Raw genomic sequence first — 1,011,895 nt, forward strand, 5'->3', positions numbered from 1 at the left:
TGAGGCAGGAGAATCGCTTGAACCCAAGAGGCGGAGGTTGCAGTGAGCGGAGATGGCGCCACTGCACTCCAGCCTGGGCGACAGAGCAAGACTCCGTTTAAAAAAAAAGAGCAGAATTGTCCGCTAAACTGTGCAGTGCTGACTTGAGGTATGAAATTTTGGAAAATAGTGAAAGAATGGAAAAACAGCTTCTTTCTGTTTGTGTATGCTTTGTAACAGCTCTGAGAAAAGTTAAATAAGCAGAGCCGTTATTTTTAGCACCCTGACAAATCCAAAGTCACTTTTTCAGTTTTTGTTAGCGTGAAATAGAGTTGTGTCGTTCACAAAATGATGTTTGAAGCTAACGTTTAAAAGTACAGTTAATTCAGAAAATTGTTATGTGCTGGCTGCCTGCAACCATTTCATTGTTTTCTTTCCTTCTTTTTGGTTACAAGGAGAACAAAATGCGGTTGAGCTTGTGTTTCAATTTGTCAGTTCATGATAGAAACAGGTAGCTTAGGGGCTCTCGGTCTTTTAGACAAGCTCTACACATAAATGATCAGGTACATGTTAGGGTGATAAATACTTAGAGCAGCCGTGGTGCCTACAACCAAGGGGGCGGGGCCAATATGGATGTACCTGGGAGGAAAGGCGGGCCTGGGCTCCAGGGTCAGGGGGCATGAGACTGGAACTTCCAACCCAAGGCCTCGCACCTGCGTCCTGGACTGCCCTCCCCGAAGACATCCGCACCAGCACACAAACAGGCTGGAATTGCTCCCAGGAAAAGTTAAGCAGAAATCTTGCCAGGTGCAGTGGCTCACGCCTGTAATCCCAACACTTTGGGAAACTAAGGTGGGAGGATCGCTTGAGGCCAGGAATTTGAGACCAGCCTGAGGAATATAGTGAGACCCTTCTCTACAAAAAAAAAAAAAAAAAAAAAAAAAAAAAAAATTAGCTGGGCGTGATGGCGCACACTTGTAGTCCCAGCTACAGGGAAGCTGTGGTGGGAGGATCGCTTGAGCCTAGGGAAGTCAAGTCTTCGGTGAGCAGAGATCGCACCACTGCACTCCAGCCTTGGTGACAGAGTGAGACCCTGTCTAAAAACGAAACAAAAATCTTCTCTCCCCCTCAATTCCCCCACCAGAGAGTACCCTACTTTTCTGCTGCCTCTACCATTATCTCCTCCAAACAGGTCTCTAAACCAGAAGTTTCCAGCTTTCTTTTCCTCCCTTTTCTCTTGGTTCTCTCTCTCTCTCTCTCTCTCCCTCCTTCCTCCGTCCATCAACAAATACTCATTTGAGCATCTGCTGTAGCCTGGACACCGTCCTAAGAGTGAGATTCAGTGTCTAGAGAACAGAGGAACATCCCTGGAACAGCAGGTGGAAGCACGCAAGGCTCCAAGGTTGGAAGGTGCTGGACCTGGTGGAGCCCGTGGTGTGGCAGAGGAGTGAGAGGAAGGAGGGCTGAGGCAGGAGGCCAGGAGCAGGGGCTGGGAGGGGACACAGCGGAAGGCAGCCACGTTACCGGGAGGATGTGCATTTTGTTCTGAGTGAGGTGGGATCCTTTGGAGGGTTCTGAGCAGAGGGGCAGGATCGGACGCATCCTCTGGAAGGATGGGACTGTGGTGAGTGGCCCAGGTGAGGGCAGGGAGCCCAGTGAAAGGGCAGGTGCTGCAGATGCAGAGACTCCAGAGCCACAAAATGGTGAGCACAGAACCCCTTTCTGGTTCAGTGCCGTGAATGGCTGACCTGGGGCTGTAGAGTCAGATGCAGAGAGGACTGAGGTCTGAGGGGCCAAATGACTCTCCCAAGGGCACAGCAGGGAAGTGAGAGGGCAGTCCCAGAAGCCAGGCCTCCCTCACAGCCCACAACTCCCAGCTTGCTGACCCAGCCATCTCCCTGCTGCTTGGGGCCCTCAGGGTCTTGGCTCCTGAGCCAGCTTCTGTCCCATTGACCACGCTCCACCTTCTTTTCCAGTTAGGGTCCTCCCACCTCAAAACCAAGGAAACTGAGGCCTCACACTAGGAACCTAATGAAGACAGGGAGTAGACTGGAATCTGGCTCATGGCAGCACAAACCCACTTTTTCTTTCTTTTTTCTCTTTTTTTTTTTTTTTTTAGAGACAGGGTCTTGCTCTGTCACCCAACCTGGAGTGCAGTGGCTCAATCTCAGCTCACTGCAACCTCTGCCTCCCAGGCTCAAGTGATCCTCCCACCTCAGCCTCCTTCGTAGCGGGGACCACAGGTATGCCCCACCACACCTGGCAATTTTTATTTTTTATTTTTTATTTTTTTAGACAAAGTCTCGCTCTGTTGCCCAGGCTGGAGTGCAGTGGCACGATCTCAGCTCACTGCAAGCTCCACCTCCTGGGTTCATGCCATTCTGCCTCTGCCTCCCGAGTAGCTGGGACTACAGGCGCCCGCCACCACACCTGGCTATTTTTTTTTTTTTTTTTGTATTTTTTAGTAGAGACGGGGTTTCACCGTGTTAGCCAGGATGGTCTCAATCTCCTGACCTCGTGATCCACCCGTCTCGGCCTCCCAAAGTGCTAGGATTACAGGCGTGAGCCACCGCACCCGGCCACACCTGGCTATTTTTTGTATTTTTTGTAGAGATGCAGCTTCTGCAAACCGCTCCTTCTCCTTGTCCTTCTCTGTGCTCTGTGGCCAGGAGGGCTCAACCTTGCAAGACAAACTTGAACACGGGGAAGGGCCGCCACCCACAGGGGAAGGGACATATGCCCCACGCCCAGGGCAAGAGAGGAAAGAGCAAAGCTGACCCCGGGTTGGGAGCTCCCTCCACTGTTTCACTGCCTTTTTTTTTTTTTTTTTTTTTTTAAAGACAGATTTTTACTCTGTCTCCCACTGGAGTGCAGTGGCGCCATCTCGGCTCACTGCAATCTCTGCCTCCCAAGTTCAGGCAATTCTCGTGCCTCAGCCTCCCAAGCAGCAGGAATTACAGGCGCCCACCATCACACCCTGCTAATTTTTGTATTTTAAATAGAGAGAGGGTTTCACCATGTTGCCCAGGCTGGTCTGGAACTCCTGCGCTCAGGTGATCTGCCCGCCTCGGCCTCCCACGGTGCTGGGATTACAGGCATGAGCCACCACGCCCAGCCCATTGCTTCAGCCCCCTTCACTTCTCATCTTGATATTGGTGGGTGGACTACCGGGGGACCATAGGGGACATCCAGCCCAGCCACAGCCTGGGGGACCCTGGCTTGGACCAGTTTAAGAGCAGAGGCTCTCAGCCTCTCAGGACAGACAGGAGCATGAGGGAGCCCTGTGAAGTGTGGGGGTGATTTCAGGGCCCTCAGACCACACTCCAGGGGCCACCGCTTCCCACGAGGAACATCGCCTGGCTCCCCTACCCGCTTAAAGAGACCTTCCCGGCAGAGAGCACAGCAGAGCTGTCAGGCATGTGTGCACCCGTGCCCAAACACACCCGGCAAACACGTCCCAGGCTGGACATGGTGAATGCTGTCTGGGGCCGGAGGAAGTGCCAAGGCCTACTCCCTGTTGCTTCCGTCTCAGGCCACCAGGCAGGATGCCCTCCCTGCGGTACCGGGCTGGCAGGAGGACACTGCTCTTCTCGGCGGCCTCGCCCTCCCAGGCTGGATGAGAGCCATCTTCCCCTGAGCAGGTCGCGTTCTCTTTCTGGAGACAGCTTGAGTGGACCCGAAGCACCCCCACTCTTTCTAGGAGGTTCCCAGAGAGCCAGATGTTCTCATCCAGAGACAGCATGGACTTTGGCCCCACACAGCTGGGAAACTGACCCCCTGCTGACAGCTGAAACTCTGCCCTCAGGGGAGTGTCCCGGGCAGTCTCAGGGGGCAGGGAGCTGGCAGCTGTAGGGAAAGATGGGGACCATGTCTGAGTCTGGCTGTCTGGGAGCTGACACATCAGTCAGGTGACACATGGCTCTCAGCGAGGAGCAGGCAGCTCATCTGTGCCTCCCCATCCAGCCGGACCTCAGACTCTTGGTCACAATGGGCACCCAGCCCAGGTTTCCGTCCCCAACGTCCACTGGTGGGGCTGTTCGCCACAGGACATCCTGAAGATGACAAGAAGGTGAGACAAGAGTGATGGCTGGGCATGGTGGCTCACGCTTGTAATCCTAACACTTCGGGAGGCCGAGGTGGGCAGATCACTTGAGGTCAGGAGTTTGAGACCAGGCTGGCCAACATGGTGACACCCCATCTTTACTAAAAATACAAAAATTAGCCGGAATTCACTTGAACCAGGGAGGCAGAGGTTGCAGTGAGCCAAGATCATGCCACTGCACCCCAGCCTGGGCAACAGAGCAAGACTCCATCTCAAAAAAAAAAATAATAATAATAGAGTGACTGGGACCCACCGTGCTTGAGAAAAGATCCACAGGCAGCATGAGCTGCTCATCTGTTCTGTGGCGAACGTGCTGAAGGGCATTTCGACATGGATTTCATTCGTATTATTCTTCATTAGGGGCCGGGCTTCTCAGCCTTGGCACAGTTGACATTTGGGCCAGATCCCTCTTTGTGGGGGGCTGTCCTGGGCACTGTAGAGTGTTCAGCACCATCCCTGGCCTAGACCCACTAGATGCCAGCACCTCTCCAATTGTGACCATCAAAAATGTCTTAAGATATTGCAAAATGGCCCTGGTTGGAAACCACTAACTTATAAAAGTCTTCGGTCCTGAGCAAAGCAAGGTGCAGAGACATAGGAACAAAAAGGTTCTATTTCATAGAGAACAATAATGCAGATAGGAGAGTGAAGGTCCCCACAGCCTGGAGACCAAGGCACGCACCACGCTGCTGACACTGATTGTCAGGGGAGTGAGGCCAGGCACAGAATTGATTTTTTTTCTTTTTTGAGACGGAGTCTCGTTCTGTCACCCATGCTGGAGTACAGTGGCACGATCTCAGCTCACTGCAACCTCTACCTCCCAGGTTCAAGCGATTCTCCTGCCTCGCCTTCCAAGTAGCTGGGATTAGAGGCACCTGTCACCACGCCCAGCTAATTTTTGTGGTTTTAGTGGAGATGGGGTTTTACTATGCTGGTTGGGCTGGTCTCGAACTCCTACCTCAAGTGATCTGCCCACCTCAGCCTCCCTAAGTGCTGGGATTACAGGCATGAGCCACCGTACCTGGCCGAAAAAGATTTCTTTTAAGTGTCCATGGTATGGACAAAGTGTCTTGTGCCTGTAATCTCAGAACTTTGGGAGGCTGAGGCAGGAGGATCACCTGATGCCAGGAGTTTGAGACCAGCCTGAGAAACACAGTGAGACCCATCTTGACAAAGAATTAAAGAAATTAGGTGGCCGAGACCAGGTGCAGTGACTCATGCCTGTAATCTCAGCACTTTGGGAAGCCAAGGCAGGTGAATCACTTGAGGCCAGGAGTTCCAGAGCAGCCTGGCCAACATGGCGAAACCCTGTCTCTACTAAAAATACAAAAAGTTAGCTGGGCGTGGTGGCATGCCTGTAGTCCCAGCTACCTGAGAGGCTGAGGCGCGAGAATCACTTGCACCCAGGAGGCAGAGTTTGCAGTGAGCTGAGATCGTGCCTCTGCACTCCAGCCTGGGTGATAGAGCGAGACTCTGCCAAAAAAGAAAAGGAAAAGAAAAAGAAAAAGACAAAAGACAAAGAGAAGGAAGGAAGGAAAGAGAGAGAGAGAAAGAAAAAAAAGAAAGAAAGAAAAAGAAAGAAGGAAAAAAAGAAAGAAAAAAGAAGAAAGAGAAAGAAGAAAGAAAGAAAGAAGAAAGAGAGAGAAAGAAAGAAAGAGAAAGAAAGAAAGAAGCTGGGCATGGGGGCACGTGCCTGTAGTCTCAGCTTTTCGGGAGGCTGAGGTAGGAGGATCACTTGAACTCAGGAGGCAGAGTTTGCAGTGAGCTGAGATCATGCCTCTGCACTCCAGCCTGGGTGATAGAGTGAGACTCTGCCAAAAAAGAAAAGGAAAAGAAAAAAGACAAAGAAAGAAAGAAGGAAGGAAAGAGAGAGAGAAAGAAAGAAAAAAGAAAGAAGAAGAAAGAAAACAAGGAAGGAAGGAGGAAGGGAGGGAGGGAGGGAAGGAAGGAGGGAGGGAGGGAGGGACGGAAGGAAGGAAGGAAGGAAGGAAGGAAGGAAGGAAGGAAGGAAGGAAGGAAGGAAGGAAGGAATGAATTAGCTGGGCATGGGGGCCTGTGCCTGCAGTCTCAGCTTTTCGGGAGGCTGAGGTAGGAGGATCATTTGAACCCAGGAGTTCAAGGCTTTAGTGAGCTCTGATTGAACCACTGCACTCCAGCCTGGGCAACAGAGCAAAAGACTGACTCTGAAAAAAGAAAAAAAAGTTTCCATAATAAAATAGCATGTATAATATTTCATTTATGTGAAGTCAAATATGTGAGTGGATCTAGAAAGAAGTATACAGGCCAGGCATGGTGGTTCACGCCTGTAATCCTAGCACTTTTGGAGGCCATGGCAGGAGGATCACTTGAGCCCAGGAGTTTGAGACCAGCCAGGACAACATGGCGAAATCGCATCTCTACAAAAAATACAAAAATTAACCGGGCATGGTGGCACATGCCTGCAGTTCCAGCTGCTTGGGAAGCTGAGGCAGGAGGATCACTTGAACCCGGGAGGTGGAGGTTGCAGTGAGCTGAGATCGCGCCAGTGCACTCTAGCCTGGGTGATAGAGTGTGACCCAGTCTCAAAAAAATAAAACATAAAAAAAAAGCAGCATACAAAGGTGTTCACGGAAAGGTTAGTGGGTGTGCCTGGGCGATGGGAACTCAGGTAGGTGGGTATCTTCTGTCCTGCTCTGTGTGGAGCAGGTAGTGTAACGTTTCGATGAGGGTCCGGCCCTGAAATGGGCAGCCCTGGGGGTGGGAGTGCAAATGTTCCCCACCCTTTCTGTATAACACGGTTAAAGCCTTCTTGGCCGCAGCCATCAGGGTTCACTTTTTAAAGATCCTGCTCCACCTTCCAGCCACTCTTGGTTCGTGCCTCCCTTTGGTTTTTGTTTGTTTGTTTTGTTTTGTTTTGTTTTGAGACAGAGTCTCGCTCTGTTGCCCAGGCTGGAGTGTAGTGTCACAATCTCGGCTCACTGCAACCTCTGCCTCCCAAGTTCAGGCAATTCTGCCTCAGCCTCCCGAATAGCTGGGACTACAAGCATGCACCAGCACACCTGGCTAATTTTTTGTATTTTCAGTAGAGATGGGGTTTCGCCACGTTGGCCAGGCTGGTCTTGAACTCCTTACCTCAAGTGATCCGCCCACCTTGGCCTCCCAAAGTGCTGGGATTACAGGTGTGAGCCACTACGCCTGGCCTTCCCTTTGGGTTTTGTTTTGCAAAGTCTATTGATCTATTTTATGCCATCCTACAGGCCATCTTTGAGAAGGTGGGACTTTGGCCTCTCTTCATCACTTCCATCTACTGTCACCCCACCCTGCTGCCCCTCCACAGACAGGCACCCCTCAGGGCAAAAGCAGCCATGAGCCAGGGCACCTCCCTTTAGCAAACCTGCTTGGATTCCAGCCTTCACAGCCTCAGGCCGCAGCCCCAAAGCCAGCCCTGTTGCCCTGGTCAAGTCTCCAGTGACTCTGGAAAGAGAGGAGAGGCAGAGAGGTCATCCTGGTGGTAAGCAAGAAGCCCACGACATCACTGGCTCCACAGACTGCCACAGGTAAACAGCTTGAACTAGATGACTCAGGCTGAAAGCACATGAACCCTTCCTGCAGGGAGGTCACCGGGATGCAGCAGTGGTTCCACCCTGCTTTTGCAGACCTTGCTTCATGTGGGCTGAAATGGCAGTGCCTCTCCTCTTTGTGGCCGGGTTTTGCCTCCTCTTTGACTCGGAAGCGTCTCCTATCCTGCAAGGACAGTTTGAGCAGGGCCCCTGGGCCCTCCTTCCAAGAGGCTCCTGCAGCTGTGGACCCCCGAGAGTTTATGCCGCTGAGCTCTGCCGCCTCTCCCCACCTGTCTGCCCCCACACCTGTGACGCTGGCTCTCCTGGATCCTCCTGTAGACTGGTTCCTATAAGCACAAGGAGGAACATGCGAGATGCTGGGATTGGATGCTCGGGGCCTGGGGCTGGTGTTTCCTCATGCCCGGGCTATTTCCTTTTGGCCCTGGGCATGCCGTCATGTGCTTCCTTTCATGGGCGGGTTGGGGACCAGGGCCAGCGAGCAGAGACGGTCCCCAGGGCTTCTCCATCACTGACTCTTCCCAGGAAGCAGCGTCAGCTGGCGTTCTGGGGACCGGAGCTGGCCATGAGGGAGGGCTGGACGGCGAAGGAAGCGGCTGCCCAGCTCAGCAGGGATTTGTGGAGGCTGACTTGCATGGTTTCGGGTTCGCCTTGCCTGGAAGCCTGGCCAGGGGAGGCTCAGATTTCCCGCCAGCTGGCCTTCCTCCTCCTCCTCCGTGTGAGTGACGACCCATGGCCATGATGTCATCACCTCGTACAAACAGAAGGGAGACTGGCTTGGTGGAGCTGGCGGCTGTCCCATGCTGAGTGCAGCAGTAAATTTCATTTCAAGGCTGTGATTAGGTCTGTGCCCAAGAATGTCCCCTCTCTCCTCCCCTCTCCCCAGGCCTGTTTGTCTCTCTTGGTTCCTGTCCCGCCTGTTTTCCTCCTTGTCCTCCCCTCTGGTCCTTTCTCTCTTCTCTGGGGATGCTTCAGTTTCTCTGTGATATGGACCCTGTGGCCAGCAGCAGCATCAGGCCCGAACCAGACTCTCGTTACCTCCAGTTTCAAACCCAGCCTCGTGTGTCTGGAGCCAGCTTCAGGAAGCGTGGGGCAGGTCTGAGTCCCTGGACTTCCTCCTGGGAGGATGGGTTGGGGTGAGGGCTAGAGTTCCTGAAGGCCCTCATTCAACCTTGAGCTGCAGAGCCAGACAGCAGGAAGGGCAGGCTTGGGGTGGCTGTGGTCACTACCACCGAGATCAGAGGCAGCGAGGCAGGAGAAAGGAGAGGAGGAGCCAAGCTTTTTGGAAAGCGAGTCAGATCCTTCTTGCCATTCCCAGCTGGTTTCTGGAGGTTTGGGTCTGAGTCATTAACTCATTTTTTGGCATGGCCACCCTTCCTCTCAGCCTTGAGAGGGCCCCTGGGCTCTGTGGACACCTGTGACAGTCCTGCCGCCCATCACACTCAGCCTTGCCTCCAGCATGACCCGGCCACCCTGGTTCTGTCCTGGTGCTCTCCGGCCCAGGAATGAGGCCGACGGCTCGTCACCCCTCAGTGTCACCTGCGTTCACCGGCCCCTGCTTGCCTCCCCTCGAAGGTGCCACCCGGCCACAGAACCGTGTTGCCGTGGATGCCCATGAGGAAGGCTCCGAGGTCTGGACAGGTGGTGTCCCACCGCACCTGCACTGGGCTGGGCTGCCTGCGGGGGTAGAGGGTGCTCTGGGTCGTTGTTGGTGCTCCCTGTCCTGTGGGACTGTGGTTCTGACCCCTTGGAGGAGGTAGCAGAACACCCTGGATGTGGCCTCGTCAATGAGAGAGCCCACATCACTCCCGGCCCCATCAGACACTGCCTGCCCCACATTCAGCCATCCTTCCTCATTAAGACCAGGCTGGCCTCCAACCTGTGCTCACCAGGCAACAGCCAGTTGAGAATGAGGCGATGAGCTGCAGCCCCGGGGAGGGGCCCAGCTGGGGCGGGGTGGAGGTGCAGTCGTCCTAGCAACCGGCAGAGGTGGACACCGCATTTCTGTGGCTTATCACCCTGACTTCATCTGGACTCCCTGCATTTTCTCTCATGGATTTCTCATTCTCGTGTCTGTCTCCCCCACTGACTGTAACCTCTTAAGGCTATAGTTCATTTATTCATTCAACAGGTATTTACTGGGCACCAGCCATGGGGCTGTGCAGACACCAGGGAAATGGATGGGGAGTGGCCCCTCCTTCCTGCAGTGCAAACCATCCTTTAATATTACCTTCTCTTTTTCTGGATAGAGAAGCATGTCAACTTTATTCTGCAATGGCTTATCTTAGCATAAGACATTTCTCTTAAGGGCAAAACCAGCTTCCCAGCATCCTTGCCTTGGAATCCTCACCCTCTGCAAAAACACACAACTTTAATATGAAAGAGACAGAGAACATTGTAAAAAGTGTGCTGAGTGCGGTGACTGTGGTGCAACCCAGGGCAATGGACGGGTGCCAGCAGGGTTGGGGTGGTCTGGGGGCGCTGTCTGGGATGTCTCGAGTGGGACCTGGAGGTTGAGTCGGGGTGATCCAGGTGGAGGAGGCAAGTGCTGCTTCAGACCAGGGAGCTAGTGGTGCTGGGAGGCCCATAGGCCGGAGGACACCCAGGACTCCAGGGGGTCAGGCTGGCTGAGCCAGAGCTGGGTGGGGGCAGAGCCTGGGCTGTCGGCACGGGGCTGAAGGTGAGTGCAGGGAGACGGAGACAGCAGCAGCTGTTGGTGGTGACTCACTGCTGCTCTGATGATTGGAAACACATGTTCCCACCGAGAGGCGCGCTTATTACTCACAGCCGAGGGTTCTTGGACGGCATGGATGTCAACAGGGAGAGGGGTGGGGAGGGAGAGTGGTTGGTGGTGGGGTTGTGGGGAGGGGCTCCAGGGTCCCTTACTTATCACTGCTCACTGACTCTGCCACTTAGAGTCTGTGGTGGGATGCTCTGGCCATATTCCTACTTTCTACTTAAAAAAAAAAGAAAGAAAGAAAGAAAGAAACTTATGGCCAGGCATCATGGCTCATGCCTGTAATCCCAGCACTTTGGGAGGCCGAGGCGGGCAGATCGCCTGAGGCCAGGAGGTCGAGGCCAGCCTGACCAACATGGTGAAATCCCATCTCTACTAAAAATACAAAAAATTAGCCGGGCGTGGTGGTGGATGCCTGTAATCCCAGCTACTTGGGAGGCTGAGGCAGGAGAATCACTTGAACGTGGGAGGCAGAGGTTGCAGTGAGCTGAGATCACGCCACTGCACTCCAGCCTGAGCAACAGGGCAAGACTCTGTCCCCCCGACTTAAAAAAAAAAAAAAAAAAAAAACCAACCAACCAACCAAAAAAAAAAACCTATTATGAAAAATTTCAGAATTGCAAGGAGAGAGGCCAGTACCAGGCTGACCCATGGACGGATACCCATGCTGGGAAATGATTGACTCATCCAGGTTTGTTTCATCAGCATCCACCCAAGTGGGTTATTTTGAAGCAAATCCCAGACGTAGTTCGCAGGCAAATATTGGAAGAACTTTTTTTGTTGTTTTTACAATTTTATTTCTTATTTCTTTTTAAATGAAGGATTACCTTCTCTTTTTCTGGATAGAGAAGCATGTCAACTTTATTCTGCAATGGCTTATCTTAGCACAAGACATTTCTCTTAAGGGCAAAACCAGCTTCCCAGCATCCTTGCCTCAGAATCCTTACCCTCCGCGAAAACACACAACTTCTCACCCATCCTTGCAAACATGCCCTGGGGATGCCTTCAGGCCTGAACATTTTAATTTGGCAGGTGGCCAAGCAGTATGCTGTATTTCTCCTTCCTAATTCTTGAGGATTCTGAGTGGCTCTGCCTGAGGCGTCTGCTATAGGTAAAGGCTTGTGATTTTTTTTTTTTTTTGAGATGGAGTTCTGCTCTTGTTGCCAGGCTGGAGTGCAATGGCACGACCTCGGCTCACTGCAATCTCTGCCTCCCAGGTTCAATCAATTCTCTGGCTTCAGTCTCCTGACTAGCTGGGATTACAGGCACGTGCTACCACGCCCAGCTAATTTTTGTATTTTTAGTAGAGACGGGGGTTTCACCATGTTGGCCAGGTTGCTCTCGAACTCCTCACCTCAGGTGATCCACCCGCCTTGGCCTTCCAAAGTGCTGGGATTGTAGATGTTGAGCCACCATGCCCGGCCAAGGCTTGTGATTTCTCAGGAGCCTGGAGGTTTCTGGGTGGGTGAAGGGTCATTTGAAATATGATTATTACTTATCATGTTGGAATGCCTACGACATGCCACTTCCCAGCCATGGTCTGGTCTGATTCTCGTCCCACCGGGCGGTGCGGAAGGACAGTTTAATGCAGCAGCTCACTTGGGCTTGAGAATCAGATAAGCCGGAGTTCACCTCCTGCCGCCAGCTGTGTGACCTGAGCGTGCGTGCTTCATCGCCCCCACCTCTCCTTCCTTATTTGGAAAATGGGATCCTGCTAGCACCTGTCCGAAGGAGCTCGTGGAACAGGGTCTAGCACATGGCAAGTCGCTGTGATGTTGGCTATGAAGGAGCCAAGAAACAAAAGCAGGATCACACAGCTGGGAAGTTGCTGGAGCCAGGATTCAAACCCAAAGCAGTCAGACCCTGAACCCTGCCCCCTTCTTCCAGCAGCAGGCGCCCCTGAGCTCCCTTTGATGGCACCCACTGGCCCCCCGGGACCAGGGACTTTTAGTCCTGATCTGAAAAGTCTCTCTGCTGGGATCCATCTCATGGACATCAGGGTTAGGGGAGATGTCCAGGGAAGCACTTTCCTTAAGAGAGCAAGAGCCTTGGGAACCAGTAGCAAGGGGGGGCCTCTCAGCCAATTCGGGAGTGAAGAGGAACCAGAAGACAGCCATTCCTTTCCCCTGGAGGCAGGTGGAGGCCACTTCTCCCACCTGCGGCCAGGTCGCCTTCATGTGACCCAGTCCAGATCTTTGGGGTTTTTGTTTTGTTTTTGAGGCAGGGTCTCACTCTGTCACCCAGACTGGAGTGCAGTGGTACAATCTTGGCTCACTGCAGCCTCAGCCTCCAGGGCTCAAGAGATCCTCCCATCTCAGCCTCCCAAGTAGCTGGGACCACAGGTGTGCACCACCACACCCGGCTAATTTTTGTACATTTTCTAGAGACAGGGGTCCCCCTATGTTACCCAGGCTAGTTTTGAACTCCTGATCTCAAGTGATCCGCCTGCCTCAGCCTCCCAAAGTGCTGGGATTACAGGCATGAGCCACCACACCCAGCCAATATATTTAGATTGTAAGGAATAGACCCCCAGATGAGACAGCTCAGTCAAAGGGGCTTCATTCAAATGATACAAGGAATGCCCTGTGACCTACGGGCAGAAAGCACAGCTGGCAGGCAGGGGACTGCAGTGTCCTGGGGGCCACCCTCCTCTTCTTGCTCCTTGTGCTCCTGGCACCTCATCTCCACTGCTGCCCTCTCTGCCTCCACTCTCCCCACCTGATCTCTCTTTTTTTTTTTTTTTTGAGACAGAGTCTCGCTCTGTTGCCCAGACTGGAGTGCAGTGGTGCCATCTCTGCTCACTGCAATGTCTGCCTCCCAGGTTCAAGTGATTCTTGAGCCTCAGCCTCCAGAGTAGCTGGTATTACAGATGTGCTTCATCATGCCCAGCTAGTTTTTGTATTTTTGGTAGAGATGGGGGGAGTTTTCACCATGTTGGCCAGGCTGGTCTCAAACTCCTGATCTCAGGCGATCTGCCTGCTTTAGCCTCCCATGATACTGGGATTACAGGCGTGCGGTGCCTGGCCCCCACCAGCTCTCTGCATCTCCATGGCCCAGTGTGATGGCTGTCACCCACTCTGCCACCATTTTAGTTCAGATACTCCCATCTCATTCATTCTTCTCCAGGGTCCCCCTCTTGGAAGTAAGGACCTGACTGAGCCCGCAGGGGCCAGTTGTAGCCACTGACACCAACCGTGTGGTCAGGGCCTGGGAGTTTGAAGGACAGGGCCGGATCCAGATGGGAGAGGGATGGACACCTCTTGAAGGGAGGGCAGTACCCCTACAAAAAGACTCATGGCGGGGCAGGTACAGCTGGGCTCTTGACTGCCCTCCTGTGAGAGCCTTCTATCCTCAGAACCCTTCAGCAACAGAAGGCAGTCGGGGGCTGGGCCTCTGGAGGGTCTGCCACGCTGCTTGCTGCGACGGCCAGGTGCCCATCAGCTTGGGAGAGGTTGTGTTGGCCAGAAGGCTCCTGTGGGGCCCCATCCCTCAGGCAGTGATCTCTCTGGCCTCGATGGGGGAGTGGAAGAACCCTATTTAAGGCAGATGAGTTCAGAATACTGGCCTTGTCCACTGTGTCCCCTGGGCAGCTGTGGAGGGCAGCGGCCACTCCAGGCTTGGCCATCGCCCAGGAGAGATGTCTGGGGCTGCCACCCTCATATTGGCTGCCAAAGAAAATATTTTTTTGCAGGTTTCCTGTGAGCTGAGAATGAAACTCAACACCCAGCAAGATGAGTTGTACAGGGTGGGGAGGGAGGCTTGGTTCAGGGTGCTCCAGCCACACCAGGGCCTGAAGGTCTTGGCGGCTGAGAGGGGGCTGGGTGAGCAGAGCAGCCGAGAGTGGGGCTGGCCTGGGACCCCAGCAGAAATGGGGTTGTTGGGGCCAGGCATGGTGGCTCACGCCTGTAATCCCAGCATTTTGGGAGGCTGAGGCGGTCGGATGACCTGAGGTCAGGGGTTTGAGACCAGCCTGGCCAACAAGGTGAAACCCTGTCTCTAAGAAAAATACAAAAATTAGCCGGGTGTGGTGGCACGTGCCTGTAGTCCCAGCTACTTGGGAGGCTGAGGCAGGAGAATTACTTGAACCCAGGAGGTGGAGGTTTCAGTGTGCTGAGATTACACCACTGCACTCCAGCCTGGGTGACAGGGCAAGACTCCGTCTAAAAAATAAGAAGAAGAAGAAATAAGAAAAAAAATGGGGTTGTTGGGAAAGTGCATGCACTAAAAAGGCAAAGGAGGTGACAGGCTGAGCCTAAACACTCATCAAGAGGCATGTGCTAGAAATGACTTCTCAATGGGGATTGCAGAAGCTCCAGCTAAAAATAAACAGGATAATAACAAACACTTCTGAAAAATACAGAATGCATAGTGAGTTTAGAAAGTTCAGATAAACCAAAAGAAAAAATACAACTGATACTCATACAGAGAGCATTCCTCTTAGTATTCTGGCCCATATTATCCATTCTTTTTCTTTGCATGTGATTCTATATATTTTTTCATATAGATGAACACATATATAGCTAGTGAGATCGCATGTGCTGATTTGTAGCTTCTTTTTTTTAACCCAGGAAGTTATCATGGACATCTTCCCACGTCATTAAGCGTTTTCGTGCAGTACCACTTGGAATGTCTGCACAGCATTCTGATGTAGCTCTCTCCCTCCCCAGGAGGCAGAATGTGGTTGGCAATGGCAGCTCCAGGCTTGGTGGCCCTTATAGCTCCCAGCCCCAAAGAGTAAGCAAGTGTCCTCAGCCGTTGCCATGGAAAATACCTGAGGATGGCTCTGATTGGCCAGGCTTGGATCCTGCACTCATCCTTGAGCCAATCGCTGTGGCCAGCAGGATTGAGGACTTTGGCCAGGCCTGAGCCATGTGCCCATCCTGTAGCCAGGAGGAGGCAGGTGGAAGGGATGCTGAGGCGACAACAAACAGAGATACCCCAGGCTGCAAGCCGAAAGGAACTCCATAAATATGAGTGGGAAAATACCTCATGGTGTCTTGGGCCTAAGGCTAAAGATCCAGCCCCTTCTCCTGAAGCTTGTAATTTTGGGGAGACCCCAAAACATGGAAAACTCAGTTTAAAAAGGGTTCAATGTCAAACATGAGATCAACGCTACAGGAGGACTTTGCTGCAGGACAGACGTGGGTTTAAGTCCCATTTCCACCATGACCTTGGCCAGTCTCTTTCCTTTTCTGGAGCTGAGCTTCCTTCTGCATAAAGTGGGAATAATAACACCTGCCACACTCACCAGTGGTTGACAATTTGATCTGCTGCCATGAGCAATTTGGAACCTGGCACGTAGCAGGTGTTTAATAGGTAGTAATTAGTAATAGTAGGCCGGGCATGGAGATGGCTCACACCTGCAATCCCAGCAATTTGGGAGGCCAAGGTGGGCGGATCACTTGAGGTCAGGAGTTCCAGACCAGCCTGGCCAATGTGGTAAAACCCCGTCTCTACTAAAAATACAAAAATTAGCTGGGCGTGGTGGTGGGCACCTGTAATCCCAGCTACTCGGGAGGCTGAGACAGGAGAATTGCTTGAACCTGGAAAGTGGAGGTTGCAGTGAACTGAGATCGAGCCACTGCACTCCAGCCTGGGTGACAGAGTGAGACACCATCTCAAAAAATAAATAAATAAATAAATAGAGTAGTAGCAGTAGTGTTCAGGGAAGGGAGAGAGTGTGATGCACAGACCCGGTAATTGGAAAAGGCTGGAAAGTGAATGGTGGACTCATCACAGCCGTGAGGTGGAAATAACCCAAGTGTCCATCAACTGAGAAATAAGCACAAGGTGGCCCATCCATGCAATGGATTATGATTTGGCCATGAGAAGCAGCAGAGTGCTGACCCACGTGCTACCACATGGCTGAACCTAGGAAACATTACGCTAAGTAAAAGTAGCCAGACATAAAAGACCACATATTGTGCGATTCCATTTATATGAAAGTCATAGAGACAGAAAGTAGACTAGTGTTGACTTTGAGCTGGGGCAGTGGTGCAGGTGGGGATGGGGAAATAGGGGCTTGATACTCGCAGTGTCCAGGGTTTCTCTTTGAAGTGATGAAAATGTTCTGAAATTGACTGTGCTGATGGATCCACATCTCTGAAGATAGTAAAATCCACAGGCCAGGTGCAGTGTCTCATGCCTGTAATCTTAGCACTTTGGGAGGCTGAGGTGGGTGGATCACCTGAGGTCAGGAGTTCGAGACCAGCCTGGTCAACATGGTGAAACCCCATCTCTACTAAAAATACAAAAATTAGCCAGGTGTGGTGACGTGTGCCTGTAATCCCAGCTACTCGGGAGACTGAGGCAGGAGAATCACTTGAAACTTAGCAGAGGTTGCAGTGAGTCGAGATTGGGCCACTGTACTCCAGCCTGGTGACAGAGTAAGACTCCGTCTCAAAAAAAAAAAAAAAAAAAGAAAACCACAGAACTGTCTGTTTTAAGTGGGTGAATAATACAGTAAGTAAATTCTATCTTCATATAATTGTGTTTTTTTTTTTTTTTTTGAGATGGAGTTTTGCTCTTGTTGCCCAAGCTTGGGTGCAATGGTGCCATCTCAGCTCACTGCAATGTCCGCCTCCTGGGTTCAAGTGATTCTCCTGCCTCAGCCTCCCGAGTAGCTGGGATTACAGGTGCACACCACCACACCCGACTAATTTTTTATATTTTTAGTAGAGACGGGTTTCATCATATTAGCTAGGCTGGTCTTGAACTCCTGACCTCAGGTGATCCACCCGCGTCGGCCTCCCAAAGTGCTGGGATTACAGGCGTGAGCCACCATGCCCGGCATAACTATGTTTTTAAAGGAAGGATAAAAGAAATGTGAATCTGAGACTTGAAAGCTGGGTTGAGTTTAAAAAGTCAAAGAAAAGAAACCTTCCAGGTGGCAGGGAGGGCTTGCCTGAGGCCGAGGGGAGCCAAGTGTGGTTCGTGGGCGTGACCCTGGCAAGAAGAGGCTGATGGTGCAGGGCATGTGCTGGAAAGTGCCCGGGGAGGGTAAGGCAGGCACGGAGGACGTCAGAGCCCCTCGGAAGAGGAGCCGGGGGCTAGGCCTCGTGCTTCTATCTCTGTCCAGCTCAGAGTGCTAGGACAGACAGGGACCGCTCCATGGCCTTGTCAGGATGCTGTGAACAGGAGAAACTTCGAAAAGGCTCAGCCCACTAGTTCCCAGGAAGGTGAACTCTAGAGGCCCTGTGCCTGTGGGGGATGACAGTGTCTTCACGCCACCTGCTCACAGGCCACTCTCTGCAGCCAGCCTCTCCTTTCCTTGACAGCCCTGCATGCTTTCTGCCAACGATCTCTCACTCACCTGCTCTCTGAGCCAGGAACCACACGAACCACGCACATCCGCTGTGATCTAGCCAGTAAGAAACAAGGCAGAACAGAGCAGCGGCAACGGCGGTACCACCAGCTCCCCCATCGCCATCCTCTCCTCTTGGACAGGCATCCCCCAGCATGGGAGTATTTTCTGCCATTTGGTGCCCACCCCAGCCCTCAGAGCTGTGAGGTCTGCTGCTTTGGTGCTGGGAGTCTGAGTGGGAGTTGAGGGTGAGGGAGGGACCAGAGGAGGTGAGAAGAGGTTCTGACACATGGGCTGGAGAAGGCAGAGCTTTGCTGGCAAAAGAGCAAACAAAATTAAACGAAGCCACCTGAAGACCAGAGGGCAGGGAGAAATGACAGGAGTCGAACACATTAGTTGGGATAGGGTGATGTTTCGGGGATACTGACAGCAGGAGTGGGGGGACTCTGAGACAGCTGCCATGGGCTTGATGCAAGGAAAATCCGGGAAGGAGGAAACAGAGGCATTTTGCTGATATTTTGAAAACAATGCCTTCATTAAAAGCCTTCATTAGACGCCTGTGCCAATCCTAGCACTTTGGGAGGCTGAGGTTTGGGAGACTGAGGGAGGATTGCTTCAGCCCAGGAGTTCAAGACCAGCCTGGGCAACATATCAAGACCTCTATCCCTACAATCACTTTTAAAAATTAGCTGGGTGTGGTGCTCGCCTGTATTCCCAGCTACTTGGGAGGCTGAGGTGGGAGGTGGAGGCTGCAGTGAGCTGAGATCATGCCTCTGCACTCCAGCCTGGGCAACAGAGCCAGACCCTGTCTCAAAAAAAAAAAAAAAAAAAAAAAAGCAGGCGGCCCGGAAGACATGAAGCCAGGTCTGTGTTGTCCTCTCAATGCTGCTGAAATCTGACATTTCCCAGAGACCTGGTTCTGCTTCAGAGAAACAGCCAGGCTGGGAGCTGCTGAGGGCCGCCCCACACGGCAAGGGCTGGGGCCGGCTGGTTCGCAAGCCCCATGGCCCAGGTCTCCCTCAGCTTCTCCATCCTCACGGACATCATGAGATACCGTGATCGCTTTGCTCTCTGTGATCGTGGAGTGTTTGATGGGGAGGTGTGGGGCATGAGGAAGGGGCAGTCCTGACATCTTGGGGGACTCTGCTGCATTAAGGCACCCACTGAAGGTTGGCATGATGGCGGCAAGTCCCACGCAAGGTGCAACAACCTCTAAAAGGCAGGTGAACTTCAGGGACCATTCCAGGGCCAGCCCAAGTCCCAGAAGAGGGCAAACAGCAAAGCCATTCTCATCTGTGTGGGCAGATACTCGGCCTCCCAGCGCTGCTCTGGGGGGCCACCCACCAGGTTGGGCACCCCATGCCCCTTGCCTTCCTGTGTGTGGATCTTCATGAGAGACAAACTGCTCACCCTCAAATCAGAGTGGAGGCCTTGTGACTTTGGAGCTCAGACCTAAACCCTCTGCTGATTTCCTTTTGCGGGGGCATCTTGACAGGTGTGATAACTTTGTGGCCCCCTCCCTCTCGACAGGTGGCTCCACAGGCTTTGCCTCCATCCTTGTCCTGGCTTCAGCTGCTTGAGGGAAGACTGACGATCTCTGATCACCTTGGGGTGAGCATCAGGCACCCCCTGGCCTCCACAGATATCCAGAGCCATGTTTTTCTTCAAGTGCACAAATGTTGAGGGTAGAGCTTGGTGCATCTCTGCACCGTGGTCATGGCCTGGTGACGACCGTGCCGAACAAGAGATGGAACGTCACCGGCCCCGCCAACACCACCTCCCTCGAGTCCCTCCCAGTCACCATCCCCGCTTTAAGGCAACTGCTTTCCTGACTTCGCACACTGGGATTCACTCTGCCAGCCTTCTGCTTTAGGTCAGATCACTCCAAACACATTCCCAATTTGCCAAAACCCCGTCTGGTCATTTATTTATTTATTTATTTTTTGCAAAACAATTATATTTATTTAGAAAACGCAGTCGCTGCTTAGTTTAATTAAACTTTTTTTTTTTTTTTTTTTGAGACGGAGTCTCACTCTGTCACCCAGGCTGGAGTGCAGCGGTGTGATCTTGGCTCACTGCAACCTCCACCTCCCAGGTTCAAGCGATTCTTGTGCCTCAGCCTCCCAAGTAGCTGGAATTATAGGCATGTGCCACCATGCCGGGCTTTTTATTTATTTATTTATTTATTTATTTATTTATTTATTTATTTTTGAGACGGAGTTTCGCTCTTATTGGCCAGGCTCTGGAGTGCAATAGCGTGATCTCAGCTCACCGCAACCTCTGCCTCCTGGGTTCAAGCGATTCGCCTGCCTCTGGCTCCAAAGTAGCTAGGATTACACGCATGTGCCACCACGCCCGACTTATTTACTTATTTATTTATTTATAGTAGAGACAGGGTTTCTTCATGTTTGTCAGGCTGGTCTTGAACTGCCGACCTCAGGGGATCCACCTGCCTCGGCCTCCCAATAGTGCTGAGATTACAGGCGTGAGCCACCATGCCCAGCCAATTTTTTGTATTTTTAGTAGATATGGAGTTTCACCATGTTGGCCAGGCTGGTCTCAAACTCCTGACCTCAAGAAATTCATCTGCCTCAGCCTCCCAAAGTGCTGGGATTACAGGCATGAACCACCCTGCCTGGCCAAACTTAATTTCTTGCCAACAGTTTGTCTGTATTTATCTATATCAGGGTGACTGTCTTAGGGAAAGTTACTAGGTGTCTAAGTCATCAACATCTTGAGCAATTTCTAGTTTGATCCAACAATCTCATTCCTATCCTGAAGAACCAACCCCAAATATAACTAAAGAACAGACAAGATGGGAAGGTTTTCCCTGCAGCTGTAGTTGGGATAACAGGCAGATGTCTGATGACGTGGATTCTAGCAGCAGGCAGTGGGCAAGGGAATGGCAGTCATCTCTCCAACGGCCGTGCTGCCACACCAAGTCTCAGAAGAACACACTTAACTCTGGGATCCCTGTTGGGTGAGATTTTAAAAACATGTGTCTTGGCCGGGCACAGTGACTCACATCTGTAATCCCAGCACTTTGGGAGGCCTAGGCGGGCGGGTCACCTGAGCTCAGGAGTTCCAGACCAGACTGGCCAACGTGGTGAAACCCGTCTCTACTAAAGTACAAAATATTAGCTGGGCGTGGTGGTGCGTGCCCGTGATCTCAGCTACTCAGGACGCTGAGCATGACAATTGCTTGAACCCGGGAGGCAGAAGTTTCAGTGAGCCAAGATTGCAACATTGCACTCCAGCCTGGCAGCCTGGGCGACAGAGTGAGACTCTGGCTCAGAAACAAAAACAAAAACAGAGGAGTGAAGCAGTGGGGGAAGCTCGTAGCCCGAGGCCTGCCTTCCTCCTTCCTCTCCTGCCCTGGGTGTGCGGCGTGTGGACCCTGTCCCCTCCCCTGTGGGTGGCAGTCCTTCCTCGTTTTCAAGTTCATCTTGCATGGTGGAACCCTCCTGGCCACAGAGCACAGAGAAGAAGGAAGAAGGAGCAGCTTGCAGCCTGGGCAACATGGCAAAACCCCATCTCTACTAAGAATACAAAAATTAGCCGGGCGTGGTGGCAGGCGCCTGTAATCCCAGCTTCTCGGGAGGCTGAGGCAGGAGAATTGCTTGAACCTGGGAGGCAGAGGTTATAGTGAGCTGAAATTGTGCCACTGCACTCCAGCCTGGGTGACAGAGCAAGACTCCATCTCAAAAAAAAAAAAAAAAAAGTCTTACTTAGGTCTGTTGAATTGGAGTTTTATTTGCAAACCATACAGACAGACACAGTGTCAGATCCCGAGGCATTTCCACCCGCTGAAGAAATTTTGTTTTCTGAAAAAAGGCTGTGACGACCTTTTCCTTAGTTTGCCCATTTCTTGTGAACAGGTAAAGATGGCCTGCCACCCTTCTGGGACCGGCTTTGGACTCGGCTCCAGCCAGCAGGTTCCAAAGGAAGTGCTCAGGGGACAGGCCCTGAGCACCCACATACTGAGGAGGGTGGGGCCTGCGGTCGAGGGCCGAGTGGGGAGGAGGGGAGGCAGGAGGCTGGGCTGCTGGGCACACCTTTCCCAGAGATGACACTTTTTCCACAGATGCTCTCAGGACACTGTTATTCTTGCAGGCTTTCCTGACCATGCTCAGCAAAGCTTTATGTGCCAACGCTGCGGGATGGGACTGGGTGCGTAGGAGGAAATCGGCCTTGTGAAAGTTAACCTTGAGCAAAGAAAACAAGAACGGCTGTGTCTTGGGCTGCAGGCTTTTACAGTAACAAGGCTGAGTTCATGGCCATGAAATGTGCTGATAACATAAAAGCACCGAGGCGCCCCTCCTTCCTGCCCTGCCTCCATGTCCCACACAGGTCCTACAGAGCCTTTCTATTGCCCATTTCTGCTAATGGCCCGGGAAAGCAGTGGCTGCCTGGTGCCAAGCAAAGTGCCTCCTCTGGGCTGTGGGAGGCCTGAAGAGACGCTAAGCACCAGGCTCAGAGGGCAGGGTGGTCCTGGCCTTTCTTCCCACCTTTCACCAAAGCCACATCTTACAGGACTCAGCCACAACATGGGGGTAGCATTTGGGTTTTGAAAACAAGTGACTGGGCATAGCGGCTCACGCCTGTAATCCCAACACTTTGGGAGGCCGAGGCGGGCAGATCACCTGAGGCTAGGAGTTCAAGACCAGCCTGGGAAACATAATGAAACCCCATCTCTACAGAAAATACAAACATTATCTGGATGTGGCGGTGTGCACCTGTAGTCACAGCTACTCAGGAGGCCGAGGTGGGAGGATCACCTGCGCCTGGGAGGTTGAGGCTGCAGTGAGCTGTGATTATGCCTTCACACTCCAGCCTGGGTGACAGAGCAAAGGCTCTATCTCAAAAAAAAAAAAAAAAAAAAAAAAAAGAGAGAGACAGAAAAGAAAAGAAGTGAAGTGAATGGCTGGGCATGGTAGCACATGCCTGTAACCCCAGCACTTTGAGAGGCTGAGGCCAGAGGATCGCTTGAGGCCAGGAGTTTGAGACCAGCTTGGTCAACACAGCAAGACCCCATCTCTACAAAAAAATAAAACAACTATCCAGGTGTGGTGGTACTTGTAGTCCCAGCTACTCGGGAAGTTGGGGTGGGAGGATCGCTTGAGTCCAGGTGTTCAAGGCTTCAGTGAGCTATGATCATGCTACCACACACCAGCCTGGGCAACAGCATAGGACCTTGTCTCCTAAAAAAAAAAACCATAATAAATAAATAAAACAACTTAATGAACCTTGCCATATTCAGAAGCAGAGAACATGTTTTGTAACATAAGCGCCTAAAAAATTCTAGCTGAATAGGTATACTTGTCTTCATTTATTTTCTCTCCAAGTATGATTTAAAAAAAAAAAAAACAAAAAACTTTTTTTATAGAGACAGGTGGGAGGATCACTTGAGCCTGAAAGGTTAAGGCTGCAGTGAGCTGAGATTATGGCACTTCACTACAGCCTGGGCAACAGAAACTCTGTCTCAAAACAAAACAAAAGTGTTTTTCAAACAGTGGGTTATGACTCGTAATGTTTATAAAAGAAATACTTATTAGATGAAGAAAATGGATCTGACGCCTTAATCCTAGCACTTTGAGAGGCCGAGGTGGGAGGATTGCTTCAGCCCAGGAGTTTGAGACCCGCCCAGGCAATATAATAGATTCTTTCTCTACAAAAAATAAAAAAATTAGCCAGGCATGGTGGTATGCACCTGTAGTCCCAGGTACTCAGGAGGCTGAGTTAGGAGGATTGGTTGAGTCTGGGAAGTCGAGGCTGCAGTGAGCTGTGATCCTGTCACTGCACCCCTGACTTGGTGAGAGAGACCCCGTCTCAAAAACCAAACAACCCCCCACCACACACACACAAAATCAATGTCTATCACATGGAATACAGATGGCTCCTGTTTTGGTTGCATATGAATACATGCTGTGTCCAGTAGGTAGGGATGCAACAGCCTTGGTTAACATACTCTCAATTGGCCGGGTGCGGTGGCTCACGCCTGAAATCCCAGCACTTTGGGAAGCCGAGGTGGGCAGATCACAAGGTCAAGAGATGGAGACCATCTTGGCCAACATGGTGAAACCCCATCTCTACTAAAAATACAAAAATACATGGGTGTGGTGGCAGGTGCCTGTAGTCCCAGCTACTCGAGAGGATGAGGCATGAGAATCACTTGAACCCGGGAGGTGGAGGTTGCAATGAGCCGAGATTGCACCACTGCACTCCAGCCTGGTGACAGGGCTAAACTCCATCTTAAAAAAAAAAAAAAAAAGAAAGATACTCTCAATTATAAGTAACTATGTACCAAACTCACACAGTCTTAGACAGTGAAGTAGATTTGCTTGCTCACTTAACTGAAGAGTCCCCAGGGAGGGAGCTGTGGACACGGAACAAGGCTCTCCCCGCTTCTGAGCATCTGCTTCTTTCTCAGAGTGGATCACCTCATGGTCACAAAATGGCTGCCAGTACAACCAGAGTACACACCTCCACATTCAAGTTGCTTTCTTCAGCCATAGACTGGAAGTCTTGGGCTTTGCTATGAAGTGGTTAATAGCATAGGCTCAGAATCATATGGATCTGACCTTTAACTTTGTCTCCATTGTTTTCTGGCCTGTGACCTTGGGCAAGCTACAAACCTCAGTTTCTATAAAGTGGGAAGAAAAGATCACTCCAGTCTCACTGAGTTGTGGTGAGAATTGGGTGAACAAATATTAAGCAGTTAGCATGGCCCCCATGGCGCAGCAAGCACTGTATGGATGTTGGCTGTAGAAGGCCCATGATTGCATCAGGGTCCTCTACAGGAGATGAAAAGAGAGCTGTTCCTCTCCTTTCTCTGAGGGACCCTGCTGGTTTTGTTTGGAATCCACACCTCCCCTAGACACTCTGGGGAGAGCTGAATCTACCCCAGCTCCGTCAGTGACACATGTCCTATCTGCTGGTCTTGGTTATTGGTCTAGTGCTAGATAAGTGGCCCAAAGAGGCTTGGTGAGAATGGAGAAGACATCTGAGAGACTGTGGCAGAAGGCATTTTCCGAGATGGACACAGCAGCTCCCATGCCACACACACTCGATGTCACCTTGACAATCCTCCCAAGAGTGGTGGGATATGCAGCCCTACCCCTTGAATCCAGGAAGGCCTTTGTGACTTCCTTAACAACCAGTCTATCACAAGTAGTGCTGTGTGGCTTCCAAGGTGGGGTTATAAAATGCCATGTACATCTGATTTGTTCTCTAACACAGCCACCATGCTGTGGGGAAGCCTATGCAGCCCTCTATGAAAGCAGCTGAGGCCCCCATTTCACAGCCCTGGTTGAGTTCCCAGACAACAGCCAGAACCATTTTTCAGCCACGTAGGGGAGCCATCTTGAAATGGATTCCTCTAGTTCCTAGCTCCCAGGTGAGCTGCCCCAGCTGATGCCACATGGGAGAGATGAGCCACCCTTGCTGAGCCCTGCCCAAATTGCAGATTATGAGCAAAATAAAAGATCCTTCTTAGCCTTTAAGTTTTGGGGTAACTTGTTATATACAAATAGATGACCAAAATAGAAGTTCTGGAAAAGAGGCTCACTCCTGCGTTTTATCTTTTTAGGGTCTCACTCTATTACCCTGGCTGGAGTACAGGGGTGTGATCATAGCTCACCATGACCTCAGACTCCTGGGCTCACACAATCCTCCTGTCTCCACCTCTTGAGTAGTTGGGACTACAGGCTCATGCCACTCCTGCCTTTTAAATGTTGTGGTATAGAGCCTGGAGCCACTGCAGCCACTTTGCCACCATGAGGGAAACTAGTATGAGAATGAGCTGCTGCTACAGAAGGCATAAGAGAGAGGAAGACCTGAATCTGGACATGGTTAAACTGCTGGGCTTCACCAGCCATAAAGTCTACCCGACAGGTATACTTTCTGGTTAATATGAGTGAAAACACAGCCTCCAAAGGGTAAACATTTCTCAGTCAGATTTGTTACTTATAGCCCAAACCATCCTAATATACCGTCTATCCCTAACAGGGAATCATCAGATGGGTTTAAGCAGAGGGAAATGTCTCTATGAGATGCTTTAGAACAACAGCTATGGTGGCCCCACAGGGCTGTCCTGGAGAGGGCTGGGAGACAGGAAGACCAGCCAGGAGTCTGCAGCAAAACTTCTAGGCAGGAGAAGGTGGGCGTCAAGGTCATGGAGCCGGAGGCCAGCATTGCAGAGTGACAGTGTAGGGTTGTGCATGACAGGACACACCAGACACCACCTCTGCTCAAGAGATGAACGAGCCCTGAGCAACTGGGGAATAGCAAAGGAAACTCCACCAACCCCTCCCTCTCCTCCCTTCCCAGAGAGGAAGCCTCTCTCTCCCCTCGTCCTCACCGCCTGGCTGTGAGGATCGGCCAGAGATCTCCCAGGAGGGTTTTGGAAAAGGCTCTAAAGGAAGTAGAAGCTTCCAGGCCCAAGTGGCTCTCCCCTTTCAGCCGCTGCCCGCCCCTACATTTGTGCTTGGTCGGTCCCCACCCAGTTGACCTCAGCTGAGCTAGGACCAGCTCAGGACCCCACCCCCAGCACCCCACACAGCTGGGAGTTGTTACTGCAGGCCCTCAGATGTTTACCCAGGGCCTGCCCTGCCTCCGCTCTTTGCTGCCAACACAGATTCTTAAAGGGCTCAGGCTGGTTTCCCTCCTCCTGGGCCTGGGGGACCCTCCTCTCTCTGGACGCTTCCTGGGAGTCCCCTCCAGGCCCTGGCGTCTCTAGGGAAACCCCCTTCTGTGGGGGAGGAGGTCCAGAATGTGGACAGCCAGGGCCAGCAGTCTGGATGACTCCCTCAGTGGCCAGCCCCAGGGGCCCAGATCCCCCTGACTGTCCAGGGTGGCCTGCCTAACTGGCCTCCTTTTCTTCCATGGCTGGGAGGACATTCACCCCCACCGTGGGGAAGCTCAGGGCAAGTTCCTGAGACCCACTTTTTGGGGACCCCTCCTACCAAGGTCTTCCTGGCCAGGCCCCCTCTCTGATCAGGCGAATAAACACAGGAACCCCAGGGTTTGAGGAACCCACAGCCCCAGAAGTACCGAGCTGTGCTGAAATGCAGAAAACCTTTTTTAAGGAAGCTGAAGGTTTTAAGCATTTGAAGAAATTATCTGAACTCGTAAGACACCAGGCAGGCTATGGACATGTCCCACGGACTCCCCACCCCCAAACCCAAAGGGAGCTGCGGGTCCAGCAGGGCGGGAGGAGCTGGCTTGGCCCATCGTGTGGTCAGCGGTGAGCCCTCCGAGTCGCTCCCCAGGCTGAGACCAGGGAGGAGGGCAGACCAGCCGCCCAGGCCTCGGTGGGCTCGGTGTCAGCAGGGTCCAGCTCCTCTGCTTTCCTCCTCCTGAGCCCCAGCCAAGGCAAAGCCTTCAGACTGTGGCAAAGCCTGAACCCCAGACATGGAGCACTGCCCGTAACCAGACGGAGTGAGAGAGAGCTTGTAGCCAGGCCTGGGATAGCACCAGAATTCCTAACCTGGGGCTCCAAAAGAGGAGAGATTCCTGCTGGACTTAACATGGAGCTGGCCCTCCATGAACATCAGCTAATGACAAGAAAAGACGCCAGCCAGATGTGTTGGCTCATGCCTGTAATCCCAGCACTTTGGGAGGCTGAGGTGGATCACCTGAGGTCAGGAGATTGAGACCAGCCTCACTAACGTAGTGAAACCCCGTCTCTACTAAAAATACAAAACATTAGCGGGGCGTGGTTGTGCATGCCTGTAATCCCAGCTGCTCAGGACGCTGAAGCAGAAGAATCATTTCAACCCGGGAGGCGGAGGCTGCAGTGGGCCAAGGTCGTGCCACTGCACTCCAGCCTGGGCGACAGAGTAAGACTCTGCCTCAACAACAACAACAAAAAAAGAAAAAAGAAGAAGAAGAAAAGATGTGTAAACATTCCCACCATCTTGATCGCAGAAACAGTCCTGTCAAAGACTCCAGATGCCTTTCATTCAGTATTTACAACACCCTTGAAGAGGTCAGCAGCCCGTATTACAGAGACCAGAGCTGAGCTTCAGAGAGGGAGGCCTCCTGCCTAAGATCACACAGCCAAGAGGCAGGCGGCCAGCCTGGACTTGTGACTCGGAGCGGCATCTCACCACCTTTTGCAACGGATCCATCTGGAACCCAGAGGTCACGTTGCTCGTAGGGCTGTAGTTGCAGAGTGAGGCAGGCGTGGTCTTAGGCTACGGGGTAAGACCAGGGCAAGCCAGGCCTCGGCTTTGGGTTAGGGGCTTTAAAATGGGCACAGGACTCCTTTGAGCCTCCTGGAGAAACCTGTCTCAGGGCATTTATCCTCTAGGATGAGTGGGTGGGAGGGACGGGGTCACTGAGGCCTCCCCTGAGCTCTAGTCTCACTGCAGGCTTGGAAACGGCCCCAGTGAAAGCGGCGGAGGAGAAAGCCAGCAGCCCCAGGAGACGGTGAAGGTCAAAAGCAGCCCTGGTTACCATCGCTAGCCAGCCCCCAAGTCTTTGCGTTGCCACGGCAACACTACTCCTGTGCTACCCATCCCCGCACGGGGTCTGCTGTGACTGAAGCAAAAAGCCGCTTCCACGAGGCTCCTTAAAAAGGGTTTGAGGCTGTCTAATGGGGACCAGCTGCTCAGCAAATTACAAACACACAGAAGAATAAGGCTCTGCTGGCGGGTAGAGTTCTCCTGCCCAGCCTTCCCTGCATGCAGCTTCTGCTGGGGGCAAGAGAGCAGCCCCTCCCGGAGAAGCCATCCGCCCACCCTTTCCACCTCTGACAGCCTCCCCGGAGCTGAGCTGTCCTGACCTCAGACACCCGGCTGGCTCCCCGACTTCCGTGTCAAGCTCCCTACTTTGTCCTCCATTCTGTTGAAAAGGGGATGGGAGTAGGGAGACAGCCCAAATAGAGCGCACCCCATCAGAAGTGTACGGTGGGGCAAAGGCATCCCCGGCATCCAAAGCTCCCAGGGGATTCCAATACACAGCCCCAGAGGTGAATCACTGGCCCAGACCCAGTGGATTTTACACTCACCTGGCACCAGAATTCCAGGAGGGTTCTGAAGACACAGATGCAAACTCACCCCAATTCCCTGGTCTCCGGTTCAGTCAGACCGGGGTGTTCCCAGGAATCTGCATTGCTGACTGGTTTCCTAGGCACCGCAAGGCTGCTGATTGAAACCCCACTTTGAGAAGTACAGGTTCCATCTGTTCTGAGGGTGAGCAGAGCTGCTCCTGCATCTATCACCTTCTTCATTTCCTCCACTTGTGACTCAACTAGGATTCATGTTCTGAGTTTTGGGGGTTTCCTCCTAGGGTGCAGATGTAGTGAAGGTGGACATAGGTCTATACTGAGTTTTTGTGTGAAGGCAGAAGTTCATTCATTCATTCAGCAAAGACTTGAGGGCTACACATGTTCCCACCTGGTGCCGGGCTTTCCCGGAAGCTGATGGTGGGAAAGATGAATTCAGCCTGGTAGTGGTGGAGACACCGGCAGAGATCCGCCATACCCTGTGGAAGGGCTGTGGGGGACACAGAATGTGCTTCAGTCACAGGCTGGGGCTGAGACTCGGACGCCCAAGAGGCACTCTCAGAGGTTGTGAAGGCTAAGCCCCTGGTCCCAGAATGTGGCCGGAGGACCAGCAGCGTGGGCATTGCCGGGAGTTGATTAGAACTGCAGAGGTGCAGGCCCCTATTTAGCAAGAGCCAAGTGACCTGAAGGTACTCAAAGGTTGAGAGAGCCCCAGAAGCACCCACAGGAATTAACCTGGTAAAGAAGAAAAAGAAAGTTCCATCCTGGCCAACGTGGTGAAACCTCGTCTCTACTAAAAATATCAAAATTAGCCAGGCATGGTGGTGGGCACCTGTAATCCCAGCTACTTGAGAGGCTGAGGCAGGAGAATCGCTTGAACCTGGGAGGCAGAGGTTGCAGTGAGCTGAGATCGAGCCACTGCACTCCAGCCTGGGCAACAGAGCAAGACTCCATCTCAAAAGCAAAACAAAGGAATGTTCCAGAAAAAGAAGTCATGTGTGCATTACAAGAATGATTTTTTTTTCTTTTTTTGGAGACAAGGTCTCACTCTGTCCCCAGGTTGGGGTGCAGTGGTACCATCTCAGCTCACTGCAGCCTCAACCTCCCTGGACTAAGGTGATCCTCCTGCCTAAGCCTCCCGAGTAGCTGGGACTACAGGTGCACATCATACCTGGCTAATCTTTGTATTTTTTTGTAGAGGTGGGGTTTCACGATGTTGCCCAGGTGGGTCTTGAGCTCCTGGGCTCAAGTGATCTATGGCCTCCCACAGTGCCCGGCTGAAAAGACCTTCCGACGACCAGAGCCAGGATTTCTGGGGCTGGGTGATAGGGATGGGGAAGCATCTTTCTTTGTGAAGGGATCACCAGAGGCTGCTGTCGGCCCCTTGCGTGGAGTAGCCAACCCTCCCGGTTTGCCCAGGATGGAGGGTTTTCTGTCGGTCATGTTACAGAAAACGATTTGGTGACACTTGTGTGAGGTCACTGAGGCTGACTTGACTCAGGGCTGTCTTGATAGGTGCAGGGACCGTGCAGCGGGGGCCTGCCATGGGCTGAGGTCAGGGTCAACTCAAATGCAGCATGGCCAGGGAGAAGGATAGGGGTCAGAGCGGCGGGGGGTGGTGGTGGGGGAATTACTAAGAGGAAGCAGGGGGTCAGGGGGATTCCAGCTAAACCGACCTAACAGGATTCTTGCTGAAGGCAGGCGGGTGACCAGCAGTGACCAGACATCGCCTGAGGGACCGTGGAGGGTGGAGGATGGGGGCTTCTTGCTAAACTGACTTCGCAGGAATGGCAGAAACTGGATTTCACAAGGAGGCACGGAGATGGGGCCCTGGAGAAGGTCTGGGCGCCTGAGGCGAAAGCACCAAGCTCCCTCGACCTCTGACTCTGCCCTGGGGTGGTGGAGTGACTCACCTGATGGGAAAAACTGGGTGTTAATTGCTAAAATTCCAAGAGCAGGTCTGCATTTAGAAAGCACTGGCTCCTCGAGAAGCCTGGCCTGGATCCTGGAGCCCAGGTGGGCTCCTGAAACAGATGATGGCTGAGGGATGTTGCCTGGTTGCCGGAAGTGAGCGAGGCAGCAGAACACTGTCTCTTGGCCTGTCCCCAAGTCAAAATCCCACCTTACGGGGGCCAGTTGCTTTGGGTTAAGGGCTGGGGAGCTGAGAGATGGAAAGGAGCCTAGAAGTCATCGGGGCTCCCCGTTTTTCAGAGGGGCGCCTGGGGGGAGGGGAGAAGGGACTCAGCTCGGGAACCAAGGACTGGACCTCGGGTCCCAAGCCCCAGTCTCAGGAGCTGCTACCTCCTTATTAAAGCACCAGGGGCCCCTCCAGGACGGGGTCTCATCTCTGTCCCACTCTGTTAGAAAACACCTCCGTATATTAAGCCCAAATCTGTCTTTTCCACAGTTTCTTTGATTCGGCCTCTTGGATCGTTTTAAGATGCTGTGATCAATGACTCACTCACATCCTCTCTCACCAATCCCACCACCAGCATCCTCAAATTGACTGAATTTGCTGCCTATTTCTAAGGTCAGATTTGCAGCCACTTCCTCATGCCTCCCACGGAGGTTGGCGCTGGTCCCCGAAGCAAGGAGGTGGCCGCCGCCAAGGGACTCACCAAATGTGGAGGTTTGCCAAAGTTATGTCGAAGAGCCTGGATCTCAAAGTGAGCCGTCTCCCGGGAAACAGCTCGAGACGTTCAGATTCTGAACATCCACTCCACACGCGGCAGGGGGGCTCGAGATCTCAGCATGTGCGTGTGAGAGAAGCAGCCCAGGAGGCCCCCATGGGCTCTGACATCCAGGAGGCTTGCAGTGGGAGGATGGGGGTGTGGGAAGGTCCCCCCGGGAGCCAGAGCTCCACCCCACACCCAGCATCCACCTGGCTGCCAGCGGGATTCGAATTAGAGAACGCACGTGATGGCAAAACAGACTGTACTCCTGGAAACCTGAGCAGCCTCCTGTGGGCTGAATTCCGTCCCCCAGAAACATACATCTGCGTCCTGACCACCAGCACCTGTGGCCGTGACTTTATTTGGATATAGGGTCTTCACAGATACAATCAAGGCTCTTGCCCAGGTGTGGTGGCCCAAGCCTGTAATCCTAGCACTTTGGGAGGCCAAGGCAGGTGGATCACTTGAGGTCAGGAGTTTGAGACCAGCCTGGCCAACATGGCGAAACCCTGTCTTTACTAAAAATATAAAAATTAGCCGGGCGTGGTGGCAGACGCCTGTAATCCTGGTACTTTGGGAGGCTGAGGCGGGCGGATCACCTGAGGTCAGGAGTTCGAGACCAGCCTGGCTGACATGGGGGAAAGCCTGTCTGGGAGTTTCCCAAGCTGGGAGATAGGGCGGGGACAGATTCTCCTTTAGAACCCCCAGAAGAAACCAGCCCTGCAGACACCTTGATCTCAGACTTCTGGTCTCCAGAGCTGTGAAAAGGAAATTTCTCTTGTTTTAAGTCACCCAGGAAATGTCTGCTGTTTAGGCAGACGCAGGAAACTAATACCAAGCCCCACATTCCTGTCCCTTCCCAGGAGTCAGGTCTGGACATTGCGTGGACCCCAGGATCTGAGGTGGGCCCGAAAGGCTGGAGACTGGGTCCTGCTTCCGGGGGACTGAGGGGGTCAGAGACACTGGCAAGCTCGGGTGAAGCAGAGATCTGCAGGCCGGCTCCCGGCTGCCCCAACTTGAGCCAGTTCTGATAAGGAAGCAGGGCCAGGCAGCGTGACTCAGGCCCCCACTCACCCTGCCTGGCCCTGGGCAGTGCAGTGATGGCCCAGAGTCCAGCCTTTGGGATGGGCTGACCTGGTCCTCCTGAGACCCCACTCCCACTCCTTGGAATGCTGGATTCTCCCCAGACCATCTCTGGATACCTCCCTCCTTTTGTCTTTGGGTCAATACCCTGGTTGCATCCCTCCAGTCAGGCTCCAGCTCACCTTCCCTACCTCCTGGCAGTTGCATCTTTCTGTCCGTCTCTGGTGTGGTCTGTTTATCTCCTCTCCCCCCATTAGCCTCTAAATGAAAACTGTCTCTACTTCTGACACCCAGTGTGTGGGCTTTCCTCCCCCATACCGAGTAGTTCTCCAGTTTTGTTTTGTTTTTTTTTTCCCTGAGACAGTGTCTCACTCTTTGCCCAGGCTGGAGTGCAGTGGTCCGATCATAGCTCACTACAGCCATGAGATCCTCCCACCTCCTGCCACCACGCTCTGCTATTTTTTAATTTTTTGTACAGATGCGGGTCTCATTATGTTGCCCAGGCTGGTCTTGAGCTCCTGGGCTCAAGATATTCTCCTGCCTCAGCTTCCCAAAGTGTTAGGATTACAGGCATGAGTTCATTCAATCCTGAAACTATCCGGAGTTAGCACAGACCCCACAGGTTAGGAGCTCAAGACTGCCCCCAACATCACACCTCGATCACAAGCAGAGGGCCCTCAGGTTGCCCACATTTCGGTCCAACTTGGCTACAAATTGGGGGCTTCCATGACCCTCTTCTTGGGTTTGGTGATTTGCTATTAGGGGCTCCCATGACCCCCTCTTCAGGTTTGGTGATTTGCTGTTTCTTTTGTTTTTGGTTTTACTTTGTTTTTTGAGACGGAGTCTCAGAAAAATTGCTGGGTTCAAGCAATTCTCCTGCTTCAGCCTCCTAAGTAGGTGGGACTACAGTCATGTAGTCCAGATAATTTTTGTATTTTTGTAGAGAGAGGGTTTCACCATGTTGGCCAGGCTGGTCTCGAACTCCTAACCTCAAGTGATCCGCCCGCCTCGGCCTCCCAAAGTGCTGGGATTGCAGGTGTGAGCCACTGCTCCTGGCCGAGGATTTGCTATTGGTGGCTCTCACAGCCTCCTCCTCACGTTTGGTGATTTGCTATTGGTGGCTCTCACAGCCTCCTCCTCACGTTTGGTGATTTGCTATGGAAGGGCTCACAGAACTTTCCTTAGGGTCTCCGGTTGATGATAAAGGATGCCAGAAGGAGACACATAGAGACCAAGGTCCAGAAGGGTCCAGAGCAGGCGCTCCTGTCCCTCTGGAGTACACGTTGTGCCAGCCTCCAGGCTCATGGGTTCATTCATCATGCTGAAGTTCTCTGAGCCCTTTCTCTTAAAGCTTTTATGGAAGTTCCACTATGTGAGCACGATTGATGAAACCATTGGCCATTGGCAACTGACTCAATCCCTGGCCCTTCCAGCTTCCTGGAAGTCAGGGGTTGGGGCCGAAAGTTTCAACTCACTAATCCCATGGTTGGTTCCTGGGGCAGCAGCCCCCATTTTGAGACTAGCTAGGGACCACCGTGTCACCTCATTAGCATAAGTAGGGATGGTGGAAAGGGGTTCCTTATGAATAAAAAAAGGCGCTTCTCTCACCTCTCTCACTCAGAAAATTTCAAGGCCTTTAGGAGCTCTGTGCTGGGAACCCAGGAACCGGGAGCAAAGACCAAATAGAATATATATTTCTTGCCAGGCACGGTGGCTCATGCCTGTAATTCCAGCACTTTGGGAGGCTGAGGTGGATGGATCACCTGAGATCAGGAGTTCAAGACCAGTCTGGCCAACATGGTGAAACCCCGTTTCTACTAAAAATAAAAAAATTAGCCGGGCTTGGTGGTGAGTGCCTATAATCTCAGCTATTCGGGAGGCTGAGGCAGGAGAATCACTTGAACCCAGGAGGCGGAGGTTGCAGTGACCCAAAATTGCGCCACTGCACTCCAGCCTGGGTGACACAGTGAGACTCTGTCTCAAAAAAAAAAAAAAAAAAAACAGAAAACAAGAATATATATATTTCTTATTCTCTCACAGCCCTGACTGAGCCCCCTGCAGACAGAGCCCCCAGTCCTGTCACTGGTACCCCTGAGCTCGGCCTGGAGGAGCCTCCGTGAGAATCTCCTGCACTGGACTTTTGAATGCACATGTGTGAATGAACACACATGGTGTGTGCATATGTGCAGACCGAACACACACGTAACACTTGGAGCACTAATGTAAGCAGGAGGGAGGCGTGGAAGACAGGGCTGCATTCTTCCTCCCCGTTTTGCAACTGCCACAGGCTTGGCTCTGAGCTCCTGGCTTTGCCCCAGTGACATTCTTTCAGAAGACCAGCTGCTGCCACATCAAACCATTTCTGTCCAGCTCTCACTCAGGCCCAGGGCCTGCCACCTCCATGGGCCACATGAGTGGGGCAAGAGGAAGCCCAGCCCTTTCAGGGAGTTTGTGAGTGTATTTGTGCAAGGGTGTGGTCAGAACCTGGGGTGTGAATGCCTGAAGAGCCAGGAGGCTGCTCTTAAGAAATATTTCACTGCAGCTGGGCGCGGTGGCTCATGCCTGTAATTCCAGCACTTTGGGAGGCCAAGGTGGGTGGATCACCTGAGGTCGGGAGTTCGAGACCAGCCTGACCAGCATGGTGAAACCCGGTCTCTATTACAAATACAAAAATTAGCCAGGCGTGGTGGCACATGCCTGTAATTCCAGCTACTTGGGAGGTTCAGGCAGGAGAATCGCTTGTACCTGGGAGGCGGAGGTTGTGGTGAGCTGAGATCATGCCATTGCACTCCAGCCTGGGCAACAAGAGTCAAACTCAGTCTCAAAAAAAAAAAAAAGAAAGAGTCATCCATGAATCCCCTCCCAAACAAAGGTGCTAACACAGGTCACAGGCTCTTCTCCCTCCTAGCCAAATCCATCCCAATTCCCACAGCAAAGAGGATGGCATTTCCCCAAGTCCCTCCCTCAGATCGCCCAAGGCTGCTGCCCAGTGGGATGGTTCCCTGAAGGAACATATAGGTCATTTGGGGATGGAGGAAGAGTGGGGAATGGAGACTCAACAGACAACCAGTGAACACTCTTTTTTTTTTTTTCTTTTTTCTTTTTGAGACGGAGTCTCGCTCTGTCGCCCAGGCTGGGGTGCAGTGGCCAGATCTCAGCTCACTGCAAGCTCCGCCTCCCGAGTTTACGCCATTCTCCTGCCTCAGCCTCCTGAGTAGCTGGGACTACAGGCGCCCAACACCTCGCCCGGGTAGTTTTTTTGTACTTTTTAGTAGAGACGGGGTTTCACCGTGTTAGCCAGGATGGTCTCGATCTCCTGACCTCGTGATCCACCCGTCCCAGCCTCCCAAAGTGCTGGGATTACAGGAGTGAGCCACCGTGCCCGGCCCCAGTGGACATTCTATACAGGATTGTTCTGCATGTTGCTCTTTGGAAAAACTTGGGCCGGGCGCAGTGGCTCACGCCTGTAATCCCAGCACTTTGGGAGGCTGAGGTGGGCGGATCGCTTGAGGTCAGGAGTTTGAGACCAGACTACTAGCCACCATGGTGAAACCATTCTCTACTAAAAATACAAAAATTAGCCAGGTGTTGTGGTGGGTGCCTGTAATCTCAGCTACTTGGGAGGCTGAGGTGGGAAAATTGCTTGAACCAGGGAGGCGGAGGTTGCAGTGAGTCAAGATTGCACCACTGCACTCCAGCCTGGGCAACAGAGCGAGACTCCAACTCAAAACAAAAAACAAAAAACAAACAAAAAACCCACTTGATATTGATCTTCTATGTCAGTACATATAGGGGCCACAAAATCCTTCTGAGTAGCTCTACAATATTCCACTCTCTGGATGCCCGGAATGAACTTAGCTGTTCCTCTATGCATGGAATCTCCTTCTGCCTTTGGGAAGCCTGCCTGCATGCGGGCTGCAAGGCCCAGGTCACTGCTCTCAGGTGGCCTCGCGGGGCTTTGAGCCTGGAGCAGGGCTCTCAGCAAGGCAGGAGTGGTTCAAATGCTTGCTGTGGGTGGTGACAGCAGCCACAGCCAGAACCCAGTGTCCCCGGAGGGCAGTGAGCAAGTCTGTGTCAATTCCAGCCGGATTATTCCAAGTTCAGAGGTCTTCGTCTTCCTGGTTATGGCCAATTACAAATGGTCATAAATTCTTCACTGCACCCCTTATCAGGAGGTGGAGTTCATTTTCCACCTTTGGATCTACGCTGGCCTTGTGATGTGTGTGTCCAAGCCTGGACCTCAAGAAGCCTCGCCCGTTAGGCTGGGCGTGGTGGGTCACGCTTGTAATCCCAGCACTTCAGGAGGCCAAGGCAGGCATATTGCTTGAGCTCAGGAGTTCAAGACCAGCCTAGGCAACATAGCGAGACCCCGTCTCCACAGAAAATTTAAAAATTAGCCAGGTGTGGTGGAGCGTGCCTGTAGTCCCAGCTACTCAGGAGGCTGAGGGACAGAGATGGGAGGACTGCTTGAGCCCAGGAGGTCAAGGCTGCAGTGAGTCATATTTGGGCCAAAGCCATGATCACGCCACTTCAGCCTGGGCAACAGAGCGAGACTCTAAAAAAAAAAAATTTTTTTTTTTTTTTTTTTTTTTTTGGAGACAGAGTCTCACTCTGTTGCCTAGGCTGGAGTGCAGTGGCGCTATCTCAGCTCATTGCAACCTCTGCCTCCCAGGTTCAAGTGATTCTCCTGTCTCAGCCTCCCCAGTAGCTGGGATTACAGGCACGTGCCACCACGTGAGGCTAATTTTTGACAGGGTTTTACCATGTTGGTCAGGCTGGTCTCAAACTCCTGACCCCAAGTGATCTGCACACCTTGGCCTCCCAAAGGGCTGGGACTACAGGCGTGAGCCCCGCGCCCAACCAGAAAAAAAGAGAAAAAATAGGTTCTGCATTCCACATCATGGAACACTGCCACCATGGGACCAGGCGTGGGTTAGCGTCTACCAGAATGAGACCCTGTGGAGAGAGGGTCCCCACCTTCCCAGCTCTTCCAGCCGTCCCGGGTGAGGCCTCTGACATGAGTGAGCCCAGCCAACACCATGGGGAGCAAAGGCGAGCCCTCCCAGGTGAGCCCAGCTGAAATGACAACTCACAGGGTCAAGGCGGATGAATGGTTATTGTTTGATGGTTTTCAGCCACTGAGTTTTGGAGTAGTTTGTTACTTAGCAAAAGTTAACCGCGCGGCCACCTTACTTAATTCCCACTCAACTCCTAGCCTTCCTATCAATTCTGTGAGTTTATATTTTTTCCATAAATCTTTATCCTGTTTACGTTAACCAGAGGTGGTTTCTGTTGGTTGTAACTAAGAACACTGGCTGGTGTAAAAATTAGTGCGAGGCTGGCCGGGCGCGGCGGCTCACACCTGTAATCCCAGCACTTTAGGAGGCTGAGGTCAGGAATCAGGACCATCCTGGTTAATACAGTGAAACCCCATCTCTACTAAAAATACCAAAAAAAAAAAAAATTAGCTGGGCATGGTGGCAGGTGCCTCTAGTCCCAGCTACTCGGGAGACTGAGGCAGGAGAATGGTGTGAACCTGGGAGGCAGAGCTTGCAGTGAGCCGAGATCGCGCCACGGCACTCCAGCCTGGGTGATAGAGTGAGACTCCATCTCAAAAAAAAAAAAAAAAAATTAGTACAAGGCTGGGCACAGTGGCTCACACCTGTAATCGCAGCACCGTGGGAGGCTGAGGTGGGTGGATCACCTGAGGTCAGGAGTTTGAGACCAGCCTGGCCAACATGGTAAAACCCCGCCTACTAAAAATACAAAAATTAGCTGGGCGTGGTGGTGCACACCTGTAATCCCAGCTACTTGGGAGGCTGAGGCAGGAGAATCTCTTGAACCCAGGAGGCAGAGGTTGCTGTGAGGCAAGACTGTGCCACTGCACTCCAGCCTGGGCAACAAGGGCAAAATTCTGTCTCAAAAAAAAAAAGTTCATAGGAGCTCACTCAAAATAACAACAACAAAAACCACCCTCTGAAAACAACACAATGCCCATCCTCTGTAGACTGGGTTGATAACCTGTAGCATAGTCAGGTAACGGGGTTCACTTCAGCTACAAAGAACAACGTGCATGAATCTCACAGGCATTGTGTGGAAGCCAAAAAGGCTGACATGACACTAAGGAGTGGGTACTTAGGTACAATTTCATTTACATGAAGTTTAAGAGCTGGAACAACTACTGGATGTCGACAGAAATCAGAATCAGTGGTTACAAGGTGGAGGTTCTGACCTAGAGAACCTTCTAGGGTGAGGGAAAGGTTCAGTGTCTCTATCCGAGGGGTGGTGCCAGCCGTGTTTACGTGTAACGCAACAATTCACTGAGCTCTACACTTCCACATGTGTGTGCATAATATACCAATAACATGGTTTTTAAAAATCTCACTGACAGGCAGGGTACCGTGGCTCACGCCTGTAATCCCAGCACTTTAGAAGGCCCATGCGGGAGGACTGCTTGAGCTGAGACATTTGAGACCAGCCTGGGCAAAATAGCATGACCCCATCTCTAGAAAAACTCAGAAATTAGCTGGGGATAGTGGCACACACCTGTGGCCCCAGCTACTCAGGAGGCTGAGGTGGAGGCTGAGGATCGCTTGAGCCCAGGAGGTCAAGGCTGCAGTGAGCTATGATCAGTCCATTGCACTCCAGCCTGAGTGACAGAGTGAGACACTGTCTCAAAAAAATAAAAATAATAGAGGAGCTCAGTCTCAGGAGAGACGACTGGGAAAAGTTTTGTCCTTTTCTGCTACCTTCTTCTTGCTGCCTGAAAGGCAGAAGTGATGGCTGGAATCTCAGCAGCCATTATAGATCATGAGGGTAGCCTTGAGAGTGGCAGGCATACAATAATGGAGGAAGTCTACCTCCCGAAAGGATGCCTTCTCCCTTTTATGTGACAGAAAATAAAGAAAAATGTCATATAGAGCCCTTGCTATGTTGGGTTTTCATGATAGGAAGCTGAAGCTAAAAATATGTAGTACAGGTGCATGCATGAGAGATTCCGGCTTTGTGCGCTAGCTTGAGCAGCTGGGAGCGGTGCTAATTATCTTCTCAATTGCTTTGACTGAAAACTGGAGTCATGGATGGCCCATGAATTCCTCAGTGTGTTGTAGAGAAAGGAATCCAAGGCACCGAGGAGCCAGAAGCCGTGCCGTGTGTGCCGTGTGCAGTCAATTGCTGGCCTCGACTCTGGACAGACCCAGGAAGCTCTCCTCCCCCAAAGCCTGCTCAGGGAAATGTGCAGGGAAGGAGGAACCAGTTTCCTAGAACATTCCCTGTGGCTGCTCTGTGTAGGTCAGAGAGGCCCTCTGGACATGCTGCAATTGAAAGTGCTTCCTGATGGCCGTAAGGAGGAGGCAAACGGGACCAAAACAGGCAGGCAGCTTGCAAAACCCTCACATGATCTGTAGCATTAGAAAAACTCAAGCTCCGGGCCGGGCTCGGTGGCTCATGCCTGTAATCTCAAACACTCTGGGAGGCCGAGGCGGGTGGATCACCTGAGGTCAGGAGTTCAAGACCAGCCTGGCAACATTGTGAAACCCCATCTCTACTAAAAATTCAAAAAATTAGCCGGGTGTGGTGGTGTGTGCCAGTAGTCCCAGCTAGTCGGGAAGCTGAGGCAGGAGAATCGCTTGAATCTGGTAGGTGGAGGTTGCAGTGAGCCTCTGCATTCCAGCCTGTGGGACAGAGTGAGACTCTGTCTCAAAAAAAAAAAAAAAAAAAAAAAAAAAGAGAGAGAAAGAAAAGCCCAAGATCCGGTGAACAGAGGCACCTTGCACTATCATGATAGAGTCCTAGCCTCTCACCCAATTCCTGGATCACCCAGAGCCGCTTCGAAGGAAGGGTGGTCAAATCTCTTACAGAAAGGACCCTGTAATAATATGACGAGGACTTACAGTACCAAGAATCCGCTCTCTGGCCTTCCCCAAAGAGGCTCTTGGCCATTAACCCGGCAACTGAGCTCCAGGGCAGGGGTTCGGCGGCTCTCCTGAGGACTTGGTGAGCAGCGTCTCCTGAGTTACACCAGATGAAGATGGTGCTGCCGCTGTTTCAGATGTGGCTGATTGGAGTAAATGAGCACAGCCCCGCACGTGGATGCAGCAGTTGCTGACGGCAGTTCCCTCCCCTTCTGTCTCCGTCTGTCTCTCTCTCCTGCGTCCACACACACACGTGTGCACACACATGCACACACACGTGTCCTGCCTCAGGAGCACACCGGCTGTCTCGTTCTGTCTGCTTCCTGCCAACTCCTCACGCTACAGTCGTCACACTGGACCAAAGTGAACACCAGTGGGTGCCCTATGTGTGTGGCCCTTGGTCCCTCAGAAACGGGCCCAATCTTGGCTCAATCTCTGTGGACTTCTGAGGGGCCACATGCCTTACTTGGGGAGTGGCTCCTGCCCCTTTACTAGAGACCCAAGTCTGGTGTCAGAGCACGAGGCCACCATCTGCTGGTGCAGCTGCCTTGCCTGTGGCCTTAAGATCCGTTAGGCCAGGGTGTGGGGCTTGAGATGCAGGAAGCTATGCTGACGGGCGTGAGGGGCCTCCGGCAGGCCCGCTGGAGGACCACCCAAGAGCGTCCAGCGGTTTGGAGCTGAGCAGGGCCCTCTTTGGCAGGGAGATTCACTCCTTCCAGCACAACCAGCTTTGGCCCAAACATTCGAGCGTGGGTCATGAGCTGCCCTCCATGAGCTGGAAGGACACAGGTGGGTGTGGCCCTCAGGAGTGCGAGCAGTCCCTGGAGACATGGGTGATTTGCATCTGTGCCAAGGCCACCTCCCCTCCACCCAGGGCACCTGGGGCCTCCCCTGGGGCCTGATGGGGCATTCCCTAATACCTGTGACAGAGGTGGGAGAAACGCAAACCTGTTTCAGATTGCACTGCAGGCTAATTCCAGGTGGGAGTGGCCTGTTGCCCGGCAGAAAGGGGACCTCGGTTTGGGCAGAGCCCTGAGTGGCCAATCTCAGTTTCCTTGTGGATGGAGGGAAGCCGGCCCGGGGCCACATGACCTGTGGAAGCAGCTCAGGGTTTGGTCAGAGATGCCAGGGCTGGAGGGAGGAGGATGGAAGAATAAGTAGCCGTGAGCTTTGGGAAGAGGGCAGGGACCGGCGTCTTGGAATGGCCATGGAGGTGAGGATGCTTCTGTCCCGACTGTTCCCTGAAAGGCCCCACTGCAGTCCCATGCGGGGGCACCTACCCTGGGGTGTGGGGACAGGTGTCACCGAGTGTCACTCTGCGCCTCTCTAGCCTCCAGGGCCTGGTCTGCTGAGAGGTGGTCTGGGGGGAGGGAGGCTTTGCATGGGCTCACCACTGCCATGTCACCAAGGCTGATGGGAGCAGACCTGGTGCTCCTGGCCCCTCTCTCGGCATCTCGATGCCCATGGGGAGCTCCGGCTTGTGGCCAACCCCTTCCATTGGAGGAGGCAGCTGCTCGCTCCCCAGGAATCTATACTTATTCTGGATCTGAATGCCCCCATCCTATACGGCCCTCAGTGCCACCAGCCCTTCACTGACTGAACACCTTTCCCGCCCTGCTGGTCACCCACAGACAGGCAGATGACTCAGGAGCTGCAGCCAGGCTGCGGGCTCATGGTCACATGTGCCACCCATCACACATTCAAGGGCTCGTGAAACAGGAAGGCTGGGATGGAACCTCAGTGGATGGAACCTCAGGAGGTCAGTGAAGGGAAAAATGCAAGAGCCTGGCTCTGCGGACGTGCTGGCAGATGAGACAGTCCTGGAAGTCCCTGCCTCCAGATCCCCTAACACATCCTTTCCTTATTCCCTGTAGACAAGAAAATGCTGCCCTCCACCTGTGCATGCACCAGCTCACGGAGACCATCTGCGGTTCTCCTTGTTCAGAATGCACAGGTGTGAGCCATAGGGTCCCAAGCAGGGCACCCATCACCCAGTGCAAAGGTTCTGCTTCTAGTCTCTGAAACCTGGGTTCTGTTTTTTTGTTTTGTTTTGTTTTGTTTTGAGACGGAGTCTTGCTCTGTCGCCAGGCTGGAGTGCAGTGGCATGATCTCAGCTCACTGCAACCTCCACCTCCTGGGTTCAAGCAATTTTCCTGCCTCAGCCTCTTGAGTAGCTGGGACTACAGGTGCGTGCCATCGCAACCAGCTAATTTTTGTATTGGGGGTTTTTCACCATGTTGGCCAGGATGGTCTCGATCTCTCGACCTCATGATCCATCCTCCTTGGCCTCCCAAAGTGCTGGGATTATAGGTGTGAGCCACTGCGCCCAGCCGCTGTAGGGGTTTTACACCCAGGAGAGGAACGTTTCCACCATGAGAGATCTCCACATTCCTTCCAATAGGCAGTGAAGATGGGGATTCCCCTCTGGGACCACTGTGCCTGTGGGTGAACAGGTGAAGAAAGGAGGAGCATTTTGGAGGCTGGGATGGTCGGTCCTGACTGTCCCAGGGAAACAGGGCAGCCGCTCAAAACTGCAAGCAGTACGGAAGTAATTTCTCACATTCCTGCCTCTCGCAGCTTCACACAGGGCTACAGCCTCCCTTGCAGGCAGGACCCACGGGGCTCAGAGTTCCCTGGCAGGAAGACTCCAGTTACCTTCCCTGGCCCTGAGATGCCGGGGAGCGCAGAGCGGAAGAGAAGAGAGCTGCTGTGGTCCTGGGACTGATTCGAGAAACCGAGGCTGTGATTCTGGTCTTTGCCACGTCTGCCACACCTCTACCCTGACATTGCTTTTTCCTTCTTCTTCCTGAGCTCTTTGTGGTTCATCCCCAACAGTGATCTTGGCGGTGGTCCACGGTGCAACGTGGCCCTTTGGTTGCTAAAATGTCAATAGGATCAAAATAGAAGTGGAGGAGGTAGGTCGGGCAGACTGGCTCATCCCTGCAATCCCAGAACTCTGGGAGGCCGAGGTGAGCAAAGTGCTTGAGCCCAGGAGTTCGAGACCAGCTTGGGCAACATGGCAAAACCCCGACTCTACTAAAAATACAAAAAAAGAAAAAAAAGAAGAAAAACATTTAGCCAGACCTGCTGGTGCACATCTGTAGTCCCAGGTACTCTGTAGTCCCAGAGGCTGAGGCAGGAGAATTGCCTGGGCCCAGGAGGCAGAGTTTGCAGTGAGCCAAGATCGCATCACTGCACTCCAGCCTGGGCAATAGAGTAAGACCCTGCCTCAAAACAAACAAAAAACATGTGGAAGAGGAGGGGATGTCCTGCCAGGATGGTGGAGCTGGGTTGGACGCAGGATCTGGAGGTTGGGGGTGGGGAGAGCAGGGGTCTCCCTCCAGCACAGGGAGCAGCTGCCTTCGCAGGCAGGAGGTTTTGTGAGCCTGCTTTTGTTCCTTGCAGCACCCGTGGGGAGAGGGTGGGTGGGGGGTCTGCCGCCGTCTTAGCTGTTCAGCATCTGAACCTCCCTCCCATTAGGGGAGCCCTGTGCCACCTCCTATTCCAGAGGCCACACTCTTGTCCTCCCAGACCCTGGCACAGCAGCAGGTGCCAGCTTGAGCTTGGCCCAGCAGCTGCCTCCCTGGGGACTCTGTGCCTGCAACAGGCCATGGAGAAGCAGGGGCAGTTCCGAATTCCTGCTGGTGGTGAGCGACGTTCTGTGCCCAGAACCTGCTGTGGCATTGTCACGAATGCCCCCGCCTCTCCGGCATCCAGCGGGTCCTCCAGCCTCCCCTGAGACTCTGTGGTTCCCAGGATCTTCCAGCGCACCTCTCCGCGACCTCACTCAGCCCAGGGAGGTGTCTTTTATTTGTAGTCAAGCACCTGTTGGTGGGTATTGACATTGTTGCCAATTTTTCACTCTTACAAGGCTGAGATGAGAATCTCTGTCCCCTGTCCCCGTGGTCAAGGATTTCCAGAGCGAAGCTTCCTAACTCCTGCTGTTCATTCTCCCTCCTCCCAGCTTCCACAGTCTGCTGTCTGCTGCTCTCCACGACCCAGCCCGGTCACGTCTTCCAGAGACCCGATCGCCCCGCCAGAGGTGCAGCCCTGACCTTGCTGCCTCAGCATCCTTCCCTTCCCGTCGGACATGAGCAGGAGGTAGTGCTCACAAAAGCACACCCACCTATAGGCTGGGTGCGGTGGCTCACGCCTGGAATCCCAACACTTTGGGAGGCCGAGGTGGGTGGATCACCTGAGGTCAAGAGTTCAAGACCAGCCTGGCCCACATGGTGAAACCCCATCTCTACAAAAATACAAAAGTTACCCGGGCATGATGGCGGGTGCCTGTAGTCCCAGATGCTCAGGAGGCTGAGGCGGGAGAAGCGCTTGAAACCGGGAGGTGGAGGTTGCAGTGAGCCAAGATCGCACCACTACGCCCCAGCCTGGGCGACAGAACAAGATTCCGTCTTGGCCGGGCGTGGTGGCTCAAGCCTGTAATCCCAGCACTTTGGGAGGCCAAGATGGGCGGATCACGAGGTCAGGAGATCGAGACCATCCTGGCTAACACAGTGAAACCACGTCTCTACTAAAAAATACAAAAAACTAGCCGGGCGAGGTGGCGGGCGCCTGTAGTCCCAGCTACTCAGGAGGCTGAGGCAGGAGAATGGTGTAAACCCGGGAGGCAGAGCTTGCAGTGAGCTGAGATCCGGCCACTGCACTCCAGCCTGGGCGACAGAGCGAGACTCCGTCTCAAAAAAAAAAAAAAAAAAAAAGATTCCGTCTCAAAAATAAATAAATAAAATAAAATAAAGCACACCCATCCAGATAAGGGGTGAGGGCACCCGTCACAGCCAGACTTTCATGAACACACACACGCCTATGCCCACACAATCACACACCCACGTGCACGTGTGCAGTGACGCGCACCCTCCTGCTCGTGTCCCACTGTGTCATTGCTCCGGGCTGGGAGGTGTGCTTCCTGTTCCATCTTCCCCGCTAGCCAGTAGCTTCACAAGGACAGGGACTCTGCCTCATTCCCTGCCCCCCAGAGCCTGGCACACCTGATGTCTAAACACGGTATAGACCCAACAACACTTTCTGTACAAACAAATGTAGGAACCACAATGTCATTTTAATGACCTCAGACCAGTGACAAGGGCAGACTGACCAGGGGCTGTGGGGGGACCCCAGAGCGACCTCGAGGACGCCCTGGTGCTTACCACCTGGAACCTGGTGAGGCAGTGGGAGAACTCCTGGCGGACACGAGTGGAAGTCTTCTTGAAGCTGAGAGCTCAGGGGAGTAGGGGGACATCTGGTGGACGGTTGTTGATGGTGGTTGCAGAGAAGAAGGAAGCCAAGGAGGGGAGCCTGCAGTGAGGGCGTCCTGGGGTTCTCGGGTTCTTACCACCCTTGGGCCACGCCATCTAGTCCACACCCGAGGAATTGGTCAGGTAGAAGGGGCGGATGACCGTGCGGAAACTGTTGAAGTGCCCTGCTGGGCAGGGGAAGAAGGAGGTGCTCTTGGAGCTGTTGGTGTCCAGGGCACTGGGAATCGCAGCCTTCCGGCCCTCGAAATCGGTGGCGTCTGCCACAAAGAGCCCTTCGCAGAGCATCAGGGCTTTGTTTTCGTAGGCAATGCTGCGATCTGAGCCGCCAGACTTGGTGAGGCCCAGGATGGGGAGCTCGTCGGACGAGCAGGAGAAGCCGTAGTTCCAGCAGCTCTGAATGGTGGGGAGGTAGACCAGGGACCAGGACACCCTCTTGTCCTGGAAGAGGAAGCTGGGGTGTTGTGGGGTCTGGAAGGACTGGTAGGGGTAGTATCTGTAGTCAGAGGGGGCTTGGAAGTAATTAGAATATTTGACCAAAGGTCCCTGTCTGGACTGATAGACCAGCTGTGACTTCCGTGCACTCCAGGAACTGTCCGTCACAGAGGCGCTCCAGGTGGGCGAGGTGTAAATCCGGGGCTTGTAGGCATCTTCGGTGAGGTTCAGGCCTTTGTACCGGGCCAGCAACTGGAAGGGCACCGTGTGGAATTCCAGAGCCTGCAGAGTCTTCCTCTGGAACAGGGCCTTGTGGCTCCAGTACAGGGTCAGGTTGAACTGTAGCTCAAAGAGCTCCTCAGGGAGCATCATAGGGAAGCGGACCTTCTCCACCAAGCCCTCCACCTCCTCATGGGAGGCGCGCTCCCCCCAGCTCCAGGTGTCCACGGCCTTCAGTACGGCCAGCTCGCTGGGCACCACCAGGTCGCTCCTGGGCAGCAGCAGCTGGAGCACGTCTGTGGGGACACTGGGCCAGGCCTCGGCCTGTGTCAGGGCCTCGAAGTTCCAGGCCAGGAACTGCAGGCAGAGCTTCTCCAGCAGGGTGTCCCCTGTGGCTAGTGCATAGGCATACAGGTCCAGGGGCGTCTGGAACGAGGGGTCCTGGGGGAGGAGGATGGCAAAGAGGCTTGCACAGTAGCCCTGCAGCTGCTTGGCCCCATAGGCAGACGCCAGCTTGTGGAAGCACTTGACCGACGACAGGGCGATGTCGATCCTTCGGGAGTAGAAGTACCTGGGGAGAAAGAGGGAGAGTGGATGCCAGCCCCACAGGACAGCAGGGGAGCCCTGAGCCTGCCTGTCCAACACAGCCACCCGAGTGTGCACAGCGTGGGAGCGAGCATGCGTGTGTGTGCAACTGCGCGAGCGCACGTGTGACAACGGTACATGTGCATGCAAGAGTGTGTGCAGGTGTGCGTGTGTGTGGGTGTGCTTTTGAAGCAGGGAGGAGGACAAAGCCCCTGGCAGCCCCAGAGCCTGAGGACGAGACGGCTCACCTGAGAAAGTCCCTGACCATGGGCACACACTCGGCATCCACACTCATGGTGACATTGCTGCCTGGCTCCTTCCACAGGGCCTGGGCCTCCAGGTTGGCAGTCAGGATGATCGTGTGGCCACAGAAGCCCAGGGCGTCCTCGCCCTGCACACTCACACTGATGGACAGGTCGCAGCCCTGCTGGCTGTCAAAAATCTGGCCAAGGACTTCCGAGAGCTCCCTGGAGAGGTCCAGGGTGTGGGTGCTCCTGGTTTCTAAGAAGGGGCGGGAGGGAAGCAGGCTACGTTAGGAGCCGGGACGCTGCCACTCTCTGGGGGCAGCGTCTTCATCTGAAAGTGGGGGGTTCGTGGCTGCCTCATCCACTCTGGAAGGCTCCTGGGAAGATAAGGGACAGGAGAGACCGAAAGTGTCGGATCCCTGGGCCGTGAGGCCCCACCCCTTCCAGCCCTGGGGAACAAGAGCAGCTGGGACCTGGCCAAGCCTGTCCAGGCCCCCGCTTTAGGCCCTCTGCTCTGTGCTGCTCCCCCGATTCAGGCAGCAGCTCTGCAGGGAGACTTGGTGGTGCTGACTCTGGAGCCCCACTCCCCAGCCTCAGTCATCAACCACCAATGACACTGCCCTTCTCAAACCAAAACCACTGCCTGCTTAGATGGCCTGAAAAGTGAGGGTCCTGTGGCAACCCCATTTTAGAACTCTGGGGGTCCTCGAGCAGCCTCCTGTGGGGGACAAGACCTGCAGAAGTCATGGGAGGCTCCCGGGTCAGGGGTCAGTGTGGTATACCCTCCCCCCTTCTTTGAGCCCCTCTCAAAGCCTAACTCAAAACGAAATCCCATAGTTTTTTCTTTGTCACAAATATAATAGATTTGAAGTAACCATGACCTTTCAACCAGGTGGGCTTGCCCTGGGCCTCCTAAAACCTGAACCACTGCAGGACCCCCAGCTGCCTCCCACCTGCACGCCTCACCACAGCTCTCCTGCCCCAGGAGCTTTTGCCCGGCACCCACAGCCCCGCATGCTCCGCCTGGCCTCCCCCGGCCCCCGACAGCCCCATGGCATCTCGTGGGCTTCCCGCACTGTGAGTCCAGGCTTAGCTCCAGTCATTTGTCCATCCCATGTGGGCACAGGGGCTCCCTGGGATTCGACCCCTCCTGCCTTAGGGGCCTCCAGCTCCTGGCAAAGGGCGGTAGGCAGGAAGTGCCCAGGCTGTCCCGTGCAAGCCCAGGAAGAACCACCTTGGCACGGAAGAAACACAAGAAACTCAGATCCAGGGGCTCCAACCCATAGAGCAGCCTGGGTTCCCTCCACACCGGGCTGGGTTGGGGGAAGCTGGCTGGGGCGGCGAGTGGTCGGGCCTCCCTCCGCCAGGACGGGCTTGAGCCTGTCGCATGCTGTGAAGTGTGTTTCCGAGCGGGCGCTGGCACTTCAGGTCGGGCTGCAGCCAGGTGTCCTGCTCACTGAGACTGTGGCTCCCTGCCCCACACTCGGTTTCCGCATGGAGACTTGGTGGTTCTGGGCGTTTCTCCAGAAGGGGCTGGGGAGGAGTCCAGGACTGTGGGACTGGGAGCTGGTGGGCTCTTTGGACGTCCGGGACTCTCCATGCGGAGTGGGCAGGTGGTAGTGGAAGGAACCTTTGTGTGCTTCGTGTGTGGGGGGGTGGTGCCGGGAGGGGCAGGGGCCACGGGACCCCAGGGCACGCTGGGGCCTCCGCAGGGAAGTGCTCACCATTGGTGCAGACCACACCAGCGTCTCTCTCGTGCCTGCAGTTGCTCTTCAGCCAGCCCAGGGACTTGCAGTCAGCCAGCGAGGCCTCGGTTCCCATGCACTGGACCTCGTCCAGCATGATGGGGCCTGATCCTGTGGACACAGCAGATGGCAGGGCTGGGGGTGTGATGACTGCACCTAGGAGTCCCACAGCGAGACTCAGCCCTTTGTTCCGCGCCCCAGCCGTGCGGGTCCGTCTGCGTACAGGTCCTTCACCGGCGAACCACGGTGGATATTCCAGCAAGGGCTGGGTTTGTGATTGCAACGTCAGGCCATAAACTTAGCCTTCATGCTTACAAAGCTTACTGGCTCCTGCAGCAACATCACGTTCATGTACAGTAATTGCGTGCCTGTCCCTGCAACATCAGGCGCACATACTGTATTTGTGTGACTATCCCTGCTGCAAAATAGTTGGTGGATTGTTTCTCTTTTTTTTCCAGAATTGCAACTGCTGTGTTAGTGGAAATCTTCCTGCATACAGACTTTTCTTTTGAGGGGAAATTGTTTCAAGAGGATAAACTCCTGGAGTGGAGTTTCTGGGCCGGAGGGAACAAGCCCAGCCCAGCTCTTGAACCTGCCCAAGCACCTGCCACCGTCACCGGCCAAGTGTGGGTGACGCAGTCCCACCGGAACTTGATCCACAGGGCTTCAGCGCCATCAAAAGTGTTTGCTCTTAGGCCGGGTGTGGTCATCCCAGCACTTCGGGAGGCTGAGGCGGGCGGATCACTTGACACCAGAAGTTCAAGATCAACCTGGCCAACATGGTGAAACCCCTTCTCTACTAAAAAATACAAAAGTCAGCCGGGCATGGTGGCAAGTACCTGCAATCCCAGCTACTCAGAAGGCTGAGGCAGGAGAATCGCTTGAACTCAGGAGGCCGAGGTTGCAGTGAGCCGGGATCGTGCCACTACACTCCAGCCTGGGTGACAGAGCAAGACTCCGTTTAAAAAAAAAAATTGTTTGTTTGCTCTTGCTAAATTAATAGTAATCCAATTTGCATGTCTTTGAAACCTGACTGTCTCATCTTCGGGAATTTGCCCTGCCTGGGAGCTGGCTGTGCTGTGGGTCTCGGCTTTGGAGGACGGGGACAGCAGGCCCTACCTTGCCCGAAGGCAGCTCTGCCCAGAGCCTGGGTGGCGTTCTCAAAGCCCAGGGCCCGGCAGACGACGCTGGCATCAGTCAGGTCCCACAGGTTGTCACACACAGTGCCCCACTGGCCTCTGTAGAAGATCTCCACGCGGCCCTGGTTGGTGGCGCCCCCATCGGCCAGCCGCATGTCACCATCGTTCATGCCTGCAGGTAGAGACGAGCGAGGGCCAGGCTGGGGCCTGCGGCACCCACCGCCCGCACCTCCAGGACCCATGCTGTCCTGGGTCTCCCCTGCTGAGCTTCTTTTCCAGGGTTTCAAGGTCCCCTGGCCTCTCCATGAGGGAGGAGTGGAAGATACATACAGCCCCCTGCCCCACGGAGGCTAAACTCGCCTTTCCTTGTTTTAGGGGTCTCAGCCCTTCACTCCATAGACAGAACAGGGGCAGAGAAGCCCCAGGTTCTCAAGCACTGGGAATGGAGGTGGCAAGACCCCGGGGGAAGGATCGTGGGGGAATGGAGGCCCTGTGCTGACCCGCCCGAGGGTGTCTGCAGTTTGGGGGTGCTGGCCTGTGGGGGCGCAGGCCTAGGGACCCCTGGGAGCACAGGCGGAATGTTTCCAGGGCAGAGAATGGGATTCCCACTCCACACGTCCTTCTGGGACTCAGCCTGCCGACACTCCAGCCCCTATAGGAGCTGACAGAGCCGGGCAGGAGCTGGGTGCCTGAATCTAGCTGGGGGCACATCTGGCTTCCGTGGGGCCCCCAGGATGAGCGTGAGCCTCCAGGGGCTCACAGTGCAAAGGATGTGAGGAAAAGCAGCCAGGACCCTCTGGAAGATTGACCTGCGTCCGAGGCCGTTGACTTCACCACAGCCCCGGTGACTGCTGGTTTGACCAGCTCCTCTGGTTCCCTCTGGACAGAATGGAGGACTCCTTAGTGTCCTATCTATAACCTGCATCTCACCTGAGCCCAGGTGAGCCCCCTGGAACCTCCAAGCCACCATCACTTGGGATACCTGGTGCCGCAGGCAGGAGAGAAGACCTGGCTAACCGCTGGGCCCCGGGCCCCAGGCAGAGCATCTCCTTGAAGCTCTGCACAGACCCAGGCTGCAGCAGCCTCACAGACTTTTGCTTTTGGCATTTCCCAGGGGCTCAGCTCACCTTGGGTCCCTGCGACCAGCAACCACACCCAGAAGAGCCTCGGAGGGGCCATGGCGGTGCTTGGATGCCCAGATCCTGCTGCAGACAGAAGCGGCAGAGTGAGGCACGGGAGCCAGGTGGCCCGAAGCCCGGGGACCGGCCTGCCCATTAACCCTTCAGCCCGACCTGGGCTGTGTGGCAGGCGGGATCCCTCTCCTGCAGAGCCCACTGTGGTCCCAGTAAGTGTGATGGGTGCTATGGAAGCGCCCCACAGGGGCCCCTTCACCTGGTCTGCAGCATGCTCCTGGAAGGATGTGTAAGACTTGGCTAGATGAAGGGGTGGGCTGGGGGTACCCCCTGGCAGTTAAGGACAGCAAGAATCGGTGACTAGAGGCAAGTGAGCTCATCTCAAAAAACCAGGCCCCGGGCAAGGCCGCCACATGGGCATGGGCGGGGAGGGTGGAGAGGGAGGAGGCCATGGGCACAGGCCGAGGTCGGGAGGCCGGGTGAGCCTGGTTAAGATCTGGGCCTTAATCTTCAGGCAACAGACCCCCACAGGGACTGTCCCAGAGGCCTAAGCAGGCAAAGGCAGCCTGCAGAGTGGATGGGAGGGGACTCGTCAGGAGAGGCCACGGAGGCTGGGCCGGGGTGACAGATAAGCAGCAAGGAGACACATCGGGGCTCCATGGTGTTCGGATGGGGAAGATAGGGGAAAAGGGTCAGGGCTGCAGCCCAGGGTGGGCCATGCTGGGGGAAGAACGGGGAGGAAATGCTGAAGTATCCCCAAGACACTGACACTCAGGCTGCGGTTGGGGAGGTCCGGGTCTCCGCCTTCTGGCCTGGTGTTCTTGCCTCCGTGTAATTTCCACGCTTTTGTCTTCGCCTACCTCCCTCCCCCACACCCTGCCAATGGAGAGACAGGTATGGCTTCTCTGGCTCGGTAAGAATCCTGTGACACCTGACACTGTCCCCTCAGTTCAGCAAGCCAGGGGCAGGCCTCTGGGTGGCACTGCTGTGGGCACCGGCTGGGAGTCTGGGCCTGGTGACCTTGAGGCTGCTCAGAGGGGGCCTGGTGGACGGCTGCAATGGCATCGCCAGAGCTTGTTGGAAGTGCTGTCATGGCTGGCCTCGCCCTAGCCCCTCTGCATGGGAGTCTGCATGAACAAGCACCCTGGGAGCTGGGTGCCCTGGCTGGTGAGAGCTTTGCTCTGGGACTCACGCTCACTGGCACTGCGCAGCCACCCCTTATCAGGGCTCCCCAGGCACCACTGGAGGCCTTACCGTGACCTTGAGAACCACCTTAGTTACACCCCACCTTACAAGTGAAGAAGCTGACACCCAGAGAGGTAAATGGGCTCCACGTCCACAGCCATAGGCAGGGGGTCTGCTCGGTGGAGCCCACCTCTCCTCCCTGCGTCAATGTCAGTAGATGGCTAAAGACACCAGGGTGTGACTGCCTGTCCTGTGTGCTGGGGACTGTGCTTGTTTTAGCACTGAAGTTTCCCTGTGTCCTGGGAAACCCTCAGTCCCAGGCACGCCGGTATGGGTGGACGCCCTCTCCACTTCTGTCCCCAGCCACTTCACTCCGCTGCAGCCACCAGGTTTGTCCGTCCTGGGAGAGTAACTCAGGGCCTTGGAAAAATGGCCAAGTGGCCAGGCGCGATGGCTCACGCCTGTATCCTAGAACTTTGGGAGGCTGGGGCAGGTGTATCATTTGAGGTCAGGAGTTCGAGACCAGCCTGGCCAACATGGTGAAACCCCACCTCTACTAAAAATACAAAAGAAGAAGGAGAAGGAGAAGGAGAAGAAGGAGAAGAAGCTGGGCGTGGTGGTGCGCATCTGTAGTCCCAGCTACTCAGGAGGCTGAGGCAACAGAATTGCTTGAATCTGGCAGGCAGAGGTTGCAGTGAGCCATTGCACTACAGCCTGGGTGACAGAGCAAGACTCCGTCTCAAAAAAAAAAGCGGGCAACGAAGCACCTGGCAGGTGGCGTTCCGCCCTCTGGGTGGCAGCAGCTGGCGACTTTTGCCTGATTCCTTCATACGGGGAGTTGAGACCCGGCTGCCTGTGTTGGCCCCTTCATGCAAATCAGAAAAAAAGGTGCTCTTCCTAGGAGTGGGTGCAGGCCTAGGCCAAATGCACAGGCCCGAGAGAGGCCAACCTGGATTCTAACCCACTCGCCCTCTGGCTGGTATCCTCGTGCAGTGAGCCACCTGCCCAACTGCACACAGAGGTCCTGTGGGCCTGGGAGCAGCAATGACTGTTGCTGGGCTCAGGAGCCCTGGATCCCCAGCTCCAGGCCTATGTGCAAACAGGGAGGCATGACCCCCACTTGCCTGTGTAGAGAGAGGGGTGCCCTGGCCGGGCGCGATGGCTCACGCCCGTCATCCCAGCACTTTGGGAGGCCGAGGCGGGTAGATCACCAGAGGTCAGGAGTTTGAGACCAGGCTGGCCAACATGGCGAAACCCTGTCTCTACTAAAAATACAAAAATTAGCTGGACGTGGTGGTGCGTGCCTGTAATCCCAGCTACTTGGGAGGCTGAGGCAGGAGAATCGTTTGAACCCGGGAGGTGGAGGCTGCAGTGAGCTGAGATAGCATCACTGTACTCCAGCCTGAGTGACAGAGTGAGACCCTGTCACAAAAAACAAACAAACAAACAAAAAAAACAAAAAAAACAAAACAGAGAGAGAGAGAGAGAGAGAGGTGCCCACCTGGGAGCTGGAGGCAGCAGCTTACCTGGCTGGGGCAGCTGCGATGGCTGTGCTGCAGCCCCGTCACTTCCAGCCACAAGAGCCCTCTGCAGACTGTTCCTTTGACCCAGAAGCCTCTCCCAGGGTGGAGTGTGGTCAGGCTGATCCCAGGAAATGCTTCAGAAAAGTCTACTTTCGATTTCTAGAAACCACCTGACATCGATGTCTTCTGGGATTGGCTGCTGCGGATACTCCCCAGGGGCCCTCTCCTTCGTCTCAGCTCTGCCCGTGGGTATCAGTGCCGGGCTGGCAGAGGCCCAAGGCGGGAGTCTGGCTGGAGCAAGGCCCGCAAGAGGACTGACAGCCACACTCAGTCGGAAACGCCGCCAGGCTGGCCAGGGGCTGGTGTTTGGGGGACGGGAGGGGAAGCAGCAGAGGCTCTGGGCCCAGACAGTCTGCACCTGGTGCCGGGGCACAGAGCCTCTCTTGGTGACATAATGGCTCTGTCCAGCTCATAGCCATTCCCTTTCCTCCCACTGAAAGCCAGCGCCTCAATTGTCCCTTGAGGAGCACCCCCTCCCACTCCAGGCTGTGTGGTTCCCAGACGGCCCCCAGCTCTTGGCCTTCAACCACCCAAGGCCTGGGTGTCTGAGCCCTGCGGGGCCCCCCGGGCCACACTACTGGTTTCAGGGTGGGGCTGTGAGCCCAGCCAGCTGGTGAGAGCCGGCTTCCGACTGAGAGGATGTGGGCCCAGGCTGCTGGGGCCCATGGGACAGAGCAGAGGGAAGCAGGCATCCTCCGGCCTGAGCTCCTGGGTCCAACTGGCCTAATCAGTGGTCAAGCCTGGGCTTCACCTGCTCAGTGAGGCAATCAGCAGCCTCTTTTGTTTCTGTCACTTGCACTCCGTGATTCTGAACAAGCCTTGGGATGTGCCCAGGCCTCTGACCAGTGGTTCTCAGCCTGGACTGGACAGAAGAATCATCGGGGAGTTTTACAAACTCCTAATGCCCAGACCCAGGAAGTCACCATCTCCGGGAGTGGGGGACAGGCAGGGGCATTTCAAAAGCCCCCAGGCAGTCCCACCGGGTGGAAAGTCCTGGTTCCCTGGCAGCTCAGAGTCCGAGACAGCCAGCCCAGAGGTCAGAGATTCAATGACTATTTCCCTCAAGATGTGAGGGTATAGGCAGCTGCATGGTTTGCCTAATCCCCTCCAGAGGAGCTGTGAAGACCCAGGGGCAGATGCAGCTGGAAATAGAACTGGCATAGCAGGCTGTGGGGAGTTTAAAAAATCTCATCCGGATTAAGGGCCTCAGTGCACAGAAACCCCAGCTTCATCCCTTCTCAGCAGCGCTAATGACTTCTGCCCGAGTGGCCAGGGAAGCACAGGAGTGCCGAGGACAGGAAGGCACCTCTGAGAAGTGCTGGGAAATGTTTTAAAACTCAGATGCCGAATCTTTAGCCCCAGAGCCCGGGAAAGTCCTGAGCCATCCAGGCAGGTAAAATGGAAGACCCAGAGGCCTCCTTGTGGAATCAGAGCACCAGTATCTGCTCCCCTGGGGCTCACAAGGCCTTTCCGGTAGACGATGACCATGGGGTGGTGGGAAGCGCTGGCAGGGGACAGGCAGCGGACAGGCAGCTCAGTTCTGAGAAGACAGCTGGGTGAGAGCCTCAGATTCGTGTGGACAGAACTGCTGTCATCAGGAAGCCACTCCCAAGACATGGTGGGGAAAATGCTGGGCGTTTCAGAGATGAGAATGGTTAACTGGCCTGTAAGATCATCTTTTGTGCCTCTACCCCAAACCTCTCCGCAAATAGAGGAACACTCCCTATAAATAGCTAATATGGATTTCACCAGGCATTACTGTAAACCTTGCCACGAATGAACGCATTTAATACTTCCAGCCATGATGGGAAGCAGCTGCTCTTATGTTCCCTGTTACAGACGAGAAAACAGAGGCTCAACGAGGCAACGTAATTGGCTAAAATTGTGCAGCTGGAAAGGGAAAACCTGGGATTTCAAACGCATCCTTTTCTTCTTTTTAAAAATTGGCTTCGTTGGCATGTAATTTACCTGCAAAGTTTTGGCAAATGTGTAGCGATGGTATTGTGACAACAATCATTACCCAGGGCGTTTTAATCACTCCAGGAATTCTCGTATGCCTCTCTGCAGCCACCCCTCCCCCAGCCCCTTCCCAGCAACCACTTCTCAGCTTCTGCCACTGCTGGTTGCCTTTTCTAGAATTCCCTCTATTTTGTCTTCTTTTCTAAGACACACTCTCCCTCCATTGCCCAGGCTGGAGTGCAGTGGCATGATCTCGGCTCACTGCAACCTCTGCCTCCCAGGTTCACGCGATTCTCCTGCCTCAGTCTCCTGAGTAGCTGGGATTACAGGTGCGCCCATCACCACGCCCAGCTAATTTTTGTATTTTTAGTAGAGAAGGGGTTTCTCCACATTGGCCAGGCTGGCCTCAAACTTCTGACCTCAGGTGATCCACCTGCCTCTGCCTCCCAAATCGCTGGGATTACAGGCGTGAGGCACCACTCCTGGCCCCTAGAATTCCCTCTAAATGGAATTACACAGCATTTAATATTTTGCATGTGGCTTCTTTTACTTACCACAATGCTTTTGAGATCCATCCATGCTATCTCAACTGTCAATAACTGGCTCCTGGTTTTGCCGGGTAACGGCCCACTGTATGGACAGAACAGCACTGCTAATGCATATTTGCACTGATGGACATTGGGTCATTCCATCTTCTACTACTGTGCATAAAGCTGCTGGAAACATTTGGATACAAGTCTTTGTGTGAATGTAAGTATTTATTTTGTGTAAATACCTAGGAGCAGCATTACTGGGTCATATGGTAGATACATGTTTACCTTTTTAAGAAACTACCCAGCACTTCAGGAGGCTGAGGTGGGTAGATCACGAGGTCAGGAGTTCAAGACCAGTCTGGTCAAGATGGTGAGACCCTGTGTCTACAAAAAAATACAAAAATTAGCCAAACGTGGTGGGGGGCACCTGTAATCCCAGCTATTCGGGAGGCTGAGGCAGGAGAATCACTTGAACCTGGGAGGCAGAGGTTGCAGTGAGCTGAGATTGCACCACTACACTCCAGCCTGGGCGACAGAGTGCAACACCTTCTCAGAAAAAAAAAAAAAAAAAGAAAGAAAGAAAAAGGAAAAAAGAAAAGAAACTGTTTTCCAAAGTTGCTGAAACATTTTGCGTTCTTGCTAGTAATTTCTTCGTGTTCCAGTGGCTCTAAATCATCACCAATACTTGCTATTGTCAGTCTTTCAATTTCATCCATTCTGGAGGGCATGTAGTGACGTTTCTTTGTGGTTATAATGACGAATGATGTTGAGCATCTTTATGCTTCTCTGTCATTCACACAATCTCTTTGGCAAAGCATCTGTTCAAATCTTACGCATATTTGAAAACTGGCTTGTTTGTTGTGTAAGTTCTTTATATATATTCTGTTCCTGTAGCAGATGTATGATTTACACATTTTTTTTAAACGAAAAGCTTGCTTTTCATTATCTTTTTTTTTTTTTTTCCTGAGACAGAGTCTCGCTCTGTCCCCCAGGCTGGAGTGCAGTGGCGCGATCTTGGCTCACTGCAACCTCTGCCTCCTGGGTTCATGCCATTCTCCTGCCTCAGCCTCCTGAGTAGCTGAGACTACAGGCACCCGCCACCACGCCGGCTAATTTTTTGTATTTTTTTTTAGTGGAGATGGGGTTTCACTGTGTTGGCCAGGATGGTCTCAATCTCCCGACCTCGTGATTCGCCTGCCTCAGCCCCACAAAGTGCTGGGATTACAGGCGTGAACCACCATGCCCGGCCTTCTTTTTTTTTTTTGAGACGGAGTCTTGCTCTGTCGCCCAGGCTGGAGTACAGTGGCTCTATCTCGGCTCTCTGAAAGCTCCGCCTCCCGGGTTCACGCCATTCTCCTGCCTCAGCCTCCTGAGTAGCTGGGACTACAGGTGCCCACCACCTCGCCCGGCTAATTCTTTTGTATTTTTAGTAAAGACGGGGTTTCAGCGTGTTAGCCAGGATGGTCTCCATCTCCTGACCTCATGATCCACCCGCCTCGGCCTCCCAAAGTGCTGGGATTACAGGCATGAGCCACCGTGCCCGGCCGCTTTTCATTATCTTAACAGTGTTTCCTGAAGAGCAAAGTTTTATTTTTATTTATTTATTATTTATTTATTTATTTATTTATTTATTTATTTTGAGATGGAGTTTGGCTCTTGTTGCCCAGGCTGAAGTGCAATGGCACAAGTTCGGCCCACTGCAACCTCTGCCTCCCGGTTCAAGCGATTCTCCTGGCTCAGCCTCCTGAGTAGCTGGGATTACTTGGGAGGCTGCATCACTACACCTAGTTAATTTTTATATTTTTAGTAGAGATAGGGTTTCACCATGTTGTTCAGGCTGGTCCTGAACTCCTGACCTCAGGTGATCTGCCTGCCTCAGTCTCCCAAAGTGCTGGGATTAGAGGTGTGAGGCACCGTGCCTGGCAGAGCAAAGGTTTTGAATTTGGATGAAGCTCAATTTGTCATTCTTCTGCTGTCAGATCTATGAAATCTTGGCCTAACCCTAGGTCACAAAGGTTTTCTCCTGTCTTCTAGGAGTCTGCTACTTTTAGCTGTTATATTTGGGTCTCTGGTCTTTCCCGAGTGAATTTTGAGTATGGTGGGAGATAAGGGTTGAAGTCATTTGTTCCCATAGAGAACAGAGTTGTGAAAGGAAAATATCTTGGGCCCCAAAATCACCAGCTAAAGGGAAAAGTGAAGCTGGGGCTGCTTAGGGCCAACTTGCCTTCCATTCTATTCAGTCACCCTCTGCTCGCCGGGCACGGTGGCCACGCCTGGAATCCCAGCACTTTGGGAGGCCGAGGCGGGTGGATCACGAGGTCAGGAGATCGAGACCATCCTGGCTGACACAGTGAAAACCCGTCTCTACTAAAAATACAAAAAATTAGCTGGAGGTGGTGGCACCCGCCTGTGGTCCCAGCTACTTGGGAGGCTGAGGCAGGAGAATGGCATGAACTCGGGAGGTGGAGGTTGCAGTGAGCCGAGATGGTGCCACTCACTCCAGCCTGGGCAACACAGCAAGACTCTGTCAAAAGAAAAAAAAAAAAAAGAACGCTACCATTTGTCTCTCATCTACCTGTGACCTGGAAGCCTCCTCCCCACTTGGAGTTGTCCTGCCTTTCCAGACTGAACCAATGTTCATTTTACATGTGTTGATTGATGTCTTAATATCTCCCTAAAATGTATAAAACCAAGCTGTGCTCCCACCATCTTGGGCCCACATTCTGAGGCCCTCCTGAGGCTGTGTCAGGGACGCCCACGTCCTCAACCTTGGCAAAATAAACTCTAAATTAACTGAGCCCCACTGAGCACGGTAGCTCATGCCTGTAATCCCAGCACTTTGGGAGGCCAAGGAGGGCAGATCACTTGAGGTCAGGAATTCAAGACCAGCCTGGCCAACATGGTGAAACCCCATCTCTACCAAAATATAAAAAATTAGCCGCGTGTGGTGGTGCACACCTGTAATCCCAGCTACTCGGAAGGCTGAGGCAGGAGAATCCCTTAAACCTGGGAGGCAGAGATTGCAGTGAGCCAAGATCACGCCACTGCACTCCAGCCTGGCGACAGAGAGAGATTCTGTCCCAAACAAATAAATAAAATAAAATAAATTCACTGAGACCTGTCTCAAGTTTTCGGGGTTCACAGAGTTGTCCCAGCACCAAAAATCTTTTTGGGAAGACAATCTTTTGGATTTCAGGTGAATTACACTGGCTCTTTTGTCAAAAGTCAAGGGGCCACATCCATAAGGGTCTACTTCTGGACCCTCTTCTGTCTCATTCATCGGTGTCTGTTTTTCTTATGGCAATACTGCACTGTTTTGATTACTTGTGGCATTATAGTAAGTCTTGAAGCCAGATAGTGTAAGTCCTTCAACTTTGCTTTCCTTTCTCAAAATCAACTCTTTAGACCCATGAAGATGTATACTGTTTTATTCTTTTGGGTCTTTGATTTTCTTCATCAGTGTTTCGTAGTTTCAGGATGGAGATGTCACACATCTTTTGTTAGACTTACAGCTAACTATTTCCCGATTTTTGGTGCTACTGTAATTGACAATGTTTAAAAATTTTTCAATTTCTAGTTGTTCACTGCAGTTATAATAAAGTTAAATTTTGTATGTGGAATCAATATATTAATATGTTAAATTTAACATATTAATATATTAAATTTAGTATGTGTAGTTCTGTGGTTTGAGACGGAGTTTTGCTCTGTTACCCAGGCTGGAGTGCAGTGGTACAAATACTGCTAACTGCAACCCCAACCTCCTGGGCCCAAGTGATCCTCCCACTCAGCCTCCCATGTAGCTGGGACCACAGGCATGGGTGACCACATCCAGCTAATCTTTACAATTTTTTGTAGAGGGTCTTGCTATGTTGCCCAGGCTAGCCTTGAACTCCTGGGCTCAAGTGATTCTCTTGTCTCAGCCTCCCAAAGTGCTGGGATTACAGGTGTGAGCTACCGTACCTAGCCTCAGAGCTATTTTTTGAAGATTTCTTAGGCTCGTCTAGCTAGTCAAGCTTGTCACTGGTGAATAAAGACAGTTTCATTCCTTCTTTTCAAATCTGAATAACTTCCTTTTTTTCTTTTGCACCAATAGGATGACAAATAAAAGTGATGAGAGCAATGTCAGTTTCCTGGGTTAGGTAAACGTACTGTTCTTAGGTAATCAGTACATTGGAGGGAGCCATATGAATGCTACACAGAAACACAACCGCTGGCACCGCTTATCTGCGGTTTCGCTTACTGCAGTTTCGGTTACCTGCGGTCATCTGAGGTCTGAAAATATTAAATGGAAGATTCCAGAAATAATTCATAACTTTTAAATTGCACACTGTTCCTACTGGGATGAAATACTGTGCCATCCTGCTCCTTCCCTTCTTCATCACAAGGGCGAGTACAGTACGGTAAGATATTTAGAGAGACCACATGCACATAACTCTTATTTCAGACTATTGTTCTGATTGTTCTATTTACTGTGCTACTGTTAATCTCTTACTGTGCCTAATTTATGAATTAAGCTTTCTCGCAGGTATGAATTTAGAACAGGAAATTCCATACTATCTAGGGTTTCAGGCATCCACTGCGGGTCTTGGAATGTATCCCCTACAGATAAGGGGGATGTAAACCAAAAAGTGTCTGAGACAGTTCTCAACCAATTAATTTTGCCAAGGTTAAGGACAAGGCCAGGGAGGCAAAACAAAAACGTGACAAAATATGGAATCACTGAAACAGTCTTGTGGTCTGTGCCTGTCTCCAGAGGTGACTTTGAGGGCTTCCATATTTAAAGGGGAAATGCAGGCTGGAGGGGGAAGAGGGAAGGTCCGGTCCTAGTGCTACCTCCACGGGTTGCAAAAGAAGAGGAGCAGGCAGGGGAACAGTCAATGGTGTATTCCTCTGGTGCTCAGTAAACTGGCACTTCACATAAGATAAGGTGAGCACAGTAGCTACCTGCAGTCTTTAGCCTTTCCTCTGTCGCTATCTGCTTAGGAACAAAAGGAAAGGCGGCTGCTTGCATGACTCAGCTCTCAGCTTCATGTTTTTTCCTATTGGCAGAGTGAATTGGGGTTTTTATTTTCCTTTCACAGGACCTACTGCATTTTTGCAACCTCTATGTGGTTCAAAATTTTATTTCAAAGGAAAAAATGGTGGGGAAAAAAGTGGTGAAAACAGACACTCTTGCCTTGTTCCTTAGGGGGCAGGCATTCTGTGTCTGACCATGAAGTAGAAGCTTAGCTGTGAACTTCTCACTGGTGCCCTTGATCGGGGTAAGGACGTTCTCTAAGGGTTTTTTTTGGCTTTTTGTTTAGAATTGCATTGGGTGAATGGGTGTTAGATTCTGTCAAATGCTTTTTCTATATCTTTTGAGATTATCATGCTTTCCCCGCCCACTTTTTTTTTTTTTTTTTTTTTTTTGAGATGGAGTCTCACTCTGTCACCCAGGCTGGAGAGCAATGGCATGATGTCGGTTCACAGCAACCTCCGCCTCTCAGGTTCAAGCGATTCTCCTGCCTCAGCCTCCCAAGTAGCTGGGACTATAGGCGCGCCCCACCACGCCCAGCTAATTTTTGTGTTTTTAGTAGAGATGGGGTTTCGCCATGTTGGCCAGGCTGGTCTCAAACTCCTGACCTCAAATGATCTGCCCACCTCAGCCTCCCAAAATGCTGGGATTACAGGCATGAGTCATCACACCCTGCCCCCTTTTCAGTTGTTAATATGAATTTCATTGATTGATTTCAGAATATTGAACTAACCCTGTATTCCTAGAATAAACCACACCTATCGTGAAGTATTCTTGTCAGAGGCGTTTGAACCAGAGCCGCTCCATCTTGAACCGGGTCTGGGTAAAATACGGCTGAGACCTGCTGGGGTGCATTCCCAGGAGGTTTAGGCATTCTTAGTCACTGGAGACAGAAGTTTGGAACAAGATACAGGTCATACCTCGCTGATAAAAAGGGCTGACCGGGTGCAGTGGCTCACACCTGTAATCCCAGCACTTTGGGAGGTTGAGGTGGGCAAATCGAGGTCAGAAGTTCGAGACCAGCCTGGCCAACATGATGAAACCCTATCTCTACTAAAAATATAAAATGTAGTGGGGCATTGTGGCACATGACTGTAATCCCTGCTACTCGGGAGGCTGGGGCAGGGGAATCGCTTGAACCCTTGAACCTGGGAGTCGGAGGCTGCAGTGAGCCAAGATTGTGCCACTGCACTCCAGCCGGGGCGACAGAGTGAGACCCCATCCCCTCCCCCCCCGCCAAAAAAAGAACTCCTTAGCACAGATTAGCAAGCCAAATTCAGCAATAATCAAAAATTAGAATGTTACCGGAAAGGGTAACATTCTAATTTTTCAAGGAGAATCGCTTGAACCTGGGAGATGGAGGTCGCAGTGAGCCAAGATCATGTCCCTGTACTTCAGCCTGGGAGACAGAGCAAGACTCCACCCCCCAAAATAAAAAAAAGGAAAGAAAAAAAGTATACTGCAAGACAGGATTAACACATGGAATGAAAGAAAGTAAACCTCGGTTTTCGTCCAGTTGAGGCGATGGAGAGTCTTCCATTGGCAGATGAGTTGTATGCTGGACCCATGAGTGCGGAGCCAGCAGTCATTGCCCCCCGAATCCCACATGTCACAGCTTCTTAAACAGACGATCAAGAGCTTACGTGCAGTTCCTTATCCCAACCCGCCTTGGCCCGACGCGCCCTGGCTTTTTCTGGAACTGCTCTCCCGTGGATCCTCGCCAGGAACACCCAGTTCTCCTTGTTGCTCAATCATGGAGTCTCTCTGGAGACCCTGCTGCCACGTGTGTCCTTCTGGAGAGGCAGCCTCCCTGCAGCGCTGTCTTGGTCAGGCTCCCAGCAGGAAAAGATGGCACCCGAATGAGGATCATCTAAGGAGGCTTCAGTGAAGGGACCGTTTGCCAGGGGTGAGAGCAGGGTGTGCGGGCGGCACGAGGGGCCGCTGTGGCATCTGGAGCTACTGACAGTGGAGCTGTCATACTCCAGGCCAGAAGGGACCAGGGGAGGGGGACTTGGCCCAGACACTGAGAGTGGCACCAGGGGGCTGCCTTGAGAGGTGAGTGGCAGAGGGAGCCAGGGACTCCCCAGGGGCCATCCCAGAGGGCACTGAGGAGGTTCACTGGGTCTGGGACCCAGAGGAGGCAGGGAAGAAGAGTGAGTCTGAAGGGTAAGGTGCCGATGTGGGCACAATTGGCCTTTCTGACTCAGCTCTCCAGGTTTTCTCTCCCTCTCTGGCCGCCCCTGTCCTGTCTCCAGTTGAGGTCTTTCTTGGCCAGTGCCTGCCTCCCTGGCACCTGTGATTTCAGTGATGGGGATTCTTCCATGTGTCCCCTGGAGTGACCTCCTCTGTTCCTGTGAATTCACCAGACACACTAAAGACACCAGCTCAGCCCTGACCTCTCACCTGAGCACCTCCTTACCAAGTCATCCAGATGGCTCCCCAGGGATGAGCAGTAACAAAACGGGTACCTGGGTGCCCAGCACACGTCAGGTAATGTTCTAAGACCCTTGCGCATACCCAGTCACTTACCGTTCACTGCAGTCCTGGGATGAGCTCTGCGATTAGCTTCCTTTTGCAGACAAGGACACTGAAGCACAGCAAAGTTAGGTTATTTACCTAAGGACGTGCAGCTGGATGGGGACAGAGCCAGGACTGGGCTTGCAGTGGCTTCAGATCCCACCTTTCTGACCACGGCGCTCGTGCTCTTGGAGCGCCTTGAGACTGTGGGACAAGGCGGACCGAAGATGCAGTTTCCAGACGGGCTCCCCTGGCGGGCGACTCCCGTGCGTACGCCCAGCATCCTGCGCAGGAGCTCTCGTGGCCGGGCCTCTGCCAACAGTCGGCAAACAGACCAGAGACAGAAGACAACTACAGTCCCTCAGACACTTTATTGTTTACAAAACAGAGGATCCCATAGGGAAGGAACACAATCATTGTGCTGACAGCAGCAGACAGCGAGGGAGAGAAGAAAGGTGGGCTTTAAAGTAATCGCAAATCGCAAATCACTGCCTGTGTGGTGAGAGGCTGCTTCCGGGCACCTGGCCTGTGGCTCAGGGGTTGACACGAATACATCAGCAAGGCCTCAAAATCCAGCACAGCCCTGAGTCTCACAACCTTCCTGACTGCGGCTCTACTTTAAATGGCCCGGCCTAGACATCAAGGACAACGATCTGGGAGGCGGGCCAGAGAGACGGCCAGGCAAAGTCAGCACAGACTTGGGGCTTCCAGGCTGTGCCCGGTGACAGCTGAGCTCTTCGGAAATGGGTCACATTCAGCGTTCACTTCCTTCGCTTCCTCCGCTACCTATGACACAGCAGGGGAAAGAGACCACCAGTGCGAGAGGGGTCCCTCCTGGCTGCCCTCCTCGCAGCTGTGCTTGAGTTTCAAAAGGCGAGAGAGGTTTGTGAGGGACCGGCACAGGGACAGCCAGAGCCGGCACCCTCTGGCCCACCGTGGCACCTCTGACGATTGAGGTGTGGGGGTGGGAGTAAGGGTGGGGGTCGGGGTGAGGTAGTGCTGTGGGGAGGGCACTGTGATGATGGAAATGTCCCTTCTCAGCCTGGGTCGTGCCTAACCTCGGTCTCAGATCCCACTCTGCCTTCGCCCTGGACTGCTGAGAAGACACTCCAGCGAAGCCGAGGCCCAGCCAACGCTCATGTGAAGTTTCCATGGAGAAGAGGCTGCAAAACTCCCACTGGAAGAGGAGAAATAAAGGCCAAGGAAAGAAACCCCAGGGAAGTGACAGGCCTCGATCACAGACCCTAGGCAGGGAATAGAAAATTCAAGTCATTCATAGAAGTCTTGAAAGGCATGACGATTTCTGACAGTTGCTAGAAAAAGGCAATGTTTTCTTTATCTTTGTATCCGTTGGCCAAGAACTCTGAAATTTGACACTTGCTTCACCACCTGTCACTGCTTCCTTACAATCTCCCCCACTGCTGCAGCAGGCTGGGTAACTACAGGACCTTGCTCTGTGTGATCAGATTTGGTGATTCCATTTTACAAGAAAGGAAACTGCTTTAATGAAAGCAGGTTAATAATTAAAACTTCAAAATGCTGCACAGCCACAGAATTTTCCTGAAGGGAGAAAGTGGTCACTGGCCATATGATGCGGAGATGGTTTCATCTGAGGCCTGAGAACCAACAGATGGGCCTGCACCCTGGCCTGTGCAGCTGTGGGCAGATGTGTCCCCAGGGGCCTGCCCTCGCTCGTGGCCACGCAATACCCTACAACATAAACATTTTCTTTTCCAAGGATCTGCAGGGGTGGACATGATGCTCCAGGCTCAGAGTAGGAAGAAAAGCGGGTGACCTGGGGTTCCCAGCAAACAGGTCCACCTCATGCTCACTGCGTTCTTAGGGTGAGGCATAGTGCCTGACATATGGTAGGAGCTCCAGGGATATTTACTGAACAAAAGAACACAGGAAAGAGAAGAAAGGAGGTTGGATGGAAGAAAGGGCCTGGCCCGTTCCGCAGGCCTTGAGTCAATGCCTGAAGTGACCGACCTCACCATCAGATCGCAGCATGGAGAGCCGTTCAGACCGCGGCCTCCGTGGGGCCTGGGAGTCCAGTGCCCACGTCCCTGCCCAGCCTGGGACCGGGCTCCCTGTCCAGGCCTCCAACCCAGGCACAGTTCCAAAAAGAACAAAACAAAACAAAGCTGGTTTTTATAAAAGCTGAGTCCTGATGGCCTTGCTCAGCGTCTCCGTTTTGAGTTAAATGAACTCGATGCCTTCGTATTTCACGCTTCCGATCTTGGTCTCCGGCAGGAGGAAGCGCCCGTCCAGCGTGAAGGCCATGATGTAGGTGGCCACTCTGCCACTGTCCTCCTCGGACTTGAGGGCCACAATGATCTGGTCATCAGTGTTGGGGATGAACTTGAAGGACGAAAAGCCGTGAGTGGGGACCACTGCCCCCACGTGGCTCACAGCGATGTCGCCAAAGTCGGGGGAGGAGCTCAGCAGCAGGTTGGCGCCCTTACGCTCGTCGTCCTTCTCGCTGTAGCGCTCCTGGCTGGCACGGCGCGGCAGGAAGAACCAGCGCTGCAGCGTGTCACTCCAGCAGGCAGACTCATGGATGAGGTAGCCTGGGAACCGGGTGACTGTGGGTCAGACACGCATGCAGCCTGGCGTGCCCAGCCCCATGCCATCAGGCCGTGCGCAGCAGCAGGCATGGGGCTGCGACCACCAGGGCTCGCCAGCCCACAGCAACCCGTCCCTCCCTGCTCTGCAGGCTTCTGGAGGGTTTTGTGTTCTCGGTTATCCCACGCAGGGAACCTGCAGCACCCCCTCCCCTGAAGCCTCCTCCCGTTCCCCCAAGAGCTGCCTGCGAGCTGCATCAGGAATCTCAGGGATTCCAGCTCATCAGCGCCTCCTCGGGGCTGATCCAGAGGAGCCCAAGGAAAGGGAACAAACCCCCATTGGACGTGGGGAGGGATCGGATGGGGAGGCTGCCTTGAGGCTGCAAGGAAGAGGAGACAGCGTCTGGGGCCCAAGGCACAGACTCAGTCACTTCCTCCTGAACCTCAGGCACCTAAGGCCTACTCCATCCTGACTAAGGGGAGGCCAAAGTGCTGCCGGCCCTATGTTGGTGTGAGGCACCATGGCCCAGCACCAGGGGTGGGGACAGGGCCTGATCCAGCAGTGCAGACAACGAGGCCACAGGCGGGAATGCGGGGAGGCCAGCTGCTGGGGTGAGTGGGACAGGAAAGAGAAAACGGCTCATTTGCCGCCAGAATCCACTGGCCTGAGGGGAGCCACCATCAGAGGCAACCAAAATCACTAAAATCAAGCAAGAAACGGGCCTTGGAGGCTGGGTGCAGTGGCTCGCGCCCATAATCCCAGCACTTTGGGAGGCCGAGGCAGGTGGATCACCGGATTACCTGAAGTCAGGAGTTCGAGACCATCCTGGGCAACATGGTGAAACCCTGTCTCCACTAAAAAGACAAAAATTAGCCGGGCATGGTGGTGCACACCAGTAGTCCCAGCTACTGTGGAGGCTGAGGCAGAAGAATCATTTGAACCCAGGAGGTGGAGGTTGCAGTGAGCTGAGATCGCGCCACTCCACTCCAGCCTGCGTGACAGAGCGAGACTTTGTCTAAAATAAAAAAGCATCTTGGAGGCAAATGCAGGAGGAAGCAGGTTCCCAGTGAGCGGGCTGTGGAACCCATGCTGTGGGCTGGGGCAGGCGTCTCTCACCTGGCGGCCGGATGCCAGCGGCGGCCCGCAGAGCATTGTAGTTGGACACCCAGTTCTCGTGGTCCACGCTGCCCTTGTAGCCTACCACCTTCACCCACTCCGGGTTCTCATTCACCACGTCGCCCGTGGTGGTCGTCCACTCCTTGCCCAGGCCACCCACGTACAGATGCTCGTCCTTCACTGCCAGCCACTCGGCCTTGAAGCCTGGTCAAGCAGAGCAGCGTCCTTAGGCCCTGCGCCTGGCTCCTGCCCAGGGCCGGTCGGCTGCCCTCCCCACAGCTCCTGAAGGTTCAGTGACTACTCTCAAGTCACCTCTGATCCCCAACTCCCCGCTCCTCAAGCCGTAATCCCCAACCTCAGGATTATCCTTACAGGGTAGAAAAGCTGAAAAGTGGCAGCACTCTGAAGGGGCGCGCGTGTCCCAGGGGTGTGCGTGTGCTGCCCTCGGCCACACCTGAGCTCTCACGGAGCATCACTCTAACGCCAGTGGCCGGAGAGGGGCGTGGTGCTGGGGCTCCCAGTCTTCCTTCCAGTGGATTTGTTCAGAAGCTGTTTTTGCTTTTAAACTGATTTATTTAAAATAAGCCTAACTTTGAAGGCTGCCACAGTTCAGGCTGTGTGGGAGCCTGTGTTCTTCCAATGTATTCTTATCATCCCTACACCCTGGTGTTCTAACTTTTGTTTGTTTTCCCCAAATTTTGCCAGCTTCTTGCCCCTGAGAGCTGGAGCTGTGCCCCCTGAACTGCCCGAGACCACAGCGGCTTCTCTGCAGGGCCCTGGAGGGACCTGCCATCTCCTGGGCCCCTTGTGCAACGAGACATTCTCCACCCCGGGTCTTTTGTCCCTCCCGGATGACCTGAGCGCAGCCCAACCCCAACGCTCCCTTTACCCCGCTCTCCTCCCCATCCAAGGGAAGGACAGAACTACAGTAGGGTTGCCTAAAACCCTGACAAGTGCAAGGCAAGAAGTAGGCGACCAACACTTTGATACCTCAGGTGAGGTCGGTCCCCTGCCCAGCCCTGGGCAAACACTGAAGATTTTCTCACCGGGTGTGGCGAGGGCCTGGCCGGCCATGAACTGCGTGGGCCGTTGTTTAGTGCAGTTCCTCCTTGACCTCAGAAAGCCTGCGGTGGCATTCAGCTTTCTAGAAGGTGGGGATCCACTGCCAGCTCAGACAAACGGAGCTCAGAGGATCTGGCAGCTCCTCTGCCAGCGTCCTTGGCGCCTCCCCAGCTCCTCCCTGGAGGAAGACACTGGCCACCGTGCCTACCCAAAGCCTGTCCCTGCCCTGTGGAAGCAGCACCTCCTTCCTGGTGAACAAAAAGGCTGGCAGCAGGCTCCACTCCAGGAGGGTTGCTGCAGTTCACGCGTGCCCTGCCCCTGCTGGGGTTCAGGGAGAGGAGGGCTGGGCAGCAGGTTACCCTTCAGTAACATGAAACCAAAGTCTGGGTTTTGAGTGAGAACCATCTGACCCCATGGCTTTCAAGGTAAGGCTCCTGGTGGGTACATCCCAGTGTGATCTTGAGAACCTTTGAAGGTGTAAAAAGGGCTGTGTTCTCAGAGGCTCTCAGAGCAGCAGCGGATACAGCCTAAAACATCCTGGACAGATTCCCCACGTCTCCCGCAGGCCTCTAGCAATCAGCTCTTACTCCTAGAAACCGCTCAGTGTGAAGTGACAGTAGGCTACACTCCTGGCTCATGGTAAGGGGGCCACAGGTCAGAGCAAGAGGGAGAAGTGCTCCCTCACCACGTCGCTGGCTTCTGGGTGTGTGCCTATGTTTCCCAGCCAGGCCCTGAGCCCCACTCCCCACCCACACCTCCATAGAAACCTCAGGGTCCAGTTACCTTTCTCCACGGTGCCGTCGCCGTCGGACAGAATCACCCAGGGCACGGCTTTGCTGCCTTCGATCTGGTAGACGACCCCCGTCCGGTCATCCACGGAGTAGAGTTTCCCATTGAAGACAATCAGGTCGGAGAGCTCCATGCCTCTCCCCTTCTCCGCCAGGTGGGACTCCAGGACCCCATGGTCTTTGTCCCACTCCACGGCCACCTTGTCCCCACTGTCTGACAGGGTCAGGTAGCCCTTTTTCAGGTAACTGAACCAGGTGTTTTCCTCCTGGGCCCTTGACTCTGTGTCCAGGTCTGCGATAACTGCGATTCGGTAGCGAATCCCAGCCGGTGTCCTTTGCGGGGGAGACAGGGGGTAGGTGTCATTGTACCAGCTGGCGGGCACCTGGCTGAGCCTCCAGTTGTGTGCATTGTGGGTGGGGGGCCTGCCGGGGCCCGGGCGGTGAGAGCAGAGCAGCCAGAGGATGGCGGCACTCACAAAGGACGGCAGGATCACCCTCCAGCGGGGGCGGAAGCGGGGGTCCGCGGCCTTGGTCATGGACGCCAGCACAGGAAGGCCCCCCACACTTATCCGGAGGGAGTGCATAGACTCATTCCATTCCGAGTGCTCAGACGGCTGCACGGGCATCAGCGTGACAGTCAGGCGGGACCTGCACAGCCAGGGAGGGAGGAGAGAAGTCAGCGCCCCCACAAGCACAGTCACGTCTCAGTTCCTGAAGCTGCAGGCGCTGGAGGCTGACTTTTCCGGAAGAAACAGTATTGCCCTACTTTGTGGCCATTCTTACTCCCTTATCTTTGCTTGCTTTCATTCGGCAAGACGTGAAGTCTTTCCAGAGCAAAATTATTCCACCTCCCCTGTCCCAGGTGGCAAGGTGGGAAGCTGAGTGAGAGAAGGAAGTTCCATGCAGGCTGGTGCTCTGTGGTCCCTCTAGAGAGAAGTGCAGGGGAGTCAGGCAGGAGGGGAAGGTTGACGGGTTGAGGTGGGATAGGATCACAGACAGGGTACATACAGGTCTGTATTTTACTCAAATGCCACCTCATCCAAGAAGCCCTCCCTGACTGCCCTGCCGACATCACCCTCCGTCCCTGGGTCCTTGGCCCTTGTCCCCACCTGACGTCAGAGTATTGTATACAGTTACTGGTCTGTTTGTTTCTGTCTCCACCTCTGTATCCTGGCTCCTAGAACACTACCTGGCCTGGAGCAGACAGATGTGCAGTAAAGTGAAGGAGTCTCCACTTCCTCTGGGTTAGGCTCCTGAAGCATTTGAATACAAAACAGATCCAGACCAAATAAAAACCCTCCTTCTTTTTTGTATCTGTTATTGTTTTAGGCAGTGTCTGTCCGCTGGTGCCTTTATATTAATGCAAATGACTGCAGGGACCAGAGTCTGAGCGGCTCGGGCTGCCTGGAGGCCAGTGTGTCTGTGCCTTGGCTCCAAAGAACTGCTGGGCTCAATGTGCAGCCAAGCCAGGCTGCAGGCCTCTCCCAGGTCCCCCGCCACCCCAGGCGTGGCTCTGTGGCAGAGTCCTGGGGTCAGGATGCTGGTGGCGGCCAGGAACTGCAGCCCCTCACTGCTGCCGCCAACCCCACTTCCTGGGCATACAGCATGATGGCTCAGTGCAGCCACAGGGCGCCAGGCCCGCATCTACGCCGCCTTGGTGAGAGCTGCTTGTCTCTGGACAGCCGCCAAGTACCACAATGGGGCGTGGGGAGATGGCTCCCGGTGCTCCGGTTCCATATCTCGGCCCTCCAACTATAACCCAGTGAATCCTGGCCTGAGAAGCTTCCCTGGCTGGGTCCTCCTTGAGAAAATAACAAAGCAGCAAACGTGTGCCTTTATGGGCAGACGCTGTCCTCCCTGCCAGGGTGCCTGGGAAGGGCTGGGGGACTCCAGTGGCTCTGTGCAATTCTGGGCCCTAAATAGGTGGACCATGAGGCCCTGGTGCACGGCAGCCAGCGACAGACACCCCCACCAGAGGCACCTCCTTCTCCACGCTGCAGGCTGCTTGGCTGAGAAGATGCAAAAACAGGGTGACAGTTCCACATGGAACTTTCAGACAGTCTTAGGTTTTAGCCCCAGGGTCAGGTTCAAGGAGTGAACAAGGCACATATGTGGGGCCTGCTGCTCAGAGTGAGCCTCCCAACAGCAGAGGGCGCCACCAGCAGTTCCTCCGGGCCAGCAGGGAAGACTCCATGCTCCCTTTAAGGAGCAGGCCTCTCAGGACCCCCTGAGGGGGTCACAGGGCTGGTCACAGGGCTGGTCACCGGGGCCTTCCTGGCAGCAAGGCTGAAGTTCCCAGTGCTGGACATCCTCCTCTGACCACGCCCAGGCCCTGCCCCTCCCTGTTCCTTTTCTAGCCCCAAGGCTTCGAAACCCCGGCCAGGCCCAAGAGTCTCTGCTGAGCTCTGAATTACTCCGTCTTACCTCCTATGCAATTCCTACCTACATTCCTTTCTTCTTTTTTTTTTTGAGACAGGGCCTCGCTCTGTCGCCCAGGCTGGATTGCAGTGGCGTGATCATGCTCACTGCAGCCTCAACCCCTGAGGCTCAAGCGATCCTCCCACCTCAGCCTCCCAAGTAGCTGGGACTACAGGCATGTGCCACTATGCACAGCTAATCTTTTTTTTTTTTTTTTTTTTTTCCTTTTGAGACAGAGTTTTCCTCTTGTTGCCTAGGCTGGAGTGCAATGGTGCAATCTCGGCTCACTGCAACCTCTGCCTCCCAGGTTCAAGCGATTCTCCTGCCTCAGACTCCCTAGTAGCTGGGATTACAGGCATGCACCACCACGCCTGGCTAATTTTGCATTTTTAGTAGAGATGGGGTTTCTCCATGTTGGTCAGGCTGGTCTCAAACTCCCGACCTCAAGTGATCCACCTGCCTTGGCCTCCCACAGTGCTGGGATTACAGGTGTGAGCCACTGCACCTGGTGCACAGCTAATTTTCAATTTTTTTATAGAGATGAGGCCTCGTTATATTGTCCAGGCCGGTCTTGAACTGCTGGGCTCAAGTGATCCTCCTGTCTTAGCCTCCCAGAGTGCTGGGATTACAGGTGCGAGCACTCACACTCCCACCTACCTGCATTTCTGACATGTGTCTTAGACATTTCAAGACTCGAGTCCCATGCAGCTCTTCCCTCAAGCCTACCTGCTCCTCATCTCCCCTCGGGAAGGGCAGTGGGGATGGGTGGCCACCATGTCCACAGTGGTCTGGTTCAAGCTCTCTCGGGACCCTGGGAGATGTGCTTTTCTGTGTGGATATTACACTTCGATAAAAACATAAGGCACTGCTGCCACGAAAAACCTGACTGGCCTCATCCTCCATTTTCCTTCCTCGGCACTGACTCCGTGGGCAGGTTCTGTCCTCTTCCATGGCCCTTCCTCACCATGCCATGCTGGCTGCCTCCCTCCACCCATCAGCTGCCTCTCCGCCCCTGACATTCCCCTACCCCCCCCATGAAGTTGCTATGCCAGCTGCCCCCCACCAACATCCCCTGACACTCCCTCTCGCCACCTGCCATGAAGTGGCATCCATCAGATGGCACACTCCCAGCTTCAGCGGCTTCCTCAGCTCCTGGGGTGAACCCACTCTGCTCTGCTCCCGCTCAGCCCTCACACTGCACCATCTCCTCTGCCTGCCGGCTGGCTACATGTACCTCCTTCTGTCCCCTGACCACACTGGCCCTGGCAGAGCCTGCAGTTCCCCCTGCCTGGAACAGTCGGGCCTGCTCTTCCCACCGGCGGCTCGGTCTCTCCTACAGGGCATCAGCTCCCTGGGAAGACTCGCCTACTCACCCTCCCTCCCATGCGGCTCCGGCTCTCCCACCGCCCCTGCCTGGCTAGGTGATTATTTCTGCTCCCAGGGCAGGAACCTGGCCACTGTCAGAGCCCCAGCACCTGAACGCACTGCCAGGCAGGAAGCAGATGATCTGCGCACACTGGCTGAAGGCAAAGAGATGCCAGGTGGGCCATTAGCCACTTCTTCAACAGCCCCTCTGCATTCTGCCGGGGCCCACCTCAGTCATACTGTGAACCTGTGGCCTGGATCAAGCTGATCAGCTGCCACATCTGAGCTGCAGGCTCAGGAAGACGCTGCCTGCCGGCATAGAACGACGGTGCCTGCCGACACAGAACGACGCTGCCTGCCGACACGGAACGACGGTATGTACCGGCATAGACTGCTGTCAGACATTGTGATGTGTCGTCGTCACCAGCCCCTGGAACCCCCATATTCTTCCCTGTTCAACTCCCCCAGCACTCCAGAGAGCCACTGTCCTCACCTTCGCCATTCCTGTCAAATCTCCGGCCCACTTCTCCCAGGAGACCACTCTGCGGCCACCTTCAGCAGCCGAGGCCCCTGGGTGGGGCCCACACGTGCCACTCAGGTCAGTTCCCCAGGCTGCCGGGCACCTGCTCTTCTGGTTCCTCCCTTCCATCCATAGGCCACCCAAGTCGCCCACCTTGTCACCATTTTACCTCCAGACCCTACACTCCCACAGACACTCAACTGCTACTGAATGGCAAATCTGCGAAAGAATGAACACCCTTCCCTGAGTCCCCGGCACCTCTGTCCCTTCCCACCCCTGCCCAGGCCCCCTCGCCCACCATGGTGCAAAAGCATCCACACCCACACCCTCTCCTTCCCTCTCGGCTAATCCTCAGAGGCAGCCGCCGGAAGCCTTCACCAGCGGCAAATCCAGTGAGCACATCCTGCGTGTCCCTCCTCAAGGAAGGGAGGTGCTCTCTGCGGCCTCCCCAGGCAGGTCTTCTCAGCCCCTAGTGCTGGCAGCCCAATGACCTCTCCCAGGGCCTGCCCTCCCTCTAACGTGAAGACCCCTATGCCTTTCTAGCCTGCCCCAGTCTCTCAGCCTCCTCATCTGATATCCACCGCACGCCAGGACCTCCTCAGGAACTCCCTGTCCTGGCTCCAGCGCTCCCAGCCCTCAGGAGCCATCCTGGGAAGCAATTCATCCTAGCCCTCCTTCCTCCCCAGCCCCATGTGTCCCACCCAGCTCTAGACTCGGCTCCCTTCTCCCCATCCACACAGCCTTTGCTCCAGTTCCGTCTCATCCTGATGACTGAGTCTTGGTCTAATGATCTAGACCAAGCTTGCCCAACATGCGGCCCAATACAAATTCATAAACTTTCTTAAAACATGATGAGATGAGATTTTTTTGTTAAGCTCATCAGCTATCAGTGGATTTTATGTGTGGCCCAAGACAATTCTTCTTCCAGTGTGGCCCAGGGAAGCCAAAAGATTGGACACCCCGATCTAGACCATCTCGGCTCAGCCAAGGGACTGCTCTTGGCCTCAGTTTACTTCCCTGAGCCATGCTGACGGCCATGCCGGATGCTCAGGTTAGAGAACTTTGCACAGAGGCTGACCGCTACTGCTTCTCACTCACTCTACAAGTACCCTCTCGCCTGCTGGGAGGGTTGCAAACTACCACCTGTGGGCCAAATCCAGTCTCCCGCCTGCTGTGTAGATGCGGCCTGTGTGGCCTGGTGTGTAGATGCGGCCTGGTATGTAGAGGCAGCCTGCTGTGTAGATGCGGCCTGCTGTGTAGATGTGGCTGATTAAAGCCGGCTAGGACTCCTCCTTGGCATGCTGATTCTGGCTACACCGTTGAGTGGTCCCAACAGACTGTGGAGGCTGAGAATATCGACTCCCTGTCCCTTGACAGATCCCTGGTCAAGACCATCTCAAATCACCCTCCACAAAACTGACAGAATGATTTTTCCAAAGCAAACCTGGATTCACACTCTAGTAGATCCCAGTGCCTTCCATAAAGGACAAACGCCTCAGCCTGCAGAGAAAGCCTCACTGGGTTTTTCCGGCTGTCCTCCCGGGAGCGGGACCTCCCAGGTCGCTGTGCAACCTGCACGCCTTCCCATTCCAGACTCCTGGCGTCTACACTGCGGCACATGCTCCCCACCCGGGAGGCTCATGTCCTCTGACCACATGGAACCAGAGGTGTCCTGAGTCCCTGCGTCTCTGCCCCTCTGGGGAACAGTGTGACAGAGGCAGGGCCTTTCCTCCAGGAGCTCAGCACAGTGCGGGAGACAGACTTTGAACAGTCCCATGTGGTCAGTGCTACCTCGAGGTCACGCTGATTCCCCAGAGCTAACAGAGGGGCAGCGATGCCAGGGACTCAGACGCCTTTGATTAAACAAGGGACTGACTGCTTCTAGTGACAAGAGAACTCTGTGTACCTTCCAGAAAATTCCTTTAACTTCAGCACCAGAACACCTTTCCTTGGGCTTCATCTCTCCTTTAGGACCCCAAGGAATTACTTTTATTTTGCACAAAAGTTTCAAATCAGATGCCTTTGCCACAGCCCATGCTGGTGTATGAGCTACCACTGACTGCCTGGGGTGCTGGGCTGTGGCGCCTGCTGCAGGCAAGAGTTTGCATGTTCTTTAAAAAGTGGGGTTCTTTTTTGGGGGTGGGGGATACGGGAGTTCTTTTGTTTGTTGCCAGCCAGAAACAACAGAAATGAACCAGACACAGGATGGACAAAGTCCTTTCCAGAAAGGGCCCATGTGAAGCTTCTCCCTACACCCCTCAAAGCTTTAAGCAGCTTAAATGCTGGCTTCATTGTGAAAAGTTTCACATCCTCAGTGCCTGCAGAGTAATGGTTTTAGATAATCAGCAACAAGAGGACTCAGGAACTACAGCAAAGTCACAGGTTCGGTGGCCAGCCAGCCTCTCCTGTTCAGTGGGGCTGCAATCAGTTATCTCCCAGGCTCAGGGGCCTACAACAGGACCCCTGCTGCTGCCTGGAGAGCACTCACAGGAGTGACAGCCCTCTGGAAGGCTCTCAAGGCACCATGGAGGCATCTGTCCATCCCACAGGACACTCCCAGAATTAGGCAGCGGGGAGTTAGGGAGAGGGGAGTTAGGGAGAGGGGAGTTAGGCAGAGGGGAGTTAAGGAGCGGGGAGTTAGGGAGAGGGGAGTTAGGGAGAGGGGAGTTAGGCAGAGGGGAGTTAAGGAGCGGGGAGTTAGGGAGAGGGGAGTTAGGGAGAGGGGAGTTAGGGAGAGGGGAGTTAGGGAGAGGGGAGTTATGGAGAGGGGAGTTAGGCAGAGGGGAGTTAGGGAGAGGGGAGTTAGGGAGAGGGGAGTTATGGAGAGGGGAGTTAGGCAGAGGGGAGTTAGGGAGAGGGGAGTTAAGGAGCGGGGAGTTAGGGAGTAGAGAGTTATGGAGAGGGGAGTTAGGGAGTGGAGAGTTATGGAGAGGGGAGTTAGGGAGAGGGGAGTTAGGGAGAGGGGAATTAGGGAGAGGGCAATTAGGCACAGGGGAGTTAGAGAGTGGGGAGTTAGGGAGAGGGGAGTTATGGAAGGGGGAGTTAAGGAGAGGGGAGTTAGGGAGAGGGGAGTTAGGGAGAGGGGAGTTAGGGAGTGGGGAGTTAGGGAGAGGGGAGTTAAGGAGAGGGGAGTTAGAGAGTGGGGAGTTAGGGAGAGGGGAGTTAAGGAGAGGGGAGTTAGGGAGAGGGGAGTTAGGGAGAGGGGAGTTAGGGAGTGGGGAGTTAGGGAGAGGGGAGTTAGGGAGAGGGGAGTTAGGGAGTGGGGAGTTAGGGAGAGGGGAGTTAAGGAGAGGGGAGTTAGGGAGAGGGGAGTTAGGGAGAGGGGAGTTAGAGAGTGGGGAGTTAGGGAGAGGGGAGTTAAGGAGAGGGGAGTTAGGGAGTAGAGAGTTAGGGAGAGGGGAGTTAGGGAGAGGGGAGTTAGGGAGAGGGGAGTTAGGGAGTGGAGAGTTAGGGAGAGGGGAGTTAGGGAGAGGGCAATTAGGCACAGGGGAGTTAGAGAGTGGGGAGTTAGGGAGAGGGGAGTTAGGGAACAAGGAGTTAGGGAGCAGGGAGTTAGGGAGCGGGGAGTTACGAAGCAGGGAGTTAGGGAAACAGTGTGCTTTTCTCTGTGCACACCCAGGAGGCCTCTCCCTGCTGCTGCCCTTTCCCAGGAGAAGCCACAGGCTCCGGGGCCACCTACCTCCTGAGGCCATCCCCAGGCCTGCCGCTGCACTCTGCGCAAGGCTGTGATGAAGGGAGCAGCGGCTCCCTGGACAGCAGACAGCCAAGAGGGTCTGTTTCTCCAGCGTCCTGCAGGAGTGGAACAGGACAGGTGGCAGAACCAGCAGGTTTACTGAGGGCTGCCAGGCTCCTCCCTTTCAGGATCCAGGCAGGGCAGGAAGCCATAGCATTGTTAAGAGGCCGCCACATCCTAGTCCCCACCTCCTCGGAAGGGACAGGTAGGCAGGTGGCAGGTGCGCCAACCCCCTATCTCTGGAGAAGAGCTACCTTCCTTTCCCTTCCCTCACCCAGAGAGCAGGCAGCAGGCCTCAGAGTGCCCACTGTGTTCACTGCCACAGTACAGGGCAAACCCTGCTGACCTACAGACTCTTCAGCACGGCCAAGGCAGGAGCCAAGGCCTTCAAACACTCGTGCTAACAGCATCTGAGAGAACACGGGTGGTGCATCTCAAAGAAACACTTATTAATGCCTGCTATGGGCCAGACTCCTTGAAAACGTTACCTGATCCCTGCTTCGGCACGTGTGAAGCTACTGTACCTGCAAATTCCACATCAAATCTGCTCGGGCGTGGGCAGCACAAGGAAACCAGGAAGGAAGGAGGTCACAGGGAGTCTGCCCTTTAGGCCATCCCACCTCCACAGACAGCACCCTCCTTAAAGGTCAAGCTCAGGATCTGACTTCTGCACCGGTCCCTAGCCCCTAGTATCTGGCACACGGCAGGCAGCGGGCACCATCCTGTGGGACAGAAGCCTAACACGGGCCATGGGCTGGCTGTACTCCTTTCTCAGGCTCTCGGGGCAACCCATTCCCATGCCTCTTCCAGCTTCCGGAGGCACCCATATTCCTCGCCTGGTGGCCTCTCCTCCCTCTCCAAAGCCCGCCCACTGCACTTCCCTAAGCCTCTTGGCCATCATTTCCCTCTGGCTCTTCTGCTTCCCTCTTCTGTTCTTAAGGCCCCTGTGATTGCACTGGGCTCCCTGGGAAAATCCAGGATCACCTCACTATTTTAAGGTCAGCTGATTAGCAACCTTAGTTCCCCTTTGCCATGTAATGTGACATATTCACGGGCTCAGAAGGTAGGACATGGACATCTCGGGGGGCTGTTCCTCCACCAATCACAGGAGGAAGAGGGGGAATTGCCTCCAGGTTTTTCCAAGGGCCACGACCAGTCACTGTCTATGGGGTGGGCGCACAGCTTCAGAACCCTCTCCGGTTTGCAATTACTGCATTGCAAAGAGGCTGCATCTGCTTAATTTGTATTATCGATGTTACACCTGGAGGAATTTTAGCCAAAAAGTGACCTTCTCAGCTGAAAGGCACACTCCAAACAGCACCACACATCTGGGAAGGTGTCCTTTTCCAGAGTGCATGAGAATAACTGGATGGGATCATTACCCCGTGGACCTGGATCAGGGCTGGACCTGGATCAGGGTTGGCTTTCACACCGTAGCAGCACCTGCGCGAGCCCACCTGCTTACTGCCACCCTCTTACCTCACGCCTTCCTCAGGGCCCGGCTCCTGGGACACAAAGGCTGTATAGCCAGGACTTTCATTCAACCCAGCAAGACCTGCAGAACCATTCTAGGGGGTCCCAGTCTCACCTCTGCCCCACCCCCACATGGTGGCATCACACACTCTTAAGCCTCATTTCAGTGCCTTCTTCACTTCCCATAGAACCATCCCAGAGGACGGGGGGAGCAGTGTTGCCTGGGAACTAGGTGCTCCACTTGACCACTGCACGCATGACAGAGATGAGGAGGGTCCAAAAGTAAAAACAGAACGTCTGCCCAGACTTCTCTATCGCCAGGATGATTTTCTCCTAATTAACCATCTTGATTAAAGTAAAAGGAAAAATCAACATGAACATTCTTAAAAATTAATATAAAAGTTTTTATTATTTATTTATTTTTTATTTTTTTTTTTTTTTGAGACGGAGTCTCGCTGTGTCTCCCAGGCTGGAGTGCAGTGGCGTGATCTCGGCTCACTGCAAGCTCCGCCTCCCGGGTTCACGCCATTCTCCCGCCTCAGCCTCCCAAGTAGCTGAGACTACAGGCACCCGCCACCACGCCCGGCTAGTTTTTTTTTTGTATTTTTAGTAGAGACGGGGTTTCACCATGTTAGCCAGGATAGTCTCGATCTCCTGACCTCGTGATCCACCCGCCTCGGCCTCCCAAAGTGCTGGGATTACAGGCTTGAGCCACCGCGCCCGGCCTAAAAGTTTTTAATTCCCTTGATATTGGCATTTCATAAGAGCTTTCCAGAAAATCTCGACAGTTCAGAATGCACTGAGTGAAAAGAATCAACGCTGTGTCTCCTCAGCATCCCTGGTACCATTCAACAAACAACAGAAAAATGACCTCCTTGTGATAGTACTGACCCATTTCATGACCTGGACAATAGTTCCAACTCTCAGATCTTCTGTTTTTGAAAGAGAAAACACTACAGCATTTATACATCTACCTATCTACCTATATGTTTGCCAGAAAGTACCAAGACTCTGATGACGGGCTATATGTACTTGTGGGAGCCTGCACAGGCACACACACACACACACACACACACCTCGAAAGTCACATCCAGGTGGCAGGGTGATAACACCCACAGGGCAAGGAGAACTGCTCCTACCACACCCTGGGTCTCCTCACACACTCTGCAGCTCAGGGAGGCCCTGCAGACCAGGTGCACAGTGAGAGGCGAGTGAAAACGTTCTGGAGTACCAAGAGCTTTTACACCAACACATTGACTAAGCAGCCACGGGCTAGGAAAATATGGTTATAGCCTAAGGTGAAGAAAGGAGACCTCTGGCGAACAGAAGCGTCAAACCTCAGACTCCCTCCAGTGAGGCATCCCGGGGTCCAGGGGTCCTATCCCGCTGCGAGTGGATGCTTTCCTCTACCACCTTGTGACGTGTCATTCTCTTTTGTGATCAGGTTAATTTGGACATGAAAAAGTGACACTAGAATTTGGTCCCCACACTGCTGCGGTGGCCTCATGACAGTGCCTGGACAAATCCATGCTTCACCTGAGTCCTGGCCGTGAAGATGCTTGGGGCTGCCCCAACAGGAAACCCTTGCCACGTCCAGAGGGGAGAGGGTTGGCTCCTTCAATGTGCCTTTCAGCTGGGGCCTGTGCTCGGATAGAGGGCTCATTGAGGCCGGCAGGGAGGAGCACCTGGGAGGAGCCCCACTGCTGTTCCACAGGCTCCAGCCAGACTGTCCTGCTGAGAGGCCTGGGGTGGGGCTGGAGGGAGGGTCTGCGGCCCAGGCCTGGAGGGACCTTTCTCAGCAAAGCTCCTCAGAGGGAGAGGGAGGAGGAGCTGGGAGACAGCGGATCCTGAAGGGCTGCCGTACCCGCTTCCTTCTAGGAGCCTTCTATGACCGGACACTTGTTTCCAGTCTGGGCCCTTACACTGGAGAGCTAGCCAGATTCACTTGACACCAAGAGATTCACATTCCCAAACCCCCGCTTTGTTGGAAATGTGGTAGGAGAGGCCGTAGGGCATACAACCCCAAGAAAAAAATGAGAAACGGAGCTGGGGCACTAAGAGACTGCTTTTCCAGGGGTCACTAAGGGGGAAAGGTGCCTGGCAGAGGGCTGTGTCTGCTGGAGGCAGATGGAAGAGTGGTCACAGGTGCTCTGTGCCAAACCTAGGGACACAGAGGGCAACAGAAAGACCATTCGGAGGGAGAAGCAAAGGCACCAGGCAACATGGTCTGGCAAGGAGGTGCCATCCTCGAGGATGAGAGAATCCAGACCGGATGGCAGTAGGGGTGTGAGACAGGTGTGGTGGGGAGAGCGAATCATTTGCATGCAGAAAGATGAGAGTGAGTTGTGCTGCCTGGAGGAGGACTCCAAATTGGATGAGGGCAGGGAGAGCAAGGACTGGGATGGGGTGGGGAAGGTGAGCCTGCTACAGGTGTGACAAAGTGCCAGTCAAAGGGAGAAAATTCCCTTATCAGTCCAGAGAGACCCTGCATAGACCAGAGGAGGGGTAACTGAAGTCAGAGGGCGGTGAGGGGGGTCATTCCCAGGAGGGGTGCCCCAAACGAGCCAGAGCGGGGAGGCGTCCCACATGAATCAGAGGGGGATAGTCCCCACACTAATCAGAGCGGGGAGGAGCCCCACACTAAGCAGAGGGGCGAGGTGCCCCATAGTAGTCAGAGCGGGATGGTCCCCAAAGTTATCGGGGGGGGGGCGTCCCACACTAATCTGAGCGGGGATGGGCCACACTAATCAGAGGGGAATGGTCCCCACGCTAGTCCCAGGGAAGAGGTGTCCCAAAAGTCAGAGGGGGTGGTGTCCACCGCCTGTCGGAAGAAGGGGACTTTCCCACAGGTCAGAGAGCAGAGTCCCAGTCCAGTCTGCGAGTCAGGGGACAGAGCTCCCGCACGGGTGGGACGGGAGGGGGGCCTGAGGGGTCACGGGGCGGGACGCGGCGGGAGGCTCCGGGACGGGGACCCGGGCCCGTGACGGGGGCAGGGCGCCGGCGGCCGCGGGCGCAGAGTCACTCACCCGCTGCGGGGCTGGCTCCAGTGCCCGCGGGCGGCGGGGCTCGGCTGCACTAACAGCAGGGACAGAAGACGGCTACCGACTTCCGCCCCGCGCGCGCTCGCCCCGCCTCTGGGCCCACGTTCCCGGCAGCCTCTGCTCTGCGGCTGCGCAGGGACGGCGCGGGGGTTGCTGGGAGCTGTGGTTTTTGTTTCCCGCGCCTGCGCGCTGGAGGAGCGGCTGTCTGGCTGCAGGCTGGAGGGGCGCGAGAGTCCGCGCTGGCACACGAGGGCCCTGTTTCACCGCGTTGCGCTGGAATGTGGGCCAAGCAGATATTTTGTGGTGGGAGGCATGGGGCGGGGGTGAAGGCTACTGGGGAGGGAAGGTCTCATTCCCCGAGCGAGACGGTAGGGCCCCCTTACATGGGCCTCCCGACCCTCGTAGTTTTGGGAGGTTGAAAAGCGTGTGCCCTTTCTGCCATCCTCATTCTCAGACAGACAGCCCCTCTCCTTGGCCCTTCAGAACAGCCTCCTGCAGAGTGCTGCTGACCAGTTTGCAAAGCCCGAATCGGGGAGGTCTGAGGATGTAGTGTCCTGGGGTGGGGACGGTGGGTGTTTCCCTGAAACTAATCTGCAATTGTCAAACCTGCCAAACAAGGGTCTTTGATTTCTCTTTTCCCCTCTCTAGCCTCAGCCCCCGAGATCTTTTAGGGCGCTCTGTTAAAAGGCTTCCCGGGCCCCGCTCTCCTCCATCCCAAAGTTCTGAGAAAGGCCTGGTGGCCGTGGAGCCTCTGGCAGTAGAACTTGGCAGGAGGGTGCACCAGCCCCCCGCCCATCTGCACCCTCAGCTTTCCTGCTCCACACCAGCTACTTCCCCCAGCTCTCTCAAAAGCCTTCTGTTCAGTAACAGGTACACAAGAGGAGGCATTCAAATTATATAAATGGTGCGCAGTGAAAAGCCTCCCATTGCCGTTCTGCATTCCCTGCCCAGAGGCGATCGCTATTTCTAGTTTCTTCTGATTCCTCTGAAGGATGTTATATGGTATTCAAACAAGTCATAAACACGAATCTTAAATTACTTTAAATAGAAATGTGCTGAACACACTGTTATGCACTTTTGGTTTTGGAGAGGAGGCAAACTTTTCTTGAATTCATTAATGTTTCTTGTCATGCTAAACTGAGTCCCAACCATGTCTCACATAATACTCCTAATTGTTAGGCCTCTGAGCCCAAGCTGAGCCATCACATCCCCTGTGACCTGCATGTATACATCCAGATGGCCTGAAGCAACTGAAGAACCACAAAGGATGACATTCCACCATTGTGATCTGTTCCTGCCCCACCCTCACTGATCGATTGACCTTATGACAATACACCCTCCCCGCCCTTGTGATAATGTACTTTGGTATATTCCCCCTACCCAAGAAGATATTTTGTAATATTCTCCCCACTCTGGAGAATGTACATTGTGAGATCCACCCCCTGCCCACAAAAAATTGCTCCTAACTCTACCACCTATCCCAAACCTATAAGAACTAATGATAATCCCACTACCCTTTGCTGACTCCTTTTTCAGACTCAGTTGCCTGCACCCAGGTGAAATAAACAGCCTTGTTGCTCACATAAAGCCCGTTGGTGGACTCTCTTCACACAGACGCACGTGACAATTATATTCGAATCTTTTATTTTCTAAAAGATCTACATATGCCTTCCAGCTTAAGAAATAACACATTATTCCTGTATCTTTAAATTCTCCAGGTTCTTCTTCCTATTCTCAACAACCTACTACCCCGAAGAGGTGGTAGCCACAATCCTGAATGTTGTGTTAATCATTCTCTTGCTTTACTTTATAATTTTAGCACATAGGTATGTGTCCCTAAACAATATATTGTTTAATTCTGTCTATTTTAACCTTTATAAAATGAAATAAAACTGTATGCAATGGATGAGGGATCCAGTAGCTCTGTCAGAGGCCTTTGAACCAGAGCAACTCCATCTTGAATAAGGGCTGGGTAAATGAGGCTGAGACCTCCTGGGCTGCATTCCCAGGAGATTAGGCATTCTTCGTCACAGGATGAGATAGGAGGTTACAAGATATGGGTTATAAAGACCCTGCTGATGAAACAGGATGCAGTAAAGAAGCGGTCAAAACCCTCCAAATCCAAGATGGCAATGAAAGTGACCTCTGGCTGTCCTTGCTGCTATTTATACACTAATTATAATGTATTGGCATGCGAAAGACACTCTCACCAGCACCATGATGGTTTACAAATGCCATGTCAACATCAGGAAGTTACCTTAGATGGTCTAACAAGGGGAGGAGCCCTCAGTTTTAAGGAAATCTCCACCCCTTTCCCAGAAAATTCATGAATAATCTACCCCTTGTTTATCATATGAGCGAGAAATAACCATAAAAATAGCCAACCAGCAGCCCTTGTGGCTGCTGTGCCCATGGAGTAGCCATTCTTTTATTCCTTTACTTTCTTCATAAACTTGCTTTCCTTTACTCTGCAGCCTTGCCCCAGATTGTTTCTTGTGGAAAATCCAAGAACCCTCTCTTGGGGCCTGGATCAGAACCCCTTTCTGGTAACATCTTGCTGAGAAACCATGAAGGGACAATACTGGAGAGACCACTGACCCAAGAGAAATAGACTGCAGCACCAGTTGACCAACTTTGGGTAAGTGGTGGGGCATTTTATCCAGGATAATGGATGGAATTGGGTTAGAGGCCCAAATTAGGAGAGTTAGAGTCCCTCCTAAGACACAGGGAGTTGGAGGCCCCTCTTAGTAAAGAACAAGAACACTTGTTCAAACTTGGGTTCGAGGCCCAACTTAGGAAGGTTAGAGGCCACCCTCGGTAAGAGCCTTCTTGGTTAAAAATGGATTCGGCACTGCAGGATGTTAACCGGCGTTCTCTTTGGATTAATTTGCCATGTCCTCTTTGCTGATGGCTGTGGGTGACAGGATTAGGTATGTGCGGGATCATGGGACCTGGGGAGCTTTTTTTTTCCTCCCCCAAAGGGGGAAGCTTGGGAGCTGATGGGACTGCTGGAAAAGATCCCTTTTTGACAAGCAGCTGCCTGAACTTTTGATTCAGTGTCGCTCTGATGGATGAGTCTTTATCTGGCTTTCGTGAGGGCTTCACCTCTGCAATGCACCACAGGCAATGCTCTTCTCCCTTCCCTTTCCTCTCTCTCTTTCTCGCCTTTCCCTTGTCTATCTTCTCTGTCACTCTGGGTGACTTATCTACTCTTCCATCTTGCTGACAAAAGGGTAAGAATTTACCAGTCAGGCTTCTGGTCTCTCCCTCTCTATGCAAATCAGTTGAGTGAATGGTAAAAATCAGTGTCTCCTCTGCAAGGTTTTGATGAATGGGAAAAAGGATTTGTGAGGCTAGTCTTAGGCTGTGACGAATCTTGTGTACTTTGTGCTGTAAATTTGTCTTTCTGTGTCATTCTGTCATAAAACGGGTATCGTAGGATGGAATGTGGCCCTAGGACCCCTGTAAGCCCACTATTCAACCTGGCCCAGCAAACTGATCAGTTGACAACTTTGCTGCAGGTCACTAAAACAAAAACTGGATGAGGATTCCCCCTCGTCTTATTTTATACCCTTGGGAGCTTGATCTTGTGACCATGTAGGGGTACTTTCTCTTGGTTTCCACCATCCCTGTGAGTAATGTTTTACAACCAAAATATATAAAAGAGCTCTATTTAATTGGCTTAAAGAAAAATAAGCACTTAAATAAAATATTTCACCAGAAAAATTAAAATGTTAATGCCTTTTTGTTCACATGACTTTAGTCATCTTTGGAAAAGCAAGGCAGTTTTAAAGATTATTGGTAAAATAAAAATGTCTTGGAAATTTAGACATTTGGTCTAAATTAGGTAAGTCAGATACTATGTTTACTAAACTACTTCTTTGACTTTTGGTAATTGTTCAATTTACTTTCTTTGGAGCCATTAGTGTCTACGTAAGGCCTGGGAACATATGGAGTTAGCCATGCCCCTAGCTATGCTGGAAGGAGTCAGACCTTATCTGCACTTTTTTCTGGTGCCCTAAGCTCTACACCTGGTAGACAAAATCACTTACCAGGTTCTTCACCAAAAATAAAAGTTGCTAGGAGTTAACATTACACCATATGTAACTGACATTACTGGAGAAACACTTTTACATGCACTGTGTGTAAGGAAAGTATAATGTGTATTTGGTAAAAGATTATAAGAAGGCATGGGAAGGCCGGGCGCGGTGGCTCAAGCCTGTAATCCCAGCACTTTGGGAGGCCGAGACGGGCGGATCACAAGGTCAGGAGATCGAGACCATCCTGGCTAACATGGTGAAACCCCGTCTCTACTAAAAATACAAAAAACTAGCCGGGCGAGGTGGCGGGCGCCTGTAGTCCCAGCTACTCCGGAGGCTGAGGCAGGAGAATGGCGTGAACCCAGGAGGCGGAGCTTGCAGTGAGCTGAGATCCGGCCACTGCACTCCAGCCTGGGCGACACAGCGAGACTCCGTCTCAAAAAAAAAAAAAAAAAAAAAAAAAGAAGGCATGGGAAAGCAGTCTGTTTTTTGCCTTGTTTGGAGGTTTAAAGAGTTGTTTTCAGGAGAAAACGGAAGGTCTAAGCAAGTTGTGGAAGGTTTGTGAAAGATTAATCTTGTAAAAGCCATTCTCTGTGTGAACATATTGGCTAAAGTTAAAGGAGTATTATTCAGTTTTTCCATAAATTGAACACTGGAATAAAAGCACAACAGGGTTCTCTTGGAGCATTGGTGTACTCTTTAACAAAAAAAAAAAATGTAAAGGGTTATAAAAGGTTTATGAAAACCTTAAATTATGGTCAAACTGATTGAAGTAAGAAAAATTTGTCTATAAAGTTTTACTAGGAATTGAATTTGACATCAATAGTACACTCACGAAAAGGTGAAATTTGGCTTTCTCTCTTGAACAAGATTTTCAAGTAATATTAAAAGATAATGAAAGATTTTTGTTTGCCTTTTAAATAAACTACAGGAAAAAGAAGGGAAAGGAAAGAGACAGATTGTTTGAAGAGCTAAATCTTCCCTCTATCACTGAGTAAAGCTTTTTGCCTTTTTAAAATTGTTGAGTTAACATTTTGGCTACATAAATGACTTATAGTGACCTGGAATTTTATTTTATGATATCAAGTGTTTTAAACCTTTGATATTTGACCAACTTTCCAAAATCAGATTCTAAATATGTCTTTTTCTGACCTGATTAATCCTTTTAGATGGTAAAAATGCTAAAGTCCAAAAAAGACTTATTTGGCTTATTTGGTATATTAAAATCATACAGGAAGCCTTGTCAAGTATGAAATGGTGTTTGACTTTCTTTAGACAATATTTGTGTAAATATGTTATTGGTATGCATTCTAAAATTATGGGAAATTCCTATAATGACTTAGTGTATGTTATCGGTGACTTAGTGTATGTTATCAGTAATAATTATAATTGTTATGTAAAATTGTATGCTACAGAAGTAATGAAATTTCCTTGTCAATTGTGTCTTTGACTGTGGCTTTTCTAAGACATTTTTTGTCATTCAGAGACAATTATTGTCTTGTTTTAATCCTCTTCAAAAGAAGGTTTATAACCAGCTATAGGATGCTGACAATTACTCTTAAATGTGAGTGTCTGATAACTTTGGAAAGCATGCCATTAAAATAGAGAGGAAAAAAAAGCTTCCAAGACTCTTTTGGAAAACTAATGTGTTCTTAAATATTCAGCAAAACAGAAATTAATTGCATACACTAATGAAAGACCGAAATAATCTTTTTATGACTTTTGCATAAAATGTTGCTGATCCTTTCTGTTTTATTTTCCAAGTCAAGCAAACTTTTCTTTTGAACTATTTATAACTTTTAACAGTTGAGTAAAATATACTCCTGTAAACAAAATTTGGAGCATATTTCTTTCTCTACCTGATTTCTCCAAAAATCAAAAACTATTTGTGAGTATTCTTAACTTATGGCTATATGTTAATAGTTATTTGCATAAGTGCAATAAAGATCTGTTTTCTTTTGTAACAGGACACAATTGGAGAAATTGGTTTTTACTAAGGCTTTTAATGGAATGGCTTGCTTTCAAATATAAAAAAAAACTGCCTTAAGGAATCAAAGTTGACTTATAGAGCTAATAAAAGGCTCTTGGAAAATCTGGCTTTATACCTTGTCTATGCAGTCCCTGTACAGGGTTCCTGCCATGTGGTAAGTAAAGAATCTCACTTTGTGACAGGTCCAGAAGCCCTAAGTTATATTGGGACCTTGAGAGGAGAGAAATTTACCCAACTCATACAGGTAATTGAAGACATAAACCCATGACTGGGCAAGGCTTTAAAAAGTCAAATATAAGATTCCTTATGGAACAAGATTCCATCAAAGCCAATTTTTTTTTTGTAAAAAGAGCCTATATGGAGAATAATTATTCTTGCTGCACTTCATGCAAATGATCATGCCAAGTATAATAAGACTAAGGCTTATTTTTCAAACAAATAAGTCCTACCATTATTTGTTTTTAATAAAAATGGGGACTGGAGAGAGAAAAATTATGTTTCAAAAACTATGGTACACTTGTTATTAGATTCTAGTCTCATTCATTATTTTTGTTTGTTTGTTTTTTGTTTTTTTTTTTTCCTGCAATCTAGACTGACCCTGCTTATTTCAGTGATCCAACCAGTGATCTCTGGTCACAGCTCAGAACAAATAATAGAGATGGGTAACATAAGAAAAATCTGGATCAGGGCACATATTGGAATCTGTTAGCAACCCTATATCAGCTTAGTTCCAATAGTTGCCCAGTTAATGGAATGCCTTATGTATTTGGGATAAAGTATTAGTCCATTCTCACACTGCTATAGAGAAATACCCAAGACTAGGTAATTTATAAAGCAACAAGGTTTCATGGCTCACAGTTCTGCAAGCTGTACAGGAAGCATGGCAGCATCTGCTTCTGAGGAGGCCTCGGGGAGTTTTTAGTCTTAGTCTAAGGTAAAGGGGGAAAGGCATCTTACATGACAGGAGGAGGAGAAAGAGAGAGAGGGAAGAGGTACCACACACTTTTAAACAACCAGATGTCACGAGAACTCACCCACTATCACAACCAAGGAGGATGATGCCAAACCATTCATGAGAAACTGCCCCCATGATCCAATCACCTCCCATCAGGCCCTACCTCCAACTTTGGGGATTACAACTGGACATGAGATTTGGTGGGGACACAGATGCAAACCATATCAGATAATTTTACTTATTTTGCTTTACTATTGTGGAATATATTCCTGTCATACTCCTTGTGTAGGAATGCAGAATAAGCTTACTCACCGTTTTCTTAAATTGAACATTTGCCAGTCTTCCAGATACCACCTTTTGTTGGAACTCAGAGTTATGAATGGCCCTCACTATACTGATGCTTTCTGACTGAGTTCCTGTCTACCCTGAATACAAAAGACCTTAATAGTTAGACGAGAATATCATTACCGCTATTTAGCCTGAAGAAGCTACAGAAGAGGAATCTTCCTATCTCTACAACCCTTAGGATTAAGGGTCCTCTGGTAAAAAGGAGTGGGGAAATACATCAGAGGCATTGGAAGCAGAGCAACGTTAACTTGAATAGGGGCTGAGTAAAATGAGGCTGAGACCTGCTGGGCTGCATTCCTGGGAGGTTAAGGTATTTTAAGCTCCTGGGATCTGAGATGAGATAGGAGTTCACAAGATACAGGCCACAATATCCCTGCTCATATAACAGGATGCAGTATAAAAGTCGGCCAAAACCTGCCAAAACCAAGATGGCGACAACAGTGACCTCTAGTTTTCCCAACTGCACATTATGTACTAATTATAATACATTAGCATGCTAAAAAACACTCCCACCAGCGCCATGGCAGTTTGCAAAGGCCATGGGAACGTCTGGAAGTTATCCTGTATGGTCTATGCCGGGGAGAAACCCTCAATTACAAGAAATTCTTGCCCCTTTCCCAGAAAGCTCATGAATAATCCACCCCTTGTTTAGCATATGATCAAGACATAACCATAAAAATAGCCAAGAAGCAGCCCTTGGGGTGCTCTGCCTATGGAGTAGCCATTTTTTTCTTTTTCTTTTTCTTTTCTTTTCTTTTCTTTTTCTTTTTTTTTTTTTTTCAGAGTGTCACTCTATTGCCCAGGCTGGAGTGCAGTGACGCAATCTTGGCTCTCTGCAACCTCCACTTTCCAGGTTCAAGTGATTCTCATGCCACGGCCTCCTGAGTAGCTGGGATTACAGGCGTGCTACTTGAGTAGGGGCTGGGTAAAATAAGGCTGAGACCTGCTGGGCTGCATTCCCAAGAGGTTTGGCAGGAATAGGGGTAAATAGGGGTAATTATATTTTTAGTAGAGATGGGGGTTCACCATGTTGGCCAGGGTGGTCTCGAACTCCTGATCTCAGGTGATCCGCCTGTCTCGGCCTTCCAAAGTGTTGGTATTATGGGCGTGAGCCACTGCGTCCAGCCTCTTTACTCTCTTGATAAACTTGCTTTCATTTTACTCTGTGGACTCGTCCCAAATTTTCTTTTCTTTCTTTTTTTTTTTTAAGACAACGTCTTGCTCTGCCACCCAGGCTGGAGTGCAATGGCATGATCTCGGCTCACTGCAACCTCTGCCTCCCGGATTCAAGCGATTCTCCCGCCTCAGCCTCCTGAGTAGCTGGGACTCCAGGCGCAGGCCACCGTGCCCAGCTAATTTTTAAAAATATTTTTAATAGAGACAGGGTTTCACCATGTTGGCCAGGATGGTCTCGATCTCTTGACCTTATGATCCACCCGCCTCGGCCTCCCAAAGTGCTGGGATTACAGGCGTGAGCCACCGCGCCCAGCCTCATCCCAAATTCTTTCTTGCTCAAGATCTGAGAACCCTCTCTTGGGGTCTGGTTCGGGACCCTTTCCAGTAACAGCTCCACAGACATCATCAGATGGTTTAATTTTGCCAATCTGATGGTAATCAATGTCTTCTCCTTGCCTGATTACTGTGAGGTTGTTTATCTTTTCTTATACTTTTTGGCCATTTACATTTCTTTTTCTGTGGATTCCTCACCATCTTTGTGTATTTTTAGGAATTGATCCATCCCATCGCCATTGATATATGTGCAATGCCAATTTTGTCATACATCAAGTTTTCATACACACATAGATCTTTGTCGGGGGGGCCTTCTATCATGTTGAACTAATATACTTGATCACATCTGTTCCAATACCAGTATCTTCGTTATTATGTCTTTATAATAAGCCTTCCTATGATGTAGGACAAGTCCCCTCCTACCCTATCCACCTTCAACCTTCTAGGATTTTGAATGGAATTGCTTTGAATCTGTAGCTTCATTGGGCAAGAACTGAGGGATTTTTTTTGTTTGTTTGTTTGTTTTTAAAATAATATTGAGTCTTCTATCTAAGACCATGTTTTGCTTTTCCATTTCTTTGGATTTTCTTTAATGCTTTTCACTAAGGGTTTGTAATTTTTCACTTCACAATATAGCTTGGAGATTGTTCCAGATCACATATAGAGAGCTGTTTATTCTCTAAAGAGCTTCATGGTGTTTCCATGTGTGGAATTTATTTTACCAGGCCCCTAATGATATCCTTTGAGGATATCTATGATCTTTTTATACTACAACAATGCTTCAGAGGATATCCTTGAACTTAGTTATTTGAGCACCATTCTAAATTTATCTGTAGGAGAAACTCCTAGAAGAAAGATTACTGGGTCAAAGGGTATTTGCATACTGTGAGCGAACGCACCCTCCCTTCCAGAGAGGCTGTGCCATAAAATCACTCTCCTTAAGGTCAACAAATATAATCAGGCTTTCATTGGATTTCCATTCTCCTTGTCTTCTTTGCATCATCAGAGACTTCACCATAGCCTCCTTTTGGAAATTCTCTTTAGTTTCTGTGGCTCTGCATAAAGGACAAGACATTCTTTATTAAACCATTCATTCATGTGTTGGCTTATGCATTTACTCACTCATTTCATAGTTAAGTGCTTGGAACTGGGGAGTCCACCAGGGGGCCCTCCCATCTTATTTATCAAGTAAAATATTGCCTAATCGTTCAGTATATGCCTGTCTCCATGTAACTGAAAGCATTCATTGCCAAAACAGGAGAGTAAATGTTCAGAGTTGGGGAAACTGAGGCATAGGGAAATTAACTGGCTTGATAGAGTGCAAGGCACACGTGTACATGGCCTCAGGGGAGACTTCTGTGGAAAGGCATGGCTTCCTGGGAGAGGGAACGCCCTTGCCCTCCTGGTTTTCTGCAGGTGTGAGGACCATAAAGAAACCTATTCACCTGGTCTGTCCTTGCAGCTGCCAGTCCTGATCTCCACCTGTCCCGAGCTGCTCAGAACGTGGGCAGCACCATCCAGGAGCCACGAGCATGGGCCAATGGCCAGGGAGGCTGGATCTGTCTGCCAAGTTTCCACTTTTCCATCTTCGCAGCTTCTTCGAAGCTCTGTGGAGACTCTTCCCCACTCCCACCCCTTGGCAGTGGGACGTCACCATCGGAGCCGGCTGGTCGCTACCCCTGGGAACAGAATTCAAAGTTTGCAATACCAATCTCTGCCCTTGTGGGATGACTGGGCAGCCCGACCCAAAATAGCTGGGAAAGGCGGGATGTTAGGGCCGCGGTGGGAAAAATCACAGTGCTGCTAATGACATGCTGTGCTTATCTGGAACTGAGTGTCTTGCAGACTTTAACCGAGGTCACAGTACTTTTTCCAGCAATAACTAAACAGACCCAGCGAGTGGTGGTGACAGGCCCAGGGAGAGAGAAAGAATGACCAAATCGGGGAGGGCACAGGACATGCTGCCTCCCCTGCCAGGCATTCCAGGAAATACTTCTTCCCGTTTTAGGACCTACCCGTGACTGAGAATATGGGAATTTGGGAATATTCAGGAAGCCTTTAGGGATTTTGATCCAGACACCCTTGTGTAGATGTGAGCTCCTAGGGAGTTTTAGGATGGGTTTGGGGGGCTAAGAGAGAGACCTTGGGGAGGGGACTCAGTCTTTCTGGAAGGTGGCTTTGACTTCTGACCCGCAATCTCAGGTCTGATGAAGTCCCCCAGGGCTGGTTTTTGTTTTTGAAATCTGTTATTGTTGCCCAACAGGGAAGGATTTTGCCAAAGAGAAAACACTCTGCCTCTTGTTGCTTGGGGGCGCCTAAGGCTGGGATGGAAGAAAATCAGCCACTCTACAAGGACATCTCTTGCTTGCCAAAGTTTCCATCTTTCCTACTCACAATTACAAAGCAGAGGTGAAGTTGATGACAAAGAGCATTAGGAACCTGGCATGCTCTCTATTTGGGATTTTTTTTTTTTTTTGGTCCATTTTATTGAGGACTAGCTTGTATTCTCTGGGAGCTGGCCTTGTGAGTCTTTGCCCATCGCCTGCTGCCTTGAGTTGTGAGCCAAGATGGCGGCACCTAACATGTGCTCAGACCTCAACTCCTATTCTTTGGAATTTCCCAGGCCTCCGAGCCTTGGGTCTCACACAATATCTTGGGAAACCCCAGACTCTCTTTGTTACGTTTGATACCACTCCTCCCTATCCCCAGTTTCTGCCTCAAGGAAAATGAGTAATCTCTTTTCTAATCTCCTCCTTCCCTCCTGTTCCCAAGAGGGAAGGAAGACTATACTTGTAATAATGGTAGTTGCAATAAACACTGTGTCTGCTCCACCAACCTTTTTATTAATCATGTGAGAAACTATAGGTTCACAATCACTTCTCCCAAATCCCTGAAATGCAAAAGCTCTGAAAACTTAGTTTTCCTCTAAATTTGACACACACAAATTTGACAGAACAATGTGACTTGAACTGTCCTGAGACTGTGGATGGTTTGCCTTCATCCCACTGCAGAATATTCAAGTGTTTGATGAAGGGGTGCCGCCCAAAACCCACTGGGTAAGATGCTCTGTGGGATATTTGCACCTGACTCTGAACACATCTGACCTCCTTGGCTCCAGATAAGAGACCCTGGACCTATCTCTACTTCATAGATAAGGAAACTAAGGCCCGCTGAAGTTTGGTAGCATCCCCAGACTGCCTCAAGGTAAGTCAGAGCCAGGACAAGGCCTCCTAGTAGGATGAGCCAGGTGCAGCTGAAAGAGAGGACCAGCCTTCTTTCTACAACTCAGCTGTCTTTGTACAACTTTGCACTATATTGGGCCTCTGAGTTCTGTCTTGGAATTATGTTAAAGATAACTGTTTTCCAGTTCTTCAACACCAAAACCATCTTGGATGGGGTAAAGAGAAAGAATAAATCTCCCATCATCCATAGCTTTTATTTTTTTTGAGATGGGGGTCTTGCTCTGTTGCCCAGGCTGCAGTGCAATGCCACGATCAGGGCTTACTGCAGCCTTGACTGCCTGGGCTCAAGGGATCCTCCTACCTCAGCCTCCTGAGTAGCTGGGACTGCAGGTGTGTGCTGCCAAGCCCAGCTAATTGTTTTATATTTTGTAGAGACAGGGTCTCACTATGTTACCCAGGCTGGTTTCAAACTCCTGGGCTCAAGTGATCCTCCCACCTCAGCCTCCCAAAGTGCTGGGATTACAGGTGTGAGCCACCACACCCAGCCCATCATCCGCATCTCTTTCTCTTTTGAGTTGTGTGTCCAGCTTTGTGAATTCTGGTCTCTGTCCAGGACTTCCCTTAGTCTGAGGCTCCCAGGCAGGGCAATAAGGAGCCTTCTTTTTTTTATTTTTACTTTTTTTTTTTTGGAGATGGAGTCTTGCTCTGTTGCCCAGGCTGGAGTGCAGTGGTGCGATCTCGGCTCACTTGCAACCTCCAACTCCTGGTTCAAGTGATTCTCCTGCCTCAGCCTCCCAAGTAGCTGGGATTACAGGTGCTCACCACCACATGCCCAGCTAATTTTTGTATTTTTAGTAGAGATGGGGTTTCACCATATTGGCCAGGATGGTCTCGATCTCCTGACCATGTGATCCGCCCACCTCAGCCTCCCAAAGTGCTGGAATTACAGGCATGAGCCACTGTGCCCGGCAACAAGGAGCCTTCTCATTGCATTGAGGGAGTCCTTAGCTCATAAGAGTTCTAGAAAGGCCCAGATTCTCTGAAATATGGACGAAGGTCTCATAAGGGCTGCAAAAATACTGTTGTTTTCTCTGGTATCCCCGCACCAAGGGCTATTTGAGGACAGAGTAACTAAGGAAAGGTCAATCCATGTGCTAGGCCTTGCTCCTGGTGACTGGGAAACTTCCTCATGTCACTTACAGGAATGGAGACAAGCTTATCTCTGGCTTTTCCTGTATCAATAAGCAACCCGGGATGTAGGTTTTGCCAAGCCTCAGATACGTATGCCAAGAACACAAGCAAATCCTGATCTTCTAAGCCTAGCGGAGGCCGCATCTCTAGTTGGTTAAGTAGTGTTGACTTCATATCCTCGTTGTGCGTGTCCTCTGAGTTCCCCCGGATGCTGGAGGCCGGGCAGCCTTTCTCCCTGTACTCACAAGAGGGGTTGGCGTACCCAGTCAGGGCCTCTGTGGAGTGGCTGTTGGGTGCCTCACCTGCCCAGAGGCCTCTCCTTCTGTTCTCATCTCCATTCGTCCTCAGCTCTACGCGAGTGCTGGCCTTGCCCAGCCTGGAGCAAGGCAGCGGGCATCAAGCTTGCACCATCTTCTTCCTCTTCCTTTTGATTCTTTTCATCTGTCCAGTTGTTGGTGCAGCGGATGGGAGGACACTCCAGGCAGGGAAAGGTGAGACCTCTTAGTTTTGCTCTGAATGTCCCAGTCAGCATCCCCGTTTTCACATCTCCTGTTTGGCCAGAGACAGACCCTCACAGGAGTGATAACAAAACCAAAAAATCCAGCTACAGCATGGAGGTGAGGGGCCGCTCGGAGAGAACAGGGCAGAGCAGGGAGAAAAGAAGCAAAAAAAAGGGGAACACTGTTATCATCAGAGCAGACTTCTGCTTCTCTGGCCAAATCCTTCCCCTGCTAGTGATATGGTAAGTTTCCAGAACAAGCGGGGCTGACGCAGAGTCTAGGATGGAGACTGGGCCCCAACCAGGGCCAGCTCTGGAGCAGTCTGGATTAGGGATCAGGATGGGAGGGCGGCCTGTGGGCCTTGTTTAGAAAAAATATTTGTGTATGATTGAGAAAATGTCAAGTTTTCGTATCAAGGAATGAGAGGCCTGATAGAGATTGAGGAGTGCTTCCAGCCAGCCCTGGCCCACCACTGTACTCTGTGCTATTCTCTGGAAAATGGAAATCTTCCGGGCAGGGGCTCCTTCCTAACCTTTAGATCACAGAGCTCTCAAGACCCTGAACAAAACAGTGGACCATCACCTTCCAAAGATGTGTGTGCGCGCGTGCGTGCACACAAACACACACACACACACACACACACACACACACACACACACACACACACTTTGGCATTTTGTTATAGGGGGCTCACAGATTCCCCCAAACCTGTCTGAGTCCCCTATGATGCATGGGGTGTCTCAGGTCTGCCACTGTTTGGAGACCTGACCCGTCGGGGTTGGCTACAGGGGATCCCTGAGGCCTTGGAGCCCATCCCTCTGCTACCAAGTGACTAGGAGCGCTCAGCCTTGCTGGGCACCCCCATTCTGTGGGGGGCATCCTCGTCCAGGGTTCGCAGCCCCTCCACCTCTGGACGGACCTCCAGACTCACGGAATCGGCCCCACCCCCACTCTCAGTCTGGCGGGCTCCCCAGGGGGCAGGAGGAGGCGGCCGCTGGATTTCCCTGCGGCGCGGCGCGGGGCACACACGGTTAATCCTCCGCGGCTGCTGTTTGGACGAAAAGCGCTGGGGGTGTTGGAGGCTCCTCGCTGCTCACATCTGGCTGGGCTTCGCTCCTTGCGCGTCTGTCCCACTTTCTTCGTCTCTTCCTTTACTTTCGAGAAACCGCGCTTCCGCTTCTGGTCGCGGAGACCTCGGAGACCGCGCCGGGGAGACGGAGGTGCTGCGGGGGAGACCCGTGGCTGCTCGCACCGCCCCCCACTCTCCTCTTCTGCACCGTGGTCCCCCGGAGGATCTTCTCCCCTGCTCTGTCTCCTTCGGCGAGACCGTGCGTCGCCCCGGACCTGGCCGGGAGGAGGCTTGGCCGCCGGGAGATGCTCTAAGAGCGGCGCGGGAGGAGCGGCCGGCGGGACGGAGGTAGGTGGCCCAGCCGGGGGACCCAGCGCCGCCCCGCCCCTGTCCTCGTGGCTCCAGCCTGGTGGCCAGGGCGGGGATGGCAGACACCTGGGCCAGGACGGACGGGGAGCGCCGTAGGAGGGGCCGGGTTGGCGGCGGTGGCGCAGGGGCAGAAAGACCCGGGGTTTCCGGGGCAGCCCTGGCGGCCGGCTATGGCTCAGCCCCCGCCATAGGCGCCTCTGCGCAGGGGGGTCGTGATGGTCCCAGATCTCCCTGACTCTGGAGAAGCCGGGCTCTTCTGCACATGGATACTAACGGGAGTAATTGCACCTTCCCCCCAGTTTTTTGTGGGGTGTTTATCTTGCTTCACTGTTCTCTGGTGCCTTTCTGAGGGTGTGGAAGGAAGCCGAATGGTACTAATGCTCGCGGCTGCACCTGGTGGGGATGGCTTCACCCCACTCCATGTCACCGGGACCACCTGACCGCCGGGTCTGCCCAGTCCTGTCTGTGGCCAACCTGGATCCTTCACGGAATAGGAAGCGCTGACTTTGGCCCTCGCATCTGACAGCCTTGGTGTCCTGGAGGGGGTCCAGCTTGGGCAGGAAAAAACAATGCTGCTTCCCCGGGGCCCTCCTGGGAAGCTAAGCTGCCTGTGCCACTGGGAGTGGCCCCTGGCCTGGGGCTGGAGCATCTGAGCCGCCCGGGAGCTTCTGGCCAGGGCTTCTCCTCCGGTGCAGGTGTGGTCCCCACCGTTAGCCCGGGCCTCGCGGGGTCCAATTCCCGGGCCACACTCTTCCAGCCCCAGAAAGCCAGATTATCTTCTATGAACCTTTGGGCCGCCTCATCCCTGCTTGGGAGGGAGGGAGGAAGCCGCCCCCCTCTGTGAGGTGTTCCTGACTCTTCTACCCCACCTAGTTTCTAGGAAAGGCGGTAACATGACGTGCTGGGAGCTTTCTGGTCCTGAGCTTTGAACATGAGAAATGTCGTGAGAAACTGTTTTCTCCTCCGCTGGCCACTTCACGGCCCCAGGGGAGCATGTGATGTCCTTACAGGCTGCCCGGCCTCTGCTTTTTATAGTGCTGGAAAGTACACGCTGCCTGGCAGGCTGTGCAGCCATGAACAGCCACAGATAGACGCACTTGGCTGTTCTGTGTGCCGCAGGGAGCGGGAGGACTTGGGAGGACATGCTCCAGGAGGCCTGTCCAGCACCTGCCAACCAGGGAGCAGGGAACCAAGACAGGGAGACGGGAGCTGAGGGCTGAGGACAAGTGGAAGCTTCCCCACCCTCCCTCTTAGACCTGTGGAGCTGGAGAGGCCCCTAGAGACCACTCAACAACAACAGTGGCACTCATGATCTTCATCAGCTTCATCATCATCATCTTCATCATCATCATCATGATGTTAGCCACAGGTTTGTGTGTCTGCTTCTCACATGGCAGGTGCTGAACATTATATTAATAATTATAATAGCTATTATAATAGTTAATTCTCAACACTTCTATCAAGGGAATTCTCACTTGTGGGAAGAGCAGAGCTGCAAAGCTCAAGAGGCTCATGGCTTGCCTGAGGTCCTAGAGACAGGGATGGAGAACTCCAGACTCCAATCTGTGTCTTTATCCCAAGTGTGTTGTATGTTTCTTCTTCTTCTTCTTTTTTTTTTTTTTTTTTTGAGACAGTGTTTTGCTTTTGTCACTCAGGCTGGAGTACAAGGCCAAATCTCGGCTCACTGCAACCTCTGCCTCCCAGGTTCAAGCGATTCTCCTGCCTCAGCCTCCCAAGTAGCTGGATTAGAGGCGTGTACCACCACGCCTGGCTAATTTTGTATTTTTAGTAGAGACGGGGTTTCTCCATGTTGGTCAGGCTGGTCTCAAACTCTTGACCTCAAGTGATCCACCAGCTTCAACCTCCCAAAATGCTGGGATTACAGGAGTGAGCCACAGCGCCTGGCCTCCAGGGCGTATACTTTTAACCTTCCTATCTGGTGTTGGAACATGGTGCTCAGCAGGCCAAACTGAGGCTGGGAACTACTCTCTCCCAGCTGCCAACAGAGAATGCCCAGGGGCAGGAAGGACACAGGTCTGCTACCCAGGGACTCTCGACTTTTCCTCCTGTCTCCCTCTCCTCCTTTTGTGTCGCCAAGGGTGGTGTCCCCAGTGAGCTTGCTCAGGGAGGCAGGAAGCCCTAGATGGGTGCTCTGCGGCCACAGGACACCACTGCCCCTCCCAGGCAGGTGCAGCCAGCTGGCGAGGGATGTCCTCCCAAGTGGGAGCAGAGAAAGCCCAAGCTGTCCCAGGAAGGCTGTGGGTTCCCTCCTTGTTCCTAGGAAGTGACCCGCCTGTTCAGGGCAACCAGGACAACAGAGTGTTTTTGGAACATGCTCCTTTCTGTTCTTCTTCCTGGTGCCTCCCCCCAGCTGTAATTAGCATGACTCATAAACCAAATATTCTGGCATTGAACTTTGCTCCTCAAAACAAAGATGAAAAGGATTTCGTAGATACAGTTGTGCGCGGGGCCTGGAGCTTCCCGTTTGTGTCTTGTCCTGATGGGTTCCAGTTCCTGGGATCGGGGGCTGTGGCTCAGGTTCCAGAACCTTAGGGAAGGGGCGGAGGTGATGGACACCAGGAAGGGCAGGAAGAAGGAGCAGGTTACACCACCCCCTGGACAGTCCCACCTCTGCCTGACAATCAGTAGCCTCTAGAGATATTCAAGTGGGGGCACTACCTCGTGGGCCACAGGCCATTTCCCCTGTTAACCTGCTGAAAATGGCCTGCTGGTGTCATGGGGCACAAGGCAGCTCTCTGGACAGGACGCTGCCCCGCTGACCCCTTCATGCAGGGTGAGAACTCCCTGCCCGCTTGAGAGAGCAGTCTGGAAGAAACAGCGATGCCAGCTCAACAATGGGTTTCTTTCAGGCTCTCTTGGGGCAGCCCAGCAGCCGCTCTCATGAGCCGAGGATCCTTGGGGTCCTGTCCTGGGGTCTATGCTGGGGTCCTTGCCTGGAAGGGTCAGTTCTGAGCTTAAACAGGGACGTGCAGGAGCAGGGCATGCTCACTCCTTTCCTCCTTCCTGAGCCCCGCAGTGAGATACTCCAACTGCCGCCGCCGCAGCCTCTGGTTCTCCGGGTGAGGCATGTGGTGTTAGCAGGAAGGGAGGGGGGAGGGGCTTCGGGGCCATGTGGGAAGGATCTTTATCTCTGGGTCCTTGTCAAGGTCACGGCTGTGTGACACTTGTGCTGGGGTGATATGAGTGGCTTTTGGCACATCAGCACCGCTGCAGCTACCTGTTCTTGCCCACACTTGATTTCCAGAGCTGGGCTTGGCATCTGAATGTGGTTCAAAGGGGGATGGTCTCTGGCAGGGGCATGGGGACCCCCACAGTCCCCACTGTACACTGGGGCACCCCTATCTTGCCTCTGAGGCTCCCTGGAGCTAAGCCCTTCTCCAGCCTCAGACGGGGCTGGCACAGACTGCAGGCCCCTCCCTGGGCCCCCATCCTGTCCAGGACAGCCGTCGGGACGGCTGTGGCTGGGCCTGTGTCTGCCCATCTCCCTGGCTCCTGTAGGAATTTTCCTTGACACGAGACAGAGTAGAGCAGGAGACGGCAGGCAGGGAGGCAGGAGTCGAGGGAGGAGGAGAAGAGGCAGACGGGCCGGTGGGGCATGGGGAAGTCAAGTTCTTGGTGCCCCGTGCTGGGTCAAATGTTGCTCTTGGCCACGGCTAAAGCCATACTTGGTGGAATGCCCCAAACCCTATGCTTTGGGTTGTACCCATCCCCCTCAGCAAGACATCTGGATACCAGCCGCCCTCTGCCCTGGGAAGCAGGGAAGGAAAAGGACCGCGCCTGGGAGAGCTGCCAGCCCTGGGTGGGTTCGAGGTGGATGCAGGTCAGAAGGTGGGCAGGGCCCCCCATCTCTGCGCACAGGTTCCTGGGGCTGGTCTTCACAGCTGGGGACAGAGGTGTGTTCAGAAAATGCTTGGACCCTTTCTCCTTGTAAAGAGTCTAAAGTGAGAGATGGAAGGATCTGAGTGGGTTAGGGGGTGACCACAGGTCTCTCGCGTCTTCTGGCATTCAGGGGAGCCACCTCCTCCATGAAAGGATAACGATGAGGGCAAGACTCATGGTCCTGTGGGTCCTCCCTGTGTGGTACATGAACTCAGATTCCTTTGCAACCCAGAGCTCGGGTCTGCTTCTGCCCATTAGAGGGCACTGGCCGGGAGAGAAAAGCATCTGTACCCCTGCACGTGGGCCTTTCTGTCCCTTCTTCAGAGCTTGCCAGCATGCTGGTCTCTCTTCACTCTATAAAAGCAGTGCCCTAAAAATGCACATCCGATGGGCCACACTGCCCAAGCCCCTCACATTTTAAGGTGTGCATGTGTATGTTCCTGGTTATCCCATGCCTAAATCCAAAGGAATTAAACTCCAGTGGTGTATTTTAAGATGCCAGCAGGCTGGCACCAGGGATATCTTAGCACCTTGCATCAAGGACGATGGTTACCCTGGTGCCTGGTACCATACCTGGCAAGTAGTGGGCGCCCAGTAATCCTCTGTTGAATGATGAACGCAAGGGCTCAGCCGCTGGATACAGTCCTCAAAGCCAAAGGCTGCTGCAGCCGTTCAGTAAGCAAATCGGTGGGTGCCATAACCCAACTGTCATAACTCATGAGAGCGGCTTGCTGGGCTGCCCCAAGAGAGCCAGTGGGTGGGAACGGTTGCTGCACCATGACTTGGGAGGAGGAGCCTATGCTCTCTGGCATCTTTCTGGCCACCCCTCGGGGTGAAGTGTAATGTGCTTTGCTGTCGGACACACCTAGATCGAATCTGAGCTCCAGCACCTCCCCACTGTGGAACCTGGGGCAGGCGGCTCCATTGCTCTGAGTCTGTTTACGCATTCTAAGGATCAGGTATTCTAAGGAACAAGCTCAGTGGTGTAAGGAAGGCACCACGCCCACAGCCTGGCTCTCAGTGGTGGCTTTTCAGGGGTAGCAGGGCTTTGTCAGAAGCAACCTCTGATAAGCATTGGGCTACTCCTAGGTCCAGGAACATGCCAGCCATTGCACATCACGCATAGGGTGGGCTGAGGACTGGGCTCCGTTTCCTTGTTTCATGCTGCAGGCCACCGGCCCTACTCAGGCAGCCTCCTTCAACCGCAAGGGCCAAAGACAAAGCCCCTCACTGCTAGGAAACAGGTTCTCTCTGGCTCGCCTAATTCCAGCCTGGATGAAGTACCACCCTGCTGGGCTCCCTACCACCTGTGCCATTCCTGGTCCTAACACATCCCATACCATAGCTGCTAGGGGCTTTACTGCCCAAAGGAAGGGGTTTCTTGTTCCATTTGTCCCGAGAATCCAGCTCCCTGCCGGGTATGTAGTAGACACTCAATAAACACCTGTTGAACAAGTGAGCAAAAGAGCATGACACTTCAGCACTAGGTCAACTTATATTCCCCGTGGTTCCGCTTGAGCCTTAAACAACGCAACATCACAAGCCCTCTTTTCTCCCCATCCTACTCTTCTATTCATCTAGTCGAGTTTCCTGGAATAAACAAAATGCTCCCTTAGTCCCCAGGGTGGGGCTTATTTGTCATTTTTCTAAGTGGAAAATAATGTGTCCTTACTGTGAAAGAGGACGTGACTGTTACAGGGGAAAGAAACAGAGAGGCCAAAATAAGAAAATGGTAAGCATCTGTATTTTCATCACTGCAGATAATCGCTGTTGGCAGCCCGGTGGGTGGCCTTTGGGTCTTTGTGGTTTTTTTTTGTGTGTGTGTGTGTGTGTGTGTGTGTGCATGTGTTTGGGTCTGCATGTTTTCAACCTGCATTTTCAAAACTCATTACTGCTTTACAAACTTTCTTTCTTTCTTCTTTCTTTCTTCCTTTCTTTCTTTCTCCTTCCTTCCTTCCTTCCTTCTCTCTCTCTCTTTCTTTCTTTCTTTTCTTCTCTTTCTTTCTTCTTTCTCTCTCTTTTCCTTCCTTCCTTCCTTTTTCTTTCTTTCTTTTCTTCTCTTTCTTTCTTCTTTCTCTCTCTCTTTTCCTTCTTTCCTTCTTTGCTTTTTCTTTCTTTTCTTCTCTTTCTTTCTTCTTTCTCTCTTTTCCTTCCTTCCTTCTTTTCTTTTTCTTTCTTTCTTTTCTTCTCTTTCTTTCTTCTTTCTCTCTTTCCCTTCCTTCCTTCCTTCTTTTCTTTTTCTTTCTTTCTTTTTTTTGAGACAGAGTCTCGCTGCATTTTCCAGGCTGCAGTGTAGTGGCGCGATCTCGGCTCACTGCAATCTCCATCTCCTGGGTTCAAGCAATTCTCCTGCCTCAGCCTCCTGAGTACCTGGGATTATAGGCACGTGCCACCACACCCAGCTAATTTTTGTATTTTTTAGTAGAGACGGGGTTTTACCATGTTGGCCAGGCTGGTATTGAACTCCTGACCTCAAGTGATCCACCTGCCTCGGCCTCCCAAAGTGCTGGGATTACAGGCGTGAGCCACTGCGCCCAGCCCAAACATCTTTCCATGTCAGTAAATACTTACCTGTTTACAGAGACTCCTAACTGGTGCTGCTGGCTGATTCTGCCTCCCCCCGCCCCGATCCCTCCATATTACTTATTTAAATGTCTTTAGAAAGATCACGTTTCCTGGACTGCCACAATCCCCATCCCTCCCTATTGCTGAGTTCACCACTCTCATCAACCACCTGGTTTTTCTAGTTTCCATCATATGGATGCACTGTAAATTTTTTGTTTTTTTTTTTGAGATGGAGTTTCACTCTGTCACCCAGGCTGGAGTGCAGTGGTGCTATTTCACCTCATTACATCCTCGCTTCCCAGGTTCAAGCAATTCTCCTGCCTCAGCCTCCTGAGTAGCTGGGATTACAGGCATGTGCCATACCTGGCTAAATTTTGTATTTTTAGTGGAGACAAGGTTTCACCATGTTGGCCAGGCTGGTCTTGAACTCCTGACCTCAGGTGATCTGCCTGCCTCAACCTCTCAAAGTGCTGGGATTATAGGCATGAGCCACTGCACCCAGCCATGTATTTCATTAGACCGTCTTCCTGGACATGTAGGTGGTTTGTAACCTTGGTGAATGGAGGCAATGGTTTCATCTCTTTGAAAGAGTAGGCTTTCTGAGTGCAGATAAGAGGAGCATTTCTGGGGAAGATGGCTACGTGGCAGTCAGCATTCTGGTGACAGTGACGTACCTTGGATCTCTGTGTCCCCAGCTGGAGTTAGAGAGAGATTTGGACAGAGCTGTGGCTGGGGCGTGTCATCTTTGGCTCTGTACTTGGGATTGATTGAAGGTGAGGGGAGCATTCGAGCCCTGTTGAGAATTAGACACCGGATGCTGGTAATGCCTGAGAAATGAGATGTGGCCCCCATTTCCCAGGGGCTTGGAGTTGTGGGGACAGGAAGAGGAAACCAAGGACTGCAGACCGGTTCTTCCGGATGCTGGGGGAGGGGCACCTACAGCACACCCGGGTCTGGGCAACTTCCTGGAGGAGGTGGCCTCAGGCTGAGCTCTGGAGAATACACGATGGAGAAGGTGGAGGAGAAATGGGCATCCAGACAGAGGCAAGAGCGTGTGCCAGAGGACGAGACCTCGAGTGTGACCTGTCAGGGACTGAGTGGCTCCAGGGAGCCGGAGTGAAGGGGACTCGTGCGGTGTGGGGAAGGGCCAGATGGAAACGCTCAGGGCTTACTCCTTCCTTTATTGGCATAGGAAGCCCTTGGAGCCGGGGTGGCATTCAGATTTGCGTTTTTCAAAGCTGCCTCTGGAAGCAGTGTGGGAGACAGACGGGAGGCAGAAAACCAGCCAGGACTGGGGAAGAAGTGATGGACAGGAGAGGAGACCTGCAGGGGGTTGGCGATGGATGAAATGTGGTGGGTGCAAGGAAGGTGGCATCCACGTGGCTTGCAGGCTTCTGGCCCGGGACCCTGCGTGATGCTGTGCATTGCTTTCACCAAGCTGCGAGCCACAGGAGGAGAAGCCAGTGTGGTGAGGATGGGGGAGAAGGGGATGAGTTAATTGGGGGCTTAAAAGCCTTAGGGCAGAGCAGCCCGGTGCGGTGGCTCACAGCTGTAATCCCAGCACTTTGGGAGGCCGAGGTGGGTGGATCACCTGAGGTCAGGAGTTCAAGACCAACCTGGCCAACATGGCAAAACCCCGTCTCTACTAAAAATACAAAAATTAGCCGGGTGTGATGGCAAATGCCTGTAATCCCAGCTACTTGGGAGGCTGAGGCAGGAGAATCGCTTGAACCCAGAAGGCGGAGGTTGCAGTGAGCCAAGATTGTGCCATTGTACTCCTGCCTGGGCGACAAGAGCAAAACTCCATCTCAAAAAAGAAAAAAAAAAAAAGCTTGGCACAGAGCGAAGAGGAGGCGCTCAGCAGACGATTGCTTATGTGGGTCTAGACCAGGGCTGCCCAGCAGAATCTTCAGCCATGGTGCAAGGTGCTAAGAGCTGCGCTGTCTAGTATGTATGGCAGCTATGGCAGCTGCTAGTCACGTGAGCACTTAAAATGTGGCTCCGGTAACTGAGAACTGGACATTTCACCTTGTTTAACTGACATAGCCCCACGTGGCTCACAGCCACTGTGTTGACTTAAACATTTGCAAGCCCAGGTCTCAGCAGCCAGGTCAGTGGTGGGGACGTGGACTGGGGCATTGTCAGCAGAAGATGTGGTGTGGACCAGGACAGGCAGAAAGAGGTCAGGCGCGGTGGCTTCACGCTGATAATCCTACTTGCTTTAGGAGGCCAAGGCTGGAGGATTGCTTGAGACCAGCCTGGGAAACATAGCGAGACCCTGTCTCTGAAACAATTTTTTTTTTTTAATTAGCTGGATGTGGTGGCATGCGCTTGTAGTTCCAGCTACCCAGGAGGCTGAGATGGGAGGATCATTGGGGTCCAGGGGTTTGAAGCTGCAGTGAGCCATGATTGTACCACTGCACGCCAGCCTGGGTGACAGAAGGAGACCCTGTCTCCTAAATAAATAAATAAATAAATAAATGTAGGAGAATTAGGAGCAAGAGGAGCTGAGAACTGAGGAACAGCCTTGGAGAGCATGGGTCTTTGGGGGTTGATCAGGAAGGTTAAACACTGGGAGACAGTGTGGGCCAAATCCCAGGGCTGAAGAAGAGGGCAGTCGACATTGGCAGATGCCTATGGGGACACGAAAGAGGAATGCAGAAGGGTGTTGGGTACCACGAGGGTCGTGGGTGATCGCAGCCGAACAGTCGGGGCGGGGCCGGCAGGAGGAGGGCCAGTGGGATGCTGTGCTGATTATATTCCTGACCTAGAGGCCCCAGGCTGGGGATAAAGCCCTGTCTTATGCCAGGCTTCCTCGGGAACTGCCTGGAAAATGCTGGGGCTTGTCCAGGCCCCAGACAACCAAAGACATCCATGCTGCTTGTAAAGGGCTGGGTGTGGTGGGGCACCAGGCCATAGAATTCCCAGGGTCTTTCTTCCCTCTGTCTTGGGAGCGGTCAGCCCCTGAGGGCGTCCCCGCTGCTGGTTCTGGGGAAGTGGGCGACGGGCCAGGCCACCTGCAGAGTGGGCCAAGGGCAGCTGTTGGTGCCTCTCCTCTCTCACACGGTTCTCAAAGCAGGGGCAAGCCTGCCGCCCGAGGCCTTCCAGCTGGGAGGTGAGCTGAGGACAGCTGCTCTACTCAAGGAAATCTTTGTTTCCACTGGGACGGAATCGGAGCTCTGGAGGCTGGGCTGGCCAAGCGCCCTGAAGGCCCGATGCCTGGCGGCTCATGCGGCCTCCTTGTTTGCAGGGCCTGGGCGAAAATTTACACTGAGTCCCACTCTTTGCTCCAGGTGAGTCCTTCCTGGTCAAGGTACAGTTGCTCCAAGATGGGAGGGAGATGCTTTAGGATGGGAGAATTCTTGGCCTGTCTTCGCTTCACTTTTTTGTCCCAAGCCAGACTTCATTCCCATCCAGGGAAGAGGAAACCGTTGCTAATGAACTAGCAAGTAGCCCTGGAAGAGTCTGTATTCATCCCTGGACTTGGGCTTTGGAAGTAACCAAATAAACACCTAAGCCTTAAACACAAACCCTCCTTCTGCAAGACAGAGGGCAGCTTTCTGGAAATGGGAGAGGGAGATTGAGAGAGGAGATAGGCTCCAGGATCCCGGCGCCTCTCAGGAAAAGGGGTTGCTCACCTCCATCTGGCCAGAATTCCTTCCATAAGGGACCCCCATCCACCACCAGGTTGAGGGGAAGAAGGAGAGTGTGAGATCAGTGGGGGCAGTGCAATTATAGCAGGGAACATTAGCTATTAAATGGGCTTCTAGAAGAGGTAAACACACGTCACTCATCAAATGGGAGCCACTCTGCCCGCCTCCTGCCCATCACCAGAGGAGTATGGTCAATGGGCAATTAGTGTGACGAATGGCTTCTGGCGGGAAGGAAAGGGCTATGAGCAGATGTCACCTGTCAGAAGGACACCCCAACGTGGCACCTTCCTCTTTCTTGGCGCCCCAGTACCTGAGTCCTCTTGCAACAACAGGAGAGCTCTATGCTTCTCAACAGGAGAATTCGACTCATGTCAGAGCCGAGGGGGAGTGGACTCAGGGCTTCTCTTCTGGTTGGGAGGATTCTGGGGATGTTCCAAAGGTGGCAGGAGGGAGTGGCACGAAGGGGTGGTGATGGCTGAGGGACCATTGAGGCTGTGTAGAAACCAGGAGTGTTTGGGTGCTGGGCTGAATCGTATTCTTTTTTCGAGACAGAGTCTTGCTTTGTTGCCCAGGCTGGAGTGCGGTGATGCGATCTCGGCTCATTGCAACCTCTGCCTCCCAGGTTCAAGCGATTCTCCTGCCTCGGCCTCCTGGGTAGCTGGGATTACAGACACACACCACTGCTCCCAGCTAATTTTTGTATTTTTAGTGGAGACGGGGTTTCATCATGTTGGCCAGGCTGGTCTCGAGCTCCCGGCCTCGAGTGATCTGCCCACCTCAGCCTTCTAAAGTGTTGGCATTATAGGCGTGAGCCACCATACCTGGCCTGAATCCAGTTCTTGAACTGGAAACCACTAGGTGTGGGATAAAGTCCTATCTTATGCCAAGCTTCCCTGGGAGATGAATGTAAACTAGGGGGAAGCGGGGCGGGCAATATCCAGACCCTGGAAAAGGCAGACGAAGGTGCTTGTCTTGGGTGGACTGAGGTCTGGGGGACAGCGGAGCCCCTGGAGGGCATCTGATACAGGCACAGGGTAGGAGGGAGAGTTGGCCTTTAGGAGCTATTCAAGCAGGCTGGGGATGGATGAGATGCGGTTGCTTGAGAGGAAAGGGTCTAAATGCCTCCCAGATTTCTGGCCTGCTGTTTGTTCACAGTTACTGCTTCCTCCCCAATGACTTCATTTTAATCTAGAACAGAGCTGTCCAACAGAACTTTCTGCAATGATTGAAATGTTCTATTCTATACTTTCCAACATGGTAACCACTAGCTACATGTGGCTTTTTATTTTTATTTTTTGAGACAGGGTCTTGCTCTGTTGCCCAGGCTAGGGCACAGTGGTAAGGTCATGGCTCACTACAGCCTCAACCTCCTGAGATCAATCAATCCTCCTGCCTCAGCCTCCAGAGTAGCTGGGACTACAGGTGCACACCACCATGCCTGGCTAATTTTTGCATTTTTTGTAGAGATGGGGTCTTGATATATTGCCCAGGCTGGTCTTTAACTCCAGGGCTCAGGCGATCCTCCCACCTTGGCCTCCCAAGGTGCTGGGATTACAGATACGAACCACGGTGCCTGGCCTACATGTATTAATAGTTATTGAATGCTTGAAATGTGGCTAGTGTAGCTGAAGAACGGAATTTTGAATTTTCTTTCATTTTAATTAATTTAAATTTAAATAGCCACACATAGCAGCCACTGTACCGGACACTACAGTTCTAGAATGTTACCCACTTAGCATTTTAATTCAACATGTGTTATTCTGTCTTGAGCTATAATTGGGTACGTGTCTGTTTCCTTCACTAGCCTGTTATATTCTTGAGGTCAGGGAATAGATTTAGTTTATGGTTGAATCACTTCCTCCCAAGCCCTTGCACAATGCCATGCAAATCATGGGCATTCAGTAAACTCAGCCTGTGTTAGATTGTCAGCTGAGAGGGCAGCTTGGACTTGTCTGCCAAGGCTCCTTCCAATTCAAGGAGATTATAGGCTTCTTGCCTCTCAGAACAGCTGCTCACCTGATGAGGATTAAAGAAAAAGGAAAACAGTGTTTACAGAATGCTTTTGTCAAAAGGCCCTGCACTGGGTGGAGCATCAGGACAAAACCCAGGCACACGGTCCCAGAGCTTCAGGGGTCCGCTGTCAGCACACGAGCATGAGAGCATGGAGGTGAGACAAAAATATAACAGGACCCACTTATTTATTTATTTATTCACCACGCCCAGCTAATTTTTTTTTTTTTTTTGAGATGGAGTCTCACTCTGTCACCAGGCTGGAGTGCAGTGGCATGATCTCGCTCACTGCAAGCTCTGACTCCCTAGTTCAAGCAATTCTCCTGCCTCAAGCTCCCAAGTAGCTGGGACTACAGGCGCCCGCCACCTCGCCCAGCTGATTTTTGTATTTTTAGTAGAGACGGGGTTTCACCATGTTGGCCAGGATGGTCTGGATCTCCTGACCTCGTGATTCACCCGCCTCAGCCTCCCAAAGTGCTGGGATTACAGGCGTGAGCCACTGCGTCCAGCCAATAGGCCCAATTTGAAACAAATACAAGGAATCATGAACTTATGTGTAACTACTGTCTCCTTAAAGGATCTACCACAGATCCATGAGGCCTGTGAAGGGATAAAAATTATTTATTATTATTTATTATTATTATTATTGCTGCAGGGTCTCACTGTCACCCAGGCTGGAGTGCAGTGGTGTGATCATGGCTCACTGCAGCCTTGACCTCCTGGACTCAGGTGATCCTCTTACCTCAGTCTCTTGATCAGCCACTGGGACTACAGGCGCACACCACCATGCCTGGCTAATTTTTGTGTTTTTGGTAGAGATGGGGCTTTACCATGTTGCCCAGGCTGGTCTTGAACTCCTAGGCTCAAGCAATCCTCCCACCTTGGCCTCTCAAAGTGCTGGGATGACAGGTGTGAGCCGCGGCACACGACCAAGGGATACAATTTTTTTTTCTTTCTTTTTTTTTTTTTTGAGACAGAGTCTCACTCTGTTGCTCAGGCTGGAGTGCAGTGGTGTGATCTCAGCTCACTGCAACCTCCGCCTCCTGAGTTCAAGCAATTCTCCTGCCTCAGCCTCCCGAGTAGCTGGGACTATAGGCCCGCGCCACCACGCCCAGCTAATTTTTGTATTTTTAGTAGAGACGGGGTTTTGCCATGTTGGCCAGGCTGGTCTCGAACTCCTGACCTCAGGTGATCCATCCGCCTTGGCCTCCCAAAGTGTTGGGATTACAGGCGTGAGCCACGGCGCCTGGCCGGGATACAAATTAACAGGGAAGTGTCCTCAGGCTTCCTGTCCTCCTCTCCGTCCTGTGTGTAGCCTGGTTTCTCTTTTCCGGCCTCCCTCCTCCTGTAAAGGGGGATGTGTTCTTGTTCAGGAGAAGGTCCGGTGTAGGTGGATGGTGTGGGGTTGGGGAAGGGACGCTGAAGAGTGGCTGGTCCTCAGGGACATGGAGGGGAGGAAAATGGTCGCCGAATTACCATGGAAATTGGCTCTTATTTGCAGGATTTGGGAAAGGCAAGTAAAGAGCTTGAGTCATGCTGGAACTGTCTTCAGCTGCCTTGACTGCGATGTGGCCTGGAGACCGGGCCACGTTGATCTGGATTCGTGTGGGTTTCACACCACTGGTCAAGATGTGCTCGGGGCACTTTCCTGGAACTGCCTAACACGTTCTTCCAGATAACATTGCTGGGACACGGCCTCCCCACTGTAGGGGGATTTTTGCTGGAAATCACTAATAGTGATCTGGAGCCAAGTTTGGTTAGGTGTTGGGCAATACTGTTTTTGCCCAAAAGTGACTAAAATGATCATAATGTTATGACGCTGGCTTTGCTGTGGGATTTGGTAAAATGGTTCTTAAGATCTTTTCAAGAAGGAAAGATTTCAGTCTAGGTTTGCTCTGACTCCAAAGAGGAGGCTTTTGAGGGGATCTACCACCACCAAAGTGGCCTTCTCCCTATCAGCCTGAGCCTGGGGCTCTCTGCTGGGCTTTCCCAGCTCCACCCCCTCCCCTCTACCACGCCCAGGTGACAGCCTTGTTCCTAACCCAGCTGCATCCTGGATCCCATCTCTTCTGACCAAGGTGTGGAAAATCCATTTGCTAGATTAGAAAGAGAGAGACCAACATAAAAACAAGTGCTGGTGCTTAGCTAGGGGCAGTTCTGCCCCCGGGGAACAGGCATATTACCGTGTTTGGAGACATTTTTCATTGTCATAACTAGAGGTGGTGATGCTAATGGCATCTGGTGTGGACAGTCCAGGGTTACTGCTAAGCATCCTGCAGCACACAGGCTAGCCTCCCATCACAGGGGATCATCTAGGCCCAAACCTCAGTGGTGCCAGGGTTGGCATCAGGGTGGCAAACACTTGTAATCCCAGCACTTTGGGAGGCCAAGGCAGGTGGATCACCTAAGGTCAGGAGTTCAAGAGCAGCCTGGCCAACATGGCGAAACCCTGTCTCTACTAAAAATACAAAAATTAGCCAGGCTTGGTGGCGCACGCCTGTAATCTCAGCTACTAGGGAGACTGAGGCAGGAGAATAACTTGAACCTGGGAGGCAGAGGTTGCAGTGAGCCGAGATCATGCCACTGCACTCCAGCTTGGGTGACAACGAGACTCCATCTCAAAAAAAAAAAAAAAAAAAAAAAAAAGAAACAAAAAAACACCAATGGTGCCAGGGTTGAGAAACCACAGAGTAGAATAAGCCAAGGTAGCTTTGTAATGCCTTTTGTAGTTACTTTCCAACCTCTCTGAAATAAACACGTGTGTGTGTGTGTGTGTGTGTATATGTATATGTGTATATATATGTAAACGTGTGTATATATATATAAAACATTTGGGGTTCAGGAAAAAATGTTTAAAGAAAGGAAAATCTCTTTTCCTTTTAACTGGCACAAGTTTGCCACTTAAAAGGAAAAAACAGAGTAATTATTAAGGCGCCAAGGAGAAACAGAGGAAATACAGAAATAGAGAAATAAACAAATTTAGAGAATTCAATCTGACAAGTATTTGCTGAGCACCAGTGACATTCAGGAGGCTGCAGGATGCTTGGCTGGGGGACGTCCCAGCCCTGGAGGAGGTTACCCACGGTCTGCTGAGTGGACTTTCGTAGGCTAGACAAACTCTCTGCAGTAGGAGACAATAGGAAAAACAAAATTATGGCGCCCACCTATGATCCCAGCACTTTGGGAGGCCAAGGCAGGTGGATTGCTTGAGCTCAGGAGTGTGAGACCAGCCAGGGCAACATGGTGAAACCCTGTCTTTACGAAAAAACAACAACAAAAAAATTTAGCTGGGCCTGGTGGGGTATGCCTGTAGTCCCAGCTACTTGGGGGTTGAGGTGGGCAGACGGCCTGAGCCTGGAAGGTTGAGGCTGCAGTGAGGCAGAGTGAGACCCTGTGTCAAAAAAGAAACCTAAAAGCGAGGATGGAGAAATTTTCCAGTTGAGGGGCCTGGGAAGGCTTCAGGAAGAATATGAGACCTTGAGTTGGGTGTTGAAGACATGGTGGGCAGGATTTTATTGTCATCTGTTGTCAGCCTGTCTGAGTTCAAATGCAGCCACCCTGCTCAAACATCAGCCTTGGCCTGGCGTGGAGGATCAAGCCTGTAATCCTGGCACTTTGGGAGGCCGAGATGGGCAGATCACTTGAGCCCAGGAGTTTGAGACCAGCCTGGGCAACATGGTGAAAATCTGTCTCTATAAAAAACAAACAATTAGCTGGGTGTGGTGGTGCACACCTGCAGTCCCTTCTCCTTGAGGCTGAGGTAGGATGACTTGAGTCCAGGAGGTAGAGGCTGCAGTGAGCTGAGATTGCACCACTGCACTCAGCCTGGGTGACAGAGTGAGATCCTGTCTCAAAAACAAAACAAAACAAAACAGAATTTTAAGCTAATTAGCTTCTCCAAGTCTCTGTTTTCTCATTTACAAATGTGGTACAGTAATGAATGAATATTGTCTCTCTAGAGGATTGTGGGGCCATCTGTGATGGGATAAAAATTATTAATGAGGAAGTGTTCTCAAACCTAACCAGACTAATGGCTAGAGAGATAACTTAGATGTGCATTTTACAAATTAACATGTGCAGATACACACTCTCTTTGGCAAGTGGTGGGAGGTATCAGAGATTTTGGGTGGGAGCTGGCCTAAGCAGCCCCTTGGTCATGGGGACGGTCTCTGGGCCCTGACGCATGGGAGGGACAGCTGGTTGGTAGGACACTTGGAGGTGGGGGCTCCAGCTAAGGCACTGCAGGAATGGGCGGGGGTCATGCAGTGGGGTGAAGACTGGGTGTAGGTATGTGTGACGGGAGGAAAGAGGTTCGGGGGGGCCCACCTTGCTCTCCTCACTCTCACCTTGGAGGCTCCATCACGAGAGCCTTGGGCTCCAGATCTTCCCCTGCAATGTTGACTTGGTGTGAAGGCTCTGCGGGGAGCCCTTCAGACCTCACTCAGGAGCCCACTAAAGGCTGGGCGTGGTGGCTCACACCTGGAATCCCGGCACCTTGGGAGATTACGTGCACTTCTCACCCATCTTCTCACTGGGTGGCTGTGTGTTGAATGAGGTGTTCCCATAGGGCCTGAGACATTCTTGAGTTTTACATTTTGGTAACAAAGAGGGGTTAGAGTTGACCACAGTTGCTATGCCCCTCGGTGGGGAGGTTTTCGGCCCACCTGAAATGGCTGGGCATGTGACTCCTGATGCCAGATTTCTAGGCGAGGAAAGCGAGCCGCTCACAGGGTGGCACGTGGGCGTTCGTCTAATGTGGGCCCAAGCACCGACCCTCGAGGGCTCCCTGGACTCCCCACCTCCGTGAGCACCCCTTTCTAGAAGGACTGTCCCAATACTGGATGAAGAGGGTCCTGCCCCAAGCTTTTGCCAAAAACTCTGGGAGTGAGAGACGTGGGGTTGGCTTCCTGGAAGGATGACTGCTCTCCGGGGCTGGGCTTGGCACGTCCCTAAAGTAGATGCCAAGGACACTCGCTGATGCGCCGCCTGGAGGCTGGAAAGCAGCTTGCAGCTGCCTTCCTACCCACCTGCCCACCGGTGAAGGACCTGGTCATTGAGCCAGCTTTGCTTTGAGTTAAGGGATGATGATCATTCAAAGCTTACTTGGGATTTTTCTTACTGTCCTAAAAGGGGTGGTAAACAATTGTCTGTGGGGCCAGCGGCTGATGGACTCTCCTTCCCGAGAGGCTGGGTGGGCAGAGACAGCACCTTGCTCAGCAACCTCTCAACACCAGCCTGACTGGCTGAGGCTCTGGGGGCAGAGTGTGTGTGCACGTGTGAAGGTGTGTGTACATGTGAGCGCATGTGTGCATGAGTGGATGAGCATTCATGTGAACGTGTTGAGAGTATGCATGCGTGCATGTGAGTGTGCATGTGATGTGGGTATACGTGCATGTGAATGTGTGCATGTGTGTGCACGTGTTGTGTGTGGATTGCATGTATGTGAATGTGTGCATGTGTGCACGTGTGTTGAGTGTGTGGATTGCATGTATGTGAATGTGTGCATGTGTGCACGTGTGTTGAGTGTGTGGATTGCATGTATGTGAATGTGTGCATGTGTGTGCACGTGTGTTGAGCATGTGGATTGCATGTATGTGAATGCGTGCGTGTGTGCACGTGTGTTGTGTGTGGATTGCATGTATGTGAATTTGTGCATGTGTGTGCATGTGTGTTGAGTGTATGTGGATTGCATGTATGTGAATGTGTGCGTGTGGGCTGCATGTATGTGAATGTGCATGTGTGAGTGGATTGCATGTATGTGAATGTGCATGTGTGAGTGGATTGCATGGATGTGAATGTGTGCATGTGGATTGTATGTGAGTGCATGTGATGGTATATGTGTGAGTGTCTCATCACACTGCAGGACAGGAGAGGACAGCAGAGACTGCGCAGGCCAAGTGTCGGCTTCCCTTGAAAGGTTGTGAAGGACTCTGGATGGCATCATGTGTATTGTGTGCATGTGAATGTGTGGGTTGCATGTGAGTGTATGTGAGTATGCATGTGTGGATTGCATGTGTTGAGTGCATGTGTGTGGGTTGCATGCATGTGTTGTGTGTGCATGCATGTGTGTGGGTTGCATGCATGTGTGTTGTGTGTGTGCATGCATGTGTGTTGTGTGTGTGCATGCATGTGTGTTGTGTGTGCATGCATGTGTGTTGTGTGTGTGCATGCATGGGTGTGTGAGAGTGGTTGTCCTCCCAGAAGCTGTGTAACTGCAGCATTTCCCAGTGGCGTGAAGCTGGGGAAGCACCTCTGATTTCCAGGCTGTTTCTCTGTGCAGCTGCTTCCTAACTTGGTGCCTTCCCTGTGTGTTTCTTTCCCACCAGGGCCCAGGAGGAAGATGGGCTCCCGTGGACAGGGACTCTTGCTGGCATACTACTGCCTGCTCCTGGCCTTTGCCTCTGGCCCGGTCCTGAGCCGTGTGCCCCATGTCCAGGGGGAACAGCAGGAGTGGGAGGGGACTGAGGAGCTGCCCTCCCCGCCGGACCATGCTGAGAGGTGAGGGGCCACGAGAGTGTAATAGCAGGATCTCTGGCTCTGGCCAGGCTGAGCCTGGGGCTCGGGGCCCCCGGGGGAGCTGGTTCACTGTGAGATGTGAAGGCGAGAAAGCCAAAGCTGAGCCGTGGCCCTGCTGGAGGCTGGTCCTGCAGGATGGACGAGCTATTCCTCTTTTCAGTGGCTTGGGCACCTCACCTGAAACTGCAGACAGTGGTCCAGCCTCACCACAAGCCGAAAGGAGCGGGGTCTGCAAGTGGCTTTGCAGCTGCCTTCTTAAGTAAAGAGCAGACCAAGCTCCCAAATCCACCCTCCAGTTTGTCTTTTCATTGTCACTTTGTCTGCTGAGAATGTCCGCTGGGGTTCTAGGCACCACTTGGAGGCAGGGAGAGATGGAGCATGGCCTTAGGAGAGATGCTGGACCAAGAGCTGGTGTCCACGACCCACGTGTCTCATCACACTGCAGGACAGGACAGGACAGCAGAGACCGGGCGGGCCAAGTGTCGGCTTCCCTTGAAAGGTTGTGAAGGACTCTGGATGGCATCTACCTTTGTGTCTATGACCTGCAATGACAGAGAGACTCCAGCTGACCTGGGATATTTCCTAGGGAAGCCGAGTGCTTTATCCAACTGCCATGCATCCAGCGTGAGGTCCTGGAGACCCAGCGACAGCTCAGGCCTGGCTTGGAATCTCTTCGTTATTTTGAGTGTTGGGCTGACTTGATACTTGAGGCTTCAGGCTAACTTTAGTGTACAATGGGATTGGACAGGATTTGAGGCTGAGTCACACCATTCCGTTCTTTCTTCCTCTCCCTCCTCTTTCTTTGATTGAGCCCCTCCTATCAGTCAGGCCATCCCCCGGGCACGGGGGACACATGACTGGCACAGTCCTGGACTCCAGGAGCTCTGAGGCTGAGAGGGAGACAGAGCCATGAGAGACAGTGCAGTGTGGTGGGCTTTGTAGCAGGGGTGCACCCATGATGCTGGAGGCAGGCTCAGGAGAGGGAGGAGCGGGACCCAGGAAGACTGAGAGGAGTGAACTAGGCCTTGAAGACACCTGGGGGCCTCCCAGGTGCCGAAGGAGGAGAAAGCCGCCTGGTAGCCGGAATGGGGTGTGCAGAGGCATGGCTGGTAGTGTTTGTCGGAGCTGGTGGGTGGCTTGGGATGGTGAGACCCAGTGCTGGAGGCTGGAGGCTGAAGGACAGGAGGGCAGTTGAGCCTAGAGGCAGCTGGGTCTAGTTGGGGAGGGTCTCACCTGAACTAAATCCTAGAAAGAACAAGAGGGGTCATGGGAAAGCTTAAATTGGACGGTGTTCTCGGAAGAATGCCGGAGGGAGGCAGCAGAGAAGATGAGCTGGTGCGGGGAGAGGCAGATTCCAAGCGAGAGTCGAAATGGCAGGGGTGCCTCAGAGACGATGAGGGCCCTGGGCTCAGGTCTGGAGGTGCCTGGAGGCTGGGGGCCCAGGACTCTGCTGAAGGTTTCGGTGGGGGGAGTTGGGGGTGACGCTGAAGGCTGCACCCTGGGCACCCGCTGCTGATGCCAGGAACAGATCTCAGAAAGAGAAGATTCCAGAGACGAAGGGATGGGGACAGGGGTTTTTGTTTTGCACACATGACATTTGTGGGGCCTGTTGCATCTCCAGATGCAGACTTCTGGTGAGAAGTTTGAAGTCAAGGTCTGGGGCTTAGGAGAGAGGTGGGGGTGAGATGTCCGTCTGGGAGTCCTGGGCTTATGGGTAGCTGAATGTAGGGCACAGAGATCCATTTCCTGGATAGTCTGGGGTGTAAAAGTGGGAGCAGCGTTAGATAAGGGGCTGGCCCATCCAGGGGGACTTTGCTGCCCCCATGGGTCTGTGCAGCTCTACAGCCTGGGCAAGGAGAGCCACAAGCCAGAGCACACAAGATACCGCGAGGGGCCGCGAGGTGGCAGCCAGGAGCCGCCGCCATGCATCCTGCCCGTGGGCCGGTCCTTCCAATGTCAGGTTGGAAACATTAGAATCTCTCCAGCGGCTGCAGCTGAGAGGAATCCTAAAGATCCAGTTGAACCTTCTCATTCACAGACGAGTCAGCTTCATATGTTATATTCTAGCGTCATGGATACACGATAGGGAGTCCTGGCACTGTCTTGTGTCACCCAAGACCCTCTCCTAGACGTGTGGATTTTTCCCAAGCAGCCACCGTCTTGCGTGGCGCTCAACTGATTGCCGTGTTTCCAGGACCGTCATTGCCTTTAACAAAGCACAGGGGGTTGTTCTGTAGTGAGGATGCCAGAGTGGGCCGTGAGCCCACCAGCATGAACACAGAGCTTTGTGGGCCCAGGTGAGAGAGGGAGAAGGCAGGTCAGGCACACCAGACCCACTGGCAGCAGAAGAGAGAAGCGTTTCCAGGCCTGAGAGTTCCTGACTTTCACTGTGATGCATTATTCCCTCAGGGCTGAAGAACAACATGAAAAATACAGGCCCAGCCAGGACGAGGGGCTCCCTGTTTCCCGGTGCTTGCGCTGCTGTGACCCCGGTACCTCCATGTACCCGGCGACCGCCGTGCCCCAGATCAACATCACTATCTTGAAAGGTCAGATGGCTGCAAAGACGAGCGCAGGGGTGGCCAGGGCTGCTCTGTGCTGATCTGGAGGAAGGGATGGAGTCGTTAGGGTGGGGCTGGGCGAGAGCAGAAGGACTCCCTCGGGACACGGAGCAGAGGCAGGCAGGCTGTCATCTAGAGGGGAAGGCACAGGAGATTGATTTTGAGGCTCTGGCCCCTCCCCAAGAGGAGGGGTTGGAAAGGGGCCTGCAGGACCTAGAGCAGGAGAGCGAGCCCAGTGGCTACTTGGGGCCTCGTCCCTCCCGTTGTATGTGGACGCCAGGCTTCTAGGCCCTTTGATTTGGGGCTTGGTGCCCCAGCCTGCTTTCTGAAATGCCACCCGCTTGCCCCGGTCCTGCACACGGCAGATAACCCCGCACAGCCCCGTGAAATCAAACTGTGAAATCGAACTGGGAACACTTGCAGCCTAGATCCTGAGCCGGCCCAGACATCTGGAGTTCATTTGCTGAGCGAGCCGTGGGTCTGGCCGCAGAGCCCGTTGCTTTTGGACGAACCTGTATGTTCCTTTTTTTTTTTTTTTTTTTTAACCAGGGCTTTCCAGAAGGAAAAAAAATTATTGCTTCTCGGCAAAAATAGAACCGTCCTTGAGGTTGAGTCTGTTTGCTTGGCCAGTTTGGGAATCAAAATACCCCTGTGCCAGGCTGGGAAGCTGCCCGTGGTGGGGGGCTGGGGGCAGGAGTGAAGCTTCTGCCAGGTCAGGGCTGTGAGGTCGAATCAGGACTGCGCTAGGGACCAGAGCGTGAGCAGCCAAGGCTCAGGACACCACCGGATTACTCCAATAACAGCACATGTCTTCCCGTTCCTTTTAGGTGAGAAGGGTGACCGCGGAGATCGAGGCCTCCAAGGGAAATACGGCAAAACAGGTTCAGCAGGGGCCAGGGGCCACACTGGACCCAAAGGGCAGAAGGGCTCCATGGGGGCCCCTGGGGAGCGGTGCAAAAGCCACTACGCCGCCTTCTCGGTGGGCCGGAAGAAGCCCATGCACAGCAACCACTACTACCAGACGGTGATCTTCGACACGGAGTTTGTGAACCTCTACAGCCACTTCAACATGTTCACTGGCAAGTTCTACTGCTACGTGCCCGGCATCTACTTCTTTAGCCTCAACGTGCACACCTGGAACCAGAAGGAGACGTACCTGCACATCATGAAGAATGAGGAGGAGGTGGTGATCTTGTTCGCGCAGGTGGGCGACCGCAGCATCATGCAAAGCCAGAGCCTGATGCTGGAGCTGCGGGAGCAGGACCAGGTGTGGGTGCGTCTCTACAAGGGCGAGCGCGAGAACGCCATCTTCAGCGAGGAGCTGGACACCTACATCACCTTCAGTGGCTACCTGGTCAAGCACGCCACTGAGCCCTAGCTGGCCGGCCACCTCCTTTCCTCTCGCCACCTTCCACCCCTGCTCTGTGCGGACCCCAGGGCTCGGCACCAGGCTGACCCCACCGCCTCTTCCCCCATCCCTGGATTCCGCCTCCCTGGCTTTGGCCAATTCAGTGAGATGCCCTGCACGCACGGAAAGCCAAAGCGACCGGTGCTCCCAGATGCTGCAGCCCCTGGCGAGAGCTGACGGCAGATGAAATCACCAGAGCGGGGGGGCCCGCGAGAACCCTCGGGGACCTTCCGCTGCCCTCTCGGCACACATTCTCAAGTGGAGCCCGCACAGCGAGACGCGGGTGGCGGCAGGGCATCCCAGGGTGCAGCCCCGGGGCTCCAGTCCTTGGAAATAATTAGGCAAATTCTAAAGGTCTCAAAAGGAGCAAAGTAAACCGTGGAGGACAAAGAAAAGCGTTGTTATTTTTGTCTTTCCAGCCAGCCTGCTGGCTCCCAAGAGAGGGACTTTTTCAGTTGAGACTCCACTTAAGAGAAGATGCAAAGTTAAAGCCCTGGGGTCAGGGGAGGGGCTGGGGGCAGGAAACTACCTCTGGCTTCATTCTTTTAAGCCACGTGGGAATTTTCTTGAGGGACAGGTGGACCCTGATATCCCTGTGGCCTTGCCCAAGGGCTCAGCTGGTCTGAGTCACAGCTGCAGGGTGCTCGGGGCTGGGACCGCAAGTGTCAGCCTCCCAGAGGGACAGCTGAGCCCCCTGCCTTGGCTCCAGGCTGGTAGAAGCAACCAAAGGGCTCCTGACAGCGGCCAGGGACCCCTGAGTCCCCCAGGCCTGCAGATGTTTCTATGAGGGGCAGAGCTCCTGGTACATCCATGTGTGACTCTGCTCCACCCCCGTGCCACCCCAGAGCCCTGGCGGGGGTCTCCATGACTGCCACCCTGGCATCTACTTTCTGTGCCGCCTGCCACATGAATCAGCCCCAGAAGGCCCTGGGGCCTTGGCTTCTGTTTTTTATAAAACACCTCATGCAGCACTGCAGTCTCCCGTCTGCTCGTGGGCTAAGCATCCCCATTTCCACATGTGTTGTGTTGGTTGGCAGTGAGGCTGATCCAGACCCTTTCCGCCCCCACCACCCTCATCCAGGTCTCTGACCAGTAGCCTGAGAGGGGCTTTTTCTAGGCTTCAGAGCAGGGGAGAGCTGGAAGGGGCTGGAAAGCTCACGCTTGCCTGTTTCTTCAGACTCTGTGAGCCTCAGTCCTGAGACCAGAGTCAAGAGGAAGTGCACGGCCCAACCACCTGGGTCAGGATTCTCTCTCAGGAGCTGGGTGGCAGGGGAGGCAATAGCCCCTGCGCCAATTTCAGGACCACCTGCAGCAGGGCTGCGGTGTCTCTGTGGTGCTCTGGCCCTACCCATGGCCGCCACGTTCTCTGATCTCCAGGAACCCCACAACCCCTCTCCACCTCACCCCACGTTGATGCCCAGGGTCATTCTTGCTACTTGCTGGGCCCCCAAAGCTCCACTGCCGCTCTTCCTTCCCCCATCCCGCACCTGGTTTTGACTAATCCTGCTTCCCTCTCTGGGCCTGCCTGCCGGGATCTGGGGTCCCTAAGTGTCTCTCTTTAAAGAACTTCCGCGGGTCAGACTCTGAAAGCCGAGTTCCTGTGGGCGTGCCCGGAAGCAGAGTGCCACACTTGCTGCTTAAGCTCCCCCAGCTCTTTCCAGAAAACATTAAACTCAGAATTGTGTTTTAAGCATCCTGCCTCGTCAGTTTGCTCATTAAACCGAATTGTCGTCGTCTTCTCCTCTCCACCTAAAGTCCACTCCTGCCTGGGAGGCCCTCAGCTTCATACCTGGGGACATTGGCACCCAGCAGGCACATGCTGGACCCTGAGTTGCCTCGCTCCTCCTGGGGGTGCAGCCTCCCATGGGTGGGGCAGCCAGAGCGTGTGTTGACTGCAGCTGAATGTGTGCCCAAGTCGGACGCCTGGGGCCTGGGTAGGTCTGGGCACTTGTGAGAGGTGGGTGGGAGGCAGGGGCTTGCTCTACTGAGCAGGACCATACTGTCCCCCGGGAGGGAGAGAAACCGTGGAGGTAGCAGCTTGGCCGTGGCTCTGCAGCCTGGACACTATTCCTTTCCTAGGGCTGCCGTGGAAACCAGGGTTAGGGCATGGGTGGCATAAGGCTGTAGCGGAGGGTCCTTCCTGCCCCTTCCAGCTCTTGGTGGCCCCAGGCACTCCTTGGCTTGTGGCTGCATCTCCTTAGGCTCTGCCTCCATCTTCACGTGGCCTTCCCTTCTGAGTGTCTCAAATCTTCCTCTCCCTTCCCTTACTATAACACTTGTTGGAGGATTTAGAGAATCAGGTAAATATTTAGGGCCCACTGTAAATCCAGGACGGTCTTCTCTCTAGATCCTAACGTAATTACATCTGCAAAGACTATTTCCAAATAAGGTGACATTCACAGGTACCAGAGATGAGGACTTGGACATATCTTTTTTCAGGGGATACAGTTCAACCACTACCACGGCTTGCAGCTTGAATATACCCATCAGCAGCCCGCTCTGTTCTCCAGTGGTGCAGAGCAGATGTTCATTCTTCTCTCCATTGCTTGCCAACTGGGTTAGAAGCCAGGCCCTGATCCAGCTGCCGACGGGATCTACCTTGCTCTCTCTGGTGCCAGCAGGCTGCAAACAGCTGATCTTCTTCTGCCTGCTCCTGGAGTGAAGCCACGTGGTCATGCTTGGCTCTGGGCTAGGGCCAGATTGGATCAGGTGGGCCCTGCAATCCTGCTCTCTGTGGGAGAAGGAGCAGGCCCCCACCTCTGGGGAGTTCAGGCCACTCAGCAGAGGATGCGCTTCCCAGGCAGTGGGGAGCAGGGACTAAGTGCCCTTCCCAGAGGTGCCTGGAGGGAACCAGCCAGCTTCTTACAGGTGCCCAATGACAACCCTCTCTGAAGACAAAGTCACGTGGACCGTGTAATACCTATTTCCCTGCTGGTCAAGTTCTCGTGGGAAAGGAGGCGGGGTCTGCTCCTGGGCCTGCCCCATGCTCCTTTTAACACCCCTCTACCTTTGGGGTTCCCCCACCCCCAATCTTTTCAGGCTGGCATTTATGCTCCACCCATTCTTCCTCCAAATATTTCCCTTGCTCTTGCTTTGTGGCAGACTGTGTGCTAGGTACTAGAGGCATAAGGACAGATAAGATATGGTCCTTGCCTTTCTGAGGACTTTCTCAGGGTTTTGACTGCAGTGTGACATAGAGGCCAGCCTTCTCAGAAGAGCTGCATGCTTGGTACCAAGCGATCTGCTCCACCTGATGCCCTCCCCAAGCAGTTGATCTTGACAGGGTCCTCTCCCAGTTTCCTGTCCCAAGGTCATGAGAAATTGGCTAGCCATCTCAGTAAAGGGTCAGGAAGGCTCAGTTGCAATACAAATATCAGTGTTTTAGCAAAAGGACTTAGAAATGACTGATGACTCAGTCCAGGGAAAGAACTGCTTATGTTAGGACTTTCAGGAGCTTTTGTAGCCAGGCATGGGGATGAGGAGGGCATGACCCACACTAGTCCTCAATGATAATTTTCTGTAAGGTCCACTGTGGGAATGCAGTGTTGTGATGGCAAGTTGATTTTATTGGGCCATAATGACTGCCATAAGATGAGACATTGTTGCCCAGATTATTTTAAAAAAACAGAATGTAACAGAAAATAATAACGTAAGATGTCGATGTCCCAACATGCAAAAGAATGGAGTTGGGCCCCTACCTCACAACATATACAAAAATTAAACACGGATCAAAGGCCTAAATATTAGAGCTAAAACTACAAAATTCTTAGAAGAAAGCCCAGGCATACATCTTCATGACCTTGGATTAGGTGATGATTTCTTAGGTATGATACCAAAGGTACAAGCAACAAAATAAAAAAATAGATCAACTGCACATCATCAAACTCGTACATTTCTGTATTTCAAAGGACACCATCAAGTAAGTGAAAAGACAACTCACGGAATGGGAGAAAATATTTGCCAATCATATATCTGATAAGGGACTTATATCTAGAATATATAAAGAACTCTTGCAACTCAATAATAAAAAGACAAATAATCTAATTAAAAATGGGTGAAGCAGCCCACACTTCTCCAAAAGAGATATACAGAAGCCAATACATACATGAACAGGTATAATCATCAGGGAAACGTGAGTCAAAACCACAGTGAGACACAACTCTACAATCAATGGGAAGTATGCAGTCAAGAAGACAGATGATAACATGTGTTGGTGAGGATATGGAACCACTGGGACTGCTGTTAGGAATGCAAAATGGTGAGACCTCTTTAGAAGACAGCCGGGAGGCCGGGCATGGTGGCTCACACCTGTAATCCCAGCACTTTGGGAGGCTGAGGTGGGCGGATCATGAGGTCAGGAGATCAAGACCATCCTGGCTAACAAGGTGAAACCCCGTCTCTACTAAAAATACAAAAAATTAGCCAGGTGTGGTGGCGGGCCCCTGTAGTCCCAGCTACTCAGAAGGCTGAGGCAGGAGAATGACGTGAACCCAGGAGGCAGAGCTTGCAGTGAGCCAAAATTGCGCCACTGTACTCCAGCCTAGGCGACAGAGTGAGACTCCATCTCAAAAAATAAATAAATAAATAAAAAGGAATGAAATGCTGTTACATATTACAACATTGGTAAACCTCAGAAACGTTATTCAAAGGGAAAGAAGCCAGACAAAAAAGACCATATGTTGCATGATCCCATTTATATGAAATGTCCAGAATAAGCAAATCCAAACTAAAAATTATTGAATTCTACACTTTAAGTGGATGATTTTATGGTATGTAAATGGTATCTCAATAAACAGCAGTTACAAAAACAAACAACACAAAACCAAAAAATCAGGCTGCCTCAGCCTTCTCTATTGAAGGCTGGTTAAGTCCTGGAGCTCCAGAGTCATGACCTTCAGAGTTGGTCCTATTGTTCTGGGCTTGGCTTATGATGGCACAGGGGCCAGGGGCCAAGGGCCAGTGAGATGGGATGGGAGTGTCAGGGTTAGTTTTTCCAAGAACAATGTCAAACAAGCATTTTTGAATCAACTGGTGGGTGAGATCACAGAGTCAGCGGGAGGCTGATGCAGGTGCCAGGGGAAGCATTCCACAAGGAATGACTAATTGAGGACCATGTCTTCCTCTCTCAAGTCCTTCCACAGCTGGGGCAGGAATGGGAAGCTATGGTGACCTCAAGTGCTCCCGTATCCAGCCCTTCCTAGGGCAGAATGGAGTGAGCCCATATCTCATTATGCAGATGGCCAGGCAAGGACAAGGAATTTCCGCTTTAGACACTTTTACAGATAGGATTAGAAGTCCATATGCTCTGGAAAATTTGGAAACCTCCTTGCCTAAAGACAGGAAATGTTCCAACCGATCAATTGACATAGCCACTAAGTTAGTTCTCCATGCAACTTGAGATCCTGCTTACTAAGATATTCCACAAGAATGTATTAAATGTTTACCACACGGAGGAAAAAACTCTTACCATTTAGAGTTATCACAATCAAAATATAAAATAACTATGCTTGCTACATTCAGGGAGGTAAAAAAAGGATTGATATTTGTGGCAGAAAACTTTAATGGTGGTGATGATAATAAAGAAGCAAATGGAAACTCTAGAAGTAAAAAACAAATGAATTTAAGAGCCTGGGCAGCATGGCAAAATCCCATCTTTACAAAAAAATACAAAAACTATCCAGGCATGGTGGCACATGCCTGTAGTCCCAGCTACTTGGGCGGCTGAGGCAGGAGGATCACTTGAAACTAGGAGGTGGAAGCTGCAGTGAGCCAAGATTGTACCACTGCACTCCAGCCTGGGGTACGGAGTGGGACCCTGTCTCAAAAAAAAAAAAAAAAAAAAAAAAAAAAAAAAGGAACTAAGAACTTGGTGGATAAATATGCCATCATACTGTACAGAGCTGAAGAGAAAAATCAGTGAATTAGAAGAGAAATCAGAAGAAAATATTTAGAAAGAAGTATGGAAAGACAAAGGGATGAAAACACAGAACAAAGGTACAGAAGTGACAAGAAGAAGGCCCAATATATGTGCAACTGGAGTCCCAGAAGGCGACACGAGAGAGACAAGGCAACAGAAATACTGGAAGATAAAATAGCTGAGAAAAGTCACTCAATTGATCATTCTCTAAGGTACAGATTCAAGAAACTCGGTGAATCCCAAGCAAGACAAATAAAACCAAGGTCACAGCCAGCATGGCATATCATGGTACAACTGCTAAAAACCAAAGACCAAGAGAAAGTCTTAAAAGGAGAGGGGAAAATATTTTCTTTCACAGGAGTGATAGTAAGTATGACAACTGAGCTCTGCTGTGGTTTGGATTCGTGTCCTCTCCCAAGCATGTCAAATTGTAATTCTCAATGTTGGAGGTGGGGCCTGGTTGGAGGTGATTGGGTCATGGGGGTGGGTTCCCCTTGAGTCCCCCTGTTCTTGTGATAGAATTCTCACGAGATCCAGTTGTGTCAAAATATGTGGCACCTTCTCCATCTCTCTTCATCCTGCTCTGGCCATGCAAGACCAGCCTGCTTCCCTTTGCCTTCTGCCATGATTGAAAGTTTCCTGAGATCTCTCCAGAAGCCATCATGCTTCCTCTACAGCCTGAAAAACTGTGAGCCAATTAAACCTCTTTTCTTTATAAATCGCCCAGTCTCAGGCAGTTCTTTATAGCAACGAGAGAACGAACAAATACAAGCAAAAGAGCAGAAGCCACAAGATAGCAGAATGGAATGTTTAAAGGGCTAGAAATAACTGTCCATCTCAGTTCTATTTCCAATTAAAATATTTTTAAAAATACTTTTTCAAACGAACAAAAATTGGGGGAATCTGTCACTGGAAAACCTGCGCTGAGAGAAAATGAACCCAGAGGGAAGGTGAGAGACATAGGGAGGAATCCAGGCCTAGAACACTGGTGAATTTGGTGGCGGTTCTCAACGGATGTCGCCAGTAAGAAAATAACAATCTTGGAAACCAGTCGGAAAATTCTCAGAATGTTAAACATAGAGTTGCCACATGACTCAGTACTTCCACTAAGTGTATACCCCAGAGAAATAAGGACAAGCTCCCACACTAAAGCTTGTGCTCCAATGTTCCAAGCAGTATTCATAATAGCCAAAAAAATGGAAACAACCCAAATGTCCATCGGTGGGTAATGGAATAAATAAAATGTGGTGTGTCCATATGATGGGATATTATTTGGCTATAAAAGGAATGCATTAGTGATGCATGCTACAGCATGGAATGAACCTCAAAACATTACACTGTGTGAGAGAAACCAGACACAAAGACCACATATTGTGGGATTCCATTTATATGAAACCTCTGGGGGAGGTACATCCATGGAGACAGAAAGCAGACGAGAGGTTTCCAAGGCTGCTTGTGTGTGGTGGGGGGATTAGAATATGACTGCTACTTGGTTTCTTTTTGGGGAGACAAACTGTTTTTTGTTTGTTGTTTTGCTTTGCTTTGTTTTTGAGATGGAGTCTTGCACTGTTGCCCAGGTTGGAAGGCAGTGGCGTGATCTCGGCTCACTGCAACCTCCGCCTCCCAGGTTCAAGTGATTCTCCTGCCGCAGCCTCCCAAGTAGCTGGGATTACAGGTACATGCCACCATGCCTGGCTAATTTTTTTGTATTTTTAGTAGAGACAGGGTTTCACTATGTTGGTCAGGCTGGTCTCAAACTCCTGACCTTGTGATTCACCCGCCTTGGCCTCCCAAAGTGCTGGGATTACAGGCATGAGCCACCATGCCTGGCTGAGACAAACTGTTCTAAAATTAGATTGTGGTGATAGCTGCACAACTCTGTTGTTTTGTTGTTGTTGCTGTTTGTTTAGTTTTTGGAGACAGAGTCTCGCTGTGTCACCCAGGCTGGAGTACACTGGTGCGATCTAAGCTCACTGCAACCTCCACCTCCTGGGTTCAAGTGATTCTCCTGCCTCAGCCCTCTGAGTAGCTGGGATTACAGGCGTGCGCCACCATGCCTGGCTAATTTTTGTATTTTTCGTGAGACAGGGTTTCACCATGTTGGTCAGGCTGGTCTTGAACTCCTGACCTCAGGTGATCCGCCCACCTCAACCTCCCATAGTGCTGGGATTACAGGCGTGAGCCACCACGCCTGGCCAAATTGTTAAAGAAGACCTTATTTAGTGACTCCCATTAAGGCATGGTAAGGCAGATCTTATCAGGACTGTTGCAACAGGTACAGGGACCACTGCAATGGGGTCTTGCGGTGGAGGAAAGGGATTGAACACAACCCGGAATACAGCTTGGGCAAATGGGGATTTATAGCTGAGGAGTAGGGTGGGGGTCAGTGGGTGGAAAATTCCTACGAGGAAACATTGGGGTGAGGGGGTTCTGGCTAAAACAATCAGGTTTTTATTGTGGTCAGCATCTGTGGGGTGTGTTGGGCTGTGGGTCAGCACTGTTTCCCAGTGCATATACAAGTTATGTTTATGCTATACTGTAGTCTATTAAGTGTGCAACAGCATTAATTCTTATAAAAAATGTACATGTCTTAATTAAAAAAAATACTTTATTGGCCCATTTACAGTGGCTCACGCCTGCCATCTCAGCACTTTGGGAGGCCGAGACAGGTGGATTTCTTGAGCCCAGGAGTTCAAGACCAGCCTGGGCAACATGATGAAACACCATCTCTACAAAAAGTTCGCTGGGTGTGGTGGTACATACCAGTAGTCCTAGCTACTTGGAAGGCTGAGGTGGGAGGACCACTTGAGCCCAGCGAGGTCAAGGCTGCAGTGAGCTGAGATTGTACCACCGCACTCAAGCCTGGGTGACAGAGTGAGACTGTGTCTCAAATAATAATAAGAATAAAATACTTCATTGGCTAGGTACGGTGGCTCACACCTGTAATCTCAACGCTTTAGAAAGTCAAGGTAGGAGGATTGCTTGAGCTTAGGAGTTTGAGACCAACCTGGGCAGCAAAGTGAATGCCCTTATCTCTACAAAAAATAGAAAAAAATCATCCAGGCAGGGTGGCACACGGCTGTGGTCCCAGCTATTTGGTAGGCTGAGGTGGGAGGATCACCTGAGCCCAGGGAGGTTGAGGCTGCAGTAAGCCATGATAGCATCTCTGCACTCCAGCCTGGGTGACAGAGCCAGACTATCTCAAAAAATAGTAATAATAATAACACAACTTCGGGAGGCCGACGTCACCTGAGGTAAGGAATTCGAAAACAGCCTGGCCAACATGGTGAAACCCCGTCTCTGCTAAAAATACAAAAATTAGCCGGGTGTGGTGGTGCATGCCTGTAATCCCAGCTACTTGGGAGGCTGAGGCAGGAGAATTGCTTGAACCTGGGAGGCGGAGGTTGCAGTGAGCTGAGATTGTACCACTGCACTTCAGCCTGGGTGACAGAGCCAGACTCCATCTCAAACAAAACAAAACAAATAAAAAACAAAGCCAAAACTCTTCAAAGAAAATGAACGGGGCTAGAATCTAATACTGGATGCAGCATAGTTTTCTTCTGAAACATACCATGTCACCCTTGGTCTTAACACTCCCCTGCTCATGTGGTTATTTGTGTTACACCTGCTTACTCCTCATCTCACTGATACCAAACCCAGCATACCCCACCATTGCTGACTGCGACAAAAACCTAATGGCCAACACCGGAGTCATGGCAGTAAGTTCCCCTTTTGTGTGTTTTCTTTAAACTAACAATCCACAATCCCCACAAGAAAGAATAAGATAATACCCATGGGCCTTAATGAGGGCCTGATCCCACAGGTCTCCCTAACCCCTCCACTGCCACATACACACATACATTCTCCACCGCTCGGTGAGCTCCCTGCTGTCTCTGGACTGCCCATCGCCTTCTCGGGCACCTTGTTCTCCGCAGGGTCTGTGAGTAATAAACTATTTCTCTTCCACCGCATGTTCTGTAATGGTGCTTCCTCTAAGCTAATGCCTCCTGGTCAGGGCTCCTCTAGAGAGTGGCTGTCTTGGTAAGGACATAGGTCACACAAGAGCCACAAGGGCTTCCCGTGGAAACAAGTTTTCTGGGAGAGGGACACCTGGTCACATGTAGGCATTAGGCCATCCACCAGAATAAAGCAGCCTCCTATGGCCGGGCACAGTGGCTCATGCCTGTAATCCCAGCACTTTGGGAGGCCAAGTGGGACAGATCACCTGAGGTCAGGAGTTTGAGACCAGTCTGGCTAATACCGTGAAACCCCATTTCTACTAAAAAGTACAAAAATTAGCCCGGTATGGTGGCACGTGCCTGTAATCCCAGCTACTCGGGAGGCTGAGGCAGGAGAAATGCTCCAACCCAAGAGGTGGAGCTTGCAGTGAGCTGAGATCATGCCACTGCACTCCAGCCTGGGTGACAGAGTGAGACTCTATCTCAAAAAAAGAAAAAAGAAAAAAAAAAAAAAAGCAGCCTCCTGTGAAAGGCATACTGCAAACACCCGCCAGCACTTCCCCTGGAGCCCTGTCAGGGCAAGTTTGCAGCCACTCTCCAGGAGACACCTGAAGGCCAAATTGGAGGAAAATCATACCACCACTGAGAGGCACACTTAAAAAGGGTAAGATAGCAAATCTTACGTTATGTGTGTTTTATCACAATAAAAAAATTTGGAGAAAAAAAAAGAAAAAACAAGAGGCAGAGAAGTGGATGGTGGTTGGGGTTGGGCAATGAGTACATTTGTATTTTTTTGTGTGTGTGTGATGGAGTCTCGCTCTGTCGCCGAGGCTGGAATGCAGTGGTGCGACCTTGGCTCACTGCAACCTCTGCCTCCCGGGTTGAAGCGATTCTCTACCTTAGCCTCCTGAGTAGTTGGGATTACAGGCGCGTGCCACCACGCCTGGCTAATTTTTGTATTTTTAATAGTGACAGGGTTTCACCATGTTGGTCAGGCTGGTCTCAAACTCCCGACCTCATGATCCACCCGCCTCAGCCTCCCAAAGTGCTGGGGTTATAGGCGTGAGCCACCACGCCTGGCCACATTTGTATTTTAAATTCTACTTAATATGCATTGTGTGAGGTGCACATGCTACCTTTTTAGTATGAAAAACCAAGCTAGCAGGCAGGCATGGTGGCTCATGCCTGTAATCCCAGCACTCTGGGAGGCCAAGGCAGGTGGATCATTTGAGCCGATAAGTTCAAGACCAGCCTGGGTAACATGGTGAAAACCCATCTCTACAAAAAATGCAAAAAGTAGCTGGGCATGGTGTCATGCGCTTGTGGTCCCAGCTGCTCAGGAGGCTGAAGGGGGAGGTGTGGCAAACTTCACTGTTGTCCCTTTTTTTTGAGACACTCTCTTGAGCTCAGGTGGTTGAGGTCCCAGTGAGCCACGATCGTGCCAGCTGTGCTCCAGCCTGGGTGACAGAGCCAGACCTTGCCCCAGAAAAGCAAAATAAAACAAACAAACAATAACAAAAAAACCAAACTAGCACAGAAAGCTATACGTCTTTATTATAGATAAATATTCAAATAGAAGCTGGTTATTTTAGTTTAAAATAAAGTATCAGGCCAGGCGTGGTGGCTCACACCTGTAATCCCAGCACTTTGGGAGGCTGAGGGGGGCTGAGGGCGGGGGACAGATCACCTGAGGTCAGGAGTTTGAGACCAGACTGGCCAACATGGGAAAACCCTGTCTCTACTAAAAAAAAAAAAAAAAAAAAAATTAGCTAGGCGTGGCAGCGCATGCCTGTAATCCCAGCTACTTGGGCGGTTGAGGCAGGAGAACCGTTTGAACCTGGGAGGCAGAGGTTGCAGTGAGCAGAGATTGCGCCACTGGACTCCAGCCTGGCCACTGGACTCCAGCCTGGGTGACAGAGCAAGACTGTCTCAAAAAAATAAAATAGGCCGGGCGCGGTGGCTCACGCCTGTAATCCCAGCACTTTGGGAGGCCGAGGCGGGTGGATCATGAGGTCAAGAGATCGAGACCATCCTGGCTAAAACGGTGAAACCCCATCTCTACTAAAAATGCAAAAAATTAGCCGGGCGTGGTGGCGGGCGCCTGTAATCCCAGCTACTTGGGAGGCTGAGGCAGGAGAATGGCGTGAACCCGGGAGGCGGAGCTTGCAGTGAGCCGAGATTGTGCCACTGCACTCTAGCCTGGGCGACTGAGCAAGACTCCGTCTCAAAAAATAAAATAAAATAAAATAAAATAATAAAAAAATAAAATAAAGTATCTCTCAGATTAAGAAAACATATATATATATATATATATATATATAAAAAAATAGTAAAGCTTTAGTTGCCACAGCTAGAGATTCCTCTGACGGATCTGGGCAAAGTCAACTGAAAGCCTTCTGGAAGAGATTCCCCATTCCAGATGACATTAAGAACATTCAGGATCCATGGGAGGAGGCCAACAACATTCACAGGAGTTTGGAAGAGCTTGATTTCAACCCTCACGGATGGCTTGAGGGGTCCAAAATTCCAGCGGAGGAAGGAACTGTAGAGCTGGTGGAAAATAGCAGAGAACTAGAATGAGAAGTGGAGCTTGGAGATGGGACTGAGTTGCCACAATCTCATGATCAAACTTAAATGGATGAGAGTTGCTTCTTAGGGACTAGCAAAGAAAGTGGTTTCTTGAGATGGAATCTACTCCTGGTGAAGATGCCATGGACATTGTTAAAATGACAACACAGGATTTAGAATATTCCATAAATGTAATTGATACAACAGTGGCAGGACTTGACAGGATTCTACTTTTTTTTTTTTTAGATGGAATTTCGCTGTGTCACCCAGGCTGGAGTGCAATGGCATGATCTTGGCTCACTGCAACCTCTGCTTCCCGGGTTCAGGCGATGCTCAAGCCTCAGCCTCCCAAGTGGCTGGGATTACAGGTGCCCACCACCGCGCTTGGCTAATTTTTGTATTTTTAGTAGAGGTAGGGTTTCACCATGTTGCCCAGGCTGGGCTCCAACTTCTGACCTTAACTGATCACTTTGAATCCCAAAGAGCTAGGATTACAGGCCGAGCCAGCATGCCTGGCCTGATTATAATTTTGAAAGAGGTTCTTCTGTGGGTAAAATGCTATCAAATTGTTATTGCATGCTGTGGAGAAATCTTTCCTTGTGTCCCTCGGTGTGGAAAATATCACTTTTTTTTTTTTTTTCTTCGAGACAGGGTCTCACTCTGTTGCCCAGGTTGTGCAGTAGCACAATCACAGCTCACTGCAACCTCGACCTCCCCAAACTCAGGTGATCCTCTCACCTCAGCCTCCCCAGTAGCTGGGACTATAGGTGTGTTTCAGCATGACTAATTTTTTTTTTTTTTTTTTTGTAGTGACAGGGTTTTGCCATGTTGCCCAGGGTAGTCTTGAACTCCTGGGCTCAAGCAATCCTCCTGCCCCGACCTCCCAAAGTGCTGGGATTACAGGCGTGAGCCATGGTGCCCAGCCCTGTTGTCATATTTTAAGAAATTGCCACAGCCAGCTGGGCGCAGTATCTCATGCCTGTAATCCCAGCACTTTGGGAGGCCAAGGTGAGTGGATCATGAGGTCAAGAGATCGAGACCATCCTGGCCAACATGGTGAAACCCCGTCTCTGCTAAAAAATACAAAAATTACCTGGGTGTGGTGGCACATGCCTGTAGTCCCAGCTGCTCGGGAGGCTGAGGCAGGAGAATCGTTTGAATCCTGGAGGCAGAGGTTGCAGTGAGCCCAGATCATGCCACTGCACTCCAGCCTGGCAACAGAGCGAGACTCCATTTCAAAAAAAAAAAAAAAAAAGAAATTGCCACAGCCACCCTAATCTTCAGTAACCACCACCCTGGACGGTCAGCAGCAGCCACCAACATTGAGGCAAGATCCTCCACCAGCAAAATGACAGCTAGACTTGAAGGCTTAATCACTAGCAATTTTTAGTGTGTGTGTGTATATATATATGTGTGTGTGTGTGTATATATATATGTGTGTGTGTGTGTGTGTGTGTGTGTGTGTGTAGAGATATATATATATATATTTTTTTTTTTTGAGGTGGAGTTTCACTCTTGTTGCCCAGGCTGGAATGCAGTGGCATGATCTCGGCTCACTGCAACCTCTGCCTCCTGGGTTCCAGTGATTCTCCTGCCTTAGCCTTCTATTACAGGTGTCTGCCACTATGCCCGGCTAATTTTGTATTTTTAGTAGAGACAGGGTTTCACCATGTTGGCCAGGCTGGTCTCGAACTCCTGACCTCAGGTGATCCACCTACCTCAGCCTCCCAAAGTGCTGGGATTACAGGCGTAGGCCACCGCGCCCGGCCACAATAATGTATTTTTAAGTTAATGTGTGTACCTTGTTTCTTAAGACATAATGGTATTGCACACTTAATAAACTACCATATAACATAAACATAACTTTACAATTAATTTCTTTTTTTAATTTTAGAGATGGGGGTCTCACTCGGTTGTGCAGGCTGCAGTGCCGCGGTGCCAACACAGCTCACTTCAACCTCCGACTCCCAGACTCAAGCAGTACCCCTGCTCTAGCCTCCCGAACAGCTAGGACCACAGGCATGCACCACCACGCCTGGCTTTTTTTTTTTTTTTTTGTAGAGACAGGGTCTCACTATGTTGTCCAGACTGGTCTTGAACTCCTGGGCTCACTTGGTCCTCCTGCCTCAGCTTCTCAAAGTGCTGGGATTACAGGCATGAGCCAAGGTGCCCAGCCCATAAACATAATTTTTATAGGCCCCAGGAAACCAAAAAATTGTAACTCAGTTGTATTAGTTTGTTTTCACGCTAGTGATAAAGACATACCCAACACTGGGCAATTTACAAAAGAAAGATGTTTAACGAACTTACAGTTCCACGTAGCTGGGAGGCCTCACAATCGTGGCAGAAGGTGAAAACTACATCTCACACAGTGGCAGACAAGAGAAGTAGAAGAGATCTTATGCAAGGAAACTCCCCTTTTTACAACCAACAGATCTTGTGAGACTTATTCACCATCACGAGAGTAGCATGGGAAAGACCTGCCCCCATGATTCAATTACCTCCCACTGGGTCCCTCCCACAACACGTGGGAATTCAAGATGAGATTTGGGTGGGGACACAGCCAAACTATATCATCACTTTATTGCAATAGCAACTTTACTTTGGTGGACTCAGCTGAATCTGCAATATCTTTGAGGCAAGCCTGTACCAAATTAATTACACTGTTGCATAACAAACCACCTACCTAGTAGCTTAAGAAGAAACATCAGTTCCTCACCGGTCATGATCATGATCCTGGGGGTTGGCAGGTGGATCTGCTGGCTTTATTTGGCTCGTTCATGGGGCTTCCTGCAGCAGGTAGTTCAGCTGGAACCGGGTGGCCTGTGATGGCCTCACGCACGTGTCTAGGGCCTCAGCTGAAAGGGCTGAGGTGTCTGGGTCTCTCCCCGCATCCTCTTTCATCCCAGGCTTCTTTTGCGTAGGGATCTCAGCACAGTGCTCCAAGAGGGTAGGACAGGAATATGTGAGGCCTACTGGGACCAGGCCTTGGGAGCCACATGGTGGCCCCTCCAGCCAGTCACAGAGCCAGCGCAAGGAAGTGGTGGGTAGCAGACATCACCATGTCACGGGAGGACATGCAGAGAATCTGCAGCCGTCTTTAACCTATCAGAGAGGCCACTTACAAAATGTCGTTTACCCAGAGGCAAATCTTTTTTTTTTTTTTTTCAAGATAGAGTCTTGCTCTGTCGCCCAGGCTGGAATGCAGTGGTGCAATCTCGGCTCACTGTAACCTCTGCCTCCCCAGTTCAAATGATTCTCCTGCCTCAGCCAAGTAGCTGGGACTACAGGCACCCGCCACCATACCCGGCTAATTTTTGTATTTTTAGTAGAGATGGGGTTTCACCATGTTGGCCAGGCTGGTCTCAAACTCCTGACCTCAAGTGGTCCGCCCGCCTCCGCCTCCCAAAGTGCTAGGACTATGGGCATGAGCCACTGTGCCCAGCCCCAGAGGCAAATCTAACAATCGATGTGTAAGACCTGTACACAGACAACTGTTAAGAAGTATAAAATCGAAATCCACGGACAGCACGGTGGTTCTTATTCTCTGCAGATATGCCAAGACAGGATTGGAAGCCCATGAAATTTATTTGGGGAAGTGCTTGTGAAGGATAAAGGTGGGAGGAGGCTGCAGTGGGGAGCTTAGACCACGTGGGAAAGAGAGCAAGGCAGGAGGACTGGGTTGGAAGAATCTCAAAGTGTAGCATAATTCCCAGAAAGGTTTGGCCAGGCTGATAGGCAGTCCTCGAGCAAACATGATCCTTTGTCATACTGCTGTGCCCAGTTATGGGATAGGAGCAGCCTGCAGGCAGCACGGCCTCAGCCTGGCTTTGTGAGATCCCCAAACACAGCAGCTCAGCCCTCTGGTCACCTGTTCCCCTGTGCCCAGCAGGAGATCTGAGTGGTGCATCCGCTTGGTATCCACAGAAGAATACGCCACACTCATGTGCTGTCAAACCCAATTGTATAATGATATCAATTTTTTTTTTCCCAGCCCGGGATTACAATTATATCTCAATCCAAATTCCAACAGAAATCAACAGAATGGGCTGGGCTCAGTGGCACACTCGTAATCCCAGCACTTTGGGAGGCTGGGGCAGGCAGGCGACTTGAGGTCAGGAGTTTCAGATCAGCCTGAACAACAGGGTGAAACCCCATCTCTACTAAAAATACAAAAATCAGCTGGGCATGATGGCCCACACCTGTAATCCCAGCTACTTGGGAGGCTGAGGCAGAAGAATTGCTTGAACCCAGGAGGCAGAGGTTGTGGAGATCACGCCCCTGCACTCCAGCCTGGACGACAGAGCGAGACTCCATCTCAAAAAAGAAGAAATAAATTGAAAGTACGATTCTAAAAGTTATATGGGGCCGGGCGCGGTGGCTCACGCCTGCAATCCCAGCACTGTGGGAGGCCGAGGTGGGTGGATCACCTGAGGTCAGGAGTTCAACACCAGTCTGGCCAAATGGCGAAACCCTATCTCTACTAAAAATGCAAAAATTAGCTGAGTGTGGTGATGTGTACCTGTAATCCCAGCTACTCAGGAGACTGAGTAGGAGAATCGCTTGAACCTGGGAGGTGGAGGTTGCAGTGAGCCAAGATTGCACCACTGCACTCTAGCCTGGGAGACACAGTGAGACTCCATCTCAAAAAAAATAAAAAATAAAAAATAAAATAAAATAAAAATTATATGGAAATATAAGGGCCAAGAATATCCCCGTTAATCTTGGAGATCAAGGTCGGAGGACTTGTTCTGCTAAATATAAAGATTTATTTTAAAGCTTCGACATTAAGACTTTGGGATTTGCACAAAGATAAAGACAAATGGAATAGAGGGCTCAGACATGTATGGATGTGTGACTGTCCAGAAGGGGGCACTGCAGAGCCACGAAAGAGATTTTCTGGAAATCATGCAACGACTGGAGGGACATACGATAAAAAATAAAATAAAACGTGTCCCCTTCCCTCACGTCATAAATAAAAGCAATTCCAGGTGAGCTGCAGATTTGAAGGTTAACAGGAAAACAATAACGCTTGCAGAAAATAACAGAGGATGGCATAGCCCATAAGGTCATGACTTTGAAGTAAGGAAATATCTTTAGAAAAATCAGCAAAACTATAAATCGTAAGAGAAAAGGCTGATGAACTTTACTACAGTAAAATTAAGAACTTTTTTTCTGATGGGTTAAGGAGGAGCTAAAGGTAGAAATTACAGACTATTTAGAACTTCATGAAAATGTAAGTACTACCCCCATCAAAACCTATGGGGTAGCAAGAGAAGTGATTCTCAGCAGGACACGCATCCCTGAGACTGCATGCATTTGAAAACTTAAGATTTAAAAATAAGCAAGCCCCAGTTCACAACTGCAAAATCATGGAACCAACCCAAATGCCCATCAATCAACGAGTGGATAAAGAAACTGTGTGAGAGAGGTGAGAGAGAGAGATATATATCATATATATCACAGTATATATATCATATACAGTATAGATACATAAAATATATATCACAGTATATCATATATGGTATATATGGTATCATATATGGTGTGATATAAGATATAATCATATCATATATACATATATACAGTATATCATATATACTGTGATGTATAATGTGCTGATACATCACTTATATATTGTATATAATATATACTTATATATGCTTATATATTATATATAATATATACTTATATATGATATGTCATATATACTAATATATACTAATATATTATATATATCATATATATCATATGATATGAGAGAAATTGTGAGATATATATCATATATACTGTGATATATATGATATACTGATATATATGTGAGAGATACAGATATACACATGATGGAATACTACTCGGCCATAAAAAGGAATGAATTAACGGCATTCACAGCGACCTGGATGAGATTGGAGAGCATTATTCTAAGTGAAGTAACTCAGGAATGGAAAACCAAACACTTTATGTTCTCACGCGTAAGTGGGAGCTGAGCTATGAGAACACAAAGGCATAAGAATGACACAATGGACTTTGGGGACTTGGGGGGAAGGGTGGGAGGGGGTGAGGGATAAAAGACCACAAATAGGGTACAGTGTATACTGCTCAGGTGATGGGTGCACCAAAATCTCACAAATCGCCACTAAAGAACTTACTCATTAACCAAATACCACCTGTACCCCAATAACTTATAGAAAAATTAAAAATAAAAAAAAAGACTAGAAATAAAAAAATAAGTGAACCTAACTTTCCACTTTTGAAACCAGAAAAATGGCCAGGCAGCCGGGCGCAGTGGCTCACGCCTGTAATCCCAGCACTTTAGGAGGCCGAGATGGGTGGATCACCTGATGTAAGGAGTTCGGGACCAGCCTGGCTAACATAGTGAAACCCCGTTTCTACTAAAAGTAAAAATTAGCCGGGTGTGGTGCAGGCACCTGTAATTCCAGCTACTCAGGAGGCTGAAGCAGGAGAATCGCTTGAACCCAGGAGGCGGAGGTTGCAGTGAACCGAAATCGCGCCACTGCACTCCAGCCTGGTCAACAGAGTGAGACTGTCTTAAAACAAAACAAAATGGCCAGGTGAGGTGGCTCACGCCTGTAATCCCCACATTTTGGGAGGCTGAGGCAGGAGCATCACACGAGACCAGCTGGGCAACATGGTAAAATCCTGTCTCTACAAAAAAGTATTAGCCGAATGTGGTGGTATGCACCTGTAGTCCTGGCTACTGGGAAGGCTGAGGTGGGAGAATCGCTTAAGCAAGGGAGTTGCAGAGGTTACAGTGAGCTGAGATCTTGCCACTGCACTCCAGCCTGGGTGACAGAGGGAGACCCTGACAAAACAAAAACAAAAACAAAAAACAACAACAACAAAACACACACACACACAAAACAAACACCAAAAAACAAACAAACAAACAAGAAACACCCAGAAAAAGAACAACAACATAAATCCAAAAAGCACGAAAATAGTAAAATCAGAAATTAGTGAAACAGAAAATAGAACAAAATAAAGAGCTTGTTTTTTGAAAAGATGAGTAACATGGACAGTCCTTCAGTGAAAAAGCATGAAGAAGAAAAGGAAGAAGACACAAATAAACACAGAGACGGCACAACCAAGAGACAAAAGAAGATGATTAGTAACAACTTAATACCCCAAATTTGAAAACCTTGATGAAATGGACTCTTTTCTAGGAAAACAGTAACCAGCAAAATTGGCCCAGAAAGAAAGGAAAGTCCGAGTAGGTCAATAATCCAAAAGGAAGATGAACTATTAAAGACCTACTTCCCAAAAGGCATCTGAATTTGTAGATGTAAAAAGAAAAAGTAAACAAACACAATTAAGCTAGAGAATTATCAGCCCAAAAGGCAGGAGAATATCTTTATGAGCTTATAGCAGGGCAGCTCTGCTAAACTGGGGAAAACAGCAAAGTCACAGAGGATGATATGAATACACCGGACCATACTGAAGTGTGAAATACCGATAGTGCCAGAGACTTTGAAAGAGTTCGAAGACAAGCAGCACGCAGATTCGCTCCCTCTATATACAGCAAAGGCAAAATATTCGTATCTGGGGTATGCAACACACCTGTTTACACCAGTAAGAAAAAAACATAATTAAAATGAACAAAGGGCTTAATGGGATTGTCATAGAAGATGTAACACATGTCCAAAGGGCTAATTGACATTACAAGCTGTGTAACTTGAAGTTTTTGTGTGTGTGTGAGTGTGTCGAGTTGTTTTTTTCTTTTTTTTTCTTTTTTTTCTTTTTTTGAGACAGAGTCTCCCTCTGTCGCCCAGGCTGGAGTGCAGTGGCTGCAGTCTCAGCTCACTGCAGCCTTAACCTCCAGGGCTCAAGCAATCCTCCCACTTCAGCTTCCTGAGTAGCTGGGACTACAGGCGTATGTCACTATGCCTGGCTAATTTTTTGTACTTTTTGTAGAGATGGGGTTTTGCCATGTTGCCCAGGCTGGTCTTGAACTCCTGGTCTCAAGTGATTCACACACCTCGGCCTCCTAAAGTGCTGAGATTGCAGGAGTGAGCCTCTCATGCCTGACTGGTTCAGATTTTTTAAGAGACAGGACCTTGCATTGTCACTCAGGCTGGAGTGCAGTGATACAGTTATAGCTCACTGCAGCCTCACTCCTGGTTCACGCTATCCTCTAACCTCAGCCCCTCCAGAGTAGCAGGGAATACAGGTGTGTGACACAATGCCTGGCTAATTTTTAAATATTTTTGTAGAGTTGCAGGTGTCTCATTATGCTGCCCAGGCTTGTTTCAAACTCCTGGACTCAAGCCATCCTTCCACCTTGGCCTTCCAAAGTGCTGGGATTGCAGGCGTGAACCACCATGACTGCTACAACTTAAAGTTAAAACAACAATGAAACTCAATGTTCACACATCAGTTGAGAAAAAAAAAAATCTTAAAGTTTGATAACATCACTGTTTGAGAGGGTGCGGAGTAATACATACTCATCCAGTGCTGGGGAAAATGTCAGTGGTGAAACCATTTTGAATGACAATTTGGCAGTGACTGTTACAACTGAAAGTGTGCATACTCTACTGTTAGTAACTCATGTTTTTACCTTAAAAAGAAAAAACATATATATGTATCCAAAAAGGTTTATACAAAGATACTCATTTTAACATAAAAAAATAGCAAATGTTTGCTATGTTGCTATTTAAGTATTCACTGAAATGATGGCATATTAAGCAGCAGTCAAAACGAACAAATTAGAGTTATATAAATCAATATGGCTTGATTTAAAAAATACTGCTAGGTGTGAAAAGCAAGATGTAGAATAACCTGTACAATATGATACCAGTTTTATAAAACACAAACAGCCCAATATAGTTCCAGGTACATACACATATTTTAAAGCATGTATGTTTTAAATATTTATAAATGTACAGAAAAGTGTTTTATTTATTTTTGAGACAGAGTCTTGCTCTGTCACCCAGGCTGGAGTGCAGTGGCACGATCTCGGCTCACTGCAATCTCCGCCTCCTGGGTTCAAGTGATTCTCCTGCCTCAGCCTCCAGAGTAGCTGGGATTACAGGTATGTGCTACCATGCCTGGCTAACTTTTTGTATTTTTAGTAGAGACAGGGTTTTGCCATGTTGCTCAGGTCTCAAACTCCTGAGCTCAAGTGATTTGCCTGCCTCAGCCTCCCAAAGTGCTGGGATTACTGGTGTAAGCCACTGTGCCCGGCCCAGAAAAGTATTTTAAAACATCTGTAAAAATACAGGCCAAATTGCTGATATTGGTGGAATGCTGAGGGGTGGACTATTGAGGGGGAAGTATGGAAAGCAAGAGGTAGGCGGATGAAAAGGAGCATGAATTCCATCTGCAACGCTTTGAAATTTTGTTTTATTTTATTTTATTTTATTTATTTATTTTTTTTTTTTGAGACGGAGTCTCGCTCTGTTGCCCAGGCTGGAGTGCAGTGGCGCGATCTCGGCTCACTGCAAGCTCCGCCTCCCGGGTTCACGCCATTCTCCTGCCTCAGCCTCCCGAGTAGCTGGGACTACAGGCGCCCACAACCGCACCCGGCTAATTTTTTGTATTTTTAGTAGAGACGGGGTTTCACCGTGGTCTCGATCTCCTGACCTTGTGATCCGCCCGCCTCGGCCTCCCAAAGTGCTGGGATTACAGGCGTGAGCCACCGCGCCCGGCCTGAAATTTTAAAAGGAGAAAATGAATGCCATGTGTCAAAAGACAAAATTATAACACATTTAGTTATAAATCTAATTGGCTTTTATTTGAGATTCATGAATTGGGGCAGCTTTCCTTCTACAACATGGAGTAAGAGCTTCCATTGGTCAATGGCAGACAGCGGGTTTTGTGAGATGGGAACAAGGAAACGGAACCAGAGGAAAAACGTCAGTTGGTTACCATTGCGTTTCTTTGGTAAAGGTTAAAGCGGAGGGGACTTCCTTATTATACTGACTTACGTAGACTGGAATCTCCTGTTTTCAGGAAAAACGTGTCTGTTTTGGGAACTATCTGCTTCCTCAAGGCTTCGGTTTCATGATACGTGGCGTTTAGCACAAGTGACTCCATCTTGGTTTGGGGTGGTCTGTTGGAGCCTAGTGCAGGAGCTCAGTCCAAAATAATGGGCTCCCATAATTTCTGTTTAACAAATATTTGTGCAATTGCAATAATAATACGAGGGAAAATGACCAGGGCAGGCATCCCAGGTAGTGTCACTGTATTATTGAGGAGTGAGTGTGTGTTCACAGGTGGAGGTGTGCAGGCAGACAGGACTTTCCAGTAGGTACCCGGGCGCAGCCTCCAGTGGGTATAAAGGTGAGTTGGGGGGCTGGAGCCAGGGGCCAGCCATAACCACAGCTTTCTTTCGTTCATTAAGCCTTTACTGAGTAGCAAGGAGAAAGGGAGTGATGGTTGAAAAGTTCTTTTTCTTTCTTCCTTTTCTTTTCTTTTTCTTTTTCTTTCTTTTTTTTTTTTTTTGAGACAGGATCTCAATCTGTTGCCTGGGCTGCAGTGCAGTGGCACAATCATGGTTCACTGCAGCCTCGACTCCCCAGGCTCAAGTGATCCTCCCACCTCAACCTCCTGCGTAGCTAGGAGTACAGGTGCACACCACCACGCCAGGCTAATTTTTTTTTTTTTTTTTTTTGAGATGGAGTCTTGCTCTGTCATCAGGCTAGAGTGCAGTGGCATGATCGCAGCTCACTGCAACCTCTGCCTCTCGGGTTCAGCTGATTCCCGTGTCTCAGCCTTCCAAGTAGCTGGGACTCTGGTTGCACGCCACCATGCCTGGCTGCTTTTTTGTATTTTAGTAGAGACGGAGTTTCACCATGTTGGCCAGGATGGTCTCAATCTCCTGACCTCAAGTGATCCGCCCACCTCTGCCTTCCAAAGTGCTAGGATTACAGGTGTGAGCCACCGTGCCTGGCCCAGGCTAGTTTTTTGTATTTTTTGGAGAGATGGGATTTCTCCATGTTGCCCAGGCTGGTTTCCAAGTCTGCTCAAGCAATCAATCCTCCTGCCTTGGCCTCCCAACGTGCTGGAATTACAGGCGTAAGACACCGCGTCCAGCCTTGACAGTTTTACATGTGTTTTTTGTTTTTCCTCCAACTGGTCTGAGACATGTATCTGAATGAAGGGACAGTGAGATTTATTGCAGAAGGAATGCAACGACAACGAACAAGGTAAGAAGATTTTGAATAACAAAAAAAAAAAGATACCAGCCTTGCAAGCAGGCTGCTGTTTTCAGAGGTTTGTCTAAATTCCAGGATTTACCCCACTCATCTTAGTTAGATTTAGCTACTGTAAAAACACCAAGATAGTACTAGCTTAAACAAGACAGAAGGATATTTCTCTCATTTAAGAGTCTGGGCTGGCCGGGAGTGGTGGCTCATGCCTGTAATCCCAGCACTTTGGGAGACTGAGGTGGGCAGATCAGCCTGATGACAGAGCAAGACTCCATCTCAAAAAAAAAAAAAAAAAAAAAAATTAGCTTGGCATGGTGGTGGGCGCCTGTACTTACAGCTATTCAGGAGGCTGAGGTGGGAGTTCGAGATCAGCCAGGCCAACATGGTGAAACCCTGTCTCCACTAAAAATACAAAAAATCAGCCAGGCGTGGTGGTGGGCGCCTGTAATCCCAGGTACTTGGGAGGCTGAGGCAGGAGAATCACTTGAACCCAGGAGCTGGAGGTTGCAGTGTGCCAAGATCACGCCACTGAGCTCCAGCCCGGACGACAGAGTCAGACTCTGTCTCCAAAAAAAAAAAAAAAAAAAAAAAAGTCCAGACATAACCAGCCCAGGGCAACACTGGTCTTGCTGTTGGGGACCTAGGCCCCCTCCTACCCTTTCCACCAGTGACTTCCATCTCATGGTCTCAGATGGTTGCTGCAGTTCCTGCCTTCACATCCTTGCACCCAGTTGGTGACCAACAGAAGCGAGGAAGGAAAGGTGGAGGGCATGCCCCCTTTGTTTTGCAGGCACAACCAAAATTGTACTTATCACTTTGTTTCTTGTTTCATAAACCACAACTTACTCGTAAGTACACGTGGCAAGAGTAAGTGCTGCCGCTGGAGAATATTGTCTTTATCTGGGTTACCATGTAGTCAGCAAAAACGTGGGTCTTCCTTTCCTAAAGGACAGGCTCGGAAGGAATATTGGGGACAATTAGTTCCTGCCACACTCTTCAGCATATCAGCAACCAACCCCGGGCGCCAGGTGGTGTCCACTCACCTGATTCTCATTTCTGGCTGCCCCGGAGGCCATGAGGGAGGAGGCAGAGGAAGGCAGAGCAAGCAGATGTGAATCTAGTTCCCCACTCTGGGTGCTCTGGGCATGGCTGAGGGGTGGCGCAGAGGCAAGTGCACGCACTGCGGCCCCACATGGTCAGGCACGGAGGCCCGAGGCTCAGCTGTCCCAAACCAACCAGCCTTCCTGTACGGGTGTGGGCAGAGCCCAGGACAGCTGAGAGCCCGCAGGGAGGTGTCAGAGGGGCCCCTGAAACAGGGCAGGTGGCTCTGCCGAGTCTGTAGTTCAGATTCACAGGTAGGGATGCCACATTTAGCAAATGCATAGACAGCATCCTAGTTCAGTTTGAATTTTAGATAAATATGCAATCACTTTTTTTTTTTTTTTTTTTGAGACGGAGAGTCTCACTCTGTCACCCGGGCTGGAGTGCAGTGGCCAGATCTCAGCTCACTGCAAGCTCTGCCTCCCGGGTTTACACCATTCTCCTGCCTCAGCCTCCCAAGTAGCTGGAACTACAGGCGCCTGCCAACTCACCCGGCTAGTTTTTTGTATTTTTTAGTAGAGACGGGGTTTCACCGTGTTAGCCAGGATGGTCTCGATCTCCTGACCTCGTGATCCACCCGTCTCGGCCTCCCAAAGTGCTGGGATTACAGGCTTCAGCCACTGTGCCCGGCCGCAATCACTTTTTAATATAAGCTTGTCCTATGTCCCATGTGTCATTTATTTGGAATTCATATTTAACTGATTGCTCCGTATTTTATCTGGAAACCCTAGAAGGTTAGGATTTAGAGGACCCACTCAGGCCTCAAATGGGTCCAGAGCTCCAGCGTGAGCCAATGTGACCTCAAGGCAGACAGGGCCCCTCCAGTCTTGGCCTGACGCCCAAAGAGACCACGAGCCACAGGGGCTAACAAGACGCCATAAGATCTGAGTCTTCTCTGTCCTCAGGGGCGTGCAGGGCGGCCTTCGCCTTCTTGCTCTTCTAGACCAGGTGCCTACTCTTTGGAAAGGAGAGAAGAGAAGGGAGGTTTGGGCATATTTTCTCCCAGAGACTGAACATTACCCAAGGGCTGTTCAAAGTATCCCTTAGAACTGTTCTAACCTGGGTAGGATGAAAGTTTATCTATTTTTATTGGTAAACCGGAGGTGAGGGCTTGGGAACACCCGGTTAGATGCACACCAAATCACGACTGTCCACGTCTGGTGCACCCTGAACACAGCAGGAGGGAGCCTGCTGATCCACTGCCCTCGCTCACTGCAAGCTTCCCAGGGCTGAAGCCCCAGAGAAGAGGCCTTTGCCATCTCTGTCCTCCCCATGGGTCAGCGTCTCCTGCTTCTGATGGGCCCGTCCTTCTTGCCTAACTGGCTGGCCTGCACCATGGCCCATATTCAACAACCTTAGTCATAGCTCCCACCGTCGGCATTTATGGAAGCTTGGAGCCTCATAAAGTTCAAAGTCTGCAACGATAATAAAGGCCCAGTCAACTTGGCTTGGGCGGCAGCTGCAGCCCAGCACTGGAAGCTCCTAATTGTGGAGGAATGTTTGGGCCTGGAGGGAGGAGAGCCTTGGCTTGCCCTGTGGGGCCCAGCCTTGAGTTCTGGCTTCTCAGGGCTCTGTTCTATCATGTTTCCTGTGAACTCCTTCTGTGCCTAAGATGCTGGGCAGTGCCACTCTTGTAGAGGAGCCACTCCAGGCCCTGCACGCTTAGGGGCAGAGCAACTACTACCGTCAAGCACAGGCGTGGGGCTGTAGAAAGAAATCTGTGTTTCACTGGAAAACTATGCATCCTACATAGGACACCAGCTTCCACGTGGCCGGATACTAACCTACTAACCTTTCATTTTTTTTTTTTTTTTTTTTTTTGACGGAGTCTCCCTCTGTCACCCACCCAGGCTGGAGTGCAATGGCACCATCTCGGCTCATTGCAGCCTCTGCCTCCCGGGTTCCAGCTATTCTCCAGTCTCAGCCTCTTGGGTAGCTGGGATTACAGGCATGCACCACCACACCCGGCTAATTTTTGTATTTTTAGTAGAGATGGGTTTTCACCACGTTGGCCAGGCTGGTCTCGAACTCTTGACTTCAGGTGATCCGCCCGCCTCGGCCTCCCAAAGTGCTGGGATCACAGACCAGAGCCACCGCGCCCGGTCTGAAAATTATCTTTTAATAGGGATTAGCCGCATGAGTTAAAGTCTCATTTCCACCATTTGCTGACTTTGTGCCCTTTGGGAGATTGCTTAATCTCTCCGGGATACACCTCAATTTGCTTGCAAAGGAGGCTGGTGAGGCTAAAAAGAGAACTTGCAGACTGGGGCCTTCGGAAGCCTTCTAGAGCCTTCTAGAACCGTGGACTCAAATCCAATAATGGGCAACAGCAACAACGACGACGACGAACCCCGGGCTCAGAACTCGCCCAGGCCCCGCCCCTCACAGCCCCGCCCCGTCCTCGGCCCCGCCCCCGGCCTGTCGCCGCTACAAAGTCCCCGCCGGGGGGCAGCTGGCCAGAGTCGGCCCGGAGTCCCGTCCCAGGGCGGCGTCAGCGCTGCGCACTTCCCATTGGCCGAGCGCGGCGCGGGGGCGGGTCCGGGCCTGCGATTGGCTCTCGGCGGGCGCGGACGGTGTCATGGAGGCCGCGGCGGTGACGGTCACCCGGTCGGCTGCCCGGCGGCGGCGGGGGCGGCAGCTGCAGGAGGAGCAGGAGGAGCAGGAACCGCGGCCGCGGCGGCGGCGGCCGGGGAGGAGGTGGGGCTGTGGGGCCCGTGTGAGACCCGATCCGCGGGGCTGAGAGTCCGTGGCCCTGGGGCCCGAGGTTCCCCCGCACGGGCGCGCCGAGGGGCGAGGGGCCGGCGCCTGTGTCTGCTCCGTGCACAGCAGGGGACAGCGGGTGGCAGCGCCCCTCCGCTCGGTCAGTCCTTCCGTCCCCGCGCCACTGCCGGGCAGCGGCCTCCGGCCCCCGTGCCTGACCTCCGTCCATCTCAGAAATGCGGGTGCAAACTCGAGTGGCCACGGGGCCCGGCGGGAATCCCGGGGCCCCGGCCAGACCCCTGCCTCCCACGTCGCTGGTCTATGCGGAAGATCCCGGCGGCGGTGCTCATGGCTCAGTGGATGCCGGCTGGTGGAGGGGGTGGCCTCCTGCAGGGGTGACACTAGAACTGAGTCTTTGGGGAGGAGGAAGCCTTCAGTAGGTGGAGAATGGGGAGTAGGGTATCCAACTGGGGGGAACAGAAAGGGCCAAAGCACAGAGATAGAAAGGGAGGAACATGCGCCTCTGGGCTGGGCTTCCTTCCTTTGGGGGGCACCTGCCCGCCCAGTAAACCTCCCCCTCGGTACGTTGTGGGGGGAAAAGTTAGAAACACAGACATGGCTTCCAGAAACAGCAGCCGTAGCTGTTTCTAAACCCAAAGCAGTGAGACTGCTGAGCTTTTCAGATCTCATGAGGATGGGATGGAGGCTGGCTGCTGGGAAAGGTATTTTGGGACAGGAGGAATGTGGAGATGGCTTTTTCCCTCCTAGTGGGGAATGACAGGTGACAAAGGTGACCTGGTGTGGGATTGTTCTGAGAAGGCCTGGGAGGGGCGGCTGAAGTATAAGGACATCGACAAGGGAGGGGGCTTCGGAAAAGGAAAGTGGAGAGGAACAACTTCTGGGCATCTCTGTTTGAATCTGTCCCCCACCCCTGCAGTTGTTGGGGTCTCCCAATGTCATTCTGGAGGCCCTGGGTCAGTGTTTGGTGGTGGCAGATGTTACAGAGGACTCTTTGCAACAGGCCTCTGAATGGCAGTGGGGTGATGGCAGATGTCAGCTCAGTGAGCAAAGAAGTGGCCTTGGGCGTTGGTAGATTTAGAGAATCTCAATGTTGGTGCCGTGGCCCATAAATAGCCACTGCAGTGTCTTCTTACTGCTCTTAAAATAATAATAAGTTTTTAGGTCAGGCGTGGTGGCTCATGCCTATAATCCCAGCACTTGGGCGGCTGACGCGGGTGTTCACCTGAGTTCAGGATTTTAAGAACAGCCTGGCCAACATGGTGAAACTCAGTCTCTACTAAAAGTACAAAATTAGTCAGGCGTGGTGGCAGACACCTGTAATCCCAGCTACTCGGGAGGCTGAGGCAGGAGACTCCCTTGAACCCGGGAAGTGGAGGTTGCAGTGAGCCGAGATCTCACCACCTCACTCCAGCCTGGGTGACAGAGCAAGACTCTCAATCAATCAATTTTTAAAAGAAAGCGATTTGAGATGTATTTAGGAGCTTTCCATGTTAATGTACCAAAGGAACTCTTTCCCCCTGTAGCATACATCGGTGAACAGCATGGAAGGCACTTAGGGAAGTGTGGCCTATAGAGAAAGCCTGGCCTCTGCTCTTAGGACCTGAAACTGTCTGGTACTTTTGGTATTTGGATATTGCACCTTGGCCATAGAAAATCCTGGAGACCCTGTGAAGTATGTATGTCTGGTCTTTGGAGTATGGTATTTGGGTGGCTGCTTTAGAGGGTAAGGTTTATTCTATTTTTTGTTTTTTGTTTTTTGAGATGGAGTCTCGTTCTGTTGCCCAAGTTGGAGTATAGTGGCGCAATCCTGGCTTACTGCAACCTTCACCTCTTGGGTTCACGTGATTTTGCCTGCCTCAGCCTCCCGAGGTGCTGGGATTACAGGTGTGCGCCACCACACCCGACTAATTTCTGTATTAGTAGAGATGGGGTTTTGCCATGTTGGCCAGGCTGGTCTTGAACTCCTGACCTCAGGTGATCCTCCTGCCTTGGCTTTCCAAAGTGTTGGGATTACAGGCATGAGCCACTGCCTCTGGCCTAGAGTAAGGTTTATTCTTAGGAGTAATCATTGGCACGTGTGTCCTTGCAGAAGCCAAGGCCTGGTTGCTAATACAGGTAACCTTAGGACTATCACACGGCACTTCCTTGCATTATACAATGTTTCTATAGTTAATATTAAATAACGTAAGGCAGAGAATGTCTGTCCCTCTGTATTTAGATGAAACTGACCCATTTGCTTCTAAGTGTTCTTGCCTATTTATGTTTTTGTTTATAAACGTACAACTCCTTCTTTGCTTAGGATCAAAGATGATGAGGAAGAGACAGTCTTTCGAGAGGTGGTCAGTTTTTCCCCGGACCCCCTGCCAGGTGAGGAGACAGAGGCTCTGAATACTGACTCCACCTTCACGCCTGGGGCTTTGGGGCAGGTCAGCCCCCACCCCCTCTCATGTTCCTTCTCTGTTATTGTCAAAACATTTCGATTAATCTTATAATAATTTCCATTAATTGCTCAATGTTTCTGTCCTCGGACCAGTTAGATACTATGACAAGGACACCACCAAACCTGTCAGCTTTTACTTGTCATCGCTGGAGGAACTCTTGGCGTGGACACCCCGCATGGAGGATGGCTTTAACGTGGCCCTGGAGCCCCTGGCGTGTCGCCAGCCCCCTCTGAGCAGCCAGAGGCCCCGGACTTTGTTGTGTCATGACATGATGGGGGGGTATCTGGACGACAGGTGAGGACCTGGCCTTACATTGATGTTGCTTACATTGATTATTTTTCTTTGCTGGGGTGGGGGCTGGAGGGGCAGGAGAGAGTGCCATGTGTAGAAAGAGCACTGGGCGGGGAGTCAGGAGACGGGCATTGGAGGGACTGAACTAACTGCGAGAGGAAGGCAGGCCCCAGTGTTTCATCCGTAAAAAGGGAAGATTGGGCTGGGCTTGGCCCAGCACTTTGGGAGTCAAGGCAGGGGGATCACCTGAGGTCAGGAGTTTGAGACCAGCCTGGCCAACGTGGCGAAACTCTGCCCCTACTAAAAATAGAAAAATTAGCCAGGCGTGGTGGTAGGTGCCTGTAATCCCAGCTACTTAGGGGGCTAATGCAGGAGAATCGCTTGAACCAGAGAGGCAGAGATTGCAGTGAGCCAAGATTGCACCACTACACTCCAGCCTGGGCAACAGAGTGAGACTCTGTCTCAAAAAAAAAAAAAAAAAAAAAAGGGAAGATTGGATTAGGCAGTGTCTTATGTCCTTTTCAGCTCTAGAATCATTTGACTCCTTGAACCTCCTCAACTTGGAGGCTGGTAGATGGGACAGGGCACGGCAGGCAGGGGGTCCTCTTCAGCTGCCTGCCCCCAGCCTCACCCCCTCACTTGTTTTTTTTGTTCATCACCTTCTTCCCTTAAGCTCTCATCCTGTTCTGGGTCGCTGGGTTCTGGCTTTGATGCACAGAGGTGTTACACGCCCCACCCACCCCAGCTGCCGATGTCCCATCCAAAGCTGCATTGGAGTCCACGTGGTGCTTTTACATGTCCACAAAACAATCTTGGACCCTGTGACTGATGGGAAGGCTTGAGTCAGAGCCAACCATCAAGGTAGAGACAGAGGCAGGTGGTGAAACCTTGGGCACAGCTCACACGGCTGCCAGCCCCAACCGTCGAGTTCCAGGAGACTGTCCTGAGGGACTGCCTACCCCTCCACATACAGCGGGAAGCCGGAGACGGGACTTTGACATGAGCCTTCCTACTTCCCCTCCTTTCTCTCCTTTGTTCATCTGCCCACAGGGGTTCGCCATGCTCGTCCATTAGATGCAATGGCAAATGCCTGATGCCCCAGTCAGAATGCTCTGCCTGTGGCTGCGGGAGTGGCGCTGGTTCCTGCCCCTCCCTGCCTGCACCTTGCTTGGACACAGCAGGCTTCCAGGGAGTCTTGACTGAATGGAACTAAAGAGAAATCTTTGGGGACACCCTGCGGTCTCTGGGTCCTTATTCTGCTTCCTGGGACCCGACTCTGTTTCTTTTTTTCTATATTTTGAGACAGGGTCTTACTCTGTCACCCAGGCTGGAGTGCAGTGGTGCAATCTGGGCTCACTCCAGCCTTGACCTCCCGGGCTCAAGCGGTTCTCCCACTTTAGCCCCCCAAGTAGCTGGGACTACAGGTGCGCACCACCACACCTGGCTAATTTTTCCAGTTTTTGGGGGGAGAGACGGGGTTTTGCCATGTTGCCCAGGCTGGTCTTAAACTCCTGGGCTCAAGTGATCCACCTGCCTTGGCCTCCCAAAGTGCTGGGAATAAAGGCATGAATGAGCTGCCGTGGCCAGCCCTATTCTGTTTCTTTCCCCAGGTTCATTCAGGGCTCGGTGGTGCAGACTCCCTATGCTTTCTACCACTGGCAGTGCATCGACGTCTTTGTGTACTTCAGCCACCATACCGTCACCATCCCCCCGGTGGGCTGGACCAACGCTGCCCACAAGCATGGGGTCTGTGTGCTGGGTAAGAGCCAAGGACTCACCTCTGTGTCAGCCAGACTCCTCAGCTAACCAGCCAGGGGACCCCGTGATTAGGAGGCGCAGGCTTTGCCTGCTTCTCAGTGCACAGAGCCCCTTGCTGGGGGCCGCCTCGGTTGGTCAGGACAGCCATCTGCAGGAGTTTTCTGGAAAGGACCAGACAGTATTTTCAGCGTTTCAGACCAGTGAGTCACTGTGGTGATTATTGGAGTGACAGCAGGTAAACAAATAGGCAGGGCCATGTTCCAGTAAAATTGCATTTACAAACACAGGTAGTAGCGGGCATTGGCCCGGGGCCACGGTTTGCCGATTCCTGGGTCAGAACAGTGCTGCTCAGGCTTTAGCCTCAATCACAGTCGCTTCCATCACCAGGATTGCTGGTCCCCATCGGCAGAGTGTCTGGTTCACGGGATATATGGATATATGGGGATTTTAATGTCTACCAAGTGGTCAGGTGATACTGAGGCTGCCGGTTCCAGAACCTCACTTTGAAAACCAGCAGGTCAAGGGAAGGTGATTCCCGTGGCCGACCTTGTTTCTCTCCTGTCCTCACAGGGACTTTCATCACGGAGTGGAACGAAGGGGGAAGGCTCTGTGAAGCCTTCCTGGCCGGGGACAAGCGCTCGTACCAGGCAGTGGCCGACAGGCTGGTCCAGATCGCGCAGTTTTTTCGTTTCGATGGCTGGCTGATCAACATCGAGAACTCTCTGAGTGTGAGCGCCCAGCCCTCACCCACCTCCCCGCCCCTTGCTGTGTTGCCGCCCACCTCCACCTCTTTCCTTCCTTGGCCTCACCTCGCCCCACACCTGGGCTGCAGGTTGCAGCAGTAAGCCATTTCTCGCCTCCCAGGCAGTGCCAACTCCGAAATCTTAGTTACTCGCAGTGAGACGGAATCTCCTTCGACTGTTTCCAGCAAGCGTGCTTGGCCGGCTCTCACGTTTCCCGCGCTGTCTGTGAGCCCGCCTTTCCTTTTCCGCGCTCTGCTCTGGGCTGGGGGTGTGGCTTCCTTCTCAGGGCACCCTCCCCTTTCGGTGCGCTCTGTCTTTTCCTGACTTCTGCGTTCATGTTCTTCCTGCCACAGTAAGAAAGGGGAGTCGTCTGTTTGGCTGGACTCCACTTTTGGGGCTGTGGCGGGGAGGGCCTTTCAGAACTGCAGCTTCACCTGTGGATCTGTTTGCTCTGCGTCCCCCTGTCAGCGCCGGATACTTCTCATGATAGACGGATCTGGGGCTCACCGAGGCTCTCACCTCGTTTTCAGCTGGCCGCCGTGGGGAACACGCCTCCTTTCCTGTGGTACCTGACCACACAGCTGCACCGACAGGTCCCGGGGGGCCTGGTGCTCTGGTATGACAGTGTGGTGCAGAGTGGGCAGCTCAAATGGCAAGACGAACTCAACCAGCACAACAGGTGAGCCTGCCGATGGGCGCCATGAGGGGGCGGGTGCTGCGAGGGGCGGGTGCCGCAAGGGGCTGGCGCAATCTCCCTCATGAAGGCAGCGCATATATGACTGCATTGGGTAAAAAGAGGGAGAAGGTAGGCCAGGTGTGGCGGCCTACCCAGCACTTTGGGAGGCCAAGGCGGACGGATCACGAGGTCAGGAGATCGAGACCATCCTGGCTAACACGGTGAAACCCCATCTCTACTAAAAATACAAAAAAATTAGCTGGGCGTGGTGGCGGGCGCCTGTAGTCCCAGCTACTCGGGAGGCTGAAGCAGGAGAATGGCATGAACCTGGGAGGTGGAGCTTGCAGTGAGCCAAGATCGTGCCACTGCACTCCAGTCTGGGCGACAGAGCGAGACTCCGTCTCAAAAAGGCAAAGAGTTCTCTTAACATCCTGAGCCTCAGCAGACACCATGGATGGTGGGCGAGGGTTTCAGGTCACCATCTGGGGTTGCTTCCTGCCCCTGGGGGACAGGCCATGTCCTAGGTCCTGGAGGTAGCTCCCAGCCCGTGAGTCATAGGTGCCTCTGAGTTGTAGGAGGGCAAAGGCTGAGGCTGCGCAGGTGGAGGGGGTGGCCCTGTCCCTCTGGGCTCTAGGAGGGAAAGCCTGCTGTGGGTGGGGTGGGGTGGGGTGGCCCCGTCCCTCTGAGTACTAGGAGGGGAAGGGCTGAGGCTGCGGGGTTGGCGGGGGATGGCCCTGTCCTTCTCGGCCTGGGCCTCACAGCAGGTCCTTGTTGCTTCTCAGGGTCTTCTTTGATTCCTGCGACGGCTTCTTCACCAACTATAACTGGCGGGAGGAGCACTTGGAGCGGATGCTGGGGCAGGCTGGCGAGCGCCGGGCTGACGTGTACGTGGGTGTGGACGTGTTTGCTCGGGGGAACGTGGTCGGAGGCCGATTCGACACAGACAAGGTGGGTGGTGGTTTTCGCCCAAGGGCCAGTGGCCCAGTGCCTCCCCTGGGACCTCATTTCCTCATGGACCTTCCATTCCCGTCTTCACCTCAAAGGAACGACATCAGCTCTTCTTCCCAGAGTGGGTACCCCGTGGCACTGAGAAACAAGGTGTCCTGCCCAGGCCAAGCTGTGTCCCCACTGAAACCCCTTTCCTGGCTATTTCTACAATTGGATAATGTATTTTTGTGTGGGTGTTACCAGACAGAGGTGCGCTGTTCCTCCACTGTCTGGTCCTTGGCGGGCCTAGGCCTCCTGTCCCAGCTGCGTTCCTTGACCTTCCCCCCAAGGGAAGCCTGCGCAGACGCAGAGGGGCCTGCAGTGCCTCTCACAGCCGCTCGGGGGTGAGGAAGGGGGAAGCGCCCAGGCTTTGGAGTCATGGCAAGGGAGCATTTTTTGGCGTCATACCAGCACGGAGGAAGGAGCAGGACTGGGCCGGTGCCCCTGGCGTGGGATGCACAGGGCTCTGCCTGCCTCTGGCTTGTCAGTCCTGCCCCTTCCCAGAGCCCCAGGGATGTTCTCAGCCCTTAATTTAGCTTTAAATGAGTAAATTAATCCGATAACTAAAGAGCCTCTTTACTGCCCGTGATTCTGATAATCGAATGAGGTGTGCCAGAGGACGATGGGACCGCGCGGCCACAGCCAGTTAGCGTCCAGCTCCTGCCCCCTGCCCTTGCAGCATCGCTGACCGCCTCTCCGGCGCCCTCTTCTGGTCGGCTTGTGGAATGATGGGGGTGATGCCCAGCAGCCCCCAAGTGCAGCTAGGAGAGGGGGGTTGGACAGCTTCCCCCTCCTGTTTCCGAGCTGCCCTGAGAGCCCCCACCCCACGTCACTGGTGTCCAGGAGCCTGTCTGGACTCTATGGTCCTGATGTGCCCAGCGTCGCCCTCTGTCTCCTCAGTCGTTGGAGCTGATCCGAAAGCATGGGTTCTCCGTGGCTCTGTTTGCCCCCGGCTGGGTGTACGAGTGTCTCGAGAAGAAGGATTTCTTCCAGAACCAGGACAAGTGAGTCCTGCCCTCCTGGGTGCTTAGTGCAGGCTGATGGGAGGGAGGGTTTCTGGTTTCTCTGACAGGACACGTTTGTGCTCTTTAGTGACCCTTCCTAAGTCGGGGGGTGGTTAAGGCAGGATGATGGGGGAAGAAACCAGCACCCTGGCTGCTTCTAGGCAGGGACCAAACCCAGCGACTGCTTCCTGCAGACTTGTGTTTGCAGCATATCCGTAGCCAGGGAGGCTGCAGTCCTCCCAGAAGTCCTGTCTTGGAGGGTGCAGGATGGCCTTGAGTTTCCACCAGCAAGTTTGAGGGACACTGAGAGGCTCCCTCCCTTCCTCCGGGCCGAGCTGTTGCCCCCACATCTCTGGCAGGTTCTGGGGCCGGCTGGAGCGCTATCTGCCCACACATAGCATCTGCTCCTTGCCGTTCGTCACGTCCTTCTGCCTGGGCCTGGGTGCACGGAGGGTCTGCTATGGCCAGGTGGGTGGCGTCTTCCCTCCGTGTCTGTTCTCTGGCCTCAGCTGGGACAGGTGGGAGGAGCCTGGGACTTGCCAGCAGGCGTGGTGGTGGTCTTGCCCTTCCCTGCCGCTCCGGGCACACCTGCTCTGTTGGCCTCTGCTGAGTGCCCCTGTTCTGCCCTTTTCAGGAGGAGGCGGTGGGGCCCTGGTACCACCTGAGTGCCCAGGAGATCCAGCCCTTGTTTGGAGAACACAGGCTGGGAGGGGATGGCCGGGGCTGGGTGAGGACGCACTGCTGCCTGGAGGATGCCTGGCACGGAGGCAGCTCCCTGCTCGTCCGGGGTGTGATCCCACCGGAGGTTGGAAATGTGGCCGTGAGGTGGGTGAGTGATGGGGGATGGTGGGTCCACCAGCTTCTCCCATCACACGTGGTGGCCGTGGAACTGGACAGATGGGGCAGTGGAGGCCAGAACAAGGACAGAGGACAGACCTCTGGTTTTTGGTTTTTTAAAATTGTGGTCAAAAATGCATTAACATGAAATTTACCATCTTGACCATGTTTAAGTGAACAGTACGGGAGTGTTATTCTGCGTACGTTGCTATGTGACAGATCCCTAGAACTGTGTCATCTTGTAGGACTGGACTCTCCCCATTGCACATTAGCCCCCCCATCCTCCCCCAGCCCCCGAAAGCCACCCCTTTACTCTGCATTTGTGAGTTTGGATACTTTAGATGCCCCATATGAGGGAATCCCATATGGTATTTCAGAACTGAGATCTTTCAACCCACAAAAGAATCTGGCCTTGGGGTAGGGCTTGTCCCCTGGCCACGGACAGGAGCATGATGTGGGAGTGTTTGGCACCCAGGTCCTCTGTTCCTGGAGGGAGGGGCTGGCGGATGCAATTTGGAGCTGGCTTCAATTTCTCAGTGGTCTCTCCACGGCACTCACCGCAGGACCTTTCTTCCCAGGTTATTTTCCCTGCAGGCCCCAGTGCCACCCAAGATTTTCCTGTCCATGGTGTATAAGCTTGAGGGGCCCACAGACGTCACGGTTGCTTTAGAGCTAACCACAGGGGATGCCAGCAGCTGCCACATCGGTGGCATCTCAGTGTTGAACGGTGAGGCAGTGGGGCCCAGGCCTGCCTCTGCCCGGCGGGGAGAGCTCAGGGCAGAGAAGTGTGGAGAGGCTCCTGGGGTGTGGGGAGGAGCTGGTGTGGACAGTGGAGGGTAAATCCCGCCTTTGCTGGAGTCAGGGCAGCTTGTGGTTGAGGCCTGGACAGGGAGGATTCACTTCTCAGCCACACCCTCTGCCCTGTGGCCTCGTCGGCAGCTGAGGCTCCTGTGCAGGGTGGACATGGGCCCCTTCCAGAGGCCTGAGCTGCACACAGGCTTGCTGCTGACCATGGCGAGGAGAGGGTCGAGTGAACGGGGTGGGGGAGACAGCAGGCTGGAAGATGCCGGGATGAGTGAGAGCGTGGCTGAGCCCAGACATGCGTTTCATTCACCGAGCTCCTCTGGAGCCCTTCCTGGTGGCTTCTCCGGACCTGTGAGCCTCTGGCCTAACCGGGCGGTCTTCTCTGCACTCCTGCGGCTCCCTTGGCGGTCCTTCTCAATGCCTTTTCCTTTGAGATTCTCCCTTTGCAAGTCCCATGTCTTTCTCCAGCAGAAACAAGCTCAAGACACAGCCTCCGACCCCTCCGGGTGCCCCCTACGAAGCTGGCCAGATGGGTGGGCCGCTGCGGCCGGCAGCTGAGCAGGGGCTGGGTCCAGCAGTAAGTCCCTCTCCTTCCTCACGTCCCTCACCCCACTCAAGTCTCTGTTGGGAAACCCCAGAGCTGGAGGGATGGAGGGGCCCTGGGCTGGTCTTCAGGTTTTGGGCAGCTCTGAGACGGAAGCCCAGGACAGCTGCTGGGAGCCCTGCGGTCGGCCTAGGGTCCCCACCGACCCTGGGACGGATCTCCCTTCTGCTGTGGCTTGGGGCCTCTGGACGGCTCACCCCGGAGCCGCTGGGCTGAACCCGGCCTGTGATCAGCCCTTTCGCCCGCAGCTGCTACGAGGTGAGCCTGCGTGGGTGCCTGCTGCTAGACCTCCTCGTGTGCTTCTCACGGCCGCCAGGTAGTCGGGAGGAGGAGAGCTTCACCTGTCGGCTTGGAGAGATCCAGGTAATGCTTCCCAGAGGGGCTCAGGCTGGGCTGGCCGTTTGTCCAGCTAGAGTGGGGGTGGAGGCTACCCCCAGGCCGCTCCCTTCTCAGGTTCCGTAGGGAACTGGGGTGGAGGAGTCAGGGAGGGGAAATGTGTGGGTGGGGGCGCCCTCTCCCTGCCCCTGGGCGTCCGACCGTGCTGAGCCTTCTCTCCTGCCAGGTGGTGGACGCTGCCAGCCTGCTGGCCCCTCTGCCCCAGGTGGAGACTGTCACCATCTCTCAGGTCCGCTGGCAGCCGGCCGCCTCTGAGCAGGAGGGGCCCCCTTCTCTACTCCAGCTCAGCTGCACCCTGCACTGGTCTTTCCTCCTCTCACAAGTCCGTTGCTTCCGAATCCACTACTGGGGAGGGACGAGTGATGACTCTCCGGGCAGGGAGCTGCCGAGGCCAGAGATGCCCACGTTCCTGGGGTTGGCTTTTGCCACCCAGTACCGGATAGTGGACCTGCTGGTGGAAGCCGCTGGGCCCGGTCAGGACCGTCGCGTGGAGTTTCTGGTGGAGCCTGTCCCGAAGGAAGGGTTCCGGGTACCTCAGACCGAGTGGGGCAGGGCGGCTCTGCTTTATTCAGGCCCCGCATGAGTGGATGCTAAAGCCGGATGGTCTCCTGGCCTCCGGCTGAGGCCTCTTCCCGGCTCTCTGCTCCTGGCCTGCGCTGGACCTGCTACGTGCCGGCAGTGGCGGCGAGACCCCGGTCCCGGGGCTGGGGGAGGACCCCTGGCTGAATGCTGTGGATTTCTGGCTGGGGGTGGTGGGAACAGGAAACCAGGCCGTGGGATCGCAGCGTTGGTTACTGCGAGGCGAGTGGCCCTCTGTTTCTGCCTTGTCTCTCCCCACGGTACATGGTTCCCAGGTGAAAATGAAAGGAGGGGAAGAAGTTGAGAAAATTCTATAAAGAGTATTTCCTAATAGGCTGCAAGATGCTAATGCTGAGAATGACATTTTCTTTCCTGCAGATGAAACTATTAGAAAGGCTCTTAGATTGTGGCAGGTAGGCTTTGGAGCAGGCCCCAGGACGTTTCCAAGGATGCGGACGAGCTACAGCAGCTCCTGGGGTGGGGCTGCCTGCGGGATGGCGGGAGAGGATGCCCCGGAGAACCCTCCTCGTGGTGGGAAAGGCCCTTTTCCCTGAGGATTGGGCATTCCGGGCCAGCCGGCGCCGGCTTCGTGCCTCCACGTGGCCAGCCTCAGCTGCTGCGTGTTTCCTGGTGTTGGCAATTTACCGCGCTGCTGCGTGTGAGGTCATCTCCGGAGCGTTTGCAGCAGCCCCTGGCTCTGCTACGCCTTCTTCCGGGCTGTGGGCTGCAGGGAAGTGGCTCTGGGGCAGTCTGCACTGTGGCCCTGCCTCTGCCCAGCGAGAGGCTGTGGGCTCTGGACAAGCTGCCCTTCAGGCTCGGGTAGCGGGTCAGTCCAGGCAGGAAGCAGCACCTGCCCCCCACGCCAGCCCAGCCCCAGCCTGTGTGCAGGAGCTGCAGGACCCATGGGGGCTTTTCCAGCTACTCGGTTCCTTCACGTCCTCCCTTCTCAGCCTCGTCCAAGCACCGGGGAGACCTCCAGGCTTACCCCTTGAGCAGGAGTCAGCACAGGTGCGTGGGGGATTGAGGGAGGCAGGGTCTTCACCACAGGCCCCTTCTTCTGTCCTTCCTGCTCTTTCTTCTCGTCGCCTCCTCCCCTCTGCCCAGGCCTCTGCAGCTGCACAGCCCCTGCTACACCTGGGCTGCCTGGGAGGCTTCCTGGTGTGGTGTCTGGACCCCACGGCCTTGGGTCATACTGCGGCTGGTCTAGGTGGGGTCTGTTGTGGTCCTTCCACGGTGTCAATGGCCTGAAGTCCCTTGCTTTTGGGAGGTCTCTCACCCCCAGGCCACATAGGGCCAATGGTGGGGGTTCCCTTGGTGTTGGGCAGCGCTGAGGGCTGCTGGGATGCTCTGTGACCCCAGCTGGAGCCCACACCTAATCATTTCGCCCTGCAGTGAGGGAAGAGGCCACCAGGTGGCAGCACAGCCACACCCGTTCCCATGTCCGGAGGAGGGCAAGGCTGGGTGCTCAGCAGCCGCTCTGAGCCGGGGCTCCTTCCAGGGGCTGAAATCCACCTTTCTCCATCTTCCCTGCCTTCCTGGGTACTTGTGCCAAGTAGAGAGTCCTGGGATTAGGGGTTCTATGCTCTTGCCTAATTAGGAACATTCTTCCCTGTCTCACGTGAGTTTGCCAAGGATATGGGGCAGGAGGCGTCCTCTGCTGACCCCCCTGCAGCCTGGAGCCACCCCGGGGACTGTCCTGGGTGGAGGGCAGGTGAACACAAGCTGCTGCCGCGTGGAGCCGCTCACTCGACATTTTTCAGCTGTGACCATTCCCGGGAGCTCTTTAAGCCCTTCTCTCTCATTTGGAACTAGGGGGAACCAGGAAGGGGCTCCTGGCCCGTGTCCTCTGCAGCGAGGGTTGTGGGGGGCGCAGCATCCATGCCTTGCTGCTCGTCTTTCATGAAGTCTATTTTTTAAGTGCTGGCTCCCCCGAATATTTTATGCAGAGGAGGGAAAATTTATAGTGGCAATTATTTTCTCACAGTCTGGTGAGCAGGCAATTAGGAGGAAGGGGGCCTAGCAGAGCGTGGCGTGTGGCAGAATCGCACCGCCCCGGCTCCCCAGCCCCACCGCCATGCAGGGCTCGCGTGCGGGAAAATTAATATGCCAGCGTTTAGGCCTGTGCCCCTCTGCTGGGTGTAACTGCTCTGAAATAAATGGTCTGACATTGTGAAAAGTGCAGTCAAGTCCTGGTGTGGTGGAGCACAGGCAGCACCAGCCCAGCGCTGGATGCTGGCTCCCTGTACAGCCCTGGCTCCAGCCCCAGGCTTCTGAGCTCTGGGTTCAGGTTCTGCCACTTGCCTTCCCGTCCCCTCCTCAGCTGACCCTTTGCAGCTGTGCTCTAGCTCCTGGCCACCTTCCAGGAGGGGTGACAGGCTGGCGAAGTGGGTTTACCTTGAAGCAACATGGCTTCTCATGGTCCCCAGCTCGGGCTACACCAGGGGTGCAGAACTGGCTGAAGCACCAGCCACGTTTGCCTCTGTGCCATGTCCCCACCCTCCCAGCTCCGTGCTGTTTCTTGCATTGGGTTGACCAAGCACAGCTGTGTGGTCACCAGGTGTAACCCTTCTGCCTCCTGGGGTGCATTCTGCTCTGAGGTCACGCTGTGTCCAGCGCACACTGTAACCAGGAAAGAAGGGACCAGGGCTGGCCTCAACCTGAGTCCGAGAGGCAGGCCAGGCAGCACAGATCCGCCATGAGCTGCCACCCACCCAGCCCGTCCTGGGGCAGGATGCAGAGGACCAGCCTGGACTCTAGGATTGAGACTGGAGTCTTTTGCCTAGAAGGGCCTTCTGACGCCACTGCCACCTGGCTCCAGGCCAAGGCAGGGCTGCATCCCATCCTGGCCCCGATCCTGCAGCCTGGGCTGCTATGCCCTCCACCCACCATGCCCGGGAGCTGCCACAGCATACACAGTTGTCCTGGTTTGAAGAAAGAAATCTTTATTAATCATCTTAATAATACTGTTAGTTGGAATGGTCACACCTTGGAAGCATACAGAATGGTAAGAAAGGAAGCCCGGGGCTCGGCTGCAGTCCTGGGGATCTGAGTCAGGGGGTTGAGCTGCTGCAAGAAAAGGGTCCGGAACAGCAGAGGGGACGGGGGCTCTGTACAGAGGACAAAGCCAGAGGCAGGGCGTGGGGCTATGTACAACGGGAATAGAAAAGGAGAATTCCATTTCGATAGCTTCAGTAGCTGATGCTGAATAGAAAGTGAGGTGTATTTTTAAATTTTTGACGTTTCATGAGACAGTGGAGTCACGTCGGGAGCCTGTATTTTTTGCTGCTTCCCTACTTCTGTGCTCCCTGCCTTGCCAGGAGCTCCTCCCTGCCACCTGCTCTGCTCCTCCCACCAGGTGAGCTTGGCTGCTCCTGCCACCTGGACACCTGCCTTGGGAGCAGCGAAGGGGCCGGCCCAGGCTTCCCCATCCCTTGCCCTTCCCATGGGCCTCTGCTCTGGCTGTGCCGGTCCAGGCCCACAGCCACTGAGACTCCCAACCTTGAGGCGCAGCTGGGCACTGGCCCGTCCCTGGCCGCCCACAGTGGACTGGGCTCGCAGGGGAGCGGCAGGGAGGGCTGGGTCCCAGCAGGCAGCATGAGGTCAGCCTTGGTGTGCACAGGCCCCAGGCCACCTCCAGAAAGGGAGAGGTGGCCAGGAAGAGCAAGTCCTTGGCCTCAGGGCCCACTTGGCCACACTCGGAGGTGTGAGGAGTGGCTCCTGGCTGGCTGGACTTCCTTCGTCCTCCCATGGAGCGCCTGAGTACTGGAGCCACATCAGCCCTTCCTGTCAGGAGTTGGTCCCGGGGCTACTGTTGGACGGCTTCCTCGCCAGGCTGGGGGCACGGGCGGGACTGCCGGGCATGGGGGAGGTGGGACGCAGGGGACACGACACGAGGGTGATGGGGCCCAGTGGAGCCCCTGGGATGAAAGCTGCCCGCACCCCCCAGCCCCGCCGGCCCCCCGGCACAGCTGGCCACAAAGATCAAGTCTTGCTAGCAGCACCTCCCTGCTCAGGCCCCGGGCCTGCTCTGCCGCCGCTGGGCTCCACACCGCCTTGGGAGTTGGGGGCTGGGAAAGGAAGACTGGATGGAAAACAGAGCCCCCCACGGGCCCCGCAAGGGAGGCCCCTTCCCCTCCAACTCCCCCACTGCCTGAGACGGAAGGGCGTGTTCCCACTGCGCTGCCAGCCAGGACGCGGTGGGGCCGTCCAGTCCCGGGGCCGCTCCTCAGCGCCCCTGCCGGCGTGCTCCCTCGGTGCGGGCGTGTGGCCAGGACGCGGGACTTGGACTTGGTTGGATGCCTCTTGGTTTGGTTGTTTTTTTTTTTGTTGCTTGGATCTTAACATCTTTTTTTGTTTTTTTTGTTTTGTGATTTTTTTTGTTTTTTTGTTTTTGCCCTTCATGGTCCGAGAAGGAAACGGTGGAAGGTTTCACTACAACAGAAACAGAAAGGCAGGACTTGCAGCTTCCCAGGGGGAGGCGTGGCAGGTGTGAGGGCGACAGGACGGCGTGGCATGGGGCCCCTGGCCTAGAGTCCTGGCGCCGCCACACCTGCCCCCCAGCTTCCAGGACCCTGATCTTCCAGGGGTGAGTGTGGGTGGACACCAGGTTGAGGCCCAGGCAGCCCGGGATGGGAAGAGACACCTGGGGCCATGAGGAGGAGACAGAGCTGAGCAGGGCAGAGTGAGTGGAGAGGCTGGGCCAACACAGGCCTCGAGGTGGCCTGGATGAGATAGCAGAAGGTGATGCTCTGGCCACGGGAGGTGGGGGAGCCAGGCCCCCCACAGCGAGGGCCTGGTGGGTGGCAGGACTTCAGCCCTGGCTGGTGGGGAACCCACACCCTCCAGCTGGCCTTCTAGCCCCAGGAGCCCAGCCATGGCACACTCAGAACCTGAGGCTACTTTTCCCTGTCATGGGGGTACAGATGTGTGTGCCCCAGGCCAGCCCCAGGAAAGGACTGTGCCTGTCTTGGCTGGCTTTTCCCAGGCAGGCCAGCAGCTACCCAGGGCTCTGCTCAACTGAGGTCCCAGCCAGCGTCTCCCCAGAAGCGCCATGCGCCGGGCTGGCCAGTCCCAGGGCTGAGGAAGGAGCGGCCCGCAGGCCACAGTGCCCTGCCCGCAGTCTCCCTAATGCAGGGAGGGGGCTGACTGGCCTGTGCTCAGGGGAGGGCCTGAGGAAGGGTGCATTCTGCCCCTCATCGGCTCGCCTGCTGAGGACCCCTCCTTCCGGAATATACCCCAATAAAGACATTTCGGAGCTTGGGGACAGGGAAAGTAGGCTGTGCCTCCAGGACAACCTCCCTGCAGGGCTGGCCTGGCCTTGGCCCTGCGGTGCTAAGGGGCGCCTTGAGGGGGGGGCCAGGACACGCCTTTCCACATTTCCATTTTCTGCTGCGGCCGTGTTAAGGAGTCGCGGAGACTGGCGTGACCACGGCAGTTTGCACACTGCGCGACGTGCTTGTGACTAGTCGGCAAGATATATCATCAATAAAATTTAATTAAAAATATTAATTTCAGCTGAATGGGGCAAGGAGGGGCGTGGCTACTCCTGTGGTTGGCTGGGTGAAAGCCCGCGGGAGCACCCTCGGGCCGGGGAGACCCACACTGGGTGCCCGGAGCCCCTCCCTCCCTACATCAGGGTGCTGGATACTAGGGTGGTGGCACGGGGCTGGCGGGGTGGCTTTGGGGGAGGCCCTGCCGGGCGTTTCTGTCGTTCTGTGCAGCCCAGGAGGCCAGGAAACGTGGCTCTTGCCCTCATAGGGCACTACCGCTACTCCCGGGTCGGGGGCTGCCTGGTCTCCTGGCCCAGCCTGGACCCCACGGTGTGCATACCGTACCTGCAATGGCTCGGGTAGTACAACATCAACAAAGTCAAAATAGGAAATCACAGTTTCAGACATACAGGAAAAACCAGGGTCAAAGACACACACACCAGCACAGGTGGGGTGGGGAGACCAACTGGCTGGAGAGAAAAATCTATGGATTTTAGCGTCGCAGAGGGCCAGCCGTGCGTGGCGCTGACCGGGAGGGGTGCACTGTCTTCTGGTGGCTGTGCCTGGTTTTGGGCTGTTGGGTTTGGTGTGTAATAGACAGTCAGTGTGAATGCTGTTAGGGGCTGGGTCTCTTGCTAGTAGGGGGTGAAGCGGCTGTACCCTCCTCGGCAGAGGCTAGCCTGCAACATCAAAGATGAAAAACAGCCAATCAGTACCGTCTTTTGGAAGAGGGGAAAAAGCAAAAAGAAAAAAAAATAAGGAAAAACAAAAAGAGAAATAGCTAAGTCTCGTTTCCTTTCCCTCTGTATTCCTTGGGGAGAAGAAGTTGGGCTGTCATGACAACAGGAGGGGCGAGGACCTGCCTCTGACTTGGTGGTCTCGGGCCACTGTAGGGGGCGCTCTGGAGTCATGGCCAACAGCGCTTCTGGGTCACTTCTCTGGGCTCAGGCCTGGCCTCTCACTGTCCTTATGCAGAGGGGGTCCCAGCTCGGGCCCCACCTCCTTGCACCCCAGCAGGGCGACACAGGGCATCTTCAGGGCACTGAGGGACCTCCTGGCGGGTTCCTGGGCCTTGGCTGAAGAGCCTGGGGCCACTGAAGCCAGCTACACTGGGAGAGGCAAGTCTGCTGGGCACAGCACTAGAGACTTGCTCCCTGGGGGGGGTCTCTGGGTCCTCCTGGGCCCACCTGGAGCCCAGCCCTGTCCTGCTGGGGAGAGCGGGTCCTGGATGCTCCAGCTCTCCCATGTCCTGGGCTGCCCCCAGTCAGGGAGGGCTCTGAAGGGGCCTCCCACCCTCCTACCACCCAGTTTTGTCAGAAAAGGGATGAACACGGCAAGTGCAAGAGAAGAAAAATTGGGGAAAAATAGAAAATCTTAAAAAGTGAAAACACAAGAGGAAACCCTCCGTGCATTCATGAAAGCTTTTAGCTTGCAGCTGCGCGGAGGGCCCAAGAGCCAGGGTATGGCACCTCCATCTGGGTGGGGCCATGCCAGATCTGCCCCTGTGGCTGCCCGCAGCCACCACAGGCTGCTGGGGGTGTCTGAGGCTCATTAAAAATTGAAAAGGCAAGTCAAAAATTGGAGGGAGTCATCAAAACCAAGGAAGATGGGAAAAATCCATGGTGCCTCTGAACCTCCTCCCTCCTTACTCCCCCAAGATGTTTTCATCTTTGATGCTGGACGCCAAGCTAGCTAAAACCCGCGTTCACACCCCGGGGCTGGGGCCAGTGGGCACAGGAGGCAGGTGTCTGCTGGAAGCAGCTCTGGGTGCAGAGTGAGCTGGGCTGCACGTGTCGACAGCTGGCCACACACACACACACACACACACGCACACACACAGACACGCCACGCCGCGCACCTCCCCGCCCCGCCCCTTCTACCCCACAGCCTGAGGGAGGAGACTGGGGCAGAGCAGGCACTGTTTCCCCAGGACCCCAGGACCCCCCAGGAAGCCAGGAGCCAGGGCCTGGTGAGAAGCAACCGGTAGCCCACGCTCCCCTCCCGGATGTGAGGGGGCTGCAGCAGTGCGAGTGGGCCATGGGGATGTGGCGTGGGCAGAAACAGCCCTGGGGCCTTGGGAGCCTCTGCTGGGAAGGAGAGGTGGCCCTGGTTTGGTTTCTTAGGTTTTCCTGGTGGAAATGGGAATAGAGGGGCCTCAACAGGACTTTATCATAGTGATGGAGCTCAGGGAAACGGATCGGGCACACTGGGGTGCTCCCCAGAGGACCAAATGGTACGGTGGGCTGACCAGCCATTCAGCCTGCTTCCCCGCAACTGAGAGAGGGCGTGAGGGGCTGGCCCTCCCCTCATCCTAACTCACATCCAGGACGTGGGCCTTCCAAAGTCTCCGGGACCAAGGCACTGGTCAGAGGGCTCGGCCTCTCCCCCAAGGGCCTCGCCACCCATCCCCAGCTGTTAGGACTGGCACCCAGGGCCAGGCGCGGGCTCCTTACCATGGTTCCAATGCTGTAGGTTGCCGCGGGCCCGATGGTGTGATGGTACGGGTCGGCAGCTGCGTAGACTCTGCCGTAACTGGGGAAGAGCGTGGGAGGAGGGTGGGGGAGGGGGCAGGTGAGGGGCGGCAAGGGCCTCTCACCTCCTCCCAGAGGCTACGTGGGCACCCTCCCCTCCTGTAGGGCCTACCCTTCCTTCTTGTTAGGAAGGAAGCTTCTGGAACACAACAGGCTGCCCTCTCAATATGCCCACAGTGTGCTGACCCTGACAGGAGGAGTGTGCTCCACTCAGTGCTACGTGGAGGGGGATGGCATCCTGATGGAGCTCGTCTGCAGGGAAAACAAACTTCCACCCCAAAAAGAACGGGTAGGTGCTGGGGAGGGTTTTAAGAAAAGAGAGGGAGGATCAATGGGGAGGGACCAGGGACACTGCCCCCAAGAACATGACACCGTGTCCCTCATGACTTTCAGCAGTTTGTGCAGGAACTCTCAGCTCCTTAGAGGGCAGGGCTGGGCCATGGTGCCCTGTACACCACACTTCAGGGAGTTGGAGCCGGGGCTGCCAGGAGGGAGGGGGTGCAAGCGGTCCCCAGACCAGAGCAGTGGAGCTCAGCTGCCAACAGGCCAGATGTCCAAGGAGAAAGAAAGGCACTAGGCTAGGCTGCCCCAGGAGGAAGCACTCAAGCGTCTGCCTCCAAGACAGAAAGCCCCTGTGGGCACGGGGCGGAGGGTGGGGACTGGGAATCAGAGATGCTGTCTCCACCTCGGGTTTCCACAGCCTCCCCATGTGGCAAGCAGGAAGTGACTGAACTCAGGGGCTCACTGGCTCAAGGGCCACACTCAGACCTGCTCCCCTGTCCCGACCCTGCTCCCACCAGGCCTGGAAGGGGGGGTTATGCCTCCTGCCTGTCTGGGCCCAGCCCCCGAGGAATCGGTGTCCGTCTTCTCCCCACCCTGCTCCAGAACAGCACCGGCCCTTGGCCTCACCTGTCGCTGTAGGCGGCTGCCGCTGCAGCGGGCTGAGCGTATCTGTAGGCTGCGTAGCCTCCCTGTAGGGTAAGTGGGAGGAAAGACAGCAGAAGGACTTAGTGGGGCTCCCCAGGGAAAGGCCGAGTGGGGAGACACATGGGGAGAGACAGACCCTGTGTGGGTGGGGCCCTGGGAGGGACTGCAAACTTTCCAGCCTCCTAGCCTTGGCTGGGTAAGGATTAGGTGATGCCTGGCCTGGGAACCTAGTTCTGGTCTAATGCAAGACCGAGGACTGCAGATGGCCAGGTGGCACAGTTTGGGGCGAGGCAGGTCTGCCTGTCCCCTCCTTTCATTCATTCATTCACAAACCTATCTGTGCACTCCACACACACTAGTGGGTACCCATGACTCATCTGGCTGGGTGCTAGGCCTTGGCAAAGAGGTGCCCACAGACCTGCCACCAGGCCAGTGAGGCCTGACTTGGATGCCGAGGGGCTAGGAGAATGCACAGTGACTCTGGATAGTGTCCTGGACACCAGGAAGGGTCAAAGGTAAAAGGCACAAGAGGACGTGAGCTCAGATGATGTCCTGGCCTCACATGAGCAGGTGACTGAATTGTGGGCAACTGCCCAGGACCGAAGGGTGGCTGGGTACATGGGGTGGGGTCGTCAGTGAGTCTGAGACAGAGGAAGCAGCAAGTGTGGCCCCATGAAGGGGGAGAGAGACCACAGGACCCCATCAAGGGGGGTAGGCCCCAGAGCACAGGAACCCAGGGGCCCTGCCTCCTGGCCCCTCTTGAAGCACGTCCTGTGGGTGCCTTAGGGGCTCTCACTGACCGCAGCTTGGTTATAGGGACGTGGCAGAGTCCCACTGCCCCCATTATATGAAGCCTTGCCCATGGGAAGACGCCTTCAGCTCACAGGGCTGCTCCCTTGATGGGCGCCGACAACCAGACTGTGCTGTGCTGGGATTCCTAGGGATGCCACACTCTGGGCAGACATGGTGCCCTTGCCCTCCTGGCTTTGGGGGGGATGGGATGGGAGGAGACACCGACTTCTCACTGAGACCCACAGAACACCTAATCCCACCCTCCCTCCCGGCGGGGCTGCACTTACATAAATCTCAGCACCATAAAATCCATCCTGATACACGACCCTGGAAGCAAACGGACAAGAAAGTGGTGGGAACGCTGGAGAGGTGGGGTAGGCCGGCTCCGGTGTCTGCTGAGGAGGGAGGGGGCACGGTGCCAGCCCCGCCCATGGGACTGGCATTTTAACAAGCGTTTGCTCCAGTGCCCTGTTTTGGTATAACAATAGAGTAACACCCTTGCTGATCAGCTCCTTTCTCCCACAAACCCCGGGGCCCATGGCCCACCCGACCCCAGGCAGCTGCACCCCCCACCCCTTTAGTGATGGAGGGCACCGGACCCCAGGGAATGGGAGCAGAGAGGGCTCAGAGAAGCCCCTCGCTGACCTCAAGGGTGGACAACACCCCCATTAAAGCAGACAAGGTTCTGGGGCTCTGAATGTCCCCCCTAAATGCCAGTGACCTCGGCGATGCCCGCCGGGGTGGGGATGGGAGTGGCGATAATGGAGGCAGCTGCAGGGCTGAGTTCTGGGGCTCCCACGACCTCCCAGGTCTGGAAAGGCTGCCTAGTCCCTCGCACTGCGCAGGCCTCCCCATTTCCCTCCTCCCCGCCCTCCCACCCCTTCCTCCACGCCTCCCCCGGCCCAGGTACTCACGCTCCATAAGTCGGGATGGGGGGTGGGGGTGGCGCAGCCCGAAACGTATTATACACGGCCCGGCCCCGGCCCCGAAGATGTGCGCCCCGGTAGGCAACAGCTGTGCCGGTGGTGGGGTAGGGGAACCCCGTCACTGCAGGAAAGGGGGCCCGAGACACATGTGAGAGGCACAGCGGGGCCCACCTCTCCCCCCAACTCCGCTCCAAACCTCCGAACACCTAGCCCCCCACCCCTCCCCAAGCCCCGCCCCCGGAGCCCTACTCAGTCAACACGGCGGGAGGGCGGGGACGGCCCACCGGGCCCCGCCCCTCATGCCCCGCCCCCGGAGCTCCACGGGCCAAGTGGCTGGTCTCATCCCATCTCCGCCCCGCCCCAGCCTTTACCTGCATAGAATTCAGGCCCATAGACTGCGCCGACCACTGGATTTAGCTTCCAGCCTAAAACAAAAGCACAGAGACCTAGTCACTGCCTTCCCCGACCCTTTCCCCACCAAAACCTATGCCTGGGAACCCCAGCGACACCGGTGGAGCTCTTGGGAACACTCCCAGGGCGCCTCCCGCGCCGGGCCCCAGCCCACACTGCCCCAAGTGCTGGGTTCAGAACACCAGGGTCTGCTCCTTCCTGACTCTTCTGCCTGGGGCTCTGCTACGATTCTTCCCCAATTGTCCTCCTCAGCCTGCCCCTGAGCAACCCTCACCCTGGGCGTCATCCCCCGAAGCCTGGGGTACCCACCTCTCAGAAGAGAATTGGAGAGGGAAAGTGGAACTTATCTACCCGCCTGAGCACAGCTGGGATGAGGGTTTCTGGAGTCAGACTCGGCACCGCCCCACCATCCGAGCTGAAGGTGGCCAGAGGCTGCAGGAAAGGCACTTGGCCTCTGCCCATAACCTCGCCCCACTGCCTGCCAAAGGCCCCCCTCCGGCTCCCTCTTCCCAGTGCTGAGTCCCGCTCTCACTTTCCTCCCGTCCTCACCGTCCCCCAGAGCGGCCGTCTGGGAGGGTGGCCTGGGAGGTTGAGGAGGAAAAGGCATTTGGACTGGGGATGATAAGAAGGATGGGCTGCTTTTCCTCGACACTGTGTGTGAGCCACACAGACTGTTTGAAACTCGCTGGGTCCTCATGCCCTCCCCATTTTGCAGATGAAGGAACAGAGGCCTGGAGAGGCACAGCAACCTTCCGTCACCAGCTGGGGAGTGTCAGAGCCAGGGATCCTGGCCTGCAGTCCTCAGCCACACCCATGTTCCTGGCCATTCCATGGGTGCCAGGCTGTAATCGGCCTCCCAGCCTCTCCCTTCCTGCAGGTGGGCCAGTCTTCCTCTCCCCCGGGGGCCCAGGAGCAGGGCAAAGACCTGTTCCACCGGGAGGCCTCTGCAGGGGAAACCAGTTGTCTTGGAGTGGGCTCCGGCTCCAGGCATTCTGACAGGGTGGGCAGGAGGGTTTCTTGATGAGGCCCAGTCCCTCCCCACTCCTCAGTGTACCCAGGTCTTCTCTCTACAGCATGCCCCGTGGGCCTGGCTCCTTGTCCCTTTGCAATGTGCGGGGAGGGACAGCAGGGATGAGAGCCCACTGGCCAGCGGGGTAGATACATCTGGAGATAGTGGCAACGGGCCCGGGCCACGTGTGAGCCCGACCCAGATTCTAACAACCCCACTGCAGGGCAGGCAGACCGGAGGCAGTGAGGACGGAGGGTCGGGGTTTGCTCCTCCCTCTGGCCAACTCTTCACCCCACCCTGCATCCCTGGCCCACCATCACACAACCTTGTATCTAGACGTCATTGCTGGGACTTTGGAATCTTCCAAAAAGATAAATCCCAGGTTAGGAGGGAAGAAACTTTTTTTTTGGGGGGGGGGGAGGGGGCGGTTGTCTTGCTCTGTTGCTCAGGCTGGAGTGCAGTGGACAGTCACAGCTCACCGCAGCCTCGACATCCTGGGCGCAAGTGATCCTCGTACTTCAGCCTCTCGAGTAGCTTGGGCCAAAGGTGCCTGCCACCACACCCCCAGCTAATTTAAAAAACTATCTGTAGAGACAGGGTCTCCCTGTGTTGCTCAGGCTGGTCATGAAGTCCTGGGCTCAAGAGATCCTGCCCCCTTAACCTCCCAAAGTGCTGGGATTACAGGCGCGAGCCACTGCATCAGGCTGAAATAATTTTTTTTTTTTCTGGGAAAACCTCCAGTCTCAAGAGCTGACTCTTTTTACTAGAAGGCCCATGATGGAAGAGTCCTGCAGACCCTGACCCCAAGCCCAGACTCCCCCAGGCTCCATCCAGTGGCTCTTCTGGTTCATACTGGGTGAGACTTGGAGGCTGTATGTGTGCTTCAGATGGCCCTGGGCACCTTCACCTGTTACTTCTGGCTTCCTGGATGCCTCCACCAGTTATTCTGGCTTCCTGGGTGCCCTCACCTGTCAATTCTGCCTCTCTGGGAGCCTCCACCTGTCTCTGCTGGCTCCATTTCACTGTCTGGAACCCCAGATGGCAGAGGCAGCCTGAAACTGCCTGGATGGCCTGTTTCTACTATAAATAGTTAACACCTGGGCAAACCTGGTGGGTTTGTTTTCTACAGTGGAAACCTCCACCCCCAGCTGGTGACTTCCAGAGTGTTGGGTAGCGTTGAAGCAAGTCACTTGGCATTCGCCCCCAGAGCCCATGTATTGGCTTTGGTGCCAACCTGCAGAGAACCCAGGGCCGTCCCACTGCAGTCCTCTGTGCCCAGGCTGATGAAGACATTGAGATGAAACGGCTCTTGCTGCAAAGGTGGGCAAAGGTTCCCACCTCCCTCCATTCCCTGATGTTTCACTGGCGTGGGTTCTGTGCCCCTCAAGGGCCGCACAGTCCAAGGCCATTCAGGGATGGGTCCATTCTGATTTCCGTGTTCCCCTGAATTCTCATTTCTGCCCAGACAGCGGTGAGTGTGGCTCTTGGGTGCAGAGTGGGCAGCTGGTTCCAGAGATTTGGACGCCCCGCTGGTTGATCACCTGGACCCTGTAAAAATGTCTACCGCTTTTACTTCCTGTGCCAAGTGCCAGATCACGGAAGAGTCACATCCAGAAAGCACTCGGGATGCCTGCAAAGCGGGAGGACTCCCAGATTTTTAAAAAGAATTGGAGATGTGTAAGTCCTCATAAAAGCAAGATATGAGGCCACGAGAATCAAGTCAAACTTGGGCCAGGCCAGAGTCCCGGCCCCACCCCAGCATCGGACACCAGGAGAAGAGCTGGGGAGAGAGGTGGCGGATCGGGCAGTCCTATCCAGGCTTCCGTGCTGGTCGTCACCTGACTCCACGTATGGCCGATCACATGGGGGGCCATGAGAGGCTGGGGGGGTGATACCGTCTGAGAGTCCATGGCAACAGGGAGACCCATCCTGTCCAGGAGCAGCGCTGAGGCTTTTAAGGGCTCCGAGTGGGAAGCTGCTCCCTGGCAGGAATGAGCCGAGGCCCCCAACACACACCTGCTCCGCTCAAAGCAGGCCCCCTCGCCTGATGGAGTTAAGACTCGCAGTGGCCACCAGTGGTCCCCTCCGCTTCCAGAGCCAGCACTTAGCGTCGGCAGATCCATCTCCAAGGAAGACCGGCCACCTCTGTTTGCAGTGTGGTGCACACACACCAGATACCTCAGTCTCCCCATGTTGTGGACAGCAGGGCTCAGCCTGGGGCCTCAGTGCCCCCGCCGTGCTTGAAAAGCCCCAGGAAGGCAGTTCCTGTAATCACATTCTACGAAATCTGAGCACCTCCCCCCAGGCCCTTGCTCATGGCACTTAGAGGTGTCATTTGTCATCCAGCAGCTCTGGGGGATGGTGTCACTATTTCTGTTTTGCAGATGAAGAGACTGGAACTCAGGTCTAGAAGCTCACCCAAGGCCCCTCGTGCCCCTGCTGCCCTCCGTGAGCCTGCTCACACCGGGAATTGGTACAGCAGGTCTCAGCACAGAAGCCTTCAAACTCAAGGCCCTGGGGGAAAGTCAGTCCTAACCCAGGAAGGCACTGCTGTCCCACTGTATCAGAAGCCTGCACGCGTGGCCTCTGGGGGCCAGGCACGCTTGGGAAAGCGAGACTCCAGCGACGGCTGATTGTACGGGGCCATGAGTGGGGTGGGTGGCCCCCAGCTCTCCTCCTGCCTCTTCTGCCCCACCCGCTTCTGACCGGGAGCAGAGCAGCAGCCCCAGGGCTGGGACACTGAGGATGGGGGCTGCCTAGGATCCAGAAGCCTCAGCTCTCCCAGGGCCTCTGCCCGACCAGTGACCCCGGCAGCCTGGTGGGGGTGCCTAGCCCCTTACCGTTGGTGTAGGGGTTCCCCGTCTTCTTGTTGGTCATGACTCGGGCCGTGGCATTATTGACCTGTCCGGAGAGGGAAGGAAAGAGAGAAAGAGGGACGATTAGCCTCCTGGAAGACCCACCAGCCACTCCTCCCCGCCCTGCCTCCCGCCCCGGCCTCCTCTCTCCACTGTGCTGCCTGCCCTCCGGGAGCCTCGGCCCCCACTGCTCCCAGCACGGGCTAAAGCCCCGCCTGGCCCAGGACCCCAGACCCAGGACTGCTGGCCTGTATTCTTCACATGACTGTTCCCATAAACCCAGCCCCAGACTCCCAGGCACCCCAGGACAGCTGGAGAAGCTCCCTGGTAGACTCTCCACAAAGTGTTCTCCAACCAGAACCAGCTAAGAGGCTGGACTCCAGGACGCCCCCTCCTCCCTGAGGCTGCCAAGGCCTAGCTAGGCATGGGCACCAAGATGCCCTCATACCCTTCCTGGATGATGCCCCCCTCCCCCGAGGCCAGAGTCCTCAATGTTGCAGAGCACAGAGCTCTCTGATGGGGCCCGTGTGCCCCTGGAGGACGAGGCTGACAGGGAGGGGCTCTGGGCACGAAGTTACCTATTTTCCACACATATGCCCGGGTGAGGCTGTCCAGGGGCAGCCTGGGATGGGGAGGATGAGGCGTGTGTGGAAGAGAGTCGAGAACAGCAGGGGTGATGGGCCCCAGGAAGGGGTCTGGGCTGTTCTACCTCCCCTGTGTCCTCAGTGTGAGCCCTGAGGGCATGGGGCTGCAGCCTGGCCAAGCCAGTGCCTTCGGAAGTCTGGAAACCTCCTCTCACGCCCTTCACCTCCTGCCTGAGGGCTCTGCCTTGGTGGCTCACCCCAGCCCTCCTCCAGCCACCCTTTGGCTGCCCTGCCTGTTGGGGGACCCAGCTCCAGACACCCAGGCCGCAGCAAGGGAACACAGCCCACTGGCACTCTGGGAAGCAGGGGACAGAGCGGGGTGGGTGTCAGGGAGGGACCCAGAGCTCCCTCTCCCTGCTCCTCCTTGGGGCCTGGTCTCTTCCTCTGCCCTGGCCATTGCCACTGCTGACTCTGCTTCTACCCAAACAAGGGGAGGAGTAGGGCCGAGGTGGGAGCAAACTGCAGGGCCCAGACTGGGCCGCGTGGGGACAGGTTGGGGACAGTTGCTGCTCCACGGTGAGCAGGGTCTGGGGATTAATGGCTCCTTGCCCGGGTGTACTGGCCATGGTCCTTGAAGCTGCCAAGCCCCCAATACAGGATTTCTGGGGCTCTTTCACTATCTGGTTGGGGACAGGGCCTCTTCTAGGAAAAGCAGGGGGGAGGGGACCTCAGGTGAGCCTGAAGGAGTGACAGGTGACAGGGCTTGGCCTGCAGCCAGTTACTCTGGCCTTAGTGCAACCCTTCCTCCCACCCCAGGGGACCCTGGCCAGGCTCTCTGAAGGGTGCGGCAGTGGCAGGGTTGGGTGAGCTGGGGGGCAGGTGGGCGATCTCAGGGCATCCCTGCCGCAGCACACTTATCTGAGCACCTCAATTTTCCGTCCCTCTACGATCGTCCCATTCAGCTTCTCCCGGGCTCGGTCAGCATCTGAGCTAGTTTCAAAAGTTACAAACCCAAAACCCTGTGAGCAGAGGAGAGGGAAGGACAGGCACGGAGAGGAGGATACAGGATGAGAAAGAGGACGAAGAAGAGGAGTTGGGGGGGCAGGGGAGGGGGGGAGAGAGAGAAGGGGTTGAGTCAGGTGAGTTGAGGCGGAGACGCAGGCAGCCCAGAGGTCTGTCCTAGGGCCACCGGCAGGATGCCAGGAGGGGTATGGGCCCCAGGGGGGCAGCTGCTGGCCCAGCCTGAGCTGATCACCTGGCATCTCCACAGGGACAGGCCAAAGCCACCTGAGAGACGTCATACCTGACCACAGGCCAGGCCGGCCCCCTGAACCCCACCTTGGGGTGGGGGGCCCAGGCTGGGCTACAGGACCTGCAGGGGCAGCCCCCCCACCTCCACCCTCGGAGCCCAGGGCAGAGGGTCGTGCCTTCCTGGAAGGGCAGCAGGGCTTGTCTCCGCTGGACGCCCTCCCCCGCCTGCCCCCTCTGCAGCCCCTCCCTCAAGCCTCCAGGCCAGTGGTCCCCTGGGGTGAGCGTTCAGTGGGCTGGGGCCCGGGCCCAGGGGCCCAGGGCCCTGGGGTGCAGGCAAGAGGTCCTGGTGGCTCAGAAAGAAAAAGCGGCAGCGGCAGCAACAGCACAGACAGCTGGGGTGGGGGCGGGGCGGGTGGGGGTGGAAGAGCGGGGAATACAAGCACCCGTGTCGCTCAGGGGTCCTCGGGCGCGAAGCTCTCCAGGAAGGAAACGCACATTTCACACGTTAGCCTGGCGGGACCTACAGCCGGCGCTGTAAGGCGGCAGCTCCGTGCGGCACCCACCTTGGAGCCCCGCTCGTTAAAAATGATCTCCACGTCTAAAATTTTTCCGAATTGCTGCAGAGACAGAGACAAAGAGGGAGTGGGCAGACAGGAAAGTGCGGGTTAAGACCGCTGGCCCGGCCGCCCGCTCCACTCCTGAGACGCTGGTCCCTGTGCTCTGCCCTGGGCTCCCAGACTGGGAAAGGAGCCCTGGGACCCCTCCCACCTCTGGCCATGGAGCAGCTGGGACTTGGCCACTTGGAGAGGGCGATGGTGGGGATAGGGTGCCCAAGGCATCACCAAGAGGGTCCCTGGTGTGGTGTGGGGTTAGGGACAGCTCTCCCAGCCTCTCCTGGAGGCCCGTGTCTCCCTTCTGCCTCGGGGAGCTTTTCCTGCCAGGACACTAACTCCAGCTGCCAGCTGGGGATGGGCACATCACTAGCGTCCCCTCCTCACCCTGCTAGGACTTGACCACTTGGAAAGGGTTACAGTGGAGACAGGGTACCCAAGGCATGACCACCACCCCTAATTCACACTAAAGGGTAAAGGTCTGCTCTGAGACCCTTCTCCAAAGGATGGGGAACGGGGGAGGCAGAGGGGCATAAGTGCCCATTAGGGACAAAGTGCCACAGAGAAGAGAAAGTGCTGGGGTCAGGAAATGGAGATTGAGGCCACTGGAGGTCAGGACCCCTGGTTGGGAAATGGGACCCTCAGGCGTCCCTGAGATGTGGAGAAGGCTGGGCAGGGGGAACATGGGGGGAGGGTGTGAGGGAAAGAGGGACGCGGAGGGTGTTCTGCCCAAGCCCCCAGGACCCTGCACAGCCTGTCGTGGGGCTGTGCTGGAGTGGGGTGCTGAGCAACAGTGACCTGAACCCAGGCCCGGCCTGTGCAGGACGCTCAGGCCAGCTGGGCCATGACGCTCCAGTTGCCTTCTTCCCTCCCATTGTTGGCCACGGTCCCCATGGGGCAGCCTGGTCTCTCACTGGTATGTGAACGGCCCCAAACAACAGTTCTGAGGTCCCTAGGGCCCATCCTGAAGCCTGCAGTGCAGGCAACTGATGGGGGTTTCCTAGTCACCTCCACACAGGCGTGGAGGCGGGGGGTGCAGCAAGCCCCAGTGGGGCCAGACAACAATGAAATCTCAACTCTGCCAGGTGCTGAAAAGAAGGGGACAGTACCCCCCGTTCTGCAGAGAGCCAGGAAGCTGATGGGGGACAGTGTCCCCATCCTGCAGGGACCTAGGGATTCGATGGCAGATGGTGCCCCTGTCCTGCAGGGACCCATGGAGCCGACGGGATGCTGCCCCTGTCCCGCAAGGACTGAGTGTATGTAAACAGGTCCCCTGCAGGGGGCATCCAGCCAGAGCTCCAAAATGCCATCCTTTGAGGGCAGCCAGCCAGAGCTCCAAAATGTCAGCTGCTATTAAGGGGCAGTCCCAGGCCCAGAGAACTCTGGCCGCTCGCTCAGGACCCAGGGTCAAGAAGGGACACAGTCCTTGCCATCTGATGATGCTAAGTCATGCCAGCCCTCCAGTAAGTCTGAACTCCAAATCCAACCAGGCTGGGATCCTGAGACAGGGAGTGGACTTCTGGGGGTCACGTCAGGGGGTAGGTGGAGGGGAACCTCTCCACCCTGGGGCTGCCAGAGGTGCCTCCAGTCTGCATGGCAAATCCCAGCTGGGTCAGGGTGGCAGGAGGAGAGAGGCTGGGATTCCGGAGCCAGAGGCTGTCTACCTGCACGGCAGAGGTGGGGCGGGCACCGCGGCAGGCAGGGGGAAGAGGAGTTTGGAGGGAGGGAAGAAATGTGGCTGGGCTGCGTGGTCCTCTGTGGCCAGGGCAGGCCTGGGAGCCCGGCTGAGCCGCCCAGCTGCTGCTGCTCCCCCGCCACTCAGCAGCCCCAGCCCCCACAGGCACCAACACCTGCTAGGCGCATTCAAGTCCAGTAACAATCAAGTGACCAGGACCCAGGGGCAGCCCTGCACGTTCTCAGTGACCCCACCACCGGGGCTGAAGGCCACAGTGCAAAACCCGGAACAGGCCCACGGAGTGCAGGACGGGCTTCAATTCCCATCGACCGTGCATCCGGTTCCAAGTTCCCCAACCGGGGGCCCGGGGGACACAGGCCCAGAGAGGTTGACTGCCCGGCCCCAAGGCACACAGGAGAGGCCAGGGCTGGGGCTGCTGCTCTGTGGGAGGCCGAGGTGCCCCTCCAGGTACCCTCTTGTGAGGAGACAGGAGCCAGAATGTGGGAATAGGGTGGTCATAACCAAAGTGGCTGCGAGGCCCCAAGGCACTCTAGGAAACCCCTGAGATCAGGTGGTCTGGGGACCATGGGTAAATTTCTAGCTGGGAGCAGGAGGAGTGGGATTTGCAGGGCAGCCACAACAGATCCGCCTACTCCTCAGCTCGAGGCCTTCCTCTTCCCCGCCACCCTCCCAGCAGGTTCAGGTCAGGGCGGGGCTGGGCCCAGGAGGGAGGGAATCCTGGGGCCCTGGAGGCTCCCAGTGCAGTGGGAGGCAGGGAACCCGGAGGAGCAGGTGTGGGCAGGAAGGCAGGGCCTGTGGGTGCCACCCCGGAGCTGGGGCAGGTGTGGAGGGCAGGATGGGCAGGGCCACGCACACTCACCCCGAACATTTGCCGCAAGTCGGGGTCCCTGAACCGGAAGGGGATGTTGGAGACGTGTAGCCGCTTGGGCTGCTGCTTCTCTGTAGGGTCGGAGGGGTGGAGCGGCTGGCTGTCCGTCTGTGCCGCCTCGTCTGTCTGCTGCAGGGAGAGGACTGGGCTGCGGAGGCTGCCTCTGCGTGCGGGGTTGCCCGTCCCCTCTGCTGAAGGGAGGGCAGGGTCTAAAGGCCAGATTCTCCCCCACCCTTCTGGGCCTCTCCCATCCCTGGGCTGGGATCCTTGGCAGAATCTGGGCAGACGGTTTCCATGAGATACAGCACAGGGGCACCTCACACGGAGAGGCCCCACCTCTAGGCCTTTGCCCAAACTGTGCAGGTGAGGCCGCCTCCCTCCCGCCATCCCAGTGCAAGGCCTCCTGGCCTGTTCTGCTCCCTGCCCCCACAGCCCAGCCCTGTCCACAAAGGCTGAACCTCCACGGTCTCTTAGCCCCACTGACATCTCAAGGCAGTTCTGGGAGCCCGAGGACCCCACTGGTTTTCAAGTCCTGATGATGAAGTGGTGAGCTGGAGACAGATGTCAGCCCGGCCCGAGGGTCCGCCTGTCCGAAGGTGCTGCCTCTTCGTGTCCCCCCATCCCCGCCATGCTCCTGCTTATTCCAGCCTGCTGCTGCCACTCAGAACCTTTGGGGTTCACCTCCAGAAGCCTCTCCCAAGGCAGAGGTGGCTGAGTCCAGTCCTTTACAGTTAGTCCCCATTGGGACCCAAACGCTGGTGGGCAGATGGGCTCCCAAAGACTTGGGTCTCAGGAAACAAAAGCCACCCAGCCCTCAGCTCCCTGTGAGAAGGCAGGGGTGCCGCCCGAGGCAGCGCAGTGTGGCCTGTGTGAGGCTTCTCCTGCGTGGTCTTCTCCAGTGGGCCGACCACGAGCTCACGGCAAGCCTGGCCTTCAGTCTGGCTGAGTCTCGGCTGTATCCACAGAGCAGGAACTCCGGACGTGTGGCGGGTGCTTCATCAGCATCGGCCGGGTGGACGCACGGGTGACTCTCCGAGGTGGCCATTAGCTCATCACGACCTGGGTCCAGGCCCAAGGGGCGCTCCAGTCCAGTTCCATGGATGCAGCCAAGCCGCAGGTGCCAGCCTCGCAGACTGTTTCCCCGCTCAGCCCACTGGCAGGGTGGGTGGCACAGGAGCACCAGGGTGCAGGAGAGGCCCTCGGCGGCGACGGGCACAGGTGGTGGGTGCACACCCCAGATCCCACGGGGTGCCTTGGAGGGGCTCTCACTGTCCACACTTCCTGCAGCAATTTGAGCTCAGCTGCCCATGGGAACAGCAGGCTGACAGTGTACCTTTTATTGGCTTCCTTCGCCTTCTCGCCTCAATTCCACACTGCCCCTTATGGGTTTTGTGAGATCATCTCCCAAATACACCCTTTGTATTTGAATCCTTGGCTCTGGGCCTCCTGATACTCCCGGTGGAGAGCTGGAGGCCACACACAGAGAACCCCTCCTCAGAGGCCAACTGGCTTCTGGGACAGGACGCCAGCCATAGGTAGGAGGGTCTTGGCTCCAGCCATCTGGATCCTTTCTGGAGTGGCAGTAGAGGAGACTGGGGTCCCTGAGAGGCCCACACTGCAGTCAGTACAAATGGAAGGCTGGTGGCATGGTCTCCCATGTGGCCTGCGGACCAGAGGCAGCCAGTCTGGGAGCAAGAGAAAAGCCAAGACGAGAGGCCCCAGAGAGCCATTCCCACGCATCTCCAGCCAGGCGAAGCACCTGGCAGCTGAAGCCACTTTCTGGAGGGCATCTGTCGCGGGCCACCAAAGGAGTGCTGAGTCAGGACGGTGAGTGGGGAGCCTGGGGTCACAGTGCCAGAGGCCTTGGCCCATGGCAGAGGAAATGGAGCCAGAGAGGCAGAGCTGTGCCAAGGTCACACTACAGCTAAGTGGCCAGAGCTTGGTCCCTCGACTCCTGTCTGAGTGGCTGTCCGGCTGGCGCCGCCCCCTGCACGGCCGCCCTGGTTGTCCTTTCTGGAAGGACAGGCCGCTCCCCTGCATTTCTGCATGTGGTCAGGAAGCCTCCGACCAGGCTCCAGGGCAGCAGGTGCCCCTAGGTGCCAAGAGGGGAAGTTACCGCTTCCTGGGCTGCGCAGGGAGGTGGAGGACACAGCCTTGGCCGTACTGCAGCTTCTTTCCTGGCAACGGCCCCCAGCGCGGGCAGTGGGGCGGGCTGGGAGCGGGGTCTCGACGACTGGAGCATGTGTCCATGTCCCTGATGCACCTCTGTCCCCTGCGTTGAGAAGTGAGGATGCAGCACACACCCCATAGTGTGGGACGGCGACAACGTGGGAACTGCCGTCCTGGAGCTCACCTGGACGTGCGCTGCAGGACCTGTCTCAGCAGACGTGCCATGTGGTGTGCTGACCCAATTCCGATGGGCATGTGTCCTGAGCTCTGCGTGTTCCCAAGGCGTGAGGCATCTCCCTCAGGACCTCAAGAGGTGAGCAGTGGCCACGGCTCTAGGAGGGCACGAGCCCCCAGGCTTGGACAAGTTGGGCGGCTGCTCCTTGGGGTTCCCTGACATGTGCCACCCCATCAGTGGGGCCTGGGCTTTGGCATGGAGGCATCCGTGGTGGGCACAGTTGGCAGGGCCAGGAGGGTGGACGACAGGCCTCCAGAGACTCCTGGTCTGGCTGGTATCAGGTCTATCAGGTCCCCAGCAACACAGGGCAGCTGACTCTGGCTCCAAGGAGGTAGGCACGGGGTTCCTCCATCCAAGCCTAGGGAACTAGAGATGCCCCGCAGCCCAGTTTCCCAGTTCTGCTGCCATCCTCCTTGGTCCCAAGTTTTCTTGCAGAAAGCAAGCCTGTGCTAGACCTCCGGAAGGGCTGACCTCACCCCTGAACCAAGACGAGACCGTCCCAACATCCGCCGATCTTTACAGAGGTTCTGAACCCCACCCTCCCGCCGGATAGGCGTGGGTCTTTCCTCCTCAGTGGACAGGGATGCACCCGTGCCCTCTGCTGCTCTTGGGTACAGGTGACTGAGTCATCCCAGATTCGGGAATCCAGCCTGGATAGGGGCACGCAGCTCTGCCCTCTGAGCAGCAGAAGGCGGTGGTCAGCACGCCACGATGGCGGGAACCGGCCCTGCGCCCACCCAGGGGAGCTGGGGCATCCACCCCAAAGTCCTAAAGGGAAGCAGCTGAGGATGAGGCAGGAGGAATGGGGTGATGGGGTGGGAGTGGGAGGAGCCATGAGTGGGGCCAGGACACAGGTGAGGAAGAAGCTGTTCTATCCCTGCTCAGCCCTGGGCAGAGGCTAAGTGGGTTCCATGGCTGTGAAACTGTCGTGTGTGCAGGTAAGCCCTACGCGTGACTGCACATGGGCTGCCCTGGGCCGGGGGATGGGGGCCCTCCAACCGCTGACTGTAGCGGTCCAGCAGCCTCCACTGCCTTTCCAACTTTTTCAGAGGCTTTCTTTCCCCTACTTAAAAAGAGAGAGAGAAAAAAAAACAAACCATCTTTGCTTCTCATTCTCAAATGCAGGGAAAGAGGGAAGAACAGGACCGGCCTTCCCTCCTGATTGAGCTGCGGGTCCTGCTTCTGCATCTTTCCCCAGCTCTGTCTTGGCCCGGCCATTATGGACACCTCCCCAGCCCATTGAAGTTCAGGGTGGGGGGTCTAGATGCCACACAGCATCTCCCACTCTCCACATCCTCTGAGGAGCCTGCACCCACTTTCGCCTGGGCCCCCCAAGCTTGGCCCAGAGACAGGCAAAGGGAATGAGCCCTGGGCAGGGTCTGGTGGACCTAAGCAGACCCCGGACAGCAAGTGGGACCCGGCGGCTGTTGTTGGCACAGAACCAAGCTGTGCTGCTGCGACACAAGATGAACCGGTTTTTGGAAATCCCTTCCTCGACAGTGCCATCTCTCCTCGCTCCTCCAAAGACCTCCTGGGCACTCAGGCAAGGACCCGCCTTGGTGGGCCCCCAGTGGGCGGCCAGTCAGCCTTGGAGGACAGGTTCTCTGTGTGTGGTCTCAACCTGTCCACTGGGAGTGTCTGCCTCAGAGCCCGGCGGCACTGACTGTCGGCTCCCACGTGGCATTTGAAGAACACAGGATTCCAAGCCCCCTGCTGGCCTCTGCACTGTGGCGCGGGCAGCCGACTGACACCTCTTCCACTCCCACCTCCCAGCCTGGGTAGGGGCATCTCAGCTGAGCCTCACTGTGGTGTTGCTTTGGGGACCATCGCCTCTCTTCTGCCGCTCTCAGGCCAGTGGCCAGCCATGGCTACCCTTCACCCTTTCCATAAGCCGTGAGAGCCAAGAACACAGTGACCGAGGGCTGCAGCTCCTGGCGCAGGAGACAGCGCCTCGGCCAGACGATAAGGCCTGTAGTTATAGACGAGGTGGCCCAAATGGAAGATCAGGGCAAGTGCGGGAGTTTCTGAGGAGGCTCAGGCCCGACGGATGGCAGAGAGGACAGAGGCTCATCCTGGGGTCACCCGGCAGAGGCCTCCAGGGACCTGGCCGTAGGCATCTATGCCTGCAGTGAAGCCAGGGGTGCAGAGCCCAGATCCCCAGTGGGCAGTGGGGCAGGTGCTGGCCCCTCAGGCATCAGACCCTTGCCGCCCACGTGGGGTCCCCTCTGGCAGGTGGAGGAGCCCGTGTGGGCTCTGGAAAACACCAGTCTCATCCTGTCTCCCTCTCCGTGGCTGCCCCTCCACAGTGACCCTCCGTGCTTTGGCATTTTCTATCTGCATGCTAATCTCTCTCTCTCTCTCTTTTTTTCTCAGAGTTTTGCTCTGTCGCCCAGGCTGGAGTGCAGTGGCGTGATCTCGGCTCACTGCAACCTCCACCTCCTGGGTTCAAGTGATTCTCCTGCCTCGGCCTCCCGAGCAGCTGGGATTACAGGCGCCCGCCACCATGTCTGACTAATTTTTGTATTTTTGTAGATACTGGGTTCCACCATTTTGGCCAGTCTGGTCTGGAACTCCTGACCTCGTGGTCCACCTGTCTCTGTCTCCCAAAGTGCTGGGGTGACAGGCATGAGCCAATGCACCTGGCCTGTTAGCAAGCTGAGGGTCCCTTGAGCATAAGGACAGTGTGTGACCCCCAAGGGCCCACAGTGCTGGCACCTGCCTGACCCTGAGTGAATAAATAAATGCTCCAGACGGTGACCCCCGCTGAGGAACACAGACCTTGGCGGTGGCTCAAGGTAGTGAGATGGGGTCCCCCGGTCCTTCCGCAGCCCCTCATCGCACTCTGTACTCTGTGCTGCATTTGTCCAGAGAAGGCAGCTGACGTCGTGGTGAGAGTGAGAGAAACGGAGCATGTGTGCAGGTGTGCGTACCCCCCGTGGGTTCTTGTCACATGTCTCTTCCCATCACGGATGAGCAGAGACGCCCCTGCCCTACCAGGAAGGAGCCTCCGTATATCTGGACGGCGAAAAGAGGTGTTTTGCTCAGAGGGGACGAGCCTCCCTGGGGAATGATGTAGCCGGAAAGCCACTGGAGGTGGTCAGGACCCACCCGAGGGCATCAAGACCACACAAATCAGCGCACGCTCTGCCTTCTGTGGGAAGTCTCGGTGGCGGTGAGGGGCCCCCAGGAGCCCCATGTTTCTCTCTGCAGGGTCAGCTGTGCTTCTGTGACTAGGAGTTGAGGGGTGCATCCCACCTGGGTGGTGGCAGTGTTGGGAAAGGCCCTGAGTTGGCTGAACACAGACTTCCCACCAATTCCCGGCTGGAAACCCTCCTGAGGGGAGGACAAGCAGGAAGAGGCCTCGTGGTTCCAGAAATTCCAGGGAAGTCTTTCCGGAGCTGGGGCCCAGCCTGTCTTTGGGGGTCCTGGGGTGGAGGAGACGGGGAGGTAGAGGCATGGGGACGGGCTGCAGGGGCCACTGTTCTCTCCCACTGACGCCATCAGCCCCAGGTCCTAGAACGGAACAGGCTGCCTGTGTGGGCCCCGGGCCTGGACAGCACCCTGCTGTCTAGGGGCCAGCTCTGCCACAGCTACCAGTGGGGCGGGTGATATGGGGGCCGGACAGGTGCTCCGAGCTCCCCCTTTCCACTGGCCCTGGCCACGCCACCTGCCAGGGCAGCCCACGCTCACCAGCAGAAGGAAGTCCCCTTGGGGGAGAGGGCGGGAAGCCCTGGTGGCCTCTGGGCGGCGTCTGGGTCCAGGGAACGTCTGGGGGTTGCAAGCCCTGACCTGGTGCCAACCTGGGCAGCAGACTCTCGGGGGGGTTCCCTGGGTGGCACCTCAGGAATGGTGGGGAGGGAAGAGACCAGGGTACTTGGTGGTTGCACATGGGCCCTCGAGTGCTCCAGGAGCTCAAGGAGATACTCTGAACTAGGCAGGTCTGGACCAAAGCTCTGAACTCACCCCACTTCCTATCCCGAAGATCTAGACCCCAATACCAGGCTGCTTGGGGCAGGACCAAGGAGAGGCTCGAGTGAGCTGAAAGGGCCCTGCTGATGACCAGGGACAGGGCCTGGGGACACCTGAGCCAGCAGGGAGCATTCGGCCTTCAGTTGTGAGTGCTGGGCAGCCTCTGGGAGGAAGGAGCTCCTGGAATCTGGAACACCCTCTCCAGCTGCCTTCCAAGGTGGGAAGGCTCCGTGTGAACACACACTCCAAGGTGGGGAGCGCGCGGCCTTCGGGGCGGCCCAGGTCTTTGTTCTTCCTGGGGCACCACGCCGATGCTGAGACTTCTGCCGGCAGCCCCGCCCTGGGTGCAGGTCATGGAGAATGACTCTCTCCTCTGGGACTTCGGATGAAAGATCTGCAGATCACAACCACGAACCCTCTGCCAGACCTGAGAGACCCCAGCCTGAAGAAAGGAAGGTCCAGGCTCTCTGCCATCCCCTGGGCTCTGGGTGCTTCCCGCCTGGACACGCTTCCTGGGAGGCTCTGGAGGCTGCTGACTGGGTGGTGAGACTCCCATCCTCCTAGTCGGAGAGTTCTTCATCGGATGCAGCGTTTGCCTTTTCAGCAGCTGCTGCTTACTCGGGGCTTCTCTCCATGGTCCGTGGACCCTCACGGGCAAGCCAGACCGAAGCCAGCCTCTGTTTCTGACTTTCCTGTCCTTGCATGGCAGGAACCAGGGGACAGGGCTGGGTCATTTCTTCTTTGTAGCCTCAGTGCCAGTTCAGTGCCAGGCACATACCAGGTACCCAGCAAATGTCTGCCGAGTGAAAGAAGAGTTTATGTGTGTCCTGGGTAGGCCGTGTTTGGTGGCTCCAGTGTCCAGGAGGCATCTGGCCTCGGTTCTGTTGTTCAGTTAAAGCGCCTGGTCCACTCTGTGTTATCTGTGCATCTGACCCTCCTGCTTCTGGTTTTCTTCTGGGACGAACCCCTGAGGCTCACCATGAGAGACCCCCTCGTTTGTCTACAAGGTGGCTGTCAGAGGTCTGAGCAGATGAGCTGTGTCTACTGGAGTCAGTCAGAAAGAGACCCAGCCTGCTCTAGCGTGACTTGTTTACGGTGAACCCGGCTTAGCTCCCGGGATCATCTCTTTCTTTTCTAAGTACACACAAGGTGTGGGTTTGATGAATCAGAACCAGAGCAGCCGGGGAAGCATGACTTGGCCCCCACTTCTACCACCCCAGGGCCTGGCCTTTTCCATGTGTGTCCTGTGGCTGTAGGAACCCTGGGTATCAGGATGCCGGGGGGCACTGGAAAGGCTGATGGCCTCGGGGCAGATTCTGGCTGGGCGGGGCTCCAAGTAGGGAGGAAGGGCACCACCTGGGTGCCAGATGAGGGTCATGTCCAGCCCAGGAGGCGGCTGGCTGGGTGGGCTCTCTCCACAGAGGGCCTGGGTGACGCTGGAGGAAGCCCCTGCCCAGGCACGCACCAAGGGAAGGCTCCTATCTGCATCCACACAGCACGTTGGGAGCCAGGCTGGACTGCGGGAGGGCTGAGGCAGTTGGGAAGGGACCCCTATTGGGAGCCGCCAGGGCGGTGCCGCTCCTGGGCAGTGTAGAGAGCTCTGGCCTCCTGCCCAGCCCCACCAGCTAGCACATCCAGTGCTGGGACAGGGCCAGCGGGGACAGTTGGATGAACCTGGAGCCCCAGAGCAGGGGCAGGGGAGGCACATGGAGATCTCAGTGGAAGGGACCAGAGAAAAGGAATAGACTGGTCGGGGCTCTGCAGGGTGGGTAGAGTCAGGGCCTAGTCTTTATACCCAGAGCCCACTCCAGGCCGGCGGCTTGGCCACTCCCTGCCGGCTCTCTTTGCTCTCAGGAAATGTGAGAAGTGAGGGCTCAGCACTTTTGCCTGGGAGCTGCATTACAACCACATAATTGAAGCTATCTGATTGGAGGCCAGCCAAGCAGGTAGATTACAAGCGATTAGAAATGATAGGAGGGCCTGCAACCCGAGACAGCTCAGAGGGCCCTGGGCCGCCTCCGCGGCTCTGCCTCTGCCCTCCGCCCGTCTCCTTCACTTTCTACTAACAGGTCTCTGGCAGTGAGGACACCTCCCAGCTGGGTGAGTGTTTGCTCGAAGCAGGGAAGCCAGGCCCAGGCGGCTGGAGGAGGGTGGCTGCCACCCCACCCCTCAGTGCCCGGCCGTCCCTCCAAATGCCTGCTCATCACAAAGCTCCTTGGTGCTGGGGTTGAGCAGGGGCTGGAAGTGCCTTTGCTGGGGGTAACTTCTGGCCCAGGAGCCCCGTAAAAGGCTCATCCTCCACACACAGAGGCCCTGCCCAGGTCCCCCACCCATGTGGTATACCTCATGCCCTCCTGGGCCACCCTTCTGCTGGGTGGGCGCTCCTCCCTGAAGCTCCAGGGCTGGGCCTGGGGTCGTGGGGGCCCTTACCGGCACTGTCTGGGTCCCGGCGATGGGCTGTGTGCTGGCCTCGGAGCCTGGCTGCTCGGGGTGGGTCTGTGCTGGTGTGTACAGGGTCATGCCATGCTCTGAGGGGACCGGGGTCTGGCCGGAGTAGTCCTGCGTGGGGTGCGGCGGGGGCGGGGCATACTCGGCAGGGATGCCGTTCTGTGGCGGAGGGGGGTACTGGGCAGGGGGGTAGGGCTGGGCCATTGCTTCAGGCGGAGCCGTGGCGTCCTGATCGCTCTGTGGAAGGAGAGAGAGCAAGGCCTGGTTAGAATCTTGTCCCCTTCCCGGAGCCCCTGAGGATGGGGCCTTGTGGCTGAGCAGGGCTTCTCCAGCAGTGTTTTCAGCAGCCTTTCCCCGGCCCCTCCATGGGGGGCTCCCCGGCATGGGCACCAGCTCAGAGCAGGAGGGGGTGCCGCGCTGGGAGTGCCGGGGAGTCTGGCTCTGGAGTCAGATGCTGCTGGGTTTCAGCCCATTGACTCACCCTTGTCAGACCTGGGTACAAGAACAACGGAAGGGTTTTTTTTTAAACTACCTGATTTTAAAAAAGTTAACCATTTTAACATAACTGTAGGCTCACGCAGCTGTAAGAAATAACAGAGTGATCTGTACAGCTTGTGCCCAGGGTCCTCACGGTAACATCCGTAAAACCACCACCAGCAGGATACTGACGTGGATTCGCACAACACACAGAACGTTCCACCAGCGCGAGGACTAATGCTCTTCCCCTCTTAGTGCCAACCTACCTGCTTCCCACCTCCTTAAGAATTTTAAGCCTTGGCAGGTGGATCACCTGAGGTCAGGAGTTCAAGACCAGCCTGGTCAACAGAGTGAAACCCCGTCTCTACTAAAAATACAAAAAGTAGCTGAACGTGGTGGTGGGCGCCTGTAATCCCAGCTACTCGGGAAGCAGAGGCAGGCGAATCACTTGAACCTGGGAGGCAGGGGTTGCCGTGAGCCAACATCGCGTTACTGCACTCCAGCCTGGGCAACAAGGGCGCAACTTCGTCTTCAAATGATTTTAAGCCTCGGTTTTGTCATTGGAAAGCAGGAGTGAGAGGGCACTGCCCAGCCCGCACCTGGATCCCTGGAAGTGACTGTGCGGAAGCTGAACTCGGCCTCCTGCTTCCCCTGCCAGTGATGTCCATGACAGTGAGGTGTGCTGGGGGAGGGGCAGGAAGGGTTCCAGTCTCTGTCTCAAGGATCTCTGAGGAGCTCTGGAAGATCTGTCTGTGCCCCCTCAAAGGCCTGCTGTCTCAAGCGGGGAAAACTGCTCCCGCAGCCACTCTCAGAGGCTCTTAGAAGCCCAGGCCCTTGGGCAGGACCCCAGAAGCAATGTAGGGCAGTGGCTGTCAAAGTGGAGGGCCTGGGCCCACAGCATCAGCAGCACCTGGGAGCTTTTTGGTGGGCAATGCAGATTCCAGGGCGCATCCCAGGCCTCCTCCAGCAATCTGCGTGCACTGAGAACCACTGACTCAGGGCCTGAGAAGCAGCCCTGGTGGGAAGACCTTATGACCCCAAGAGGAGGGCTGGGGTCTTTCACAGCCCCAGAGAGCAAGACGCAGGCGGAGGCGGCAGAGGGAAAGGGGCTCCGGCCTCCTCCACTGCAGACACAGCCTGGGGCCCAGGATCTCCTGAGCGGGAGAGGCACTCGCCCCCCAGGAGTCTGCGGTGAGGAGGCCTCGCTGCCTGGAAGGACACATGCCGCCTCTGCCTGGAGCAGCCCACCTGTGTGTTAGGACCCCTGCTCAGATGTGGACGGGTCTGACACTCACAGCCGCCCCGGCAGGGACAGCCAGGAGTCCACACCCTTCTTGAAGGTGGGGTTTGCTGTGGGGAGGAGGAATGCCCAGCAGGGAAGTGGCTGCTCACCTCCTTCACCTGCGCCTCCACCCCATACTCCCATCGCCCGGGGCCACGTACACTTTGTTCACACCACACACTTTAGTGAGCACCTACCAGGTGTAGGCAGAGGCTGGGGGCTGCCCTCGCAGGGCGGTCTTTCTCCCGCTTCCCTCCACACCCACACATCCCCCTCTGCCTGGCTCCTGTGTTCTCAGCCTCCGGGCAGTGCCTCCCCCGACTAAGGAGGGGCCAGCCCCTCATGTGCCCATGCTCCCCGTACGGGTGGACCTCATGTGCCCATGCTCCCCGCACGGGTGGACCTGGCATGTCCACCTCTGTTCTGCCTCCCCCACTCCTGGCCTGTCCTCTGCATCCTTCATTCAGTTCCTACAGATCCACCCAACAACTGTTGATTGGGTACCTGGGGTATGCCAGGCCCATGCCAAGGAAGGGGCTGTGTTGGCAGCAACCCCGACAGCCCCTGCTCCCTGCTGGTGGGGCTTGCAGTCCAGCGGGAACAGAAAGCTTCAGGAAACAATGGCCCAGATGCCAAACCATTGTTACAGCACTGGGGGCTGTAAGGGGCCTGGCTGCACCAGGGAGGTGGCCCCAAGGGATGGTCCCAGACTGGGTGTTCTGCTTCAGACCCGGCCACCCCTCCTTCTATTTAGAGGCCCCAAACCCTCTGCCCAGGGGCCGAGCAACCTAGGGTGGGTGTGGCCAGCTGGAAGGCTGGAGCCTGGGCAACCCAGCTGTGCCCTGCTCCCTGAAGCCTCCAGGGCCGGCCGTCCCTGGGCTCTGCAGCGGGGGCCGTCTCGGTGCTCATCACCCTGCGACAGACTCGCTGAGTGGGAACCTAAGGAGCAGAAATGCTGTCCTCCTCCCATCCCCACCCCTCCGCAAAGCCAGCTGGTTCCTTCCCTCTCTCTGCTGACTCTGAAACTGGGGCGACATTCAAGCTCCTGAGCCACGGGAGGGAAGCACACACGTGTGCGCGCATACACACTCGCGGGACGTTCCCGGCTCATTGCTCCAAAATAGCTGGCGAGGCCCCATCGTCCACTGTTAGCAAACGTGTCGGTGACGAGTCCAGTGGGAAGGGGTGGATCCATGAGAGAGGAGGAGAGGGAAGGGGAGTCGGGGCACCCAGGAGGGGTGGAGAATATCTAGCACCCGGGATGGCCAGAGGCAAAATCAGGAAAACAGGAGCAAGAGAGTGAAGAGAAAGTGGAAGGCGCAGCGTGAGGGCCCTGCAGACATGGGGGAGATGAATTTGCTGATAAATATTTGATTAGAAGCTTCGCCAACTTGCACCATCTTCCCAGCCACCCCCCACTCCTCCACCTCCTCTAAGGCCTGAGAAAGAGTGGGCTCCTGGTCAGGCGCAGTGGCTCATGCCTGTAATCCCAGCACTTTGGGAGGCTGAGGTGGGAGGACTGCTTGAGTCCAGGAGTTTGAGACCACCCTGGGCAACACAGTGAAACCCTCTCCACAAAAAATTTAAAAAAAATTAGCCAGGCATGGTGGTACATGCCTGTAGTCCCAGTTATGTGGGAGGCTGAGGTAGGAGAATTCCTTGAACCTGGAGGTTGAGGCTGCAGTGAACCAAGATCACACCACTGTGGTCCAGCCAGGGTGACAGAGCACGACCCTGTCTCAAAAAAAGAAAAAAAAAAAGGGCAGCTCCTGTCCCGTCTGCTTCCTTCTCACCCTACCTCCAACCCTCTGCAGGGCTCTCATCTCTGTCATTCAACTTGGGGCTGAATGACAGCTGCCAATCACTCTCACTTCAGGTTCTGCAGGGCTGGAGCCCAGAGCCCTAACAAGTGACAGGGGAACCTGCCAACATAAAGGTGGGGGCTCTGGCAGTAGGTGCCAGATCTGAGGGCGTCTGTGGTGGGCAAGAGGTCCCTAGGAGATGGGGACATTTTAGGGACATTTGTGACACTAGAATAAAAGCAGCATATTTGAGCCCACCGTGCTCCCTGCTTTTATAGACACTCACTCATTGAGTGGACACTTCCCCCTTTCCCAGCTAATAAAACCGAGGTACAGAGACAAAGTGAATTGCCAGGCTAGTACGGGAGGACCCCAGAGAGCAGCACCGGCAGCCGGGATCCCAAACCCACCGTCTGCAGCTCCACATGGAATTGTAGCCCTGCCCAGGGGGGTTTGCAAGGGAGAGGAGGTTTCACAGCCAAGCATCGGGGTCTAGACCCTGCAATGCATGGGGATGGGCTTCAATGTCCCCTCTTAGCCACCAGGTGGTCCTGGTGACTGTCTGTCTTCTCTGCACAGGTTTCTCCATCTGCAAACGGTCACCATGGAGCCTGGGCAGAGGAAATGCAGAACGAAAGCCTAAGACCCCTCAGGGGGTCTTAGGGTGACCAGCAACACCCCTGCCCTGTGTGTCCTCCACACCTGTGCTGGGGTGGCTGTGGTCCTGCAAGCGGCTTTCAGAACTGGCTACACATCCCAGTCACCTAGAGAAGTGTCCACACCTGGGCCACGCTCCTGAACAACAGAGGCCGCTTACAACCAATGTTTCCCAGGAGACTCTGACATGCAGCCCTGGTGGAGAGCCCCAGACCAGAAAAGCAAAGTGTATCAGGCCCATCCTGAGAGGGCGCGTGAATGCCCAGCACACGGAAGACGTGCAGCCAGGATCTGTCCCATTGCTTCTCTTCTTCCCAGGTCGGCTGGGGTCAGAGTCAATAAGGGCCTGGGGTTGGGTGGTGTGAGTGGAGGAGTTCCTGCTGGGCTACAGGGCTTATCTCAGATGACCTCATGTTGGACCAGCTTGTGGAAGGATCTGGTTCCCCAGGGGACTGTGCATTCTCAGAGAATGGGGACCACTTCACTCACCCTTTGTCCCCATATCCCTGTACTCAGCACAGCACCCTGTTGTACTCAGAAGAGTCTCAGTGTACATGAACGGGTGGATGCATATATGTATGTATGTACGGATGGATGGATGGATGGATGGATGGATGGATGGATGGGAGGGGTACATGGATGGGCAGGTGGGTGGAGGGATAAATGGATGGTTGGATAGATGGGTGGATGGATGGATTAAAGGGTGGGTAGATAAGTGGATGGATCAGAAGGTGGGTAGATGGATGAGTGAATGAATGGATGGAAGGGTGGATAAATGGGTGGATGGCTGAATGAATGAGAGGGCAGATGGATGGGTGGGTGGATGGATGAACGGATGGGTGGATGGGTGGATGGATGGATTGATGGATGGCAGGGTGGATGGAAAGATGGATGAATGGATGGAAACAAGGGTGGATGAAAGATTGGTGGGTGTGTGGATGCACGGATGCACGGATGAATGGATGGGTGGATGGTTGGATGGATAGATGGGGGGGTTGATGGGTGGGTGAATGGATGGGTGGATGGGTGGATGGACAGATGGATGAATGGATAGATGGGTGGATGGATAGATGGATGAGTTTAAAGACCGTGGATAAGTTGTTATCCTCCCTCCCTCTACAAACTTGCCCCCCTCTTCTATCATCACTTGTGCCTAGCAAAACTGCTAAGACCCAGCTCTTCCTGCTCCACTCCACAGTCCACACTGATGGAGATAAACACAAAATCACCCTGAATGATTCATTCAGAATCCATGACCACCCTCTGCCATGGGCCTGGTACTGCCATTCAGCTCTCACAACCTGAATGTTGATTTCACCCTTCCTCCTCAATCTTCCAAATGTTCTCCTTTATCCTCACTCTTGGTGAGACCCTGCTTCCTGTCTTCTAGGAAACAGGAGACAACAACCACATTCACCTGCCCACCTCCCTGCCTCGTAACCTACACCATGCCTTCCCGCCTGTCCCCAGGGATGAGCACTGTGCTCCCAGACATGACCAACCACGTCACCTGTACACTAGAGAGCAGCCCTTCTCACCATCATGTGCTCACATCTCTGGCAGTTCACCCCTTGCACTCCAGAGCCATCAGTGTTTTCCTCCTGCCGGCACCCTGACAGGCTGCAGTCTCTCCCGTGATAGGGAAAGAAAACCCTCCTTGACACCATGGCTTTCATCCTACAAACCAACCTCACCACCTCCCTGAGAGCAAAACTTCCCAAATGAGCTGTCTATACCTGTGGCCCCCATTCCCTCTTGATCCCACTCCAAGCCAGCGTTCCGAGGCACCATTCCCTGAAACCACCTTTGCCAAGGTTTTGACATCCACCATACTGAAAATGCAATGTGACCACTGCAATGTGACTCACGTGTCCAGTCCTTGTCTGGTCTGGGCCCTAAGCAGCACTGGCCACAGCTGGTGGCTCCTCTGTGTAGAGACACTTCTCTTGGCTGCACTGCCCCACTCTCGGTTGGTTCTATTTTACCGGAAGCTTCATCTGCATTGCTGGTTCCTGTATATCTCTCCAACATCTGGATACTGATGGGCCCCAAAGCTCAGAACTTGGACCTCTTTCTTCCCTGTCTACACTGACTTTCTGAAGGTTTTGATTTAGTCTCAAAAGTTTAAAAAAATTACCTGTATGTTGACAATCCCAAAGTTTTATCTTCATCCTGCACTTCTCCCCAGAATCCCAGCTGCCCCTTGCAGTCTCCACTTGGACATCTGATATACTTTGGCAGTTTGACGTGCCCCCAAAGGGACCTCTGACCTCTCCCCACTACCGCCCTCAAACCCATCTCTGAGGTCTTCCCCATTTCAGGAAACACCTGCCCCAGTCCAGCACATAGTCCTAATCTGGGGGTCACCCTTGACTTGTCTCTTTTGGTCCACACCCCACAAACAGTCCAGTAGCAAACCCCACTGGCTCTGCCTCCAGCCGCCTTGAACCGCCCACTGCTCCCACCTTGGTCGGGCCACCATCATCTCCTGTCTGGTCCTCCTACTTCCTCCCTGGCTCCTACAGTTTGTCCTCTCCAGAGTAGAACCCAAAGTCCTGAGATGGCTCCCCCCACCAGGGACCAGCATGACCCCTACTCCTGCTTCTCTCCTCTTGCTTGTCTACTCCAGCCACAAATGTCCCCGCTGTTCCTTGAACGTCTAGTTGCCACCTAAGGAATCTGGCACACAGGTATATAAAAAGGTGCTCACTATCATTCATCATCAGAGAAATGCAAATCAAAAGTATACTGAGTTATCATCTCACCCTAGTCAAAGTGGCTTAAATCCAAAAGACAGGCAGTAACAAATGCTGGCGAGGATGTGGAGAAACGGGAACCCTCGTACACTGTTGGCGGGAATATAAATTAGAACAACCACTATGGAGAACAGTTTGGAGGTTTCTCAAAAAACTAAAAACAGCTACCGTAGGATCCAGCGGTCCACCTCTGAGTATATACCCAAAAGAAAGGAAATCAGTACATGCAAGAGATACCTGCATTGCTGTTTACTGCAGCACTGTTTACAATTGCTAAGATTTGGAAGTAACCTAAGTGTCCATCAACAGATGAATGGATGAATAAAATGTGGAACAGATACACAATGGAGGACTATTCAGCCACAAAAAAAATGAGGGCCTGTCATTTGCAACGACATGGATGGAACTAGAGATCATGATGTTAAGTGAAATAAGCCAGGCACAGAAAGACAAACATTGCATGTTCTCACTTATTTGTGGGATCTAAAAATCAAAACAACTGAACTCATGGACACAGAAAGCAGAAGGCTGGGAAGGCTGGGAAGGCGAGTGGGGATGGACGGGGGGAAGGTGGGGATGGTTAATGGGAACAGAAAAGCAGAGAGAATGAATAAGACCTACTATTTGATAGGATAACAGGGTGACTATAGTCAATAATAACTTAATTGTACATTTAAAAATCACTGAAAGAGTATAATTGGATTGTGTGTAACAAAAAGGATAAATTTTTGAGGAGGTGGACACCCCATCTTCCCTGATGTGATTATCACACACTGCATACCTGTATGAAAACATCTCATGTATCCCATAAATATATACACCTACTATGCACCCACAACAACTAAAAATAAGAAAAACGAAAACTAGAGCCTCCCTGCCCAGCTGGCACTCCCCACATGCCCTGCCCCCGGCCCAGGTCTGCCCTTCCCACTCTGAGTGCCTCCAGGAGTCCACGACCCACTGCCTGCCTCTGCCCTCAGAACTAGCCAGGAGAGCAAGGACTTTGTCCCTCCTGCTGGTGAATCTCTGGCATCCAGAGCAGTGTGAGACACACAGAGGGGACACACTAACAATGTCCCTAATGGATGGATCAATGCGCAAATGAAGAAAGATGTCTGCGTGGGTGTGCTCGCTGACCAAGCTCCACTGTACCCCACATGCCACCTCATCGAATTCCCACAAGCCTGTAAGGCAGACTCAGGTGTCGGCCTTGCTCTGCAGATGAGGCCTGGGCAGCCATTCCTATAGCACCTGGCAGGCAGGCAGCAGGCAGTGAAGTTTGGCCAGTCCACCCCTTCAAGGGCTACTGATGCAGGTGGGGATACGCAGGAAACCCGGTTGTGCTGCAGGCCTGCTCTGTGTCCACTGCCTTGCGGCCGTCATCTCATCTTTACTCACCATTCCTCCATGTGGTCAGTACCACGAACGCCATTTTTACAGAGGGGCCAAAGCGCCTGCCCAGGGTCACAGAGCTGAGGTTCTTGCATAGGCTGCCCCCTTCCACACACTCTACTGCACATGCCCTCTTCAACACAGCGGGCGGGCAGGCGCGAGATGAGCTGGTGTGGAGGTGGTGGCTGGCTCATCCTAGCATGTGAGTGCCACTGGACATGCTCTTTACAACTCCAGGGTCTAGTGGCCACGCTGGTAGCCTGAAACCGGTCCTGGTGGGAGCATTTACACCACAGGAAAGCATTTACACCACAGCAAAGGCTGCACATCACACGTAAGGGCTGGACTGGGATTTGTCACAGGAGAGAGGGTTGTTAGACATTTACCAGCACACCACTGCCCAACTCCCTTCAATCACACAGCAAGGCTGTGGCCCTGGAGGCCTGATGTTGTGGCAGATAAATGATACTGAATGAGGCTATCTGCGAAGACTGCACTCGACATTTTAAAATTAAATGCAATTCAAGCAACAGTTATGGAGCCCCTCCTCTGGGACTGTATTTAAAGGTGAACAAGACGCGGCCCCGCACACTAGAGGATTTCTGGTACCACAGGGAACTGACCATTCCCAGCCAGCAGCAGCAAGGGCCAGAAGGTGGTGAGCTCCAGAGAGGCTAATGGCCACATGTCTGGCAAAGGTGAACCAGGGACCGTGACAGAGAGGGGTGGGAGCGGCTCGGGTGTGGGGGCGGAGGGAAGGTGTTGCGGGGATGGTGGCTGGGGCTGGCCTTGTAGGCGGGGCCAGGGCTCTGGGAGTGGCTGGCCTGCCAGGCCTGCTCTCCACCCCTTACCCGGCTTCTGCTCCATAAGGCTGGCAGCCTTGCCTGGACCCCTTGCCCTGTGGCTTCCTGGTGACAGTGCAGGGTGGGAGAGGAGCGTGGGCCTGATGTATTGGGTCCCCTGGTTCCCCACTGGGAGGCAGTCTTGGGCTGGCTCTTTCCTGGACCACGGCGGACTGACCTTGTCTCGGGGGGAGCCCAGTCCACACTCTTCCCGCTCCCTGGCTATAGTCACTGCTTCCTCCACACGCTTCTCTGGGCCTGGTACGGCGAGGGCTCTGCTGTCGCCAGATCTGGGGGCCTGTGCTGTCCCTGGTGGTCCCTCCAACCCTGCCCTCTAGACAGTTCCTTGAAAATAAACTCGTCTCCAATTATCTGGGAATGAGTGAGCCACCTGCTGCCTGTTGGATCCTGATGACATGACGCTGTGGGGTGAGGGCTCTCCTAGCCCAGGATGGGCAGGTGCGGCCCTGGGCAGGTTGTGGCTGTGGCTGACTGTCCAAGCCACACGGCCTCGCCTGGGCTGTGCTCTGGGCGCACATGCCCTTGGTCTCAGGACCCTGTGCACTGGTCCCACCACCACACTGGCTTTCAGCAACTTACTTTGCGGGATGGGGACAGTGACTCATCTGCCTGGAGGCAGCGCCGGGCAGAAGGACCCTCCATCTTCCAGACCTAGAGCTGAGGACCCCCAGAGGTCTCTGCCCACATCACTGGCCCAGTGTGTTCTCCACCCGGCCTGTCCCTTGGCCAGTGTGCTCTCCAGTCCCTCTGGGTAAGGCCCCCAGCCTGCTGTGGGACAACGGGCCGGCAGGTTGCTCAGGGAGCAGGCGGCAAGGAGACAGGCTGGCCGATGGTCTGGCCATGGGCAGAGCCCCTCCCACTTGGCCTGGCCGCCTTCCCTCGGCACAGCCCTTCCTGGCTCCCTCTCCTTTCGGCCCTCCAGGACAATGAAGCTAATTGCCTTCAGATGCCTCCTGCCTGCGGGAAGGGTGCCGCGTGGCCCTGCGCCGGCAGGGCAGGCTGCAGTGGGAGTGAGGCTGGTGGCGAGTCTGGGCACAGGGCCACTTCTCCATCACCTCTGGGCAAAGCCGGTTCCAGGCAGAAATGGGGAAGGGAGGGCGGGGGAACGCCAAGCCCCATCCGAGCTGTGAGGTGTGTCACAGCCTGTGCCACCTGTGCAGGTCACCTGCCTGCCCAAGAGATGAGTCCACCCACCTGCAGATCTGTGCTGCCCTCACCCTCACAGCCACCACCGCCCCTGCACATTTAATTCTCCTGCTGACCTGAAGAGGTGGATGTCACAAGCTGAGCTTCACAGAGGGGACAGCGAGGCCAGCGGCTACGTGGACTGTGAGCGGGAAAACCCCTCGCCCCCTCCCCACGGTCTGGGACACCTCAGACTTCCTGGATGCATCTGCCACATTCCCAGTTTGAATGTGGTTGGAACACAGACGTGTAAAAGTCTGGTGGGAGCGGGGAGCTTCAGGCTGTCAGCCGCACATATCCCCGTGACGGGGACGAGAACAAGACAGACGGATGTCCACTTTTGGAGTCTCCACTCTGGGGGCCAGAGCCATCTCACCCAGAGCGTGTGGTGCCCTCATGCGGCAGGTGGTGATTCACAGGCAGGTACCCGATGTGAGCACCCCTGCCTGGCCCACAGCCCTTCCGAGATGGTGGAGGAATCTGGTATCGGATGGGGAGGCTGGTGACCCGGGGGCTGACCTCTGGCAGGCAGGAGGTGTGAGTTCCAGTCCCTGGGGTCCCTGATGATGGCTGGATCGGGTGACCTCATGACTCTGACCTACCCTGCCTAGAAGCACGGGTGGTCCTGCCCTCCTCCCCTTCTATACACCCAAGGGTGTGCACACGAGGCCCCATCTCTCTGCATGCCAGGAGTCTACATCCTCGTCTCTAGCTGCAATTGAACAACCTAAACACTCCTTTAGTTCCAGAATCTTACAACAGGCAGTTCCTGCAGGAGACACCCAGCCCAGCCCACCAGACAAAGTCTCCTCTTTCCCTCTCTGACCAGCACCCCCGGCCTCTGCTCAAACAAGCCTCCTGACAGGGGCTTTACTGACAAGGAGGCTCCTTCCGTCCATCTCAGAACAGCCCTGCCACTCACTGAGCTGAAATCTGCCCTCCGGAAACTTCCACCCGGCGCCGGGCTTTGCAGGCATCCCACAGCCTCCTCTTCACAGGCTGGCCCTCCAAGGACACACAGAATCCGCCTCTCTAGTATGTTTGGCTTGGGTGAACCCTCCGGTTTCCTGAGTGGCCAACTGCTGCCAGCCCTGTCCGTCCTGGCTGCTCCTCAGCACGACTCCAACATCACATTCACTCCCAACTTACAGGTCAAGAGTCACAAGCAAATGGCTCTGGTCAGATCTGGATCTGGGCCAGCCTTCCAAATTGTCACCCAATGTCATCATCATGCCAGTCGGGGTGCACCCTTCCTTCCTCGGGGGTTGGGAGCAGCTTCAATTCTTGATACCCGAGTGCAGAAAGGGAGGCTCCCCAGCTGTGCCTGCCCAGGTGGCCAGTTCCGGAGCAGAGGGGTAGTTTCCACGAGCCAGAGGACAACCCAGAGATAACGCGTGAACAGGAACGATGAGAGGGAGACCCGAGGGAGAAGCAGGTGTCTGGAGCAGTGAGGGAGGAGAGGAGGTGGGAAGAGCGGAGGAACAGGAGAACAGGCATTTCTAGACAATGCATTTGCTTCTATGTTCTTGGAGGTGATACTCCTATTTTCTTTTCTTTTTCAAATGTGCACATTATAGGTCAAGGAAGTTTTAGGGAAAATAAAAGATTATCTAAAACAGATGAAGATTAAGCTGGAAAACGTGACGATGCCAAGGGAAGGCCCAGGTGTCCCCGACCGGCACCCCTGAGCCCCCGCATCAGACGCCGGTTCCTATTCCTGCCGTCACGTCGTGTGCTGGGGTCGGGTCTGGTTCCGGGAAAGATGTCCCGCCAGGCTTAAAGCTGCACTGGGCTGGAACAGCACGAGTTATGTGGATATCTCTAAGGAGGGTGGAGCTGGCCCTACTCATAAGAGACCTGTGACCCCTGATCACAGGACGTTCGAGCTGAAAGGCGTCTCAGAGAACATTCTGTCCACTTTGTCACGGAGAAAACGGGCACCAGAGAGGCTGACGTGCCCCCGTCACGCTGCTGGTGTGGGCAGGGAGCGCTGCTGTTCCTCATATCTGCACCAGCGGGAAAGTGAGTAATGGCGTGCATGAATCTGCCCCCAAAATATACACCATGCGACTGCTCAGCGCCAGGCTCTAGATGTCTGGGCACAGCAGCGGGTAGAGTCCTACCCTCAGGGAGCAGACTCCTGGTGGAAGCCGTCCCCAGCACTGACTAAACTGGAGATGCACGATTCCATGTTCAGGGGTCCCCCACTTGGCCTCCAGTTTCCTGAGTGGCCAACTGCTAGCAGGGGCTGGGTTGGAGGTACCCTCGAAGGCTGGGCAAGTCCTCCTGGCATTGAGCATTTGCTTCAGTGACTCCTAGAGGGGCTCCCTCATGTGTGGATGAGAGGGGGGACTCTGCTTCCCAGAAGCACAGATGCAGAAATAAACCGTCATGAGCGTTTTCTAGAACCCGCTGAGGTCCCAGAAGTAGGCTTTCCCCAGGTGCTTTGTGGACCCAGGATCCACCAGGGCTTTCCCAGGATGGAGGTCACAGGTGGGAGGGGGATAGGAGGGCCGGTGCAGCCACAGCTCTCTCTCCCGCACCAGGTTCCTGCCTTCAGACTCAGCTGCTTCGTCCACCCAGAAACAGGCCACCTCTACAGCTCACGGGCTCCTAACGCCAAGGCCCGTGGCTCCGGCTGGACTGGGAGAGTGAGCATCCCTGCCAGATGAGAGCAGAGGCCCCAGACCAGCATGGAATACCCCCAAAAGCCAGGTTGTAGCCAGCAAGGTGACAGGCCTGGGAGCCAGGGCTGCCCCTGCTCCTGTGGGGACTCCTCCCTGACCCCCAGCCGGCTGTGCCAGGACGGGCAGCTCCGGAGACCTCCCACTCTGGGGCAATCTCATGCCTCTTTATCAGGAGCTCTTCGGGAGTCCTCCCCAAGGTGCAGGATGTACAGAGGGGTCCCTGCAGGTACTTCAAAGCCAGAGACCTTGGTGCACAGCCCTGCTTCAGCGGGGTGCTATTGCAAATGCCTCAGGCCAGAGTGAGGCTATGATCACAGTGAAGAAACCTCTGGTGGTGCTTCGGCACCTGAGCCCAGCTGAATTTTCTGGAACCTCAGCAGTGGAGGGTAGCACCCCAGACCCCGAGCCCCCAAGCACAAGCGCTTGTGCTTCCATCACTGAGTCCCCAGGGGCTGACACGGTTCAGGCACACAGCAGGTGCTCGGTAAATGCTGAGTGATGCCGACGATGGTGAAGATTATAGTAGTGATGGACGGTGGTTGAAGGCTTACGAATGCCCAGCACTGGGTGAAACGCTGCAAGTACATTAATTCGTTTAATCTTCAATGCGCTGAACTGGCATTCTTGATACAAGGAAAGAAACTCCGAGTGGGGCAGTTACTTGCCCAAGCACACACATCCAGGACGTAGCAGATCTGGGATCAGAACCCAGGCCTGTCTGACCCTGGAACCACCTGCTGCTGCCCGACAGCTACGGACTGCTTCCCAATCGGGAGTAAGAAGTGAGTATGCCCTAGAGACCCAGGGGAGGAAGGAAGGGTGGACAGCAGGGCAATGCTCTCGCCTTCCCCAAGACCCCCAGGCTCCTGCTGAACCAGTTGTCCTGGCTTCCTGAGTTCATTCTAACCTAGCAACCAACCAGGGTTTCCTGAGCCCCTGGTATGCACCCACCTCTGTGCCTGATGCTGTCCCTCAAGGTGCAGAGGACACCATGGCCTCTGCAGGGGCTGACTCAGGACCTCCCCTGGCCCAATGGGGAGAGGTAGTGGTATGCTGGTAACATTCACAACTGGCTCCGTGGGGAAAAGCCTGCTTGTGGCGTTTGCCAATTTCTCTGGTGTAAATACTCCCACCATCGCTGATTCTAAGCTACCAGCCTGAAGTCTCTGAAGGTGCAGCTGGGAAGAGATACTTACAGTCCAGAGCTTGTATGAGACCCCAGCCCACGCCAGGGAGGGGAGGAATGGGAGGACCTGCCCCAGTCGGGCTCCAATTCACCCTCCTTGCTCCAGCAAGAGGTCTGGGGAAGCCCAGGAATGGGGACTGGTGAGCAAATGGGAGCTCTGCAGGAGGAGGGCAGGGGCTGCTCTGCAGGGGCCAGGAGGAGGCTGGGCAGCACAGCTTGCTGGGGAAAGGCTCAGGAGGTGCCCAGGCCTGGGGCAGGAATGTACCTGAGTGACTTGCTCCCACCCCGTCCAACCCATTCTGTCCCCTGACAGCAGGTTTAATATCTTTTATTAATTAGGGCTGTTGGACGCCTCACCACACTGCATATTACTTCATTCAGGGACCATTAGGTCTCCATGTTCCGCAGCCACCGGCTCTCAGGTCCCCTTCCCTCCTGCCTTCTCCAGGAGGACTTCGCGGAAGGCCCAGGGCAAATCAAGAGCCTGTCCCCGCCCCTCAGACCTAGAGGGGCTTCAGGGATCATACAGGCAGAGCCACACTGCAGGTGAGCAGGGCTCCGAGGCCCACAGTCACTTAGCAAGCCAACAACCTGACACCAAGTCGCCTGCTCTGCCATCTGCTGTTGGCAGTGGAGGGTGGGCACAGGCTGGGCCGCTGTGGTCCCTGCCACCGCCCTCTGCCGGAAGCGTGGATCTCACCACCCTTTCTCTCCTTTTGCTTAAGTCCACAGCTTCTCATTTTCCCCTAGGGCCTCAGGACTCTGCCACAGGGGCGTGAGGGCAGGCGGTACAGCAGGGAGGCGCTGGGTGGGCCATGGGGCAGACCTCCCTGCAACCTCCAGGCCTCAGTGTGCAGCCTGCTCTCCAAACCCTGGGGCACAAGCCTGGGTCTCACAGAGCCCCTGATACTGAGCAGTCTCCTGGCACAGCTCCTGGAACAAGCAGAGTGCCCTGTCCCTCAGCCCAGGCTTGGTGCAGGGTGGGGCCTGCCATGCTCTAGCTCTGGCCTCCCTGCCTGGAGGTGGGACCTGGCCCAAGCCTCAAAGTCCAAGCCCAAATTCCTCATCAGTGAAGATCCAGAGCCGCTGTGGTGCTAGGGCATGGTGCAGGAGAATTAGCCCCGCATCTGAGGCAGAGGGCTCTGTGTGCCCCATGCGTGCTGTGTGTGCCCCGTGTGTGCTTGTGTGCCCCGTGTGAGCCATCTGCTGTGTGTGCTGTATGCTGTGTGTGTGTTCTGTGTGTTCTGTGCACTGTATGTGCTGAGTGTACTGTGTGTTCTGTGCCCATGTGTGCCCTGCGTGCCTACGTGTGCTCCGTGCAATCTCCATGTGCTCTGTGTGTGTTGCATGTGCTGTGCTCTGTGCACGCTGGGAATAGCACTAGGGCGTCTGTGCTTCTGGACAGGAAAACAAGCCCCACGTCTATCTTTACCATCTTCCAGCTGAAAGTTGGTAGCACCTCCACCCACAGACGTGGCTGCAAACCCCAGGGCGTGAGCCCACCGGGCCCGGGACCCATCGTCACCCGCAGGAGCCTCAGGCCTTCCTGTTGAGCACCGCTACTCCGCCATCTGCCGCCCTTCACGCTCACTCCAACTCCAAACCTGGGCCTGGTCTCTCACGTGAGGAGGCCATGGATTACGTCTTCATGCACGAGTATCTTCTCTTTTGGTAACTATATCTCAATACACCTGGTTTCCTTCATAATCCATTTTGTTTTATGCATTTAAGACCCTTATTGGAAGAAGGGGTCAGATACTGAGGGGTTCAAGGCACAAGACCTGGTAGAAACCTCTGCCCAGTGATGCCAGGGGCCTCCCTGCTCTGATGGCTGAGAGACGGCCCCAAATCCTGCCCAGTCACCTGGCCAGAGCCCAGCGCCAGCCCCAGCCCCAGCCCAGACTCAGTCCCCCCCACTCAGGTCAGCACAGAGCTCAGCTGAAAAGCCCCAGGCGAGGGGACAGATTTTCACACGATTAGGCGGTAATTCTCTCCAAGGTCACCCCATACAAATCATAAATAATGTGACTCCATAAATCCTCTTCTCCCACCAGCTTCACCTCCACCTACTCTGCCTCTTGCCTGGGGAAAATCAGCAAGGAGCCAGGTGTCTGGCTGATGGGGCTCCGTCGGCAGGTGCAGAGCGGGTGCTGGGAGGGGGTTTCACCTCGATGGCCAACCAGACGGACGGAAACACCAACAGGTCCCAGCTCCCGGGGTGTGGGGGCTTGAGGCTGCTGGCCAGCTGGGGCTGAGGTCAGACTGAGTCACAGAGCCCAGCAGGGGTCTCTGCAGGGGGCACGCCAGGGTGGGGTGGGGGGCAGAGGGCGTGCGGCAGATGAGCACTGCACGTGGGGTAAGCAAAGGAGCTGAGCGATGTGGGCCAGTCACGGCCCAGAAGAGCAGCGGCCTACAGACCTATTCCATGCACGTCCCTTGGGTTCTGCCGTGGTCTGACGCTGTAGCTCTGAGAGCGCACGTGTGTGTACTCGTGCAGGTGCAGGCGCCACGGGGGATCAGCACCCAGCAGTAGGCGGCTCCCCTCTGGACCAGCAGGAAACAGTGTACATTGCTGGTCTGACGGGTGAGATTGGCAGGGGTGCCAGAGCTGCTGGGGGCAGAGTTGGGGGTGAGGACAGAGGGCCTGGGCACAGGCTGCCGCGGTTCTCTCTCTTCCTGCTCTGCCCTCGAGCAGCAGGCATCTGCCTGGCTCTCCCTTGAGCGGCCTGGCCTCCCACTGCTGCTCACTGGCCCTCCCCTGGGGTGGAGGAGACCCTGGAGAGCAGTAACGCTGGAGGAGGACAGGGAGTGGGTGCAGGGGACGTGAGAAAAGCCGCAAGGACTGGGAAGAGGTCACCCCCCTCCTCTGAGAGGTAAGGGAGGCACTGGGAAAAGCAAAGCCCTTGTCCTGGGAGTGGGAGCCTCTTCTCCACCCCGGATGGGGCATGCGGGCCCGGGGGAGGCTCCAGGTCCTGAGAATGATCCCCTTGCCCTCATCGTGGCCCCTATAACCAGGCTGCTCTCCATTTCACACACGAGCAAAGTGGCCTGAGCCACACAGGTGGGGGGAGCTGCCAAGGCTGGGTGGGACTCAAACCCCAGCGGAGGGGTGACCAAAGGCCTCCTTCCCATCCAGGGAGACCTTCTGCCTCCAGGGAGGAGGGGGCGCTCATGGTGGCCCCCTGCCCCTGCCCACAGGAGCAGGGTGGGGAGCAAAGGTTCTGAGATCCCTGTAAGTTACCAAGGCAGGGGCCAGTGGGAGACGACAGAGGAGGCTGCAGGAGAAACCAGAGGAGCAGGTGCCTGAGGAGGCCTGGGCCCAGCCTTGTCCATCCATGGTCACTACCAACTCCTAGTACAGCTTCACTGCAGCTGCCATGCAGCTCCCGTCTCACCTGTACCTTCCCACTCACTCAGCTGAGATCTGTTTGCTGAGCACCTACCAGCCATCTCTGGGATACCATGGTGAACGCCACCACCCCATGTGGTGTCACGGACAGGCTTTGTGCAGAGCTTCTCTGCTGTGACTCAGGTCTTTCCTCCTCTAATCCTCCTCTACATCCTTGAGGTGTCCAAACACCTCCTCTGGGAAGCCTTCCAGGCTACCCCTACCCAGCTGTGATCTCCACTGTACTCGGTTCCTCCTCTATCCTTGCTCAAGTCCTGCTGAGATGCTGCTGTGAATTTATAAGCAGGTGAGTACACGGTACACACAGCATTTGGCCTACACCTGAGGGTGGATCAGCAGACACCAGGTTCCTACTCAGTGGGATGGCAAGAACATCATTCAGGCCAAAGCTCCCTCCCAGGGCCTTGTGAGGACAACGCAACAGGTCACCTGTCAAGTGACCCACCAGAAGAGAAGTGCTGGCTGAGAATATCGGAGCAGCCCCTGGGCCTCTCCCCTCCAGAGTCCCAGGGCCGCTCGCTCCGCCAGCCACAGAGGCACCCTCGTTTCTGTTTTCTGCATATTCATTAAGGAATATTAGCATTATTAATGGCCCATGGTCTTCATTTAGCAAATGGAACAGGATATTAAGCACAGTGCCCAGGACATGAGGTGGGCAGGCGGGGGTGGAGACGGCGGGAAGGCAGGACCCCACCCTTGTGCTCTGCACCCAGCAGCCTCAGGTCTGGGACGTTCCCCTGTCCCTCCCACGGTGCCCTGGGGCTTCCAGCAGCCACCTCCTAGTTACTGTGAGCTCCAAGAAGGCGGCTTCAAATGAACATTTGCAAAATGTAATTAGGAAGGTAAATTTCCTGGCAACGAAGATTACATAATGCGTCCCACAGCCAAACACCCACCCAGAGGAATGTGGTTTGAAAAGTGGATTTATTCATCACTTGGGATCAGTCCCCTGATGATCCCTTCTTTAATGGGGGCACTCGGGAGTTGGTGGTCCGGGCAGTGTCTCTGGGAGACGCTGTGGGGACAGAGCCCCTGGGTGCTCATGCCTGGTTGGTCACGTGTGGCTGTGCACAGCAGGTGCACACAGCTCTGCAGCCTTGCAGCTGGGACACAGTGAGGTCTGTGTCGCATGGTGAGCTTTGAGACTCTGCTCCTCAAGGTCTGGCCTGAGGACCCTGTCATCTGTTAGAAATGCAGATTTCACGGCTGCACCTTGACCTGCAGCCTCAGAATCACAAACCACAGGTGTCCTGGGGAGGGGGTCCTGAAGCCGGTTGGCACCCTGTGTTGGAGCCACCATGCAGGGGGCACAGTTCCCCCTGGGGGAGGAGGCAGTTCCCCCCACGCCTGGGTCCAAAAGGACGCTGCTCAGGGAGTCAGGGACAGCAGCCACCGGTGGACGCTGGCATTCCTACCAGTAGTGCTGAAACAGCTGGCAGGCCTCGAAGAGGGGTCTGGAGAAAGACCACTGAGGGGCTGGCTTCTGAGTCCATGGGAAGGGCCAGCTGGACACCCTCAGTCACAGCACAGATTGAGGAGGGGGCAGAGACTTGGTGAGGGAGGGGGACTCTGAGTGCTATCCTCTGAGAATCACAGTGTGACCCCATCTGATCCCATAGATGGTGAGACTGAGGACACTCAACACACCCAGATGAGGACACGTGGTCACGAGGTGAGGGGCACCACCTGGTCTAGAACCCAGGCCCAGGGGCAGCAGGTGCTTTCTGCTCCACCTGTCTGTACCCCCGAGCACCTGTCCAGTCCACCGCCCGGCCACAGCCAGGGAGCCTGAGTCAGTGCCGTAGGCCATCTTGGAGCTGTGTTTCACTTGTAAAATGGGACAGGCAAGGGGAGGTGGCAGGGTCCCGGGGAGGTGAGGTGGGTGGCGGTGGGGTCCCGGGGAGGTGAGGTGGGTGGCGGTGGGGTCCCGGGGAGGTGAGGTGGGTGGCGGTGGGGTCCCGGGGAGGTGAGGTGGGTGGCGGTGGGGTCCCGGGGAGGTGAGGTGGGTGGCGGTGGGCTCCCGGGGAGGTGAGGTGGGTGGCGGTGGGCTCCCGGGGAGGTGAGGTGGGTGGCGGTGGGGTCCCGGGGAGGTGAGGTGGGTGGCGGTGGGGTCCCGGGGAGGTGAGGTGGGTGGCGGTGGGCTCCCGGGGAGGTGAGGTGGGTGGCGGTGGGCTCCCGGGGAGGTGAGGTGGGTGGCGGTGGGCTCCCGGGGAGGTGAGGTGGGTGGCGGTGGGCTCCCGGGGAGGTGAGGTGGGTGGCGGTGGGGTCCCGGGGAGGTGAGGTGGGTGGCGGTGGGCTCCCGGGGAGGTGAGGTGGGTGGCGGTGGGGTCCCGGGGAGGTGAGGTGGGTGGCGGTGGGCTCCCGGGGAGGTGAGGTGGGTGGCGGTGGGGTCCCTGGGGAAGGAGCCAGGCCACCTTAAGTGCTGTTCTCTCACAAGGAAAACCTCGCTGCCCCTTGCTGCCTCTCCTCCAGCAGGACGCACCTGCCCTGAGCCATACCCCACCTTTGGAGGGGGTTGCTCTGGGCTGGACACAAGGACGCTCCCTGGAAGGCCTGAGCCCCTCACAGGAGGCCTCCTTCCCAAGAGCAAAAGCAGGGCTTCCAACAGGGGCGTCTGAGCAAAGGCCTGGGCTGCCCATGACTGGCCCGACCTTCCTTCCAGGTGCTCCCCAGTGCAGTGGGGGCATCGGGGGAGGGATTCCCTGTGGCATGTCCCATCCCACCCCCATACAGCATCTCTGTGGGACCATTCCTTGCCAACCTTTCCCGAAAGGACCAGAAACTGTCCTCACCCATGTCCCTAAAATCCACAAGCGGCCTGGCATCCCAAGGCTCCCTGCCCCCTCCGCTGTGGCTAAGGCAGCAGCCAAGGACTCAGAGATAGACGCTTCAGGCTGGGGGACACACGAGGTCACAGAGTCCCCCCCTAAGACGCCAGCCAGGGCTGCACCATGAGCTGCTGAGAGCTGAGAGCTTGTGGATTCCACAGCTCCTTGGCCACTCATGCTGGGTGGGGTCATAGTTCTTGGCATCAAACCTGAGTCCCCCCGCTGCAGTCTGAACCTATTTCCTCTGGCTCTGTTCTGTTTCTAGCTAGGCAGAGGTCTGGGTCTCCCTCCAGTAAATCTGGACGGGTGAAGACTGAGGTCCCTGGCATCCCGAGGTCCCTGGCATCCCGTGGGCTGCCTATTTCTTCTGTTTTCCTTCTCTACACGTGCCGACCTCAGAGACATGACAACACCTTCGTCCTGGAGAATCTGTTGTGTCCGTCATGCTCTCCCCGGCTCAGCCCTGACAGTCCCTGCAGGATGCGTGCACCCCACACTGCCTTCATCCATTGCCCAGCCCACACCTGGGCAAGGCCCACCCCTTCCCCGTGACCTCTCCCAGCCAGAGGGAGTGCCATGGGATCAGCCAATTGCACCCCTACGTAAGGTGGTGGAGCCTGGACTGGGAGATGCACTCAGGAACTGCTTAGGATAAAAGCATGCTTGTGCAGGCCATGGCAGGAGTGTGGGGAGGAAGGAGGACATGCCTGGCCCAGGAGGGGAGGGGACCCCGGGCTGTGAAGCAGCACCCCCCCACCGGCCCCAGGTTGCCAGACCTCTCGGTCAGAGTGGGACAACCTACACTGAATGGGTCCATCCTGTGCTGCTGGCCACTCAACTTTCCAGGCACTGGGGCCCCTGGCTCTCTTGCCCAAGCTCTGTTGGTTGGCTCAGCCTGGCCTAACACTGCCAGAAGATGGGGAAGGTACTGGGAAGCACCGAGAACCTGCCGATCCTCACCCAGAACTGAGCTCTCAGCCAGGGTCCCTGACCTGATGTCTGAGTCCTCAAATGCTTGCCCCGGGGCAGGCAGCGGTGCCAGGCCAGCTCTCATCTGAGTCTGCTCTGCCCCCATCAATCAGTAGCAAGCTCCTCCTGGCCTGTGATAGCCACTTCCCAGGAGATAGCTGCCACCCAGCAGGAGCCACCCCTCTCACAGCCTTAAGCCAGAGCGGACGATTCACACTCGCTTTGAGAAGGAGGCTGCACCCCAGGGGCGTGGGGACAGCCTTGTATGGTCCTGGGATTCTGCACTCAGCCACACGCCTCTGACCTCCACAACCCTGGCATCCTCCAGGTCTCCCAGAGGTCCAGGCCTTCCTCCTGCTCGAGGCCTTCCCTTCACCAGAGGCACCTCATGTTTGGGTTCTGAACCCCAGCGGGGTAGCCCCTGGATGCATCCTGACAGAGACACACACATGTGCTCACACGCATGGACTCACACACACACGCAGCCTCTGTGCACACACGCAGGCCTTGTGGTATGTGCTCACACGGTCCCTCTTCACGTGCACACACACACATATACACAGCCCTGTTCGTGCACACCCGTAAGACACGCAGTCCCTGTACACATGCGCACACACACACATTCCCAGTGCATTCTCACACAAGCACCCCGGATGACAGGAGCACCCCCAACCCCCTGGCCATCGTGAAATTATCAAATATCCTCAGGCAGGGGGCGGGGCAAAATCACTCCCTGTTGAGAATCACTGACCCGGACACGCCTTACCCGACCCCTCCACACACGCATGCAGTGATTGTGTACGCAGCAGTGCACCTGCACACCTGCACACATTTCCCACTCCCCAGTCCACCTGCCTGGACTTGGGCTTGCCCTCCTCTGCCCGCTCCCTGGCAGCAGCCCCTGCCCCCCGGGGCCTGAGCGCCTCCTTTCCTCCCAGCCAAGCTGCTGGCGCCTGGCCTGGCCTGGGCACGCGGGGAGGGTGTGGGGGGAGGAGGCGGATGGCTTCTTTTCCCGTTAGGCGCCTGGCTCATGGAAGAGGCGAGTGTGGATCTAATCTTCAGCTGATTAAATGTCCCTCATTAATGAGTTTCTTTAATTAATGAAGTTTTTGGGTCTGCTCCACTTGCTTTATTCCAGCCACACTCTGCCTCCTCAGCACAAAGCGGGGCCATTTCCTCCCGGGTAATTGAGGGAGCCGCGGCCCATTCCTGCCGACGCTGCACTTTGCTGATTGCGCCTGTCAACTCGGGGCTGACAACTCCATTTTTAAACATTTTCTTCTCCAGAAGCCATGTGCACATGTGTGCTTGCACAGGCGGAGGCACATCCCAGGCAGCCCCCGCCCCCCCACCACGCAGTCTCTGTCACACACCAGGCACACACATACTCACTCACACAGGGCACGCTCATGGGCAGGTCTGATCTGCAGCCTGGAGCCTCCCAGGCACCCAGAGGGGTGGATGTAACCGAGCCTGCGAGGCACACTCCCACCCACAGGAGCAATGTGTGCATGCCTGCACGCTGAGACCTGTGTGCAACGTGCACACTCAGACCGTGCGTGCCTCCACATACCTGTATTCCCCATGTGCAAGCACTCAGGACACACTCGCACACCGTGCAGACTCACCCCGAGCACACTTGTGTGTGCCATGTCACACACAGGTGTGAACAGCCACATGCACATGCCCCACACATACACAGTGCACACTCTCACACTGTGAACACTCCCTCCCAAGCTCATGCACATACACACGTCACACTCATGACCAGGTAATATGTACACCCCACACTGCATCCACACACATATACACTGTGCATGCTTACTCCTGAGCACACACACACAACCTGTGTGGTGATGTACCCCCCTCACCCACACACACATGCACACAGAACATGTTCACACCCCCTCACCCACACACACACGCACACAGCACATGCATTCACACCCCCATCCACCCATGCACACAGCACATGCATTCACGCCCCCTCACCCACACACGTACACACACAGCACGTGTTCACCCCCTCACCCACCCACACACGGCACAGGTTCACACCCCCCTCATCCACCCACGCACACACACACAGCACAAGTGTTCACACTCCCTCACCCACACATGCACACACATAGCACATGCGTTCACACCCCTCCTCACCCACCCATGCATGCACACAGCACATGCATTCACACCCCCTCATCTGCACATGCATGCACACAGCACATGCATTCACACCCCCTCATCTGCACATGCATGCACACAGCACATGCGTTCACACCCCCCTCACCCATACATGCACACACACAACACATGTGTTCACACACCCCCACCAACACACATGTACACAGCACATGCGTTCATGTCTCCTTCACCCTCACACACATAGCACATACATTCACACCCCCCACTCACACACGCACACAGCACATGCATTCACACCCCCCATCACCCACACATGCATGCACCCAGCACATGCGTTCACACCCTCTCACCCACAGCACATGCATTCACACCCCCCTCATCCATGCACGCACACAGTGCATGTGTTCACACCCCCTCTCACCCACACACGCACACACACAGCGCATGTGTTCACACCCCCTCTCACCCACACACATGCACACAGCACGTGTTCATGCCCCCTCACCCACACACGCACACACACAAAGCATATGCGTTCACTCCCCCACCCACACATGCACACACACAGCACATGCGTTCACACCCCCTCACACACACACACACGCACACAGCAGATGTGTTCACACCCCCTCACCCACACACAAATGCACACAGCAGACACGTTCATGGTCCTGCCCTGGCATGCTCACACCTGGGTTCACATCCATGTCCACACACATTCCAGTTCACACACATAAGGCACCCTCCCCACAAACACAAGGTCCCCCCCGACACAGGGAGACCACAGGTACACAGGCGTCAGGTGGGGCCGTGCCCACCCTAGTAGAGGAAGAGCTTTCTATGGATGCCTGTGTGCCAGGTGACTATGTCCCCAGGTCCACCTGTCATCCAGATGACCTGCCCAGCCGCACCTTGGCCCTGCTGGCTGCACTCCCTACTGTGACTGGGCGCCAGCTCTGGGCTCCAGGGCCTGGAAGGACAATTTACACCTTCTCATTGGCTCGTGAAGAGCTCTTTGAATTAAAAGCATTCATCTTCTCCTGCTGACTGGGATGTGGGCTCCTTCCCCGTGAGGCTGGCTGGAACTGGGCAGCCAGGGTCACAGCTCTCAAGCCAGGGAGGAGGCTGCACTGCCCGCCAGACTCTCCTGCAGGTGGGCACGTGGCTGTGGTGGGGTGGGGGACCAATGGGACGATTCTTTCCTACCAGGATCTGCCCACCAACAACTGCGAAGGAGGAGATCATCCCCAAAGGCAGAAATGGGTCCTTCTGCCACTAGGGGTCAGCCAGGAGTGGCTGTGCCCGGGCAAGACGAGCGACTCCGCACTGACCATGCCGGAGGGGCAGAACCACCATGTATGCCCAGGGAGGACACCTTGCTGACTTCATCCCAGCCAGACGACGTGGGTGCCCCATGTTACTGATGGGGAAACTGACGCCAAGAGAAGCCAAATAAGTCTCAGGCTTCCCCTGCGGGTAAGGGGCACGGCCAGGCCTGGTGCCCAGCTCTGTCTTGCTCCCAGGCCCAGCTCTCCTGGTCCCACGGCCTTGCCAGGCCACCCCGCCCTGTGGCTTCCCCAAGAGGGTTCTGGCATCTCCATGGGTAGCTCTCCCACCCAGCAATGACAGCCTCGCATATCACTGAACAGACTCTTCCTGCCCGGCCGTTGGCAGAGTCTTCACCATGCCTCAGGGGCACGTGCTGTGATCTCCATTGTATAGACGAGGAAACTGAGGCTGCAAGAGCTTAGCGGCTATAGGCAAGTCACACAGCTCCCGTATAACAGCCCAGCTCATCTCTGAGCCCAGAGCCACCGTTTCCATCTCTCCACTCTGAGCTCCATTTCTGTATCTCCAGCCCTGGCCCTGGAGGGTGAACCCTGCATAATGCCACACCCAGCCTCTGAGCGGAGGTGCCACTGTCTCCTGGGCACCAACCACACACCTGTTTCCAGGTGCCATGTGTGGGCCAGACACAGTGCATGCCAAGCACCTGCTGCAGGCTGGCACCTGCACCCACATTAGCTGTAAAGCTCTCGAGGGCCCAGGTGGTGACAGTCCCTGGTTTTGCAGACGAGGAAACTGAGGCTCAAAGAGAGAGAAGGACGAGCTATAGTCCCACAACTCGGAGGCACAGTACGATAGATCAACCCAGACGTGTGCCACAGAGCTTTAGTCTCCTAGAATGTTCTAGAAAAGTGCTCCATGGCCAGACTTCTTGGGGAAAATGCCACCATGCTGTCCCTAGAAAAGGCCCAGAGAAGTTCTGCAGTATAGAGACAGGTTTAACTGTGCTGGGCATGCCATCCCTCACACTTCTCCACCCGGGATTCTTTTTTTGCCAAAGACCTATCAGAAGTAGAGATATTTGGGAAACGGAGCCAGATGCCATGCTGAGGGCTGGGGGTGGTCCCGTGAAAGGACACCTGACTGTGCTCACAGAGCGTCCTCTCCTACCAACACTGAAGACCCTTGCTGGGTGACAGAAGCAGCCCGGGTGGCTTCCCAGGGATGGCCCTGGGATTTCCTGAGCACTCCCCGGTGACAAAGCTCTATACTTGGAGAGTGCAGGGGAAGGGGCGGCAGCTGCCTGGTAAACAGGGGCACACACCATGGCTCATGCAGCTGTCGACACAGGAGAACAGAGGCCTGAGAGCCCCTGGAGTGATGAGCATTGTGGCTGGGGACAGAATTGGGAGGGGTCAAAAGACGGGTCTTTCTGTAATAAGCGAGAAGGGCTGAACCTAGGATTAGTGTGACTGGACTCAGGAGCTGGAGTCAGGGCAGGAATGCTTATGAGCAGGACACTGCTGGGGGCCAGCCGGGAGCCCCCCTCGCTGCTGGGAGTTACCGGGAGAGCAGGGAAGGCTACAGAGTTCACACAGGCAGAAGGCAGAGGCCCTGCCGAGGGCTCCGGGACGGTCTCTCCTGGGCATCTGATTCTGAAATCACAGTTCTATCACAAGAAGCCAGCATTAGATTTCTCTTTTTACAGCAGCTCAGAGAGGGTGAGCATGGGGCCTGAGGTTACACAGCACATCAGCAGGTGAGGGTCAGGTGGTTGGGGTGGGGCTGGGTATCCTGATGTCCACAGCCCCTTGCCAATGCGCCTGGGTCGGGCAGGCTAGAGTTTGAGTCCTGAGAAGTTGGGGGTCCCTCGATAAGTCCTTCACCTCCCCGGGGTCCCGTTTCCTCATCTGTAAAGCAGGCCTAAGAGAGCCCCCAGCCAGGCTGTATGAGGACTAAAGGTGTTAACACAGGTGAGCAGACGGCACAGTGCCCCCAAATCGCAAGTGCAACAGACAGTGATGCCGGAAGTGAGTGTTATCTGTAAGAACCCTGCTGCCTGGGCACCCCGGGGAGCTCTGGAGAGCCAGCCTGGCCTCCCCTACCTGACCTCACAGGAAGAAAGGGACACACACAGCCAGGAAAGCAAAGAAACCCTGAGAAAGAGGAGGAGACGGGGCAGGGGGCAGGATGGGATCCTTGCCCGCTGCCTCTTGAGTTTGTGGAGAGACAGGGGAAAGGTTGGTGCTGCTATCCTTTTACGACGCTTTGAAATACCGTCTGGATGGAGGAAAATTAAATATCGCAGCTTTTAACTGGAGCCACACCGAAAACACAACCTTGCAGTAAATAAAAAGACGATTTACCACCGTGACACTTTCATTTCACAAAACTCCCTGTGAGCCTCATTTGTAATTATTTCCTCCTGGCCCCTGGCCTCTGGCCCCTGACTGTATCACCTGCCTCCGGGGATGGGGAGGTGGCTGCGGAGCCTCCAGGGGTGGGAGCAGCCCCGTCGAAGGAGAGGCAGGAGGGGTCTGAACGTGGTTCATTATGATTGAGATTACACTGAAAAATCAATTTTTAATTGAATGTATTCTTTAAACAGGCCCTGTTGCCCATGGCTGAGCACTAATGGAATTTCCATCCTAAGCTGCCCCTTCTCCTTGACGACCCCTCCCCAGCCTGCTGACCCCAGCAGGACTGACCAGGCCGGCAGATCTGCCCCTACTGGGGTTGCAACTAAACTCCACCAGCGGGGCACGGTGGCAGAAGGCCACTCGTGGGTGTGTGGAGGTGGGGAGGGGCTGGCTGGTGGAGAGTCTGTCTTCTACGCAGACCGGCTGGCCAGCTGGGGTTGTTGGGGGTGCACCTGGGCTCCTCTGAACAGGCCAAGGGCTGCTGCTTCTTGACCCAGTCTGGGGCTCTTATGAAGCTGCTGAAAGATGGCTCTGGGCTTCTAGGCACAGGGGCGGGGAAACAGCCCCCAACGTCCTCTGGTTCCCAAGATACTTTTCTACCAAGAGCCACGTTCAAGGATTAGGGGAGAACCAGGCCCCTGGGAGTACTGCCCCCATAATCCTGAAGACCACAGGCCCCCACCCCTGCACATGGCCCTTCCTGGCATCCCACTGAGTCCAGGTCCCACGACTAGAAGACAAAGAGGGAGGCCCAGGACAGGGACATCCTGGTGCACGGTGGGCTGCTGTGTGAAGGATGCTGGTCCCTGCATGTCTGCCTCCCATCTGTAAGGGGGACTCACAGCAGGCTGCATGGGCTGGGCTAACAGTAAGAAGGGCAGGACCACCTACCCACTGTACCTTGGGCCCCACAAGAAGGTGGGTTCCTGTGCCTGTGTTTTGGGCAGCCTTGCATCTGAGTGTGGCAACTGGCACCGACTGGATGTTGGCTGTGCCAGCTCACCCGAGTCCACCCCGTTCTCTGCCCACCCTGCCTCTGTCCTCACAGGCCCCCTGGAGAGTTCCCCAAGCCTGTTCCTGGGGGACCTGGATTCTGGGGGCAGTTCCGTGGATGGTGCTGTCCTTGTTGGTGGGAGGGGGGCGGGTCTATAAATCCATCTCAGGCACTTCTCCTTCTCCCAGCCAGCTCCACCCCGACCCTCTCTTCCTCCACTCCCCGCTGCCCCCACAGCTCTGAAGCCATCCCACCCACAGCGTGGGGGTCTCCTCCCAGGCCCACCACTACCCTGCGCAGAGCGGTTCCTTGATGAGGCCGGGCCTTGGCCACCAGAACCGGGGTTCTCCCCACCAGGGACACCTCTGCTCTGGCCACAGGTGACCCCCTTCACCCGGCACCCATGCCACGTGCAGGAGCCCCCTAGGGACAGGAACCGGGGTAGCAGACCATCATCCTCCAGCACAGGCCCCGTACCTGGAAGCCACTCTGCATCGGAGGCTGGGCATGTTTGGGGTTGGAAGGTGGGTGGTGCCCTCAGAGCCCCTCCTGCAAGAAGCACTGGCTCATGAAGACCCCCTCCATTTTCAGTCTGTGAGGACCCCTGACCTGCAGTGCCTGGGCTCAGGCCAGGACACCCCAGTGGAGGGTGATCTTCACAGCCACCCCTGTTCCTGTTTAACCGCAGGCCTGGACAGACACCCTCATCTTTCCACTGAAGGGTGGCCACGAAGGGGGGCTGACCTGCTTGGCCTGTGCCTGGATGGTAGCAGGTCCCCATGCCCAGCTCTGCCCGTGACACCCTCCAGAGGAGGACATATCTAAGCCACAGGCCCGGCACTGGTGTTGAGGGGCCCAGAGATCTCCCTGCAGAGGATGTCATGTGTGGATGGAGGGATGCGCTGAGCTGGCCAGAGAGGGTGGCCTGCCTCCCTCTGCCTCTGAGACAGGCCAGGCCCTCCAAGCCATCCTGGCGGTCGGTGGGTGGCCAATGGGCCTGCTCTTGGGGCAGGACTGGTGAGGCCTGAAGAATTGCCCCGTTCTACCCCCACCCCGTGGCTGCCTTGTTTAAAAATGTGCCAAGATTTTGCAGGAAGGCTACAGAGGGTGGGGTGGGCAGAGTAGGCAGGAGACGCCTATCACAGAGGCGTCACATGGCCCCCAGCCTCCCAAGGTCCCTCCCCAAGCCTCCCAGCTGCCTCCTGCAGGCCTCACTCAGAAGCTCTTTCCTGGCGTGGGGCAAGTCCAAGTCTAGATGTTTCCAGAAGCTTAAACACGCCCTGCGCCCCACTGCTGGGGCCTGGGTGAGAGGAGTTAGGAGGTGGAAGGGGCAGGGCTCACGTCGCAGACCTGAAGCCAAGTCCAGGGTTGAGCCACAGGACGAGGGAGAAGCATCCTCCTCCCGGTCCTGGGACCACAGTTCCAGTCCGGCCTATGTCCCTGGCCGCCGAGCGCCTCCCGAAGGCCACTGAACCTCTCTGGGTTTCTGTTTCCTAGTCCTAAACTGAGGACGAGGTGCCCCTCCACTCGGGCACAGGAAGGCAGAGCCCAGGTGCCAAAGACCAGCCTGAAGTGCAGATGTGTCGGAGCTGAGGGTCAGAGGCAAACACCCTCCCGTCACAGATGTCTCCTGGCCCACAAAACGGGCAGACGGGCCGCTGCCTGCCCATCTCCGAGCTGTCGCCAGGTTCTGAGTCCAAAGGAGACGAGCGCACCTGCGCTCCCACACACTGGTTCCCACACACTGGTTCCCACCTGAGCCCAGGGAGAAGAATCTGCAATGATGCCTCGAGGCTCTCGGCAGGGACCAGCACTGAACCTCAGCATGGTGGGGGCGGGACAGGGTGTGCGGGGTGCTTAGCTGGTGCCTGTCCCAGGAGATCAGGGGAAACCGAGAACCTGCCCAGAAAAACAGCTCAGGAAGCCCAGAGCCCGAGTTTGGGCACAGATTCTGTCCTGTCACTGAGCTTGGCCAGGACCCCCAACACAGGAGCCCGTCCATGTCATATCTGAGTGTACACCTGCGTCTCCTGGGGTCTTGCAGAGGTTCTGATTCAGGGGGACGGGGCTGGCTGAGTATATTTCAAATAAGTTCCTTGTGTGCGTGGTGGTTCTGAAATGCGGCTGCACCCTGAAACCACCTTGGAAGCTTTAAAAAATACTGGTGCCTGGGTGCCCTCACTGGAGAGGGTCTGATGCCACGGGCCTGGGGTGAAGTCTGGCCACAGGGACTTCAAAGGCTCCTGAGGTGATTCTAACGTGCAATCGAGTTTGGGCAGCACCTGCTCTCCGTGTTCTCTGGAACCAGCCCACGGGCTGGCCCAGGCGGCACTGAGAGGGAGCCCCCGCCACCACCCTGCCCTTCCTCCTCAGGGCGCAGAGGCCTGCTGAGCACTGGCCCTGCATGCGGTGACAGCAGGGAGGAAACGGGGCATTCATCGCTCTGTGGTTGTGTTTTCTCTGCCACTGCCACAGGCAAGGCGAAGCGTCACGTTCGGCAAACCTAGTGCATCGTTCCCGCTCAGCACCTGGACCCACCGACACGCAGATCCACGCGGCCCACACAGGGCTCTCAGCCGGGCGATGGTGCCCTGCAGGGGACATTTGGGGGACAGTGGCTGGGGACAGTGTAGGTCAGCGTCCCCAACCTTTTTGGTACCAGGGACTGGTTTCGCAGAAGATAATTTTTCCATAGCTCAGCGGGAGGCAGGGGAGTGGTTAGGGAGGGATGGTTTTGGGATGAAACTGTTCCACTTCAGATCATCAGGCATTAGATTCTAATGAGGAGCGTGCAACCTGGACCCCTCGCACGTGCAGTTCACACGTGAACCGTGCTCCTTTGAGAATCTAATGCTGCTGCTGCTCTGACAGGAGGCAGAGCTCAGGTGGTCATGGCAGCGATGAGGAGCGGCTGTGAATACAGACAAAGCTTCACTCCCCTGCCTGCTGCTCACCTCCTGCTGTGTGCCCCGCTTCCCACCAGGCCATGGAGGGATTGAAGACCCCTGATGTAGGTTGTCACAACATGGGGTGCCCCAGGCATCGAATGCAGGGAGGCCAGAGATGCCGCTCCACCTCCTACAGACGCCCACGAGAGACTGACCCAGCCCACCCTGACAGCAGTGCCCTGGGCCAAATGACGGGAGGGAGAGCTTCCCAGGGGCAGGCAGGCACCTGCTTCACCACTGCATTAGACCGAGTCTGTGAGAGGGTACCTGATGCCGTCCTAAATGGGTGTTGCTTGGACTTGAACTCAGGACCTGGGTTAAGTCTCAGCCCTGTTCTTTCCCTCTCTGAATTGTCTGGTTCCACGTCATGCACCTGGAAGAACCCTACATGCCGTCCTGGTGCCGGGAAAAGCCAGTCGGTTCCCAGGTGTGTGCAGAGCAGCCAGACAAGCCTCTGCCTAACTGGGGAGCAGCTGAGGGGCTGGTCTGTGTGTGACCAGCTGCCATCTGTGAGTCCAGCCCCACCTGGCTCTGGAGCAGAGCTAGTGCCTGCCCAGGGCCCAGAAAAGCTTCTCCATGGGGGCCTGGGCCTGCGGCCTGCTGGTCACGTGGGTCTGCTGCTGGGAGTCCTGCAAAAGCTGGGGAAGTTGGTGGGTCTCCTCTCTGCAGGTTCAACCTCACCACGGAGAGGGAGCAAAGGCCCGAGGAGGGCGGGTGCCCCTGCTGTGAGCCCCTGGGCAGGGTGTCTGGCAGCTCCTTGGCTGCCCCCTCTTGGCTTTAGCAAACACGATCAAAATGGGCCCCTTGCCTGCCTCCTGGACATACCCAGGGGTCAGATCCCTTACTTTGGATCTTACAGAGAACAGGGGACAAAATAAGAAACCGCGCCAGCCTCCAGGTGTCCCGGCGTCAGCCCCCGGTGTCAGGTTTCCAGGCTGCTGTGCTGCTGTCTGGACACCAGAGCCAGGACCCTCCAACTCCAAGGCTGCTCCCTTGCCCTCCCGTCCGTGTTGTCCTCAGAGATAGCACGGCCTAAGTCAGGAGGACACTGTGGTCACAGGAGGGGCTGGCCATGTCTGGCCTTCTGGAGGAGGAAATCCATTCAGTGCTCCCCTCTGCAGGCGGCCGGGAGGGACAGCTGCAGTTCACCAGCCCTAAGCAGCCCATTTCACAGAAGCAGAAACCCAGATGTAGAGAAGACAATTAACCTGGGAACATCAGAGTTGGGGTTTGAGCCTGGAAGAGGCTGTAAAGGCAGTGAGGCCGCCAGCCTTCCTCCACTCCCTCGAGAGCCTGGCCCGTGCTGTGCACCAGAAGGGACCTGGGGAGCTCCCTGCTGCCCCGAGAGGCAGGCCCTGGTCCAGAGACTGGGAGGAGCTCATTGGGGAGGGCAGGTAAGAGGCTCCTGGGGGCCAGGGCTGTCCCCTGCCCTCAGCATAGCCCAAAGCAGGTAGTTGGCAAGACCCCAGAAGGCAGAGCACATGCAGCCCAGTCAGCCTTGCACACCTCTGGTTCTGGGCTGGCCAAGGGACTTGTCCGCCACCCACGAGTGTGTCCAGGCAGGCTCTGCACCCCTGGTGCCCAGTACCTGGCCAAGGCTGCCAGTGGGCGATGAGGCGGTAGCTGGTGCAGGCTTTGCCAAGCGCCTTCGATCCAGCCTCTCTCTCATGCTAATGACTGTCAACATGAAACAGAGGCTGTGAAGGGGAAGAAAATTACTCCCTGAAAAGGAATTGACTGATCCCCATCATTTCTCAAGGAATCACTGACCTGTGAATATTTCATTACCCAAAATGCTGCACCATCCATACAGAGCCGCCGCTGCCATGCGGCCCCGGGGAAAGGCAGAAGCACAGGGCCAGGCTCTGGCCTGCGACCGAGATTTCCTCACCGTGGGACCCCAGGGTGCGGCCCTAAAGACCCAGAGACAGGTGTCTGGCAGGCGGGAACACGGTAGCCTCTCTAGGTTTTGGGAGCAGTCATGGCACCTCTGTTCTGTGCCTGGAGTCACCATTCCAGTGGGAGGTCTGGGGTCCCGTTTCCCACCCACAGTCCCTTCCTCAGCCTTGCAAGGTCCCTTCCCAAGCCTCTCGGCTGCCTCCTGCGGGCCTCACTCAGAAACTCTTTCCTGGCTTGGGGTGGGTCCAAGTCTAGACGTTTCCAGAAGCTCAAACATGCCCTGTGCCCCACTGCTGGGGCCTGGGTGACAGGAGTTGGGGGTGGAAGGGGCAGGGCTCATGCCACAGACTGAAGCCAAACCCAGGTTGAGCCATAGAAGGAGGGAGAAGCACCCCACACCCCTACAGACCACGGTTCCAATCCTGCCTCTGTCCCCGGCCACTGAGTGCCCCCCGAAGGCCACTGAACCTCTTTGGGTATCCGCTTCCTAGACTTCAACAAAGGCTAACAGTAGTTGGGGCCACCTTACAGGTTGTTGAGAATAAAATAAGACCAAGATCTAATCTCGGTGCCCAACATGAGACAGTTGCTACCCGGAAGTGATGAGAGTTGGGTGACTCTATCCCAGGAGCACAGGCTGCAGAGTCTGATGACGCAGGGGAGGGAGCCGACCCTGCTGGGTCTCCCTGCAGCCTCTGAGGACCTCTGCGGGCCTGGCTGGGGTAGGCTAAGGCCAAAGTCCCCAGAGGATGGGAAAGGCTGGGACCACCTTCGTTGGCACTGATCAGCTCCTGAGTTTGTAAGGTCGTAGGGGGTGGAGGGGGACAGCCTGCGGCTTTCTCCAGGAACTTCAAGGGGCTGGAATAATTCATTCGAGAAACGCTAACCATAAAACCCTCATGCTGTTCTGGGCTTGGACTGGGTGGCATTCAGACACTCAGTGTGCAGCCCCCGCCACTGACAACAGTGCACCCTGAAGCTTAAGAAGCACAACGAGCCGGGCGCAGTGGCTCAAGCCTGTAATCCCAGCACTTTGGGAGGCTGAGACGGGCGGATCACGAGGTCAGGAGATCGAGACCATCCTGGCTAACATGGTGAAACCCTGTCTCTACCAAAAAATACAAAAAACTAGCTGGGCGAGGTGGCGGGCGCCTGTAGTCCCAGCTACTTGGGAGGCTGAGGTAGGTGAATGGAGTAAACCCGGGAGGCGGAGCTTGCAGTGAGCTGAGTTCTGGCCACTGCACTCCAGCCTGGGCCACAGAGCGAGACTCCGTCTCAAAAAAAAAAAAAAAAAAAAAAAAAAAAGAAGCACAACGAGACCCTCTAGGGCATGGAGGCTCCCGCAGCACCCAGGCGGAGACCCCTGTTGCCTGCCAGGAAAATGTGACGTCTGTACTATTATTGCCGGACTCGCACCGGGGATGGTGTTTCCAAATTAGCAAAGGCCTGGGAAGGCAGCATCTGGGGATTAGTAGAGTGTGGGAGGCAGCATTTCAGGACCCCTCCCTTGCCCAGTGCAGCCACGGGGAGCCCAGACGCAGGCAGCGGGGGAGTGGGAAGGGAGGGGGTCACGGGGGAGGACAAACTGGGGCTTGGCTAGGGCCCAGCCCTGACCCCTCCTGGTGGCTCCCTCTGCTTGTTAGGTGGGCACACGGGCAGTGCTGTTCTGGGGAGAAGCAGGGCTGGACACGAGGGTGGACCTGCCCGGAGTAAGAGGGACTTTGGTGGGCTTCAGGGAGAAGCTTCAGGCAACAAGGTGTGTGGGGCAGTGGTAAGTGCGCCTGGGGTGGTCCACGGACGATTCCTCCTTCGGGACTGCTTGACTGCTGCCTTCCCCGCCAGCTGGACCATGCCCACGCACTGCAGAAGGTTGGGGGCGGCCTAGGGGCTCATGCCTGCCTGCTCAGGCCTTCTCCCACCATGTTAGACCCAGGACCCTGGGATGCTGAGTGGGGTCAGGCAATGGGACCTGCAGGTCTCGAGAGGATAGGGCAGGGCGGCCACTGGGCATCGCCATGAGCTCGGCTTCCACTGCGCGTGTCTGAGTACCAGGGTGAGGGGACAGAGATGGCTGCCAGCTTCCTCCTGTGGGGCCTGGAGACAGGAGGGGCACAGGTGTTACAAGCAGCGGCTATGACTGTGTTGAGGACTCAGGCTAAGTGCTGGGGTGTGGGTGGGGGTTTGGGGTGGGTCTAGCTGCAGGCAGACAAGGAGGGACTCTCAGGTATCCGTAAGGGAGGGGCAACCAGGACCTGCCCTGGAGGTCAGGACAAGAGGGTGGTGGGCAGCAGTGGGCGGCAGCTGTGGGCCATGACCTAGAGCAGCAGCCACGTCCCAGGAGACTGAGGCCCTCGAGGCACAAAGTCTGGTGGGGGGTCCTGGCTGAGGCCTGGGCTACCGGGTAGGACACTCTGGGCCAAGGGGCAGAGGGGCTGCTGTGGGCCTAGGGGACGCAGACAGTGGCCTGACCGTTCTCCAGGCTCTGCAGGCAGCCAACCCCGCAACTCAGCTCCATCTGCAACCCCCATACCCTGTTCCCCAGCCCAGGCAGTTCCTTCACCGCCTCAACCTCACCCTGGTCCCGCCTGCCCATCACTCAAGACAGGAGGCAGCTGAACTGCCTGACACGCTACAGGTGGCCACGCTGGCTCAGCTTCTTTGAGAACCAGGGAAGGCAGTGGGAGGTGCAGGGCCACCAGAGCCATCACTGAAGTAGGGGATACCTGACCACCTCTGGGGGCAAGGCCAGGCCTGCCAGGGGCTGGGGCAACAGACTCACCTCCCATCTCCTCCTTTCCCCAGCAACCCCACACCTGCCACACATTCTCAACCACAGCAGAGGCAGGTAGGGATGGGCACCTCCGAGAAAAGAGGAGGGCAAGACCTGCAGAGGCCACGTGGTGCCTCTGAATGGCCATGGGGCCTCAGGGGGTGTCACCTCAGCTCGAGCCTCAGTGTCCCTGTGTGCACAACGGGAGGACGAGGGCTTGCTCATGCCTCGTGCCGCCTGTGAGGGATTCTAGGTTGGGCAACGAGCCTGGCTTGCTGTCTGCCACAGAGGGCTGGGCAGTGCTGGCGGCTGCCCTGCTGCTGTGCGGTTCTCACCAGGGCAGGGCCACCTCTCCAGGCCACGCTCCGCAAGTGCTCAGCACACACACATCCCTCCGCCACGCTGGGCCCTGGACTCTCAGAGCCACAATAAACGCAGCTCTTGGCGTGGATTCTGGGTTTGATCCTCGCGCTCTCCCCCCCACTCAAGGCAAGCAACAAAGCTGGCATCAGACCCTGGGCGCCGACCACCCCCTGCCCTGGGGGGGCTGAGAGAGACAGGATAGAAGAAAAAGACACACAGTCCAGAGGGAGAAGCGAGATCCAGTACAGGGGCTGAAGGGACCCTGGGTCAGCTGCCCCACGGGACACACGGTCAGGACGGCTCTGGGTCCAGACACGTTTGGTGTCACGGGAACGAGGGGAAGGGGCTTCCTGGCAGAGAGCAAAACACAGGGCTGGGAGGGGACCTGCATGGGGAGGGGAGGCGATGGGAGGGGACTTGCAGGGGGTGGAGGGGAGGAGAGGATGGAAGGGGACCTGCAGGGGGAGGAGTGGAGGCGAGGATGGAAGGGGACCTGCACAGGGAGGAGGGGAAGCAAGGATGGGAGAGGACCTGCACAGGGAGGAGGGGAGGGGCAGAAGGGAGGTACAGGGGGAGCTCCCACATCCCCCCATCCCCAAGGCCCGCTGTCCTACAGGGGAGAACGCGAAGAAATGGGGAAGCAGGAGGGGTGATGGGAGGCTGGGAGGCCTCAGGGCTCCCCCCACCTGCCAGTCCCAATATCTGATGGACTAGAGCCAGTCTTAGCTGAGAGCCTGAGACTGTGCGTAGTTGGACGAGTGGGGTCCCAGGAGAGGGGCGAGCACAGGGGAGCCCCAGAGGACTCTGTCCCTGCAGGGTCTCAAGCCATGTCCAGGCCCAGCTGCTCTCCGGCACCTGGGGCCAGCCCCGGGCGAGACTTCGGGACGCCTCCCCCAGCCCATCCTCAGTGGGGCTGAGAAGCAGCTGCTTTGGGACAGCAAACGCGGACACTGCCTTCCAGAGAAATCAGAGTGCTGAGCCAGCCAGTCGGTCCCAGGAGCAATGCGGGCCACAGTCAAGGCAAGGAAGCAACCTCCTTAGCGGGGACTAGGGTGCGGGCATCGCTTTCCAGCTGGGCCAGGGGTCACCCCAAGGTTGGGATGAGGGCACTCACTCTGTGAGCTTCCTCACCCGTTTAATGCCCCACAAGTGCCCTGAACCTTCTGGGCAAGTCTGCAAGCTGCACAGGCGGGCAGAGACTCTGGGAGCTGGGAGAGGCAGAAGGACCCCAGAAGGAGACGGAACAGGGGAAAGAAAAATGCCGCAGCCAGTGAGAGAGCGAGAGTAGGGTACACACAGCTGTGGGGGCACAGAAACAGCATCCACATAATGCAGGGGGCAGGACCAGAGGCGAAGACAGGGCCGAGAGGCCGAGTGGCTTCGGCACAGGCGCCAGGCCTTGCCCCATCCTCCCACACCAGGAACACCGCGCCGGTCTCTGGGACACTGTGCCGGCCTCCGGGACTTCGCGACATCGCCCATTGCTTTCTTGCGGGTGTTTACAGACTGCCAGCACTCCTGGGCTGCGGGGGTTTCCAGCCCTTCTCTGGTGAGGCAGGGGAGGTCTGGAGGTGCCTGCGGTCGGGTGGGCCTGCTGTCCAGACACCCTGCCCCACCCTACTCCCTAAGTGCAGGGCAGGACATCTGCCTGCCGGGGCTGCCCTCTTTCCTCCATCCCTGTCTTGCCCCTAACCAACTGAGCAGCTCACTTTTCCTGCCTCACCCTGGTCCAGCTGTGTCTGCCCCCGACCCCTGGCCCTGCTCTGGGGTCCCTCCCATTTTGCAGAACTGCCGACCCCCAGATCCTTGGCTGGGGTGGGGGTGGTGGACACAGAAGGCAACGACCACCCATGGTCACCCCATTTCCCTGCACCCTGTGCTGGTCAAGATGTGCAGAGGGTGTGGCCAGGGAGGCAAACAGCACAGGCCTTCTAGAAGGTGCTGAAGGAACTTCATGCCTCATTGAGAGAGTTTCCAAGTTCCCTCTGCTAGAAAATTATCTCCATGAGAAGCCCAGTTTTGGGGCTGGTGGGGTGATAACAGGTGTGAACCCAGCTAAGCCTCAGTGTCGGGGCTGGGGACTTCAGAATGACAGGAGTGGCTAAAGCTGACAGGGCCCTGGGAACCAGGGTGGGCCAGGCTTCCCATTAAACAGAGCCCAGAGAGGCCAAGGGGCTTGCCCAAGGACACACAGCACCGAGAACACCAAGCTCCCGGACTTCCCATCCGGCTTTTTCTTTTTCCTTCCTCCCAATCCTTACTTGCTGCACAAGCATTATACACACAGGAAAAGAAACCAGGAAAGAATCATGTGTAACCAATCCCACCACCTGCACCCCAGCACCTGGCTTCCTACCTCCTCCTCCCCCCGGCTTTGGCAATGGGCCTTCTACCCAGCTGGGACTGTGGATGTTGATATTTGGCACCTGTGGTTGCAGCCCTCTCCCGCCACACGCCCACCCGGGCCTGAGCCCTGGCTGCCCATGATGGTCTCCAGCCCCCATGATCAATTCCACCCTCAAGTGACAACCGCAGACCTGACTGTCCTGAGGGGAGGGGAGGGGTGGGCCCAGCTCCAGCTCCCACAGCAGCCAGGGAGATGGAGTTAAAACAGCACACACTGGACCGTGTCTCTCCGCTGCCCGAAACCCCTAATGACTTCCCTTCAGTCTCAAGAAGTGCACCCTCCTGACCCCGGCCCCTAAGGCTCTGCTGGTCCCCTCCCTCCCTCCCTGTCCAGTCCCGCCCCACCTGGCTGGCTCCAGCCACCAGAGTCTGCGTTCAGTTCTTCAAACACGCTAAGCTCCATGGTCTCAGGGCCTTCGTACATGCCCTTCCCTGCACCCACAATGCTGTTCCCTCAGTCTTTCATTGCCCAGCTCCTTCTGCTTCAAAGCTGCCCCTTCAAAGATGTCCTCCCCGGCCACCCTGCCTGAAGCGGGTTCTGCTGTTAGCCTCTGTCTCGGGGTCCCCACAGACTGTGAGCCTATCAGGACCAAGACTTCATCTCTCGTTCCCTGCTGCACTGAGGTGCTGTCACGATGCCCGGCATATAGCAGGTGTCCAATAAAGGAGTGAGTGCCTAAGTGGATGAGTGGGGAAGGGTGGATGGAGGGAGGAAGTCGGGCGCCTGTGCTGAAGGGCTCAGGACCTGACTGGGGAGGTCTGGCTGAGGGCAGACAGAATGAGGAAGGATGCTGGCTGGCTGCCCAGCCGGGCACGAGCCAGGACGAGCCAGTATTTGGCTGGGTCTTGCCCTGCCCGGTCCCCACGTGGCCATGAGAGTGGGGTGGGGTCAGATCAGCCACACCAGAGACCTCAGGACTCAGAGCTGCCAGCCCCTGCCCTGTTGGCTGGTTCCTGCTTCCCTGAGGAAGGCGAGGCTGTGGACAGGAGGTGCCACTGAGGAATGGGGGCTTCACGCCACCCAGCAGGCCAGTGTCGGGGCCTCCCCCAAATCCTCCTCTGAGCAAGCGCGAGCCCTCCCAGGCATCTGTACAGGTGCACACGCACAGGTGGGCAGAGCGCCCCCACCTCCCTCCCCGCTCTCCCATAGGCCCCAAGGTCCTGCTCCTCCCAGGACACCTCAGCCCTCGTCAGGTGGCACTGGCAGCCCGGCCGTGGCATCTGAGGAAGGGGTGGCAGCCGTGCCAGGCATCCAAAGGGCGGGTGGGGGAGGGGCAGCAGGTAGCCATGAATGGCGGCCTCCCTGCCAGGGCACGTGAGCTCTGCCTAGCGGTTCCCGGGGCAGCAGCAACTCCTACCTGAGTACTGTGGTACAGTGGCCAGCCGGTGCCACGTCCCTCCCCACCCGGCTCTGTGCCTTGGTGAGGTTTTATTGTGAACACTGAGCCCACAAGGTGGGGGTGTGGCTGCCGGGGCACTGCTCAGAACCCACCCCGCATCCCCAAGCCTCGACAGTACCCCCAGCAATCACTCAGACTCCTCAACACTTGTCCCCTCCCCGCTCCTTGGGCAACCCCAACTGAACAGAGGAGCCGGGCACTGCCCGCTCTCGGGCAGGAAGCCAGTGGGCAGGGAGGTCCGGGGCGGCAGGCTCCCAGCTCCATCAGACGGATACCTCGGAGCGGAGCCAGCATGAAATATTCATGCAGTAAATGGTGCAATTTTGTCTGCATTCAGCCGACTTCATGTATATTTCAGAGTATTATGAAATGGTAATGCCGTGCGACAGAGGCAATGCAGCCAGGAGGGCCAGAGCTGGGGGCAGGGGGGGTCTCGGGGTGGAGATGAAGTGGGTGGGGAAAAGGACCCCGTCCCTTAGGGGCATGGAGACGAGAATGACCAACTCTCTGACCAGGGTGGGCAAGAGATTGCAGGTGCCAGCACCTCTAAGATGGGGGAGGCAAGGACTGGAGAGTGGGTGGTGGGAGCCCCCAAGGGCGCCACAGTCTGGAAGGAGGCAGCCCACCCCTGCACCCCCAGGTTGGAGGCACTCCAGATGCACTCCCCTCCCGATGGTGGCTGGGAGTAGAGCTGTTCCCACCCGCACCTCTCCTCTCTAATGGCCACAGGGCTCGGGTGTCAGGCCAAAGCCTTGGTGCCAATTCAGCACCGCTGCTTCCCAGGTGCATAGCGGCAGGGCCTCTTGGGAAGACCCCAAATGCAGACCCTCCCTGGCCCTTCCAGGTGGGCATCATTCAGCGGCCTCGTCCCTCAGCCAGGCCTAGCCATCCCCTGGTGCATGAGCCGCAATCTAGCCGCTGTTCTGGAGACTGACACACTTGGGGGCGATGGGGAAAAGGTCTCGGGAAGGAGGATGCGCCCACCTCAGTTGCTAGGCTCTGAACTTTCTGGGGGTCTTGGATGCAGAGAGATCTGGCATGCCAAAAGGTCACCCAGAGAGAAACTGTCCTTCAGCCTCTACTGTCCAGGACTCAGGTTTGGTGGTTCCGTGGTGGCCACCCCAGTCCTCCATTCTTCATCCACCCAGGCACCGACCGTGGCTTCTCTGGACCAGCCTCCCGGGGCCTACACCAGAGGAAGAGACCCCGGCTGGGAAGGCCCCCATTCCTAGGGGCAGTGACCCCAGAGGCCTGGCAGCCCCACACACTGCAGGGGCAGGGGAGACCCTCGCCTGAGCTGCTTGGGCTGGGAACTGGGTTTCCTTGGCTGCCCTCACCCCTCTTCCACGTCTCCAGTTGGGCAGGCCTAGGGTCCCCATGGTCAGCTAGACCAGGGATACACAAAATCCAGCCTTTGGGCCAAATCTGGCCTGCTGCTTCTCTATGTAAATAAAGTTTTATTGGAACCTGGCCACACCCACTCACTCACACATGGTCTCCGGTTGTGCCTGCACTACTGCAGCATCACTGAGGAGTTGCAGCAGAGGCTGTGTGGCCCGGAGAGCCTAGCCTAGGTGCTGTCTGGCCTTGTACAGACTGGGCTGGTCGGCCCCCAAGCTGGACAGCAGAACGGGGTGAGCCTGGCTTGCTGGAGTCCTCGGCTCCTGCAGATGGGAACTGGCCCTTCTCAGGAGTCCTGGGAGGAAACAGGGCACGCTGGCAGGCGCAGGGACTCTGTGCCCTTGGCTGGCTGTGTTTGCCCCACTGTGGTGGCTGGGTGAGAAAGAATTTCATCCCTGGCAAGCTACGGAGCCACACTGTCTGGTCTGCAGCCTCCCTGGCCAGAGCGGCGGCCCCTGCGCTCTCCTCAGCGGCTGCTGTGGGCCAGGGAGGCGGGGGAGGCGGCTGAAGGGCTGGGGCCTCTGGAGGGCCCCCAGGGACCCAGAGAGACACCTCCCTGCTCTCTCCTTTGCGTGTCTTGCCCTGGGTTCCGCTCTTACTCCCTGTCTTCCACCCCAGGGGCCCCACTCTGTCCTCACACTCCCTCTGCTTTCGCCCTGGGCTGGTGTCCATCAGCACCCAGGCACTGTCCAGTCTGCAGGCCCTGTGGCCTAGCCAAGAGCCCACAGCTGTCCATCCCCTCTGTGGACAGCCCACCACCATCCATGCATCCCTTCTACAGACACTTACTGCAAAGTTTCTCCCCGTAAGGCCCCAGAATCTGATCAGGACCCTCCGAGGGAGCCTGCCAAGAACACGGATGCCTGGCCTCCCGCTGGGTCACCAAATCCAGCCCACAGACAGCGAGAAATGGCTGATGCCACCTACTGACGTGCCCAAAGGACTCAGTGTGCTGAAGTCTGAGGACCCAGGGGTAAGGCTGTGCAGGGGCTGGGTCTCCCTAAGTCCCTAAAAGCTGAGATGCCCTGGGCCCTGAGCATAGCCCCACTCCCTGTCCCAGGAGAGCCAGCTCTGCGGGGGGACAGAGGCCAGGGCACGAACAGTCCCTCGCAGGCCCACGCTGTCCTCACCACCACCTCTTAAGGCTGGCAGTGCCCTGTCCTACCCAGCTTGGCACATGGTGGTCCTGATGACCAAGGGCACCCCACTCCCTGGCTGGCCAGCCCCGGACGAACAATGAGTGCTGCTTATGGTCACTGCACGTCTGGAGACGCAGCAGAGGGGAGGCGACTGCAAGCTCAGGTGGGGCTGGATGGCCCTGGGGAGCTGCCTCTGTTGCTGAGATCCACCGAGTTGTATCACCCCCTCCAACTCCTACGCTGAAGTCCTAACCCCTAGTACCTTAGAATGTGGCTATGCGTGGACACAGGGCATTTAAAGAGGTGATTACATGACACTGGGGTCATTAGGGCGGACCCTAATCCAATGACTAGCGTCTTTACAAGAAGAGGCGAGTAGGACACAGACACACACAGAGGGACGACCATGTGAGGACACAGGGCAAAGATAGCCATCCATCCACAGCCAAGGAAGAGAGGCCTCCAAAGGAACCAACCCTGCCCACACCTGGATCTTGACCTCCCAGCCTTCAGAACCACGAGAGGAGAAACACCTGTTGTTTACGCCGCCTGGTCTGTGGCAGACCAACACAGCTGCTTACTAGTTGGCTGACCCTGGACAGGCTTCCTATGCCCTCTGTGCCTCAGTTTCCTCTACTGTAGAATGGGATAGCAATGTGCCCACCGTTCGGGCTGTGGTGAGCCCCTTAAGATGTGAAGAGCCTGGAGCAGGCTGAGCAGGCTGCAGGGAGCACTGCAAACCGGCTCCTGTTCTTACACTTCCCCACTCCCCCGAGGCCGGGGCACTGGGCACCTCGCTTGCAGCTCTCATGCCAGCTTACTCCCAAACACCCCAGTCAGAGCCCCTACAAAAACAGCCACAGGAGCAGAAGCAGGCAGGGTCTGCTCCCGATAGCCCTTGCTAAGGACGCCCGACCAAGGCTGGCAAGGAAGGCGGCTAAGGCTTGGAGCTCACTGTTTTCCGGAAGGAGAAACTGAAACCCAAATGAACAAAGGGCTCCGGGGCTGAGCGGGGCATGGAGATGTCCAGGACAGGAGCCCAGCTGCAGGCACAGCCCCAATTTATGTGATTTTTAGGGACCTGGAAAGGGATCTGGCTCAGCCCACATGGCAGACACTTCTCTACCATCCCCAACTGCTGCCCCAGGACAGTTACTGGGGCTCCCAGAGACAGACGCTCACGGCTTCCAGGGGTGCAGAGGAAGGGACGGTGTGGAATGTGCTGAAAGGCCCAACCAACACTGCTTGAGCACCTGCTGTATACTAAGTGCTTTCATACAGTGAAGGTGAGGCTGCAGGCCATGTCCAACTCACAGAAAGAGAGGCCACCCAGGCACCAAGGTGATGCAGCTACTGAGGCCACACGAGAAGCGAGTGGGCCTCTCCGTGGCGGGCGGGTAGTGGGAGTTTGTGCGAGCTGGGCAGCGGAGACTCTGAGAGCTTTGCTGGGTGGCCAGGGAGGCTCTGACTCAATGCCCAGCAGCGGGTGAGCTGACCTGGGGGTGCCCAGGTGTCCACTGAGAAGAGACCAGGAGGCAAGGGGTAGGCTGGGATGAGAGTCCTCGGGGTACAGCTGGCCCAGGCAGTTTCTCCTCACAGATTCTACAGCCGGAGAGGGAGACGGCTCAGGGGCATGCCTGCCTGCGGCCCTGGCTCTCCAGGAGCTCTGAGACCAAGGCCCCCGGCTTAGCCCAGGCTGTACAGGAAAGCCATCCTGTGGGCAAGGCCTGGGAGCACAGGGAGGGCTGGGCTCCACACGCATCTGTGGCAGGCTTCTGGAGACTCCTGGAACACCCCTGCATTCTCCCTTCATTCTCAAGCAATATTCCTTTGGGGAAATGCTCACCTGGTCTCAGCTGAACCCAGGAGATTGACTGCCACCCACTCACACACTCAAGAGTTCAACTGGGGTGGTAGGGACACAGGACCGTGCCCATGCCCACACTGCATGATCGCAGCTGGGGGACACAGAGTGACATGCAACCACCACTTACACGTACACATTGGTCACACACACGTCCACACTAAACCATTTGCGCACAACCCCACACACACACACTACCTCCACACTCACACCCTACAGCTGCGGCAGAGGGTGACGACAGGTCGCTACTCCCACCTCCCTCATAGGACGAGGGCAGCAGCGAAATGGCTCAGAGGCTTCAGCCAGGGTGTGTGCGTGTTCGCCGAGTGTTCCAGCATCCCGGGGCAGTTCTCCCCACCACTGTTGATACAGCCCCCACTGCCCTCTGAAGTGCAGACAAAATGGAAGGCAGCTCTGCTCAGGACCTCCCTGGCCTCAGGAAGGGCCAACGGGCAGCAGGGGCTGCCTTCCCCAGGCACACTCCACTTGAGTAGTGACTGTCTAGCTCCAGCCCCGGGGGACTCCCCTCAGATCCGTGAGTAGATGAAGCTGGGGATTAGGGAACGCAGACACAGCTCCAGGCCGGGAGGAAAAATCCATGTGTGATGCATGATGCCCTCCCAGACGTGGGGCGATGCAGGTAGCCTGGAGCCAGGCCTGATGCCTAGGACCCCAACATTTCCCTGCACCCAAGGGGTGGACCTGGGGGCCATGCAGGCACTGGTGTAAGGTGCGAGCATGTGAGCGTGCAGCAGACAGCCTGGCAGTGTCCTCCCACCTCAAGCTGCAGGGCAGAGCACGACAGATCCAACATGGTCTCTGGCCGGGGTCTCAACTATCCTATAAGGCCAAGGCCTAAGTTCTAAGAGCTGGGCGGTCCCCAGGTATGTGGGGCAGTCACAAGCCTGCAGCTGTCCCTCCCGCCGTATATCCATCCCAAACTCACCCTAGAGCAGGCCTGGGCTCCCAGGGCACCCCCACATCCCACCTGCCCACTCTCAAACTCTTGGGCCAGAAAACTCTGAGAAGGGACAGCAGGACTTGGGACTCCCTCATTCATTCATTCAATCGCTCATTTTTTTTTTTTTTAATAAACATCTTGGCAAGCATAGTGGCTCATGACTGTAATTCCAGCACTTGGGGAGGCCAAGGTGGGTAGATTATTTGAGGTCAGGAGTTCGACACCAGCCTGGCTAACATGGTGAAACCTTGTCTCTACTAGAAATATAAATATTAGCCAGGCATGGTGACATACACCTGTAATCCCAACTACTTGGGAGGCTGAGAGAATCACTCGAACCCAGGAGGCAGAGGTTGCAATGAGCTGAGATTGCACCATTGCACTCCAGCCTGGGCAATAAGAGCAAGACTCCATCTCAAAAAAAAAAAAAAAAAAAAAAAAAAAAAAAAAAAATCTCGTGGGCTGGGCACAGTGCTAACTGCTAGCAACACCCAGGCAAGGAAGATGTCTATCTGGTTCTTGAACTCCAGGAATTTGGAGGTTAGAAACACCGCAGTCCCTCTGCAGATAATCTGTAGCAGGACAGAAAACGAAGCCTGGCTATGGTGGGGTCATCTAGACTGAGGCACTCAAGGGAGGCTTCCTGGAGGAGGTGGCTCAGCTGGAGCCTTGAAGGATGTACAAGAGTAAGCAAGCCAAGGAAGGGGCCAGCACGAGTCAAGTCACAGAGGCAAGAAGCACAGATGTTCACAGAGCCCAGGGGATAGGCCAGGTTGGAGGAGGGACACTGAGAGGCCCCATGAAGCCCGTCCTCTGTTGCCAATGAACCCTTCATGGAGGCTTAGAAGCACCGCATGGCTCCAGCACACGCCTCGATCCCATCACTTCTGTCTCCGCAGACCAGCTGGGGATGCTGCTCCAGGAAGTGACCTCACCTTTTAGATACAATGCGTCCTCCTGCAACCCAAGCCCCTCGGGGTGTGTGCAGGCCCGGAAGCTGGCCTGTCTGTTCCTGCAGCTGGTGGTTGAAGTGCCCTTGCTCTTCCGGTTGTGGCTCTTCTATTTGTGTGTGTGTGTGTGTGTGTGTTTGTGTGTGAGAGACAGGGTCTCACTCTGTCGCCCAGGCTGGAGTGCAGTGGCGTGATCTTGGCTCACTGCAAACTCCGCCTCCCGGGTTCAAGTGATTCCCCTGCCTCAGCCTCCTGAGTAGATGGGATTACAGGCACGCACCATCACTCCTGGCTAATTTTTGTATTTTTAGTGGAGATGGGGTTTCACCATGTTGGCCAGGCTGGTCTCAAACTCCCGACCTCTTGATCCACCTGCCTCAGCCTCCCAAAGTGCTGGGATTACAGGCGTGAGCCACCGTGCCTGGCCACACCCACACTCTGTGGGGACCAGAGCCTCCTGCCACAATCAACCCACAACAGTCAAAGGAGACTATGAGGCCCCAGCGGGACTTTCGGGGGACAGGGATGGGAGGGAATTCAGGACTAGACATATTACAAAAACGCTCACAGCCTTCCACCCCCAGCTGCCCCTGCTGAGAACTGGGAGCCAGAAAAATGAGGCCAAATCTCAGGGTCATGGTCATGCTCCTTGTAACCTCTGGTCCCATTAAACGAGCGGCACAATCCCAGCTTTACCTTGCAGAGCCAGACATAATGGGGCATTAGAAGGGAATTGAATTTCCCTTTAATTACAAGGGCCCACAGACATTGTTTAATTTGTAATCTGGGAGTTAATGTGGTGTTCCCCTCTTGCAGTCGTGGGGCTGCCTGCACACACGTTTTCATTCCCCGACAGAGCACGGGGCGCACCCTGCAAGGTGAGACGTCGGACAAGGCCCCCCAGCCCGGCGAGCGGAGTGCCGCGCCCAGCCCCGCCTCTCGCCTGTCTCCAGCCAGGCCCACCACACGGAGGACGTCAGTGTGGCTGTCACATGTCACATGGAGCCCACATGCATGGAGCCATCCTAATAGGCAGGCAGGAGCATAATTTTTCCTCTAATTACATATTCAGCACTTCTGAGAAAATGAGATTTTAGTAATTCAATTGGACTGAGAAGCGGGGCTATAATAAAATGAAATTTGTAACAATCGTGCAGTTAAATTAGTTAAATGGAGAGGAAGGAGCTGTGGAAAATTGACCCCTCGATCTCCTAAGGACTAATCAGACATTTGAACTGAGTTGTGCTAACAAAGCCCTCGGGTGCTGTGGGTGGTGCGGGAGGGGGTGGGGGTCTCCCAGGGCAGGTGAAGGAGGCGACGGCGGAGAGAGCAGGGCTGGGAGAACAGGGAGGGGCAGAGGACAGCTCAGGGCTTGGGGAAGTAGGTGCTGGAATGGAAAAAGCCAGTGGCACGGCTTCTGATCAAGCGGTTCTCAAACTGCAGTTTTCAGAACATCCTCCAGTGCCACCTGGAGAGGGACAAAGTCACGGAGGAGACCGAGGTCTGACACACGCAGCTCTCAGGTGCTCCTGAGCACAGGCACGCCAGGGCTGTCTGGGGGAGAGAGGGTGACGGCGGGACCAAAACTGTGCCCACCTCACTGCCAACCTGAAACAGAATGGTTCAAGCTGGGGGAGAAAAGCAACTTCTGGCCAGGGTGTGGCCACCGCTCCCCCATCTCACCTGGGAGCACCCGGCCCCAGGACCCCAGCTGGGTCCCTCTCTGACCTGGGCCAGCTCCCTCCTTGGGGCTGGGCAGCACACTCGGCTGAACACCAAGTCTCACAGAGGGGGCAACTGCTCCTGCCCCACCTGGGGAAAGCCACAGGCCCGGGGCCTCCTGGCCTCACGGCCTCAGTGTTCTGAGGGTGTCAAGAGCGGAGGTGTGGACCCCAAGCCTTTGGGGGAACTGAGAACAAGCCAGAAACACAGCTCCAGGGATGCTCTTCGGGCTGCAGTGGGGCAGAGCGGAAAGGCCGGGGCATCCGAATGTCCTTCTGACGCTGCCCCAGACCCCTCTGGTTTGCAGAGATCCTGTCATTCAGGAGAACATTCTCCCCAGAAACCCTGGCAACATAAAAAGTCAGGGAAGTCCCACAGCTGGAGGGCAAGATGGGAACCGGGAAGGTTGCTGCCGCCTGGGCCAGCCTGGTGCTTTCCTCGCCCTGCCCACCCGGCACTGGGTGCAGAGCTGCCTGGGTGGGGAAGGCCCAGACGGATGCCCCCCACCCACCTGCACCCCGCCTGCTTCCCTCCTGGCTGATGCAGAAGCTTTGCCAACAGGGTGCCCCACCTCCTTCAGGCACCTGGGACCGCCAGATGTAGAACGGGTCTCCTGTGTTCAGCTCCTCCTTGCCCAGGTGCTGTGGGTGTCTCTGGGCCAGATGGCGTCCAGACAGGCCTGCTGGAGCCCACCCAGCCCGGGTCTCCTGAACTATTATGCTGAGCCATGCAAACAGGCTGCGGCCACTTGGAGGCGGCTGGTGTCCGGGAGGGGGGACTGTGCCCCCTGCCCCGCAGCCGACCATACAGCACATTCTAGAATATCAGTAGAAGCAGCTTCCTGCTTTCCTCTGCAGGCAGGCCCACCTCCACCCTGCAGCTCAGACAGAGGCAGCAGGGAAATGAATATGGAAGCTGGAGGTGTTGGCTCCAGGAATCCTTCTGTGCCAGGGTTCGGGAAAGGGCGAGATGGGGAAGCTCAAGGTTTGGGACGGGGGAGGGAAAGAGTGGGCCAAGAAGATCCCAGAGATTCCAGGCCTCCGGGAGGGGCGGGCATGGCTGCACCCCAGGGTCCCCACTTGGCAGGGGCGGTGGCGGCAGCGCCCGGGCAGAAAAGTACAGCTGCTCTGCAGGAGCCCAAGGTTAGGGCGTAGTGAGCAGCTGGGAGAAGCCAACAGGCTGAGGACTTCCCGTGGGCAGCACCGTGCTGAGCTCGTGGGGTCGTCCCACTTAACCCTGAAGACCCCCAAGACACAGGTGCTGGACTGTCCTTGGCTGTGGAGTCCGCAGCTTGGGTGCAGGACGGGGGCTCTGCTGCCTGGTGAGAGACTCTCCTGGGGGTGGGCGGGACCTCGCCCCTTCAGTCTTGGGGAGAGGCGTTACATAATTAACACCTTGGGTGCCTTGGTGCATGGCCAACTTTGCCAATGAAAATGGTGCCACTGGCCCTTGGTGGGAGGCCCAGCGTCAGGCCATAGTATGGCGGAGCAAAACAAAAGTGCACGCACTCCTCGGTTCATGGAGGTGAGCCCTTCTCTGGGCAGCGGAGGTCCCAAGTGGGAAGGCTAGGGGTCCAGGGGCCCTCCTGGGAGCCTTATCTGGGTGGTGGCTGCCCTGATGCCCCAGGAGCTGGTCTTCCCATGTGCCTGGGCAGCGGGTTGGGAGGGCCAGGGAGAGCCAAGCTGCAGAAAATGCTGCAGCCCCTGGAGGGCACAACTCACCCTTAACTTCCCTCGCCCCTCTCCTCCCTGCACCAGAATCACCCAAGGGACCCAACGTTTCACTCATCTTTCCACCCTTAGCGCTGGGAAGAAAATGAACCCTCAGAACAACATCTGCTAAGGAAAGACCAGACCACACGCTCATCTTTCTAGAGCCAGGAGGAAGGAGCCTCTGACATGGCCCCTGAACAAACGCAGCTGGGCCACACCTAACAGGAAGGGTGGGACGACGGGGAGGCATGGGGAGCAGCGGGGAGGGACGGGAGGCGGGAGCCACGGGCTGATGTCCTCTGCCCTCCAGCGCCTTCCTGCGCAGCCCTCTGGGCTCGCTTCCCCCTCCCAGGCTGCGGTGAGCCATTCAAATATTTATCCTTGTGTCATCTTCTGAAAGGGGAGTGAAGAGAAAGAGGGAGGGCGGAGAAAAAAATCCGAGTTTCTCATTTGAAAGTTAATTAGTCTAATTAGGTCTAATTAAGAGCCCCCAACACAATGCAGCTCACAAATGAAGTGCCGGCTCCTCATTTCCTTTGGTTCTCATTTTAGACTGATCTGGGAAAGCCTGGGGAGGAGGGGGTACCTGGGGAAGCTGCAGGAGGGCACAGTGGGGTCCCATCCCTCTGGGGGACAGGTGGCGGGGGCCCCTGGGCAGAGCTGGCAGGTGCATATCCCGATTCCTCCATGCCAGCCGTCCCGGGGGGTGACGGGATGAACTTTTAAATCCCATTCTTAGTGCTCTCCCGTTTTCTGGCTCTGGGGCCCCCCTGGAGAAATTCTGGCTTCACTGGCTGGGTTCCCTGGCTCCTTCCGCAGGTGCCTCAGTGACGATCTTCAGACCTGCACAAGGGCTTGGGGTCCATGTCCAGGACATGCCCCACCGCCAGGTTCTGGAAGCTTCCAGAAGTTAGGCCAGGTCACAGGATCATTCGGGACTGAGTCCTGGTTTGGGGGCCCCGTGCCTACCTGGATCATCCCAAAGGAGGGCAGGGCAGCAGCAGATACCATGAGACGCCCTGAGATTGTGGGCATTCTGCCCACAGCAGGTCTGGGAGCCAGTGACATGCAGCGGGCTTGCTGAGGACGCTGTGAGCCAAGGCCCTGCAGGGCACCCACATGCACTGGCTGGGGAGGGATGTGCCCACAGGCGCTGGGTTTACACAGAGGGAAACTGAGGCCCAGGGAGCTGGAGTGAGATGTTGCACAGATCTGTACCCAGCGTACATCAGAGTTGTGATTGGAACCAGGCACGACAGATGGATACAAACCTGGACTTGGCCCATGCTCACCCTGGGCAGGTGAGGGTGAACCTTGGCTCCAGACAAACTGGAGGGTATAATTCCAGGCAAACACCAGTGTAGGAGGGGCTCCTTTCCCTCCTGCACCCCCCAGCGCAGCCTCCCGTGGGAGGGGAGCCTCGGCAGGAGCTATGCTCAGGAAAGGAGGCCAGGGCAGTTGTGGGGAGCCCTCCAGGAGCTGTGGCCGCCCCGGGCTCCAACTCAGGCAGCCGAGACTGAGCCATGCAGCAATGGGAATGGCCGGAGGGGCTGACGTCTGAACCAAGATCAAAAGAATTAAGTAGGCTCAGCCCTCAGCCACAGATGAAGGGGAGTCCAGGAGCCACCCACGGGGAGCCGAGATGGGGGAAGGGAATTGACGGGGCTTCGGTAGGGTCCCGAGGGAGGGCAGAGCCTCAGGGAAGGCGAAGGCCCAACACCCCAGCACTGAGGTCCGGGGGAGGAGCCCCGCCCTATGAATACGCACAGGTGGGGATGCAGGCCCTTGGCCCTCACCACCCACCTGGCCGAGGGAAGCCCCCAGGCCACTCAGAGCCCACCCACCCCTCCTGCCAGGGCTGGCCCAAGCCAGGTCAGAGTGTCGATGCCAGGCTGGGCTCAGTGGGAGAATCAAAACAAAGGGAAGTTGCCAATAAACTTTTTGGGTGATGGAAATTCAAAAATTGGTTTCTGGGATGGTTGCACAACTGTGAATTTCTTAAAAGTCACTGAATTGTGCTTTCCAAAGACTGAATTTTACAGTATGCAAATTACACCTCAATAAAGCTGTTAGAAAATAAGAAGGGGAAGAGACCAGTGGCCATGCCTCTGGGGGCCTAGAGACAGCCTCAAACAAGGGACCACGAGGAAATCCAGACCCCTGGCAAGGTGGGCACTCCACCCCCACCACAGATGCGCTCACAAGGGCAACCTTCTCAGCCACTCTGGGCCGCAGTTTTTCTCTTCTGTCAAATGGGAAGATCGATCATATCCTGGGGCTGCTGGAGGCTCAAGTCAGAGACTTCCAGACACAGTGCCAGGCACATGGCCAGGAACAAGCCGAGGTACAGTGCCAGGCACAGTGCCAGGCTCGGGGAGTGCTGGGCCCCCTCTTCCCTTGTTCTCTCCTCAGGGTCTCCATCAGGCTCTGGGGGGCCCCTTCTTCCCCTCCCTCTGGGGTCTCTATCAGGCTCTACTTTCCTATTAAGCATCCTCCAAGGAGGCCTGATTTGAGGGCTGTGGGTCCATGGGACCTTGGCTTTCATGGGGCCGTATGATCCCCCAGCAGCCTCCCATGGGTCATGGAGTCCTTTCCTGGCCATCACAAGCTTGGCAGGGTTGAGGACTCCAATTTACAGATGAGGGAACCAGGCACTCAAGCCTGTCTTCTGGTCTGTCTCGCTCACCCTGGGCTCACTCACAGCCCCAGTCGCGGTCTGCCTGTCCCCCCAGAGGGAGGGTGCTTGGTGGATCCCCTGCAGTCCCACCACCCCTGTCTAGATTTCTCGCTCTAAATTCTCCCTGCCAGCTACCCTGGGGCCCCTTCAACCCTGGCCCTACCTGGGGTCCAGGGCACCCTGGAGCCAGAGCACAGGGCCTGGAGGTGCCCCAGGGACCCTAGAAGCTGCCTCTCTGGGGATCTGGATCCTCTCAGAGTTCATCCAGGACTCATCCAGGGGCAGCAGAGAGCCTCCAAAGGCTCTATGGATTTCCGAGGAGGGAGCAAGACATAGATGGGCCTTCCCCAGGTAAAAGCCTTTCCCTTCACCTCCAACCACAGAGTGGGGGGCAGTGGGGGTCCCTGGCCAGACCCCAGCCCCAGGGCTGGGTGAGGGCTGGGTAATTGGGGAGGGTGGTTGGCGCTGTATTTACGGGGTCCTGAAACAGTGGGGCCAGCTCAGAGGCTAAGGAGCCCAGAGGGCTCTGATGCCCCAACCCTCCATCGGGAGGTCCATCCCTGAGTCCTCTGACCACGCTGCAGCCTGACCCCTGACCGGCAGGGCCCTGAAGAGGCAGGTGTGGTTCGCCGGGGGTGGGCCCCCCACCAGGCAGGGACCCCACAACCAGGGCCTCCAAAGCATACTTCCAACCCTTAATTAAAATAAACCCCCCCACACCAACTCATGAATAGCACAATTGCATGGCACCTGCCTCAGTATGGGTTTAAATTGGGAATTGACCAAATGGAAATAGTCAAGATAAACTATATATTTTGTGACCTTATCTTAGCAATTTCTTTTCCTGATGTCATAGATCCACAGCCTGAGAGAACAGAAGAGGCCTCTGCCCATGGGGGCTGACCCCACAGCCACCCTATGTCTTGTGGCCCCCCGACCCTGCCAGCCAGGAGGTGTCCTCACCCCCACTGGCCCATGAGGAAACAGGCTTTGAGGGGAGAGGGGTCACTGAGCAGGCGTGGGCGGCCTGGCCTGCCTGTCCACATCCGCTGATGAATGCACTGAGGTGGGAAGGCCCTTGGACAGGCCACGGCTGTGGCCTCTCTGCGGTGGCCCAGCAGACACAGAGCTGTGGTCTCCTCTGTCAGCCAGTGTGTTTGGGAATGTGGCCCATTTGCTGGTTCATCCTCCCGGCTCACCCTGTCTTCCCGCTGGGCTTACACGCCGGGTGCACCCTCGCCTGGCCCTGGGTCACGAAGGCACTGAAGATGCATGCAGGTAGGGCAGAGAGCCCACTTGGTACTCACGGTACCAGATCCATAGCAATGCAGCCGCGGCCCAAGACACGCGGCCGTGATACATGCCTGCCACCCTTGGAAACAACCAGTACCCCAAACACAGATGCAGGCTCTCGCCACACCTGCCGCTAAGTGGGGGACCTTCCGAATGGCCTCCTGGTCCTGCTCAGCTCCCAGGAAACAGCCCAGCTGCAAAGGGCGGATCCATAAGGGGACCGTGTGAATCCCGGTGTCATTTTCTACTTGGGACCTGTAAGAGGGACAAAGGCAGCGCTCACAGCCCCGATTCAGACACGCAGCAGGGTGCCCACCTCTGCTTGGGCCCAGGGCAGTCGGCAACCTGGGTTTCACTGGAGGGGCTTTTTCTTTTTCACACACCCTAGGCATCCTGAACTCAGATGCTGGGGTAGCAGTGAGGATTCCATATAGGGGAAGGGCTGGGACCACCCCCTGGGCTGTGCGGTGGGCTGTCCCTCTCCTCCTCCCCTGCTCCTTCACCCACTGCAGGTAGGACAACTACCTGCCAGCAAACTGCTCCCATAGGGCCCCTCTAAGAGCCAGCTAAGATCACACCCCACCCAGGACCCAGGACCCCGTCTGCCTCCCCCAGGGCTGCAAGCCCTCAGTGCAGAGTCCATGTGCTCCCACCATGGTACCCTGCACACTACAGCCCTCAAGAAACAGGAGGCGGCACTGAGGGCCCCACCTGGTGTGGTCCCATGGCATGAAGCAGCCCCCAAAGGCAAATTCACAGGCGGGTGGGAAGGCCACACACGGGTGTGCTGGGAGGCTGGCAGAGGCTGGGTGGGGAGAACGGGAGGCGGCTGCCACTGGGCATGATGTTCTTGTTAAGATGGTGAAAATATTCAGGAACTAGAAGTGGTGATGGCTGCACAACGCTGAGAATATATTGAAAACCATGAAACTGTACACTTCATGAGAGTAAATTTTATGGTATGTAAAGCCCACAGATACAAATCATTAAAAGGAAAGGAAACGAGGAGAGGAAAGAAGAAGAGAAGGAAGGAAGGAAAAGAAGGAAGGAGAAAGGAAGAGGAGAGAGTAAAAAAGGAGGAAAAGTGGGAGGAAAGAAGGAGGGAAGGGAGGGGAGAAGAAAGAAAAGAAGGAGGAAGGCAGGCAGGGAGGAGGAAGGAGGGAAGGAAGGGGAAGGGAGGAAGGAGGAAGGAGGGAAGGAAGGGGAAGGGAGGAGGGAGGAAGGAGGGAAGGAAGGGGAAGGGAGAAAGGAGGAAGGAGGGAAGGAAGGGGAAGGGAGGAGGGAGGAAGGAGGGAAGGAAGGGGAAGGAAGGGCAGGGTCCGGAAGGAGCTGCCTGGCTGCAGCAGGGCTCAGGCCAGATGTTTACGGAGAACAACAGGTTAACAGTGTTAAGCTTCCAGGACGGCCAGGTGTTTACGTCTGGCTGGGGAACCAGCTCCAGTCCAGGCAAACGGGTCAGAGGGGAGATAAAGGAGCCGGACCTGAGAGTCCCCTGCCAGGGGCCTGCAGCCCCAGCCTGGAGCCTGAGGGAAGGCTCCAGGACCAGGGGAGGGAAGGTCTTTTCTCTACCAGGGAGCCAGGGCCTGGGGGCTCTTGAGGGCTGGGGGGGAGTCCCTGGTCAGTGCAGGCCCGAGTATCCCATCCACCATGCGTCCGCACCATCCTGAAGCCAGAAACCACCTGTTCTACAAGGACCCCTCCGTGGTCTGTCCGTTAGGCCTCCCAGGTATACCTCTCCTGCTAAAGCTTCCCCATTCACCCTTCTCTGTCCCTACTGCTGCCCCTGCCCACACCCTGTTCCGGCCGTCCCCAGTCTCTAGCTTTCCAGCCCCTCCTTTTCCACCCCAGTTGAACTTTCCTTACGTGTAAATCTGATCCTGTCACTCCCTGCTCAAAGACCTTCTGTGGCTCCCTATTGCCTACTGGGAAAAGTCAAAATTTCTCAGCCTAGAGCCTGAAACACTCACTCCCTTGTACCCCGCATACCAGCTGCTCCAGGAACCCCGGGGAACCCACTCAACCCTGTGTCTGTCCATGTAAACTGCCGCCCTCATGTGGATGGTCCTGTTCACAGATCCACTGCCACAGGTCCGGACCCCAAACACGGAGGGCAGAGCCCTGCTCCTGAGACACCTGCCTAGATCTCCGATGGAGATAAGCCTTATTCCTTCTAGATCTGAGCTGTCCACTTCAGCAGCCACTGGCCCCACGTGGCTGTTGAGCAACTGAGGTGGGGTGTGAGTGAAAATTACACAGTGGATTTTGAAGACCCAGCATGAAAAGAGAATGCCAAATATCTCAATCATGTGTACATTGATTAAATGTTGCAATGAAAACAGTTTGGACTGGGTTACACAAAACACGTCATGAGCACAAATTTCCTCTGCTTCCTTTTACTTTTGCAGATGCGGCTATTAGAAAACCGAACATCGTCCGTGGCTCCATTGCGCTGGCATCTGCGGACAGGGCTGGTGTAGGCCAGAGATTGGCCAGCGTTTTCTACGAGGGGCCAGAGAGCAAATATTTAGAGCTTTGCCGGCCATATGGTCTCTGCTGCAACTGCTCATTTCTGCTGTCGCCCGGCAAAAGCTGCCACAGACGACACGTAAACCAATGAGCGAGGCTGTGTTCCAACAACACTTTTAAAAAATAAAAGCAGACAGTGGGACAGATTTGTTCCACAGACCCCTGAGCTAGATCTCTGGTTTCCAGACTTTTGAATCACACTAATTACTAACATGTAATTAATTTTTTTTTTACAAACTAAAAAAAAAAATAGAGAGAAGGTCTTGCCACATTGCCCAGGCTGGTCTCAAACTCTTGGGCTCAAGTGATCCTCCCAACTCAACCTCCCAAAGTGCTGGGATTACAGGTGTGAGCCTCCGCACTCAGCTGTAATATTTAATTCAAAAAGGGTGGAGGAGGGGGAAGATCCATTAGAATTGCCAACCTTTGGCTGGGCGCAGTGGCTCACGCCTGTAATCCCAGCACTTTGGGTGGCTGAGGCAGGCGGATTACCTGAGCTCAGGAGTTTGAGACCAGCCTGGCCAATATGGTGAAATCCTGTCTCTACGAAAAATATAAAAATTAGCCGGGGGTGGTGACACACGCCTGTAATCCCAGCTACTCGGCTGTAAGGCTGTAATCCCAGCTACTGAGGCACAAGAATTGCCTGAACCCGGGAGGTGGAGGTTGCAGTGAGCCAACATTATAGCACCGTACACCAGCTTAGGTGACAGAGTGAGAGTCCATCTCAAAAAAAAAAAAAAAAAAAAAAGAATTGCCAACCTTTTATTTTCCCAAATAAGGACATTTAAAAAATGAACGGCAGATATTGCTATCACAAAAATGGGCATTTCAACACAAAAAGTGAACGTCTTTATCTTTATGAAAACCATGACTACATTATTCTGATTTTGCCACAGGTAGTTCGTGAAAACTGTCACAGACACAGCCTGCTGTTGCCTGGGGCAGGAGCTGGGAGGGGACTGGTCTAAGTCTCGTCTGAGGCCTGTGGCCACGGGAGTTTCTTCGAGGCCACCCCATCCAGGTCCCCCTGGTGCTCCTCATGTTCTAGATCAGTGTGACTCCCTGGGCCTCCATCTGATGGCGATTCCAAGGGAGGAGGCTTGGGGAGCCGGAGGGTCTGTGCTTCTAGCTGGCTCTCCTTACTGCAGGACCAGAGGGAGTAGGGAAGCTCTAGAGTTGCTGTGTCCATCAGGAAAGAATGTTCTAGATCTGCCAGTACATTGTGACCAGTACATGTGACCATGGGTCCTGGAAATGTGGCTCGTCTGAACAGAGATGTTCTGTTTGTGTAAAATCTACACCCAATTTCAAAGACAGTACAGACACAAGAATGCTCACGGTCTCTAATAGTTTATCTCATCCTGATTATTCTGGGGGATAAGACTTGAGGTATGCTGGGTTAAACAAAATGTACGATTGAAATTCATCTCATCTGTTTCTTTTCACCTTTTAAAAATGGCTACTGACGGGTGAGGTGGCTCATGCCTGTAATTCCAACACTTTGGGAGGCCCAGGTGGGCAGATAACCTGAGGTCAGGAGTTTGACACCAGCCTGGCCAATATGGTGAAACCCTATCTCTACTAAAAATACAAGAAATTAGCTGGGCGTGGTGGCGTTCATCTGTAATCCCAGCTACTTGGGAGGCTGAGGCACGAGAACTGCTTGAACCCAGCAGGCGGAGGTTGCAGTGAGCCGAGATTGCACCACTGCAGTCCAGCCTGGATGACAGAGCGAGACTCTGTCTCAAAAATGAATGAATGAATGAATGAATAAATAAATAAATAAATAAAGGCTACTAGAAAATGCAAACCTTCCTGTGGCAAACGCTGTATTCCTATTGGACAGCGTTGTTTTGGAGCCTCTCAGAGAGCCAGCCAGCCTCTGCTGAATTCCTTTGGTGACACGGAACTTACACCTCAAGAGAGAGCCGATGCTAAAGGCATTAGCACTGGAGACGTCCTTGGAGGTCGTCTTCCCACTGCCATCCCACCCTCCAGTCCTGCTAGCCCTGTGCTGCCTGGTGGGAAGGGCCTACTATCTCTAAGGGGTCCACCTGCAGACTTTTGAAGATGGTCAGCTAAGATCCCAGTTAAATGCCCCTGATGCCTTTAGCTGATCTTCCTGGTCAACCTTCCGAAACACACAGTGGCTTGGCAGTGACAGCACAGCACTGGATGCACCAGCAGGTCTGGGTGGCTCTGACCCCATCCCGTCTGCTCACTGGGTGATACAGCAGGGGGCCTGGGAGGAAAACAGTGAGCTGGAGCCACGCCTGGATCTCAGACTTTCCTGATTTTACCCCAGGCCTTCTCCCACCGCGCCTCGCCATGCAGCTGGAGATGGCTTCATGTTTTTATACCATCCACCTATCGGAATGGACTCTCCCTGGGTCTTCCTGAGACCCTCTCCCCGTGCTGAGTACAGAGCTGTGCACACGCCACGTGCTGAAGTGGAGCCCTGCTGGGGGTGGGGGGTGGGGGGTGGGGGTGTCAGCGACATCTTAGTTACCCTTGACCCCAGGGTCACTGGATCTTCCTTTTAGTTCCCCTGAATTTGTTGGTCTAGCTCCTTCTGAAGTCCCATCTGCTCAGCTACACCAGGAGACGCAGAGGGAAACGGCGAGCGTCTCAGCCCCAAATGGGGAGAACAAGGCCTCTCCCCTGGCCTGGTGCTGGGGACCAAGGAAACCTCCAGGGTGAAAACACCTGGTAGGATTCCTGGGGCAGGGACAAAGTGCTCTCTACCACGTAGCTGTCCTCTGCCTTGCCCTATGGTCAGTCCCCGCCCCCACACACACACACTCACATTGCACACTCACATGCACTCAAACTCATGCCACATGCACACACATGCACACAATGCAGCCACACATGCACACACACAATGCAGTCACACACGCACACACACAGACACACGCACACAGAGACACACGTCCACAATGCACTCTCACACACTCACACTCACATGCACTCACATATGCCACATGCACACGATGCAATCACACACGCACACTGACATACGTCCACAATGCAGTCGCTCACATGCACTGACACACACACACAATGCACACCACTCACACGCACTGACACACACACAATGCACACAACCACTCACACATGCCCGTGCACACAATGCACACAACCACTCACACGCACTGACACACACAATGCACACAACCACTCACACACACTGACACACACAATGCACACAACCACTCACACATGCACGCGCACACAATGCACACTCGCTTGCACTTACACGCACACAGACACATGCACACAATGCAGTCATTCATACGCACACATACACTGATGCACACACAACACACTGCCCCCCTTAGCACAGGACCTGGCACAGTGAGGAGCAGGTGACATTTGTCTAAGGGAGACTGAGGCCTAGGAGCAGGTGACCTGGGCACAGGAGAGCTAAGCATCCCCTAGAAGGGTGACAGCCACGAATCCCAGCAAAATGCACTTTCATCCCCAGTGGCCTCTGCCTGGAACGGTTCCTCCTTCCCCTGCTTGCAGGCCTCAGCTCAGGGCCTCCTCTGCCCCTCTCCATCACCGCCCAGGCACTCCCCAGCCCCTCCTGCCTCTTACTTCCTCTCCCTCCATACCTGGCAAGTCTATCTGCCTCTTCAGCGACACTCGACCTCCCTTCCCCACCCACATAACTCTGCCAGGGCAGTGGTGACTCACGGGGGTCTGATATGCAGGTGGGCACACCTGGCGATGGCCAAAGGACACATGGCTGAACAGCACTTGGGCAGCGTGGGGTCCCTGACCCTGAGCACCTGTCATTTCCCAACTGGCATCCCTCCTCTTTCACATAAGGAAACTGAGGCTCCAGGGACCAGGGGCTCACACTAGGTGACCAGGCTGGTCACTGGAAGGGCCCAGGACAGCAGACTACCCCACTCATCCCCTTCCTCTGGAGTCCCTGTCATAACGGCTTCACATGGACACGGACCTACGACTACTCCCAAGGCTGGCACGGAGTCACTCTCCCAGGATCTCCCGGTGTGGGCGCTGGCCGAGGGTGGGGTGACTGGGGTCCTCTCCCGCGGGCGTGCTGCCCACTGGAGTGTGATGAAGCAGCCTCCTCCCTGCCTCCAGGCGGTCCAGAGCCTGGCAGACACACCGCCTAGACCACCCCTCTCCCGCCCCGCTGCCCTGGCTCCCCAGTGCTCCCTGGACGAGCTCCCCAGGGTCAGATGCTTGAAGCTGACTCACCACAACTCAGACGCTGGGCACGCCCAAGCTGCCGGCTCCTGGGGTGGTGCCTCTGAGGGTGATTAAGAGGCTGTTCGGAAGGCCTGGATTGGTGGTGGGCGGCAGGTCCGAGCTGTGGGGCGCAGTACCCTCTGCACCCCCAAAAGCTCTCCGGAGAGAAGATGTAAAACCCTGCCTGAGGCCTAGACACAGATGCCCCGGCTGGAAGGGCAAGACGGCTGGTGGACTCCCTACTCTCTCTGACCACCTGGGGGCTCGGACACACCCTCACAGCCAGTGCTGGAGAGATGTGCTTGTCGCCCTGGGGACCAAGTTCTGTGGTTGTGTCTGTGAACCCCAGGAAGGGCAGGACAGGGTCCTTTACTCCCGACTCTAAACTCAGGGCCTACTGCGGTGCTTGGCCCAAACGGCGGCTGCAGGAGGAATTTGCGGAGGGCGTCCTCTGGAGACGGTGACGCCCCACCTCTTTGCCTTCTCCTCCTCTGTCAATTCCCTGAGCTGTGCAGGGACCCCAGGGTAAGGGCATGGTCCTTGGATACAAAGACCCTGCCTGCCCCACAGAGGTCTGGGCCCAGCAGAGACAAGACTTGCTCCATTGCCCTTCTGTGGCTGTCGGGCCCATCTCTGTTGAGCTGGTAAGGGACCCACTGCCCACAGCTGGAGCTGGACCTGCTGGCACCAGAGCCCCCAGCACCCTCCAAGTAGGGTCCACGGCATGAGCCCGGCAGCTCAGCAGAGCAGTCCCAGGCTTCCTGCCCAGGCCCAAGCCCCCCGGCCCCAACTGGGTCTCCTTCCAGAGCTGAACTCGCTGCCCCGGAGGGACTAGGAAACCAAAGGCCATGTTCCAGCTGTGCTGGTAATACAAGAAGTCACAGTCAGTCCTGCTGGTCTTAAGTAATGCGATTTGCAAGATACGCACGGCCCCTGACAAGCCAAGTCACTGCTTGGTGGATGAGTTGCCTGGAGGGGGTTGCCCGGGGGCCTAGTTAGAGCCTGGAGGATGAAGAGGGGCTGGAATCTTCCAGGAGGAAGTAGGGGTGGCTCTCCCTGAAGGAGAGAAGCAGAGAAAAAAAAATGACTGTGGCAGAGAGGAGAGAAATTACGCAGGGAAGGAAGAAAAAGGTGAAGAGAGAGAAGATTAAAAGCACGGAAAATTCTAGGGGCCACAGCTGATCATGAAGGTGGAAGAAAAAGCGTTAAGGCCAGTTAGGAAGCTCCGAGACAGGTGCTCCAGAGAAGGAAGCCAAGAGAAGAGACAGACGGTGACCTGCAAGCTCCTTCACGGAGGTCCCAGCTGCTGTCCCAGACCGAGTCGAAATCCACTGGCCTCCTCCGGTCCCTGCTGACCCCACGATGCCCCCTGGGTCCCACACCGCCAGGAGCTCCAGACCTCCCTCTGGATGCCTGCCCATGGGACTGTCTGTCCTGGTCCAAGTGCCACATGGGCCTAGCCTGGGCTGAGCTGGGTGCCAGGGATTGCAAGCACCTCCCCAGAGCTGGCCCAAGGCCACCGCTGGCCGCCTCCTCTCACCCCCGTCCTCTCCCCACCCTTGGAACCTGATATTCTGCTTTAAGCCACCTTTGGGTTGTGTCCCCAGGACCAGAGGACAGGAGACAGAAGGGCACGTGGGCTGGGATATCTTGGCCTCCACCTCCTCCAAGGACGGCAGCCTTTTGTGCTTCCCAAGTTGTGTGGCTCAGTGTCTGCCCCGCAGGTCTAGCAGGCAGCAGACGCCCGCTGTGCCAGGCTGGAGAGGAGAGGCCGGAGGCACATTCATTGCATGGCTGCAGCGTTCTCCCCTGCCCTCTGCTAACCTCCCAGCATGCCACATGGCCATCAGCTTACCCCCTTCCGTGAGCCAAACCTGCTCCTCTGGCCTGTACCAGCTGGCCAGGGGGCACACTGGCACACCCATGCTGCCCACCAAGCCCGGGTCCTCAGGTGGGACAGGTCGGGATGGGCATTCTCTCCATGTCCATCCCAGAGCCTGGGTGCAGGTGGACCTGGTACTTAGACCCTCCATGGGCAGGGGTGGGGGAGATTTTACTAGCGATTGCTGGGAACTGGTACATGATTCAAACCTTAGTCTGCTCAGTCGTCCAGATGAGGTTTTGCAGCCTCTTTAACGGAACTGAAAAATCCTACCACTCTGTCAAGCGCAGAGTTAGCTGCTCCCCATTGCCTGGAGCATCCCTGGCCCCGGCCCTCTCCAGACCCTGAGACACACACATCTGTCCATGTTGGGAGGAGCCCCAGTCTCTGAGCAGAGACGACCCCCAGGGAAGCTGGAGGTCCGAGGCTGCTGACTCCACACAGCCCACATGCCCTGCCTGGTCTTAACACTGAGCAACCCACCACTCCTCCACTGAGCAGCCTCCATCGGTGCCCGGGGCCAGAGTTTTCTCCTCAGCCATCACTGCCCAGCTCCTACAGGCTCCTTCCCCCAGCCACGCCCACCAGCCATGCTTATCCTGTGTCCAGCCAGCCAGAGCTCCCTGCTCAGAGAAACCCACTCAACCCACTGAACAAGACACTATGTGGAGGTTTCCGAGACTGGACCCTCTGCTTTTCTGAACCCAAACGAATCTCCTAAACATTGCTGGGTGTCAGGGTTCGGGGAGCTCAGGCTAAAGACCCGCAGGAAAGCCAAGAAAGAGCTTAAGCCTGGAGAAGCCTCCAGATAATGCATGTTTTCTTTTGCACATGGCCAAGAAAAGTGGTTGGAAAAGGACCAGAACTTCCCGAATCTTCGTTGTTCAGGAGAAAGCAACATGGACTCAAGCCCCAGTTCTGGAATCTGGCTGCCTGGGCTGGAATCCAGTTTCTGCTTCTCAGAAGCTTTCTGAGGTAGTATGTTACCTAACCTCCCTGTGCCTCGGTTTCTCCAACGGATAACGTGCGTGTCCACACCCTCGGCAGATTCCAGAACAAACGTCAGCTGCCAAGGAATGAAACTGGGGAAGAACCCATGAATGTAATCGAGCTACTTCAGTAACCAAAAGACATCAGGGTGAAGAGGTCTCACCTGTGCGGACACGCGGCTCAAAGCGAGGGTCGAGGGCCATCCTCTTCCCCAATCCTTCCCAGAGAGCGAGGGCACAGGGCCGCTGCGTGGGTTCATTCAGAATTAACATCACCCGACTTCAACTACTTGTCTGGTTAAATTCTCCAGTGAACAGGACAATTTTTCGGATGTGGCTGCAGCCAGCAGTCTAGACCTGGGCAGCAAAGGACGCTGCCACGGGTGCACAAGCTGCTGTTCAGTGCCCTCCTCCCCCCACCGGCCAGCGGCGGGATACTCTCTAGCCACCCATGCCGACCCGCGAGCCAGCCTGTCTCAGACGGGGCTCCTGGAATCCCACCAAGTCAACAGGGGAGGCACCAACAGCCCACGGAACAGAGACTAAACGCAAGGCGCAAGGGCGGTGCTACGTCTGCCACAGTAATTAATCCTGATTAAAAATGCCTGTGATTAGCAGCCTCGCTACCTTAGAGGGAAGAGAGAATGATTATTAATAAGAACAGTGCCTCCTAATGAATCTCAAAACAGACCCTAGAATCCCCCGGCCCCTCGGCGGAGCCTTTGGGTTCCACAACCGGAGGGAACGTGCTCTGCTATCAACAACTCCAAGAAGCAATTGCTAGGCACCGTGAAGCTGCACGGAAACGCCGCATCCTCCACGGAAGCTTCCGGTGCCTGGTGATGTTTACCTCGGCAAGGGAGACGATCTGTGATTTCACCTTGATTGAGCACACATGGAGAGCAAAAGCAACAGAATTCACGAAGCGCAGCCCCAAGAAGGCCCCGGGTCCTCTCAGGGTCGGTCCCTCTCCCCCCGCCAGCCCCCTCCCCTCCCCTTACAATACTTTAAGGCACTCACAGCCCTCTCCCCCATAGCCGTTTACTGGCATGCAATCGGACAGAATGATAAGATTCTCTTTTATAGGACACTGCAGTTTAATAATAAAGTAATTACCGTGACAAAATCCCATTTTTCGAGCTTGGGTTTTTTTCCTCCTATCCTCTAAAACTTGCTCCACCGGATCCCAGGCCAGGGCCTCCCAGGGAGTCCTGCTAATGGTCTAGATTATCAGATGAGCTCCTTCTTGCCCTGAAAGGTGACCAGTATCAGCTCCAACCCTCCTCACTGGCCACAATGCACCAGCAACAAAAGCTTCAGGACTCCTAGGAGGGGTCAGGTGTGGGGGGACTATGGCACCGGGCTGCCCTGCAGGGAGCTAGGCTGGCCTCTAAGTGGGGCTCCTGGAGGTGGGCTGAGTGGGCAGGAAAGCTTCAAAGGGCATGAAGTGAGTGCGGCCCAGGGTCACCCCTCATGAGCTCTTAACAAACGCCAGAGCCCAAAGCACAGCTGGAGTTCTCCTGGTGTCAGATGAGCCGAAATCATCCTGGGATGGTCAGAACTCAGAAATATCACCAACGCTGCTGGGAGAGGGGCTGAGAAGACAGAGGAACCAACAAGAAGTGCCTCTAATTCATCACAGAACTGTTGTGTCTTGGGACGGACGCATCCCCAGCCTACCTGGGGTCCAACCCAAGGCAGCAGGAAAAGGGTAATGCTTCAGTAGAACGGAATTCCGCTGGGTGAGGTTTTAGTTGGTAATTTCCAGTTTGAAAGACTATAGGCTTAGAAAGCGTGCCTGTTTAAATGCTGCATCTTAATGCGCCTCAAACTACGTCTCCTGTCTTGCTTGATTTCACGTCTTTTGCTCCCGCTCTTGTTATCAAATGTGCTGTTGAGATTGAGTATACAGCCTACATATGGCGCCAACACTCACTCACGCAGAGGACCTGCAGCCCCCACCTGGGAGGCTGGAGCACCGCCAGCTCTCATTTCCAGAGGCCTGGCCTGGTATAGCCCCAGGCCCCTCCTCCTGCGGCCTCTACCTCCAGGCTCTGGCTCATTCCAAAGGTATGGGATAAGCGGGGTCCCAAACTAAACGTCGTTATTTGTTTCGTAATGGTTGTGGCCCGCCCCAGCTGTGTGTGCTCCTGTAAAAACACAGACCCACAAATAGCCAGGAAATGGCTGCATTCTAGACCTTTCCGAAGTCCACTGAGACACATGGCCAACCGCCCCAGCAGAACAGCCGCGGGCGAGGGAAGGAAAGTGAATGTTCCAAGCCTGGTGCAACGGCAGGCTCTGGCTTTCCCAGGGACAATTCAGGATGGCTATGGTTCCTTGGATGTCTTTTTGCCTTCCCACTGCCCCTACAGAAAGCTCCAAACGCCACAGGTCAGGGATGCATTCACCTAACCCTGGAGAAATTGCGGTGTCTTCCCTGTGGGTCATGTTAGTGGACTCACCCCAACTATGAGCACTGGTCTAACTCCATCAAGACAGCACCAAATGTGTGGCTGCCATTTTTCGGAGGCTTGCCTCTACTTCATCCTAACTCAGCCCTCACATTCAGCCTGTGAGGATTATGTCATCCAAGGAAGACACTGAGGTTCAGAGTGGTGAAGTAACTAAGACAACAGAACCAATAAAGCATGGATTGGTCTCCAGGCCAGAACCCTTACTCTAAATCCTACACTACCTGCAGAACCCAAAGCTGCACGTCCTGCTGCCTGGGACATTCCTGGGTGAGTGTAGGACAGATCTGCTCTAATAACCTCACCTGGGCACCCCAGAGATTCCCAAGTCAGTCCTATGCTCACGGAAAACCGGGAGGGGCTGGGAACCTGACCTTGGGAAGCCTATCCTGACTCCCTGTGATTCAGTGTCAACTGGGAATTTGGGGCGATGGCCATGGCCTGGGATTGGATGACTTCCTGCCTGTCAGTCTGGGGGCTCCCCAGTGGCTCCTGGGCTGTGTCCAGGAGTCCCCAGATGTCACAGGTGGTCCTGGGAAGGTGGCACCAAAGGTCAAGGGCCCTGGGCTGCAGGCCACTGCCAGTCACCCTCTGCTCCTGCACCAGCCTCTGCTCCTGACCATCACACAGTCCCCCTGTTTCTCTGTAGCTGCTATGTTTGGCAGTCCCTGATGTATGGGCTCTTGTAACGGGCTGACCCAAGTGCCCAGGGGCTAGCTGCCCTGGGCCAGCTCGGAAGGTCCCATCTTTGCCTTCTCTGTCCATTGCTCCTCCTTAAATCACCTTCTTCTTCTATAGCTCCTTGGAGGGCCCAAGGTTCACAAACGGGTAAGAATCCATCCCCCAAAGGTCCAGACCCCTGGGGTCTCTCCTTGTCTCCAAGACACAAACACACACATACACACACACACACTCTCTCACTCTTCTCCATCCCTCCTTCAACGTGTGCATGGAGGTGGGGGTGGGGAGCTATCTTCATGGAGACTCCCGGCCTGGCCTGGCCAGATTCCTTGGGGTGGGCACCCTGTACCCTCCCTCTCCAGTCTGGAAGACCCCAACACAGTGTGCAGAACGGGTCCTATGGGAACCCCTCTCACTGGGCCAGGCAGGCCCCAGGATGCAGCCTGAAGCGCTCACAATCCCACCAGGCTCCTCCACAGCCGCCCCCACCCCTTCAGGCCCAAGCAGAGGGTGAGGGTGGGAACCGAAAACAAGGCAGACGCCACAGCGCCAGGAGGGAAGGGCAGGCCTAGAGGTGTGGGCAGCCACGGTGGGTGAGGCCAGGGTACTGAAGCCCAGGCCAGGCTGGCGCCGGGAACTACGGCCCACAGAGGCCGAGGGGCCTGGGGGAGACGAGGGAGTACCCCTCTGTCCCCAGTGCAGGCCTGGGACTGCACTAATTCCGCATTGGGTGGCAGCGCAGGACCCCCGTCCCCTCCCCCCACGCCCCAACCGGTCGGCGGGCCGGCGGCTGCTGATGCTCTGTGCGCACCTCCCCACGGGGCATCCTGGGGATCTGGGGGCTCAGAGTCGCCGACTTTCCTGCCCCCACCCATCCCCAACTCGCCAGCCGGAGCTTCCTGCGCAGTCCCCAAGATTGCAAAAGTCTAGCCCCAGCCCCCTCCGCGGCCAGAGCTCCTGGGGCCTCCCTAGCCAAGCGGGTGGCCCGCCTCCCCCGCCTCCCCGGAGGCCCGGCGCGCGGTCTGCGCTGCAGCAGAGCTCGGCGCCCCCGCCGCCGCCTCCGCGCGCCCCCCGGCTTTCCCGACGCTTCCGGGGAGGATGCCCGGCTCCCCTCCTCGAGTCACCCGCGGCCCGGCGCGAAGTTCCCCAAAGTGACCCGGACGCCGAGAACCCCCGCCCCCTCCCCTCGGGCTTCCCCGGAGACTCCGCCCGCCGCCCCCTCCCGCGCCTTCGGAAAAGTTGCGAGCAACGCCCCAAACTCCGGCCCCCCCACCCCGCGCCGCGCGCGCCCTGGGCGCCCCCGCGCTCGGCCGCCGCGCAGGGGCGCAGTTACCCCTACCCCAGCCCGGGCGCCATGACGCGGGGAGCGCAGCGGGGGCCACCGGCGGCGGCGGCGCGGAGGCAGCCAAGTGCGGGGCGTGGGCGGCAGCGCGGGGCGCACGTGCGCCGGGCTGGGGGCCCGGGCCGGGCGGGGGGCCGCTTACCTGTTGGAGGTAGAGGAAGGCGGGCGGGCAGGGCACGGAGTGCGGGAGCATGCTGCCGGAGTTGGACAGCAGGAGGCAGCCCGAGTTCGCCATGGAGCACAGCATGGGGCGGCAGGGGGGCGCCCGGCGGCCGGAGGCGGCTCTGCGCTCGCTGCGTCCCTCGGAGTGTGCGCGCGCCCTGCCTCCCGGGCGCCCTCCCAGTCTCTCTCCTCCTCCTCCTCCTCCTCCGGGCCTCCCCTCCCCCTCGTGGCGCTCTTTAAGAGGGAGGCATCGAAAGGAGAGCGGCGCGCCTCTGCCCGGTGTTCCCCCTGCCCGGGCGGGGAGGCTGGAGAGAGCGCGCGCGAGAATACGGCCAGAGAGTCTGTGCGCGAGAGATCGGGCGAGCGGGCGAGAGCAGGAGTCAGTCACTTTGGAGCCTCCGGAGCCCTGTCTGCAAAGAGTGGTGCGTGTGCGTGTGTGAGTGCGCGCGTGTGCGCGCGTGTGTAGCGGTGGGAGGGGGAGTCCCTGGCGTACTCCAACATCAAGCGGAGCCCCGCGCGGAGGGAAGAGAATCCGGAGCGACTGCACAACAGCTGATCCCACACTTAACCCCTCGCCCGCCGGTATCGGGACAGCCCTCCCTCGCGCCCTCCCACGCTCGGGCCCTTGCGCGCCCCTCCTCCTCCCCGCTGCCAGCAGTTGCTCCCGGCCTGGGGGTCTGGAATCTCCCTTTGCTCCCGCTCCGTTCTCCGGCCGCTGCGGAGAGGAGGAGCCGCTCCGCCGTCTCTGCGGCCGGCCGACCGGAAGGCGCCTCGTCCTGTTTCGCGTTCAGAGAAGCGCCTTTCTTAAGGGAGGCCGGCTCAGTGGCGGGGATGTCGGTGATGTAATGAGGGCATCTACGCAGAGGCTTCCGCGCTGGGCAAGGCTTCTCTGGCTGTCCAGGGCTTGGAAATCCAACCAGAGCCTCCAGGAGCTTCTCCTGTCCTCCTGCTGGCCCCCAGACCCCATCATACATCCCAACCTCCTGCCACAGGCACCTGGTCTTGTGGATACTTAGATAGGAGTGGGGGACACGGGCACCGGCCACAATGCATCCTCCCCTCCCTGTACCCAGACACACTGGACTTGTGTTTCACTCCCACAGGACAGGCGTGCATAGGTCCCCACCTCTTTGCCCCATTCAGCATGTGGCAGAAGTCTTGGCAGTGCCCCTTGTTCCACCACTGTGACTGCACACACCTGCAGCTTCAACGGCCACACACACACCCACTGGCCTGCCCCAAGTCCACACTCACCAGAGGCCCCCTGAATCAGGTTCAGTTTACCAGGATAAGCCACAGGTGAGTTTGGCTGCAAAAGGGATGGGCTGCCAGTGGCCACTGTCAGAGGCAGAGCCAGCGGGGTCATGCCTAACCTCATGCGTTCCAGGAAAGGGGCAGATCCCAGGCACACAGTACCATTCTGAACGCAGCTGTCCTACCTCAGGGCACCTGTGATTCCCCTCCTCTCACGGCAGGCAGTGAGCCCTGAGCTGGAGGGAGGCGGGCCTGGGACCACCTGGCAGTGTGCAGATGGCTAGCCCGGCAGTCGTGTCAGACCCTCACTTGCTGTGTGATCTCTGGAAGTTCGATTGTCCCTGGGGGCCTTGGTTTCCACATCCAGCCCCAGAGATGGGTCGGATGTTGTCTGAGATCCCTGCTGCACCCACTACAGGACATGTGGCCTGAGGGCCATTGAGGAAGAGGGAGCAAGAAGGGGAGGGAGAGAAGGGTGGCCTTTCCACGCCCAGTTTGGGAGGCTCCATTTGAACAAGGCGGGTAGGTAAGGGCACCTGGGACCATTCTCCCAGGTGCCCCATGTTCATCTTCCTCATAGAGGAACTGGGATGTGGAGTCTGGGAGGGAGGCAGACGGGAAGAGACAAGGCTCAGGGGAGAGACGAGGCAGGCGAGCTGGCCATCTCGCCATGTGGTCTGACCTTCTGAAATCCTGCTCTGTGGTCCATCGGGGGTGGTGCTGGCACAGGACAAGTATAGGGGGCTTGTCTGGCTCCACAGGGTCTTGGCTATGGACTTGATGAGGCCCTCCCTGCTGTCAATAACTTGGTTTCCCAGCCTAGGACAGTGGTGGGGGTCCCGGTGCAAAGGCCGGGCATGCCTGGGCCAGGAGGATGAAGTGGGTTGTAGCATTTGCCAGCTGAGCCTTGCAGAAGGGCTCTTCATGAGTATGGTGCCCTGGAGTGGCCCTGGCTGCCTCCCTCCTGAGTCAGGTTGTTCTGGCTTGTTCCAGAAGCCATCCCTCTTTTGTCTTCTCTGGGTACCTCTCCGTCATCACTGCCCTGCTGCCCCTTCCCTGGATGCTCAGGAATTCGGGACAGCCACATAGCATTCAGCCTAAAGCCAGGCTCCAGATCCACCCTGCCCATGAATCATTTGCTCATTAATTTGCCATTATGACTATTATGACCAAGTATCTCCTGTGGAATTCAAGCCTCATCCCCTCCAGAAAGGGATTGGGAGTGCTTCCTACGCCATGCCTGACCTAAAGCCACTTTTTGAGCCCTACCGTTTTTCCTTATTGATAACCCACTATATGCAGACACCGTACTCGGTGCTGGGGCTGCAGAAATCAAGTTATCTGCTCTGGAGTGAGCACACTGTCTAGTGGGGGAAACCAAGCTGGTAAATGAAGACTGCAGCCTAATGTACTGAGAGCTTTGACAGCCCAGGACAGGGAGAGCTCAGATCTGGGGTGTGGCCAGGGAAGGTTTCCTGGACCCCTGAGCTCAGTCATTGGCCCAAAGAAAGCCAGGGTGGCCCTCACTATCTGCATCTGCATCACCAGCTGCAGCCCTGCACCTGCTCACCTGTGTGCCTCTCTGCCCAGCCACCTGCCTTCCAGCCTCACCTCCAGATTGCACTGGGCCCAGGAGCATGTCTGGACACCTGCCTCCATCAGGCGGCTCATCACACCCAGCTCCAGAGGTAAAGGACTGAGAATAGCAGAATGGAATGAAAATAATACCTCCAGAAAAAGGATCTGAACAACGTGTGTGTTTGGCTTATTTCTTGGGACAGGGGCTGTGTGCCCGCTGCCTCTTAGGCTGTGCTTCAACACGAGCCAGTTACTGAATAGCACACACCTCAGGGCTCTGCTGTGATTGTTTCAGAGTGTCCCGCGGACCTGACTCTGCGGACCCCACCAGCAGGAACCATGCCCTCATCACCTCCTACCTCCAGTACCTGGCACGAGGGTGGTAAAGAGTTTTTCAGATTCCCCACGCCCCATGCAGCCCTCCCGAGTCCCTGGTGCCTTGTGGACTAGGGTGGGTGGCCCTGAGCAGGGGGTGGGGGAAGCCTGTGCTCCTGGTGGCTCTGCTGCCCCCGCTCCCGGGGCGGAGGGAGGCTGCGCGCTAGGAAGAGCTGTCACTCCGGTGCTAATATTCACTATTTAAAAAAGAGGCAAGGAAAAAATATCCCATTCGCCCTGAATCTGAGAAGGGCCTTGTTAGGCAGGCAGGAACTGAGCTGTAATTATTTCTGCGCTCCTGGGCACCACTATAAATATCAGGCAAGGGAGGCACCTCAAAAGGTTCCGATGGTTCGAAGGCTTTGGAGATCTCCTGGCTCCTTCCTGCCCCCATCCTGTGTCACCTTCCCTGGTAGGGGCCCTGGAGGGTGCAGGCACTGCCTCTCCTCCAGTAGGGCAGGGCGTGTCTTCCCCAGCTTGCCTGAGCATGCCTGCCTGGGAAATCCTGGCCCACGTAACCCTGCCAGATGCCCTGAGTCTCTTCCGTGTGTACCTCTGTGAAATGGGCACACAGGATTAACCCTGGGAGGGCGTTTGCTAGAAGGCATGCCGGGGAATACTAGCCTCCAAGGTGGCCTGTGTTTTTAACAAAAGGTGGGCCAAATGAGTCCTGTGGTCAGATGACTTGGGGGACTCTTTCTTATGACCCCTACGCACATCCTTTGGAAATTCCCAAGGCGGCACATGGCAAATTGCAGCAGAAAGGAAGCAACTCCATACTCTCTTTAGGGGAGGAAGCGGGGTGAATTCCTCATCCTCCTGCCCCTCTTTCCCCCTCCAGGCACCCAGGCCGACCGTCCTCAGGCTTCCCCCGTGCCATGAGGACAGTGTGCAGCTTGGCAGCGGCGTCTCAGGACAAGGAGTGAGCTCACAGTCTCTGGTTGCAGCTGGGCTCAACTGCGCCAAGTCGAGCCTTAATCGACAAATACATTGTGCTTTCCGCAGAGCCAGACCTTCCTGCCCCAGCCCTGGGGTGTTTGGCCTGGGCTTGGGCATGAGCACTGGGGTATGAAAGAGGCAGAGTGGAAGAACTGGATCTCCACAGTGGGGTGGGGTGGGCATGGCTCAGGGAGGGGAGGATGTATGCAGGCCTGTGTGTGTGATGGGGTGTGGGGAGAGCCAAGAAGCCACTCTGACCAGCCAGAGTCCTGTATCGCCATGGAACACTTTCCGGGGAATTAATGTCCCAATTCGGCAGCCAGGGCAACAGAGCCGGAGTCAGGGAAGAGCCCCCACTGAGGCTGTCGTGGGATGCCCCCAGCAGACACCATGAGGCAAGGTCAGGCTGGGGATGGAAAACTCGTCAGCCTTTTTTTTTTTTTTTTTTTTTTTTTTTTAAAAAGTAGAAATTCTCAGATTCCCAGAGGAGGCGGCTTCCTTATATCAGGAGTCGGGGCGGTTTCCACTTTGTTCTGGCCTGTTTAATCTCCCCAGAAGGGCAGAAAAGGCAGCAGAGGATCCCTGCAAGCAGGGGTGAAGCAAGCCCAGGGATGAGCCGTTGGTGCAGCCCTGGCAGGCGAGGCCTCGCTGGAGGTGGCCAGCAGAGGGCCCACTCACACCGCCTTCGCTGGCTGGCCTGCGAGGAGGGGCTGCTGGGGTGCTCCCCACCCCCAGCTCCCTCTGCCTCCCTCTGCCAGGGGTCCTCAGCAGTGCAGAGGGAAAGCTACGCCCAGCCCAGGCTGCCGGGGCCAGCACCCACCTTCTGGCTCAGCGGGGGTCCCCCACCCACTGGCACTGTCCCCCTGGCCCCAGCAGAGACTGCAGCAAAAGTAAAAATCGGCGTGAAAAGGAAGTTTATTTATCTGTTTAATTAAGAGGCGTTTGCAAGCCACATTCGGGTCCATCCGTCTCACTTACAACCATGTCCCAGCAAAATTAAACATAATAAATACAGGGAGACTGAAAGCAAAGGGCACACTTGAGATATATGGGCAGAGGCAGGAGTTGTACAGGGTTGCAGTTATAAGCACATCTTTCTCTTGCAAGTTCCTCTCCCCTCGGGGGCCCGGGAGCCAGAGGAATGCGTTCGGAGAAGGGACTGTGGGTGCCGCTCACTCTGCTCCTTTCACTCAGCGCTGTTGCCAAGCTTTATTTATTTTAAATGAGCCCCCAGGACTTCTCCCTTCTCTTCTGTGGAAGGGGAGTGAGGTCTACACCGAGCAAAAGGAACATCTGAAAGCAGCCAGCACTCTGATGTTCCACCCCAGGGCTCGGTGGGTAAGAGGCCTCGGAAGCTGCGGCCCTGGAAAGCTCGTTGCAAGCTCCTGCTGCATCTGGGCCATGAGCTCCTGGCAAGGAGACAGCCTGGGCTGAGCAGAGCCTGGGAGAAACAGATCTTTGGTCTTCAGTGCCAGCTGTGGCCAAGCCACTGTTTGGCAATCTGGGCCCAGAATCCCACAGAAGTCGAAGGAGGAAGAGGGGGGCACTTTGATTTCTGTCTCTCATCTAAAGGCTCCAGAGCCTGGCCATTTGCTTAAACTTCCCAGGAACAGAAGCACACAAAGGGCGAGAATGGCAATTTATTATTATTGATTGCTAACTGTAACAATACCTTGTATCTGCTCACTGCTTTCCTAGCCTTTTCAGAGAGCCTTCATGTATCTCACCTCATCATCACAAGTTAGGTAGGGAAGGTGTAACGATGCCCATTTGATATATGATGACCCTTTTAGGATCACAGAGGTGGTCCAAGGTCACACAACTAGTTAGAGGCAGCATCTGGGCTAGAAGGCAAGACTTGGAACTTGGATTTACAGGAGGCCTTGTCTTCCCTTCGACTACCGTGCTGGGCTCATGCCCTTCTGCGAACATGCTCATCGTTAGCCCTTGGCTCTCTCTCCTAACAGGATCAACTCCAAACCAAATCTGTTAATGTAATAGTCATTTACAATAGCTTGGGCATTTACTAATCACACCGCTGCTCCGTCTGTGCGGCAATTATCTCGAATTTCCTCTTTCTCGTTAGGCAGGAGGTCGCGAGGGCTCAGTGGGTTGCTGAGCCCTGTGGTGACGCCAAGGAGAGGAGCTGCCGCTGGACCAAGGAAGCCCTTTCCCAGCGTTCCTAGCTGATCTTCCGTGCGGCACCCAATTTCTCGGGCCCTCACCCCGCGCTCAGCTGACCCACCAGCCCCAAGCCCTCCTGTCCTGCCCAAGCCTGTGCGTGTGTGCTTAGTACCCTTGTACCCAGACCATGGATGGCCACAGAAAAGAGAGTCCTGAATGGCTTGGGAAGTTGTATATTTGTTTGGAGATGATGACTCCAGCTCGGACTGGGTGTCCAGTGAAGTGCCCTTTAATGTTTGGGCCCCCACTGCAGACGTGACTCATAACAGCCTTTGCTCCTGCCAGGGCAGGGATCACACCAGCCAAAGAAACCCCATATCACTGCTCCACGCAGCCCACCCGGGAGGTACTCGCCACTAAAATCACTGTTGGTATCCCCACTTGCTGTCCTTCAGCATCGGGGTCAAATCCAGCCTCTTGCTTTGAGGTCACCTCCTTCCCCAATCAAAAAACAGAGTGAAGAAGAAGAAAGGAGCCCTCAGGGACAAGGGTGATGGGGCTGGAAGGGGAAGTGGCATCACATCTTCCAATCCCCAGCCTTCTAGCTGGCAGTCACCGAAGCCTTCAGCGACACGTACTGTCTTTTTTTTTTTTCCCCTTGAAGCTCTCCACTGGGGGAAGCCCTGCCGTCTCTCTGGGGAGCCCGGTTAGGTTTTTATCACCTGCACACAAACCTTTTCTGTCTTAATTTTATTCAAAGGGTGAAGGCTTGGAAAGAGTGAGAAGGGGGCGCTTAGGCCAGAAGCTGAAGTCACTGTCACCCCCTGTAACTCCCAGGAGGGACTGGGGCCACTGACCAAAACTTGTAGAGCAAAGCCACGCATAGAGGGAGGGGGCTGAGTGAGCACAGCTCCTGCATACAGAGCCCTGCACTCTCAGGGCGTCCGAAAGGGAAGACTGTACACACAATGTGGGTACAATTTCGGTAGCTCCCATTGCTATGGCCGGCATGAATTTGCACCATGTTTGGTTAGAGTTGAACTGAGGAAACAGCATTCTGGGTTCCTCAGTGGAGACCCGTGGGAAGAGGTCAAGGTTTGTTCTTTCATCAACAGCGGGTGGGTCTGAGCTGACTCCTGGCTGGAGGCAGCAAGGGCCCACCTCCAGCAATGAAGTGGCTGGGTGCTCCCCTTTGCCATCAATTTTTAGAAAATCTTACTTAACAGAGAAACCAATGTCCCTTCCTCCAGCACTGGGCAAGGAGAGGCCACACGGAGAGCAAGTGCAGCACTGTAGAGAGGGAATGGTGGCCCGGGGGTACCCCGCACCCCAGGACTGGGAAGTTAGAACCTCCAAACTCTGAACAGACCTGAAAGACTAGATAAAGCATCTGCCTGTCGCCCCAGCCCCAGCACTCGGTGACTCTGAGGCTAGCACCTTCAAACTCTGACCAAACCTGAAAGACTCTGGAAAAAGCAGCTGCCTGTCGCCCCAGCCCAGCACTCAGTGAGTTAAAAGGCAACTGCAAGGCCTCGGGAAACAGAATGTGAGGGGCGGGCACTCTGCTCATCCCCTGCCCCTGCATGCCTCCTGAAGCCAAAGCGTCAGCTCATTAAAAGCTCATTAGGAGCCCGAGGCACATAAAGGCCTGGAGAGGCATGACTGTCCTGGCAAAGTGCGTGGCCCTAGGGAGGCCAATGCACTGTCAGGCAGCCAGTGCCAAGCTGCAGACAGGGGCCGGGCCCTGGAGTGACGAGGTGGCCGGCGGCGGGAGGTGGGGGTGCCAGGTCCTTCTAACAAAGCCTCATGGGAGCTGAGCTTGTCCCAGGACTCAAGGGAGTGGGGACAAGCATGTCTGCCAGGAAGCAAAGGAACAGATGTAGACGGTAACCTACAGACTCACCTCCCCACACCTCCACGATGACAGAGGCCAGATACGAGTTCCTTTCTTAGGCTTTGAGAGCAAGGAGAAGGCAGGGTTAGGCAGGACCCTGGGCAGGACCCTCCCGGCAGCCTAAGACACACCAGGGAAGTTGTGTGAGTCGCTGCCTGGTGAGCAGGGATGGGGCAGTGGATGCTGATGTGTTTTAGTCCCTAACAGTTGCCCAAGAGCAGGGGAAATGCCTGTCTGGTGGGGGTGTGGGAGCTTGTCTTGAGTTAGGCATGAAGCTATTCTGGGGCTGCCACCCCTGCCACCCCCCCCCACCCCAACGTCTCCTCCCTCTTGATCCTGGGAGGAAAATCCCTCCCCTTTCCTGATCCACTCTAGCACTGGGGTCCAGTGATGTTTTGGCACCAACACAACTCTCCCTTTCCAAGGCATGAGGTTTCTGAGAATTCACTGGCAAGGAGGTTTGGAGAAGTTGGCAGCCAGCTGAGGGCCCTGTGCTGCTCTCAGCAGCTCCCGGCCTTTCCTCCCACTGAGAGTTGCTGCATCAGGATTGCGGGGAGCCGTCTGTTCCTGCTCTTACTTCCCTAGGATGCTGTGACTTTTGATTCCTGCTTGATTAATATACAGCCAACAGAGACTGTATTTAAGGCAGCTTTAATTCTCTCAGGTCACCAAACTCAGGAGCAGCAAAGCTGCAAGGAGCCAGCCCCGCAATAGATCAAACACCAGGACCTTCAAATCGCTCTGTGGCCCAATTTCTCATTGCTGCTGCTGCCTGATAACCCGTCCAGCCTGGAGCCAATCGCTCCTTTTTCTAGGGCTGGACACGGGGGCTGGATGTGGATGTCCATGACTGAAACCCTCTTGGCAGCACAGAGCGAGAGCTGGAAGGACTGGGCACAACAGTGAGACCGTCAGCACCAGGGACAGCTCCAGCCAGACCCTGGAGCGACAGTCGCTGCCTACACCTTTGCCTTCCTGGGCCCAAACAAGCATGGGTGTCAGTGAACTGTCTGTTTTGCAGGGGGTGGCCAGCGGCTAGCCCTGCTGATGGCCATCTTTTACCAAAACATCCTTGCCTGCTGATTTAGCCTCCTGCTCCCTTGGGGGCCCTGCACACTCTCACTGGCTCTGTCTCCCTTTAGGAGATCCAGCTTTTTCCATTGCTGACCCCCAGAGGGAAGCAGGCTGCTTCAGGACTGTCTGGCCTCTGTGCCAGCCCCTGGTGCCCAGGGCTTCTGTGGGCCCAACAGTTTCCTTCCTGGCTCAACCTCATCCGCTTTCAACTTGCCTCATTAGCATCTCCTGAAAGGCAGGCTAATTCCTCTGCTGAGCACCTGGGTGTTCACTTGCGCGGTGGGGGCAGGGGCAGGCCTGCCGGAGTGGCTGCCATTTCCTCCAAAGCGCCTTTTATAGACCTGGTCCATGTTGCATTCGGGAGGCACCGTGGAGCAGCACAATGTAGGGAGACTGCACTGGGAAGCCCGGCTTGTAAATTACCTCCCAGTGGGGGCAGGGAATGTGTCTATTAACAGAGAACCTGGTGCACACAGCCATTCTCATTTAAGAGCAGGATCTTCCTGGATCAGATTCTGATCAATCCTTGCTGCCACCAACACACCATATATTAGCAAGAAATGTTTGCATCGAAGTTGGAGGAAGCCCCAGACTCACCTTCCCACGCCAACCCCCGACTGCTGTTTTAGTAGGATTTTCTCTAAACCCAGCCTCACTGGATTTATTCCCCCTGCTCTGCCTCTATCCACTTAAAAATATTGTCTATGGATTTTCAAATTACTGCTACACTTTCTAAGAGAAGGATGCAGTGGTTAAAAATTAACAGCAAATTTATGGGAATTCTATATGGCAATTACAAAATTATAATGAAGTGGCTGCCACTTGGCTGGGTGTGGGTAATTGGAAATCCACGCTGGGAAGACTAGAATCTTTACTGTATTGGAATTGTATTTTTGCGAGTAAATGCCGTGGATAGGGTCAGTGGAGCCTTGAGTTGGCCAAGTTCTTCTCTAGAGGAAAAAGTGGCCTGCTCACTGCCTATTGGGAGGCAATTTAGAAGGAGAATCACTTATGCTGGCCCACAGGAAGGTGGCTGGAAACCACTGGGGGAGGTACGTGTTCCGGGCTAGGGGAGCAGGCCTGATGGTGGAGGAGGTGGGAGTGGGAAAGCATGAAGGGAGGAAGGCCAGGGCATCACCAGCAGAGGGAAGGCCCACTGTGGTACAGATGGAGCCAGACAGAAGGCAGCACTGAAACCCTGATGTTCTCCCTGCCCTGTGGGTTCATTTGCCTTGGGAAAAAATTTGGGTAAGATGACTTTATCATGAAGACACCGATGTTGCTCCCTCTTTCACATGGTGCTGTCCTCACTCCCACAGCTGCTGGGGGAGACATGGACTTTGCCTCTGATCTCCTCCGCAACTTTTTAGGGTTTTAGTGGCTGAGAAGGTGGAGCAGGAGGCTGTGATAAGGGAGCCCAGATTCTGAGCAAGGGAGTTCTGCCAGGAATCTAGGTACAAACTGCCTCCTGGAAGTCAGGTGTGGTGGCTCACACCTGTAGTCCCAGCACTTCGGGAGGCCGAGGTGGGTGGATCCCTTGAGGTCAGGATTTCGAGACCAGCCTGGCCGACATGGTGAAACCCCGTGTCTACTAAAAATACAAAAATTAACTGGGCTTGGTGAGCATGCCTGTAGTCCCAGCTACCAGGGAGGTTGAGGCAGGAGAATTGCTTGAACCTGGGAGGCGGAGTTTGCAGTGAGCTGAGATTGCACCAGCCACTGTACTCTAGCCTGGGTGACAGAGTGAGAGTCTGCCTCCAACAACAACAACAACAACAACAACAACAACCAAACAAAACAAACCTGCTTTCTGGTTCTTCAAGAGTTTGTGTAGATCTGGTGCTGTCAAGTGCAGAGGCCACGGGCCACATGTGGTCATTCTGAGCTAAAACATGGCCGGTTCTAATTGAGACACTCTGTATGTGTGTGTGTGTGTGTGTGTGTGTGTGTGTATGCGCGTGCATGTGTGTGTGTGTGTGCGTGCGTGTGTGTGAAATGCACATGGGATTTTGATGACTTGGGACCAGAAAAAGAGTGAAAAAATAGTTTGTATCTAGATGACATGTCAAAATGACCAATTATCAGGTATACTGGGTTACATAAAGCTTATAACTAAAATGTGTGCCCCGTTTTGCTTTTTTTTTTTTTTACTTTCTCAATGTGGGTGCTGGAGAGTTAAGCATTTCCATGTGTGGCCTGCATTATGCTTCTATTGGGCAGCTCTGGTCTAGAGCATGGGCAGATGTCTTTCCTCTCAGCCCCACCGACATCGGCTCACTGTCATCCCCATTGCCTGCAGCAGTGCCTGGCCATGGGTAGCCTCTCAAGAAGAAATGCAGGCTGTGTGCCGTGGCTCACGCCTGTAACCCTAGCACTTTGGGAGGCGAGGCGGGAGGATCACCTGAGGTCAGGAGTTCGAGACCAGCCTGGTCAACATGGTGAAACCCTGTTTCTACTAAAAATACAAAAAATAAGCCACGCATGGTGGTGGCTGTCATGCCTATAGTCCCAGCGACTCAGGAGGCTGAGACATGAGAATCACTTGAACCCAGGAGGCAGAGGTTGCAGGGAGCCGACACTGCACTACAGCACTCCAGCTTGGGTGACAGAGTGAGACTCCATCTTTAAAAAAAAGAAGAAGAAATGCAAAATGCAAAGCCACCTGGGTCTTTTCTTAGAGTGAGGCCGCATGCAAGCCTGTGTGGGCAGGAGGCCTGGCCTCATCTCCCCATCCCAAAACACAGACACCCAGCAACAGGGTCTGCTCCATTTCAGTCGATGTTTCTTGGTTTCTATTTGCTCTATCCTGATATCTGAGACTGGGGCCTCCTTGTTTTGTCCTGCCATTGCAGCTGTGTGGGCACAGAGTGTCTGCTGAAGCCAGTGGTGGGGTGACGGGAGTGGCTTTCCTTCTGTGCTCCCTCCCCCACGACAGAACAGCACCAGGAAACCAGCACTCTGTTTTGGGGTTTGGGGATGAGCTCACAGGCAAATACTTCTGCCTTCTAACCTGCGACCTGCGCTAGGAGAAAGTGTCCCAGCGACCAGCTCCCATGCGGCTGCACTCACTTGCATTTGGCTCCTGGGTGAGCTTACTGAGGTAGAGGGAGAGGCCCCGGAAATGCCATTCCAGTGAAACTGGGCATGGCGATAACTATCATCATCAGAACACCTTGGACAGACGGGCTTTCAAGAACCCAGAGCACCCTCAGCCTCATGCTCCACCCCAGCCCCCTCTGAAGGCAGAGGGAAGGAAGTGGGACGGTAAATATTATTCTTTCCATCTCGTTGGATGGAGAAGCTGAAACCCAGGGTACAGGAGTGTCCCAAGATGGGAACTGGAGGCCAGAACATGGGGTTGGAGTCATTGCCCCGTTCTACTGGAGGAAGAGAAGCAGAGCGGAGCTTGGATCATCTTGAGCTCCTAAGAAGACTGTAGTCCCGTATCTCCTACCTTCTACCACACACCCAGCCACAGCCGTTTCCCACACCCTCCTCCAGCAGAAAGTGGGGCCCACTCCAGCCTGGGAGTCACAGACCTGGAGTCCAGCCCATCTCTGCCCCTGACCACTCGTGGGACTCTGAGTAAGCAACTAAACATCTCCAGCGTTAGTGTCTGCGTCTATAAGAATGGGACGGCAGTACCTCTCTCAGTATCAAATTCTCACAATACCTTGTGGGGATTCAAAAACATGTCAGATACAAACCAGCTGGCACTGGTAGATGCTCAATAAATCATGGCAATTAATTCAGCAAATACTTATTGAGTGTCCTCAAGTGCCAGATTTTGTTCTAGGTCCCTTCTCTCTGCAGTGCCCAGTTGAGACCACCAACGAAATTTCCTTTCTCTTCACCCAGACGGATGGCACTTGCCCTGCTCATCTCTCAGGCCTTGGTACAGAAAGTACAGTTAACTCTCAATTATCTATGCAAATGGAGTGGAACGTTCCACTGATAATTCGGAAACAGCAGAGAGTCTACAAATAATTCTTATTTGAATTAGGAATGCATTATGCTTATTTTCGTGTCGGGTTTACCTTCCTAATTACTGTTTGTTCTGGCTTACGCTCAATCTGGTTTGCATTCTCAGAACTCACATCGGTGTGGTGAGGGGCGTGCCGTGGAAGTGTACTGGGGCCCACCAAGTGGAAATCAGCCACAGACCACCCCTCTGCACTGCCCCCCAGCACCCCAGGTGGACTGAACCCTGCTAGGGAAGTAGCAGGCACTGGGGCTGCTTGGCATCTGCCCAGCAGGAAAGGTGGCAGCTCCTTGTGTGTTGTTTTAAGGCTGTGCCCATGTGGGTGGCTGGGCAGGGGTGAGTAAAATGGAAGGGGGCGTACCGGCTCCTGTGAGCTGCATTTTCTCCCCAGGAAGCCAGGTGCAGCCATAAGAGGCATCCTCACGCGCAGCCCTCCCTTGGGGCTGTCCACATGCTGTTCTCTGTCTGTTTCTCTCTTCTCTGTGTCTCCCTCTACATCTTTCTTTGTGTGTGCATCTCTGTGTCACTCTCTGCCTCCCCTCCACGCTGCCATTCACTGCACTCTTTTCTCTGGGACAAACCAGGAAACAGATACTTCTTTTCTTTTCTTTTTTTTTTTTTTTTTTTTGAGACGGAGTCTCGCTCTGTCACCCAGGCTGGAGTGCGGTGGCCGGATCTCAGCTCACTGCAAGCTCCGCCTCCCGGGTTCACGCCATTCTCCTGCCTCAGCCTCCCGAGTAGCTGGGACTACAGGCGCCCGCCACCTCGCCCGGCTAGTTTTTTGTATTTTTTAGTAGAGACGGGGTTTCACCGTGTTAGCCAGGATGGTCTCGATCTCCTGACCTTGTGATCCGCCCGTCTCGGCCTCCCAAAGTGCTGGGATTACAGGCGTGAGCCACCGCGCCCGGCCTCTTTTTTTTTTTTTTTTAGACAGAGTCTCACTCTGTCACCCAGGCTGGAGTGCAGTGGCACGATCTCAGCTCACCGCAACCTCCACCTCCTGGGTTTAAGTGATTCTCCTGCCTCAGCCTCCTGAGTAGCTGAGACTACAGACGTGCACCACAACACCCTGCTAATTTTTTTTTTTTTTTTTGTATTTTTAGTAGAGATGGGGTTTCACCATGTTGGCCAGGCTGGTCTCAAACTCCTGACCTCAAGTGATCCACCCGCCTCAGCCTCCCAAAGTGCTGGGATTACAGGCGTGAGCCACTGCCCTGGCCCAGGAAACGGGTATTTCTTTCTACAGACACATCTTCCACGCAGCCAGGGCTGCAGATGGCTAGGGCTTGTGTCTAGCTGGGCAGCTCCTCCTTATGCCACTCCATTCCCCTTTGCACAGCAGGGAGGGACGGCGAAAACACCAACCTAACCTCCCAAACTACAGGCAAGCAGGGAGCCAGAAACCCAAAGAAAAGCCTGAGTCTCTGTGCCCTTCCTCACCTCCCCCGACTCCCGGCATGGAAGGGGGTCTGCCTTACACCAGCAACCAAGACAACATCTATCTGTGACAGCGGCACGTGCTTCTGATTTCCTAAGCACGCCAAATGAATCCACCCCAAGTGCCTCCGTCTGTGTCAGCAGAGTGTGGGATGGGCTATCATCCCGGAAGTGCTATGGTTGCATCACTGGACCATCCTCAACACTGCACCAGACCAGAAAGGCAGAAAGGGAACTCATGGATGACCACCGCCTCTGGCCAGCCCTCTGCCCTCGCCCCCGCCCTACACCTCACCATCCCCCGAGGCGACCTTGCAGGCACAGGTGTGGACAGGAAGGACCGTCTGCACCCGGCAGGTGATGACTCAGGGGTTGTCCTTCCAGCTCTCACTGGACTCAGTGCTAAGGTGACAGTGGAACGCTGGCATCTGTGTCCCGCCTGCCAGCTCATGGAGAAAGTTCACAAATGTCACCTCAGTATGCCTCACTGAAGCCTGTGGGACAGACGGGTACAGCTGGAGACTGAGGCTTGGAGAAGTTCATGAACTTTCCAGGATGTATTGCCCATGCCACTGGTCACTCTGATAGGATTTTTAGAGATGTGAGAAGCCTCCCTGCTTTTGCACTTTCTCTCTCTCTTTTTAAGATGGAGTCTTGCTCTGTCGCTCAGACTGGAGAGCAGTGCCATGATCTAGGCTCGTTGCAACCTCTGCCTGCTGGGTTCAAGCGATTCTCCTGCCTCAGCCTCCCAAGTAGCTAGGATTACAGCCATGTGCCACCACGCCCAGCTAATTTTTTTGTACTTTTGGTAGAGATGGGGTTTCACCATATTGGCCAGGCCGGTCTCGAACTCCTGACCTCAGGTGATCCTCCTGCCTCAGCCTCCCAAATAGCTAGGATTACAGCCATGCGCCACCATGCCCAGCTAATTTTTTTGTACTTATGGTAGAGATGGGGTTTCACCATATTGGCCAGGCTGGTCTCGAACTCCTGACCTCAGGTGATCCACCTGCCTCGGCCTCCCAAAGTGCTGGGATTACAGCTGTGAGCCACCGCGCCTGGCCGAGCTTTTTGATGCCTAATATTCTACTGCTTCCCAGTGGTTAAAATACAAATTATCTCCTGCAAAGATGCTGAGCCTGTGAAGCTAAACATCGCCTGTAACTCAGTTGTGAGGTTGTTGGCTGAGAACTGGTTTTTAGGGAGAGAGGGAGGAGACCCAGGAAACAGTGGGAAGCAAGGCGGGGCTGTCTCCATGGAGTGAAAGCTGCACAGCAAAGGGTGCAGCTGTGGTCATAGGGTGGGGATGGGAAGGCACATTCTGGGTGGCTCACTCTGCCTTCTGAGAATGTAAAGGGTCTTTCAGAAAAGACCTCCCTAGCCCCCCACTAACCATCAGCCCCTCCAGGTGGACTTCACACCTGCACGGCACCCCCTGGCTCTCATTCATCCTGCCCTTCTTCTTCCAGCAGGTGGGAGGGTCAGACCTAGAGGAGGGGGTGTTCCCAGGAGCCTCCGACCCTCTGCCCTCTGCCCTACTGCAGGAGCTGCAGATCTTGGGGGTCTCTCAGGAGGGGGAAATCAGCCCAGGCGGGACTTGAGGAGGAGGAGAAGGCCAGCCATCTGGATGGCCTGAACCCAGTCACAGACTTAGGGCCGCCAATGACCTCTGAGGTGACCTAGAACACACTGCTTTGGTCCCAGTTCAAGAAGTAATTAGATATGCTCTCAAAGAAGTCCCCAAAGCTTTAATTAAACTTCAATAAAAGTGAGGCTCAGTCTCTTTGTTGCATGAGCCTCATTTCCAAGAGTCACACGTGGCTTCTGGTGACCGTATTGACACAGATATAAGACATTGCTGCCGCTGGAGGATTTCTGAAGCGGAACAAATCTACCCTGAGGCTCCAGTCTGTCAGGAGAGTGTCTGTTCTACGGTCCTGCTCTAAAGCTTCCCACATCTCAGTTTCCTTATCTATAAAATAGGAAGAAAAGGGCCGGGCGTGGTGGCTCACACCTGTAATCCCAGCACTTTGGGAGGCCGAGGCAGGTGGATCACCGATGTCACGAGTTCCAGACCAGCTTGACCAACACGGTGAAACTCTGTCTCTACCAAAAGTACAAAAACATTAGCTGGGTGTGGTGGCGCGTGCCTGTAGTCCCAGCTACTCGGGAGGCTGAGGCAGGAGAGTCTCTTGAACCCGGAAGGCAGAGCTTGCAGTGAGCCAAGATCACGCCACTGCACTCCAGCCTGGGCAACAGAGCAAGACTCTGTCTCAAAAAAAAAAAAAAAAAAAAAAAAAAAAAAAAAAGGGAGAAAAGTACCTTCCCTGAGTACTTCCCAAGGCCCAATGAGATGACAGATGGCCAAAGCCAAGCGTACAGATCATCAACAAGGTGGCCTGTGCCCAAGCTGCTGGGCAAACCCTCTTCTCCACAGCCACTCCCAAGGAGTCAGAAAAGTGGGGCTCCAGGGAAAGCCTTGATCAGGCAGCAGGCATGGTGGCTGCCAGCTGTCACTCAGGTGCCCCGCCCAGTCTAAGAGCAAATATAAGAAAAAGAAGAAACCAGTCCCACAGACAGAGCCACCAGACAGGAGTGGCCTCAGCACAGAGCCAAGAGGGGCAGAGGTGCAGCCGGAGGGACAGCGGTGACCGAGCAGAAGCCAGGGACCCCACACCACCTGGCTCCTTGCAGCACTAGAGGAGGGCTGTTCAGCGAGGGCCTTGGTGGGTTGGGCCATGAGGTGTCTCAGGTCACATCTCTGGGTGGTTGAGACGCCAGGAGAGCTCTGCTGGGCTGCCAGGATCTCTTGACGTGAACTCAATAATAAAAGCAAAGGGGAACTTTGCACAGAGGGCACAGCTTTGCTGGGGAGGAGAAACATCCACAAAACTGATGGAGGATGCACCTGGACCCCCGGTCCCCCCTACCTGATGCAGTGACGAGTCCCCTCCTTAGGCCATACTGGGGAGGCCAAGGCAGAAGAAATCCACCCAGCCTTTCACCCCCTCCTGCGTCCTTTTCTCTTTGTGCGGCAGGCAGCTGGGCCCGCCCGGTCTCAGTTCCCTCAGTATGAGCCTGTGCCTCCCAGCCCTTCACTGCCCTCAGCCCCTTCCTCAGCCATTCCCACACGTCTGTGTTCTCCCCACGACTCCTTCTCTCCTGTCTTCCCACCCTCTCCTTGTGTGTCCTTTTAGGCATCACTTCTTAACAACAACAACAAGTGGTGCATCAAATCGTCCGGATTCGATGGAGCTGTAACCGGATCCACAACAGAGGCCTCAGCATTGCCCTGACACACGGGTCCGTCCTCCCCCAGGGCTGCTCTCTCCCGGTCTCCAGGTTGGAAGAGATCTATACGTCTTGGCTCAGAAGGTGATGGCCTGAGAGAGGGAATTCTGAATACTTTAAAAAGGGAATGTGGGGGGCGACCTGGGTGGGAGAGGGGAGAGAAGAAAATCAGAGGATGTTTTGCTCCCAGCACCCCTGGCAGTGGCAGACTCTGCAGAATACCAAGCAGCAGGTGGCCTGCTGTGAGCTCAGGGAGGGCTTTCCAGGGCTAGTGAGCCCTCCCGGGCTTTTCAAGTCTGCCTGGGCTGCAGTTCCTGGTCCTGAACCTTCCTTTCTTCCAGCATTTTCCTCCTAACCCTGGGGCATTCATGATTTCTGTCCATCCTCTCAGGAGGGGACTGGTGACGATTTCTCCTCTCTCTCTTTGTATTTTCTGGAACATGGAAAGTGCTTCTGACAGGTGTGTCACATCTTCTGTGATCAGAACACTCTTGCCCCTCGGAGGTGGTGGAGGTGGCCTACAGCCCCCATGCCCGCCCAGTGCCAAACTCACACACAGCACCCCCTGCCTTCTCTGTCTTCACCCCTTCCCACGTGCCTTCTCTCCTCCACACTTCCCTGACGCCACTGGAGGCTGGGGGAGACTGACGAAGAGCCTGGGGCAGACTTGGGCAAACTTCTTGAAAAGTTGCCTTCTACTTTCAGGCCTCCTCTCTCTGTGTCTCCGCCCCTGCAGGAGAACGCAAATGCTCAGCTTCCTGCTGACACCACCTTCTCTCTACAGTTACTGTCTCATCCTCCTCCTCCTGCTGGCTTCACTCAGAGCTGTCACAGTCCCGGGGTGCTGACACACATCTCTGGAATCTCAGCAGTCATTACCGGGAGAATGCCCTCGGTCCCCTGGGTGCACTGACAGGCTTCCCCAGCATGGGGGGTAGAGTGGGGAGGGACCAGGAAAGGAGGGCTCTGGAGGAAGACACCCCGGGGTGCGGTATGATCCCTGCGTCTGGGCTGGACTGTGCTCTGTCCCGCTGTATCATCTGCAGGGACTTCTTATCCACAGCAAAACGGGAGGAGCCTGGGAACAGAGTGGGATTGGCAGGAGAGGCAGCCCCGGGCAACTGTGGGGGCTGTGTCGGGTACCACGCTCATGTATAACAACAGATGACTCAGTTTCCCCATCCCCTGAAAGCCCCCTCTGTGCTCACGGCGGACCACTCCTCTGTATCCTGGTAGAGTCTGCCACTGCTCAGGGTGCTGGGAGCAATCCCTTATACAAGCACAGAGCCATACGACTTACGAAAACTTCACCAACACCCATCTCACAAATTCTTGCAACAACCCCATGGGACGGTTATGACTATGTCAGCGTTACACCCGGGAAGAGTGAGGCCCAGGCCGGGGGCTTGCCCGAGATCGCCTGGCTTGAGCCCACACAGCAGACACCTCCCCAGTCCCACCTCCCTCCCACCCTTTTATTCCAGCCTTGGCTGTGGGTGTCAGAGCACATAGCTGTGATCCAACAGCCCCTTGCCCTAACACGCTGCACAGCACTGCCTGCCCTGAAGCTCTTCTGTTACTGCCACGTGGGACCCCCGGCGGAGCACACTCAGCCACGCACATGCAGTGCCATGCCTGGAGGCGCAAAGGCGTTAATACCGCTGTGTGGGTCAGTCCTTGCTGGATGGGGAGAGGACCTAGTGAATAAGCCATTCATGGAGCCCTGAGGGACTAAGCCCCCAGCACCCACAGTGATCGCAGCTCAGTAACACACCCTTGGATTCCTTCTCCTTTCCCTATTTTACTCTCCCTAGGGCCCCTCCCTTCTGTGCACTTCCCAAAATATGCTACCAGCATGCGAGCACTTCTCTCGGGGCCTGGATTTTGGGGGCTCCCAAGCTAAGGCAGTTTGTTCTTAAGATGCCTAGAAAGTGACCCCTCAGGATAGGATTCTGGAGTGTGGCCAGACATTGCTAAGGACCATGCTGCTGGTGACAAATGGGGCTGTGACAACCCCTGGCCTGTGGGAGCGTTGTGAGTACACAGACCCTCACTGGCGGAGGATGGGGAAGAGGGGCAGGTGGATGTGAAGCATCTGGCTGTGCTGTTCCCGTGGCAGTGGTTTGAGGGCGAGGGGGCTTGTAAGGACTGTGGGGGTGGTTGGCTTTTATTAATGGGCTTAGAAGCTTTGAAAAAGGAAAACAACGGTCTCAAGCTAGCTGACTGTCAACACAGGGCTCCTGGCCTTCATGGAAATATGGAACTAGACCTTTATCCCCTAAAGCACAGGAAGCAAATTGTAAGGGCATCAGAGTCACCAAGGAGCCTGAACCCACGGACATGGCACTTCTCCCCTGACGAAGCCCCATGGGAAAGAGTGAGACTCAGACCCTGGGGTGAGAACGTTTGTGTGGATGAGCCTGAGAACTTTGCATCCCTAAATTCCCTGAATGCTGTGGGCTGGTGGAAATGGTCCCTTCCATCCTTGCTAAGAGAAAGCAGACTTTCCTTACCTGGAGAACTAGCAAAGACCTCAACTGAGAAATCTTCTCACAAGATAACACTTGTCCCCACTGAGAGCTGCCCCTGCCTCCCCCACTGCCGTGACAGCAATAGCTAGAGTTGAGGTTCAACACGGGCCAAGCGGGCAACAGCCCCAGCTCAGGAGGAAAACAGCCACACCCCCAAAGAGCTCCAAGACGCAGCAGATACACACCGGTGGGCGCCGGGGAGCAGGGGGCGTAGGTGGGGTTGGGGCAGAATGTAAGTCTGAACAGAGGAGAAATTACTGACATGAAAGTAACTCCTCGTGACTCAGGGCTTAATATCCTGGAAAGGACATGCGTGCCAGTCCAGTGAGCAGCTTCTTGAAGCACACACATACTGACAGCATTCGGTCAACGAGGTAGAGGCACTGGAACTGCTTTGGTGGAGTATTAAAGAAGGGGTCAGAAGACCCAGCTGGTGTGAACAGAGAACCCACTAGATGACTCTGTGTCCCAGAAGGGGACAGGGGACATTCCCTCCACTAAGGCCATACGAAATGCATTTCTGGGGCAGGGGGCTGCTGAGGCATTTGAACAGCTTACTGGTGAATGCCTTCACTTAGTGGCAGGCCAGGGTTGCCATTAGGAGATGCTGCCACTAACTGGGCTCCTTAGTATCGGTAAGGATGAGAAGATTCCAGAATAGCAGGGGCCAGATAATTGCATTGAACCATCAGAGGCAGTGGAATTAAATACCACCATGGTCAGCCAGGCTTTGGAGATGACCAGGGTGCTTTGAACTACAGAAGTCTGTGGCTAATAAGCCATGGTGTTCCTGAGGATGAAATGGATGGGTGGCCAACTAGGGTATTTGCTTGACTTGTATAGCCAGAAAAACATCAAGAGCTAGAGAGCAGAGGACTCCTCAGTCATCCCACTGGGAAACTGCAGTACCATATCCAGTTCCAGGTCTAAGGCAGTCCTCCAATCAGAGCCCACTGGTGGAAGGGAGACCAGGTAGGGCTTAGGAATGTATCGCAATATTTCTAATGATAGCCTCCCCGTCCTTCCCCAGACGGACCTGTGGATACTTGCCGGAGAACCTGTGTCCTGGGGAAGGGGACTAGCAGTTTTGTAGGCAGCAGGATATATGGTTAGAGCAGACATTGACACCTGTGAAATGAATCACCATCATTTCCCCCAGTTAGAGTGGGGGTCCACGGAAACCCATGGATATATGACATCCTGAACCACATCCATCTTACAGCAGGTCTGTCAGGCTCATGGACCCATCCTGTGGTTTGTTCTCTGGTCTCTCAGTCTGCATTTGGATGGCTACGCTTAGCATCTAGCGTAACCTGAATATGAGTTCCCTGACCTAGGAGTGCCAAATGGGAGTCTATGAAACCTCCCTAACCCCCAGTTAAGACAGCAAATCAGAAAAAACAGTACACTCCAGGGAACTTGCAAAAATTATATGCACCATCAAATACTTAAAGGAAGCAAGGATGAGGTCCCCATCCTATTCCTGTTCAATTCACCTGCAAAACAGAACCCTACAAAAACCAGATGAATCAGAGTGAGTGACGGTGGATTACTGGAAACTTCACCAAGCAGCAGCCTCCAATTATTCACAGCAGTGTCGTATTTACTGGAATAGCTCAACAGAGTCTCTATATCACTTGGTATATGGTGATTGATATAGAAAATGTATTTTCCAGTCCATGTCCATAAAGAGTCAAAAGCAGTTTGCTTTTTTTTTTTTTTTCTTAGTTTGCTTTTACAAAGGAAGGACAGCAATACACATTTGCTATCTTGCTGCAAGGCTACAATCATTCTCTTGCTCTTTTCCACAATATAGTCTGCAGGGACGTGGCTGTTTTGACATTCCAGAGAATATGCTCATCCGATACACTGAGGAAATCAGGCACATCAAGCTAGACAGGCAGGAAGGAGCAAGTCCACCGAATGCCCGAGAAAGACCTGTGTGTCAGAGCGTGCAAGGTAAAGCCTAGCAAGAAGGTCTACGGCTTGCCATGTCAATTAAATATTTATAATCTGGGGCTTTCTGGAATATCCCCTTGAAGATCATGGAAAAGCAAATCATTGCACTCCTTCTACCAAGACAGGGGCACACAACTTGGTGGCCTCTTTGGATGCTGGAGGCAGCAAATATTCCCTTTGGGAATACTGCTCTGGCCTAAGACTTCCAAAGCTATCCATTTTGATTAGGTCCCAGAGCAAACGAGGGCTCTGTGGCAGGTCCAAGATGCAGTGACAGCATCCCAGTGGTGCCCGAGGTACACTGTGGTGGATAAGGCTGTGTGAGGAGTGTCTGGCAGGTCTCAGTGAGAGACACAGCACTGACTCCTAAGGGTGGTTGAGGCTGGCCGCCATCTTGAAGACTCTGTGATGAGCTGGACATAATACGGGGGTGCAAGAGGTGGGCGGTAGCGGATGCCTCCTGTGTCCACCTTGTCTCCTCTAAGTCCTTCTTTTCACTCCAGCCTTTGCTGCAGTCATCAGCTGGCCACAGATGTAGCCTGATGGCACCTTGACTTAGTGAGTCTCTCTAGGCCACCACTGCTCAGCTGTCCCCTGGCAGCAACAAACCTGAACGTGCCGGCCAGTTAACACCCCATGGTGCACCTTGTGCTGTGGGCTATGGCAGCCGGTGGATGCAGCCTTCCCTCTTCTATCCCTCAGGTGGGCAGTTCAGAAAGTGCCTTTTTTTTTGTTTTTGAGACAGAGTCTTGCTCTGTCGCCCAGGCTGGAATGCAGTGGCGCGATCTCGGCTCACTGCAACCTCCACCTCCCAGGTTCACGCCATTCTCCTGCCTCAGCCTCCTGAGTAGCTGAGACTACAGGCGCCCGCCACCACGCCCGGCTAATTTTTTGTATTTTTAGTAGAGATGGGGTTTCACCGTGTTAGCCAGGATGGTCTCCATCTCCTGACCTCGTGATCTGCCCGCCTTGGCCTCCCAAAGTGCTGGGATTACAGATGTGAGCCACCGCACCCAGCCCCAGAAAGTGCCTTCCTCACTGCTCCTCAGAGAAGTCCTAATTGGATTGAGCCTTGGAACCACTCCCCATCTTCTCGACTCGATAGTGTGCCTGGAACGGCTTCTAATCGGATTGAGCCTTGGAACCACTCCCCATCTCCTTGACTCGATGGTACACCTGGAATGGCTTTCTTCCTTCCTGTTTCACTTTTCCCAGCCCCTTTCATTTGGCTCATTTCCCAAAATAAACCTCCTGCATGCAAGCCCTTGTCTCAAGCTCTGCTTTGGGGAGAAAACTCCAGACGAAGACAGACAAGATTTGAAATCTGAAGTTTCCCATGCAAAGAAAAAAGCCACACAAGTTTTCTCTGTTTGCCTGCCTCCCCAGTAGAAGAGTTTCCAAATGCTTACTGGGTTAAAAGTACCTCTGCCTAATATTATAATTAGTAGGGTTGTTTTAACATTCAGAAAACAGAAGAAAGTATGAAGAAGATGATCGCCCATGGTCTAATGAGCTTATTGGGCTTAATGGTTCGTATTTAACAGGAATGAAATGCTCCTTTCCCACATTACCAGGGCAGGTACAGAGTTGAAACTGCCTCTTCATGTTCCCAAACTCACTGCTGGACCTGAGTGAGACCCCCAGTGTCCCTGGATTAGCCACCTGCTCAATGGCCTCAGGCCAGAGTCAGGGAGCTGTGGTCAGAGGTGCCTGGATGCTGCTCCACCCCTAGCAAGGCCTGGACTGTTTCCAGCATGGCACCAGGGTCCCTTGCAAGCTTCATCAAGAAGCCCCTCGGTTATTCTCTGTGGCCAGGCCAGGGCTGGGTCGCTGGGCCTGTGGACTATGGGGTCAGCCCACTGGGCAAAGGGATCTGGGATTTTTTGGGACAATTTCCAGGAACAGGACACTCTGGAACACACTCTCCTCTCACGGGCCTGAGCTCCCTTCTCTCTTCTAGGGGGTGTCTGTCAGTCTCTGTGCTGCCCTCTGGGGAGGGCTTTCCTTCAGGAACTTTCCCGTCGGCCCCTTGGAGACTGGGGTGCACACTGGGGCACCTCCAGACAGCACCTCCTGCACGCTCACGCCTCCTTCCCTCCTCTTCTCTCTTCTTGCTCATCCTCAGCTCTTTTGCAGCCAGACAGTCTTGCCCCCGAAAGGAGGAATGGTTATTTGTTTAGCTATAAAATTAATCAATGTCTTGGCTCTTTCTTTAAAAACAATATGGGCCACAAGTCCGGGACCACGGGAGCCTCGGCTGGGCTGGGTGAAAGGTGACCCTTCTCTGGCTAGCTCTTGGTGTCTCCCTCCCTTTGTTCTCCCCTCACTCCCTTCTTCCTGCAGTTGGAGGGAAAGGCTTATTTACAGTCACTGCAGAAACACTCCCTCTCCCCTCTGTTGGTAGAACCATAACTGAGCGGATACAGCAGAGCTGAGATGCTGCTGGCAGTGCGGGTCTCCAGCTGTCAGCCCCAAGCTGTGGCTCTCAAGACAGGATTCAGGCACAGAACCAAGACTCTTGGTCCTTCCTGCCCAGCCAGACCGTCTCTGTCACACACACACACGGCCAGGCCATCCCAGCCAACAGCCGACAGCCTTGACTGCCTGGAAAGCCCCCCAAAGGGGCTCCCCTTAGCCTTCCAAGCAGTCCGGAGAAGGGGTGGGCTGGGGGTCAGTTGGGAAGGTTGGGTCAAGGAAGAGAAGAGAGGCACTTCCCTTCTGTGGGGGTCTCCAACCCCTGGCTGACTTCTCTCTTTGGATGACTTCCAGCTTCTAGCTGTTGCCCCAGGTGGTATCTTTGAAAACATGGTAAGCTGTTGATCTTCTCACGGAAGTGTGGGTGCCAGGCAAGTGGCATTGAGCAACCTTGAGTGAAAGATGCCCACCTGGCTGGTGGAGGCCCTTCCCGGGCAGAAGCAGAAGCAGAGGCAGAGGCAGAGGCAGAGGCAGAGGCAGAGGCAGAGGCAGAGGCAGAGGGGAAGCTCTTGGTGGAGAGATGTTGTCTGAAGCCAGAATTATTCTGACTGTGTCCCCACGCTTGCTCCTAGGGGAGCAAGTTAACACCCCATGGTGCACCTTGCGCTGTGGGCTATGGCAGCTAGTGCCTTATGGTGCCCCACAGGACCTCACTTCCATCTCCACCCTGGCTGCTCTTTCTGTACGTGCCCATTCCTCCCCTTTCCCACCAGGCCACTCATGTGAGTTGTGGTTGGTGATGTGACTGGGCCCCTCCTGCACAAGACCTTCTGTGACGTGCCCCCATCCCAGGAGCAGGCCAGAGCCTCCTTCTGGGTGCCCACATTGTTTGAACCCCATCACTGTGTTTGCACCTGCCCTGTAACTATTAATGCATGGCTCCAGGACCTCCCAGGGGGCAGGGATAAGGCTTCATCCGTGTGTCTCCAGGGCTGAGTGTGGCGGGCAGCACAGAGGCACTCAGGACACACCCATTGAACCAAACGGAACTCCCACTTCCAAAGCACCATGGAACGAACTGCAGCCAGCACCACAGGTGTGGCCTCTTGTTCCCCATACTGGGGACTTGCCTTTGTCCTCCTCTAGGCAGTGAGCACCTCTGCAGAGAGATGGGCCACCTTGGTATCCCCGGTGTCCAGCATAGGTGTCTGCACACAGTACCTGTCCCATGCAAATAAACAGGACAGGGTTGCCTGCAGAGACACAGCAAGAGGTGGGGCGCCTGGCTCACATGTGCAGTGAAAGGACAGCATTTCTGTGCACACAGAGGTGCCTTAGCAAGCCCTGCACAAACAACAGACTGGCAGGTGCAGCTTCTGCTCTGGCTAGATAACCTCTGGAGCCCAAGGGAAGAGTGTACCTGCCTTGGGGGAGGGATATGGGAGGGATATGGGATATGACAGGCGGGGGAGTGCTGGGGGCCACCCAGTTAGGGCAATGGGCAGGTGCCTGGTCAAGGAGGGAGGCTATTCTTTTGTGAACTTTTTTTTTTAAATTTCTTCAGTACTTTTTCAGAGTCAGACCCCTGGCGTCTTCACGCTGATGCCACTGTCTTCATTTCTCTCTGGCTGTGTCTGCTTTTCATCTCGGTGTGGTTACAGTTTTCACCTCGCTGTAATCAGGGGTCCTGCTTTTTCACTTGACGATATTCAGAGACGGCTTCCCTTGCACTGGGACTTCCTACCCATCAGGTCTCAGGGCCGCACAATATCCCATCGAGTGCCTGCCGCAGACTTCACTTAACTATCCCTTGATGGCGTTAACTATCCCTGGATGGCGGACAAGTTAAGATGTTGCCAGCGGGGTTTCTTCTGCTGCTATAAATATCTTGGCATGTCAAGTTTTTTTCATCTTTTGAATTATTTCTCAGGGATATGGTGCCGGGGCGGGATTATGGAATTGAAGGGTCAGGTGGCTCTTGCCACATTCTGCCAGTTGCTCTTTGAGAGATGGGGCTGGGGTAGGTGATGTGGAGGAGTGCCCTACCACCCTCCGCCCGCACGTCTGGTGCCTTGTGGGGGTGGGCGGCATGGGCAGAGGGTGCAGCCCACAGCAGGAGCCCCCAAACACCATGAGGGTGCCAAGTTTGGGAGGTCCCACCACCTTCTCCAGCATCTGGTGGTCTCAGTCCTGGCCTCCTCTAGGCAGCGAGCAGTGAGCACCTCTGCAGAGGGATGGGCCACCTTGGTATCCCCAGTGTCCAGCGCACAGGTGTCTGCATATAGTTCTTGCTCCATACAAATAAACAGGAGGAGGTTGCCTGAAGAGATACAGCAAGAGGTGGGGTGCGTGGCTCACGTGCTATGGTGTGCGGCATGGGCAGAGGGTGCAGCCCACAGCAGGAGCTCCCAAACAACAGAAGGGTGCCAAGTTATGGAGGTTACACCACCTTCTCCAGCGTCCGGCGGTCTCAGTCCTCGTCTCCAGCACGCCGAGGGCCATGGAGCAGACGGCGGGAACACAGGCTTCCTGGCAGGCAGCACGGCCCGATGCAGGCTGGTCTGGTGGGCGGCTGTGGCTTCCGTCGTGGAGAGGCACAGGGCCTGAATCAGGATGCTCATTTTGGCACACGGCATCCTGTGCCTCTGACCCTGCCAACACCAGCCTCTGCCGCCTCCTGCCCGCTCAGCCTCCGGAACCATGGGCAGGACGTTCCAGATCTGAGCTGTTGACAAGCCACAGCAGGCAGGAAGATAAATGGAAGGGTCCTTAATCCCAACTTCTTTCCATGATTAAGTTTTGAGATCATTGTATGCTGAACCTAGGTTTCAGCAGAGCTGCTGGGACTGGCTCCAGGTGGACGCTGGTGTGCAGTTAACAGGGATAGGGGCCGTGTCACTGCTGCCAGCAGCTTGGGAGAGCCCTGCTATCCCCCAGGCGGATGCCTCCTTCCCATGCTCAGACCCAGAGGGGCTAGACAGACAGGTGGGCAGCTGCAGACACCCCAAGGCCAGAGCCCCAGGCTCCGGCAGGGCTGTACCCCGGTCCATCTCCAGCCCTGACTCCCCCAATCCTAATATGACTTCTCACTGCTGGTTGGGGCATTTCTAGATCCCTTTACCAGAACCACTGGCAACTCTCCTCAAAGCAACCACAACGCTTTGCCCTGGTCCTCCCTTAAACCCTGGACTTTCAGTTAGGCCCTCTTTTAGCACCACTTCTGGGCACCAGGGTTGTGCCAGGCTGACTGCTGGGCACGGGGATACGGGGGGGAACAAGACAGATGAGACCCCTGCCCACAAGGAACTCCCCCAGCAGGCCCAGGAGGTTGTGGCCAGACCAAGCTCCCGAAAGCTCTGGTCTCCTGGGGTCTTCCCTCCCTCCTGGAGTCCCGCTGCACTGGGGAAATTGACCAACACCCAAAGGCAGGGGCCCACCTGGGGATCTTTGACCATGCCAGGGACAGGACAGCAGAAAAATGGCCCCAGGGAGAAGGGCTGGGGTCTCTGGACTCTTCTCCAGGAAAACCTTCAAACTCTAGACACCCTTGGCCACCGGCTGCCCTGAGTTCTTCCAGACTGGGGCTGGGGCAGGGCTACTCTGCTTGGGCTCCTAGGTGACTCCTCTCGCCTCCTCCCCTCCCCATTCGTCCTGGAGGAAGGAAGCGGCCGTACTTGCTCCAGCCTCTCTGGCTGCTCCTCCCTTCTCTCCTGCAGCCGGGCTTCCCAGCGCTGCCTGTTCCCAATTTCTCCTTCCTGTAGGACCCCTGCAGGGGCCACCCTTTTGTTAGGGGGTCAAGTCTCACCCCTGGCCCCCCGAACCACAACCCCCGACTCCTTGTTCTGCACTTCCTTCCTTGTTCTTCATAAAGAGTAGATTTCAGAGCAACTTACTTCTTTTCACCAGGCCCAAGAGCCTGGTTCTTCCCCAGCCCTGGAGAGCCTCCCCATAATTGCAGTCCTTACTCTCTCTGCTCCTTTTCAATCACAAATGTCACTGGCAGTCCCCAAACTACCAGTGTTTCCCCTTTTGTCCTAGAATGAGAAAAGCAGGCTGTGGGGGAGGGACGGGGAAGGGGAGAAAGTATGTGGCTCTAAATAGGAGCCAGGCCCATTCCGTCCCCTAGGGGACCCAGCCAACTTCCTGGGGCCTGGAAACAGATGTCACCTCAGCTACAGTGTTTGACTTGGAGTCTGGCTCTGTTGCCCAGGCTGGAGTGCAGTGGCGCAATCTCAGATCATGGCAACCTCTGTCTCCCAGGTTCAAGCGATTCTCCTGCCTCAGCCTCCTGAGTAGCTGGGATTACAGGCACACACCACCATGCCCAGCTAATTTTTTGTATTTTTAGTGGAGACTGGGTTTCACCATGTTGGCCAGCCTGGTCTCAAACTCCTGACCTCAAGTGATCTGCCCCCGGCTTGGCCTCCCAGAGTGCTGGGATTACAGGCGTGAGTACCACGCCCAGCCTGGACATGAATATTTTAATGACAATGAAAAAGAGGATAAAGTTCCCCTGTCTCTCTTGTGAGCAGATGAGGGTTGAGGGTCAAGGGTTTAGGGTGGTGTTGTGGGAGCAGGTGGCTCCCTCGCCTCGCTGCCCTGCACTCACCCAGGAAGGGGAAGGACACGGGGAGCACCAGCATCCACAGCCCTGCAGATTCCACCACAAGGGAAGCTGTGTCTTCACTAGCAGTCCAGGCCTTGCCCCAGCAGCGTCAAGCCCCCAAAATATGTACCCTCCACTGCTCCCAGGACCTGAATCCAGCAACAGCCAGATGGGGGAGGGTGAGGTGAGGACAGAAGTCAAGGGCTGGCCCTCCTCTTCCTTGCCTCCCACCCTGCCAACCAGTAGGCCCCATCCAGAGGTTCCTCCCCCAGGCTCAGCCCTACCCTCTGGTCCCTCCCCCTTTATCCACAAGCTTGTTGTTTGGTGAGATTTCCTAAGTCCTTCTATCTTAGGGGACTTCCTAAGGACTCACCTAAGTCGTGAGCCTTCCCCTGGGGGACTGCAACCATTAGGGCCACTTTGCACCAAATAGGGTGTATCCACTCGGCATTGCCAACAAACATTGACCAGCTGATAGCTAAAATCTCTCCTCCTGTCTTTGACCCCCACCAGATATAACTCTGGGAACATTTGTACCCCGAGGACAAAGGGCTGTGAACATCACAGGAAACCTGACTTTCCAGCTGGCCGCAGCCCATGCACAAGCACAGAGGGGCTCCTCAGCCGTTCTGCACTGGGCATTGCTGGGTTTTGGGAACTGAGGACGTGGAGGAAGCCAAGACATTGTGTGCTGCCTGTGACCTGTAGGCACCAGCCCCTAAACACTCAGCGGACCAGACTTGGTTCTGTTTCCGAAGGTGGCGCCGGCGGATGTTGGGAGGCCCGGTGAACCACGGCCAACCCTCGCATGGCACTGCCCAGCTCTGCCAGGAGGGGCTGAAATAAATGGAGTCAAGTGAACTTCGTTGGTAACCCATGATGGATCTCTCTTTGGGAACTGCCCCTCACCGGAGCTTTGCCACCCGTGGGTATTAGGCCTCTGAGAAATGCACAGGGCAATGCACAGGGCTATCCCACTTACAACGGGAAAGTGGCTGTGTGTTGGTCGCTGGCAGGATAAGACACTTTGCTTAATGACTTTTTAATAAAAATCAGACATGGTCATGGAGGTGCCTCATGGAGGAAAGCCCTGTTTCCTCATTAATCAGACAAGCTCTCCCGCCCGCAGGTCCAGCAACCAGGGAGTGCGGGGCTCTCTTCTTGAGAAAAGTGATGCAAAGCACTTTGGATCAGTGTGACCGGGAGGATGCTGCTGCTCACCCTGGCACCCAGGGAGGAGAAGAAGAGATGGGAGAAGAGGGGTTCCTTGGGGCAGGGCAAGTGGGAGGGACGTCTGGGGGGTCTCGGAGGAAGCAGGAAGGGTTGACCTCTGTCTGTCCAGGGAGAGAGAGGAGGAGCCCAGGCTCCCAGGCAGGGCTGAAGCTGGGTCTGGACCAGGTGAGGGGTGTTCCCCAGGTTCCTGGGAGGGTGGCCCAAGAGAGGAGGCTGCAGGCCCAGGGGCCCCCAGATACTAGGCAGCCCTAGGAAACAGACACTAAATCCTCATTACAAGGCGTTTTAAATGCACAGACAGGATATTAGCGTTTAAACAGCTTCTATTACTCCAGGGCAAACTTTAAAACACATAATATTTATAGAAAGCCTCATTCAGCTCACCCTGTTTGTTCTTTATTTCTCCGGCAATTACCGCTAATTTGGAGACATTGTGCTTTGGCATCTTCGCCTGGTGCCGGTCAATTATGAAGCCGCCCACTGGTGCTGCCCCCACACCCGTCACTCCCGCGCGAGACCCAGCGGCTGCAGGGCTGGGGGTAGTGACGTGAGCCCGCCCCCTGGCTCCCTGCCCTTCCCCTTCCTGGGCAGGGCAATGTTCACACACACCGGGCCATCTTCCTGTGCCATCTGTTTGTCCCATCGGGTTGGCTCTGGGGGAAGTGGGAGGGAGGTGCCGGCCCCTGCAGGGCTCCCAGCTGAAGATCCCAGGCCTGGGACTGCAGCTGCTGCCCTCGTGCAGCTCTGAGCTGAGCCCAGCAACGCTGAAGCTGTGGCGGGCAGGGAGGTCCTCTGCTCTGGGCTGCAGCCCCGTCAACCAAAAAGTCACACTGGTTTCCAGACCTATGGATGTGACCCTGGCAGGAGACGCCTCTGGAAAGCACCCTGCTCATGATCAGCCGTGTGACACCTGCTCCGCCACACCGAGGACGTACCACTGTCAACACGCTCCCTCTCTCCCTCCAACCTTCCTTCCTTTCTCCATCTGTTCCTTGAGTCGTTGCCAAGCCTCTCCCCTTTCCAGGGCACTGCTGGAACGACCCGCCGCTCAGCCTCATTTCCTGCCCACACGGAGCTCACAGTCTGCTGGTGCCTTGGGTAAGACAGGCACCCCTGGTGTGCAGGGACTCACAGACGATGGAAGGGCAGGGCTCAGGGAATAGCACATGGAGGAATAAACTGGTCCCCAAAGGCTGGATGTAGGACAAGGCCTGGGATGGGGCCCGGGGAGGATGTCAGGGACAGAGGCCCAGCAGGAGCATATCCCCCAGGCCTGGCTTTGCTGTGGGCAGCCGTGCCACGCTGGGCGCCGCCCTCTCTCAGTCTGCCCTGAAGCAAAGCACCCAGTGCCTCGGTGCGTGATGGGCACAAGCCAGGCTCAATGTGTCCTTCGCTTTTGTCCCCAAGACAGTGGGAAGCCACTCTGGCGGCTGTGGATGCTGGTGCAGGCATTTGGACGTCGTCCTGAGGGCTCCCGAGTGGAGGTCAGAGCCAGTGTCAGGTTTAACCCGACAGCCTTGCAAGCAGCAGGGGCAGGGCTGGAGCTGATGGTCTCGGGGTCACCCAGGGGTCCAGCCCTTGTCCTCTGTCCCCAAGCGTCCTCAGCCCAGTGGGGGATCAAGATGTAACTGTCTGGGCTTTGGAACTGGAGGCCAGGTTCTGGTCCTGGACATCACAGTTGGGTTGGTGACCTGGATATGTCACTGCCACCTCTGTGACCCCCCAGCTGGGTGGGGAGAGCAGCCCAGCCTGTTTGCCTCCCAGCTGTAGGTGAGGCGAGCTGAGACGCCATCTGTGAGGAGGCTCTGAGAGCCACCGTGGTCTCTGCAGCGTGTGGCATTCTTGGGACACGGGGTCCATGTGAGGAAGTGGTGCCCACCTGACAGTAGAAGGTGGAGACCACGGGGACCACCGAGCAGGTGGGGAGGGCTCTCTGGCTGGGACCACCAGGAGGGCCTGGAGTGGAGATGGACAGGGGACAGGCAGGAAGGAGGGGCGGGGCTTTCTAGGAGCAGCTTAGAGGTAGGACTAGCATGAGGCCAGGGGGCAGGAGTGAGAGGAGGGAGAGGAGGAGCACGTTGGGCTGAGCCCAGTCTCCTGCAGGGAGGAAGGTACCATGGCCCCTCAGGCCCAGAGCACAGGCCCCACAGCTGGTGTGGGCTTCTCTGTGGCAGTGGGCAGAACCCAGGTGGTGACAGGATCACATGCCCACTCATTCTGGCGTCTCCCTGTCCTGCCAGCAAATATCCCAGTCCTGCTTGACTGGGCACGGAACACGCAAACAGTGATTCTCTCCCAACCTGATCTCACTTTACAGATGAGCCACCTGAGGCTCAGAGAGACTTGGTGACTTGTCCAGGGTCACACAGCTGCTGAGTGGCAGAGCCAGATCCCAGAGCAGGCCTGAGGAACACGAGTCGCACACGAGTCCCCTGCCCCTGCCATTGGGCCCATGCCCAGACCCCAGCAGGCTTTTTACCCCCAGGCCCCTGTCTCCCCGCTGTGGTGGCAGCCCTCCTCCAGGGATATCCCCAGGTGAACCATCCAAAGGCAGAGATGCCCCCAAAGCAGGCAGGAGGCCCCCCACTCTGGACCTCTCTCACAGAACAGCAGTGACCTCCACACCCTTGCCTACCAAGGGGAGCCCTTCCCCGCACAGCCAGGCTGAAAGGGCCTGGAGGCAGGTTCCTCCCTGCAACCCACTCTTGCTTGGCCAAGGCCAGGCCCCTTGGCTCTGCCGGCAACTGTCCCCTTTGCAATAAGCACAGGAATCATTGGTGGCAACTTTGCCAGCCTTAAAGTGGGAGTAACAATATCTCCAGTGCTGCCCTTGAAAAGCTATGCCCATGGGAGGTGGAGACATGTTCACTCGGGGATGGGAGGGGAGGCTGCACAAGAGTGGGGATCCCTACAGAGCTGCTGCTTCAGGGGATGCCCCTGGCCAGGTCCCGTCCTGCATCTCGGAACAGACTCATTCCTTCATTCACTCACTCATTTATTTCAGTGTTCAGGGTTCCCAGAGCCCCAGCCCAACATGAGACACAGGGCAGGTACCAGAAATAAGAACTGAACAAGACCCAGCCAGGGTGCTCGAGGGAACTGCAGGCGGAGGGGAGATGGAGGGGTGAATGGGTAACAGGAGCACCCAAGGATGAGGGCAGGGGTGCAGAGGAGGAAATGGCATCTGGCTGTGGGGTGCCCAGGGAGGGCTTCCTGGAGGTGGTGACAGCTAAGCTGCCCTTGACTCCATGCCTGCAGCAGCCCCTCATGTCTCTCTGCCCGAAAGCTCACCCTGAAGTCAAGCAGGAGCCAGTTAGGGGGATGGGGTGGGAGGGAGGGCGTTCTTTTAGGTGGAGCAAGCCCAACGGAGAACAAGGCAGATGTTCGGATTAACCTTGGAACAGCTCAGCCTGGCTGGGCCACGGGGCTTAGGGAGGAGCCGGAAGGAGGTGCGGGGTGAGGTGGAGCTGAGAGGGCAGGGTGGGGAGAAGTTGGTGCTCTGTGTTACGAAGGTTAGATTTGCTTGGGGCAGGTGGGATTGGGGCTGGACCTGGAAGCTGAGTGGGAAGTGGGGGTAGAGGGAGGCAGGACCCACTCCGGGAGCTGAGGTCGGGTGGATGGTGGTACCCACTGGTGATCCGCAGGGCAAGGAGAAGCCAGTCTGAAGGAAGCAGCAGTTTTCAAGGCTCATTTTTTAGTGTGAGTTTAAGGAGTGTGTGGGCATCAGGTGGACAAAAGGAATCGAGCTGGTGAGGCTGGGAGGGGGTCCTGGTGGGGTATGGACTTGGGGGGTGGCAGCGTTTGGGTGCCATCTCCCACGCTGGGATGGGTGACATGGCTCAGGAAAGGACAGCAGGAGAGGAGGAGGGTCCTCCTATGGGGGCCCGGTTCTTTGCCCAGCTCCAAAACCCAGCCTGGAAGTGGAGCCAGGGATCTGGCTCCTGGGAAGATGAGAAGGAGAGGCTCCCAGATCAGGTTCCATCCCACCCCAAAATAGCCTGGCAGGTACAGTAAAGGAGCACTGGCCCGGCCCCCAGGGCTTGGCCGAGCGTGGCTGAGGACAGGCAGAGCCCCTGCTTGGGGAGAGGGGGAGTTCTGGGAGGAAGACTCCCAGAGGAGCCCGGCAACCAGACCCCAACCAGAGAGGGAAGCCCCCTCCCAGCTCTGAGGTGGCTCCTAGGCCAGCTCACGCGTGCCAGGTCAGGGCCGGGAGCCGAGACGCGGGGAGGTCAGGGAACAGGGGTCCATTCTGCCTGTGGTTCCGGGAATGTCTTTGGTGAAGTGGCCGCTGAGGCTGGCCTTGAAGAATGAGGAGGGGGACTGGTGGGACACATCAGGGCTTTCTTGGTAGAACCAAAGGCCTTTGTGCAGACGTGGAGGCCGGAGCACCTTGCCCCAATTTTGTCCTGAATGGGAGCAGAGTCAGCAAAGCACAGCAGAGCTCAGCCTGTGGGGTGACCAGCGGTGAGCTTGACTCCGGCCATTCTGACTCCCAGGGGCTGTCTGTCCCTTCATGGCTGCCATGGCTCCTGTGGCCTCAGCCTGCTCTGTGGACCCCCTGCTGGGCCCACAGTCCAGCTGCTTGGTGTGGGCCCCACAGGCACCTGTGCGGGGTCAGGCCCTCCCAGTGGGGCTCCAGGGCCCTTGAGCCCTTCTCCTGGTGACGGGGCTGGACTGTGGCCCTGGAGTTCCATGCTGCAGGGTAGATTGTGTCTGGAGCCGGGAGGGCGGGCTGGGAAGGGGTACCCGGATGTGGGGCGGCCCTGCCCTGGGAAGTGTTCCTGGGCTGAGGCTGCTGGCTGGGCGCAGGGGGAAAGTTCACCCTATATGGAAAGCACAACAAATTCACATAGATTTCTAAACCACCTCTGCGCAAGCCTAGAGGCTGATGATTCCGGGATACGCAGCCTTCTCCTAAGTGTGTGCATGTGCGTACGCGTGCACACACACACAAAGACACACAGACACACACATACCCTAAACCTTTCCTTCTCCCAGTTCTGCCCAATTGAACTAGGATGGCCTGGTTGTCCCCTCACAGTGAGGGCCCCTTCCTGCTTGGCCTCGCCTGGCACTGTCCCCTCAGGCCTGTCTGGCCCAGACCCCTACCCTGATCTTTCATTTCCTTTGTCAAAAGGCGCAGGGGCTCGCAGAGGAAGGCGGGGGAGGCTGCAGAGTGGGGGTGCCTACTCTCCCCCGGGTCTCTGCAAGCTGCTCGTGTCTGGGCTCAGCGCTCCGAAGAGGTTGGCTGGGGCTCATAGCCACGCTCCATCACTCCCTCCCGGGGTCCAGTTTCCCACATTTGATTTTGTACGGGAAGCGGGAGGAGTAAAGGCACAGGATAAGGGGGAGGGGAGCTTGTGGGCCTGGGGCTGGTGTGCTGGGTTCCTGGGAGCCATCTGAAGTTTGGGCTGGGGGAATTTGCCAAGGTTTTCCCTTAAGACTGGGCTGAGGAAGCGTCCAGAGAGGGCTGGGCTAGTGTAACCCCTGCAGGGTATTTCTGGAGCCTGGGCCCAGCCCCCTGTCCCAGCCCCACCATCTGCATCTGAGGCTCACCTAGAAGAGTCTGGCCGACAGCCAGCACTTCCTGCCTGGGGACCCCTCCAACCTGCACCCCTGCCTGCTGGGCCCTGGGGGAAGGCTGGCGTGGTCTGGGAAGGCACGGGGAGTGGGGTGGGCACGCTGAGCCTCCCAACATTTCCGCCCCAGATCTGCCCAGAGTGAAAAAGCAACACGCAGTCCACGCTTGGTACATACCCAAAAATACATCATCATTTCGGAACCGCGGCTCCACGGCAGGCTCCCGGGGAGGCAGGGAGGAGACCCAATCAGGGGAGCGGCGGCCGCTGGCAGGTTGGCGGGGGTAGGGGCTGGGTTCCCCAACGCTGGTGCTCAGTTTAGCTGTCACTTGCAGCTGTCTTAGAAAGTGCGGCTCTCCTCTCTGCCTCCCTCTCGCTCCTGCTCACTCCAAGTCCTCTCTCCCCCTCCCTGTGTCTCTGCCTCTCTCGCTGTATTTCCCCAGGTTGCTCAGCTCCGTGCCTGCTTTCCGCTTGCCCATCGATGGGGTTCTGCCGGGCACTGCCCTGTCCCAGCACTCCTGCTGCCCGGATCTCTGCTCAGAGTTGAGCTACGGTGTCCTGATTCCAGCGTTCGTCAAGCAGGGGACCCAGGGGAGGGTGTGTGCGTGTGGAGCGGGGGGACACAGAACCTTCCAGCCTAGCAGATCTCACGGATACCGGAATGGGGACGGGGATGGGGAGGACACTTTACTGAAGGTTAGAACAATTCTCGAAAGGTCTCTCTTGGCTTCAGAGGGTGGGAGATGAGATTTGGAAGTGACAGAGAAGAGACACCGCCTGGAGACCCCAGCCCCAAGTCCGGAGCAGCAGGGAGGGAGGAGGAGCAGCTCCTGCAGAGGCGGGGGCGGCTCTCCAGGCCTGGAACACGGGCCAATCAGAGACGAAGGCGCAGAAGTTGAATGTGCATTGGGTGCAGCGAGGGGTGAGAGGGTGGAGTGTGGGGAGGTGGAGCCGCCGCCTGCGGGAGAGCCTGCATCTAATGTCTGTCCTACCTCAGCGTTTTCCAGGACGCCCCATCCCTGAGGGACTCCGATGCCTTCTCCACTAACCCACGCTGCTGGGTGCTGGGACCTTTGGGGACTCACTGCCCTGCAGGGAGGATTTCTGCTCAGCCCTGCCGAAAGGCTGATGCCAGCTGAGCTTCGTTGACAGAGGCCTCCCAGCCGACCTGCCTCGCTGCCCATCATCTCTGGCCAGTGCCACCCATGGGCTGTATACACTCAGGAACCCCAGGTCCAGGGCCCGGTGGGGAGGTCACTCCACCATCGGCCTGAAGGCCAGAGCCCCCCTGGGCTGTTGCCTGCTCTCTGAATAGACAAAAGAGACTTCTATGGTTCTCAGAATTTCTTCCAATGAGCAACACTGAGGCCCAGAGGCCGGTTAGTGTTGGGGTGGCTGCAGAGTGGTGGCTGCGTGGGGTCTCACAGGCTGGCTCTGCTCCATGCTTCCACTCTCTCCTCTGGAGAGTGAGTGATGCATGTTGGGGGGCCTCCTGACCCCTTGGGCCTGGGTTGGTGGCCTCAAGGGCCAGCCCCTGACTGAACACCCAGGACTTTCCTTCCCTGGAGGGTTGGGCCCCCCAATCCAACTGTGTCCAGCTATGGTAAGGTGGGGTCCAGGTGAATTCACGATGGTCCTCGGTGATGGCTCACTCCAGATCCACACAAGTCTTCCCACGCTGTCACTCCTTCCATGGGGACCTGGCTGAGTGGAAGGAGGGCTTGCTGGGAAGGAGGAGGTGGGGGTCGGTGGCTGGAGCCTCTGGCTCTGCTCCCTGGCTCCCCTCCAAGGCCGCCGCCCATAGCTCTCTGGCTGGGCAAGCCCAGGGGAGGTGCCAGGATGCAGGCAGCAGCATCAGCTTTGAGTCTCTGGGGCTAGCACGGATGCCTGGCAGGAGTGGGGAAGGGTGGAGGTGCAGATGGGGAGGGGTGCAGAGGGCAGAAGTATGAGTTGCTGCTCATGTTGCAAGCTCTAGAACGAGACTGCCCCAAAACCTCCACCAGCCACAAACACCGGAGGGTAGGAAAGCAGGTATTCCACTGGAACCGATGCCCTAGGGACCTGCTGCCTGATTTCTACCCGTTGCCCGATTTCTACCTGCTGCCTGATTTCCACTCGTTGCCTGATTTCTACCCGTTGCCTGATTTCTACTGCTGCCTGATTTCTACCTGCAGCCTGATTTCTACCTGCTGCCTGATTTCCAGCAGGTCTAAGGACCTTTATGGCTCCCTGGGGATCAAACACTTTGTGCCAGCTCACGCCAAGGAACCAGCCCTGGCCAGAAGGTACAGAGGCCTGAGATTCATCTAAACCAAAAATTTACCAGCTCTGCCACTGCCAGTCTTGCAGCCTCTGTGGGCTGCGTCACTGCTCCCCGCCTTGGTGTCCTCATGTCTAAGCTGGGATGGCAGGACCAAGCCTGCTCCAGGGCTGTTTGGGGAAGCTCCTGTTCTTTTGAAAGGGCCAGAGCTCTGAGGACCCTGAGTTGGCACAAGCCCCTGCACCTGAGACTCTGGACAGCATTCTGTAGCCCCTTGCTGAGGCTGGTCAGCAGTCACATGTCCTCTTGCATGTGTCCAGAAAGTTGAACTTTGGGCTCAGAAAGCTCACAGGATGACAGTGCCCACCAGAGATGGCCTTGAGCCCCTCCTCCGTGTCCCCCTCCCACAGCCTTGTCATTGCATGTGGACTGGACAGTCCCTGCCCTGGGCACACAGGCAGCTCCTAGAGGGCAGGGGCTCAGCCACACATGTCCTGTCAGGGCGGCCAGCATGGTGCAGATGCCCAAATGCCAGCTGCGGGGCTGAATAGAGAATGAAGAGGTGGCCGGGCATGGGCTGGGTTGCTCTTTAGGGAGCACAGGGTGAGAAAGAAGCAGTTTCCTCTGTAGCCTGTGTCCTCCGGGCTCCATTCTGGAGGGTCTGGGTGAATTTCACAGGCTGCACGTCTGGGGTGTCGGGGTGTGGGTCTGCCACCTTTTCCTGCATGCCCTGGGGACCTGCCCATATGGCCAGTGGCTTCCTCAAACAAGCTGCCTGTCTCCGGCATCCTCTAAATTCTGGGGTGGCCACTCCACCACCCTCAAAACATGGGCTTACAGGCAGGACCTCTGCCAAGTTAAGTTCCAGTGTTTCTGCTCTAAAAATCCACACCTTGAGTGCACATGTGGCAACAGCAGACCACACACACAGTTGCATGTGTATCTGCACACATACACAATCCCCCTGCACACACACACAGCTGCATGTGTATCTGCACATACATGCATGGATGCCCTGATCCCCCTGCACACACACATAGCTGCATAAACATGCATGGTCCCATACACACCTCTGCACGCAGACCCTTCCCCTAGAAATGTACCAATGTGGCAGCCCCATTGGGGCAACCCCCAGTGGGCAGACCACTTCCACACACACCCTGGAGGTCTTGGGCTGGTCCCTGCAGACCCTGGCATGGAAACCCAACCCTGCACTTGGGCCAGGCTGTGACATTTGCCGCACATTCTGCCCACAGTCCTCGGGCCGGTGGTGTGAGACATGAAGAGGATGCGGCATCCTCTGGTCAGAACGCCAGCAGCTATGAATAAATAATGATGAAGGGAGAAGAAAGAGGGGCTGGGGTGCAGGACACTCCCCCACTGAGGGATTCTGGGGAGGGGATTCTGAGGCCTGGGCAGCTGTCCTGGGCTGTCACACATTCCAAGCTCAGCTGCTCTGCGGCAGTGTGCCACCCGCGCCCCCCCACAACACAGCAATAAAGCAAACAACACTTTCAATAATTCAGCAGCAGGAGAGGGGACTTAGGAAGGGAAAATCCACCTCAGCATTGAGAGAGGGGCCGAGAGGAACGAGGCGAAGGTGTGTATATTGGGAGGCGGAGAGAGACAGCAGAAGGGAAGATGGGGAGCGCTGGGGGAAGGCAGGCTTGAATGCCGTCTTCCGCACACCTTGCCAGCTCTCTGCGTGCGTCCTGATTGAAAGAGTCTCTGGGCAGATTCTTCTTTCCCAAACAGGAACATATGGTGGTCACTGAGGCATTACCTGCCACCAAGAGCCTCCGGAGTCACCTGGCCTCTCCCCTTCCAGGACGTAGGCAATTCCTCTGCAGCCTCCCCACTGCAGATGCCTCCAAGGACCAAGGACAGGGAATCCAGGCAGCCCACCCGATGGCTGCCAGCTGTCATGGTCAGGAAGTTCTTCTTTTAGGCAGCCTGAAATCTGTCTCCTCCAGACTCTCCTTGTTGATCTTAGTTCCGCCATCCGAGGCCACAGGCATTGCGTGCCTTCCTCTTCCGCAGGCCAGCCCTTGAGCTTTCCAAGACAGACCAACCAGCTCTTTCCTCCTCTGGGCACACAGCGCTGGTCACCAGGGCCATTTCCTTTAGGGTGTATTTGGGTCTCCACCCCGTCTTGTCCACTTGTCTGTGAAACATCCCCCGGCCCACAGTTGGGAACTCCAGGGTGAAACTAACATTCCAGGTGGCTCTGAGGCCCAGGGATCCCCTGCAGTGATGCGGAGTGGACCTTACGCATGCCATCTAAACAGAGTCAGCTTGGAGGGCAGCCACTTAGCTTTGGAGTCACTGTCCATCCAGCTTCCCAGGGACACGACTCGTTTACACCGTAATTATTAACAGGGCTCCAGTTTGGAGGGGGTGTCATCTGGTCCCTCTAATTGTACTGAACTTGTGATCAGTGACAGCCCCAAGTCTTCTTCCTCTTGTACTCATCCAACTCATGTTTTTGGAATTCAGAGTAAGATTTTACATTTAGCCTTGTTACATTTAGTGAATTTTACCCCTGGTGCTAGCCAGCTCACCAGGAGAACTATTAGTTATTTTTCTTCTCGTTAGAGGAATCAGAATTTGATCATCATGCCTACTAAATGTTTATGCAAACCGCTGGTGAAAGGCATGACTAGCATAGGGTTGAGAGCCGAGCCTTGTGGCACACCACTAAAGACACCCCAGGAGCCAGTGCCCTTTGACCATTCACACACGTGACCTACACAAAACACGCCCCTGCCTCACCATCCAGTCCTCAATGAAAGGAGACCAGCAAGTACACAGCCCACGTCGCTTGCACAGTCAGCCTCTCCCGCTTTGGAAAGTTCGTCCGTCTCTCAATCTTAAGCTTCCTCCCTGGGCATCACTCGCTGGCCAGTCCCCTCCCCAGCGCTGCTCTCCCCTCTCTCCATTCTTTTTTTTTTTTGAGACAGGGTCTCACTCTGTTGCTCAGGCTACAGTGCAGTGGCACCATTTTGGCTTACTGCAACCTCCACCTCCCGGGTTCAAGTGATTCTCATGCCTCAGCCTCCGGAACAGCTGGGATTACAAGCGTGCACCAACACACCTGGCTAATTTTAGTATTTTTAGTAGAGACAGGGTTTCACCATGTTGCCCAGGCTGGTCTCGAACTCCTAATCTCAAGTGATCTGTGCACCTCAGCCTCCCAAAGTGCTGGGATTAAAGGCATGAGCCATGTGTCCAGCCCCCTGGATCAGTTCTGTAAGTGCTCAGCCCAGTGCTTGGTTGCTGGATTGACTCTGGAACTCCTTACAGCCAAGGGGAACCTGTATCCGTGCCTCGAGACCCATGGACCCTGGCTGGGTAGGGGGCTGCTGGGCAGAGCCGGAGGGGGTACTGGGTCCTTTCTGCCTCGTCAGCAAGTCCATAAATGTGTGTGAGGTGCCAACTGCAGGCTGGGCCTGTTCCACACCAGGGACTCAGTTTTGAACCAAACAGGCTAACCTTCCTGCCCTCCTGGGTTTTACCCTGTACTGGGGAGGAGAGTCAACAAACAAAATTAATTAGAAAATTGTCTTGCATGTCAAAGGGTGATAGTGGTGAGGGAAGCAGGGTGGGGGTCTGGGAGGGCAGGGGAGGGTGCTGCAGTGTTTAGCCAGGTGGTCAGAGTGGGCGTAATTGATGAGGTGATATTCAGGCCCATCTGGATGAACCCAAAGAAGGGGCTCTGAGGCTTTCTAGGGAGAATATTCCAGCAAAAAGAATACCCCCGGCAAAGGGCATTCCACATCATGGGGATGTGTCTAGCTATTTGGGGAACCAGCAAGGTGGCCCACGGGCTGCAGTAATGAGCGTGGGCGGGCAGCAGTGGGAGAGGTGGTCAGATCATCGGAGGTCTATATGGGAGGGTATTGTGAGGACTTTGGCCTTTTTCCAAGAGAAGTGGGAGTCACAGGAGGATTTGGAGCAGAGGAGGGGCACAGTCCAACCTGGGCTTTAACAGTATTAGCGTCACCCCCAACAGCACATTCCCTGAAGAGGAGGTGGGCCAGGTGTCTAAAGATGGACCTCATGACCATCTCTGCCCAGCCTGAGGATTCTGTAAGGGCAGGTGTTCATGGGGAGGTGGGGATGGCTTCCGGGCTTGATTAGCAGTCACCTGCTGTCCTTCCCGCCATGGCCAAGACAGTCACCTGCTATCCTTCCCACTATGGCCAAGACAGTCACTTGCTATCCTTCCCACCATGGCCAAGAGAACGCCTGGGGTCTGTGACTGCACCCAGCATGTCCTGGGCATCACCCTGTGGAGCAGAAGGAGCCCAGGATGTGGCAACACTCACACCCGAGCTCAAATTCCAGAACAGCTGCTGTCCTGCTGGGCAGCTTTGAGCAGATTACTTAACCTCTCTGAGCCTCCGTTCCCTTTTTGGTAGAGCGGGGACGGCAACATCTGCCTTCCCGGGGTGACTATGGGGGTTTAGCAATCACCAGGGTGGAGGGTCTGGCACACAGGTATTGGATAAAAAAAAAAATCACCATTAATCAAGGGACATGGGCATTTCCAGGTATGTGAGTTAGGAAAGAGGGAGCGCGAGGCTGGCAAATTTCTATACCAGCGTGAGACCGGAAAAGGACATACTCCAGCTCTGCCAAGTTGCTCGGGAGGCTCTGGGACCTGCCAGGCCTGGGGGAACCCACTCAGCATTCTGGGCAGTGACCTCGCGCTCTGGCCTGCGTGGAGGATCTGCAGAAGCGGCAGAAGGCTGCGGTGCCTCCAACCCTGTCTCGCTCCCCTTTCTCACTCCCGAGTCTCCTCCCTCCCTCCTTCCCTCTTCCTCTAACTCATCGGCAAGCGCCAGCCACTTGGCAGGCTGGACACCCAGCAAAGGAGTCACACGGAGACTTCTTGCTGGTTTTGGCCGAGACCACCAGGACTGTGTGTTGAGTCCCCAGAGGCTAATTCCTGCAGAGGAGGGACAAAGTAAGTCCTGAGAGATCCAGCGAAGCAGCGAGCCAGGGAACATCCACGGAGGCAGGTTGGGCCTCAGTTTCAGAGTGGTTTCCCCTTTTCCTCCCGGGCCGGTGTCCTTCAATCCCATAGATCAGAGGGAGGGGCCCCCATGGATGTCAGATGTCCAGCCCAGCCCTAGGAGGGGGAGTATTGTTTGAGCATCAGCTTGCCCAGGGCAGGGGCTTTGTTTGGCTCCTTCTTGCATCTCAAGCATGTCATGTGTGCTCACTGCACATGAGATGAGCAGGTCTCTCATGCCACTGGGGGACTCTGCCATATAGAAGGATTCAGCACAGGGCCCCGCTCATGGTTGGCTGGGGGGTGGCGGCGCGGGAAGGCTGACTGGTGGGTGTTACTCCCTATTCCATGGCTTATGACTGGAGCACATGTGATGGCCAAGAGGCCAAAAGCAAAGTGCCCAGGAAGACCCTGACCAGCCCAAGGGATGCAGGCAGGTGGCCTCAGTATCCAGATAAGGGTGGGAGAAATCCAGGGGCAGGGAAGGTGTGCTTGGGGCCTCCGTGTTGGTTTTTCCTCCTGAGCTGGTAATGCCAAGGCTAGTGCTGAATTGTAACCATCACATTGCGGGGACCTCCACTTTGCTTAGTGGGGAGCAGATAGGTACCGAAACTTTTTAGCCACCAACAGCGATAAAACCCGCCTTCTTTGTGGACCTCCCCCTATGGATCCCTTGGAGAGACCAGGGGCCCTGCAATCAGCATCAGTGTAAGGTCTGCAGGGTCAGAAGGACCCAGGTGTGGGCAGCCAGGCCGGCCGGGGACGCATGTCTTCCCTGCCCTTACTCCGTAGGAGGGAACCTGGCCTGCTCCTCCTTCTAAGCTGCTCACAGGCCTCTCTCGTCGCCTGTTCTGTCTTAAGTGGGATTGTGTCAAGATCTCACCATCTTGCCTCTCCTCCCTGGCACTATCCACGGGCTCTCTGCGTTCCCTCTGGCTTGTGCCTTGGCAAAGCTGTCCACTCCGGAGCAGGCGGGGCAGCCATGAAGCCTGAGAGAGAGGTGTGTGTCCTGCTCTCTGCACCGTGACGCCTCGTGCTCCCCGAAAACCAGGGAGAAATTACTCTGCCCAAGCGGAACATGCCCGGACAAGCCTCCTCTCCAGCTGTAATTAATACTCTGGGGAAAACACAGACTTGGGGTTTTTATACTTCCACACAAACACACACACACACAGAGATTTCTTTCCGTTGTCCTCCAATCCTATCTCAAATGTTTAATGTCCTGCTTCTTTCATGGGTAGCACAAAACCACCCAACTGGATACATCCAGAAAGCCGAGGCAGACACCAGGGACCCTCTTCAGGTTCCGTGATGCAGAACTTGAGCATTTGGGAGCTGATTTGCCAACAAGCAGTGCCCGCGCTGCATCCCTGATGTGGAGCAAAGCAGCTTTGGCCTTCTCAGAGTCAGGAATGGCCGTGAGTTTGGGTTAACCCTTTGTGGTCAACATTCTGGGGCATTGCTCTTTATTTCCCCATCACGGTAGCCTAACTGATGCACTAGTCCAAACACATATGTGCGCATACCAAGCGCTCCTGCCACCTGACTCGTTATAAAACACTCTGGTGAGGCAGGAGCCTTGCAGTCCCATGAAGCTAGGCAGCTAGCAACTCTGACAGTGGAAACGTTCTCTCGAAGGACAGGAGAGGGCCAGGCGCAGTGGCTCATGCCTATAATTCCAGCATGTTGGGAGGCCGAGGCGGGCAGATCACTTGAGGTCAGGACTTCAAGACCAGCCTGGCCAGTATGGTGAAACCTCATCTCTACTAAAAATACAAAAAACTTAGCCAGGCATGGTGGCATATGCCTGCAATCCCAGCTACTTGGGAGGCTGAGGCAGGAGAATGGCTCGAGCATGGGAGGCGGAGGTTGCAGTGAGCCAAGACTGTGCCATTGCATTCCAGCCTGGGTGACAGTGTGAATGAGACTCCGTCTCAGAAAAAAAAAAAAAGGACAAAGGACAGGGCTGGGCGTGGTGGCTCACACCTGTAATCCCAGCACTTTGGGAGGCCGAGATGGGCGGATCACTTGAGGTCAGGAGTTTGACACCAGCCTGACCAACATGGCGAAACCCCATCTCTACTAAAAACACAAAAAAGTTAGCCAAGTGTGGTGGTGCACATCTGTAATCCCAACTACTCAAGAGGCTGAAGCAGGAGAATCACTTGAACCTGGGAGATGGAGGTTGCAGTGAGCCGAGATGGTGCCACTACACTCTAGCCTGGGTGACAGAGCAAGACTCCATCTCAAAAAAAAAAAAAAAAAAAAAAAAAAAAGACAGGAGAGCTCATGTGGGCCAGGAAGGGTGGAGTCCTCTGTGTCTCCTACTGGTCAGAGAGCTCCTTTGGGGCGGCATGAGGAGGTACGGATGGGAATGGGCTCAGAAATCCAAGCCCGTGAAATCCACAGTCTCCTACAGGGAGCCTTGACTTCTCCAGGCAAATTCTCAGTGTGAAAAGAAGCCTGAACAACCAGGGCTGTGGTCTTGCCTTGGCTACTTCTAACGTGGGCCTGGGCAAAAAACTGACCCATCCTAAGCCTTAGTTTCCTCATCTGTAGAATGGGGACACCAGCACTGCTCCTGCCTTCTGAACAGGCCTGTTGTAAGGATGACATGGGATAGCAGATGTCACTTGTGATGACCTGTGTCCAAGCTCCTTATCAGCTGGAGAAGCTGTGCCCAGATAAAGGATTGGGTGCATCTGACTCAGCTGAGGCAGGTGCAGAGACCATGATTTAAGACCAAATAGGCTCAGCTTCTCATGGGTCCTCCTCAGCTATTCTCACTAGGGGCAAAGAGGGTGCAGCCCAGAGGCATGGTGACACGCAGTGATGATGAGGCTGGTTGGATTGCTGGTGGCCTCTAGGTTCCCTTCTCCCCAGTTTTCTCATGTTCCTTACCACTCAGTCTTTGAGAGGCTTGGAGGCATTGTTTTTCTCTCATGTTCTCTCCTTATTTATTTATTTATTTAGTTTTTAGATGGAGTCTCGCTTTGTCACCCAGGCTGGAGTGCAGTGGTATGATCTTAGCTCACTGCAACCGCTGCCTCCTGGGTTCAAGCAATCCTCCTGCTTCAGCCTCCCGAGTAGCTGGACTATAGGCATGTGCTACCATGCCTGGCTAATTTTTTGTTTTTTTAGTAGAGACAGGGTTTCACCATGTTGGCCAGGCTGGTCTCGATCTCCTGACCTTGTGATCTGCCTGCCTCGGCCTCCCAAAGTGCTGGGATTACAGGCGTGAGGCATGGCGCCAGGCTCTCCTTATTTACAATCAAAATGTTCCTGAGAAGAAACGCTATGAAGCAGTCTTCTTGTTAAGACTTTCCAGAGCTAAGTTCTGGCTCCTGCAGAGTCCTCGTCATTGAGGAGAGGAGGCTGTTCTCAAGGCATGGCAAGCAAAGGTGTCTGTCTCTACACTAGGACTGTGTGTCCCAGGCCCACGAGTGCTCTGACAGCCCTGCAGCTCATCTCCTTCCACCCTGCAGGGGACTGGGGACAAGGGCCAGGCCCAGCCCGTGTATGTGCCTGGGTTTGTTCCAGCAGCTGGGCAGTTACTGCAGAGACAGATTTGGTGTAAAGAAGAAAACAGTTCTGCTTCTGGTCAAGATGGAGAAATGGGGACTGATGTGTCTGCCTCCTAGAACAATAACAACAAGCTGAAGACTAGTTTCTGAGACACTGGACAAGATAGGGCAGTGATCCCCCATTGATGGTCATATAGGAGCTGCATGGTCGTTCCAGCTGACTGTCTTGAGGAAGTTTTCAGGCCATGGTGCAGGGACCCCAGGTCAAGCCTGGTGTAGTCCCTGAGTTGAGGAGACAGAGCTGAGAGGTGGGGAGCCAAGGTGGCTGGAGTTATAAGACAGAGCAATGGGGAGAAGACAGCTGGACAGAGAAAGAGCTCTACAGATACTCAGAGGGTCCCACTGAGCACTCAGCTGAGTACCGATCAGCACAACCTTTGGAGGAAATCACCCAAGGCTGAGGCGAGAACCCCCCGGAGGGATGAAGGACACAGCACTCGGCACCCTCACAGGGCCAGGAGTAGCTCAGTCCTCACTAGTCGGACTGGAACAGGAACTCTTTACTGTTCATGGGGTACTGGGTAGAGCATGCAGAGTCTTGCCTTAGTAGCAGGAACAATCAGACCTAGAATAAATACAGCCCCGGGCACATTGGGGCTGTATTTATTGTAAAAGAAAATTGCCTTTGTTAACATTATCATTTATACAGAAAATCTGACGGAATTGACACAAAATCTACTAGAACTAGTAAATGGATTTATCAAGGCTGCAGGACACAAGATCAATGTACAAAAAATCTATTTTATTTCTATGCGCTAGCAACGATCAATCAGAAATTGAAAGAAAAATACCATTTTAAGAATCATTGAAATATGAATGACATTGGCATAAATCTAAGAAAAGATGTGCAAAATCCATACACTGAAAACCAAAAACCATTGATGAAATTAAAGAAATTCTAAATAAATGGAGAGAAATACCTTGTTTATGAGTCAGAAGGCCCAGTATTGTTAAGATGTCAATGAGTGCTGTATTAGTCCGTTCTCATGCTGCTATGAAGAAATACCCAAGACGGAGTAATTTATAAAGGAAAGAGGTTTAGTTGACTCACAGTTCCACATGGCTGGGGAGGCCTCAGGAAACTTACAATCATGGCGGAAGACACCTCTTCACAGGGTGGCAGGAGATAGAATGAGTGCAAGCGGGGAAATACCAGACACTTATAAAACCATCAGATCGCGTGAGACTCACCCATTATCATGAGAACAGCATGGGGAAAACCACCCCTATGGTCCAATTACCTCTACCCGGCCCTGCCCTTGACACATGGGGATTATAATTCGAGGTGAGATTGGCATATCAGTCCCTCAAACTGACTTATAGATTCAGTTCAATCCCAATCAAAATCCCAGCAGGCATTTTCTTTTTTTCTTAGAAATTCACACACTAATTCTAAAATTCATATAGAAACTTAAGGGGCCTAGAAGAGCCAATACAACTTTGAAAAACAAGGACAAAGGACAGGAAGATTAACTGCTTTCAAGACTTACTAGGAAGCCATAACAATCACTGTAATAGCTGTGGTAGGTTTGGCATCAAGACAGGCCAAGAGATCCAAGAAACAGAATATCAAACCCAGAAATAGACTCACATACACATGACAACTGATTTTTGGTAAGACTGCAGGGACAATTCAATGGGGGAAAGGATGATGTTTTTAACACATAATAGTGGAATCATTGGACATTCATATGGAGAAAAACTTCAATCCATAGTTTGCCCCATGCACAAATGCTAATTCGAGATAAATTGTGGAACCAAATATAAAACCTGAAACTTCAGAACATCTAGAAGAAAGCATAGGAGAAAAAAAAATCTCTTTACATTTTAGCAAAGAAGACATAATAAATGCCAAATAACCACATGAATAGATTCTCAACATCATTAGTCACTAGGGAAATATAGATTAAAACCACAGCGAGCTACCATGACACACCTAGTCGAATGGCTAAAGTTATGAAGACTGACAACACCAAGGTTGAGGAGGCTGAAGAACTGCAATTCTCACCCACGGCTGGTGGGAATGTGAAGTCGTGCAACCACTTTGGAAAACTGTTTGGCACTTATTTAGGGCGCTAAAATACACTTACCTTGAGATCTAGCCATTTCACCCAAGAGAAAAGGAAGAATATGTCCATGCACAGACTTGCACACACATATTCACGGCAGCTGTATCTGTAACAGCCCCAGACTAGAAACAGCCCAAATGTCCTTCAAGGAGTGAATGAGTCAGTGCTTTGTAACTCAATCCCCGCATGGAATACTACTTGGCCAGAACAAGGAAAAAAGTATTTCTATGTACAACATCAGAGAAGAGCCTCCAAATAACTATGATGAGTGGAGGAAGGCAAGCAGAAAATGATGACGGATGCTACGATTCTATTTACATAAAACTCCAGAAAATATAAATATTCTACAGCGACAAGAAGCAGAGTCAGTACTTGCCTTGGAAGAGGGGATTGGGTGGGGTGTGAAGAAGACATTACAAAGGGGCACAATGTAATGGTTGTGGGTGATGAACACAACCATTATCTTGATGGTGGTGATGGTGTCATGGGTATACATATATATCAAAGCTTATGATATTGCATACTCTATGTGAAGTTTATCATGCGCCCATTGTACTTCAATAAAGCTATTTAAAAAACATCCAAGTTTACAGGGCCAGGTAAATGACTGCATCAATACTTAAGAGTACAAATGGAATTTTTTTTTTTTTTTTTTTTAGACGGAGTCTCGCTCTGTTGGTCAGGGTGGAGTGCAGTGGCGCAATCTTGGCTCATTGCAACCTCTGCCTCTCAGGTTCAAGCGATTCTTCTGCTTCAGCCTCCCGAGTAGGTGGGATTATAGGTGCCTGTCACCATGCCCGGCTAAAGTTTGTATTTTTAGCAGAGATGGAGTTCCACTACATCGGCCAGGCTGGTCTTGAATTCCTGACCTCAGGAGATATGCCCGCCTTGGCCTCCCAAAGTGCTGGGATTATAGGCGTGAGCCACCGCGCCCAGCCCCACAAATGGATTCTTTATTCTACAAACGACTCACCAGGAGGCTCCTTCCGATGCTTCCCTGTAAAATAGATTCAGTTTACAGTGGTGGCATCTCAGGAGTCAGCTGTGTGAAGGCTGCTGCCCTACTCGTGGCGAACACTTGGGGGCACCTGTGAGGCCAGCACCCGGCGGCATTCCTCTCTCCTCCCACGGAAAACTGCATCTAACCTTGACAGACAGGGGCGCCCACTCGGTAGGGGGAACCCTGTTACACACGGCCCACTGTGGGAAGCCCGAGGCCCTGTGAAGGGGACCCCCTGGGCTCTGTCTCTTTGTTCTCTTCCGGCTGGAAAGCCGGAAAGCCGGGAGCAGAGTCCGAGCTGCCTCTGCCCGCAGCCCTGAGTGGCTCCGCGGTGACCGGCTTCTAGGACGGAAGCCCCCGGCTCAGGTCTAGCTCTAATGTCAGGTCTAGCTCCAGGCCATTTGGTCAGTGCCTACTTCTGAGCCAAGGGTGGGCTTAGGGCAAACGCAGTACAAAAAAGAGTGCCACACTTTTCCAGTTTTAGCTGAAGAAGACTTCGTACTCCTTTAACCCCGACGGATGTACTTTCTGGTCCTGGTTTTTGAAAAACGCTGTGCTGGCCTTGTACACACACCACCCAAGACCCAGGACCTGGCAGAAGAGAGGCCCTCTGAGGGCCGAGGGCTGCAAATTCCTGGCAAGTCTGCATTTTCTAATTTTGTTCTCAATAAATATACGTTACAGATGATCTCCAACTGACGAAGGTTTGACTTACAATTGACTTAGAATTTTTCGACTTTATGTTCGTTGGGTTTTTTAGGGGTATTAAATGCTTTTTTTTTTTTTTTTTGAGACGGAGTCTTGCTCTGTTGACCAGGCTGGAGTGCAATGGTGTGATCTCAGCTCATGCAACCTCCGCCTCCCGGGTTCAAGCGATTCTCCTGCCTCAGCCTACCAGTAGCTGGGACTACAGATGCCCGCCACCATGCCTGGCTAATTTTTGTATTTTTTGTAGAGATGGGGTTTCGCCATGTTGGCCAGGCTGGTCTTGAACTCCTGACCTCAGGTGATCTGCCCACCTTGCCCTCCCAAAGTACTGGGATTACAAGCATGAGCCACCACGGCTGGTCCATTAAATGCATTTTTGACTTACAATATTTTCACCTTATGATGGGTTTATCAGGACTTAACCCCATCGAAAGTCCAGAAGCATCATACTTGTATAATAATCTCCCTAAAGTAAACTCTGCAAGTGAATCCGTGGAGGGGGTCAGCCACAGGTGGGTAATGGGGTTGGAGGTACGGAGCAATGAACCAATGGGCTCAGGCCGTAGCAGCCAGTCTCCCAGCAAGGGTCAACACTGGGAACTGAGCCGATATCTGAAGCCCCTTTCCCCAAGGAGACCAGGCCATGGAGGTGAGTTGGACCACCCTGGACCAGTGAGCTGGGACTGCCTGAGGGATGGGTGGCCATGCACGGAGCAGCTGGGGTGGGGGACCTTAGGGTTGGGGGAGGGAGAGGATCAGGAAGGCAGCGACACTGATTCTCAGGCCAGCCAGAATTGCCTAAAAACAATCGTCCTCCATCCTCACCCCATTTATCCATTTCCTCTTTAGCCCCTCTGGCCCCCAGTCCTGCTTTCCCCAGCACATTTTGGGCTTGCCCACGGGGGACAAGAGAGAAGACGACACAGAGGTGCTTAACGGCGCCAAGCTTTCCCTCCTCAGCCCCCAAACTCTTCCTCCCTCCAGTGGCTGGGAAACCCCAGAAACTCCGGGCTTTCATTATCAGCAGCTCCCAAGATGTTCAACATGCTCATATCTGTCAAAAACTATTCAGGAAAAATAGAGAAGTCTTTATACCTTTTATTCAGCCAATTTTCCCCGAGGCACTCTGGGCTCTCTAAGAAAGAAAAAGAGAGAAAGGAGAGAGAATCACAATCAATGTTGTCATCATGCATCTGGTTGCTGGCGATGCTATTTGCTCATCGACTAGGGAAGTCTGGAGGTGGAAGCATCATCTCCCTGGGAGTCCAAGGAAACCTGCTCGGGTTAACCTCTGGCTGCCATCTGCATCTCAAGCATGGCTGGGAGGCAGTGTTTAGATAACAGGCAGAGATAAAGCAAAATAGGGCACGGTGGACCGGCCACCCAGAGGTTTCAGACTCATTTTCTCTGTTACTCTGGATGTTCCTTTCTTTCCCCCTCTCTTTCTTTCCTTTGCCTCAAACTCCAAGCAATCCCTTTCCTCTTCTCCTAGCACCCTACCACCTGGTTCGAGGTTGTCCACGAATGCAGGCCTTGTGGCTTGTTGATGGTGACATTTAGTTTCACACTGGGTTTCCTCTGCCACGCTGCAGGGATTTGCTGCGGGGATTTGCTTCCTCCTCCAGGTGTAGGGCGGGGGTCACTGTCACTTTGAGTGCAGTCATGGCATGCTCATTCATTTTATTTATTTATTTAATTTGTTTCTGGAGACGGAGTCTCGCTTTGTCGCCCAGTCTAGAGTGCAATGGCGTGATCTTGGCTCACTGCAACCTCTGCCTCCGAGGTTCGAGCGATTCTTGTGCCTCAGCCGCCCGACTAGCTGGGAGTACAGATGTGTGCCACCAAGCCCAGCTAATTTTTTGTATTTTTAGTAGAGATGGGGTCTCACCATGTTACCCAGGGTGGCCTTGACCTCCTGAGCTCAGGCAATCCACCCGCCTAGGCCTGCATGTTCATTTTGTGTTATTAAAGAAAAGTCATTTAGCAAATTCTAAATCCCATCAAACACATAATTATAGAGGCAATCGTTGTATGTTACTGTGAGTCAGGTGCACCAGCAGCAGGAACGGCTCAGTGATACGGACAGACTGGCAAGGATCACCACTCACTCACTTTATGATCCAGGGCCCCGGGCCAGGCTATCCGCTCCTGCGTAAGTCACAAAGCTAGCTCCCCGGGGCCTGGGACTTCACACGCGTGCCTGGACACCTTCCTTTTCTTACTTAGTAGGTCATTGAGGAGTTTAGAAACAAAGGGGTGTGTGTACAGTGTGCTTTAAACAAACTTAGATTTTCTTCCTTTATTTTAGTAATGTTTCATAATTTCCTGTGTACATGACTTGCACATTTTTAAATTATAAAATGCACATAACATAAAATTTGCAATTTTAACCATTTTCGAATGTACAATTCAGTGGTATTGAGTACATTCACACTGCTGTCAATCACCACTGCTCTCTGATGCCTGAACCTTTTCGTCACTCCAAAAAGAATATCCATACCTGTTAAGATGCCACTCCCTGCCCCCGGCCTCCCGTGCATGTGTGTGTGTGTGCGCGTGCGTATTTTTTTTAAACTTAGTGTAAAAACTAAAAGCAAGTGAAAAGCTTCTGGAATTGAAAGACCGTCAGACTAGGCCTCTTTCTTCAGATCTAGAAAAATCACCACCACTGTCCTCATCCACATCACTGTAAAAAGGTAACTGCGGTCGTTTCGTTTGCACGGTTTATGAGCCAGGCGCTTCCTGTACGTTGCTTCATTCAGCCCTCCCAACGGCTCTAGCAGGCAGGCACACTTCTCACTCTTCCCATTCTTCAGATAAAGAAACCAAGGCCCCAGCCGGTGAAGCGACTGTGACCACAGTAACTGGGTCAGCCGGCCTGTCCCCCAGAGCAGGTTACCCGAGCTGCCTGTCTCACCCGCAGATGGAAAGGAGTACCCCACCCTGTGGGAGGCGAGAACGAATGTGGCCACAGAACATGGAACTGCATAGGGCCTGGCTTCCCTGCTGGGTTTGTGCAGATCACAATGGCAGTATTGGGTACGTCATAGGTGGGCCCCTCCCAGCCGCATCAGGGAGGGCTATGGGCCACGGAGCAGCTGAACTTGAACTGGGCACTGGGCAGGCCATTTCCAAGGTAGCTCCGTGGAGTCCCTGTTCTCGAGACTCCCCAGTAAAATGGCAAAGGTAACTTCTGGCCCGTGGAGCCGTTTCCACACACAGCTCACAAAGTGACGCTGAGAAGGGCAGGTGTGATTGGAAGGCACTGCCAGTGAGAGTCACTTCGAAAGGAAATGCGTCATCTGAGCGGCTTGCATCAGCTGCTGCCTTCGTTAATTTGGGGGATTTTTTCTTTTTTTGAGACGGAGTCTCGCTCTGTCGCCCGGGCTGGAGTGCAATGGTGTGATCTCAGCTCACTGCAACCTCTGCCTCTCCGGTTCAAGCGATTCTCCTGCCTCAGCCTCCGAAGCAGCTGGGATTACAGGCACATGCCACCATGCCTGGCAATTTTTTGTATTTTTAGTAGAGATGGGGTTTTACCATGTTGATCAGGCTGGTCTTGAATACTTGACCTCAGGCAATCCACCTGCCTTGCCCTCCCAGAGTGCTGGGATTACAGTGTGAGCCACCGCACCCACTGGATTTTCTTATTGGTGATTTCTTTTCTTGAAGTGAGTTCTTCCAATTCAATACAATTTGGTTCCATTGAGTCCAGCCCCACTGAACAAACACACAGCCAGGCATGTGGATCTGGAGCCAGGTCCGGAGCCTTGGAAGAGTAGGTCTGTGGCTCTGCTGGAGGCAGGCTCGGGCCCGTGGGCTGAGAAGGTGAAGCAGGACTAAGCCAAGGATTCAGGGTTTCACCTCTCTTCCCGAACACCTCCGTGTCCCCTGTCCTTTCTCCTCTACTGGTCCAGGCTCTGTGCCCAAGTCCTTAGATTTCCTCCCAGCACAATAAAACCTTTCGGCTCTGGAATTCCCAGTCTTTGGGCCACATCAGCCCAGATGGGAGCTGGCAGAGCACGCTGTTCACCCCACCCCATCTACCCCAGCTTCCCTGCCTCTGCCAACCCTTCTCTCCTGAGAGATTGTTGGCATCCCTCGAGTTCTCTTAAATGTGTCACACACTTACGAGCGTTTTTATTTGGTCACGGTGAAATACGTTCCACCTGCACTGTGTGAACCCAGGGGCTGCAGTGGCATCTGGAGGCCTGGAGGCTAGGCCCCATTTCAATCACCAAAGAGTTCTCATTTTTGAAAGCTCCAGTACTAGAGGGATGGTCAAAGAGCCGGTTGAGCCTGATGCCTCAACCACAGGGTCCAACCTGTTTTCCTGGCTCTTCGGGCCAGGAGCTCCCTGGGCCCAGCTTCATCCTCTGTCCTTTCATAGAACCTCCAGCGTCATGAAATTCCCTGCACCTCCCGGGAGGCCCTTGCGCATGGAAAGGAAGGTGGTCTCCGTGCGGAGCGCCCACTCCTGCGGTGGCCTGGCTGCCCGTCCCTGGGATGGCGCCTGGCTTTGTGTTTCTGAGATGAATACCGGCTCCCCATCCTCTTCTGTATTCCCAGCATTTTCTATGTCTCTGGTCCCTGCCCCACCTACCCAATCCTGGGCGTGGCGGAAGGAGAGAGGCCCCCGGGTTCATTCCCACTCCACGGGCCTTTCGGATGACATCCCATGGGTGTGCTCCCAGGGTCATGAAATACGGAGCTGATTCTCAGCCTCACTGTTAGCAAACACTGCTCTCAGCCGCTCAGCGGGATAATCAATTATGGTAATTTTTGCCTCCGTGAATCAGGTTCATGGAGGAACACAGGGATCAGCACAGTGGTGCCGACTTCCCCCAGTGCACGTGCAGTCACGCCCTTCGGCAAAGCCCAGACAGAGCAAGAACCACCTGCCAGGCTCAGATTGTCTCCACACTCCCAGAGGGTGAGCGTCCAATGTGGAGCCCGTGGTCTGCCTTCCCACTAGACTGTGACACCCCCATGGGCAGAGGCCATGTCTTAGAGGTTCCAGTGTCCCCAGACACTGGTGTGGGGCCACCATGGACCAGAGGCATGGAAAGGAAAGGATGTTTATGAATGAATGAACAATGGAATGGCCTTGTAACAGGTAAGCGTTTGCCTCCAGAGGTCAGAGCTGGACCCCTGTTTTGAAGCATGGGATTGGATCCTTTGAGAGTAATATTTGCTCTTGGGGAATCCCAGCCACGGATGTGCATTTATCTACCCGGAGAGGCCTTTTCTCGTGTTCTCCCTTCTGTCCTGTCTCTCCTTTAGGCCCCTTGATTCCACCTGGCTCACAGCTCGACCTCCCACCTTCGCACCAGTCCCTCCAAAGACGAGGTCCTTGTGGGCTTCTCCCTGCAGTTCTCCTCAAGGACATGTGATTCTGTCTTTATTGAACTCCGTCCAAACAATGGAAGTCTCCCACCTCCCAAAGCCTTTAACCCTAGCTGTCTTCTGTCCATAAAACATCTCATTCTTCAGAAATGAAACTGGGGCTTGCTTGTGTGGCCCTTGAAATGAAAAGCAGACGTGTCCCTTAGTAAAACTCATCGTTAGTGGATCATGCAAGACAACTGGTCAGAAAACAACCCTCATGTCGAAATCAGACCACTGCCACTCATCGGTGGCCCTTCAGCTTTGCCGTCACACATACGTCCCTTCTCTCCCCAGTTAGGTGCAAGTTACTTGATTACGGGGAAGGTCTAGAAAGGCACAGAGCAAGCGGAACATGGATTTCTGCATGGATGTGTCCCCAGCTCTTTGATAAAGTCAATTTCTTAGCAGTGGCCATCACGTTTCTTGTTTATTGAACATCTACTGCGTCAGGCACTGAATATACATCATTGACCTCAAGTCAGCCCCATTAGGGACACATTCTTCTTCTTCTTCTTCTTTTTTTTTTTTGAGACGGAGTCTCACTCTGTCACCCAGGCTGGAGTGCAATGGTGTGATCTCTGCCTCCCGGGCTCATGCCATTCTCCTGTCTCAGCCTCTTGAGTAGCTGGGACTACAGGCGCCTGCCATCACGCCCGGCTAATTTTTTGTATTTTTAGTAGAGACGGGGTTTCACCTGTGGTCTCTATCTCCTGACCTCATGATCCGCCCGCCTCGGCCTTCCAAAGTGCTGGGATTACAGGCGTGAGCCACCGTGCCCGGCCCTAGGGATACATTCTTACCCTTGATTCCAAGATGAGAAAGGGGATGTTCTGATGTTTTTCCTGGTTTGTTTCACTTTATTTTTTAAATTTTTCAATTAAAAAAATTGTTTTTGAGCAGGATCTTGCTCTGTGGCCCAGGCTGGAGTGCAGTGGCACAATCATAGCTCACTGCAGCCTCAATCTCCGGGGCTCAAGTCACCTTCTCGCCTCAGCCTCCCAAGTAGCTGAGACTACAGGCATGCACCAACATGCCTGGCTGGCTGGATCTCTCTCTCTTTCTCTCTCTCTCATTTTTTCTTTGGTAGAGATTTGGGGGGGGGGGTCTCAGTATGTTGCCCAGGTTGGTCTTGAACTCCTGGCCTCAAGTGATCCTCCCACTTCGGCCTTCCAATGTGCTGGGGCTACAGGTGTGAACCACGGCACTCGGCCTGTTTCACTTTAAGTTTGAGCCCTCTGTGTAATGCCATCCCGTGCTTCTCGGGAGGTGATATGTGGAGATTCCATCATTTTGGGAAACCTGCACCTTTTCTTAACTCCACTGACAAGAACGACTGAATCAGCCACAGATGATGGCTGGGAAGAGGGGCAGGGAAAAATGGGGCCTGTCCTGGTGCCAGGGTTTAGGGGAGCACACCTAACTGATGTTGACGTGGAAGGTGCTGAGGAAGATGACTGTGACCACATGGACCTGTTTGTGTGGGAGGAAGCTTGATTGTCTGAGGCAGGGAGATGGTTTTTGTCACTTTGGCTGCCATGATAATACCATAGGCTGCCGGCTTAAACAACAGAAATGTGTTTCTCCCAGTTCTGGAGGCTGGAAGTCTGTGATTAGGGAGCAGCGCGGTTGGGTGCTGGTGAAGGCTCTTGTCCTGGCTTGTAGACAGAGGCCTTCTCACTGCGTCTTCACGTGGCAAAGAGACAGCGTGAAAGCAGGCTCCCTGGTGTCTATTCTTTTTTTTTTTTTTTTTTTTGAGACGGAGTCTTGCTCTGTAGCCCGGGCTGGAGTGCAGTGGCCAGATCTCAGCTCACTGCAAGCTCCGCCTCCCGGGTTTACGCCATTCTCCTGCCTCAGCCTCCGGAGTAGCTGGGACTACAGGCGCCCGCCACCTCGCCCGGCTAGTTTTTTGTATTTTTAGTAGAGACGGGGTTTCACCATGTTAACCAGGATGGTCTCGATCTCCTGACCTCGTGATCCGCCCGTCTTGGCCTCCCAAAGTGCTGGGATTACAGGCTTGAGCCACCGTGCCCGGCCCCTGGTGTCTATTCTTGTAAGGGCACTAATCCCATTGCAAAGGTACCCTCCCTTATGACCTCATCTAACCCTAATCACCTCCCAAAGGCCCCATCCCCAGATACCATCCCTTGGGGGGTTAGGGTTTCCATATAGGAATTTTGAGGAGTGACTGACATTCAATCCAGCACACAGTGTCCACATATTCACTCTATTCTTTGCTTTTCTTCTTCCGTGTTTTCCTAAATGTGCAGTGACGGTGCTTGGACCTAGTTTATGGTCAGAGTAGATTTATTCCTGCTGCAGAGGCACTGGTGCCAGGAAAGACCTCGGGAGCTCTGGTGCCCAGCGTGCTGCCGCTGCTGGTGGAGGGGGTGCTACCTGAGGAGCCCCGGGGTGGGGGGCAGGCCATGTGGAGGGTCCTCCAGGCAGCTTTGAGAAACTCCCCGTGCACCACTCTCTTGTTGTGTTACTTCAGATTTTCTGAAACGATCTGTTTGTGCTCTTTCCCTAAGGGAAACTGGAGGTGAGGGGTGCAATTTTATAAATAAAAAATCAACTGTGGAGGCTTAAACCTGGCTTGTGATGACGGTGATCAGAGCAGGAGAGCCACATCTATTTAATGTGATATTTTCCTCCTTTTTCTGAATAGAAATTTGCCTTTAGAGAGGAAAGGAGGGGAGAGAAAGGAGAGGGGAGGGAAGGGGAAGGGAGCATAGGACAGGTGAGGGCAGGGGAGGGGATCTGGTTTATGGCTCTGAGTCATCGTTAGCGAGACTGGGCAGTTCTGGCAGGTTCTGGCCATCACAGTGGCCACTGGAGTGGCTTTGGATTTTGAGCACACAGCCCATACTTAGGCCCATGGGAAAGGGCCATCCCCTTACTGGTCCTCCACAGCGCAGCAGGGCAGGGGTTAGGGGTTACACGCTGTGCTCAGAGCAGTTTAGCCTTCTCTCCCAGGAAGCCCGGACAGGGCTCCCCAGCAACCTGCCTGGAGTCCCACCTTCAAGGTCCTTCCAGGCACTCTAGGCCTTTAGCTCTGCTCCAGTGGGGCCTTACTCCCCCTCTGCCTGCGTGGACACTGCTGTGGGCCCTGTGACAGCAGCATGCACGCCTAGTGCTTGCTGAATGCGTGCCAGGCTACCTGCTGGGGACTGTGCTTTTCTGGGGTTATGCCATTGATGATGTCATTTCAGCTTTACAACCACCCCAGGGGGCAGGTACTATGATCACTTCGTTTCCAGAATCAAATCTGAAGCTTGGGGAAGTGAAGCAGCTTGCCCTAAATGCCACAGCTGGTAGCGGTTGCAGCTGGAGTTTGCGTCGAGACCCACCTGACCACAAGCTTGTGCTTAGAGCTGATTATTCTGCTCAGGCTGAGCACTCCTGGGTAAAGCCTGGAGCGTCAGAGTGAGCAGGGGGCAAAGCAACGTGGCCCTGGGAGCAAACCCACTGTGCTCCTTTTGCTCATTGCCAGGTCTAACTCCAACCTGCCTCCCACCCCAGCACGTGTGCAGCCTCAACGCCCAACACCAGCCCAAACCTTCTGTGGCCAGTTGAGTCTTCCAGCTGTGGGGGCTTTGCAAGGCCCATGTGCCTTTGCCCAGGGGTGCCATTTGGGACTGCGGACTCGACCACAGTTAATTGCTTGGGTGATATATTAGAGGTTCTGTCTGGTGGGATGAGGTCTGCAGGCACCTGGCTGCCCTCAGGTGGGAGGGCGTGGGGAAGGTGCTGGCTTTGCATGCGCAGAACTTGGCGTACACCTGTGGGCTGAACGGAACTCACTGGCCCACCCCTGAGAGGCACTGACGACACATGCCAAGGTGGCCTCACACAATCGAACCCTGAGAGAGACTGTTCAGACCAAAGGACCTCAGGAAAATGGTTGTTCCTTTGACATGTATTTGGAAACTACTTTTTTGTTTTGTTTGAATTTTCTGTGGTAAATGCCCATAACAAAAAATGTACCATTTTAACCATCTTTAGGTGCACAGTTCAGTGGCATGAAGCACCTCACACTATTCACCCATTCCCACCACCTACCCCCCACCACCCACTTCCACTCCCACCACCCACCCCCACTCCCACCGCCCGTCCCCACTCCCACCGCCCGTCCCCACTCCCACCGCTCATCTCCACTCCCATCACACATCTCCAGGACTTCTTCATCTCTCCAAACCAAAGCTCTGTCCCCATTAAACATCCACTCTCCACTCCCCCGCTCTGCCCCTGGCAACCCCCATTCTACTTTCTATCTCTATGACTCGGCCTATTCCAGGGACCCTCATTTACGTGGAATCAGACGGTATTTGTCCTTTTGTGCCCAGCCGTTTCACTCAGCATAATGTCCTCAAGGTTCATCCCTATTGCAGCCTGGGTCAGAATTTCAGTCCTCTGTGAAGCTGAGTGATATTTCACTATACGGATACACCACATTTTGTTTATCCATTCGTCCGCGGATGAACATTTGGATTTTTTTTTGAGACATCTCACTCTGTCGCCCAGGCTGGAGTGCAGTGGCATGATCTCAGCTCATTGCAACCTCCACCTCCTGGGTTCAAGCGATTCTCCTGCCTCAGCCTCCCTAGTAGGAGTAGCTGAGATTACAGGTGCACATCACCATGCCTGGCTAATTATTGTATTTTAGTAGAGACAGGGTTTCACCATGTTGCTCAGGCTGGTCTCGAACTCCTGACCTCAAATGATCGGCCCGCCTTGGCCTCCCAAAGTGCTGGAATTCCAGACATGAGCCACCATGCCCGGCGGACAGATGGATTTTAATCCACTTTTTAAGACAATGAGAATCATGTCAATGGCCCCATTTCCCATTTTGCTTCACAAGCAAGTCAGAAAAAGAAAAAAAAAATTGTGGCTCAACCTTGCTGGTTGTATCTAAAAGCCCCACTGCCTCATTTTCCTGCCCTCTCTGTCTTCCACTATCTGACCTTGACTTCTGTCTGCTGATGTGCTTCTGTCTGATTTTATGTGGCTATGACAATGGAAAACCATCTATAGAATTACATGGACACAGGCTGAAATGACCCTGCCTCAGGTCATTCTCCAAGTCTTCCCTGATGCCACAGGGGGCTGTGTGCCTCCTTCCCTCCCTGCCTTGCAGCCAGGCACAGGGCACAGCGCTGCATGAGAGGAAGAGTCCCCGCCCCCAACTGCTCACGGACAGGGGGCCATGCACACCTTTGGGCTCCCGGATTTCTTGGTCACCTCCCTTTGCTGGTGTCTGATTACGCTGAGTGGGCTGTTCTTCCTTCTACTGCGAAGGGAAGCGGAGTCCCTTTCTGATTTGCTCTCCCCAGAGCTGGCGCTGCACGCCACACTCCCTCCAACACTCAGCTGAGACAGAGTTCGGTAATGATGGTGTCCAGATGGCCATCCAGTCCCCACTTGACTGCTGTGTGCTGCTCCTGTCCCCCTGCTCCCGAGTATGAAGAGCCAGCCTGGCTATGTTCACAGGCGTGGTGGTGAGATCTCAAGACCCATCCGACATCCCTCGGAGAGATGGAAACTCCTTGAGACCTGAAGAGGCACCACCTCTCTGCAGAGAGGGACATGGCTGGACCGAGGACGTGGCCTCCCAGCAGAAGTGTTGTGGGGGATGCTGGGTTTGGTCCTGCCCAAGTGTGGCTGTGAGCAGCGCCAATGGGATGGGGCGGGAGGGAGGACGGCAGACAGGAAAAGGAGCCGAGTTAATACACAGGGCAGACGGCACTCAGCACGCAGGCAACTGGAGAACGCCGCCTTCTTAGATGAGCATGTTTCATTATCAATAATTTAGACGTGTCCTTTCTCCTTTGGGAGATGGGCAAAATTGCATTTCCTGAGCAAATCTCTTAAGAAACCAACCTGTTCATTCCTCTAAGATTTCAGAAATCCGCCTCCATCAACCTACTTACAAAATAAAAGTAGCTAACAAGCCAAGTTTGCTGGAGGTTGGGGGCTAGAATGGCTGGTCTGTGGAGCCCACGGGAGCCAGGCGGGGGTCCGAAAAATGCCCAGGATGAAGGGTGGGAGATATGGCCAGCCCATCCCCCCACCCCAACTGGCTTCGGTAATGCCACAGGTAGACACACACAGATAACATAATCATATATATATTTTTTGAGACAGAGTCTCACTCTGTCACCCAGGCTGGAGTGCAGTGGCACGATCTTGGCTCACGGTAACCTCTGCCTCCCAGGTTCAAGCGATTCTCCTGTCTCAGCCTCCTGAGTAGCTGGGATTACAGGTGTACACCACCAAGCCTGGCTAATTTTTGTATTTTGGGTAGAGACAGGGTTTCACCATGTTGGCCAGGCTGGTCTTGAACTTCTGACCTCAAGTGATCCACCCACCTTGGTCTCCCAAAGTGCTGGGATTATAGAAGTGTAATCCCACTGTGTCCGGCCCCCGTATTGTTTTAATTTAAGGCAACAACTCAATAAGCATTTGTAGAATTAGAGAAAAGCAATGCAGAGTTTTGCATCTGGGGAAAAATCACAGGGTGGGGCATTTGCCGCTCTTCCAGTGCCAGAGAAGAGAAGGCAAGGCAGGACCCCGGCTGTGCTCAGAACTTAGATCTGGCAGTTGATCCACATTAGGAGTGAAGCCCGGGATGGTTGGTAAACCTCCCATGGGTTACTCAATGTCGAAGTGCCTCAGTTTACTCCCCTGTAAAAGTGGGGGTGACAGCGGGACCCACCTCTAGGTGTGGGGATGAAAGGTACCTGGCCTGTGATGGGGGGAAACAGAGCCACCCGAGGAAGGCACAACAGGAGCTGCTCAGGGCTGCAGTGAGGTCCGGTGGGCAGACCCTGGGCTGTGGGTTTCACCCAAACAGGGCAGAAGCGGCGGGGCTCTCCTCTACCTCCGGGGCACAGGAGAGGCAGGGACGTTTGGAACAAACCCCAAGACTTCTGTACCTCTTGGCCCTAAGCGATGAAAAGGCTGGTGGCTTTGAAGTGATTAAAAGCCAGGTGTCTGTCCTGGGCAGGGTGGGGGAGGGGGGTCTTAGAGACTTCAGTGGGATTCACTTGCACCAGGATGCCCCTCTACCAGGAGGAGGCTCGAACCTGAACGAATGCAACTTCATTTCCACGTGTTAAACTGCGCTCCCCAACCTAAGCTAGTTTCCCTGGGAGGTAATGATTTTCGAAACAAAACCAAGAGCAGCTCCCATAGGCAACCCTGGGCCTGGCTGGGTGCCCCCACAGTGACGGCCGGAGTGCTTTACACATCTCCTCGGGAGGATTCTCTCCCCACAACCCTGTTGGGGGGTGCTTGTGTCCCTAGGCACAGGTGAGGCGCTGAGGCAATGGGGGTCCCCGTCGGCTCACTATCTTTGGGGACGGAGGCTGGCGGGGAGTGTTGGGTGCTGCCACGCAGAGACATTCAGCATCCAGCCTGACTTAGCAGCAAGCCCCAGCTCTGCAGAGATGCTGCTTCTCGGAGGCCTCGGAGCTCTGCCGCTCAGCGGGCAGCTGGAGGGCCCACATCCACTGCCTCTTCTGTGGGAGGGCCCCCGCCTGCCACACGCCAAGCCCCCATTCTGAGCTGGGACCTGCCTCTATAGGCTGGGATGCAGTGGGGTCTTCAGCCAGCAGAGTCAGAGCCCTCCCTGGGTCGGCAACGCCGCCTTGCTTCCTGCAGCTGACAAAGGACTCCTGAGACCACTAACCCTCTCAAGCCCTGCAAAACCATCTCTGGAACCACCCTGAAGCTAGGGACTCGGGCTCAGGAACTGCTGCTTGCTGGGGCGTCGGCAGCCAAACGCGCTTAGGTCTTCAAAGCCACCGTTTGTGCTTGGGCTGCGGATTCTGGCTAGTGAGATGCTGAGCTGTGAACAAAGTCAGAGCCCACTCATAACCACCTCCCTCTGTTCCCTGTGTCTTGGCCCGCTTGGCACCAATGCTGCTGCAGTCACCGTCTTTTATTTCCTGTATTCTGATGCTTTGACATCTGAAGCCTTACTGGCCCTGGGGAGACGGCCCCTCCCAAAGTAGCAGATTCTGAGAGGCAGTAAACAATGGACTTGGCGGTGTGCTCTTCACCTGCAAACCAGCTGACCAGATCCCACACCCCAAGCCCCTTCCTCTATCAGGGTCTCATGCTCCAGGCGACTGTTCACCTGTCCTAATCACCCCAGAGCCAGGTACAGACAATCAGAGCCAGCCCAAGAGCCCAGAGCTTACCGAAATGATCCAAACCAGCCAGCCCCAAAACTGCTTCCCCTGCCTTGCCTGTTCCTTCCTAGGGAAACCACAGTCAAGACTCCTGCCCCTGTGAACCCCCATTCTCTCTGCCTCCCGACCAAGCCTGGTGCCTCCCCATGTGTTCCTGGTGCCGGGCCCCCTGTCTCTAGGGATCTGTCCCTAGATAGGCTTCTTCTACCATGCCAGTCATTTCTGTATCTGTGTGTCTTTTTGTACCCCATTAAAACAAATTCCAGGTATCCTTAGATCCCCACCAGCCTCACCATCCTAGCTGCACCTGCCAGCATCCCTGGCATTGCTTTGGCTCTTGCAAGAGGGAGCCAGTTTTAAGGATGAAACCGTAATGCTTCCCTGGTGGTAAGTTGTTCCTCAGCGCTTGGTGCAGCTCAGAGGCTGCTGGGACAACTGGATTCGGAGTTTCCGCTGCCGGAGCCGCCTCAGAAAGACTATTACTGCTCAGCAATCGCCTTTCGGGATTAACACATCTTTACTCACATGATCAATTTCAGTCTCCTACTAGATACGGCCTCAGAAGTGAAATGTGAACACGGACTTCTATCACACCCATGTCCCGGCGAACGTCTGTCTGCAACTAACCCGCATTGACAAGCAGCTAATTTGCGGATTGTGGCTGTATCGACAGTTTGGTTTATTTAGTAATAGATAGTCGCTGTCTTCCCTGGGTTCTGTTCATGCAGAAGGTCTTTGCTGAGACGGAACACATGATAAATTGTGGATGTGTTTACACGGACCTTCCTGAGGCCCCAGGGCTCATGGTCAGACTTTAAAGAATAATAACAAAAATAATTTTTGTTATGGGAGGAGTTCCTGATGAGGGCGGTTAAATGAGCCGATCACTCATCGTGGGCAGCAGCACCATGCAGGGAGACCCAGCTTCACTGGTCGGCCGATACTGAACAAACATTTGCCTCAACAGATAAACATGCTTGCTTGGGCTTCATATGCCCTCCCAGGCTTTGAGAACCTCTGATTTATAAAAATAAAGCAGTGTTGATGACCACAGGAGAGTATCCTCTGCAAGACTCCCTTTGGCAGCTGCCCCTGTGCTTGGCGGTCCCTGTTTCTTTCTTCCTTTCTTTCCTTTTCTTTTTCCTTCCTTCCTTTCCCTCCCTCCCTCCCTCCTTCCCTTTCTCTCTCTTTCTCTCTTTCTTTCTTTCTTCTCTGAGTTTCGGTCTGCAGCACAGTGGCATGATCTCAGCTCACTGCAACCTCCACTTCCCAGGTTCTCCCAAGCAATTCTCCTACCTCAACCTCCCGAGTAGCTGGGATTACAGGTGCACACCACCAAGCCCAGCTGATTTTTGTAGTTTTAGTAGAGGTGGGGTTTCACCATGTTGGCCAGGCTGGTGTCCCAACCTCAAGTGATCCAATTGCCTCTGCCTCCCAAAGTGCTAGAATTATAGACGTGAGCTGCTGCGCCCAGCCTTTTCCTGTTTCTGATGTGAGCTTAGCCTTCTCAGCAGCTCCCCTTCTCCCTTGTCCCCTTCTGGTCCTAGCAACACACCCTGGATGCTCTCTGTGCCCTGGGTCTATCTGCCACCCACCACCAGGACCTCCTGCATGCAGATTTCCAATCCAGATCTCTGGTACCTCCTAGATCTTACTACCTGGTTACTAGTGCCAAAGTCACTCAACATGTGGGACAGAGGACAGACGAGGGCCTCTCCTGAAACCTCCTCCACCCCTGCCCCTCCCAGTATAGTCAATGGCACTAAAGTTGATTCAGTACCCCCAAACTCACTGAAATTGATCCAGCACCCCTAAACTCATTGAAATTGATCCAGCATCCCAAAGTCAGATCTCTGGGCACAACCCTTTCCCCTCTCTTGTCCCCAGTGCTCACCCAAGTAGTCTCTAGGTCCTATCCATTCTTCTTCCTTAACACCTTCTATACCTGTGTGACCCCCGCTACCCACAAATCCATATGGCTCAGGCCCCCTTCTCTTCCTAGAACATGGTGCAGCCTCTGAACTTGATCCTGACTCAGACATCTACAGCTCCCAGGTCCAGCCTCAACTCAGTGGCCAGACAAGTCAGCTGCATGGCAGGTTCCACCCCATTGTACACTTCACAGCTGCCCACAGGCTCAGGGAAGGTCCAAGACCTCTTGCCGTGGGGCTGAGGATGCTCACACCTGGCACCAAACCACCTGCCCAGTTGCTTCCCCCTTGGCTCCCCCACCAGGGGTCTGCCCTCAGGCTGAGGAGAGCATCTTACAGCTCCCCAGTGGCCGAGCTCACACTCCTGGATCCTTCCCCTTCCCACCTGAAAAGACCAACCCTGCTCACTCTACCCAGCAGCCTCTTACTCATCTGGAGACCAGGTGGCCTGAGCCAGCCTCGTCTTTCTCCATCTCTTAGCAGGGCATGAGTCTGCTGACCACGCCTTGTGCCTCTGGAAGCACACTTTGTCCTGGGCTGGCCCACACCTTCCTGGTCTCCCTACGGCTCTGGCCCTTCCTCCTGCCTTTGCCTAGTGAGTAACTCAGTATCCCAGGGCACCTTCTCTTTCCACCCTTTACTTTCTCCCCAGGCAACTTTGGAGCTCTGGCTTCAACCTGTACCCTGATGTCCACTCCAGCCGAGGTCCCTGTGGGTCCAACCTTTTGCTTCCCTTGGTGTCTCCCAGACTGCTCTGTCCCCCATGTCTGAGGCTCAGGGTCTTCTCCCAGAAACCTGGTCCTAGCTCAGTGGTCTCTATTTCAGTCAATGGAGCTATCACCCGTCCAAGTGAGCAAGTCAGCTGGGGTCCACTCTGACCCTCCCTCTCCTCCTCCCCCATCCTCCAATCCATCATTGACTGTCAGTTTGACCCTAGAATGCTTCTCTCACCTCCATAGCATGGGGCATTCCACCCACTCAGATACCACCTGAAACTCTTCTCCAGATCTATCATCCTTTTCTCAGACCCGCATGCCCCCAGCTCTAACCCCATATGGGACCACTTGGGATTACTTCCACTTTAAAAGCCTCTGAGCTGTCCACCTCCCCCTTGACCCCGTGAGGGGAATCGTGGTCAGCTCCTTTACATCAGGGCCTTATCTCACCTCAGGCGTCTGCAGAAGTCATAATTCAGCCCCTCTGGCCCCAAGGGACTGAAGAGCTCCCAAGTTTCTGTGCCTGGGGCAGGCGCTGTGCTCATAACCTCCCCTAGGGAGAAAGGAAGGAGAGGCCTACGCTCAGCAGAATAGCTCCCCCTGCTCCAGGTGTCCTATGCCCTGGAACCTGCCACTACGTTAGAGTTCCTGGCAAAGGGTGATTAAGGTTGCAGATGGGATCAGAGCTTCTGACTGGCCAACCTGAAAACAGAGAGAGGAGCCTGGAGTATCCAGGTGGGCCCAGGGTAATCACAGGGTTTTAATTATGGGAGATGAGGCAGGAGAGGATGCCAGCGTGTAATGTGAGCAGGACTCAGTGGCCATTGCTGGCTCTGAGGATGGAGGAAGGGGCTAAAGGCCAAGGAGTTCGGGGGCCTCTAGAGGCTGGAACAGGGGAGGCAGTGGATTATTCCCCAGAAATGCAGCTCTGATTATGATGCCTTGCTGGTATCCGAGTGAGACTCCTTCCTGACTTCTGCCCTCCAGAACTGCACGGCCACCTGTCCGTCTCATTTCAAGCCGCTACATTTGTTTGCGACAGTGGCATCTAATGCAGTCCTCTTGGAAAGTCCTTAGTGTCACATCACTCTGGCCCTCTCAATCTCCTTCTCTTCTCCCTTCCTTTTTGGGTCTTAATGTCCACAGAGAGTGAGGCGTGGACCCAGCCTTTCTGCCTCTCCAACAAGACAGGAGGGCAGGGAGCTGAAAGATCTCAAATCAGCCACCTCCACCCTTCCTCCTCTATCCTGCCTGGCAAGCTGCAGCCCCCCAAACCCCCAGCCTTCTCTGCATCTACACTCAGCAAAGTCACGTCACTCTCTGAGCAGCCTCTGCTTCCCAGATGGAGCCTCTGGCCCTGACCCTGCAGGGTGGTGCTGTGTGGGAAGGGGCGAGAAAAAGGAACAAGCAACGCTTGACAAGGCTGTTTCAGGTCCCCCTTCTTCTTTCAGCCCAAGTAGATCCTGGTGGCCGACAGTTACCCCAGAGGGAGATAATCACGACTCCTGCACAATGCACCTGGCGCTCCCTCAAAAGCTGCTAGAGCCAGACGGGGCCCATCTTTCCCCCACCTCAAATACCCGCCCTCCACCACACACGCCCGGACACAAAGCCGAGGAGGACTCCAATTAATTTAACTTTTAATTATATTCACTTAACAAGATTATCCAGCTGAGGTTAAAAAAAAAAAGTCTACCTCCCCACCCAGATGAAAAAAACCTCTTCTTTATCTATTTATATCCGGTATATACATAACCAGAAACGAATATTTCTTTATGGACCATTAAAGATCTAATGTTTAATTTATAGCCACTTTCTCTGGCGGGGTGTCCAGGCACAATGTCAACATTTTTAATTAAATGAATTTTTTTTTTAATCACAAAGGAAGATATATATTTTTAAAACCACATTTGAGCCAGTTAGCAACAGCCCCGAGTTGCCGCTTCCAGGAGGTGCCACTGGTTGGAGAGGGTGCTGGGGAAAGGGGAGCCATCTCTGGAATTTCAAACCCCAGGCTGGCCGGTCTGTCTGCGGTTAGGGTGGCAGGGGTCTCCCCAGATGAGGGCATGGCGACGTACCCAGCAGGGGAGGTCCCCAGTTGCTATTTGTTGAGCAACCTACTGTGTTCTGGGCAGTGCCCTAGAGGGTTTTCACATGCCATCATCTTTAATTCTCCCAGCAATGGTCCACGGGGTGGCCATGGGATGGGACTACCACGGAGGAAGCTCAGAGAGGTTGAGCACCCCGCCTGAGGTCACACAGCAGCAGACAGACGAGGAGCCCATGTGTGGGTCCAGGTCAGGTTCCCAAACCTAAGCACTTTCCTCTTCCCCCACACAGCCTCTGAGGGCAGGCATGGGAGGGAACCTTCTCCCCAGCTGGTGGCAGGACTTCTGAGTCCTCCATAGTGCAAATGAAGTTGCCACAACGCCCAGGTCCTGGGCAGGGAGGCAAGTTCACCACTGCAGCCCTAGCACCCAGGATACAGGAGTCTCCCGGAAGTCATTTGCTGAGTTTTGCAGTTCATGAGAATGAAGGTGATTTTCCAGAAGGTTCTCAGATGTCCTGGCTTTAGGGAGCAGGGCCCCTGAGGTCTGGAAGAGGCCAGCTGCTGCCCAGTGCTATTCCTGTCTCGTTCAGAACCCTGCCCACTCCGCAACCCCCAGGTGGCAGCAGGTGAGGCACCTTCCTCCTGAGACCCTCAGCCCTAGCTCCACACACCCCCAAACCTGCCCCCCAATCCAGGACACGTGGCACAGGGCTCAGCCTCGAGGCCGACCAGCTGGACTCTTGCACACTGACCTCTGCACATAGATGGAGGGAAGCCCCTGAGTTGCTAAGCCTGTAAGTGACCCTGAGGGTTCTGGGGCTAGAGACAGAGCTTCAGGAAGCCGAGCCCTTGAACTCTCAGCTGGTGACCAGTGCTGGCCTCAGTGACCTCCCACCTGCTGGGGTTGGTCTTATGCCACCAGGGGCCACTTCTGAACCCTCTTGGTGATTCATAGACTTGCACCTCCATGCAGTGTCAGTCCAGGCTGTCTGTGAAAAACCCGCCCTACCTGAGTGGGTGCCTTATCTGGACAGTATCCAGGTGGACAGGTGCCTTATCTAGGCTGGGCCTGAGAGGGGTCCCAGAATGTCAGGAAGTGCTGGATGGCCCAGGTTATGGCCACTTGGCTATCACCATGGGCTGGACTCTCTAAGGACAATGTGGGGCTTCAGGCTAACATGCTGGGAGGGGCAACACCCCAGACTCTTGCTCTAGGTAGGGCCTGAGGCAGGTCTATGTGCCCTGAGCCCTCTGTCCTAAGCAGGAACTGTGGGTCAGAGTGGAGGGCAGGCAGCTTCTCCTTGGGACCTTGCTGGCTTCCTGCCCCCAGGGCCTGTATCTGCTTGGCCTCCCCTCCTTAGCCAACCCCTTGACCCCTCAGAAACTTGACCTCTCTCCAGGCTTTTCCTATGGGGCCTGCCCAGGCCACACCCCGCCCAAGTATGGTACTACCTCCAGGACAGAGAATGGGAGGTGAGTGGCACTTTAGTCACGTGCGTGTGTGTGTGTGTGTGTGTGTGTGTGTGTGTGTACTGGGGGTATGGCATGAGGAGGAGCACTGGAGAGGGAGTCTGGGGTGACAGTGCCATAGATTCACTATGGTGGGTCTCAGCCCAGTGGCTGGACATCAGTGACACTGTTGAGAGACACGTGGACACTCCAACATCTGCCCTGCTCTTCGAAGAAGTGACCTTACAGGGGCATAGTCCCTGCTGCCATTCTCCACCCCAGAGCCCTGGCCCCCATCTGTGCTCAGGAATAAGGCTGTGTTCATTTGAACCAAGGCTGGGAAGTAGAGGCAGCCAGAAGCCGGGGCCAGCACGAGCCAGCGGCCTTTAATGGGACACTCCATCTTCCCCTGGCGACCACGTCTCCCAGGAAGACTCGGGAAGCTGCTGAGTCAGCACTGCATGGGCAGGGTGGCCGGCGCTCAGCAGCAGCACTGGACCTGGCCTCCCAGGTCGGCTGGTCTCCATCCCGGGGACACCTCCAGCTCAGGGGCAGCATCCCTGGGCTTCTCCTCCTCCCTTGCTGCAATTCCCCATCCTAGAGGGGCCACGGATAGGAAGACCCCTCCTGTACATCCCAGGGACGGTGGATGCTGCTGGTGTAGGGACTGAACCTACACCACTTCCAGGACTCCTGGACCCGCTGCCTGCCGAGCATAGACGGGCACAGCAGCCTCCCCAGCCAACTCCCTCGGGGGCTTCCAAAGCAGCCACCCAGAAAACGCCTGGTCATAGTCCTCTAGGAATTTCTGGAGCTGTCTTCCAATACCATGAACTTCCCCAGCGCGGATGGGAGGGGCTGACCGAGCAGCCCGCGATAGGGAAGCCCCAGCCCATTGTAAACCCTTGCTCCCCCGCCTTGCTCAACCTTCATTGACTTGGAGGTCAAGAGCCTCATCACTCCCTCTTAGCTCTGCTCTTTCCTGCAGGGAGGTGCGCTTTTGTCTCTGGGGCTTCTATTCCCATAAACCGACCCTTCCTTTCTCATGTGAATCCACTTTAATTACAAAGCTAAATAACGAGAAGGAAATATTTAAAAAAAAAAATTCCTTACACAAAGCAAGTTTGCTTGTGCCGGCCACCGGCTCCGGGAGCTGAAGCCCAGAGTGAGGATGGCACCATGCCACTCACTAAAAGCATGAGTGTCCCTAAATCAATAATTCATTTACTTTAATGAGATAAGTACTCTGAAAACTAATTGCAAACCTGCTCCATTTACTCCGACCCGTTACAGCTCTTAATGTAAATCGCAGAACCATGGCTGCGGGGAGGAGAAAGTCTTTAGGTGGAAGACACCGTGTCATTTTCTCCTTTCTTCTAAGAAAGGGAAAGAAGTTCTGCCAGGTGCAGTGGCTCACGCCTGTAATCCCAGCACTTTGGGAGGCCGAGGCGGGTGGATCACCTGAGGTCAGGAGTTGGAGACCAGCCTGGCCAAGAAGACGAAACCCCGTCTCCACTAAAAATAGAAAAATTAGTCGGGCGTAGTGGCGCGCGTCTGAAATCCCAGCTACTCGCGGGGTACTGAGGCAGGAGAATCCCTTGAACCTGGGAGGTGGAGGTTGCAGTGAGCCCAGATAGTGCCACTGCACTCCAGCCTGGGTAACAAAGTGAGATGCCATCTCAAAACACAGCAAAGCAAAACAAAAGAACAAAAAGAAAGGGAAAGAAGTTCGTGACCCGCGTGGGAGGAATCTGGGGAACTGGTGGACTCCTGCTGTGGCTCCACCGGCCTTACTATGAGGCAGTGGGCGGGTCCCCTCCAGTATCCTTCCCCTGGGAGAGAGGGTAGCACTGGGAAGCGGGAATGTGGCAGCACACACTACAGTCGATGCCGGGAAGTGACTGTCTTGGGGCCTCTGGGGACTCCTGTGAGTCCCTCCGCTGGCAGGTGCTCTGAGCAGTCCTTCCCCAAGCCCCGAGCCCCAGGAGGTTCGCGCAGTTCCAGAGACGCCGGCGCAGGGATACATGTTGTTAGCAGAGAGAGTTCTCAGTTCATGTTTGGCAAGTGAAGTCCCAAAGGGTCCAGTGTTCCAATAGCTTCCCCAGAATACAAACCCGAGACCAAAAAGAGGCTCTGACTAGCAGGTGCCCTGAGGAGTCTGCTGCCAAGATGCTGAGAGCACAGCCTGTGCGGAGCGGGGGACAGAGCGGCAGACCAGGAAGCTGCTCACCTACCAGGGGTTTGGCCAAAGGGCTGCGGGACCCATGGGGCCAGGAAAAGACACCTGAGTCCTTCTCAGAGTTCTTTGCTTTTTTTTTCCTCTCGGAGACAGAGTCTTGCTCTGTTACCCAGGATGGAGTGGTGTGGTACAATCTCAGCTCACTGCAGCCTCTGCCTCCCGGGTTCAAGCGATTCTCCCGCCTCAGTCTCCCGAGTAGCTGGGATTACAGGCACGCGGCACCATGCCTGGCTAATTTTTGTATTTTTAGTAGAGACGGAGTTTCACCATGTTGGCCAGGCTGGTCTCGAACTCCTGAGCTCAGGCAATCCACCCGCCTCGGCCTCCCAAAGTACTGGGATTACAGGTGTGAGCTACCACGCCTGGCCTGTCCTTTACTTTTGTTTTGGGCAAAATAATAATAATAATAATAATAATAATAATAATAATAATAATATAAAAGCAATGATGGTACATTTTTCAGCTTCTAATCTTGTGGGGATGGGGGTCTCAGATCCTTCTTTTCCCTCCCCTTTATCCCCTTCTCTTCCCCACTCTCTCTCTCTTTCTAGTTTTTGGCCTCAGTGGGAATAGATGCCAATGCCTACACAGAAGTCCAAGGTTGTTTCCTGACATTTTCAGGAAGAGCCTGTTTTAGAGATTATGACTCTAAACATCTTGGAAAAAAATGCAGAAGAACCTGCTTCTGCTTTGCTGCTAGACACTGGTTGAGTCCCCCACGGTGAATAGCTCAGCTAAACCAATCCAGCTCTCGGGGCTGACCCAGTGCAGGGAGCGCCACACTGACAGGCAAAGTCGAAGCACCAGACAGCAGCCTCCAGCGACACGCCGCAGACCCAGAGAAAGTATCTGAAACGGATTCCCACTTAATTCTGAAACCCCACTCAATACTCCTGTACTGAGGTGAAAGCAGAGGATAAAATCTCCATCCCTCAAAACCCACCAGGTGTGTTGCCACGGACCACAGTCAAGGTTGCTGCTATTATGCTTCAGCATCTACTGGGCACAGGAATGTGCTGGGCCAGCCCTTCTCACGGAGGTCCCTGTCTAAATGGAACACAGGTTCCCCAGGCTGGATGGAGCCAGGGCCACTAACAACAGACACTCAGGGGTCAGATGCCGGGCAGACTACAAGGAGCTCTAGAGCCTCAGGGCCAAGGGAGGGTGGGACAGGGAACTCAGCAAAGTTCTTCTCAGGTATACAGCAAGAGAGATGGACAGGCCCTTTGGAAGATCGGGAGGCAGGCGGCTGGTTGGTGGGGGTTGCACCCAGAGCTACTGAAGAGAATCCTGTTCATGAAGGGCTCATCTCCTCATGTGAACCCCACCCTCGCCACGCCATCCTCCTCCTGCTCTGCCTGTGACAGAGAAGGGCCCACACCTGGGCCACCTTGTACTTGACCTGGCTCTCACAGTCTACCTGCCATGCCTACTCGATGCCATGTCGAAAGGCGCCGTCTCGGCAAGTCTGGCCCCAAAGCTGCCCCGCTTTCTCAGCGCTGTGCTGGAGGGAAGGCTGCTCTTTTTAAGTGGCTGCAGCTGCTTTTGCGGAGTCACTTTTATCACTTTTAATCCCAACTCTAAGTCATTGCTCAAAACCAGAAATGTCAAAATTCTCTTTCCCTTATAATTCTGCCCTTCGGGCTAAACTGTCTGTAGGGATGACAGCAGGGCACTGGTGGGTACCGAATGCCGTCTTTCTATAGGTCCACTTTTCTTCTCCCTGAAACACTGACCCAATACACAGCTGGTGTCTGGCCCACCCTGGCATCTGTGGACTCTGCCCCGGGGGCTGTGCTGTCCTCAGGTCGAAGGTGGAGCAGGAGCGGGGAGTGGGCACAGCACCGATCTTGGGCAGAGCCCACGTGCAGGACCCACAACCCTGCAGTGAGGGGTGTATTCTGGGGTTCCAGCCCTTCTGTGGTGAGGGCAGCTGCCTGGACCCCAGAGGTGAGTGGGAAGGTGAGAGCAGGGGCAGGAGGCACCAGCGATAGGGTCATTGCCAGAGAAGAGCATCTCCTGTGTTACTGAGAAGACAACTGCAAACCAGCCACGTCTGGGAGGCAAGGCCTGAGGGAAGGGAGCAGGCAGGACTTTGGGGGCCTGGGTGAGACGGTGTTGCCTGAGACCGCATGGAAGGGAAGGGCACTCAGCTGATGCAGAAGCAGCTGGGAGAGGGCTGAGAGCAGGGACGGGCTGGTCAGTAGACCCGGCTCCCTTTGCTGAGCCTGGCAATCCTGTGTTCCCCGAGAGCTGGGAGACGCAGGGACAGGCTCGGTGTGGCCTAGGTGTTTAGGTGCCCCCGCACCTCAGGGTCACAGTAGCCACGGGGGCTCTGCAGCAGGCACCGTTCTCAGCACTGGGCAGCATTTTCTCTCTCGCACTCCTCCCCGAAGAGGCCCGTCTGAGCATCATCCCTGTTTTGCAGATGAGGAAACTGACGCTCAGAAATGTCAACTGTGAGTGCAGCGGGATGTGAGTCCAGTCAGGCGGGCCAGGCAGCCAGACGCCGAGCCCCTTCCTGGCCGCTGACTTTCCCTGGGTGGAGTGAGGACCATGGGAGACCCCCGGTGTGTGGAGCCCTCTGGACAGGTGGAGCGCTGTCTGCACGTCCTGTGTGTCTAACCAGCACTTACTGAGTACCCTTGGACCTGGCCCAGCCCATCGGCCACCGGGTTTAATCATCAAATAAGGAGGTACAGGGGGAGGCAGAATGGGAGCCTGCCTTGCACAGACCCTCACACCCCTCCCCACTGGCTAGAGTTAGTTGTGGGGGACCCCGGCCCTGCTGAGGCTCAGCTTCCCGCAGGGCCCCTTCCCACAAAGCAGCCCCACGTGCTGGCTACCTGCTCCCTGCCACAGTGGATCCAGCACTGGTTGTGGCCTCTGCCCTACACGTTCTGGGCCCTGAGTGGAACCCAGATGGGGTCCTGCTCTTTCCCCTGCACCTTGGAGCTAGGACCCCTAAGAAGAAAGATGTGGCCTGAGAAGGGCCTCAGGAAGAGCCATGAGGTGCCCACAGTGGGCACCAATAGAGCAGAGATGCCCGCTGGCACCTCCACAAGTGATAGGTCAGTTGCTGGGGCCAGGCCCATGCCCGTGACTCTGAGGGCAGCACCAATGGCGAAGGCCAAAGCCAGAGCCCCAGGGGTGACCCAGAGAGGTGTGGCCATGCTGGCCTGAGGCTGAGGACACAGCCAAGCTGCAGCCAGCTTGCCGGGCCTTGGGTCCTGACGGGAACCCGATGCCCCTCCCCTGGGAATAGGAAAATGGCCAAGGAAGACGCTGTAGAGTGTGAGAAAATGGCATGCGGGAAGGGATTTTCAGTCCACATCACAGAACAACTCCAAAGTCCTTTCCCAGCTCTGACGCCCACCAGCTCTGTCCAACTGCCAGACTCCGCCACCCTCCCGCATTCTCCATGGGCCCCACACTGGCCTCCTCACTGGCCCTGGCACCTGCCGGCACACTCCACCCAGGGCCTTTGCACCAGCTCCGGCCTCTCCCCCACCATCCATGTGTCTCCCTCCCTCCCTTCCACTCCAGGACTCCAGCCTCTCCCCACTCTAGCTGTTCCTTACTTCCCTTTGATCTTTGCCCAGATCCTTTTTCTCACCTCAATTAAAGTCAAAGCCTCCACACCCCTACACCCCTCCAGTTCCCACCCCACGGCGTTAGCTCCTCGAGCCCCCTGCAAACATATTCAATTGTTCCCCCAATTGCCCATCTCCCCCATTGCAACGTAAGCGCTACAAGAGATTTTTATCTGCTTTGTCTCCTGATGCAGACACTGATGTGTCTCCAGAGCCCAGGACAGGGCCTGGCACAGAGCAAACACTCAATAAATGTGTGTGAGTAAACGAAGGAGGGGGCATGAGCACCCCGAAACCACAGGCACAGGGTCTCTCTCTCTCTCTCTCTCTGTGTCTCTCTTTCCTTTCCTTTTTCTCTCCCAAGACCCAAGACCTGGTTTTCTCTTGCAGAAAGTGGTGTCCTAAGGGGCATGGAGCTCCTTGGAAGGACCCGGAGGGAGAGGATGCAGGTGGAGGTGCTGCGCTGCCAGAGTCCCCCAGGAGCCTCCCAGGCCTGTGCGGCTCTCTCTCTCCCCTGCACAGGATTCCCCGGAGGGCTCTTCACAGTGCAGATTCAATGATGCGGCAGGTCTGGGGTGGTGGGGGTGCATTTCTCACAAGGTCCCAGGTGACGTGGAGGCTGCTGGAGCGGGGGCCACTGTCTGAGCAGGAGCTTGCACACAGGCGGGTAGGTAGCAGGACCCTCCCCATCCCATCCCGCGCTGGTCGCCAAGGGGACCTTGGTGTGAAGCCAGGATGAAGGCGGTGCACCCCACGCTTCCCCTGTTCACGCAAGAGGCCCGCAAAACGGCTTGCCCTCCTGTTTCTTGGCAGCTTCTGAAGGAACCTGAAGAGGGGAGGGGCGGACTTCAGGTGTCCACAGCGCGCCCAGCGGAATTGTGGGTTTGCTTTTACTGGGGCTTGTGGAGCGGGGAGGCATATGAACACCTGAAATATTAATGCAGATTGCCGGGCATCGAGCTCCTTCACACACTCCAAAACTTTGCTTTGAGTTCCTCTGAGATTCCTTTTGAGGTTTGAGATTACTTTTGAGATTCTTTTGAGTTATTTGAGTAACTCTGAGATTCCCTTTCTCTGCCTGGGCTGTATGCTAAACCAAAACCGCTGCTCTGGAAAAGCCTCTCATGGTCATAGCTCAGTACACATAATGTGGCTAAGCGGCGGCCAGGCCAAGCCCGAGATGCAGCAGTTCTGAGCCTCAGCTTCTCCATGGAGGCTCCCACAAGCCCGGACCTCTGCAGCTGGGGACAAGTCCTGCAGCCACGAGGGCTCTGGACAGGGGCTGTGGGCAGGAAGGGGGTGGCCAGGACTGGCCTGGGAGCCAGCCATGACCGGGCACAAGCAGATCCCACTGAGGGGACATGGCCTCTCACCTTGGTTTCCCTGCCAGGACTTGCACATTTCTCTATAAATTCCACCTCAGTCGTTTTCCTTTGAAGAACAATCAGTGGGCAGATCTCCATTGATCACACAGGGGCAAATTGATTAGGATTCTAAATTAAGTCAGTGCCACTGTCTGCTCAGAGGGCAGGACCCTTTAATCCTGTTCCAGTCTCGAGAGGTGGGGAGAGGGAGGCCCAGGCTGGTGGGAAGGGCTGTGGGTCCTTTGTGCAGGCTCACGGTGCCAGCTGTGGATGGGCCCACGGGGCAGTAGCAGAGTTGCAGATCTGTGGCTACCCCGTGTGCCCCACAAGGCTGGAATCTATCCCTACGTGGGTCACAAGGACGGCCAGGCCAAGACTGGTCCAATACAATCAGTTGCTCCCTGATGGATGGAAACCAACCCACGTGCCTTCACCTAAGAGCACTGTGGCAGCCCCAATAGGACGAGGCTCCTTCCTGCTTCTCGGCTGCAAAGTGCCAGCTCTGGTTGCCTTCTCCTTGTTTCAGGTGACCTGGCTGCCAAAGCTGTTGGCAGTCTGATGAGCTCTGCAGGTGAGGCTGGAGCTGGTAAGGCCTCAGCTGCCTCCCCTGGGAGAACTTGCTCTTGGTCCCTCTGGGTAGAGGCGACTTCGCTGAGCAGGCTCTGGGCCTTCAGCTCAGGCAGGGTAACTTGCCCAGGCCTAGCGTGCCCCTCCAGGGTTCCCAGGGCCCTGCGAAGCCACCCTGACCCAAGTGGATGCTGGGGTCACCCCCCCCCCCCGGCTATGCTGCCTCCCCCAACCTTTGGAGGGCTCCGGCTCTGGAAACACTCAGGCTAGAGGGAGAACACAGCAAGGGCAAACTTTTCGTGATTTCTGCTCTTTCCTCTCTCCCGGCGCAGCATTGGGAAAGTGGCCAGCACTTTTAAGGAGCAATCCAAGTGAACGCTGGTATTTTACAGGCACTTTGTAAATTCTGCAGCACTTGAAATTGATGTGATTTGTTTGAAATGCTGGAAGGCACGTGGAGTTTCTGCGGACACAGAGGCCTTCTGCCCCGGTCATGTTTTTACCAGTCGTGGCAGGGCCCTGGAGCCTGGCTGGGAGAGTCCCGGGCTGCTCATGGCAGAAGTCCCGGGAGTGGCCATTGGAGAGGAGGCAGGAAGGCAGAGGCTGCCCCAGCTCATGGTGAGCCACCCCCACCTGCTCTCTAGGGTGGCCAGGTCGTATCCACCTGGAAGGCAGACCAAATGCCACCACACCCCCTCTGCCCTGAGCCCGGGCTCCATGAGAGCTAGGACTCTGCCTGTTGCTGCCTAGAACGGTGCCTGACACACAGCGGGAGCCAGGGAATGCCTGGATGAAGGCGCCTTACAAGGGGCAGAACTATGTCCCCAAAAAGGTATGTCCAGTCCTAACCCCCAGAGCCTGGAATGTGACCTTATTTGGAAGAAGGGTCTTTGCAGATATGACTAAATTAAGGATAATAAAATGAGATCATGCTAGATTTAGGGTTGGCTCTAAATCGAATGGCAGTTACCTTTATAAGAGAAAGGAGGGAGGTTTGAGACACACAAGGAAGAAGGGCTCGTGGAGCCAGAGGCAGAGATTGGAGAGTCAAGGAATGCCTGGGGCCCCCAGAAGCTGGAAAAGGCAGGAAGGATCCTTCCCTAGAGCTTTGGCTGGAGCACGGCCCTGCTGGCATCTTTTTTTTTTTTTTAGATGGAGTTTTGTTCTTGTCGTCCAGGCTGGAGTGCAGTGGTGCAGTTTCAGCTCACTGCAGCTTCCACCTCCCGGGTTCAAGTGATTCTCATCCCTCAGCTTCCCAAGTAGCTGGGATTACAGGCACCTGCCACCACACCCAGCTAATTTTTGTATTTTTAGTAGAGACAGGGTTTTACCGTGTTGGCCAGGCTGGTCTCAAACTCCTGAACTCAGGTGATCCACGTGCCTCGGCCTCCCAGAGTGCTGGGATTACAGGTATGAGCCACCAAGCCTGGTCTTGTTTTTTTAAAGATGGGGTCTCACTATGTTGTCCAGGCTGTCCTCAAACTCCTGGGCTCAAGTGATCCTCCTACCTCAGCCTCCCAAGTTGGTAGGATTACAGGCAGAAGTCACGCACCCGGCTCCTGCTGACATCTTGATTTTAGACTTCTGGGCTCCAGAACAGTGAGAATCCATTTCTGTTGTCTCACGTCACCCGGTTCATGATCACCTGTTACAGCAGCCCCAGGAGACTCATCCATACGCTACGGTCTGGAGCTTAATTCTAGCAAGAGCAGATTCTCCTTATAGCTTCCCCACTTCACTCACCTGGTTCTGTTTCTGTTTTCCTCCCTGGGTCCTTAGCAAGGATGGGCCCGGGGTACAGCCTCTGTGGTTGGTGGGTCCTGTGTGTACTGCCAGAGGGGGTGTGCTCCACAAACTGAGGCTCGACTTCCCCAGGTTCTATACCTTCTCCTTGGCTCCTGGCCCCCCGGAAAGTTCTGTTCCCCTGTAAGTTTCTGTGGGGTGAGCTGGGTGGGACCATGGGGAAGCGTCCAGTGTTACTGGTCTGGCTGCCACCATTGCCCTTGGAGACCCTCAGTGCGAGAGGAGGGGGGAGCGCAGATGTGTGGCAATCATAAAAACTACATCAAATGACTCCAGAAAGCAGCCCACGCAGCCTCCGTTCCAGGCAGATTTCCACCACCTCCCCTGCCGGATGCCACGCTCAGCAGTGACCACAGGGTGAGCTGGGCAGATGCGGTCCAGCCCCCTGATCCAAAGGACAAAAAGCAGAACACAAACAGTTCCAAAGAACAAAACCCTCTCAGCCTGGAGGAATGCTGGAAACGAAACCAGCCTTCATGATCTTGCTCCTAAGTTTTTAAATGTGATGCCGTGTCCTCCCCAAAGCCGGCCCTGGGGGGCCACAATTATTAACTGTCTTCAGGCGGTCGTGGGGAGCAGCTGGTCTCTGGGGCTCCCACAGCCTCCCGCTTAACGAGGGTTTCACTGGCAGCAGCTGACACTGTCCTCGCTCTTGCTTTTTCCTTTCCCTAATAGTCTCTCATGAAGGACCTCATCAAAAGCTTTTTGAAAACGCAGGTAAATTATGTCCACTGGGCTGCCAGAATGACTGCCACTCTATTAACTTTTTAGAGCACTCTGGTGAGTTAGAGTCCGATTTCCTTTTAGATACGTGTAGCAGTTTGACCTTATTACCTCTGGGCACACGGGTCTGTAATTTCCAGGGTCTCCCAGGCTGATGTTAGCGACTTTCCAATTTCCAGAAAGGGCTTAGTTTCCGAATGCCTTTCAAGATCACTGCTATTTTATACTTTCTAATTCCATTAGGTGAATCCTCTCCCATTCCGGAGATTTAGTGGGCTGGGATTTTGCAGGTAAGCTTATAAACTGCTTCCTGAGAGCCTGCGCCTAGGCAAGGCTGCCAACTCCGGGCAGGTCGTGTTCACCACCAGCTCCAGGTGACTTTGGACAGGTGGCTCAGAACTGGCTTGGGGAGGGGGCCCCCACAGAGCTCAAGTCAAGAGGGCTCATGGCACAGCAGCCAGCCTGCTTAGGCAGCAGGAATTTAAATTTATACAAACACTGTGTAAATCCGTTCCCGCTGTAACAGACTTAGACCAGAGCTGACTTTTCCCAGAGGGCTGCTCAACTGGACCAGGCAGGTGAGACTGTCTGCTCCAGCCTTCCTGTCCCTCTCAGCCTTCTCTGGGCATTGCCCTGCCCTCCTTCCTTTGATTCCACTGGGAAAAGACCCTGGTTATAGCTGCCTGTTCTCCCAGGGCAGAAACAACCTTGAGTGAAGTGAGCGAGTTTCCCGTTTGGCCTGGCCTCCATCCCCAGCTGATGTGGGAGCCTGGACTTCTTGGCATATTCCCCTTGAGGACATTTAAGCCCCTTGAAGGGAAGTGTCCTCATCTTCATGGTCCAGGCACCTTCTCACCTTGTTTTCTTCAGCTTCTGATTTACCTGCCAAAGTCAGTGCTCCACCCGCCTGTCTCATCCAGGTGTGCTCTCTGTGTTTGTCGGGACTCTTCCTTTTCTTAGGGGGTATTATGTGGAATTGGGTTGGACTTGTTCGGCTAAGTTTCTGTGTTCTGTGATTTGACTTGCAGGGGGGCTGTTACTGGGCTGGGGTCCCAGTGCAGAGCTCCAGAAATGCTTGGAATTTCCTGCATGCCAGGACGGTCTTTAGAAAGTTATGAGGTGACTCTTGGTGGCCCGCAGATAAGATAGCTTCAGAATGGGGGCTGAGCCCAGAGACGCCAACTTTGTGGTTAGAGGGCTGGGACTTCAGACTGGCTCAGCCTCAGGAGAGGGGAGGGGGCTGGAGATCGAGTTCAATCAGGTGTCCAGTAATGTCATCAATCATTCCTACATAAAATCCTGATGGAGAAAGCTCTGGGCCCCTAAGTGCGGTGGAGCTTCCTGCTTGGCGAACACGTGGGTGTGCCCGGAGAGTGATGGGGTGAGGGCATAGAAGTTCCGTGCTCCCGCTCAGACCTCGCCCTCCCTGGATCCTTTATAACAAAACTGGAATCGTTTGTATGCCACTTTCTTGAGTTCTGTGAGATGCTCTAGCAATGAATGAACCTGAGGGAGTCATAGGAACCCCAGAATTTGCAGCTGGCTGGTCAGAAGGTGGGTCCTGAGACTAGGAGCTGGCTTGGAAGTGAGGGTGGTCTTGTGGGGGACTTTGCCCTGCACCTTGGAGTCTGAGGCTGACTCTGAGCAGTGAGTGGCAGAATTGCACTGAAGCCCACCCACTTGGGGTGGGGGCAAAGGGGCATCACACCAGATGCAGACCTCGCTGGCCCTGGGCCCTGTGCCATCTCTCAGCCTTGGTTGGGGCGTCATACTCTTTGGCGGGTCGCTGAACCTTTAGGGCCTTCAGTGCCTCCCCTTCAAGCTGATGGTGTTGGGATGGATGATCTCCAAGGTCTGTCCAGTCCTGAAACGCTGTAACCCTGAGCCACGATGCCCATGTCACTCTCTCTTTTTTGATTTGAGACAGAGCCTTGCTCTGTTACCCAGGCTGAAGTGCAGTGGCATGATCTTGGCTTACTGCAACCTTCACCTCCCAGGTTCAAGCGATTCTCCTGCCTCAGCCTCCCAACTCACTAGGATTATAGGCGCATGCCACCACACCTGGCAAATTTTTGTATTTTTAGTAGAGACAGCGTTTCACCATGTTGGCCAAGCTGGTCTTGAACTTCTGACCTCAGATGATCCACCTGCTTCAGTCTCCCAAAGTGCTGGGATTACAGGTGTGAGCAACCAGTCCTGGCCCCATGTCACTCTCTATGGAGGAAGATGCCAGGGCTCCTGGCCTTGTTGTCTGGGACCTCGGGTGACACCATTCCTCTCAGGGAGAGACCTCCTGAGTCATGGAGAAGCCCAGGAAGGGTCTAAGGTGTGGAAACCTGGGCATGTCAATTGGTAGGGTAGGAGGAGGAGGAGCTAGAAACGGGCAAGGCAGAGAGAAAAGGACCGGAAGGGGGTGTCTGTCCAGCCTAACTCTTGATGGCTCTGGGCTCTATCCACACGATTTCTAAAATGCCTTCCGCTTTTCATACCCCTTCTATAGAATTCAACCTGCACATGTCAAAAATGTCCTCGGTCTCTGCAAATTTTCCCCTTCTCCAGGGAGTTTTCACCTCTTTCAACCCTCCGCATCATCCATTTTCTCTCCCATCTCCTGGAGGCGGAGTAAATGCATTTCCTGGCTGCCGTGAGGGGCAAGCAGGGAGAGCCGCTTCTCCGGGAGTCTGCGAGGGCGTCCCCTGCGGGAAGCATCTGCTCAGGGCTGGCTGGTTGCAGACCATCCAGCCAGACCCTGGCCACGCTCAGGCTGCCTCTGCAATGGTACCAGTGTTTTCCAGCCCACCTTGCCTCACATCCCATTTCATTCCAGAAACCGCCCCTACTCAAGAGTTCTTCCCTGGGCGTGACCGACATTGCCCCTCGATGGCTTCCGCACGGGTCTGAGTGCCATCCTCCTGACCACAGAGGCCAAGCTCAGCCCCTTCCTCCACGACAGACCTTCTGGCCCTTCCTCAGCTGGAGTGTTGCTCACTCTCCCGCTGCGGGTCTGGACGTCTCTTCCACCCTCTGAGCTGCAGCCACAGTTCCCAGGCAAGCCCTCTGCCATCTTCACGGGAAAACGAAGCTGATCTTCTCTTTTGTGACCCCAAGCCTCTGGCCCGCACCTCCTCCTGGACTCCCTTCCCCCAGGAAAAGCCACGCTCATGCCCTGGCTGACTCCAGCCCCCGAGCGATGACCCAAGGCTCTGGCATCCTTCTCCCTCCCTGACTTCCCATGCCTTCACTCCCCTCCCTATCTGTCCTTCTCCAGTAGTCCCCAGACCTTGTCCCAACCTGTGCTGCCTGCTCCCTGCCACCCTTTTTCCTTTTTCTCTCATTTCTGCTCCCTCCTCCCACAGAGGACATCGGTCCTGGGCCTAATTAGGACAGCTCAGCTGTTGCGCCCGGAAACGTCTCCCTCTCACCCTCTCGTCTTCACACGCCTCCTTGTCCAGCTTAGCTGTCGCACTGGGGTGTCCCTCCAAATTCGCATCTACATAAAGCCTCAGAATGTGACCTCATTAGGAAATAGGATCTTTGCAATTAGCTAAGATCAGGTCAGACTGGACTGGTGTGGGCTTTACATCCAATCACAGGGGTTCTTCTGAGAAGGGGAGATGTGGATACGAAAGATAGAGACGTGCAGACACACGCCGGGAAGAAGGCATGGGAGGGCAGAGGCAGAGATTGTAGCAATGCTGTCCCAGCCAAGGAATGCCCAGGGTCTCAGGAGCTGGAAGAGGCCAGGATGGATCCTCCCCTGGAGCCTTCAGAGGGCGCACAGCCCTGCCCACACCCTGACTTCAGAGTCCTGGCCTCCAGAACTGGGAGAGGAGGCATTTCTGCTATTGAAGCTGCGTGGTTTATTATGGCAGCCCCAGGAAACACACAGACGCCAGGACTCAACCATCCAAGGAGTCACAGGTCACTGTCCGGGACTCCTCACAGGCAACAGGTGCTTAGTGAATATTGGCCCTTCCCACTCCTGCCTCTGAGAGCTGTGGGGAAAAATTCCCCCCTTGAGGATCACTGCCCTATAAACACACCTCCTCTATTGTCACCTGGCCCGCTGGATCCTCCTCCCTGTCTCCCTGGGGATCGTCCCATCCACACCTTCTCTGTTCTCCCGCTACCTGACTTTCTGCAGGTGACCTCCCCTCCTGTTCCACTGTCAGCTGCCTGCACCCCCCCCACTTCTTTTCTCCTGCGGGGGCCTTGGTCTTTCCTTTCCCTTGTCTGTCACTGTCCCCTCTCCAGTGTCAACACCCTCTCTTTCCTTGTCATTAGCATTTAAGTGCTGGGTTCCTTTCCATTGTAAACATTAACTCAAGCAAGCCCTCCAGCAAGGCGAGCCTGTCACTGCCCTCATCTACCTGCAAACCCTCCAGCAAGATGAGCCCTGCCACTGCCCCATCCACCTGTAAACACTCCAGCAAGGTGAGCCCCGCCACTGCCCCATCCACCTGCAAACCCTCCAGCAAGGTGAGCCGCCACTGCTCTCATCTACCTGCCCACAATGCCCCTCCCTGTGCCCACCCTACAGCATCTGGGGTGGAGACTCTGTCCTTCCCACCACTGCTGCTGTCAGGGCCACTGCTGCTTCTCCATTCAGCTTGCATCTGTCTGCCTTCTTGGCTTTACCTCTGCCCCTTCTGAGAATCACTTCCTTCCTCCTTCCTGCCACCTTCTTGCTGGTCTTCAGCCTCTGTGGCCGCCCTCCTGGTTCTCCTCCGTCCTTTGGTGGCTCCTCCAACCCTTTGCCATTGACTCCTCTTCCTCATAAATGTCAGTTTCCATGGAGGAGCGTTCCCTGCTCCCTTTTCCCAACTCCACTGCCAGGGCCCCTGCCATGGTTTTGAGAATAGCCTTGTGCCGTTTACTTCCAAAGAGAAGTGTGCTGTCCTTGCCTGTCTCCTGAGCTCAGAACCATCTCTTCAAGTGTATTGACCTGTCCACTGGGGTCCCTCAGATACCCAAGCCTCTAAGGCTGATCTCAGTACCCTTCGCTAAAAGCCTCTCCTCCTGCACTCCCCAGCTCAAGAGTGTCACCCCCTCCCCTGTCTTGCTCAAGCCAAACACCTGTGGCCCATCTGCCATGCCTCCTTCTCCTGTACCCAGGTCTGTCCTTTCCTATTATTTAATATGGCCACTTCTCTTCTTTCCTTTTACCACTGGGCAGGAACAAGGGCCGCCATTTCTTACCGAGAATAATACAGTGGGGCCAGACCAGGACACACCACTAAGGGCATCCAAGACTGGTCCCCTCCACGTGCAGGGCCTGGGAAGAGAGCGATGGAGGCAGAGTAAGGAGGGGAAAGAGGCCGTTCTGGCTGCCCTGTTCCTCCTCCCTTGGGCCTGGGGGGCAAGGTGGGGAAGCTCTCCTGCTTTAATCCACAAACACACAGAGGGACAACAGCCTTTGCCCACTGGCGTGACCATGACAATACCTTGCACAGAGCACGTGCTACACGCCATCTTCATCCCTATTTTGCAGATAAGGAAATGAGGCAGAGATATTAAGTCATTTGTCCAATGTTATGCAACAAGATGCTAGGGCTGGATTTGGACTCCTTTTCTTTACTTTTCTTTCTATTTTTTTTTTTTTCTCCAAAGCCCAGGACTGATTACTTAATTTTCAGGGCCCATTGCAAAATGAAAATATGCATCTTTTCTTAAAAATTCATAAGTTTTTTTTTTTTTTTTTTTGAGACGGAGTTTCGCTCTTGTCACCCAGGTTGGAGTGCAGTGGTGCGATCTCGGCTCACTGTAGCCTCTGCCTCCCGGGTTCAAGTGATTCTCCTGCCTCAGCCTCCTGAGTAGCTGGGATTACAGGTGCCTGCCACCATGCCCTGCTAATTTTTGTGTTTTTAGTAGAGACAGTGTTTCACCATGATGGCCAGGCTGGTCTCAAATTCCTGACCTCAGGTGATCCGCCCGCCTTGGACTCCCAAAGTGCTGGGATTACAGGCGTGAGCCACTGTGCCTGGCCTAAAAATTAGTAAGAATTTGAAGGTGGGACAGCAGAGCATTAAGCCAGGCATGGGGGTCTTCTAAGCTCAGGTCGGATCCCTGTGTGCCTGCTGGGACTCAAGCTCATTAGCCGCTCTTTGTGCTGTCTTTCTCCCCAGGCAGGACTTTCTCCCAGGATCAGGTCCCTCCCAAGGCACACTGGAACACTCTTCCTGAGGATGGAGGATGCCTGGGCCATGTTCCTACCACCAGGTCTTTCTTCTGATTTTCCCTTCTCCCACCCCATCTCATTCCAACTGAAAGCTCTGACCCTGTGGCTACTTCCCTGGGTGACCCTGGGCAAATCGCCAAACTTCTCTGGACCCCGTTGCCTTATTAAAGACAGTAAGGACACAGGTCCTAAAAGGGTGCAGCACCACTGTAGAAAGTATCAGATCCCAGAAAAGAAGCAGATCCTACCCCCAGGACAACATGAGGAGGGTCAGGACCTAGAGGCACAGGAGCTCCCTGGGGGCTCCCCATGGCTCCAAAGGGTCTAGTCCGGCCAGTGACTACAAGAACAGAATCCACACCAGCAGCTGGTCACAGAGGGCTGGCCACGTATTCAGCACTGAGCTGGCCCTTCCCGCGGAATATATGTCCTCAAAACAGCCCTGTGGGTGGGCCTGGTTAGGGCCATTTCCCTTTCCGGGGTGGGAACGCCGAGACTGAGAGACGACGGAAACTTGTGGAGTCAGTAAGGGGTCAGGGGGAGGGTTAACACCAGCTTTGGGGTGTGCGGGGTTCCCTGCTGGAGAGAAGCAGTCCAGGCTTAGAGATCAGAAATACACAGGCAGCAGCCGCTGTTGCTATTGGCAGTCACTGGTTAAATGGCCTTTGGGGCTGGGGGCGGGGGGCCCTGTTGACCTCGGGGTTGCCTTGAAGGAGAACCTCACGCCCTATTTGCAGGAAGACCCGGGCCTCACTGTCTGACTGTCCCTGTGACACATGGCTCATCTGAGTCCAGACCTGCACGCAGGTGGCAACACACTGGAGATACTATCACTTAAAATCACAAGCCTACAGGAATAACCACCAGCATTTTCTCCCCAGTGGGAGCTGGGACAAGCCATTCCCTTCTTTTCAGTGTTACACAGGCTGCCCGCCGGCCTGGGGAGCCACATGGCCCCTGCCCACGTGGGGCCACACAGGTCCTACCTGGCTGCCTCCTCAGGTGGCCCCTTCCCTGCTGTTTCCTAAGGAGGGGGCAGGGGGTCTCCCCTGTCCTCCTGTCAGATCGCTCCAACTGCCCCCTTTGGGAAATTCCCTATTGTTGGTGACATTGTTTAAGTTGGGTGTTTTGCTCCGTTCCAGCTCTGTCATCGCAGATAATTGTGTCACCTGACTCATGTTCCTGTGTGAGTCAGTCCTTTGTGCCCCTGGGGTGCTGTGGAGGGAGGGCCCTGGATGCAGGAAGTTGGTGCTTGAATCCTGTCCTCTTCCTCCCCTGTCCCCTTTCCCAACATCCTTCTCCAGAAAGATTGTCTTCCCGATGTGCCGGTTGTGCCTCTGTCTGCTTGCCCCGTGTCCCCATCTCCAGGGCCACCCCCAGTACCAGGAGCCTCCGAGGGCAGTGGGCCATGGCAGAGAAGCCACTAACCTGCTAGGAATTTGAAAAATGTTCCCATGTTTCAAGGGGCGCCCTGCTGGGGCTCTGCCTCCCGGGAGTAGCACTGACTCCCTCTGGGGCTTGGCTTGGAGCCAAAGAACAGAGTGGTGACCTGTGGCTACCAGGAGTCCCTGGCGGGATCTAGCTGTCTGGTGGACGGGCGGCGCTGCCCTGCCTGTGCCAGCAGATCCAGGGTGTTCTCTGAGCCCCTGCAGCAATCTGAGTCAACCCCTCCACAGCCTACCTAAAGCCCCCAGGAGTGAGGCCCACCACCAGGGACTAAGAGCCACTTGTACTCTTGTCATTTGTTGTTGGTTTTGGGGACAGGGCTGAGACCAAAGTCTGTGTTCAGAGCGCTCTGCCTGAAACCTGGTGTCACCAGAATTTTCTAGGATGCTTTGGGCTCCAGGGCTGTGAGAAAGGGAGAGAGTGTTTTAGGGTGGGGTGGATGGAGTCAGGTTATTGGAGGAGGTGTGCAGAGGCCTGCACATAAGAGGCTGCCCTGTGCCCAGAGTCCCTGTGGTCCCCCAGTGAAATCACCAAGCCAGGCTCAGCTTGGCAGGCTATAGGGTAAACAGTGCTCTGGGGGGTGCTAGCAGATGGGCCTAGTCCTGGGGGGCAGCGTGAGGCTGACCCTGGTCCTGGGGCACATAGGTGGCCCCAAGATGGGTATTGGTACCACAGAGCTCAGCCCATTGGCAGTGATGTCCGAGTGGGGCAGGTCCAGGATGGCTGCAGACAGGTGCCAGGAGCTGGCTTCAGTGCAAAAACAGTTAAAGTCCGAGGACAGAAAGAACTGGGCTGCAGGGAGCCCATGCCCTCCTGCCATAGTGACAGGCAGTATGTGCAGGGGGGAAGGAGGCACCTTCTGCCAAGAAGGGACCTGACCTGGCCTGGCCAGCTGGAGCTGACCCAGGTCTCCCTGCCCCCTCCGTTTCCTGCAGGCAGAACTCTTCCAGGGTTGGCGATTCAGCACAGGTGTGCCCCAGATTAGTGTCCAGCGCCACCCTGGCCTCGTGGAGAGACAGTCAGGTGTCAGCAGAGCTGCTGAGCCAGGGCAGGGGCGGACACTGACCCCGTGCACACAGCTGGCCAAGAGAAGGCTGTGTGCCCTGGCCGGTCCTCCTGCCAGCAGCGTCCACCTGTCTGGGCACCGGTACCACCTTTCTGGGCACTGGTACCCCTCCTACAATTGTTCTCAAGATGTGCTCCTGCCTTTTGGCTGGAGACTGGGGTGGGGGTTGAATATCAGGACGGCAGAGAGTTTCCTGCCCTTATGACCTGGCAGGAGCTTCAGGACCTTGCTGCCTCAGTTTTCTCATTTGCAACACAAGGAAATAGTATCGCCTCATCGGGTGCCATGAAGATGAAATGAGAGAATTTTAAGATCGCTCAGCAAAGGGCCTGGCACATGGTAAGCGCTCAGCCAAACCGAGGTATCACAGCTCTTCTCCAAACGCAGGCAGGAGGGAACTCCTTTGCCCTGCTGTGAGACTGAGGAGTTGGAGCTTCTGTATCGGGGTGGGGAGGCTGGTCTGACCTCTCTCCTCCCACCTGCTCTGGGCAGAGGCTGGTCCTGGTCATGGGACTCAGGGAGCCCTGTGGTGCAGGGCTGGCTCAGTGGCACCTGGAAATACCACGTCAGGGCACCAGCAAGGGTCCCCTTATCCCCTAAGAGGCCGGGGGCACAGACGTCTCCACCTGACTCACTCCCCGCTGCTGGTCCCCAGAATTTTCCACCCCAGGAAATGTCTCCCCTGCCTGCAGCTTCAGCCAAAGCCCAGGAGGCATGCTTGGCTCCTGCCCATCCTTCCTGACCCCAGCGCCCCCAGCACAATCCAACCAGCAAGGCTCAGCCCTTCCTCCAAAACCAACCCCAAATTCCCTTCTCTGTATGTCCTGCTAGTGCCCGACCCAGGTCACCTTCACCCCTCCCCACACTAGGGTCCCACATGGCCCCCGCAGGCGTCTCCATCCCACCCCTGTCCGCCTCCATCATCCACCAGCCCCAGAGCTAGGGGTCGACCTGGTCCTGCCTTAGACTCTTGGCTGTGCCACCCGACCTTCCTGAGCCAGCCTGCCTCTCCCCACCCCTTCTCTCTCCCTCTCTCTCTCTCTCCATACATATATCGCTCCCTCTCTCCCCTCTCTCTCTCTCCCCGCTCTCTCTCTCCCCTCTCTGTCTCCCCTCTCTGTCTCTGTCCCCATCCCCTGGCCTCATGCTCCTCCCATCCTCACTGAAGTTTCCTCCCAGATTCTTCTGACCTTCCCAGCTTGTTCCTGGCTGGGACCTGCGCTCCAGCTGTCCCTGTGTCTGGCTTGCTCTGTCCCTGACATCACCTGGTCATTAGGTCTCAGAGAGGCCCCTGACTACCAAGCCTGAAGCATAGCCTGGGCCCGACACTTGTTCTGTTCTCTGGTGAGCACTCATGTGATCATGATTTCCTGTTTGGGGACTAATGGTCCCCCCAACCTCCAAGACGGTAGGCTTCATGAGCTCACAGCCACCCACGTCCCCAGTACCTGGATGGTGCAGACCACACGCTCACTGAAGTCCCTGAAGGGAAGCAAAGGGATGGGCGAGGGCCCCTCCCCATGGACACAGAAGCGCGGGGGGTATCAGGCAGGGTTTGCCAGCACATGCCTGTGCCTGGCTCTCTGCCAGATGCATCAGCCGCCCTCAAAGGACTTCAGATCTGGTTACGGCAGCTCCCCCACCCCACCTCACCCATACTAACACTGTGTAGTCAAGCGGCATGTGGTGGGCTGTGGATGGCTAGGAAGCAGGAGGCCCTCGGGCTGGGCTTGGAGCTGGAACAGTCAGAGGCGATGCTTCCTTTAAACCCAGAGCCACCGGAGGACCCAGGTGTTCCATCCCTGGTATACACCCAAGAGAAACGAAAACGTATGTTCAAACAACTAGCTGCACACGCGTATTCACTGCAGCGTCATTCACCACAGCCAAAAACGGGAAAGGACACACTGCAGTCTGTCCACACAATGGAATCCCGTTCAGCCATAACAAGGAAGGCGTTTCTGACACATGCCGCACCGCGGATGAACCCTGAAGACGGCACACTCAGAGACAGAAGCCACACAAAGGCCTCGCGTGGTATGATTCTATTCATGTGACATGTCTGGAGCAGAGCCATCCAGGGAAGGAAAGCAGAGGACTGTCCCCCAGGGGCTGGCGGAGGCAGAAACGAGTGACTCTGGCGGGTCAAAGTTCTTCTAGGTGAAGAGACATTCTGGACTGGATTATGATGGTTGCCCAACTCTGTGAATACACTAAAAACCTCTGAATTGTACACCCTAAAGGAGTGAATGGCATATGAATTGTTATCTTAATAAAGCTGCTTTTTAAAAAAAATAATGTTTTTTGGCTGGGTGCAGTGGCTCACGCCTGTAATCCCAGCACTTTGGGAGCCCGAGGCAGGTGGATCACCTCAGGTTAGGAGTTCGAGACCAGCCTGGGCAGCATGGTGAAACCCCGTCTTCACTAAAAATACAAAACTAGCCAGCTGTGGTGGTGGGCGCCTGTAATCCCAGCTGCTCAGGAGGCTGAGGCGGGAGAATCGCTTGAACCCAGTAGTGAGAGGTTGCAGTGAGCCCAGATTGTGCCTCTGCACTCCAGCCTGGGTGACAGAGCGAGACTCCACCTTAAAAAAAAAAAAAAAAATGGAGTGTTTCTTCAGCTGCTGCACCAGCCAGGCATGTTCTCAGCATTCCACGTGCATTGATTCACCCAACACACAACAGCTCTCTGAGGGAGGAGTGACCACTGCCCCTCTTGTACGGAAGGGAATCTGAGGCAGGGAGAGATGACTTGCCTAAGGAGTCAGGACTGGTAAGGGGTGGAGCAGGGTTTACAGCCAGCTCCCTGTGGCTCTAGGGCCTGCACACTCAGCCACTCCATCTGCTGTGGCTCCTAGCGAACCCATGATGACATCAGCCTTGGCCTTCTCCAAACTCCAGGGTGGTGGTGCCAGCTCCACTTTGCCTGGAGGGTTGGTGGGTGACACTGGGCACACTGAGCCTTGTGTTCCTCCAGGGACCAGAGGAAGCCCAGCCCACTTCTCTGCCCCTTCCTGGCGCAGCCCACCATGCCCCCGAGGCTGCCACCCGGTTCAGGCTGTGTACACGCGCCACAGCCTGGTTCTGTCCCACCTGCCTGGCTCTGCCCAGATCTTTCAAAGCTCTGAGGCCTCCAACGATTCCAATGGGGGGGTAATGCAGCTCGACGGGTACCTTATACTGTAAATACAGATATAAGTATTACAATTGAGTTTAATATTTAATACAATCGGGTTAATACGCATTCCAAACTCCATAAATAATCATTAGCTGAGGTTCTAATTGTGCTGGTGGGATCCAACTTCATGACTAATTTAAAGACCAGAAGATATTCCCATACTCAGCTCCCTGAAACACCATAAATTAACCCGCAGCCCAATCTCTGCTATTACAGCCGACACGGTATGTTTGCCAAGGATGGCCTGGCCACTACGGGCCTCTGCCCAAACCTCCCCAGGTTCACCGCCTGGACAGGCAGGGGTAGCATGTGGTGTGCTGGGCCTTGAAAACTCCACCGGGCCAAGGGTCAGATCACTGTTGCGGGTGGAGGCTTGGAAGGAGGGTTGGCTGGAGCGTGGGGGCTCACGGTGGGAAGCGAGTGGCTTGTAAGGGGAAGCAGAGGATGGGGCAAGCCAGAGGGTTCAGAGACAGCATGTGCAAACACAGAGCCCGGGCACATCCCCTTAGCCCCCCACAGTCCTGCACGTTGGGCAGGGGACTCACAGGCAATGGGAGGCTGCCTCTGCAGAGCTCTGGGAGGGAATCCAGAGTTGCCACCCAAGCAAAATCCCAAGAGCTTTACAGGCAGGAGGGCAGGGGCAGTTATCTCAGCCTGACTGGAGACTTCTGTGTGATATGAGGAAAAAGCCTGGAAAGTGTGGCTCACCCTGCGAATGTCCACAAAATGCCAACATTTCAGGGGTGTGTGGTGACAACGAGGGGCCACATCTGGAATTGAGATGGTTCCAGGAAGGCTGGGATGCTGGCTCGTGGCAGCCATGGGGGGTTTCGGGGGTCCAGTCCTGGGAGTGGCAGCACCAGAACTCCACACCCCTGCTCCCCAGGCCTGATGGAGCTCCCTGGCCTGTGGCTCCAGGCTGCCTGCAGTAACAGCATCACGGGAAAGAGGGCCTCTGCCCCCCTCCTCAGAATAGCTGAGGACCCTGGCTCCTGGTACCCAGAAAAGGGACCCCTGATGCCAGCTCCTGGCATCACCCTGCCTGATGGGGTGGCTCAGGCGCCTGCCACATGGCACCTGTTCCCAGAGTGGAGGGGGTTGAATCTAGAACCTTGCTGGCCTTGCCTCTTGGTGGGCGCCCCCTGCCCAGCTGCCTCCCACTGGGAAGTGGCCCGTCCAGTGGGGTGGGGAACCAGGCAGCATGCAGACCCTCGCCCAGCCTGTGTGCTGTGGGTGTGGCCTGTGGTGCTGGCCGGGCCTGTGCCCAGTCTTGCCGTGGAGATCTGCCCTGCCAGCAGCAGCCCGCACAGCTTGTGTCTCTGCCTGGTGTCCAGGTGCAGCCTCACACGAAAGGCACCCCTGACTTAAGCCCTGAACCTGTGCAGGACGAAGATGCATCCACATGCATAGGGCAGCGGCCCATGGTCAGCTTAGTGGAATAGCCAGGGCACATGATACCAGAACGAGAAGGGACTTAGCAGTCTCCTGGCCCAGCCCCTCCAGTGACAGATGAGGAAATGCAAGCCGTGGGAGGAGAGGCAGGGGAGTGATGCCAGCAGCCAGTTCTGGTGGAGCACTGCCATGGGGCCAGCTGCCTCTGCCTCTGTCATCCCACCTACATCTCCACATGCTCCTCTCACAACTTTTCAGAGCACATGTCAGTTATGCGCCCATTTTACAGAGGAGGAAATTGAGGCTCAGAGAGCTTCAGTCCTCCAATTATTAGTGGCAGAGCTGGGGCTAAAATTCTGGCTTAGAACCACACTGTGATAGGAGGAGGAGAAGAAAAGAGGGCAGGGGAGGGGTGGCAACAGGGTGAGGTGGGCATGGGCAGTGTTCATGGCATCTTAGGAACAGCCAGAAGAAGAAGATACAGAATTGGATTAGCAGGATGTGTCTCTGCTTCTCTAGGTTGGAAATTTTTGGGACATGGGTCTTGGCACACAGTAGGTGCTCAATATTTACTGACAGGGTCCCATAGCACTCAGGACATTCCCTCCTCCAGCGCTTGCATTCTGGGACCTCTAATGGCCCAGTTCACTGTTGTCATTTTTCTAGACCTTGATGCTGAGATTCCTGTGGGTGGAAGGAGCAACCCTCACTGCCCTCACGGTGCAGCATGGCATGGCCCAGCACGGTACGGCACCGTCACAGCACAGCATGGCATGGCCTGGCACGGTATGGCACTGTCACGGTACAGCGTGGTATGGCATGGCCCGGCACAGTACGGCACCGTCACGGCGGGCTGTGGGCATGTGGCAGATGCTGGGTGACCAAATAGAGTGAAGGCATGACCCAAGTCCAAATAACCTACGTGCGTTCGTGCCGGCCAGTTGCTTCTGGCCACCCTGTCCTGTCCAGCTAGCGCTGCTAGCATTTGCTCAGTAAATGCAAACTCACTGCAGACAGGCCTCAGCTCCCCACAGCCAGCGAGGCACCACCACGGCAGACAGCTCGGCCCTGCAGGCTTGTGGTTGCAGATGTAAACCTCACTCCTTGGGAGCTCTGGGCTCCACTGCCCACCCCAGGGGGAGGTTTTCAGGAAAGGGGATGCAGGTTCGCGTTTGTCACTGAGAGGCTGGAAAAAAAGGACCCTGTTGTCTAGGGAGGAACAACTGGAAGGTCTTAACTCCAGGCACTAGAGAGGTCAGGCATAGTCCAAGAGGCACCGTGTGTGTGTGTGTGTGTGTGTGTGCCTGGTCTGTGTGTGCCTGGTGAGTGTGTGTGTGCTTCTCAGAACAATTCTAGAATGGGTGGGTAGTCCAGAAGAAAAAAATCATGTCACCATTAAGAACGTCACCACACCCGTACGGGAAGAGCAAAGCAGTAGCTAGAGTTGTAGACAGAAGGCATAGCATACCCATGTGTATGTGTACACACTCACACACACCACACACACTCACACATATGCACATGCACACACACTCACACACCACACACGCTCACACACATGCACACATACTCACCACACACATACATGCACATGCACACACACTCTCACACACCACACACACTCACACACCACACACACTCTCACACACCACACACACATGAACACACACTCACCACACACACTCACACACGCACGCATGCACACACACACCATGCACATGCACACACACCACACACCACACACACACATGAATGCACACTTATACACACCACACACACATGCAAACACACTTTTACACACCACACACGCACACATGCACACACACACACCACACATACACCTCCCACACATGGGAGGTGTTCTAAGGAACCCGTCAGTAAGACAAAAAAAACCATGTGAGTCCTGTGGGGCTGTGCGAGTGGACTCTGGAGAAGACACACAGAGGGTCTGGGCACAGGACACACACACGCTGGAGTGCAAGGCCCACCGGTCAAGGCCGCGATGCCTTCCTGTGATGCCTCCCACACTGGAGGAGCTCAAGCTGTTCCATGGGGGGGCCTCACCCCTGCCTTGAGCAACTGGGAATGACTTCAGAGTGAGTTCAGGTTCCATAACACCTTTGAGGGGAACATGCTGGTTCAGGAGGGTGTTCCTTTTAGAGAGTGAATTTAGATGAAAGTCGTTATGTTTTGGTCACAGTCGTGTAGACGGGCTTTGGGGCGCACGGCAGGCGGGGTTGGCATGGTGCATGTGCGCTTCCTCGTATCAAAGCCGAGCAGAATGAACCGAAGCATCCGGACTTGTGTCTGCTTTGCCAGGGGCCTGTGCAGCACATCATCCTGAGACCAGGAAACAGCTTCCAGGCAGGCTGTCCCATTGCGGGACGGGGGGTCTCCTACAGACATGTGGGGCACAGCTCTGCCGCCCATCACGTATTACTTAGAACATTCCGGGCAGAACCTCCCATCAATCAGGAGTATAGGAGAAGAGGCAGTGAAGCGAGCACGTGGGTGAGGACAGGGGCTGCTGAAAGATGATCCCCTGTCACCTCCAGACCACATCTATCACCCCCACTGGCAGGTGGCAGTGACAGATTTCACAAGTGCTTCTGAGCCAGACATAGCTGGGTTCCAGCCCCAGCATGGACCAGCTGCGTGGCCTTAGGAGCTTTGCGTGTCTTCCAACCTGAGCTGCTTTATTTGTAAAATGGGAATAGCCTTGTGGAGTTGAGGGAAGGATTCGGATAATGATGGCATTATCCAGGTGCCTTGGGCTGGGAGGAGCCGCAGGCTTGTGGGTTAGCTTGGATGTATGTGGTTAGCTTAGAGAGGACTATCCAGACGCCTTAGGCCTGGAAAAAGCCGCGGGTTTGTGGGTTAGTTTGGAGGTATGGGGTTAGCTTAGAGAAGACCATCCAGGTGCCTCAGGCCGAGGAGCTGCAGGCTTGTGGCGTTAGCTTGGGTTGACTCTCCTGCCCTTTAGATATTTTATCAGCACTCATGTCTCTGCACCACTAGCCCGTTCTGCTCAGTGATCAAATGAATTGGAGGAGCTGGCTGGAATTCACACCCGATGGGGTATGCGTTTAACTGCCTTCCTCAAGGGCTTTTCACACATCAAAAGGTGTTAAAATCAATAAGTAGCCTCAGGGTTTTTTTAAAAGTAAATATATGCATAATCTTGCACTTGGTCAAGCTCACCCATCCTGGCACTGGGTGCTCAGGAGTCCCAATGAAGGGAGCCGTCATCAGGGAAACCAACAAGCCATTAGGCTGCAAACAGACGTACGAACAGGTGCAGCCCGTTAATTTCATCATCGTTGATCGGGTCCGTGGACTTTGCTGAGACAAATTTATCTGGAAAGAAAACACTGAGGGGGCAGGGGACGGCAGGAGAGTGACATGAATTCAGAGGTTGTCGGCTGGGATTGCAGTTTTATTTGCTTTTTGAAATAGTGCTGACCAAAGGCCCTGAAGCTTATTACGAATCCAGGTAGTTCTGGAGGGGGCTTGGCAGCACCACAGGACGGGCATGGGGAGCTATGGGTGGGGAGGTGGTGGAAGGAGACTTTCCCACAAACGAATCCACGAGAAGGTTGATTGAGAACACGGCCACGAAAGCGGGGGGAACGGAAGGGGTGCAAAGAGAAGAGGGAACCTCGCCCTGTAGACTGAATAAAGTACAGGAAAACTTCCATGTCAAAATGTTTTTCCCCTAAGGGATTCGCTGATGCATTTCCTTTTTAGAAAAGGGTTCTTTTCTGCTCTCGGGAGCTTAATTTCATTCAGAATGAAAAATGACGAGAGTGAATTGGACCAGCAGTTTGTACCCAGCCTGAACTGCTGGCTCAATGCGCTTCATGTTTATTTAGCTGGAAGCCTGGTTGGGAAGTCGTTACCTTCGCCAATGCAAAGAGAGGAGGGGTGTGGGGTGGGCGAGGAGGGGTGTGGGGTGGGCGAGGAGGGCCACTGCGTGGGTGTGCAGGTGCAGGGCCAGCTGCTGACTCAGAAGGGGTCCTGGAGGAGTACATAAGAGGCACTGTACAGGGGAGGCCACCTCTGCCCCGCATCTGCCTGGACCCCAGGTAGCTGTCTGTGTTCTCTGGGCATCAGGGGCCTCAGCCCACCTCTCCCAAACCCAGCACAAGCAACACAACATCAGTCTGAAGTATGAGGGTAGCCACGGGCTGGGCCAGTTCCTGGCCTGACAGAGGTTGCAGAAAGAGGCCTGTCTACTGGACACCCACAAAGCCAGACTGACCCTCAGCTCTGCCTGGTGCCTGCAAGCAGCACCATCTTTGAAGTGGTTCAGGTTTAAGCCATCCAGTCAGTGGTTCTCATTGTGTTTTAGCTCATGTGAGGAACAGAACCAAATTGGAAAGGGAGGAAGCCACCAGCATCACAGGCACACAATCTGGGTGATTTTGTTTTCAAAGCAGGCCTTGAAAGTTTTCATTTTCAGGAAAGAAATCAAGGCGGGGGCGGGAAGAAAATGCTTGCTAAAGCCATCGATATTTTGTCACACGGAACAGGAGCAGCCACTGTTAGTAGGTTTTGCTTTCTTTGTGGTTTTGTGTTCATAGCTTCTAGAATAAATGAGGGAGATGGAAGTCTCCCTGTGCTAAGGTAATATTCCTATTTTTTCTTTCTTTTCTTTTTTTGAGATGGAGTCTCGCTCTGTCACCCAGGCTGGAGTGCAGTGGTGTGATCTTGGCTCACTGCAACCTCTGCCTCTTGGGTTCAAGCAATTCTCCTGCCTCAGCCTCTTGAGTAGCTGGGATTATAGGCATGCGCCACCACGCCCAGCTAATTTTTGTATTTTTAGTAGAGACGAGGTTTCACCATGTTGACCAGACTGGTCTCGAACTCCTGACCTCAAGTAATGTGCCTGCCTAGGCCTCCCAAAATGCTGGGATTGCAGGTGTGAGCTACCGTGTGTGAATTCGGTCTGGATTTAGAAGTACTCAGAATCACGGTGAGACTTGTTGTGTGTGCTTGTGAGAGGTCCTTAGAGACCTGGTGAGAGGATGCCCCGGGCAGCCCAGGACCTGCCTTTCCAGACCCTCCGGTTGGCAACACTCCTCCCGATGTCAGACCCAAATCCTTGCCCATCATGCAGAGTGGTCAGTGGCCGTGGCAGCTCCAGCTATCCTGTTTCTTTGTGCTTCGTTGGATCCATCTCCTAGAACTCTATGACTGCTTCGAAACCAACTAATTTCCCTTTGTTTGAGACATCATATCATTTGCCTATTTCAGTACTTATAAATGGAAATGCCTTCTCCAGGCCAGTTGATTCTTTTTTTTTTTTTGAGACGGAGTCTCGCTCTGTTGCCCAGGCTGGAGTGCAGTGGCTGGATCTTAGCTCACTGCAAGCTCCGCCTCCCGGGTTCACGCCACTCTCCTGCCTCAGCCTCCCGAGTAGCTGGGACGACAGGCACCCACCACCTCGCCCAGATAGTTTTTTTGTATTTTTTAGTAGAGACGGGGTTTCACCGTGTTAGCCAGGATGGTCTCGATCTCCTGACCTCGTGATCCGCCCATCTCGGTCTCCCAAAGTGCTAGGATTACAGGCTTGAGCCACCGCGCCCGGCCCAGGCCAGTTGATTCTTATCTGGACCATGTTTCTGTGGGCATCGGCACGAGCGGACAGTCCATTTCAAATGCAGGGTTCCTCAAGAGAACTGTTTATGAAGTCTCTGTACCACTTGGGGTTCAGAAAATATTTGGGGAAGAGTAAAACCTGGGTTATAATATTGAATAACTTTCTTCAATGTTTTGTTATTCCAAATCCACAACCCAAAGGTTTTGTTTTGTTCCGAAAATAACAGCAACAAGAAAGTCATAAAAAATAGGGAGGGGAGTATGTGGTGATTGAGATGGGCCCTCACGGGAGCTGAAGGCTCAGAGCAGTCACAAGGAGATGGCTGGAAGCAGGCTTGGAGGGAGACACTCGCCTTTTTTTTTTTTTTTTTTTTTTTGAGATGGAGTTTTGCTCTGTCGCCCAAGGCTGGAGTGTAGTGGCTTGATCTCAACTAACTGCAATCTCTGCCTCCGGGATTCAAGGGATTCTCCTGCCTCAGCCTCCTGAATAGCTGGGATTACAGGTGCTCACCACCACGTCCGGGTAATTTTTGTATTTTTAGTAGACACGAGATTTCACTATGTTGACCAGGCTGGTCTCAAACTCCTGACCTCAGGTGATCCACCCACCTCGGCCTCCCAAAGTGCTGGGATTACAGGGGTGAGCCACCGCGCCTGGCACGCCTTCTCTTTTATGACTGCCATGATGGACTCTGGGGACATGAAGGGGCCGGAGATGGCAAACCTGGAGCCCTTCATCCTCTTTGGGCCTTGGTGTTTGGAGGGAAGAAGGGCAGACACAGAAGTAGACTTTGCTTTGTAAATGGTTATGGATTCAAAAGCCTGTGTGAATATTTGCAGCCTATGTGACACCCGGCAAATGATTCCACTCCCTGTGCCTCAGTTTTCCATCCACAAAATGGGAGTGGTGCTACCTGCCTTGCAGATGTGTTGGAGGATGAGAAAGATGATGCTTGAAAATCTTCTATGAGGCAGGCACACCGCAAAGAACAGCCCAACCCTCCTCTGGGCTGTAACCCTCTCCCAGTTCCTACACTGAGAAGCTGCCAATGCCGCTGTCCCCGCTTTCTGCCCCAGCCAGGTGGATAGACAAGCTGCAATTAATATGCCCACAAGAATTCCCATTTACCATTTCCTGATTTCACACCATGGTCAGCTAATGAAACAGACCTGTTGATGAAAAGTTTCATGTGGATGCAAATGGTGCTAATTCATAATCATATATTCCTGTTCATTTGTGTGATACACCCAGAGATGTTGTACCTTCATTTCTGACCATTTCAATGAACACAGGCTCCACATACTGTAGCATACAATGCCCTGAAACCTCTCCAGCAAGTAGGTAATGATCTGTAAACAAATACTGAAATGCACTAGAGAAGCTCCGTCCTACAGGAACCCTGTTGTGAGTCCCTGTGGTTTCCCGAAGATCCACTGACAGTGCCAGAAGCCACCTGCTCCTTTATCTGCTTTGATAAGGCTGCATTTTTGTGCATTGGTTTTTGTTTTGTTTTGTTTTGTTTTTTGAGACGGAGTCTTGCTCTGTCATCCAGGCTGAAGTGCAGTGGTGCGATCTCAGCTCACTGCAACCTCCGCCTCCTGAGTTCAAGCAATTCTCCTGCCTCAGCCTCCCAAATATCTGGGATTACAGGCACTCACCACCATGCCCAGGTAATTTTGTATTTTCAGTAGAGATGGGGTTTTGCCATACTGATCAGGCTGGTGTTGAACTCCTGACCTCAGGTGATCCACCCACCTCGGCCTCCCAAAGTGCTGGGATTACAGGTGTGAGCCACCACGCCTGGCTTGTGCATTGGGTTTTGTTCAAGTGGGTACATCTGTCCTACACGGAAAGTCAATGGGCAGAGTGGCTGCTGACTTGAGACCATTCCACTCAGATCGGCTGGCACTGTGAGCTTCTAGAAGCCGAGTACTGGTGCAGAGTCTGTTGCAAATAAATGTCCCTGTCCTGCCTCTCTGAGCCCTTGTGAGGACCCTCTGACCTCATGTGGCTGCCTTGATTGGCATTGTGGAGACTGCTTGGCTCCTGTGCCATAGAGGCCACCTAGAACTTTCTAGGACTTTCTGCCCCTTAGAGAGCCTGGTAATTCCTGGCTTCTCACTGCAGGTCTTGGACTCAGTGGAGTGAGGCCACTTTCTCCACGCCCCCGGCTGCCATCTGCAGTTCTGTCCCAGAAGTATAGAGATGACTGTCCTTTCCCCATCCCTTCCTCTGTCACCAAACCACCCCAGCACTTCTCTCTCCCTGCAGCCTGCTCCCAAAGACCCGCAAAGCCTGTTGAACAGAAAACATCGAGAGGGGTGCTTCACGCCCGGCCGGATGCTTATTAACTGCAGGGAGGGTTTGCCCATCCCCGGGCTGGCTTCCTCCTGATACGTGACAGAGCTTAACACGCTGCGGCTCCCAGCCTCGCCAGCCAACCCAAGAGAGCTGCATTTCACAAGCCTTTTGTTAACCCCCTACTGGGCCGATTCCCTGACTTTCTGGTTCTTCTCCCTTGGTGTTAAGAATGGGAAAGGGTAGGGCCCTAAAGAGGATGGAGCCAGGCTGTGTGTTAACATGGAAGCTGGAGAGCGAGGTCCCACACTATAGACCTGCTCGCTGAGGGAAGACGGAGGTGCCCAGCAAAGAGGTGCCCGCTGAGGACCCCTCGGTGCCCTCCTCAGACACTGGCAGAAGCCTGGTCCCACACTGTGGGTTGAGAACGCCGTAGGGTCAGGGTTCCCTAACCCACGCTATGTGCATGTCAAGTGAGGTCCCGTGGCCAGAAACCCTGAGAAAGCAGCATGAAGCCACGCACAGTTCACCAGCAGTGCCTCCCCCACATCACAGCAGCCCTGACGCAGCTCGCGGGGCTGGCACCAGGGCAAGCAGGATAGCATTACCCAGAGGACAACTTGCTGTTGGCAGACCAGTGACAGGGCCTTTTGTGGAGCAAGGGGTGCTCTTTTCAAGGGGACGGTCACTTCTTTACCCTGGTGCTCTGAGTATGTCTGAGACCCTCTGCTCACTAAGGCGAGGGACCCCCTGCCTTTCTGCTCCCAGGTGCGAGAAGGGCTGACAAGTGGCGCTCCTACTTGGAAAGCACCAAGTTACCTTGGACCCCACAGCACTCCCGACCCACAGGGCACCCTGGGTGCAGAGTGTCTGTGCAAAGAGGGAAGGAAATTGGGTTTCAATGGATTCGTTTTTCCTCTCGAGTAGGTTTGCACTGAGTGAGGGGGTGGAGTGGGTGCTGATCTGAGGGGGTGTCAGAGATGCCCTGGCCTTCCAGCTCAGTGTCTCTCCTTGCTGCTGTCCAGGGGCTCTGTGACATGCTCGGCAAAATCCACAACATGAGAGTCTCCAACCAGCGCTCCGGGCAGGATCAGACCCACTGACGTGAGACCGGTCAACAGGTGGCTGGGCCAGGCCAGGGCACCAGGGTCCCTCCCCACGCTGAGAATCGGGGATCCTGAGGTGGTCTGTGCCCTGTGCCAGCACTGAGGGGGTTGGCAGGGAAGCTTAAAGAAAGAAAGGCTCAGCCATGGCTGGAGAGACAGAGCTCACAGGGGTCTGGGCAGGGTGGTCTCCCCTGTCTCAGAAGCTTCCTGGACACCTTGGCTTGTGCTGACCACCTGGCCTTCCTGCTCCTGGGATGGACGGGCTCATGGGACATGTGCTCTGGCCTGCCCACTGTTTCTCAGGATTGTCACATTGCTCCCTGTGGGGCTCCGGGCACATGGCAGACAGTGAGTGTGGCTGTGCGTGGGACGCGCTCTGCCAGTTAAGTCGGGCCATGCCGGGTGCTGCTGCAAACCCCTCTCAGGCTCCACATTTCACTCCCACACACAAGGTTGAAGTCCCCACGAGGCCCTGCCTGCTCTGCCCCAGCACCCTCCAGATTCTGCCTCTGAGTCTCAAATGCCAAAATGCCACCTTCTCAGTGAAGCCTCTGATCTCCTCCTTCCCTTCACTGCCCCCTGTGCCCAGGCCTTGCTCCCACCTGATATGCGATGAATCATACCACTTGCTCACTGCCTGTGCCCTCTCGGGGCCAGGGAGGCTCACCAGGGCTGGGCTTCTTTGGAAGTCTGTTTTGAGAAAGGTGATCCCTGTTCCCAGATACCACAGGCCACCGGGAAGGACGGTCGGGCACGCATATACTTGCCATCAGAGAGAGGAGACAGACCCCATCTGTCTGCTCAAAGTCCTTCCATGACTGGAGGAGTCCCCTGGCCTTCTTTTGCAGACTGGACTTTCTGGTAGTGGGGCCCGAGAACCACTGGCCCTTTCCACTCTCTGAAGCCCTCCGCAGCCCGGCTTCTAGCCCCTCCATCCTGATCAGCCTGTGGCCATGAGACTCTCCAGCTGCAAAACGTGATGGGCTTTTCTGTCCTTACCACGCCTCTCCCCATCTCCTGCATGATTCCTCGCCCCTCATCCCAGAGGCTCTGCCCCCAGCTTCAGCGGCCCACACTCCAGCAAAATGCCTGAGCCACCTCTCCCAGGGCCTCTTTCCCCTGGGCCTGGCTTCCGTTCACTGGTCTTCTCACCCCACAGTGACGTGTTCTCCTGGGATGATCTTATCCACCTCCCTGATTCATGTCCCCCAAAATATAACGAACCCCCCCAACTGACATAGCTGACCCCAATATCCTCCCTGATTTCAGAGTTCATCAGTGAGCTGATGGAGAAGTAGAGTGTTCTAGGTAGAAGGAACACAGCATGAAAAGCACAAGTTCTGAAAGAGAAGGACCCGGCTACTGCTGGGGACAGAGTTGTTTAGCATGGATGGAACATGGTAGCAGGGAATGGGGGGGTAAGCACCAGGGACTGGGGTGGGGATGTTGCATCCACGGGGACAGTTGGGGGGAGTCACTCACAGCTGTCCTGTCATTATCACATTTGGAAAGTGACCACCAGAACCTGTCATCTCTAACCTTCGGCTGCTCCCCAGATCCCAAAAGACAACCCCCTATGCACAGCCAGGGATACCAGGCCTCTCCAATAGTTTCAGCACAGCCTCTGCCCACGTCGAAGTCTCAGGCCCGAGTCGGCGGGTTACGTGTGGCAAGAGCCATCTGGAGCCCCGTGGCTGGCCCAAGCTTCAGCCCCTTCAAGGCAGAGGGATGGCGAAGGTTAGAGTGTTCTCCAAAGCTCAGACCTATTTCTGCCCCGGAACTTAGCGTTGACACCCAGGACCAGCTTTATAGACCAGCGAGCACTGGCATCTGGCAGGCTCAGACTTGGCAGATCTGAGGCATCAGCCATCAGCAGCTACAGAAGGAACCCAGCACCCAGCCCCTGCCAAGCCCTTGGCCGGCCTTCGCCCCTGACTTCAGAGCTAAGGTCCCCAGAAATTATCTGTCTTTTCTGTTCAAGCCACAGCTTCCCCTGACTTCTTCCTTTTGTGTGGGTGACAGCCCAGGGACTGTGCTTTTTCCAGGCACGATGTTAACTCTCTGGTCCCAGTTCCTGGCTCAGGGAACAGCCCTCTGGGGCTTTCCCCCTTTGGAGTTATCTTTAAAGCTGCTTCCGGCACTCAAAGCTGCCTCCCAGCTCCTGGTCTCCGGTTTAGAGCTTCCCCCAGAAAGTGGCGTATTTTATCTTTATGTGTCAGGATTTATATAAAAAGGGGATAGTTCAACTCTAAATGTAATGAGTTGGAAGAACAGCTCTCTGGTGGCTTTCTGTAGTGAACATGACATCAATAACATTGATTGCTAAAAATAACTAATAACACCGGGCTAGGGGTGGCCAGGGACTGCTCTAACCCCGCCCCTAAAATGGATGGAAGGGAAACAGGCCCTTGTCTCTAAACAGACACACCTCCAACAGGTGAGTTCCCAGAGGGTTCAGACAGAAGGTGGAGGAGAAGCAAGATGCCCAAGGGGTCTGAAGGGGTGAGCAGAAGTTTTCCAGGCACTGGAAGCTCCTTGGAGGGGAGGCAGGTCATGGGAGACAAGAACGTGCTTTAGGGAGGTCCTCACATACCAGTGTCTGGAAGGGGAACCTTCTCAGGCTGGAGGAGGCATCATGGAGCCTTGTGAAGGAGGCCTCTTGGGAGGTTCATGAAGATGGCAAAGGAAAAGGGAGGGAAGGAATGAGAGGCGGGATGGCTCGTGGCTAGGAATGCAAGCTCTGGGGTGAGCCAGCTGGGTTGGAGTCCTTGCTAGCTGTGTGGGCCCAGACAAGCCACTGAGCCTCTAAGGGCCTCAGTTTCCCCATCTGGAAAGTAAAGATTCGTGATTCTCCATGCTCTGACAGCGTCACGGGCTTCCTGTGGGGACCCGAAAGCACAGCCCGTGTGTGACTCTTCGCCTCACGCCTGGTGCCTGGGGAGCAGTTCAATACACGCCTGCTGTTGCCACGTTCGTTCTCGGTATAGCCAAGGGAAGGGCTCCGAGAGCTAGCAGTTAGCAAACGGAGTCTGAGGTTGACACAAACGACCCTTGCTAAGGGCCTTCGGAAGTCAGGCCTGAGGGAAATAAATGATATTTAGGATGAATGTTTACCCAAATCAGAGAAGCAATCATTTCTGACAAGGCAGACGGACAGGCACAGTTACATGCGTCTCGTCGCGCCTCCAGAGGCTTCTCCTCTGGGTTTGCTGACTGGTGGCTGGAGAGGCTCCACCTTATACGCGAAATCAATTCTTCTGTGCCCTCAGCCCCGGCCACTCTGCCCTTGACACCGCTGGCTGTCTTCTCCCAGAAATAGCTGTGTGCTTGGATTGGAATCTGCTGGGGCGAGGGGCAGCTGCAGCAGGCAGCTCAGCTCAGCTCAGCCTGCGTGGTTCTCTGCCTTTCTGGAAGGATTAGCTTGCCTAACCTCTCCCAGTGCTTCCCACCCCTCTCCTGGGACTTCGGGAGAGGAAAGGCAAATGAAAGGTGTGGTATTGGGGGCTGGAGGAGAGAAAGACTGTGATGAAATACCAGCCTGCAGTTGAGGAAGAGAGTTATTTAGTGGGTCAAAAATGCGCTGAAGTTTATAGAGAAGAAATGACATGTTTTAAAATTAATAGCATAAATGTCAACTCTGATGGCCAGGGCATTAAACCATAGGATCACTGGAGCATTCGTTGTGAGGTTATTTTCTCTCTCAGATGTGCCCTGGGTATGAGGAAAAGAGCGAGAGCTTGCTCTGCAGTGCCGCATTTTGGATTCTGGGGTAACTCCATCAGCTGGGTTAGTGTGGGAGATAAGAAAGTTGCTGTGAGGCTGTGTTCAGTTGGCTGGTCTGCATGGATCTGACATTAAATACAGTAGGAATCTGTAGCCCTTGGCTTCGAGTGTGGCAATTTATTGAAGTCTTGCAAAAGCTCTTGGTCGGGGATGCTTCTCCTCTGGGCAGGAAGAATGGGGCTGAGGGCACACTCAGAGCCCCGTGTCATGCGTCCACCCACTTGAGCCTCACAGTCCCTTATTGCATCAGTAACAGGGTCTGCAGAGCCGGAATGGCTCACTGCCCAGGGAGGCAGGACCAAACAGGGAGTTTTCTCTGAAGTCTGCCTTGATCTCTGTTCTCAGGGACAGGCAGCAGTGTGGAAGAGTCCCTGTGTTCACAGAACACAGACAGTACACAGCCCCTCTCCCCTGGCAACTCCTGGAGCCTTTCTAGATGGCCCCATGTGGTTCCCCTGTGTTCAGGAGCAAGCAAGGGAACTACCTTTGCAGGCTGGCTATAAAAAACTAGGGCGCCATGTGATTTAGCTAATTCCCACATAAAAACTTCACCATGGAGCTGAACCTTGAATTTCACAATGCCCAAGTCTCAATCCTGGGTTGGAGGCATGGGTTTAACTATAGCCAGCCTCCACCCCCACTGAGATGCTGCAGCTTAGGACCCCCAAAGCCAGCCATGGAGCTCCCTCACCAATTTACCCCACCTCTCATTCCAGGGCTTTCTCTGGTGATCAATATTTTGGGGTTGCTCTGAATTACTATGAATCTTCCAGTAATCATACTGTGGTAATAGAGGGGTTGTCTGAAAACCACAGGAAGCCAGGAGATGCCTGGCGCCAGGATATGTCACAGGACCTGAAGAACAGCTCCAGGTGGGGACTAAGAGCAAAGCCAGGGTAAGGAAGGGCAGATAAAATCCCACTCACGTGCATCTTCACAGACCCCACGAGTGTCAGGACCCCTCACACCTCCAGGATAGCACTTATTCCACGGTGCCTTCCTTGTCTATGCTATCTCCCCACTAACCAAGATCAACCAGGGGACAAGGGGACTGTAGCACCAGTCGCTAGCATGGCCCCAGCTCATGGAAGGTTCTTAATGAATACTGGTTGAAAAAAGGAATTAAAATGTTAGTCTATAATGGAACATGTTTACACTCACACTTAAACTCAGCACTGTACCCACACACACACATGCACACGTGCGCGCGCACGCACACACACACACACACCCAGTGTGCTGCCCGCAGAAGTGTTTGATGCTGCGGAGGACAGCATGGGCTGCTCTTGCTGTGTAATGAGGGAACAGCAGTATGTCAAATGCTTAGAAGAGATCATTTTGCTTTCTTTCCTCCGCTCAATTCTGCCGCTAGAGACCCTACTGTTGTATTCTGATTTCACCAACATGAAACTGCATTTGGGGGGAAAATCACCCATTCTCTTTATATTAGGAAAGTAAGAAGCAAACAGACTTCATTTTGGAATTTGGCCTTTCTTTTGGGAATTGGTATAAAAGACAATTCCTCCCTGGAGGCTTTGCTTTGGTTTTATGGGGTTTTTATATCTGCCCCCACCTTTCATCCCCCTTGAAAAGAGGCCCCTGAAGAGTTTGCTTGACTGGAACATCACAGACCAAAGTCTGAGAAGTGCTTCTATTTTACAGTGCTGCTGTTAGTAATGCCTCATATTTATATTATCTTTCATAGTTTTTCAAAGTCACTTAAAGGTATTGCCTCATTTGACCCTTCCATCAGACCTGGAAGGTCAACAGAGCACATGTCATTATCTCCATTTAACAGGTAAGAAAACTGAGAATTTAGAGGGTAAAGTGACCTGCTCAAGCTCACATGGGGTCAACAAAAATATCCCAAGTTGTTTGTCTGCTGCTCACATCAAGACTGATCCTTCCTTCCTTCCTTCCTTCCTTCCTTCCTTCCTTCCTTCCTTCCTTCCTTCCTCTCTCCCTCCCTTCCTTCCCTCCCTCCCCTCCCTCTCCTTCTTTTACCTTTCCCTTTTCCCCTTTTCTCCTTTTCTTTCTCCTTTTCTTCCCTTCCTCCCTCCCTCCCTTCCTTCCTTCATTCCTTCCTTCCTTCCTTGCTTCCATCCTTCCTTCCTTCCTTTTCTTCCTTCCTTCCTTCCTTCCTTCCTTCCTTCCTTCCTTCCTTCCTTCCTTCCTTTTCTTCATTCCTTCCTTCCTCACTGTGTCTCCCAGGCCGGAGTGCAGTGGCACAATCTTGGCTCATTGCAACCTCCACTTTCTGGTTCAAGTGATTCTCCTGCCTCAGCCTCCCGAGTAGCTGGGATTACAGACACGCACCACCATGACTGGCTAATTTTTGTATTTTTAGCAGAGATGGGGCTTCGCCATGTTGGCTGGGTTGGTCTTGAACTCCTGGCCTCAGGTGATCCGCCTGCCTCGACCTCCCAAAGTGCTGGGTTTACAGGCATGAGCCACTTGCCCAGCCTGAACCATTCTTGCTTTAGATAACCTGCTGCTTTGGGGTCTGAGAGATAAGCAGGAAGGCTGCCCTGTAGCAGTGGCATGGCCTACAAATGAGCCAGATGAAGGAGAAGAGAAATATAGGGAGGCTGTCGGGGACTCATTCTGATTAGGATTTCAGCCCTAGCTGCTGTTACAGGATGGAGAGATGAAACAGGGCTGAGAAAGACCCTCGGCCAGCATGGGGTCAGCTAGGGCAGGGGAAGCAATGGCATAGTCTCATGGAGTCACCTGTCTGACTTCCAGAGCAGGTACAGATTCATCCAGAGCAGGTACAGATTCATCCAGAGCAGGTACAGATTCACACAGAGCAGGTACAGATTCATCCAGAGCAGGTACAGAGTCACACAGAGCAGGTACAGAGTCACACAGAGCAGGTACAGATTCATACTGCAGCCTACTATGCGTTTCAAGTGGGGCCACCTGCCTGCCTTACAGAGTCAGAAAAGCAAATTGAACCAGTTTTCTATTCCTCTCCAACAAGCCGCTGCTCTTCCCTAACAGTTTATCTGCACTTAAGACCCCTCAGCAGAATCCTGGACTGGAGAGCAAGTTCATCGGATTAGATGGGGTGGTACCTTTCACCCAGTTCTAGCCTTGAGTGTCTGTGCTGAACTCCGGTAGCAGACACTTTTGTTTTGTTTTGTTTTGTTTTTGGATGGAGTCTCACTTTGTCTCCCAGGCTGGAATACAGTGGTGTGATCTCTGCTCACTGCAACCTCCACCTTCCAGGCTCAAGTCATTCTCCTGCCTCAGCCTCCCCAGTAGCTGGGACTACAGGTGCCCACCACCATGCCCAGCTAATTTTTGTATTTTCAGTAGAGACAGGGTTTCACCATATTGGCCAGGCTGGTCTCGAACTCCTGACCTCAAATGACCCGCCTGCCGCGACTGGGATTACAAGCGTGAGCCACCACGCCCCGCTAGATACCTTTGCTTATTGGAGAAACTGGGAAGACGTGGAATGGGGGAAGGCAGGAGTTCAGCACCAAGGACAGTGACCCGCGGGTGGGAGGCGCTGCAAGCCGCGCGGCCGAACTCAGGACTGGGGGCTACGTGGAGGAGGCCTTGGTTCAGCTCTGCCCCATACCCCACGGGATACACATTTATCACCTGGAAACAGCGACCAGTGCTCAGGAAGGCTCATGCCACTGAAGATCTGCCTCCATTAAATCCAAAGCATGATGGCTTGTCGCTTGCTTTAATTCATTTCCCTGCCAACTCTTGATTTGAAGAGCTTTCTAAAGTTTTGTCCATCAAGAGGAAGAGATTTTCTTTTGGGGGTGGGTGAGACCTTGTTATGGAAGAGATCAGCGGCCAGTTCAGGCAGTGTGGTCTTCCACTTCGACTGTGATGTGTTTCTGTGTTGTTTGAAGTCTAGCTTGCCTTTCCTAGCACTCTCGGCCAGGGTCAGAGACTCCATGTGAGAGAAGATGGCCCCAGGGAATGTGCTTGGATTTGGGAATCTTCTCAGAGGCCGCGGTTTGACCTGGCACCAGTGGCTGGGGCCCATGAGCCACGCAGCATGCAGACAAAATCTGCCTCGTGTGTCCTCGCTAAATCCACAGTGCTAGAAATGCATTTAAAGGCAATCCTGCCCGCCCACAGCAGATTTTCCATACCCTGGCAATTGGAGCATGTTAAGGACGAGACACAGCTGCCAGGTCTGATTTCTTAAATCAAGATTCGTTTTGTAGGGAGAGCAGGAGAAAAAAATTAATGCACAACCTGGCAAGGTGAGGAAGCGAGGGAGGGATGCCCGCCACCTTGGCAGCTCTGTCCACTTCGGGTGGGAGCCAATTCCTTTCCAGCAAGTGCCTTCCAGCTCAGGGAAGGGGAGGGGCTTCCCATAGGCAGCCTGGGATGAGCAATGCCTCACTCAGGGTCTGAGTGCGGGTAAAGTCATGTACTGATGGAAAGATCAGAAGTTGTTGGCTTACATTTTGTTTGATTTGTTTTTCTCCGAGTTTTCAGCCATTCTCACCACATCACACTTGGTTTCCTGCCCTGCCCCACTGTCAGCTCCCCCTGCTCCCTCAGCACCCTGGTTCCATCCCAGAAGGATGGATGAGCCAAGCTGGCCAGGCACAGCTTGAGGGTGGGATCTGGTACCTTCCCTTCCCTGGCTGCAAAGCATGGGGTGCATTTGAGGAAGGGTGAGAGCAGCACTGGGAGTGGGGACTGTGCAGTATGTTTGGGTCTGTCTGTGGCACGGCATGGGGAAGGGCAGTTATTTGTAAATTATACTTAATTGATGAGACTTAAATAATAGATGAGCCAGCGTCATTCCCAGTGGCCCAGCAGTACTGACGGCCACCTTCATTCTTCCATTTCCCAATTACAGCTGGGTGGGGCTGGGCCTGGGGGAGGGGTGTCAAGAAGGGGATAGAAGAGGGCAGGGGAGCAATGGGGTGAATTAGAGACTTTTGTTGCATTTAATATCAATTCATTTTGCAGGCTGCTGACACAGCCAGATTTCACAGCTCCAAATTTATGGGGCTCCCCAGTGCACAGATGCAAAAAGGAAAATGTAAAAGAACTTTTTAAAAAATGACCTGCCATCTGCAAAAAATTAAAAGAAAATTTTAACTCCCACCCCACAAAAAGTCATAAACATACACACGCATACACACACACACACACACACACACACACACACACACAATCTGATTTTGATTTCTTATGAGGTTGAGGGACTCATCTCATTACATAATAATCACATTGTTCGCCAGAGCTGGGCTGTGTTTTGTTGCTCTATGGGCCTACTTTGTTACCTCTGCATATAAAAATGACAAGTGTAGTGAGAACATCAGCAAAAGGGACACGCTGAAGAACAGGCACAGTCCCGACTGGAGTAGGGTAGACCCCATCTAACCCCTCCCTGGGGAGCCAGGCTCCCAGGAAAATGCCCAATAGAAGAGTCCATACCTGGCCTCCAGCCTGGGAGGTTTGCTTCCTCCACACACACCAGCTGTAGACTCTCCCTGCTCCCTCCTCTCCCTCCTCCCCTTCCTCCTCTTCCTTTTTTCTTCTTTCTCCTCCTCCTCTGTCTTCTCCTCCTCTTGTCCTTCCTCCTTCTTTTCCTCCTCCTCTCCTTCTCCTCCTCTCCCTCCTCCTCTTTCTTTTCCTTCTCCCTACTTCTCCTCCTCTTCCTCCTCCCAGTCCTCCTCCCCCTCCTCCCGCTTCTCCTCCTTCCTCCTCCTCCTCTTCTTCTCCTCCTTTCCTTCCTCCTCATCCCCTCTCCCTCCTCCCCCTCCCTCCTCCTCTTCTTCCTCCTCCTGTCTTCCCCTCCCTCTCCTCTTCCTCCTCCCCCTCACCCACTTCTTTCTCCTCCTGCCCCTCTTCTCCCCACCAGCTCTGACTTTTTTCTCCTGATCTTGGCCAGTGTCTTGCTCTGTGTTTATTCATTTTCTTAAAGTGACATCCAAGGCCCACTACCTGCCCCATCTGGAGCTTGGCAGAGCCTCCTCTTCTCTGAGCAGCCATGAGCTGGGGACTGGGGTCACATAAAAGCTGAATGAGAATGACTCCCAACAAACTGCTGACACCCTGGACTCCCATCTAGGGACTCAGTGAGTGCTCCTTCCATGGGCCCCTTGGGATCCAGCCTCCCAGGCAGGCTTATCTATGGCCAAGGTGCCAGCCTTGTGTGAGCCAGCCCTGTGAAGGGCTGTGTGCCTTTGGGAAGCACCAAAGCTGGGGTGCTGCTGCATGTCCCAGGCCAGCCCCAAGGGGAACTAGTAGAGCAGGTGAGGTTCATCTCTCCCTGGTGACATGGATTCCTTAGGCCATCCCCCTGGTACCACTGAGACCCCTTCCAATCAGCAGTCCCAGGGTCCCAGGAGCAGGCTGGGCTCTGACCTCCAGGAGAAAGAAGCAAAGCTGATGTAGGACAGACACTGTAAATCTGGCCCAGTGCCTGCCACAAAGCAGGTGGCCACAGGCCAGGGCACAGTGTGCCTTTCTCAGTGACGTGGGGGTCAGGCCCAAGTCATGTTTATTTATAATAAACACAGCTGGCCACACTGACCAGTCCATAGGTCCCAGCCCACTTGGGGGTGGCCCTCAGGAAGTTATGCCCTTGGAATTGGGCCACAGGAGCGGATAGGGTGACTCAGGCACTGGGTGCTTCCCCACCTCACTCCAGCTACTCTTTAGAAATTGTTCTAGACAGTTGAGCAGAAAAGCCTATTTGTCTGACTATATTCAAATGGTCAAATAAAAAAAAAAAGCCCATGAATTACAAACAAAGCATGTGTCTGGGAAAATGTAACGGGTATTAGTGTCCCATTCTGGAAGTTTCTCCTTGTGGAGAGTTTGCCATCAAGCAAATATAAAATGCATTCGGGTTAAGTCATTGGACTCAGCAGCATCTCAGAGCAAACAGCTAAAAGTAGATGTGAGCCAGCTTAGACCAAGCAAGTCCAGGAGCACTGGAAATGTCTTCTGGAAGTCAGAAAAGCATCTACAGCTACTTTGCAGCACCCCATCGAGTAACACCCCAAGGTAAAGGAGCTATGCCTGCATTTAATGGGCAGTTTATTAAACACCAAATAAGTGCCGGGCACTGTGAAGGCGTGGGTGGGGGACAAAGCTAAACTGCAACAAATCTCGGCTTTTAGCTGCTCGTTCCTGGTAGAGAAGAGACTGGAGGCATAGGCTGGCTTCATGATAGGTGAGCGCAGAAAGCAGAGAGGCGGCGCTGGGAGAGTTGGGGCTACCTTCTCCAGGAGAGGACACCTGGATTAAATATCAGAAGACAAGCAACTTTTGACTAACAAGGGCTTTCCAGGCCAGGATGCAGCATGACCAAGGGTGCAGCGGTCAGCAAGCCAATGCTTCACTTGATGGAGAGGGTCAGGAAGATTCTGCAGCCACCAGGTCACCAAACTTGGTGGAATGCAGCACACCAGGAGAACAGCAGGGCATTGCAGCCCCAGAACCTGCCGATAAAGCCATCTCAGGCCAGTGATGTGTCAGAAGGTTCCCCCTGAGATCCCAGGGTCGTCTCGCAGGCAGGGTCCAGCTGGAGAAGCTGGGGGCCCCACCTCTTGACACTGCCCCCACTTATATACCCTGAGTTTGAGGTGTCAGAGGTGGGGGCGTGGAGCCGGAGCGGTTTTTCAACCAATGAAGTGGAAGTGGGTGGAGGGCTGTGGTGTGGGCAACACTGCAACATGCCACTGCTGTTGGATGCGAGTGATGTTGACCTTGATGGCAGGACAAGACAGCAGCAAACAGACCGCGTTGGTGGCACGATCGATCAGGGCTGGGTGGTGGCACCAGACAGCGGCCTGCTGATGCAAGGCTGGGAGGTGGGAGGACGGGAGTCTGTAACTGGAGAGGTTTGTTTGGATTCAGCATTGCTGAAATCTTCCCTGGTGGCATATGCGGCTGGCCTCGGAAATATGGGAGGGACATGGGAAATGAACTCATAAATAAGAGGCCAGGTGCGGTATCTCGGTGCTGGCAAAACAGAGGCCAGAGAGGGCGGGATGTGGGGGCGGGTCCCATTCCTGAAAGGAAACCCGGCAAACCCTGTCCAGCACACCCAGACACAACCCTGGAGGTCATCGGGCTCTGTTAGGGGCTGAGTTTTGTGCCTTCAAAATTCCTACATTGAAGTCCTAACCACCGGTTCCTTAAAATGGGACTGTACAGGCAGCCGTCTGGATCTTAGAGTTCTGCATCCATGGCTTAAACCAACCACAGATCAAAAGTATTAGAAAAATAAATAAAAACAATGATACAACAATACAAATAACAGAAGTGAAAAAATACAGTGTAATTGCTACTTTCATGGCATCTACATTGTATGAGGCCTTGTGCCTCACCTAGAGGTGGTCTCTGGGGTACCGGAGGAAGCACGTGGGTTACACGCAGAGGCCACGCCATTTCATACTGGGTGTACGGGAGGATGCACGGGGGTGACATGCAGAGGCCATGCCATTTCATACCAGGGGCTTGAGCATCATCGGATTGTAGGGTTTCTGGAACTAACCCCCTGAGGATACCAAGGGACAACTGTATTTAGAGATATGGACTTCGAAAGGGTAATTTGGCTAAACTGAGTTAATTAGGGTGAGTCCTAATCCAAAGTGACTGGTCTCTGGAAGAGGAGATTAGGACGGATGCAGACAGAGGGATGGTCACATGAGGACACGGAGAAGACGGCATCTACATGCCAAGGGGAACGGCCATGTGCCCGCCTCCAGCATCTCTGTTTAGCCAGCTCCTTAATACTCCACATGGGCTTTCCTTGATTAGGCCTCCAAAGGAATCTGCCGACATCTTTTTTTTTTTTTCTGAGACAGAGTCTCACTCTGTGGCCCAGGCTGGAGTGCAGTGGCATGATCTGGGCTCACTGCAACCTCCGCCTCCCAGGTTCCAGAAATTCTCCCGCCTCAGCCTCCCGAGTGGCTGGGCTTACAGGAACCTGCCAGCACACCTGGCTAACTTTTGTATTTTTGGTAGAGAAAGTGTTTTGCCATGTTGGCCTGGCTGGTCTCAAACTCCTGACCTCCAGTGATCTGCCCACTTTGTCCTCCAAAAGTGCTGGGATTACAGGCGTGAGCCACTGTGCCCGGTTCCTGCCAACATCTTGATCTTGGACTTCCAGCCTCTGGAGCCACGAGAGAAGAAATTTCCATTGCCGGGGCCACCCTGTCTGTGCTGTGTTGTTGCAGCCCCCAGAAATTGATATGGGTCCCAAGCATTCAATATTGCCCTGAGAAATACCCAGAATCCAGTGGAGATGGGAAGAATCAGAAAGGAAAGTAGGTGATTCTATCCGAAGTGGGGAGATGTGATCCTGCTAATTTGAGCCCTGATTAAAAAAAAAAAAAATCTTTGATTTCTTAATAAAAAGGAAATAGAGAAATAGACTTTGGGAGAAAACCGTGGAGGAGGGGAGAATCTGTGTGGGTTAAATAAGCTTAACCGTGAACAGCAGAAAGACCTACCAGACAGTCAGTGACGGAACCAGGAGGCCAGGGCAACGTGGACTGGCGTGTTCTACCAGAGCTGATGGAGAGACCATTTTGGATAAAGACGATATTGCTGTGACTATTATTATTATGGTTGTTTTGCCTGATGTGATGAATGCCTCAGGGGATCTAGTTTCCAAGCTGACGTTTCAAGACTCTGGGGGACACCCAGACGTGACCCTGTGCCTCTGCACCGGAGACCTTGGTGAGGCACCCGGGGCTGCACGTATATTTTAAGTTTCTAGAAGAGATGAATGGGTCTTGGGAGAAAATGGACATTGCAGTGCTTCCTTTTCAGAAAATTCTTCCTGAGGTGGCCACAAAGCTTTTATAAACAAAGTCCCAAACAGGGGAGGCATAGCTACCAGGGCTGATGCAGGGCCCTGACTCCGGCCTTGACTTTGGGAGAACATGCCCCTTTTCCTCACCATCACCTCTTGAAATATCGCGGGCCACCAGATCACCCCTTCCCAGTCCCCGCACTACGTTCGTTTTAACATACGTAGGCCCCAGGGAGGGGCCTCTGGCTAGGAGATGCTCCCCTGCTGGGATGGACCTGGGAGAGCCTCAGAGGCCACTCTCTGGGTCCCAGCCTATGTAATGTATGGGACTTTCTTGGTCCCAGCCCGTTATGTCAAGAAGGACTTTGTACATGTGGACCAAGCCCTTCAATTAGGCCCAGCCCTCGGGGCCGTGAGTTGTCCATCTGGGCCACACCCGGACTTGGAACCCCTCTGGTTGAGTGGCTAATAGAAGACAAAGTCTCCCAGAGTGATAAGCCTTGTGTAGCCCCAAGGGGAACATTGCCTCGGTGGCATGTGTGTTTTCAAGACTGAGACCACAGAGGTGTACTCCGAACAGTCTGGCACTCAGGGTCGCCTTGACAAGGCTCTGGCCCTGCTCATCTAAAGGCCATCTGCAGGCCAGTCTCACGGGCTCTGCCTTTATGTGTGAGAAAGCAGGGGAGGAGAACCTCGCTGCAAGGCGAGTTTCCAAGTCAGTCCATCTTCCATCCCACAGTGTCAAGACAGTCATGAAAATCCAGACCCACCTGGAGCAGCACTACTCCCAGCGGCCAAAGGGGGCAGCAGCCCAGGTGTCCATCAAGGGATGGACAGAGAAGCAGAATGTGGTTCCCCCACCCATACATTGGAACCTACGGGGCCTTAAAAAGGAAGGAAATCCTGACACAGGCCACAACGTGGATGAGCCCCGAAGATGTTGTGCTGAGTGAAATAAGCCAGACTCAAACGGACAAATACTGTGTGATCCCACTCACGTGAGGTCCCTAGAGTCATCCCATTCACAGAGATGGAATGCGGGATGGAGACTGCTAGGGACTGGGGGAGCGGGGTGGTTTCTAAATTGGGGGGTATTATTTAATGGGAACAGAGTTTCAGCTTTGCAAGATGAAGAGTTCAGGAGACGGATGGTGGTGATCTTTGCACAACAACGTAAATGCACTTATACCACTGAACTAAAGATGGTCAAGACGTCAGCTTTTGCTCTGCGTATTCCAACATAATTAAAAACAAGTGTGAACAAACATGGGCACCCACTGAGCTCTCACTGCGTGCTGGGCACTGTGCCGATTCCTTCCCACACAATAAACAAATACCTCTCCCCTTCCATCAACAGCTCTTCAAGAGACACGTTACTGTCCCATTTCATGGATAAGAAACCAAGGCCTAGAGGTTAAGTACATGATCCAGGATCACTCACTAATAAGACGGAGCCAGGGTTCCACCCAGGGTGCGGCGGCTCATGCCTGTAATCCCAGCACTTTGGGAGGCCGAGGCGGGTGGATCACGAGGTCAGGAACTTGAGACCAGCTTGGCCAACATGGTGAAACCCCATCTCTACTAAAAACACAACAAATTGGCCGGGCGTGGTAGCAGGCGCCTGTAATCCCAGCTACTTGGGAGGCTGAGGCAGGAGAATCGCTTGAACCTGAGATCACACCATTGCACTCCAGCCTGGGCAACAAGAGCAAAACTCCATCTCAAAAAACAAAACAAAAAAAAGAAATAAAATAGATGGTGAAAGAAATGAGTGGGTGAATGAATGAATGATACCAAGTGTCAGGCTTTATATACCATTGAACTTGCCTTGGTTTGCAAAGGTTTTTTGTTTGTTTGTTTGTTTGGCTTTTTTTTTTTTTTTGAGACAGAGTCTTGCTCTGTTGCCCAGGCTGGAGTGCAGTGGCCGGATCTCGGCTCACTGCAAGCTCCGCCTCCCGGGTTTACGCCATTCTCCTGCCTCAGCCTCCCGAGTAGCTGGGACTACAGGCGCCCGCCACCTCGCCCAGCTAGCTTTCTGTATTTTTTTTTTTTTTTTTTTTTTTTTTTTTAGTGAGATGGGGTTTCACTGTGTTAGCCAGGATGGTCTTGATCTCCTGACCTCGTGATCTGCCTGTCTCGGCCTCCCAAAGTGCTGGGATTACGGGCTTAAGCCACTGCACCTGGCCAAGTTTGCAAAGGTTTTGACTGGTGGTAGTTGGGATGCCTTTTAAAACAAAACAATATTTAAAATAGTCCCAAGTAAGGGGCTTGCCTTTGGAGTGATGGAAATGTTTTGGAATGAGACAGAGGTGGTGAATGTACTCAATACCCCTGAGTTGTTCACTTTAAAAGGTCCATTTTGACTAGGCACGGAGGCTTACGCCTGTAATCCCAGCACTTTGGGTAGTTAAGGCCGGAGGATTTCTTGAGCCCAGGAGTTTGAGGCCAGCTTGGGCAACATAGTGAGACCCCATCTCTACAAAAAAAGATATTTAAAAATGAGCTGGTTTTGATGGTGTGCATCTGTGGCCCCAGCTACTTGGGAGGCTGAGGTAGGAGGATCGCTTGGGCCTGGGGCTAGAGGCTATAGTAAGCTGTAATCACACTACTGTACTCCAGCCTGTGTGACAGAATGAGACCTTGTCTCAAATATAATAGTCCATTTATGCTACTCTTTTTAATTCACCAAATTATTTTAGAAATATATATACCTGAAATTGAATAGAAATATACCAGAAATATGTTTACTGCTTATGTGGTATATGGTTGCATAAATATACACACAAACGCTTCGCCTGTGGGCAGCATCCTCTGAGTGGTCTTGGGGAAGTGGGGGTCTCAGGGGTCTTCAGCTGGACTTGTTAGGGCAAAGATGCTCACCACCTTGTGCCCCCTCAGGTGCTGAGCCCGGAGACTCTAACCTGCAGGCCAGGGATCTGGGTTTCTTTTCAACCTGATTTTATTAAAAGTCCCCTGAGCATTTTCTCTTCTGATGTTTGTCTGCCTCCTGAAATAATGAGTCACATGGGCTGGAGGCACTGACCTGCCCAGACTCATCAACATCTATTTCCCTTTATCTTTTAGAGAGAAATGATAGTTTCTTCCCCAAGAATAGTGGCTAGGGGCAGACCATCTGATAAATAGATGTGATTAATAATGAATTAATTAACATCACCTTTCAGCTGACAATGAAGAGAAGCTTCCACACACTAGGTGCACGTACGTGTGTGTATGCACCTGCGTGTGCGGCACACAGCGTGCACGTGTTTGTATGCATGTGTGCATGTCGGCCTGTGTGTGTGTGTGTGTGTGTGTGTGTACTTGGCCACACATGCATCTGGAGGACCTGGGAAGGATCTCCACGAGGGAAGGAACGTGAAGTCAGATGCACCACCCACTACACAGCTGCCTGCGACTTGGGGTTTTATCCATTATACGAAGTTTTAACGCCCCAGGGAGCCCATTTCTCAAAGAAGCTCTTTGGAGTATATGTTTGCAGACTCCTTTATAATGTGAATAATCATTTTCTAATTCCTGTTTGGAAAATTAATCTTCTCGTTTCTTAGAGTGTAGCATAGCGTTTTGGAAATAGGGTTGGTGGCTAATGCCTGTCTCAGTATTTGCAAACAGGCTTGAGGGACTGGTTATGGTTTTCCTATGCAATGGAATGATATTCAATCATGAAGAATGAGGTTAATAGCAACCTAGAAATATGTTCCTGAGAATACTGTCTAGCAACAACAGGTTACAAAACAAAATATATATGTATATACATATACACGTAAATATATGTATATATGTACATATATTTGTATATAATATAAATATATATACATAGGTACCTATATATTTTGATATATATGTGTATATATATAAATATATATAGCATGATCCTGTTTTTACAGAGGGATTTTCATACTCTTTTGGGTTAAAAATTATTGCTAGAAGATCACACACACATCACACATGCACCGAGGTGTGAGCTATGGTTATTTCTGACAGATTGTTGCTTCTTTGTTTTTCTTGTCTGTATTTTCCAGAAAAACATCTATTTCTTGTGTAATAATAAAAATATACTGACCTGACTTTAATTGAAAAAGAAAATTATTGATCTTACTGAAGGTCCCCAGACCCTCCTAACCCCAGGGGAGGGAAGATGATGGGATTAGAATAAGAGGATGGAAGTCAAACCTGGGGTCCCTGTTCTTGGTTCCAACTCTAAGATTCTCGGAAGGTGCTGGTGGCTGTTGGGTTACAAGAGGGAGAGCTGGCCGTGAAACGGGCACCGTGTTCTCGAGGCACAGTCTTGCTTACCCCTGCTTGTGTCTGCGGGAGAACCAAATCCCTCACCTCCTTCACTTGCCTCCTCCCTCCACCGTGTCTCACACTGGAGCACTCCATCATTTTCCACGGACGCCATCCTGAGCCCCGTGCTTAGAGGGCTGGGTGGACTCCGCTGTGGCCCTGCTCTCAGAGGATGCTGTTTCAGCAGGGGTGGGGGGACTGCCGCCTGGCCAGGGCAGGAAGCACAGCTCTGGCTATTTTTAATCAATCATCAACCCCTACGATGGTGGCCCCCAGTGGCTCAGTTCCTGAAGATCAGGCAGATGAAGCAGAGCCAGTAAAGGGTTCTTGCCTGTGTGGTGGGGAAAGGGAGAGGTGGGGGCAGAGGGCTTGGAACCCTGCGACCAGCCAAGCCCTGCCATCGTAGCTATTACTGGGATGAAGGGATCAGTTTCGTCCTGCCTTTCAATCATTATGTTTTTCTTTTCTACCCACCCAACTTCCCAAAACAGAATCAGATGAGAAACCCTAAAAGGGTCCACCCTAAAAATAATCAGAAAATAAAAAACCCTAAAAATAATCAGAAAAATCGAGACGACGCACAGCCATCCCAACGGGGCTTGCTGTTTGGTTTCAGAGCCCCGTGTTTCCACCTACATTTCCCAAGACAGGGCAGAGCCCCGCCCCCCTTGTCCGCCTCCTCTGGACAGACAGACGTGAAATGCGCTCGGCTGCCCCCTCCAGCGAGCCCCCGAACAGGGGAGAAAGACTTTGGGGAAGTCATGGTCACATCTTTCTGCCTCTCCCTTGGCCCTTTGTCTTCCTCCCATACAGCCTGTGTGGGCTGGGGCGGGGGCTGGACCAGCTGCACAGCTCTGAGCTGAACAAACTCCTGAAAGGGCAGGGAGCCTCCACTGGGCCATTTTTCAGATTTTAATTCCATTGAATGAAACTTAAAAAGGCCTTTTCGTTTGCTCAGCCTGAATTCCCTCTCTGCCGTGGGCAGCCAGCCTCCCTCCAAGGAAAGCAGAACAACCAGCTGAGAGTGCACAACCTGGCTAACCATCCAGGGCTGACCTACCGTAGCCTCTAGCGTCCAGCCCTGAGCAGCGGTTGTGCGAGCCAGTGACTGGAGGCTGCCCAAACTCTGCCATCACTGGCCGCCGTGCTAGAGCTCAGCTAGGGTCGAGTTTCACAAAAGCCGCAGCATCCACAGTCTGACTTCATGTCCAGCGGGTGAAAGCCAGAAAACATAGACGAAATCTAGCCAACAGGGCCCCATGCTCCATAGAAAACATCCTGACCTGAGGCCTACAGGCAGCGGCTGCTGCGGCCAGATAACCCCAGCCTGAGCCTCAGCTCGGCCAGTTCCCAGCTGGGTGGCCGTGACCTCCCTGAGTCCTGCTAAGAGCACCCACGCACGGCAACGGCGGAAAGTAAATGAGACAGGGCTGTGAGACATTTCCCCAACCCAAGCCATTCAACAATGCTAGCTGACAATGCGCCAGGCCAGGGCGCCTCACACATCCATGCAGAACGCCAGCCACGGCCCGCACGCGTGTGACTCTCTTGGAATTCAGCTAATCAGGTGCAATGGAGCCTGCTGCCAGCCCAGCCTGGCACACCTGCCCTTGGAAGCGCCCCTCCCCTCACTGCTTTGTTCCTGGGGCTCCCTTGCCTTACTGTTTCCAACTCAGGTTAACAATTCCTGCCGTAGCCTCCAGGCCTGGGAGAGGATGAGGGTGGGGTCTTCCTCGGGGGCCATCCCAAGGTCACTTCCTCCCTTTCCCTTCCACGCTGCTGAGTCGGCAGAAAGACGTGAGAGGGTGCAGGCAAGAAGGAAGGTGCCAGAGGTCCAGGGTGCCCTCCCTGCCTCCCTCTCTCTGCTGCCCAGATGCCAACAGCCCCACCTGAGCCAACCTCCTCGGCCTCCCGTGCCGGGTGCCCTCCTCTACCCCCAGTTTGACAGCACCTAGGAGAGCTTTGCCATGCCCGGTGCTCAGACCTGCCAGCCTGGGCGTTGGGCCTCTGTCAGGGGGAAGATGAGAGGCTGGGGGAAAAGGGAACCCCTCTCCTGGTCTGGGGCCCGACATCCACGACTCTTGGAGAGTCTGGGAGAGTCTGGCCCCAGGCTCTCTGAGGGAGTTTTCTTTGATATTTATTAACCCACTTTCTCTCCTGGCACTCGGAGTAAGGAGAGAACCTCAGCCAAGGCTATTAATAGGCTAAGGCCATCCCTGGGGAGAAGAATGAGCTCATACCTACAGCACAGGTGCCAAGTATAATAAAGGTTTCCGACTCAGGCCTAAATATAGGCTGCGGCCACCTCGGGGCGCAGAAGGAGGGCCTCGCGTGAGCTGTGCGTGTCCGCCCTGTTGCCATCCAGCTGGCCACTTGGGCAAAGCTTTTTGACACCTGTGCCCAGGACAAGCTCTACCAGGAGAAGATCTTGCGGTCACGCAGTCCTGTTCTATCCTAGGTCAGCCCCAGTGGGAGCCACCCAGGAGGCGGAGGAGGTGAAATGACATGCAATATAAATGACTCCTGTAAACAGAGAGTTTAATAAAAAGGCAGTGAGGGAATTTATGGGCAACCCAAGGATAATTAAAATTATTTATCTACTTACCTCCCTTGCTGGCTGATCAGTCTATTAATTATCTATTATACACTCACTGATTTGCATTTTAGTGAGGGGACTAGAGAAGGGCAGGTGAAAAGCACAGAGGAGTTGGGGAACCCCATGGTGGGGATCCTCCTCTCTGCAGACCAAAGCTCCCCCTGCAGACACCCTCACTCATCGCCCCTCACGGCGGTGGGCCGCCCCGAGGCCTGGGAGAAGCCCCCATCTGAGAACCAGCTCGGGGGGAGCAGACAGCACTGCGTAGAGAGGTTCATACCTGTTTGCAGAGGGCTGACTCCAGGAGCAGGTTCCCAGACGGAGGGGCTGCAGACCAGCTCTGGGAAAATGGTGGCAGAATTTCCTCTGGCTGTTCTGACTTCACGCTGCATTTTAAAAAGAAAACAAGAGAACAAAACGATTTTCAATCTCTGAATATCTGGAGTGCATCAGACGCACGCTCTCCCGCACTCTTGATTGAAAATATTACAGGACAGAGTGTCACGGGAACTATGTCTTTTGAACGATACAAACAGGAGTGCGTTAGGCTGGGAGAAGCTGCAAGAAGGTGTCCTTGTCTACCTCCTCACGGGTAGAAGATGCTTCCAGCTCTGCAGCCCCGGATATCGCAGGTGAGACTCACGGTATCAAAACCGAAGCTGGGGCCAGAGGGGAGAGTGCCAGCAGGTCACGGGGTCAGGCTGGAGGTTGGACTGATGGGGGAATGGCCCAATCGCCTGTCCCCAAGGTGGGTCCCCGGTCTCTCTCACACCGGCAGAGCCTCCTTGGGGATGAATCCTCAGCACCAGCCCCATTACCAGGCCCAGCTCCCGAGTGCTGGGCTGCATCCTAGAGGAAATTGTAACAGCCGGCGTGGGTTGAGCAGCCCCCGTGGTTTGCACTTGTGGCCTAGCTAGGTCCTCGATGGGAAGCAAGGCTGTTTTCTCATCAGATCCCATCAGGGTCACGAGCAGCCGTGAATTCTCCTTCTTGGTCTTAGGCTTTTCCGGGGTTGACAGTGTGAAGGCCTCTGGCCACCAGGCCTCCCTGCTAGACACTGGGTGGGGGCAATGTCAACGGGGCACCTGGCTTCTGCCTGTTAGCGGCTCACCCTGCTGATCTGTGTTGGCTGTGAGCAGGGACTGAGTCAGCCATTGTCCGAGTGTTTCTGTTCCCTCAAAGGCCGCATGTGATGGTATTTGAAGGTGCGGCCTTTGGGAGGTCATAAAGTCATGAGGGTGGGGCTCTCTGAATGGGATGAGCGCCCTCATAAGAGTGTCTGTCTCCCTCTCTCTCCTCTTTCTCCACCTACCCCCCCAATCCCCCGGTGACAATACACCAGATCTGCTGGCACCTGGATCTCGGATTTCCCAGTCTCCACAACCGTAAGAAGTAAATGTTTGTTGGACCAGACGCGGTGGCTCATGCCTGGAATCCCAGCACTTTGGGTAGCCGAGGCGGGGGGATCACTTGAGGCCAGGAGTTTGAGACCAGTCTGGCCAACACGGTGAAACCCCATCTTTACTAAAAATACAAAAGTTAGCCGAGTGTGGTGAGTCCCAGCTACTAGGGAGGCTGAGACAAGAGAATCGCTTAAACCTGGGAGGCAGAGATTGCAGTGAGCTGAGATCACACCACTGCACTCCAGTCTGGACAACAGAGCAAGACTCTGTCTCAAAAAATAAAATAAAATAAATTAAAATAAAATAAAAGTTTATTGTTTAAGCCACCCAGTCTATGACATCTTGTTAGAGCAACCCCAGCCTGCTAAAACAGAGCCTCACGTGGCTTGTGTTCCTCAAAGCACCTGAGAGTGGATTTTGCACAGGAAGGAGGAAGGAAGACAGGGCAGGAAGGGGGTGTCACATGATCAGGGTCTCCACTGAAACTTTGGACTCTTCCTCCCTCCACCTCTCCTGAGACTTCCTCTCCCACACCGTGGCTCTGGCCCTGTGGGCACCGCCCCATCCCCTGCATACGCCCCACCCTCCCACTCCCAACGCTGCTTCTCACACCTGCTCCTTGCTCCCTCTGCCCCACCCATGGGGGCCTTCTGGTTGGATTTGACCTCAGGGTCCTTGCACATGTTGTCCCCTCCTCCAGGTGTTACATGACACCTGCTTGTCCAGGCCTCCTCTCGGAGAAGCCCCCAGCCGTTGTATCGGAAGCCCCCGCCCCATCCCTGCTGCTTCTGCTCAGGACCTGTCGCACCATAATATGGTTTGGCTCTGTGTTCCCACCCAAATCTCATCTGGAATTGTGATCCCCACGTGTTGAGGGAGGGACCTGGTGGGAGGTGACTGGATTATGGGGATGGTTTCCCCCATGCTGTTCTTGTGATGGTGAGTTCTCGTGAGATCTGATGGTTTAAAAGTAGTTGGCAGTTCCCCCCTCGCACTCATCTCCTGCCACCATGTAAGACGCACTTCGCTTCTCCTTCACTTTCAGCCGTGATTGTACGTTTCCTGAGGCCTCCCCAGACATGAGGAACGGTGAGTCAATGAAAGCTCTTTGCTTTATAAATTACCCAGTCTCAGGTAATTCTTCATACCCCACAGTCATAAAGTAGTGTTGTCATTGTCTTCATTTGTGCACAAGGCCCTAAAATGGAAGTTTCCCAAGGACACGTGGAGCTGCTGCGCGGTCTCTGTACCGGAGTAGGGCCTGGCAAGCCGCAGATGCTCAGGGAATGAGGAACGAGGGATAAACGTGTGAATGCACGGCTACCCCGGACACGGTATTCCAACTCCTATTCGCACTCCCTACCAGTAGCATGGCCTCCTTATCATACATTCCCCACCCTGTCCCTAGAGTAGATTTTTAAAGCACAAAGTTGTTTAAAATCCCTTGAAGCTCCCTTCAAGGCCTGGGGGTTAAGTCCAGATTCCTGAGCCTGGGGGTCCAGGCCCTTCACAGTCAGTTTTACCTCCTTCCCAGGGTCCTCTCCCCATGACCTGTGCACACTTCAGCCCTGCCAGCCCGCCCAGGCCAGGGCGAGACCTCCTCTGTGTCCCTAGAGCAATCTGTCACCAAGCTCAAGGCTCCTGTAGAGTTTTTTCTGCACTCCTCCGAGCACAGGCTCCCATGGGCCCCTCCCACCCCGTCTCTCTTTTCTCTCCTACCCACCCCCTAGCTCTGTCCTGCTTCCAGGACAGTCAGCAGCGGCTGTCCATTTCCCCACTGCCAAGGGCCCTGTCCTGTCAGGGAGGTGGAGCTCCTGCAGGCTTACAGAGGAGAAGGACCTCCGCCCTCCTCCTGCATTCCCCAGCCTCTGTCCGGGCCTTTCTGTGGAGGGAGCACGGCTCCATTTCTCACCGGTAGCAGACAAGTCACCCCTCAGCGCTGCCTCAGCATTAAACATCTAATGCAAGTCAGGAGCCCATTTTCCATAACACACAGAAACATTGCTGTTTCCAGGAGTTTACTGCCCTCTAGGCCCATCCATTGAACCCTGGTCATCAGCTCTTGGGGTCTTGGGGCATTTGATGGTCAGTGTTATGCATCCACTTGGCCAGGCTCTCGTCCCCTGGGATTCAGTCCAGCACAAACCTAGGTGTTGCTGGGGTGGTACTTGGTAACTGTGGCTAATGCCTAAAGTCAGTTGATTTCAGCACAGGATATGGCCTTTCTTAATGTGGGCAGCTTCATCCAGTCAGTCGAAAGGCCTTAACAGCAAAAACTAAGGTTATCTGGGGAAAAACATGCTGCCTCAAGACTGCGACACCAGCTGGGCACGGTGGGTCACGCCTGTAATCCCAGCACTTTGGGAGGTTGAGGCAGGTGGATCACCTGAAGTCAGGAGTTTGAGACCAGCCTGACCAATATGGTGAAACCCCGTCTGTACTAAAAATACCAAAATTAGCCAGGCATGGTGGTGGGCACCTGTAGTCCCAGCTACTCAGGAGGCTGAGGCAGGAGACTCACTTGAACCAAGGAGGCAGAGGTTGCAGTGAGCCGAGATCGCACCAATGCACTCCAGCCTGGGTAAGAAGAGCAAGATGCCATCTCAAAAGAAAAAAAAAAAAAAAAAGACTGAAGCACCAATTCCTGCCTGAGGTTCCAGCCTGTCCACCTATCCTACAGAGTTCAGATTCGGCAGCCTTCACAACAACATGACCTAATTCCTGAAAATCTGTCTGTCCTATCTATCTATCTATCTATCTATCTATCTATCTATCTATCTATCTATCTATCTATCTATCTATCTATCTGATCTATCTAACCTATCTACCTACCTACTTACCTACCTACCTATCTAGGGCCTCTGGGATCTCTCCCAGATTGGGTTCCTGGAGCTGACCCTGTCCATCAACAGAACCAGACATCCCACCTCCCCATGTTCTGCCCAGCATGCAGTCTTGGCTGGTGGAATATGAAGTTGTGCCCCATGATGGCAGAAACAGGGAAGGGGAAGGAGGCAGCCCGAGGCCTCCTGTCTGCTTGGGGGCAAGGACTGCACTTTCACGAACCTGGAACAAACTGTCCCTCCTGAACCTAGGTAAAGTCAGGCACAGCTGTGATGAGGACAACCCAGGTGCCAGCTTCACTCGGACCTGAAAATCCCTCCCCGTCAGAGCTGACATTTCAGGACAGGTGTCTCCCCTCTCCCTTCTCCTCCTGCTTCCTGACTATCGCTTCCCAATTCTGATGATGTATCAATAACTGCAAAGCAAAATGCCACAGTTAGCAGCGCTACTGTACTGTAACTAATCGTTTTCTGAATCGATTCTCAGGGTTGTGTGTGCACAGCGAGGTGGGGCTGCCTCTCCAAAGCCGCTGCAGCCTCCAGGAATTAGGCACACCAGGAGAAGTTTCAGGAGACAAAGAAGAGGGCTGGGAAGAAAAGGGGAGCAGGCAGGGGGAGAGACAAGGAAAATAGCAGATTTTTTTAAAAAGAGGGCGAGGGGAGATTCTCAATGAGACACAGCCGGCGGCAGCAAGCCATAGCCTGACCCGCCTTTCTAGGGTGCAGCAGAGATGAGGAAGGGGCTGTGGCCTGAGCCCTTTTGATGGGATGAGGTGTGGTAGGCAGGAGGCAGGCCACCAGATGCACTGCGAGGGCAGGAGCATGAGTCTGCTGGGCTCTGTCCTGTGCTCTTAGAATGTCTGAGTGAGGATACTAGGCCAGACCAGACCAGGGTCCCCAAAGTGGGGGCAGGTGGTGGGGCTGGCTGTCAGGTGACAGGTACCTTCCTGGGATGGGGACACAGGGGAGAAGGCAGACTACTGTACACCCACCTGTTCGAAGCAGCAAGAAAGACTCAGGCCCAGGAAACCCTCCAGCTCCTTCATGCATATAAAAAGACCTCAGGGGTCTCCAGAGCTCATGCACTTAAGATTTTATTGGCTTAATAAACTATGCTGCTGCTGCCCGCGGGTCTTCCTTGGCCTGAGCACATGTGAGGATGGAGGGGCAGCTCTCTGCGGCTGCTGTAGTCTCCTCGAGGGGGAGAGAGCTGGTGGGAGTGGGAGAGAAAGGACAGGCAGCTTAGACAGAGCTGCAGGGCCACACTGGGACCCAGGGAAGCCCTTTCTGCAGCATAACTCATTAACCCTTCCAGTGACCCTAGGAGGAAGCTGAGATGTAGGATGCTGGGAGAGCCACTCCAAGGCACACGGCCTGCATGCTGGCAGAGCTGCGACCCAAACCCAGGGAATCTGGCTAGAGAGCCCAGCGTGGCACCTCCACATTGCTCTCGCTCTCACTAAGGTCAGCCAGCTGCAGACTCAGTTTCCCCATCTGCAATGTGAACTCTTTCATAGCTGGCCCCCTTTGCTTCTAGCACTTCCCAGGCTCTTGCATACCCCAGTGGGCTGAGAATTATCAAAGGGGTAGGGCAGACAGGGCTGGGGGAGGCCTGACCTGACTCCAGGCCCTTTCGTGAAGTACCAAAGATGGGACAGATGTCCCCACAAACGTCCAGAGCACGGACCTCCCCGTGAAGCACAGTGAATATAGCGGCCTGGGTCCATGCCTTACTTCTTCACTCACTTATTCATGTACTCATTCATTTAGCCAACCTATGCTGGACCTGTTTACCTGTTCCCACCCTGAGGTCTCACCCCAGACCCTGCTGCAGGTCCCAGGCCCAACCATCCAGGGCTCTGGTCAGTGTAGGGGAGCAGCCAGAGCCCCTATAATCCTGATGAGAGTCCAGTAACACACTCAGGGGAGTGAGGGAGGGATGGGCTGCACGGGGCCTCATCTTTTCTTCCTGGAGATAAAGTGAGGCCAGGCCAGGCCTGTGCTCTGCCATGGGTACCCCTTGCTCAGAGCCTCCCCTTCCCACTCTCAGATCCTTGGGGGCTGTGGCTTCAGATCCCTGGGGGCTGTGGCTTCAGCCCCAACCTCCCAGCAAGGTTCCTGGGGCAGCAGCATCTCTGCCTAGGGGGGCCACTTGCTCCCAAGTTTTAGAGCCCAGATCTTGAGCCTACCACAACCCACCAAGACGAGAGGAACCTCTGCCTCCTCTGTCCTCCCACCTCCGGGAGCTGCTGTGTGGCCACACCAAATACCTTCCGCCTCTGAAAAGAGGAGGCTGTTTATCTTCACTTGCATGTCTGGCTGTTGCCCGCAACTGCTGGGAGGGTCCGTGGTCCTGCTAACTGGCCTGGGGGCCCAGGTAGCCAGAGAGCCTCAGAGGGCAGCGAGGGGTCACAGCCCTGACATGCCATTTCAGTCACAGGCTCACGATCATTCATTGAGGGGGCTACGGACAATGGGGTCTAACAAGAAAGCCCAGAAGTTTCTGAATGGGTCTCACTTACGGTTTGTTTGTTTGTTTGTTTTCTGAATGGGTCACTTTTGTTTCTTATTTTCTGAACGGGTCACTTACGTTGTTTTTTTTCCTGAATGGGTCACTTAGGTTTTTATTTTCACTAAAACAGCTTCATGTTTTGCTCTAAATCTTAGTGAGGTACAGCCTGCTTTCCCGAGTGAGAAAGTAGGAGCTGGGGTGACCGCGGCTCCCTGGGAGTGTGGAGGACCCTGAAACCTGCTGAGAAGCAGAGGAGAGAGGCATGGCAGTCAGGCAGCCGCAACAAACGCAACATGCCAGAGCCGGGCTCTCTCGTGGGTACAGTGAGAACCATCAGCCTCAGTGTCAGTGATGCTGGGAGGAGACTGAGATCACATACAGAGCTGGTGGGACAGGCAGGTCCAGATGCCCTCAGCAGGACCCGGACAAGACTGGCCACTCGCAGCCAGGTACACGCCTGAGACAGGAGGCAGCCACCAAGACTCACTCGGCACTCTCCAAAATAGCCGCACTTTGCAAACCACTGGGAGTTTCATGAATGAAAGAGTGGACAAAGAAAATGGGCAGAGTTTTTAAGTCAGATTCTCTACAGTAGGTAAAAGGAAGGTATCAGAAACACACCCAAGCTGCAGAAACCATGTTCAGTCAAAGAGGCGAGTTGAAGAAAGAGGCCATACATGTGCATTTGAAGAAGACAAAACAGTGTGAGCTCTGGTCCATGCTTACATGTGTGTGCAAGTGCTTTTCTCAAGGGACAGAAATAATAGATGCCAAATCGATGCTCAGAGCGGCCTCTGGGTGTGGAGGGTAATGGGGCTGGTTGTGCTGGAAGGAGACTTGGACTTTGTCTGTGATGCTTCCTTCCTTTTTTTTTTTTTAAAGACTAATACAAGAGAACAAAGTGTTAGTTATTGTTTGTTTGTTTGTTTGTTTGTTTGTTTGTTTTTTAGACGGTGTCTCGCTCTGTCACCCAGGCTGGAGTGCAGTGGTCGGATCTCAGCTCACTGCAAGCTCCGCCTCCCGGGTTCACGCCATTCTCCTGCCTCAGCCTCCTGAGTAGCTGGGACTACAGGCACCGCCACCTCGCCCGGCTAGTTTTTTGTATTTTTTAGTAGAGACGGGGTTTCACCGTGTTAGCCAGGATGGTCTCGATCTCCTGACCTCGTGATCCACCCGTCTCGGCCTCCCAAAGTGCTGGGATTACAGGCTTGAGCCACCGCACCCGGACGTTAGTTATTGTTAATTGCAGGTAGAGGAAGATAGATATTTATCTTTTACCTCAATTATAAAAATGCTCCAAAAATGTTTTGAGATGAGCATGGTTAGATTGATGGCCCCCTGCAGGAGTGACAGACCCTGATTATACATGCATGACACAAAGCTGGTGTCAAAAGCACAGTGTTTTATATGATTAGTGGCTCCATAGAATCTCATCGGTTGGTGGCCTGACGACCAAGTAAATGGATGATGTACACGATGGTGTGATTCTGGAGGGAGCCACTTCCCAAGAGGAAGGGAAAGCCATTTCATCCCTAGTGACGGCCTCTAGACTCTAGACCATCTGTATCTCCAAGAGCTAGGCTCCCCTGCATCCTTCTCTCTAGGGACTCAGACCCTTGTCTTCTGAGCAAAGCATTCTCCATACTGAGAAAGAGGTCAAAAGCTGCTGGATGCAGAGGTGGCTTTTCCCTCTTCTTCTCACGCCACCATCTGCAGGCTGACAAGGAAGCCAGAGGGGATGTGAAAAGAGCCACCTCTCCCATCCCCCAACAGATGGGACCCGCAGGGGTTGGGGGGAGAGCGGTGTCTCCCAGGCTGTGCCTTCACACTTGCTGGCCACTGCAGCCAGACAGATGTGCACCCTGGTCCTTGCTTTGATCTCACACGGTTACACTTTCAGTGTTACAAGCTCATAAAAGCCGCATGATCAAATTCCAGGTCATTACTCAAGGAAAGGGACCCCTCTGTGGTCGACAGCAACAGTTTCAAACCAATTAAAACAAGCCTGGCGTTTCTGCGGGCTGCCGCCGTGCCGCCACCCTGGGGGTCTCCGAGGGCCTTGCTTGCAATGAGCAAGATGCAGGAAATGTTAATGGAGACGCTTAAATGGCGCGCCGAGGGGATTCTGGTAAATAAGGCCACGCGGAAGGGGCTGGGGAGAGGCCTCCCGAGCTAACCCTGGAGGAAACTTCAATAAACACGAGATTGGATTGGAAACAATTCACTCCGCAAGGGGTGGGTCTGCCGGCAGCTCTGGGAGGGGTCTTTGGGGGAGGAAAGCTATTTCATTTCCTATTAGTTCCCCTTTGCAAGTGTCTGTACCCCCTGCTGCTGGCACTGGAATCTGCCAAGGCCTGACAGCACCCACTGAGCAGGCTGGGAGCACCAGGGTATAATTTGCCAAGTAAAAATTGGAGAGGGCAAGACAGGCTGCGCAGAAGAGGAGAAGGTGTGGCTGGTGATGGTGGAGGGTAGAGGGGCTGGGGCTGAGGACGAGGCTATGCAGTGGCTTTGTGACTGTCTGGCAGTTGCTCTGAACTCTTGCTCTTCCCTGTTTCGGGAAAATTGAATATCACCCATGAAACAAACAGAGAAGTTTCCAGAGAACACCACCCCAAGCCCAGGCCAGCAAGTAGGTGGGGCCAGGCCAGCAGGCTGTGGGCAGTGCTGCCCAGTTCAGTGCAGACTCTGGGCCCACCTGAGTTGTGGGCAGCCCCCTTGGGCAAGGCCTATGGCTACCACCTCTGCTCCCAGCCAGGGACTGCAGCTCATAGCTCTGCTCAGTGCAACAGAAGGAGCTCCAAATGTGAGAAAGGGAGGGAGGGTCTCGAGCTAAATGGCAATGTAAGGAGCCTGGGCTCGCAAACCTGGGTGCTTCCTCCCAGAGCCCCTCCCCACAAGGCCACCATGGCCTCAGACCCCTGCATATCTGCTTTTGTGGGCCTAATCTTACAGCCGAAATAACAAGTCTCATTTCAGTGATGGTTTCCAGATTTAGCGAATAAAACTCCTGGATATGCAGTTAAATTAGAAATTTCAGATAACAGATAATGTTTTCGTTGTTTTAGTGTAAGTTCATACTGTGCAATATTTGGGAAGTATTTATATTAACCATTTTTCATTGTTTATCTGATATTCACATTTAACCAGGCACCCTGTATTTTTATTTGGCGACTCTAGCTTCCAGCTGCTAAACACGCACAGGTGCACACAAAACATGCACACTCACCCACACATGTGCACACGCACGCACACACACACACAGATGCGTGCAGACACCTGCACGCACATACATCCTTCAAAGAAAGGAGCTGATCCTCCATGAAGACCGACCAGGAGCTGGCATTTTCCATATGCTCCCTCACGGAACACTCCTCCCATCTCCCCCACGGCCACCCCCCTCGTTCAGACAAAGAGGTGCAGACTCTAATTGCCACTTTTTCAAGGCCACACAGTCAGCACACGGTCCGGCTGAAATTGCAGACCCAGTTCATCCGTATTCCGAAGTCTGCACTCTTTCCACCAAACCAGACCCAATGCATCAAATTGTAGATGTTTCTTTTCAAACAGAATGGCCATAAGGAAGTTGCTATTGATTCTGCAGTCAGGCCAATGGCCTTGGCTCAGACCCACGTGGACCTTAGAACAAAGACGCAGATTGGAGCTGGTGAAGCCCCGTGGGTTCAGCCTCACCGGGGTTCACCTGTGGGGCTCAGGGTGCGCGCATCTGGCTTCCACCCAGAGGCTGGTGGTTTGGGTCCACCCTGGAGGGTTCTGCTGGCAATCGAGTCCTGAGCAGGCATCAGCAGCAGCACCGATGCCCGTGGCAGGGCCTTCTAGCGAAGGGGATGTTTCTCCCCTGGACGCGGTCTCAAACGCAGAGGGGACAAACACAGACCTGAAATTGTCTGCAGATTGACAAGGAATCCCTAAACTCTGGCTTCCACTAATTAACTAGCTGCTTTCCAGGTAACTAGTAGGTACTTTAGACACTTCTATGTAAGAATCACACTCTTAAAAAAAAAAAAAAGAAAAAGAGGTACAACCTTCGATGAGGCCAAGGTGAACCTCAGGGTGCCAACTTGTCTACCTGGGCCGTCCCTTGGCAGGGAAAGAGATTCGATCTGGCTGGCAAATCTTGTTCTTTATGTGAGCAGGACAATTCTCAAGTAATACGCTAACTTCCCTATCTTGAGTTGTCGGTTTCATGATGATTTTTCTAGGAATGGAAGTTAAGCTTGCTGTTTTGTCATTTCTAGAAACGTCTTTACCCCCTTTAAAAAAAGTTGGCTATGGATTGGGAAAAACCTCCAGCCCGTTGTCACTCTGGCCTCAGCTCCTAAACTGCCTGGCTGCTGCTGACAAAGCTGCTGAGTAGACAGAGCTTACAACTGAGGAGGTGTCAGCCGGAGCCCTTGCCATGGCGATGGCTGATTCCTGTCATGAATGGAACAGGAGAATTTTGGGCCTGAAGATCTGGATGCTCCAAGTGGTGTTTGTTCAGCCAGTGGCCAAGAAGAAGTCCAGCAAGGAGGGAAGAGGAGAAGGAGGTCTGTGTGCTTCACCCCAAACTCCAACACAAAGGATGCTGCTGATCCAAAATCCAGGAAATGAAACTGCTGGGGGCAGAGGAGCCTGGGAGGTGTGGGAAATGCAAACGGCAGCAAATCTCCCCACTTTATCTTCACAGCCATCACCCCCCCGCACCATGTGGCTTCCCCTCTCAGCAATGCAGTTGAGCAATGGTCTGAGCCACGCCACAGTGGTGAGGGTTTCATGATTCGCCTGATGAGAGGTTTTGCTGGCAATATTTTTACTGGCAAATTTCATACTAAGAGTTGGGTGTTGAAATTTGACTGTGAGACCGGGCGCAGTGACTCACGCCTGTAATCCCAGCACTTTGGGAGGCTGAGGCAGGCAGATGACGAGGTCAGGAGATCGAGACCATCCTGGCTAACATGGGGAAACCCTGTCTCTACTAAAAATACAAAAAAATTAGCCAGGTGAGGTGGCGGGTGCCTGTAGTCCCAGCAACTCAGGAGGCCGAGGCAGGAGAATGGCATAAACCCGGGAGGCGGAGCTTGAGTGAGGGGAGATGGCACCACTGCACTCCAGCCTGGGTGACAGAGCGAGACGAAAGAAAGGAAAGGAAAGGAGAGGAGAGGAGAGGAGAGGAGAGGGGAGGGGAGGGGAGGGGAGGGGAGGGGAGGGGAGGGGAGGGGAGGGGAGGGGAGGGGAGGGGAGGAGAGGAGAGGAGAGGAGAGGAAAGGAAAGGAGGAAGGAAGGAAAGAAGGGAGGGAGGGAGGGATGGAGGGAGGGAGGGAGGAAGGAAGGAAGGAAAAATAAATTTGACTGTGGAAGGAGGGAAGGCGTGGGGTGGGCGGAGGGAAAGGAAGCCAGCACCGGATGTGGTTCTCCTGGAGGCAGCCCACTGGAAAAGCGGATTTCATTATAGTCAGGTGGTTGTTTTTTAGGTGACCTACTTCCCAGATGGTTTTTCCCGCTTTTCTTTCCTGTTACAAAGTTTTGACATATTGGAGCCAGGAAGGAAGAAAAGTCACGCTATGTCACCAAGAAGCAGGGGACCCAGGGGCTCAGTGATCCACAGCAGAAAGGAAGAGGCGAGGAAGGTAGGAGACGCAGAGAAAGGAAAGAGGCAGAACGGGGACTGGCAGGAGAGAAAGACGGCATGGGGGCTCCTGCAGGTACAGAGATGAAGCCCTGTCCTAGGAGGTCCCACTTGTGCTGCCGGAGTGGTGATGACCCAGGGCTCAGCCTGGGTTCTGGCTCAAAGCTGAAGACCGACTGACCTCCTTTCAGCCTGAGCATCCTGAGAGAACCCCCACCAAGAGCAGCCTGGGCCGGCTGGTCTTTTCCGGGCTGCTGGTCTATGTCTGGGCCGCTGGTCTTCTCTGGGCTGCTGGTCTATGTCTGGGCCGCTGGTCTTCTCTGGGCTGCTGGTCTTCTCTGGGCTGCTGGTCTATGCCTGGACCGCTGGTCTTCTCTGGGCTGCTGGTCTTCTCTGGGCTGCTGGTCTATGTCTGGGCCGCTGGTCTTCTCTGGGCTACTGGTCTTCTCTGGGCTGCTGGTCTATGTCTGGGCCGCTGGTCTTCTCTGGGCTGCTGGTCTATGTCTGGGCCGCTGGTCTTCTCTGGGCTGCTGGTCTATGTCTGGGCCGCTGGTCTTCTCTGGGCTGCTGGTCTTCTCTGGGCTGCTGGTCTATGTCTGGGCCGCTGGTCTTCTCTGGGCTGCTGGTCTATGTCTGGGCCGCTGGTCTTCTTTGGGCTGCTGGTCTATGTCTGGGCCGCTGGTCTTCTCTGGGCTGCTGGTCTTCTCTGGGCTGCTGGTCTATGTCTGGGCCGCTGGTCTTCTCTGGGCTGCTGGTCTATGTCTGGGCCGCTGGTCTTCTTTGGGCTGCTGGTCTATGTCTGGGCCGCTGGTCTTCTCTGGGCCGCTGGTCTTCTCTGGGCTGCTGGTCTTCTCTGGGCTGCTGGTCTTCTCTGGGCTGCTGGTCTTGTCCAGGCTGCTGGTCTTCTCTGGGCTGCTGGTCTTCTCTGGGCTGCTGGTCTTGTCCAGGCTGCTGGTCTTCTCTGGGCCAGCTTATCTTCTTCAGTGGCATGCGGGAGGCTTGAGTGGCTGGTGTCTCCTGAGACTAGAGACCTTTCCAGAAGGCTGTGGTGGACTCACTTCCTGACCACTGCTGGTGTGGCTCCTGGAGGGAGTGGCTGGAATTCACTCCAGCGTGGAGCCCCTCTTGGTGCTGACCCTGATCCCAAGCCACCAGAGGGACCTCCCAGGACCAGAGGGGCACTGCTGGCAGTCCAGATCCCTACGAGCGCCGGCAGTCTCTGCCAGAGACAGATCTGAACACCTTGGCCATGCAGCAGGATCCCAGGTGGTGCCGCTTGGGGCACAGACTGGAGAATGCCCATCTGGTCATTTCCTGCCTTCAGGCAGTAGCCCTCATTAACGGCTTCTGGTTCTGTGAGAATCAGTGCTATTTTAAACACTTCCCAGCAGGGAACTGCCTATACTTGCCCTCCCTTGGCAAACCCTGCCCATATCTAACCAGCCCTACTGCCAGAATGCGTTCTTCCTCCCACCTCTCCAAAATCCTTTGCAATGAAACCACGAGTCTGTCCCCACACTCTGTTCAGAGAGTGGCTGCTCACCACCCTCTGGGCATTGCCAGTAGAGCCTTGGACTGAAACCATGCAGCTCCCCTCGGGAGCCCTGCCCGCCTGCTCTTGGTGTGAGTCCGTCTTCCCCCTAAAACCTTGGAACAGAACTGCCACTGTTTGCAGCAAAAACAACTTTGAGGGGCTGTTCCAGGTCTCAGAATCAGAGTCCGGCTCTCGCCATCGCTAACAGGTGGGGGGAAAACAGATTCTTCAGCCTCCTGAGAAGCCACCTTCTCTGCACATTCAGAGTCCAGCACATTCTTCCAAAATCTCCCATCACGGCAGCACTGGATCCTCAATGTAACTGGTGGTTCCGCCTGGAGCCATCCACAGATGCCTGAGTGTCCCAAGGGAGTAGGTCCTAGAGGCCCCCGTGCCATGGCCAATATCCACGTGCCACGAGGCAGCTCAGTGATTGGATGGGCGGCCTTTATGTTGCAGATTGAGATGGTCTAAAGCACAGGCCAGATGAGAACTGCAATGGGCTCAAAGGCCGTGCAGGAGCCCAGGGCACAGGGACGCCACAGTCTTCTACGGGCTCATTTTCCTTCTACAATGTACAGTGATGCCGGAGTCTCTACCTCATGTCTTCCCTGTGTCTGCACCAACTCCTCAATGTCAGGGAAAGAAAACGAACAGAAAATCAGGACACTCTTGCAATGGCAGCAGGACGTACAGAGGCTATGGCAGCTAGGTCCCCTGAGCCAAATGTTCAACTATACCCCTCCAGGTCCGGCCCCAACACGCCCACTCCTAATTGGAACCGGCACACAGGAGCCCTTCAGAGCATGACACACACACACAGACTCTAAATTTCCCATGGAGTGCAGGTGAGAAAGTTCTCTTCTAAACGGTGGCACTGTGGCAGCTTTACCTTCGCCAGTGTCCTAGCAGACAAGAGAGATGTCAGAGGCAGAGGGAAGGAAGCGGTGGGTCTTCAGCAGGCACAGAGGACCCCATAAGGTGCACGGCACAGGATGCCAAAGAGCTGGAATTGTGAGCCAGGATTTCAGGAGTCTGGTTTTGTTTTTTTGTTTTTTTTTGACAGAGTCTCTGTCTGTCACCCAGGCTGGAGTGCAATGGCACGATCTTGGCTCACTGCAACCTCCGCTTCCCTGGTTCAAGCAAATCTCCAGCCTCAGCCTCCTGAGTAGCTGGGACTACAGGTGCACACCACTGAATTTGGCTAATTTTTGTATTTTTAGTAGAGATGCGGTTTCACCATGTTGGCCAGACTGGTCTCAAACTCCTGACCTCAGGTGATCCACCTGCCTTGGCCTCCCAGAGTGTTGGGATACAGGTATGAACCACCACCTGGCCTGGCCTGCCTGGCCAGGAATCTGGATTCTAATGCAGGAGCTATTCTCAATGTTACCTGCACACCAACAATTATAAAATAAATATAAAAAGTGACACAGAAAAACATCAGAGCCAGGAAAGAAGAGATGGGTGTGATGAGGAGGGGCAAGAGGACTCACAGGTGAGGGTGGGTTTTGAGCTGTGCTTCATAAAGAGTAAAAAATACAGGGGGGCAGGGAGAAGAGGGGCACCTCAGGAAAGAAGGGAGAGAGAGACAGCAAGATCGAGAAGCCGCTCTGTGGAGCAACCTGGTGTGCAGTGAAGGGTGGGGCTACGGGCTCTGAACCAGAATGCTGAAGGACTGGGGGAGAGTTCCAAGTCATTAAGTGAGATGGCACAGGTGGGGCGCCCAGGCAAGCTTCCAAGCACAGAGCTTGGCACCAGCACGCCCGAGTAGAAGTTAGCTGTCTTCCTCTCCCTTGTCCATGTCAAGCGTAACAGATTGGGCTAGTAGATGGCAGAGCTGAGGACCTGGCTGGAGAAGCTCACTTTCCCAGGGAAGATGGAACACGTGTCATGCAGCATCTAAAGGCAATGGTGGCCAAGCACGACCCTGAAGGGTTGGGGTACAGCCAGAGGCACAGCTGGGTCTCCAGCCACTGAGACAGGGACTCCTAGACAGCAGCTGAGGATGGACCAAGGAGCTTCTAGGGGTCTGGGAAGCCCCCTCTGGGCCTGTGCATTCATATATGCATGCCCCAGAGGGAGGATACCAGGTTTGTTTTGGGTTCTCAAGGGAGGCCTGTGATGTTCAGTGAGCTGACCAGCAGTACTGTAGCTCCCCAAGTCCCTTGCCCAGAAGCTGCCTTCCCAGCTGTCTACACAGTCAACTGTCTACACAGCTCAATTGCAAAGCACCTAGACAAGCGTATTGGATTGCTGGCACTGCATGTGGCCAGCTGGCCCTGAGTTCACTTGTCACAAGCATTAGTTTGCAAGTAAGAAGTACATGGGGGCATTGTGCTGAGGGACATGAGGCTGGGAACCAGGCAGCCCTGGTTTAGACAGATTTCTGAAAGCCTTCCTTGGGAGGGGGCTCCTTCAAAGCTTTCGGCTTTTCTAAGCCTCATTGTCTTAGGTGGCAAAGGAAGATTATTGATATTCTGATCCCATTGTCACTGGGACTGGAAATGATGCTGGTGAAAGACACACAGCACTGGCATGCAACAGGAGCAGATTTGCTATTGTTTTCCATAATATCAAGAAAAACAATGCGCTAGGGCATCTCGAGGAAGCTCCCTGGGTCTGGAGAGTTTATTTCCAGGAGCCGCTTACTCTCTCAGTGTTTGTGCTGAGCCATTGCTGTGGCAGAGACATGGGATGGATGCTCTCCCAAGTTCATGACCATCCCCAGAGCAGTTTTCCTGGAGACGGAGACACGATAGCTGGTTACAAGATGTCCACTGTTTTGTGAAGTAAGCTTTTAGGCACCACCTTGCCACCCTGGGTGATGATAATGGTAGCACGTTTTTGCAGCCAAGAGATGGGCTGTAATGGCAGCTGAGGCCACCAACAGATGCAGGGTACTCAGTGACTCCACCTGCCCACCCAGCTGGACCTCCTCCCCAAGCCTCTCTGCAGTGGGGGCTCGCTCCTGACCTTCGTCCTGTGTTTGACGCTGCCAGGATTACTGAAGAGGTGGTGCCCTGCTCAGCTCTGTTCTGCCTTGGCCAGAGATGGCCGCGTGCCAAGAGCTGGCAAGAGAGGCATGTTCTGCCCGTGGCCGATGGTGCGTGGAGCAATGCACCAATGCGAGCCCGCAGTGAGGGCTGATTACCATGCAGATGCAAGTGGGCGAATGGAGACCAATTGTTCGGGCAGATTGCTTGCTGTCTAGCTAGAGAGGCATGGTGAGAACTCAGGATCTTGCATTTCCAGGCTATTTTGCAAATCTTCAGGTGCCCATTTCTAGGAGGAACTAAATCACTCAAGTGCTTCTGTGGTGTTGGGTGCAGCAGGTGGGAGATGGAAAGCCCACTTCCTCTTGCTAAGCCATTTACAGGGGTCATTGCTGTTCCTGGGAACTTGCCAGAACCACACAACTCGCCTTAGCTCTGCATCCTTCAGTGGGTCAGGCCTGGGGACTGCCACCCTCTCAGGGCCTCCCTGCAATAGGAAAGGACTGAGGGATGAGAAGGGAGTCACTTGTCAGCCTGCAGTCATCTGGGAAGGAACTGGCTTTGGGGACGTGGGCCACTGTCACAGCCAGGAGGAGCAGCAGTACTTTCCCTCTGCTTCCAGAGCAATCTGCCGTGGCCCCGTGGCAGCCTCAAAGCTGGCTGACATCTGGCAAATGAGCGTGGGATGCAGCTTGAGCTTCCAAAGTGTGCATGCTCCCTTCTCGGGAGACCCCAGGGGCTCAGGAAACCTCCGAAGTAAACTCTGTTTTCAAGGGCTAGTAAGGAGACACAGTCAGCACACAGCCCTCCCATTGGCAGTGCCCCTTTTTGGATGGAGGGCATATAGCTCATCCCCACCTCCTGGAAGTAGCCCCTCTGGTGGGCAGACAAGCAGCTGATGTGGACAAGCATTTATGCAGGTGAATCTGCAGGTAGCCCCCAGCTCTGCTGCTCGGAAAGCCTCCCTGACCCATCTGGAGTTCAGAGGAGCTGGCTCCTGGGTGGAGGGAAGGGAGGCCCTTGGAGTGGGGATCCTGGACAGGGGAGAGCAGGCAGCCTTCCTGCTGCAGTGCGGCCACAAGCCACCACCTGGCAGAGCAACCTGCACCTGTAGGAGGCAGACGCTCATTCATCACCCTTGAAGTTCAGCCCTTGCTTCCTCGGCCTCTGGGCAGGCAGAGAAGCAAGGAGAGGGCTGAAGGGCCATGAAATATTGCCCACAGTCCAAGGTGGGGTCATCATCCCAAGGACTGTCCTCTGCCTGGGATTTTCTTTAGGCTTCTGTGCAAAGACAGGAGCTCAGTCCCCGTGTATCAAAGCAGGAGGTGTCTAGAAACTGCAGAGGTTTAACGCACTCAGCGTGGAGCAAACTCAACCTTGATGACTCTCTAGAAAACGTCAAAGCCCCTCACAAATGTTGAGGCCTGAGCCAATTTTCCCCCAGCCCTGGGCAACACCACCCCGTACCCATTCCTGCTATGTGCTGGGCCCTGCATCGGGGAGGAGCAGACGGAAGAAACTGAGCCGAAAGACAAATGGTGGTAGGGAGCTGCCTCCTTTGCATCCCCAGCTCCCCTGGGTAGGCTTATCACTGGAGATTCCACAGGTGGGCCAGGGCAGCCTGTGGGGTGCAGCCTTCCCTGGAGATGAGGAGTTTACAGCTCCCTGGGCTCAAATGTGGTGGGAGATTTGAAGACTTGGGTCATCTCATTGAAAGAAAAAGCTATGGCATCAGAGGGACTAATTTGAGGAGCCCGGCAACATTGTGGGGAAATCTACTTATCCCTAAACGTCAACTACCCAGTTAGTTACATTTTCCCAACCAAACAGCCCCATTGACCTCAATCCTCCGTGTGGGAGACCTGACAGAGCGTCGTCCTTGGAATGGAGGGAAAAGGAGACCAAGGGAGAGTGTCTTTAAAAGGTCACTCAAAGCCACCTTTTCTTAGGACATTACCACCTCCTCACCCTGAAAAAATAACCAATCAATAAAAAACAAAAAGCACAACCAAAATGTTAAGTACAGCTGCAACGGCTCCTCCCTCTCTCCTCTTCCCTACCTCCCCCTCCGTTGCCTCCCTGCTTTGAGCTCCAACCTCTTGGATATTTATCGTTTGCTCCCTCCTAAATCATTCCTGACGGCTGGACTGCTCACACTCCATTACAGGGAGAGGCTGTGCGGAGTCGCAGTTCCGTTTAGCTTGCAGAAAAAGGAGCCTCCTAGGAAAAACCCACCCGGGAGCTGTCCGGTGCTGAACTCCGGCATGATGGACGATTATGGACCATCTGCACTTTCAGAGGGGGATAGATTTATGAGCGGGAGAGACAGCTAGAAGAGTGTCCATTACTATAACTCACTGCCCTCTTCAGAGATATTCTAATCAGGCATCCTTTTCTACCACCGAAAGGCCCAGGTTAAGAACTAGCAAGAGGGGAAATCAATTACATACTTCAGGGGCGGTTTTTTCCAGAGCATCACTGTCAACGGTGTTGGGGGTAAGGGCATCAGGAGGGCGGGGGTGGGGGTGGATGGTGGGAGGCCCCTCCACCTGCCAGAGCAGGCTTCTCATCAGTATTTCCTAGCATCTCTTGTCACACCACTGCTCTTGATTTCTTGCAACTGGTTGAGAAGCCAGGAGGCGCCAGGATGTCCCTCCCTTCTCGCCCTGCACGGATCTAGTTGAGATTTACTGACAACCCAGGACCATGCAGAGGGTTGCAGTGAAAATATCTGGGTCTTCCTGGTCACCCATGCACTTTGACACTGATGTGCACAGGGGAAGGGAAGAGAGTGAGTCTCAAGGGGACGCCGGCCCGGGGTCAGGCACTACACTGGATGCCCTCTGTATATTGTTTCACCATAATCTCATTCCTATTTTATAGGTGAGAGAACAAAGGTCCATGGAGGTGCCAGGTTTCCAGCCCAGGCCTGCCCAACCTCTCTAGACAACTTGTAGGCACAGTTGGCAGTGCAGAGGTGCCGAGCTCCCTGCTCCCCAGCTCCTCTCCAGCAGCATGACTCCCGACACATCTCCTCTGGACCCAGACCTCCCACCCTCTGAGGTGGCCTCAGTGTGAACCCCCAGGCCCTGTCTACGTGGACCTCAGCCCCCTAGAAAAGACAGCTACAAACAGACTTCTCCCATTTCCACAGGACTTCAAAGTTCACAAAGCACTGTGACACTACTGAATCTGACCACAGTCCAGTGCGGTGGGCCCAAACAATAATTTTAGCCCCATTTTAAAGATGAGGACACTAAGGCCCAGAGAGGTTAAGTGGCTTCCTTGAAGCTGCACAGCTCACCAGGAGCCAAGCTGGAACCAAGCCCATGCCTCCTGGCTCTGCAGTCAGGCCTGTCTGGCCTCATTCTCTGCTTCCCAGGAGGCTGCTCTGAGCACGGTCACCCTTGAGCATTTCCTTCCCTAGGGATTAGCCTGGGCTGGCCCTCCCTACAAGGCTCTCCCTCTATGGTTCCAGATCTTCTTTCCTTTGTCCCTTCCCTTTCCTTGAATCACCACCAGGTCAGAGAAGACTGGATTTTAAGTCAGGCAAAGGGATGATCACAGCCTTGAGGGTCTCCTTGGTTCACACCTCTCTGGGAAGGGTGAGGCCTCCAGCTCACAGGGGGACCTTGGCAACCTCATGAGCCCTGGCAGAAGCTCTGAGACTCCAAAGGCCCTGGACATCAGGAAATTCGCCCCACCTCCTGCCAGGACCCTGCTGTTCTCCAAAATGATGGGCCAGTGACCTGAGCGATGGTGTCCAGCTCAGCAGCAGTGACCAGGGACAAGTGCTCCAGAGCCAGGTCCCAACAGCGATGAGATCAGGCTGCAGCTGAGAGCAGCAGAAGTTCAAGGGGTCTTTCTTTTGTTGCTTTTATTTTTATTTATCTTTCTAAAAAACTACAGTCCTACCTGCCTCACCTGGGAGCTCACCTGTGACTTTTTCACCAGGGAAAATACTTCTGGTTTTGCCAAGCCTGCTACAGTCATCCACTTTACTCCTTCTCTCGCTTTTTTTTTTTTTTTGAGATGGAATCTCGCTCTGTCACCCAGGCTGGAGTGCAATGGCACCATCCATGTCCCGGGTTCAAGCGATTCTCCTGCCTCAGCCTCCCGAGTAGCTGGGACTACAGGCACGTGCCACCATGCCTGGCTAATTTTTGTATTTTTAGTAGAGACAGGGTTTCACCATGTTGGCCAGGCTGGTCTCGATCTCCTGACCTCATGATCCACCCACCTCGGCCTCCCAAAGTGCTGGAATTACAGGCGTGAGCCACCGCGCCCGGCCTTCCTTCTCTGTCTTATCCATATAAACATTGATGACAAAAGCTGACCTTGTTCCGGGCAATCGGGAAAGGTTTTCTGCAGGAGGTCACACCTGCTGAGTGGGTCTTATTGGGCATGGAAGGGGTGGTCAGGTAGAAGGAGAGTGGGAGGGCACAGCCCACAGGTGCAAACATGGGCAGGACTCATCGTGCACCATTCTGTGTGTCTGGAATGGAGATGGGGAGAGAGCACGGGAGGCATGAGGCTGCACTGGGGATCAGTGGCAAGGACCCCTTTTGATAGAACCTTCCCCTAAGCCTCTTAGTCTGCAGAACAGGCCACTTTCTGCTGAGCATTCAGGACAGGGTTATCCACTGTGCAGACCACACTGTCTTTTGTGGCAGGGCTATCTGGTAGCTGGGGTGACCCTGGCCACAATCTGTGGCTGGGATGCCTGGTCCCATAGCCACTGGCACATGTTAATTTTGAACACTTGAAGGTTTTTGGGAGCCAGCATGCCTGAGGAACAGAATTTATCATTGTGTTTCATTTTAATTTGATTCAGTGGAAATGGCCACCCATGACCCGTGGTCACCGTTACAAACAGCACAGCTCTGGGTGGTGAGATGCTGCTGACAGTCCCCAGGTCTCGCATAGCCTGACCCCCGCAGGCACCGGTTGAGTGCACTTCTTGAAAAGACCCTCATGTTCCCAGGCTTTGAGACCCGAGCAAAGTGCTGGCAACAGAGTGATGGAAGGGGGAGTATCTCTCTCCACCCGGAGACATTTGGCTTCACCTGTGAAAACAGCATCAACTTGATGAATGGCCGTTTCCTGCACTTTGTGAAATTAAATTCTTGGCTGGGACCTAGCAGTGCAGGGTTAGCCGTAGCTGCCCAGGGACAGGGATGGGGCATCAGGAGGGAGCCTGGGCAGCAAAGGGCTCAGGGTCCGAGGTCCTGGCAGCTGCCACACGTGGGGTGGGGGAGAGCATGAGGGAAGAGAGCTGAATCAGCAGGTGCCCCAGGTATGGGCTGAAGGCAGAGGGGAAGAAGTAAAGAATAAAAATGCAAGAACGGACCCACATGGCCAAGAGGGACAGGGAGGAGGCTGGGTGCAGAAAGGCAGTCCCCACACACCCACTAAATCCCAGCCCTGGCCCCTGGGGCACAGTCACTGCAGGGCCAGGCCTCTCCAGGGAACCATTCACATCTGCTCCGAGTGTCCCATGGCGCTCCTCCCATTTCAGACACTGGAGAATGGAGGGATCCCTAATATTTCCAACCCAACTCTGCTCTGTATGGAGACAAACTCCCTTCCCACGCCATTATTATCATCATTGTCTTCGTTAGTCCTTGGTCCAGTGTACCAGTCATGGTCATTCTGGGGCTCCTATCAAGGGCTCTTCACCCAAACCTGTCCCCTATCCTGGCCACACTCCTGCCTGTGATCCTGTGCACTCTGGGGAGGAAGGCATGGAAGCGGCTCCCCCAGCCTCTTCTCCCACAGTAGCAATTCCTGCTGCTGGTGTTATGTGGTCATGCCATCCAACCAGATCACCCCTGAGAACTTCCTTCCTTAAAGGCCCACTATATAACCTGAAATTATTATTCCACACTGTGTCCTCTCCTCCTTCCCTGGAAGGAGCTCTACAGGCCTGGTGGCGGCTCTGAGCAATATCCTCTGGTCCATGTCTCTCATCTGCAAAGTCTAGGGAAGCTGGAGGCGCCCCCCACCCCAGCCTAATGGCCAGCCCTGGTGCATCTTCAGGAAAACACAGAGGCACCCCGGCCCACGTCTGTCCTGGATTCACCCCTCGCTCTCCCAGGAGGTCTCCATCTATGGCTCCTGTCCTGGTTCCTCTTCACCAGGCTTCTCTTTTAAAGAAATGGCTGGTCTTGGGCCGGGCGCGGTGGCTCAAGCCTGTAATCCCAGCACTTTGGGAGGCCGAGACGGGCGGATCACAAGGTCAGGAGATCGAGACCATCCTGGCTAACATGGTGAAACCCCGTCTCTACTAAAAAACATACAAAAAACTAGCTGGGCGAGGTGGCGGGCGCCTGTAGTCCCAGCTCCTCGGGAGGCTGAGGCAGGAGAATGGCGTGAATCCAGGAGGCGGAGCTTGCAGTGAGCTGGGATCCGGCCACTGCACTCCAGCCCGGGCGACAGAGCGAGACTCCGTCTCAAAAAAAAAAAAAAAAAAAAAAGAAAGAAATGGCTGGTCTTACATTTTATTTAGCGTGGTGTCACCAGGGGTCCCACCCGGAGTCCAGCTTCTTCTCAGACCCTTCAGCCCTGACCTCTCATGCTGATCTGTCCAGAGGGGAAGAAATCACTCATCCCGGGAGCACCTCTGTTCACAGCCCTAAGTCGCAGCCAGAAAACAGCCCTCAACAGTCACCCGGGCCTGCATCTCTCAGCTCTCCGTTCAGGGCTGAAGAGTTAAGTGCCCAGAAAAACTGACCATCACATGAACTCCAGAGACTCTTGTGTGTGAGCATGCGTGTGTGCGGGTACGTGTGTGCGGGTGTGTGTGTGCAGGTATGTGTGTGCGGGTTTGTGTGTGCGGGTGCGTGTGTGTGGGTGCATGTGTGCGGGTACGTGTGTGCAGGTGCGTGTGTGCAGGTGCATGTGTGCGGGTGCGTGTGTGCAGGTGCGTGTATGCGGGAGTGTGTGTGCAGGTGCGTGTGTGCGGGTGCGTGTGTGCAGCTGCGTGTGTGCGAGTGTGTGTGCAGGTACGTGTGTGCAGGTGCGTGTGTGTGCAGGTGCGTGTGTGCGGGTGCATGTGTGCGGGTACGTGTGTGCGGGTGCGTATGTGCGGGTGCGTGTGTGCAGGTGCGTGTGTGCGCATGTGTACATGTGTGTCTTCACTGCTTCTCCAGATGAGTTTAACCCCACTGTGGGACACAGCAATGTCTTCTCTTTCCCCTGTCCCCCTTGACCCCGAGTAGACACTAGGCAGTGTCACCCTCACTGAGGTGAAATTGAAGGGTTTGGGGTATCATGCTGGTTTCACTGCCAGGCAGGGGCATCCCTCTTGCCCTGGATGGTTCTGGAATTACCCTAAGACTACACAGAAGTCCCCCCAGTTTCCTCCCACTCAGACCCTGACTGTCACAGTCAAAATCCCCTCCACTGAGCACAACGGTGCCACCTGTTGTGGTTTTTTCTTTTCATGCTGCAGAATCCTGGGTCATTCCTGCAGATGCTTTAAATAGACGAGGGGATATTCAGGTTGCACACGCTTCCCCATTTTACAGAGGCAGGGTTTTCAGGGTGGAAGGGGGGTCTGATAGTGGTCCCACTCCTGTCTCCCCAGGCCTCTCCCACACCCCTGACTCTCACCAGTTTCTGGCTCTGGGACGGGTAAAACCCAGCCCCACGGCCACCATATGGGCTTGGGGGTCATGAAGTCATGTGGTGGGGCTGTGCCTATGGGGTCTTCTCTGGGCCTGAAGGTCCTAGGGCCACTTCCTCCTCAACCAGGTTCTACTCACTCTGAGCCAAGGCCAGACCCTCCCTTTGGAGAAGCTTTCCCTGACTCTGTGGCCAAAGGGACCTCCTCTCCCAGCTCCTGGTCTCAGGGCTCTGACAGCCTGGGGCAGCCGCCGGCCACATCTTGCTGTGTTCTGACACATGCCGTCTCTCGGGTCCCTGCCTCATTTCACTCTAGTGTTGCTCTTGTTTCATGAATTGGGTCCCATCCCCCTAACTGACCCATAGGCTTAGATTTTAAAGAAACGTGTATCTGCAGCCCCCGGGCTCTAAGCATCTCTTTCCAAGTATCACGGGTTCTGCTCCCTCCCAGACCGCCCAACTCAACATGGACAAAAAGCAAAAGCTGTGTTCCTGGCACCCTATTTCTTTCTGTTCATCGACAACCCCTCCCTGAGCTTCACAGACTTCAAGCCCTGCTGTCCCTTTGGCCACCATCTCCCATGCTCAGCCCAGAAGCCCTTCCCTTGCAGTTTGCCTTTCCTTTTCGTTCCCATTCCTTTCCTTACAAGTGGCCCCTGGTCACCACGTATCTGGAATGGCCGCACTGCCTCTCCCGTGTCCCATCCTGTTCACATTACCAGAGTCAATAAGCCCCTTCCTGCCTCCCAAGCCTCTGGGGGGCTTCACTCTCAGGGTGGGTGTCAAGACCCACCCCAAGCTGACCCTAGGGACCCAACACAGACATTTCGCTTCATTCCAGAGGCCTCTGCCCCCCTGGACCCCTGGAAAATCTCCTGCCTGTGGCTCCAGCCTGCACTGCCCAGTGTGGTTATTAGACATTTTCACAAATGCAGATTCTAGATCTCCAAAGAGATTGAAGACGGCACTCCCAGAAGATGGCACCCCGTCACAATCACTTCTGTCCTTTGCTGCGCCGCCCCGGGGCTGGGCATGTAATTGACATCACAAGGACTTCCTGAACTAAAAGGGTGCTGTGGTCTGCCCGCCGTTAACACCCCCATCTTCCCACTGGAAGATGGGTCTTTAGTGACACTACAGGCCACAACACAGAATCCCAGTTTTCTTCGACTATTTTCCTCAATGCCCCTGGAAGCCCGGAGGGTCCTGAGCACCCAGCGTGAAGCCCTCCTGTGTGGTTCACAGGGCCAGCCTGGTCCTCTTGGCAGAGACGTGCACCCCACGATGACAGTCACTTCCTGCTGCTCTAGACTATTCTGTTTTTCCGTTCTATCTCAGGTCTGAGCAACCACGTGTCCACACAGTGTTGAGGGTTCGATAAGAAGCTAGGAGACCACGCCTGTCCCCAACTCCTTGGGGTTCCAGGAGCAGGCCCAGGGCTCCTGGCAGGTCTGCTCTGGTCCCACCCACAGGGTCATCCGAAAACCAGAGCAGCCATGAACCTGCCCCTCTTAGCGGGTGCCCGCCCTCTTTCCCCACACCCCTTGCCATTTCCTGCTCCTTGTCTGCTGCCGTCTGGGCTGGAATTCTGTCTCCAAATTGGAGATCACTCCAGGCACTCAGGACTGGAATTTGAGCCCTAGGAGGGGAAGGAGCCATTTGTAGCTCTTTTCTTTTTTTATGCTGCTGAGCAAAGCAGGGATCAGGCTGAGCACAGCTGCCAGGGAGGTGTTTTGTGATAAATCAATAAACTGCCTGGGGTGGGAGAGGGAAAGGGATAGACAGGGAGCCCCAGGGTGCTGGAGAGGAGGCAGGATCTGGGCCCAATGTGAGCACCTGAGTCAATGAACTAAAAGAGATGAGAGACGGGGTACAGAGGGGAGGGGAGCACACAAGTGAGAGGCAGCCAGAGACAGGGACACAGAGAAGTGTAGGGGCATGGGGAGATAGAAACACAGAACCAGAGAGACAGAGAGAACAGAGACACACACAGAGAGACAAAGAGACAGGGATGGAGAGAGACGGAGACAGAGAGAGACAAAGAGAGACAGAGACAGAGAGAGAGACAGACAGAGCCTGAGAGACAAAGAGAGACAGAGACATAGAGAAAGAGAGAGAGAGATGGGGTCGGGGAGAGAGAGATAGAAAGACAGTGATGGAGAGACAAATAGGGACAGAGAGAGGCAGAGGCAGAAAGATAGAGATACAGAGACAGACACGGAGAAAGGGGAGGGAAAGAGACAGACAGAAAGAGATAGAGAGAGGGAGAGAAATACAGAGGAAGAGAGAGAGAGATGGGATGGGGGAGAGACAGATAGAGAGAGATAGACAGAGACATAGAGAAAGTGGAGGGAGACAAAGAGACAGAGACACACACGCACACACACAAACACACACAAACACAGACACACAGAAACAGGCAGAGACAGAGGAAGAGAGGCCGGGTGAGAAACCTGCCAGTCTTTAACCAGGGAGGGGATGACCCTCCAAAACCGCATTTACACGTAGCAGACCAGCTCACAGCCTCAGTGAGGGCTGCACCCATCAAAGGATTTTGGGGAAGGTGTCCTCGCTTCCTGAACTATTTTCATTAAAAGAAAAAAGTTGCCGAGCTGGCTCTTCCACACTGGCCTCCTGCGTACTGTGCTCGGCAATGGTCTTGCTTTCTTTTGTTCCAGAGACACAGAACTGTTTAATTCTCATCCCTTCAATCAATACCTGGTGTCATGTCATCCAAAGCCATTATTTTTACACCAGAGAAAAATGGAGACCGAGTACAGTATAAAGAAGAGAGAGAGGAGACAGAAATCGTTGCTTCAGAGGCTGCAAGTGAAAACCTCGCTCAGAGCCACCCAACCTCAGCATCATCCAGCTGGCTCTGCAGGTCTCCTGGCTCCCAGAACAAAAGCATCTGGAGAAGCAGGTGCAGGAGAGGAAAGCCCTGGCGAAAGAATGTCCCATGACCCTGGAGGGGTCTGTCTGATGGCAAACAGCTTCTTCCCAAAGACACACCCACAGTCAGCCCCCAGTTGGGAGTTCAGACAGGGCTAAGTCTCCCCCAGCTCCCCGATCCCATCCTCCTCTCTCCCCGTCCCTCCCACTCTGCCTCTGCCCCCATTCCTGCCCTTCATCCCACGAGCACACTCAGCTTCCACATTCTCAAGAGGCATCGTCCTGAGACCTTCCCCCTCTCCCAGACGCCCAAGTGTCTCCTCTGTCTCCTCCAGACTGTCTATACTGCCATGTCGTCCCTTCCTAGGAACTGAAATCTGCCCATGTTCCCACCTCTCCCTTGGGAATTCCCACCCTGGTCATCAATGATCCCCTCATTGCCAAATCCAGCGATCCATCTCAGTCCTGCCCTGTTTCTTGCTGCTTTTACCTGATGATCCTTGAAACTGCTTTTTTCCATCACCTCTTCCTGTTTCTACCCTCCACCCATTCCTAGGGCCCCAATTCCTTGCCACACCTCCTAAATCACAATCTTTAGCTTGGACCTCCCTTTCTCGAGACTCCTGTGTCCTAGTAGACACTTTCACAAGGAGATGTGCCCCAGGAGACCTCATTGGCACCCAGTGCTCCTCCTGTATCTGCCATCTCAGACAATGGCATCGCCAGACGCACAGCATGCAGACAACAAACTGAAATCATGGTCACCCACTCCTCATGCTCCGTAGGTTACAGGGACTTGTTGGTGTCTCGGAACCTGTCCTTTTCCGGGTATCCACTGCTTCTGACGCTGGGCCTGGATTCTTGGAATTGCATCCTCAGTGGCCAGATCCTGGAACCACTGTTTGAAAATCTTCTCCTTACCTAGAGATGGGCTTCTTAACCCTTCGGGGTCCCTAGGAAACCTCTTCCCAGAAAAGGTACATATGTGCACAAAAGTTTGCAACCATTTCAGGAGGCTCACGGGCCAACTGGAGCCCATCTGTGAGGCCTACAGTTTAGGAGCCCAAGACAGCTCTCCAGGGAACCAGGACCATCACACTGCAGCTCCCACACAGCTTTCCAGCCTCAGTTTCCTCATCTGCCACATGACAGCAGTAATAGACCCATCTCAGAGGATGCCTGTGAGCTTGAAGATGCAATGAAAACCACATGGAGCTGTGCCTGTGCCTGGCACGTAGCAAGTGTCTCAACCCCCCAGCCAGCCCAGCCCACCCTGCATAGACACAGAGGTGTTTCTCCACCATGCTGGGGGCCTTCCCTTGACAAACCCTGGACATTCTATCTGTTTAGAACATTCTCTACCAGCGAACCCTCTTACTCTCTAAAACCTGGCTCAGATGCCGCCTCCTCTCTGCTGCCTGGAGCCTCACTGGGGTTCCCAGAGTTATTGGTGTCACACTGTGTCTGCCTCTGCATCCAGGTGCTGCATTAGAGGGACGTATGGGAGCCTCTCCCTGTGTAGATGAGGCTGTCAGAGGATGGGGCTGGCTGGCTCCAGCTTCTCCTGCCCCCAGATGCATAGGCTGTAGCATACAGCAGGTGGTCAACATGTGTGTTTGATTTGTAAATGAAACACATGGAGATGTCTGTTTGCGACCAAGAGGAGGTGCCTTGGACAGAGTCCAGGAGACCTGCATGTGACTTCCTTCACCCTGGTGGGGGCTGAGAAATGAACCATCATGTATGTGTATATGTGTGTGTGTGTGTGTGTGTATATATGTATGTACATGTTTTCACGTACACATTTTGGTATTATTTACTTTAACACGTGCAGACACTATTATCATCATCCTTATCTTACAGTGGAGGAGGCTGAGGCCTGACACCTGGCCAGGCACGGATCCTCTAGAGACAGGACTCCAGCCAGCCTCTCATCTCTGGGTCCCAGGCTTCCCTGGAGTGTCCGTGTACACAGGCTTGAGTCCGCACCCCTTGGCGCAGCACACCCAGCCTCCGCTATCTGGCTCCCACTTTCCACCCTGGTTTTCCTCCAGTGACATCTACAACCATGCTGGGTCTGGCCCCGCTCCCCTGTGCTCACACTCGCAGGTGCCGCCGTGCTCCATCTGAGCCCCTCCAGGCCCCACTTGCTCCCGTCCTCTCGTCCTCCACGTCTCAGTTCGCCAAAGCCTTCCCCGGCACCACACACTCAGGCAATCTCACCTGCCCCTGCACTCCACGTAGCCTGCAGCCATCTCAGCTTTTCTGTCCAATATTGGGATTTTCCAGAAATGTTACCCTAGTTCTCATCCTTATCCTATTCAATGGGTTTCTACAGAAAAGAAAACTCGCTGTTTCTCACACCCGCCGGTCTGCCTGCACCACGTCGTAGACACTGCCCTCCCTCTGTGCTGTTTGCCACGGACTCCAGGTAGCTTCACACACATTCCTTCATTTCACTCCATCACACCCTGTTCTTTTAAATCCCACCTTTCCGGCCAGGCTCAGTGGCTCACACCTGTAAACCCAGCACTTTGGGAGGCCAAGGTGGGTGGATCACCTGAGGTCAGGAGTTGGAGACCAGCATGGCCAACATGGCGAAACCCCATCTCTACTAAAAATATAAAACTTAGCCGAGCATGGTGGTGTGTGTCTGTAGTCCCAGCTACTCAGGAGGCTGAGGCAGGAGAATCACGAACTCAGGAGTCGGAGGTTGCAGTGAGCCAAGATCACACCACTGCCCTCCAACCTGGGCGACAGAGTGAGACTTCATCTCAAAAGAATAAATTAATAAAAATAAATAAATCCCACTGTTCCACGTGGGGCAACCAAGCTTCTGAAAAGCTGAAGTCCCCTGCCCAGCAGCACATGGAGACAGAACTGCGCAAAGGGGTGGGTCACAGTCAGCTGTCTGGACTCACAAGGGCAGAATATCAGTGAGACCCACAGGTGAGGCCCCTGGCCCCGTCCTCTCTCCTACACACTGGACCTTAGACGGTGCTGTCCTCAGGGCCGATCCCAGCCCTGACTCCCACAAGGGCAGCTCATTCAGTGGGATCACACCAGGGGGTGGCTCTGAACCAGGAGGTGCACACAGTGAATACCAACAGAGAACTATCCAGAGCTTTGGGACTTTGATTGGTGGCTGATGGCCTTCAGGAGGCAATTAAAAAGACACAATAAAAAAGTGAAGTGGGCTGGGTGCGGTGTCTCACGCCTGTAATCCCAGCACTTTGGGAAGCAGAGGCGGGTGGATCACCTGAGGTCAGGAGTTTGAGACAAGCCTGGCCAATATGGTGAAACCCCGTCTCTACTAAAAATACAAAAATTAGATGGACGTGGTAGTGCACACCTGAAGTCCCAGCTACTTGGGAAGCTGAGGCAGAAGAATCGCTTGAACCTAGAGCAGAGGTTGCAGTGAGCCAAGATTGTGCCATTGCACTCCAGCCTGGGCAACAGAGTGAGGCTCCATCTCAAAAAAAAAAAAAAAAAAAAAAAAAGGTGAAGTGCTCATATTTCAATAGTCCTGACTGTCACACCATGGGAAAGGACCACGTCATCCTGGCTCCTCCTAGAATCAGACTCCAGGCTAGGACTTTTCAAAGGAAACACTGTGCTTACCTGACCAAAAAATTCGTCCCAGCCAGGATGGAGTCACACACCCTAACAAGCTTCTCCTTGGCCCCTCCGGCACCACTGCTATTTCCAGAACCATCACTCGAAGCCCACGCACAGCGCAGCTGCATCCGGGCACATGCATGCTCGTGTGTTTGCATTGGCATGCATGCCTCAGGTCCCTGTCAGCACACGCGTGTGCAAGAAGAGCCCATTCACAAATCAGATCAAGAAAATGCAGCTGGGCCGGGCGTGGTGGCTCACGTCTGTAATCCCAACACTTTGGGAGGTCAAGGTGAGCAGATCACTCGAGGTCAGGAGTTCAAGACCAGCCTGCCCAAGATGGTGAAACCTAATCTCTACTAAAAATACAAAAATTAGCCTGGTCTCCGTGGCGCACACCTGTAGTCCCAGCTACAGGGGAGGCTGAGGCAGGAAGACCAGCTGAGCCCAGGAGGTGGAGGTTGCAGTGAGGTGAGACTGTGCCACTGCACTCCAGCCTGGGCAACAGAACAGGACCCTGTCTCAAAAAAGAAAAAAAAAAAAAAAAAAGGAAAATGCAGCTGAGTTTACTGTAAATATATATATCACATACACACACAGTGTTCTTACAGCCTGCCTCTGAAAGAAAAGTGGCAGGCGTGTGTCTCTGTCAAATTTTTGCATCTATTTCATGTGTTTGCTGGCATACTTCTCCAGATTTTTTTTTTTTTGAGACAGAGTCTCACAGTTGTCACCCAGGCTGGAGTGCAGTGGTGCGATCTCAGCTCACTGCGAGCTCCACCTCCTGGGCTCAAGTGATTCTCCTTTCTCAGCCTCCCGAGTAGCTGGGATTACAGGCACCTGCCACCATGCCTGGCTAATTTTTGTAATTTTAATAGAGACAGGGTTTCACTGTGTTGGTCAGGCTAGTCTCAAACTCCCGACCTCAGGTGATCCACCCACCTTAGCCCCCCAAAGTGCTGGGATTACAGGTATGAGCCACCGCACCTGGCCTTCTCCAGATATTTTTTAATGGGCTGGAAGGAACTGGGGTTTCTTCTTGATCCTCCCGGTTGTCACTTGCAATGGTGGGAACACAGACTGGGTTGTGGTTTGTGTAGCTCTCCGTGGCGCTGCTCTGAGCTGAGAATATCAGCAGACAGGGAGAGTATTGCAATCCTTCTATGGCTGTAGTTTGTGAAATTTCTGTCTTTCCATGGAATTTCAGGGTGATGGTGGCGAGATGGAGAGAGTCCCTGTGAAACGGCTTTTCCAGAATTGGGTTTGGATTCCCCATAATTCAACTCCCTGAGGCACCGCCCCTGCTGCTGTTAGCCTGATAACTTATTTATTAAAGACTTCCTCTCATCTGCATTGGTTTTCAGCAAACTACACTCACTTAAGGGGTCGACATACATCCCCCAGGAGTGGAATCTGTGAGTTTGCCGTTCCCTGTCCTTTTTGGAACTCACATTGCTACACACGTCCCCAAGTGCTTCTACAACCACAGAGGGAGGAGAGGCGTGAGACGCAGTCAGCTGTGTGTTCCGGAGGACGCCTTTCTGATGACTGTTGCTTTTCCTTGTTAGCCCTGGAGACAAATAAAGAGCTAGCTGAAACTTGCTTTGCCCTGTTTCTACTCTTCCTTCCCATAATCCTTAGGCTATTGTTTGTGTTTGGCTGTGTGATCAGAACATTTGCATCAAAGCCACTAGTGAGAGGGAAGGAGGCAGTTCTATAAAAATTCGGATTTAGGGCTGTGCTCTCTACCCGTCGAATCTGAATTCTGGGGATAGAAAATCTATTTACCAAGCTGTGCAGGTGACTGCTTTCTTTTTCTTTTCTGTTTTTTTTACACAAGGTCTCACTCTGTTGCCCAGGCTGGAGTACAGTGATGCCATCATACCTCACTGCCACCTCAATATTCCAGGCTCAAGCAATCCTCCCGCCTCGGCCTCCTGAGTGGCTGGGACTACAGGCACGTACCACCACACTCGGATAATTTTTAAATTTTTTTGTAGAGTCAGGGTTTTGCTGTGTTGCCCAGGTTGATCTTGAAGTCCTGAGCTCGAGTGATTCTCTTGTCTCGGCCTCACAAAGCACTGGGATTACAGGAATGAGCCACTGTGCCCAGCCTTGATTCTTAGTCACACTAAAGCTTGGAAAACCATTGTTCTCAAAGTGAGAATTACCCATCACCTACCTCAAGAAAAGGCACACGGCAACACCAGCATCACCCAGGGGCTCGTTTCTCCCTGGAGCTGGGTGGGTTGCTTATTGGAGTTGGCGGGAGGGAAGGGGGAAGTGGTTCCTTAAAATACAGATTGCTGGGCCCCAATCCCAGAGTTTCTGATTCAGTATGTATGGAATAGGGTCTGGTAATTTGCTTTTAAACAAGTTTCCAGAAGGTTCTGAGCCTGCCGGTCTGGAGGCCCTGCTGAGAAGAGTTGTTCTGGGAGGTGATAGCTCAGGCTAGCATAGCAACGTGGCCTGGAAGTTGGGGTCTGGGTCCTCGTTTTGGTCCTAACCTTAGACAAGTCACCCAAGTCTCTTCCCCTTTTTGATTCAGAATTTTTTTTGGCATAAAACAGGACTGGACTGAACAGGTATACAGGTCCTTTCTAGCACCTATGCTCTACGACTCCAGCCCTTGCTGAAACGCAGCAGTAACTGGTGACCAGGACAAACAGATAGCAGAGAAGCAGAGTCCTACTGATGCCCCACTGTTCTCCCTCCGTCTTTCAGACTCCTCTACCCTGCTGATGTTAAACCTCTGAGCATGGGCCAGCGACTCACGCCTGTAATCCCAGCACTTTGGGAGGCTGAGGAGGGCAGATCACCTGAGGCCAGGAGTTCGAGACCAGCCTGATGAACATGGTGAAACCCTGTCCCTACTAAAAATACAAAAATTAGCCAGGTGTGGTGGTGCACGCCTGTAATCCCAGCTACTTGGGAGTCTGAGGCAGGAGGATTGCTTGAATCCAGGAGGCGGAGGTTGCAGTGAGTTGAGATCACACCATTGCACTCCAGCCTGGGCAATAGAGTGAGACTCCATCTCAAAAACAAAAACGAAAACAAAACCCTCTAAGCATGATAGAATCTATGTTGGGAGCCAGGCTACCAGCAGCTGCCTTCCGCAAGCCGCGCCTCCCAGAAGTGAAAGCTTCTATTCGTTCTTCCCCATGGGGCAGGGTTCCCAGGGTTGTGGCCTGAACCATCCTCAGCACTGTGATTTTCAGAGTTCTGTGTAAAGATGGAGTGTGTTCCCCTCCACACCTCTCCACCTGCATGGGGTATAGTGACTTCACTGCATATCCTGGTGTGTCTGAAAAGCGACATGATTTGGGGGTGATTAAAGGCAACCCGCATGTTTGATGAGCATGTAATTATTGCCTGTTTCATGACACGGGTCTGGCACTCAGAAACCTGGAGACGCAAGCACTTGCAGTTTTCATGACAGCCTGACTTCATTTGATGAGTGAAAAAAAAAGGAAAAGAAAAAGATGAAAACATCTGTAATGAACATCTGGATTCCATTGCTAACCATGAAAGCAAATTCCTCAGAGTCAGCACGCCGGAGAGGGCTGGGAAAGGGTGTATTTATAAACAACTGTGGTACTCGCATCAGAAAAAAATGCCCCCAAACACCACCCCTTCCTGTTTGAAAACCTTTCAGAATGGAAAAACATTGAGTTCAGTTCTGTGTCTGAGCAATGGAGAAACAGTTACACCTGCAAGTCAAGCTCTGGACTCAAACAAGCGTAATTACAGCCTCTGGGCTCAGCAGTTGGTTCCCTAAAACAGTCATCTGAAGAAAAGATTCAAATATCACTGAGTGTCTGCGGGCGTGTGTGCAGTCATGTGAGTGCACAGACATGCACACGGGAAGGCAGACACATGCACATATGCACAGTGTGTGTACACAGTCATGCACACCTGTATGCGTGGGTGTGTACAGAGTCATGCACACAGGAATGCAGGCAGGGGTACACAGGTGTGTATGTACATGTGTGTGCACAGCTGTGTACACAGCAATGTAGGCATGTGCTCATGTCTCTTGTGTGCATGCATGCACAGAAATGTCCAAGAGTTCGTATACCACAGCCCACTTTTTTGCAGCCTCCTTTACTTCCTCATACTGTACAGCTTCATACCCTGTTTATGTCTTCCCGTTATTCATACACCTATCACCAAGTTCTGCCCTCTTCGTGCATAGCTAATTGAGTTCGTGGAAGGCTGTTGCTGGGGGTCCAGCAATTACAACACTGGTGGGTGTTGGAAGCCAGGGGAGCTGAGACTAGGCAGCATGGCTGGGGGTGGGGCATGGCTGTCCTACACGCCACATGGGCTGTGCATGTGGAGGCTCCTTGTTGGAAAGCCTTAGGGTCCATTTCTCTGCCTGGATAAGCAGTCTCTGCCCCATGGTGCATCCATGGGGGACAGAGCCAGAGCCAGGGAGCATCTCCCTTGCTCCCTTTCTGAGTTCTGAGCTCCAGGGTCCTTGCAAAATCATCTTAACAGAAAGAGGAGTGGAGGGCCTGTCTGCTCTCATAAACGATGTGGCCCTGCAAACCCCACAGCCAGAACTAAGGGAAAAACGATTTGCAGCCAGTGGCTCCTAATAGATGGAAATACCTGTCTCAGTGAATGCAGGTGATGTGCTAATGTGAAAAGAGATGAAAGAAGTGGAATTTGGCCGGGTGCGGTGGCTCTCGCCTGTAATCCCAACACTTTGGGAGGCCGAGGCGGGTGGATCACAAGGTCAGGAGATTGAGACCATCCTGGCTAACACGGTGAAACCCCGTTTCTACTAAAAATATATATTAAAAAAAACTTAGCCGGGCATGGTGGTGGGTGCCTGTAGTCCCAGCTACTCGAGAGGCTGAGGCAAAAGAATGGTGTGAACCCGGGAGGCGGAGGTTGCAGTGAGCCGAGATCGCGCCACTGCACTCCAGCCTGGGCAACAGAGCCAGAATTTGTCTCAAAAAAAAAAAAAAAAAGAAAAGAAAAGAAAAAAAGAAAGAAGTGGAATTCATTAGGAAAATTTTGCCTTTGGCCCCCAAGGCTGGGGTAAGAGGGTGTCCTCCATGGCTGGCCCCCTCCCCGGCCCCCTCCCAGACTCCCTGGGAGCTGGGGGCAGCCAGGCCCAACCTGTCGCCTGGCATTAGAGGCGGTAAAAACCACGTGCTTCCCTCACCTCGTTGTGCAGCTCGTGTTTAGGGCCCTTGCTTTATCAGTTTTTATTTCGTGTAATATTCATCACACTGGTTTATTTATGGGACCCTTGTTGGGAAGTTATTTTTCAGGCCTGGTGAATAAAACATTAGACTTTGCGGCTTGTCAGGGTGACTGCAGCTCCTCCGATGTCTGCCTGACAAACCGCCTTTTCTTTTTCCCAACGACTGCACTTTTAGAGAATTTATTTGTATTTTGTTGGGCATTTGTTGTTTTTTTCTCCTTTTGGCTAGTGGATGTTGGTTGGAGTCGAAGTCTTTCTCTCGTCTGATTAAATGCTGGAGACTTCACTTGCTGAGAAAGGCAATATGTTAAGCAGGAGCAGTGAGGGGAACGCCTCGGGCCTCCAGAACCCAAGTCCTGGGCTAGAGGAGAGCCATGGGATCCCACAGCCTGCAGGGAATCCCCTCCCTGCAAAGCCTAGCGGCTCAACCTGGGTGTTCACAGCCAGTGAGCAAAGTGCTTTAGCCAGGCAGGTCAGAGTCAAAGGATGACCTGGAGGAACCACCGGAGACGTTAATGGGGCTTTGTGGGGAAAGGCAGAGGGCACAGGAGTGTGGATCCTAAAATCCTAATAAGAATAATGGGGGAAAATCCCAAAAAATTATACACAAAACAGGTGAAATGTGGCTTTAGGCAAGTTCTCAATAATAAATCCGCATTTAAGGAAAACTAGGGTGAAAAGACTCACTTTATAACGGGGCTTGTCAGTATTTCTCAGTTATTCTTATGCACTTAAAATGTGGATTACTTTACATGACTTTTCAAATTTTGTTAAATAAGAGAAAGAGAACAAGTGCGGGGGCGGGGGGGAGAGAGAGAGAGAGAGAGAGAGAGAAACCTGGTAATGCTATATTTCAGATTGAAGAGTGTTGAGTTTTCCTTTCTTTCTTTCTCCCCAGAAATCAAAAGGATTCAGAAAACCCCGATCAATAAAAATCCAGCCAGCTGCTGGTGATTCACTGTGACTTGTCCTTTAGATGGCCTAGTACATGGCCATCTCTTCATTAAGTGATACCTGGACTGTGTTCATCCTTACCAATAGCTCATAACCTCAGTGGCTCTTTTAAAACTGGAGGAAGGGCTGGGCACAGTGGCTCACACCTGTAATCCCAGCACTTTGGGAGGCCTAGGAGGGTGGATCACCTGAGGTCAGGAGTTTGAGACCAATCTGCCCAACATGATGAAACTCCGTCTCTACTAAAAATACAAAAGTTAGCCAGGCATGGTGGTGCACACCAGTAGTCCCAGCTACTCAGGAGGCTGAGGCACGAGAATTGCTTGAATTCGGGAGGTAGAGGTTGCAGCGGGCCGAGATTGCACCACTGCACTCCAGCCTAGGAGATAGAGTGAGACTCAGTCTGAAAAAAAACCCAAAAACACTGGAGGAAGAAAATATGATTTAGCTTCTTGGACAACACCACCACCAGACCAAGGGCATCAGCTTCCCTCCTTGGATTCTCCCCTGGGTCAGGTGTCACATGGGATGGCTGCACATTGACCCCTAGTAACAGAGGCTACCATCTGTGGGGTATGTACAGTCAGCCAGGCAGTGAAGAAAAGGGTGCCATCATTCATCCTCCTTCATCATTCATGAGACATGTCCTGTCTGCCCATCTGACAGGTGAGGAGGCTGAACTCAGAGGTGGAAGAACAGCCCAAAGTCACTCAGAGGAGTCATGGGGCAGGATTTGGACACAGAACCTCCTGCATCTGAAAACTCCCTGCCCGTGAGTCTGCTGCATGCACAGGACCATGGAATTAGACCCCCAGTCCTCTCCAGAGATGTCCCACTCAAGTGGGGATGGGAGATGCCAGGAAGATGCCACTGATCCATTAGTGTCTGTGACAAGGACAAACACTTATAAAAACCACATCAAATCTCCAAGAGGGGTTAGTGTGGGTTACATGTGCCCCTGTCAGAGGTGTAGGCAGATAGAATGGATGATTTGAGAATCAGGATGCTCATACACAGCTAGGGGTCTATGTCCAGGGTCCTAAGGCCAACATCTTTTCCTCCAGACTTTTAGGGGTCAAGGCCTAATGTAAAAATGCAAATATATGTTCCAAAAAAATTCCATGATTTGGGGGAAATTTTAACTGGCTAATTTGAGTCGACATAAATGAAAAAATTCCAGAGTGCCAGTGAGCACATCCTTAGAAGGCTTTAGCATTCCTGACAGCTTTCAAACAACCTCCAGCGATTCTACAAGCACCAATAGAAACAAGGACCATTCATGTCTCCCAGTAGCCACCCCCTACCAGAGCTGCCACCCTCTCCCTCTATCCCCTTCCTCGTTGGGCTTCTCAATCATTTTCCTGCAGAGGATGGATTAATGTTGTCACTTTCTGTTTGCTCATTTTATTTATTTATTTATTTATTTATTTTGAAGACAGAGTCTTACTCCATTGACCAGACTGGAGTGCAGTGGCACGATCTTGGCTCACTGCAACCTCCACCTCCCAGGTTCAAGCGATTCTTGTGCCTCGGCCTCCCAAGCACCTGGGATTACCCCTGCATGCCAACATGCCTGGCTAATTTTTGTATTTTTAGTAGAGATGAAGTTTTCACCATGTTGGCCAGGCTGGTCTTGAACTCCTAATCTCAGGTGATCCACCCGCTTCGGCCTCCCAAAGTACTAGAATTACAGGCATGAGCCACTCCCAAAGTGCTGGGATTACAGGCATGAGCCACTGTGCCCAGCAATCTGTTTGCTTTTCAACCTACCCCAATCTGCCTCTGTCCACACCACTTCATCAAAACTCTCTTGTCAAGGTCACATTTGACCCTCTGACTGCAAAATTCAGAGGTTGCAGTCACTTGCCTGCAGACCATACTTGAGCACTCCTACCTTCCTTCTGGAAACAAGTTTTTCTTTGGTTTTGTGACACTAAACTGCTGACTGTTCTCTGCCTCTAGGGCTGATTATTCTTTGCTGTTTTTGTTTAACTCTAAATGCTGGAGTTCTTTGGAGGATGATTCTAACTGTCTTCTTCAACAGCAGTGTTCCTGAGAGCTTCTCTTTTCCACCTGATTTTTTTTTTTTTTTGAAAAATTGATCCATTTTATCTAAATTGTGACATTTACATGCATAGAGTTGCTTGTAGTATTCCCTTATTCTCCTTCTAATGGCTGCAGGGTCTGTAGTGATGTCCCCTGTTTCATTACTGAGATTGGTAATTTGTGTCTTTTGTTTATCTTTGTTGGTCTTGCTAGACAGAAGTTTATCAATTTTATTGCTCTGTTTATAAAGGGATTGAACCAATTTATGCTGTCCTTCTTATGAATAAGAAGCCTGATGATTGTCATATTTTCTGATACTTGGATTTGTCAGGCTTTGAAAGTCTTGCCAATCAAATGGAGGTTAAATGCTACGCATTGTGGTCTAGATTTGCATTTCAAAGCTGATTAATGAGGTTGAACAACTCTTTTTATGTTTATTGATTATATATTCTCTTCTGTATGAAATTCCTGCCTGTTCTCTGCTCTTTTCTCCATTGGAATGTTTTATACTTTTATTCTTGATTTTCAGTTAAACAATCTTGAGACTAATCTTTTGTCAGTTGTGTGTGTTGCCAATTTTCTTCTAGTCTTTTCACTTTTTAAAGGCTTTTCACTTTTTCTAAATCTTTAAATATATCGAATTAGAAAGCTCTCATTTTTTTCTTAACTTTAATGTACTCGAGTCTGTCAATCTTTTTTTATACTCATTTACTTGATATGTCTTGTTTAAGACCTTTTCCTCTATGAGTTTTTTTTTTTTTTTTTTTTTCAGATGGAGTCTTTCACCCAGGCTGGAATGCAGTGGAATCTCAGCTCACTGCAATCTCCACCTCCCGGGTTCAAGCAATTCTCCTGCCTCAGCCTCCCAAGTAGCTGGGATTACAAGCACACACCACCATGCCTAGCTAAGTTTTTGTATTTTCAGTAGAGATGAGGGTTTCATCATGTTGGCCAGGCTAGTCTCGAACTCCTGACCTCAGGTGATCCACCCGCCTCAGCCTCCCAAAGTGCTAGGATTACAGGTGTGAGCCACCATGCCTGGCCTCCTCTAAGAGATTTTTGACATTTAACCACTTCATCCACCTATGTCCTTTTTCAAAATATAGTATGAGATAGAGATCTAATAGTGCACTTTGTATATGGGTAACTACACAATTTTTTTTTTCCAGCTCACTTTATTAAACATCCCTGCCTTTTGCCAGCGATTTGAAATGCTACCTCTATCATAACCAAAGTTACATAAGTCCATGGATCTGTTTCTGGGAATTCTGGGAACTGACTAATTGGTTGATCCTGATGACAACACTAGGTAATCTTAATTACCATAGCTTCACAATGAGCCCAGATATGCGATAGGAGAAGTATCTCCTTTATTCTCTGCTCTTCAGACGGGTTCTGGCTAATTCTTGGTGTCTTAATCTTCTATATCACCATTTTACCAGGCTCTATTTGGGTATTAATCAGAATTGCATTGGCTATAGTCAATATAGATCAACGTGGAGAAAGTGACATTTTAATGATATAAAAATTTCCTATTCATTTATTAGAACTCCTCTACTTACACTTCATAAAGTTTTACATTTTGCCTGTATAAGTCTTCAGCATTTTAAAATTAAATTTATTCCTAGGTATTTGACACTTTCTGATACTACTAAAAATAATGTCTTCTCTTTGTGTTTGTTTGCTACTGGTATGTAGAAAAAAACTGAGCTAAACTTATGCCAAATAACTTGCTAAACTCTCCAGTTTCTAAAAGATGTTGTGTAGATTTCAGCAAGGGTTCTATATAAATGATCATATCATCTGAAAATAATACAGTTTTTTGTTCTTTCCAATCCTTATACATCTAGCTTCTTTTTCTTTCTTTATTGCACTGCATAGGAGAACGTAAAGTGGGAAGTTTTACTATGCCTTCACATCTGAATGACAATTTGGCTGCATATAAAAGTCTATGTTCTACATTCTTTTATTCTGTGCTTTGAATATATCACTCCATCATCTTCCTGCATCTGGCATAGCTGTTGAAGATCCTGAGGTCTGTATAATAACTTGCTCTTTGTGTGTGATCTCTTCCTGTCTGGAAACTTTAATAACTTTATCTTTGTTATTCTTAAATTTCACTGTAAGTGTACAGGTTTCGTTTCCCTCTTATCTCTTCTTTTTGGGACTCCAAGACTTCTTCAACCTGGGCTCTTTCATCCTTTTTCTTTAAATCCCATTGATTCTATCTCCACATTTTCTTCAAATATGTCCTCTTCTATATTTTTATTTTTCTCTCTTTGTAGATCACTTCTGTGATCCAGATGTTAACACCTTAACATTAGTACCTCAACTTCTTTCCTCCTTGTGTTAGAACTTTTCTATCTTCTTTTTCTTTGTACTTTTCCTTATTTTTTTTCTGGGCTGATACATCAAGCTGGTCCTCCAATTCACGAATGCATTCCTCAATTATTTATTCTAGTACTTTTCTCCTGTATCGCATTATTTCCACAGCTATCCCTTAACGCCAAAAATCTCTACTCGGTTCTTTTGTATATCTTCTTGATCTTATTTCACATTGCTAATATGTCCCTTCTCTCATTTAGGAGGTTTATTAAGCTTATTTTTAAAATTGGTCCCTCTGTTCTGGTATTTCTATTCTGATGGAATCTGGAAGCTGTAACTCAGTTTGTTGCCTTAAAAAAAAAATGCTTGTGCTTCTCAAATACCTTGTTATTTTGCCTGCCAGCTCATTCCCTCCAGTGGAAGTCCACTACTCTGCCCTGCCCTGTCTGAGGCAGGGGCAGCCCAGTAAGCCTGCGTGATCTCAGGGGTCTGTGGGTGAATGTACTCCAGGTGGAGAGGCTCCAGAAAATCACAGTGAACCCCATCCACTCCACCAAATTCCTCCTTAGATCAGAGCTTCACCTTCCCCCTCCTGAGACACGTGGCACTCAGAGGGACCTCCCCAAGCCTGAAGTAGTGCAATCTCCTGGTTGTCTGCAGAAAAGCGGGGAAGTGACTGCTGGGGTCAGGTGGGCCACACCTGTTTTGTTTGGCTCCCTGTGAGCACAGATCCCTCTGCTGCTGTGCTGTATTAACACTTGCACCTGAGCCCTGCATGGCCACAGGTGTAGACAGGCATAGTTTGTCCCAAGGCAATAGTGGCTGGAGTTGGGATAAGTAAGAACAGACGTCAAACATTCCCCTTCACGCTTATTCTCCCACAGCTGTGCTTGGCCCACCCCTGCTCCAGGCCAAAGCCATAGCCCCATGCACACTGACTTGAAACCCCTCCATCTGCTGTCTAATTGTTTTCACTCTATTCTTCCCTTGGGGGTGAGTTTGGAGCAAAGAGCTAGGGGTCTTGCTGGTTAGCATCAGAACAAACCCAGTTTCTTTTCTTTTTCTTTTGAGACAAATTTTAACTCTTTTTGCCCAGGCTGGAGTGCAATGGTGCCATCTTGGCTCACTGCAACCTCCGCCTCCCGGGTTCAAGTCATTCTCCTGCCTTAGCCTCTCGAGTAGCTGGGCTTACAGGTGTGCACCACCACGCCTGGCTAATTTTGTATTTTTAGTAGGGACAGGGTTTCTCCATGTTGACCAGGCTGGTCTCCAACTCCTGACCTCAGGTCATCCGCCCACCTTGGCCTCCCAAAGTGCTGGGATTACAGACGGGAGCCACCATGCCTGGCTTAAACCTTCTTTCAATTGTGATGTGTCCAAGCAGATCTCCCGACATCTCCACTCTCCGAGAAGCCCTGCTCTTCCCTCTGCGCCCTTCATGTGGGCAAACAACCCCTCCAGGCACCTGATTAGCCACATCCCCACTGAAAGCCAGCTGTGCCTCTACCTCTCCCTCTCCTCACAAATCCAACTCACCAGCAAGTCCAGTAAGTTCTGTCTCCAAAATGTACCCATTTCTTTGCTCCATTCTCATCCCCACTCCGGGGGCTTCATCATCTCCTGCCCCAACCATGCAAGCTTCCTGCTTGGAGTCCCTGCTTCACCCTCACCAAGCAGCCAGACCTATCCCTGCTCAGCCCCTGCACATGTCTTCCACTGAGCTGTGGGCTGTGGGGCCGGGCACAGTCCCGCCCGCACCCTCTCCTCCCACCTGTCACCATTCGCACTCCTCTGCCCACTCAGCCGCACAGCCTTGCTGGATCTGGGGTCTCTCTCATTCGCTGAGATCCTGCCTCCTGGGGGCCACTGCTATTGCTCCTGCTTCCATCTGTCACCTCTCACCCTCCTCCTCCTCTTCTCCCAACTCCTACTCACCCTCCAGGTCCCCATTGAAATTCTATTTCTCAGAGAACCCCCCGACCTCCCATTGAAGCATCCCAGGACGCCCTGCGCATTTCCCTGGCTGTGGTGACCACTCTTTTGTGTTTCCACTGGTTTGTGAGACTCCTATCTAATGTCTAGTGATCCCACCAGGCCCGGCAGTACCTGAAGATGACGTCCCTGCTTATTTCCTCTCCCCTGTATCCCCGGGGCTCAGCCCAGCCCTGGAAATACTGTCAGGGCTCAACAAAGATGCGTCATGTAGCTCGGTGCACCGAGAGATGCCGTCCGTGGTGGATCCCAGCATGGTGTTCCCTCCTGGGGAAGCCAAGGCAGGCACAGCCATGATCACCAGGACGGAATGGGTTCCCTGAGCCTAGGCCACGTGGCCCACACCCACAATTGGGTACCCTCTGCTCCAAGAGGAGAGGCTCCAGAAAATCACAGTCCTCACCATCCACACCACCAAAGTTGTCCTTAGGCCATTCAGATCTGCCCATCCCTGGCAGATCCATTCCCGCCCCACCTGCGTGGAGAGAATCAGACACTCAAGCCAGCCAATGGCAGCTCAGGTACGGGGAGGAGAGCGCCCAGGATGCCCCTTGTCCATGGCATTGTCCAACAGCTGTGTCCTCCCTGGCTCCAGCTGCCCTGGCAGCCCCTCCTGACAAGCAGTTCTGACAGTGGCCAGCTCTGCACCCCATCCCCCGTCTCCAGTCCTAGGGGCTTCTGTCTGCTGCTGTCCTTCCTCCTCTGATGGTCCTGTTTAATTCTCCAACTCTTCTCTGGTCAGTGTAACTGATTCTTGGTATTAAATGCTCTCTCTGAAGCTCCCAGATAGGTCTCCCTCCCCCTGGGAGGACCCTGATTGATACATCCTGTGACTATAGGTTAATGGTTCTTAGAGTAAAAGGGAATTTCATTTCATTTCATAGTTACGGATTGATAGGGTGACCAATGAATCCCGGTTTGTCCGGGACTATCCTGATTTTAGCAGTGAAAGTCCACATCCCAGAAACCCCCTAGTCCTGGGCAAGTCCAGCCATGTTGGCCCTACAGACGTCGTGGAAGGCAGGCATGGCTGTGACCCCTGCCCCACCATGCCTCTGTCCCTGAAAAAGCAAGAATGACCACGGCTCACACACCAGCGGGTGTGTCCCTGTGACCTGGTGCTCTGCAGGGAAGATGCACCATCCTGTGAGAGCCTCTGACAAGGGTTGTGGCAGACAGGGCTCAGGCAGGGCAGCCTGCAGGGTGGCGCGAGCTGCCATGAATCGCGGGGAAAGAAGGTCTTGCTGAGCTCAGGCGCACCCGTGGCGCCTCTCCCACCCTCCAGTGCCCTGGCTGTTACCGCATTTTTTTCTTTTTCTAACTCCCCTTCCCACTTTTTCCCCTCCCTGGCAGTCCCTGATAACCTCTAATCCACTTTCTTTCTCTCTGGATCTGCCTTCTCTAGGGACCTCACACACGCTGAATGGTTCAGCTTTTGCCCCTGTGCCTCTGGCTCTTTCACCAGGCATAATGTTTTCAAGGTTCCTCTGTGCTGTAGAATGTGCCAGAATTTTCTTCCTTTTGCCAGGCCACGTAATATTCATGGATAGACCACATTTTGTGTATCTGTTCATCCACCGACAGACACTTGCTTTGCTTCCACGCTTTGGCTGCTGTGAACGATGCTGCTATGAACACTGGCACGCGAGTCTCTGAGTCGCTGTGTACAATTCTCTGGGGGCATATTCCTTGAAGTGGAAATGCTGGGCCACAGGGTGGGGCTCTGTATAGCTTTTTGAGACACTGTCAAACTGTTTTTCCAAAGCAGCCACACACTTTACATTCCCATCTGCAAGGAGAAAGGGTCCCAGTTTCTCCCCATCCTTGCCCATTCTTGCTTTTTTTTTTTTTTTTAAGATGGAGTCTCACTGTGTCACCCAGGCTGGAGTACAGTGGCGCGATCTTGGCTCACTGCAGCCTCCACCCCCCAGCTTCAATCTTGCTGTCCTTTCTATTGCAGACAACTTACTGTGTGCCAGGTGGAGTCTTGTTGAGGTTCTGATTTGCATTTCCTTGGTGACGATGACGTGGAGTACCTTCTCACGTGCCTGTTGGCCATTTGTATGTCTGCTTTGGAGAAATGTCTAGTAAGTCCTCTGCCTATTTTTAAAAGTGAGCCATTTGCCTTCGTGGTGTTGATTTGTAGTTCTTGACGCATCCTGGGTTTTAAACTCTCATCTGAGATATGATGTGCAAATATTTTCTCCCATCTGTTGGTTGCTTTTCCACTTTCGCGACAGTCTCCTCTGATACCTCAGGTTTTAATTTTGAGGAAGTACAATTTTTCTTTTGTTGCCTGTGCATTTGGAGTCCTACCCCCACCCTCTTTTTAAGGCCTCCTTGACATTTGTTTTGCTAGAGAGTCGTTCAGGGTCCCCAGGTCCCTCTGGGAAATCAGGATGGGAGGGGATCTCAGAGGCCTGTGAACCCCGGCTTCTCCGGAGAGGAGAAGCTTCTGCATTCCTGGTGGAGTGAGCACATCCACTGGAACCACTAGCACCAGCCCCATCAGCACCCCTTGTTCTGTACCTGCCTCTTCCTCCTCTCAGGGGAAGTTGTTATGGTTTGGCTCTGTGTCCCCACCCAAATCTCATGTTGAATTGTGATCCCAAGTGTTGGACATGGGGCCTGGTGGGGGGTGACTGGATCAAGGGGGTGGTTTCTAATGATTCAGCGCCATCCCCCTAGTGCTATCTCGTGAGTGAGTTATCATGATGTCAGGTTGTTTAAAAGTGTGTAGCACTACCCGCTTCGATCTCTTTCCTGCCGCCATGTGAAGATGTGCCTGCTTCCCGCTTTGTCTTCTGTCATGATTGTAAGTTTTCTGAGGCCTCCCCAGCCATGCTTCCTGCAGAACTGTGAGCCAATTAAATCTCTTTTCTGTATAAACTACTCAGTCTCGGTTCTTTATGGCAGTGTGAGAACAGACCAATACAGAAATCCCCTGAGGGAATGCATGATCTCCAAGTGCCTTTCATTCACTGGCCAGGCACCACTGCCTCAGATCACATCCCCAACTTACTTCTTGAATGTTCCCTCTGGAAACGTAAAAACTCCACCATGTCAGAGTCCACTCTGGTTTACTGGTGTAGCCCACACTTTCTGGGGTTACCTTATATAAATCCACAGTGAGTGAAGAAAGGCAAAGAATGGTGCACAATGAGGCATGGGTGGCAAACAGCCTGCTGCCTCCCAGAAATGACCTCACAGTGTCAGGTCACCTGGGGGACCGCCTGGTGGGGCTCAGCCTCACAGGCTCTGCAGCCCCACCCTGTCTGCACTGGGAATGGGTCCTCCTGCTGGGCACTGGGGCCACATCGGTTCTACTCATTGACATTGACTTGCACACTCCAGCAAGCATTGCCAGAGCCTCCCTTTTGGGTAGACAGATGGGGAAGTTTGCTCATCAACACAAAGGTGCTTGGAGCATCCGCCTGGAGCAGGAGCGAGGATTACACAGGGACTGCCTTGGGACATCAGGATGACATGGTCTGACCTGATGCATCTGCTGCACAGGAAGGACATCGTCCCTTGACAATAAAACTATGAGCCCGCATTGGCCTGGATGACCTTGCCCTGAACAACCTCGCCCTGAACAGCACATCAGGGAGCTGCTCACCAGGGCCTCTGTGGCTGCTGTGGACACTGGTGTGCAGGTGTCTGAGTCCCTGCTGAAGTCTCCTTCATTCCAGGGTGCCTGGGAGCACTGCCCTCCCATCCTCTCCTCCTTCTTTCCAGGGTGCCTGGGAGCACTGCCCTCCCATCCTCTCCTCCTTCGTTCCAGGGTGCCTGGGAGCACTGCCCTCCCATCCTCTCCTCCTTCGTTCCAGGGTGCCTGGGAGCACTGCCCTCCCATCCTCTCCTCCTTCGTTCCAGGGTGCCTGGGAGCACTGCCCTCCCATCCTCTCCTCCATGGGATGGGATCTCCCCTTCCCCTGAGATCTGTTGATGACTCTGGCCAGCTCCGTGGAATCTCCTGTGAGTGGGAACACACTTGCATGCTCCTCTCCTCCTCCCTACCACTCACTAGGTGCCCAACCTGGGTGATGAGCAAGCTCTGTTTGTTTAAGCAAAAAGAAACTCATCTAACAATCTTAGCTTACAGAATTTCTGGGAAATCCAATATAGTAGCTAAGATGCCACTATATAAGAAGCAATACTGCCTGGAGAAATACCCATCACTCACGCAGATGCTGCAGTGAAGCTACGGACCAAACACTAAACCTCCAGGAAACCACTGCAAGGAAAAGCCATGTGATTCTGCACATGGCCTCTCCAGAAAGCTGCACGTCTTCTGGGGTCTGGAGCCCACATGACCTCCTCGGTCTCAGTCAGTTGCATTTGTGCACCACCGAGGCTTAACCAGGTGCCTGGCTGAAGGTGGAGATCAAGCGGGGTGCTTCTGAGGCATGAGGGGCCCCCACTGACTTTCTCTCCCTTTTCCAGGCGAACCCTGCACTGTCCTGTCCTGCAGATGAGGTGTGCAGTGGGGGCCGCTCCCCGAGGTCTCACCCCCTGTGTTGCCCACTTGACCTTCGACCTCCAAGGCCTCTGCATCTCTCTCAGGGGATCGTCCCTTTCACCACCCACCTCTTATTTTTAATAGCCTTAATGTTTTTAGAGAAGTTTTATGCTCATAGTGGGATGGATGGGAAGGTACAGAGAGTTCCCATGGACCCCCTGCCCTCCCCATGACATGCACAGTCCCCTACTGTCCACATCCCCCTCCAGAGGGTCCATCTGTTCAATGGGTGAACTATGCTGACAATGTGATTGTCACTCAGAGTGCAGGGCTTACGGGAGGATTTGCTCTCAGTGTGGTGATCCTGTGGGTTTGGGCAAATGTGTAAAGATACTTGTCCACCATTCTAGTGTCATGCATGGTGGTGTCACTGCCCTAAAGAGTCTCTGTGGGCACTAGGGCCACATCAGTTCTACTCATTGACAATGACTGGCTCACTCCAGCTAGCACTGCTGGAGCCTCCCTCTCAGGCAGACAGATGGGGAAGTTAGCTCATCAACACAAAGGCACTGAGAGCATCTGCCTGGAGCAGGATGAGGACACCCCAGCCCCTGGCATCTACAGATACTATCAGTGGTTCCATAGTTCAGCCCTTTCAGCCTTGGCATTTTCAACGTTTTCCTCAGAGCTAATCCCATGACAGACTTCACTTCCACCACGGGGAGAGACCAGCGTGGAAGGCGGTAGGAATATGACAGGCACCGAGGTGTGGAGCAGACGGCGTGTTCAGGGCAAGGCAGGTTCCTGCTGCCTCTGGTGCAGCTGTCGGGGGAGAGGAGCCCTCAGGAGGGCTTCTCTTCCCAGATGTGTGAGAGACTCAGGCACAGGGACCTCACCCCCCACCCCGGCCCCTCAGAGTGGAGTTAATTTCCATATTTCATGATTAATCATTACTATAACTATTTTTAGTTCCATAAGACAAGGTAGTTTAACATGCTGTGCATTTTTGCAAGGTATCCTTGATCCTTCTAAAGTAAAATTAAAGGCTATAATTAGCTCCCTTAATAGAGAATTGCACTTGGTTCGGCGTCAGCTAACAGCGGGCTCCCCTCCCTGGCTGTGGGATTATTAATGGGTGTTATTTTGCTAATAGTTCCCCCCTCTAATGGGGACTTTTCCCGCCAGCCTCTCCTCTTTATAGCCCCACACGGGATCATTCTGACTCTCGGATTCCACTCTTATCTCCTTCCACGAGGTTTAAAACATGACCGTGTGATCAACTTAATACATTTAACATTTAACACGGGGTTCGGCACCAGTGGGGTCGGGGGTCCCTGTTCAGAGCTGACTCTCACTAAGCATAAAGTTCTTCAGAGGAAAGGCATCAAGGCTTTGGCTCTGAACAAGCACGTGAAGGCTGCAGAATGTATCAAGGGCTCTGAACAAGCACGTGAAGCCTGCAGAATGCATCAAGGGCTCTGGGGAGATGCGTTGTTTGCAGAGCAGGCTGACTTCTGTTTTCAGCCACTTGGGCGCAACTCCATTGACTTTGCCAGGCAAGCATTTCCTCTCTGCATGGGATATCTGCCCCCGTTTCCAATACTTGTACCCAAGCCAAGTGGCCCCGGGCGACGGTGGCAGAGGCAGCTCCCCTCCAGCCTCCCTGCGTCCTGCTGCCTGGGAAGCCACCTGCTCCTGGACCCCTGAGTTCAGTGCATGACAGAAACTAAAAGCTGAATATACCCTAAGCCTGTGAATGAACTGCCTTTTTTTTTTTTTTTTTTGAGATGGAGTCTTGCTATGTTGCCCAGGCTGGAGTATAGTGGTTTGATGTTGGCTCACTGCAACCTCCACCTCCCAGGTTCAAGAAATTATCCTGCCTCAGCCTTCCTAGTAGCTGGGATTACAGGCACACACCATCATGCTCAGCTAATTTTTTTTTATTTTTAGTAGAGATGAGATTTCACCATGTTGGCCAGGCTGATCTCGAACTCCTGACCTCAGGTGATCTATCTGCCTTAGCTTCCCAAAGTGCTGGAATTACAGGCATGAGCCACTGTGCCTGGCCAAACTGCTTTTTAAAAATTATGTTTCTTGTAAGTGCAAGGAAAATTCCAGCTCTGCTAAATGTTTGACATCCTTATGTAATATGTGACTTAGGTAATTTCCATAGTCTGACATCTGGCTCCAAATATCACTGCGTCTGTAGAAACTCTTTCCCCTCTCCTGAATTAGAGCATGAATGTGGGGATGTGCTTTGGGGCATTTACCCCGACTGAAATCTAAACTCAAGCGTTCTTGGCTCTTGACTTTCAGCAAGAACTTGAGTTGACATCAGTCCTGCCTGCTGCCTGAATGTTCCTGTTTGTAAAACTTGGAGAGGCATGTTCTCCCAGGAGCAGGACATACCAGCAGACCCTCCAGCAGACAGGGTGGGGGAGAGAGGAGGTACTTGATCCCACCTGGGCACTGCCAAGGTGCCTCTGCAGTGGGGCATGTGCTCTTTCACTCTTAAAACAAGGAAGTTTTTTGTTTGAGATGGAGTCTTGCTCTGTCACCCAGGCTAGAGTGCTGTGGCACAATCTTGGCTTACTGCAACCTCCGCCTTCCAGGTTCAAGCGATTCTCCTGCCTTAGCCTCCCGAGAAGTTGGTATTACAGGCGCCTGACACCTTGCCTGGCTAATTTTTGTATTTTTAGTAGAGGTAGGGGTTCACCATGTTGGCCAGGCTGGTCTTGAACTCCTGACCTTGGGTGATCCACACACCATGGCCTCCCAAAGTGCTAGGATCACAGGTGTGAGCCACTGTGCCCAGCCAGTTTTGATTTATTTATACCATCAAAGAAGGGCATCATTTAGTGAAAGGTTTGAATAACTATTAGGGAAATAAGATTTGTTTCCTGAAATATGTCCAGAGAGAGACCAAAGGTAAGAATTTGTTGGGAAGAATTATGAAAAGTCAGTTTTCACCTTCCAGTTACAAAGGTGTTAAAAGTGCAGCCAGGCCTGCCTGGGCCAGCCACTGTCCCCGCTGCAACTCTCCATCCCCCTCAGCCAGCTCCTGTCGGGCTGAGCCTCCTCCCAGTGGCACTGGGATTGGACCCTTGGCTCCCCGCCTCTTGCTTGAGAAGCTATGTCCTCAAGTGTCCCCCTGAGCACTCACAAGAGACTCGGCAGTGACAGCTGGGGAACCGGTGCCCTCCATGTGGCATTCCTGCTCTGTCCCAGCCCCACCAGGGCCCGAGACACTCCCATACCCGCTGGTGACAAACTCGGCCTCCCCAGGTGCTGTGGCTGCTGCTTCTGCACACACGTCCTAAAACGCAAATGCCAGCAGGCTGTATGCACACGTAGAGTGTGTGCGTGTGTGTGCACATGAGCACACTCACCTTTAAGCAGAAAGAGGGCCACTTGCAAGCTGCCCAAAAATGAAACAAAACAAACGCTAGCCAGGAGCAAAAGCAAAGCTTCATTCCAATGTGTAAAAAACTCTGAAAGAGGCCGGGAGCTGTGGCTCACGCCTGGAATCCCAGTACTTTGGGAGGCCAAGGCGGGTGAATCACCTGAGGTCAGGAGTTCAAGACTTGCGGGGTCAACATGGTGAAACCCAGTCTCTACTAAAATTACAAAAATTAGCTGGGTGTGGTGGCACATGCCTGTAGTCCCCGCTACCTGGGAGGCTGAGGCAGGAGGATCACTTGAACCCAGGAGGCAGAGGTTGCAGTGAGCCAAGATTGCACCACTGTGCTCCAACCTGGCGACAGAGCAAAACTCTGTCTCAAAACAAACAAAAACAAACAAACAACCTCTGAAAGAGGACTTCACTCCTCATGCTGAATGAACAGGCAAGAGTTTAAAGTGCAGGGGGGCGGTACCGGGGGTGGTGAAGAATGAAGTGCGTTTGTTGAATTTTTAAAGAGACAGAGAAATATTTTGTTACCTCAAAGGTGTTTTTTCTTAATTTACTGCTTTCCAAGTCAATACAAGTGTTTACCGATTAACTTCATTTTTTTTTCTTTTCTTTTTTTTTCTTTTTGAGACGGAGTCTCGCTCTGTCGCCCAGGCTGGAGTGCAGTGGCCGGATCTCAGCTCAATGCAAGCTCCGCCTCCCGGGTTTACGCCATTCTCCTGCCTCAGCCTCCCGAGTAGCTGGGACTACAGGCGCCCGCCACCTTGCCCGGCTAGTTTTTTGTATTTTTTAGTAGAGACGGGGTTTCACCATGTTAGCCAGGATGGTCTTGATCTCCTGACCTTGTGATCCGCCCATCTCGGCCTCCCAAAGTGCTGGGATTATAGGCTTGAGCCACTGCGCCTGGCCGACTTCATTTTTTAAAAAATCAGTAAATTGAGTATTTTTTTTTTATTTTGGTATTTTAGTAACTTACACTTACCAGATCCCAAACAAGCTATTATTATTATTATTATTAAATATTATTATTATTATTGACAGCATCTTGCTCTGTCACTGGAGTGCAGTGGCACAATCGTAGCTCATTATAACCTTGGGCTCCAGGGTTGAAGCAACCTTCCTGTCTCAGCCTCCCGAGTGGCTGGGGCCACAGGCACACACCACCAACCTAGCTAATTTGTATATTTTTATAGATACAGGGTCCACCTGTGTTGCCCAGGCTGGTCTCAAACACCTGGCTTCAAGTGATCCTCCTGCCTGGGCCTCCCAAAGTGCTGGGATTACAGGTGTGACCAGCATGCCTGGCCCCAAAGAAGCTATGTTTTCATCCCTCTGGGACCTAACGACAGGCACAAGGGGGAAGGTAGTGAGCTAGAGCTGTCTTCCCCTCCCCAGCACCGGTGAGGATGTTCACGCCGTGGGGAGACCCGACCATCGGCACGCTGCCCTCCCTTCCGACTCAGGCCAAAATCCCACCTCCTCCGTGAGACCCCTCAAGTCTACACTTCCTCTCCCTTTTCTTTTCTTTTCTTTCTTTTTTCTTTTTGAAATGGAGTCCCGCTCTGTGACTCAGGCTGGAGAGCAGTGGCACAATCTCGGCTCACTGCAACCTCTACCTCCCGGGTTCAAGCAATTCTCCTGCCTCAGCCAACCTAGTAGCTGGGATTGCAGGCACCCGCCACCACGCCCGGCTGGTTTTTGTATTTTTAGTAGAGGAGGGGTTTCACCGTGTTGGCCAGGCTGGTCTCAAACTCCTGACCTCAGGCGATCTGCCCGCCTCAGCCTCCCAAAGTGCTGAGATTATAGGCGTGAGCCACCATGCTCGGCCTGGTCCTCTCCCTTTTCTGAGTTCCAGTCACACATAGTGTTTCCAGCATGCAGTGTGGCCGTTCCGTTTTGTCATCAGGATCCCTGGGTTTCTCGTGTGTATCAGCTCTACCTTCCCACCAATTTCTCGACAGCCACTTGGGAACCAGAACAAAGTGTCCTTCCCTCTTTTCCCAAGTACCCCCAGAGCGCTCACACAGAGCAGACACTGTGAGTGGCACAGGGAAGCTGCCCCCACCCCACACCTAACCAGGGAGGCACACAGCACTGGAAACTTCCGTGGGTGGGTTTGCACCAGGCCAGGTGTATCCATCAACACATCCTGTAATCCTCTCTACACTGCATTTTATGAGTGACGAAGTATGATTCAAATGGGTTAGACGGATTTAAACGCATCCCTAACCCACCTCTTAATGACCCCACAGGCTCAGGGCAAGAGCTGGGGGGCTTGGCTGACTGCAGTGCCTACCCAGCCCCTACCCCCTAGGGCTGCCAGTGTTAGCAAAGAAAAATACAAGATATCCAACTTAATCTGAATTTCAGATAAACAGCAAATAATCTGTAGTACTAGTCTATCTCAAATACGGCACGGAACATATTTACACTAAACACTATTGTTAATCTGAAATTCAAATTTAACTGAGCAGCCTGTATTTTATCTAGCAACCTACTCTCCACATCCTCTCCCCGAAATTCCAAAGAGCATATTTTGCTGAAGATGAGGCATAGCCTTCGAAGGATGGGCACAGCACCTGCCTCCCCACTGACTCCTAATCTCTGCACCCAGACAGACCAATCACATTTGAACAATTTAGCAGATACTCCTTGGCAGAGAACGAAAAATCACCCACCTCTCCACCTAGACTAAGGCAGGACCACAGGACGGGGCTCCTGGGAGGGCTGGCTCTGCAGGGGCCTCTTGGTGGCTCTGCAAGGTTTGACTATCTCCTGGACTTTGCAATTTGGGTCTTTTTTTTTTTTTTTTTTTTTTTGAGATAGGGTCTCGCTCTGTTGCTCACAGGGGAGTGCAGTGGTGATCAAAGCTCACTACAGCCTCAAACTCCTGGGCTCAAGTGATCCTCCCACCTCAGCCTCCTGAGCAGCAAGGACTACAGGTGCACACCACTATGCCTGGCTAATTTTTGTATTATTTGTAGATAGGGGGTCTGATTCTGTTGCCCAGGCTGATCTCAAACTCCAGGACTCAAGCAATACACCTGCCTTGGCCTCTCAAAGTGCTGGGATTACAGGCATGAGCTCCCATGCCCGGCCTAGGTCACTGATGTTTCTTTATTTTTTTTCATGTTGGCATTCAGTGTCCTTGTGACTGGGTGTTTTACCTTTTCTCTTTCCGACCTCCATGCACCTTAACGTAATGAAACATTGCGAGCATGCTGTGCTAATGATGCAAACATACATCAGGGTATTGGGGGTTTTCTAGGGGTGTGGCCAGCTTGCCCAGCTTCCCACCTTAACAACGATATCAATATCTGAAGCAATCAACAAAAGCAAAGCGAGGGTGCAGCAGTGAGCTTGGAAACAGAGAGCCTGGCCCATCAGCCTGGGCCTGCAGGGAACCCCGCACCCAGCTGGGCACACTCATCGGACTGCAATCCCGCCAACAGGTGCTGCTGGAAGCTGTTCACCAACCCTGTCCAGCGCTGCGCCCCGGGGACCCCACCCGTCAGCTTCTGCAAAGGTGCCCACACTCCGCAGAGACGTGAGCAGTTTTCTTGACGCTCCATCCTCATTGAAGTGAAATCCACACAGCCAGCAGCAGAGACGATGAAATGGGACAAGCTCTCACTGCTGCCAGCGGAGGGATACCTGGCTGGAACTCAAAACCCCTATTACAAAAATCAAACCATTAAAAAAATAGCCGGGAAGAAGCCAGGAGATTTCCCTCCACCATCTGTTAATTTATAGGGTTATTGGTGTCAGCAATTTAGGAGAAGTTAAATTATATCACAGCCCCACTCACAACTCTGCCATGGAAACTCAGAAATGTAATCACAAATTTTAATTGAGAAAAATTGCTCTGGATCAAATTCCTTTTTTTTTTTTTTAAAGAAACAGATTAAATTATGTTGGGGGGAGGGGAGTGGCAATATGAGTTTTAAATTAGTTGTGATAAAATTGAAGTGTGATTGTAAACCAATTTGTGTTTTGTGTATTGTGAGTAATTATTGGGAAAGAGAGAAGCCTATCCGGGTTATTTCTGCTGAATGCCACGCCGTGCCTGGGAAGAACATCAGCTTTTGGAAACAGAAGTTCACGTCTCAGGCAAAGGAAGGGAAAGGAATAAATGGCCGAATCCCTCATAAGTCAGGAAAGACACACATTTGGCTCCAAAGGTTTGAAAGGGTGACAGACAGCTGTCACCCTCCCTCAGCTAACATCAGGCTGTTCCCCAGACCCACTCATCTGCAGACAATTTCTCCTGGATCAATCTGGTCCACAGGTTGCCATGCCCCAACCTGACCTCTTCTCTCTCCCCAGGCTACTGGTCAGTGCCTTGATCCACCTGCCATCGGGGCTATCTGAAACGCTCATCAAGGTGCTTACCTGCTAACAGCTCTGTGCGGCTGGAATGAGCTTGCATCTCCCACTGCCTTTCTTGTGGAGAGATTAAACATCTTTCAGGTGCTAGGAGGACCCTCACAGTGGCCCTTCATTACTGGAGTCGCTGGGACCTGCAGCACCTTGCCAACACCCTGGCCACCACCTCCTGCCCCTGTGCCCATGTGGCTCTCTGTGCCCCAGGTGGAGAGGGCCCAGCTGGTCAGTAGCTCTGCCAGGCACCGTCCAGGGTTTCCCTAAGGGACTGCCGGCCCATGCCCGTCTCTCCTCCTCCTCCCAGCATCCCCTCTCTTTCACTCTGCCCTCAAACAGCATTTCACTCCATCATTCATTTCTTGGTCTTTGGGCCAAGGTTGCGTGGGTGTGCACACGTGTGTGCGCTGTGCAGGGGTGCCCAGTGTAACTACCTGCACTTATGTACTTATTTAGAGAAGCAGAGGAAGTGGAGGTGTTGCCAGTTCTTGCCATTTCATCTTGATTTAGTCATTTTTATATGGCTCGCAAGACATAGGCAGATTTCTCTGTTTCTTTATTTGTTCATTAAAACTTCAATAAAAATGTTATAAAAATGTCTTATTTTGGTAGTTAATTGCCATTTCCATTTTAATATGCATGCGGTGTCGGCTCTTCTCTGAGATTCTTCGAGTCTCTCTGTAAATAATACAGCTGCCTTGGACGAATGTTACCTGCCTGCTGCGTATTTACTCAGTCATCAAAGTGCAAATGCGGCGGGTAACAGATCACTCCCTTCGAGAGAATCCACTCCACCGCCAGCTCGCACACAGCCCTCCGCGGGCCACGGCCAAGCGCTGAGCCAACAGAGTTTGCCTCCTGCCTCACACCGGGGTCTTTCAGCCCGAGGTGGGCACCCCAGAGAGCTTTCCAGGTTCTCAGATGTTTGCCCGTCTCTGGGAAAATGCACCTGTCTCCCGGTGTTTCTCTGAAGCCAGAATCCTGGCCCTCCAGGGCTTGGCTGAGATCCCCGGCCAGCGTCTGCGTAGGATGGTGGGACAGGCTGCGTGCAGCGTCTTTCAGAGCCAAACAGGGTCCCAGCTCTGAGGCACGGGGAGAGGATCACCCAGGGGACAAGAGGGTGGGGGTGGCGGTGGGCGTGGAAGCCCACCTGCGCTGGGTCTGGATGGCACTAGGCTGCAAGGAGCAGGGGGAGCAATGTCAGCTGGAGCCTAGCTGTGGCTTGGGATGGAGATGGGAGCCTTTATGTCCTGCATGTGAGGGGCCCAGAAGCCTCTTTACAAGACTTGAATACCTGGCACTCCAGGAAAATGAGAGCCGGCCTGCCAGGCAGTTGCTTCCTGTGACGGAGCCGGTTCCTGGCACCTCATCTCCACCAGCTCTGAGCTGCACAGGCCCATTAGAGACCACGGGAAGGGGCCTCTGAGGAGCTCTGGGACTTGCTCAAGGCCACCAGAGCTGGAATTTGTTGCCACAGCTATGGGAGAGGGGTAAAGCAGGAACATCAGACAATCCTGAATGCCCGGCTCTGAGTGCAGACCTCATTCTCGGACACTTTGAGGCCACACAGGTGTGAGGGGCCCCACTTCCCAATCTGTGTCCCCAAATGCTGGTGATGTCCTATCCTGAGTCCAGGACCCCTCTAGGGTTGGAGCGGGGTAAGCCCCAGAATATCTCACAAGCCAGAGTACCTTCTCCAAGTGCAGAAAATGGGGAATTACGGGAAAGTAAAAATTCAGAGGCGTGAAGCTTGCACATGCGAGGTTTCCGGGCCATAGTGAGCCGCAGGGGAGATGGAGGGGCAGGCATGTGACTCCTGCCTCTGAGGCGGCTCCTGCACTCCTGAGTGTGGCCAGGGGTTCTGTAGGGCCAGCGAGGCTGACGCACAAAGAGGGGATGTGGCTCATGGGTGACAGTTAGGGTCAATGTGCAGAAGAACCAGGGGACTCGTTAAAGGGCAAATGTGCTGTGAGTGGAGACTCTCTTGGCAATGTCAGGGAGAGGAACGGGATTCCTGGGATGCCCATGGAGTCTGCGGGCTGCTCCCTCTGCAAAAGGCAGGCTGAGGTGTTCCCAGCCCTGGTCACCTCCACCCCAGACTTCCGGCCTCTTCTGTCTGGCTGCCTCCTCGGCTTTTTTCAGAAGCCTCACAAGTATCTCAAATCCAGGGTGCCCGACACAAGGCTCAATTCCCCTTCCTGTTCCTGCCCAGCTTCCCTGGGGGGTCTCCATGAGCAACATACATCTCACCCAGGAGCCCAACCAAAGATCTAGGACCTTCGATTCCCTGGTTTCCTTGATGCCAGCATCCAGACCACCAGTAGGTTTCAGGGACCTCTGACATACCTCCAGAGTCCCCAACACCTCAAGACCACCGGCCTCCACACTCACCCCCGACAGCCTGTCCGCCCCCCAGCAGCCTGGGTCTGACTGAGGAAGGTCAATCAGCTCCCACCCCTACCCCACTCAGAACTCTCTGGGGCTGTCCACTGCACAGGAATAAAGCAGATGACGGGCTCCTACAGCCCCTAACTCTCTCCACCTCATCCCCCTCGCCCACTCCACTCCAGCCACCCTGGCCTCCGGCTCCTCCACACATCACAGCCTGTGCCCTGCTGTGCCCTCCTTTTCTACCAGGCTTTATGGGGCTGTGCCTTCTCAGGCCTCAGCTCAGATGCCAGGTCCTCAGAGAACCCAGCCCTTCAGGAAGCAGCCACCAGCCACCCACCCCATGGATTTTCGGGACAGCACGCACCACTCTGGGATCATTCACTCATTCATTTAAACAGCCCCATGCCCAGAAGGCAGGCTCCATGGGAAGCGGGGTTCAGCCTTCCTCTCTACTCCACCTGCCTGCCCAGAGTGGGCCTGGCACAAAGTGAGCAGACAGTAGCCATCGGTTGACAGGATCACTAAATCCCAAATCTCCATTTCATGTTGTTCCTGACATGCTGTTTTAGGACAGTCCTCAACTGGGCTTGCAGTCTATAGAAGACACATGCTTGGGTGTTCCTTGAATGATCAGGCTGATGGAGATAAAGCTCCTGTTCAGATGCAGGCGGACTCTGAACTCTGCCAGGGGAGAGATGCTCTCTGCAGCTAGGAACAGTGCTGCTCTCCCAGGCCAAGCACGTCTCCCAGGTGTCTGATGGGCTCAGTGGGTAGTTAACAAGCATGTTGACTACACAGACACTGCGTGCAACTCTGGGGATGAAAAGATGGGTAAGACAGAGGGGCCAGGGGTTGAAGGATGAGGGTGTGCTGGGGGGTGACAGGGAGCAGGCGTGAGCAAGTTGGATAGCCCGCTGTTTGCTTTCTGGTGGGAAAGCTCGCTCTCCACTGATGGGGGACCCCATATGGGGCTGGGGACCTAGAGGAACACATTATAGCCCATCCAGCACAGCCTCCGGGGAGAGGACCCTGCAAAGCCCCAGGATGTCTACCCAGCCCACCCATGTGGCATTACCCACAGCCCAGGTTGCTCCCTCAGCTGGAGAGGCTACCCCATGTGGCCAGGGCCACTCAGTCAATGTGAGGCTGACTCCTGGTGCCCAGGGAGGGGCTGGGCAGGAGCCATCCAGCTGCAGTGCTTGGGCAGTGGTCAGCCCAAAGCTCAGAAAGGCAGCGTCCAAGGCAAAGGGCAGGATGCTCCCTGGGCCAGTCTTGGACACATTAAGTAGAGTTGGTGGGGGAGGCTTGTCTCTTGGTATTTATTGGGCCCCCAGTAAAGCCCCTCTATCCTCAACACTTTAGTTTCTGCTCTGGATGTGTTTGTGCACGTGTGCGCACGCACACACACACACTCTCTCACACACTCTCATGCACATGCACGTGGTATTTCTGGGGAAAATCTTAACTCCTTGCTCTTTTTAACTCCTTTAAAAAAATCACTTTGGCTTGTTCCAGTTTCATTCTCCTATGAACAGAATATCCACTCCAGTAGAAGTGGGAGGGATGACTGTGACTGTGGGGAAAAATAGCATCTCCTTTGATGTTAAGTAATACAACAAACTCCTAAATGAAAATCCACTCAGAGAAAATGAAATAGAAGCTGCCTGGGCATCAAAAATTGCAAAATGAAACTGTTAAAGAATAAAACTCATTAAATGCCTGTGATAACACTTTATTTTAATAGTACATTTAATTCATACTTAATTCCAATGTGCTCTAGCAGCAGCCCTGGCGCTCCCACACGAACACCAGATAAATGGATTACGGCAAGCCAGGAGACAATGAGTGCCCACTGAAGCCGGTGCGGCGGTGGGTGAAAAATGCTTTAACAGAATATATTTCCCATACATGAATCACCAGCATATTTGATAACACCTTCCACAGAAATAAACCTGAAGGAATATATCTTCCCCACACTGACAATGTAGATTAAATGGTTTTGCCCCGTATTCTATGCGGACGCTGCTATCTGATATAGAGCTCACAGAATTCACAAGGTAAAGAGGGCAGGGGCAGGCACCTGGCAGGGTCAAGGGGTTGTAGTGTCTGCCGCCTGAGAGGGAAGGGGGCTTGCCACGAGCACAGTGGCCACACCTCTGGGTGCCCGGTAACCATGGAGACAGCAGCCCTTCCTGGGTACCACACTCTCGCACCAAGGATGCCATCAGCATCATGACCACGCCACAGAAGTCCTGCCACTGCACATTTCTGGTCTGAAACCAGGAGGGCAGCACACAGGGATGCTCCTGCCCACGGAGGACGCACCACGCCACATCCTGGAACCCCTCTGCTGAAAGCCGCCTTAGGGAAAACAAGTAGAGCAGGTTTCAACACCAGCAAGACAGAGGCATCAACCAACCCAGTCACTAGGAAAGCTAACTGCAGAGCTGACGAGAAGCAACCCCACAACCAGCCTGTGGTCCAAGCCATGCCCGGGCGCCACACTAGTCTCTCTGGTAGACGATCAGGCATCTCCGGCACCACCACTGGTAAAGCGGCTGATTCCTGTACAAAGAACAGCAGAGCCCAGCCCCTGACTCCCTGACCTGTTCGTGCCTGCAGACCGCGGCTCTCTCTGTCCTAAACTGTTTCTTTTTCTTTTTCTTTTTTTTTTTTTTTTTTTTTTGAGGCGGAGTCTCACTCTGTCGCCCAGGCTGGAGTGCAGTGGCGCGATCTCGGCTCACTGCAAGCTCTGCCTCCCAGGTTCCCGCCATTCTCCTGCCTCAGCCTCCCGAGTAGCTGGGACTACAGGCGCCGCCACCACGCCCGGCTAATTTTTTTGTATTTTTAGTGGAGACGGGGTTTCATTGTGTTAGCCAGGATGGTCTCGATCTCCTGACCTCGTGATCCGCCCGTCTCGGCCTCCCAAAGTGCTGGGATTACAACTGTTTCTTTTTCTTTAAAGTATTTATTTAATTCTAAAGGAATGGGTGTGCTCCGGCAGCTAACGCCTGCTCTAAAAGCGAGCTGTGATTTTATGGTATATTGTGCCGGCGCCACGTCTCAATCTATCAAAGTCAGTGTCCCCAGAGCCTGAGAAATCAAAACATCATGAATAGAGCACCACTTCCCAGCTCCAGCCGTCTGCCAGCGAGAGAGCCGGCCCAATGAGCAGTGCCTTATTGACCCTTCCATCGCGCACAGTCGATCCCGGCCACCTCGCCACCGGCCCAGCATCTGCTCAATTAGAGGAGGATGAACGCAGGGCCCCAGCCCAGCAGAGGCAACGTCTGAGGAGCTGGAAGGCTTCTGCCTGTGGACACCGGCAGGACTGGGACACAGCCCAGCAGGACGACCCTTGCCCTTCCTAGCAGATGCTGTACTGGCCCACCCAGATTCCCTTCCAGGGAGCTGCTCCCACCCCGGTTGCGGGGACTCTGGGCAACTGACGGCTCTCAGCTGACTCCCTCTCTGGGCAACTGACGGCTCTCAGCTGGCTCCCTCCCAGAGCACTGTCCTCAGAGAGAGCCACCTTGCCCAAGGTCCCTGGGGAGGGTCCACATCCATGACAGGTGGGCAGAGGGGTACAAAGGCCATGCCCTTTCGCCTCAAGGCGGGGCAGCTCCAGAGCTCCGCAGAGGTCTGCTGGGCCACGTTGCGACTGCCTCACAGTATCACGCCTCTCTTGCCCAATTCTGCTGCCCTGGCTCCCACATGAGTGCTAACCCCAGGCCTGCACATCACCTTCGCAGAGTCCGCTTCCGGAAGACCCCAGCCTCAGACACCCTCCTCTCCTTCTTCTCTTCCTCCTCCTCGAAGTCCTCCTCCTCTCCCTCCTCCCCTCCTCCCTCCTTCCCTCCTCCCTCCTTCCCTCCTCCCTCCTCCCCTCCTCCTTTTCTTCCTTCATCTCAACCTCTTCCCCCCTCCTTCTCTCTCTCCTCCTCCCCTTCCCCTCCTCTTCTTCATTTCCTCTTCTTCCCCCTCCTCCTCCTACTCCTCCTTCTCATCCTCCCCTCCAGTCCTCCTCCTCCTCCTCAAGTCCCCTGACCTTCTCCCACTGCTTGATCCTTCTTCAAAACGCAAATCACATTGGCCAGATTCATGCATGTGTCACGCAGCAGTTAGCAATGAGCATTCATGAGCCCTGGGCTACAGGTATCAGGAGAGACTGAGACAAGAGAAGACACATAGGAAGAAGAGTCCGCTTTCCCTGGTTTTAAGGTTTAGATTGCATAAGTCAGATTTACTCCTAGCCAATAACTTGAAAATATTTCCCCAGCCACCTACCATGGGATGCAGCGGGGAGAAAATGGTACCACCATCCACCCCTCCAGGGAGGGCAAGCAAAGGGAGCCATGGCCAGTGGGTGCCATGGTGGGCAAGACAGGCAGCTCTTTTGGGGGGTCTCTGGCAGCCAAGGCATGTGACAGAGGAGGAATCAGAGCCCACCTGGCCCCCCAGGAAGGCTGCTCACCTGCAGGCAGGCACTGTGGACAATCCACCAATGACTGTTCACTATGAATGGGTTTCTCCTGCCTCCAAATGTCTGGGACACCCCGGCATGACTCTGTGTGCATTCAGGGATGGGGAATTAACTTCAGCCAAAGACAAACAACGACCGAAGAGCAGGAACACCTGAAATTCTTACAGGAGGTTCTCAGCACACGGCAAGGTTAGTCCCCATGGGATTTGCTTTCATGTCCTGCTAATGAGATTAAGAGGTGTGGGGACAGAAGTTCCTGTCCACACCATCCTTTATTATGCACTGGCCCTGTCTTTCCTTCCAGCGGAGCCCACGGGATGGGTTCTCTTACAGAACAACTTTCCCCTCTCCACAGCTGTGCCCACTTCATTCTGCAGGAAAGCTGAGCCTTATCAAAAGCAAAGGGAGCCACAAAGATGGGGGGCTCAGCATGGGATGGGTTCTTTAACAGAACAACTTTACCCCTCTCCACAGCCGTGCCCACTTCATTCTGCAGAAGGGCTGAGCCTTATCAAAAGCAAAGGGAGCTGCAAAGATGAGGGGTCCAGTAGGGGCACCAGCTGAGGAAAGAGGGTCCCCCCGACACCAGCCCGGGGCTGTAGCCATGCCACACCATCCAGGCTGGGGACCAGAAAGCCATGATCCTGGATGTTGCCCTGCATCTGGGTTTCCCAATGTGGCATCACAATGCTATTTGAACTGTGTTAATTTCCAGATCTAGGACACCTGCGTTTGAAGATGGACGAAAATGCCACACTTGAGAGTCAGTTGTGGGTTCCACTGGTTCCCCGCACCTGCTGCCTTGGTCTCGGCTGCTGCTCTACAGGACAATTGAGAAGCCTGTGGGTGAGTGACCTCATGTCACCATGAATGACACCACTCCTTGGATTGTTACCATCCAAGAAGGTGCTGGAAGAGCTGACCAGGTTCCAAGCAGCAATGAACCAAGAGGTCCTCGCACACCAGCCCGATGTTGCTCCACGGCCCCACACTCAGCCTCCCTCCAGCCAGACACACGGGCGTCTGGGAGGCTGACCCTCAGCCAGGGCTGACCCCATTAGGGCCATGAAAATGTCATGATTTCTTTCAAAATGAGAAGAAAACATGAACTTTAAAGGCCAATGATGCTTTTGTCTTTGTGTCCACACTATAGCAAAATCTACTTTTCACTATTTTTTGACGGTGGGAGATGGCCCACACAGGGCCCATGACAGTCGGGATGCAGCCATGGGTTTAGCAAAGCCAGGAAAAGCAGATCCCAGTCACCTGCTCACTGCCGCCTTCTCTCCAGCCCACAGCCCACCACACAAGCAGATCAAACGAGGAGGGGCTCTAACCACACCAGCTCTGCCACCTCTGGACAGCCTGGGGGCAGCTGCTCTGAGCTGTCTCACTGTGCCCAGCGCGGCTGGCAGGCATCCGGTGGTGCTGTGTATACTCTCCAAACACAGGAGCAACGGGCGGCTCTGCATGGGGAGGGGCTGCCCATCAGCCGGGGTTGACCTGTGGCACCGGGTGCCAACACCATCTTCCCACCTCCCCAGGCATGGAGCCACCTCCACATCTATACCCAAAGGCACCAGTGCTTCTGCCACGGGCTGACCCCACTCCCCAGGGAGGGCCTGATAGGGGCTCACCAGAAGGGGTGCCCTTGACCCTGGCCATGACCCTTGCCGTGACGGCTGAGGGTGAAGGACATGTGTTTTGGAGGGTTTGCTGTTTTCACACCTGGAACTCAAATGGCCTCAGCGTGACAGGGCTTGCCTGGGGAGCCCCTTGAACACCAGGTATACACATGGCACCTCCTCCTGGCCTTCCCTTCCTGCCACCCCAAACTTTGGGTGTGTGTTCTGGGGCATGGTTGGTGTTGCAATGGTTAGCCTTTAAAGCCACTTCCCTGCCACCAACATCTTGGTCAGTTCTGCCCGCAATGGCCTTGGGAGCCCAGGTGTGCCTCCAGGCGATTCCTCACTGCGGCTGCCTCTCCCCTCCCTAGAGGGCCTTTCAGGTCCTGCGGCTCCTGGTGCTGCCCTAGCTCAGGCTCCCTCTGCAGCCTTGGGAAAGAGCATCTGCCCTGATGGATGGAGATTTGGTTGAACATCTGAGTGTCTATCCCCTGGCCTTGTCCCTCCTGTCCCTGCTTTCCCTCTCAAAGAAGCTCCCATGGGGAGAGAATTCCAGCTACATCGGTGGAGAATGGGCTTGGTGAGCACTGGGCTGCAGGTGCATGTTTCTCCTCTAAGCCCCACCAGATGCCCTTCATTAGATGGAGTTTGGGATCCCACCAAAGAGAAGGCTCTTGGCCAGCAAGCAAGTTCACACCTGGGGCCTCGCTGGCTCCCAGCCCTTCCTGATGCTCCCTGCTCTGTAGTGACTGGGTCCTGGTGCCAACTCCATCGTCACCCAAGCATCTCTCTCACCAGGAGCAAATGCTCACAGACCTAAGAGGAAAGAAGCCACTGACGGCACTTGGACGTCAGAAATTCTTCCGGATAGATTCCCCATGGAAGCAAAGCTGGAAACACCACTCTGCCCGGGTTGCCATGTGTGCTGCCCTCCCATTCCCAGCAGGGCCGGAGCCCTGCCCAGTGCCTCACTTGACACTTGCAGAATGTACTCGCTGCCACCTCAATATTGTGGCCAAGGTGGACACACCCAACCACGCTCACATGCGCACGCACATACACACTCACACGCACACACCCTGACGTGCACAGTCACATAACACACACACGTGCTCACTCACAGGCACACACACGTACATGTCTCTCATACACCCTGAAATGCAGTCACATACACTAACATACATACATATGCATGCTCACTCACACAGGCACACACACATACATGTCTCTCATACACCCTGAAATGCACAATCACATACACTAACACATACGTGCTCACTTGCATACACACAGGCCCACGCTCACATACACATGTAAGTGTCTCACATGCATACACCTTGACATGCAGTCACACTCACACGCGTGTTCACTCACACATGCACACAGGCACATGCACACACATGCTTCTCCAGGTCCATAGTTCCCAGGGCCAAGTGCCTTCTCTAGAGAAACCAGTGCCCCCATGTGGGGCCATGCCAAGCGCACCTGGAGCTCACAGCAGGTGCTTGTGACTGGGAAGGCACCTTCCCTCGCGCGCCCTAGACAGTGTGGAGAGGGAAGGGGGTCATGCATGGCAGGGGACTCGGGGAGGCAGGCATGGTGGGGTGGGTGCCCAGGCCAGCGTGGCGTCCCTCCTCCTGTCTGGGTGTCCCTGGGCCGCCTGCTCTGCACTGGGGCCTGGGACCTCCTTCTCTGCCACTGAAGGACCATGGTGAGGGGCCACAGTGGGGGCCCTGTTGCCTCCACGGGGCAGACAAACCCCACTTTGCTCTGCCTGGGCACCTGGGTTTGGAAGGTTCTGCTACGTTTCACTGTGAAATAGGCACATCTGAAGGGCTATGAATATCTTGTTGCTTTAGAACAAACGAGGAAGCTTTGCCAGTGGCCAGATTCCAGAGGGGTCCAGGGCTTCCGTCTTCCTCAGCTGACTGCCCATGCTCGCCCTCCCCTTTCCTGCTCCCTGTGGGGGCGAAAGCTCCCTGGCCGCAGAGCTGTCCTTGTTGCTGGGCTCCATAGACCCCGTGCAGTCTATCAGGGGCTTTGGCTCCTTGCTGCTCCTGACACCACCCAGTTTAAAGAGAAAATCAAGAAGCCCAGAGCGTCCAGCAGCCCCTGGGGTTGGGGGCCACTCGATAAGGAAGCTCCCACCACCCGAATGTGATGTGGGGACACGTGCCACCTCCAGGACGCCCCCGGCAGCCCTCACGCTCTTTCCTCTTCTCGAAAATGTGGAAACCACGTGTTAAAGATGGCAGATCCTGCAAGTGGGAGGGACTGAGGCTTGGGGTCACCCTTGGGAGCAGAGCCTTGCCCTGGTCAGCCCTGCCCTGAGGGACCTGGCATGGTGAGAAGCGCGTCTCTGCTGTGTCACGGCACTGAGATGGGGAGCTTGGCCGTCCCTGCAGAAAGCATTGCTCAGCTCATCCCAAAACCAGGATCAGAGGATCGAGGCTCCTAAGCAGGCCAAGGAGACGTGCAGAGCAACCACAGCCCACAGGCAGGTTCGGGGAGACCCTCCCGGCAGACGCTTCATTTGGGCCTAGCACAGAAAATGCACCCTCTAAATGCCAGTGACTGCGAGGATGACTATGGCCACAGCCCTCAGCAATGCTCCTCCCGGTGCTGTGAGGGCTCCTTCCCCAGGAACAGCCTGCTCCAGACAGCACTGCCTGCCCGCAGGACTCTGTTAGCTGGCTACCCCCGCCCACCCTACGGCCTTCCCATACTATCCCCCCCAATGTTATGGTTCCCCTGGGGTCCTATAGCCCCTCTATCCTATAGACCCCCTGTCCTATGCCCCCCCATCCTATGTCTCCTCCCAGGTCCTACAGGCCCCACTTCCCTATCCTGTGGATCCCCCTAAGTCCTATGGGCCCCCCCATCCTATGGCTCTCCTCAGTCTTATGGCCCCCCAGTTTTATGTCTCCCCTCTGGCGCTATGGGCCAGTCCATGGCTCTGCCTCTGTGTGACGGATGCTCCTAAGGCCAGGCCTGGCCTGGGCTCCCACTCCTGGGGGTCTTTCTCCATTCCAAATCCCCCCAGATACCTGCCATGATGAACAGCCTAGCCCAGCCCAGTCTCCCGGCTGGAGGCTCTGGGACGCCAGCACCCCCATGTTTCCTGGGGACTTCCTCCCCACCCACAGGGGCAGGGCAGGGACTAAGGTGCGAGACACACCCGATTAACCCTTCTCATCCTCCAGAGAAAGGGGAGTCTGGGCAGGGGCGTTTGCCCACCCTTGGGTGGGCATCAGGAGGAACCAGCATAGAGGTAGAGCCGCGTGTCCAGCTGGCCGCAGGTGTGCTGGGGGAAGCTGACAGACAACATGAGTCTGTTCCTGACTTTTTTTCTGGTCAAATTGTGTGAAGTGAGTCTATAATGCAGAGCAAGGCTGGCGGGGGAGCTGGTAGGAGTCAGGGGCTGATGAGGCACAAGGGCCAGCAGTTGGAGCCCAGCCCAGGGTAGATGGGGCCGGCCCACCAGACTTTTATCTCACTCCTTGGAAGGGGAAGCTCACGTGGCCTCTCAACAGGTGGGGCAGAGGCCCGGCCTCCAAAGCTTGCAGAGACAGGGGTGACGGCAGGGCAGCAGGTTGATTCCAACCCCATTTCCACGTGTTATGAATACATCGGCCTCTCCAGCTGTGCTCCCAGCTGTGGCCCAGGCCTCAGGTCCGTGAACCCCTCTAAGTTCTTCCCTCTGTCCTCCCCACCCCCACAGCCCCCTCACAACACACTCAACTCCAGCTCCTTAAGGGCCTAGTCGACACCCCTCCCCACATTTCCATTTGGAGAAAACGAAGTTCAGAGAGGGAAGGGGGCCTGCCAAGGACCCAGTCCAACCCTATCTGGCACTCTCGGGCACTCGGGCTGGCCGTGGGAGCATGTCACATGCTCGGAGCCTCTGATCACGAACGGCAGTGCCAGCCCGAACCCATCCTGGCTCCATTCAGAACACACTTGAAATCCTTGCTCCAAAGTGCTCCGTGATATGGGTCAGAGGAGCCAGACGGGCGCTTATCTGAACACGCGTTCAAGCATTTGCGAACACTCCGTCTGAGAACCTGACGCCTGCTGGCCTGAATCTGTCTCGGTGGTTTTACAGCCCAGACGGGAGGCCCCGGCGGCGCCGGCATCACTTTTATGTGTGAGTTTCACATGGCTGATTTCTCCTGGACAGAGTCCCCCCTCGGCCCCTGAGCGGGAGCTGGGCCCACCACCTGCCCAGCAAGACACAGGCCACTCTGGAAAGACACAACCTCCTTCCTCCAGGGGAGCCTGAGTGCGGGGACCAGTTTCCTCCCATCCCCCTGCGGTTTTGTGATGAGTTTTCTTTTCTCTCTCTCTCGTCCCCCAGGCTGGAGTGGCGCGATCTTGGCTCACTGCGGCCTCCGTCTCCAGGGTTTAAGCGATTCTGCCGGCTCAGCCTCCTGAGTAGCTGGGATTACAGGTGCCCACCACCACGCCTGGCTAATTTTTGGACTTTTAGTAGAGACGAGGTTTCACCATGTTGACCAGGCTGGTCTCGAACTCCTGACCTCAGGTGATCCACCCGCCTCGGCCTCCCAAAGTGCTGGGATTCCAGGCGTGAGCCACCTTGCCTGGTTTTGTGATGAGGTTTCTAAGCACCTGGTACAGCTGCTTCCTCTACATAGAGCAGATTGCAGGGAGAGGAGGGGCTGACGAGGAGAGTGGGCATGAGAGAAGTAAAGAGGAGAAGCCCCAGCCTCCCAGGGCAAGGGACCACCGTCTCCCAGAGGGTTTCCAGGTGAGGGGGTTGGTGTGTGGGTGCTGGTGTGGGGGCAGGCTGCTCTGTGTCCAGGTAGGACAAGGCTGAGCCCTTCTTCTTTGGAAGGGACCGGCTTTCCATGTAGAAACAGGGCCTGCTAATAGACGAGAATTAAGAAAACCCATTAAGCTAATGAGTTGCTGCGGAAGACTTAGGGTAGCAAATAAAAACTAGAAGGGAGGGCTTTCAACATTTGCTTTAATTTAAATTGAACCAGAGCGACGAGAAAATGCGAGAGCTGGCTGCGCCCAGGTACACGCGGCGAGGCTGGCACGCACACAGCACAAGCGTACACGCTTGAGGCTCCGTTCGCCTATTTTGCGGGCTCTCTCCTTGTTTTCACATGTGTAGGTGTGCCTGGCTTTTAAGAACACTCCAAATCAAAACAGATAAGTTAAAGAAAGATGTTTGCCCTTAGCAAAAGGGTTCTTTTCTGGGAAAGATTTCTGGCAAGATTTCTTTACAGACTGAGCCTCCCCCAGTGCATTTAAAATATGATTTGATTGAAAGAAACTCTATTTCCATGCAACATCTACAGCCCTTGCTCCTCTCAGCCCAGTGGCTTCCTTCTTTCCAGAGCCCTAAGTTGCAGCCGCTTCCATCTCTCCTTCCTGCCCAAGCCCTACCCAGCTCCCCTCCCCTGCAGCTCCACCAGCCTAAGGGCGCCACTCTCCTCGCCTGGCCAGATCTGGGTCCCCTGGGCTCGCCAAGAGCCCGCACAGCAGCTCCCTGCCATTGGGAGACACCTTGTGTTCCTGCAGCAATGTGACATCCCTGGGGACAGGGACACAGCCCTCCTGAATCCCGTCATTTGATCAAGACAAGTTTCCTCCAGGAGAGTCCAGAGAAGAGTCAATGAAGGAAAATCATTTCCCAGGCAGTTGGTCAACAAGCATTGATTATTGATCAACCCCCTCTGCAGAGACTTGTGGAAGGCTGGGTGGGTAAAGAGGGCACAGGGCCCTGCCTCTAAGAAGCTGCTGGTTCAGTTAGGGAGACAAAACACACACACACACACACACACACACACACACGTAACACACGAAGCTCTTCTGTGTTGGGGATGTTGAGGGTATGTGTTTAGGGAGTGTTGAGGGTAATCACAGACAACATACTCTGGGCCCCCCGGGGGAAGCCCCAGAAGCAGGGTGAGGTGCTAAGCTCTGGGGAGGGGCCAGCGTTCTGGGAGAGCTCTCTGCTGCCTCGTTGTCATCTCAACTCAGGGTGGGACACATATGGGTGCAAAAAGCTTCTGGGGCTGAGCAGACTCGGGCAGGTGGCTGCAGTGATGGAGGTGGGGTGAGAGGGGATCGAGGTTCTCCCTTGGAGGCCATAAGGGGCACAAGTCTGATGCCCAATTCAACCTTGCTGCCAGGAAGAAACCCCTCCTTTGAAAAGGGCCACTGAGCCCAGAGGCTGCAGGACACGGCCCCTCACCATCAAGTCCATAACAAGGCAAGCCTGCCTGCTGCCAGGTGCCTGGGTTCCAATCCTGGTCCTGCTTCATACCAGCTGTGTGGCCTTGGGCAAGTTATTTAGCCTCTCTGTGCTTCAGTTTCCTTGGCTGTAAAACAGGGACTACAGTGGTGCTTCCCTCATGGTATGGTGCGGGGATTTTGTGAGATTCTGTTTGTAGAATACTAAAATCCATTTCCAGCACACAGTGAGGGCACAATAAATGTAGAGAAAATTCTCATCCTGATCATGCCCAGATGTGGAGTCTGAGTGCCCCAGAGCCCAGCCGAGCCCCTCCCAGGCAGCATGGTGGCCCTGTGCCCCCCAAGTCAACACCCCCTCCTTCCTTTCTCCAGCAGCCCCTGGGCGAGGAGACAGCCTTCTCCAGGTTTGTCTCCGTCCACTGGGTCCCAGGGACTCCCAGCCTGGAATCAACTGGTTAGAATTAAATGATTTCCTCCCATTTTTGGCCCCACTTGGAGAGGAGGGAGAAAGTCCGGTCTCTGTTCCTGAAGCTGCCTTTCCAGTCATGGATCACAAGCGAAGAGGAGATGTGGGTGGAGAGGGAAGGCGGAGGTGGCAGGGGCCGGCCAGGCACCCGCAGGACCCTCTCTCTGCGTATACTGCGGAGACTGGAGCTGCCGAAATGAAGAAAGCTGGGCCTCAGGTGGGAACCCCCACCCCAACACACACACAGCCGAGTGTTCAGCTGAATTCCTTTTCAAAATATTGTAAGAGAAGTCATATTCCAGTGTGAGCAAATTGACTCAATTAAATTACCGGGGCCTCCCCAGCCCAGCCCACTGCGTGCTTGCTCAGCTCTCAGGAGTGGGAGCTGCTGTCTTGCAGCGAGGGCCGGAGGGGGCTGGAGGAAGAGGAGGGTGCAGGTTCCAGGTCCAGTGACCGCGAGTTGAGGACCTTGTTTGCAGCAGGTGGGGAGGCTCACGGGGGTGGGGGGACTTTTTTTCACCTGTTCTGCTTCTTTTCTGTCCCTCCACCGTGAAGACATCGTGAGCACGAGGACAGTCTGGTTTCTCAGGGGTCCGTTTTCCCCTCCCTGGAACCCCGAGGTAGGGGAGGTTTGGGAACCCCCATCCTCTTCTCCCTTGACCAGTGCCACCCCAGCCTGGAGCCCAGCACCTGCCCTCCCACCAGCACCTCCTAAGGAGCGAGGGTTGCTCCTCCCTCCAGCCTGTTTGCAGGTTGAGTTTGGGGGCGTTCTGTGTTGTTCTTAAAGAAACTGCAGTGGGCAAAACACCCCAGGTCAAAATACAAAATATCCCACCTTCTAGAGACTCCTTTTCCTAATTAGGCTACTTCTGGGGCATGGCGCTGGCTCTCCACCACCCAGCTGGTCTTGCATATTTGTCTAGATACACAGAGCACACGTGTACACAAAGATACACACACACTACACAGACACACAGAGATGCGGAGACGTGGACCACAGATACATACAGACACAATTACACGGAGACGCATACAGAGCCCTGCATGGACACGTGCACACGGAGACACACGCACTCACACACACACACACGCACACCCACCTGTAAACAGAAACACATGCACGTGGCACGCGCGCACACACACCATGCTCAGCGACATCACCTCCGAGCTGGTGACATCCTCATGACCCCTCCATCGCATCCACGCTGCAGATGCAGGTGGGACAGTCGAGGAACTCCCCTTTGGTAGGAGGCAGAGCCACACTTGGGTGGTTCCACAGCGCCAGCCGGCGCAGGAAGCCAGAACGCCACTGTGTCAGCGGGGAAGGGGCATCGAGCTTCTGAGCGCCAGCATCGTAATCAGGGGCTTGGGTCCCCGCTTGGGGTCCTTTATTTGCCCCACTGCCCTGCATCCCTCTGGAGACCATAGAAGCCCATGGCTTTCTAGGTGTGCGTGTCCCTGGTGACCCGAAGTCGCCGTCCTGGTGGAGGGCAGCTGGAAATGTGTGGGCACATTGGCTGCCTGCTGGGCTGGGTTACCTGAGAATTCCCAACACCCTGGAGAGGGATCAGGGCACATCTCCGTCAGGCCCAGGGCCCACACAAACACTTTCATTTCTTTTAAAAACAGAATAAATAAACTTTTAGGTTTGGGAAAATGTCTTAATATAGGATATGAATACATTCATTTTCATACCAACGCAGTCACAAACTATAACTTAATATTTCCTCATGCAGGAAGGGGATTGGGAAGGCACAAGTGCCCAGACCCCATGACTCCCAACACGGCCCCTGAGAGCACATCCATCTCGTGGGGGGACGCATCAGGGGCCCCAGCAGGTCTCCACCGAGCCCAGAGCCCTGGATAGCACCACACCTCTCCGCAGGTGCCCAGCCCTCATCACCACTCAAGACACAAAGACCTGAGTCCTTCCCACCAGTCCTAGAAGATGACAGCGGGTCCAAGAGGGGCTCAGAGAAAGGGACAGAGCGGCTGACTCCCTTTATGGAGCTTGGACTAGGCCCATGCGGGGGATTCCACCTTAGTAACACATGAGTGAGACACAGGCATGCCCCAGACCATAATTTCTGTCCCGAGAACAGGTGGAGGATATATTTAAATAATACGATTGAGAGCATTAAAAAATATTGCACCTGCCCAGGTGTCAGACTCACTAGGACATAACCCGTGGTTGCCCTTTTGGGATTGTGTTCACAGCCCCCAGGAAGCCAAGGACAGGATTCGGATGGGTGGGCTGAGCCCGGGACAGAACCTCTCAGGGGCTGGGGCTGTGTGGGGGCCCCGGAAAAGGAAACTTCCTCTCGCTCTCCTGCTCTGCACCCTCCTGTCCCCCTTGCCCCACCTGGGAGCCAGGCTGTGTCCCATGTTAATGCAGCTACTTCACACAATTATCCCAAGTTTCTCCAGGAGGGGCTAATGGATAACATTTGCTAATCACAGCACGTTGATCTCAGTCTCACCCCTGTAACCCTTTCCCCACTGAAAGCCTGGCAGGGAACATGGATCCTGCTCTCCACAACGGGTACAGGGGTGGGTGGGGAGTCTGGTCACTGGCACATGCTATTTGCCTCTGCTCCAGCCCCAGGGCCCAGAGGCCCTGTCCAGGCTGTGCAAGCTTTGGAAAGCAGTTAGGAGCCTGGGTTCCATGTCCCAGCCCTGAGTCTGACTCTGGCCATGCCTCCTGGGGAGGGGGGCTCTCACCTGGAGAAGCTGTCATAGGGGTGATGTCCATCCCAAGCCTGATGGACACGTTCCACCACCTCTGCCACTCCCAGCCCCACCCCAGCACAGGAGGGCAACCGTCCACAGCATGCGTCGGACTGGGCCAGCCATGTGCCTGCTTATTTGTGGCTGCTCAGCTCCAACAAATAAGGGTTTGCCTGTTTCACTCCCACCGCTCAGAATGGGCCTGCACGTTGCGGGGTCATAGCCAGAATTCCCGTCTCCTCGCCTGCCCTGGGGACTCAGGTCTCGGGAATGACCTCCTACTTCCAAGGGCTGAGAAAATCTTCCTATGAATGGAAAAGTCAAAGAAGGGGCATGTTCTAATTCTACCCCGTTTTTGTTTTGTTTTAAGGTACTCCCTTGTTCTCCTAAAGGAGATGCACGTGTCCCCATCTTCACGCCTTTCTCAGTGTCCTGGATTTTCTACACTAAGCACAGATGGCCGTTTTGGCCAAACAGCACTATCATTTTAACCAGAGAGAATTACACCCCGGCCTTGGATGAATGAACACGGGCGAGCAGGGGCCTCGGAGACTCTACCTCTCAGGGGCCGGCGTTCCGGGCAGGACGCTGGCTTCAGGTCTGCGCTGCGTTGGTGGTGAGGGCCACATAGCTCAGCCTCCTCAAATCCCGGATGGACTCATCTACTCCCCATAAGATGGCTTCCCTCACACCCAGTTCCCGGTCCAGATCGGACTCCAGGGTGTTTCACAATTTCAGGCCCCCAAGATGCCATCCCAGTCCTCACATGTGACCTACAGTCCCCTCCCTCTAGTTACCCACCTAAGAAGCACACAGCAGCTCTCAGGCCTGCACGTACATCCTGTAGCTCCTCCGGCCTCGGTCTCCCCCGCACCCCACTTGGTACAGCTCCTCCCTCCCTGTCCCCACATCCCCAGCTCTGCCATTCTGCTTCTCTTCCGATTCTTCCCCTCGATCCCTGTTTGTGTCCCTCTGTTAGTTACCTCCCTCTGCCCCATTGCAGCCCCTTCCTCTCCTAGTCCATGACTGCATGGCCATCATCTCCATCTTTCCCCCAACCCTCAGCATCTCTAACCCTCCCCGCCTGACTCCCCCACCTAACAAATCTCCACAATTCCCCCCTTGCCACCCCTCCCCCAGGCTGCCAAGCCCATCTCCAGCACACGGGGCAGATCTTACAGCAGAAGGATTTAATTGCATGTCAAAATTAAATCTCTTTTGATGAAGAACAATTCAACTACGGCTCTGCCTAATCAAATTAACAAAGTCTTTTTTGATTTTCAATTATCTTCTTCACGGGAACACTTTATCCGAGGCTCTTGTGATGGCGGCCGACAGACTGTGCATTCACAATGAAGGGCCCTGGCCTGGACCTGCTGACCACGGCCCTGGCCTGAGAGAGGGCTGCATACCCCCGGGGGGCTGCCCAGAGCCTCCTTGGCCTCCTGCAGGCCTTTCCTGGATGCTGAGCCAGAGAGCAGGGATGGTCGACTGTGGCATTCATCCTTTGGAAACGGGAGAAAAATGGGTAAGGGGCAGGCACCCAGGGGAAGGGGCTGGACATCGTGGGGCACCAGCTTTGCACTGGGTACCGAGCTGGGCATTTCGGATGCATTTGGTGAGCAATGGATCCACAGTGGCTCTCAACAGAACCAGGAGCCTGGGTTCTGCCTGTGTGCTCCAATGCCCTGCTGTCAGCCTCCAGCACACTTTCTAAACCCCTCCATGAGCAATTCCGTATTTGGGCGTTTCTCCACAAGGCACCCGTGTCGGCAGACACTGCTGCCCCAAGGCAGCTCTGCCTGGCGGAAATGCAAGGGAGCCACACATATAATTTTCTATTTCCCAGGAGTCACATTAAAAAGGTAAAAAGAGCCGGTGCAGTGGTTCACACCTGTAATCCCAGCACTTTGGGAGGCCGAGGTGGGCAGATCATGAGGTCAGGAGATCAAGACCATCCTGACTAACACGGTGAAACCCCATTTCTACTGAAAATACAAAAATTAGCCAGGCATGGTGGTGGGCGCCTGTGGTCCCAGCTACTCAGGAGGCTGAGGCAGGAGAATCGTTTGAACCTGGGAGGTGGAGCTTGCAATGAGCCGAGATTGCGCCACTGCAACTCCAGCCTGGGTGACAGAGCAAGACTCTGTCTCAAAAAAAAAAAAAAAAAAAAGTAAAAAGAAACAGGTGAGACTCATGTTAATTTTTTCCACTTAACCCGATATATTTTAAACATTGTCATGTCGACATGTGATCAATGTAAAAACCATGCATGAGATGGTGTCCACGTTTTTCTTTGTACAGAGTCTTTGAAGCCCAGTGAGTGTGTCCCCATCACGGCACCTCTGGCTGCGCCGTGAGTGCTCGGGAGCTCCCTGGGGCTCGGGGCTGCCGTGTCAGTCAGCGCATCCTGGGCCACAGACGTGTGAGGGCCGGTCAGGCAGGGAATCTTCTGGTGTCCGCATTCCCCTCAAGCCACACACTGGGCTTGGCATCCAGTTGTGTGGAACAGGCACTTGGTGTGTGAATAAACCGACCACCCTGTAGGACTTTGATCTGTTACTGAGGTAGGGGTGGAGTTGGGGGCAGGACTCTCCTGCTAGGGGAATCGTCCCCTCTTTTCCCATTTTCTGAACTCTGAGGGCCCCTCAGCAGCCAGAAGTCTTCCAGGCAGGCCTCAGCGCCTTCCTTTCCCACCTCCAGATGTTGCGGCTCCCTCCCCGGACTCGACAGCCCCAGGAAGGAGGATATTTGGAAATGCAGATGGAAGGGAACTGGCCTCTCAGCGGGGCCAGGGGCGCGCTGAGGAAATCAAACCCAAACCCGGTGTCACCGTCATCACGAAACATATTTGACAAAATGTCTCCAAGGACAGCTCAGTTCTCCATGCACTCCGATACTTTCCCAGCCAACAGAGCCTCCCCAAGGCATTGCAGAAAAGGTCCAGAAAGACTAAACTCACACACTGCAGGACCCACAGAACAGGAGACTGTGCTGGGCTTCAGATCTCACCCTGGGCTGGCCTAGCCATATGCAGCCACCCAGACTCAGTTTCTCTGGGGCTCTTGTGCCACCAACCAACGGGAGATGATGGTCACATTCACTGAAGCAAGCTTTGGGCACCAGGCACTTGGGCATCTGCTGTCAATGGAAACCAGTTGTCAGGACAGCAGCATCCTCTGCCCAGGCTTCTGCTGCATCCCTGGGGGGATGGGGAGGCTCTAGACCACTCCAGGTTGGGGGCTAAGACTTGCTTGTTTGTGTCCCACCAACTGTGTTACCAAACAACCTGCATCTTGTCATGACAGTGGCAAAAAAAGTGAACTTTCCCAAGAGCAGCCCACGTTGGGCAGCACATCGTTACTATTCAGGTGGTTCTTGGGCAAACCTGCTTCCCATGTCCTCTAGGGCAGGCGCCAGAAAGGCTGACACGGGCAGGCAGGGCCCCTGTGAACTGGTTCCACATGTCAACCCGTGCGGTCACGGGCAACCCTTTCTCTGAACCAAAGACCTGCCCAGATTGGCCAAAAGCACACTCAGGTGCATTTCCAAGGCTTCAGTGCCAGCATCCTCGCACACGGCTTCTGAATGCCATTCACCCACCGTGGTCCTGGGCGGCGCCCCCTTGCCTATCTCCTTCCAGGCTCCTTGCAGCCTGATGCAAAGGGAACAGGGCTCCTGCCACCCTGGTGTCCACGCTTTGGGCGCTTGCTGGTGGACGTCGTCAGGGGAGCCTGGGTGGGGCATTTCCAGAACCTTGCTGACCTCCTAATGAGGTTTAGGATGGGGAGGCCAGGGCGACTCACTTGAATGGCTGGTTTAAATTTTCTTAATGATGGGCTTTAGCTGTTAGGACCACATATTCTGGGGCTGTGTGGGCACATTTCCAAATCAATCAATCTCTGCCTCTCAAACACACACACACACACACACACACTGTGTAGAATCAATACTGCAGGATTCACCAGAGCCCTGGGGTCCAGTATCTGATTACTGTCCTCTTGAGACCACAGCACAGAAGAGGATGGGAAAAGGGGTGTATCCACAGACTAGGGACAATACCACATCACTCAGCCTCCCTGGAGGGTTCCAGCCACCCCTCTCCTCCTTCACCCAGGTTGTCCGGCCTCTCCCCACGACAGGCTGTTGTCTAGAAGGCCTAACGTGGCTGGCCACGTGGCCACTGCCTCCCCAAGAGGCCCGAGAAGGCGCAAAGGCACCTCCTCCACCACCCTGGGACCGCGGCGGTGCACCAGTAAAAGTAGTTAACTCTATCTACCCTTCAGCACACAGACTTGTTTGATCAAAGATTTAGTCACCTTTTCTCCCCTTCCGGCACAAAATCTTGGACTTTCTTGACAGAGAATTAGTTGCTGCTGATTAAATTTCATTGCTGAAGGGACTCACATCCCTGGAGGAGTCCCCCGCAGCTGGCTGGCTCCTGCCCCAACGTGTGGAAAGTGCTCGTTGTAGAGTCAGAGCATGGGACGGCCTGGGGGTTCCTAGGGACTTTCTGTGGGTGCAACATCAGGAAAGTACTAGAACATGTGGTGAGAATCAGGTCAAGGCCCAGAGCTTGGTGGGTGAGGTTCAGAGGCACCCCCTGGATGACTGTAGGGCCCAGGGGGCCCAGTATCCCCTGCCCCTCCATCCTGGCACACACCAGCCAGGAGACGCTGCTGGAAGAGAAGAGGCCTCCCTGGCCAACACTGGGTCCTGGCATTCCCTGCGTCTTCTTTCAGAGGTGTAGTGGCCCCCAGGACCCCATATGTGGCAAGGAATGTCAGGGGGGGCAATCAAGGTGTGTGGGGGAAGGCAATATTCAGGGTTTGGACCCAAAGCCAGACACGGGGCTAGAAGCCAGGCTTTCAAAGGTCAGACTGGACTCTGGAGGCAAAGTGGGACCTGTGGAAGTTCTCGCAGCTGCCACATGCCCACAGTAAGGAGGGGACACCTGCAGCGGACTCAGGGCAAGGGCTGTGGCCAGGCCAGGCAGGTCCAGGCAGGGGAGCTGCACTTTCTGGGATGTCAGAAAACAATGAGGGTTTCTGAGCCTCCAGGACTCACTCTGGGGACCCCAGCAAGGGGAGCAAGGAAGGTAATGATTGCACTGCCAGGCGCTCTCTGTGGGTCTGTTCAGAGGGAGCTCTTAGAGACTGTGGCGGAGAAGTCCACTGACAGGGCATCTGGCCTCACCCTCCCTGTCTATGCCTAAGAGCTTTACTTGCTTGTGAGGGGCTGGTCCACCTCTCTGGGAGTACGTTTCCTGGCTCAAGAGTGTTCTTGCAGGGTGGCTGCACAGGGGGTGTAAGCAGGCTGGACTCTGGGGAACTCTCTGCCCTCAAAATGCCCCTGTCTGTGGTATCTGCAAAGCCAGCTTCCAAACCCATGCAAGAGAGATGCAGCGAGAATCAAGGGGCCGGAGCTCTGCCAGCTCCCACTCAGGTCCACCCAGGTCTACCCATCTGGGACCAAGCCAGTCATGCAGTGATGCCACGGGAAGGCCACAGACAGCCAGGGGTGAGGCCCAAGCAGGCCACAGCCTCATGCACCAGCGCTGACCCAGCTGGCAGGCCAGTCACCTGCTGTGGAGGAGGAGCTGCAGGCAGGCTGGCTCCCACCCATACCAGTGCCTGAACACAGCACACCTAAATACTGGCTAGCAGTTGTTGGCCAAGAGTCCAGCGGCAAAACGTGTCTTCTGGGGGATGTTTCAGTGGGGAGGGAGCCCCTCCACACATCGGCAGCTACGCACCGGTGCTGCCCACCCAGATTCCCTCAGCATTATCTGGGGAGAGGCCCAGCAGGTCCCTGGAGCCTCATCAGAATCCCCTTCCAGGGCCTGGTTCAGAAGCAGGGCTTTGTGGTAGGACCATCTCCCAGCCCCTGCCAGGCCCTTGCAAACCCCTTGAGTCCTAGGAATGCCCTGGCTCTTGGACCCACCTGCCACAAACATCAGCAGCTTGTCCCAAAACACTTAACATGCATGGGAAAATAACTGGGAAGGGCAGAGACAGGACGGGGAGAACGCAGCCTGGGAAGGGAGCTCTCTAGGTTCCCACAACAAGGCAGAAAGAAGCCCTTGGTAACTCAAACCAGAGCACCCAGCAGGGTAGGGAGGCTGCGAGGGGTACACCAGGCCCTGTGTCGACTACTAGCCATGGGCAGTCAGGCAAGACACACAAAGGTCACCGAAGGAAGAGCTTCAACTTTGCCAAGAAGCTCATAGAGGAGCCTGAAACCATCATCCATCGAGGGTGCAGGATGCAGGACAACCAGTGAGCCCCTACAAACACAGGTGCCCTGTCCTGCCAGGCAGGAGGGGCCATGCCTGCTCCTGGCCACAGTCATCAGAGCTGCTGGCTGAGCCTGGTCCCCCGTGCCCATCTGAGAACTCTCAGTGGGTCACACAGACAGAGGTTCACTCTCAAATACAAATGTGCTGCTCCCTCATTCTGTGAGCCTCTGAGTGGGTTCTATCACCCCCTGTTACAGACAGGGCTCCAGCACCTCCTGTGACAGACTGGGGTTCCATCACCTCCCATTACAGAAGGAGGCTCTATCACCTCCTGTTAGAGAGGGGGGCTCCATCACTCTCCATTACAGAAGGAGCTCCATTACTTCCTATAACAGACGGGGGTTCCATCACCTCCCATTACAGAAGGAGGCTCTATCACCTCCTGTTAGAGAGGGGGGCTCCATCACTCTCCATTACAGCATTACAGAAGGAGCTCCATTACTTCCTATAACAGATGTGGGTTCCAATACCCCCCATTACAGAAAGAGGCTCCATCACCCTCCATTGCAGACAGGAGCTCCATCACCTCCCACACCAGATGCCGGCTCCATCACTTCCCATAACAGACAGGGGCTCTATCACCTCCCATCATAGATGAAGGCTCCATGATTTCCCATTACAGATGAGGACTCCATCACCTCCCACACCAGATGGGGGCTCCATCACTTCCCATAACAGACGGGGCTCCACTACCTCCTGTGACAGACTGGGGTTCCATCACGTCCCATTACAGATGGAGGTTCTGTCACCTCCTGTTACAGATGGGGGCTCCATCACTCTCCGTTACAGAAGGAGCTCCATTACCTCCTATAACAGATGGGGGTTCCAATACCCCCCATTACAGAAAGAGGCTCCATCACCCTCCATTGCAGACAGAAGCTCCATCACCTCCCACACCAGATGCGGGCTCCATCACTTCCCATAACAGACAGGGTCTCCAGTACCTCCTGTGACAGAATGGGGTTCCTTCACCTCCCATTACAGAAGGAGGCTCTATCACCTCCTGTTACAGATGGGGGCTCCATCACTCTCCCTTACAGAAGGAGCTCCACTACTTCCTATAACAGATCTGGGTTCCAACATCCCCATTACAGAAAGAGGCTCCATCACCCTCTATTGCAGACAGAAGCTCCATCACCTCCCACACCAGATGCCGGCTCCATCACTTCCCATAACAGACAGGGGCTCTGTCACCTCCCATCACAGATGAAGGCTCCATGATTTCCCATTACAGATGAGGACTCCATCACCTCCTGTAACAGGTGGGGCTCTATCACCACTTTACACATGGGGAAATTCAATAAAAGCCAAAAAGTTACCAGTCCCAAGTCAACAGTTAGTGAGTGGCAGGGCTGGAATCCAAGCTGTGGTCCAAGGCCAGAGCCCTCATGCTGTCACCATGATGTCAATGAGTAACAGAGGAAGGAGCCCCCAGGTGTTCTATTCCCCACCAGGTCCTACAGAGCCAGATAGCTTCCCCAGGGTCAGTGTGAGCTCCCGGCCAATAACCACGGGCACCTTTCCCCACACAGTTCCTTCCCCTCCCAACATCCTGGCCCCGCTGTTCTCTGCATCCCTTGGGGTCCAGCCCCTCCAGGCTGCCCGGCCCCACCCCCCCCTCCGAGCAGGACTGCATTTCTGACTAGCCTGCTGAGAAGGCTAAGTTCTCATGTCTCTACCCACCCCCCCAGTGGCAGAAGGCCATCTCCAGCAGCCATGTCTATGTGCGACGTGGCAGGACCCCATATTTTGACATTGCTGTCTGCTTGGGAAGACAGGTCTACTTAAGAGGGAGGAAAATGGAACTCAGAATTGGAAGGTAGATACCTGGAAGGCAGAAACTCTGCTTTTGCAAAATTCTTTTTCACTATTATTTATATGATTTTCCCCACCCCATTCACAGGCCAGTACCTCTAGTACTGTAAAGAGACGGGAAAGCAGGACCCGGGGTTTGAGAGGTCCCAGGGCTCCCTGGGGTCCCTCTTGAGTTCTAGAAGAGTCTTTACTGAGTCCTACTGTCCAAGCATGGGATCTGGCCACACTCATGCTTACACACAGCATTTTCACTGGGTGACTTCAGTAATTTGTTACTACAGTAAAAACTGATTTGATACAGCCTAGTAACGTGTTTTGTGTATCTGACTGTGCTTTTCATCACAAAAAAAACCCCAGCATCCTTAAAGGTTAAGAAAAATCGGCCCTATTATTCTAACAACTCACAGGCATGAGTCAAAACATGAAGGCAAACACACTCTGGGGAACACTCATTAGACACCCTGAAAACAATCCCAGGTCTTTTAAAAGCAACTTCAGCTTTCCGGCGGGGCCTGGTCTAGGGATAAATACTGCCTGGGCCTGCAGGGTCCCACCGACTTCACTGGAAGACAGCTGGCGCCACTGGCATGGGCTGGATGAGAAAGCTGAGGCTTGAGAGGACAGGTTTCTCCCCCAAGCCAGATACAAATGAGGGGCCATGAGCTCTGCCTTGCTGTGATTCTGACCACTGCCTGCGTGCCATGCTGTTGGACTGGGGGCCCCCAGGCTGGGTGCAGTGGGGCCACTTCTTTCGCTGGGAGCAGGAGGAAGATTCTTCTTGCCTCCTGAAAACCCCATAACTACACCGCAGGGGGCCTGGGCACTTGGAGTTCAAGGGAAGAGCCCACTCCTTCCCAACTCATATCCCAAGAGCAGGACCAGACTAACGTGTGCATGGGTATGTGTGCACGGTACAGTATGTGTGCACATGTGCAAGAGTGTGTGATTGTGTGTACGAGTGTGCATGCATGTGCATGCATGCGTGTGCATGTGTACGTGTGGGCATGTACATGCATGTGCGAACGTGTAACTGTGTGCATGTACGTGTGAATGTGTACATGTGTACACGTGTGTGTGCATGCATGTAGATGTGAACTTGTGCACATGTACATGTGTGCATTGTACAGTGTGTGCGCCTATGTGTGCATGTGCATGGGTACATGTGCACATGTATATTTGCATGTGTGGTTGTGCATACAAATGTGTGTGTGCATGTGTGTGTGTTGGCAGCTCTCTGACCACACAGACTGGGCCATAACTACACAGCCCCCATGCGCTCCACGGGCTGTGACTGTGGTGGGGGTTCTGTCACAGAAGAGTCATGCCCAGGCCAGAAGAGCTTGAGAGAACAAGGAGTGGGGCCCTTCCAGGGCCTCAAAAGCACCCAGGCATGACCATGGCTGAAACAGGATGTGGAGCCAGTGCAAGACCCTATCTCAGGGAGCTTTGTTAAAGGACACTCATCTCCCCACGCATGGAACCTGTTCCCTATTTCTTCCAAAACACATGGAATCATTTTCAGCTGTGTCCAGATGCTTTCCCACCTGCATGCTCCTTACTTAGTCACCAAAGGCAGGCATTTTTAAAACAGAAGATTTTTACTAAATCTCTTTTAAAAATAGGGGATTTAAGCTGGCTCTGAGCGCCCCTGCTCCAGGAGGCTCGCTGCACAGCTGCGGGCTGGATCTCGTTCCCACCCGCAGCGGCACTGCCCTCTAGTGGCCACGTAGGATGTCCAGGTCCCGGCCAGGGTTCTCGGCAAGGAGGCAGGTGGCAGCTCCCCAGCGCCGCCTCCAGCCACCCCTCCTGCCACATGCCCCGGTGCCACCGGAGCCTCTCGCCAAGCATCACCCCCACAGGCAGCCACCACAGCCCCATTGATGATTCCTCTTGCCCCCCAACCACTTATCTCTGGTCACCAGTCACCATCCTCTCTCAGTGGGAGGGAACAGATTCCCTTAACTCCCCCCAGCCGCCAAGCCCTCCAATCCTTTAGAACTGGGGCCTCGCCTCTTAGCTTCCTTTGCCTCCTGCAATAAGCATTTCAGAGGGAGATCTGGCCCCACTGATGGCCTTTTGTCTAGATTTTTCCTCCACACTGACCAGGAATGAGAACACAGTCAGAGGGAGGAAGTGGCGGGTTGGGGGGGTGGGTGGGGGGTGCGGCCTGGCAAGCACCGCGTCAAAGGGAGGAAACTCACTTTTGAAGTTTGGGGTCCCCTTCCTCTCTCCCTCGATGCTCCTCCAGGAGAGCACTAACCACCAGAGGCCCTCGGGTCACTCGCCCCTCTGGTGTGCAACGAGAGTCGGTGGTTATGTGACATATGGAGGACTAAGGGTAGAAACAAAGGTCTGAGGACCCCTAGAATGAGATGCCCAAATAAGCAGTAGCTGGGTATTCTCCAGAGCACCCCTGCCCCTGGGAGTGCACGTTTCTGGACTTTTGACTTCTCCCCGTCAGTAATGCTGCGGCTGGTTCACACTTTTCAGGAACTCTGCAAACCAGCTGACAGCAGCTGGCAGCCCTGGAGGGGGTATTTACAGCAGGGGAATTGACAAATGCTACAAATCAGCCTACTGTAGTTCCCTCGGAAGAGCCTATTGTTAAGCACCGAGCCCCCCACCCTGCCTCGGCCTCAGTGGGTGTCCACTTGGGTAAGAGCAGCCTTACCGGCCCATGACACTTGAGCATGCTGGGCTGCTTTCCAGACTGCCTGACTCCAGAGGTCTGGGGTGGGACAGATGACATGCCTTTCTTGTACATTCCCGGGGAACTCCAGTGCTGCTGGGCTGGGGACCGTCCTTGGGGAACCAGTTCTCAGTGGTTCATCAGCACAAATTAATTTATTCAAAGGCACAAAAGACAACAGCTTAGAATGAGAGGAGACTGAGGGGATCAGGGCCATGCTCAGATACTGCAGGAGACCTGCGTTTTCTATGTTTCCAAAGCAGAGCAGGTTTCAGCTGAGAAGGCGGCCTTGGAGCAACGAAAGCCAGGTCTCCGCAGCCCGCCTGCTGTAAAACAAAGCGCTCCGACTCCCGAGCCACCCGGCCGAGGGGCTGGCTCCACAGAGGAGGACCAGCAGCAGAGAAGGGCAAGTCCACTGAACTCTTAGGCGTTCAGCCTCCTGGACACTGCACCGACTTTCCAAGTGCCCGGAGGTCCTCCTAGAATAACACATCCCTCCACCCCGTCATCCTGCAATCCTTGAGCAGGCAGACACCAGCGTCCCGGGGGGATTTCTTAGACTCCACTCTGAGCTAGGCTTTGCCATGCTGTGGTTTCATCATGACCATCACGGCCAGGTGATAGGTTCTAGCTCATTCCAGGCTCAGCCTCACCTGCCCACTTTGGGGCTGGAAAATGCATTCAGAGTCCAGCCGGCGTGGAAATACACTCTTGGTGCCAATGCCTTTTTTTTTTTTTTAATTTTGAGATGGAGTCTCACTCTTGTTGCCCAGGCTGGAGTGCAGTGGCATAATCTCGGCTCATTGCAACCTCTGCCTCCTGGGCTCAAGTGATTCTCCTGCGTCAACCTCCCGAGTAACTGGGACTACAGGTGTGTGCCACCACACCCAGCTAATTTTGTATTTTTAGTAGAGACAAGGTTTCACCAGGTTGGCCAGGCTGGTCTCGAACTCCTGACCTCAGATGATCCGCCTGCCTCAGCCTCCCAATGCACTGCCCATTTAAAGTTTGCCAGAGGCGAGTTCAGGGTGGGGGTCCTGGCAGTGGGAAACCAGGGGAGCACACGGAGCATCTGAGACTTGAGGCTGGGGAGCCCCTCACCAAGAGGCACCTTCCTGCCCAGAGACCTTGGGACGAGCCCCCTGGTGGGAGTGCTCGGGTGCTGGCAGGGAGTCCTTGGACCCTCCCAAAGCCAGCTCTGCTTCGCTCTTCTCCCTTCCTGCTTTCTTCTCCACAGCCCCTGATTCCCACAGATTCTTCCTTGAAGGCTTTCTTGCTCTCTCTTCAAAGTCTCTCTTCCACCTACTGCCACTGATGGGAGCCTTCACACCTCGGGTCTGGTGGCCTGGCTCCCTGATAACAGCCTCTCTTTTTCCAGACAGAGCCTGATTAAGTTTTCTAAAACCTCACTGCCATTGTATGACACTCCAGCTTCTCTTCAACCTTCAGTGACTTCCCCACTGCTTGCAGGATGAACTCCAAATTCCTTAGCGCAACCCCAAAGCTGGGGTCTCAGCTCCAGTACCTCTCACCTGACAGCCAATGACCAGCTGTCTCGGTGGGGAAAGAAGGGAGGGTTTAAACCCAGCACACCTGGGTTCAAGCTCCAGCTCTCCGTCCCACGATTGGTGAACACTCGGCAGGTTACCTAACTTCTCCGAGCCTCGGTCTCCTCAGCTTAACAATGGGTGTTATCATAACACCTCCCTGAATGATTATCTAAAATGTCAAGTTCATGACTTGTCTGCCCAAATACAGCAATGCCGTCGATTTTAATCTGACCCGGAACCAACCTCACAGGTGCTGGTTCATTTTTTAGGAATTAGGAATTTAATTTTAGGAATGAAGAAATGAGGCCCAGTGAGGTACATGTGCACGTGTACATGTGCTTACATGTGTGTGTACTTGCCTGCCTGTGCATGCACATACGTGTGCGTGTGAGCGTGTGTGTGCACAGGAATGTTTATGTGTGTGCACGTGTGTGTGAGTCAGGGTGGGGGGTATGTGGAGACACCAGGACCACCGACATGCATGACAACTAGAACCAGTATGCATGTGTTTGGGGACAGCACACCCCCGCTCTGAGCCTCGATTTCTAAATCTGTTAAAAAAAAAAAAAAAAAAAAAAAGGCTCCAGGCTGGACAAGCCCCAGTTCCCTCCTTCCCGGTTCTGAAGCTCACAGGACAGGGGTTTGCTGAGAAGGCACGTGCTCCACCTGGTGGAAGGAAGCTTGTATGGCAATGCTCCCGCCAGGGCCCAGCGATGGTCAGGCTTCCTGCCGTCTTGGAAACAGACACTGACAAGCAACAGGGTTCCCCTAGTGCCCGGGCACTTCCGACCCGCTGCAGGACCTTGGGCCAACTCTTTTAGCCTCAGCACCTTCCTCTGTGAAATGGAGCCAACAACAGCACATCACAGAACTAACAGTAAAGAAAACTGGGGCAGCCTCCTCATCCCCCGTCTCTTCTCTCAGTGGTCAGTCATGCCAACGATTGTTCTAGAATCCAAACTCACGCAGCAGAGAGAGGCAGCTCAGCACGTGGACTCTGCAGCCAGTTGGCCCGGAATTCCAGCCCTTCCACTCACTAGCTGTGCGATCCTGGGCACGTGATTTCATTGTCTGTGCATTGTGGAGTTGTGAAGATTCATGAGCTAACTCTCACACAGTAGTGAGCGCAGGGCCCGGCCACTCGCAGGTGCATGGTAATGTCGGTGGTGCAGGTGTCCTGTGGTTGTCACTGAGGCTGTTCATAATCTTCTGACTACTGTTCCTGCTGGAGCCACGGGGACCTTCCCTTTCCACCCACTTAAGTTAGGCACCATCATGTGACTTGCTTTAGCCAACAAAATGGGAGCAGAGGTGAGTCACTTCCAGCCGAAGTTTGCAGAACCAACAGTGTGTGCACTACCATACCCTGTCTTCCTGCTATCTGGCAAGCATCGGGTGGTGGCTCTCTGAGCTTGGGTCCTCAGTGAGGGCAACAGCACAGCACAACACCCTCAGGAACCAACACGCATGTGAGCCAGAAATCAACCCGTAATTGCTACAGAACTCTGATGTGGGGTTGTTTGTTACTGAGCATAACCTGCTACTGACTGAGACACTCTGAGTCCTGCAGAGCTTCTCTGAGGAGAAAGGATTCCTTCTCATTTATCTTGACAGGTACTTACTAAATAGGAATATTTATCAATCAACGAACACACGTTTCCTTTCCCCAAACCTAAACTACCAAGCAAGAGAAACACCGAAATTTGCAATTCCAAGTGCATTGTGATGGAGAACCTAAAAGCCCCAACTTGACCACTACACAGTCTACACACGTAACAAAATTGCACCTGTGCCCCCAAAATATGTGCAAGTTGTAAAATGTACACAATGAACTATGACATGAGCAAGAGATAGAACATAGCAGAATGCAAAGGCATTTCTTCTCAAACACACAAAACCTTTATGGAGACGGATTTGGGGTTTCATAATTCTGCTCCACCCGCACAGCCGCCTGCTGCAGCACAGGGGAAAGGAAGGCTTGGGGCACCTCTCCTACCCACACCCCAACCCCACACTCCCACCTGCACCTAACTTGCTTATTAGAAGACAGGAGGGTCATGGTTACAATACACCGGGAGGGAGATGCTGGGTGATGCAAGCCTCTCCGGGGAGACCCGGCCAGTGAGCAGCCACAGGGAAACGCTCTCCATTCGTGTGGTCCCTGGCGCCACCTCGTGGCGCTGGCTGGCACTGCTGGGAGCCAGCTCCTGGTCGGCAATCTGCCCCTACACCTGGCCAGGGCAATAGCATACTGGACGCTGAGCGGGTCATCATACACATCTGAGCCGGTCACTACACACATTGTCTGAGCTGGTCACCACAGACATCATCTGAGCCGGTCACCACACACATCTGAGCTGGTCACCACGCACATCTGAGCCGGTCACCACACACATCTGAGTCGGTGTCTGTGCACATCATCTGAGCCGGGCATTGCACACATCAGAGATGGTCATCAATGCACATCTGAGCCGGTCATCACACACATCATCTGAGCCGGTCACCACGCACAGCGTCTGAGCCGGTCACCACACACATCGTCTGAGCCGGTCACCGTGCACATGATCTGAGCCGGTCACCGTGCACATGATCTGAGCCGGTCACCACGCACATCGTCTGAGCCGGTCACCGTGCACATGATCTGAGCCAGTCACCATGCATCATCTGAGCTGGTCACCACGCACATGATCTGAGCTGGTCACCATGCATCATCTGAGCCGGTCACCACACATCTGAGTCCTCGCCTGTGGGTCCAGGGGCCCTGAGATCTGCGGGAATGGACAGAGGGCCCAGGATGGAAAAGTATGAGGGATCCCACGATGACACTGTGTCCAGGCCCAGGGAGGAGCTCACCCTGCACCCTGATCACTCAGACACTCACTCCCCACAGTGCAGAGTGATCCTGAGGCCAGAGCTCAGCCAAGCCCCCATCTCCACCACTGGGGCAGGGGTCTCCAGGGCCCTCTGAGTGCAGGTGGGGTTCATCTGTCCACCCGTAAAATAGTCAGGCTACTATGTCCACTCCAGGCCGGCACCCTAGTGCCTGGCCTAAAATGGAGCAAGCCACACCGGCCTCGAGGGCCTGTCCTTCTCCATCCACTCCAGGACAGGAGGCCGACAGGCAGGGCAGCAGGCACAGTCCTCCCAGCAAGATGAGCAAACATGAACTGGAAACAGGTCCACAGAGTAAACAAATGCACCCCACTCTAAATGGTCTTGTCTGAAGCCTTGGACCATGCCTCTTTATTCAAGTCGCTTTGCAGATAATTGTTCCAGTGCTGAAGCCTGAGCCCCCGCTGACCCACACACCTCTCTCCTCAACTACCCCAGGCTCCTTGGAGCCACAGCCCTGTCCCCACTCCTGAGAAGTCCCAGGCCCTTGCTACATGAGTGACCCAATGAGGTAGGGGGGTATGAGAAGAGCTAGGAGTAGGGCCTGGAGATGCAATGCGGGTTCTTGGGGTGTGTGCAAGTGGGATGACTCAGAGAGGTGGCAAGATGTCAGGAGGTACCGGAAGGGTGGACGAGAACCCGGGGTTAAGTGCAGCCTTTCAGAACAGCCTTAAAGATGGATCAGCCAGCCCAATGGTGGCCACAGTTGCCGTCATTCAGCACGGCTGATGGGGATCCAGGCCGGCAAAGCAGTGCTCTCTCTGGGCCTCCTGTCAACCTTCTGCCGGGGACCAGGGATTCAAGGATCAGTGGCAAAGGGCTAGATTTCTTGTTAGTTCCTTTGTTTCATTTGCAGCCACCATGAGCTGACACCGGGCCCAGAAATGTGTGACAGCCTCTGTGGAGAACACCAGAAGGCTTTATCTTGAGCAAGCCTTTGGCTCCCTGCCTTGGAGGACCCCTCCTAAGGGACAGGGCATTCCACACCTGGACTGAGTGCAGTGGAGCCCATCCCCGCTCAGTGCCGTGAGGAACCACACTTCCTGGGGACGTGCTATGTGCCTGGCCTCGCTTAAACTGCGTCACACCTGTGAGCCACACATGGCTCCATCTGTACAGGTGGCCTCACCAACACGGCTCCACCTGTACAGGTGGCTTCACCAAGGCCAAAGGTGGCTTTGAGACCCTCTCTCCTGAACCAGGCTCAACACACTAGCCAAGAGCCCTGGGCTGTGGTTTACGGTAGACAGCGAGGTTTCCCTTCACACTGCATGGTGACAGCTGGTGCCCACCTGGCAGTCAGTGTGTGCCGGGCACTGGTCCAGGGGTTCTGGTGGGTCATCTCCCCAGCCCCAAGGGGTGGGACTGGTGGTCTTCCACTTTGCAGAGGAGGACGCTGAGGCACAGGGCAGCAGTGCCTTGCCCAAGGTCAACAACAGCAAGTGGGTGAGCCGGGACATGACCAGGAGCCCATCACGTCAGTCCTGGATTGAGGCTGCCTTGATGACTCAGGAGGCTCGGGATACCCTCCTGGCTGTGGCAGCAGAGCATCCTGCAGAAGGGGTAGACCCTCGCCAGCCAGCGGGGCTGCAGCTGGGCAATGGGGCATCCCTCACCCTGGGTCTGGGGCACAGGTGCACTAACCAGGTGCACACAAGGAGCCCCTCCCGCCACTGGTTTCCATTCCAGGATCCGGGTCTGGTGTCAGCTGGATGCTCAAGCTGCCGGGACTGAGGATGTCTGAGCCCCTGAGCCATTTCCAGGACTCTGAGCATCTCAGAAGAAACAGGCCAGGATACAAAGCCACGTCTCTACCTGGGGCCAGAAGGTCCTGCCTCCAAAACCCGCCTCCCACCTCGCGGTTACCACCTCGGCTGCCTGGACCTCCAGTGGAAGGAAAGATACCCTTTCAGAGAAAATCTGGACTGGGCAGAGCTGGGGGAGAGGATGCGGCTGAGCTCAGAACGGAGCAGCCCAAGTTCGAAGCTCCTCGTGACTGTGCGTCTGCAACGCTGGAAAGTGACCTCTGCTGCCCACAAGGCCTCCTGCTTCTCTCCCTGCTTGTCTTGGCCTCACCCTTTAAAATGCAGCATCCTACGGAAAAGGGGCGCCCCCTCCCCGAAATAAACTTCTGTCTTCTCCAGCACAGGGATTCCAGAAGAATTAAGGGTTTCTTTCCAGAAAGGGGGAAAGGACCTCCCTTCCTTAATGCGAACTTTATTCTGACTCCCCCTGACATCCCCCCTCCCTGACTGTACGCCCACCCTGTGCTCTAAGGGGGAGGGCATCCTCACAGGCGCTGGACACCCCCTGTCATTTTCCAGAGGAAAAAGGGACCCAAACTTGGGAGGGCTGTTGTTGTCCAACTGGCCTGGACAGGCCCACCTGCTGTTCAGAGGGAAGAAAGCTATCCCCTTCGGGCCCCAGGCTGTGGGCAGGCCCAGCTACATAATTTGCAGGGACCATCCCCTCATTAAAAAGTTATCCGGAATACCCAGACGGCAACAACAGGGCTTGAAACCCAGCCTGGACCCTTTCTGAGTGCAGCTTCCAGCGACTCCACTGATCACAAGTCCGTGAAGCCGGGCCAGGGTGGGACCTGTCACCCACGGCAGGGAAGTCTGCTGGGAGAACGAACCCCCGTCACAGCAGCAGGGAATGTGCACCAGACTAAGCCGCAGAGCCTGAATCTTGGAAATGCTTCCTGGCTGCAAGGCCGACCTGTCTCAAGGGGTGGATTTGGGAATAAATACAGCTTTGTCACTTCCACGGCATCAGTGTTTCCAGGAGCCGCCTCCCCATGGAGCCGCCTCCCCATGGCCCCGCAGACAGCCAGGATTTCCTTGCCATACCGTCACTATTTACATTCAAATAAGTGACTATCCTTTTAAGAAGTGTGGGTTGAGCGCGGTGGCTCACTCCTGAAATCCCAGCACTTTGGGAGGCTGAGGCAGGTGGATCATGAGGTCAAGAGATCGAAACCACCCTGGCCAATAAGGTGAAACCCCGTCTCTACTAAAAAAAAAAAAAAAATAATAATAATAATAATTAGCCGGGCCTGGTGGTGCACGCCTGTAGTCACAGCTACTCAGGAGTCTGAGGCAGGAGAATCGCTTGAACCCGGGAGGTGGAGGTTGCAGTGAGCCAAGATCAGGCCACTGCCGTCCAGCCTGGGCGACAGAGCGAGACTCCATCTCAAAGAAAAAGAAAAAAAAAAGAAGTGCGACCCCCCAAAGTTTAGAAAAGCCCATTAAGGGCCTGCTCACATAGCTCATTTCCCATCAAAATTAACCTAGGGCAGAGCTAAGCTTTGGGTCAGGTCCACTGGCCATAGTGTCCGATTTAGGGAAACCCAGCTCATACCTCACTGCCATCTTTTCCTTTACAACGTGGTCCAACGGCTGAGATAAACCAGCTGCGTCACAGGAGTCACGGGAGGGACCTGTTACTGCCCCCGGGAGGCCTCCAGGACGTCGGGGAACCCCCTGTTTTTCTGGATATTCTTCTCAGTCCACACAGGTGGGCAGGGGAGGTGTCTCAGCCTTGACAGCTCGATGCCAGCACCGAAAGCTACAACCACAGAGGTCCTGGGGCCGGGAAGATGGATTTTCCATCCTGGATAACCGTGAGACGCCATCACGAATCTGTCCAGGCTCAGATTTTCAGAATATTCTCACCTGCGGTCCTGCACGCCCCCACCCAGACAGCTTTGGGGTGCAGACAGTATCACAGGAGTTTAAACAGGAGGAAGACTTGGAGCCTGAATGAGGCTCCAGGCGCCTTGTCGGGGCCCCAGAGTCAGGGCTTTGCAGCTGAGCAGTCATTAGAGCCCAATCTAGTGCTTTGCAAGAAAGAGAAAATACGAGCAGTGCTGAGAGCAGTCCTGATCCTGCTGGGCCTTGGGAGGCTAATTATGCACCAGAAAGGAGACCTGCGGAACCTTCCAGAACCCCCACCAAGTATGGGAGTGTCCAGCCCTGAGGTGCTCCTGGCCTAGATGAGGCTTCATTGCATCAATTTGCACCACGGTATCAGAAATGTGGGAAAGGGTGCAGGTGTCCTGTCACCCCAGAATGTAGGGACCCACTATGGGATGTGAACGGGTGAGGCCTGGCAGGAGGAGAGCCTGACGATATCTATCAGCGTTTAACATAGGCACACCACATAAGCTACGTCAGTGGCTCTCCATCGAGAGTAATTTTACCTCCTAGGGGAGGGACATGTGGCAATGTCTGCAGACATTGTTGGTCGTCATAACCGAGGGAGGGGCTTCTGGCATCTGTTGGGTGGAGGCCAGGGGTGCTCCTGAACGCCCTGCAGTGTACAGGGCGGCCTCCACCACGGGTGACGACGTGGCCCCACACATCAGCAGCGCTGAGGCTGACAGAGCAGAACTACCCTGGGAAATGTGAGTGCATAACATAGTAAGGGCAGGGGCACAGCAGCCATCTACGTGGTGTTTACCGGGGGCCAGGCACGAGTCTTGACCACTTTTCACGTGGGGACTCACTTCGCCCACCCAACACACACAGTGCACAGCTGAACTGTGTCCCTCTAAGAGAAGCTGAAGCGCCAATCCCTGGTGCCTGTAAATGAGACCTTATTTGGAAACAGAGCCTTCACCGATGAAATCAGGTAAGGATGAGATCACCAGGGTGAGTCCCAACCCACCATGACTGGTGTCCTTGTAGGAAGAGGAAAACGCCTCGTGAAAACATGCGTGAGAGAAGGCCACGTGATGGCAGAGGCAGGGTTGGAGTGACGTGGCTACAAGCCTGGGAACCCCTTGGGTGGCTGGCGGCCCCCGGAGGCTAAGAAGCCACGGGGAAGGACTCTACCTGGAGTCTGAGAGGAGGTGTGCCCCTGCGGACCCCTTGGTTTTGGGCTTCTGACCTCCAGAATGTGAAAGAAAAAGCTGGTGTTTCCAGCCACCCAGTCCATGGCAGTTTGTTACGGCGGCCACAGGAAATGTGTAGTGTGGGTGAGGCTATCCCTGCTTTACACATGGGGAAACTGAGGCACCGGGAGGCAAGGGTGTGTGCCCACACACACAGCCGGTAACTCGGCAGTTTTGCTTCCGTGCATGGCTTGCACTTCTGATTAGTGAGAGCGTCGCACCAGCTTTCATGAAGGGTTTTCCTGGCATGACTGCAGGTTCCACGTGGAGGGGAGGGATGGTTTCTCTACCATCTTTTCAAGACAGTGGTTCAGGGAGGACCTCTCACCATCAGGAGTCATTAAATTTAGCAAAATCCCACACGGTGACCGCGCCAGGGCCCAGCAGGCCACGCTCTCCCAGCAGTCACAAAAGAGAAAGAAAAAAAAATCTACCTTTAATTTTGTGGGAAAAGTGCTGCTAAAACCAAACGACAATGTCCATGATGAAAACTTGTTTTCAAATCTCTGATGTTCTCATCACCTTTTCACTCTGGCTTCTCAGACAGATACAGCCGGGGCCCCTCCCTGGGGAGCAGCAGACACCACAGACCCTCGTCTTCAGCAAGCGTGAACGCGGCTGCTGGAAAGAATGCCGGCTTTCTCTCCGAGTGAAAGCTGTCCTTAACCGGCTAGTGCAGGACAGTCTAACTCCCGCTCTGGAACCCAGACATCCTTCCCCATCACTCAGAAAAGGTCTGGAGACATCCAGATTCACCCACTGCTTGTCTCGACCCAAAGATTCCCTCAGGAGTGCTGGAGGGACAGTGGAACCACTGCAGATGTAACGGGTCTCCAGTCCCTTCCAACGCTGCCCCTGGGATCAGGATTGGAGCAGGATTCTTGGGGAATGAGGTTTGGAGTGGGGAAAAGGTCTGACAGTGAAACAGACGCACCACAGGGCCCTAAAACTCCAGCTCCCAGCTTGGATGCACCCTCAAACTGCCCATGGTGTGGACAGAGGGGTGCCACAAACTGGGTGGCTCAAACAACATGAATTTTTCCTTCACATTCTGGAGACCAGGAGCCCCAAACCAAGGGGTCAGCAGGGCCAAGCTCCTGCTGAGACTCCGGGTAGAATTCTTCCTTGTGGCTTCTTAGCCTCTGGAGGCTGCCAGCCACTCGAGGGGCCCCTGGGCTTGTAGCCGAGTCTCTCCAACCCTGCCTCTGCCGTCACGGGGCCTTTTCCTGTGAAGACACATGGCGTTTTCGTCTTCCTACAAGGACACCGGTCATGGTGGGTTAGGGTTCACGCTGATGATCTCATCTTTACCTGATTACAACCGCAAAGGCTGTTTCCAAATAAGGTCACATTCACAGGTACCAGGGGTTGGCGCTTCAACTTATCTTAGAGAGACACAGTTCACCCATAACACCCACCTCACAAGGTGTTGGGGGTGGGTGAAGTGAGTTCACATGTGACCCAGGAATTAACCAAAGATGTTAAGAATGCAGAAGGCTCAGACACACTAGGAAGATGCGGCGGTAAGCAGGGTATCCCAAATGCAGCAGCTCCTGCTCTAACGCCCGTTGACTGAGAGGTGGGAGCTGGACTCGCCCCTTGTTGGGGGCACCTGTCGGCCCCGGCACTGCCCTGACCTGGGAGAGTCTCTGCGTCAGAGTCAGGCCACCTCTGAAGCCAAAACCGAAGTTCCCACACTCTCCTAAGCTGGGCCAGCCCCTCCCAAAGCTGCCACAACACCTTGCCACCTGGGGAACTCGTGGATGTGTCTACAGACAGCCTAGCTAGCATCCCTGTGCCAAGAGATCCTCCTCTGAACAAAATCGAGACAAAACAGAAAAACACGTCTTCACAACCCTACTTCCAAAGCCAGAGATCCGGGTGTGCTCATTTTTAAATTCACAGACGCAGAGCCTCTCCAGCGCTGCCCTGCAGAGCAGTCAGCCACGCTAGGGCTCGCTTCTGGAGCTGCTTCTAGAATGACAGCGGTTCAGCAGGGGAGATGGATTCACACAGGCACCATCAAAGAGGAAGATAAGAACTTCAGGGCTCCGCTGTCAGGTTCCACTCACAGCCAGCGTCTGGGAAAGGAGCCCTGAGAGGCGGGAGCCACGCCCCTGCGCACGCTGCTGCTCACGCGCGCCACCAGGTGGTAGAACGGGGCTACTACCACTTTAAAATAGGTCAACTTCAAGCCAAATAGGAAGAAAGGAAAAAAATAAAAATAAAAATAAGAAGAGCCAGTTAGCCCCCCCAAAACGACTCCTTCATGATCCAGGGGTACAGTCAACCCATCAGCCAATCAATGACACCACCTTGAGAGAGTCTACAAAATGCAAACGACTTATTCCCCGTCCTGGTCCTTCGTGTGTTCCCAGTGTGCACGTGAGACCCTGCCTTCAGTGCAGAGGGAGAGGGGAGGGAATGGGAGAGGGGAACTATTTCTTTTGTTTCACTTTTAAAGGAGACAACACTCCAGTATTCCCCGGATCATTTCTCCCTTTACCCCGATCCCGTGGCCTGTGTTTGGACATTCGCTGAGCCTGCCCCGTGACAGGTCTGTAAGTTCCTACACGGGGTGTCCGCTCTGTGAGACCCAGGGCATCTGGTCCAGTCATTCATGGTCTGCACCCACTCAGATATCACTGTGGGGCTGACAACTGGCTCCAGATACGGCAGCCCCAGCCTCTGGCCCTCCTGTCCGGCCATGGGGCGTTCTGGAGCTTGGGGTCAGATTATTGGGAACATCTGGGTAAAGGGTCTCCCAGGACCCTGGAGGTATCCAGATGTGGGGCATCTGGTAAGTCCAACAGCCTCGAGGGTAAATAATTTCACCCTGGAGTGGGTTGAACTGTGACTTCCTCCCCCAAGAAAGATACGTCCAAGTCCTAACCTTCCAGGACCTGTAAATGGGACCTTATTCGGAAAGAAGGTCTTTGCAGATGTAATCACATTAAGGATCTTGAGAAGCGATCATCCTGGATTAAGGTGGGTCCTGAACCCAACGACAGGGACAGAGAAAGGCCAGGGAGATCTGACACACAAGGACACAGAGAGAGGCAGTCCTGTGATAATGGAGGCAGATGTCAGGATGATGCGTGTACAAGTCAGAGACTGCCGGAACCACAGAAGATGGGAAAGGCTGGGGAGGACTCTCCCCTGGAGCCTCCTAAGGGAGTACGACCCTGTCTTGATCCTGGACTCTGGCCTCCTGAGCTGTGAGGGCATAAATGCTGCTGTTGAAGCCACGCAGTTGCGGTCATCTGTTCCAGTGGCCGCAGGAACCGCATACAGCTCTCTTACAGGTGAGACCTTCCACGTTACCTGCAGAGTAGCCACCTGGGAGTCACACCTGAGAAAGAGCAGAAGCGGGGGACTCTCTGTGACCCACAAGCAGGAGCCCAGGGCGGAGGACCCAGGCAGAGCTGGGCATGCCCAGAGGCTGCTGTCCCCACGGCACTGCTCAAGGAGGAAAGGGGTCTCCGGAGAGAGAAAAAGGGAAGGGGCTCTGCAAGGGAGGCAGGATCCACTTGGCAGCTGCTCAAATTTAGTTTGCACCTCCTTTGCCAGTGCAGAAGAAAACAAACGACCTGCGAACTGAATGAAAAATGGTGATTCATTACCCCTGATGTGTGATGATGGCTTAATTATTTTTCTAACTGGGGAGAGACGCTTTCTGACAGCAGGTGCAAATGAATTCTCCACTGTTTTAAGGAGTGATTGGCCCAGGACAGGCGGAAAACTGGAAAACCTAATTAAATTGGGAGCCCTGTGAAATAAATGGAGCGGGGAGTTTGTTTGCTTGTGCTGACGGGGATTAACGATTCCCTGAGAAGCTGTAGGGCTCCCGCTGGAGTGGGTGCAGGGGGCCCCGCAGGGCAGACACAGACAAAGCAGGAGCCACGTGGGGTGGTGGGGACCCCACTGCACAGGAAAGGGTGGGCCGGGGCCTGGATGCTGAGCTCCACGACTGGCTATCATGTTTGGCTCTCAGTCTCCTTGTCTGTGAAACAGGAGGCTGGACGATGGGAGGACCAGGTGAAGGATCAGTGCTGGGCGATGGGATAGGATTTCAGAGCACGGGTTTGGAGTCGGACAGCCCAGGGTCAGAGCCAGCCCACCCTCTACCTCTGACCCGGATCCAGCTTGAATCCTCAGTTTTCTCATCTCTACTATGGGGGTGTGAGCAGCACCTCCCGGATGTCGTGGGGCTGCCCCGAGGTTGCTGGCCAAGTTCTCAGCAGGAGCCTGACCCACTGGATGTACCCAGCAAAGAGAGGGCTCATCAGGATTGCCATCAGATCATGCTGAAGGTCTCTATCTGCTCTGCTGTGGGAACGGCTGACCCTCCCGCCAGGCACCCTAACCTCTGGACCCTTTCTCATCTCAGAAGGGAGGCAGTGGCCTTGCTGGGAGAGGACTGCAGCCGGGAGAAGGAGGGAGACTTGGCTCCCCTCCCCTTGCTGGGGCCCTGAACGGGTCTCCCTTGGTGCTTGGGGAGGGGCGGTGAAAAGTAAGACACCCCCCGCACAACCGTGTATGTTCTCCTGATGGCTGAGAGCCTACTGGTCGCCCCTTGGCTTGCCAGGCTATCCTAGAAAGTCCTTGGCTGGCAAGGCCCACACCCCTAAGGTGGGGCCAGGTCCCCGCAGCAGGGCTGCCACTGAGGTCAGGGCTCTGTGCGAATGAGAGAGGGACAGCTCCCCATGGGGGTTCAGGCTTGGTCCCCACCCCCAGGCACTCCTGTGGATGGGCACCTCTGTCAGGGACACCTATCACCAACAGGTGGGTAAGCCTGACTTCCAGACTCCAGAACTCAGGAATAATCCACGAACACAGCCCCACCACGGACTTCCACTCCCGTCAGCCACCCACCCCACAGGCCAGCTTCCACAGCCCCACAGGTCCAGCCACTGAGGGCTGTGCTATAGTGGGAATGTCCCAGACAGCTTCATGGCTGGCGGCTTTCCTGGCTCGGGCGGGGTGGGGCTTGTCCCCTGTCACCCAGTGCGCTGCCTCCTTGCCCACCCTCCAGGCACCTGTGTCAGGGCAAACCTGCCAGGCCCCATCCTCTCAGGCTCCCCCAGCACAAGCTCCCGGACGTTTGTTTTCTTTTCTTTCTTTTTTTCTTTTTTGAGGTGGAGTCTTGCTCTGTTGTCCAGGCTGGAGTGGAGTGCAGTGGTGCAATCTTGGCTCACTGCAAGCTCCACCTCCCAGGTTCACGCCATTCTCCTGCTTCAGCCTCCCAAGTAGCTGGGACTACAGGCGCCCGCCTCCACACCTGGCTAATTTTTGCATTTTTAATAGAGATGGGGTTTCACCATGTTGACCAGGATGGTCTCGATCTCCTGACCTCGTGATCCGCCCACCTCGGCCTCACAAAGTGTTGGGATTACAGGTGTGAGCCACTGCGCCCGGCCCAGGACATTCGATTTCTATGGTCCTCTCTTTTCACTCCTTCCCTGCCAAGGGTGATTCCAGTGTCCTGTCCCCACTCTCAGCTGACGACACAGATTTGAAGGAGCCTGAGGGGGAGAGAACGAGCCAGTGGGAAGCCACAGGGCTGAGGCCCATGAGGGCAGTGGGCATGGGCAGGGCCACAGCAGTGGGAGCCCTCCATGTCCCAGCCCCCCAAGGGCCTGGCTAGGCACTGGTTCCTCCCACCTAAGCCAACTCTTTGAGGTGAGCCAGTCTACACGCCGGGCATCAGGGATGCAAGAAGCTGGGACCAGAGCATGAGTCAAGGAGCTCCAGCCCATGGGCACCCCAGGCCCCACGGCCCCACTCAGGTGCGAAGCCCTCTGTGCCCAGGTCATGCAGCTGGCCCGAAGATGGCAGGAGACACAGATGGACGCAGAGGGCCAGGCTGTGAGAAGCCAAGAAGGACTGGGGGTCCAGTCTCAGCTCTGGCGTTCTCTCCTCCGCCCACATCCAGGCCACTAGCTTCCACGGACTCTCCTATCCCTCCCCTCCCACTACCCAGCTTCTGGCCCTCATCACCACCCCTGTGGGTGGGTGCCTCAAATCACTCATTGGGCCCAGTCCTGCTCTCATAGCCTCCCTCCCCCAAGAACCATCCATGGCTCCCTGTGGCCTGGTATGCTCAAACCTCAGCTGCCTGGGCCATTCCCCTGTCCATCTCCAGAGTCCAGCTGCCTTCCTACCTCACACAAGTTTTAGGCGATTAACTCTTCTCTCTCTATGTGTTTGACCTCCCAGCTAGTCTGTAAAATCCTAGAAGACCAGAATCATGGATGTTCCAAGAAGCAGATAGCCTCAGTCCCCTCCTCAGGACCGGATACCTAGCCTAGACTCCAGGAAATCGAAGACCTGCACAGGATCATCTCACCACGGCAGGATGCTGGGACTCCCAGACTATGGGGGCCTCCCAAGCAATCGCCACAGTGAAGCACGTTCCCCAGGTCTCTCCAAAAACAGCCCTTTATGTACTCATCTTACAGCTGATTTTCCCCCAACACTTTATCACCAATATATTCAAACACACGGAAAAGTTGAGCAGTTTGACGGTGACAGCCGCACCCCACCAGCTCGATGCAACTGGGGCATTCTCCACACACTGCATCACAAATCTGTGCCTGTCTCCACCCCCTGACGCCCGTCAACCTAGTTTGTTATTTTTGTTGCATTTGAAAGTAAGCTGCAGACGTCTGTGCACTTCCCCCCAATACTACAGCGTGTTCATCATCAACTAGGGTTTGACGTTTGTTTACATTTTTTTCCTCTCGAGGTAAAAATTGACATACAACGAAATGCGTGAGTCTGGGCCAGGCATGGTGGCTTATCCCTGCACTTTGGGTGGATCACTTGAGGCCAGGAGTTCGAGACCAGCCTGGGTAATATGGTGAAACCTCGTCTCTACTAAAAACACAAAAAGTAGCTGGGTATGGTGGCGTGCCCCTGTAATCCCAGCTACTCGGGAGGCTGAGGCGGGAGAATCGCTTGAACCCAAGAAGCAGAGGTTGCAGTGAGCTGAGATGGTACCACTGCACTCCAGCCTGGGTGACAGAGTGAGACTCTGTCTCAAACACAAAAACAAGAAACAACAAAAAGAAACGCATGAATCTGCAAATGCACACAGCTGTGCAACCCTTCACCTGCCAAGATGCAGACCATGCCCCTCCCCAGCCATTCCCACCTCTAGCCCCCAGGGCAACCACTGTCTTCACTGCTCTCCACCACCTCTGAGTTTTCCCTGTCCTAGAACTTCCTGTGCATGGAATCTTGGGACTGCACATCATCACTGCTGGCTCCTTTCATGCTACATCAGGGTTTTGAGGCCCATTCACCTCCCTGCATGTATTGGCCCCTTGCCCCTTTTCATGGCTGCGTGATATTCCGAGCGCCCTTGGGTTTATTTATCCATCTCTCTGCTGATGAATGTTTGGGCTGTTTCCATTTCTGAGCTCTTGTGAACAGAGATGCTGGGAACATGCCTGTCTGTGTCGTTCAGCTACAGCTTATTTTGAGAGATTATTTTCTCATTCTTTACGTTGCTTTAGAAGATGGAAACCGGCTAGAGACAAACAAACTCTCTTCCTGCTCCTTCTCCCAGCTGCTGACAACCCTAGGGATGGGATCTGCTCAGCACTGCCTCAGCCCCAAAATTCTCACCCATGGCTCCCGCTGGGGGATCTTGACTCTGCCAGGTCGTTTCTCAGCCTCTATGTCTCAGGACTGGTTGGGTCTCAGACTCTTCCTACAACACCCTCCACTCCGTGTCCAGGCAGGACAGCCACCCGCTTCTCCCTGGGCTGGCGAGGATGAGGCCTCTCCATTGCCTGGCTGTTGTTTCTCCCGCCAGGATATCCCTGATTCACTTCTAATTGCCGGGAATTGTGGAGAGGGAGGCACGTCCCATCAGGATGGGGACAATTAACAAATGGTACCCTCAGTTTCCTTTCACGCCTGCAAACGTGATGCTGCGCCGAGTGTCATTATCTTCCCACGTCCCACCTTCCCAGCATGACCACATTGCATGGAATTGGCTCCAGCAGTTGATAAAATTTGCTTCATAAAATTCTGGGGCAACTGCATGTGTTTGTTTAACTGGCTTGCCCCCGCCATGGGAAAGGGTGACTCCCCGCAATGTTGGATGTTTACTGTGCAGTCAGGATCTTGGGGGACAATATTTGGGGAATGCAAAGAAACACCCAAAGCTGGCTCCAGACTCCTCTACGCAACTGAGGTGGATCTGCACGGACTTCCACGCCAGGCTGCTGGGGAGCTATGGTGGAGTGAGGTGAGCTGCAGACCCGCTGACGCTTACCGACATCCGTGCATGCTTGCGTGTTTTTGTTTTTGTTCTGAGACGAAGTTTCGCTCTTGTTGCCCAGGCTGGAGTGCCGTGGCAATCTTGGCTCACTGCAACCTCTGCCTCCTGGGTTCAAGCAATTCTCCTACCTCAGCTTCCCGAGTAGCTGGGACTACAGGCGCCCGCCACCATACCCAGTAATTTTTTGTGTTTTTAGTAGAGACGGGGTTTTGCCACATTGGCCAGGCTGGTCTTGAACTCCTGACCTCAGGTGATCCACCTGCCTCGGCCTCCCAAAGTGCTGGGATTACAGGCGTGAGCCACCTCGCCTGGCCTGTTTGCATGTTTTTAGTAAAAGTAACAATAGAAATCTCACGAATGAACAAATAAATCACTCAACTATTGAATAAAGGTCTGGGAGCATCTGTCCTATTGTTAAAAGAGGCTTCCCCTGGGGGAGGACAGGAAGGAGTGGGGCTTTCACTTCGTGTGTGATGTATTTCCGCATCTTCGTTGGAGTGCTGTGAGCTTGTCCTGCCTTCTTTCAAAGTAGTATGTAATTTGGCTGGAGAGCAAGACGGGAACATGCAGTAACTCACAATGCAAGACAATAAATGAGGCTCTGCATTTGGCTTCCATTCAAACCAGAAGGAGCGAGTTGTCTGGAGGACAGAGGGTCCCTCAGGATTGGGGCACAAGGCACGGGGAGGACTTCTGCAGAATTGCAAAGGAGGAAGGAGAACTAGGCGGCTGGGGGCAGGAATTCATTCAAGGTGGCTTGGGGGAAGGTGGGGGTAACACCAAGACAAGAATGCAAGGCCCTCCAAGAGGGCTTGTGAAAAACCCATTCTCAGGGTCCTCTTTGCTAAGAAACAACAGAGAATGGTTCTTTTACTCGTTTGCATTATATAAAGACCTACTATGCAGCCAGCACTGGCCTGGAGTCGGAATGCAAAGACAAAACGCCGGCTCCTCTTCCAAGGAGCCGTGCCAAGCGAGGAACCCAGGTCCCAGCTAGTTTGTTTCCAGCGTGGGCTCTGGAGCCCGCCAGCCCCACTTCCGATCCTGCCCTGGATGCTTGCCAGCTGTGAGACCCCAGGAAGCTGCTTCTGATCTCCGGAGTTCTGTTTGCTGGTCTGTGAAGTGGGGGTAGAAGGAGCACTCGCCTCCTGGGTCACTGTGAGGAGGGAGGCTGCGTATATAGCAGAACACCCGGCCCAGACACACACTCGATGGCTGGGTCTGCAGGGGCTGTTACCAAATGATCTCTCTCATCATGGCGAGAAGTGCCCCACCGAGGACAGCTTCTTCATCAGGCGAGACCAGTGGGAGGGTTGAGTGGTCCCCGTGCAGCACTGAGCTATGAGGTCAAAGACGAGGAGGTGAGTGCACGGGGCGGAATCAGCCGAAGAACTTACACAGAAAAGGCTGGAGTGACCAGCTGGCGATGAGATCTGAGCAGGATGGGGGCCCAGAAGCCTGACCAAGTCACGCTGTGGTTTTAAAGACAGCAACCTCCGAGACTGCAGGTTCCCCATCTGCTGCTCAGGGCTCCCCGAACCACAGACCTAGACATGGTGTCTAAGGGGGTGCTGGATGGAAGGCAGGTCCCTAGGAGACTCTGTTCCGAGCAGCAGATTCTTAAAATGCATTTAGCCAATGAGGCCCACATTGTTTGGCTGAGTTAATGCCAAATTGCATCTGAATAACGATAATAACCAGAATTATAACAACAGGTGAAACTGAGCTGATAACATCATCACCATCATTGTTCTTGCATTAATGGTCTCTCCCATCAAGTAATTCTTGTATTATTATTACTTATCAAGGTGAAATTCACATTACCCCAAATTAACCATTTTAAAGTGTATCATTTAGTGTCATTTAATCCATGATGCAACCACTGTCTCCATCAACTTCCAAAACATTTCCATCACGCCAACAGAAAGCCCCCTACCTGGTTAAGCGACCTCTCCCCATCACCAGCCCCTGCCTCCTGGCCCTCAGCGACCACCAATCTCTTTTCTGTCCCTGTGGATTTACCTATCCTGGGTATTTCATATAAGTGGAATCATACAATATGTGGCTAGACACAAAAGGCCACCCCTTCTGCTGAGCACACTGTTTTCAGGGTTTGTCCATGTGGCAGCCTGTATCAGAACTGGGTTCCTTTCTGTGGCTCAGTGGCACTCCCTTGCGTGGCCCTACCATGTTTTGTGCCTCCACTCCCCAGTTGACAGGCCTTTGGCTTGTTTCTGCCTTTGGGTTCTTGCGAATGGTGCTCCTATAAACGCATGCACACATGGATTTCTCTGAGTCCCCAATGCAGTCTTTTTGGAGTGGATTTCTCTGAGCCCCCACTGCAGTCCTTTTGGAGTGGATTTCTCTGAGCCCCCACTGCAGTCTTTTTGGAGTGGATTTCTCTGAGCCCCCACTGCAGTCTTTTTGGAGTGTGTGTATAGGAGCGAGACTGCCGGATTGTGTGATAGTTCCATGTTCAACTTTCTGAGGAACTGCCACCCTATTTTCCAGTGTCTGAACTATTTTACATCCAACAACGCACAAAGGTTCCAATGTTTCCACATCCTCACCAACACTTGCTATTTTCTGGTTTATTTTCGTTCTGTGGCCTTTGAAGTGGCTGCCTATTACTTATGTAGATATGTGGCCTTCTGAAATCCATACTCCATGAGCAGAAGGTGGTGGCATGTTGCCTCTGTCCATATGGAAACTGATAAGCAAGAAGTGAAGTGCAAGGGCACGCAGCTGCAAGGCCCCGTGTCTCACCCCAGAGCAGGTGGGCCTCAGGCCTGGAGCTGGCAGGCAGCTAGGGTCCCCATATTCCCACAGAGGGGACAAGCAGGTCCCTGGAGACCAGTGTCATGGGGTCAATCTGGGGGGTGGGCACTGGTGAGAGGCAGCAGGGGGCCAGCTCTAGGGATGCTGTCTGGCCTCTCAGAGACACCCCCATCCACCTATTTCTTACTCCAGCACCTCTGGGCCCTGCTGATGGGGTCAAGTGGCCTCAGCCTGGAAGGTACAGATTGGAGGGAAGAACGGCAGCCTCCTGGCATCTTGGGTGGTATTTGGAATGCAGACAATGTAGATGGAAGGATGTGTTGTGATTTCTTTTAGGACAACAGGTCCTCTCCTTCTTTCCCACCTGCTCCTCTCCACTGCCACTCTCCACCCTTCAGCTCTGCACACCTGGACGGTGAACAGCTGTTCCTGTGCCCGCTGCCTCAGCTCAGCATGCGTGTGCAATGCTGGATGGCCCCCTGCACACAGTGCCCTGGCCGCCTGGCTGCCTTAGGCCAAGGGAGTGTCTCTTGTGGGCAGTCGGGTTCCTCTGGGACATAAGATACCCCCGCTCCCAGTCAGCGGCGTCTACCCTGCTGCGTTCCAGGCTGGTTCTGGTCTCCACACATCGTTCTGGCTGTGGCGGGCAGAGTTCCAGGTCAGCACCTGGTGCACACACATCTCCAAGTTCTTCAGCCAAACACAAACCGAGGTGTGGCTGTGAGGGGATTTTGTGGGGGTCATGAAGGTCCCAAGTCAGTGGACCCTGATAGGGAGCTTATCAGGTGGACCCGACCTAAGCAGATGAGCCTTTGAAACACAGAGAGTTTTCTCCAGCTGGCCACAGAAAAGGAAGCCGGGGGATTCCACGGTGAAAGGGATGGGGCAAGGGGGAACTTCTTCTCTGGTGACATGAAAGCGGAGGGGTCCCGCGGTGAGGAATGGGCACGGTCTCTAGGAGCTGGGAGCGGAGAGCCCAGCTAAGCTGTACCTGAGCTTCTGACTGACAGAAAAGCGGCCTTCAGAGAAATGGTGTTGCTGAAGCCCCTGAGCTGGAGGTGTTTTGTTGCTCATCAGTGGAACATGCACACCCAGGTCAGGCGGTGCCTCCTGCCTCCTGAACTCCACAATCCCTCCTGCCTCAGTTGCTTTGCAGGCTGCTCTGCTTGACTGCCAACCCCAGGAAGGCAAGGCCCCCCATACCAGCTGCTCACCTCTGGCACCATCAGGTGCTTGCTCACTGTAGGCTGGGGAACGAGCTGGCACCTGCTCACACCCCTCCCACTCTCTGCACCACACGGCTGGGCTGGGCATCTGGAGACCCGGGCTGAGTGCAGAGCCCCCACTTTCTACTTGTGTGATCTCCACCAGCCACCTTGGCATTTTGTGCCTCAGTTCCCTCCTCTATAAAATAAAAACAGCAACAGGAAGCACCTTGAACACAGTCATTTTTTTCCTGCCCCTGGCACTGAGCACTGTGCTGATGGAGCTGATGCTGTCACGTAATGGGATCGAATGTTCCCAGGACTTCCTGTGTGCCGCTCTCCTGCATCCTGCTTTCTAGGTGTGTGTTCCAGCTTGGGAACTGTACCGAAGTGTCCCAAGGCATTCTGAGGGGGCGGGGGGCACCTCATAGCGCATCACAGATGTGCTCATACCAAATGCAAACACCAAAACCCACCGAGACTCATTCTGGAATTAACTGCAGTTACCCCAAGCAGCCAGGCTGTCTCAGACCCAGGGCCTCTGCACGCACCATCCTTCTGTGTGGAGCACTCTTCCCTGGGGAACGTGCTCAGCCTTGGCCTCAGCTCTGCGGGCTCCGCCTCCAGCCTTCTCCCACCTCCCCTCCAGGTCTCCATCAGTTCCCTCCTTGGGGCCGCCCTGGCCCCAGGCTTCCCCTGCCATGCCCTCCCTCAGTGCTGTAAGCGCCTGCCTGCCTGCCCGCCTGGGGTCCCCATACCTCCACCTGCACAGTGGTGAGGCAAGACCAGAGCCTCATTCCCAGTCTCCCATGGTGCCTGACTTGTAGCAGTTGTTCATGCTGTGATCCATGCATGCAATGGTTGTTCTAGAGAACCCATGTTGGACAAGCCAGGCCCCAGGCCTTGTGGAGCCCTGGGCGAGCACTCAGGGGATGTTTGCTGAATGAATGAACAATGAAGGCTCATACTGGGGCCAATTAAACGGAAAATATGGAACAATGTGTGTGCAGCGTGTGTGCACGTGTTGTGTATATGTATGTGTGGTGTATGCAAGTGTGTGGCATGTGTGCATGTAGCCACATGTGCATATATACGTATGTGGGGGTGGTGTGTGTATATAAATGTGTGTGGTGTATATGCACGTGTTGTGTGTGATCTGCGTGTAGTGTGTCTGCACATGTGTGTATATGTGTGAGGGCATGGTGTGTATGAATGTGTCGTGTGTCCATGTGTTGTGTGTGATATGTGTGAGTGTATGGTATGTGTATGGTATGTGTGCATGTATGAGCATGTGTATATATGTGTGTGGGCATGTATGTAAATGTGTGTGGTATGTATGCACATGTGGTGTGTGATATGTGTGTGGTGTATATGTGTGTATGCACATTTGTGTATGTGTGAAGGCACGGTGGTATGTGTGTGAATGTGTGTGAGGTGTATACATGTGTGTGATATGTATGAGTGTATTGTGTGTGTATGCACATGTGTGTATATGTATGAGGGTATAGTGTGTATGAATGCATGTGTGTTGTGTATGCATGTGTTGTGTGTGATGTGTGTGCTGTGTGCTGTGTGTATGCACATGGGTATGTGTGTGAAGGCATGGTGGTATATGTGCGTGAATGTGTACGTGACATGTATGCATGTGTTGTGTGCGATATATGTGAGGACGTGGTTTGTGTGTGATGTGTATGCATGTGTTGTGTGTGATATGTATGAGTGTATGGTGTGTGTGTATGCACATGTATGTATGTATGAGGCCATGGTGCATGTGTATGTGTGTGGTGTGTATTCATGTGTCGTGATGTGTGTGTGGTGTATGTATGTGTGCATCTATGCATGTGTGTATATATGTGAGGGCATGGTGCATGTGTGTATGAATGTATGTGCGGTGTGTATGCAAGTGTTTTGTGTGTGTGTGTGGCATGATCCCTGTCCATGGTAAAGGGGTGACTACCACTCTGTACCCTGAGCCCCTCTCCGCCCAACCCCCTGGCCTGCCTTCCACACCCTCGCAGCCAGAGGAAGCAGCCGGCTTCTGCCCTGCCTCCGTTCACCTCTCCTAAGAAGGAAAATCGGGCATTTTCCCAAAAGGTTCTGCTGGTTTAAAAGCAGGGGGAAGGGGAACTGCCCGCAAATGTCACTTGCAGATGAAATTTCTGAAATGCGAGAGACCAAAACAAAAACCTCAAACCAGCCCAGACCCAGCCTCGAGAGGGCAGGCCGGGGCACCCCTCCCCTGCAGTGCCCATTTCTGTGCCAGTCAAGAAACCGCTCTGGTTACAAAGGCTGCACTTCCTCAATTTCCTTGACTTAGACTCCAAATTATCCCAAAGGCAGGATGCAGAGTCTCTGAGTAGAACAACCATTCGCCTGGCTCTCCTTCCAGAACCTGCTGTGTCCAGAGGCTTTCTGAATTTCCACGGACGTGGGGAGGAGCCACAACACAAAAGTGACACCTGGGCTGCTGCGGCCCCACACAAACAGCAGGGAATTCCTGGAGCCGCAGCGCCCCTACTCCCACCCAGGAGGCCCAGGCCGTGAGCTCTTCTCTTCCCACGGCCACACTTCACCGGGGAGCAGGTTTCCACCTGGAGTGTGGAGACTCTGAAGCCGGTGGAAGGAGGCTCTGGGCACAGGCAGCGCTGCAACCCCAGTGAGAGACCCTTCTGCAGGTGCGCACCTGGGCGACGGGCAGAGGGGAGGGGGCTGGAAGGCAGCCCACAGAGCAGCGGGCCACGAGCCCACAGGGTCCAGGAAGAGCTCGCACCTGGGCACCCAGCCCGGGCCGTCCTTCTGCAGCCTGGCCAGCAGCCATGTGCACTGGCTGCCACAGGGCAGGCGGCTGCCATCCCATCTGTACCTCAGCTGGGGCCTGGGTTCTGTGCCAAGTGGCCCCACCAGCCTCACACAGGCGAGTAGTGGTGCCCTGGGCAGGTGGCATGGGCTCTGGGGGTAGGAGCGGGGGCCTGTAGGGGGCTGCGAAGCTGTGTTTCAGGGGCAGGAGGGGCAGGACAGGACCAGGCAGAGGGGACCCAGCTGGGTTTGGGCCGTGGAAGGAAGCTCCCCACCAGCTCTGCTGGCCTCGGCCTTGTTATTCTGTCCAGGGTCCACAAAGCCCCCAGAAGAGGCTCAGGCAGGTTCTCAAGGGCCCTCCCAGAGTCTCCTCCAGGGCCCCACTCCTGTCCATATCAGAGACTTGCGACAGCATTTTCTAATAAAATGCAAATCAGCAATTGCCTTGCTGAAGAACAAGGGGTAAAAAAAATCACTGTAAACAAAATCTCTGTTGCCATGGAGACTATTAAAAATAGATTGGCCACCCTACCCCCTTCCTTCTGGGTAATGTACAGCGAGTTCCTTCACACCACATTATTATTACTTTTTAATTATGAATAATTTCCTCCTTTCCATAGGAAGGTGGATTAACACACAGAACTTCCCCACAAAGCCCCCTCAGCACGAATTTCAATATGCAAATGTGGCGGGCCCGTGCCCCGTGCCCCGTGCGTCCAGGCCCCAGGGTGAAGGCTCCATGTGAATCCCTTCCACCCCTCTGGTCTCCCTGCGCTCTCAGTTTCCTAAGCCTGTGTCTGTCTGTCTGTCTCTCTGTCTGTTCACCTGTCTGCCTGCTCCAGGCTGCGGATTCAGAAACAGTAAAGACGGGCCTGGGACGTCTGGTCTAGCAGAGCTGAGGAACTGCTACATGGAGAAGCAGCAGATCCCCAAGAGGACGGGCGCCCGGGCAGACAGCGTGCCCAAGGGAAGAGTGAACACCCTCTGTGCTCCTGCTGGTGCGAACAGGCTCTGGTGAAAAGATGGGCTTTGTAGCTCCTTGCTGACATCTTTCCATTTGGCCAGAAGGAGCCAGGCAGCAACCCCCTGACAGTAGGTCTGGGATGCAGCCCAAGGTGGCGGGAGCCAGGGCAGCGGGAAAGGCCATCGCAGTCCAGCTTCCGTCCCCAGAGGGCTCCTGAGCTTCTGAGGTCCCCAGCTGCCAAAGCACAGGCCTGTTCTGTGGGGCAGCCTCCCCAGCCCACCGCCACAGTCTGCATGTGAACGAAGACCCACAACAATCCCAGGGCCACCAGGCTGCAATTTATTTTCTCATGGGGTTCTGAGTCTGGGGAGTTCAAGTGACTTATGAGACCACTTGGGAGTGCAATCTGCCCAGTGCCACCTACGAGGTGCACCTACCTTTGCCTGGTAGAATCTTTGTATTCATTTAAGCCCAGCTGTTCAAAAGAGCCAGTCCCTGGCACACAGAGTCCTGCCTTTAGGAGGTTGCCCATGGCTGGACCCTGAGTGATCCCCATACGAAGCCGGGGGCTAAATACTCCAAGGTCCATTTTTTGATCCTGGGGGTCATTCAGAGTACCTCCCCTCCCCCACCCAGGGAGAAGGGGACACCGTGCGCCCCTGAGGCCGACCCCAGCTGCTGTAGAAGAACTGATGAAACTTGGCAGCCCTAGACATCTCAGCTCTTGTATTTCAGCGCTGCAGACGCAGATGGAGGAGAGAGAAGCTCCCTCCTTGTGTGTAGTATGCATGCAGGCAGCCCCAAGCTTTCCAAAGCCACTCTGCTGGCTCCTGGGGCCACCAGGGCGGGCAGCTGGACGGCCACATGGCAGGACAGTCACACAATCGCATGCGGCTCAGTTATGATGGACACACAGGGAGCAGGTCCTCGGAGAGAGGGGCTTGGGTTGAGTCAGCTCCCTGCCTGACGTTTATGGGAAACTCTGCTTTCATCTGGGCCCTGGGGGAGGGGAGGCAGAGTCTGTGTGGGTCACAAGGAGGGGTCTCTGCAAAGGGCGGCCTGCATGTGCTGGGGCTGTGGGGGAAGAAGAGGAACTGCAGGGGTCTCTGAGCATGCTGCAGACCCCAGAGGAGCCCCCACACACACTGGAGCGGGCCCCTCCCACCTCCTCCCCTGCAGATGCCCCCAGACTCTGAGAGTCTCTGCTTCCCTCTCCACTGACATGGGTCCCAGAATTCCAGGAGGAGGCTGGAAAAGGCCACACCTGTGCCTCCTTCTGCAGCCTCCTCTTCCTCCCACCTGCACTCTAGGACCCTTGTGGTGCAACGGAGTCCTTCCAGCACCCCCAGGCAGGGCAGAGCTGCCCACAGGTGTCCCCAAGGCCAAGGGCTGGCGCCTGCACGAACAGGTCTCAGCTCATCTGGGAGAGCCAAAGGGCAGCTGGGTCCCCTCTGGAAGCAGCTGGAAGCACCTGCAGCCCTTGGTCAAGGAGTGGACCTGGGGGCAGTTACTGCAGTCGGGCCTCCCTCCCTCTTCTGGTCTGAGGTGCTTTGGTTGTGGCCCTGCCAAACCAGCCCTTCCTGCTCGGCCCACTGCCACGCCCAAAGCCTCCTCCCCAGCAGGCCCGCCAGCTCTCCTGCTAGGCGTATAGGGCAGGGAGAGCATCACAGTCCCCGTTCTCACTGTCAGCCCCCACTATCCACCAAGGATGCTCACTGGTTCCAGGATCCAAGACAGCAACGTGGCCCAGGACTTCTGGTGTGGCCCCTGCAATGGGGTGACCAGAGAGAGTGAAGACACTGGCCCTCCCACAGGGGCCAGCATGAGGGCCCTGGGGCCGATCCCAGTAGCCTCCTGTGGGGAGAGAAGCTGCAGGGGAAGTGGAGGCCGGCCCTCCCCGCACCTGCCCCTCCAGGTTGGGTTGGGGCTGCCGCTCAGGCTTCAGCGGCCGCTTGGACCTATCTGCCTGGATTGCTGACCCCTTGGTACTGACAAGCACAGCTGGCTGTTTTGTGACCTTTAGAATCTAAAGCAACACAAATAGAGCAGCCCCTTGCCATGAAAGTCTGCAGGGCAAACTGTGGGCCTAGAGGATGTGCTGTTTTGGGGTTACGGCTCCCCCTCCTGCTGGCTGCACCTGGCTGGCAGGCTGGGCAGGGCCCACCTTCCTTACCCACAGCAGAGGAATCCCACAGTTTCCTGGAGAGCCCCAGGCCCCTTGGCATGGTTTGCAGCAGGGTTCTCACAGCAGGGAGAAGGAAGGCGGCCCCACCCTGCCCCTGCTGCTCTCCCCAGCTCTGCATAAGGGGCACATCTCTCCTGGCAGGGGGGAAGGGGCAGCCAGGTGCTCTGCCGGAATGGCAGGAAAGGGGAGAAGTGGCTGTGACTCCTCCTACATCATCTGCACAGCCCAGGAGAGAGGAGAGAAGATAACAGAGGCAGAGAAGCTTCTCCTTGCTTCCTGTAAGAGTCTCTCGGCCCCTCAGCCTCTCCCAAAACCCCTGTTCAGAGGCAGAATACTCACTCCTGCTCAGGGGCACCTCAGCTGAAGCTCTCAGGAAAGAAGGGGCCTGGCTCTGCAGTCCTTGAGGACATCAGAGAGGACACCCCGGCCCTGTCACAATTCCTTCCAGAGAGCACCAGCAGCCTGACTTGTCCCTGGGTGTTGAAAAGTAGCTGTTCCCCAAGGCCTTTCTTCCTCAGAGGTACGTGCCCAGCCAGGGAAGAGTCCTGACTCCAAGCCAATGGGTTGCCTGACACCCGTGAGGATGGCTGCTATCAAAAGCACAGAAAGCAACAAGGCATTGGTGAGGATGTGGGGAAGTTGCAACCCTCAAGCACTGCTGGTGGGAACGGAAGATGGCGCCACTGCTGTGAAAATGAAGGTTTGGCAGTTCCTTAAACAATCAAGATGGAATTGCCATACGGCCAGCAACCCCGCTCCTGGGTGCAACCCCAAGAGAACTGAGAGCCGCAACTCCAACAGAGACGTGCACTCCGTGTTCACAGCAGCGTCACTCCCAAGAGCCACACGGGGCAGCAGCCCAGTGCCTGTGGATGGACAAATGGAGAAACAGAACATGGTCCATCCATAGAGGGAATATGACCAGCCTTACAACGGGAGGACATTCTGACACACACAACATGGATGAACCCTGAAGACATGACGCTGAGCGAAATGAGCCAGTCACAACAGGACAAATCCTGTGTGAGTCCACTCGTGTGAGGTCCCTAGAGTTGGCAGACTCAGAGACAGAAAGTGGAACGGAGATGCCAGGGGCTGGGGCGAGAGGAAGGGGGGTTCGTGTTTCCTGGGGACAGAGCTTCAGGTTAGAAAGATAAGAACATTCTTGAGATGGATGGTGATGGCCGCACAACAAAGTGAATGTACTTAATGCCACTGAACAGTGCACTTAAAAATGGTTAAGATGGTACATTTTATGTTATGCATATTTTACCACAATGACAAAATGTTTTTTCCAGTTGCGAGGATGTACGTGTTCCATCCAGCTGCCTAGTCCTCCCTCCTTGCACACCCACCCAAGCACACGCGTGCACACACGTTTCCCACGCTAAAAGTTGGCCACGTTCTTCCTACAGCAAAAGAAAGGTACTTGCCCCCAATTTTCCTTCCACTAGATAATCTCCTTGAGCACTTTTATAAAGAAGGATCCAAACCGTGCCAAGAGGGAAAGCCGCGTGTTTCAGCCAAGAACCTGCGACCTCTGGCCAAGAGCAAGAAGAAAGGCACAGACACAGATGCCCAGACATGTGAGGGTGGTCAGTTGTGGGGCCAAGTCTCAGGCCAGCATCTCAGCTCAGGGATGCTTCTCAGCAAAGAGATCAGGGGAGAAAATCAGGAAGTGGCAGACTAAGACCAAGACAGAGAAGGATGGATGTGGCTGTGCCAAGTGCCCTGGCATCTCCCAAGTCTGGGTGGCAAATCCACTCTGCTTAGACCCGCTGCTTAAGAAGGAGGTTTGGGAGAGGAATTCCTTCCCAAAAAGTGAGGGAGGACATGGCACGGAAGACCCAGCCCCTTCCCATGCGGCCTGGCACCAGGCGGTAGGTTTGAGGAGATGGCACCCTTCTCTGAACTAGCTCAGACTGGGTCACCACCCAGCTACAAATGTATCCTTATTTAATTTATAGCAATTATACTCACATTCTGCCAGACAAATAGATTTTACAAGCCCTCAGTTAAATGTGGATAATTGCGTCTGCTGGTGTCGAGGGACCGTATCGTCCAAGCTCGGGAGGAAGCGTGGTATCCTGAGTCCTCCTAATGCTGTAAATTAGCAGGGAACATTCTCACGGCAGCTAAGCAATTATCCATGACTTCATTTTCCCCCACACCCCCTCCTCACCTCTGTGGGCTGCCCAGCCATGCCTGTGCACACGTGTGTGTATGGATGTTTCAGGCCTACGTGGCTGGGAAGCGCTCTTCTGTCCCTTGAGATGCTGAGATGTCTTTTCTCCGTGAGAGGCCTCTCCCCATGTTGGGATGCCACCCACCGCTCTGTGCTCTCCCATGCCCACCTTTCTCCTGAAAATGGCCATTGTCAGAGGGGTTTCCAGAACACCAAACATGAGCCGAAGCCTCACCACTGCCAAGACCTATGTATTGGCAGGTTTCCTGCAGATGCAGGAGGTCAAACAGGAGCTTCGGAAGTGCACAGCAGGCAATAAGGACCACCCGGTGCTCACGGTGGTTGCCTGGGTGCATGTGCACACACGTGGACACAAAATTCAGAGTCACTCAGGCGCTCCGAGGTTCACAAATGCCTGCAGCTCTGCCACTTTTACATAGGGCCATCTCAGGGAAGCCCCTTCATCTCTGGACCTCAGCACGTTCGTCTCTAAACGGGAGAAGTGATACCCACCTCCCACCTGCAGTCCCCCTCACAATGTGGGTGTGAAATCACACGCAATGAAAAATGAGAAAGCATTTTGAAACACGCAAAGCACCAATGAAATCAAAGGCAGGGCTGCTCATGTGAATTCCGGGTGCCCTGGCGTCTTGGCATCCTCTCCTCGAGCAGACTCATGAGTGCTATAAGATGGTTAACAGGGGCCGGGCACGGTGGCTCATGCCTGTAATCCCAGCACTTTGGGAGGCCCAGGCAGGCGGATTGCCTCAGCTCAGGAGTTTGAGACCAGCCTGGGCAACACGGTGAAACCCCGTCTCTACTAAAATACAAAAAATTAGCCAGGCATGGTGGTGTGTGCCTGTAGTCCCAGCTAATCAGGAGGCTGAGGCAGGAGAATTGCTTGAACCCAGGAGGTGGAGGTTGCAGTGAGCTGAGATCACGCCACTGCACTCCTGCCTGGGCAACACAGCAAGATTCCATCTCAAAAAAAAAAAAAAAAAAAGATGGCTAACAGGTGCGCCTTCTTTTAGGCAAATCTGATGTTTAAAAAACACAAATTGGCTGGTGAGTCACTTTACACAAGTTCCCTTTAATGTGGAAATGGAAAGTTTCTGAGCGCATTTCAAATCTCCTGCCATTTTTAAAAATACTTGTTTATCTACAAGCTTCTCAGAACATATGTGCAGCACCAAGTCAGGGACTCCCAATGAGAACGCGCCCACCCACGAGGGGAGCATGGGAGGAAGGTGTGAGTCAGCGGCCCCAGGGCTGCTCGGCAGAGTCCTCTGCCCGCCTGCTTGAGTTCCCTGGGACCTTCTCCCTCCACAGCCACATCCAGGCTCTGTCCAGCACCCAGGTCTGCCCCCACCCCAACCCAAGAGAAGGGGTCCGCGTTCTCACAGGGGTCTCCAGGGCACCACCGTTAGCAGGCAGGGCAGGCCTAGGGGAGGGAAGTGCACGGGAACTGCTTTGCCTCCCAGCCACTGCTCTGCACCTCAAGAGCTCGGCCATCCGAGGGGAGGGTGGAGGAAAGAGGCCTTGCCATGAGGAGTCTCGCCCTGCCACAGGAGGGCTCAGGCTACGTGCCCTCAGCTTTTAGGAGGGGATGTCTAAGGCCCTGGAATGGTCTGCTGATGAGTGTCTTTACTGACCTGGGGTCTTGGGCTAGCCAGGAAGTAACAATGTGATGTGGGGGGCTGGGGTCTCATGGGATCAGCTGACGTGAGAAGGCCTGGAGACTCAGGTCAGCCATGGACACCTCCCAAGCTGCTGTGGTGAAGCCAGTGAAGACTCAGGCCTGGAGGTCGACGGGCTTCCCTGCTGGGTGAGCCTCCCCAGGTGCTGTCAAACATCAGTGCTGGGAAGATGACACCGTCCTGGCTCCACGGCAGAGGGCAGGATGCTCCGTGCCCTAACCTACAGGCCTCCGCGCCCTAACCTACAGGCCTCCGCGCCCTAACCTACAGGCCTCCGTGCCCTAACCTACAGGCCTCCGCGCCCTAACCTACAGGCCTCCGCGCCCTAACCTACAGGCCTCCGTGCCTTAACCTACAGGCCTCCGTGCCTTAACCTACAGGCCTCTGTGCCCTAACCTCCGTGGCTGCTTCTCTCGGCTGGTTCCACCCTGTGTCTTTTCGCCGTAATGAACCCTGAGCATGAAAACCATGACTGCCAGCCTCCGAGTTCCTCTAGCAAACGACCAGGCCTCCAAGTGGTTCTGGAAGCCTCTGCGCTCGAGGCTGATGTCAGAAGTGGGGCTGCTCGAAGTGGATGGCTCCCTCTACATGGAAGGAGGCTGGGCCCAGGCTGCCTGCCAAGCCGAGGGGCCTCTCCAGAGCCCACAGGCCACAGCCACTGGCAGGACAGCAGCTCTCAGTCCCTCCCGCTGAAGAAAGCACGTGGGGAGGGACAGGGCCCAGGGCCTCACCTGGACAGGAGGCGAGGCTCAAATGATCTGTGCTGGCAGTGGGTGACGGGAGGGGGCCTCAGAAGTTGAGGACACAAGAAACATGGACCCCTCACCAGGGCATGCAGGACCCCAGGGGCGCACCCAATGCAGTCACTATAGGACCAAGCAAGATGACGCAGGCCCCTGGCAAGCCTGAGGCCGGGGCAGCCGCCATGCTCTCTCCTCCTGTGGTGGGGAGGTCTCCTTGAGGCCTCAGGAGAAGGACAGAGAGAGAGAAGGGGAAGGAAGTGATCAGGTGCAGGAAGGCCCCGTGAGGGCGGCCCGCGAGGCCCGTGGGTTCCATGTACCCATGCCCCACCCCAAGCTGCCTGGTCCTCAGCAACTGGCCCCATGTTCCGCGGGCTCAGCAGCTCCCAACAGAATTCTACGTGCTGCCCAGACGAGATGAGGATGGGGCCTTGCTGGCTGCTGGCTTCCAGCTTCGTGGGAGACAGAGGTGCCCCGGGAGGGGCAGAGAGGGGAGAAGAGCATTGAAGGGGCTGAGAGAGGCGAGACTTGGAGCCTGGGGAGAAGGGGGTGGGCCGGGGAGGGAGAGGAGAGGTCCTGAGAAGGCCCTCTGATGACAGCTGCTCTGGTTCGGCAGGAGGGAGACAGGGGGAGCTGTGTGCAGACAGCAGCTGGGGTGGGCACATGGGGAGGGCTGGCCCCCGACAGTGGAAGCACAGCCTCGTCTTCCTGGTAAATCATCCTGTGGCCTCGCTGGCAACTGTGACCAAGATGCCCACCCCCTGCCCCACATGTTCAACCCCTCCCTCCGCCCTGTGCTGCCACAGCACCCCCGCTGCCTCCCTGTGCCTGGCCCTCCCCACCAAGGGCGCAGAGGGCCGGTCTCATGCTCAGGCCGGTGCCTCCAGGAAGCCCCAGGGGGTCACCTGCCCGAGCTGGCTGCTGAGGGCTGGGCTGTGTTTCACCCAGGGCTTCCTGGCCCAGGCTGCCTCTTCTCTCCTCCTGCTCCCTACGCACCCCTTCATCTGCGGAAGCTGCCAGGCAGACACTCGGTCTGGGCAAGGCCCATGGTCCAGCAGCCTCAGGCTGGGCAGGGCCAGGCTGGGCGGATGCTGGGTCTTCACCCCGGCAGTGCTCCCATCTGCCTAGGCGCAGCAGCGGGAACGCCGGGTGCACCCTGGCTCTTTCTTCTCCATCACCACCTGTTATGGTCTAAATTGTGCACCCTTTCCAACTTCATATGTTGCAGCCCTAACCCCCTGCGTGGCTGTATTTGGAGGTGGGGCCTATAAGGAGGTTATTAAGGTTCAGTGAAGTCACAGGGACCCTCATTGGATGGGATTGATGCCCTTATAGGACGAGACAGCAGGGCGATGTGCACTCTCTCTTCCTCTCCCTCAGTTTCCCTCTCTGTGTTTCTGTCTCTGTCTCTCTCTCGGGGTGCACAGAAAAGGCCAAGTGAGGTCACAGGGAGAAGGCGGTGTCTGTGCCAGAAAGAGTCCTCATAGGCATGGGACAGGCGGCCCCTGTGACGGGACTTCGGGTGCCCCATGTGCCACAACCTCCCCTCTTTCTGCCTTCAGCCCCAGTCTCCCTCCAGACTCCGGACTCTTGGATCCAGTGGCCAAACTACTCACCCCCACCAGATTTGTCAAAGGCCTCTCGGCATCACGTGTCCAAAACCAGCCTCCTCATGTCCTGTGGTCTTCCCCGTGGAAGCCGCATCTTTCCAGGTTCCCAGGCACAAGTTCTCAGCGTCATCCTCGATTCCTTGACCGTCCTCGCCACGCCCACATTGACCAGGAAGCCTGGACAATTCTGCTTTCAACGCTTGTGCAGATCCCACCGCACAGACCCCAATCCCACCTCCACTGTCTCCCGGCGCCACCGCCCCCACCGGACGTTTGCTGTCTCTCTGCTCCGTGCCCACCGCCCAGCTATTCTCAGCACAGCAGCCAAAGGGATTCCTTTAAAATGGAAGTCACGGCCGGGCGCGGTGGCTCAAGCCTGTAATCCCAGCACTTTGGGAGGCCGAGACAGGCGGATCACAAGGTCAGGAGATCAAGACCATCCTGGCTAACACAATGAAACCCCGTCTCCACTAAAAATACAAAAAAATTAGCCGGGCGTGGTGGCGGCGCCTGTAGTCCCAGCTACTCGGGAGGCTGAGGCAGGAGAATGGCGGGAACCCGGGAGGCGGAGCTTGCAGTGAGCCGAGATCGCGCCACTGCACTCCAGCCTGGGCGACAGAGCGAGACTCCGCCTCAAAAAAAAAATAAATAAATAAATAAATTAAATAAAATAAAATGGAAGTCACATCCTGCCAGCCCTGCCGGTACCCAGCACCTGGGATTCTCCACTATCTCCCACACGTCGTTCTCAAACACCGCCGCCTCTCCATGCTGGACACTGCCCCTGTGCAAATGCAGCTCCCAGCCCTTCATCCCATTTGCTTTTTCCCAGGAATGCCTGCCCCTCTCTGACCACTCAGTGCCCATAGACAAGGTCGGCTCAATACATACTTGTTCAAGGAACAGACAAGGAACAAACCCAGTGGAGTCGCTGCTGGACAGGGCTGTCCATCAGCAAATGCCCTTGCAACTTCTCCGTTGTCCACGAGGCTCATGGTGACCCCGTCCTGGATGCCCGGCCAGGGCGCACACTCAATCACCATGCTACCCAGAGCACGCCACATGTCTCCAGCTCCCTGAGGCCTTTGCAGCTACTGTGCCCTCTACCTGGAATGCCTTCCTCTTCTCCTCTCTTGGCAAGGGCCAGCCAGCCTGCAGCCCTAGCCCAGGCACCCCTTCATCCAAGGAGACCTCCCTGCCCCTCAGTCAGGGTTAGAAGCCCCTTCTGTGGGCACTGTCACTCACCCCATCCCAGGGTGCTGCATGGCCTTCAGGCCTCCCTGTCTCCTGCTCACAGCAGAAGCTCCCTGTAGCCAGGGGCGGGTCTTGTTCACCCTTCTCCCCAGGTGCAGAGCGGAATCCTCTAGGCAGTATATTATGTGATGACTAAACACACAGTAAGGGCTCTCCCAGGACAGGTGGTGTGGCCTCCTGCCCATCCCAGGAGCACGGGGGTGAGGATCTCTCCCTCTGCACTGACTGGGGGATGGACAAGGAAGTCCACAACCAGGGAGCCCCTGCCCCCGGAAGTGAAGCTGGGGCTTGGCAGGAAAGAACAGCCGGCCAGGCTGGCAGAGCCTGTCCCAAGGTCCCTCCGCCTCCCCAAACTGAGCTCTCGATTCTCAGCAGCCATGGGCCCTGCCACCTGCCAGCCATGCTCTTCCTGTGAAATTCTCTCCAGCTCGAGGCACCACTGGCCTGGGCCTTCCTCCTGTCTCCAGGGTCGTGCCCACTGGGTCTCCTTGACTAGGACCCCCGCCCCCCTCAACCAGGCTTCCAAGGGCTATGTCCAGCCCTGGCTCTCCTCTCCCCTCTGGCCTCAGGCAGGTCTGTGGCTCAGGAGGACCTGCCAGCAACAGCCACAGTCTTCCCCCTCAGGCCTGGCCAGAGCTCTAGCTGCCACCCCATGTCCTTCCTGGGGCCATCCCTTGGGATCCTCCAACCCGGCCTGCCCAGACGGATGCTGGTGTCCCCTGACTCGCCCCATCTCTGCTCCTGGAAGGCAGCCCCTATCCATTTAGTCACCAAATTCCCTCCCCACCATGGTCAACTGTCTGCAAGTTCCCAGAGGGAGACGCAGTTCCCTGTGGCCTCCGCTCTGCACTGACACCCTGGGCCAGCCCCACCCTGTCCCCCAATGGCTGACTGTTTAACATGTATCAGGTGACACTCACGCCCTGCTAACCCCTCCGGAAGCTTCCTGGTTTTGGAAGATAAAATCTGCGCTCCTTACCCAAGGCCTGTCATGCCCCACCCTCCTCTCTCACCTCCTCGCTGCACTTAACCCTCCAGGCGCATGGGTCTCTGTCAGCTTCTAGAATATTCACAGATCCTTCTGCCCAGGCCACTGTACCCTGCAAACCCCTCTTTCTGGAGCACCCTCGTCCAGGCCTAACTCTGTCCTGGCTGGTTCTCATCCCTGAGGCCTCAGCTCCCTCTGACTGCCCTGAGCAAGTCCCCTCGCCAGGAACGCCCTGCAGTGGGGAGGCCCCAGGGGGGCTTGTGTGGCCCCAGTGTTCACTGGGAACCCACAGTGTGTAGCTGAGCATGGAGTCAACCCCCTGGGGCCCCAACAGCCTTCTTGGTTACCACGTGACTCCCTCCCCAGGCGGCACTGCACTCCCCAGGAGAAGGAGGCACCCCCCACCCGGACTGGAGCCGTATCCACAGCTGCCAAGGATGGTGCCCTAAAAGATCCTCACTTCCTTCCAAGGGGCAAAGCCTGAGGTATCCGTGAGACCCAATAGGACACAGCAGGGGCCACGGGGTAAATAAAGAGGGAGTTTCCAAGGTAGATCCTGCTGAGCTGTGCACTTGGGATCAACCTTAGGGCAGTGCTCACAGCCATGGGATGGACAGAGCAAGGAAGGGGGAGAAGACAGGAGGGCCACGAATCCTGACTTAGAAGGCGGCAAGAGCAGAGGGAGCAGTGAAGGGACAGAGCGGGAGACGGGGGGGCCCAGGGGTTTCCAAAAGACACTGGACCACTGGACAGTTCCAGTGGAGATGGGGAGGGTGGGAGGAGAGGATGAGTGGAGGAGAGGACCAGGAATGGTGAGGGCGGAGACCCCCTCCAGGGATCTTGCTGCAAAGAGGGGCGGGCACCAGGCCTGTGCCTGGGCAGGCGGTGCGAAGCGAGGGTTCTCGCTGCAGTGGGAAGACAGACACGGTGACCACTGTGATGCTGAAGGAATCATGGATAGTGGGGAGGAGGAGAGAGCAAGGCTGCGGGACTCATGGCCTGGAGCCGGGGAGGAGAGGGAGACACAGCCCACAAGCAGAACCGGCGGCTTTTGGCAAGAGTGAGTCTGGGGGCACGGGCGCTGGTGGGCCGGGTTTGAGGAGAGGAGCAGAAGGGCTGGCTGGGGTGTGAGGACTTTCAGGGCCAAGTCGTGGGGCCCACCTTCCGGGCAGCATCCCAGTCCCTTGTCACACTTGTGCCATGCAGGCAGGGCCCAGAGGGGAGGCAGACAGTTGAGGCTGACTGCTGCCGGGGCTGGGAGAGGAGGTGTTCTCACGAACGCGCCGTGTCTTTCTTGCTCAAACAGTAAATAAAACCTCAGGGGCCGGGGAACAACCCACATTCTAAACTGGTATCCCTGAGAGGTCACAACAATGAAGGGCCGACGTCCGGCCGGCCGGGAGCACTCGCGACACAGCGCTCTGTGGTTCCCACAAGACTGTTTCCACTGATGGGGCAGGCACCTGTCATCCCTGTTTTACCGGTGAGAGGACTGGAGCCCAAAAGTGAACTGATGAAGCCTCGGTGTGAACCCCAGAACTGCCCTGGCCCACAGCTTGACTTACTTATCCACACCCCACCTCATTTCCAAATTTTGGAGGGGACAGCACATCCCTGTTTACTTCAGGGTCTCCTTTTTTTTGTTTATTTGTTTGGTTTTTTTGCTTTGAGACAGAGTTTCACTCTTGTTGCCCAGGCTGGAGTGCAGTGATGTGATCCTGGCTCACTGGAACCTCCACCTCCCAGGTTCAAGGAATTCTCCTGCCTCAGCCTCCCAAGTAGCTGGGATTACAGGCATGCGCCGCCATGCCCGGGTAATTTTGTATTTTTCGTATCGATGGGGTTTCATCATGTTGGCCAGGCTGGTCTCAAACTCCTGACCTCAGGTAATCCACCCACCTCAGCCTCCCAAATTGCTGGGATTACAGGTGTGAGCCACCACGCTCGGCCCCGGAGTCCCTTTTCTTAGTTTATTTATCTACAGAAGCAGGGAACTGGCTCTAACGACCTGCAGACCCTCAGTTACCGCCCCTCCCGAAGCTCTCTATGTCCTCAGTTCTCCAGGTATGGTGCTCGGAGCAGCAGCTGTGCCTCCCCTTTAGCTGGTAAGAGATGCGGACTGAGGCCCCTGCCCAGATGGGTCTGCTCAGAATCTGGATCCCGATGTGTCCGGGAAAGCAATGCAGCTGGAGAGTCTCCATTCCGCCTCACCTGGCACCATCTAAGGGACCCTGCTCTGGGGAACAGAGCGGCTGAGGCTCTCAGGTCTGGGGAGACATCCTTTGACCCTGTTGACAGAAAGGTCCCCACACGGGTGGGCTGGCGGGAAGCACCCGTCTCCGAGGGACGACTGCAGGGGACTTCCCAGGCTGTGCCTGCTCTGTGCAACACTGGTCCTGCGATATTTCCCGCAAACCAGGGCAGCTGTGGGGCCGGATATGCTTGGGAACCCAGCCAGCGATTTTGCCTCGTGGATGCTCCTGATGAGCACGGTCCCATTGAAGGCACCGAGAAAGTGTGGGCGGAGCCCACCGCACCTTCCTTAACAGCGTTTCTCACTCTTTTTTTTTTTTTTTTTTTTTGAGACAGAGTCTGGCTCTGTGACCCAGGCTGGAGTGCGGTGGCGCCATCTCGGCTCACTGCAAGCTCCGCCTCCCGGGTTCATGCCATTCTCCTGCCTCAGCCTCCCAAGTAGCTGGGACTACAGGCGCCCGCCACTAAGCCTGGCCAGATTTTTGTTTGTTTGTTTTTGTATTTTTAGTAGAGACAGGGTTTCACTGTTAGCCAGGATGGTCTCGATGTAACAACCAGTAACATTTCTGTTAGCCAGGATAGTCTCGATCTCCTGACCTCGTGATCCGCCCGTCTCGGCCTCCCAAAGTGCTGGGATTACAGGCGTGAGCCACCGCGCCCGGCCGTTTCTCACTCTTAACTGTGGAGACTCTTGTTAGGACACAGCTAAGAGCCCTGAGAAAGGACCCTGTTGGGGAAACATCCTGAGACAGGAAGTACAATGAGCAGAGAAGGCAGAGGCTCCTCATGGGCACATCCACTCACACCATCCAACAGACCCCACCTGCACACGGACACATGAGTACACACATATTCGCAACATGCACAGGTGTGCACACGTGAACATACATGTACATATGTACATGTGCATGCATGAACATGTGTACAAACACACGCACAGGTGTGCACACATGTACACACTTCCCTGAGGATGCTTTGCCTCCTGGCCACTTCTTTTCCAAAGCAGCTGTTGACTGGGCCCGGTGCCCCCAGCAGATGGAGCTGGGCCTGCTGATTACGGCTAGCACTTCACCTGATGTGGCCACCACAAAGCCATGGCATCCCCACAGTCCCTCCTCCTACACAACTGAATGTCCAGGTCACCCCACACTCAGCCTGAAGAAATGGGCCCACAAGGCAGCCACTGTGTCAAGACAGACTCTGTCTGCAGCAATATCCTCGCTGTCCTCGTTCCCTCCCTCTCTGTCCCTTGAAGGTGCCTGGTCCACTGTAGGTGGCTCCTGGGTGTGGCACCAGCACAAACCCTCCTGTCTCCACAGTCACACCCTGAAGTCACAGTTCCCCTGGACACCCTGCAGTGAGGGGAGGTGAGGGAGGGCAGGTGCCATGGGGGAGTGCACAGGGCAGGGTGGCCTCCTGCAGACCCACCCTGGTCTGGGAGCCACTCTCCACCTGTGTCTGCCCCCACCCAACCTTTGGATCCAGGAACAAGTCCAGGGACATGGCATCAGGGCAGAGCCAGCTCCATTGATGAGACCTGGAGCCCTCTTAGGCTGTTCTTAACTTTCCACTTGTCCCTAACATGGGGCTGCTGTCCCCTGAGCATCACCACAGCCACACCAAACCACAGGTGACCCATGGGCTTTCCTGCTTTCCTCTGGTTCCCTGAGCCGCACCCACAAAAAGCCTCTGACAGCCTCGGGTGGCAGAGATACAGTCTGCTCTGATTTCACTGACACCCACATCCACACCCTCACTGGTGGGAGCCATGGCGGCAGTGCCTGTGATGCTCACGTCCCCAGCAGGATGGGGCCTGTGCCCTCCCCAGCTCAGGGCTGAGGGTAGGTGACACTCCCTGCCTGCCGGCTCACCTTCTCAGAACTAGCAGTGGGTTACTGATGGGTAACCATCGGTCTAATTTCTGTCTGTATGAATTTAACTATTCTAGAGACCTTGTATAAGTCAAGTCATGGAGTATTTGCACAGTATGTTGGAGCTTGCCCTTGCTCCATGGCCAAAGTTCCCAGCTGGCCCCCTCTTCACTCTGGGTCCCCCTTCCAGTGCTTCCCTCACCGACTCTTCTCCTGCCAGTGACTCCCCCAGAGAGACTCTTCCCCCTTGAGATTCTCCCCTACCCAGACCCTCTCCTGCTGCTGTTGATGCCAACAGCACCTCTGCCAAAGCAGTCCCAGGTCCACGTGCTGTGCACACGTGTGCAGAGGCACACACGCTCACACACGGCTGTGGAGCATGCTCCCTGCAGCCTCTTCAGAGACACCAGCACAGAGCTGGGCGAGGCCTTGGAAGGGCATCCTTGACCCTCTGTGAGGAGAGGCAGCGGCCAGCGCCCACACATCCACACAGACATGCACGCCTCGTCCACCCTGAGGGGCCCTGGGATGGTCACGAGTCCCATCCTTGCCCATATGGGAGAGGAACAGAGGAGGAAACCGGAAGAAGAAACGCTTGAAGACCCCAAACGGGGACTGGCAAGGTGGGGTGGCAGCAGGTAACAGGCAGAAGAGATACAGGCAGAGAGTGAGTCCAGCAGGCTGGGCAGGAGGAGGGAGACCACGCCGTGGACCAGGCCAGGGTCTGTATTTACGGTCGCCTCTCACTCGGTCCCAGGGGTGGCACCCTCACTAAGAAGCTCAGTGTGGTGCCGGCTGCCTGCAGCTGCCGAGGTTGGGTCCTCAATGGGGCACCTGGGGAGCCCAGGGGAGCCTGAGCAGGCCTGAGGTCACATCTGGGGCAGTTGAGATGCTGACTCTAATTCCAACAGTCCTGCTACCAGAAACTAGGAGCTCCATTTTACAGAAGACAAAACCGAGGCCAAGAGAATCAATGACTTGTCGGGGCCACATGCTTCCTGAGTGAGATCCAGGATCTGACGCCAGCTGCGTTGGGCTCCAGAGTCCAGCATCCCTACATTTGCTCTTCTTTTGGGAGGAAGGGGAGGGCTTGCAGCCTTTGTTGCACAAATTCGTGATTCTGCTCAACTCGGAGCCTGTGCATGAGGACCTGACTTTGGCCTGGGAGTCCTTGACCTCTGCGAATCCAGAAAGGAAAGTGGGTGGGAGGACAAAGGATGCAAGGCCCCAGCACATCAGAGAGTCCAGGCAGGGGGCTGCCGAGGCGAGGGGCGGGAGCCTGGTGCTTCACCTCGCCCCCTGGAGACATCAGTGCACCAACCCAGCTCTAGGATTGAGTGATTTCCCCCAGCGTTGCACTCAGACTGCGGGGGCCAGCCAGCCGTCGCTTTGAAGACGACTTCAGAGGGAAGGTGTTTGATTTCAACAATAGCCCAGTCGCTGCGAGAGCCATTGTTTTTATAATAGCAAGAAAAATTCTTAGGAGAGTGAACTATCTAAAACATCTTCAAAAAAAAAAAAAGCAGGTAAGAAAAAAAGTAGAAAATAGACTCAAACATAACATGCCTAAAAATCCTTCAACATATCAGCAAATGGAAAACCCCTGCCTACGGTTAAGGAGGCTTCCCAAACTATAGTTCATTTAACTGTCCTTTTAGGGGTCTCTTAATCAGAAAGGTGATTTCAGTATCAAAGACGATTTTGAAAGTACTTTTGTTTCTAAAGTATAAATAGTATGTGCTTTATACTGTGCTTGACAAATATTATTATTATTGTTTGAGACAGAGTCTCGCTCTGTCACCCAGACGGAGTATAGTGGCGCCATCTCAGCTCACTGCAACCACCGCCTCCTGGGTTCAAGCAATTCTCCTGGCTCAGCCTCCTGAGTTGCTGGGATTACAGGTGTGCAGCACCACACCCAGCTAATTTTTGTATTTTTAGTAGAGACGGGGTTTTGCCATGTTGGCCAGGTTGGTGTCAAACTCCTGACCTCAGATGATCCACCTGCCTTGGCCTCCCAAAGTGCTGGGATTACAGGCGTGAGCCACCACACCCGCCCTGTGCTCAACAAATATTATTTCTCATCTGCCAACAGACTCTCATAAGATCACTGGGCATGAAGTAAAAACAGACATGCTCAGAGCCCCACGTTCGGATTGCTGCCTGTGGACATCAATTTCACCAGAAGGCATGTCTGATAGGTGCCGAAAATTGGAAATTCATTGATCTTTGTGGCCAGAAGAACAACTTCAAATTTCCCAGATCAAACCAGAGAATCATTCTTTACAGTTAAGTCTAAAAACATGAAGTCAAGCCTGATCCGTGATCATGGGTATTGCACATGAAAAGGATCGGGGAATCCAGGGCCCAGCTGAGGAACACGAAGGCATGAAATGGAAACATTAAACACGCGGTCTATTCTCACTGCAGTGGTTATGGTCCATAAAGACCTCTCAGACACTGACTTTACAAATACTGAACCATTGTTCCTAGGGGAAATGCACAGTTAGGTTCCCAAGAGCCTCTGGCCACATTTTCTTGTTTAGAGACAGAGTTTCACTCTTGTCCCCCAGGCTGGAGTACAATGGTACAATCTCGACTCACTGCAACCTCCACCTCCCGGGTTCAAGCAATTCTCCTGCCTCAGCCTCCTAAGTAGCTGAGATTACAGGCACCCCCCACCATGCCTGGCTAATATTTTATTTATTTTATTATTTTATTTTTATTTTTATTTTTATTTTTTGAGATGGAGTCTCACTCTGCCACCCAGGCTGGAGTGCAGTGGTGCGATCTCAGCTCACTGTAACCTCCGCCTCCCCGGTTCAAGCAATTCTCCTGCCTCAGCCTCCTAAGTAGCTGAGATTACAGGTATCTGCCACCATGCCTGGCTAATTTTTGTATTTTTAGTAGAAACAGCGTTTCACCATGTTGGCCAGGCTGGTCTCGAACTCCTGACCTCAGGTGATCCTCCTGCCTCAGCCTCCCAAAGTGCTGGGATTATAGGCATGAGCCATGGCGCCTGGCCCACATTTTCATCAACTCAGCAAACATATCTCTGAACCATTACTATCTTAAGTGCACAGTCAGTGACATTCGGAACATTTGCCTTGCTGTCCAGCCATCACCACCTTCCATCTCCAGAATGCTTTTATCTTCCCAAACTGAAATGTTGTCCTCATTAAACACTAATAGCCCAATCCCCCTCTCTCAGGCCCTGGTAACCACTGATATAATTTCTGTCTCTATGAATGCAACCGTTCTAGGGACCTCGTCTAAGTCACACGGTGCTGGTGTTTTTGGCTCTGGCTTCTCTCACGGAGGCATCATGTTTTCCGGCTTCATTCACGCTGTATATTCTGTGTCAGGATTTCCTTCCTTTTCAAGGCTGAGTAATATTCTCTGGCACAGACAGACCTCATTTGGTTTCTCCATACATCTGTGGCTGGACACTTGGGTTTTCCACCTCTTGGCTCTTGTGAATAACACTGCTATGAATTGGAGTGTGCACATATCTCGTCCATACCCTGCTTCCAACCCTTTTGGGTGTACACCCAGAAGTGGGATTGCTAGGAGAGTCTTTTAAAAGATTTTTTCATAGAAACAAGCATCTCCATGGAGCTTCACTTCTTGGGCCAGGCTGCCAAAGCCAGCTTGGCTCATAGAGGAGCTAACCAAACCTACATCAGTCACCTGGGTTGGTGGGATGTCTGGAAATGCCCCCGGAAACTCGTGTTCACTAACCAATGGTCACTAGCAGCCTTTTATTTGTGTGCAACCTGTTTCGTTAAAAAAAATCTGTCTCATTTGTTTGAAGTGGAAACAAAGGACAATTAATTAGTTAATTATTCTTCCCTCCTTCTCACACACACTGGTATCAAAGGCCCTGTGTCCCAGATGTGAAGGGAACAGGTTCATTTACCGATGAGAAACCAGGGAGATGCCCTAAGGCAGACAAAGGGGGAAAAAAAAAAAAAGCCAATGTGGTACAAGCTTTCAAAAAAGGAGACAACGTAATTGGAATGATCCTAGAAATTCTGCAAGCTCCTTTTCTTAGTCAAACAAGTGGGTCTGTAGGACGAGTGCCACAGCTCACGAGGCTGGGTCCCTGAAGATCGGTGCTTTACACTTAACTTGGTGAGAGCATGAAAGATGTCCTTAAGTAAAACGTTTAGAATCCAGTCGCTCCCCTCCCTCTTCTCTTGCTCCCCCAACCCCAGCATTAATTAACTAGTCTCATTTTCTCTCCCTCTCCCGGCACAGACTCCAGGTTACATCTTCATTCTGCTGGTGTTGGTGTGGTCGGCAAGCTTGCCTGTGTCACCACCAATGCCAATGGGACACAGACATCTCTGCAAGGAGACACGGACACTCAGACACTCAGGGCCAGGAGCGTCCAGGTGCCATTAGGAAAATGGCGTGAGTCACCCCACTCGCATCTTCTGTTCTCGGAGCCACCCTCGGAGAGGTCCTGCCCTAGTCTCTGGGCCGGGGCTCCCTCACCACAGTCCTACCCCTACCCCAGCTACCCAGGTTTTAGGCCAGTTGACTTGGACATCCTGCCTATACCTCTGTCTTTTAAGCAGATACAAAACCTAAGTGTGGGAGAGGGGGCATTGTTTCCACATCTGTCATGTGACTTCGCACTCCTCCCACGGAAGCAAGTGTATCACTTCACCCTGTGACATTGTGCTTGGCCTGATGGCTGGCTTTGACCAACAGAATGTGAGCAGACGTGGTACGCAGAGGCTCCGAATGTGCTTATGCAGCTGGGCTTGGCCTCTTGGGCCTCTGCCATGGCTGGGAGAAGAACCTCCCCTGGAAGCTGCTGCCCCTGGACCCAGCCGATTCCATGTGAGCAGGACTGAGCCATGTCCAGCTGGCTCACAGCTTAAAGCAGCTGCAGCACCCTGGCCAGCCCAGCCGACACTGACCTGCAGACCCCACGAGCAAGGTGTGGTTGCTTGTTGACATTTGCCATAGTTATGTTCTATCAAGTCACTGCCCACACGGAACTAGCCAGTACGAAACCAAAGGCTCCTGGGGAAATACACGGCTAAGTTCCTGCAAGCTTCTGGTCACAAAAGTTTCATCGGTCAGTCAGTACCTAACCTTGTTTTAAGGGTGTTTCTATTTAAAGACACCGTATTTCATATACACTGTTGATTTGTTAACATTGAACTCACGGCTAACACCACTAGAGGAAGCACCTCTAATTTTCTCCGTCAGACACGTCACAGCCTCCTGGCACTCAGGAACACTGAACAGCTGTGCTGCATGAGGCTCCAGCGCCGTTTTAAACAGTGAACCCCCCCCCAACGGAAAGCACAAAAACGTGAAGAACATCACACTAAGCAGGTCTCTGGAAGGACGCTTTGTAGTATGAGAGCTGAGGCTGGAAGGCCTTGTTTGACCTCATCGGGGACCACATGCATCTGGCTACTGCAATTTTTTTTTTTGCTGCTCTGCACAGGTGCAGGAATGACTATGAAAGCACCTATAATCTTGATTTTGGGGTCACAAATAAATTTTAGCAAGTAGATGAATTTGCAAATACAGAATCCTCAGATAATGAGCATCGACTGTAAACGTTTGAAGCCATGGACTTATGGGGCAGTTTGTCACGCAGCAAAAACTGACTTACACACGATGAAGACCTGGAGAACCCAGGCCCGCAACTTCCAAGAAGGAGGAGTCTGGAAGTGTTGAAAACACCTGGGTAGGCTACAGTCCATGAAGCGAGCTGGGATTCTCTTTATCCTACAGCGTAAAAATCCCAGTGTTCACTTCACAGTGGGAAATAAAAGCCCCCCCGTCTCTCTTTCAGGCAACACGCCTCTCTTGAACCCCAATACATTCTAGGTGAGTTGCACCCAGCTGTGTGATTTTATATAGGGGATTTAGCCAAGGGAGCAAGGAGGCCCAGACAATTGTGCATCGTACTTAGGAAAGAGAGGATTCAATTCATAGTATTTCAAATTCTGAATCTGAACTTTAGGGAAAGCCGCGTTTTACTCAGGTTCATTGATGGGGAGAGAACTTTTTCTCTGGAGATGGACTTTGGGGCTATGGGGAATCAGGTGATGGCCGAGCATGGCTGGGACCCTGGAGAATGGGGTGAAAGTGCTCAAAGAATGACTGTGCTCCAAGCAGGCTCCTGTCCAAGCAGGTGAAAATGCAAGTTCTAAGTCAAAATGCATGTGGATCTGTGCAAAGAAAATATCGAGGAAGGTAACATCACGAAAAGTACAAGTTTCTTCTCTGCAAAACAAAAAGACCTGCTTTTTGTGGCCGCCCAAAGCCTTCCCCTTTTTCTTCAATCTGGGACCCCAATATCTGACTCTGCTGGGTGCATCCTGGTGCCAGCGTGTCCGTCCCCCACCTCCACAGGGGGGACAGTGAGTTCCGCCCTGTGCCTAAGGCCTGCCTGCTGGTCACCGGCAGAAGCTGTTTCTCGGTTTGGAGTCTCTGTCCCGTGGAACGGCACCACATGGAGGTTGGAGCGTAGGCTCTGGAGCCAGGATCCAGGCCTGGCTTTAAAGTGGGCAGAAGGATGAAAGCTCACGCCCTGAGTGTCCCCCATGTGTGGCTGTCCACAGGCTGCCAGAGCTGATTCCAACGCAGTTTTGTCCCCACGCAGGATCTGTCGCTGTGTGGCACCCCTTGAACCTGGTTCCTGAGCCTACGCTCCAACCCCATCTCTGTACCCAGCTTTACCTCTCTGGAAAGGGAGAACGAGCACAGTCCCCACCTCCTCCAGGGTGTTTAGGGGTGAACGCATTGACAGGAGGAAATCCCTGCCATGGAGCCTGGCGTCTGGCAGGCACTGACAAATGTTGGCCTCCGGGCTCCTGGGCCCTCGAGCCCTGTCGCCATGCCCCTTTGATGGCCAGGTGCTGGCATCACATTCGCTTGCACTTGTTAGTTCACAGGGTGTCTCCATGTAGCTGGTTCTTTTCATCAGTGGTGTGTGGTTTATCCACAACAGCCTTCCAGTCCCCGACGTCTCCCAGCCACCTTGCACATCCCCGGCCACCTCCTCCCACACTCCAGCTCTGTGTGCTCAGGGAATGCAAAGCAATTTTAACATTGTTCTAAGCCAAACATAATTGGGAAGGTAAACCTACAGCAACAGTGGAATCACAGACTGCATTCCAAATCCACGGAAGCGGCACTGGGATCTCGGACGCTCCCTGCAGCTGTTTTCGCCGCCCCCATGCCCTCCCCAGAGACCTGCAACCTGTGAAAGAGCAGAGGGAGCCTTCTACTTCCCCAGGCCCGTGTGTGGATTCTTCATGCTGCTGGGTCCACACCACAGAGCGCGGTTCTAGAAGAGTGTCAGCAAACACCCCAGGTAGGCAGCCACTGGGCATCTGCCGTGGGCAGGCACTGTGCAAACATACGGGACATGCGGCTGCCCACAAGATGCCCGGCTTGGGCAGGGCAGGCAGCTCCATTGGCAGCTGCTCTAAGGCAGTGCTGGGTAACAGACTAGGGCAGGGGAAGGTCATTCCAAAATGCACATGCGTGTGTGTGCACATACCTGGGTGCAGCTAGGCAGAGGGGCATGGCCCTGGGTGCACCTAAGCATAAGTAGGGTTGAAGTGGAGGCCACATAGAGGTACCAAGGCCTGGTAACAGAGGGCAGCCTGAAAGTCCAGCCCCATGTGGTGGGACTGGGCTGGAGGGCAGCTGGAGAGCTGGCAGAGCCCGGGACACCAGGGAGGAGGTGAGCCTGCAGGCCACCAGGAGCACATGGAGGAGCGACAGCCAGATAGATCCGTGTGGGGACGGGAGGCAGGCAGCAGTACGTGCCTGGGCCTGGAGGGACCAGAGGATTAGGAGGCCAGGGACCTCCCATCTAAGCCCTGGAACAAAGGCGCCTGATTATGCTTTAAAGGGGGAAGAAGGAAGAAAGCTCAGACCCCGAGTGTTTCCCACGGGCAGCTGTCCACAGGCTGCCACAGCCGATTCCAACACAGCCCTGTCTCTACACAGGATCTGAGGCCCAAGGCACTGGGACCTCACCAGCCTCAGAGCCAGGGAGCCCAGGATTCCTTTTGGACAAACAACTGCCACCCACCCCTTCCCCTTGGCCCCTGGTGATGCTTTGACCTCTCCGGGGAGCCAGGGGCAGGAGGAGGGGTGCTGTGGCCAGAGCCACCATATTCTGCCCCAGGAGGCACTCTGTCTGTTAGAGATGGGGGCCCAGACAGTGGAGTCTCAATTGAAGCTGAATAATTTCAATCAGCCTACAGGCCGCCCTGATTCCCTTCTCCAACAGGGACCTTTGGGTGCTCAGGAGGGTCTCTGGGGTCTGCCTTTGAGCCTCCGCTTTCTCCCCTCTGGATTCCCCATGCTAACCTCATTGCCAGGCCTGTGGGGCCCCCCCTCTCCAGGAACCCCCTGGGGTCTGGGGCTGCCAGAGGTTGGCTGGTGCCTCCACTGCTGCCGGCTGGCCCTGGCTGACAGCTGCCTATGCAAATATTGTCCATTCCAAGCTCTGGCTGGGGAGGCTGGTCCCTCAGTCCACCCCCTCCTCCTGGAGCTCCTCCAGAATCTTGAAGAGATGACTCAATAAATAATGAGCCCGGGGAGGTAGAGGAAAGCCCATAGCATCTCTGAGTGGAGCCGCCTGTCACCACCACTGCCACTCTCTGACACCGGCCCCACTCCAGGCTCTGAGATCATGGAGGGCTGGTCTTCAGGAGTCTCCTGAGCACCCCAGAGTCAGGAAATCCCATTCCCAAATGCCAGGCTCCCCAGACTTCCCACCCCAGGCTGGCATGAGGGCTTGGTCCTGAAACCTACGTCACCTGCTGTAGGATATTTCCAGAAGGCATCTGGCTCCTGCCTGACTGCTCTGCCCTTTGGGAATCTGGAAAACCATTTGTTCTAGTGTCTGACACACACGCCCTTCCCTTCTTCATGAGCAGACCTGGAGAGGCACATGCCACACACATATACTCATGTACACACACACACATGCATACACAGGTACTTGCATATGCAGAGGGGCACAAGCACACCATGCACACACACGCATGCACACACAGGCATGCACACACAGGCATGCACACACACAGCCATGCACACACACAGCCATGCACACAGTTATACACAAGCACACTTGCATACATGTACATGCACATATGTATACATGCACACACACAGATGCACAAGCACACACACACACACACACACACACACACAATCACCACCAGGGCTCTAAATGCAGCTGCAGTGACCTTCATGTTGTTGAAAAGAAAACCACCTTCGGTGCTGCTGGCCAGGGTCCCTGGCAGCTCTCCCTGCTCTGGCCCCTGAGCACAGGTTGTAACCCTGCAGGCCCAGTACTAGCACTGAATTCTGTGTATCCCACCTCCCTTGTGCTCAGTCCATCCAGCTCCTCCATGATAGTAAAAGTAAACATGAAGCAAAACCCACCGTGTTTTCATGGGAGGATCGAGAAAGATCTGTAAACTACTCTCTTCCTTCCTCTCCAAGATCAAATGGTGAGCTTCAGCCCCCAGCATACGGCTCTCAGCTCCCAGGTCCATGGCTCTGCTTTCTCCGATCTCTACATGCTGATCTGGCTCTCCTGGATCTTGAACATTCGCCCCCGCGAAAGCGGGGCAGCCAGGCTGCACAGCCGCGGCCTCTGTTCTCTGGGGTCACTCCCTGTCTCCTCTCCCCTCTAGGAAAGCCTGGCCCAGTACCACATAGGTGAAGTTAGGGGCTGGCTGGGGGTCTCCCCAGGGGCCAGCAGGGGCCGTGCCTACAATCAGACTAGGTCAGGCCTCGTCAGTTCCCCAGGGCACTCACCCGCTTTGCCTGGCTTCTCAGCCATGACCATCACCTGTATTTCCTCTAGAAGGGAGGGGTGCCCCGAGCAGGAGCAGAGGGGAGGGATGAAATCTGGAAGTCATCGCCTCAGAACTGGTCCACGGCACGGCAGTAAGAGAAAATGAGTTCTGGGTGTGAAGTCCCTGAAGCTCAATATTTTGGTCTGTCCATACGTGGGGCAGGAAGCTGGGGAAATCTCCCTTTTTCCCTCCTCCCGAAACCATCAGCTTCTTTACAAATTCCCCAGTTCCCATGATTTTAATTTTACGGTTCACATTTTCTCCCGGCAGAATCCCGGGATGACGAGGTAGAAAGTCTGCCCTGATTAACTGTCCCTCTGGCGCTGAGCGGGGCCCGGCGTGATAAATAGCAGGAATAAAACCGAGAGAGGCACGCAGCAAGCTGTCGGCAGGCCTGGCCGTAAATCCCAGCTCTGATGGGGCTGAGATGAGCTGGGGGCTTTATGGAGGGGGAGAGAGGCTGCTTGCAGAGCAGCACCCCCCTCCCCGGGCCCCTCCCCCACCCTCCTGACACTCATGCAGTGGATATAGTTTAAGTAAGATAGAGCGAAATCGCTCTGTTGTGTCATTGATTTTTAATAAAAACAGGTAACGTGCTGTAAATCTCACTGTGATTTCATCTCTTCTTGCCTTTGCCCAGATGTCCCGTAACCTCCCCTAAGGGCTCCATCCAATCGGCAGTGACCATGACTGGTGTCTGGCAGGGGGTAGACTCAGGATTTTGAGAGGTTTCCAGGAGGTCTAGGCTGTTTTCCCTCTTGACATACACACACATGCACATACATGTGCATGAACACATCTGTGCACACAGGCTCACAAGATGTGCATGTCATGCACACAGCACACATGCACACTGCACACATGCATGTCCATGTATGTGCAAGCATGATTGCATGTGCACTCGTGCCTCTGTGCACATGCACACACACTCAGTGGCACACACCACACAGTGCTTATGCACATATGTGCACATAAGCACAAGTACATGCATGCAAACATACATGCGCACGCACACACACACACGCACACACACCAGACCTTCCTGGGGAGAGGCACAAGCCAACACTGAGCTCTCCTCCTGACCCAACTCTACTCTCTGGTGACCCTGAGTCTGTTATGAATAATCCAGAACATTCCCGGAGTAGAAGACATACATGTGCAGACGGGAAAACAGGAGAGGAGGACGACGCAGGAACGGCATCAAGTGGCAGGGGAGGGGAGCGTCCCTGTCAGACTCATGAGGCTGCCCGAGCCCTCACACCCAGGACAGAGGGCACTCGGGGGAAACTGGGCTGAGCGGCAACGAGGACATGGGCCACCGGCGATAACCAGGCCTCCTCAGGAGGCCTCTGTCGCTTTCACCGGCATTACCGAAAGCGATAAAGCTGCGTCTAATTTGCAGCTGACGCAGGCGCGCTGTTCACCTGTTATCAGGGTTAATAGCGTCCGTCTGACCTGCAGAGACGGCCCTGACTTGCAGACCGGCTGTGATTTTCCACAGCATTTCCCATGTCCCAGGGCATTTTCGAAAATGGTGGTTTCCTTGAGGGTCACATTTATTTTCCCCTGTGACTACAGGGGCAGGTATCATCCTCCCCGTCTCAGGCACCAGGGTCCCAAGTGACCCGCCTAATCTCCTAGCCAGCTCCCTGCCAGCTGAGGCTCCATTGGCTACACCTGGGACTTGCCACCTGGGCCGGCTGAAGCCCAGACCGGGGCAGCCGAAGCCCGTGACCATGGGGCAGGGAGCTCCGTGACAGCCTCCGCCGACCTCTCCCACGGCAGTGCCCTCTTCAGATTTTCCTCATTGGCCGTCCCCACTGGACTTCATTTTTAGCCATGGAATCCACAACTAAATCACCTCTGGACCCCGGACCATGCCCCTGCACCCCCACTGTGAGAAAGCCTCGCCCAGGAGGTTGACCTTTTCCCTACGGCTCTAGTTCCCCAGCACAACCTCCTGCCATACCCCCCTTCCCCTGGGCCATTAGCCCCTCCCCAACAGAAGAAGGGCCCCCCTGCACCCCCTTATCAGCATCCACACCCCCGCTCCTGCCCAGGGCCTCCCTTCATCCAGGGTTTGTCCCTCAAAGGCCTCCTGGTCTTCCCCACCCCCCATACGAGGGGACTTGGAGCTCTTTTCAGACCCAGCTCCTGCACGGTGAGCCGGAACCAGCTCAGAGACACGCACAGCTGCTGCACAGGCTGGAAACGTCCCATCACAGCTGGCTCGGGCCCAGGGGCGGCTTTGCAGGCAGGTCACACACCTGGGGGTGCAGGAAGAGGATGCCGAGTGGACCAGAACCCCAGTTGTGGGCGTCGGCGGAGGCAACCAGAGACAACGCGGAAGGATTTGTGGAGTGAAATCACCTGGGAAAGGGCCATCAGGAGAGGGAAATAAACTTGGCCCAGAGATGGGTCCAAGCACGAGAAGAAGCAGGTGTGATGAGGGTGGGCCAGGCTCTGAGCCAGGGTACTGGGTGTGCCACCTTCCTCCCAGAGCCCCGGCCTGCAGGGACTCAATAGCAGCCCCTAAGATTCATGTCCTCCTGGAACCTGAGAATGCGACCTTGTTGAAAACTGGGTCTTTGCAGATGGAAGTAAGGTGCAGATAGAGATGGGGCCATCCTGGATTAGGGTGGGCCCCAAATCCAAGGCCAGAGAGACAGGAGACACAGAGGCACACCCAGGGAGGTGGCCACGTGAAGACAGCAGAGATTGGAGTGATGCTACCTTGAGCTGAGGAATCCCAGGGACAGCAGACAGCCCCGGGAGCTGGGAGAGAGGCCAGGGACAGATTCTCCCTACAAGCCTCTGAAAGGAGTCAGCCCTGCTGATACCTTGATCCTGGACTTCCAACCTCCAGAATGGCAGAGAATCCATTTCTGCTGTTTTAAGCCCCCCAGTGTGTGGTCATCAGTTACAGCAACCCTGGGAAAGCAGTGCGGCATTCTTGCCTGGGAAATGAGGGTGGAGCCCCAGCAGACCCCAGGGTGGGTCTTGGACGAGAACACACAATCATGGCCCACAGGCCTCGGCCGGGCAGGGCTGAGGTGGTGCTGGTTCAGCCCTGGCCCAGGCAGGTGCTCAGTGAGGCAGGTGGAACCAAGGGTCTCACTGAATCAAAACAGATGGCCATAGAGAAGGGCAGACCGACAGGTCAGGAGCCCGGGCCCCCCCTTGACCTTGGAAATCCTTCTCAGCCCCCACCCCCCGAGGAACTACTTATTCTGGGCTCCAGCCCCGAACTTTTCAGGGAAGCTTCCAAGAGCAAAGATGCTCTTCAAAGGCCCTGGGGTGAAAGGGACGTGTTTGGGAGACCTGATGGTTCACGGCATTCTCCGCTATCCCTGCTGAGCCTGGTGCTGGGAGGGAGGGGAACCCCATCCAGCCTCCAACCACAGCTGCTGGGGACCACTGGCGGGGGGTAGGGAGGCAGCAAGACCCACCCCTCCTATGGCCTGTGCATCCAGCTCAGGTCCACTCTCAGGCACTCTGAGCCCAGTGAGGCTGGACGCAGCTGGGCACGTATCACCAAAGACTATCCTCCTCAGGGAAGGAGATAGAGAGAGAGAGAGAGGGAGGAAGAGAGAGGGAAGCCAAGAAGGGCTGGGCGAGTTGGGTGCCAGGGTAGTAAGGAGCTCACCCTGCAAGGCCCCTGGTGGTGAGAGGCGTATGGTAAGAGCTCCAAATGGCAGTGGCTGCTGTTGCTGGGATTTCATGACAAAATGCAGATGTAAAGGACAAACAGAGGTGGGAGCCACCTAGGACTCTGCTACAATTCTGTGTTTCCGCCTAGTACCTGCTGTGGGGACTGCTGGTGCTCCAACCTCATTTCCCAGAGAGGACCCTGCACTGCTTCCCTGGGGCGGCGGTAACTCTTCATAATTGCCAGAGGAAGCTGGAGGCAGAGCCGGAGGGGGGCGAGGAGGGGAGAGAGGGCGAGGGGAGGACAGGAACTGAAGGTGTCGTCTCCTCTCAGCTCCTGGTAGAACTGGGTCCATGCACTTTTCCACCTCTTGCTTCTGGTCTGAAGCTCCCCACAGCCACAAGGAAAAATCTGACCGACCTGGCCTTAAAGAGGTCCCAAGCCCCGAAGCAGTGCCCAGCAGCTCAGCATTGGTCAGGAGCCTCCACCTGCCTGGCGAACCCCTGGAAAACATCCACCTGTGCCATAAGGCCCTCAGAGGCCAAAGGTGAGCGTGGGTGAGACAGTGGTGGCCTCTGCCCCTGTAGACAAAGCCGGAACTCAGCCTCCCATGTCGTCTCCCCAGCCAGCCACCTGGGAACCCGAGGAAGTCAGATCAGCTGAACGGGCCTAGCGTCCAGTCCAATCCTGGGTGCTGCTGGTGCTCCCGAGGGCCAAGTCCCCTCTGCCCCAAGGAGCTGCTAGGTGTGTGTCACCAGGCCTCGGCCACCGGCCTTGCCATGGGGGAGACCAGGCCAAGGCCTTGCCAAACATGCACTCACATAAATGCACTCATGCTCAGACACACTAATGCACACTCACATACACACTTGCCTTTTTTTTTTTTTTTTTTTTTTTTTTGAGACAGAGTCTTGCTCTGTCACCTAGGCTAGAGTGCAGTGGCTTGATCTCAGCTCACTGCAACCTCTGCCTCCCAGGTTCCAGTGATTCTCCTTGCCTCAGCCTCCTGAGTAGCTAGGATTACAGTGTCTGCCACCACACCCAGCTAATTTTTGTATTTTTAGTAGAGACGGGGTTTCACCATGTTGGCCAGGCTGGTCTCAAACTCCTGCCCTCAGGTGATCCACCTGCCTCCCAAAGTGCTGGAATTACAGGTGTGAGCCGCCGCGCCCGGCCCACACTCGCCTCTTGAACCCTTGCCAGCACATACGCTCACACGTACAGACTCATAGACACCATACAAGCACACTCACATACATGAACAAATTCTCTCTTGTTCACATGCTCTTGTTCACTGTCTCACATGTGCACACACTCATTCTCACACGTGCACACTATTTGTGATTGCAGCCTCTTCTCCCTTGTCTAATGATCACACTGTCCCACTGCCTCCCTCAGCCCCCGACCCTTTATTTGCTGAGTCCCAGAGTGACCCTCTGGGGTGATGGTGGGAGTGGCAGGCAGCAGAGAACTCAGAATGCCAACAAGGAGAACAGAAATCCACGGGCACTTACTGGGCTATTCCGAGTGCCATGACACTTCATCTCACAGTGCCCCTGAGACAGGCACTGCCATCCTCTTCCCATCTCTCAAAGGAGGAAACTGAGGCAGCAAGCAAAGTCAGAGCTCATACCCTGGCAGGCCCTGCTCACAAATGCACACCTGTATGTTCAAGGTGGCTACATGTAGGTCAGCAAATCATTAGGGGGACAGAATGTGGGAAGTATACATTGAGAGGGACAAGGAAACCCCGGGGAGATGGAGAGAGAAGGCCAAGGAGGGGCTGCAGACCAGACACCCACTTCAGGTTTGCCCAGCACCCCCAGGGGTCAGCCAACTTCCGTGACCTCAGTTGGGAGACTGGGAGCCCCTTGTGGGTTGGGGGCCAGCAAGACCCACCCCTCCTATGGCCTGTGCATCCAGCTCAGGTCCACTCTCAGGCACCCTAAGCCCAATGAGGCTGGAAGCAGCTGGGCACGTATCACCAAAGACAGCTGGGGGAAGAAATCTGAGCCCACAGAGTGGATGGGCTGAGCAACACCCCATGAAGTCTTGAGCCAGCCCAAAGCCGACATAGGCCGGTGCCTCTGAGCCACAGTTCCAAAGTCCTCTGTGCCTGACCCCAGCCTCCCTCACCAGCCCTTTCTCCACGACTTCCTCTGGGCACCCAAGGCTACCCTGGACTCCTCTCTGTCCCCTGATGTGACCTGGCTCCCTGAGCCTCCCTCAGACACTTCCTGGACCAGCCTTTCACAAGTCCTGGGTCTAGATTTGTGCCTTATAAGCCTGTATTTGCTCCCAACTAAACTGTAGGCTGTTCTCAACAGCGTGCAGTAGAGAAAAGCCTACAGTTTAGTCTTGAGCAAATATACATTCAGATATATATATAGTCAGTTATATATATATGCAAATATATATATGCAGTTATATATTCTAGATTCTTCTAGAAGAATCTAGAATATATAAGGAACTTACAACTCAGTCTAATTCTAGAACATTTAGTCTAGAGCAAATTTAGTCTAGAGTTTAGTCTTGAGCAAATATACATTCAGATATATATATAGTCAGTTATATATATATGCAAATATATATGCAGTTATATATTCTAGATTCTTCTAGAAGAATCTAGAATATATAAGGAACTTACAACTCAGTCTAATTCTAGAACATTTTCATTGCCCCAGAAAGAAACCCCACACCCATTCCCAGTCACTGCCCATCCCCAACCCTAGGCAGCCACAGATTTGCCTGTTCTGGACATTTCATGCAAATGAAGTCACACACGCTGTGGTCTTACGTCTGCGTCTTTCACTGAGCATGACATCCTCAAGGTTCATGTGTGTTGGAGCCTGTGTCAGGCTTCATGCTTATTTGTGGCTGTATAATATTCCACTGGAGGGACAGACCCCATTTGTGGAGCTTTTCATCAGCCGATAGACATTGTGTTGCTTCCACATTCTGGTTATTGTGAATGGCAGTGGTGGGTGTGTTCACGGCAGATATACGCTTTCATGTCTCTTGTGTATATTAGAAGTACATTTTCTTGTAAGGGGGTCCCACTGCCGAGAGGGAATGTTAGGTGAAGCTTAGGCTGCTGGAGCCAAGGATGCAGAATGAGTTTCTAAATGACAGCGGCCTGGGTGAGGGCCTTCCACGTGTGGGAGGCACTACAGGGTTCCAGAATCTTGGAGGAGGAGACTCGCTTCTCTAGGAAACCTCAGCCACAGGCCTCAGCACCCACCTCTATTTCCAGGGATGTCTACCCCAGCCCACAAGCAGAGCAATTTCCAGATCTTCAAGACAAGCCCACTTCTGGGATCATCTCTCCCCACACCCTCCTCCCCTGTGATTTCCCTTCCTCGCTGTGCCGAGCTCAGAGCCCACAAAGAGCATCTCTCTGCACGGCCTGCTTTCCTGGGGGCAAAGCCAGGGAGGGAGAAGAGTCCAAGATGAGGCATTCCAAAGGCCCACCCCTTCCTCCTCCGTGTGCTCCCAGAGTCCCAAGAAGCTGCTCGGCTGGGTGTTGCCCTGTTTTATTGCTAGAACCTTCTGATTCAGCTGGAGTTTACAGGACAGTCCCCAAATCACTTGGCCTTGGGAAGGTTTTGGAGAGGGCAGGGGCTCTCTGAGTCTGACTGGTGGACCTAGGGCGGGGGCCCTCAACCAGGGATGGGTTTGCCCCCAGGGCCGTTTGGTGGTACCTGCAGACATTTCTAGTTGTCACAGCTGTGGCTGGGGGTGATGCCGGCACATGGTGAGCAGAACCAGGGATGCTGCTCATCCTACAATGCACGGAACGGCCTCCACATCAGAGAATGGTCCCCCCCAAATGTCAATAGTGCTGAGGTTTAGAAACCCTGCCCTGAAGGGTAGGGAACCTGTAAGGTGACAGCTCCTCTAAGGTTTTGAACACCTCACCCAGCATGGTGGGTCAAGCTGAGAGCACACTGGCCCTAGCGATGGTCAGGAGCCTGCAGGGCCCTAGCGATGCTGCCTCCACCATTCCTGTACTCCAAGGACACAGGATTCCACACGTCTAAAAGTTCCAGCAGCTCTTCTCTCTGTTCTAAGCAGGATATGGCTCCCTTTCTCTTCCAGGAAGCAATGTGGCAGACCCCTGGTCAGGCCTCAGGGCTGGGAGGAGAGGAATGATTGTGGTCAAGCCTGGGGTCTCACAAAAACTCCCTCCACCCCTATTGAGGCAGGAGGTGGAACTTGACTCCAGAGGTGAGACTCAGACACCAGACCAAACTGAAGACTAGCTAAACCAACAGGACAGAAGCACCTCTCCCTAAGATACGCCCACCAGCGTGCCATGTTAGTGTACCGTTGCTATGGCAACACTCCTGGGCAACACCCAGGAGTGACTGCCTCTTTCCATGGCAATGACCTATGACCCACAACTCACCACTCTTTTTTCTAGAAATTTCTGCATAACCTGTCTTTTAATTTGCATGCAATTAAAAGTGGGTCTAAATCTGACTGCGAACCTGCCCTGAGCTGCTGCTCTCAGCACACCGCCCATGGGGCAGCCCTGCTCTGCAGGGGCAGTCACGGAGCTGTCACACCATCACAGATGCAACACTATGGTTTCAATAAAGCTGTTTTCTCCTACCATTTGCTCACTGTTGAATTCTTTCCTGAGAGAAGCCAAGGACCCTCCTGGGCTAAGTCCCAGTTTGGAGTTCACCTGCCCTGCATCACGAGTACCTGAGGCGCAGACAAAGCCTACCTTGGGTGAGGCTGGGGTCCATGTCAACCTGGGCCTCCCTTCAAATGCCTCCATTCTGTCTCTTGATATTATCCCAAAATGAGCTTGGACATGTAGTCCCTGCCTTCCATGTGTGCAGCAAATGTAAATTTGTCAGCAGTAAATATTTCAAACAGATCTGAAGTTCTGTAACCCACTTTCGGAATGTCTCCATTTTTCAGTTGAACTGGAGCTTCTGCCAGTGGATACAGCCCAGGCCTCTGTCACCTTCTGAGAGGTGAGCAAATCTCAGGGCTGGAGCTCTGAGCTGCAGGGAAATTAAATGTACAGCCTCATCCAGCCACCTCTCTGCACAAATGGTCCCACAAACTGCCACTCCCCCTCCACAGATGCCATGTTTGCCAGCAGAGTGCCAGCTTCATCTGGAAGGTTGTGCCTAACCGAGCAGGCATAACTCGTCTGTGACAGCCTGTGACCCCTCTTTCTATTGGGCACGGTGACATGGTGCACACTCCCATTTTACAGAAGGACTAACTGAGGCACAGAGAAGTCAAGAAGTTGCCCAAGATGCAGCACGGGGAGGTCTAAGGGGCTGAAATTCAAGACTGTGCCCAAGCCTGGGCTTAAAGCACCATCCTCACTCGCTTGCCCTTACCTTGTGGGGATTTTCTTGCAGGCGGTTGGGGAAGGATTTGGGGGGCTCCTTTTCTCTCTGAAGCTTCATGCCATCCATGTGAGCATTGCTCAGCAGAGCAGGTTGTGGGCCGTGCTGAGGGGCAGCCAGGGTGAGCCCCAAAATGGGTGATATGGTTTGGCTCATGTCCCTACCCAAATAGCATGTCAAATTGTAATCCCTAATATTGAGGGAGGGACCTGGTGGGAAGGTGACTGAATCCCAGGGGTAGATTTCCCTCTTGCAGTTCTCATGATAGTGAGTGAGTTCACACAAGACCCAGTTTGTTTGAAAGTGTGTAGCACCTCCGCCTTCACTCTCTCTCCTGCTGGCATGTGAAGATATGCCTGCTTCCCCTTCACCTTCCACCATGATTGTAAGTTTCCTGAGGCCTTCCAGCCATGCTTCTAGTACAACCTGTGGAATTGTGAGTCCATTAACCCTCTTTTCTTCATAAATTACCCAGTCTCAGGTAGTTCTTGATAGCAGTGTGAGAACAGACTAATACAATGGGTCAGGAGCACCCAGAAGACGGGGTGTGAGGGTCTGGGAAACTGGGCAGAAGACCCTAAACTGAAACCTTCGGACACTGTAGTGGGTTAAATTGTGTCTCCCCAAAAGATGCGTCCAAGTACTAACCTGGGACCTCAAGCTGTGACCTTATCTGGAATGAGGGTCTTTGCAGACAAATTTAAGGTAAGGATCTCAAGATGAAATCATCCTGGATTATCATGGGCCCTAAATCCAGGGATCAGTGTCCTCATAAGAAACAGAAGAGAAGAACGACACACAGAGAAGGCCACATGGAGACAGAGGCAGAGGCTGGAGCAATGCATCTCCAAGCCGAGGAACACCTGGGGCTGAGAAGCTGGAGGAGGCAGGACAGATCCTTCCCTGAAGCATCTGGAGGTAGCACAGCCCTGCCTACACCTTGATTTCAGGCTTGCAGCCTCCAGAAATGCAAGACTTCATGTCTGTTGTTTTAGGCACCCAGAAAGCAGTCACTTGTTATATCAGATGCAGGACACCCATACAGACATACTCAAGGACTGGGGTTAAGGGGCTTCAACCTACAGGAGCTCCCAGAGCAGGGTCAACACCAGGAACCTGGCCTCACAGGCTCAGAAGTAGGCCATCCCCCTCTCCCCACCTGGACGGTGGCCCCTGAAGGGAAAACAGCCCCCAGACCCCTCATGCAGGCTCCCTGACACAGAGAAAAGAGCCAGAAGGATGTGGCTCCCATGGTGAATTTGGCTCAGGGTTGATGTCCTGGGCACTAGAAGGGTCACTTTGCCAGCCACGCTCCCCTGTGGACCCTTATTTCTGTCTGCCTCGGCCACTGGGTTGGAGCTGCTTTGCCAGATTGGGGGTGCACAGGTATTAGTCAGGAGCCCAGACCCCTCTCCTTGCCTGTGCCTTGCAGTGCCTTACCACAGAGAGGAGAGGGAGAACAAACAAAACCCCCTAAGCTGGGAGGTTCAGGGAAGAGGGGCCTGGGATGGGTTTCTGACACTGTGTTTTTTTCAGTTTCTATGAAGAAAATTAACAATTACAGTAGAAGCTGTATGAAACACAAGCGGGGGGCTGTCACTCACCTCTCCTGCTTCCTGTCCTCCTTAACCCCTTCCTGTCCTCCTTAACCCCTTCCTGCCCCACAATCCTTCCTCCCTACAGCCTAGAACCCCGGGCCATCCCCAAACCTTCTCCCTTACAGTTCCTGGGTCCCCCTCTCAATCTGCCTCCAGGTGAGTCAGCAAAATTTCCTGGCTCTCCCCAATGCCCACCCCAGACACTCCAATCCAATTTATCCAACAAAAACCATTCAGAAGCCTCCAACAACTTCCACTCTGAAATATTCTAGAATTTTGCATAATTGCCAATTAAGATCAGTTTTCATCATTCAATTATAGGTGAATATACCGATGTACTTATTTGAAACCTGCACACATAAACACACACGCGCGCGCGCACACACACACACACATACTTTGAGTCTGGCCACCCACAGACTCAATGGAGCATCTCTGCTGGTGGCCGTTGCATTCTGGATGCTGGATGGCAGGTGACCCCAGCTCCAGGGGCGCACATGTGTGGATGTAACCTCTGCACTTTTGCACAAAGAAAGGAGAGTGGTCTGGGCAGGAGAGGACTTAAGGGTTAAAGTCACATTGGGCGTGCCACTGTGGTGGGTGGCTGGCCCCCTCCTGGCCATTATTCCGCAGGGTCAGCATATTTCCATCTTCTAGCCAGCGAGCTCGTTAATTAATCACTCATTAGGCTAATCACAGCTATCTCGTTTCCCACTAGGGGGGAAGATGTTAGCACAGTAGAATGCCAAGCCCCAAATGCAACTAATGGGTCTGCGTGAAGGCAGAAAGAGACAGCGTGGAACGATGGGATGTTTCTAACACCTCACAGACACACACACACACGCACATGCATGATAAAACAGAGGGCATATGTGTGCAAAAACCCTCTCAACACAGATGCCAGATTCAAGGAGGTCAAAAGCCACCCGTGGGTGTGCAGACGCTGTGGACTGCCCTCCCGCCCTCCTGTAGGCGAGAGTTAGGCAGAAAGGAAAAGAGGAAAAGAGGCCATTTCCAATTTCAATTCTAATCACTTCCCTTCTCAGGCTGTGAATGAAGGCCTGGGCTTGGAACAAGAGCTACTTTGGCAGTAGGAAGAATAAAAGGGGGGGGGGAAACACCGGCGACTATAGAAGCACCTCCCTACAGATGTGAAGAGGCAAGTGCCGAGGTATTGGCACAGATGTCCCCATCGGAGCCATCCTGGGATGGCGACTCCAGGAAAACAAATCACCCCAAAATTCCAAGAGGAATTACAAGTTCATCCAAACACAGGCCACCCTCGATTTAGGACTTTTTTTCACATTATGATGGGCTTATCAGGTTATTAAATAGATTTTTAACTTAGTGATAGTTTCAACTTAAGGTAGGTTTGTTGGGGTGTAATCCATCCTAATTCCAGGAGCACCTGTATATGGGCCTGAGGAGGAAGACAAGAACTATTAGCAACTCACCAGGATGCAAAGTGCTACACTACTGAAGATCAAGAGGACCCTTGTCTGGCAAGGATTCGACGGAGCTCCCGGGGTAGCCTGCCAAGGAAATAGCACTGTGCAAGGTGCTGTTTGCATGCATAACAATGATAAGACTAGTCCCAAAAGATATATGCCGAGAGGAGAGAAAAAGTAAAACTCTGGCTAAGGAAACAAATTCAAGAAGTAAAACCTACTTTTAGAAAAGCACAAAACGAGATTTTCTAAATCAGAGCCGGCAGCCTTCAATTAGAAGGGGGTGCAGCATTCTCTTCCAAGAGCCCTGACTCCCAAGCCCAAGCTGGGGGGCCCGATTGCTCACCCAAGGCAGTGTTTTCTGTCCAGAAGTTTCAACCCACAAATATGCCAAACCCTTCCTCTTGCCTGCCTTGCTTCACTGGGAAAATTTGCTATCAAAAGGCACAATTATCAGGGGACATATGATGTTTAGGCGCATCATTTGGAAGAAGTTAAATCTAAACACCTGGGTAGTAAATGAGAAAAAAAAATACATCAGGAAATTCGGTTTTAAATGTTTTATGCTAATTTATTCGGCTCAGTCAAGTGCAGTCAACCCTGAACCCCCGGGACTGTCAGTGTGGGTGACAATCACAGGCAAAGACGTGCCGGGAAGACATTGTCACCTTCGCCGAGCTCTGAGCCCAGAAGACAAGCACGTCAACATCTCAGAAGCATCGTCGTGGGGACAGAGAGGAAGCTGGGGAAGTCTGTTCAAATCCTCCCTAGAGACAAATCTCTTCACCTTGACTGCAGCTCAACCATTCAGCCTGAATCAGGGGGTGAGGCCTGCCCTTGAATCGAAACTGGCAGGAGGGAAAGTGACCTACTCTCAGATGGGGAGCACCTATGAGCCATCACAGTGAGTTACCCTCAACGCAAGCGGCATCCACAGAGCACCCGCCCCCGGCGAGGAGGCACCCCAGGCTCAAACCTCAGCTTTGACACTCACGGGCAAAGGAGGCCCTGGGCAAACCACTGGGTCCCCTGCAACCTTCCATTTCATCCTCTGAAAAATGGTGACAATAATGGTACCAACATCATCAGATCATTGTGAGTACTGAATGACAGCATCTCAGTGTTCATGTGTCAGGTGGGGCCTAGTGTCCAACGGATCATACATGCTTCACGTGTGGAGATGCTTCCACGGAACGCCTTCCTCCATGCCCACAGCATCCCTGCCACCCAGTACTGGCACCCTTATCCACACAAATTACAGGGGGGTGACAACACCCGCAGGGCTCTTTGGAGTCCCAGAGAGCCCAGAGGGTTTTACACTATGTTCCTCGTGGCTACCAGGGAGGAGAACTCAGCTGGCCTAGAAAGATGGGTAGAATTCTGAATGGTTGAAATTAAGGAGAAGGAACTTGCTGGAAGGCATGGGGCAGATGGAAGCATGGAGGTGGGAACTGCTGAATGGTGTGATCCGGCAGGAATGCGGGATGTTTGAGGAGGAAGGCGGAGGTGAGAGTGTAGGGGCTAGTTGGGAACTAAACTTTTTGGAGAGTTAAGACTGGGAGCTCAGATGCGCAGTGGGCAGTGTAGGACGGAGGCCCACCCTGTCACCACCTCCGCCGCAGAGGAACGCAGCAGTCATGGTGGAGGGGAAGGCGGGTGGGCATTATTTGTGCACACGCCTTCGACGCAGAAGGCAGAGCTCCAGCAAGTCACTGACGCTCCATTGTCTTGGGACAGATGGATGCTCAGACATGGACCTGGTTTGTGATTGTCCAGGTCGAGGCTGTCCCCTGCCCTCTGGCTTCTGGCAGGCAGCAATGAGTGGGTCATGAAAGGTCACCGTGGGAGTGGGGGAGTGAGAAAGGGAAGTTAGGGCTATCAGGGGAGAACAGGGTCACAGAGTGGAGTGGGGAGGCTCTGGGAAGAGAGAAGCCACACAGCAGGGATGAGGGAGGAGACCACTGGGAGAGACTTGGACTTGGTGGCCACAGCCCCTGCCAACTGCTGGCACCTGGCATCAGTGGAGGAGCAGGCCAGGCAGGGTCAGGAAAGGTGAAGGAGGGCACAGAGAGCTTGCACAACCCTGGGGCATTGCAGGGAAGAAACACCCTTGGTAGGCTCAAAGCCTTTGGACCAAGAAGCCAGTGGAGAGTAAGCAGCACCGTGGTGCCATCCCGCTCATGGCCCCACGGTCACCTGGGCCACGTCTCCCCTTCAACCCCCACTGAGATGTGCGGCTTTGAGCACGCACGTGGCTTCATCTCTCTGGATCTTGGTTTACCCATCTATGGAATGGGGGTGATTGCAGGGCCTCCCTCGGGGGATTGCTTTGAGGATCAAATGAGTGAATTTCTGCAGGAGTCCTCAACCTGTAGTCATGGCAGTGTGTCCTTTCCGTAAACCCAGGATGAAATGCTAACAGCCGTGGTTTTCTACAGAGGCTATGCCAGAGCTGAAGAGCGCGTGTTGGCTCTGCCCAGGCCCAGCGGCCACGCTGGCCACACCCCAAGTCCAGAGCGATGCCCAGAGAACAAACCGCTCTAGGCCCTCTGGGGCAGTGGCTTCATCTCATTTGTGAAAGGGGGAGCTGCGTGGCCAGCAGGGATGGCCACAGAAGCTGGAGCATCGCAGTGGGGCTGCTCTCCTCCTCCTGGTGGCAGACGGGGCTGCGGGCCCTGAGTGGCCAGCTCAGTGGTCACAGAGGGACAGGCCTCATCTCCTTGGCACCCTTAGGAGTGGTGGCAGGGAAGCTGGTGGGAGGCAGGGATGTCACCCAGAGTTCCAGGATAAGAGGGGACTGGCAGGCCGCCTGCTGTAGCCTCACAGCCCCACTGGGGTTATGGAGAGAAACAGTGCCGTGTAAGAGTGTGCAGAAGAGTGGGTGTGGAGATGTGTGGGTGTGTGCAGGTGTGTGCAGGCACATGGTGTGTGTGTGTGTAGATGTGTGTGCAGAGGCATGCTGGCATGTGGGGTGGTGCAGGGGTGTGCTGTGTGCACAGTGTGTGCACATCCCCACGAGGGCCAAGATCCACAGTTCCCCACAAGCTGCACATCTCCTCCCTCTGGGTCTCTGGGACGAGCCTGGGGCCGGCGAGCCTCACCCCGGAGGACCCTGGAGGACAGATCTTCTCCTGTGTTTTGCCAGCTCCCTCAGGCCCCCACACACAGCTACAGCCTGACACCGGGCGCGAGGGAGGCTCTCAAAACAGCTTGGCTGGCAGAGGAGGGGACAGGCGGCTGACTGCATGCCCAGGAGCCGAGCTCTGGGATCCCAGGGACACCTCTCAGCCCAGGGTGGACAGCAGGCTGTGATCCGGGGCAGGACTGGGCCCTGTGTGCCCCCCGTGGTGAGTTGGGAAGCGTCTTTGGTGACGTCCTGTGTAGGAAATGTATTCTGATGAGGGGTTGCACAGGAGGACACCTCTCAGATGCGTCAGGGGAGGCAATTCCGTCTGGAGCTCTGCCCCACCACCTCTGCTCTGCCCACCCCATGCCAACCTGGCACCTCCTCAGCCCCCTTCTGCACCTCTCCCCTGTTCTCAGAAGGGTGGCCAGAACCCATTCCCCACCCAGCCACATGCCCCGGACCTGGGCACATCATTCTCCCGGCTCCCAGGGCACTCTCTCGAGCCTTTCCTCAGCACACCCCCAAATCCAGCTTCCAGGGAGTCTGAGGCTGCTCACGTCTGTCCTGCCCCAGGGCCAGGTGGCTCTGTCTGCTGCATCCCTGCCAAGCCCTTCCTGCCCCTCCTGTCCTGCCCTCTGCAGAGGCCCAGTCCCACTACCCCTCCCATCCACCAACCTCACCTCTGTTGGGATCAAAAGCACTGCCGCTCCCCCACCTTGCCCACCAAGCCCTCCTAGCACCCCCAATCCCTAGCTGTTTGTGGGTCCTCCTGGCCTGCCCGCAGCAAAGGGGTCCACTCACTCTTGAACCCAGTCAAGAAAATCCAAGGAATCATTTCATACCATCTGGCCCTGTGCATTACCACACAGGGAGAAATGGGAGTTTGGCAAGGAATCAAAGGCCCAGAGAGGTTAAGTGGCCTGTACGGAGTCACACAGCTCATTAGGTGAAGACATCTGACCCACCCTAGGGCTCTTGTGGCCCACGCCAGAAACAGCCCTATTCACACCGACTGCAGAGACTTGGAAGATGATACGAGCTGAGCCAGGGTCTCATCTGATGGCCCCATGTGGTGATGGGCCCATTCCCATTGCAGCTCCTCAGTATTCGAGGCCTGGGGTTTGGGGGCACTGCACCCAGAGGCAGGAGATACCACGTCCCTGCGCCCACTCAGACTGGGCTGCTACAGAGCCAGCCACATGCACGGAGGCCCGACAGCATTCCCCATGGGGTGTGTGCAGGCCTGGCAGCGTCCCCCTCCGTGGGGTGTGCGTAGGCTGGACAGTGTCCCCGTCCATGGGGTACGTGCAGGCCTGGCAGCATCCCCCTCCATGGTGTACATGGGCCCCACTTTTCTTGTATCTTAAAAATGAGCCCCATACTGGAGGAAGCTGGATATGCTACTCCCAGGTCAGCAGCCAGAAAAGAATCCAAAGGCGCTACCATGACGGGGGAGCGGAGAGGGGGCGAGGCAGGCCCTGAGCAGTGGCATCTGGGGAGGAGGAATTCGGAAATTGTTGGCCAGGAAGAAACTGCCCCACACTTCTGCCCAGGAGAGACCACCTAAGGGTCATCCAGGAGGGTCAGTGGTAACTGAAGGTGGGAATCGGATGAGCCCAGGAGAGTGGCCAACTGGGCCCAGAAATGGTCAGACAGGACTCCGTGGGAGGTGCCACCACGGAGCCCGTGGCACCTTTGAGCAGAGACCAGGCACACGGGTGTGTGCACACACACACTCACACACGCACACAGTCACGCACTCACATGCGCGCGGATGCTCAAGTTCAGAGGAACCTATCCACACACACATTCATTCACAGTCACACACTTCCACGGTCACATTCTCAGACACACACACTGGCTCACAGCATCAGACGGACACAGATATTCACACATTCCACACTCATGCTCATCAACAGAGCTGCAGTCACACACACAGCCACACACAGCCCCATGCTCCGCACGCACCCTTGACATCTGCAGCGGCACCTCCAGCCCGGCCTCCCCCGAGGGCCACCCAGGTGTCCAGTGCTGCGTGGCGTCTGCCTCTCTCGGACATCACACCGACCAGGTCCCACCCCAAGCCTGAAGGACATCACACTGGCCAGGTCCCACCTCAAGCCTCAAGAACATCACACTGACGAGGCCCCACCCCAAGCCTGAAGGACACTGATAGGGTCCCACCCCAAGCCTTCATGTGCTCGAGAGCCTGTTCCTCTCCCAGGCAGTCTTTCTTTCTGCTGCTCAACCTGGAAATCTGAGCATCATCCTTGCTCTGTCCTCTTCTCCCAACCCGCTTCCCACCAACTCTGTTTGTTCTGCCTCCCACTCTGACCCTGTCTGTCCTCTCTAGGGTCTCCCTCCAGGCACCAGGGACATCTGGGGCTGGGTCCTTCTCGGTGGGGGCGTCCCGTGTGCTGTAGGACGTTTGGCAGCATTCCTGGTCCCCACCCACTGGACGCCAGGGGCAGCCCCCTCCCCAGCTGTGACAACCCCAGACATTGCCACGCATCCCCTGCTTGAGAGAACTGACCCCGGACCAAGCCCCAGCCCCTCACCCGGACACCACACTGGGTCCCCACGGGGTCTCTCTGCCTCTGACCTAGTTCCTTCTAACCATTTACCAGAGCATTCTTTTAAAATATTAACCGGTGAATTTCAGAGATGCCATCATTTTATAAAGACACTGTTGAATACGTATTTATACAAGGCCAGAGCCCCTCCTGAGTCAGACCCCCAGGAGTTTCCACCACACTTGAATTGATTCAAACCCCCCAGGGCCCTTCAGAACCTGCCTCTGCCCACCCTGGACTGGCCCCCTCCATGTCTAAGCCACAGCTCTCTCCGTCTTCCAAACACAAGCTCAAGAGGTCTGGGTACGAGTCAGTCCCACTGCCTGGAACAGCCCTCTACTCTCTGTCCCCAGCCACCCACTCAGCACAGGGTTGCCTCCTCCCATCCTAAATCCCCCGAGTTGTTCTGTATCCCAGACCTGCCCATTTCCATGGGAGTCCTTCCAACAGTTAGTCATGAATTGTATGTGTGTGTTATAGGCAGAGGTACAGGCATAGGTGTATTGATAGAGAAGATAATGAGGTAGGCTGACACAGGTGACACACACGTGGCACAGGCAGGGCGAGGTCTACGGGCACCCTCCTCCCCAGGCCATGGGCTCCTGGGGGCGCAGCTGCCCTGCTTCCCGATCCCCTGAGCAGAAGCCGCCGGCCCATGTCCAGCATGGAGTGGGGCCTCGTTAGAATATTTCAGGGTCGATGGTCAGACGGATGAGGGCCTTATGGCCCGGCCTTGTGTAGCAGTGGAAAAGGGGCTACCATGAACACAGACTGGAATCGACAGCTCTCACCATGTGGTGTGTGCCGACACTCCTCACTGGGGTGTTGGGGGAGCGGTTGCTTTAATATGGCTCATGAATTGGGGGCACGGCCTTTCTAATCTCCGCAAATGTCATCGACTTCCAGAGATCTGTGAAATCGCCCAACCAAGACACGTGGCCGCTAACTCCTTCTAACGTGCCTTCATGTCCTCCTCAACATTCCAGCCGCTCTTCCTGAAGCCCGGGGCCAGCAGCCCCGTGTAGATGTCCCTGGGACCTCCATTTCTGGGGCAGTTGGGGCACCCTCTCTCCCCAGGACGGCGGCAGCACAGAGCAACAGCTGGTCTCTGCTCCCAAAGAGATGCAGAGAATGAATGCGTCCTAGGCCAGTCAGGCCCTGGGACTGTCCCCGCAATGTCCCTGCCCACAACAGCCATGAGATCCCTGCCCTTAGGCAGCGAATCCAGAGTGGGGAGGTGCAGGCAAACCCTTGAGACACTTCAGTGCATAAGGGAACGGAATGTGACTTCTGAGAGCAGAGGCGACTTGAAGAACACAGCCCAGCACAACAGCATAAAGAAGGTCTGGTGTTCAGGAAAAGGTGTGGCGGTCAACGGATTCCTCCAGAAAACACGGTGGGTGGGGAGCCAGAGGTCTTTGCCATCCAGCAGTGAGGCCACAGCACAACCTCTCCTGGGCCAGAGCAGCAGAAGCCCCCATGTCCCTTGACCTTGCAGTCATGCAACCGGGCCCAGGCCATCTTTGCAGGGCAGGGGACCTGGGTGTGCCTCCCCAGGTGGGTAACAGCGTAGGCAGTTGGGCAGGGAAGGAGCAGGGAGAGGTCTGTCTACCAGGCCCACATGGTAGGCAGGCACACGGTGTCTCCAAGCAGTCGGCACACACGGTTACCCTTAATGGGACTGCGCTGCCTGACTCATTCACTCTGAATCTGTCGGGGCCTTGTTTTTGTTTTTTGTTTGGAAATAATTACGGATTCACTAGAAGGGGCAGAGAAAAGTGCAGGTGCCTTGCCCCCTTCACCCAGCTTCCCGCAATGTTGACGTCTCACATAACCACCATGCAACCAGGAAACGGAGACGGCGCAGTACACAGGGCTGACTCAGATTCCCCAGTGATATACACACGTGTGTGTGCATCTGTGCGTGCACGCCTGTGTGTGCGTGTGTGTGTGTGATATGTAGCTCTTTGCCATTTTATCACATGTGCAGCATCGTGCAACTCTCACTGCAGTTGAGATATAGAACTGTTACATCACCAAAAAAGCCTAGGTTTGGGGGTTTATTTAATTTTTTTTTTTTAAAAAAAGGTTGAAAACTAAGAATTGTCACAGCAAGTAAGTGAGCTCTCCTGCAGTGCTAGGCCAGCTCGGCTGAGCTGGGGCGCGGGCAGCGGCTGGGCAGTCTGCTTCCTGAGTGGAGGAGCAATTTCCTGGTGTCCGGGGACTCTGGGTGGCAAAGCAGGGAGAGAACAAGGGGAGAGATGCTGAAGCCCTCGCCCCTGCTACAGGACACCCAGCTGAGAAACAGCCACCGGCTTCCTCTCCTGCTCCTGCCTTCACACTCCCCTCCATCTCTGGTTCCTGGGCACTGTTCCCTCTCTCTGTCCCTCAAAGCAGCATGGCTGGATCTAATGGCAACCACAGGAAGCTGGGGCACCCCCCTGTGCAGAATGTGAGGCGCGGCCGTGGGCTGCCAGGCTTCCTCCTGTGCCCACTTCGTCCTTCTCAGGGTCTCCCTGTCTGCATCGTCTGTGCAGCACCCAGACCTGACCAGCTCTGCAGCCCAGGCACGCGGAAACCCTCCTCTAGGCACTCTACAGCCTGCTGCTCTCAAGAGTAAGGTCCCCAGGTCCCTCTTCTGGCATAACCCACAGGCCCAGGTGGCTCTCAGAGCACACAGAGACAGCAGCAATGCCGCAGTGTCACCTCTTTGGGGCCCTGGAGGTTCCGAGGCTCCGGAATCAGGGAGGGCTGCTGTTCTTCCACCAGCTGGCACTGGCCATGTGGGAGGCGCCGGGGAGGCTGGAGGGCAGGGGCAGATGTGCAGAGCATTCAGGACTCTCTGCCCTCCACCCACCCTCCAAGGCTGGACTTCATTTTTCTCCAAGAAGTGGGGAGTCCTGGGGAACCCAGTGTGGCCAGATGGCACAGAGCACAGTGGGGTGGATGGTACTGGGCAACGTCCTGCCCGGCAGAGGAAGGGGATGCCAAGGAGCAGATGGTACTCCAGGCTGCAGGACACCAGGCGAGGGAGCAGGCCATCATGAGGTAGTGCTATGTTCCCCTGGAGGTCAAGTCCACCACCCCCACCCCCACCACACCTAGAGACTTCCAGGCCACCCTTAACACTGGCTGCCTTCTGTTTTTTTTTGTTGTTGTTGTTGTTTTGTTGTTGTTGTTGTTTTTTGAGACGGACTCTGGCTCTGTTGCCCAGGCTGGAGTGCAGTGGCCGGATCTCAGCTCACTACAAGCCCCGCCTCCCGGGTTCACGCCATTCTCCTGCCTCAGCCTCCCGAGTAGCTGGGAGTACAGGCGCCCGCCACCTCGCCCGGCTAATTTTTTTTGTATTTTAGTAAAGACGGGGTTTCACCGTGTTAGCCAGGATGGTCTCGATCTCCTGACCTCGTGATCCGCCCGTCTCGGCCTCCCAAAGTGCTGGGATTACAGGCGTGAGCCACCGCGCCCGGCCACTGGCTGCCTTCTTAAAGGCTAAGAATAAGGTCCCTTGACACAATGGCAGGTATTGGAACACACCTGTTCCTTGCAGGTGGGACACAGAGACGATGATGGTGAGGTTGGGGGAGACGGGATTTAAGAGTGAGGGTTATGGGATTCAGGGTTACCGTTTCATTTCCTCATTCAACAAACACATTTTGAGCACCAGAAATCTCCCTCAGAAAACAGTCACACGATGTCTGTTGTGTGCCTCGAACAGTCAATAGTCAAATATCCCTTGATGGATGAATGGATAAACCCAACGTGGTAGGTCCAAGCAGCGGAAGATTACTCAGCTGCGAAAAGGACTGAGGCATCGACAGGTGCTGCAATGTGCTGCAGAAGGGCAGGTTTGACTCCATTTTTCTGAAATACTCAGAACAGGCAAATCCACAGAGACAGAATGCAGAGGGGTGGCTGCCAGGGGCTGTGGGAGGGGATGGGGAGAGGCTGCTAATGAGTACAGGACCTCTTTCTGGGGTGATGGCCATGTTCTAGAACTTGACACAGGTGATGGTTGCACAATATTCTCAATGTGCTGAATGTCACTGAATCGCACACTTTGAATCAATTAATAGTTCACGTTATGTACAATTTTATCTCATTTTTAAAAAATGGGGCCCTCTCTGATTCTTCTGCTCCCAGGTGAGTTCCAAGTTTTGTCCTCTTCACCTCAACTCCAGCAGCAGCTTCCTAAAAGGCTTCCAGTCTATCGTCCACCACACTACCACCACAGTCAGCTCCCCCAAATCCAGCTCATCAGGTCTCGCTCTCCCTCCCTGCAGGTAGAGCTCACAGGACCTCGCCAGCTAAGGCCACGCCCCAACCTCAAGCCCCATGCCCCAGCCACTCTGACCTCTCTTGCTGCACTTACATAAGTCATGCTAGGATGGTTTAAATGTGTCCCCTGACGTTCACGTGTTGGAAACTTAATCCTGCCACAGGATGCTGAGAGGTGGGGCCTAACAAAGGTAATGAGGTCATGAGGGTCTGCCCCCATGAATAGATTAATGCAGTTATTGTGGGAGTGGGTTCATTATCACGAGGGTGGGTTTGTTATCAAAGTGAGTTCAGGCGGGGCACGGTGGCTCATGTCTGTAATCCCAGCACTTTGGGAGGCCGAGGCGGGCGGATCACAAGGTCAGGAGATGGAGACCATCCTGGCTAACAAGGTGAAACCCCATCTCTACTAAAAATACAAAAAATTAGCCGGGCGTGGTGGTGGGCACCTGTAGTCCCAGCTACTCGGGAGGCTGAGGCAGGAGAGTGGCATGAACCCGGGAGGCAGAGCTTGCAGAGAGCCGAAATGGCACCACTGCACTCCAGCCTGGGTGACAGAGTGAGCCTACGTCTCAAAAAAAAAAAAAAAAAAAAAAAAAAAAAGTGAGATCAGCTCCCTCTTGCTCACGCTCTTTTGCCCTTCCACTTTCCACCATGGGAGGATGCAGACCTGCACCAGATGCCAGGGCCATGTTCTTGGACTTCCCAACCTCTAGAAGCAAGGGCCAAGTAAATGTCTATCATTTACAAATTACCCAGTCTGTAGTATTCTATTACAGCAACATAGAATGGACTAAAACACAGTGCCCTTTTTTATAACCTCCATGCCTTTGCTCTGTGTGCAGTTCCAGGCTCACCAGTTCTTCCCAGAAAACTTCTATGCATGCTTCAAAACCCACTCAAAAGCCTTTCCATTGGGCCCCCAAAGTGTGTGTTCTGCCTGACTGCAAAGGATGGATAAACTGTAACCTATCTGTCTACTCCATGAAACAGCAAGCTCCCCAAGGGGGTTGTGGGGGGGACACATTACATTCATCTGGGATCCTGAGGACCCAGCACGATGAGTAACACATCCTTTCATTTCACAAATACCATTGAAGGCCCAGGATTCAACAAGGAATGAATAAAAGATGGTGAGTCATGAGAACTCAGCCCATGAGGACCTCTGGCTGCCACAGGGAAATATTCTCTTCTCATTCATATTATTTCTGTTCTGCTTCTCAATACCACCACCCAAGTCTCCTGTTCTCCCTGGGACAGTGAGCTGAACAGCTGGGGAGGAGGAGGAAGATGGAGAGATTGCATCTCCAACCATTTCCTCCTTCTTTGAACTCCAACAGCATGTGTAGGTGGAACTCTACCATTTTAACAATTATAGACTACATCTTATCCTTTCTATGCCTTGCGAAGAGTCCCCAGCCCTGCTGAGTACAGGGTCTCAGCACGCTGCCCATTTCCCCATGGTGAGCATCACTTACTGCAGTGGGTTAAACAGTGGACCCCCAGAACCCAGATTCATCCAGAACCTCAGAAATGACCTTATTTGGAAACAGGGTCTGCACAGATGTCATTTGTTAAAACTCTTGAGACGAAATTGTCCTGGATTTAGGATAGGCCCCCAATCCAATGACTGGCATGTTTATGAGAAAAAGAAGGGGATTTGGACAGAGACATAGAGGAGAAGGCCATGTGAGACAGAGGCAGAGGCTGGAGGAATGCAGACACAGGCTGAGGAACGCCATGGGTGACCAGCAACCCCTGGAAGGTGCAAGGGGCAAGGGAAGTTCTTCCTCAAAGCACCTTGATTTCTCACTTCTGGCCTCCATAATTGTGAGAGAATACATTTCTGTTGTTCAAAGCCATCTAGATTTTGGTAATTTTTTCTGGTAGCCCTAGAAAATTAACCCACCTGCTAACAAACTACAATTTATGGATGTGTTCAGTGTCTGCCTCTCTCTCTAGAACAAAAGTTCTATGAGGGGAGGTATTTCTATCTGTATCCACCAATGAGTACCAAGCTCCTAAGACAGTGCCCCGCAAATAGTACGTGGCCAAAAAACACTCATGAGATGCATGAATGATGTAATGATGAGATGCACAGGCTGCCTGAGCCCGACTCCCAGCTCTGCCACTGAGGCACTAGTGGCATGACCTTGGGCAAGTTCTCTAACCCCACTGGACTGCAGATTTCTCTTCTGTAGGGTGGAAAGAATGATTTAAAAAAAAAAAAGTCATGGAGCATTACATGGATTCAATGCCTAGGAAGGCATAGACGGTGTCTTACCCACAGTTAGCACTCAATATTAAACGTTAGAAATGAAGTCGTTCGAGAAAAAATTAACAGTGGCTCTCAACTGGGGGCAAATGTTGCTCCCCAGGATACCTGAGACAAATGCCTGGAGACATTATTGGCTGTTACAACTCGGTGGGGGGATTGCTACTGTCTCTAGTAGACGGAAGTTAGAGATGCTGCTCAGTGTCCTACAGCCCAAAGCATCAATAGTGCTGAGGTTGAGAAGTCCTGATATAAAGTAAAAATGGCTTCTGGAGAGAAAGAAGCAAGACGTAAAAATGAAATAAAGTCCCAGATACGGAATTATAAAAGTGGGGAAATGAATACACACACATCTATCTTTCCAACCCATTAGCTGCCATATTGAAAGCTCCTAAAGAGCGTCTCCAGCCCAGGCACAGGGGTTATCTGACATCTACTTCTTCTGGGACACTCTCAGCCTAAGCCCACTCCCAGGTGGAGAAGAGAAAGCAAGAGAAGCCTCTTTTAGCATTCTTCGACTGCTCTCTTGCCACTGCCACCTCCACCACCATTGCCACTGCCACTGCCACCTCCACCACCATTGCCACTGCCACTGCCACCTCCACCACCATTGCCACTGCCACCTCCACCATGATTGCCACTGCCATTGCCATCTCCACCACTACTGCCACTGCCACCTCTACCACCATTGCCACTGCCACTGTCACCTCCACCACCACTGCCACCTCCACCAGCGTTGCCACTGCCACCACCACCTCCACCACCGTTGCCACTGCCACTGCCACCTCCACCACCATTGTCACTGCCACCTCCACCACCATTGCCACTGCCACCTCCACCACCATTACCACTGCCACTGCCACCTCCACCACCATTACCACTGCCACTGCCAACTCTACCACCATTGCCACTGCCACCTCTACCACTGCTACCTCCATCACCATTGCCACTGCCACTGCCACTTCCACCACCATTGCCACTGCCACTGCCACCTCCACCACCATTACCACTGCCACTGCCACCTCCACCACCATTGGTAGCAGCCGTGACAGCTTTCCTAGGGCTGCTCTGCAAAAACAAACTCCTCCTGGGCTTAACCCTAAGCCCTTGGCAACCACCAATTATGGGGAACTTGACTGCTGCTTTGCTGGACCCAGACCAGGAAATCCAGATGGGAAGACGCAGGAGTGCACTAGCTCCTCATGCTCTATGGCGAGGGCTCTGTGAAACGGGTGCACATCAGGAAATGTTTGCTCTCCCTTCACCACCAAGGAGACTGGCCGATTTCCTCTCCTCCAAGCTTCTTCCGACGGAGAAAGAAAATTCCCAGAAAGACGTTTGGGGAAATGTTAGTGACAGCCTGGAGAAGAGGGGAACGTTTGCATGGGTGCGCCTTTGTGCCTGCCCGAGGTGCCGTCCATCAGTAATGCCAGCTTGGGGAGGATGCCCATCAAGGTGGAGCAGGGGCACAGAGGTGTCACGTGCACCTCAACCCACAGAGGAAGGACACTCGGTACATCTGTCGGGGCGGCCCGAGGACAGGCGACAGATTCCCCCGCAGACATCTGCCTGCTGGAGGAACGTGCCATGATGCAGAGACCGGGGGGAGGCGAGGAGAAGCGAGGAAGGGAGGCAACTCTTTTTATAGCAAGTGAGCAAACAAACAAACAGTTTTGCCTTAAGAAGCCAAAAAGGAAAAAAGAAAAAGCAGGAGGATACATTTCTGCCGCCGCTGGGAGCACCGTAAGAGCCATCTTGGTTGGCCACAGGAAGAAGTGCAGGGTGCCAGGCACACTGAAGCCAGGGCCTTCCCTCCACGGCCCCGAGGACAGCTGAGAACAGGCCAGTCCAAGCCTCTCAGATGCCAGCAACGTGCTGGCACAGGGCTGGCCCTGTTGTGAACGATTCCTCAGTCCCTGCAGAAGCTCAGTGAAGTCGGATGGTCACTAACCCGATTTTACAGGCGACGAGGGTGAGGCTTGGCCAGTTAGCAAGTGGGGAACCAGGAGGTGGCCCCAGCTCTGAGCCCCCACCTGCCACACTGCCACAGGGACCCGAGAGTCTCCCGCTGATGAGCTCAGCCTTCTGAAAGTGAGGTGGAAGTGAAGGACTGCAAATCCTAAGTTAAACCCTCTGGCTTCTCCCCACCTCCCTCGTGTCTTCCTCCTCTGGCCTTCAGACCCTTGAGCCGATGAAATGCACCACGACCTTGGCTTCCCGAGGCGGCCTCCCCTCACCCCAACACGGGAGCTGACATTGTGCATTCCATTCAGAGCTCCCTTTGTTCAGGCCGCATAGAAACCGGAGCTGCTCGTCAGAGAAAAGCTCCATCCCATAATAAACAGCATGAACTATTTATAACCCTGAAAACATCTTTATTATTATTTTTCTTCCCTCCAGAAACAATCTCACACAATCCTGTTAAGTACACACCACGGAGGACTGGAGGGCCGCCGGCCGGGGCTGCTTCCCCTGGCCCTGCCCAGCGAACAGATGGCAGTGTGGGCGTTAGGTACCAGCCTCCTGGCAATCCGAACATCTGTTCCCGTTAGAAAATGCTAATTGCCATCAATCAGGACAGCACCTACCCACATTTACATGCAAGCACACATGCAAAAAAAAAAAAATACATCTAAATTTCTCCAAGTGCAACACTCCCTGCATGTTAACTAGCCTGAGCTTTGCCTCAGCCTCGGAGGAGCAGCCCTGCGGCCAGCTTCTGGTCTGGAGGGCTCCCGCCGGGGCCTGCCCTGGGCCCACAGCAAGGAGTGAGGTTAGGGAGTCACTCGGCAGGCAGCCATGCTTCAGCCCCCCAGTGGCCTCTCATCCGCCCAGCAGGGAGTAGGCGTGGGATCGTGGCCTGGGCAGTGTCGGCCGCCTGGACAGAATGCCTCCCTAGCCTGGGTGTTTCTCTCTATGCCTCCACAAAGCCGCTCCTCCTGCTCCATCTGTTCCCGATGTCTGCACCCATTCCCCCTTCCATGAGCAAAGCTTCTGGGCATCCCCGTGGCCCCCAGGAACAACCCAGCTGGATCTCTCCGCCCAGAGGTCGTCTCCATATCCACATCCAAGGGCTGGCCCATGAGGCTCCCTCTGCCCAAAGTGCATGTGTGGAGACGCCTGGCAGCTCCAAGCCGAGGTCCCAGGCCCAGTCTCCTTTGGGTTGTGTTTTCTACCCCGTGGGACTGAGGACAAGACCTCTCCAGCATGTCAGGTGGGGCTGGGCCCCAGCGGCTTCCTCCCTCCTCTGGCGTGGAAGCCCTGGACTTGTGAGGCCCTGCACCCTCTCCTGGATTGCTCTCTGGTTGAGCATCATGCAACCACAGGCCTCGGTGATCGGGGAGAGTCCTGGGGGCAGGGGGCGAACACAGGCAGTGGAAAGGAAGCAAGGCTGCCCCAGACAGGTGGGTGACCCAGGAGGGAGAAGGGCAGCACTTGCAAGTGTCTGCCCCTTGGGAAGCCGAGGCAGAACCTCCCTCCTTCCTCGCCTGGCTTTCTGCAGAACCCCTGCCCTCCCCAAGGAGCACAGGCCCAGGCTACTCCCTGGGATCTTGGGAGGGTCACCTGCAGCCCTTCTGGAGACCACAGGGACCAATAATGTGCCACAGTGACCTCAGGCCATGTGTGCCATTGGAGGACCCTCTGCGTTTCCAGAAAGTGAGCTGGAAACATTGGCCTATTATATAATGAAAGTCCCCCCCACACACACCCTCCCCAAGAGAAAGCGATTTTGCTAATTTTTCTCCCGGGCGGCAGGCGCCGTTGCCAGCCTTGGTTGCTATGGGGCCCAGTGACTGGTTTGAGTGGTAAACTCAGGGGATTGGAGGAGAGGTTTCCATGGGGAGCCACACAGTGCAGCCGGCGAGAGGCCACAGGTCCCCCCACCTGGGGCAGCCCACACGACCAGGTGTGAAGAGGGCCTCCTGGACCCAGCCCTGGCAGGGACCCCATAACATGCACGAGCCATCTCCATGACATCATAACAGGGTCTTGTAATGGGGACATCCATGTCTGTGAACCAGGTACAGGCTTCCTATGCGCACATGTATGACACATGCCATAGGCATACACTCTACATGTCTAGGTAAAGTGCAGAGCTGGCACTGCCACAGGCACGTGTTATGACCTCATCGAGATGGCTCAGGCTTGCGGTGGCATCACCTGCCAGGTCTGGGTCCAAGAGGCCCTCCTCACACCTGGCGGTGCAAGCTGCTGCAGATGGGGGGGTCCCAGGGCCTCTCACCAGCCACACTGTGCTGCTTCCCATGAAACCCTCTCCTCTGATTCTTGAGAGAGGCTGGTGTGTGGCTGAGGTCCCCAGAGTAGGGTGTCTTTCTCAGAGATTTGAGGGGATGAGTGGTAAATAAAGAAGTGAGTGGGGATGGGGGCAGAGAGGGGAGGAGGGGAGGAGGGAGACAGGGTGGAAAAACTCAAAGAACCTTGCTTCCAAATTTCCTTTAAATTTGGACTTCTTTTAAGATGATCCCCCTTGGTGCCAGGTAAACTCATGTGTACGTTGAGGACACGAGGCCACCTGATGTCCCGGGGGCATGTCCCAGCTGTGCACCTGTGGCCAGAACTCCTGGGCGCCCCCCTGCTCTGCCTGCCTGACAGAGAGGCTTATCCCCACCAGCAGCTCCGCTCCTGAGCTTCCTAACTGCAAAGGGTGGGGGGCAGCACCTGTTCCGTGGGGCTCAGGCCCTCAGGCTCCATGAGTGCCAGGGTCCCTGGAATGTGTGCCCCACCTGCCTCCTGCCAGGATCCAGGAGTGGGAACCTCTCCTCCCGGAGCTGCACTTTCCCTGGGCTCACTATGGTCTTTGTTTGGAATCACAGTGTTTCTCTCTGCTATGGGCCTTTGAGTCCTCCCAAGAAGGTACCTTGAGCAAGCTCTCTGGGAAGTTGGCCTCCTCCTCGGCTTGCCCCCTCCCACCACGCCCTCTGACCTTCTGATTTCTCTGCAGCTCCTGAGCATGGCCTGTCTCCCTGCAAGGTGCCATGGATATGAGGACCCAGGAGACAGTTCTTCTCCAACAGCTGAGTCAGATATCATGCCTCCTCCCTGCCTCTCACTTCCCACTTTGCAGACTTACTGCCTGCATTGTTTTGTTCCCTGAGCCCTAGGAGCTGAGAGAGGCTCTGGTTAACCAAGAAGGACTGTGGAGCCAGGAAACCCAATCTTGACCATTTGCCCTTCCGACCCTGAACCCCACATGCTAAGACCAAAGGAGGATGAAGTTTCCAAAATCAACTTCACAATAATGATAGAAATTAATGAGTTCCACATAGATAGGCAGATAGACAGGGGATGACGCATGAATAAATGGATACCTGCATAGATGGATAATAGACAGATGAGTGGATGGATAGGCAGATGGATATAGAGACATACAGATAGACAGGCAGGTAGACAGGTGATAGATGATGGACAGATGCATAGACAGATGATGGATGGATGGACAGGTAGGTAAACAGATACATAGATGGATGATTGAACAGACAGATAATAGATCAACAAATGGATGGACAGATGGATACACACATGGATGATAGATACATACACAGACATAGATAGATCGATAGAAGATGGGCAGGCAGGCAGATAGACAGGAGGATGGATGAATGAATACATGGATAGATAGATAGATAGATAGATAGATAGATAGATAGATAGATAGGCAGGCAGATAGACAGGAGGATGGATGGATGAATGGATGGATGGGTGGGTAGATAGATAGCAGATAGGCAGGCAGATAGATAGACAGGAAGATGGATAGATAGATAGGAAGATAGATGGCAGATAGGCAGGCAGATAGGCAAGGGGATGGATGGATAGGTAGGTAGGTAGGTAGGTAGGTAGGTAGGTAGATAGATAGATAGATAGATAGATAGATAGATAGATAGATAGATAGACAGACAGACAGACAGATAGATAGATAGATAGAAAGAAGATAGGCAGGCAGACAGACAGACAGGAGGATGGATGGATAGATTGGTTGATTGATAGAGAGAGAGAGAGATAGATACAGATAGATATGGATATAGCTCCTCTATAAAGGAGAAAATGTACAAAAAAAGCCTATATTTTCCCCTATACCTCCTTTATGGGTCATTCAGAAAGGTTGGTCTGGGTCCTGACATCGAGTTGGCAGCAGAGGAGCCAAGGACTCAAGCCAGTTGAATTCTCACTGGTCACGAGCTGTCTGACATGTATGCTGCATGGGCTCAAGTCCAGGTCTTGGGGCCCCTTGGCCACCTATGTGGTCCTGGGAATCCCCTCCAGGCACCAGGGACCAGACCTGACCTGAAACAGGGATGTGTGTAGAGAGGACCCCACTCCACATCAGGGCGCCTGGTCCTGCCTAATGCTCCAGCCTGGACAACTGCCATGTGCCTACATTCTGCTGTCCCTGTCCCCTATCCTGCAGGTAAGCAGCTGACCACCTGCTCGCACCTCCCATCTCCCTATGGCACATGCCCCACCCCACCACCCTTTAGGTGCCACGTTGAGCCTGTGGGACTAGACTCACTCCCTCCGCCCACAACTGCACACAACTGGATATGTTGTGCAAAAAACAGTTTCGGCCTCCCTCATTCCACCAGGATGGGGTGATCTGAGCCAAAAGAGGGAAGGACCTCCAGTTAAATGTAATGGGGAGGGCAGCTTGTTCACGTGGAGTCAGGAGAACACGCATGAAGGAGAGCGCTCATGAGGGAGAGCACGCATGGGGGAGAGCATGCACAGGGGAGAGCACGCACAGGGGAGAACGCGCACAGGGGAGAACGCGCACGAGGGAGAACATGCACGAGGAAGAACATGCACGAGGGAGAACACGCACAAGAGAGAGCGTGCATGGAGATGGAAGACCATCTCATCATCTCCAGCCGGTGGCTCCTCACCCTAAAACACATCCCTGGCAGGGTGCTCCAAGGAGTGACTAAGAGCCAGGGTGAGGTTCGTAAGCACGTGCAGGGCCTCCTGCAGACCACGGGCGCCTCAGAGGAGAGGCTGTCATGGGTCATCTTTATGTCATCCTTACATTTAGCTCCACACACACAGCCCCTGGTCCCGATACAGACCCAAAAGGGCCCTGCGAATGTTGGAGAAAGAACAGTTGTGTGCTTTAATTTCACCTGAACTCAGGAGATCACTACTTGAGACACCACCGCAGCCCCAGTGGCCCACATGTGTGTACCTGGGACGTCCTCCTGGCCCCAGTGGCCCACGTGTATGTACCTGGGACGTCCTCCTGGCCCCAGTGGCCCACATGTGTGTACCTGGGACGTCCTCCTGGCCCCAGTGGCCCACGTGTATGTACCTGGGACGTCCTCCTGGCCCCAGTGGCCAAAATACCATGTGTCCACCCTGCCAGACAGAGGGGAAAGAGTAAAGACTGTCAACAGCAAATCAGACAGGCTGGTGGGTGAGCTAGGGCTGGAGGGAGGGCTGTCTTCATTCAACAGCTCCCCCCGCCCGAGGCTACTGGCTCCCCGTGTGAAATGTTGCCACATTATAAGCAGAGTCTCGTAAAATTTCAAAGGAAGGTGGCATTAAAATTCTCCTACTCCAAACCACCCCTCAGCACACACATGCATCTAAGGTTAGAATCCCTTCCCCAACATCCTACCACATGCTTCTCAAACTAGGGAACCCCCCTCAGCCCCCAAGGGTGTGCAGAGGTGAGATGAGGGTGGCTGGCCACACAGCCCACGCATGTGCCTCTTCTCACAGTATCCTTTCTAGCCAAAGTGTCTGGGGGAAGTATGACTGTTAGGTTACAGCCAGCACAAGCATATTGTGGATTCAATGTAAGATGTGCTTGAAGTTTTAAGAGAACAAATAAGACTTCAAAGAAATGTCATCCTTTCTCTGGACCCCTTCTAGCAACACACGCCCAGTCCCTCAGGGGCACAGGTTTAGTATTTCCTCTCTTCTGGAGTCTTCCAGGGAAAATGTATACCTCCAGGGAAATGCTATGTGCCTCTCTGTCATCCAAGACAAGCCACTTAATCTCCCTTTGCCTGAGCACAGCCCACTGCATGCATGTTCTAGCTCTGTGATGTACCACCATGAAAAAAAATAACATAAAAGAACCAGTCCTTCCTTTCTATTCAGTGAAGGAGAAAAACTCAACCAAATTAACTGCTTCGTAGGTAGTCAAAATAAGGTTTCTGCTGGCCTCAGTGATAATGCTTGACATCCATACTGCAAAACGGAGGTGACTCCTGGGTCCCTGGCACCCCTCCTGCTGGAAGAGGCCAGGACACACGAAGGGTCTCTCATGGGAATCAGTCGTCATGGCTCTCAGCTCATGGAAAGTGGGGTACGTGACCAGCACTGGTCGGGGTGCGACGCTTGGGGTATTCACCGGGAAATGAGGGCAACGCATTTTTCAAAGAGCGTGCAGGGCTGGGCAAAATACTAAATAATTCAAAAACCATGATGACCTTGCCTTGGGAACTTTTGGAGCAACAGAATGGTTTAGAATAATGACCCATCCAATGACATTCTGGCTCACAGACAAGAAACAATATTCAAACGTCACCTCTGGTCACCCCGGCCTGAGGGACATTTGTTTTGGTGGCTGAGGCAGCCGCCGGTTACCCAGCACTGCGGGCACAGGCATGGGCTTTCTCAGCTACAAATGGCATGACATAAACAAGGAAGGCGCACACACACCTGTCACCTCTCCGTGGACTTCAGTGTTTAAAGGACAATCATCACCCAAAGTGCTTTTTATAACAAGAAAGGACTCTGTGAACGTTGCCAAGTGAGTAGCACTGCCTGCATGCCCGTGGCCAGGGTGTGTGCAGAGCCTGCGTGGATGCAGGCAGATTGGCTGGCCCAGCCCCATGCATCACTCCTGCATCACACCTCACACCTAGGGATCCCACCGTTCTCCAGGGTCAAGGGAGAACACTTCAAGAGAGGCGACTAAATCTCCACCAAGCACAGTATATCAAGGACGCCTCAGGACAACCCTTTATGGAAACCTACTATGTGCAGCACTGTGGTAGAAACAGAGGAAGCTGCAGCCTGCGCCCTTCAGGAACCCCAGAGAGCAAAGGGGACAGGCGACGAGAGACAGGACCAAAGAGGCAGCTCCATGCACAGACGACGACGGCCGCCCAGCTGCCCTCTGCAGATGTGCAGGACCAGAGGGCAGGAAGCTGGGGTGGAGGGTGGGCTCTGGGTCATGCCCACTTGGCCTCCATCCCAGAGAGCAGCTCCCCCAAACCTGGAATGATGAGTGTGCCTGACAGGACCCATCTGAGATAAACCACAGTGGCCATGTTAGCTGGTGGCAGAGGGTTGGGAGTGGTAGTCCTTAAATTATTTTGAAATAATTTAAGAATCACAAGAAGTTGCAAAAATAGTACAGAAAATTCCCGTGCACCCTTCTATTACAGACTGAATCGTGCCCTCTCAAAATTCGTACGTTGAAGTGCTAACCCCCAGTATGTTAGATATGACCTCATTTGGAGATAGGACCCTTCCCAGGCCATATGGGTGGGCCTCGTCCACTCTGACCAGCGTCCTTCTAAGAAGAGAAGATTAGGACACAGACATGCACAGATCAAGGGGCAAAGACACAGGGAGAAGACAACCATCTGCAAGCCAAAGAGAGGTCTTCAAAGAAACCAATGCTGCCAATAGCTTGACCTTAGACTTCTGGCCTCCTGAATTTTGAGAAAATTAACCTCTGTTGTGTGAGTCCCCGGGCTGAGGGGCTTCGTCATGGCAGCCCAAGCCGACCACACACCTCCCACATCTCATGACCACCCTCCATTCCCAAGCGAGGACACTGCCCTGGGTCCACTGGTCAGTGGCAGAGCTTATTCAAACACGACAAGTTCTGTGATCTGACCTGTGTGGCCTCTATACCGGCGCTTCTCAAACTATCTGCGGTGAAGGACTCATTGGTTTATTTCCAATTCATTCTGGACCTACATTTTTGTTTCTTTGTTTTGTTTTTTTGAGACAGGGTCTCACTATGCTGCCCAGCTGATCTCAAACACCAGGGCTCAACCAATCCTCCCACCTCAGCCTCCTGAGTAGCTGAGATGACAAGCCCTATACTTTCAGTTTCCTGAAAACCTATAAAAAAGGAATCACTAGAAACATGGAATAAAGAAGGCATACAAAGTACAAAGCCCAGGTTTTTATGATTAGACTCATCAGACCTGAAATGACTCCTTCAAATGACTGTCAAAGTCTAAATGCTGACTTTCAGCTTCCGTACTGTTGCAGGGATCAGCAGCGGCAGCTCACCGGCTGGCACCCATCCACAGACCTCACTCTGAGTAGCTGGGATATGGGTCATGTGAGGTGTGTCCCGAGCCTATTGCTAGGGAGATGCTGTGGGTTCAAATTCTGTGTGGCCCTGGGCTGGTCATTTATCTGCAGCTCAGCTTCCTCACAGAGCCTGAGGTGGAATTGTCATGAGGATTCACGATGATTCATATAAATTTTGGGACGAGAACCTCGGGTAAGATAACCTGCTCACACGTGTCATTCGGGGACGTCAGCCTGATGGATTTCCAGGCCTTGCACACTGTTCCGGACACTCCAGGCCCACAGATGCCTCCCACATGGAGTTGTGTTACGAGTGTGTTATTTGATCTTTGTTGAACTTGGGCTTATCTTTGCTTGCTCTCAGGCCCTCCCATAATGTTGACATCCTGATAACTCCCACTGGTGACTGCAGGTGGCCACACCCTGCAAGCTCCCTGCAATTCCAGCCATTACTCAGCAACGCTCAGCAATGCAAGGTCACTCAGAAACACCATCTGTCCAAGCTCCGTCTCCCCTCCCACCCCAAAGGAAAAAAGAAAAATTATTCTGTTCCGCCTCCATTTTTCTCCTCCTCCTCCTAAAAGCACACACACACTCACACACACACACACGCAGAACTAAAGTTAGGCTTGCCTTGACCTCTACTTCTAAATTAATTTTCCTTCCTCAGGCATTTGCTGACGCTCCTTTTCTGTTCTTTCCCCAACAGAACACAGATGTCTTTGAAAGCACCAAGCCTGCAAACACTTTGTGTATCCTTGCAAATCGGGTAAAAGAATAATTTTCTCCCAATCCATACAAATCCTCACACGTCCATTCACCTTTGCTGTGGAATTCACTGACAACCCCCTCTGAGGAATGTACGTGTCAACGCAGAAAAAAAAAATGAAGAAATTCCGGAATCACACCAAGGGGCCTCAGCCCCAGGTCCCATCTAAGAATGAGACCAGCAAGAACCACTTAGGCTCTGGATGCCGTTAACTCAGGTCCCTGGTGGCCCTTGATAATTTTGTATCTAAAACGAATGGATTTCTACAGATCCGTGTGGAACCTTCTCATGTTTCTCCATCCAGAACATCTCTGTGATGGTGCAGTCACAAATTCTGCAGTTACTTCTGTGTGAGGGGTCTGTTTGGATCGTGTTTGCACACGTGTCAACATACCATCTGGAACATACCATCCTGGAACACGCCCTCCTTCCCCTCGACGGAGGGCGACAATCATTTATTGACTCTCACTGAAGACATGGCCCTGATCGCTGGGGGACTCAGCATCTCAGAGGAGGGTGGGCTGTGCATGCAGAGGGAAAATAGGGGAGCAAAATCTGTGCAGAAGGTCACCTCACTCACATTTGACTTTTGTACCCGTGAACTTCAGTGCAGCGTATACCTAGAATCTGTTTCCTGCCTCAATTTCCCCTCATTCCTTGGTGCCATTAGTTCCTTTTCCAAAAGTCCTCATGGGTCTCCTCCAGCCCTGGACTCTTACCTTCACCATCACCACCTGACTTAGTCCCTGCTGCACGCCCACTGGCCTGCCTCACCGCCAGAGCCTCACGCATCACTAACTTCAGCACCCGTGCCCACCCAAAAATGTGTCCAGAGGTCTCTTTTTCCCTCTGCTTCTCAGGCCTGGCTCCGACCTTTCCTTCCGATCCATTCCTTCCGCATCTCAGGAGCCCCCTGGAGAGACCTCACGGGCTGCCCTCTCCTGGCCCAGCTCTACAACGCCTCCCTCTCCCACAGGCAGAGCAAGACTCCGGTTTCTCTCTCCTGTGACAAGTGTGCGCCCAAAACTTGCAGCACGAACTGTTTATTTTTAGGTTTAGATTTGGGGTCTGGCTTTTTAATTCTTAGTTTGTTCTCAAGTCCGATCGCAGCAGTGGGAGGTGGGAAGTGGGCGGGGGACAGAGAAGGATCTCAGCCCATCGCACCAGGCACCTCCCTCTCCTCTAGGTCTGTGGACGGCCTTCTGACCTGGGGTCCTGGGGTTCTTCCGATGTCTACTCTTACAGCTCCAGTCATTCTGGCCTTGGTTTTACGGCTCGGCCTGTACACCTTCTTATCATTGTCTTAAAATCGGCCAAGGGATGGTTCTTTTTCAGAGCTTCTCAGTGTCTGGGTGAGATCAGGGCTGTGAGGGCCAGGGGACACCTCAGGATGAGTCGTGGGCTATAGAGTCATAGTGCCTGAGCTCATCTTCCTCCTTGGCAGCCTGGGAGGATACAGTGGGTGGAATCACGTCCCCTCAAAACATGTTCCATCCCTAAGCCCCAGGACCTGGGACTGTGGCCTTAGTTGGAAATAAGGTCTTTGCACATGTGATCAAGTTAAGAGGTAGGCCCTCATCTAATGATTGGTATCCTTAGAAGATGATGGAAATGAGAACACACACATGCACACACATGCATGCATACATGTACACACACACAAATGCACACACACACAAATGCACACACACACAGGAATGTCACGCGCAGCAGACAGGCAGACAGGCATGGGGGTGGGGTTGCCTCATGATGATGGAGGCAGAGACTGGACTGACGGTGCGTCTATAAGCCAAGGCCCACAGAGGATGGCCAGTGGCCCCTAGAGCCGGGAGAAAGGCCTCCGTATGCTGGGAAAGCTCCTCCCTGAGAAGCAACCCCACTGCCACCCTGATTTTGGATCCCAGCCTCCAGGACTTGGCGAAAACAAAGAGCTATTGTGTGAAGCCACCCAGTCTGTGGCGTTCTGTGATGGCAGTCACAGGACATCGACCCAGATGATCTGAATTTCCAGCCCCACTGGCCAGGTCGACTGTCCTGGGGGCTGCACCTGACACCCTGGGCTGTGGGGGCCAACGACACTCTAGGGGCCAAGCCCTGCTGGCTCCTCTCCTTACATTATTTCCATCTGGGGAGCAGCGGCAGGGCCTCCCTTCCCACTCCAGCACTGGAACTACATCTGGAAGCTCTTCTCACCCTTAATTGTTCTTAATGCTTTAACACTCGGAGTGACTAATGGGCTGTAATTGGGAGCGGTGTCCTGGGGAACGCGCCGACAGCGCCCTCTGCAACCCGCCCAACCTCCTCCGCTGCTCACTCACAGAGCTCAAAAGTCACCAAGGAAAAATATTGGCCCGTTTTTCTATTTTTTAAAAAAATGTCACACCAGTGCCAACAAGCAGTTTTATCCTTCAGCCAACAAGTATAGGGCGAAGAAAAGGAGGGAGGCGAAGCCAGAAGCAGATGGGACAAAATAGCACAACTGCCACTGAGGTCTGTGACATCTGTCTGGAGACAAAGAGTTCTTGGAGGCAAACCCCACGCCAGTCAGTTCAGGGGGTGTGAAGGATTCCAGCCACACATTTCCCCTTGAAGAGGAAAGGAGAAGGGATAAGGCATCTCTGATGTCTTCTCATCTCCTCCCCGACCCCTGTGAGGGGTAAGTGCTGACTGCCAAGTCACCAGAACTGCAGAGAAGGAACCAGATGATAGAAAGGATAGACAGAGGCAGAGTGGCAGAATTAGGGGCCCTGGAAGAGAACGTACAGAAAAACCTGAAGTGCACACAATTCCTCAATGGGGTGGACGGACAGAGAGAGACAGACAGACAGAGAAGGAGGAAGAGGAGGAGGCATGAGAAAGGAAAGAAGTAGGCAGAGAGAAAAAAGAAGGAAGAGGAGAAAGAGAAAAAGGAGACAGAAGAGGAAGAAGAAGAAAAGGAAGAGGAGGAAGGCCGGGCACAGTGGCTCACTCTGTAACCCCAGCACTTTGGGAGGCCGAGGTGGGTGGATCACTTGAGCTCAGGAGTTTGAGACCAGAATGGCCAACAGGGTGAAACCCCGTCTCTACTAAAAATACAAAAATTAGCCAGGCATGATGGCGTGTATCTGTAATCCCAGTTACTCAGGAGGCTGAGGCAGGAGAATTTCTTGAACCCGGGAGGTAGAGGTTGCAGTGAGCTGAGACTGCGCCACTGCACCCCAGCCTGGGTGATAGAGCAAGGCTCCATCTCAAAAAAATAAATAAAGATCAATTTAAAAACAGAGGGTGCAGTGGCTCACACCTGTAATCCCAGCACTTTGAGAGGCTGAGTCAGGCAGATCATGAGGTCAGGAGATTGAGACCATCCTGGCTAACACAGTGAAACACCGTCTCTACTAAAAATACAAAACATTAGCCGGACACGGTGGTAGGCGCCTGTAGTCCCAGCTACTTGGGAGGCTGAGGCAGGAGAATGGCGTGAACCCGGGAGATGGAGTTGGCAGTGAGTGGAGATCGCACCATTGCACTCCAGCCTGGGCAACAGAGAGAGACTCCGTTTCAAAAAAAAAAAAAAAAAAAAAAAGAGGAAAAGAGGAGGAGGAGGAGGAAGAAAGGGAGAAACAGAAGCAATGGAGTGGGGCCCCAGGTCCTTGTCTTGCATCCTCTTTCTCACAGGGACATCCTCAGAGCTTGTTCCGAGAACAAGCAAGCAAAGGGGCAAGGTGGCAGAATTAGGCAGGATTAGAATGAGGGACTGAAGTGGCTGAGCTTGGCACCCCTCCTAAATATTTTCCAAATACATTTATCAATAGAAAAGGAATCATGGAAGATTTTAGGACCCATGTCTCCAAAGACCGGCTCAAACTAAAGTCTTCTCATTAAAATATTGGATCCAAGAAGGAAATAAGATGCCCCCGCAGGAAGGAGAGACCCCAGCAACGTCCTTCGGCTGGGCATCGCCTGTTCCACCCAGGAGCACGTAGGACAAGCTCCTGTGGCAGGAATGCATTCGCTTCAAGCCTGGGAGCAACGTCCCATCCACTTCTGGTGTAACTAGATGAAGCCATGATCTCCCTCTTCCTGCCGCCAGGCAACGCTCAGGCTTGTGCTCCAGAAAGCCCCACGCACATTCCCACAGCTGATGCGGGCAGCCTGTGTCTCGGCTTGGCCCTCGAGGGTGCCATGCTCCCCTGTGATGGATTCCAGTTTAACAGCTTTTAAAAACAAGCAGACAAGAGACGGGCGTGATGGATGAGTGCAGGAAGCACGCTCATTCGGAGATGATTTATGGGAAGTCACGTGTTGCCACTCATGGGTGCGTCCCCGAGGGTGGGGTCCGGGGTGGATGGATGAGTTTGGATAGTGTAAGCTGCACTACCACGGCAGGCTCACTCTCAACCCCACGGCGTGCGCGGCAGCCCCAGCTCCCATCTGACCATGGCAGGCTCACTCTCAACCCCACGGGGTGCGCTGCAGCCTCCCCTCCCGTCTCAGGCTGTCTGCATCAGGGCAGAAGACTTTGTTTATCTCTCAGCTCCAGAACAAAGGCGCACCCGTCCCCAAAAACATCTGGAGAAGAGACAACTGACCACACTCCTTGGCTCCTCTGAGTGACCCCAACAATGGACAGCAACGTGGTTTAGGAAAATTCCTATTACCCCATGAGAATGGCGAAGGCGGGGGGGAAGGAAGGGAAGGGTCAGGGTTGGAGGAGCAGATGACCCTCCTCTGGAGCTTTTGCTCAGGTCCATCTCTTCCCTGTGGACCTGAAAGACCCATCTGCCCCAGGCCTCAGCCACTGCATGTAACAGACAAATCTCATTTTGCAGCAGATTAATTTCCATCCATGTTTTTAATAAGGACTTAGAATTTACTATACGGTAAAACCCAAACTGAATCCATATTTAAAGGGATGAGCTTTAAAATGGGATCTAATTGACGGGATCCTTTCCAAGGCAGAGGAAATGAACCGGGGCTGAGGCAATGTCCTAGGCGGAAACGGCTTCCTCCCCACACTCTCCTTTGAAGCAAGGATTCGCCTGCAGTGATGGGGAGTCCCGCTCAAAGGCCTCCTTGCCAAGGCCATTCCTGAATCAGAAAGGCCAGCCCTCCTCACTGGGGTAAAAGCTCTTGCAGGCTTTTCCCTCCCCGGGTTTCTCCATCACTAATTTCCAAGTCCCTCTTAGGAAGCCCCTTCCTCTAGTCACATTCCTTTGGGCCATCGATGGCATCCACATGCCAGAGCTCTGGTAGCCCAAAGGTGGTTTTGGCAGCCCCTTCTCTGAAGCCCATGTCCAGGCCGCAGGGATAACCCAGGAGCATGCGGAGCAGGAGGGTGTCTGCAGGCACACCTGACCTCAGATACGTGTCCCTGGCCCTCTTCCTTCAGACACCCACCACCCACCCTCCTGAAGGTGAAAAAAAGACAGGCAGAGAGTCAAAGCCACACACAGGCCTCAGACCTCATTGCTTCTTGCTCAGAGGGGCTTCCTTCTCTCCCCTTGACCTCACCCTTCTAGAAAAGGAAGACTCTGAAATGCAGATTCCTCACTTCACAATTCAGAGCACACCTTTGGAATCAACAAGGGGCTGGACAGTGAACACACCGAGGGAAGCAGCTCAGGTCCAAAAGAGCTTGTGGGGTGACCCCACCAGCCCCTGGACTTCCCAGACCCTCCCTCGGGGGTGGGCTGGTCTTGTGCTTTCACTGTTGATGACCCTAAGAATTTACCTATTTGGGGGACATAGGTTCTCAGACCCACAGAAAGGTGAGGCTGGGCCCTGCAACCTCCTTCTTGGAGGCAGCAGGAAGTAGCATTTTCAGAGGAGCACGGGAGATGGTGCTACTGTCATGGCCTGCAGGATGTCTGTACATCGGGGCTCTCCCCTAGGGACAGAGCTGCAAGCATCTTCTTGGAACTAGGCCTCTGAGGTTCCAGAGACAGAGCATGATGTCAGGGGGTCGCTCGTCCTGCGCTGAGGCCAGCCCCAAACCTCGTGTCCAATATACATTTTCTCAGACAGCCTGCAAGCACGGTGATCTTGGCACAGAGTGACCTGACCAAGAGCCGTGGCTGATGGCACAGCAGCGCTGCCTTCACCACGACACTGCGGCGAGCCCCAGGGCAGAAGGAGCCAGAACGAGGAGTGGGATTCCTGCCCTCTAAACAGTCACATTGCTGCTTCTCTGTCCTGGTACCGGCTGGGGTGTGTGGCCTTCCCATCTGGGCTCCCCGAGGGGTCCCTGATGGTTTACGGAATGGAGTGACAGCTGTTTCAGCAGAGGAGGGGAATTGTTTAAGGGCTTATCTCAGACATGGGCCCAGATCCACCACTCTTCTCCTCCTGGGTCCATGGCAGAGCTAGTGCTCCCGGGGATAGAGTGGGACAGTGGGCTCCTCGGCTGTCCCCTGCTTCCACTCTGTCCCCCTCACAGAAGGTGGTGGCATCTTCATACATCCCAAATCAGGCCATTTAATCCCTCACTCAGAACCCTGCAGTGGCTCCCACCACCCTTAAGACAACATCCAAAATCCTCAGCCCCAACCTAAAGGCCACTGCATCCAGTCCTGGACCCTCTTCGTCATCTCCTTCCTCTACCTGCACAGTCCCCAGACCCCGGGACGCCAGCCCCTCCTGCTACTTCTCCAGCATGCCCGCATGTCGCTGCCTCAGCGCCTTGGACTGGCCATTCCCTCTGTCTGGAACGCTCTCCCCTCAGACATCCTGGGGTCCTCCCTCCCTTCCTTCTGTCTCAGCTCACAATATCAGCACCCGGGGCCTGCCCTTCTGTCCTGTGCAAGCCACAGCCCCCAACGTTCGCCTTGGTCTTAGCATGCTGCGTTTATCCTCACAGCATTATGTGCGCCTAACATACATTTATTCTCCATGTCCCTGCTAAATATAAACACCATGAGGGCCAGAACTTGACCTTGTCTCCACTGCGTCTCCAGCACCCCAAACAGGGCTCAGCACATCGGGGGCTCGAGGCTGTGGAATGAATAATGCAGGACAGTCTGGATCGATGAGCTACGGCAAGAAGACCCCAGGGAGCCCTGGAGCAGAGAAAGGCACCCATGGCCTTCACCAGAGAGAAGCAAGCAGCACATGCCTGGACATGCACCCAGATTGTGCGTGGAGATTTCCGATTCTGCGGGCTCTGGAAAGGGCATCTTTTGATGGGTATTGGAGAGACCAGCCTGTGTCTGGGCCTCTGATCTCTTTGCCTAGGGTTCTTGGTATCATCTGCTCAGCCCAGAAAGGGTCGTCATGCAAGCCTGCCTGCAGGCTTCAGGGCTCCAGTCCTCCCTGCATGGGGGTCAATGACCCACAGCTTTGCCCTGTCTATCATCAGGGAATGGGGCTGCACTGAACCTCACGGGGGCTTAAGAAAGAATTCACCTGGTGTCTGTCCCTCGTTCCTGGGAGGTGATCTCTAAAACCTCTGGAGTTTCCAAGGGATAGGAGTGTCTTCTGTTAGTCATAACAAGCCACTCCTGCCCATACCTGACCATGTGCTGACCTGCAACTCATAAGGACCCTTAGGAGGCTTCCATCGTGAGGCTGGCCGTGCACGTGATGAGAGGCTTGGAAATTTCACTCCCCACCTCAGGGGAGCAGAGAGGGCTGGAGACAGCTCAGCCACGTGACTCGGGGAGCTTTCGGGTGGTGAACTTGTGGGTGAACCAGCAGGGTGGTGCATCCTAGCTCCACGGCGAGTGGGTGTGGATGTTCCGTATCCAGGACACTGCCCGACCTCAACCTATGTGTGTCACATGACTGTCATACACCTGTCATTTTTAGTGTAGTGCCTTTTTGTTGTTGTTCTGTGAATTGTAGCAAATTATCAAAACTGAGGGGTCCTGGGAACCTCTGAATTTGCCACTGGTCACAAGTGCAGGTGGCCTTGGCAGGTTGCATTCGAAGTGAGAGCCGTCTTACAAAGCGCTTTGCCCGAACCCTGTGGAGTCGGACGCTGACTCTGGCAGTTAGTGTCAGAGCTGAACGGGGGGCGGTGGGAACAGAGGCATTGGGCCGTCCCCTCTAGAGCCGCACGAAGGCTTCAGGGCCCTCCCTGAGCTGCGGGGCAATCTGGGCAGCAGAACATGAACCGTGCAGGGGAAGGTCAGGCCCTGACCTTGGATTCTATGGCATCTCTGCTGACACCAGACAGTGGACCCCACACCCCGCCCACCCTCCTTCCAGGACTAACTGCCCCGAAGCCAGGCTGATGGGCTTCAGGGTACGAAAAGCGGTCACTCCTTAAAAATTCTACCCCATACCTTCCTGGGCATCCGTCGACGCCCCCCTCCTACTCCACAAAGACACCATGACCTGAAAACTAGAGACTGGCAGAGAACGTCCCTACCCCGCAACCCTTTCTGTAAAATAAAATCGCCGCATTAAAATGGATTTTCTCCACAAATGCAAACTCTGGGGATGGGCGTGGTGGACAGGTGGGACCGCCTTACCTGGTAGTGGGAGGTGAGGTCTGCTTTGCTGTGCGGGGAGGCCCCAGTGGGGCTCCTTCTGGACCGTCCTTGGCAAGGAGGGGGCTGCTGGGGAGGAGCAGCGACTGCAGGAAGATTGTTAGCGTCTCAGAGACAGAATTTCAACCTGCAGGGGGAAAAAAGCAAGTAAAAAAAATGCCTTTGAAGGAAACATCTTCCTTTTGATCTAAAACAAACATTTGGTACTAATAAACAAGGGGGGGCAGCTTCAAAGCCAACCATTTGCCACCAGGGATTGGCACCCTCCAAAGGGCACTTCGCTTTTTATGCCCCAGGGGAGTAAAAGGAAACTTGCAGAAAACACATCATTAGGACCCTATTGCCGAACAACCAACGGTGCAGTCCATCCCCGGGTCCGCCCCTCTCCCAGCCCACTTGCGATGGTCCTCCACCCCCAGCAACTCTTCCACCCCACCACGCTGGCTCCTCCCCATCGCCTCTCCCACCGCCGCCTGCTCTCGCTTCCTCCCCCATCCAGCCTAGATTCCAGGACCCACCACTGTCTGCACTCCCCCAGCTACTTTGTCCCTCTCTTTTAAAAATATTCATCCGATGATGTCACTGTCCTGATCTGGTGACACAGCCTTCCACTGGTGTCCTGTATCATTTGGAAGAAACACTTAAAGTTGTTTCAGCGGCCTGCAAGCCAGGTGAGTCGGGCTTCTATGATTTGGGGACTTCCTAAGAAGATCAGATGCAAGGTCTCACAAGGCGGCTGTGCGCTCGTAGACGGCTTCATGGCCAACCCTCCTTGGCCTCTGGGGCTCTCGGCAGTCTGGCCCCCTCTCCTAGCACACTGCCTCTCTCCCCTGCAGCCCCATTGGCTTCCTGGCTGTCCCTCCACGCAGGCGCATGCCTCCCGGACCCCACCCCGCACCACGCCTTTGCACGTCTACTGCATGGAATGCTTTTCCCTGCACATTTGCAGGGCTCCTTCCCTCCCTCCCTCCCTGTCTGCCTCCCTCCGTTCCTCCCTGCCTCCCTGCATACCTGCCTCAGAACTGTGCACATATGGCACCTTTCCGAGGCCATCCAGGAACAGAACACCCCATCAAAATAACCAGCATTCCTCTGGCATTTCCTTCTCCTTTCCCCCCATGAATTCCCCCCCCCCCCCGGGACTTAGCACATCTGGCTTCACGTGGATGTGCTGGGATCCCACCATCCTGCCTTGCCTCCGCTGGAATGCAGGCTTCCTGAGGGCAGGCATATTCACATCTGCTGGATTTAGTGCTGAATCCCCAATGCCCAGGATGTGCCTGGCACACAGCTGGGGCTCGCTCCATATTTTTCTGAGTGAATAAGTAAATGAATGAAGAATGAACCCACAAAAGTTACTCCCCCATTAATACTTCTGGGTTTATTTAGAATCATATCCCACTATCACACCAGAGAGCAGGAATTCCCGGGAAACGGAGGGGGCCAGAGGATTCTGTTTGTTTGGTTGGTAGGGGCTGGCAGGGGGTAGACCTGAACCTGGAAATTCTTGTTTGCTTAATTTACTCCAACCCAAACAGTGTATGTGTGCCGTCAGCCAGACAGGACACAAAAACGATCTAGGAGATCCACTCTGACCAACCCGAGAGACTGTCTTTGGGATAGAGTCATGAGATTGGGGTGGCCAGGGAGTGGCTGAGCTGTGTGATTCCCTGAATCGCCCCCACCACTGGCAGCACCCAGAAATTTCACAACGGGGTTTTAAACAACGACGACAACAACAATAATACATTAACCAATTTGTTTCTTTTCCTAAAATCCAGTCACTGAATGGAGTACAACCCCCACACTGAAGAGCAGAACCAGCATCCCAGAGAGCTCAGCAGCCCTGGAGCAATGCCTGGGGAACATCTGGCCTTTCAGGGACCATCGGTGCCGAGCCCAGTGCCCAGTGCTGGGCGTGGGAGCCACTTTTCAATGGCAAAAGTATAAGTAATATGAACAGTTCCATGGATGAAATGCAGCCAAGGAGGTGGCTGGGAGAGGGCCTGGGGGCAGGGGACCTGAGCAGAAGTAGAGGACTCAGGTGGAGGTGGAAGGCAGCCCAGGTTGGGCAGGAAGGGGCCCCAGGAAGGGGCCTGGCCTGGTGGGGAGAGAAAGCAGGCAGCAGGCTTCTCTGCAACCTGAGTGCTTGATTCTCAGCAGGAGCAGAAAAGGCAAGAGCTAGAACTCACACTGCACCAGGCCCTGGGCAAGGAGGTCTGTGGAGGACTGAAGATCTGTGCCAAGCCTCCTCTGAGCCTGGTGTCCACACCCCCACAGCCCCAGCTTCCAGCTGCCCCAGTGACCAGAGAAGCAGAAGCATCTGAAAGCCCTCAAGTCTCCCCTGGTCCTGTCGGGGCTTTCAGGGAGACCACAGGATACCCTTCTGGTCCTGGAGGCGATTCCCAAGCATTTGCTTCAACTCTCAACGTCACCTCCTCCCCAGACAGGGTTCCCAGAGCCAGGATGGAGGCAGGTGGTCCAGGGAGACTCCTGCCCTGCTGCTCTCTCCCACCACCCCCAAAGCAGAAGCAGCCCAGGGCCTGGGTGGGAGGAGAGCCTGGGGAGAGGCGGGCTGTCTGCCGGGGCTGCCACCCTTCCTGACTCATCAGTTCTCTTGCCTTTGAGGCGGATGGAGCTGCCCTCCCCAGAGCAGCCCTGGCAGGGCAGGCGCCCACAGGAAGGAATGGAAACAGAGTCCATCCCTGGGGATCCCCAGTCATCCCCCGAGGCCACATGGACACTGATGCTGCCCAGCCTGGCAGCCAGTCCAGGGCCAGGGAACCTAACCCCTTGAAGGAGATGGGGAGGAATTAGAGGGAGCAAAGACAGGGTGGGGAGATGTGATGAAGGAACCCAACAGAAGCTCCAACCCCACTGCTCCCCTCCCCAGCACAGAGATCTTTACGTCTTATGCCTGAAACTCAGGCCACCTTCTCTGGGTGCAAATGTCTTCACATCCCCCCAGAGGCCGAGCTGAAGGCGATGCTCCCGGCGCCCCCACACCTCTCCTCCGCACCTTGCAAGCCAAGCTGACAGGAGGTTATTTCATTTTAACGGGTCGTGCCCAGCCCCGCCTGCAGCCGCCAGCTTAGAGGATGGAGACATGAGCGATCCACAGGCTGCCGAGTCCAGAGCGCGGGGACCCACCCCAGCGCAGCCACCCCTGCCTGGGCCCGAGCCTCCTTGGCGTTGGTAGGCGAGTCCTGTGCGTCCTGCATCCCTCCCCTGCCGCCAGCTGGGCGAAGGTGCTGCGTCCTAGCCCCACCGATAGGCCCAGCCTGGTTTTGTTTTCCTCAGCCCGAGCTGAGTGGGAGATAACAGCTTGTCCCTGATTGTAATGGCATGTTTTTCCCCACTGCGCAGTGGGAGACACCAACCATCACCCATAGCACAGACCACAGGCCTATGGCCCCCTCCACGTGCACCCCTATGCCCCACACCCGACCCCTTGGTGCTGCGGGGTTTAGGGGACCTCAGGGCTCACTCCAGGCTCGTGGCTGGCAGAAGGAGTGGAACCGCAGTGGGAGGCAAAAGGCCCAGTGACCAAGTCCCCTCGAAGGCTCTCGAGGCCCCGCAGCCCAGCAGGGGTGGGAGCAGAGTGGGGGCCTGGGCTGGGCTGCAGGTGGCTTCTCAGGGCGAGCCCACGCAGTGGCAGGGACCACGGTGGGCGGGGCCTGGTCGAGGCCACAGCCTGCCATTCCCCCACTTGTTGGGGACAAAAGCGTCCAGTCTGTCGCAGGAGCGAGCTGTGTCCTCCTCATTCTCTGAGCCGTATTTATGGCCCCTCACCACGTGCTGAGTGCAGTGCTCAGAGCACAGCAGAGCACGCAGGGACACTCAGAGCACAGCAGAGCACACAGGGAGCACTCAGAGCACACAGGGAGCACTCAGCACAGCAGAGCACACAGGGAGCACTCAGAGCACAAAGGGAGCACTCAGAGCACACAGGGAGCACTCAGAGCACACAGGGAGCACTCAGCACAGCAGAGCACACAGGGAGCACTCAGAGCACAGCAGAGCACACAGGGAGCACTCAGAGCACACAGGGAGCACTCAGAGCACACAAGGAGCACTCAGCACAGCAGAGCACACAGGGAGCACTCAGAGCACACAGGGAGCACTCCGCACAGCAGAGCACACAGGGACACCCCACTGTTGACCTTCACAGGGAAAAGCCTCTGAGGCCTCCTCACCTCCCCTTCTTCTGGGAGGTCAGGTGGGGAATTCTGAGCCCCATCCTGTCCCCTACACACACACACACACATGCACACATGCTCACATATGCACATGAACACAGACGGGCCATCCTGGACCCTACCCTCCACCTGCTTCCTCAGAATCTAATCCTCTTGCTTTAATGACAGAGCCCCCAAATAATATAGGGGTCCAGGGAGAGGCTTAAGCATCCCCAGAAGGCTGGCCATGGGTGGCAGGGCCCCCAGAAGAGCTGGGAAGCGTGAGGAGTGTCCTACAAAGGGTGAGGGCTGTGCCCTGGGGCTTGGAGGGGGCCTCAGTCTCAGAGAAGGATTTTAAAGACCCCTGCGCCCCCATCTGCAGCTGGCCAGTTTCCTCTTCCCAGCTCTCAGCCTAGCCGCTTCAGCCTGCTGCAGAACCAGCCAGCACTGCTCCCGAGGCAGCACGAAGCTGGGGCAGCCCCTGGTGCTCTGGCCCCAAAAGACCTCCTCTCAGATTCTTGTCAAAGATGGAAAAATAAACATTCGGACTGCTATAAAGTGTCTTCTACCAAAAAATAAGCAGACACACAAACGAAGAGGGAGGTAGGGGAAGGAGTGAGAGAGACGGAGGGAGGGAAGAAGAGGGAAGGAAGCCTCTGGGGACGAGGCACGTTCACCCAGCCTGGACAGGGGAAGGTTGAGGAGGGCCGTGGCAGAGGCGTGGGTGAGGCACACAAGGTAGCTGGAACAGAATCCACAGGCAGATAGTCCAGGTGCGACGCACTGGCCAGGCAGAGAGTAGGCCAGGACAGCAGGTCCCAGGGAAGGGCAGAGAAGGCAGAAGTCAGATGACCTGCCCTGGCGGGCCCCGGTGGGCCCCGACGACCTTGGACTCACGAGTTGCCTTTGGTCAGAAGTGTGGACTTGTGTTGACCAAGATGCTGCAGAGGCCAGGGGGAGCCAGAAGCAAGGGGCAAGCACAGCTAGGAAAGAATGTGTTGAGACGGGGGAGGGGAGGGCCTGGCCGAACCACCATCCTCATCCTTGTCCTTAGCCCCCCGTCAGTGTTGGCTCACCACTGTGCCCCAGTGCCTGGCCAGTGCCGGCACACAGTAGGCGCTCAGCAGTTTCGGTGAAATGAATGCTGCAAAGAATGTGGCCAATCTGGGTGAGTGGTGTGGAGCTGGGTAACGTTTCTGTTGAAAATTCCCAGCTGTAATCCTAGCACTTTGGGAGGCTGAGGTGGGCGGATCACAAGGTCAGGAGATCGAGACCATCCTGGTTAACATGGTGAAACCCTGTCTCTACTAAAAATACAAAAAATTAGCCGGGCGTGGTGGTGGGTGCCTGTAGTCCCAGTTGCTCCAGAGGCTGAGGCAGGAGAATGGCATGAGCCGGGGAGGCAGAGCTTGCAGTGAGCCGAGATGGCGCCACTGCACTCCAGCCTGGGGGACAGAGTGAGACTCCGTCTCAGAAAAAAAAAAAAAAAAGAAAGAAAAGAAAATTCCTGGGTGACCTGAACACGGACAAGTGGGATCAAGAAGTTGTCACTGATTTGCATCTGACCACAGGATGGTCTCAGGCTCCTAGAGGTGGGGGTGAGGTGGAATGACCTTCCCATTCTACATGGCAAAGAAAACGAACTGAGCCCACCTGAGAACCCAGGCGTCCCGAGACCCTCGCACTCACAGCCTCCTGTGCCGAATAAGAACCCAGGCGTCCTGAGACCCTCGCACTCACAGCCTCCTGTGCCGAATAAGAACCCAGGCGTCCCGAGACCCTCGCACTCACAGCCTCTTGTGCCGAATAAGAACCCAGGTGTTCCGAGACCCTCGCACGCACAGCCTCCTGTGCAGAATAAGAACCCAGGCGTCCCGAGACCCTCACACTCACAGCCTCCTGTGCAGAGAGAGGACCAACAGCCAAGCATACAGATATCCTGGATTTTTTTCCCCCAGATCTCCAAATAGAAGACCACACTTGGACTTCAGCATGCAAGGGGACATCACTAGTGTTTTATAAATTAAGGCTCATCTGAGGATGTGGCTTCATTTATAGGATTTAAGATGAGGCATCACAGAGCGGTAGAAGTAGCTGGTGAGTTGAGGAGGAGCCCCCCTTTTTACTACCCCTTCCCCAGGCCTACTGACAGCAGCACATGGGGGAATGAGACGGTGGTCCCCCTCTGGGCAGATGCAGCCCTGCCAGTGCAGAACTTGAATTCTGAGGCTGTTCATCTTCTCAGGGCATGCTACACTCCATTCTCTGCAACAGCCTGGTTGGTGTGCCTTGGAACATTTCAGGCAACAGCAAGGGAAAAGCTTGGAGCAGGACCCACAGGCCTGGCTTCTCCTCCCAACCTATCACTGTGTGACCTGGGACATCTGAACATCCCTGATCCTTTCCCCCAGCAACTCACAGGAAGTGCCTACTATGTGGCAGATGCAGACCCAGGTACCAGGCATTCAGCAAGGTGCAATAGCAACCCCATCCCCGCCCAAAGTGTCTTGGATGTCACCTTCCCTGCCCCCTGCGCAAGGCACACAGAAAGAAGACGGAAAGGGCTTTGCACTAAATCACAACTGCACTTTCTCCTAATACTCCAAGGAGTCAAATGACCTCTGAAGGCCACCAGAGCCACAGGCCTCTTTGTGATGGTCAGACATGGGCTTGTGAAAGAGCCATTTAGGGACATAGCATAGGGGACTCCAAGACCAGGGGGACCCTAAAATCATCAGAAATCAAGTTTGGGTTTTTATGTCATTTTGCTCATCTGTTTTTGTTTTTTGTTTGTTTTTTAACAAAGATAGTGATATCACCAGAAATATGCCCGCATTCTTATTTGGCTTCCTGGAGGGACTCAGAAAATGGCACTTGCAAAATCTCAGAGGATTCCACTCGCACATTTTAGATTGTGCTTTTCTTCCCAAACTGCACCTTTGCTGGTACATTTTATTGCAGAGAGCGGAACTTTTTAGCCTTCTAGTCCTGCCAGAAAGTTAAAAAAAAAAAAAAAAGAATGAGAGTAATGGCAAGGATTTAACATTCTTTCTTTATTTTTTGAGACAGGGTCTCACTCTGTCACCCAGGCTGGAGTGCAGTGACTTGAACACGGCTCACTGCAGCCTCCACCGCCCAGGTTCAAGCAATCCTCCCGCCTCAGTCCCCCAAGTAGCTTGAACTACAAGTGTGCGTCACCATGCCTGGCTAATTTTTGTAGAGATGGGCTTTTGTAGAGATGGGCTGTATTTTTTGTAGAGATGGGCTTTCACCATGGTGCCCAAGCTGGTCTCGGACTCCTGAGCTCAAGCGATCCACCCACCTTGGCCTCCCAGAGTGCTGGGATTACAGGTGTGAGGCACTGCGCCTAGTCCAACGTTCATTTTTAAAACCATGGAATTCTCCAAAGGCACTAGAGCTGCGCACCCTCCGAACTGCAGCACTTCCTCAGGGTATGCAGCCTCCTGGAGCTTGCCCGGGGTGCAGTTCCACAAGGCACTGTTCTCTTTCCTTCTGTTTTTCTTACACTAGCTTCTCCCTGGGTGCCAGTGGCTCTACTTCTGCCGTCTTTTCTGGCTAATCCCTCTCATGATACCTTTCAGGGCTGCTGGCTTTGCTCTGTTCTGTTTTCCGTCACCCCAGTTCCTCCTCAGCCTCTGCACCCCGCAAAACATAAGCTCCTAACCAAAAGCAGAGTCTGAAATGGGACTCAAACTAAGAAAGCAAAACTTGCTCTTTCTTTAACCAAGAGAAAAACAACACAGAGCACCTCATTTTAGTGGTAAAGATTATAGGGAATACACAATATTCGGAATAAATGAGCCTCCTCACCCCGTTTTTTTTTTGTTTGTTTGTTTGTTTTTGTTTTTTTTTTTTGAGACAGAGTCTCGCTCTACCGCCCAGGCTGGAGTGCAGTGGCTGGACCTCAGCTCACTGCAAGCTCCGCCTCCCGGGTTTACGCTATTCTCCTGCCTCAGCCTCCCGAGTAGCTGGGACTACAGGTGCCCGCCACCACGCCCGGCTAGTTTTTTTTTTGTTGTTTTTTGGTTTTTTTTTTGTATTTTTTAGTAGAGACGGGGTTTCACCAGGTTAGCCAGGATGGTCTCGATCTCCTGACCTCGTGATCCGCCCACCTCGGCCTCCCAAAGTGCCGGGATTACAGGCTTGAGCCACTGCGCCCGGCCCTCCCCCTGTTTTTAAACCACTCTTGTGAAGCCAGCTGAGTTCCTGGCTCCCCTCGTGCCTTCGGAATCCTGTCTCTGGCAAAAGTAATTTGGGTTTTATTCTTCTGGCATCTGGTGGGAGTCGGTGACAATTTTACTGTAGCTACACTTCTTCTTTTTTAATACCAGTGTGTTTTAATAATACAGTGTACCTTTTGGTATTGTTGAAATGTTACATTATTCAACATATCCAACAGAAAAGGGAAGGGCCTTCTGTAATTTATGTGTCCTCGGCGCTGTGTTTAAAGCTTGTAACGTGGAGGGCTGTAATTTGGGAGGCAATTTTCCCCAAGGTCGGGAGAACAGTTTCTGGAGGAGAGGCTGGAGACTGCCTGACCCGGGCTCACTGGGTTGGGGGCCCAGAACCCTGGCCATGAGGCTAACCCTAGTGGTAGGGAGTACTGTGGGCCCCAAACCAGAAATGTTCCCCAAAATGCAGCAACAACAACAAATCCTCAGCCCGGCTATGGCTGGCTCGGTAGGCACCTTGGGTTTCAAGCAACTCATCTAGTTTCCAGGTTCTGGCCCTTCCAGAGAGTCATTGCTGTGCTAAACATTCATGAGTCCCTCCCGCATGGATACTGGGGCACAGCTGGAAACAGCACAGGCACCTGTTGTGGGGCCTGCAGTGTAGAGAGAGAGAGAGAACAGGTAAACCACAACCCCAGGAGAGGCGGTGTATGGGCTCCTACAAGATGGCAAGCTCCAGAATGTTGGGGCCTTATTTTTCTTTTTTTTTTTTTTTTGAGACGGAGTCTTGCTCTGTCCCCCAGGCTGGAGTGCAGTGGCCGGATCTCAGCTCACTGCAAGCTCCGCCTCCTGGGTTCACGCCATTCTCCTGCCTCAGCCTCCCGAGTAGCTGGGAGTACAGGCACCTGCCACCTCACCCGGCTAGATTTTTTGTATTTTTTTTTTTTTTTTTTTTTTTTTTAGTAGAGACGGGGTTTCACCAGGTTAGCCAGGATGGTCGCGATCTCCTGACCTCGTGATCCGCCCGTCTCGGCCTCCCAAAGTGCTGGGATTACAGGCTTGAGCCACCGCACCCAGCCTGGGCCTTATTTTTCTGAGCGCCACAGCTAAGCCATTGAGAATGGTGCCTGGCACACCCCAGTGCTAAGCAAACATGCTTGAGTGAGTGCATGAAAGAGTGAAAAGCCAATAGAGAGACATGGGTGATGGGCGTCTGGGAGCCTAAGCAGGGGTACTGCATTCGTGGGAGGTGTTCTAGCTTCCTAGGGCAGGTGACCGACTCTGGAGTGAATCAGAGAGGGGCAGGGAGGGGAGGAGAGAGGAGGGCAGGTGCAGAGCCTTGGACAGAAGGAGCAGGGGAAACGTCATCTAGGGAATGCAAATAATAGAAGAAGTTTGGGACTGGGGGATAGCAGGAGATGAGACCAGACATATAAGTCAGGAACCAGATCAGGAAGTACCTTGAACACTGTACAAAGGACTTTAAAAAGCGGTTTGAGGAATTTTAAGCAGGACATGATGCAGATTTGGGTATTCGGAAGCATGCTCTGGTGCTGATGTGGGCCTGGTAGAGGGGAAAAACCAAGGCAGGAATCTCAGCGGGGAGGCGGCCCAGGTGATCCAATGGCTTACGGAAAGGCGGATGGAGATTAGTGACTGCGAACACCAGGATTTGGTGACCAGTCCCACCCACATGGGAGATGAGGAAGACACAAGCCACCTCCCAGTTTCGGGTTTGTCCAGCTACATAAATAGGGAGCCAGTTTGTGATAAGGTGAGGAGGAAGAAGGTGGGCTTGGGAGACCAAGACATCAGGAAGTTACAGTGCAGGGGCCTTCAGCTCGGTGAAGGTGTCATTTATCACATTATCACCTGCAGTCCACTCTGCTATTCCTTACACCTTTTCCTATGTTAAAAATGGCACGAGGCTGGGCACAGTGGCTCATACCTGTAATCCCAGCACTTTGGGAGGCCAAGGTGGGCGGATCGCTTGAGGTCCGGAGTTTGAGACCAGCCTGGCCAACGTGGTGAAACCCTGTCTCTACTTAAAAACTACAAAAATTAGTCAAGCGTGGCAGCACACACCTAAAATCCCAGCTATTCTGGAGGCAGGAGAATTGCATGAACCCGGGAGGCAGAGGTTGCAGTGAGCCAAGATCAGGCCACTGCACTCCAGCCTGGATGACAGAGCAAGACTGTCTCAAGAACAAAACAAAGAAGAAATGGCACCATATGATGTTTCAAGGCCGATGGGGCTGAGCTCACATTGGACATGCTGAGTTTGAAGAGCCCCTGGAATGTCCAGGAAGGTGGTTGGTCAGTGGGTGGTGCTAGCATCTAAACTGGAGAGAATCCTGTCTGCACTGGGGACCGTGGCAACCAGGTTCCAAGACAGCCCCTGTGTCTTCACCTCCTGGTGCCCAGAGTTGTCCCCTCACCTGTCATACCAGCATTGGTCTGTGTGACCAATAGAATTCAGCAGAAGTGAAGGTTCATCAATTCTAAGATTAGGTCTTAAAAGACCTCCATCTTTCTCTCACTCTGGAGGAAGTCAGCCGCCCTGTCATGAGAACACTCGGGCAGCCCTACAGAGAGGCCACTTGGAGAGGAACTGGGGCCACAGCCAGCAGCCATGAGAGAGACCAGCTTGGAAGCAGATCCTCCAACAAGAGGCACCAGCTTAGAAGCAGATCCTCCAGCCCCATTTGGGCCTTCCCATGCCTGCAGCCCTGGCCAACATAAACTGCAACCTTGAAGGGATGCTGAGCCAGGCACCCAGCTGAGCCCCTCCCAGATTCATGAACCTCAGAAACTATGAGCTAATAAATGATTGTTGTCTAAAGCCATTAAATTTGGGGATAATCTATTACACAGCAATAGATAACACAGGGATTACAAAAAAAAATATGAATGGGGCTGTAGCCACAGTCATGGAGAAGAACACAAAGTGAGAAGACGAGATGAGAGCAGATTACAGAGGCGAGGAGGGTCACACTGGGGCACACCAGGAGGCAGTGGTGGGAGAGAAAGGCTGGTGAGGAGGGATAAGGAAGAGCCCTCAAAAGGAGGAAGACAAGGCTGAGAACACTACAAAATCCCAAGGATGAGAGCTCTATTAGGCTGTTCTTACATTGCTATACAGAAATGCCTGAGGCCGGGTCATTTACAAAGAAAAGAGGTTTAATTGGCTCCTGGTTCTGCAGGCTGTATAGGAAGCACAGCGTGGGCATCTGCTCCTGGTGAGGTCTCAGGAAGCTTCCACTCATGGTGGAAGGTGAAGAAGGAGTAGGCGCATTACACAGCAAGAGGGGAGATGAGGGAGGTACCACGCTCTTTCAAACAACCAGATCTCACATGAGCTAATTGAGAGACAACTCACTCATCACCAAGGGGCTGGTGCTAAGCCATCCATGTGGGATTCGCCCCCATGATCCAATCACCTCCCACCAGGCCCCACCTCTAACACTGGCAAACGATTTCAACATGAGAGTTGGGGGAGACACACATCCGAACTGTATCAAGAGCATTTCCAGAAGGAGAGCGTCAGATGCTACAAAGGTCCAGCAGGACCCCGGCTTCCCAGGGACCAAGTTCTCCCCCTACCTTGTCTCAGTCCAGTCCTTCTTACCTGCCACCTCCCTGCCTGGCTGCTGGTCCCATCGCATCCCTCAGATCCCACTTCCAGGGTCTTCAGTCTTCAATGAGAGGCCTTCCCTGACCACCCAAGCTAAAGGAGTCCCCAACCCCAGTTTCCCGGTCACTTTCTGTCATAGCTGCCTGGCATTTGTTGCAAGTTGTAATTATATTTTCATTTGTTTCTTTACTCAGCCATGACCTATGAAGGCTGGGAGGTATCTGTTTCCTTCACTACCATAAACCAAGTGCATGAGGTATCCTAGGTTCTCAATATTTGTTGGATAAATGGATGGAAAGAAAGAAAGATAAAAACCCTGAGTTTCACCTGGAGGCCCAGTTCAACTGGTGGAAAAACCGTTCCCTCCCCAAGTCACACACCTGCCACAGCAGTAGGGCTCCTTGGCTCTGGAAGAAAACATAGCCAGGCTGGGGGAGGACGTGGAGAAGAACAGGAGACTCTGAAGGTGACCCAGACCAGCTCTTCCATCATTCCAAAAGTGGGGAAGCTGGACATGGTGGTGCATGCCTGTAATCCCAGTTATTTAGGAGGCTGAGGCAGGAGGATCACTTGAGCTGAAGAGTTTGAGGCTAGCCTGGGCAACATAGCAAGACCCCATCTCATATCTCATAAATAAATAAATATTAATTAAAATGAAGGCATCTGTAGGAAGTCCAAGTGGCCACCGTATTAGCAAGACCCCATCTCATATCTCATAAATAAATATTAATTAAAATGAAGGCGTCTGTAGGAAGTCCAAGTGGCCACCGTATTTCCTTCAAGCATTCAACAAACATCAACAGCCTGTGCAACTGGGCTAGGTGGTGGGAACCTGTCCCCTCAGCAGTTCAGAGTCTTGGTGGGGAAGCTGGCAGCCAGACAGGGAGGAGAAGATGCAGTGTAAGGGGTGAGGCCTGAAGGCTGACTGTCCCCCTCCACCCTGCCTCCCGGAGCTATGAAGCCCTGGGCAAGTTGCATAGCCTCTCTAAACTTCCGCAGCTCGCCTGTAAGCAGGACTGCTCCCACCGCACAGGCTGGCACCAGCTTTTGTTCCTCACCAGCAAAGCACTTCAGCCTGGGCCAGAGCACAGGTCCACATTGCCGTGATTTCAACCAGTAAGTACAATACACTGCAGAGAAGACATACAGAGCACTGTGGACGCAGGGAGGGTTGGAGTGGGCTGGGGAATGAGCAGCTTTCTGAAGGAGGTAACAGTGGAGGCTTGAAGGAGTGGGAGGCATGGAGCAGAGAAGCAGCTCGGAGACATAAACCCTCCCATGCCCAGGCAAGGAGACTGGAGGGCCTGCCCAGCTGAGGGCTTCAGTGGCAGGACCCAGGCCAGAAGTGAGGCCCGCCAAGGACTGAACCCAACCCTGCCTACAGAGCAGTATCTGTGGCCAGCGGCACCGTCACCAACACCAGCATCTGGGCCAGGGCCACAGCCTGAAACAGCCACACCCGGCAGAGGCACAAGAGGACCATGCAGGGGCCGTGCAGAGCTGGAGGTCAATGATTTTCATCTGAACAGGGAGCTGGGCCCCAAGGAGGACTTGGGGGTGGCTGTTTGTGCACACAGTGGCCATCTGGGATATGGAGGGCGGGTTTGCCACAGTTCAGGTTCATCCCCATGCTTGCTTCCCCAGGTGTTGTGCCCAGTGAAGGGTCGAAGCCCCCTCCTCATAGCCCATCCTGTTCCCCGGCCCCCTTGGGGATCTCCACAGGTGAGTTACCTGGCTCAGGTCGGGTGGGAGGTGAAGAGAGGAACTTTCTAGTTGCTTTTCTCCAGCTTGGAAGTGAGGCTTTGGAGAAGCCTCCTGAAGGGGAGATGGGAGGGACAGCTGGCAGGGGTCAGGAACACCAGGGGGGATGCAGAGAAGTACAGGGAGTTGAGGGGTGCAGGGGGCTTCAGGGAGACAAGGGAGGGATACTAGTGTAGAATCCAGGATGGGGTAGGGTACAAGGGCACAAGGAGGTGGGAAGGGGGAGCAGTGAGTGGAGATGTGGGGTGAGGGAGAGGGGACTGGGACAGGGGTGCAAACAGGCAGGAAGGCGGGGGAGGGGTGCAGAGGGTGGGGAGGTGAAGGCAAGCATACTGGGGGCAGGGATGAGGGTGCAGGAAGGTGGGAAGGTGGGGGAGGGGTGCAGAGGGTGGGGAGGTGGGGGAAGAGGTACAGGGCAGGGATGGGGGTGCAGGAAGGTGGGAATGGAGTCCATGGGACAGTGACAGGTACAGAAAGGTGGTTGAGGGGCACAGGGGTGCAGATGGAGGGAGGTGGGGGAGAGGGTATGACAGGGTGGGGCACAGGGGCAGGGGAGGGATGCAGATACCCAGAGTCTGGGTGCAGGGGTGGGGTGGCAGAAGGTAGTTGTGGTTGTAGGGGGTGGATGGGGTGGAGGTTAAGGCAGAGGCTCCTGTGGGCTGGGACCCTGCACTCCCCCAGCATCGGCGCAGCCTGAGCTGTGACAGCGTGGCAGATGGGTATATGCAGAAGCATGGCCCCTGGTAAATAGGATTGGGATGTTGAACAGCCGTCATGTTCTCTGAAACTGGCTCTATGCCACAAATGGAGAGAACTGTGACCTTAATAGGATGCTAAACTTTTGGAAGGTGGAGAGAAATGGAGAGAGCCAGAGTCGAGGACTGAGGGTCCCCCTCTCTGGCTGGAGGCCAGGGCTACTGGTGACCTGTGGGGTTCTGGGAGTTCAGAGTGGGGACATTTTCGCTTCTGGGTCCTAAAAGCCAGTGGGTCTGGATGGGACGCATTCCTTGGCGTCCTGTTACAGCAACAGGAAAGACCAGCGCCCCTAAAGGCCTCCCACCTGGCCCTGAGACCTCCATCTCTGCCCACGGTCTGGCTGTATCTCCTGGAAGATTTTTTTTTTAATGCTCCCATTCCGGGGCTGCACCCCTCTCTCTGGGCCCAGCACATACTTCCAGCCTGGGCATCAGGGAAATAACTCAAAACCGTAACACACTTTAAAAAATACACTTGCCAGCAACTGCAACATTTGCTTTGCACAAACATTTCAAGAGAATTCCCCAGATAACCCTGCTGCGGGAGAATTCTAGCCACCGGGAGAAAGCTGCCCAGGCCCCAGCGGGGCATGGTTTCTCAGCGGTCCCCAGCCACCTTGAGGACAGGAGGCAAACAGGGACAGACAGCAGCAGAGGGATTCGAGGCCACAACAGCATGCAGAATTTCCTGGCGGGACATGTCATTAGATCTCTCCTAGAGAGGGGCCTTACCCCACTCTTCGCTTGACAGCCTGGGGCACAGCGATGCCCACTTCTGAGCCTCCCATGCGTCATCTCAGGTGTTCACGGGATTGTCACGTGCATGTGGAAAGCCTGCCTGCCTCCCACAGAGCTGGGAGCTCTTGAGGACAGTGTCTGCCATGTAGAAGGGTGTGGAAATCTTCCTGAGTGATTTGGGTGTTACCTGTGTAACCTTTCACGGTCCTTGCCTGCCTCGGGACCCTGTTCTGGCAGGCTATCCCCATGCTGTCCCTCCCAGCCAGTCCATCAGCTCAAAGAAGCGGGGCTGTGATGAGCGTGCACTGGCTGAGGCCATCATGAGACCCCCCCTAAGCTGGAAGCAGAAGTCCTGGGTCCACCCCTGCATGGCAGCCCCCACCCAGGTGCACCACCACAATTCCTCCTGGCCCCGTGACTCAAGGAACTTTCTTGGGAGCTGGGAAAGCTGGGAAAGATCTCAATTTAGACAATGGCTATAATGGCGCAGACATCTGTCAAAACTCATTGGACCATACTAAGACCTATGCATTCCATAGTATGTAAATTACCCTCAGTTTTTTAATTTAAAAAGGTTACCTCCTGGACTGAAAACAGATTTGAGTGAAAGCCACTGCCTCAGACCCAGGCGTCCGATGGACTGCAGTCTTTCATTCAGCCAAAGTCAGCCAATAGAGCCCAGTCTATATGTTTGGAAAAAAACAATCATCAATATAATGATAAGGAAAATGTCCCATACGTAGCACCGGGAGACCTGCCTCAGTGAGTTTCTACCAGCAGTGGCAAGAGGACCAGAAGCCATCAGTGTCCACCCAAAGCCTGGCTCTTCCCTCATCAGTTCTCTTGTAGTGAGGAAAAGGCAGGATAAACAGGAAGCTCTAGAACAATATCCTCTTCCCAGCCCCTCAGATGGCTGGGTAAAGTGCCAGGTAGAGATGGACATTCCATACACAAGGCTGGTGGTACGGAGGGGATATCTCTGAAGGTGTGCACCTTAGAGCAACACAGAGGAGCATGGCCACAGCTGCTCCCCTCCCCTGTGGAGCCAGTGGTCACCCCAGCAGGCACTGAGCCAATGTTTGGAGTCTGCCCAAGACCTCCCCAGGTTAAGAGAGGCTACTGCAGAACTCCAGGAGCTTCCCCGCTCCCTCTGGCAGCAACAAGGCACTGGTCTTAGACCAGCCTCCTAGAACAGCAGATGTTAGGCAGATGTGCAGGAGGCTCCAGAAGGCTATGGTGGGAACAGCTGTGGATGCTGAGGAGCAGACAAAAGCAGACAGGAGAGGAGCAGAATGGAGATTTACCTCCTTGGCAAGAGGCTCTTCTGACCACCCCTTGCCCTGCCTTCTGGCTGAGAAACACAGACTGAGGTCTGGCAGAGAGAAAGCCTTGCTGTGTGAGCCCAGGTTGACTCAGGGCCCATTTTGACCTTCAATGTGCTCTCCCTCAGGGATCCCACCATGACATTTGCCTTCATAGGAACTCATTTTCCTTTTGCGCTCCTTTGGGCAGCATTCTTACAATCCAACAGATGAATTCTGGCTCTTGTGGAGTTCCATCAGGAGGGAAGACCTCCCAAAACCAGTATGGCTCAACAAAGCTCTGTCCACCCACTCATCTATCCACCCATTTACATACCTACCCAACCACTCACCCATACATCTACTCACACAGCCATCCTTCTACCCACCCATCCATCTACCCATTCACCCATCCATCCATCCATATGCCTACCCATCCATCCACTCGCCCACACATCCATCCACTTACCCATCCATCCACTCACCCATCCACTTACCCATCCATCTACTCATGCACCCATCCTTCCACCCACCCCATTCACCCATCCATCCATCCATCCATCCATCCATCCATCCATCCATCCATATGGTTACCCATCCATCCACTCATCCATCCACTCACCCACCCTTCCAACCACTCATGCACTCATCCTTCCACCCACCCATCCATCTACCCATTCACTCACCTACCCATACACTCACTCATATGCCCACTCACATATCCATCCATCCACCCATTCCCTCATTTACCCATCCATCCATCCACATTCCTACCCATCCATCTACTCATCCATCCATCCACTCACCCATCCATCTGCTCACTCATCCATCTACTCACTCATCTATCCACTTATCCACCCATCCATCCACCCATCCATTCATTCACTCATCCACCCATCCATCTAGCCATTCACTCATCTGTTCATCCAACCATACATGTACCTACTCATATATCCATTCATCCATCCATTCACACATCCATTCACTCACCCATCCAACCACATACACATCTACCATCCATTTATTCATCCACTATTCATTAATACACTCATCCATCCATGCATCCAACCTTCCATCCATCTATATATTCATCCATCCATCTGCCCACTCACGCATCCACCATCCATTCATTCATCCACAAAGAAACTCCAATGAGAGGGGGTGAGAAGGCCCAAAACAGGGGCAGGGTTTGGAGGTCAGTACTACAAAGACTGAAATGTGAGGCACCTACAAGTCTGGGCTTGGGTATCAGATAATCCTGGATCAAAATCCTGGCTCCCTTGTCATTATCTTTGGGCAAGTTACTTAACCTTTCTCAACTTCAGTTTAACCACCTATAAAATGGGGCAATAATAACTTTCTCATTGGGTACCATAAGAAACAGATGACACCATGTATCCAGAATGCTTGCTTTAGTGGCAGGTACATGGTTGGCATTCGATATACAGTGATGGCCATTATCTGCATCATCATCAGAATTGGCCACCCTCCACACCAACACTGGAATATGCATTAATGGGACTCTTCATTTTTTCCTACTTCATGCCCTTTGCCATGTGATTTTGCAGTTTTTCCTGCAAAAGAGGTAGAGTCTTCTTCCCTATCCTCTATGAATCTGGGCCTGCCACGGGACTTGTTCAGAACGAGGTGGAAGAGATGGTGGGCCATTTCCAAGCCTAGGCCAGAAGAAGCCTTGTATGTTTCCACTTATTCTGTCATTGCCATGGTTGGCTCCCTGGTCCGAGGATGGGGATGAAAGATGCATAGAGCACAGCTGCCCCAGTTAGACCATGCCAGGAGCAGGACCACTAAGCCAACCCACAGACCCATGAGGGAGACCAGCCAGGGTCAGCCAACTCCCAATGACCCAGACTTATGAATCATAAACAGAAATTATTTTTTTTGAGACAGAGTTTCACTCTTGTTGCCCAGGCTAGAGTGCAATGGTGCAATCTCAGCTCACTGCAACCTCTGCCCCCGAGGTTCAAGTAATTCTCCTGCCTCAGCCTCCCAAGTAGCTGGGATTACAGGCATGCACCACCACGCCTGGCTAATTTTGTATTTTTAGTAGAGACAGGGTTTCTCCATGTTGGCCAGGCTGGTCTCGAACAGCTGACCTCAGGTGATCCGCCCACCTTGGCCTCCCAAAGTGCTGGGATTAGAGGCATGAGCCACCGTGCCCGGCCAATTATTGCTGTTTTAAGCAACGGGTTTTCGTAGTTTGTTGTGCAGTAATAGCTAACTGGTATACCTTGTGCCTTCAGTTTCTCCATCCTCTCTCTCCTTTTCCCATATCAAAAGACATTGATTATGGAACATCTAGTTCTGTCTCCCTTACAAAGCTAGAAAAGGAAAGACTTCTGCAGGAGGTCCAGTGAAGCCTCAGCTTCCCTGTCTGCAGCCCCTGCCTGCTCCCTGGAAACAGGAAGTGACAGTGAAACCCAGGAAGAGGAATGATGTTAAGGGCAGGTGGGCCAGGCTTGGAGATGCAGACGCCCGTGCTAGGGACACGTTTGCTTGTGTGCCTCTCTGTCTACTTAAGTACTTTTAATTCAAGGTAACCCAATTTTCAGAATCTCCAGGGAGTGGGCTCTCAGACGTGGAAATCACTGCCGAGGGGAGATTAGGGCTTCCACGGAGGGTTCGACTCTTTCCTGCAAGCCCATTAGGGATTCCGCACAGCGCACGTGGCGTAAATCACTTCCTATTCAGGCCTGCTGATGAGGGGCTCAAAGGTCGATTTTCCATGGTTATGACAACAAAAACTAAAATTGGGTCAAACCCGAAAGGTATTATCTTCCTCCGAGCCGCTAAATGCACAAGAGTAATGAGGTTGGTTGAGCAACACACCCCAGCCCGCTTGCAGGCTGCCGGGAAGACAGACAGGCCCATTCCCTGGGCGGGCTCAGCGGCCCTGCCACACCTCCACGTGTCCAGCGGAAGGTCCCGGGCCCTTCATCTCGCTGGCCACAGAGGCTGGTTGTCTGAAGCCCTCAGGCCCTTCTTCCTGCCTGTAGAAGCCTCACAGCTACTGAAGAACAGAGATGTTCGACAGCTCTAGGAAACCTGAGTCACCAGGGTTAGGGGAGGCCACGTTTGTTCCTGAGTCCCACCCCCTGTCTCCTCCTTGCCGTCATGACAGCCACAGATTTGAACCTGCAAGAGCCGGGGGGCTAAGGATTTGCTCCAGCTCGGCCCCTCCCTCTGAGGAATCCTGGCCTCTCACTGTGGCAGACGCCATGCCAATACCTCGAATTTGCATAACGTGCCCTTCTCCTTATACATTATTGATTTGTATTCCATGCACACACATGCTCCGCCTGGAACCCATCCTTCAAAGCCTCACTGTCAACAGGCTTCAAATTAGACCCATCATCTCAGCTTATACAGTATTTATCAACTGACCTGTCCCACAACGTGGAGTTATTCTTAGAAACTGCCCGGCCTTATCCTGAGAGAAAGGGAAGAGGGAAGAGAGTGGGGAGATATTTAAAGCAAGAAGGTGTCCTTCCAGAACTGATTTTGTTCTCTAAATTATGTGACGGTCATTTATTAAAACGGTGGATGGGGCACGTTGGCAGCACCCAGCCGGGGTGAAGTGGGCAGATCCTGGAGAAATATCTGAGAATCCCAGTCATTGCCACACTCACAGGCCACGTGACCACTAAGCAGGTCCCAGTGAGCCTTGATATAAGCCTCAATGTGCTCATCTGAAAAATGGAGCTAATATAACCTATTTGCAGGGTCTGGGCAGAGTGGAGTGAGATTAGCTACATGAAAGGCTTTGAAAACATTAAATTATATTCTGATACATGAGTGAACCTTGAAAATATTTTGCTAAGTGAAATAAGCCAGACACAAAAGGACCAATACTCCATTCATGGGAAGAATCTAGAATAGCCAAATTCATAGAGACAGAAAATAGGGTGGTGGGTGCCAGGGATGGCAGAGAGAAAGAATAAGGAGTTGGTGTTTAATGGAGACAGAATTTTCATTGGGGAAAATGAGAAAGTTCAGCAGATGAAAGGTGGTGATGGCCACACCGCAATGTGAATTCACTTAATGCCACTGAACGAGGCACTTGAAAATGATCAAGATGGTAAATTTTATGTTATTATATTTTACCACAATAAAAAATGTAATGTTTAACTACGATACAACTGTGCAGTGATGTGATGTTAGCTCCTGTGTCTTTCAGGAACATTTATCTCATGCCCCAGCCTGGAACAGGAACCCTGCTTGGGCAGAGGGAGCAGCTCCAATCTTGCCTTTGAACTGGAGAAAAACGGGGTTCCGTTCCTTGCTGTTGCCTCTTCGGCCTTTACCACAACTTACTCATGCCATGGAAAAGCATGGATTCCACTCCCGGGCACAGACCCAGAGTTTCAGAGGGGAGGCCCAGCCTCCCCACTCCCTGCCCATGGGGTTCCAGCAGGCCTGCAAGGAGGACCCTGCCACCAGCACCCCGGCCAACCTCCTCCAGCCTTTCACAGAGAACCCTTTCAAAGTTCTGTCCCGATCAGCTCAGGACCCCATAACAATATCACAGACTGGGGACCTTAAACAAGAGACAGGTATTTCTCACAGTTCTGCAGGCTGGGAGTCCGAGATCAGGGAGCAGCGTGGTCGGGTTCTGTGGAGGGCTCTTCTGGGCTTGCAGACAGATGCCTGTTCCCTGGGTCCTCACGTGGAAGAGACAGGGGAGACAGCAAGCTCCCTGGTGTCTCCTCCTATAAGGGCACTGATCCCATCACAACGGCCCCACCTCCTGACCTCAAATTGACCCTGATAACCTCACAAAGCTTTGTCTACAGATACCATCCCATAGGAGCTTAGGGGTTCACCATATGCATGGGGCACCCAATTCAAGTGGCAGACCCTTCAGATCAGATCTGCAGCAAACAAGCTAGCCCCGGAGCTGGCACAGCTACCCAAAAGCATCTGCTAACACATGGGATTTTACATGTTCTAGGAGCCATATTTTAAAAAATTAAAAACAAGCAAAAGTAATTTTCATGATATGTTTATTTAATGCAATATATTCACACTATTATCATTTTGACGTGTAATCAACACAGAGACTATCGATGGGAGATTGCTCATCCTCTGCCTTGCATGTGATCTTTGGTACCCCGTGAGCGTTTTACACGTTCGGCCAGTCTGTCTCCACCCAAACTCCCACATCTCCAGCTCCATGGCTGTGTGTGGCTCGGGGCTGCCATGTTGGATGGTGCAGGTGAGGGATCCCTCGGTGTCCCGCAGCCCCACAACTGAGGGACATGGGGCCCCACTATGCTTGCAGGGGTCCACCGGGAGGGGAAGAGAAGCCGGTTCCCAGGAGCTGTCTTCTGCCCGGCTCTCCCACACAGGCTCTAAAGCCACAGCTCCTCCAGGCCAGCCGCCATCTGAAGGAGGGCGTTTGCCTGATGGAATCCAGAGGGGTGCTGAGCTCACAGGAGCTCCTGGACCGGGACAGGGATGCAAAACCCTTCCTCCCGACTGAGACTCCAGCAGAGCTCAGGCACACCCACCTTCCTGACTCTAGTCAAGGAAATGGGAGGGTGGGTTGGCAGGGTGGCAGGGTGCTCCGGCCCCTCACCTCGAGCTCCTGAGCACTGTCCCCTGAAAGAGTTTGTTATCACAGACCTCACCTGCTTGGGCAGAGGGAGCAGCCACCCCAATCAGGGCCTGCCCACGTGCAACCATTCAGTCGCGTAAGCGTTTGTGACATTGGCATGTACCCCAATCGAAACCTGGCATAGCGGGAGCTGCCGTAACAAAGCCGTTGGCAGCAGATATTTAAAACTCCTGGATTCTCCCTCGCCGAGTCAGAGAGCGGCATGGGACACTTCCTTCCCACCCAGAGTAGCTCGCTCACTAGCAATGTGGTGCGTTTCTTTACGACACAGCATTAGTTTCCTCCTGTTCCTGCAACAAATGACCGCAAATAGAGTGGCTCAAAACAACAGAAGCTTCTTCTCTCACAGAGGGAGACGAGACGTCCAAAGCCAGTTTCCCTGGTTGAAGTCGAGACGTGAGCATGGCTGGGCTCCCTCCAGAGGCTCCAGGAGAGAAGTGTTGCCTGCCTCTTTCAGCCTCTGGGGCTGCAGGAACTCTCTGGCTTGTGGCCGCATCGCTCCAGTCTCTGCTTCTGTGGTCAAATCTTCTGCCTCTCCTTTATAAGGACATTGGTGATTACATTTAGGGCCCACCCGGATAATCCAGCACCATCTCCTCAGCTCAAGATCCTTCACTTCATCACACCTACAAAGTCTGCCTTTGACATCTAAAGTAACATCCATCGGCTCTGCAGATTAGGGCATGAATCTTTTGGGGGCCTTTATTCAGCCAACCACAGATATGCACTAAAAACATACACAGATGTGCATGGGTGTGAGGGATGAGATGGTGAGATGAGATCAGTTCACTCCCTGGTGATGAGGCCTGATGATGTGGCCATTTGCCACAAGAAAATGGTTCTTGAGGAGATTCCAGCATTGCCTAGTGAGAGCTGGCACCCAATAAGGTAAAGCAGCCACTGGCTGGCCAGCTGCTCTGAGCATCCCCAAAGCTCAGGCATCTGAGGCCCAGGGCAGGCAGAGAGGTTCACAAGGTGATGCCACCCAGAAGTTGCTTAAGTGGAGCAGTGGGAGGATTAGACTCTGGCACCATGAAAGAACTCTATCGGCTACCAGCACCACCATCATGATTGCTTCAGAAGAGGATCTGCAGAAGACCTTGCCTGGGCCCACCATACCCCCACCTTGAACACTTCAGTGCACACAGCCCCATCCCACTGCCAGCACCTGCCTGGGGTCCAGAGTACCCCTGGAGCAGCCTCAGTCCATGCACAACAGAGGCGGGTGTATAAATACCCCAGCTCCCTCCCGCCTGGGCTGGAGACCCCTAAGCTGTGTATCCTACACTTGCCTTCAGGGTCCCCAGTGGGATTCAGCTCCACTTGCCCACAGCAGACCTTGGGCTGCCTCTCTTCCCCGTCCCACCTCCCCATCTCCTCTTCTGTCTCCTTCACCTCCCCAAATACTTGCCCTTAGATACTGACACTGATCATGGAGTCTGCTTCTGGGAAAAGCCAAACTGAGACATAGGCACTGTCAGAGCCCCAAGGAAGTGCCACCACCAGCTCAGGAATAGCAGCAAAAGCAGAGGTGTATGAGCCTGGAGGTGTCTGGGATGAAGGTCAAAGGGGAAGCGAGGAGGTAACTGGTGAGACAGTGCTGCACTGCTCTGATGGTCCCTATGCCACACACCACTATGGGCAGACATTTTGACCATGATATTGATCTCTATCACTGCTATTAAGTGCTCAATGCTGTAAACACTAGGCATGATGCTGAATGCATAGCCTGTGCATTTCACTGAATCCAGGCAACAAAGGTAGGGTCAGGCATGGCCCCTGTGTTATAGCTGAGAAAGTAAAGGCTAAGAACATATCTGGCCCAAGGTCACAGCCCTCATAAGTGGCTACAGGTGGATTCAAGCCTGGATGCCTCCCCCATCCCTTACTCCCATATGCACCAAACACATAGATGCTTATGGCAAATGTTTTAAAGTTCCCAGGCTGAGAATAACAGAGAAGTAAGCATTTGAGGAACAGTAAGGGAAAGTCAGAAGAGAGGTGAGGAAATTGATACAATATCCCTGTGGACCTTGCTTCGCAAAGGGAGTGGCCACTAGACGTCTCCACTTCCAGACTTTCCTCCATCAGAGCCAGAAAAGGGAGCAGGGAGCGCCAGGAAGAGGGTCCAGAAGGGGTGGGGAGGGACTCGATGGGGCCAGTTTCCTGCCTGGCTTGGCTGTGTGGCTCTTCTCGAGAAGCAGCAAAGGTACACGGACTCAGCTCGTCCCTGGCTCCCACGATCACTGTATCACGCATGGGGAAATTTAAGGAGATGCTGAGCGGCCATCTGTCTGTTGTGGGGAGCTGGGCCAAAGGCTGGGCTGGGTGACCTCCACACTCCCAGTCCCCTCTTAGATTCTAAGCATTGTCAGATGTCCCAAGAGGAGTGCCCCAGTGGCCCCCTACCTTCCTTCAGCACTGCCCTGGGCCACAGAGCCTCTCAGGCCATGACCAGGGAGCTGGACCCCAGATGGAGAGGAAAGAGCCAAGGGAGCCGGATGCCTTGGCCAGGCCTGGGGACTGGAGTGCTGAGCAGGCCAGCCCCTTCGCCCTGTTCTGTTTGTCAGAGGTTGCAAGCTGGGGCCAGGGTGGGCTCAGTGAGTCTGGATTGGAGACAGGACCAAAGCACCGAGGAGAAACGGATCAGGATGGGGGCCACAGAGGAGCGGCGGCCACTTCCGGCAGAACATGGAATCCTGACGCAGCCCAGCTGGGAAGCTGGAACCCTTCTCCAGTAACCCCAGGATCCAGAGGATGGGAAGTTCTAGAGACAAAGTCTCTAACCCAGTCACCACGGGAGGCCTGCACAGATGTGGCCTAGGATGGGTACTCTGGGTTGTCGCTGGCTGGCAACTGTCTACCTGAGAAATCGGGATCCACCCCCAGGAGGCAACTGGAGCCCCTTGGTGGAATCCAATGCTGCCTGGGAGTCCTGGGGGCAGGAGAGCAGAGGAGCCTGGCCAGAGGGCCTGGTTGTGGTGGCAGACCCTCGGGGCAGGCTGGAGACACAGCCCTATTGTCCACACCCTGCAGCAGATCAAGCAGTGCTCTGTCCCACCTGCTCCTCATCAGACACCACTGGGTACGTCTCCCATCCCATCAGACACCACCGCCAGGGCCTCAGAGCTCCGGCTGCACCCACACCACCTGCCACTCAGGTGTTTTAAATGGGGCAGTCACCCCTGAAGACACCTACCTCCTCTCAGCAGTGTTGGCCTAAGCAGGGCCCAGGACTCATAATTCTGAGGTTGGCGGACCTAAATTTGGCCTCCATGGGGGCCGCCACAATGGGGCTCCTGCCTGGCAGTCCCCGCCCCATGTCAGGTGCCCATGGGATGCTGGGTGGGTTCGCGTCAACTCCATTCTCAGCCCCAGGGTGGGGACGGGGAAGGGTGGGCAGTCCTACTCCCCTGCCATTGTCCAGTCCATATCCCAGCTCAAAAGAGATTCAGAACAAACAGAAGCCCTCCGCTCTCCTCAGACAAGAGCCCCCAATTCGGACAAGCCACACCCGGTACCGCCTCTCAGAGACATTGGCCACATCTTGTATCCTCAGGAGATGTCCATGAGATCTCTTCATGGATAATGGGACCCTTCTAGAAGGTTCCAGAGACTTCTCTAATGACCACCCCAAAGGGAGCGTGTCCTCTTTCCTTTACAGGTGAGAGAACCAAGGCACGCACCAATGCGGTTACACAGAGCAGGCCGGGAAAACCTGCCCTGGAGAAGCAGAACCTTCCTGGGCCTGGGCAGCCCATCACAGTGACAGGGCCAGCGACGGGGCCACACAGTCCAGCATCTGCCACCAGAATCCTTCGCCAGACAGCTTTTCTCTAGCTCTTCCTATCAAAGACCTGAATGGGGCTCAGGAACATGGATGCTATTGGGGACACAAGTCAGGGTCTGGCCCGTGGATTTAGGAGCCTCATTGGGACCGATTTGTAAACTGCCCGGTAACACGGAAAACACCAGCAGACTCCAGAGGCCACAGTGAAACCGGAGCAGAAAGGAAATCCAGGCATGAAAATGATGGCAGTCCCTGCGCTCGCTGGCCTCCCAGAAAAGCCCACCTGGTGGGGCACTGGGAAGAGCAGGTGCCATGGAGGACAGCGCCAGCTCCCTGAGAGGGGGTTCCTCCAGCACAGGGGCCTTCCGGCGGGAGGCTTAGTGGCTGGTGACCCAGTGGTGCCACCCCAGCCACACTGCTCCCTGGAGGTCTGCCAACATCGGGGGCATCCTGAGCCACCAGCCCAGCCCAACTTCCTCCGCCTGCCTGCCCAAGGCCACCGCCCACCACCTCCCTGCCCGCCTGAGGCCGCCCACCGCCTCCCTTGTTGTTATTCTCCTCAGTGCCTCCCTCCTCTCTCTGCTCCCCGCGCCCCCGCAGGCCTCTGCAGCACCGCGCTGGCTCGGCCGAAGCTGACTGGAGTTTTAATGACATGTCTGGGGTTGAGGTGGGCGATCCTGTCCCAGGTCCGCCTACCGGGTCCTCGCCAGCCAGTGTCCTCCGCCCCAGCAAGGAGAGTTTCAGGCTGTGCACAGCCCCCTTGCTGGGAGATTTGGAGAGCCTGCCCGGCATACCCTGCACACCCCACACACCCTGCACACCTGCTGCTGCTAGCACAGCCATGTGTCCCCAGAGCAGAGCGCCGAGGTGGGTGGCAGGCGTCCATGCAAGGTGCCCCTGGCTGCATCCCTCGGCTTCTACAGGGCACACCAAAGCCAAGAACTTCCTCTTGCATCACAGATTTTAAAACCTCCCCAGCAGTCTCAGACCACACCCCCAGTCCACATCAGGCTCTCAACCTTGCCTGCAGGTCAGAAACACCTGGGGGGCTTTGGAGCCCAACCCATGTCCAGGCCCACCCCCAGGCCGACAAATCAGAGTCCAGGGCAGGCAGACACTAGTGTTGTAACAGCAGTCCAGCTGGTTCTTTGGCCTGTCTGAATGGCCCAGTCCCAGGGCCCTGGCCCTGGGGTCCAAGTCAACCACCGCCCCCATGAGGTTGTGGAGGGATCGGGCAAAGGGCTACAGAGCCAGGACACAGCAGGAGGACAGCAGGGTCCCCAGGGCAGCCTGGTTGAGAGGAGCACCAGAGCCGGTGTTTCAGCGTGGGTGGCTGTCTCTCTCCAGGACGCTGGAGCTACAGAGGCTACACAAACGGACAAGAAGAGAAGGGCCCGGTCCTCCCCACCACCCCTCCAGCCCCAGAGCACACAGCTCAGAAAAGCCAGGGGCCCAGGCTCCCAGTCTGGGGGTGTATTTGTTCACTGTGACCTCGCCTGCAGGTCCAGAAACACCTGGGGAGCTTGGAAACTGACCGATGCTCAGGCTGACGGAGTCAGAGTCCAGGGCAGGCAGGCACTAGTATTGTAACAGCGTTCTAGCTGGTTCTCTGGCCAGTCTAAATGGCCATACCATTCCCCACCCCAACCCCTCCTTCCCTTACACTAACGGTTCCACGGCAGGGTCGGCACCTGGGAGAGCTATGAGGTCTCAGGGACCCACCCCTTCCTTTCCCTCCGTCATCCATCAGCCGTCACACCCCCCAGGCCCCTCGGTGACAGCCGGGGCAGAGTCCAGGGTTAGGGTGAGGGCTGGGAGCTCCGGGCTGTGCATGGAGGGAGAAGCCAGGAGCCCAGGGCCTTGCCTTGTGCTTTCATGGACTCAAGGACACTCCACCCCTCCCTAAGCCTCAGCTTCCCCAGTTGCCAGGAGCAGGCGCTGCACTTTACGTCATCAGCAAAGATCCTTCCAATCCTGTTTACTTGGGCATGATGCCTGGGAGAGGAGGCATCACCAAATATTTTCTAAGATGCACATATTACCTTAATAACCCAAGAAAAATCAATTTTACAACAGGAGTCAATGCGGAAGGAGCCTCCACAGCATTACCTCTGGTCCTCAAGTGGCGGCGTCAATGGCCTCACTCAACTCTGCCAACGGCCTGGCCCACCCACCAGAAGCTGGCCCTGCAGGTCAGCAGCCGAGTCTCCTGCAGTGCACGGGTGGTGGACTTGCCTGGTGTGGACAGAGGTACCACGGAAAAGCCGCCAGCCCTTCCCATGGGCAACAAGTTCCGTCCTCCCGGCGAGGCCCCAGGACTCTCGGCTCCCTGTAGCCAGCAAGCCGCATCCTGTGAAGTCCCCGCCTTAACACTCTGCACCTGACCCACTACGCACCTGCCGCCCGGTCTGACAAGCACGCGGGACACAACGAGGGGCCGAGGCAAGCTGCCCCTGCTGCTGGCACCTAGCCACCCTACCCTCAGATGACACACTCATTTCTATGCCCCTCAGCCACGCCAAATCCCATAACCTTCATGTTCGGGGCCACAGGGGGAGAGGACACCGTGCCTGCGCAAGCCCTCCATCCCAGGCATGCATTCACATTCCCCGTGCAAAGTTAGGGCTGTAATTACAGCAAGTGATTAAAAGGCCTGAGGTAGCCTGTCTCAGAGGGAGCCGATTAACAGCAGAGCTTGGGAATGCCTGCGCGCACCTCGGAACCACCGGTGCATCTTAAACAGGGCCCGGCGCCCCCACGAGCGGGTGATTAATGGAGGGGATGAGGACGGAGGACGTTTCCCTGGCACCCGTCACCAAACTTTTTTCTCTGGGTGCCTCCCTTGCTGGCCAGGCACAGTGGAGGGGAGGGGAGGGCAGCCAGGACTCAGGGAGAGCCCAGGTGAGGCCTCCATCACGGGCCTTGCTCTACCTCCCCCTGGGCCAAAGTGTACCCCCAAGCAGCAGCGTCCTAGGGAGAAGGAGTGGAAGATGGAAGCAAAGCCCACAGGGCCGAATGCATCCCAGGAGACAAGAACCTCAGCCGCCTCTGTCCAAATAGAAAACCCGAGGCTGCCCCGAGAACCTCTTCCAGCCCCAGGCAACACTCGGGGCTGTGCTAACAGGCAAAGGCTCTGCCAGGACTGTCGTCATCCAAGCAGGGGTGCCAAGGTCAAGCAGCACACCTGCCTGGCTGGCAGAGGGCTGGCAGGAGCCTCTGCCTGGGGTGTGTCCTCCTGAGGGTCAGGGAAGAAACAGGAAGGGACTCTCCCCGGGCCGGGAGGTGTTTGCAGGGTTTTGATGTCCAGATATCCGCTTAGATGAAACTGTGTGTGTGCAGGCATGTCGGCATGTTGTGGGGTGTCATGCAGTATGTCATGTTACCTGTGCATTTAAGTTTTAAACTATCCCCTTTTCAGTGCCTAATATGTGTCAGGGGCCGTGGACACAAAGACAGTTTAGGGACGATTGTCCTGCCCATGAGGCTCTTGGTCTTGCGGAGGAGGAGTCAGGGAAATGGCCAAACATGGCCCCCTAGCCATGTTTCACCAAACATGGCCCCGTAGCCAAGTGGCACCCACTTGAATGCATTCACCATTGGGCATGGCTGTGCCATGGCCAGGTGGCACATACCTGGATGCATTCACCATCAGGCACAGCTGCCCTGACCATATCCCATCCTCCCGTGGACCCCCCTCCCCACAGTGGGGGCCTTTCTTGGTGAAATGGCACAGCAGGGTGGTGAAAGGGCTGCCTTGGAACCAGACTGCTTGAGTTTGAATCACAGCTCAGCCTCTTACCAGCCATGTGGCCTCAGGCAGGCTGCATGATCTTTCTGAGCTCCAGCGTCCTCTACTCCACAGTGGGAGCCCCACAAGCTTGCCTACTGGAAAGAACCATGGGCGATGTCAGTGAGGCGGCACAGGCGCTGGGCACTCCACACAGCCTCCCGGGCCAGCACATAGAGCCATTTCTCCGAGTGTGGTTCCTGGGTCTATGTGGGCCCACGTGCTGTAGTGGGCCTCTGTGGTTGGCCTTCTGGGCCTGCCCCTGCACATCTAGTAGCCAGCTCGCCCCTGCTTCCCTCAGTCTAACCTGGAATTTGGCTAAGGCTGCCAATCAAGATGCCCTGCCCAGCATGGGCATGTGACCAGACCTGCCAATCCTTGAGGCACTGTGATTGGTACAGGGGCAGGCACGTGACCTCAGCCAGGCCAATCGGTGTCCTTCCCTGGTATTTCTCCTTACCGAAGGTCAATGGAGAGAAGCCCTCGACCCCTCTGGAGTTGCTGGGTGGGGACCGTGTGTACCAGACTTGCCCATGACACGCTCCCACCATCTCCACCCTGCACTGGACAGAGGAAGCCACTGGAAGCAGCAGAAAACGCAGCCAGCACACCTGGGATTCTGCTCACCTCCCAGCATCCACACAGCCAGGCGCCCCCTCACCCCATCCTTCCCAACAGCATGTACCTCTGCAGTGAGCTACATTCCAAACATGCACCTGGGAATCCGACACACGGGTACGCACTCGGCAGTCACGCAGACATGCACTCCCTGCGCCCGGCACTGATCCAAGCAGTGGGCCACCATTGCCTGAGTCCCCTCACACCTGCCAGGCAGCTTCTAGAACCACCACGTTCACAGATGAGGCCACGGGTGCGTAGCCTCACACACCCAGGTGGCCTGAGTCACGCCTCGTTGTTGTAATCTTGACAAACCACTGGTGTCTCCTGGATCTCAGCAACCACACAGTGATATCCTGCCCTTTTGTGGCCACTTCCCGACAGGCTCTGGGGCCACAGGCTGCCCCCACACCCCTACTGTCGCTCAGCAACACCACAGCCACCCCTAGTAACCCTGGCCCTAAGCCACAGCATCTAGCACAAGCCTCTGGGTGGCACCCGCATCCCCCCAGGCCCTGTGGATCCACCGGACCGTGGAGCATTTCTATTTGGTTAACGCCACAGCTTGGGAAGGACAAAGATGGCCCAGTGCATATGAAAGTCCTCTGTGTACTGCGAAATGGAACCGTGCAAAAGCTGTGGCTGGTGTGGAGCTGTTCTCTTGGGACTTGGTGGGAGAGCACAGGGAGCTTTCCAGAAAGACCAGACAGGAGGCTGGAGCTCAGCGCCGTCCCATTCCTAGTCCCCACTTCCCTAGAGCCGCCACCTCTTTGCTGCCTGGGGTGAGGGAATTCTCCCGACTCTCGAACACACCCTCGGGTGTCCTGAGGCAGAAGTTGGCCTCAGCCTGCGTGCACCTGGTAACACCTGGCCCCACCCACACAGCTACAGGAAGGTAGAACTTGGCAGGAGGACAGGAGACCCTTTCCGGAGAAGCAACGCTCAAGCCAAAGGCTGAGCTTCCATCTGGATCAGCAGAGCCCTGCTCCGGTGAAGCCCTGTGGCAAGGCTCCCACTGCTCCCCGGGCCAGGTCACCTCATAGTTGGGACCCCTGGGGGTGTGCCAGCCTGCAGCTGGGAGACGGTGCATGGCCCAGGGCCCAGTGATCCAGCCACTCCCCCATCTGACCCCCACGCAGCTCCCGCCATGTGTCAAGTCACTTGTACCCCAGGTCCCTCCCATCTCCTGTGTTACACTGATCCCCTTCCCTGAGACCTGCAGAAGCTCATCCACAGGGTGGCAAGAGAACCGCAATTGGAGAGGAGCCCCTAGCACACAGAGAAAACAGGAAATGCTGGCCGCGGGCAGCGCAGTTCCTTCTCAGAGTCTCTGCTCTGCTCTTCCCTTGAGGATGTTCTCTCTTCCCTCCTCCGTCGGAAAACCTGTTTGCCTTTCAGTTTCAACCCAAGGCCACCTCCCACATTGTCCCTAAGTACCCACCCTCCTCAAGGAGGTATCTGCCCCTTCTCTGGGTCCCTGCTGTGGCATCCACACACCGCGTTGGTGCGGTGGGCAGGCATTCGAGGCTCCGGGCTGAGGCTGCACCGCTTCAGAGACCATCGCCACCTTTCACCCCCGCACCGAGCCCCCCACGCTGCTAGCACATCACACGGAGTAAACTGCTGCTGGGTGGATTGGCTACGGGCCTTCTCCAGCAAAGAACATAGTTTATCTTCTTCCTTCCAGAAACCTGGCTTTAATCGAGGCGCTCACCTCCAGGACCGAAGTCAAGGTCTCCTCCGCTCCAACAGCCTTGAGTCCAAGGTTCTGTGTGCCCACAGCCAAGAACATTTCACCAGGCCAACAGAGAGAGAGGGGAGAGTCAGAGAGAGAGCAGAGAGTCGGAGAGAGAGAGGCAGAGAGAGCGCGCACAGCCCTGGCTGGGAGCACCAGCTGCTGCTGTATCAGTCTGCATTCTCCGGGCATGACAAACGTTCAACACAACAAATGAAGAAAAATGAACTATTTCCATTGCCTAAAATACTCCCATCCCCACGGGGCTTAAGATAAAAAGTAAGAAGGGACAGGCATTGAATTGAAGAGAACGCAGGTGGCATGAGCTCTATGAAATGCCCATGTGTGGCCACACTCCCCTCCCTGGGCACCCCTGCCCTTCCACCAGCATGCCCAGGCCTGCCCCCTGCCCTGGAGAACCAGGATACCCAGCTCCTGGGCAGAGAGACCCAGGCTGTCACCCCATGTAGGATTAAATGAGGCTGACTCAAAAGAGCTGCTTCATAAATATTCACGCCCAGCCCAGAGGGGCTCCAGGCCTTAGAAAGAGCCAGAGCTCTGTTCACACCCCGAGGTCAGAGTTCATTCCCAGAGGAGGTCCTGGGACCCTCATTCCTCTAATTACTCCTGAGAGCCTGGCCCAGCTGGTAGAGATGGGATGGAAAGTCTCAGGTAACTCGGATGAGAAGCTAGGAGGACCCGCGCGATGGAGCCACAGACTTGGGGCCTCCCCAGGTGTGCCCTCCGAAAGCAGGCTGGAGCAACACACTGTGCACAGACGGATGGACGGATGGATGGACGCAACGTGCTGCAGCCATGCGCTGGAACGATACCTGCCCCAGGAAGAGAGGAAGCTCTGACACATGCTGCAATATGGGTGGACCTCGAAAACATGACGCCGAGACAAGCCAGACACAAAAGGTCGCATGTCGTACAATCCACCGATAAGAGGGCCCTCGGGGAGTCCCACTCGTAGACACAGAAGGTAGCATGGGGGTTGCTGGGCTGGGGATGGGAAGGGGGAGCCGGTGTTTTATGGGCGCAGCGCTTCAGCTGGGGAAGATGAGAACGTTCTGGAGGTGGATGGTGATGATCGCACAGCAATGTGAAGGCGCCGAATGCCACTGGCTGAACTGTGCACTAAAAATGGTTCACACGGTTAATGTTATGTCACGTGTATTTTATCATCAGAAGAAAAAGGAGGGCCGGGCCCTGTGGCTCACGTCTGTAATCCCAGCACTTTGGGACGCTGAGGCAGGTGGATTACTTGAGGTCAGGAGTTTAAGACCAGACTGACCAATATGGTAAAACCCTGCTTCTGCTAAAAATAAAAAAAGTAGCCGGGTGTGGTGGAAGGTGCCTGTAATCCCAGCTACCTGGGAGGCTGAGACAGGAGAATCACTTGAACCCGGGGGCGGAGGTTGCAGTGAGCCAAGATCACGCCACTGCACTCCAGCCTGGACTACAGAGTGAGACTGTCTCAAAAAAAAAAACAAAAGAAAGGAAGGAAGACAATGATGGAGGGAGGGAGGAATGGAAGAGTGCTGAACTTTCGAAGCGGGAGTGGGGTGCAGGGGCCCCCATTGCTGCTGGCTGAGCTCTGACTCAGTGCTTCAATTACTCAGCAGGGAGAGAAGTTGTCAGGACGACTCAAAAACTCCAAGGTGCAGTGAAAACCCCACCCAGCCCACCACTGGCCTCTCATCCACGGCTTCAAAGAGGGAAGGCCGGGGGAAAACCCCACGGTCATTAAACAGATTGTGCTGGGGGAAAGTGATCATTTTGGTAACGTGGACGGAAAATCAGGAAATTTCCAGTTCTGAGACACATGATCCCCAGCCTTCCTTCCCTCTGGCAATCTCAGGAGCTGCCTGGCCTGTTCCTGACTCAACACCAAAGCTCCCGGCAGATCCCTCACCTTCTTGAAAGCTGCTGGCCCGAGGTCTGACCCGGTATTGATCCTGCAAGTGCAGACAGGAGGCAGCCGGAGAAACCCAACGAGACTCCCATAATTACACGGAGATAAGACTATCAGGTGGAATTAAACAGTGCCCACAGGCAGACCACTTGGCTACATCCTCCGTCTCTCCCCTCCCTCCTCCTTCTTTTCCCCAGGACTGCAAAATAAATTATCCTGTGAAGTCAGCAGAGGCTGAGCTATGGAAACAATTAAACAGAAATTAAATCTAATTCATTTATACTCCGAGCACAAGTGGATAATGTAGGTTTTTTTCTCTCTCTCCTCTTTTCGCCTTGGTGTTAGAGAGGACTATTATGGGAAATTAATCACGAGACATGGCAGTGAAAGTGATCTATCACTCTTGCCAGTGCACAGACCGACTGTACACGATCTATGACAGCAGCTACACATGTGAGGTGACGCTGTTTGGGAGAAGGGGGCGGGCACGGATGGGGGGCACCTGACAGAAGCCCATGTGATGGCCTGGCCGGGGCTCCAAGTCCTCCGGGCCGGAGGGTGCTGGAAAGAGCCTTGCGCGTGAGTTTCCCCGGGCTCATTCAGGTGTCTCCAAAGCCTGGCTCATACCCACGTGGGGAAAACACCGTAATCCTGAACACTGGCGGTGCTGGGGCCTGGAGGCTGTGGGGAAGCCCACTGGATTTTTCTCCTGCCACTGGAAGGGCAGGGCTTGGCGGAACAGCCCCTGGGAGGAGGACCTGCAAGAAGAAGCCAGGCCTCAGGCTCCCCGTCCAAAACCGGGGGTGAGGCCCCCTGCCCTGCCTTCCCTAACAGAAGCAGCACGGGGTGGAGTAGGGGGCAAATGAGCAAACCCACAGGAAGGCGTTGAAGAAGGAAAGCCGCAGAGTGGTGTCTAGCTCCGGGCCCAGCGAGGCTCGCTCCAGCTTTCCTGCTTTCAAGAGAAACAATTTGGAAAATTGTTTTCCCGTCGTAGGGAGGGTAGAGATGGCATAAATAGAACATTTCCTCCAAATGAAGGGAGGGCCGAGGCGGCCGCGGCCAGGAACAGCCAGCAGGAGAAAGCCAGCCATCACAGGAGACGTGTCTTCAGGATGCCGTCACCGGGAAGCACCAAGAGAAGCCCAGGGCTGGCAGGTCCCCCTAAGACCGGGGGATACCGGGCCCCCAGAACAGATGCTCTGGAGGTAAACCAAGGAGCTGGGGTGCTGGGGAAGCCTGAGCTTTGAACTGGGCATAAAAATCGGAAGAAACAAAGGTCAGTTTCTATTCTGCTGCTCTCCTGAAGGGCAGGCAGCCCTCTCAGCAGATGGGGCCGTCCCTGGGAGCCCGCACACCCCACGCCCCCACCCCCAGGGCTCAGGCACCCCCCAGAGTCCTCCTGCCATGCTCTCAAGGAAGCAGAACAAGAGACCTGCCAGTGACGGCAAGCAAAGGTGTGTCCCGCAAGTCCTAAGCCTTCTGGCCCTGGAATGGCTGCGGCTTTGCAGCCCACCCAGCTCAGAGGTGGGCCCGAGCTAGCCAGGACCAGGGCGGGAACGGGGAAGAGAACCCCTCAAGAGGGAAAGGGCCACAGCCCTGCTTCCCTGCTAAGAGGAGACGGCCTCCCTGCCAGTCCCCTCCCCGCGTGTCCCCTCCCCTTTACCTGTCCTGTCCACGCTGTCAGGATCATAGCATCTATCATCACTGTCGAGCGTTAGTCTTGCCTGGAAGGTTTGGCCCTCGGCCCTGGCTCCTGGAAGGTCACCCCTAAGCCCTTGGAGTATCCTGCCTGAAAGAGCATCCCTGTTTACCTGGGGCCACGCCATGTCAGCTTGACCCCTGGAGTGGCTGGAGACTGAGGTCAGTACCTGGGTGGTCCGTCACGTCTCCATGACTGAGACCCGATAAAACTCTAGACACCAGGGCTGGGGTGAGCGTCCCCGGCTGGCAATACCCACACGTGCTGTCCCGTACCGTTGCTGCGGGAGGAGCGGCAGAGCTCCAGCCTGCTTCCCGGGACCCTGCCCTGCCTCTGCGTTGCTCCCCATGGCTGGTTTTCATCTGCATCCGTTCACTGGAATAAGTTGTCACCTTGAAGATAGTGGCTGTGCCGAGTTCTGAGTCATTCTAGCAACCCTGAGCCTCAATGGTCCACAAAGCACATTGAAAGTCACCAAGCCAGGTCTCCCCTGGGCAATCGAGGACACCAAGGCCCAGGCTTGAGTGAATTGCCCAAGTCACGCAGCTCCCTGGTCGACGGGGCCGGGACCAGTGTCTCTCCCAGCTTGCCCCGGCCTCCTCGCCTGTGGAGTAGGGCTCGCCGGGCAGTGTCAGCCGGTGGCAGTGTGACATCACCCCAGGCAGGCCAAGCAGGTGACCAGGCAGCAGGGCAGGAGACAGCAGGGGTGGGACACAGGCTGCTCCCCGTCAGCCAGAGACTGGGGATGTGCAGGGCAGCTGCCAACCTTCATCTCCGGGGACAGCAGTGAGGACTAGAAGGAGCATGTCAGGCCAAGGCAGGGAGCAGCCTGGAGCCACAGTCGGGCGAGCTGCCCTCCTGTGTGCACGTGCCAAGGTCCAGGGGTCAGGTGCCAGGAACACAGAATGTGCATTAAAACCCCAGCCCGTACTCCCACACCCAGACGCACATGTTCCCACAGCGCCTGCCCCCTGCCCCCTGCCCCCAGCCCACCAGCCGCCTGCCTCTGCCTGGCCTCGCACACAGGGCCAGAGGCCTAGAAGTGGATAATGTCCTCGGCCGCCTGAGCCTGGCACCTCGGCCTGGGGGCAGACAGCGCCACGCCGCAAAGAGGCCAGCACCTGCCACGGGGCCTAGGCTGGCGGAGCACAAGGGTGGGGTTCATGTTGGGCTCCCCTCCAGGGCTGTAGGGAAAGAGTGCCTCGGGCCCTCCCAGCTGTCCGGGTGCCACGCACAGCCTCCCCCAGCAGACACACTTGCACACAGCTTCCAGACCGGCTTCTATCTGAAGTCGCCCCATGTTGCAAGAGGTCCCCACCAGATCCAGCTACACGAGTTACAGGCCTCAGAGCAAAATGCAACTGGGAGGCCCTTGTTTGAATCTCACAATGGTGACGGCAGAGCACCGAGCCAAGCACAAGCCCTCCTGAGCAGGGAGCACACGGATGAAGCCAGCCTGGCCCTGCAGCCAGAGCCACTCCTGGCTGTCTGGGAGGGGCCTGCAGACACGCAGAGAGGGTGGGGGGCATGAGAGATGCAGCTTGTTCCCCTTATACCAGGTAAAGCCAGGGACCTGCTGCTCAGTGACCACAGCAATGCACCGGTACATACAGGCATGCAGACACACACGGATACACACTCACGCTCACACACAGACACACTCACACCCACACACAGATACACATCAGTGACCACAGCAATGCACCAGTACATACAGGCATGCAGACACACACTCACAGATACACACACACACTCCCACACACAGCTACACACACATGCTCACACACAGACACACACACACTCATGCTCAGATGAACACACACACTCATACATACACTCACACTCAGACATAGATACAAACACACTCAGGCACACCCTCACATACACACTCACATACACTCACACACACAGACTCACATACACTCTCATACACACAGACACACACACATACACACAGATACACACATTCACACACTCAGATACACACAGACACATACAGATACATTGACACACACACACATTCACACAGACACACGCACAGATATATACTCCACACAGACACACACATACATTCACACGCAGACACATGTATAGACACACACACTCATATACACTCACACACAGATACATTCATACATAGATGTATGCACTCACAGACACACTCATGCTCAGACACACACAGAGATACACATACATTCACACAGGCACACACTCACACACATATACATTCACAGATACATAGGCACACACACAGACAAGTTTGGACACACAAAAACACACAGTCACACATGCCCATATATATATTCTTAAGGCACTTTTTTGCTAAATAAGTTTTATCTCAGGTCATTCAAGTCCTAGATAAGTGTGTGGCCTAACTAATATCCATTGCCAGTGAAGTGGACATGGGAGTTTTTCAGTGAAGTCAGTGGCTCAGGACTCGGGGCCAGAGTGAGTGACAAAGGAGGGCCCCGCTGCTGCTCCCGCCGCCAGTGACAGGTTGACCTCCACCTGACGGACTCTGGGACCAGTGCAGGCCACACTGGAGGGGAGACCCTGGAAAAACTCGGGCCACTGGAAATGCTCCTAAAATGTGTGGTTGCCTCTACTGCTGAAAAACTGTTTTCATGGCACTGTGTGATCCCCTGAACAGCTCCCCACTCTCTAAGTCTCCACCTTTGAGGAACTGTTCTCTGGTGCTGCTTTTCTGGAATGTTCCCTGCCATTATTTTTCTAGAAATTGCTCTAACCCAGAGGCCCTGTGTCATGCTGTCCTCCTAAAGGCAGCCCTGAGCCTCAAGTCCACCTGTCTCCAGATTCTCTCCCTCCTCAAAAACCATCCTCAGGAGCTAGAGGCCCCCAAACTTCATGTCCAGACACAAACTCTCCTGCCGGCACCAGGGCTGGAGCCCTGAGGGGCCATCCCCACCACACAGCACCCCCGAGCTAACTTTTACCCAACTATTTTCAGGGTACACTTGGGTGTCTTGAGAGATCCTTGGTTGTATTAAGACAGTATCATCTCTAAAGTCCTCTCACCCAACACACACACCACCTCTCCCCACTGAGAGGACACGAGATTCACCTCAGGAATGTCAGATTTCATCCAAAGTAGAGGGCAGGGCGCGGTGGCTCACGCCTGTAATCCCAGCACTTTGGGAGGCCAAAGCGGGCAGATCACCTGAGGTCAGGAGTTCAAAACCAGCCTGGCCAACATGGTAAAAACCCTGTCTCTACTAAAAATACAAAAATTAGCTGGGCGTGGTGGTGGGTGCCTGTAATCCCAGCTGCTCGGGAGGCTGATGCAGGAGAATTGCTTGAACCTGGGAGGTGGAGGCTGCAGTGAGCCGAGATGGCGCCACTACACTCCAGCCTGGGTGACAGAGCAAGACTCCGTCTCGGGGGAAAAAAAAAAAAAAGAAAATTCAAGGAAGCTCTGACTCAGGCTACAACAGGCACTGACTTTGAGGACATTATGCTGAGTGAAATCAACCAGGCAGAAAAGGACAGATCCCATAGATTCCGTGAGTACGAGGTTCCCAGAATAGCCAAATCCATAGGGACAGAAGGAAGAATGGAGGTTGCCAGGGGCTGGGGGGGTTGGAACAATGTGGAGTTGTTTCTGGGGGACAGACTTTCCCTCTGGGAGGAGGGAAAAGCTCTGGAGATGGGTGGTGGTGACAGCCGCACCACAACGCGAACGCTCTTTATACCCCTGGCTTCTAAACGGTTACGACGGCAAATTTTATGTGATGTATGTTTCATCACAATCTAAAAAGCAAAGTTTAAATGTCTCAAGGATGGAACTGAACTGGCCTAAATGTCACCAGTCACCACCAAACCCCACCGTGTTTCAAGTGTTCAGAGGGCGGGAAAGGGGCTGGAGGGAGGAGGGGTCCTTCTGTGCTCTCAGACACATCCCCGAAATGTTGATGTGAAAGTTTCCGTGACTCTTCTCACATTCCTCATGGTGAAGAGACCCAAGTCCTCAGTGGTGACTCTCTCTGTATTTTGAGTTCTGTTGTCCCTGGTGAGCCAACCAAAGAGAGGATGTGATCAAGGGCCCCATCGGTTCGTGGACAGAGAGTTACTGAGGCTGGTGGAGCTTCAGGTGAACACGCAGCTGCCAGGATTCCGGTGAGGGTTACGGCGAGCCGCCTGTCCTCAGGACTCACAACCCCATGGGGTAGAAGGAGATGGGTAAACACAAATTAAACACAAGGTGATAAAACGCAAAACTAATAAAAGGCGAACCTTCTAAACTAGTCAGCAAATTTTCGGTGGTCCTCGATTTCAGAAGGTAGACAAGAGTTTAGCGTCCTGATACCTTAACCCCCACAGCCTTCTACACCCTGTATCTCACTCTCCCCTGGCCACCTCAGCAGCACTGGAAAATGGGGCCAGCCTTTCACAGCCTCGAGTGGAGGTTTGGGTTTCTGTCCTGCCTTCATGACCCCCTTGTCGCTCTTCCCTTCTGGCCCTCAGTTTCCCCATGACTAAAACCAGGGAGTTGGGTTAAATGGTCCCTAAGACCCCTTTGAAGTTCCCCGTTCTATGATTGAGGACCTTTGAGTTTTCCTCCTAAGAGAGGATTCCAGGAACACAGAGTTCTGAAAATAAAATAATCCTGCTCCCCATTTGGATAAAACGATGAGTCTGGCAGAAGGGTACTGCAGACACCAGTGTCTGGGCAGGCTTACCAACACACGGTAGACATGCTGCAGGTTCAGAGCCATTTCCCTGGAACCAATATTTACAAACACTCTGTCTCAGCGTCAAAGCAGGCAAACAGCTTCACAGGAGTTTAATGGAGACCTCTCCTCCCCCGGCTTAATGGAGGCAGCCTGCTCTCTCCTCGGCAACCTCCCGATGGTTTTAAAGAGGAAAAACACCCACAACAAAACACACCTTCACTCTCACGGTGGGCATTTAGGCCAGCTCTGGGATTTCACTGCCAGATGACTGCCTTGAATCTGTGGCAGCATCCCCCTCCGAGGATGCCAACCTCAGGTTGTGAAAGCTCTTTCCTCCCTCCACCAACAACTTGCAGAACAGGGGGTTAGGTCCTGCTGCCCCTGGCCGGGCTGGGAGCACGGAGCAAGCACGGGCACTGGGGGTTAGATCCTGCTGCCCCCAGCCGTGCTGGGAGCGTGGAGCAGGCACGGGCACTGCATCTTCCAGCACATGGCTCTGTCCTGTAGCAGGTGCATAGCTTCTCGAACGTGGCGTCATGGGTGGGTTCAAGCCGAATGCATATGGCTCTGCCCCCACAGCAGGTGTAAAGGGAGCCCCAGTTTGCATAGTGCCTCAAACAGCATCATGGGTGGGTTCAAGCTGAATCTCCCCAATCCCTGTTTGGTTCTGTCCCACTGACTGCTTAAGATCTCCATTATTCCATAATTGGCTAACAAGGATTCTTGCATATTATTCACTGTCAGACAGCAACACCCTGCCATGCTCCTCAAAGCATATTGCCCTCAAGGGCTCTGGCATAGAAAGAGCCCAACCATGCCTCCCAACCTTTCGGGGAGCCCTGTAAACCAGAGTGTGGCGCTGTTGACATTTGGGGTGGGGCCATTCCTTCCTAGTTGTGGGGCCGTCCTGTGCATTGTGAGGTGTGGAGCAGCGTCCCTGGGCCCCTCCCACTGGACACCAGGAGCACCCCACCTCCAAATGAGAAAATGGAAGATGTCTCCAGACATTGCCAAATGTCCCCCAGGGACAACATCACCCCCAAGTTGACAACCTTGCCGTAAACTAAAGCACCACAGGCACATCAGGGAGCAAGAATCACCATCCTCCTAGAAAAGAGTGAGCCAGAGGCCAGGGCCTCCTGTACTCGTTACACGGAGTCACCAAGTTACAGGTGAGTTTGCCGAGAAGTGAGAAAGACTCGTCTTCAAAGCCCTGGAAATGCTTCCCAGTCTTCCCGGAGGGGCCCCTGCCAATACCAGCTGGATTTCTGTAACACCGCACTCCCTCTCATCCCCATTCTAGAATTATCTGCACCTCTGTAAAGTGTCTATAATCACATACACGTAATCGAATCGAAGTTGTCAGGCTTGCCAGGAGCTCAGTGTCTAAAGGAACATTGTCGGAATTCCTTGGGAAGTATATTATAATTCCAATCACCATCATCTATTTTTCTAAGCTTGGATTTTTGTAGAGGAAAGTTTTTGCCTTGTTTGAGTATATATTCTTTTTTTTTTTTTTTTTTTTTTTTTTTTTTTTTTTTTTGAGACGGAGTCTCGCTGTGTCTCCCAGGCTGGAGTGCAGTGGCGTGATCTCGGCTCACTGCAAGCTCCGCCTCCCGGGTTCATGCCATTCTCCCGCCTCAGCCTCCCGAGTAGCTGAGACTACAGGCGCCCGCCACCACGCCCGGCTAGTTTTTTGTATTTTTAGTAGAGACGGGGTTTCACCGTGTTAGCCAGGATAGTCTCGATCTCCTGACCTCATGATCCACCCGCCTCGGCCTCCCAAAGTGCTGGGATTACAGGCTTGAGCCACCGCGCCCGGCTTGAGTATATATTCTATGAGTACATTTTAATTCAAAAGGGATCAAAACTCATTTTTTCTTTAGAATTTCAATCCGTCTCTTGTGATAACTGGAAAAATGCTGGAATCCCCCACCCAGGATGGGGATCGCTGACCTACAGCCTGGGAGGAAAGCCCGAGAAAAGTGGCTGGATTCAGTAGGACAAGCTGGCTGCGGAGACGAGCCACCGCCACCCCTGAAGCCCATTGGCTCTGCTGCAGCTCAAAAGTTCGCCTCTAGGCTGCTTCCAGGTTGGGGCACGCCAGGGGCACTGACACCATCCAGCCACAGTGCAGGGGACTAAGCCAGGAAAGGAAATCCATGCAGCCAGCACTCAGCCATCTTACCTGGAGGCGACACCAGCACTGCCAGTCACAATCCCTCAGGGAGAGCTAGCAAGCCGTGTGGCCCCACTGACGAGCAAGGGGGCAGCACCATGAGGGCAGTGTGACTCTCAGGTAGTCACCCACAGAGGCTCGGCCACAGCAGCCATGAACCCTGCCTGGAGGGGCCACGCAGAGGCAGCCGCCGGTGCTCGTGATGAAGCCAGCCTCATCTACGAAACAGGACCATGCATTGAGCCAAGTGACTTCCTTCCCAAAAGAGAACCCAGAATGATCATCACGCATTTTGTCACCTATCACACGATCCTAAATCCCAGGGAATTTCTGCAAGGCTCTGTCTCTCCCACTGACAAAGAGTGAGGTCAGGACAGTGGCCTGAATGCCCAGAGTGGTCCCCGGACCCACTCTTGGGCCAGGTCATGAGATAGGAAGCATCCTGATCAGTAGCAAGGGGTCAGAGCAGAGGACGGTGGGGTTGGCAAAGGGAAAAACCACAAAGGCAGTAGGGGAAGAGCACCGCCGCCCCAGACAAACCAAGTCCTGGTGGCCGGACATGAAACGGACATGAGCACTCGGTTCCGTTGCCCTGGCACATAGAGTTTGAAGGGTCATGGCATGGCACGGACGAACCAGGCAGGCCTCATTCTATGCAGAGGGTTTTGTACAGACAGTGATTCACCTTGCATCTTCCACTCATACCCACTTTGGGTGAGGGAACTGAGTGTATGAGAGGGTTTGGAACAAAACCATCGTGTGACACCAGGTCAGCCCCCTCCTGCTCTTAGCTCTATAGCCAGCCAGGCTCGGGGGGCTACAAGGTAACCAGACACAGAAGGACCCTACGGCTGGAAGACTCACAAGTCACTTCCCAGCCCCATCACCAGTGACCAATCCCCCAGGTGAGGCATCTACCTCTACCCCCACCCTGGGCAGCCTGAGCACCTCGGTCCTCCTGGCTGGATCCTGTCTCCTCTTCCCGCCACTCTGAGCTACTCATGCCTCTAGGCACAGAAGTACCTCCCTGTCACCCGCCCAGACAAAGGAGGATCTTTTAGCTCTGCTTGGTGTCCTGTCTGCACCTGGGGACGCAGAGCACGCCCGCCACCTCTTCCCTGACAGGAGCTTCAGTTCAGCTGGCTGGAAGCTAAGCCCTTCCTTTTCTTTCTTTTCTCTCTTTTCTTTCTCCAACTGCCCTTCTAGGAGAGAGATGAAAAGCCATGTCTTTTTGGAAACGCCCATCCTGCCATTGCATATAGAAGATCCACCATCGCTGAAATCTCAACACTAAAAAAGAACCTGGGGGAGCGCGGTTCCGCAGCTGTGCCTGGTACTTCTGCGCTCAGCTACTCGGTGGGCTTCGTACCCTCTCCTGGCCAACTCCCTTCCCCACCAGCTTTGTCTCTCCCGTGTCTATTTTAGTGGCTGATCAGTGTGCCTCTGTTTCCCAACCCAGGGCTTACGCATGTGCATTTCTATACATTATTCCCTCCACGGAGGCTTCTGAGCCATGAAAATGGCTCCTTATGCAAATCAAGGGCTCCTCCATCTGCTTCCGATATCCCCCACTTCCCCTTCATAACCTGTTTGAGGGGATGCGGTACAGGCAGCAGATGATGCAACTTTATTTTTGTAAACCCAGTTGGTCCTGGAGTGCTGGCAGCCACAATAATAGGAGAGTATGCCTGTTACTGCCTCTCTGAGAAACCAGCCAGGAGGGGCTCCTGGGGCAAAAGGGAAGGGGCGGCTCGGGGTCTCAGCAGAGAGGCCGACGGAGTCCTTGCCCTCTCCGCTCCTTATTTCTGCTGAATCAGGGCTTGCTGTGGATTGAACTGCGCCCCCCACCAAGAAAAAAAAAAAAAACATGTTGAAGCCCTAACCTCTGAGTACCTCTGAGGAGGATCTTAGTTGAACCTCTGAGTACCTCTGAGGAGGATCTTAGTTGAACCTCTGAGTACCTCTGAGGAGGATCTTAGTTGGATACCAGGTCTTTGCAGATGTAATTAAGATGGAAGTTAAGATAAGGACATTTTGGAGTAGGGTGGGCCCTACATCCAATACGACTGGTGTCGTCCCAAGGAGAGGAGGGGATGCAGAGACACCTGCAGGGGAGAAGGCCGTGTGAAGACGGAGGCAAAGGCTGGAGCGGGGCAGCCACAGTCATGGAGCACTGCGGCCTGCTGGGAGCCACCAAAGCCAGGAATAGGGGAGGGAGGACTCTCCCCTAGAGGTTTCAGAGGGAGCATGGCCTTGCTGACACCCTCCCCTCACAGGCGATGACTGCCCGGCAGCCCCTCCCATCTTACAGGTGTCTGTCTTCACTCTCCAGTGCCCCTTAGTTCCTGCCTTCAGGGCCTCAGGGTAGGTGCTCAAAACATATTTGGCAGAATGAAGGCAGAGTGTTAAGTAACTGTCCCCAGACAACAGCACAGCCGCAGGGAGAGATGGGGACATGGAAACACACATCCATGTGAATGGATGTTATCTCTTGTGAGATCTCATTTAATACCCGAAGGATACTTACATTCCATAACACCCAAAGGACGCTTCCATTCCAGCCCGAAGCTGCTTTCCCTGGTGAAGGGTAAACAGGATTCCACGTACTTTTGCAACTTTCTGTGAGTCTATAGTTATTTCAAAACAAAAGGTTGGGGGCTAGGGGTGCATCTTCTTTTTGTTTTGACAAGAGGCTGCAAAGCCCAGCAAAGGTTGACCCATCCCCCCACTGCATCACCTGATCCTGAAAGCCCAGAAGACAGGGTGTGACTTCCCAGGAAGGAAAGCATTTAGGGAGAACTGTCACTTCTAGTCCTGTGTTTTCAAATCTCCATGGAACCAGTTTCATGGGTCACAGCAGACAGAGGGAGACTGGGGTGCAGGAGCGGGATGGTGTGAAGAAGCAGCTGGCTAAAGTGGGGGTGGGGCGGCTGGCCAGCAGCATGGCGCCCCTCATGGCACCCCGGGAGGGAGGTGGTTGATCCTGCAGTGAGGAGGCACCAGGGGCCCTGCCGGGGCCCCAAGAGGGAGGAGGATGCTTGTGTGAGGTCAAGGGGTAGAGGACACACATCTATGGCAGAGGGAGAACTGGTACCACTAGCCCTGGGGACACCACGGAGGTGACGCTGAGATCTGGGCGTACTCCCAGTCAGAGGAGCCACGGCAGAGAAAGGAGGGAGAGTGAGGAAGGAAGGGTCGAGGGCACTACTCATCCTGTCCCCATCCCCTGAGGCTCTAGAAGAGAGGCTGGCAAACTCTGGCCAGGGCCAAACCTGGCTCCCCCGGCTCCCCTGGTTCCCTGCCTGTGCTTGTGAACAACATGTCGCTGGGACCCAGCACGTTCCCTCACATTCATCCATGGCTGCCTTCCTGCTGCATGGCACAGCCACGTGCTCTGAGGGGCTGAGACCGTCTGGCCTGCCAGGCCTGGAATATTACAACCTGACCCTTGACAGAAGAAGTTCGCCAACCCCTGCTCCAAATCATCTCCGCCACGGAGGACACAGCGTGAACTTCCACAAAGCCTGGACGGAAGGGGCTTTTTAATGAGATGAGGCAGCATCGAGTGCAGCCCACAGAGAGGAGGAATCAGCAAAGTGAGTTCTCTTCATTCTCACCCTGGAGAAAACCTCCAGCCGCACACCATGGAGAGTGGCCTTTGCAGGGGCCAAGCTGGGGTGAGGCACCTGCTCTGTTATCAATTTAAAGTTGTATTTTCAAAGCAAGGATGTTGCCATGGAGTGACAGAATTGTCCTGACCACCCTGGCCCTCGGCACGCTGCGAATAAATCCCCCACGCATGGCACCATCCACCAACAGAGCGTTCTTGCCCAAACCTGCCCAAGAGTATGAAATGCGTAAGGCCCAGAGCTGCTCCTCCTCCGCCTTTGTGCCGCAGCCCTGGGCCCAGCGACAGCTCACCTGGGGCCAACTGATGGTAATTTACTTTGAGGCTGTGATGGAATATCCATCCACAAAATTCAGTACCAAGAGGCAGCACAGCCCTGCAAGCCAGACCAGAGAGACCAGAGGGGAGGATGGCCGCCCCAGCAGTTCCCTTGATCAGCGCCAGCCTGTGTAGGCCTTGGAGCTTCAAAGACGAATGAGACTCTGCCTCCAGTACCCGCAGTAGGGCTGCAGAAACCATGAAGAAGCCCAGATGGGACCATCACCACAGTGTGATATTCTGGGGAAGTGCCCACGTGCCGCGGGACCACAGAGGACGGAGCCTCCGGGAGCTTCCAGAGCAGCTACTCCAAGGCCGTCTATACTGGGAAAAGGGGTCTGTTTGTAGCAGTGTATTCTAAGTAACTCACGTTGTAAATATTCCAGGCCTGGCCGATTAGACAGTCTTGGCCAGTCAGAGCCACGTGGCTGTGCCTTGCGGCAGGAAGGCCACCGTGGGTGAACGTGGTGGAGTGGTATTGTGGGCTGGTGGCATTCTTGGCCCTCTGCCCTAAGGTCACTGGGGCTTTGCCCTCCAGTCCAGGGGCTCCTCCCCACCCAGGACTTAACCATCATTTGCGCGGAGCCTGCCCACTTTCTCCTTGGAAGAAGAATGGGCAGATTCCTTCCCAGAAGGTGCTACACGGAGAAGCCCTGTTGTCACTCCCAAGCCCCCAGACCCCACTTCTCAGCCCCCACAGACTGTGCTTGCCCATGGGGGAGGGGGCTCCTGCCGCTGGCCCAGTTGGGTCTGCAGCACAGGTGTCCACCCTCCTTGCCAGCCTCTGCTCGCCTCCCGGAGGCCCCAGGTGGGCATGAGGAGGCTGCCTGCGTGTGCGGAGGAGGGTGGCCCAGGCGAGCAGGTGGGCCCGGGCAGCTTGGCGGTTAAGTGTTCTCGGCATCTGAGGCGGCTTCACTTTTCGGCAGCCAGTGAAGGACAAGCACCCTGTAAATTTAGAACGTGTGATGGCTGGCTGCTTTTGGTATTCATCTGAGTGCACGGGGGAGATGGAATAATCCACCCGTGGCCGTGCCCTTACATCCCAGCCCACGTCGCTGCCTGCAGAAGGGAAAACCTTTCCCAGAAGTAAAAAGGTAACGGGCCCCTCTAAGGCTGGTCCCAACACCAGCCTTGGCCACCTCCCAAGGGGACCCTCCTCTCTTTCTCACATTTAGCTAAAAATAAAGCCCTTTTTGGCAGCAAATGCACCCAGTTTCCCCAGAACATAAGCTCCCTGGGAATCTAGAAACGAAAGAGCTCTACCTCTTATCAAGCCCAGATGGATTCCTGAAAATCTGTGTCCAAGCAATTTGTGCAAATCAATCACGTTCTCCATGACTCACCTTCATCTGGGATGCATCCCTCACAGCTGACCGCCAGGCGGCTGACCACCCGCTCCGCACACAGCAGGCTGGACAGTGCCAGGCTAGAGCAAACCCTGCAAGAGGGGCCGGCTGCTGCAGGGGAGGGTCCTTAAGGGATGTGGACCCTTGAACCCAGATTCTACTGTGCATGGTGCGGGGGTCAGGTTCCCACAAAGTGAGGCAGGCCTGAACGCAGATGACCCCACCGTGGATTCTTTTAGACCTTGGCCTCATTCCTTCTCAGGTGGCAGCACCAGAATTACCCTGGAACCTCCCACCTGACCTCACAAAGTTGTCCGCAGGGCAAATGATCTGAGTGTGAATAACTGCCCTGGAAAGGGGAGGGGGAGGAGGAAGAGTGAGGCTCAGGTTCCCCTTTGTACACGTTATCCCGTGCAGCTCCTAAAGGCAGAATAGGGTTGGCCCAAGGCCAGCCAGCTCCAGGCTGGGACTCCATGCAGAGCCTAGGGTAGCAGAGAGGGGATTGAGGTGGGGTCCAGGTGAGCCCATTTGCGCTGCAGAGAGAAGCCTCTGGATTCGGACAGAGGAGGAACCAGGTTGCAGGCAGAGAGGCTCAGCCAGAGCTGATGAGGGTGCAGTGGCTGCGGAGATGGACAGAAAGGGCCAGATCCAAGGTGAGTGGACTGGGCAGGGGTCCACATGTGGGAGGCTGGAGGAGTGGAAGTAACCGAGGTCAGCGACGGAGGCCCACACTCCAGTCTAGGAGTCACTGAGGCCACCACACAGAGCTCGCTCTTCAGGAAGGAACAGCTGGGGCCCCTGCCTCTGTCCACTCTTGATAAGGGTGGAAAGGGGGTGTGGAGCACAGAGTCCTGGCCTTGCTGCCCTCACATAGCCAGCACCGTAAGCTGGAATCCTGGGACACAAGCAAAGGCCACAGGGACCGATTCCTGCCCCATGGCTGTCTTTCATCAGGTGACTATTAAACACGTGTGTGTGAGCGTGTGCACGCATGCACGCCGCGTGTCAGGGAAGGGACGGCCCCTGTCGAAACTGCTCTCAGCAGGTGGGTGTTTGATGTCAGCTGACGGACGGAAGCTCTGGCAGCGGACGTTACCGGTTTACACCAAGGGAAGGGGCTGTCCCCAGCTGGACTCAGTATTCCTTCAAGGAAAGAAAGACACAGCGCTTGCCCTGTCTCAAGTCCCAGGCAAGGTCTTGACTCCTGTAATTCCTTTTAGTTTTCACATCCCTGTGAAGGAGGCATTGCCCCCATTTTCTAGATGAAGGAAACTAAACTTAGAGAAGTTCCTAAGAACCAGCTGGTGGGCAGCTGGGATTTGAACTCCGCCATTTTATGTCCACTCTACTTCATGGCCTCTGCCCTGTGTTTCCCTTGTAGGATGGTCCCAGGGCCGGGACAGGCTGTGCTCTTCGTCCTCCCCAACTGGAGGCAGAGAGTCGAATCCAGGCCTCGAAAATCCTCCCAAGCCTACACCTGGCCATGCCCATTGGCTGGCAGTGGCGGAACAGAGGAATAGTGACACTGTCTTCAGGGGTGGCGATAAACCCACACCTCCGTGCTCAACATAAAACCCACGGCTCCGTGCTCAACATGGTCGGCACCTGTCAGGGAGGGGCCTCTGGGTTCTGGCATGACTGTTTCTTTCTCTCCTGGCCGACTGGGGGAGTTTTCTGAAAAGCATTTCCATTACTTCAACCCTCACAAAACCAGCATCAGTTCTGCCCAGCCCAGGGTGCCCCGAGCACGAGGCATAGATACCCCACGATGGGGAAGGGGAAGTTCTCAGGGTGTGGCCCGCCTTGGGGAGAGCCCAGGGGCTGGTCATGGGTGCTTTGTAGCACAGGAGGGCAGCCTGGGTCATCTCTGGTCAGGGAGTCTGAGCAGCCTCTAGAAAGATCCGTGGTATCACTTTTTCCTTATTATAAAAGTTATACATATTCACTGTAGAAAATTTAGAAACTACACATATGCAAAAAGAAGAAAATAAAAATAACCCATAATCCCACTAACCCGAAATAACTCCTGTTAACATTTTGAGCATATATACACTCCCAGACTTTCCTATGCATAGAATATATATTTTGGGTTCTAAGTGGGATCATACTGTACATTCCATTTTGTAACTTTTTTCCATTTAACTCTATGTCATACCAAATCATTAACTATTCTTCCACAACAGCATTTTTAAATGGCTGAATTAGCCAAAAAAACACTAAAGGGACAGTTGAGGGCAGGAGAGAAAATTTTACAACACAGAAACTCACAGTTAAGCATTAAATATGAAAATGCCCTTTGTAAACAAACGTATTTTCTCTCTTTCGTCCAAATTCTACAGTATTGAAAAACGAAAATGTCATCCAACTTGAGACAGGAGACCTCATCACTCAATAGTAGGTGACGGCTTCAGGAGGAGCCGGCATCGCTGTTCAGAAGGGCTGACCGACTCTCCCTGCGGGTGGAAAGTTGTCTAGACATTTCTGAAGCTGTAGGATTGCAGTCGTCGGAACACTGTCAAACCATTCCCCGGTGAGATCCTCAGGAGGGGCTCAGAGAGAGGTGGGAGAGGTTAGAATCTGAATCCAAAGGGGCCCCACAGGACTCACATCAGCTGTGCCAAGAGCAGGGTGTGTCCCTCACATATGAAATAGGACCTCCGAGGGGTCTGCCGGACGCTCCCCAGGTCCTGGAGGGGCTGAGATCCTCTCCAGTCCAGCCTCGGAACCAGCCAGAGGCTGTTCCACACCACTGGTCCCTGAAGCTTGGTAGCAAATCCAAGAAAGAAGGTGTCCCCGGGGGTAGAACCAACCATGAATGGCCATTGCCGTGCCAGCCCCAAGACCCACCATGACCTAAGTGCGGAGTCTGGAGAAGAAATCATGCTTGTAAAACATCACCACGGCCAAGCGTCTGTGTCTCCCCAGTTTATTCAAGTTCCCTTTCTCAATGTGCTTTAGGGAAGCCCCTTCAGGAAAACACCCACCTGCCATGTGCAAAATGAAGACGGAGGGAGATCGTCGCCCCCTCGGAAGTCGGTTTGACAAGTGCCCCAGAGACTGGGCCCAGAGAGACAAGGATCAAGGGGAGAAATACGGGAGACTCGGCCCTGGGGGACTGCCATGTGGGCAGCTCTCATGCCCAGAGGGATCCCAGCTGAATCGGTTAGGTTGCTTTCAGCAGCACCCAACAAAAACCTGACCCAAACTGGCTGAAGCCACAAGGAAATGTGCCAGTCACGTGACAGGAAGTCCAGGCTGTGGCAGCTGTGGGGTGGGGTGATTCAGCCCCTCTCTCTGGCGCAAGGACACAGGTCCTGTCCCCTGCATGCTCTGCTACCCCCAATGTCGGCCTCCCCCTTGGGTTAGAAGCAGCAGCTCCATGGCAGCATCCCAAGGCCCGTCTCAGAAGCCAAGGGCTGTTCACAGAGGCCGACTCCCGTCCTCCCTTCCCTGAAAGACACTTTCTTTGTCTCATTGGCCAGATCTGGGGATCACTTCTAGGTCAGGAGAAGAGGGAGGGTGACAGAGGCTCCCAGAAGTCAGCCCACCAGCAAACCTCTCTCCAGCAAAACTCGTTCCTACCTATCCTCCAGAGAGTGTCACAAGGGGACAGCGGCCTCCAACCTCCAGATTCCTTTACTCTCTCCCCTGTTGCCCAAGCGAGTCGCCCCAAACGAATGAGGCCCTTAGATGATCCACAGGGTAGAAGGGGCCCGGCTACCCCTCGAAGTTTCCTGGGCTTGCAGGTCTGCTGCATGGCTGGGGTCCTGGCCAGACCACATTCTGGGGGGCAAGGCAGGATAGCCAGCCCGCAAAGACACAGTATGCCCAGCCAGGCAAGGTTTCCTGTGTTGGGGACAGTCAATCTGACACAGGAATAACCTGTCCTCTGCACCCAGGACGCCTGCAGTGCTGAGCCGTCTGCATTTGCTAGGGCTACCGGCTGCCACTTACTCCAAGGAACAGGGCGGGAAGAGTCCACACGGAGAGGGGACGCAGGTTGGTCTCTGCTCCCCCTCAGTCACAAGCCTGCTCCTGGTTTCCCTGCACAGCTCCCCCAGCCACTGCACCCCTGCCCGTAACCAGTAGCGGCAGGGTCATCTCCACGGGGCCCTCCCTCCCTCCACAGCTTCCAAAGCACTGACAGGCCCTCTCTGTCCTCCCTTTCCCAATTTCCATTCCTGGCTAGATTTAAGCTGGTCCCACAGAGGGCTGGGGAGGGCAAGCTGCAATCCCCATGGCCAGGCAGTTCGACCCCAGACACCCTCACTCTGTCACCTAGACTGGCGTGATCTCAGCTTACTGCAACCTCTGCCTCCCAGGCTCAAGCGATTCTCCTGCCTCAGCCTCCCAAGTAGCTGGGATTACAGGTTTGCACCACTACCACCCAGCTAATTTTTATATTTTTAGTGGAGACAGGGTTTTACCGTGTGGGCCAGGCTGGTCTTGAACTTTTGACCTCAAATGATCTACTTGCCTTGGCCTCCCAAAGTGCTGGGAATACAGGTGTGAGCCATGGTACCCAGCCCACCCCCATTATTCAGCACCACCAGATGTGCCTTTGTCTTGCCCTGCACAGGCCTGGTTACGTGTGTTCCAGTAAAATACAGCAATACGGAAGCCTGAGCGTCTGTAAATCTGCCAGCCGAGTGGCCCTGCTTAATTACAGCTCCCAAAACACCCACTATGGCTGCATCAGCCCTGTCGATGGTGATCCATTGCCCTAATCCATTGCCTCCTTGGCCACGGGTGTTTTCCCCTGAAGGAGCCGGCCACAGGGCATGCTTGCCCTGCCCCAGCTGAGCACTTTGCAGAGTCCCACGCTGTATCATCCATCCTCTAACAGAGCCGGAGACAGGACAGTGACCTGTTTGGCAGGGGTGTGTGTGTGACTTGTGGCTGCCGTAACAAATCACCACAAACTCACTGGCTTAAAGCAACACACATTTGGCCGGGTGTGGAGGCTAACACTGTAATCTCAGCACTTTGGGAGGCTGAGGCGGGTGGATCACGAAGTCAGGAGATCAAGACCATCCTGGCCAACATGGTAAAACCCCGTCTCTACTAAAAATACAAAAAATTAGCTGGGCATGGTGGCAAGCGCCTGTAACCCCAGCTATTCGGGAGGCTGAGGCAGGAGAATCACTTGAACCAGGGAGTCGGAGGTTGCAGTGAGCTATCGCACCACTGCACTCCCGCCTGGTGACAAAGTGAGACTCCATCTAAAAAAAAAAAAAAAGCGACACCCATTTATCCTCTTATAGTTCTGGAGACCAGTGTCTGAAATCAAGGTGCTGGGAAGGTTGTGCTCCCTCCAAAGATTCTAAGGAAGGCTCCTCCCTCGACCCTTCCAGCTTCTGGCATTGCCGGCGGTGCTCGGTGCATTTGACTTGTGGCCACATCACTCCTGGCTCTGCCTCCATCATCACGTGGCCCTCTCCCTGTGCATCCGTCCTCCCCTCTTCTTAGAAGGCACCAGTCATTGGATTTAGGGGCCACCCTCATCTTAACTTGATGAAATCTGCAAAGACCCTGTTTCCAAATAAAGTCCCGTTCACAAGTTTGGGAGGTTAGGATTTGGACATGAAGGGTCCACAGCCAGCCTGCAACAGTGGGTGTCCCCTGCAATGCCAAGCGGTGACGGGGTCCTCACTCCTCCTGGGCCATGCTGGACATATGACTTCCTTAGACTGGCCAAATTCTGTTTCCCTAGAACCCCTGCCCACAGGTCCTATTTCTGCCCTTGAACAAAAAGGGCCAGATCGACTTCCTCCTGCTCACGACAGACTTTGAAACTGTGGAGCACCCTGACAGGCCTACCCTCTCCCCAGTCCCCCAAGGCTCCCAGCTCCAATTATGGCCTCCACCTCCCCACCCCAAATTGAGGAGGTAAGTCCCTTTGTGCCCAGCTCTTGGGCCAGGCCAGCCCCAAGTGGTCACTGTCCCTCCTACAGCAAGTCACAGAGTGGACCCCAAGTGTCCCAGGAGGACGGGCTAGTGGAAGTTGGGGAGATGAGCACACCTGGAGGCCCAAGGCACGTCTATACCCACCGAGGAGATGCTTCCTCTCAAACATGCACTGGGTGGTGTGGTGGGGCGGCGGGGGGGTGCTGGCAAGGGCAACACCAGGCAAGGTCTCCACACTCAGGACTCTGGAGCCCAGCACGGGGGGGGCGCAGAGATGCCAGGCAGCTCTTCCCCCTGAGCCAGGCTATCCGTCTGCTATTCAACTATTTTGCAAACACAAACCCTCAACACGTAAAACCGACAGAAGAGGAGCTGCCCCTTCCCAGGCTGTTGTGAACACATGTAACCACACGATGAGTCTTCATTCCCGCAGGCTGATGGCCCTGTGGCATCAGGAGCATCTGTGTGTGCCTGGCATGCAGCAGGAACTTAACTAAGCCATTGGGATGAATGGAGGAATGAATGAATGAATGCACAGAGGATCTGGCTACAGTGGAGACAGGGAGCTGGAGTTTTCCCTTCTATGCCCCCTTCCTCCCACTTTGCAGTCCATGAGGCACCGCCCTGGAGTGAAGGGCAAATTTGGCCTTGGGGGAAGCAGGGACAACCACAGTCAGGGCAGAAAGCCTCGGTGCCACCCCCCTTCCAGGGCCTGGTTCCCTGCTCTGGAGCTGAGCTTTCCCTGGGCGCAGTAAGAGCAGGAGAGTAAAGGTGGGTGAGCTTTGAGAATCATCCCAGCCAGCCCCTGCCTTTAGGGCAGCACCAGGGCAGCGACACATTCACGGAGGATCTCGACCCCTGTGTGCTTCCTTCAGACTCAAGAATCAGGATGAGATCGGCAGGCAACAGGTGCCCATGTGGGGCTTGGATGTCTGTGATTCCCAGGAGACCTAGGAGATCACCATTGTGAGCTCAGGTCTAAGCCCCAGAGATCTGGGGAGGGTCTGATCACACCGGTCCAGAAGCAACCTCAACACTGTATGTAAAGTCAAAGCATGGGTATGGCCCATACGTAAAGAGTGCCCTGAAATTAATAAGAAAACAACCCCACGGAAACATGGACAAAGTATGTGAACAGGCTGTTCACAGAAATACACATGCAAATGACCAATAAACACATGAAAAATACTCAACCTTCCTCAAGCTGGGGAAATGCAATTAAAATGATGAGATGTTTTATATGCTTAGACTGAAAAATAAGAAATAATAACTGGTCAGGTGTGGTGGCTCATGCCTATAACCCCAGCACTTTGGGAGGCTGAGGTGGGAGGATTGCTTGAGCTCAGGAGTTAGAGACCAGCCTGGGCAACATGGCAAAAACCTGTTTCTACAAAAAATAGAAAAGTTAGCAGGGCATGGTGGCACATACCTGTAGTCCCAGCTACTTGGGAGGCTGAGGTGGGAGGATCACTTGAGCCCAGAGGGTCACAGCTGCAGTGAGCCATGATCGTAACACTGCACTCAAGCCTGGGCAACAGAGTGAGACCCTATCCAAAAAAAAATTAAAAAATTAAAAACCCCAAAAAACAAACAAACAAAAAGAAATAATAATAACTGATGTTGGTGTGGGAATAACATAAAGAATCACATAGTGTGGAGGGATCTGACAACTTTTGACTTTTTGTAAAGTAACCCACGTGTAGTTTTAAGTTAAAACATAAGATACACATACCCTTTGCCCCAATAAGTCTACTGTGGGGGTTTTCTCCAGGAAAGCTACGAGTGCCAGGAAACCACATAGTGCATGGTAGTGTCTGTGCATTAGTTTGGGAGGAGACATTTCCAGTTGCTGACAGTGGTTAACAGTTGGAGGTCAGAGGTCGCCCCAGGAGAGCTGGATTTGGGGAAGGAGGTCCCAGACCATTCATTTCACTTTACACACTTCTGTGTTGTAAGAACAAAGAAGCAAATATTTTTATAGCTCATGCAACTGAATTTTTAAATGACTAAGAACATCATTTCAAAGTAAAGCCTTTCAACTCTCTATGCTATTACAGGTAGGGTTCCAGATTTAGGGAATAAGAACACGGGGCACGGTTAACTTGGAATCTCAGAGGAACACAGTTTTTTGTTTGGGTTTTTAGTGTAAGTAGGTCCCACGCGATGTGTGACACACACCTATATAAAAAAACCTTTGTCATTCATCTGAAACCCGAATTTCATTGTGTGTCCTGTGTCTGGCAACCCTGGGGACAGCAGGAGGAAAAGGAAGAAACAGCTTCACAATCTCTGCCATTTTAATGGATCCATTCCCTCTCCTTCCTTATGAAAACCTGCTGTGTCCAGGGTGATATTTCTTTCTCCCGGTAATCACACGCACGCACGCACACTCACAGGTGCTGACCATTCGTCACCCTCCGAGAACAGTCTGACTCAGACCGAGCATTTCAGCAGATGCTGATGTTCAGCGTGGCTCCAATCTGAGAGCCAAGATGTCACTTCAAACTCATCCTGCTGAGACCTGAGCCTCTGGAGCAGGGCTGGGGCTCTGCAACGCTGTGTTCTAGCCTGACAGTGCCCGGTTCACAGAAGGGAGTTGGCAAATGCAGGGAGACAAATGAATGGCGGAGGCCCTGGTGCACGGTGGAGGGGCCGGCATCCACCTCCTTAAGACGCACGGTGTCCAGACCCCAGCCCCAGGCTCTTCCTCAACGTGTCGGGCAGGGCTGCCCCACATCTGTGCCAAGGCCAGCATCCTGGATGGTCTACCCACTGCCAGGTGCTCCTGCTGTCCTCTCCTCCCACACAACGCATACTCCTCCACACAGAAGGGCCCAGGCCCTGCTTCCAAAAGCAGACTCCATGTCATCCGGGTACCGTCAAGGTGCACAGACGTGGGCTGAGAGCGGGGAGCTGCACTCGGGCCTGGAGCCTTGCGTGGCCTCCGCCAAGCTGTGGGTTGCTCGACCTCCTGGAGCTTCAGTGCCTCCATCTGTAAAAGTGGAGGTCGATGAAATATCCTTGAAGGGGTTTCTAAGCATTTCCAATAGTTTAGGGTCAGTGGTGTCCTCAGCTGTCCTAATCCATTTAGTGCTGGTTGGACTTCAACCAGACACTTCAGAGCATCCCAGCCAGAGACACGGGACCACTAGCTGCAAGAAAGTTCCCTCTTGCCCCTCTCCTTGAGGCCTGGGGGGGGCTCTGCAGGCCCAAGTATCCTCCAAGGAACCGCTGCTTAACCCGAGTGCTTGTCGAGCCGCGGCAGCCACAGACCAGACGTTAGCGTTACAGCCCACACTGATCTTTGTCAATTACACTCCAGTATTTGAGCTCTAACCAGCTTTAAATTGAATCAGGACAAAATCATCAGAATAAAAAGAGCCCAAGCCACAGCCTTTCAATTCCAGCACTGGAAAAAAAAAAGTTATACATTTCATAATGGCCTTCTACCCCATAATGAACAGGAAAAATAAATTAGATTCCAAGCTAAGGGTATATTTATGCAATTTCATTATGTGCCCATGAGCAAGCCTGGTTTTCACCAAGATAAAAATGAGCTCTCAGAAACACTCGCACTAAATAAATGGAGTGATTTAACAGCTTAACGGGAAGCGTGGAAGAGGAGCTGAAGGACAATGTCAAAAAAGAGAAAATAAAAATAAGAGAAGCTTACAATGTACCACCATACTCGGTGTACAAAGTACCAGTGGCGCCTGGAGTCTGCAGCCCACAGCGGGTCCGCCCGTCCCTCTGGAGGAAGCAGCTCTGTCCTCAGCACTCCAGGGACCTGCAGCCAAGAACAGTGGAAGGGACACGGCTTCTCCCCTTGACACACAAGCCCACGTGATGGCAAAGCCACCAAGGCTCTCTCTGCACCCCGGTGAGTTACCCTGTTACCATCAAACCCCTAGGCCTCAAGTCAGTTCTTCAGGTCCACCCCGGCTCCCAGCAAGAGACCACTCGCCCCGGAGCAGGATTTCAGCGGAAACTCTGGCTTCGTCTCAGCCCTTTCCATGCTGATCAGTAACCTTTCTTCATCTCACTGGCAGAGCGCCTCTTGGTTCTCTCTTTTGCTTGTTTCAGGGCCCTCACGTTTGATGGCACCAGTTTCGACGGCAGAGGGACACCTCCTGCCAATGTCACCAGGTGGGCCGTGGAGCACAGGGCTCCTCCAGGGTCCCCACGCGCTGGCTGCCGGGGCCTTCCCTCGAGTGTCTCTTTTCACAGAAGAAAACCATGTTCTCTGCTGCCTTTAAACTCCTTGAGAGCGTCGACTTTTTTTTCATGTATTGTTTATCGTGCAACACTCCGAGACCTCTATGTGAGAGGCGTTTTATAAGTTCAGGTTGTTGTGAAGGTTGACAAAATAATAGATTCCTTTTTATTTTTTCTGTGGATATTTACAAAGCTGGAAATTGTTTCCTGAAAACCCTGGTGGTGTCTAACTGGGGCAGACTCCAATTCAGACAGCTCAGAAGTCTCTCCCAAAAGGCAACAGCTTCACCCTCCCTGGCTGCCCTTTGCAGCCACTCACAAGCGGCTCCCCAACGCTGTCAGCAAGGGCCAAGGAGAAGGTAATGAACTTACACAGTGTGAGCGCTAGTGGGGCGGCTCCCTAGTCCCTAGATGAGGAAATCAGGAAGAGATTAGGAGGGATCCCAATGAATCAGCGAAGAAGCTGGGCTTAGACCAGTCCGTCTGATAGAAATAGCATGGCAGTCCCACGGGCAATTTTAAGTTTTCGAGGCCGGGCGCGGTGGCTCACGCCTGTAATCCCAGCACTTTGGGAGACCAAGGCAGGCAGATCACCTGAGGTCAGGAGTTCAAGACCAGTCTGACCAACATGGCAAAACCCCGTCTCTACTAAAAATACAAAAATTAGCTGGGCGTGGTAGCAAGTGTCTATAATCCCAGCTACTCCGGAGGCTGAGGCAGGAGAATTGCTTGAACCCAGGTGGCGGAGGTTACAGTGAGACGAGATCACACCAGTGCACTCCAGCCTGGGCAACAGAGCAAGACTCCGTCTCAAAATAAAAGGATTTTTTTTTTTTTTTTTTTTTACAAAACAAATGAAATTAATTGTAATCAATTTATTTAACCCAATATATTCAAAATATTTTTGGGTCAATAAGTATACTGTATAAGGGATTATTGGTCACATGTTTTACATGTTTTGTCCGTATGCTGGATCTTGAAGTTGGCGTGCACTTTTCACTCTACACATGTTAGCTGCCCAGCTCTCTCCTGTGGCCGGTGGCTGCCATCTGGGTCCAGGGAGGCACAGACCCCTACACATCACAGCTGCCTCCCTCACAACCACAACCCCAAGCCTAAAAGACAACCATTTGGTCACATGTAACCTGACATACAGCAGCTGAAGCGTAAAGGGGAATATGTCCAACACTCAGAACCGTATCTTTGCAAGTAATTAGTGATTTTCCAAAACCACCAGGAGACCAGCAGAAAATCACCTCCTCCACGCCTTAATGAGCATCTTCTCTGTGCCAGGACCAAAGGACGTTACAGGTGCGAGTTTGCTGCATCTTCAGAGCTCTGCGATGCCAATGCTGCCTTCACTGTGACTCCCTGATAAACGGAGGCTCAGATAAGGCGGCCCAAAATTGCCTCAGTGGTGCAGAGTGAAAGAATGCCTAAAACGCCAACGTTCAGCACCCTCTGAGCGTAGAATTTCCCCTCCTGCAAGCAGGACCCCCTTGGAGCCGAACAGGTGCTCAACACCCCTACGTCTCTGGTGGGGCAGGCTTCAGCTCTTCAGCTACTCAGCACAGAGCGAAACCAAGGCCTTCCTGCCAACTTCACACTCCCCCCTGCACCAGCTCCTCCTTGATCAGGGCCTCCGAGGAAAAGGAATAAACAAACAAGCTGATAAATAAACACCAAGCGAGGTAGATGAAACGCACGGCGAAGATGAAGCATGCTGGGCACGTTCCAACCCCGTGGTCTTAGGTACAAAGCCCATTAACTCCTCAGTGCCGACGGAGTTTGAATTCCGCAGCACCGTGTGATTCTTGGCTACTGTCCAGCAATAATTCAGAGCTACTGGTCAACCAGGAAAGACACAGCCAGGGTGGGCTGAATGGGGCAAAGGTGACATGCAGAGTGAGCCCCCTACCTCCCGAGCCAGGGTGCCCACAAGCAGCCTGAGAGAGGGTAGTCAGAGTAGCCGTAGCACCAAGTAAGGGAAACTCATGCCTCGGAACAGAGGGGCTTAAACACCCCTCAGCCCACCCCTGGGCATTGAGAGCTCCTTCCCCTGTGCTAAGGTGGAGGAAAGGCCCACAGATAGTCCTGCTGCAATCCTCACAGTGACCCTATGAGTCAGGCACTTCTATGTTGCAAGAGAGGAAGCTGAGCCCAGAGGGCTGGTTGGTGTGGTCCCTGGACCGACACTAGCCGGTCACTGTCTCAATATCACTTGTGTGGGTTTATCTTCCAGCCTTGTGGAAGAAACCTTGAGATCTACACAACGGAAAAGTACCAGAGTCAGCCCCCAAGGATGCCATGAGCTCAGGCGGGCTGGCACGTTGGGCCCTCGCCGTGGGCTGACTCTGTTCAACACGGTGATTGCTGGTGTTGGTGGAAGGAGGCATCGAGGAAATACAGAAAACTGGGAAGCTGTCCCCCCAGTTGCTGGGGCACTGATTTGGAGAAGGAGGTGACAGAGAAGCACAGAATGAAGAGGAGAGAAGAGAAAGAAAGCGCAGAAGGATAAGGAGCCCCCTTGAAGGCTTTGAGAAGTCCGCTTCTGTCGACCCTCCACACCTCCCCTGCCCTGCCAACCCTGACACCTGCCATCCACCTGCACTCACCACGCCTGTCCCACCACAACCACCAGGCTCCCTGCAGACGCACCTGGCTGCCTTCCCCAGGGCTCAGGGCACAAACCTGCATCCTCGGGCTCTGTCTAGTCCCCCGAGCCGCCTCCTCGAAGCTCTTACATAACTTGGGTCCTTCCTCACCTCCTGAGCAGCGCCGCCCTCCCCCCACCTTCTAGACATGGGGGAGTAACATCTGCTCTCCTCACTCTTCTCCAAGAGAACTCCTTCCCCAACACCCGCACCCCAAACTCAAACACCGCCGCCCTCCCCAAAGCAGCAAGGGATAAAAAATAACATAAAATAAAAACATGCTACCACCACTACCCACCACATCATTAAGGGTAAAAAAAAAAGAAAAGAAAGCTTGCTCCAACAAATAAAACTCTTTCCTTCTTGTTCCAGAAAAACAATAATGCATCCTGTGGGGAAGGAGCACAGGAAGTAGGCAGACAGGGCCACTCTACCTTTTCATCTCCATTGCTGAGAGCATCTTTGATAGTGCTTATTTTGTAAAAAGAAAGAAGTCCATGCAGATCCTTGTGCCTGGATGCACGCTGAGAGAAGATACCAGAATCCTGCTCTGGGAAGCATGTTGAGGGTCCCCATTCCTGCCGTCTCCCTCGCCCCTGCCAGAGGAGCACATCTACCAGGAAAGAAGGGACCAGCCGTGCTTGGGTTTTGGATCAAGAGGCCAGGATTAGCCTGATTGGAAGGCTCCCCAGCAACATAGGGAAGAAGAGAAAACAGCCCGGCTGGGGAGATGGCCACAGGGTCCCACCGGAGACTATCCCATGCCCTCTGCCCTTGCTCCTGCCTGGCCTCTCCCCAGTTCAGCCACCTTGGCAACAATCAGCCTCCAGGGGCCCAGAGGGAGCAGCGGTCTCCTAGGCCTGACTTGGTGTTCCAAGATTCCCAGGTCACTTCCTTCCAGGTAGCCGATTGGCTCAATGTCTGCCTTCCCTTCCGAACACTTCCGAGAAAACAAGAGGGGAGTCCTTAATTCTTTCCCCAGGGCACGCTGTCCAACCCACCTCCTATTATCCAATTCCGCCTCCCAGCTGAGACTGCAGTTCCCCTTACAGCATGTCACCAGCTGCCCTGAGCTCTCACCACCCTGCTCCAGGTTCTCACAGCCACGAGAACGGTTCCGGACATGCACACTCAGGCACAGCCGTGCACACTCAATCCCACCAGCTCACTCGGCTCACTCCATTTATTTGGCAGTTCTCATGGGGCATGGAAGGTTCTCCTTTGATCATTCCTATATAGCTAATTGGAAAGACTGTGTGTGTGTGTGCACATGTGCACGTGTGTGTGCGTGCACACATACATGCATGTATACTACTGCATAAGCCATCATGCTACAACTTGGATAAATCTCAGATATGTGGATACATCTTGCAGATTTGCATAATGACAAATTTAAAGCAAATAATTTTCAATGGCTATAGGTAGATCCAGAAAGGTCATAGCCACAGTCTGGACCCCAGGAGTTTTCCATCTCCCTGATCTATAGTCCACCTGCCACCACTGATGAACGACAACCATGTGGACCCATCCAGGACCTCAGCGGAAAGCCCGAACCCCAGGCTGCTCTCCCACCAACACAGAGGATGTCACCCCAGAAAGGAAGCACAGGTTTATGGAGCACCAGCTGAGTGAATACAGACGTCTCCCTTTTCAGCCCCACAAACGGCCATCAGATGAATGTCATCACCAATGCCCCACTGCTGCAGTGTGGCTCTGAATAAACACAGAGCCCTATCTGCTCAAAGCCCTTGATTTCCAGCACTCCAAAGAGCAAGACGATTCCCCTAAACAGGGATGATCGATGGCTTGTCTGTAGCCCCCTCCATGCCCACCCACCTGACAGCACCCCAAGCTGCACCAGAAGCAGCACATGGCTTGGTTCCCTCCCATCCACTGGCATTCCGGGCAGTACCTTCCTCATTCTTTTTTTTTTTTTTTTTTTTTTTTTTTTGGAGACATAGTCTCACCCTGTTGCCCAGGCTGGAGTGCAGTGGTACGATCTCTGCTCACTGCACGCTCTGACTCCCAGGTTCAAGCGATTCTCCTGCCTCAGCCTCTGGAGTAGCTGGGATTACAGTTATGCACCACCACGCCTGGCTAATTTTTGTATTTTTAGTAGAGACGGGTTTCTCCCTGTTGGTCAAGCTGGTCTCAAACTCCCGACCTCAGGTGATCCACCCGCCTCGGCCTCCCAAAGTGCTGGGATTACAGGTGTGAGCCACTGCACCCAGTGCCTTCCTCATTCTTAAGTCCCACTACTCAGCAGGAACTCTGTTCAGGGACCAAAAGGGAAGGTGGGTCTGAGCCTGACCCTTCCATCCAGGACTGGACAAGGAGCCCCAGGGATCCCAGCAGGTGAACAATTACCTTGGGGCACCTGCATCTGCCACAGGTTAGAGATAAAAGCATCTTTCAAGCCAACCCCCCAGGCGTTCACTTTTCTATTAAAAAATCACTCATGCCACTTTGGGAGGCCGAGGCAGGTGGATCACGAGGTCAAGAGTTTGAGACCAGCCTGACCAACATGGTGAAACCCCGTCTCTACTAAAAATACAAAAATTAGCCTGGGGTGGTGGTGTGCACCTATAATCCCAGCTACTGGGGAGGCTGAGGCAGGAGAACTGCTTGAATCCCAGAGGCAGAGGTTGCAGTGAGCCGAGATTGTATCACGGCACTCCAGCCCGGGGAACAGAGGAAGACTCCATCTCAAAAAAAAAAAAAAAAAAAAAAAAACAAAACTGTTGCTTGTGGGAGGGACAAAGAGACTAAGAATAGGACCTTCAGGAGCCGAATCCCCAGACAAGCCCTCCTGGTCCCTCTCTCCTCAGAACTGGAGCTGAGTCCACTCATCCAAACAAACACACACCCCCAGCACACATTAGAATTGAGAATTGTGTGAGCTTCACTTTCGGGGAACATCCACTGGGGAGAAGAGATCATAGCACAAGCCACACCGAGTCCAGGGGCTGCCATCCAGCACCTGCGGAGACCAGCGGAGCAGGCTTGGGGAGGATGGTGGGCTTTTGGGGGCAGCAGGCGGGGGGCTGTACCACAGCCCCTCTCCCTGGACAAGGCCTGGGTTGGGTACCTGGGCTGTACTCGCAGCCACGCACACCACCGATTCACAGCCTCACCCAACATCCCTGGCACCCCAGTGAAGGACTCGGACCTCCAGCCCTTCACTTGGTCAAGCAGCCAGTGGGTTCATCTGATGGAGGCCCTGCCGGGGGCTGGCCAACCCCTGACCTCCTGGGAGAGGACCAGCCTCTCTCTTTACCCTATCCTCGACTACTCCAAACATTTTCTTTTCCTGTCTCCCCCCGTTTCCTCGAATATTACGGAAAAATCAAGTTCCCAGGCAGAGTTTCCACTCAGGGCTAGTGGCTTCTACCTGGAAACCTAGCCCAATGTGGCACGGGCTGTGCCTCCCTTAAAGAAAGGGCAGGCGGTGGAGGCGGGCACAGCTCCTGGTGCCCCCAGCTCCAGCTCAGCTCCCGGAGTCTACCCAGGAGGGCCTGGCCTGGCACACAGCAGAGTTTCAGAGGCCACCAGAGCACTGGGGCCTCGGGCCTGAGGCTGCCCTCTCTGGACATGCCCCCGCCTCACCCTCCCACGAGCTCCTGGAACAGAAGGGCTGGCTTGCATCTGTGACTCCCAAGGCTCGGAGGTCCAAGTCAGCGTGCTGCCTGTGGGGAAGACAGCAGCTCCCGTCTTCTCAAAGGGCCCGGCAGCCCTGTGGCATGGCTGTCACCACCCCCAAAGCCTGTGCACTTTATTCCTGCAGGAACCACAGCTGTGCCCAGGACGATGGTATGAACTAAGAGGCTCCCAGAGGTCCGAGAGAAGTGCAGCTCTTGAGGCAGCATCAGATGCTGGAGAGGGGCCCAGCTCAGGCCTCAGTTTCCCCAGCTGTAAATTAGGGGACATTCCAGCCTGTCCAGGCAATGCAGCCCACTGCCACAAGTGGAGAACAGCCTGCTGCCGTCTCTACGGGGTGTGCATGTCTTTGGGCATGCGTTGTATGTATTACTGTAGCCCCAGTGCCTGCTTCAGGACCTGGCATACGAGTGCTCGAAAAATATCTGCAGAACGAATATATGACAGCTACCTCGTGGCATTTTATTTTATCCTCATAAAAACCCTGCAAGCTAGCAAGTGCCGTCGCTACCTCACTAGAGACCATGGTAATTGTTGCAGTAACAAATCCATATTGACCGTAAGGCACTTTGCTGGCATAATCTCACGCCTTCCTCTTCTCCAGGCTGTGAGGTGGTGGAATCATGGTCACTGTTTTGCAGATGAAGAAACTGAGGCTTGGGATGGGCAGATGCACTGACCAAGGTCCCTTGTCCCCAGGGCAGAGCAAACACCAGTTATAACCAGGCCAGGCTTTGTCTGCCCTTCCGGGAAGGCTGAGGAAAGCCTTGCCAGCAAGTGGCAGCCACACAGCCTCAGGATTTTCATGAGTCTCTCTGGGTTCTGCCAGGCACAAGCTGGCCTTACTTTAAAGTCCTAAGGGAGGTTGACGGGGCTCAACCCACAGGTAGGAGCCTGGAGCAGAGAAGTTCCGCCCGCTGGTTGGTCCCAGGCCACTCCTCCGGGGCTCGTCCGGCACAACCCCAGGAATGAGCAGATGGCCTCCCTTTCTCCACCAGAGACAGGGAGAGGGATGCAGCTCCGTAGAAATGAGCCCCAACTGCAGCTTCGAGGCAGCAAAGCTAATGTTTCTGCAGAGACTTGAGAGCAAGTGAATCCGATACCAGGGTTAGAGGACCAAAACCATCTTTAAGGATCATAACAATGATTTGTGTCTGTGTCAAAATGGGGTGGTGATTCCAGCCTCCCACCCGAAGCGGGCCCCTGGGGACACCAAGGATGATGGGGGCCCTCAGTGGGGCAGGCCTGAGGCCTTCCTGTGGGCACTGGGGGAGGAGCCCTGGGGAGGGAGACAAAGGAAGGCATAGCAGGTGCTGCCCCCACTGTGAGCCTCATGCCCTGTCTCTCTGGGAAAGGAATCTGACCGTCACCATGGGGCCAAATAGCACAATGGAGAGGGCTCAGCAGCTGTGGGCACAGGCCTCGGCCTGGTCAGAGCTAACATTAGATCAGGGAACGTTGAATCGTCATAAAAAGTGAGAAAACTCCAGGCTTTAGTGACATGATGGATGAAGCAGTTTACCTAAAAAACCCTCATGTTCTGGGAAGACCACACACACCAAAAAAAAAAAAAACTAGTGGATAGCTAACTGGCAGGACAGGACGTGGGCATCCTGGCCGGCTGTGCTGGGCACCACCCAGAGCTCTCGCACATCCCCGAGTCAATTGTTCCCTGTTGGGACCATTTTCCCCTATTTTCTGAGGTCTACACCAGGAAAACTTCCCCAGCCAGGGCCCAGTCAGGCCTGTGAACCTGAACACAAATAGGAGAGGTCAGGCAGGAACACAGGGGCTTAGGGAAAAAGAGCACTGAGCCTAGGGAAACAAGAGGGCCAGAGGGCATCCCAGCTCCCAGGGGTATCACCCTAAAAGTTTATGTAGCTTTGATGTACAAGGGGCAGCTCCATGAAGCCAGACCTCTTCCATGGGAGCCAGTTTATTAACCGGCTCAGGCAGGAGAAATCGTGGAATTGAGAGATTATGGTGCCAGGAAGGCTAAACTGGTACAGTAAAAGGGGGCCCAGACATCAGGGAGAAAGTCCAGATGCAGGTCCACAAGCCCATGGTAAGGAAGTACATCACACACACACACATGTCTAGTACCCAAGCTTGGGATGAAGGACAAGTAGACCATTCTATAGTTTATCTAATAGGTATTTATCAAAGTACCACTACATGCTATAATCATTTCCATAATGACAAAATGACTAGGAGGATGAAGAGATGGATGAGTGGATGGATGATGAGTGGACAGATGGGTGGGCAGATGGATGAACAGATAGATGGATGAAAAGATGGACCGATAGGTAGGTGGATGGGTAGATAGGTAGATGGATGAGTGGATGGAAGAATGGATAAGTGGATGGGTGGGTGTGTGGATGAATGGGTGGGTGGGTGGGTGGATGGATGGTCAGTGAGTGGGCTGATATATGGACAGACAGCTGGATGATACTCTGTTGAAATAAATGGAAGCAAATGGACAGAAATCATTTGACTTTGCAATTCAAAAATTCTCAAAATCTAGGACCTGGTATAGTCTACATCAGTGAGTGCTATCCAATAGAACTTTCTGTGAGGACAAGAATGCTCTATACCTGTGCTATCCAGTATGATAGCCACTAGCCCCATGTGGCTATTGAACACTTGAAATGTGGCTAGTATATCTGAACAAATGAAATTTTATTTAAATAGTTGCATGCAACTAGTAGTTGCTGTATTGGACAGAACAGTTCCAGAGTTTTTCAACACACCTTGCTGGTACTTCCTGGGAGGCCCTTGGGAATCCAGGCTATGCAAAGGCAGTTATCTGTGAGAAGCTGATACCAACATGAGCAGGGCGATTCCCTGTCTCCCCCAGCCCCTGGTTTCTGCTGAACAAGAAGGGAACTTGCAAAGCCAGAGGCTAAGAAAATGCTTTTCAACTTTAACATGTAATATAATTTGGATATTTGTCCCCTCCAAATCTCATGTTGAAATGCAATCCCCAATGTTGGAGGTGGGGCCTGGTGGAATGCGTGGATGGATGGGTGGATAGATGGGTGGGTGGATGGATGGATGCCTGGTTGAATAGGTAGATGGATGAGAAGATGGGTGGATGGATGGATGGGCAGATGGAAGATGGATAGATAGGTAGGTGGATCCCTCATGAATGGCTTGGTGCCAACCTCCTGGTAATGAGTGAGTTCTTGCTCTGTGAGTTCACATGAGATGTGGTTGTTTAAAAGAGTCTGGAACTTTCTCCTCACGGTCTTGCTTCCTCTCTCACCATGTGACACTCTGGCTCCCCTTCACCTTCCGCTGTGATTGTAAGCTTCTTGCAGCCCTCACTAGAAACAGATGCCAACACTACGCTTCATGTACAGCCTGCAGAACCATGAGCCAAATAAACTGTTCTTTATAAATTACTCAGCCTCGAGTATTCCTTTAGAGCAATGCAAATAGACTAATACAATATGCGTACAAAGCACCCAAAAATTTTGTTTAAAATGCAGATCCTAAAATTCAGTAGGCGCAGGGCGGGACTCAAACATTTGTGTTTCTAATAAGCCCTTACATGATGCTGACATTGGTCCAAGGACCACATTTTGAATAATAAGAGTTTTGGAGGCTTTCCATTCCACAAAAACAAGGTTTTGTGGGTAGCAGAATGGAAAGACCCTAGAAGATCAAGATTAAATACGGATAATCCAGCATAGTAAAGAAAAATTCAAGTCTTCAAAATCTGATAACTTAAACAAATTAATGCATTGAAACCTTACTATAGGCCTGTATGCTATGGAAAATGCAGGGAGCTTCTGAGCTAGTTTAGGATGCAAAATAAACACATGAAAAGTTAAACAATAAATGACTAAAAATAATGGCTTAAACATCACACATCAGCAAAGCCTTTCATGGCCCCCACTCTTCACACTGCAACCTGCCCCTGACTCCTCTCCCAGCAGCATATTTTGCCACAAAAATTATCATTATCTAAGTTACAATCTTTTTATTTGTTTCCCACCTAGAATGCAAGCTCCACGGGGGTAGGAATTTCTATGTTTTGTTCACTGTTGTATCACCAGGGTCTGAACAGGGCCTGGTGTATGGAAGGCATTCAAGTCAGCAAATATTTGTTGAATTATAATGATTCCATTGTAATTCAAGAAATATTTGCTGACTTTAACTCTTGGCTCCATTTGGAGTTTATCGAGGTGTAAAAAATGTTCTTCAGGAGTGTGAAGGTTTTTGCACATGCATTTTGCACGTCTTAAGTTTATTCCTAATATTTTATTTTTGTTGTTATCATAAATAGGGGCCTTTTCTCCCATTATATTACTGTTGTAAGATAGATACATATATACATATGGACATGCATACATGCATACATGGGATTATCTTGTTGGTTGTAGTAGTTTTTCATGGATTCTCTAGGATTTTCCAAGTATACAATTATATCATCTAAAAAAAGGGTAATACTTTTAGCCCCTCCTTTCCAATATTTAGTCTTCTCATTTCTTTTCTTGTCTGATTGCATTGGCTAATGCTTCTGCTACAATATGAAATAGTAGTAACAAGAGTAGGCATCCTTGCTTTTTTCTTAACTTCAGTGTTTCCACATTAAGAAAAAAATGAGTTTTGAATATGATTACAGGCACGTTAAGAAAACACCAATTTCTGTTTTGCTGAATGTTTATCAAGAATGGATGCTGAATTTTGTTAAATGCTTTTTCAGTATTAAAAAAGATAATCATGTGTTAATTCTCTATATTTATTAATATGATGCATTATATAAATAGATTTCTTCCTATTAAACCATTCTTGCATTGCTAGACTAAACTCCAACTAGACACAGGGTATTATTATTTTAAGATGATGCTTGGATCCTATTTGGTAATCTGTTACTTAAATTTTTGCATTGATATTTATAAGTGAGACTGGTCCGTAGTTTTATTTTTGTACAATATTTGTCAGATTAAAAAAAATTTTATTCTCACTTTAGGAAAATTACTTAGACTTTTTCTTCTTTGTGTTTGCTGTGGAACACTTTAATTAGCGTTGGAAGCACCTGCTCTTTAAAGGTTTCGTTCAAATTCCCCTGTGGAAACATCCAGACCACAAGCTTTGTGTGGGAGTAGCTTAGAAACTTTCTCTCTTCCCTAGAAATTGATCAGTTTGGTAAATTATATTTCTGCCTTGTTATTCCTCATTATGTGTTCCTTGGGCTTTCTTGGGGTTTTTTGTTTGTTGTTTGTTTGTTGTTGTTGTTTGTTTTGTTTTGTTTTTTGAGACAGAGTCTCTCTCTCTCCCTGTTGCCCAGGCTGGAGTGCAGTGGTGAGATCTCGGCTCACTGCAACCTCCGCCTCCTGGGTGCAAGCAATTCTCCTGCCTCAGCCTCCCAAGTAGCTGGGATTACAGGCACCCACCACCACATCTGGCTAATTTTGTATTTTTAGTAGAGATGGGGTTTCACCACATTGGCCAGGCTGGTCTCGAATTCCCAACCTCAGGCGATCCACCTGCCTCAGCCTCCCAAAATGCTGGGATTACAGGCATGAGCTATTATGCCTGGCTGCTTTCTTGGCTTCTAACCTTGACTATGTTTGTTAGTGGTTCATCTAACTTTTCCCAGAAAACAGCTTTTATTTACTAGTCCCATTTTTCTATTTTGTGGCCCATTGTTATTCTATTAGTCCATTAATGGCTTCCTCCTACTTTTCTTCAGTATATTACTTTTTGTCCTTTTCCTAACTTTTTTGAACCATAAGCTTAGCTGACTTATTTTTGTTCTCTCATTTTTATTGGCTGTGCATTTAAGGCTGTGCATCCTCTCCATCCACACTCACGGTCACCCCTCACCTGGCCCTGCTGGCCCTTTCTTTGTGGGTGCTTCACACCCTGCTGTGAGCCTGACTTCATTGTGCTGTGCTGTTTCCACTTTGCCTTCCCCAGCAGGCTGGGCTCCTAGGAGGTGGGGACCACACCCTGCTCAGTTCCAGATGTCTAGCACCTAACACAGGGTCTCACACATGGAAGGTTTTCCATATACATTTGTGGGAAAAATTACAGAGTGGATAGTAATTTTGATGTACTATACAATCATAATAATTCTAAAACCAATATTTGAGTATTAATTCTATGCCAGGCACTGTGTTAGGTTCTGATAAGCAAAAGTTTTTTAATCCTCAGACACCACCACGAGGTGGATTTTCCTCTCCCTCTATTATGGTATAGGAAACCTGGGCTTAGAGAAGTTAAGGACTTCTCCAAACCACAGAACAACAATGGACAGAACTCAGCCTCATGAGCAGCTAAAATGTGCAGTCACAAAAAGCAAAGGAAACCAGCCTGAGGGGAACAAAGAGGGCCCACAGGGCAGGGCAGTCAGAACACAGGCTTGAGTGTCAGACAGACTTGAACTGGAATCAGATCTGCCACCACTAGCTGTGGGACCCCAGGCAAATAGTTTCTTTGTGCCTCAGATGTTTCACCTCTGAAATGGGGAGAAGAGTATCCATATCCCCAACGGATGATTGTAAAAATCACATGGGTGATAGATATCACACACCCAGCACAATGCCTGGCCCATGGTAAGCACTCAGGAAGCAGTGATAGTGATGGCCGTGGTGGTAGTGGTAGTGGTAGTGATGGTGGTGATGATGGTGGTGGTAGTGATGGAGATGAGGGTAGTGATAATGGTAGTGGTGGTAATAGTGATTATATGTCAGTGATGGTGGTGGTGGTGATGGGATGATAGTCATGATGGTGGTGATAGTGGTGGCAATGGTGATAACGATGGCAGTAATGGTGGTGATGGTGATTATGATAGTAATGTGGTGGTGATGGCAGTGATGGTGGCAATGGTGATGATGGCAGTGGTGGCGGTGATGGTGATTATGATAGTAGTGATGGTGGTGATGGTGATGATAATGGCAGTGATGGCGATGATGGTGGTAATGGTGATGATGATGATAGTCATGATGGTTGTGATGGCAGTGGTGGTATGATGATGATAGTGGTGATGGTGGTGATGGTAACAGTGGTGACAATAATGTTGGTGGTGATGGCGGTGATAGTGGTAGCAATGGATAACGATGGCAGTAATGGTGATGGTGATTATGATAGTAATGATGGTGGTGGTGGCAGTGGTGGTAGTGATGGTGATTATGATAGTAGTGATGGTGGTGATGGCGATGATAATGATGATAATGGCAGTGATGGTGATGATGGTGGTGATGATGATAGTAATGATGGTGGTGATGGTAACGGTGGTGCTGAAGATGATAGTAATGATGGTGGTGATGGCAGTGGTGGTGATAACGGTGGTGATGATGATGATAGTGGTGATGGTGGTAGTAGAAGGCAGTGGCAGTAGCAATGGTATTGACAACAATGACAACAATTACATCATCCCAGAACTCCAACAACAACAATGTCACCAAAACCCAATACCATACAGTGAAGACAGGCCCCATTGGAAAGATGAATCAATGCCCACAGAGCAGAAGAAATGGAAGATTCTAGAATGTCAGACTGGGAAAGCATACTTGCAATCATCCAGATGCAATTTCTCCACTTTACAGATGGGGAAGCAAAGACCAGGGTCAGGAGAGCAGTTTACCCAAGGTCTCACACCTGCTACCAGCCAGGCCTAGAGTAGACTGAGTTTTCCAAACCAAGCTGGTCTCCACTCCTCCCCGCCAACCCTTCAAACACCAGTGAGCACTTACTCTGGGGCGGGCACTGGCTTAGGTTCTGGGAACCCAAAGAAATGAATACAGGAGGGGATGTCAAGACATAAGGCAAAACAGATAGCAGTTCCATTCAGTGGCGGGAGGAGGAGGAGTGCCCGTGTGGCTCCGTAAAGCATTTGAGTGGCCAAGGAGGGAACAGATCATGCTGGAAACGGAATTGACGGAGGTAGCTCTACCCAGGCCGCCCACAGGAAGGCTTACAGGGAGCTGTAGGGCAGGAAGTGTTGATTTCAGCACAAATGAGCAACAGGAGGAGGAGGAGCTGTAACCACATCCAGAGGGGGTGGGGGGGGCGGGAAATCAAGTGCACAAATTAGGGCTGATGTGAAATTAACGGCTACTTAAAAGACTCAAACTAATTTAATAACTTTGCCAGTAATGAAAATATATGAACTAGGAAGAAAAGACGGGTAAAATATTTACTGGAAAAGGCAAAATAAGAAAATATCTGAGAAGGCAGCACATCCATCAACGTCTTGAGATGGCAAAATTCCTAGGAAGGGAGGGACTTTCTGCAGGCACAGAGTCCACCGAAGGGGAGTGCGGGGAAAGGGACAAGATCAAGGACTCTTCAATGGCAGGAGTTGCTGCTGCCCAAGGGTTCACCCTGTGTCCAGCTAGTGCTCAGGGCTTTCCACATCTGTCTCCATGGTCTCCAAAGAACTCTACTAAGAAACTGACAAGGCCGGTCATGGTGGCTCACACCTATAATTCCAGCACTTTGGGAGACTGAGGGTGGTAGATCATTTGAGGTCAGGAGTTCAAGACCAGCCTAGGCAACATGGTGAAACCCCATCTTTACCCAAAAATATAAAAATTAGCCAGGCATGGTGGCGGGCACCTGTAATCCCAGGTACTCGGGAGGCTGAATCAGGAGGCGGAAGTTGCAATGAGCCGAGGTCGCACCACTGCACTCCAGCCTGGGTGACAGAGCAAGACACTCTCTCAAAAAGAAAGAAGAAGAAAGAAGAAGAAGAAAGAAGAAGAAGAAAGAAGAAAGAAGAAGAAGAGGAAGGAGAAGAGAAGAGAAGAGAAGAGAAGAGAAGAGAAGAGAAGAGAAGAGAAGAGAAGAGAAGAGAAGAGAAGAGAAATTGCCCAGAAAACGAGCAGGTAGGCTGGAATTCCAATCCAGGCAGTGTGGCCCCAGGCCCTGGACTCTTAGTCTCTATCTGGTCTGTTCCCCCTGCCCACCCACCCACCCAGCCATGGAGAAGCCAACAAGGGCCGCCCTCCAAACCCCGAGAAAACCCGAGTCCGGTCTGCACACACCTAAGCCCCCATCCTACAGCTGCAGCCTCTGAGACTACGGAACATTCCAAAGAGACCACGTCTGTGGGGCCGTGGGAGCCCGGTGGTGGGGGGTGGGGGGAAGAGCAGCAATGATCAAGTGACAGCCACGGATCACCAGCCCATTTTCATACGTGCCACCAAATTAGCGGCTGTTGGTGAGACCGAAGAAACGAGTCTGAAGAAATTTTCTGTGTGAAATTGGACTAGATTGGCTCTGTTATAAACACAGGCACAGGCTGAGGGAGGTTGGACAGCCATAAACAAAGGCTAACGGCAGATGTCAGCGTATCGGGCAGGCGGGGGCGTCTCGTGGGAGGCCTCCGGGGCCACTGCAAGGCCCCAATTTTGTTTAATATCCGAGCTAATGATCTGGAAGACAACAGACAGGTCACAAGCAAAACCTGCCGAGGACGTGGGGCGCGGCGCTGCAGTTGTTTGCTGGGGCAGGGGGACGCCGGGGAAACAGAGGAGACCTGGAGGGAAGATAAGTAGCTCCCAAGTAAATTGAGATTCAGCTTGAAGAAAAATTACAAACACTCAAATCTAAGAAAAACAGCCTGAAACCGCTATTTTCTGAGCCGAGGAAACCCAGGAAGCAGGGAGAGGGGACAGACTCAAACCATCACAGGGTCCATCGCAGACCAGCTTGTGATGTCACGGGGAGGCTGATTTGTGTTTTGTTCACTGTTTGGGAGCAGGAAAGACATCCCCTCAGAGGAGCTGAGAGAACCGCGTGGCCCAGCCCGGGGGGTCTATCTGGGTGGCCGCCTTTGCTCTGAGGGGCCTGGCACAGGAGCAGGAAGGAAAATTGGAGTTCAGAAAAATATTTGCTAACACAGGGGGAGTGGGAGCCAGGATCTCCTGCCCTGTGTGCATGAGAGCCGACCCAGTGTCTGGTGACTGGCAGAGAGCAGGGAACCGTCCGGAGGGTCCAGGAGCAGAGACTGGCTGGGGGCAGCTGAGGGGCAGGGCTGAGGGCCCCAGTGTGCGGGTAGATGGGGAGGATCTTCCAAAGCAGAAACACCAGGGCCCACACTTCCCAGCTGCCCAGGAGGGAGGCAAGACCGCAGTCGGGAACAGCCCTCCAAAGTGGTTTTGGGCCCCTGAACACTTCCCTCCCGGCCAGGCTCCATGCGCTCGCTGCTTGAAAGGAAACCAAAATTGTCAGCCCGGACACATTTGGAAATTTACTGGAGCAGCCTTCCCCTGCCTTGCGGGGATTGGGTTAGTCAACCTGTTAACCACATATTCTCACCACCCACAGTGCGCGGAGGCTGTGTGGGCCTGCGGGGAGCAGGAGGGAGAGAGAACCAGGAGGGACCGAGGCCAGCTGCACAAGAAGGACATTGACAAAGGGTGTGGGGGCATGCCAGGGGACGCAGGGCCAACATGGAGGGCACAGAGGGGCAGCTTGCTAAGGAGCAGGACCCCTGAGGCCCAGAGGCTGTGTTGATTCAACATGGGCAGGTGCCCTCACATAGCAAGCATTTACCAGGCATTGTCCATGCCAGGTGCTCAGCTGAGGGACAGCAGCTGGACTCCTGAGAGTCCTCACCAGGAGACCCTGAGAGCACTGGCCAGGCTGGTCTCAGGCCTGGGAGCCCCAGTCTTACACAGGCAGCAGCACTGATGACCTCACCCTCTAGCACATTAATTGTTCTCACTGGAACAGAGCTCCCTGAGGATGGAAGGGGCGGGGGTTGCCTGTCTTTTTTTCCCTTGATTGTCTTACTGGTGCCTAAAGTAATAGCTAGCATGCATCAAGTGTTTACTAATTATTTATAGAATGGATGTATGGGTAGATGGCAAATGGTAGGTCGATGGTGGGTGGTGGGTGGTGAGTGGGTGGTAGATGGTAGTTGGTAGATGGGTGGATGAGTGGCAGGTGAGGTGGATGGTGGATAGTGAATGGGTGGATGGGATGGATGATTGGATGGATGGGTGGATAAGTGAATGGATGGATGGTAAGTGGTGGGTGGTGGATGGGTGGATAGTAGATGGGTAGGTGGATGGTGACTGATGGATAGTACATGGTGGGTAGTGGATTTTGCATGGGTGGATAGTGGATGGTGAATAGGTGGATGGGTAGATAGATGAATGGTGGGTGGACGGATGGGTGAGTGGGTGGGTGGGTGGATGGTTGGGTGGTGGATGAATGGGTGAATGAATGGGTAGATGGGTGGATGGTGAATAGTGGATGGATGAGTGGATGGACGGGTGGGTGGATGGATGAATAGATGGGTGGGTGGGTGGTGAATGAATGGGTGGATGGATGGATGGGTGGATGGTGAATAGTGGATGGATGGAAGGATAGGTGGGTAGGTGGATAGATGGGTGAGTGGGTGGGTAGGTGAGTGGATGAATAGATGGGTGGGTGGGTGGATGGTCGGTGGTGAATGGATGGATGGGTGGATAGTGAATAGTGGATGGGTGGAAGGATGGGTAGGTGGGTGGGTGGGTGGGTGGATGAATAGGTGGGTGGGTGGGTGGGTGGCGAACAAATGGGTGAATGAATGGGTAGATGGATGGATGAGTGGATGGTGAATAGTGGATGGATAGGTGGGTGGGTGGATGGATGAATAGATGGGTGGCTGGGTAGCGAATGAATGGGTGAATGAATGGGTGGATGGATGGATGGGTGGATGGTGAATAGTGGATGGAAGGAGGGTGGGTGGGTGGAAGGATGGGTGGGTGGATGGATGAATAGATGGGTGGGTGGATGGCAAATGAATGGGTGATGAATGGGTGGATGGATGGATGGGTGGATGGTGAATAGTGGATGGAAGGAGGGTGGGTGGGTGGAAGGATGGGTGGGTGTGTGGATGGATGAATAGATGGGTGGGTGGATGGCGAATGAATGGGTGAATGGATGGATGGATGGATGGGTGGATGGTGAATAGTGGATGGAAGGAGGGTGGGTAGGTGGATGGATGGGTGGGTGGGTGGGTGAGTGGATGAATAGATGGGTGGGTGGGTGGGTCGATGGTTGGTGGTGAATGCATGGGTGGATGGATGGATAGGTGGATGGTGAATAGTGAGTGAGTGGATGGGTGGATGGATGGGTGGGTGGGTGGGTGGATGGTAGGTGGTGAATGAATAGGTGAATGAATGGGTAGATGGATGGATGAGTGGATGGTGAATAGTGGATGGATGGGTGGGTGGATGGATGAATAGATGGGTGGGTGGGTGGCGAATGAATGGGTGAATGAATGGGTGGATGGATGGATGGGTGGATGGTGAACAGTGGATGGAAGGAGGATGGGTAGGTGGATGGATAGGTGGGTGGGTGAGTGGATGAATAGATGGGTGGGTAGATAGTCGGTGGGAATGAATGGGTGGATGGATGGATGGGTAGATGGTGAATAGTGGATGGGTGGAAGGATGGGTGGGTGAGTGGATGGATGAATGAATGGGTAGGTGGATGAATAGGTGGGTGGGTGGGTGGTGGGTGGACGGATCTTGTGACACCCCTGTTGCGTCTTCAGCAACTCCTAGAAAATCAGGTACAAAGTAACAGCCTCCCCCACCCACCGTCAATCTCCATCCCAGCCCCAAAAGACTGAGTGTAGAAGTGACTGGGCTGAAATGGTTGCTGGGTGGTCACTGAGCCGGGGCAAAGCACAGAGAAAGGCCGAGGGAGACCCCAAAAGCCTAAGAATGCCCAGCTCTCACATACACAGATACTTTGCAAACTGCAGAGCAGTGAACTCACGCAGGTATTCATGCTTCATTCTCCATCCCACTGCAGATGAGGTGCCCTCCCTGTCCTGCTGGTGGAAGGCGTGAAAGGGCAACCACTTTACTTCTCCTCGACTGTAGCCCCAGGACCAGCCAGAACAGGTACTCAAGAAACAGCAATTTCATTTTTATGTTTACTGGGATGGTGGGCACGTAATGAGCAGCTACTGCCCACCCGGAAATGGCGTGTCCAGGAACATCAAGGAATAGGCACCCAGGGACCATGAGGGTCAGCGGCTTATGTTCCAGCACCAACTCCCCAAATCTAAGACTGCCAGCCAGCACTGTCACGACAACCTCACCTCACCACAGCCAGAATACTCCTGGCGGCAAGCCGTTCGGTCTCCTTCATCCACAGATGCCCGCACCCACTTCCCCACCCATGACAGCACGGCCAGCCCGAGAGCCGCAGCTGCAGGGGCTTCCTGAGCTTCAGCCTGGCACTGGGTGGCGTGCGGAGGACTTCACCTGTGTCCTCTCCTTTTCTCAGCTGCCCCGGGGGTAGGAAGGATGCTTGATCCCATTTCACAGTTGGGGAAACTGAAGCTCACGGGGATTCAATAACTTGTCCAAGACCACACACGTAATAAGAAGTGAAGCCAGCATTTGGGTCCCAGCCAACTCTATGGGCCAGGCTCCCCACCAGACAGAGCTGGGGGCACCTGGCCTCTCCCAAAATCAGCTCCACCCTCAAAGGAGGATGTGTCCACAATTCAAACAAATATACCTTGCACCACAGTAAGTCCAAAAGAGGAGTCTCAAAATCTTTAGAGATTTGGAACAGATGCTTAGAACTTAGTAAGGTGACTGCTTTGCAAAGGGTCCTTTTGCCATTTAAAAAAGATCACTTCCATGTATGCCCCTGGGGACTTAAGTTCACCACCGTGCTCCAAGGGTTCAAAGGGAGTGTCAGGGGTGCCAGAAATAGAGCCCAGCCTTGCCGGGACTGAGCGGCCAGCAAGCCCAGCTCCCAGGAAGAAACACTGGACAGTCAGCCCTTCCGCAGACTCTCCTAATCCTAGACCCTTCTCTGCTCCAGACACTCCCAAGGATTAAGGGTGAGCAGAGACCACCACTGCAGATTCAGATGACAGAGAGCAAGGGTCGCCAAACTCAGGAGACTCCAGAGAAACATGAACAAAGTTGACCCCACACCCCAGCTCCATGAGGCCACTGGGTCAGCACCTTTCCATCAGCTGGCGTCACCGCTAAAACCTGGTGTGTCAGTGACAGCAGTGAGTGCCCAGGACATGCAGACCCCTCAAGGCAAGCACCACCCAGCTGGGCATTGAAGCTGGTGTCCTCACAGCAAACTCTGCAAAAGGAGCCCTCTCTTTATCCCAGCCCAAGTCACAGAGCAGCAACCGGCGTCCTGAGGGCAGCCCTCACCTCTTCCCAAGGGAGGGGCACATGAGGGTAGGGACTTAGACCCAAAGCAGGCCCAGCCTCCCGTCCGCACCTGTGTCTGGTGGGGATGGGCAGGCACACCCAGCAAAGATGTCATCCCTGGCATCAGGGGGAGGGACATTGGGCTTCCCATGCATGGTGCCATGAGTCCCACTGCTGGATGGGCACCAGAATAGATGGGCAGCAGCCCACACAGCTCACCTCATAGGGACAAGCTAATCACTCTATTCCAAAATGCAAACTGGCAGCCACTCAGCAGCCACCAAAGGCCACCAAAAGGGGCAGACCAGTAAGTCTGTGACATGCATGAGCAAATTCATTACTGAAATGAATTCTCCCCCTAAACAGCTGAGATTGTGTGAAACAAAGCCTTGTAGAATGGTTTGTTGACTCCCCTTTTCTTTATTCCTGCTTGCAAGGAATAGCACGCCGGCTGAGACTACTGGGAACCAGGAACGGGAAGTCCTGAGCCCTCACCCGAGTCTGCGGCTTCCCCATCCACACAGGGAGCTGAGTGCCTCTCGGGCCAGAGTCCTGTGGCTCTCTCCGCCGTCTCTCTCCTCTCTTGAGTACTTGAGCCTTGTCTTTTTTCTTCCTCTCCCCTTGAAAAATCAAGTAGCATGCATGTTGGGTTTCGTTGGATGCTAGAGATTAGATTGCATCTGTCTGGATATAAATAATTTACTGCTTGATGGTCAGAGGGAATTTAATTAGTTCTTGTCCTCCTGATAGAATCAGCCCACCATTGCTAAAACATTTCACTCCGAATTAGTCTGAAAGGGGCCAACAAGGCAATGCTAATTTTATACACATGACGTCCCCCGCAGCTTCTGAAAATACACATCCAGCATGAAGCACCACCCGGGCTGTCGCTGCTGCCGCTTCGGTGTCTGGGGGCGCCAGAGAAAGTCCATGGAGGGTGGGCCCCGGCCCCGGCTGGAGATAAGGGAATCGGGGTAGGGGCCAGAACCCTGCTGCCTGACATGTACGACTTCTCCTCCCAGCTCTGGATAAAAGAAGCAGGGACCCCAGTTACATGATCAATGAGTTCACAGGGCCCAGGTGAGGGGCTCGTACCCACCCCAGGAATCCAGCAGGAAAGACTCGACAGAGCTGTGCTGGGATTTTTCCCCTCTGCAGAGCACGGCTCTGCTGGACGCCTGCCTCCCACCTGCCTAGGGAAATCACAGCTCAGATGAAAACCTGGAGATGAGGCCCTGTGCCAGCCAGCACTCGCCCACTGCCTCCGCCTGGCCCCTGTGCAGCGGCAGAGCGGGTGGGGGGAGCGAGAAGGCCTGGTTTGTCCTGAAGTTCCCTTTAGGAACATTCGAAATGAAGCAGATCTCAGAAAACAAGCCAACAGGATCAATAGCCCACAAAAACCACCAACAAAAAGATGTTTTAAAATGTGGGCCAGGTAGCCAATGGGTCCTTGAAGGAAAAAAAAAAAAAAAAAAAAACACAAGAATCTCTAAGGAATGTTCAATGAGAAGGAAGAGGATGAACAGGCCAGAGGCTGACTCATCTATTGATCAGACTGTCCCTTCAGAGACAGTGGCCTGGTGAGGCAGGAAATGAAACGCCTCGCTTCTGTCTGCAAGGAAAGGGCAGGATCCCCACACCCCACTGCCCTCAGCAGTCCCGTTACGGGGAAGATGAAGGCAGCCACTTCTCAGCATGTTTATCTCTCTGGCCTACAGCACATTGGATTTTATGGCATGATTTCAAAGACTGCCTGTTTCACCACAACCTTCGCAGCATTGTGTGTTAGCATTTTTTTAAGTCTTTGCTAACAATCTGGGAAAAGGGGTGTCACGTTGTTGACATTGATACAGGTTTGATTACTCGTGAGAAGAGTTTCCTTTCCACATGCTAGAGGAGTAGAATAGGTCTGCTTTTGCTTTTTTCTTGGCACATTTTTTTCCTTTGGAGTTAAACCAATCCATCTTCAGTGTCTTGCCTGAATCCCCCACTGGCCGGGAGTCTAGGTCTGAGGGCATCTTGTTGCTATTTGCTTGTGCAGTACATGTTCTTCGCCCACAAAGTTGGCATTTAATAAATATTTTGGGGGCAAACCAGAGGATGGAGTTGAGGAAGTTCTCCCATGATTCATAAAAGCGTTCTTCATATAGACAAAAGAAATAAGAATAATGATTCTAAGAAAAATATCTCCCATTAAGTGAGTACTAACTATGCTACGCACCCTATGCCAGGCTGAGTACTCTGCACGTTTCGTGGTTTTGCTTCCCCTCTGTGACACTCAGTCCCCAAACAGATGGAGGACCTGCAGCCTCTTTGGGGTCAGTACCTTACCCAAGGTCACACAGCTAAGGTAAGAACCAGCATTTAAATCAGGCAAGCTGGCTTCTGGCTCTGCCCTGACCCATCCTGCTCTCCCCCAGGCCTAAACCATCAGGTTCTTTTTGCCAGGCAGCTCCCATTTGACTTCCTTTCATTCATTGAACAGTCCTTCCCTCTGCACTTTGGGCCAGACGAAACAGACAAGGTTCCCAATAGCAGCAAACCCAAAATGGCGTTGATCATGCTGGGAAGAAAACCATGAGCTGGTGTAGTGGGAACCTGCCTGAAGGGGCAACATTCTCACCTATTACCTTGGCGAAGGTGGCATCTAGGGATAACAGCCGAGCTGGCCTTGCTGGCTGGTGGGGGCTGATGGGCACATGTTAACAGAAGCTGAACCTTCCCGGGGGACGCCTTAGCAGAACGGTGCCAGCGCCTTAAGAACATTTATATTCCTTGACCCAGGAATTCTACTTCTAGGAATTGATCCTACAGAAATAATCAGAGGCGCAGACCAAGATTTATGTACAAGGAAGTTAATCACAGGATTATTTATAACGCAGAAAAAAACTGGAAACAACCCAAACAGCCGACAGTACAGGAAGGAGGAAACAAATTATGAATTTTGGGGACATCCACACCACGGACTAGTCAGCAGCCACTGAGGCGTGTGGTTGTGCTGGATGCTCGGTGGCTCACGCCTGTAATCCCAACACTTTAGGAGCCTGAGGCGGGTGGATCACGAGGTCAGGAGTTCGAGACCAGCCTGGCCAATATGGTGAAACCCCCGTCTCTACTAAAAAATCAAAAATTAGCCAGGCGTAGTGGCGCACGCCTGTAGTCCCAGCTACTCAGGGGGCTGAGGCAGGAGAATTGCTTGAACTCGGGAGGCGGAGGTTGCAGTGAGCCGAGATCATGCCACTGCACTCCAGCCTGGGTGACAGAGCGAGACTCTGTCTTTAAAAAAAAAAAAAAAAAAAAAAAAAGAGTGATGCTCACCTTGTCATATTAAGTAAAAACAGGGTACAGACTATATATAAACACCATTCTAATTTTATTTTAAAATACATTTTTTAACAGACTACTAGGAAATACACCAAAATGTTAAAGTACTTATCTCTGGGTGGGAAGATTAAAGGAAGGTTATGGTTGATTTTTGTTCCCATCTCTACCCTCTTCTGTGCTTTCTCTACTTTTTGCAAAGAGAAACTATTTACTATAATCATGGAAAATATTTCTTAAGAAGCAAACAATACATTTAGAACATCTTTCTTTCTTTCTTTCCTTTTTCCTTCCTTCCTTCCTTCCTTTGAGACAGAGATTCGCTCTGTCACCCAGGCTTGAGTGCAATGACACGATCTCAACTCACTGCAACCTCTGCCTCCCAGGTTCAAGCGATTCTCCTGCCTCAGCTTCCCAAGTAGCTGAGATTACAGGCATGCGCTACCATACCCACTAATTTTTTTGTATTTTTGTAGAGATGGGGTTTCACCATGTTGGTCAGGCTGGTCTCGAACCCTTGACCTCAAATGATCTGCCCACCTTGGCTTCCCAAAGTGCTGGGGTTACAGGCGTAAGCCACCGTGCCCAGCCTAGCACATCTATTTTTCAGCTATAGAATTCATTTTGGAGTCTTACTTGATTAATCAAAGTCCTTTTGAAGTAGGGCATAAAGATCTTAATGCAAGACCCTGGCAGTGCCCTATCTGAGAAAGGGTAGAGCAGGGTCTCCTCCTTTCTTCTGCAGACAATACTTCCATGAATGCAACCCAAGACCACTGTGCATTTTGGATGCAGCTCTGTCACACTGCTGGCTCACGCTACAGCTTGCCAAGTCATATGTGCAACCACCTAGCTCTGCCTCACCATCACAGGCTTGGAGAGCTTGGCTATTTGGACCCCAGTAAAGTATTTTGGGTTCTACTCAATTGTATTTTGCTAGCTTCAACCCACCATTCTGACTGTTGAGATATATTTAGATCCTAAGCCTGTCTATGAAGCACTCTCACCAATCCTTCCAGCTCCCCGTCATCCTCGGATTTAATAACTCTGCCACCTGCGCCCCATCCGAGACATCAGCAACCACGAGGAGCAGGGAGAAGGTGCTGATAGAGCCCTACGGCACATCTCTAGAGACCTCCCTCTGTGTTTCTTCTACTTGTTAATCAGCTTTCATTTGTTATTCAACCAATTACGAATGATGAATGAGCCCTCCCTTTGCGTAAGCACATCTTGCCACAGTCCCTATTTAAGCCTCACCAGGCTGGGCCTGGGGTCTCCACTCGTCCACTATAAGAAGCAGCCAGAGCTAAAGTCTTCCTCAGTAGCGCTGTCCTCCATCACCACAGTCCTGCAGCTCCAGGGGGACTCTCAGGTGCGTGCAGGAAAACTGGGAGGATCAGCTTTGGCCCAGCACTGCATCCATCCATGTGCTGTGCATCCTGGGGTGGGCCAGGGGACGGGGGAAGAGCTGAGGTCCACAGCAGGTCCTAAAGCCAAATCGCCAGAACCCCAGTCCTTCCATGCTTTGAGGAAACTCTTTCGACGATGGACAGAATCAGTCAGTGGAGGTGGGCCTGTGCTGGGTCCCCGGGAACCCATGCTGCTCCAACCAAGATGCTGACCTGCCTGTGGGCCTAGGGCACTGTGCCTGCCCTCAACCCCAGAGGCAGAAGCCTTGCTTACCGCCCTTCATAACCAGTATCTGTGGTTCATTCGTTCCATGGGACATCCTTCAGCTGAGCATTGCCCCAGAGGGGACACGAGGCAGCTACAATGGCTGGGCCCTGGCACCTGATGGGACAGGTCCAAGCCCCATCCAGCAAGGCAAGAGTCACCAGCAATTTGCTTCACTTGTTCTTAAGCAAATTACCTAGTTCGTCTGCACCTCTGTTCTATTCTTTATAAAATGAGGTCACAATAAATTCTTGTTAACGGAAGTCACCCTGCAACTGAGGACTCACTCCTCCTATCTAGCTGCAATTTCATGTCCGTTAACCAACTTCCTCCCATCTTCCCCTTCCCGCTCTCCTTCCCAGCCTCCAATACCCCAAATCCTCTCTCTCTGATTCTATGAGCTCAACTTTTTTGAGCTCCCACATATGAGTGAGAACATGTGCTATTTTTCTTTTTCTTTTCTTTTTGAGACAGGGTCTCACTCTGTCGCCCAGGCTGGAGTGCGGTGGTGCGATCTCGGCTCACTGCAACCTCCGCCTCCCGGGTTCAAGTGATTCTATTGCATCAGCCTCCCGAGTAGCTGGGATTACAGGCGCCCACCACTATGCCTGGCTAATTTTTGTACTTTTTGGTAGAGACAGGGTTTCACCATGTTGGCCAGGCTGATTTCGAATTCCTGACCTTAAGTGATCTGCCCGCCTTGGCCTTCCAAAGTGCTGGGATTACAGACATGAGCCACCATGCCCGGCCAGGATTTAAGTTCCTATACCTGGCTCATTTCATTTAACATGATGTCCTCCAGGTTCATCCATGTTGCCATAAATGACAGGTTTCCCTGATTTGATCATTAGACATTGTATATATGTATCAAAATGTTCCTTTGTATCCCATAAATATGTACCACTATTATGTGTCAACTAAAAATAAAGGGAATAAGTAAATAAATAAACAAGGTGACTCCTTGTCCCTACCTCTTAGGGCTGTCGTAAGGATTCGCTGAGACGTTACAAGCCAAGTTCCTGGCAGGGAAGGGCCATCGTTAACAGAGTCCTTGCTGGGACTCCATCTCCAGGCTCTCCAAGGCAGGGCTGGCCAAGTCAAATCAATAAAGAAAACCCTCTTTTCTTCCATTTCAACACATTCGGAATTTGAAAATCAATTTGAAATTCATATAAAAGAACCTGCCTGACCTTTACCTCTGCACTCTCTATTAAGAGATGGTTTGCAGACCAAATCAATAATGTAAAATCTCCTGGAAGCCTTCTGGGATGCTCCTAGAACAGCATGGGTGCCCGCTCTCCAATGACAGTCACATTGCGTGTACCTGCGCTGGGTACTTTTTATCTTCCCGAGCAATAGCCTGCTGGGAGGAGTGGGGGCTCACCTTTCCCTCACCCCTACCAACCCCCAAGCTGGGGCGACAAAGTCTAGAGTACAAAGACTTTATCTGGTCTTGGAAGCAAACATCCAAGGCCCCCACGAAGCAACGCTGTGCCGTAAACCCAGGACCGACACCACAAGCAAGCCCATGTGCTGAGAGAACAGAGAACTGATTCCTTTTATCATACAGCCTGAGCATCTCAAATCTGAAAATCCAAAATGCTCCACAATCCAAAACTTTTTGAGCACTGACATGATGCTCAAAGCAAATGCTCACTGGAGCATTTTGGTTCTTGGATTTTTAGGTTTGAGACACTCAACTGGTAAGTATAAAGCAAATATTCCAACATTTTAAAAAATCAAAAATCTGAAATACATCTGGTCCCAAGCATTTCGGATAAGGGATATGCAACTGGTAGGCTCTAAAAAGCAAACTTCTGCTGGTTCCCCTGCCTCCCACCGCAACTAGCTGGGGGTAATGCCCCTTCTTCAACGTTTCTCCCGTGCTGGGGGCCGCCCACCCACAGCACCCTCGATATATTCCAAAGAGGTGATTCCTCCTCACGAAAGCCTGGGAAGACTCAAGAGACCCCCATGCCCTGTATAGTGAAAAAAGGCTAATTTCCCAGCTCTGCCCCCAATTAAAAATACCTTCACTGTGAAGGCGACTGGTTGGCCCATAAGCCAGGTTCCTGCGTCCCACTCACCACCACCAAGTGCAAACTGGCCAGACCCCCAGGACCTGCTCCGTGGGAAACACCTGAGTCAGTGAGACCCCCGCAACCCCCACCTCCCAGAGCTCCGGCTCCAGTGAGGATGTACTGAGGGGTGAGGGGGGCTACCTCCCCACTAGATGCTTAGGAGTCTGCCTTCTCCTCAACCCACCCACCTTGAGGAATACCCCCACCAGCCTCTCAGGTAGGTTTCTTTATTCTTGCTTTAGGGGATTTTTTCATTGTGGAAACATCTATAGCAAAAATAACAAAACACCTTGCCATTTCAAACCATTTTTCAGTGTACAATTCAGTGGCCTTAATTACATATCAAATGTTGTGCACCTATGACTATAACCCACTTCCAGAACTTTTCGATCACCCCAAACAGAAACTCCATACCCATTCAGCAACAGCTCCCCACTCCCCACAGACCCCTGGCAACCATTCATCTACCCTCTGTCCGTATGGATTTGTATTCCAGTTATTTCATATAAATGGAATCATGCTATGTGTGGCCTTTTGTGTCTGGCTTCTTTCACTTAGCATACCATTTTTAGGGTTCATCCATGCTGTAACCTATGTCACAGCTTCATTCCCTTCTATGGCTATGTACTATTCCACTGTGTGGATATACTACATTTTGTTTGCCCACTCACCTGTTGATGGACATTTGGGCTGTTTCACTATTGTGTGGTGAATAATGATGCAGTGAACATTGGCATACAAGTATCTGTGTCCTTGTTTTCAATTTCTTTGGGTATATGTCAGTAGATTTCTTTCTTTAATCTGCCAACCTGCATTTATTCCATTTGCTGTTACTTAGGGGGCCCTGCTGCAAACATTGTACCAGATGCAAGATATTCTGGTGGCCAAGGTCAACATCTAAGAGTGTTTGGATGGATGGAGAGAGAGAAAATCGATGGATGAGGGATAATGGATGGATGGTGTATGAACAGATGAATTACGGATGGATGGTAGATGGGCAGACGGATAGTAGAGAAGGAATGGACAGACATATGGATTATGGATGGATGGATGGATAGGTGGATTATGGATAGATGGTAGATGGATGAATGGTAGATGGACAGATGGATAATAGATGGATGGTAGATAGATGGATAGATTATAGATGGATGGTGGGTGGGTGGATGGACGGATGGTATGTGAACAGATGAATTATGGATGGATGGTGAATGGGCAGATGGATAGTAGAGAAGGGAGGGACAGATGGATTATGGATGGACAGATAGGTGGATTATGGATAGATGGTGGATGGATGAATGGTAGATGGACAGATGGATAATAGATGGACGGTAGATGATGGATAGATGGATTATAGATGAATGGATGATGGATAGATGGATTATAGGTGGATGATACATGGGCAGATGGATAATAAATGGAGGATGAATGAATGGACAGATGGGTGGACAGACATCACAGCCACGTTGCTCTTACCTTCCCCCTATTGACTGGCATAGCAGCAGTCCAAAACTTCTGAGCAGGCCTGCCTTCATTTGTCTCAAAACTTGTCTGTATCTGAGTAATGTTTCCCACAACAGTGTTGGCTGCCACTAGCTCTCAAGCCCTCCTGTCACGTGGGCAGCATTTCCAAAGTGACACTTATAGGCCCCACCCCTGAAGACCCTGACCCCACACTCTAGGGTGGAGCCCACCGTCAGTACTTTTCATGAACCCGCAGGTGGCTCAGGGGATCAGCCAGGGCTAGGAACCCCTGATGCAGGGCTCACATCTTTCCAGGAGTGGGCCTGTGGGCTGGGCTGCTTTGCATGCCTTGCAGTGGCTGTGGGTTGCTTTTAAAAAATAGAATGTCATGTCTCAGGAAGGATGAAGAAACCTGTAAATCACAGATAAGAGACTCTTACTGGAGGACGAGGAGGGGCCCTGGGAGAAAAGAATTTTTTATAAAACAGAGTGGCAGGGAGGAGGAGTGAAGCCAAAAATGCTGCGATGAAGTTAATCTATTAGGCAATTATTGTAATGCCAGCTCCACGTCCCCGGCCCTGGCCTAGCTGTCATTTAACTCGTTGAAAAGGATGTTTCTCATTACTGGAATTTTACCCTTTGGACTAACAATCTGGTGGCATCAGGCATTCAAGATTCTTAAGGAATCCCAGGGTCCCCTAGCATCTCTGGGTTCTTGAAAGAAGTCAGCATTGTGGTTTCCAAATATCCCCAAATCAGGAAAATGGCAGAGCCTGCCCTAGAGCCAGCAGATTATTGTCCTTGCTGTACAACTGACCCCTGAGCAGAGCCCTGACCTGGCCCCTGTCGAGCCTGGCTAGGACAGGCTATGACCAGGCCCTCCCTCTCCCTTCTGCCTGTGTCTGGGGGTGTCATCTCCTCCCCATTGTCAGCCCAGAGTCTTCCTGGAGGCTGGGACCCATCATAAAAGTGTCGCAAGTGTTTTTCATCGGGTTTGGTGTCCCCCCTTTCCCCCCACCCCCAACTACTCTCTTCCACCACAGAAATTCAGATTTAAATGGAAGTGTACCAGGATAATTTGATCAGGTTGTCTTAAGCCTGGAGTCTCATATTTGTGATCTACAGTTTTAATTAAGCTTTGAATCTCCACTGCAGGATCTCATGTTATCTTGCTGCATCACACCAAGCAAGGGTGGTGGGTCAGGACACAGCCGACCCGGTTAAGACTGGATGTTTGTGAACTTGCTGTGGGGGGTCTGGCTTCCTCTTCCTGCTCCTTGAGTAGACTCTAATCCAAGGATCCCTCAAGGAGGGAACAGGGTAGGCAACAGGAAGGCCTAGGGTGGCGACAACAGAATGGGCAGAAGACTGTAGCTGTGGCCCCCCGGGTGTGGCCTGCTCACCTCCCCAGCGTCCTCTCTCACTGCCAACCCCTCACCTTCAGGACTTTTGTCAGAAGAACGCGATTTGCTGAGAGCCATCGAGTGCAAACCACGACCTGGTGCTAAGCATTCTCTCATTTAACCCTCTTGGCCATCCTGAGAGGTGGGTGTTGTAATCACTCCTCCCATCTTACACGTGGGGAAACTGAGGCATCAAGAGGCTGTTTGACTTGCCCAGGGTCACACAAATATGAGGGCAGTGGGGACTGGGCTGGGATTCAGGCCCCCCTGCAGCCTGACACAGAGTCCCCAACACACCTGCTGCCCAGACCATGGTCCATTTGGTGCCCAGACCAGGGCACTCCCCTGCCCCTGGTAGTGAGTCTTTAGGGCAGCATCGCCCCGCCACCTGGCTTAGCCATCCCTGAACTCACAGTCCTTGGGGCACCTGGATTGCTTCTCCTCAGGCAAGGTCCCTGTGTCCAGGAGCCCACTGTGGCCCCAGCACCCAACACCCGGCACGTGCCCACCCACCATGCACACCTATGGATGAAGCCGAGGCCGATCCCACCCCTCCCACCCCAGCTCTGCCCACCAGGCCTCCCTGGTGGATCCTGAAGGCCTTCAGCCCTCTCAACAAGGTGGGGGGAGGGAGGGGGAAGGGGAGCCAAGCTGAAGGCAGTGGGAGCTGGGCCCTTTCCTGGGAGGTGGCCCCAGGTGAGGACCACAGCCTTAAGTATTTATTAACAAAGGCGGGAGGGCAGCCAGCCTGTCCGATTACTTTATGGCCTACAGCAGTTTGCAAACGTGCATGTTTCCCGTGGCTCACAGTCTCACAGCAAAGACCTGGGAAAGCTCAGCTGCTCATTAGGGCTCTGAGGATCAGAATAATGGCCACACTGCAGGGACACAGAGGCTGGCCATCGGTGCCATCCTGAGGTGCCTTCCGGATTCCCCACCCACCCTCACCCCACGCAGCCTTGCCAGATGTGACAGATAAGACAGCATAACCAGTAAAACACTAATTCCAGAGAGAAGACAAACAAAATTATAGGATAAGTATATCCCGTGCAATCTTTGGGACACACTCATACTAAGTGATTATTGTGTATCTGCGGTTCCAGTTTACCTGGGCGTCCTGGGTACGCCTGGCAGCCCTGCCCCTACGGCACCTGACACCTTTCCTGCTTGTGCCTCAGGCACGTCCTCTTCTTTCTGTCCCCTCTTCCTGAAGATTCCCAGAGGGGCAAGAGCCAAGCCCAGCCACTCTAGAAGTCACCCTCTACAAAGCACAGCAGCAGAGCCACCGGAAATACTTCCTCCAAGCCTGAGACAGATGAAAAGGAGAGAAAGACCAAGGCTGTGGTGAACAAAGGCAGAAGGAGCTGGGCGTCAAGACCGTGCTCTGGACGGAGCCACACGCAGCACCGCCCCCACACACACCCGCTGTCCAGACGCACCCACCTGTGAGAGGCCTCTGGGCTATGCAGTCCCCAGCCGTGATTTGAGGCCTTTCAGTCTTGCAGGACCTCGTGCAGCCTGGAGGAGGGGCTTCCAGGCTGAGGAGCCCATGGCCCTGGAGACACTCTCTGGTCTGCAGAGGGGCTCCAGGCAAGGAGCGAGGCCCTTCAAGGCTTTCACCCTGGCTCCCCCAGCGCAGGAAGAACAGGCACCTGTCCCTTTAACAAGCCCTCTCCATCCTACAGCTGCGGCCACTTGATGTGAATGATTGCTGCTGAGAACCTCATCTGGGATTTTCCAATGTGATGATTCAAGCCTAGCTGTGTTCAAAAACCTCCCTGTCAAGCCTAAGTGATGATTTCCGCCTTGCCATCTTCCTCTGGAATGTTCTGTCCCCTCCCCTCCCCCTGGTATCACCTGCCTCCGATCTCCATCCTACTTGGATGGATTCTTTTTGAATCTGCCCGGCGGTGGGGGTGCCCAAAGCAGAGCCAGGCGGGCATGTTCACCAGCTGGAGAAAGACAATGCCTCCTTCTCCTCCCTGGCTCAGGACAACATTCTCTAGGAATAAACTAAACTGCGGAGGTGGGAAACCAGGCGGGGAGGAGAAAAACAGAAACTCCAGCTTCGCCACACATGAAGAAGGGGTGCGAGCCCCCAGGGGCGGGCTGCCCACTGGAGAAGATGGGCTGACCCTCAAGGGAGCAGGTCAGCAAGAAAGGGATCCAAAAGGAGAAATCTAAGGGGTTGTCTAAAAAGTCCTCACAGAGAAGTTACAGAAGGTGGATCTTCATCCCTCTCAACCCTTAGGATTAAGGGTCCGCTTGTCTAAGGTGCAGGGGAAATATGTCAGCGGCGTTTGAACCAGAGCAACTCCATCTTGAATATGGGCTGGGTAGAATGAGGCTGAGACCTGCTGGACTGCATTCCCTGGAGGTTAAGGCATTCTTAGTCACAGGATAGGACAGGAGGTCATGAGATGCAGGTCACAAAGTCCCAGCTGCTAAAACAGGATGCGGTAAAGAAGCCGGCCAAAACCCACCAAAACCAAGATGGCGATCAAAGTGAACTCCAATTGTGCTCACTGCTCACTGCGCGCTAATTATAATGGATTAACGGCTAAGAGACACTCCCGCCAGCGCCATGACAGTTTACAAATGCCATAGCAATGTCAGGAAGTTACCCTGTATGGTCTTAAAAGGCGAGGAACCCTCAGGTCCAGGAAATTCCCACCCTTCTTCCAGAAAACTCATGAATAATCCACCCCTTGTTTAGCATATAATCAAGAAGTAACTATCAGTAGACTCCGTTGAGTAGCCCATGCCACTGCTCTGCCTATGGAGTAGTCATTCTTTTATTCCTTTACTTTCCTGATAAACTTGCTTTTCACTTTAAAAAAGTAAAAAAGCTTCACAGGTTCACGAGTGAGAGCATGGTAAGCCACTTCCACGCTGGTGCCGGAGACAGCCCAGGGTCCAGCCTCCCAGGCGGTACCCGGAGCCCTCCTCAAACTGTCACATGTCCCCCAGTCACGTGAGGATCTCATTGAAGGGCAGGTTCTGAGTCAGCAGGTCTGGGCCAGGCCTGAGTTTGTATCTTTAACCAGCTCCTGCATGATGCCGCTGCTGGTCCGAGGACCACACTTTGAGTGACACAGTGGTTCCCAACTTTGAGGGCACAATGGAACCAGCTGAGGAGTTTCAAAATGACTGCTGCCCTGGGGCCTACCCCCTAGGTTCTGAAGGCAGCCTGGGTGTGGGGACTATGAAGCCCCCCAGGTGATTCTAACATGCCGCCCAGGCCCATAACCCCTGATCTTACAGGAAAAGGCCCCTGATCTAACCCTGGGCCCATAATCCCTCATCTAACCAGCACCCATAATTAATTGCTGGGTACTGGTTCAATGTGCACCCAGCAATTAATTATGAATTACAGCATGAATGTCCTGCAGACAAGGACAGGTATGAAATGCTGTGAGGGCATGCAACGGGGAAAAGGGGGCTCTTGAGTTAGGGGGCAGGAACGAATACATGGGGTGGGGGGAAGAGTGAGGGAGACAAAGGGGTCCCTTTCCAGGGCTGTGAGGCCACAGAGGACAAGGTGCTAAGGACTCCGGGAGGCCACAGAGCTACAACGGAAGTGGGTCGAGGTGCAGGGGCAGCTGGCAGGGCTGAGGGATGGACCTCACGCCATAGGTAGGAGCTCCGTCTTCCAAAAGTCATGGGAAGCCCTTTGAAGGGTTTTGAATACAGTAGTGACAAGGTCAGACTTCAGCTTAGAGAAACTGGTTGGAGGGAAGTGCACAGGAAGAAGGAAGACAGTCGTTTAAGTCCTTGTCACTCACCCTTTGAAAAAGCTATTCTAAATGAGGCTAAAAATTGAACAACTAGGGCACCTCTGTCTTAGCACTAAACATGGGGTCAAGGCACTTCCAACTTCTGGGAAAGAGCTAAGTCCTTGCCCGGGGCAGCCTGCCAGAGCAAATCTTGCCCTAGGCCCAACACTTGCTATTTTTAGTCTGGCCCCTCCCCATAGGGCTGCAAATTATTTCATGGTATTCCTGTGATACGAGCAAGCCCACCCCCTCGGTTAGGCTGAAACCACTAATCAAAACCAAACTTCCAAGCAGAAGTCGCCAGTCCTATTGGGAGTTTGGAGGGATGCTGTGCTGGTCAGTGTTGTGTCCATATGGCCAGGCCATAGTCTCTAGGGATTCAGTCCAACATGAATCTTGGTGTTGCTGAGATAATATTTGGTCGTTGTGGTGAACATCTACAATCAGCTGACTTCAGTACAGGAGACGAGCCTCCAGAAGGTGGATGGATAGGTCCCAACCAATCAGCTGAAGGCCTGAAGAGCAGAAACTCAGGCTTCCCAAAGAAGGAGAAATTCTTGCCTGAAGACTGCAGCACAAATCCTGCCTGTCCTAGGAATTTCAGACTTGCCATCACCTGTAATCATGTGAACAAATTCCTTAAAATAAATCTCTTGATAGATGGAGACATGGGGATGGAGATGGAGATGATGAAGAAGATGAAGATGGAGATCATAGAGATGATGGAGAAGATGGAGATGATGGAGAAGTTGGAGATCATGGAGATGATGGAGAAGATGGAGATCATGAAAATCGCGGAGAAGATGGAGATGATGGAGAAAGTGGAGATCATGGAGAAGTTGGAGATAATGGAGAAGATGGAGATGATGGAAAAGTTGGAGATGATGGAGAAGATGGAGATGATGGAGAAGTTGGAGATGATGGACATGATGGAGATGATGGAGAGGTTGGAGATGATGAAGAAGACGGAAATGATGGAGATGATGAAGAAGATAGAGATGATGGAGAAGATGGAGATGATGGAGAAGTTTGAGATCATTAAGAAGATGGAGATGATGGAGAGGTTGGAGATAATGGACATGATGGAGATGATGGAGAGGTGGGAGATGATGAAGAAGATGGAGATGATTGAGATGATGGAGAAGATGGAGATGATAGAGAAGGCAGAGATGATGAAGAAGATGATAGAGAAGATGGAGATTATGGAGAAGATGGAGATGATGGAGATCATGGAGATGATGGAGAAGATGGAGACCATGGAGAAGATGAAAATGATGGAGATCATGGAGAAGATGGAGATAGGTAGAGAGAGCCTACTGGTTCTGTTTCTCCAGAGAACTCTGACTGATACAGGTGCCCACGGCTCTGGTCCCAGACACTTGCAGTTCCCTCCCACCTGGCTATGGCTTGATGTTTCCTGCTGTCCACCTTTCTATCTAAAAAATGGGGTTCCTGAGAGCCCCAAAACCCAGACCCCAAAGACTTGACTAGGATGGAGGGGGATTACTCAAGCCTGTAGAGCTCGCACACAGACAGCACACAGCATGGAGGTCTCACTCTGGACCCCCATCCCAGCCTCACACTCAAACCCCAAGAAGTGATATTGGCTTTGACGAAGATGGAGAGAGCTAGTGCAGGACATGTCTATCTTCCAATGACCAAGATCTAAATTTTCCAAAAGCTAGATTTCCAACAATTCTGGCTAAAACTGAAAAGTAGTGGGTGAGTAACACATTGGAGAACCTGGTGGGGTGCAGGATCACTGAGGGAGTCAGACACCATGAACAGGGCAAATGGCATCCTCCAAGGGGAAGCAACGAGGCCCTGAAGATGGAAGAAAGGAAGCAATTCTTCACATGCATGGGCAGACTCAATTCGGCAGGGGAAATGCACCAGAGGAAAAAGCAGCAATGTCCAAAAATGTCTCTAAGCTTGATTATTTAAACATTTATCATCAAACTTGAAGAAATAAACTCAAAGGCCATTTTAATGACATACATGGGGACAAGAAAAGCGTTTGTGTTTCCAGTGCCAAGTTCCTTTGAATGAGCGACAGAAGTTTCTGCAAGTACAGTCAAAGGTGACGGGCGCACACTTTGCCAAAGAAGATCCCACTTCCAGCACACACACGTCTGTGGCTTATCATTGCTGACTTGTTTCAGAATTGGCTCCAGCTCCCGAAGCAGGTTGTCAACCCACCTCCTCCCTGGAAAACCCGAAGGAGAAGGGGAGGGAGAGAGGTGGAGTGGCCAGGGAGGCCAGTGTCAGGAGAACTGGGGCATGGTGCTCTCTGGACCAGAGCAGCATTGAGCACCCTTTGTGAAAACCTCTGCGATGCCAAGCTAGGTCCCCCTGGCGCTTGGGTGGCTCTGAACCACTGCCACAGAAGATGGAGCTCAGGGGCCCGTGCAGACCCAGCGTGGGTGGCAGTGCCCACAAGCTCCTAAAAATAAGCATCCGCTCAGCTCAGAACCCTGCTGTCCCTCCACCTGGCCCTAGAGTGTCCTCACTTCCTCGGCCTGAGCACTGCTGGCTTTCTGGATGGGCAGGAGGCAGAGCTGAGCCCAACCTGGGGTAGTGGTGGAGAGAAGGGGGTGGTCCAAACTTGTCCAACAGGAAAGGCCACCTGGAGCGCTTCCGTCACCCGTGGGGGATTTTGGCGATGCTGGGAGCAACCACAAAGCCCAGGGAAATCAGGAGCTTTGCAACAAAACCAGCTCTGGAGAGCATCAGGGCACTCAAGCCCTCCAATACCTTTCCCCAAACAGCACATGGTCAATCAGGAATGCAAAATAGGCAGCCCATCAGATACAGAGCAAAACCAAACCAAGACAGGGCACCCACTGCCTGGCACCCCTTGGGGCAGGCTCCCTGCGCATCCTCTTCTGTGTGGGCACACGGGTGCAGTTCTGTAGGGAGGTGGCTGTGGGTGCATGCACATAGTACCCACTCAACCCCTCATGGTCTTTTGCCCTCCCATAGAGGCAGGTGGATGAGGTGAAGGCCTGGACGTGCCAGCCATCCTGAGACCCGCTCTGGGCCAGGGCTTGCACATTCGTGCACATTTTCCACATCCTCAACAGAGACCCTTGGTCTGGATGCTCCGTGAATTCACATCTGTCTGTGGGAGAGGAACTCCCTGACTTGGCCCTGAAAAAATAATAATAAAATAATAAAAATTTAAAATGAAGTGCAGCTTCTTCCAGGAAGCCAGAGGTGTGGGTAGCTGGTGTAGGATTTGCTTGGCATTGGGTTTGGAGCACAGCGGATAATTCCAGAATTCCACCATTCTCCTGGCACAGGGTCTTTGCCCAGGGCTGACCTCAGGGCTCACTCCATCACCGCATGACCCCAATGGCACAACTGTGGTTACACCTGCTGCAAATTTCTGGTTAGTTACATTATCTGAGATGCAGTGGCCTTGACTCGGGGTGGCTGCACTTCAGACTCAGCCTCCTGCCCCTCAACGTCCTGAGTATTGCGCTGTGGTGGTGAGTCACTGGCGCTGTGGTGGGGGGTCACTGGGGCTGCGGTGGGGAGTCACTGGTGCTGTGGTGGGGAGTCACTGGTGCTGTGGTGGGGGGTCACTGGCGCTGTGGTGGGGAGTCACTGGCGCTGTGGTGGGGGGTCACTGGTGCTGTGGTGGGGGGTCACTGGTGCTGTGATGGGGGAGTCACTGGGGCTGCGGTAGGGAGTCACTGGGGCTGCGGTGGGGGGTCACTGGGGCTGCGGTGGGGGGTCACTGGGGCTGCGGTGGGGGGTCACTGGCGCTGTGGTGGGGGGTCACTGGCGCTGTGATGGGGGAGTCACTGGCGCTGTGGTGGGGAGTCACTGGCGCTGTGGTGGGGAGTCACTGGTGCTGTGGTGGGGAGTCACTGGTGCTGTGGTAGGGAGTCACTGGGGCTGCGGTGGGGGGTCACTGGGGCTGTGGTGGGGGGTCACTGGGGCTGTGGTGGGGGGTCACTGGTGCTGTGGTGGGGAGTCACTGGGGCTGTGGTGGGGGGTCACTGGGGCTGTGGTGGGGGGTCACTGGCACTGTGGTGGGGAGTCACTGGGGCTGTGGTGGGGAGTCACTGGTGCTGTGGTGGGGGGTCACTGGTGCTGCGGTGGGGAGTCACTGGAGCTGTGGTGGGGAGTCACTGCACTGGGGCTGTGGTGGGGGAGTAACTGGGGCTATGGTGGGGAGTCACTGGAGCTGTGGTGGGGGGTCACTGGTGCTGTGGTGGGGAGTCACTGGGGCTGTGGTGGGGAGTCACTGGCGCTGTGGTGGGGAGTCACTGGGGCTGTGGTGGGGGGGTCACTGGAGCTGTAGTGGGGGAGTCACTGGGGCTGTGGTGGGGGAGTCACTGACACTGTGGTGGGGGGTCACTAGGGCTGTGGCGGGGGGTCACTGGGGCTGTGGTGGGGAGTCACTGGGGCTGTGGTGGGAGGTCACTGGAGCTGTAGTGGGGGAGTCACTGGGGCTGTGGTGGGGGAGTCACTGACACTGTGGTGGGGAGTCACTGGAGCTGTAGTGGGGGAGTCACTGGGGCTGTTGTCGGGGTGTCACTGACACTGTAGTGGGGGAGTCACCAGGTGGGGGGGTCCCTGACGCTGTGGTCAGGGAGTCACTGACTGCTATTCACCCTCAGCTGTCATCTCTGAAATGGGAGCCGGCACCACAGCGACTACACTCAGCTAGTCCCTCTGGGGTAACTGGTATGGCACCTTCCCAATCTCACCTCTGAGAACTTGCATCCCAGCCCCATCTCCTGAGGGCCCCTTGGACTTCTGTGCTCCATCCTCCCTCCATGACTTTGCTTAAGGGTTTGTCCTACCTGCAGTCCACCCAGTCCCTGCCCCAGTCCCACCATCATTATCATCTCCTTCTCCTCCTTCCCCTCCTCCTCGTCCTCCTCCTTCTTCTCCTCCCGCTCCCTTCTTTGATTATCCAGACTTGATCTATCAGCCAACAGCTCCCTCATCCCACCCCTGAGCCACAGTATGTCGTATCTTTTCATAGATTTAAAGCACAGCCCCCCAGCCAGACAGGCAACCCCATTAGACCAAGACAAAAACCCAATCCCATTCTTATGGCTTCCATCACTCTGGGCACAGACAACCGTTCAGTGGTGTTCACTGAATTAAACCACTGCCAAAGGCTGAGAGCTGACTTCAGTGAGGCACCTCGATCAGCCAGGAGAGAGGAGGTTCTGCCACAGTAACAAATGGCTGCCGAGTCGCAGCCACTTTTTACAGCGAAGACTTTTTTGCTCATGCTATGTTCCTATCACGGGTCCATCTTGCTCCTCATACAAGGGGCGAGGGTGATAAAGCAACCTCTCTCTGGAACATTCCTGGTGGTCACAACAGAGAGGAAAGAGGGATGGATACACTCCATCCTAACCCGTGGCAGACATGACTTCCAGCCCCATATCAATGACTTTGGTCATTGGCCAAAGAAAGGCATGGAGCTACATGACAGCTCCACACCTGGGCAGAGCAGAGACACCAAATATTTGTGACCAAAGTGAGTCTGTCTCAATGACACTAACCTAGGCCAGTGCAGATCATAAAACACCAGTGCACTCAGGCTGTCCCAGAAGCCTCTGGGCTTTTGCAGAAACAAGAAGGAAGATTTCCCCTCGGGCTCAAGTGGATCTGACCACTCCTTCAGGGGTTGCCTTTAGCTGGGCCAGATTGCAATCTGGATGCTCTGGACACCAAAGCATCAGGCAGGAAAGAAGATGGAATGAAGCAAGAGAAACTGTCAGAGTCGTTACGTCACTCACCACTTCCATTTCTGTGCACACGTGCACCATGGCAAGAGAAACACCTCCACACAGAGGGCCACGGTTGTGTAGATGCTCCCTGGCCTGCCTGGCTCCGAGGCTGAGGACCCTCTGCCCGTTACTTGATATGTGGGAGATTTCCACTTGGTTTCCTGTTGCAGGAAGAGAAGAGAGCTGTACTTGTGCCCACACAGCCAGGGGCTGGAGGAGGGCAGGTGCCACCTGCTCCGGACCTGGCAGGGGAGCACCTCTTGCTGTTCCAAGGAGTTTGGAAGCTGGACCCAGAGGGATTTGGCATGGTTTTCAGAGACACTGCCATGGAGCATCTGCCATGGACCCAGAGCCACTTGGCCATCATAGGGAATCGTGTTAGCCCAGAAGCCAGGTTGCCCCTCTGCTAAAGCCCCCCTCATGCTTGTGTGTGCCTGAATGTGCATGCATATGCCTGCGCATGTATGTGCCTGTGTGTGCATACATGTGCCTGTGTGTGCATCTGTGTGCATGTGTGTGACTGTGTGTGCATGCGTGTGTCTGTGCATGTATGTGCCTTGCATGCCTGTGTATGCATACATGTGCCTGTGTGTGCATCTGTGTGCATGCATGTGCCTATACCTGTGTGTGTGTGCCTGTGCCTGTCCCTGCGTGTATGTGTGTGTATGCACAAGTGTCTGGCCCTGGAAAAGTGAGCATTCAGCCTTGCTTCCACTCTGCGTGTGCTCCTTTTCCACCTCCCCGTAGCCTCTCTTTGTCCATCCCTGATGACTTGGGGAAGGGGAAGACAAGATCTTTCTCTTCTCAATAAATCTCTGTTCAAGATGCAATTCCAACTGGGTGCAGTGGCTCACACCTGTAATCTTAGCACTTTGGGAGGCCGAGGCAAGAGGATTGCTTGAGCCCGCGCTTGAGACCATCCTGGCAACAGAGCAAGACCTCATCTCTACAAAAAACAGAAAAGAAGCTGGGCATAGTGGCATATACCTATAGTCCCAGCTATTTGGGAGGCTACTGAAGCCCAGAATGTTGAGGCTACAGTGAGCCATGATCACACCACTGCACTCCAACCTGGGAGACAGAGCGAGACCCTGTCTCAAAAAAAAAAAAAAAAAAAAAAAAGATGCAATTCCTGGAAGGACCTGAGTGGCTAGCAGCGCCCTGCCCTGTGTGATTGCCCGTGGGATGTGTTTAGATGCTCTTTCCTGAAGGATGAGTTGCCCTTCAGGCCTGTCTCAGCCTCCCAGAGTCATGGGTCACTGATACCCATAATGGGCCTCTGGTGCCTACCTCCACCAGGGCTTCCCACGGATGTGCCAAACCACAGGCTGTCATGGGCACTGCAGGGGACAGGCAAGCCTGTTCCTAAGGGTCCACATCAAGGATGAAAGACCCAAACACGTGGAAAACAAGCAATGAAAGCCATGTCAAGTCAGCACTGGGTGCTGCAGGGGAGGGAGCGCTGGGGACTGGGCAGTGTGGACCCAGTGGCTCTTCCTCAACCATGACCCTGGCCTCCCCAAGCCTCAGCTTCCTCCTGGTAAAGCAGGGTCCTCTTTCACTGGGATGCTTTGAGGATGCAGTGAGCTGATGTGTGTGAAAGGCCTTGATGCATCCATTCACTGGTCTCAGCCATTGTTTAGTCTTTAGAGAGTGAGCACAACGGCAGGTCCTGGGACCCTGTGGTGACTCAGGTCGAAGGGCCCCTGACCTTACGGAAGACAGACAGATGTCATGCAGTGCCCCAGCTGGGGTCAGAACTTCAGGGGCCTATGGGGGTACAAGAGCAGCTAACTGGAACCCCTAAGTGGGGACAGTTAAGGAAGTCTTTCCTTAAGGGAGTGACATTTGAGTTGAGCTCTGAAGACTGGGTTGGAATCAATGACAAGGTCAAGGGGAGAGGGGGAGGAGGCATTCCAAGCAAGAGCTGCCTGTGCAAAGGCCCTGAGGCCTCAAGGAGTGCAAACTCTAGAGGAACGGACTGGCCAGGAGGAATGGTGGCTCTGGTGGCGTTTCATGAAGCACTATGATCATGTTTACATTTTTAAAAGATGCTCTGCCCACGCTCCCCTCCAATCCACCTCCCACTCAGTAGCCAAAGCCTGTGAACCCAGGCAGGAGGCCGCAGCCATGGTCCAGGCCAGAGAAGGTGGTGGCCATGGGAAAGGAGGGAAGTGAACAGAACGAGGGCTTTAGGAGGCGAGATGGGCAAGGTGTGGGGGTGCCTAGAAAGCGGACGTGGCAGGGGATGGAGAGCACAGAGGGAGGAACCCAACCTCCGCCTTGTACAGAAAGTTGGTGGGGGGGTGCTGTCCTCTAAAATGGAGAACGCTGAGAGAGGAGGAGGCAGGGGCATGGACCACAAAAGGACTGGGGCTATGCACATGAACAGACAATTCTCAAAAGAAGATATACAAATGGCTAACAAGCATATGGAAAAATGCTCCACATCACTAATGACCAGGGAAATACGAATCAAAACCACAATGCAATACCACCTTACTCCCACAAGAATGGCCATAACCAACCAATCAAAAAATAATAGATGTTGGCACCGATGTGGTAAAAAGGGAACACTTTTACACTGCCGGTGGGAATGTAAACTAGTACAGCCACAATGGAAAACAGTGTGGAGATTCCTTAAAGAACTACAAATAGAACTACCATTTGATCCAGCAATCCCACTACCAGGTATCTACCCAGAGGAAAATAAGTCATGATACAAAAAAAGATATTTGCACATGCATGTTTATAGCGGCACAATTCGCAATTACAAAACTATGGAACCAGCCCAAATGCCCATCAAATCAATGAGTGAATAAAGAATATATCGTGTGTGTGTGTGTGTGTGTGTGTGTGTGTGTGTGTGTATGAATACTACTCAGTCATAAAAAGGAACAAAATAATGGCATTGACTGCAACATGGATGGAACTGGAGACTATCATTCGAAGTGAAGTAACTCAGGAATGGAAAACTAAACATCATATGTTCACACTCACATGTGGGAGCTAAGCTATGAGGATGCAAAGATTAAGAATGATATATTGGATTTGGGGGACTCTGGGGAAAGTGTGGGGGGTGGGGAGGGATAAAAGATGACATATTGGGTGCAGTGTACACTGCTGGGGTGATAGGAGCACCAATATCTCAGAAATCACCACTAAAAAGCTTATTCATGTAACCAAATATCACCTATTCCCCAAAAACCTGTTGGAATAAAAAAATTAAACAATTAAAACTTTTTAAAAGGCCAGGTGGTGGTTCACACCTGTAATCCCAGCAATTTGGGAGGCTGAGGTGGGTGCATCACTTAAAGTCAGTAGTCGGAGACCAGCCTGGCCAACATGGTGAAACCCCGTCTCTACTAAAAATACAAAAAATGAGCCGGGTATGGTGGCGGGAGCCTGTAATCCCAGCTACTCGGGAGGCTGAAGCAGGAGAATTGCTTGAACCTGGGAAGCAGAGATTGCAGTGAGCCAAGTTCGCGTCATTGCACTCCAGCCTGGGTGGCAACAGCGAGACTCCGTCTCAAAAATAAATAAAAATAAAATAAAATAAAATAAAAAATATTTAAGGCCTGGGGGAGGTCTAGAAATGTTCAGGAGGAGGGACCTGGGTGAGCTGGCACTTGGGTATTGGCTGAGCCCTGGTCCAACCCAGGGCAAGTGAAGAAAGAGGATGATACCTCGAGGAACTCCCAGCAGCAAAGTGCCAGTAGAGAGGATGAGCCCAGGAAGCAAGAGGGTCTGAACTCAGTGTGGACAGATGAGCCTGACGGGCCAAGAGACAATAGGAAGTGAAATGCTAGGAGGGACTGGGTGGGGCCGAGCAGTGAGCTGGGACCAGACGGGAGAGGAGCTGGACACAGGCCTTCTTTGACCAAGCCTTCGTGTGTCCTGGTGGCACCGACCCCCAGCTGCGCTCCCGTGTCCACCAACCAGCCTTCCCATCTCCCAGGCTGGGGCCCTCAGACTGGGGTGATTCCCAGCATGGAGGAGTGCACCTGGTGTGGACTGAGTGCAGAGATGCCCCAAATGTTCACGTGTCCATGAAAACATTCCCTTTGCAATGTGACTTTGTAGCTCCTTCCACCAAGAAGCAGGGTCTACTTCCTTGCCCTTTGGATCAGGGCTGGCCTCCAGCCCAAAAGATGTCCTAGACACGAGGGTGCCCCAGTTCCGGGTGCGGCCTCCGCGGGCCTTGCTCACTTCTGGTTCTGTCTTGGGGCCCAGGTACAGATGTGTGAGCAAGCCTGAGCGAGCCTGCTGGAGAAGGAAGAGCCAGAAGAAGCAGGGACCTGTCTCAAGTCCAGCAGCCTCCAGCCCACCTGCCAGCTGACCACAGAGGCCCCAGCAAGCCCAGCTGGGACCAGTCAAGCATGGCCCAGCTCAACAGAAGGGCCCAAATGACCCCTAGACTCATGAGCAAGGACAACAACTGCTGTTTCAAGCTACAGCATTTTGGGGCGTGTTTGTGATGCAGCAGTCGCTGACTGGTACACCCTTCCCCCAGGGGCATGAGGACGTTCCTCAACTTCATCCTGCTTCCCAGGATTAGCTAGAACCCAACAGAGCCATGTGGCTAAATCCATTCTGGTAGGGCTTGTAATTGAGTCACTTGGTGAGATCTTCAGTTTGATTTTCTCTTTTCATATGTTTTCAATCAGAAATATCAGAAGCTGTTTTGAATGTCCCTGCAGAGTTCTCAGAAGCATCCTCTCCCGGGTTTCTCTGGAGAGCCCATCTTATTTGTTGGAGAGTGTATTCTCCTGCAGCTTTTCAAATGCTACATTTTCCTCTGACGGCAGCCAGGGCATTTGATTGCATGAGAGATGGTGATGTGGTTGCAACGGCTGTCGATATTCCTTTATGACTCTGAATTTGCATCTGTGCAAGGCTGGTAATACTTATCTGAATTCCAGGCACAAACAAATGAAACTTATTTAAAATAACTGGGAAAATTCCACACTGGAGGTAAAATAAAAAATGGATTTGCTGCTACAGATGCAGAAACCGGTCCAAGAAAGATCACTGGAAATCGACTCAATAACTGTCCAGTCCCAAGAATTCTGTAGCCAGAGTAACTGGTGGGTGCAAGACAGAAAGGTGGACCATGGAGGCCCAGACCACCCACCCTGTGGTGGTCTCCTCGACTCTCCAAGATGCCCCGCAACCCTGAGAACAGGAAGGTGGTGTGAGGAGAAGGGAGCACGGCTGGTCATGACAGCCTCTTTCCACACTCGGTCACTGTGGTGCCAGCATCCTTCCTGTGCAATGTAAGGGGCAGCAGTGGTGCCCACACTGCATGGGAGAGGCTCCATGGAGCCCAGGTGGCATGACCTTACACAGCACGTCCACGGCAGCCTGATCCCAAGACCTCCACCTTACAGTCCAGTGTCCTTTGCAGGAGACACCAGCAAGGCTGGGGACCCCAGCCCCTGCTGTTTTCATCCTAACTTGGACTTATCTGTTGTGATGGCCAGGCCAATCCTGTTTGGGAGAAGGGGGCTGGTGAGAGTAACCAGGGGACACCAGCATCGCCTACAAACCCAGTAGAACCACTCAGCCAGGACCCTCAGCCCCAAGTTGCCCAAGTCGCTCAGCCAGGCGAGGTCCCCCCACAGAGCAGCAGGCCAGCCAGAAAGCTTTAGACCACAAGCTTCGGACCAGGTGGCACCTAGGAAGGGAGGGGGTATGTAACCAGGGAACCACAGGACCTTGATCCAGGTCCCACTTGGAAGCAGGGGGAAAGGCTGTGGGAGAATCGATGGAGGAGCCCGGGGGAAGCAGACAGAGCTACTTCACAGGAGGATGGAACATTTGAGTTGGGTCTTTTTTCTTTTTACAGATGGGCTCTCACCCAGGCTGGAGTGCAGTGGCACAATCATAGCTCACTGCAACCTTGAACTCCTGGACTCAAGCAATCCTCCCCCCTCAGCTTCCTGAGTAGCTGGGACAACAGGGGCATGCCAACATGCCTGGCTCTTTTTTTAAAATGTTTGTGTAAAGAAGGGGGGTCTTGCTATATTGCTGGTCTTGAACTCTTGAGCTCAATCCATCCTCCCACCTTGGCCTCCCAAAGTGCTGGGACTGCAGTCGTGAGCCACCTTACTCGGCCTGAGTTGGGTCTTGAGGCATGAATAGGAGTTTCCAGGTGGGGTGCAGTTGCTGGAGCTGGCCCATGCAGATCCAGCTCTGGAGCTCACGGTAATGTTCATAAACAAATGAGTTTGAGCCTTACTTGAGCCAGGCCCAAGACTGGGCATTTTCTCACGTGTTTTTTAACGCACTTGACGACGGATCTTACTCTCCCCCTGGGGACTCGGTGCAAGGAGACATTCTGGGCTTCACCCCACCACGAAGACCAAAAAACATCCTAAGGGCAGGCTTGGCATCAAATCCTCCTCCTGCCTCTCCAGGAGCCGAGCACAGACCTTGCTGCAGCCAGGAAAATAAATAATAGTTGACCAAGGTACTGACCACCCTCACCCTGGGTTAGGAAGAACCTGCAAGCCGATTTCTCTTTGATCTGTTGAGCTATGGCCCACCCCACACCTCCTTCACTGCTGTTTGCTTCCCTAAAAATGAACAGCACCCTGCAGGTGTCCCCACCCTTAAGCACAGCCCTCCCCTGAAAGACCTGTCCTGAGCCTGGACCTGGGCCATATAGCGAGACCCTGTCCTGAGCCTGGACCTGGGCCATATAGTGAGACACCGTCCTGAGCTTGGACAGGTCTTTCAGGGCACAGCAGTGCTCGAGGGCAGGAAACTTAAGGAATGCCTCAGAGGGGGCATCAGCGCTGGGGCTATCATAACACAGGACCACACACTGGCGGCCACAAACAACAGCATAGATCCTCTCGCGCTGCGGCAGGCTGCTGTCTGAGTCAGGGTGTGGAGTCCGGCAGGTGGGCTCCTTTTGGGGGCTCTGAGCGAGAATCCACCCCAGGCCTCTCCTGGCTTTGGGTGCTCCCCTGAGTGCCGGTGGCCTGTGGCTGCCTCGGCCCAGCCAAGTGCTGTCTTCTCCCTGTCTCTCCACATCACCCTCCCGTTTGTGCCTCTGTGTCCTGATATACCCTGAGGATAAGGACACCAGTCCTGTTGGATTAGGGCCCCCCATCCCCTCTGAGAAGACCCTGTCTCTAAGGTCACATTCTGAGGTCCCAGAGGTTAGGACATCAACATGGCTTTTTGGGAGGACATGATTCAGCCTGAGCGGATAGCCTCTTCCCTCCCAATCCCCTCCCTGCTGCCTGCCCAGGCTCCTGGAGCTTCCCCGGGAGGCCCTGGGCGCTGTACCAGAAATGCACGGGGAGGAGCTGGGACCCCCTGGAAGGGGCTCTGGAGAACAGCAGTGAAGAGGGGTCACACGCACCCCAACACCCCCCGCGCACCCCGACACCCCCACGTGGGTTTGGCCTGCATCGTCCCACCATGGGGGGTCTGTCCTTCCAGGTCTCGGCAAGGCCCGGGCACGCTGGGGAGGGCTGTCAGTTCAATGGTGGACACCGGCGTTTGATGTGGAGATTTGGCAGTGAGAACGGATGTGCCTCCGCGCGAGGTTTATATAAAATGACAGCTTCTGGAAAATGAAACCCTCAGATTAAAAAAGAAGAAGAAAAGGAAAGAGGAGGAAGAGGCAGCAGGGAAGGTGCCCTCCACCCCCCACGCATTCCCTGGAGGGCACTTCAGGGGCCATGGGGGCCTGGGAGACAAATGCCCCATTTGGGGGTGCTTCCTGTGCTGCCCAATGTGCCTTAGCTTTGCCCCAACACCGCCTCCCCACCTCCCCATTCAGACCCCCCCCCCAGGCCACACACTTCTTTACTGTCTCCATCTGTCCTATCCCCAGGATAAGAACCCCAGGGGACGAGGCCCTGGTAGGGGACAGACACGCGCCAAGATAGCACACGGTAAAAGACAAGCAATTATTTGGAAACTTTCACATGACTGTCATTTTAAAAGGGAGGGGGCTAGATGGAGGCAAAGACTCCAAGAATCCTTCCTAGGAAGCCCACAAAAGCAAAGATGGATTGCACATAATTGCCCTTTGTTTAAAAGGCACATGGATATTCCTGCAGAGCTGGAAACTCATTCTTCACACAAAAAAGCTTCCAAAAATTGCAACCTATTTGTTGCCAAGTTTGGGACTGTTATTTCCTTCCCAGCCCCCTTGGGTTGCTTTTTATTTTTTAATGACCTGAAATGTAAATTGCCTTCCCTGTGGGTCTCCTGGGGCTGGGATGATGTCTAGGGAAGTCCGCCTCCCAGGACATCCCAGCTGGGGCTCCTCCAGGAAAGGAGGCGGAAAGTCTAGGATACCAATGAAGCTCACTCTGGCCACCTGGCACCGAAAGTGGAGCAGGAGACCAGACCTCTTCCCCTGCCTTCTCCCTGGATGCCGCGTGTCCACCCCCTGGCATTCAGATGGCCCCTTTCTCACCAGAACGAAAAGGAGAAAGCAAGGACATCAGCTCAGCCCTAGGGTAAGAGTTCTCATCGCCACAAGGCCCCCGGGAGGACAATGGCAAACACAGCCAACATGGACCCCACCCCAAATCTCAAAGAAATCTTCAATGAACCCCAAGAAGGGGCCTCGAGACTGCAGCCAACTTCTCAGAATTCACCAAGCATCCAGCCTCTTGGGAGTGCAAAAGAAGCCTGCAAGCAGCTTTCCAGCCCTCGGAGGGACGAGAAGTTCCCGTGTCTGCTGGGGCCCCGGGAGCAGGGAGCTGTCGCTGCCCCTTCCTACCAAGCCTGCTGACTGTTCCAGAAACAAGGAGTCCAGGAGAAAAGCCAGGATGGGGGATAAAGGTTCCCACATGAGGGGAGATCCCAGAGAGGCCTCCTGAACCCGGCAGTCACGTGGTCCTGGGGGTTGGCACCCATCGCCATGTGTTCCCCCGGCACAGGTGTCACTGGGGGCCAAGGCTTTGGAAGTCACTGCTGGAATGAGCCCTGCTATCTCAGGGGCTTCCTTCATCTCGAAACTCAGAGTGTTGTCACAGCCACGCTGCCACTCTAGAATTCCTGGGGACAGGAGACACACGATGGCCAGGACCAATCCTGGCACCAAAAAGGAGAACCCCCAGCCAGGCTCTGCCCATCCGACGGACACCAGACTCTTTGGTACACATTTATTGGGCACCTACTGTGTTCCAGGCACAGCCTGAAGTGATAAAAGCCAGGCACAGCAGCGAAGGTCCCAGGAGAAGGTGGCGGCCGCCCCCAGCCCCCAGCCCATCCCCATCTTTCCTTCCTCTTGGGCCTCCTGTCTCCTCTGGATTTCAGCCCCAAACAGTAGCGTGTTCTCTGTAGGGTCACCGCCTTTGCTTGGAGCCCCTGAAAACAGAGTCTGGGGCAAGGGTTGGGGCACAGATTGCTGGTTTGAAAGCAAGTCCAGGAAGCTGGCGTGCGGTTATCCGGGAGCCTGACGAGGATGGAATAAAAGCTATGTGTGCATGTGTGTGGAGGGGGATGCACGTACAGAGGGTGTGTGGAGGGGTGTGCATGTGTGGTGTGTGGCACGTGTAAACGTGTGCATGTATGTGGTGTGTGCAGTGTGTGTATGCGGAGTGTGGAGTATTGTAGTGTGTGCACACATGCATGCACTGTATATGGGGTGTGTGCAGGGGTGGAGTGTTGTGTGTGCACGCATGCATGCACGTGTGTGTGGGATGTGGAGTATTGTGTGTGCATGCATGCATGTATGTATTGTGTGTGTGGAGTATTGTCATGTGTGCATGCATGCACGTGTGTGTGGGATGTGGAGTATTGTGTGTGCATGCATGCATGTATGTATTGTGGTGTGTGTGGAGTACTGTCATGTGTGCATGCATGCATGTGTGTGTGTTTCTGCAGGGTGTGGAGCACTGTCGTATGTGCACACATACGTGTGCGTGTGGGTGTGGTGTGTGTGGAGTATTGCCGTGTGTGCACACATGCGTGTGTGTGTGTGGTGTGTGTGTGCTGTGGAGTATTGTGTGTGCATGCATGCACGTGTGTGTGGGATGTGGAGTATTGTGTGTGCATGCATGCATGTATGTATTGTGTGTGTGGAGTATTGTCATGTGTGCATGCACGCATGTGTGTGGTGTGTGTGGGATATGCAGTACTGTCATGTGTGCATGCATGCATGTGTGTGTGTTTCTGCAGGGTGTGGAACACTGTTGTATGTGCACACATATGTGTGCGTGTGTGTGTGGTGTGTGTAGTATTGCCGTGTGTGCACGCATGCATGTGTGTGTGTGGTGTGTGTGTGGAGTATTGTCGTGTGTGCATGCATGCATGCATGTGTATGTGTGGGGGGGTGGAGTATTGTCATGTGTGTACATATGCATGCCTGTGTATGTGTGTGGTGTGTGAACATACGCATATGTAAATGTGTGTGTGGTGTGTCCAGTGTGTAATATGTGTGGAATGTGTAGTATGTGCACACATGTGCATGTGTGGTGAGTGCATGTGTGTGGACATGTGTGCGTGTGTGTAGTGTGAGAATGTGTATGTGTGTTTATACAGTGTTATTGAACAGGTCACCCTGTGGGCAACTGGAGCTGGATCCATGGGGACCTTCCAGGTCACCCCGTGGACTGCCTGTTCCTGGGAAGGCTGGGTGGGGAGTGGTTCCCTTTGCACACTCCCACCTGCTCTGTGAACACACTCCCTCCTCTCCCACTGAGCTGAGCCCAGGACAAGCAGGTTCAGGACGCCAGGACTCTCCCAGGGACAGCCACTCCCAAGGTGGTCCCGGCAGGCCCAAACCAAGGCTGTTGTCTGTTTCAGACGGCACTGCAGCATGGGACCCTTGACAGGGAAATGTACAGGTGGTCCTGGCACATCCCAAATGTTCTGTACGACGGCAGCACCTTAGACTTCATCCCACAGCCATGTGCTCCCCTGCCCCTTCTCACTACTCAGAAGGAGCCTGGCACACCCACCACCCACACCCCTGCTTCCATGGCCCCCTGCACTCCTGACCTGGCACACCCTCCACCCCATACCCCTGCTCCCGTGGCCCCCTGCACTCCTGACCTGGCAGGCCCCAAACCACAGACTGCTTAGTGGCAGCAACCACCAGGTGAAAAGCATGAGTGATCGGAGGTGGGGGTCAGGGAAGGTAGCCCCCACTGGGCTCTTGCCACTCTCGGGGGACAGAGGTGGGTGGCAACTGCTCCAGGGAGGGGTGCAGGTGCAGAGAAAACCCATGAGAGAGGAACACGTGTGTCCACAGCCTACTCTCGGCAGGCAGACACCCCCAGGAGACCCCACATCCCACCAGCACGGACACCACCTGCCCTTCCCTGGCAGCTCCCAATCCTCCCTCCTTCTCCCAGCTCTTTTTTTGTAAACTAAGTCTGCTTCTGGAGGGCGCGTCATGTGTGCACGCCTGTACACGCATGCCGAGTTTTTATTCCAATCCTTAAATGAGGTCTTTGCTGAGAATTTACAATTCCCCTGTGGCCTCAATCTTGCAAAGACTGCTTTTTTAACGCTGTTAGGCCTTCATTCTAATAAGCCTCCTCCTTATTACAGAACCAGGTCACATTGCCTTGACACCGCCAGAAAATCTCTCATCGGCCGCGGGAGGGTGGGCGTGGAGAGAGGGGCTACCAGAGGAAGGGGCAGAGAGCTGGGAACACTGAGGGAGGACTCCTTTCTTAATTCAATGAAACTCTAAAATAATCTAATTTCTGAGAACCAGAGTGGCCTGCTCACTTTAGATAACTTTGTGATGTGGTTGTGGCTCCTACACATGTTAGTTTTCTTTTCTGTATCTTGATTTTGAAAATGACAAGAGGAGTCCGGGAGCAACAGAACCCGATGGGCACACTGGGCACCAGTTCAGGTCCCGGCCTCGGGCAGTCGGTCATCTGCGGCGGCCCAACGTCTGTTCTCCCTGCTCCCAAGGGCCAGGAGAGGAAATGGAGAGAGTATGGCACCAGAGGGCTCCAGGACAGAAACCAAAACCTGCTGGCACTTGCTGGGTGGGGAGGCACTTGGACCAAAGGGTTGGGGCACCTGGGGAATCCATCAGTCAAACTCTCTGTCCTCCCTCTTCCTGAGATAGCTGTTTTTAGGTTCAAGGGGATACAGAGGAAGCACGCAATTGAGGAAGATGAACCTGCCTGTGTCTGACTCATCCGGACAGAGCAACCGTCCCTCCTGCATTCTCGCAACATTGATTAAGCACTTACTATGTGCCAGAGAGGGCAGAGGTGTCCCCTGACCCCCCTTCTCCACCGGAAGTAGAAGGGTCTCAGAACTAAGGGCTGAGACGGCGCTGGAATGTTCTTTAAGACCCCTGGAAGCTTTTAAGACTGAGGGGGTTAGTCCAGAAACAAGGTCTTTCTTCTAGAAGATTCTGCACATGGAGCTGTGGAAATGGCACTCTGCGGGGCAGCAGGGACAAACAAGAAGTGGAAGACATAGCCCTGACCCTCTGGAGGCACCTGGAGGCACCCAGGCCACAGCAAGGAAAGAGACGGAAATAGCTTGCTGTCCCCAGATGCTCCTGTTCACACCACCAGCCAACCCCCTCCAGGCCCTGCCTCCCACATGCTGACTTCAGAAGCTGTCCACTCCAGGGCCACCTGGGCCTAAAGCCGGCTGTGCAGCCCAGCCCCTGCGCAGGGAGGACTCGAGCCACACAAACCCAGCACCTCAAGGTTCTTGTTTCTGTCCCTGGGACCACAGGACCCGACAGTACTCTTCCTTGAGGGCAGTGTGAGCAGGGCCAATTTTTTAAATATAGAGATGTAAATCAATGTGACGTCTAACATAAGGCACCTTACAAATCAGAGGCCATCTTTTTAAACTTGGATGTCAAAGAGCACCACGCCCACACTAAGGTTCTGGCGTCCAGGGTCCAGGGGTGTAGGCAGCCGTGAGGCCTTCCAGGGACACCTCTGAACACGCAAGGAAGCACCCACCCAGCGCTTCCCCACCCTCGGCACACCCCAGAAGCCACCCTCAGAAGCCTCCACTGGCGATTTCTGAGTTTTCACATGTGGTTCCTCTTATCCTCCATCCCCTGTGGGTGCGACACAGAGGGCCAGAAGGTTTGCATTTACTGGGTCCTCAAAGAGGAGACCAGACGGGACCATGTTTGGCACAAGTGCTGACCAAGAACGGAGTCCTCAGGACACACCCCCAGGAGACGCTGATCCCACTCCCTGGGATGACGCTCCCCATCTCACCCTTGCAGTAACAAGATGAATGACCCCCACCCCCGCCTGGAGAGCCATCGGCATTGAGAGAAAGGAGCCACTTTCCAGGTGTGCCGAGGCTGACCGTAATGGGGCCACCAAGGTGCAAGGTCAAGCTCACCAGAAAGAAACCGGCGCGCAGACACACAGCTCCCTGGAGCAGCAGACCTGGGTCCCCAGACCAGGAACCTGATCCCGCCACTGAGCCCCACAGCGCCCCAGCAAAGAACATGCTCAGTCAGCAACCGCTCGCTGGGCACCTGCTTTGTGCCAGGCACTGGGCTAAGCACTGAGAATACCAGATGAAGACAAGACAGTGCACCAGGTCCACATGCTTTAGGATTAAATCACACTGACAGCTCTGCCATCTTTCCTTTCCACTAAAATGGACTGTGGATCTCTTTCCACATCCATGAAAAGCAGCTGCCTAAAACCCACCGTGTGTATGAATAGGCCATTCTCTCTTTAACGCTTTTAACCAATCCCCGGCTGCAGGGAGTGTGTTAGCAGCGGGGAGACCTGTGGGAAGTGGCATGCCAGCCGCGCAGAGGGGAGGACGGACCTGGCGCCTCCCTCTAAGCCGGCCGCCAAGTCACGAGGGGCTCCTATGCTTTCCAAAAACCCTCCTAGAGGAAGAGCAAGGTGGCAGCCCTTGGCCCGTGGGCAGCAAATTCTTGGATTCTGCAAAACATAATTGTGAAGCCCAATCTGCCAGCGGAGAAATATGCAGCGCATTCACAGGCTAAATATAAATAATATTGATTCATCTGCCATCTTGAATTATCCATTCCACTTCTGTTTTCCATTAGCATCAATAATCACGAGTGTACTCCCCTGTGGACGGGGTATATTACGCTCCGAAGGATGCAGCTGGCCCCAGGGTCACACATCTGGAGGAGTCTCAGGATATCTTCCAGAATTATCTGGCATCTTCTAGAGCAATCCAGAACCTCCCTGGTACTTTTCCCTCCCTCTCATCTACTCCTCACTCCAAGCCCAGGAAAGAGGGGTGGCTCAAAGAGACATCTGAGACCCCCCTTTCGGAGGCAGTCTGCTCTATTTGGCAGCTGACTCTGGTTCTGGGAAACAATCGCACAAGCTCCAAGGTTCACTTCCAGGGAAGGAGGGAAGGAAGCTCCTGGGGCTGATGCACAGCCCCACTGAACCCGCAGGGCAGAACCAGGGCCCATTTCCTCTCTGGGCCAGAAACCACAGTGACTGTCCTGCAGATCACCAGGGTCCTTGTCCCTCTGACAGCCCTGTGCCCCGAGGCCCTGGGGCTCTCTGATTAGCAGGGAGAGAGTGTGCCTAGCACCAGCCAGGGGTGGACCAGGGCCTCCGGCACACCCTCCCACCCCTTCTCAGTGGAGCCTCTAGAGGCAGAAATAACCAAGGCATGGAAACCCACCAGGGCCACCCACCGTGGGCCCAGCCTGGCCACAGAGCTAATGAGCCACAAAGACCCCTGCCCCCCAGCCAGCTGTCAGAATTCAACAAATGTTGACGGAGAACGGACTATGAGCGGAGAGTCATGCTGGGTGCTCTGGGGAGATGTGGATCAGCTGCAGCCCCTGCCCGCAAAGCACTTACAGCCCAACACGGGAGACGGAGCTGCAGACGCCCACTGTGATTTTTTGCTCTTCCTTCTCAGTGCTGATTACAGCTCCCAGAAAGTGCTATGGAAAGCAGGTGCTGACTTCAGGCCCAGAGGAAGGCTTTGTGGATGCTTCTCATGTCCTCTGCGTGCCTGTCTACGTCAGTACGTCCCACTTGCTCACCGCCTTAGATACACCCAATGATAACCTATGGCTTCGCTATGTCCCGTGTTGATAGAAGGATCCAAAACCTTCCCATCGGCCTTCACCATCTACTTAATGAGCCAAGCCACTCCTAGGACTCTGCAAGAGAAATGCTGGGGTCACCCCTGGCCTCGGCCTCCCTCCTGCTGGCCACACATAAGAAAGGACTTCATGAGGGAGACCCCCCTGGCTGCCGCACACAGTCACCCCAAATGCTTCCTGGAGAAAGCACCTGTCCTCACACTGCGAGCTCATGAGTTTGCCAAAAAGGCAATGCAGGAGCCTGAGATCACCTCCTGTCTTGCTGCTAAAATATCCCAGCCATGGAAAAGCAAGACTGGCCTCAAATTGGGGAATCTGGTCTTGCCAGCCCAGCTGTGCTCCAGGGACTCCGGTTTGCATTGGGAATGAGAGAGGGCTGGCCGGGTAAGATGGCAAGACAGACACAGTCCTCCTACAGACTTGTAGAAGGGCTTTCTGCCCGCCCCCACCCGGGGCAGAAAGAGGAGGCACGAGGGAAAACAAGAGCCCTGGCCAAGAATGAGCCCTCTGCTGTCATCCTGTGTGTGGCCCTGTGGCCCAGCACCAGCACTGGGGAGCAGTTCTCCCGGCCTGACAGGAGGAAGGGATGGCCTAGTGAGGCGGGAAACAGAGGGAAAGGTTGAGACCACTTGGGACAAGAAGGGTCTGGGAAGGCCCTCCTCACTGGTCACTACAGCCTGACACTTAGAAGGTACCACCTGATTTCAGCCTCTGCATCCACAGTCACCTACTAAGTGCCCCCTGTAGGCAGGGGTTGGCTCCTGCCTTCCCAGGAGAGAGGGAGGACAGCTTCTCCCTGTGGCCAGCAGGGAGCAGACACCCCCAAAAGCCACTGGGGCTGCAGGGCCCCCAAAGTGGAAATGACCTGCCAGTCTGTCCATCCCATGGGGGAGAAACAATGGGACCCCAGGCAGGGGGCATTTAGGGCAAACCGCTGGCCCACAGCATGAACTCTCCTCTTTGCAGCTAATTTTTGGGCTGCATGGGCCACATCTGGGCCCTGGGACTCCCCACGGAGCCATGGCAGGTAGGAGGATGGAACCCCACAGTCTGAAGAGCACAGAGGAGCCTGGTCAGAAGGAGTCTTGGTTTCTTTATTCCTCCTTGACCCACCCTCTTTCCCATCCCTCACTAGCAATTCTCCCCAAAACCCCCCTGCAGATATCTGCATCTCAGTAGCATTGCCTGGGCACAAGCCACAGGAGCAGGAAGCACTGCCTGCTGGAGGCCGGCCAACAGGTGCAGGGGCCTCAGCTGCCACTGCCTTTACACACGTGGCCAGTACAAAAGAGCACTCCAGGAGGAAGTTGGTGGCAATGCAGAGACGACCATGCACACGCATACATGCACACACACACACATGCACACGCACACACGCTCATGCACACACATACATGTGCGCGCACACACGTACACACACACGCACATGCGCATACACTCACACACATGCACACGCGCACACACCCTCCTCGTTGTTAAGGACCTTAACTTAGAATGATGTATTCTCTGTTCTCCTGGCTATAATTATTTTAGCGTGGGAGACAAATTCCGTCTCCAGCATCTCAGAAGTGCAATGTTGGAAAATCACATCCCATGGTCCTGGAAGATCCCTACCTTCTCCAGCTCTTTTCCTCCACACAGGAGCACAAACAGGCCCTTCCAAGGGGTGAACCCTGGAGGTTTTAATTCCTCCTCCAAGCAGCTCCACGTAGAGCAACAGAGACGCAAGGACCGTGCAAGTAACCATGGCAACTCAAGGAAGTTTAAAAAAATAAGTTTTTGAGTTGTTGAGTTATTTGGTGCTTAGGTGGGTTGGACTCTTGCCTTCCTTTTGGAGATAAGGCCTCTGAATGGTGCTTTTAATGAGCTTTGTGGGCACCATATGGAAGGCAGCCTGTGCCCCCAGAATCTCACGACCTTTGAAGGGGGAAGCAAGTGTCTCATCTCAGTCCCAGAGTCCCGGGCAGGTCTGTCCTCAGATCAGGTTGCTCCCCGTGGGGTGACCTTGAGCCAGGGTGGCCCCTCCTCAACCTTCCACCCACCCACAGAAGTGCTGCATGCCTCCCCCTCCCCAAGAGACCCGACATTTAGAGGAACTCTTACAGTACCCAGTTACTCTGCAATCCAGACCCCCCAGGACCCCAAATATTCATCCCAAGACACCCACAGGGGCAAGTTTCCATGCATACATCTCCTAAGTGGAGGAAGAGGGTCAGGCTACCCCTGCGAGCATACGAATATGCTGGCCAGCGTGCATGTGTGCAGGAGACCAGTGCAACTCCATCCCCACATGACATGACCCCACGGCCCACACTCGGAAATTCCCAGGGCCCCGTGAAGGGTCCAGCTGGCCTTGATGGAGGCGAATGGGAGCCGCTGTCCTGGGGTCAGCCCTTCTCTGTGCAGGCCACAGCAGCAGGTGTGCTGTGCCAAAGGTCATCCTCGCGTGTGCCGATGGGGTGTGTGTGTGCTCACACAGGCACAAAAGCACGCATGCTGCTATTCACACCCTGACCGTGAAGCCGCCACAGCAGGCCACATCCTGTGGCTCCCAAGGGCAGGCTGCCTTGACCACCTGCTGCACACCTCCGACAGAACCATGGCAGAGCCCCAGCCCCCCAGCAAGAGTTTGTTGCAGGTCGGTGCCAGGAGAGCTGAGAAGCGCTTGGGGCCAGCACACAGCTTGGGCCACAGCTGCAGAGGCAAAGGGCTGGGCTACCTGGCTGGGGAAAAAGGAATATTTTCTTAAAGGGAGAAAAATCCTAAATGGCCCTCGCAGTCTCTTGGCGCACATAATTGTAGTATCCAAGTTAATGAAAGGCCTGGCACATGGGCTGAGTCACAGCAAACGCCCAGCCCTGCACCTCACATGCAGCAGCTCGTAGAAATCAGACGATGGCGGGCAGGGGGCGGGGGGGCCCACGAAATAAAGAGCATTTCCAGGAATGGCAAGTCTCCCACGCGGGATCATATCATCAATTAGCCAGTGGGAGGGCCGAGGAGTGCTGGCATCTCATTTCCACAAAGACAAAGTTTCCTTGAGGAAATTGCCAGAGTCTTCAAGGTACTGAAATAACACACAGAACAAATGAAGAAGGACGGCCGCAGGGCTTGGCGGATGCTCAGAAGCCCAGCTCCCGGCAGCCTTGCAGAGGGTGTGTGTGTTTAAAGACACAAGTGGAGCCTGCGATGTCCAAGAGGCAAGCACTAGTACCCACACACGACACACACATGTGCTCACACATGTACGGCACACATATGCTCATGCATGCACACAGGTACATGTGGGTACACATACAAATGCAGAAACACACTTGTGCATGTGCACATACATGCACGCACATGGACACATACAGGATGCACATGCATGCCTGTGTGCACACTCTACACACAGGCACATGCATGTACAATCTACACATGTGCACACACCTGTGCACACATACATGTGCACAAGCATACACAAGCACATGCGTGCACACGCTCTGCTTGCAGGTGGGGGTCCACTATCCTGACTCCCAAACATTCAGGTTTGAGACTCTTGCAGATGCCAGGTACCCTGGAAACAAAATGCCCTCTAAACACATTATCCAGAATTTTCCCTTAATTCCCTACAGCACACGCCCCATTTGTGAGGAGACCCCCAGGGTCTTCAGGCTCTGACTCTGATGGAGCTCAGAGTATGCCAAACCTTTGAACAGCCCATTCTGGAACCTTCAAATCCACACCCCAGGGGAAGCAGTCTAGCTCAGCCGTCTAAGTGGAGGTGACTGATTTATTCTGACCATCCTGACTCTTCACGACACTGCTCTCCTCCAACCGTGTGTGGCTTTAATTGTCCATCAAGCCGGGCAGGGAGGACCGTAAATCTTTCCTCCCGCTGCTCCGAGCTCAGCCTGCTTGACCTCCAATTGCCAGCCCCTCGCCTACATGCAGCCTGGAGAAGTCCGCTAGCTCTGAAGGTGAAAGAGGGGAGTGAGGAAGGGGAACGCAGGAGAGGCAGAGGCTCAGGGGTCAGGAGGGGAACAGAGAGAGCCAGGCAGCAGGAGAAAGCATGCGGCCGCCACAGCCATGCTCCGGCTGCTCCCCCACCCCAGGACCACTGCGGAGGAATGAATGCCTCAGCCTGACTGCAGCCTCCAGGGGCCACGTCTGGGGCATCTACACACCTCGTCTCCCAGGCTCCCGCTCTCAAGCAGCAGGACCCTGATAAAGTGAGCCAGGCCCTTAGGGAGTCTTGGCATTCCCTTGCCAGGCTATAAAACATCACAGCCCCAGAAGGAGCCCGCTGCGGGGGATACTGCTTCTCCATCCAGCCTTCATGGTGTCTGCAACTGGGCCCCAGCTAGGGCCACAGGATCCTCTCTTAGGGCAGGTGTCTCTGTGAGGGCAGGGACGGGCCAGGGGCCACATAGCCCCAGCTGTGGCCTGGAGAACCGAGCTGGTCCAGGAGGTTTAGCCACAAGCTCCAAAGCACGCCCCCTTCCCCTGCAGCAGACTTAATATTTTCTGTAATTTTAGTATATATTAATGCACTTCAAAGTGATGAACATTATAGTTACGATTATTACCTAAAGACTTCCTTTATAGCCCTCATTTTCTAGTGCTCATTACTTTCTGAAAAATTATCCTTGGGGGCTGAAATTTTCCTAGTCTGGTCTTGTGAGTTTTCTTCTTAGATTTTGAGCAAAACATACCCGGAACGGGGAGAAATTACTTCTCCCAAAGTCAGTCTCCTGGGTGACTTGTACCAAGGAAAGAACCCCGTGGGAAATGAGGCGAGCTGTGTCTTTAGCATGTAGATACTGATACTGTTATCAGTGACCTGTCTTAGTTGTGCCCGTCTGTTCTGGAGAGATGGCTCTATTTTAAAAGTCTAAGAGGCGGGGAGGTACCCATGCAACACTCATCTTGCATGCTGCAGCCTGGGCAAGTCAGGAAAGCGAATGCTGGTTATGGCAACGCTGCCAACGCACACACACAGGCAGATGTATTTTCAAACACAAAGGGCAGATCTGCAGAAAGCCCCCCGTCCATGGCCCAAGGATGCTGTTAGAGTTAAAAGCAGGCAGATTCTAGGTGTATCGTTCTCAACTGTCCTAGGATGAGATCTGCCGGTGAGAAAGAAAAATGTATCCACTGGAAGATGGCCTTTAATCATCCCGTAAAGTTGTCCCAGACACCATCACAAGGCTTTAACAGTGAGGAAAAGGGTAACAGGCTCCCCTATCAAACACAGGCCATCGTCCACCTGCTCTCCCTCCCACCCTTTGGCCATCAGCTAAAGGTTCCCAGCTGTCAAGATATCAAACAGACTTCTGGACGATAAAGCTCAACACAGCATTGGCTCTCTGGGAGTGTTGATTATAATGTTACGCCACTGACAACAGTAATTCTCACCTTAAATTTCTTCTCTTTTCTGCCAAGATTCCAAAATACTTGAATAATGTACCCTTGGATAGCACCCCTGAGAGGAACACAATCAACCACTGTTGGTCTCCTCCCCAGCAGCTGGGGGCACGCAGCCAGGGACACCGGTGAACCACATGCCCCGTCCCAGGTCTACAAGGAGCCTGTGGAAGAAGCCCCTCAGATCTCTGGTTCCACTTCACCCGTCCCTGCCGTGGGGCCCCCAGCTGTGCCTAATGGCCTCACATCAATGATAGGCAATATTCCAGAAAGAATAAAAGCACACACTTTGTTTTTTTTCTAATGGGCTTTGCAAAGCTGTGCTTCAGTTTTTCATGCATTGAGACCTGAGATCCAAAAACATATCCACACGAAAGGCAGGGGTGGGCTGGAATCCCTCAGCCTGCACGGTAAGCAATGTGGCTGCAAACTGTAGGCTCAAAGGAGCCCGGGAAGGGCTGGGGGAGGGAGGCCATGATCCTCCTTCCTTTCCTCTCCCTCATGGGAAATTCAACTGGCATGGTTTGGAGCCTCGTCCCTGATGATCCAATGCCACTCCCTTTGCAAAAGCAAGAGGACCTGCTGCAGTGCCCCTCTCTCCTTGTGTACTCTTTTTTTTTCTTTTCTTTTCTTTTTTTTTTTTTTTTTTTGAGATGGAGTCTTGCTCTGTTGCCCAGACTGGAGTGCAGTGGTGTGATCTTGGCTCACTGCAACCTCCACCTCCCAGATTCAAGTGGTTCTCCTGCCTCAGCCTCCTGAGTAGCTGGGATTATAGGCGTGCACCATCATACCCAACTAATTTTTTGTACTCTTAGTATAGACGGGGTTTCACCATGTTGACTAGACTGGTCTTGAGCTCCTGACCTCAGGTGATTCCCTGCCTTGGCCTCCCAAAATGCTGGGATTACAGGTGTGAGCCACCCTGCCCCGGCCTCCCTGTGGTACTCTTGACACCCCGCTGGCAGTGGAGGCATGGGGAGAGCACAGTGGGCCCATTGCGGGGGCACAGCACAGGCAGGAGCCCTGTTGCCCCCTGGATGGCCTGACCAGGGTAACCACCTAGTCCATGGCCCCACAGACAGGACCTCACTTCCTTCTGCCTGGCTTCAGGGTGTTCCTAAGGACATGAGCTGCTGGGGGCTGCTCCAGGGAGCCCTTCCAGGCCCGAGGGAGTGGGGGGGTCTCCTCAGACCCCTCCCTCTCTTTAGAGACATGCTAAGGGTTGTTTCCATCCTAGCATCTGCAAGTTTATCAGGAGCTCTTTTAAAGCAGCATCATAATTGTGCCCACAGGGAACAGTTCGGAATCCATTCCTTAACCCTGACCCTTCCTAACCCTAGCAACGTGCTCTTCCCTCTACCAGGTGGATAGCCCCAGGGAAGGGTACCATTTACCACGTCAGCAGCTTTACATAGATCCCCTGATCCACGCAGCAGTCCCTGCTTCTCAGCTGGCTAAACTGAGGTTCCAGAGCCTGCCCTGGGTGACAAGGCTGGGAAGGGTGCACGCCCTCTCCAGCGGTCTGCTGCAGGCAACCCTGCCACCATCAGAAGTCAGCTCTGGCCTCAGGCTGTCCCTGCCCAGAGCCCTCACACCAGCCAGCAGGTGCAGGCCGAATCCACTCACCACACCCACAGGTTGTGCGGCCAGCCCTGACGGGCTTTAAGGTCTCATGAAAAGTAACTGACATACTGCCTTGCTCAGAAGTCGCTTCCATTTCAATGTGCATGTAACTGTGTGTGCCCTGGGGGCAAAGGGTGAGTCTTATAAGAATGAGCTGATGGGATTGGGGAGTTGCCAAGATGTACAACCTCAGAACCTCCCATGAATACGAAAACTAACCAGGTGAAGACTCAGCCACACCTCCAGGGTGAAGGGTGAAGGGCAAGTGTCAAGAGCAGGTCAGTAGGCTTTGCAGAGCCCATCGGGAGCCTATCCACGGACCCAGTTTAAAGCATATTCTGGGTTTCCTTTTTTTACGCGGATCTCAAGGTGACAGGTAATGTCGGGACATACTGGTGTGTGTGGCTCTCCCATGTGATGCACTAGAAAGTCATCCTCATACCTCGTTGCTGAAAACAAAAGGCTAAAAACCCCTTCTTGCCATTGCTTTTTCAAAAGTGGGGTGGGGTGGGCTGGGGTGGGGAAGAAGAGGTCACCATCATCAGGTGCTTGATTCCAAGGTGCCCAGAAGCTCTTAGGAACAGACCCTGGAGCTTCAGCCAGCCCCCTGCCCTCAAAAGTTCCAGAAAAAAATAGGAGTTGTTTTTGATGTAATCCAGGAGAGAAACCTCTAATTGGCATTGAGTAAGAGTTTGGAGTTATGAAAGTTTAGTGAGAAATGATTTCTAAAGGCACCAGGGTGTTTGTACTGCTTTAAATCTTTCTCCAAATTGTGGACCTTCCTAATACAAGGAAACTCTATGTCCTTTGGTTCCAAAGGAGGTTCCCATTTTTCCATTAAAAGTCTCATTGCTGAGGACAGCCTGCTCCTCCATGTTCTCATGACCATTGCCTAAAAGCAAACGATTCGGAGACATGAGCCTGACCCGGGAATGGGCATTTGCTTGGTGTCCAAGGATGCGAACCGCAGGATGAGAGCAAGGGCAGGAGAAGCACCTGGACTCTGGGGGCCACCGTTCCTGCCATCTTCATCCCTGGGTCTCATCTGGTGTCACAGACGAGGAGACGTGGGTGAGGACTGCAGTCCGTGGTGTTCGGGCTGCTCATGGGCAGAACTCTGAAAGTGCCCTTGGTTTGCCTGGTACGCTGCCTCCACTACAGTATTGGTGGCCCTGCAGAAGAGAATCCGATCTGGAGGTCCGGGTTACTTTTGTGTGTTTGTTTTGATGGAGGGAGAATTTTTGAAGCAAGACAAGAGGCCTTGGAGATATAAAGGCACACAGGATCCTCCTCTCTAGTACAAAAGATACATGTTATGATCTCAACCGGGCCCCCAAACAAGGACTTGAAACTGTTCAGGGGCTGGCTGGTGGCAGCTTTCTATGCTCGGGCAATTTCCTCGCCTGCAAATGGGATTATTTTCTAAAAGGGCTAAAACAGACATACCCGGCCACCTTCCTCGCCAGCTGGCTTCCACTCACAGCCCAGCGCTCAAGGAAGGGTGGGCTCACCTTCCCAAGTATGGAGCAGCCAGCCAAGCAGAGACCTGTGCCTACGGAGCTGATGGCCAGTGGTGGGTCCAGGAGGGAGATGGCCAGGTACGGTGCAGTTGCTCCGCCTAGGCCTCTGTTCTTCTGGAATCTTGGGAGAAAGCTCTCAGCACAGCCGCTAACCAAAGCAACAAGCAAGTAAACTCCTTCTAAAAATATATATATTCTCCCTCTTTCTTTTTTCTGCTGGGAATATGTTCTGAGCACAAATAATTAAACCTTAAAAGAAAACTTGCAATACCAAGTGCTTGGCTCTTGGTCCTAAGAGGAAACCACGGAGGCTGAGGACCCCCAACTCAAGTTGACACCAGCAAGTTACAACCCACTTCTCAGGTGGAACCCGCAGGACCTGGCCCCGACCTACACGGAAGGAGTGGAGATGGATCCAAGGGAAGACTGATTTTCACTTCTAAAAAGCCTCCCCAAGCTGTAGCTTACTCTACCCACAAGGGGAACACTCCCCATAGAGGAGACCACCCCATCCCTTGTTCTTCTGCCCCCTTTCCCCTGACTGCAGAGCCTTCAGTACCATTGTCTTGTCAATGTTTCGAGTACAGAGAGTTGGCAGGGGCAGCAGCAGTGAGGAGAGAGAGGAGGGGCAAGGAGACCATCTCTAGCTGCTGGTCTGTCTAGAGACCAGGAAGAAACCAGAAGGATGCCTGGCCAGAACAGTCAAGGCCCCCATGTGTCTTACAGGTAAGGGCCAGGATCAGAGGCCTGATGACACCAAGCTCCCTGCACCCGAGAGTTGGCCTTTGCTTTGGGAGAAAACATGCTTGTCCACTCAGCACTTGTAATTTCCGTACGAGTCCTATCACACAGTGGAGCACATCCCTAAGCCCCTAAATTAAAGATGATGGACGGTCCTTTCCCAGGCCAAGAGGGTGACTCACGTGGCACCCAAGCAAGATGCATCCAGAACGGCTCCTTCCACCTAGAACCTGACCACACTTTTCAAAATGCAACTGATAGACTGTGAGCTTGCCCCAAGCTACAAATAAAGTAACAGACTTTATACTCTTTATTATTCCAGTCTCCCTCTAAGGCGTGTTTTGGTGTCAGTTTATGTGTTGGAGAAACTGTGATAGCAAACTAATTTACTAAGTGCATTGCACTTAAAAATGTCTATATTTTATACACCAAATCAGTCTGTGTCACGTGGTATTTCTTGAAGGGAGGTGACTCGTCTGTCTATGAGTCCTCAACCCAGAGCAGGCCCCGCTGTGTATGCACAGCGTATGTATGTATGCAATGCTCCTTGCATGCTCACCATGCAACCATTAACCAAGAGCCATCCTCAACCCTCACAAGTTATGCAAGGAGGAAATCACACAGTAAGCACCTGCACCACTCAGAAAGCACAGGAGAAAAAAAGAGTGAGGGGAGAGGAAGAGACAGACGGACAGGAAGAGAGGGAGATAGACCCAGGATGTTATAGAGGACAGGGATGGCTCAGACAGCAGCCTACTTCAGAGAGCCAGCAGAAAGTTAAGATGTTGAGGCTGTCTGAATGTTTCATGAGCCTGTGAAAATGCCGTGCTGCTTTATGAAAGAGCGTGGAGAGATGCTGCAGCTTATCCAAGGGTGGAGGTGCAAACGGGATGTGTTTACGAAGCCAGTGCCTTGTGCCAGGAGCAGGGGCCAGTGGCAGGCAGGGATTTAGGGGATGGTAGGTTCCCGAGGAACGGGTCTCTGTTGAAGGGGAAGAAAGTTTCAAGATGGCTTTTCCCCCTTCACTTGTTTAAAAATAAAAAATTCCTCACCAAATGTCAGCCGCGTGTCAGGTTCCATTTGTCTTTATAACAGAGTATCAAGCAGGAGTGTGGAGATAAATAAACACAGGAAGACAACCGACCAAACCTTGCAGGCTCTGGGCTGGGCTGGGCTAGAGGAGGGAAGCCCCACCCTGCAAGGGCTGAAAAATAATGTTGCAGTTTCGCATTCAGCACTGTGGCTCTGGCCCACTGACATGTTTTCCTCTCTTTACTGCGTCCCCCCCACCACCACCACTCTGGCACTTCTGAGTAGGAGAGGAGCATGACTTACGCATTCCTTCCTTCCTAATCGCACAGGCGCCATGGGTCAGACCACCATCTGCATATACGGGGGAGGGGGCAGATAAACCAAGCAGGGCCCCCGCCCTCAGCAGCAAGGCACCTCCAACTGCCACACATTAGTGTGAAGGCGCCTTAGGCCAGGGCTGACTGTGGCTGGGAGAGAGGTGTCAAAGAAGGCTGCAGGGGAGAGGCAGCAGGGCTGAACCAGCCAGGGAAGATGGCATTTTCTCTGGCCACTACCGTGCTTAGTTCATCCCCAGACACCAAAGAGCCTGATAATCTTTCCATTTCAGCGATGCGCCATCAGCCACGCTCCAAGTTGAGTAAGTGACAGGCACAGGACAGAAGGCCCACTCTGGAATGGTACCCAGGAGGCCTCCTTGCTGTAATTACCTCTTCGCAGGCCCTGGGCTTTTCTGGCTCTTGAATGAGCCTGGGAGCCCTCCCCATGTCCTCAGCAGCCTGAGGGCCGGTGCCCGCAGCGCCTCCAGCGGCCCTGGGACCATGTAGAGGAGGGAAGACGAGGAGGGCAAGTTGTGGAGGCCTCGGCCCTGTCCTTGGTGCTGGCGCCCGCTAAGTGCCTGCTGAGCCACTGAGGCAGGGGCCGCCCATGCTGCCACCTTCCCTCCAGCTCAGCCTCTAGTCCCTGCCGAAGGGCAGTCAATACTCCCAGCCCCACTGTGGCTCCCGACCGAGGTCACTGGGTGAGGAGCGTTTGCAGCAAAGGCCCATCCGAGTAAGGGGCGGAGCCTAGGGACTTCCCTGGACTCCTGGCTCCTCCTGGCAACCCGAGGCGACCCGAGGTCCCCGGGCTGGGCACGGGTCTCTCTAGGCCCCAGGCACCTGAGGAAGGTGGATCAAAGCAATCATCCAGGTTCCCTTTTTCCTTTGGGGGAAGGGGAGTAGATAGCTGCTAGAAATGGACAACTCACGCCCGAAAACCCCAGCCATGCAACAAACAGCCCAGCACCAGTGGCAACCCCTGCCGTACGCACGCACGCAGCCAACTCGCCAGGCCCAGGCTGTCTCGGCTTGGGTGCGTCCCTTCAACCGTGCTTCTGCTCCTTAACCCCTTCAGGGGTTCCCACGTCACCCACTCTGTCGCCCTCCTGGGGACAGCCTTGCCCTCCCAGAAGCTGTCAGCCAGGAAATGAGGGGTTAAGCGTTGCTTCCAGGAGTGTGCGGTGAGCGAGCGAGGCGCCCACGCAGGAAGGCCTCCAGTCCTGGGGGAGGGGCGGGGGGGCCAGCCTCGGTCCTCGGCCAAAGGGAGCTCCTCGCCCGCAGGAGGCGGAGAAGGAAGGCGAGCCGGGATGGTTCTAAGAAGGCTCCCCTCCTCCGCCCCCGCCATGCTGCTGGCGCTCAGTGACCTGGGGCGCCCCCCAAAGAGGCCCATACTCAGCTTTCATCAGGGAGCGCCTTCTCGACAACTTTTCTCCCTCCCTCCCTTCACAATTTTCGCTCACCTGGAGGGTCTGGTTTTAATTAGTGTAATATCCCCGTGAACAACGCAGCCTAATTAAGACATCCGCCCCGAATCCGCGATGCACACTTAATGAGCAGGTTCTGCCGCAATGTTTATACTTTTTTTTTTCATTATTTTTTGCAGACCAGTAAAACCGAAGCCAGCTTCCGGCTCTAAGACCTCATTACGGGCGACCCCACTCCATTAGCCTCCTACCTGCTCCACGCTAAGTGCCCGGGGCGCCCGGGTGCGTACCCGAAGTGTCCCCGAGTCCAGCCTGCGTTTTCAGCAGGAAATTAGCGACCAGGAGCGCCCAAGAAGCGACTTCACCTCGCTGGGGCAGGAAGGGGGACCTAAACCCACGGATGGATCCCTTGGGTTTCTGTCCTTAGCCTCCACCGCGGGGTGTCTCGCGCGTCGGGACTAGCGGCTCCACTGGAGTCCTTTTTAAAAGTGATCATTAAATAAATCAGCTCCCTCGCCAAAGCTGGAACGCAAAGGGGACGGGGAGGCAGCTCTGTCATCCAGGAGTTTCTCCCCACCTCGCTGGGCCCCCGCCCCCGCCAGTGGACTCCGGGAACATCCCACCCCACCCCACGTGAGACCAGGGATCCCAGGGCCGCTAGGGGACCCGACAGGTTCCCAATGCCCCTCCACGCTGGGCGCCGCGTCTCGGTCCCCGCACCAACACTGCAGGGCTGCGCGCCAGGGGAGGCTCCGCGTTCGGGGAAGGGAGGCTGCGACCCGCAGCATCAAAATGACCACCGGCCTCGCGCCACCCAGAGACGCCACAGGAGACCACCTTCCCGAGGGTGCGAGCCCCAGACGCCTGGGGCGAGCCCCCCACCGCCCGGGGCCACCGGGGCAGAAAGTTTGGGCCAGGGGCGTGCCCGGCTTCCCCAGCCCGGCCGCGCTGCTCTAGCCCCTGGGGGCAGCCAAGGCTTAGGAGAGGCAGCCTCTGCTCCGGCTCGAGCCTCCCTAACGCGCTTGGGGACTCGGCCCGGAGCGCCCCCAGCCCGCCCCCTGTAGGGCCCTGCGCGCCGCTCTCCCCTCGCCGCTCAGCCCCCGCGCACTCCGCGGTGCTGCGGGCCGGGGTCCTATTTGGGGAGCTGTGGCAGCCCCTTCCTCCCCATAACTCCTTTGGGTCATCAACCTCTCCGCGATCCTCCTTTCAGAGGACCCCGGCAGGGCTCTCTCCGGGCCTGGGTGCCGCGACAGACGCACGTTGCACCACCGCCGGGTCGCCAGCCCCTCTCTCACCCGCGCGGGCTCCGGCTGCCTCCCTGGACGCGCCCCGCGGGGCCGGGATCTCCGCGCGCCTCTGCCTCCCCCCGCCGGGGAGTTCCCCGCGCCGGGCATTGTGCCGCCGCCGCCGCCGCCACCGCCACCAACACCGCCACCGCCACTGCCACCGCCACGCAGCGCGCGGGACTCCCCGGCGTCTCCATGGAGCCCGACCCCCGGGCCTTCCCATTCACAAAATCTCCCCTCTGGCCCACGGCCGGACAGAGCGTACGGACCCCAGCCCCAGTGGGACCCAGGGACCCCGACCCCGCGCAGGGACCCCTGACCCCGAGGGCGCCACCCCACCCCACGCGCCCTCGGGTCAGCCCGGGCCGCGCTCCGCAGCCCGCCTCCCACTGCGGGGTCCCATGCGCCCCTCCCCGGCCAAGCCCCCCTCCCCCAGCTCAACCCGATGGGAATGACCGCCGCAGGGCGAGGCGGGCGACGAGGGCCGGGCTACTCACGGGCTCAGCGCTCCCCGCGGCAGGTGACTGGGGGCCGGCGGCCATGCCCCGGCTGCATCCCGGCCGCCGAGCGGGCAGCGGCGTCCCGGGGCCGCACAGGCACCGGCGAGCCGGCGGCAAGGGGCGCGCGAGGCCGGGCTTGCGCGGCAGCGGTGGCAGCTGCTTCTCCTCCGACCACGCGAGCTGCTGGGGCCCGGCTGGGGCCGCTGTCCGAGGAGGTTCTGCTGGCTTCGGAGCAGCCCCGCGCTCGCTCTTCCCTCGCCGCCTCCTCTCTCTCTCTCTCTCTCTCTCTCTCTCTTTCTCTCTCTCTCCTCCCTCCTCTCTCCGCCCTCCTTCTCTCTCTCTCTCTCTCTCTCTCTCTCTCTCTCTCTCTCTCTCTCTCTCTCTCTCTCTCTCTCTCTCTCTCGTTCCTCTGGCTCGCTCGGCTGGAGCGAGGCGGCAGCAGGAGCACGCGGCGGCGGCGGCGGCGGCGGTGGCAGCTCGGGCGGCGCGCGTAGCGCGCGGCATGGGAGGGGGCTCGGGCGGTCGCGCGGCCGGGGAGGGCGGCGAGCGGGGAGAGCCATGGCCGGGTGGGCTTAGGCGGTCAGCACCCTGCGGCCTTCAGCGCCAACCCCTCAGGGCAGGGGCACAGAAGAGGTGGGGTACACACGGGAGATCCCAGAACCCAGTGCTGCCCTGGTCCCTTCAAGGGCAGTCCCAAGCCCGCTGCCCCTCCCCACCTCAAGGCTATCTTGGGGGCGGTTCAGCCCAGGTGACCCTTAACAGGACCCCTGCCCTTGTGCCTCCTTGTCCCTGGGGGCCATTTTTCTTTCCCAGGCCCAGGGATCCCCAGCAATGGGACATGGTCACCAAGCATCAGGGACGAATGCCACCCCACTCCGCATGCCATGAGTTGCCCACACGCCCCAAACGCCCTTACTAAGCCCAGGTGCCCTGACTTCCTGGGGGATCACTGGAGAGAAAGCCACTGGGCCCACTCCAGGCTGTTAGTCCAGATTGGCCAACCCAACCCATTTAAACGTTTCCACCTGCGCCTGGGTGGAGAGGAAGGACTGTGGGAGGTCAGCTTAGGATTTCCCTAAAATCAGAAGATCAGGCAGCTCCTGCCCCCAGTCCCAGCCTCCCCCAGCCTGTAGGGTAAGGGGCCTGGTGTGGATTCTGGGAGGCTCTCCATCCTTGGTGCAGAGGGAGCAGGACACAGTGGAGTGGGGACCTTCTGGAAAGGCAGGAGAGATCGGCTGCTGGGGTCAGCCCACCACTGGCACACAGCACCAGAGGTGGGCGAGAAGGCCTAGACGGTCCCAAACAGGTTTGGGCAGGCCTGAGCAATCATTTCCAAAACAAAAGACCTTCTGGTGCAGCACCCGGGCTGGAGGAATGAGCCTGCACTGTCAAAGGACATTTCCAATCTACACACAAACAGATCCAAACCCGTCCCCATGTTGCTTTTGCTCCTGAAGGCTGCTCCTGGAACAATTAGCCTCCTCCTGGCACCTGACTGTCCTGCTTTTCTGTGTGAGGTGAAAAGCACATCATGGAATCTGGGGTTTGGTAGAGGCCTGGAAGACCCGGAGGCCAGGAAGGGAGGGGCCTGGATTTGGAGCTTCTCCATGCTGGGGGCTCTGGGCTGCTGGCAGCAGAGACGGTGGCCAAGACAGTGGCCACTGCCCACTTATGAGCTTCATGCTTTTAATTTCTGGCCCTCCAGCCTGTCTGGGTCATTGATCTGTCTTGGCCGGTGGGAATCGTGTTATACAATTCCAAGCATACAGCTAAACAGCCCTACAGCTAACCACCAAATAAATGCCATGTCTATGAGCAAGGCAGCTGCCTGGTTGACTGAACTTTCCCCAGCCCCGGGATTTGAAATGGCGCATTCCAGCTCAAAAGCCCTAATTGGGCCTCTCCGTTCTCTGCTGTCAGATGGTCCAGACTTTCATGGCCTCCAACTCCCGGCTGGGCCCAGCCACTGCCTGGCAGGCACCTGTCTCCCTGCAGGCAGAGCTCTTGCCTCGCTGTGCCGGCAGCGCCCCCTGTCGGTCCCGCTTGTCCCTTGCCCAGATTTCTTCTCCCTGGGGAGTCCTTTCCTCCCTCCCTCTCTCTCTCTCTCTCTGGTCCAGACCCTACTGCCCTTTGGAGCCTCCTCGCAGAAACCTCTCAGAGTGGGGTTCAAGCCCATCTCTGTCTCCCTTCAGCTCCCCACACGAGTTCTGCATGTGCCTGCGAAGTGGGGACAATTTACCTGGCAGAACTGTGTGCCCGAGTGGAAAAGGGGTCCTGCAAAGCATAGGGCCTTGTAACTCACTCCTTGGGGACGTTCTAGAAGAGCTCTCTGAAGACAGCACCAAATCTTGTTCCACGTGAGGACGCCCCTTGGGGACAGGCCCCAGCCAGGCCGGCCTCATTACCAGCCCCAGAGAGTTTGCCCTTCACGCTCAGCTGTTGTCGACAGGGATCTGGCCGGAAGAGAGTAAGTGTCAGGGCCGGCAGGACATACCAGCACTCACCAGGAGGTTTTCCTTTCAGGGATATCATCTAAGAGAATTTTTAAAACCTCTGATTTGGAAACTTCAATTTTTAAAAAGTGAGCACATGGGGAGGACTGGGGAGTCCTTGGCAATAATCATTAGGAGAGAAACACAGAGAGACTGGGCTTGGGGCCAACAGGACAACTGAACACACAGAGCTAATTTCGTGCCCTCTGAAAAATCCCACTAAAACTACAAAGAGAAAATTTTTAAAAAGGGGCCAGGCGTGGTGGCTCACGCCTATAATCCCAGCACTTTGGGAGGCCAAGGTGGGCGGATCACCTGAGGTCAGGAGTTCGAGACCAGCCTGGCCAACATGGTGAAACCCCGTCTCTACTAAAAATACCAAAATTAGCCAGGTGTGCTTGTGGGTGCCTGTAATCCCAGCTACTTGGGAGGCTGAGGCAGGAGAATCACTTGAACCCAGGAGGTGGAGGTTGCAGTGAGCTGAGATCGTGCCACTGTACCCTACCCTGGGCAACAAGAGTGAGACTTCCGTCCCCAAAAAAAAAAAGGCATAAACCCCCAATGACCTGGAGAACAGGAGGAAAGAGAACAGTAGCCGGCTGTGGGCAGTGGGGAGGCACAGGAGAAGTGGTGGCCAGCCCTCACGGAGCTGAGTCTCGGCCCAGCGGCAGGGAAGGCTGACAATGGAATCCCCCGAAGGCTCAGAAGCAGTGGGGCCCAAGACCTGGGGAAGCCTGGAGATCCTTGGATGGCCCCTCTGGAGGTTTATTCCCTGGGGACGCGGAAGCAGTCTCTGTGGCTTGGGGGCCGCCACACACTGCGGACAGAGCGGCGTCCTGCACGGAGAGCCCCCTTTTCCCTCACAGCACCTGTCAGCATCCTGACCTCCACCCTCCTGGCAGGAGGCCAGAAGAATCTCCTCTGGGGAGTCTCACCAGCACCTAGAGGGGAAACCTGAAGATAGAGCTTTGCTGCTTCCCAGCACAGACCCCAATCCCTGCTTAGAGCTGCCAACCAGTTTTGCAGCCCCCCTAAAGGTGAGTAAAAAGCCAAGGATGACCAGACATCTGCGGAAAGCCTTCATGAGAAACAGCTGCCAAAGACCGAGCTCTGCAACAGAGCGAGTGGGGCCGACTTCGAGGAAACAGACATTAGGTAGGGAGGAGAAAATATCAGAAATAGCCGTATTTAATATCCTCCCAGAGATCAGAGGAGATACCGCATCCATGAAACAGGAGCAGGGTGCTATTTTAAGGAGAACATTTAGAGAACAAAAAAGCTGGGAAGTTAAAAGCATGAGAGCAGAAACAAAACATCTCAACAGACAGGCTAGAAGAGAAAAGTAAGGGAATGCCCCAGAAGGCAAAGCAAAAAGACAAAGAGGAGAAAAAGAAGAAAGAGGGGATGAAAAAACTAGATGATCAATTCACGAGGCTCAACACAAAAGGAATCCTAACCCCACTCCCGTAGGACCCCCAGATAGAAGGAGGAGGAGGAAAAGAAGAAAGGAAATCATCAATTATTTAAGAAAATTTTTCCAGAAATAAGTTTCCAAATTGTCCACAAAATCGATGGAAATTGATTCATATCAAGGCATATTATCTTGAAAAGTAAATCACTGAGGACAACAAAAAAATATTTCCCCAAGTTTCCAGGTACCATAAGAAAGAGCAGGAATGAGAATAGCTCTAGAATTCTCAACACAAAGAGGGCAAGCTAACCAATCACAGAGCGTGCCTCCAAAAGCTGACAAAAACTGCTATCTGGCCTGGAATCCCTCACTTCACAACATTAACAATCAAATGTGAGATTAAAACAAAGACGTTTGCACATGCAACGTCTCAACAAAATTATTTCCTACACACCATCCCTCAGCTACCAGAGGATGTGCTCCAACAAAACAAGGGTGTAAAGCATGAAGGAGAACAACAAGGGATGGAAGAAACAGAAGATCTAGTAAGTGGGGAAGGATCCACATAGAGGGAGAGGAGGGATGGCAGGAGGGCAGCTGTGTATCAGGCAAGAGGTTGCCAGTCCGGATGAGAGCAGGGTGGTGGCATGTCCAGCTGCCTAGGGCTCATACATGTGGTGGGCTGTCATTACCAAGATGCCTCCTGCCATTGTGCCACCTTTTCAGTGCCAGGTGAGCCTGGCCCCCGCCCCACTCTATGCCTGGCCGGCTCGGGCCATGTTGCAGCCTGTTTTCTTCCCCATGCACTGCCACCTGTGTAAGCTGAAGACCCTCATTTCGCCCCACAGAAGCATTTACTTTGATCTACTCTTAGCAGCAGGAAGTGGCCACTGGGAGCCACCGGGAACAAAGAAGCAGAAAACATCCATCAGCCCACCAACCGGCCAGAAGCCCCAGCCGAGGAGGCCCTTGGTTCCCCAGGCACCCCTCATGCCTTGCCCATGAGCTCCCTAAAAGAGGCTTTTGTAAAGCGTGGGGCAGCTGCAGTTCCAGACTTTTGCGTTCTCTTCTCCCAGGCTCCTCCGTCTAAGGGTAGCAGCCCCAAATCATCACAGACAGAAAGGACATCATGGCCCCACTTTCATATTCAGCACTGGACACATCCACGGATAGGAAGGAGGTGAAGATGCAGCTGTAGCAGGATGGAGGAAAGCAAGAGATCAGGGGCCTGCTTTTTCCTTGCTGGTCTTTGATGTTCTTGTGAGGTCCGCAGATGGCCAGCACTGACGGCGTGTTGGAGAGCTGATGTCACTGCCATTGGCTGCCTCATTTGCTCTCTCAGTCCAAGAGGGTAAATTATAAGGTTATTCAATGCAATCGTAACCTCCTTGTTAAGAATGGATCTCTTGGCCAGGCACGGTGGCTCATGCCTGTAATCCTAGCACTTGGGGAGGCCAAGGCAGGTGGATCACCTGAGGTCAGGAGTTCAAGACCAGCCTGGTCAACATGGCGAAACCCCCTCTCTACTAAAAATACAAAAATTAGCCAGGCAAGGTGGAGGGCACCTATAATCCCAACTGCTCAGGAGACTGAGGCAGGAGAATCACTTGAACTCGGGAGGTGGAGATTGCAGTGAGCCAAGATCGCACCACTGCACTCCAGCCAGGGCGACAGAGCAAGACTCCATCTCAAAAAAAAAAAAAAAATGGATCACTCTGTCTCTCTCTATACAAACACACACACACACACACACACACACACACACACACAAAACTTCCCTACTACTGCCAGGCCTGCTACCGCTGTTGTATGTGTTGGATCTCTCCTTTGGGCCACCATCCAAGCACCCTGTGGGACCCTGTGCAGTCCCGCATCAATAACTCCCACTTAGGGAGAGCCCCACACAACCTGAGGGAATGTATGATCAAAACACCCCACCAGTGTTTCACGACACACACGGGGCCGACGTGCAAACATTTATTCTCTGTTGGGCTCTCAGGGGTTGTGCACCTGTCCGGGTTCCATGGAATGTAGGTCACAAGGAGACCTTGGAGGTCAGAGACACCAACCAGCTAACTTAAATAATGACGTCACTGGGCCGGGCTGTGCTCTGTCCCACAGCTGGAGGAGAGGTGCTCGACCCTCACACGCCCAGCCTCAGCCTCAGCCTCAGCTGTGTCTGCCGGCTGGCTCTCCACTCTTCACTTCAGTCCCAAGGTTTATCATCCCTCGTTCTCCTGACCCTTTTTTCCTGGCAGATGGTGGCACAGTTTCACCTCGAAGCTAGAACCTTCAGATGGGAGCAGCTTTCTGCCTGCATGCCTCCTTCTAGTTTCATCTTGCCTTCCTGCTCCCTTTCAAATGCTTCTGTTTTCTCCCTCCATCCAGCCCTCTCTTGCTCCATCCTCTTCTGTCTTTCCTGCTCTGGGGGTGGAGGGGTCTTAGCCTACCAGCCTCAAAACCTTATCTGGTCTTCCCCGTCCTTCCAGAAGCACCCCTAGATGCTCCTCTCTCCCCTCGTTCCCCTGCCATCCTTGCCTTCCCTCGATCACAAGCACCCCCACGTCCACACCCACCGACACCCCAGGGAAATGGCTCTCTGGGGTCACCAGGGAAGGCCGAATCACAAACAGCTGGGCCTGCACTCCCTCCTTGGTTTACTTGATCCTTTACCGCAGGTGGCCCCGTGGCCAAGTCCCTTTCTAGAAACCTCTTCTTTACCCTCCACCACAGCACCGTCTCCTACTCTTCTTTCCCAAGGTTGCACGTCAGCATCTCCACCTGTCTTTCTCTGCTTCTCCCTAAACACCAGCTTCCCATCTCCCCAGGTGTTCCTATTTTTCTCCCCAGTGAGCTCATCCCTCCAGTGGTCTCACTGTCGTGGAAGTCATCCCCACATTTTGAGCTGGAAGCAACTTCAGAGGTCGTGTTGTACAGTCACCCCATATTACAGGTGAGAACACTGAGGCCCAGAATGTCCCATGGCTTGCCAGCAGCTCTGCATCCCGGCCTGAGATGCTGCCAACTGCGCCAGCCCCGCTGCCTCTTGTGTCACATGCAGGGAGCAGGCAGGCGCATCTGCGATGTCACGTGTGCACCTCCAGGCTTGATATTTTATTTAAGAGTGTGCGACTCCATATCAGTGCCCAGTGGCTTTCAGTTCTGACATTTATCTTCTCGAGAGGAGGATGAACCACTTGCACGCCGTCCGTCTCTCCTCCCACGTGGATGGGAAATGTCAGAAGGAAGTCCAGGCAGTTCGGGGTCCTACGTCCACACCACGAGGATTTGCTCTTTTTGTGCTGCTTGATGGCACAGCTGCGTTTGGGGAGCGGCGATAGCCTAAAAACGCACAAGTGGAAATAGCAAAGGTTTTCTGAGGCACCGTCAATTTCTGTAGCCGGGGCAGTGGCCAGTGTCACCTGGAACAGGCGCCACAGTCCACTCAGGGGCCTACGGGTTCTTCCCCGTCTTCCATCTCCTTGTCTTGAGTGGGACATGAGCCGTATCTCTGAGCTCAGCCTGTGATTGCACAATAATACCACCCAGAAAACAAATTAAAAATAGGAAAAATCCATCCAAGCCGTGTGCCTGCTCAGGCAGAATGGTGTCAGATTGCTAGGCAACTCCAGGCAGTCCTGGGGGAAGGAGGGCCGTGCTCAGCTTGTTCTGCAGAAGTAGAATCCTTGTCCCTTTTGTGTGGATGTGCTCAGCCGAATCTCAGCAAAAGTCATGAACAGAAAGGAGAGGCGGGCTGCATAAGCCGGCGGAGTGCACATCCGTCTGGACAAATGGATTTTCCGGAGGATGGAGAAGAGATGGGGGTGTCCACGTGATGAGAAACATCTGGATATGCGCTGGAAAAATCAATCTGATTTCTCTGTGCTTCCCAAGATCCAGGTGTTTACAATTGTGTGGACAAAGCGTCTGAATGTTAATGAAGTCTTTCCTCTCAATATCCTGCATCTCCTTCAGCAAGAGGCAAATGTAAACTAGGCTCAGCAGGCCTGGGAGAGACGGGGAGCAGAAGGAGGAACTAGAGAGGCCCAGGCAGAGGAGGCCGGGAAATCACAACGGCCCAGTCAGGGTTTCTGCTCCCAGGAAGGAGATGGAGGCAACAAGGCAAGAAAGACACGTGCGTTTTTCACAGTTCAGTCGAAACCATCATCACATTAATATGTTTGTGGATGCTAAGACGTTGGCTATAAGCATCATATACTTTTCAAAGAAAGAGGCAGGGGATGTGGCATCGTGAAACATAGCACGAATTTTCCATTTGATTGTAAGCTCTTTAGGACTCCAGGAGGGTAGAACCTCGACAGCATGTTCTCTTTTAGGAGGTGCAGAGACTGCCCAGGGCCAGCACAAAAGCGTGGATTCAGGTCCTGGGGCTGCCACAACCAAGTCCCACAAAACCAGAGGCAGAAAACGCAGAAACTTACTCTCTCACCGTTCTGGAGGCCAGGAGTTTGGAATCAAGGTGTCGGTGGGGCCAGGCTCTCTCAAAAGGCTCCAGGGGGATTCCCTCCTGTGCTTCCCTCCTCGCTCCTGGGGGCCACAGGCAATCCCAGGTACCCCGGGGCTTGTGGCTACCTTTCTCTGACCTCCGCCTCTGTCTTCATGTGGCCTTCTCCTCTGTCCTTTTCTTTGTACAAGGGCGGCAGTCGTTGGACTTAGGGCCCCCCCGATCCTGTATGACTTCATCTTAACTAACTATACCTGCAAAGGTACTGTGCCCAAATAAGGCAGGCTCTGAAGTTCTAGGTGGACATGAACAGGGGATGGGGGGCAGCTCAACCTACTACAAGGGGCTTGTGAAGGGACTCAGGCAGGCTCCAGGGCAGGTGGACTCCAGCAATCCTCTGATCTCCTCCAAGTCCCCGACAGACAGGGTGTCACCCAGGGAGCACTCCAGGGATAAGCCATTCACCATCTCCCCTCCCCCAGCGCTGGGGGAGCCCCCTCTACTGGAAAACGTCGTTTTCAATAGCAACCAAATTCTCCTCTGGCAGTCGTCCAGGTTGGAGTTCAGACCTACCTTCCGGAGTAACAAAAAATAACAAAAACAGCAATCATGGCTCCTTCCCGCACCATGGAGCCCAAGCCAACCACACAGGCACACACGCACATGCACACACACGCATATGCACACATGCACACACATGCACACACACACATGCACACACGCATATGCACACATGCACACACGCACACATGCACACACACGGGCATGCACACACACATGCACACACGGACATGCATACACAGAGAGACATGCATACACACGCACATGCACACATACACATGCACACATGCACACACGCTGTCCTGTAGGTATTTCTCAAATGACCCCCTCCTGGACGCCCTCCTGGAACTCCACACGATTCTCTGGCGGTTCCTCAATGGTCCCAGAACCTGGCTCCACCCTCCACAGCAGGGGTTATCATTCCTGCCCTTGAGACCCAGGCTTTCCACTGTGACATCCTTTGCTGCCACATCACACCCGATCTCATTTCAGGCTGGTTTCTTCTACACCACTCCTGGGGACATCCAGACACCAATGGGGCACTTCTTCTCTTACTCCTGTTAAAGTTAGTCCAACTTCTTTTTTATTTTTTTGAGATGGAGTCTCATTCTGTTGCCCAGGCTGGACTGCAGTGGCACAATCTCGGCTCACGGCAACCTCCGCCTCCCAGATGCAAGCGATTCTTCTGCTTCAGCCTCGCAAGTAGCTGGGACTACAGGCACGTACCACCACGCCTGGCTTATTTTTCTATTTTTAGTAGAGATGGGGTTTCACCATGCAGGCCAGGCTGGTCTCGAACTCCTGACCTCAGATGATCTGCCTGCCTCGGCCTCCCAAAGTGCTGGTATTACAGGTGTGAGCCACCATGCCCAGCCTGTCCTTCACTTTGTATCATCCCAAAGTTGAAACCCAGTACTGAAGGGTTTGATCCAAGCTGGGGGAAACCGTTGAGCAGGAATGGAGCCCTGAGCAACCCTACAAAGCCAATGATACCCAGCAAGGGGCCATCAGGAATCTACACACTTTAAAGGTACAGCTCTTAAATAACCACAGTAAAAGCACGTCTCTACCAATAGGCAGAAGCGAGGCTTAACTGAATCATGTTGGATGGCTTTTGTCATTAGAGTCTGCAATACACTGAGTGCCTCGATGGAAAATTCTGACCTGTACTAGTGTCCATGAACTTCTCAGTGATGACTGTCAGGTCAGTGTCAGTTTCATTGGGGCATAACCCAGCGTCCTTCAGAAACCAAGTGTGGGAGTCGTGCATGTCACTAAAAGCTCGTGTGTGCCTGCAGGACTCAGGGGCACGTGGCTGTGTGGGATGCAGCCCCTATGGGCAGCTTGCTGCTAGCACGTGGCTACTCTCACCCATGTGAAGACACATACGTCATACAAGACCGAGCGTGTGTTCATGACACCGCTTAAGAGACACCTGAATCTGTGGAGAAGGATACGAGACAGGCCGTAGAGAAGACAGCAGGCTAATCTCAGACCTCTCAGACCCTGAACTGTGAGTGTCTTTGAATGTAAATTTCATCCTCCTTAGTTCAAGATCTTTCCAAAGTAGGGATTTTCTAAGGTATCCTTTCGTTCTCATTCTCCTCCTGGAGACTCTCTGTGGCTTCTCTTCAGCCGTGCACATGTTACTAGGTGTACGCAGGCTAACCCAGTCACCACCCACAAAGGCAGCAGCTGCTGGTCACCACCGCCAGCCAGACTTACGTCTTGGCACAGCTTCAGACCGCCTGCCCGTGGAGCCTGATGGGTGGGGGGTGGCGGGACTGAGCCCCCTCCTTCCAGTTCCAACCTGCTGTTGGAGAAGCATCTGTCATGGGGAGTGGTAGCACTGCACCCTGTGCCCTCCCCGGGCTTTCCCTGCCTCCCGGAGACTCAGCCAGAGGAGGTGGGGCTGGGAGGTGGCCTCTGCCTCTCACAGGGCCAGACCACCGCTCTCCTCCCCCCAGGTCTGAGTTGGCTCAGGCCGCTGTCTCAGAGGACCACAGACTGTGGGCGTAACCATTCATTCTCCCGCAGATCTTGAGGCTGGACGTCCAAGATGGAGATGTCAGCAGGACAGTTTCCCTCGGAGGCCTCTCTCCTTGCTCTCAGCTGACCGTCCCCTCCCTGTGTCCTCCACCGCCGTCCCTGTGTGGCCTGCATTCCCTCTTCCACTGAAGACACCAGTCAGGTTGGATTGGGGCCCATCCCACCACCTCATTTCACCTGAATCACCTCTTCAAAGATCCTCTCTCCAAACATGGTCACACGCAGAAGTCCTGGGAGTTAGGACGGCACCATGTGGACTTTGAGGGGCCCATACTATACCTGTTCCTTCTACTAATGTCTTTATTCCAACACAACCACAATGGTTCCTGTTCTGCAAACTCAGCAGAGCCTCTGCTCCTCCCCCTCCCCAGTGGCCCCTCCCCATCAGCCGCAGGCCTCATCTCTACCATGCCCTGTCCTCTGTGCCCTTTTGGCCTCCCTACTGCCCTGCCCCAGCCCAGACCCTCAGCTCCCTCCCCTACACCCATGAACACCTGACTGAGGAGCCAGAAACATGCCCCGGCCCTATTACTGCCCCAGCAGAATCCCTCCCAGCTGAAGAGGAGGCCGCCTCCGCTCAGGGTCCCTCCCTGGCCTCTTCAGGTGTACTCATCCCTACCTACAGATGAAGAAACTGAGGGCTTGATAGACGCAGAGCAGGGTGTGGGGACAAGGCTGAACTTCTAGAAGCAACCAAACCTACCGAAAAACTGGTTCAAGAACACCGCCATGCTCACTGCTGCCCGGAGCCTGGGCGCTGAGTTTGAGATACCCCACAGGAGGGAGGTAGAATACTGGCCCCCAAAACGCCCACGTCCTAACCCCTGGAACCTGTGACTATGTTAAGTTACATGGCAAGGAGGAAGGAAGGTTCCAGATGGGAATGGGTTGCTCCTTGGTGATCTTGAGATGGGAGGTGATCCTGAATGATCCAGGTGGAAGAGGAGACCGGGCGCAGTGGCTCACGCCTGTAATCCCAGCACTTTGGGAGGCCGAGGCGAGTGGATAACTTGAGGTCAAGAGTTTGAGACCAGCCTGGCCAACATGGTGAAATGCCATCTCTACTAAAAAAAATAAAATTAAAAAATAGCCAGGCATGGTGGCGCATGCCTGCGATCCCAGCTACTTGGGAGGCTGAGGCAAGAGAATCGCTTGAACCCGGGAGAGTGGGGGTTGCAGTCAGCCAAGATTGCACCACTGCACTCCAGCCTGAGCAACAAGAGCAAAACGCTGTAAAAAAAAAATAAAAAAGTGGAGGAGGAGGCAGGAGAGTTGGTGTCAGAGACAATGTGATGATGGAGGCGGGTCCGAGAGAGCTGTGCTGCTGGCTCTGCTGGGTGAGGCCTTCCATCTTGAAGAAGGAAGAGGGAGGTGGGAGCCAAAGAGCACAAACAGCCTCCAGAGACTAGAAAAGGCACAGAAACAGACCGCACCTTCGACACCCCAGAAGGGAATGCAGCCTTTCTGCATTTCAGCCCAGGGAGGCCAGTGTCGAACTTCTGACCTCCAGAACGGCAAGACAATGAACTTCTGTGTTTTAAGCCACTAGGTTTGTTGTGGTTTGTTACGGTAGTCCTAGAAAACTTAATCTACCACTTCTGCACCAAGAAGGGTGACACTTCAACCACCCCAAAACAGCTTCCCAGAGAGAGCAGGGAGGCCTCATCTCCTTCCCTGAGACCCCCCCATGTAGCTTCCCAGAGAGAGCAGGAAGGCCTCATCTCCTTCCCCGAGACCCCCCATACAGCTTCCCAGAGACAGAAGGGAGGCCTCATCTCCTTCCCTGAGACCTGTCAGCTTCCGGATCAGGGTCTGCCATGGACACACCCGCCTGGCCAAGTCCAGGCTGCATGGCGGGCCCTAGCTGCAGGGGAGGCTGGGGAAGGGAGGGAGACAGCCCTCACCCTGCTAAGGTCCATCATTCCAGAAAGTCCTCCATCACAGACAGGCCTCCAGTTGCCAGGCAGCCAGAAAGATGGGGAGGAGCTCTGGGGCAGGGGGTTTGGTGGAATCTGGAGACTCAAGTCCAACAGTGACCGCAGAGCCCTCTCAGAGACCAGCAAGTCCAGACTAAATCCAGAGCCGAGCAAAGGGAGCAGCTCACCTCAGTGCCTGGCGCCACCTCAGTCCTCTGTCTCCGTCGAGGATTTTCTCGGGACCTGCTTCCCTTGTGTTCAGGATGGCCAAGGGGCTACGGCCCTTCTGGAAGTAAGGGCCCTGCAGACCCTCCACTCACAGGCAGCCCTTGGTGCCTGCAGACGCCTCTCCCATGTCACTATGGTTCTCCCACCTCAGGACTCACCCTGAGAAGGCGCCCCACCCCCAATCCCTCAAGGAGAACCATCCGGAGCTCCCACTTTGGGCACACTCACTGCCAGCCAAGCCCAAGGCTGGGGGGGGTCCCCACCACGAAGCACCTCAAGGACAGGGCTACTGCCCCGTGGACGCAGGGACTGGGGCAGGCAGCATGTGTGTGTTTAAAGGGCGTGATTGAGGTGTGACTGGCATACGGCGCACCACCCATGGTTAAAGGGTACAGTTTATACGCTGTGACACGCAGACATGCCGGTGAAACCATCACTACCATCAGGATAGGGAACATATCCGTCATGCCCAAAGTTTCCTCCTGCCCTGACGTGCCCTCCCCCTCCTCCCTCTCCCTGTATCCCCCACCCCCAGGCAACTACTGCCCTGCTCCTCTGTCCCTGTACATGAGTTTGCCTTTTCGGGAGTTTACATAAGTGAAATGACACAGTACATGCTTCTTTTCTGTCTGGCTGCCTTCCGTTAGCACCATTCCCCAGAGATGCAGCCATGCCCTTGCCTGCACCAATGGCTCACTCCTTTTCATTGCTGAGTAGTATTCCATCGCATGGATGTGCTACAGTTTGCTTAGCTGTTGTTGGTGTACATTTGACTTATTTCCAGGTTAGGGCTATTGTAAATCAAGGCACTATCAACATTTGGATGGACGTGTGCTTTTATTTTTAAAAATAAATGAGTTTGGAGCCAGGCGTGGTGGCTCACGCCTGTAATCCCAGCACTTTAGGAGGCTGAGGGGGGCAGATCACCTGAAGTCAGGAATTCCAGACCAGCCTGGCCAACATGGTGAAGTCCCATCTCTACTAAAAATACAAAAATTACCTGAACGTGGTACCAGGTGCCCATAATCCCAGCTACTCAGGAGGCTGAGACAGGAGAATTGCTTGAACCTGGGAGGTGGAGGTTGCAGTGAGCTGAGATCGAGCCATTGCACTCCAGCCTGGGACACAAGAGCAAAACTCCGTCTCAAAAATAAATAAATGAGTTGGATAAAGGTGGGCATGTGGCCCACTCTTACCCACCCACACATGTGCGTAGACTGGGGCAGCTGCTGCCGCTAGGGCACGGGAGACAGCACCCCTTACCACCAGCAGAAAACCCAACTTTGGGAGCGAGGGGGTTTGGGGGGACGGGGTGCTATTTATGGTTTCGCAGTTGCTCCAGGGGAAAGGCAAGCTAATGAACAGTTAGTGGGAAATAGTTTATTGAAGTGAACAGAACAAGAACACATTAAAATTATTAAGATTGTGGCCTGGGGCGATGAGCAGCATCCTGTTTTCTCATAGTTTAGATGAGAGTGGGAGAGCACAGGAGGTTGCGGGGAGGATGCTGGGGGCAAGGAGATGCAAGGAGGCCTCAGCCAGGGGTCAGGTGGACCAGAAACTTCCCTGGACTCATCCTCCAAAAGTGAACATCTTCTAGCAGACCCTCCAACCTTTGCACCTCCCATCCCATCCCACTCTGGCCGCAGCAGTGCCTCCTAGTCACTTCTCTTTGCTTATTAACGAAAGAAAGGGGGAAAGCCTTCCTTCCCAGCTAGCGCTGGATGCTGTCTCACCACCTGTCTCAAGGAGACCACCCCCATAAGCAGAAAGCAGCCACTGTCCCTTCTGCAGGGAAGGAGTGGGCTTCCCGGTGTCCCCGGGGCTTGTTTAATACTAAAATCATCATCCCCCGTCTGGGACCAGGATCCTCATGGCCCCATCTGCATTCTCCTTTTTTTGTGTAATAGAATTCTTGATATTCAGCTGGGCACCTCATCGTCCAGGATAATGACCACGCCTCCCGGGCTGGGTGTGAGTCTGTGACTACACTCCCACTGATGGGATATAAATGGAAGTGACAGCTCCAGCTCCCGGGTCACACACTGAAGGGGGCATCCCCCCATCTCTACTGCAGGTTTGGAACATGGTGAATTGTGAATTATTGAGCCAAGCATGTGGGCCAACACCCTCAGGATGGGGAGTCCCAAGACAGAAGGTGCCCAACCCTCTGGTGACCTCCCGGGGCTCAGTCACCTGCCTCTGGATGGTCACTTCCGAGAAAACTAGCTTCTGACCTGTGGAAGGCCCGTGGGAGCCTGGAGCCTCCGTCATGCTCAGCCTCATGTATGTCTTCACGGAAACGCTATTTCTATCTCAATTCAGCCTCGAACCTCAGAATGAAACAGGAAGATGCACCCAGCAAATAATACTTTTGACATGTTACTAACAAAATAAGGAAATGAAAAATGTGGGGCTCAGGCGGTCATCGGATTTGCCAAGAGCCACACACAGGGTGTGACAAGGCTGGAGACTGTAACAGCCCTGGCCCTCCCCTGTCCAGGGAAGGTGCCCTCTGAGGAGCCTGGTCTGTTACTCTGTTCCCAGCAGTAGTAATCAACGACCCCGGGCTCCCAGGTGACTTTGACCGGTACCTCCACCTGATGCCACCTTCCCCCCAAGCTGCATCTTCAAGATAGCAGCCCCCACCCCCTGGAGTGTCCAGCCAGGCCCAACCAGGCCCCACGGCACCTGAGAAATAGGAACACGGCCTCCCTGGTGAAGTAGAGGAGAGTCTAAGCCAGGACTTAGCCTGTGCTGAGGGCCTGGGAGCCAGGTTCAGCTCTGTCTGCCCGCCGGGGATGGGACCAGGGCTCGGCTTTCTCCTCTGCTAACGGGAAAGACCCCACAAGCCCTCAGGCCTGACTCCAGGAGCGAGACCTGTGATTCCATGTGAAACAGCCCTAGGCTGCCCACCACAAACCAAAGAATAACAGCCCCCACCTCTCCAAGGCTCTGAGACCCAAGCAGCCTGGTGCCTTCTGCAAAACCTCTTCCTGCTTCTCTCCTGCAGGGAGTGGCGGCATAGGTGGCTGGGGCGGTAGCGAGGAGAGGTGAGGTGCTTATTGTTGGAGATGACTTTCCTCTCTCCTCCTCCTTCTCTGGGCAGCTCGTTCTTTTCCAAAATAACTCCTCTGCCTCCCTCCCCAGGTTGCTAGTTTCTCTCTCCTCCTGGCTTCCAAGTGCCCCCTGCAAGGGCAGCCGGTGGAGGGAGCAGGGGAGGGCTTATGTCCTCAAGATGCAAAAGCACAAGTGTAGACAAGGAGACCCCCATGGTCCCCCTCAACCCCCTCACCTCTGGTTGAGCCCCCATCACTCCCCTGGGCTGCCTCTCTCTGCTGGCAGCCGACCAACTGGACAGAGGCTCTGCTCAGGCCTCCTCCAGGCAAAGCATCCCAAGCCTCAGAGAAAGGGGCTGCTTTAAGCATTTAGAAGCTCCAACAGGTTCAACTCCCCCTCCTCTGTCCAGGACCCCCAACTGCAAACAAACAGGTGTGCTGACCTATGCTTGACCAGGCCGGAGCCCAGGTCCCCAACTGCCCGTGGCTCAAGGCACCCTCCCAGCCTCACACATCCTCCTGTTCCCCACCCCAAACAAGAACAGACCTAGGGATGACCAGCCCCGGCCTGGCCCTGATGCGCCTCCTGCTCAGACCTCTGCAAACCAGCTCACTTCCCCCTCAAAGACTCCCCTGGACTGTGGGACCCCAGTTCTGATCTGAGATCTCAGGGCTAACACAGGAAATTAGGGGATGGGTGCATAGATGCAATCCCTGCTTCATCACACGGCCACAGAGTCCTTGTCTGCCACGATGTGCTCGGGTTTGGACTGAAGAGGCAGGAGCTGGGGCCAGTGAGGGGAGCCCTGCGCTCCCTTCCTTGTAATTGAGGTGAAATTTATATAACATAAAAGTAACCATTTAAAGTGTGCAATTCAGTGGCACTCGGTGCATGCACAGTGTTGTGGAGCTAGCACCTCTATCTTGCTGCACCTTCCATCATCCCAGAAGGAAAGACCTGACTCATGAGGCAGCAACTCCCTGTCTCCCACCACCGAGCTTTTTGTTTTTGATGATAAATAGACAAAAGGCAACATTCTCCTATCATTCTTGCTTCACAGCATCAGCCCTTTGCAATGGGGCATCACACCGTCCTCATCCCCTGGGCTTGACCACTGCCCCAAGTAACACGAGGGGGCGCGAAGACCACGGCAATGTCCTGAACTGGCTTCATGATCGACTTTGCTATTTGCCTGAAGAAAGGAGTAGCTCATGCAGGGCCTTTGTTCATTCATTGACTCAACAACTATTCTTTGGCACCTTTGAAGTGCCCGGCTCTGGGGCAGGTAGAGGGGCCCACAGGCATGAGCAAGATGCAATCCTGCCCCCACGTGCTGGATGTGGAATTGGGGAGACAGATGGGTGAACAGCCAGATAACAAGGCCACCTGGTAAGTGCTCTGAGAAAAACATGAAGAAATACTCAACCTATGGGGTAGCTTTGCCATCTTCTCCAAATATTGTTGTCCAAATTTCATGCAGCCATCTTCACCTCCCAGGCCATCTTTAACTACCAAAGCCAGGGCCACACATGCTGGGGGACACCTCAGCACACAGGGACTTGAAGAGGCCACTCGCAAAAGAAGACTGAGAAATGACTCCAAAGCAGGGACAATGTCAAATCCCACCAGACACGAAGGCAAAGCAAATCAAAACAAAAGCCCACTTCCATTTTTTCCACCTGCCAGATTTTGAAAATGCCAGTTCCACCCAGTGCTTCGGGGGGTGCGGAGAAATGACCTCTCCTTCGCTTGCTGGTGGGATTCGGAGTCAGTGTAATCTTTCTGGAGGGCAGATTGGCACTCGGATCAAAAGCTTTCCAAATGTGTTTAACCTTTAACTCGGCAATTCCACTTATAGGAATTTACCCTAAGGAGAAACTCAGGAACAAACACAGAGACTTATCTGGAAAGATTTATGTACTAGAATATTTGCACCATTGCTTATAACATCAAAAGATTGAAAACAAACTAAATGTCCAACTCCAGGGTGCTTGGTAAATAATTTGCGCACTCATTAAAAATCCTATTGTGGAAGAATATTGAATGTCATTGCAAAGTGTTTATAAACCATTAAATGAAAAGATTTATAAAACAGAATGTGCAAAGCAATCCCATTATACTCCCCAGGCCTCCAAAGCAGGCTGGAAGGACACACTCCTGGGCCTGCTGGCGGTTTCCTCTGTGTAAGTGGACGACGGGCTATTTTGTATTTTCTTTTTTGAATTTTGTGATTATATTCTAAATTTTCTACATTGGACCTGAATTGTATTTGTCATCAAGAAAACTATAAGGAAAAAATGGTTAAACTTGGTTAGGCATGTCATGGATCCAGTTTCTCCTCCAAAGTACCAGCTCGCAGGGCTGCTCCCTGATCCATGTGGGGGTCCGCCTGTAGGGTTTCCACCATGCTAGAGAACCCCACAGAGTCTCAGGCCTTTGACCAAGAAGACTCCAGAGTGAGCGCCTCAAGGAAACACGGTTGGCCAAGCGTGCAGCACCTCCATGTCCAGACTGGATACAGCACTAATGATGCAAACAAGTCATCGCTCAGTCAAGGAGATGGGTCATTGTTGTTTTTATTTGTTGCTCAGTGGCCAGACGCAAACGCGTTGCATAAGAGCCACCCAGAGGCGGCTTGAGCTCTTCTCGGAGGAAATGTGGGTACGTTTCACTCTATCCTGCCTCTTGACAGTCCTTTCCAGATTCCAGTTTAAATGGGTTTGCCAGTATCAGGATGTTAGGGGCTCTCCAAATGCCAGTGGAGCAAATGGCCAATTGCAGACACATTTCTAACCCTCATCAGGGGCTTCTCAGGAAAAGGCCCAGCCCATGTTAATTATTATTTGAATGCAAGTTCTGGAAGTTTCATCCTCACACAATGAATTATTTTTAACGCTCGTGGTTCGGGAAAGGAAGGGAGGGAAGCGAGTAACACTTACTGACACCAGGTCATACACTCATCTGCCTTTCAGGGACTAGGTCCTCCCAGACCAGGAAGGCATCCACCTTCCGCATCCAGACGGATCCATAAGGGACCAGCCAAGGCTGACCACACAGGGTCTGGGAAGCACCACCTTCCCCACCATTTCTCATGGCATTGACCTTCGATTGTTTATATCCTCGAGGCACCAAGGAAGTTTCTTCTCACTGCAGTGTCTCAGGAATTCCCTGCAACCCTCCCCAGTGGCTCACCTCACATCTCTGGACGACCTGCCCACACTTCCCTAGAGCTGGGACCAGAAGATGGAGAAATGATGGAGACCCATCTTCACAGGCCTAGTTCCAGGACGTGGGCAGACCCAGCCACCCTCAGGCCGCTCCCACTGGAAGGACGCCAGCTCTGTGGGGTCCCTGGAGGGTCGTTTATAATTGCCCTTGCATGGCACCCTGACGGAGGGTACCCAGCAGAGCCCTCAACGTTCTCCCTGCCCCCAGAGCATGAACGGCTCACGGATGGCAGAGCTCCGCATCATCCACCTCCTGCCAGGGCACAGGGGATCCTGGCAGCCGATGTGCCGTGGTGCCTGCAGCAGGGCAGGCTGTGCAGGGAGACGGTGAGCCCTCCGTGCCGCAGGAGTGTGGGCCTTCTTCCTTGAGAATGCAGCATTTCAGCAACCAAGAGACAACTCTATTGGGAGAACAAGAGCTAATTAAATTTACTGGGATCACTGAAGAGGAAATTATTTAATATTCTGAACAGAATTTAATGTTTGAAAGCATGAACAGCCTTGGTTCGTTGTAGACGGGTTTTCCGCCATCTGGGTCTGCATTAGGCAGGATATGTATACAGATGAGGGGCGGGGCCGAGGATGTGCTGCTTCTAGAAACCAGAGGAGATGGGAGAGGAACTGGAAATGGGCAGGAGGGCAAAGTCCTCTTTGGGATCCTGGACGATTCCTGGAAGATTCTGCTCCACGTTTCCAGAGGGACCCCTGTTGGTGCCTCTAAAGTGATGGGAAATCATAGTAGTAGTGCCGGGACCCCATGTTTGGGGTCTCTGACTGCTGCCTGCCTCCGCTCCACCTGTCTCTAACCCAGGGTCATTGCTGGCCAAGTCACATAGTGAAATCAGAGGATCTAGAAGCCAATGTTCTTCCCTGGCACGCACGAGTCCCTGGCCACACTCCTGTGGCAGAGTGCAGTGGCTCACACCTGTAATCCCAGCACTTTGGGAGGCTGAGGCAGGTGGATCATTTGAGCCCAGGAGTCCAAGACCAGCCTGGGCAACATAGCAAGACCACATATCTACTAAAAAAAACAAGTTAGCATGGCCTGATGGTGCACACCTGTGGTTCCAGCTACTCAGGAGGCCAAGGCAGGAGGATGGCTTGGGCCTGGAGGTGGAGGCTACAGTGGGCTGTGATCACAACCCTGCACTCCAGCCTGGGCAACAAAGCAAGACCCTGCCTTGAAAAATTTAATTTAAAACACTCCTATATTCCACAAGGGACATTGAAAGAGAAACGGGCACTTTTACCAAGTCCCTGAGATACCCAAGTTTGGACCCAGTCAGGAGTTTCTCAGCCGTTTTTCCTCACGTCACTCTGCAGACCATCCATGACGTTCCTCAAGGAGAATTTCTCCTAAAGGAGCTGTCGGCCCACGTTGGCAAGGCCCACAGTGCTCACGGGGCCACGACTCGGCCTCCAGAGTCTGGGGCTCGGTTTCCCCGGATACCCTGGAAAAACTGTGAGTATAGAACCCACGAGCCACAGCTAAGACTCAGCCGCCTGGGCTTCCTGCATGGGCAAAGTGGCCGTCAGAAGACCCCCTGGAGAGCTTGCCTGTGGGGCCCCAGGCCAGAGCCACTGTCAGTGCCAGCGGGCAGGGCCACCACCAACCGGAGAAGCTCTGGGCTCAGGTCATGCTGGGTACATCCCCTCCCCAGGGCGGCAGCTGAGGAGAGAACACAGAATGCGTGTCCACCGCAGGGAGGTGGGGCTGGGGGGGCAGGCCCCAGTGTGAGCCCTGCAGGGCCCTGGTCTCACGGATGCACAGGTGAGCCACCTCCTCACTTGGTGCCAGCCAGACTCCAGCAGCACTTGGTGCCAGCCAGACTCCAGCGGCTGTTTTTTCTAACCGTAATGGATTCTGTGTGCTCCACACCCTGAGGGCCTGGAGACTGGACATGCTTCGTAACTGAAATTAGAAGTCAATAAACCGAGGGCCAGGTGGGTCAATAGAATCTTCTATCATGAGGCATCGGAGGCTGCTCTAGGCGCATCAGCCCTGGCTCCTTCTCTCATCCTTCCAACCCTTCACCCCAGTGAGCGGGAGTTTCCAAGAGCCCCGTGTTCTGATATGCCACCCTTGGAAGAACAAAACCCTGAGACAAACTCGTATTTTGCTTTTTTTAATTGTCTCTCCCACTTTGCTTCCTGTTCAAACAGATTATCATGCACGTCTGTAATCCCCACTTAAGCACCTAAGACCCCCTCTAAAATAACCCATTAATCCATTCCCACTCCTGTCTGCTGCTATTAACGTGTTTGTCTCCGATGCCTTTGGCAGCTCATCCCCTTCCTCACCAGGCTTATCTGGCTTGCCTGGCACTGGGCATCCCATCCAGAGGTGGGAGGGATGGCAGCCTGGAGCTCTGGAGGCCAGGGCCACCTCCACACCTCTCCCATGCTTCCCGGACACCACCCTCACACTCTGCTTTCTGTGCTGGTGGAGGAGACAGGTCAGAACTGCAGATCTAGCTGCTCCTGGCCATGGGCCAACCCTGCCCACCTCACTCTCAGAGCCACTGTGATCAGGAAAGGCTGGGGGCACCTCCCCTCCTCTCCCAGTAGGAAAAGAGTGAATCCCACTTCCCTCTATTCCACACCCTCTATTCCCACACCCTCTATTCTAACCCACACCCTCTATTCCATTCCAGGGGATCCAAAGGCCTTCCGCCCCTGCTATTCCCAAGACAGGCTCAAACCCACACCCAAAGTGGGCTTTCTGGGCCAACCAAGCATGGACACAGTGCATACCCTGCAAAGCCTCCTCGGACCTCAGAGCTGCCCCAGAACCCCGGCCTTCCCATAGACCCACAAATGGGGATCTATAGAGCACCCACTGCATGTCCGGCTCTGCCTAAAGACTGTGGGTAACACAGAAGCACCCATGGCATGTCCGGCTCTGTGTAAAGACTGTGGGTAACACAGAAGCATGAGGCACAGAGGGTCCTCAGGGAGCCTTCAGAGTAATTAACCAACTCAGCCCTGAGACAACGGGAGGGAGCACATGGGCTGTGAGTGTCTTGGCTAGACACAGAGAGGCCTCCTGTTCTGCCATTTCCCATCCTCATGTCCTGGAACTTTCCTTCTATTTCCTCAACTATAAAACTGGGGCCCAGTGGCTCATATCTGTAATCCCAGTCCTTTGGGAGGCCAAGGCAGGCGGATCACTTGAGGTCAGGAGTTCAAGACCACCCTGGCCAATATGATGAAACTCTGTCTCTACTAAAATTACAAAAATTAGCCAAGTGTGATGGTGTGCACCTGTAATCCCAGCTACTCAGGAGGCTGAGGCAGGAGAATTGCTTGAATCCAGGAGGCAGAGGTTGCGGTGAGCCTAGATCACCCCATTGCATTCCAGCTTGGGCAACAAAGTGAGACTCCATGTCAAAAAGAAAAAAAAAAAAAAACTTTGTCACTGAAATAGATGATATCTAAGGTTCCTTCTGGTTCTCAAATTGTCTGCTTCTGTAATTCACATCTGAGCGGTGAGGCATGGGTAAGACACCCCCAGAGTCTCGGGGGTGCCTGGTTAAGGGCTGGAGGGGGCAGGGAAGGCTTCCTGGCATCACCAGGATGCAGTCCAGATGCTCACAAGCCCCAGTACCCGGAACCATCTGCTCAAAGGCATCACGTGGCAGTCTGATCGTCCCATCCTCTTCCAAAGCCTCAGAAGAGCAGCTAAGAAGAATCCTGGGAGCCCTGTCCTGTTACATAGGAGCTTCCCTGCCACGCTCCCTTCCTGCCTCCTCCCAAACGATTCCGGGATGCAAAGCAAGAATCTGAGGAGGCTGAGAGAAAGTCACTTTCACCAGACAACAATATTACACATTGTTTTAAAACCTTAGCATGGAGAATCATTAAATGCTGTATAAAACCCGGAAGACATTAAAGGAAAAACTTTTGGCTAAAAATAAACAATTTCTGTACTGGAAAAAACAGATACTATAAATAAAGTTAAAAGAAATATTACACAGTGGGGGAGAGATTTATATCCCATATAACAAAAGATTGATTTCCTTCATAAACAACAAGTTATGGCAAATTAAGAAGTAAAGCATGAACAACCAGTGGGAAAAAATGCTGTTTCACAGAAAAATATAAATGGCCATTAAACCTAGGAAAAGAGGTTCCACCTCACTCATCATTAAAGAAATTCAACTAATAGCAAGTTACAATTATTAAGTGTCAAAGTGGCAAAAATATTAAATAATACCAGGACAGAACAAGGTATGAGCAAAAAGATATCATTTGATACACAGTAGGTGAGTCTATAAATTGATAAAACCACGTGGAAGAGCTATTTGGTGATATTTATTATTTTTTAAATGTTCGTGCCTTTGATCTGAAAATTCCATTTCCAGGAATCTATCCCACTAATTTACCCTGACAAGTAAGCCAAGGTGGACATATTGCAACAGAAGCAGGAAATATACTATAGGGTGAGGGGGAGTATTTTCAAAATAAGATAGAGCTATATGTGCTGATAGAACACTATATCCAAGACATATTGTGACCAAAAAACAGTACACATAAAATTCCACTTATGTAGAGAAAAAAGGATTATAAAGGATTGTGTGTGTGTGTGTGTGTGTGTGTGTGTGTGCATAATTTTCTGGGGGAAAAAAGTATATATGTATAATTTTCTGAAAAAAGTACACTACCAACTTTACTGCCAGGCCATAGGAATAAAGGGGCATTAAGAAAGGTCAACCAAGGAGACTTTAGTTTTCATTTTTTAACTTTTCTGTACTGTTTTCATGTTTTTGCTATGATAAAATATAATTTTTTTCATAGAAAAAATGATTTTGAGAGAGATTTTTCTTACTTAACTTCAAAAAAGAGTTTTGTATGCAATGTGATCAGCTTTAAATAGACTATTATAACTATAAGATATTTTATGTAAGCCTCATTGTAATCACAAGGGGTAACATCTCTAGTGGATACACAAAAGTGAAAGGAATCAAAGTATGCTACTACAAAAAAATCAACAAATCATGAAGGAAGACAGGAAGAAAGAAACAAAGGAACTACAAAACAGTCAGAAAAAAAATTAATAAAATGACAAGAGTAAGTTTTTGCTTATAAACACTTACATTAAATGTAAATAGACTAAATTCTCCAAACATTCTCAGACACAGAATGTCTGAATGAATTTAAAAAAACAAGATTTAACAACATGCTGCCTATAAGAGACTCACTTTGCCTTTAAGGATGCACATAGACTGAAAGTAAAGCGATGGGAAAGGATATTCCGTACAAAAGATAACAAAAAGAGACCGGGGTGGCTACGCTTATGCCAGATAAAATAGACTTTAAGTCAAAAACTGTTATAAGAGAAAAAGGTTACTATATAATGATAAAAGGGTCATTTCTACAAGAAGATATAACAAATATAAGTATATATGCACTCAACATCAAATAACCTAAATTTAAAGCAAGCATTGACAGAGCTAAAGGGAGAGATAGACAGCAATATAATAGTAGTAGGGGGCTTTAATATCTCACTCTCTATGGTGGATAGATGATTCAGAAAGAAAATCAATAAGGAAACACAAAACTAAGCAACAGTATAGACCAAAAGAACCTAACAGACACATACAGAACTTTCTACTCAATAGCAGAAAAATATACATTTTTCTCAAGTGCGCATGGAACATTCTCCAGGATAGATCACATGTTAGGTCACAAAAAATTTTTTAACAAATTCTCATGGGAGCTATGGCTCATGCCTGTAATCCCAGCACTTTGGGAGGCGGAGGGGGACGGATCACCTGAGGTCACGAGTTCAAGACCAGCCTGGCTAACATGGTGAAACCCCATTTCTACTAAAAATACAAAAAATTAGCCTGGCGTGGTGGTGCACACCTGTAATCCCAGCTACTCAGGAGACTGAGGCAGGAGAATGGCTTGAACCAGGAGGTGGAGGTTGCAGCGAGCCAAGATCACACCATTGAATTCCAGCTTGGGCAACGAGAGCAAAACTCTGTCTCAAAAAAAAAAAAAAAAGAAAAAAGAAAAGAAAAGAAAGAAATTTTAACAAATTCAAGATGATCTAAATTATTCCAAGTACCTTTTCTGACCACAGTGAGAAGAAACTAGAAATCGATAACAATAAGAAAATTAGAAAATTCACAAATATGTGGAAACTAAATAACACACACTTGAGCAACCATTGGACAAAAGAAGAAATCAAAAGGGAATTTTAAGAATATCTCAAGACAAACAAAAACACAATATACCAAAATATATGAGATATAGCAAAAGCAGTTCTAAGAGGAAAGCTTATTACAATAAATGCCTACATTTTTAAAAAGAAGAAGAATCCAAATAAACAACTACTTTATACCTTGAGGAAGTAGAAAAAGAGAAAACTAAGCTCAAATATAGTAGAAGAAGGGAAATAATAAGGACTAGAGCAGACGTAAGTCAAATAGAGAATAGAAAAACAATAGATAAAATTAACAAAACTGAGTTGGCTTTTAAAAATAAAATAAAATAAAATTGACAAACCCTTAACAATACAAAGAAACAAAGAGAGAAGACTCAAATAAATAAAGTCAGAAATTGTAAAAGAGGCACTAAAATGAATGTCTCCAAAATAAAAAGGATTATAAGGGACTATTATGTACAATTATATGCTAAAAAATGAGATAATCTAGAAGAAATGTATAAATTTTTAGAAACATACCGCCTACCAAAACTGAGTCAGGAAGAAATAGAAAGTCAAACATCCTATAGTTTGGATGTTTGTCTCCTCCAATCTCATGTTGAAATCTGATGCCCAATGTTGCAGGTGGGATCTAATGAGAGGTGTTTGGGTCATGGGAGTGGATCCTTCATGAATACATTAATGCCCTTTCTGAGGGAGGAGGGGTGAGCAAGTTCTTACTCTGTTAGTTCCTGTGAGAGCTGGTTGTCATAAAGAGCATGGCCCCTCCCCACTTGCTCTCTTTTGCTTCCTCTCCCGCCCTGTGATCTCTGCACAAGCCAGCTCCCCTTCACCTTCTACATGAGTGGCAGCAACCTGAGGCCCTCATGAGAAGCAGATGCTGGCATCACACTTTTTGTAGTATGTGAGCCAAATAAATCTCTTTTCTTTATAAATTATCCATGCTCAGGTATTCTTTTAGAGCAAGACAAAATGGACTAAAATACAGAAAAATGTCAAAGAAGGAGACTGAATCAGTAATCAAAAACCACTCAACAAAGAAAAACCCTGAATCAAATGGCTTCACAGTTGAATTATACCAAACAATCAAAGAAGAACTAATACTAGTTCTTCTCAAAGTCTTCCAAAAAATAGAAAAAGAGGGAACACTTCCAAGCTAATTTTATGAGGCTAGCATCACCCTAATAGCACAGCCAGACAAAGACACCACAAGAAATGAAAACTACAGGGCAATATCTCTGATGAACATAGATGCAAAAAAAATTCTCAATAAGATACTAGCAAACTGAACTCAACAACACATTAAAAGGATTATATATTATGACCAAGTGGAATTTATCCCTGGAATGCAAGGATAGTTCAACATACATAAATCAATGTGATATACTACATTAACAGAATGAAAGGTAAAATCTATATAATCATCTAAATAGACATAGAAAAAGCATCTGATAAAGTTTAACATCCATCCATGATTAAAACGCTCAACAAAATAGCTAAAGAAGAACCTTACCTCAACACAATAAAAGCCCACAACTAATATCATAATCAATGGGAAAAAAAAAACTGAAAGCCTTACTGTAAGATCTGGTACAAGTAAAGGATGCCTACTCCCATCACTTCTATTCAACATAGTACAGGAAGTTCTAGCCAGTGCTATTAGCCAAGAAAAAGAAACAAAAATATCCAAATCAGAAAGAAAGAAGTAAATTTTTTCTATTTGCAGATGGCATGATGATATATGTAGAAAATCCTAAACACGCAACAACGAAAAAAAAACTGCTTTAAAAAATTCTGTAAAATTACAGAATACAAAATCAACATACAAAGATCAGTTGTGTTTCTATACACGACAATTAAGTATGTGAAAAGGAAATTAAGAAATTAATCCCATTCACAATAGCAACAAAAAAATACTTATGAATAAACTTAAAGAGGTTGAAGATTTGTACAGTGAAAGTTATAAAACACTGATGCAGGAAATTAAAAAATAAACATAAAGGAAAAGACTTCCTGTGTTCATGGATTGGAAGAATTAATATAGTTAAAATGTGCATACCACCCAAAGTGATCCACAAATTCAGTGCAACCCCTATCAAAATCCCAATGACATTCTTTACAAAAACAGAAAAAAAAAAATCCCAAAATTCATATGGAACCACAAAAGATCCTGAATAGCCAAAGCAATTTTGAACAAGCACAAAGCTGGAGGCATTATTCTTCTTGATTTCAAATATCGCAAAGCTACAGTTATCAAAATATTATGGTACTGACATAAAACAGATATATAGACCAATAGAACAAAATAGAGAGCCCAGAAATAAATTCATTCATTTATAGTCAACAGATCTTCAACAAGGGTGCCAAAAACACACAATGGAGAAAGGCTAGTCTCTTTAATAACTGGTGCTTTAAAAAACTGAACATTCACGTACAGGAGAAAAAAACTGAACTCTCACTTCACTCCATACACAAAAATCAACTTAAAATGGATTAAAGACGTACATGTAAGACCCAAAGCCGTAAAACTACTAGAAGAAAACATAGGGAAAAAACTTTTTAACATTGGTCTGGCCAGTGATTTTATTGGATATGACACCAAAATCATAGGCGATAATTCCAAAAATAAGTGAGATTGCATCAAACTAAAAAGCTTCTGCATAACAAAGGGAACAATAAAGCCAGGGTGAAAAGAAAATCTATAGAATGGGAGGAATATTTGCAAATAATATATCTAACAAGAAGTTAATATCCAAAATATATAAGGAACTCAAACAACTTAATAGCCAAGAAACAAATAACCCAAGTTTAAAATGGGCTAAGTACTTGAATGACATTTCTCAAAAGAAGTCATACAAATGGCCAATAGGTATATGAAAAGGTGGTCAATATTATTAATTATCAGGGAAATGCAAAGCAAAACCACAGTTAGATATCTCCTCACACTTGTTAGGTTGGCTATTATCAAAAACACAAAAGATCACAAGTGTGGGCAAGGATGTGAAGAAAAAGGAATCCTTATACATTGTTGGTAGAAATGTACATTGGTACAACCATTATAGAAAATAGTATGGAGTCCTTAAAAGTTAAAAATAGAACTACCATATGATCCAGCAAGACTACTTCTAGGTATATATTCAAAGAAAATGAAATCAGTATCTGAAAGAGACAACTGCACCCCCATGTTTATTGCAGCATTATTCACAATTGCCAAGATATGGAAATGGGAAAAACCTAAGTGTCCATTAGTAGATGAATGCCTAAAGAAGACGTTACATACATAATAGAAAACTATTCAGCCTTTAAAACGAAGAAAATCCTGCCATTTGCAACAACACAAATGAACCTGGAGGACTGATATGATTTGGATCTGTGTCCCCACCCAAATCTCATGTCTAATTCTAAGCCCCAATGTTGGAGGAGGGGCCTGGTAGGAGGTGATTGGATCATGGGGGTGGTTTCTTATGTTTTAACACCATCTCCCTTGGTGCTGTTGTGGTGATAATGAGTTCTCATGAGATCTGGTTGTTTAAAAATATGTGGCAACTTCCCCTCTCTCTTCCTCTTGCTCTGGCCATGTAAAGTGCTAGCTCCCTCTGCACCTTCCACCACGATTATAAGTTTCCTGAGGCCTCCCCAGAAGCAGATGCCACCATGCTTCCTGTACAGCCTGCAGAAATGTGAACCAATTACCAATTATGGTACTGACATAAAACAGGTATATAGACCAACAGAACAAAATAGAGAGCCCAGAAATAAATTCATTCATTTATAGTCAATAGATCTTCAACAAGGGTGCCAAAAACACACAATGGAGAAAGGCTAGTCTCTTTAATAACTGGTACTTAAAAAAACGTTAATGAATTACCCAGTCTCAGGAATTTCTTTATGGCAATGTGAGAATAGACTAGTAGAAGGACATTATGTTAAGTGAAATAAGCCAGACACAGAATGAAAAATACAGCATTATCTCACTTATATATGGAATCTAAAAATGTCAAACTCATAAAAACAAATAATAGAATGATGGTTGCCATTGCTGAAGGGTGGGAGGAAATGAGGAGGTGTTGGCCAAAGGACATAAAGGTTCGGTTATGTGTGATAAATAAGTCCCAGAAATCTAACATACATTATGTTGACTATAGTTAATAATACTTGAAATTTGCCAAGAGGGTAGATTTTTAAGTATCTTCGCCACAACGAAAAATACTACAACTATGTAAAGTGATGGGTATGTTAATTTGCTTGATTGCAGCAACCATTTCACAATGTATATGTACACAAAATCATCACGTTTTCACCTTAAATATATACAATTTTTATTTGTCAAGTATACCTCCATAAAGCTAGAGGAAAGCATTTCAAGAAAGCAATGCTGTCATTTTCTTCGTGAATTTAATGATCTCTCTCACTTCACTTTTTTATTGTTAATGTCATATGGGCTTATTATACAGAAAAAAGTATAAAGTCTAGATAAAGTAAAAAGTACAACAGACAAAGCTAATATATAAATTAAAATGGAACACTAAAATAAACAAAGTTAACCACAAAGAAGGCCGAGAAAGAGGTACAAATGCATGAGAAACAGATGACACAAACAGAAAAAAAAATAGGAAAATGATAGATCAATTCTGGCCATATCAATAAGTACACAAAATACGAATGGACCAAACCTTTCAGTTAAAAGGTGGAGGTTATCATCTACAAATATAGATTGAGCATTTTTTAAAGACTAAAAATGAGCCTGAGCAACATAGACCTCATCTCTACAAAAATTAAATTAGCCTGGCATGGTGGTGCACTCCTATAGTCTTAGCTACTCAGGAGGCTGAGCTGGGAGGATCGCTCGAGCCCAAGAGTTCAAGGTTACAGTGAGCTATGATCACACCACTCCACTCTGGCCTGAGCAACAAAGTCAGACCCTGTCTCTAAAAACAAAAGGCTTAAAAATGATACCATGCTAACAATAAGCATAAGAAGGCTAGATGGGTTATGTTAATGAAAATAAATTAGACTTGAAGACAATGGATATTAACAGAGATAAAGAGTAACATTACATAATATTAAAAGAATTAATTTTTAGAAAAATATAAAATTCACAAACATAAAGGGCCTAAGAGAAGAGCTTCACAATATATAAGGAAAAAACTGAAAGAATTAAAGGGAGAAATCTATAATTACAGTTGGAGATTCTAACACCCCTCCCTCAACAACTGATACAAGTCAAGAGAAAAATCTGAATAACATCATTAACCACTTTGTCCTAATAGCCATTTATAGAACACTAAATTCAACAACTGCCAAATACTCATTATTTTCAAGTTTACGTGATATATTCACCAAGATAGATCATGCGCTGGGCCATTTTTAAAAAAATCTTCATACATTTCAAAAGATTGAAACTTGTCAAATATGTTTTCTGACCACATGGAACTAAATTAAAAATTAATGACAATAAGATATATGGGAAAATCCCCCAAATATTTGGAAATTAAACAACACATTTCTAAATATTCTATAGGTCAAAGTAGAAATCACAAAGCACATTTAAAAATATTTCAAACTGAACAGTAATGAAGAAACAAATATCAAAATTTGTGAACCGTAGCTAAAATAAAGCTTGGAGAAAATGTGTAGCTTTAATATGCTTACATTAAAAAAGATGTTCTCAAATTAATGAACTAAGCTTCTACCTTAAAAAACTTTTTCTTAAAAAGTAATTAAAAGGAAAAATACAAATAATAGCAGAAACTGAGTAAATGGAAAACAGACAAACAAAAAGAAAATTAACAAAGTTAAAAGACGGTTCTTTGAAAAGATCAAGAAAAAAAGAGAAAACAAAAAAGAGGGCTATCTCTAGAAATACTACATATATTAAAAGGTTAATAACGGAATATTAGAACAACTTTATGACAATACATTCAACAATTTAGATGAGATGGACATATTTCTAAAATACAACTTACAAAAATTGACACAAGATGAAATAGAAAATTTGAGTAAAGATTGAATACATCATCAAAACTTTCCCATGAAAAAATTTCAGGTCCAGGTGGTTTTACTGGTGAATTCTATCAAAACATTCAAAGAAGAAATAATTCTACTGAAACTTTTGCAGAAAATAAAGAAAGTAAAATCTTCCCAGTATGCTTTATGAGGTCAACATAACTATGATGTCAAAAACTGATAAAAACATTACAAAGAAAATCACAGACCAACATACCTCATGAATATAGAAACAAAAATTCTCTACAGAATACTAGCAAAATAAAATTAGCAATAACATTGTTGAATTTTATCTCAGCAATGCAAGGTCATTAAATCCTAAAGAATCTATAAAATAACTAGAACTAAGCAGTGTATTTATCGAGATCATAATATACATAGTCAATACTTAAAATCAATTGTATTTTTATGTTTAGAGATAAAAAATAATGACTTTTTAAAATCCATTTGCAATGATGTCACACACAATATATTTTAAAATAGGTTTAATAACACGTGAACGAAGTATACATTGGAAATTAAATATCTCAGGAAGAAACGAAAAGCATCTCTGCAAGAAAGTAGGCCCAGACAAATGAACATATATGTCATGATTATGTAAGCAGAGAATTCCATATTGCTATGATGTCATTTTCTTCCACTAGATATAGAAATTCAATGCGAATGCAATGGGAATCCCGACAGTCTTCTTTGTAGAAATTGATTCTAAAATTTTTATGGAAATGCAGAAGGATCGGAAAATGGCAACTTTATTCTTCCAATTGTTCAGAAAAACAAAACACCTATAGTCATCCTCACCTCCTCTATTCCTTTCAGGTTTTGTATGTAATCTAGCAGTAAACTTGTGCTGCTTCTGCCTCCACGATATATTCAGCGTCTAATCACGTCTCACCAATCCTGCCACCACTGCTCAGACTCAAGCTGCCCTCACCACTCACCCGGGCCGTCATGAAGCTCCCGAACGGTCTCTCGACATCTGCACCCCGCCATTTGTTTATTCTTCTTTCGCTCATTCTTAGGTCAGTTCATGTCCCTCCTCTGCTCAGAACCCCAAAGCCTTGTGTGCAATGTCCAGCAAGTGCACCTGTGTGGTGTGCCCCACCCCTCAGTCCCACCCTCCTCCTCCTGACTCACCCCATGCCAGAAACACCACCGCTTTATGCACCACCAAATGCCAAGCACATGTTGGCCACGGAAACCTTGCACTTCTGGTGGCCCCTACCTGGAATAATCCTCCTCAGACATCCTCATGCCTCTTCCCCACCCTTCAAGATGATGCTGAATGTCACCTTCTCAGCGAGGCTTGCCTGAGGACCCTCTTAAGACCTCATACTTTCCAGCTGACCCTTCTCTCCATCTCCTGCTTCCAGCCCTACACTTGCCACTGGGTCTGCAAACTTCCCAGCCCAGCCCAGCCTGGCATCACGCAACTGCCAAGCCCAGCCCTGGCATCATCCAGTTCACTGTCTTTCCCTCAAACATTCGCTTCCTGGACCGCAACGGCCTCCTTCATTTAAGACGCAGGGCCGCTGACCAGGGCAGAAGGAATGAAGTGGGGGTGGCCTCCAATGAGCCCTCCCCTGACAGGAGAGGGGTCCTCACCTGGCAGGCAGATGGGGTAAAGTAGAGGGAACCTTGAGACGCCCCCATGGAGGAGCCCAGAACCAACCTGTGAAGTTTGTCGGGACTCAAAAGGAATCTGCAATAATTTGGCATCCTTGATTTAGATGGATGCATATTAAAGCACCTCCTGCAAAAACCGTTTCCTCTCTTTACATCCACCTCTGCTCCCCACTCTCTCCCTTGCAGTAAGATCCACAACTTCTCTTGGTCTCCTGGCCTCTCCCCTTCACCCTTTCACAGCTAGTGGGTTTCATGATTTTGTCTCTCACCCCCAACCCCCAGCCACTCCTTTCCCCAGAAAGACACCTGGATCTGTCACCCATGTGCCAAAATGCACAATTGATTTTTTTCTTAGGAAACTCACTTTCCATCCCTTGTCACACACACTGAGACCTAGAGTATTCTTGGAGAACAAGTTTGCAATGTCCCAGGTATTGTTAAGAAACAGACAGTACAATGGAAGGTGTTGTCAGAAAACGTGACGTGAGAAGTTTAACAAAAAAACTAAAAAAGAAAAATGAGTCCCGTTGTATTAGTCTGTTCTCACACTGCTAATAAAGACTAGATAATTAATAAAGAAAAGAGGTTTAATGAACTTACAGTTCCACATAACTGGGGAGGCCTCACAATCATGGCAGAAGGCAAAGGAGAAGCAAACACACATCTTATGTGGCAGCAGGCAAGACAGCGTGTCCAGGGGAACTCCCACTTATAAAACCATCAGATCTCACGAGACTTATTCACTACCATGAGAACAGTATGGGGGAACCTGCTCCCATGATTCAATTAGCTCCACCTGGCCCTGCCCTCGACATGGGGGGATTATTACAATTCAAGGTGAAATTTGGGTGGGGGCACAGCCAAACCATATCACAAAGACCAAACCTGACCTGCCCATTTGCTACCCCTGACCCCGACATCTCTCTTGTCTGGCCCTGCTCTGCCGCCAGCACCCTGGCTGTACTTCTGTCCTGCCAGCCACCCTCCCACCCCACGACCTTTGCAAGCGCTGACCCATTTGCCCGGCCTGCTCTTCCCCAGATACCCACCTGGTTCACTTGCTGGCCTCTCTCAGGTCTTTGCACAGCAAGGCCTTAGCAGAGAGGATGGCCCAGCGCATGACTACAGCATCCCCAGCCCAGCAGTGGAGCCAGGGGACAGGGGACAGGCCAACCCCACCTCTCCTTCTTGATTTTATTTCCTCTGTGACATTTTCACTGCTCTGTGTGTGTGTGTGTGTGTGTGTAATCTCCTTGCACTAGAATGAGTAAGAGGACTTCATCTGCTCATGGCTTAGCTGTAGCCCTGATGCCCGAGCGTGCCCAGCCATGCCCAGAAACAGGGCACCTTTCATAAACAACCATGAACTGCACAGCCACTGTCAGCATCACTCCACCCGTGTCGCCTGCAGAAAGCCTGACACATCCAAGGGAATGGCTCGCAGGAACAACACATTTCCCTGAAAATGGGTGGGTTCCTCTCTCCCATAGCCTCCAGTTGCCCCTTTGACCCTCCTCTGCCTCGACACAGTGACAGGTCTCCGCACAGGAAAGCAGCAACAAGCCCCGCAGCACAGCGGCTGCCGCTCATGCCAGCGATGCCTCCAGCTCATTCGTGCAACTGCCGGGGAGGATGCCTTAATACCTCTGCACAAGGCAGAGTAATTACGTCTAAACATAGCTGCTTCCACACTGTCTCCATTTCCCAGCACTGGGAAATCTCTGGCCCAGAGTCAGCTCTCTGCCACCTCCCCCAGACTCGGGAGCCCAGGGCCATCCCACATCTGTGGGAGCACCAGAGAAGCCCATGACACACAGAGCACCCCAGCCCACAGGCCCTGCCACCCCCAAATGCACAAGGCCGTGGCACAGCGTATGACCAAGGCCCTGTGGCTCAGGGCTTCGATCCACCCCTGCCTCCTCCTCAACCTTCCACCCCACTCTCCAATGGCCTGGGTCGCCCTGCCCCACCCCCAACTCACACCTGTCTCCCACCTCCAGGGTTAGTGCTGTGGTGGACACAGAGCCCACCTGGGGGTGCAGTGGGGGACACAGAGCCCACCTGGGGGCGCAGTGGGGGACACAGAGCCCACCCGGGGGTGCAGTGGGGGACACAGAGCCTCCTGGGGGCACAGCGGGGGACACAGAGCCCACCTGGGGGCGCAGTGGGGGACACAGAGCCCACCCGGGGGCGCAGTGGGGGACACAGAGCCCAACTGGGGGCGCAGTGGGGGACACAGAGCCCACCCGGGGGTGCAGTGGGGGACACAGAGCCTCCTGGGGGCACAGCGGGGGACACAGAGCCCACCTGGGGGCGCAGTGGGGGACACAGAGCCCACCTGGGGGCGCAGTGGGGGACACAGAGCCCACCCGGGGGTGCAGTGGGGGACACAGAGCCTCCTGGGGGCACAGCGGGGGACACAGAGCCCACCCGGGGGTGCACTGGGGGACACAGAGCCTCCTGGGGGCACAGTGGGGGACACAGAGCCTCCTGGGGGTCCAGCGGGGGACACAGAGCCCATCTCAGCGTGCAGTGGGGGATGCAGAGCTGGTCTGGGGGTACAGTAGTGGGCACACTGCTAGTCCCTCAGAAGACACAGATCTCAGAGTCGACAACATGAGGCATGGTCAGACAGCGTGAGACAAGCTGGATGGACCTGTGGGTGTGGTCAGGGAGACTCAGGATGAGCTCTGCTCGTGGACAGCACGGGACTGGCAAGAGTACCTGCAGGACAGGGAGGGGTGCGGATGACGTGGGTAATGGAGACCTAGAGTTTAGCTGAGGCTGCACAGTCAGGACCTAATTCACGGGCACGTCCTCCCCAGAGGCAGGTCACCCAAGAACTGGGCCGCTGAGGTATGAAACAGCTGCCTGGGTTTCCATCCTGCTCTCCAGTTACCAAGCTCTCCAGACCCCTGCAACAGCATTGTGGGGACAGGCGTGGCCCCACTGCAGAGGATGGTAAGGAGGCTGTGCCTGGAGCATGTCCAGCAAGCCCTGCAAACGGCAGGCACTCCATGATGCTAGCTGTGGCTGTGACTCTGTCATCCCTCCACAGGACCCGGCCACCTCTGCCTCGTTGGGGCCAATGGGGGCATGGCAATACTTCCTGGTACTAGAGTCCAAGGACACCCCCAGAGCCAAGGCCAGGTATGGAAGTGGTGACATAACTCTGGCAGCGGCTGGGGGTGCTCTCCAAATGTCCCCACGCCATCAAGCTTTCCAAGCCTCCCTTGCAGGAGGCTGGATCCCTGTGGCCAGTGGGTTGCGGGCAGAAATGATACAAGCCATTTCACACCTGGCCCTTAAAACCCTCCTGCTCCAGCCTCCCCCACCCACACCCATGCCCCACCACAGCCACATGTGGTGTTACATTCCAGATGCCATGGCCACAGGATGAGGAATACGGCTCAACCAGCTTGGCATGAGTGAGAAATAAGTCTTTTTTTTTTTTTTTTAAATAGAGCCTCACTCTGTAACCCAGGCTGGAGTACAGTGCTGCAATTGCAGCTCACTGCAGCCTCCACTTTCTGGGTTCGGGTGATCCTCCTGCCTCAGCCTCCCAAGTAGCTGGGACTACAGGCACACACCACCAAGTCTGGCTAATTATTTTTATTTTTATTTTTTTGGTAGAGATGGGGTCTTAATGGTTACCCAGGCTGGTCTCAAACTCCTAGCCTCAAGTGATCCTCCCACCTTGGCTTCCCAAAGTGCTGGCATTACAGGTGTGAGCCACCATGCCCAGCTGGGAAGTAAATCTCTACTGGGACAAGCCAGTGAGATGCCTGGGCTTGTTTGTTAGCACAGAAGAACCTGGTTTATCCTGACTCACCCAACGGCTTTGAATGCGCCTACGTTAGTCCGTTCTTGCACTGCTATAAAGAAATACTTGGCCAGGTGCAGTGGTCCACACCTATAATTCCAGAACTTTGGGAGGCCAAGGCAGGTGGATCGCCTGAGGTCAGGAGTTCAAGACCAGCCTGGCCAACATGGTGAAACCCCGTCTCTACTAAAAATACAAAAACTAGCCAGGTGTGATGGTGGAGGCCTGTAATCCCAGCTACTGGGGAGGCTGAGGCAGGAGAATCACTTGAACCTGGGAGGTGGAGTTTGCAGTGAGCCAAGATCATACCACTGTACTTCAGCCTGGACAACAGAGCAATACTCCACCTCAAAAAAGAAAAAAAGACATACTTGAGACCGGGTAATTTTTTAAGAAGCTTAATTGGCTCACGGTTCTGCAGGCTGTGTAGGAAGCATGATGCTGGCATCTGCTTGGCTTCTGGGGAGGCCTCAGGAAACTTCCAGTCATGGAGGCAGGCGAAGGGGAAGCAAGGCGTCTTCCATGGTGGAGCAGGAACAAGCAGGGAGGGAGGCACTACCCATTTTAAACAACCAGATCTCACAATAACTCACTTACTATCAGGAGGACAGTACCAAGGGGTGGGTGCTAACTCATTCATGAGAAACCAGTCCCCTGATCCAATCACATCCCACCAGGTCCCACCTCCAACATTGGGGATTACATTTCAACACGAGATTTGAGCAGAGACTCAGATCCAAACCATATCAGTGCCCGCGCAAGGACCTCTCATCATAAAAACAATGTTTCTAGGGAAAGCTGTGCTGGAAGTTCCCAACAACTGATGGTGAATTATCCCCATCTAGATTTGGGGGGGAATTTGATTTTTCCACTCCTTTCTCTCTCCAATCACCCATAACAGGTAAGAAGCAGAAACAGAATGAATTAGAGAGGAATGCCGGATGTCCGGGCCAAGGGAGAAGGGCAGAGCTGGGGACCTGTGGAGTGGGCCAGGGACAGGGCTGCTGATGGCAAGCAAGTTGATTTGCCCTAAGGAACCTCCAAAACTCAGGGAAAGCAGAGGCCCTGGGTACTTTAAAGGCCCAGGGGAGGCCGAGGCGCTGGGGGTTCTCATGAAGACTCTGCACCCCACCAGCCTCATTGCAGCCACACCGCTCTCCCACCCCCTGAGGCGCATTTCCACCAGGAAGTGACCCAGAGAGACCTGGGGCTCAGGGATGTCAGGTTCACAGAGCGGGAGACAAGCAGGGTACTGAAGGAGGATTAAACGGAAGTCTCTGGCCCCTCCACTGCCCGCTCCAGAGCCCAGGACCCACCCCAGGCAGGAGATCAGAGGATGCATTTCTGGAGAGACTAAAGCTCCCCAGAGAACAGACCTATAAATACATCAACACTTGGGAGTCACAGTAGAAAGACAGCTGTCCACCCATGGCCCCTGAGGGAAGCCTGCCGTCGACGCCAGCGCCCACCAGTCCTCAGCATCTCCAAGTGCCCTGCAGGCTCCAGGGTGGCACCAGCATCTCCATGCCTGAAGCTTCTCCTAAAACCTCCGAAGACGGCTCTGCCTCTCTTGGGGGTGGCAAGGTCTTGGCCTTTACCCTCAGCTTCCCCCAGAGCCCTGCACCCGGGACTCGACTGAGGTGGGGCATAAACACCCCAGCTCCACCAGCGCCATCCAGGTGTTGGACTCCATGTGGGCGTTCTGCCCTGTTGCTCAGAGGTCCCTGCGGGGTTGAGTTCCAAACACACGCACTGCAGGATTGAGTCACCAAGTCACTGGTTTGGTGACGCACCCCTTCTTTGCGGTCTTCCCTTCCAGGGCCCACATGTCCACTTCCCCTGCCAGGGCTTCCTCTACCTCCCCAATAAACTGCTTTCCCCCAAGCCTTGGCTCAGGGTCAGCTTCTGGAGGAACCCAGATAGAGAGGGTCTGTGAGCTCCTGGCCATCAGCTCGAAGCTACAGGTCTTAAGCATGAGGGGAAAGACAGACAGCGCCAGAGAGTTGAGAAAAGTCTCCAGCATGGACAACAGCGACCAAAACAATAGACAGGGGAAGATGCGGGATCACGTTCTGTGGTGCCAGACTCCAAAATGGCCGCCTTCTGGTGGCGACACCCCTGGGCCGTCCCCTCCCACTGTTCCGGGTTGGTCTCTGTGACCGATGGAGTGTGACATGCAATGTGACTGGTGACGTGGCACTTCCGAGATTAAACTACAGAAGATGCTGCAGCTTCCATCTTGGTTTGTCCTCTCCCTTTCTCCCTTTCTCTCTTGCCCCCTTTCCTCTCTCTCTCTCTCTCTTTCCCCACCCCTCCCCCGACCTCCCTCTCTGTCTCTTTTTCCCTCCCTCTCTCTCCTTCTCTGCCTTTCTCTCTTCTCCCTCTCCCTCTCCCTGTCTCTCCTTCTCCCTCTCCCTCTCCTTCTCTGCTCTCTTTCTCTCGGTCTTCTTCCTCTCTCTCTCTTTTTCTCTCTCTCTCTCCCCTGCTCTACCCCCGCCCATCACTGGCTTTGAGGGAAGCCACCTGCCATGTCAAGCAGACATATGGAGAGGCTCACGTGCTGAGGAACTGCAGCTCCTGCCAGCAACCAAGTGACTGAGCTTGGAAGCAGATCCTTCATCCCCAGTCACGCCTTAGATGACCCCAGCCCTGGCCAACATATTGACTGCAAATTCATGACACACCCTAAGCCAGAACCACCCAGCTAAGCCCAACCAGATCCCCTGCCCAAGGAAACTGTAAGATAAAAGCCACTTGCTGTTTTAAGCCATTGTGTTTGGGGGTAATTTGTGACATACTACACAAAACAAGAAAAAATAATTAGAGAACAAGAATGGGAGTTAAATATAATAACATAAGCTGGGGTCAGTAGAAGTGTTAGAAAATAAAATTGATGCTTGAGCCGAGGAGGGCGAGGCTGCAGTGAGTTATGATTGCACCAGTGCACTCCAGCCTGGGTGACAGAGCAAGTTCCTGTCTGGAAAGAGAGACAGAGAGAGAGAGAGAGAGGCAGATAGGTGCAGAAGAAAGGAAAGGAGAGGAGAGGAGAGGGGAGGGGAGATGGGAAAGAAAGACAGAAAGAGAGAAAGAGGAAAGAGAGAGAGAGAGAGAGAGAGGGAGAGGAGAAAGGAAAAGGAAAAAGAAAGGTTGAGAACATTTCCCAGGAAGCAGGACAAAAAGGCAAAGAAATGTGCAGTAGTTTTTTGTTTGTTTTAACTGAAGAGTTAGGTAATGAAACCAGGAGGTCCAGTATTTGACAAACGGGAGTTCCAGAGAGAACAGAGAAAATTAAGGGTATAAAATTATCAAAGAAATACCATAAATGTCCCCAGAACTGAAAGGCATTAAGTCTTCAGATTTAAGACCATTCCAAGTGTTCTAACAATGAAAACTATAGCCACACCTTTATGACATTTCAGAACACCAAGGATAAAAGCTTCCAGAGAGAAGAAAATCGGGTCATATAATAGGATCAAACTCTGAATGTCATCACACTTCTCTACAGCAGCATGGAAATCAGAATTTAGTGGGGGGAAAAATGCCTTCGAAATTCTAGGTAAAAATAATTTCAAACCCAGGATTCTGTATTCAAGCAGACTGTTAACTGAATATGAGAACAGAATAAAGAAGCTTAGGATGTTATGAGAGAATGTGCTCCACTAAGGCCAAGCAGTAAACAAAAAGATAAAGCTGCTAGATTCAGGAACATACACTTCAGCACAAGAGTGAGCAAAAAAAGTCCTGAACAAGAGCCCTGAAGCTGTCTGAACAGCAACCTGTGAGTGCCAAGGCATATGTCCAAGGGCCCCAGGACAACTTCCCCAGGCAGAAAAGAGGGCTGATAAGATTTTTTGACCACATGGAAGGTTGTATGAAAAGGTATGTTGGAAGGTGTGCAAAACCCTAAACTATTATTAACTCCAGGATAAACAGAAAGTTGTACAACAAAAAAGAAAAATGTTATAGTTATGATTGTTATGGTAAGAAAAACCTTAATGTAGATTTAACGAAGATTGAGATTTCATTGTTTAGGTGTAAGTGAGATAAAAACCTGATCCACCATAAAAGAAAAATGAATTGATAGATTTCAGTGTATAAGCAGTGTTCAGAAATGCAGGGGTTAATTCTGGAAGAAACAGCTAGCAATAGCAAGAATAGGCAGAAGTAGGAAGGGGGAACGAGAATGCTGGTATTTATTATAAACTTGGAGCACAATTTCAATTTTAAAACTATTTGCATATCGTGTTTTTTTTGTTTTTTTTTTTTAAGTTAGCTGGATTCCCAGCATTTTGGGAGGCTGAGGTAGGAGTCTTGCTTGAGACCAGGAGTTTGAGGCTAGCCTAGGCAACATAGTAGGACCCTGTCTCTACCAAAAAAAAAAAAAAAGTTAATTCAGCATTTTAAAAATCATAAAAATAAAATGTTACGGCACCTGTACTAGAAAGTCTCACCAATTCATACAAGTTGTGTGGTTTGTAAAAATGAAAAAAAAAACCTGAACAGTATGATTTTGAAACAAACATTGCTCTTTTTTTTCATCTCCACAAAGTAGGTAATCTAAAGCAAGCAGTTTTGCTAAAAGGATAAACAAGGGCATAAAAGAAAGAGGGAATTGTGGACGTATACAGCTTGCAAAGGCCTTCCAGTTTCCTGGTCCAAGCCCCTCATTCACTGCACAGACTGGTAAATCGAGCACTGGAGATGCTGTGCTTACCCCAAGACAGGCAGGTAACAACCAGCACAGCCAGTCTCTGACCAGACTTCTGACTCTCCAGCCCCTGAACCCCTCTAGACCACTCTCCAAAGAATTTTTTCACAGTGGGAAGACTCTTCTAGGGCAGGTGGTGTGGCACTTGGGGCAGGGAGAAGGGAAAGGGAAAACAATGGAAAATGAGTTCCAGACACACCTAAGCAAATGAAAAAGGCATTTGAAAAGGTTACCTTGGCTGGGGCGTGTCTAAAAGACTCAGCGCATATTCCTGATCCTTTTCTGAAGACAGTGAAAACTCTACAGATCAAAAAGTCTATGGCCCAGCTGGAGAATTCAAATAGACATGGGCACCAACCACCCCCAGGTACAAGCCCCTCGGTATAAGGGAAGGAGTCCCTATTAAGGAGCTCTAACTTTAACAAAATGATGTGATTTCCAAATAAAAAGAACTGGACTTACCCAGGTAGCAGAATTTTGTCCTTCAGAATCATTCTAGCACCTTGCTGGGGAGGGCCCCTTTTTAAAAATGCTATCTCATTTGGAACATCTGGGAATCCCACTTTGAGAGGTGGCCTTCAGAGCCAACGTAAAAGCCACAAGGAGAAAACGGGTCTCATTGCTTTATGGGCCTCTCCCTCTCTCTGAAGCAACATTATGCAAATGCCTCCTGGCTGCTTCCACGAAGCAAGCCTACCCTCTAAGGACTAAGATCTGACTCTGTGGAAGGACAGGAAAAACAGAATAAACGTATAGTCTGAATGGGATTCCCGAGCAGAGTTCCAAAGCGATTAGACCGTGCTATTAGCACGAGTCTGAGGCTTAGCTTCCCGACGAGGCTGTTGGAAGGGAAAGGACCCACCGTGCCGTGAGTTAAACGTCGGGTGGAAGCTCAGGTCAGTCCACTCTGCTGAGTGCTATTCCGTGTCCTGCACTGGTCCCTGGGACCACAGGAAAAGCCCTGCACCCAGACCAGCATGAAGACGGCCCAGGTCTGACCTAAGTCCGCAGTGGGAAGAAGCGGGAGACAGGGAAGTCACTGACGGTGGCCTGGCCCTAGGTTCATGTCTCAGCTCCTGGACTCCCCATCCAGGTGACCTTGGGGCTGCGTGCCCAGGGGAATAACCACATGCCCGCCTCCCAGAGCCATCTATAGGACTGGATGAAGTAATTCGTAAAAATTGCAGTGACTGTCACATAGAAAGTCCTCAACCAATGTAAGCTGTGACTATGTGTCCAAACCCTTTATCCTAAATTCAAAAATTCCAAAAGCTCTGAAAGCCTAAAGTTTTACCTTCTAATTTCGCCACTAAAACACGTTTGGCAGCAAAACTTGACCTGAGCTGGCAGGAGGCCATCGGTGGCCTTTACTGACCCTGACAGGGACTAGCTGTGCCTTTTGCTTCCAAAACACCCATGTGTGAGGACGAAGTATAGCCCCAGACTCACTGAGACTCTTATGAGGTAGAAAGCAGGTGTGGCCCGTGATCTCTCTAAAAGGAAGGTTCTGGAACAGTCAGTGTGGTCAAGGGGCATCCAAACCTGAACTCAAAGTCATCCCTCAGTATGGGGTGTCCACCAATACTCCTGACTTAGCCAATGCCTCCTCACCCCAGCCCCACACCAGTCCCTCATGGGAGACATTCTCCAGCTTCCCACTCCCTGACCTGCCTGACCCATCCGGCCCCCAGTCCTGTTACCCCAGCCCCTAAACCTCCGGGTGTCGTTCTCTACCTTCTTGCAGGCCTCACAGAATGGCCCCAGTGCCTTCTGCAGGGACCCTGAGGGAAACTTTAGGCTGGGGTCCCCCTCCCCGCCTCACTGCCTCCCCCCGTATTCTTGCTTCTGAGATCACTCTCCAGTAAACCACCTGAACTCATGTCCTTGTCACAGCTCTGCTCTCTGACCAGCCCAAAGGAAGGCAGCTTACCAACCCAGGGGCCGGCAAACTTGCTGTCGAAGGTCAGGAGGTGAATCTGTTCTGCATTTCTGGTTAGATCGTCCCTCCTGCAACTCCTCCACTCTACCCTTGTCTCCAAAGTAGCCATTGACAATGTACACATTAATTGGCGAGGCTGTGTGCCAATACAACTTCATGGACAAGGCCAGGCACAGTGGCTCACTGTAATCCCAGCACTTTGGGAGGCAGAGGTGGGCGGATAACTTGAGGTCAGGAGTTCAAGACTAGCCTGGCCAACATGGTGAAACCCCGTCTCTACTAAAAATACGAAAATTAGCGGGACTTGGTGGCGGATGCCTGTATTCCCAGCTACTCGGGAGGCTGAGGCAGGAGAATCGGTTGAACCTGGGAGGTGGAGGTTGCAGTGAGCCGAGATCATGCCACTGCACTTCAGCCTGGGTGACAGAGTGAGACTCCATCAAAAAAAAAAAGAAAGAAAAGAAAAGAAAAGAGAAATGTATAGACAAAAACAGGCAGTAGGCCAGATTTGGCTGTGGGTCGTAGTTTGCTGACCTCTGTTCCGGTCGCATCCACTCCCTCTGCCCTATCCCACCAGGCTCTCCACACAGCAGGTAGGAGGGACTTTTCAGAAGGCAGATCTGACCATGTCACCTTCTGCCCAAAGCTCTTCAATGGCTCCCCCATTGCACCCTGGAAGAGGAGAAGAATGAGGAGGAAGGGGAGGAAGGAGAGAAGGGAGAGGATGGGGAAGCAGCAGCCACATGGCAAATAGAAGCCTTCTCCTCAGAGCTGATCCTCAGTGGCCTGTCCTAGCAGCTAAGGGGGAGACTGCAGCAGGTCTTTAAGCATCCAAGTCCCCCACCCCACCCCCACACACTCTTAGAATGTTATCAACATCTCAGCCACATACATCAACTCTGAGGCTGGATTCTAGAATTGACCATAAAGAACAAAGCTGGGACTAGGCACGGTGGCTCACGCCTGTAATCCCAGAACTTTGGGAGGCCAAGGCAGGTGGATCACCTGAGGTCAGGAGTTCAAGACCAGCCTGGCCAACATGGTGAAACCCTGTCTCTACTAAAAACAAAAAAATTGGCCAAGCTTGGTGGTAGGCAACTATAGTCCCAGCTACTCAGGAGGCTGAGGCAGGAGAATTGCTTGAACCTGGGAGGTAGAGGTTTCAGTGAGCCAAGATTGTGCCATTGCACTCCAGCCTGGGTAAGAGAACAACACTCTGTCTCAAAAAAGAAGGACAGAGCTGGACACTTGGAGCACCCAACAGGCTTCTGCTGTGAAATGCAGTGGGGTCACTACAAAAATCAGCCTTAAACTACAGGAAAGAATGCAGAGGTTACAGTGCAGTTTCCAGGCATCTGCCAAGCAATGAACACGGATGCTTCCCTCCATTTTTAAAGAAGGCTTAAGCTCTCTCGGGCAAACACATCAGAGTAACACCAAGGAGAAGGCCCAGTACGGCCCCAGGCCCTCCTGGAGACACGAAGTACATCTTCAGGACAGACTCCCTCAAGACGACACGACCCCAGGCTCGCTTTAGTGGAGAGAGAGACATGGGCTGAGAACAGTCTGTTCTTCTGTAAGAATGACAAATGAGGCCCTTGAGTTTCAGTGGCCCCAACACAGGCAGCACAGGACTTACTTTACTCATGGCTTTTTTAAGTCCAGGAGAATTTGCTACTATAAATGGGAAGAACTTGTGGTGCCCATAAAAGAAAGAAAACAGAGGATGACTTAGAAGGAAGCATGGAGTCACTCTGTTCCCCATTTCCTAATTTAACCAAGTGAAATGGTCCCCTCTTCTATTTCTCTCTCCCTCCCTGTCTCCTCCTCCTCCACCCTTCCCTCTCTCCCTCTCTCCGTGATCTCTCTCCCTGTCTCCCTGTCTCCTCCCCCTCCACCACTCCCTCTCTCCCCCTCCCTCCCTGTCTCCCCCTCCACTCCCCCTCTCTCCCTCTTTCTTTCTCTCCCTGCATGTGCGCTCCATCACACCTGCACCCACGGATAATTCTACCCATCGCCGTGGCCAGTATCCTGCCTGCCTGGAATAGGCACTGATTACTAATGGAGAAACTACTGCTCAGAGCAGTGAAGCTGTCGCTTGTGCAGAGCTAAGATGCAAATGATCCCTCTCCATTCCACTGCCTCCTCCCCTGAGGCCAGTATCTCTGCCTCCATCATCCCCTTGGCACAGCACCAAGTGCTGCCCCGTCATCGCCTTAGGAGGATTTTGCTGAGCCCCTACTGTGTGCCAGGCATGTGCTCAATCATCGGCCCTGAGAACACAGAAACAAGAGCTTACATTCTAGACAAAGACACAGACAGGAAGCCTGCAGGCAAGTAACTTATTCAACAAGATAACCTCCATTTGCAATGAGTGCTTCCTGCGCTGGGATAGTGTAGGTTCTGCTGCAGTAGAAAACACACATCTCATGGGTTTGCGGAAAGGTTTATTTCTTGTTTATATCACAGTCGAGTGTGGTCCAGGCAGCTCTTCTTGGCAACGCTCCTCCTAGTGGTCACGCCAAGACCCAGGCTCCTCACATCCCTGAGCCCTTCCTACTGACGTGAGTGGCCACCGTGGTCACTGCACAGGAACGGCGAGTGTGGACCACGCGGGGGCCAGCCCATGACAACATCTGGAAATGGAATGCATCACTTCCATCTACAACCCCCTAACCCTGACCTCACTGCAAGGGAGATTGGAAAATAGAGTCTTCCTTTAAATCTTCCTGGAAAAAGAAATAGAATTTGGTGAACACAGGCATTGTCTCTAGAATAATAAAGGAAAAAAACAGGATGATGTACCAGAGGGTATCTGGGGCAAGGGGCCTGTTTTGGGTAGATAGGGGCCTGTTTTGGGTAGATAGGGCAGGGAAGGTTGCTTTAAGGGTGTGACTTGGATCCAGCTAGCAAAGAGCACTCAGAGCCCAGAGAACAGCAGGTGCAAAAGACTGGGGCAGGAAAGCACCTGGCAAGTTCAAGGAACAGAAAAGTCAAGGAAATAGGCAGGCGGGGAGCGAGACTGGGAAGACGAGAGGGCCATGCACAGGCCAGGGCAGGTGGTGACCCCGACATACATCACAGCCACACCCCAGATGCCATGAAACCTCCCATGCTGGACCCTCCCCACTCCCCAGAGACTCCGATCCATTGATTCTGGCCTGGGATCAGACTTCGTATTGTTTAATTTTAAGAAAATAACACGTATGCTCAAAAGTATGCAAATCATTAGTATAGGCTCAATGAATAGAGTGGACAATCCAGGCAACCACCACTGAGATGGAGAAACAGAAAACACAGATCCACGGAGGGCCCCTCTTCCCTCCCCTTTCCCCCTACCTCCCACCTTTCTCCTCCCCTAAAGGAAACCACTATCAAGATTTCTATCAAAATCTATGCTGAGTACAGTAGCTCAAGCCTGTAATCCCAGCACTTTGGGAGGCTGAGGCGGGTAGATCACGTGAGGTCAGGAGTTCAAGCCCAGCCTGGCCAACATGGTGAAACCCTGTCTCTACTAAAAATATAAAAATGAACTGGGCGTGGTGGTGGGCGCCTGTAATCCCAGCTACTCAGGAGGCTGAGGCAGGAGAATCACTTGACCCTGGGAGGCGGAGGTTGCGGCATGCCAAGATCACACCACTGCACTCCAGCCTGGGTGACAGAATGAAATTCCATCTAAAAAAAAACAAAATCAAAAAGCAAAAATCTAGGCAATAGCATTCAGGACATAGGCATGGGCAAAGATTTCATGACGAAAACGCCAAAAGCAATTGCAACACAAGCAAAAATTGACAAATGGGATCTAATTAAAGAGCTTTGCACAGCAAAAGAAACTATCATCAGAGTGAAGAGACAACCTACAGAGGGGGAGAAAAATTTGCTATCTATCCATCTGACAAAGGTCTAATAGCCAGAGTCTATAAGGAACTTAAACATATTTACAAGAAAAAATCAATCCCATTAAAAAGTAGGCAAAGGATATGAACAGACACGTCTCAAAAGAAGACATATATGTGGCCAAAAAGCATATGAAAAAAGGCTCAACATCACTGATCAGTAGAGAAATGCCAGTCAAAAGCACAAGATACCATCTCACACCAGTCAGAATGGCGATTATTAAAGTCAAGAAACAACAGATGCTGGCGAGGTTGTGGACTAGTCCCACTGTTGGTGGGAGTGTAAATAAGTTCAACCATTGTGGAAGACTATGTGGTGACTCCTCAAAGATCTAGAGGCGGAAATACCAGTTGACCCAGCAATCCCATTACTGGGTATATACCCAAAGGAATATAAATCATTCTATTAGAAGGATACATGCATGTGTATGTTCACTGCAGCACTATTCACAATTGCAAAGACATGGAATCAACCCAAATGCCCATCAATCATAGACTGGATAAAGAAAACATGACACATATATACCGTGGAATATTATGCAGCCATAAAAAGGAATGAGAACATGTCCTTTGCAGGGATATGGATGGAGCTGGAAGCCGTTATCCTCAGTAAACTAACACAGGAACAGAAAACCAAACACAACATATTCTTACTTATAAGTGGGAACTGAACAATGAGAACACATGGACACATGGTTGCAGGAATAACACACACTGAAGCTTGTTGGGCAGGGGGAGGGAGAGCATCAGGAAGAATAGCTGATGGATTCTGGGCTTAATACTTAGGTGATGGGATGAGCTGTGTAGCAAACTACCACAGCACACATCTACCACAGCACACATCTACCACAGCATACATCTACCTATGTAACAAACCTACACATCCTGCACATGTACCCATGAACGTAAAAGTTGAAGATTTAAAACAAACAAAAAAAAGTTTTAAAAAATTTCCATCTTGCCCATTTCTGAACTTCACATGAGTGGAATGTCTGGATTCTTTGATTCTACATTATCGGGTGAGGTTCACAGAGTGTAGACGTGCGGTTTAATGTTTAGTATTCATAGAGCGTAGTTCTGTTTAGAATTATAATTGTATGATTTCACAATTTGGCCACACTACTGTGTTACTTGGGCTGGGTTACTTCAAGCTTGAAGCTGTGAAAAACAGTGCTGCTATGGTCACACTCGTGCACACATTTCAGTGCCCCTGGGCATGCGTTTCCAGTGGGCACTATCTAGGGATAAAGTAGCTGGGTTCTGGGGCAGGTGTATGTTCAGCTTTAGTAGATTCTGCCAAACAGTTTTCCAAAGTGATTGTTCCCATTTACTTTCCTACCAGCAATATAGGGATGCCCCAATCATTCCATATTTTTACAAACCCTTAGGACTGGCAACCTATTCACTGCAGTCATTCCAGTGCCTAGGCAGCAGTATCTGTTTCTGTCTGATGACTAGTAAAGCACTTGGTGAAGTGCTTGTTCAAGTCTTTTTCCCATTTTTCTGTGAGCCCTTTTTTGGTGACATATATTGCAAATATCTTCTTCCACTTGGTCCTTGCCTATTCACTCTCTTAATTGTACCCTTTCATTGTGCCCATTTCTCTTATTCTTAATATAATCTGATTTGTTAATATTTCCCCATGTCGTTAATATTATTTGAATCATGAAGATGTTCTACATCTTCTGTGTCATCTTCTAGAAGACAGATTTTTTTTTTGGTACAGTGTGAAGTAGGGATCAAGTTTCCTGTTTATTCTAAAGTGGCCATTTGGTGGTGGATCCATAGGTTGCAAAGATCTGCCATGCCCTCCTTAACAGGGCCACCTTTGTCATGTGCCAGTCATATACACCCTCATGTGCTGGTTCCGTGCCTGGGCTCTCTGCTGTCTTCATTAGTCTATTTGTCTGTCCTTGTATTAGAATCTTTTTGCTGTCTGTTGGCAATTCTAACATGCAGTCAGGGTTAAGAACCATCAATCCAGAACCTTGCAGTTCATGGTAACAAGTCTGGGTGCTAATCTAAATGCAATTATGTAGAAACTCAATAAAGAATTTGTAGAGGAAAAATAGATTAAATTTGGAGCATGGGAAGAACAATGACAGAACTATGGGGAAGGTGTCTGTGGAGTGGCTGAGAAAATCAGGTAACAGACCTGAAGCTGAAATCTCAGAGCAATCCAGCCGGCTGTTCACTGTCTCTCTTCTCCCCTCTCCAGACCTCCAGACCCTCCCACACCAAAGTGAAAACAAGGAATGACAAACACAGGAAGGAAACATCCCTGTTTAAGTCATCAGCCAAATTTAAGGAAATCTGATTACTCCTGCAACCATGTTTTATTCCCTGGTTGCCCTGGCACTTCCCATAATTAATGGCTAGGTTTTAATTAAACATTGATTAGCCACTAATTAGTCTAATGATTAGTCTTGGGGAAGAGACATGGCTGTCAACACTGCAAAGGAGGAAGGGGAGATGGTGAAAGATTATGGCTTAGGTAGAAATGCTATTTCTACCTTCCTCCAAGCCAAATGTTTTCTATGATTTGGGTCCATTATAAACGATGCTTTCAATGTGAATTTCCTTAATCAGTTTGAGTCTGATGAAGTCCCAGGTGACTGATGCCAGGAAGAATGAATCTATTCACCTTTTCATCAGATTTCAGACTCTTAACGCAGCTAAAGAGCTTCTTCCCACTTAGAGAAGAATTCGTTTCTGTCTCCACAATGAAGTCATCCTGGGCTGAGGCTGCTCTCCTCCCAAGTCCTTTGTAGGGGGTCTGACCTTGCCAAGGACTTCTGAGATGCAAACATCACGGGGTGTTTCCCCCAGAGAAGATTCTGCAGACACCTTGTGCCCCACGCACCTATTCCTCATTCTTTGCCACTTTGCCCAGACTTCCCAAAATATTGACACAGTTCTAGTTTTATCTGCAAACAGAATACTACTTGTGTGTAACTTGCTGTCAATCAAGGATTTATTTGCCCCCCAACCCCCCTAACCCTCAGCCAACAAGGAAAGTTGAGTTGCTGTGCATGGACACAGTTCATATTAAATTGCATTGAAAGTTATCCTACTAGAAGTTAATAATGTAGTAAATCTTGGGGCAGGGGTGGGGAAGGGGTGGGGTGTTGTCATAATATTGGCTAATCATTCCCCCAAGGATCTTTTGTAAGTCTGAATTTACATAGAACAATACAAAATTCCCTTGAAGCCCAATCTTCATGTTGAGTATAAAGCTTGGCAGAGAACCGAGGTGTGAAACTTGAAATCCAGAAAAGACTGGGACGGAGGGAAAGACGCTGACTACCAAGGAAGGCAGGTCCCGACGAGCAGGCCTCACCAGCCCCAAAAAGCCTGTGTTTGTCTTTGGGGTTCCTGCACTACTAGAAACACCTCTGCTGGGGTGGGAAAGGCTCAGAACGGCTGGGAATACTCTGCTTTTTTTTTTTTTTTTTTTTTAATTTTTTATTTTTGGAGACGGAGTCTCGCTCTGTCGCCCAGGCTGGAGTGCAGTGGCCGGATCTCAGCTCACTGCAAGCTCCGCCTCCTGGGTTCACGCCATTCTCCTGCCTCAGCCTCCCAAGTAGCTGGGACTACAGGCACCCGCCACCTCGCCCAGCTATTTTTTTGTATTTTTTATTAGAGACAGGGTTTCACCGTGTTAGCCAGGATGGTCTCGATCTCCTGACCTCGTGATCCACCCGTCTCAGCCTCCCAAAGTGCTGGGATTACAGGCTTGAGCCACTGCGCCCGGCTTGCTTTTTTTTTTTAAGTGTGGTAAAATACACACAATGTTAAATTTATCATTCTCACCTTTTTTTTTTTTTTTTTTTTTTTGAGACGGAGCCTTGCTCTGTTGCCCAGGCTAGAGTTCAGTGGCACGATCTCAGCTCACTGCAGCCTCTGCCTTCCGGGTTCAAGCAATTCTCCTGCCTCAACTTCTGGAGTAGCTGGGACTACAGGCGCGTGCCACCATGCATGGCTAATTTTTATATTTTTAGTAGAGACAGGGTTTCACCCTGTTGGCCAGCCTGGTCTCGAACTCCTGACCTCAGGTGATCCACTCGCCTTGGCCTCCCAAAGTGCTGGGATTATAGGTGTGAGGCACTGTGCCTGGCCAATTCTCTCCATTTGTTAGTGCATGGTTCAGTGGCATTACCTGGCCATTGTGGTGTAGCCACCACCTGTCCATAGAACTCTTCCATCTTCCCAAACTAAAACTCTGTCCCCATTAGACGACACCTCTCACTCCCTCCTCCCCCCAGTCCCTGGAGACCACCGTTCTCCCCTGTCTGCAAGGAGGGACCTTCTATAAGTAGAATCACGTAGGATTTGTCCTTTCGCGACTGGCTTATTTCACTCAGCATAATGTCCGCAGGGCTCATCCACGTTAGAGCATGTGTCAGAATTTCCTTCCATTTTTAAGGCTGAATTCTATTATTTTCTGGAAGGATCACATTTTGTTTAACCACCCATCTGTCTATGGACACTGGGGTTTCTTCCATCTTGTGGCTGGGAAATCCTGACACTCCTTGATCCGGCATTCCGATTCAGATATCTGAGTCTTCAGGTGAACAAACATCAGGTTAGACGGGGCCCTGTGCAAGTCCCCCACCCACCCACCAGATCTCTGCTTCACTCTTTCAATCGGCAAGAAGCAGCAAGATTTGCCCTGAGCTCTCGAGACTATCAGAATTTTTATGTCCCTTTTATATCCTCCTTTTATCTCTCTTACTTGTCATTTTCCAATAGCATTTGCCAGAAGAGCACACGGGACACATTCTACACAAACTTTTATCATCTCACCGAGATGGGGCCTGAGCTGCACGAAGCCTCCTTACCTGGGAGGGGCCTGGAGTGAAGTGGAGCAGAGAGGAGGGGCCTGGAAACCGACGTTGGGGTCTGAGCTGCAGGAAACCTAGGAGGGGCCTGGAAACCGACGCTGGGGTCCGAGCTGCGGCTTTGCCAGTGACTTGGGCAAGACCCCTGGCCTCTCTTTGCCCAAGTATAAGTAAGGCCTTGTGCCTCTGGCTCTGACAGGCTTTGGGATGTGTTATTTGAGGACTCTGCACAGTTGCAAGGGCATAAAAAGCGGCTGCTCCACAGCCCCACAGGATCGACGCCAAGTGTGTGCACAAGGCCAACAGTAGCTCACGTGAAGGCTCTGGCTGCCAGCCCCAGACTTCAGAAGTGGTAGGAAAAGGGCCAGGCATGGTGGCTCATGCCTATAATCCCAGCACTTTGGAAGGCCAAGACGGGTAGATCACCTGAGGTCAGGAGTTCGAGATCAGCCTGGCCAACATGGTAAAACCCCGTCTCTACTAAAAAAAATAATAAAAATAAAATAAAATAAAAATCAGCCAGGTGTGGTGGTACATGCCTTTAATCCCAGCTACTCAGGAGGCTGAGGCAGGAGAATCGCTTGAATCCGGGAGGCGGAGGTTGCAGTGAGCTGAGATCATGTCACGGCACTCCAGCCTGGGCGACAAAGCGAGACTCCATCTCAACAAAAAAGAAAAAGAAAAAATAAATGGCAGTAAAAAGAAGCTCTCCCCAGGACGAGGGACTGGAGGGTCAGCAGTTCAGGGGGCCATTGCTGCTGCTTTATCCAAATTACATCCCCAGGAGCGCTCATCACTGCAGACTCAGAGTAACTATCAAAGGCTGAATAGGTAACAGGTGCCTGGCCGCGAGAGGCTGTTTACTGATGAGATCGCGTTACTCTCCACAGGAGGTGGATCGTGTCCATTTAAAGTCAGGAAATTCGGGGCACAGAGCTACCAGGTAATGTGCCCAAGGCCACATAGCTGGTCCCAAAGCCCTGTGGCAGGGACAACAAGCTGGCCCCAAAAGACATGGGGCTCCCTGGCCCCCAAGGTGGGTAACCAGGGGGAACTGCACTCCTCGCCCATGTTCGTCCGTTTTCATGCTGCTGATAAAGACATAGCCGAGGCTGGGTGCTTTATCAAGAAAAATAAGTTTAATGGACTCAACGTTCCACGTAGCTGTGGAGGCATCACGATCCTGGTGGAGGGTGACAGACACGCTTGACATGGTGGCAGAAAAGAGAGAATGAGGCTGAGTGTGGTGGCTCACGCCTGTAATCCCAGCACTTTGGAAGGCTGAGACAGGTAAATCACCTGATGTTGGGAGTTCGAGACCAGCCTGGCAAGCATGGTGAAACCCTGTCTCTACTAAAAATACGAAAAATTAGCCGGGCACGGTGGCGGACGCCTGTAATCTCAGCTACTCAGGAGGCTGAGGCAAGAGAATCACTTGAACCAGGGAGGCAGAGGTTGCAGTGAGATCACGCCACTGCACTCCAGCCTGGGCAATGAGAGCAAAACTCCATCTCAACAAAAAAAAAAAAGAAAAGAGACAGAAAGAGAATAAGAGCCAAGAAAAAGGGGTTTCTCCTCATAAAACCATTGGATCTCGCAAGACTTATTCTCTACCATGAGAACAGCATGGGGGAAACCGCCCCCATGGTTCAATTATCTCCCACTGGGCTCCTCCCACAACACATGGGAATTATGGGAGCTACAATTCAAGATGAGATTTGGGCGGGGACACAGCCACACCATATCAGACTCCACCCCCACTGCATGGGGACGGAGCTACGTGTCTGGTTCTAGCCAAACGAGTGGAATTGAAAAGGTGTGGTGTCTCTTCCAGGATGAGGGGCCACATCCCCGTCTTGGAGAGGACACTGTCACAGGAGGAGGCGCAGCTGAGCCTCTCTTGTGAAGGACACTGTGAGAAGAGAACAAGCGTGCGTGTGGTGTGCTACACTGCAGGGGGTGAGGACTGCTTGTCACAGCAGTTAACAGGACTGACTGATACACCTCCTGCCCAAGCCCCAGGGTGACCTCTGGCCTGGTGAACTGGGTCAAGGCATCTGTTTCAGAGGGAGGCCTCATGGTGTGGGCCATTCCCATGCCTGCTCCTCACAGCCGACACTAACATGGGACACAGCCACACGCTCTCGCTGCTGGACAACGGCTCCGCTCAGCCTCCCTGGGTCAGTGCGGCAAGCTTCTGTGGAGAGCAGATATGTGCCAGGAGCTCGTGGTACAGACAGGAATAAAACACAGCCTTTGGCCTCAGGATGCTGACGAGATAAATGAAGACAGATGGGCCATGGGTGGGAAGACGAGGCCCCCGGACACTTGGCCCAACCAGAAGCTCAGGAAATGCTTCTTGGGTGAGGTGAGTCCTCAGCTTGGTCTTGAAAGATATGCACCATGAGCAAGGGGCAGAGAAGAAGAGAGGGCAGTCCAGGCAGAGGGCACAGCATGAGCAAAGGCACAGAGGCTGGAGGAGACACACTCAGGGCCAGTGCTCAGGGGCGTTGAAGAATCAGACCTGGCCCACAGACCTGGAACCTGCCAGCTGTGCCTGGCAGCATAGAGACAGTCCTGGGCAACCAGGAGCACTGGTGGCTGGTTATAACGGGGGAGAGGCACGAGCAGGTTCCCATGCTAAACACACCTGCCTAGTGCAGTGCGGGGCATGATGTAGGGAACAAGGCTGGAGGCCGGGAGACCATGGAGAGATGGCCCCTACGGTCCTGCCAGTGCCCCTGCTTCTGAAAGGCATGCAGCAGGCACAGACCAGCAGTGGGTACCCGAAGGAAAGGAGACAGAGAGATCAGGTCAGATTTGAGACTTAGCTTCCAAACACCAACACAGCAGCGTTATTGTAAATGGTCACCTGCCACCTGGGACAGAAATTGAGGGAATTTCAAAATCCATCTTTCTCTCAAAAAGAGACCCCTTGATGAGGCCACAAGGGACAACTGCCCATTATTTCTACTTAGCAAGAAAGAAAAGGCAGCAGCTGTCATGCTTAGAGAGGGACAACTGTAATGTCTGAATTCTCTGCTGCCTGAGAAGGAGCACCTGAGCAGGGAGGAACATCTAAGCAGCGGGAACACCTGAGAGGGTGGATCAGCCTGATTGGGAAAAGCACCTAAGCAGGAAGGAGCATTTGAGCAGGAAGGAGCATTTGAGCAGGGAGGAGCATTTGAGCAGGGAGGAGCACCTGAGTGGGAGGAGTACCTGAGCAGGGAGGAGCACCTGAGCAGGGAGGGGCACCTGAGCAGGGAGGGGCACCTGAGTGAGAGGAGCAGCAGCGAGCTCCAGCCAACTGCAGCTGTGCTGTCCAATGCACACACGCCGGCCTGGGGACTCACTCCCCTCCACCTCCTCCCCTCTGATCCCAAACACTCTTTCTGCTGACTTGGCAAATGCCCCAAGACAGATTCTCCCTTCCCCCTACCAAGCTGCTCTTGTTCCTGCTCTGTCACTGAGCCAGCTGCTGCCATTTTGAGGGCATGCCATCATCTGGCCAGCCCACAGGCCACTGGTCCTCCTTCAGCCCAGGCCCCCACACCTCAGGAAGTTCGTCTCCAGATGTGCGGGATGACGGTGCCCTGGCTTACCTGGGCTCAGCACGGGGGCACTTTCCAGGCAGACAGCATATTGGAGACGGCTTCTTTCCAGCTGGAGGGGACCCCAGGAAAGCTGGTCCTCATTCTTGACGGACCTTGCGGGATAGGGGTGGATCAGGTCTCAGAATCCCAGCTGGATGGACCTAAGGAGGGAAATGGGGAAGCTGAGGACACACTGCCTGGTTGGATGCATGTGCGCTTCTCAGGACCCCAGGCTGCTGGCGGGTCCCTGGGAGGCTGAGATGGAGCTGGGTCCTCCTTAACCATCAGGGAGCACAAGATCACCCCACTTATGCTTTCCTTTAATTGTTGCAGTGAATACTTGTGACCTGCCCTCCAGGCAGGGTGACAATGCAGAAATCAATGGACAGGCCCAGGCTCCAGGGAAAAGCTTCTGGCCACTGGAAAGGCTACAAAACAGCACCAAGTTCCAGGAGCCCAGGGAGGGAAGGATCACTTTTAGTTAGAAGCACACAGAAGGCTTCCTGGAGGAGGTGACATTTGAATAGGGTTCTGAGGGATGTGCAGGATTTCAAACGGAGGAAAGAACCAGGCCGGTGTCCCACACAGAGGTCCTGGGCCAACACTGCCTGGTGTGAAGATCAAACAGTGACAAGATGCACATGGGGCCGGGGAAGCCATGTAGGGGCCCTGCCATCCAGAAATTCACTCAGTTATTCAACAAACATTTATTGGCTGCCCAGGACTAAGGTGGAGGCACTGAGGCTACAAACTGCGTGACTCAGTGCAGCAGCAAGGCTGAGTGGTGAGGAGGGTCCAGGGCACCAGGGGACTGAAGGTGGAAGCCAGATGGCCGGGAGCCTTCCAGCAGGCAGCTGCCAGAGACCCTGGACAAGAGGTGAGATGGGGCCAGCTTGTGCCCTCAGAGGAAGACGGTGGCAGCCACTTGCTCATCTGGTGGGTCCCCAGGAGGGAATTCAAACATTGTCCCCATCCTCAGGACCACTACACTCAGGGTGACCAGAGAAACTTGGGTCACAGTGGCCAGTGGGCTCCTGGGGAGAAGCTCTGGGGACTGCAGGTGACTTCTCTGCCCATATGAATTATTGACCACATCCAGCCAGGTCCACTGGGTTCCTACAGCCTGTGCTGTGGCTGCCCCTGGCTCATCACCGTCCTGAGTTTGGGGTCCTGCCTCCAGCCACAGGGGTGAGTTTTCCTATGAGCTGGCAAGGCCTGCCCATGTGCTGGTCATCCTGGCAGGGGGTTCAGGCTCCATCCTCCCACTTCCCTCTGCATTCACTGGCAGGACTGCTGGAGTATTGACCGCTGTGCACATCTCATCAGATGCAGATTGGGAGAAATCAATGGGGTTAGGTCACCAAGTGGGAGGCAGGGTTGGTGGCAAAGTCCCTTGTTACAGGTGCTGCCCAGCAGGAGCCCCAGGGAAAGCAGGCTCCTCCTGACTGGGGTGCATTTGAAGGATAAGGAGGCAGCTGTCCCTTCCAGATGCACTTAGGGAATCTCAGTCTCTTCATGCGGGGAGGAAAGGCCACTCTCAGCGGCAATCAGGTTCAACACAGCCTCAAAACCAAGCAGCTTCCTTCACCTTCAGGGTGAAGGTGGCAGTTGGCGCCTGCCACCGCCAGCCATCTCTGCAAGCTGAAAATCCCTGGGAGGTTCCTGAGACACAAATCAATGGTGATGAAGACTAAAACTGGAGCTGTGAACCCAGAGAGGACCGGGCAGCAGAGGAGTCATCCAGGGCAGCCCAGCCAGGCACGTGCCTGGCCCCAGCTGCTCGGCACCCGGCCTGCCAAAGACTCACACCCACCCCAGCCCCGCAGGAGCCACTTCAGTCCCTGAAACGCCAGAAGACGCACGTGTGCACGCGCACACACACTCATCCCATTAGTATCTTGCTGCACCGGCTGAAATTTATTAGCAGCGGGAGAGTCAAGGCCCTTTCCCAGAGCTTTCATGCTTTTCTACAAAGTAATCTTCCACGGGTGCTTCTGTATTCCTTCTCTGTGCAGAAGAGCAACATCTCAGCTGCCAGACCCTCTGAATGCTAATTTATTTCAGGAGTCGGAGCAGCTGGCTCCAGGAGGTCCTCCTGGCAGGGAAGGGAGGGAAGAAAAGGTATTTCTCTCTCCAACTCTCCAACTGCAGGCTCCAGCTGCCCCCACGGTGTTTGCCTGCCTTCTCAGCCCACCAGGAAGGAGCAGAGCAGGGTGTCCATGGGGGCTGCAGGGGGGTTGGTGGGGGACAGTAGCCCAGCCCACACCCGTAGCTCCCTCCTCCAGCCAGGCTCAGAGCCATGTTCCCAATGTGAGGCCCCTCGGGAATGAAGCAGACACAAATGGCCATGCTTCCTGGGCGAGACAGCTGTGCTAGCCTCACTAGGGGCCTGGAAATTGCTTCTGTCTCAGTGGCATCCGGAGAGCCATTTCAGAGGATGCTGACAGGCCGCGTGCATCCTCCATGGAGGGGAGAGGCAGGGCCCTGAGTCACGGAGGAGCACAAACAGGCTGACACCGCACAGGTCTGGGGACTATGGACTCAAGTCAGAGGCGGGTCAGCCCCCAGAGCCACTGCTCCACCACTCAAAGGCTCCACACATCTCCCCTGGCAAGTGGAGATGCCCACTGGGCCAGCCTGAGGCCCCTCCCAGCACCAGGCCCTGCTGGGTCGTGGGGCCCCCGTGGAAGACACGCAGAGCACACAAACAAAACAAGTAATGATGTCATTGTAGTGCCTGTGTGGGCTCTGCAGAGAAGAGAAGTCACTTCTGATGGGAGTGACTGGCCGGCACGGGGCTGCTGGGCATCTTTATGTTGTCATGAGGCCTAAGCAGAGGACACTGGAGTTGAGACCTAAATGACAGGCAGGCATAGCCACCAGCATTCATGAGCAAAGCAGAGCCCCCAGGACACCTGCACACACGCATACACAGGCCTACCCCAGGAGAGTGCATGGACACCTGCACACATGTATACACAGGCCTAGATGCCCACGTGCATATGCAAATGCAGACACACATGGATGCATACATACACCTACACACAGTGCATGCCTAGATGCACACATAGACACACAGACACACACAAATGCACATGTACCTATACACATGCAGATACATACATAGGTGTACGGCACATATACAGATACACATATATCTACAAGTATGTACTCACACATGTATGTACTTGCACATATACACACATGCATATAAACACATATACACATTGATAGATGCATGCATATGCATGTACACAGGCACACACATAGATGGACACATATACATAAATGTACATATGTGCATATGTGTATATACAAACATGAATGAATACACATGCATATTTCTACACAGATATATGCACTTTTACATATACACACATATGCATGCACATATACATGTACACATGCATATACACATTGACAAATGCATGTATAGGTACAAACACATACACATGCATACATATTACATGTAGATACAATTGCATATATATTCATACACATGCATATGCATGCATACATGTACCATACACAGGCACACATATGAAGGGAGTTTTTGACAGAGATTTGATGTCGCACCACAATTGAAGAGCTGGTTAAGCCATCTCTGTGAGGAGCTTGAAGTCCACAAGGGAGACCGTGGGAAAGGGACAGTGATGTCAGGTGGAGTGTGGCAGGTGGGTGATAGTGAGGAACCCAGGCACAGGCTGGAGCCCACAAGGATGGGCTGGGCCCATGGCAGTCCTTGCTGCCTGTGAACGTGGTAGTGTGGGCATCCTGCAGAAGCCAGGCCCTCTGTCACAGAGCCAGACACCCACACCTGGCTCAGGAGCAGGCTGTGCTGAAGGAGGATCAGGGTTGGAGCAGCTGCAGCCCAGCCACTGCCTCTGCTGTTTGGGGGCTAAGCTGTGGGGTGGGACCAGCACTTAGGAGGTTTCACCCTTTACCCAACGCCAGGTGGAAAGGATGGGGGGATGCAGACCACAACTGCTGCAGGGAAATAGTAAGAAGGGCTTGGGCTCTGGAAATGTTTGAGAGGAAAAGCAAACAGGACCTGTAGGTGGGATGGCATGGGGTTGGAAGAGAAAAACCCAGGGTGCTGTGTAGCTCTGGCCCAGCACACTGGGTGGCTGGTATTTCCACTCAGTCCCCCTAAGAGGAGAGGTTAGGACAGAAAGGATCTGAGAAGGATGGGAAGGTGGAAAAGAAATTAGGCTTCACCTTGCTCCCAAAACATCCCAGCTCCCAGGTATTCCTGGGGTGCTACCAAAAGACCAACCTTGCAGTGAGGCCAAGAGACAGAGGAGCCATGGGGCTGTCTGGGCCTGATTCCAGTCCTCCCCCAATCCACACCTTGGATCCCTCCTGGAGCTCACAGTCAAACCAGACTCTACTGCAGCCAAGTGGTAGTGGGCCCTGCTCGCAGTCCTGGGAAAAACACACAGGGAGGGATGAGTGGCATCTGTAACTGGGACTTCTCCACTGTTCTACAGATAGAAGTTGGAAAATGTTTCTAGAGGAAGCACAGGGAGTGATTGTGGTTGTTGGGAATGGGTTGGGGAAGAAAACAGATAGAATGGCTGGTGCCTAATCTGTCAGCAGCATCAGCAGACCTGCAGGAGCTACAGATGTTGGAAATCACCCATACAGGTGTTAAAACAATGTGCTCAAGGAGAAAAAAAATTAGTCAAAAACTTGGAATTACTTTAAAACTGCATATACTTGAAAAAGAACATATAAATAAACATTTCAGAACTGAAAAATGTACTGACTGAAATAGAGGACTCTGTGGATAAGTTTTAAAGTGATTAGACATAACTGAAGAGAGAATTAGTAAACAGGAAAGTAGGTCCACAGAAAATATGCAGAGTGAAACCTGGAGAATCCAAAGGCAGAAGAGAAGGAAAAAAAACAACAAAACAGAAGCAGAACAGGAGACCCACAGACACAGTGAGAAGGGCTGGCATGAAGCAGAATTCCAGGAGGGAGAGAGCCCATGGGCAAGAGCAAAACTGAAGAAGCAACCACTGAGAATTTCCTGTAATTTATGAAAGGCATCAAGCTATGTTTTCAAGAAACCAAACAAGCCCCAAGAAGGGCAAACCAAAAGAAACCCCCACCCAGACGCAAGTTAGCAAAACTGAAGAAGAGAGACCATGCCATCCACCCAACGTCATTCAAGTGACTGAGGGAGAACCTGAACCCAAAAATAAAAGGTGGTTTCATCAGAAGAATAGTGGGAAGCTCCTAAAAATCAAGGAGAAAGCTGGGGGAACAGATTCGGAGAGGGACAGCAACCAGGTGACTCCAAGAGGCTCTAGCGGTGACCTTGGCCGTACCTAATCCTCCCAGGTATAAGAGGAGGGTCCCTGACAAGGGGCATGCAGCAGGGCCCCTCTGGCTTCTATGGGGGAAGGGCAGGTGTCTGCCTCCCTGTCCCTTGTACACCACACTTTCCAAGAGTCCCCAGCAGTGGAGCATGGGCCTCTAGTGATGCAGAATTTTTGGTTTTACTCAATTGTCACCTTGGAGCCCAGGGCACCCCAGGATGGGGCTTGGCCATGTGGGTTCAAGTGGAATCTCACGGAGAAACCAGAAGCACTGATCCAGCCACACTCAAGCACTGTTGTGGCTCTAACCAGCATCCCATGTCCCCCACTCACTGAGAATGTTATTTCAGCGGTCCCACTGCCCTTCTTGCAAGCTGTCTTCCAGCCCCCTCCAAGTTCAGCTCATCAATATGTCAACATCTGAACCCCACTAGGGAGACATTTCCCCCTGGGATCCCCAGGCTGCACAAAAGTCAAAGGATGGGCCCAGCCTCCTGGCAGGAGGATTCCACAGCAGACAGTGTGGCTCCCTCATCCACGAGCTTGGCCACAGAGATGTGGCCAATGCCTCTTGGGTCAGCTTTGACCCAGCGATGACATCTCACCCCATGAGACTTAGGGCTGCAAAAGGAATTTGAGACACTAGTACAAGCCAAACCTGACTCTTCTGGGCTCATGGCCTGGACAGGGCTCAGGCAGAAGGTCCCCTGGACACAAGTGGGCAGGGCTGAGGCAGCAGTGACTCACACTGGATTCACGTCCTCAAGCTCATGGCATAGGGGCGAGAACATGTCCCTTCTGTGGCTCCACCCACATCACTGTCTTTGGCAACTGCTTCCCTGAGCAGCAGATGCTGTGCTTGCCTGTCCCGTCCCCTCGCTCTTACGATGTCTTCTGAATGCCAGCACCTGTGCTTCTTTGTCTGAGGGCTTTCTCTGGCTTTTAGAGCCACTTTGGTCCCCATCCTCCCCACCTCACATCCCAGGCAGCAGGCTGGAAGTACCAGGGTGTTCACACACCAAGGGAGCAGCCCTCAGAGGCTGGTAGGGCTGGTGTGGGAACAACCAGCTCCTTTGCCTCCTGGTGGAATAACCCCAAGACATGAGCCACACTCCAGCAGGTGGCCAGATAATCCTCCTGGATGGGCTGCCTCCCCACCCTGTCCCATGCCCCTCCCCCTGCCAGTAACAGGTTTTGCATCCCCCAACAAACTACTTGCACCCAACCTTTATCTCAGGTCTTCTGGGGAAACCCTATCCAAGCACACACTGCAGGCTGCCGATGGGACAAGCTGGGAATCAGAGTGGACATCAGACCCTGAGCAAGCCAACCCCAGGGGTAGATGGTACAAGAAGGCACCACCTCCTGAAAATGCGACTAAATCAGTCAGGGTTGAGGACGTCAGGCAGTGGTGGGCACCTAAGGGTCCAGGGGAGTCAAAGCAAAGTCCTTGGGGTTAGGAGCAAGCAGAGGCCACTGAGAAAAAAGAAACAGTGGAGCAAACCCAACAGCTCCCAGAGGGCACACGGAGGTGCTCAGAGCCCTCAGTCATCAGGAGAATGCAGAGCAAAGCCACAATGAGGCACCACTGCATACCCACTAGCATGGCTATGATTAAAAACTAGAAAATAACAACTGCTGCAGAGGAGACGGAGAAATCAGAACCCTCGTCACTGCTGGCGGGGTGTAAAACATTGCAGCTACTTTGGAAAGCAGTCTTGCAGATCCTCATAAAACTAAACATAGAGTTATCATATGACCCATCAATGCCACTCCTATTATGTACCTAAAAGAATTGAGGCTGGGCGCGGTGGCTCACACCTATAACCCCAGTACTTTGGGAGGATGAGGTGGGTGGATCACCTGAGGTCAGGAGTTTGAGACCAGCCTGGCCAACATGGTAAAACCCTGTCTCTACTCAAAATACAAAAATTAGCCAGCAGTGATGGTGTGTGCCTGTAATTCCAGCTACCTGGGGGGCTGAGGCAGGAGAATCACTTGAACCCGAGAGGCGGAGGTTGCAGTGAGCCAAGATGGCACCACTGTACCCCAACCTGGGCAACAGAAGGAGACTCCATCTCAAAAAAAAAAAAAAAAGAATTGAACTGGCATGCACACATCATCTGTGCACAAATGCTCATAGCAGCATTAGTCACAATAGCCAAACAGTGGCAGCAACCTGGGTGTCTATCACCAAATAAATGGATAAACACAATGAGGTCCATCCGTACAAATGAGTCTCATTCAGCCATGGAGCGGAATGAAGCACTGATGCATGCTACAATGTGGGCGAACCTGAAACTATCACACTAAGTGAAAGAATGCAGCAGACCCAAAAGGCCACACGTCGCATGATTCCACTGGATGAAATGTCCAGATAGGCAAGTCCACAGACAGAAAGGAGATGGGTGGCTGCCGGGGGATGGAGAGAGAGGGGAGGGGGAGTGACTGCTTAATAATGATGGGGTTTCCATTCGGGGTGATAAGTTTTGGAACTAGATAGAGGTGATGGTTAATGACATCGTGAATGTACAGAAAGCCACGGAATTGTTCCCTTTAAAATGGTTACATGTTACATGATGTGAATTTTGCCTCATAAAAGAAGTCCATCTGTATCACCAATTTAAATACATCTTCCTGGTAGAGCCTATTAAAATTATATTGACTTCGATCTTTTTATTATTATGAAAATAAACTGCACTCAGGTGGAAAAAGAAACCAAACTTCTGCCACACTGGGTCCTCGGAGGGAGGGGGCAGACGCAAACCCAGCGCAGGATGACAGCACCCATGAAGGGCAGCTGTCCAGGGGCGTCACCATGGCGCCTCACCACCCCTTATCTGTGTGATTCCTGTTATCATCCTTCTCCCTAAGAAAGCATCTGCCCTGCTACCTGAAAGAGGAGCTGAGAGCTGCCACTTGAAAATGCCTACAAGGACTGACCGTATCAGTCCACTCTCACACTGCTATACACAAATACCTGAGACTGGGTAATTTATAAAGAAAAGGGGTTTCATTGACTCACAGTTCTGCAGGTTGTATAGGAAGCACGGCTGGGGAGGCCTCAGGAAACTTACAACCGTGACAGAAGGCAAAGCAAAAGAGGGCACGTCAACATGGCTGGAGCAGGAGGAAGCAAGGGGAGAGGACACACTACACACTGTTTTTTTTTTTTTTTTTCTTTTTGAGACGGAGTCTTACTCTGTCGCCCAGGCTGGGGTGCAGTGGCCGGATCTCAGCTCACTGCAAGCTCCGCCTCCCGGGTTTACGCCATTCTCCTGCCTCAGCCTCCCAAGTAGCTGGGACTACAGGCGCCCGCCACCTTGCCCAGCTAGTTTTTTGTATTTTTTAGTAGAGACGGGGTTTCACCGTGTTAGCCAGGATGGTCTCGATCTCCTGACCTTGTTATCCGCCAGTCTCGGCCTCCCAAAGTGCTGGGATTACAGGCGTGAGCCACCGCGCCCGGCCTCACGCTACACACTTTTAAACAACCAGGTCTCGTGAGAACTCACTCACTGTCACGCGAACAGCAAGGGGGAAAATACCCCCAACACATGACCCGACACCTCCCACCAGGCCCCCTCTTCCAACACCGGGGATTACAATTCAACACGAGATTAGGGTGGGGACACAGATCCAAACCATATCACCGACCTTATGAGCGGTACCTGCGGGTGTCTTCAGTGGGACGCCCTAGAAGGAGCCCCCAAGCTGGGGATTCTTGTTCGGTGGGATTTCCAAGGACAGGGGTCCCAGGAGTGGAGTGAGGGAAGGGACCCGTGTGAGGCAGGGGAGAGCCTGAACAGGCACGGCCTCAGCAAGAGGCCAGCCTCAGCCTGGGCCACAAGAAAGCTCTGAGAGCAAATGGCACCAGCGCCCTTGCCACCGTGGGGCCAGCCCTTATGCCTCCTGTCACCCAGCCAGGCACCGGTGGGCAGTTCCCTATGGAGGGTTGCTGTGGGTTGGCAGAGCTGGGGCAGGGCTCTGCCCCCTCTCCTCCTCTCACCCCGGGGCCTTGAAGGCCAGAGCACAATCCCAGGGAGGTCGGCAAAATTCCCTCCTTCACCTGAAGCCAGCACCAAGCCAGCTCTGTGGGCCTCCTGGCAGCACCGCTTTGCCAACCTACTTGTGAGTGGCCGTTGCCAGCACCTTCCAGGCTGCCCGAAAGCCTCTGGAGTGCACCTGTGACAATTACAGGTTTCATGGCGCTAATAGCAATAATAACCATTAGACGGCAGCCTGTGCCGGCTGTATCGGTTTCTTGTTCAGTTGTGCTTTGAGTGCAGTTAATCTTATGGCTAATATCTAAATGGAGAGGGCAGAAAGACTGCGTTCTTTCTTCTTCCCCTCTAAATAGATGTTGCCCTCACCCAGGGACATGGCTTGGCAAGAGGCATGGCTTACAGGCCCTGCCGTGCCCCAGGAATGGCTGCCCTGAACAGCTCACAAGGGTCTCGATTCCTTACTGCCACTTCAGCAAATGTTCCCGCGGATTTTATGTGGTGACGGGTGCCCCCGCGTAATAGCCGTGCAGACCCCAGCACCCACAGAAACCAACCCACTGAAACAATAAGGCCTAACAGGAGGGGACCCGCAGGGCTCCTAAGCAGAAGGCTGGGCAGCAGGGGAGTCCCAGCAGCTGGGCGCCTGTTCAAGTCCTCAGGGGCAGACAGAAGGTTCCAGAGAGGTCCTCCCTGCGGCTGCCGCCTCCCAGGCTGTGCCGGGCTCACTTGCAGTTAATGAGCCCTCATTAACATGTTGATGGGGATGTGCGCTGTGTCTACTTGGAACCCTTTCACCGTGTTGGTTGTTGCTTTTGTTGAATTAATGATGTTCAGGTTGGATCCCTTCATAAAAGAGGCTGCTTCCCCTTCTCCCCCAGCCCCAGGCTTCTCCTAACAGAGCAATGCCATTTCCCCAGGCAGGCCTCCCTGCAGCCTCCCACCCTCGGCCAGCCCACTGACCCCAAATACTTGCCCGGACCATGATGCGAGTGCATCCCTTCTGGCTTCTCTTCCCCATGTGGCTCCACAGGCCACTTTGAAGTTCCAGGTCCTTCCTGCTTTCCTCTTAGCAATGGCTGCCTCTGAGCCCAGCGGCTCCTTAGCTTGGGGATCCAGGAGGCAGGGGCCCTGGGGACCGCTTGGTTGGGACCATGCAGAGCAAGTCCAGGGCCAAGGCACCCAGGGCCAAGTTAAAGCTTGGAGCCTGGAACGACTCAGCCCATGTCCTGGGAGCTGGCCTCTCCAGTGAGCACTCAGGATTCTGGTGAGGAGCTGGGGGCACCTGCAGACGCCTCTGAGGGAAAGTTTCCTTCCCAGGTGCTGCTGCAATTTAGGAACAAGCTAAATCCGCAATTTAGGAACCTTAGGTGAAAGGTCAGTAATAAGGGAAGAGGTCTGTGCCCTGGGGTAGGGTGTCTCCTCTGGAACCACCGTGAGCTTCCCCAGCCCGGCTCAAGTGCCAGTCCACCTCCATCACCTCCGTGTGACCTGGAATCCCTCCTCCATGTCCTTGAACCCCTCCACCCACTCCTTGAAACCCTCCACCTTGAACCCTCTCCACCGCCTCCCTGAGCCCCCTCCACCTTAAACCCCCTCCACCTTGAACCCCCTCCACCTTGAACCCTGCACACTCAGTCCACACCTCTCACTGCTGCCCCTTTGCAGGCTTCATGCCCTTGCCCCCTCCCCTGAGTCCTCTCAGCTGCCACATCTACTTCTGAAGCCGCCCGGCCTCTTGATGCAGTGTATTAGCGACTGCAGAGGTAACGCTGGGTAAAAAACTCCGCCATGTCACTGCCTGGGGAAGGTCTTCATTCCTGCCCTGGCGAGCCTGCAGGCGGGTCTGATCTCTGGCTCCGCCCACCACTCTGCGGCGGCTGCGTTCCAGTAGAGTTTCCTCCAGACCAGGCTGGGCCCAGGCCTGTTCCTCGTGTGTTCGTTCTGAAGCCCAGGCTGAAGGAGCAGTGGCCGCCTGAGGCCTGCTTTTCTCCAGGCATCTGTCACTGGGAACTCAGGAACCAAGCCAGCCACGTGAGCTCTGTGTGAGTCTCTTCCGCTGCCGTCCCGCTGGTCGACAGTCAGGCCCTGGAGCCCGGCGTCAGCAGGGAAGGGGATATACACTCTGCCTGCAGTGGGAGAAAGCCTGGGAATCTTTGCTAGGAATCACACCAGCTTGAGCCCACTTCCCGGGCGGCACTGCCAGGCCCCCTGAGCAGCCAGGGCCCCTCCTGCCTCCGAGTCTCGAACATGCTATCGGCCTCTGCCAGCACAGGCCCAGCAATGTGCTGCATGTGCCAGGCTGCCAATGCCTACAGTTCCATGACCTCTCATGGTCTCACGGTCCTGTTGACCTGCACAACCCTTTGCATGGCCCCTGTCACATAGTAGATGCCCAACACACATTCTGTAATCCCGCCGCACACCCGACTTTCTCTCCCTCACTCAGAAGGGCTGGGTTCACCCCAGCATACCCACCCCAACCCCCACAGCTCAAAAAGGGAGTGCGCTTCCCCTACAGGTTGGGGAGGCTTTGATGTGCTGGCCCCATCCAGGTCCGGGGCAGGGATAAGGGGACCAGCTCTTCTCTGCCCCGTCCTGCCCTGCCCTAGCCTCTGCAGAGACACCTCCAGCTCTGTCACTGTTGCTGCCACTCTGTTATCCCCTCTGCTGGCTCGCCAATGCCAGACTTTTCTAGCGTGGGAACTGACCCACACTCTTTAACAGGGGATAAGTCATCAAAACTCTAAAGTCCTGGTTAAGACTCAGGGACAGGAAGGGCCCCAAGAGCCTGTGCTGGTAAGAATGTGGCTTCACTTCTCCCTTGCAGGGCCATCTTGGGGCTAGCAGGCACGGCAGGTCCATCAGAATCCCACCCCGCCCCAGGCAGGGGGCTCTGGGAGCTGAAAGCAGGACGGGCACTGGGTGTGGACATGTTAAAGCAGACAGGTGAGATGCTGGGGGCGTTATTGACCCAGGTTGAGGCATTGCTTGCCATTTTGGCAAGGCATTGCTTCCATTGCACCATGCTGATGTGACCCCCAGGTGGCCACCATCCCAGTTTGCCCAGGACCAAGGGGCAATCTTGGATGCAGGACCTTCAGTGCTCAAATCAGGAAAGTCCCAGGCAAACAGGGACAAACGGGTCACCCTCCATGAACAAGGAGCTCCTTCAGCCCCTTCCCGGTGACTCTGCTTGGGGTGGAGGGAGGGGCAGAGGCCAGAGCCCAGCGGCAACTCCGCACCCACTCATCCGGGCCCAGAGGGGTGCACCAGCCCCTGGGGGAGTCCTGCCATGGCCACCCACAAGCTGCTCGGAGGAGAGACAGCGGGACTCCTGGTGGCCGGGAACGAGACTCAGCATCTCCAGGGCAGGGCCGGGAGCCGCCTCATCTCATCCACTCGTGGACACACCCAGGAGTTCTGCTGGCAGCAGGAAGCTGGTGGGCTTCTGTTTGCCGATGTCTGTCCGGAGAGGGAGGTGGGCTTGTTTCTGGGACAGCCGAAAAGCACAGAACCAGTATTGCCTCCAACCCTGTGGCTTCCGCCTGGCCAGCCCCTCACCGAGTCATCGTGGCTCCTTCAGGAATCACAGACTGGGGTTTCCCAGGCACCGTCAGCTCAGTTGGCAGGACTGACTTTGGACAGGAGACATGTGAGCCCCTGACTGAAGCTCTGCGGCTGAGGACCCCCACGGCACACAACAGGCCCCAGGAATGCACAGCTCCCGAGAGGGGCTGAGAACATTCCTGGGGTTTCCAAAGCTCAGATCTAAGGCTAAATGGAGTGCTCTGCTTTAAGCAGGAACCCAGGACATGTGAGTCAGAAAGGAGTGGGGAGAGAGGAAGGAAGGAAGGAAGGAAGGAAGGAAGGAAGGAAGGAAGGAAGGAAGGAAGGAAGGAAGGAAGGAAGGAAGGAAGGAAGGGAGGGAGGGAGGGAGGGAGGGAGGGAGGGAGGGAGGGAGGGAAGGGAAGGAAGGGAAGGAAGGGAAGGAAGGGTTGGGAGGAGAGAGACACAGAGAGAAAGAAGGAGAGAGGGAAACAGGGAGAGAGAGGGAGAAAGGACCTGCTGAAACATGAAGACAGATCCAACCAGAAAGAGGAGAGAGGGTTGAAGGAGGTAGGAGAGAGGTAGAAAGCTGAGGGAAACTGAGGAGAAGGAAGGAAACTCCATTCTGCCCTCATGCCTAGGCAACAGGGGCTCATTCAGAAAGCGCAGTGGTTCTGGGCCCGGGGATGCCCTGGGGCTGCCCGGATGCTACAGAGCTCAGTCGCCTCCCGGAGGCAGAGCTCAGCCCGTGTCTGGTGTCGGTGTCACCTCCAACCCTCGTCTCCTGGCCTAAGGTGAGCCACACACATTTCTACACACGGAAAGGAACTGTGGAACCGGAGAGGAGGAGCCCAAAGACCGATGCAGACGACTGAAGGCCCAGGCACAGCAGAGACGCCCAGACGAAGAGCACCCGGGGGTGAGGGCACTGCCCTGCCAGCCCCTAAGACATTATAAAGACACGCTAAAGACAGTGGCAGCAGGCGGCACTGGACTGGCAGAGAGACCCATGGGACAGAACAGAGCCAGGGCAGCCCCACGCACTGATGTGAGCTTGGTCATGCCCAAGTTCACGCTGCAGGCGGCATCATGGGAAACAGCGCTTGAACTCAGGTTACCTATACTTTAAAATAAAATGTGATAATCCCCCAACAAGTTTAAAATTTTTTCAAAGAAATGATTTATGATCTCGTGATCAGTAAGACAGTCTTTTTTAAAAATCACACAAGCCATAAAAGAAATAATTGAGAAAATGTAACTGCTTAAAAATTTTTAAAGCTTTTTCAAGGCCAGGTGGGGTGGCTCACGCCTGCAATCCCAGCACTTTGGGAGGCTGAGGCGGGCAGATCATCTGAGGTCAGGAGTTTGAGACCAGCCTGGCCAACATGGTAAAACCCTGTCTCTACTAAAAAAGAAAAGAAAAATACAAAAATTAGCTGGGCGTGGTGGCAGGCATGTGTAATCCCAGCTACGTGGGAGGCTGAGGCAGGAGAATTGCTTGAACCGAGGAGGCGGAGGCTGCAGTGAGTGGAGATCACACTGCTGCACTCCAGCCTGGATGACAGAACAAGACTCCATTTCAAAACAAACAAAAAACAAAATAACAACAAAAGGTTGGGCACAGTGGCTCACACCTGGAAGCCGGCAGAGCAAGACTCTGTCTCAAAAAAAAAAAACTTATTCAAAAAAAAAAAGAATACAAAACCAACAGAAAGTGGAAAAACAAGTCAGAAGCCCAGAGATGCTTGCAGCACACATAACTGAGAAAGTTTGTATTCAGAATGCATTTAGGACTCATAAAAACCAATGTTAAAAAACACACGAAACAATCGGAAAACAAAAGACCAAAAAAAGGCATTTCATACAAGGAAATGTGTGTAGCCGATAAAAACGTGGGGCTGTATTCGACCTTATTAGCAACCAGAGATACGGACATTGATGCCGCAATGAGAAACCGTTGGATAGGCATTCAATACTCAAACCATCTTTAATGGGGTAAATGGGGTAATAGCCGGTATTGACAAGGATGTGGGTCCAGGATCAATCAGACACAATTGGTGGATGTGTCACCGCTGCAGCCACGTTGGAAACAGTTCGGCCTCATCTGACAAAGCTGAAAATGTGCCTCCCTAAGACCCGACAACTCTCCTTGGCAAATGTTCTAGAAGAAGTCTTGCCCATGTGCACCAGGAGACATGGATGTTCACAGCAGTGATGCTAGAACAGGTTAAAATCACATCCACCACCCAGAGAACCGAGGGTTGCTGTGCATGCTGATGCTGGAATTCCACGCAGCACTGAAAAAGTGAGCCACAGCCACACATCTGCACATTTGCCCATATCAGAAACGACACAGAGGCAAAAAAAAAAAAAAAAAAAGCAAACTGCAGAAGAATTACACACTGGAATTCCATCCAAATAAAGGTCAGAACTATTCAGCTGAGCCACATGTGACTTAGAGTCAGAAACAGCAGATAAAACTATAAAAGCAAAGAATACAAAACACCACACTCAGGACGCTGTTCCCATTTGGAGGAAGGGGGAGAAAGCAGGGAATGAAACCGGGAGGCAGGCAGGACCCGGAAGGCCACGCCAGCCATCTGTGCCTCTGGCCGGTCATGCACACAGGACACACTTTGCTTATTCATTATTTACACATAAATGTCTCTGCATATTTCATCATGCTCGGAAAGAACACAAATGAAGGCAAGAAGCTAACGCAACGGGACAGAGGGGCCGAGGGAGGAGAAGCCGGGCAGGCTCTGGCTAGGGAAGGCTTTTTCTCGACACCCCCTGGCCAGCTGTTGGGAGCTGTGCCCTCCCCCTTACCACCCCCCACCGTCTTCTGATGCTCTGTCCTCGTCCCACAGAAGTGACTGGTCTCTGAGTCTGACACCCGGCACGTGAGCATCCCCAGGCCGTGATGGGCAAGGCGCACCTGTGGTCCCCGCCTGGGGGCTCATGAAAAACGCATGTGGGCTGCGCTGCACTGTGCTGACCCGGGCTGGTCGGGGATGTGTGGACACAGCCGCTAGTTGGAAACGTCCGCTGTGCCACTGGCTGGTGGAAGGTGCCACTGGCTGGTGGAAGGTGCCGCTGGCTGGTGGAGGATGCCGCATGGCTGATGACCTGGCTTCCCCCTTCCTTGTCCAGTCGCCTCTTCCTTCCTTCTGGTCCTCACTCCGACTTAACCCACAGCTTTGGGTGGGCTCCTTGCTGCCCCAGCAGACCCAGTGGGCAAGGAGGGGCGACCCCCAGGATCCTCAGAAAAGCAAACCCTCTCTCCACAGTGCCCCTTGCTGCCCACGTTTCCCCAGGTGGGTGGGGGCCACACAGCGGCAGCCAGGTCTCTTTCAGTGCCTCCCTCCGCCTGGCCCAGGAGTGACACCCGAGAATCCCGCTCAGCACCCACCAATGCACAAGCCAGGGCAGCTAACCTCTGCCCAGTGGGAGCAGGATGCTCTTGGGCCAATTCTTCCCCCCTTGCCCCTCTAGGCAGACTGTCCTGATGGCCTTTCCAGGGTCTGGGGGGGAGATCCCGAGAGCCTGAGCCGTCAGTCCTGCCTGGGGGAATCACTCACCCTCCAGTGGGCTCCACCTCCTTCCCTGCCCCTCCCCACAGTGTGGGAACCTGCGCCTCAAGCTCTGCCTTCCAGCCGTCTAGGCTGAGCCCCCAGATGACACCCCAGAGCCTCCATAGAGCCCTGAGGCTGCCCCAGGCTCTCTGCCAAGGTCCAGCCAGGGGAGGGATCCCAGCTCTCCCGCTGGCTCCAGCCCTGGCCCGTGTGGCCTCCTGATCTGGCTCCCAAACCAGCCTTCAAAGCCACTCACTGTGACGGACACAGGAGGAATGCCACCTCATCCAAGGTGAGGACGAAGAATGGATCCACCCCATCAGCGGTGTGAGTGTGTGAACCCGCTCAGCCCAGAGGTCTCAGCTTCCACTTCTCAGGGGACAAAGGCACCAACTTTTACCAACACTGGAATAGAAGGACACTCCGTCGGGCAGGCCTCTGTCTGTCTGTCCCTGGGTTAACAGCTATTGAATGATGGACAGAGGGTACGTGTCTGCAGGATTTATCAACGTCTCTGTTGACTATTGATGACAATTGGATTTTTAAAATCCTAGGGCACAGGGGGTTTCACTCTATAGAAATTGCACCTTGATAAATCTGAGCAAAAACTCTTAAGGAAGGACAAAGGGATGGGGACAATTGGTCCATTCTCCTGTCTCCAGATGGCCCAGCCCGTAAGTGATCTGGTCATCCATTCTGCTGGCCATCCCTCTTGTCCCCTCAGGACAGACCCAGCTTTTGGCTCTGTTTCTACAGAGATCGATGCACCTTCCCGCTGTCCATGGCTTCTCACAGACAGGCCCAGGAGACTGTGTGGGGCAGGCCCCAACACAGGCAGACCCAGTGTGCAAAGCCCCCTCACTGAGGCAGGAGAAGGCGGGGAAGACTTCCTGGAGGAGGTGCATTTTGGCGGCTGCATAGGCGTCCACTGGGTAGAAACGGATGGAGAGGCTGGTGCAAGCTGAGGAGCCTGGGTAAGGCTGTGGCATGAGGCACAGGGAGCTGTAGGATGTGGCTGAGATGGGGCCAAAGGGGACCCTAGGGAAGAGTCAGGGAGAGCCTGTCCACCTTGCTGAGGAATCTGGATTCTATTCCCTGGGAGCACTGAGGAGCTTTGAGCAGGAAGCACCAGGACTGACTCCGTGGATGGAAAACTGAGTGGGCAGAGACAGGGGGGCACACGGCCAGAGGCAGGAGCCCCAACAGGGCCTGGAACCGTAGCCCTGTGAGAGACCACAGTGGTCAGGGCGAAGGATGAGAAGATGAGAACTGTGGGGACCCCTGAAAGTGGAGGTGAGGGATCGGGATGGCACCCAGGTGTGGGCACAGGAGGGCAGGGGCACTCCGGAGGCAGGAACGGAAGAGCCACGGAGGGACTGAGTTCTGGGCATGTCAATCCCCAGCGCTGGCAGGGCTGCTGGGGGACCCGTCCAGAGAGTATGGGGACATGGACACAGGCACCATCATTACTCCGTGATGGACGAAGTGACAGGCTGGCCATGCAGAGGGACAGGCAGAGGACACGGTCCTGGGAAGCACCCTCGGGTACAGGCAAGTAGAGGTCCTAAGCCAAGGGGCCTGGCCGGGGAGGACAGGGAGGTCAGAAAGCCACAGGAGGGTATCCGAGGATGCTGAGGGCTGTGAAGCCACCAAACAAAGCGAGACCAAAGGTGGCAGACAGCGGCCAGACCACGATGACAGGGCACAAAGGCTTCAGAGCAGGGCAGGGCTGGGAGCCAGAGTGCAGGATGTGCCTAAAACCCCTCACTCTAAATGCCCCTGAAGATGAAGCACGGGGCATCCACGCTGCAGAGCCCCCCAGAGAAGGTGGCTCCTGGGCCTCAGGCTCAGCTACCCGGCCTGGAGCAGGAAGCCCCTCAGCAGGGGAGTGAGCTATCAAGCCCAATGCCTCAAGCCAGAGGGACCCAAAGTGTGCCTGGGGACCCCCAAGCATCCCTGAGAACCCTCCAGGGGTTCTCAAGGTCAAAGCTCTATGCATTTTTAACACTGAGACAATTTGCCCCTTTCACTGAGTGGACTCTCTTGCTGTTGGTCCAAACGCAGTGGTGGGAAGACTGCCGGCTGACAGGGGCAGGGCCAAGCCCCACACCCTCAGCCACCGCACTCCTTGCCGCACACACTTGCAGGAGGAAAAGCGAGTTGAACAAAGTGAGCCTGTCACTCCAGGGAATAGAAATGATGGTCTTTGTTATCAATGATAAAATCTATTCTTTTTTTTTTTTTTTTTTGAGACAGAGTCTCCATCTGTCGCCCAGGCTGGAGTACAGTGGCACAATCTCGGCTCACTGCAACCTCCGCTCCCAGGGTTCGAGCAATTCTCCCACCTCAGCCTCCCAAGTAACTGGGATTACAGGCACCCACCACCACACCCAGCTAATTTTTGTATTTTTTTATTAGAGATGGGGTTTCACCATGTTGGCCAGGCTGGTCTCAAACCCCTGACCTCAAGTGATCTGCCCACCTTAGCCTCCCAAAGTGCTGGGATTACAAGCATGAGCCACTGTGCCTTGCCAAAATCTACTCTTTTGAAGAGAAATTAGAATTTGGGGAACTGTTATCCACCACAGACAGCTTGACGGTCTCCCAAGAGTTCCAGACTTTGCTGATAAGAACAGAGATGGTATTAACAAGTATGATTTTTGATACTGCAGAGCAAAAATTGTTTTTGATATAGTAGTACATTTTTTTCCAGACCACCAATGCATGATGATACAAGATCATATGTGGCTAAAAGATCCATTCAAAGTGCAAGACAGACCAGTGGATCTTAGGATAACAGAGCAAAAACATTCATTAACATGCTTTCAGTTTCCAGATTGCAACTAACCCCTGAGAACCCAGTACTTGTGAAGTGTCAGTGCAATGTCAAAGAGGGAGCGTCCACCTCCCCAGGCTGCGCGCAGGAGCAGCTACAAGATTCCAGCTGTCTTCTATCAAGCCAGAAGTTAGAGAAATTTGCAGAAATATAAAACCATGCTACTTTTTTTTTTTTTTTTTGCTTTGGAAAAAATACATTTCATCATAAATATGTATGCCAACATGTAATAACTATGATCTTTAATGAATTAATAAATATTTTTCCTTTTTTATTTTTTTAGATGGAGTCTCGTTCTATCGCCCAGGCTGGAGTACAGTGACACAATCTTGGCTCACAGCAACCTCCACCTCCCAGGTTCCAGTGATTCTCCTGCCTCAGCCTCCCGAGCAGCTGGGATTACAGGCACACACCACCACGCCTGGCTAATTTTTGTATTTTTAGTAGAGACGGGGTTTCACCATGTTGCCCAGGCTGGTCTCAAACTCCTGACCCAAGCAATTCACCCTCCTGGGCCTCCCAAAATGCTGGGATTATAGGTGTGAGCCACCGCACCTGGCCCATTCCTTTGCATCCTTTATAATAAGCTAAGAAAGCACCTTCCTGAGTTCTGTGAGCTGTTCTAGGAAATTTTCAAACCCAGGAAGGAGGTTGTGGGAAACCCGGTGTAAAGCCAGTCAGTTGGAAGTGTAGGTGGCCAAAACTCGCAACTGGTGTCTAGAGAAGGGGCAGTCTTGGGGCGAAGCCTTCAGCCTGTGGGGTCTGATGCTATCTCCAGGTAGTGGCGAAGTTGAATTGAATCAGAGAACATCCAGCTGGTGTTGAGAGCTGGAGGGAGCCCGCTCTCCTGTTAAGAGACACAGCCGGTCAAGTGCAGTGGTTCTTGCCTGCAATCCCAGCACTTTGGGAGGCTTAGGCGGGAGGATCACGAGGTCAAGAGATCGACACCATCCTGGCCAACATGGTGAAACCCCATCTCTACTAAAAGTATAAAAATTAGCCAGGCGTGGTGGCACGTGCCTGTAGACCCAGCTACTCGGGAGGCTGAGGCAAGAGAATCACCTGAACCTGGGAGGTGGAGGTTGCAGTGAGCCGAGATTACACCATGGAACTCCAGCCTGGTGACAGAGCGAAGCTCCGTTTAAAAAGAAAAAAAAGAAGAAGAAGAAAAAGAAAAAAGACACAGCACATTTGGTGTCAGGAGGAGAAAAACAGCCTCTCCCCAGCTCCCAGGAGAAATCACGCTGAGGGGCCACATCAAGGTCACGTTTCCCTTCCTGGGTTCATTCTCCAAAGTCAGCATCTGCCAAATTTCTGCTAGGGCTTCCCACCTCGGGCTGTGTCCGCTCAAGTCCTGTGCCCCTGAATCTGGTGACCCTCAGCCCTCCTCCCCAAGGAATCAACCCCCAAAGCAGACCCAGACTGTCCTGCCTTGGGCTGTCCTTGCAAGGAAGAAAGAAATGGCAGCAAAATGAGCCCAGATCCTGTTTTCTTACTTGCTATGTGACGCTGTGCTGAGTATAAATAAATATATAAATAAATGAATAATTTAAGTTTTTCTAAATAAGTAATGAAAAACGGATGTGTGCGTCAGTCATAACTATGTTTATGGACTAGAGCTGCAGTTAATCGTTGGTTAAGAATAAAATGTGACAAGAATGAATGGAATATTTTAAATTCACAATTAAATTTGAGATCTAATTTAAAAAAAAAAATACCGCTGGATCTGACATACTCAGGTCATGCCTGCTGGGTCTCCCCAAAATGCCTTATATGCACATGCACACACATGCACATGCACACATGCGCACATGCGCACATGCACATGCACACATGCACATACATGAACATATGCACACAGGCATACTCACACATGCACATGCATGCACTCGCATGCACACATGCACAAGCTCACACATGACATGCTCACACGTGCACACAATCACATGCACACAAGCACATGCACACGCTCACACAGGCACACACTCACATGCACACATGCACATGCACACATGCACACATGCACACACACATGCACTCGCATGCACACATGCACATGCTCACACATGCACACACACACTCACATGCACACACACATGCACACGCTCACACATGGACACACTCACATGCACACATGCACATGTGCCTCCAGGGCTGCCCCCTTCACACGGCTTTGCTTGCCCAGCTTCCCTCAGGTCCAGGTTCCCAAAGCCCTCCCCTGACCACAAAGTTTCCAGGCTGACCTTGGGTTTGGCCCCATAATGGAGGCAGAGCCAGACACCACCTCAGAGACAGCTCAGTCCACCCGCAGCTGTCCAACCAGGTCAGAAAGGCCCAAAGAGGCCACATGATGCTGAGGTCACCTGGCCTGCCTGAGGGAGCTGGGTCCAGCTCAGCCCTCCAATTCCCGGGGTCTCTTCCCAGACCCCAGGAGGCCCGATGGGTGGTGGTTCTAGGGGCCTGAACTGTGAATGTGGGACGCAGAGCTGGACCAGGGCTCCAGAGCACAGGCTGCGGGACGGGAACGGGCTCTCCTGGCGGGAGGAAGAGCCCATAGCTGTCCGCCCGGCTTGTCGTCGCGCACGAAGCAGGTGTCGGTCAGCTGGGACAGGCCATCTCGAATTGGCAACCACCCCACTCAAATACATGGTTTTAAGTGAGCCCCACTCTGCAACTCTGGCCAACACAGCTATCCGCATTTGTTTGCCTAGCTCGGAAGGGGAAAAAAATATCAAGAGGCAGGCGCTTCAAGTGAAAATGTATCCAACTCCCAGCAAAAGGTTGTGCTGCGGGCCCACGGCCAGGCGGTATTCTTGGATTGGACCTCTTCCCTTGCCCTAAATTTAACCAGCTGGAAATCTTTTTTTAAGCGGCATCCTATTCAACCTTTTGAAATAAAGATTTGCCTTTTAATGGGAAATCTGCATTCCATTGTGGAGAAGGAGCCGGCACCCTTGGCTTAGCCCAGCTCCTCCTGGCACGCAGCTTCCTGGTTTTGGCTGCAAACCCAGGAAAGCTCACATGTGCGGGGGTGGAGGCCCCTGACCGTCCAGGCTGCTGTCCCTGGGCCGAGGGGACATTCTGAGACGGGCACAGAGGCTTTCTTAGGGAAAGCAGGAAATTAAAAGCAACAGCAATGAAAAGACACCTGCCAAGAAAATAAGACGTTCTTCTATTGTTTGCTCACGAACGTGCCCCACGCATGGGAGCTGCGTGCACCCCATGGTCAGGGAGAAACACCCGCACACACTGGCTGGGTTCAAATCTCGCCCTCCTCGCTCATGAAACATCTCTGTGTCTCAGTTTCCCTATCGGTAAATCAGGGGTGAGGACAGCACCTGCCTCCCAGGGGCTGCTACACAGATTAAGAGAGTTAATAGCGGAACAGCACGTTGGTAAGAGCACAGGTAGGGCCAAAAAATAAACGACAGATGAAATGGGTTCTCTCCTGGAAATGGCTCGCTACCAAATCACGCAGGAGGGAGGGTCAGGAGTGGGGAGAAACGTTTAGTCCAGGTTCGATTCTGCAGCCTCGGGTGTGAGGCCGGTGCTATGCAGGGGCTGTGGGAGCAAGGACATGGCCTTCACCAGCATGGAGAGATAAGGCAGATGTGGAGGTGGCCCCAAAGTGGGAGATGTCAGGGCAGAACTGGCAGTTGGGAATGTCTTTAGGGACAAAAAGGGACTCGAGCCAACCCCGAGGGAACTGGGCAGGCAGAAAGGGCGGGGCCCAGTGGGGGAGCAGCTCCTATCTTCCCGCAGACACACTAGGACGTCAGACAATAATGGAGCCTGTGTTCCGGGCACCTGGTCCAGATGGAGGCTATGCAGGTTGGTAGAGGCCAGGAGAGGAGGCGGGCACTGTTTCAGGACCCTGTATATGTAGACAACTTGATTTTCAAATGTATCACAGAAGTGATGGCTGTGCGAGGTATGAGGACCCGATGGAGACTCTGAATGATGATGGAGAGGACCAGAGAGGACCGCCCATCGGCTGAATCCCAGAGCACCTGGGGCATCTGGTCCCTTGTACCGGAGAGACAGTCAGGCAGCGTATGAAGGAAGGCACCCTATGGGGATGGCACCAAGGGCCCCAGCCAGCCCCAGACACTGGAGGGAGACACGGGAAATGGAGGAAGTCAGTCCAGGCACAGGGCCCTGTAAGCTGTTAGTTCCAAGGACAGGACTACCCAGGGTAGAATCAGAGCATGGCCACCTCTGCACAGCAGATGCTGTCCGGGAGGGCACGGGGGAGCCTGGGCAGGGTGAGGGGTGCACATGTGGAAAATTCGCCCAGCCGTACCTCTGTGGCACAGCTATCTGAGCACGTGTGCCTGTGTCTGAGTGCACATGCATGTGTGCCTGTGTCTGAATGCCCATGTATGCACATGTGCCCAAGACCGGGGACAGCAGATCCTGCAGGCCAGCTGTAAAGAGGGAAGGGGGAGCCCTGGACTAGAGCAGATCTCAGGAACCCCAAATCAGGGACTCATTCTCTTCATTATAACCTCGGGAGAAGAATTACAGAAAGTTACGAGAATTGCAATCACTGCCTTTGTGTGCCCAAGGTATGTACACTTGACCGTACATATGTTACGCCCTGATGAAAATGTTCATTAGGATAGAATATTTGCATAATTATATGTCGAGCTGTACTCTATTTTGGTAGGAAGGTAGGGGACTTCATGAGATGACCTCTCAGAGTTCTCAGGTTTCTTAAGGGCTATGACGGAGTGGAATAATGGCCCTACAGATGGCCACATCCTCATCCCCAGAACCCAACCCCTGCTTCTGTGAACCCTACTCTCTGTGAACTCATTACCTTGCATGGCAGAAGTCATGGGAATCAGTTAAGGATCTGGAGATGGGAGATTATCCGGTGGGGCAGGTGCAATCCCAATGTCCTTAGAAGTAAAAGACGGAGGCAGGCGGGGTCAGGGTGATGTGATGGATGGAGCTCATGGAGGGCACACGCCAGGAGTGCCACAGCCTCGAGAAGCTGGGAAAGCCAAGGAAGCAGATTTTCTGCCCTTTGAGCCTCCACGGGGGAACACAGCCCTGCTGACACCTTCATTTTAGCCAAGTCTAACCTCCAGACCGTAAGATAACAAATGTATAGCCTGGCACAGTGGCTCATGCTTGTAATCTCAGCACTTTGGGAGACTGAGGCGGGAGGATCAAGTGAGCCCGGGAGTTCAAGACCAGTGTGGGCAACGAAGTGAGAACCTGTCTCTACAAAACACTCCTTTAAATAAAGATAATAAATTTGTGTTATTTTAAGCCACTTAATGTGCAGTAATTTGTTAGGGCAGTAACAGATAACCAACACAGACTGTGACTCTCCGGGCACTGGGAGTCTCTATCCACCCTGCCACCATCCTTCCCAGAAGCTTCCCTTCTTCTGTCCAACCTCAGGACCTGCTCCCTCAACAGACAGGAACTAAGGTGCACCATCGGGAGGCTGCATGCCATGAGCATCTTAAGGGACAACACACCAGAAGAGACGTACGCGTGCCTTGGAGGCGGCAGAGGTACCCTGTGGATGGGAAGATGTGTAGCCGCTCAGGGCATGTGTGGCCACACACTGTGGCAATTCCTACACCCACGATGCAGGCAGCTGGCCTGTGGGCTCTCTCTCTCTCTCTCTCTCACACACACACACACACACAGACACACACACACAAGCACAGGTGTGCACATGTGCAGGCACCAGCTCCCTTCACCCAGCCCATCCCTGCTGGGAGCCAGAGCACATACCTGGACACCCAAGGAAGCAGGCAATGCACGTGTCCTTTCCACCCTGGAGACAGGTGCCGGCACCTCCCCCAGATTCCCTCAGCCCCTCCCCAGTCACAGCTCGGAGCTTGCAGGCCCTGCTTGGAGGGCCATTCATCAGCCTGGTTTCTGAGAGGAGCTTTCGTGCCGTGGGCCTGTGTGGGCACCTGCACCCATGTGGACCTTCTGTAACCGGGAGGCTGTGCCACGTCTGTGGGTAGTTCGGTGTGCACATGCTGGATAGGCACATGCGTGTGGGTACATGTGGGCCTACAGTGGCATGCATGTGCACGCGTGACAGGGGCTGACAGGTCCTAGGCCTGAAGTCGCGTGGAATCTCGGAATCCTGAGGCCTCCTCTCAAGCACTGTGTCGTCCCCTGCTGAGGTCCCTGAGTCACCATGATACTTGGTGCCCGGCCTCTGAGTTGCCAGCCTAGCACTGCCCTGCCCTGCTCCCCTAGGGGGTGGGAAGTTCCCTCCAGAAGCTCCTGTCACAGCTGCACCTGAGGCGCCCAGCTCCCAGCACAGGCCCCGAGGGACAGCAGTGAGGACCAAGGCCAAGGAAGCTCCCATTTCCATGACAACAGCAGGAGGGGTCACAGGAGCTGCCAGAAGCTGGGAGAGGCAAGGAAAGCCCCCGCCAGAGCCTCAGCGAGAACACGGCCCCACTGACACCTTGACCTCAGGCTTCTGCCTCCCGCAGCCATTAGTGAGCACATTCCCGTTGCTTCCGGCCCCCCCGTGTGGGGTCTTGTTATAGCAGTCGCAGGAAATTCACGTGGCCCCTACTGGGGTTTGGGCCCGTCGGTCAGAGGCTCCGCGTACAAACTGGCCCCCCAGAAACCACATGGACGGGGAGGGCCCCGCATCACAGCCAGGATGCCACCCACCCCCAGGGGCCACACGCCCGGCCCTGCTGTTGTCCTAGGCGGGATGCCCTGTCATTCTGGTTCAAAAACGCGTGTGTTCCCTGCCGGAGCTGTACAAACACTTCCTCTCGGAGTTTGGAAGATCTTTCTGCGCATCCGATTCTCAAGTTCAAAGAATGATGGAAACAAGAAACAGCCCCAAGCCTGGGATGGCAGAGCTGGAGCCAGCCCTCTTCCCCGGAGAGGAGGTCAGGCCGGGCTGCAGGAGCCTGGGCAGAGGCCTGGGCCAGGACGGCAGCCCCACCCCTGAGCGGGAAGAGCAAGGCAGAAGGAAGAGGGCAGGAGCTGGGCTCTGCATGGTCACTGCAGGCTGACTCCCAACTGCTTTAGCAGGGTCAAAAATATGACCAGGTGTTTGGAAATGAGAGCTGGCCAGGAATGGAAAAGCTCCTCCGAGAGAGACCAGAGGTGCCCTGGAGCACGTTTCTAGAGTGTGTGTGCTCACTCGCTCGCTCTCTCCCCCCTCAATCTCGCTCTCTGTCTTGCTACCTACCTCCCTCTGATACGGAAGGGAAGTTCTGGGAAGGGGAGGGCATGGTCCCTTTAAATGATATGGAAGGGGGTTAAGGAAATGCTGGGTAGAGAGGGGCATGATCCCTGGCTAGGAGCCAGGGCTTAGGGGAAGGTGTCCAAATGCATTTTCCAAGATCACCCTGGCCCGCCATGCCCCCATCCTGGGCCTATAAAAACCCGAGACCCTAGCGGGCAGACACGCAGAAGCTGCTAGACAGCGGGAGGAACACATGGGCAGAAGAAGACAAGCAGCCAAGCGGCCAGGACATGGAGAGGACGTGGAGGGGAGCATGTCGGCAGCCCGACTCCACAGGAAAACCATCTCCCTTCTGGCTCCCCCATCTGCTGAGAGCCACTTCCACTCAATAAAACTTTGCACTCATTCTCCAAGCCCGTGTGAGATCCAATTCTTCCGGTCCACCAAGGAAGAAACCCTGGGATACAGAAGTCCTTCTGTCCTTGTGATAAGGAAGGGGGCCTAATTGAGCTGGTTAACACAAGCCGCCCACAGACGGCTAAAGAGGACCCCATAACACACGCCCTGTGGGGCTTCGGGAGCTGTAAACACTCACCCCTAGACACCGCCATGGGGTCAGAGCCCCATAGCCTGCCCGTCTTATGCTCCCCCGGAGGTCTGAGCAGCGGGGCACTGAAGAAGCGAGCCACACCCCCTCTCACACGCCCTGCGAGGGGGACAAGGGAACTCTTCCCATTTCACCTCTCCCACCCTTTCCTTCTCCCTGCACCCCTGCTGTCTCCTTACGTCCCCACAATTAGGGGGTTTCAAAGGGACAGTCCCCTTGGCATGGAAGGAACCGGCAACAACAGTCATGTGGCTGTAGGCAGCACCTTCAGCTCTAGAGGCCCAGGGGCTTCCCCCTGGGCACGGTGAAGAGGGTGGAGATGAGGAAGGTCCCCTCTGAAGTCAGAACAGTCCCTGAAGTTCCTGGTAGAAACCCCCATCAAGGCCAGACGCAGTGGCTCACGCCCGTAATTCCAGCACTTTGCCAGGCCGAGCCGGGTGGATCATGAGGTCAGGAGTTTGAGATCAGCCTGACCAACATGGTGAAACCCCGTCTCTACTAAAAGTACAAAACTTAGCTGGGCATGGTGGCATGTGCCTATAATTCCAGCTACTCGGGAGGCTGAGGCAGGAGAATCGCTTGAACCTGGGAGACAGAGGTTACGGCGAGCTGAGATCGCGCCACTGCACTCCAGCCTGGGAGACAAAGCGAGACTCCATCTCAAAAAAAAAAAAAAAAAACAAAACCCACCGCCCAAGTTGTTTTCCCCAAAAGTATCAGTTTGGGGTTTGTCTATTTACAGATCCTCAGCATCACATAAAGGCTGGGGGCTGCCATTCGTTAATAACTCATAGAAGCCAGGGGACCAATTAGAACGGGTTTTCTATTTCAGGGCACACCGGAAAAGCCACCGGGACCTGGAGCAGGCATTGCAGGAACAGGTGGGGGCGGGTAAGATGGTGGTCAGAAAAAAATTCCATAAAGGAGGAAACATTTCAAGGAAAGATATTAAAATAGCAAGCAATGATCCATTGTTAAACACTTCACATTTGTTTTCCCAAAGGTCCCTGCAACTTGCTTCTGGAAGAGTCAATGGAAAACTTTGGGAATGTAATTTTAATTGTCTATTTCACATCCACGTGGCCTGCTCCCTCCCCACCCCCACGCAGGAGCTGCATCAAGACCCTCTTCCTCTAGCTCCAGCGGTGGCGGTTGTGGTGGAGTGACCGGGGGACACAGCAAGCAGGCGGCAGCCCCACGCACACGGGGAGCTGTCTGGCCTTCACAGGGTTTTCATTGTATTATTTAACACCCAAGCCTTTCAGCGTGTGCCTGCCGCACAGTTTATGTTCCCAGCAGAGGGACAATAACTGAAGGAATATTTGCAAAAAGCTGAGTTAAGTAAATATTTTATGCCGTTAATGTAATGGGTCAGGAATGATGTGTTGGGGCAGGCGGGCCGGGGAGCCAGTGCTGCAAATGTGCAGAGGGTGACAGGGGTTCCTGTGAGCCTCAGCCACGCTCCGCCGACTCTCAGCCCACCTTTGAGGCCACCTAGTCAGAGAGGGTGGAGGGGTTGTGTGGCAGGGCTCCTCCAGGAGGGAGTCACTCCCCCGCCACCCTGACTTGGCTTGGTTCCAGCAGAGTTGAACTAAGCACACTTGACGCCCTGATGTCACTACTTAAAAAGGCAAAACCTCCCATGAGCACGCGCTCTTGGCTCAGTGAATGCGCTCCTCAAAGTAGGGTGCCCGGGGCATCAGCTGGTTAGAACCTCGAATTATCAGGCCACGCCCAGACCCATGGGATGAGACGCTCTGGGGCTGAGACTCACGAGCTGTGTTACACGAGCGCTCCAGGGGATTCCGTATGGTCAAGCGCAGACTCACCGTCCTGAGCCGCCAGCTGTCCAGCTCCCACGCCCCCGTCCAGGAAGGTCCTTCCACTCTCCCCGGTGAAGCCACCCTGCTGACCACACCCACAGGCCGAGTCCGTCTCTTAGGTTCTAAGTATTTCACAAATTACGTGATGACCTAGCTAGGGGGGTCAAGTGTTCCCCATGCAGCATCTACAACCAGAGGATGGAGGCTGGGATTTATGTTCCAGCCCCGGACCCACCCACTGGCACCCCAAACCTGCCCACTCTTACCTCAGACCCACCCACTCTCACCCTGGACCCCCCCACTCTCACCTCAGACCTGCCCAATGTCACCCTGGACCTGCCCACTCTCACCTCAGACCCACACCCTCACCCCAACCCTTGGTTCAGTTAATGTGCAAGGTGAGACTGTGACTGTCATGGTCACCATGGGCCTGCCCACATTCATGCTGGACCCACCCACTCCCACCCTCGACATGCCCGCTCTCACCTCAGACCTGCCCACTGTCACCATCACCCTAGACCCACCCACATTCATGTTGGACCTGCCCACTCTCACCCCAGACCCACACTGTCACCCCAACCAGCTCACTGTCATGGCCACCCTGGACCAGCCCACGTTCATGCTGGACCCACCTACTCCCACCCTGGACCCGCCCTCTCTCACCTTGGACCAGTCCACATTCACATGGGGTGTCCTGCCTGCCTGGAGGGGACTGAGTCACTTAGGACGCACGGAAGCTGGGGGTGCTGGTAGCTGTCTTGGTCTATTTCACAGCCTTGGGGGGACCCAACTGCACCCCAGCAGAGGACCTGGAACAGGTTCCCTCAGCCTCACAGACAGGTGGCATCCAGTCCGGGGATTGTGGCCCTGACAAGGAGCCCCAGCTGCCCAGAGCCCCCCAGCAGGCAGCGTCTCCTGGCCTCCCCCTACCCACCACAGGGCTCCAGGGTGGGGCATCGAGGGAGTGTCTTTCTCTAAAGTCAGGCAGCTCCCAAAAACGACAAGGCAGCGTCTCCCCTCCCAGTCAGCCTCAGAGCGGAAGGTCTGTACACAGGGTCTGCCGCCCGGGGACAACAGGGAGCCCTGGAAATGACATGGCCCTGCCCCCACCCTTCCCTGACGCCTTACTCTGGAAGGTTCTTCCTCCCAAAGTCTCCTCTCCTCCTGAAAAAGGGGTGCAGACACTCTGCCTTGCTTCAGCGGGCCTAGAGAGGGGACAGGGCCTGGGGAGGAGAGGACAGGATGAGGGTGAGGGCAGGGTGGGGGAGCCGGAGGGGGTGTTGGGAAGGGCTCAGGGAAGGACAGGAGGTGGACGCAGGGGTGGAGGACTGGGTGCTCCGGTCTGTGCGTGTGTCCCCTCCAAAGTTCACTGGCAAACAGTCTCCAGCAGGAGTATGTTAAGAGCTGGGGCCTTTAGGAGGTGATGAGGGCCTGAGGGCTCCTCCCCCGTGCCGTGCCGGGATTAAGGCCCCACAAAAGAAGCTTCACACAGCACTGGACACTTCCTGTCCTTCACTTTCCGCCACGGGAGCACAGAGAAAGAGGTACCACCCGGGAGCAGAGAGCAGCCCTCACCAGACACCCAGCCTGCTGGCACCTTGATCTTGGACTTCCAGCCTCCAGAACTGCAAGAAAATAAATGTCTTTTCTCATAAACTGCCCAGTCTCAGGTATCTTGTTCTATAGCCCAAAAGGATTCAGACATGAAGGAGGGGAGGGGCACAGCTAGGAGGGTGGGGGCGAGGAGGGATGCAGGTGGGAGGATGGTGGAGGGGAGGGGTGCAAGTGGGAGGGTGGGGAAGGGGAGGGGCACAGGTGGGAGGGTGGGGGAAGGGAGAAGCACAGGTGGGACGGTGGAGGAGGGGGAGGAGCACAGGTAGGAGGGGCATCTGTAGGATGCAGGATCAGGGGTATCTGTAACCCCAGGCCTGGCACCGTGAAGCATTGGAAGCCACCAGGTGCAGTGAGATGGCGCCGGGTCAAATGAGCCTCTGTGGAGGATCAATGGCAGCCAGAGCCATTAGCCAGGAAAATGAGACAGAAGCGAAGGCCTGACGGGTGATCGATACCAGGTCACGCAGGGCAGACAGGAAAGGGTCCAGCGGAGGACACCAGGGGCCAGCGATTGGCATCTCAGCCAGAGGAGGCGGCCGAGCTGTCTGTCACACACAAGCCTCCCACCTCAGGGACCTGCCATCACTGACATAGCTTGGACTCAGAGTGGCCTGAGAGAACTGCAGGGACCACCAAATACCCGAGCCTCCTGGACACTGGGGCCCCCTGGAGGTGGGTTTCCAGGACAGCTGGAGCAGTACACCCCAAAAAAAGGAGGCCCTGGGTGCACGCACAGGCTGCATGGGGACCCTGCAGCCTCAGTGGCACTGGCCGCCCGAGGTGGGAGCAGGTCTAGGAAGGATGCTGGGCACACAGGCAGAGGCGCTGAGAAATCCAGGGCACTCCACAGCCAGGCACAGGCTGGCCACCGCTGGGACAAGCCACCCGGCCCTGCCTCCCATCCAGCTTCTCTCCACCTAAAGGTCAGGGGCCTGGGAGAGGCATGCGGGGGCCTCCAGTCCAATCCCACCCTTGCTGGGTGAGAGGCATGGCTCCCTGACAGCCGGGGAAGCATCCCTCTCCACCCACCCCGGCACCGGGATCAGGATGGAGGAGAGAGGGTGCTCCCACACCTCCATTCCTGCAGGTTCATGGCCACTTGTGGCAGCCGTGTGGCCTCAGGCAGGCTGCTGAGCCTCTGAGCTCACCTCACAGGGCTCCCATGATGGTCAGGTGAGGTGACCAATAGAGAGGGGTTGCCCACAGCCTGGCACACATGTTCCCTAGTACAGAGGGTCTGCCCAAGCGAGCGTGTGTGCATGGGTGCCCACATGTGCGGTGTGTGTGTGCATGTGTTGTGTGCCTGTATGTGCATGTGTGCACATGTGCCTGTGTGTGCTGTGTATGCTGTGTGCACGTGTGTGTGCTGTGTATGCTGTGTGTCCATGTGTGTGCTGTGTGCAGTGTGTGTCCGTGTGTGGTGTGCATATGTATTGCTATGTGTGCATGTGTGTGCAGTGTATGCATGTAAGTACGTGCTGTGTGTGCACAGGTGCATTTCTCAATAGGGAGAGTTGTCTGAGGCAAAGGCGACCCACAGGAGCTAAGGGCTCTCTTTGCTTCCACATATGCCGATTTCATTTTGCTCGCTGGATTGCAAAGGCCCTCATGAGCGAGCGAGAGCTGCCACTTCGATTTGCGAATCTCGCCAAGAAAAACGTGACATGCACGTTTCCACTGGGCACTGGAGAAAGAGCCAGGGGACTTGGGCAAGACAAAATAAAACCAGTCAGGGTGGTGAACACGGGCAGGATGTCCACATTGCTCCTCTCTCCTCTACAGACCCTAGTGGGCCAGTGGGGCCCTGGCCGCCGCCTCCTCCTTCCCTCCTCCTCCTCCTTCCCTCCCCCACCTGCTTCCCTCCCCCTCCTCCTCCCCCTCACCTCCTCCTCTTCTCCTTCCTCCCTCTCTTCCTCCTCCTCCCCCTCCTCTGTCTCTTCCTCCTCCCTCTCCTCTTCCTCTCCCCTTCCTCCCTCTCCCCCTCTTCTTCCTCCACCTCCTCCTCTGCCTTCTCCCCCTCCCCTCCACCTCCTCTGCCTCCTCCTCCCTCCCCTCCCCCTCTTCTTACCCTCTCCCTCCTCCTCCTCTCCCCTCCTCCTCTTTCCCCTTCCTAACCCTCCCCCCTTCCTCCTCTACCTTTTCCTCCTCTCCCTTTTCCTCCTCTCCTTCCTCCTCTCTCCCCTCCTCCTCCTCAACATCCCCCTTCTCCTCCTCAACCTCTTCCTCCTCCGCCCTCCTCCTCCCCCTCAACTCCTCTTCCTTGTACCCCAGGCAGCCCCTTAGGTCTCAGTCCCGTCAAGCACAGACCTGGGACCCACATAGACCCGGGTCAGGTGCCAGCCCCTCTGCAAGACCCTTGTCGGACCCCTGGGCCACTCGGGTCCTTGCTGTCGAATGGGAGCACTAGCTGTCATGGTGACAACTCCAGCAGTGTCCCGGGGACTGGAGCACACACCAGGTGGCCCAGCCTAAGTGGATGGCTCTGAAAAGTCCTCTGGACACAAGGGGTCCCAGGCTCCTCCTGGGAGAACACGAGGCCCTCCCTCCTGGCCTTCCAGACTCAACGGAGCTTCTCCAGGCTGCAGGAACAATGGGCAGGAACTGCTCTAAAGCCAAGAGCCTGGGGCAGAAGTGAGCAGCAGCCAGTGGCACCTGCAGAGCAGGGGCACCCGCAGGTTCCCAAGAGAGCCTGCAAGATCTCAGCAAAGGCAAGAGCAGAAGGAGAGGTGTCCGGGGCGGACGAGGAGTGGACATGGTGGTGGTGAGAGGGGACAGGAGGAGGAAGGCCAAGGCTGTCCACAGGGATGGGACCAGCATCTTTCCATGCCCACAGCAGCCATGCCAGGTGGGACCCCAGCCACCCAGGCACCAGCCTGGGAAGGCCAGACAGGAAGCCCTACGATGGGAGGGCCAGGATGTGCCCGAGGGAGGGGCTCAGAGGCACCCCAGGGAGAAAGCAGAGTGGCTGGGCTCTCTGTGCCTCTGTTTCTCCACACACAATAGGGGCACAGGGTTGCAGTGCTGCAGGAGTCGGGGGTAGGAGGTGGGTGGAGTCAGCCCAAGAGGCACGAGCCTCGTAACAAGCAAGCAGCGCAGCTGTGGTGGTTGTTTCTGAGAATGCGTGGATCAAAAAAAGGAGGCAGATGGTAAAAGTTAAAATGTAAAACAGGTGTGCAAAGCCAGGCATGGTGGCACAGCCACGGGGCACACCTACTTGGGATGACCACTGGAGCCCAGGAGTTTGAGGCCAGCGTTGGCAACGCAGTGAGACCCTGTCTCTAGTAATTAAAATAAAATAAACAGGTGTTCAAATACAAACTTGTGCTCTCATGTTCACAGCGGCGCAATTCACGGTGGCCAAAGGGAGGAAACAACTCAAATATCCATCAAGGAAGAAAGGATCAACAAAATGTGGTCAGCGCAGGCGGTGGAACATCACACAGCTAGACAGAGGTGAGCTAGACTCATGTCACCACACGGAAGAAGCCAGATGCAAAAGGTGCACATTGTGTGATTCCACCGATACAGAATGTCCAGGATAGGCAGATCCACAGAGACAGAGAGCAAATGGGTGGGTGCCAGGGGATGCAGACTGACCACTAATGGGTACGGGGTTTCCTTTGGGGTGATGGGAATGTTCTGGAACTAGATAAAGGTGGTTGTATGAGGCCGTTCTTGCGTTGCTATAAACAACCACCTGAGACTGGGTGATTTATAAAGAAAAGAGGTTTTGTTGGCTTACGGTTCTGCGGGCTGTACAGGAAATATGGCTGGGGAGGCCTCAGGAAACTTACAGACATGGTGGAGGGTGAAGAGGAACCAGGTACGTCTCACATGGGCTGGAGCAGAAGGAAGAGAGACAGGGAGGAGGAGTTACACACATTTAAACAACCAGGTCTCATGAGAACTCACTCACTATCACGAGAACAGCAAGGAGGAAACTGGCCTCCGTGATCCAATCACCTCCTCCAGGCCCCTCCTCCAACCCTGGGGATTACAGTTCGACGTGAGATTTGAGTGGGGACACAAATCCAAACCACATCAGTGGTGGCTGCACAATACCGCATATGTGCTAAAAGTCACTGAATTGTTCACTGTAAAATCGCTAATTTTATATGATGGGAATTTCACCTGGATAAAATAAAATTTTAAAAATAAAGTTAAAAAAACAACAATGGCCAGGTGCGGTGGCTCACTCCTGTAATCCCAGCACTTTGGGAGGCTGAGGCAGGGGTCATTTGAGCTCACGAGCTTGAGACCAGCCTGGGCAACATGGCAAAATCCTGTCTCTACAAAAAAAATACAAAAATTAGGTGGGCGTGGGCGCACCTGTGGTCCCAGCTACTGGGGAGGCTGAGGTGGGAGGAAACACTGAGGCTGGAAGGCTGAGGCTGCAGTGAGCTGAGATTGTGCCACTGCACTCCAGCCTGGGTGACAAAGCAAGACCCTGTCTCAAAAATAGCAATAATAATAATTGTAATAATGACAGTGAACATTCTGGAGGCGCTCCCTCTGAGCTGAAGAGGGTTCTGAGGGCTTTGGCCCAGTGAACTGTTGCAGGACCCTACGAGGTGGGAACTTCTCTGTTGCCTTTTCCCTGCTGAAGGAACCGAAGCTCAGAGAGGGTGAGTGACTTACCCAAGGTCACCCAGCCACTAAGAGGCCAAGGGGACAAGAGAACTGAGTGGAAGGAGGAAATCAGGAAGAGGCTGACAGGAAGTGAGCAGGAGACAGTGTGCAGCTGTCCTCGCGATGGTCCCAGCCTTGAAGGCAGCGTTCTGGCTCCCGGAACTGGCAGTAGGAGGACATTGCTGGAGGGAGCCAGAGGTGGGGCGGGCAGGAGGGCTGCCTGAGCCCTGAGCCCTGAGCCCTCAGCGGGCTCCTTGGAGAGTGACCTGGACCTTAACGTTGACCCTGGCACCCCGCCTGCACTTCCCTGTGATGCCCCACACCCCTACCCTGCACCTGCTCTTGCGACTTGAGGAAACAGACTGACATCCTTTAAAGGAGGGGTTCCTGAATCTGGGGAGCGCAACTTCCTAGCCTGTCTGGAAACACCAAACGCCAAAGAAACCTAAGCTGGGCTCCAAAGAAGCCGCAGCCGATCAAAAGTGATTGCTGCACAGGTTTTTCTTTGGAATTGGTTTTTTGTTCAGGTGTTTTTTTGGATTCGTATCATCAACATTAGAACTCAACATGAGAAATCCTCCTGGCACCCTTAGACCCCCAGGATACACCCGCAGCGCCCCACCCCTCAGGAGTCTAAGGACCGGGCCACGGGAGGTGCTCCCCATGCCTCAGCTAGACGCAGAGCTCTCCCACAGGCTCCCACAAGCCCACCAGGGCTAGGCGCTTCCCACACCTTCCCACCCCACCCACCCACCTTCCGTCCAAGCAGGAGTGCAGCCTGCTTGAGCTCAGCGTCCCCTCCTCTGAGAAGCAGCCCGGCCCCATCCTGAGCTCCCCGGTCCCTCAATCCCTCCTCACGCGTATGGGGCTGGCCGTTGATGTCGCCTGGGCTGGGGATACACCTGCTGTGCAAACACGTGACTAAGCATCTTCCTATCCTGGGCCCTCTCTGCGTTGGGCCCCAGGAAGCCCCTCCAGGGGACTTCAGTCGCCCATCCACCTACAAAGCCCCTCATCTGCAGTGGCAGCTTCGTTCCCGGGACGTGCCCCAGGCTCTGCTCAGGCATGGCCCCCAGACCCTCAGGAGCCCCCGAAACATGATGACCTCCGGCCACATGCCAGCTGCCAGGAGGAGGCTTCAAGACCCCAGATAAGCGCCTGGCTGGCCGTGCCCCAGGGACAGAGGACCCAGTGTGACAGAATCCGGCCTGGGCCACAGCCACCCACACAGCCCATCCCAGTTCAGCCCCAGGCAGACAAGAAAAGTCCCACCAGGGGCTGGAGCATATGGGGCGGGCTCCGGACCCCTGCCTGGCCCACCATCTGTCCTGCCAGTCGGTCTGTCTACCCAGGCAGCCCCTCCTCCCGGCCCACCATCTGCCCAGCCCTGCTAGGCCCTCCTCCTGGCTCCTCCTGGCTCCTCCAGGGCCCTCGGGAGGGGACAGAGCCAGAGCCAGGGCCCAGACCCCCACTGCCTTCGGCCCGCCCCATCTGGCACCTCCAGGAGAAGGGAGCGGCAAGAGCTTGGCCAGGGCAGGGGCACTCCAGGGCAGCCGGAGGCCCCCGCCAGCTGTCTCACGATGAGATGAGCAGAGGGAGGGGGAGGGGAGGAAGGGAGAGGCTCCGGGAGGACAAGGGCCCCTCCCCTCCTCGTCCCCTCTTCCTCCCCTGCCCACGTGGCCTAGGGGGAAGGGGGTACGCAGATGGGAGCATCCCAGCTGGTCCAGGCCTCTGCTCCCCCAAGCTCCTTCTCCCTGGCGGGCAGCTCTTCTGGGTCCCTGAAGTGCTGTGCAGCCCCTTCCCTGGCCCTGGGACCCCCAGAGCCTGAGATGAAAGAGGAGTTGCTTCCATGGAGGGTCCCAGTGCAGGCTGGGGGGACGCTGGCCCTCAGGACGCCAGGTCCCCAAGACATAGGGACCAGAAGGCCCAGCTCTGCCTCCATGGTCCAGCAGCCCCAAAGCCCCTGCTCAGAAGCCAGCGATGGGAGGGCAGGGCCTGCCTGTGGGACCCACCTTGGGCACAGCAATCACCAGGCCCTGGGCAGACAGCAGCACAGCCTGTGGGTCCAGGGCTGGGGCAAGTCTGCAAGTGCACCCCCAGAGGTGGAATGACAGGTGGAGGACGCAGGCGGCCCCCGCCCCTCACTCCACCTTGAGTCCTGAGGGTGCACACGGGTGGCTCTCCCTGGCTTATGAAATGCCCCACACCGCTGCCCCTCAGGGTCCTCCTCACCCTGTAGCCTGCGGGGTCAGGAGCGTGACTTTGGTGTCAGGAGAAGGGCTGGCTCCTCTCTGTGGCAGGTGTTGGGGGAGGAGTGGCATTCATTATAAATTACACTCCCCTCAAACCCGGCTGTTAGGCGAGGGCAAGGTTGGGGTTCAGCCTGCTCTCTGCTGGGGAGGGGCAGCCCTCAGGTGTGCCTGGGCGGGTTCCCACGGCAGACCAACAGGGCACACCCTAGGCACGTCCACCCCCTCTCTCTGGTCCCACTGCCCCCTACTCGCCACGTGCCCTGAACAGCCCCCAGGCGAGCGCCCACAGGGAGGATGCTGAAGGGCTGGAGGACAGGAGCCCCGGCTGAGGCTGTGACCCCAGCTGTGCTCCCCGTTCCCTCTTAGGACCAGCCAAGACCCAAGGACAGAGGGCCAATCAGGACCCAGAGTTCACCCCACCCCCATCACGGCCCTCCCGAGGGGCCCCCAGGAAGAGCAGCTTCCATTGACCGAGGACGGTGGATGCCCTCCTGCTGACCCTCCCCACAGATCCTGGAGCCCATGGGTCCCTCCCCACCCCCACTGCACTGGGCCAGCCCACAGGCCCTGATGGGGGTGGCCACGGATAACCACACAAACATGCATTTTCCTTGTAGGAACAGGCAGGTGACAACCAGTGTCCTACTTTCCTGCATTAAAACACCCAAATCAACAGGACAGAGAAGGACCCGGAGGAGGGGGACCTGCGGAAGCCAGCCGGGCGCTCAGCCTGCTTGTCCAGGTCAGGACAGCACCACCAAACTCACCTCCACGCGCCCCGCGGGGCCCAGGAGACTCGGTCCTCCCTGGGCTCCCCCAGGCCTGGGGTGGATGTTGGAATAAAGCGGGGATAACCACGATGAGACCCCAGCCCTGGAGGTGCCCTCGGCAGAAGCCCGAGATCAAAGCTGGGAGATTCGTGGCTGGACAGCACCACCTCGTGGACATATTGGAGATTACCAAAGTCAAACAGTCAATTGGTTCTTGGTTCTGGGATCCTCTTAATTGGGTCTTAGCTGGGGATTTCTTTCCCTTTCCCCAGCAGCAGGGACTTTGTGACTATCAGAAACACCTGCCAGACCTGGGTCTGGCGAGACCCCGTCTCTACCAAAAAAAAAAAAAATTAGTGAGGCGTGGTGGTCCCGGATACTCAGGACGCTAGATGGGAGAATCGCTTGAACCTGGGAGATTGAGGCTGCGTGCCACTGCACTCCAGCCAGGGTGACAGAGAGAGACCCTGTCTCTAAAGAAAAAAAAGATAAGAAAAGGCCGGGCACGGTAGCACACGCCTGTAATCCTAACACTGTGGGAGGCCGAGGCGGCAGATCACCTGAGGTTGGGAGTTCGAGACCAGCCTGACCAACATAGAGAAGAAACCCCATCTCTACTAAAAATACAAAACTTAGCCAGGCGTGGTGGTGCATGCCTGTAATCCCAGGTACTCGGGAGGCTGAGGCAGGAGAATCGCTTGAACCCAGGAGGCAGAAGTTGCAGTGAGCCAAGATCATGCCATTGCACTCCAGCCTGGGCGACAGAGTGAAACTCCACTTAAAAAAAAAGAAAGAAAGAAGGAAGCCCCTGTCTTCTAATCAGATGTTGCTGGTTTTCAGAGAGCCCAATCCAGGAACTTCAAACAAGGCAGGGAAATCAATGCCCCTGAACAAAGGGTTTCTCTTCAACAAGCCCCTCCCCTCCCTGACACTGGCACCCGGGCATTCACCCACAAGCCCCTCACCTCCCCGACACTGGCATTCTGACATTCACCCACTGTCCAGGGCAACTAACCCTTCCTCTCACCACCGACGGGACGGCACCCTGGCCTACCACTTTTGAGGGGAAAAAAATAGAAATCCCTGGCCAAAGAGGGGACAAATCGAGCCTAAAATCAAGCCTTGGTATCTCGCTTTTTAAATCTGTTTATACCTTTTGTGTATTGGTTGTGTAATTTTTTGTGTATTCATTGTGTATAATTGCCGAATACACAGTGAATACACAAAAGCTATAAATAGATTTAAAGAGCAAAACCAAACCAAAACCCATTGGTAATCTACTGGAAAAAAAAGGCTCCAACTCTCTATTCTGAACATTATCAATTAAAAGAAAAAAATTAAGAATTTCCCTCTTAAACTATATTTCAGAATAACTCAATAACTCCAGTGGACAACAGCAAGGTTTTTTGTTTTGTTTTGTTTTTTTGGTTTTCGTTTGGTTGGTTTCTTTTTCTTTTTTTGAGATGGAGTCTTGCTCTGTCGCCCAGGCTGGAGTGCAATGGCACAACCTTGGCTCACTACAACCTCTGCCTCCCGGGTTCAAGTGATTCTCCTGCCTCAGACTCCTGAGTAGCTGAGATTACAGGCACCCGCCACCAGGCCCTGCTAATTTTTTGTATTTTTAGTAGAGACAGGATTTCACCATGTTGGCCAGGCTGGTCTCAAACTCCTGACCTCAGGTGATCTACCCACCTCAGCCTCCCAAAGTGCTGGGATTACAGGTGTGAGCCACCACACCCGGCCTGTTTGGTTGTTTTATTTAAGAGACAGGGTCTAGCTCCATCACCCAGGCTGAAGTGCAGTGATGTACTCACAGCTCACTGCAGACTTAACCTCTTGGGCTTAAGGAATCCTTCTGCCTCAGCCCCTGAGTAGCTGAGACTACAGGCGCACACCACCACACCTGGCTAATTTTTTATTTTTTTGTAGCGATGGGGTCTTGCCATGTTGCCCAGGCTGGATTCAAGCTCCTAGCCTCTCCCACCTTGGCCCACAAAAGCTCTGGGATTACAGGCGTGAGCCACCGTGCCCAGTCTTTTTTGTTGTTGTTTTTAACAGAAAAATTTGAGCTACTCATTGTGAAGAGATGAGATCATGAGAGAAATCACGATTTGGCCACCTCTCATGACATAATTATTTCTCACAAGGGTCATGGATGAGATCAGTAATGACAAAACAAGGGCATTACAGCATGGGTTTGGGCTGTGGCCACCTGGACCCACTGGGTGCACTTAGCATTATAGGTGCTTCCGTGTGGCTCTCACAGCTCTGCCCACCAAGGCTTCTGGCAAAGAAAGATGAGCCTGAATCTAAGGGTGTTTCTGCAACACAGCTTCCATTTGCAGGAGACACGGGGCGAGGTGACACCACAGGGAGGCAAACAGCTGCCCGATAGGCAACACATCTGCAGGACAGCTGATCTGGTTTCTGCAACAAATCACAAGTGGTGGGAGGAGCAATGCGGGTTGGGGGTGGTGCCTGATCTAGAGTAAGAGAGGTTCCGGAGGCACCACCACAAAACTTAGACTGTGGGCCCTGTTAGGAACCTGTGTGTTTCATCTGATGGAGGTAAGCAAACCATTAGAGGAATATGATTCCGGACAGGGCCTGAGTGGGTGCCAAGGAATGACTGTTAATTTGAACATTGCCCTAAGGGAGCCACAAGTGTGATCCAGAGTTTCCCGTACCTGGTGCCTTGCATCCTGAACTTCATAGGAACAAAATTTCAGAATATTTGCTACACGATGGAAAATGCTTCAGCCAAAGGGGAAAAGCAAAGAGAAAGACAACAGCAATCCATGAAACTGCGGCGATTGTCGATAAAGCAAGTGTGCTAATCACTGATCCACATGTGTGAGTTTATTTGAAAACTTACATTAAAAAATTTTGAGGCCAGGCATGGTGGCTCACGCCTATAATCACAGCACTTTGGGAGGCCGAGGCGAGTAGATCACCTGAGGTCAGGAGTTCAAGATCAGCCTGGCCAACATGGTAAAACCACATCTCTACTAAAAATAAAAATAAAAGCAAAATTAGTCGGGCATGGTGGCAGGAGCCTATAATCCCAGCTTCTCAGGAGGCTGAAGCAGAATCACTTGAACCCAGAAGGCGGAGTGTGCAGTGAGCCAAGATCGCACCATTGCACTCCAGCCTGGGCAACAACAGTGAAACTCCGACTCAAAAAAAAATTTTTTTTTGAAAAGAGACCAGGCACGGTGGCTCGTGCCTGTAATCCCAGCACTTTGGGATATCAAGGCAGGAGGACTGCTGGAGGCCAGGAGTTCGAGACCAGCCTGGGCACATGGTGAGACCCTCATCTCTAAAAAAAGTACAAAAATTTGCCTCCCAAGACACGTGCCTGTAGTCCCAGCTACTTGGGAGGCCTGGGAGAGAGGATTGCCTGAGGCTGGGAGGTTGAGGCTGCAGTGAGCTATGATCAAGCCACTGCACTCCAGCCTGGGTGACAGAGCAAGACTCTGTTTCAAAAAGTAAAGAAACAAAAATAAAGAAAGACATAGCCTTTCTCTTACTGACATGATCAGGCATCATGGAAATCTTACTGCAGAAGTTGCTCGCCCTTCGCCCCCAGCCTCACCTCTCTGTTTCAGGGGATCTGAGTTTGGGGAAGGAAAGTCTATGGGGCCATAACTTCTCCCTTGTGGCTCCTGCGCCCACAGCCATGGGCCCCCCACATTGGGGCTGGGGGCCTGAGCAGAGTCCCTGGCCAGCCCCCACTGAGCTCCAGCATCCGGGACAACCTCACACCATCCCTCCTGGACTTTGTGCTGGGAATGAGCTCAATTGGAGAGCCCCCCTGAGGTCTGGTCGATCCAGCACACCCTCCGCAGTGGGCAGAATGGTGCCCCCCACATCCTAATCCCGGGACTGTGAATGGGCTACTTTTCATGGCAAAAGGGACATTGCCAGTGTGAGCGAGGGTCCTGCGATGGGAGACTCCCCGGGATTATGCAGGTGAACCCAATGGCATCACAAGGGCCCCTGTGAGAGAGAAGCGGAGGTCAGAGCAGATGTGGTGTGAAAGCAGAGGGTGCGGTGACGCCCCAGCCTGGGACTGAGGCCCAGAACACGGTGGCCTTCAGAAGTTGGGAAAGGCCAGGAGACGGATCTGCGCCCAGCCTCCAAAAGGAAGCCAGCCCTGATGACACCGTGGCTTCAGTCCAGTGCGGCCCCATGGGACTTCTGATCCCCAGAAATCTAAAATTATAAATTGGCATTGTTTTGATCATTTTGTGGCTGATATGTGTGATGAGGGGGTTTTCACACTCTTATGTGGGATGGGAAACGTCTTTAGAACAGTGGCACTTTACCTGTCTTATATGGGGGAAAAATGAGGAAAAAATAAATTTGCATTGTTTTAAACCACTGAGTTTGTGGTCATGTGTAACAGCAGAAACAGCAAACGGATGCGCCCTCCGAGGCTCCCCTACATGCCTGCGAAGCTCAGGGTCACTGGGGAGGGTCACCCTGGCCATCTGGGGGCAGGTGGTACATTACGACCTCCCTCCCTCATCACCGCCCTTCCTCCCCCATCACCATCCTTGATGGCACAGGGACCAACCCACGGTGAAGCGGCCAGACAGGCAGGCTGTGCTAATTCCCTGCAAGGCAGAGCTGTTCCTCCAGCCTCGGAATGCAGCCAGCCCCTGCACGGCAGCCTCAAGGGGACAGGACCCCCATGCTCTCTCCTCTCCTCTTTCCCCTGGCCCCGGCCCTGCCCCTCTGCTCCCCGCCCACAGCCCTGCTGCCTTGGGCCTCCCTTGAGCTCCCAGGACAGGTTGGCAAATTGCTATGTGTGCATATTTTCTAGGCAGAGTCCACAACCATGGTCAGAGTCCCTCTAGTCCAAAAAGAGACAGAGCCACGGCCTCGAGCAGCTCCTTGGGCCCCAGGTACTGAGCTGGAACTGGATTCCCTGAGCCAGCTCTTATTCCACGGTGACAAGCATCTGCTGAGGTAGCCTCCTCTTATCTTCCCCAGAAACCAGATTAGATGCAGCCAGCAAAAAGCATATTCTCGGCTGGCAAAATGCTTTCACTGGCCCAAAGTTCCCCTGTCCCTCCAGCCCACGGAGGGCACCGCACTCCCTCATCCAGACGGGCTCCGGGCCCTGTGCCCCACCCCCCCGGAGTGAGCCTAGGCCCTGTGCTGCGTTCATCGTCTGAGAGCATCGTGAGGTATGGGTTTCCCGTGACATCCAGACCCTTGAGTCCTTGGGAGCAAGGACTGGACTCTCTGGTTTCCCTTCACATGGCAGGTGCTGAATCAATGCCCGGGAACCAAGGCGTCCCGTGAGGTGACAGAGGCTGAGCTGGAGAAGGCTCACCTGAGACCTGCACAGATTCAGGCATTATCACTGCCAAGGCTGAGCAAAGGAAGCGAGGCTGCTGTGGACGAAACTCCAGGCTCAAACTGGGGCGGCCCGAACGTTCCTTCGTGGGGCCCTGGGGCTGGTGGAGTGGGGTCTGTGCTCTTCCCCCGATCTTTCGGCAGGTCCTGGCTCGCCCAGGTCAGCCCCACCCTCCAACGCACGAGCACCTGCTCAGTGGAGCCTGTTGCTGTCCAGAGACTGCAGGTGGTGATGATGAGGTCAACACCCATGGCCATGGGACCAACATCAAGATGTTTTCCTATCCAAGGACTGCACCAGAGGGACACCCGTCCCCGCCACCCATACACACACACACACACACACATGAGATCCTGTCCCCTGATGGGGGAGGTAAGAGGGAGCAGGCCCTGCAGTGACCTGTTGGCCCTCTCTTATCCACCTGACATGGCCAAAGGTAGCCACGTTATCTCCCATAGCATGTCCTCTCCTCCGTATCAGGACATAGTAGACATCCAGGTGCCTATAAAATAGACGTTTCTGGAGATAGCAGGCCCTTTGCGGGCTCTCTGGAAAGATCCTGTGGAAAGATTCCCGGTGAACGGAGAAGCCCTTTAGCCACACAGTGTCCAGGGGCCCCACCGCACCTCTGGCCTTTGGGCAAAGTCAGCACCAGCCACTCCCACCCCACCCACCACCTTCGTGCGTTCTGCAGTCGCCACTCCCTGCCCACCAGGGACCAGACACTGGCCAGAGCCAGGGCAGGGGCAAGCCCTCTTCACCGTTTCCACAGGAAACCCTGGACCCTGTCCCCGCAGCCTGGCCCCCAGACAGCTGCCCCCACTCTCCCCCTGCCCATGGGAGCTCAGCCTCTGGGGTAAGAGGGGACCCTGTTTACACCAACGCACCTAGGAAAAACCTGGGGGAAAATTCCAGGCCTGAGTCCCGAGTGTCCCCAGAGTCCACGGCTGGTGGCAGAGGGCCAAGAAGATAGTGACGAAGAGGATTTACACCCCAGCAATGAGGGACAGCGACAGGGCAGCTTCTCTGCAGGTCCACACGAGAAAGGAAACCCACAGCTCGGCTCCATGCAGCGGGGGCTCTGAGTGACACTTGCAAGGCAGTGGCACCAGGCAGGGGAACCTCCCCGCCCCGGAGGGCATGGCTCAGCAGAAGCCGGGAGAGGGTGGGTCCTGGGATCCCAGTCCAAAGCAGGCAGTCAGGAACTGAGTGACCGCGGGTACCCTGGGGGTACAGGGCAGAGGGAGGACAGTGTCTCCGAGGCCCCCTTGCCATCCCCCAACACCAAGTCCAGCAAAGGTGGTTTTCTGGAGCCAACTAGCAGGCACTGACCCCCCTCATATCCCCAACTCATGACCCAGCCACCTTTCCCAGGGGCTGAGTGACTCTGAACAGGGGTGGAGCCGTGGGGCAGTCTGGGGCTGAAACTGGGAGGGGGCGGGGGAGGCGCCCAATCATGCCCTCGCTGCCGGGGCTGGAAAAGGCTGCTGCACGCAAAGCACGATGATGCGAGAGCCTCCGGCAGGGAACGGGGAAACTGTTTATGTCTCGCCCTCCTCCCGGGGGCTCCTGGCTCTGGGTGATCAGGAAGGACCCGGACCCAAGATGCCTCAGAGGGAAGCTTCTTGGGCAGGTGGACAGCACAGGCCATGGAGTCCCAGAGGGAGGGAGAGGGCTGTCCCACTGGGCCCCGGTGGTCCCCTGCAGCAGGACAATCTAGTCTGCCCCTGGCCGTGCTGAGCCACACGGCTCTCCTCTCCGAGACCCTGTGGTGACAGGTAGGGCACAGAGGTGGCAGGGCAGAGGCACTGTTGAAAAACCTGCCCAAGGGCCTGCCCTTGGCATCTCCTGGACCCACCCTCATCTTCCCCGAGGCTGTCTGAGTGCTTTCCCAGGTGATCTGTCCTCAGTGGGAACGCGGGAAGGGCTCCTCCTCATGCCTGGCATAGCCCTACGTGCTAGGGGAGGGGACAGTGGTTCACGCCTGTAATCCCAGCACTTTAGGAGACCAAAGCAGAAGGATGGCTTGAGCCCAGGAGTTCAAGATCAGTCTGGGCAACATGGCGAGACCCCATTTCTACAAAACAAAACTTTTTTTAATTAGCCAGGCATGGTGGCAATACCTGTAGTCCCAGGTTCTTGGGATGCTGAGGCGGAAGGATCATTTAAGCCCAGGAGTTTGAAGCCGCAGCGAGCTATAATCACACCACTGCACTCCAGCACGGGTGGCAGAGTGAGAGCCTGTCTCAAAAGAAAAAAAGAAAAAGCAGGCCTTGTATGAGCTGAGTTTGCCCATCTAGAAGCTAATGGGAGTGTCCTGAGCACATCTGAGGTTGGCTGGGCTGAGCTGGCCGGGCGATTAGGTATACTAAATGCACTGTGTGTGTGTGTGTGTGTGTGTGTGTGTGTGTGTGTGTGTGTGTGTGTGTGTGTGTGTGTGTGTGTGTGAGAGAGAGAGAGAGAGAGATACAGTCTCACTGTGTCACCCAGGCTGGAGTGCAGTGGTGCCATCTTGGCTCACTGCAACCTCTGCCTCCTGGGTTCAAGTGATTCTCGTGCCTCAGCCTCACAAGTAGCTGGGATTACAGGCATGCACCACCCCACCTGGCTAATTTTTGTATTTTTGGTAGAGACGGGGTTTCACCGTGTTGGCCAGGCTGGTCTCACACTCCTGACCTCAAGCTATTTGCCCGCCTCGGCCTCCCAAGGTGCTGGGATTCCAGGTGTGAACCATGGCACCCGGCCAGTAAATGCATTTTTGACAGGACGTGTTCCGCTTGCGATGGGTTTACAGGGACCCCATCACGAGTGGAGGAGCCTCTGTGGGCCGTCCAGAGCCCAGCAGAGCACGGGTCTTGTTAAACTCCTACTGCCCACAAAGGGCGTCACCCAAAATCACAAAGAGGAACGGATGGAGCCACAGAACCCCCCACTGCTGCCCAGTGGCCCCCAAGCTGCACCAGGGCCTGAGCCCCCAGAGACCACACCTCAGGCCTTGCTGCACGGAGACCCCAGGGGCAGGGGCTGTGCTGAGTCTGCGCCTCTCTGTCCGGCCCTGCCCCTGCCCCGCTCTCCAGGGTGAAGCTGCCTCACCATTCTGGTGCACCTCAAGATCAGCCTCAAGACCTTGGAGTTCACTGTCATGTCATAGGCAGCTGGGGCCACTGAGCACTTGTTTTGTTTCCACATTTTTTTTTAAGACAGAGTCTCGCTCTTGTTGCCCAGGCTGGAACACAGTGGCGCGATCTTGGCTCACTGCAACCTCCGCCTCCCAGGTTCAAGCGATTCTCCCGCCTCAGCCTCCCAAGTAGCTGGGACTACAGGCGCCCGCCACCACACTCAGCTAATTTTTGTTTTTGTTTTTGTTTTTGTTTTTTTTTTGAGACGGAGTCTCGCTCTGTAGCCCAGGCTGGAGTGCAGTGGCCGGATCTCAGCTCACTGCAAGCTCTGCCTCCCGGGTTCACGCCATTCTCCAGCCTCAGCCTCCCGAGTAGCTGGGACTACAGGCGCCCGCCACCTCGCCCGGCTAGTTTTTTTTTTTTTGTATTTCTTAGTAGAGACGGGGTTTCACCTTGTTAGCCAGGATGGTCTCGATCTCCTGACCTCGTGATCCGCCCGTCTCGGCCTCCCAAAGTGCTGGGATTACAGGCTTGAGCCACCGCGCCCGGCCTTAATTTTTGTATTTTTAGTAGAGACGGGGTTTCACCATATTGGTCAGGCTGGTCTCGAACTCCTGGCCTCAGGTGATCCACGCGCCTTGGCCTCCCAAAGTGCTGGGATTACAGGCCTGAGCCACCGCACCTCTCCTGTTGCCATATTTTTGCTTTTGTGAATAAGCTGCTACGAACACCTGTGTGCAAGTATCCCTTTGAGACCCTGCTTCCAATTCTCTTGGGCGTATACCCAGGAGTGGTACACATGAACAAATAAACACGGGATACGCCAGGCATGCCTGTAATCCCAACATTTTGAGAGGCTGAGACAGGAGGATCCCTTGAACCTGGGAGTACAAGACCAGCCTGAGCAACATAGGGAGACCCTGTCTCTACAAACAAATTTTTAAAATTAGCTGGGTGTGGTGGTACACACCTGTGGTCTCAGTTACTCAGGAGGCTGAGGTGGGAGGATGGCTTGAGCCCAGGAGGTCGAGGCTACACAGCGAGCCGTGAACTTACCACTGTACTCCAGCCTGGGTGACAGAGCGAGATCCTGTCTCAAAAAATAAATGTAAAAAAGAAAAAAAAAAAAACACCACAGGACACAGGATAGTCACAGAGGGGGACAGACTCACACCCAGAAACGCTAGGTGTGAGCACAGAGGCTTCAGAGAGGAGGAAGGTGGTTCATCAAGCATATGGGTATTTCATGAGTTGAAGGGTGGTCCCCCAAAAGGATATGACCCTGTCCTAATTCCCAGAATGTGTGAGCATGGCCTTTTTTGGATGGAGGGTGTTTGCAGGTGGAATTAAGTGAAGGATGTGGAGATGAAGTCATCCTGGGTTATTCAGGCAGGCCCTACATCCAAGGGCTGGTGTCCTCATAAGAGTCATAGGGACAGACACAGAGAAGGCCTCATGAGGATGGCGGCTGAGCAGGAGGGATGTAGCCACAAGCCAAGGACGCCCAGGCCACCAGAATGCATGACTGCTGTTTGAAGCCGCTCAGTTTGTGGTCATTTGTTACATCAGCTAAGCCAGGTCTACACACACCTGCAGAGCAGGAACTCCGGAGGAGAAGCCAGTCCCGAACAGGGACAGCTTCCCCTCTGGCCAGGACCTCACCCCCATCAACCCAGCTGCCCGTGAGGCTGCCGCTCAAACATCCCAGGCCTACAGCTGCAAGCCTGCCCTGGGCTCAGCCAGGGGAAGAGTGGGCAGTGAACAAGTCAGCCCTGGGCCCCTTCAGGGAGCCAATGACCCCTTCCCTTCCTCCCTCATGCATTCATCCCTTCCTTTATTCATTCATCCATCCATTCATCACTCCTTCCATAAACAGGCCTGGCACCTTCCACATGCCTAGATATAAATGCAGTATCAATGTGTCCCTTTCAGGGGCTCACAATGGGTGGGTAAGCACACCCACAAATTCCTAACTCCAGAGGGGACAGGAGGCCCAATGGAAGAATCACAAGGGAAGCCCACACGGGCCTCAGCTCTGCCTGGGGCAACAGGGAGAAGCCCCTAGACTGGTATCTGGAGGCCCACCCTGGACTGACGCAGAGGGTTTCTGATGGGCAAAGAAGGAGGCATTCCTCTGGTCTGTGAAGGAGATGGTGGCACAGAGAGCTGGAGGTGGGGTCCTGGGTTTTGTCCTCCAGGTGACAGACACAGGAGGGTGAGAACAGGCTCACCTTTATCAAGTTTTGGTGGAAAATTGAAATTGTGTTCCAGGAGAAGGACCGAGAAAGTCTGATGCTGGCCATGTTGAGGCTGTGCTGCTCCGAGATACTGGGGCAGGTGGGCTTGGCAAGGCGGCACCCATCCTCTCTCTCCCCATGTGCCCCTGCTCCTGCTCCTCCTCCATCTCTCCCCACTTTCAGCTCCTCGGTGGCCAAGTCTGCTGTCCTTCAAGAAGTGGCCAATCACACCTATAATCCCAGCACTTTGGGAGGCCAAGGCAGGCTGATCACGAGGTCAGGAGATTGAGACCATCCTGGCTAACACGGTGAAACCCCATTTCTACTAAAAATACAAAAAATTAGCCAGGTGTGGTGATGGGTACCTGTAGTCCCAGCTACTCAGGAGGCTGAGGCAGGAGAATGGCGTGAACCCAGGAGGCAGAGGTTGCAGTAAGCTGAGATCGCGCCACTGCACTCCAGCCTGGGCAACAGAGCAAGACTCCGTCTAAAAAAAAAAAAAAAAAGAAGTGGCCGAAACCTCTAAAGGAACTTCACCCTGCAGGGCAGGCCCTGCCCAAGGATGTCTCCACCACCCAGAGTCCTCGCCATCCCACCCCCATCCCAGAGCCTGGAATGATGCAGCCCCCAGCTCCTGGGGCCCCCACATGGAGCCCCTACTCCCAGTAAACCAGTGAGGGAGGCCTCGGGGGAGGGAGGAGCTAAGAGGGAGGGGAGCGCCTGGCTGTCCCCAGAGAGTACAGCTAACTCACAGCACATAATCCTGTTAAAAAATTAATCCTCATTTAGCCGGGAGGCAAGGCGGCTGCTGAGATAAAGCCCCTGAGAAGTAATAAAAGGCAACAGCAATTGATAAAGTGGCGAGGCCGCTCATAAAACCCTGCTACAGTGAAGGTTGGGCAGGCCCCAGGAATCGGAGAGCAACCCCGCCAGGTGGGGACAGGGGGGTGCTGCCTTACAAGCCCCAGCCCCTGCAGAGGGCGACCGCCTTGGGCAACAGAGCTGATGCTGATGGTGGAGGCAGGGAGAAAGGAGGGAGGCTGCCTTTCTCAGCTCCTCCCAGCTCGGCCTCACTGGATGGCCATGGCCCTTTGGGAAGGAATCCATCATCCTTCGTCCTTGTCTCTCTCCTAACATCATGACCATGAAAGATCACGGCCCTCCTGGGGCCCAGCCGGTCCCAGAGTACACCTGGTGAGCCTGGGCCTGTCCCCTGTGGCTCCTGGTGGCCCCTGCTGTCCCCCACACGTTTGTCCCAGGGATAGGAGGATGGAGAGCCCACCCCAGCCCCCACGCCAGGGGGCTCACCTGGAATCCTCCCAGACGGCGGGTGTGGTCTGGGTGTGGTCACCGCTGCATCTGGCATCTGCCTGCTGGGGAAGACTCATTGCACGTCCCCATGGGGACGTTCCACTCCAGCCGAATGGCATAACCTGGCCATTCCTCCTTCAGTGTCCCCAAAAGCCAGTAATGATCCCCACAAAAGGGCACTGGACTGGAGGCAGGAGAGAACCATTGAGACCCAACATTGTCACCACTAGTCATGGTGGAAAATCAGGGGACGGGCTCGATGCCTCCACTACTCCAACAGTGGCAACCACCCACAGGTGTAAGGGCCCAGCTTCCAAGCCCACACCCCTCACCAGGGCATCGAGGGCTCCCTGGACGCACCGGTCTGCGGCTGCACCCTGGCCAGAGAAGGAAGAGAGTGATTCCCATTACTGTATCGCTCCAGCTGCCACCTGGAGACTAAGGAGAAGCAAGGAGACCGACCGGTCAGAAGGCAGTTGCAATGGTCCTGACCATGCTAATTTCACCCACGTTTTCTTTCATTTATGCACTGAAGAATCATTTATTAAACACCTACTGTGTGCCAGGCATCAGACCAGGAGCTGGGGATACAGTGTTGCCCACAGCCTTGTAGGAGAGACATAGAAACAATTGCAGTAGAATTCCTTGTATCAGGTTATTAACGAGAACAGGAAGTTAGTGGCAAAGCTGACCTTATGAAGGACAATGCCTGCCTTATGGCCCTCAGCCACCAGCTGAGACACCAGCAGGCCTGGGCAGGCCGGCCCCAGGCCCAGAGGCCGGGTCCCTAGGGCCCGAGCCCCCTAAATGGCTCATCTGCATGGGGCAATCTCTACCTGTGCAAGCGTCAAATCCACCCAGTCCCTGGGCCAAGGAGGCCTCTGGGATCAAGTCCTGTTGGGCACCCAGAGCCCCCTAAGCAAGAAAAGCAGTGAATAAACACTTTCCTATATGTCCATAAGGAGGAGCCCTCTCCCCTGCGGACCCTGGTTTGCCCATAACCACTGCACCCACAGTGGCCATCAGCCCTACCTAAGCTCACATCCGTCTGCCTTAGGTGGGGAGTCCTTGGCTTCAAGGATGCCGGAATGACGATTTTACAAATACTTTGCCCCCACCCAGGTAACAAGGAGCCCACACACCTCCCAGATCTTGATCTCTAATAACATCTGCAATAAAACAAGCCAGGGCTCCTTGAGAAATGCTGGATTCTAAGGCAGAGGAAATACGTAAGATAAGCCTGGAGCATCTTATAGTGCTCAGAACACATACATCCACACATGCACACACGTGCACACACCCACTTGCACACACAAACATACATGCACATATTCACATACATATGCACGCACACACATGCACAAACATGCATGCATACACACACACATACATACTTGCACACAGACACATGCACTTGTACACACACGCATTTGCACACACTGTAGGGAAATGCGAAACAGACCAGGAGCCAACTGAAAGACTGCCCAGGGGCCAAAGGTGGAACAATTGGAGCTGCAAAATAGAGAAATACAGGATTACCACTCAAAGTATACAATAGTTATCAGTCCATACTGACATAAATAAGTCATTGAAGAAATACATAAATGGGATGGGGGGGGCAAATCCCCCACGCAGAATTCCAAGTAGTCTGTGCAGTCACTCCATTGTCCAGGAGGTGGGGCGCGACCCCTCACCCCGTGAGCATGAGTGGCATGCATGGCCTTCCTTCCAAAGAACAAGGTATGAAGGGGGTGGAGGGCAGGAAAGACAGCAACCTCCAGGGAGATACCCACGACTCTCCTCGGCTGCGTGACCCAGGCCGCGTCACCAATGATAAGCCCTGTTGATAGTGTGCACCTTAATGTGACCTGATGGGAACGCCTCTTGTTTTTTTTGTTTTTTTTTTTTTTTTTTTTTTGAGATGGAGTAGTTTCACTCGTCGCCCAGGCTGGAGTGCAATGGCACGATCTCGGCTCACTGCAACCTCTACCTCCTGGGTTCAAGCGATTCTCCTCAGCCTCCCAAATAGCTGCATGCCACCATGCCCGGCTAATTTTTGTATTTTTAGTAGAGATGGGGTTTCACCATGTTGGCCAGGCTGGTCTCAAACTCCTGACCTCAGGTGATCCACCCTCCACAGCCTCCCAAAGTGCTGGAATTACAGGCGTGATTCACTGCGCCTGGCCAGGAATGGCTCTTTATTTCTGCAAACCTCCTCCCAAAAAACCATAACCCCAGCCTGGCAATAAGGAAAACATTAGATAAATCCTAATTGAGGGACATTCTACAAAACACCTAACCAGCCCTCCTCAAAATCGTCAGGGTCATCAAAAACAAGGAAGAGCTGAGAAACTGTCACAGCCAAGAGGAGTCTGAGGAGACCCAAGGACCGAATACCATGCATTCATCGTCCAGGAGGTTGAAGCTGCAGCGACCAAAGATCGTGCCACCGCGCTCCAGGCTGGACCACAGAGCGAGACCCTGTTTCAAATAATAATAATAACTTATCAGTTGGGCATGGTGGCTCATGCCTGTAATCCCAGTACTTTGGGAGGCTGAGGCGGGTGGATCACCTGAGGTCAGGAGTTCAAGACCATCCTGGGCAACATGGCGAAACCCCATCTCTACTAAAAAAAAAAAAAAATTAGCCTGGTGTGGTGGCACACACCTGTAATCCCAGCTACTTGGGAGGCTGAGGCAAGAGAGTCACTTGAACCCTGGAGGTGGAGGTTGCAGTGAGCGGATATTGTGCCATTGCACTCAAGACTGGGCAACAAGCGAAATTCTGTCTCAAAAACATAAATAATAACAATAATAACTTATGGATGCTGGCTCCTTAAGTGTGCAAAGTACCACACTAATAGTCAACATTAATAACAGGGGAAACTGGGTGCAGGGGATGTGGGAACTCTGTATTGTCTTCACAATCTTTCCACAAACCGAAAACTGTCGTAAAATAAAAAGTTTTGTCAAAACAGAAAGTATGGTAGATATTTGCATGCATTTGTCCTCTAAATTTATTTACTCATGCAACAAAGATGCATTAAGCACCTATGCTGTGCTGGACGCTCTCCCAGGCTCTGGTGATAACCGCGATGAGCAATATGGCAGGGCCTGCTTCAGAGAGGCTGGCCTCACCACCTACCTGAAGGCTCAGCATGAAGAGGATAGGGAAATTTCAAGTGACAAATATAAAGGGCAAATGTTTATCAAAAAATATATATTCCAGGTTGGGCACGGTGGCTCACGCCTGGAATCCCAGCACTTTGGGAGGCCAAGGCGGGCTGATTACAAGGTCAGGAGATCGAGACCATCCTGGCTAACATGGTGAAACCCCGTCTCTACTAAAAAAAAAAAAAAAAAAAAATACAAAAAAATTAGCCAGGCATGGTGGTAGGTGCCTGTAGTCCCAGCTACTCGGGAGGCTGAGGCAGGAGAATGGCGTGAACCCAGGAGGCGGAGCTTGCAGTGAGCCAAGATTGCACCACTGCACTCCAGCCTAGGCGACCCGCGAGACTCCGTCTCAAAAAAAAAAAAAAAAAAAATATATATATATATATACACACACACACACACACACACACACATATTCCAAGCCTGGCACAGTGGCTCACACCTGGAATCCCAGCATTTTGGAAAGCCAAGGAGGGTGGATCACCTGAGGTCAGGAGTTAGAGACCATCCTGGCCAACATGGTGAAACCCCATCTCTACTAAAAATACAAAAATTAGCCTGGTGTGGTGGCACAAGCCTACAGTCCCAGCTACTTGGGAGACTGAGGCAGGAGAATCGCTTGAACCCGGGAGGCGGAGGTTGCAGTGAACCAAGATCGCACCACTGCACTCCAGCCTGGGGCCTGGGTGACAAACGGGAAACTCTGTCTAGAAAAAAAAAAAAAATTTATATATATATATACACACACACACACACACACACACACACACACACACATATTCCAAAGTATAAATTCAGAAGAATGTGTGTTGTGGCCAGGCTCCACATGCTTAGCATGAAGTGGATGGGGAAGCTTCAGGTGACAAATATAAAGGACAAATGTTCATCAAAAAAAAATATTCCAAAGGTATAGATTCAAAAGAATATGCATTGTAGCCGGACTCACACCTGTATTCCCAGCACTTTGGGAGGCCATGGTGGGAGGATCACTTGAGCCCGGGAGTTCAAGACCAGCCTGGACAATATAAAGAGACCCCGTCTCTATTTTTCAATAAATAAATAAAGGAAAAATATGCATTGCAACATACATAAGGAACCAATTAAACCATAAGAGTTAATGCTGGGCTGTGCACAGTGGCTCATGCTTGTAATCCCAGCACTTTGGGAGGCCGAGGTGGGAGGATCACATGAGCCCAGGAGTTCAAGACCAGCCTGGGCAACATAAGGAGACCCTGTCTCTACTAAAAATTAAAAAATTAACCAGGTGTGGTGGTGTGCACCTGTAGTCCCAGCTATGTGGGAGGCTGAAGTAGGAGAATCTTTTCAGCCCAGGAGATAGAGGCTACAGCGAGCCGTGATCATGTCACTCCACTCCAGCCTAGGCAACAGAGCAAGACCCTGTCTCCTCTCTCTCTCTCTCTCACACACACACACACACACACACACACACACACACACACACACACACACACACAAAATTCAGTGCTGTAGAAGCCACTTAATCAGTGGTCGAGGATAATAAAAGTCCTCACATGGGGAGTTCGAGATAAGAAATCATGACATGGAAAATCTCCCAGTTTCTCTGGCTTGATGCTTTAAGATATCATTACATGCCTATGACACTATCGCAAAGGAACAAAAAGATAAACCCCAATAAAGGTAGTACGGGGTGGAGCAGAGGGGATATTTACATTAACTCATGGCTGCTGGTACTATCAACTGCTTCAACCTTTCTTATGTTAAAGAAAAAACATTTGGCCAGGAGTCATGGCTCACACCTGTAATCCCAACACTGTGGGAGGCTGAGATGGGAGGATCGCTTGAGTCCAGGAGTTCAAGACCAGCCTGAGAAACACAGCAAGACCCCATCTCTATTAAAAATAACAATATGGCCAGGAGCCATATTATTATAATATGGCTCATGCCTGTAATCCTAGCACTTTGGGAGGCCGAGGTGGGTGGATCATGAGGTCAGGAGTTCAAGACCAGCCTGGCCAAGATGGTGAAACCCCCATCTCTACTAAAAATACAACAGTTAGCCAGGCATGGTGGCAGTGAGCTGAGATCACGCCACTGCACTCCAGCCCAGGCAAAAGAGTGAGACTCCGTCTCAAAAAAATAATAATAATAGTAATAATTTTTAAAATAAAGAAAAAAGTATTCATGACTCTTGTCTTGCTAAAGACAGGTAGGAAGACCTTATTCCATGGGGGTTACCACCATGGAGCTTTGCTGTGTGAGAGCGAGATTGGGCTCAGTCTCACTCTACCAAGGACAAGCAGGATGTGCGGTCCAGTAGCAAGGGTGCCGGGTGGGCAGAAAATGACTAAGAGGGGACACTGAGGAGAGGGGATGCTTGCTCAACCAACTCGGCAGGAATCTTGCTGAAAGCAGGCCAGGGTAACAAGATATCGAGAGTGGAGGATGAGGAATTTGATCAAATATTGAGGGTGATCACATAGGATTTTCACTAAACTGACCCAGCAGGACTCTTGCTAAACCTGAACTAAACAAGCCCAGGACAGAGCCCAAGGTCAGCGCCTCAAAGGCTTAGTGGAGTAGAGTTAGGTCGAGAAGAGGGTCTGTCACCCGACAGCCATCTGATCATACAAACCAAGTAGCTTTTCTATCCTTTGTCCAATAACCTTCCTCTAAGCACTGTATCCCGAGGAAAGAAGGCAAAGGTTAAAAAACAAAGAAAGAAAAGGAAAAGTCAGTGGTGTCAAGATACTCAGCTGCACTATTTTTGTTTTGTTCTGTTTTTTGAGACAGAGTCTCACTCTGTTGCCCAGGCTAGAGTGCAGTGGTGTGATCTCGGCTCACTGCAACCTCCACCTCCCAGATTCAAGCAATCCCCATGCCTCAGCCTCCCAAGTAGCTGAGATTACAGGTGCGCACCAGCACACCCAGTTAATTTTTGTATTTTTAGTAGAGATGGGTTTTCACCACGTTGACCAGGCTGGACTGCACCATTTTTTAAAGAAAATGTTGTCAGTAGCCCCAAAACCTGACAATAGGATCCCAAGTGAACAAAGGTTGGTAAATTGCTGCCTCTTGAAGCAGTTGAAGCTGAATGCTGGGGATCGGGAGCCAGAATGCTTGGGTTCCAGCTCAGCTCCTCCAGTTACCAAGTGACTTTAACCTCTCTCTGCCTCAGTTCCCCACCCGTAAACTGAGGATTATACTAATTCCTGCCTCAAGAACTACCTCCAAGCTTCAGTGAGATCGTGGCTATTTCCCAGTGCCTGGACTGTGGGAAATGTCCTGTAGCCGTGAGCTACAATCAACCACCGCACACCCATTCCATGCAAAATCAACCACTGCACACCCATTCCATCCAAAATCAACCACCACACACCCTTTCATCCAAAATCAACCACCGCACACCCATTCCATCCAAGTGCTCTATGAGATCAGGGAGAAAACGGAAACCTATGTGGGGTGACCCAAGGAGCTCCCCAGCAAAGCGGGATTGAGGTACAGAGCCAAAAACCAGAGGCAGAGTTACCCCAGCATGGCTGGGATGTCCTGAGAGGAGCAGGAGCAGACCTTTCATGCCATCTCCAGACCAGGCCCAGGCAGTAAGAGGGTGAACAGGACCAGGAATTTGCACAACCTCAGGGACCGACAAGAGAACCTGCAGAACCATGGACCCAGACCTGCAAGCCACCAAGATCTGCGCCGGCCCCAAGCACACCCCAAATGCACCCCAGCAGAGGCCTGGCCAGGCCCCTGGACCACAGCCTCGGCCCCTCACTCAGGCCCTGCCTCCCTGGTGGCCCTCTCGAACCCTACCCCACAGCCAGCTCTTGCTTGAACCTAGCAATGCCCTCCAGGCCTGGAATTCTATTATCAGCTTGAACTAGGTCCCGCTGAGAGTGACAGGAAACCAAAATAATGGAAACGGCAACGAGGCAGAGTGTGTTGTATTCACCCTGTGAGAATGCAGCCTGGAGCTGAGCTACTACACAGGACACTGGGGACCAGGCCCGTTCTGCGCACCCCAGCCATCCCCAGGGAGCCCCTCATCAGGCAACTCAGGGTGGCTTGCCAGCCGGAGGCATCAGATGGAGGAAAAATCAAAAAAGAAGAGAAGCAAAGCTAGCTTCTGGAGAATGTACAGAACATTCTCCTTTCGCCCCATTGGCCAAAATGTGGTCACGTGGTCATGCCTTGTTGCAAGGAATGCTGGGAAATGTAGTCTTTCTTCTTAGCAGCCATCTTATCATGGAAAAGGGGGAGAACAGCTATTAGGGGACAACTAACCAGCTCTCCTACAGCGGAAAATCCAGACTCCGCCATGGCCTACAGGCCCCTGGTCGACCCCCTCGGGAGCCCGGGTGCCTCCCTTCCTCCATGCCTGGTCCCTCTGCCTGAAGCCTTCCTGCCCTCTCCTGGCTCCATGCATCCTGTGGGCCTCCCCCAACGCTGGTGCCAGCAAAGCCCGATCTCCTCTCCTGAAGCCGCCTGCACTCCCCCTGTGCGTGCATCGCAACCTGTGTCCCTGACACACAGGAATTCTTACCCTCCCCAAGGTCTGTGCTCCCCAGGGAGGAGCCGCAACCTCTGGGCGCCCTGAACCCCAGCCCTGCAGAGGAGGCACCCCACGTGGTGGTTGTAGGCACCGGGCAGTCACTCCATCCTGGTTTTCAGCCTTTGGTGCACAGAAGCGTGAAGAAGGAAGGTCACTGGCACGGAGTCCTCCTTCAGAGTGTATTCCAGTCGGCCAGGCAGGGGCGGCGAGGGATCCGTACCAGTGGTCCCTGCCCACCTGGGTCAAGAAAGGCTGGCTGGCCTGGGGAGGCTGTGGACAGCGTCTGCAGTGTCATCTGAGTGCCACGGCCATCGCTTTGAGACGGCGTCTGCTTGCCACAGCCAGGCAAAGGTCTTAAGGAAGGCCGGGGCCACTGTTGGCAGGTGTGTGGCTCCAGATTGAAATTGTGACAATACCCCCAGCCACGCCCTTCCGTCTTCCCACCATGCAATCCAGTGCACCACCTCCAACCATGCAATCCAATGCACCACCTCTCAGCAAAACCTCCAGGATCCACCTCAAACCCAGCCCCATTCCACAGCCACCACCCTGGTCCGGGCCACCAATAGCTCCTGTTCAGACACAGGCAGTCACCTCTCCAGGGAGCACCCAGTGTTCATTCTGCCCTCATTCTGGTCCAACCTTCACCCACAAATGGAGAGTGCTTTTTTAGCATTAGATCAGTTCATGTCACTCTCTTGCTTAAAACCCACCCCTGGCTTCCACTGCCTGGCATGAGAATCACCGTCACCTGCCCCACGGGACCGGCCCTGCCGCCCCTGCCGCCCCTGCCACCTGCCCCATGCCTGCTCCCCTGGCTCATGGTCCCCCAGAGTCACTGACCTCCACCATCCTCTCAGCGAAACCCAACCAGCCACCACTGAGTGCCGCCCCACCCACTCCACCAGCCTCCCCATCACAGCTTCCTGCCTTCCTTTCTTTTGGGAAACTATCTTTTTTTTTCTTCTTTGTTCATTTTATTTTCTGTGTCCCCAACTCGAATGGAGGCCACCAGGATCATTGTCTGTCTCATTCACTTCTGTGTCCCCAGAACCTAAAACCATGCCTGGCACACAGAAAGTGCTTAATAGGTGCTGAGACAGAGACATACAGAGAAGGAAAGAGGGAGAGAGATAGAGACAGAGAGAATAAGAGAAAGGGGAAGGAGAGATGGCAGAGAGGGAGGGAGGGAGAACTGCACGCTGAATCCAGGGGTTCCTCTCCCACCTCTCATGTGCCCATGGTAACAAGGGAGTCCCCCTCTTCTGACCCCTTGTCAAAAAGCCCATCAAGCAAGAACGCCCGAGCCCCAGGCCCCCTCTGAAATTCCCAAGAAGGAAGCACCCCAAGAAGGAAGGCACGCAGGATGCTGCTCTGGAGCCATCGGGTTTCGGGTCTGCTCACCAAGCTCCAGGAGCCCCTTAACAGGAGCAAGAGGAGAAGAAGAGGCACCCAGCCTGGGGTTCCCCCGGGAAAAGGCCATGCTGTGACCCAGGCTTGGTCCTGGCCCTGACCATGGGAAGCCTGCCCCACAGGCCCTCGCCCAGGCAGACCTGAGGCCCATGCACCACTAAAGGCCTGGAGGCAGGTTCCACCCCACCCTCACCTGGGTCCCCTGGGGTCAGGGTGAGCTGGGACAGAGGGACCACCGGCTGCTACGGGGGAGGGAGAGGGCACGACTTTCCTGGTGGAACGGGCTCCTGCTGTGCTCTGAGCCCTGGGTCACTGTCCACACTCTGGGGAGGGAGGGAGGAGCCTGGAGCCCCAAGGGCGCGGCTGGCAATAAAGGCAGATGCTCAAGTTGATGCCACCCCACACACGTGAGGCTGGGATCAGGGGTGGCACTGACCCGGCTGGGGAGCCCACTCCCGAGGTACGACCCAGGGATGTGCACAGCCACATTCCAAAGACGCACGGGATGAGATCAGCCCGGGTGACCCTGGGACTTTGCCCTCCTCGGCAGGAGCCGGTCCTAGGCACCCTGTGTGCCTGTCCATCTGGAAGGCCCAGCATGAGAGGCCCAGCCATCCTCCTCACTGTGGCTCTGGCCACGCTCCTGGCTCCCGGGGCCGGGGCACCGGTACAAAGTCAGGGCTCCCGGAACAAGCTGCTTCTGGTGTCCTTCGACGGCTTCCGCTGGAACTATGACCAGGACGTGGACACCCCCAACCTGGATGCCATGGCCCGAGACGGGGTGAAGGCACGCTACATGACCCCCGCCTTTGTCACCATGACCAGCCCCTGCCACTTCACCCTGGTCACCGGTGAGTACCGCCCCAGGATGGGGCCTGGGGGTGGGAGGGCCTGAGAAACCAGGTGGCATAGAGCCCTGTCGTGCAGGATAAAGGGGAGAGGTCCTCATTCCATGCACAGGACACAGCCAAGGGGACCATTAGGAATCCTCACTGTTGGTAGCAACAGATCCGGGACAAAGAAAAATGACCAGGGGGGTCCTTAAAGCCGTGGCCGCAGCCAGGGCAGCAACCCCAGAAGGCTTCAGGAGGAGGGTAGCGTGGCGGGCTCCCTGATGACTCCCACGGCTCCCCTCCCCTGCCTGCCCCTCCAGCTGGCTGTGTCAGCCTCTCCCTCTCCCTTCCAGCTTTTCCATTTCCCACCCAACACCTCCCTGACAGATCTGCCCAGGCTGTAGACAATACACACATAGGTTTTTTAAAAGCCAAATATGGGGCCAGACGCAGTGGCCCACGCCTGTAATCCCAGCACTTTGAGAGGGTGAGGCAGGCAGATCACTGGAGGTTGGGAGTTCGAGACCTGCCTGGCCAACATGGCGAAACCCCATCTTTACTAAAAATACAAACATTAGCCGGGCATGGTGGCGCATGCCTGTAATCCCAGCTACTCGGGAGGCTGAGGCAGGAGAATTGCATGAACCCAGGAGGTGGAGGTTGCAGTGAGCTGAGATCGCACCACTGAACTCCAGCCTGGGTGACAAAGCAAGACTGCATCTCAAAAAAATAAATTAAAAAAAAAAATAAGGCCGGGCGCGGTGGCTCAAGCCTGTAATCCCAGCACTTTGGGAGGCCGAGACGGGCGGATCACGAGGCCAGGAGATCGAGACCATCCTGGCTAACACAGTGAAACCCCGTCTCTACTAAAAAAATACAAAAAACTAGCCGGGCGAGGTGGCGGGCGCCTGTAGTCCCAGCTACTCGGGAGGCTGAGGCAGGAGAATGACGTAAACCCGGGAGGCGGAGCTTGCAGTGAGCTGAGATCCGGCCACTGTACTCCAGCCCAGGCGACAGAGTGAGACTCCGTCTCAAAAAAAATAAAAATAAAAAATAAAAAATAAAAATAAAGGAGGCTGAGGCAGGAGGATTGCTGGAGTCCAGGAGGCAGAGGTTGCAGTGAGCTGCGATCACGCCACTGCACTCCAGCCTAGGCAACAGAGCACAACCCTGTGTCAAAAAAATAAACAATATTAAAATAATAAAGAGCCAAGTACTGCAAAAAAGGTGTTAGAGAGTTGAAAAGCAAACACCCCTGGCCCTCCCTAAGGGGGCTTGCCCACCTCCCAAACTTGGGTCATCCTCCAAAGACCCTGCGTGGGTGTCCCAGAGCCCCTGCAACGAAGAACTGCAGACTGGCTTAAACCCACAAAAACGGATCCGCATGCTTCTGGAGGCCAGAAGGCCAAAACCAGGGCGTTGCAGGGCTGCACCCGCCCCGAAGGTTCTAGCAGAAGAGGCTCCCTCCTCACCTCTTCTGGCTCCCGGGGCCTCCGCAATCCTTGGCATTCCTGGGCTGGTGGTAGCATCACTCCAACCTCTCCCTACGCCTTCCCAGGGTCTCTCCCTGTGAGTGTCTGTATTCAAACTTTCCTCTTCTCACAAGGACACCAGTCACTGAATTTAGCGTCCACACTTCTCCAGTATACATCCCCTTACCCTAGCTAATCACACTGCAAAGACCCTATTTCCAAATAAGGACACATGCCAAGGTTCCAAGTGAGCATGAACGTGGTGGGACACCGTTCACCCCAACACAAGCAGCTGATCCCCACACCAGCCTTTCTGCAACCTCGGCCCCTTCTAACCGCAAACGGAGGTGTGCAGTTCTCCCGTCCGTGCGCCACCTGTTTCTCTGTATCGCGGATGAGGACGGAGGGACCTTCTCCACTTCATCTCTCCGTTTGCACCTTTTGGGCTTAGTACCATGTGCACGTGTTTCCTGTACAAAAATAAATTCAAAAAATCTCCTGGTTCACTGAAATTCCTGCCTGGGGTCTCATCTGATGGCTGGGCCGTTATTTATTTAAAGAGTGCCTTCCTGATGGCCATGGAGGTCACCCGCAATCTTTTGCTAAAGCAAACAAGTCTGCCACCAGGATCCCCGCACATGCATTCGTGCCTATGTGCCCGTCCAGCTGCGGGACAAACTGAAAGTGGAAGTGCAATTGGTACAATAGCTCAAAGAACACGTGTCTATTTGTCTCGGACATGACCTCGAACCTTGGCTCCCACGGGGCAGCGCAGAAAGAAGTCTGCTCCTCCCAGCCCTGCCCCAGGCCCACTCCCCACCCAGCACACAGGGAAACCGAGGCGGCTTTGACTTCGCCTCTTCCAGCCCTGGGTCCGGCCTTCGCTGTGACCCCGGGTCCATCCTGCCACCCTCTGCACCTCTTCCTCCCTCAGGCAAATATATCGAGAACCACGGGGTGGTTCACAACATGTACTACAACACCACCAGCAAGGTGAAGCTGCCCTACCACGCCACGCTGGGCATCCAGAGGTGGTGGGACAATGGCAGCGTGCCCATCTGGATCACAGCCCAGAGGCAGGTAATGTCACCCCCACCCACACTGACATTGCAGAGCATGGGGGCACCTAGGCCCAGGCGAGGCTTGGAACCATGTGAGATCCACAGCAGGTCCCTTCCCCACTCCAGGGTCTCGGGGCTCCTGGCCTACCCTGGCACAGAAGAGTGTGAAGTAGGACCCCAGAATGGGCAGGTGGTGGGTGCCGGTGAGGACTAACCAGTGAGCTATGTCCGGCTCGGCCCATGGACACAGCCCTGCCCAGTCCTCCCTGGGGGGCCCTGGGAGCAAGAGGGATTGCTCTGTCCCCCTAGTCGGAGGGAGAACTGCACCCTTGGGCCCTGCAGCATTGGGGGTGAGGGTCAGGCTGTGAAGATCATTGTGACTCAACAAGAAAGCATTTAACAATTACACGCCTGTAATCCCAGCACTTTGGGAGGCCGAGACGGGCGGATCACAAGGTCAGGAGATTGAGACCATCCTGGCTAACACGGTGAAACCCCGTCTCCACTAAAAAAATACAAAAAACTAGCCGGGCGATGTGGCGGGCGCCTGTAGTCCCAGCTACTCGGGAGGCTGAGGCAGGAGAATGGCGTCAACCCGGGAGGCGGAGCTTGCAGTGAGCTGAGATCCGGCCACTGCACTCCAACCTGGGCGACAGAGCGAGACTCCGTCTCAAAAAAAAAAAAAAAAAACAATTACACGACTTTCTCCCTTTCCCACATCCCTGTCAGAGCTGAGCAGCTAAATTCTAAAGGGCCAAAGATAAAATGAGAGGTGGGTTACAGTATTGACCCAGGACCGCCCCCCACCCAGTTTGCAATGCTCTGGGGGCTTCCTGGCCCAGAGGCGAGGCTTCCAGTAAACAAAGTCAGTGGAGGTTTCCAAGATGAGGCTGGAATAAACGTCAGAGCCCATGCCCACCCCAGAGCCAAGGTATCCACTCAAGCCGGAGTTCCCTCGCTCCAGAAGGATCCATAGACACACTCAGGGCTCCCTCCACAGGCTTGCAAGCAGGAAGCCAAGGTAGATACCCTGGCATCTCAAGGCGCTTGATCCAATGAAAGAATATCCTGGGGGAGTGGATGGGCAGGTGGGGTGGACAGAGGGCTGGGGGGACAGACAAATTCTAAATAAAGCAGCAGTCGAGTTAGGGGCAGACAGGCGGCCAGGCAGAAGGCTGGAGGGGCAGGTGGACGGGACACAGGTGGACAGACAGACTCATGCCCGGACCAGAGCCCAGCAGGGCAGGCCAGACTTCAGTTCAGAAGGAGATGCTTTCTGGGCAGTGTGGCCTCGAGGCAGGCATCATAGCCCAGTGATGAGGCAGACACTGCGTATCTAGGAACATTTTTACCCTGATGTCTCGTTTAGTGCTCAAGTCCAGTGGGCACCTGTCGCTTCCTCTATAAAATCAGGTTTTACCCCCCATAGAGCATGAGATCAGGGATGTTTTAGAAATTGAAGGCCCCGTAGCTGCAGCGAGGAGCAGGGATGGGTGGGTGGAACAGAGGAGGAGGCAGGTGGGGGACAAATGTGTTCACAGGCATGGGATGAGGGGCGCCCACTGAGGAGTCCTGTCCTTCACGCTGCCTTGTCTGGCAGGGTCTGAGGGCTGGCTCCTTCTTCTACCCGGGCGGGAACGTCACCTACCAAGGGGTGGCCGTGACGCAGAGCCGGAAGGAAGGCATCGCGCACAACTACAAAAATGAGACGGAGTGGAGAGCGAACATCGACACGGTGATGGCGTGGTTCACGGAGGAGGACCTGGATCTGGTCACACTCTACTTCGGGGAGCCAGACTCCACGGGCCACAAGTACGGCCCCGAGTCCCTGGAGAGGAGGGAGATGGTGCGGCAGGTGGATCGGACCGTGGGCTACCTGCGGGAGAGCATTGCTCGCAACCACCTCACAGACCACCTCAACCTGATCATCACATCCGACCACGGCATGACGACCGTGGACAAGCAGGCTGGCGACCTGGTCGAATTCCACAAGTTCCCCAACTTCACCTTCCAGGACATCCAGTTTGAGCTCCTGGACTACGGACCAAACGGGATGCTGCTCCCTAAAGAAGGGAGGCTGGAGAAGGTGTACAATGCGCTCAAGGATGCCCACCCCAAGCTCCACGTCTACAAGAAGGAGGAGTTCCCCGAGGCCTTCCATTACGCCAACAACCCCAGGGTCACACCTCTGCTGATGTACAGCGACCTTGGCTACGTCATCCACGGGGTGAGTCGCCTGCTGGAGGCACCACCTCTGGGGGCTCCCTCCCCGGGCTCTGGGTCTCCTTTTTTTGTTTTTGTTTTGTTTTGTTTTGTTTTGAGATAGGGTCTTGCTCTGTTGCCCAGGCTGGAGTGCAATGGCAGGATCTCAGCTCACTGCAGCCTTAAACTCCCAGGCTCAAGGGATCCTTCCACCTCAGCCTCCTGAGTAGCTGAGACCACAGGTGCATGCCACCATGCCTGGCTAATTTTTGTGTGCGTTTTGTTTTGTTTGGTTTGGTTTCGTTTGAGACAGAGTTTCACTCTTGTCATCCAGGCTGGAGTGCAGTGGTACGATCTCAGCTCACTGCAACCTCCACCTCCCGGGTTCAAGCGATTCTCCTGCCTCAGCCCCCTGAGTAGCTGGGATTACAGACGCCTGCCACCATGCCTAATTTTTTGTGTTTTTAGTAGAGACAGGGTTTCACCATGTTGGCCAGGCTGGTCTCAAACTCCTGGCCTCAGATGATCCACCCACCTCGGCCTTCCAAAGTTCTGGGATTACAGGTGTGAGCCACCACACCTGGCTGATTTTTGTATTTTTTGTAGAGACAGGGTTTTGCATATTGCCCAGGCTGGTCTCAAACTCCTGAGTTGAAGCGATCCTCCTGCCTTGGCCTCCCAAAGTGCTGAAATTACAGGGGTGAGCCACTGCGTCTGGCCTCTCCTTCCATCTCTATAGAGGCACTCCCTATTTCTAGCTGGCCCCCAGTCTGAGGAGCGTCAGCACTGAAGGGACACACCCTTCACGAGGCAGTAGTGTGTGTGTGCACATGTGTGTGTGCCCCCCACATTCAGGCATCACGCAGTGGGAGTGTGTGTGCACAACTGTACCCGTCACGTCCGAGCACTGTGTGATAGGCGTGTGTGTGTGCCCTACGTGTCCAGGGTAAAGTGTAGGAGTCCAGCCCCAAGGGTGACAGGGAGGAGGCAGAAAAGAGGCAGGAGCCCGACCTCCCCTCAGCAGAGAGCACAGTTGTGCTGAGCCAGAAGCAAAGCACAGATTAGGGAGCAGACATCCCCAGAAAGGAAGTGACCGATGGGAGCCAGCGTTCACCACCACCCAGGAGGCAGGGCCCGCAGCCTGGAGCTGCTCGCTCCACTCCCATTTACTCAGGGTCTGGTCTCCGTTCATTTAACTGGACCTTCCCTGAACTTCACTCTGTAGGGTGACTGATCTCCAGAAGCTGAGAATTCAGGGAAACTGAGTCTTGGAACCCCTCCAGCCCCCATATTGGTGCTCCTTCCTAAGGGGAAGGGGGCGTTCGTAGGGTGGATAGGGTAGGTGGAGAGGGTCTCTTGCTCCCAGCAAGGACCCAGGACCCTTTACCACTCCCCGGCAGAGAGTTAACGTCCAGTTCAACAATGGGGAGCACGGCTTTGACAACAAAGACATGGACATGAAGACCATCTTCCGCGCTGTGGGCCCCAGCTTCAAGGCGGGCCTGGAGGTGGAGCCCTTTGAGAGCGTCCACGTGTACGAGCTCATGTGCCGGCTGCTGGGCATCGTGCCCGAGGCCAACGATGGGGACCCGGCTACCCTGCTGCCTATGCTGCACACAGGTGAGGGCAGGGTGCCCCAAATCCCGGCCTGCTCGAGTGTGCACAGGTGTGCACACGTGGGTGCCTGCGTGCCTGTGACCAGGATACGCCTCAAACCCCGAGTGGGGCTGCCTCCCCTGGCTTTGGGGAATACCGGAATCCCTCACATTCCCACAACACGTGACCTCTCAGGAGCACCTCATGCATCTCGGGCAGCACAAGAGGGCGAGCGGGAGGAGTGGGCAGCCTTGCTCAAGAAGGGGACAGAGGGAGCAAGGGTGGCCCAGGCGGGCCTGCTGTGCAGAGCCCACCTCCTGGCTGCTGGATCCCCACTCCCCACTCCCCACCACGGCAACCTGAGGGCCTCCTTTCTAGAATCTTCCTGTATCAGCCTCCCACACACACACACCTCCCCACCTGAACCTGATCCATCCTGGGGACAAAGGTCACCTGGAAACTGACAAGGTGGCGACCCTGGTGGGGGCCTGGCTGGAGAGGGCTGGGCCCTCCTGAGCAGGGCTGTGAAGTGCCGTGGTGGACAAGGGCCATGGGACCAAGGCGGCGGTGAAAGAGGAAGTGGGGGGCTCGTGGGGACCACCAGAGGACCCTGAGTCTACTGTGGGGGAGCTGGGGTGAGGAGCCATCCCTCTCTCCCTCACGGGTCCTCTGGCTTTCCTTAGAGCCTGCTCTTCCGCCTGACGGAAGGCCTGCTCTCCCGCTCCACGGAAGGTCTGCTGGCCTGCCCAGCAGCTGGGCCCTCGTTGTGATGGGACTGCTGGGGACCATGATTCTTCTGTCTGAGGTCGCATAACGCCCCATGGCTCAAGGTCAGAGACCCAGAAAGCAGAGGCGGGAGGGTGGCCCCATGCTCCCCAGGCCCTCCACCCTGATGTCCGGCTACAGTCCTAGGCAGCCAGAACTGAGCTGCCAGGCCCCACCAAGTGGGTGACTCCCACTAACCTGGCTGCCACAGAGAGGCGACCGATCACCCCTGAGATCCCACGGCTGACCCTTCCGGCCTCTCTGCTCTGGGCTTGGAGGAGGTCTTTCCAGAGCAGACCACCCGGACCAGTGGCCAGAATTCCCACCCTCCCCCAAAAGCCAGAACTCCCTCAGCCTCTGGCCAGAGCTGCTGCCTCCCCTCCTTCTTGCCATCTCTGGGCTCCACTCTGGGGATAGCTCGGAAACCGTCGTGTGGGGTGCGTTTGGGAGGATAGCTCTGGGGCTGTGTTCCTGGAACTCTCCGGGAGCCTCCTAGGACACATGTGGGGTGTGTTTGGGAGGACAGCTCCAGGGCTATATTCCTGGAACTCTCTGGAAGCCTACCTCCGAGGACATGCGTGGGGTGCATTTGGGAGGAGAGCTCCGGGGCTGTGTTCCTGGAACTCTCTGGAGGCTGGCCTCCAAGGACATGCGTGGGGTGCGTTTGGGAGGAGAGCTCCGGGGCTGTGTTCCTGGAACTCCCCGGGAGCCTCTGAGGACAGTGCTCCCTTGTCTGTCTGTGCAGCCACAGCCTCCTAGACCAAGCAGAAGAAAGTCATTCATTCATCCCAAAAATATGTAACGGGAGCCAGCTCCATGCCAGGCTCTGGTGGGCTCAGGATACAAAACAGTCGAACAAGACAGTCCAGGCCCTGGAGTCTGGAACCTGTCATTTAAAGGCACAAGAAAGCAGAGGATACAAAAGCCAATGAATCCATGGGCAGAGTGCTCAGATGCTGGTGATGGCGGAGAAGAGACAGCCACAGGCAGCGGCGAGGCAGGCACTACCTTTTCATTTGCCCAGCGTGGAATGGCCTCTCTGAGAAGGTGGATTTAGGGAGAGATCAGAATGACAAGAAGCCAGACATGCCAGGCTCTGGGAAAGAGATTCCAGGCAGGGGAAAGAGCCAGGGACAGGCCCCACGGTGGGACAGGTTCAGCGTGTTTTGGATGAGACAGAAGGCCAGTGTGCTTGCAGGCTGGCACAGAGCGAGGCTCTAACAGGAGCTGACCACAGCCCCAAGGCAGGAGGTTGCTGGATACACAGCGGGGAGCCCCAAGCTGAGGTCACACAGGGTCTGAGGTTGACGATTAAACGAGTGGGTCTCACTGCTGGGCCAGGGACAGAAACGGGAGCAGGAAGTGGCCAGTTTGGAGGTTGCTGCAGGGCCCAGCAGGACATTCCAGTGGCAGGGGTGGAGAAGCTGCAATGTGCACAGATTCCAAATACCTTTAAGAGGCACGACATTCGAGGTTTGTGGACAGATTATGCGGGAGGGTGAAGAAAGTAGAAAAATGAAGGATGGGTCCAATGGTTGGGTCTTGAGCCACTTGCTGACATGCTAAAATGTTGGGGACAGGAGTCGGGGAGGCTGAGACTTGTTTCGGCCGTGATCAGCCTCAATGCTGGTGACGCGGCCATGTGCAGCTGTTCCTGGGCACAGGTTGTACAGATGGGTCCATACCCAGGGATGCAGTTTAGTCTGGCAATTTAAATTTGAGACTTGTCAACACAAGCTATGGGACTCAATGAAAGCCCCCAGCCACAAGGAGTGGACTGAGAAGAGATGGTGACCACACCACTCACTGAGAAGGCGAGGCTGGTGAGACAGGAAACGCCAAGAGCTTTTCATGAATCAAGAGGGGAATGAGACTGGGCAAATTGGTTTCCACCTGGAATCCCAGTACTTCCAGAGGCCGAGGCAGGAGGATCGCTTGAGCCCAGGAGTTCAAGACCAGCCTGGGCAATATAGTTAGACCCTGCCTCTGTAGGAAATTTTTTTTTAATTAGCTAGGCATGGTGCTGCGTGCCTATAATCCCAGCTACTCGGGGGGAGACGGAGGTGGGAGGATCGCTGGAGCCTGGGAGGTGGAGGCTGCAGTGAGCCTTGTTCTTGCCACTGCACTCCAGCATGGGCAAGAGTGAGACCCTGTCTCTACAAAAATAAATAAATGAAAGAGAAAGGAGCAGGTTTAGGGTTTAGAGAAGTAGGAATGTGGAGATGTATGTGGTGGAGAGGACCATGCATGCCAAATGTCACATCCAGAAGGGGAACAAATGACCCTTCAGCCCAAACCCCTCCTGCAGATGAAGATGCCGGAGCCCAGAGACGTTAGCTGACTGGTCCAAGGGTGCCAAAGAGTGGCCGGTGGTGTGTCAATGCCAGTTTTAAGGTCCTGGTCCCGAGTACTTTCAGCCACAACACCTGCCTCTCTGTGCTCAGGGGCTTGGGTCCTTGAAGCAAGTCTTCCAGCACTAGGCAGGGACATGATAAGGTTTCCATGGCGCCAGAGTCCACAACCATTTGTTCTCCACATTAACCAAGAGAGGGACTCAGAAAACGTCATTATTCAGACTCACACACAAGGAAATTGAAGCACGGAAAATCGAAGACCACGTGACTCTGCACATTCTCACAGGGCTTTTCCCCAGAGGGGCAGCCACAGCGGCGTCCCAGCAAACTGGCTCTCCAGACCCCCCTCAAAAAGCCCTGATGTTGGCCCTTACCCATTTCTGTGGCATCAATACTCCCACCATGGCCCATTTTGAGCTACCAAAGTGAGGTCACTGAACACAAAGTAGGGAAGAAGCCTGCAGAATCATCTTTCGCAAGCAGCATCTGCTGGGCTGTGCAGGTGGCTAAGAGCTGAGGGGTCCGAAGTTTTCATCACAGCCTGGTAAATTCCATTTGGAACTAGGCTGTTTTCTGTGGCCAGCTTCTTTTCTTTTACACAGATTCTCACTGTGTGGCCCAGGATGGGGTACAGTGATGCAATCACGGCCCACTGCAGCCTCGACCTCCTGGGCTCAAGCAATCCTCCCACCTCAGCCTCCTGAGTAGCTGAGACTACAGGTGTGCACCACCATGCCCAATTAATTTTTAAATTTTTAATTCTTTTTTTAAAAAGCAAGCTATGTTGCCCAGGCTGGTCTCGAACTCCTGGCCTCAAGCGATCCTCCGGCCTTGGCCTCCCAAAGAGCTGGGATTACAGGCATGAGCCACTGGGCACAGTTCCTGGGCCCGTTTCTTTTCTTTAAAGGAAATGTTGAAAGTACATGTGGCCAGTTAAGGGCACACTGTGGAACGGACGCAGTCCTTGCCCTGACTTTACAGAGTCCTCCTTCTCCAGCCAGAAAAGCAGACAGAAGACTAGGGGAAGCTCTTCCGCCTCCTGGGATCCGCACACTGCCAGCCAGGCCTGGGACAGTGCTCACCCCTCGCCTCCCAGCCCTGGGAGAAGGGTCTGAAGCCTCACATCATCACGCCACCCCCATGTCCACACCTGCCGCGCACCTGTGCCCTCGCAGGAATCCCTGGCAGCGCTGCCCGCTTCCACTGCCTGCCGCCCCACCGCCCCCACCGGCCCCCCAGCCTGTTTCCCACGATCCCTCCCTCCCAGTCCAATCGCACCTCTGCTTCACCTGTCCCATCAGACCTGCCCTCAGCCTGCCCCATCCTCTCCTCCCAGGCCAACGCGTGCTGTTTGCTCTTCCTGGAAGCCTCCGGGAGCTGCCCGTAGGCCCCGGGCCGCCTGTCTCGCTGTGATGCTCTGCTGGTGGCGGACGGTCCCTGCCTCCCCAGCTTATCCCAGGCCAGAGGCTGCATGCCACTGTCCCCGGCAGCACCAGCCCCTGCTTGGCTGTTATGGTGCCGGTAATAAGCCCGGCAGCCCAGGTCCAGGGCCTCCGGCGCGCAGGTCCCATAACCGGCCCCCAGCCCCTGCCCCTCCCACTCGGGTCCCTCCTCCTGCAAACCTCCAGCTCCCGAAGCGGCGCTGCCGTCTGCGGCCACGCGGGGGCGCGCGGGAGCTCTGCGGGCGCGGGGACCTGCAGACCCGGCCTCGGTCACCTGGGAGGGGCCCGCCCCGGCACAAAGCACCTGTGGGAATAAAGGCCAAGCCGCGACAGTCAGCACAGGGGAGCCTCTTCCCTAAAGCCTGCTGGTTTCCCGACGGTCCCACCATTGGCCCCAGCGCGGGAGAAATTTCTAACTCCTTGCCAGGCTTCACAAGCCCCAGGGACCCCTCCATTCTCATTAGGGGTGGGCCCTGGTTGGACGGCTGCCCAGTCCTGGGAAAGGGGTGAGTTTCCTGAAAGGAAGGGGGGAAGGCATCTGTAAGCCACAGTGCTCAGCAAGAAATCACGTTAAACAAGGCGGAAACACCGCAAAGAAAGTCGCGCGGATTGGCTCTGACACGGGACGGGGGTGGCCATGGCCAGGAGCTGAGAGACCCTTCGGTTAAGAGCACAGGCTTTGGAGTCAGATCAACTCATGTTCCAGCCCTGGCCCCCCACCAAATGCTGTGGCATTGGCAAAGCAGTTGACCCTCCCCAGCCTCAGTTTCCTCATCTGAAAAAGGGAGATAATGAGGACCATGCCCACCTCCCTGGGGTACCTGAGAGTGAGGTGGGCACATTGCGGGGAGGTTGGCACAGAGGCTGGCCCCAAGCAGGTGCTCAAGAATGGCAGCCCCTGGGAGGGTTAAAATCCTATCCTGGGAGGTGCTGGGTTTGTCAGTGCCACTCTGCAGAGTAAACCAGCTGGGGCGCTGGGAGACACAGGCTTTGAAGTCTGAGTTTGTCAGATCTGCCTATTTCCCTGCCTCCAAAGCCCGTGGCCCCCAGCCCCCACCCCCACCCCCACCCCCACCCGGGGTCTCCTGCCTCTGCCTGTGGCTTCAGCTCCATGGAATCTCCAGGGCCCATCCCAGCCTGCTCTCCGCAGCAGCCTGACCGGCTGCCTGGGGCTGAAGAGCATGGACTTTGGTCTGGCCTGTGGGCCCCCTGATCCACAATCCAACTGCTCTTCCTGGAAGGACTGCCCCGGTCCCCATGCCAGTGCCTGCAGCCACACCCCCATGACACCCAGGCCAGCCACCCACCTGCACAAGCTCTGGCTTTGCGGCTGGGCCGGGGTCAGAGGCCGGTGACCCTCCCTGGATGGGCCCAATTCCAGTCTCAGCCGGCCTGAGCCTGCCCCCCACCCGGCCAGAGGAGACCAGGTAGAGTCCACATCCACGTCCTCGGAGTGATGAGCACTCACGGGTGCCGGCATTGCCACTGCCCGGTCTCCAAGAGAAGCCCTGCCTTCCTCTGAGCCCCCCGACCACCACCACCACGTTTGCTCAGCCCTGTTCGTCAGCGTGGCAGGGGTTAGGCCAACAGGAGCTGTGAGAATTGCTTCATCCACAGAAGAAGAAAAGAAACAGAGGAGAAAGAGAGGAGAGAGAGGAAAATAACCAAGTCTGTCTCACATTCAGTATTCCATTACCCCAGATGTCTGGTGTCACAAAGACACCGAGAGTCCTGGTGGCTGACCGAGCACCCGCTGATGGAGTTTCAGGGGTCAGGAGCGGGGGGCTGAGGCCTGGCTGCATGCACGGGGGGCTGATTTTCCTATCCGTGCAGCCCTGAGTGTCAAATGTCAGGGGTGCCGCCCTGAGCAGCACAGTCCCAGTTCAAATCCAGCTCCCCTCTCCAACACCTGCTCTGTGGTCCTGGGCAAGTTGCTAACCTCTCTGGGCCTGTCCTCCTCTGTAAATCCAGGACCAGTGGCAGGACCTGTCTCATAGGGTGGTCTCAGTGATAACATGAGTTAATATTCACAAACAGCTGCGAATAGGGCCTGGTACATGGAAGGCCTGGGTATTAGGAAGAGACAGGGCAGCAATTACCTTGTATCAAATCGTGAGAATGTCATTCACTCTTTTAGACCCACCTCCAAGCCTTCTTGCTTCTCTAGCAGAATGTTTCTGGTCCATGAACCCCACCCCTAACAGGTGTCTTCTGTGACATGAAGAGAGGCACCAGGCTCAGAGCTCTGGCAGCCAAGCAACAGCATAGGATGGACGGTTGCCACAGCTTGATTTGCCTTGTATTTGTTTCTATAATCACCTTCAATTTTTGGTTAGTGCTACTTATTTTTCATTGACATCTGTTTTTTCTTTTTCCTTTTTAAAATTAACTTAAGCGATTTTTTTTTTTTTTTTTTTTTTTTTTTGAGAGACAGTTTCGCTCTTATTACCCAGGCTGGAGTGCAAAGGCACAATCTCGGCTTGCTGCAACCTCCGCCTCCGGGTTCAAGCAATTCTCCTGCCTCAGCCTCCCGAGTAGCTGGGATTACAGGTGTGTCGTGTGCCACTACGCCAGGCGAATGTTTGTATTTTTTTTTTTTTTTTTTTTTGAGGCGGAGTCTTCACTCTGTCGCCCAGGCTGGAGTGCAGTGGCACCATCTCGGCTCACTGCAAGCTCCGCCTCCCGGGTTCGCGCCATTCTCCTGCCTCAGCCTCCCGAGTAGCTGGGACTACAGGCGCCCGCCACTGCGCCCGGCTAATTTTTTGTATTTTAGTAGAGACGGGGTTTCACCGTGTTAGCCAGGATGGTCTCGATCTCCTGACCTCGTGATCCGCCCGCCTCGGCCTCCCAAAGTGCAGGGATTACAGGCGTGAGCCACCGCGCCCGGCCGAATGTTTGTATTTTTAATAGAGACGGGGTTTCACCATGTTGTCCAGGCTTGTCTCAAACTCCTGACCTCAGCTGACCCGCCCCGCCCACCCTGGCCTCCCAAAGTGTTGAGATTACAGGCATGAGCCACCACGCCCAGCCTAACTTAAGGGATCTCTTGATGTTCCTTAAAAAAGTCTTTTTTTCTTTTTCTTTTTTTTTTTTTTTGAGACAAGAGTCTCACTCTGTCACTCAGACTGAAGTGCAGTGGCACAATCTCAGCTCACTACAATCTCCACTTTCCAGGCTTAGGTGATCCTCCTGCCTTAGCCTCCCAAGTAGCTAGGGCTACAGGTGCCTGCCACCTGTAATTATCAGCATGCCCAGCTAATATTTGTATTTTTAGTAGAGATTGGGTTTCACACTGGTCACCAAATCCTGACCTCAAGTGATCCACCCACTTTGGCCTCCCAAAGGGCTGGGATTACAAGCAGTGAGCTACTGTATCCAGCCAAAAATGTCTTTTAAAAAATTAAATTAGCTGGGCACAATGGCACATGCCTGTAATTCCAGCACTGTGAGAGGCAGAGGCAGGAGGATCACATGAGCCCAGGAGTTCGAGACCAGCCTGGGCGATATAGTGAGACCTCGTCTCTACAAAGTTTTAAAGTTAGCCAAGTGTGGTGGTGCATGCCTGTAGTCCCAACTACTCAGGAGGCTGAGGTGGGAGGATCGCTTGAGCATTGGAGGTTGCAGTCAGCCGAGATTGTACCACTGTCCTCCAGCCTGGGCAACAGAGCAAGACACTGTCTCAAGAAAAAAAAATCATATTAAGTAACAAAGAATGAGTTGATTTAAAGAGAAATGTTGACTAAGTAATAATTAAGGTGGCTGGGGAACATGACAAATTACATACAAGAGGTTGACCAACAGCAAACCTGCTGGGGGTCATCAAGCTCTGGCCTGCCTCCTCTGCCCATCAACCATGTGGCCAGCCCAAGAAGCTTCTGGAGGGTAGCACTGGCCTCCCATGGGCAGCATCCACAGATTCCCCCCAGTCTTCCCTGCCAAATGCACGGTATTTCCCAGGTGCCCTGCACCCTTCCTGGCTATCGGATGACCAAGTCAGGACTGCTCAACACCAACCTTGCAGTTGACTGTGTGAAGCTCATTTTACCATCAGCCCAACTGAAACAGACTTGGAAGAAAACCACAGGTGACACAAAGCCATGCACTGCATACTGGAGCCACTTGGAGCTGACTGGGGACGAGTCACACAGATACATCATCCACACAAACCTGTCAACCCAGATCCTTCTCTGAATTTAGCCAGTCCAGGTGCTAGCAGTACCACACAAAACATCCGGGTACTGACTGGGGTGATTCTTGCAAGGCAGGTCACACCACTGGGACACAGAACACCAGCTTGGGGACAGGCGTGGTGGCTCACTCCTGCAATCCCAGAACTTTGGAAGGCCAAGGCAGGTGGATCACCAGAGGTCAGGAGTTTGAGATCAGCCTGGCCAACATGGTGAAACTTTCTATTAAAAACACAAAGATTAGCTGGGTATGGTGGTGGGCACCTGTAATCCCAGCTACTCGGGAGGCTACAGCAGGAGAACTACTTGAACCCAGGAGGCAGAGGTTGCAGTGAGCCAAGATCGCGCCACTGCACTCCAGCCTGGGTGACAAGAGCAAAACTCTGTCTCAAAAAAATAAAAAGAAAAAGAAACAGAAGAGAAGAGAGAAGAGAAGAGAAAGAAAAGAAAAAAAAGAAAAGAAAAGAGAAAAGAAAAGAAAAGAAAAGAAAAGAAAAGAAAAGAAAAGAAAAGAAAAGAAAAGAAAAGAAAAGAGAAAAGAGCCAGCTTGGTTAGGAGGCCCCTCCCCAGTAGAGTCAGCTCTGTATACTGTCACCAGGAGGCGGCGCTCTTGGGCCCCTCAACACTCCTGGAAGCCTTCCTCACTTCCTCACTTCCTCGGGCACCTTTTGAAGCAGTGAGAGTTGAGAACTCCCTTCTGTTCCTCCAGCTCCTCCTTCTCCTCCTCCTCCTCCTTCTCTGAAAAAGCTTCAGTCAAGCTTAGACCCAGCCTTGAGATAGTGGTCAAGGATAATTGCTTGCTGAAGTCCTAGATGGACCCCCAAGTGAGCACTGGTAGTTTAGAGAGGAGAACTGAAACCCTCAGGGCCAGGTTTTTCGGGGCAGGGGGGATCCCCTGAGGGAAGGAATCAGTAGTCCCATCCGTAGCACAAAGACCACCCTGGATCAGTGGTTTCCAAATCTGAACAAGCCTCAGAATCGCCTTGTGAGATCTGGCGCGGGGCGGGCCACGTGCATCCACTCCCACACTCCTGAACCTGCAGGTCTGGGGTGGGCCTGAGAGTCTGCATTTCTGACCAGAGCCCGGGTGATTTCGCTGCTGCTGGCCTGGACCCCACGCTGCAGAATCGCTGCACCTGATAAAGGTTATGGATAAATGAATGCATGAGGGAGTGAAAGCTGGTCTCGCCCATCCTCCTCAGGTTAAACGGATGAAAAGGCAGCACCACTCCTGGGCCAGGCACTGGGCAGAGGAGGTAGGGGAGCACAGGCGCCTCCAGGCTCCATCCCAATGGGGCCTGGCCAGCGCCTTCCCAGAGAGGGGCTGCTTGCTTATGCAAACAAGCTCGCTCTTTCCAGAGTGCAGGGAGCACGGGCCCAGATTCTCTCCTCTGCACTGACGTCCAGCCTGTGTCAAAGGCAGGGACTTCCTTGGTTCACTATCAGCCTTTCCTTGTGTCCTGGGTCGGAACAGGAGCACCTGTAGGTTCATGTAACCGACAAGTCTGCTCGCGATGCCGTCCTGGACTCCTTAAGGCCTGGGCTCCCCGTCTTTGGAATGGGCGAGTTCATCTCCCACAAGCCGATCCTAAGGGTTCGGAATAACCACGCCTGCAGCTTCCGACCTAGGAGCTGCAAACACCTGGCGTGGGGCCTTTCAAGGGAAAGAAACAGCAAGAATTACTCTGTCCCCAGCTCCAGGCCTGCAGAGGACCCGAGTGAGGTCCCCGGGTTCCCCAGGCAAGGTTCTCCTCCGCAGCAAGTACCGCGTCCCGACCCCTGCCCCGGCGCCCCACCAGGAGAGATGTCAAGGCGAGGGAGGATTCCCCGGGGTGCTTGCCGGGGCAGCCCAGTTCCTCCGCGGGCTTCTTTGGGACGAGCAGCCTCCCCTCCCCCACGCCCACCGTCCGAGGTGCGCAGGGCCCCCTCCCCACCGCAGCGGCGCGGGGGCTGCAGGAGCATCTGTTGCCATGGTGACGCGCGGCGCTGCGCTCCTCGGATCCCGCGCCACAGCCGCCACCACCACAGTCCAAGAAGCCGAGAGCTGGGGCTCAGGCGGGACCGGGACACGGACACCCCGCATACGCTCCACACACACTACACATCTGCGACGGGCATCCACGCACGCTACACACCGGCACACTTACAGGCACACTCATGCGCTTGCCACCCCTTCCCCCCACCCATAGACACAAAACACACACGCACACACTGCACACATCTGGCACCGTGTGCACCACCTCATGCCACAACCAGCCACACACCCCACATGCGCCCGAACAACACCCTTCACCCACACCGCACACGCTGCAGCCCTGTCCACGCTACATGACGCATGCACCCCACACACCCACTCGGGACCCCGACGCGGGCGGACAAGCGATGGCAACAGGCCCTCGGGGTGGGCCGTAATGAGTAGGGCGGGCGGCAGGGGTCGCACCCGGGTCGGCGCACGCGCAGCAGGCTAGTGCCACCCCCTCCCCCTCGCCGGCCGCCACATCTTTGCCCTCTCTGCGGCCGGGCCCTGCGGGGCACCCTGGGGGCCCGACGGCCTCTGGGAGCGCCGTGGGCTCCGGCCCCGCACCCCGCGACGGAACGGTCAGCGCAGTCCCCCGGGCCCTCCGCCCCTCGCCCGGCCTTGCGCACCCCCCGCCTCAGGGAGCGACCGGGTACGGTATCCCAGGGCGCGGCGCAGCCAACGCGCAACCCGCCCAGGTCAGGGCTGCCCGCGCCTGGGCCGCCGGGGGTGCGGTCCCGCAAGGGCGCGCGAGGGACTGGGCCTCGGGACCCCCACCCCCGGGATGGCTCCGTCCCTAGCCCGGACCGCTCCCTGGAAGAGGTCGCCCTGCCATCCCGTGGGGCTGGAGGAGGGATGGGGCACCTCTGGGGCGGGGCAGGGACCCGGGCCACTCGCGCACCCGGGGAGCCGGGAAAGCAACCCCCGAAGGCCCCAGTCTCTCCCGGCGACTGGAGAACCCAATCAGGCTATGTTTTCGGCTTTGGTTTTGGTGACAGATCACTGTGTGACTTTTGGCTTGTGTCTGAAGAGGTTCAAACAGTGGAGAGGCAACCCTAAGAGAACTGTCCATCACCACGGATCAATTTACATAAATGAGTTTTCTCACGGTCCAAGCCCATAAAAATAAAAACAGGTTTGGAATTGATTCTGGGCTCTGTCCTAGACAATAAATAATATTTACCCAATGACACCTGAACCACTGGGAAAAAATACAGTCCCATCCATCTCATTAAGAGATGTAGTCCAACAAAAATTTTACTTTTATGTATATAATAAACATATACTGCAATTTTAATATATTTATGCTGGTTTGATCAATTTAATAATTCAATTTAATATTCAATGCAGAATAAATTTTTTAAATACTGACAGCCTTAGAGTCACAGGAAACAAAATATTTTAAATCTAAATGATGGTTCAAATATTGTTATTTCTAGACCTGGTCTAATTTTAAAAGAATTTACTTCATGAGCATTTTTAAGACATAGGTTAACATTTTTTAAAGTTTGAATAATTCATGTGCCTGTTCTTGTTGCAGACATATGCTTGGGTGATCAGTGAATGACTTTCAAACATAAAAATTTTTATTAAAATAAAGTTTTGTAGAAGAAATGAAACAGAACCCAGAGGCAAAGGAGAGAAGGATCAAAAAGAACCTGCCCTTTTATTGGGTCACACTGCTACCTTATTTCTATTTCCTTGGATACACTTAAAAGGATAGCCCAAGGAAAACTGGAGGCAGACTGCACTTAGAAAAAAAAAAAGCTTTCTTTCAAAGGAGTCAGACTTCAGAAGGACTGGCTCACCAAATATAAAAATCCAACAAGTATTTAAAGGGAAAAAAAAAATCCCAAGAGAATCAAGGTTAGTAAATTTACACTACTCTGCCTCCGGTGGTTAGCGGCAGCTTCCTCACGTGATTACACTAATCCTAAAAGCTAGGACACCGGCTGGGAAAAGCAAAAGTCAGCTAAAATTCTTGTTGCTGTAGAGTCCAGGTCCACAGGAAGCAGTTAAGGTTTTATAATTTGGGGACTCTGTGATTTTTGGTTTCAGCTGAGGAATTGTGACTTCTTCAATGATACTGGAAGTGGGATAAAATGTCAGCTTTGGCTTCTACAGAGTGAAGAGCAGTTTTATTTTTTTAAATGCCAAAATTTACAGTATGCTGGAAATCACATACTTTGCAACCATGTAAACTTCATGGTGAAAAAATGGTAGCTGTCAATCTTAAAAGGTATCAGGGACCATTATTTTTTAAAATTCTTTTCCAGGCCATGTGGGTGAAGACACTTGGAGGCCATGACCCTAGGCCAGTTCCTTTTTGGACAGAAGAAGAAACTGAGGTTTAGGGGAGGGGAGTGACCTGTCCACTGTCCACAGCTGATAACAAGCAAGGGAGGCAGTGCAAACACCCAGCAGTCCAGAGACACCTCCACCACCCGTCATTAGAGAAAAGTAAATTAATACCACAGCGAGATGCCACTGCACACCCCCTAAGATGGCTAGAACTTTTTATTTTAAAAAAATAGTGAGTGTTGGTAAGGAGGCGGAAATGTTGCAGCCTTCAGAGATGGCAGGCAGGAGTGTAAAATGATGCAGCTGCTGTGGGAATTCTGACAATTCCTCAGTAAGTTGCACATGGAATAATTTATCGAATTATTGAAATTATTTGAATAATTTATTCAAACTTTTTTTTTTTTTTGAGACGGAGTTTCACTCTTGTTGCCCAGGCTGGAGTGCAGTGGCACGATCTTGGCTCACTACAACCTCCACCTCCCAGGTTCAAGTGATCCTCCTGCCTTAGCCTCTCGAGTAGCTGGAACTACAGGCACACACCATCATGCCTGGCTAATTTTTGTATTTTTAGTAGAGACGGGATTTCACTATGTTGGTCAGGCTGGTCTTGAACTCCTGACCTCAGATGATCCACCTACCTCGGCCTCCCGAAGTGCTGGGATGACAGGCGTGTGCTACTGTGCCCACCTTCAAACTTTTAAAAATAGTAACCGATGTCTTGTAAAATGCTCATCAAGTAAACTCTTTTAGAATTAAACCATATCTGGAAATATCCATATTTGAATCATAATTTAAATTTAAAATTTCCTGTGTACACATATGACTCAGCAATTCCACTCATGGGTATACACCCAAAATAATTGAAAGCAGGTGTTCAAACAAAAACTTGTACACAGATGTAACAAGCAGCATCATTCACACTCACCAAAAGGTAGAAATAAAACAAATGTCCATCAAAGATGAATGGACAAACACAATGTGGTCTATCTATATAATGGAATATTATTTGGCCATGAAAAGGAACAAACTACTTAGCTGGGCATGGTGGCTTATTCCTGTAATCCCAGCACTTTGAAAGGCGCAGGTGGGATGATTGCTTGAGCCCAGGAGTTCGAGACCAGCCTGGGCAGCATAGCAAGACCCTGTTTCTACAAAAAGAAAAAACAATTAGCCAGGCGTGGTGGTGCACACCTGTAGTTCCAGCTACTTGGGAGGCTGAGGTGTGAGGATCTCTTGAGCCCTGGAGGTCAAGGCTGCAGTAAACTATGATTGCACCACTGCACTCATACCTGGGTGACAGAGTGACATATTGTCTCAATAAAAAAAGGAATGAAGTACTGATACATACTCTAATATGAATGGACCATGAAAAACATTATGCTCAGTGAAAGAATTCAGACATAAAAGACCACATATTACACGATTACACTCATAGGAAATATCCAGAATAGGTAGCTCCATAGACAAAAAGGAGATGGGAGGTTGCCAGGGGCTGAGGGAGGAGGGTGGGAAGTGCCTGCCTAATGGATTTCTCTTTGGTATAATAAAGACGCTTTGGAGCTAGTTAGTGGTGATGGTTGCATAACATTGTAAATGTACTAACTGCCACTGTTAAATGGCTGAAATAGTAAATGTTATGTGCATTTTTTTTTTTTTTTTTTTTTTTTGAGACAGAGCCTCGCTCTCTCACCCAGGCTGCAGTGCAATGGGATAGTCTCAGCTCACTGCAACCTTCACCTCCCGGGTTGAAATGATTCTCCTGCCTCAGCCTCTCGAGTAGCTGGGATTACAGGCTCACATCACCACGCCCAGCTAATATTTGTATTTTTAATAGAGACGGGGTTTCACCATGTGGGCTAGTCTGGTCTCAAACTCCTGACCTCAGGTGATCCACCAGTCTTGGCCTCCCAAAGTGCTGGGATTACAGGCATGAGCCACTGTGTCCGGCCCTGTTATGTGTGTCTTACCACAACTAAAAGAAAACAGATTCTGCGGCCACATCTTAAAAAAAAAAAAAAGCAGAAGGCAGATAATGGCCATGTTTCAGACAGGGTTTGCTCAGTGGCTTCCACACAGCGGTCCCATCCTCGGGGTGGTTAATAAAAGCTTCTGTTGGGAGACTCAGAGGGAAGGGCTGGGTGAAGCGAGCCGCAGGGGGACCTGGCATGTCCTCACCTGACATCCATCAGCTCCCAGCAGAGGCCAGCAGGAGTCCGGACTCCTTGGTCGGAGAAGCACAGGCAAAGTGGCCAAGGGCACCGCAGAGAGCCCCGGCAAACTTCCCCTTCAGGTTTCTTGGCCCCAGCTGTGGGCCGTCAAGCAAACTTTGTGAATCGACGCTGGTGACCCGACATAGAAATTGACTCTTTCTCCGTCACCCGATTCAAACGTCATCAGATTGCTTTTGGTGTCGGAAGCAGAGCACACCTTAACAAGCACCTCCCCAGCTGTCCCTTGTAATAAAACACACAGGTTGAATGTATTTCCAATGTCTGGAATGAATCAGGGAAGTGGGTTTTTTAATCACCAGCTCTCGGGAGAAACACGTTCTGGAGAGCAAAAGGCAAGAACTAACCTTTTCAACAAACCAACCTGCAGAGAAACCCCTCTGTGAGTCCAGTGTCGTAAATGAAAATGTTACCAGGCTGGGTGTGGTGGCTCATGCCTGTAATCCCAACATTTTGGGAGGCCGAGGTGGGTGGATCATCTGAGTTCAGGAGTTTGAGACCAGCCTGGCCAATACAGCGAAACCCTGTCTCTACTAAAAATACAAAAATTAGCCGGGCGTGGTGGCAGGCACCTGTAGTCCCAGCTCCTGGGGAGGCTGAGGCAGGAGAATCGCTTGAACCCGGGAGGCAGAGGTTGCAATGAGGCAAGATTGCGCCACTGCACTCCAGCCTGGGCGACAGAGCGAGAGTCCGTCTTAAAAAAAAAAAAAAAGAAAAGAAAAAAGAAAATGTTAGCTACACGCACGGCTTAGGGGCAGCTCCCTGAAATTTGTAACTGTTTAGCCCTGGGTGTGTCCGTCCAGGATGGGTCATGTCTTTCAAGCTGCACCTGCCCACAGGAGAGCCCACCCCCAAAATGCTGCAGCTGTCACAAGGTTGCCTCTTGTTCATTCGGTTCTTAACATGGTTGTTCTTACAACTTTATTAAAGAATGAATGGTTTTGGCTGGGTGAAGTGGCTCACACCTATAATCCTAGAACTTTGGGAGGCTGAGGGGGGAGGATTGCTTGAGTCCAGGAATTTGAGACCAACCTGACCAACAGGGCATAACCCCATCTCTACTAAAAATACAAAAAATGTAGCCAAGCATGGTGGCAGATGGCTGCAATTCCAGTTACTCAGGAAGCTGAGGCACGAGAAACATTTGAACCTAGAAGGTGGAGGTTGCAGTGAGGCGAGATCGTGCCACTGCACTCCAGCCTGGGTGACAGAGGGAGACTTTGTCTCAAAAAAAAAAAATTAATGGAAATGGTTTTGGCTGAGTGCAGTGGCTCACACCTGTAATCACAGCACTTTGGGAGGCCAAGCAGGGAGCATCACTTGAGTCCAGGAGTTCGAGACCAGCCTAGACAATGTAGAGAAACCGCATCTCTACAAAAAAAAATTTTTTTTAATTAGCCAGGCGTGCCTGGGAGTTCAAGGCTGCTGTGAGCTATGATGGCACCACTGCACTGCAGCCTGTCTCAAAAAATAATAATGAATAAAAAAAGAATTAATGTTTTCCATTTATATCATTTTCAAAAGAGGTTTGCTCCTCTCACATGAAACTGAGAGAGCCAATTCTGCAAAGAAATTCAAATGGCCAGTAAGTACAGGAAAAGAACCAAAAGTTCCAACAACAATCAGATGCTGTTTGGATCTGATGATTGTTTTTGAAGACAATACTTGAGGCTGGGGCCCTGCCACCACCCACCCAGAATGAGACCCATTAATCATCGTCACCCAGGGCTGACTCTTTTTCGTTGTTGGTTTTCACATCCAGCTTTGCCATTGATCGTACACGAGACCTGGGGCAAATCATTCACTCCCTCTGTGCCCAGTTTCCTCTGTGTTCAGGTGAGGAGCTCCACGTGGTGTCTGCACTGTAGGGCGGACGAGGATCTCTGCTATTCCGTCGGCTGAGTGGGGCCCCATCCTGCTACAGTGACCCAAAGGCAATGGTGAACACAAGAGAAAAGCGTTCTGTATTTTGTGTTGTCTTCATCTGTTCCTGCTGCTATCACAAAACACTGCAGACTGTGAGATTTACAAGTCATAGAGATTTATTTCTCGAAGTTCGGAAGCTGGGAAGTCCAAGATCAAGAATCTCCGCTTCCCACATGGCACCTCGTTGCCGCACCCTCCAGAGGGGAAAAATGCTGTGTCCTCACATGGAGGAAGAGAAGTCCTTTTATAATAAGACTCTAATCCTGCCAGGCGCAGGGGTTCACGCCTGTAATCCCAACACTTTGGGACGCTGAGGCAGACAGATCGCTTGAACGCAGGCATTCAACACTAGCCTGGGCAACATGGCTAAACCCTGTCTCTACAAAAAAATTTAAAAATTAGCCAGGTATGGTGGCGCACACCTGTGGTCCCAGCTACTTGGGAGGCTGAGGAGGGAGGATCACTTGAACCCAGGAGGCGGAGGTTGCAGTGAGCCATTTAACTCCAGCCTGGGAAACACAGCAAAATCCCATCTCAAGGCCATGTGTGGTGGCTCACACCTCCCAGCACTTTGGGAGGCCAAGGTGGGTGGATCACTTGAGGTCAGGAGTTCGAGACCAGTCTAGCCAACATGGTGAAACCTCCGTCTCTACTAAAAGTACAAAAAAATTAGCTGGGTGTGGTGGCAGGCACCTGTAATCCCGGCTACTTGAGAAGCTGAGGCAGGAAAATTGCTTGAACATGGCAGGTGGAGGTTGCAGTGAGCTGAGATCGCGCGACTGCCCTCCAGCCTGGGTGACAGAGTGAGACTCTGTCTCAAAAAAATTAATTAAAAATCTCATCTCGGCCAGGCGCGGTGGCTCACGCCTGTAATCCCAGCACTTTGGGAGGCCGAGGCGGGCGGATCACAAGGTCAGGAGATCGAGACCACGGTGAAACCCCGTCTCTACTAAAAATACAAAAAATTAGCCGGGCGCGGTTGTGGGCGCCTGTAGTCCCAGCTACTCGGGAGGCTGAGGCAGGAGAATGGCGTGAACCCGGGAGGCGGAGCTTGCAGTGAGCCGAGATCGCGCCACTGCACTCCAGCCTGGGCGACAGAGCGAGACTCTGTCTCAAAAAAAAAAAAAAAAAATCTCATCTCAAAATAAAATAATATAATATATAAGGCTCTAATCCCACCCCAGAGGGCAGAGCCATTACAGCCTCCTCACCTCCCGGTACTGTTGCATTGAGGACTAAGTTTCAACTTGAATTTTGGAGAGACACATTCAAACCACAGTAAGTGTCAACGGTGTGCCAAGGCGACGGGTCCTTGCTTCCCTCTCATCCACATTGATGATCAGGCGACCCACTGGATTGGTTTCCTGCAGCTGCTTTGAGAAAGCACCACGGACTGGGGCCGTTGAGCAACCCAGGTGTGTTCCCTCGCAGGTGTGGAGGCCAGAAGTCCAATCCAGAGAGACCATGCTCTCTCCGCAGGCTCCGCAGAGGACCCGTCCTCACCTCTCCCAGCCGCTGTGGACGCCACTGATTTTGTTTTGTGTTTTTATTTTTGTTTTTTTGAGACAGAGTTTCATGCTTGGGGCACAGGCTAGAGTGCAATGTTGCTATCTCGGTTCACTGCAACCTCTGCCTCCTGGGTTCAAGCGATTCTTCTGCCTCAGCCTCCTGAGTATCTGGTATTACAGGTGCCCGCCACCACACCTGACTAATTTTTGTATTTTTAGTAGAGATAGGGGTTTCACCATGTTGGCCAGGCTGGTCTCGAACTCCTGACCTCAGGTGATTCACCCATCTCGGCCTCCCAAAGTGCTGGGATGACAGGCGTGAGCCACCGCGCCCGGCCAGGACACCAGTGATTTTGGCCCACGCCTTCCTGTGTGCATGCTCAGTACGCAGGAAAGCCCTTTCCCTGAAACTCAGAGACCCTCCATCGGTTTTTATTTCTCACTTTTGATAGAGACACAGGCAGTGGAAATATTTTGCTTTCTTCTTAACTATAAGAAAAGCAACAGCATAAACACAGTAACAAACAGTGGTCAACCTCTGGTCTCAGTGCTGAGTGACCCCAGGGAGTGCTGGGATCTGTGGCAGGAATGAGAGGCTGGTGAGGAAGCCACCTATCCTGTGTCAACCAGCCCAGGGTGGCCTGAACACCCTGTTTTTTTTTGTTTGTTTTGTTTTGTTTGTGTGTTTTTTGTTTTTTGAGATGGAGTTTTGCCCTTGTCGCCCAGGCTGGAGTGCAGTGACACCATCTCAGCTCACTGCAACCTCCATCTACCAGGTTCAAGTGATTCTCCCGCCTCAGCCTCCTGAGTAGCTGAGATTACAGGTGCCCGCCACCACACCCAGCTAATTTTTGTATTTTTAGTAGAGATGCGGGTTTCACCAGGTTCGCCAAGGGGTGAGCAGGCTGGGTGTGCCCAGAGTACTTCGTCCCATCTGCTCAGCCACACCAAGGAGCCCAGAGGTTCAGGTTGCCACCTGTGGTGATCTTGAAGTGAAAATACTTCCCTCGGAGTATCTTATAACATTTCACAGTGGAATGAGAAAGAGGACGTTGAGGCACAAACAAAGCCAAAGGCTTAATTGCACGGATGTGGAAAGGCAACGGAGCAGCCGCAGCATGGCTGTGGGGAAGGGCTTCAGTGTCATTGAGTTTCGATTGCAAAGCCAGCTGGAAGCAAATGGGGGAAGCCTCTCCATGCAGGAGAAAGGACAGCCAAAGTGCCCAAAGAAAATGCTCTCGAGAGCCTCAGCCCCAAACAAAAAGTGCTCAAAAAGCTGCAACTGACGCCCAAGATCAGGCCAGCCTAGCCTAGAATAAGGACATCAAACACACTGGAGAAGGAAAGGATAGAAGCTGTTCCCAATCGTCCCCCAGGCCCTATCCTGGGAGCCCCATCACCAACTACCTTTCTCTTTAGTTCTTGGCGGCCCCGATATTGTCATCAAATAAACTTTGGAGCCAACAAACATGGGTAGGAACCAACATTAGCAGAGTCAGCAAATGCACCCTGCTCCAGTAGCTGGGTGGATCCTCCCAATCCACCTCCCCCTTGCCTATTCCTTCTCCTCAACCAAGCGCCCATACCACGCCACCCCCACACCTCCTCATCGGCCAAGCCCTCCCCCACCTCCCAAATGCAGACACAACCTCATCTCAGCTCACCACCATTCGCCAGGGGAGACTCTGACATACGTTGACCACTCCCCGCGCCACCTCTGCTGTGCACTAATGCATTCGCCTAATTTCCAGTAGTCAGTGACATTGCACTGTGGAGGCAGAGGTTTCCACTCACACCAACTCAAGTCACTGTGGACTTCATGGAGCTCAGGCAGGAATTGAGGGCCTAAAGAGGGCTGGTAAATAGTGAAGGAGGTCACAGGCACAAGGTAGAGAAATGATGGTGCCTTCCCACTCCAGGTTTACTTTTTTCTAAAGCATTTACTAAAACTAAATTTGAACATCTAAGTTGGTTATTGCATGATTGAGATATAGGAGCAAAAGAAAAGCTTGGTTGATAGTTGAATTTTCACATGGACAGTAGAATCATCGATGTTCTGCTGTAGGTATAAAATGATTTCCAGGCTGGGCAAGGTGGCTCATGCCTGTAATCCCAGCACTTTGGGAGGCTGAGGCAGGCAGATGACTTGAGGTCAGGAGTTTGAGACTAGCCTAGCCAACATAGTGAAACCCTGTCTCTACTAAAAAATATATAAAAATCAGCCAGGTATGGTGGCGCCCACCTGCAGTCTCAGGTACTGGAGAGGCTGAGGTAGGAGGAACACTTGAGCCCAGGAGGCAGACGTTGCAATGAGTCAAGATCAAGTCACTGCACTCCAGCCTGGGTGACAGCGGGGAGACTCCATCTCAAAAAAAAAAAAAGGGCCGGGCGCGGTGGCTCAAGCCTGTAATCCCAGCACTTTGGGAGGCCGAGGCGGGCGGATCACAAGGTCAGGAGATCGAGACCACGGTGAAACCCTGTCTCTACTAAAAATACAAAAAATTAGCCGGGCGCGGTGGTGGGCGCCTGTAGTCCTAGCTACTCAGGAGGCTGAGGCAGGAGAATGGAGTGAACCGAGGAGGCGGAGCTTGCAGTGAGCCGAGATCGCGCCACTGCACTCCAGCCTGGGCAACAGCGTGAGACTCCGTCTCAAAAAAAAAAAAAAAAAAAAAAAAAATGATTTCCAGCCGGGCGCAGTGGCTCACACTTGCAATTCCAACACTTTGGGAGGCCAAGGCAGGTGAATTGTTTGAGCCCAAGAGTTTCAGATCAGCCTAGGCAACATAGCAAGACTCCGTCTCTACAAAAAATACAAAAATTAGCCAGGTGTGGTGGCGCACATCTGTAGTCCCAGAGACTCAAACTACAAGTGGGAAGATCGCTTAAACTGAGTCATGATCATGCCACTTCACTCCAGCCTGGGCAACAGAGTGAGACTCTGTCTCAAAAAGCAAAAAAATTATTTCCTTCTCATGCCTTCCAAATACATGGTCTTAGCGTCTTTAATATGCAACGAGTGTTTACAAATATAACAGAAAAAGATGAGTAACCTAATACAATGGACAAATGATTTGGATAATACATTCAGACAACTCTCAAATGAAGTATACAAATGGCCAAGATGTTAGCCTCAATCATAATGAAAGAAGATAAATCATACGGAGTTGTAGTTTTCATCTTGTGTCATCTTTAAAGCTTGATAAAAGCTACTGATGATAAGAAATGGAAACAACAGGACTCTCACCTCATGTCAATGTGCCTCGGCACGGGCAGAAGCTTCTGGAACGGCAATTTGGTTTCAACCATCAAAATGTTAAGGCAGGTATGAGGGCTCATGCCTGTCATCCCAGCACTTTGGGAGGCCGAGGCGGGAGGATCGCTGGAGGCCAAGAGTTGGAGACCAGCCTGGGCAACAAAGTGAAGCCCATCTCCTCAAAAATGAAAAAGAAAAGAAACAATTAGATGTGGTGGTGCACGCCTGTAGTTCCAGCTACACAGGAGGCTGAGGTCAAAGAATTGCTTGAACCCGGGAGGTGGAGGTTGCAGTGAGGTATGACTGCACCACTGCAAAGCCTGGGCAACACAGCAAAACTCTGAGAAAGAAAGAAAGAAAGAAAGAGGGAGGAAGGGATGGAGGGAAGGAAAGAAGGCAGGAAGGAAGGAAGGAAGGAAGGAAGGAAGGAAGGAAGGAAGGAAGGAAGGAAGGAAGGAAGGAAGGACTTGAGAACAAGCACCAGAAAGGTGAGGACCACCTGGCACTTTGTTACCCAGTCGCATCTTTCAGCTGGAGGCCAGCCCGTCGATGTAACCCTTGGAGGGCCAGGCCAGGAGCATCTCCTCTTTTCAAAAAAGGGGAAGCCGAGATGTGGGCAGGCATGTCCCCACCCGAGGCGGCTGAGAAGGCCGAGAGCACCTCTCTCCATTCTCACTCTCCAAACATCCATGGCCAACCCAGACAGAGCCCCCAAGCTCTACAGAAACCCGGACACCAGAGGACAGACAGGACAGGAGAGGGGTGACAGTGTTGTAGAAAAATTACGTGCTCATCGGCCAGGCGCAGTGGCTCACGCCTGTAATCCCAACCACTTGGGAGGCCCAGATGGGAGGATGGCTCCAGGCTAGGGGGTTCAAGACAGGCCTGGGCAACATAGTGACACCCTGTCTCTACCAAAAATAATAATAATTAGCCTATAGGCCAGGCATGGTGGCTCACGCCTATAATCCCAGCACTTTGGGAGGCCAAGGCAAGCAGATTACTTGAGGTCAGGAGTTCAAGACCAGCCTGGCCAATATGGTGAAACTCTGTCTCTACTAAAAAAAAATAAAATAAAATAAAAAAACACAAAAGTTTGCCAAGCGTGGTGGTATGTGCCTGTAATCCCTACTCAGGAGGCTGAGGCAGGAGAATCAATCGCTTGAACCCTGTAGGCAGAGGTTGCAGTACACTGAGATTGCACCACTGCACTCCAGCCTGGGTGACAGAGAGAGACTCTGTCTGAAAAACAAAACAAAACAAAAACAGACAAAAAAGCCTGTAGTCTCAGCTACTAGGGAAGCTGAGGCAGGAAGATCGCTTGAGCCCAAGACTTTGAGGTTGCAATGAACTATGATAGCCACTGCACTGCAACCTGGGCAACAGAGCGAGACTCCACCTCTTAAAAAAATATATTGGCTGGGCACAGTGGCTTACACCTGTAATCCTGCCACTTTGGGAGGCCGAGGTGAGCGGATTGCCTAAGCTCAGGAATTCAAGACCAGCCTGGGGAACACAGTGAAACCCCATCTCTACTAAAAATACAAAAATTAGCCAGGCGTGGTGGCACACGCCTGTAATCCCAGTTACTTGGGAGGCTGAGGCAGGAGAATCGCCTGAACCTGGGAGGCGGAGGTTGCAGTGAGCTGAGATCACGCCACTGCACTCCATTCTGGGTGACAGAGCAAGACTCTGTCGCAAAAAAAAAAAAAAAAAAAAAAAATCTTAATGTATGTCTACAAGGCAACAAGTCCTTTGATACCATAACAATGTAATAACATTGTCACACAGCTGCCAGCCAAGCACAGGTCCCTGCCAGGTTCCACTCCCTCCAGAGTTGTCTTTGTTCTGATGGTCTTCCCATGTGGAATTTTCTACTCCAACCCCTCCCAACTCAATGGCAAATTCTGAATCTAAATCCAGAGTGCCAGCCTCTGGAGGCTCTGGCTTCGTCCCGGCCCCCAAGCGCTTGTTCACCCCATTTCCATTGCTTGCTGCCAGCCGCTGGCCTGGCCTCTCCCCAGAGGCTTCGAGGATGCCCAGCAGAAAAGCCCTGGCTCTGGGCAGGTTTTCGCAGACGAGACTCGCAGTCCCTCTTGGACTCACGTCCCCACCCCCAGGGACCCATAAGAGAGAAACCATTGGCGCAGACGGCAGTGCACAGCTCCCAAAGGGACCGAGTTGGCAACAGCAGGCAGTGCCTGGCCAACCCCATCCCATTGAACGTGGGGACCCGCTGGGAGGCCAGGGCCAGGTGGGCGCCAGCATTTAGAATGAGAGACAGAAGCAGGAAAACAAGGAAGCAGGCCAGTGCCCATGCGGGGAGATCAGTCTGAACATTCACGTTTTTCAAGAGATGACAGAAATCTGAACTTTTAGGTAAAATATCCCATTTCTTACATTTCAGTTTCAACGAGAAAGCACATGTGAAGATTAGGGAAATGCAAATCAAAATCACCATGAGATACTGCTTCACACCCACTAGGGTGGCTAGAATCGAAAAAGCAGAAAATCACAAACATTGTCAAGGATGGGGAGAAACTGGGCCCCTCGTGCATTGCTGGTGACAAGAGAAAATGGTGGAGACGGTTTGGGAGTTCCTAAAAAGTTAAGCACAGAATTCCCATAGGCACCAGCAATCCCACTCCTGGGTATACACCAACAAAAACTCACACACAAATGCTCCTAGCAGCATTATTCATAAGAGCTCAAAAGTGGAAAGAAGCTCAGTTGTCCACTGGAAGATGAATGGATACACGCAACATGTCCACATGCAATACAGGCGCGGTGGCTCACGTCTGTAATCCCAAACTTTGGGAGGCTGAGGTGGGTGAATTTTTTATTCAGCCATAAAAAAGGTGAAGTACCGATGTAGGCCACTGCATATGTGCACCTGGAAAACATCGTGCTCAGTGCAAAAAGCCAGTCACCAAAGGCCACATACTGACTGGCCACAGTAGCTCAGGGCCCAGAATCCCAGCACTTTAGGAGGCCAAGGTGGGAAAATCTCTTGAGCTCAGGAATTCGAGACCAGCATGGGCAACATAGGGAGACCTCAACTCTACACAAAATAAAAATAAAAACAAAAAATTTTTAAAAGGCCACATACCTTGAGATTCCATTTATATGAAATGTCCAGAACAGGTGAATCTGCCGAGACAGAAAGCAGACTGAGGGTTGCCAGGAACAGGGGGAAGGGAGAGAAAGTATGGGATTTTCTTTGGGGGATGATGGCAATGTTCTAAAATGGATTGTGATGATGGTTGCACAAGCTTATGAAGATACTAAAAACCATTGAATTTTACACTGTACAATGGTGAGTTTTATGTTCGTGAATTATATTCCAAACAGACAGTGCAAGTGGAACCAAGGATATCTATGGGCCAGATCGCACCAGAGGGCAGCACAGCTCCCCCTCAACCCTAAGCCTGAGCGCCCACCCCCGGCACTCAGTCTCACTGTGGGCTGGAATCACTTTTTTCTTGTTCCCTCTCTAAGGCAAAAATGTGCAGTAGAATTCCCCAATGAATACTGCGCCACCGACACCCACTGCTGCTGGTGATGGCAGTAGCCAGCCTCTGAGGAAAGCAAGGTGGCACCTACAACACTGGGCCGCATGGAGCCACAGAGGCCTTATCCGAGGGAGGCAGGAGCATCAGAGTCAGAGGAGAGATCAACAGAACATGATTGCTGGCTCTGAGGGTGAAAGAAGTGGCTGCCACGAGCGAAGCAATGTGGAATTCCTTAAAGAACTAGAAAAGGCAGGGAAACGGATTCCCTCTGGAGCCTCCAGAAAGAACCAATTTGGTCAGCATCTCAGCTTCATCCTCGTGAGACCTGGGTCAGACTTCTGACCTCTAAAAGTGTCAGAGAATACATTTGTCTTGCTTTTTTTTTGAGATGGAGTCTTGCTCTGTCCTCCAGGCTGGAGTGCAGGGGCGAGATCTCGGCTCACTGTAACCTCTGCCTCCCAGGTTCAAGCGATTCTCCTGCCTCAGCTTCCTGAGTAGCTGGGACTACAGGTGCGCACCACCATGCCCGGCTAATTTTTGTATTTTTAGTGGAGACAGAGTTTCACCATGTTGGTCAGGTTGGTCTTGAACTCCTGACCTCGTGATCCGCCCGCCTCAGCCTCCCAAAGTACTGGGATCACAGGCGTGAGCCACCGAGCCCGGCCTTGTCTTGTTTTAAGTCACTAACTTTATGTTCATTTGTTCCAGCAGCAACAGGAAACTAATACAGCAGGTGATTTAATCTCTTTAAGACTTTATTGCTAGGCCAGGCGCAGGGGCTCCTGCCCAGGATCCCAACACTCTGGGAGGCCAACGCAGGAGGACCGCTTGAGCCCAGGAGTTTGAGACCAGCCCGGGAAACATGGAGAAACCCTGTCTCTATTAAAAAAATAATAATAATACAAAAAATTAGCTGGGCATGGTGGCACACGACTGTAGTCCCAGCTACTAGGAAGGCTGAGGTGGGAGGATTGCTTAAGCCTTGGGGGAAAGAGGCTGCAGTGAGCCAAGATTGCGCTACTGCACTCTTGGGTAACAGCCTGGGTGACAGAGCCAAACTCTGTCTCAAAAACAAAAGAACTTCATTTCTAAAATTATTTTTTAATAATTGTACCTGCGGCCAGGCACAGTGGCTGACGCCTGTAATCCCAACACTTTGGGAGGCCAAGGCGTGCAGATCACCTGAGGTCAGGAGTTCGAGACCACCCTGACCAACACGGAGAAACCCTGTCTCTACTAAAAATATTTTTAAAAATTAGCTGGGCATAGTGGCACATGCCTGTAATCCCAGCTACTTGGGAGGCTGAGGCAGGAGAATTGCTTGAACCCAGGAAGTTGAGATTGTGGTGAGCTGAGATCAGGCCATTGCACTCCAACCTGGGCAACAAGAGCAAAACTCCATCTCAAATAATAATAATAATAATTGTACCTGCTTACTAATGGAAGGCAAAGATTAAATGACATCATCTTTGTAAAGTGGCTGTCCCAGTCCCTGGCACATAAATGCTCAATCATGATGAGTATCCAATGACAATTGTACCAGCAGGAAAAATTATGTTTACAAGGAAGTGTATTTTTATGGGGAAATGCTCCTACTGTGCTGATGCCGATGGAAGAAATTATAAAGATGGTATTCACATATCACCTATGTAAAAAAGCAAAAAGAACAATTATATAAAATATTAATACTGCTTCTTTCTGGGTGATCTTTATTCTATCTAAATTTTCACGTATTATCTATGGAATGTTTTACTTTTTTTCTTTTTTTTGTTAAGAGACAGGGTCAGCTGGGTGCAATGGCTCATGTCTGGTAATCCCAGCACTTTAGGAGGCCAAGGTAGGTGAATCACGAGGTCAGGAGATCGAGACCATCCTGGCTACCACAGTGAAACCCCATCTCTACCAAAAATACAAAAAAATTAGTCGGGCGTGGTGGTGGACACCTGTAGTCCAAGCTACTCGGGAGGCTGAGGCAGGAGACTGGCATGAACCCAGGAGGCGGAGCTTACAGTGAGCCGAGATCGCGCGATACTCTGTCTTAAAAAACAAAACAAAAAAAAAGAGACAGGGTCTTGCTCAGTCACCCAGGTTAGAGTACAGTAGCAGGACCATCGCTCACAACAGCCTCAAACTCCCAGACTCTAGCAATCCTCTCACCTCAGCCTCCTAAGTAGCTGGGACTACAGGTGTGCGCCATGTGCCTGGTTAATTTTTTTACTTTTTTGTAGAAATAGGGTCTTGCTATGTTACCTAAGCTGGTCTTGAACTCCTGGCCTGTAGTGATGTTCCCACTTCAGCCTGCCAGAGTGCTGGGATTACAGGCATGAGCCACTGCACCTAGCCTACAGTGTTTTTCATAGCAAAGAGGTATTCTGTTTATGGATATCCCGGGAGAGCAGCAGATAATCCCCAGAATGGTGAAGGCAGATTCTAGGTCTACATCCCCCCATGCAGTCTTGGGAGCTCCTGCCCGAAACTTCATGGAAATGGAAGAACATCGCAGTGGTCCTTTGTGTCTGACGTCTTCCACTCTGAACACTACTTTGCAATTGATCCATGTTGATCACTTCCTTTTTGCTGTGGAGTGGTAGTCCAGATATGAATGTGCCACAGCCTGTTTCTCTGTTTCCCAGACGATGGACATTTGGACTGTGTCTATGGTTTTTTGTTTTTGTTTTTGTTTTGTTTTGTTTTCTGAGACAGAGTCTCGCTCTGTTGCCAGGCTGGAGTGCAGTAGCTTGATCTTGGCTCACTGCAACCTCTGCCTCCTGGGTTCAAGCAATTCTCCTGCCTCAGCCTCCCGAGTAGCTGGGACTACAGGCGCCCACCACCACGCCCAGCTAATTTTTTTATTTTTAGTAGAGATGGGGTTTCACCATGTTGGCCAGGATGGTCTCAATCTCTCGACCCCGTGATCTGTCCGCCTCAGCCTCCCAAAGTGCTGGGACCACAGGCGAGAGCACCACACCCAGCCAACTGCATCCATGTTTTAGCTATGGTATGACTGAAGCTGCAATGAGCTTCGTGTGCAAGTCTTTGCATGAACATCTTTCCACTTCTCTTAGTGAACACCAAGGGAGATTTCTGGCCATCTGGTAACTGCCAACCTCCCGAAATGGCTAAACCATTTTTGCACTCCCACCAGCAGAGTATGAGAGCTCCGGCGTCCCCCATTCTCACCAGCATTTGGTATTGTCAGTCTTTTCAATTTCATCTCTTCTTGTGGATGTGTTTTAATCTACATTTCCATTTCCCTAATGAGCAGTATTGTTGAGCACCTTTTGAGGTGCATTTTGGATATCGTATGTCTCCTTTTGTGATGTGTCTGTTTAGATTGTTTCTTGATTCTCCCTGCCCCTTTCTTTTTTATGCGAGTCTCCTGTTTCAATGCATTATAATCAGAGTCAGGACCTGTATGCGTTCACTTTTGGAAATTGGTATTCTTTGTGGCCTAGAATATAAACAAGTTTTACAAATGGTTTGTGGGAAGCTGGCCAGGAAATGTGGTCTCAGGTTGTTGGAAGCAGCAGAAACCCAACTCATGCTAGCTGAGCTTCCATGGGGGGTCTCCTAACGGGGAAGGTCCCTCATGGATCCAACTATTTAGATTCTGTCCCAGGGTTCTCTCTATTGCACTGTCTCCTCCTTACTCTCTTTCTCTCCAGGTGCTGGTTTCAGGGTCTCTTATGACAGATGGGCTTATCCCAGCCAGCCAGGCGACAGACACTGCTCTAACTTAGCAAGCTCAAAGGAAGTAAGAGACTGTGCAGGGCCCCCCCACAAAAACCCCACGTAGGGCTGTCACTCCCCCTGTGTGAGCCATGGCCGTTCCCAGCCTAGGAGCAGCCTGAGCTCCCATGACTGATGCCCACCCCCATACACATAAAATAATCCATCCTGTTCTGGAGACCAACATCCCATCAGGACAAGCTTCCCAAGGGCAAGGCTCTGGTCCTGGGAGGCCTTCCTTGGTCCTGCCTGCTTGGTCTGTGACTTCTCAGACACGTGATAAAGTCTCATGCTACAAACCTGCTTTTCTCAATTGTTCTATTTCTAACAGGTATTACTTGCTGCGTTTTAATGCTACCTTTCCTGGATTAAGTTTCATGAACAGAAAATCCGGAGGGGCCAGCCGGGCACAGTGGCTCACGCCTGTAATCTCAGCACTTTGGGAGGCTGAGGTGGGCTGATCACTTGAGGTCCGGAGTTCAAGATCAGCCTGGCCAATGTAGCAAAACCGTCTCTACTAAAAATAGAAAACTTCACAAGGCACAGTGCCATGTGCCTTTAATCCCAGCTACTTGGGAGGCTGAGGCAGGAGAATCACTTGAATCCAAGAGGCGGAGGTTGCAGTGAGCCAAGATTGAATCACTGCACTCCAGACTGGGTGAGAGTGAGACTCTGTCTCAAAAAAAAAAAAAAGAAAGAAAGAAAAGAGGCCGGGCGCGATGGCTCAAGCCTGTAATCCCAGCACTTTGGGAGGCCGAGGCAGGCGGATCACAAGGTCAGGAGATCGAGACGACAGTGAAACCCCGTCTCTACTAAAAATACAAAAAATTAGCCAGGCGCGGTGGCGGGCGCCTGTAGTCCCAGCTACTCAGGAGGCTGAGGCAGGAGAATGGCGGGAACCCGGGAGGCGGAGCTTGCAGTGAGCCGAGATCGCGCCACTGCACTCCAGCCTGGGCAACAGCGTGAGACTCCGTCTCAAAAAAAAAAAAAAAAAAAGAAAGAAAAGAAAAGAAAAAAGAAAATCCCGAGGGGCCATAACTTTTATTAAGATGCCACAGTATTCTTTCCCCAGTTTAATGATCTTTTTTAAAAAATTAAGGCCGGGCATGGTAGCTCTCACCTGTAATCTCAGCACTTTGGGAGGCCAAGGCGGATGGATCACAAGGTCAGGAGTTGGTGACCAGCCTGGCCAATATGGTGAAACCCCGTCTCTAATAAAACACAAAAATTAGCCGGGCGCAGTGGCTCAAGCCTGTAATCCCAGCACTTTGGGAGGCTGAGGTGGGCAGATCATGAGGTCAGAAGATCGAGAGCATCCTAGCTAACACAGTGAAACCCTGTCTCTACTAAAAATACAAAAAATTAGCCAGGCGTGGTGGCAGGTGCCTGTAATCCCAGCTACTCGGGAGGCTGAGGCAGAAGAATGGCATAAACCCGGGAGGCAGAGGTTGCAGTGAGCCGAGATCACGCCACTGCACTCCAGCCTGGGCGACAGAGCGAGACTCTGTCTCCAAAAAAAAAAAAAAGAAAAAAAATTAGCTGGGCGTGTGGTAGTGGGCACCTGTAATCCCAAATACTAGGTAGGCTGAGGCAGGAGAATCGCTTGAACTCACAAGGCAGAGGTTGCAGTGAGCTGAGATCGCACCATTGCACTCTAGCCTGGGCAACAAAGCGAGACTCTGTCTCAAAAAGTAAAAAATAAATTAAAAATAAAAACAGATATCATCTTTGGTGAACTACTTGAAGTCTTTTGCCCATTAAAAAGAAAAGGAAAAGAAAAAGAAAAAAAAAAGGCATTCTCTGTCCTTTTTTTTTCTTAATTTGTAAGAGTCCTTTGTATATTCTACATACAAGTTCTTCGTATTACAAGTATTTTCTCCCAGTCTGAGGCTTTCTGGCTCATGTTCTTAATGGTATCATTTGATGAGTACAAGTTTTAAAATCTGACAAAGTCTAATTTGTCAATTTTTTGAAAATAACTCTCGGTTTTAGAAACCAAGAGACCTTTGTCAGCCTAAAAGTTGCAGGTATTCTTTTGTATTTACTTCTTATTTATTTATTTATTTGTTTATTTATTGAGACAGCCTTGCTCTATTGCCCAGGCTGGAGTGCAGCAGCACATTCTTGGCTCACTGCAACCTCCGCCTCCTGGGTCTGAGCAATTCTTGAGCCTCAGCCCCTCAAGTAGCTGGAATTACAGGCATGCACCACCACGCCCTGCTAATTTTTGTACTTTTAGTAGAGATGGCCTTTCCCCATGTTGGCCAGGCTGGTCTCAAACTCCTGGCCTCAAGTGATCTGTCTACCTCATCCTCCTAAAGTGCTGGGATTACAGGTATGAGCCATGGTGCCTGGCCTTTTATTTTATTTCATTTTATTTTTATATTTTAGGGACAGGGTCTTGCTCTGTCATCCAGGCTAGAATGCAGTAAGTAGCGCAATCATGGCTCGCTGCAGCCTCAAACTTCTGGACTCCTGGGCTCAAGCATCCTCCTGCCTCAGCCTACCAAGTAGCAGCAGCTACTACTATAGCTGGTTGCACCACCTCAGCCAGCTAACTTTTTTTTTTTTTTTTTTTTTTTGAGACAGAGTCTCGTTCTGTCACCCAGGCTGGAGTGCAGTGGCATGATCTCGGCTCACTGCAACTTTCACTTCCGGGTTCAAGTGATTCTCCTGCCTCAGCCTCCTGAGTGGCTGGGATTTCAGGCATGCACCACCATATCCAGCTAATTTTTTATATTTTTGGTAGAGACAGGGTTTCACCATATTGGCCAGGCTGGTCTAGAACTCCTGACCTCAAGTGATTCGCCTGCCTCAGCCTCCCAAAGTGCTGGGATTACAGGTGTGAGCCACCGCGCCTGGCCCACAACCAGCTAACTTTAAAAAAAAAACTTTTTATTGTCCAGGCTGGTTTCAAACCCCTGGCTTCAAGCAATTTTCCCGCTTCACCCATATTTACTTTTAGAAACTTTATTACCTTCACTTTTGTGTTAATGTCTGAGCCAGCTCAAATTAATTGCCACGTGCCATGTGAATTAGGGGCCACGGGTCTTTCATTTTTATGTGTATGGGTAACCAAGTTGTCCAACATCACGTGTTGAAAAGAGGTTTCTGTCCCTGATGATTTTCTTTTGTCAGAAACAGAATAACCATGTATACCTGTGGGCCCATTTCTGGATTTTTTTTCTGTTCCATGAATAGTATTTGTCTATTCTTCGCCAAGTCACAGCGCACTGACTATGTAACTTTATACTTAAGTCTTGAAATAAGGTCATGTGAGTCCTCCAACCCAGTTCTTTTTTGAGGCTGTTTAGATAATTTCAGGTTCTTTGCATTTCCCTGTATATTTTATAATTCACTTATCCATTTCTTTATTTCTTTTTAGATGCTGAGATTTTGATTAGGATTGTGTTCAATCTTTAGATTAATTTGGGGGGAACTGATATCTTAAAAGTAATTGATCTGGCCAGGCGCACTGGTTCACGCCTGTAATCCCAGCACTTTGGGAGGCCAAGATGGGCAGATCATGAGGTCAGGAGTTCGAGACCAGCCTGACCAACATGGTGAAACCCCGTCTCTACTACAAATATAAAAATTAGCCGGGCGTGGTGGTGTGCACCTGTAATCCCAGCTACTCAGGAGGCTGAGTCAGGAGAATCACTTGAACCTGGAAGGCAGAGGCTGCAGTGAGCCAAGATCATACCACTGCACTCCAGCCTGGGCGACAGAGGAGGACTCTGTCTGAAAAAAAAAAGTAACTGATCTTCCAGTCCATAAACAGGGTCTTCTATGTTTGAGTCTTCTGTAATTTATCTCAGCAATGAAGTAATCAGGATATATTCAGAGAAGATCAGGGCCTGAATACTTTTATTGTAAAAATCTTCGTAAAATGTATTAGCATTTTTTAAAAATACATTAAAATGTAAAGAAGCTCAAAGTAATCCATGACCTCAAAAGCTAGATAACTCAGGAAGCAGTACTTTATATGAAGTTATACACGTGCAAGATAAAAATTTGTGAATAGTTCACAAATCCATACATCAGGACTCTCTCCATTGCCTCCAAAAGTAATCACTATTGTTGGTGTCTTGGGTCTCCTCTCTGAAAATTTACATACATCTAACAGCATACAAATCTCTTTTGTTTGCACAACAGAAATCACATCTTATCTATTTGTATAGCATTCCTCCCAAAAAAGAGATGTCCATGTCCCAGTACTGGTTCTTCTGAATGGGACCTTATTTGGATATAGGATCTTTGCAGCTGTAATTAACTTAAAGGTTTTAGATGAAATCGTCCTGCATTTGGGGTGGGCCCTAAATCCAATGACTGGGGTCTAGATAAGAAAAAGGAGAGGGAACGTGGAGACACACAGGAGGCCATGTGAACAAGCAGGCAGAGACTGGAATTATGCTGTACCCAGCAGCACCAAGGCCTGCAGGTGACAGGCGACGCCCTGCAGAAGCTAAAAGAGACAAGGAAGGAGCCTCCCTGGGGTCTTCAGAGGGAGAGGGGCCCTGCTCACACCTTGCTTTCAAACCTCTGGCCTCTATGACTTTGAGAGAATAGATTTCTGCTGTTTTTTTTTTTTTTTTTTTTTTTTTGACACACAGTCTCGTTCTGCCACCCAGGCTGGAGTGCAGTGGCTGGATCTCAGCTCACTGCAAGTTCTGCCTCCCGGGTTTACGCCATTCTCCTGCCTCAGCCTCCCGAGTAGCTGGGACTACAGGCGCCCGCCACCTCGCCCGGCTAGTTTTTTGTATTTTTTAGTAGAGACGGGGTTTCACCATGTTAGCCAGGATGGTCTCGATCTCCTGACCTCGTGATCCGCCCGTCTTGGCCTCCCAAAGTGCTGGGATTACAGGCTTGAGCCACCGTACCTAGTCAATTTCTGCTGTTTGAAGCCACCTAGTTTGTGGTCGTTTGTTACAGCAGCCCTAGCAAGCTAATACAATACTGTTCCACACTTAGCTTTTTAAACAATATGTACCTTGGAGACCTTTCCCTATGGACACACGCAGACCCACCTGTCCTTAACAGCAGTGTGGTCCAGCCCCCTACCGCCTAGGTTTACCCCAGCTGACTCCACCAGCGCTCCTAATGTGCCTGTTCTCTTTCAAGGTTTACACTGTTTCCAGTTTTTCAGTCCTACCATAGAGTTGTATTATCCCTACATGTAACTCACACATTTAACTCTTTGGGGTTGGAGTTGTTTTCTGATAAATATTTTTCATATGGCCTGGGCCCTAACCACCAGGATCTGGTGTTCAGTCAGACATAGAGTGGTATCTTCTCATGCTGAAGCAGAAACTGACCATGTGGATATTTGTATCAGTCCATTTTCATACTGCTATGAAGACATGCCTGAGACAGGGTAATTTATAAAGGAAAGAGGTTTAATGAACTCACAGTTCCACATAGCTGGGGAGGCCTCACAATCACGTTGGAAGGCGAAGGAGGATCCGAGTCACGTCTTACACGGCAGCAGGCAGAGCGCGTGTGGAGGGGAACTCCCCTTTATAAAAACATCAGATCCCGTGAGACTTACGATCACAGGAATGGGGGGGAAACCCCACCCCCGGGATTCAATGACCTCCCACCAGATCCCTCCCACGGCTCGTGGAGATCATGGGAGCTACAATTCAAGATGAGATTTGGGTGGGGACACAGCCAAACCCTATTAATACTCTAAGGGCCGGTTTGCCTGGTGATGGTCCTCAGAGGTGAATGAAGGATCCTCTTGTGGCTACAGGGAAAGAAGAATGGTTCCATGAAGTCATACACACAGACTCAGCACAGGGCCTGGCACACGCTGGGCACCAACAAATGTGAGTCATGAAGTGATGAGGATAGCACAGCACAAAGCAGGGAGGAGGTGGGGACAGATCAGGTGCTATAGGATAGACCACGTCCCCCTCCAAATCCACATGCTGAGGCCCTGACTCCCAGCAGCTCAGAAGGTGACTGCATTTGGAGAAAGGAACTTTAACGAGGTAATTAAGTTAAAATAAGGTTATTATTGTGGCCCTAACCCAACAGGACTGGTTTCCTTATGAGAAGAGGAGGTGAGGGCCGGACGTGGTGGCTCATGCTTGTAATCCCAGCACTTTGGGAGGCCAAGGCGGGTGGATCACCTGAGATCAGGAGATCGAGACCAGCCTGACCAATATAGCGAAACCCCCCTCTCTACAAAAAATACAAAAATTAGCTGGGCGTGGTGGCGCATGCCTGTAATCCCAGCTGCTCGGGAGGCTGCGGCAGAAGAATCACTTGAACCCGGGAGGTGGAGTTAGCAGTAAGCCAAGATCGCACCACTGCACTCCAGCCCAGGCGACCGAGCAAGACTCTGTCTCAAAAAAAAGAAGAGCAGATGAGGACACAGATGTGCACAGAGGGACGACCCTATGAGGATGCAGGGAGAAGACACCATCTACAGCCAAGGAGAAAAGAAACCAACCCTGCCCACCTCTTGATCTAAAACTTCCAGTCTCCAGAATTGTGAGAAAATTAACTTCTGGGAGCCCCTACAGGCCTCCCAGGCCATGGAACTTTGTTGGGGGCAGCCGGAGCAAATACACAATGGGACTAGCCAGTGCCCCATCCTGCAAGTCTAGGAAATTAAGACTCTTCCACTCATTTAACACAATCCAAGCAGTGCTGGGCTCAGTGGTTGCTAAACTGTTTTCTGATCTTACCCTCTGGAGAGGGTACAAATGACCCCCAAAGTGGCCACAAATTCTTCCAGATCCTGTATGGTCACTCATTTGCTACCCCTCTGGTCAACAGGTTGGAGTTTACCTCACGTGGCTTCCATGCAACTTGCTGTGGCCCCGGGGGCATCAGGAAACACGGGACCTCAGCTTCCACTGGAGCCCCTGGAAAAAGGATCCACGCTGGCCTGCTGCAGACAGACAGCCCCGCCAACAGCCAGCACCAAGCAGCAGCCACGCAAGAAAGGCCATCCCAGGCCATCCAGCCCCACCCAAGCTGAAGCCACGTGAGTGACCCCGGCATGACCAGCAGGAGCACTGAGGGGCTGAGCCCAGGGATGATCCGTCAGGCTGAGGTGTTCCCCCGGCTAGGCCACAGCCCCCAGGTACTCAGGCAAGCGCAAATCCAGTCGCTGCTGTGACTTGAGGTGAAGGAGGTTACCCCGAATAATCTGGGTGGGCCTGATCATTTCATTGAGGACAAGAAACTCCGCCTGTGGACTGCAGCGCCAGCTCCTGTCGAGTCGTCCCGGCTGCCTCTGAGGAAGGCTTGCCCTGCAGTTTGGGACTCGCCTCACCAGACCCCACCATCACATCAGCCAGTGCCTTGCAATAAATCTCTTTGAATGCTGATATTTCTATCTATTGCCTATTTCTCTGGAGCACCCTGTCCTCTAGGTTGGGCTGGGGCCTCTGCTTGTGCTTTTGTCATTCCCTTTGCTTCCCTGCGCCTGGAGACGCTGTGCTCTGTCATCGTTGCTGGTCCGGTTCCTGCCCACCCTGCTCCTCCAGGGCATCCTGCAAATGTCCTGTGCCACCGCCTCTCACAGAGCTGGCAGGAGCAGAGTGAGGATTCATGACCATGCCTCAATCCTGAATTCCCCTCGCCCATTCCTCTCTGGATGCCATCTCACTACTTTGTCTTACTTCCCCTGCTTCAGAGGGCTGAGATTCACCATCCTGGGGTGCACATGCCCCCATGAGCAGCATTCGCACAGGACAGGAGCCTCTAAAGGCAGTGACTGCAGGATTCAACTTGTACTGAACCCAAAGAAATATTAATGTGAGGCCAGGCACAGTGGCTCATGCCTGTAATCCCTGTACTTTGGGAGGCCGAGGCAGGCAGATCACTTGAGGTCAGGAGTTCGAGACCAGCCTGGCCAACGTGGTGAAACTCTGCTAGTAAAAATATAAAAGTTAGCTGGGCGTGGTGGCGTACGCTTGTAATCCCAGCTACTCAGGAGGCTGAGGAAGGAGAATCGCTTGAACCCAGGGGGCAGAGGTTGCAGTGAACTGAGTTAGCACCACGGCACTCCAGCCTAGGCAACAGAGCAAGAGTCCGTCAAAAAAGAAAGAAGAGGGGGGGAGAGAGAGAGAGAGAAAGAAGGAATAGGAATGTGAGGTTGATGGCAGCCTTTCCTACTGATGTAGCAGTGACATGGAAAGTACAAGGTTTCAGCCTCAAGGAGGAATATCCTATAAACACGCCTCGAAAGACAGTGGCCATCCCTGCCAGCATCAGGAGTCCATTCTTTCCAAACACACAGAGTCCAGCGAGGACAAGCCAGGCCACAGGAGCTGAGGCTGCCAAAAACACTTCTGTGCCTTGTGAGTTAAATTAACATCATGTTGATGCGCAGTGGCTCACACCTGCAACCCCAGCCCTCTGGGAGGTGAAGGCAGGAGGATCTCTTGAGCCCAGGAGTTCAAGACCAGCCTGGGCAATATAGTGAGACCCCCAATTTCTACAAAAATAAAAATATTAGCCAGGTCTTGTGGCACACATCTAGTAACGCCAGTTACCTCAGAGACTGAGGCAAGAGGATCACATGAGCCCAGGAGGTCAAGGCTGTGGTGAGCTATGATCACACCACTGCACTCCAACCTGGGTGACAGAGCAAGACCCTGTCTCCAAAAAAATAATAAACATCATGGCTTGGTGCAGTGACTCACGCCTGTCTGTAATCTCAGCACTTTGAGAGACCAAGGCGGGTGAATCACCTGAACTCAGGAGTTCAAGACCAGCCTGGCCAACATGGCAAGACCCCCGTCTTTACTAAAAAAATATAAAAATTAGCCAGGCGTGGTGGCGTGTGCCTGTAATCCCAGGTGTTTGGGAGGCTGAGGCAGGAGAATCACTTGAACCTGGGAGATGGAGGTTGCAGTGAGCGAAGATCGTGCCACTGCGCTCTAGCCTGGGCAATACAGCGTTTCTATAGAGAAACTTTTTTTTTTTTTTTTTAAATAAATGCTACTCACAGCAGCAGAAGCTAAACACTGGAAACAACTCACCATCTATCAGCCATGGTCTGGTAAATAATCTATAAACTAAGGAGCACCCCACCCCAGAATACCACAGAGAGGTTTAGCAAAGGCGGCGAGGCTCTCCATTGGATGGAGGGTGACCTTCCGGCCATACTGCTAAGAAAAAAGACCCAGCACGGCTGGGCGTGGTGGCTCACACCTATAATCCCAGCACTTTGGGAGGCCTGAGGTCGGGAGTTCGAGGCCAACCTGACCAACATAGAGAAACCCCATCTCTACTAAAAATACAAAATTAACCAGATGTGGTGGCGCACTCCTGTAATCCGAGCTACTTGGGAGGTTGAGGCAGGAGAATCGCTTGAACCCGGGAGGCAGAGGTTGCGATTAGCCGAGATTGCGCCATTGCACTCCAGCCTGGGCAACAAGAGCGAAAACCCCGTCTCAAAAAAAAAAAAAAAACAAAAGGCCCGGCCCAGAGCAGCTTGCGGTGGCGTGCCACTGTGCCTGTGATAGAAAGAGCAAGCAGGAGGGCAGCTATGAGAAATGTCCTGAGGCCCCTTGCTAGGACAGGCACACCTCTCTGGAAGCGACCCCAGGAGGAGACAGCGTTTGCTGCCTGCAGAGTGGGGAACTAGGTTGCTGGGGACGGGGAAGGAGGAAGACTTTTCAGTACATATCCTCCTGAACCTTTTTTTTTTGTTTATTTTTTTCTGAGACAGAGTCTCACCCTGTCGCCCAGGCTGGGGTGCAGTGGCGCGATCTTGGCTCAGTGCAACCTCCGCCTCCCGGTTCAAGCAATTCTCTGCCTCAGCCTCCCAAGTAGCTGGGATAACAGGCACCCGCCACCACACCAGCTACTTTTTGTATTTTTTAATAGAGATGGGGTTTCACCATGTTGGCCAGGCTGGTCTTGAACTCCTGACCTCATGATCCACCTGCCTCAGCCTCCCAAAGTGCTGGGATTATAGGCGTAAACCAACGTGCCCGGCCCTCTTGAATGTTTTTATTTCGTCACCTGCGCGTGCCCCACTCTCGTGGCTGAGCTGACAGCCACCAAGGTGGATGGTGGTGGAGGAGGCGCAGCCTCACTGGCGAGGTGCCGCCCTGCCCCAGTGGGAGCCCAGCCTCAGACCCTCACCCACCCAGGGAACCTGGACACGCTCTGGGCTGCCCTCTTCTCACCTATAAAACAGGATTTCCCAGTCCCCTCTTCTAAACTTCCCTGACTCCAATTGCAGTTCTTCCATTCGTGAGAGTTTTGCCAACAACAGTGAAAGAAAGGGTCTTTTTTTTTTTAAAAAAAAATAGGAATTTCTTGGACAGATCTTTACACTCTCCCACCAAAAAGCAACAGGATGTTTCTTTTTTGTGTGTGTACATTAAACAACATTTCTGTGTTTGGGTTCTTTCAGACAAGAAGTAACTCAGGCGGCAAAATAGAACAAGCGTTCGATTTAGAGGGGGTCTTGCAATGCAGTTCTCCAATCTTTAAACCCATGGGTTGTCCCCAAAGGATTTATAGAGGATGTTGAGGCCACCTCCAGGAGAGAGGAACGATTAACACACTTAGGAACTGTGTACTGGTTCTCATCACTTAGAATCCCTGAACCATTTGTTTCTAAGGGTTTCACTCCTAGATTTTAGAGCTTTGTGAGTGTATGGTATTGTTTTTTTGTCTGTTTGTTTGTTTGTTTGAGATGGAGTCTTGCTCTGTCACCCAGGCTAGAGTGCAGTGGTGCGATCTTGGCTTACTGCAACCTCCGCCTCCCAGGCTCAAGCAATTCTCTGCTTCAGCCTCCCGAGTAGCTGGGATTACAGGTACACGCCACCACTCCTGGCTAATGTTTGTATTTTTAGTAGAGGTTGGGTTTCACCATCTTAGCCAGGCTGGTCTTGAACTCCTGACCTCATGATCCACCCGCCTCAGCCTCCCAAAGTGCTGGGATGACAGGCGTGAGCCACTGGGCCTGGCCTGTTATTTTTTAAATTGTGAAAATACTGCATTTCACCCTGGAAACTTACACTCATAAAACTGTTTTGCACTGTAACAATTCTGCACCAGACACCAGGCAAAGGTCTTGGAAAAAGCCGAGGTGGCATGCGCACTGAACTGCTGGACCAGCTGAGCACCAGGTTGCTCAGACAACACTAGATCACTTGCAATTACTAGAGTTACGGAGAAGGGGGGACAGAGGCAACCCCACCTACCCAGGTGTGAGTGTGAATTAGTGCAGACCCTCAGAGGGCAGTTTGGTAATAGCTAACTAAAAAAGTAGAGCCACGTATCCTTTTTTTTCCTTTCTCCCACAGAGAAGACATACCCCTTTAATACAGGTCTGTGCATGCTACTCTGTAGCTACGCTGGTACTTTGCATATGGGAAGACAAAGATGGTCACTGCTGCACTGTTTTAATAGTAAGAAACTGGAATCAGGGACCCATCTGATTGCAAAACTCATAAATGACACCCTTTAAAAGAAAAGTTTCATGTAACGGAGACCTCCTGCAAGGGGACCATCATCATAAAATGAGCTCATTGTCCATTTCCCACCTCCTGTAACTGTGTTCCTTAACCACCCCCTGCCTCCAGGATCCGTGGCGGGGTTGGGGGGCCTCCAGCCTGAGCCTGTCTTTAGGTGTGCTGCAATGGGCTAGGTGGCCTGGTGGGTGAGGGTGAGGGGAATCCGAGGAACATAAGGGGTTGCTCCAGCCTTTGACCCTGGAAGGCCTCCTGAGAGCAGGCTCTCACCACTTCCATAACAGCCTGCCCGTTTGCCCCTCCCAGGCAAACATGGGAAACAGCAGGACCAGGCTCCACAGCCCTGTACCTGATACAGTTTGTATTCATCTGCCTCATGTGCACAGCAAGGGATTGGGCAGGCTGCCCTTTGTAAGAAGGTGTTCTAAACGCTGAGAGCCCCGGGCTGCCTCTGGGGTATCCTGGGTCAGGATCCAGGGGCGGACATTTGCATCGTGTGTCCAGGGGTCCCTAGGCAAACTGAACTCTTGAGGAATCCTGCAAGGCCTGAACTGTGCTTATTTTTACTTGAGTTCTGATACACAAGCATGGTCTGTCTCGCATACGTAATATTTATCTATTACACACAAAGAAATGGCATAACATTAACACAGCTAGCCTGTAAGTCACATCTTAGTCTTGCAAATGTGCAGAGGAGCTGGGGGCAAACTATGACATAAGATATTAAATGTGATGTAAATGTGTGATGTATTCTAAATCCTGAGTGTATCCCATGTAGACCGGCTGGTGGTGGTATCTGGTTCCTCCTTTTAGCCAATGCCACTGATGGCAGTAGGGAAACAGCACTTTTAGAAAATGTAAGAGCTTTCTGAAACTATTTGGTAACAAGTAACTACTGTTATCTAGTTTTAGCTGCTAAATCCAGGGTCACTGGATTTATCTCAATTCCTGACTTTTCCATCGACTTCAGAGAGAGTCATTCTTCGCTTTGGCATCTTTAATTTTCGATCCACAAGCATGGCGTGAAAATACTTATGCTTTCTTAGTAGTATTTCAGACATGAATAAGTTAATACTTGCCCTTATCACTTGCGTAGAAAGGAACTCAGTACCATACAAAGTTTGTACTCTCTGAATGTCTTCCTCTGTGCCTGGATTTTTAATATCTTTTTTGTATATTTTAAACATTCTCGTATATAATTAAGCATAACTGTGAGCGTAGGTAAACTACTCATATTCCAGGATTAATTTATGTAACCATATTACTTTCACTTAAAATATGTTTGAAGCAGATCCCTCGCGTTCCTGTGGACCTGCACAGCGGCCGGTACAGTGACCACCAGCTACGTGTGGCTATTCCCACTGAAATGAACTAAAATGAAATACAATTTAAAATTCGATCCTTCAGTGGCACTAGCCACACTGCCAGTGCTCAGCAGCCAAAGATGGCTAACGGCCACCACACTGGACGCAGTGGACGGAGGCTCTGTCCATCCACTTCCATCACCCACACAAGTTCCACAGATGGGGCTGCTGCTACGGTCTTATACTACTGGATATCTAGTAGTGCCCACCTGATAGTACATACTCACTATCTGTCGAATGAATAATACAATAATTAGTTTTAACTGGTCTTAATAATTCTTAAAATGTGACAGTCAAAACGGAAGACGTCCGCTTGTTTTACACAGTTGGATTAGCTGGGGTCTTTCCTCCCTTCTGCCGACTCCCAGCTTTGTTTTTAGAAAATGTGCCACAGATTTTGGATCACACGCTCCCAGTATGTATCTGATTATTTCATTCTGGCCAAATCTGTCATATTTGTTTCTCCAAATGAATTATCTAAATATTATTTTACCCAAACTGAGTGTTTGCAATTAGGTAGATGATGTACATGTTAAACCTTCCAGGACGCTGATTTATTTTTCAATGTGTTAGTATCAAATTCTAGCAAATTTATTTCTTAGGCAAAGAAATCATTCCCTTTTCAAAGCCTTCTTTTATTTAAAAAGAAATCAAGCAAGTATCCCAGCATGCCATGGGTCAAAGAGAAAACTGGAAACTTCCAGGGCAAAATCTTAGACCCAAGATGAATTCTGCAAGGAAACGTGATGTGAAACTGATCCAGCTATTTGTAGGATTACAATAAATACACCTTTGCCCTCAACTCCACAATTTACTGCCAAGCTGCACAAGACGGGATACAAAAGGAGCCAGGCGGAGAGGCTGTTAGCGGATCCCTTCACTCCAGAGGCCAGTTTTAACCCAACACAAGGATTCTTTACTGCCTCTGTCCCTGAGTAAACAAACACCTTCCCCCCAAGGACGTTTCCCTTTCTCCTGCCCTCTTTGCAAACAACATCTGAATTTGCACGTTCTCTCCAGGAAATCAAATGAATGTAACTTACCTAACCAAAGAAACTGAAGAACACGCCATAAATGGAAAGATCGGTTCCTACACTTCAGTATTTTCTCCAGTAGGCCTTTCTGTTAAAACAAAAAAACATATTTCTCCTGCAGAACCCTTTATAAATATGGTGTTGATGATCACAATTACATTGAGACAGTCTCCTACAACAATAAACGACTTTTGGATCTGTTCAACAGAAAGAGAACTTTGCAGCTGTATTCAAGTAAGCAACAAAAGCAGAGTGAACTTTCATGGAGTTAGATTGCATTGAGACGAGTCAAGTTATGGTTCAGGTCTATCTCTTTCATTACATGTTTCAGTTGTCCTGATTCAAAATCTAAATAACTTAAAGGGTGAGTTCATGGAATTAGAATCTTAACACCGGAATAAAAGGGTAGCCTGCGGACTACGATCCCAGGGAGTACAAGGGGTCACCCCCACTTTCATAACGTGGCCTGACCCTTTTCGACCGCGGACAATTGATTCGAAGGACGCCGGCTGTCCAGCCCTGGCGGGCCACTACTGACCTAGTCCTAAGTTAGGAACAGCCCTGCAAACCGCGCCCTCCCCCTCCACTTCATCAAAATCGGGGAACAAATACAGAAAAGGTGCAGCTGGCTTTCTACCTACACGTGCCCTAAAACTCGGGGACTGGATCCACTTTTCACAGCTGTTTAGTAAGAACTCCGGGCAGTTCGTATTACTTCTTTCTTAGAGTGCTTGGTGGTTTCAGTTAATGCATTTTCCTCTCTCGCTTTTGAGGGGAAAAGCCTGGGCTGCCGAGGTTTGTGGGCCCCTCCCCCGGACTTCATCTTCCTTTCCTCCCCCAGCCCCCGACCCGTTTTGCTCCAGTCCAAAGCAGAGCGACTCCCCCACCGCCGAGAAAAAGCCAGTTCAAGAAGCCGGGGAAGGGTGGGGCCCCGCGCGCCCCGGAGGAGCGCCCCTCGAAGGCGGGGGCAGGAAGCGGCCGCCGCGCCCCGTCCCGCTTCCCTCCCTTAGAGCCAGAACAATGGCTTTTTGCCCGGAAAACGGAGTTGGGAGCAAGGCCGGGCGCGCCCCGGGTACCACGCGGTACTCGGTGGGCGCCTCAGAGCCGAAGCCCCTAGGCACCTCCTCCCCCAGCCAGGGGCCCGCCCGCGCCCCCACCCCCGCGCCCGCGCCCCGGCCCCGGCCCCCGCCCCGGACCCCGCGCGGGACCCCCCACCGGAGCGCGACTCCCAGCCCGCCGCGGACAATGCACGCCCCGCCCCGCCCCGCGCCCGCCCCCCCTCGCTGATTGGCCCGCACGGGATTTGGGCAGCGCGCGGGGGCGGGCGGCGGGCCTGGGCGCGGGCGCGGAGAGGCGGTGCGCGTGCGCGGGGCGGGCCGGCGCCGGGCGGGGGCGGTGCTTTGTGTGCGGCCGGCGGGGCGCGCGGCGGTGCGGCCGGGCTAGGGCGGCGGGCGCCGCGGTCGGGCGGGCTGCCGGGCAGCATGGAGGAGTTGAGCAGCGTGGGCGAGCAGGTCTTCGCCGCCGAGTGCATCCTGAGCAAGCGGCTCCGCAAGGTGCGTGCGGCCCGCCCGGCCCCCTCCCGCCGCCCGCCGCCCGTCTGGCTCACGGCCCCTCTTCTCTCCCCGCAGGGCAAGCTGGAGTACTTGGTCAAGTGGCGCGGCTGGTCCTCCAAGTGAGTCCCCCGCGACGCTGCGCCCGCCCTGCCGCCCCCTCGCCCGGGGGTGGGGACGTGGAGCCCTCGGCCGCGCCGTCCGGGGGCCTGGGGGCGCCCGCGGGCTGAGCGGGAAGTTCGCGGGGTCCCCGCGGGCTCCTCCGGCTCTGAGGGGGCGGAGGCCGCCCGGCCCGAGGTTGCCCTTTGTTTACACGCCCGCGGGGGAGAGCTGGGCGGCCCCCCGCGCCGGAACCTCCTCGGCCCCCGCGCCGCGCTCCCCCCATCCCCCGCCCCGGCCGGGAGGGAGGCGCGGGATGCAAGCCCCCCTCTTCTTGGCTAGATTCTTTCTGCTGTAACCTGAGCTTCTTATTGATGGATGTGGGGTTTCTTTTTTTTTTCTTTCTTTTAATGGAAGGCAGGGGATTTGGCATCCCCGGAAGGGGCTCTGTGCACAGCTGCTCCCGCGGCCCCGTTTCCCCGGACCGCGCTCTTTCTTTGCTACCCCTCGAGGTGCCCCGGCCCGCGCGCCACATTGTTCTGGATCTCGGGCTGGGCGCCTGTGCCCCTCCCTGCATCCTGGACCTGCCTTCCCTTCCTTCTCTGGCTCCAGGCCAGGGTTTGGGGGATTCCCTCTCTGCAACTTTGCGTTTTATTGGGATTTGTTTTTCTCCCAGGCAGAGACTGTGGGAGTCCTCTTGTGGCCTTGTTTTAATTGGGGAGTTGGAGCGGCAGTTTCCCTTTGGGTTTGAGGTTAGAGTGCTGGGTTGGTGGGGGGTGGCCAGCCTCCAAAACCGGGGTTTGCACTTTGAGAAGTGCCGTGGTGCTACGGTGCCACAGCCATCGGCCTGAGTCGAGGAGCTGTGAGGGCGGGCCCCCTCGGGCTGCTTTGCAAAGCCGTGATCATCAGCCTGGCGTCTAATGCTGCCCTGCCCTCTGCTTTGCAGACATAACAGCTGGGAGCCGGAGGAGAACATCCTGGACCCAAGGCTGCTCCTGGCCTTCCAGAAGAAGTGAGGACGCTGACAGCACTGTGGGGAGGGCGTGGGGGAGGGATGGTGGCTGGGTGCAGAGTCGTGCTGGGCGCTGCTCGCCTGCCCGGAGGCTGGAGCTGGGGCTGTGGTCTGAGGTCCCTTAGCAAGATTGTCTCCAGGGCCATCTCTGTGACTGGCTGTAAAAGTCCCCAGCCAGCCCCTCTCCCACCTTCTCCCAGCCAGCCTGTATCCATCCCTGAGAAGACCCCAAGTAAGTTCCGCTTTGGTTTTTCTGACAGCCATACTTGCAGAAACCAACTTTTCCAGTTGCTTCAGATAAAGATGTAGCTTCTCTTGGCCTTTTCTGCTGAGTAATTTGCACATGGCGCTAACAGAAAACCAGGATAGCAGGTTTGCCACAGTGACGCAGGCCTGCCCTTCCAGCCCTGCACATGTGTGCCATCAGGCAAGAGAAGGCTCAGAGAGGGAGCTGGAACACACAACGTGCGCTTGTACCTATCGTGGTGTCTCTCAAGAATGAAACATTTATTTTGCTCTGGCCTGCAGCATACAGTACCAGATAGCCCCATGGGACCGGATTGGGCCAGACTTGTTTCTGTCATTGTAGATGTCATTTCTATTTTTAGGTAGGAAGCTTGGGTTAAGAGATAGGCCTCCTTGAGATGTTCGAGGGCAAGGGGTGGTGAGGAGAGGACAGTGGATGTGCCCACCGCACCCCAGCATGAAGGACCAGGGAGTGCTACTCAAGCAATGGCGAGGCGTGGGGTGTTTCACTGACAGCTCCCCCTGGCTCCCCTGGCTGGACTTGCCCTGTGGATAGAGGCAGAAGAATTGGTTGCCGGAGTCTTTCCCAGCCAGGGTCAATCTGACAGGTTTGTTCTCTGGTGGCGAAAGGTGCGTTCCCTTTTTTCCGCTGTAGCAGAACATTTTGGGTCTTCCCAGAGGGGACATGACAGTGGGGAAAGAAGAGTTTTCTGATGGGGTGAGTAAAAAGAAGAGGAGCCTGTGCTTGCTTAAATCCCTTTGGAAAATCGTAATGGCAACCCATTGTCTTGTGTTGTTTCCTGTCTGGGTCCTGTGAGCCTTGGGGTGGGGGAATGGCTTGACCCACTTCAGAGGTTGGTACTTTTCTCTGCATCTAACAGTGTCCTAACAGTTGAGAAAGATTGTTCCCTTGCCCCCGGTTTTGGTTAGAGCAGAAACACCTGAGATAACAAGAGTTTAAAACCCACGGGTGGCTTGGATTACATCGTGGAAGAAAGAAAACGGAGAAGGTGGCTGTTCAGCCCTCTCCATCCACCAACACGCTAGCTCCCTCTGGGCACTGGGAGCTGGCCGTTACCTGCTTGGTATTGGAGGGGGTGGGGGTATGGCCCTTGGCGACGCACAGGCTCACAGCACTCCGTCCACAGGTTAATATTTCAGCGGAGGAGATCCATGCAACTCTTCACTGGCCTTTTAGGAGATTTCGGGTTAAGGACCAGTACTTAATTGGAGTATGAGCTTTGCCTGGTACTGATCAGAACTGCGTTGAGGAGGTTGTCTTCCAGGCCCCAGTGAGATGATGTTTGCCCAGTGTAATTACCAGGGACCCTTCCCTTGAGAGTAGCCTGAAATACAAGCTTTCCCTGGGGGCTGGAGGTTCTACTAGCGCTTCATGACCCAGGAGGTGTGGAGGCTCTTCGGGGGGTACTGAGGGTGGGGCATGCACTGAGCCCTGCCTGCTTCAGAACTCGGCTCTTTTGTTATCTCCCTCAAGAGTAGAGTTTAGGAACAGAGGTATTTTTAAAAAGGAAACAAGGAGAGTCATACGCCAGCAGTCAGGCTGTGCGAGAGCTGGAGGGCAGGGCCCATGTTGCTCCTTGCCTGGGTGAGGGTTTCATGCATAGGCAGCTGCCCAGGGGATTGCTGGCATCTCCTTGCCCTGGGCTTCCTTCTCCTATTGAAAGTAAGTAGGTTGGACCGTGTGGCCACCAAGGCCACTTCTGGTTAGGATATGCTAGAATTTCCACACAGCAGTGCACCGGCAGGAAGCTGTCTTAAGAGAGGTCGGAGAAAACTTGGGGTATCATCGTTTTCCCAGCGTTGCTTTCCTCTCTTCAGCTTGTCCTTACCCAAATGAAATGGGATGGCTGGTTACTGACCCTAGAGCAAAAAATGGGGTCTGACCTCTGCCTTGGGTATTTGATGATGTGTTTGCAGCAGACAGGATAAGCTATTGCAGGCCGACAGCAATAGGGTGCTGGAAGCCATAGAGTCCCATGTGATAGAAGGGGTATGCACTAGGGCTTCTCCCCCATTAACTAGTAAGTGTGCCTTCAGGGAACATGAGAAGGAGGTGCAGAACCGGAAGAGAGGCAAGAGGCCGAGAGGCCGGCCAAGGAAGCTCACTGCCATGTCCTCCTGCAGCCGACGATCCAAGCTCAAGGTGGGTGGCTGCGCCAGGCATACTGACCCCACCTCCCAGCACTCCCTTGGGGTAGGGGGCAGGCAGAGGGAGGGTTTGGGGCCCTCAGGAAGGGGGTGGTACTTCTGCCAACAGTCTGCCCCTCTACTCGGGAAACAGGAGCCCCCTTTCTTCCTGCCTCTCAGCTTCTGCTGCCCAGGAGCCCCAGCCGGCTGAGAGTTCCTCCCCGCCCCTCCCAGGGGCTTCCTGCTTCAGCCTGTGTTGCACGCCTCTCTGCTGGGTGGCAGGGTCAAACTGCTGCTGACAAGCACTCTTCACTCCCATGGGGTCCAGAAAGGAACAGGAAGCATGCATACAGTAGGTGCTCATAGGATTGCCGACTAGATGTGACCCACAAGCCCAAGATTTTGGGCTACTCCAGGCCCACCTGTGAGTGTACCTTAAATCGAGGTGGCCAGAAAAGGCAGGGCTGACCCAATAGCCAGGGGGTGCCGGAAGGGGCTTTGGAGGAGGGCAGAGGTACTGTGGACTGATGATGCGCTTCGGCCGTCTCGGTACTGTCCTGTCACCCCTCCCCGCTACAGTGATGGGCTCACCCCGCCACAGGTAGGCAGGCACCCCTGGGGTCCATGGCAGGGCCCCTCCCTTCCCTGAGGACAGGTGAGGCAGGACAGGATCAGGGAGAAGGGCCTGGCCTCAGTCCCGGGTGCTGCTTTGATTCCCTCCTCCCGGCACTGTCCGTGGACCTCCGCATGTTGTGGCCACGAGCTCAGTCACTTACAGAACCCGCCTTTCCAGGAGGATTTCCTGAATGAACGGGATTCTGTGCTGTAGAATCTTGTCGGCTGGTCTATACTGGCCTTACATTGTCTTGAAAATCTTCCTTTCGAGCAGGATGGTGGGGCTGCAGAAGTCCTGCCGACTGAGGAGTGGCTACAAGGCAGTGATTGACGCCTTATTTGAGGAGGTTTGAGGAGATCACTCCTGTTGAAGTCGGGAGAATGGGGTGGTAGGGAGGCAGTGTTGGATCTGACTCCCTAAAGCTCACACTGTAGAATTCTGATCCAGCAGGCAGCATGGGAGGCCTATGAAACACGAGGACACTCTTATTTAATATTTGGGGTGACATCCAGAAGGCGAGGAGGGCAGTGGTTTGTTTACCTGTGTCCTGTAAGGCTCAGACTGGGAAATGGGGATACCGAAGCCCGCTTGGTTTAGGCTGCAAAGCTGTGTGTGCTACTTCATATGACCTGTAACCTCCTGAGTCCTGATAACTGTGATGCTCTGGATACCGTTCCCTTTGAACGTCTGATCTACAGCCCGGAGCTAAATCTGCATTCCCCGTGAAAGCTGATGGTGGACCGGGATGTTATGGTGTGGACTTCGTCCTTATTCTGACTTCATTTTTATGAGCCACCTATTTTTCTCTCTATTTTACCTTTGATTTTGCCTCTCATGGAACTGTGAGCGTGGTGAGAAGTTGCTCCTTCCTGATTGCCTCTCTGGTCTGGAAGCCACAGGAGTTGATGGCTGCAAGGTGCCCAGTGTTCCTTGGGGACAGCATGGCGCTCTGGACCCTGGGAGCAGGCAGTGGAGGTGTGACACCTTATCTTTTTTTTTTTTTTTTTTCCTTTGAGACGTAGTCTTGCTCTGTCACCCAGGCTGGAGTTCAGTGGCACAATCTCGGCTCGCTGCAGCCTCCACCTCCCAATTTCAATGAAGCAATTCTCCTGCCTCAGCCTCTGCAGTAGCTGGGACTACAGGCACGTGCTACCACACCCGGCTAATTTTTGTATTTTTAGTAGAGACGGTACCGCTATGTTGGCCAGGCTGGTCTCGAACTCCTGACCTCAGGTGATCCACCCACCTCAGCCTCCCAAAGTGCTGGGATTACAGGCGTGAGCCACCGCACCCAGCCAACTTCTTTATCTTTTTTCAGGAACCTGATGCTCCCTCCAAATCCAAGTCCAGCAGTTCCTCCTCTTCCTCTACGTCGTCATCCTCTTCCTCGGATGAAGAGGATGACAGTGATTTAGATGCCAAGAGGGGTCCCCGGGGCCGCGACACCCACCCAGTGCCTCAGAAGAAGGCCCAGATCCTGGTGGCCAAACCCGAGCTGAAGGATCCCATCCGGAAGAAGCGTGGACGAAAGCCCCTACCCCCAGAGCAGAAGGCAACTCGAAGACCCGTGAGCCTGGCCAAGGTGCTGAAGACCGCCCGGAAGGATCTGGGGGCCCCAGCCAGCAAGCTGCCCCCTCCACTCAGCGCCCCCGTGGCAGGCCTGGCAGCTCTGAAGGCCCATGCCAAGGAGGCCTGTGGTAGCCCCAGTGCCATGGCCACCCCAGAGAACCTGGCCAGCCTGATGAAGGGCATGGCCAGTAGCCCCGGCCGGGGTGGCATCAGTTGGCAGAGCTCCATCGTGCATTACATGAACCGCATGACCCAAAGCCAGGCCGCCAGCAGGTTGGCGCTGAAGGCCCAGGCCACCACCAAGTGCGGCCTTGGGCTGGACCTGAAGGTGAGGACGCAGAAAGGGGAGCTGGGAATGAGTCCTCCAGGAAGCAAAATCCCGAAGGCCCCCAGCAGCGGGGCTGTGGAGCAGAAAGTAGGGAGCACAGGGGGTCCCACACACACCCATGGTGCCAGCAGGATACCTGCTGGGTGCCCAGGCCCTCAGTCAGCACCCACCCAGGAGTTGAGCCTCCAGGTCTTGGACTTGCAAAGTGTCAAGAATGGCATGCCTGGGGTGGGTCTGCTTGCCCGCCATGCCACCGCCACCAAGGGTGTCCCAGCTACCAACCCAGTCCCTGGGAAGGGCACTGGGGGTGGCCTCATTGGGGGCAGTGGGGCCGCCATGCCCACCGACACAAGCAAAAGTGAGAAGCTGGCCTCCAGAGCAGTGGCGCCGCCCACCCCTGCCAGCAAGAGGGACTATGTCAAGGGCAGTGCTACCCCCAGTGGGCAGGAGAGCCGCACAGCCCCTGGAGAAGCCCGCAAGGCAGCCACACTGCCGGAGATGAGCGCAGGCGAGGAGAGCAGCAGCTCGGACTCTGACCCGGACTCCGCCTCGCCGCCCAGCACTGGTCAGAACCCGTCAGTGTCCGTTCAGACCAGCCAGGACTGGAAGCCCACCCGCAGCCTCATCGAGCATGTCTTTGTCACTGACGTCACTGCCAACCTCATCACCGTCACAGTGAAGGAGTCTCCCACCAGCGTGGGCTTCTTCAACCTGAGGCATTACTGAATCCCCCGCGCCACCAGCTGCCCGGTCTTACTCCCCTTCGCTGCCTGTGGTTTTGCTTGGCTAACTGACTCCCAGCCCAAGCCCCCTCAAGAGTCTGGGTCGGGGAGGAGGAGCGGGTGGTCTCCTTGATGGGCAGACTTGGAAGGGGCTTCTCCCCTCATCCTGCCCTGTCCCTCGAGGTAGGGCAGGGGGTCTCGCTGCCTTGTTGGTCTCCACCGTGTTCCTACCTCTGCAGGCCTCTTCGCTCTCGCCTCTTGCCTCAGGAAACACAGTGGCACCTGTGGCCCAAGGTGACTGTCTTGAACAGAGCAGGCTGCTTCGTGGCTGCGTTTGAACTGCTCCTCACTGGCCTGTCTGACGGCATCACTGCTTTGCTCCCTGTCTTGCAGGGGCTGAGGTGTCAGCTGGGGCATCTGGTGTGTCTCACTTTCAGCCTTGGGGTGGGCAGAGAGTATTGGGGGGAGGCAAGGTCAGTGGGACTAGTGTTCCCTCCACCTGGTGGCAGCTTTTGGGAGATGGGATGGGCAGGGGCAGGCCTGGCTAGCATTGCCTGAACCCGCAGTGGTGAGGTGGGGAGCTTGCCCCTGACAGCTGGGGGCTGGCTGGGGCCTTACTGTGAAAGGACAGTGGCAGGCAGCTAGAGTAGAGCAAGCCCAGGAGCCTTAAAAGGCTGGCTTTGTGGCCATCTAGCCCCAATTCAGGGTGGCATCCACAGCCCCCAAACAGCCTACGAGCCAGCATGGGTGGGGAGGGGGTGGTCCCACAGCTAGGTTCCACCGGAAGAGCCTCCACGCCTCGGAGCAGGAGAGGCAGGCTGTGGCTGCCGCCCTCCTTCCTGCCCGTGTCCCAATGAGAAGTGACCCAAGTCCCCTTCCAAACCCAGACCCACCCCCTGCCCCAGGCCCACTGAAGCATGTTCCATTTCTAGAAAGCCCAGAGTTCAGTGTCCCAAGGAAAACCCAAAGTGGAGGTGCTCAGGTCCAGGGGAGTCCAGTGGGCAGGACCCTTGGCAAGCAAGCCCCTCCCTCCACTCCCAGCATCTCCCTTTTGCTAATAAAGGACTGGCTTCGTGCTAATGGCCCACAGACTGCCCTGGAGACCTGGAGGACAGGAGTGCTGGCACTTGCGAGTCGATGGGCCTGTCTGTTGGCTCTGCCCGTGCTGCAGGTGTGTGCTGTGGGTCCTGCCCAAGTGGATGAGGCATTCCTTAAGGAATATCACTTTCCCTGACAATCCCCCACACCTTTAGGCGCTCCCTGCTTGGCTCCTTTCCAGCTGAAAAACTATACCTGTACCATTTGGGAAGCTGGACAAATTCTAGGGGACCCACCTGATAGAGGGCCCTGGGAAGCTGAATCTGTCAGCGTTGGCCCTGAGGCCCCTGTTAACTCAAGATTGTGAGCCATCTCTAGGTGGCCACATCTGGGAGCTACCTTGTATGGCTTCTGACCAGTATCAGGATTTCTGTTCTGAGAGCAGCTTGGGCAGAAAGGCAGGGCAGCCCAGAGGTGGCAGCGGCAGGCAATCTGGTCACTGGGTCTTTGTGATGCCAAAAACAAAAGGGGTGGGGTGGTCACTTTGTGTTCCTCTGATTGGATGGAGTCAGCCAGCAGGCATGGGGCTGTATTCCAGTGCCTGACTATAGGGAAGGCTACCCTTCCATGGAGTGGCCCAGACTTCGGGAATGGGCTCTGCTTTCCGGGGGACAGGCCTACCGGACTGCAAGACCCCCCAGTACCTCACCGTGCCAAATAGGAAGAGGTGGCCTTGGTGTAGCCAAATTGATCTTAACAGTGTGCCTTTGGGGAGGGACCCATGTCCATGGCTTCATTGAGGGCCAGCCCACAGTGATGGTGGTGGCTGCCACAGGAATGGTGCCTGCCTCGGCGAATTGAAGGGCTGGGGGTCCCACATAGCTAGGCCAGAGCTGGAAGCAGACAGTAAGGAAGAGCTGCTCCCAATGGGAGAGGGAGAGATTCCAGCTCACCGCGCATCCTGGGAGGAGGCATGGATCCTGGCATGATGGGCCTCGGGCACCAGCTTCCTTATGCCCAGACAGCCAAGCCTGTGACTTTCCTGCGGAGCGCTGTGCTACCTTCAACGCTCCAAAGCCAGACTAACAGCTCTCCAAGCCCTTGGGGTGACTCTGTCCTTCCAGGAGCTGTTGGAGAAATGAGGATCTGTCCCTGGCTGCCTGTCCTCCCCAGCAGCCAGGTCTCTCCAGACCCTGATTCGGTGCCTTTCTGCTTACCAGCTACTTCAATCCCAAAGTTTGAATCTGCAGATACCTTACTCCCAGCCACTTTGCCTTCTTACTGTGTCGTGTGTGTTTCCTGGTGCTTCAAGAGCGTGTGCACGTGTGCAGGGCAAGGGCCACCACTGGGAACTGCACCAAATGCTCAGACTTGGTTGTTTTACGTTTACCAATAAATAAAAGTAGACTTTCTATTTTTATTTGCTGCTATTTATGTGTGTGTGTATTTGTGTAGCTAGGTGTCTGGCACATCTGACAAGATGCATTGTTGCTTTTTTCCCAAAGGTCCCACAGGAACTGTGGCAGTGTGGATGTGTGTAATGGTGTGTTAACCCCATCTTGTTTGCTCCTGTATTGAATAGGAAGCAGTGGCTAGTCTGTCTTCCTTAGAGGTGTTGGCATATTTTCATATGTATATATTTTGTACCAAAAAAGAGTGTTCCTTGTTTTGGTTACGCTCGAAATTCTGACCTAGTTGGAGAGGGCTCTGGGCCCAGAGCTTTCATTAAGGGGAGACTGGGGCAGAGGATCAAGCTTTGAACCAAAGCCAATCACTGGCATGATTTGTGTTTTTTAATTAAAAAAAAAAAAATCATTCATGCATGCCACTTCTAATTGCTTTCAACTATGGCTGTTTGCTTTCTTAAAAGAGAACAAAAGTAGATATGTTATTGCCCTAGGAGAGGATCTGTGTTGAAACAGGACAGCAGCCCAGGGCCCACATTTAATTAGGATCAATCAGTTCAAGGAAATGTTTCCCCCAAAAAGCCCCTGATGGTGTAGGGAAAGGGAATGGAGTTGGGGACAGGTAGTGCCTAGACGACCAGATTTTACTCAAGTGCATCCCATGATTCTGTTGATTCTCTAGCATTTTTGGAAAACTAGCAAAGTTGAAGGGTTTTTTCTTTTTTTAGACTGATGTTAATTTATTTTTGCAGGGGAAAGACAGCAAATGGCGTCAGAAGATTTTTGTCCTTTTGTTATCTCTTAGTATATCAATAAATTTTTTAAAAAACTTTTGGCCTGGTGTACATCATGAGTGATCCCTGGAAACACAATAGACTCTGCTCTTTTCCTTTCTTGAGGCAAAATAACTCGTCTGGACATGGGCTGAATACTTGTGGCACAGAAAAATCAAAGCCTGGGAAAGGCTTGGCCGCTTGCAGAGGGTGCAGAAAAACATGAGTTTCCAAGCAAGGGATGGGGGTTTAAGAGTCCATATACCAGTGGTTCACAACAGAGAACAATTTGGCATTGCAGGGGACCCTTGGCAGATCTGGAGGTCTTGGTTGTCACGCTGTGGGGTGGGTGCCATTTGCATATAGTGTGTGGATACCAGAGAAGTGCTGCTGGATGTCCTGAGGTGCACAGGACAGTCTCCATGACAGAAAGAAATGATCCTTCCCAGCGCGTCAGTAGTGCTGAGTTTGAGAGACTGAATTAATGGGAAAAAAAGAAAAAACACAATGGCAGGGATTTGGGGCAGGGGCAGCGTTACCGGCATCTGTTAGGTGAGGTCAGGGATGCTGCAATGTATAATCAACTCATTTTTGAGACTGCTCCCCTTCCAGAGACATTCAAAGTTAAACCAAAACTCTCCCTCTCCCCGCCCCCACAATATCCAGAGAAGCTATGTTGGAAAGCCACTCAACCCCTTGAAGCCACCACATGTGCTAATGCTTTACAAGGAGGCAGCCATAAAATTCCAGAGGAGTCACTGTGAGTTAGAAGCTACTGCAACTCCTAACCCAAGGCTAGCGAAAAAAGAGGTGATTTGCTTATTATAGAACGTTCCCCGACCCCTTAAGGCTTGCACCAACCTCAGCATGAATTTATTCATAAATTCCAGCCTCCAGGGAGAACAGAGTTTCTTTGAAGTGAAGAGGGAAGCTGGGCCTAGATGTTGCGGTCACTGGGTGAAAAGCTACTTGGGGCCAAGGCCTGAGTCTTTTGGTTCAGGAAAGCGTTCCCCCTACAAATGGAAATGTGACCCCCAGCACTAGTCCGCTCCAGGAAGGCCTGCGAATTCGAAATCAGACTGTGGCAGAGAAAGAAGACTGTTGGTGAGCTCTCTTTTGCTGCCTTCGCAAGTCTCTGGCTGTTTTGTTTTGGAGAAAGTGGGCAGGGGCGACCCCAGCGAGCCTGTCCTCTGGCTTATGAGGGCTGCAGAAAGGGGCTGGGACCACCAGGAAGGAGCAAGTTGGCCGAGCAGGGGCAGGCGCGGCTCCCGATGTGGAGCCAGGCTTTCCGGAGAGCCCATTTCTACGGGGATTCGGCCAGACGGGTGCCGGGCCGAGCTCGCTCGGCCTTTGTTAGTTTCTGCGCCGCTGATGTGATCGCCTAACCCAGTGCCCCCTCAGAAGAATAGACTGGGCTGCCAAGGGCCCGACCCCGCTCGAGGGCCCGGCCCCACGCTGCCGCGACCTGCCCGCGGGCGCCGGGAGCGATGGATGCGGAGGGGCTGGGAGGACGGTGGTCCGGGCGTGTGGACCTCTCCTTCCTCCCCTCCGCCCTCGTGGATCCAGCGCCGGGGCTCAGGGAGGACGCAGAGGGGCGCCCGTGGTGGTGGGCGCCCAGCGGTGCGGTTGGGTGGGGGGTAGATAAGGCTTTCTCAGTTAGGGCTCGCAACCAGAAAGCTACTGGCCCCCCGGGGGTAAGGGGTGGGCGCGGGCGACCCGGGCCGACGCCGCCACCTGTAGAGGGCGCGCGCATCCCACCAAGGTCTGCCGCCGGCCCTTCGGACCGACAAGGGAAAAGCCAGCCGCGTCTCCAGGGTGCCCGGGACTGCATCGCACCACCTGCACCCCCCCGGCCACCTCCGCCTCCGAAGTCTCAGGAGGAAAGCCCCGACCCTGCCCGCAGCCTCTCTCGCCGCGTTCAGGACCCGCGGCTGCGGGCAGCCGCCTTCCACGCTGGACAGCACGCCTCTCGGCCTGGAGGGCTTTTAGATGAGAAGAGGAAACCGGCACTGGAGCCCCAGAGGGCCGGGGCAGATCTGTGCGCCGGCGGCCCGGGCGCACGGCACAGTGCCTAGATGAGAACTGGTGCGAAGCCAGCATCAAAGGGACGGAAAATGAATCCTATCCAACACTCTAGGAAGAGCATGAACCTTCCAACCCAACCAATGTTTGTGCGAGGCCAGGTTTCCCGCCGCGGTGGCCGCACTAGCCGGCCCTGTCCTCGGGACGCAGGGTAACCAGTCCGGCTGGAGGCCGCCACGCACACCTGGTCTCTGCAGTTGTGGGGGACTCCCAGGGAATCTGCCCAGGAAACGGAAACCCGTGAGGGCGCTCCTCAAAGCCGAGGTTGATGGCCAGCGAACCCAAAAAAGGGGCAGGGTGGGGGCCCTCCCGTCTGCTTAAACAAGAGCCCATTCCACCGCCCCACAAGCCCAGGAATGGACGCGGAAGGGAGCCCCGTCCAAGCGGCGACCATCGCTGGGTCACCCCACCCACCTTCTCTTGATGTCCCCTGCCAGCACAGAGACCACCCGTTGCGGTGGGGCAGGCTCGGGCTGAGATCTTTGACACCTGGCGGCCAGCTACCCTACTCGGCCGGCAGCGCAGGCCCTCACGTCGGAAGGGCACTCAAGGCTCTGTGATCCGTTGCCCTGGGCCCGGGCGCCAGGACGCTCCTGTCCTCCCGCGCCCTCCCACACTGGTCACAGCTGGGAAGGGGGAAGATCTGCCAAGGGCCGGGCCACTGACTCCTCAGCGAGGGGCTGGAGATGCGTGAGCTACCCCTGTCCATGTTCCTCCGGGTGGGTGTTACGGGTGAGCCTGAATCGCGGCGTCCTGGCAGGGTGACGTCTGCCGGGTACTATGGAAGTAGAATTGGGTTTAGTGCGGTGGCCTCTTTGGGGATCCCAAGGATGGCTCTCCTGTGCGGGCTTCAAGACCCCGCCCCCACTGCTGTGAAGTCTGTGGCCAGAAAAGGCCAAGAACATCTCCCTCTCCACCCCCACCCCGCACTCTGATCTCCCCGCACCGTCCCTTGCCCAGCGTTGGGGTTTAGGCCCACCTAGGAGACCTGGGACGGAAAGGCTGCGGGGACTCCGGGGCGGGGGTGCGCGGGGCTGCGGCGCGGCGGCGCCAGGTTCACTAATCACATCAGCAGCGCTCTGCGCCGGCTCCGAGCAGGCAGTTGCCTAGCAATACCCGCGAATTCAATTCCTCAATCAATAGGCGCGAGGCTCTGCATTTCGGGGAGCGCTAGCAGGATTGGGTGGGTCTGGAAAGCGGGTCTCACAACAGCTCCGAGGGGCTGGCCCGGGAGGCTGTGGGCAACGCGGCGAGGCCCCGGGGCCTCGGAGACCAGACACCTCCGGCCTGGGGGTGTGGCGCGTTGGAGGAGCCCGTCAGAGGAAAGGTGAACCCCCGACCTCAGGCGCATCCTCCGGAGTCCCCAGATACTGCCCGGGTTCCGAAGAAGTGCAGCCAGTAGGCGCGGAGAGCCAAACGGCTTCCCCTAGACGGGCTGAGGAGAGTCAGCCGCCGCGGCCTCCCACGCCCACCTCTATCCCAGCCAGGTGGGTTCCCCAGCTGGGGAAGGGCCTTTGCAGGAACCGTTTCCCCGCCGATGGGGGCGAGGATGGGGGCGGGAGGATGGGATGGGTACTGAGAGAAGAGGGACGGATCCTCTCTTCCTGGGATGCCTCTTCCCTTCGCTCAGGGAAAGAAAAAGAAGAATAAAACCAAGCCATGTCTCTATTTACAAAGTATGTATTTAAACACGTAAAAAGCGGTATTGGATACAGACATTCACAACCGCAGAAGATAAGTACCGAAGCTTCACTCTTGGGCTGAGGCGGAGATCGATTGGAGATTTGTACAAATCTTAGAATCAAATAAACCCAACAGCGCACACATCCTGCGCGGTTGCAGACTCCCAGCCACGTGGCCCCCGGCCCCTGCCCACCCACCCCCCAGGTCAGCGTCGCAAGAGCGAGAGAAGGAGACACACACGCACGGCCACGGACAAACAGTAGGACAGAGGGGTGGTAGGGACAGAGCCAAGCTGGCTGGAGGAAGGTCCAAGGGAAGGGGCAAAGTCAGCCCCAGGAAGGGAGGGAGGTGGGAGTAAAGGGCAGGCGGGAGAGAAGGGAAGGCAGCGGCCAGGTGAAGACGCTTGTCCCCCAGTCCCGTCCTCTCGGTAACAGACATGCCCCCTCAGTGAAGTTTCATCTGAAAATAGCATCGACATTTAAATAGATACACTCGGTCAACGGCGCTTCTTTATACAAAGTCTAAAATACCAGTTTTACAAATGTGAGTAGATAAAAATCCCCATTCCAGGGGCTTCTCTTTATAGGCGCAATTTGATATTCAAAAACAAACACCATCATGTAATACACCGTTTCCCTCCTTTTCTCTCTTTAAAGGCAAGAAAGTCTGGAGGAGAGAGAGGCTGAGAAGCCGGGAGTGCGGAGGATGAGGCTGGGTTCCCTCCCAGCACCCCCCACTCCACGCGAAGCTCCCTCACCCCCGACTCCCCGCCTCGCTCGCCCCGAGTCTGTGCTTCCTCTGGCGCTCAGGGCCCCCGCGCCCCTCCCTCTACAAGCAATGGTAAGTTAGATCTTCGCTGGCCCTTTAAGGGCGGGGAGGGCAGGGAGGCTGCGGGATCCCTGCTCCGAGAGACGGGGGTGGAGTGGAGGGGACTGATTTGTGCTTTTGAGTCAAAAGAGGGGCGCACGTTCTGCGCCCTCGGAGCGCAGAGCGGTCAAGTCCGCCGGGCAGGGGCGTCCCAGGCCCCGCCGCCGCGTACGGCCTTCCCCGCCGCGGCCGTCCCCACTCCCAACTCCCGCTCCTCCCTCCCCCTTTGGCGGAGTTTGAATGTCGAGTTCAAATAGAGAACACTGCGAATCGAAAAGACCTATAAATTATAGCTTTTGCTTTTAAGAAGGGCGGGGGAAAAAAAAGGAAAAAGCAAAAGTTCCGATGCACATACTTGGATGAAAACCCCGCCTCGCCCCTCCTTTCCGTGCCCGGCCGGAGCCGCGGGGGTGAGTCCAGCCCCAGCTCCGAGCCCCGAGCCCTGGTCCTCCGCCACACTCCAAGCCTGGCCGTGGCAAGGGCCTGGGTGCGAAGTCACTGCTCCCAGCAGCGCCCGCCGCCCAGTGCCCGCCGCCGCGCCTCCCTCCGTGGGTCCCGCAGGGTGGGCCTGTCTGGCCGTGTGTCCATCACAGAGCTGGCGGCCCGCCCTCCCCAGGCAGGGAGGCTTGTCCAACTCTTCCTGGGAGGTGGGGGCCACCGTCTCTTCTCCTGGCGAAGCTAGAGGACGCGAAAAGTAAAAGTCCACCCCAACACTTTTCTTGTAAAACAACTGTCTCGAACTCTGAGCACTGACACGCAATCCTCCCAATTTATCCTGGCATTTCGGGAATGTAAACAGATTCGCTGGATTTCTTTTCTTTCTGCGGAGTAAGGAAAGGAACGAGGGAACGGGGAGATTTTATCCACATGACATACACACGATCTGCGTGTACCACACACACACCCCTCCCTAAAGTGCATTTCCTGGTGTGGTCCTGGGGAGAAACCTCCTGTCCCTGCCTGCTGGAGACGTTTTAACCTTCAACATCACACACGAAAAGCTTATTCAAGTTAATACTGTTTTTCCCTAATAGACTTCTTTACCTTAAAAAAAAAAAAAAAAAAAAAAGTGAAAAAAGGAAAACTGACCCCACCCCCCCTTTTTTCTGATTGGGGAGCCAACCTTTTGTTGGCCTGCCTGGCCAATGGGAAGAGAGAGCAAATCTGGGCCGGGCCTTGGTGCCAGGAGTCTGGCATTGGGCTGTGGGAGAAGGGAGGAGGGGTGGGATGGGCAGGCCAAGCCCCTCCAGACACTCTCAGAAACCTGTACCCAGGCCCCAACTTCCCTAGGGCCCTGGGGCAAGGGGGCCCCTCCTGCCCCAGCTCATTTGCCTGCCCCAACTAAAGCACAATGAGAGTCTCTCTCCTTTAAATAAAACAACTTCAAGAATTGAAATATATATATTTAGATATTTTTCTTAAATAACATATTTACATCTAATAGAAAATATAACTCTAGAGATAATCTTTCCAACAAAAACTGACGGGGAGGAAGGAGGGATGAAAGGGGCTGGTGGGGGTGGGGGTCACATCAGGGACGGGACCAGCCAAAAGGCCACATCCCACCCAGAAATAAAAATCACTATGCCAAGCTCACGCTCACTCTCTCCCCTGCTCTCGTCCTGGGCACACCCACCCAGCATTCATCTTTTTTCTTTAAAAAAGCCTTGGTCCGTGTTACTTTCCTTAATGGTGACGGTCAAAAAGTTTGAGGTCACGTCTGTGACCACCACCTTCTCCAGGTTAGTCAGGGAGGGGCTCCAGGACTCTTCCTCCGGGTCCCCCAGGATTCTGGCCACAGGGATCCTGGCGATGAGGGAGGGCCTTCCCCCCTGGGCCCCCATGTCCCGGTAGAGGCCCCCCACAGAGCTGGGGGGGCCTGAGCCATGTCGGACCCGAGCACCACTGGGATCCAGGGCACCCTGGCCTTTGGCCTCCAGGAAGGCAGCCCTGTGCTTTATCACCCTGGCAGGGAAGGTGTCCACAGCCAGCTTGCCCGTGGCCTCAGCTGAGCTAGGGCTGGTCACACCACACTGCACCAGGTCCGAGTCCTGCCTTCGGGCCAGCTGGATCACGCTGTGGCCGGCTGGAAACTTTCCTGCCCCGGAAGGGGTGTCGTCCAGCTTCCTGCCCTTGAGGTACTCTCCGAGGCCGGCGCTGGGTTCGCCTAAGGGCCTCTGTGAGGGGTCCGGGAGCTCCTTCCGCGGCTTGGGGCCTCGCTTCTTAGAGCTGTCCCCCGGCGAGCTGGGCTTGTCATCCACTCGGCTGGTACCCCGCTCTCGTTCCCTCTCACGTTCCCGCTCCCTCTCTCGCTCCCTCTCCCTTTCTCGATCCCGCTCCCGGTCCCTATCTCGGTCCCGAGGGGGCTCTGCGCGGCAGGTGCTGCTGGTGCTGGTACTGCTTGCTGGTGGGGACAAACCCATGTTTCGAAGGCCCTCCCGGGCCCGGGAAGTGGAAGCCAGGTCCTGGGGCGAGCGGCCAGGGTAGGGGATCCGGATGCCCCTGGCTGAGTCACTTCGGAACTCGTAAGTTTTGGCCTTTGCCTTGGCCTGAGCCTGCAGGAGAGAAGATAGTATCAAGAGTGGGGCAGGGCCCTGTCCACCCCCACACGACTCCTGCTCTAGCCTTGATCTCCTATCTTTACCCTATGATGCCTGGGAATTTCTACATGGATGCATGGATGGGTGGGTGGGTGGGTGGATGAATAGGTGGGGAGGTTGTTGGAGCTGAGAGGTAGATGGATGGGAGAAGGGATAGAAGATTTGGCTGGAAGCAGTCATTCGCAAAAAGCACACTTTTTGCATTTGATTATATGTCCATTTGGGAGGGGGAGGGTAAAGGAATTCTAGTGTGGCCAAGCCAGTCCCCCCAGACACGGCTGGAGCTGCTACTGACTTGGTGACATCTTGTCAGGGAACTCCCTCCTAGATTACAAATAGGCAACATGTGTGGACACCCCATTGGCTCACAGTCGTCAGGGCCCCCTTCCCACAAATGACTCAACAACATTGTCCTCCACCATTGGACACTGCCAACCTACCTTGAGGAGGAAGGTTTTGGGCTTGGGTCCTCGCTTTTTGGGGCCATAGAGCTCCATCTCTCTTTCCCTGGAGAAAGAAGGAAAGGAGAAGAGGTGTGTGAGTAAAGAAAGCAAGTGGGACTCTAGTCCAGGCTGGAAAGAAGCCACTCTACTTGTTTCTAAGTGAGTGGCTGGGACTTGGAAGGGTCTGTACCTTTCCTCAAAGGCCGCGAGCAAGCGAGCATCCAGGATGTTTTCCTCCGGTTCCCATGTGCTGTACCTAAAGGGAATCAGGAAGAAGTGGGCATCAGTCCCAGGAGCAGGGTGAGAGCAGAGGGTGTGCGTGTGTGTGTGTGTGTGTGTGTAACTTTTCTCATTGCATTGTATTGTATTTCAACGTAAAGGCAAAAAGAGGAAGAAAGAAAGCTCCCGAATAACAGTATGGGATTGAGAATTGCATATAACCTACTTACTTCTGCGACCATCCTTTCCATTTCACGAGGTATTCCATGCGTCCCTGCGGGTGCAAAGGGGATAATGTGTGTGCATGGGGAGAAATGCATGACGAGGATACAAGAAATGCATGCGAAAATGCATGCACCAGATGAATGCTCGAAACCCCGCCGCAAAAGGCATGCGCCCGCTGCATCACCCCTGCACCTAACGCTGCACAAAGTGCATGCACCGGCATTCATTCCCCACCCCGCCCCCCACCCATGCAATCCGTGCATCGCTGCAAGTCTAAGGAAAGCGCTTGGGTTCAGAGCCGCCGCCGCCGCCGCCGCCGCCGCCGCCGCCACGGCCGCGGCCGCTGCTGGGACCTGGGGGAAGGGAAGCTGGGCTGCAGCAGGGGGAGGGAACCCGGGCCGGGAGGGGAGGGCCCGGCCGCACGGAGGCCCTAGGCCCGGGGGCACCTACTTTCCGTATGCGCCGCTTCAGGAGGGCTTCGGCCGCGAACACCCGCTCCCCCACCGCTGAAAGCTCCATGTTGACTCGCCGCTTCCCCTCTTGGCCGCTTCCAGGAGCAGAAAAGCAGCAGCCAGCGCACAACAGACCATAATACTCTCCCGCTGACGTCAGTTCTCCTCCCCCTCCCGGCGCTCTCGCTCCCTCCCGCGGCCCCCCTCCCGCGCTCCTCCGCTCGGCCCCCTCCCCTCCGCCCAGCGCTTCCTCCCGCCCCACGTGTTGCTAACGACGTTGCTAAAGCCGAGCGGCCGGAGGCCTGCGCCCCCGCACGCTGATTGGACGAACTCCGAGCCACGCCCCTCTTCCTTTCTCCCCCGCGTTGCTACGTGACCCGCGTTCCAATCGCCAGGGGGCGGAGTCCGAGGCGACTCCAGAGACGGAGCGCGCAAGAGGGAGGGGGCGCCGCCGGAAGTGACGCCACGGGGAGGGCGGGCCCGGCCGCTGTCAGTCTGTTGGGCTGGCGAGGGGGGCCGGCCGCCCTCTGTCCTCGCCGGGGCCCCCTCCCCCGCCACCAAGTTGTCCCTCCGGTGTTCGGCGTCCCCCACAGCTCTCGCTGGGATCCCCGCGGCGATGTCAGCCCAGCTCCGCCCCTCGGCAGACCCCGGCCCGCCCCACCCCCACCGCCCAGGACTCGCGCCCTCCCCTCCCCCCGCCGCCCGCGCCGCACAATGCACAATGCACAGGTGCTGGGGCGCCGCGGGCCGCGCCCGAACCCCGAGAGCCTGCGGCGCGCCCATCGGCCCGCTTCTCCCCCGGCCCCCGCCCCCCGCCCCGCACACCCGACCCCCGGTCTCCATGGCAACTTCCACCCCCCCACAGCCTGGTCCCGCTAACAAATCAATGTGCCTGTGTCTCAGGCTCCTGTCGAGCGGCCCTGCCCTCGGCCACCCTCTGGGCCCTGCGAGCCGGGCTGGCTGGAGCGCTCCTCCCCGGCTCCGAAGCCAAACACAGACCTGGTGGAGGCCCGGCTGTTCCCTCCGGAGCCCGCCTGCAGCCCGGGACCCCACAGAGGATGTCGCGCGGCTTCTTCCTGCCCCCCGACCGTCCCCGACGCCCGCAGCCACCTGCCCCTGCCCTTAGCCCGCGCTGCCCGCCCCCGCCAGGCCCCAGCACCGACCTTGCCTGCCCTGGTCGCCCCCTGCCCGTGGCCTAGGTGGGCCAAGGGCATCTGGGCAGAGCCGGCACGGGATGGGGTGCGCGGCTGGGGGTGCGTCTGGCTTCCCCCCGACCCCGGCGCCCGGCCCGTGCACTTCCTGTCCACCGCTTTTCCCAACGTGAGCGGCGGACATCCTGCGAGAAACGCCGGCGCGGGAAGCTGGGGGACGTCGCTGGGTCCAGTGCGGGCTGCGCGAGAGGGTCTCACGCGCGAAGATGGCGGGCTGCTGGAAAGGGACAAGGGCCGGCCGCGACCGCTTCGCCGTGCGCACATACGCACGTGCACCGCCGACCCTGCCGCCAGCTAGGCTGCCGGTGACCCGTGGCGGGGGCGGCGCTGGGGACAGCAGCCGCACTCTGGGTCCAGCTCCCTCCCACCCTGTTCTCTTAGTGCTCAAGCTCCAAATCACAACTCCCACTCCTTGAAACCCACGATTTAGTTCAAACATCGATGATCAGCCTGACTGGAAGCGGTTTCCCTTGGCCAGAGATGGGGTGGAAGAAAGAGAGGCGGGAAAAAAAGAGAGGCAGCGAGAGAACGATAGGAAGAGAGAGAGAAGCAGCCAAGGAGTCTGACTCGGAGAGGCAGGAAGCCCAGAGCGGAAAACTGGCCTCCTGTCCAAAGTGAGGCGCGCGCAGACGGCGGCAGCCGCGAGGTCCTCGACCCGCGGCGGCAAGCGGGGCGCTTCGCCCATCTTCCCTCCCGGTCCTGCCCCAGCCCCTGGAAACACGGGTTTCAGGTTTTGGCCTTGCTCCTAAACTTCACAAGGTGACCGCTGGCCGAACAGTCCCATCTCTCCGGCCGTTCTGTCTGAACGAACAGCGCGTCGGGGACGCTCAGATCTCCCAGTGACCCTCGCGGGCCGCCCGTGGGAGGCCGCCGACGGACGCGTCCTTAATCATAAAAAGTCATTCCCGGTAACAAATAGTTTCGTCGGCCGGTGCCAGCGATACAGCTGTTTCTGTTTAAGCTTAAATACTTTCCAACAGTTTGGGCAGTAAAAATAAAGTCGGCCTCAGCCGCCTATAAGTGTCTGGTTTCCCCGCCCTGAGAAAGCCCACCCTCCGCCCTGGGCCCGGGTCGCTCTGCCTTTCCCGCCTGCCCCCTCTTGGAATCCGCTGCCCGCCGAGGATTCGGCCCCAGCCCCGCACCGGCCGCCTCAGCTCCTCGGGCTGGCTTCAGGGCCACTGTGGAAGTGGGAGGGAGAGGGCCTTCCCGGCGTGGGCCGTGGGGACCTGACCCGCCTGACCTCGCGCCCTACCCCCACCCCTGGCAAGCTCTCACGCACCCGCGAAGAGCGGTGGTTTTCCTTCAGGTAGGGTTTCTGGAACCGGGTTCCCGGAGTTGTGCTTGCCCTTGATGCCTTTACAGACCATGGGGTTTGCACTAGGCATGCAGGAGATGGTTTCAGTTTCTCCCCGAAAAAGATAGGTTTAGTCCTTCCTCCATGCGTTCTTTCCATTTTCCTTCCTTCCTCTCTTCCTTCCCTGCTTCGTTCCTTCTGTCTCCCTCTCTTTCTGCCTCATTCTCCCTTCTTTGCCTAAATACCTCTGACACTTGAAGAAATGAAACCCCTGATGCTGGCAGGTGCGGCCCCCTCCTCTGGATATGGTCTTAGGTAATTATCTTAGCTTCCCCACCCAATTCTCCACCTGTCTTCGTGCCTGATGGTGATTATTTCGGAAATGCTTGCTCTGAACAAAATTATCACTTGCAAAGAGTCTGAGTTTGCAAACGTCGGGGAATCCTGCAAAGCCTGTGGCAAAGGTGGAACTCGATTCAGAAGGAAAGAAGGGGTATAGAATAATCTAAGGGCAGGGAGCCTGGCTCTTGTCAGCAGCAGACGCGCTCAGTCCCGCCAAGGAAAGCAAGGAAGGATGAGTATGTCTCATCCCTGCCTGGCGCACCTGCTGCCCCCCAACTGCCCGCGAGAGAGCAGCGTTGCAGGGGGTGTGAAAACAGGTCACCGGGCAACCTCACTCCTTGACAATTTGGAGACAAAGCGGGAGGTGGCGGTCTGAGAAATGGGAGCCCACCTCCCGGGCTCTGGCTAGGTGGGCACGGGAGGAAGTCCTGTGTTCCGGGAGAGGGCGCTAGGAGAGGGGGCTAGCACGCATGGGCGTGGAGGGGGAGGAGGTCTGCAGTCATTCCAGCCGGGTCTGAACCAGACCGAGAGGACAGGTCAGCTGGTGGTACGGTCTTAGGAACCTACAGAAAGAGGATCCTTGTTCCCCACCTTTCTTATCGAACCCCCTTCCCTGACTGACTAAATTCTCGCCACCTCTCTTTTCTCCACACAACCGCTTTCCTGGTTCAAAGTTAAGATAATTGCCTTTCCCACCTACACCTCCCAGGAGCAAACAAAACAAAGTTGTAAAAGACAAGACACGCTACTCTTAATCCCATTGCTCGGCGGTCCGCTGCTGAGGCTGCGGCTGCCAGGTTTGCGTGCGCCGCCTCTGCAGTAAATAAGGTAACTGCTTCCTATTACTTTAGCCCCATATGGCTGCAATTTGAGTGTCTTTAGAGACGGTGCGTGTGTTGGGGCGGGGGATGGGGGGAGTGAAAGTGGAAATCAAATGCTCTCAGATCGCATTTTTATGAAGGAAATTGTCCGCAATTCTCTTAACAGCCACCCCCTCTCCTGAGACTAGCTGCCCCGTTTCTTTGTTTACGGAAATGCGGGCTCCCGCCCGCCTGGGGACACCTGCTTCCCAAACCCCCAGGTCTCCCGCCCTGTTCTGCACTCTTCTGGCGACCTAGGTGCACGGCCCGCGACTGCAGGCCCACGGTCTGCGACCTGCTCCCGGTAGCCCGCCCTACCCTCGGCCCCAGCCTCCAAAAGGTGCCGGGACTCTGCACTCGATACTGCAACCTCCTGAGAGCCCGGAGTTTGGGGGCCCTCTTAGGCCTCCCTGGGCCCGCGGCCCAAAGACTCATCCTCCGGGAGGGAGGCTGGAGGCTGGCGCAGTCCAAGGAGAGGGGTGGACGGGCCCCAGCGGGACGCTGGGCTCCTGGGTCGCGGGCCAGGCCGGCAAGCCCTAGCGCGTCCTCTAGCTCGAGGATGAGGCCGGCCGGTTCTTTGGGAGCGTTTCAACTCCGCGGCTTGGCGGGCGTCGGACCTGCCCGGTCTTGGCTGCGGACGCGGGCAGATTTGGAAGTCAACCATTTGCCTCGGGCGGGCCGGCAGTGAAGTGAGCGCTGGCGGCTCCGAGGCGTGGCCTTGTGGCCAGTGGCTTACCTCCCGCGGCACCGGAGCCGGGCGGGCGTCCCGCAGCGCTGCTTCCCCGACGCCGAGCTAGGGCTGGGCGCCTGCCGCCTGCTGCGGGAATGCCGCAGGGTGACCCGACATTCTGGAAACTGGTCCCAAGGCCCAGCCTGGGTGACTGAAAATGAGGTTGTCCGGGTTTCTGGCCTTGGTTCCCGCCGCTAGTTGTTCCCAAGAGCAAGAAGCTCCCACCTTTCCTGTCCCACTTTTTCCTCCCTAGGAGACATCCACAGATCCTCCTTGTTAGAGAAGCACTAGAACAGGCTGCAAAGAATAAGAAGGGGCTGCCTGCCCACTCTACAGGAATCTCCCAGAAGGCTGCACACATTCTAGAAGCCACATTTCTGCCTTAAACCCCAGAAACTGAAATCAGGCCCCCTTTCTTCCCCTCCACAGGAGGAAAATATCCCATCAGAGTTAAGCAACATCTATTGCTTAACTAGTTGCCCTATATCTAGTGCCTGCGTTATCCCAGTTAAGATTCACAACAGCCAGGTAACATCAGTTCTACTACCCCCATTTTCTAGATGAGGAAAGAGAGGCACCTTGGGGCCAAGTCACTTGCGCAGGGGGACGCAGCAGGGGTTCTGCCTGAGAAGCCCTAAGCTCAAGTCCCTAAAGCTCCACAGCTGGGGCTTTGGATCCTTGTGAAGTTCAGCTCCTCCAAGGCTTGAGGAAAGAATTCAAGAAAGGTCCAGTGGAGCCTCCTGGAAGCGCAGAGCACTGCTCCAGCAGGAGGACCCTCACAGCCCTTGGCAACAAGGATGAGGCTGCAACAGTAAAGACGGGAGGGAGTTCTAGGGGCCGATTTAAGTAAACTGGAAGCTGGGTGTTGGTGGGCGGTTTTGCTTTTTTTTTTTTTTTTTTAATGGTAGAGAACAGTGGCTAAAAAGGTGGGCTCTGGGGCCAGCCTGCCTGGGTTCCAATGCACTTGCTGGCTGTGTGCCCTTGTGCAAGTTACTTAACCTCTCTGTGTTTCAGCTTCCATAACTATAAGAAAAGGAATATTAGCACGTTTTCCCAACAGAGTCCATGGGGGGGTTCGATGAGATATGGAAGCACCCCCACACTGTCAGGCACAGGTAAATGCTCAATAAATGTTCAGTATTGCTGTTGTTGCTGTTATTGGTGTTCTGAGACCAGAACAAGCTCATGGGACTTAGTGATTCTGATTTGAGTGACTTTCCCCAGGAACACCAGTATCAGCCTAGGCTGTCCCTACTTCTCCATGAGGGGGACGCCCAGTGAGGGTGCTCGACAGTATGCTGCATAGACGCAGTTTTGATTCATTCCTTGGGCATCTTGACCGGTTGGGCCAGGTGGGCTCGCTGGGAAAACGCGCGGGCGTCCCCTCGGAGCACCGAAGCCAGGCGAGCTGAGAGGGTGCGGTGCCGCTGGAGCACGCGCACAGCGCGCGAACCAGCACGCATGCGCGCCGCGAGCCGGCCCCATTTCCCACTACCCCGCTACCCCGCGCCCCGACCCCCGCACACGCACACCCAATCCCCGCACTGCTTGCTGGTGCTGCTTGTGTGACCCGGTCCTAGGAGCCCCAGGCGCCTTTGGGGAGCAGAGAGGGACAGTCCAGAGTTGGGCCGGACAACCGCAGCCTGGAAGGAGTCCGGGAGTCCTTGGGTCTGGGCGCTCAGTTCTCACGGTCTGGGGAGAAGGGGCTCAGACGGGACGGACTAGGCACAGCCAGGGACGGGGACTGCGAGAGGCGAGGGGAGGCCGGCAGGGTGTGGTGGCAGAGCAACCTGGGACAAGCGGGCGGCCTAGAGGTCAAGGCCTTGGAGTCCCGTCCGAAAGCAGGACGTTATCAGAAACCCCCAGCCCCAACCCTTGCCTGGAGATGCCCGGGGCTCTCCGACTCCGTTCCCGCATCACACCGGGCCCTGACGGCTCAACCCGTGGGCAGCAGGCTGTGGTTCCAGATGCCCCGGTGGAGAGTTTGACCCCAGATTCTGACTGCACTGACAGCTTTGGCCTGGCGGTTAGGAGCCACCGTTCATGCGCGCCCCTCCTCCCGTGACCCAGCTCATGGGAAAGGCAGGAGCACCAACCCTCCCACGGGAATACACGGGGAGAGGCTGGGCGATTCAAGGAATGATGGCACCAGAGCCTGGGCGCAGAGAGGCAGCTGGACCTCCTGGGCTCCCTTGAGCCGGAGCTCAGCCAGGGTGGGCACTTCTGCCTTCAGCGATGCTGGGTGCCACAGTCCTCACGCCTCCTCCTGGACCACACGCGGCTCTCCAGAGTCCCAGGGAAGCTCCAGGTACTCCTCGGACTCCGCCTAGCGCTTGTTGTTTTCTCATTTCCTACCCCGCCCCCATGCAGAAGGAATTGCAGTGACTTTTTTGCTGGGACGCCGGGACCTCAAGTCAGTTCCAAAGTGGAGGTCTCTCAGCCGGTGCCGTTCCCTTGCGAGGCTGTTAACGCCAAGAGCCACAGTCCAGCTTCCCCTTGTAGAGATCAGAAAATCCTAAGTGCAGGGCCTGCTGGGTCATTCGAGGAGGCACAAGCTGCGAAGGCCACTCTGGGGCCTCTCGCAGAACCGCGGGGAACAGAGGCGTCTGCCGGGCTGTCTACCCTCCGCGAGAGTGGGCTACGCGGGCGGCAAACCCGAGGGCAGACGTTTGGGAGCTGACCGAAAAAACGCGACGGTGCCGGCGAGGTTCTGGGCGAAGCCTCGGTGTCCTCCAGTGTGGTCGACGCCTTTCCTTGCAGCCCCGGTACAGGGCTTCCTCGGTGCACCTCTAGCCGTTGTCCCGGGAGAAGGCTGTCTGGGACCTGACGGGGCTCGACTGGCGTCGAGGCTCAGCGGCCAGAGCGCAGCGACTCCGCGCACGCCCAGAAGCCGTGTTGCCGGTTCCGGGGCTTCCGGAAAGCGTGGGGCCAAGCTGCTGCTCTGTGCCCGCGCAAGCGCCTCGCTGCCCGGGCAGGACATTGCTCTCTCTGGCCGCCCTCGGCCGAGGGGTGGCTCAGCATCTCGGGGATGGACGCAGACGGCCACTCGGCCGGGACACCCTCGGCCCGGGAGCCGTGATGCCTTTTCTCTCTGCAGCTGAAGCCTCCGATTTGCTTCCCCGCCCTTCTGTAGGAAATCAAATTCAGGGAACATGGTACCGTATTTACCCGCACAACTTCCTCCCTTGACATTTTGCACTCTCGAAGTTGGGGCAGAAGTAATTATGCAAACATCTGGGGCTGTCCCGCGCCGCTACCGGCACCGTCTTATTCATCCTGAGAGCCGCACTCCCTCATTTGCATAATAATGGCTTATCTAGTATAGCACAGCAATCAGAGGCAAAATTAATTTTCTTCAGCTAGTCCTTGAGATCCTAAAAACAGAGGAGGTTTATGGCAAGAAAAGCTGGTTTAGCAGAGGTTATGGGGTTCCTGACCAGGACCAAGGAGAGAGAAAGTTTAAAGCAGTGGAAATGTGATGTTCACGCTGAGTTTCTGCAGTTTTCTAGTTTCAACCTCAGAGCTGTTACTTTTTGGCCAAACGGATGAAGGGCTGAGCCACCATGGAAGTCCCAGCAGACACTCCCACCATCACCCCATCCATCCTGGGAGGTTCGGTGGCCCTCAAGGCAGAGACATGGACTGTGGCTGGGGTATTGGGGCAGATGTTGAATGTGGTGGGGTGTGGAGAGGGTAGATTGGCAGCCTGCTGAGGATTAAGGGGGTGTCCTGCAAACGAGCTCCTGGGTCTGGGTCTGAACCCTCCAGGGACTCAGTTCCCCACCCTTTGAACAGATTGAGCCAGAGCACTTCCTTGCTCTGGGATGGTCGCCTCAGTCACCGAGACGGCAGAAGTCATTGAATTCAAAGCAGAATAAAGGGGTGTGTGGGTGGCGGTGGGGCACATTATGTGGAGGAAACATCTTTTATACATTAAAAAATCTTCTTGATCTTTTTTAATACGAAGAGGAGTGGGAAGAGAAATCCACAAATAAATATGGTAAATGAATTTGGACCAGAATTGTAATTGCAGGGCCACTTTCAGGGCAATTCCGGGCTCCAGAGAATTTTTGCAGTAAAACGTGTTTCCTCCGAGGGCACCATTCTCACTTTTGCAGTCACAGAGCAGAGAGTAAGAGAGCGCAAAAGGGCTCTGCAGCACCTCCCCTCATCCCTCTACGGACAAGAACGTCCTCTCTCTTGGGAAAGAGGCAGGTTTTACATTTAATGAGAAGGTGCCCACAGTTTAGGCTTGCAACTAAGAAGTTTGGTATCATTCTTAAGTTCTTTTTTAAAAGAACTTTTAAACAGTTCAGGGTTACAGGAGGAAGCCTACAAAGGAATTGCTGTGGGTGGAGCGACCTGAGGATGAGATGGGCAGAGGGAGGAAAAATGGGTGGCAGATCTCAGTGACACCTTCATATGCTGTGTTGGTGGGAAGAGAGGAGGGTGCCAAGGGACTGTGGGGCCTGGAAAAGGGAGTGTCTCTGGAGAGCCGGGCGCTGGGTTGGGACGGATAGGCCTCATTTTATCTCCTTCCTCTTCCCTCTGTGATCATTCCCACTGCTCTTTTGAGGCAGTCTCTAACTTCTTTACACCACCCCCATGGTGCAGCCTGACTTTAGAGGTATCATCTCCTTTCTAATGTGTGTGTGTGTGTGTGTCACAGAGAGAGAGAGAGATCGAAGTTTCCCTAGGGTAAGGGGGCGCTCTGCGGGAGGAGCACCCCAGGATACCTGAAGACTCCAGCTGTCCCCAGGTATTTTCCCAGTCAAAAAACTCAGAAGGGAGTTGGGATTCCAGGCCTTCCAGTCAGTCCCAGGTTTCTCCCTCAGTTTCTCCCTTTTGGAGAGTAGGGAGGACCTGGGATGAAGAAAAGAGAAAGTGGCCAGCAGGGAGGCCTGCAGGAGTTGTCAGCTCTCCTGTTCCCTGAAACCTCTTCTTAGGTCTGCAAGACAGGATCTCTGGCGGACCTCATTCTCCAGCCTGCTCCGGACATTACACGAGCTCTGGGAAGAGGTGGGCAGTCCCTTGGGGAACTGTCCTCTCTCTACCCTACCCCACTCTGTCCCAAGCTGAGGGGAGGAGTTGGACCTCTCGTCTTGAGGGGGGCGCCATTCAACCTGGAAGGGCCTGAGCAATGGGAAGGGTACCCACTGGATCGGGGTGCAGGACACTGGGCGTCAGCCTTGGAGTGGTCTTGCAGCTCCCCAGTGAGGGACAGTGGGGTGGGTACAGTTCCGTCTCAGGAGTCGGGAATGTCTAAGAGCATATCCCCAAGTCTGACCCTCACTTGCACAAGTCAGGTGTGCAGTGGTGTCCAGCCGAAATGAAGAAGGTGGACACAGGTGGGCATGGGGGAGTCAACGGTCTTCAGGAGCAGGTGTGGCTGACGCTGGTGGAGATCACAGAGATGTGGTTCCCAGGGTGAGGGCATGGAGTGTAGGGAAAGAGAAGGGGAGAAAGACAGGAGTGGATGTTGGGGGAGATGATTTGCCACGGCAAGACAGGGCAAGACTGAGTCGTTTTCTCCCACAGCTCCTGTTGGGTCCTTCAGCACCTGCAGGCTAACCCGGGTGCCTCGCCAGCTGCCTCTCTCAACACTGACTGCCAGTCCCTTCAAATCGTGGGACTAGGGGCCCAGTGGAATCTGGGGAAGTGCCTCACGTGCTTGCACTGCAAGGTCAGGTCTCTCTCCTAGAAATCAGTGTTCCCACCTGCAGAATGGACTGGTTCTTTCCCATTTTGTTGCTATGACAGGCATCTGTAATGGACCCACAGGTGAGTACTTTGGATCTCAGGAAAGCAGGACTCCATACTACACACACACACACACACACACACACACACACACACACTTGCTGTTTTTCCAAGATGAGAAAGGGGTCCTAGGCTCAGTTTCTTCCCCACCTTCTGTGGGTTCACGTATCCCCTTCCCTGGAAGGAAAGTTTCTGGGGCTGTCTACACGGCAGTTCCGAGGATGCCCTGGGAAGTGGGTGTGTGAAGGGTTGCAGGGCCCTGGACTGTCACAGGGGACAGGGCAGGGCAGAGGGTGGAGCTAGGCAGGACTGGAAGAAATTATGCAAGGGTAGGAAGGGGGTTGGATCTGATACCCACCAACCACTCACCAGGGCATCTGCTAGGGAGTGCTGGGAATACCTGTTTCTACAGTGGCTCAAATGGACATGATGTGTTATGGTGTTTGTATCCCATTTGGTATCTAGCCTGGCACAAGAGGGTATACCAGAGTGCTGGAAGTGGACAGATGTAGCCACCATCCGCTGAGTGAGGGCTCCTCTGAGCCAGGCTTTGTGCTGGAGGCTTCCTGGATTCTGCTTCTATTCTTCATCAAAACCCTTAGAGGGAGGCTTATTTATCACATTTAAAGATGAAGACACAGGCTCAGAGGATTAAGTAACTTGTTAATGACCAAGTTAAGTCACAGGACAGAGCTCAACCTAAATCTGTCACCCAGGAGTTGAAGAGCCTAAGGGGAGGTTTCAGGGTAGCTCTTGCTGGTGTGGAACCAGGAACTTAGGGGAGCCGGGCATGGCTGCGCTGCTCTAGGGTTTGGAGCTTGGTGTGAGAGAGCAGCCTATGGCAGTGTCACTGGCTCTGGCCAATTCCAGCCTTTGGCGGGACCAGGAGCTTAGCAGTCTGAGATCAGAGACCAACTGCCTTTTCCAGCCTCTGCCCAGCTGCTCAGGAAGTAGGACTGACTGAAATCAATGGTAGTCAGTTTTAAGTCCCCATGCTAGGGCTCCTGGGTTCTGGGATTGACAAGCCACACTGACACAGAAGCCCATGCCTGGGCTGCTGCTGAGATGCACCTGCATAACACAAAAAACAGTGGATTGGGAATGAAACCCAGGCTTGCTCTGCCCCTGGCTAGCTGGGTTACCTTGGACAAGTCTCTCTCTTTCTCCTAACCTGTTCTCCCTGCAAAACCCAGCATTCTGAGCAGGCAGCCTTGGAGACACCAGTCTGGTCTCCATGTTGGACACCTTGAGATCATTTGTGTAGGCATATGGAGGTTTCCCTGAACCTTTTGGAAATACTTGTTCAATACTGAGTGCTGACCACTGATGCACGTGCCTAGGGCAGTACACAGAACCCTGGAGTTTGTGCCTGCCCAGGAAGCTGGGGACTCCTAGTAGGAGTGGCAGATTCCTCTCCCAGATACACCAGGTACTGGCCACCATTTTCCCAATGACGCCAGACCCAGAGCTACCAAATACCTACCTAGGAGACCCAGGATGGCAAGAGGAGGACCCCGGGGGAAGGCCTGTGTGACTAGACTACTATTCCGGGCTCAACTCTGGCGAGGAACAATCTAAGGCATGCTCCTCCCTCCAGCTCCACACTGCTGGCAGCATGACTGCAGCTCAGACTAATTCCAGGTACATTCTATAGGTGGCATCATGCTACTGGAAATGGCCTCCTTGGAGGGAGAGGCTCTCTTGTCAGCATCTCCAGGCACTGGGGATCCGAGGCAAGGTTGACACAATCACAGTCTAAACTGCGCAGAGAAGGACACCTGAGGGGCGATGGGTATGTGCTGGGGGACAGTACTCTCCATCTTAGGGGCCACTGCTCCAGGTGCATAAGGTTCTTCCATGCCATCCACCGGTGGAGCCTTGGGACCTGTGGGTGTCCGGAGGTCTCTCCTGCCTGCTGCCACCGGTGGGCGGTAAAGGCCTCAGTCTGTACCTGGTGGGGGTGCTGGGTGGGCTACTACCAGGTCTACAACAGCATACACCTGCACCAAGTCGCCGTGCCACCAGGCTGCGTGAGAGAACTGGGTCAGTGCACCATGTGTCCTAGCCACAGAGGCCCCTCCACACTCCCTGGACATCCTGGGGCCACTCTTACCGCCCAGACCCTGAGTCTGCAGGGGCAGCTCAGACTCCTCTTCCGTGGGCAAGGAGACCAGCCAGAAGTGGAGAGAGGGAAAGCAAGTGGGGTGTCCTGTTCGAGACAGACATTAAGGTCACCAGCACAGGCAGGCGTCAATCTGACCAAGGCGACCAGGATGTCAGAAGGCTTCACCCAGGACCCACCACCCCTCTGACAGAGAATCCCTGAGATGACTCCTCCCTTGCCCAGATCCGGCCCTGATGGCTTCAGTCTTCCGAGCTGGGGGGCCTGTCCCCTGTCCCCACCAGCCTCTTGTAGCCTACCCTCAAGAGCAGGGCTGGCTCAGCGACTCAGCGACAGCGAAGAAAGGTGTGACAGTGACACCTCTCACCTCTCCCTTCCACCACCTGGCGGGCTCCAGGCCGCCCGCACCTCCAGGGCACAGAACCAGTGGGTCCTCGTGGTCACTGTTTCCGGCCTCCTGGCGCTGCAGCTCCACGCAGCACTCGACCGGCGCCCCCACCCCCACCCCCCGCCCAGACCCTAGGGTTTTTCCTCCTCTCTCCCGGAGGCGTTCTGCTTGGTTTGCCGGGATCCCAGGCCTCTGCTCAAACTCAACACGGACTGACTCACATTTTTTTAAACAAAAGCAATTATATTTCAATCCCGGTTCATCTGCATTTGCACCTCCAAACGCGGGGGCAGGGGAAGACGGAAAGCAGGGGGAGCGCGGCGACCGCGAGTGGCACCTTCCGAGAGCGTTGCAGCTGGCCGGGCTGCCATTGCGCCGGCCACATCTGGCCCGGGCTGAGCGGCTGCCGCGGCCCCCTCCCCGCCTGCTCCCGGGGCCCGCGCGCCGCAGCCCGCTCGGCGGCGCGCTCATCGATCGCCGGGGCCGCGGCCGGGCGAGCGGAGAACAAGGTATAGCCTGTATTTAGGTTCCTGCCCTTATATGGCGATGTGCGCGAGCGCCCGCCGAGCGGTCGCACCATATAAGGGCACGCGGCGGGCGCCGCGCTGAGCTGGTGCGCGCTCATTGGCCCGCGCGTCTCTCGGCAACCGGCTCTCACGAGTGGAAACCAGCCAGCCGCCCCCGCCCGCTCCCCGCCCGCTCCCCGCCCCCTCCCTTTCTTTCTCCCCGGGTATCTCCGCCTCTCGCCTCCGCACCCCCCTCGTTGCTTAACCCCCCTTTTTGCCTGCACCCTCTCCCCAATTTTTCTTCCCGCGGTCTTCCTCCTCCCCTCTGCCTCGTTGTCATTCTTCTCCGGTGGCCGCTCGGCCTGTACTCTCCCGTTCCGCGCACGCTCCCACTCCCACCCCACGCACCCCCACCCCAAACCCGGCGAGCAACGGCGGAGGAGCGGGAAGGCCCGGATGCGGGAGGGGAGCGTGTGTGTGTGCGTGTGTGCTCGCGTGTGTGTGTGTGTGTGAGACAGTGTGTCGCTGCCGCAGTAGCCGCTGCAGCATCAGGTTCACTGCGTGCACGCACGGGGCTCTGGGAACAGTCCGAGTCCGCCCCCCCCCGTCACCTCCCCCCAAGATAATCAGAGCAATTAACTGCAAAAGAAATGTGCTTCCGAGGCTAGGGATGTGCTAAACCATAAACAGCTCTAGGTACCTCCGAATTAGCATCTCCCAGGGTGTCCCTTCGGGCTGGATTTCTGAATGCAATCATAATAATGGTAAATCGATGTCTCATTTAAAGGTTACTTTAAAAACCTGCCAATTGTTAAGGAAAAAAAAAAAAAAAACCCTGCGTGTGGGGAGAAAAATGCAATAGAAGAGCCACTCTGGGGTTTCCAGGCAGAATGCATTGGAGCGGGGGCTGCGGGTTGGTCAGGTGCCCAGCGCCGGGCCCACCCGCGGGATGGGAGCGGGCGGAGAGAGAAGGCGTCGCTTTTCCTCTGGGGATAAGGCTCTCGATCGCCTCAAACTCAGGCAGAAAGGGCACTGCGGATTCGGGGACGCCCCTCGCCCCCTCCCTAACCCGCCGAGGCGCGCGCACGCGCACCTATGCACAGGTGTCCGGCTGACCCCTCTGGGGCTGTCACAGTGCCGGCGCGCGTGTTCTAGCGACGCCGTGGCGGCCAGAGCCATCCTCTCGGGGACCCACTCCAGTCCTGAGGTCACCCAAAGGGAACCGCTAAGACAATGGACACCCTAGTGCCCTTAGGGAGTGTGCCTGTGACCGAGCTCGCCTCTAGGGCTGCCGCCTCCGGGAGGCGCCCGGCGATGCCCCCTGCTGGGCAGCCTGCGCCTGGAACACCCCGCAGGTGGGGGTCGCGTGGGAGGGCCAGCTAGAGGGGGGGATGGGGACCAGGACGCTATGACCAGTGCGACCTCCGCCCGTCTTGGGCATCCTCCCTTACCCTCGTCCTCCTTCCCTTCGAAATCTCAAATTCCTTAACCTGGTCCCTCCCAGAGGAAGGTGGTGGAAGTGGGCACTGCCAGGGAACGAGGGTGCGAGATTGGGGAGGGCGCTGCCTGCTGGATCGAGTTAGCTTCGGCCGCCTCCTCCTCGCTGTATCTGCGGAAGGAAGCGCTGTGGCGGCGGCAGCCCTTGGTGCCAGCACGTATCCCCCCTGACCTTAGCTGAGATTCGCTGCCGCGGTGTTTTGCCCAGCAGAAAGCTATTTCCTTCCAGAGGAGGGACTGGGGGGTGCCTTCGTGGCAGAGAGTTTGCCTGGGTTTTCGACCAGCTCTGAACCTCTGCCATTGAGACCTCTCTAGGTCCTGGAAAATCCATGGATACCCGGGTGCTGCCTCTTGGTGCCCCCGAAATACACCATCCCTGTCCCGCTCTCCCCACGCCCATTTAGCCAGGTCGTTTATAATAAATCCCCATCTTCAAGTTTCTGCTTGCTTAGGTACATGGATTCCTCCGCCCAGGTGGGGGAGGGGGAATGCGGTCCCCTAGATGTCCCCCGACTTCTCTCCGCACAGGGACTTGTCTGAAGTGCGCCTTTTCTTCTCTGCTCTTAAACCTCAGGAGCAGAAGCGCTCTCGAATCTGGAAACCCCTTTTCCTGACCTGTTGGCTCCTGGTCCCTGGCCCCTGCCCTCTTGTACACTGAATTTGAATTTTCCAGGCACTGTTGGTGAAATCAGAAGAGTCGAGAACGCAGCTGGCGGAGAGGGATGAGAGAGAAACTTGCAGATAGGGAAAAATAAAGCACCAAGTCTACAGACACACCTCTCCCTGGCCGGCCCGGCCCGCTGGGGCCTGGGTTCCTTTGGGTTGGGGAAGTGGGGGTACGAACCCACGCGGCTGTGCCAAGGGGTCCCAACTCCGGAGCCCAACCCCACCCACCAGTCCCCTGTGCGCACTTTTCGTTTATTTCTCAGCAATCTCAGTCCCGGAGTTCCTGGAGCGATTTCGTCCCCTGCCCTGGTGTGCTCCCTGGCTCTGCCCCGAGCCCACGCCCCAGGCCGGGTGTCCAGCTCGCCCTGAGTTCCCCTTGGGGCCCGGAGAAAGGTGCTCGGGCCCGGGTGCTGGGGAGCGGCGGGGTGGCCGCCGGCGCCTCTTCGGCGCGGGTGGCTCTCGGCGAGGCCGAGGAGGGGGTCGGAGAGCGACTCCCCGCCGAGAGGAGGGTGGGCGCCCGGCACCTGCTGAGCTGCCGCGGTGGCTGCGGTTTATGGCGCCCGAGGATCCACCCGGATCTTCTCCGCGGAGTTCCGGGCTTGGCTTGTCTGTAGTCGGCACGCACGCAGCTTTGTTATTTGTTATTTTTTTATTTTTCTGCGGGGAGCATCGGGGCTAGCCGGCCCAGCTCCAACGCCGGAGGGTGCGGAGGAGACTGATTTCTAAATGGGTGGGGGTGGCACACGGTCACCGAGGTCAACACCCCATTAACATTTCCCCACCCGAGCGCCGCGACCTCGCGAGGGCACGGGCACCGGGGTGGGGGTGGGGACAGATCGAGGCGCCTTTCCTGCTCAGTCCCCTGCCGCCCCCCACCCCGTGCCCCCTCTGCCCGCAGGTAACCGCCCCTCCCCCGCTCGCCCCGCTGCCGCCCCCGCCCGCTCCCCCGGGAGGGTCCCTGCGCCCGGCGGAGCGTCCCCAGGCGGGCACCGAGAGCGGGGCTGGGGGCTGCGGCGCCCGCCCCCGCCGGGGCAGCGTGGCGACTGGCGCCGCTTTGGCAGCCATTTTCTGCAGCTGCCGCGGCCGGGGCTCTGCGGAGTGAGGCGGAGGCTGCAGCCGCCAGACAGAGGCGGCGGGGGCGGCGGGCGCGGGGTCACCAGCGGGGGGGCGCCCGGCGGCCGGAGGGGGGCGGGGCGGGCGCTGTCGCGGGTGCCCCCGCCCCTCCCCCTGCTGCATTGCAGGCAGAGCGGGGCCGCTCCGCGTGGCGAGCGCCTGCGATCCCACCCTTTCCCCGCCATCTTGTACCCCGGCTGGCGCCTTCCCAAAGCGGAGCTGCCGCAGACAAAGCCCGCCCCTGGCCGGCGGGGGCCCCTGCAGCCCACCCGGGTTGCGCGGCCTGGGGGCCCCGAGGCCCGCACCCTCGCCCCGCCCCTCCCGGGGGCCGGCGCACCCCCCCCCGCCCCAAGGGGGGCTCTGCGTGCGGCGACCACTCACCCAGCCCCAGAGGGCCGGCCGAGACCCCCCCTTCCACTCCTGATCGCCAGACTGGACCTGCGCCCAAGCCCCAGCACCAGCCCACCCTGGTTGCGGGAAGGAGCCGGGGTCCCCACAGGCGCAGCACAGATGAGGGCTGGAGACTTTTTCTAGCTCTGGGTTCCTTCTCTCTTCTGATGGGGTTGGGGGGGTCACTAGCCCTGGAGCCCCCATCGCCCCCTCCTAGGGCCAGCCCCACGCGCGCATTTTCCCACGGAAGAACCGCGAGAAAGACGGCAGCGTGGGCGGCTCTCGAGACCTCCCCCCCCACCGCCTAGCAGCTGCTGAAACCTGGAAAATTGGGCACTCCATTCTCTGAGATGGGAGCGCTCTCGCCTCAATCCCCTAGCCCTCTCGGCCCCTTTCCTTAACGCTCCTACACAGGAACGCGAGACTTAGGCCCTGGGCTGCTGGGTGGGGAGTGAGGCACCTCTTCCTCAGCCCAGAAACACCGAGAACCAGGTGCCTGGAAGCCTGTTATCAAGTGCTATGCCATTCCTTGGTAGGAAATTTGCTCACCAAAGATTCCATTTTCCTGTCTCCAAGTCCTCAGGCCTGCCATTGGGATGGGAGCACCCACAGTCCTGTCCTCAACAACCGATTGTATTCCTGGGGACAGCTCAACCCCAGGGGAGCACGTGGCCACCAGCTCTGCCATCCTCCTGCTCCTGACACCGACCCTAGGAGTTCTCGTGCCCCAGTCTACCTAGACTCCCAGGAGCGTCCGGCTGGAAGGGACAGTGGTGGATGAAGAAACTGAGGCTGGGAGGGGGGACGTGATAGGGTAAGGCCTTTCCTAAGGCTTGTGGCAGAGCTGCCTCTTCACCCCACCCCCATTTCTTTCAGATGCGGAGATCAAAGCCCAGGCTCACTGGTGGGTCGGGAGCTCACTCCTCCAAGTACACTTGGCCAACCTCGGGGAGCCCGGCGGCAGCGGGAGGGGCGCGGGCACCTGGGGGATGGGGGTGGGGAGCGGCCAGTCTGCTGGTCCACACCTGAAAACGGGGTTTCCCCTACCGGATGCCTGCCGTCCCCCCTCTCCACTTGGCGGGGTCGCCTGCTAGGGTCGGGAAAGGAAGCATCCCAGGGCGGCCTCTCCACCGCCGCCCTCGGGGTTCGGTCCTCCCCCACCAACTTCTGCCAGTCCGCGTGGATTCCGAGCCCGGCTCCGGAAACCAGTCTGACCACTTCGCCCATTTCCCAAGCCTCCCCGGGCGGCGGCCGGCCAGCTTCCAGGGTGCGGTGAGCCAGGCTCGGCCGCCGCCTCGGCCGCGTTGCGATGAATGGATCTGCCCAGAAGGCCGGCGTCAAAGCGACGCTCCCGCCCGCGCGCCCCGGGCCTCCAGGCCGCTCCCCGCCCCGTGTCCCCCATCGCGAAACGGACGATTGGATGCTCTGCTCTAGGGCTGGGGTCGCCTGTCCCCTGCCGACTTGGCGCAGAGCCGCCTTCTGCACCCGGCCCCGTGCCGCCCTGGGGTTGCTTACAGCCGGGCTGGGCCACCGAGCTGAGCCCGGAATCGAATGGCGGGCCGCGGAAAATATGGCCAGGCCCGCAGGGGCGGCGGCGCGAGGTCCCAGAAAAGCGCCCGGGGAGCCCAAGGCCGGCCTCGAGGGGACGGCGGGCGGGACAGGAGGGGAACAGCTGGCATCGGTGACCGGCCTCAGCTACCCGACTGCGGTGGGAGGGTGGGCATGTGCACCCACGCACGGGTTTCCAAGGCGCCAAGAGCAATTCACCACGTCGCTGCAAGAAAGCAACTGCGCCCCCACGTCCAGCCAGCCGCCCCGTCCATGAGAACCACCTGGAGGGCAGGACCCAGTGCCCGGGTACCACCCGCGACGTGGCGACGGCTCTGGCATGGCACAGGCTGGTGCGTGGCCGCCGGGCTGTGGTCTCGGCCCCTGTGCGGGTCTGCGCTTTGGCGGCCGCCGGGGTGGGGGGAGAAAAAGACCCGTGGCGTAGGGCCGGGCGAAGGGTGGAGGGAGGGCTGGCAGGTGCGGCCGCTGGAGGGGCGCCACTCGCAGGGCTCGGTCAGGCGGCCCCTGCGACTTCTAGTGTCCAGCTGGGACACGCGGGGCCAGCTTTTCGGAGTCAGCAGGGCTGAGGTGCGCTGGGAGCCCTCCCCCCCGAGCCCCGCCCCCTTCTCACCCCATCTCGCTTTTTTGGGATAAGAGAGTGGAGCCGTCAGCACTCACTGGCAGTGTCGGTGCTGTGCTGGGGTTTCCTCCCAGACCAGCCCACTCCTCCCAGTTTGGGCTTCCGATCCATCTCCACTCCCTGACGGTTCCCCTTCCCCGTAACTAACCTGCGGAGGGGAGGAGGTACTGTCTGCACTTGTGGCGCATCTGCCTCCACACAAGGGGCCTAATGGCTTGCTTATTCCTTCTAGGCCAGGTTGAAAGGTTTTTAAAAGCAGGTGGGGGTGCCCAGGTAGTGGAGAAAACAAGAAAAGACACTGCTTTTTTACCCCTTGCGAGGCAGAGCTGATCTCCTTTCTGCAGGTGTGGGGGAGGAGGGCAGAGTTGAGTAGGAGCCCAGAGCTGCTACAGGCCCCGTTGAACAGGCCGCTGCATAGTGAGGGCTGGGGGTCACCCCACAGGCAGGGCAGCCCTTCTGGGAGGGAATTCCTCCTTAGGTGGGAGGTTGACCTGAATGACATCTAGGTCCTCTACCTCCGAGATTTCGAATTTTCAGGGAAGGAACCAAATAGATGTAAGGCCCACACCTGGGTTTGAATCCCAGTTCTGGCCTTCATTCCTCCAGGCCTCCATTTCCTTGTCTGCACAATGGGGCTGTGGTGAGAACTCTGAAATAACACCAACTGCCTGGTGCTTGGTGGGTGCCACATTACAAAATCGGTGGGAAGGACGGCCTTTGGTTTCCATGTCAGTGTCCATGCCCCACAGTCCCCATTGCCATCCTGATCATGGAAAACTTCATTTCATGCTCCAAATGTTCCTCAGTTCCTGGCACTGTTCTAGGTCCTGCACCCAGGCTGGTATGTAAAAGGTGCCTAGAAGGTCCCATGCATCACCAGCATGGAGGTAGCAGTGGAAGGGAAACCAGTGCCTCTGAGAGTGGGCAACTGTGCCCCATCCACCTCCTCTTCTTCTTGGAGATCTCCAGATAAGACAAGAGACATCAACCTGGGATTGGGTTTCTGGGGAGAGAGTAAAAGTGAGCTCCTTCTGCCTGTATAGGCAGCTTTCCCCAGTGCTGGGATAGCCCAGATCCCCTCCTAGGAGCAGCCCATGCAGCTTCCCCCAGTTACTGGGATAGCCCAGATACCTTCCTAGGAGCAGCTCACAAAGCTTTCCTCAGTTACTGGGATAGCCCAGATACCTTCCTAGGAGCAGCTCACAAAGCTTTCCTCAGTTACTGGGATAGCCCAGATACCTTCCTAGGGGCAGCAACCAAAGAAGGAAGGGGACAAAATACCAATGACCAGAAAGAAGGAAGAACTTAGCCTCAGTCACCAGCCACTGGGAGCTGATATTAACTGAAGGGATGGAAAGCCCTCTGGGACAGTTTTAGTGGGAGCCCTCCAGAGCCTGAAGAGACTGAAGGTGGGGCAGGAAGGTGGGGAAGAATTAGAACAGTAACCCTGGCCGCTTTTGGCCTCACTGTTCTGCACAATGAGACATTGCTCATCTTCACAGAACCGTGCCGTTCTGGCCATCTGGCATCCTAGACAATTTTCCACTTTCTCACAGTATCCAGCCATCCAGCCATCTAGCCTCCTAACTACTTCTCTCTGCTGGTCCAGCCCAGTGCTCAGGGTTAGAGATATTTTTGTGAATAAAACAGACATAGCTTCTGCCCTCGTGGAGCTTACAGCGTGGGGCGAAAGGAGACTGATCAAAATGCCACACACATGTAATTTACAACCTTGGGAAGCGCCAAGAAGGGGAAATGTTGGGTGCCACTGAGAACATTCACAGAGGTTAACCTGGGGCTGAGGTGGAGGAAAGGTCAGATGGAAGCTGTCTAACCACCCTGGGCTTCTGGCTTAGGATGTGTAGGGCTAGCAGCTCAGCCCATGAGGTTGTGTCTTGAACTTGGGTATTGATGGAATAACTATAGAAACAGAACCACCACGAAGCGAAGATGGTGAAGGAAGATCCTCTCATCAGCTTGTGATTGCAGGACAGTGGAGGCTGCAAGGACGCTCAGGTGTGAAGACAGGTGAGTTGCCAGTTCTGGAGTGCAGACATGGTTACCAGCAGCCTCTGTTTTGGGGGCTACTCTGAAGCCATATTCAGCTTGGGAGGCCTCCTGCGGGGCTGACCCAGTTCTGGAACAAACCAAGGTGTTTGGGTCTGAACCAGGGCCTGAGCGGATCCCGTCCCATATCCAGCTGAACTGTCTCACTCAGTCTGCATTGAGTAGCAGTCCCAAGAGGAGACAACAGGAAGAAGAAGTGCTATTCCCCAGTGGTCTTAGATGCTTCATCAGCTACAGCATGGGACTCAGTCTCATGGGTCTACCTGTAAAATGAGAGTGGTGTCCCAGAGTCTTTCCAAAGCTCCTTGTGGTGACTCTATGGTCCTAAGAAACTGTTCACTTTATAGGGTTATCTCAGTGCACAGCTGATGCCTCTGATGCAGGGGTGGCTGTGACTGTGCTGTCACTCCTATTGGGGAGGCATCCTGGCCAGCACACTGTTTGCACCTGATGACTCCCTATGGCATCTGCACAGCACTGCAGTTAGGAGCCCAGGTCACATGGATTTCAGCCCCGGCTCCACCACTCAGTAGCTGTGTGACCCTGGGCCAGGTGCTTGACCTCCCAAGGCACCCATTTCCTCGTGGAGGTAGTAATAGTATATATAACTTCAGTTCACCACACGGATGAAAAAAGAACACATGTAAGGGTTCCTCCGCATCACCTGGCTCAGTGAGCAATCTGTAATTGTGAGCTGTTGTCATTGAGAGGCCGTGGGAACTCTAGTCGGTGGTGTGTATATCCGGGGTGGGTGTTGCTTCTGGCATCTCTCCTAAATTCAAGCTGATGATGAAAGTCATCAGAGGGAGAGAACAAAATGCTCCACAAGCTATGGCAAAAGGAATCTCTATTTCATAAATCGGAGAAAAGGACAGAGACCAAAGCCAATAACTAGTGTTTAAACATGCAGAGAGACAGAGAAAGAGAGAGAGAGAGAGAGATGCTTCCTCTGCCTTCCACTATCATGGGCAGGTGGGAAACACCACTGGCCCTGGGGACCCTGGGATGGTCCCTGAGTGGACTGTGTGCCAGGAGCCTGGCCGGAGAGCCAAGAGTGGTCATGGTCCCCTGGGAGTTCTACTCTTTTCTAGGCAGCAGCAGTGACTGAGACCTTGTACACAGAACTCATTCATTCAATCAGTATTTATCTAGGCCTTCCAGAAACAGTGCTAGGCTGTGCTAGAGAGTGATAGTGAAAAAGACACAGTCCCTACCAGCGAGAGACATTGGTTCCAGCTGATGAGCAAGACAAGCCAACAGAGCGGGGCAGCAAGACCAGGATCCCTTCAGGGCATTACTGAGCACATGGCCTCGGTCTGGAATTCTGGACACATTCTTCACCCTAACCAGGGATGCATTAGGGATTTAAAACCCCCAAGAGCCAGGGATCTTTCCCACCCAAGCTAATTTCTGGGCAGCTGTGCCACTACAGGGCATGCAGAAGGAAGAGAGCCTTCCAGAGGAAAGGCGCCTTGTTCCTTGATTTGTGACCCTCATCCCTGCTAGGTAGAGAAGACAAGGAGGGCTCTTTCATGGGAAGTTTCCAAGGTTCTGGGTGAGAGCTAGCCAGCTCTGTGTTTGCAGCAGAGAAGTAGGTGGCCCACGGCTGCCGAGCCTGCGAGGTGCTTTGGGAAGGGCCACTCTGGAAAGCATTATTTATAGATCTGACTGTTTGCCCACTCTTATCTTGAAGACAGGAATTTGGGACACTAGGTCACAAGTTGGTCTCTTCCTTTGTCAGCAATCCATTCAACATGGCAATGCCCACACCCTGCACAAGGCCTGGACGACACAAAGAGATGGCTTGGCTGCAAGAGACCCAGCTGGTCTGGAGTTGAGGCACATTTCATTTCTCTGCCCAGCTGGGCAGGCGGCTGGAGCAAACCAGGAGATCGCCTCAAATGTTTTAAAGATCAATATGGTCCCTCCTTGCTGGCTTGCCAAGATTTGACCAGCTAAATTGGCCTGTGTGGTGTGTTCCCTGCAGTGCACAGTACGAATTTAGATCTTTCATCAATGCTGTAAGGGAGGCTAGACAGCCGTCAACAGCAGCACGCAGACTCCCCGGGACGCTGTTCTGAAGGCTTCCACCTCCATCTTCAGAGCTACTTCCTGTCTCTTTGGGGCTTCAGTTTCCCTAAGGGCCCTCTTTAGGCCCTTGGGCCCTAATTGGGTTGGGGAAGGGACCAGTCCCATTTGGGAGGCCACAGTGCCTTCAGCACCCTTGGCGAACTCCTTGGGTGCTGCAGTCCTGCCTAATGCCAGCCTTCTAAGCAAGGCCTAGAGGCGGGTCTGTCATTCCCACAGTGTCATATGTGCCAGGGGACAACCTAAATTGTGAGCTACACTCACCTAAACTACCAGAGGGCTTCACTCGCCCAGTCATTACTCACAGCCGGGCCACATGGACTGTTTTCTGCTGGCTTTGCCTCGCTCCCATTACAGGGATGCAAGTGGGATAGGAGGAAGGCGTTGTCCTTCTCTAGCAAGGGCCATTGTCAGGAGGGGAACACCAGCACAGCATGAGGAGAGTGACCTGGGGGAGGGTGATTTCTTTATTTTGTTTATTTATTTCTTTGAGATGGAGTTTCACTGTTGCCCAGGCTGGAATGCAGAGGCATGATCTCGGCCCACCTGGCCCACTGCAACCTCCGCCTCCCGAGTTCAAGTTATTCTTGTGCCTCAGCTTCCCAAGTAGCTGGGACCACAGTTGTGCACCACCACGCCTGGCAAATTTTTCTATTTCAGTAAAGATGGGGTTTCACCATGTTGTCCAGGCTGGTCTCGAACTCCTGACTTCAAGTGATACACCCGCTTGGACCTCCCAAAGTGCTAGGATTATAGGCATGAGCCACCTCGCCTGGCCCCAAGGGTGCTTTGGTTTTAAAATCTTCTCAGTACAGGTGTCTCCAGGAGCTGGCCCCATACCTGGCCCCATCATGACAAAATAATTCACCCCTTCCAATCTACCCTTCCCCAGATGAAATAAAAATGACTGGGCATCCAGATTAATGAGCGGATCACAAGCAGGAGCATACTGGCTGTAAACAGCCCTGGGCCAGGGCAGAGGTGAGCTTGACAATCATGTGGATGCCAGCTTTTGATTACTGCTTCTTCTGGGCTCACACTACCCAGGGCTTTCTTTAGCCCATCTCTAGGTAAACTTTCTGTCCCGGGAGTGATCACCTCCATTTTACTGGTGAGAGGTTCAAGGACTTCCCTTCCTTCTTTCCTCCCTTCCCCTTCTCTCCCCTTTCTTCTCCTTCCCTCCTACATCCTTTTTTTGCTTTCCTTTCTTCCTCCCTCCCTTTAGCAAATAGCCCTGGAGCAGCTGACTGGTTCTAGGAGCTGAGAACAGAGTGACAGGTAAGAGGGACAAGGGCTTGCTCTCACGGTGTTTACATTCTAGTGGGGGCAGGGGATAAGTCAACAAATCAATAATTTCAGATAAGAACAGCTGCTCTAAGAAGAAAAACTGGGGAGTGAGATGGAGTCCACTTTAGGCCGATGGTCGGGGATGGCTTCTCTTGAGAGGTGGCATTTAGGGGACTAAATGGTAACAACAAGCTGGCCTTGGGCAACTCTGGGGACAGAGCCATCAGTGCCAGGGCACAGAGCTAGGAAGTGCAGAGTGGCTGGTGCCCAGGGCCGGGCTTGCCTGAACCCCTAATCCTTGCTCTTTCTGACACATCCTGCTTTCCCACTTGGCCAGAGAATCATGGTTGGCCAAAGGTGGGGCAAAGCTGTGCAGTGGGAGGGGCCAGGGTGAGCTGGAGGTGGCCAGGAGCCTCCCGATATAGGGCCCTGGTGCCAGTGTCCTCACCCTCTCAGACTCCTGTTCATTTGTGTTGAGGACATGGGGTGAAGGATCTGAAAATGCACGCACAGGCAGATGACCCACCCAGACTGTTCACAACCACAGCAGCTCGGGACTCTCTGCTTGGCCCAGGTAGGGAGGCACTTACTGTCCTTCCCAGGCCTGCCGTGAGGCTCCAGGGCCAGCGCCTATCCCTAGCCCCAAGGAGGCACTCCCAAGAACCTCTTTTAAATCTCAACCTAGCATTTTTGTTGTTGTTTTGAGACAGATCTTGCTCTGTCACCTAGGCTGGAGTGCACTGGCATGATCATGGCTCACTGTACCCTCAACCCCCTGGGCTCAAGTGATCTTCCTGCCTCAGCCTCCTGAGTAACAAGCGTACACCACCACCCCTGGCTAATTTTTAAATTTTTTGTAAAGGTGAGTCCTCACTGTGTTGCCCAAGCTGGTCTTAAACTCATGGGCTTAAGTGGTACTCCCACCTTGGTCCCTCAAAGTGTTGCAATTACAGGCATGAGCCACTGTGCCTGGCTTTAACCCAGCATTTTTGGCCAACTTACAGAGAAGCTGCAAGGTGAGTAAAGGAACTTGCCTATATTTTTTATCTAGATTTACCAGTTGTTGACATTTGCCCCATTTGCTTTGTCATTGGTGCTCTCTCTATTCTGTGTTTGTGTGTATTTCTTGTGTATGTGTGTGTGTGTGTGTGTCTGTGTGTGTTTTGAGATCTCAGCTCATTGCAACCACCACCTCCCGGGTTCAAGTGATTCTCCTGCCTCAGCCTCCTGAGTAGCTGGCATTATAGGCACCTGCCACCACGCCCGGCTGATTTTTTGTATTTTTAGTAGAGACGAGGTTTCACCGTGTTGGCCAGGCAGGTCTCAATCTCCTGACCTCAGGTGATCCACCTGCCTCAGCCTCCCAAAGTGCTGGGATTACAGGTGTGAGCCACCACGCCCAGCCTTCCCCCATATTTTTTTCCGAACCATTTGAGAGTCCGTTGGAAACTTTGTGCCCTTTCTGCCTGCATACTTTGGGGCAGTGTGTTTTCCCTGAGATCAAGGACAAGTTCTTACACAACAACCACAGTGCAATGACCAGAATCAGGATGTTTAACATCGATCAATACTGTCGCCTAAACCCACAGTTCAGATTCAGTTTTCTCAGTCTCCTCAATAATGCTCTTTATAACTCTCTTCTCTTTTCTGTTTCCAGAGCAAAGGATCCTGCATTCATTCCACGCCCCCTCCCTCTGGTCTCCTTTGTGCTGGGCAGGACCTTGGCCTCTCTCTGTGTTCCTTCACCTTGGCTTCTGAAGAATACGCATCTGGGATTTCTTCGTGGTGGGATTCGGGCCCTGCGTTCTGGCGGGAAAACCACTGGAATGACACTACGGACTTCTTGGTGCAGCTTCTCAGTGTTGGGAGGTCCACGGTGGCAGTCCGGCCCATCATGGGTAACGTTGGCCTTGATCCTTCCAATGTGATTTTTTTTAACTTTTATTTTAAGTTCAGGGGTACAAGTGCAGGTTTGTTACGTAGATAAACTTGTGTCATGGAGGTTTGTGGTATAGATTATTTCATCAGCCGGGTATTAAACCTAGTACCCATTAGCCGTGTTTTTCTTGATCCTCTCCCTCCTCCCAACCTCCACCCTCCAAAAGGCTTCAGTGTGTGTTGTTCCCCTCTATGTGTCCATGTGCTCTCATCATTTAGCTCCCACTTGTAAGTGAGAACATGTGGTATTTGGTTTTTTGTTCCTGTGTTAGTTTGCTGAGGATAATGGTCTCCAGCTCCATCCATGTCCCTGCAAAGGACATGATCTCTTTCTTTCTTTTCTTTTTCTTTTTTTGAGATGGAGTCTCGCTTTGTCACCCAGGCTAGAGTACAGTGGCGCAATCTTGGCTCACTGCAACCTCCACCTCCAGGATTCAGGCGATTCTTGTGCCTCAGCCTCCTGAAAAGCTGAGACTACAGGCACACAACAGCACACCTGGCTAATTTTTGTGAGTTTAGTAGAGATAGGGTTTCATCATATTGGCCAGGCAGATCTCGAACTCCTGGTCTCAGGTGATCCTCCCGCCTCGGCCTCTCAAAGTGTTGGGATTACAGGTGTGAGCCACCACACCCGGCCAACGTCGTTCTTTTTTATGGCTGCCCAATGCGGTGTTTTTGATTTGCACCATTTCCCAGCCTCCTCTGGGCCTTTGTGTCTTCCTCCACATCGTCCTGGGCACCCCTGGTCATCCTGGGTGCTCCTTGCCCGCCTCGGTCTGTTTCTGTTATGAGGTTTCTCCAGTGTTTGGTCCCCGACCCTTTGGCTTCCTGACCTCTGTTTCTGTCTCTGTGTTTATCTCTGCTCTTCTCTTGGTTTCCTCTCTCCCTGCTGCCACCTCTTCCCTTGATTTTATTCCTGTCTCATCCCTTTCTTATTCTCTCTCCAAAACACTGAAATGTCCATGACTGCAAGTGACACATGGATCAACTACCAGGTTAACCTACAGCTGAAGACTGCTGGGTGCACCCTCTGGCTCGCACTTCTTTCCTATGAGGAATAAAATGGAAGTGAGGAGAGTTCCCTCTGCGGAGCTGGACCTTGGAGGCCTCATACTCTACCCTAGGCGAGACTCATCCAGGAACTCATCTCCAGGCCCAGGAGAAAGGGCTGGCTTCAGGACCAAGCATTTCATAGAAAAGCTCCTCTCCTTGCCATCTGACTGCCTTCTGCCCACCCATAGGTCCTCTTGTATGGGAGGGCACACAGACCCCTACTCCCCTGTGGACCTAGGGCTGAGGTCTGCTGTGGTTTGGCTAGGGCTGAGCAAATACTGTCTGTCTGCCAAGGCAGAGCCAACTCCCAGCTCTGAGGTTAGCAGGTTTCTCACCCTTTGAAGGACTGGGCCCACAGCAGCCTTCCTCTCCACTTGGTGGTCACCGGATTGGAGGAAGACCAGACCCTCACATCTTTCTGGGTTAGGCCCCAAACCACAGTCTGGAGAATGGAAGCCAGACCACGGCCCTCTAACAACCACACTTGACCACTCACTCACTGCTTTGGCATTGAACTTTGAGTTATGTTATCATCATTCCTATTACTATACCCAATTTTATAGCTGGTAGATAGGTAAACACTGCTCCTGATTAGAACTCAGATATCCGCTTGTGGGCAAAGAATGATCTATCTCGGATGATGTCAATAATTCACCTTGATGTTGACTTTGGTCTTTGGGGCCTCACTTTCCCCACTGTAGAACAAAGGACTTGGAAGAGAAACCCCCTGGCCCCTCTCTGTTCTGAGCTTCCAGGAGCTATCACTCCACCATCACTGGGCCAACTCTTTCCTCTGGGAGGGGCAGATGACTTACACTCCCTATGGAGCTGGCTCTGTGCCGGCCCTGGTCTTGGTTATGATGATTTGGTATGTTTGTGTGTGTTTCCCTCCTGGACCAACCTCCGGGACTTTCCACCCTTCTGGTTCCTCTGCAGACATTTGTTTGCATCCTAGTCTATGGAACAAGACATCACTAAGGACCAGAGTGATGCAAAAGACAAAGGGGAGAAACATTCCTGGCCACCCTGTCTAGTTCTTCCTGCTGGGCTAGGGGCTGGGTAGCACCATCTCCAGCCTCAGGCCCTCAGCAGTCTCAGGGCTTGCCAGGTGCAGGTTAGGGAGCAGCTCAGAGGCTGGCCTACCTTTTCTGTGCCTCTGCAGGTGACACAGCTCGGTGATGTCAGAACCAAAAACCTGGAGAGCTCACACTCTACCCAACCCTCTCCTTTTGCAGATGAGAAACCCAAGGGCCAGAAAGGGGATGCAATGGCCATAGCAGCAGCAGAGCAGGGACTGAATCCCAAGGCTGATGACTTCGACTTCGGTGCTCCAGCATTTGTCTCCCTTGAATTTCTCAGCTCGCAGGCTCGATAACTCTCTTCTCTCCCCAGACTTGTTGGCAGGCAAGAGGAGTAACTCATGTGAGTCAAAAGCAATTTGCAAACATAAATAATTTTCAATGCCAGGAGAGGAGACGGTGGGAAGATGCATGGAAGGTTGAGAGGAACACAGCCAGTCCCAAGTCTCCCTCGCTCTGCTGGGCACTTCCTCTCCCCTCCTTGGGAGAGTTGGAGTGCGCCATAAACAAGGCAGGAAACAGCTATCATGATGCTCGCTTCCGCTCTTCCTAGAAGGGATTCTGCTCGCCAATCTCTCCTCTCCCCACCCCCTACCATGCACAGGATTTTGTACTCCCAGCTTCTCTGGAGGCTCAGAGGAGGAGAGGGTCCTGCTGCACTGGCCTGGCCTTCCTCTACCTGGCTTGTCTTTTTCCTTGTCCTCAACCCCAAACAGCAAGTATCCTAACAAAGAATGGATAGCACACTATTATTTTTGTGACATTCATCTCAGTGTCATATTCCAAAGGAGCTTGACATAATTGTCCTCTTCCTAATTTGGACACTGGTTTACGAAAGTGTGGTGACCACTGGAGACTGTTCTCTGACTGTGTGACAGGTATTCGCTCCTTTCCACAGGGTACTAAGGCTCACGTGGCCCTGACAGCCAGCACAGTCTCTTAGGAGGTTCTGGAGGGTGGCAGTGGGAGTGAGCGTAGAGCCGTGTCATTTTGAAGGGCTGAGAGCGTTCCACACACCTTCCCAAAGCCCACCCCAAGAGGCTGTCTAACGCAGGGAGAAACAATGAGAAACCAGATACCATGGAATTAGTGAAGAATTTCTCAGATGAAACAGGAAAGGGAGGAAATCCAGAGGGGTTTACATTACACCTGGCTCAGGTTGAAAGGATTCGGGGCCAGTTGTTGGCAATATTAAACTCTAGGCTGCGTTTGAAAGGGTCCTTCACTCGGGCAGCCAAAGAGAGGCGTTCCTGCCAGGACAGGTTGCATCGCTACAGATCTCCAGCCCTACGTGCACACACACGTGCACACACACACGCATGCACACACATGCATCTTGGACATCTCTTGTTAATGTCAGCCCTCTGCCCCAAACTAGATTTGAAAACTTGTAGGCAATCAAGTTTTCTGGTTAAAAGAAATAATCACAGCCAACAGTTAGTAAGCTCTTATGTGTCAGGCCTTATCCAGACAGTTCACATGAAGACCAGATCCAAAAATCAAAGTGTGCTTTGTCCTCTGTGTGTTGCTGTGTGTGTGTGTGTGTGTGGGGTCACATGCACACCCACATCTCTGCCATCCTCAGTTGCGTGTTAAAGTTGCCTACATAAGGGTAAAGTGGTTGCCATACTGTTAGAAACATATAACGTGTGTCCAGGTGCGATGGCTCATGCCTGCAATCCCACCACTTTGGGAGGCTGAAGCGGGTGGATCACTTGAGCTCAGGAGCTTGAGACTAGTCTGACCAACATGGCAAAACCTTATCTCTACTAAAAATGCAAAAATTATCCAGGCACGGTGATGGGCGCCTGTAATCCTAGCTACTCGGGAGGCTGAGGCAGGAGAATTGCTTGAACCCGGGAGGTGGAGGTTGCAGTGAGCAGAGATCACGCCATTGTACTCCAGCCTGGGCAACAAGAGTGAAACTCCGTCTCAAAAAAAAAAGAAAAAAGAAAAAAAAAAAGAAAAGTAAAAGGAAAAGAAAAAGAAATGTATAACACGTACCACTAGGCTAAATACAGAAATTCCACCATGAGCCTTCTGGAACTTACTCCAGGATTATCCTTAGGGTCTGTTTCCCCAAATTCAATTACTACATAATTACCTGGAGTCTCCTGAAATTCTCACAAATGGATCAGGTGGAGAGCCAGGGGGCAGCAGGACCCCAGAGCAGCTGACTGTGCATGTGTCTGCTCTGCCCATGGTAGGGAGAGAGGGAACAGCCTCTGGGCTGGGGGGAGATGAGTCTCCTGAATGCTGCAGCTCCTCGGGGCAGCCCTGGGCCCTTGGTTTGTGGGTGATGTTAATGGCTTGCAGAGCAGGAACTGGCTTCCCTGCCTAAAAGCCCCAGTCTCTCTCTCTCACAGACACACACACAGACACACACACACACACACACACACACACACAGTTCCATACAGACACACACAAGGCATCAGATTCTGAGGTTTCTATTTAAGAACTGTGCAGGAGCTGAGGGAGTGGAGAGGACACCCAAGACACACTGTTTTCCTTTCAGGAGCTCCAGTCTCTGTCTAGTTGGAGAATCCAGGCCCATGCACACATGTGTGCTGCAATGTGCAATTGATTGACAATGAGTAGTGGGCGGGGGTGGGAGGCAGTAAACAGTGAATAGGTCAATAATTCAGCAGAGCAGGCCCTGGTAAAGGCTGGAATAATCTAGAACAACCTCAGGGAGGGGATGGGGCCTGAGCTGGCCTCTGAAGGACTCATAGAACCTGGAAATTGGGAGCAGGACCCTGGGAGGCAGATGATGCTAGCTCTAAATCCTTCTTTCCTCATTGACCGACTGTTTGACCTTGGGGAGGTTACTCAAGCCTCCATATTGCCACCTGTGAGATAAGGACAATGACATTCCCCACCTCACCAGATGTGAGGATTAAATGAGATAATCCCCCTAAAGTGCCTGGCACATAGTAAGCTCAATCAATGTTAACTGTTATCATTTACTGCAAAGGGAAGAGAGGAGCAGGAGGAGGGAGTTGGGGGTGTGGTGGCTACAGGAAGTAGACACTTGTGTCCAAGAATAACAACCTTCAGTAGGATTTCCTCCGCCCAGCAGTCACCTTCTTAGAGGAGCAGCCACCAGAGCACAGAACCAGAGAATACGCTTATTTGGAGAAGAAAGAAGATTTGATTTTGTCCAAGTGCAGGCTTGCCAATTTGCGGCTCGTCCTAACTCTCTCAATGTCACTCTTAGGGATCCAGGATAAAGTTGGGGAGGCTGAGGCTGAGGTCTCAGATCCACAAATAATCCCCCCAGCAGGAACCGAGGGAAGAAGGCAGAGAGCTTTAGAGAGAGGGAGAGGGGTCAGGAGAGTTCTTTAGAGGTAAATATGACTGTGTGTCCATACCTCAGTCAAACTAAGACTCCAGGCCAGAAATCGTTAGAAGGCATTTAGATCTGACACAAGATGTTTACTGTTCCCTGGTGAAAAGACAACCTGTGTGTTTACTTAGGGGGTTTTCCAGGAGTGCTCAAGGTTCTCTCCCGACCCAATTCATCCTCACCATCTTGGTTCATCCATTAAGGTAACCAAGAAATGGGAGTTGTGGGCAGGTAAAGGTTCTCTGGTGAGGGGAGTTGGTGCACCAGCCAAGTCTCCCTTGTTTGTTCTAGAAGTTTGCTGTTTGGTGCTGGCAGGAGTGGGGGAGGAGCCCAACATGAGCCACATGGCAGAGGGACCCATTCTGGTCTCCCCCACTTCTCTGGGTTGTATCGCATGCACAGAGAACCCGAGAACCCCTACCCAGCCCCCACTAAACACCAGGTGAGGACCCTACCGTCATGCAGTCATCCAGCATGTTCTATGCCTGACAACATGCAGTGTCATAACCACAGTGGCAGGACAGGTGGCTTTCAGCTTCCTGTGCCTTCTCTCTCCTACTGGACTAGAACATTCCTGTGGGCAGGGACTGATCCTGTTGACGACGACACAGGACCAAAATAGGGCTTCCAGATAAAATCCAGGATGGCCAACTAAAGTCTGAATTGTACATAAACAACACATCCCTTTTTTTAAGAAGTAGAAATATGTCTCCAACATTTCATGGGACATACTTCCACTAAAAAATTATGCATTATGCATCTGAAATTCAAATTTCACTGGGCGCCCTAGATTTTTATTTGCTCAATCTGCCAACACTGGACCCAAAGCACCCTGGATCTGTGGATCTCCTCTCCGTTGGCCCCAGTGGGATCCAGGGATGGAGCAAATGCTAAAAGGCTGAACTTGGCTCTTCTGCAAATGAGCTGGGGGAGGGGCAGGCTACACCGAGACCAGAGACTGGGGCGGGGCTGGGGCAGGCAGGGCTCGCTTTTCAGGGGTGGATACACAAGTGCTTCTCTCTCTGCGCTGGGCGAACTCCAGCCTGGATGCTGGAGGCTCAGCCCCATTAGAAAGATTCATTTCGAAAAAAATTGACACGTAGGCTTCCCAGTGTGCAAGGTTAAGACCTAGTGCCCTTCTCTTCCCTGAGCTTGGGCTCAAAGAGAGGTTTTACTACCCTTTGCTTGTGACGTGCTGGGCACTGAGGGACATCCAGGGTTAGGAAGAGGCAGTCTACACCCAGGAGAACCAGGGCAGCTGGACTCTCCCCACCCCAAAGACCCTTTGAGGAGAAACCCTCCTGTCCCAGTGCCAGGGCCCCTGACCCCCTTGGAGCATTTCCAAACCCTTGACACCTTGGAAGGCCTGTGTCTAAGAGGCCCTGGGGCAGGTGGCCATGGGGTGTCTCCCTGCAGGTGGTGGAGCAGCCAGCTGGGCTCTCGAATGAGCATGGAACCTGGGCAGGCTGTCTGCCTATCAAGACCTCAGACTCTCCTCCCACAGGGAAGCCCAACCCCTGTGAGGACTGAATTGAACAAGAGCCACAAGCCCAGTGGCACCTGGCATGTCTCAGGTCAGTAAATGTCCCTTTCCTTCTAGGGACAGAGGGGTCTTGGACACTCTAGGGGCAGAGGGGGTCTTAGGCACTCTGTTAGGTCTGGCAGCAGGCTGATATCCCAGCAGCTCTGCCCGTTGTCTGCCTTCTGACCTCAGGCTTCAGGCTCTGCCCAGGACCACCCTTCTCCACTCGAGGGCTCTGCTAGCAAGCCTGGTTTTGAAGGCCTCAGGCCACCTGCAGGCCATGCCTTTCCAGGAATGGTAGTGGAACGGTTTCCATCCCTGCTCTGTGGGAGTGCCATCCTCTACCTCCCCCTCCCACCCCCAGACCCAGCCAGGCAGAAGCCACCCACAGGGTGGGGAACACCACCAAGGACTAAGGGTCACTCCGGTCACTAACTGTGCGGGCCTGAACAAGAGGTTTCCCTTCCCATCCTGAGTCTTCAGTTCTCCTCAGCTAGAAAAACAGGGAGACTACGTCCATGCCTGGCATGGGCCTTTGTGTACCAGCCAGTGAAGGACAGGCCCAATTCTCGTGCCCAGCAGGCAGTTTGCCAGAAGCAAGATCACCGTCCTTCCACTCCAGGGGTGGCAAAGGACATTCATTCCGTGGAGGGGGAGGGGAGTGTGTAACTCACTCTACATGGGGCTGGGGTGACGGGGGAGTGGGAGGGACCACTCACAAAAGCCAGGGCTAGAAACTCCTAACGGCTTTTTTTTTAAAGAACTTCCCTTCCCCCTCCCCTCCCCCCCCCCGCTGGGCACCCCTCCCCCACGTCCAGCCGCTGGTGGCCTGCAGCCAACACTGGCCACACTGTCCGCATTCAGGCCTCCCCGCCCTCCTGGCCCTCATCTCTCCCCAGCCTTCCCCACACTGGCTCTCTCGCCACCTCGCCACCCCCCACCTCTCTGAACCACGTTGACCTCTTCCGCCCTGGCGCCCCGCACAGGCCCGGGCCCCTTGGTCCCAAGTGGGTAGGGGAAGGGCTTCGGAGGCCGGGAGCAGCCCCGCGCCTGCCAGGCCCCCAGCCCCGCATTCCCTGGCCCTGTGCGGCCACCTCGACCAGGAGGAAGATCGCTGCGTCTGCAGAAAGCTGGCCACCGCCGCCGCATTCCCGGGTCGCGGCTTCCTGGCCAGCTGAGCCGCACTCTAGAGTTCGGCCCAGTCCCGTCGCACCCTCCGGACCCTTAACCCCTTCCTCCCACGCGACACCAAGGGCCCTGGCCTTGCCACCCCAAGGGAGAAGGGTGAGGAGTCCCAGTTCTCCTCGCTAAGGAAGTGGGGGTGGCAGGCCTCGCTCGCCTGCCCTCCTCCCCGTCCCCATCCATCTTGCAGGAAGCCCCCCGCCCCCCACCCCGGCCGCGTTCGCCGCGCCTCTAGTGGGAGCCTCTGGCCTGGTGGTTTCCGGGGAGAGAGCCCGAAGAGCAAGGGCCTCGGCAGCTTCCTCGGTGGGGCGGGGCCGGCGATGCCAGCCGGGGACGCGGAGAGGCTGGGGGTCCCCGCCCCGCGGAACCTGCCCTACCGGGCGCGGTTATTAAGGAACCTCCCTGTCCCGCCAGGGCCTGCGCCGGGGTGTGTTGAGCCCCAAGGGTGGGGGCTGGAGGGGAGGAGAGCCAAAGGTCAGCCGCTGCCCGGTGGGGGCCGCGAGGGGGACTAGCCCCGCCCGCGTGTCCACGCCGCCCACCCCTGCACCCCCTCCTCCCCTACCTAGAACGCAGTGTTTGCCAGTGCAGTGGGCACCGCCGGCTGGAAAGCCCTGGGGGCGGGGACGGCTCCCACACCCACCCCCCCGCAGGAATTCCCCTTTCCAGCCGGGCGCCTCTCGACTTCCCAGGGAGCGGGGTCACCCTCCTGCGCCGGCGCTGCAGCCCGCAAAACCAGCCCACTTTGCTGGTGCAAAGGTTGAGCACAGGGCTCGAAGGCGGAGTTGGTGGCCAGAGGGGTCCGGCCCCTCCCTGCCTCCGACGTTCCTTCTGAGCTCATCTCAAACAGCGAAAATGCACCTTCAACATCTCCATTTAATATTTACATTCAAGCAGGTAATAGTTGGAAGCTTATAGTTTAGACATTTCTAGTAGCAGCAGTTTCTAGAGAGCTCGTGTAGCCTTTTAACAAACTTTTTTTTTTTTTTGCACATAGAAACAACACATCCATGTGTACAGTATCAAAAAATATATACCAAGGTTACTGGTATTGCAGTTCCTGGAACGGGAAGAGGGGAGAAAATGAAGTCAACCGAAATACTGGATGGAGGGGAAAAAAGGTCAAAAGAAAATAGTTTGTTTGATATAGAATATAACATGATCTAGAGGAAACTCCATAAATCTAGGTTTTTATATTTCAATATATAAATACCTACAAATAAATATATATATAGCAGCCCGAAGAGGGGTGGTCGGGCCTTTTGAGCTCAAACAATACATTTCAATAATAACACCACGTACAAACGGGAGTAGAGTCAGCACTTGACAAGTTAGCACGGTTAAAATATAATACTAGAACTCTGAGGCCGGGCGCAGAGCTGCCCTGTTCGTTCCGGGGGTCCATCTCCAGCAGGGAAGGGCAGGAGAGGGCGAGCCCCGCCGGCACCGCGTGGAACGGGCCTCTGCCCGAGTCTGAGCCGCTGCAGGGGGAGCATGGTTACCTCTGCTCCGGGCGTCCTCACCCTGGGGGCCAGCCCGGGTCTCTCGCGGTTGGCGGGTTGGCGAGAGGGGAGTCTGCCCCGAGGCCCCAGGTGCTCAGCCCCCCGCCCCCCTCCGCGGGAATGGTGCTTCCCCTTCCGACGCCCTCCAGCTACACGGTCACGTACTCCTTGAAAGTAACGGTGAGGCAGTTCGCGGTGACGTCGGTGATAATTATATTCCCAAAGAAGGGCTTGAACTCGCTCAGCGACTCTGCAGGTTCGTCCTGGGCCTCGGCTGGAGGCTTCTCCGCCGCCGTGGTGGGCGCCGCTGCCACTGCCACGGCCGCCACCGCCGCTGACGCGGGTGTCTCGGGCTTCACCTGGAGGGAGCTGGGCGGCTCCCCGGCCTCGCTGCGGGTCTTGACGCAGCGCAAGTCTATGGGCTCATCCAGGTCCGAGTCCAGCAGGATGACCTCGGGCTGCGGGAGGGTGGCGGTTGGTGGCAGGTCGGCCGGGCGCTCGGCGGCTGGGCTGCCCCCCAGGCAGGTGGGGGTGCTGATGCTGCGCGCAGTCAGCCGCTTCTTGCAGGGCTCGCGCTCACCGTGGGTCTCGGAGAGGCAGCGCTTGCGCACGTGGGAGAGATTCAGGCCGACGGTGTGGTGGTGGTGGTGGTGGTGGTGGTGGTGATGGGGGTGCGGGTGCGGGTGGTGAGAGGGCGGATGCGTGCTCCGGGCCGGGTCCCAGGCCAGCAGGTCGGGCTTGGTGGTGAGCTGCAGGGGCTGCTCTCCAAAGGCCTCCTTGGTCGGGGACAGCTTGCGGGAGCCGGCATCCTGGGGCTGCGGATCGCTAACCCCGGACACCTCCTCCTCCCTCCTCTTGGGCGGCGCCTCCACCTTCTTCTCCTCTGCGCCTGCCGCCTTTTTAAAAGTCCTGTCGGCAGGGGGGTGGCGCTCTTCAGCCGCCCGCTTCTTGTGGCTGGGGGAGCGAGCCTCCCCCTCGGCCACCTCGCCGGACTTGATCTTCACCGCCTGCATGCCGTTCTCCATGTATTTGCTCATCACGATCACGATGCGTCCGTTCTTGTTCTTGTTCTTGACTATCTTCATCTTGCCCCCGATCCCGTTGCCCGTCACAGCCTCTTTGGGGGCCGGCATCATTCCGTTGGGTGGGCCCTTCTCGGAGCCTTTGCCTGGAGCACCCGCCGCACCAGCCAGGGGCTTCACCGCCCCCAGGTAGCCCTTGGCCCCCGCGCCTTGCGCCCACTTGTCGGGCGGGTGGCTCTTGGCCCCCAGGTCCGGGCAGGTGGGGCTGGGCGCCTCCTTGTGGCCGCCCTGGTACTGCAGGTCGTACATTTTGGGGTCGGGCTGGTAGGGGTGGTGCTTCTTGCTGTTGAGCTGGTAGTAGTACTTGCCGCTCTTGCCCGGCGGCGGGGGCTTGCCCGCCCGCTCCTTGCTGTGTGGCTGGTACTGGTGGTGCTTCTTGCTGTTGAGCTCGTACTGATGCCCCTGGCCCTTCCCCTGCGCGCCCAGATCCAGCTTGGCACGGTTGTCAGTGGAGGAGTCCTGGAGTCCGGTCAGGACATTGGAACGACGGGCAAAGGTAGGCACCTGAGGGAACGGGTGCAGGGGTGAGAGGAGGGAGGAAGCCGGCCCCACCGCATGCCGGGAGTTTCTGGAGTGTCCCAGCTCTCACCAGGTCCGCAGCTGCCTCATGGGGGGCAGGAGGTGGGAGGTCTAGTAGAAAGGAAGCGGGGTTGGGGTGCTGGGAGGAACCACCCCCCCATCCCCGGGCCTGGAGGCAGCTCTGGTGGACATGTCAAGGGGGTCCCCGGGGGCGGCCACGTGTATTCACCTGCACCACCAGCGGTTTGGGCTTCGGCCCTCTCTTCCGATATCCCATCAGCTGCTCCTGCCGTTCCCTGAGGGGGAGGGAACAGAGGGCAGTGCTGTTAGCCTCTGAGTCACCCCCTCCCCGCTAATTCCGGAATCTTCGGTGATGGCCCCCCACTTTCAAAGAGCATCAGGTAGGGCTGGCAGGACACAGAGGAATCAAGAGCTTAGGGCGGGTCAGTCCTCAGTGCCCTCAACCTTCGCATCAACCCTCCTCTGCCCAAGAGGTCCTGGGCGAAGGGCTCCCCCACTTTGATGCCCACACCTGAATCAGCACCCCCCAAGCCCCACCTCTGTGCTCAGGAGGCAGAAGCTTAGGGCTGCACCTCTGGCACTCATGCCCGCAGCCTTGGACCTGTGGCTCTGTGCGAAGCGGAGTGGACACTGGGGTCCAGGGAAGACAAACCAGCCCAAGCGAGGTGTGCGCCGACCTCATCCCTCCCGTCAGAAGCGCGGGATGCTAATGACCTCATTAAGATTCCGATAACGAGTGCCTCCGGCAGAAGGGAGGGTTCTTTCTTAAAGGCCAGGCACTAAACAGGGGGAGGGGCTGCGCCCTTGTTTACACAGCGGCAAATGAGCCAATTAGGGGCTGGGGGCGGGGGCAGGCCACCAAGGCCAGGGTCTGGCCAGGTTTGTAGCCACCTGGTGAACCCTGGGCTCCTCCCAGCTGAGCAGGTGGGCGTGGCCGGAGCAGCTAGGAGAAGCACCACCTCCTCCTTGGAGTCTGGCTCCTGGCCGTCTCAATTTCCAAATTATTAATAAAGCCCATGGGCGGAGGCACCGGTCACTACAGCCACCAGGCTCCTGCCTTCAGGCCAGCCTAAGGGTGATCCACAGCTGGGGGCTGGATCTTCCCAGGCACTACTCAGCCCTCCACAGAAGAGTGGGAAATGCCTCTCTAGAGTTGCCAAAGTTGCAGCCCATTCCTGGGCCAGAAACGGGTTCTTCACAGACTCTAGCCACCACCCCCATGCCCCTTTGGACTAACCCTGGGGAGTTCTGACATGCCCCAGGGTGGGGGCCAGGGCCTGACTGTGAAGTTGCGTGGCATTGCAACAGCCTGTGTTTTAATTCTTCAGGGGCCCATTATGCAACGTGGCATCAGCTGCTGACATGGTTACAGGGTGGTGAACTCCCAGGTGGAATGGGGCAGGATCCCGGCTCTGGGCCCCCCTGCATTGCAAGAGGGCAACTTCCCTGCCCCGCCGGTGGCTAGCTCAGAGGGTCTACAGTTTACAGTTTTAGCGCCAAATGCGCCACAGGAAATAGTGCAAAATAAAAGGGGGAGGAGAGATGGAAGGCAGCGGGGTGGCCGAGCTCCAAGGGCCCCGGCTGCTCCTCCCCTCCCCGCCCTTCCCCCTTCTACCCTCTCCGAAACAGAGAACCACAGCCACCGGCAACGAACCCAGCTGCAGCAGCTGCAGCGTGACAAGCAACCGTGCGCACGAGGATGAGTCCCCAGAAGAAGCCACCCCTCCACCACCAGGCAGCGCCCACCCCAGGCCCTTGGGTCAAGCCCCCTTGCCTTGAGGGTGGGTGGCCCTGCCCTACCAAACAGCCCAGTGGGGTCAGGGTGGGGGGCAACCCAGCACCCTATGGAATCTACTCCTGACCAAGCTTAAATTCCCTGGGGTGTGTGGGTGCAGCTTTTAAGGCCATGTCAACTTTTCTCCAGCCGCCAACAGGTTAAGTTCAGTTCCATGACGTCCGGGCGGTTTCACAATGCCAGCTCCCTCAGAGCTGCACCGCGAGGTGCTGGTGCCAAGCGGCCAGTGGCTGCAGGACAGCAACACCTAGGCTCCGGGGGTGGGGCTCCCAGGTTGCAACAGGGGGGGCCCCTGGGGAGCCAGGCACAGCCCCAAATTCTCCGGGCAGCTGCAGGGCCACCCACACACACCCTTCCCAAAGTTCCCCCAAAACCCAAGCCTGGCCTTCCTTGGCCCTGCCCCGCCCCCACCCCAAGCTGCAGCAACCGCCAAGGACGCTGGTTAGAGGAGCTGGGGCCGCAGCGTGCCCATCCAGGCCGGTTAGGGAGGGGGCTCCCACCAACTCCCTACCCGCCCCTTTCCTATTGCTGCGTCGCCCCCTTTGCCATTCCCATATACGGTCACGGGTGGCAGGCGGTGGCTGCGTGGGGGACGCTCACCTGTTCTGGAAGGCGATCAGCAGCCTGGGGTCCAGGATGTTCTCCTCCGGTTCCCACGTGTTATATCTTGCAAGGGAAAAGGGAGGGGGACACGGTGTAAAAAAAAAAAAAAAAAAAAAAAAAAGCCAGCTTTGCCGAGGCCTCCAGGTGGGGAGTGACATAAAGCCCTACTCTGTCTTTATGAACATTTAGCTGTGGATGTGGAGGGTAGATTTCTGCAGGCCTGACATAATCCCTGATACACTGCCCCCCTCAAATAAACACGCAAGGGTAGGAAGAAAGGGGAGGGGTAAGGAAAATGAAACTAGCAGTTTATTTTGCAGTTGTCAAGAATTTTAAGCATGTTACTGCGACATGTTCCAAAGCCACTTTGCTCACCAGGAACCCTGCGTGCAAAGCAGCCGAAATGCAAAGTCGCAGTCCCCCTCCTCTCCCCAGCCCCGAGTCCCCGCGAGGGCTTCAGTCGTTCTCCATTTGACCCCTAATCCGATCACCAACAGCCAAGCGCCCCCCCCACACCCCCTCGTGGCCCAGGAGCCTGCTGTCACGGGCAAGCAAACCCCAAATACTCAGCAACACAAAAATATGCCTCCGTGTGTGTGTGTGAGTGTGCGTGTGCCTGCGCGTCTATCTCCATCCGGTGCCTTCGCATTTCAAATTAAAGAAAAAAAATTCTCCACCAAAAGCGCTGCAGTGACAGTTCCCAACATTTTCTGCCTTTCTTCTTCCCCTCCCTGCACCACTAGGAGGGAGAAGGCACACAATTGCATTTTCGTCGCTTTTTAATTTTTTTTTTTTTTTTTGGTTTTGCAATATGGAGCCGTTCGGTGGAGGGAAAGGGGAAAGGAGCCATTTTCTGCTGCACATCAGTCAGTGCCTGAGCCCTCCCTCCCTCCGCCGGCCTCCCCGGCTCGGCCCCGCGTCTCTCCAGCTCCTCCGGCTCCTTTTAGTGCATAAATTAGTGATGGCATTTCCCGGAGAGCGGAGCACAACACAGGGCGCCGGGCTCGGGCTCGGCGGCTCGGCTTCCCCAGTGCCTGCCACCGACTTCCCCACCCCCTCCTCCCTCCACCCCACCTCCACCCCGCCTCCCGTCCGCTCCCCCCACCCCCCCCCCAGCAGCTCGGCGGGTCCGCGGCCCCAAGCCCCGCGCCTCGGTCCCGGGCCCCCGCCCTCCGCCGCGACTTACTTGGGCGACCAGCCTCTCCATTTCACCAGATACTCCACTCTGCCCTGGGGGGAAGAGACAGCACTCCATCAGCTTCCGCGGGATCCCCGGCCCGGCCCGCAGCCTCCCCACCCCCTCCCCGCCTTCTCGCGGGCCGCTCCGGCCGCCGCTCGCCGCCCCCGCGCCGCCCTACCTTGCGGATCCGCTTCTTCTCGATGCTCTCCACCGCGAAGACGTGCTCGCCAACAGCTGGCAGCTCCATGGCCCCGCCGCAGCGCGCCGGGGCGCGGGCGGCCGGCGCGGCTGCAGACGCTGCTAGCTCCCGCCGGCGCCCAGCTGCCGCCCCGGCCGAAGCGCCCCCGCCGCCGCCGCCGCTCGCCCCGCACACCCCGGCCGGCCCGCCGCTGCCCGCGCCCGCCCCGGCTCCCGGCTCGCGCTCGCTCAGACAACTGAGCCCGGGCCGCGGCTGCACAAGAACTCATGCAAATCCCGGACGTCAGCGGGCGGGGCCTCGCCGGGCCCAGCTCGGCGTCAGGGGGCGGGCCGCTGCGCGGATTGGCGCAGCCGGGCCTACCGGAGGCCCCGGGCCTGGGCGGCGGGGGGAGGAGGAAAGGGCGCGGGTGGGGGACGCAGAGGGGAGGGCGCCGGGGAGGTGCAGGGGGGAGGGATCGGCGAGCCTGGGAGAGGGAGGCTGCAGAGAGGGAGCGGGACCGGGAAGGAGAGGTGTGTCCGCCGGGGCGGAGGCGGGCGGAGAGCTTGACAGCCCGGGAGGGTCTCGGCAGCGACCCCTCGCCCGCAGCCTGGTGCCCGGGCCTCCCCCTCGCAGCTCGTTCTCAGTGTTCACGGCCCCGGGACCCCTGCTGGGGGCCACGGAAGCATCCGCCGCCGCTCCCAGTTGCACCGAATTGCGTCACCAGCGGCCCGGGACGCGCGGGCCCCGCCAGCAGGGGGCGGAATGGGGCAGGGGCAGCTCGCGCCCTCCTGCGGGCCCCGCCTCGCCTCCAGGCTCCGGGCATTTCGGAGCGCGAGGAGGGAAAGGGACAGGGCGGGGAGAAGGCTGAGGACTGGGTGCCAAAGAGAGCTTGAAGAATGCACGAGGAACGGGACCGAGGAGCAGCCAGCTCCGGGACCCTGGCACCCAAGAACCTCAGCAGAAAGGACTCCAAATACGATCTCACCTCGATCCTCAAGGGCTCCGAATTTACACTTGGTCCTCTTTATTGACGGGGCGAGATGTCCTATTTCTATCCGCCTCCAGAGTCAAGCTAGGCGAGAGGCACAGGAGGCAGAGAGAATGGGCGCAGGAGGCCGAGGTCCGCTTGGGGGCCCGAGGGGACTTCGTGGGGTCCAGGGAAAGGCCTGGAAAGAGGGACCTCGGAGGGCCGGGAAGAGATTGAGGCTGAGCGGGGGACGAACGGGCAGCGCAAAGGGGAGATGAACGGAATAACCGAGGAGCCACGCATTCGCCATGTGTCCGCGGACCCTTGTTCCCGACAGGCGGCCAAGCCAAGGCCCTCTGGACTGAAGCGGCCCGAGCAGCCGCGAGTGTGAAGTTTGGCACCTCCGGCGGCGGCGAGACGGCGCGTTCCTGCGCACGGCTCCTGCGTCCGGCTGGTGGAGCTGCTGCGCCCCATGCGGCCTGCCGAGGGCGCCGCCGAGGGCCCGCGAGCTCCGTGGGGTCGGGGTGGGGGGACCTGGGAGGGGACAGGGCGGCCCGAGGGGCAGGGGCAGGGGCGCGCCTGACCTGGGGTGTGTCTGGGCCCCGGCTACGGGCTCTTGAAGGACCGCGAGCAGGAAGCTTGCGCAATCCCTTGGCTGAGCGTCCACGGAGAAAGAAAAAGAGCAAAAGCAGAGCGAGAGTGGAGCGAGGGATGGGGGCGGGCAAAGAGCCATCCGGGTCTCCACCACCGCCCTGACACACGACCCGGCTGTCTGTTGGGGACCGCGCGGAGGCTTGGGCGAGCAGGGGAGGGAGGAGCCTGCGCGGGGCTTGTGTTCGCCCAGGAATCCCTGAGAAGCCTGAAGACGGTCTGGTGTTGAACGCACACGTGGACTCCATTTCATTATCACCTTGCAGCTCTTGCACCACGGAGGCTGCTGCTGCCGGACGACTCCTGCCCACGGAGACCCACGTGGCCCCTCCCCAGGGGTGTAGGGGTGAAGGTTGTCTTCTGGTGGCAGCAGAGGTGTTGGGTTTGCGACTGATCTCTAACGAGCTTGAGGTGCAAACCTAGGATTCCCTGAGTGTTGGGGTGCGGGGGGAGCAAGCAAGGTGGCACGACGCCTGCCTAGTTTCCCTAACTAGTTGCAGGGGGTGGGGGCCGGCTCTCAGGGTTTATAACAGCTGGGTGGGTGTACAGGAAAATATTTTTCTCCTGCCGTGTTTGGCTTTTTCCTGGCATTCTTGCCCAGGGCGAAGAACTGTCGCGCGGGACAGCTCCACTGTGGAAGGAGAGGGGTCGCGAGGCTGGCGCGAGAAGCGCTGTAGGTGGCAGTCACCCGTCCACGCCGCACCGGCCACCTGCGCCGTCGGACCATCGGGAGGTCTGCAGCAACTTTGTCCCGGCCAGTCCCCTTGTCCGGGAAGGGGCTGAGCTTCCCGACACTCTACCCTCCCCCTTTTGAAAATCCCCTGGAAAATCTGTTTGCATTGGGTGTTTCCGCGGCGTCCAGGTCGGGGGTGTCGGGGGAGGCCGAGTGGCTGCTGCAGCCTCCCTGCTGCCAGGGGCGTCGGACTCCGCTTCGCTCACTACGCCCAGGCCCCTCGGGGGCCCATGCTGAGGACTTCGGGGCCACACAGCAGGACCCGCTGCCCCGACGACGTGTTTGCGCAGGACCCGGGCTGGACCAGCCGCGGAGCTGGGGAGGAAGGGCGGGGGGGTCTGTACAGCGGATCTTTCCTGGAGTTGCTTGTGCGGCGGCAGGAAGCGTCTTCAGGCTCCCCAAGACTGCCGAAGGGGCTGCCCAAGCACTTCAGAAGCCCAAGGAGCCCGCGGCTGCCCCGGTTCCTGGCCTTTTTGCCTACAACTTTGAAAGTGAAATTCACAAGCACCAGCAATTGACTTCCTTTCCGTGGTTATTTATTTTGTCTTAGTGGATGGAGGGCAGATGGGGAGAGAGGCCCCTATCTAACTTGGGTGGCTGGTCCCTAGAGCACCCCTGCCAGCGGGTGTAGGGAGGAGCTCAGGTCCGCGGGAGAGCGAATGGGCGCCAGGAGGTGGGACAGAATCCTGGGAAGGTACAGTGGGCGTCCCTGGAAGCTCCCCTGATGCCCCAGAGAGCCCTTCCTGGGAAGCCTCCCATGGGGGTGCCCTTGCCATCCCACCCGGCTGTCTTGGCCCCTCCAAGGGAGCCGCAGGAGAGACTAGCCTTACACCTGGGATTCCCATAGCCTTCTGCTGGGGCTTCTGCCGCCGACTTCGGACAACCAGAGACCCACAGGCCCCCAAGAAGGTCCGCTGACCTGCTCATTTGATACTGCCCCCTCCCAGACAGGGGCTCGTCGAGCCCCTGGTTCTGCTGCCAGACCGAAGCCTTCCAGATGCCACCGCAGTTTGGGCCCCTGGGGCCCTCAGGGGCCCCTGGAGAGGAGAGCTGCCACCTAGCTCAGCCACAGGCTCGCTCCTGGTGGGGACAATGTTGAAGGAGTGGACCCTGGAGAAGTCGGGAACCTTTTAACAGCCGTCGGCTGGAGGGTGGCTACTAAGTGTCCGGTCTGGTAAAGGGCATGACCTGCACCATCCCCGGGAAATAAACGACTTCTTAAAGGAATCCTCTCGCTGAGCCGGTGCTCTGGGCAAGGAGATTGCCACCGCCCGCCCACGGAACCCAGATTTGGGCTCTGCCTTGAGGGGGCCGCCTGTGGCTTCCCGGGTCGCTCCCCCGACTCAGAAAGCTCTCAAGTTGGTGTCGTTTTCCCGGCCCTCGGAGGTGGATTGCAGATCATTGAGAGGGGATTTACCAGTAACCACTACAAAATCTACCCGGACTTTAACAAGCACTCATTTCTCTCCCTTGTCCTTAGAAAAACTTCGCGCTGGCGTTGATCATATCGTACTTGTAGCGGCGGCTTAGGGGCAGCGGAACTGGTGGGGTTGTGCGTTCAGGGGGAGGCTGTGAGGGAGCCCTGCATTCCGCCCCTCCACCCTCCTGGAAGGGTGGTTTTCTTTCTAAGGGTGCCCCTCCAACCTCCGGGTCCCCACTCCAATGTTTCTGCTCTTTGTCACACCGCCCGTGAAAGGGCTGCTTTCATTTGGGCGGCGAAGCCTTCGACGCCCCCGAGTCCCACCCTAGCGTGCAGCGCGGCACTGCAGCCGGGGGTTCCTGCGGACTGGCCCGACAGGGTGCGCGGACCGGGACGCGGGGTCGGAGTTACCGCGACGCCAGGGCCCTTTGACAGGGCCCAGGCACCCCTTGGGGCCACACCGCCGCCCGCAGGGCCGCGCCTCCGCATTGCGGCACGCTGGGGTGGCAGGCGCCGAAGCGGGACCGCTATTTTCTACGACGTCCGTCCCTCCCAACATCAGGGCAGCCACCTCAGGCCCGCCCAGAGAAGCCCATCCGGCCCCCAGCCCCCACTCAGTCGCGAGGCCCCGCCGGCCCGGAGATCTGCGCTCCCGGGATCCATATTTCAAATAATGATCTTTGGAACCGCTTCCACCGCCCGCTGCCGCCGCAGCCGCCGCGCTCACAACGGCCTCGGCGCACTGTGGTTTTATTTGGGTTTCGTTTGCTCAAGGTCGCCCCGAGGCTCTCTGGTGCCCCTGAGGTTCACCCCTTCACGCCCGCCCCTGTGTTTTCCTCTCGGGTGTCCCCGTCGCGCCCCCAAACCCAGCGGGGCCCACACACAGGGCAGATTTCTTTCTTCCTTTTTCCAACCAAGAGCTGCTGCAGCAAGCCAGGGAATGAAATAAAAATCGCTAGGCGGACCCCGAGGTGGTCGTCAGCCGAAGCGCAACTGCCCCCCTCCAACTCGCTCCCCTGCGCCCCTCCCCCTCGGCTACCCCCTCCCAGCTCCCAGCCTCGCGGCACGCTGAGGGTTAAGCACGCGCGCGAGGTGGGGGTATTTGGCTTGGGAGGGGGCGAGAAAAGGGGGCGCCGAGCGCCGCTGGCGGAGAAGCTGGGCTCGCTCTAGTTCCCTCTCCCCAACCCCGGAGCCGAGGGGCGGCCCGATCGGAAGGGCACGGCGCGTCTCCGCCTCCCCGGCTGGCCTGCAGCCGGGCCTGGCCGCGGCCCGGAACCGCGAGGACGCTGCTTGGAGGCCGCGTCCTGCGTAGCCCGAGAGGGGGAGGGGGCGGAGGCTCCGGAGCCGCGGCCGCGCGTCGCCCGCCAGCCGATCGATCCCCAAAGGCGGGAGCGCGGTGAACCCCGCCGGACACCTGGGGGGCCCCGATGTCTCTGCAGGACTGAGGGGCGAACCGAGAGGGGCTCAGGGATCCTGAGGCTGTGGGATGGCGGCCGGGAGGGCCCAGCCAGACCGCAGCTTGGCCTGCACTGCAGGGCGGGTGGTAACACCTCGGGCACCCCCAAAATTCCATATTGTCTGCATGGGGCCCAGGCTTTGGACACTTCCGGAGCTGAGTCCGGTCGCAGTGCAACTTCATCCCTACCTGTCCAGCCCCCAACCCCACCCCCATCCCCGATGACGAGGTTGTGGGACGCGGTCACTCCTGTCCATCTGGTCGCTCCGCCCTCCTGAATCCTGGTAGAAATGTGCGGGTGTCCCCTCGACCCCACCTCCGGGAAGATACCCCAGGTGTGCCCTAGAAGTCCCCCTCCCCAGCTTCTTCCAGAAGGCCGTTTCCAGAAGTGGTCCCTGGGGATAGTCCATGAGGACCTCTCCCCGCCCCCCGGACCCCACCCCCAGGGATCGCCCTTGGCTCCTCGCCTGCCAGTCCGGAGTGCCCAGGAGGGGCCCAGGCAGGGGCGCAGAGGAGCTTGCACACGCCACGCCCTCCCCTAGGGGGCGGGCTCCCCCGGGCCGGCCCGGCAGCCCCTCCGCGCCTCTCCCGCAGGGGGGAAGGAGGACGCGGGCAAAGCGGGGGTCTCGCTGCGATGAGAGATGGACGGAAAAGCCCCGCACACCCCGCCTCCTGCACACGCTGTCCCCTCCCCCTCCCCACGGCGGCCGGGCTGCTGCTTTCGCAGCCAGAAACAACCCGCTCCAGGGGACTTTGAACCTTGGGAGCCCCTGCGCCCTGAGCACGGAACAGGCCCCAGGGGTGCGGGCCATTGTCTCCGACGCGGGTCCCGTCCTCGGGGCCCTTCCACTCCCAGCGGGAAGTCCACACGAGCAGCACACACATATCTATTTATTTGAGAGTTTAAAAGGAAATCTGAGGTCCAGAGGATCACAGAGCCTCTTGTTCTGCTATCAAAGGGCCAATAAGAAGCAAACTGATATTACAGGGCAAATGCTTCCAGGCAGACCAGCCTGCTCCCCTTAGGAATGGGTGTCCCGGGAGGGGAAGAACCTGGAACCAAAGCCCCGCCAGGAACTGCTTCCCCTAAACTGAGGTTCACTGAAAAAAATGTTTGCTTGGCTGATAAATGCCGCCTCTTACAGAGCCCAGGCACTTCTGTGCTTTCCCTGGGTTGCTAATTGAGGACACTAAAGCCCTAAGAGATGCCTTAGGTCCGGGCAAGGGGCCCCAAGACCTAGACCTCTGGTGGAGACCATGGCCTTGAGAGGATGGGAGCTGGGTTGGAACACGAGATTATTTATCATCGCTGGATGAAGGTCCAGATAGAGCTCAGTATTTCCTCTTTTTCTGGGCTCAGACAGACACAGACTGGAAGGAATCCTGTGGGTGTGGCTGTGGGAGTGTTCGGTTGATAAACGGCATGTGTGGTGCAGGGGTGGAGCCAGCCCTGTGCTCTCCTGGGTGGGGCTTTTCTCCATCAGGCCCAGGAGGCTTTGTGCAGGGCCCATGAAAATGTTCTAATAAAAAAAACTGTTTATTTTAGATTGTGGTAAAATACATGTAACATAAAACGAACCATTTTACCCATTTTTCAGGCTCAATTCAGTGGCATATACACATTCATGTTGTAGTGGGACCATCACCACCGTCCATTGCTAGAACTTTTTCATCTTCCCAAACTGAAACTCTGTCTTCATTAAACACCAGTTCCCTCTCTTAGACCCTGGTAACCTCCATTCTACCTTCTGTCTCTATGAATTTGACTACTCTAGGGACCTCATATAAGTGGAATCACACAGAATTTGTCCATTGAGACTGGCTTGTTTCACTCAGCACAATGTTCTCAAGGTTCATCCATGTTGTAGCAGGAGTCAGAATTTCCATCCTTTTTCTTTTTCTTTTGTTTTCTTTTCTTTCTCTCTCTCTTTTTTTTTTTTTTTTTTTTTTTTTTTTTTGAGATAGAGTTTCGCTCTTGTTGCCCAGGCTGGAGTGCAATGGTGTGATCTCAGCTCACTGAACTCTCCGCCTCCTGGGTTCAAGCGATTCTCCTGCCTCAGCTTCTTGGGTAGCTGGGATTATAGGCATGTGCTACCACGCCCAGCTAATTTTGAATTTTTAGTAGAGACAGGGTTTCTCCATGTTGGTCAGGCTGGTCTTGAACTTCCAACCTCAGGTGATCCGCCCTCCTCGGCCTCCCAAAATGCTGGGATTACAGGCATGAGCCACCATGCCCGGCCCACCCATCCTTTTTCTTTAAGCCAATATCTCCAGGGAATTTCCATTCTTTTAAAGGCTGGATAATATTCCATTTTGTGTATATATAATTTATTTTAAAATCAGAAGAAACTAGCTGGGCGCAGTGGCTCATGCCTTTAATCCCAGCACGTTGGGACACCGAAGCCGGCTGATCGCTTGAGCTCATCCATGAGTTGAACTCATCCTTGAGTTCAATTTCAGGCAGGGCAACGTCAGGAGACCCTATCTCTAAACAAAATATGGAAATTAGCTGGGCATGGTGGTGCACACCTGTAGTCCCAGTTACTTTGGGAGGCTGAGGTGGAAGGATCTCTCGAGCCCAAGAGGTGGAGGTTGCAGGGAGCCGAAATCATGCCACTGATCTCCAGCCTGGTGACAGGACAGGACCCTGTCTCAAAAAAACAGACTTTTATTTTGTTTTTTTTAAAATTTTTATTTATTTATTTTTGAGATGGAGTCTTGCTCTGTTGCCCAGGCTAGAGTGCAGTGGCATAATCTCTCCTCTCTGCAACCTCCCCCTCCTAGGTTCAAGCGATTCTCCTGCCTCAGCCTCCCAAGTAGCTGGGACTACAGGCATGTGCCACCACGCCCAGCTAATTTTTGTAGTTTTAGTAGAGACAGGATTTCGCCATGTTGGCCAGGCTGGTCTTGAACTCCTGACCTCAGGTGATCTGCCTGTCTTGGCCTCCCAAAGTGCTAGGATTACAGGTGTGAGCCACTACGCCCAGCCAAAACCCAAAATATTTTAGTATATAATATTAATGTGTTCATTCCAACAAAGCTATAAAGTGTAATTCTACTTATTTTATTTGGGCACGGACTTTCATTCTTGTCACCCAGGCTGGAGTGCAATGGCGCAGTCTTGGCTCACTGCAACCTCTGCCTCCCAGGCTCAAGCAATTCTCCTACCTCAGCCTCCCAAGTAGCTGGGATTACAGGTGCTGGCTACCACACCCGGCTAATTTTTTTTTTGTATTTTCAGTAGAGACAGGGTTTCGCTATGTTGGCCAGGCTGGTCTCCAACTCCTGACCTCAGGTGATTCCTGCAGCCTCCCAAAGTGCTGGTACTACAGGTGTGAGCCACCGCGCCCAGCCTATAAAATGTGATTTTAAATAACTTTCTATGGAGGAAGGGGCCATGAAAGTGAGGGTGCAGTCCCGCTTCTGGGGGAAGTTTCGAGAATGGCACCTCTGAGGAGAACTCACGAGTCGGGACCACCAGCTTCCTGTGTGAATGCCTTCAGTGAAATCAACTGCTGGCCCTAGACTGATGGCCCTGGTGGCCCAGAGTCCACCTGCCCGGGTGCCCTGGAACACGAGGACAACCTTGGGCCACTTCTCCTCGCTATTGAATGCTGGCTTCTGTTTATTTGCTTAAACAAAAAGCATGTCAAAGTAACAGGGAAAAGGGGGAAGAAACACAAGCTTGCTTTTCTCTCGTAGTTTTATTCCCAGTTAATTCGTGGGGCTCTGAACCAGTTCCGGCACTATGGATTTCTCCCGGATGTCCGTCTGGCCTGTGTCAGGGAGTTGATTGCCCTGTGATTTGACAGTAATGATGATAATGGGGTGATTTTGTATTCTTTGACTCATTCACATCGGAAGGTTCAGAAATAGACCCATGTCCTCCACCCCCAACCCCTTGCTTGAAACTAGTGTTTTGATTCTAAGGAAATGGCAGGATCTCATGGAAGAAGAGCCACAGAGAAAGGATCCTTCTCTTTTTGAAGCTATTGGGGATGACTGCGGTTTTTATCTTTTTAGCCTGGAGACCAAGAACTAGTACCATAGAAGCCAATAACTATTGCACAAAACCAGAGAGAATATTGCCACAGAAGCTATGTGGGAGAGAAGTCTTTCTCGGAATTTTGAAAAACAGCCACAGCTGTATGTACACGGAGCGATCTGAGGACAGCTCACTCCCACACTCTGCCGATGCCACTTTTTCATCTTTTTCTTGGTTACCCACGGGCAAAGATACGTTCTCATTTGCACTAAGCCTGACTTCTGCCTTCTTTCCCCAGATAGGCCCTGGCAGGCAGGCAGACAGACAGATGGGTGCAGACACAATGCTAGAGGCGTTAAGCAATTGGACCAAGGGCAACTTGGCCCCTGACAATTTCTCACTTGCTTCTCAGCCTGACCCAGGGGAGCCACATCTGTCTTCTGACGTGCACATCGCAGGAACTACCAAGTGCTCTGCTGTGGCACCTGTGTGTGTCCTGGAGGACAAGTCCCAGCCCTGGGGCAGCTCTGGTTTTCCAGAAAGGAAAGGTCGGTGTTGATGGACGCAGCCTGCCGAGCTGGCGCAGGCCGCTCCTGGGCGACAAAGATTGTGCTGCCTTCATTTTTCATGTCACTCATTAGCAGTCTGATTAGGGGCAATACATGTCTGTGATTTCCCTCAGCTCAGACCCTCCAATCCTGCAGAGGTGTCGCTGGACCCGAGGGTTTGTATATCCCACCCTCCAGAGCAGACTAGGGTGAAATACATCATCTACCTCTGCAACCCCTGCCCCAGGAAAACGAGCTTTATCGTGAGGTCCTGGGACTGAGGGTGGGGCACAGAGGAGGAGACCCCTCCCTGCAGAGTAGCAGTGGGGCTGAGAGTTGGGTAGGGAGGAGTCCCTGCACCTTCTGCTGGTGCATGTATGGTCTGGTCCCTTCGTCAGGGTCATGCATAGTCTGGGAGAGGGTGGAGATGTGCCTTTAAGACCAAAGGGATGCCAGGAGGTAGAATCACTCACGGAGGAGCCAGGCTCCAGGTTGCCAAGGTGAACTTGTCAATAGAGTATTGAACAGGCTGGTCCGACTGGCCATAATTGTCTATTTCAAAACAGCCAGGCTCTGGTCCTCCTCGCATGGCCCAGAGGCCCACAGGCAGGACCCTTGCTGGGCGGAAATATCTGGGAGAATGAGCACTGGGCTCCCAGGACAGAACCCACCAGCACCCCTGCCCACCCCTTGGGCCCATGGGTCTGAAACCTAAGAAATCTAAGAAAGGTTTCTTTCCTCGCTCACTCCTACCCTGGCTTGTGACTTGAGGTGACACAAAGAACATCCCAGCTCCCCGGAATCTGTCCCGTTTTTATCCGGAGGACTCTGCCTAGAGGGACCCCCTCTTAAGAGTTTCCCGATTCCCTGCTAGCCCCAGACAAGGTGGTGGGGCCATTCACTTCACAGGACAAAATGAAAATGTGGGGCTCCTTGCTTAATAATTATTAACAATTTCAAGGTGTTGGACCATACCACCCGCCTGGAGCCATTCTGATCTCAGGGCCCCATGGGTCTCGGCAGGTCCCATGAGACCAGCCCTGTCCCCTCCTCTGGCAGCTCACTGTCCTTGTCTCTGCTGGCTTTCCGTGGCTGTGATTCGGCTCCTGTCTGGCCTCTGCTTCCCTCTGGGTCCTTTGGCTTCCAGTGCCCCCTCCCCCAACAGACCAGCTCATTCCAGCAACCAGAGTCCTCCCAGGCTGAGAGCTGTCCTGTTAATCCTCGTCATCCCTGTTGGGGGAAACTAGTGGGGGCCCCCGGGTCAGGTGTCCAGCTGTGGTCAGGATGAGCAGGCTCACGTGGCTGAGGGGGGAGGAGGAGGGGCCTGGAGCAGGCTTTCTGAGCTGAGGCCTCATCAGTCCCCAAGCCTGCTGAGGTGCCCCAGTAGTGGTGTTTGCACACTCGGTCACCCTCCTCCCAGCTATACTACATGCGCCTTTCCTTTTCCTTTTTTTTTTTTTTTTTGAGATGGAGTCTCCGTCTGTCACTCAGGCTGGAGTGCAGTGGCACAGTCTTGGCTCACTGCAACCTCCGCCTCCCAGGTTCAAGCAATTCTCTTGCCTTAGCCTCCTGAGTAGCTGAGATTACAAGCGTGCATCACATGCCCAGCTAATTTTTTTTTTTTTCTGTATTTTTAGTAGAGAAGGGGTTTCATCATGTTGCCCAGGCTGGTCTCGAACTCCTGGCCTCAGGTGATCTGCCAGCCTTGGCCTCCCAGAGTGCTGGGATTATAGGCATGAGCCACCACACCCAGCCCCTTTTCCTCTTTACCCCATTAAGGTTGCACCTCCCCAGGTCACCGGCAGCTGAGCAACTTACTCATGTGGCAGGAATGCCCCTGCAAGTGGGGTGCACCCCAGTGACTTGCATGTCAGACTAGATGTGACTCATCTACTTGTCCTAGACAGCCTTGTCTTCAGCTTCGTGTGGGAGTCTCCTAGGTCCTGCGGTCCTAATACCTGGTAGAGTCTCTGTTCCTCCCAGCTCCCGTGAGCCACCCAGGCAGAGGTCCAGATCCACCGGGACTGACCTGAGGGAACTCTTGGCCATGGCCAGTTAGGACTGCTGAGACAGGTAGGAGCTGGGTTGCTGTACACCTGATGACTGTCCCCCTGCCATGTGGAAGCAGGAGCATGGCGTGGTGAGAGCCAGACTGACCCGGGCTTCTCCCAGCTCTCCCACCGGCCACCAGCATGACTCTGGGCACCAGTGTATTCATCTGCAAAGGGGAGAGGAGACTTTCTTGGTTCAACACCCTACGAAGTCCTCTGACATCCAAGGCCCTGCCTCATGTGTCCCCGTCACCTCCTGGCTTTCTTTTCTACCACTCTCTCCCTTGCACACTGTGTTCTGGGCACACGGGCTCCTCCACTAATCCTCAAACACTGACTTGGTGTTGCCTCAGGGCCTTTGAACTGACTGTAGCCACCGCTTGGAATGTTCTTTTTTTTTTTTTTTTTTTCTTTTTGAGACGGAGTCTCACTCTGTCGCCCAGGCTGGAGTGCAGTGGCCAGATCTCAGCTCACTGCAAGCTCCGCCTCCTGGGTTTACGCCATTCTCCTGCCTCAGCCTCCCGAGTAGCTGGGACTATAGGCGCCCGCCACCTCGCCCGGCTAGTTTTTTGTATTTTTTAGTAGAGACGGGGTTTCACCGGGTTAGCCAGGATGGTCTCGATCTCCTGACCTCGTGATCCGCCCGTCTCGGCCTCCCAAAGTTCTGGGATTACAGGCTTGAGCCACCGCACCCGGCCTGGAATGTTCTTTCTCCAATATCTGCATGGTTCTTTTTCACTCAAGTCTTTACTCAAATGTCATCTTAGTAATGAGTTGGCCCTGACCACCTGATCACTACCGTCCCAGCCCTGTCCCCACCCACACTCCCAATCTCCTTATTCCTGCTTCCATAGCACCCTCACCTCCTAACAAACAGTATCCTCTGGATGTTGATGGCATATCCGGCCTGCGTCTCCTGCTGGAACATAAGAGCTGCAAGGGTCGGGGCCGCTCCACACCCTTGTCCGATGTGTCCCCGGCATCTAGCACAGTGCCCAGCACATGCCTGTCGGATGAATGTTGAATCAATAGGATTTTTGTGGGGGCCAAGTGAGCTCACACAGCCAGGTGAAGCTGGTCCACCCATACGGGCTGGCAAGAGCCATTGGCCACATTCTCAGATGTTTTGTGAACCCATTGTTGAACACAATGGGTGATTACAAATTAAATGATTTACATTCACAATGAAATGATGTAAAGAACAACGATAATAAATGCTCACAACTGACTCCTTCCTAATGATTTCCTCAGATTCCCACATTCCCGGGTTCTTTGCGTCCCCTGTGTGTGTGCTGGAAAATGCCACGCAGGGGCGGCTGCTGCACATCTCAGCCCAATTCTGCCTTCAGCGCTGTCCTATTGGTAGCTTGAAGCCAGCCATGGCTGGAGCTTTTACTCAACAGAAATTGGTAAACATGACAAATCATGACTTGAGTTTTCATTTTGTTGATTGTCTAGACTTTAGAAAGTGATAGAAAAAATGTTAACGATGCAGATTAAACTTAAAAGTGTGTCCTGTTGGCCGGGCACGACGGCTCACGCCTGTAATCCCAGCACTTTGGGAGGCCAAGGTGGGCAGATCACTTGAGATCAGGAGTTCGAGATCAGCCTGGCCAACATGGTGAAGCCCCATCTCTACTAAAAATACAAAAATTAGCCGGGTGTGGTAGTGGGTGCCTGTAATCCCAGCTACTCAGGAGGCTGAGGGAGGAGAATTGCTTGAACCCAGGAGGTGGAGGTTGCAGTGAGCCCAGATTGCACCTCTGAACTCCAGCAGATTCCATCTCAAAAAACAAAAAACAAAAGTGTGTCCTGTTTATAGCCATTATGTTCTTTTGTTCCCTCTTTTTTTTCTTTTTTCTTTTTCTTTTCTTTTTTTTTTTTTTTGAGACAGGGTCTCACTGTGTCACCCAGGCTGGAGTGCAGTGGCACAATTTCAGCTCACTGCAAACTGTACCTCTTGGGCTCAAGCAATCCTCCCACCTCAGTCTCCCAATTAGCTGGGACTACAGGCATGCACTTCCATGCCTGGCTAATATTTTTGTTTTTGTTTTTGTTTTTTTTTTTGTTTTTTTTGAGACGGAGTCTCGCTCTGTCGTCCAGGCTGGAGTGCAGTGGCCGTATCTCAGCTCACTGCAAGCTCCGCATCCCGGGTTCGCGCCATTCTCCTGCCTCAGCCTCGCCTGGCTAGGTTTTTTTCTGTATTTTTTTAGTAGAGACGGGGTTTTACCATGTTAGCCAGGATGGTCTCAATCTCCTGACCTCGTGATCCGCCCATCTCGGCCTCCCAAAGTGCCGGGATTACAGGCTTGAGCCACCGCGCCCAGCATATTTTTGTATTTTTTAGTAGAGATGAGTTTTTGCTATGTTGTCCAGGCTGGTCTCAAACTTCAGGGCTCAAGGGATCCACTGACCTCGGCCTCACAAAGTGGTGAGACTACAGGCGTGAGCCGCCACACCCGGCCTATTATGATCTGAAGAGCACAGAAATGGAGGAAGTAGTATTAAAAAACTATTACCTGATTTGTGAAAGAAGTTACTGACATCATTACGAAAGAGAAGTTTGACCTATTCCTTCGTTGTTTTACTTTCATTTTACTGGTTGACTTAAATGAAAATACCTACAGCCATTCAAGTCAGAACCACACTCATTTATCAAAGGCAAGCCTGGGCTGGCAACTGATCCCAGAGTTTGGCAAAAAAGCAACAAAAATGTTCTGTGAATCAATCGGTATATGGAGCTTACAATGGGGAGTATTTTCTATTTATTTATTTATTTATTTTTATTTTATTTTATTTTTTTGAGATAGAGTTTCGCTCTTGTTGCCCAGGCTGGAGTACAGTGGCACGATCTCGGCTCACTGCAACCTCCGCCTGCTGGGTTCAAGCGATTCTCCTGTCTCAGCCTCCTGAGTAGCTGGGATTACAGGCATGTGCCACCATGCCCGGATAATTTTGTATTTTTAGTAGAGACGGGGTTTCTCCGTGTTGGTCAGGCTGGTCTTGAACTCCTGACCTCAGGTGATCTGTCCACCTCGGCCTCCCAAAGCGATGGGATTACAGACATAAGCCACCACATCTGGACTATTTTATTATTTGTGAATGGTGTGCTATGCATCCTTTATATCAGTAATATTTATTTATTTATGAAAACAAATTTTTTTAAGACGGAGTCTCACTCTGTCACCCAGGCTGGAGTGCAGTGGTGTGATCTTTGTTCATGGCAACCTCCACCTCCTGGGTTCAAGCGATTCTCCTGTTTCGGCCTCCCATTAGCTGGAATTACAGGCACGCACCACCATGCCCGGCTCATTTTTTGTATTTTTAGTAGAGACAGGGTTTCACCATTTTGGCCAGGCTGGTCTCAAACTCCTGACCTTAAGTAGTCCTCCTACCTCGGCCTCCCAAAGTGCTGGGATTACAGGTGTGAGCCACTGCACCCTGCCTATCAGTGATATTTACAATAAATAATTAAATGTATATGCATACATACATTTCTTTTTTTCAGAGAACCAATTGCTAATGCTAAACATTTACTAGCATTTCATACAGAACCAGCCCAGAGGAGGCATTTAGATTATTGTAAATAAATGAGAGATGTTTAATTAGGCAGGGCTGAGGGGATTAATTCAACTCCATAGATAGCCAACCCCAAAGAAGGCCAGGAGATAGGAGGCCTGACCAGGCCAAGGGCACAGGTGGTAAGAACCGGGTGTCAGTAGGGCAGGGGCCACAGCGTATTCAACAGGGTCATGATGAGAGGTGCAACCCAGTCCTGAGGATGGTGACCTCGGCCTTTTGGGAAAGTATCTTTAGCTCATACTCCCGGGACAAGGTGTTCCTTCCTGTGGGCTGCACACATACCCAGAACTCCAAGTCCCTATGCATTGTCCAGAAGGCTGAGGGCTGCATGCCCCTGGACGCATGCCCCATTCTCCTTGGGGTTGCCTGATGCTGCTGCCTGCTCTCTGTCCTCCCAGCTGTTTAGGGACTGACCATGTCTACTCTGCCACCATCTATATCTGTTCAACCCAAGGAGGGGCTGATCTAACCCCGGCCCTGACTCTCCTCTTGCTGTTGGGAAAGAATTATCCTTGTTTTGGTTTGTTTTTGAAGTGAGTTTGCAGAAAGTATGCTTCAGGTTGGGTGCTCAGGGAAGGCTCACTGAGGAAGGAGTGTGTGGCTTGTCATCTCTAGGTTAGGGAGGAGCTGGGATAGCAGGTGCCAAGGCCCTAAGGCAGGCACCTCCTGAGTGTGTTGGAGGACCAGAAGGAAGGCAGGAGCAGTGGGCAGCATGAACTGGGGGGGCGGGGTCAGAGGGCAGGCTGCAGAAGGAGGAAGGCAGTTTGCCTGCGTGTCTGTGACTCGGAGTTTGGACCTGAGTCTCATTGCTATGGCAAAGCTTTGGAGGTTTTAAGCAAGGAAGTGGGGGGACCAGATAACAGGGTCAGGCCCAGACCCTGGGGCCACAGGACAATTCCTGGGTCTGGTGGAGGAGCTGTGGGATCAGCAGGGACTGGGGGTAGAGAGCCACCATGCCACTGCCCTCCCCGGAGGGCGTTCTCCTGCAACAGGTCAGCGTCTCTGAGGCAACGCACAAGCAGCATGTCTCCCTCGAAGGAGTATGGCTTTAAAGACTCAAAGGCCGAAGAAGGAGATGCCGGTAGCCAGGTTGCATAGCTCTGTGTTCCGGCTGGGTCATTTATTCACTCTTTGACCTTGAGCAACTGATTTCACCCCCCTGTGCCTTAGTTTCTCCATCCTGAAATCGAGGCTCTTGATGAAGTGGTTGGTGGTCATGGAGGTTAACTGGGTTAATAGGCAAAGCACTTAGAACTGCATCCAGCAAGAGTGAGCGTGCAACACATGGAAGCTATTACTGTTATTTTTATTGTTGTTATTATTGCTATTAGGGCAGAGAAACACCCGGGTCAGCCAAGCCCAGGCCAGGATGCCTGACCACACCGCCCTGTTGGCAGAGCGGGTGGGGAGCCTGTGATCAAGGCTCATGGGTCGGAGCCTGTCAGGGTAAATCCTCTCCAAGGCCTGGCTCTGCTCCCCGCCAGCTGGCCTGAGCTGCACACCCTGCCGCGTCTCTGGGACAGTAGGTATTACGTGTAGTCCAGCCAAAGGCTCCAGAGCTGGAGAAGCTGGACATCTGGGGCCACAGAGCCCTGGGGAACCTTGGGACTTGGGGCCCCAGAGTTGCCACTGCTATCCCATTGGTGCCCCTCACTCCCCACCAGCCTCGATGGTGACCCTGGGGTACAGGCGTTGGAAGACTTTGGTCCTTAGTTCAGGGTTGACCCTCTGCTGGGTCTGTTTATTACCAGGAAGTCCTCAGTGCAGACAGAAAGGCTGGGCTTGGTGAAGGCACCAGGATTGGAGCTGAGCACAAACACTGCTGGGGGCAGGGCCCCCTCTGAGAAGCAGAGTCAGGATGTGGGAGTGTGTGCTGTGTATTTGGGGCCTTTGGCTCACTGCATGTGAAGGGGAGATTTTAACGTCCAGCCCCATGCCAGCTTTGGACACACAGCTTGGGAGGTTCAGCTGGGCAGTTCTGGGCAGCAAGGTGAGGGGTCAAGGGGACCACAAGAGAGGAACCAGGGTGCCACCCAGTTCCTGGGGAGCCACTGACTGGCTTGTGTCAATGACTGGAAACCCACCTGGGCCATGTGGTCAGGATGGCAGCGTGTTGTGATCACACAGCTTGTACCTCATTTTGACAGGAGCGTCTTATCCCCCCACGTCACAGGGGGAAACTGAAGCTCTGACTTTTGTGCAAAGTGGCAGCAGAGCTCAGACTCAAACCCAGGGTTGCCAGCCCTGAGCATGTGCTCTGGGCCCTCTCACTTGGAGCTGGACAGCAGCTCCCCGTCTTCTCTTCCATTCCCTGACCCTGATGAGTCCTCAGGAGTGGTGGGGGGAGTGCAGTGCGATTTGGAGTGAATTAAACAGACACAAGTCCCCATTGTCTCAGAATTTACTCTGTGTGTGTGTGTGTGTATTTTTTCTAGAGATGGGTCTCACCATGTTGTCCAGGCTGGTCTCAAACTCCTGGCCTCAAGCGATCCTCCTGCCTCTGCCTCTCAAAGCTCTGGAATTACAGATGTGAGCCACTGTGCCCGGCTGAGGGTTTGCAGTTTTAGAAAGTGGAACCTGGGGGAGGTAGTGTGGGCTGAGGACTGCCTGAAGGCGGCTCGTTCACCAAACACTGGGCTGAGCTGAGCACCTGTCTTATCCCCACACACACTGGTGAGGTTGTCCTAATTATCCTCAGCTTTGCAGAGGAAAGTGAGTCCCAGAGAGTTAAGCAATGAGCAAGAGGGCATGAGGGGTGTATATTTTGTAAAGAGCAGGACGGTGTGGATTTTGGGGAGCTACAGGGTTAAATGTAATGCATTGAATATTTGCCTCCCCCAAATATTTGTCTACCTGGAACGTCAGAATGTGACTTTGGAATAAGGGTCTTTGTAGATGTAATGAAGGTGCAGATCTTGAGATGAGATCGTCCTGGATTGGAGTGGGTCCTGAATCCAATGGCAGAAGAGACTGAAGAGGGGAGGACACGCAGGGACATTCTCCTGGCATCTGTAGCAGAAGCTGGGGAAGGCGGTGGCGGAGGATGGAGTGATGCAGCCACAGGTCCAGAAACGCCAGGCAGGAGTCCCTCCTGGGGACTCTGCAGGGAGCACAGCCCTGAGGACACCTTGATTTAGGACTTCTGGCATTCAGAACTGGCAGAGAATCCATCTCGGTTGTTTGAAGCTGTCCAGGTTGGGGTGGAGCCAGGGCTGCCCCTGAGGCCTCTTTTCTTCATGCCCCTGTGCAGCTCGGCTGCCTGCCCAGCCTGGATCCTGGTGTAAAAGTCCCGCATCCTTTTCTTTTTTTTTTGAGAGTCTCACTCTGTCACCCAAGCTGGAGTGCAGTGGCTGCATCTTGGCTGACTGCAACCTCCACCTCCCAGGTTCAAGCAATTCTCCTGCCCCAGCCTCCTGAGTAACTGGGATTATAGGTGCCCTCCACCAGGCCTGGCTAAATTTTGTATTTTTAGTAGAGACAGGGTTTCACCATGTTGGCCAGACTGGTCTTGAATTCCTGACCTCAGGTGATCCGCCTGCCTCGGCCTCCCAAAGTGCTGGGATGACAGGCGTGAGCCACCGCGCCCACCCTCGCATTCTTTTCTTATTATCTCCTGAGCACCTACTATGGGCCAGGTGCTGTGATGTTTCCTCATTTAATTTCCGTTCAATGTGAAATCGTCACTATTATCCATGTTAGAGATGAAGGAACACCTCACACGTGGCCCCGACCTGGCCCTGAGAATGTGGGGAGGACACACAGAAGGGGGGGCTCCTCTCCCAGGGGCTGCTGTTGGCCTCTGCCGTAGCTCGCCCAGGGCTCTCTGGAAAATCAGACCCAATAGGATACATGGAGGCTTATAAGAGGGGACCCCCGTGGGAATTCGCTCACACACTGTGGAGGCTGAGAGGTTGCAGGGCCGGCCATCTGCAAGCTGGGGAACCAGGGAAGCCAGCCATGATGCTCGGTCTGAGTCTGAAGGCCCTAGAAGCAGGAGCTCTCATGTCTGAGGGCAGCTGGAGGTAGATGATCCAGATCAAGCAGACCCAGTGCAGTAGCCTGCTCCCTTCCTGTCCTACCCAGGCCCTCGGGGCTTGGCTAATGTTGCCTACATTGGTGAGGCGCGGTCTACATATGCAGGTGGGAACCTCTTTCGGAAACACGCTTGCAGACTCACCAGAAAGAATGTTTCCCCGCGATCCAGGCACCCCTTAGGCCTGTCAAGCTGACACATAAAATTAACCATCTCGTCACCAAAATGCCCCTGAATGTGCATTTTGGAAATGGGGAAACAAGCAGGTCACTCAATGGACCCAGTGTGGTGCCATTAAAATCCCTGCAATTCACTGGGCACAGTGGCTCACGCCTGTAATCCCAGGACTTTGGGAGGCTGAGGTGGGAGGATCGCTTGAGCCCAGGAGTTCGAGACCAGCCTGGGCAACATAAGGAGACCCCGTTTCTAAAACAAAATAAAACGTAACATAAAAACTCTTCGCTGGGCACAGTGGCTCACATCTGTAATCCAAGCACTTTGGGAGGCCAAGGCGGGCGGATCACTTGAGGTCAGGAGTTTGAGACCAGCCTGGCCAACATGGTGAAACCCCATCTCTACTAAAAATACCCAAATTAGCCAGGTGTGGTGGTGTGCACCTGTAATCCCAGCTACTCGGGAGGCGGAGGCAGGAGAATCACTCGAACCCGGGAAATGGAGGTTGCAGTGAATCTAGATGGGGTCATTGCACTCTGGCCTGGGCAACAGAGCAAGACTCCACCTCAAAATAAATAAATAAAAAAAACTCTCATAGTCCCCACTAAACATACATGAAATTTCTGGAAGGATAAAGCTCTTCGGCTGTTCCCAGTCCCGCCCTGGGTCCAACCACCATCTCTGAGTGTCTGGACGGGGTGGGTGCCACAGCTGTACCTTTTTTTTTTTTTTTTTTTTGAGACGGAGTCTCGCTCTGTCGCCCAGGCTGGAGTGCAGTGGCCAGATCTCAGCTCACTGCAAGCTCCGCCTCCCGGGTTCACGCCATTCTCCTGCCTCAGCCTCCCAAGTAGCTGGGACTACAGGCGCCCGCCACCTCGCCCGGCTAGTTTTTTGTATTTTTTTAGTAGAGACGGGGTTTCACCGTGTTAGCCAGGATGGTCTCGATCTCCCGACCTCGTGATCCACCCGTCTCGGCCTCCCAAAGTGCTGGGATTACAGGATTGAGCCACCACGCACGGCCACAGCTGTACCTTTCTTCCACTAACCTGCCCCACCTTATTGCTCATTCCCTCTCAAGCTGTGCGGTTCCCTTGTCTGAGCACCAGAGACCTTCTCCTGGCACCTGCCTTTGCCTGGGACTTCCTCTTCAGCCTCATGTCTGTTCCCTGTTTCCCTGCTCCCCTCAGAGAAGCTCCGTTGCAGCTGAGCCGCCTCCCAGCAACCCCCGTTATGGGCCCTGGCCTGCTCAGGTGGTGCCCCTGCCCTTTCGGGGGAGGCAGTGAGGGGAGGACCTCTACAGAGCTCAGCTGCGTCCCAGGTAGAGCTTGAGGCCCTTTACCTGCACCCTGGCTCTTCCCAGGAGCCCTCACGTTTCTTTTCTGAGACAGAGGCTTGCTCTTTTCTCCCAGCTGGAGTGCAATAGTGTGATAGCTCACTGCAGCCTCAAGCCCCTTGGCTCAAGCCATCCTCCCACCTCAACATTAGCTGGGCATGGGGGCAGGTGCCTGTAATCCCAGATACTCAGGAGGCTGAGGCAGGAGAATCGCTTGAACCTAGGAGGCAGAGGTTGCAGTGAGCCGAGATCGCGCCACTGCACTCCAGCCTGGGTGACAGAGCAAGACTCGTCTCAAAAAAAAAAAAAAAGAGTATATGCATTGGGAGTTATACCTGATGTAAATGACGAGTTGATGGGTGCTGACGAGTTGATGGGTGCAGCACACCAACATGGCACAAGTATACATATGTAACAAACCTGCACGTTATGCACATGTACCCTAGAACTTAAAGTATAACAATAATAATTTAAAAAAAGAGTATAAAAATTATTCATGAAATATTTACATTGTCATTGCTGTTGTTCTAAGTCTTGGAAATCCAGTGTGGATCTCGTACTTAAACAGCTCCTCTCTGCTGGGACTCCCAAACTCCAGGGGCCCCATAGGCATGTGTGGCTCGTGGCCCCCACAGTGGACAGTAAGCGTCTGGGACAGGATGAGGTGACTTTTTTTTTTTTAATTGAGACGGAGTCTGGCTCTGTCACCCGGGCTGGAGTGCAGTGGGCCATCTCGGCTCACTGCAAGCTCCGCCTCCCGGGTTCACGCCAGTCTCCCGCCTCAGCCTCCTGAGCAGCTGGGACTACAGGCGCCCGCCACCACGCCTGGCTAATTTTTTGTATTTTTAGCAGAGACGGGGTTTTTCACCGTGTTAGCCAGGATGGTCTGGATCTCCTGACCTCGTGATCTGCCAGCCTCGGCCTCCCAAAGTGCTGGGATTACAGGCGTGACCCCCGCTTCCAGCAGGAGTGACTTTCAAATCCCAGGTGGAGCAAATTCCTCTGGGCTTTGGCCGGTTAGAGCTTTATGGTGTGTCCCTCACAGTCGTAGGGGCCTGAGGCAGCATCGGTGGCTGGACCTGGTATCAGTGGTCATGTGGTCATTTCTGTGCCCGGTGTGGCCAGCCTGGCACCAGACGTGGCAAGGGGGCTTCATCTGGGCCCAAAAAAGTGCAGACAGTGTGGTCTCCAGCCTGCCTCCCGGGGAGGCCTCCCCAGGTGGACTTAGAAAAGGAGGTCAGAGGCGGGATGGGATGCCTTTGCAGGCACCTGGAGGGTTGGAGGGGTTGTGGAGTTGGGTCCCTGGATCTGGAAGGTCACATCAATAATGTGTCATCTGCTAGTCAGGGGCCACTGCAAAGGCTCCCATCCCAGGAGACGGCAGTTTAGCGCTGGCCTGGAGGCTGGCTGGCAGGCTGGCTGGCAGGCGCGGCTGGGGCTTGGGTTTCCTCTGGGGGAGGCTGCTTCTTCCCTCGTGCCTGTCCACGCTTTGGTTACAGGCAGTGAAGCCGCTGATGTCAGCGGGACCGCGGCCGCCCCTCCGAGGTGTCTGTGGCCTGCCACCAGAGCGGCGGGCGGGGCGGCCTCCCGCCTGAGCCTGTTTATCGTTTAAGTGGATACCATGCTCTGGCGGCTGAGGGTAATTACGGGGCTGCGTCCTTGAGGACGGGTCTGCGCATGTGCGTCTCCCGGAGCTGGCGGCCCAGCCGGGGCGGCCTCGGCGCCGTCAGCTGCTCGGTGAGATGTGAAAAGCCGGGGCTCCCCGCGAGTGGGGCCTTCCGTGCTGCAGCAGAGGCCTGGAATTGGAATGCAAAATCCCTCTGAGGTGGAGACAGGGGCCGGTGGGGCTCATGCCATCTGCAGGGACGCCCTGGTGGCTCTGACCTCCTGCCACCAGCCACAGACTCTGCTCCAGGGTGTCCACCCACCCTAGCTGTTCCTCCTCTTGTCTGCATCCCTCTGTCCCTCTCTTCCTGCTCTTCCTCCTCCCTTCGGTGATGTTTAGCAAGTCCCACTCCCCAGCCCCAGCGTCTGGATCCTCCCATCCCTTGGCTTTGCTGGGGCTTTTCCAGGCCGCTCCTGCATGCCTTGTCATTCTGTTGCTGGGATGGTGCCGGGAGGTTGAATAGAGTGCCCCCTACCCCCACATTCATGTCCACCCAGGACCTCAGAATGTGACCTTGTTTAGAAACAGGGTCTTTGCAGATGTAAAATCAAATTGAGATTAGGTCATACGGGATTAGGGTAGACCCTTAATTCAATATAACCGATGTCTTTTTTTTTTTTTTTTTTTTGAGACCGAGTCTTACTCTGTCACCCAGGCTGGAGTGCAGTGGCGCGATCCCAGCTCACTGTAGCCTCCACCTCCCAGGTTCAAGCAATTCTCATGCCTCAGCCTCCCGAGTAGCTGGGACTACAGGTGCACGCCACCACACCCAGCTAATTTTTGTATGTTTAGTAGAGACAGGATTTCACCATGATGGCCAGGCTAGTCTCGAACTCTTGACCTGAGGTGATCCACCTGCCTCGGTCTCCCAAAGTGTTGGGATTACAGGTGTGAGCCACCACGCCTGGCCAAAACTAGTGTCCTTACAAAAAGAGAAAAACGTGGACAGAGAAAGGGATGGGAGGGGTGTGGCCACAGAGAAAGGGATGGGAGGGGTGTGGCCACAGAGAAAGGGATGGGAGGGGTGTGGCCACAGAGAAAGGGATGGGAGGGGTGTGGCCACAGCTGAGGTGCACCACAGGTTGCCGGCAGCCGCTGGAAGCCCAAGAAGCAGGAAGGATTTGACCCCAGATCCTCAAGGCGAGCCTGGCCCTGCTGCCACCTGGACTTTGGACTCTGGCCTCCAGGAGCCCAAGAGAATAAATTTCCATTGTTGAAACCACCTCGTTTTGGTTACTTGTGACGGCAGCTCCAGGAACTCATACAGCCCCCTCCCCTGGGCCCGGCCCTGTGAACAACAGGAGACTCCCCCCAGCTGACCCTGCTCTTGGGGCACCTTCAAGCCTCAGCAGGCTGTTCCTGAAATCCAGCTGTGCAGCCAGAATCCCTGAGCACACACACATTTTCGGGGATGATGGTCTTCAGAATTCCAAAGGATTTATTTGAGCTCGCCCGACGTGGATCACAGCCGAGCTGAAACCTACACTTGACAAGTGATGCAATCAGTGCTCGACTCTTGACAGTGTTTTCGGGAGATTAGGCGGCAGCAGGGGCTGGGGTGGACAGGAGCACGCAGACGGGAGCAGGCGATTGCAGCAGCATCAACACCTGAGTGGACGTGATGGCGTGACGAGCGGCCACAGACCCTGGGAGCCAGCCGGGGAGCAGAGCGTGCCTGGCAGAAGGAGGTGACGCTGGCTGAGCTGAAAGGTCACCAGGTGGGGTTGCAGTGGCCTGGACAGCCAGGAGGATGCTCTGTGGGCGGCCAGCCGTGGCCAGAGGGGAAGGCTGTGAATGAGGTGGTTAGAAGCCACCTGCACTGGAGTCCTGGCCACAGTAGGGGGTGGTCCTGGATCCCAGGCTCCTCTCTGTAGAGGCAGCCGTACGTTGCTGACCTCCAGAGCCCGAGGAGGCTGAGTCTGGGGAGGACAGTAAGCCCTTGGACTTCCTGTTGCTGCTTGGTGCTGTTGTTAGGAGTCTGGAATGTGCTGGAGCTGTAGATTGGGTCACTCTCTGCAAAAAGCAGAGGAAGGGGGCAGAGAAGGTCGGGGCAGTTCCCGGGGGAATATCCGAGGAAGGGCAGCCGTGGAAGAGATGGATGGAGGCCAGGGAGACGGTCCCAGAGGCCATTAACAAACGCAGGCTTAAGGAGGAGGGGAGGGTCAGGGAGACCCAAGGGTGGGTCGGAGACAGGCCCCAGGGACTGAGGAGGGGAACTTGGACAGAGAAGTTTCATAGACAGAAAAGAGCAGACAAGAAGTTACGGAGGGTTGGGGTCGGATTCATGCACACACACACACGCATGCCCATATAAATACACACACACCAGCACACACACGTATGCACATGGGCACACACATGAATACACGCATGCACACATATATGCACAGGCAGCAAGACTGACTCCTGGTCATGTCACGCAGGCTGTCAGAGAGGAGAGGTGAGTGAAGGGCTGGGCGGGAGGGCGGCAGGGGTCAAGCAGAGGTGTGTATTTCAGGACAGAAGAGACAAGAGTTGGAATAAAAAGAATTGAAGATGACAGGGAACGGGGTGCGAGGAGTTTGGATGCGGGGGCGTCTACCTTGGAAAGCTGCAGAGGCTGGCAGGAAGGAGGGCAGATCAGGTGCCTTGCTCTGGAGTGCTGGGAGGAGAAGCGGGTCTCAGAGGGTGCTCACCCTGGCTGTGGTCTTTTCAGAAAAGCCAAAGACAAGGTCATTTTGCAGTGTTTCTAGGGGAGGCTGGGGCTGCACGCAGGGTCGGCTGGAGATTAGGGAGGAATGGCTGCTCAGCAGGGAAGCTCGGCCAGCCAGGGCAGACCCTGCAGAGACTGAGGCTGCCCCATGCTAACCCTATTCCTGGTGAAGACCTGCAAGCAGCCACCGGGGACACAGAGTAGTGGCTCAGGACAAGGGCTTGGCCTGGCTGGTGTCCAGGGGCTGAGAGCCTGCTGTTCATTCACATGAGCTGGAAGTGGCCCAACTCCCCTTCTCCTCTCCCTGCCTGTTTGGAGTCCCAGGATGCCGACAGAGAGGTTTGAGCTGAGCGTGCAGGGAGGGTGGTCCATCACACTCTGGAAGGTGTGAGTTTGCACAGAGGCGTGTGGAGGCATGCTCACTCCATTGTCATCACCTCTGGGCAGTAGCGTCTGATGAGTTTTATTTTCTTCCTTTGCTCTTTTGTGGTTTATTTTATTTTATTTATTGATGTGAGACAGAGTCTCACTCTGTCATCCAGGCTGGAGTGCAGTGGTGTGACCTCGGCTCACTGCAACCTCTGCCTCCCAGGTTCAAGCGATTCTCGTGCCTCAGCCTCCCGAGTAGCTAGATTACAGGTGCCTGCCACCATGCCTGGCTGATTTTTGTATTTTTAGTAGAGATGAGGTTTTACCATGTTGGCCAGGCTGGTCTCGAACTCCTGACCTCAGGTGATCTGCCTGCCTCGGCCTCCCAAAGTGCTGGAATTACAGGCATGAGCCACTGTGCCTGGCCTCTTTTGTGATTTTAAATTTAGTTAATTGGCAGGGTGCGGTGGCTCACGCCTATAATTCCAGTACTTTGGGAGGCTGAGGTGGGCGAATCAATTGAGGTCAGGAGTTCAAGACCAGCCTGACCAATATGGTGAAACCCCATCTCTACTAAAAATGCAAAAAAAAAAAAAAAAAAAAAAAAATTACCCAGGCGTGGGGACGTGTGCCTATAATCCCAGCTACTTGGGAGGCTGAGGCAGGAGAATCGCTTGAACCCAGGAGGCGGAGGTTGCAGTGAACTGAGATTGTGCCCCTGTACTCCAGCCTGGGCAACAATAGTGAAAACTTCATCTCAAAAAATAAAATAAAATAAAAAATAAATTTAGTTTACAATCACCATGTATAGTTTTTTTTTTTTTTCCAAAAATAATAAAGCCAGGAAGACCTCCTGCACAACGCCCACATTGTTTGACTTGAGCTGGGGGTGGAACTTCTCTGCCTTGCGCTGTCACAAGTTCTATTAGAGGAATCGCTTCTTTGAGGCTTCTGATGCAAGGGAGCTCAGAGGAGGGCACAGCGGGCACCAACCTGAATGCAACAGCCCCCAAGCCCTTCCAGCCAAAACTGTCCCCTCTTTGAAAACCATAGGTGTCAGCCAGGCGCGGTGGCTCACACCTGTAATCCCAGCACTTTGGGAGGCTAAGGCAGGTGGATCACCTGAGGTCAGGAGTTTGAGACCAGCCTGACCAACATGGTGAAACCCTGTCTCTACTAAAAAATACGAAAATTAGCTGGGCATGGTGGTGGATGCCTGTAATCCCAGCTACTCGGGAGGCTGTGCCAGGAGAATTGCTTGAACCTGGGAGGTGGAGGTTGCAGTGAGCCAAGATTGCTCTGTTGGACTCCAACCTGGGCAACAGAGCAAGACTCTGTCTCAAGAAAAAAAAAAAGAAAAAGAAAAAGAAAACGACAGGTGTCCTGGTGAGGACTATTGCACCTTCCCTGCTAGCCTGCCTTGCTCTGCCCTGCCTCCTCCCTCCTGCTGCTGTGGCCTCTGGAGCTGCTGTCTCCTGGCTCACTCAGGGACATCAGCCTTGCCTCTTCTCTCTGCACCTCCCAGGCAAAGGACTTTCCACTCACAAGCAAACATGTGCTGGCAGGTCTCCTCCTGTGACCTCTCCACCCTCTATAGCTACTGCCCTGATCCCTCTGCTTCCTCCAGCTTCTCCGTCAATTCGCCTCGGGTGGGGTCTGCGCTTTTGGGATGTGATTAGCGCTCCCCAGGCGATCCTCATGTGTAGCCAGTGGGGACAGCCACCAAGTCACAGCCTTCCAGAAATTTCATCCATCCTATTGCCTTAACCAATGGCAAGCTGGTAAATGTTTAATAGCTCTGGGGCATGGGGACAAAAAGCCCTGCTTTGTATCATTATGCAGTTCCTATGATGTGGATATTTCCACCATGGCCAATTTTAGGCTGCCAACAGGAAGAGTACTGGCTGTCAAAATTCCTGCAAATTTTACAACCCAGGACAATTCCATCTGTGGGCGGCATCTCCCTGGGGCCTGGGTCTACTCTCTGAGCTGGGGCTCACCTGTCCCTCTGGAACCTGGTTAGGCTATGGTTGAAAATCAGCTTCAACACCCATTGCAGAGGGAAGGAAAGGATGCTTGCATTGAGTGACTGCTGGGATGGCAGGGGCTTCCCCGTGTTACAGTTTTACAAAGCACTGCAATTATCTCATATAAGACTCAAGTCTAAAGTGGCGTGACCAAGACCACACAGCAAGCAGGTTCTAGAGCCAGCCTCAGGCCATCCCCACCGCGAGTCCCCAGTGCAAGTGCCTCTTGAAGGAGATTTTCTAACAGGTGAGTGGTCTGATTCTGTTTCTGTCCTGTGGGATGGATAGGCTGGCACTTGACAGCTCTCCTTCCCTCTTACCTGCTGCGGAGAAGGCTGGAAGGTGCATTTCTCGGACTTCCTTGCCTGGGACGTGGGAAGTGATGCAGAGGGTCCCGATGTCTCCTCGGCAGGCTTGGTGGTGGATGTGCTGGGCCATGTTCCGGAGGCCGATCGCTGGCTCCGTGGGTGTTGACAAGAAGGGTGAGGGCTGTCTAATTTTGGGCCAGGATGAATCCAGCAGGTGTGGTAGGTCCTGGCCTCTTGCTGACCCATGGGTCAACTGGGTGCTCTGGAGCTAATGGTCCCCAGATGCCCCACAGTCCTGATGTGGCAGAGGCATGGCATCTTGGCCGGCCAGTTTGGTGGCATCCTGGGAACCATTTTGGAGGCTCGAAGTGCAACCTGCTTCTCCAGCTTTTCCAGTGATTTTTGTGAGCTTCTCATTTCATTTCTGCCACAAGGAGCCAGAGTGCCTTCTGTTTTCTGCACCTGAGCCCTGACTGATACATCTTTTTACCTTGGTCACCTCCAGTCCTTTTGTCCTGTGACCTTCATTCAAGTTCCAGGCCTCCAGTGCCATGGGGTGTGTCAGTTTTTTTTTTTTTGTTTTTTTTTTTTTTTTTTTTTTTTTGAGACGGAGACTCCCTCTATCGCCCAGACTGGAGTGTAGTGTGATCTCAGCTCACTTCAAGCTCTGCCTCCTGGGTTCACGCCATTCTCCTGCCTCAGCCTCCTGAGTAGCTGGGGCTACAGGTGCCTGCCACCACGCCCCACTAATTTTTTGTATTTTTAGTACAGATGGGGTTTCACCGTGTTGGCCAGGATGGTCTCAATCTCCTGATCTCAGGATCTGCCCGTCTCAGCCTCCCAAAGTGCTGGGATTACAGGCATGAGTCACCATGCCCGGACGGTATTTTTTTTTTAAACAAAATATTTATTTTAAACATATAAATATATAAATAAATAAAATACATATTTATTACTGAATTCAGCCTATAGTGGCGACATTTTCATCTTGATATGGTCAGACGATCATGACCTCGACCCAGCACAAATAGGTGTGCTGTCTCCTGTGCATTTCCTTATAGGCCCAGCTTGGTTCTTCTCCAGTGTCTCCCTTTGCAGTGGTACCTGATTTTATCACCAGTTTTCATCTGAATCCACTGGGGAATGGAGCGATTTTGCTTTTGTTTCTCGGCCAGGAATTGCTTAATCCTGGAAGTCTTGGGAGAAGACATGGCGAGAAACGGGGTCAACCACACACTGCGACGGCGGAGAAGGGGAGAGCCACGCTCTTTTATCGTCGTGGAATTTGGTCGTATGTATTAAGAGATGTAGAGTCCGAGCCAGGACCTAGAAATGTTCTCGATAGATCCGCTTACCCAGCAGTACGGAGAACGTGGCTGGAGAGGAGACGCTGGCGTACAGAGTATCCGAGGTAGCCAAGAAGCATTGTGAAGTACACCCTTGGGTTGACCGATGGTGCTGTCGTCACTCAGAACCACTTCCTCCAGCTTCATACACCATCTTTTTTTTTTTTTTGACAGAGTCTTGCTCTATTGCCCAGGCTGGAGTGCAGTGGCATGATCTCAGCTCACTGCAAACTCCGCCTCCCAGGTTTAAGCGATTCTCATGCCTAAGCTTCCCAAGTAGCTGGGATTACAGACATGCACCACCACACCCAACTAATTGTGTGTTTTGTTTTGTTTTGTTGAGACGGAGTCTCGCTCTGTCACCAGGCTGGAGTGTGGTGGCATGATCTCAGCTCACCGCAGTTTCCGCCTCCCGGGTTCAAGTGATTCCCTGGCTCAGCCTCCTGAGTAGCTGGGACTACAGGCGCTCACCACCACACCTGGCTAATTTTTTTTTTTTGTATTTTAGTAGAGACGGGGTTTCACCATGTTGGCCAGGATGGTCTCAATCTCCTGACCTCATGATCCACCCGCCTCGGCCTCCCAAAGTGCTGAAATTATAGGTGTGAGCCACCATGCCTGGCTTAATTTGTATATTTTTAGTAGAGATGGGGTTTCTTCATGTTGGTCAGGTTAGTCTCGAACTCCTGATCTCAGGTAACTTGTCCACTCCAGCCTCCCAAAGTTCTGGGATTACACGAGTGAGCCCCTTCTCCCAGCCCCACACACAATCTTAAGAACCACATGGCCTTTTTATTGGTTCACGGAGGATGAGAAGGGAGATGTAGAAGTGAGCATGGCTGTTAGGGGCAGGCATACAGATAGCAGGGAGTCAGGACAGTTGACAGTGAGGAGGAAACTGAAAGGTATTAAAACAAAACCAAGTGCAGGAACTCAAAAGCATAACCTAGGTGGGGCTGGGTCCGGAAGCACAGTGGGGGCTCTCCCCATTCCCAAGGTCCTGAAGTCACCACCACCCGGGCTCAGTTCTGAGGCACTATTGAAGCCGTTGCCTCAGATGCACTAGAGAAAGGATAATCGTGGGTGCAGCTGGGGAAGCTGCCCTCCTGGGGCCCTGCAAGGACAGGAGGCGAGGCCTGAGGCTTTCCTTGGTTCACTTGGCCACTCCTGAACCGTGCAACCACATTTTAACAAGATTTTCCACGTTAGTGATTGTTTTGATTTTTTTTTTTTTTTTTTAAGATAAGGTCTTGCCCTGTCACCCAGGTTGGAGTGCTGTGGCATGATCTCGGCTCACTGCAGCCTCCACCTCCCAGGCTCAAATGATCTTCCCACTGAGTAGCTGTGACTACAGACACACGTCACTATGCCTGGCTAATTTTTTTTTTTCCATTGAGACTTGGTTTCACCATGTTGCCCAGGCTGCTGAAACTCCTGAGCTCAAGTGATTCAACTGCCTTGGCCTCCCAAAGTGCTGGGATTACAGGTGTGAGCCACTGCACCAGGCCCCTAGTGATTGGTTTTTAAATATATTTTTTATCATAAAGAAATACATATTTACTGGAAAATGTTGGAAAATTCAAAAAGGAAGGAAGGGAGAGAGAGAGGGGAAGAAGGAAGGAAGGAAGGAAGGAAGGAAGGAAGGAAGGAAGGAAGGAAGGAAGGAAGGAAGGAAGGAAGGGGAGAGAAAGAGAAAGAAAAAAGAAAGAGAAAGAAAGAAAGAGAGAGAGAGAGAAAGGCCAATTACCTATAATCTTATGACACAGAGATAGACACTGTTAACCTTTGGGGATTTCCTTCCAGTCTTTCTTCTGTCTCTCTCAGGCTTAGTTGGTGTCTATATCTGGGTCATTCTCTCTATGTGAATACACTAAATACATTAAATTTTAAAAACAAGTAATGAGGCCCCTTGCAGTGGCTCACACCTGTAATCCTAGCACTTTGGGAGGCCAAGGCAGGTGGATCACTTGAGCTCAGGAGTTTGAGACCAGCCCGGGCAACATGGTGAAACCCTATCTCTATCAAAAAATACAAAAAATTAGCCATGCATGGTGGCACACATCTGTGGTCCCCGCTACTAGGAAGGCTGAGGTTGGAGAATCGCTTGAGCGTGGGAGGCAGAGGTTTCAGTAAGCCGAGATGGCGCCACTGCACTACAGCCTGGGTGACAGAGTGAGACTTCTCAAAAACAAAACAAAAAACAAATAATGATATTCTGCTTTTCACTTAACTTTGTATTTTTATTTTTTGACTCCTCTCATCAGGAGATTTGAAAAAACAAAACCCATGGTGCAGTGGCTCACACCTGTAATCCCAGCACTTTGGGAGGATGAGGTGGGAGGATGACTTGAGCCTAGGAGTTTAAGACCAGCCTGGGCAACAAAGTGAGACTCCATCTCTACAAGAAATAAAAAAAATTAGCTGGTCATGGTGGTGTGCACCTGTGGTCCCAGCTCCATGGGAGGCTGAGGGAGGAGGACCACTTGAGCCCAGGAGATCGAGGCTGCAGTGAGCTGTGTTCACGCCATTGCACTGCAACCTGGGCAACAGAGTGAGACTCTGTCTCAAAAAAAAAAAAAAAAAAAAAAAAAAAAAAAAGAAGAAGAAAGAAAGAAAGAAAAAGAAAGAAAAGAAAAAGAAAAGAAAGAAAAACCAAAACCCCAACTCAAACTCCAGTTCCTTAGCATCTTTTGGTGAAGATTTCTAGATTTTGCAAATAAAAATGTAAAACACCCATTTAAATCTGAATTTCAGATAACACCCTCCCATGCAAACTTGAGACAGACTTATACTACAAGACGATTTGTTGTGTGTCTGACATTCAAATGTAACTGGCCTGTGTTTTGCCTGATGATGCTCCCCTCTGGTGCTGAGCGGCTTTAGATCCTGGGAGGCTGCTGGACCTGGGCTGCAGCTCACACCTGGAGGGCTGAGTCCGGGCTCACTCCTTTCCTTCCTCAGCCAGGGATCGGTATCCAGTGACTCCTGGCTTGAGCCCTGTGTCCTTCCTACCTGTCAGGCACCAGGCCTGGTGTTTCGTCGTCATTGTCTGTTTCACTCTCACGAGAACTGCGACCCCATTTTGCAGAAAAGGAAGAGGAGCTTCAGGCTGAACAACTGTCCAGGATTTCTGAGCCAGGAAGAGGTTTGGGGTCCAGATCTGCCTGACTGGGGTCCCCCTTGCTTGGATGGAAGAGAATTAGAAGGACGCTAAGACAGGACAGCAAGTGGGGCCCGAGAGGCTGTGACCACACACCCTCCCCAGAGAGCCCCCTCCCTGGGATGCCCCTCCCTAGAGGCCCCTACCCGGCTTAACAGGCCTGGGCCTCCAGACCCCACTGTAGCTGATGAAAAGCCCGTGACTGCCCTTGGTGTTCCGGGCTTTTGAATTGCTGGCAACAGCATCTTCTGAGCCCTCAGGGCTTATTTAAAAGGAGTTAAAGTGCCCCAGTCCCTGGTGGGAGAGGTTAAGTAGCAGGGGTGGAGGATTAAGTGCTGGCTTGGGAATGGGGCGGGGCCTTTGGAAGGCTCTGGAATTGGTTGCTCAGTCTCCCAGCTCTCCTGCCTCCCATAGACCACCCCACCCCCACTACCCTTTTCCCTCTGGTCCTCAGCTAGGTTTTTTGTTTTGTTTTGTTTTTTTGTTTGTTTGTTTGTTTTGAGATGGAGTCTCACTCTGCCACCCAGGCTGGAGTGCAGAGGCATGATCTCAGCTCACCACAACCTTTGCTTCCTGGGTTCAAGCAATTCTCCTGCCTCAGCCTCTGGAGTAGCTGGGATTACAGGTGTCTGCCAGGATGCCTGTAATTGTTTTTTATATTTTTAGTACAGACAGGGTTTCACCATACTGGCTAGGCTGGTCTGGAACTCCTGACCTCAAGTGATCTTCCTGCCTTGGCCTCCCAAAGTGCTGAGATTACAGGCATGAGCCACCATGCCTGGCCTCAGCAAGGTTCTTAGACAGAGATGTGCCCACAGATGCCTGGCAGAGAGGTAGATACTGAGTGGGTCAGAAAGGCCCGGGGCTTTGCATTCAAATAGATACTTGGAGATTCCAAGGCCGAAAGCCTGCTCCTGACACTTCCCCTGAAGCGCTGGTTTCTGAGACCCCATCACGTGGATCCCCCTGGGAAAGGTGGCAGAGAGGTGACCCCTAAACCTCCTCTACCTGCCCTTCCTCTTCCCACTTCCCCTCCTTTTTCCCTCCCTCGCCGCCTCCTTCAGGGAGGCGCCCGTCCCTTTCCTAGGGTTGGAGGTCTGGGGAGAAATACTGACTGGGTGGGCCCCTCCCAAGGGCCTGGCAGCATCTGGAGGCCAAGCCTCCTCCTCCTTCCCCAGCAACTCCTGAAGAGGCAGGTGGAGGGGTCAACTCTGTCAGTCCCTGCCTGTCCCACCCTCTCCCCTTGGGCACGGGCCCGGGGCCCCTGGGGAGTCTCAGCCTTGGGGACCCAGGGCAGGAAGGGCCTTCATTAGCCTGGGAAACAGAGTAGCCACATAGTTCAGCTGCAGCCAGCGGCCAGCCTGGGACACAGGGGACTGGGCCCTGTCATCTGGGGCCACACATCTTGGACCAGCTGCAGCAGTCCAGGGTTTTTTTTTTTTTTTTTTTTTGAGACGGAGTCTCGCTCTGTCGCCCAGGCTGGAGTGCAGTGGCGCGATCTCGGCTCACTGCAAGCTCCGCCTCCTGGGTTTACGCCATTCTCCTGCCTCAGCCTCCTGAGTAGCTGGGACTACAGGCGCCCGCCACCGCGCCCGGCTAATTTTTTGTATTTTTAGTAGAGACGGGCTTTCACCGTGGTCTCGATCTCCTGACCTTGTGATCCGCCCGCCTCGGCCTCCCAAAGTGCTGGGATTACAGGCGTGAGCCACAGTCCAGGGTTTTTAATCCAGGGCCCTGAATTGAGCTGTGTCCTGCCATGACGGGTTTGCTAAGTGCTTGGAGCCAGACCCCGTTGGCTGCTCTGCTGGGAAAGGGGTTCTTGGGGTGAGTGAGGAGCGGGAGACCAGCCAAGCCAGCGTTGCAGTGGCCCACAGCCAGGCGTGAGAGGCCAGGACAGGAGGGCTCTGGGGGCAGGCAGCACCGTTGCTTCGGGCCTGAGCAGTGGGCGGGAGGTGGATTCAGGCTGAGCTGGGGAAGCCGGGAAGGGCTCAGACCCAAGGTGCTATAGGAGGGAAGAGAATGTGCCCACATCTGCCACGGCAGACATAGTAGAGGCCCCACTGCAGCAAGAGGGATCTGGGTAGGATCCGGAGGAGGCCTTGCTTCCTGGACCGCATGTTTCTAGAAGTCTCCTTGCAGACCGATGGGGTCGAAGTGTGTTCAGAAGCAACTCCGCTTTGTCCCACTCAGGCTGAAGAAGGAGGGACATGCAGGCTCAGACAAGTGCTGCTTATGGTGGCAGCGTGGGCCTGGAGACACGCCTGCTTGGATGACTCGCTTGGTCTTCGGGAAGAGGCTGGTGGGTAGCTCACTCCTGAAGGAGTCAGGCTTCCTGCAAGCTGGTGAGCGGGCCCCCGCAGCCTCCGTCCCTCGGGCCTGGTGCAGGTCTTGCCTTGGTTCCATTCTCTGCTATTGCTGTCCTGACGCCCTCCACGCATTTTGAACCAGGGGTCCCGCACTCTCCTTTTGCAAATTCTGCCTGCTGGGCCGGCCCCGGGGAGACACCTGTTTCACAGACTTGCAGAGGCCGTGTGCGCCATGCAGGTGCCGCATCTCACGGAGGGAGGGGTTGAGTCAGAGGGGCTCCTTCCTCCAAGCTCACCCGTCCCACCGCCAGCTGGAGTGGGGCCTAATGTGTGCCCAGGGAAGGCTGCCCACTGGCAGGAAAGAGGGGTTGGGGCACGGACAGTCCCCACACCAACTGAGCCTGAAGCCACTGGGGAGGAGGCAGAGAGAGCCCAGGGGGACCAGGAGCCTGGAGGAGGGGTGGGAGAGGAGGTGGAACCCCACGGGTCTTGGTGATCCCCGCTTTTTACCTTGTGAGCCCCTTTCATACCCAGGCCTTCCTTTACTGCATTTTCTCCCATTTCACAGGGGGAGAAGCAGACGCTCGGAGCGTTACGGTTGGGAACCCCCCAAAATGGGTATGTGGCTGGCTGGCTTAACACCTGGTGTCTGGTTAGAATAGAAACACCAGGATGCTGCTTCCAGGGAGCCCTTCTTCAACAGGCCTGGGTGGCATCTCAGACTCATATTTCTAAAAACTCCTCAGATTTGGGAACTTCTATGTGAAGTCTTTGCCGAAGGCCACAGCCTGGAAGATGCAGGAAGGATGAAAACGTGCCCATCTGGTTCTGGCTTTTGGTTCCGGCCCCACCGCAGCACAGCTGCCTTCGAAAACACAGGGGAGGAGCTTTCTGCAGCGGTGGCTGGTGGGACAGACAGATGGACAGACAGACACGCAGGCTGCAAAACTGGAGGTGAGGACAGTTTGGAGGCAGTTTTGGTTTGGTTTGGTTTTTTTTTTTTCTTTTTAAAAACACCAGCTTGAAAGCTTGAACTAGATTTTGTTTATTTATTTATTTGAGACAGAGTCTTGCTGTGTCACTCAGGCTGGAGTGCAGTGGCATGATCACGGCTCACTGCATGACCTCCCAGACTCAAGCGATCCTACCACCTCAGCCTCCCGAGTAGCTGGGACCACAGGCACACTCCATCATGCCCAGCTAATCCCTCCCCTCCCCTCTCCTCCCTTACCCTCCCCTCCTGTCCCCTCTCCTCCCTTACCCTCCCCTTCCCTCCCCTCGCCCCTCTCCTCCCCTGCTTTCCCTTCCCCTCCCATCCCCTTGCCTCCCCTGTCCTCTCCTCTCTCTTTTCCATATTGGGTCTCACTTTGTTGCCCAGGTTGGTTTCAAACTCTTGGGCTCAAGCAATCTGCTCACCTTGGCCTCCCAAAGTGCTGAGTAGGTTTTGTTTATTTTTTAAATTAACATTTTAATGTTGAGATAATTGTTTATTTACATGTTGTTGTTGTTGTAAGAAATAATACAGAAGGATCTGTGTCCCCTACCCAGAGTCCCACCCATGGCGGTGTCTTGTGAGACTAGAGTACAGTGTTACAACCAAGACATGGATATGGTTCCAGTGAACCAGTCTTACTCACCTTTCCCTTTCGCTTGTACCCATTTGTGTGCATTTCCTTTCTGTGACCTGCGTAGCTTCCTGTATCCACCACCGCGGTCACGATGCTGAATGCCGCGACACCATAAGGACCCCCTGGGTCACTCTTTTGCAACCGGACCGGCCTCCTTCCTCCTCCTAATCTGCCTCCATGTCTCCAAGTCTATTATTTCGAGAATCTTATATGAATGGAATCATACACCTTGTAACCTTTTGGGAGTGGCTTTTTCCCTCAAAATCATTCCCGGAGATTCCTACAAGGTCTTGTGTGGCCCAGTCCGGGATTCTTTTTCCTCATCCATGATGTGGAGGTACCATAGCTTGTTTAGCATTCGCCCATTGAAGGTCATCTAGGAGGTGTTTCTGGTTTTTGGCTATTATGCATAAGCTGCTATGAACACTTGTATACAGGTTCTTTTATTTTTTATTTTTATTTTTATTTATTTTATTTTATTTGAGACAGAGTCTCGCTCTGTCGCCCAGGCTGGAGTGCAGTGGCGCAATCTCAGCTCACTGCAAGCTCCGCCTGCCGGGTTCACGCTATTCTCCTGCCTCAGCCTCCCGAGTAGCTAGGACTACAGGCACCCGCCACCATAGCCAGCTATTTTTTGGTGGTGTTGTATTTTTAGTAGGGTTTCACTGTGTTAGCTAGAATGGCCTCTATCTCCTGACCTTGTGATCCACCCGCCTTGGCCTCCCAAAGTGCTGGGTGTATTACAGGCATAAGCCACTGCACCCGGCCTATTTTTATTTTTTAGAGACAGGGTCTTTCTGTGTCTCCCTGGCTGGAGTGCAGTGTCGCAATCATAGCTCACTGTAGCCTCAAACTCCCAGGCTCAAGTGATCCTCTCCACTCAGCCTCCTGAGTAGCTGGGACTACAAGTGTGCACCACCATGCCCTGCTAATTTTTAAAGATTTTGTAGAGACAGGGTCTTGCTATGTTACAGCCTGGACTGATCACAAACTCCTGGCTAAGTAATCCTCCCTCCTTGGCCTCCCAGGGTGTTGGGACTATAGGCGTAATCCTCCATGCCCAGCCTTGTGTATAGATTTTGATGTGAATGAAAGCTTCCATTTCCCTGGGATAAATGGTCAAGAGCATAGTTGCTGGATCTTATGACAATTGTGTGTTTAGTTTTATAAGAAACTGCCAAATTGTTTTCCTGAGGAGCTGTACCATGTAGCAGTTTCTTTTTCTTGTTCTTTTTTTTTTTTTTGAGACAAAGTCTCGCTCTGGAGTCTCGCCAGGATGGTCTCTATCTCCTGACCTCATGATCTGCCCACCTCGGTCTTTTTATTGTTCTTTTCTTTTTTTTTTTTTTTTTGAGACGGAATTTTGCTCTGTCGCCCAGGCTGGAGTGCAATGGTGCAATCTCGGCTCACTGCAACCTGTGCCTCCTCAGTTCAAGCGATTCTCCTGCCTCAGCCTCCTGAGTAGCTGGGATTACAGGCACCTGCCATCATGCCCAGCTAATTTTTGTAGAGATAGGGTTTCACCATGTTGGCCAGGCTGGTTTTGAACTCCTGACCTCAGGTGATCCACCCGCCTTGGCCTCCCAAAGTGTTGGGATTATAGGCGTAAGCCACCATGCCCGGCTCCCAGTAGCATTTTCTGAGTGATCCTATTTCTCTGCATCCCCCCCAGCATTTGGCGTTGCCACTATTTTTAATTTCTGATAGGTATTCGTGGTATCTCACTGTGGTTCTAATTTGCATTCCCCCCATGGCTCGTGGTGTTGGACAGCTTTTCTTGTGCTCACTGCCATCTGTATATTCTCTTTGGTGAAATGTCACCATTGAATTTGAAGCGAGTTTCTTGTAAACAGTGTATGGTTGGGTTATTTTTCAAAAAACTGGACTGCCAATCTCCTGCTTTTTACTTGGTGTATTTCATTTACCTTTAAGGTAAATTATCAATATGTTAGGACTTAGGTCTGCCATTGAAGGATTTGTTTTCTCTGTGTATGTTTTCTTGCTTTTCTGTGGATTCCTTGCACATTAGGATTGTGGTTCCATCTTGGTTGATTCATAGTGATCTAGAGGGCATTTATTTGTATCACTTCCCTAGTGGTCGCTCTGGATATTACAATGTACACAGGTAACATTGTACCACCTGCAGGGCATGTGGAAGCCTTACTTCCATGTAGGTTCTTTAACCTGTCCCCCTTTTGTTTTCGTTTTATGTTATTTTTGAGACAGGGTCTCACTTTGTTGCCCAGGCTGGAGTGCAGTGGCACAATCACGGCTCACTGCAGCCTCAATCTCCTGGGCTCAAGTGATCCTCCTGCCTCAGCTGCCTGAGGAACCAGGACTACAGGCACATGCCACCACGCCTGGTCAATTTATTTATTTATTTATTTATTTATTTATTTATTTATTGTAGAGATGGGGTTTCACTATGTTGCCTAGGCTGGTCTTGAACACCTGGGTTCAAAGGATCCTCATGCTTCAACCTCCCAAAGTGCTGGGATTACACACGTGAGCCACTGCACCTTTTTAAATATCCTTGTCGTGAGTATCGGATGGTGTTAGAATTTTTGCTTCAATCATTAAATTTGATTTATAAAGCTCATGAGAAGGATCATCTACTGCAGATTCCCATATACTTGTTCTTTCCATTATTTTTTTCCTTCCTAATGCTCCAAGATTCCATTTTGTTTTATTTTATTTATTACTATTATTATTTGAAATGGAGTCTCTCTCCGTCACCCAGGCTGGGGTACAGTGGTGTGATCTCGGCTCACTGCAGCCTCCACCTCCTGGGTTCCAGCACTTCTCCTGCCTTAGCCTCCCAAGTAGCTGGGATTACAGGCATGTGCCACCAGGCCCGGCTAATTTTTGTATTTTTGGTTGAGACAGGGTTTCACCATGTTGGCCAGGCTGGTCTTGAACTCCTGACCTCAGCTGATCCAGCCACCTCAGCACCCCAAAGTGCTAGGATTACAGGCGTGAGCCACCACACCCAGCCCATTTTATTTTAAAAATCATTTTCTTTCTGTTTGAAAAACTTCCTTTAGCTGTTCTTTAAGGGCAGGTCTGCTAGCAACAAATTTGTTCAGAAAAAAAATAGATTTTCTATTTTTTCATTTGTTTCAAGAGAACTTGTAATTGCCACTGAAATATTTTTAAGCCACTTTAAAATCTGAGAATGTCTTTATTTCCGCTTCATTCCTGAAGGATGGTTTTGCCAGACATGATTCGTTGTTGGCAATTCTTTCTTTGCAGCACTTGCAAACTGCCACCTTCACCTGGCCTCCGTGGTTTCTGATGAGAAATCTATCGTTTGAGTTGGTGTTTCTCTACAGGGAATGTATCATTTTGTTCTGGTTGCTTTCAATATTTTTTTTCTTTAGTTTTCAGAAGTTTAATTATCAGGTATCTCAGCATGGATTTCTTTGGGTAACTGTTTGGGATTTGCTCAGCTTCTTGAATGTGTAGATTTGTCGTCTGGCAAATTTGGGAAGTTTTAAGCCACTCGTTCTTTTAATACTCTTTCAGCCTCATTTTTTTTTTTTTTTTTTTTTTTTTGAGTCGGATTCTCACTCTGTCGCCCATGCTGGAGTGCAGTGGTGCCATCTCAGCTCACCACAAGCTCTGCCTCCTGGTTTCAAGTGATTCTCCTGCCTTAGCCTCTGAGTAGCTGGGATTACAGGCACCTGCCACCTCACCCGGCTAATTTTTGTATTTTTAGTAGAGATGGGGTTTCATCAAGTTGGCCAGGCTGGTCTAGAACTCCTGACCTCAGGTGATCCACCTGCCTCAGCCTCCCAAATTGCTGGGATTACAAGCGTGAGCCAGCACGCCCGGCCTCAGCCTCTTTCTTTTTCTCCTCTATTTCTGGGTAACTCCAATCATATGTATGTTGGATCTTTTGTTCTATTGTTCCATACATGCCTGAGGTACTGTTCTTTCCCCACCACACACACCAGTATACTTTCTGTTGTTCAGTTTGGGTAAATTCTATCCATTTGTTCTGAAGTTCACTGATTCTGTCCTCTGCGATCCCATTCTCCCATGGAGACTGTTAATTTCTGTTATTGTATTTTTCGGTGTTGTAATTTATATCCTGTTCTTGTTGATAACTATTTGCTGAGATTTTCTATTTTTTCATGTTTCAAGATAACTTAGAATTGCTTGCTAAAGCATTTTTATGCTGCTCTGAAGTCCTGGCCAGATTTTTCCTACATCTGATTTATCCCGGTGTTGGCGTTGGTTGGTTGTCTTTTCTCATTCAACCTGTGGCCTTCTCAGGCCTTGGTATGACGGGCGAGTTTTTTTTTATTGTGTCCTGGACGTTTAAGTTGTTACATTAGGAGGCTCTGGGCTCTTGTCAAATCTTTTGGCCAGTGCAGTGGCTCACACTTGTAATCTGAGCACTTTGGGAGGCTGAGGCAGAAGGATCACTTGAGCCCAGGAGTTCAAGGCTAGTCTGGGCAACATAGTGAGACTCCTGTCTCTACAAAAAATTTAAATAATTAGCCAGGCATGGTGGCATATATTTGTAGTCCCAGCTACTCAGGAGGCTGAGGTGGGAGGATCGCTTGAGGCTGGGAGGTCGAGGCTGCAGTGAGTTGTGATCGTGCCACTGCACTCCAGCCTGGGCCACAGAGCGAGACCCTGTCTCTAAAATAATAATAATAAAATAAATAAAATAAAATAAAATAAAATAAATCTTTCATTTTAGTAGGCAGCCACTCTGCTTAGGCTTAGCATGCGGGTCCTGCCCTACTGTTATGGGCTCTGGTTTCCATGACAACCTAATTAGCAGAACCTTTTGGTGTTAGTTTGGTCGGCTTGGTTAATCTGGTGCCATTGGCGCTGCTGCTGGTCCTGCTGGTTCTGCTTAAGGTGGCAGGAGCGTCTGTGGGTCAGGCCATCTGGTGCTTCTAGGTGGGTGAAGGGAGCCGCGGCCCACAGGGACAAAGAAGACAGGTGACCCTGCCCCTAGAGTCTCTTGGTGGAGGAGGGGAGGCTTCTCTGGCCAAGGCTCAGTAGCGGGGTGATGGGGCCCCTGCTTGTTCCCTTGCTGGTGCCACCAGCTTACCACGTGTTGTGGGCAGGACTCCCATTTAATCTGGTGACAGAGAGGACCCTATCTGGCCTGTCTGTTTTTGCTGGGCCTGGGTTCCCTTCCTCCACGAGGTAGAGGGCCGTGGCGCTCTGCCTCACTGGGGCTCCTCCCGTCCGGGGACTCTCACCAGTCGACTGTCTTCCATCCACCTCTGCATTCTCCTTGGGTTGTCTCTTGTGTTATTTCCAGGGCTTATGGTTGTGCTTTGAAGTGGGAGGAGCAGGAAGAAAGGAGCCTAAATCATCTTGTCTGGAATGCAAGTTCTGTTTTATTTTTTAAGAGGGGCCATATGGGACTAAGTTTGGAAACCAGTGGGAAGGACCTGGCGGAAGGAAGGCTGAAGGTGTAGCCAGAGAGGAGAAACTGAGGACATAATGCTCTCCCGGGGCCAGGGCTGGGCTCGCTGCTCTGTCGCCAGCACCTCCTACAGTGCCCACAGGAGCTGCATACGTGGTTCCGGAGTGGAACTGACCCTGAGCTTGCGGGGAGACATTCCTCCTAGGAGGACATGGGAGGGAAGGAGAGTGGGTTTGATGATGGCTGACACATCCTGATGCTGACAAAGGCATGAGAAGTGAGGGGTGCTGGGCGTGGCGAACTTTGTGAACACAGAGGGTTTAAATGACAGAGTGAATCCAGGCACAGAATGGTGCTCATACCCACCCCAATGTCATTGCCTGGAAGCTGACATCACCTGCACCTGCCAGGCTGACACCAGCGCTCCCCAACCCCAGGGCCTCCTGTAATCAAGGCTTTAGGAGTGGAGCCTCAGGAGGAGGAGAAATCGATTTCCCTTCCATGTGCCAAAAGCTGCTCATTCAAAACACCCCAGACATCAGGTGGGAGGCACCTGCACTGAGGCTCCTGGAAGCTACTCTGGCAGGAAGTGGGAGCAAGGCCTGGCTCCATTTGCCCTCATGGGTGGGGAGGGTGGAGACCAGGTGTGCTGGCCAGGGATTCCAGGGCATGGGGTGCAGGGGCCCCTGGGTTTCCTCATATGGGTGTCAGGAGTGGAAGAGAATGTCATAGTAGGCCAAGTGGGGTCCAGCCCTTTCCAAGGTCTGGATCAGCTGCGCTGTGCACCCACAGCTGTCTGCCTGCCCTCTGCTCCTAACTTACCCCTCCAGGCCCTGATCTTCCTGCTGGACTGTGCCCAGGAACATGCCCTTCTCTCTGTATGGATGTGTGTGTGAGAGAAAGATGCACATATTTGGGTATATACATGATGTGTGAGGCATGTATATGTGTGTATCATGTTTAATTTTCTTAATATTCAAAAAGTCCACAGACTTGATAAGAAACAGATAAACAACAGAAAAATAGGCATAAATATGAACAAGTAATTCGTAGAAAAGGAAATTCACATAGTCACTTGGACTTAAAACACATGCAAGCCCTAGTAAAATATAACATTATTTAAAGATACAGATAGGATTACCAACACTGGTTCCAGTGAGCAAACATGAAACAATGTTTGGCCTCACCAAAAGGAAAATGCAAATTAAGGCCATGAAGTGAGACATTGTTCACCCTTTAGGTTGCTAAAATTTAATAAAAGCTCTAAGATTCACTGAGGCAAAAAACCTAGGGGAAATAGACATGGACATGCTTGGTGGAAATGTGAATTGCAGTTACTTCCTGGGAAAGTACTCTGGCAATATCTACTAAAATGAAAATAATACGCATAAGCTTTGACCCAGTGATTCCACTCTGGGGAACCTCTTTAGAAAAAACAATGGGGTATGAAAATAGATGTAAAAGAATTGCTTTTCTGCTGGGCATGGTGGCTCACGCCTGTAATCCCAGCATTTTGGGAGGCCGAGGGGGGTGGATCATCTGAGGTCAGGAGTTCGAGACCAGTTAGGCTAACATGGTAAAACCCTGTCTCTACTAAAAATACAAAAATTAGCTGGGCATGGTGGCGTGCACCTGTAATCCCAGCTACTCAGGAGGCTGAGGCAGGAGAATCACTTGAGCCCAGGAGGCAGAGGTTATGGTGAGCTGATATCGCCCGACTTCACTACAGCCTGGGCAACACAGTGAGACTCCATCTCAAAAAAAAAAAGAATCCTTTTTCGGCACTCTCTATGGTGGGTGAAACCTAAGCAAAACAAAAAATAAAGAAATTGGAAGTAATTTCTGAATGCACATCTTTATAAGTATATAATTGTAGCATATTTAGGCTGGCCACAGTGGCTCACACCTGTAATTCCAGCACTTTGGGAGGCCGAGGCAGAATGATTACTTGAGCCCAGGAGTTCAAGACAAGCTTGGGCAACATAGTGAGATCCCATCTCTACAAATAATTTTAAAAATTAGCCAGCCATTGGCCAGGCATGGTGGCTCATGTCTGTAATCCCAGCACTTTGGGAGGCCAAGGAGGGTAGATCACCTGAGGCCAGGAGTTCAAGACTAGCCTGGCCAATGTGATGAAACCCCTTCTCTACTAAAAATACAAAAATCACTGGGCATGGTGGCCCGTGCCTGTAATCCTAGCTACTTGGGAGACTGAGGCAGGAGAATCGTTTGAACTAGGGAAGTGGAGGTTGAACCAAGATTATGTCACTGCATTCCAGCCTGGGTGATAGAGCAAGACTTTGTCAAAAAAAACAAAAAAACAAAAAACAAAAAACAAAAAACAAAAAAATTAGCCAGGCATGGTGGCATAATCCCAGCTACTAGGGAGGCTAAGGCAGGAGGATTGCTTGAGCCCAGTAGGTTGAGGATGCAGTGAGCTGTGATAGCATTGCTGCACTCTAGCCTGGGTGACAGAGCAAAATGCTCTCAACCTCCCACAGTCCCTGCTCCCCCCGCACACAAATTGTAGCATATTTACACATGGCAGCCTTGAAATGGAATGAGTTAAATCTATGTCAATTACCAAGAAAGGGGATGTCCATCAAATATGTGATAAAGAGGGGGGAATACCAAATAGACACTGATGGTATGATCTCCATTTTTTCATATGAAGCAATAAATAATCCTGCTACCCTCCACCTGAATGCCTTGGAGAAGTGAGATCGGAGGGCAGGTGGGAAAATGGTGAACGTTTCTTCATCATTGCATGGTTTCTCTTGCTAAAGCAGGGAGGTGTTACTTTTTTTTTTTTTTTTTGAGATGGAGTCTCTCTCTGTCGCCCAGACTGGAGTGCAGTGGTGCGATCTCGGCTCACTCAACCTATGCCTCCCAGGTTCAAGCGATTCTCCTGCCTCAGCCTACTGAGTAACTGGGACTCCAGGCGTCCCCCACCACGTCCAGCTAACTTTTGTATTTTTAGTAGAAACGGGTTTTCACCATATTGTCCAGGATGATCTCGATCTCTTGACCTTGTGATCCACCCGCCTCGGCCTCCCAAAGTGCTGGGATTACAGGTGTGAGCCACCGCGCCAGGCCAGTGAGCCACTGCTGCCAGCCGAGGTGTTATTTTTTAAAAACAGCTCTACTGATGGAGTCTCGAGCTCTGTCACCAAGGCTGGAGTGCAGTGGCATGATCTAGACTCACTGCAACCTCCGCCTCCCGGGTTCAAGCGATTCTTGTGCCTCAGTCTCACTAGTAGCTGAGATTACAGGCTAGTAGAGATGGAGTTTCACCATGTTGGCCAGGCTGGTCTTGAACTCCTGACCTCAGATGATCTGCCTGCCTTGGCCTCCCAAGTGCTGGGATTACAGGTGTGAGCCACCACACCAGACTCTGATGTATTTAAAACGTATACTTTGATAAGTTTTGACATGTATACACCCATCAAACTATTACCCCAATCAGTTAGTAAACCCATCCATCACTCCCCAGATTTCTTCTCCCTCCATCCCTCCCTGCTTCCATGTCCCCCAATCCTGACCCCTGGCAACCACATTCTGTTTCCCGTCACCATAGATTATTTACATTTTGCAGAGTTTTGTATAAATGGAATCACACAGTATGTACTCTTTTTCATCTGGCCTCCTTCACTTGGAAAATTATACTGAGATTCATTCATGCTTTTGGCTTTATGAATAGATCATTTATTTTTATTGTACAGTAGTGTTCAATTGTATGCAAATAAGATAATTTGTTAATCAATTTATCTGTTGATGAGTTGTTTCCAGTCTTCAGCTGTTACAAATAAAGCTGCTATGAACATTTGTGTACCAGTCTTTGTATGGGCTTTCATTTCATGCATTCAGGCAATCATACATTTCATTTCCTACATTTCATACATTCATGCAATGTATTCTTTCATTTAAATACCTAAGGATAAAATGGCTGGGCCACACAATAGGTGTATCTTTGACTTTTTGAGAAACCACCAACCGTTTCCAAATTCATTTACCATTTTGCATTCCCAGCAGCAGTACATGAGAATTTCTGTTTCAGCCACATCCTCACCGAACATTTTATTTCATCAATCTTTTTACTTTAGGCATCTTAATTGGTGGGTAGTGGTATCATGTTGTGGTTTTAATCTGCATCTCTCTAGTAACTAATGATATTCAATATCTTTTTATCTTATTTGCCATATATACATATATATACATATATATGACTTCTTTGAGGAAGTGTCTATTCAAATGTGATGCTAGTTGTTTTTTTTTTTTTGGCAGGTGGGGGGTTGTTTTCTTATGATTGAGTTATGAGAGTTCTTTATATATATACATATATACACACATATGTATACATTTATACACATATATATACACACACACATATATATATACATATATATATTTTTTTTTTGAGAGGGAGTCTTACTCTGTCACCCAGGCTGGAGTGCAGTGGCGCGATCTCGGCTCACTGCAAGCTCCGCCTCCCAGGTTCAGGCCATTCTCCTGCCTCAGCCTCCTGAGTAGCTGGGACTACAGGCGCCTGCCACTAGGCCCGGCTAACTTTTTACATTTTTCGTAGAGACGGGGTTTCACCGTGTTAGCCAGGATGGTCTCGATCTCCTGACCTCGTGATCCGTCCGTCTCAGCCTCCTAAAGTGCTGGGATTACAGGCGTGAGCCACCGCACCCAGCCTCTTTTTATATTCTTTATATATGTCCTTCATTGGATGAATTATTTACAAATATTTTCTCCTAGTTTGTGTCTTTCCATTCTCTTAACAGTGTCTTTCGAAGAGCAGAAGTTTTAATTTTTTCTTTTTAAAACTAAAATAGCTTTATTGAGATATACATCGTATCCTATACAATTCACCCATTGAGGTGTACAACTCAAAGATTTTCAATATCCAGTTGACCCTTGAACAATATGTATTTTAATAACATGGGTCCACTTATGCACAGATTTCCTTCCACCTTTCCCCCCCTGAGACAGGAAGATCAACCCCTTCTCCTCTTCCTCCTCCTCAGTGTGAAGACCACCAGGATGAAGACCTTTAGGATGATCCGCTTCCACTTAATGAACAGTAAATATGCTTTCTCTTCCTTATGATTTTCTTAATAACATTTTCTTTCCTCTAGCTTATAGTAAGAATCCAGTACATAATACATATAACATGCAAAATATGTGTGAATCAACTGTTTATGTTATCTGTAAGGCTTTTGAACAACAGTAGGCTCTTAATGGTTAAGTTTTGGGAATGTCAAAACAGGGGGTTGGTGCTTCTAACTCCTGTATTGTTCAAGGGTCAACTTGTATTAACAGATATGTGCAAACATTACCACAGTCAACATTAGAACATCTTTATCACCCCCACAAATCATCCTATATCAATTAGCAGTCCTGCCCCATTTTCCCCTACCCCTCACCCAGTCCCAGCCCTAAGCAACTCCTAACGAATATTTTTAATTTTAATAACTCCATTTATTAGGCCGTCTTGCGTTGTTATAAAGAAGAAGTTGGGTAATTTATAAAGGAAAGAGGTTTTACTGGCGTACAGTTCTGAAGGCTGTACACGCATGGTGCCGGCATCTCTTGGGTTCTGGGGAGGCCTCATGGCCGCTGGTGAAGTGGCAGCAGGTGTATCCTGTGGTGAGATCAGGAGCAAGAGAGAGTGGGAGGGGGTAGCACTCTCTTTTCTACATGCAGATCTCCCGAGAACTCTCTCATTATCAAACAGCGGCAAGGAGATGGCGCTAAACCATTCATGAGAAATCCATCCCCATGACCCAGTTAGCTCCCACCAGGCCCCACCTCCAACACTGAGGATTACATTTCAACAGGAGACGCGGCAGGGACGTGTGTTCAAACCGTATCGCCCCAAGTTATCAAATTTTTCTTTTACGGATCTCACATTTGGTGTCGTTTCTGAGACATCTTTGCCGAGGTCAGAACATTTCTCTCATATTTTTCCCCCAGAAGTTTTGTAGTTTTCGAATTTATATATTATAGGTCAATGGTTGAGGTGCGTGGCATGGATTAAAGTTCTCTTTTCGCCCGTGAATATCCACATGCTCCATTGGATGAAGAAGTTATCCTTTCTCCACTGAATCGCTTTTGTACCTTGATCTGATCGGGCTCTGTGTCCCCACCCAAATCTCATCTTGAACTGTACTCCCATAATTCCTACGTGTTGTGGGAGGGACCCGGTGGGAGATAATTGAATCACGGGGGCAGCCTCCCCCATACTGTTCTCGTGGTAGTGAATAAGTCTCGCGAGATCTGATGGTTTGATCAGGGGTTTCCACTTCCGCGTCTTCCTCATTCTCTATTTGCCTGCTGCCATCCGTGTAAGATGGGCCTCCTTCCTCCTTGCTTTCCGCCATGATTGTGAGAATTCCCCGGCCACACGGAACTGTAAGTCCAATTAAACCCCTTTGTTTTGTAGATTGGCCAGTCTCGGGTATATCTTTATCAGCAGCATGAAAATGAACTCATACATACCGTTATCAAAAAGAATCAGTTTTTCACGTATGTACAAATCTGTTCTGTTCCACCAGCCTATTTGGCCATCTTTGTGCTAATACCCCACAGCCTTGAGTACTGTAGCCTTCTAGTAAGTCTTGATATTGGATTGGTTAGCTCTCCAACTATGTGCTTCTTTTTCAAAGTTATTTTGGCTAGTCTAGGTCTTTTTATACTTTTATATGAATTGTAGAATCAGCTTCTAAATTTCTACCAAAAGAAAAAAAAAAAAAATCCTGCTAGGGCTCATGCCTGTAATCTCAGCACTTTGGGAGGCTGAGGAGGGCATATCGCTTGAGCCCAGGCAACATAGCAAAATCACGGCTCTATTTAAAAAAAAAAAAAAAAAAAAAATTAGCTGGGCTTGGTGGCATGCTCCTGTACTCCCAGCTACTCAGGAGGCTGAGGTAGGAGGATACCAGAGTTTGGAAGGTTGAGGCTATAGTGAGCTGTGATCACATCACTGCACTCAAGCCTGGGTGACCCTGGTTTTTTTTTTTTTTTTTAAGCCTGCTGGGATTTTGATTAGGATTGCATTGAATCAATAAATACGTTTGGGGGGAAGTGATATCGTAACAATATTGAATCTTCTAAGCTGTAAACAGAACACTGTTTCCATTTATTTAGATCTTTAATTTCTATCAGCAATGGTTTGTAGTTTCCCATGAACAATTCTTAGTTTCCTTGTGCCACATCCATCCTTGAGTGTTTCATATTTTTGGTACTACTATTATAAATGATATATTTAAATATTTAAAATTTCCAATTGTTGCTAGTATCTAGAATACTATATATATATACACATATATATATATATATTCTTTTTGTTTTGTTTTGTTTTGAAGTCAGAGTCTCTCTCTGTCTCCCAGGCTGGAGTGCAGTGTCGTGATCTCGGCTCACTGCAAGCTCCGCCTCCCGGGTTCAGGCCATTCTCCTGCCTCAGCCTCCCGAGTAGCTGGGACTACAGGCACCTGCCACCATGCCCGGCTAAGTTTTTGTATTTTTAGTAGAGACAGGGTTTCACTGTATTAGCCAGGATGGTCTCAATCTCCTGACTTCGTGATCCACCTACCTTGGCCTCCCAAAGTGCTGGGATTACAGGTGTGAGCTACCGCACCTGGCCTAGAATACAATTAATTTTTACATATTGATATTTGTTTATTTATTTCAGACAGAGTCTCACTCTGTGCAGAGGCACGATCTCGGCCCACTGCAGTCTCCACCTCCTGGGTTCAAATGATTGTCCCGCCTCAGCCTCCTGAGTAGCTGGGATTACAGATGTGCACTGCCACGCCTGGCTAATTTTTGTATTTTTTGTGGAGACAGGGTTTTGCCATGTTGGCCAGGCTGCTCTCGAACTCCCGACCTCAAGTGATCTGCCCACCTTGGCCTCCCAAAGTGCTGAGATTACAGTCGTGAGCCACTGCACCCGGCCATATTGGTATTTATCCTGAAAGCTTGCTAAACCCACTTACTAGTTCTAGCAGTTTCTTTGTAGGTTCTGTTTCATTCTCAACATAGATGATATTGTCCACAGATAGTATCATTTCTTTCCAATTGGGATGCTTTTTTTTTTCCACAGGCTAGAACCCCCAGTACCATGTTCAACAGAAGGTGAGAGCAGGCATTCTTGCATTGGTTCTAATCTTTGGGGGAAGCATTTAGTGTTCCCCGTTTATTATGATGTTTGCTGTGCATTTTTCGCACATGCCGTTTATCACATTGAGAAAGTTCCCTTCTCTTCCTAGTTTGCTGAGAGTTTATTTTTGTCATGAATGGATGTTAGATTTTGTCAAATGCTTATTTCTGGCCAGGCACGGTGGTTCATGCCTGTAATCTCAGCACTTTGGGAGGCCAAGGCAGGCGGATCACCTGAGGTCAGGAGTTCGAGACCAGCCTGGCTGACATCACGAAACCCCGTCTCTCCTAAAAATACAAAACTAACCAGGTGTGGCGCACGCACGCACCTGTAATCCCAGCTACTCAGGAGGCTAAGGCAGGAGAATCGCTTGAACCCAGGGGGCAGAGGTTGCAGTGAGTGGAGATCGTGTCACTGCACTCCAGCCTGGGCAACAGAGTGAGACTCTGTCTCAAAAAAAAAAAAAAAAAAAAAAAAAATCAAGGTAATGCGTGCATACAGATTTTCTAAAATAGTGCAATAACTTCCTTGGCTTCCTTTTCCCTCTTCTGAACCTGTTCTCCAGAGATAGCTGCTCTTCAGGGCCCTCAGCTCTTTCTGGCCTTAGTTCTGACCATTGCCTCCAAGTCTTCAGATGGCAAACGCATGCAATTCCCCATTTGATGGATATTGACCGAGGGCCTCCTGTGTGCCAGCCACTGTCCCAGGCCCTTGTGAAACTCCAGAAACAAAACAGGCAAAGATCCCTCCCCTCCAGGAGCTGACACAGGGGACCGACCTCATCCTGGAGCAGACGTAATTCCTGCAGGGGCAGATGGACAACAACTGATAAACACTATGGTGGGTTTATGACCTGTGAGCGGGGTGCAGCTGAGAATGCAGGAAGCACTTTGGAAAAAAATAGCTCAGGGTAAGGGGGGAACCAGGAGTACCAGGAAGAGGGGGTGCAAGCTAAAGTAGGCTGGCCAGGGAACACTGAGCTGAGGAGACGTCTGAGCCAAGGCTTACAGGAGAGGAGGGGCTAGCTACGTGGAGGTGTGGGGGGACAGGAGGGGGTGTTCCAGGCAGAGGCCCCAAGGCAGGAGTGTGCCTGTGTGTTCAGGAATAGCAAGGAGGCTGGTGGGCTGGAGGGGACCCCGGAGTCAGAGATGAGATTAGAAGAGGAATGGGGAGAGGCACCCCATCACTTAGGGCCTTGGAGGCAATTGTAAGGACTTCAGATTTTTCTTTTTTTTTAATCTGAGAAAAATGAGAAGTGCTTGCTAGATTCTGAGCAGAGAAGTGGCCTGTGCTGACTTGGGCTTTTAGAGGACCCTCTGGCTCCTCTGTTGAGGATCATTCTGGGGCAGAAGTAGGGACGCTGGTTAGGAGGCCAGTGCCTTAATCCAGGCAAGAGATGGCAGCTGCCTGGGACCAATGGAGGGGAGTAAGAAGGGAGGATCATGGAGCAATACTGAGGGTAGAGGCAACAGCACTTGTTGATAGATTGGATGTGGAGTGAAAGAGAGAATCAAAGACACTCCAAGTTTTATTTGCTGGAGCAACTGGAAGGACGGAGTTGTGAAAAATTAGGGTGGAGCAGCTGCAGGGGAAGGTCAGGTGTCCAGTCTGTGGTGTGTGGAGGGGGTCGCCCCCTCGATGGTCTAGCTGGGATGTCGTCCATTTTAGTTGGATGTAAATCGACTGGGAGCATGGTTTGGGCTAGAAGTGTGACCTTAAGAGCTGATGACAGGAAGATGCTACTTAATGCCGTGGGACTGAGTGCGATCACCACTCATCTCTTATCTCTGCATCCGTATGGACGCGTTATCTCTTCCTGCTGTGATGGCTGAGCCACAAACCCAGTCCCATCCTGCTCCTTCCAATACAGGAGGACCATGACTTGTATTTATTTATTTATTTTTTTAACTTTTTTTTTTTCCCCCAGAAACAGGGTCTCACTCTGCTGCCCAGGGTGGAGTGCAGTGGCACAATCACAGCTCACTACAGCCTCTACTGCTGGGGCTCAAATGGTCCTCCTGCCTCAGCCTCCCAAGTAGCTGGGACCACAGGTGCACACCACCCTGCCTGGCTAATTTATTTATTTTTTGTAGAGGTGGGATCGCACTTGGTTGCCCAGCCTGGTCTCAAGCTCCTGAGCTCGAGTGATCCACCCGCCTCGGCCTCCCGAAGTGCTGGGATTGCCAGCGTGAACCACCACGCCCAGCTGGGTGGACCAGGACTTTTAGCTGCCGGTTGCTTCACGAAACTTTGTTACACCCGCATCTCCGACGCCACAGAAGACACTGTCCCAGCATCTCTCAGCTGACTCTCCTCTGGGCTGTGAGGATATGAGGGCCCCTGCCCAGCCCCTCGGGGCTTCCCTCTGCTCCCCTCTCGCCCTCTGCAGCTCTGCTTCTCTAGCCTGAGGCCGAGACTGGTGACCAGCCATCCTCCAGGCCTTTTTCACAGGCTGGTCCTAAAAGTGGGAGATTGATGGTGGTTATGTGACTATGACACGGCCCATGAAGATTCAGGGCGTAGGTGAGTGGCACTGTGATCACGGCTGTGGGTTTTCTCTGAGTCTCAGCCTGCCCCTCTCTCTGTTTGCACCATCTGCCTCTGTCACACCCCGGGCTCTTCTGACTTGGCCGTGATAGATAAACGCCTCTGAGATGCCCTTGGGGCTGATTCCGCTGTCAGCTTGACTGGGAGCTTCAGTGAGCTCTGAGCCTGTCCCTCTTCTGCTGAAAGGGAAACCCTGGGGTCTGGCCTTTGGTTAGAATATTGGGATGCCCAGCTGTGTCTGTGAGGGCATTTCCGGGGGAGATTGCTGTGTGGGTTGGGAGGCCAGGTGGCAAAGACCCACCCTCCATGTGCGTGGGCACACCCAGTGGCCGGGGTCCCAGATGGAACAAGGAGGCAGAGAAAGCATGAATTCCGGCTCTCTGCCGAAGCCGGTTCACTTCTGTCCTGGATGCCAGGACTCCAGGCTCTCTGGGTTTTGAACTCCAGGACTCACACCCATGGCCTCCTGCCTGGATTCTCAGGTCTTTGGCCTCAAACTGAGAGTGATGCCGGCAGCTTCCCTGGCTCTGAAGCCTTTGGACCAGGACTGAGTCACAGCCCGGGCTCCCTGGGTTTCCAGCTTGCAGACGGCCTGTCATGGAACTTGGCCTCCATAACTGAGTGAGCCAATTCCCTTCCGAACTCCCTTCTCGCCCCTCTCTCTCCCCGATATGGGTTCTGTCTTCCTGGAGAACTCTGACTGAAACAACTCCCTTGTGGGAGAAGCCCCGGTCCTTTGGGAGCCCCTGCCCCTGCTCCAGCTGGAGGTGGCTTGGAGCTGCTGCTCGGCAGGGGTCCAGGGACAGGGCTTCCCTTCATGCCCTTCCTGGGGTGGAGCCAAAGATTCCCATGACCCATTGCTACTACTGCTGCTGCCACTGTTACTACGAGCACTACTGCTGCCGCCACCACTGTTACTATGAGCACTACTGCTGCTGCTACCAGCAGCATCACCACCAGTACTACTGTTACCATTATTACTAGGAGTACTATTGTGACCACCAGCATTGCTACCACTGTTATCACAAGTATTACTGCTACCACCAGCACCACCACCACAGCACTACCGCTACCACTGTTACTCCCATACTACCGCTACCACTGTTACTCCCATACTACCGCTACCACTGTTACTCCTATACTACTGCTACCAATGTTACTGTGAGTGCTGCTGTGACCACCGGCACTGCTACCGCTACTACCATGATCACTGCAAGTACTGCTGTTACCATCTGCACCACCACTCCCAGTGCTGCTGCTACCACCATTACTATGAGTACTACTGCCACCACAGCACCACCAGTATTGCTTCCATCAGCACTGCTATTCCTTCTTCTAAATTGAGGTGAAATTCACACAACAGAAAGTTAACCATTTAAAAGTGTACAACTCAGTGGCATTTAGACATTCACAGTGTCATCAAACCCCTATCTCTATTTTTATTGTTGTCATTGTTTTGATTTTTGAGATAGAGTCTCACTCAGTTGCCCAGGCTTGAGTGCAGTGGCATCATCTCCGCTCACTGTAACCTCCATCTCCTGGGTGGAAGCGATTCTCCTGCCTCAGCCTCCCGAGTAGCTAGGATTACAGGCGTGTGCCACATGCCTAATTTTTTGTGTTTTTGGTAGAGACAGGGTTTCGCCATGCTGTCCAGGCTGTTCTCAAACTCCTGACCTCAGGTGATCCACGTGCTTCAGCCTCCTAAGTGCTGGGATTACAAGCATGAGCTACCGCGCCCGGCCCCCTATCTCTAGTTCCAGAACATTTTCATCAACCCATGGAAATGGAAACCACGCACCCTCTAAGCAGTCACTCCGCATCTCCCTGCTCCCCCAAGCTCCTGGCAGTGATGAGGCTGTTTCCTGTCCCTAGGGAGTGCCTGTTCCGGGCGTTTCATGGAACTGGAATCACACAGGCACGTGCCTTCCGCATCTGGCTTCTGTCAGCACAGCGTCTTCCGCGTCATCCCTGCTGTGCACCCATCAGCATCATGCTCCTCTTTGTGGCTGAATGCTGTCCCCTGCACGGATAGACCACAGTTTGTTCGTCCATGGATGGAGACACGTGGCTTCCACCCCTTTCCGATTGTGGATAATGCTGCTGTGAACACACGCGTACTAGTATTCATCTGGGTCCCTGTTTTCAATTCCTTAGGATCTATATCCACAAGGGGAATTGGTGGGTCTGTGGACGTTCTACGGTAGCTGTTGGAAGAAGCCCTGTTGCTTCTTGGTGCTCCCTGCTGAGCATATCCAAAGGAACTTTCCAGGAAGGATCTGTGGGAGCCAGACTTCCTGAGACCTGGCCTGTGCCCCACTCCATCACAGCTGTCCTGGAAGCTGCTCCTCTCTCCCTGCCAAAACCTAGAGGACTCTTCTGTAAGAAAGTGGACGCCCTCGCCAGGGGATGCTAGGATGCAAAGCACAGTCCTGCATCAGCATTCCTAGGTCCCATCCCTGCCAAGATTCCCTTGCCCGTCGCTAACAGGAAAGCAAACTGCACAGCACCGCTCAAGAGCTAGTCGTGTCCTGACCTCACTTTATTTGCAGGACTGGCCAAGTGCAAGTCCCTGTGGGATGGAGGAGGAAAGGGGGCTCAGGGAGGCAGAGCTCCTGCTCCAGGCTCAGACGGAGTTAAGACAGAGCCTGGAGCCCTCACTCCGTGACCCCATGTCAGGGCTCCCTGCCTAAGGGTAAGGGACCCTGGATGAGGTCCAGGTTCAGCAATCCCTGGCCAGCATAACTCTGGGCAGGGACCTTAGCCAGGGGGATTATGGGGGCCAGGATAGAGGAGGTACAGGGGCCTGGGCCAGCACAAGGGGAAAACCTAACTCTGGGGTGGGGAGGGAGGTCAGGGAAGGCTCCCCGGAGGAGGAGGTTCTGGGGGCCAAGTCCTAAGGATGCAAAGCAGATAGTCAGGAGGAAGGGGGCTGATGGAAGGAGGGTGATTCCAGCAGTCATAAAGCTTGGGTGAGGTGGGAGAGTAGGGCCAGCGATTGAAGATGAAACAGGTGAAACTGAGTGGACAGGAAGGGCCCTCCCAGGAAGGAGCTTGACCGCCAGTGCAAATGTTTACATTTTATCTTGAAGGCCTTGGGAGGCCCTGGACAGCTCTGAGCAAGAGGAGCTGTGGGATGGGAGGTCTGATCCCATCTGGAAATCTTGTTCTGGATCAGAGGGGTGAGCTGAGGGAGGGACCCCACCACCCAGACCTCTGTCTTGCAGGGCTGGGGTGACTGTCAACAAGCTAACCAGTGAGACAGGCAGGAGCCCACACTCAGGGACTCGGGGTTCCCTGGAAGCCTCATCCACTCCCCATGTCACCCAAGCTTTCCTGCAAGCCTGGAACACCTCATTTCCCCAGACCCCTTCCTCCTGAAGGGACCCCACGTGCCCTTAAGCTCGTACACCAACTTTCCCACAAAGCAGAATCACATGGCATTCGGAACTTAGTGTACATGTGAAATGTAAAAGTCCTAAACTGCATCAAATGTCAGCTTTCACACGTGCAGCAATCATTTCTCTGCACCCCATCACCCAAGGACCAAATCTGACATTCAACTTGACAAGTATGGAGACAGCTCACGACTGGGTCGTACCTGGCTCCCTGGGGACAGAACAGCAGTGGCTGCCAGGCTGCTGATGGGCAGTTCAGGGTCAGCAGGTGTGCAGATCCCACCCACCTCCCCTCCAAGCCCTCACTGGGGATGTGGCCCCCTGGGCTTTATTCCTTCATTGCTTAAAAGCTGGTTGGCAGTTTGTTCTCAGCCTGGCTTTGAGTCTGGGGACCCCAGGACAGGTCTGGTCCCTGCTTTCCTGGAGTGAATGTGGCTTGGAAACAGCGGTAAAGATGCCCAGCACCAGGCAGGGACCTGTGGAGGACCCACAGGGGAGTGAGAGAGCCCTGCTCTGTCAGCCATGTCACCAGACAGGGCTGTACAGGTTGCCTCAGCTCTTGAGACCTCAGGATGAAACATGGCATGTTCTAGAAGCATTCGTGACCAGGAAAGCTGGAGACTTTCCTGAGGGTCTCAGCCAAGCCTTGTGGGGCTCCTTGGGGCCCCAGCCCTCAGAGGGCCCTGCTGGTGGAGGAGGGGCTAAGATCAGGAATTCTGTCTTTCTCCCAACTGGAGACCTTGACCAGAGCGGCACTGGGAGAGTGAATTCTCCCCTTTCTCCTGCCCCGTGAGCATGCCCCCGAATGGTTCTCTGTCCATTCCGGACCTCATCCTCTCCATTGAAAATGAGCAGACTGGATCAGACCACAGAAGTTTTCCATAGCTCTGCCCTGCATTCTGTAACTCTAGACAAGCTAGACCATCACGGCTCCTCCCCCAGGACAGATGAGGAGCAGAAACAGCGGGTGTCTTTCTCTAGATCACACAACAGAGGGATACCTGAGTGGAGGACAGACAGAAGTTTCTGAGCCACCGCCTAAGGTTCCTACCGGCAGCAAACCAAGAGGTCTGGCAGGTGCAGGGCGGTGCATAAGAGAGAGTGCGGGTGCGGAGCAGTGCATGAGAGAGTGTGTGCGGGTGCGGAGCAGTGCATAAGAGAGAGTGCGGGTGTGGAGCAGTGCATGAGAGAGTGTGTGTGGGTGCAGGGCAGTGCATGAGAGAGTGTGTGTGGGTGCAGGGCGGTGCATGAGAGTGTGTGCGGGTGCAGGGTGGTGCATGTATGCCTGCACATGGGCATGAGAGAGTGTGTGCACACGTGTGAGTGTGTGTTTGGGGCAGTGGGCTGAGACCACTCAAACCTCTCCCCAACCCCCAGCACTTTGTCCAAACAGTTCCAGACAGCCTGGGTAGGCTGGGGCATGATCTCTTTTTCTGGCCTCTTGACCTCCCATGGAGGCTGGGACACCTCCCCTTCTCCTCACCCCCAGGTATTTTTAGGCCATCTCCTTGCAGGCAAGATCCCCAGAGACCATGGTGCAGGCAAGTGTCTGCAGCTGTCACCTGGAAGGCTCCTTTCAGGCCAGCAGCGGTGGGGGCAGGGTGTACAGAATGAAGCGGCCAGTGGTGCATCTAGACTTCAGTTTTCTCAGTGGCAAAATGGGGAGGATAAAATCAGTGGTTGGTTTCAGGTGACATGAACTGATGCATGGAGGGTGCTTGGCACAGATCCTGGCATTCAACAGAAGCTCGACAAACGTCAGCGTGGCCCCACGCCCCGGGTACATGTGCCCCCATGTCTGCCATAGGTGCTACAGTTCACAAAGTGCACTTGCAGACTTCCTTCCGTCTCATCCTCACAACTGCCCCGGGGGCAAAGGCAGCCCTTGTTAGCCTCCTCCTTTGTCTTTGTGCTCCACACCCTGCTTGGTTCCAGGAATCAGGAGAGGAATGTGGCTCCCCCAGCTCTTAGTTTGTCAATCCTGGCAGGAAGGTGACTGGAGTGGGAGAGGTCTGGGGGACCCTCTGCAAGGCTGGCCTATCGATCTTCCTGGGCACAGTGGTGCAGAGCTCAGGGTGGGATTGGGTAAAAAGGGCTGGATTAACGAAGTCACAGGGAGCATGAAGAGCATGGAACACCCAGCTGGCGGCACACCACAGGCACTCAGTAAATTGCCATCACCATCACCACCACCGTCACCGTCACCACTACCACCACCATCGCTGTCACCACCACCATCACCGTCACCACCTTCCTCTTCATCACGTTGTTGTGGGCATCCCCCCCTCCCCAGCACCTCCATCATCATAATGGATCACCATCATGAGCCTTCCTCTCTTCTTCCTCATCCCCATCAGCAGCATCACCCTCATCAAAGTCATCATCATGGCCATCATCGTCACCACCATCACTCTCATTATCATTCTGGGATTGGGAAGAGAGGAGGGAGTGGGCAGGATCTCATCCCTTTCCTGACATTTTGCCTGCCAATGTCAATCCAGAGTTGCGTGGGGCCGGCAACCCTATCTCCATGTTCATTCTAGTCTCGATACTACAGACCGCCTTCCAAACCTTGAACCCTTGCACCCTCTTATTCTTCCACCCCCAACACAGATGATGGGCTGCCCAAGGAGTAGAAGTCAAGGATGTCAATCTGAATGCTCCTTGGGGAACTCTGCTGGGGCATATTTCAGAGGTCTGACTCTTCACAGCCCATCGGTTCTATGTTGAGATTGATCCTCGTGGTGGCTGATCATTAACTTATCTGCTGCTTCCACAGATATCAGCGAAGGACACAGTCCTGGCCCTGACCCGTGCTCGAGGGCTCTGGAGAGACCCACAGGGTAGCAGATGGGGTACAGGATGTGAGTCATGAGATGAGGTGCACCCTTGTGAGGGGCGCCTAACCTGGACCTGACTTTGTTGTCATTGTTTCTTAGAAGATATTCCCTCCCTTCCTCCCTCTTTCTTCCTTCCATTCGAATTGAAATTGCTTTCGAATAGGTCACACAATCACTTGCTTCAAAATTCAAAATATGCCAAAGGTTTGAAGTCATCTTTCCATCCCTGTGCTGGGGCTGCCAGGGCCCGTGCAAAATGAAAACGTGGGCCCTTTGTTAAAAAATCACTAAGAGTCATTAGGAAAATGCAAATGAAAACTACAATCAGGGCCAAGCATGGTGGCTCATGCCTGTAATCTCAGCACTTTGGGAGGCTGAGGCAGGAGGATCTCTTGACTTCAGGAATTTGAGACCAGCCTGGGCAACATGGTGAGACTCCATCTCTCCAAAAAGTTTTAAAAATTAGCCAGGTATGGTGGCATGTACTTGTAGTCCCAGCTACTCAGGAGGCTGAGCTGGGAGGATCCCTTGAGCCCGAGTTCAAGGTTGCAGTGAGCAGTGACCATGCCACTGCCCACCAGCCTATGTGCCAGAACGAGAACCTGTCTCAAATAAAAGCAAAAACAAAAAACTGCAATTAGATACCACCTCAAACCTGTTGAAACGACTAATATTAAAACAAAACAACAACAGAAAATATTACAAGTGTCGGATGGTGAGGACATGGAGAAGCTGGAACTCTCTTGCACTGGTGGTGGGAATAGGAAAATGGTGCAGCCGCTGTGGAAAACACGATGGTGGTTCCTCAAAAAATTAAAGATAGAATGATCATATGATCCAGCAATTTCACTTCTGGGAATCTACTTGCTGTGATGTCAGTGATGGGGTCCCTTCCAAAATTTATGGTGAAACTCAATCCCCAGTGCACCAATATTAAGAAGTGTGGCTTTTGGGAGGTGTTTCAGTCGTGAGGGCAGATCCTTCGTGAATGGATTTGCATCATTATAAAAGGTCTGGAGGTGGAAGGCAGTGTTGTCTTGCCCTTCCACCTTCTGCCATGTGAGGACTCAGCAACAGGGCGCCGTTTTAAAGGCAGAGAGCAGACAGACAGCGGTCCTCACCAGACACTGATGCCAGTGCTTGATCTTGTGCTTCCTAGCCTCCAAAACTCGAGGAAATACATGTGTGTTCTTTATAAATTACCCACTCTAAGGTATTTTGTTATAGCAGCACAAATGGACTAAGACAATATTCAAAAGAATTAAAAGCAGAGTCGTGTTTTTTGTTTGTTTGTTTGCTTTTTGAGACAAGGTCTCGCTCTGTTGCCCAGGCTGGAGTGCAGTGGGGTGATTTAAGCTCACTGCAACCTCTGTCTCCCAGGTTCAAGCAACTCTCATGCCTCAGCCTCCCGAGTAGCTGGGACTATAGGCACTCACCACCACGCCTGGCTAGTTTTTGTATTTTAATAAAGGTAGGGTTTCACCATGATGCCCAGGCTGGTCTCACACTCCTGATCTCAAGTGATCCTCCTACTCTGGCCTCCCAAAGTGCTGAGATTACGGGTGTGATCCACTTTGCCCTGTTTTTTTTTTTTTTTTCTTGAGATAGGGTCTCACTCTGTCACCCAGTCTGGAGTGCAGTGGTGCTATCATAGCTGTCTGCAGCCTTGACCTCCTGGGCTCAGGTGATCCTCCCACCTCAGCCTCCCAAGCAGCTGGGACAACAGGTGTGCGCCACATGCCTGGCTAATTTTTTTTGTATATTTTGTAGATGGGGTTTTGCCATGTTGCCCAGGCTGATCTCAAACTCCTGGACTCAAGCAATCTGTATGCCTCGGCTTCCCAAAGTGTTGGAATTAGAGCTACTCTGGCCAAAAGAGTCTTAAAGAGATGTTTGTACACCCGTGTACATAGCACTATTCGTAGTAGCTAAAACATGGAAACAAGGCAAGTGTCCATGGACAGATAAATGGATTAGCAAATGCTCTTATCCAGACAGTGGAATATGATTCGGCTTCAAAGAGGAAGGAAAACCTGACAAATGCCACATCATGGATGAACCTCATGGATGTTCACATGCTAAGTGAAATAAGCCAGACACAAAGGAAATACTGTACAATACTTTTTCGAGGTACCTAGAATAATCAAGCTCATAGGGACAGAAAGTAGAAGGGAGAGTGCCAGGGGCTGGTGAGGGAGAATGAGAAGTCAGTGTTTCATGAAGACGGAGTTTCAGTTTTGGAAAGATTAAAAGAGTTCTGGGCCAGGCACGGTGACTCACGCCTGTAATCCCAGCACTTGGGGAGGCTAAGTGGGTGGATCACGTGAGGTCCGGAGTTCGAGAGCCTGGCCAACATGGTGAAACCCTGTCTCTACTAAAAATACAAAATTAGCAGGGCGTGGTGGTGGGCTCCTGTCATCCCAGTTACTCGGGAGGCTGAGGCAGGAGAATGGCTTGAACCCAGGAGGTGGAGGTTGCAGTGAGCTGAGATCGCACCATTGCACTTTGCACTCCAGTCTGGGTCATAAGAGTGAAACTCTGTCTCAAAAAAAAAAAAAATCTAGAGATGTATGGGGGTGATGGTTGCACAACCATATGAATGTACTTAATGCCACTGAACTGCACACTTAAAAATGGTTAAAATAGTACATTTTAAGTAATGCATATTTTAACACAATAAAAAATTAGAAAAAAAAAATCAGGAATTTCAAGACGGTGACAGAAGAGCATTAAACCATGTACGGGGCCCCTTGAAGCCAGGCCTTGTGGCTTTGCAGGTGTCATGCTCATGAAGCGGAACCTCTCTGTCCCTCACCACCTTGGGGCTTCTCCAGGAGCAGTCAGTACTGTCTCTTCTGTCCCTGTCCACAGATATCCCATGAATGTGCAATGACTGTGTGGATTTGTTTACTTTCCCTTTGTCCTGCTTACACAAACCAGGGCACGCAAACCTCTGTACCTGGCTGCTTCACCTTGTGTCCTTAAGCTTTGCTCCATCTCAGAGTAGAAAGGGTGTCCTCATTTCTCTGACAGCTCCCAAGTTGTCCATTGTAAGGAGGTGTCACAGTTTATTAAACTGTACTACCACTGACGAACCTTTAGGTGGTTTCCTACTTTTGATAACACAAATGATGTGGCAGTGTTTGTAAGTGCACACTAGCTGCAGGTACACAATTTCTTAGTGTGCCGGCGCATCTAGGAAAAATTCCTAGACCTGGAATTGCTGAGTCAGAGTCAACTGAAAGAAGTTAGACTGGATATGGTGGCTCATGCCTATAATCCCAGCACTTTGGGAGGCCGAGGTGGGCAGATCACCTGAGCTCAGGAGTTTGAGAGCAACCTGGACAACATGGTGAAACCCAGTCTCTACTAAAAATACAAAAATTAGCTGGGTGTGGTGGCAGGGGCCTGTAGTCCCAGCTACTCAGGAGGCTGAAGCATGAAAATTGCTTGAACCTGGGAGGCAGAGGTGGCAGTGAGCCGAGATCACACCACTGCACTACTGCCTGGGAGACAGAGTGAGACCCGGTCTCAAAACAAACAAACAAACAAATAGAAAAACACAAAACAAAAAAACGAAGTTAGGCTGAGTGTGATAGCTCATGCCTATAATCCCAGCACTTTGGGAGGCCAAGGTGAGAGGATTGCTTGAGCCCAGGAATTAGAGACCAGCCTGGGCAACATGGTGAAATCCTGTCTCTACAAAAAAAATATATATATATATTAAATTAGCCAGGCATGGCGGTACATGCTTATAGTCCCAGCTACTGTGGAGGCTGAGGTGGGAGGATCGCTTGAGCCCAGGAAGTCGAGGCTGCTGTGATTTATGACTGTGTCACTACACTCCAGCCTGGGTGACAGAGACCCTGTCTCTAAAAAGATTTTAAAACAGAAGTTATACTAATTTACGTGCATGAGAAACATGTTTACCCACCAATGAAGTGTGTAATCAAAGTTTCTGATCCTTACCAAATAAATACCTGAAAAATTTGAATTTCAGAATAGTTTTAATTTTTATTTGTCTCATTAAGCGGAGTTGATGACACCAAAAGTGTGGGCAGCAAAAGAAAGAAATGGATAACTTGGACTTTATCAAAATGAAAACTTTTGTGGATCAAAGAACATTATCAAGAATGTGAAAAGACCACCCATAGGATGAGAGAAAATATTTGCAAATCATGTCTATTAGTCCGTTTTCACACTGTTTTAAATAACTACCTAAGACGGGGTAACTTATAAAGACAAGAGGTTTAATTGACTCACAGTTCTGCTTGGCTGGGGAGGCCTCAGGAAACTTACAATCATGGTGGAAGGCAAAGGGGAAGCGAGGCACGTCTTACATGGTGGCAGGAGAGAGACAGAGCAATCCAAGGGGGAGTGTTAACCACTTAAACCATTAGATTTTGTGAAAACTCACTCACTATCACGAGAACAGCACAGGGGAAACCACTCTCATGATCCAATCACCTCCCACCAGGTCCCTCCCTCGACACATGGGGATTACAATTTGAGATGAGATTTGGGTGGGGACACAGAGTCAACTCATATCATCATGTATCTGATAAGGGTCTAGTATCCAGAATTTATAAGGAACTATTACAATTTGACAACAAAAAGACAAGTCAAAGGACTTGAATAGACATTCTGCATAGAAGGCACACAAAGGGCCAGTAAACGTGAAAAGATGTCCTGCATCACAGTCATAGGTGAAATTTAAATCAAAACCTCAATGAGACGCCACCTCACGCCCAGTAGGATGGCTATTATTTTTTTAAAAGGGAGAATAACAAGGGTTGGCAAAGGATGTGGAGAGATTGGAGCCCGTATAAATTGCTGGTGGGAATGTGAAATGGTGCAGCTGCTATGGAAATTTTTTTGGCGTTTCCTCAAAAAGTTAAACATAGAATTACCAGATGGCTCAGCAATTCCGCTCCTAGGTATATTCCCTAAAGCACTGAAGACAGACACTCTGACAGATACGCACACATTCATAGCATCATTCTTCACAATGGCTAAAAGGTGAGGACAACCCAATGCCATCTATGGATAAATGGATAAACTGTGGTCTGTCCTTACAAAGGAATATTATTCAGCTATAAAAAGGAATGAAATTCTGATACATGCCACAACATGGCTGAAATGCAGAAAACAACTGTGCGAAATAAACTAAACACAAAAGCCTACATTTCGTATGATTGTATTTATACAAAATTTCCTTTTGGGATGATGAAAATATTTGGGAACAAGACAGAGGTGATGTTTTCACAACAACTTGAAGGTACTTGACTTAATGTCTCTGAATTGTTCACTGTAAAATGATCGATTTTGTTAAGTCCATTTCACTTCAATTTTAAAAAGTGAAGTTGAGCATATTTTAATGTGTTCAAGAACCATATGTACTTCCTTGTCTTTGACCTGGTGATATCATTTGATCATTTTTCTATTGAGTTATTGATTTTTTAGAATTGATTTGTAATTCCATTTTTTAAAGACAATGATCTTGTGTAATAGATTGCAAATCTTTTTCTCAGTTTTAAATTTTTTTTTTTTTCTGAATTGGGTTATGGTGGATTTTGCTCTGAATATTAAAAAATAATACAGTAATTATAATCAAATTTATTATTATTTCTTTTACTGCACCTGGTTTTGGAGTAAGATTTGGAAAGATCATTTAAAAATTCTTCCACACTTTCTTGGTGCTCTCTCTAGGTTCTTAGATTTTTGAGCCGTCTGGAGTTTATTTGATGTCAAGTGCAAGGTTCGGATTCAGCTTTTTTTTTTTTTTGGATGGTGTCTGGGCTCGTCCATCACTGTTTATTATGTCATCATCCTTTCCTCTTTGGGTTGAGATCCCTCATGGGTCAGTTCCTGGGCACCAGATTCTGAGACTCCAAGGCTTTCCCAAAGTGCTGGGATTACAGGTGTGAGGCGTTGTACCCGAACTTCCTCTGCCCAATCATGCCTACCTCAGCCTCCACAGGTGTCACCACATCCTCTCAAGCTATGGCTGCTGTCTTCATGCATTTGCTGTAAAAACTGGGCATGGGAGTGAGAAGAGATGCTTTGCTGGATTCACCCCTCCCTCCCATTCTTCCCTTCCCCGCTAGGGAACAGCAGCCCTTTCTCCCCATGGACCAGGGTCACCTGCCCCTGCCAGGATGGTGACTCCTTTTCTTTCTTGCTGGCTTCTTGGCACAGGAACCCGAAGTGCTCAATCAGCAGCCGTGGCGCCAAGTGTAATGGGACCTGTGATGCAAATCCTGCTGGAAGGGTCCCGCTCTGGGAATCGGGTCTTGCAGACTCACCAAACCTAGAGTTGTGAGGTTGAAAAGCAGAAATTCCCTCAAGGAGACCACTGGAGTGACAATAAATGGAGACACTCCTCCTTCCGCCCCCTGCTTCCTTGACCAACGTATTCTGCCTACTGGGGACACGGCCCCTATAATGGTTGTTGATTTCAGGTGTATTCTGCATTTGGGAGGCTGAGGTCACATCCTTGCATCATCTTAGCCATGCCTTCAAAAGGCTGTTGCATCACACTATGAGGTCAGTGGCTTCTGGGTGGTGCAGCGTGTGACAGAGTCAAGGGACCCCTGGTCTACTCCAACACCCCTTTGGCTATCAATAGGCCCCTTAGTCCAATGTGGGGATTTTCACTTTCCACCTCCCAGACTCTTGAGGGTAGCAAGGGTGGCTTGCTTGTGCCTCTAGTCGTGCTCATGCTTGATCTTGATGAACAGTTTCTTTGTTCTTTCTTTCTTTCTTTCTTTCTTTCTTTCTTTCTTTCTTTCTTTCTTTCTTTCTGTCTGTCTGTCTGTCTGTCTTTCTGTCTGTCTGTCTTTCTTTCTTTCTTTCTTTCTTTCTTTCTTTCTTTCTTTCTTTCTTTCCTTTTTCCCCCTTCCTTCCTTCCTTCCTCTCTTTCTTTCTCTCTCTCTTTTTTTCTTCCTTCCTTCTTTCTTTCTTTTTTTTTCAGAGTTTTTCTCGTGTCACCCAGGATGGAGTGCAGTGGCACGATCTCTGCTCACTGCAACCTCAGCCTCCCAGGTTCGAGTGATTCTTCTGCCTCAGCCTCCTGAGTAGCTGGGATTACAGGCGCCTGCCACACCAGCCAGCTAATTTTTGTATTTTTTTTAACTAGAGACAGGGTTTCACCATGTTGGCAAGGCTGGTCTCAAACTCCTGACCTCAGATGATCCACCCACCTCAGCTTCCCAAAGTGCTGGGATTACAGGTGTGAGCCACCGCACCCGGCCTTGATGGACAATTTCTATCTCACAGTGGATCCTGCTGGGTCTACCTGACCTTCTGGCTTGGCAGGTCTGAAATGACCCAGCTCATGACAGGCAATTCTAGTTGCATGCCTGTTGATGGTTGATAGCCAAGCATTCCATCTCCAGCAGGCCCCAGAGCTGTTTTTCAAACTATGTATAATTCTCTGCTGCAAACGGCATGGCCTTTCTCTAGTTGGGGCTTGTCATCAGCAATGCATGGCATCTTTTTTCCTGCACAACCTCTAGAACCATCAGGTCTGCAGAGTCAAGTGGCCTGGGTGGCAGAGCTGTCCCCGCTGCAGAATCCCTTCCTGCTGTGGGTCCTCTCAAAGCTGGCTGCCTTTCATGGATTCTCAAGGACAGAACATGCTGCTTCCAGAATCCAAGTAGTCTCCAAGGAGCCCTCCACGGTGGGAGCAAGTATTTGTCTACTTTTAATGTCTCAGCATGCCTTATACATCCAGAACCATACAAATCTTGTGGTCCTTTTTTTTTTTTTTTTTTAAGATGAAGTCTCACTCTGTCACCCAGGCTAGAGTGCAGTGGTGCAATCTCAGCTCACTACAACCTCTGCCTCCTGGGTTCAAGTGATTCTCCTGCCTCAGCCTCCCGAGTAGCTGGGATTGCAGGCCCATGCCACCACACCCGGCTAATTTTTGTGTATTTAGTAGAGATGGGGTAATGCCATGTTGGCTAGGCTGATCTCAAACTCCTGACCTCGGGTGATCCGCCCGCCTTGGCCTCCCAACGTGTTGGGATTACAGGCATGAGCCACCGCACCTGGTCCCTGATAGGCTTTATCTCCTGTCCCTAGAGTGCAGGTGTCTTACAAGGTTTTCCAAAGTACTCAAAGTACTAGCCTTTTCTTGCCCATCTTATCTGATTAATGTGATAGCATCGGTGTAGTGGACTTCCATGGCATTCTCCTGGAAGTCCAGGTCCCTTAGGTCTATATTATGACAGATGGAAGGAGAGTTAACAGAGCCCTGGGGCAACACAGTAAACGTTCACTGTTGTCCATTCCATGTGAACACAGCCTGCTTCTAGCCTCCTTTGTGATCAGGATGGAAAACAATGCACTTGCCAGGTCAATCGCCGCCAACCATGGACCTGGGCCCATGTCACTCTGCATTAGCCGAGGTGTCACATCTGGAAGAACAGCTGGCATTGGGGCTACCACTTATTTGGGTTTGCAGTCTACTGTTCGCCTCCAGGATTTATTTTGCTCTTGAGAGAGTCCAGTCAGTTATCAAAGTCATGGTCCCCTGCCCAGTTTTCAGACCTATGACAATTCTCAGATCTAAAACCCATCAGCGATGGAGAGACTAGGTTCCACATGCAACCCCATGAATAGTGTGTATGCTCATGACTTCTCCAGTTCTTCCCCAGGGACCTGTGGCCACTCAGGTTACCACCCATGGAGAAAGGGAACCATTCACACAATGTCTGGGTGTACAGGAGGACTGCAAGGCCTGCATCCTTGAGGTCTCTGAGGGTGGTGCAATCTCCGCTACTCCCCCAAGGGTGCAATCCTTTTTCATATACACAGTCTTAGCTTGGGGGTGGTGGTGTATTAGATGACTATTGCTGCTGTAACATGACACCACACACTTGAAACAACATTGGCTTCAAACAACACAGATTTATTATTTTACAGTTCTGAAGCTCGGAAGCCCAAAATGAGTTTTACGGAGATAAAATCAAGGTTATCAGCAGCGCTATGTTCTTTCCTGGAGGCTGTAAGCGAGACTCTGTTTTCTTGCCTTTTCTCCCTTCTAGAAGCCTCCTGCATGGCTCATGGTCCCTTCCTCCATCCTCCAAGCCAGCAACATTAGGCTGAGTCCTCCTCACACCACATCGCTCTGACTTCTTTTGTAGTCACACCTCCCTCTTACTCTTCTGCTTCCTTTTTTCAAGTCTAAAGACACTGTGATTACATTGGGCCCACCCAAATAACCCAGAACAACCTCCCCATCTCAAACTCAGCTGGTTAGCAACCTTCATTCCAACGGCAGCCTCCATTCCCCTTTCTGGGGATTCGAGTGCGGACTTCTTTGGAGGGCCATTATTCTGTGCTATGCTCCGAATGATTTTGTACCCCCCTCCCCAATTCATGTGTTGAAATCCTAACTCCCAAGGTGATGGTGTTAAGAGGTGGGGCCTTTGGAAGGAATGAGTGCCCTCATAAAACAGACGGAAGGGTGTTCATTCATTCTCTTCCTCCATGCAAAGACAATGAGAAACTGTCATCTATCAAGTAGGAACTGAGCCCTCAGCAGACCCTGAATCTGCCGGTGCCCTGATATTGGATTTCCAGTCACCAGAACTGTGAGTCATAGACTTCTGTTGTTTCTACACCACCCAGTTTATGGTATTCTGCTCCAGTGCCCTGCACGGACTAACACTGCCTACCACCCAGGGGTGCAGTGGCAAAGGCTTCCACCTGCTTTCCTCATTTTGACAGCTCTTACTGGGATGAATGGATGAGGGCAGAGGTTATGTTCACACCAACTTTACCTTCAGGGAGCAGGAAATGACCACCGGGTGGGTCCCCAGTGCCAGTGAACCTGCTGTGAGCCGCTGGGGCAGGGTGATACTTATCACTCGGCCCTCACACTCTAACAGAAGGACCATGCTTACACTTTGAGTGCCCAAGTATCAACTCAGACACTGTGTGAATGGTCCCCTTTCTCCATGGGTGGTAGCCTAAGTCAGTGGCCCAGGTCCCCGGAGAAGGACTGAGGGAGCCATGACCGTACACACTATTCATGGGGTTGCATATGGAACCTGGCCTCTCCTTAGCCAATGGGTCTTGGATCTGAGAATTGCCATAGGTCTGAAAACTGGGCTGGGGACCGTGACTTTGATAAGTACCTGCCCTCTTCTCCTGCTTGTCCACTCTTGGCTCCGTGAAGCTGTATAAGTGGGGCAGCCCCCTTGCTGGCTGCCTGTCTATCACACCCCTTGGGACACTGTGTTCTTTTTTGTGTGTTGGTTTTGTTTTGTTTGAAATTCCATCTCAAAAACAAAAACAACAACAACAACAAAAACTCCCGGGCTCAAGCCATTTTCCCACCACTCTGTCACCCAGGCTGGAGTGTAGCGGTGTGATCTCAGCTCACTGCAACCCCCGCCTTGTGGGTTTAAGCAATTCCCTGACTCAGCCTCCCAGGTAGCTGGGATTACAGGCTCCCACCACAATGCCCGGCTAATTTTTGTATTTTTAGTAGAGACGGGGTTTCACCATCTTGACCAGGCTGGTCTTGAACTCCTGACCTCAGGTGATCTACCCACCTTGGCCCCTCAAAGTGCTGGGATTATAGGCATGAGCCGCCGCACCCAGCCGGACACTGTGTTCTCTTTTCTTTTCTTTTCTCTTTTCCTTTCTTTCTTTCTTTTTTTTTTTTTTTTGTTTTGAGACAGAGTCTCGTTCTGTCACTCAGGCTGGAGTGCAGGGGCAAGATCTCGGCTCACTGCAACCTCCGCCTCCCAGGTTCAAGTGATTCTCCTGCTTCAGCCTCCTGAGTAGCTGGGATTAGAGGCGTGCACCACCACACGCGGCTAATTCTGTATTTTTAGTAAAGACAGGGTTTCACCTTGTTGGCCAGGCTGGTCTTGAACTCCTGACCTCAGGTGATCTACCCACCTTGGCCCTTCAAAGTGCTGGGATTACAGGCATGAGCACCCAGCTGGACACTATGTTCTCTTTTCTTTTTTTTTTTTGAGACAGAGACTCGTTCTGTCACTCAGGCTGGAGTGCAGGGGCAAGATCTCGGCTCACTGCAACCTCCGCCTCCCAGGTTCAAGTGATTCTCCTGCTTCAGCCTCCTGAATAGCTGGGATTAGAGGTGCGCACCACCACATGCGGCTAATTTTGTATTTTTAATAAAGACAGGGTTTCACCTTGTTGGCCAGGCTGGTCTTGAACTCCTGACCTCAGGTGATCCACCCACCTCAGCCTCCCAAAGTGCTGGGATGACAGGCGTGAGCCACCGCGCCCGGCTGGGACGTTGTGTTCTGTTAACCACACTCAGAGCTCTCTCTGGGTCAGCACCCCCACCACACTGCCAATCTGCCCTTGTTGCTGTTTATGGGAATTTGTAAGGTTGTCCCTGGGGGTCTACCATCCCCACTGGTGTGTGGGAGCCAGTGCTGTACCAGCACCTCCTACAGGCAGTCCTGCCCACAGATGGGCTTTCCAGTGTGTCTCCCCTCCCCACGTCCCTGGTTGCTTGGGTCTCCCATGGAACACAGGTGCTGAGTGCAGTGTCCAGCCTTTATGTGGAACGCCACTCCAGTGCCACCACGTCTCTCAGTCTTTGGTCTCTTCCTCTGCCATCTGCCACAGTTGGTCTGGGAGTTTCGCTTTGCTCGTTGTAGACAACCTTTTCTCCAAACAGGAAAAAGAGCCACTAATGGCACCGAAATAGGAGGCCTTTCTCTTTCTTCGCTCTGCAGAGTCTCTCTCTACTAAGTGCTTTTATTTGCTACTTAAGGCCACTCTAAGTAAAGAAAAATTAAAACTTTAAATTATTACATGCATTTCACTATTGGCCTTTATAAGGTGCAGTGACAGTTTTAATGGCAAATACAAGAGCATTTAACTCATGTGGAACCACTGAAATATCACGACCCCCGTTTCGTAGCTTGTTCACGGACACGTATTTCGTGTTTAGCAGCGGAGTGGAGACGCCACACAAACCGAACTCAGCTGCGTGTGTTTCACTTCTTGAGACGCACATTCTCCCAACACTCCCAGCCTCCAGCCTCCTGATGAGTAAGGAAGGGCTGAGAGGAAAAGAGCCGGAGCCGGCCCCGCCTTTCCCTGTCCTTCTATGCCATCACGTCAGCGTGAGTGCTTGGCTAATACAGGGAAGTGACACCAGTCAGGAAGGACTTCATGGGCTGCCTTGGCCATTCATGTTTCTTAAAATTCCATTGCGTTATTATTTCTGTGATTGAAGCAAGTTCTGGTTGGAACAGAAAGCGTGGGCATTTGGAACCACCTGGGTCCCCACGTCCTCAGCTGCAGACATGACATGTTCACCTTGTTCACTCTGAGTCTCACTGAACACCCACGGGCGTGGGTCTGCCGGGACACTGTGCTCATGGGGCTTTGCCAGTGGGATATAGTAACAGGGCACGTCCTGTGAGTATCCGCCCACACGTGTGCTCCACTACTCCAGAGACCTCAGTTACAAAACACAAGCTCAAAGACAAAATCATCATCATTATTATTATGTTGAGACAGGGTCTTGCTCTGTTGCCCAGGCTGGAGTGCAGTGGTGCCATCATGAATCACTGCAGCCTCAAATTCCCAGGCTTGGCCGGGTGCGGTGGCTCATGCCTGTGATCCCAGCACTTTGGGAAGTCAAGGTGGGTGGGTCACCTGAGGTCAGGAGTTTGAGATCAGCCTGGCCAACATGGCAAAACCCCGTCTCCACTAAAAATACAAGATAAATAAATAAATAAAAATTTGCCGGGCATGGTGGTGGACATCTATAATTCCAGCTACTTGGGAGTCTGAGGCAGGAGAATTGCTTGAACTTGAAAGGCAGAGATTGCAGTGAGCCGAGATCGCACCATTGCACTCCAGCCTGGGCAACAGAGTGAAACTCTGTCTCAAGAAAACAAACTACAGCAGCAACAGAAACTCCCAGGCTCTCCCAGCACTTGGGGAGGCCAAGGCAGGCGGATCACGAGGTCAGGAGATCGAGACCATCCTGGCCAACATGGTGAAACCCCATCTCTACTAAAAAATACAAAAAACTAGCCGGGCGAGGTGGCAGGCGCCTGTAGTCCCAGCTACTCGGGAGGCTGAGGCAGGAGAATGGCGTGAACCCAGGAGGCAGAGCTTGCAGTGAGCCGAGATTGCGCCACTGCACTCCAGCCTGGGTGACAGAGCAAGACTCTGTCTCAAAAAAAAAAAAAAAAAAAAAAAAACAACCTCCCAGGCTCAAGCCATTCTCCCATCTCAATCTTCTGAATAGCTGGGACTATAGGCACATGCCATCGTGCCTGGCTAATATTTTTTATTTTTTGTAAAGATGGGGTCTCACTGTATTGCCCAGGCTGGTCTTGAACTCCTGGGCTTAAGTGATCCTCCCACCTCAGCCTCCCAAAGTGCTGGGAGTACAGACATGAGCCATTACACCCAACAAAGATAAAATTATTAAGAATTTTGAGCTGGCAGTGGCAGAGCATTAAGCCAAACATAGGGTCCTTTTGGGCTCGGGGCCCTGTGTGACCACAGCACTTGTATTCCTGCAAAATCAGCCCTGTTTATACACACGTACACCTATGTGTATACACACCATTGAAATGTTTTACAACTTTCTTTTATTTACTTAATAATATGTCTCAAAAAACATTCTATACAAGAATATGTCTTGCATATTACTTAAAAATATACTTAGTGCTTTTAAGAGAATGCATAACATTTCATTCAATGTATCAAAATTCATTTAGCCAATTTTCTTTTCAAAGACTCCCTTTTCCTCAATTTTTCCCTCTTACAAAACAATACTGCTTCAAATATCTTCGTGCACTTAAGCAAATGTTTCTGTCCCAATATTTCTCTGGGTGAAGTTTCTGGAAGTGGAGTTGCTGACTTACAGTGTGTGAAGATTGTATGTTATAAGAGAAAACAACACATTATCAATTTATTCCTTCAGCCCCCACAATGCACACCTGTTTCCACATGCCTCCTCCGACATGTGCTATTATCAGAGTTTTAGATCTTTGCATCCGCAAAAATGCCTCATTACTGTTTTTATTTTTGTTAAATCATCATTAAGATTGAGGATTTTATCATGTTTGTTGATTCATTTGTATTTCTTCTTTTGTAAACTATCTGTATTCTTTGAATGATGTTCCATTGCTTTAAAAAAGAAACAGTAAACATTTAATGTTAGGATGTTTTTCGACCTGCAGACACGCGTTGCAGACAGTACAGAGTTCCCATGAACCAACACCATTTCCCCTCGCATTAATGCCTTTCATTCGCGTGGGAAATTTGTCACAATTAAAGAACCAGTGTTGATGTTAAAGTCAACACTTTCCCCGCGTTGCCCTGGTTTTTACCTATTTCCCTTTTTCTTTTCCTGGATCCCACATGACACGCAGTCTTCAGGTCTCCAGGCTCCTCTTGGCTGTGACAGTCCTCGGACTTGCCTTGTGTTTTTTGTTTTGTTTTGTTTTGTTTTGTTTTGTTTGTTTTTGAGACGGAGTTTTGCTCTGTCGCCCAGGCTGGAGTGCAATGGTATAATCTCAGCTCACAGCAACTTTCAGCTCCCAAGTTCAAGCGATTCTCTTTACCTCAGGCTCCCAAGTAGCTGGGACTACAGGTGTGCACCACCACGCCCAACTTTTTTTTTTTTTTTTTTGGTATTTTAGTAGAGACGGGGTTTCACCATATTGGCCAGGCTGGTCTTGAACTCCTGACTTCAAGTGATCCGCCCACCTTGGCCTCCCAAAGTGCTGGGATTACAGCTGTGAGCCACTGCGCCCAACCTGGTTAGGGGTTTTGCAGACCGTCCCTCTAATGGGATGTGTCTCGGTTTTTCTCTGGGGCCAGGAGCATGGCGGTGAAGTGTGCTTCTCACCTCACCCCATGCAGGGTCCGAGCTCTCACCTGCCGTGCGGCTGTGATGTGGGCCCGGATCACCTGGCTGAGCGGGAGGTGTCAGGTTTTTCCACGGACAGGTTGCTCTTTCCTCCTTTTCATACCACCCTGCCACATTTTGGTTTCACGCTCATTTGATTCATGTATCAGAAAATAAGCCCTTGAAACCCTAAGGCAGAGCGGCTTTCCCTGGTCTGCCCGTGGCGCTGGGCATTTGGGCTCCTGGTCTTGGTGCTCGCGGTCTCAGCGCCCGCAGTGGCTGAGTTCTCATCATCTCTCCCAGCACTGCCCACTACCCAAGGCTCAGGGCGTTTGCCCGCGTGGGTGAGGGCCCTCAGTTCCCCGGCCCTGTGGCCCCTGGTTTCAACTCCAGCCTTGACAGCAGCCTTTGGCAGGGCCTGGCTATGAGTAAGGAAGGGCTGAGAGGAAAAGAGCCGGAGCTGGCCCCGCCTTTCCCCGTCCTTCTATGCCGTCACGTCAGCGTGGGTGCTTGGCTAATACAGGGAAGTGACACAAGTCAGAAAGGACTTCATGGGATGCCTTGGCCATTCATGTTTCTTAGAATTCCATTGCATTATTATTTCTGTGATGGCAGTTCCCAGGCCTGTCGTGAAATCCGGGTGTCCTGCTGGAACTTCAGACTCTACGTGGCCAAAATGAATGTTTTCCCCCTGCAGTCTTGACTCCTCCAACATCTGTTGATTGTCCCCAAACATTCCCAGAGTCTGCTCCGTCCTTTGCCAGCCTCTGTCTCTCTACCTGATGTACCATAAAGGCCTCCAGACCAGCCAGGCTGACCCACCGAGCTGACTTGGCTGGGACTGAGGGCCCTTTGGGGAGTGGCTGTCCAGTGCTAACACAGACGGTTAGACACCCTACAACTTGTGGCCCTCATCCTCCCAGCTTTCCTCCCATAAACGCTTGGCCACGGCTACAAGGGAGTTCTTTCTATAACTCAAATTCCTTCTCTTTTCTCTCCTGCCTGAGACTCCAAAGCACCTTCAGGATAAAATCCACCCCAGGGGGTTTAGGGGACTGTAAAAAGAAAAATACATGAATTAATGAAAAAACACAGCCATGTAATGGCACAAGAGGCCTTTCACCCTCCGCCTCGGGCCTCCGCCCTGCCCCGCCCCGTCCTGGTGCTTCAGAGACAGGTCTGCACCAAATGCTATGTCTTGGGGAAAAGGTGGCAAACAGGCTTGTGCAGGACAGACTACATCTTTATGTCTTTAGATCATTTTGCCTCTGAAATTGCATTAGTTTCCTGTGGTTGCCCTAACAAACTACCACAAACGAGGCGGCCTCAGCGACGGAAATCTACTGTCTCGCAGCTCTGGGGGGCAGAAGCCCCAGGTCCAGGGCCCAGCAGGGAGGGCTCCTTCTGTGGCTCAGAGGGAGAGTCTGTTGTGGGTCTCTCTCCTGTCTTCTCGGGGCTGCGGGCAACCCTTGGTATGCCTCGACTTGTAGATGTGTGACTCCAGTCTCTTCCTCTGTCCTCTCCCTGTATGTGGCAGTCTCTGTGTCCTCCCTCCTCTTACATGGTCACCACTGATGAGGTTTAGGGTCCACCCTAAATCCAGGATGGCCATGTCTCAAGATCCTTAACTAATTACCTCTGCAAAGACCTTCTTTACTCCTTTCCTGAGGTTCTGGGTGGACAGGAATTGGTGCAGACCACTAGGCAACCCAGTACAGACATCCTGGAGGCTGCATATGCTGTTGGAGAAACTGAGGCAGGTGTCTGCATCTGTTCTCAGGATTGAGGGTGAGTGGGTGGACCTGTGAGGTCCTGTTGCTTGCTTGCAGAGCTGGGGGTGCTCTGGGCAGCAGACTCACAGGGAGGCTCCTGGTTGGGGAGAATCAGTTCTGGATTCCTGTGCCGAGAGCAGCATCAGGAGGCAGGACCCAGCAGAGGGCGGAGGCAGCTGCCACACAGTCCGTCCTGAGGAAGTGCATCCATCATCCTGCAGGAGCTCTGTAGACAGGAGGCCCCCAGCACTGCCCTGAGTTGGGGAAAGAGGGCTGGGCCTTCACATCGGCCTCAGTGGTCCTTGGAAGCCCCTGCCCTGAGAGGGGTGTGCCCTTGGCTGAGACCTCTCTTCCACCGAGGCAATCCCCCAAGGGGGCCCACGGCCGAGGGCCGCTTGATTTCCGATAATCAGCCCTTTATTCTGGAAGCGGAATCTGGTGTCTACCACCACGGGCCCTCAGGTGGATCTTTCTGTCTCTGAAACTCCCTGGTCCTTGCAGGTCTTGACTTGTCCAAGCAAGTCAGTGTGCAGACCCCTTGACCAGACAGGACACCCACCCTTGATCTGTGGCCACGCCCACACTGCCCCTTGGCCATGCTCATGCCACCCCATAACCATGCCCACCCTGGCTCACAGCCTCACCCTAACCCCAGCCAGGCCTCCAGTGTGGAACCTGACTGGGGACCCAACGAGGAGGCCAGTTTTCATGGAGAGGCTGCAGATTCTTCATCAGATTTGCCAAAGGATGTATGGCAGGAGGGATGGAAGCCACATCCACATTTGTGTTTTCGCCACGTATCTCTCGGGGTGCAAGAGGAGGTCAGGATGGACCTCCTGGCCTCTGACTCCCTGTGGGGCCAGGGCTAAGGGTGGCCACCCTTATGCTGGGTGGCCCCTTCGCCTTGTGTTGGAAAAGGCCCTGAGGGTGGGGGACCTTGTGGGGAACCGGCCCCGCTTCCCCGTGCCCCCCAGGACCCAGCAGGGGCCCCAGGTGTTGTCAGTGTGCCCCCCAAGAGCAGAGTGCAGGCTGCTGGGGGCTCTGCCGGTGGCCCCAGGACATGCTCCCTCATCTCTCTCACCAGGCCAGCGTTATCATCCCATTTTGCAGGAGGGGAAGCCGAGCTCTGGGGAAACTGGAGTACCAGCCTGTTCCTTGGCTCGGAGGCTGCTCGGCTCAGACTGGCCTATCTGATGCTGGAGACAGGGGATCTTTCTGCTGGGCCCAGGGGCCTGAGGGAGCTGGCTGGGGAGCCCTCCCTGGGGACTGACAGCATCCTCTGGGGGCTGTCCAAGCAGGGGGAGGTGGCAGTTGTGACTGCAAAACAAGTGGATACGTTTAGGAAGAAGGCAGGGAGGTGACTGGGAGCTTTTGCAAAGTGGACAAAGGTTTGGGGGCAAAATCCTTCAGATCCACGAGAAGGAGCTTAACATATCCTGGGTCATCAGGGATGCATGTATAGATTCGGGGAGGAGGCTCAGCAACCAAGGGGTGGGCCCTGGGGACAGGTACCGTGTTGGGGTCGGAGCTATTACGATGGGCAGTGAGAATGATGATGGCTTTGATGACAGGAACGTCCAGAAGCACAGCAGCAGCTGTCACGTGTTAAGCACAGACTCCATCCCTGTACTTTGCATCTGTTCTTTGTTGGGCTGTGCCTTGCACTAACCCTGAGAGACCAGTATTTTTCACCCTCTCTGGCAGTGGAGGTGACCAAGGCCCAGAGAGGTGAGGTCACTTGCCTGAGGTCACACAGCTGGAAAGGGGCAGAGCTGGGATTTAAACCCTGGTCTCTGGTGTCCGTCACTCCCTCCAGTGGCTTCTCTGTGTTGAGGTGAGCCCACAGCCGGTCCACACTGTGAGCCTGTCATCGACCTGGCCCTCCCTGGCCAGTGCCCGCTGCTGGCTGCACCTGTGATCCCCAGGGCTCCCCTGGGTTCTGGAGGCAGCAGGGGCCACCAGGCTGCCCTTCCTCCCTGTCCAGCAGCCTGCAGCAGGGTAACGGAAGGGGAGGGATAATTGTGGCTATTTATTCATAGTCACATACCTGTCGCCTGCGTGGTTGGGGCCTGAGGAAGGGCTCCCCGACCAGCTGCACAGGGGCTGAGCAGACAGACGTCCGCCTTTGCATCCCCATCAGCTGGACTCAGCTCCCAATTTAAAGACTGACTCCCTTGATTGAGGGCCAGGGAGCTCCTAGAGCAGCCAGGCTGACCTCGGCCTCCTGTCCCCAAGTGCTGTGTCCAGGAAGCCTGACCCCAGACCCCTGGCGCACCCCACCTGCCTTCTGAAAACCTGCCACCTGGGCCCTGGACACCCCTTCTTTGCTCCCACCAGGGCTGAACTCACCCACAATGGCCTCCCCAAGCCCCCAAACCTGCTGTGTGGTCAGGTGGCCACCCCACTCTCAGGCCCCCCTCGCTCAGCCCCACTCCAGCCTTGGATGTCCTCTGTGGCCAGGAATAACCAAGTGACTCAGACGGTGCCTACAGCAATGACCCCACTCCCCAGGCACTTTCCCTTACAAGGCTGTGTGCACAGCCCAGAGGTGATAGGCGGGACCACTGCCCCGCTTCATTCATTCACTCATCCATCCATTCATTCACTCGTCTGTCCATTCATTCATTCATTCACTCATTCATTCATCCATTCACTCATCCACTCATTCATTCATTCACTCATCCATCCATTCATTCACTCACTCATCCATCTATTCACTCATTCATTCATTCATCCACCATTTATTTATTGAGCCAGCTCCTTTGCAAAGCTCTGGGGCACAACCGGGAACAGGGAGGCAGCACTCCCTGCCCCGTGCTGCTTCTGTCCTAACAGCAGAGCTGGCAGCCAGCAAAATGACCAGGTGGCAAAACACGGTGGACAGAGCGGAGCTGGGGAGAGGCAGCACAGGGAGGGGCTGGGCGAGCAGGCCTGTGGGTGCGTGTGCATGTGTGTGTGCACGTGTGTGTGCACCTGCTTGGGTGGGTGGTCAGGGTAGGCTGCCATGCAAGTGACCTTTTGGAAAAGCTGGGTGGGGCGGCGAGGCCAGGCACAAGCATGTCTGGAAGAACCGACTGTCAGGGAGAGGGTGGCAGCATGAAGCCACAGGTGGAAGTTGGGTCCTGGGCTTGCGGAGCAGCAGGAAGCTAGTGAGGGAGCAGAGGGAGGCAGGAGAAGGAGGTGGGGCTAGGGGCTGGGGGACAGAGGGGCAGGTGGAGGAAGGGCTTGAAGCCCTTTGGAAGGCTCTGGATATAGCTGGGGGTGGAGGTGGAAAGCCAGGTGAGGACAGATGAGAGGGCGCAAGACAGGCAACGTCATGGCTCAGGGGCTGTGGTTTTGTTGGGGGCTCAGAGCGAGAGTCAGGCCAGGCCCCAGCCCCAGCCCCCTGCCCACCTCCTTCTTGGGCCAGCTCCACTTCCTGGCCCCTCCTGGAGGGTCAAGCGCAGCCTGGCCACTGTGCTGCTGGACGATGCTCCTGGGACAGGCCAGGGCACGGGGGTGACCTCTCCTCGGGAATGAGGGAGGGGTGCTGCCCGTCCGCCTGCCTGTGCGGTAATTGCCTCGGCTGCTGCCTGCTTGCTTTGAGGGGAGCCGGCTGGAGCTCACAGCCAGAGGGGCCCGCAGGTCTCACCTGCCTGCCACGCCCGCTGCGGCCTCACCTGCCCGCCCGGCAGGCCCACAGCATTCCGGCCCCAGGGAGGGGCTGACTCCTGGCTGCTGGATGCCGCCGCAGCTGAGTCACAGGTCACCTTGGGCAGGGAGGAGCTGGTCCAGAGGCTGGGCTCTGGGATGGCAGTGTCACCCCAACTTTAGACGGATCCTGCCCCCGGGCTGTTCGCACACGCGGAGTAAAACATTTTCTTGGTTCTTTACTCAGACAAAGCCACTGTTAATGTTCGGTGTATTTCCTTCTAGTCTTTCTACTATATATGAGCACATATTTTTTAAACAATGAAATCAGAATGTACATACCGATGAATACCTTCAGGAACCTTTCCCCATGAGACTTCAAATATTTAACAGCTTTATTGACATATAATTAACATACCATAAATTCTCCCATCGAAAGTACACAGTTAAATAGTTTTTAGTAACTTGCCCGTTGTGCAAGCATCACTGTAATCTAATTCTGGAACACTTTCATCTCCCCTCAAAGAAAACCTGCACCCAGGAGAAGTTGCCTCCCATTCCCCTCCTGCCCCCGGCCCCTGGGCAAACCACACATCTGCTTCCTATCTCTATGGATTGGCCCGTTCTAGACATTTCAAGTCAATGGACTCACAAAGGTCTCTTGGGCATTTTGAAGCCCTATATTAAATGGCCGTCGGTGAGCTGTGCTTACACCATGCTTCCTGTTTTGGGCATGGCTCTGCTTTGGATGGGTCCTCACCGTGAGGCCTGAAGGAGGGGTTATAAATGGTGAGACAGAATTTGTATTCCCCTTCCCGGCCATGGTGCCCGCCAAGAAGAACACAACCGCAAGCTCTTCCCCAAGGACAGGGACTCATCTCCTTTTCCCACAGGGGCGTCCCCAGCATCGCCAGCGTTGGCTGTAAGGGGCTCCACAAACATGAGGGTGACACACACCTCAGGACTGTGGCCTCTCCAGCTGGCTTGGCCTTCCTGTGTGGTGCCGTGGCCCTGCCGATGTCAGGGTTGCATCAGGAACTCCTCTCCCCGATCCCAGCAAATGTGACCGGGTGACCTTTCTGGTGGGAAACCATCATTCTCCCATGATGGAGATGATGGTTGGAAAGAGCCACCCAGGTGGGGTCACAAAGGTGAGCCATCCTCTGGGAAGGGGGAGTTACTGCCCAATCCAGAGAAAACCAAGGTGAACCTAGATAAGGCTGCAAGGTACTGGGACAGCAGCGTCTGTGTGTCTTGTCAACCGATTCTAAAAGGCAGTTCCCAAAATATTCTCAGCCATGGTCAACCACTAAAGCCACTGTGGACTGATCCAAAATGCCAGCTGCCCAGGACTGTGCGGGAAGGGGGGTGTCTGTGGGAAGCGTGGGGCCTCAGGGAGCCTGTGTCCTTTCTCTCCTGTGCACAATGGCAGGGAGGTGCCGCTTCTGGCTGCGGGCAGAGATGACTGCCTCTCCACTGGACACTGCTCAGGGTCCCCGGAAAGTCCCTTCCCTTGCAAAGGGCTTAGTGTGTCACCAACAGACCCTGGCAAGACATTGACCCAAATGTCCTCTATGTGTGCACATGCGTGTGTGTGCGTGTGTGTATGTGTGTGTGCATGTGTGTGTATGTGTGTGTATGTGTGCGTGCGTGTGTGCATGTGTGCACACGTGTGTGTATGTGTGTGTGTGTGTGGGTGTGTGTATGTGTGTGCGTGTGTATGTGTGCACTGTGTGTACATGTGTGCACGTGGGTGTATGTGCGTGTGTGTGTGCGTGTGTGTATGTGTGCACGCGTGTGTGCACGTGTGTGTGCATGTGTGCACGTGTGTGTATGTGTGTGCGTGTGTGTATGTGTGCGCGTGTGTGTACATGTGTTCGTGTGTGTACATGTGTTCGTGTGTGTGTGTATGTGTGTGCGTGTGTATGTGCGTGTGTGTGCACACACGTGTGTGGGTGTGTGTGTGCGCGTGTGTATGTGCGTGCGTGTGTGTCCATGTGTGCACGCGTGTGTGTATGTGTGTGCGTGTGTATGTGTGCACGTGTGTGTACATGTGTGCATGTGTGTATGTGTGTGCGTGTGTGTGTGTATGTGCGTGTGTGTGAGTGTGTGTGTGCATGTGTGTGTGCATGTACTGCACACCGAGCACCTGTCTGTGGATGGTGTACACACAAACACACCCGCCCTGCACAGACACAGAGGCAAGCCGCCATCCACACATCGAGTCACGTCCTCGGTGGAAGGCACAGTACAGTGACCCTGGCATTTCATTTTTCTAGTTCGGTTTTGTCCAAGCTGGCTTGTGAGGTGCAGGTGTCCTCCTGCATCCAGGGCAGGGCAAGGTGGTCTGTGGTGTGGTGGTGTATGGGGGACAGATGAAGGCAGGAGCTTGCAGTGCACCCCACCACTGAGCACAGGATGAGGGCGAGGGGCTGTCCGCCTCGCTGGACTCCCCGTGACTGCATCTGCCTGCTTGCTCTGGCCAGACCTCTCCACTACAGCATGATCCACCCCAATGCCCACCCGCACCCCTCTCCTTCAGGGCAGGTCAAGCCTCCACTTCCCCCTCCGGATGCCCACCCTCCCTGGCCTGTGCCACAGTGTGGACTCCTGACTTCCTTCCCATCCTTATGGGGTGGTCGGCCTGGGCTGTCTCAGGTCCTGAGCAGCACTTCCCTTCCCAAGCCATGCAGCAGGGCCCAGCCCAGTGAGGCCATGTGGTGAGGGGATGACCCATGGCCTCCATCAGGATAGGTGGGGCTGTCCCTACAAGAGAGCTTTCCTTTTCCACCAGTCTTGGGTGCCAGGGAGAGACGCAGATGTGGGTAGTGGTGAGTACATTGACTAGATCAGAGGGGGCTGGCTTCCCAGAAGGTGGGAGGGTCCCTTTTAAAGTCATAGAAAGTCACACGCCTGCTTGAGATAACAGTAGCACTTCTGGTACCTGCTAACGGCAACACTTACTCCCAATCCCACAACGCTGTCAGAGGAGTTTGCATTTTATCACGACAGGATTGAGATGACTGCAAGTTGCTGAGCAAACCTCAGATGAATGAATAATCACAGGGAGTTACTTGGTTGACTTTCACGCAGTGTTTGTAGCCACAGGGTTCCTGAGGTTTTGCAGAACACCCAGGCAAGGATCTTGTTGTGGTGTCGATGGCTGCAGGCCACAGGCTGGGACCCCCTGTCACACGGGGCAAGAGACCTCCCGTGGCAGCCTGTGTTAGCCCCCCAGGCCAGGCCCGCAGGGAAAGGGGGCTAGGGATTCAAACTAATCTCGCAACATTCCCTGTCCTCGGCTCCAGCACGTGGCTCCCAGGCCTCTGGCCGCTGCTGGCTGGGTCCCCTGTGGCAGGAGCTGGCCATCCTGGAGTTCAAGGCCCCTGAAGCACTGCCCACACCTGTTCTTCCTCCCCAGCGGCCTCTCCGCTCCAGGGGAAGTGAGACAGCCCAGCCCAGGCAAACAGGTCCAGCTGCAGCTGGCAGCCAGTCCCGAGAACACTGCCACTCGGCCCTCCCTGCTGACCTCTGCAAACCCTCGCCCGGCGCCCTGCCAGGCCTTATTCATGGGCTGGCAGTGCCAGGACCTCTCCCGGAGGCGGGGCAGAGTGGCAGCTTCTCGGCCCTGTGCCCAGCCCAGGCCAGCACCCTAGGCAGGCACTGCTCCCTGATCCAGGAACCACCTCTCTCTACAGCTGGGAGTGAGCGGCCAGAGAGGGAGAGAGCCTTGTCCGGTGCCACCCGGCAAGCTAGTCACCAAGCGGGCAGAGGGAGGAGCAGCCCTCACTGGGTGTCAAGCAGCCTGGGTCCCCAGTCCAGCTCTGCCTGTCCCTAGCAGTAAAGCCTCAGGTAAGTCACGGACCACTCAGCTTGTTTCCCTGTAAGGAAACGTCCCTTCTCCCTTGAAATACGTCCCTTCCTGTCCTCCTGGGGCCCTCGCAGGCAAACAGCCAGGAGGTGGAACTGAGCTGGGCTGGCGATGGTCACAGCAGCTTTCTCTCCTGCACTGGCTCCAGTAAGTCTTGCTCAGATGTTGGTGGGGTGAGGAGGGTCGCCGAGGCTGGGAGGAGCCTGGGGGTTCTCCTGTCATCCTCCTGGGCCCCTTGAGTAGAAAGGGTGTTCGAGGACCATCGAGGGTCCGAGGGGCATGGACGGGTGGGAGGGACTCACAGGGGTGGGTGGGAGAGGGAGCTTCCCAGCGCATCGCAGGGGTCCAAGCCCACCCTCCTCGCCCCCCCGCCCCACGAGGCTGTCTGGGTTGGGGATGCCCCAGGGGGGCCTTTGCGCAAACGTCTCCACTGGCAACAGCTAGTGGCGCTCGGCAACCCGGGGAGCCCTAAATGGGGCAGGGGTGCCCCGCGACTCAGCGAAGCCCCTCCTGCAGCAGACAGGGGAGTGGTGCAGGTGGCAAAGGGAGAGCGCTCACCCACCCCAGAGCCAGCCGGGAAGCCCTTGCTGGAGCTGCTCCCTGGCACCGGGGCACCTGGGCAGCCATGTGTTGCCACCCAGGAAAGCAGGTGACCCAGGCTGCTCCCCAGGGTCCTGGCAAGCCCCTTCCCTTCTGGGACAATAGAGGTGGCAAGGCCTCCCCGGCCTTCTCCGGGCGCTGGGCGGGGAGCGAGGGCCTGCAGCTGTGACGCATCTGTTGAGGCACAAACCAGAGTCTGGGCGGGGCTCGGCAAAATGCAGTGCCCATGGGTGGTGGGTGGCAGGGTCCTTTCAGGTGGGATCCAGGATGTCCAAAGTGACATCCAGCTCTGGGCTGGTCCCTCTGGGGTCGGCTGGGAACTGAGGGCAGCAGCCGGACATGCCTCTTCCTGGACCCTGGGAGCTGATGGCCCACAGAGCCCAGGCTAGGAGCTGCTGGCAGTCATTGTGATTAGGGCCCCTCCCATGAAGTGCCTGCATTTTGGGGAGACATTAACCACCCTTGACACCAGCCTGATTTGGCGTTTAGTCACCACTCAAGGCCATGCATTCCAACCAAAAAGTTACAGGCGTCCCCATCTTAACCCACTGGCACCAAACCCGGGAGTGGGGCCCATGAACTTGGCCAAGCAGCCTGTGCCAGGATCCTGGAAGAAAGGGGTCTGGGCAGCTGCAGGGGTGAAACATGGCTTAACTTCTCTCCTGGGACTGGGGCAGGCTCCCATTCAGCAACCCACCCTAGACACCTGCAAACACAGGGGAACTTGACACACGCCCAGCCCCCAGAGAAGTCCGGGGAGGCCTTGCCGCCTCTATCGTCTCAGAAGGCAAGGGGCTTGCCAGGATCCTGGAGAGGAGCCTGGGTCTCCTGCCTTCCTGGGTGGCAGCATGTGGCCGCCCAGGTGCCCCAGCGCCGGAGAGCAGCGCCAGCAAGGACTTCCCGGCTGGCTCTGCGGTGGGTAAGCGTTCCCCTTTGCCTTTACACACCTGGGCTTCTGTGGTTTCCCAAGGGCTCTCGTGAGGAAATGGGCTTAGGTGCTGACAGTGGGGTGCATAGGAGCGGGGTCATTTGGCCAGGGTGGCTGAGCCCCAGAACCATCATTCCACACCCGGAAACCTTGCCTGTGATGCTTCTCTGTGGCTTCTTACCTGGAACCCTGGGGACACCCCCTTGCCCCAGTGACTTCTCAATGCCGACGGTGACCCAGCCCGAGCTCCCCACCTGCCAAGGTCTGAGTTGAGCTCTCAGAACCCTTGGCCTTTCCGCAGGGCCTCCGAGGGCGTCTGGTGGACCCTGTACCTGCTCTGCAGCGCCCCCTCCAGGCTTTTCCCACTCACTGGAGGCCCCAGCCTGGCTTCAGAGGGACTTAGTGGGGCTTTACCACGTCCCAGTTGCGTGACCTTGAGCAGGTTCCTTGACTTCTCTGGGCCTCGGCTTTCTCACTCTGTAAAATGGGAACAAACAAGGCTTTGTGAGGATGAGTGTGGCTGTCATGCCTGTGACTGCTTATGGGATTCTCACTCCTGCCCCAGGTCCCCTCCAGCTCCTCCCTTTTGTGGTCCCGAGGTCTAGCCTAAGTCTCCCTTGCTTCTCTTGCGGGGTGTTTATTTCTCTTGGCTTCTTCCTCTCCCTATGCTCTCACTTGGTTTTATTTCATCTCCGTCCCTCTGCCTTCCCCTTTTCGCTATCGGTTTCCATTCTCTGCTGAAACCTCTGAGGAGGCCCTGCCCACCCCACTGCCCCTCGGCCCTCCCCACAGCACCCACCCTGCCCGGCTTCTCCGGGGCTTGCCCTCCTGTAGCCCGGGAGTTGGGGCTGGGGGCGGCTGTGCTGACATCACTGGCGTTTATGCACTGCTCCTTGCCCAACGCAAATTTCATCCTCGTTCTCTCTGAATCAATTCACTTTTATTGCCTCAGCGGCTCAAAAGCAATTTTTCAAGAACAAAAAGGTCAGCACGTCCAAGACTAATCAATTCTCGGAGAGCTCCTGCAGCCGCCAGGGGAGCCGGGCACCGGCAGCCCCCCGCCCTTCCCGCCAGCACCCTCCCACCAGCGCCATCACTTTTATTGCTTCATGATGCCTGTCATTAGTGGTGTGTTTGAGACGCCCCACAGTGTTCTTACAACATAAAACCTGGCTGACTTGCAGGGGGTGGGGGCGGGCGCATTTATGGGCCCTTGCCGGCTCCGGACAGTAACAGCTGAGCTGATGGATCACCTGCCAGGGGAGTCAGCACAGGAGGCCTTCAGCCACTTGCTTAAAAGCAGAACCCGGACTGTCTGCCTGCTCCCGGACCCACCCTTCTCCCCCTCAACTCCCCATCACTGTGGCCTTGGCATCGGCCAGCTGTTATGCCTTCCAGGAACTTGCCCTCAAGGCCACCCTGTCCCCACCACAGCCCTACCCCTCCCTGAGCACCCCCTCACCCCTCTGCCCGCCACGATGCCAGGCTCAGTCCCTCCAGCACTACAAGGTCTACATTGCCATTTCACAGATGGGGAAACTGAAGCCCAGCATCACGGAGGTAGGAAGGGGCAGACGTAGACCTGGAAGGATTCTGTGGCCTGTTCGAAGTTCCATGCATGAGCCGTGCTCTGTGGAGAGCCAGGTCTGCTGTTCCAGGCTTTGCTCTCCCAGGCCCCTGGCTGTCCACGTCCCACACCATCCTGACACCTGACACTCGGCACCCATGTCAATAACAGCTACAATGCACCACGGCCTTGGGACACCGCGCTCAGCGCTCTGCCTGGATGAGCCCTGTATCCCCGAGACAGCCCCACTGTGGACATTCTTATGTCCATTTTACAGATGACAAAACTGAGATGGGGGGAATGCAGTGCTGTGCACAAGCCACACAGCTGGAAATGTGCGCTGGGGACTGGAATCCAGTTACCTGCTTTGGCTCTGTAATCCTCTTTTTATTTTTATTTAATTTATTTTTCTGAGATGGAGTGTCGTTCTGTCGCACAGGCTGGAGTGCAGAGGCATGGTCTCGGCTCACTGCAACCTCCACCTCTTGGGTTCAACCCATTGTTGTGTCTCAGCCTCCCAAGAAGCTGGGATTACAGGGGTGTGCCACTATGCCTGGCTAATTTTTTGTATTTTTAGTAGAGACGGGGTTTCACCATGTTGGTCAGGCTGGTCTCGGGCTCCTGACCTCAGGTGATCCGCCCGCCTCTGCCTCCCAAACTGCTGGGATTACAGGCATGAGCTGCTGCGCCCGGCCTTTTAATCCTCTTTTTAAAATACCTTAGGATATGAAATATCCATAATAGGCACATCCATAGACACAGAACGCAGATCAGTGTTGCCAGGGGCTGTGGGGTGAAGAGGAGCTGCTGAATGAGTGGGTGTTTCCTCCTGGGGTGACCAGCATGTTCTGCGACTGCAGATGATGGCTGTGCCACCTTGTGAGTATACTAAATGCCACCCAGTGGTACACTTTAAACTGGCTGATTTTATGTTATGTGAACTTCCCTTCAATACATTATTTGAGGCTGGACATGGTGGCTCACTTCTGTTATCCCAGCACTTTGGGAGGCTGAGATGGGTGGATCACCTGAGGTCAGGAGTTCGAGACCAGCCTGACCAACATGGTGAAATCCCATCTCTACTAAAAATACAAAAAATTAGCCGGGCATGGTGGTGTGTGCCTGTAATTCCAGCTACTCAGGAGGCTGAGGCCGGAGAATCGCTTGAATCCGGAAGACAGAAGTTGCAGAGAGCCAAGATCGTGTCATTGTACTCCTGCCTGGGCAACAGAGCAAGACTCTGCCTCAATAAATAAATAAATAAATAAATAAATAAATAAATAAATAAATATTATTTGGGGAAAAAACAGCTTAGATATTTCTGCCACCTGTTTGGCAGGTGTCTGGGTGTCCCCACAGGCCATCTTCAGCTGTGTGCTAGCAGGAGACACGTGAAGACATCCTCTGCCCAGCAGGAGCGTCCATTGCCTCTCCCAGGAAGCTTTCCTGGCTGTCCCCACCTGCTCTGGAGGCTCCACCTCTCAAACACCATGTCCTCTCTGATGTCTGGGGCACAGGCTGTTCTTGGCCAGGCCACAGCCTCGTCATGCATGGCTCTGCCTGGTGGCTCACAGGCTCTGTCCACAACACCGGGGGACAGGTGCTCTTGGCTGTCCCAGGAGCCAGGACGAGACGTGCTCATGCATGTATTGCCAGCTTCTCCTGGGATCCTGGGTGCTTCCTCAGCCCTTGGCCTTCCCTTGGCCTGAGCTCCCCACCTCCCTGGCACCCAAGGCTGGTGGGAAAGGAAAGCCCTCTCGTTCTGAGTTGAGCGCTCAGAACCCTTGGCTTTTCTGCAGGGCCTCCAAAGGTGTCTGGTGGACCCTGTGCCTGCTCTGCAGTGCCCCCTCCAGGCCTTCTTGCATGGGACAGTGACAAGGGGCTTTGTCTCAGAGCAAGTCCAGCAGGGCCTCCATGGAGTGCAAGGTTGCCTGCCCTGCCGGTGAAAGAGCCAGCCTTGTCCCCTGTTTCCCAGACCCCCTGCCCAGTGGCCTCTGAATGTCCCCTGTGTGGGCCCCTCCCCAGCTGCCCCTCCTGCTCGCCAAGTCTGAGCCCACCAAGACCCCAAGCTCTCAGAGGCCCCTGCTACCTGGGAAGATGACATTGGGGCAGGGGTCTCTTCTGATGTCTGTGTTTTGTCTTCTGGACCTTGGGGTGCCCCTGCCCCTGATAAGAAGGGGCCTCAGAGCGGAAATAAAGCCTCAGACAGGTGAGCCTCCGTGGCACATGGCCCCTTGAGCCAGCCACGCGGCTGGGTTCAGCCCCTGCCAGGACACTGGCCAGACAGCTGACCAGGAGGCAGCCTTGACCAGTCCCCTTCCCTGCTCCGAGCTGGGATCGTGCTGGGAAGACTGAATGGGACAAAGCCGGTGAAAATGGCTGGAAGACAGTAAATGCCATTTTCTCTAAGCATATTTATTTCTTTAACAACAGTGACAGCCATTTGTGAGCCATGTCTCTGTCTTAGGCATGGCGCTACATGCCAGCGAAACCTGCCGCCATTGAATCCTGGCCAGCCAGTGAAGGAAGAGTTGGGCCTGGGAGGTGCCACTTTACAGACAGGGGCACCAAGGGGCAGGGTGGCAGGAGGCCCACCGGACGTTCACCACGAAGTGGCAGTCCCAGCGTCCACACCCGGCAGGCACCACGCTGGCCCGTGGCCTCCCTGCCCGCATGCCTGGCTTCCCGGCCTCGGAACTTGATCTGCTCCCTCTTCCGGACACTGGGGCTCCTGCCAAGTCCTGGGCTGGGCAGCAACTGCTGAACATTCTAAGAAATCCCTCCCAGGGTTTTCTCAGGAGCCTGGGTGGGGCAGGAAGTCCCCAGGGGCTGAGGGGACCGTGGCAGCAGGTGGCACCCAGAGCAGTGCTCTCCTGGGGCCCAGGCTGTTGGGCCAGAGGCAGGACTGTGAGGCCTAGCGTAGGCCCTCCTGCCAGTGGCCGGCACCTACTTGTGGGCTGGGGGTTCCCCCAGCAGGCCAGGCTCCCCACCTGACACACTCACAGACCTTGCACCTTGGAGAGCCAGTGTTCCCGGGCCACATAGCTATGCCGACCAGGCGCTGGGCCTGTCCTGGCTCTGGTCCCCCGGCCCCAGGTCCTGGGCGCTGGCTCCACGCAGCAGCAGGCGGCCTCCCGAGGACACGGTCTGACCGGCTGCTGCTACGTCACACTCAGATGAGACCTGCTGCTGAGTCCTACCGGCCAGGCACGGGCAGGGAGTGAAAATTATCTACTGATTTTCTTAATAACTGAACAAAAATAAACATTGGTGGTTTGACAAATAAGTACATATTTTCAAACCCAGCCAGTCCAGGGGACGCTGTTTCCAGGTGCGTTATGCAGCATGACGCCGCTGAGTTGCTCTGAGATGTATCTTGGCTGCCTCGCGGGTTGTCTCCGGGTTCCCTCCCACTCCACCCTCCTCTGCCGCCCTCTCCCCAGCCCCCACTACCCTTCCATGCTTCTAAATTCAAGGGCCACACTGTCCCCTGAACAGACCAATCACCCACACTGTCCCCTGAACAGACCAATCACAATGAGATCCATTATAGTTCCAAAGATACCACAAAAAAAAAAAAAAAAAAAAAATGGTGGGGGGTGTCCAGGAACGCAGCCGCACCCTGGAGAGCAGTACAATCAGCTATTGTTGTGCTAGAAGTTTCTCTGTGATAAGAAGGGAATCTAGAAATGCCGTCTTCTGAACTGATTGCAAAACAGAATAAAAGTTCAAGGCCCCGAGATAGCCAAGCTGGCACCCCCTCCAGAGCAGCCCCAGGCCACACAGCTGGGCCTCCAGGCTGGCCAGCCCCTGTCCTTGTGTGCATCTGCACAGGGCTCCTTGGAAGGGGGCCTGGCTCCATGTCCCCCCACCCCTCCCCATCTGGGCCTAGGGCAGCTGAGCTGGCTTCCTGCACCACGGGGACCCTCCAGCCTCCTTCCTGAAGCAACTGCCCTTCCCCGAGGGCCTCCTGGGCCAGGGCCGCCCACGTTCTCTGCTTTAGTGATGTTGGTTCTCCCACAGACACTGCCTGCCCACCCCGCACAGAGGGCGTGACTGTCCTTCCCTTGCACAAGCAGGGACACAGCAGCACAGAGACGGGGGCCGATGGCTAGGACCTGAACTCTGAGCTGTGGGCCCCAGGTTTTTCATCCGCTTAGGCCACTCCCCACTTCCCAGACATCCCCTGGGGTGTCCGGTTTGCAGGAAGGGCCACCACTGGCCTTGAGCTTCCAGTGTCATTTCCAGGCGCTGACGCGCGCAATGGCTCTGACTGCATCACTGGGACCCAGGCCAGGTTATGCCGGGGCCTGCGCGGCTCCCTCCCTGCGACATTCGGGGTCCTCCTCAAAGCCACCCCTCCCCCTGCATCTGGGTCTCCAGGCCCTGAGCTTGGCCAGTCTTTCCCTGGGACACCTGTCCTTGAGCTGTCATCCTGTCTTGATAGCAACCTAGAGGGTAGAAGGCGACGATGCTGGAGTGGGGCGAAGTGTAGAGACTCGGTCCTGACTTTGAGTGTGGACTCTGGGCCAGGCTCCCCCTGGTTTGAATCCAGTTGGTCTCTAAGCAGCTGTGTGACCTCAAGCAGGTGACTTAACCTCTCTGTGCCTTGGTTTCCTAATCTAAAAACTGGGGGTAATAATAGCCCTGTCCAACGTGGCCATTGTGAGGAATGGCTGAGAGTGCTCGGTAGGTGCTCACAAAGCCTGAGTGTCAGCCCAAGCCCCTCGCTGTGTAGACTCAGCACTGCGGCCCAGAATCTCAGACCCCCGTTAGTCTGAATCGGGTACTCTTGCCATCCCGGGGCTCACTTTTCAGAACCAGCTGGCGAGTCTGCTCCTCCCTCCACCAGCACCAGCGGCCACCTGGGAGGCCTGGGCCAGGTTCCCGGTCCTTCCCGGCAGTGCCAGCCACTCACTGGGAGTCGGCGGCCGCTGGTATCCCCAGGGCGGAAGGCATCGGATGCCACAGCCACAGGCAAGAGGAACCCTGGACCTTGGAGCTTCCTGATGAGCTGCCCGTGGGGCTGTGGGGGCAGGGAGGGCACTGCCAGTCAAGCCCCTGCCACTTCCCAGTCTCCCACTGTAGGGTCCTCGTGCCCCTTCCCATGCTTGGTGGCTCCTGGCCAGCAGCTCCTGCCCTTCATGCGTCCTCAGGTCTGTCCCCAGGATGGAGGCCTTGGCCCAGCACCCCACCCCTGCCAGAGCTGTGAGACCCTCCTCCATGGGTTCCCTCACCCCTCCAGGGGCTCTGGGGACCCTTCTCCCCTGCTACCCCATTTCTCAGCACAGGAAGGCCAACTCCACCACAGTCACTGTGCCCCAGGCCCTGTCCCTCAGCTGAAAATAAACCAAGGAAACATACAAAGCCTACCTGGGAGACCCTTGCTCGCTGCCTGGCCCCGGGTCATATCCAGCAGACGCCGGGAAACGCTGCCAGGGGCGTCTGCTTCTAGGGCCCTGACCCCTAGGCCCAAGCAGTATACACAGGGGCTCAGGAACTGGGGCTACCTGGGGACAGGAGACCTGAGTGTCACAGCAGCCTCTGTGGGTGGGCAGGCCTGGGACTCCCTCCCTGACTGAGGCAGGCTGGACACAGGTTTGCAGCGACCGGAGGCTGCGGCCGGGCCTGGGCAATCTTCCCAGCCTGGGATGCCCATTCTCTCACCCCTCTGTGTTCATGGCCCCCAGCCAGGGCAGGGCCCTCTCCCCAGCCTCTGGTCCAGTTTGACTCTGAGTCACAGTCAGGTTGAGTGAGCATAGTACGTCCCCAAATTCCATGCCTCCATTTGCTCATTTGTGCAATGGTCCAGGGACTGCTGGCCCACAGGGTGCCATCAGGGCTGGAGAAGCAGCGGACAGAGACAACTGGGCCAGTGCTGCCATCCCAAACCCTGGCCTTCAGCTCTCACATCTGCTAGGGGGCAGTCACCTGAGCCCTTGGTGGGTGAGGCCAGATGCGGGGCTTTGTGTGACTGGGGTTTGTGTGGGGCAGCGGTGATGGGGACACTCAAGTCAGATGCAGCTGTGTCCACTGAGCTGGAGGTCACCAAGTGGGGCTTACAATGCAGGGCAGACCCTAATCTCGAGGCCCGCATCGTGAGGGGCTCCAACGAGCTGGCCTACGGGAAGTACTTTCTTTTTGTTTTGTTTTGTTTTGTTTTGTTTTTGAGATGGAGTCTCGCTCTGTCACCCAGGCTGGAGTGCAGTGGCGCGATCTCGGCTCACTGCAAGCTCTGCCTCCCAGGTTCACGCCATTCTCCTGCCTCAGCCTCCCGAGTAGCTGGGACTACAGGTGCCCACCACCATGCCCGGCTAATTTTTTGTATTTTTATTAGAGACTGAGTTTCAACATGTTAGCCAGGATGGTCTCAATTTCCTGACTTCGTGATCCACCTGCCTCAGCCTCCCAAAGTGCTGGGATTACAGGCGTGAGCCACTGCGCCCACCCCACAGGAAGTACTTTCTGTGTTTGGCCCTTCATGCTTTGCCTCTGGTTCCTGAAATGGGCACTGGAGGTGGGCACAGTTATTGTCCACATTTCATAGGTGAGCAAAGCGAGGCTTAGAGAAGCTAAGTGACTTGTCCAAGGTCACATAGCAAGAAAGGGCCCTCGGTCAGAACTAAAGGGCCCGTGGTGCATAGGCAGAGGGTGCCATAGAGCTGCCAGGGCCTTCTCAAACCTGGCTGTGAGCAGAAACTTCTCCTGCCTCCCTGGGCCCACCATGGTGACGTGTGGAGTGCCTCCATGCGCCGAGATCTCTTATCAGCCCATCAGCACTTGTCATGGCCACTTTTATGGTCTGTGTACTCTCGTGTGTCTGTATTGGCGCGACGTTCCTTCATTCAGGCAGTATTTGCTAAGCATCCAGGAGGCTCCCGTTTATTCATTTATCATCCAGCAAACACCACGAGGAGGCTGCCAGCCGGGGCCAGGCTGGGTGCGGGCTCCCGGGTTGGGGTGGGCATCACAGGGGCACTCCCTGGCTGATGTGGGGAGGGTCGTGATGGGAAGGACCAGGGCATGCTAGGTGTGCACAGAGATGCTGGGGTGCAGGAGTGGGCGTCTCTCCGAGCACGTGGCCCTGAAGTTGAGGGCTGTGGGTGCACTAATGTGGGGGAGAGGCCAACTTCCTTTCACTGGAGCCCCCAAAGTTTCTGGCAGGGATAACCAGGTTCGTAGTGGCTGACACTAAGTACAGGGAGGTCACAGGACGTACTGTGAAGCAGGAGTTCAGGGTTCAAGCCCAGGCCTTTCTCCTCATACTGAACACACCTCTCCTGGGGCCATGGGGAGCCCTTGATCCAAAGCCCTCCACAAGGGACGTCTCATGGTATGTGGGGACAGGCCTTTGCCATAGCAGCCTATGCAAATGCCTTGGGGCCTGAGCCAGCCCCGCAGGGACTCTCCCTACACTATTCTTCACATATACCATGGAGGACAAGAGGAAGGGACACCCCTGGTCTGGCCATATGGTGCACAGCTCCCTGTGCATTGACCCCCAGGGGGGCTGCGATCCAGGAGTGGCCATGAGACAAGGGGGAGGGAGGCAACTTCCCAATGGGGCAGCGGGCTGGTCCGGCAGGCTGGGTTTGGTGGGGTCCTGGAAGAGGCTGTCCCAGCCCAGAGGCTGCCAGGCTTGGCCTGGGGCTGGCTCCTATTCCAGGAAAGGTGTGAGGCCTCTTGTGGCTCAACACTTTGGAAAGTCAGCCAAGTTCTGAGCTTACAGGCGCATGAAGGTTCCATGTCTGTGGTTTCAAGAATATAAGAGTGGGGGTGGGAGGCCCTAGGAGGTGGTCCTGTGTGGGGGCAGCCAGGTAGCGGGCGTGGGATGGGGAATGAGGTGGGGGATGGAGTAAGATGTGGGAGAAGTGAAGTTGGGGTGAGATGGGGAAGTGGGGGTGGGAGAGGAGGAAGGGGCTGGTGCTGGGAAATTGGCCCTTATGGACCTGATCTGTCTGTGACACCTTCTGTTCCTGCCCCTCCACGTGGACAAGAACAAGTATTCCCTTCCCCAGCCTGCTCCCTCTGAAAAAAAATTATCTTCCTATTTAGTATGCAACAGGTGCTCAACGTGTGCTTCTACCGCTCTTCGGGAAAGGAGAGGGCTAAGCAGGACACAGCCCAGAGCTCAGCACTGCCCTAGCCTCCCACCCTCACCTCCCAAGGCAAGGGCCGAGCCCAACGGTCTGGCTGGGGACCCTCACCAGCCTCCCCCACCACGGATACAGGTGGCACTTCTGGAGGCCCAGAGGGGGTAGACATGACGTCCAAGGTCACACAGTGAGTCCAGACCACATGGCCTGCTCCTCACGCCCTGGAGAAAGAAAGGGCAGCCCAAAGCGGGGAGGGTCGTGCCCCACCTGGAGTGGGCCTTGATGACCTTGACGTCCCCTTCCCACCTTGAGATATTTAACAATTTTTCCAGGGTTTCCCCAAGGAGGCCTATTCACACAGGCGGGCCATCTGATGGACCGCCCCGGGGGGTGTCTCCTGCAGCCTCCTGGGAGGGGTGTGGCACTGGACAGGGAGGTCCATTTACCCCACACAAGAAGGAAGAGCCAAGTAACCCACCCTGATGGGCAGTTCCTCCACTGGGGCCGGCGCCAGGATCTGGGCGAGGGGCTGGAGCCAGGCTGCGGGAGCACAGAGCCCAGGATCTGCGCCCGTCCGCCAGGCTGCCTGTCTCTCGTCTCTTCCTGCTCTAGCTTGGCCGAGCCAAGCTGCCAAAGGCCAAAGAGCACCATGAACTCATAAGAGTGACCCAAATAAATTTTCTTTTCAAGAAAAACAGGCCCTGCAAGCCTGTGGGTCCCCACGACAAGGGACCATCAGGCAGATAGACTGGACTTCAGTTTGGTTGGTGAGGACTCCGCCAGCAGCTCCCAGCCTGCTGGGCCCCGGCCCTGGTGGTCACCGCTGTGGTCTCCTGCACCCCCGCCCCGTAGGGAGCTGCAAGGAGCTCGCGGTGCTGCTGCTGTTCTGAGGCGGGAGCGTCTCCTGCCTTTGCTCGGGTTTTATAGAGAGCGAGTCGGCTGGACAGGGACAGACCGGGGCGGGCGGCTGAGGGTGAGGGTGGAGCCAGTGGTGCGGTGCCCCGGCTACAGGCAGGCTCCAGGGCTGGGCTGGATGTCGGCTTGGGCAGAGTGGGTGGAAGGCTCAGAGGGGGCTGGGGCCGGAGCCTGGTGGGTCCTGCGTTGCCCTGGTTGGGGGAGGGATGGGTCACTGCAGGGAATTACAGCAAGTGGGAGGCGCCAGGACGTGGGGAGTTTCCTCTGACTTTTGGGACTGTCTGAGGCTCGGCCTGCTCTAGCACATTCTCCAGCCCCCTCCGTCACCGCCACCAGGTTATTACCTTGACCTGACGCACACCTGATGTGGCTGGATGACTGGGCCGGGGGGCTGCGGCCCCTTCTCGCACCCCTCCCCTCCCCTCCCCTCCCCTCCCCTCCCCTCCCCTCCCCTCCCCGGTGCCCGTCTCCAGCCCTCTCCCGTTTTACGCGCCTCCTTCCTTCCCTCTCCCTCCTTCCCCGACTTGGACAGACTCGGAGGCCAGGCGTGTGCCGGGCGGGATCGCGCGCCCGCTGGGGTGAAATCAAAAGAAAAGCTTTGTTAAAGCGCCTTCCGCGGAAAATGGGGTGGATGTGAGCGGCGCCGGCCTCTTCCTGCTGGAATGGGAATTAGCGGCGAGGATTATTTTGAGGACGCGGGGTCCCATTGTGCCCACACGCGCCTCCTCCTGCCCGGCTCCGCGGGGTTCGCGGCGCATGGACCCCGCCCCCAAGGCCTCAGGTGGGCCGGGGGCTCCGGGAGGCCGCCACCCCTGCGTCCCAGGAGAGCAGTTCCCGGTGACAAGCCCGGGCTCTGCAGGAACCCCACAGCAGTTGTGCGTCTTGGAGTGGAAAACGCGGCGCCTTCATCAGGACCGCACGAAGGAGGGGGTGGGGAAGCGGGTCCAGCCTCACCGGGAGCCCGCCGGGATCTGGCAGGCAGTGGCAGAGGAGAGTCCCGCTTTCTATCCAAGCCTCCCTGTGCCAAGCAGGCCCGAACCCGACCTTTGGAACTTGCTTTCTAGAAAGGGCAGCACCCCGGGGGTCCGTGCTGTGGGCATGATAGTCTGTCAGGTAGGGGGGAGGGGAGGGGACACTCTGGGGAAGCCACAGGGGGTCTCTAGGTATCTCTGGGATGCTTTCTGGTGGGGTGTCTCCTCTAATGAAAACCATCTTGGGCCAGATTCTGGGGAGCTGGCAGCCCCCCAACACAAACAGACCTTGGTGTCCTGGATCAGCTTCAGGTGCCTGATGGGGTGGGAGGGTCGGTGCAGAGGCTCAGAGGCCAGGCCAGTTCCGTGAACCAGCAGCTGAATTTCAGACTCCGGGGTCCCCAACCCCTTGGGAGACACTGGGACCGTTTTGGGGCTGCCCTGAAGGCTCCAGAGGGTGGAGGGGAAGGGCACGGTGCTTTCGCTAACATTCTCACGTCCCCCGGGAGCGGGTGGGTGGCCACCCTGAGGCCACTGCACGGGGGAGGGGACAGAGAGAGGTGGGGAGGGGGCAGAGAGAGGTGGGGAGGGGGAGGAGGGGAAGCTGCAGGCAGGAAGTGGGAGGCGACCAGCTCCCGCGGGGCAGGGAGAGGGGGTGCTGTCCCTGCTGTGGGCACCTGGAGTGACACCTGTGGGGGCAGCTCCTCATCTGACCTGCACTAACCAGTAATCTGAAGCCTTCTCCTGAGACTCGTCCACCCCGAAAGACCCCATCCTCAACCCCATCAATGGCTCTGGTTGCATTTCCGGCAAAATCTGGAAGAGCTCAGTTCTTTGTCTCACCCTCCCAGGAAACAAGCAGTTCACCTCCCCTGGAATGTCCTCACCGCCTTGCCTGGGTCCCAACACCCTCCCCACCCCCCACCGCACTCCGTCTCAGGCTGGCTGCCTCTGACCCTAAAAGTCCAATTCCGTCTGTCTGCCTGGTTGGGGGGAACTCATCTGTGGCCCAGCCAGGCAGAAAGACAGAGAACCGGGCGGGGGGAAACTCCCAACTACATGAGTCAGGGGGCAGAACCTGGGGATTTATCCAACAACCAAGAGGGTGCCTGGGCTGTGAAGAAAGGCAGCACTTGCTCCGAGGAGACTGTTTCAGGAGCTAGACCCCACCCTGCTGGTGGGGTGGGTGGTGGCATTTCCCGGGGGCACCTGGGCTCTTGCCTGGTGGTCTGGGGTCCCTGGCACTTTATTTCTCAAGTTGTCCACATCAGCAGGAGGTGAGTGGAATAGACGGTGGAGGCCAGGTGCCTGGAAACTGCTCCAGGGGCTGTGATTGGAGGGTGACCCAGGTGCCACCCACCTGCGATGTGGTCATGGTTGGTTTTATTTGAGCTGGTTGTTTGCTTGCAGAGAGGGAACCCAAAGGCCACACCAGAAAGCAGGCTTCCAGTGCGGCGAAGGCGAGGGCTAGAAAACCTCGCCCACCCCTGCACCCACCCCTGCACCCACCCCCGCACCCACCCCTGCACTTGTGTAGTCCTCACAGGTCCTCTACATCCTGGGCCAGAGGGAGAGGCCCCTTGAGCAGCGGCTCTCGCAACGAAGAGGAAGGCCCCACCAAGGGCACGCACTCAGAACCCCAGAATTCTAGGAGGCAGAGTGGACGGCACCAAGAGCTCAGTGGTCTAGAGTGGGTCTCCCGGTGCTCGCTCCGTGGCAGTGCCTCACGTGACCACTGGCGCGTTTGCCCAGTTCTCTGCACTGGAAAAGCGGAGAATGGCTAGATGGTGCCCTCTCCATTAATCTACAAACCTGGATGACATTTATTATCCTTCAGTCTTTATTTTAAACAAGGCTCCCATCCTTTACCCTTCCAAAGTACTTCTAGACATTTGCCTTCTGCCCAGAATCCTCTGCCCAGTCCCCTGTAGCTAGTGTCCAGACACTGGTCACAGACTCCACTGAGCCCGAATACAGCGAGACCTCCCATCTCAGAAGGACTTCTTGGCCCTTGCCCATTGCCATACTCTACTGTTAGATTTAAAAACTGCTAGACCATGTGCCAATTCACCATTGACTTGTAGCCACTAGGACCCTCAGTGTATTTTTCTGTTGTGTTTGTTCATGGCCAGGAATCAATGAACTTTGGGTAGACAATCAGTAGACCTTGGGTGTGGCCTTGGTGAAGACTTCCCACTTTGTTGACTTGCATGTGCCCCTCTTTGCTGAGGGGGTTTTGAAGCAGCTTCTGCGTCGTGGGGAGCTGGCTGCTGTACCCAGCCTGTGGCCCTGTACCCCTTTTGCACCATCCTAATTTCAACATCCAGATGTCAATTCAGAAAATTATTATATCATTCTCTCCAATCACTCAAAACATAAAATCCTCTGTTTTGTCTCATGTTGAAGAGCTGATGACATCAGACCTGTCAAATCGGGCTTATTTTCCTAGTCAGAGACTGAACGGCATATTTTCAAAGCACTTCGTCTAAACTGCATGGCACATACCCCAGGAGCCCAAAGATCTGGTTGTTCTCCTGAGATGCAGAGAGGAGGCCCGCAGGTGGTGGAGGGGGGAAGAAGGAGGAGCCACCGCTTCTGAAGCATGAGAATGTCAAAATCTAAGTTTTCCACGAGGTCAGCAGCAGGTGTCTCCTAGTCTGGAGAGGGCATGGAAGTGGCCACAGGTCTGGACCTCTCTGGGTGGATGTGAGGGAGAGTAATCGAACTGGAGGAGGGGGCTGGCTTGAGATCTTCCTATTCTATGTTGGGGGGGATATTGAGGGTCCCCCTCACTGGGACGAGGAGGGGACACAGACACAGGTGTGCCCGGGTACCTGAGTCCCAGCCAAAGTGGCAAAGCCAGACGTCCCGGGATTCCTTGGGTTTGGACAAAGGGTGTCCCCATGGCAATGAAGAACCAGGAGCGGACAGCCCTGCGTCTTGCCTGGGGCCCCTTGTACCTCTGGCTCATGGCCTGTCCTGGGCACGGGGAGGAAGGGAGACACCTCTAATAAAAACAGACTGCACTGGGCTATGGGGGATCACAATGGATTTCAGTTTGATTGAGAGAAAATAAGGTAAGGGACACTTGCTCACCTGAGTCTCTGGAGTAAGAGTCACGCCTTGGAGAAGGAGGGCAGCCAAAGGCCACGCAGAAATTGGGGGTTCAAGGTTTGCCCAGCTGGCCCCAAAGCTGTGGGGGTCCACATGGCCTCACCCAGGGGCCAGCTCATTTGAGGGTGTGCAGGGCACACGTGTGTCTGCCCCGGGAACCCAAGTAGCCCCAGTGCACTCCCGCCTTGCTTCCCTGGAGCGAGCCCACGGTGCCATGGTCCTTGTGGGATGAATGCATGAATGATGAGGACGAAGCCAGAACAGGGCTGCACACAGGATGCTCTCTCATGAACGAGGACCCCAAAGAAGCTTCCCTCTGGAGCCTGTGCGGCTGCTTGAGGTGTAAACACTTGAGTCACGCCCACTGCCCAGCTGTGTGGCAAGAGCACTCCCTAGGCACTGAGCAGGCACCGCCAGCCCCGAGGGCTGTGGGACAACAGAGAGCTGGGCCCCTGAAGATGGTGGCCCACCAGGTGGCACCTGTGTCCCCTTGGCCGGTGTGGGTGACTACACAGTTGTCATTTACGGGGGAAGTAGGGCACAGCAGAGGCGAACGTGAGGATGATGCTGCCTGTCTGGGCCTACCCAGGGAACCAGCTGCCAGACAGATTGGAAGGGACCTTCCTGGTGGGACAGGTCCAGTTGGTGGCCTGAGGTGGAGTCGTAGCGGGCCTTGTCCCCCTGCAGGGCTGACCCGTGAGGGTGGGATCATCCTCCCTGAGGAGCTGCCCTGTCCAGTCCCATTGCCTTGGAGGTGGTGACACCAGGGGCCCCTGAGCCACCAGGCTCCCCCGTCTTCGCTTGGCCACCATGGCTGCTGCAGAGTCCACGGTAAGAGCCAGGATGTGGCTTCCAGGCAGGATGGGGAAGCACCTCCCAGTCCCACATGGACAAAGATTTCTTTAAACGGAGCCACCAGCCATGCCTGGTAGTGGGTGCCCTCCCTAGGCAGGCAGTGCTGGCTCTGCTGTCTTTCCTGGGGGAAGCCCATTGCGCTTCCTGGGGCCTGGCCCGTGGTACCTGCCCTGCCAGCCTTGGGAGGGGCACCCCTGGGCTTGTGGAGAGGAGGTGATGAGGCACTCAGATGTCTAGGCCAAGGCCAGGTAGGTGGCAGGTGAGACAGGCCCTTCAGATATGAGACCCCAGTGATGCAGATAAGAGTTACTCATGTTCCCCTCCAACCTCCCGCCAGGCAAAAGGGGAAAAGACACACATGGAACCACAGAAAACAGCCGGGAACCCCAAAGGGTGCTTGATGAAGAGCTGGAGCTCCCCCCCACCCTCCATGCTCCCGGAGGACCAGAAGACCCGCTCCATGGGTCAACCCGCCTTTGCCCATCCCTCCCCTGACCCCTGCTGCACGGTTCCAAGGGCTTGGTGGGGCAGCCTGAATTTTCCCTAACTCCCACTCCTAGCAAGGTCAAATTCACCTTGTTTGCCTCCTTAAAAATTCACAAATGCAAGACTGA

The 1,011,895-nt window shown here is 53.9% G+C and overlaps 16 protein-coding genes, 13 long non-coding RNA genes, 1 other non-coding gene and 1 pseudogene across 126 annotated transcripts; 15 read left to right on the plus strand and 16 right to left on the minus strand.

Moving 5' to 3' along the window:
• Positions 1–45,409: 45,409 nt before the first annotated feature.
• Positions 45,410–53,968, minus strand: LGALS3BP (galectin 3 binding protein). 9 transcript variants are annotated; one of them, XM_001109047.5, is made up of 6 exons: positions 53,834–53,968; positions 51,117–51,191; positions 49,970–50,161; positions 48,830–48,961; positions 47,109–47,361; positions 45,410–46,846 (listed from the first exon to the last, which is right to left on the minus strand). In XM_001109047.5, the coding sequence occupies exons 2-6, from the start codon at positions 51,166–51,168 to the stop codon at positions 45,721–45,723; spliced, it is 1,755 nt and encodes a 584-aa protein (XP_001109047.3). In that variant the 5' UTR covers positions 51,169–51,191; positions 53,834–53,968; the 3' UTR covers positions 45,410–45,720. The 9 variants fall into 9 exon arrangements, with proteins under 9 accessions (XP_001109047.3, XP_077829226.1, XP_014975972.3 ...); XM_077973100.1 differs by having other exon boundaries at positions 48,830–49,000; positions 49,912–50,161; XM_015120486.3 differs by having other exon boundaries at positions 51,117–51,194.
• A 49-nt stretch (positions 53,969–54,017) lies between these two features.
• LOC144336025 (uncharacterized) lies at positions 54,018–57,229 on the plus strand. Its single transcript, XR_013407417.1, has 2 exons — positions 54,018–56,086; positions 56,871–57,229. It is a non-coding gene; the product is annotated as an uncharacterized LOC144336025 (long non-coding RNA).
• LOC144336018 (uncharacterized) lies at positions 56,429–63,021 on the minus strand. Its single transcript, XR_013407410.1, has 3 exons — positions 62,897–63,021; positions 56,668–56,766; positions 56,429–56,565 (listed from the first exon to the last, which is right to left on the minus strand). It is a non-coding gene; the product is annotated as an uncharacterized LOC144336018 (long non-coding RNA).
• Positions 63,022–64,265: 1,244 nt separating this feature from the next.
• Positions 64,266–82,060, minus strand: CANT1 (calcium activated nucleotidase 1). 4 transcript variants are annotated; one of them, XM_015120488.3, is made up of 5 exons: positions 81,980–82,060; positions 77,427–77,536; positions 69,440–70,092; positions 67,595–67,798; positions 64,266–66,483 (listed from the first exon to the last, which is right to left on the minus strand). In XM_015120488.3, the coding sequence occupies exons 3-5, from the start codon at positions 70,068–70,070 to the stop codon at positions 66,113–66,115; spliced, it is 1,206 nt and encodes a 401-aa protein (XP_014975974.1). In that variant the 5' UTR covers positions 70,071–70,092; positions 77,427–77,536; positions 81,980–82,060; the 3' UTR covers positions 64,266–66,112. The 4 variants fall into 4 exon arrangements, with proteins under 4 accessions (XP_014975974.1, XP_077829230.1, XP_001109215.2 ...); XM_077973104.1 differs by having other exon boundaries at positions 69,440–70,370; XM_001109215.5 differs by lacking the exon at positions 77,427–77,536.
• LOC144336013 (uncharacterized) lies at positions 73,508–74,387 on the plus strand. Its single transcript, XM_077973115.1, has 2 exons — positions 73,508–73,825; positions 74,103–74,387. The coding sequence occupies exons 1-2, from the start codon at positions 73,604–73,606 to the stop codon at positions 74,235–74,237; spliced, it is 357 nt and encodes a 118-aa protein (XP_077829241.1). The 5' UTR covers positions 73,508–73,603; the 3' UTR covers positions 74,238–74,387.
• A 164-nt stretch (positions 82,061–82,224) lies between the features above and the next one.
• Positions 82,225–121,453, plus strand: C1QTNF1 (C1q and TNF related 1). 14 transcript variants are annotated; one of them, XM_077968981.1, is made up of 6 exons: positions 95,287–95,700; positions 96,872–97,126; positions 98,267–98,516; positions 115,602–115,773; positions 118,201–118,340; positions 119,180–121,453. In XM_077968981.1, exons 3-6 carry the CDS (start codon positions 98,456–98,458, stop codon positions 119,728–119,730), a joined length of 924 nt encoding a protein of 307 aa, XP_077825107.1. In that variant the 5' UTR covers positions 95,287–95,700; positions 96,872–97,126; positions 98,267–98,455; the 3' UTR covers positions 119,731–121,453.
• On the minus strand, positions 91,420–92,471 carry LOC144336027 (uncharacterized). The gene is made up of 2 exons (XR_013407419.1): positions 92,282–92,471; positions 91,420–91,891 (listed from the first exon to the last, which is right to left on the minus strand). It is a non-coding gene; the product is annotated as an uncharacterized LOC144336027 (long non-coding RNA).
• A 25,566-nt stretch (positions 121,454–147,019) lies between the features above and the next one.
• ENGASE (endo-beta-N-acetylglucosaminidase) lies at positions 147,020–158,663 on the plus strand. 7 transcript variants are annotated; one of them, XM_077973124.1, is made up of 15 exons: positions 148,716–148,866; positions 148,956–149,078; positions 149,494–149,561; positions 149,728–149,929; positions 151,537–151,685; positions 152,255–152,412; positions 152,958–153,106; positions 153,886–154,051; positions 154,991–155,094; positions 155,454–155,562; positions 155,729–155,919; positions 156,510–156,658; positions 157,204–157,312; positions 157,588–157,702; positions 157,902–158,663. In XM_077973124.1, exons 4-15 carry the CDS (start codon positions 149,811–149,813, stop codon positions 158,316–158,318), a joined length of 1,935 nt encoding a protein of 644 aa, XP_077829250.1. In that variant the 5' UTR covers positions 148,716–148,866; positions 148,956–149,078; positions 149,494–149,561; positions 149,728–149,810; the 3' UTR covers positions 158,319–158,663. The 7 variants fall into 7 exon arrangements, with proteins under 7 accessions (XP_014975976.3, XP_014975977.3, XP_014975978.3 ...); XM_077973125.1 differs by having other exon boundaries at positions 157,207–157,312; XM_077973127.1 differs by having other exon boundaries at positions 148,718–148,866; positions 149,732–149,929; positions 157,207–157,312.
• A 2,573-nt stretch (positions 158,664–161,236) lies between these two features.
• On the minus strand, positions 161,237–684,363 carry RBFOX3 (RNA binding fox-1 homolog 3). Of its 51 annotated transcripts, XM_077969036.1 has the most exons (16): positions 684,141–684,363; positions 557,266–557,410; positions 379,129–379,234; positions 374,469–374,567; positions 307,214–307,251; positions 187,068–187,322; positions 178,256–178,390; positions 175,653–175,706; positions 174,765–174,857; positions 173,240–173,300; positions 169,351–169,404; positions 168,968–169,100; positions 168,341–168,380; positions 167,244–167,305; positions 166,257–166,335; positions 161,237–162,745 (listed from the first exon to the last, which is right to left on the minus strand). In XM_077969036.1, exons 6-16 carry the CDS (start codon positions 187,287–187,289, stop codon positions 162,743–162,745), a joined length of 936 nt encoding a protein of 311 aa, XP_077825162.1. In that variant the 5' UTR covers positions 187,290–187,322; positions 307,214–307,251; positions 374,469–374,567; positions 379,129–379,234; positions 557,266–557,410; positions 684,141–684,363; the 3' UTR covers positions 161,237–162,742.
• Positions 232,687–238,185, plus strand: LOC144336029 (uncharacterized). Its single transcript, XM_077973139.1, has 2 exons — positions 232,687–232,787; positions 234,870–238,185. Exon 2 carries the CDS (start codon positions 235,463–235,465, stop codon positions 236,396–236,398), a length of 936 nt encoding a protein of 311 aa, XP_077829265.1. The 5' UTR covers positions 232,687–232,787; positions 234,870–235,462; the 3' UTR covers positions 236,399–238,185.
• LOC144336036 (uncharacterized) lies at positions 343,111–347,118 on the plus strand. The gene is made up of 2 exons (XR_013407430.1): positions 343,111–345,162; positions 346,003–347,118. It is a non-coding gene; the product is annotated as an uncharacterized LOC144336036 (long non-coding RNA).
• LOC144336037 (uncharacterized) lies at positions 391,867–400,096 on the plus strand. Its single transcript, XR_013407432.1, has 2 exons — positions 391,867–393,617; positions 398,649–400,096. It is a non-coding gene; the product is annotated as an uncharacterized LOC144336037 (long non-coding RNA).
• Positions 424,783–428,211, minus strand: LOC144336043 (uncharacterized). The gene is made up of 2 exons (XR_013407438.1): positions 426,328–428,211; positions 424,783–426,234 (listed from the first exon to the last, which is right to left on the minus strand). It is a non-coding gene; the product is annotated as an uncharacterized LOC144336043 (long non-coding RNA).
• Positions 476,045–476,107, minus strand: MIR7166 (microRNA mir-7166). Its single transcript, NR_128342.1, has one exon. It is a non-coding gene; the product is annotated as a microRNA mir-7166 (primary transcript).
• LOC144336028 (uncharacterized) lies at positions 533,265–539,365 on the minus strand. Its single transcript, XM_077973137.1, has 2 exons — positions 536,104–539,365; positions 533,265–534,415 (listed from the first exon to the last, which is right to left on the minus strand). The coding sequence occupies exons 1-2, from the start codon at positions 536,217–536,219 to the stop codon at positions 533,338–533,340; spliced, it is 1,194 nt and encodes a 397-aa protein (XP_077829263.1). The 5' UTR covers positions 536,220–539,365; the 3' UTR covers positions 533,265–533,337.
• LOC144336038 (uncharacterized) lies at positions 627,376–629,903 on the plus strand. Its single transcript, XR_013407433.1, has 3 exons — positions 627,376–628,367; positions 628,503–628,828; positions 628,908–629,903. It is a non-coding gene; the product is annotated as an uncharacterized LOC144336038 (long non-coding RNA).
• On the plus strand, positions 649,438–651,520 carry LOC144336030 (uncharacterized). 2 transcript variants are annotated; one of them, XM_077973140.1, is made up of 2 exons: positions 649,438–650,360; positions 650,479–651,520. In XM_077973140.1, exon 2 carries the CDS (start codon positions 650,485–650,487, stop codon positions 650,971–650,973), a length of 489 nt encoding a protein of 162 aa, XP_077829266.1. In that variant the 5' UTR covers positions 649,438–650,360; positions 650,479–650,484; the 3' UTR covers positions 650,974–651,520. The 2 variants fall into 2 exon arrangements, with proteins under 2 accessions (XP_077829266.1, XP_077829267.1); XM_077973141.1 differs by having other exon boundaries at positions 650,483–651,266.
• CBX2 (chromobox 2) lies at positions 667,570–860,482 on the plus strand. Of its 4 annotated transcripts, none has more exons than XM_077973133.1 (6): positions 667,570–667,573; positions 851,106–851,277; positions 851,353–851,396; positions 852,320–852,385; positions 854,690–854,795; positions 856,714–860,482. In XM_077973133.1, exons 2-6 carry the CDS (start codon positions 851,206–851,208, stop codon positions 858,016–858,018), a joined length of 1,593 nt encoding a protein of 530 aa, XP_077829259.1. In that variant the 5' UTR covers positions 667,570–667,573; positions 851,106–851,205; the 3' UTR covers positions 858,019–860,482. The 4 variants fall into 4 exon arrangements, with proteins under 4 accessions (XP_077829259.1, XP_077829261.1, XP_077829260.1 ...); XM_077973135.1 differs by lacking the exon at positions 667,570–667,573 and adding an exon at positions 854,960–855,131 and having other exon boundaries at positions 851,109–851,277; XM_077973136.1 differs by lacking the exon at positions 667,570–667,573 and adding an exon at positions 854,960–855,131 and having other exon boundaries at positions 851,113–851,277; positions 852,320–852,617.
• Positions 702,528–749,380, minus strand: LOC144336034 (uncharacterized). Its single transcript, XR_013407428.1, has 4 exons — positions 749,135–749,380; positions 744,430–744,578; positions 740,163–740,314; positions 702,528–703,953 (listed from the first exon to the last, which is right to left on the minus strand). It is a non-coding gene; the product is annotated as an uncharacterized LOC144336034 (long non-coding RNA).
• LOC144336032 (uncharacterized) lies at positions 768,285–778,447 on the minus strand. Its single transcript, XR_013407425.1, has 7 exons — positions 778,329–778,447; positions 776,064–776,211; positions 774,475–774,519; positions 773,895–773,958; positions 770,642–770,691; positions 770,195–770,289; positions 768,285–769,148 (listed from the first exon to the last, which is right to left on the minus strand). It is a non-coding gene; the product is annotated as an uncharacterized LOC144336032 (long non-coding RNA).
• Positions 782,574–782,669, plus strand: LOC114673340 (small nucleolar RNA U13; annotated as a pseudogene).
• ENPP7 (ectonucleotide pyrophosphatase/phosphodiesterase 7) lies at positions 799,817–811,551 on the plus strand. Of its 3 annotated transcripts, none has more exons than XM_077973132.1 (6): positions 799,817–800,338; positions 802,727–802,872; positions 804,454–805,080; positions 806,456–806,675; positions 807,335–807,481; positions 810,752–811,551. In XM_077973132.1, exons 1-5 carry the CDS (start codon positions 799,867–799,869, stop codon positions 807,463–807,465), a joined length of 1,596 nt encoding a protein of 531 aa, XP_077829258.1. In that variant the 5' UTR covers positions 799,817–799,866; the 3' UTR covers positions 807,466–807,481; positions 810,752–811,551. The 3 variants fall into 3 exon arrangements, with proteins under 3 accessions (XP_077829258.1, XP_077829256.1, XP_077829255.1); XM_077973130.1 differs by having other exon boundaries at positions 799,878–800,338; positions 810,768–811,551; XM_077973129.1 differs by having other exon boundaries at positions 799,879–800,338; positions 811,107–811,551.
• On the minus strand, positions 821,360–850,993 carry LOC106994150 (uncharacterized). Its single transcript, XR_013407427.1, has 3 exons — positions 850,940–850,993; positions 849,083–849,812; positions 821,360–821,632 (listed from the first exon to the last, which is right to left on the minus strand). It is a non-coding gene; the product is annotated as an uncharacterized LOC106994150 (long non-coding RNA).
• Positions 828,367–841,416, minus strand: LOC144336040 (uncharacterized). Its single transcript, XR_013407435.1, has 3 exons — positions 841,283–841,416; positions 831,742–831,782; positions 828,367–828,810 (listed from the first exon to the last, which is right to left on the minus strand). It is a non-coding gene; the product is annotated as an uncharacterized LOC144336040 (long non-coding RNA).
• Positions 833,239–836,884, minus strand: LOC144336035 (uncharacterized). Its single transcript, XR_013407429.1, has 3 exons — positions 836,472–836,884; positions 835,139–836,337; positions 833,239–833,403 (listed from the first exon to the last, which is right to left on the minus strand). It is a non-coding gene; the product is annotated as an uncharacterized LOC144336035 (long non-coding RNA).
• A 4,495-nt stretch (positions 860,483–864,977) lies between the features above and the next one.
• CBX8 (chromobox 8) lies at positions 864,978–870,003 on the minus strand. 2 transcript variants are annotated; one of them, XM_015120496.3, is made up of 5 exons: positions 869,801–870,003; positions 869,356–869,399; positions 869,097–869,162; positions 868,904–868,970; positions 864,978–868,418 (listed from the first exon to the last, which is right to left on the minus strand). In XM_015120496.3, the coding sequence occupies exons 1-5, from the start codon at positions 869,867–869,869 to the stop codon at positions 867,507–867,509; spliced, it is 1,158 nt and encodes a 385-aa protein (XP_014975982.1). In that variant the 5' UTR covers positions 869,870–870,003; the 3' UTR covers positions 864,978–867,506. The 2 variants fall into 2 exon arrangements, with proteins under 2 accessions (XP_014975982.1, XP_028692713.1); XM_028836880.2 differs by lacking the exon at positions 869,801–870,003 and having other exon boundaries at positions 867,250–868,418; positions 869,356–869,620.
• Positions 870,004–894,703: 24,700 nt separating this feature from the next.
• On the plus strand, positions 894,704–899,128 carry LOC144336031 (uncharacterized). Of its 2 annotated transcripts, XR_013407424.1 has the most exons (5): positions 894,758–894,885; positions 895,041–895,173; positions 895,251–895,327; positions 895,969–896,209; positions 898,538–899,128. XR_013407424.1 is itself a non-coding variant. In XM_077973142.1 (3 exons), exons 1-3 carry the CDS (start codon positions 894,829–894,831, stop codon positions 898,675–898,677), a joined length of 438 nt encoding a protein of 145 aa, XP_077829268.1. In that variant the 5' UTR covers positions 894,704–894,828; the 3' UTR covers positions 898,678–899,128. The 2 variants fall into 2 exon arrangements, 1 of the variants encoding a protein (XP_077829268.1); XM_077973142.1 differs by lacking the exons at positions 895,041–895,173; positions 895,251–895,327 and having other exon boundaries at positions 894,704–894,885.
• Positions 899,129–905,287: 6,159 nt separating this feature from the next.
• On the minus strand, positions 905,288–911,569 carry CBX4 (chromobox 4). 2 transcript variants are annotated; one of them, XM_077973128.1, is made up of 6 exons: positions 911,494–911,569; positions 911,312–911,421; positions 911,140–911,183; positions 909,951–910,016; positions 907,764–907,830; positions 905,288–907,519 (listed from the first exon to the last, which is right to left on the minus strand). In XM_077973128.1, exons 2-6 carry the CDS (start codon positions 911,378–911,380, stop codon positions 906,083–906,085), a joined length of 1,683 nt encoding a protein of 560 aa, XP_077829254.1. In that variant the 5' UTR covers positions 911,381–911,421; positions 911,494–911,569; the 3' UTR covers positions 905,288–906,082. The 2 variants fall into 2 exon arrangements, with proteins under 2 accessions (XP_077829254.1, XP_028692714.1); XM_028836881.2 differs by having other exon boundaries at positions 911,312–911,569.
• A 1,352-nt stretch (positions 911,570–912,921) lies between these two features.
• Positions 912,922–914,178, plus strand: LOC144336039 (uncharacterized). The gene is made up of 2 exons (XR_013407434.1): positions 912,922–913,340; positions 913,531–914,178. It is a non-coding gene; the product is annotated as an uncharacterized LOC144336039 (long non-coding RNA).
• Positions 914,179–932,860: 18,682 nt separating this feature from the next.
• Positions 932,861–939,883, minus strand: LOC144335222 (uncharacterized). 8 transcript variants are annotated; one of them, XR_013405873.1, is made up of 3 exons: positions 939,319–939,883; positions 936,492–936,670; positions 934,047–935,923 (listed from the first exon to the last, which is right to left on the minus strand). XR_013405873.1 is itself a non-coding variant. In XM_077969694.1 (3 exons), exons 1-3 carry the CDS (start codon positions 939,550–939,552, stop codon positions 935,447–935,449), a joined length of 513 nt encoding a protein of 170 aa, XP_077825820.1. In that variant the 5' UTR covers positions 939,553–939,814; the 3' UTR covers positions 934,047–935,446. The 8 variants fall into 8 exon arrangements, 4 of the variants coding, with proteins under 4 accessions (XP_077825822.1, XP_077825820.1, XP_077825821.1 ...); XR_013405872.1 differs by having other exon boundaries at positions 934,047–935,665; positions 936,492–936,597; positions 939,319–939,795; XR_013405870.1 differs by having other exon boundaries at positions 936,492–936,597; positions 939,319–939,778.
• A 51,906-nt stretch (positions 939,884–991,789) lies between these two features.
• On the plus strand, positions 991,790–1,000,613 carry LOC144335569 (uncharacterized). Its single transcript, XM_077971058.1, has 6 exons — positions 991,790–991,891; positions 993,723–994,007; positions 994,121–994,216; positions 994,310–994,382; positions 995,513–995,754; positions 999,798–1,000,613. Exons 1-6 carry the CDS (start codon positions 991,790–991,792, stop codon positions 1,000,092–1,000,094), a joined length of 1,095 nt encoding a protein of 364 aa, XP_077827184.1. The 3' UTR covers positions 1,000,095–1,000,613.
• The last annotated feature ends 11,282 nt before the right edge of the window (positions 1,000,614–1,011,895 follow it).

Source organism: Macaca mulatta, chromosome 16 (genome assembly GCF_049350105.2).
Source record: "Macaca mulatta isolate MMU2019108-1 chromosome 16, T2T-MMU8v2.0, whole genome shotgun sequence".
Lineage (NCBI taxonomy): Eukaryota > Metazoa > Chordata > Mammalia > Primates > Cercopithecidae > Macaca > Macaca mulatta.

Bases quoted from the DNA above. Each gene is read 5' to 3' on its own strand.
- LGALS3BP (XM_077973096.1), bottom strand. From the start codon at position 51,168: ATGGCCCCTCCGAGGCTCTTCTGGGTGTGGTTGCTGGTCGCAGGGACC. The intron at 50,162-51,116 runs GTGAGCTGAGCC...CTCTACCTGCAG, and splicing joins GCTGGTCGCAGGGACCCAAG to GCATGAACGATGGTGACATG. The intron at 47,362-48,829 runs GTGAGCACTTCC...GCCCCTTCTTAG, and splicing joins TGGTGTGGTCTGCACCAATG to AAACCAGGAGCACCCACACC.
- CANT1 (XM_001109215.5), bottom strand. From the start codon at position 70,070: ATGCCCGTGCAGCCGTCTGAGCACTCGGAATGGAATGAGTCTATGCAC. The intron at 67,799-69,439 runs GTAACTGGACCC...CTGCTTGACCAG, and splicing joins CGACGGCACCGTGGAGAAAG to GCTTCAAGGCCGAGTGGCTG. The intron at 66,484-67,594 runs GTGAGAGACGCC...CCCGGTTCCCAG, and splicing joins CGCTGGCATCCGGCCGCCAG to GCTACCTCATCCATGAGTCT.
- LOC144336013 (XM_077973115.1), top strand. From the start codon at position 73,604: ATGTACCGGCATAGACTGCTGTCAGACATTGTGATGTGTCGTCGTCAC. The intron at 73,826-74,102 runs GTCAGTTCCCCA...GCTAATCCTCAG, and splicing joins GGCCCACACGTGCCACTCAG to AGGCAGCCGCCGGAAGCCTT.
- C1QTNF1 (XM_077968980.1), top strand. From the start codon at position 95,674: ATGGGAGGACACTCCAGGCAGGGAAAG. The intron at 95,701-96,871 runs GTGAGACCTCTT...TTTACTTTCGAG, and splicing joins GACACTCCAGGCAGGGAAAG to AAACCGCGCTTCCGCTTCTG. The intron at 97,127-98,401 runs GTAGGTGGCCCA...CCTCCCTCTTAG, and splicing joins GAGCGGCCGGCGGGACGGAG to ACCTGTGGAGCTGGAGAGGC.
- ENGASE (XM_015120490.3), top strand. From the start codon at position 147,052: ATGGAGGCCGCGGCGGTGACGGTCACCCGGTCGGCTGCCCGGCGGCGG. The intron at 151,686-152,254 runs GTAAGAGCCAAG...CTGTCCTCACAG, and splicing joins GCATGGGGTCTGTGTGCTGG to GGACTTTCATCACGGAGTGG. The intron at 152,413-152,957 runs GTGAGCGCCCAG...CCTCGTTTTCAG, and splicing joins ACATCGAGAACTCTCTGAGT to CTGGCCGCCGTGGGGAACAC.
- LOC144336029 (XM_077973139.1), top strand. From the start codon at position 235,463: ATGCTCTTCGGGCTGCAGTGGGGCAGAGCGGAAAGGCCGGGGCATCCG.
- RBFOX3 (XM_028835580.2), bottom strand. From the start codon at position 498,265: ATGTGGCGTGCTCTGGGTAGCATGGTGATTGAGTGTGCGCCCTGGCCG. The intron at 178,394-187,067 runs GTAAGGGCCCCC...CTCTCCCTGCAG, and splicing joins CCGGGACCCAGACAGTGCCG to CAGACAGACGAGGCGGCACA. The intron at 174,858-175,652 runs GTGGGTGCCGCA...CTCTGCTCACAG, and splicing joins TTAACGAGCGGGGCTCCAAG to GGTTTTGGGTTTGTAACTTT.
- LOC144336028 (XM_077973137.1), bottom strand. From the start codon at position 536,219: ATGATAGACATTTACTTGGCCCTTGCTTCTAGAGGTTGGGAAGTCCAA. The intron at 534,416-536,103 runs GTGAGCAAGAGG...ACTGCACTCCAG, and splicing joins AAGTGGAAGGGCAAAAGAGC to CCTGGGCAACAGAGCCAGAG.
- LOC144336030 (XM_077973140.1), top strand. From the start codon at position 650,485: ATGATGGAGAAGATGGAGATGATGGAGAAGTTTGAGATCATTAAGAAG.
- ENPP7 (XM_077973132.1), top strand. From the start codon at position 799,867: ATGCTCAAGTTGATGCCACCCCACACACGTGAGGCTGGGATCAGGGGT. The intron at 805,081-806,455 runs GTGAGTCGCCTG...ACTCCCCGGCAG, and splicing joins TTGGCTACGTCATCCACGGG to AGAGTTAACGTCCAGTTCAA. The intron at 806,676-807,334 runs GTGAGGGCAGGG...GGCTTTCCTTAG, and splicing joins GCTGCCTATGCTGCACACAG to AGCCTGCTCTTCCGCCTGAC.
- CBX2 (XM_077973133.1), top strand. From the start codon at position 851,206: ATGGAGGAGTTGAGCAGCGTGGGCGAGCAGGTCTTCGCCGCCGAGTGC. The intron at 852,386-854,689 runs GTGAGGACGCTG...GTGTGCCTTCAG, and splicing joins CTCCTGGCCTTCCAGAAGAA to GGAACATGAGAAGGAGGTGC. The intron at 854,796-856,713 runs GTGGGTGGCTGC...ATCTTTTTTCAG, and splicing joins GCCGACGATCCAAGCTCAAG to GAACCTGATGCTCCCTCCAA.
- CBX8 (XM_028836880.2), bottom strand. From the start codon at position 869,573: ATGCCGGTGCATGCACTTTGTGCAGCGTTAGGTGCAGGGGTGATGCAG. The intron at 868,971-869,096 runs GTACAGACCCTT...TTCTTTCTCCAG, and splicing joins CTCGCGGCCTTTGAGGAAAG to GGAAAGAGAGATGGAGCTCT. The intron at 868,419-868,903 runs GTAGGTTGGCAG...TCTCTCCTGCAG, and splicing joins CCAAAACCTTCCTCCTCAAG to GCTCAGGCCAAGGCAAAGGC.
- LOC144336031 (XM_077973142.1), top strand. From the start codon at position 894,829: ATGACCCACCCAGACTGTTCACAACCACAGCAGCTCGGGACTCTCTGC. The intron at 894,886-895,968 runs GTAGGGAGGCAC...TTCTGTTTCCAG, and splicing joins GGACTCTCTGCTTGGCCCAG to AGCAAAGGATCCTGCATTCA. The intron at 896,210-898,537 runs GTAACGTTGGCC...CTCCTTTTGCAG, and splicing joins GGCAGTCCGGCCCATCATGG to ATGAGAAACCCAAGGGCCAG.
- CBX4 (XM_077973128.1), bottom strand. From the start codon at position 911,380: ATGGAGCTGCCAGCTGTTGGCGAGCACGTCTTCGCGGTGGAGAGCATC. The intron at 911,184-911,311 runs GTAGGGCGGCGC...TCTTCCCCCCAG, and splicing joins AGAAGAAGCGGATCCGCAAG to GGCAGAGTGGAGTATCTGGT. The intron at 910,017-911,139 runs GTAAGTCGCGGC...TTCCCTTGCAAG, and splicing joins TGGAGAGGCTGGTCGCCCAA to ATATAACACGTGGGAACCGG.
- LOC144335222 (XM_077969694.1), bottom strand. From the start codon at position 939,552: ATGGGTCAGCAAGAGGCCAGGACCTACCACACCTGCTGGATTCATCCT. The intron at 936,552-939,318 runs GTAAGAGGGAAG...TTCTCCTCCCAG, and splicing joins TCCAGCCTTCTCCGCAGCAG to CACTCCAGAGCAAGGCACCT. The intron at 935,666-936,491 runs GTAGACGCCCCC...GGCCGCCCACAG, and splicing joins AGCCTCTGCAGCTTTCCAAG to AGCATCCTCCTGGCTGTCCA.
- LOC144335569 (XM_077971058.1), top strand. From the start codon at position 991,790: ATGGCAGGGAGGTGCCGCTTCTGGCTGCGGGCAGAGATGACTGCCTCT. The intron at 994,008-994,120 runs GCCAGCACCCTA...CCGGCAAGCTAG, and splicing joins CGGCCCTGTGCCCAGCCCAG to TCACCAAGCGGGCAGAGGGA. The intron at 995,755-999,797 runs GTAAGCGTTCCC...TCTCTGTCTTAG, and splicing joins CCCGGCTGGCTCTGCGGTGG to GCATGGCGCTACATGCCAGC.